Source organism: Bacillus rossius, chromosome 1 (assembly GCF_032445375.1).
Source record: "Bacillus rossius redtenbacheri isolate Brsri chromosome 1, Brsri_v3, whole genome shotgun sequence".
Lineage (NCBI taxonomy): Eukaryota > Metazoa > Arthropoda > Insecta > Phasmatodea > Bacillidae > Bacillus > Bacillus rossius.
In genome coordinates, this window is record NC_086330.1 from 222,781,357 (window position 1) to 223,934,789 (window position 1,153,433).

A 1,153,433-nucleotide genomic window follows, 5' to 3' on the forward strand; every position below is an offset into this window, starting at 1 on the left:
AGGCCGCAGGGCGGTCTAGAGTTCAGTTACCGTCGGGAGCTCGCAGGGGTCGGACGCTCCGCGAACGCAGAGCCATCAACTTTCGTGCTACATCCACATATCAGCAATAGTGTAAGTTTTAAAATCCTTTTACCAGCTCTGCGCCGACCCCACCCAGTCGCACGATATTTCATGCGACTTGTAACTAATTAATTTTATCCCAACAGGGAACTTTGCATTTTCTACGTAATTTCGTGTCCAGAGATTAAGGACAGCGTAATTAAGTTACGCAGTTTCGGCTTCACAGCCACTTAATTGTTATCATCGAAGACTCTTAGCAGCGTGTGTCGAGTTCTTACTCGATAACTTTCGCCTCTTAATTTTCATCGTCTATAAATTTGTAACTTGTAATGTGCAACCCATACAGCACACAATGTTTCAGTAACATGTCTGTGATATTGCAGTAACATTACTATGTTTCGAATAGATTACATTTCATCTGTCATGTTTCTGGAATATTTCATAAACATTTCATTGGACACATAGTACTCATGTCTATAAATGAAGTTTCAGATACATTTCAGCAAGATTCGTTTGGCAATATTACATTGTGGTTGATTCTGAAATGTATCTGAGACATTATATTGAAACTTCCCATCATGCATGTTGGCACTGAAGTTTAGAAATCTTTGTCTTTGTGTATTATTTTTTGTTTTGGCGCAGTATTTTGGTACTTGGATTTTTATATGTGGTGAATAAATTGTAAGTTTGAACATTATTTATTTCATGTTAGTTTACTATTTTTTGTGTTTACTTTCGCACTTAAGCAAGTACCGGTATAGAAACAATCTTTTATGCGTCTTCGAAATGTGTAAAGCTGTAGGTTAAGGAATGTCTTTTTTTGTCTGTATGCTTATTATGCTCAAACATTCCCGTGCCATATTTATATGTGCGCTGTTTTCAGTCTGATTTTTAATTTATGTGATGCATTAACAGGATATTCGCGATTTAATAAAATTGCTAAAGCATCTAACAAGTTTTCTACTTACTGTAGCTATGCCGCTATATGGTCGTTGACTGTAGAACACGAATGCTAATGTATGGGTTAGTCCCTTTAATGTTATCTTTAGTTAAAAATCACAAATATAGGCTTATAGGTTCCTAAATATTTTGGTTTTAATAGCATTTGATTAAACCAATTTATTTTATTCAGTTATCACCTTCGGGCTTTTATAATATACTTAAGTAAATATATTTCATAACCTATAATATGTAGTTCAGGGTAATTTATGTTTATTTACTGTGCACAACACATAAATTAATTATGTTGTGTTTATTTTAATATAAATATTGAAGTGTTTAATTTGAAATAATTTACAATTCTACTGGTTAAGTAATTATTTTTATTATGTTCCGCACTCTGTAGTACTTACATCGTATGTTGTAGGCCTACGTATTACTATTAACGGAAATTTAATTAAGCCTGCTATTATATCTGGCTTGTCATAAATGTAATTTATTGTAAGTGAATGCACTAGGCCTACACATATAATTAGACAGCGGTTTCATTAATTGCCATTTCACTTAACAAAGTTATTTCTGCAATCTGGCCTTCATTTTATTGGTGGGCTGGAATTGCAGCGCAAAATAAATGAAATAAATTTTGTCCTTTAGCGCAGAGAAGGTACAAGTCTTCGAGTTGTGTTGTACTAAGCATAAGCATCATTGGTATTTCTATTTAAATTAGTTTTTCTTATGCTAAATTATGGTAGTAACCAAGTATGTTTGATTTGGAGAGTTTGACAAAACCTAATTCCATCCATTATATGACAATAAAGGAAACACATTTACTTAATGATGATTTATTAGATTACATGTGTATAGTTATGTAGTGGTAGCAATTTAAATAATGAAAATAAACATTAAATGTGCACTACAAAGGATAATATTGAGAATCTGCTCAAAAAATTACTAGAAATTTTAGAGTATTATTGCACAAAAATATGGGCTGAATTGTAATGAGGTAACATCACAGGCACTGTTCACACAGACACTTATTAGGAAATCATTAGGATTTAAATTTAAGTTATCTTTTAAAACTTTGCTTAAAATGTGTTATTATACAATTTCATGGGCCTCTTTGCATTAACCAGACACCATTAAATTGATTATTAGGAATGTAAATAGCATGTTAAGAAATTCCCAGTGAAGAAGTATTCCTGCTTAATAAGTTTGAAAAAAAATGCATAGGTTGCAATACCAATGTGTCCCTTTTGAGATGCTTTCAGTTTTGAAATTTATCATTGACATCAGAAACTTTTTTTTTCTGTTTGCATGGTAATTTAAAAACAAATAATGTAACAACTTAGTGTCTACATGTTTAAAAATCTCACATACATGTCATAATTGACCTGAAACAAGTTAAAAATAATTGTTTTTTCTTCTCTTTTTTTCAGCAAAAATCTCCAAGAACATCTGCATAGAGAGTCAGTTAAAAATTTCATGTATTGTATATATAATATATACATAGTTTTTTTTATTAAAGTCTACTTCTCAGACTACGTTGTTATTTGTTATTGAAAATACCCCTTTTCATCTTTGCCGCTATTGTTAAGTATTCAAATGGAAAGAATCTGGTTTGACCTGGTGTGGCTTTCTGATTATGGTTATACATGGTTCTTAACTTACTTCAGGTGCATTCTTGGCTGGTTTCATAACATAGATCATAGAAGTTACAATCAAAAACCCTATTGTATGTTTGAATAAGTTCTCTATCTCTAATGACTTCATTGTTGATGAGTTAGGCCAAACTTCTATTTTGTACAAAGTATAACTCGCCATGCATATTATTTTAAAATTTTGTACTGCATATTACAAAATTATTTATATTATTTGTTTACAATAAATTTGTGATCTCATTTGAATATAGTTTGTGTGGAAGTACTGTTGTGTTAATATTATTTTGTGTATTTACTTTGAAAATTTGGATTTTAGAGACCCTATATACTATTGCCATATTGTATTTGTTGTTTTATCCTTAGGCTATTTAGTCAATTTGGTAGTATTAAAATACACATATAAAACCTAGCTTAATCCATGAACTTTAGGTAGATTAACATGCTTTCTATAGAAAAAAATTAAGGAAACCAGAATTTTTATGGACTGCCACTATTGTATCTTCAGCAAGTCACTGGCATCTCAATGTTAGGGAAGCTGGATCAATTTGAGCCCTTGTCTGATACAATAAGTCTTTCAATTAGGGAAAGTGACATTGCAATGTTAAAGAGTATTTCTCATTGCACATTTGTTTCATTCCCATTTATATTCCACTACTACACCACCATCTCACTTCATTTAGGCTGGTCAGACAAGTTTTTCGTTTAGTGGGGACAGCCGATTCCAGTCCAGTCTCATTTATGTTGAGCTTGTGTGAAATGGAAAACAATATGTCTATTATAAAGCTATATTATGAATTTGTATTAAGACTGCATTGTTTCATATTTAGACCCTCTGTAAATTAGTATATGTGTGTTTAAGAAGAAAAATACATTAATTATAACATAAAATTGTTACATGTCTTTTGAGGGTTTTCAAGCACACATTTTTTCTTGCAAATAACCAAATCACAAGCACCAGCCATATGTACTATAGCATTAAATAAGGAGAACAGTACATCACAATTCGAGCACAGGTCAAGTCTCATGGCTGTTCATTATGTTAATACCGGTTTCCTGTGCAACATACAACAAGGAATTTTCTATTATAATATGAGTCGTATAGTTCCAAAACCTGCCTTCTCCCCAAAAATCACAAAATGAGTTGGTGGTACTGGCACCTTTTGTTTTTGAATTCGCATCCTTTGATGTTGTCAGATTATACCAAAAAAAATCTATTCCTATTTTAAACACCATAGCAAATCTAAGTTTTTTTTCCAAAAACTGCCTTCTCCTTTCTAAATTAGTTCCAATACATGCCTACTTCAATTTATTCCAAATGCTGCTTTATCCTCATTTTTAGAAGTCTGCCATATCCATTTCTGTTCCAAAACATGCCTATTTAAAGATTATTATTATGAAACTACCAATGGTTCAGAACAATTGTATTTTTAATAATTTTTCTTTTCTAGGCTGTACATTCTGGCTGTATTCGAATTTATCACATTCATTTGTTGCAGAAAAGAAATCATGTGTTCCTGTGCTCCTGAGTTATATCTGAAAGAAGTTTGTGCTGTGATGTAGATTAAATAAAATAGTGTTTTTCTTCATAAATCTCACATAATGGACACACATTCTGAACTAGATGTTTCTGTCATCAAAACTACAGAACGGGGGAGGAAGAGAACAAGAGATCCTGCAAAGTGGATAAAAAACATAAAGAAAGTAGAAAGGTAAGTATTGTCGCCACCAATGGGTGAAATATTATTTGCAAGCTTTTGTTTTGAAAAATCACATTATAAAACATTAATATAAATATAACTATAAAGAATATAAATACTTATTACATTTGCAATTGTACAACTCTAAAAATGTCATTTATTTTCAGATACACGTCCAAGTGTCCACCAAAGCAGCCCGAATGTGGTCACAAATCAAACGCATACAAGTGCTGCACATTGACAAAAAGGGATGTAAATCATTTCAATGCTCTTTTCTACAAGACACCAAATAAACTTGTACAGGATTATATTATTATTAAGTACTGCAGTGCATCCTTGCCGAAAAGAAAAAGGGCAGTAAAAGAAGGAAGTTCACGTAAAGGTATATCAATAACGTATTACGTTAAGAAGGCAACATTGAGACCAGGAGAACCTGGTAAGATTCCTGTCTGCCAAAAGACATTTTTAGGCATTTTAGGAGTTAAAAAGACAAGAGTACAAAACATTTGTAAGAAGCATTTCATGAAATGTGAGGTGTTGAATGAACGCCGAGGTGGGGACACCAGGTCGAAAGCTTATGAACCAAAGCGCAAATCTATTGCACAATTTATTGAGCAATTAAAACCACTTGAATCCCACTACTGCAGAGGTAAAAGCAATAGGCATTATTTACCAAGCGATTTGTCGATCAATAAACTGTGGAGAATGTATAATACCCAGTGCACTGAAGTAAGTTTGAAAGTAACAAAATCTTTTTTCAGGAATTATGTTAATAGAAACTTCAATATAGGTTTTGGCCAGCCGGCCATGGACGTTTGCTCTCAGTGTCTTCAGCTAACAGAGCAAATTAAACGTTGCCACGACAGTGAAAAGAAATCTGAGCTGATAATTAAGAAGCGAGTACATTCAATGCGAGCTAAAGCATTTTTTCAGCTTTTGAAAGATAAAAATGAGGAAACGCTTGTTCTTGCATATGACTGCCAGAAAAATCATGTTTTGCCTAAAGTACCAGACCAGTCAGCGTACTATAGTCGACAAATATTTATATTTAATTTTACTGTTTGCAGAGGATCATCTCGAGACACACTGGATAAAGGGAATGTATTTGTTTATTGTTGGACTGAAAAGGATCATCCTAAAGGTGCGAATGAAATAGCAAGTGCTGTATATCATAATTTATGTTCATATCCTGTGGATCCTTCTGTAAATAAGGTTAGGTTATTTGCAGATGGGTGCGGAGGACAAAACAAGAATGGTATTATCGTCGGAATGCTTTCAAAGTGGCTTCTTTCTAAGGCACCAAAAAATGTGAATACCATTGAACTTATATTTCCCGTGACAGGTCATTCTTTCATGCCTGCAGATCGAGTGTTTGCTCGTATTGAGAAAGTGATTAAACGGAAGGATACGATAATTGAACCATGTGAATACGTGCAGATATTTTCTGACCATGGAACTTTACATTGCCTAGGTTCTGCCGAATGCCCAGTCTATGATTGGAAAACAGCTGTGAGTGACGTCCAACTACCACCTGGGAAATGGCACTTCAAATTCAAACCTAGTAAACGTATTATTCTCAGTAAGTCTAAGAATAGCTCTTTAGTGCTTGTCAGGGGAGAAGAAGCATACAGAAGTGACATTTTATGTGTTAATAGGTCCATTGTTAAGAAACATAATTCAGTACAAGAAATTAGCGCCTCAGTGCTCCCATTCTGCAAAAACAGAATAAAAAAGGAGAAGGTAAAAGATGTTTATAAGTTGCTTGAAAAACATTTTGGAGATTTGTGGCAAAACCTGCCAGTGCTTTCATTTTACAAGAATTTAGATAGTGGTAATAATGAGTTTGAGGATTGTTCATACCAGGAGCACGAGTTTTGTGAAGGTGGCTATGAAGAAAACGATTTGAGAATATAAATATTTTTTAAATATGTATATTCTTTACAATGAAAGTGTAACATTGAAAGTGCTTTTATTTTAAGCTACGTTTGTTTGACAGATTGTAACTGTATTTTATAGTAATATTTATGTATAAGATATTTAATTGCATGTAATTGTAACATCGTCATGTCTATAGAGATACGTATTTCTTGATTACAACTTCAAATTTTGTATTTTCAAAACACCTCAAAACCTAAATCTGAAAATTTAAGTTTTCTTGTTATTTTCAAAAGCTGTCATATCCATGTGTGTTTATTCCAAAAGTTTCCTAACACCACTGTTAATTCCAAAACATGCCTTCTTCAATTTTGATTTCATTATAATGCTCACAATTAACATTTTTTGAACATTTAGCTTTGAAAAAACTGCCCTTTGATTCATTTTATTTTGATATAAACACAAATCTTGCTAAATTTATTGTGTGATCAATATGAATACGTTTTCCTTGATTATTGTAAAAACACCAAAAGTGGAAAAGGCAGGTTTTGGAACTATACGACTCATATGTTAGTGTATTGTATATAGGTATATTAGATTTTTTATTTCTATAACATTTGTTTGAGGTTGAATGCAATTTTTTTTTTGTGTGTATCAAGTATTTTAAGTTAATGTAATACCACATGATTATCTAGACCACTGATACCGTACACAATAACAGTGCCGTGAATTTTGAGAATGTCAACATCTGGAATGCAATAGAAAACCTCACCCAAATTCTCAAGATATTGTTCAAATACAGATAAAGACATCGATGGACAAGTGCTTATTTATGATACTCAAAAACAAACTTGCAGTGGCCATAACACATTGGGTTGTGAAAATTGTATTTTAAAATGCTCAGTAATCATGTCTCCTATGCAAGTGGGGTTTGGTTGTTATGGATTAAGTAAATATTAGCATACTTTCTGTGCTGAGCATAAGGAGATCACATCCAGATAGCTTGGGGAGTCTCAATTTAATTTATTCATTTCAAGATTACATTGTCATTGTATTTAATAATGGAACCTTTGTGCATTAGCTTGTCCCTTTTTCCCCATGTACTGATGTAGATGAATGCCTGCCTGCCACTATATCACATTCAAATTCCCCATTAAAATAAAATGCAATGGACAGGAACCATGGACACCAGTGCTGGGCTTCCTATGACATTCATGTAAGTTTCATTCACTTTGCAAGCATACTGAAGACTTATTTAAATTTTACTTTCATGACCATAATTTGTTTTTAGAATAATAAAATACGTAGTTTGAAAAATTAATGTTAGGCAAGTCTGGTACGCTGACCTGGGAACACATCTGATGTCTAATTAGATTAATTAAATTATTTCTTTAACTTAGTTCATATATATATATAAATACAATTCATGTAAATTAATGAAACCATATTCTCCACCCTACTGAGCTAAATTTATATATATATATATATATATATATATATATATATATATGTATATATATATAAATTTATATATATAAATTTATTTATATATATAAATTTACTGAGCTAAATTTATATATATATATATATATATATATGTATATATATATAAATTTAGCTCAGTAGGGTGGAGAATATGGTTTCATTAATTTACATGAATTGTTGGATTTTGTCGGCAGGCCTTTTTAATCTTACATTAGAAATTATAAGTAGATTTTTAATTGGTTTTTCAGCTATTGTACAAGCCAAATTATTAAGTAATATAATCAATTATCATTACATTAAAAATGACAAAAATTTACATTCTATGCCCTACCAGAGCACATCTTTAAAATAATTTCAAACAAAATAATATTACAATATCTATTTTTTTATATAATCAAAAAATGACACATTACTAAGGACAAGCAAAACTTGACAAAAACAAGAAGATACGAACAAGATCATATCAATCCACCGATTAACACTTTCTAAGGGAGTGGTCAAGGGGCATTATGCAAAAAGTGATCAAGAGGAAGTGTACGAGGGCATGCTGTGATGAATTGGAACACAGTCACTGCACTTCACTGCAACTAGCTGACCAATGCAGCTGTAACATTATGGTATCTGTTAAAGTGCAATACTCTTTTAAATTATAAATATACCCTCAGTCATCCTAATTTCAAGAGGTATTTTAGGTCACATGATACATTTTATACGTATTTCAGAACATTTATGGAAATATTTCGGTTAAATGTTTCAGAAATATTGATGGGACATTAGTGGAAACATTTCAGAAACATTACTATTTGATGTTGCAGGGAGGTTTCATTGAAATATTTCACAGGGCGGACATTTTGACGTTTCTGAAATATATCCGAGATGTTTTAGGTAGGTTGCGAAATGTTTCAAACATGTTACAATGTTTCAAAAGTTATATTTCTGAAACATATCTGTAACATTTTGTGCTGTATGGGAATCTAACCGAGTAATTTCCAATTAGAAAGTGACTGTAACGTGCATGTCTCCAGCTTACCGGGTGTACATCAGTGCTTAATTTCTAAAGTTTTAGGTGTGGGAACTCTAAAGCGGGATGCTCAGACCGGGGGGTCTGGAATACCCCCCAGGAAGGAGGAGGGTCCGGGGGCCCTCCCCCGGGAAAAAGTTTTGAAAATTATAACTGTAAACCCGCGTTTTTAGGCCATCCAGACATAATACTACAATTATTTTTATAAAAAATTCATATTTTAATGGTGATTACTTTTTAAAGTGCTTGATTATGATGTAAGAAAATAAAAACATGAATTTAAATTGAGTTCACCCTTTGCTCCATTAACATCTTGTTGACTACTTTCACTGACCATTTTGTTTGAAGCAATGAAGCTTACCAATATTACTTTTTTAATGAATGGTAAAATAAAAACAAATAAAGCCTTATTTACAATTTTATTGATATACAGTACAGTATTTTGCATATTTTGTTTTTTAAACTTTTAGTTTTAAGTGCGTTCCCTTGCGTTCCGGCACTCTTGGGAGGTAAGGGAACGCCGTTCCCTTGCGTTCCCACTGATATTAACCCCTGGTGTACGTACTTTTCGGGACTTTAATATTTCGCCACAGGTTAGAGTGCAAATAACTTTGGAACATATGTGCCATTCTCCATGTTAACGTAAATGTCTGCATAAGTTGTTGCAGCACAGTAGCTCCGCGACTATCCGCCGCATCTTCCACGTTGACAGTCGGCCACTGTATCAGTCCGTATATACCACTTTGCAACCTATCCTGGTCGCGCGCACCGTTCATGCTTAGAGATATACGTGTCGCCGCGGTCAGACAACAGACGCGGCCAGTACCTGGACCAATAAGTGTATCGGTTCTGAATAAAGTGCAGTGTCGTGTCAATTCGTTTACCAGTTATTTATAAGGCGTCCTGGGTGGCCTGAACAGCCCGGGTAGGTTTCGAACCGCGACACGCTTCTGCCTGCAGCCACGAGGCCGAACCCCCGTTAAAACCCCTGAGATCTTTTCCAACCTTAATAATTTCTTAAAAAACTTAGACAGGCAGCGGGAGTGGCGTCAATATATATAGACACACAAAAAAAAATATTCATATATCCTCACCATAAATAATTATAAAATATAATTTTATTTTACCTTTTCAATTTTCTTCTCTTCTTTTATGAACACTTTCAATGTCATTATAGGTACATTCAGAACTCCCATAAGCTCCTCTACTTGTGAGTGACCTATTCCAATGGCCACAGATTCCCATACTAACGCAGAGTTAATTTCACAATTACGTTTAATTTTTTCATCTGTTGTGACATTTTCTTCAGCGCCACATACTTCACATTAATAAGCCCACATACAGTGAAGCCCTGTACGAATCTCATTTTATATTTTCATTCGACCTGTTGTACATACTGTAAGGTGTTTCGATATGAACTCCACCTGCAGGAGCAAAAATGATGGATTCACAATGGGTCATCCAGGGACAACTTCGCTGAGTGGCAATGGATCTGGATTACATTCAACGGTGACAGGTGGATAATCCAGTTCGTTTGTCTCAAATCCACCCCATTCTCATTCTCAATTGTCATCGTTGTCTTCATCTGCAGTCTGAATAGCATTGGTAGTGGGAGAAACTGGTAAATCCTGGGGATGTGCATCACTGGGGAAAAAAATGAAATAATTTATTTTACGATATTATTACTTTTCACAGACTATACATAAGAGAAAATATATAGGTACCTAACATGTACTGTATAGACCTGGAAGATATACGTAATACATACGATACCGACCAGTTTATTTAAAACCAGACTAACTCATGCCACTTTACTCATGGAACAAAATACGGAAAATACAGGTGTTTGCTGACCTATAGAAAAAAAAAGTATTTATTAATACACAAGGTAAGGTGTCTAATACTATGAAACAGAAGAAATCAGTCACTTATGTGCTTTAACGCTTAAATTTTTGTCACCTACAACGGATAATACTAGGAGAATGAGTAATTTGTATAGTTATTATTGTACTAAATCTAATATAACAACTCCTTTTTCGATGCCATTACTTAATGGGGTTTAGATAAACATTACTTTTTAATTTTTTATTAATACAATAGTCGATTGGAGAGGGACCGCACCACAATGCCGAAATACCAAGATGCCGAAAATTCTCGCTGCACACCGAGAGAAAGGTTTGTTTGCAACAGCAAAATATTTGTTTATATATGAGGAAATACATTTATTTTGTTGATTCAAACAAATATTTTGTTGTTGGAAAGAATTTGTTGATCCACAAAAATGTTTTGGTCAGTGTAACTGTATATTTTTTAGGTGTAATAAATCAATTTTGTTACAGGAAGTAAATATTTGTTTCGCCAATATATTTACGTCGTCCGACCGAAGGCCACCCTAAAGCCCGACCTGCAACTGCCAGTATCCGACCCCGCTATCGGAACGCGCCCCTAGCCATGGCCAACCCGAGTCAGACGAGCGCCGCGGAACTTAGGTAATATCAACGCCCTTAACTTAATCGGAAAGCCAAACCGAGTCATGTACACGGTAAATTCACTACACTTTAATGAATACGCCACTTTAAATGAACAGCACCGTGCAACACAAGTGCGACGTAGGAGTGCCCGGGTCACTCACATGTAGTTTTTTACTAAAACAGCTGTGAGTGCTCCCCTTGCGGCCTTCAGCCTGATTTCAATAGTGTAATATGTGACTTAACTCAAACCGCCCCAAATTAGCATTTATCATTCGCCACTGGAGCAGTCATCAAGCGACGAACAGTCTCCAGTGTGACAAATAATTCAAACTTATTTTATACAAATTTGTTACATGTCATTTCTAAAACATATACATATATTAAGTTAATCATTAAGTTTTTATTGTGTGAATTTAGAGTCACTTGCTTTTTGTTATTAATATAATTTTTTACGAATAACGGAATTTTAGAAACTCTGGCGCGACAGGGAGCTCACCCCTCCCCTCGCGCCAGGGCCAGACGCCAGTAGAGCGCGACTCGCGGACCGGGACGGACGCACGTCACACGGGGAGCCATCATCTCTTTGTCTTCATTGAACTTCCATCTGGTAACTATAGTCAAACCGCGAAACCTTTTTTAACTACTCCCCGTGTGCGCCCGGTCCCTTTCTGGTGTAGGGACTAACCCAGCCGCGTAAACTTAACACGTCCCGCTCAATGCATTACGTGGGTCCGTGCAATATATGGTACGGGCCGACTCCCGCCACAACCGACTTTTAATTAATCGCCGAGTGCACAGGCACTGGCTACATCTAATCGTAGACTTTACTTAATTTAATATCGAGCCGCGTTCCACACAGGTGGGCCCGCGCGTCACAATTCACCTATTACGGGATAAGCCGCCTCTAATCAAACTCTCTCCCTCAACCTCGACTGGCGTGAGGACGTAACTTTAGTAACGGCGCGTCAGAGCGCCCAGTGTTTAATGACAGTGTACTGTAGAGTCAGCTAGCGTAAATATTGAAATTCTTTGATGTAGTTAATAATTTCAGTTTCTCTAGCCTACATCTCTCAGTTTTAAGAATTGTATCTAGAAGTTTGTGTCTGAAAGTCAAATTACAGTGTGTCAAATGTATGTTAAATACTAATCTCGTGACTAGACCTTGTAAATAACGTGTAAACAAATTCAAAATGTAATATTTATATTTGCGTGTAATGTTTATGCAGACGGTGACAATACACTTCGACAGGCTTTAACCACGCTTTATATAAATAAATTTGACTAAAATAATTTATTTTAAAATACAGATGGAATTTGTTATTACTCTCGACTTCAAAGCATCTAACAATTCTTTCATTTGAGTAAGTTACCTTTAAGATAAAATGTTAATTATTTGTATGTTATTTACTCTAACTAGCTTCAGTCCGGCAGAGCGTGGACTACTGGGTACTTAACTTGCAGTACCAGTCAAACAAAATAGCAACATGTTCTTTCAATATCAAGTTCCATCTATACTATCTAATATTATTTAGTTCGGGATCGCGATTCCGGAATTTGAATGGTAAATCTAAAGATGAACAAGTACACGGTTTTTCTGTACAAAGAAGATGTTCTATAATATAAAAGATTCTAGTTCGGTGAAAAATGTTCGTCTTGTTTAAATCGTCATTCGTTAGGGTACTTCTATAATCAGCGAGTCTTCGGGTGATGTGGTAAGGGACCAAACCTTGCTGCAGGATACCCACGAGACGTGTAGGTTCTCGGAGAATCCTTGGTTCGACTCAATCAGTACTGCGAACTCGGTGTTGCTCCTCCGGTCTCTAGCGGGCGGCAGGAATACGCGCCGTCACGACTCCTACCTTCGGGCTGTGGGCTGCAACTGGGCTGGACTGCACGACGGTCATCCTTCCCGGGCTCGAACTGCGACTTTTCATTCTTCGACAGGATTCTTCTTTCTTCAGGATGATCAACGGCATTTATTCTTCATAGTTTCAAAACAAATTAAGTCATTGGACGATCTCTTGAATCTGGATATTCGTCGACTTCTCTTCTTAATAATTATTTAGAATTCTGACGTCTGAATCTTATCTTCGTTGATTAAATTTATTAGTTTCTTCGAAATCTCAGTCAATATTGTCATTAATAAACAGTTTCAATTCTTCTATAAATATTCAATTCTAAATTAATGTCGAAATCGTTGCGTTCTAGATGTTGCCTTCATCAAGTCTCAATTCGTTCTAAAAGAATATTTTCCCCGTCACTAATAAACAATTTTCTTAAGGTTGTTGATAAAACAAAACTAGTAAAATTACTACCCATTACTGCCGTGTTCATCTTTAAATTAATAGTGGTTTCAAAAATACTGCTATACTAGCCTTGACAATAATTTAAAATAAAAATTAACATAGAGTAATGCATAGACAAAACGATAACCAAAGAAATTTACAGTCTGAATCAACCATAGATTACAAATATAAACATACGGAATTAAGTGTGACGTCCCTCGGCTTCTGGTCCCTATTTCCCCGTTTACTAGAAATTCCTGTTATGCCCGTACTGCTCTCGTCAGAGAGGTGTGGGTCCAGGCCGACGTGGCCGGGACCGGGAAATGCGGGACCTGGAGGGATGGTGAGGAGGAATGACAGGTAGATCTAAAGGACCACTCGATGTTAATCGTTCCACGAGCTCTTTTATTGCATCCAGAGAGCTTGCCGCGGCCTGGCGGATCCGTCGCGGGGTGTGTGCCCTTCCCACGAAGATCCGGTCTCCCGAAAACCGTCTCGTACGGCCCACTCATCCCCAAGCGAACTGGCAGTCCTCCCACGTAACAAAGTCCCTGATTACCAACTGCTTTACAAAGGCACGTGACGCGTGCGCGGTTCTTACGTACTGACTCGTAAAGTCGGCGATAGTTCAGCGATGCGTAACTATGCTTACGCATCCTATAATGACCGACTCGTGACGTAACTCGTAACTCGTAACTCAGACACCCAATCGCATGGGCGGCACAACGTAGGCAGCTCGGCTGCTGCGAATGCTCGTACTGTGGCGGTGTCGCCGGACCGTGAGCTCGGTAGACACTTCTCACGATCAGCGCGGAGCGGCGCGCACGTCCGCCGCTGCACGAGTCCTGAGTTCAACTGCCCTTCCCCGCTCGCCCGCGGGCCGTCGCGCGTGGGCCGCGGGGGTGGGGAGGGGGAATCGGCCGGCGTGGGAGAGCGGTACCCCTCGCGACGCGGATGAGCGCCAGGCCGCGCTTATATATAGACACTGCAAGACATTTACGAGAATTACAAGACTAGTTACACACTAATAAATACATTACGGTACATTATTTACACACTTAAAAAGTCACGGTCATTTGGAAAGAATATATACAACACAGAAACATTTACACACTAGCAATGGCTCACTGGCATGCTAGGGCGCACGCGGGTGCGTCCCTTGCCGATGCACAACACTGAGGGTTCACTGGGGGAAAAACAAGGGAGGACGTTGACGAGGCATAACGGCCTGAAGGAGCCGAGGAGACACTTGGGTCGACGTCAAGTGTAATTAAACAAAATAAATATTAAAGGAAATTAAATATTTACTTTCTATAAAGGGTATATATTGCCTTTATAGAATTGCCCCTTTTAGAAATATTCATAACGACATAATGACATTTCTCACAAATTTACTTGCAGTGTCCTTTCACTTTCGTCTATCAAACGTTCGATACTGCCGAAAACTAATCACCAATTAGTTCGTTCATGTACACACACTAAACCATAATCTGACAATAGCAAACGATACACCTATACGTTCATATTTACAACAAAATACAATTATCAACAAATAGTGTATTGTAAACGTCTGTGATGTATTAACATATTTACAGGAATTTACGGTACAACAGGTGTGTAATATTCCCTGAGCTGTGTGATATTGTAGCAACCTATGACTTGATTAGTAACTCTATCCGAGATTTCATAACAATTGTTTCTACTTATTTTCGTGACAATATAAGGTCCTTCGAAAAGTAGAAATAATTTCTTTGTGACAAATCTCTAAAACTGACTAATAGGGTTTGTTCTTTTGAGAACGAGATCTCCACATTTAAAATTCATGTTTCTCGATGTTTTCTGTTGATTCTTACGAATCCTGGTCGGCGATGTTTTGTCTTTAACCATTTCTTCTGTTTCTTTACTTATTACATATACTTCCATCTGCTCTTCGTTGGAAATTTCAGTAGTTGTAGGTTTTTCTATTTCATCCATGGCTGTAACTATCCCTCCGTTGAAATCCAGTATTACCTTATATGCGGTAAGGAAATATACTCCTAAAATAATAGGTTTGGCTAACCCTTTGACAATTAATACGGGTACATGTTTTTTATTTCCCAATCCTTCTATCTCTAATAAGGTCTGTTTGTTTATAATGGGACTAGCCCTAGAAGTTACTCCTAAAATTTTCAAACTGGGTACAGGCATTAGTGGTAATTTGTCACCAGTAGATTCTATCATATCGACGCAATCTTCACTAATACATGATATTTCCGCGCCACTGTCTAATAATATGGGTGTTTTAACTCCATTCACTGAAAGTGTGATTTCCGGAAATAAAGCTGCTTTGCAATGTTCGGTGCTTTCACTTGGTTCGCTAAGTAAAAACTCTCTTTCATTTTCTTTGAATAATATGGCATTAATTTTCTTCGTAGTTATACTCGTAGCATGAATATTAGACGTAGTGTTAGCCTCTTTCATTTCCTCATTATGGAATGACGTACGGAGCCGTTTTTCGTCATTCCTACTTAGTTTCCCACATTACTGACAAAACCTTTTCTTTGATTTGGTAACCATGTTGTCGCTAAAGTTTCGTTATTCTGAGGTGATGAAAACGCCTGCGTTTCTCCTTGTATTACTTCGGTTCCTTCATTTGCTTGTCTCGGCGTCCATTTTGCATTATTACTCTCTTCCCTCGGTGGAATAGAATAATGTGTATTTCCTCCTTGTTTAGTATTATATATTACACTCGCAAACTCATTATCCCTCTGCGATGGTATAAAAGTTCTAGCATCGACTCTATATGAATTAGGTGCTGTTTCCGCAGAACTTATAAATTGGTTATCTGCGTGTTCTGAATGTAATCGTTTGGATTTAAACCAAACTGCCCCTTCCTGACGTGAACTATCTTGTCGTTCCGGTTCTCGACTATCTTGTCTTTTTCCGTTTTGATTTTCGTATCTTCGTCGGTTCCAGTAATTGTTATACCGACGTCGACCCTGATAACTATTATTGTTCCAGTTATCATTAGAGTATTTAACGTGTAACGAATTAACTTGCGGTGGTTTCGGTCCGTGGTTCTGGTCGTCTTTCCTATTTCTCCAATTCTGATATAACGGTGCCGACTGACTTGCGTTCTTACGTTCGCTAAATTCTTTTTGATTGTGAGAACGATCTAATTTTTCCAGTCTATCGTAGGTTAACAGTTGTTCTTTAAAGTCAACTATCCCGTTATACTGACGTCCTGTCAATTGCAACTGATATTTTAACGGTAATTGAGATAATATCATGGCAATGAATTCCTCATCTTCCATATTACAATCTAAATATCTGGTTCGTTCATACATATCACTGATATGGGATTCTAAATTTTGAAATTTCTTGTTTTCGAATTTCTCTGAGTGTAGTTGAATCCTGGGATTACTTTGAATTCTGGTATTCCAAAATTGCTGCAAGAATAAATTCTCGAAATTACTAAAATTGGTGACGGTGTCTCTGAGTAATTCCCACCAAAATACGCAGTGTTTTTTAAACAATGACTACAAATTTAATTTTTTCTCCATCTGAAAGATTAAATACCATACAATATTCTTCAAATTGTTTCAAAAATATTTTCGGATTTTCTGTACTCTTTCCAGTATATGTTGGCACATTATCTAACCATTTTCTGGCAGGGTGGTGTAATGTTAAAATAGGGTCAGTGGTCATTGGTAAAATATTTCTATTGGAGGTGTTTGGTTCAGTGTTAATATCTGTAGAACTAGCAACACTAACGGTTTCCTTGTTGCTAATACGTAGTTCATTAGTGTGTTGTCCCATTTCCTTTTCTACGTCACTTATCCTAAGTTCTACCCTATTTACTTTACCTCCCAGATTCTTTTGTAACTGATCTAGTTACCTTTTGAATTATTACAACTGTATTTTCCTTACATTTATTTTGATGTTCATGTAAAGTATCATTAATGTTAGCTTGTATGCGAGGTATGGCATTTTCTACTGTTTCTAATCGTGTTTCCACTACAGAAAAGTTTTGTTCCATTTGTTGTTGTGTTTGTGTTACTTCTGCTCGAATTTGATCGGTTTATGCTGCAATCTTATTCAAAGCAGTATTTAAAATTTTGGCAATATTATCTAACCTATTACTCTGTTCTTGTTCTTTACGCTTACGTTCCTGTTCTTTACGTTCGCGTTCCTGTTTCTCACGTTCGCGTTCTTGTTTCTCCTTATGCTCGCGTTCCTGTTCCTTACATTCGCGTTCTTGTTCTTTACGTTCGTGTTCTTGTTCTTTACGCTCGCGTTCCTGTTTCTCACGTTCGCGTTCTTGTTCCTCCTTATGCTCGCGTTCCTGTTCCTTACGTTCGCGTTCTTGTTCTTTACGCTCGCGTTCCTGTTTCTCCCTAATTTTCTCTTGCTGCAAGAATTTAAACAATTGCTCTATGGTATTGGTTTGAGATTCTTTTACCTCAGATGCTATTTCTTCCTCCTGTCGCGGCTGATGATCGTTCGATGTGTTCACCTCGTTAGGAATTCCTGAACTAGTGCTCGCTTCCATTTCTTCGGTCACTAATCTCACTTCGTCAGCTACGTCTGAACTAGAACTGCTACCGATATTATCCTTGTTTCCTCTGAGGAAGTACGTTGTCCTATTTTCTTCTGCTGCCATAGTGTTAACTGCAAGTTTACCGTTATTCGAGATTCAACTTTGGGCGCCAAAAACTGTTGATATTTTCTTCTACGTCTTCCTATCTTATAGTCCTTGGTATTTCTTCGTAGGCAATAACCTTTCATATACCAATACTAATTCAAGTCCTACAAATTCTACAGACTTCGTGTTAAAACTCATCTATCTTTTTGTCCTAACCTCTCGAAAGCCCCTCGTTGGTCGTACAAAAACTATAGAGTCAGCTAGCGTAAATATTGAAATTCTTTGATGTAGTTAATAATTTCAGTTTCTCTAGCCTACATCTCTCAGTTTTAAGAATTGTATCTAGAAGTTTGTGTCTGAAAGTCAAATTACAGTGTGTCAAAAGTATGTTAAATACTAATCTCATGACTAGACCTTGTAAATAAGTGCAAACAAATTCAAAATGTAATATTTATATTTGCGTGTAATGTTTATGCAGACGGTGACAATACACTTCGACAGGTACTAATCACGCTTTATATAAATAAATTTAACTAAAATAATTTATTTTAAAATACCGATGGAATTTGTTATTACTCTCGACTTCAAAGCATCTAACAATTCTTTCATTTGAGTAAGTTACATTTAAGATAAAATGTTAATTATTTGTATGTTATTTACTCTAACTAGCTTCAGTCCGGCAGAGCGTGGACTACTGGGTACTTAACTTGCAGTACCAGTCAAACAAAATAGCAACATGTTCTTTCAATATCAAGTTCCATTTATACTATCTAATATTATTTAGTTCGGGATCGCGATTCCGGAATTTGAATGGTAAATCTAAAGATGAACAAGTACACGGTTTTTCTGTACAAAGAAGATGTTCTATAATATAAAAGATTCTAGTTCGGTGAAAAATGTTCGTCTTGTTTAAAGCGTCATTCGTTAGGGTACTTCTATAATCAGCGAGTCTTCGGGTGATGTGGTAAGGGACCAAACCTTGCTGCAGGATACCCACGAGACGTGTAGGTTCTCGGAGAATCCTTGGTTCGACTCAATCAGTACTGCGAACTTGGTGTTGCTCCTCCGGTCTCTAGCGGGCGGCAGGAATACGCGCCGTCACGACTCCTACCTTCGGGCTGTGGGCTGCAACTGGGCTGGACTGCACGACGGTCATCCTTCCCGGGCTCGAACTGCGACTTTTCATTCTTCGACAGGATTCTTCTTTCTTCAGGATGATCAACGGCATTTATTCTTCATAGTTTCAAAACAAATTAAGTCATTGGACGATCTCTTGAATCTGGATATTCGTCGACTTCTCTTCTTAATAATTATTTAGAATTCTGACGTCTGAATCTTATCTTCGTTGATTAAATTTATTAGTTTCTTCGAAATCTCAGTCAATATTGTCATTAATAAACAGTTTCAATTCTTCTATAAATATTCAATTCTAAATTAATGTCGAAATCGTTGCGTTCTAGATGTTGCCTTCATCAAGTTTCAATTCGTTCTAAAAGAATATTTTCCCCGTCACTAATAAACAATTTTCTTAAGGTTGTTGATAAAACAAAACTAGTAAAATTACTACCCATTACTGCAGTGTTCATCTTTAAATTAATAGTGGTTTCAAAAAATACTGCTATACTAGCCTTGACAATAATTTAAAATAAAAATTAACATAGAGTAATACATAGAAAAAACGATAACCAAAGAAATTTACAGTCTGAATCAACCATAGATTACAAATATAAACATACGGAATAAAGTGTAACAAAACAAAATAAATATTAAAGGAAATTAATTATTTACGTTCTATAAAGGGTAAATATTGCCTTTATAGTACTTTATGTAGGGAAATCGTGTGAATGTAATTGCAAGTGTAATTTGCCAACGTAATTAAACGTCCACTCTGCACACTCCGTACGCCATGTGTAAACGACAGTGCAATGCCGTGTACATTATTTCTGAACCTCACCAATCCAGTTAGGGATCAGCGTCCTATGCTGTGTAGGGCCAGTGGTATAGCAGGCATTAAGGACTCCTAACATCATCACCACCACCGCCGTTCCTAATGGGCCACGCAGGGGCTTTCGGACCTCACGACCCACCTCGTGGCTAGCCACCACGTTAGCCTGGCACCCTCCCAGACACGTTTCCCTGCAAGAAAACAGCCTTCCCGCTAGGAACATCGCCGAGTCTAAAACACGGAACCCGAGCGACGGCATTTGGCGCCCGCTTCGTGGGGCGAAAACAGAAAATTCAAGACTTCCTTCAAGTGCGTTACAGAAAACTTTCCCAGAAAACATTTTTTTTTAACCATTAACTGTCCATTTTTTCTTTCCGGCCACAACGCGGACACAGGACAGCCATTTTGCGCAGAAAAGGGGATTAGGGTTAGACAGGCCGGCGCGACGCAGCAAGGAGACAAAGGGGCTACAACAACCCCCCTCCCCCATCGAACATTCCGGCTCAGCTCGTGACGTGGACCAACGACGTCACCACCAGCACCCCTCCTCGCCCCTCCTCTACTTCGCCCGTTTCCGTCCTCCTCTTTGTGCGACTGTCCGGGCGCTCTCGCCCGTCGCTTCACACGCCCATCCGCACTCCCCCTCCTCCTACACGCCTGTTTCCGCCCTCCGCTTTGTGCAGCTGGCCGGGCGCTCTCGGGCATCGCTGCGCGCGCCGATTCGCAGCCTCTCCTGCGCCACGGTCATTATCGACCTCCGCTTTGTGCTGCTGTCCGGGCACCTCTCCAGCCGCCCACCGCTACGCCGCGTGCACAACACATGCGCGCACACTGACCAGCCCGAGTGAACAGTAAACAATAGGCCAGAACAACCGCAAAACCATGCAGGCACCACCGAGATGCGTCGTGTGCGCACACTGCCAACTACCCAAAAATGTCGACCTGCTGACGGGATCACTGTCATGGTACCGAACATGTCAGTGCACAGCCTACCTGAACGAAGTTCCCGATCACACCTGGGTCAGACCATGGGACGAGACACCACCGGGAAAATCTCAGGTACTATTAACATGGCCGTGGGTACCACTCAAAACGGAAACAATGACCAGCGAGACATTGGTAGACATGCTACCAACTATGTGCCAGATGGGTACACACACCCACCCGATCGCTATTTACGCCCGCAAACCATCGTCACTCGCCGTACCACACACCGGCGCGTACAGCTACAGCCCCTGCTACTCAGGGAAGCTGGTGCTACCCGAATTCAGCGGAGTCGGGCACGAGGACCCGAAGGAGTTCTTAACACACTGCGAAGCGAGGCTAGCACGGTCCGGCATACCGGCAGACGAGTGGTCGGGACGCGTCAGCGAGCAGCTGAAGGGGACCACCCGCCAGTGGCGGGGCCTCTGGGGACGGTTCGCAATGCCCTGGGAAGAATTCGCAACGTCACTCAGAAACCAGTTCGACACCGACCAAGCGCTAGTCCAGTGCACCTCCCGATTCTACGGCGAAAACCAACGCGACGGTTAACCTGCCAAACATGTCGTAGCTCAGAAGATCCAGTTGTTCAAGTGAGTAGCACCCACCACCGAACCGATCGACACTCTCACTACAGTGACGGCCCTGATTCGAAACGAACTGCAACCCTTCATGTGGTGTTGCCGACCCGAGTCCATAGAGACCTACGTACAACAGGTCACAGAAACTGAACGTAACCTCCAGGGACTGTGGCGCCGCAATATGCCAAACACGGGGCGCGGGAACACCAGCCTCGCACTAGAGCCAAGGTCGCCTGTCAGTCGTGACTCTTATACAGGCAGGTACCCACCACCCAAGCGGCGCCGCGCCATCGAAGGCGCACCACCGCACCGCGAAGCAGCGACACCGGGATGGTATGACGGGACACCACAGCGAGGTGACCCCCAACTACCACAGAGCCAATTAGGCTGCCCCACCGGCACACGTCATTGGCACAACGACTGCCCCACTCGCCAGCAAACCAACACACCCCCCACCACGACGGGAAACGCAACCCCGGGGGTGTGGCGCTAAACACCATGCCTCCAAACACCACGTCCCAGCCCGCGCAACACGCGGAGGAGACGCCACCCCAGCTGAACCAGCTGACCCGCGCTCGAGACTGACTACTGCGACTCCCGGTGGAGGTCAAAGGACGCCCCGCGGCGGCCCTGTTGGACACAGGCGCCAGTCACATCTTCGTGGCACCCCACCTGGTACCGCCCGGCATGCTGCAGCCACACCAGGCCGAGCTGAGACTAGCAACCAGCACCCAACCAGGAGTGACGGTGGGACAAGCAGAGCTCCAGGCAAGCCTTCGGGACTTCACCACCACAGTGACTGCCCTTGTCGTTGAGAACTTGCACGAGGAGATCGTACTAGGCCAGCCGTGGTTAGCAGAGCAGGCGGCGGTGATAGAAATGAGACCCATGCGAGTCCATATAGGTAACCGCAAACGCCTCACGGTGTACGCTATCGGAGCCACCCCCGAGACATACACGGAGAGCTTAACCTTGGAGCAGTTGCGCCACAATGTCCCTCCCGAGTACCAGGCAACCGTAAACCGCATACTAGCAGAGGCGAGACGTCTTCAGTGTCACCGACCCCCTCAGGCGCACCACTGTCACAGAGCATCATATCCCAACAACACACGACAACCCCATACACGAGTCCCTGAGAGGCTATGGATTCCGTGAACAGCGAGCCATCCGCGAACAGGTGTCAGACATGCTCAAGGACGGGGTGAAAGAGCCTTCAAGCAGCCATTATAATGCATGCGTGGTTCTGGCCCCCAAGAAGGATGGCCCATTGCTTTTTTGCGTCGACTTCCGTCCGTTAAATGCAATCACGATCAGTGCCCCTCCACCTCACATCTGCGTCGAGGCCGCCGTGGCCGGACTCGGTCGAGCGAGGGTCTTCAGCACACTCGAACTGAAGGACTGCTATTGGCAAGTTCCCATACGAGCTGAGGACAGGGAGAAAACCGCAATCACGCTTCCTGATGGATTGAAATTCCAGTTTCGCACCATGCCTTTTGGGTTAAAATGCTCCCCAGCCACATTTCAAGGGATGATGACCCGAGTGTTAGAGGGCTACCTAGATCAATTCGCAATCGCTTACCTGGATGACGTGATAGTATTCTCGAGACATGGGAGGACCATATTAGACACATTGCGCTGGTATTGGAACACCTTGCCACACACCACCTAATGGTCGCGCCCTGAAGTGCCACATTGGGACCCAAGAAGTGGAGTTCCTGGGACACCTCGTGAGCGCGGCAGGAAATTGGCCGCAGCCGAAGCACTTGCGGAAGATCATGGAGGCGGAACCCCCACGAACACGCAAGCAATTGCAACGGTTCATTGGCCTCGTGAACTGGCTTAGGAGGTACATACCCGAATTTTCACAGATAATAGTCCCGCTGACCGATCTACTATCCCCTCAGTCACGGTACCGATGGAGAGAACAGGCGCAACGTGCCTTTGATGGGTTAAAAGCCACCTTCATCCGCTGCCACATACTCATGTGAGTAGACCCCGGGCGCCGCCTCTACCTACAGATGGACACCAGCGCACGTGGCGTGGGCGTGGTACTCTTTCACGTGGGCCAGAATGGCGACAGGGAGGTCGTCGACTACGCTAGCGCGAAGCTCGGGCTGGCCGAACGCCTGTACCATAGTAACGAACAAGAGTGTCTAGCCGTAGTCTGGGCCATGAAGAGGTACCGGCCCCACCTGGAGGGAAAGAGTTTCACGCTGAGGACTGACAATCGATGCCTCACATGGCTACACACCATGCAGGGGAGGAAGGGAAAACTAATACGGTGGGCCCTGTTCCTCCAGTCTTTCGACTTCGACGTCGAACATATCCCTGGCACCGAAAACCAGCTGCCGGACTTACTCTCACGAGAACCTGACGAGCAGGCGGAGTTGACGGACACCGACGACTGGGAGGGCATACTACCACCGGGCACAGCAGACGACGGGACACGACATGACTCGGCGTGTACGCGCAATACGGCAGACGTGGACGGGGACGAGGACCCGCCCAACACAATGGCCGATGTACAGCACCGGGTCAGCCGGGCCCAAGGGATGTCACTAGATGCCGACCCACACCGCCAACAGGCGATCGCCGGGGACGAAGCGTGGCACGTGCAACAGGGGCGTGATTATGACACGAACACTAGAAGTACACGGGGACTGGCGAACCAACCTCCCGCCAGAGGCTCGCGAGGCGACGCTCCGGTTCTTCCATGGCCACGATCTCGCAGGACACCCGGGACCGACCAAACACGACGGGAGATTGACCGACACTACCACTGGCCCCGTATCACACACGACGTACGTGAGTACGTGCGGGAGTTCGAGGTCTGCAAGGCGAGGAAGGCACGACGACGGGACGGCGAAGAGCAACAGCGTCCTCGGGAACCCACAACCGCCTTCCAGACGATAGCCCTGGATGTGATGGGGCCATACCCCCGCTCACCACGCGGAAAACGCTTCCTCCTCGTAGTGACGGACTTATTTACCCAGTGGACAGAAGCGTATCCACGCGGCAACTTGAGAACGCCCACGATCATCGCGATACTAACCCGAGAGTTCCTGTCATGCTGGGGCTACCCCCAATCAGTCCTGACGGACAACGCGAGCCAGTTCCTAGGATGCCACTGGAAAGGTTGGTGCCACGACCAACAGATTCGGCACCATACCACGCCTGCCTACCACCCAAGGGCGAACCCAACAGAACGGCGTAACCAGGAGCTGAAGGCGCAGCTCCGCATCCGAATGAGGGCGGACCACTCACAGTGGGACGCACACGTAGCGGACACACTCTTCTGCGTACGACCACGCCGTAATGCTGCCACCGGACTCACGCCCGCCGAAATGATCCAGGGACACAACCTGCCATTGCCGGGCGAATGGGCCACACATGGTGCCCCACACCCCGACGAAACCACAGAAGGACATGACCAACGACGCATCGCCCTCCACGACGGGGCACTGCAGCGACAGGAAGATTACGCCACCAAAATAACACCAATCACCAACCACCGGCCGTACAAGTCGGCGATCAAGTATTCGCATGAATGCACCTACTCTCAGCCGCACCCCGCAACTATTGTGCGGGGCTAGCCCCACGCTGGAGTGGTCCGTACACCATACGACAGCGACTGGGGAGGACAACATATCTAGTCCGCACCGAAGGATAATGCCTGAAGAAGGTCCTCCGGGACAACATCCGGCTCGCCCCCTTACCGGGGGAACGAGTGGCGGAGGAGGATACCCCCCACCCCCAGTCAACGACGCGGCATGCGGGGAGGACGACCCACCGGAACCAACACCCACACGACAGCCAGAAACACGATGACCCCGCACGCTGGTGTTCACCAACACCTCGTTCACCGGGACAGGAGCCACGCTCCACGAGACACCTGGGTCACACCCCACAGAGACGGACTCCGAAGACGAGGCGAGGTCACGACTTCACCGGCAACGGCGCCTCCCTCGACACCTGGAAACATACGTCCTGGCCACAACACCAGATAGAACCATTGACACACCCAACGACAACGTACCCGATCAGCCAGAGGAAAACATTCCTCCTGGGGGGACACCGAACGACCGGGAAGAAGGACCGCAGGGAGAGCCCCAGGGCCCCCTCATCGAGTAGCCCGCCGAACCAGACACCGAGGAACCCGCGACACCACCAGAGCAACAGGGCGACAACCACTGGATACTTTCCATCACCGTGCTCTCCTACACCCCCGGCGCACCGACGGGAGACAACAACGCCGACACCACCCCCGTGGTGACAGAGCCGGAGGACAAGGCCTGGAAAGCCTCCAATCCAAACCCGCTTGGCATACCGGAATGGGAGAGGATGCCATACCAAGCCATGGCTTGCCCAGCACCGGAGGACATGCGGCCTCAGGCACCCGAGCCCCACAGCGAGCCCCCTCGCTAGGGAGACGAACCCAGCGGCCGACCCCAGAGGACCCGCCGCCCGCCAGGTTACCTAGCTGACTAAGACCAGGGGAAGGCGTCGAGGGACCACGCCACCCGGCCATCACTAGGGTGTTTGACGTGGGACGACCCGGTACCGGAGCGCAGAGCCTACCATCTGCGGCCACCGGGAGCACTACCTGGATGGAGCTGCTGCCGAAGCTATGGGTGCCCCCATGTGGCGGGGTTACTAGCGGCGCAAGGTCAGGCTTCTCAATGGGGGGGCGTTTGAGATTGTCCGACCGAAGGTCACCCTAAAGCCCGCCCTGCAACCACCAGTATCCGACCACGCTAACGGAACGCGCCCTTAGTCATGGCCCACCTGAGTCAGACGAGCGCCGCGGAACTTAGGTATTATCACGCCCTTTACTTAATCGGAAAGACAAATCGAGTCATGTACACGGTAAATTAACTACACTTTAATGAATACGCCACTTTGAATGAACAACACCGTGCAACACAAGTGCGACGTAGGAGTGCCTGGTTCACTCACGTGTAGTTTTTTACTAAAACAGCTGTGAGTGCTCCCCTTGCGGCCTTCAGCCTGATTTCAATAGTGTAATATGTGACTTATCTCAAACCGCCCCAAATTAGCATTTATCATTCGCCACTGGAGCAGTCATCAAGCGACGAACAGTCTCCAGTGTGACTAATAATTCAAACTTATTTTGTACAAATTTGTTACATGTTATTTCTAAAACATATACATATATTAAGTTAATCATTAAGTTTTTATTGTGTGAATTTAGAGCCACTTGCTTTTTGTTATTAATATAATTTTTTACGAATAACAGAACTTAAGAAACTCTGGCGCGACAAGGAGCTCACCCCTCCCCTCGCACCAGGGCCAGACGCCAGTAGAGCGCGACTCGCGGACCGGGACGGACGCACGTCACACGGGGAGCCATCATCTCTTTGTCTTCATTGAACTTCCATCTGGTAACTATAGTCAAACCGCGAAACCTTTTTTAACTACTCCCCGTGTGCGCCCGGTCCCTTTCTGGTGTAGGGACTAACCTAGCCGCGTAAACTTAACACGTCCCGCTCAATGCATTACGTGGGGCCGTGCAATATACGGTACGGGACGATTCCCGCCACAACAGACTTTTAATTAATCGCCGAGTGCACAGGCACTGGCTACATGTAATCGTAGACTTTACTTAATTTAATATCGAGCCGCGGTCCACACAGGTGGGCCCGCGCGTCGCCGTTCACAAATTACGGTATTAGCCGCCTCTAATCAAACTCTATCCCTCAACCTCGACTGGCGTCAGGACACAACTTTAGTAACGGCGCGTCAGAGCGCCCAGTGTTTAATGACAGTGTATTTTTTGTAGGGAAAATGTGTGAATGTAATTGCAAGTGTAATTTGCCAACGTAATTAAACGTCCACTCCGCACACTCCGTGCGCGACGTGTAAACGACAGTGCAATGCCATGTACATTATTTCTGAACCTCACCAATCCAGTTAGGGATCAGCGTCCTATGCTGTGTAGGGCCAGTAGTAGTATATGAATGGGGCTCCGACGGCAGGCTTCAGGCTGTGGAGCCTGTGGAGCCGACCGCCATCTTGGATTGTGATGTCACGGCGGCCATTTTGGATGGCCTTGACCTTGACCTTTGACCTTGACCTTGACCCCGGTGGCCATTTTGGATCCGCCATCTTGGATCCGCCATCTTGGATGACGTCATTTTGTTTTCTCGAACTTTCCAGCATTTTGTTTTCCGCCATATTGGATGATGACGTCACCGTTGCATTTTCCGTTACGTCCGCCATCTTTAACTTTTTTATTTATTATCCAATTTTAATGAAAATTTTTTTAAAATTTATAAAAAAATTAAATTAATAAAATTTTAATATATTTTTCTTAAAAAACCTACTTTTTAGACACGGAGTTCGGAGTCCTCGGTTCGAACCCGACGAGGTCAAAAAAAATTTAAAAATGGCGACATGCTCCTTCCTCAATGGTGGCTGTAGGCAGACTGACTTACCCACACCACTTTTTTTCATAGCACATATATCTTCTTCCCCCCCCCCTCACCCACCCAATTTTTTTAATCGTAAAAAAAACACTCACCAACACTACTGCCGCTGTTCTCCCACCCCTCCCTCCATCTCTCTCCCACCCCTACCCTCCTCCCCTAATTTGTGTAGAGTATAAATACACCTGTTGTCGGACCCGGGAAGCCTTCAGTTACCTGCAGTTCCTCGCGCGCACCAAAGTCTACGGACGTGGTAATGTTTGCTTGTTGTGCGAGCGGAGTAAAGATCTTGTCGGCCATCTTTAGCATACGGTAAAGTGCGCATGCTTGCGGCATTGGATAAGGAGACGGAGTTGCCGTACTTACCTAAAGAGTTTCTCCTGGTCTACGCCCCTCATGAGATAAGATACGTCTACAAGTTCCTGCCGGTGTATCTGCAGCAAGACCCAGACATTCAAGATTGTTCGCCGTGCACCGAGTGCGTCAGAGGAAGCTCCAGCGTCCCCGACACACCGCACATGAAGTCATGGTGCAAGAAGCGGCGAGATGCGTGCAGGCAGCGACAGCAGCAGCAGCCTAGATCCTTAGCGTCGTGCCGCAGACATCATCTAGGTGCCACTCCAGTCTCGTCGTACGTGTAACTGTGAGTAATGACAATATGACACTCTTTCTTGTCAACGTCCAGTGTCTTACGTCCCAAAAGGGACCCGTAGTGAAGCAACTGTCAGTGATGTCTATCATTGGAGGTGAAGAAACCAGGACTTACGAATACATCTTTAAACCTCCTTGCGACTGGTCGGAATTGGACAGATCCTCTCAACGCGAGAACCGTCGACTAACCTATGAAGTGATCGGTCTCTCGTGGAATGACGGTGATGTGGACTATGACCAACTCGTGTCTGTGCTGTCGAACCTCGTCGAGCCGGAAGACGACGTTGTTTACGTTCGTGGTAATGAACAGAAATGTATTGTGAGTGATTTGTGTAGAGGCAAAGTAATTGATCTACGTAAACAAGGCAACTGTCCCGGCTTCAACAAACTGTTAAAGATGTACGGAAACCAAATTGAAAAGTGCGATAAATTTTATAATGGTTTCCACTGTGCACATTGTAATAGCCAGTTACTGAAGCTGTGGCTCTATGAACATCCTTATTACTACAGTGAAGATTAAATATATTTCTGATATTTGAAAAATGTTTCCTATGTAAATGTCTGTTGTGTGTGTGTGTAGAATGTCGAATTTTATTTGTAAATAAAAAATGATTACCATTGTATTTGTTTTATTCTTTTTTTCACCTTTAATATGGATTTTTTGTGAAGTAAAGATTCTTAATTCCAAGTTTCAACAAAAAACTTAAGTATGCAAAAAAAAATAATAATCGTTTTACTCGTTTTGCAGCAATGTATGTTCTCAATCATACATTATAAATTTTTTCTCATCAAGAAAACCAAGGTATTAGTACTATAGAAATAAAACACAAAGTTAAAAAATTTTATAGTTACATATATATTGTCGTTAATATATATACATTTTTTTTTATTAATTCCATGTGTGAGAGTGTAGATTCGCAGATCTTTCTGTCAGCAGGCCACGCTCGTCCCGACGCCTCTCCATCTCACCGGCTCCCTCTCCTCCTCACGTCGAATATCTCTCTCCATCGTAGCAACTGCTCACCTGCTAAATACTTAAATAGAATATTAGTCACTCAAACAAAAAGCTTGCATCGCAGCTGTCTGTGTTCGGAACGGGCTGGAGACCGACACCGATAAACAGTCTAGTCACGCACAAGCCCCTTGCCTCCATATGCAATATACATCACATATGTAGTCAAGTACTTATGAACAACGTCTCTATTTAGCCATGGCCCATTACAACGATGCAAGCCTACCGGAAAGATCTACCATATTGATACAAAGCACGTGCTTAAATTTAACAATGTCACATACAAACGCTGAAATTGCCCAGTCACAACGATGTATCAACGCCGAAATCTTGCATGTCAACGACTGTGGAACCCAGCGGCGTAACAGTCCAGCGTTGACACACAACGCCGAAATCTTGCATGTCATCGACTGAGGAACCCAGCGGCGTAACAGTCCAGCGGTGTCACACAACGCCGAAAACTTGCATGTCATCGACTGAGGAACCCAGCGACGTAACTGTCCATCGTTGTCACCATCGACATGAAACCATCGATTTAAGGAGCCCAACGATGCATAAAATCGCATATAAACACATAAATCGCATCGGTGTAAAAACACACAGCAGTGTAAAAAAATATATGAATTGCACCAAAAACTACGTAGGTGCATAAAACCAAACCAACCAACCACCAACCAACCAACCAAAAAACGTAATATCACAAATAACGAGGATGCATAAAACCACCACGTCCAACCCAACCAACCAACCAAAAAACGTAGCACCACAATCAACGATGATGCAAGACACCGCCACTTCCAACCCATCCAACCAACCAAAAAAGTAGGATCACAAACAACGAGGATGCAAAACACCACCACTTCCATCCCAACCAACCAACCAAGAGAGTGCAGCACCTCAAATTAACGTAGGTGCATAAAACCACCACTTCCATCCCAACCAACCAAACAAAAAACGTAGCACCACAAACATCGATGATGCATAAAACCACCACTTCCATCCCAACCAACCAACCAAAAAACGTAGTACCTATTACAAACAACGATGATGCATAAAACCACCACTTCCATCCCAACCAACCAACCAAAAATGTAGCATCGCAATCAACGATGATGCATAAAACCACCACTTCCAACCCAACCAACCAACCAAAAACGTAGCACCACAAATTAACGTAGGTGCATAAACCGCCACTTCCATCCCAACCAACCAAAAACGTAGCATCGCAAACAACGAGGATGCATAAAACCACCACTTCCAACCCAACCAACCAACCAATAAAATAGCATCACAAACAACGAGGATGCAAAACACCACCACTTCCATCCCAACCAACCAACCAATAAAGTAGCATCACAAACAACGAGGATGAAAAACACCACCACTTCCATCCCAACCAACCAACCAAAAAAGTAGCATCGCAATCAACGATGATGCATAAAACCACCACTTCCAACCCATCCAACCAACCAAAAAAGTAGCATCACAAACAACGAGGATGCAAAACACCGCCACTTCCATCCCAACCAACCAACCAAGAGAGTGCAGCACCTCAAATTAATGTAGGTGCATAAAACCACCACTTCCATCCCAACCAACCAAAAAAGTAGCATCGCAAACAACGAGGATGCATAAAACCACCACTTTCATCCCAACCAACCAACCAAAAAATGTAGTATCACAAACAACGATGATGCATAAAACCACCACTTCCATCCCAACCAACCAACCAAAAAAGTAGCATCGCAATCAACGCTGATGCATAAAACCACCACTTCCAACCCAACCAACCAACCAAAAACGTAGCACCACAAATTAACGTAGGTGCATAAACCGCCACTTCCATCCCAACCAACCAACCAAAAACGTAGCATTGCAAACAACGAGGATGCATAAAACCACCACTTCCAATCCAACCAACCTACCAATAAAGTAGCATCACAAACAACGAGGATGCAAAACACCGCCACTTCTATCCCAACCAACCAACCAAAAAACGTAGCACCTCAAATCAAGGTAGGTGCATAAAACCAAACCAACCAACCACCAACCAACCAACCAAAAAACGTAGCATCACAAACAACGAGGATGCATAAAACCACCACTTCCATCCCAACCAACCAACCAAAAAACGTAGCATCACAAACAACGATGATGCATAAAACCACCACTTCCAACCCAACCAACCAACCAAAAACGTAGCACCACAAATTAACGTAGGTGCAAGACACCGCCACTTCCATCCCAACCAACCATCCAAAAAAGTAGCATCGCAAAAACGAGGATGCAAAACACCACCACTTCCATCCCAACCAACCAACCAAAAAACGTAGCACCTCAAATCAACGTAGGTGCATAAAACCAAACCAACCAACCACCAACCAACCAACCAAAAAACGTAGCATCACAAACAACGAGGATGCATAAAACCACCACTTCCATCCCAACCAACCAACCAAAAAACGTAGCATCACAAACAACGATGATGCATAAAACCACCACTTCCATCCCAACCAACCAACCAAAAAAGTAGCATCGCAATCAACGATGATGCATAAAACCACCACTTCCAACCCAACCAACCAACCAAAAAACGTAGCATCACAAACAACGAGGATGCATAAAACCACCACTTCCATCCCAACCAACCAACCAAAAAACGTAGCATCGCAAACAACGAGGATGCAAGACACCGCCACTTCCAACCCAACCAACCAACCAAAAAACGTAGCATCGCAAACATCGATGATGCATAAAACCACCACTTCCATCCCAACCAACCAACCAAAAAACATAGCATTGCAATCAACGAGGATGCAAAACACCACCACTTCCATCCTAACCAACCAACCAACCAATAAAGTAGCATCGCAAATAACCAACCAAGAATAAACGGTGCACCACAAATCAACGTAGGTGCAGAAAACCAACCACCATCCAACCAAGAAAATTTGGCACCACAAACAACGTAGGTGCATAACCACAACGAAGAAAAGCATTGCACCACAAACAACGATGCAAAGATCAAACAACGATAAATCCGACGTTGCATAATCCACCGACGAAGGCTATGTACACCTAATCAACAGAGACATGGGTGGCTACCTTGTGGCATCACTAGCGCCATACTCGTAGCATATCTGTAGGTATTCCTGACGGACCTTGTCGGCTACTGTATCGGTCCGGGGGTCCTCAAAGTCCACACCATGCTTCACCCCATCAGTGAATCCTACACGAAACGTACGAGCACAGTCACCAGTTTCAACATTTCATGTTATAGGTTCACTTGCTTTTTTTTTTCTTTGTAAAAAAAAATATTGTACTATTTTGCAGACATATTTAGTATGTATAACTATTGAGCTACAATAGCATTATCCATTGTACCCATATGGTAACGTATGTATTCCATCGTCGCATATTATGCGTTTATCGTCGTGCCAACTAAGTGCCAATTTATTCATAGTTTCTGTGTACAATACCATTTTGTGCGACCTTATGGACCGGACTTGCGCACGCTTTGTTGTGTGGTGTTCCAGGACTTCAAGAAAATCTTCAAACGTAATTTTGTTCTTCACCACACATTTCTGAATTCCTTTAGCTCTCTTGGATATATTATCGTTATATTTATATGTATATAATTTTGCTCTGAGGCCGACAAACTCCTCCATCGCCACCCCATTGCACTCATCTTTGAATTTGCCCACCACCTTTTTATTGGTGGGCGAGTAGCAGGGGTGGTCAATGGGATACGCGCTCGTGTCAAACACGCTCATGAGCGCAGAGTCGTCGGCCAGGTCCTGGTAAAAGTCGTGCGTCTTGATTTCATAGATGAAACTGTCCGTGTCCATGTACGCCAGCGTGATGTTGTCCTTATATTTTACCTTCATGATGTCGTAATGGAAATTGTACATGAGCGTTTTGGACAACTCCAGGATGGCTAAACCAGCATATACAGGCCGGTCAAAGAGGATACTCTCATGCTGGAGTTTGATCAGAGCCAAGTTTTCATCGAGAACTGTCCTGTCCTGGAACGCTGGCTTTGCCACTACTTTCTGCAGCCTCTTCTCGCTGCATACGAGTTCCATCCGCTGCCTCTTCCTCTTTTGTTCTAATAGTTTACCAAAACATGCATTGTTTGCCAGCTTAAAAAATTCTTTTTCGAATTCATTGGAAGCATTCTGTCTCATAATCGTATTTTTTATAATGAAGGGCTTCATCCACGCACGCTGCTCAAATTCCAGAACTCGGTGTACTTTTGTGATTCGCAGTCCGTGCTGGAGAGCCTGCTTCAGGTTTCTATAATGCACTATGTAATTACTCTTTTTCTCGAGCGTCGTCATTAATTTAGGCTGACGCGAGCCGGGCGGGCACTTGTTGACGGGCAGGAACGGCAGGTCCTTGTGCTCGTCATGCAGGGCGGATGGGTACTCAACATCCACTTGTAGGATGTACCCCATCCGCCCCTCGTCCGGTATGCTCATGACGTCAATGTCCGTGCCCGCCCACCTGAAGCCGCTGGCGGGAAGAGGCAGGGACATGGCCCATCCATAGAGGTTGTTGGCGTCCAGGTACATGACGTGGGTTGATGACTGGCTGGGATCGTAGGTGCGGGGAAGGCAGACGTTGTTGGCCTTACAGTGGCGCTTGACCACTTGAGCAACCCCGCCCCTGATCCCAGCTTCGACGAACATGTGCATGTCGTAGTCTGTCATCAACTCCAGCTGTACCTTTGTATGCTTTAGCATTGCATCGAACGTGAACCCTGGCGCGCTGACGTAGTGGCTGCAGTCGATGCCGTAGGTCTTGAGGCAGAGCTGTCGAAAGTTTTCGAACACATCCGTCAGCAGCAGCACGTCCGTCTTGAGGTAGACGTCGCTGTATTCGCCCAGGGTCACGCAGCCGAACTCGCTCCACACTGCCTGCGCATGACTGTATTCTGCATCGCTTATATGGCTGTCATTTAATATATTGAAAAACTCCTCTTTCGCAGGCAGTTGTGGCTCATCAAGTTTTTCCCAGCAGGTCACGTAGTTGTAGGGGAACACACCTTTTCTTGTTACAAGATTCAATTCATTTTGGGTGAAGAATTTTGATGTTTCAACGAATTTGTCGGCTGGCAGGTACGACGCGAGGGACGCCAAACTTCGTGCCATGAACCTGAATGTATCGATAAACTGCACTGAAAATTTGTTGCCCAGATTCTTAGAGAATGTAATCATTTTCTCTTGCGTGTGGGGAATAATAAATATTTCCTTGTTGTCGTAGCCCAGTTTCTTGATGATAAACTTTTCGTCGTAGCTGAGGTTGTGGAAGTACACAACAAGCTTCTTGGGCCACCTGCGCAGGAGATTGCAGCTGTTGCAGGCGGCACCAAGGTATTTACCACTAAAATGGTCGTGGTCTCTGACCTTGCGGTTGTCGGATGTGAAGACCTTGTTGCAGTAGCAGCACTGATGGGCTGCGACGAAGCTGACATATTCTTGAGTCGTCAGCGACGTCATTGGCAGGCTTGTCTCGTATATATCTTTCACCTTTTTACCAATGTCAACAATGGTCTCCACGAATTTTGCCTCAGCATCGGGACCCCTGTACAGAATCGGCTCTTGTGGCAGCGAGGTGGTGAGTGTGGCTGGGATTATATCGTTTTCAACTTTCACATATATACAGTAACTGTATGCCTCATGTTTCTGGTAGGCCTGTGTGCTAGATTGCTGGGGGTCCGGCTGGCATGATGAGATGGGCACGAGCATGGCCTCAAAGTCCGCGTAAACGACGATGGGCATCTTTGACATGTGGTGGAAGTTTTTAAATTCTAGGACAGGTGGCTTGCCGTTCTTTTCTGGTTTCGGCATCTCGACACGCACAGCAGCATGGGTGCTGCAGATTTTCTTGTGCGCGTCGAGACACTGCTGTCCTGTCAGTCCTGAATCTCGTGGCAAATCGTGATAGTACGTGAAGCATCTCTTACACAAACGAATTTTTTCTTTGTGGGCGGTGATTTGGGGCCTGACGAGTCTTGAGAAATTTTTTATGTAACAAAAGTGCGAGTTCTTATCTTCGGACGTTAGCAACAGGAGGTCGAAATGGTGTTGCTTTTCCTCCTTCCCCACATGCACTGGCGCGATCTTGTCGTTCTCATCGATGCTGTAGATGTTGACAGAAACATCGAGATTGTTCCTCTCAAACACTTTGATTAAGTGGAGGGGGGTGGGGAACTCAAGCCCTGAAAAATCAAATTTACCTTGCAGGTCGTGATACCTCTTGTCGACTCGGTTGACACGTTCCCCCTCCACGTACCGCGCCAGTATGGCCCACTTGAAACACTCGTTATCTTCCAGGTTCATGGGATTTATACATGCTTCACGGTTCTTGATTGTGGATGGTAGGTCAATGTAGGAGGAGACTCTCAGTGGTACTAACTTGTTGAAATGTAGCTGAATTTTTTTTACTGAAGACAGAGTCCACCCCGAGCCTTTGCTGACATATTCGTCTTCCTCCCTACATATTTTCTCAATGCATTCCGTTACTGCCTCTTCAATGTCGCTCTCTTCATAGATGGGTATATTCCTTGTCTTGAATGCCCTCTTGTCTACGCCTTCATCGAATGGAGCGGGCTTGGCATAATCACATTCAAGCCATACATTGAACTTTACTGGGCCATTTTCACGTACTTCCTGGGTACGTGCAAATATCTTTGGTCGCACCATGGTTGACTGCCACTAACGTTTTCAAATTTCTGCGGAACGCACTCTCCGCCTCAACAAACCCGGAACCGCCTGCCTCCAAGTCTACCTGAGCCTGGTCAGGCGCTTGCGCCTCCAAGTCTACTCGAGCCTGGTCGGGCACACTCGCCACGTATTGCGGGCGAGTGCTGGGGCCGGGCTGTTGCAGGCCAGAGGGGTCGTCCGTGCGCCGTCTCTTAGCGGCCTGAGGAGCCAGGCCCTTGCACGTCTTGATGTGCGTCAATAAATTATCTTTACGTGTGAATTCTCCCTGGCACTTTACACATGTATAGCTCATACGACCAGGATTGAACAGGCACTGGCTCTTTTCGTGGCGTCTGGCATCATGGCTATGTTTGAAATGCTGCCCGCAGTGAATGCACCTCGAGCCTGAGCTTTGCTCGACGGTGCCCCCACAAGTTCGAATGTGGCGGGCCAAACTGTCTTTGCGACTTATTGTCTTGCCGCAAGTATGGCATTGGTTGGTGGTAGTACAGCCGGGATTCGCCTGGCACGCACGCTCATGCCGTCTGGCATTACGAGTATTTGTAAAGAACTTGCCACAGTATGCACACCCATTCCCTGGTGACGGTGCACATACCTGAGATGTTGCAAGCTGGCTGGTCCCCGAGGTCGAGGGCTGGACGGCTCCCGATGTCGAGGGCTGGCCGGCTAACGCGGGAACCCCAGTCAAAGTCCTCTTCATGTTGATGGAGTCTGTAACACCAACGGAAAAATTATAGCAACAAGAACGTCATAATTATCACACACACACATAAATACACATGCATAAATACAACCACACACACAAATACACACACACGCACACACACACACACGCGCGCAAACACACACGCAAACACATGCGCGCACAAAAACACATGCACACAAACAAAATACACTTGCATAAAGGCATTCGCGCGCACAAACTCTAACACACAGACATGTACATGTATACAAGCAAAAGTTGAAATTTAAAAAAAAAATTCAACTCACCAGACGAAAACAGGAACGGCTCTGGGTGCACTGCACGCACGTACAACGAGGAGGGCCGGAACGTCGTGCAGCACACGCTGGTCGCAGGAACCTGTAACACAGAAAAGGAACCGTCTTGCTAAGTATGCACACGTCTTATTTTTTCAAGACAGCACAAAGACACTGATGTACAAATATTTTATGTTTTATGTACTGACCGGAAACGTGGCAGAACCGTACGGAACTCCAGAGGGCAGACAGGCGTTCTCCAAGCGGATCACACTGGGAAGTAGCTCGACGCAAGGAGAAGCACTGAATACCTGCAACACATACATACTATGATAAGTAATTGTAGAAGTAATGAAAATGGACGTGTTATGCGTCTTCGGATAGGTGGCGTGTACTAATTTCTATACTTTTTTTCATTTAGCAGTAAAAAATTATAAGTTACTGTTATTAATATTGGCAAATTTTTGTAAAAAAAAAAAAAAAATCGTAAACTTTAAATGTAACATTACCTTCAATATTATTTTTTTTTTGCCACTGTGAATAATAATATAAACTACTAGTGTAATCATTTAGCACGTCAGGGGATTCAGTCGCGTCATGCGACACGCGTAGGAATTACGTCAGCTGGTGGCCACAGATGCAGCGTAAGGACGCGAGCGCTCCGTGTGCGTGGAGAGTGGTCGTGGGTGGGAGTGTGGGAGGGAGGGAGGGAGGGAGGGAGAGCGCGCGATTCCCCCACCCGCGCAAGCCGCCATTTCATCACGACAACTCAAGCTGCACGGAGCTCCTGCCAGTCCTCTATCTCTCTCGTACGTCATCCATCTTGTTTCAAGCTAAGTCGTACGTGTATGAATAATAACAAACATGTATGCCAGGAAAAAATGTTATTTTAAAATAAAACAAATACCGCAACTAATGACACTAATAATTTCGACACGGAATAAAGTAATTTAGGTTGCTAACACTTTTTCATACAAACACAAACGTGAATCTATCCTAATTTACACGCTTCGGAACTAACGTGACAAGTAGTTTATTTTAATCATACATGGTCGTGAACCTAATTACACGTTACAAATTCAACCGATGTACATGTCATTTCAAAGATGTCAACTGTAAAACTAATAACCCGAATAGATTTCGTACACTGAAACTAATCTCGCTGCAATGATTACATTTACAATCAAATAATATTCTTTTCAGACGTAATTCCAAGATGACTACTACGTTTAATTCTTGTTTGCACATCGAAACTCGTGAGCCGAGAAAGGAACGCGCACGCAAGACATTTTTTTTTTTCTCCCGCGTCCTTGCCCCTCTTCACCCAGCAGCGCGGGAGGTGCGGTGTCATGTACTAGCTGGCTCAGCAGCGGGCTTCACTACAGCTGCTACGAACACTGGGTGAAGGGCACAGCGGGTACACAGGCAAGAGAGACTGGAGAAATTTCAAAGCTTAAAATCTACGGAAAAAATTTCTCAAAGTTGAGAAAATTTACTGAAAAAATTTACAAAGTTGAAAAAATGTACGGAAAAAATTTTCAAAATTGAAAAAATCTGCGGAAAAAATTTCAAAGTTGAAAATTTAGGGCGAAGTTGTACTTACCAAGCTGCTGGAGTTGTAGAAACGGAAGGAGTCGCAACGAAGCTCGAACTGGAACATGCGGTGACGGCGGCAAGACCAAAAGTGAAGCCCCCGACGTCTCACACGGCAATTTATAGGTAAATTCCCCCCCCCCCCTTGGTCAAAGGCACTAGCCAATCAGGTTCCGCGGAAACTGCAGCATGGTCAGCACTATTTTTGAATTATTGGGAGGGATGAGGGAAAAGTGGGAGGAGCGAATGTGGCGGAAATCAGGAGGGGGACGGGAAATGTCGCCTTTTTGGTGGGGGGATACTCACTAGCCAATCAGAATCATTCAGCTCCTGCCAGCTGGAAGAGTCGCCACGTGAATCGTCATGCTCCAGAAGAAATAATTACCAACGTATTGAAAAATGATATATTATGACACTTTATAGATTATGTTATTTTCATCACTTTCGTATTTAAATAATAATTTACTGAAAAATATTAAATACATTTTTTTAAATTCTTCAACACTTTTTATTTTTTTTACAAATTTTACTAACTTGTAGGTATTTTAATGAGACCTTCGTGCTACGTATAGATTTATATGAAAGGACAAAGTAAATAAAAACACGATATTAAAATTATGTACTCTATTTTTTATTTATTTATTTCAAAACATCTAACAAGGCGGAGAGTACAGAACACAGGGCGCTACGAATGGTTTTTACAGAATCAAATTCGTAATAGTCCGTAGCATTATCACTGTAGATCTGCGGCGTAACGAAGTTCAATCCTCGTTTCTTGATGCTGCGGCGCCGTGTCCTAGTCTTGGGTTTGGAAGCCTTGAGTTCAGGTCTGGACAGGTCGCTACGCTTCGAAGCCGCGAGTTTGGACGGGTCGCTGCGTCTCGTAGACATGGGTTTGGACTGTTCACTGCAGTCCAGGGTGCCGGGAACGATACCGCTACAGTCTTCTGGCGTGCAGTCGGATGCGTGTAGAGTCTTGTGGAGAATTTCTTCTGTGCTGCATGGAAGTACGGTTGTCGGTCTGAGGTTAAACACGACGCACGTATCCGGACCGGTACAGTTTATTTGTTGCTGGGATGGTTCGTAACTGCGTGGCGAATGAGACATTAGGAAATGCAATACTCCACCGTAACAGATTTCCGTATAAGTACGTAAATTTTCTTCTTCATCCAGGAAACTATATTCGACACAGTTGTAGTCTGGTTTAACGCTCAGGTACTCGGTTTCCGGCTGGAATGGCCTCATCATCGTGTCCGAACATAAACTGATTGATAGAGCTCGATTTTCGAGCTATTTATAGCAAAAAAATAATAATCAGATGTGCCACTATTTAAAAAAAATCGGGTTTGCCAATATTGAAAATAAAAAAAATTATTCGCACTGATGCGAGTACCATTTCTGCATTAGCTGCGAGTTTGAACAGGCACAGACATGTTCGAACTTGTCGTTTGGATGCTTAGCTTCGTACATTGAACAGAGTTTGCGCAGGGAAGGGCAGCCGTATTCATCCTGCAAATCTAAAATTTCAACTGTTCCGTCGTCACATAGATCTCGTAGCCATTTCTTCTGTTCAGGTCCGGCAACGTATATTATTTCGTTTTGGACTAGTAAATCTTGAAGTGTGTTTTTCACTTGGTGGTATGGGATTTTTCCTTCGTCCCACTCTAGTCCGTGATAATATTTACGTAGCCATTCATTCGAGCGTTTACTTTTTTCGTCTAGTAGTTTCCACGGATACGGGGGTCGGAAGGTGCGGGTTCGAGTCTTGTCTCCGGAGGTGACGGCAATTTCTTTGAGAACAAAGCCATTTTGGCTCTGGAAACCTTGCAGGTTGCAGTACATCTTGTCGCCAACTGATGTTGTAATGATACATGCAGTCGTATTTATATCTTGCTCAATATTTTCACGAGACCTGAAAACGCATCGTAATTAATTACTCTGTCGTGTAGGATCAGACAGAACGCCGTTGCGAGTGGCGGTACGTCATTTTTCGTGGAAATTTCCAATCGACAATCAATCATTGAACTACGAATCGATTCGTCTTGTTTGCTCACATCAAATACGATTAGCGGAGCCAATGTTTTGTAGGTGTCTGGACTCAGAATTGGGTGCGATTCCCGTCCGTGGTACAAAGATTGGAACTGCGTGTACATGTGATATGGCAAGGAAATACCGTCATTTTCGAAATCAATGTTCATGTCTGCGTACGGGTAGCTTTCGCTGTTTAAAAATAATTTTCCATTTTCCATAAAACAGTGGTCAAACACCGACCTGTCGGCTTTCAAGTTCATTTGTCTGTCTGTCTGCAAAGCTAATATTATATGTCTCGGTTTTTCTGTACTGCTCGACGTCTTGACGACCCAGTGATTGCGTCTATTCTGGGCCAGTAAGGGGCACGTTACGAGATTCCAGCTCCTGAAAGCAATTTCGACCGTCTTGTCTTTTTTGACGTAACTTAATAGTCTCAGCCTTTCTTTTGTGCTGACGGTTATGTGCGGAACAAACCACTCGGTGCTCGTGACGGTGACTGTGACCGGCTGGGGGTCGTTTCCGGGTGCTCCCACGACGGCATTCAGGTGCGTTGTCGCTAGAATTAACACGAGTTCTTGGCGGGCTTGAATCAATATTTTCTTGTAATCCTCCGCGAAGCCGAGAAGCATCGAAAGCGGTATGCTAACTTCGAATTTACCAGATTCATAAATGGGAATTTTGAAATCGGGTTCCATTCCAAAACCTGCGATTTTGGTTGCGCTCAGATCGTTCGGTGTTAGAGACAGGTAATTTTTCATCGTGGCAGTAATGCCCAAGTCCCACGATTCGTCGATCGCAATATTATTCAATTCGAAAATAACTCGTTCGAATAAATGCAATATTCCGTTTCGTCCGAAATACGCAGTTGTGGGATGTGTTCCGTCCGCCTTTGTCAGCGTGCCTCTTATTCGAATAAACGATTGGCAGGGTAGAGTATAAACGTCTTGTTTCTGTACCGGGATGCGTATTTCCCTACCGGGCATATACGGCCCTTGGAGGTAGGGTGCGTAGCAGTGGTATTCAAATTTATTTACATCGTCGCTAAACTGAGCTTTTTCTGACACGTTTAAATAATCTTCCATGCTTGTGAACTTTGTAGCCTAAACTGCGGAGATACTTCACGTTAAGAGGTGTTAGCGCAGCGCGGTCTCGCAACAGACTGGTCCTGGGTTCGTGTCGCTTCTTTGATTTATAGGTCTTGAAAATCAGTCCCATCGCTTCAAGTGTAAACGTAGTGTGATTTCTTCGTTTCTAAAATTTACTAGTTTATCGTTTTGATCGACAATGTCCACTACCACTTCGTGTACTGTTTTGGCGAGCACAGGGGCGTAAATGATACTTTGCGGTACTTCGACCAGTTTATATCCAGGCGGGACCGTTGGCGAAAACTCGTGGAGCATGTTGATTAGTCGTCCGTTGAGGTACGTTCCACTTGCCAAATTACAGTTTACACGTATTACATTTGTCGACATGATATTTACAGGTCGCGTGGAGACGTGCAAGGTCTTGGCCGCGTATATTTTCGGTTCGAATCCCAGCATAGAACCTATGGTCCTGGGTTTCGTAAAGTCGACATTTTCACTGCAGTAAAGTTCGCATTGTAGTGTGTTTGGATTATCTCGCAATTCGAAAACTGTGTTTGGAGTCAAAGATTGCTTGATGTAATTCGTAATATCGCTCAACTCGTATGCGCCGGTAGGTATGGAAATTTCCAGAGTTGATGTTCCATCGCTTTTCAAGAAGCACATTTTGCAGTTTTCGTCGTCGATATTCGGTATGGCATTATACGTTTGAAAATCTGCGAGCCCGATGCTCCATTCTCCGTTCAAGTCCAGCGGCGGGTAGAATGTGGCTCGTAGCTGTGAGCTACGGCCTGACAATATCAGTGTTACGGATATGACTGATTTATTTTCGCTACTGTTCATTTATTTTATACTTAGGAATCTCAAGCACAAGTGACCGCAGTTTGTTTGATTAGGCTTCTGTTCCGTTTCGTAATTGTAGAACAATGTAGTGGTACGGCCCAGGTACCGCCTAAGTTCAGGCGGAGGGCGTAAATTACCGAAACTGTCGTAGTAAGTAGCTTTTTTTCCCGTCTTTACATAGGCCACCCAGTGCGTGCCGCGACCTGCCGACGTGTCTAAATTAATTATGGCGCGTTCGTTGGTTTTTGGTTTGCTGGGTAAAGTGTCTCGCATAAACACGCCGCGGAAATTTGGTATTTTCAATTTGCGTGCGTACTTTATTAAATCTACGTTGGTGAGCGGACGTTTCGGCAAAGAACTTAGGATTTTCGTTTCTTTTTCATGCCTCGGCCTGATTTGTGAGGACGTAGGTACAGTCCTGCGCCGTTTTTTTTTTACCGATGGCAATGGCTTCCATGCTTGCATTATGTCTACGTGCTTCCTCCAACTGCTTTCGCTGGTTCTTGGACGTATTCACGGCCCTAGCAATGTTGGAAGCGGCTGCTGCGATCCCGCCTAGTGCGCCTATAGCGGGCACCAGCAGCGGTAAAAATCCGCCCTTTTTCTTATTGGATATTTGTAACTTGCGTTTCTTGGTCTTGCGAGACCTGGTTCGGCGACGAGCACCCATTCCTAATTTGGTCTTTGCCTTCATGATTTTAGATACGCCCCAGGCCGCGATTTTTTCTCCTAGACCCGCGTGCGACGATTTACTAATATCTTCAGCTTCCTGTGCCAATGTCTCGTCGGCCCGGTGCCTGGATTCCAGATCCTTGCTGAGGGAATACGCAATATCGTGCTGCTTGCACTTTTCGTCGAGAGAATTAATGCCCACGTCACCGCGAGCTAACCTTTTCGCTAGTTTAGTGCCGGGGCCGCAAAATCTGTAGCCGGGAATGTGTAGCTCGAATGGTAGATTGTTTATCAGCGAGTTTACGAGTCCTGCACCGATGTGTTTATTGTTCTTACCTCTTCGAGGCATTACATACAACTGACCTACAATCAATAAATACGATTGTTCTTATAGGATGTTCGTCAGTAGCAATGGAGGTAGTCAAGCAAGAAGTGTGTTTGCCCGTGCGCATTACGCAAGACGATGAAACTAGCGGTCGCGAATCGCGACATGGTGTATTATTACCGTCCACCGTACGTTGCATCATAGCAGGACCGTCAAACTGTGGCAAGACGTGCGTTCTACTGAGTTTACTGGAGGAACCAAACGGTCTTCGGTTCGAGAACGTTTACTTGTATTCCAAGTCGTTGCAACAGCCAAAGTACCAGCGCTTGGCCACTGTTCTACGCTCGGTGGATGGTCTGGAGTATTTTCCGTTTAGCGATAATACCAATGTTGTACCTCCAACCGAAGCAAAGCCTAATTCCGTGTTTGTTTTCGACGATGTTGCTTGTGAGAAGCAGGGCATTATACAAGAGTACTTTTCCATGGGTAGGCACGCCAAGGTAGACTGCATATACCTGTGCCAGACGTACAGTAGAATACCCAAACATCTCCTACGAGATAATGCGAATGTTCTAGTTTTGTTTCGCATGGACGAACTTAATTTGCGTCACGCCTACGATGACCACGTAAACACCGACATGACGTTTCAGGAATTCAAAGACATGTGTTCCTTGTGTTGGAATGACGAGCACGGATTCCTAGTTATAGTCAAAGACTGGCCTCTATATAAGGGCAGGTACAGACAAGGTTTCGACCAGTTTATCGTCAAACATGAATCATAGCATTTCGAAATTTGGTCGTAGCAGTCGAGCTCCAAGTACACAGATATGTGCCGTGAACCATGATGCTGAAATACGTAAATACATTTCGCTACTTGGCCAAGAAATAAAACGTGCAAAAGACGAAATAATAGTGTACCTTGTAGCCATCGACCAGCGCGTAGAAGCCTCTGATTCACGAATTCGAGACATGATCGAAGTTTCAAATGCACAAAGGCGTGATGAGCTAAAGTCGCTTCTGTCCAAACTTAATTCGCGCCTGGTGTCTAAAGGTGTTTCGAAATAAACACTATGGATGTTAAAACCGATTTGGTTAAGCATCTGCATGATGTCATCGAAGCCATTCGCGCGGAATACCTGCTTGCCAAGCAGCACAGATTAAGCGACGAGGTTCGAAGAGAGGAAAAATTGAAACCCTTGAGTGCCCGTCTGGATAGTTTCATATCCAGGCGAGGGGTCGACGAAAACGAGAAACCAACTAAAATTGAAATAAAAGAAGAGCCGCAAACTACGTCCACGGGCAAACGAAAGCGGAGTCCACAATTAACAGATACTTCCATCGTTTCTACTAGCGAAGACGACGTTCATTCCGGTCGAATTCTTAGGAAGAAACCTCGAAACAAAAAAAGTTTCGAAGTCGGTCCTCTCGCCAGCGAATACCTAGCCTCATCTGTGCCACGAAACAACGACGCGACGTATGGAGTGCATAAACGAGGTACTAAGTGGGTCCTTGGTTCGAAGGAAGTTCATTTCGTGTCCGACGATAATATTGAATGTGGAAAAGAGGTCATAAAACTTACTCGCGGATTATGTGAACTTTTGTTTCGTAAAAAACCGCGACGGTATTCTGAGATGGATTTGCGAAAATATAGAAGATTGCTAGAAGCTTCCAACGCTGTTTATGCAAAAAATGACCCGAAATCGGGTCGATTCAAAGATTATGAACATGTGAAATATCCTTTGATAGCTAGCCTTTTTTTAGATGTGGAAGGGTCCGGACTTTATAAACTCGACACGAATAACAAAATTGGTTTCCAGTTTTGGGACGACCCTAATGAATTAGTTGCTCGCCTTAGACTGCTCCAGGCATCTCAGAGTGTGGGAAATAACGCACACACCAACGAAATCGTTTCCATTATAGAAGAATTACGGGAAGCTGGATACATACGATGAGTCGATCTGGTATTGCGCGCGAACTACACGCGCCTGCGAGACGTAATTATCCGCGACGAAAAATCAAGATTAAAGGATTGGACAGTAATTGGCAGTCTGATCTGCTCGAAATGTGCGAATATTCACGTGTGAACAAGGGCTACAGGTACGTTCTCATAGTTATAGACACTTATTCAAAGTACCTGTGGGCTAGACCCTTAAAACGGAAAACTGCTGTGGAAGTTTGCTATGGCGGATATTTTGAAACAGAAACGAAGACCTTCGTTACTTCAGACGGACGACGGGAAAGAATTCTTCAATGCATCATTCAAGACATTGATGAAAAAGTTTGACATCAATCACTACTCTACGTTTAGCGGTGTCAAAGCGTCAATGGCGGAACGAGTGATTCGTACGATGAAGAATAAGCTGTATAGGAATTTTACAGCGAACGGGAATTACAAGTGGCTGAATTTACTTCCTAAACTTGTGCGGGAATACAATTCTACAGTGCATTCCACAACGAAATTAAAGCCGAAAGATGTCAAGAATAATCGACTGCTTCGAACTGTGTACTCCAAGACGAATATACTAGATTCTCGAAAGAAAAAAGCGAATATCGGCGACATTGTGCGAATTTCGAAGAATTGCGGAATTTTTCACAGACCTTACAAAGGGAATTGGACTGGTGAACTTTTTCGTGTATGTAGAATAAAAAAATACGTATCCACGTACTTATTTTCTCGAGGATCTGAAGGGTAAACGTATAACAGGGGCGTTTTATGGAGAAGAGATTATGAAAACTAAATTTCCAGATACTTTTCTCGTTGATAAAGTGTTAAAACGTAAGAGAGGTAGGGCCTTGATACGCTGGTTGCATCATGGACCAGAGTTTGACTCGTGGATTGATGAAAAAGATATATTGAAACATTAAAAAAATTTGTTTTGTGTAAATAAAATTTATGTGTAATAGTTTGTTAATATTTTTTGTAACTACAATTTGTGTGTAAATTAAATTTACGTGGAAATGTAATTTGAGTTTTTTTAATGTAAATTGCGAGCATGCTCGGAGCGGTGTCCTCTGCGCGCCGCTCTCTGCCGCGTCCAGCGGAGGAATGAAGGTAGATTTCCCCCTCCATGCGGCCCTGGCGGAGGCGGGGCTTGGCGTCCTGATGTTGCATATTGCTGGCGGCGGATGTGAGCGCTTGCAAATTTTTTTTTCCCCACCTCCCCTGCCACACTCCCTCCTCGTGCTGGTACCTCGTCACGGTCGAGCGATCTCTCGCCGCCTCTGTGCTGGCTTTTTGGAAAATTATTCAGTATCTAATCTGAAAGATTTTTTCATTAAACTTGAAATATATATTTTTTAATATTGAAATATTTTTTTTAGAACATACTTGAAACTTTTTTTTTCGTAATACACCTGAATAATTAAAAAAAAAAAAATGAAATTTGTTTCCAGTCATAATTACTAGTATGGAAAATACTACACATGGTACTCTTTTTTTAATTGTGGGATGGGGAAGATTATTTACTAATAACAACATCCACGTAAATATATATATTTTTTTATTTGTCACAACTCACCGTCCAATACCACGGTCCGTACAGAGGAGAGAGACAGCTTTATGATATATATATATATTTTTTTACATATATAGATCAGGTTAAATTTTTTTTATATACATGACTTTTTTTTATGCGAGTTTTTTTTTTAACATGACATTGATAAGCACACACATCTCTAAGATTATTATTACACAATTGTTAAACACACTAGCTGGTTCTCGCACACTGTTTCTGTACATGCTTTGCCGCGGAAAAGTTGGCTTCAAACAACAGCCGAGTCCTGGCCACGGAACAATAACTGACGCAACAGGAGTGACAAAACTTGAACACTGTAAATATTTCACGCTATACTTGTCGTCACGCAGATCACTGTTCTTCTGTGGACTCTGGTATGGAGCGATGGCTATCCGTACACTTCGACACGGGATGATGATGAGGTAGCAATGACGACGGTGTAGACATTGCAGAACTTGACATTCGGCGTGATGCAATTGACGATAGTGACGTTAATGGTCTCGACGGTGTGGGAGATGACAAAGATGGAGATCCGTCACGAGATGTGTCAGGCTCTCGGGCAGCACCAGCAATGGTTGTGTGGGACAATGACGCCTCACGTGATGGTCCATGGTTCACGAACTGGTGAGAGGCCGCCTCTCCAAACACTTGACGGGCAGACTCTACTGGTGAGTGGTCACGATCGGGGGATCGACCCCATGGCTCGTCTCGCGACCAGCGACGTACCTGTCGTCTGCAGCACTCGATGGTCGACCGTAGTCGGTTCCGGCGGTCCACCTTCAGCAGTAGCAGAGATGATTTAATTTTTTGTACGCTAGTACAGCGCTCTTCTTTCCTCGCATAATGAAATTATTGTTGCGGATATAAAGTTGCAAACAAGTACATCTATCGGGTCCGGGTACAATGTATTTACCTCGGCGTTGATTGCTGCCACGCTATGTCGAACACTGTCCATTTCGAAGCCGTCGTATCCTACCACGATCTCGTTGATTGCATCTTGAGGATTAATTTGTAAAACTGGCGTCTCCCCGAACCGATCCGTGGCTTCCAGGATTTCCGGAGACTTGCACATGATTTTTTTTTTTCGACTCGTAAGGTACAAACTCGTGTCACTCTCCTCCCAGGGTCGGTACTGGTCGGTGAGCTGCGTCAAACTGAAGGGTACCCTGGGCACTGAAGGTGGTATTTATAGTGTTTAAAACATATTGGGGGGGGGGGGGAAGTTACAAATTCAATATGGCTGCGGGGTGGGGATGATTATTACTACTTTTTATGATTTAAAAAAAAAAAATTGGGGTGGGGGGGGAGGGTTTGGATGGAGGGGGGGGGGAAGAATATATATGTGCTATGAAAAAAAAAAAAGTGGTGTGGGTAAGTCAGTCTGCCTACAGCCACCATTGAGGAAGGAGCATGTCGCCATTTTTAAATTTTTTTTTGACCTCGTCGGGTTCGAACCGAGGACTCCGAACTCCGTGTCTAAAAAGTACGTTTTTAAAAAAATATATATTAAAATTTTATTAATTAAATTTTTTTATAAATTTTAAAATTTTTTTCATTAAAATCGGATAATAAATAAAAAAGTTAAAGATGGCGGGCGTAAAGAAAATTGAAACGGTGACGTCATAATTCAAAATGGCGGAAAGTTCGAGAAAACAAAATGACGTCATCCAAGATGGCGGATCCAAGATGGCGGATCCAAAATGGCCACCGGGGTCAAGGTCAAGGTCAAGGTCAAGGCCATCCAAGATGGCCGCCGTGACGTCACAATCCAAGATGGCGGTCGGCTCCACAGGCTCCACAGCCTGAAGCCTGTTTCCGGACATACATTCGTATACTACTGCCAGTGGTACAGCAGGCATTAAGGACCCCTAACATCATCACCACCACCGCCGTTCCTAGTGGGCCATGCAGGGGCTTTCGGACCTCACGACTCATCTCGTGGCTAACCACTGCGTTAGCCTGGCGCCCTCCCGGACAAGTTTCCCCGCAAGAAAACAGCCTTCCTGCTAGGAACACCGCCGAGTCTCGAACACGAGAATCCGAGTGACGGCAATATAAACAAATATTTGTTTGATTCAAACCAACATTTTTCTTCGTGCAGATATGCGGTGACAGATTTACGCACCAAAAATAACTAAAACATATTTTTTCTGCCAAATTCCGAATGTCATAGCACCGAATCCTTGGCTGACCACAACGCCGAATCTTTGATTGTGGTCAATTTAAGGTTCAGCATTGTGGTCCGTAAGCCCACTGGCTATTGATAAATTTAAACAAGAACCATTGATAACTTGTGTAATGGTTTTGTTTCTGCAGTTATTTGTTAAGTTAAACTAACATTGTATCTCTAAAATATTAATTTCAAAACTTTCAATGCCACTTTGACAAACCAAAGTAGATGGTCAAGTCACATGGCGATTAGCAATTTTGCATATCAGCAGAACGAGAGAAACGCTTTTAACAAAACCCCAAAAATAATTGGTTTAAAATTTGTTTGTAGAATAATTACAAAACATAGTTTCGTAAGAAAAAAATACAATGTTCTTCTTTGTAAAATTACAATTTAATATGAAGATAGTTACTAAAAATAGGTTTTATCTATTATATGAGTGTACCCATATTTCAAATTATTTATTGGGAAAAAAAATCAACGAATTGACGGATCAGAACCTAAGAACAATTTGTTAACCAGCAATGCTTCTAACCAAATCGCCCTGTTCAGAATTAATTGTAAAATGTAATCTCTTGCATTTTTCTGTGTATGGATAAAAGGTTAAAGTCGTGTCCGTTTATAAATTATTTGTAACATAGTTATTGTAAATAAGTACCTAATGTCTGGGTTATATTTAGAAATAAAGTAAGCTTTGCAAAATTTAATAGTGTTTTTCTAGTGGGTATAAATACTTCATTACTTTTATTTTAAAGATACATCGTGTAACTTTACAAACTAGCAAATTTACAATGAATAGCTATAAGGTAATGGTTTGTTTACAAAAATTTGTAAAAGTACGAACGAACTCCAAAATTAATTTTTAAAGAATAATTATATTTTGTGATAAAATATAATTTACACAATTGAAAACCTGATTTTTTTTTGTTCATTATTATACATTATACGTGTTAATCTCAGTGGTATGAATAATTTGTAAAAGTGATGTGATTTAATTTTCAATAGTTTACAGGGTCCATATATAAAAAACAAGACGGAATACACTGTGCTGTGTTTCCTCTATCCACTGGCTCTATCAGGCCGCCCGGGTACGTCATCGCGCAGGGCGCTTGGAACAACAAAGGCCTTTGTCATTCCACGCTAATACATCAAGTTCCTTCCCACTTTTTAATTTATTACATAAAAAAATACTGATGACTCTGGCAATGTCTGAAACTGTGTCCAACGGACACTAATCGCTAGGGGCTGGAAAAATTAGCATCTATTTTTTTTTCCAAAATAAGCATCAATTATTTTATAAATTAGCATCTATTTTTGTGAAATTATTGTTTTCAATGCAACTTACTTAAAACTTAATATTAAAATTCTAAATGTTCCTAAACTAAATATTGAACTACATATACGAATAACTCTCGATCTTAGTTTTATACAAAAATGAGCATGCCTGACTACTTCAAAACAAAGTAAAAATAATTTAAATTATTATTTTATTAAAGAAAATGCTAGCCGACATGCTAGCAAACATTTCGGTGTGGGTTTCCTTTGACGCCGACCGCCAATGCTCTTCTATGTCGCATCGACCTCTATGCCTCATCAATGTCTCGCAAAGGCGTGTGCACCGAACGCGCTCGTGTGCGCAGCAAAGTGTAGTTCGTGCGACGAGGCGAACGCCAGGCAACGAGTGCTACGTCGGCGTTAGGATCCGGCTGGGTGTGGCATATCCCTCCGCCGCACTACAACAAATTATTTTATGCATATTTTTTTCACAGGTTTTTATTAAACATTATTTTCATCAATTAATATTTCAGTCCTTTCAAAATCATGTTTCAGTGTGCGCTTTGTCCCGAACCTGGCCGGTTCAGTTTCCCGCGAAATTCACACGTTTCCGCGGGAGGGCTGGCGGGGGAGGGGGGTCGCGCGCGGCGACACCGGCATTGTCCTTCAGGAGCTCCGAGAGGCCGGCAGCCTGTGCGCAACGCGGAACCATCAACCTTTGCTTTCAACGACATGTAGTTTCAATAGTATAAAATCTTCTTAATCTTACACATACAGTTACGCGGTCGGCCTCAATCTACCATGAGGTATTTCACTTAATTAAATCAATGCTCCAAGATGAGTGTTCTACATAATACGTGAGTACTGTGGGGAGTCTACGAGACTTTACGTCGGCGCTTCACGCCCCAACTTAGCTCACCGGCTACTTAGTTTTGGCCCGCACGGGGCAGCCAGAAGGCGACACGTGCCACCGAACATTCTAACGAATCAGTCCCTGGGACACATCTAGGTATCACGTAGAGTCGCCGGAGACACGGGCCTACGTGCCACTAGCCCAGTATAATAAGTGTTATGTAATTGTGAAATGTTTGCTCGTCAAAGTATAATTTGTCATGTTAGAGTTTAGGTATCACCGCTGCACGGTATCGTGCCACCAAATGTACTAACGAATCAGTCCCTGGGACACATCTAGGTATCATGTAGAGTCGCCGGAGACACGGGCCTACGTGCTACTAGCCCAGTATATTAAGTGTTAGGTAATAGTGAAGTGTTTTGTTCGTCAAGATATAATTCGTCATGTTAGAGTGTTTTTTTTTGTAACCGCCGCATCACGTGTACAAGTCCGCCCCTCACGCGCATTAAAATCGTGAGCCGCCACTGAGGAAGTGAGCTGCGCGTGTGACTAGTCGCGTCGGGAAAACCGTTACGGCCAGAACGGGCAGCACTATGTATAGGGCTGTGCCGTAATAAATTCATCAACTATTATCCAGAAACTTTGTGTTCTTCTTCAGGCGTCCCGAGTGGCCATAACAGCTCGGGGGGACCTACTGCGTTAACCCCTACCTCTAGCCACAAGGCCGAACCCTCCCTGAGATCTCGAACCCAAACCAAAATCACGTAAAAATCATAGGAGGTAGCGGGGACGGCATCAACTTCATAGAATACATAATACAGAAATCAGATGGATAGTTGGGTAGGGCTGATATTTTTAAGTTATTTAGAACACATGTCAGGTCACTGAAAGCTTACAAAACAGGGTTGTTTTTTCTAAGTGTGAAAAGATAAGATTTTAAACAGCATTTTTGAAAACTTTCAAAAATATTATATTTTTACCAATAAATTATATTTTTAACCAATTTAGCTGAAAAAATATTTATTTAGAAAATTAGCTAAAATAGCATTTATGTTGTAAATTAGTAACAAAAACTTAATAGCATCTATAGCAAGATGCTAATTTTTCCAACCCCTACAAATCGCTTATTGGTCCACGTGACACTCTGACGTCATGCGTGGTCCGATCACATTGGTCAACTTGAACTTTTTGTCCAAATCTGTGTCCTTTGCACATCCTTTGGTAGCATAGAAGAACAACAAAACACTTTATATATTCGAATTTCCGGTTCCTGTTGGTAAAATGTGCTTTTTTTTTAATTCAATAAATAATATTTAACCCCCAAAACTTTCATGAGTTAGATAAATACATAAAACTTAGCTGCGTACTAATTATCTATGCATGAAAACAATAAACGAAACAAAAACCATTCGAAAAACAATATTTTGGCGCAAATATTAACTGCGCTCTGGTGGCTACTTTAGAAATCAGTAGATTCGGACATCGGACCATGCATCGGACATCGCAATTGTAGACTGGGCAGTATTCCGTGTGAGAATGTGACGTCATTCACATTAGGATAAGGACACGGACCGCCCACAGGTTAGGACTATTTTAGACGGGCCTTTATGAGGAAAAATTAACACTAAGAAACAAGTTTTAGGTCCACCCGAACGCAAGTGCAGCGTATTACCATTGCACCGTAACAGCTTGTTTGGCAACCATAATCAAGTTGGGGAAATGTTAATAGCTTAAAAAAATTAGTCTTCTTGTATTAGGTACTGCAAACAATGGTGCATTGTTGTATTAACACATGGCTTAATTACGATTAAATGATGGACATAATTTTTTTAAATATATTTTTTAATTTTTTAAAATTTACTATGTTTTCAACTGGTCACGCATTTACAGTGAGTAATTACATTTTGTCCTATTTTACATATCCTTGATAATGGATAAATCAGCAACATTATCATATTTCAAATATGTTCTTGTTCGATTGTGAATTAGATTAATGTCTTGTCTAAAACTATTTGAGAGGCCAAGCTTTATTGTGCTTTTTGTGCACTTTTACGAATCAAATGCACTTAAGTTTTTAATCTGGCATTAAAAAAAACAGTGTTGATTATAATCCCGACATTTTGGTAGAGTCTCAGTTCCGTGTAGCAAGACTGTGGTCTGGGACGTGGCAATTTCCCCATATAAATATTGTGTTTCTTATACACTGTGGCAGTACATCGCGAAGACATCTACCGCACTACGCCCACCATGCGGCTATCAGCACCGGCTGTCCCGTCGGTGTTTGTACACCCCTGGACCAGAGGGCAGCGCGCACCTTCCAGGAGTCCCGTTAGCCCGGATGCCAAGGGGATTATCACTCCTCCTCCATGCTGGCTAGCAGGTTGGCGAGGAGGAAAGGAGAGACAGTTCGAGTCTGCCTCTTAGCAAGAGTAGGCTGTTGTGCACTTTAGACACATGTAAATTTCTTAGCGCACTCGACGGTGCAAATAAATAGTGTGCAACAGTAAACCTATTGTTTATTCTAGCATGGCCTACCTGTCCCTCCCGAAAATCAGTAGCCTCTCGGCTACAGTGGTGACCCCGACGTGATTTGCTGAACACAGGCTGCCCAGCTGTAGTGCATATATGGTGTACTGCAGAATGTTGGACAAGATGTGGGGTACCAGATGGGCGGGTAAGACATACATACTTCTGGAGGAGTTCGAGGTAGTGAGATGATTGAGGCAGTGTCCTGACACTACTTATGTCACTTGTAGCCCTTGCAGCCTCACAGGCTGAGGATGAAGAGCTACAAAGGTTTCTACAACTAGATTCTGGCCTGCAGCTGCAGAAGATATGCTTGCCATATTCCCCAACAGAGATCTACTGCGATGTCTCCACACCAATAGCACAACCCTTCATCACAGCCCCATTTCGCCAGGATGCATTCAACTTGGTACACCAGCTGGCTCACCCAGGCATTAATGCATCTGTATGGTTGGTCACCCAAATATTTGTATGGCCCTCTGTCAAATCGGACTGTCGAAGATGGGCCCGTGCCTGTCTACACTGCCAGCGCTCAAAAATTTCTCGCCATGTTTCTTCCCCTGTTGGCTCCTTCATTCCACCATCCTCCCGCTTTGACCATGTCCACATCGACATCGTGGGACCCTTGCCTGACTCACAAGCCTACCGTTATTGTGTGACTATCATAGACCGCTTCACCCACTGGCCAGAGGTAGTTCCAGTGGAGAAAATTGAAGCTAACACCATAGCCTGAGCATTTTATGCCAACTGGGTAGTACGCTTTGGAACTCCCCTACAAATCACTCCCAACCAAGGGCGCCAGTTCGAGTCCTGCCGTTTCAGGGACCTCAGTAACCTGACGGGAATGACTCGCTTTCGGACCACTGCATTTCATTCTGCCTCCAATGGCATGGTGGAGCGAATGCACAGACAGCTCAAGGCCGCCATACGTTGCCATATGACAGAGCACTGGGTGGACATATTACCCACCATACTCTTAGGCATCAGAGCAGCATGGCGCGAGGATCTCTGTGCTTCTGCAGCAGATTTGGTATATGGCCAACCACTACGCCTACCTGGCGAGTTTCTTGTCGCCCATCCTGATGCAGGACAACTGGAGGCCCCGGGTCTTATCCAAGAGCTTCGGCAGCACTTTCGTGAACTCCGACCAGTTGTTGTCACAAGACACAATAAGCCGAGAACATTCGTTTTCAAGGATCTTGTCACATCCTCAGAGGTCTTTGTTCGCCGCGATGGTCCAAAAGGGTGCTTGCAACCTCTGTATGAGGGGCCTTTCCCTGTTTTTAGTCGCTCAGGAAAATCTGCGACTATCCAAATGCATGGTAGGCAGGCTACTGTTTCCATCGATCGCTTCAAACCTGCATACACCATCCATGACATCGTTCCAGAGGACCACGACATACCACGTCCTGCTGCTGGGATGGCCGCTCCAACGAATCATCTGGATGTCAACATCGTTCCTCCCCAAACTGCAAAACATCGATCTGGCCGCCAAGTCCGCTTTCCTAACCGCCTCCAAGGTGGTTTCTCGTAACTTGTGCGCAAGTCACTGGCACGGGGGTACTGTGGCGGTATATCGCGAAGACATCTACCGCGCTACGCCAACCATGCGGCTATCAGCACCAGCTGTCCCGTTGGTGTTTGTACACCCCTGGACCAGAGGGCAGCGCGCACCCTCCAGGAGTCCCGTTAGCCCGGATGCCAAGGGGATTATCACTCCTCCTCCATGCTGGCTAGCAGGCTGTCGAGGAGGAAAGGAGAGACAGTTCGAGTCTGCCTCTTAGCACGAGTAGGCTGTTGTGCACTGTAGACACTTGTAAATTTCTTAGCGCACTCGACGGCGCAAATAAATATTGTGCAACAGTAAACCTATTGTTTATTCTAGCATGGCCTACCTGCCCCCCCCCCCCCCCCCCGAATTATCAGTAGCCTCTCGGCTACATACACGTTTTGCAGAACATACCGTAGGGGGTGAATTTGTATGTGCTAGAAATTTTGTGAAAATTAAATTAAATGAACTTATGACATTTTACAGCATTAGTTTCAAAGGTAGTCACCAGCCAATGGGAGCTGCAACCCGAGACGTATAGAATGTAAATAAATGATATCAATCGTTTATATAAAATTTTGATTGGTAAAAAAACAAATAATGTTTAAAATAATGAATACACACAGTGTGTTATCCAGTAAATCGTATCACTTCATATCATAGATGCATTAAATAAACCACTTACTTTAATTCCTCGCAAACTTGCTGATCGCATCCAGATGCATTCTTGCATTTCTTCAGAACCGGAGTCATTTTCTCGTAGTAATCGTTGTGTAGCTCTGTATTTCTTCATTGCTTTGGAATGTTTAGTCCCCTTACTTTTGAGATTACGTCTGCCGTTTCGTATTTTTTGCGGTGCCATAGCAACAGCAAAAATCACTACTGTATATAAGTTAAATTTGTTTCACTAAGCTAATGCATTCAACATATTAAACCGCAAGCATTAAACAACTGACCACTACTCCTGACAACTCGTTTAAACTGCAGAAGAAGGAAGAAGGACCGCTGGTCTAGAAGCAGGTAGAGAGGATTATCACAGACGGGACAGGTACTTTGCAACGACGGGCCAAGTCCACGTGCTCTTTCCGGGAAGAGGGAATTACGAGCCAGACAGCGCGGCACCACTAGAGTGGCGGGTTGCATTCAATATATTTTGGAATTCCAGGGGATATATTTCTCCCGTAGAGGCTCACAACTTAGATACAGTGAAAGTCACATTTTTTGTTATTTTAGATGAAAGTATATTCAGATATGTATTTCGTAATTGTATTTTTATATATTTTAAACAAATATTTTTGGATCTAGAAAAAATTTAAATTTTCTCACCTTCTGACTCAAGCACACGAATAACTTATTATTTTTTAAAACATTAAAATACAGCACCTAATAGTATGCACAATGAACTCCTAAATTACCAAAAATTAATAAATTACGTTGATCGGCTACTGAAATAATGTCTACAAGAAATATCATATATTGTAACATTGAGTGCCAGCTATGAGAAAACAATAAGTTATAGCGAAAATTTATTTTGCAAAGAATCTTAGTAGTATGTAAATGGGGCTCCCGGGTCAGGCTCCAGGCGCAGGAGCCGGGAGCCGAGCCACATCTCTGATTGTGACGTTACGGCGGTGCAAGCTCACAATGAGAGTAATGGGACACAGCGTAATGGGACAAGTTGTACCGTGACCTTTGACCTTGACCCCGGTGGACATTTTGGATCCACCATCTTCAATCGCCATTTTGGATTACGTCATTTTATTTTCTCGAACATTCCGGCATTGTGTTTTCCGCCATTTTGAATTATGACGTCACCGTTGCAATTATAGTTACGCCCGCCATCTTGAAAATCTTTATTTATTATCCGATTTTAATGAAAAAAATTAAAATTTATGAAAAAATTAAAAAAATAAAATTTTAATAAAAAACAATTTAAAAAAAATACATTTACAGCATGGATCTCGGAGTCCTCAGTTCGAACCCGACGAGTGCAAAAAATAAAAATGGCGAACGATCCTTCCCTCACAGTGGCTGCAGGCAGACTGACCCCCCCCCCCACTTTTTACAATGCTTATATATCATCAGGTAGTATGACATCATGTCCGCCATCTTGAAAATCTGTAATTTTTATGTTAGAAAATCGGTAAAATATTTAAAAATCATTAAAAAATTAATCAATCGAATTAAAAGTAATAATCTTAAAAAACACTGTTGCACTTTTCGTGATGGTCGCCATCTTGAAAATCCGTAATTTTAATGCAAGAGATTCGAGGAAAATTCCAAAATTCATCAAAAAAATGTTCTTATTAGAATACCGATTGATTAGTTCGATTCCTGTCCTTGGTTCTAAACCACTAAGAGCAAAAAACAACAGATCCTTCCACAGAAGCCACCTACAAAATCACAAATAGGGTTTCCCCCCTTTTCTTTCTTGACCCAGCGCTCTTAGCCGTGAGGCCCTACCGCCCTGGGGCCCCCATGGGCATGGATGCGGATACGCCGCATACGCAACCAGGAAGAGCGTTAGAGCTTTTGTCTATGCAAAGAGACTGAGGCTACCCATCTCAGCTTATGCACCACCTCCGGCCTCCTACTCCACTCAGCTGACCAGAAAGTTGGATGCTCCCTTAGCCCTCTGGAGTTGTCATCACTTCTGGCGCCTACCCCAGTCTCCCGCATCACACTGGGACTCCTCAATAACCCAGCGAACCCGCAGTCCGGTGGAGGCCTACCCAAACTCTTCCAGCTGTCCAGGCTGGTAACTGGAGCTGTCCTCGTCGCTCACAACGTCAGTACGTCATAGGGCTAGGGAACCCTAATACCTGCCCCTAAAGCACTCGGGGCACCACTCCCAAGTACGAGTCCTACCCAACAAGAATCCTGGGCCTTTGAGGAAACCTCAGCGGGGCACCATTCAAACATGGTGGATTCTTCCCGTTGTAATACCCCAAGTGTCTTAAAGAATAATTAAGTAATTAGATAAAAAGATTTGGAAACTCTGAATACAAGGGCCCTCTATTAATAGCTATCAAAAGGTAACATCAGAGGCGACACTAGGAGTAAACAAAGAAAATTTAGTGACTCCCTACGAACACTTGGGAGAAAGAGGATCGTTATTATATATTAAATAAATAAAAACAACTGTTACGTCTATAGACTTCCTTATTTTATTAATCATTGTTCTTTCTTTTTTTTATAGGTTTAAATTTTCCTTAGTAACATCTGTTTTTCATTGATAAGTGATATTACTTAAATTCCTCACAATTACACTTATTATATTAAATTCTTTGATTTTATTTACTATCGGGCCGGCCCTGAATGCTTAACAAAAATTACAATATTTAAAAACATGAATGAAATTAACATATTTAACTTTACTGGTTGTACATATAGTCCTTGCAAAACATTATATAAATTTCGTCTCCTCGAACTGCTTTTACTGTCCGCTGTCTTAACTGGGTTACACTATTTTGTTTTGAGTTCGTGAATAGAATAATAGAATTATGCGGGTATCACCCGGGGCTGTAGGTAGACGGTAATCGAGGTGGTAGGTCTAAAGATGGTGGGTTCTGCTCAGGAACCGACTCCTTAGGTCCTGGCAGAGGATTTTGGCTGCCCCAAACTTGGAACCCTGTCTGAAACAGAAGTCCAAATTCCAAAGAATCAGACCTGTTTCCAGACAGTATACTTAAATCGCGCAAAAGGCCAATAGAAGGAAAATAAAGGGGGGATGACGTCAAGACTTACCAAAACAGGGTGTTGGTCCTGGCGCTCAGGAGAGGGCGTCTCGTCTCCGAAAACCCGAACCACGATTCGCGGTAGCCACAAAAGTCATCATGATTAATTTAAAAAAATATAAAAAAAATACTAAGTTTCTCTACTTTCAACTAAACTACTGACTGGTAAATATTAATTTTGGATAGGGACTTCATCCCTCTAGTCTGAGCAGACTACATAATATACGATGCGATGATGTTGATGATTCGCCGAAGATCGCAGTTATTAACGGTACCAGTCAGTCAGGAGGCGCGCACCGAAGTAAGTCCAGAGCGGGATATCACCAGAATATCATAAGCGCGGGGTCTCTAGAGAATGGAAGGGGGGGGGGGGGGGTGGGCTCTGAGCCAAAAATTACCGAGTCCACCCGAAGGTGTCCGGCATAAAAAAAATTAGATCTTACTGGAGTGACTGCGCGACTGAGGCGCTATTCTTTGGTGGCGAGAAGAAGTACTAATAAATCGACTAGTGACCGACGAGAGTGTCAAGCTAGGGGGTAATGGAGTAACCAGTGGTGCCACCTAGCGGCCTGAGACATAAGGGGGAGAGAGGTTGCCGCTACCTCCGCGCGAGCGCTGGTGTCGGCGCTGCCGACGCCCACAAGTGGAGTTAGTGACCACAGCCGTCACTAGATGTCGTTAAAGTCCAGAATCGTAACTGCGGCTGTCAAGCCTGAGATGGCCTTGACTTCGGTTAACGTACCCGTGCGGTCGTCGCTCCTGGCTTCTCTTCTGAGAAGAAAGGGTGGGTGAGCAGGAGGGGGATGGCTTCAAAAAACGCATGGTCTGTGGGACGCAAGGCCCACGGGATCCTCCTGTCGTGTCTTGCTGCTAGTGAACCTTATACCGATTCGTGACAGAGTTAGCAGGGCTCAGCACTGCTTCACAAGCTGCTCTAGGCGAAAGTAGTCACGCGAAGAAATAAAGTTACTGGCCCCGACGTGCCTGGAGGCGGGAGAAATATTAGCCAGAATGCTAGCCTAGCATGAGGCTGGGAAAGAAAATCAGCTCGCCTCTGAGAACAGAGGCTGAGGGCCTGGCCGTAAAGAAAATAAGATGAGAGAAAAAAAAATATTTCCAAAAATATTTAAGATTACAAAATTTAAAATAAAACATGCCTAAATCCCTAATACACGGCACACCGTACTACGACCAACTTTTGGTCTACTCGGCAGACTGTTCGCCGGTAGCATGACCAGACCATTACGCTTCAGAGTGCAGCCACGGGGTGTCCTCCAAAAACCCTCCGACCCGCCGTACCTCGGCCCGACGGGTTTACAGCCGGTTAAGGCCCGGATGCGACTGCACTCGTCGGGCGACGACCGCTGTCAGCCCCAGCTGGAAAATGGCAACTACAGTGCCCGGGCTGAAGGCACCTGGTGGTTGCCTCAGTACCTCCACAGACTACAAGGCTAAAGGGAAACCTCGCCGTGCAGTTTACAGCCCGTTTTTAGGCCCGGTCGCCCGACACCATAACCACCATACCGAGTCCTTCCTTTACCATGGGGCCTAATCCATTCACTATGGGGCCCTTTGGGGACCGATGCACCGAGGCTCGGCTGTCGAACCCCCCGGAAAGGTTTCTATCGCATCTGCTGTTGCCCACAGATTCAGCCCTTTCACCATTTCCGGTCTCATACATGCAATTGAGGATGCAACTGAGGCAGAGTTGGACCCGGCATTGCCCTCTTTAGTTAGAGAGGTGCTATGGCCAGAGGTTGAGGAACCCGTCCCAACATGGCCACCACAATCCTCCCCCAACAGTGGTGCCAACGTGGAGGCAGAGGGTTGCCACTTGATGTGGAGAGGCTATATAATCGCGTCACACACCCTTTCCGCGGACTTGATGGGTCATGTCTCGGATACTAGAACCGGCAACAGTTCAGACACCTCAAAAGAGCAATCACCTTCCTAATCGGTGTGTGGAAACATCAGATCAGGCAGAGGAGACCTCGGGATTACCTGAATCTCCTCACCGACTACAAGGCTAAAGGGGAAACTTCGCCGTGCAGTTTACAGCCCGTTTTTAGGCCCGGTTACCTGACCTGCAGCGCCACTGCCAGATAGGTCAAGTCCACTCCCACCAGAAGCCACCTACAGACTGATCTACCGCCACCAATACCAAGGTATACAGGTATACCGTCAGCTGGTATGACGACATGTCCGCCATCTTGTCTTCATCCGCTGGAGACCACCATCTTGTTTTCGTCTGCTAGAGAGTGCTGATACTATGTTAGTATAATTTTTGGTCACCATACCTTTGTCCTCAACTGTTGGCATTGAACTTTGACCTTTGCCTTGAAAATTGACCTTCTCCTTGAAATTTGACCTTGACCTTGAAATTTGACCTTGACCTTGAAATTTTACCTTGACCTTGAAATTTGACTTTGACCTTAACGACCATCATAGATCCGACATTTTATGTTCAGTACATGCTACCATGAGCTACCGCCTGCTAGTGGTCATTGCCACCATCTTGTTTTCGTCTGCTGGAGGACGTGCATGTGTACTCGTCTTACCATCATGCTAGTTTTATTCTAACCCGCTACAGTGCAGTAATCATTTATTATTACTGAGGTGCCCGCCATCTTGAAATTTGGGCGCCATCTTGAAATCATGTAATTATTTCGCTATAAATGTGGGGAAAATTCCAAAATTTACCGAAAAAATTATTATTAATTTACAAATTGATTAGATCAGTTCCTGTCCTTGGTTCGATTCTTGACCAGTGACAGTTGTAACTAAATATTATATAAATTTTAGATTCTGTTTTCCATCACCTTTCGCGGAGTTTATTAATCATTCACTCTACGAAAAACAACTCAAGTCAATATACCTGACCAACCAATTAAATACAGTACCGATTAGACTAACATGTAAGTCTAATTTTTCGATAATCTGATTAACCTATAAGCCGTTCATGTACAAATCCACACATACAGGCCAATTTACTTCAGTCCATGAGACCGAGTCATTTCATTATCAGACGTATAGGCTAGTCATTTCAGGACCGCATGACCTTCGTCGTTAGCTAATTATATTCAATTAATCCTTCGTGACATTTTTATACATACTAAAGGACCAAGTGACCTTGAAAAATATTTTAGTAACACCAAGAGGTTTTGAACTAGTAAATAGTCAGTCACTGCATATTTCACTACGCGCAATCAACAAAAAAGTAAGCACCATCAACGAAAAGGTAGCTCATTTTGGACGCATCTTCAATAAAAAGGAAGCACATTCTACAAAACGAAAGCTAATTTAACGAAAAGGAGTTACATTGTCACGTACATGCATCTCGGTAGGATGCGATCGTCAATGTTAAGTTAGGTTATAATGTCTCCATCAGTCTATGAATCTATCAGTTTGTAGTTCCATAATTTATTGTCTCCAATATTCATTGGCTCCAATACTCATTGGCTCCATTAGTCATTGGCTCAAATATTCATTGTCTCCAATAGTCATTGGCTCCATCAGTCATTAACTCCAATATTCAAGGACTTCAATAGTCATTGGCTCCATCAGTCATTGTCTCCAACAGTCTTTTGACTCCAAAAGTCATTGGCTCCTACAGTCATTGGCACCTACAGTCATTGGCTCCAACTGCCTTTTGTCTCAACAGCTCCAATGATATTTGGCTAGAATGCTACGAGTCTAAGAGACTATGAGGCCACAAGGCTACGAGTCTAAAAGGGTCTAGCTGGTTACGAGTTATGCATGGCTGCGAGACTGCATGGCTAAAAGAGCCCGTGGCTACGAAACTACATGTCTTTGAAGCTACAAGGATACAAGTCTACTCGGCTCCAAAAGCTCCAACAGCTCCAACACGCAATGTACGCAATGTACGCGCAATACATGCAATTTACGTGCAATAAATGTTATGATCACACAGTACACACAGGAAACGAAATGAAGAAATAGTACACACAGGAAAAAACGGAATGTACACACAGTACACACAGGAAACAGAACGTACACACAGTACACACAGTAAACGGAACGAACACACAGGAAACGGAATGATCACACATACAGTAGCGGAAACACAGGCTTAGTTGGAAATCAGAATACAAGAATTAAAACATACATTTTTTTTTAAATAATTCATTTATTTTTCCATAGTACACACATGACAGTTAAACAAATGATTATTGTATGTAGCCAACTTTCCGCAGTTCTTTAAGTATGGACGATACTTCCTTGATATGCGAGTAGTTTCCTCTACGAACAGATGCCACCAACAGTCTTAGCCGGTCAACCAATATGTTTGGATCGTTCCATGATGTGTAATCAATATCTTCTGCCACCATCAGCCTTGCACGTTTATAATAAATATTATGATCTCTGGTGTCTTCCGTTTTAACACCAACCTCAGGGTAACTTTCATCATCGAGCCAGCGATCATCACAAGCTTGATTAGAATTATTTATTATATTTATAAAACGTCGTTTCCATCGTTTCGGTCTCAGTTCACCATCACAGTCTCCGATCTTGCCTGCTTTAGATGCTTCAGCACAGTCTTCGATCACGTCGCCAGCTTCAGAGTCACTGTAGCAATCACTGTAGAAGACATCGTCTTCACCCAGATTTCCGTAAGAACTCGATATCGTTAATGTCGAAATGTCTTCGTCGTCTTCATGCTTCCTTTTTAGGAGTCCATCATTTTTACAAAGTATGGCGAATCTACTGAATATAGGCTTGAATGTATTCTCACTTTTCACGGTGTTGATACTTCCATTAGTCGGTTAGATTGCACGTTACAAATTACACATTTACAGACGATGAAGGTTAAGAGGCGTAAGTTAACGAGTAAGAACTCGACACACGTTGCTAAGAGTCTTCGACGATAACAATAAATTGGCTTTGAAGCCGAAACTGCTTAACTCAATTACGCTGTCCATAACTCTGGACATGAAATTACGTAATAAATGCAAAACTCCCTGTTGGGATAAAATTAATTAGTTAACGAGTCGCACGAAATATCGTGCGACTGAGTGGGGTCGGCGCAGAGCTGGTAAAAGGATTTTAGAACTTACACTATTGCTGAGACTTGGATGTAGCGCGAAAGTTGATGGCTCTGCGTTCGCGGAGCGTCCGACCCCTGCGAGCTCCCGACGGTAACTGAACTCGAGACTGCCCTGCGGCCGCGCGCCTCGACACGTGCAGCGCGGGAAAACAGCTCCGACCAGTTTTGGACTTAAATGACATATTTCACAATATATGATTATAAAACAATTGGACATAATTTCCCTTGAATTAATTCACTTTTAATTGTTCTTAATATGATTGTTTTTGTTTTAACAGAATAATTACATATTTAATTAGGCGCATTGCCACACCCGGCCGGGCGCTGTCGTCGCTTGGGTGTTCGTCGCGGTGCACTTTTACACACTTGGCGGAGATCATGCTCGGGCGTGTTCGAGGCACTTAAGAGTAAGTGTTGTTGTGACATAACGACCTTTGCGGACCAGAGGGAGCACCGGCGGTGTGCGTCAATGTAAAGTGTGTTAAAAGTTGAATGTTACAAACAGGAATTGCAAAACACAGGCTAAATAACTTGGTGACTCAGAAAAAAGTGTCACTGGCAGACAATGAACATATATAAACTGAAGTTGCCAGAAACGACAGTGGGACGTATTGGAAACAGTAATCTGTTGTCTTCAGGCAAGTACATATAGGGTGTTGGGGCACAAGTGCGTTACGATTACCAATATATAGCTACTTTCAGCTGTGCAGAAATTTCACTAATTATCCAAAACAATCATTAATAAGTTATATTTCTATAGTTTGTTGATATAATGCTCGGTTTGATTTTTTTCCTGGTAATAACAAATGTACACCGTTACTTCATCTGTTGTTCCAACATAAATATAATTGCAATGTTAAAAATACTGTACCTCGAATCAAATATAGAATTTCTATGTCCTAAAGATTACACTTAGAATTATGTGACAACCTCACACCTGCAAAGTTGTGGCTATGTCCTACTTGCAACGTTGTGATGGTTCACTTGCAATGTTGCAGTAGGGACGCATGCAATGTTGCTGCAACGACGCACTTGCAATGTTGCAGCAACATCCTGCTTACAACGTTGCAGCAACATCCTGCTTACAACATTGCAGCAACATCCTGCATACAACATTGCAGCTACATCCTGCTTACAACGTTGCAGCAACATCCTGCATACAACATTGCAGCAACATCCTGCATACAACGTTGCAGCAACATCCTGCTTACAACGTTGTAGCAACATCCTGCTTACAATGTTGCAACAACATCCTGGTTACAACGTTGCAGCAATGTACCTCTTGCAACGTTGCAGAAGTGGGACATTTAAATGTTGTATCAATGTTGCCACAACTTTCTCTCAACGTTACTGCACGTTGCAGCAACGTCGCAACTTTTAATGGCAACATTACGGCAACGTTGTTACAACGTTTCTGTGTTGTATGGGTTAAGAGAGCATAAACCCAGTATCTAGAATCCAGTTCCGTGTTAGTTTTAGCAAATGAGGGGCATCAGGGAACAGGTAAATATTTGTACCTTTATCATTTGGGTGAAGGAAAAATGGCTGGTTGTAAACATAATCACACAAAGAATTCCACAATCCCCTATTGCTGCTGCACATGTCACTAACACATGCTACTACTGTGTATCCAATTTCATAAAGTCTAGAGATAACAGACAACAGAAGGCTCTTTGTAACATTTGAATCAAAATCAACACAAACAGGCTGCTTCCAATTTGAAAAAAGTCGACGTACTTGGATCACTTGCATTTGTTGGTATCGCCCTATAACTTCATACATTTTCTTATCATATTTGTAACATGATTTAATTTTCATCTCATCAAACTGAAGCACAGCCACTTTCTACAGTGTGTTCAACTTGTGTGAGGCACTTTGCATTACACTGAATACAGTTTCCAACAAACCTCGCTCAACAGGGATGGATGATGCCCACCTATGAAGAGTAGCAACAGATGGCAATGGATATCCCAAACGATTTTTCAAATATAAGTAGGCCTTCTTGCTACTATATCTTAATGTCAGTGCAAGCTGAATTGTCTCTGTATCCCAATTAAATGGCCTTTTCCCCAAAAGAAGAGCCTTGCATTGGGATATAGTGAAAATACTGTTCAGTATATCCAATGCTTACTTCTTGACTACTTTATTATTTTTTGAGAATTTCAGACACTTAACCTGCATTTTCAAATTTATAATTTCTTTCCTAGCCTCGTTCAATTTTTTCTGAAGATATGAACTTTTTTTTGCAAAAACTTGGAATTCAGTCTTTTAAAATTTAGTTGTTCATTTTTTTCATAGTTTATGCCACAAATAATTTTTTTTATCAATGTCACCACTACTACCAACAGCACGTATGCCATCACTTGTTGATCTAGATTCACTTTTAAGCAAGCAATGCACAATTTGTTTCCTTTCCCTCTTTTCTGATAAAGAAACACGATTCTGAGCCGCCAAAGCTCTTCTTTCGTCATCATTGGTTTTTGAAAGATTCAATGAAGGAGCTGCATCTTTCTTCAGCACCTGAAAAAATAAATAAGGCTGATAATTTTAAAATTAATTGGTACATTTACTTACATGATGTGATAATTAATCAAATGTGTTCTGTGGTGGCACACTGCTAACAAAATACCTAGAATCTATGAATAAATGTTATTTAAAGAATTTCTCGACCATGTTCATAAACTGTGAATTTCACCCCACGACAAACATCTTTAAAACTGAAGCAATTTTGTTACATTTAAAAAAAAAAAATTAACATGCTTTTTCTTAATGCCTGGCATATTTTCCAAACAGTCACAGTAAATTACAGTTTTAATGGTTCACTGTCTGGTACATTAGAAACACAGTAAAACTGTGAGATCAGCTGGACAGGTTAGGTTAGCCACATTAAATTATTAAATATATGGTGCTATTGTGTGACTGGCTTGTTAAATTGCGTCATTATAATTACTACAAAGCATGTGTGTACAGTTAGTTTGATTAAGTTTATTGTGGTATGGTACATTTAAAATACCTACATAACTAATTTCTAACCAACTAATCAACAAACCATCCGTCCACACTATTCTAAATGTAGTAAACCTAACCTAAGCAGCAACTCTCATTATCCAAAAGTACTTTTAATGTAGCTTACTTAACTGAGCTAAAAACAAATTACACTATTTAAGAGTTTTTTTAATGTAGCTAACATAACCAACCATCCTCACAATTTTACAATATTTCTAATTTAGGTAACCTCACCACTTGTTATAACTGTTAACTACATGAATTGCAATGTCTTTTTTAAGAAAATTATTGCTAAACATGTGTCATGTCCTGCATTTGCCCTCGGCCTCCTCTCTCTGCAACCAACATGGCCGCCTTGTAAAGAAAGCTGTATCCCAACAGGCTTCTCTACACCGGCCGTGGGATATAGGCTATGAGTGGTGCCGCCAACATACCATAGATGGCAGCAAGCATTTTTGGATGTTTATAACAGTGCATATGTATTTTATAATGACTGTATAATATAAAATGTGTGTCAGTGCTATGTATGTAGTAAGTAAATAGTGTCCTGGTGTGCGAATTACTGGGGAGGGCACAGGATGACCTGTGTGGGGAAAATAGGTCACTCATATCAGTGACCAATGTCTGAAGGAGCTGTATTTAAGCTAGGTCGAAATGTGCCTATAAGAAACACCTCGTGCGGGGGCCTGCTGGGCCCCGGCCAATCACAGGCCTAGAAGCTCTCTGATTGGTCGGGGCGCTGGGGGCCTCCAAACAAGACTGTTTTTCCGCCCGATCCCAAGGCAGTCGCACTCCAGCTCCGGGCGTGTTCACACTAGCGGTGGGTTGTTACAGATATTTTCGGTATCTGTTCCTACCTGATACTGATACAGCATTGTACCATGTTACAAGTCTCTGATACTTCTGTATCAGACGGTCCCAGGAGGCAACAAAGCTCCGCGTACGCAGACCGTGCGGCCGGAAGGAGAATCTGATACATTATTTATCACGCCTGGTAATTCTCTACCTCTGATACTCTCATGCCCGCCTGATACAACCAGTATCAATCAGTTCAACATTCACTGCAGTTCGTCCTGGCCGTGTATCACCATGTTGCGGGCTGTCATGCTTTGTAGTTAGTATCTTTATAGTGAAATAAGGAATGGATAAGTGCACGAAAAAGACTTCATTTGTGTGGAATTTTTTCACGGAAAATAATGAGTTTGCTAATTGTAATTTGTGTAAACAAAAACTGAGTTATAAATCATCGACTAATCTGAAGAAACATTTGAAACGTAAACATTGATATAGTATGCTAACTAATGTACCTATCTGTTTTTTTATTTTTTATTTTTGATAAAATCGTGAATTTTTAATGTATAAAAACACTAGTTACTAATTGTTTTCGAAAAAAGAAAGGTCATATGTTGATTACATCTGTTATTAGTGTCAACTGAGAATTTATTTGCATTTTCATAGCTGTTAGGTGCACAAATATAAATATTATATCTTGTATTAATGTACTTTTTAATATTAAAATTTCATTAGTTTTATTATTGAACGAGACGGTGCACGCACTGCGCACTGAGCGTACTTTGAAGTAGGACAATAAACAAAACGACTTGTAACCAGGGCTGCCACTCTGATATTCATGAAAAACCTATAGATAACCTACAAAAAACCCAGACACATGGGTAAAAAACCCAGATGCGTCTAAAATGCTATCGTTGAAAATGTTTGCGTACTAATTCAAAAATATAAACATAACTGGTTTTAATATAAAACAATTAATTACCTTACAAGACTGAAAACGGTTAAATACAACCAATACAAGAAAATTACACTGCAGCAAAATGGCTGTATAAGTAATTCTTGGACCAGCACATATCATAAAAAAACCTACAAATATATACATGACAAAACAAACACCATCACTGCATTCTTTAAACCGGTAATTGGTTTTATAAAACTGCATCATGTACGTTAGTCTTTATTCAGAGTCTGATTCTACAAGATTGGTTTGAAGGTTAATTGTTGCATTGGTTTTGTGTTCTGCAAGCCTCTTTGAAGAATGTGTCTAATTTAATATTCGACTTAGCTTCTTGAAAACTAGTTTTGTGTTTATATGTATTTTTGTGTGTGAAACACACATTTATCAAACAGATATTGCAACAGATACAGTAGCTACTACCTTTATTATTGTTTTAGGTATAAAAATAATTAAAATTATAAAAAACCTAGAATTGTTGGAATTCATTATTTAAAAACCCAGAAACCCAAACACCATTGGAAAAACCCAGATCTGGGTGGAAAAACCCATGAGTGGCAGCCCTGCTTGTAACAATATCGCTTTGCGCCTCTCCTTCAAGGCTTCAACACCTTCCCCTGCGCTTCCTCCCCTACATTCTTTCCCTTCTTTATCCCTTATTCATCGTTCCTGCTCCCTCCCCTTTCACAAGCTCCGCCCAAGTGACCGTCATCTGCTGGAGCTGCTATTCAGTAGATCGATGCAGGAGGGCAAGTTGCCGCAAGAATGGAAGGAGGCGGTGGTGGTACCGATATACAAGAAGGGGGGTAGCAAAGAGGACCCAGCCAGCTATAGACCTGTTAGTATCACGTCGGCGGTGGGCAAGGTGATGGAGAGGTTAGTGCACAGGCATGTGGTAGGGGAGCTGGATGGTAGAAAGTGGATTGACAGGAGACAGCATGGTTTTCGAAGGGGATATTCGTGTGAGACTCAGCTGGCTGGACTGTTGGAGGAGCTGGTGGAGGGGGTAGATAATGGTCTACAGATTGATGCCTGCTTCATCGATTTTGAAAAAGCATTTGATAAAGTTCCTCACGAAAAAATGATGAAAAAAGTGGAGGGAGCTATAAGTGACAGAAGGGTGGTGGGTTGGATTGGTGACTTCATAAGTAACCGGACACAGAGGGTACGTGTGGAGGAGGAGTTATCGGAGGAAGGAAGGGTTACATCAGGGGTGCCGCAGGGCAGTGTGCTTGGCCCACTTCTCTTTACCATAATGATGAACGATATCGGAGAGAAGATACAAGGGCATATTAGGCTTTTTGCAGACGACTGCGTGGTTTACATGGATGCGGAGAGAAATGGGTTACAGGAGGATCTGGAAAGGCTGGAAGAATGGGTGGAAAATAATGGTATGAAAATAAATGTGGGAAAGACGAAAGTGGTCAGGTTTACCAGGAAGAGGAAGATTGTCAGGAGGGAATATCGCTGGAGGGGAGACGTGATAAGTGAGGCCGACAGCTATAAAAATCTAGGGGTGGTGCTGCAGGGTAACCTGGGGTGAGGGGGGCATGTAGACAAGGTAGGACATGCTGGGACGAGTGCTCAGGGGGGGGAAGCAGCAGCATAGGTGACAAGGCCTATAAAACTATGGTCCGCCCCATGCTGGAGTATGCCGCAGCAGTGTGGGACAAATACACGGCAGTTCTTGAGAGGGAGCTGAAGGGGGTGCAGAGGAGAGCAGCTAGATGGGTGAAGGGCAAGTGGAGGAGAACGGACAGCGAAGGGAAGGGGGAGTGCAGTACCACAGAGATGATGATAGGAATGAGATGGGAGAGCTTAAAGGATAGAAGACAGAAGGAGAGATTGGTCAAGATGTACCAGGTGCTGAGTGGAGTGGGAGGATGGGGAGAGCTGGGGGGCAAAGTCAAAATGGGAATGCCTAGAAGTAGAAAGGAAAATACTAGGAAGGTGTTCAAAGAGAGGAGGAGAACAGAAAGGGGAAAAAATGCGATGGTCGTGAGGACAGTAGGGGAATGGAATAGGCTGGAGGAGGAGTGTGTGGCGGCTGGGAGTGTGGACCAGTTCAGAAGGAAAGTGAGGGGGAAGTAGGGAGAATGCTTGCCACCGGGCACTTTGTACCCAATTGCAGCTAAATTAAAATTATCGGGTACTGCGCTCATTGGCCGTGGTGTTGTTCCAGGTGAATTCTGAACTGATACTAAAGTTTCTGATACTTTTCAAGTGTACTCGTTTGCCGTTACTGATACAGGCGCGTATCAGTGACAAAGTATCAGGTTGATACTTTTCGACCCACCTCTAGTTCACACTAGAGGTGGGTTGTTACAGAAATTTTCGGTATCTGTCCCAACCTGATACTGATACAGCATTGTACCATGTTACAAGTCTCTGATACTTCTGTATCAGACGGTCCCAGGAGGCAACAAAGCTCCGCGTACGCAGACCGTGCGACCGGAAGGAGAATCTGATACATTATTTATCACGCCTGGTAATTCTCTACCTCTGATACTCTCATGCCCGCCTGATACAACCAGTATCAATCAGTTCAACATTCACTGCAGTTCGTCCTGGCCGTGTATCACCATGTTGCGGGCTGTCATGCTTTGTAGTTAGTATCTTTATAGTGAAATAAGGAATGGATAAGTGCACGAAAAAGACTTCATTTGTGTGGAATTTTTTCACGGAAAATAATGAGTTTGCTAATTGTAATTTGTGTAAACAAAAACTGAGTTATAAATCATCGACTAATCTGAAGAAACATTTGAAACGTAAACATTGATATAGTATGCTAACTAATGTAACTATCTGTTTTTCTATTTTTTTTTTGATAAAATCGTGAATTTTTAATGTATAAAAACACTAGTTACTAATTGTTTTCGAAAAAAGAAAGTCCATATGTTGATTACATCTGTTATTAGTGTCAACTGAGAATTTATTTGCGTTTTCATAGCTGTTAGGTGCACAAATATAAATATTATATCTTGTATTAATTTACTTTTTAATATTAAAATTTCATTAGTTTTATTATTGAACGAGACGGTGCACGCACTGCGCACTGAGCGTACTTTGAAGTAGGACAATAAACAAAACGACTTGTAACCAGGGCTGCCACTCTGATATTCATGAAAAACCTATAGATAACCTACAAAAAAACCCAGACACATGGGTAAAAAACCCAGATGCGTCTAAAATGCTATCGTTGAAAATGTTTGCGTACTAATTCAAAAATATAAACATAACTGGTTTTAATATAAAACAATTAATTACCTTACAAGACTGAAAATGGTTAAATACAACCAATACAAGAAAATTACACTGCAGCAAAATGGCTGTATAAGTAATTCTTGTACCAGCACATATCATAAAAAAACCTACAAATATATACATGACAAAACAAACACCATCACTGCATTCTTTAAACCGGTAATTGTTTTTATAAAACTGCATCATGTACGTTAGTCTTTATTCAGAGTCTGATTCTACAAGATAGGTTTGAAGGTTAATTGTTGCATTGGTTTTGTGTTCTGCAAGCCTCTTTGAAGAATGTGTCTAATTTAATATTCGACTTAGCTTCTTGAAAACTAGTTTTGTGTTTATATGTATTTTTGTGTGTGAAACACATAGACTTGTTTGCATTTATCAAACAGATATTGCAACAGATACAGTAGCTACTACCTTTATTATTGTTTTAGGTATAAAAATAATTAAAATTATAAAAAACCTAGAATTGTTGGAATTAATTATTTAAAAACCCAGAAACCCAAACACCATTGGAAAAACCCAGATCTGGGTGGAAAAACCCATGAGTGGCAGCCCTGCTTGTAACAATATCGCTTTGCGCCTCTCCTTCAAGGCTTCAACGCCTTCCCCTGCGCTTCCTCCCCTACATTCTTTCCCTTCTTTATCCCTTATTCGTCGTTCCTGCTCCCTCCCCTTTCACAAGCTCCGCCCAAGTGACCGTCATCTGCGATCGGGTACTGCGCTCATTGGCCGTGGTGTTGTTCCAGGTGAATTCTGAACTGATACTAAAGTCTCTGATACTTTTCAAGTGTACTCGTTTGCCGTTCCTGATACAGGCGCGTATCAGTGACAAAGTATCAGGTTGATACTTTTCGACCCACCTCTAGTTCACACCGCGCAGAGCCTACAGTTTAAACTTTAAAGTTTACATGGCCTATACAATTCAAAATGGTCCGAAGCACGCAGGTGTATATACAACCCCCTCGGGTTCACTGCCTGTGTTGTTAGGGCTGACTCCCTATGTCTGAAGGGCGCGATCCGCCTGGTAGGTCTCACCTCCAATGCCGGCCGCGTTTCGGAAAGACATGGGATTTTGAATCATAATAATAAAATACACTTCTAGCTCACCACTTAATAATAGCAAATTAATTTTCTTACATTCTCTGCATTTCTCTCTCCTAGCTAATTCGAAATGGTCCGAAGCATGCAGGTGTAGGTTTTGACCCACGTAGTGGTTCACTGCCTGTGTTGTTAGGGCTGACTCCCTATGCCTGAAGGGCGAGACCCGCCTGGCAGGCTTCACCTCCAGTGCCGGCCGCGTTTCGGAAAGGCATGGGATTTTGAATTAACAAAGCTAGTTCCGTAAATCTATCATCACCTAATTAAATTTCCCTTCCCCGGGGTATGTAACATTTTACAGTCACACCACTACAACACGCGCGACAATCCACACACATGTCGTAGCACCTTGTCAAGGCAGAATCATGCAGGTGAACTGGTAGAGGGAGCTACCCCAGCCCTCGCTGGGGATCCGGGCCGAGAGGCATGCATGCCTGTCAGGGCAGGGCTCTGGGGGCTTGTATAGTAGCTTTAAGTCTAGATTTTAAAAAAACAAATAAAAAAAAATAAAAAAAATAAAATAAATAAATTAAAAAACAAAATACTGGACGAGGGCATCTCTCTGCTCGAACAATAATAGAATAGGACGACCTTTATTTATTAATTTCACTTTCTATTTTTCAGGTTTAGAAGACAACAGCCTGGGGGCTAGCTACAGCAATACTGGTTTAGCCTAACTTTGACCGAACTATATTGGAACGCAATAGTTCGGTCCTTAAGGCAGCCAGGTGTTTACTAATCTATGTAATTTTTTTTTACCGTATCACCAACACGACCACACGATGATATGCCTGTGTGAAGTGACGGCCTGAACTACCTTGTTACATGCAATAATGGGCTAACTACCCTAGCATGTTTCTGTGTTCCCAGGGGTTCGTAGGAGCGGCTTGCACAGCTTTACACTACACGCCACACCCGAATTTAACTAGGTCACTTGAAATTACAGCACACCGACAAGCCTCTATTGCACACCAACACGACACTACATCACGCCAGTTAGCCGATCTAGCTGGTGGGGAGCTTCTCTCCCCCGCCGAATTAGGTACACGTAACTTTTCTAGCATTACACAACATACCAGCGCACACACAGGCCCGTGTGCCAAACTTATCCAACAAGACACGCTCCCCACCCATTGATCCAAGTGATTCTACAAAAGTGTGGGGTGCACCTGATTTACTATGCACTTAGCGAGTTATAGAAACTTCGGTTTCTGGTCTCGCACACACTAACTGCCCCGGATGGCAATATGATGGATCGGCGGCCTAGAAGAAATAAAGCAGATATAGTTGGAAATTGGGTTATTGCTTTCTGCTCACCTCTCTTCCTTTCTCTGGAGTGACCCCTGGGTAGAGGTGGGTTGTTACAGCAATTTTCGGTATCTGTTCCTACCTGATACTGATACAGCATTGTACCATGTTACAAGTTTCTGATACTTCTGTATCAGACGGTCCCAGGAGGCAACAAAGCTCCGCGTACGCAGACCGTGCGACCGGAAGGAGAATCTGATACATTATTTAACACGCCTGGTAATTCTCTACCTCTGATACTCTCATGCCCGCCTGATACAACCAGTATCAATCAGTTCAACATTCACTGCAGTTCGTCCTGGCCGTGTATCACCATGTTGCGGGCTGTCATGCTTTGTAGTTAGTATCTTTATAGTGAAATAAGGAATGGATAAGTGCACGAAAAAGACTTCATTTGTGTGGAATTTTTTCACGGAAAATAATGAGTTTGCTAATTGTAATTTGTGTAAACAAAAACTGAGTTATAAATCATCGACTAATCTGAAGAAACATTTGAAACGTAAACATTGATATAGTATGCTAACTAATGTAACTATCTGTTTTTCTATTTTTTTTTTGATAAAATCGTGAATTTTTAATGTATAAAAACACTAGTTACTAATTGTTTTCGAAAAAAGAAAGGTCATATGTTGATTACATCTGTTATTAGTGTCAACTGAGAATTTATTTGCATTTTCATAGCTGTTAGGTGCACAAATATAAATATTATATCTTGTATTAATGTACTTTTTAATATTAAAATTTCATTAGTTTTATTATTGAACGAGACGGTGCATGCACTGCGCACTGAGCGTACTTTGAAGTAGGACAATAAACAAAACGACTTGTAACCAGGGCTGCCACTCTGATATTCATGAAAAACCTAGATAACCTACAAAAAAACCCAGACACATGGGTAAAAAACCCAGATACGTCTAAAATGCTATCGTTGAAAATGTTTGCGTACTAATTCAAAAATATAAACATAACTGGTTTTAATATAAAACAATTAATTACCTTACAAGACTGAAAATGGTTAAATACAACCAATACAAGAAAATTACACTGCAGCAAAATGGCTGTATAAGTAATTCTTGGACCAGCACATATCATAAAATACCTACAAATATATACATGACAAAACAAACACCATCACTGCATTCTTTAAACCGGTAATTGTTTTTATAAAACTGCATCATGTACGTTAGTCTTTATTCAGAGTCTGATTCTACAAGATTGGTTTGAAGGTTAATTGTTGCATTGGTTTTGTGTTCTGCAAGCCTCTTTGAAGAATGTGTCTAATTTAATATTCGACTTAGCTTCTTGAAAACTAGTTTTGTGTTTATATGTATTTTTGTGTGTGAAACACACATTTATCAAACAGATATTGCAACAGATACAGTAACTACTACCTTTATTATTGTTTTAGGTATAAAAATAATTAAAATTATAAAAAACCTAGAATTGTTGGAATTAATTATTTAAAAACCCAGAAACCCAAACACCATTGGAAAAACCCAGATCTGGGTGGAAAAACCCATGAGTGGCAGCCCTGCTTGTAACAATATCGCTTTGCGCCTCTCCTTCAAGGCTTCAACGCCTTCCCCTGCGCTTCCTCCCCTACATTCTTTCCCTTCTTTATCCCTTATTCGTCGTTCCTGCTCCCTCCCCTTTCACAAGCTCCGCCCAAGTGACCGTCATCTGCGATCGGGTACTGCGCTCATTGGCTGTGGTGTTGTTCCAGGTGAATTCTGAACTGATACTAAAGTCTCTGATACTTTTCAAGTGTACTCGTTTGCCGTTCCTGATACAGGCGCGTATCAGTGACAAAGTATCAGCTTGATACTTTTCGACCCACCTCTACCCCTGGGTGCTCGTTCTAGATCTCCTCCCCTGGAGTGGCCTTCGGGTGCTCGCTCTGGGAGCCCCTCTTCCCCTCCCCTTGGAGCAGCCTTCGGGTGCTCGCTCTAAGGCACCAACTAACATCCCTCCTCTACCCCTGGCCAAGTAAAATGGCAGGTTAGTGCCAATATCTGCGAGTCAAGGAGCAGCTGCCAGCCTACCAGTGGGCCTTCCGCCCCACCTCATGCCACTCCATCACCCGATGCTGCTGCCGGGACATGTCACATGTCCAGAAGTAAGATAAAGTGTTTGATATAAAAGTACCTTTTCTACAGAATTTCATTTCAGCTTTACACACTTTACCAAAAAAGCAACTTCCTGGAATACAAATTTTCAAGGGGAGAAAAAATATCAAATAAGGTATTTTTGGGGTACTAGGTTGACGACAGTCGTCGTGCCCTCCTAGACGTAGAGGCCGTACCTGTCCACCAATGTGGGCCTAAGGGAGGTATTTTCCCCCATAGTGCAACTTAAGTGCAGTGTAGTGTCTGCGATCAGGGACGCACCAGCGTGCGCCCTGGAACGTCCACAAACGACCACGTGTTTTGTTAATAATTTCTACTATCTTATAATTTATTATTATTTCTTGTTATAAATACTCACGGGCATCTACGTTTTGTATAATACTTTGTAATATTTTCATAATTCTTAATAACTTGTGTTAACGTTTTGTATTATAATTTATAATGTTGTCATAACTCTTTAATAATTGGTATTTAAATATTTTTGTATATATTTTAAATTGCAGTGCTTGTTTCATGTAGATCCGCAACCTGACCCGCCGCGAGTCGCGTCTCTCCCACGCCGGCCTATTTCCCCTTCCCCTCCTCCGTGGCCCGCGCGTACCGACGGGCCGACGGGCGGGTGGGCGGGGAGGCAGTGGCTAGCTAGTCTCCGAGCCGAGCAGACGTGCTCTCGCTCTCTCCGCTAGAGGCGCGCCAAGTACGTTGAATTTTCGCAACCAGCACGTTTCGTCACTGGACTGTCTCCGCAGTCATATCCAGTCATGTATAAGTTACTTTGTACTGCTGAACTCTCGCAACCATCAAGTTTCGCCACGGGACTGCCTCCGCAGTCAAATCAAGTTGCGTATAAGTTGCTTTAAGTGTATTTCCGGGAGTCCGGGTCGCGGCGGGGGAGACCGTTCGTCTTGCAATGTGTCGGCCAGGCTGCGACAAGGTTTCGGCAGAATAAACTAGCTCGTGAAAACGGACAGCAACGTCTTCTCCTTTCTACCTTAATCATAACCACTAACCACAACAAGATTCCCTCCCAATCCTACGTTTCCCGGTCCCGGCCACGTTGGCCTGAACTCCACCTTCTCTCCGACTGGAGCTACGCGGGAAAATCAGGGCGAGTTTCAGGACAATTTGCAACAGGGACTTAAGGACCACAGGGCGAGGGACGGCAGTGTGTTTATAATAGTGTCATAGTGAGTAACTTATATATTGAACCTCTGCATTAGTAATTATTGTGCATGTTTTCGTGCATCATTAGTAGAGCCTTTCAGATATTTAAAAAACTATATAGTGCCCTGTTTAAGTTTCATAGAAAAAATGGAACATCTGGTGACCATAAGTTATTACACTCTTGTAACAATTAAAACAACAGGATATCATTAATGAGCGATTAACTATCACAATCACAATGTTTCTCAGACTGGTATTCATAGTCGTGTCTTGAACAATGTCTTAAAACTGTTCATGGTTCTCATGTTGGCGATTTACATCTACTTGTTTCATAGTCCATGAACAAGGCAAGCTTCATGAAGACTGCATGCTCAAGCAAATGTTTGTTTGATGTACTTCCGGCTTGTCGAAGCACATACTTAAGAAAGCCGAACATTCACGTGTTAACACGAACCATGATAACTGGACTTGCTCGTTAAAAATTCTGCTATTTGTCACTCCATGCACTGAAACCCCAGAATCCGAGAATATTTATAGTTGCAAGATTTAGCGAGTATAGTAGCGGGATTTTGTGAGAGTAGTAGCAGGATTTTGTGAGTATAGAGGCAAAGATATTTGTGAGTATATATATCACTACATTCGTGGTGTGTTCGTACATTGAGGTTATGATTTTTTTTTAATGCTCTTAATCACACCTGTACAAAAAGGTGTTTTGTGACCACTAATATGCGTTACTTGAGTTAAATTAAAGCAAGAACTCACTATTCCTTTGTCTTTGCTTTGCAAGTAGAATGTTAAGACATAACATATTATTAGTTCTAACAATGTATGAATATCATATTTTCAAAATAATACAATACAATATATTAAGTTAAACAGTTTGTTAAATTAGCTTTGCTACATTTTTACGGCTATTGTTGCTAATATTACATAAGAAACAGTGTTACCTATTTGACTATATTATTAATGTTTATAACCTAAACTAATCAATCATTTCACTTTATTTAAAAAAAATAACCTAAAAAAACAACAGTTAATTTGGTATTTCCATTTTTCATGTGTAACTAACCTGACCTAGCCTCTGCAGAACAGTTAAGAATGATTAACTACTTGTTGAAAAACAATGTGCCTTTACAAAATGATCCAGAAATATTTCAGGTAGAGAAAAACTGAAAATCTGCTATTTGTATTTTGTAGTGGCTGTGGTCGCGGCTGCCTGCAGCAGTGACCGGAGCCCTCCGGCCTCACAGGTTCCCTGCGGGCGAGCGGTCAGCTGGCAGGACGCCCCCCCCCTTCCCCAGGAGTACCGTTTAGCCGGCATGCCACCCTCGCACTAGGGGGTCTGGCACGCAGCGAGGGACACCCGAGAGGCGAGCCAGTCTGGCTAGGAACCCAGCCACGTGCACACGTTGTTGCTTATAACATTCTGTATGCGTTCTTGCTGCCGCCAATAAAGTACGCCTCCAAGGATACGGTGTTTCTTTTTAACCCGATCATACTCGCCCCGATCACAGCCCGTAGCCATTAGGCTACAGTGGTGACCCGGACATGATCTCCAGTCGGGTTCGGGTCTCGTTACGCGCGGAGGTGCCTGAGAAATGGCGCACACGCGCTACGCGCCCGCGACCGCGATTAGTACGACCGCATAGCTACCACACTGCCTCGCGCGTTCATGCCAACACACGCGGCACGAGACCTCCCACACATGTGTAGCGCGACTTTGAGCGGTTCGGGACCACCGCGGAAACCTAGTACGACCGCGGAGCTACCACACCGCCTCACACATTCGCGTCAACACACGCGGCGCTAGACCACCCACACGTGAGTAGTGCGACTCTGGTGGTTCGGGACTACCGCGGAATCCATGCCAGACCCGGACACAGTACCTCCTACCGCGGTAGTGGATCGGGTGGCGGTTCGCATCCCGCCATTCTGGCCAGTAGACCCCGAGATGTGGTTCGTGCAAGTCAAAAACCAGTTCGCGATTGCAGGAATAACTGCAGACAGTACGAAATTTCATTACATGGCGGGCAACATGGACTGCTGTTACGCTACCGAGGTGTGCGCCATCCTCACTCAACCGTCAGTTACGTTCGAAGTTTGTAAGGCCAGGCTCGCCTCGGCGAACCTGCTGGTCCACCCTATCCCCGATGCCCCCCTGGCTCTCGTCACGGATGCTTCTGACTTTGCAGTAGGAGCGGTACTCCAGCAACAGGTACGCAACCACTGGCAACCATTGGTGTTCCTCTCCACGAAGATGAACCCAGCGCAGCAGAAGTACGGAGCCAACGACAAGGAGCTCCTCGCCATCTACCTAGCTGTCCGGCAATTTCGCCATATGATCGAGGGCAGGGATTTTGACATCCTTACGGACCATAAGCTTCAAGTCCTCGCCTTCGCCCAAAACCTTGACAAGTGCTCTCCATGCCGAGCCATGCACCTCGACTTCATTGGACAATTCACGACAGACATTCGCCATATTCCTGGTTCGGTCAATACCGTGGCAGACTCCTTGTCCCGGGTGGAATCGGTCACAGCTCCAGTCGACTATCATGCTCTGGCGCGGGCTCAAGCAGCAGATGAGGAGTTGCGGCGGTTCCTGCAGCACGACTGCGGCCTACGGCTGACAAATGTCAAGATCCTGGACTCGCCACTGAAAGTCTACTGCGATGTGTTCACACCGACAGCTCCGCCTTTCCTGACCCCACAGCTCCGCCGAGCAGCGTTTGACATGGTGCACCGGCTGGCGCACCCGGGCATCAAAGCCACAGGGAAGTTGGTCTCACAACAGTTCGTCTGGCCGTCCATGCAAGCGGATTGTCGACGGTGCGCCCGATCCAGCATACCGTGCCAGCGGTCGAAGATCGCACGGCACACATCCTCGCCGGTAGGATCTTTCGTACCTCCTTCCTCCAGGTTCGACCATGTCCACCTCGACCTGGTAGGGCCCCTCCCATGTTCCCGAGGCTTCCGCTACTGCCTCACCATGGTTGACCGCTTTTCACGCTGGACAGAGGCCGTACCCGTCGAGAACATCGAGGCAGCTACGGACGCCAGAGCCTTCTACACCACATGGGTTGCACATTTCGGCGCCCCCCTACGGTCCACCACCGATCAAGACCGACAATTCACGTCCTACCTGTTTGCGGCCCTCGCCACCTTGGTGGGCATGACTCACCTCCAGACCACAGCCAACCACCCGGCCTCCAATGGGATGGTGGAGAGGTTGCACCGTTCGCTCAAGGTAGCCATCCGCTGTCACGCTACCGAGCACTGGGTAGATGTCCTACCTACTGTCTTTCTCGGCATTCGAGCTACCTAGCAGTTCGACCTCCATGCCTCCACTGTGGAGTTGGTCTACGGCCAGCCCCTGAGCATACCGAAGAAATTTCTCGGAAAACATCCAGACGACCCTCGGTTCGATGCCCCCCGCCCTGCACTTCCGAGACCTGCGGCCGGTCAGCGGCTCGCGGCATGGTGAGTCAAGGCAGTTTGTCTCCAGGGACCTTCCGACGGCCACTGAGGTCTTCGTCTGCTGCGAGGGGCAAAAGTGGTCCCTACACTCGCCCTACGAGGGCCTTTTCCCCGTACTCGGCAGAACTCCGAAAACTGCAACCCTCCTGATGCATGGCAAGCGCACCACAGTCTCCATTGATCTACTCAAGCCTGCCTACATCTTAGCCGACCAGGAGCCACCAGCCACAGCCACCCCCCCCCTTTCCTGCTGCAGCACCGCGTCCCCGGCAACATCGGGGGCCTACCGCGACTGCCCCCGCACCTCCAGTGACGTGGACCGGGCATCGTGTATGCTTCCCCGACCGCCTTCAGGGCGGTTTTTCGTGATGTTGCACATCACTGGCACGGGGATGCTGTAGCGACCGTGGTCGCGGCTGCCTGCAGCAGTGACCGGAGCCCTCCAGCCTCACGGGTTCCCTGCGGGCGAGCGGACAGCTGGCAGGATGCGCGCCCCCCCACCCCCCCAGGATTACCGTTAGGCCGGCATGCTACCCTCGCCCTGGGGGATCTGGCATGCAGCGAGGGAGACCCGAGAGGCGAGCCAGTCCAGCTCGGAACACAGCCACGTGCACACGTTGTTGCTTGTAGCATTCTGTACGCGTTCTCGCTGCTGCCAATAAAGTACGCCTCCAAGTATACGGGGGTTTCATTTCAACGCGATCCTACTCGCCCCAATAACAGCTCGTAGCCATGAGGCTACAGTATTTGTTTTTAAATAATTGTGCTTCTTTAATAATAAGCATTCAAAATGCTACACATTTTTTTTTAACTATGTTAATTGTTAAATTATAATTCTATTTTGAGAAATTGTAACTAACAAATATTTTACGAAATGAGACAAATAAACAAGCATTGTTTAAGAATGAATAAGTACGTACCCATAATAAACTTAAATCTAAAGTGAAAGAAAACCATGTTGTATTTTTATTTCGGCTAACAGGTGTGCTGGGACGTTTTTATGGTGTTCGTTTATTCATCAGTAGTATATGAGATTCTTTTCTTAATATAATAAAGGTTATTTTTTTCTGGTTCAAGTTAATTATGATCATATAATTGATCCTTATTATTAGTAAAACATGCCACAAAGCCTACCGAGTATGAAATAACTAAACCAATGGACTGAGCTATTATTTAAATATTTCATAGCAATTAAATGAACAAATCAAATGATTAACTCTTTATTTCTTTAAGCTATACTTTTCTTATTCAATAATCTTTACTAAAAATTTTTAACTTGTGTTAGTGATGAGATTTGAACCAACTCAATTTTTCTTTACCTCTGTACCTTACGCAATTTGTTCTAACAATTACACTACAGAGGCTCTAAGAAAATGACTTATGGGAAAATATATTATTAAGATAGCAATGCCATAAATTATTTTATTATTGGAAATAGATTCTGGGCATCACGAATGTAGATTTAATTTTTCTGATGGTGATATGTACATCATCAAACTTCATTAAATGCATCATCAATCACATCCATTGTACTCGTTCTGCAATCAATAAGTAAATAAACAGGTCTGTTTAGCACTTAAAAATGTAACCACCAGTCACAAACAAACACAAAACTCATTTAAAATTCATATCATTTTGCTTCAGCACTTCGTACAGAATTTATTTAAGTTAAAAAATACAAGGTTCACAAGAATAAGCCATTTTCTGCACTGTGATCAGAACAAGCAATTGCTTGAGATATGTCTACAGTGTTATTGGCAAAGGCAGTCTTATTATTTATCCATGTACTTATGCACACAGGCGTAAACATATTTCTATGATGTGAGGGCTGCGCGCACGTTCCCGGTGATTTTAAGATGTTAAGTATGGGCGCCACCACGTGGAAGGGCACGTGGACCCGGCGGAGTCTCTCTCTCAGGGCGTTACGTGGCCCAAGTGGGGACGAGTTACCAGCCCTGTCTACCCTACCTATCCAGACCTGGCCCGCTCTAGGCGTCGGGCACGCCACACTCCTAGGCTAAGTAGGCTCACTCACCACGTGGTTAAATAAAATACTCAATTTATATTCATTCCCAGATTTAATTTCACTAACACGTTTCTCTCCACGTCCGTTACACGTTACACGGTTAAAAAGCCTGAGGCACGAATCGACTTAGGTGAAGGCATGGTCCACACACGTGGCCATGCTACAAAGTATACTTATTACACGATGGATCAAAACTCGACTGAGACAATTAATTAAACAGTCCGCTGACCGAGAGCTGCCCCGAGGATGACGAACGAAAGCGATTTAGAAAGAATTAACGATACAGAAATTACTTGGTCAGTGATGAACAATGGTTGAGGTCCCCGGGGTGCTGGCGCGTCTGCTCTCGGTCAGTGATGAAGATGGACTGGGGTGAGCTCATCGCTCGCAGGTGGCAACATGGCGCCCTTCGCGCCAACACAATTACCGTTACTATATCCTACGATTCCGTGCCCCGGCGAAAGTTAAGCAAATGACAGATCAACATTAAAAAATATATAAAAATTACTGATAGTTTAAAGTTTGTTAATAGTTACTTGATTAATGATAATTTATATAAAACGTTCCTACTCTCGTCCAAGTCCGTGCCTGTTCGGGTCCGCCCGCGCAACGTCTGTGGTTATTTCAAGTAACATATTTAAATTAAGAAAACACAAGTAAATTGCACAGCACTGGGGCAAAGACGAATGAAAACAAACAAAAGGTTTACAAATAATATTAAACGTAGCAATTTAGGGGGTCGCCGCACTGCTTCTAAGAGCCCTCTTGCCGGGCTAGACACACACGCACACACGCACGCACGAGCGGGAGGTTTGAATAGGGATGGTGGTTGGGCGGTGTCGTATCAGGCTCAAAGGGGCCGCAGGCCCGGACGACGTCAGATGATGTTCTCAAGCAATGTCTATGAGACAGGACAATGCCCTCTCATAAATAAAAAATATAATACAATCAAAAGATAGTCTTCATCAAGACCATATTGTTTGTGATCACTTGAGACAATCCCAAGCAATATCACTGAGGATAAGTTAGATTCGAATCTCAGATTCGAATCTGAAAAAATATCGGATCGTCCCATAATTATCTTACACACTGTAAAACCCAGAATTTCCTTCCTGCAACAACAGCCTAAGTCAATTCCATAAATTAATGCGTATAAAGCAGGAAAAATATTATATATGAATGTTCAAGAACTTACGTGTTAGTAAAATCGTTTGAAAGACAGTATTTCAAAACTAAATAAAAATATAAAAGATTATTTAAGATAAATAATTTTCCAAAATGAGATTCGAATTTGAAAACAATCATAACTTTAATATATATAAATTAAACTAAACAATGGTGCAACATTCGGCTTGGTGCAGACGTTTAAGGAGACCCTTGGGTACACCACACAATCTTCAGAAATGGAAAGGGGGGGGGGGGGGGCGGCGATTAGAAACATTTTTTTCCAATGTAGCAGTATTCTGCGTGGTACAAAAGATTAACCATTACGTCAATGTCACACATGTATCATTGAGGGTGACATGAACCAGTTTTTTATAAAAGAAAATATGAACACATATGTATAGTTAAAGGAAGAATATGAAGATTTGATTTTTTTTTAATTTTAATTTCCAACGTAGCAATATTCTGGTTAGTACGAAAGATTAACCATAATGTCCTTAATGTCACACATATGTCATTACCGGGTGACATGGAACCAGATTTTATTAAAAGAAGATTATCTGAACACATATGTATAGTTAAAGGAAGAATATGAAGTTATGATTTTTTTTTTAAATTTTAATTTCCAACGTAGCAATATTCTGCTTAGTACAAAAGATTAACCATAATATCCTTAATGTCATACATATGTCAATACTGGATGACATGACTCCAGATTTTAATAGAAGTCGATTATCTGAACACATGTATAGTTAAAGGAAGAATATGAAATTTGGAATTTTTTTAAAATTTTAATTTCCAACGTAGCAATATTCTGCTTGGTACAAAAATTTAACCATAATGTCCTTAATGTCACACATATGTCAATACCGGGTGACATGACTCCAGATTTTAATAAAAGAAGATTATCTGAAGACATATGTATAGTTAAAGGAAGAATATGAAGTATGGAATTTTTTTTTAAATTTTAATTTCCAATGTATCAATATTTTGCTTGATACAAAAGAATAAACATAATGTGCTTAATGTCACACATATGTCATTACCGGGTAACATGGCACCAGATTTTATTTAAAGATTATCTAAACACATATGCATAATTAAAGGAAAAATATAAAGTTTTGATTTTTTTAAAATTTTAATTTCCAACGTAGCAATATTCTGCTTGGTACAAAAATTTAACCATAATGTCCTTAATGTCACACATATGTCAATACCGGGTGACATGACTCCAGATTTTAATAAAAGAAGATTATCTGAAGACATATGTATAGTTAAAGGAAGAATATGAAGTATGGAATTTTTTTTTAAATTTTAATTTCCAATGTATCAATATTTTGCTTGATACAAAAGAATAAACATAATGTCCTGAATGTCGCACATATGTCATTACCGGGTGACATGACTCCAGATTTTCATAGAAAAAGATTATCTGAACACATATGTATTGTTAAAGGAAGAATATGAATTTTGGAATTTTTTTTTAAATTTTAATTTTCAACGTAGCAATGTTCTGCTTAGTACAAAAGATTAACCATAATATCCTTAATGTCATACATATGTCATTACTGGGTGACATAACTCCAGATTTTAATATAAGTCGATTATCTGAACACATGTATAGTTAAAGGAAGAATATGAATTTTTGATTTTTTTTTAAATTTTAATTTCCAACGTAGCAATATTCTGCTTAGTACAAAAGATTAACCATAATGTCCTTAATGTCACACATATGTCATTACCGGGTGACATGGAACCAGATTTTATTAAAAGAAGATTAACTGAACACATATGTATAGTTAAAGGAGGAATATAAAGATTTGATTTTTTTTTTAAATTTTAATTTCCAACATAGCAATATTCTGCTTAAAACAGAAGATTAACTATAATGTCCTGAATGTCGCACATATGTCATTACTGGGTGACATGACTCCAGATTTTAATAGAAAAAGATTATCTGAACACATATGTATAGTTAAAGGAAGAATATGAAGTTTGGAATTTTTTTTTTAAATTTTAATTTCCAACGTAGCAATATTCTGCTTAGTACAAAAGATAAACCATAATATCCTTAATGTCATACATATGTCATTACTAGGTGACATGACTCCAGATTTTAATAGAAGTCGATTATCTGAACACATGTATAGTTAAAGGAAGAATATTTAATTTGGAATTTTTTTAAAATTTTAATTTCCAACGTAGCAATATTCTGCTTGGTACAAAAATTTAACCATAATGTCCTTAATGTCACACATGTCATTACCGGGTGACATGACTCCAGATTTTAATAAAAGAAGATTATCTGAAGACATATGTATAGTTAAAGGAAGAATATGAAGTTTGGAATTTTTTTTTAAATTTTAATTTCCAACGTATCAATATTTTGCTTGGTACAAAAGAATAAAAATAATGTGCTTAATGTCACACATATGTCATAACCAGGTGACATGGCACCAGATTTTATTAAAAGAAGATTATCTGAACACATATGCATAGTTAAAGGAAAAATAAAAAGTTTTAATTTTTTTTTTAAATTTTAATTTCGAAGGTAGCTATATTCTGCTTGGTACAAACGATTAACTATAATGTCCTGAACGTCGCACATATATCATTACCGGGTGACATGACTCCAGAATTTAATAGAAGAAGATTATCTGAACACATGTGTATAGTTAAAGAAAGAATATGAAGTTTAGAATTTTTTTCTAAATTTTAATTTAAAACAAACCAATATTCTGCTTGGTACAAAATATTAAAAAAAGTCCTTAAGGTCACACATATGTATTTACCGGGTGAAATGGCACCAGATTTCATTAAAATAATATTCTCTGAACACATATGCATAGTTTAAGGAAGAATATAAAGTTATGATTTTTTTTAATTTTAATATCCAACATGGCAATATTCTGATTGGTACAAAAGATTAACCATTATGTCCTTAATGTCACAAATGTGTCATTACCGGGTGACATGACACCAGTATTTAAAAAAAGATTTCTTGAACACATATGTATAGTTAAAGGAAGGTTATGATGATTTTATTTTTTTTTTAAATTTTTAATTCCAACGTAGCAATATTCTGCTTCAAACAAAAGATTAACTATAATGTCCTTAATGTCACACAGATGTCATAACCGGGAGACATGACATCAGATTTTAATAGAAGAATATTATCTGAACACATATGTATAGTTAAACGAAGAATATGAAGTTTAGAATTTTGTTTAATATTTTAATTTCCAACGTAGCAATATTCTGCGTGGTACAAAAGATTAAACATTAAGTATTAATGTCAAACATATGTCATTACCGGGTGACATGATTCTAGAATTTAATAGATGTCGATTATGTCACCTCGTAATGACATAAGTGTGACATTAAGGACTTTATTCTTAATCTTTTGTACCAAACAAAATTATGCTACGTTGGAAATTAAAATTTAAAAAAAAATTCCAAACTTCATATTCTTCCTTTAACTATAGGTACATATGTGTTCAGATAATCTTCTTTTAATAAAATCTGTAGCCATGTCACCCGGTAATGACATGTGTGTGACCTTAAGTTTTTTTTTATATTTTGTACCAAGCAGAAGTTTTCTATGTTCCATTCTAAATTAAAATTTAAAAAAATTCCAAACTTCATATTCTTTCTTTAACTATACATATGTGTTCAGATAATCTTCTTCTATAAAAATCTATAGACATGTCACCCGGTAATGACATATGTGCGACATTCAGGACATTATAGTTAATCTTTTGTACCGTGCAAAATATTGCTACGTTGGAACTTAAAATTTAAAAAAAAAAAGAAAACTTTATATTTTTCCTTTAACTATGCATATGTGTTCAGATAATCTTCTTTTAATAAAATCTGGTGCCATGTCACCCGGTAATGACATATGTTTGACATTAAGCACATTATGTTTATTCTTTTGTACCAAACAAAATATTGATACGTTGGAAATTAAAATTTAAAAAAAATTCCAAACTACATATTCTTCCTTTAACTATGCATATGTGTTCAGATAATCTTCTTTTATTAGAATCTGGAGTCATGTCACCCGGTAATGACATATGTGTGACATTAAGGACATTATTGTTAATCTTATGTAGGTACCAAGCATAACATTGCTAATTTAAAAATAAAATTAAAAAATCAAAACTTCAAAACATTCCTTTAACTATACATGTGTGTTCAAATAATCTTTTATTAAAAACTAGTGTCATGTCTCACCGGTAATGACATATCTGTAACATTAAAGACGTAATGTTCTATCTTTTGTAGCAATCAGAATAATGCTACGTTGGAAATAAAAATTTAAAAAAAAAAACAATACTTACTTCATAACCTTCCTTTAACTATACATATGTGTTCAAATAATCTTTTATTAAAAACTGGTGTCATGTCACCCAGTAATAACACATCTGTGACTTTAAGGAAAATATGGTTAATCTTTTGTACCAAGCAGAATATTGCTACGTTGGAAATTAAAATTAAAAAAAAAAAATAACTTTATATTCTTCCTTTAACTATACATATGTGTTCAAATAATCTTTTATTAAAAACTGGTGTCATGTCACCCGGTAATGACACATGTGTGACTTTAAGGACAATATGGTTAATCTTTTGTACCAATCAGAATATTGCCACGTTGGAAATTAAAATAAAAAAAAAATATAAACATTCCAATGTACCTTTATCTATATATATGAGTTCAAATAATCTTTTATTAAAATTTGGTGTCAGGTCACGCGGTAATGACATAAGTGTGACATTAAGGACTTTATTCTTAATCTTTTGTACCAAGCAGAATATTGCTACGTTGGAATTTAAATTAAAAAAAAAATTAAAACTTCATAATCTTCCTTTATCTATACGTATGTGATCAGATAATCTTCTTTTATTAAAATTTGGAGTTATGTCACCCGGTAATGACATATGTGTGACATTAAGGACATTATGGTTAAATTTTTGTATCAAGCAGAATATTGCTACGATGGAAATAAAAATTAAAAAAAAAAAATCAAAATTTCATAACCTTACTCTAACTATACATATGTGTTCAAATAATCTTTTATTAAAAACTGGTGTCATGTCACCCGGTAATGACACATGTGTGACATTATGGACAATATGGTTAATCTTTTGTACCAAACAGAATATTGCTACGTTGAAAATAAAAATTTAAAAAAAATCATAACTTTTTATTTTTCCTTAAACTATACACATGTGTTCAGATAATCTTCTTTTAATGAATTCTGGTGCCATGTCGCCCGGTAATGACATATTTGTGACATTAATCACATTATGGTTAATCTTTTGTACCAAGCAAAATATTGCTACGTTAAAAATTTAAATTTAAAAAAAAATCAAAACTTCATAATCTACCTTCCTTTAACTATACATATGTGTTCAATAATCTTTTATTAAAAACTGGTGTCATGTCACCCGGTAATGACACATGTGTATCATTAAGGACAATGTGGTTAATCTTTTATACCATGCAGAATATTGCTACGTTGGAAATTAAAATTTAAAAAAAAAAATCAAAATTTCATAACCTTCCTTTAACTATACATATGTGTTCAAATAATCTTCTTTTATTAAAATCTGGAGTCATGTCACCTGGTAATGACATATGTGTGACATTAAGGACACTATGGTTAAATTTTTGTACCAAGCTGAATATTGCTACGTTGGATATTAAAATTAAAAAAAAATTAAAACTTCATATTCTTCCTTTAACTATACATACATGTTCAGATAATCGACTTCTATTAAATTCTGGAATCATGTCACCCGGTAAAGACATATGTTTGACATTAAAGACTTCAAGTTTAATCTTTAGTACCTGTTATATCTTTATTATATGACGTTGTAGTCACTGTTACAAAATACATCAATATGACACCATCTTACATCATGCACTTTCTAACTGTCATGGGTGCCAACTACTACACCCATAACACCTCCCCCTTTTTCATCACCTCAGGTTTCCTTATACATGTTACATGTTACCCTTCATACATTTGTTTCACTTTGACCCTCCTACCACTCCTGGTCACGTAATGGTCTTTGCTTTTGCTGTCTGGCAAGTCCCTACCGTTGTTTCTTCCTGGATCATCACTTGTTACCCTATCACTGTCATTATTAAATCCCTTAAAACCTTCTATGTCTGTATCAGTACTTTATCTTCCACCCTGCACTGTAGGACTTGTTTGACCTCCTTCATCAATTTCTTGGTATGGCACCCAATCTATCTGTCTGTTTCCTCTGAACCGTGAAGGGCGCAAATGACACGTGTTTCTTCGGACCACTCTGCCACTCCTGTCTTTCCTGATGAGGTATGACCGTGGTTCACGGCTTTGTGAGATAACTACAGCTGACTCCCAGACACTGTCATTTTCTATCTTCGTGACTACCCGCTCGCCTTCCTGAAATTTGACGTCTTTCTTCTGAGCTGACCTGTTGTAGTACTGCTTGAACTTAGCCTGCCTGGCTTGCAAAGCTTCATAGATCCCCTCTTGAACAACTGGTTGCAACATGGCTGTGGTTATGGGCATGGTGGTTCTAACACATCTACTGAATAAGATTTGTGCTGGAGATGCCTGCAGCCCAGTGATAGGGGTGTTATTATACTCACGCAGGAGGTCCCAGTACCTTCTGATTTGCTCTTGCATAGGATCTGTTTACTGATTCCCACAGCTTTTTCTGCCATCCCATTGCTTCGATGGTAGTGTGGACTACAAGTAGTTAGTGTGATGCCATATTTTTTGTAATACTGCTGGCACTCATAAGATGTGAAGGGTACATTATCTGAAATGAGGACTCTGGGAAACCCATTAACATTAAAGACATCTTGCATTGCATTTATGGTGCATGCAGAAGATTTTGCAGCCAATGGTCGAATATCAATCCAGTGGGAATAGTAATCAATCAGTATTAGGAAAGCCTTCCCGGCTACTTCAAGGATATCTGTACCGACTTGGAAATATGGCAGTTTAGGAACTTCATGCGGTATAAGAGGTTCCCTGCACTTAGCCCTCCTAAATTTTTCACATGTCCCGCACCTTGACACATGTTCCTCTATATCTTTCGCCATTCGGGGCCAATAGAATAATTGCCGTGCTATAGCCTTAGTTTTCTCAACTGCCGAATGCCCTTCATGCACCAGGTGCAGGACATATTGCCGCAATGTATGGGGTACCACAATTTTGTGTCCAAGGAATATTATTCCATCTTCTATGTGTAGGTTATCTTGAACCTTGTAGTATTCACCATATTTCCCTAGCATCTTACTGGTATGGGGCCAGCCCTCCTGGTGCATTTTGGCCACCTTATAAAGGATGGAATCCTGCTTAGTTTCTCTTTGAAACATCACTTTCCTACTGTCACTCATTGGTAAATGTGCACTCAACGAATGTACCACCTCCAACATTTCAGGATCATGTTCAGTCTCCAGGAGTGGCATTCTCGACATTGTATCAGCCAAGTGCAGATCTTTTCCTGGTATATAGTACACCTTCAGTGAGTACTTAAGGAGTTTGAGCCTGAGGCGCTGTAGTCTAGGGGAACCTATCTTCCCTATGTTTTTGTTCATAACTGCCACCAATGGCTTGTGGTCTGTTTGAACATTTACCGTCCGACCATAAACAAAGTCATGAAACTTCGTTGCTGCAAAGTATATGGCTAGAAGTTCCTTTTCTGATTGAGAGTAGTTCTTTTCACTGTCTGATAGGCTTCTTGAAGCAGTTGTGACAAGCTGAAGGTTACCGGAACTGGATTGTTGCAACAAACAGCACCCTAGCCCATACTGTGATGCATCACACTGTAAGGTGATTTCTTTCTCTGGGTCAAATAATGCAAGGACAGGTGCATCAGCGACTTTCTGTTTCAGCTCATCAAATACTTTCTGATGTAAGGGTAGCCACTGCAAATCGACTCCCCCTTTAAGTAGTTCGTATAGGGGTGCTGTAAGTGTTGCCATTTGCGGTAAGAAACTACGAACGTATTTGAACATCCCCAGTATTTGTTGCAATTCCTTTTTGTTTGAGGGTGTTCTTAAATTAATTAGTGTCCTCGCTCTCTCTGGATCTACTTTCATACCTGCTGCAGAGAAAACATGGCAAATGTACTTAACTTCCATAGCTTTGTACTGAAGTTTATCCACATTAAATTTTATATTTCGAGCCCTAGCCCTTTCCACCACTCGTTGAACAGCTTCATCATGTTCTACCTCGGTGTTCCCCATACAGAGTAGATCATCAAAGTATATTACTGTGTTAGGTATGTCTGCAAAATTACTTTCAACTAGATGTTGAAAAAGTTCTGGTGCACTGGCTATTCCATAAGGTAGTCGCAGATATCGGTAGATCCCAAATGGGCTGGAAAAGCAACATTTCAGTGATGCCTCCTCCCCTAATTCATTTTGATGAAAACCTTCCCGTAGATCAAATACAGAGAAGTATTTTTTCCCTGCCAGCTGCTCACTGATGTCACTGAGTTTGGGAACCATGTGATAATGTCGTTTGATTTGTTTATTTAGGTCCGTTGGATCAAGGCACACTCTAAGCTTACCATTGGGTTTTTCAGTGACAACTAGGTTGCTTACCCATGCCCTGGCATCAACCTCGTCAACCTTTTGAATAACCCCCTTTGTCTCTAGTCTATCAAGTTCAGCTTTGAGTGCCCCTCTCAAGGCCTGAGGTACTCGTCTAGGAGGGCAACATACAGGATCAGCTCCTACTTTAGTAATGATTTTACCTTCTTGAGGAAAGCAACCCAGGCCATGAAACACATCTTCATTTTGTCGCACAAAACTGTCTTTCGCCGTCCTGTTGTCAACAGAGTGCACCCGCTGCACTAAGTTCAGTTGTATGCATCCTGGTAACCCGAGCAATGGCACGACATCCAAGTCCACTACCATAAAGTCTATATAAGCTTCAGCTCTCGTAGCTTGGCAGTTCAAGGTTACTTTACCCACAGGTGTGATAACACCATCCAAAGTCTTTAATTTCACGTTCGTAGGCTCAACCCTAAACTGCTTGTCCACTTTTTTAAAAACCTGAAGTGGAAGTACACTAACCTGTGCGCCGGTGTCTAGCTTCACCATCATTTTTACGCCTTCAATGTTTACTTTTTCTTGCCACTCATTGGGGTAGGAAGCACTACTGCTGTCTCTGTAACTTTTTATGCGACCCCTAATATCAACAGGACATACACTGACACTATCACAATAAAGACTCTCTTGCGAGCTGGACAATTCAACTCGCTCCACAACTTGTACCTTACGAACTCTACATGACCTTACAGAGTGATTCAGGACTCCGCATTTAGCACATTTCTTTCCATATGCTGGGCATGCTTTGGGTCCGTGCACTGACTGGCATCGCCTGCACTGAAATTCTCCCCTTGTTTCCCCATCTTTCACCGGCCTCTGACGCTGTGCACTTGAGCTTTTACTAACCGCACTAATTAAAACAGTGTCAGACTCACTATCACCATTCTTGCTGTGTATTAGATGTGCTTGTTGCTTGCTCTGCTCACACGCTCTGCAATGTGCTGCCGCTTTTTCCAATGTGAGGTTATCAACTCGTAGCAAAGCTTCTTGCACTGCCTTGTCTAGTACACCATGAACTATACGATCCCGCAGCATCTTGTTTTCCGCACTCTCACCGGCGGTATTATTATAATTACAGTTCTTCACGAGATGCCGTAGGGCAGTGAAAAAATGCTCAAAACTTTCCCCTTCTTCTTGGCACCTCTGAGCAAACACATATCGTTCAAAGACCTCATTGATCCTGGGTCGGACGTACCTTTCTATGGCCTGCTTCCACTTAACATAACTTTTCTTATCCTCTTCCACCATGTCAACAGTTGACAAAATGCGAGAGGAATCACTGCCCATGATGTTTCGCAAAAGTGAAATTTTAACCTTGTCTGGGGCATTGTCTTGTCCAGTACTCACAAGGTAGTCTTCAAATTCTGACTCCCAAAACTTCCAGTCCGCGTAAGCATTTTTGCTATGTAAGTCCAAATCAGGTGGCAACTTAACTCCGCCACCCACGGCCATTGTTTACATACGAATATTTTACTTAACACCTACTTTCACTGTGGTTACTGGCCCGGTCTTGTTACTTAATATAATCATTTAAGGTAAACACAAAATCCTGTCGACTGCGCCATGTTATATCTTTATTATATGACGTTGTAGTCACTGTTACAAAATACATCAATATGACACCATCTTACATCATGCACTTTCTAACTGTCATGGGTGCCAACTACTACATCCATAACAGTACCAAGCAGAATATTAATACGTTGGAAATTAAAATTAAAAAAAAAAATCAAATCTTTATATTCCTCGTTTAACTATACATATGTGTTCTGATAATTATCTTTTAATAAAATCTGGTGCCATGTCACCCGGTAATGACATATGTGTGACCTTAAGGACATTACGTTTAATCTTTTGTACCCAACAGAATATTGCTACGTTCTAAATTAAAATTTAAAAAAATCGATTCTTAATATTCTTCCTTTAACTATACATGTGTGTTCAAAAAATCTTTTTTTAATAATATCAGGAGTCATGAAACCCGGTAATGACATGTGTGTTACATTAAGGACATTATGGTTAATCTTTTATACTAAGCAGAATATTGCTACGTTGGAATTTAAATTTAAAAAAAATTAAATCTTCATATTCTTCCTTTAACTATACATACGTGTTCAGATAATCGACATCTATTAAATTCTGGTAACATGTCACCCGGTAAAGACATATGTTTGACATTAAATACTTAATGTTTAATCTTTTGTACCAAGCAGAATATTGCTACGTTGGAAATTAAAATATTAAAAAAAATTCCAAACTTCATATTCTTCCTTTAACTATACATATTTGTTCAGATAATCTTCTATTAAAATCTGATGTCATGTAACGCGGTTATGACATCTGTGTGACATTAAGGACATTATAGTTAATCTTTTGTTTCAAGCAGAATATTGCTACGTTGGAAATTAAAATTTAAAAAAAAAATCTTCATAACCTTCCTTTAACTATACATAGGTATGTGTTCAAATAATATTTTTTTAAAAACTGGTGTCATGTCACCCGGTAATGACACATGTGTGACATTAAGGACAATATGGTTAATCTTTTATACCAATCAGAATATTGCTACGTTGGAAATTAAAATTTAAAAAAAAAAATCATAACTTTTTATTTTTCCTTAAACTATACATATGTGTTCAGATAATCATCTTTTAATGAATTCTGGTGCCATGTCACCCGGTAATGACATATTTGTGACATTAATCACATTATGGTTAATCTTTTGTACCAAGCAAAATATTGCTACGTTAAAAATTTAAATTTATAAAAAAATCAGAACTTCATAATCTACCTTTCTTTAACTATACATATGTGTTCAGATAATCTTCTTTTAATAAAATCTGGTGTCATGTCACCCGGTAATGATATATGTGCGCCATTAAGGACAATATGGTTAAATTTTTGTACCAAGCAGAATATTGCTACGTTGGAAATTAAAATTAAAAATAAATCAAAACTTCATAACCTTCCTTTAACTATACATATGTGTTCAAATAATCTTTTATTAAAAACTGGTGTCATGTCACCCGGTAATGACATATGTGTGCCATTAAGGACAATATAGTTAAATTTTTGTACCAAGCAGAATATTGCTATGTTGGAAATTAAAATTAAAAAAAAAAATAAAAACTTCATAACCTTTTTTAACTATAGGTACATATGTGTTCAAATCTTTTATTAAAAACTGGTGTCATGTCACCCGGTAATGACTCATTTGTGTGACTTTAAGGACATTATGTTTAATATTTTGTACCAAGCAGAATATTGCTACGTTTAAATTAAAATTTAAAAAAATTCTAAACTTCATATTCTTCCTTTAACTATACATATGTGTTCAGATAATCTTCTTCTATTAATATCTGGAGTCATGTCACCCGGTAATGACATATGTGCGACATTAAGAACATTATGGTTAATCTTTTTTACCAAGCAGAATATTGCTAAGTTGGAAATTAAAATTTAAAAAAAAATCAAAACTTCATATTCTTCCTCTATCTATACTTATGTGTTCAGATTTTCTTTTATAAAAAACTGGTTCATGTCACCTGGTAATGATATATGTGTTACATTAAGGACGTAATGGTTAATCTTTTGTACCAAGCAGCATACTGCTACATTGGAAAAAATGTTGCCCCCCCCCCCCCTGCCTCACTAGTTCTGAAGAGTGTGTGGTGTACCCAAGGGTCTCCTTAAACGTCTGCACCAAGCCGAACGTTGCACCATTGTCTAGTTTAATTTATATATATTAAAGTTATGATTGTTTTCAAATTCAAATCTCATTTTGGAAAATTATTTATCTTAAATAAACTTTTATATTTTTATTTTAATTTGAAATACTGTCTTTCAAACGGTTTTACTAACACGTAAGTTCTTGAACATTCATATATAATATTTTTCCTGCTTTATACACATTAATTTATGGAATTGACTTAGACTGTTGTTGCACGAAGGAATTTCAGGGGTTTTTAAGGTGTGTACGATAATTATGGTACGTTCCGATAATTTTTCAGATTCGAATCTGAGATTCGAATCTAACTTATCCTCAGTGCAATACCTATTGCACACATGCATTTAAATAAGAATGCCTATAAGAATTGACGAAGGAATTTGCTCAAGATATAAATGTGAATACCACCCTTAGACCTTAATATTTTACTGGTTACATGGTGGCATGACATTTTTTGTGACAAGGTGGAACTTTGTGGGACAGGTGACACATCGAAAATTTAGGACCGCTCAATATTGGGGTAAGTAAAATCTATGCAAAAACTTTGTGGGTGAATCAAATAGAGAATTACTTTACTTTGCTACAATTTTGCCGACCTCCGTAGCGTAGTCGGATGCACACCGGCTTACGGTGCGAGGGGTCCTGGGTTCGAGTCCCGGGTAAGGCATGGGTGTACCATACATATTCTGATATTTGAAAACTAGTTGAAATTGAGATTCACACTGAAAATAATGACCCTTTGGCTGTTAGCGAAAAGCTGTAGGCCACAATATATATATATATATAAAAAAAAAAAATTGCTACAATTCCTTATTGGGCAAGCTGGCCTTCGGTTTTCTAAAGAAATAATAGAATTATAACCAGAACAAACACATTCATGATCCACCATGCAACTAATTGTGTAGGTATCAGTAATTCTCTTTGATTTATTTTGTACCAAGTTTTTAGTTGAAATCACTTGTCAAATCATTTTAATTTTTTCCCAAACAAGTGTCTGGGTTCGTGTTAATGTGTAGGTGTGACAAATAAACTAACCAATGGAAACATTAACGTTTATTAAATATTTTTATGGTTTTCTTGCGCGTGCCGCTTAAGCATTATTTCATTTCGCTTCCGCCTTAAGCGCTGAAACTTGCCCTCAGTTGTAAACATTGGACTTTTAATTCTTTACCTTCAATTTTCTATGGAGCTTTCCGTTGCAGGCCGGAGAAACAAGGTTATGTTGCGAGTATGTCATTTCGTTCAAATAAATATTGTGGAATGTTACAATATCTGATTTGGGTCAAGTTTTAAGGATCAAAAAAACATTTATGAATTAAGTCTTTCGTGAATTGTGATGAATTAACTTTTATTCAGAAGTTGTTCAAAGCTGGGTTTGTTACGGCACGTAAGAAGTAAGCAACAACTTTGTTTTTTTTCTGTGTTTTTTTAAATTAGCTTTTGTAATGGTATTTTGTATTGTATTGCTTGTACGCTTAAAATTGGTCTTTCGCCCGTTGGCAAGGAGTCCCTCCCTCACCTTATTCTCCCCTTTACTGAAGCATCCTCCTGAAGTCCTTCCCTCCTTTCACAGCTAGTTTCTTCCCCCTAGCTCATTTCACTCTAGCCTTGTCCTCACCAGTGCTTCCGTCTTTACATTTGTTTCCACTTCCTCTGGATCTTCCAATTATGATCCCTACCTCTTAACCCCCTTCTGATCAACTTAACATTTCCCCTGCCCCCTCCCCCTTAATCACTTTAAACAGTTTCACCAGTCTATCTACTTCTACTTACTATCTCCTTTGCAGTGTGGGTAAATATGTAGAGTCGCGGTATATGCGAAAAAAAAATGCTAAAAATCCGAAAATACTTTTATTCTATGCTCTTTCACTTCCTCTTTTCAATAAACCCGGCGGAGATAAGAAATTCCAAATACTTTAGGAGATATCGAACTTTTATTTTCCATCACAATACCGACCATTGTTGCTTGTTTACGTTTATGATTTTTTTATTTTCGCGACGTAGGTAGAACGACTACATCATTTTCTACTAATGGCAAAGGAATTGTACCCGCCTCTAACGTAGGTGAGTTTTTAACGTTTCAAATTTTAATGTTTTATTTGTTGCGCAAGTAATAAGTAAAAAAAAAAAATTACGTGAGTTCCTACCGTTCATCCTTTGTCCCGGTTTGTTAGGTCAGGTCAGCTACATTATAAATACTTTAAAACTAAACAACCATTAAAATTAATTTATATTATTTTTAATGTCTGCTTAGTTTGAAAGTATTAATAATGTAACTGACCTGACCTAATTGACCATTTTAATTAATTAGGCATTCACGAACAGTAAATCAAGATGCACATTAAGTTCTGCGATTCCCGATTACACCCGAACAATTTACCTTCGGCTAACCTCGGGTTTATTTATTAATATTTATATTTCTCTGTTTATTTTAATGTAGCTATACTAACCTAACTAACCATCCATAGTGTTTTAAAGTGTTTTAATGTAGCTAACCTAACATAACTATAATAAAAGTATTTTCAGATTTTAATAGATACTCCTAAACAAGCAACAATGTAGTCGTTCACCTACGTCGCGGAAAAAAAATATCATTCTCGTCTCGTAAACAAGAAACAATGGTGGCCGCCTGAATTCACAGGTATTGTGATAAAAATTTAAAAATTCGATATCTCCTAAAGTATTTGGAATTTCTTATCTCCGCCGATTTTAATGAAAAGAGGAAGTGAAAGAGCATATAATAAAAAGTAATTTCAGATTTTTAGAATTTTTTTTCGCAAATACAGTTACTCTACATGTTCAAAATTAAAAAATTTGATATCTCCTAAAGTATTTGGAATTTCTTATCTCCGCCGGTTGATTTGAAAAGAGGAAGTGAAAGAGCATAGAATAAAAGTATTTGCGGATTTTTAGCATTTTTTTTCCGCATATACCGTTACCCTACATATTTACCGCAGTGTGTGCCACCCTAAGCTCCACCATCACTGATGATCTATGCATCTCCCACTCTCCGTCTTCCCCTCTCTTCCACATATTCATCACCCATCTCACTGCCCTGTGCTGTACACATAATTCTGAAGGAGCGCCACTTTACTCAAAGAAAAAAATTTAAAAATTCCCAAGATGCTTTCTTGAATTCCTTGCATGATTTTGAATCATTTCAGAGGATATTGTAATACATGAAATAGTTTACCATCAATAGGCCTATATTATTTTAATGAGTGGTTAGGTAGTTAGGTAATGCTAAATACTACTACTTTTCTGCTATTTTTATGTAGCCTACATATGTAAACTCTCAATTATCAGTACCTAGATTATCTGTTTTAGGGTATCAGTGCTTAAATTTAGTTTGATTGTTAGTTTGCTGTATTATGAAGCTGTAAAAAAACAGTGTCATTGCTTTGGAGCCACTTCTTCACTTGTCGTTCTTTGTTTGTAGCTACCCTATTACAGTGTCAGAAAGCTATTTGGATCACCCACCCCCCAGCTGTCACATTTGTCATACTTTAAACCAGAGAGGGATGCCAGACTACGGTATCACGTCTCCATTCTCAGTATTGTATGCTTAATGTGGCGCTATGTTACTTTCTGCCCACCCTGTGGCCCGGCAGGCACCCAGCAAGTGACAAGACTGGCTGGCATTTGGCTGAAAGAAGGGACACTGTAAAAATTTAAAAACAAACTAGCCAGAATTTGTGTGCATGGTTTGTGTGATTGTATCTTGAGCTATCTGAGTTAACTTAGCTAGATGAGTTAACTTTCCCTCTTCGGCCATTGTAAATGACAGTGAACTAGCTACATACATAAAGGCAATCGTCACTTGTCTATCACAAAAGTTTTTCATGATGCCAACAATATCATTTTCTCGTGCTATTTATTTCCCTCGCTTGTAAATGCAAGAGTTCTTGGTGATCACTGCAACTACGGCTCCGCAATATACATACATGTTGCTGCATCCATATTTGATTTATGGAAACGTTCCTGTGTTAGGTCTGTGAAAAGCACGCCTCTGAGAAGTGGTATATATTGAACTGAAGTGCTACTTATATATTCCTGCAGCTTGACACAAGTTTCTCTGTGTGTTAGGTTTATGAATGGACAAGGAACTGAGAAGAAAGAACAACTTGCTGCCGATGGGTAGAAAAATTAAATACTGTGAAGAGGGGGAGAAAGGAGTGGGTGACTGCCACCTCTCCAGCAGAAGGAGAAAGACCGCATAACGGCACACTGCTGTTTTGTTTATGTTACAATGACCTGAAATACACTACACAAAGACTTCACTTGTGCTCAGAATTCTATTGAAGACAAATATAAGGTTAGACCCAAATTCGAGTGCGGCCCTGAGTTGGAGATTATGCAGTTGTTTTTACAGGATTTCAACTATCCAGGCATGTTGAGTTCCAATTAACATGAATAATGGAGAGTTTCTCTCTCTCTCTCTCTCTCTCTGTGTATGTGTGTGTGTGGTGTGTATATATGTGTGTGTGTGGTGTGTGTATATGTGTGTGTGGTGTGTGTATGTGTGTGTGTGTGTGTACATATATATGGGTCATTCTTGGAAAAAGGGAGTTTTTGAAGTGCTCAATTATTTTTATTTTATTTTATTTTATCGATTTAAGGTATTGATTATTCTGATACACTTATTAACTTATTCTTAATGTATGCCACTGGTCAACATATTTTTTCCTTTACTTACTTATAGATTTTTTTCAGGTTTTGTAAAATACTGTTAATGGAGAATACAGCTATGTAACGGAGGAGACATTGCGTGCAAGAACAGCATAATATTATGCAGATCAATAGAGATTTTATTATGTAATGTAATTCTTTAAATGCGACATACTGGCGCGAAATTTTTTTCCCGTGCACTGTTACCACTACGTAGTCATCAACTTTTGCTGGTGCACACGGTACGAGGGTCACACTATCTGGTTCAGAGGCTGATGAAGCACTTGAATCAGTGTAGACATCTTGAAAACATAGTTTACCTGGTGTAGAACCTGATATAAATGATGTTAAAGGAAAGTGTAGGAATATTTTTAAATAGTTTGCATAAGTAACTGAGAATTATTGCTACCCTGAGACAGAATATCAAGCTTCATATAAATTAATTTGGTAAAAACTAAAAGTGAGAATACTTGTGATTAAATTAGGCAGTATAGAGTGCAACAATAAAGGATACAAAGCTGAATGGTGCCAAGCCCATATTGAGGACACAAATTTGTTCGTGCACACTGCAGACAACTCAGACGATTCATTTGTAAAGTACAGAATCCATTATTCCATATTACTTCATGGACCTGCATTGTTCCCTTGAAAGCTGGAATACATTTGGGTAAATGTTCATTTTCAATATCCTTAATTTCGTTTTCTCTTACATTTAGGATCTTGATGCCAGAAATATCCTTCTGTAACACTTCATACAATTTCTGAAAATTGGGAATATCTGTACCTGTGGCTACAAGCCTGTCTGCAGTTCTTTTAACACATCCTCCAATGCCATCTGGTGCACCTTCGCCATGGCCAGCTTCAGAAAAATGCCAGTGAATGGCTTCTCTCACATTTAGAGCAGGAGCGAGAAATTTTCCTATTAGCTGGAACATTTTACGGTTTCTTTATTGCGTAGTTGGTCCATCACTGACAAAATGGACCACCTCAGGGTTACAAACCTGTTTTTTGAGTTCATCGATGACAGGGAGCATGTGTGCACATATTGCTGGGGGATCGTGGCGTAAACCTTCCGATAAAGTACAGAAAGATAATGGTTGCACTTTCTGAGTTTCCTTTTGCAAAATACATGCCACAACAGTGTGTAACGAAATTTGAGGTTTTGACCCTCCAAAATGTGCTGCCTGGATTTCACTTGCATATTTGCAATTGAAATTCTCGGAAAAATCTATGTGAATCAAAAGTTCATTAGAGGTAAGATTCTTCTTCAAATGATCTAGTATATGATATTGATGTTTCATGTTGGCTGTCGCTGTGTGCTGCATGAATTTGCATAAAGACTCTTCAAATGCAACAGCCAGATCTCTTTTTTTGCATTCAATATCTTCTTTTACTGTTTTGATGCAAGTTTTCTCCTGTCCTTTCACAGCCTCGCCACCCCCCTGCCCCCGTATTGACCTTCCATGGCGGTGTTATCTATCCCTTAGCTGCTTTGGGATTCCGCTGAGGCCGCCGCGTGGAGTGCCGTTGTAACACACCGCTGTTCTGGATGCTTTGTGCATCAGGTCGGCCCAGGATGACACGACACGTCACGTCACAACCACTCCATTCAGTTCCAACAGGCGGGTTGAGTGAAGTGCGGCGCAGATGTGGAGCGACAGAACCATGCATGAGTGACAGAGTGGTGCGAGTCTGTGTGTGTGGGCAGGTGTGAGATAAGGGGCGTATCACTCTTGAGCCTAGCTCCAATGAGGAGTGTGAACTGTGGAACTGACAGACATTTAGTTTCTTGTGAACTGACATTAAATGTGGTGATTTAATTAGTAATGTAAATATTAATAGCAAATAAAACTATAGAATTAATTGGGCAATCCTTACGAACCCATTGTCCCCTACTCGTAACAATTTACTATCAACTTTTATCTCATTTACATATTTGCAAGAAAGCATTTGCTACAGAATCTTCTGATTTCTTGGCTAAAAAAGAGCCTTATATTTAGATATTCTAAAGTATCTTTGTTTATATAGTCAAATATCAAAGTTAAAATTAATACTGAGGTTTTCATGACGAAGAAAAATGAGATATTTATCAGGTGTCCCACCAAAGATATAAACCATAAAATTTTGTAAAATTTCAAAATTTATAATTTTTGCAAATTCATATAAACTGAAGCCATAATCAACATTCAAACTTTGTGCACATACGGTAAAATATTAAAACTACTGTATTACAAAATAAATTCTGAAATTTAATTTTTTCCTTCTAATAAATAGTGCACTCAGAAATGGGAATTTTGTGTGATCAGGAAACTTAATTTAGGTGGAATTTTGCATGTTAGATGAAATGTTACACTTCCTATTATTAAGTACCTTTATACAGAGAAATCTAAAGAAAACAATTGTTTTTGTTTGAAAATCCCATGTCAAACCATTCTAGAGGTATTGTGTTAAGATACCGTAAATGTATGCAAATTGAGACATTCATTAATATGCCATATAACAAAACTGGCCACCTTGTGAAAATGGTCTACTAAAAAAAAATTTGTCACCAATTTTGAGCTATTTACACATAAATAAAATAACTGTAAATTATAATTTTTTTATGTATAAATGGCCAAGCAACCAGTGCTGGACCACTTGTTAAGGATTGACCCGTGGTGGAAATCATATATTTCTATGAATATTGTAGTGGAAAATAGTTTTGTCTCCGTAGGGATGGGTCGGTACCGGTTCTCGGTTCTCGGTTCCTACGGTTCTCAGCATTTTAACCGGCACCGAGAACCGCAGCTAAAATGTTGGTGCCGGTACCGATACCAACAGTATAGCATTACCCCTTTACGAAAATAGTCCTTCACTACAACTTAACTGCAGCATGAAATGGCTTAACTCACGTCTAATTCACATATAATTTATTTTTTTTGGACTTCTGTGGAATAATATTCATCTCTAAGTATAAAATAAATTACACGTGAAAATATTTAATATTCTGGTCACATCTGTACACAAAGTACATTTTTTTAATCAAAACATAAGGCTGGGTTCACAATTAAAAAAATTAAGCGAGTGCATAGCAAGTCATGCACACGACCTGTGCACACGACCTGTGCGAACTGCGTAATCGGTTCACAATTGAACTCTTACTGTTAATTTCAGTCAAAGAAATTTCGCGAATGATGCGACATCTGTTAGCAGTGTTAGTAAATAAACATATTAACTTTCAAAATAATGATAATACTATTATTATCTTGACATTTTCTTACCACAATATGGTTAATAAATACAAACATATTTCTAGTCCCGCCAAAAAAGCACCCTGCTCTTCTCCCATTGGCTGTTGTGCCATGCGTACGCGACCGAAATAAAATATATTCATTTCACTCCTATGCGCACAACCTCGCTCCCATGCACACGACCAACTTTCTGCTATTGTGAATCGTTAGGTTAGGAAACATGGCGTTCATATCCTATGCACACGACCTACTGTTACTGTTATTTTTTCAATTGTGAACACAGCCTAACAGTTGTAGGTGCCATAGATTTAGTTCATCGATGTGTGCAACTGTATAACGTGCCTCGGCAGAGAAATGAGAACAGAAAGACGCCGTTTTTGTTTCAATGGTTTTAAAATAGGCAGCTAATTGAGTCGTTGACACGTAAGTATGGGTGACTGGTGTATAAAGAACAATTAAAAGTGCAAATTCCATAGTATATTTGTTGAATAAAATTGATGATTGATTTAAATATTTCCATAATAATTTTCGGCATTCTAAAAATTTATGCTTTTTGTGCAGTGCTGTGTAGTGTAAGTTCACTGCATCTGCAGCCATCTAGTGGAATGGCTAGAAACTTTCTCTTTTAGGCACACGGGATTGCTTTGAAAGTGGCACGTCTTTGTTTCTAGTGTTAATAGCATTGGCGAAGATCCCGCGGACACATGATAAAAAATAAAAATGTTTTTTTTATATTTAGCTTAGTGGTGTATGGATGTGTAGATGTATGTTACTGCTGACTAATCAAACAAAATGCTTGTTGACACTTCTTAAGTATAATTATGCTGGCAAAATAGTGCAAATTGTGTAAGAAATGGCATCAGAAGTGTGGTAGTAATTTACTTTTGACTGTGCAAACAAACTGAATTCGATGTAGACAATAAGTTTGATGAACAATTTATTATTTTAATTCTTTGATAGTTCACCATCATTTAATTTATTTCCATTATTGTAATATTGGGTCATTCCAAATCTAATCATCCAGAGGAAACAAAATTTTGCACCCCACCCTCTCCGATTTTTATGAAATTTTTTTTACAGCATCTATGAACAAATATAACAACGTGTGGTTTTTATTTTGGCCAAATTCGCTTTAGTTTTTATTTTATAATTTTTTTAGAAAATGGTGCATTTTAACCAATCTGTTATTTGAGGTGCAAGATGAAAAAGGCACTTTTCAGTAAAAATTTAATTGTGAAGTTATTATTTAATACTAACTAATGAATTTTACAATTCTTACTTGAAATTTCATCAGGGTTCCAAAAATAAGGTTAAAAATAACATTTGACTCATATTAAACCCTGTTTTCACTCTTTAAAGTTGGCGCTCTGTAATTTTTTTCATCGGTACAGCTATTTCCATAAATGTTCATAACTTTTTTCTGTTTGATTCAATGAGGCTGAGAAATGTCTCATTTGAAAGAGGATGAAAAGTACTATAATAATATAAAATAAAATTCATGGGTATTTGATGTTATCATTTGATAAAAAGGGAAAAAATTATTATATTGCTGAAAATATGCAGGTTAGCTCTAAATCATTATCAAATCAATAGTTAGAACGATCATATTAATTTTATTTATTTATTATTACACATAACACATAGTTTGTGTACACTTTAAAATTAGTTAAGGGCCATTCCATACCAAAATGAGCCTAAGTGCAAAAAATTTAAAAAAATTATAAACAATGTTTATTCACGTAATACTGTAGAAAAAAGTCTCGCAGTCCATTGTCCAAAAAATTATTATGATTCATTAATTATTTCTTTTGTTTTCTACAGTTTAACTTTGTCTATCTGTGTGGGGAATCAAGAGTAAAATTGTTCATTAAGTTGGCAATATTGTTTTTAATATTGATAATCAGCTGATGCCTTTGATTTTAGTGCAGTGACCTTGTTGAAAGTTTATACTTTACTGCAGCATTCTCAATAATAGTAAGATAATTAAAATTGCTTCAATATAGCTCAAGTTTATTTTGATATCATCTGTGTAACACCCGTTACCAAAAACATATAAAAGTTTACATAATAACTAAACCATAACACTTATAAAATTAATGTCTAACAAATGTGAGGTTATGTCTCTCAGTAGCATTTTGATTACCAAAGAAAATATTAATATTGAAATTTAAGGAGTAAAAATATGGTAACGGGTGTTACGTAGCATTGGTAACGGGTGTTACAAGCGCTATTAACATGTTGATTTTGTGTACAGAAATTGTTCAGGTACCATATTATTGTACTGGAAAACAAAAACTTAACCAAAAAGAATTTTGTAGATGTGTTATGAAACCAATTCTTGTTTTAAATGGTTAGTTGGAATTTTATCTGCCAAACTGTCCCACAATAACTGCCTCAAACTTTCACAAGCTATTTAAATTATAAATGTAATTATAGTAAAGTAGCTTACCTTGGATTATTTTAAGTAAGTTAATATGTGTAAAAGAAAGTGTAACACTCTCCTGGCTGTGTATGCCAAAGTTGTGTGTTTAAATTAAAACTAGGTAGTAACATGAAACTTCTTTTTCATGTCTTGTCTGTAGTCCTTAATACCTCTTAGTTTATTTTGCTGGGAACACTTTAATATAATATCTACAGTCAAACGACATGTGTGGATGACAGTAAAAGGAGACAGAAGAATTCACATTGAAACTGCTAGAGATTTCATTCCATGATCACGTAAACAGGAAAGTTACTGGAATAGAAAGTTTTTATGTTGACAAGACAGAGGTGTTACAGAATGAAACTGTACTAAATAACTACTGGAAAAGTGTTTTTCCAATTCCACAAATATAAGCAAGTCATCACTTCAGGGTGTACGATTTTAATAACATTCTAGTTGGGAAGACCTCATCATGTTTGATGTCAAAAGTTACGATTAGAGCTGAAATTGATGAATCTGATTTTGAACCATCTGTATCTGTGTTGACAGAGATTGGGTGTCGTCTCCATTACAATGATGTGTACTCAGATTCAGGCAGTGAGGACAATCCTGAAAGTTGCCAGTTTATAGAAACTTTTCCTATTGCTAGCCCAGGAGATATACAGTCTGGTATGTTTTTTCTAATAAATGTTCCAACTTGCGAGGTAACAATAATTCAGAAGGAACTGTTTATAGATATGCTGCAATTTCTCAAGGAAGCGTAGATGATGAAAAGTGTTTGTCAGTGATGTTTTTGAAATCTTGTGGACCAGACAAAACTGTCTTTATTGCTGATGATGGAAACATTACATATGTACATTTCAATCAAGTAATTAGTAAATTACCAAACCCAAACGTACAGCCAAAGGGTATTTTCACAATTCTGTACAAATTTAAAAAAAAAAGTAGATGTGTTTGAAAGAGTTTAGGTAGTCATTTACTTGTAGTAATAAGTCAGTTTATAACTCCGTTTTGCTATAGTGTAATTTTTAATGGAAACTTGAGCATGTCGTCAGTGATATTTCAGAAATCTTGTGAATTAGGCTAATGAAAATTGTCATTAGGAGGATATTATATGTGTTCATTTAATTTAAGTACTTAATTAGTAAATAACCCAACCAACCAAACAGTATACATACACAATGAAACAATGATGTTGAAATTTGGAAATTATTAGATAAGTTATGTTTAAAAAAATGAGTAGATGTATATAAATATATTTATTTTAATCTGTGAGAACTAAAAGTAAATATATATGCTTATTTTGAAATTAAACATATTTTTTAGCAAATAGACAAGTTACACCTTACTTTTATTTCATTATTTTGTCATCTTGGACCTATAAGTTGGACAATATTCATGGGTACTTAGGATGTGTAACACCCATTACTAACCTTGTAACACCCGTTACTTTACTATTTTACTAATGGATTGGTTAATAGTTTGTCTACAAACAACTTCTTGACATCAGTGTGAAGCCTATAAGCTTGGCTTGGATTCATAATTTTTTTCCAATTTTTTTTTAATTTCAGTTCACAGAGTTTTTAGATTAATCACTCTGAACTAAAGTAAGATGTACATTTGCTGTAACACCCGTTACCATTTTTTCCATACTTTATTTTGCATTTGATATGCTAATAAACTGCTTCTACAGCAATACTTATATTCATTTAGCAAAGTGCTATTAACAGGTATGTTAAATGATTTCTTAACATTTTTAGTTTATTTAATATTGACTTTTTTTGTTGTCCGGACGTAACACCCGTTACTATGGAATGCCTGTTAACCTTCTTTTACTTGAGATTTACATTTACAGTAAACTCTCGATTATCCATGTTAATTAGAACCCACCAATGTAAAAACCCTGGATAATCCCTTTCATGCTAAGAGCCCTCGAATTTGGATTGCACTATATATTTGCCTTCAGTAGAATTCTGAGCACAAGAGAAGTCTTTGTATTTTTTTCTCAGCTATTGGAATGTAAACCTTACAGCACTGCCCCCCCTCCCCTGCTCTGCACACATGCATTTCTCCATCTGCTGGAGAGGCCCCCTTCTCCCTCCTTCCTTGTATTTAATTTTTTTTTCCTTGGTGGAAAGTTATTATTTCTTCTCAGTCCCTTGCCAGTTAGTCACATGACCATAGAAAAAAATGTTTGGCTGGAAAGGGTGGGGGGGGTTTCCAGTCAGACAGGGGCAGGCTGAAACAAACCAGGCGGCTGTGAAGCAGCTTTCAGGCCCCCCCACCCCCCTTGTAATCTTGAGGAACTGTACTCAGCTTTTAAAGAAATGTACCCTAATGCCAAAATTGGACTATCAAAGTTTTGTGAACTTAGGCCCAAGTGGTGTGTAACAGTTAATCAAAGAGGAGTTCATTCAGTATGTGTTTGTTACATTCATCAAAATCCTGTACTACTTATAAGTCCAATGAATCTGGATAAAATAAAATTGAAGGAATTAACTAAAATGTTAATGTGTGAAGATGTAAAAAGAGAATGCATGTTAAGAATGTGTGATAAATGTCCTAATTCTGACAAATTGAATGATTTAGTTAAAACAACACTGGACGACTATGATGATAAAGACCAAATAATATTCAAGCAATGGACAAATACTGACCGGAGCCAGCTTCAAACAATGGTCCTACCATTGTCCGAGTACATTACACTTTTAAATGAAAAACTTGAAACCTTGATACCTCATTCTTATATTTCAAAGCAACAATCTGAATACATAAAAAAGAGGAAAGAAAGTGTATCCCAAAACAAAGTGCTTTGCTTTATGGATTTTTCTGAAAAAATATGGATTTATCCTTAAAGATGAGATTCAAAGTTATCATTGGTCCCATGCATCTTGCACACTACATCCAGTAGTAGTTTATTACAGAGACAATGATAGCTCCTCTGTTTCACAGCAATCATTTTTCCTTTTTATCAGATTACATGAAACATGATGTAAACTTTGTTTATGAAGTACAAAGCAAAATTTGCATTTACATGAAAGCAAAACAACCAAAAGTAACAACAGTAGAATACATCACAGATGGCTGTTCTGCACAATACAAAAATTTCAAGAGTTTAGTCAATATTTGTTTTCATGAAGCAGATTTTAGTCTAAAAGCTTCCTGGACTTTTCATGCCACAAGCCATGGAAAATGTGCTTGCGATGGTATAGATGGCTCAGTTAAACTATCTGTTACAAGAGCCAACCTCCAAAGACCATATAAAGACCAAAATGCACACCAGAAGAAATGTTTAAGTTTTGTAGCAAACACTTTTCAAAAATAATATTTCAATTCATTAATATAGATACAGTAGAACCCTGTTATAATGTTCCTGCTTATAATGTTTTCCTGCTTATAATGTCATATTTTTAAAGTCCCAATATTTCCCCCATAAGGACAAAGTATTTATTTCCTGCATATAACGTTCATAAATATTGTAATTTCCTGCTTATAATTTTTTGCTTTCTAACATTCAATAAGTGGGGAAAAAATGTTTTAAAACCAAATTATTCCAACACTTACGATAAAAAGTTTCCTTTATGTATGTTTATGTTTACAATCACTGCCATACAATACATGAAGTTTGTTAAAATAAAATTTTATGCAATATACTGAAGGTACACAATGTTCATAGTTACGTGTCAGTTAGCACCCTTAGGGCCGGTTTTATGACCTCCGGCTAAAGTTCCGGCTAAAATTTAACCTCAGGCTAGCTCTTATTTCGGTTTTATGACTCCCTGTTAACGTCTACCTTCCAGTTAAAGTTCCGGCTAACCTAGCGGGTGGATGAACCGGCCGCTAGCTGCTTAACCGGAGGCTAAGCAACAGAAAATAAAATGGCGATGTATCAGGCGAGGTTAGTTGTTGATAGTGATGATGACTATTTGAGGAATTCTATTCAATGTTTGCAGGATGTGATGGAATAATTTATTACTAAATATAAAATGCTTCGCCGTATTCGTCAAAGTTTTATTAAAAATTATATGACATGCAAGTAAAGTTACGATTTTCTATTTTCGTCGAGTTGTGTATTATTATTTGACTTTAATTGATCACGAAGTACATAAACGTATGCAATGTATATAAACTTAAATGTTCCTGCTTAAGAATATGTGTAAATAAGTGAATTTTAAAATTGCAAAACGAGGGTTATTATTACCTATAAAATGCGTGTTTTCGTGGAAGTTGTATCTGTGAATTTTTATTCGTAATACAGTGGACATATGCCGAGAATGAAATGCACTTCATACGACTTCAGACGTGGTTATAATTCAATGAATACAATTGAATGTGAAAATAAATGTTACCCAATTATCCCTTCCCTATCTTACAAACCTTTACGTACTTATTATCTACCTGGCACGCAAGTGCAAAACGAAAACAGCACTGGAATTATTCTGTTTGCCGTATCCAAGTTTATCCCTTGATCCTATCGGCATGACCCTTTATATGTTGGTCTTGTTTTACATTAGACTTGCTGTTTTAATTTAGAATGTTGAAAAATCCTGTACATATATCAAAATACCTAACATATCACGATACAAACAAAATATGTCAGGTCTTGTAAAAATGTATTTATTTCGTATACATTTTACAATCATAATTATTTCCCCAGTGAATATGTCTAGGATCTCTCGACCTACTAAATTAAAACAGCAATCATCCTATACCACAAACTAATTCCATCAGGATCGGATTAATTTGGATACGTGATACGAAACTATTAGTACAAAAATGAAACCTACACCAGTGAAATGAAAATCGACAAGTATTTTCCTGAAACCGGGTTTATATTATTTGATTATGAAATAAATTTATGAAAGAAATAAGTGTTCTCTAGCAAAAATGTCATCCGTATTTATTTGTTTGTATAGAATTACTTCGTTAGTTTTGGCTTAATATATAACCTAACAAAATCATGAGTTTCAATACAAGAGTAAAGTTGAAAACACACGGTTTTGAATCGTAAATTGTAATTTTATGGTTTAATACAAAGCAGGTTTGACGTCGAAGTAGTTTTAGGTTAATTTAATTATATCTGTTGCAAGATAAAGTTCGCGGCATATTTCTTTACTGCAGCTGTAAACATTACGAATCACAATACAAACAAACAGCTGACTAACATTCTACCAGAAAAAAAACTGTCTTGCAACAAATGTTACCAAATCCCGGTTTATTTCATTACCAACACACCCATTATTACACCACACGCATCGTCAGGTTCCGGTTAGCCAACCGCAGGCTAAGTATGGGTCATAATACACCCCTCGTTCGTTAACCGGAGGCTAGCCTTACCTGGAGGCTAGCTAACCTTAGGATTTAGCCGGAGGTCATAATATCGGCCCTTAGTCAACTCTTCTCTTCCTTGCCATTCCAGTGGGTATTCAGATGCACGTACATAGTCCTACGATATTTAAGTTGCCAACCATTGAGCGAGGGCATAACTAAAAGTGTTTTCTATTGCTTACAAATAATTTTTTTTTTCATTCATATGTAGGAATCCCAAAATTAAACATTTTCAGGTGGCGAAGGAGTAGACGTTCTCACTCTTAATGTTGTCATCATGAATCGTGAGACAATTTTACAAAAAATGTGGCAGTGTATCTTTAAAGACAAACAAAATTTAACCAGGGAACAAGACGAAGTTGAAAAATGGTTGGCTTGTTTCAGAAAATTCATGTATCAAGTATACTATCTTTGGTTTTAACATTAAAGTTGTTTACATAGCTTGGTGAGTCCATTGGTACAAAGCTCGAACATTGTTAAGAGCTAAATTGAGATTTCCTGCTTATAACGTTTTCCTGCTTATAATGTTTTTTTCTTGTGCTCCCTTGAAAAACATTATAACAGGGTTCTACTGTAGTGTAGAAAATGTAGAACCAAAGTTGACTCAGCATTTTAGTGAACATAAAACTGTACCTGGCACAAGATCTTTCCATTTTTTCCAACCACTATCTAATACGTACTGTAATAGCAGAAAAACGGATAAGCAGTGACAAATTTTTTTCATTGAGGTATAGTTTATCATAAAAACTAGAACTTCCAAATTTCCAACCAAATACCTACATAGGCTGTGTGTATGAAGATAAGTGCTTCATTGGACTCATTTTGGAGCTTGATGATGACAATAAAGATGCTTATATCTATTTTATGCACCCTCACTGGCCATCACAGACATTTTTTTTGGCCAGAAAACCGAAATGTTGGAAGAGAGGATAAGTGCTGGGTCCCTTTTACAAACATAATTTGCTCCATAGATGTTCCACAATTAAGTGCTCAAGTTGGACGAATGATGTTCAGTCTTTCTAAAAAAAAAAAGTGTTTAAAAACATTAATGCTGCCTGGCCAAGGAAATATTAAGTTTCATATCAACAAAAATGGTAAGCCAAAAAATTAAATAAATTTATTAATACCTATAATTTTTAACACACTTTAACTACCTACTCAACACTTGAATGTTACCTAAAAATCCTAAGTAGTATCCTTTACAAAATTAAAACTATATGATTAGTTTCATTAGCCTATTAGAGCGTAAACACTATTTGTTATGTGTAATAATAAAATTAATATAATTGTTCCAACCATTGATTTGATAACGATTTACAGCTAATATGCATATTTTCAGCAATATATGTTTTTCCCTTTTTATCGAATGATAACTTCAAATACCCATGAATTTGGTTTTATATTATTATAGTACTTTTCATCCTCTTTCAAATGAGACATTTCTCAGCCTCATTGGATCAGCCAGAAAAAAGTTATGAACATTTACGCAAATCGCTGTACAGATGAAAAAAATTACAGAGCGCCAACTTTAAAGAGTGAAAACAGGGTTTAATATGAGTCAAATGTTATTTTTAACCTGATTTTTGGAACCCTGATGAAATTTCAAGTAAGAATTGTAAAATTCATTAGTTAGTATTAAATAATAACTTCACAATTAGATATTTCCTGAAAAGTGCCTTTTTCATCTTGCACCTCAAACAACAGATTGGTTAAAATGCACCATTTTCTAAAAAAACTTATAAAATAAAAACTATGGTGAATTTGTCCAAAATAAAAAATACGCGTTATATTTGTTCATAGGTGCTGTAAAAAAAATTTCAAGAAAATCTGAGGGGGTGGGGTGTAGACCCCTGGATGATTTGAAATGGATTGACCCTATTTTCTTTTTATTCATATGTTTTAAAGGAGAGTGTATGTAGATTTTTCTTGAGGTAATTGCTAGATTAATATAGTAAATGTAAGTTTTATTAAGTGTTCTCTTTATTATTTAGGATTATTTTTCACTAATACATATAACATTTGTAATAGGTTGGTGTTTTTGTTGAAACTTGAAAACTATACCACACCTTTTAATTTGCTTTGATGGACTCTTTAAAGACTGAAACATTATGCCAATGCATTTCTTTGTGAGCATACAATAAAAACATTGAGGACAGAACAATACAAACAAATTATTATTTTCAGTGTTATAAACATTATATTGTTAAAGATGTAAGTCTGGATAGAGGGATTTTAGTGCTTTTTTTGTAGCCAAAACAATAAATAGTTTATTACTTGAAACACCTCTTAAATAATGTGTGAATAATATTTATTTTATTTTTTTGAAGTCAGAACCGGGGACCGAGAACAGAGGACCGATTTTTAAGAACCGGTACCAAACCGAGAACCGGGAAAAACAGGGAATTGACCCATCACTAGTCTCCAGTAATTAAATAATATATACTTATCGCTGTACTGTTTTACAGAACAACTTGATAAAATATCAATAAGTAAAAAATTCATTCTGGGAACACCTATTTTCAGTAGCCACATCCTTCAACATTCTTGTTTATTCTGATATGAATGAATTTTTTTTCCCCCTACACTGTATGGAGAGTGATAAAATAATTATCTCTGTAGAGCGCTAGTTGATATATTAGTTGCTACACTTGTCGCTAGCATGCTCAGTGACTGACTACACAACATAATTGCTCCCTTGTCAATTTGTACACAAAGTATTTAAACATCATTGTATAAGAAAGAGGTTCGTGTATACTTCTGGGTTTCAAGACTGGGTTTTTTTTGTAACCGTAAGTACTGGATGACAACCAACATCGAGGTGCCACTAATTGAACAACCTGAATTCTAGTTATAATGAATTGTCTTAGAACATTCTCTGGTTCTCCCCAAGAACATGTTTCGCATTCTAAAAACCTGTCCATTGAAGTCAGAAAGTACATAGGAATTTAAGTTAATTAGTATGGATATGAAAATTGATGACCTTAAATCTGGAAATCTTGTTTTAAAACCTTATTGGACTCTAGATCTGAAATATCTGAGGTGAAACAGGAAATCACCCAAATAAACCAGGATCCTTAAACAAAAACAGCATTACAAAATCATTCATTAAAGCTCTCTATATATGATAGAACTAGCTGCAATACCCGGCGTTGCCCGGGCTGAACACAGGGTGAAGGGGACCTTTTTTGAAATCAGATGTATTTAGTAATTGTCTTCTTAATTTGAATGTCAAGTCTGAAAATTAATTTATATCACTTTCAGATCCCGATAGACGTTGTTCTGCCAGTTTATAGTTATTTACCTGGTCTGTATGTAATTTAGACTTTATAAAGCAATATAGAAAAAAGCTGAAAAATAAGAGATTACTAATATTGAAAAGATTCCATTGTCTAGCTAATGCTCTGCCTGCATTGCAATTGTTTTGTAATATGTTTGAAGTAGTTCCACATAATACAAATCATTTATCCATCTCTCTATATATATTTATCTCTATCTACATCTATATACATCTATGTATCTCTCTATCTCTATTTATCTCTTTACATCTACATATATACTTCCCACTATCTCTATATCTTCTATATTTAAGTCTCTATATAGCTCTATACATCTATAGGTCTATCTCTTTATCTAACCCATTTCATTCTCTATACCTTGGTCTATCTCAACTTATCTCACTCTAAATATATATCACTCTATCTCCATCTCTCTTTTATATTAAATAAATTGTGTCATGCGTGTGCACTTATACAACAAAAACAGACAAAGTGCCGCTATATAAAATGAAATAAACACATTTTTGACACGATTCGTGCTCCAACTATTGAAAAATAGTTATACCGTCTCAGTACCTTCATGGGCATGCGCATAACAAATCACCAAAATTTCATCGCAATCGGATGAATGGTATAGGAATTCATACGGCACAAACAAACGAAAATTAAAGACATGACAAACGCATCAAACGATGGTGCGTTTAAAATCAAGGCAACTCTATCTATTGACGAAGTTAAGAACAAAACTGTTATTAGGTAGCGCCTTTATTTTGCTAGCCGCTGCGAGCTCCACTAAGCGGACTAGTCTCACCAAGGAGAAAAATATTAATTTGCCAGACCTTACTGTGTGTGTCAGACATAGAGAAATGACACTCACTCACTATTTGTATGTCTATGACCTATGATTTTTTCTGTTATAAAATGAAATTATCACTTTTTCACTCCCTTAGGGATGGAATTTCATATTAATATGTTTTAATCCAGGTTATAAGCTAGCTGTAGGCCAAATTTCATTCAAATCCATTCAGTAGTTTTTACGTGAAAGAGTAACAAACATCCATCCATCCATACTTACAAACTTTCACGTTTATAATATTAGTAGGATCCTTCATAGCAAAGACTATGTATATTTTCTAATGGCAATATTTTCTTTAAGTTTAAGTACTTTTCTACTCTATGATTTTTATCTTTTGCGTAATTATTTTATATGTTTCAATGTTTTTATGTTTGGGTTTATTTTGGAAAAACAGTTTCAACCACCAAATGATACAGTTTGTACCAAATTTCATTTTTGTTAAATTATATTAATTTAATGCCTGTACGAATTTGTAACATCAATCACGATTGGTTTAGTTTCAATTCAAGGCAGATCAACTTATGTTTTATTTACAACAAAGGCACCATCATCGTAAATAAATGTTCTAATTAGAAAGTTAGTGGAAAACTATTGGAGCTGGTGATCAGAAGTGTTTAAGTAAGACTGTGTTTTTGTGGATTGAACACGGCTTTGAAAATTGTAATACATCAAGATAATTTTTTTAAGAAAATTCTGCTTGTCCAAAAGAATTTTCATTTATTTAAATATATCATCACAATTGAAATAAATGCCAAATGATTGGAAATTCATTCCAAAGTTATATTGCATACTAAGAATATAAGGTAGTATGCAAATTCATTTAAAGAAGACAGACTTTTTGACATGAAAGTAACAACAGAAGCTGGAATAATAATCATAGAATGATCGAGTTCTTAAACAACGCCAAATCAAAGAATATTTATGGCTCCTGGGTATTATTATACCTCGACGAGTATGAAAGAAGTTCCTGGTCTAAGCAGAAAGAAGGACGTTCCTGTTCGAGGCTTCATTGAAGTCCAGCCTGAAGCAAATTCTGAACAAGTCCTGAGATATGTTGCTGTCATCAAGGATTCATCAAATTCAGTCAACATGATTCTTGATTGAGGCCCGTACTGAAATGTGGAAGGAAAGATGACCGAAGGTGCTAAGTTCGGAGTCTTATCCAGACGTGTTGAACTACTAGAACGTCGTCTGTCTCAAAAACTGGGGGTATTATTTCATTCCATGCTTCAAAATAAGGTTTTTTTTTGTTCCTTTGAGTTAAAACTCTTGAGGTATATTTAAGATGAGTGGATCTTTTAACTTTATTTGTATAATTTAGATTAAAGTAATTGAATTTAAATTAATTTCTGTTACAGGTTTGTACTCCTTTGGTAAAATAAAATTCAGGACTTACTATCAATGTAACAATGTTTGATATTTAACGTAAATTATTATGATGTGTCAAAATAGATTGATATATGAAGTTATCTGTTGCTATTTTTATATATCATTGAGATTAAATGTTATTATAACTTGACTTTTAATTTTGTCCAAATAATCAATTTTGGTTATAATATCCAGTGGTTGCAGCAACTGACACTGATAGTAACTAGCTCTGGTCATTATAGTTATATCCCCTAGAATATTATTTATGAAGACTAATAATGTTTGTTTAGTCAATATTAGAATACTTGGAATCTGACTGATTAACTCATGTTTGAATAAATAAATATTGGTTTGTTACTTTGTGAATCACTGCCTGTAACTATCAAATTCATTCAGCTTATATATTTTTTGTAGTATATACTGGAGTATTGCTAGTTATTACACCATACACATAGTACCTATACTGTAAGAGTGTTCAATGATTTTGATAGTTGTATGATGTTCACATGTCACATTACAAATGAAAATATAGTTTAGTCCTTGTGAGTTAACATGTATGTTATTTAAACCTTTTATTTTAAACCGCACCTAACAATTTATTCACTATAGTAACTAAGAGGTATTTAACTTTTTACACTATAGTTTATTCATATTTTTTATACCTATTTGAATTTCAACATGAACAGTATGATAATAGGAATGAAAATCTAAGGAAAAACCACGCGTCAAACTGGCAACCATTAAATGAAGCTCAGGAGGGGGCAGGCTGGCATAAGCATAAACCATCTAATGTGAAACATCTAGGAATCAACTAGTTTATGCACCTATTGCAATAGTTGTAGACCAACTTGTAGAAACGCAGGTTTTTTTACCTTCTCAGACTGTGAACAAGAAACAACACCAGTTTAGTCCTAACGCTGAAACTATACATGTATGGAATCCAAAAACCGAGGATAATTTTGGAATTATGTTAAATCATTGTTAATTGGCGGTAATACATCAGGCAGTACTCCTACGAGTAACAGTAACCTGACAATGCAATGGCCACCACCAAAAATGCTTAACCCTACTCAGTTGCAGCCGTGCACTCGAACCAGACTGACGTGTTCACTTGCCTGTTGTTCCTATGGGTGTGTGTGTTAGTCAATCGCGTGTATTGTGTTCCATCTCGAGTTTAGTGATTAATCATTAATTCATCATTGAGTGATTAACTTGATTTCCTGGGGTTTTCACCCCTTATCAATGAATCCACTTTGATTTATGAACAAGACGTGCATAGAAACATGTTTAGATCTCTTACAAAAAACTGGATTCAAAATCTTATGGAAATCAGGATCTTCCTAAAAGTGATACTTTTATACTTAATCAATATAGACCAAGAGCCAGGGCACTTTTATTTACCCCAGCGAGTGCAAAAGCTTTGCAAGTATTTTCTGTTTCTACATGACACAAGGGTCTCAGAAAAGCAAGTCTTACTAAATTCCAGTAGTGGGGGCCTGCATAATGACGTCATCAACATGGCTGCCGCACTGTTATGTAGTTGCCACACTCAATTACACCTATCTCTTCACTCGTGTATACTATTGTGATGAATGTTTTTTCCAAAATGTTACAAATTTAATGACAAATAACTTTTGTTCTTATACTTTTTATGATAAATGCATTACTTTTTTTAATAATTTCGTTTGAACATGAAAATGAAAATTGGTTTTGTTCAAAGTTTGACCATAAATTACTTAAAAAACTAAAAGGCTTTCGGAAAATTACCCTCGAGAAAAAAAGTTTTGCAATTTAATAAGTTTCAAGAAAATATATAGTTATATAGGGTTCACTTAAAAACTTATGTAATTAGAAGTGATATCTAATTTCATGTACACACCCTGAGAAAAGTATGATTTCAAATTTTATCACACACCATTTAAAGCATTACAAGAAATATATTTCATTCAATGTTTTCTTCACTTTCATTGGAACTGCTTTTGTCACTTTCACTACTATTTTCTTCCCCTTCACATTCACTATTTTCTTCTGTGACTGCTATGTAAAGATTTTCTGGAAATGCTGGACCATTGTTACCAATGTATGCTATATTTTCCATTTGCCAGGTACCAGACATGTTCACTTGGATCAAGCCCATCGTCAGGTTTTGTACAGACTGCTTGTTTCCATATCCACGACACTGCATTGCATCTTTCAATCTTCTGGATCAAAGCAGGTTTAGATGGAGGAAACATTGTTGGGTCAATCCCTTTAAATTTGGAGGATGTCTTAGCCTGTATCTTTGGTGCCGTTTTCTTCATGAATAGACTGTATCTAACGTCAAGTCACCGAGGAGTATTCAGGATGACCATACATAGCACATACAAATTTCTCTAACCCAGTGTAACCAGTTCAACTGTTTACAGTTATATTATTATTATTATTTTGATTATTATTGTAACATTAATTGTATATTTCATAAGCCGATCTTATGTATTTAATTATTTTATTGTAAAGAGGACAACGAAAGTTTAACATATATAACACAGCTAATTGCCAGAGACAACACACCTTTTAACTTCAGGGTCTTCTAAGCATTATTCTTTGGAAACTTTATTCATTTGCCTTAGTTCAGCACTCTTACATGCTAATATCCAAGTTTTATTTCACTATGCAGTAATTTGGTTTGCTGATTTTTCTATAGCTCCTTGGTTGCTAGGGACGGAAAATAAATAGTTAGGAAGAAGAAAGGAGAGACGCCATCGCCATCTTGCAGCGGGAAGACGTTTCTCGGGCTGGGGCGAACCAAAGCCTTGGTTGCCGCCCGAGGAATTGAAGATTTGCATCATCCGCGGTCGTGTGATATACAGAATTCTCCATATTACGATTTGTGAGAATAGTTCTGGACTGAATAAGTCTCAGATAGGGAGTATCGGCGACATCTAGTGCCAACTTCCGCGTCGGTCCCGTTCGTCCCGTAGTGGTTCCGGACGACTGATGTCAGCGCCAGCTACGATCGGCCACGACGTTTGGTGAGACCGATCCAAATTAAAACAGACTTTTAAGGACGAGAGGGAAGTCGATTCTTGAGCCAGGCACCCGGCTACATCAGATCTTCTGTAGTTCGCCAATTACAGCTTCCAGCTTCCAGTGTTCCAGCGTCGCAGCAGACCACCTGGAGGTCCTAAGAAGAGAGCCTCAAGCCTCCGACAACTTATAGCTAGACCCGGCATGGTAGTCGATGTGTTCCTGTGACGTCATTTACATCAACTTACTGACACATAGGTCTGATAAAAATGCTAACATACACTGTAATTTATTTTGGTTGTTCCTCTCGCTGAATTACATGTTAACAGTAACTTCACGTCAATATTTAAGAACCCTTTAAAATCGTATGTTTTCCAGCTATTACTATTTAATTTACAGTAAATGTCAGTTACGTATAAAATAGACCTGGTCATAGGTAATGCAAATTTCCACTAGTCACACAACACTACCAAATTTATTTTTAATAAATACTCTCTTGACAGTAATGCAATGCAGTGACGTGCTAGCTGGATTAGCAGTCTGGGTAATCAATACAGCAGCAGTGTTCCTGAGATCTACTGCGGAGAGAATAGGCGCCAAAACCCCACAAGAACACCAATTAGTTACAGTTGACCACACACAAATATTTAAAACTTAGACCAGATATCAGCTCTTTGGTTAAAGATAGTGAAACACCTAGTAGACTGAAAATGTCTAGGAATTCGTGATACTTCATAACTTTAAAAGGTTTAACTTTCCCCTTTCTTGCAAACGCAGATGTGAAATCAGTTCCTGTAAAAGCGTGGTAGCCAGGCAAAGCCTCTACCATATCATATCCAAGTTCGTTTTTGATGCATGTTACATTTATTATTCTTCTGCTGTTGTTAGAAGACACACCACAATCCAACCAAATCTGAGAATCTAGGAACTGCTGTTGATGATAAATTAACAAAACCAGCACATCAGTGTCGTTTGCTCTCACCAAGATGTTCTTTGCTTGATCTCTAGAATGTGATATAAATTGGATGTGCCACGTAATCCTGGTATCTGCTTCTTGATGATGGCAAGCATAATCGGAAACTTCTGTTGTCTCAATGCTTCCATTCTCATTCATGTATTTGTAGTATAAACACTCTGCTCCTACAACAAAGACTTTGCCTTTTAGAAGTGAAGCATACCTCTGGCTCTTCCACTCCTTGCATAGAAAGTTAATAAGTGAATTTTTGAACTGAGCATTCTGAAGTGCATCATTTACCTTTCTTGGTGTCTTCTGATCTATGCCCATTACTATAATGTCACTAGTTATAGTTGTTCGCGGCTTGTGCTCACAATCCTTTATGCTTGGAGAGTAGGTAGTATGTGTCAAACACCAAGTGGACTTCCTTAGCTTGTGTACTATTCATAAGATACTCCAATAATTTATATGCAAGAGCACCATATGTTTCTGGGAATGTCAATGTGACCAGCACGAACATTGCATCGTAAACAGCTACATCTATGCGATGTTGATCTGCATGTGTATGATGCTCTTTGTCAAAATTCTGGTATTCATCTAGCATGTGCATCAACTTACTTTTGTCCATTTTATTCATTGACCCGCGAATCTGAGCCAGAGACAGTGGCACAGGTGTTAACAGATAAGACAATACTTTTTTTCAAATTACAGTTTTGAATTTCTGCTACATGTAGTACTTTACCAAAAGCATCCAAAGTGCATTTGGCAACCTGCAAATATTTTTCTTCCATTTTAATATTACGAGAGGCGATGGAACTTCCGCAGTTAGGTACCAAAATTCGTGGTATTGGCTTCTCAATATTCTTTGGATCTTCTACGTAGAGTTTTTTAAACTTTTTGGCAGAATCGTGTCCTTTAGAATAAAATGAAAGAAGATTCAGAGCGTCTTTCTCATCTATTTTCTGCCCTGTTGCAATATTCCTGAGTGGTAGTTGCTCATTCAAGTCCTGAAATAGGTTTGAAAAATTATTTAAAGTCGAAATAATTTTTCCAATATCTTTGTTATCTTTTTCAATGCGTCCTAATTGCAAATCGTTTTTAGTATCGGGAAGTTTTGAAAATCCACTGCTTGGAAGCAAGTTGCTAACTATCTCACTTCTCAAGGACCTTGTGATCATCCAACGAGCTCTAGCAGACTCGGAGTTTGCAAAGGCTGTGATACCAGTAAGCTTAGAAGCAGCATCAGCATTGATGGTCTGCTCCAATGCCATGTCAACTGGTACTCTAGAGAATGAGTACCTAACTGGAGCGTTTTATACCTAGACCACCTTGAGAAAGTGCAAACTTGACATCAGGATTTTCGGTTGATAGATTGAGGAGTTTCAGTAAGTATACTGTCATCCATCGAGCATACATAGTTTACCCTCTTTCCTGAGAAAAATGCTGGAATCATTTTCTCTAGAGCATCCATATACATAAAAAATGTCACCGATTCTGTAAGCCCTACTAAAGAACTTGTAGATGTTAATGAGGTCAACGTATTGCTGATAAAACTGTGCTTTTTTTCCATGCTTACCTGACCGTGGTTTTGCTGTGAATTCGCAGAACTCTTTTCAGAATGTTTTTATACTTAAACATTCCATAAACTTTTCTAGAGTATCTTGAGAAAGCTTATCATTCAGTTTTATAACTTGACCTTGAAGTTCTTCTAAATTCGTGCTATTTTGTATTTCTAGAAATTTCAGTAAATTGCATATTTCTAAAGACAGTGAAAGTAACATATGTACTCTTTTACATCTGTTGAAATGCTTACCACCAAGAAATCCTAGTATTGAACAAGATGCAAGAACTTCACTCTCTGAAAGAATGTGCTCGATCCCTAAACCTTCCAGAAAATATCCAAGATGTCCAAAATCAGTGGTATTCAGCCACGAAATCAATCGATACACGTTTACAAACTTCAGTTGCACAATTTTAACTGAAGTGAATAAAAGTGATATATTTCTCTCTGATTCACATTTAGAGTGTATGCCACATGTAAAGAGAAATCACTACTAATCACTGAAGTTTTTAAGTGAACCCTATATAACTATATATTTTCTTGAAACTTATTAAATTATAAAACTTTTTTGCTTGAGGGGAATTTTCCGAAAGCCTTTTATTTTTTAAGTAATTTATGGTCAAACTTTGAACAAAATCAATTTTCATTTTCATGTTCAAACGAAATTATTTAAAAAAGTAATGCATTTATCATAAAAAGTATAAGAACAAAAGTTATTTGTCATTAAATTTGTAACATTTTGGAAAAACATTCATCACAATAGTATACACGAGTGAAGAGATAGGTGTAATTGAGTGTGGCAACTACATAACAGTGCGGCAGCCATTTTGATGACGTCATTATGCAGGCCCCCACCACTGGAATTTAGCAAGACTTGCTTTTCTGAGACCCTTGTGTCATGAAGAAACAGAAAATACTTGCAAAGCTTTTGCACTCTTCGGGTAAATAAATACTGGCCTGGCTCTTGGTCTAATATGGATGATTTAATCAACACTGTTAAGTCTCTGTGTAACAAAGTCAGTGTAATTAAAAAATGATAATGAGGTTTTGAAAATGCTGCTCTTAGACTCGCGATCTGAAACTGCTGAACTTATTACTTTTTTATTTAACCAAGTCCGTTAAGTAAAACGTTAAATGTTCACTCTTATAGTCAAGCTCTTGGCACTTCATCGAGCGACAAGAAGACAAGGTGTTGCAACTCCGAGTGTCTCGGTTAACGGCAGTCTGTCCCATGACCTACTTAAGATACTGTGGGAAAAGCGCACTGTCATGATCAGCGACGTCATGAGTGTCAATAGTTAAGCCAACCTGCTGAGGAAGATGGTTTCACTGTGCATCGTTCACGTAAACGTAAGAATAATGGGTGCTGTGAAATGAAATGGGAACAGGATCGTAAAAAATCTCCCATGCAAGTTGGTATAAGGATCATAGCTTCACTCAAAAAGTCAACAAACCCACTCCCAAGAAAACAAAAAAACAAAAGCACTGTTTGTGACACGCTTCAACCCGTCAGTTCAGGAACAAGAGATTGATGATTAGATCAACACAGAGCTTAATCTCTCCCATGTGAAAGTTGTCAAAATGCAAACAAAGTTTAATGCCTACTCTTCCTTCCACATTTATGTTATTCAAGAGGACTTTAACACAGAATTAATAATAAAGTATTCTGGCCTAGTGGATGCTTAATCAGCTCCTTATACGGAAAATTACATCCTGAACAAATTGTTGGCAATGGAGACTCTAGCTCCAACACTAATGATTCTAAAGAACAATCTTCAAATCTGGTGCCTGAAGAATCACCTTAATGCCCTCAGTCTGGCATGTCATTGGTCAGTGAGAGTGACATACTTTATCAAAATGTGTTAGAATTTAATATTAACAATTATCAGTATCTGATTACACCATAATTTTCTCACCGAGACATGGTTTAATAACTATAGTATTAACTCACACTACTTTAATGACAATTACTCTATTTTTAATTCAGTTAGAGATCCTGTTCTAACTTGAAGGAAAGAGGAGGTGGTGTTTTAATTTGCCATTAATCAACACAAATTCAAAACAGTCTTGCCAACGAATGCTTACGATTTCCCTGGATTTGAGGCTGTCTTGGTTAAAATTAAATTATCTCCAACAGTTTCTCTAATGCTGGGAAAGTATTTACATTCCTCCTAATACATCTGCAACCTATCTTGTCTACTTTGAAAATCTTGAAGTTCAGTTTTTGAACTGTCATGATAATGTATTAATTATTGGTGACTGCAGTGTGCTTGGTGTAGACTGGAAAAATTTAGATACCTCTAATATTATTTATTCAGGCATTCGGCAAAAAGCTTTGATTAACTTCATCTCTGGTTTCGTTTTATCCCAATTTAATGACTCATCTAATCACCTCTTGGATCTTTACTTTTCCAATTTCCAACAATGTACAGTTACTAAAGCAGGACCCATTAGTCAAAGAAGACTTGCCTCATCCTGCTTTAAACATAAACTTTAAATTAGATTTAATATTTAATAAAAAATATTTCATCTGCATTTAGAAAATAGGCAGGAATGGTTTTCTTTAGCTTATATAATGCCATTAAAAAGCATGATTGGTCAGATATTAATAATTTTAGTGATATAATCAGCATGGTGGACTATCTTACTTCAACTATTTGTGACTATTAATTTTAACATACTATTTACTACGAAGAAGACATGCTAACCATATTGATTTTCCAAATTACTTATGACATTGAAATAAAAAAAAAATGAAATTTTTTTTTTATAAATTATACAAACGCAACCGGAACCCATATTATTATTCTATGTTCTCTCATTATCACAAAGAGGCTAAACTTATCTTTGCACACAGTAAAAAAGCTTGGCTTCAAAATGTTAATAACAAAATAAAACATAACTCTAAAATTTTTTGGCAATATGTAAAAACTATGAGAGAAGGTTATCAAAATCAACTTTCCTTAAAGATAAATGATATAGTTACTAATGACCCTCTCATTATAGCTAATAATTTTGCTGAATAATTCTTCAGTATTTATGTATCTCCATCGAATAACCAAATCACTTTAACATATGCCTCAACCAAATACTCTGGAGTATTATATCTTTAAAATCCAATCTATCAACTGGTCTTTATGGTATTCCCAATTTCATTATTAAAGGTTGTTCCCACATTCTTGTTTCTATTCTTACATTTATTTTTAATTACAGTATAAATAGTGGTATCCATTCTTACTGTTGAAAAACATCTGAAGTTATTCAGATAAAAAAGGTAGTATATTCAATGTTAGTAATTATAGGCATATATCTATCATAAAAACACATTTTCTGAAGTGTTTGACAAAATTATTTACAAAGATCTTGAATTTAATGTCAAAATAAACTTTTTAGTAGTCAACATGGCTTTCGAAGTGGCCTAACTACGATTACTAATTTACTGACTTTTCTAAATCATATTTATGCTAAAGTTATTTCATGCGGTCAGATGGATTGTTGTTATTTTGATCTTGCAAAAGCATTTTTTACTGTCAACCACAACTTATTACTTTGTTAACTATCCAACTTTTGGGTTAACTGATAAATATATAATCTGGTTTTATAGTTACTTAAAGGATATAAAGTTTTATGTTTTGATTAACAATTTAAATTAAAATTTATTTATGCTTGCTAAGGTGTTCCTCTAGGTGGAAATCAGTCTCCCTTTATTTGTAATATTTTCATAAATGATATCACTAATAGGCTCAATCATTCTTTAGGGTTATTATTCGCAAATGATCTCAGAATTTCTATATCTATTTCGTCTATCAGTGACCAGTAGCGTAGCCAGGATTTGAGTATGGGGGGGGGGGGGGTTAATAAGCATAGTCCCCCCCTATTAAAGTGGGGGGTCCGGGGGTCCTCCCCGGGAAAAATTTGGATTTTAAGGTGTAAAATAGTGCTATTTGAGCAGTTTTCGGTACTTAACTTTTAAATATTGTAATGGTAAAAATATTATTAATTTTTTTAATAAAAAAATTGTTTGAGTGATGAAGTAAGAAATTTATTAAAGATATTTTAATCAATCCAAGTGCCTTGTCCATGTCCACTCAAAATCATAAATCATGCTTGAAGCTCGACAGTACAAAAAAAAATGAATAAAAATGGTTGGGTTTCAGCAGAACTGGCCTATTCCTGGAAACAATTTGCTTTAGCTTGAAGAATTACCCAGTCACCACATGCTTATAATTACCGCGCTGGTTAAATACAGTAGGTGTAAGATATTTGAAAGCTTGGGACCAGTCACGGCGTCACAACCTTATAGCTTCTGCTCGCGACAGGGGTAGGGGAAGGGAAGGAGAATCGGTAGGGCTCGCTTACTCTTCCCCTCCAGTGCAGTGGCCGGTGATAGCAGTAAGACACCCAGGCTTTTAGCTAACCTGCTTTCAGATAAGAAAAAAAAATGGCGGCTAAGGGGAGCGGGGGTTGGAACCCCTAAACCCCCCCCCCCCCCCCTGGCTACGTCCCTGTCAGTGACTGTCACTTACTGCAGAGAGACATCAATTCAATTGTCAGATGGTGTTATACTAATTTTATTGAACTCAACTACAATAAGACAAGTACCATAACTTACATTAGAAAATACCATCCTATTATTTTCAATTACAAACTGTTTAATCAAGTTATAAAGAAAGCTAATTTCATTAGAGATATTGGAATATTGCTAGACTCTAAATTACTATTTAATTTCAATATTCAATTAATGTTATTGTTGTGAATAGAACTCTTGCACTCATTAAATTTATTATCTTCAATGCTTCTAATTTTGATTCATGTCTCAGTCTATATATACGTAGCATTAATTAGAACTAAACTGAAATATGGATCAATTATGTGGAATACAATTGGCAAAACTGATACTGACAATATCAAAAAAAATTCAAAATAAATAAATAAAGTTTATAAGTCATAATAAAAACTTTAATAACAATCTAGATTTAACGTCTTGACACCCAGTTGTCTGTAAGAGATATTTTAATTCTTTATTTGTAAAGAAATCATATGAAAATAATCTATCCTGTGATTATCTTATTGAAAATAAAGGTATTAAAATACCTTCTTTTTACAGTTGATATCAACCTTTGCTAAGTTTGTTAAATAAATGATATAGTTTATAGGATAGTCAAAAATTTTAATAACTATAAACAGTTTAATTCCTTTAATAAATATAGAATTATCTATTAAGAAAATAATAGATCATATAAATTTTCTATTCTAGTTTTTAAAATGTTATTAACTCGACTATTTGCCTTATTTTGTTTTGTATATTTTGATTTTTTGTTTTTGTTTTAAGGGTCATTCCATGACAAATATACAAATTAAATTTTTTTTTTTGCTGCATGATTTTTTACTCCCCTGAAACTTAGTAGTGTTCACAACTACCTTTCCTAAGAAAAACCCCAAATTTTTACATTTTTATTATTTATACTTTCTGAAATATATATAATTTTCTTTTAAAAGTATGGTGTAAAACCATTATTTTGGGGTATTTTTTGATAGGCCATAACTTTTTTGTGTTAAGAGCTATACACCTCGTACACATATCATCGAAAAGCTCATTGAATGTACATTTTTTGGCTTATTGACATAGGATATTTTTTGCACTCTTCACTACTTTGTAAATTTATGAAACTAACCAAAAAATCTTTGATTTTCAGTAATTTTAAATATTAAAAATTTAATGTAGGACTGTGAGAAACCACTTGAATTTGTTTCCTGTGATTCATCCCTATGGCCACTTTGTGTGCCAGCAAAAACATCATGATACTCTCAGTCCTACACTGTAAAAATAATTCCTGAAAATGGAAAATTTTGGAAAAATGGGTTTTTCAGGAAAAAAAAACCTAATGTGGGACCAAATTAAAAAATCTAAACTAATATAATTTATATAAAGCTCCTGAGATACTATTTTAAGGAAAAAAATAGTTTGTTTTGATACTTTGAGTACCAAAATAGAATATGATGAAATATGAACGACTACTGAAACGTTTATTTTTCAGAACAAATAAGTAGGATGTGAAATTAATAACTCAGTACTTAAAATAAAGGGGAAAATTATTTATACATCCTGGAATGTATTACTTTAAAGTTTGCCTGGCACCTAGAACACTCCAAGCAGTATCTGTCTTTCTGTAGGCTTATCAGTTATGCTTGCCTTGCATTCTGAGGCATGCTTATCTGCTGATGTGCAGCAAGTCTGAGTCACAACATTAGATAGTGAATACCTAGAAGTCTTGCCAGTAGACAGCCTTAGAGTGGAAATAAACATTTTTTTCTCAGTGCTTTCTGTTCAATACAAAATTTTTTTTATTAACGCAGTATATATGACCTGCAAGTTAGACAGTGATATTGATATTTTTTCTCAGAGATGTTTCTATGTTATTAACTGTTATTAATTTATGGAGTGATGTCATGTTAGAAGAATGGAGTGTTCTGTTGGGATATTCGTTAGAGAGGTATGCAGGGTGTCTACTGACCCTGGAAAACCTGGAAAACCTGGAAATATCAGGGAATTTTGTAATCAGGGAAAAATCAGGGAATTTTTTTAAAAATCAGGGAATTTTTTTAAAAATCAGGGAATTTTTGTTTGGTAGGTTGTAGTTGGCAATACGTTTTTTGTTTATTGATCAGCTTGCATTGACGTGGCATCATGTGTATCCCCTCCCATTTTTATTTTTGAATGGCAAATAACGAACAGTTCCCACGTCCATTTTATTTTATTTACCATCGGATTCGGAAGTGCCATCAAATCATGTGATACAAACTGGTTCAAGATGGTCTGTTATCCTGCTGACGTGACGTGCTGCAGCATGTGCTTCCCACGTTCAGATTATACCGACAGGTGCATTTAATTTTAAGTATCTATGGATGCCCTCAACGTAAACTGGACATTTTTGTTAGCGTTGAAAATTCATATCACAGACACTTTTGGTGAAGATTCACCATCGTTGCTATAAATATGTAGCTGTGGGCTTCAATACGGCCCATGGTGCTTTCAAAACTGGAATTTCTGTTACACAATGGGACGTTTTTAGTTTTTTGAGGCACAGTTGCTATTTGTTTAAGCACATATCTGCAAGGAGGGCAGATTACATTAGAATAACTCGATCAGAGCTTTTTCCCAAGAAATTTTGTGCAATCAGATGGAATACTGCAGTTGCTGAGCGTGCCATGAAAACGTTACCCCACCTAAAGAAATTTGTTAGTGAAGTTTCTATTTCATCTCTCTCTTTCAGTGTAGTGAAATGTGCTCTTGAAGATAATCTTCTAAAAGTAAAATTGACATTCTCCCATTTTTTTGCATCAGAGCTGGAATTGTTTCTCACAATGTTCCAAAGTGAAGCACCCATGGCACCTTTTCTCTATGATTCACTGGTTTTATTAGCTTTGGCAGGAAAATTTTGAAACCAGAAGTACTGAAGAGCTTTAGGGAGAAACGCAATGTATCTCGATTGGATGTAGATAACCAGGAAAATCTATTGACTGCTAACAATATCAAGTTGGGTTATGCAGTACGCCATGCCATCAAGAAAGAGAAAGTACCAGAAAAGTCTGTCCTGTTACAGAAAAATGATAGGACTTGTCTAAAGGTTATGGTAAAAAAACTTCAAGACAAAAGTCCCTTGAAGTACAATCTTACCAAGGGAATTTCCTGCTTTTGTCCGTCTGTGGCTTTAAATTCGGGTGTGAGGAAACTGCGTGTGAAGTACAGTTTAGAATGTTGTCTTCATAACAGGTGGCTATCAGGACAAGAAGCTGATAACATTGAGTGATCATATCAGTTGGTATGTTCCTTGCAAGATTCTGCAGCATTGTTCTCGTCTTTTTCTCGAGAAGACGGGCGCCTTGATCACTTGTGGATGCTTATTCTTAAGGCATATACAGTAGCTTCCAAAACAGGCCTTCTAAAGTTTGTGAGGATGGTGTTGGTACTTTCCCATGGAAATGCATCATTGGAAAGAGGATTTTCAGTGAATTCTAATCAGCTGACTGAAAACTTGCAGGAAGAAATACTGATCGCACAAAGACAGATGTACGACTTTGTTCAATGTTCTGGAGGTGTAGATCATGTTGATATCACCAAGTCCATGTTACAGTATGTAAGAAATGCTAGTTGTAGGCATAAGGAAGCCCTGCAAACAAAACAAAAAGAAAAGGAAGCTACAGACAAGAAGAAGGCAGAAAAAAGAAGAGTTGAAGAGGAGATCAAGGCATTGCAGTTGAAGAAGGCTCGAATGTTGGATTTGGCTCGTTCTGAAGTAAGTGCAATAGACGCAAAAGTTGAGTCACTGCGAAATTGATGGGAGCTTCCTTTTACTAATTTTTTTTTGCAAAAGGAAGTGTGTGAAATATTTGTAGCAGCATGTTTTATTTGCCATCAATTGAGTCACTTTGGCCTCGTTTGGAAGAAGGTAATTTTTTTACTAATTTAAGTAAGTTGAAATTCTTTGAAACCCGTCAATGTAATATTATGCAATTTTTTTCAGTTTCTTGGAATGTCGTAATTGTGTTAAAGAAAACCTGGAAAAATTCAGTTTTAGACCTGGAAAACCTGGAAAAATCAGGGAATTTAATTTACTAGATCTGGTAGACACCCTGGGTATGTCATAATCTAGCTTATAGTAGATCATCAGAACTCAAAATATTAAGTGATGTTAGTGATGAGAAAAAAAAACTTCTAGTTTTGAGATCAGGTTGTGAAAACATAAAAAAACATTTGTACGTATAATGAAAAAATATATCTGGACAAATATTTACATATTCATGGAAAACGTTGTTGTTATCCCTACCAAGTTCACAAGAAAACTGTTAAACAATCTCTTTGAGAAATAACCCTCACAACTGCTACAAACTGCACTCAGGTTAGTTTGAATCCTGGTAAAGCTTTGTGCTCCAAGTGCTTACAAAAAGTACAAACTTCTTCACATATTTCAGGTGATGACACTGAACAACCACTTGATTTGTTTGAACCAGAATGTGTTTTGGTAGAGTCAGTTAATACAGCATGTTCAGCACTTGGTGTATCTCCAGTTAAAGTACAGAAACTCTCAACGTATGCTAGACCACCTGTTTTAAAAAAGAAGATGTCTAAGATTGCTGCAGTTGTATCTGATAAGCTACAAAAATCTTTCAATTTAGAAACATTATTACAAGATGAAGAGGACACGAACTGCAATTATTTACAAAATTTAGGTGGTGAATATGAATCTCTTATTGAGGAACTTAGAAAAAAAGTTCAGAACTGCAGAAACTACAAATGAGAAAGTAGGAATTCTCAGCTTATTGCCTTAAAGTTGGAGTATGAAAAAAATTCAGGCTGAATTTAATGCTAATCAAAACTTAGTTCGATTGACCTGTAACCTGAAAAAAGAGGATGGAGTTTTGCCTGATATTTTGAGTAAAAAAGTGGGGGAAAAGTTAGACGAGTTAACCATCGTTAAAGTGCAAACATTTTAAGAAAATGACGAGTATAGTCGTATGATGCCCGAGAAGAAAGATTGTGTATCTGTAAGAAAAGATGGTGTAAAAACTAACATTCAAAAAATACTTGTGCTAAGTAATCTCAAAGAATTGTACTCTGCATTTAAAGATAATAGCCCCAACATTAAAATATGATTCTCTAAATTTGCAGAGTTACGACCAAAATATTGTGTGCTTACAGATTGTGCTGGTACTCATTCTGTGTGTGTATGTAAAATGCACGAAAATATTAAACTTATGCTTGCAGCTATAAAAACTAAACTTGATTACAAAGAACTTCTGAGTCAGATGGTTTTTGATTTGAATAATGAAAAGTGTATTACCTCACAGTGTGAAATGTGTCCTGGTAATGAAAAAGTTAGGGAAGTCTTCATGGAAGATATTGGAGCATTTGAAATATGTGAAGAAGTCAAATATAAACCATGGTTATCAACCGATAGATGTCAACTTCTAGAACTTGTAACTACATCTGAAGAATTTTGTGATAAATTATTGGAAGGTCTTATTGACTTAAAACTACATCATTACATATCAAAACAACAATCTCAGTATCTAAAATCCCTAAAAGAAAAACTTCAAGAAAAGAGTGTATTATCATGTGACTTCTCAGAAAACTTTACATTTGTAATGCAAGACGAGATCCAAAGTTACCATTGGGTTAACTCTCAAGCCACTCTTCACCCTTTTGTCCTGTATTTCAAGTCTGGAGGTAAACTGGAAAGAGAAAGTTATTGTGCAATTAGTGATTCATTAGAACATAGTACTGTTGCCTTTTATTGTTTTCAGAGGATTATCCTGCAGCACATAAAGTCATCACACATTGGCATTGTTAAATCTTTTACTTTTAAGATGGCTCTGCAGCACAATATAAGAATAAGAAAAACTTTATCAATCTTTGTCACCATGAAATAGACTTCAGTTTGAAAGCAGAATGGCATTTCTTTGCTATTTCTCAGAGCAAAGGTCCATGTGATGGAGTTGGGGGTACGGTGAAGCGGTTGGTGACTAAAGCAAGTCTTCAGCGTACACTAACTAATCACATTGCACTCCTATAGAAATGTATAATTTTTGTAAATCACAAATCAAAGGAATCACTTTCTTTTACTGCACTGAAAACAATTTAAAAGAAGCCAACAAATTTCTTCAGCCGTGTTTTGACAATGCTATTAGTTGGACAAACAAGAACCTTGCACAGTTTTGTACCTGTGGATAAATTCAGTCTTAAAGTTCAAAAGACATCCATATCCACCAAATTTAAAATAGTGCTCATCAACAAAGAAATTCCTCACATTGTACCTAAGGTAAATGATTGTTTGTTGTGTTTACAATAACAATTGGTGGCTAGGACTTGTAACAGAAATTGCTGTGTTTAACATGGATCAAGAGCTACAAATACAATTCTTCCACCCTCATGGCCCAGGAACTTCTTACAAACTTTCATCAAGTGACTGACTCTGTGTGGAGGAAGAAGGAGCACATTCTCAGAATACTCTCCCCACTGGAGCTTACAACTGCTACAGGAAGAACACACAGCGCAGAAATGAGTCTCTGCTTATCCAAACTTTTCGCCAAGTCTCCTTAAATATTTTAAAACAGGTATTCAACATTTCATTTAATGTTATTTCTTTTTACTGAGCAATGAACATTTGAACCTTTATTTTAAACAGGTACTCAATTATTAATTTCGCATCCTACTTATTTGTACTGAAAAATAAACATTTCAGTAGTCCATATTTCATAATATTCTAAGCTCTGTAACTTTTTTGGTACTCAAAGTATCAAAACAAACTTTTTTTTCCCCTAAAATATTATCTCAGGAGCTTTATAAATCATATTAGTTTAGATTTTTTAAGTTGGTCCCACACCAGGTTTTTTTGCCCTGAAAATCCCATTTTTCAAAATTTTTGATTTTCAGAAATTATTTATACAGTGTAGGACTGAGAGTATCATGATGTTTTTGCTGGCACACAAAGTGGCCATAGGGATGAATCACAGGAAACAAATTCAAGTGGTTTCTCAAAGTCCTGCATTAAATTTTTAATATTTAAAATTACTGAAAATGAAAGATTTTTGGTTAGTTTTATAAATTTACAAAGTAGTGAAGAGTGCAAAAAATATCCTATGTCAATAAGCCAAAAAAATGTACATTCAATAAGCTTTACAATGATATGTGTACGAGGTGTATAGCTATTAACACAAAAAAGTTATGGCCTATCAAAAAATACCTAAAAATTATGGTTTTACACCATACTTCTAAAAGAAAATTAGCTATATTTCAGAAAGTATTAATAATAAAAATGTAAAAAATTTGGGGTTTTTCTTAGGAAAGGTAGTTGTGAACCTAACTAAGTTTCGGGGGAATAAAAATTCATGCAGCAACACACATTTGTATATGTCTCGTGGAATGACCCTTAAGTAACTTTGTTTGTATGGTTTTTGCTTTGTCTTTGTGTGTTTTGTCATTGTATTGATGTTGTGCCTATCAGTTATGGCTAATCATTTGTGGTTTGTAGGATGGTACAATCAAATAAACAATTAAAGAACCAGGTAAACTAGTCAGGATTGATGACACCAAGCTCCTAACGTCAATCTCTACTGGTATTGAAGAAGCTAATTCATTGCGTAGCATAAATACTGTAAATACCGAAAGTAATATGAATAATCATATCAATACCATTTGTTTGAGGGGAAAAAAATAACATGATTTTTTGATGAATGACATGACATTAACCACACTAAAGAAGCTTTGTGTCTAGAAATAACATTGCTAGTAAACAATGTAAGAATTCCAGTACTAGTAGATAGTGGTGCAGAAATTTCTTGTATTAGTGCAGACTGTGTTGACATAATTGAAAGCACCGGGGTGAAGTTACCTTTATGGCCAGTCCCGAGCTTGAAGATACTAAGAGCCTTCCATAGCTAGCCCTATAATAAATAAGCAGTTGCTAATAGAAGTGGTTTGGGAAACACAAACCATGTTTCTTCTGTATTAGTAGTAGAAGGTCTAGCGAAACCATTAATCTTGGGCACAGATTTTCTTACTACATTCAAGGTCATTTTAGATTTCGGAGGTTGGGTGGTAACTGCTAAAGACTGTCAAGGTTCGTCATTCAGAGCAGAAAATGGTAAGTAACTGATAAATGTGTTTTACTTATTCATAAAGTGATGCTGAATGTCAGCATGATTAACAGTGGTTTAGATGGCTTAATAGTGACAGAGTTGATTAATGGAATGTAGTTAAAGAAATAACCCTGGTTAACACCGAATCGAAGGATTATTTATTTGAAATACTAATAATTTATCGGAAAATATTTCCAGATAAATTGGGTTTAAACACACTATACCAGGTTAAACACTATACCAGGTTAGTATAACAGTACAGAAAGAAGAACCATTCCATAGGAAATCATATCCAATACCGGCCATGTATCTGAAGGAAGCTGAAAATTATTTGCAGCTGATGCTTGCCTGGAAGGTGATAAAAAGGGCACCCAGTCCTTACGCAAATCCATTTCTATGTGTTAGGAAAAAGGATGGAAATGTACATTTGTGCTTAGACGTGCAGAACGTAAATAAAATCACTATAAGTCCATAAGCGATCAATGACATTCTACGGTTGTATTAAAGAGTACAATTCCTTATGACTTTAGATTTGTCATCTGGCTATTTGCAAATTCCTCTAAGAGATAATTCTGGACAACATGTATTTTGTATAACTATATTTTATGTTGTATAAACTCACATTATATCCTAAATACACTTACGGAGTAGGAACGAGAGTGTATACTAAGAAATTTGCCTAGACTTGGGTATAGTACTCAGTTGTCAGCATTTGTTAATAGAGAAAACTTTAAGGATTACTTCAGTTCAGAAATAGGATCTATACCTTAGCAAGATGTTCATTTATTATTGTTTGTATCTATGTAACACATACATTTTTTGCAATACATATCCACAGTGAAGTTATTGAACCATGCTTTTTTTTGGTGATATTTTCATTTAACTATTTTTGGATAGTTGCTGACAGATATTTAAGTAAGATAATTTATTTTTATGTATTTGACAAAATATTTTAAAAATACTGCAATTTTAATCAATAACTCTAATTTACTGATTTGTTTCAAACTTACTTAAGTACACAATATTGGAAGCTAAAAATACATACATTCATTGGTTTTAAGTTTTGAAAAGAGGACATATTATTCTTCATCATGTTAATATTGCTTTAAATTATATATATTTTAGTAAATATGTTTTAAAATAAATTGTATAAATAATGGAATTGTTGGGTTCACTCATGCTTCAAAAGGCTTCAATATTCTTGGAACAAAAATACAAGAAAAGTCAATCTGTCTAGCTGATTACTTGGAAACTCTTTCTGACTCTTTCTGGTAAAACAAAGAACTTTGATCTTTGATAAACCATTTTCATTATGTTTACATAGCGCCATGAACTTTTTGGGATTGTTTTGATATTGTAGTTAATCATTCTAGTCCCATTGTTTTGATTGTTTGATAAGAAATTTGACTTAGACTTTCGGAAATATGAAAATTTATAGTAGTATGTATTTTTGGTTCTTCCGAAAAGTTGATGAAAATTATTATTTTTTATTTTAAAGCTTGAGGTAGATCTTTTGAAAACCAAGAAGAGTAACTAGACACATTTTATTGAAATCAGGGATGAAAGCATGCATGTTATTACAAAAACGAGTACGTATATAATTCATGAAGGAGATAATTGACTCATGAGTTTTGTAAAAAATGAGACGAATCATGATTTCTAATACCATTGTAATTCCATTCTAATACCATTTCTTAGGACTTAAAAACAACAAAATTTATAAATTGAGGTAGACTATTGAAAGTTAACATGATATTTAAGGCAGTATTAATAGTGATGTTTAGAAAACTTTTTGATGCCGTTTTATCCCCATTTATATTTATGCTCTTTTATGCATTCAGAACACACGGCTCTGACAGCTGTTTATAACAGTCTTAACAGTTGTAAACAGTGTCTCACCATGTGTTTGCAGTGATTTTTCATTAATATTATGAGACAAAAAATGCCATAAATTTTTTATTTTAATTATTAAGTTGTCAGTTGGTATTGAACCTGAGCCAGAAAAATGCAAAACTATGTGCTTGGCCACTGCAAAACATCGCTGCCTTTATGTTTGTTGACAAAATATCCTTCAAACTCTACTTTAAATTCTGTTAAAGAGCTTTTTCTCGCTTCCTAAAGCCTACTTGTTCGAGATATTTTAGGGCGTTGAACCTGCTTCTACTCACAATGTTTAAGCCAAATCGATGAGCCCCGACTTGGATCCTTGCCTTAGTAAGATTTAAACTGTTTATTTTCCTGGTATTGCAGCTTGTCATTTTTTTTTTTTGCGTTTAACCGGATTGTTAGGTAGGTATGCATTCGAAAACACTTGACAGTTTTAAGCTGTAACCTTCATTATATCAAGGCGCAAAACAAGAGTGAGACATTCTCTCTCACTGCTTCAATTAAACTGACAAATACGGAAAACAATTTAAGTCACGGGTACAGATTAGGCATTTCCCAAGTCTCAAACGAATGAAAAAATCTGGGAAAAAAATTTCAAAAATTGAGACGGAATTAGGAATGTCATATTGTATACAAAATGTCCTGTAAAACTGTTGTTACGATTATTAAAAAAAAAATAATAATCATTGAGGGAAAAATTACCGGGTTCATAAATGGATTGCCCAATTAAAGATTTTACTTTTCATTTTTATTGATTGCCAATATTTACACCACTAACAAATAATGTTATACAAATGCCTAATAATCAATTACACTTAAAAAAATGTTTATTCCCTAGTCACTCATTTTTGCACGCCACACACCTCGCTGGGCCACACCTTTGGCACAACTCAACTCTCGCCGCAGCACCCCTCATGGACCTCCCCTGCGGGACTCTGTCGCTGCACCCTGCCACTGCCGTCGCACTTCCCTTCGCCGAGGGTCCATTTGACGCTTTGCTCGGAACTTCGCTCGGGACTCTCGCCGCACCCGCGGCACTTTCGCCGAGGAACTCCTCGCCCAGGAACTCCGCCGCACATGCTGCACTATCGCCGAGACACTCCCGCCCCGGAAAAACTCTCTCGCCGAGGAACTCCGCGGCACCGCGGCACTATCGCGCAGAATCTCTCGCCCCGGAACTCCGCCGCACCCACAGCACTTTCACCGCAGGAAAACTCCTCCAGAGGCCGGCGTCCCGGGCTTACATAGGCCCAGACGCCACTTCTAGAAGTGACGAGTGCGGCTGTGGCCAGTCGCGTCATCCCGCGCCGACCCGATTACAGATTTATCGAGAAAGGCAGCGGAAGCTTGTGCGACCGCAGGTGGATTTCCTACAGCTGCCAGGTGTCAGGTTAATGGCACCGAAGCAGAGTGTCGCGTGGTGGCGGAGGGGAGGAGGGAGGGAAAGCGGCGACCCTTGTAATCCACCCGGCGCACATGTCACTTCAGCGGCGGCCATGTGACGTCAGTGGTCGTACGGGGCCGCCAGCCAGCTCCGAACCCGCGCGCGCTGCGATCCTGCTTACATTTCGTAACACTATGTTAATAATGGGCGGAAATACTACTATTGCAGTTAGCTGACCGCCGCGAGCTTCACTAAGCCGACGAGACATGCCAATGCAAGGATATGAAGTTGCCAGACCTATCTATACAACCATGGTCTCAACGACTGACTTTTGTTCCATTTCCTACCCCACGGCAGCTGGTTGGATGCCTGCCAGTGGTGTGTACCACTCTTTCTCGACCTCCTCCTTGACACTTACCAAGCTGACAGCTCTGGCGGTAGGGTTCGGGGTGTGAATTGTGGATGGAATCAGTGACTGATTACAAAGTTATGGGGGCCATCTCGTGTGATCTTGATCCCAATGACCATCTTGGATCTAACATTACAACCACCTTTTTTGATTCGGACAGCAAGTCCGCCATATTGTCTGCTGGAGGTCGCCATCTTGGATGATGTCACAACCACCATCTTGGTTTTTTCTGTTCTGCTGGAGGCCACCATATTGGATACCAACATCTTTGTTTCTACTGTTTGTTCCTAGAGAGTGCCATAATTACTTTGTCTCATGCATGTAAGGTCATTGTTCCATTACTTGCCAGTGGTATTGTGGTCTTCATCAATATTAAATTAAATTTTTTGATAAAATAATACATTGGAACAACGGTGATTCGAACCATGACAGTTTGGACCTTTGTGTTGTAAAACATACACCTTTGATCATATGTCCATCGAGACATTTACTAGACCAAGAATTAAATAATATATATAAAAATAACACATATTTGGACTTGTAATTTATTTAATTTGAAGGAATAATAGCATCACCTGCTAGAGGTTACTATCACCATCTTGTTTTCAGTAATCAATACAAGGAGTGCTAGTGTCATGTAGTACATTTGTTGCCATCATATTGGTTTAATTTTTACCTGCTAGAGTGCAGTATTATTTATCAACTTAACATCGACTATCTTGTCGACCGTCTGGGTGCCATCTTGAAAATCTGTAATTATTTATCTCAAAATTCTAAAATTCATAAAAAAATACTTGTTAAAATAATGATTGACTTGATCGATTACAGTGCCTGGTTCTATCCTTGCGCAATGCAAAAATGATAATTTAATAAAAAATTACCGGTTCAAGGTAAAAACTAAATTATAAATTAATTATATAGTTTCTACCATAACAAAAATGAGCACAACCAATTTAATTAATACTTATATTACTTAAAGAAATACTGTTTATTCATTTCCACATTTCATTTTGTGAAGTTCAATACACTACATAGCTGTAAGGCACGATTTTCAAGTGTGATCAACAAAATACTTAAAGCTCATCTTAAACACACAAATATTGTGCTAATGTTTTGTAACCAAGGCCTCACAAGTCGGGAAAAGTTTTTGATGTAACATTTGTGTGCAGTATTCGCCACAAGCAACAAATCGAAATGGTCTTTTCTCTCTTGTTTAATTATACGAATCGGGCACACCTTATTTTCCTCATTTAGTGCATACTCATTAACTAATACTTCAAGATTGTTTTTCTCAACACTTTTTATCTTACGTTATGGTGGTGGATAGTCGAGACCACTCAAGTCGTAATTATTCTCCAAACCATAATACCTTTTATCAACACAATTTGATGACTTCTCTCGACGAATCTTGCCAAAAGACTCAATTTAAAACGAAACTGATGGTTCAATTATTGACTATTGCTCTTTTGTTGGTGATCGACTCAGACAAAACAATAAATTATGTCTGATAGTATTGAAGCACACTAGTACTTGTTTGTATTTCTGTGTTCATCTTCTGGTGACTACCCAGACTGTTATAATGTGAAAATACCTTATTGCATTTGTAACACTTATATGTCTTCCAAGACAATGTCAGAGGCCTACTGCAGGTTATAAGATGTCTTTGCAAGCTATCTTGATGGCTAAATTATTCATTGCACTTTTCGCACTGAAACAGTGTTCTTTGTTCATTATTTGAACATCTGCTTCTTTAATGTCTGCGAGCACTTTAAGTTGTGGTGAAAGACATACGGTACTACAGTACCTGCTCTGGCACGGCGAACATACCAATGAAATTACATCGTTCATTGATGTCTTCTCTACAGTTGGTGGCACACATGTTTCTTGCAGTGCTGGAACAGCAGGTGCAGCAGTTTTCAACAGGATTTTTGCGGCCAACGAGGTCTCCACTATCGCCATCGCTGCCACCAGGGTCACCAAAGTCGATATACACCTTCCATTGGGATTGCTGCAGCTGTTGGCTCTGCTGTGAATTAGGTCTTCATCGCCGATGATACAACTTCTATCGACGCTGTTGTTGAAGATGGTAAAGATACCATCAGTTCTCAAGAATAGACGATTATGAGACTTGTGAATCAGACTATTCAAATTAGACTACATACTGCATCGCAGTCGAGGTGGACCGATGGTCCTGTCATCTGGAACTCGCTTATATATCGACAGTTGCTAGTACAATACATGAATCAAATGAAAAACTTTTTGTTTAGTTATTTTTTAATAGGCTAAATTGCAGGGGCCCTAAAACTCTAGAAATAAAAAAAAAAACACAAAGTTAAAGTTTCACAAATTTATTTAATAAGTACACAAATACATAATAGATTAAGGCATTAAGCATTTTCGTAGGCAAAGCCTTTAACGCAGCATGGACTTTTTCATCGAGTCCGGTTCCAACTGGTTTGCTGGTCTCTGGCTCAGGAAGACAGGTATCCTACTAGTCATGTCCTTCGGCGGCGACTTCTTTAGTGAGATGTGGACGATGATCTCTGCGGCCATGGCTGCGACACGATTTGACTCTGTGCTTGTTGGAACTGCGACGAGATGCATGTCGTTTGGACGTCTGCGTAGGTGCATCGCATATCGCAACAGGTTGCAATATGTCCAAGTATGGTGTTGCACATGCAGACGAAGAACTACTTCAGTGTTGGCTGGAATGATAATGTGCGGTCTCATGTGATAGATGGCACATATTCCATGTGTGCAGCACTCTAGCAGCTGCTGAGTGTTCATAGAACACAGGAAAGTGCAAAAACCGCCAGTGCTAATCGCCTCCATAGGTTTATGTATATGTGCGCAGATATCCGGCATCCTAGTAGTTGTACTCGACACTGCTGAAGCTAGGACTTGCGCTCTCATACACATTGACAGAATGTAACAAAAACTTCTTGCAGGTTGGACGTCAACTGAAGGCACGAACCATTTCACGCCTTTTTTATATGCAGGCTTTATTCACTGCGAGTGCCATTTCCACATTAGCTGTGAGTTTTTACAGGCACATACTCATTGAAACTTGTGTTGCTGATCGTCATACATTGCACTAAGCTTGCGCAGGAAAGGACAGCCTTAGTCGTTTTGCAAGTCGACAATTTAAGTTGCTCCATTGCAAAACTTACTCAATCATTTCTACTGCTCATGTCCGGCAACGTAAATGATGCCATGTGGTTTATGCAGTAACAAATCATCTAGAGAGTTTTTCACTTGTGGTACAGAATTTTTCCTTCGTCCCACTTTAGTCCATGGTAGTATTTGTATACCCATTCATTTGAGCATTTACTTTTTTCGTCCAGTAGGTTCCAAGGACACAGGCAGGAAGGGGCGGGTTCGAGTCCTGCGTTCGTCCTCGTAGGTGACTGCAATTTCCTTGAGGACGAATGTGTTTTGGCTTTGGGAACCTTGCAGGTTGCAGTACATCTTTACACTAGAAATTCTCGGCCGTAACTAAATTAATCTCGCAAATGCAACAGTATTTATGAGTTAATTTTAACAAGCTTGTCTCAAAAATAGTATGATGAAAGTCAATTTTGAAGTATCAGACAGAAAGCATAAGTGTTTGGTGGAATATTTCCGCTCATCGATATTTTGATTCTACAGTCGATGATGTTTGAATTTATTCGATTGTCCCATTTGGAAACATCAAACGCCATTAACGGAGCCTTGTGCTTGAAACTGTCGGGACTCAGTATCACCACCACTATTAATACATTTTTTCCAATAATTCACTAGGTTTTTTATACCTGACTAGCTGCAGTACCCGGTGTTGCCCGGGCTGAACACAGGGTGAAGGGGACCTTTTTTTCGAAATCAGATGTTGTTAGTAATTGTCTTCTTAATTTGAATGTCAAGTGTGCAAAATAATTTATATCACTTTCATATCCCGACAGACATTCTGCCAGAGTATATTTATTTACCTGTATATATATCTCAAAATTGGTGGCCTGTATGTAATCTAGACTCTATAAAGCACTATAGAAAAAAATTAAAAATAAGAGATTACTAATATTGAAAAGATTCCATTATCTAGCTAATGCTCGGCATGCATTGCAGTGCCTCATTCAGTTTTGTTTTGTAATATGTTTGAAGTAGTTATGTATATTCAAATCATCTATCCGTCTCTCTAAATCTAATATATATATATATATAATGTATATATATATATATGTACTAGCTGCAGTACCCGGCTTTGCCCGGGCTGAACACCGGTTGATATATTGTCCGCGAGTTACAGCAAAATGGATAGCGATATGTCCAGGGTGTTGGACATTAAGAAATGACACATAATTACTGTTTGTGTATTTGTGACCTATGATTTTCTGTTTACCCAGGGCGATCGGTTGAAAGGTTTAGAAGTTGATGCGCTACAGCGCCATCTAGCGGCGATTTACAAAAAAAATGGATAGCATAAAAACCTTCTTCATGATAAAAACACTTCGATGTGCCAACTTTCATGGCGATCGGTCAAACGGTGTAAGAGTTTATCGACGTCATACATACCAAAATCCAATTATATATATTCTTATATTTCGAAATTTTGGGGCTTTCACTTTTGCGAAAAGTGGATGTTCAGGACCTCGAATGGTTTGGAACACTCCATCTCGAAAGAAATGATATTTGAAATTCCTGAAATTTTCGAAATTTTGGGGCTTTGTCCCCAGAGAGGGAGGGGTGATTTTGAAGACCCTGAATGGCTGGGAAACAATAAAAATCGAAAGAATGATATTTGAAATTTTTTAAATTTTGGGGTTTTGACCCCTGAGGGGGGGGGGGGGGGGGTGATGTTGAGGACCCCGAATGGCTCGTAAACACTCCAAATCGAAAAAGAATAGGTTTTTGGAAATTTTGGGAATTTTTTTAATTATTGGATCTTTGACTCCTTGTGGGGGGAGGGTAGTTTGAGGACCCCGAATGGCTTGGAAACACTCCAAATAGTAAAAAAAAAGTATTCTTAAATTTAAGAAATTTTTCGAAATTTTGGGGTTTTGCATTCCCCCAATCCCTTTACCACAAATTTGTTGGAGAACACGTCTTTGGGTAAACGTTCCGCCATCCCCCGGACACTTTAGTTAGTAATGACTTAATTTTAATACAATTTCCTCCAATTATTCGAAATTTTGTGGCTTTCACTTTTTACAAAAGGGAGGGGGGGGGGGGGGGTGAAGGTTCAGGACCTCGAATGGTTCGGAACACTCCATCTCGAAAGAAATGATATTTGAAAATCCTGAAATTTTCGAGATTTTGGGGCTTTGTCCCCAGAGGGGGAGGGGTTATTTTGAGGACCCTGAATGGCAGGGAAACACTAAAAATCGAAAGAGAATGATTTTTTAAATTTTCTAAATTTTGGGGCTTTGACCCCTGAGAAGGGGGGGGGGAGGGTGATGTTAAAGACCCCGAATGGCTCGTAAACACTCCAAACCGAAAGAGAATAGGTTTTCGAAAGTTGGGTAAATTTTTTTATTATTGGGTCTTTGACTCCTTATGGGGGGAGGGTAGTTTGAGGACCCCGAATGGCTCGGAAACACTCCAAATAGTAAAAAAGTATACATAAATTTAAGAAATTTATGAAATTTTTCGTAATTTTGGAGTTTTGCACTCCCCCCCCCCCCTCCCACAAAATTGGGTGCGAAGTCGACTTTGGGTAAAAGTTCCACCATGCCCCGGACACTTTAGTTCGTAATGACTTAATTTTAATACAATTTTCTCCAATTTTTCGAAATTTTGTGGCTTTTACTTTTGAGAAAAGGGAGGGGGGGGGGGGGGTTTCAGGACCTCGAATGTTTCGGAACACTCCATCTCGAAAGAATAGATATTTGAAATTCCTAAAATTATCGAAATTTTGGGGCTTTTTCCCAGAGGGGGGCGGGGGGTTCTAGGACCCAGAATGGCTCGAAAACTCTTAAAATCGAAAGAGAAGATTTTTTAAAAATTTTAAACTTTCGAAATTTTGGGGCTTTAACCACCTGGGGGGGGGGGGGGGGGTGTGATGTTGAGGACCCCGAATGGCTCGGAAACACTCCAAATCGAAAGAGATATAAAGGAAAACTTATAACCTACCTATGAATAATTTTCTAAATAAATTAATAAATAACTCTATGTTTAAGAATTTACGTACATACATAATATTAAACTTCAAACTATACACACCAAAAAAAACTAAGGATGTTTGTGAAACTTTTTTATTTGTCATAATGTTTAAAACATTTGTAGGATTTGTTGATATGTAAAACTGTGGTGGCCATATTCCGCTTATCCAAAGGAGTATAGAAATTAATAGAGATATCACTCCCTGTACACACCACAAATCTTTGAATTAAGTAAAAAAAAAACATAGTCCAAAATGAAACAAAAAGTATAAATAACAACTAATTTGTCAAAAAAAATTATTCAACTGGAATGACAATGTTAACATCCACCTGAAATTTAATAGACGTAGGTAGGTAAGAATATATATATATATATATATATATATATATATATATATATATATATATAAGAAAATAAATGAAATTAAAACATACATAAATAAAATTATCTCACACTCAACCAAACATAATGTTTAATATGAAATAAAGGAAGATGGCAATTACACGTAACTATTCTAATTAATAAAAAAAATTAACCTACCTGAAATAGTAAAATTCAAATTTTTCAACAATATATTACATAATTGATAAATATTTCTGGTCTTCGGTCTCAGTAGCCCTAAGACTCTTGACGCTCAGCAGATTAATTATAAATACTAAACCAAACTCCTTGCAAATAAGTTATAAGTAGGTACTGTAAAAAAAATAATTTAAATTGTAATATACAAAAACGGTATTGAAAATTGAAACAAATATGGCGACACTACAAACTGTCAAGATATTTATTTTTTTCTTACTCTCTACTTAGTTCCTTACAATAGCAAAACGTAACGTAATGGCTTGAAAGCTATTGCTCGGCAGACATAGAGGAATGACACTTAACAGTTTGTATATCTATGACACACGTTACATAAAATTAAGATATATTTTTTTAGCCCGTTTAAAATTTATTTTTTTTAGACAAAAGATAGCCTATGTCCATCCCCAGGATATAATCTATCTCCTTGCCAAATTTCATTACGATCCGTTCAGCCGTTCAGCCGGGAAAAGGTAACAGACAGAGTTACTTTCGCATTTATAATATTAGTAAGGATATATGTCTCTATCTCTATTTATCTCTTTATATTGACATGGTAGGGGGTATTGTAAATGAGACGTGCAGGTTTATTGGGCGCCACCGTGTCAAGGGGCACGGACCCGGCGGAGACTCTCGCCTCAGGGCGTGACGTCGCCCGTGTGAGGGCGTGACTCGACCCTCTTGCTGCAGTTCTCGGCGACACCTGAACCTGGCCCGATCTCAGCGCCGGGCACGCTCTGATGATTAGATGGGTGGGTTCTTAGGGCGTCCCACACGCCAGACGTCGAGGAGGCAAACACGTGATCCGGCACTCAGACAACACGCACGTGGTAGCACTGAGCTGACTGTCACGGGCGCGCGCGCGCAGATTGTCCACACGTTTAGTTACGAATTCAACTCTACAAGGTAACTCATACTCAAATAAACACTCCGCGGTACGTCCGGTTTACGTCGAGTTCAGCTCCCTCTCACCGCGATGACAAAGAAGAACTGTCGGGAAAAACATGGCCGCCGGGTAGCCTCAACAAAAGCCTCTCGCGCCATCTTTTCCAGGTCCGTGGCACTCTATCCCCCCACTACACACGCGGCGGGAGGTTTGAATGCCGTGGCTGGAGGGGAAGGTGGGAGGGTACTGGCGTATCGGGCTCGGAGGCTCGGACGATGTCAATATCTACATATATACCTCCCACTTTCTATCTCTTCTATATATAAATCTCTTTATAGCTCTATACATCTATATATCTCTCTTTATCTAACCCATTTCATTCTCTATACCTCGCTCTATCTCAACTTATCTCTCTGTCTCTCTCTATCTCACTCTCTCTTTATTTAAATAACTCTATCTCCATCTCTCTTTTATATTTAAATAAATTGTGTCATGCGTGAGCACTTATTCAACAAAAACAGACGAAGTGCCGCTATATAATATGGAATGAACACATTTTTTGAAACAATTTGTGCCTAAACTATTGCAAAATAGTTATACTGTCTCAGAAACCTTCACGGGAATGCGCATAGCAACTCACCAAGATTTCATCGCAATCGGATGAACGCATACGGCACAAACAAACGAAAATTAAAGACATGACAAACGCTTCAAACGATAGTGCGTTTAAAATTCAAGGCAAATTTTATCTATTGACGAAGTTCAGAACAAAACTTTTATTAGCGCCTTTATTTTGCTAGCCGCTGCGAGCTCCACTAAGCGGGCTGGTCTCACCAAGGATAAAAATTTGAATTTGCTAGACCTTACTATGTGTATGATCGTGTGGCAGACATAGAGAAATGACACTCACTCACTATTGTATGTCTATGACCTATGATTTTTTTGGTTATAAAATGAAATTATCACTTTTACACTCCCTTAGGACTGGAATTTCATATTAATATGTGGTCTATGTGTTAGTCCAGGTTATGAGCTCGCTGTAGGCCAAATTTCATCCAGATACGTTCAGCCGCTCTGGCGTGATTGAGTAACAAACATTCATCCATCCATACTTACAAACTTTCGCGTTTATAATATTAGTAGGATGCAAAGAAGTCTTTGTCTTGATGTTTGAGCCACTTTCTCACTAATTCCTGGACTTCCTTGTTGCTACTGAACCTTTTTTCTATGTAATGCCTCGTTAAGTGGACCAAACAAATTAAAATCCAAGGGAGCCAAACCTTGACTGAAGGGAGGATGAGGTAGTATCTCCCAACCTATTTTTAAATGGCTTCTAGCGTCAGCTTGGCGGTGTGAGAGCGAGCATTGTCGTGTAGAAATATCATGCTTTTCCTTTGAGATCCGCAGCATTTTTCTTTCATTGCTGGCTTTACTTAATTTGTCAGCATGCCTGAGTAGTGGGCACCGTTTATTGTACACTGATATTGCAAATAATCACAAAGGACCACACCTTGGGCATCCCAAAAGACTGCTAACACGACTATTCCCACTGATGCTTGCATTCTGAATTTATTTCGGACATGTGAGCTGGTGTGCTTCCATTCCATGCTTGGTTTTTTGGACTGATTCAAAATGGTGAAACCAAGTTTAATCACAAGTTAAAATCTTGTCTAGAAAAAGGTCACTCGCCCTCCCTTTCATAGCTTTGTTTCAAATCCATACACACTTTGAGTCTTTTTCCTTGTGTTGTTGCGTTAACTCTTTCGGGACCCACTTTGCACATGTTTTTTTGTATTTGAGCTTGTTACTGATAACATTATTAACTGTGCCAACACTTACTGCAATTGTTTTTGCTTTATTTTCAACTGTAACATGTCAGTCTTTATGAATAATATCGTCAATGCGGGATTCCAACGAAGGAGTTGACACTTCAACTGGCCGGCCAGGATGATGCTCGTCAGTCACCGAGGTTCTGTCGTTTTTGAACTCTCCTACTCACTTATAAAAATTTCTGTAGTTCATAAAACTTTCGCCATCCTATAAAATCATTCGAGAAAAGATTTTAGCCAGTTTTTAACCTCCAGAAAGCAAAAAACGGATCGCTGAATGTTGTTAAACAAATGTGGAAACTTCAAGCGGACACACCATCGTTAAAATACATTATTGAGTTTTTAAACAAAGCAATTGTTATCCATAATATGTTCTCAGCTCATCCAGGTGATGTTAACCTAAAGTCAAAACTCCTACAAACTGTTTAATTAATCCCTTGTACTTGCTTTTGGCCCACATCTTATTGCACCATAGCAGCTGGTTGGATGCCAGCTCGACCTCCACCTTGACACTCCCCATTTTGAGAAACTCCCATATCAATTACTTGTTTTCGACCCACCTCTTTCTGCCTCTTAGCAATTGTTGGATGCCAGCCAGAGATGTACCCCTTTCTTCCTCAACCCCTCCTTGATACTCCCAGTGCTGACAAACTACATCTCAATTACTCTCTTTTGTTCCACCTCTTCGTTACCTATAGTAGCTGGTTCGTAACCAGCCAGTGGTGTGCCCTACTCTGCCTCGGCATTATCCTCGACTCTGCCTATGCTAACAAAGTCCATCTCAACCACTCGCATTTTTTTCACCTCTTCCTGCCCCATAGCAGCTGGTTGGATGCCAGTCAGTTGCATGTCCTCTCTTCCTCAACCTTCTCATCGACAGTCTCCATTTTGACATTTTACGGGTGTCTCCAGGCAATAACAATATTGTGAACATACACCAATTAAATATCTACAAATAAACCATTTTTATATCCAACTAAAATAAAGCTTTATTTTATTCAAATAAGCGCGAACCATTGCCATAAAGCACTACAATGTGTAACATTAAATCTTAACACACAAACGAACAAATTACTGGTTTAACGGACCTGCGAGCACATTAGAAAATGTATGTAGACGATTATTATTCTTATAGTGAAAACCCTTTTAAAGGCTTGACACATCCAAATTAATCGGATGAGCAGTGCAGTGCAACAAAAGGAAATTTGGGCAGAGTTCTTTAGTGTTGTAAAACTTCTGCGCAAACTAATGTACTTTGACCAAATAAGGTCGCTTGACCCAACATGTCAATTACGAGGGAACATCCTTAATAATTTTACCCAGTGCTAAGCAACGACTGCAGACATATGTGCAACAGACCCGTGGCCATGCACAGAAACAAGTTACGAAGGCCAAAAATGACCCATGCCTGTCCCAATTCCTATTTTAACCATGCTTGCATCTAACACGATAAACCCATTACTGAAATCATTGAAGAAAATCTTTATGCCAAAATGAATTTTAACAAGCGAGCCGAAAAGCAAATTTTGACAAGAAAGTTATAACTAAGTTTCGTAACGACTTACATGTTTCCAGCTTGGAGGCATCGCTAATGCCACAAGTTAAGCACACATTGACTACTGCGCAGGCTCAAGGGAAAGCAAAGGAGGAGGAAAGGGGTGGGGATAGTGTCTCACGTGCAGGCTCCATGAGGCAAGGCCCGAAGTTCAAACTTCAGTGGCCGGCGACCCCGACGCCGGCTCAACCTTTAATGCTAAATACAAAATAAAACTAAAACATAATTTTAAAAAATAAAACAAACTCTTGTATAAAACCTTATAAATTAGAGTTTTACCAACTTTAAACTAACAAAATAAATGTTAGCATACTTATAACTAGTACCATGTATTTGTGTGAACTTAAACGCTAGGATTTTTGTTGGGTACCTATAAAAATCCTTTTGAATTTTGAGGCATGCCTAAGTTTAGAAAGACTCCTGTGGGGAAGTAGTGAAAAGTGTTCCTACTTCATGTCAGGGTACATTATTTAAGTAATAGATATGAGCTTGTGTCTCATACTCGACAGAATTCCAGGCTAATCATAATAGTGATGGGATTGGTGAACAGATGGAAAAATATGTTTCTTAGCAGCTATTAACACCACAACCTATTTCTATCATTGTAAGTTCTGCATTTCTGTCAGTTCTGAAAATTAAATATTGATTAGTAAAATAATTAGAGTTTATCCTGGAATAATTAAACCAGATATCATATTAGGTATGGGCAATATTAGCGAAAAATTCAGTATATTTAGTTTTTAGGCCTCTTAACATTTTGATGAATTGTTTCCCACTTTTGTGGACAAGGCATGGATTAAGTCTTGTGTGCTCGTAGTTGTGCTGGGTAGATATGATATCTGAAACAGGTTTGGCAGAATTACGTACAGTTAATGTTTACAGGACCGCAAACAGTTAAACTGTATTAAGCTAGTTGTTTAGGATGCAATTTCCAGTAAACGTGGCCATTAGGCCAAAATACTGAGTTTCTTCTAAGTAAATCTTCTAAAATTGAGATTTGGAAAGAAGCATATGTGTTTTACTAAGTGCAAGTTTAGTCACTTTCACTTAAGAAATATTTAGTTTTTAATGTAATCAGTAATCTCATATTCTGGCATGTCAGGTTCAAAGTATGTTACAAAAGAGCTTTTGTTTTCTTGAATAATTGTTTTACAATGTTTTTGAATGTAGTTGAGTTTCTAATTCCTGCTTTAATTGGTGTTTATTTATTTTCATTCGTAAGTGTGTTAGACTTTTAATTGCTGTTGGATTTAGGTCACGATTGTCTAAGTTTTGTTTATTCAGGTAACTGACGACGTCGCGCAAAAACTGCTAAGTCGTAAGTGGGTCAGCGGGCGAGTCACTTTCACCAGATGTTGCCACACGTTTCCGCGGACAACTGATGCCTTTTCTTGGCACATTTTAAGATCTTGAAGTACCTGAATCTTGTTTGAGTGCATGACTGAATGATTTTTTAGAACTATTATTCTCTTGTAGATCCTGTTATATTTGGGTGATTTCTTGTTTTAGCTCATATATTTCAGGTGCAGAGTCCAATAACAGAGTCTCTAAAACAATATTTTCTGATTTAAGTTCATCCATTTTACATGTGTCCATCTTGAGTTCCTGTGTACTTTCGGACTCCAATGACCAGTTTTTAGGCAACCGGAACATGTTCTTGTGGGTTTCCTAAGCTAGTTCTTGATGATTTCATTCTCAAGTTCGAGGGGCTTACTAAATCCCAGGAATTTGGATTGTTTAATTAGTTACGCATCAATAATGTTTGACGTTCAGTTTTTACAGTTATCAGGAAAGAATTAAAATAAACGTGGTCATGAGATCATAAGAATTGCTAATAGTGGGCGCAGACATGTCCTTCATCCACTAAGTTGCGGCCGCTACCGAATCGCGGCTGCTATCCTACTAATAATATAAACGCGAAAGTTTGTAAGTATGTATGGATGGATGTTTGTTACTCAATCACGCCAGAGCGGCTGAACGGATCTGGATGAAATTTGGCCTACAGCGAGCTCATAACCTGGACTAACACAAAGACCACATATTAATATTAAATTCCATCCCTAAGGGAGTGAAAAAGTGATAATTTCATTTTATAACAGAAAAAATCATAGGTCATAGACAATTCTGTCATTTCTGTATGTCTGACCCACATAGTAAGGTCTGGCAAATTAATATTTTTCTCCTTGGTGAGACTAGTCCGCTTAGTGGAGCTCGCAGCGGCTAGCAAAATAAAGGCGCTACCTAATAACAGTTTTGTTCTTAACTTCGTCAATAGATAGAGTTGCCTTGATTTTAAACGCACCATCGTTTGATGCGTTTGTAATGTCTTTAATTTTCGTTTGTTTGTGCCGTATGAATTCCTATACCATTCATCCGATTGTGATGAAATTTTGGTGATTTGTTATGCGCATGCCCATGAAGGTACTGAGACATAACTATTTTTCAATAGTTGGAGCACGAATCATGTCAAAAAATGTGTTTATTTCATTTTATATAGCGGCACTTTGTCTGTTTTTGTTGTATAAGTGCACACGCATGACACAATTTATTTAAATATTAAAGAGAGATGGAGATAGAGTGATATATATTTAGAGTGAGATAAGTTGAGATAGACCAAGGTATAGAGAATGAAATGGGTTAGATAAAGAGATAGACCTATAGATGTATAGAGCTATATAGACACTTATATATAGAAGATATAGAGATAGTGGGAAGTATATATGTAGATATAAAGAGATAAATAGAGATAGAGAGATACATAGATGTATATAGATGTAGATAGAGATAAATATATATATATATAGATGGATAAATGATTTGTATTATGTGGAACTACTTCAAACATATTACAAAACAAAACTGAATGAGGCATTGCAATGCAGGCCGAGCATTAGCTAGATAATGGAATCTGTTCAATATTAGTAATATCTTATTTTTCAGCTTTTTTCTATATTGCTTTATAAAGTCTAAATTACATACAGACCAGGTAAATAACTATAAACTGGCAGAACAACGTCTGTCGGGATCTGAAAGTGATATGAATTAATTTTCACACTTGACATTCAAATTAAGAAGACAATTACTAACTACACTCTGTGTTCAGCCCGGGCAACGCCGGGTATTGTAGCTAGTTTGTAATAATTTAATGGTCTGGTCACAAAGTATTCACCCATTCATCCACAACTTACTGTCCCCATTGGAGCTCAGTTCAACAGTGGTTCTCACTACTTAATGCTCGCACGCACGCACACGTAGTTGCGTCGGTGATGCGTGGGACACTCGTTCCACAGCACCGCCAGTGAGCTCTACTCGCCTCTTCCGGCAGTGTGCTGAATGATACAGCAGCAAACTCGTCAATGCTGCTCGTCTCTCGTCCCAAGCGGCCACCAGCAAGTGGTAATAGCACTGGTTCCCCAGCGGTGCATTGTAGGAAAGGCCAGAGTCTTTGTCAATGCCTCTCGTCACTTGTCCCAAACAGTCACCAGCAAGTGGTACTAGCACTGGTTTCCACTCGTTCCTCCACCATTACCAGCAAGTTGCATTAGCTTCTGGTTCACTCGATCCCCAACTGTGCGTTGATGGCAGCGTCAGCGAGCTCCTGATCACATGCTTGACTGACGTAGTTATGTACCAGCGTAACGTAATGACAAAGTGATGTAGCCTGTAGTTCGGTGTCTGTGATGTCGGTGGGCCGCGGCCCAGAAGCAGCATGATGTGACTCAATAGTGGTTAAGTGTCAGCACTGTTTGTAGTGGCCCTATTTGTATCTCGACCGCAGACTGTTTTATAGCTGGTGGATTGTAGAAGAAAGTTCTTTAACCTTCTGGGTGGTGGACTGATCCACAGACCCAGAGACAGCCTCGACCACATCATCACACTTAGGTCCACTGACTTCCAGTCAGGTTTCAAACGAAAGTGCAGGGAAAAATGGTAAAGGTTGCACACACCATTACATACTGTTGTGAACATTGCACATTTACTTTCAACTTCTAGCTGGGTTCTTCCCTGCCCTCTTTTTCCTCTTGCACAACTAGCCCTGATTTCTTCCTGGCCCTTTTTTGCCTCTCCTCGGTTCTTTTAAATCTCTTCATGGTTCATCTACATCTCTTCTTGACATGTCTTCATCACTTTTTGGCCAGTCTTTACATCTTCTTGGCCTGTTTTCAACACATTTTGGCCCATCTTCAGCTTTTCTTGGCATTTAATCTCTTCTTGGCTGTTCTTCATTTCTGCTTTGTGCCTCGTTATTTTTTCCTTGGTACCATTTAATTTCTTCTTGGCTCATCATCTCCTAGCTGTTCTTCTCATTTTGGCTTTTCTTCTATTTTTGGCTGTTATTCCCTTCTTTGCTGATCTTCTCATCTTGGCTTATCTTCAAGGCATAATTTTTGAACTTAATGGCAACCAATCCCTGCAGCCCTATGTATGATGTATGGGTTGGTAGCCTTCCCCCCATTGGTGAAGGTTTTAGTTTAATACGAAAGTTACGTGATTTTACAAAAACAATTCTATAAAGTTCCCCCTAGACTGGACCGGACATGGAGTCGAATGGATGTAGGCAGGGTAACAGTTAGTTGTCTCTCTACTGATTGACCATCACTGCGCTATCTCTACATTTCAGTGTTAAATAATAATTGTCAAATTTTAAAGCAATATTTTAACGTAGGTAGTTTATAAGTCGTCATTATTTCGTTTTATGACTAGAAACTATAACATAAAGTATTAAACGATAGTTGTACTATTATAAAATTAATAATATTAAATTTGAGAATGTTGTAGATGCTCTGAAATCTTATCAAATGTTCTAGAAAGTTGTAGAATGTTTGCAAATATATATAAAGGAGATAGAGATATTTTGGATTTAGTATATTTTTGACAATTATTTCAGCTGACCAAAACGTTCATAGTGATGGAAAGTAAAACAAATTTTAATGAACAAATTTTAAAATTAAATAAACGTAAGTAAATTCCTTAACGAAGTTATAGTTTTTTAAATTAAAATTTGAGTATGTAAAATAACAAAATAATTTGTGAACAATAAATTTTCTTGAACATTTTTAAATGTAATAAACATAAGTAAATTCCTTAAGAAATTTAACAGTTTTTAAAATTAAAATTTGACAATGTAAAATAATATTCACTTTCAGAATAATAGAGATGTTCTGAAATTATATTTGCGTATGTAAAATAATATTAAAATTTTTTTCTTGAGCATTGAATAAGATTTCTGTATCAAAAGGATCCAGAAAATTTAGTAAAATGTCGAAACGTAAAAGAGGAGGAAATCTTGCCAGTGATGAATGGAAAAAGAAGAAATGGAAAGAACAACAAAGAAATCGAAAGAACAACAAAGAAATCAAACATGTGGAGCGAGAAGCATGTTTAGCTTTACACATGAGAATTAATACATTTATGGAAAACTTAACAGATGAACAACGGGAAAGAATTATAGTAGGGGAGCCCATGAAGCTAAATGGGTTTTTGCTCAAGCATCGTGGGGACCTCTTGGATTTTGAAGATTAGTTGATAGAAAGAATAAAAGGTTATATGTATAATGTTTTCTCTTTCAGCGGTTGGGGAAGCGTCGACAGGTTTTCAAAAATGTAAAAATAAACCATCACCTAGAAATACTTGAGCGTATCAGAAATTGATGGTTTAGGTGCCCCAACGTTTCTCTGATATCAAAAATATACTAATCTGTCGGCTTGCGTGGTAGGGGTGGCCATCCGAAAGGGTAGAACATAAAAAAAATTATTCGAGCGCGTTAGATATTCAGATGGGATGTTAAGTGAACCCTAAAAATGCTCTCATTCAATGGACTGACGATTCGGAGGTGACGCAAGCTCGTAGCGCCTTATAGAAATACTTGAGGGTGTCAGTTTTTATACAGACGGTTCAGCTTGATGTCCCAGTCGTGCTAGCCTAAAAGCTGACGATTATTTGGAGGGGAATTCTTAATGTGGCGGCTAGAAATGTTTTTTTAATGAATTTTGTTTCTTTCTTTTCAATAAACACGAAATGTGACTAATAAAAGCACGAAAAATAAAAATAAATTATATAATTATAAATATAATTTATTCAGAAAAAAAATATAATTGTTGAAAATATTTTTTTTTCCTCAATCTTCATCGTCATCTGAGGAATTATCGTCGTACTGTAAATCTACTGATTCAATTGGGTCGTCAATATTAACTACGGTTTTCATATTTGTAACAAGAAATCGTTATAACACTTAACAATATTTTATTTATTCCATTAAAAGCATGTTATTAAAGTATTGAAAAGAAATATACCTAAATAAGAAGTATCTCCTTGAATAATTGGTCTTACGACAACATCTTCACATGCTTCTCGTAGGTGATTACCAACGAATCAGGTGTAATAGAGTCAGAGATAAGGAGAAAGTGAGAGTGAAAGAGAAGCGTGGAGTGGGGAATACATGCTTTACCCCAGCTGCACGCACCAAATATTTTAGACAATTCTTTACTTCGGCTTTTGGAAATCGGCAGATTATATTTTTCCCGTTATTTTTGCATTATTTCCTACAAAATAAAAAAAATCAACGATGCTTGAGAATTTCAAGACAACTTTTTTTTTGCAAGTTTGTGACCCTCCCACTTCCTTACGCTATGCTCAAATCGTCAGATTATTATAATTTTCAGCTCCTTAATCTGACGCGCTTGAGTATTTCTGACGATCGATTTTTTATCACTATTCTGATGTGTTTCCCTAGACGCGTGTTCCTATACAAAGGGACACGCTCGAGTACATCCCAAAATCCCCTATTCGGACCCCCTACTAAGTATTAGAGAAGAGGCTCAAGAGAGATACTCAGCAAGCACAGAGAATCTAATAAAGAAGATTACGAAATAAAAAAAAATTATGTTACAATGAGTGAAGTTCGTGAAAGACAACACTCACAAGCGCATGAATAAAACATTAGTGTATGAGAAGTGCGAAGGAGAAAAAGTAAAGATTACACTTTGGCTGGTGAGGCATTTCGTTATGATCATATCAAAGAGTATAAAAAAACATAAAAACGTTGTCATAGACAAACTGTATCAAGTGTTACAGTCTTGCAGTGCCAATAAATTTGGTAAAATATCGCCAGGAATGTGTAGCATGAACGGAAAAATTAGATTAACACCTTTGGAAGGACCTACGCCAGAATTATTTCATTACATGACCGAAGAAACTCCAGAATCAAAACATAAAAAAAAAAAAAAAAAAATGAGAGCTTACAATGCTTGCTTCCAAATGACATGATTCGGTGCTACTTCTATAGTCAGTGAAGAACATCAAATCAATCCCGTGTTTTTGATTAAGGAACACGTGTACCATAAAGTGGGATAATTGTTATCACTGCCTAACAAATCGCATAAATTTTTGCTAGAGTATTTCATTAGCGACGAACACATAAAAGTCGGTCAATGTTGTGCTAATTCCTATAGGTAAATTGTGGTGGAAAATCTGCTGAGAATTTTACACATGTACAATCATTTTGTTAACTTATTCAAAACACCATTGATCGAATGGTGGTAATGAGTACAAAATGGTTATTCGATCTGACAAAAGGTCAGTTGAAGAACACGAGCGTCGATTCAACGCACCTCACGTCAATGAAATTTGCTGTTGTAATTATTGTGGACAGTGAATACACCAGTTGTAATATTACACAGGCCAACGAAAAAAAATTTGTAAAATCTTTTTGTACCAAAATACCTAAATTTCATGTATTTTCGAGTGCTGAAACCATATTTGGTATCTTTTTTTTATCACCAACGGTTCACTCCCAATAATACATCAATAATTATATATTTCATAAAATAGGTAACATTTAAAATGAAAAATTTGTTCCTTTATTAAGTTACAACTACCACTTACAATAATATTAAATAACTGTTTGCGAATATTAGGTACTTTTTTTTTTGTATTTTCTCTTCCTCCTATCGGTAAAATTTCTTGCATAGCTTTTTCTTCGATGTGATGCATTTTGTAGTCTGTGTAGTGACCAACAGTAATCACCCATCATCTTGGTATTCCAGCATTCCGGGTATCGTTACTCCATCTCTTTTGTGTCCAAGGGAAAAAAATGAAGATGATTATGCAAGAAGTGGACTTTAAGGCTCATCAGACAACCAAGAGTTCTGAACTTGTTTATGATATTATCTACAATAAATTTATATTTAGGGGCTTTCATATTACCCAAAAACTTAGTCAAGACTTCTTTAAATTATATCCAAGCCTTATTTTCCTTCGTTGCTTTGAAGTTGGAATTGAACATCAGGCCCAACAAAAATCGCTTCTTTCAGTTTAGCTTCTAATAAGTGAGGAAATTTACTACACAAATATTCGAAACAGTCACCATCTTTAGGCAACGCTTTAACATATTGTTTCATTAAGCCCAGTTTTATGTGGAGTGGTGGCAAAAGAATCTTTTTGGGATCTACTAACGACACAAATATAATATACTTTGTGAGAAACCCATCATTTGTCTTGATTACCGTTTCCTACACCAAAATATGCGAAGTATAATTTTTTTTACAAAGTCTGAAGTTTTTTAATTACAAAGTCACCACATATATAACAAAAAGCATTAGGAGAGTTTTTACAACCACGATTAGCCATATTAAAATGTGTATAAAAAGAACATAGGTTAAGCACTGCAATTATTGTATTAACTAGAAGAAAATGAACTGCTGTGTAGATCAGAACTACCAACCTTATATCATTTGATTTTATTGACACTGAAATATATTGTCAACTTGATATTTCTATGATTACAAATATTTTTATATATATTTTTAAAAATAATTATATTTACTTAAAATTTTAAAAATGTGAGAAAGTGTTTGGTGATACGACTTTTTATTATTATTTTCAGTATCAGCACTCAAAATAAACACAGGAACTAACAAAAATTATTAAAAATGTTTTTTTTTTTCATCGTTGGCCTGTGTTATTCAACGAAGAAAAGGAGGATTACAGCGTATCACAGAAACATATCTTCCTTACGATGCGCTTAAATATCTGTTAATTTTTATACATGAAGACGGATATCATTTTAATTTTAATCAAATAAACCCATATACAGTCGCAGAAACAAAAATATCACTTCAAAACAATTTTATGCTAATTGCATATTGATCAGAGACAATAAGGAATAAAATCATATTACTAACTCCAGTAATTTATTTTAACAGTTTTTAGATTGCATGTATGCAAAAATAGAGGTAGAACGTATGATTTCCATACGACAGAATCAAACAAAATTGCGTACAGAAGAGTACATCGATTTGAGAGACGCAGTAATGAATGACGGTAATGTGGGTAACATTGGAAGACTGGTAATTTTACCATCAACTTGCATAGGAAGTCCAAGGCACATGCTCGAGTACACACAAGATGCTATGACCTATGCAAGAAATTATGGTCACCCTGATTTATTCATCACATTCACTTGCAGTTCGTTAGGGCCGGAGATCATATATAATATGATGTATGATCAATTTTCCATAGACCACCCTGACATAATAGCTCGAGTTTTTCGACAGAAACATATGAAATTCATTAATGTCCTCGAAAAGTAGATATCATATTTTTGGAACCGTAAGATGTGTGGTGTACACAATTAAATGGCAGAAACAGGAATTACCTCATCCACACAATTTAATTTGGTTACATGAAAAATCCATCCAAATCAAATTGATCAAATTATTAAAGCTGAATTTCTGCGTGCAGAAGAGGATCCATAATTAGTAAAAAAAAAACCATGATTCATGGTCCATGTGGAATATTAAATATTAATTCACAATGCATGAATGAAGGCAAGTGTACAAAGAGATATCTAAGATCATATTTAAATGAAATACAAACTGGAGAAGATGGATATCCTATGTACAGAAGGCGATCCCCGGAAAATGGTGGTTTTACTACCAAAATACGAGTGTGAGGTAACCTTATAGGGTTATAGAGTAAATAATCAATGGGTGATGCAAATCAATACACTTCCCTCAAAAATGTTTCAAACACATATAAATGTGTAGTAGGTACTGCAACTCAGTAAAATCAAACATGTCTGCAAATATGTTAACAAATGCAGTGATATGGCTGTGCTCGCAATAACCAGAGAAAATAGAGAAAAACATTTGAAAGATGAAATACTTCAGTATCAAATGGGAAGATATATAAATAGTAATGAAGCCGCTTGACGAATATTCGGTTTCCCAATGCATGATTGAGAACCAGCCGTTGTCCACAGGGGCGGATCTAGAAGCTAGGATTTGGGGGGGGGGGGGGGGGGGGGGGCCTTGATCAGAATTTTGCTTCTCACCCATTCCGAAAATTAAGGGGGGGGGGGGGGTCCGGGGGTCCTCCCCAGGGAAAATTAGGATTCCAAAGTGCAAAATGGTGCTATTTGGGCATTTTTCATGCTCCAATGTAGAATATATCACTGGCAGAAAAAGTAATAATTTTTCTGGGGAAATGGGTATAAAATAATTATGATTAAAATTGTTTTAAAATTTTTTAATTATGCTACCATTATTCTGCTTGTTTCTTAAAGATTTTTCACATCATGACACGGAAAATCAGCGTAACTAAAGATATACTTGATATGCATATATGTCAGTGGCATATACAAACAGGTAAATAATAATAATAAAACATTTTTTTAAAAACATTGTTAGACAGAATTTAGAAAAGTTCACTTGTGTACAATACTTCACATAAAAAAATTATTCATCACAGTACAAAAATTGCAGCCTCCTTGGTTGCAATCGGGCAAACATATCGATTACAGCTGAAACTTCGAGCTTAATGTTATGATTATGAATGTTCATAAGAGCGAGGCCATTCAGTCGGTCTTCGCGCATTGTCGTTCTAAGGTATGACTTAGTAAGTTTCATAGTAGAGAAACTCCTTTCTCCACTGCAAGATGTCACTGGCAAAACACAAAGCAGGTGAAGAAGTTGTTTTATGCTTGGGTAAAATCTTGTAGATGGATCGCAATATGCATCAATAGCACTGAATGCTTGTCCCTTTTTTGCTTTCCAATGCTCACGCCACATAGCCACCTCATTCTTGAGCTTGATTTCACTTGGGTCCTCACAGTATTTTAGAGCAATGCTGATCAATTCGTCTTCCTCAGTTTGTGCTGAAAATTTTGGAACAAGGCTAAACAACTTAAGCAAGTCTGCATGTGTTGGGGAAAATCTTGTTGATAATTCACTAATCAGGTGGTCAAGAAATGGAATGAAGACATTTTTCCTGTAGTATTCTTCTGGGTTAGATTCCTGTATATTGGATCTGTGAACTTGCCTCTTCACAATACGGGGTAATCTCGCTTGAACTTCGTGTTGCGTTGCTACATTACGGTATATAAACTTGCATTTAAGTTTTATGTGTTGTTGTTTTGAAATGCTTACCAGTGTTATTTCGGTCTTATCGCAATTCACCATATATCTGGTCCTCACTCATCCGCCACACATGAAACACCCAGATGCTTCAGTGCTAGATGCACCGATCTTCACACACGTTGTCCGTCTCTCGCCGTCCACTACCGTCCTCAAGCAGTCACCTCACTCTCGTTAATTTAGTGCTCTTGTAGGTCATCCACCCCATGCATACACCTCTCAGATCCGCCCTTGAAAGAACTCGTAGACCTTCAAAGTTTTGCATCATCATAATCCCTGACTTATTACTCAAAGCTCTGAGAACAATGGCGCCCTAGTTATGCCACTTGATGCAGATGGGGCTCTGGAATTGTGCCGAACCCTCGCATGGGGTAGAGAGGTGCCATGCTAATCGGATTACGTGCCAGTAGGAGCCCGTTGGGCGCCACCTACATCGCGCTCTTCCTGCAGCTGACCGGCCAGCCTCGCCGCTGGCCGCGTCGTAACACAATTATCTTTCACGTAATCATATATCCTGACTCTCAAAGAGGAATCATCACCACTCAATGGTAAAATATCTGAATTCATTTTATTTTACAAAAATTATTCACACAAGTTGATTAGTTTGTTGAAAAATTAGGTTCTCTATACTTGGTGAATTCTTGCTTAATAAATTTTTTTTTATCTTTTATTCAAGAAACTACTCAGGTTTGTCAGCTGTAACAGGTGCAAGGCATATACTCTCAGGGTTATTTTTGTACAGTATTTTTATTGATTGTCAGAAGTCAATTTGAAAAAGATAAATAACAGGAATGCAGTGTGCATTGTATAACTGAAGTTCGAAAACTTAAACTAAACTTAAACTTTACTTAAATGTTGTAATGTGCAATGTATTAACAATAAAATTGAAATAAAGATGAAATAAAATCAATGATTGCTACGTTGTGATATGCCATTCACAAACTCTGAAAAGGACTACATAAGTACACTCTTGCAGTATCAAAAATTAGCTTCCAACACGGTGGAGTTTAGTGAGCCTTACCTCACAAGGTGTCCGGGGAGCGTACGCAACCTCTAGCAATGGGGAGTATACGAGAGGGTATCTGGATCGAGTTTGAAAAGTTGTCTTACTAATGAGCATAATCAAATAATAACTTAAACTTGGAAAAAAAAACCACATAATTATCAATTTACTAAAGGGATAAATTCTTCAATAATAAAACCATGACCACTGTCCGCGCCAGGAATGGTGGCACTCGAGCTCCCTAGTCCTCGGGCTAATGGGAGGGCACGACCACCCGCAGCGACGGACGACAGCAGTAACGGCGTGACCGTATATTCTATTACATGAAAACATTTGTCCGCGCCAGGAATGGTGGCACTCGGTCACTTTAGTCCTCGGATCAGAGGGTACGATCATCTGTAGCGAGGACGATAGTAGTAACGGCGTGGTCATATATTCCGTTACATGAATATATTTATAAATGTTTCACAGTAAATGTTGACATACACCTGTACCATGTGACCATAATCATTGACTTTACAAGACAAGGTACTAATTTGTTTCAGTAAAAAAAAAACACATCGAATATTAAACATCAATTAAAATACTAAACATTTATGTCACATCGAAATGTAAATTAAACATTCATAACGTTACTGCATTACTGCGCAGCTGAAATGTCCCTGCAGTCTTTGTATAGCTATGCAATAAAAAGTGTCTTAGGCATTACTGTCTCTTATGCTTCAAATCATATATATATGTATATATGCTGTTAACAATCAAATATCCTAATAACACACATCTTACAACGCATTAACATTTTTTCAATACTATATAAATAATCTTCTTAAAAAACAATGTTATTGTTATCGCAAATATGGTAGTGCAATTAAAAATGTGATAACATGAATGGTAAAATAATAATAATAATATTAATAAGGCTGAAAGTGTAGCATTACAAATGCTATAAATAAACAATACCAACGAATTAAATACGATTCAGAAATGTATGAGTGAAATACCAAGCTATGCTGATAGAGATAATGTTGTTTCAAATGTACAAAATGTGTTGCACATGTCAGGAAACTCACAATGGACTTGCCAAAACACTGTCGTTACTTTCACAGGATGTAGAACAGTAACCTACACTGTTTTCACTACCCTCACCGGTATCACTATCTTCACTTTCGTTCCCAATGGTGATGACAAATTCGTCTTGAATATCGTCCATTAAGTGGTCTTTCTTGCAATAATAATTGTCTTCCGTGTTCTGTACGTGTTGGCAGTAGCCCTCCCAGTCACTGCAGGTAATAGAATTCATAGCTTGTGTAGTTTGAATTTGCAATGATTGGAGAGACAATACACCGGTGGTGTTATTTTCTCTCACTAGACGTTTAAGTTTTGCCCAAGCGAGCTCTATAGCATTCAATTCACACATGTAGGGTGGTAATCTGATAGCTCGATAACCATGAGTTGCTAATAGGTGATCAACTCTAAACCTTTTTGTTTGTGGTCGATGTCTGTCAAGCAGATGTAGTAGCTCTGTTTTACTCATAGTCACATTACATTCGACCCCATTTCTATTAAGCCATCCCACTATTTCTCTTTTAACATCACATTTTGATGGTGGCTTGTCCACTTGTTTGGAGTGGTATGGTGCGTTGTCCATAAATACGATCGATGCAGGTGGTAGATTTGGCAGTACCTTTTCTGAAAGCCATTTTTAGAAATTTACAGAGTTCATTTGTCCGTGGTAATCCCCCACTGTAGCACTAGCTTTGTAAACAACACATGCTCCTGGAAGGAAACCATTTCTCGAACCATTATTCAAAACTATTAGTCTGTGAGCTGCGTTTCCTGTACTCATAACACCGTTTATATCGTCCTTTTTCTGCCAACATTTCTTTAATGTTAAATTTGTGTCAACCCAAGTTTCATCAAGGAAAATTATTTCTTTTCCATCTTTTCTGATTTTCTTCATTTCAGTAAGGTATTTTGACCGCCAACGAACGATATCAGCTCTTTCAAGGAGTACTACACGTTTGTCTTGGGTTTCCTCCACACGAAACCCATTTCCTATGGAAGTCGGCGCAATGACGATTTGCTCTAAATCCAGCCGATCTTTTCTTTAAGAATTGGTAATAGCTTGTTGACTGTTGGCACAACCTTTTTCACAATATAGAATTCGTGAATTGTATCTCGAATAACTCTTCTATCAAAACTGTCAACATCAATTTTTACAGTCTTTCTTGGCCTGCGAAAACATGTTAATTTAAATTAGAATCAACAAGTTAGCTTTAAGGGGGTAGTTTCCTTACTTTCATGAATTTGTTGAGATTTCTCTATTACTATATTTTTATATCCGATATTTTCAAACTAGGTTAAGTATGACATACATCACGTTTTAACAGTAATTTTAAGTACTATTTTGTTAATATTAAAACCATTTTATGAACTGCATGATCCTTATTAGGTATATTCTAATAAGTCAATATTTTCAGTCCCTCAACAAATAATATGGATGACAGGCAACTTATTTCAACTTCAAAAGGTCTGATAGTACTTTACTGTGTCATGATTACCACCAAATTTCAAGATTATGCCATAAATATTAATTACTGATTAATAATTATTAAATTATTAAATCTAGGAAACTACCCCCTTAATAAAACAAACATACTTAAATATAACTGGAAAGTTTTCACGAATCAATTTCAGCACAAACTACAACTCGGACACATACGAACATACACCTTATTTTCCATCGGTTCTTTGTGTTTAATGAACGTATATATTGGGCTTAAGTAGGCGGCTTTTCTATGCCGAAAACCCCCGTTCAAATAGGTGGAGAGGATTTTTGGATTAATTAAAAATATAGTTTATTTATTTTTCACATCTTCACTAAAACAAACGTCATATTTAATATTTAATTATATTTGGTGTTTACGATATAAATATATAGGCACCCTATACAACTATATCACCATTTTTATCCTTGAAATGGTTTTTTTTCCCAGACACACATCCTGGCTACACCATTGTATCCACCCCCCTGGGGGGGGGGGGGGGGGGGGAGCCAAATTCTTTCCGCGCCACTGCAAATTGTCATAGTAAAATATGGAATACAAAAACGCTTTCCCCAAACACCATTATTTATTATAACGATCCCCTACATTACATACCTTTTTTACCAGGAGTTGTTTGAGGTTCGTGTGAACGTTCTTTGTTTTGTTTCCTTATCCTTAGGACAGACCTACGGCTTACGCCAGTGTAGTGTGCTACTCTGTCCGTAGCTTTGTGGACTGGCACTTCTAAACACTTATTTTTCGCTTCGCGGTCACAAAATTCCATAACACGTTTCACTATTTCTCTTTCACCACTATGAATGACTTTTTTAAATCGTACGGGACGTTCTCTAGCATCCATCGTAACCGACTGCCACTGTTCAACTGCTGTGAGGGAACAATGTTTGTAGGTTGCAGGCTACAGACGCAGGTATATGCGGGGAGTCACTTCCCCTCTCTCCAGCATGACCCCTCACCCCCGCGGAGAAAAGTGCCACCTTTCCTGGCGCGGACAGTAGAGGACTGAATTTATTAATTAATTTTGATTTAATACTGAAATGTTTAATACTTAAATGTTTCAGACTAAACAAACAAATTACTTTCCGATCTTAAAAAACAACCATAACATAAATTACAAACAGAATGCCGGAAAACCCACAGTGACAGTATGTTTTCTAAAAAGAAAAATAATTACTAAATTATCAAACTTTTATTATACAATATTGTTACGATTTATGTAATGTGGAGAGAACTGGGTTCGTAAGGCATAGCCCAATTAAGTTTTATTACAGTTTTATTGATTACTAATATTTACATTAAAAATAAATAATTTTACTTAAAAATAATGTTTGATCACAAGTCACTGGCACTTAAAAATGTTTATTCTCAAGTTACTCAATGTCAGTAAAGTTCCGCAGTTTGCACTCCTCACTGGAGCTAGGCTCAACAGTGGTTAGCCCCTTAGCACGCGCCTGTCCACACACAGTCTCGAGCCACTCAGTCGCACTCTCGATCCTGTCGCTCCGCGTCAGCTTCGCCAATGTCGCTCTTCCCTTCGCTCGGAATCCGCTCGGAACTGCCGCGGAGGCCGGCGTCGCGGCTTAAGTAGTCGTGGGTCGTCTTTCCAGAACCGAGAGCGCAGTTGTGACGAGTCGTGTCACCCCGGGCTGACCCGACGCCCGAACAGTCCAGAAAAGCAGCATTAATTCGCAGCGGTGGCCCGCGAATTCCCTGGGCCACTCAGCGATAGATAACGTCGCCGATGCTAAGCGATGTGCGGGAGCAGAGTGAGGAGAAGGTAGCGACGACCCTTGTAATCCGGCCAGGTACGCGTGGCATGCCTTACGTCAGTGGCGGCCACATGATACGCGCAGGGCTGCCAGCCAGCTCCGAACCTGGCGCGTGTCGCGGTCCTGTTTGCATTCGTAACAATATAATATAATTGCTTCAAATAATATTTCCCTTTAGAATTAATGTACTTAAGACAATAGCGGTTCTGCAGTAATCTACCACTAAAATATTTTTAATGTGCAATGTTGTAGCTATTTCTGCAAGTGAAAGTAAATATGTTAATAAAATGTGTTTTTAAATAAAAAAAATTGGGGCATTCTACACTCTTAAAATTTGTAAAACGTATTAACAATTGCTTGGTTATATAATGTATTTTGTGTGAAAGTGTAAAAGATGCCTTGTGAACAGACACATAACTGCTTCAGATCGGTGCGGCATGGCCGTGCCATGGGCGCTCGTGCTGTGCGGGCCGTCTGGCTCCGGCAAGTCCACACTCATCGGCCGCCTCTTCAAAGACTTCCCAGGCATCTTCAGTTTCTCAGTGTCGCACACTACGCGCCAGCCACGACAAGGGGAGCTGCCAGGTCGCCATTACCACTTCAGCAACAAGGAAGTCATGAAGGCGGCCATCGCTGGCGGGGAATTCTTGGAGTGGGCTGAGTTCTCCGGCAACATGTACGGCACCAGGTAGGTACTTGCACCAGTTCACCTATAGTTTCTCTGTCTGTGCGGTAGTCGGGTTCACTGGGTGATTGAGGAGTCCCAGTGTGAGGCGGGAGACCGGGGTAGGCGCCAGAAGTGATGACAACTCCGGAGGGCTAAGGGAGCATCCAACTTTCTGGTAAGCTGAGTGGAGTGGGGGGCCGGAGGTGGTGCATAAACTGAGATGGGTAGCCTCAGTCCCTTTGCATAGCCAAAAGCTCTAACACTCTTCCTGGTTGCGTATGCGGCATATCCGCATCCAAGCCCATGGGGGCCCCAGGGCGGTAGGGCTAACGCTAAGAGCGCTGGGTTAACAAACCAAAAGGAGGGGAAACCCTCTATTCATGTCTGTCTGTCTGTGCGGTAGTATATAATATGGCCCAAATTCTTCAGCATAATATTGGGCATCAGTTTACATTTTGTCTCTCTTTCTACAGTGTAGCATCTGGAGTGGGCTTGGTTTTTCAGCGTTTTATACGACTCTAGGTAAGGTGTTACATCTCTCATAGGTTAATAAATAATTGATAAAGATTAAAGTACAAATTCTTTAATGCGTAGCTGAATACTTCCACCATTTTGTGGCCTGTGCTAGAACTGAGCTAGAGAATTCCTGTTACCAAATCATCACTTACAATATTTATCAGGTGGACTTCAAACAAAAATATATTAATTACTCAGTCAATTACTATGTTATGAGACAGCTGATAAAGTTATCATGCAAGATGAACTTCCTCTTCTTGGTGTTTAGCGAATCCCTCATTTTGCGGTCGTGAAAGAGCATCCCGTACCCCACATAAAAACAGTGACTATACAACACATTGAATAAAAGATTAATTACTAAGTCGATTACAGTGTCTTCTTGACAGCTGAGAGATGCTATCATGGAAGACGAATTTTCTTCTAAATGTCTAGCGAAGCCCTCCTCTTGCAATCGTGAGTGAGCATCCCGCATCCCACGTGAAAGAGCAATTGTCCATGTACAACATATCAAAAAAATTATTACTCAGTCTTATTACAATGCCTTGAAACAGCTGACAAACACTGCCGTGCATGACGAATTTCCTTCTCCATGATGTCTAGCTAAGCCCTCTTTCTCTTGCGATCGTGAGAGCATCCTGTATCCTACATAAGAAATAAATATTTATCTCAACAGAATATGTTATACAATCTGTTGGCAAGAATCGGGATTACTTGCAACAAGTTTTTTGCATGAGATAAATTAATTCTAGCTGCTGAAAGGAGCTATTTTATCAGTTGGAGCCGTGTAGGCTGTAGCCTGTAGTCATGCAGTCTTGTAGTCTAGTAGCCTTGAAATCTTGTATCCTTGTAGCCATTTGGAGCCTTGTAAACTTGTAGCCATGTAGCCACATTGCCTTGTAGTCTCTTAACCAAATGATGTTGGTGCTGTTGGAGGCAAAGGCAGTTAGACACTTAAATATTTGTAGCCTCGTAGCTTTGTGGCTTTGTAACCTCATAGACTTGTAGGTTCGTAGCCAAGTATCCTTGTAGTCTTATAGCAAATGTCTTTGGAGCATTTGGAGCTGTATCCTATCTTATCATGTGACCGATCGTATTCTGTGATCGATCATATCCTATTGACGGGGTCATATCCTATTGACGGGGTCATATCCTTCTGAGTTCAGTCCCCGTGCAAATATATTTCCTTTTCGTTAAATGTATGTACTTCCAAATGTGCTTGTTTTTTTAATGTGCTTCCGTTTGTCGAATGTGCTTGTGTTTTTTTAATGTGCTTCCTTTTGAATGTGCTTTCTTTTCTTGAATGTGTTTCCTTTTTTGACGAACGTGCTTCCAAATTGACGTCCTTTTTTTGTTGATTGTGCATCGTCAAGTCTGTAGTCAGATTATGATTGGTCTCGTGGTTCGGAGACACCTGGTCTATACATTTGACATTTTAGATGGCCTGTTTAAAATGTTCGCCGAGTATCGAAAAATTATATCTCTTGGTTACTTACTCTATATGCCTGACCGCCAAATGGAATTTTCTGACCAATCTACTAGAGCCTGGCCAATCTTTTAGATCTGTGTCCATGTGTCTTGTTATTTTTGTAAAACCTGAGGGCCGTAATAATGTCCTAGTCATTTTGTATATTTGTTTAGTTTGTCTAATTTTAAATCAGTTGTGATCCATTTATTAAAATGAATGTGCTCCTTCAAATTATTTTCTTAACTTTAATTCACCATATTCAGCAAGTAAACATCTAGCATAGCCTGTAATAGAATAGGCCTCCCTATAATATTATGTTGAACTTTGAAGTTCACCAGAGATTGTATTCAGTTACCCTTCAAATTTACTAGCGATAAAAGGTGATATTACCAACATAAAGTTCTATATTTTTACCAAATTTAACTAGGTAATTTAATAACCACAATGCATAAAACAGAAAATACGTTTTAACAATAAAATACTTGTATATAAATATATTAATATTTAACCCTCTTTCTTAGATTTTACATACCTCCCTAATAAGTTTTTTTAGACTATTGGTGCTATTAAATTTGTGTCTGACTTTTATTAAGGGACCACTTTGCCATGATGTCTACAGAATCAACTATGCAACATTTCCTGACTTTTGTATGTTTCAACAGCTTGACTAATTTTTTTGTTAACACCCGAGTACAAATCCAAAACATTCTAATGACAAAGAAAAATTGGGGGGGGGGGGGGGGGGGTGTCTAATACATATTGCGTGTACACAATAAAATATTGTACATAACATAGCAACTAGTTTTATGAGTTGCACGCAATAACAAATATTTAGCATGAAATTTTTAACAGAAATAAATTACAACATCCAATAATAAGTTTTAATAACTTGCCAAGCAATGGTTGAACGAGTGTATAAATGGCTCAACAAAATTTATATGTAATGTTTAGTAATAATTATATAATATCTAAAAATTGTTTTATTCATGAACATAAAAATAATTATTTTACTAAACCGCCAAAAAGTGTTAATTCTAATAGCTCAACCCGAAATTTTTGACTTTGGGATAAATATTTTTAGTTATCCTTATAGAAAATACATAGGTAGTTCAAAAATCATTTAAATTAAAATTATATTTTCAAATTTCTCTGAGAACAAAACAACACAAGTATGGGAGCAAGGTAAGCATATCATCCTTTGTATACTTATGGGAGGGAGAATGAGATAACGAATCGGGTAAGATGACATATCTAGAATTTAACCTTCTAGACAAAATATCGCACACAGTATGAGGTGCAAAAGAGAGCCCTACTATAAACTTTTTGAAATGTGTAATGGCGCGTCCTTGGTTATAACTTGTAGAGCTGTAGAACTAAAAGTTGGTTTTGTGAGTTGCCAATGTAAGATTTCAGCCCAAGAAAATAAGTATTGGAAGTGGCAAGGTTAGTAATTATTACAGCCGTATTTTTTCTTTTGTTTAGAAAACATCTCTGCATGCAATCTGTGTTTACTGAGTTGAAATAGTATTAGATTTTTTTGTACACACAATTATAAATAAACACGGATATGTGGGGAAATAAAAATAATTGATGAAAGGGGCATGATGTCGAAACCTTCTACATAAATATTTAGTTTCCAAATTATTCATTTGTTTCTGATTTATTATGTATATGTGTACACGCCAGGAATATGGTACATGCCCACAAAAGAAAGACATACAGACAAAGCTGGTTGATGGCTAGCATTTAAATTTTATTGTTTCCCAGACATTTCATTGCATAAAACAATGTTTCTTCCGTAGCAGTCACTGTGAATGGGTTCAGAGAAAAAAGGATGAAACATTTCAACGATAAAATCTTTATGCAGATGCATATTTTTAAGCATCAAACACTACAAACCAGTCCAAATCCATGGATTATTTACCAGTGATATCAATCTGCAATAATGTAGGACCACAAGACTCACCAGTGTGGCTACTGAAGGACCACAAGACTCACCAAGAGGTGGCTACAGTAGGATGACAACACTCACCAGTAGTGTTTACTGTAGAACCTCAAGACTCACTAGTGGTAGCTGCTGTTGGACCCTAAGACTCAGCAGTATTGGCTACTGTAGGACCAAGGTTCTCAACATTGTGGTTACTGTAGAACTACAAGACTCATCAGTGGTGACTACTGTAAGACAACTAGACCCACCATTAATGGATACTACAAGACCACAAGACTTGCTAGTGGTAACTTGGTGTAAACTTTTGGACATACGCCATTGCTAAGCACATGTATGTCTGTAGAAGAAAACTACAAAAAACCCAAAAGACAAAAACACAAATTAAGCAAAAAATTGCTGTTGTCAACAGGATATAAACACCACATAATATTCCATAACAGGAATATGGTCAACAAACAAAGAAAAGAAAAAAGAAAAGAAAAAAGGACTAAGATAACGAAAAAACCCCCACAAATTATGACAGCACAAAAATATTGAACCCAAAAAAATTCAGCACAACAGTTGAAACGAGACAAAAACACAATAGTTTTCCTATTGTGTTTGTTTCGTCTTTTCGTTTTGACGTGTTTTTGTCTCGTTTCAACTGTTGTGCTGAATTTGTTTGGGTTCAATATTGTTGTGCTGTCACCATTTGTGGTGTTTCTTTCGTTGTCTTAGTCCACTTTTCATTGTTTTTCCATGTCTGTTGACCATATTCCTGTTATGGAATATTATGTGGTTTTTATATCCTGTTGACAACCGAAATTTTTTGCTTAATTTGTGTTTTTGTGTTTTGGGTTTTTTGTAGTTTTCTTCTACAGACATACATGTGCTTAGCAATGGCGTATGTCCAAAAGCTTAAATCAAGTCATACACTCCCATTGCACAAATCTTTCAAAGATAATATCGCTAGTGGTAGCTAATGTAAGACCACAAGACTAACCAGTGGTGACTACTGTAGGACCAGGGGACTCACCAGAGGTGGCAACAGTAGGATTACAAGACTCACCAGTGGTGACTACTGTAGGATCAGGGAACTTACCAGTTAGCTACTGTTGGTCCACAAGACTCACCAGTATTAGATACTGTAGGACTTCAAGACTCACTAGTTGTGGGTACTTTTGGACCATGAGACTCCCCAGTGGTGTCTACTGTAGGACCTCAAGACTCACCAGTGGTGGCTTCTATAGTAATACAAGACTCACCAGTGGTTACTACTGTAGGACCATGGGACTCACCAGTGATGGCTACTGTAGGACACAAGACTCACCAGTGGTGGTTACTGTAAGACTACAAGACTCACCAGTGGTAGCTACTTTAGGACCTTAAGATTCAGCAGTGGAAACTTCAGTAGGACCTCAAGACTCACCTTTGGGGACATCTATAGGACCGCAAGACTCACCATCGATGTCTACTGTTGGACTACAAGACTCACCAGTGGTGGCTACTGTAGTACCTCAAGACTGACCAGAGTTGTCTAGTGTAGGACCTCAAGAATCACCAGAGGGTACTTGCTACTGTTTATCTTCCAACCAAGCTGCTTCTATTCCATGTCTGTTCTTCCTGTTAGAGATCTTAAAATTAAGTTTAAACGCAGGAAGTTCCCTTCACTGTTGTGATTCTGTTCACCCGTAGATCATGTATTAAATAAAATCAGAGCTGTTTAAGAAGAAACTGCAAGGAAGAAAAACGATCTTCACAAAAAAAAGTCAGCTCCAAGGAACCTATTATCAGCAAAAGCAAAGGAAATAGCCAGATAAATAAATGGCTCAGAGTCCTTTGACGATGAGAGTGTTGACTACATGTAAACAGAAGAGAAGATGGAACTTGTTGAGGAGACTGTATTCTGTGCGGAGTACGGGATGGATGAACTGTGGTATCAATGATCTCTATGTAAAGACTGGGCTGATGCTTATTCCACAGGTTGGGATACAGCAATTGGTAAAATTAGTTCATGGGAATGTGATTTATGTAATTAAATTTTATAAGAGCCTGTACTTTTATTATTTATAATTATTATATAATTATTATTGTTACAAATGAATAGCAGCGTAATAATATTCAAATTTCTAATGTTTTCAATAATAACTCAGTAATATTCAAATTATAATGAAAAAACCAGAAATAATATGTAGCCAATGAAACTATAAGTGTAATAATTTTATTTTCAGTTTTCAAGGCTTAGTTATATTTTTTATGAATACTATAACAGTTTTTTGTAATAATATTTTTTTTCCTTTGAGATGAATATTGTGTTTTCTGCATTAAATTAACATTCGTCATCTTATCTTCACTGGTTCGTCATCTTATCCTCACTGGTTCGTCATCTTATCCACCTATACAGGTAAGATGACTTTACATACATTTAAAAAAAAGGTTTTCTTACTAAAACTCTTAAACTATGCTCTTGGAACCATTAATATTTACAATAAGGATAATTTGACTTATATATGCTATAGAAACATCAAATATTTGCAATTCTCAAAGGCTATAAATCAAGTAAGAACCTTATGTTATTTATCTTATCCTCCCTTTCCCTAATACTGATTCCTAATGGTTTAGGATTGCATCGCTATTCAGATCATATATCCCCACGTAATTTTATCTCTCGCACCTTTATGTAATTAAAAGTGGCTAACGTCGCATCCTGCCAACCCATTCACTACTGTGCCGTCTCGCCGAGAACGAACGTATTTATAACTACAGCCTCGTGTGAACAGGAATGGCAATGACTTATCTCAAACCTTGCATTTATATTGTATTATAATGCATTAACATTATGAACATTTAGTTGAAACAGTGAGGAAAACACACATGAATGGCGGTGCAGGTTGATAATGCTGTGCCGGAAATTTGATATTTCGACACGTTTTTTTTTAAATTTTACTATAATTTTAAATTATTTTTGGAAATTTTATTTTCTCTATAATTTGGTTACTAAAGGGCGATTTACACTTTGTTAGGCTGGTGTACTCCCCTAAGTTAAACTTTGTGCCAGTAGTCTGAAGCACCTTTCCCAGAGACCTATAGGATCTTTTGCAGATCTAGTACTTTGCTGGCAGCCAGTTTGACATTTCCCTCGCTTACAGGCACGTCCCAGGCCTGTAACGTTACTTCACTTCATGACTAAAACTGCATACAGCAGCTCTGGACGAGCTGTTACCATTTCTCAGAGACGAGCTGACCATAGCCTTTACCGTCACGAATACGTATTAGGTTCTCTCCTCGAAAAGCACGTCATGGACGCTCGTTCTCAGCGTCGTTGCACTTTTTGTCCACCCCCCTTCCCTCTCGGTTCTAAGAATTCGCCTAAGACCAATGACCGGTCAGAAACCCCAGCAGACAGCGACCGTCTCCAAGGACGCCTTGCATAAAAAATTTGTGTGCAAAGATGGACCACCCCACGACATCTCGCGGCAGAAACCGTAACTTATTATCTTGGCCGCCAGAGTGTAGCACCTGACTGCCCCTTTAACCCTTGGTTTAAGCAGATGCCTTGTGCGAGTCGATTCTTTTTTTATTTCAGACACCCCTCACCAGGTAGCGCTAATGTCGGCCAGTGCTACCAACTTGGAGACATCAGTCAGAGTTTTTTTTATGACGCCCACTCGGGGAACTTAGGATCCTTTCGGTCCGGACTCCCAGTCCCCCCCCCCTCCACTTTTAATAGAACAGTTACTTTTAATTACGAGACGCGGTTCTTCGAAAGACACTTCGCGTCGCGACTGCAGACGGACCATTTTGCGATTATCGGCGAGTCGACGAGACACTGCAAGACTTCCATCCGGCCGCAACCGACTATGTAGTCGCCTAAATAAGGGATGCTATCCCTATAATCTTTTTCAAGTAGTTTAGTCCGTCTGCGTAGTACAAAGTGTAGTAGTTATTTTTCTTTTAAATTATTTCTTTTGAAATGATGAAAACGACCGCGCCAGCCGCGTATTCGCGGGATCCAGTTCCTAGCGGGCGACGCATCTGTAAATAGAAGCCTACTCCCCTGTCTGATGAGTGACGATCCGCGACTTTCTCCAACCTCCCCTTAACTTTTCCGGGCATTTTCTGCCCCGTATACTGTCTGTGTACAAGTTCTGATCAGTTTTGATTCGGACTGTTCCAAACAGGGTCCGAGAGCCGGACGCCGAATTGGCATTTTCATCTCCCTTCCTCAACAGGACACAAGCGCCCTGGCATCATGTTCCCGCATGATCTCCGGGAAACGAAGCCTCGACCTCCGGTGTTTCTGTATCTTTTGACCCTTTTCTGAACTTTCTTTAAATTACGTCGTCAGATGCAGTTCATTAGATAAACATAATTTCTGGACTTTAAGTATATACGCTGGGATAGTTTAAATATATTTGTATTTTTTTTATTGGTTTATGTATTTTTAGCAAATGAAACTTTTGATAATTTCATGTACGGCCGGCCCATAATTTTTTTTCTTTCACAACTTAATTTTAAAGCCAATTATTATTAACTTTCAACCATTGTGCTGAATTTTTTTTGGGTTCAATATTTTTGTGTCGTCATCATTTGTGGTTTTTTTTTCGTTCTCTTAGTACATTTATCTTTGTTTTTCTTTGTTTGTTGATCATATTCCTGTTACGGAATATTTTGTGGTGTTTATATCCTGTTGACAACAGCAATTTTTTGCTTAATTTGGGTTTTTTGTCTTTCGGGTATTTTTATTTATTTATTTTTTATTTTAGTTTTTAGTTTTCTTCAACAGAAAAAGTTCTTAGCAATGGTGTATGTCCAAAAACTTACATCAAGTCACGATTACTACTGCTGTAAAAACAAAGCTACGAATATCTGCAAGTTCGTGCACAAAATGCAAATTTCTTAGCTTTAGGGAGGCTTAAATTAGCTATCCAAAGCTGAAGCCGTACTTTAGATTATGCAGCTGAATGTCTCGTCCATGAGCCTGGCAATTAGTCCCGATAGGCATAGGAACGGCAGCCCGCGCATCCGATGCGTGCGGGTTATACGTGACAACTCTACACACGTCCGCTGCGTGCCACCGAACACACACACGCCACTTTGCAGCTGTTTTCTTGTGACATCACGTGCGCTCGCAGCTCCTGTGCTTGCCCGCCGAAAACCACAAAGTTTAAGCATTGGCAAGCGTGGCAATTAAACCTTATTTTATCAGATGAAATAAAATTAATTTTCTAAAAGATTCTTAAAATCTAAATAAAATAAAAGCCTTTTATAGCAAAGTTTAAGTTACAAAACTAAAGAAAAAACAATAAGAACTATAAAAATGTCACAAACTGTGTACAAATGTTAACAGGGGGTCTGGTACAACAGAACTTGAATGCGATCATTGAAAAAGCAAGAATGAGATGTTATGGACATGTCAGAGAATGGGAAAAGAGATGCTGCCTAGGAGAATGATGGAGTTGAAGTACACAGGAAGAAGACCCCATGAAAGACCAAGGAGAAGATGAGAAGAGCAGATAGTTAAAGGAGTGCTGTGGAGAGGAGAAGACTGGAATAAAGTGAAGTATGAGGAATGGTGGAGAGACAGAGGAAGATGGAAGTATTTTGCTTTGCTGGTCCAGCCACAGGCTGGGAATGATGATGATGATGACTCTGAAGGCTAGTGAGGATATAAAATCATTGAGCATAAAAACAACCTGAAGGAGTTCGAGCTGCACTTCGGTAGTGGACGGACGTGTCCCAGAGCTACTCTCCAGCGATCCTGCGAGAACTTCAAGTACAGCTGTGGCTAGCACTTCTGAGTGCTACCGAGCGATGTCAGCGAAAGGTTCCTGTGTGCTTCGTGCGCATAGGCAAGTACAGTTACGAAGCAAAGGTAGTGTATTGTGTAGACGACCGACAAGCTTGGCAACACCCGGGTAGCTAGCTCCCCTATAGCCTAGCCTGAACCCGGCTAACTCAGCCCCGGGGGAAGGTCAGTGGGTGTACCTAAGTGATAGGAACATCCTAACAACAATGACGAGCGAAATGGCTGACTGCGATGCCGGGCCGAGCAACGAGCGACAAGATGGCAGGACTGTCGCAACAAACAAGCGTGCTAAGCAACAGCACACTGGCGTGTCCGACGCAGGCAGCGACAACGAGGCGGACCCCGTCCCCCCTCCTTCACATCCGCAAGCGTCCGTGACCAGGAAGCCGCAGGTGAAACCCCTGTTCGTCTTCCTCGACCAGGGTCACCAGTACCCACTGGTGTACATGACACTAAAAGGCACCCTATAAGAGTGGTTCACCTGCAAGAACCACAGCAAGGATGAACTGCTCATTCACACGAGCAGCATCCACGAATACCACCGCGCCACTAAGGCCCTTCAGGCCATCGGCACGCAACACTCGGTCCTGCTCCAGCGAGACTAGATGCTGCAAAAGTTTGTTTTGCGTGATGTGCACCGCCACACGCCACTCGACTTCCTGCAACAGGAATTCGCCGCCGCCGACTTGCCAGTCCAGAACTGCTGGTTCTTTGAGAACCGGCAGAAGCGCGAGAAATGTGACGAGCTTGTCATCGAGATCCCTCAGACCTATGATGTTGGGAAAATTCGCGCCCTAAGAGAGTTCGCCGGTATGGAAATTTGCATCGACGACTACAGACGCCCCAATGGCCCCAGCCAGTGCAGCCGATGCCACCGATTCAATCACGTTGGCAAAGGCTGCAATGCTCACCCTCTCTGCCCGTGGTGTAGCGGCCCTCACAAGGCCACAGAATGCCCAAATGGAGGCAACCCTGCGCACAAAAAATGTGCACATTGCAAGCTGCAGCACTGTGCAAACTACAGGGGCTGCAGCGAGTTCAAGAAGGAGAGTCACAGACACTTCCCCCCCCCCTCCCCCAGGTTCGTAAACAGAGCGAACAGCAGTCCCACCACGACATTCGGGCAAACCAAAGAGTGGCGACATAGCCCCGGTCACAGCAACCAGGCCCTTCAGGCTACTTCGGCCCACCGAAGCAAAACCCCTGGACCACACCACAGCACCCACAGCCCCCCACCATCGGCCAGTACATGTACCAGGAGGGAGGACATAGGTTCGATGCCCTCCGACAACACGAACCCAGCTACAACGAGCTGGAGTATCTGATGATGGCGAACAATCCCTGGGTGCGCAAACCAAGGTGGACACAACCGAAGCAGCCCAAGAAAAACTGGACTGGCCACAATAATGGTAACAGACCACAGCAGGCAAACACAGCTGCACCAGCTGCCCCGACCCCGAACAAACAGGCTCAGGCCCTGCAGCGAGCGGCGCCGGTCGCTACCGTGAACATGGCTGTTGACGCATTCCCGGTGTTGCCAATACCCCCACCCACACGAGCCACCAACACACAGGTGCCACGGCTGGAGGATGTACAATCCATCCTCCTGAGCAACAAGGCCATAAATGCCAACACACAATTGCGTAGTGCCATCGGCCCACTGTGCCAACTGATGGCAATCTGGCTCGATCCTGCGAAATCCATGACCGACAAAATCCGTGCATCCATGGATTGCGTGTGTGCGCTCGCCGACACCATTGATGGTGACGAATAATGCGGACCCGGCACACAACACAAAACTGACCATTAGTTTTAAGTTACATTCCCTCCTATTCTGGAATGCACGCGGCATTAAAATAAATTAACGGAATTCATAAACCACCTGGATAAACATAAAATAAAAATAGCAGCAATAAGCGAAACACACTTAAAACCGACTGATTGGCTAACCATTTTAAATTATGTCATCTACAGGCGCGACCGCGATGCCAGAGGCGGCGGAGTCGCCCTGGCAGTACACAACAGTATCAGGCACTCTGCCTGCCAGCTCCCCGATTTTCAAAATTTAGAAGCAATAGGTATTAATTTGACTATTAACCGCAAACAAATATAACTCATTTCAATGTATGCGATCCCTGATTGGTCCCTTAGCGTGGCAGATCTGGACGCTCTGTATGGGGCGGCCCCGAGCTTCCTTGCTGTTGGCGACATAAATGCTAAACACTTAGAGTGGAACTGCAGGTGCACCACGGCGAATGGCAGACTACTCTACACTCACCAGCTTAATAAAAACTATCACATACATGCTCCCTCAGAGCCAACACATGACTCGGGCAGACTTAATAGCATACCCGATATATTAGATATCGCCCTAAATAAGCGTGTCAACACGGGATTCGAACTCGAGGTTGTACACGACATGTCGTTAGACCATTTCCCTGTCCACTTAATCTTTGATGATGTGACTTTAGATAAAAACCCACCACGCAAAGTTAGGGATTACAAGAACGCAGATAGGCAACGTTTAAAAAAATACTTAATGATAAATCTCCCCGACGCAGCCGAAATTAATATTGAAAATAGTGAAAACCGAGATTCCGAGATAACTGAATTAACTGTAAAAATCCAGGATGGTATCAGCCAGTGCATCCCAGAAAAGGAGGTTAGGTTAGCGTATGACGAACTGCCAGAGTACATCCGCAGCTTGATCGCACAAAAGAATCGACTGCGGCGCGAATACATGCGGCGCCGTACACAACAGACGAAATGCCGAATCAGGGAACTCAAAACAGTCATATCAGACGAAATCTCACTCTGGTGCAGCAGCCAGTGGGAATCAAAAATATCAAAACTCAAGACAAAGAACGGCAGTGATTGGGCTCTGACTAAACGAATTCTAAATAAAACTGATAAAATCCCGCCCCTCCAAACAAACAACGGCGTAGTTTTTCAGCCCCAACACAAGGCACAGGCCTTCGCCGACACACTAGAAACAGCTTCCCAGCCTAATATGCAGCCCTATGACAGACAATTCACCGCACAAATTTACCGAGACCTTCGTGTTAAATTGCGACAGCCCACAGTCTCCGACCCCTTGCGAACACAATCACAGGAAATTAAGCGAGTAATCAGAAAAATGAAGCCGCGCAAAGCCCCCGGAAACAATGGCATGCAAGCTGTTGTTCTTAAACAACTCCCAAATGCAACACTTGAATACTTTGCGGAATGCATAAATGCAATGTTTCGATTAAATATCTTCCCCTCTCAGGGGAAAGAAGCACAAGTTGTAGTCTTCCACAAGCCGGGTAAAGACAAAACACTACCACAAAACTAGAGACCAATCAGCCTATTAAGCACTGCGTCGAAAGTCGAATAATGCATTTTACTAAATCGTCTCAATCGACACATTTGCGATAACAACATACTACCTAACGAACAGTTCGGCTTCCGCAGTACTCACTCAACAGTACACCTATTAGTGTGTCTCAGAGAAGAGATAACAAGCGCATTTAACGAACACGATTACGTAGTCGCAATGTTTATAGACATAGAAAAAGCCTTCGACAGAGTCTTTCATGCAAGGCTGATTTACTAACTCTACCAAACAGGATTTCCAGACTGTTACATCAAGCTAGTCGCGTCCTACCTAGCAGACAGAACATTCAGAGTATTCACAGAAGGAGCTCTATGCAGACAACACGGTGCTGTATAGCAGGTTTCACAACCTCCAGCTAGCCACAGACAGACTACAAGTCGCACTCACCGGCAGCACAGTCAAAAATGGCTTGCTGCTTTACAAAGCTCTTATCCGCCCCATCATAACATATGCAGCCCCTGTCTGGGCAACCGCAGCTCGCACACACTTGCAGAAACTACAGCGAATTCAAAACAAATGTATTCGAATCGCTACAGATGCCCCAGTAGACTGTCCTGTAGAAGCTTTGCATCGTGAAACGGAATCGGAAACTTTGCAATACTTTTACATTCGTACAACACAAACATTCTACGATAAATGCGTAAACAGTTTAAATCCGCATGTTCCTCACTCCGAAATTATGAATGATATTTTTTTCCTAGCCTAAATTATTCTAAGTGTGTAAGGGGAGGGTCCAGGTTAGGGGAGGACCTAAGTGTGTCTCAGGCCGAAGCCTATACACTCTACCATGCGTGTTTTTAACCATGCAGGACAAGGGCACATGCATCAGGTGCTAATTGGGGTTTACTGGCCAACCATGGCAGCGATTGGCACCATGGCTGATGCCCCATTGAAAGTCTAGCTTAAAAGCTAACTAATGTGACCCAGGTAAAACTTGCATAGACACAAGGAAAACCCTGGGCCGGGTCTTGCGGGGATCAAATATCATGCATTAAGGAATCAGGTAACTACTGGACAAGAGGGAAGAGGGTCCAGGTAAGAAGAGTTGGGCGGGTTGAAAAATCAACTATGCAGGGGTTGGGTGCTTGGGCCTTGCGACCCACATTGTTATTGTTGGGCACTCCTGGGTTATTGGTTATTGTTAGCCAGGGGCGAATATACCCCCAGGGGCAGGCGACTTCACTCGTCAGCCCAGCCCAGCTGCCCAGGCAGCCACTGATTCGCCGGCAGCTAGGCCTGCCATGATGGCCAAGAGCACAAGTGCTCTTGGCGGTGGGCAGACGAGCCAGTAAACCGGCTCGAACTGTGGGCGCACGGGGTGCCAGGCAGCCTGGTATTGCGCCATCTTCATCTTCCTTCTTCAAGTCGACAGCAGTGTACCTTTCAAGACAGGGTGGGGGAGGGTCCCAAACCTCGCTGCCCAAAATCCCCGAGACGGTTGAAGGTCGTGCCGCTCGAGACTACTACTGCCCGCATACAGTAGCCTGAGCCGAAGGTCTCTGAAGTCTTCATTCGGAGTTCCGATCCGTTTCAGTTCCGTTGCACGTGCAGCAGTCCACAGCTTCGCAAGTTCCAGCCCGCAGTTCGTCTACACTTCGCATCCAGGGCACATCGAGCTCCCTGTGGTGCCTTCACCGATGGAACTGTTTCCTGCCACGCACCGGGCAGCATCCAGGCTACCTTTCACCCCAATAGCCATAATAACGACTCCACCAGGCCGGCCAGTGGTCCGCGGACTGTTATTGATTATTCACAGTCACTCCAGCGAGATTTCAGCTCTCGGGCTGGGATCCCATATCCGCCACCCGCGGGACGCAATCGGTAGGCAGCCACAAAACCCCCGCGCACTGCCAGCCTTCGGTTACCCAATAGGTCGCAGGGTACTCCCAGCCAACAGCCCGCGAGAGAGATGCGCACGCCTCGAGAGACGACCACCGACCGGAAATTATTATTTTTTGTTTTTTTCTTGACCTAAATTAATACTAAGTGTGTTGGGAAGGGTTCCGGGTTAGGGAGTGAGACTAAATGGGTCTCAGGACGAAGCCTATACGCTCTAATCATGCAGGGTATCAGCCATGCAGGAGGGGTAGTATGCATCGTGTGCTAGGAGGGGGATTGGCCAGCCATGGCAGCAATTGGTGCCATGACTAACTCCGCTCACTAACTATACTAGACTAAATCTAGATAAGTTGAGCCCAGGTAAAACCTGCATAGACACAGGGAAAACCCTAGGCTGTGACATGTGGGATGCAAAAATTCATGCATTAATATCAAGCAGGACCCTTATGGGAAACAGAGGGATGGATCTTGAAGAAGAGTTGGACAGAGTAGAAAAGAGTCTACCATGCAGGGGGGTTGGGGGCTTGGACATTGCTGTCCGCATTGGTTTGGGTGGCACTGGTTGTTTCGGGGGCGACTTTAGACGTTTCCCGTCGGGCTGCCAGCCAGCCCATTTAAATTATGAAGAAAGAATATTATTTAGGTAAATTTTGTAGCCGAAGCTATGCGGATACGCACACCAATGTACTCGGCACAAAGCTGATGGCACCATTGGCTTACCGTGTCGCGTGTCTGTGTCTGTCAGGCCTCGCTGCTGGGTTACAGCTCAGCTAGTATTCTGGGAAGTGGTGGGAGGCCTTAATATTAAAACTTAATAATATGATAAATATTAAATGCTAAATACGAAACATATTTATGACGAGCTGCCAGCAATATAAGTGTATGTATGGAATTTATCTGCCAGTCTGCAACTACGTGGTTGGGATCTGGCCTCGGCCGTCGTGGGCGGATGTGATTGGCCGGCTGCCCGGCCAATCGTGCATCGCTACGGGGGGCGATGCGCGAGGATTGATTTTGGGCATTTTAATTTTTGTGTTTTGTCGGGATCATAATTTCCGAGTGAGGAAACATGCGGATTTAAACTGTTTACGCATTTATCGTAGAATGTTTGTGTTGTACGAATGTAAAAGTCTTGCAAAGTTTCCGACTCGGTTTCACGATGCAAAGCTTCTACAGGACAGTAGCGTGGGTCAACTGTAGCGATTCGAATATACCTGTTCTGAATTCGCTGTAATTTTAGTAGCTGTGTAGGGGCAGCGGTTTCCCAGACAGGGACTGTGTACATAATTATGGGACGAATTAGAGCTTTGTACAGCAGTAGGAAGGTTTTAACCTTGCTGCCACATCGCCTGCTCATTACTGGATATAGTGCACTAATCCTAGCCTGTGCTTGCGCTTGCTTGGTGTCTATGTGGTAGCGCCAGAGTAGTTTTCTATCAATGTGTACACATAGATATTTCACTACATCCTTGTGCGGTATTTGTTCGTCAAACAAATGTATTTACGGCCTGTGTTCTGCAGGCGGGAGATTTTTGCGGGTAAACACAATAGCCTTTGAATTAGTTGTGTTTACTTTGATATGCCAAGTCGTGCACCATCGTTAAAACTCAGTGAGCGTGACTTGCAATCTGTTTGTAGCTAGCTGGACGTTGTGGGACCTGCTACACAGCATAGCAACCCAGCTTTACTAGGCGGTGTGCGGGGCATTGTATGTCACTAACATATTCATTGAAGAGTACAGGGCCTAAGATGCTTCCCTGTGGAACACTTGCTCTTATTTGTTTTAGGTCAGATAGAGCTCTTTCAGTGAATACTCTAAAGGTCCTGTCTGCTAAGTATGACGCGACTAGCTTGATATAGCAGTCTGGGCATCCTTTTTGGTAGAGTTTGTAGATTAGCCCCGCATGAAATACTCTGTCGAAGGCTTTTTCTACATATATAAATCTAGCAACTATTTAGTCTTGTACATTAAATGCGCTTGTTATTTCCTCTGTCAGGCTGTGAATAGCCAATCGCAGGGCTGCATGTTGGGCTGGAATGCTTTTTCCAGTGTGTCGGCGAAAGCTTGTGCCTTGTCACGCGGCTGGAAGACTACTCCATTGTTTGTTTCAAGGGGCGGGATTTTATCCGATTTGTTTCAAATTCGCTTCGTCATTGTCCAGGTGCTTCCATCCCAGGTTTTTGAGTCTTGCGATTTTAGTTTCCCGCTGGCTGCTTCGCCAGAGTGAAATTTCACCGGATATTACTGTTTGTAATTCATTTATTCGGTGTTTCGTCTGCTGTGTGCGACGCCGTGTGTATTCGCGCCGCTGTCGATTTTTTTGTGAAATCAAGCTGCGGATGTATTTTGGCAGCTCGTCGTGTGCTAACCTTACCTCCTTTACTGTGATGCACTGGCTAATACCAACCTGGAATTTCTCTGTTAATTCTAGAATCGCGGAATTTAAGTGATCACCGTTTTCAATATTATTTTCGGCCGCGTCAGGGAGATTTATTAGATAGTTTTTAAAGTGTTGCCAGTCCGCGTTTTTGTAGTCCCTGATTTTTCATGGTGAGTTTGAGTCTGCATTGGCGTCATGGAAGATCAAATGGACTGGGAAATGGTCCGATGACATGTCTTGTACAACCTCGAGCGCAAATCCCGTGTTGACACGTTTGTTCAGGGCGATATATAAAATATCATGCATGTCATTCAGTCTACCAGAGTCATGTGTGGGCTCTGAGGGAGCATGTACATGGTAGTTTCTGTTAAGTAGGTGAGTTTAGAGTAGTCTGCTGTTCGCTGTTGTGCGCCTGCAGTTCTACTCTAAGTGCTTGGCATTTGTGTCACCTACAGCGAGGAAGCTCGGGGCCGCCTCATACAAGGCGTCCAGATCCGCCTCGCCGAGGGATCTACCTGGTGGAGCATACATTAAGATTAGTTTAATCTGTTGTCTATTTATGTTTAAATTCATTCCAATAACCTCAAGATGTTGAAAATCAGGAAGCTGGCAAGCAGAGTGTTATACACTAGTGTGGACAGCAAGGGCTACTCCGCCGCCTCGAGCATCTCGGTCGCGCCTGTAAATGACATAATTCAGTATTGTCAGCCTGTCTGTCGGTGTTAGATGTGTTTCGTTTATCGCAGATATTTTTATTTTATATCTATCCAGATGGTTAATAAGTTCTGGTAATTTATTTTTAATGCCTCGTGCATTCAGAATAGGAGGGAGTGTAACTTATTACTAATGGCCGGGATTGTGTCACAACTCGGGGCCGGATTATTGCTGGCCATGGACGGCTTCAGCAAGCGCACAGACACAGTCCATGGTAGCTCAAAGTTTTTCGCCCATGGATTTGGCTGGATCTAGCGAAATTACCAGTATCTGGCAGAGAGGACTGATGGCACTCAGCAGGTGGGCGTTGCCCCTGATGGCATCATGTGCCTGCAGGGCTGCTTGTATATCCACGAGCGCTGGTGTCTGGGCGCTAGTGGATGGTGTCGGCTGGGCAGTCGGCAGCGCAGGTGCTGCGTCGACTGTCATGGTGGCCTCAGGTGCGGCCTGCGGCTGGGTGGGCGCAGGCGTTTTCTTCGTCGGTGTTGGTGCGGGCTTGGTTGCTTCCAGCTTGTCCTGGGCGGGCTGTTTGGGCCAGTCCTGAGTGGGACATGGGGGTTTTCTTTGGCTGTTCTTGTAGCCTGTGGGGTTCTTCTTGAATCCCCTCTTCCTCTGCCATGGGTTGTTGGCTAGGACTGGGTAGTCCAGCTCGTTGTGGCTGGGCTCCCAGTGCTGCTGCAGGGGCGATAACCGGCTCCCGCTGGCCTGTGCCAGGTACTCGCCGAAGCTCGGTGGTGGAGGGCCCCAGGGGTTGGGTCTTGGGGGGGGGGGGGGGGCGTGGTGTCCCTGTGGTGCTCTCTGTTGGGGCTGGGGCTGCTCTATGGTGCGCCTGTTGTCGCACATGTCACGGCGAGATTGTTTCTCTTGTTTCTTGCACTCTTGGGGGGAAGGTGCCTACGCGTCTCCTTCTTGTATGCTCTGCACCCTTTGTAGTTGGTGCAGTGTGGTTATTCGCAGTGAGCACACTTCTTGTGCTCCTGCTGGCCTCTATCCGGGCAGTCGGTGGCGCTGTGTGGGCCGCTGCACCATCGGCAGAATGCTGCCACGCTGCAGCCCTTGCCAACGTGGTTAAAACGTTGGCATTTGCTGCGCTGTGAGGGGCCTTTCGGTCGTCTGTAGTCGTCTATGCGGATCTGCATTCCTGCAAATTCTCGTAGAGCCTTAACGTGTTCTGTGTCGAACTACTGTGGCACCTCGATGATGAGGGCATCGTACTTTTCTCGCCTATGCCTGTTTTTCAGGAACTAGTGATTTTGGACAGGCAGATTCAGCGCGGTGAACCCCTCTTGGAGAAAGTCAGTTGGTGTATGGCGATGCAAGCCACGCAGCAGGAATTTCTTCGACACTTCATGCTGTTGCAGCAGCACCGAATGTTGCGTCCCAATGGCCTGAAGGGCCTTAGTTGTGCGCTGGTATTTCTGGATACTGGCGGTGTGCACCAGTATCTCGTCCCACCTCTGTTCATGCACGAAAAGTGTTCGGTTAGGGAATTTTTCAAGGCGTGGTACACACGCGGGTATTGATGTCCCTGGTCAAGGAATACAAAGAGTGGCTTGACACGAGGGGCCTTGGGCGTTGCCGCAGGTGGCTGAGGGGGGGGGGGGGGGGCGTGGCCCGCCTGCTCGGCAGAAGTAGAGGCCGCCATCTCGTGGTGCAACCTCTTCGCCTGCTTTGTGGCGACTGTCTGCCAGTCGCCCTCGGTAGTTCCTCCTGAAGGGAGAGTGGGTGGGAGTGGACTTGACCTATCTGGGAGTGGCGTTGCAGGTCAGGTACCCGGGCCTCAAAAAGGGCTGTAAACTGCTCGACAAGGTGCCCCCTTGGCCCAGCAGTCGGTGAGGAGATTCAGGCAACCCCGAGGTCTTCTGTGCCTGCCCTGCGGCTTCCACAAACCGATTAGAAAGGTGATTGCTCTTTTGAGGTGTCGGAACTGTTGCCGGTTCTAGTATCCGAGACATGACCCAACAAGTCCGCGGAAAGGGTGTGTGATTCGATTATATAGCCTCTCCACATCAAGTGGCAACCCTGTGCCTCCATGTTGGCACCACTGTTGGGGGAGGATCGTGGTGACTATGTTGGGAGGGTTCCCCAACCTCTGGTCATAGCACCTCTCTAACTAAAGAGGGCACTGCCAGGTCCAACTCTGCCTCAGTGCATCCTCAATTGCATGTATGAGACCAGAAATGGTGAAAGGGCTGAATCTGTGGGCAACAGCAGATGCGATAGAAACCTTTCCGGGGGGTTCGACTGCCGAACCTCGGTGCATTGACTGCCGAACCTCGGTGCATCGGTCCCCAAAGGGCCCCATAGTGAATGGATCAGGCCCCATGGTAAAGGAAGGACTGGGTATGGTGGTTATGGTGTTGGGTGACCGGGCCTAAAAAAGGGCTGTTAACTGCTCGACAGGGTGCCCCCTTGGCCCAGCAGTCGGTGGAGGTACTGAGGCAACCCCCAGGTCCCTCCTGCCTGGGTACTGTAGTTGCCATTTTCTAGCTGGGGCAGACGGCGGTCGTCGCCGGACGAGTGTAGTCGCATCCGGGCCTTAATCGGCTGTAAACCCGTCGGGCCGAGGTACGGCGGGTCGGAGGGTGCTCCGAGGCGACAAGGACTACCCTGTGGCTGCACTCTGAAGCGTGACGGTCTTTGTCTAGCTACCGGCGAACAGTCTGCCGAGTAGACCAAAAGTTGGTAGTAGTATGGGGAGAATCCACCATTTTTGAATGGTGCCCCGCTGAGGTTTCCTCTAAGTCCCAGGATTCTTGTTGGGTAGGACTCGTACTTGGGAGTGGTGCCCTGAGTGCTTTAGGGGCAGGTATCAGGGTTCCCTAGCCCTTTGACGTGCTGACGTTGTGAGCAACGAGGACAGCTCCGGTTACCAGCCTGGACAGCTGGAAGAGGTTGGGTAGGCCTCCACCGGACGTTCACTGGGTGATTGAGGAGTCCCAGTGTGTGGCAGGAGACTGGGGTAGGCACCAGAAGTGATGACAACTCCAGAGCATCCAACTTTCTGGTGAGCTGAGTGGAGTAGGGGGCTGGAGGTGGTACATAAGCTGGGATGGGTAGCCTCAGCCTCTGTGTATAGCTAAAAGCTCTAACACTCTTCCTGGTTGTGTATGCGGAGTATCCGCATCCATGCCCATTGGGGGCCCCAGGGCGGTAGGGCCTATCGGCTAAGAGCGCTGGGTTAAAAAAGAAAAGGGGGGGGAAACCCCTTGCCCGGCATAATCATGAAGGGAGAGTGCAGTCTCATCCATTTCAATCATTTTCCCTGTTCTCGTCAGTGCCTCACACTCATAAGCACCCACTGACTGTCCCCGGGGCTAAGTTAGTCAGGTTCATTCTAGGCTACAGGGTATCTAACTCCCCGTGTGTCTCAGAGCTCATTGGTCGTCAATAATAATACGGTCATCTGATTACTGTTATTGTTGCTACCGGCCTGCGCACACTGGGTGCACAGGCTACCTTTCAAATATTCCCCTGGGTAGCACTGATAAGTGCTACACACGGCTTAGGCCTGAACCTCTAGGCGAGCAGCACCGGGACAGGTCTGTTCTCCTCCGAAGCGCAGCTGGAACTCCTGCCTGTGACAGCCAAGGCCGGACCCCAACCACGTGGTTGTGGACTGCAGGTAAATTCCACACATACACTTGTATTGCTGACAGTTCATCTTAAATAGATTTAGTATTTACCATATTATTATTAAGTTATAGTATTAACGCCTCCCACCACTTCCCAGTACACTAGCTGAGCTGTAACCCAGCAGCGAGGCCTGGCAGACACAGACACACGACACGGTAAGCCATTGGTGTCATCAGCTTTGTGCCGAGTACATTGGAGTGCGTATCCGCGTAGCTTCGGCTACAAAATTCACCTAAATAATATTCTTTCTTCATAATTTAAGTGGGCTGGCTGGCAGCCCGGCAGGAAACGACTAAAGTCGCCCCCGAAACAACCAGTGCCACCCAAACCAATGCGGACAGCAATGTTCAAGCCCCCAACCCCCCTGCATGGTAGACTCTTTTCTACTCTGTCCAACTCTTCTTCAAGATCCATCCCTCTGTTTCCCATAAGGGTCCTGCTTGATATTAATGCATGAATTTTTGCATCCCACATGTCACAGCCCAGGGTTTTCCCTGTGTCTATGCAGGCTTTACCTGGGCTCAACTTATCTAGATTTAGTCTAGTATAGTTAGTGAGCGGAGTTAGTCATGGCACCAATCGCTGCCATGGCTGGCCAATCCCCCTCCTAGCACACAATGCATGCTACCTCTCCTGCATGGCTAATACCCTGCATGCTTAGAGTGTATGGGCTTCGGCCTGAGTCACACTTAGTCTCCCTCCCTAACCTGGAACCCTCCCCAACACACTTAGTTTTAATTTACGTTAGGAAATAAAAATAAAAAAACCACATGAATTATAAATAGTCTGAATGCAGGCAATCTAATGGAATCTACAATCTCTTACAGGCGAACCACATGACCAAACTTGTGTATTTGACTGAACAGGCTTTGTAAACAAAACATATTTTGTAAACCAAACATGCTAGTTGGTTATTTTCTTTTATGTGACCAAATTTGCTGTGTTTTGGTCGTTTTACTAATTGATATTAATGCATGAAATTTTGCATCCCGCAGGTCAGAGCCCAGAGTTTTCCCTGTGTCTATGCACTCTTTAAATAAATAATGTAGGGTAGACTGGGTACGGTTGAAACAGCGGACAGTTGAAACAAAGCGGATATCTCGACACCGTGCGTGATTTGGTGAGGGGTACAAGGGGAGAACAAAGCGGGCGACAAGTCGAAACACAAATTTTAGTGGTGCGTCGCTCTTTGCGCACTGTGCTTGTGTATAGGTGGCCCCATTGTTTTTTTGACGGTAAAGTATTTTTGTTCATACATTTTTGCAATTATTATGGTTTTATTAAAGTTAGAGTATTTAGAGTTTTGTATCATTTTAATTGAAGTTTGTAGAATATGGATGTATGATTAGTTTTTATTCAAACTTATTATCATTCTTACTGTAAACTGTTTTATACCTAGAAGGTGGTTGGGGACAGTTGAAACAGTTTATTTATTTAGTTTTCTTGTTTCTTAGATGGCAAGGGTACGCCAAAGGAAGACTACGAGAAGACAGGCCGACTTATCAACGTACACACAAGCCTATGAACATGTAAAAGCCGGATCTTCGTTAAGAATAGCGACAGAAAAGAATGGACTAAACCACTGTTCGCTGTTGAGGTATGTACGTAAACGAGATGCGACTGTTGGCGATGAAAATGAAGAAATGGGATATAAGGCTCACAATAGAGTGTTTAACCAGGAACATAAGTTTGAGCTATCTAAATATTCAATTAGATGTGCAGACATATATTTTGGCCTAAATAAAAATGATGTTATGAAATTGGCATACGAACTAACCGTCAAGTACGATTTATCATGACCTCGAACTTGGGATGACAACTAAATGGCTGCGAAGAGTTGTTTTGCATGTTTATGAGAAGAAATTCTGAACTTTCAGAACATGCAGCATAGGCTAGAAGTCTTTCTAGGGAGACTATCTTTAGTAAAAATAACATAGATGCTTTCTACGACAATTTGGCTACTGTCATGAACCGTTATAAATTAGAACCACAAAATATATATATTGCTGATGAGACCAGCATAACTACTGTGCAAAAACCTGACAGAATAATAGCTAGATGTGGCTCTCATCAAGTAGGTTCAGTGACTTCAGCCGAGAGGGTCATAGCCTGTGCGGTCAATGCCATCGGAAACGCTATTCCTCCATTCTTCGTCTTTCCGCGAGTGCGATACCAAGATCACTTTATCAGGGATCGACCAATAGGATCTGCTGAAAGGGAAAATCCTTCTGGCTGGATGCAGGATGAAACATTCATTTCCTGGAACACTTTAAGAAACATACAAATGCTTCTCCTTCACATAAAGTATTTCTTGTGCTTGGTAACCACTTTTCACATATTCACATTAACACACTAGAATTTGCAAGACGAATGGCATTGTGATGCTATCTTTCCCTACCCACTGCTCACATAATCTCCAACTGCTTGATCAATCTGTATTCGGTCCGCTGAAGAAAGCTGTAAATTAGACCTGTGATGGATGGATGTGAAGCCACCCCGGCAAGACAATGTCAAAATATGACAACCCAGGGATTTTAGCTACCGCTATGCCGCTTTCTCTTACACAATCCAACATTCAGGCTGGCTTTTGTACAACGGGAATTGTTTCATTTTATCAGCATTTGTTTACTGAACTCGATTTTGCACCTGCATTTGTGACAAATAGGCCAAATCCTGTAAATACAATCGAGGCAACTGAGGTTCCTATTCAGAATACCAGTACACCTGAGGATAAAATGCCAACACTATCACCTTCTATTTTAACTCTCGAACCACCAGAAGAGTCGGAGGAGCTTTTTGATGCAACTCTTATTTTTGTACAACAATCGACTGTAGATATGCCACAGTGTTCACAAGTCCCAGACAGAGAACAAGAAAACATAATTGCAGATCCAGAAACTTTGATTTCACTACCCGGACATCAAAGTAGTGGTAGTGTTCAGCAAATTTCACCCAAACCCTTTACAAGTTCTCAATCCGTTCCTGTATTGACAATTCAAACGGAAAATATCGCAACTTCGAGTACACCACTTATGTTTTCGCCGGAAGCAGTACGACCACTATCAAAAGCTCCGCCAAGGGAATAAACAAACAGGGGGTGAAAAACCAGTAAATCTACGATATACACAGATACACCTGAAAAAGAAGAGTTAAGAAGAGAACATGAAAACAGATTGAAACGAACCAAAGCTAAGCAAGTTAAGAAAAGATTAGATGGAGGAAAGACTAAAAGAAAAGCTACAAACAGGGAAAAAAAACTAACATGCAACATGAATCACCATCATCAGAAGAAGAGGGGTGCTACTGCCTTGTTTGTATGTCAGCATATTCAGAAAGCAGACAGAGGGGGAAATGGATACAATGCACAAAAAGTAAAATGTGGGTGCATGAAGAGTGCACAGAAGGTAGCCATAGTTATGTTTGCCAAAATTGTGGTTCCGAATGATCTCGTAATTACTTAAGTATTTTTGTTTAAAATATTGATTTTTATAGAAATAACCCTAGGTTTTTATTAATCTATTTTATAGCTGAAGTGCTAAAGTTTTTCTTTAAAAGTTGTTGAATTTTATTCTCTTAAACGAAAAGTATAGAGGTTTTGTTTTGTCATTTGTTTATCTATGCATAAACATGTAGATGTTTATAGAAATAATGTTTTGAAGTTTTACTCAAAGTGTTTTGTTAGCTGGAGTGCTAAAATCTAGTTTATAATTAATGCTGTTGAATTTTGAGAAATGTAGTAGCAACTAGTACACAAACATTACAAAAAAATCGTCACCTACATCTGATTATTATACAGGATGTATCAGAATTCATGTTACATCGCTTGAGGGTAGAAAGCTCTTATTATTTGCAACCATTTTTTCCAATAAACATGTTGCCGGAAACACGTAGTTAAGCCCCTGTAGCCCCAGAAAGAGTCAGCATAGGCAACCCGTTGTAGAATGTTATGTTGTGGATGTGCGGGCGTTCGAGTAGAGAAATAACCTTTTTAATCGTGGCACATATTTTAATTTCACTCTGAAATCAATCACAGCTTCGGCTTTGTTTCACAACATTGAAATTGTTGCATACGTTTTAACAACGTGACAGCCTAAAGCAATGGCTCAAAAACACGCCCACCTTGAGCGACACAGAGGTGGCAACAGCGAATCATGTTTTCACGGATACGCTGGAGCATGTGTGGAGTCGACCTTATGATTTCGAACACTTCAATGATTCGCTGTGTAAGCTCTTCTACCGTTTCTACTGGCGTAGCGTAGATAAGCCCTTTTACGTAACCCCACAGAAAGAAATCTAACGGGGTTAGGTCCGGTGACCTTGGCAGCCATGCGACAGGGCCCGCTCGTCCAATTCATCGGTTTGGAAATGTTTGGTTTAAATACTCTCGCACTTGCAGGGGAAAATGAGGTGGTGCCCCATCATGTTGGTACCACATCACACATCGGACATGCAATGGAACCTCTTCAAGAAGACCTGGTAGTTCGTTCTGAAGGAATTGGAGGTATCCGGCGCCGGTAAATCGTGGTGGAAGAAAAAAAGTCCCGATGATTACGCCGTCAACAATACCGGCCCACACATTAACTGAAAAACGTTCCTGGCGAGCTGTAACACACGTTGCATGCGGATTGACATCATTCCAAACATGACTGTTGTGCGAATTGAGAATAGCGTCTTGAGTGAACTTGGCTTCATCGCTGAATAAAACCGCTAACTCGGGGTTCCTCAATACTCTTCGAATGTACCAACGAGAAAAGGTCCACCGGACCCATGTGTTGCACTTTTTGAAGGTGGTACGGGTACAAGAGTTGCTCATGAAGAACTCGCCAAACAGCCATTTTGTCAGAGTCCATATCGGAACCTTCTGCCCTTGTGCTTGTATCCGGACTCTCCTCAAATCTCTGAAGTACATCTTCAAAACTGGGAGTACGAACGCTGCGTGGAGCACCAGCATTTGGTCTTGTGACGGCACATGTACCAGTATCACGCATTCGCTGAGTAAGTCTTTCAAACATGGTGTGAGCTGGAATCCTACGACCCGGATATCGTTTTTCGTTCAGACGACAGGCGGCTCGTCCATTTTGTCTAGCTTCCCCGTAAACAAGCAGCATGTCCATGTACTCACTAAACGTGTACTCCATTGAGCTCCACTAAAACGTCGCCCTTTTCAGAACCACAGCGAAAGAAATGACACCACGAGTTTGCTTGTATGACAGAACAGTCAACGACAGACCACCAGTGATATCAAAACACACTGCGACACTGCGATGTCACGCTGCGCAGTGCTATGGCACGGCACGAACAGAAGAAAAGAGGTGAGGGCGCCACCAACGGAAGTAAAAAGGGGCGGGGGCCAGCATTCGACATCGTACATTCCTCTCGAGCGCTGCCCGGCGTTGTAAACACGTAATTCATCACAGCATCGTCTGTCTCGCACAAAGCCCAACGGGTTGCCTATGCTGACTTTTTCTGGGGCTACATGGGGCTTAACTACGTGTTTCCGGCAACATGTTTATTGGCAAAAATGGTTGCAAATAATAAGAGCATTCTACCCTCAAGCGTTGTAACATGAATTTTGATACATCCTGTATAATTTAAGTTGTACTTAATATAAACCTTTGAAGGCTGATTAATAATAATGTTGGATTATAAGTATCGTGAAAGACTTGAATATTAATAAAAATATTTGTGATGTTCAACTGTGCCATTAAAAGTCGTGAAATGTTATTAGACAATGAATAAAACATGTTCATTTATTATATTTTGTATTATTTGTATATGTTTCAATTGACCCCAGGAACTGTTTCAACCGACCTTGGCATTGGGACAATTGAAACAAATTACATTTTTTTTTAAATTTTATTTTACACATAAAATACAATACAGTGATATCAAATAACTTTGCCCATTAGAGCAGATATATGGTATTTTATTTAATATATTTTCGCCATCGCTCGCTTAACTAATCCCAATGCAATGGACGATAAATGCTAAAATGTTTCAACCATACCCAGTATACCCTAATGGAGAATATCTTGGGACATCGCCATGGCATATATCCAAGAAATTGTATTTAATAATTTTCAGGAATGTGTACTGGTTCTGTATGATGTAAAAAAATCACCTTTAAAAACCACAGAGAAGAAGCAACCATGATGAACAAAATCTATGTTTGTATACAGGCTGTACCTTAATGTCTGTATATTGTGTGCGTGGTTAGTATTCACAAGTGGACTTGTGATTAAATAGAAGCTATAACTTTTTGTTTTAAAAAGAAAATTAATTTCTTTTTTGTTTTTGTTTTTTAGCTTACAAAGAAATTGTTAAATATCTTATGCGTACACTTTTGATTTGCTTGGGTCCAAACAATCCATTTACTTATTATCTTTTTGTTGGTAGTCCTTTATAACTATCTTTGTTTTTACATAATTGCCAATTTGTAGGTCTAAAATTGGTGAAACTCGCCCAGAGATTGACTGATGACAAAATATAGTAATAGTTCACATCCTTCACTTATCCATGCCTGCTATGAAGAGGGAGACCTTTGGCGATACCAAACGAACTGCATTGCAATGACAGAAGCCTATGGGCTTCTGTAACAGGAACATATCCGGAGAACTTGACTTGACAGAAAGTGGACTGGACTCCAAAATTGGGAGCCGCTACACAAAACCAAGTAGTAGTAATAAAAGCAGAAAACAATATGCATGACCGCAACAAAGATATAACTGAAATTAGGGTGGGGGTTTAGTTTAGGCTGATGTTACCACTTACCACTAGACATGGGATGATGTCCCACAGCTACATTAATGAAGAAATGAAATTTAAAAAAATATTAAAGAAAAGCCAAAAAATAGACTATTATAAGATGAACAGTAAACATTAAGATGGGAAATAAATACCAAAATACTGGGATTACATCATGTTAATATCGACGCGAAAATTCTCTTCTAATTAACATGGAACAGATGGCTAAGCCAAAACAAAATTCACATCTAAACTGCCTTGGAGGGAGCAGGCGATGAGCGCAGTTAAAGTCGTTGGTAGGGTGGAGGGAGTAAAAAAAATGATGGTCGTGGAGACTGAATTTATTTGAAAAAGTTTGCTGAGAGAGATACACACAGTGTGTAAGCATAGAGATGAACTTTTTAGTTAAAAATTGGCCTAGCAGAGGGTGCATTGTTCATGCAGAGAAACGCTCTCCATACCGGGCGTTTCAGAAGGAAAATATGGGCCCAGAAGAGCAGAATGCTGTGCTGGAGAGAACTCTGTTAGAAATATGATGTGAAATGGAAGTGAAACTGCGATAGGTATTTGGTGCCAGACTGTCATATGATAACATGACTTTCACCAGCGAAAGCTGTGGATGGGGCTTGATGCATGAAGATAAGTGAACAGGCCATGCAGGCTAAGGGGTGTATAGCTCCAAGCGGCGCGATAGCGGGGCACAGCCAGGTAAGCATGGAAGCGGGAGCTGAGTGGAGCTGAATAGAGGCTTGTCGGGCTGAGAGGAAACTTAACCTGGAAGAAAAAATAAGTGAAGGCAATTAATTGTTCTATAATATTCTGAAAATGAATAAAAATGTATGTATTAATCATAACAGAAATACATTTGAACAATATACTTACAGGAAAAAAAACACATACCATATAATTAATTAAATCTGCCACACTAAATTCAAAACTTTGGGAATAAAAATTTCATATATGATCCTTTTGTTAATGCAGAGTAATTTCATAATTTTTGAAACAAGATGGCAGGTGACTCACCCAAACCCCTATGTTTCTAGCTATGTGCCAAACTGCCCTCGTTCTAGTCCTCATAAAAATGCCAGTTAAGGAATTATTGGCATGCATGCACTGTATAAAAGACGATCACCCCATATCTGTTTATATATTTCACTGTTTGTATATTGAGTAGTGTGAGGGGGTAATCGTGTTGTTGCAGCAAGAAGGCAGTGGAAGAAGTAATGGCTTCAGGGAAGATATGCGTGTTGGACATAGACACACAAGGCGTGCGCCAGGTGAAGGAGAAAGGCCTTGCAGCCTTGTATGTGTTCGTTAAGCCTCCCTCACTGGCAGAGCTGGAGCGTCGCCTGCGTGACCGCAACACAGAGACAGAGGTCAGCCTGCAGCGCCGCCTCACCATCGCCAATCACGAGATGGAGTATGGTGAGTGTATATTCCTGACATACTGGGTTGTATGGGTGATTCCCTCCCTATTATCAATTATTAGTAAACACCTTGCTGTTGATCATATTGCTGCACCTCTTGCACTGAGACACTTCCTCAAAACTAACTTTTGTCTCGTCTCTCACGCCATCTTACCATTACTTCACACCATCCTGTTGCTTCACCCGTTGCATTGAGCTACTTCCTTATAGCCACCTATTTCTCATCTATCTTGCCACCTCACCATTTCTTCACATCTTATTGCTGCACCTGTTGCACTAAGGCATTTCCTCACAACCACATCTTGTCTGAAGTTGCTTGGCTTCTGGGTTCTAGCCACGTCGAAGGCGAAGATATCACCGATGTTTCGGTTGATATTGCAGTCACCAGCTACAGGGAGCAGTTACCTACGTCTGATCACATCTTATCTCTTGTCTATTTTCTCTCTCTATCCCACCATTGCTGCACAAAAACTTATTGCTTCATCTGTTGCAGTAATGCTTTTCTTCACAACCATCTTTTGTCTCATCTCTCTCGCTACCTCAACATTGCTATACAACATCAAATTGCTGCACCTGTTGCACCGAGGCGCTTCCTCAAAACCACTTGTTATCTCTTCTCTCTTGCCATCTCACCATTGCTATAACACATTTTCCCACGCAAAATTAATATTTGTCTTTCTTTAATGATTATGTAACTGGCAAAACTATTGTATCAGCCTATTTTCAGACAAAGAAGTCTAGCAAATGATACAAAAGAAATATTTTAAATCATATTATAACTTAAATGTTTAGGCCAAAATAAGTAAAAATATCTTCAAAACTCTTTTTCATAGTAAAATAAACAATCCATCAGAAATTTTTTAAAAAAATGTAAATTATGTTTATAAAACATGTTGCAATTGGATTTTATACTTCTCAAAAGAATAAACAACTGTTATTTACAAAATGATAAAAACTGACCAAGTATTACTACTTATATAAAAACATAATAAATCTTTGAATAAATCATTTACATAGCGGGAAGGGCAGTACCCGGGTCGTACCAGTTGAAAAAGGGCGTACTGTACTGGGCATGCTGGCGATGCGAGAGGAGCGCTCGCCTGGGACACATCGCCCTCTGTGACCCGCGCTGTAAGTCCACACCCATTTTAAGAGTCAGTAATACCCCTGGAGAATAAGTTATGCGAGAGGTGATGTAACTTCCATAATAACAGGAAAACGAAGCTACCTGAAATTGTATAATTTTTTGTGTGCGTGCATGCATGCCCAATAAACGCTTCCATTTTGAAATAATATATATATTTATTAAATTGTGCTTTAAAAAAATTAATAAAGTTCTCTTAAATCGACAATTTTGAGTACAATAATTTTGCACTTCTGCAACTGGTAGATAAATTTTGCCAAACAAAGAGCAAAGTCAGTGAATTTTAAATAATCAATTACTTAACGGGAACTCTTAATTTTTTTTTGTTAAGTCGTAATGATGGAAGGAGTAAAGTTCAACACCACCACTAGTGTCATGCTGATGTTCGTGGGCTACTCCCCGTCCGCATTCCTGAGCGTTGGTCAGACAGGGGGGTTGGGGGCGGGGGAAAGAGGAAGAGGGCACAGAGACAGGACAATAATAGCTGTCAGCTTTACAGCGGAGGGAGGCTAGAGGTCTTTCCAGGTAGCAGCTTTGAATATTGAAAGGTAGCAGTAAAGGGCAGAATCATTGGTGTTAGATGTGCCAGTGTCTTGGTACACTTACAAGTTTTCAAGGTGTCGAACTAGCGTAAAGATACTTTCATCATAGTACGCAAAAATACCACTTGTAATAAAAAGCATCACCCCTTTAGTTTCAGATCAGCGTGCTGACCACTTGACTCCATGATGCGAAAGATTTTTAAATTCTAATTACTAGGCGGAGTTATAAAGCAAATTTGGGAAAGAGGTGAATTTGGGGAGATGAGAATTATTAGATCATTAACAAATAATAATTAGCGGAGAAATGTACCACTTTTTATAATACAGTATCTGTACGCTTCATAATAAAAAATAATAAAAAACTAATTCCAATTTCATTTGCAATATTTTCCTCTTAAATGACTATTGGTACTTTTTTTTTACATGACTAAGTATTCTGAATTATTTATAAAATCATGAACAAATAATAATTAGCGGAGAAATGTACCACTTTTTCTAATAATAAAATAATAAAAGATAAAAACTAATTCCAATTTCATTTGCAATATTTTCCTCTTAAATGACTATTAGTACTTCGGTTGGGAGAAGACTGCGCATCACGAGATGGCAGAAGCTGCCAAGCTAGAAATACAAGAAGCCATCAAAAGAGGACATGTTGATGAAAATGGAATTGCACTGTTGACGGTGGTTGTTGACGGTAGTTGGCCCAAACGTTCATATCGCACTAACTACAACTCTCTTTCAGGAATGGTAAGATATATCAAATTACGTCTTTACATTCTCATTTCAGTATTTTAGTCTCGACTTCAGTGTATTTCAGACGCCGCCGCTGATTGGCGTGTTTTCTGGGAGATTTTCGCATACATTTTTCCCCCTTCATTTTGGAGCTGCTTTATTAACACCTCATTTCACCTATATGGGTTTTCAAGCCTTAGATATCAAAACATACCCAAACATCTTCACTCTAGAGTATTATGACAAAACTATGAAGTTCTTATTGAACCTATGTATTAAAGTTATGGTAAAACTATATGTAGTATGGTTGTTGCGGTACCAACTGTAGACATATTTTTCTTCAAAGTTCATTGTTGAAACTTTACATCTAATAAAAACATAATGTAAGTAATTGGATACCGGTGTGAAATGCACACTGAGAGAAAGGTTTCATTAAGCGTACTAAATATGCGTTTGTATATGATGAAACGAATACATACATTGTTGCTCTAATAAAATATTTAATTGAGCACTACAATTACCAAATCAATGCTCAGCACTCATATGCTCTTGCCTCAGACTACATGTTAAAATGTTTATTGTCTCGTATCAATGAAATATAATATGCAAATAATATGTTTTGTTTCGGTATTCTTATGCATTTGATATTTTTTATTTTAAAAATATATTCGTATTAAAGTTTCCGGCAATTCTTTCACATATATCTATAAATATTCACATAAGAGTTATATCATGCGTTTTATGATTTTCTTATGTACTTAACAGTCTACAAGTATACTTATGGTTTCATTTTTGAAGATACTTTGATTACCATTCGAGATAACATTATGTTTCATAAATCCTAATTATTATTAAGTACAGGGCATTCTGCTAAAAATAAACCAAGCTATTTTTCTTCGTTTGATTATTCAGGCAGCGTTCGTGGGTTTTTACATCAAAAAAGTAATACTTATAGGTGTCAAAAATAATTATTGCTCATTCTGTCACTGTGCAGGTGCGCAGTGAAACACCAAAGGAACATACCTGTTTCAAAAACTGGAATTCTGACCAGAGCTCTAGTAGTATGGAGGCAGCAATTATCGCCGAGGGGTTCCTTTCTAGTATGGACATGTACGGATGCATTTATGCTAAAGTAATTGCAGATGGAGACTGTAGTATATACAAGTTGTCACACAAGTTGTGAGCGTCTAGTGAAACAAATGTATGGCTATTCGCCCAATACACCTCCTATACAGCATGGGAAAGTTAACGAAGAACGTGCACTCAGGGAGGTAGAAAATGAAACCGGGCTGAAAATAAGTCAGAGTGGACTTTTTGTACATGCTGATATTCCTTTCCTAGGAGCCACACCCGACGGATTACTGGACAACAGTTCAGGAATAGTAGAAGTGAAGTGTCCGTATGGTATAATGTCTGCGCACCCTACCGATGCCATAATGGCGGGAAAATTTAAAGCTGTGAAATTTTTGGAAGGAAATTACAGTATGAACCAATAACATAACTATTACTATCAAGTTCAAAGACAACTTCAGATCACAAAAAAATATTATTGCATTTTTTCCATTTGGACTCCTCTCGGGTTGCAAACCATTCCCGTAGAACGTGATGACAATTTCTGGGAGAACGAAATGAAAGAAAAACTTTGTACATTTTACATGGAATGCCTTCTCCCCGAGATCGTTAATCCCCGCTTTCCACGCTCAATGCGAATTAGGAATCCCAAGAGTATCGAGGAAGCACAGAGAAATCGTTTGGCCAAAACTGCAAGAAAAAAATAATGAAAATCAAATGTCTTTGTAGAAGCCATGTGATTTTGTTTCATTGTATTTTAAATATGAAATTAGCTTACTTTTATTAAAAATAATAATAAATAAAATGTGCTCATCAAACACTACTGTATTCTGCATATCTTTTTAATGCATTATATGAACAACCACTTGTGTGTATAGCCACACAAACGCATTTCAGTTTTTTTATGTCAGTTATTGTTAATATGCACTAGGAATAAATAATTATTATTCGTAGTTGTAGTATTGTTGCGGTTAACTGATGTAGAATAGCATTTCTTTTCTCATTGTGTGTTATCTACTATATAAAAATAAGTCGGGTTTTCCTTCCTGACGCTATAACTCCAGAACGCACGAACCGATTTCCACGGTTTTGCAGTCGTTGGAAAGGTCTCGGGCTCCGTGAGGTTTATAGCAAAGAAAATTCAGGAAAAATTCAGGACAAACCAACATTTTAAGTAGATGGTGCCGGTGCGTGATACATTGTTTGACAGCTACTCATTGTTCTCTGCTCAGTTAATTTCATGTGACAAACCGGTATTGTGTTCACTGTGAAATTGTGAAAAAAAAAAAAATAAATAAATAAATAAAAGTTATTCGTTTCCTAACATTTCAATTGGAAACCATAAAATCAACTACTCATTGTTCTCTGCTCAGTTAATTTCATGTGACAAACCGGTATTGTGTTTACTGTGAAATTGTGAAAAAAAAAGAAAGAAAAAATAAGTTATTCGTTTCCTAACATTTCAATTGGAAACCATCAAATCAACTACTCATTGTTCTCTGCTCAGTTAATTTCATGTGACAAACCGGTATTGTGTTTACTGTGAAATTGTGAAAAAAAAGTAAAAAAAACATATAACGTATATTGTGCAAATTTTTATTCAATTTCAACAGCAGGCATTTGTCTTTAAGGTCGTAAGTTGAACTGTGTAAATTATGTGGATCGTGCATTTGAGGTTAAATTCACCACTCTGTCCATAGCCCAAAATGCCTAGAGGACGACGTGCCAACATCGGCCGCCGCACAAGACATGCAAGCCAGTAACAAGTGTATTCACAGAACTTAAGCGAAGAAAGACAAAATATAATAAGAGAAAATGCCCGATTGAGACAACGCGTGAGCACACGAAGATCATTGGCATCATACAATCGCTTGGCATTCCAATATGATCCCACTGCAAACTACAGTGATGATGAAAATTTAGATATTGGACCAATGACGACTATATGCCGATATTGCAATGCGTTAAAGTTCAAAAGAGAAACGGCTGGATTGTGCTGCGCAAGTGGAAAAGTCAAACTGGATCCATTACTTACACCACCACAGCCACTGAAACCATTGTTCGATGGAAGTGATCCCGATTCCAGCCATTTTCTTCAACACATCCTTGAATACAATAACTGCTTTCGCATGACTTCCTTTGGAGCTAATATCATTCGAGAAGGCGGCTTCATGCCGACTTGCAAGGTAAAGTATCACTCACACCAACACAATGAATTGCAATACATAACAACTACATATACACCACACACTACACCATCACACAATCAGAAGTTACACCGTATTCTTAAACAAATGATTGTTTGCAATTATAGATACAAGGACAAATATATAATTTGCCAACACCAGATGAACCGCATCAATTTCTGCAAATATATTTCATTTCGTCGATGGTGGATCAGCTGAATGTGCGGTGCAATATACAAGGAACACAACAGTTAAAGAGACGAATTATTGAACAGTTGCAAGCATTTTTTCATGCTAATAATGCTGTGGTTAATATGTTCAAAACAGCATTGGAACGAATGCCATCGGATACGCACAAATTTGTCATAAGAGCGGATTGTACCCCAACAGGTGAACATGTGCGAAGATTCAATGCACCCACCGTTTGTTTGTTTGCGGAATAAATTTAGAAAATCATTGTTTTTCACATGGGCAGTTATACGTTGCGTGTTCACGAGTTGGGAAACCATCCGCTTTGTTTGTGTTAACGTCAGACCAAAAAACAAAAAATGTGGTTTACCAAAGAGCACTTCAATGAAACGGATAATTTGCGGACACGTATAACGCTTCGATTCAGTATTTACTTTGGATTCACTTTCATTTACTTAGAGAAGTTCAACTAAATAACACTTCATTTTTGTAATCGAAATGAATTCATTACTGTTGTGAAATGAAATAAAAATTTTCCTTTTCAAATATAAAACAAAAAAAAAATTTTTCTTCATCGTTTAATCACCAAACGAAATGTTACATAAAACGAAGCCATCTGGTGGCGAAACGGAGTTCGCCGGGTTTGCTAGTATGCTTGTAAAATTGTCATAGTTTAATACTTTTAATTTAAACTTTTGCCAAGTGCTGGAAGCAAAGCGACCAATTTATTTGTCTAATAAGATATTAATTACTAGCTGCAGTACCCGGCGTTGCCCGGGCTGAACACAGGGTGAAGGGGACATTTTTAGAAATCAGATGTAGTTAGTAATTGTCTTCTTAATTTGAATGTCAAGTGTGCAACATAATTTATATCACTTTCAGATCTCGACAGACGTTCAGCCAGTGTATAATTATTTACCTGTATATAATCTGTATGTAATCTAGACTCTATAAAGCACTATAGAAAAAAGCTAAAAAATAAGAGATTACTAATATTGAAAATATTCCATTATCTAGCTAATGCTCGGCATGCATTGCAATGCCTCAATCAGTTTTGTTTCGTAATATGTTTGAAGTAGTTACACATATTCAAATCATCTATCCATCTCTCTAAACATATATTTATCTCTGTCTACATCTTTATATATCTATGTATCTCTCTGTCGCTATGTATCTCTTTATATCTACATATATACATATATACCTCACACTATCTCTATCTCTTATATATATAAATCTCTATATAGCTCTATACATCTATATATCTCTTTAACCCATTTCATTCTCTATAGCTCACTCTATCTCAACTTATCTCTGTATCTCTCTATGTAACTATACACACACACACACACACACACACACACACACACACACACACACACACACACACACACACACACACACACAGAGATATATATATATATATATATATCACTCTATCTCTGTCTATCTTTTATATTTAAATAAATTGTGTCATGCGTGCGCACTTATACAAAAAAAAACAGACGAAGTGTTGTACAGGAATTAGTCTGTATATGAAGTGGTAATTGAAAAATCATAAAAAATTCAAAATATTTTCAAGGAAAAATATACGAAATCGCACACAACCGCTGCGTAGGGAGCCGACCGCGCGAGTGAGCCGCGCCGCGCGGCACTTTATTTTGTGACATTGACTCCCCTCCCGCACCGCACTGACGCTTAGGTCAAATGCTGCTGCCTAGCTATCCGAGCGGGGTGTGGGCGGGGCGCGGGAGCAGAGGCAGGCGGTGGTGGGAACGCGAGCGTCAAGAGAGACACGACGACGGACAGTTGCTAGTTACTGAATTACAAAGAGAGAAAAATTAAAATATGTTGCTTAAATAATGTGGTTAATAAATAACGTGGTAAAAAGTAGCCTATGTTCATCAGGGATAGAAAAATTAAAATACAGTATGTTGCTTAAATAATGTGGTTAATAAATAACGCGGTAAAAATTAACCTGTGTTCATCAGGGATAATGTCGGCTTCTAATGGAAAAAGAATTTTTCAAATTGGTCCAGTAGTTCGGAGCCTATTCAATACAAACAAACAAACAAATCTTTCCTCTTTATAATATTAGTATAGATGTGGTTATGGTACTCAAAATTACCTGTTTTATATAACAGAAAATTTGCTATTTTCGTCTACGAGAACGTTCATTATGCTGAAAACTAACAGTACTCGTATTGGACATATTTTATTTGTGGTTTGTTTGTGACATTGCTTTTTATGACTCCTACATTTATAAGAATTTTTCCCGTTTATTTTGGTTGTGCTATACACATTTCTTACTCCTAGTATCTAACTATTACAAAGGAATTACGAATTTGCCAACTTTACTACAAGATGTGGTTATTCAAACCATGATATGTCTTTGTTTTACTGTGTACAGTTTAAATATTTGATCTATGAATTAACTATATTATGACTTCAAGATTTGTTTACTGTCAAAATAGGGTACCTATGTAATGTTTGGCAGATTTTTTGGTAATTTATATGAAAATGGGTATGCTGATTTGTTTTTTTATTGTTAGGCTAAATTAATTTAAAGTGGTTATTACATTATTTAAAGTACTTTATATCAATACAGAAAATAAAAATTTTGCGAATGTGTTAACATGTTTTTATGTATAGGCTACTTAGATAGCCAATTCCTACCCTCTTTTTTTAATATGGTATTCTTAGTCCGTACTCTTTATCCAAATAATTCTTTATAAAATAATTAATGATACAATTTAATGACGAAGGTGAACGTAAAAAAAGGCAGTCAATGAAGTCAAGTTTATTGGCGTAAAGCTGGAAATAAATAAAATTTAACAAATGTTTTAAAGTTAGCTAATGAGGACTAGAAGTTTTTAGAATTCTCCCAGAGATCCTTTAGGTTAGATAAGGTGCATAAGCTCATGGCATGAACTGGGTTAAAAGCTGGTTTTCAAAATCTCAAAGACCACTAACTATAATAAACCATTGCTACTCTAAAAATCAATATAGTCTTACAATCTATCAAGGTTTCCTTTTGTACACACTGCTTTATTATTGAAAAACACATACCTCAACGACGAAGTTATTCAGACGTTTATTAATAACAACACATACCACACTAAACTCAAAGAACGCTGATTAACATAGCGCCATGTAAGCTACAATGAAAATTAATAAAAATAAAATCAATATCATAAGAAAATAGCATTGCATATAGAAAAAAAATTGTATACATCACTAATTTTTAGAGTCACATATTATGGAATTTTTAAATAAATAAGCATAACATTCCATCATAAAATAAAAAAAGGACTAGCAATTTATGAAAATTTTAAGTTCTGTCAGTTTAGATTTAACGTTTAGCAAATCATAAAATAAGAGCAATTTTTATGAGTAGGCTTTACGTCGTCTCGTTGATGGTGAGGTGATTATAGATGGTTACGCACAACTCTAAACAAGAACAGGGTTTGGAGAAATAATCGGCCACGGCTTGTGCTAAGGAATCAACCCAAAATTTGTCTAGAGTAATTTCTGGAAACCATTGAAAACCTAAAGCAGGATGGCTAGACTGAGAATCGAACCCGAGTCTCCCAAATTGCGAGTCAAATGTGTTACCGTTGCGACATCTCTCTCGGTATATAAATCCCTTCATCAATGTCTCACGCTGTGTCCAGCCCCTGCCCCGAGCTCCCGGCAGGACGACAACTGTCATTCATAATGGCCACTCAAGTTTGTAGGGGCAGACAACCGGTTTGAGGATGGCTGGTCAAGGAAGAAGTGGAGATAAAGAAACAGAAGAAGCAAGTCTGCAAACTAGGTCCCCACCACCCCCTACCTCCCTGTCACATTCCAGTCTTGCCACCCAGCCAGCCATACAGCCACGCTTCGGAGTGTACCTGGGTAGTGTTACTGACCTCGTCGCTCTGACAAGAAAATCCCGCAACTATTTTCATGAGCTAAATTCATTCGCAAAATCCTCCAACTCCTTGGAACGACTGTTATAAAATATCAATATATTAGGTACCTAGTTTTATTCTAGCAGGGTTGCAATATAGTGACAACTGCGTGGAATTAAGAAACACGGAAAATATACAATATTTTCAACAACTGCAAACTTTCTCTTACTGTAAACCTCAATAGCAGTTTTATTCGCCAATAATCTTAATGTAACACAAATCTGTAAATAACAAATGGCTTTTATAGTAACAATATTGTTTTTCACGAAGAACAACCTACAAAAATTATTATTTCGAAAATATAACATAGAAATAATTTCCTAATACTGATTTAAAATCTATATACAAGCAAATTAAAATATTCTTCTTATTTTGCACCATTAGCAAAAAGTAACTACAAGTCAAAAGATAACTCTAAAACTTCAAACAAGGTGTATAAACTCCACTAAGAATTTCATTAGACCTGCTTCCTAAAATGGAATAACCAAGCTAAAATTTCATTACAATTGTTCTTTGTACCAAAACATTTAAAATTGCTATTAATGCGCATTTCTTTTGCGAGCTTGTCATAATACTGAATTCCGCTTGCAAAACGCATTAGCTATAACGAAGTTCTCAAATTGAAATATATTCAAACGTGTCGAATACCAGCGCATGAGCAGTAGTCCCACTCTATCACATTATTACAGAAAATTTCAGCCTATTACGTTACTAGTTTAAATAGTTATTAACGGTAAAGTTCCCATAATTATACATTCCTTGCAAACTACTGCCATGACTGGGCTTGCAATCTATGCCCAACCTGCAGCACTTTAACCCTCTGGTTCTTGAATAAATTTTATTCGAGCCAATATAAAATTGTATATTTTCAACTTACAATTTCTCTTTGGTTGTAACGTATGGCATGCATTAGGAAGCTGATGGAATACACTGGTCCTCAGTCACAAACGTTGCCCGATGTCGCGGTGACGGTTAACCAAATCGCGGGTGAACCACGCCCGTGCGTCGAAGCTTTGATTCACAATGTTCACTGCGATGCCACCACATTCGACTTCGCAGTGCGCACGTCCACGCAACTGGCTCGGCTGACAGTATTACCATACACACCCTGCTTGATGAACCGTTTTTCAGCTTTTAGCTGGGCGTACACTCGTTTTTGCTTAACTTTGTTTGTTTGTGTGTGTGTGTGTGTGTGTGTGTATATATATATATATATATATATATATATATATATATATATATATATATATATATATATATATATATATATATATATATATATATATATATATATATTCGTTTGAGCGAACTGAACGCTGCTTTATTTTTAATATTTTCTGTTATGGGGGTAATTTATTTGTAATTTTTGTCTTTAAGTGAAGGTATGTTTTGTTTAAACTATTTGTATTGTCTTAATTTATTATCACATAATTATGATCTAATTTAAGTGCATCAAGAATCGAAGAAAAGAACTCTAAACAACGTTTATTATTTTAAAGTTTAATTAATTATTATATTTTGGTCAAGGAACTATTCTTTAAATTGCGCATTTGTGACAATGTTTTGTTAACTGTGTAATGCCATCTATGGTGACTTCCTTCTTTTTGACGACCATCATGTGAATAACAGTGTTATTTTTTTCTCTAATTTATCTACCGCATCCATGTGGTAATTTCTAGTTTGGTTAGCCGCCAATTGGGTGAGTTTTCACAGATTTCTCTGGAAATCATGCTGAACATTTATTCTTTAATCTTTCATCTAATTAGTCTTTGAACTGTTTTTATAGCGGCGCACGAGTCATGGATCAGGAGTGATTTTCCTATGCCGGCCATGCTATGAACAGCTTGTAAACCTTTGTTCGGAGTGGAGGATGTTCTTCTCCACCTTTTCTGGGGGCTACGGGATGCACTCACTCATGAGTTCAGAAAAGTGATTCTTCGTTTTTCATACTTCGCATGAAGCATGTTGCTTTCGGCTGAACATGTGGACAACCTACCAAAATTTATTTTATAAAATTTTCATCGTTTGTTTTTATTTTTTTTGCTAACATATACATTTATGAATTAAAGTACCGTTTATTAATTTTAATGTTTTGGGGCCCCACCTTTTAAAATTTAAGGAAACAAATGTAACAAGTAACTCAAGATACTCTATTTAATGTATATGGAGATTTATAAATAATTATGTAATACTGTAATACTCACAAATTTTGTTTTTCATATTAAATATACACGGTGGTCTGAAAATGCTTTAGTTTCTATTTTTCCCATACTTAATTATTACCCCCTAGTTAAACTTAAAATTTATTTTTTTGTTTAATTTTGTGAACTGGTTGTTCAGTCGGCCTACCTTTGTACCTAACTACTTTTCCACCTTAAGAGGCCACTCCAGTGTTTCAGGGGTACTACGCAACCCGCGTTAACCTCATAAGATTCAATGCTATTTTCATTTTGCTTATAACTAATTAACTAATATAGATTTCGAAATGATGCTTGCTTGATATGTAAGACAGCGATGCTCACATCAAAGCCCCTTTATGCAAAAACATGCATAAATTATGGTTCAAAGATAGACAATACACTTATGCATATTAGTAAAGATTAGTATAAAACCATAATTTATGCACGTTTTTGAAGAAAGGGGCTTTGATAAGAGCATCGCTGTCTTACATATCAAGCAAGCATCATTTCGAAATCTATATTAGTTAATTAGTTATAAGCAAAATGAAAATAGCATTGAATCTTATGAGGTTAACGCGGGTTGCGTAGTGCCCCTGAAACACTGGAGTGGCCTCTTAAGAGTCAGTAATACCCCCAGAGAAGAAGTTATGCGAGAGGTGATGTAACTTCCATAATAACAGAAAAACGAAGCTACCTGAAATTGTATAATTTTTGGTGTGTGTGCATGCATGTCCAATAAATGCTTCCAATTTGAAAAAAAAAATATTTTTTTAATTGTGCTTTAAAAAATTAATAAAGTTCCCTTAAATCGACAATTTTGAGTACAACAATTTTGCACTTCTGCAACTGGTAGATAAATTTTGCCAAACAAAGAGCAAAATCAGTGAATTTTAAATAATGAATTACTTAACTGGAACTCTTAATTTTTTTTGTTAAGTCTTAATGATGGAAGGAGTAAAGTACAACACCACCACTAGTGTCATGCTTATGTGCGTGGGCTACTCTCCGTCCGCATTTCTGAGCGCTGGTCAGACAGGATGGTTCGGGGGGTGGGGGGCAGGGGAAAGAGAGGGCACAGAGACAGGACAATAATAGCTGTCAGCTTTGAAGCGGAGGGAGGCTAGAGGTCTTTCCAGGTAGCAGTAAAGGGCGAAATCATTGGTGTTAGATGTGCCAGTGTCTTGGTACACTTACAAGTTTTCAAGGTGTCGAACTAGCTTAAAGATACTTTCATCATGGTACGCAAAAATACCACTTGTAATAAAAAGCATCGCCCCTTTAGTTTAATATCAGCGTGCTGACCACTTGACTCAGTGATGCGAAAGATTTTGTAAATTCTAATTACTAGGCGGAGTTATAAAGCAAATTTGGGAAAGGGGTGAATTTGGGGAGAGGAGATTTAGTAGATCATTAACAAATAATAATTAGCGGAGAAATGTACCACTTTTTATAATACAGTACTTGTACGCTTCATAATAAAAAAAAAAAAATTAATTCCAATTTCATTTGCAATATTTTCCTCTTAAATGACTATTAGTACTTTTTTTTTAGATGACTGTAAGTATTCTGAATTATTTATAAAATCATTAACAAATAATAATTAGCGGAGAAATGTACCACTTTTATACAGTACAATACAGTACCTTTTATACAGTAACTACTTGTACGCTTCATAATAAAAAAAATAAAAACTAATTCCAATTTCATTTGCAATATTTTCCTCTTAAATAACTATTAGTACTTTTTTTTTTTACATGACTGTAAGTATTCTGAATTATTTATAAAATAAAATTGGTGTTGTGAAATTATAATACACAACATTCTAACTTGGATTTGTTTGTCGTGTGATGTTGTCATGGCATACCAGTTTTTCGTCCAAAGTACCAGTTTTTTTTGCGAGGTCTATACCGGGACTTCGGGGTTGCCATCAAACAGTGTAGTGATCGAGAATAAACGCACAGCATGGAAACTTGTGGACAGACGGAGAAGTGGAAAAACACGTTTATACTTGAGGAACGCGCTTTTCTTAGAATTCCTTATCGCCCAGCGGGGTGTCATGTTCTTCAACGAGCCTTGAAAGCGGGGTGGGGGAAGCCAGCCAACTGTCTGTCTCGGAGAGCAGTAAGATTTCCGCTCGGTTTTCTCTGTCAATTCTCCCCAGACTTCTTCGACCGCTCGACCCTCATAGCGCGTAAGAGGATAAATATTACTATTTTCAGTACATTTCAGTTCTAAACCCGTAAGTAACCGTATGCAACCCAGCAGAATCATAATAAATATTAATTTTATGCATACATATGCAAACAAATATATAGAACACTTCACTTATACGATAAACATATTGTTCATTTTACCGCGGTGGGTTGGTGGCGAAACTCTCAGATTTGGTCTCTTCTGCAAGTTACGCAAGATCGAGATTTTAGTTATTTATTATAACATATTCGACTAGTTTGACATGCTTGTACTAAATAAGCTAATCCTTGAGATGACTCAATGAACTCTCGTACACAGCTGACCACTACAATCAGTGAGGTTGGCCAGTAATGCAGTTTTCCTTCCCGTAAAAAAAAAAGCATTGTTATATACTGTACGAAAAAGGGTTTGCGCTTTTACAGGTTTTCTTCCTTTACATATTTTGCCACAGATATATGATTGAACATCTAATTTCGTGACTTTCTGTGGTAAAGTGGTATTTTTTGGTATATGATTAAAATTTATAGTTTTCTGTACGACGATATAAAAATGACCTTTTTATACAATCAATTTATATTTGTAGGTGAATATATGTCCACAAAATATTGCAGCTTATTGCACTAATTATTTTAGTTGTTTGAATGTATTATGCATGTAAGTATGTATAGACGAGGATAGAGCTGAAGCATTTTTTGGTTTGCTTTTAGCCGACCTGCAGCTTGTGGCTTTCGATGACCCCTTCATTTTTATTTATCATGTATGATGTTTGAAATCTATGTCATTAGTTGCTCAATGACCCTGGCATTCGTCAAAAAATTTTCTTTTAAAAATACGTAATTAATATTTACAAAATATGGTCTCGTGTAGTAATTTATTATTGCAACATAAATATTGGCGGTCGCGTCTGACGAAATGGAGAGCGCCTTCATGCTATCCCTACGGGTGACGTCAACCATCAGCGGTAGTTCTCCTTGTAGGTATTTATGTACTGCAGGTCGGACAAGCATGAAATAACATATGCTGTAATTAATAATTAATATTTCTACAATTAAAATTTAACTCTGAAAGGGTTCACAGACCTTTACCACAAACCGCCTTCACTACCCAGTCAGAAGTGTCTGAATGAACATATGTAGGGAGTAGGCTAATCGTCGTAGGTAACAAAATAATATTTCAGAGGTGGCTATATAAAGTGATACGCGAAGAGTACTAGTAATTCCCCCCTTCCCAAACCGTTAAAAAAAAAAAAAAAAAAAAAAAACACAATCGACACGTTACCACATGCAAAACACTGCCTCAGATCTGGACCTGGTTCATGTATGTAGAAAAAAGGCGTGCATAAATTACGACCACTGATGTAATACGCGGAAATCAACCAGAGTCTAAGTGATTAGGAGCGAGGAATACTAGTACAATAAATATAAGTCATGGACGTAGTTTTATAGTAATTTATACTCACGTTTTAGAAATTGTAATTGCTCCATGCCAAATTTACATTTTAAAATGGCATAAAGAACAATTGAGAAACAGTAAAAATCAGTAAGCTTAGTATATAATTAAATGTCTTTGGACAAATGAAAATAAAACAATTAGAGGACAAATTATTTATTAAATAGCAATGTATTAGACAAGTTTTGTAGTAAAATAATTACACATACATAGCAAATTAATGAGAAATATTATAATTTTTCTTAGATATACAAGTATCATTACATTACATTTTCGGCAACTGGTACACATAATTATGCTATGGGCCCTGTAAATTATACCTTTTCACTTTTTAATCAAGAATATATAAGGGCATAAACGTATGAGACCGATTGTTCTGACGTCACGGCGGCCATTTTTAGTGTCAAAATTCCTCAAAAAATACTTAAAATTCCTGTTAAAAAAATTCCTAATTCGAGGGGAAAATTCCCGTTTGAGGAAAAATTTCCCGTTTTAGTCATCAAAAATGTCAAAAATGCTTGTAAATTCCTAAAAGCGGCTTAAATTCCTTAGCGTCAAGTCGTTCTAAACTGCCGAGGTCATGACCTTGACAATTAGGATGACATCACCGCCATTATGAATTATGTCGTAACTGTTGCAATTATCAGTACGCCTACTATTTTGAAAATAAGTAATTTTTATGCTAGAAAATTGGCAAAATCTTTAAAATTTATTAAATAAGTTAATTAACAAAATTTAAATAAAAAATATTTAAACACACCGTTGCACATATCGTTACGGCCACCATCTTAGATTATAGAAATGTTGCATGTTTCGTTATGCCCGCCATATTGGATGTGTATAACGCCATCGTTGCACTTTTATTTACGCCCGCCATCTTGAATTATAGATCTTTGCAATTTTTGTTACGGCCGCCATCTTGAAAAACAGTAATTGTTGTTCAAAATATGCATTAATGTTTTCAAAATTTATAAAAAATAAAAATTTAAATTATATCACTTCGCCATCTTGGATTATGAGATACTACCACCATCTTGAAAATCCGTATTTATTTTCAGATTTTAATAAGAAAAGATTTAAAATTTATAAAAAATTTAATCAAAATGTAATAAAGTATTATTTATAAACGCTCTTACAAAATGAAGCTCGGCGTCCTCGGTTCGAACCCGGTGAGTGCAAAAAAAAGAATGGCGACCGATCCTTCCTCCATGTAAGCCGCCGTCAGAATGACTTCCCACCACTAATGCTAAAGTGTGTGTGTGTGTGTATATATATATACACACACACACACACACACATACTAGCTTAAGTACTCGGCGTTTCCCGGGCTAAACACATCATAATACAAGGAACGTCACTACCGAGTTTCAAATTTATATGACATACACTTTAAAAATTGGAAATTTTGATTTTATAGTCCCATTGATTGCACAATCTCGGTGCATCAAAACTACGCATCAGCAAAACCGGGACACCAATTTTCAGCTTCGCTTTATGTGAAGGCAGGTAACCCCTAGGCAAGACGTAACGGACGAACAAAACGCGTTACAAATTCAAGGAAACGCCATCTATGACGAAGTTTTAAAATAAACTGTTATTAGCACCTTTAGTTCGCTAGCAGCCGTGAGATTCACATGAATGGGTTTAGCCAAGGAGAAGGATAGGACGTATATGACCGTGTGGCGGACATAGAGAAATGACACAAACCCTATGACTTACCTTCTATGATGTGTTATTATAAAACAGAATTTACCCCTTTTAAACTTCCTAAGCGATGCAATTTTGAAATTATATATAGTGCAAGTCCTTGTCAGAATTGTAACGGGAGAGGAAAATTATTGATGGTTCGAAAAATGAAAATTAATTAAAAATAATAAAAATAATTCTAGTAAAAGAAAAAAAAACAAATTAAACACAGAGAGAGGAAAAAAAAAAAACAATAGTTTAGGTTTGCGATTTAAAGTGATAAAAAGTATTTAAATACTAATTGAACTCTTATGAGGGTACTGATCGCTTCGTTGTTAATATCACACGGGTGTTTTTTACTTGTATGGGAAAATTAAGAATGATAAGGCATCTAGTGCGTGGCAACAATGTTAATAGGCAATGGGAAATAAACTTCTAGCGCCTGCGGCATTGTCAACACACACTTTGTACGTGTACTGCATGTAGTATCTCCAACGTATTTGATTCTAAATTGGACTGTTAGTAAGGATCCCTAATGTTATTTATAATATAGCCTATAGCCTTCCTCGATAAATGTACTATCCAACACTGAAAGAATTTTTCAAATCGGACCAGTGGTTCCTGAGATTAGCGCGTTCAAACAAACAAACAAACTCTTCAGCTTTATAATATTAGTGTAATATATATCGCCAGCTAGTATGACGTCACGCCCACCATCTTGGATTACGACATCACAGTTGTCATCTTGTTTACGTTTGCTAGAGTGCGCTAGCGCCATTTAGTTTAATTTTTATACACACGATGATTGCAACAGTTACGAGATAATTCAAAATTGCGGTGATGTCATCCTAATTGTCAAGGTCATGACCTCAACGATTTAGAACGGCCTGACGCTAGGAATTTAAGTCACTTTTGGGAATTTTAAAGCCGTTGACAGTTTTGATAACTAAAACGAGAAATTTTCCCTCAAAACGGGAATTTTTCCCTCGAAATATGATATTTTTTTTGGGAATTTTGACACCAAACATTGCCGCCGAAACGCCAGATCAATAGGTCATTGACCCCATCCTCAATCCAACACGTAAACCCAGGGCTCGGAGCAACCAAACTATAATACTACTACTAACATGTTTAATTATGCCGATCCGAATTCAAGTTATGTAGTTATGAGCTTGCAACCTTGCGTACTTCACTTGCCCTTGACGAATCTGGACAGGTTTAATGTTTGGCCTCTTCACATGGTAATATCTAGCCAAAAAGGATGTTTACATTTTATTTTTGCACACAATTTTTATTGAGAAAATTTTTTTTAGCCGAAAATAGTCATTTAACACTTAATTACTGTCCCGCGAATTTATGGCAATTTAATTTATTATTTTACCTACGTTTTGTAGTTACCAACGGAAGGCTGTGTATGTGCATGTAATTGTTTAAACTTATTTGTAAACGTGTATAAATTAATAAACGTGTATAAATTATTAATTTATAATAAAAATTATTTATGTTCTTAAGAGTTCTTAAATTTTTAAAATCAAATATAACCTAAAATCGTTTTTCAAAATGGTGACGTTTTCAACTGGAAGTACGTGAGAAGTACACAGATTTATTTTTGACTTGCGTACTTGAATATACTTCACTTTCAGTTATGCAGCCCTTGTGATGTCACTTCCAGGGACAAGTACGTATAGTATTATGTACTTCAGGCGAATACGGACACGGCCTTACAAACTTCAATTTATCTATAAGAATTAATTTAAATTTAATAGAGTTTAAAATTGATTTTATGAAACACGAAAGCTATTATAAGTTTAAATCCACTGCGGAAACACTTGCTAAGGCAGTATTTTTTTGTGGTTCTCTGGAAGTTTATTTTTTGGTTGTTTCTGAATCGATAATGAAGTTTTTTTTTCATGTTGTTTTGATATATAAAATGGATACCAAGATAAAAATACATGGAACAGGATGAATCTTAACAATTTAAATAGTTTTCGGTAGTGACTGAGGTGGTTTATTCATTAAAAAACTTAGTGTTCATTTTTTTTGTTTAAGTTGGATTTGTTTATAACTCTAAAAATTAATGCCGCAACTAATAGAGTGACTATAAAAATTGCTGTTCGTATACAATTGTATTGGCATGAATTTGCTAGCCTTTAAATCATTGAAATGAAAGTTATCTTTTTTTTATATAGTTAGGTAGATTTCGGAGAAACACTTCCTATTGTAGCAGTTACACTGTGTGACTTCCGGAAAATTTCTACAAAGTTTTTCGTTACATAGTTTAGTGTCCCCAAAATCATCATCTCAAAACATTATATATGCATATACATAACATACATACATTTTTATGAACACGACAACTACGTAATTTTGCACAAAATATTTCCAAATTAATGAAAAGAAAAAAAATGAGATCTTGGTCGAGTTTGTTAATGGAAAATATCTGACCAATGGGGCAGAAATGCGGAAGGTTTATTTTTTTAAATAGGACAATTGCTATAACCCCCGCATCCGTATGAAGAGTTATTATATATCTCGTTTAATTTATACCAAAAACCTTTTGTAAAAATAACTGCAAGGTTAAATAAAAATGGTTCAGAGGACAAAAAAATTTCTTAACTTCCTTAGCAGGCACGCCATCAAATCAGTTCAAATTGTTTGTAAACTTTAGATATGTTATAAAAAATGTTTATAAAACGATTTTTGATAAGTCTAAACATTGTTGCAGGGAGTTCAAACGATTAGAATTGAAAAACAAACAAAAATTATAACATTCTTACCACATAAAATATAAAATATATTCTTATTTTCTGCAAACTTAATAAATAGTATCTACAACTTTAGTCTGAAATAATACTTTATACAACCAACCAATACTGTAAGGGATTGTAAAAAAAAAACTAGCTAAAGAATAGAAAATTTATTAACTACCATTCACTACCAAATATGATATAATTTATCGAAAATCTTCTAAATAGTATCTAAAACGTTTCTCTGAAACAAACTTTCGTACATTTGAGATTTTTTTATTTTTTTTTTTTTTAAAAAAAGGAATTATGTTGGCGTCATCTGCAAAGCTAATGAGATACACATTTTTACTGATTCTTCCGCAACATTCACGTATTCAATAATAGGATTGGACAAAGCTTTCTTGGGCAACCCCGATATTTGTTGTTTGGATATCAGAATTGACAATGTGGACCTAATCATTCAGGCTGAGCAGAATTGGTACTATATGCTTTATGTCATTAAGATAAACCTGAAATAATTTGTGTGTTTTTTTAACTATTCCCAGTTAAAATAATGTTTTTATTCAACTTTATTTTTTGATAATTCGTGTCAAATCGTGTTATATGCTTTACATAAAATTCCTGTTGATTCATCATCAATTGCCTGTATCGGTATCTTTTATTTAAAAAATCAGCAAAAGCTGTTTCAGTGCTTCTAGCTGTTGTAAATTTGATAGTATTTTGTAATTTTCATACATATAATTTTAACACATTGTTCAAATATTATTGCAAAACAAGACATAACTGCTATCAGACGTTAATTTTATATATTTGATTTATTACCTTACTTATGCAGAGAAATAGTTATTGCAATTTGAATATATTATGGAAAGATTCCAGTAGTAAAATATGAGTTTATTATAGGAAATAAAGAAACGTATATACCATTAGAAAACCAACCAACTATAAAAAAAATAATTATAAAAATTAAAAATACTTTACTACACATAAATCACAAATTACAATAATTACAATAACATTCAAAATATTGCGTGACCTGATACACAGCGGACCATGGGGCGAAAGAGGACGCGTTTTGCTGTAAAAAGTAAAATAAAGAAAATACATTTATGCGGTTTTGAAACCAAATAATTCAAATGTGTAAGCAAACATTGCACGCTTGTAAGCGCACAACTGCTACGTTGGTATGACAGTTTTGCTAGCACTTCTTTCAGATTTACTTAGTTTTAATACGTATAATATATTTAGAGTGTATATTATATAATAGGTCACGTTTGATTCACGCAATATTACTATTGTCATACACACAATAAATCTTGTCTGATAGAGAATAAAATGTTTACAATTAAAGTTCTATAGAGTTTAGTTAAATCATATCTGTGGAATATTAGGATATAGATGTTTCATTGCTCAATATAGTTCGAAGGAAATGGAAGAGTTTTCATCAATTGGCTTTTCTATCTTCAAAACACAACGACTTACTGTCACCGAAACCAGTTTTGAAGTCGAACGTTTAAAATAAATTTTATTCCCTACAGAAATCCTCAGCGATAGTTGGGACATCTAGCGGGCAAACTCTAAACTTATCGTGCCTGACGTCTAGCGGCGTAAAGCTGAACTAACACATCATTCATCCATTTCACGAGCTACACGCGTCCGTTACATGACAAGTTTTAAACTAAAATTATTTAAATTCTGTACGTAATGTTTCAGTTTTGGCCTACAGGAATTGTAAAGGATACTCAATTTGATTTGTATGTAAAATAAAGACCATGTACAGTTCTTATAAATATGAAATACTTCGTTTTAAAAATTTCTTAATTACAATTAAGTAACAAATAATTTTTTGAAAAAAATTTTTCTACCACAATTGCAAAAATCAAAGCTTGCTTTTATAATACTGTAATTTACATTTTTTTTACCGACAGTGCTATTCGTGGGATAAATAATTTCCCTCGTGCCTGCAAAACTATGGATCTTGGCCTTAAAATGAAACTTAAGGAATCAGCATTTATTGTCAGCAATAGCTATATTATCAGTAAACAAAGCATTGAATTAAAAATTATATGGATACCTTTGATTAAAAATGAAAACAATTTACTACAGAAATCAGTTACAAACCAGTCAACCTCACAGTAATTAATCAGCCAGTAATATCACTCCTTTTGTGCGCGACCAATCATGATAGCTCTCGCCTCCCATTGAATGTGCAAGAAGAGGAGCCCAAACACATAAAAACCCATATTTTTCCAGTGTCCAATATCGCCGCATTCTTTACCGAGCACTGGTTGGAGTAGGTAGTCCTATCTCTTAGCCTAGCCTGGTTTCCGATAACGGAAACTCAGGTCAGTGGCCAGTGTTTAAGGTGCTAGGTAGGACAGCTAGCTAGGACGCGGCGCATTCTACGAACAACCACGCTAGTTAGTACAGACGACACGCCTGTTGTGTGCCCTGCTTTTTTCAAGGCGGGGCACTTACTTGCGATGGCGAGCAGCGACGAGGAGATGGAGGTCGGCACTGCGACGAAGCGGCTGCACGAGAGCAGCGACTCAGACATCGAACACTCTGTTCAAATAAAAAAACCGTCAGGGCTCCAGCCCACCACAACTGATGACGACAACAGTGGCTTCACCACTGTTGAGCGTAAACAACGCAGGCGAAACAGCAATGCGTCGCAAGCGGCACCGAAACCGCAACAACCGACACAAATTGATGAGGCTCCGCGCTACAAACGCGTCCCTTTCGTCGTCCGTAACAGTAAGGCAATCGGCAGCTTGGGCCCTGCCTTCGCGCGACTCGGCATCAAAAACCGAATGACGCTGACGAAGCGGCAAGAAGTACGCATCACGTTCGACGGTAAATCGGACCAAGATAAGGCGACCGCGTGGTTTAAGGCCAACGATGTGCCCTACCACACCTTCTCCCAGCCCAGCGAGCGAGGCGCGAAGGTCGTCATTAAAAATCTGAGTAAATTCACGCCGGTAGACGCGATCTCCGAGGAGCTCACCGCGCTCGGATTTAAAGTCAACTTCATTAAACAGCTTAGTCGGCGGCTCACAGACCGCAACTCAGGACATGAGTTTTTCGAGCGAACTCCGTCATTTGTGGTGTGCGTGGCACCTAGCGCGCACGACATTTACGCGGTCAAGCATTTGTACTACACAAGTGGCATAAAGATCGAGCGCTATACGACTCGCGCGGAAGACATCCCGCTTTGTAAGAGGTGTAGTTCCTTTGGACACACCACAGGAAACTGCGCGAAGGTACCGAAATGTATCAGGTGCGCGGGTTTGCATCCCCGCAGCGAATGCCCCGTCCCAGAGGAAGCACCAAAAGTGTGCTCTAACTGTAAGGAGACAGGCCACACCGCGTCCTGGCGACAGTGCCCAGCCTTTTTGAAACTAGTAGAATCTAAGCGACAGGCCGCAGCAGAACAGGCAGCACAGAAAGCTGCGCGCACAGCCTCGCGAGCGCAGCCAGCCGCACCGACGCGGGAAAGTTTCCCCCCTCCCCCCGCCACTTCCAGGGACCACGCACCACGACCAGCTACAGAACAAAGTCCGCGCGGCGCGCCGATTCCGGGAATCGCACGGCCCAGCGTGCAGGCCAGCCAACCGGGCAAAATGAAATCTCAGGCAGTAGCTTCCACATCCTACGTGGCAGCGACGTCAGGCGAAAGCGCACCGCGGCGCTCGGTGGAACAAATTGTGCAGGCTCGCGTCGAGAAGAGCCAGCATAGAACAGAAACCGCTCCAGAAGCACAGGCAACGAACAACATCTCTAGCCTCGCGGAACTCGCAGAGATCCTGCGCATGTGCGATTATTGGAACTTAGCAGTAGCGGCCGGTATTAAAGAGCACAAGTGCACGTGCACACCCAGTTTTCTACAGAACATTTATTTATTTTGTAGAGTTAAAAGTTCCTTTTTATCTACTTTTACCAGTGGCAGCTACCAGAGTAACACTCGTCGCTTTGTTTGCATCTGTCACGGACGTCTGTTTTTATTTTTTCGATTGCGGCGATACGGCAACGCTGTAGTGTTCACAATGGATCTGTGCACGAAACGCGCTGCCTGCATGCCTGCCTCGGTCCTTTTGCGCATGCGCACGAAGGAATTACGTCACCTGCTACGGGACATTTAACACTGGACGAGTGCACGGCTCTGGTGTGCTTGCGATTGGTCATAACTTATGAATCAGCCCGGTAGATGCCAGGATTGTCCACTCCAATACTATCACCCCTAACAAACTTTTCGTTTTCAGTTTTTTACGTCCAGTAGAAACAAATAGTTGCGCGGGTTTAATGCGAGCGTCAATATCTTTAAATAATTAGTGTGACTGTGCGTTTGTAAAATATTTTTCTGTGCCTTACGCAGGACAACATTTTTCAGAGGTACCTATGTTATAAAGTTTCCCTTTGTTGTAAGACTTTAACTGTGAAAATGTGACTGCGTTATTTAGCGCGTATAACAAACATGTACAATTTTTAAAAACCGCCATAATGAATTCCGTACAAACAATTTTAGCGAACAGAAAACTTACTACAAGGAAAAGTTAACAATTAAAAATTTAGAAACACTATTTCAGATGAAAGACTTACTGCTTTAGCAATGTTGTCAATAGAAAAAAGACTAATAAATAGCATGCATGATTTTAATCATAGAGTCATCAACAAGTTTGCTCAGCTGATAACCAGAAGAATGGATTTTTTTTTACAAATAAATAATGGTGCAATACCTTTGTAGCATTAAAGTTTGTAAAATCATATTTTTTAGCTTCACATTGCTTTCAGGCACAACACTTTGATAAGCTTAAGCCCAGCCACAAATTTGAAAAATCAAGAACATCAAACATAATTTATTATTATTTATGTGAGGCTTGATCAGCGATCTACCATTTTGAATTACAATTTAAAATCTCTTAAAAAACAACTAGTCTGCTCAATAAGCTTCATTGTGTTAATTCGGGCTACAATTACAGACATGAGTTTGTGTAATAAACGAAATATATCTTTCACGACTCCAAGATAAGCAGTAACTGCTACGGTGACGCACCAACACAGATAATCTGACACCAAAACAGGCTTCAGGAGCGCAGTAAGGTAGGAGGTCTTTTTTTTTCCTTTATGAGTGCATATGTGTTAGCATGTGTGTGTGAACACCCATAATTTAACATCACTGGCCGCTAATGGAACTTAGTGAATGCACTCGAACCGTTTTACACGCGTATCCGTTCCACCGAGAGCATCAAACAGCGCCAAACCATTCTATTGGAAGCACTCGCGACAGTGCTCCAGTAAATGGCAGTAAATATGGGGAAAACACTACAAATCCTAAACTTTAATGCATGTGGTCTCCGCCTTCGGTCTTACGAGTTGGAACAGTACCTTGTAATATATGGGATTGATGTGGCATTCATTACCGAGACTCACCTATCACCGCATCATCGATTTAATATTTGTGGCTACACTACTTACCGCACTGACCGCGCCACTCGTGGGGGCGGCACAGCCATATTAATTGAACACGGGATTCATCACCATCCAATAGAAATAACTGGCTTAGAGCACCTAGAGGCCACCAGCATTAATATTCGTAATAAAAATGCCCATGTCTGCATGTCGGCAGTTTATAAACCCCCAGATAAGCCACTACTTTCTAGGGATTTAAACAAATTAATTAATCCACAGCAACACTTTTTCATCGCAGGCGATTTAAACAGCAAACACGAAGACTGGGGATGCAAAAATACTAACCCAGCAGGCAGAAAATTATTCGATCACTCGGTAGCAAATAACTACGAAATATTTGCTCCAGGCTCGCCAACTTGCTACCCAACGAATGGAGGCATGCCTGACATACTAGATATAGCTGTTACAAACATACCAGGCGCGCAGGTCACTTCAGAAAAATTAGATGAGCTTGACTCAGATCATTTTCCGGTACTAATTCAATTAACTTTCAATGCTCAATTTTGCGCAGCGATATTCAGCCGAACTTTTGGTATTCCCGACTGCGACAAATTTCGCGAAGACCTGGAATTAAGCTTTTCAGAAACTCCAGAGATAGATACAGCCGATGAGCTCGAAACTCACGTAAAACTTTTCACAGACACAGTTACAGACGTGCGCAAAAAACACACGAAATTCGTGAATAAAAGATAATTTACGAGAATTAATTACCCCGATGTAGACATGCTAATCGTTTTAAAACGTCAGGCGCGCAACACTTATCAACGAACGAGAACACCGCAAGCTAGGACTGAATACAATCGCCTTAAAGCTCAAGTCTCGCGAAAACTTAAAGATTTAAAAATAGAAAAATACGGAAACCTAATAACAGAGTGCGCAACTCAACCTCGAAAAATGTGGCGGCTCACACGCAATTTACGAGGAAAAAATAAATTTATCTCTTCACCAGCCATTGTTACAAATGCGGGCATTAAATATGACGCGATAGATAAAGCAAATGCTATAGCCAACATTTTTGAAAAACAATTTTCACCAAACGAGGACATTAATGAGCCTCAGTTTACTAGGACCACGACAGTAGCTGTTAATAACTATTTACAAATCGTTCCACAATCCGAGTCGGAACTCGTAACACTTAAAGATCTCTTAGAAGCTATTCACTCGCGACCAAAAAATAAAGCAGGCGGGCCTGGCGGAATAAATTTTGACACTTTAAAGAAATTACCTTTTCAGGCTATACATTATTTTCTTAAAATAATAAATGCTTTTTTATTCTTAAATCCTACCCATCGTCATGGAAACTAGCTAAAGTTATAACCATTCCGAAACCGGGAAAAAATTCGTCCCTACCACAAAACAGGCGACCTATTAGCCTTCTAAATAGCATGAGTAAAATTTTCGAAAAAATTTTACTCAAACGACTTCAACACCATTCGGACGAACACGAAGTCATTCCAGATAACCAATTTGGTTTTAGAAGTGGCCACTCTACCTCTCACCCCCTAGTTAAGCTCATTGAAGAGGCCACTGACAGTTTTAATTCACGAGCGAAATTTACTGTCGCAACGATGCTCGATGCGGAAAAAGCCTTCGACAAAGTTTGGATACCTGGCTTAATTCAAAAATTAATTACATTTAACTTTCCGGATACGTATATTCATCTGGTGGCCCACTATTTATGGCGTCGCAAATTTTTTGTGTCAATAGAGGGGGCGATATCATCCACTCGGGAGCTGACAGCAGGTGTGCCGCAGGGGTCCCCACTCTCACCCTTTTTCTATAATGTTTATACAGCCGATATCCCGTGGGAACATGCCCATGTGCAATTATATGCAGACGATACAGCAATAATATATCAATCCCCGAATCTGAAGTTCGCTTTAACCAAAATTCAGAGGCAGCTTACCTCACTCGAACAATGGTACACTCGCTGGCGCATTAAAATAAATGGAGCCAAGTCCACCACTATAATTTTAACTAAAAAATACACCGCCCCCGATCGCGAATTGAAAATTTTTAATCAAGCCATACCATTTGTTAAATCGGCTAGATATTTAGGATTAACTCAAGACACCAGGCACACCTGGAAATTTCACACCACAAAGGTGACACAGGCAGTGGCGTAGCGTGCCATCTCGGCGCCTGGGGCGGGAAACCCATTTTGCCGCCCCCATTCTATAGGTGCTTAGTTAAAATTAAATTTCACATGCAATGAGGTACCTTTTATTGAAGTTAAAATAGGATGAGCGGTTTTACAAGCGGATTCTACGGGCCTTATGAGCAGCGAAGTCAGAAATAACTTTGTCAAAATCAATATTAGCAGCCAATTCTTGTTCAATCGACAATATAGTCAAGTTTGATAGTCTAGCGGAGTTATGTTCTTATATATTTTTAATGCCTTTTTGGTAATTATATTTAATTTTCGGAGCTCCGAAGTATATGATCAAATTATAATTTTTCGGGGGAATTGTTAAAGTATTTTTTTAGTATTATTATATAGCTATTTTTTATAAGTAGTAATAGGGTATGTATTTTATGATGGATGCACCGATTTGTGATGAAACGATTTTATGATATATATATATTGTAACACCCCTCGTGCCTCAAAATAGAATTATTTGGAATTAATTAAAAGAGCCTTGGAAACAAGCTGGAAAAAAAATACGTTAAATGAAATGATTTACCAGAGGCGACACGAGGTGGGAACAAACACAATTTAGGAACTTCCTGTAACAAGCAAAGGGGAAGTTGGGGGATCGTTATAATCAATAAAATAAAAACTACACAATTAACTTGATCTATAGTTGCCCTGTTTTATTTGCCCTGATTCATTATCATGTTTCCATTATTTTAACATACACACAAAAGGGTTTAACAATTTTCAAAGATTAACAAAAGGAAAACGAAAATAGGCCGGCCTATGCTTACTGAGAACAGTTTACATTCGTAGTTTGACATATAAACATTTGCATTATGACTTTCACATCCAAAGGTGGATGGATTCGATTATTACATTGATAATTAGTTCTATTAGTTTTACATTTTCTTGAGAAAAACACTGGTCGCTGGTGAGTTGGTCGTCCGCTTAAGATAGTTCGTAGCTAGGTAAGGGGGAAATGTTGAATTTACATTACCACCCGGGGTCTTCAAACGATCACGGCGGGTGGTAGAAAGTTTCTTCTAATGTTTCTTCCCACGGAACAGGGAAGGGGGGGGGCCACGAGATGAGAGTATCAATCTCTCCCGGTCATCGAACCCTGTCTGCAACAGTCCAAATCAAAACTGATTAGAACTGGTATACAGGCAGTCTATGGGGCAGAAAATGCCCGGAAAAAATTTAAAGGGAAAAAGGAGGGTTCGCGAATCATCACTCACCAAAGCAGGGGAGTTGCCCAGCACGCTGCAGTCGTGGAGTCAGCCAGGCTCGGGAGCTCGCGAATTACGCGGCAGGACGCGGATGAATTCTTCATAATAATAAATTTCAAAGAGAAAAATTTCTAAGGCAAATAACTAAACTATGCAGACAGACTAATCTACTAGAATTAACTTGAGGGATAGCATCCCTTATACAACGCGACTACATAGTCGTTAGCGGTCGGATGAAGTCTCGCCGATTCGCCGATACTCGATGGAGGCCTGTCTGCAGACGCGACGCGAGTTGGTCTGTGTCGCTGGAAGTTGCGTCCCGTAATTAAAAATGCCCACCGGCTCTAACAGGTGGAAGAGGGGGGTGTCTGGGCCGCCGAAAAATACCGAAGTTGCCCGAATGCGGGCGGAAAAAAAACTCTAGCAGGAGTCTTGAAGTTGGCCACACTGGGCAACCGTAGCGATCTCTGTCGGAGGGGGTCTGAGTTGAAAACAATCGACTCGACCACGGTGTCCATATAACACAAGGCAAAGCAGGTGCTGCTCTCTGGCGCCCTAGCGGGCAGGCAAGCGGAGAAGTTCGCGACTTAGTCGCTAGGTAGTGTTTGCTGTCAGTTCTGGCGCCTTCGTTTTTGCGCGGCAGACCTAGAGAACGGTCACCGGTCCCCAGGGGGTTACGACCGGTCATTGGTCTTACTTGGAAATGAGAAGGGGGGGAGGTGGGGGTAAAATGCAACGTTGGTGGGAAACTACGCCCCGTCGTGGCTACAGAGGGGCGAATATAACACTACGACGTGATGAAAAAGGCGGATCTCAGCTCGTCTCTGCGAACTGGTCGCCTGCAAGCTACAGCCTTGCCTATGCAGTTAGAGTCACGAAGGGAAATAATATAACTGGCTTGAGGCGTGACTGAAGGCGGGGGAAATGGTAAGCGGTCTGCCAGTCAGTGATTAGGCCAGCAGAATATCCGATACGCCGATGGGAAAGGGGCTCCAGAGCACTGAGACAAAGTTTAACTCAGAGGAGTACACCGGACTAACAAATTAAAATTACACTATAGTAGAGCAAATAAAATTTCCACACAAAAATTTAAAATCATAATAAAAATTTAAAATATCTCGTGTCGAATTTACTAATTAACGGCACAATATATATATTAAATGTTGTCATATAAATTTTGCGTCTTTTTAACTTGCTGCCTCCTCTCACTGTTCGCAACCTTATTAGTCTTTTTTAAGCCTGCTATTAGTTTGGGTTTTAATATTTTTTTGGGTTTACCTGCGTTCGCGGTACGGGGCAATATATGAGTTTTACTGTGTCCCGGTTTGCGGAAGTTGTTTGGTTTGCCCTGGGTTAAGGTCAAACTTTACAGTACAATGCGTAGTACTAAGTTCAATGAGTGCGAAAGAGAGGCATCGACACGGGCCGACGCGTGAAACAAAAGATTTTGTATGAGTAATTAACATAATAAGGAGTGCCGCTCAACTCGGCTCTCGCGCGCCGGGCGGCGCGGCGTGGTGCGATGTTGCCGTTCGTATGTAAACAAACAAACGTTATAAAGAGCTCTGTCAGTGATTTCGCAGTTTTTTTTTAAATAAATATTAAAAAATAGTTGGTGCGCAAAATTTGATATAAAAATGGAATATTATAGTGTGCCTGACACATGTAATGAATGAATCATAGATCAGATCTCAACCCGCTTCACCGGCGACCCGCCCCCGCGGGCTGCCGCCCGGGGCGGGCCGCCCCCTCCGCCCCACCCACGCTACGCCACTGGACACAGGTTGCGCGAGGCACTTTGCGCAGCCTATACTAGTAGTATAGGAATGTATTTCCGGGGACAGGCTTCAGGCTGTGGAGCGTGGCGCCGAGCCACATCCCTGACGTCACATCAATCTCTGACGTCACGGCGGCCATCTTGGATGGTTGTGACCTTGACCTTTGACCTTGACCTTGACCCCGACGGCCATTTTGGATCCGCCATCTAGGATCCGAAATATTGGATGACGTCATTGTGTTCTCGAAAATTCCGGCGATGTGTTTTCCGCCATATTGGATGATGACGTCACCGTTGCAATTTTCGTTACGGTCGCCATCTTTAACTTTTTTATTTATTATCCGATTTTAATGAATTTTTTTTAAAAAATATAAAAAAATTCAAATAATAAAATTTTAACAAAATAATTATAAAAAACAAACATTTTCGACACGGAGTTCGGAGTCCTCGGTTCGAACCCGACGAGTGCAAAAAAAATAAAAATGGCGACAGGCTCCTTCCTCCGCGGTGGCTGCAAGCAGACTGACTCCCACCACATGTTTCATATCATATATATAATCCGGCAGTATGACGTCATGTATGCCATCTTGAAATTTGGAAGCCATCTTGAAAATCTTTATTTATTATCCGATTTTAATGAAAAAAATTCCAAAATTCATCAAAAAATTAACATATTTGAATTTGTTTGATTATATCGATGTACGTCCTTGGTTCGATTCCCGGCGAGAGTAAACAGTCGATCCTTCCTCCATGAAAGCTACCTAGACTGATCTACCGCCAACAATACCAAGGTATATATCGTCAACTGGTATGACGTCATGTCCGACATCTTGTCTTCATCCGCTGGAGACCACCATCTTGTTTTCGTCTGCTACAGTGTGCCGATACCATGTTAGTATAATTATCTGGACACTATACTTTTGTCCTCAACTGTTGACCTTGAATTTTGACATTGACCTTGAATTTTGACCTTGACCTTGCAATTTGACTTTGTCCTTGTCGACCATCATGGATCCGATATTTTATGTTCAGTACATGCTACCAGGAGCCACCACCTGCCGGAGTACGCCATCCTGTGTGTGTGTACTTGTATTATAGAGTACATTTCCATCTGGATTATTTTATTCTAACCCGCTACAGTGCAGTAATCATTTATTATGGCCGCCATCTTGAAATCATGTAATAATGTAGCTAGAAAATCGGGAAATAATCCAAAATTCAATAAATAAATTTGTAATCCATATAATGATTGATTGGATCGACTAAGGTCCTTGGTTCGATCCCTGGCCGATACAAAACAACTTTAATTAAAAAAAAATACTAAAAAAGTGTTAGGTTTGAGAAAATAAAAACACCACAAGTTCTTTTAAAAAAAATTTATTACATAAATTCAATACACTACTACAAGTACAAAAAAAACACTGACAAATTACCAAAGCCTTTTGGATTCCTCGTTTCAAACAGTCTTCGTATTGTACGGACTAAGCCTTTTACATGACTTTAAATGTCTATCTGATCCGTTCATTACCGCAGCCAGAGACGGACTGAAGTCCATATCACCAGGGTCTCACTTATATAGACTCATCAGTCGGTACAACACATGAGTCAAAACAAGAACCATGTTCATTATACTCACACTTAACTTTCTCGGAGCATTTTTTATAATGAAGATGTAAGCTATCAAGACGTGAAATTTGTTTTTTGCACTTATTGCACTGAAATTGTATTCTTTTAACATTATTAGAACAACTGCTTCTTTCATGTCTGCGAGCATTTGAGGTGATAGTAAATGATGCGTCACAGTATTTGCACTGACGCAATGACACTCTTCATTAGTTGAAGAATCCATTGCTGACGATGAAACTTCGGATGATGGTGTTATCACATCTGTTGAAATCTCCTCCAATGTTGACACCGTCGTTGCCAACGGGATCTGCACCTTCTCCATCGTAGCTGTCGTCAAGGTTCCCGTAGGCGATGGTACAACCTCCGAGTTCGACGTTAAAGACGGTAAAGATGCCATCGAGGTCTCAAGAACAGCTAATTGACACGACTTATGCACCAGAAGAAACAAACTAGGTGATCCTTACACCGCCGACGTCAGTAACAAACTGAGCGTCCTGCTGTCTAGGACTCGCTTATATACATGCACCGTATGGAATAATACGCTAGTCAAATCAAGAACCATTTACAATAATACATGAGTCAAATCTACAAATTAAAAAAGAGGATCATTTGATCGAAAAAAAATTCGATCTCTCCAATATACGCCAGGCTCCAAGAGCTACAATTCACGTCATCAGATCCATCTACATTTTGCTCCTATGCTTCAATTGACCATTAGCTGCAAGTGCTCCAACAGCTCCATCAGCTCCAACACGTAATGTACGCAATGTACGCGCAATACATGCAATTTACACGCAATAAATGTAATGATTACACAGTACACACAGGAAACGGAACGTACACTCACAGTACACACACAGGAAACGGAACGTACACACAGTACACACAGGAAACGGAATGTACACACAGTACACACAGGAAACTAAACGGACACACAGTACACACAGGAAACTAAACGGACACACAGTACACAAAGGAAACGGAACGTACACACAGTACACACAGGAAACTGAATGTACACACAGGAAACTAAACGTACACACAGGAAACTAAACGTACTCACAGTACACACAGGAAACGGAACGTACACACAGTATACACAGGAAACGGAACGTACACACAGTACACACAGGAAACTGAACGTACACACAGTACACACAGAAAACGGAACGTACACACAGTACACACAGGAAACGGAACGTACACACAGTACACACAGGAAACGGAACGTACACACAGTACACACAGGAAACGTAATGATCACACATACAGTAGCGGAAACACACACAGGCTTAGTTGGAAATCAGAATACAAGAAATAAAAACATTAAATATTTACTTTCAATATTTTATTACTTCTCAACATTACACAAATACAAGTAAAAGAAGCCATTATTGTATGTAGCCAGCTTTCCTCAGTTCTTTGAGTATGAAGGATATTTCTTTGATGCACGGATAGTTTCCTGCACAAAGCGAGCCATGTAGAAGTCTTAGCCGGTCAACCAATATGTTTGGATCTTTCCATGATGTGTAATCAATCTCTTCTACCACCATCTTACTTGCTTGTTTATTATAAATACTTTTAATATCACAATCGTCCCAGTGATCATGATAAGCATTATCATATTTATTTATTATAACATGACGTTTCCATCGTTTCGGTCTCAGGACATCGCCACATTCTTCGATCTTGTCAGCTCTAGGTGCTTCATCACAGTCTATGCCTTTGTCAACAGCCTCAGAGTCACTGTAACAATCACTGTAGAAGACATCCTCTTCACCCAGATTACCGTATGAATTCGCTATCGATGATGTCGAAGTGTCTTCATCGTCTTCATGCTTCCTTTTTTTTAGGAGTCCATCATTTTTACAAAGAATGGAGGATCTACTGAATATAGGCTTGAATGTATTCTCACTTTTCACGGTGTTGTTACTGCCATTAGTTTCAGTCTCCCCGAAGCCATTAGCATCCTTCAATTTATGTTCTTCCTCACGATCGGGTGAGCTAATACCATCACGCTCAGGACAAGGAAAATTATTGTCATAATGCAGATCACTCTTCTTTAGTCTAGTGGATCCATCGGTGTCCTCTATGCCGTAAGTAGTCTTGACTTTACATGTTCTACCATGTCTTTTTAAGCTGTCAATTCGTGTTAACAACCTGCTACAACGATTACAGCTTAACATGTTGCGTAGTGGGTTTCTAGCACAATCATTCTTCTCATGACGTCTAGCATTCCTTCTCATGAGAAAATCCTTGCCAAAGTATCTACAGCGGCTTCCTTCCGATTCAGCTATAGATAACAAACCACGATCCATGGTAGCTTCTGTGACTAATGTTAGATACAAACTGTCAGTTTTCTCCAATTGGAACCATTTCTTAAATAGAGTTTTTGAAATATTTCATCAGTGAGAGTTAAGTTATCTAATGCAAAGCAAATTGATGCAAGTAGTTCCGGCTGTCGTCAACAGATGGCGCCACGTGTTGCTTGCAGGTAAATAATATATATTTCATTAATGTGGGATGCGGAACGCTCACTATCGATCGCAAAGGGAGGTTGGCTTCGATAGTATCCAAGGAGAAAAAAGTTCGTCCTTCCTGCTAGTGCTTCTCAGATTTCTCACGGTCCGCCATCTTGGATTACGACGTCACGGCGGCCATCTTGGATGGATGTGACCTTGACCTTTGACTGAAACCGCAGGAATGATCGCAAGCACACGGATTAACCATCAAAATATTGATAAGAATAATCAAGAGCACACGGAGAAAACCATCATAATATTGGCAAGAATAATCAGGAGCACACGGAGAAAACCGCCACAAGTTTTCTTTGATATCATTAAAATACAAAAAAAAATTAATAAAAAATTAAAAATAAAAACGAAAAAAAATTCAAACATTCTGCTAGCTTGTGAACTTCTCATTGTTGAGCAAAGATAGAACTCTATTGACGACAGCCGGAACTACTTGCATCAATTTGCTTTGCATTAGATAACTTAACTCTCACTGATGAAATATTTCAAAAACTCTATTTAAGAAATGGTTCCAATTGGAGAAAACTGACAGTTTGTATCTAACATTAGTCACAGAAGCTACCATGGATCGTGGTTTGTTATCTATAGCTGAATCGGAAGGAAGCCGCTGTAGATACTTTGGCAAGGATTTTCTCATGAGAAGGAATGCTAGACGTCATGAGAAGAATGATTGTGCTAGAAACCCACTACGCAACATGTTAAGCTGTAATCGTTGTAGCAGGTTGTTAACACGAATTGACAGCTTAAAAAGACATGGTAGAACATGTAAAGTCAAGACTACTTACGGCATAGAGGACACCGATGGATCCACTAGACTAAAGAAGAGTGATCTGCATTATGACAATAATTTTCCTTGTCCTGAGCGTGATGGTATTAGCTCACCCGATCGTGAGGAAGAACATAAATTGAAGGATGCTAATGGCTTCGGGAAGACTGAAACTAATGGAAGTATCAACACCGTGAAAAGTGAGAATACATTCAAGCCTATATTCAGTAGATCCTCCATTCTAAGTAAAAATGATGGACTCCTAAAAAGGAAGCATGAAGACGTTGAAGACACTTTGACATCATCGATAGCGAATTCATACGGTAATCTGGGTGAAGAGGATGTCTTCTACAGTGATTGTTACAGTGACTCTGAGGCTGTTGACAAAGGCATAGACTGTGATGAAGCACCTAGAGCTGACAAGATCGAAGAATGTGGCGATGTCCTGAGACCGAAACGATGGAAACGTCATGTTATAATAAATAAATATGATAATGCTTATCATGATCACTGGGACGATTGTGATATTAAAAGTATTTATAATAAACAAGCCAGTAAGATGGTGGTAGAAGAGATTGATTACACATCATGGAAAGATCCAAACATATTGGTTGACCGGCTAAGACTTCTACATGGCTCGCTTTGTGCAGGAAACTATCCGTGCATCAAAGAAATCCTTCATACTCAAAGAACTGAGGAAAGCTAGCTACATACAATAATGGCTTCTTTTACTTGTATTTGTGTAATGTTGAGAAGTAATAAAATATTGAAAGTAAAAATTTAATGTTTTTATTTCTTGTATTCTGATTTCAAACTAAGCCTGTGTGTGTTTCCGCTACTGTATGTGTGATCATTACGTTTCCTGTGTGTACGTTCCGTTTCCTGGGTGTACTGTGTGTACGTTCCGTTTCCTGGGTGTACTGTGTGTACGTTCCGTTTCCTGTGTGTACTGTGTGTACGTTCCGTTTTCTGTGTGTACGTTCCGTTTCCTGTGTGTACTGTGTGTACGTTCCGTTTTCTGTGTGTACTGTGTGTACGTTCAGTTTCCTGTGTGTACTTTGTGTATGTTCCGTTTCCTGTGTGTACTGTGTGTACGTTCCGTTTCCTGTGTGTACTGTGTGTACGTTCCGTTTCCTGTGTGTACTGTGTGTACGTTTAGTTTCCTGTGTGTACGTTTAGTTTCCTGTGTGTACGTTCAGTTTCCTGTGTGTACTGTGTGTACGTTCCGTTTCCTTTGTGTACTGTGTGTCCGTTTAGTTTGTTGTGTGTACTGTGTGTACGTTCCGTTTCCTGTGTGTGTACTGTGTGTGTACGTTCCGTTTCCTGTGTGTACTGTGTAATCATTACATTTATTGCGTGTAAATTGCATGTATTGCGCGTAAATTGCGTACATTACGTGTTGGAGCTGATGGAGCTGTTGGAGCACTTGCAGCTAATGGTCAATTGAAGCATAGGAGCAAAATGTAGATGGATGTGATGACGTGAATTGTAGCTCTTGGAGCCTGGCGTATATTGGAGAGATCGAATTTTTTTTCGATCAAATGATCCTCTTTTTTAATTTGTAGATTTGACTCTAGTATTATTGTAAATGGTTCTTGATTTGACTAGCGTATTATTCCATACGGTGCATGTATATAAGCGAGTCCTAGACAGCAGGACGCTCAGTTTGTTACTGACGTCGGCGGTGTAAGGATCACCTAGTTTGTTTCTTCTGGTGCATAAGTCGTGTCAATTAGCTGTTCTTGAGACCTCGATGGCATCTTTACCGTCTTTAACGTCGAACTCGGAGGTTGTACCATCGCCTACGGGAACCTTGACGACAGCTACGATGGAGAAGGTGCAGATCCCGTTGGCAACGACGGTGTCAACATTGGAGGAGATTTCAACAGATGTGATAACACCATCATCCGAAGTTTCATCGTCAGCAATGGATTCTTCAACTAATGAAGAGTGTACATTGCGTCAGTGCAAATACTGTGACGCATCATTTACTATCACCTCAAATGCTCGCAGACATGAAAGAAGCAGTTGTTCTAATAATGTTAAAAGAATACAATTTCAGTGCAATAAGTGCAAAAAACAAATTTCACGTCTTGATAGCTTACATCTTCATTATAAAAAATGCTCCGAGAAAGTTAAGTGTGAGTATAATGAACATGGTTCTTGTTTTGACTCATGTGTTGTACCGACTGATGAGTCTATATAAGTGAGACCCTGGTGATATGGACTTCAGTCCGTCTCTGGCTGCGGTAATGAACGGATCGGATAGACATTTAAAGTCATGTAAAAGGCTTAGTCCGTACAATACGAAGACTGTTTGAAACGAGGAATCCAAAAGGCTTTGGTAATTTGTCAGTGTTTTTTTTGTACTTGTAGTAGTGTATTGAATTTATGTAATAAATTTTTTTTAAAAGAACTTGTGGTGTTTTTATTTTCTCAAACCTAACACTTTTTTAGTATTTTTTTTAATTAAAGTTGTTTTGTATCGGCCAGGGATCGAACCAAGGACCTTAGTCGATCCAATCAATCATTATATGGATTACAAATTTATTTATTGAATTTTGGTTTTTTTCCCACTTTTCTAGCTACATTATTACATGATTTCAAGATGGCGGCCATAATAAATGATTACTGCACTGTAGCGGGTTGGAATAAAATTATCCAGATGGAAATGTACTCTATAATACAAGTACACACACACAGGATGGCGTACTCCGGCAGGTGGTGGCTCCTGGTAGCATGTACTGAACATAAAATGTCGGATCCATGATGGTCGACAAGGACAAAGTCAAATTTCAAGGACAAAGTCAAATTTCAAGGTCAAGGTCAAATTTCAAGGTCAAGGTCAAATTTCAAGGTCAAGGTAAAATTTCAAGGTCAGGATTAAATTTCAAGGTCAAGGTCAAAATTCAAGGTCAATGTCAAAATTCAAGGTCAACAGTTGAGGACAAAAGTATAGTGTCCAGATAATTATACTAACATGGTTTCGGCACACTGTAGCAGACGAAAACAAGATGGTGGTCTCCAGCGGATGAAGACAAGATGTCGGACATGACGTCATACCAGTTGACGATATATACCTTGGTATTGTTGGCGGTAGATCAGTCTAGGTAGCTTTCATGGAGGAAGGATCGACTGTTTACTCTCGCCGGGAATCGAACCAAGGACGTACATCGATATAATCAAACAAATTCAAATACTTTAATTTTTTGATGAATTTTGGAATTTTTTTCATTAAAATCGGATAATAAATAAAGATTTTCAAGATGGCTTCCAAATTTCAAGATGGCGTACATGACGTCATACTGCCGGATTATATATATGATATGAAACATGTGGTGGGAGTCAGTCTGCTTGCAGCCACCGCGGAGGAAGGAGCCTGTCGCAATTTTTATTTTTTTTGCACTCGTCGGGTTCGAACCGAGGACTCCGAACTCCGTGTCGAAAATGTTTGTTTTTTATAATTGTTTTGTTAAAATTTTATTATTTGAATTTTTTTATAATTTTTAAAAAAAAATTCATTAAAATCGGATAATAAATAAAAAAGTTAAAGATGGCGACCGTAACAAAAATTACAACGGTGACGTCATCATCCAATATGGCGGAAAACACATCGCCGGAATTTTCGAGAACACAATGACGTCATCCAATATGGCGGATCCTAGATGGCGGATCCAAAATGGCCGTCGGGGTCAAGGTCAAAGGTCAAGGTCACAACCATCCAAGATGGCCGCCGTGACGTCAGAGATTGACGTGACGTCAGGGATGTGGCTCGGCGCCACGCTCCACAGCCTGAAGCCTGTCCCCGGAAATACATTCCTATACTACTTATACTCAATGTTTAAGGCTCCCCAATTCTCTAGAAGGAAAAAATTACAACTGTATTTACAAATAGTTCGCCCTCAATAATTATATGCTTGCGAAATCTGGGGCTATGCAGCAAAATTTCATATCGATAAATTCCAGGTAACTCAAAATAAATTTCTTAGAGCCATTGCAGATTGCGGCTGGTACACCAGCACACTAGAAGTACACCAGTTACTCAAAGTAGAGTATGTAGAGGAATATATTAAATGGCAAAACAGGTCTTTTTATGGCCAGCTCCCTGAAAATGCCAATAGTTTTATGAATTCACTTGTGGATTATGACCCATCAACACAGCGACAGTTTAAAAAACCGCGACTTGCCTAAGCCAGGTTTAACTAGACTCCACACATCCCATGTACGCAGGGCAACTCAGCGAAACTAACAGTCGTGTTTTGGCCCAGCGGGACTCTAAATAATTGCGTCAACACTCCTTTTGGCCCAGGCGGGTATCTAAATAATTGCGTCAAAACTCCTATTGGCCCAGCGGGGCTCTAATTATAACTCAGCGACAACTCGAGCACAGGCCCAAATTCCTTATAACTACCAAATCTTTCCTTCCCCCACCTCCTCCACTAGTCCTTGATAGTTGTTTTCCCCAAGTCTCTTTTAAAAATATATCTACAGCCATCATCGCAGTGTTAATTAATAATATGCGTTCTTTCACTCACCGGACTATACCTACACGATGATATGCCTCATTGGTCAGCCGGGTATGTGCGGCCTTGGAGCTATACACTACACTCACACAACGAGATTAATTAGGCCATTTTTGCGCAAACTCCACACGCCTCTAAATACAGACATCAAGACACTTTCTTGCATCAGTTAGCCAACTAACTGAGGGGAAAGGGTGACCTCCCCCCGCCTGACATCTACACTATTAAAAATAGAGCCAAGCAACATGCGACAGCTATTTTACTACTTCCTGGACCGTGAGCCACCTTTAATCTTAAAATCGCACACTTCGCGCCCCGCCGTCGTTTCCAATGATTCGAACAAAGTGACGGGGTCGCAATATTTATATTGGCAACCACATAGCGAGTTATTGGAACGTAAGAGTTCCTGGTATCGCTGTCACACGCTCCCGGCCGAGCATATAGGAAACGGCGAGTGTCCAATATCAGTCTGTTTGTGCCTGAGGACGGGAACATATGTCAGTTTCCGAAACGTCGCGACTGCTGTCATTGGAAACTTCTGTGTTCGTCAGTGCTGTCGTCGTTGTGTTGTCCATAATACTTGTTAATTTTCCTCGCTGTTTCATTTTTTTAGACTAAAACTGATTTAGTCTTGTTTTATGTAGAAATTATTTTTCTGTATTCAAAATTTTATTTTATTTAGTTTCGTAATTCTTTCCATGACAATCAGTGCAAAACTGCAATGGCATATGTCCAAAAGACTTCACTGAATCAAAATTCCCCATTGCATCAAACCTTCAAAGAACAGATCATAAATAATTAATCAATTTGTAAACCTTCGAAGCATTTTTTTTCTCGTGTGTTTATTATATAACATGCACATTACTTTTTGTGTTCCAGCACAAGTTTTGTACTTTAATTTTAATACTTTTAATTTTTTTTATGTAGCGTTTCTAAGCATGTAGCAGCGACTCGTCCCTTAATCTAATTTGACAGCACTGTGAAACTTCATGACTGATTCTAAGTTTTTCACAGTTTAAGCGGAGTTATGAAAATTAAAAGGATCTTGCATTGTTGAACAATGTAGTATATTACAGCCAACGTGTTTTTGACGTGAGCTATTTCCACTAGCCTATCGCATTGTCTGGAACATACTTAACTCGACCACCGGGAGACAAATGTAACATCATCAATGAGCCACTTTTGATACATGGATGGTTTCACCTCTTATTTTCTTCCCACCCTTTTTTAGGCTAACAATTTTGACAGAAGTATCCATCTTTTCAGAGCTACAAGTCGGGAAGAGGAAATTTCACAAGAGATGTACTGCGCGCCTGTAGCCAAAAATGTATTATCAGAAACATTCGTTAATGACAAGTGCGAAATTGAAAGCGCGTGTGCTGCTAATCTGGAAATTCCAGGAGTTCCAGAAAATCTTGACGTTGATGTTTCACAAGATTATTATACTGAGGAATACATTTTCAGTAATACAAAAGATGCTTCACTGACTAGCGCAGAAACTAAAAAAAGAAGACAGTCATGATATTTGTGGACGGAGGATAATAGACGTTAGTTACTTCCTTCAACAGATCGTGGATATAGATGAGCACCCTATTACACCGTGTTCCTTTAAGCACATGCGTCTTTTATCGGAAAGGCGGCGAGGTTTGCAAGCTCTACTTACCTTTAAATGTTCAATGTGCAATATTGTTAAAGTTGTGAAAACAAATGACGACACGAAATTGACAATGGATGTAAATACTTCAGCAGTGGTTGGCACAATTTGCACTGGTGGGGGCCATAATCACCTGGAAGAAATAATATGTTCTGCAATGAACATACCGAGCATGTCATTTAGAACCTATCAAAAGTACCATGACACTATTGCAGATGGTTGGGAAGAGACTGTGCATCACTAGATGGCAGAAGCTGCCAAGCTATAAATACAAGAACCCATCAAAAGTGGACATGTTGATGAAAATGTAATTCCACTGTTGACTGTGGTTGTTGACGGTAGTTGGCCCAAACGTTCATATCGCACTAACTACAACTCTCTTTCAGGAATGGTAAGTTATATCAAATTACATTTTTACATTCTCATTTCAGTATTTTAGTCTCAACTTCAGTGTATTTCAAACGACGCCGCTGATTGGCGTGTTTTCTTGGAGATTTTCGCATACATTTTTCCCCCTTCATTTTGGAGCTGCTTTATTAACACCTCATTTCACCTACATGGGTTTTCAAGACCTTAGATAAACATACCCAAACATCTTTACTCTAGAGTATTATGACAAAACTACGAAGTTCTTATTGAACCCATGTATTAAAGTTATTATAAAGCTATTATGTAGTATGGTTGTTGCGGTACCAACTTTAGACACATTTTCTGCAAAGTTCATTGTTGAAACTATACATCTAATAAAAACATAATGTAAGTAATTGGATACCGGTGTGAAATGCACACTGAGAGAAAGGTTTCATTAAGCGTACTAAATATGTGTTTGTATATGATGAAACGAATACATACATTGTTGCTCTAATAAAATATTTAATTGAGCACTACAATTACCAACTCAATGCTCAGCACTCATATGCTCTTGCTTCAGACTACATATTAAAATGTTTATGGTCTCGTATCAATGAAATATAATATGCAAATAATATGTTTCAGTATCTTATGCATTTGATATTTTTTTTATTTAAAAAAAATATATTCGTATTAAATTTTCCGGCAATTATTTAAGATATATCTATACATATTCACATAAGAGTTATATCATGCGTTATATGATTTTCTTATGTACTTAACAGACTACAATTATACTTATGGTTTCATTTTTGAAGATACTTTGATTACCATTCGAGATGACATTATGTTTCATAAATCCTAATTATTATTATCAAGTACAGGGCATTCTGCTAATAATAAACCTAACTATTTTTCTGCGTTCGGTTTTTCAGGCAGCTATCGTGGGGTTTTACACCAAAAAAGTAATATTTATATGTGTCAAAAATAAATAATGCTCATTCTGTCACCGTGCAGAGGTGCGCAGTGAAACACCAAAGGAACATACCTGTTTCAAAAATTGGAATTCTGACCAGAGTTCTAGTAGCATAGAGGCAGCAATTATCGCCGAGGGGTTCCTTTCCAGTATGGACATGTACGGATGCATATATGCTAAAGTAATTGCAGATGGAGACTGTAGTGTCTACAAGAAGATCTTGGAGAGTAGACCTTAAACCAACTACACCGTATAAAAAAATAGTATGACGCAATCATCTTCTCAGAAATTATTGCAACAAAATTCGCAGCAGCGTTGGAATTACTGGGAAAACTTGTTACCCTCATTCATTACGACAAGTGGAGGAGACAAATGTAGGTCGCATCAGAGGAGCTGTAAAGAAAGCCATACTTTACAGGAAGAATTCGAACTGTCCTAACAATTGCAAAGAAAGGGGATATTTCTGTAATGGAACAGAAAAGTGGAAATATATGCATGATCAAACAGAAGATTTTAAACAGCATTGCCTATACCAACAAATTCAACATTACAATCGACTTCTAAGTCTACACTCTCGTAGTTTGATTGAAAATTTTGACAGCAATCCTGCAGAGCATTTCAACAGTGCCGTAGCAAAGCTACTCGCAGGTATATGCATAAATTTTTTTTGCCGCTGAAGTTACCAAGCAAGATGTTCTGGCGCTGTCGTGTAACACAATGCCGGCCGTATATGGTACAAACTGCATAAGACTATGTACGAAGTCCTGGAAAATATGCAAAACTATCTGAAGAGAGACGCAAGAAAAAAGTTGAAAGGGAGAGGAAAAATCGAAAACGGAAGGCAAAATGTGTGAAATATCTACTAAACAAAACCTCACAGTTTCGTGGCGATTATGGCACAAATGCTGCAAAACCAGACTTGGACGAAAATGTTTTCAAAAATGAATGCCAAACATTCTTGAAAGACCTACGTCTGACACCAAAAGATCGTCATTCTTTGGAAAGGGGGACATTATTACAACAAGGGAGCTCTTTGTGGCTTGAAGAAAGGAGGAAGCGGCTGACCACTTCTAATTTTGGAGTGATATGCAAGAGACGGCCTCACACAAGTTGTGAGCGTATGGCCATTCGCCCAATTCACCTCCTATACAGCATGGTAAGTTTAATTAAGAACGTGCACTCAGGGAGGTAGAAAATGAAACCGGGCTGAAAATAAGTCAGAGTGGACTTTTTGTACATGCTGATATTCCGTTCCTAGGAACCACACACAACGGATTACTGGACAACAGTTCAGGAATAGTAGAAGTGAAGTGTCCGTATGGTATAATGTCTGCGCACCCTACCGATGCCATAATGGCGGGAAAATTTAAAGCTGTGAAATTTTTGGAATGAAATTACATTATGAACCAAAAACAACTATTACTATCAAGTTCAAGGACAACTTCAGATCACAAAAAAAGATTATTGTATTTTTTCCCATTTGGACTCCTCTCGGGCTGCACACCATCGTAGAACGTGATGACAATTTCTGGGAGAACGAAATGAAAGAAAAACTTTGTACATTTTACATGGAATGCCTTCTCTCCGAGATCGTTAATCCCCGCTTTCCACGCCCATTGCCAATTAGGAAACCCAAGAGTATCGAGGAAGCACAGAGAAATCGTTTGGCCAAAACTGTAAGAAAAAAATAATGGAAATCAAATGTATTTTTAGAAGCCACATGATTTTGTTTCATTACATTTAAAATATGAAATTAGCTTACTTTAATTAAAAATAATAATAAAATGTGCTCATCAAACACTACTGTATTCTGCATATCTTTTTAATGCATTATATGAACAACGACTTGTGTGTATAGCCACACAAACGCATTTAAGTTTTTTATGTCAGTTACTGTAAATATGCACCAGGAATGAATCATTATTATTAGTAGTTGTAGTATTATTGCGGTTAACTGATGTAGAATAGCATTTGTTTTCTCATTGTGTGTTATATGCTTGTAAAATTGACATAGCTTAATACTTTTAATTTAAACTTTTGCCAAGTGCTGGAAGCAAAGTGACCAATTTATTTGTCTATTAAGATATTAATTATGTGGTTATGGTACTCATAATTACCTGTTTCATATAACAGAAAATTTGCTATTTTCGTCTACGAGAACGTTCATTATGCTGAAAACTAACAGTACTCGTATTGGACATATTTTATTTGTGTTTTGTTTGTGACATTGCTTTTTAAGACTCCTACATTAATAAGATTTTTTTCCCGTTTATTTTGGTGTCATACACATTTCTTACTCCTAGTATCTAACTATTACAAAGGATTTACGAATTTGCCAACTTTACTACAAGATTTGGTTATTCTAACAATGATATGTCTTTGTTTTACTGTGTACCATTTAAATATTTGATCTATGAATTAACTATATTATGACTTCAAGATTTGTTTACTGTCAAAATAGGGTATGTAATGTTTGGCAAATTTTTTGGGAATTTATATAAAAATGGATAGGTTGACTTGGTTTTTTATTGTTAGGCTAAATTAATTTAAAGCGGTAATTACATTATTTAAAGTACTTTATATCAATGCAGAAAATAAAATTTTTGCGAATGTGTTAACATGTTTTTATGTATAGGCTACTTAGATAGCCAATTCCTACCCCTTTTTTTAAATATGGTTTTCTTAGTCCGTACTCTCTATCCAAATAATCCTTCATAAAATAATTAATGATACAATTAAATGACGAAGGTGAACGTTAAAAAAAGGCCGTCAATGAAGTAAAGTTTACTGGCGTAAAACTGGAAATAAATAAATTTAAAAAAAAATGTGTTCAAGTAAGCTAATGAGGGCTAGAAGTTTTTAGAATTCTCCCAGAGATCCTTTCGATTAGATAAGGTGCATAAGCTCGTCGCGTGAACTGGGTTAAAAATTGTTTTCCAAATTTCAAAGAACACTAACTATAATAAAGCATTGCTACTCTAAAAATCAATATAGTCTTACAATCTATCAAGGTTTTCTTTTGCACACACTGCTTTATTATTGAAAAACACATACCTCAACGACGAAGTTATTCAGACGTTTATTAATAACAACACATACTCAAAGAACGCTGATTTATATATATGTAAGCTACAATGAAAATTATTAAAACAAAATCAATATAATAAGAAAATAGCAATGCTTAGAGCAAAAAAAAAATTGTGTACATCAACAATTTTTAGAGTCGCATATTATAGAATTTTTAAATAAATACGCACAACATTCCATCATTAAATAAAAAAGGACTGGAAATTTATGAAAATTTTAAGTTCTGTCAGTTTAGATTTAACGTTTAGCAAATCGTAAAATAAGAGCAATTTTTATGAGTAGGCTTTACGTCGTCTTGTTGACGGTGAGGTGATTATAGATGGTTCGCACAACTCTAAACAAGAACAGGGTTCGGAGAAATAATCGGCCCCGGCTTGTGCTAAAGAATGATTCCAACATTTGTCTAGAGTAATTTCTGGAAACCATGGAAAACCTAAAGCAGGATGGCTAGACTGAGAATCGAACCCGAGACTCCCTAAATGCGAGTCAAATGTGTTACCGTTGCGACGCACAGTGGGGCCAATCCGAATTCTCTGGCCAAAAGTCTTAAAATTAATTATTTTGTTTCGCGAATCCTGTAGTTATATTTTGAAATATAAGTGTCCAGGGCATAAAGAATTGCACAAATCACTTCGTTATGACGAATAGTTTTTGCACAGTAATTGAGAGAAGACAAAAAATTCAACTTTCAGAAAAAATTTAGGTAATAAAAACGTCGTTTATTGATTGATGCAGTCACTTTTGGTTTAACATTTTAGAGTTCTCATCGATACTAGCTTAATCTACGTTCTTTTCTGATTCTTAGGGTACATATTTCGTATCGGGAAAGCTACAACTACCTTGCAAATTAACGTACTTTAATAAAATAACGGTAAGATTTAAGTAAACCTATCTGTTCTTTGAGCTACAAAATTTCCCCCGATTTCCCCCAACCAGATTTTTGTGTTTTTAGGTACCCTAATATGTGCCCTATATAGCCCTGAAAACGGCATTTGCTCAAACATGCTCGTTTGAAAGATACATAATTTTTAATTTGCCCGTGGAGTATATTCAGCTGCAGAAACTCAACTGGGCTGCGAGCGATGGTGACCGCCACGCGTAGGGTTACCAGACGTCCGGCAAAAGGAGGACATGTCCTCCTTTTTATGTATTTTTTTGCGTCCGGCCGGATTTTCCTTAATGCTCCAAAATGTCCGGCTTTTTTATAAAGTGAGATAATTCCTGCAGTTACACTCTGAGTAAAGCGCGCGGTGCGCACTAATGCGCTGTCCGCAGAGTCACCCTACTAGTAAGTAGTTATATGACAGCTTGACAGGTGCAGAAGCACGTGGTTTTAATATGCTGTATATGAGTAGTTTGTTTGATTCTTTATACTGAAACTGTATTAAATGCCAAAACATTGTAAAATATCGTACTCCATTGTAATTAATTCATGGCTTTTTAAAAAAATATATTGTCCTCCTTTTTAGTGAAATATCCTCCTTTTGCGAGGTGAATGTCCTCCTTTTGTGTTATCAGTGTCTGGTAACCCTAGCCACGCGTGTTTTTGTTGGTTCTCATGTTTTGGCTGGAATGTTTCGGAGGTGGTAAACAAAGATGAATCATCGTTTTTTATATGTTCTTTGTTCACTCTTAGCTGAGTTCTGAAATAAACAAAGCCGACTGTAAACAAACATTGTGAGTGGCTGCAGATCTCCACGCACAGTAGTCGTGCGTAAGAAATAGTCACTTGTTATGTACCGTTTATAAATATTTTTTACCGTGACTATTTGCAAACAATAATTGTTATAAATCATGATAACATATCACCATTAATCTGCAATATATTTAAATGTGTTAAGCATGTATTTTCTTACAATTGTGTTAGCAGACGACATGTGTACACTTGATGCACGATTTACCAAGCACGCCCTGCGCTGCCTGGCGCTAGTTGTATTTCGGATTTTCGCGCGTACGGTTTTGTTTATTTGTCTGGCTGACGCCATACCAGACCGGGTTTTGTAAAGCACAAAACGCGAAAGTCATTGGAAAGTACTAAAGACTACTATTAGGCATAAAGTGCATTGTTTTTTCTTCGCACCTATGTTAAACAAAATACTACGGTGTGTTAATGACGACCCTGACCTTCCTAATTTCAAAAGAGATAGCACCACTGCCAGCCAGTGATTAGGCGAATACTAAATTGCAACTCATAATCAAAGCTTGTCCGCTTCCCATCGGAATGCTGAGCGAGGAAGCTCAAGAGTAGGGTTACCAGACGTCCGGCAAAAGGAGGACATGTCCTCCTTTTTATGTATTTATTGGCCTCCTGCCGGATTTTCCTTAATGCTCCAAAATGTCCGGCTTTTTTATAAAGTGAGATAATTCCTGCAGTTACACTCTGAGTAAAGCGCGCGGTGCGCGCTAATGCGCTGTCCGCAGAGTCACCCCACTAGTAAGTAGTTCTATGACAGCTTGACAGGTAGCAGCACATGCAGAAGCACGTGTTTTTAATATGCTGTATATGCGTAGTTTGTTTGATTCTTTATACTGAAACTGTATTAAATGCCAAAACATTGTAAAATATCGTACTCCATGTTAATTAATTCATGGCTTTAAAAATTATATATATATTGTCCTCCTTTTTAGTGAAATGTCCTCCTTTTGCGAGGTGAATGTCCTCCTTTTTTGTTATCAGTGTCTGGCAACCCTACTCAAGAGGCAATGAACAAAGATTTCCGCCACTAACGAAGACATAGATCTCGGAAAGTTTCACGTATAGCTACAAATGCTGATGTTTTTCATCTAATGCTCGCCTCCTCCGATCCGATTATCTCTGCTATACGGGAAACTCCCAAAAGATTCTCAGGCAGCCTGAGTGGGGATGTTGTTGCCCTCTTAAAACAACCTGTTGATGACAGTAGAAGTGACACCAGTAATCTTGATAGTGAATCTGAGGAAGACTGAGGGTTTTTCTTGCATTGCCATTTTAGCCAAAGACAGCTACAGATCAAAAGAGATTTCATTATCATTCGACTGTTTTACTTGTTAAGTAAATATATTTTTGTTGATTGTTTTCTTTAAAAAATGTGGAAGCATAAATAATTTCTTAGTTAATTTTAGCTACTTGTTAGCTTCGATTTAATTTTTAATTTTTATGGTATTAAAAAAGTTTACAAAATTATTTTTGATGTGCGTGTCAAATACAAACCTAAGGAAACGATTTGCAATCACTGCCTTCAGCCCAATCACATTCGGTTTTTGATCGTCAGTCTTATACTTTTCAATATTTCAAATCAATTTCCAAATGACCACTTCACATTTAAAGGTAAAAACTGCGAGCTTGAAATAAGTTTTATGGTATATGAACTAAGCAGCCTCAAAAACCCCGAGGCTCTACTTTTTACGTGCAAATAATGTTTTGACACTTCCGAAGTTATTCCGAACAAATTGCGGAGAAGTCATCTCGGTTTTGAAAGCAACATTAATAGATTTGCTATCAATTTTGTTGGGAACCCAACCAAATCCCGTTTTCTGCGTCAAACGCTTCTTTTTGGCTGTTTCAAAGTAGTATCGAAGTAACTAGTACGAATTTTATGTAAAAATAAACAAATTGAATTCAGCGACCTCGAAATCATTCAGGGGACAATTTTTTAACGCTACTATCAATGTTGTGGTATTTTCGAAGTAATTTTGATTAAAATTCGAAGTAATGTTATTAAATTTTGACGTAAAATTTAAAGATTTACAATTAGGGACCTCAGAAACCCAGCAAATACACAGTTTTCTGCGTCAAAGGCACATTTTCGCCGTTTTCGAAGTAATTTCGAAGTAAATATTTCGAATTTCGATGTAACAACAATGGATTTGAACTCAGCGATCCCGAAAACCCCCGAGTACGATAATTCGTGCCAACTGTCAAACCTTTTTGACTTTTGGCCAGGGAATTCGGATTTGGCCCTACTGTGTGGCAGTCACCGTCGCTCGCAGCCCAGTTGAGTTTCTGCAGCTGAATATACTCCACGGGCAAATTAAAAATTATGTATCTTTCAAACGAGCAAGTTTGAGCAAATGCCGTTTTCAGGGCTATATAGGGTACATATTAGGGTACCTAAAAACACAAAAATCTGGTTGGGGGAAATCGGGGGAAATTTTGTAGCTCAAAGAACAGTTAGGTTTACTTAAATTTTACCGTTATTTTATTAAAATACGTTAATTTGCAAGGTAGTTGTAGCTTTCCCGATTCGAAATATGTACCCTAAGAATCAGAAAAGAACGTAGATTAAGCTAGTACCGATGAGAACTCTAAAATGTTGAACCAAAAGTGAGTGCATCAATAATAAACAATGTTTTTATTACCTATTTTTTTCTGAAAGTTGAATTTTTTGTCTTCTCTCAATTACTGTGCAAAAACTATTCGTCATAACGAAGTGATTTGTGCAATTCTTGGTGCCCTGGACACTTATATTTCAAAATATAACCACAGGATTCGCGAGAAAAAAAAAAAATAATTTTAAGACTTTTGGCCAGGGAATTCGGATTTGGCCCCACTGTGCGACGTCTCTCTCGGTATATAAATCCCTTCATCAATGTCTCACGCTGTGTCCAGCCCCTGCCCCGAGCTCCCGGCAGGACGACAACTGTCAACCATAATGGCCATCCAAGTTTGAAAGGGCAGACAACCGGTTTGAGGATGGCTGGTGAAGGAAGAAGTGGAGAGAAAGAAACAGAAGTAGTCTGCAAACTAGGTCCCCACCACCCCTTACCACCCTGTCACATTCCAGTCCTGCCACCCAGCCAGCCATACAGCCACGCTTTGGAGTTTACCTGGGTAGTGTTACTGACTCTTAAGGCCAAGATCCATAGTTTTGTAGGCACGAGGGAAATTATTTATCCCATGAATAGCACTGTCGGTAAAAAAAATGTAATTTACAGCATTATAAAATCAAGCTTTGATTTTTGCTATTGTGGTAGAAACAATTTTATCAAAAATTTATTTGTTACTAAATTTTAATTAAGAAATTTTTAAAACTAAGTATTTCATTATTATAAGAACTGTACACGGTCTTTATTTTACATACAAATCAAATTGAGTATCCTTTACAATTCCTGTAAGCCAAAACTGAAACATTACGTACAGAATTTAATAATTTTAGTTTAAAACTTGTTATTTAACGGACGCGTGTAGCTCTTGAAATGGACGAATGATATGTTAGTTCATCATTACGCCGCTAGATGTCAGGCACAATGAGTTTAGAGTTTGCCCGCTAGATGTCTCAAATATCGCAGAGGAGTTGTGGCGGGAATAAAATTTATTTTAAACGTTCGACTTCAAAACTGGTTTCGGTGACAGTAAGTCATTGTGTTTTTGAAGATAGAAAGAAGGCAATTGACGAAAACTCTTCCATTTCCTTCGAACTATATTGAGCAATGGAACATTTATTTCCTAATATTTCACAGATGTGATTTAACGATTCTCTGTAGAACTTTAATTGTAAACATTTTATTATCTATCATGGCAAAATTTATTGTTTTTATAATAATAGTCATATTGCGTGAATCAAACGTGACCTATTACATAATATACATTCAAAATATATTATACATAATAAAACTAGGTATCTTTTCTGAAAGAAGTACTAGCAAAACTGTGTCATACCAACGTAGCAGTTGTGCGCTTACAAGCGTGCAGTGTTTGCTAACACATTTTAATTATTTGGTTTCAAAACCGCATAAATGTCTTCTTTATTTTACTTTTGACAGCAGCACGCGTCCTCTTTCGCCCCATGGTTCGCTCTGTATCAGGTCACGCAATATTTTGAATGTTATTGTAATTTTGGCAATATAAAATTTCTGATTTTTGTGTAGTAAAGTATTTTTTAATTTTAAAATAATTTAATTTTTTTATAGTTGGTTGGTTTTCTAAGGGTATATACCTTCCTTTATTTCCTATAATAAACTCATCTTTTACTACTGGAATCTTTCCATAATATCTTCAAATTGCAATAACTTTTTCTCTGCATAAGAAAGGTAATAAATCAAATATATAAAATTATCGTCTGATAGCAGTTACGTCCAGTTTCGCAATAATATTTGAACAATGTGTTAAAATTATATGTATGAAAATGATAAAATACTATCAAATTTACAACAGCCAGAAGCACGGAAACAGATTTTGCTGATTTTTAAAATAAAAGATACCGATACAAGCAGGGGCGCAACAACAAGGGGGGGGGGCAAGGGTATTTTGCCCCCCCTCTGAAACCTTGAAGTGGGGGCAAACGGGGGCAAAGAAAGTGCTGTGTAATCATTTTTTAGATAATAAAACTGCTTAAATAGCAACATTTTCCACCTTGAAATACAAATTTTCCCGGGGGAGGACCCCCCGCTTCAATAGGGGGATCGATGATTCTTTATATAAAGGTATATTGCCCCACCCCCCTTTGGAAATTTAGTTGTTGCGCCCCTGTATACAAGGCAATTGATGATGAATCAATAGGAATTTTTTGTAAAGCATCTAACACGATTTGACACGATTAATCAAAATATAATGTTGAATAAAAACATTATTTTAACTGGGAATAGTTTAAAAACACAACAATTATTTCAGTTTTATCTTAATGACATGAAGCATATAGTACCCATTCTGCTCAGCCTGTCAATTCTGATATCCAAACAGCAAATATCGGGGTTGCCCAAGGAAGCATTGTCCTGTCCTATTATTGAATAGGGTACGTGAATGTTGCGGAAGAATCAGTAAAAATGTGTATCTCATTAGCTTTGCGGATGACGTCAACATAATTCCTTAAAAAATATATATATTCTCAAATGTACGAAAGTTTGTTTCAGAGAAACGTTTTAGATACTATTTAGATTTTCGATCAATTGTATCATATTTGGTAGTGAATTTAGTAAGGTAGTTAAGAAATGTTCTATTCTTTAGCCACTGTTATTTTTAAAATCCCTTACAGTATTGGTTGCTTGTATAAAGTATTATTTCAGACGAAAGTTGTAGATACTATTTATTAAGTTTGCAGAAAATAAGAATGTATTTTATATTTTATGTGGCAAGAATGTTATAATTTTTGTTTGTATTTCAATTCTAATCGTTTGAACTCCTTGCAACAATGTTTAGACTTATCAAATATCGCTTTATAAAACTTTTTTAGAACACATCTAAATTTTACAGACAATTTGAACTGATTTGATGGCGTGCCTGCTAAGGAAGTTAAGAAATTTTTTTGTCCTCTAAGCCATTTTTATTTAACCTTGCAGTTATTTTGACAAAAGGTTTTTGCTATAAATTTATAGAGATATATAATATCTCTTCATACGGATGCGGGGGTTATAGCAATTGACCTATTTAAAATAAAATAAAACCTTCCCCATTTCTGCCCCATTGGTCAGATATTTGCCATTAACAAACTCGACCAAGATTTCTCTCTCTTTTTTTTTATTAATTTGGAAATGCTTTGTGCAAAATTGCGTAGTTATCGTATTCATAAAAATTTGATTTTATATATATATATATATATATATATATATATATATATATATATATATATATATATATATATATATATAATGTTTTGAGATGATAATTTTGGGGACACTTTTTTATAATCACTCTATTAATTGCGGCATTAATTTTTAGAGTTACAAACAAATTCAAATAAAAAAATGAACAGTAAGTATTTAAATGAATAAACCACCTCAGTCACTACCGAAGAGTAGTTAAGATTCATCCTGTTCCTTGTATTTTTATCTTTGTATCCATTTTATATATCCAAACAACATGAAAAAAACTTCATAATCGATCCAGAAACAACCAAAAAATACACATGCAGAAACCCGCAAAAAAAAATACTGCCTTAGCAAGTGTTTCTGCAGTGGTTTTAAACTTATAATAGCCTTTCGTGTTTCATAAAATCAATTTTAAACTCTATTAAATTAAAATTAATTCTTCTAGATAAATTGAAGATTGTAAGGCCATGTCCGTATTCGCCTGAAGTATATAATACTATATGTACTTGTCCCTGGAAGTTACATCACAAGGGCTGCATAACTGTAAATGAAGTATATTCAAGTACGCAAGTAAACAAATCTGTGTACTTCTCACGTAGGCCTACTTCCAGTTGAAAACACGTCACCATTTTGAAAAACAAATTGTAGGTTATATTTGATTTTAAAAATTTAAGAACTCTTAAAAACATAAACAATTATTATTATAAATTTAATTAAAACATTATTTATACACTCTTACACAGAAGTTTAAACAAATACATGCACATACACAGCCTACCGTTGGTAACTACAAAACGTAGGTAAAATAATAAATTTAATTGCCGTAAATTCGCGGGACAGAAATTAAGTGTTATTAATGACTATTTTTGGCTAAAAATGTTTTTCTCAAAAATTGTGTGCAAAAATTAAATGTAAACATCCCTTTTGGCTAGATAGTACCTACCGTGTGAAGAGGCCAAACATTGAACCTGTCCAGATTCGTGAAGGGCAAGTGAAGTACGTAAGGTTGCAAGCTCATAACTACATACATGAATTCGGATCGGCCTAAATAAACATGTTAGAAGTAGTATTATAGTTTGGTTGCTCCGAGCCCAGGCTTCAGGCTGAGGATTGAGGATGGGGTAAATGACCTATTGTTCGGGCGTTACGGCGGCAATATTTGGTGTCAAAATTCCTAAAAAAAAAATTCATATTTCGAGGAAAAAATTCCCGTTTTGAGAGAAAATTTCTCGTTTTAGTTATCAAAACTGTCAACGGCCTTAAAATTCCATAAAGCGGCTTAAATTCCTTAGCGTCAAGCCGTTCTAAGCCGTCGATGTCATGACCTTGACAATTAGGATGACATCACCGCAATTTTGAATTATCTCGTAACTGTTGCAATTATCGTGTGTACAGAGATGCCAAGTACTACGGATTTTCCGTAGTTTCTACGATTTTCGTTACTTGACTACGGCAATACGGATGGTAGGTTTAAACTACGGATTTAATGCATTTTATGGTTTTTCTGTTTGTTTACATCACGTCGCAGCAATATGCTGTATGTTGTGTTCGTGGTTCCATATATATATGCATGTGTGATGTCACACTTGTGAAACAACATGCCCTAGACTCACGTTTCGTAACATTTTATTTTCAAGTGTCCAGTAATGACTCAATATATCTATGCAGTTTCGTTTTGCTTTGTTATTTTCTGGTGTGTCGGTTATGTGTGTATTGATCCCGTGTGTATACTACACTACATTTGGCGTGTTATTTGCGATATGACAGAAAATGTCGAAACGTAAAAGTTCTATCACTGAAAATATGTGCGAGCCTTCAAGTTCGAAGAAAACTAGCGGGCTACCGAATCAGCAGTATCGGAGATCTTACACGGATTTAAGGCCGTGTTTTGATTGTTTTATGTGTTTAGCAGACATTATTTGTTCAAATACGGTATCAACCCTCCCAAGTCTCCTATTTCAGAAAATGTTTCTTAAAATAATATTGGTATTTCTACCAGGAAAATGGTTTAAATAGCACCATTTTGTACTAACTAAACAAAATGTTCCCGGGGGAGGGCCCCCGAACCCTCCCCCCCCCCTTCTCTCATTATTCAAAATGTTGCTCACTACTGTCAGGCACTCCACAAGGTTGGCATCTCTGTGTGTATAAAAATTAAACTAAATGGCGGTAGCGCACTCTAGCAAACGTAAACAACATGACGACTGTGATGTCATAATCCAAGATGGTGGGCGTGATGTCATACTAGCTGGCGATGTATATATATACATATATACATATATACATACATATACATATATACATACATACATACACACACACCTTAGCATCAGTGGTGAGAAGTCATTCTGACGGCGGCTTACATGGATGAAGGATCGTTCGCCATTTTTTTATTTTTTGCACTCACCGGGTTCGAACTGAGGACTCCGAGCTTCATTTTGTAAGTGCGTTTTTAAATAATACTTTATTAAATTTTGATTAATTTTTTTATAAATTTTAAATCTTTTCTTATTAAAATCTGAAAATAAATACGGATTTTCAAGTTGTTGGTAGTGATCTCATAATCCAAGATGGCTAAGTGATATTATTTAAATTTTTATTTTTTATAAATTTTTAAAAAATTTTGGACAATAATTACGGTTTTTGAAGATGGTGGTCGTAACAAAAATCGCAAAGATCTATAATTCAAGATGGCGGGCGTAACGAAAAGTGCAACGATGGCGTTATACACATCCAATATGGCGGGCATAATGAAACATGCAACATTTCTAGAATCAAATATGGTGGCCGTAACAATATTTGCAACGGTGTGTTTAAATATTTTTTATTTAAATTTTGCTAATTAATTTATTTTATAAATTTTAAAGTTTTTCCCGATTTTCTAGCATACAAATTACGTATTTTCAAAATGGTAGGCGGAGTGATAATGGCAACAGTTACGACATAATTCACAATGGCGGTGATGTCATCCTAATTGTCAAGGTCATGACCTCGGCGGTTTAGAGTGGCTTGACGCTGATGAATTTAAGCCGCTTTTAGGAATTTACAAGCCGTTGACATTTTTGAGGACTAAAACGGGAAATTTTTCCTCAAACGGGAATTTTTACCTCGAATTAGAAATTTTTTTAACAGGAATTTTGAGTCATTTTTGAGGAATTTCGACACTAAAAATGGCCGCCGTGACGTCAGAGCAATCGGTATCATACGTTTATGCTCGTATGTATTCTTGATTAAAAAGTGAGAATGTATAATTTACAGGGCCCATAGCATAATTATGTGTACCAGTTGCCGAAAATGTAATGTAATAATACTTGTATATCTAAGAAAAATTATAATATTTCTCGTTAATTTGCAATGAATGTGTAATTATTTTTCTACAAAATTTGTCTAATACATTGCTATTTAATAAATAATTTGTCCTCCAATTGTTTTATTTTCATTTGTCCAAATACATTTAATTATATTATATACTAAGCTTACTGATTTTTACTGTTTCTCAATTTTTCTTTATTATACAATTTTAAAATGTAAATTTGACATGCAGCAATTACAATTTCTAAAACGTGAATATAAGTTACTGTAAAACTACGTCCATTACTTATATTTATTGTACTAGAATTCCTCGCTCCAGTTCACTTAGACTCTGGTTAATTTTCGTGTATTACATCAGTGGTCGTAATTTATGCACGCCTTTTTCCTAGATCTGAAGCAGTCTTTTGCATGTGTTAATGTGTCGATTGTTTTTTTAGCGGTTTGGGAAGGGGGGAATTACTACTCTTCACGTATCACTTTATCTAGCCACCTCTGAAATATTATTTTGTTACCTATGACGATTAGCCTACTCCCTTCATATGTTCATTCAGACACTTCTGACTGGGTAGCGAAGGCGGTTTGTGGTAAAGCAGTGGCGGATCCAAGGGGGGGCACCAGGGGCAAGTGCCCCCCCCCCCCCCCCCCGAAAAACCAGTTGTCTGCTACATTAATATTGCCGACATAAATTATTGTTTCTGAAACCAATAAAATATTTTAATATAATTAATTAATTTCTTGTAGAATCATAAAATCTGGTGGTTGGATGTTATGTGTAGTGTGAGTAGATTAAATACAAATTTAGTAATAAGAAATTTTTTCTCTGGCTATTCTGAAATCCTAGAGTGCCCCCTCCGAGGTGAACCTCTGGATCCGCCACTGTGGTAAAGGTCTGTGACCCTTTCAGAGTTAAATTTTAATTATAGAAAAATTAATATTAATTACAACATATGTTATTTCATGCCTCTCCGACCTGCAGTGCATAAATACCTACAAGGAGAACTACCAGTGATGGTAAGCTGCAATATTTTGTGGACATATATTCACCTACAAATATAAATTGATTGTATAAAAAGGTCATTTTTATATCGTCGTACAGAAAACTATAAATTTTAATCATATATCAAAAAATACCACTTTACAACAGAAAGTCACGTAATTAGATGTTCAATCATATATCTGTGGCAAAATGTGTAAAGCAAGAAAACCTGTAAAAGCGCAAACCCTTTTTCGTACAGAATATAACAAGACATTTTTTTTACGGGAAGGAAAACTGCATTACTGGCCAATCTCACTGATTGTAGTGGTCAGCTGTGTACGAGAGTTCTTGTGTCATCTCAAGGATTAGCCTATTTAGTATAAGCATGTCAAACTAGTCGAATATGTTATAATAAATAACTGAAAACTTGATCTTGCGTAACTTACAGAAGAGACCAACTCTAACATTTTCGCCACCAACCCACCACGGTAAAATGTATAATATGTTTATCGTATAAATGAAGTGTTCTTTATATTTGTTTGCATATGTATGCAAAAAATTAAGATTTATTATAATTCTGCTGGGTTGCATACGGTTACTTACGGGTTTAGAACTGAAATGTACTGAAAATAGTAATATTTATCCTCTTACGCGCTGAGGGTCGAGCGGTCGAAGAAGTCTGGGGAGAATTGACAGAGAAAACCGAGCGGAAATCTTTCCTCCTACTCCTCCACCACCACCCCCTTCAACACTCCATAGCTCATCCATACAGCTAGTGCTCTCCATCGAGAATTTTGGAACTACGTGTGTTGTGTTCTTTCTTTGCGAGGATCTTAGCCTTAAGGCTCGGTCTCATAGCAGATATACAATGGAAAAAGTGTTCATTTTGCTGCACTCTTAGCACAGATTAGAAACATCTTAAATCATCAAATTAATTATTTACAGAAAGTAGACATTGTTGACATTGGCTGCATAGTAAAAGTAAGCGGCTTAACTGTTTTTAATAAGTTTTAAAAAATATTATATTTGTTCATTTTTTAATTATCAAAAAATGGTTTTATTTTACAATATAGCTATAGGAAATATTACGACGATATTGAATATATATACATTTGTGTACATTCGATAGATAGTTTGCCTATAAACAGTATTTCAAATATTTATATCTAGTTCCGGCGTTTGCCTCAAGAATGCGCGACCCCGAGATTTGTTCCCCCACCACCGGTAATATCCTTCCCCTCCGCGCTCCGGCAGAGCGAGAGCTTGGACTTTCGCAAGGGGGTATTAGGGGGTGGGGTACCACCCACTGTGGCCACAACTTACCTGCGACCCTCTTTTTTTTTTTTTTTTTGTTTCCGACAATACACGAAGATGCACGAAGTGGTCGGTCGGGTGTATCATGTCTTTCCCGCGTTCCAGGTATTTGTTTTATTGTTTTAGCTTCGTCGGCGCGGGAGCGGGCCCTGTTTAGCTCGAGGCGACAAAGCACCACCGAGTTTCATTCTATACAAAGTACCAGTTTGACCCATTATCCTGATCAGGATCTTCAGGATTAGCGATTTTTTTTATACCCGGATACACTGTAGTGTCTTGCACCATGTACTCGTATGAAATAAAGTTTCCAGAGGGAGCTTAATAAATTATCGTTTAAAATTAAAAACCACACATTAATGATAAATTGATCTGAAATGTAAAAATAAATAATAGTTTAAAAACAAAAGAAAACACGCTTTAATAGAAAACCAAACTAAAAAGTAAAAAATAAATATTAGTTTAAAAACTAAAAAAACACGCTTTGATAGAAATCCAAACTAAAAATAAAACAAATATAAAAACACGCTTTAATAGAATCCAAACTAAAAAGTAGAAAATAATTTTCAATAAATTTAAATTAAGAATAGTGTGATAAACAAAAAAAAAAATTATTGTAAAAACTTGAGCTGCTTGATGTCAATTGCTGTAATATTTTATTGACAGATATTGGTAAAAGTAGAGTCATTATGGAAATATCTTAAAAAGCACCCCACGCATTTTTAAAATTAAATAACGTTTTTTGATAGTCACACTATTCATAATTTAAATTTATTAAAAATTATATTATACTCTTTATTTTAGTTTGGTTTTCTATTAAAGCGTGTATTTGTAGTTTTTTGAACTAGGTATTTATTTTTACTTTTTAGTCAGTTTCTCTATCAAAGCATGTTTTTTAATTTCTTAAACTATTATTTATTTTAACAGAAGTACCATAATACAATCTAAGGTAATTACATAAATTAGATAATTTACACTTATCTATGGCGGTATTAGCTACTTAAAAAAATGTATAAAATTACACATACAGAATTTTGCGATTTTACAAATAAATTATAGGCAAATATTTAAAAAAAAATATTTTCACTCGACAATTCGACAAGATATATTATGTTGGTAGACCACACACAAATTACTTGTAAAATTTATTGTAAATAATGTGTATTGTCACCATAAAATTCTTGCCAGCTAGTTTCGAATTTTTTTTTAAAGTATAAAATGTAAGTTTAGGTCTTTTGAATTCAATATTTGAACATTGTCCCTACCTGACTGCTTGTCCCTGAAATTAAATGTACTCGCCGACTGTTATAAACTGTGTTGTGTTAGTATTGACGAAGGGAAACTAGTTGCACTGTGTTTTGCATACTTTGGTAGACACACACAATTTAGAATTTAAGCAATGCTTTACAAAAGTTGTCTATTTGAACAGCCTCTCATAGTCCTTACCACTTTATTTTCCATTGTACACTTGCCTTAGGATATACATATTATTTTACTGAAACTTAGCCGTTTTACGCTTAGGAAAAAAAAAACTATTCCGGTTTCAGTTATGTTAAACTGTCCATAAACTTGTGAATTATATGAAGATTTACAAATTGTACCAGCGTATTGTTAATTTTTTTTTATTTTTAGGTATTTAATAGCAACCATATAAATAAACTGTTTTCTATTGCACTTCACAGTACACATTTATCATTGTCCGTATATGGTGGCCTTTGTTTTTTCCAGAAACATCAATGATGTTGATACGAGTATACACAGAAATGTGCATACTCCTTTAAAGGTAGACGTATTGTTCATATCGGCTTCCTTTTCCAACTGTTAAAAACCTTAGATGATCACATTCCCTTTCATTGTTCATTGAAAAATATGATTCCCATTTCTGAGAAAAGAGAAGGCCTGAATTCGGGAAGAGTACTGAAATGTCAATTGTGCGATTTGAAATCCACCGTTTGGATGAATATAAAACGGAGCTCTACATCCATGTTGGATGTGTAAATAGTGCTTGCCCTGGATTTGTGTTGTCTGATCAAGTGTTGGACGCTTCAAATTCGAATATGGCGCCATTTTGCTGCCATTAGCTCAAGCGATCCTGGTGGCCACCAGGAGAGACTCAGGGGTTCGTCTGGTACCGGCGTCATCGGACGTCCGGCTATCGTTTTTGACTTTCACAACAGTTTCAGTACGAAACATTTGGTCCTCCGGGCCGGATCAATCCGCTAACCGCGATTACTGAACTATCGGGTTCGGTTCTAGTTACGTGGAGAGATTCGGAGTGTTTGTTTGCGTTGTTCGTCTTCTTTGTCCGTCGTTGCGCCGCCATAAAAACATGAACGGGTTATCTTAATGTGCTATTAGCTTCCTGTGGAAAGGAAGATAACAACTGAGTGCGTAAGGGAAGATAAGAACTGAGTGTGCGTAAGGGAAGATAAGAACTGAGTGCGTAAGGGAAGATAAGAGCTGCCTTTATCACACTGACGGTGCAGGTGCTGACGAAGCCCTTTGTGTCGTGCTGCACTATTATTTATTATCATCTTTCCACGGTAACCAGATACTGATAATGACGGGGTCTTCTATAAGATGGTGTGTTTTCTAAGACTGGCGGTGAAATATGACTTTGAATAATTAAGTAGACCGTTGACATAGATTTTGCCAAGTCTTTGTTCGGCATTACTACACATATTGAAACAAAATCGATTCACAGGGCATGGGAAATCGATTATTTAAACATCACTCGGTTCAGAATCGATTTTAGTTGAAAAATCGATTTTATAAACCACTTGGTTCAGAATCGATTTTTAGCTGAAAAAATCAATTACATTTAACTTTTATATTTTGTGCTCCTATTATTGACCGAGTGTACTTCAGTAGAATAAACACAACCATGACTGACAGTGTTTCAGCTCTGGAGCGACGTCTGGAGCGTGCCGAAAACCGTTTACAGCGTGCCGCGGATCTGGCCAAAAGGGTTACTACAGACACTTCCAAGCAGTCATTATTCTTTGCAACCTGTCGGGACTTATCTCGGCTTCGTAATGGGTTTGAAGATGACCATTTGGCTTATGAATTGGCATGCAAGGAGCAAGTTGATTTTGATGACACAAGGCATACAAGTAGGCTAAATCACTTCGACGATCTTTATTATCAAGTTAATGCAATCTGGGACACATTAGTGCAGGATTCTAAGAACCAGAACAAAGAAACACGTAATCAATGTGCAGCTGGGTCGTCACCCCGTCTGCCAGCTATTGATTTACCCCACTTTCAGGGTAATCCAACAGAATGGCTCAGCTTCTCAAATCTGTTTGAGGCTCTGGTTGTAGACAACCGAAGTCTCACCAATGTAGAGAGACCATCTTACCTAAAGTCATGTTTGTCTGGTGACGCGTTGGCAGTAATTCAAGCATTACCCTTGACTGATTCCAACTATAGTATTGCTTGGGAACTACTGTCTAAGAGGTACAGTAACAAGCGCTTGATTGTTTCATTGCACATTGAAGCAATTATGCAAATACCATCTGTGTCATTAGAGGCCCCAGCATCAGTGAATAAGATGATGTCTCTTCTGGCAGAGCACATTGCAGCATTGCGAGTGCTCGATGTCAATGTTGAAAAATGGGACCCGCTGTTGCTGCATATCATTGAAGCTAAGCTGGATAAGGTTTTGCGTAACCAGTGGGAGCTGTTTATTAATGACAAGGGAGCACAGTTACCCAAGCTTACCGAGTTTTTGTTATTTTTAGAGGGTTACCGCCGTGCAGCTGAGTCACAGTTAGTGACGTCTGGGAAAACCTTTAAGAGCAAGTCGTCTAGTTATTCTAAGCCAGCTTCTAGATATGTGCAACATCAGTCATTCGCAGGAAACACTGTCTCCAAGTCAGTGAAGTGTGTCATATGCAGTGGACCTCACGAAATCTACCAGTGCCCCAAGTTCCTTGAGTCATCCCCAAAGGAAAGGTATCAGATGGTGAGGTCAGGAAACCTCTGTTTGAACTGCTTGCGAACCTCTCATCATGCAAGCGCATGCCTTTCGTCTTCTCATTGTCGGTCTTGTGACTCTCGACATCACACACCACTTCATTTTAGTGACATGCGACCACAGTCACCAGACCATGATGGTGTGAATGCGTTGTGTGCTTCATCTCATGGACAATATTTGGCTGCATCCGAACTGCATAATCAAGACAGTCCATCTACGATTTTGCTGTCCACTGCACTCATAGAAATTCCAGTCATTTCTGGCAGGACTCACACAGTTCGAGCACTCTTGGACTCTGCCAGCCAATCCAGCTTCATGACAGAAGGTTGTGTGAAGAGGCTAGGCTTAATACGTCGAAAGGCAGCTCTGCCAGTCTACGGTGTTTCCCAGGTACCAGTGCATGTCGCTAGGGGAGTAATTGACTGTTTAGTGAAACCAGTTGGTCAGGAGGGTCCGCGATTGTCACTCACTGCCTTCATTTTACCTAAGATCACCGGCTCACTGCCTACAACACAACTGAACCCTCATGCATGGGATCATCTTTCCCATTTGCAACTAGCTGACCCTCACTATGCACAGCCTGGGCCTATTGACGTGCTAATTGGGGCAGATCTGTTTCCCTATGTGCTGAGCGGGCGCACACTAAGTCTCAGTACACAGGTCCCTGTAGCGATTGACACTGTCTTTGGATGGGTAGTGATGGGTAGAGTACCCACATCTGCAGTATCGCTCAGTTGTGTATCACTTCATTCTATTACACCAACACTTGATGACACAGTTCGGCAGTTTTGGGAGGTGGAAGAGGTTATTGTACCCCCAAAGCCTTCCTCTGAGGACATTCGATGTGAACAGATCTTTCTCGAGACTTGCAGAAGAGATGAGAATGGTAGATATAGTGTGGCCTTACCTTTCAAGGAGCCTTCACCTCATTTTGAGGAATCACGTGTTCAAGCACTCAAGCGTTTTCACTACCTTGAACGCAAGATGAACAAAAACCCTCATTTTAAGGCATCCTATGTAGAATTTATGTCAGATTACGTCGACCAGGGTCATATGTCAATGGTTCAAGAACCCCAGTTGACTACACCGTAGTTTTATATTCCTCATCACGGAGTTTTGAAACCAGACAGTAGTACAACAAAGTTACGTGTGGTCTTTGATGCATCGGCCAAGGACAGCAAAGGAACTTCTCTGAATGATCAATTACTTACGGGACCCAAACTGCAGAGAGACATAGCTGACGTTCTTCTCTCATTTCGAGATCATGCAGTTGCATTTACTGCTGACATACGACAGATGTACCGTCAGATTCTAGTTCAAGAGGAATTCCGCGACTGTCAACGAATTCTGTGGCGACCGTCTGATGATGATCCAGTTTGTGAGTACAGGCTCAACACTGTGACCTATGGCGTGTCATCTGCACCCTACCTTACTATCCGCACACTCCATCAACTGGCTGCAGATGAGAAAGATAGATTCCCTCGGGCATCATCAGTCCTCCTAAAGGACACGTATGTTGATGATGTTGTAACTGGAGCACCCAATGCATGTGAGGCTATCTCATTGCAAAGAGAGTTAATTGACCTCCTCAAGGCTGGTGGTTTTCAGTTGCGAAAATTTGCCAGTAATGATTTATCTCTGCTCTCTTGGCTTTCCGAAGACTTGGTGCAGGGCAGCAAGGCTCTCCCCTTGGACAACACTTGTGGACTTCCCACCATCAAAATATTGGGTCTGCAGTGGCAATCTGAAGTGGATGCATTCGCTTACAATGTTCAACCTACTTCCTCGACAGCTACGAAGCGGAGCATACTGTCCGACTTGGCGCGAATATTTGACCCTCTAGGTTGGCTGTCACCTGTGGTCCTGCTTGCAAAATGCCTCATTCAGCACTTGTGGATTCGATGCATAGATTGGGATGACCCTCCTCCTGCCGACATCCTTGAAATGTGGCAGCGGTTCCAGCGAGAGCTTCCTATTCTGGCTAGCATCACTATTTCAAGATTTGTCCCAGTGACCCAAAGAGAACTCTTACTAGAGATCCATGGATTCTCTGATAGTTCGGAGCAAGGTTATGCGGCAGTTGTTTATCTCAGAGCCACTTCACCTGATGGCTCAGTATCTGTATACCTTCTGGTTGGAAGGTCAAAGGTAGCCCCAATTAAAAGAGTGTCATTGCCTCGCCTGGAACTCTGTGGTGCTTTGCTGCTTGCTCGCACAATGCATAGAATCTTGCAAAATTATGGACCTCATGTGAACCTAGACCAAATATTTGCCTGGACAGACTCTACAGTTGTCCTCCACTGGATCCGTGGATCACCCCATATATGGAAAACTTTTGTTGCAAATCGTGTCGGCCAAATCCATGACCTTGTCCCAGCAAAGCACTGGAATCATGTGTTGTCAGACAGCAACCCGGCTGATTGTGCCTCTAGGGGCTTGTTTCCAAGTGAGATAGCTGACCACTCGCTGTGGTGGACCGGTCCATCATGGCTGTATAAGCCACCAGAGGAATGGCCACAACTCACCGGCTTGATGGACAGCATGGACGAAACAGTGATGGAACAACGGATCTTTACCTTGCATAGTGTCAACCCTCTGGCAGACACTACGCTGCTGGAAAGGTTCTCATCTTTAAGCAAGGTCAAACGCATTACTGCCTATTGTCTCCGCTTTGTGCAACGTTTGCGCTTCAAGAAACTTCCCCCCCGTAGTCCACCAGATTCTAATGAGCTTAAAGATGCCATGATGGTATGGGTTCGTTTAGCCCAGGCTTCAGCATTCACATCTGATATCAAAGCTCTGCAAGCTAACCAACCATATCGGGGTCCACTCTTCAAGCTGTCTCCCTTCTTGGATCCTGCTGGCATCCTCAGGGTGGGCGGACGTTTGGAACTATCAGACTTGGCTTACAACCAACGGCATCCAATTCTACTGCCCAAACACCACAGATTGACAGACCTTGTAATTGACCACCTTCACATCCATCTGATGCACTGTGGTCCCACCATACTACAGTCTGCTGTGCAACGTGACTTCTGGATTGTAGGTGCTCGGGGCCTCATTCGTCAACGGCTGAAGAAGTGTACTTTATGTTTTCGAGTTCGCCCTATGCCTCGAAACCTACCCATGGGTAATCTTCCAGTCGATCGTGTCACACAGGCCAAGCCATTTCTCAAGACAGGAGTCGACTATGCTGGACCCTTTAAAATCACCATGTCCCGACTGCGTAAGGCCCGGATCCAGGATGCCTACTTGTGCCTGTTTGTATGCTTTGCCACCAAGGCAATCCACTTGGAGCTGGCCTCTGATCTGACGACAGATGCTTTCATAGCTGCCTTTCGCCGTTTCTTGTCTCGTCGGGGGCGATGCTCTGACCTTCACAGCGATTGCGGGACTAACGTTGTCGGTGCCAGTCGCTTGTTGACTGGACTGAGAGCCTTCATGTCAAGCAAGGATACACATGACTCCTTTGTTCAGTCGCTGGTTGAACACCAAGTTACCTGGCATTTCAATCCCCCATCGGCACCACATTTCGGAGGCCTGTGGGAGGCAGGTGTAAAGTCTGTGAAGTCTCTCCTCATAAAGAGTGTAGGTGCTCAGGTACTCACTTATGAGGAATTATACACTCTCATGACACAAGTGGAGGCCATTCTCAACTCACGGCCTCTGTGTGCTCTCTCAAATAATCCAAACGACATGGCTGCTCTGACACCCAGTCATTTTCTAGTCTTGGGGCCTCCTGCACTAGTGCCCGAACCAGATTTGTCCCACCTCAAGCTAAATCGTTTGTCTCGATGGCAACTCATCCAGCAGGCGCATCAGTCATTCTGGAAGCTCTGGCACCAGGATTATCTACAACAGCTGCAGCAACGACCCAAGAGCCTAACTGACCAAGACATCATCAGTGTTGGCACCTTGGTTCTCATAAAAGATCCGAATCTACCACCACTGTCCTGGAAGCTAGGTCGTATTGTGAAGACTTTTCCTGGCTCAGATGGTGTAGTGAGAGTGGCTGAGGTGAAGACCCAACAAGGCACGTTTCTGCGGCCTGTGGTGAAGCTGTGCCCGTTGCCCGCCCAATAAATGTTTAAAATATGCATTTTGGTGGGCGGTATGTTGGATGTGTAAATAGTGCTTGCCCTGGATTTGTGTTGTCTGATCAAGTGTTGGACGCTTCAAATTCGAATATGGCGCCATTTTGCTGCCATTAGCTCAAGCGATCCTGGTGGCCACCGGGAGAGACTCAGTGGTTCGTCTGGTACCGGCGTCATCGGACGTCCGGCTATCGTTTTTGACTTTCACAACAGTTTCAGTACGAAACAATCCATGTATGTAAACACTGTTGCTGTGTCAGCATCAAAGGGTACTGGCGGAGGACAGTCTCAGCTAGAAGAAATGATAACTAAAATGGATATTCCATGAATGTCACCTAACACATTTAAAAAATATCATGACAATATGGAGGAACATTGGGCGAAGGCTGCGCAAGCTGAAATGAAAACAGCTGTGAAGGAAGAAATTGAAGAAGCCAAGGAACGTGGTCACAGAGAACATGATGGCAGTCCATTACTCACAGTTGTAGCTGTTACTGCCGGGGGAAGAGATCTTACAGAAACAACTATAGTTCACTTTCTGGTGTAGTAAGTACCAAATCTGTACGATTTTATTTCTTTATATATATATATATATATATATATATATATATATATATATATATATATATATATATATATATATATATATATATATATATATATATATATATATATATTAGTATCGAATTTGCACTCCCGCTTTACTCCATGAAATGCAGAATATTTTCATGCTACCTTGTTTACAGCATGACATTTTAGCGGATGAGTTTATAATATGGTTCTTTGACATTTTACATGTAATCGGACAACTTTTTTTCATTTGGAGACTAACTTGCGTTGATGTTTACATTCTTTTATTGTAAATTACTGTGTCTTAAAAATAATTATACAGAAAACTGAAAACGTTCCCATACATTTATTCAAGAGGACTGGGGAAAGGGTTTTTTTTGTAGTTTTTTTTTTTTTTAGTGAGACTCAACTTGTATGCGTATGCGCGTATCTCAGGAAGTAAACGGTGCGGGATTATGTTTTTTTTAAATAAAATTTAAACATTTATTATCTATGGATGATCCTTTAGTTTTTATCCTATTTAGTATATGAAAAGAAAACAAAATTGTGAAATTGTCAATAAGCGCATATTTAAATCTTGCCTGCGTAGTTTCCTTTAAGAATTTTAATGGCCGAATTTGACGTGTTATGAAAATTACATGACAACGGTACAGTGTTTTCAAGAAATGCAGTATGTTTATGTGTCGATTTGCTGTTTGGCATTGGTAAAAGTAAACCTGGTACTTACAGATTGTAATGTCTGGAGTAGGAATGCAGCGCAAGGCTAGCCAAACAAGATCTTATAAACACCATAATTACTGAAAATAAGATAAATTTCTATCTTTTTTAATTTTTTATTATTTTTTCCCAATATGTTATTGGAAAACTATTTATACTGATACACTTATCCATAGCGCTAAGATATAAAAACAAACCAGCTATAAAACCAGGTCTATACAAACTAATATCAAAGCAGATGGACACGCAGACGACACCTTTTGACTGGCGCGGTGTGTTACCGATAGTGGCCGTGACAAATCACATGTCTGAAATGCGAGGCTACTGAGCCTAGGCCAGATGGAAGGATTTTCCCTCCAGGTCACCTGTGAGATAACAACTTACAGGTAGGAAGAGGGCGAGGGGTGCAGTCCGTAAATACCGGTTCCATGCGTAGGCGATGGGTGAAGGGTAACCAAGGGGCGAAGGAAAACCTACCTCCCTCGCTGGTCTAGAGAGGGGGTAAGGCATTGTGTTGTGAATTCTGCTCATCTTTTCACCCCTCAACGGCCAGAGTGCCGCAAGGACAATTTCTCATGACTGAGACCGAGCCTTAAGGTAGTACACCAGGGCAACTTTCACTGCAGGCCTTTCTCGGAATGGTTTATCCTAACCAGGCTGGGAAAGGTCGGTAACTAAATTAGCACTGCACTTATGTTGTCTTCTGAAGCTCAGTCAGAATAGTTCATACGACGTTCACGACAACTATAATTCCATTAATGTATTATTAGCACGTGTTAAAATACCTTTACATACTCATTTAAAGACTAAATAAATGTTGAGGCTGTCATTCACATTTATTTATTAAATTTACCTAACTGCTGTTGAGTTTTTAAGATTTACTCTATATGACTTCATAACGAGAAAACTTACTTGAGAAAAGGCTACAATACATAAACATGCTTCAAGGCCATAGAATGTGGCCTTGGCCTAGGCCACAACTCTCCACCACAAAAAAAAATATTATTTTTTTGCAGACTCTAAATAATTCGGTTATCTTAAAGTATTTACAAATGTAGTAAATAGCAAGTCTATTAAAAAAATTTCTAAGCTACAAATAAATTTCTAAAATTGGTAATACATATTGGCTATATATATATAATGGGATGTTGGTATGTATGTATGACGTCGATAAACTCAGACACCGTTTGACCGATCGCCATTAAATTTGGTATACATAAATATTTTAACACGATAAAGATTTTTGCGTTATCCATTTTGTTATAACTCTTCACTAGATGGCGTTGCAGTGCATCTACTTTCAAACCGTTCCACAGATCGCAATGGGTAAACAGAAATTCATAGGTCATAGACACACAAATAGTAATTGCATGTTATTTATCTATGTCCACCACACTGTCATATAATGCCAGGGGTGTAGCCAGGATTTTATTTTGGGGGGGGGGGGGGGGGGTCTGGGGGACCTCCCCCGGAAAAATTTGGATTTTTATGTGCAAAATGGTGCTATTTTAGCAGTTTTCATAATATAACATTGAATATTGTACTGTTGTAAATATTATTTATTTTGAATATTAAAATGACACAAATTAACTTTTCCAAAAGAAATAAAACAAATTCAGAAACATGTCCTCTTCAGGCATCACAAAACATTCCAGTTTCCTTAAGTCTAAAGGATGAGGAACGGGAACAGATGCAGGCTGTTTACTATAATTTAAAAAGTTCACAAATATTACAACACCCTTAGTATAATGAAGGTAACAATAACCCCAGAAAATCTTGCCTTCTTTTGAACACAAAATATGTACTGTATGCACATTTAACCTATAACATTCAACTCCGAGAATATTTGGTTTTCTCAGAAGTCACAAAAATTGCTTTGCCACTCCTCCCTTCCTCCCACTTCTCTATGCCTCCAGACACGTACTTGGCTGAAAAAAATTTTTAATCTTACACTTACATGTATGTAAAAACATTAGCAACATCATTAATAATTGTGTTATGATATAAAGTACATTTGTGATTTGTACAATTTTTGCAATTTAGTAAAAACTTTAGCTGCACTCTAAATTTTGTACATAGATCTGTTTTTTAAGTCACTTCTAATTTTTCAGTAGAATAGTATACAACAATTTTTTCTTGCAAATATGTCCAAAACACTTTCAGGATCAACTTCTGTATCTCGGTGAACTGTAAGCAATGCTAATCCATTCAAGCGGTTTTCTGACATACTGTAAACCGGGGTTACTTGAAACAGTTTTCAACTTTGAAGCTTAATAACTTTGATGCGGTTGAATATTTTTAAACTTTTGTAGTGCCTAAATATGAGTTTAGGTCTAGTTAAAACATTGCACTATGTTGTGATCAAAAATATTTATAAACTTTGTAGGAAAAAATTAAAATATGGGTGTTTCAAGTTACCCCACAGGATGGGGTTACTTGAAACACCTAATACCAGCTCATATTAAACTTGCTCTTTTGCAAGTTAGAATAGTTTGGGGTTACATGAAACAGTAAAGGAAGATTTTTAAAAATATTCAAAACCAAATGGAACAAAAACACTTGTATTTTTACATATTACAAGAAATAAAAATGAAACATTTAACAAATGATGATTAAGAAAAAACTCACACAAGTAATAATTCTTTAACTAAGAGATAACTGTCCAAATATTTACAATTCTAAAGGGAAGCAGTATCGGCCCCTCCTAGTAAAAAGAGGAATTACACAACAAATCACATTACACTTGTTCACAGGAGTCACATCTTCTTGAGTAGGAAATGTATAAATGTTGGCAGCTTTTGTGGATCGCCTCAAAAACTTTGCAATATATTTCTTCCCAGTATCCTCCACAATCTGAGCAACAAATTGCTTTGATGTCTCCTTTTTGGTCCCTTTATCATACTTCAGAGAAACCACAATAAAATCATCTGGTTTTAAACTATGAAGGTTAGAAAAGTTTCCATATTTCTGAGGAGGTTCCTCATCTTTTTCAATTTCAGAACTACATTCAGGTGATCTTACTTCAAAAGAACTGCTCATATCATGGACAGAGTAGTGACCATCATCGTCATCACTGCTGTCCTCTGAAAGTTTGTGTTTCTTTAAATTTCGTTTCATACTTTTGTTGGAACTTTTATTTGCTGTAAGTGATTGGGGATCATCAGCCAAATAATCTTTTTCTTCTTCACTGCAATATTTGGATATTGTCTTCTTATGTACAGTTTCCTTTCTTTTTTTTTGCTGCTGGAATTTTAGAAGGACCAGGCTGTATTAGCTCCGTAAAATCATCCTCACCAACACTTTTTTCTGGCTTTACAGCAAGACGTTTTTTTTTTTTTAGTTTCTTTGAGCTGAATCCCTCGGACTGGCCTGGTTTCGACAGAGAACTTGTCTCTGATTTTCTAAATTCATCAAGAAAAACTCTCAAAGAATCTGACCAATCTGACTTGCGTCTATTTTCATCACTGGCATTCACATTTTGGAACCCAGGCAGTTGCTTCAATACTTTATTTGTATCAAGAGGGCAAAGTCCGGTGGTTGAAAATCCAGCAATTAGATTGTTTTTACAAGCGTCATTCTCTTCCAACTCAGTTAAACACCTTTTCAGTAGCTTCAGTAGCACTGTGTTACGTTTTCCAGTCGTCAAGAATAGTCTTCCATTTCCTCTTTAAGGGCCTGAAAAGAGCTGCATCAAGGGGTTGACACCACTGTGTACTGTTAGGAGGAAGTAATACGAACCGAATGTTTAATTTTTTACACTCTTGAATGACTTTTAGTGAAATGTGGCTCGAAAGATTATCACCAATCAGTACTTTTGAAGAATCAACATCGAACTGTTTAAAGTGAGGTAAAGCTGTGCTGAAGAACCAATCCTCGAAGACAACTGGATTAAACCACCCATTCTTAGATCTATTATAACGTGCTCCTCTGGGGCCACCTTCCGTCCAAGTGTCGTACAAGTGTTCTGCACGATAGCAGATATATGGTGGTAAAATAACTCCAGTGGCTGAGCCGCAAAACATAACAGATGTGCTGGATTTAGAATGATCAATAATCCTATCAGGATGTTTGCAGCCCCTTCTAACAATGACTTTATTCTTATCAGGGTCATCTGTCATGTTTGTCTCGTCGTAGTTCAATATTGCCTGAGGTGCTACTCCATCTAAAGAAGATTTCAGTTCTTCAAAGTATCCCTCAACTTCTTCAACACCAACGCCTGCTCTGGCTCTTTTTATATTTTGACAAAGACGAACAGACAGAATATCTTTGTGTCTGTCAAGAAACTGTTTCACCCAGTCAATTCCAGGCATGTTGGATTTAAATCGTCTTTCAACAACACCCTGTCGGTCTAAAAACCCCTTTACAATCACCCTAACATCATATTGGGTTAATGGGAATCCCCATTCACCAGCTTAAATAAGACCTTCAACAAGGCACTCCTCATCCTCTTCACTTAAGGTTGTCGGTCGTCCAACACTTTTTGAATGCAATCCTCTCATCTTTCTACTTAAAGTTTCAACTGATATGCCATACTTTTTACTGGCATTATTCAGTGACAAAAATCCTTCTCTTACCTCTGTAAGAGCACTCTTTAAAGAATCGTTGGAAAAGTCCTTGTAGTGCCGAGCTCCTGGTGCTCTCTTATAAGTTCTTGGCATAGCAAATCTGGAAGAAAAAAAACAGATCTATTAGGGGCCCGTGTGTCTGAACAGTATTTTACACTGTAAGGAATCCAGTTTTACAATTCGTGACTGTTTCAAGTAACCCCACCTTTGACATTTTGGTAAAAAAATTAAATAAAATAACTAACAGTAATTAAGAGGTAAAGAACAGCCTTGTAATCATGTAAACAACAGGTAGGGTTATGTTAACAAACGAATTGCAGTGATTTATCTTTTTCAGATTGGTCTGTGGAATCAAAGTTTTCAGAACAACATTTTTAGGCTAAAACTAATTTAGGGATTAAAATAATAAACAACTACACTTACCAGTTAGTATTTCATCTTAAATGACTTCAAAGTAATCACTACACTGTTGCTGTTCAAAAACCACTCACAATAACTGAAAACATGGTACAGGTCAGTGGTACCAACATGTTATCCTGAAAAGTCCCAAATCATTTCAAGTTACCCCACCGTTTCAAGTAACCCCGTTTTATGGTACTGTTGCGCAGACATTGTTGTTAAGTAACGAATTACAAGTAATCGGATTACTTGTAATGATTACTTTTCAAGTAATTTATACTTGTAACGAGTTACATTTAAAAAATGTAATTCGTACTTGTAATCGGAATACATATCATTAATTGTAATCGATACATTAAGGTAATCGATACTTTATATTTACTTGCCATTACTTTTATTCTCGGAACGTATAATAAATACAAATAAGAACAAGAACATACATTTTTGTATTACTAAAGTTTATAATTTTACGCTTGTAGTGCTACGATCGTATGCACGGTAAGAAAACTAGATAATGAATTTTATTAATGATATGTATTAACACTGTTTTTTACAACATCATTTACTGACATTAGCTACTGTATTTCCACGATTGTAATTGTATTGTAAGGTCAATACCAAAATTTAAAGAGAGTTACTTTTATTACAGGTAGCTACTTGTATGAAGTCTTTTGATGATATTCAAGCAAGTTTGTCCTCAAATATTATACATTTAATAAAAGATAATAAATTTAATCATTACATGAAATCATTTTTTTAACAAAACATATATATATGTATGTATATTAATGTAACAATGTGTAAAAAAATCGTAAGTCAATTTTAAAATGGTAGCAGATAGTAATTGTAATTGTAATTTTACTGATTCCATCTATGTAAAGTAATTTTTACTTGTAATTAGTTACATTGTTACCACAGTAATTGTAATTGAGCCCAATTACTTTTTTCGAGTACTTTTAACAACACTGTGCGCAGATATGATTTAAGTCTACGGAGTGTAGAAAATAACCTCTCACTTGATGCTATGGACACTGGCAAAGTAGCCGACAATTTTAGCATTTTGTGAGTGAATGGGAAGAAATTACTGTCACACATATTCAGTGATTAAATAAAATCACTCTGCAACTGAACAGTGTTCTTTTCTTGTAGCAACTTTCGTCGCCACATCTGGACTTCACTAACAGCCATCATTTGAGATATGTCTTGAGGATACTGCTCAAGTAGAGTTTGAATGTTGCTTCGAATGTCAATGTCTGAAAGGTGAACACATTTCCTTGGCAGAAGAAATTCTAATGAACACAAAACATTTTTGTGAAGCAAGAACCTTTGATCAATTTGATTAATAAAATAGTCTAGGAAATGTATGTAAATTGACTGCCTGAAATATTCTTCTGCATTGCTTGTAGCATAATTTGAACGCTGAACTTGTTTTCCACATTTCCTCGGTATAATGATTTCAAAATCATTGTCTTGCGCCTGTTTTACTGCAGCGGAAATGTCGCACTTCTTATCTTGTAAAATATTTGACAAATTGACTGTGAAGCCAAATATTTCGCAACATATCTCAAGTGAAATGATAAATTTACTCTGCTGTAAAGCACAATGAAAGTTGAATGCCTTTGTAGAAGTGTCTGCATGACTAATATTTTGAAGCTCTAACAGTGATTCACATATATAATCGTAAAGTTCATGAAACAAAAACAATGACTCTTGGTGCTCAACCCATCGAGTTTCACAAAGTTTCAAAAGTCTTGTTCTCTGCATACTAGGGTCTTTTTGCGGTATAAAATTTCTTAGAACATCTTGTCTTCTGGGCGAACTTCTAAAAAATGAAACTACTTCTTTTACTGTGACCTCGTCTGACGATGGTTAATAAGTATCAGTTAGAATTGCCATTGTTAAGGGAGCCTCCTAATGCTACAAGCATGAGTCAAAGCTAAATTAAGAGAATGGCTTGCACAATGAACATACACAGCTGCTGGGTATGACTGGTGAATAGCTGACTGGCAACCCTGTAATCGTCCACTCATACTTGCTGCGCCATCATATCCTTGGCCACACAAATTATCTAAATTGATACCACTATTTTTCAGAGTTGTAAGTATCGTCGATGAAAGAGCTGACCCACAAAGGTCATATACTGGCACAAATTTCAAAAAGTCTTCTCTAAATTATATAGCCAGAATCTGTATTGTTAACATACCTGACACAAAGCGATAACTGTTCAATTCCCCTTATATCAGCTGTTTCGTCAGCTAAAATACTAAAGCACTCTGAAGCATTAACTATGCTTACTATTTTGTGTGAAATAAGTTCCTCGCAGGCATCAATAATCTGGTTCTGAATATCAAGGCTTATATATGAAGAATTACCTGAACAGGTGTCAATGTGTTTTCTTAGGATTTCATCTCCACTTTCTAAGCGAAATCTCAAAAGGCTGCGAAAATTACCATCATTTTCTGACGATTCAGTCAACAATGGCCCAGAGTCATGATGGCCACGTAATGCAATCTCCTGCCTACCACAAAATATAACTGTTTTAATGATAGGCATAAGTTTTTGTCTTATTTTCCTAAATTATATCATCCCGCTTCCTTTCAAATACAGTAACAAAATTATCTGCAAAAACATGGCATCTCTTGTGGTAAGATGTGGATTCATGCTGTCTAAAGTCACTTTTTGCATTTTTCCAACGAGTAAATACTTGACCTACTAAAGCCCCTACAGGCTGATGTTCTCCTTTACCAAACACACAACAAACACGGCAAAGTGCTCCTTGTAAGTGTTCTGAGTAGGCTAACCAGGTAAACTCACTTAGCCAATGCCTTTGAAATTTTAAATTTCTGTTACCAGCTGGAAATTTATAATTCTCTGGTGGAGTCCATGGCATCTTTACTATGTTGTATTTCAGAGTATCATCAAGTCTTTTGTTATTTACATACAAACCAACATCAAATTGATTATTTAAAACATCGTCACAAGTATCAACGGATATATTACTACTTACGTTGATAAAATCAGGTTCGGTGGTAGGTACTTGTGGCTGGCCTTGTGCTGGTAAATTATGATGTTGTAACTGAGAGTCAAATGATGAAGCAGGCGAAGAGGTGCTTTGAGAATCATCACGATCCACTTGTTGTTCACTTTTAAAATAATCACTGATAGTTTTATTTGTATAATGAGTAGCTTCAAATGCTTGTGAATTTTTTCTTTTTAGATTACTCATTTTTCATCACAAAATAAGATCACAGACACACTAAGCTTTAATAAAATATAAATAAAACGCCAGTGTAACAAAGTACAGTATCATCATCATCAACAACAACAAACAGTGTGGCAAACATCAGTTCGTAAAAATGCCATTGTTAATGCTTAAATACTTTCACGCGGATTTTAATTCCCTACACTGTTCTGTATCGTTTGGCATTGTTTGCCATCTATCGGAGAAAGATGAAACTACTTGAATACTTGTTATGGTTACAATGGCTCAGTAACAATTATGTGTGGCAATTGAACTATTACAATCTTTCTTTTAAGATACAAAAAAATTACAAACTAAACTCAGGTAAAAAAAAAAAAAACCCTTCCACACATTTCGGGGGGGGGGGATGGATCCCTATTATCCCCCCCCCTTCCCTACGCCCCTGTATAGCGCTATCGCCCTGTGTTCAGTCTGGAAAATGCCATGTACTGCAGCTATGAATAACTATTATTCTTTTATTTGTAGGTAAATGATATTTGTATCACACGCAACTAAACCATCTTTGGTCGACTTATCTTTCAATAAACTGACGTCGTCCGGGCCTGCGGCCCCTTTGAGCCCGATATGACACCGCCCAACCACCGTTTCAGTTCAAACCTCCCGCTCGTGCGTGCGTGTGTGCGTGTGTGTCTAGCCCGGCAAGAGGGCGCTTAGCTGCAGTGCGCCGCACCCCTAATTTGCTACGTTTTAATATTATTTGTAAACCCTTTTTGTTTTCATCCATCTTCGCCCCAGTGCTGTGTAGTTTACTTGTGTTTCTTTAATTTAAATAAGTTACCTTAAATAACTATAGACGTTGCCCGGGCGGACCCGAACAGGCACGGACTTGGACGAGGATAGGAATGCTTTTATATGAATTATCATTAAATAAGTAAATAGTAACAAACTTTCCATTGTCAGTAATTTTTATATATTTTTAATGTTTATCTGTAATTTACTCAACTTTCGCCGGGGCACGGAGTCGTAGAATACAGTAACGGTAATTGTGTTGGCGCGAAGGGCGCCATGTTGCCACCTGCGAGCGATGAGCTCAGCCCAGTCGATCTTCATCACTGACCGAGAGCAGACGCGCCAGCACCCCGGGGACTTCAACCTTTGTTCTGCACTGACCAAGTAATCCTGTCTCGTTAAGTATTTCTGAATCTCTTTCGCTCGTCATCCTCGGGGCAGCTCTCGGTCAGCGGACTGTTTAATTAATTAATTGTCTCAGTCGAGTTTCTTTCATCACCGTGTAATAAGTAAACTTTGCAGCATGGCCACGTGTGTGGACCATGCCCTCACCTAAACCGATTCGTGCCTCAGGCTTTTTAACCGTGTAATGTGTAACGTGTAACGGGCGTGTAGAGAGACGTGTTAGTGAAATTAAATCTGGAGAATAAATATAAAGTGAGTACTTATTTAATCACGTGGTGAGTGAGTCTAGGAGTGTGGCGTGCCCGACGCCTAGAGCGGGCCAGGTCTGGGTAGCTAGGATAGAAAGGGCTGGTAACTCGTCCCCACTTGGGCTACGTCACGCCCTGAGTGAGAGACTCCGCCGGGTCCACGTGCCCTTCCACGTGGTGGCGCCCATAGTTAACATCTCGAAATCACCGGCAATGCGCGATCAGCCCGCAAATGGCGCCCAACGTGGGGCGAGTTACATCTTCCGCGAAAACCAGACCTGTACGAGCGTGTGAGATAGGCGGTTGTTACGCGGAGCGCGCGGAACTAAAGTTCGCGCTGGAACTATTGTTCGCGCGGAGCGCATAGCGGGACTCTGGCGCGCCAGCCACGTGATCAGCCAAGCGCACGCTTCCAGGAATCCGCGCACAAACAACGGACTCCGAGCGCAGTAAGTAACACAGTGCTGATGTGTTCGTGAGGACTGTTCGCGTGTAGAGTACCACGTGCGTAGACATGTATCCGTATCCGGACGAGTGTATCGGGTGTTACTTTCCCTGCCCGAGTTGGGACTTGTATGGCAGGACCGCCGCCGGATATGAGTGTGGCTACTGTACGGAGTACCGCATACACGGCGTGACGAAGTGTGGAGCGAGGTCGTGTCCCGGAGGTAGTAGCGAGGGCTACCGCTGCCAGGAATGTGCCGGCCTGTGGCATCGTGGCTGTATCGGCGAGCGTGAATGGACAATACTGCGCAAGTTTTTTACCTTCACGTGCGCACGATGCACTGCCGACCTAGCCACCCAGGCGCAGTACGAGGCAGAGACGCCGAAAAAGACGCCGCTCACGTCGACGCCAACGCCGCTCACGCCGACGACGCCAACCACACCGAAAAAGACGCCGCTCACGCCGACGCCAACCACGCCGAAAAAGACGCCGCTCACTCAGACGCCAACGCCGCTCACGCCGACGACGCCGATCACGCCGACGCCTCTCACGCCGAAGCCAACCACGCCGAAAACGCCGACGCAGCCCGTGCCAAGGACGCCGCCCGTTGCCGGAACGTCACCGCCGCACCAAGCCGACTCCTCACGCACGACGCCGACTCCAGCACCACGAAGGTACGTCCTGACGTCACCCGCACCGCCACGTGTTACGTTACCGACGCCTACCGCTCTGACAAAGACGCCCGTCGTCCTGACGCCCACGCCCGTCGTCCCGACGCCGACGCCCGCCGTCCCGACACCCGCCGTGCCGACGCTCATCGACTTGACGTCTCCCGACACAAGTCCGATCCCGCCGCCGCCTGCCACACTGCGTTTCGTCGACCCGACGCCACTTATCCCGACGCCGACGCTCGCCGTCCCGACGCCGACAATTCCGCTTCCGCCACCTCCTGTCCTGGAGCCGCCAACCTCGGCACCTCTCGTCGACCTGACGTCTCCCGACGCTGGTCCAAACGCATCATCGCCAGCAAGACCTCGTTTCGCCGACCTGACGCCACTCATCCCGACTATGATGACGCTTGACTCGCCGAAGCCAACCGAGCGACGCCCGACAACGACCGTCCCACCGCAGTCTGCCACGCCGTCCAGCACCCGCCTCGTGTCGGAGACACCTCCCGACGCCGGAATGACCTCGCCACCGCACCGAACCGCCGTCCCGACGCCACCAAGGTCATTTCCGGCGAAACCCGCATCGTCTCCGCCACACGACTCGCCACGGACGCCACCAGACTCGACGCCGACGCTTCGTGTCACCCTGTCGCCACCACCTGGCTTCGACGTCATCATGCCGTCGTCACCGCCACCAGAGTGCGCAGTAGCAAACAGGACGCTTTGCGACACGATGTCCAGGGCCCTGACGCCGAGACGCCTGAGCGCCGCCCCGCCGCCTGGGTTCGCTCCTCTGTGCCCGCCCGGATTCGCCCCGCTGTGCCCGCCTGGCTTCGAAGCACAGCCAGTTGATCATGCCCGAGTGAGACAGACGCGCGCGACGCCGACACTGACGCCGCCTCCATGCCCACCTGACGCGACGCCCGGAACGACCGAGACGCCACGACGCCCGATTCCGACGCCGATCGCCGCAGTACCGGAACACCGGTCAAGTGCCCTGCCGCACGAGACGCCACCCAAATGTCGCAAGTTGGCAACATTGGGACGCCGCACCGTGAAGAATCGCCTGAGCTCCCTGCGTCCGCCTGTCGCGATGCAGGTCGACGCCACGACGCCGGGACGCCCGACCGTCCCACCACCGAACGTGACCACCACCCGGACTTCGACACCTGTCACCCGTCTGTCACGACGGGCCGCGAAGCGCCCGCCTGTCGGCGAGGCTGAGCCGGGCCGTGCCGAGCGCCGCCCGCGCTTGCTGCCCGCCTGCCACGAGCCGCCTGACCTTGGCCGCCGCCGCCCCTGCCGGCCGGCGCCCTGGCCACCGCCACGCTATCACACGCAGCAGCCGCCGCAGCCGCAGCTGACGCAGATTTGGGGCTCGGGACAACTGGTGGGTCACCACCCACAAGGTTAGTCAGCCAGCGCCCATTCTGTCCGTGTGTATCGTCCTCCATAGTGTAAATATTGCTCAACTGTCATTTTGTAAACATTGCTCGCCGCCATCATGTAAACATTGCTCGCCCTTCCATCGTGTAAACATTGCTTGTCCGTCCGTCATGTCAACATTGCCACCTGCCCGCACAAACATAAACATCAACATTGCCACGTGGGAGTGCGCGACGTAAACACCACAGGCAACGCCCCCCAACCATCTGTCAAACGGCGCTGTCATATCGGCCTACTTTCGGAGGGGGCAATTGACGTCGTCCGGGCCTGCGGCCCCTTTGAGCCCGATATGACACCGCCCAACCACCGTTTCAGTTCAAACCTCCCGCTCGTGCGTGCGTGTGTGCGTGTGTGTCTAGCCCGGCAAGAGGGCGCTTAGCTGCAGTGCGCCGCACCCCTAATTTGCTACGTTTTAATATTATTTGTAAACCCTTTTTGTTTTCATCCATCTTCGCCCCAGTGCTGTGTAGTTTACTTGTGTTTCTTTAATTTAAATAAGTTACCTTAAATAACTATAGACGTTGCCCGGGCGGACCCGAACAGGCACGGACTTGGACGAGGATAGGAATGCTTTTATATGAATTATCATTAAATAAGTAAATAGTAACAAACTTTCCATTGTCAGTAATTTTTATATATTTTTAATGTTTATCTGTAATTTACTCAACTTTCGCCGGGGCACGGAGTCGTAGAATACAGTAACGGTAATTGTGTTGGCGCGAAGGGCGCCATGTTGCCACCTGCGAGCGATGAGCTCAGCCCAGTCGATCTTCATCACTGACCGAGAGCAGACGCGCCAGCACCCCGGGGACTTCAACCTTTGTTCTGCACTGACCAAGTAATCCTGTCTCGTTAAGTATTTCTGAATCTCTTTCGCTCGTCATCCTCGGGGCAGCTCTCGGTCAGCGGACTGTTTAATTAATTAATTGTCTCAGTCGAGTTTCTTTCATCACCGTGTAATAAGTAAACTTTGCAGCATGGCCACGTGTGTGGACCATGCCCTCACCTAAACCGATTCGTGCCTCAGGCTTTTTAACCGTGTAATGTGTAACGTGTAACGGGCGTGTAGAGAGACGTGTTAGTGAAATTAAATCTGGAGAATAAATATAAAGTGAGTACTTATTTAATCACGTGGTGAGTGAGTCTAGGAGTGTGGCGTGCCCGACGCCTAGAGCGGGCCAGGTCTGGGTAGCTAGGATAGAAAGGGCTGGTAACTCGTCCCCACTTGGGCTACGTCACGCCCTGAGTGAGAGACTCCGCCGGGTCCACGTGCCCTTCCACGTGGTGGCGCCCATAGTTAACATCTCGAAATCACCGGCAATGCGCGATCAGCCCGCAAAACATTAAATATTTTTGCAACTAAACCTATCTTTGGAAGTCGTATATGTCAATTATTTATACAATATCTATTTTGTTATAACCCAAGGAGCACATAGCAACAAATAATAAACACTGATTGTGACTGTGATTAGTAATTGGTGCGTATGTTTGATAATAACAAATAGTGATAGTGATTTTACTAATTGGCAAGCAAGTATAAAATGTAGGGTTTTATGAATAACTATTATTATTTTAAATGTCGGCAAATTACATTTGTATCACTCACAATTAAACTATCTTTGGACATCTTATCTGTCAATAAACATTAAATAATATTAATTATTTGTAAATAAAATAAATATACACAGACAGGACAATGTCTGCCGGGTTCTGCTAGTATTATATTATAAACATAGTTCAATAATCAGTATTAATTTTTAATATACAAATAAAAAATGTATTATGGTATACTACTATTTTTTTTATTTAACACCAGTAACTAGTGTGTTGAAATAATGTAACTATCTTTATCTCTCTCTATAAAAATCAATTGCAGTGCGTTAGTCTTGCTAAAACTAGAAAATGGCTCAACCTATTTGAATTATATTTTTGTTTTGTTTGCCTATTACAGGGATTGTTTGGGGGGGGGGGGGGGGGGAATAGTAAAAACCCAAAGGAACGGCCGAAAAATTGAAAAAATTGAATTTCATTATTTTGTATAGGACTTGCAACTTATAATTACTTTTTAATGTTTCTGTATTTATCCTCTATGCGTTCCTAAACCACTGATCCGATCTCGATGGCATTTTGCGCACTGGACCTTCGAAATACGAGGAAGGACACTGTCTAGGCAAGATTACGATAACACCAAAGCAGAATTTAAGGTGGCGCGCGAGTATTGGATAGTTAGTTACCTGTAAGTATTTTATAGTATTTCCTCTTTGCTATAGTCCGTATAATAATGGTACGAGGGAGGGTTGGACAGAGGAAGATAGAGGGAGTAAGAGAGTGAGAAAGGGGCAGAAGGTGGTAGGGGGGGAGAGGTTAGAGGAAGGGAGGGGATATATAGAGAGAGCGAGTTAGGTATAGAGAGAGCTATACAGATAGAGATATATAGAAGTTACAGAGAGGTATAGAGATAGAGAGGAATAGAGACAGTTATACAGCATGCCGGGTATTAGTTAGTCTCTATATATAAAATTCAATTGCAGTGCGTTAGTCTCATAAAAACTCGAAAATGGCTCGACCGTAAGTATTGGCCGAAACAGTTCGTACAAATGTTTCGCGATTAAATCAACAACAAATGACTCCATGATAGAAGCAGTGAGCAATGGAACTGGTGGAATTTACTTCCTGGATGCTCCCGGAGGGACTGGAAAACTTTCTTAATTTTATTGCTTTTGGTGAGGATTCGATCGCAAAATGAAGTTTCCCTAACATTGGCTTCGTCTGGAATAGCAGCGAATTTGTTAGAAGGTGGACGAACTGCACATTCTGCCCTGAAATTGCCACTGAATATGCAATTTAACTATACACCAGCTTGTAACATTACCAAAAACAGCGCAATGTCGAAGATTCTACAGATATGCACATTGATCGTTTGGCACGAATGCACGATTGCCCACAAGAGGCCACTGTAGGCGCTGGACAGAACGTTGAAAGATCTTCGTGACAATCAAAACATTTTTGGTAGAGCCATGATTCTGTTGTCATGTGATTTTTGTTAGACTCTTCCAGTTATTCCACGAACAACTATAGCTGACGAACTAAACGCGTGCTTAAAATCATCAAATTTGTGGCGGCATGTGAAGACATTCCAATTGACGACTAACATGCGAGTGTTTTTGCAACATGGTCGAAATGCAGATGTGTTTTCAAAGAAATTGTTGGATATTGGTGATGGGAAAATTGTGCATTTGACATATCAACCGGATTCATCACATTGTGCACTGATTTTTGTCAGTTGACCGAATCGAAGGAAGAACATCATGTTTTTCCGAACGTAGCGCAGAACTTGATAAACCATAATTGGCTGAGCGAAAACAAAGATTTCGATGATCTCAATGCGTCCCTTCAAAATTCATTCCGAAACAGTCGTTTTCTTTTAAATCGATTGACACAGTTATCAACCAGTATGAGGTAGTCAATTATCCCACATAACTTTGGAATCACTGGAATTGCCTGAATGACCACCTCACAATTTGGAATTGAAAGTCGGATTCAGTCATCATCATGTTGCGTAACATCAATCAACCTCTTCTATGCAATGGAACGAGACTGGCTGTGAGAAAGTTCATGACCAACGCCGTCGAGGCGACGATTATCAAGGGAAAGTACAAAGGAGAGAATGTTTTGATTCTGCACATCCCGATGATTCCAATGGACTTGCCATTCAATTTTAAACGGCTGCAATTCCCCGTACGTCTGGCCTTCGCTATGACCATCAATAAATCACAAGGCTAGTCCTTGGAAGTTTGCGGAATTAACTTGGAATTTCCTGTTTCGCGCATGGCCAACTGTATGTCACGTGTTCGCGTGTCAGAAAGCCATCATCTTTGTTTATTTATTCGCCGAAAAACAAAACGAAAAATGTAGTTTACCCTAAAGCTTTGCATTGAATGTTAACTGCATTTATTTTTAATGTAAATAAAATACATTAAATTCATTTAAATTACAAACAAGTTTCATTTAACACGATGTGGCAAAATTCTCGATCTCAATGAATTAGAGTTGTAAGGTTGATAAAAACTTATGATTGTTTATGAAGAGAGTATGTATGTGTGTGTATATATATAATGTATATATATATATATATATATATAGAATTCTTCTGTACGTGTGTACATCACTGAACTCCTCCTAAACGGCTGGACTGATTTTGATGAAATTTTTTGTAGGTGTTCGAGTGAGTCTCTGAATGGTTTAGATTCAAAATTTGACCCGGTAGGTGGTGCTGCAATCTAGTTATAGGAATTTTTTGACGATTTTTGTTTTAAATTAAAAACAAATTTTTTTTGCATATCAGAACATATAACCCTAAAATTTCATCCCCCATCACCCCCAATATTTCTTAAAATGAATTAAATCATAAGTGTGTGTAATACAGTAAACTCCCGGTATACCGTGCCCCGATAGATCGCGGAATCGGGTATATCGCGGGTCAAACCATGTCCCCCAATCAGACATGAATAATAATAATAATAACACAGTAGAACCTCGTTAATTCGTGATGGTCGGGACCGAGATAATCACGGATTACCGAATTTCACGGACTAGCGATTAAAAGCCCGGAAGGTCTTGTCAAGCTTCTCGGACACCGGCGTGCAGCTGGGTTAAGGCCAAGGTCATGTGACGTAACATCCACCGAGGCTTACTGCGCCTTGGCAGCAGATGGATAAAAAATAGTAAACTCTCCATTATTCGTGTTAATTGGGACACGCCGATGCCCGGATAATTAAAATCCTGTAAAAAAAAAGTAATAAACCCGGATAATCCGTTCACGGTAAGGGCCGTCTTCGAATTAGTCTCTGCTTAAAAAAATACGGCACTGCCTAGCCATTAGTTCACGGTCATTTACAACAGCCGAAGAGAGAAAGATAAGATCGTGCTGACCTTGCACCCTCCCCCCTCCACCCTCATCACACTTCGTCCAGCCGAATGCCAGCCAGACACGTCACTCGCCAGGCGCCTGCCGTGCGTTGGCGGGTGGAAACAAACAAAGGGAGACGGGAAGCAGAAGTCAGGACATCCCCCTCAAGTTTAAAGAGTGACAAATGTGACAGCTGAAAGGGGGACGACACAAAGGGTCGGTACAAACAGCGTTGCAGAGTTTGGCGGCCCATGCGAAGGCTTGCAGTGTTTTCCGGCCGCCGGCCCGCGTGACGTGAATTTTAAGCGCTGACAATTTTTACTTCTCTTTTTTTTTCTGCACTTTTAAATCGTCCCGGATTATCCGATTCCCGAATTAGCGCGTCACGGATTAACGAGGTTCTACTGTAATAATAATGGAATAAATGGTTGATAGCCGATTAGGATAATTTTGCGTTGTAAATAACAAACTAAGCATCGGGCAGAAAAAAGCCTAGGCGTAGAAAATGTCCGCAGTGAAATTCTAAATAAGATATCTCCGTACATTATTCCTCTATCTTGTAGTGTTTTCAAATTATGGTCCAATCCAGCCCAGTGTTATTTTCTGAAACACTAGTTCTTAACATTTTTTTAACCCACAAATAAAGCATCGGACAGGGGACCCGATAAAGCCCACCGTCCAGCGATATTATCCAGCGTGACTCGGCTGGGGATTGATTTTGGATAGGCTTGGTTGACGGCAAGCGCTGGGAGGGGAGAGGCGAGCCGAGAATATGCGACCAAGACACTCGGGTAGACGGGAGGAGTGCAATATAAGCGCCAGTGTTGAGAGGGGGGAAGTCTGGTGACCTTGAGTAGTTCACTCATTTCCGTCTGCACACTTCTCGTGGTCACGTGTGTTGACAAACGGAGACATATAAATGTTTTGTTACAACTTGAACCTACAGACGTAATATTATTCGTTGTATTATACACGTTCATCTTTTTACTTTGGTATAATGTTTTAACATTAAATAGTAAAGTAAATCAGCTAGCGTATTTTTAATCTTTGCCGAGGAATTCCCAGTGGTCCAATACTCACGTGAACCATACTGTACCACTTTTGCCGTGAGGTAGTAAACAAGCCCCGGAAATGTTTATGTGTAGCGGCCTCCCGACCTTTAACCAGAGGCTGGGGAATATAACACTTGCCGATCCGAGCCACACACACTCAGCAACTCGACACAGCGTTTGATGGAATAAGTAAAGACAACGTTTAACAGACTTTTTAATACGGCGCCACTGATTGCGCTAAAATTATTTTGGCGCAATTTTTGTATCCCACATGTGACCATTTATAATTTACTGTAAGCATGGATAACAAAGTTTAACCACTTTACACGATAGACGATTCTTTATTTTATATTGTACGAATGCTAGAATCGTTTTTCACGTATCTGCTGCATACTTTTTATTTTGTCAATCAAACTCGGTACTTTGCGATTCATATTCGGTTTGAAGTATTACTATGGCCTTTCTATTTAGAAGACTTTGACCACAGAATCGTGTGTAACCGCACACACTGCACTTACTTTGTTACGGACACTCAGACGAAGCAGATACTGTGGCTGACACCAGGAGACTGGCAGCAGCTTGTGTGCCGCACGCCCGCACGTGTGTATGGCGGCGTGTAGCGCGCTCATAGGCCGTGCGACAAACTGTGCGCGGCATGCGGAAAAATAAAAAATAAAAAATTCAACATTTAATTATTATCTTTAAAATTTATTAATTTTTATTTTTTCACCCGCGTTTAGTGAAAACTGCGAATGCAAAGTCCGCACAAAGGCGGGCCGTCTATACTGTGCGTGCTTGCCGACCTATTAGAACACAGGCGGTGTTTTATGCCTTTTGACCTTGGTCACATCGAAACATCGCGGTTATGCAACAACGCGGGTAAAAGTTATGTCCCCCGACAACCGCGTTAAATAGGGAGTGTACTGTATATATATATATACATAATAGGTTGGCCATAGACATACAAAGTTACAGACCTACAAACATTGTCATTTCTCTATGTCCGCCAAGTAATAGTCACGAAGCTATTGTAACGAATAAAATAGAGAGAGTAAGAAAAACTAAAGCTCTTAACCGTTTTTCGTGGCCATGTTTGAGGCATTTGTCATTATTGATTTTGTGATTTATTGTTTACTTTTATCATTAAAATTAATTATCCCAGCACATTAACACTACAGCACTTCTACAGAACTGCAGCACAATATTTCTACAGCAAAATACAAACTGCCCGCATACAAAGCACACTTTTATACACTTACTTATTCACACTTTACGTAGCCATGTTTGGTACAATTGTCATCTCCCATTTTGTAATTTATTTTGCAGTTTACTGATATTATTAAAATGAATTACCACAGCACATTAGCACTATAGCACTACCGCAGAATCGCAGCACATAAATTTACAGCAAAATACAAACTAACCCGCACACTACAGCACACTTTTATACACTAACGTTTTCACACTTAGCAAAATTTCGCACACTTTCGGATTACTTTATACTTTTCAAAAGTTTTAAACTTTAAAATTCTTCTAATTATTGTTACATGTACAGTATCTTTACATATATAATTATTCTGTATGAATAATTGACCGTTAAAACCGTCTGAGAAGTTCCTGAATAATTTACCAATTGAGAATAATTCATAGCTATGTTTGTGTACCATAGGTGGCGCTGATTTCGAATTCTGTGGTATTTGACGTTGTTTTGACTTATCAATTTATGTGCAAATTGAGTGTAATATTCATTGACAAAACATATTTAATTAACGTTTTGAATCATAAATTAAGTGTACTTAAATACATACACTGTGCAAATTTGTAAGGTGCAGTATAGCATTCATATAATTCAAATATAAGTTACTTATTTTAATGTGTTGTGTGATTATAAAAACACAATACCACGTATTCATGCACGAGGAAGAAATATTGGTAAACATACACGGAATTCACAAATAGTCTACACAAGTCTGTTAAATAGAATGGTATAAAATCAATTGACGGACAATGCAAATTTAAGAGACCAGGTTGCAAACACATATGTAATTGAAAGTCAAGAGAAACGCAACGAACGCCTTCGAGCTAATGAATTGAGACACTGACAGGCGTTTCAACGAGCCACCGACGCACACAGAGCAAATGAACGACATCGCCTGCAAGTAAATCGCGCATCGGCACATGCATCACTTCTTCGTCTTGCTTTCGAATATGAGTCGAACATCGACTATTCGTCACATTCACAAACTGATAATGCAATATTAGTAGTATGTAAATGGGGCTACTGTCACTGGGTCCTGGGTCCGGAGCCGTGTGTACACCCGCCATCTTGGAATGTGACGTCACGGCGGTCATCTTGGATGAGTGTGACCTTGACCTTGACAGATGACCTTGACCCCGTAGTCCATATTGGATCCGCCATCTTTAAATCGAGCGCCCCACTCACTCATGATGAAATTTTCGTCACGGCCACCATATCGATTTTTTTTCTGTTCCACTGGAGGCTGCCATCTTGGATACCGTCGACTTTGTTTCTGCTGTTTGTTCCTAGAGAGCGCCAGCGTCGCTCTGTCTCATCACATAAGGTCGATGTTCCATTACCTACCATAGCTATTATGGTCCTTATCGACATATTAAATTTAATTTTTTATGCAAAATACTTTGGAAGCACTGTGATTCGAACCATCGCAGCTCTCTGATCTCTAGGTTGTAAAACATACGCCTTTAACCGCACGACCATCGAGACATTTACCAGACTGAGAATTAAATAAGGTATATATAAAAATAACATGCATATTCGGACTTGTAAATGTTTTTTAATTTTAAGTAATAATAGCACCACCTGTTCGAGACAGAACCACCATCTTGTATTAAGACGTAACTGTTGCAATTATCGTTATGGTCGCCATCTTGAAAATCTGTAATTTCAATGCTAGAAATTCCGAAAAAGTATTTTAAAAATTGCCTAGTTCAAATGTTTAGTTACTTAAACGATTTCAGTTCTCGGTTCGATTTCTGGCGAGAGTAAACCAGTAATTTATTAATATATTTAAAAAAATTCTCAATAAAAAGTAATAATAACATCTTACGCCACACCCGAAATTTTGAATTACGACGTCACCGTTTAAATTTCTTTTACATTCGCCATCTTTAAAATATTTATTCATTATCCGATTTTAATGAAAAAAGGTTCAAAATTCATTTTAAAAAATGACTTATTAATATACTGATTGATTATATTGATTCTTGTCCATGGTTCGATCCCTGGACGATACAAAACAACTTTAATTTAAAAAAAAAAATGACACCAAAGTGATAGGTTTGAGAAAATAAAAACACTGCAAGTTCTTTTAAAAAACAAAAAAAAATTACTACATAAATTCTACACTACTACAAGTACAAAAAATCACACACAGACAAATTACTTAAGTCTTGTGGATTTCTCGATTTCTGCATCTGCCACCCACGAATTAAAGCGAGGTGGAAAGCCCCACCACTTGATGTAGGATCGTTCATTACTTCGTTTTAAACTTCTCCACGAAGTACGTATCGGGATACAACATAGGCTGAATCTCTTCGGCATAGAAGCCGCCACGAATAGGTTTGTGGTCCAAATCCTCGAGGTAGTAGGTCCTAGGCTCTGATTCACGAACATGTGTCCTAGGCTCTGATTCACGAACATGTGTCACACGGAAAAGTTCAGGACTCCAGTTCGCAGTGAAACCTTTCTCGAAGATTCCTTTCTGCTTGGAGGTTTGCAAAATGTCTCCGACGTTAGCTTTAAGCTTTCGTGGATCTTTCTTCTTTGTGTTGGAAAACACTGTTCGAAGTAGGCGATTGTCCTTTACGTCCTTTGGCTTCATTTTCGTGGTAGAATGCACCGAGGAATTATACTCGCTTATTAGTTTCGACAAGATGTCAAGCCACTTCTAATTTCCGTTAGCCGTGAACTGTCGCCACATCTTGGAACGCAAAGTTCTGTTAAACCTTTCGACAACGGAGGCATTACTAAATGTAGAGAAGAGTTTGATGCCATACTTCTTCATCAAAGCCTTGAAGGTTGCATTGTAGCATTCTTTCCTGAGGTCCATTTTCAGGTGCGATGGTACACGACCATCACGCAAAATATTGTCCATGGCTTTGGCTACTTCAGTTGCAGTCTTTGATTTTACAGGTCTAGCCCAAGCGAACTTGCTATAAACATCGATGACTGTCAACATGTACTTGAAACCTTTATTCAATCGGGAATACAGTATCATCTCAACAAGGTCCGCCTGGAATAAATCATCAATTCCGCGAACTATGACTTTGCGACGAAGGTATTTTCGTCCAGCAGGAGCATGAAGTTCGTGAGCGATTCCGGTTCAACTCATTGTATGTAGCCGGCTTCCCTCAGTTCTTCGAGTATGGAGACTATTTCGTTGATGTGCGAATAGTTTCCTACACTAAGCGAAGCATGTAGAATTATAAGCCGATCAACTAATTCATTGGGGTCAAATATCTGACCACTTTCTAGCTTTTTTGAACCTTCAATATGTATTGTTAGTTCACTGAAGAGATTAGCGAAAATGTCGATTTTTTTATCATCATCACTATCTGGATCGTTATCGCGAAAATGTGCATTGGTTAGCTCTAAAAGTTTTTTGTACTCTTGTAGGTCTTTGTGAGAATATCCTTTAGGCTCCCTGCGAAACAGCAATTCGTACAGACCCGGAGTCCCACACGTTTTGAACTCTTCTACGCGCACGGTATTTCCTGGTAGAAAGTCTATTTCTTTAGCACCGAGGAACCACTTATTATGTTTTCTGTACACTCCATAGGTCGTGTCATTATTCCGACTCGTAAACGATATCAGATATAGTCGGACCATTGCATTAACTTGGTGTCCCTTCTTCGGTATTATTTCTTGTGCATGGACTCTATACTCGTTAAGTCCTCTTCTCGATCTGGTTCATACTTTCTTTTTTTTACAAATGACATTTCATCTTCAACTTCTGTCTTCACATTGATGGCTGGTTCTTCCTTGTTTTTAAGTTCGTCGAGGCGACTAGTGATTGGTTTAAATATCTCTTCATTTTCCATCTCATGTGCAAGTCTGGTTCGTCTAGCAAGTAGATATTTTTCACGAACAGACTGTATAGCTCGATGAAGGTCACTGGCCAAGTCCGACATTGTACTGACTAAAAACATATTGCAAGACCTCCTTTTATACTTTTTTATTCGTTCGCAGAAACTTCTTTCTTGTGTTTGGCTAAATCTGAATTTGTTGAAAAGTGAGTTAGTGATGCTTTCAGACTACTTTGAAATGTCCTCAAATCGTCACGTCTTTTTGCATTCGATACTTCGATCATGTCACGAATTCGAGAATCCATGGCTTCCACGTGCTGGTCGATGGCAACGAGATACTCTAGTAATTCGTTTTTCACACTTTCTACTTTTTGAGCCAGTAGCGAAATGTATTTGCGGATAACGTCGTCATGAGACTTGAGAGCAGTACGTAAGTCTCGACTGCTACTGCCGAATTTGGAAATGCTATGACTCATGTTTGACGATAAACTGATCGAAACCTTGTATGTACCTACACTTATATAGAGGCCAGTCTTTGACTATAACTAGGAATCCGTGTTCTTTTTTCCAACACAAGGAGCACATGTCTTTGAATTCCTGGAATGTCATGTCGGTGTTTACGTGATCGTCATAGGCGTGATGTAAATTAAGTTCGTCCATGCGAAACAGCACTATGACATTCGTGTTGTCTCGTAGGAGGTGTTTTGGAATACGACTGTACATCTGACACAGGTAAACACAGTCTACTTTAGCGTTTCTGCCCATGGAAAAGTACTCTTGTATTATGACTTGCTTCTCGCACATTACATCGTCGAACACAAACACAGAATTGGCATTTGTTTCGCTTGGAGGTACCACATCCGCATTATCATTAAATGGAAAATACTCCAGACCATCCACCGATTGTAGAACTGTAGCTAAACGCTGGTACTTTGGCTGTTGCAACAATTTGGAATAGAGGTAAACATTTTCGAACCTAAGACCGTTTTTCTCCTCTAATAAACTCAGTAGAATGCACATTTTACCGCAGTTGGAGGGACCCGCCATTATGCATCTTATTGCAGAAGGCAACTGTAACCCATGTCGTTATTCACGTGCACTAAATACATCGTCTTGCATAATGCACACGGGCAATCACACTTCTTGCTTGACGACTTTCATTGTACTGACGAAATTGTATAAAATAAAACACATGTATACTTTCTGGTCAGTTGTGCCTAATGACTCAAAGAGGTAAGAACAAAAACCACATCGGTGCAGGTCTTGTGAACTCGCTGATAAACAATCTGCCATTCGAGCTACACATTCCCGGCTACAGATTCTGCGGCCCCGGCACGAAACTAGCGAAAAGGTTAGCTCGCGGTGACGTGGGCATTGATTCTCTCGACGAAAAGTGCAAGCAGCACGATATTGCATATTCATTAAGCAAGGATCTGGAATCCAGGCACTGGGCTGACGAGATATTGGCACAGGAAGCCGAAGATATAAGTAAATCGACGAATGCGGGACTAGGAGAGAAAATCGCGGCCTGGGGCGTTTCCAAAATCATGAATGCAAAGACCAAATTATGACTGGGTGCTCGTCGAGCCAGCTCCATCAAGTCAAAGACTAACTCACGCAAGACCAGACGCAAAACTGGTGCAGGCGTGCAAAAAGCCAAGCAAAAATTACAGACTCTCGACAAGAAGATTATAGGAGGATTTCTTCCTTTGCTTTTGCCTGCATTGGGTGCTCTCGGCGGCCTCATCGGTGCAACGAGCGGTATAGTGCGGGCAGTCAAGTCAACACTTCGAAGAATGAGCGCAAGCAGTTAAAACAAGCACAACGACACAATGCCAGCATGGAAGCTATTGCCATGGGTAAAAAAATGGCGCAGGTCTCTTACTTGCAACCTCACAAATGAGGTCGAGGCATGAGAAAGAAATGAATGAAAGAATCCTAAGTTTTTCCCGAAACGTCCGCTCACCAATATAGATTTAATCAAGTATGCACGCAAACTGAAAATACAAAATTTCCGCGGCGTGTTTACACTTTACCCAGCAAGCCAAAGGTAAGTGAGCGCGCCATTATTAATTTAGATACATCGTCGGGTCGTGGTACGCACTGGGTGGCATACATAAAGTTTGGAAAAATGGCCGAGTACTACGATAGTTTTGGAAATTTACGGCCTCCGCCAGAACTTAGGCGGTAGCTGGGCCGGACCACTACATTGTTCTACAATTACGAAACCGAACAGTCACTGAATTAAACAAACTGCGGACACTTGTGTCTTCGCTTTTAACTAAAAAAATTATCAGACAAAAACAATTGCTACTTAAAGGTTGTGCAGTGATGATAATTTAGAAGTCATGTCGATAACACTTACCTTGACAGGTCATGCATCAGAGCTGCGGGTGGTTCATTTCCCGCCTCTGGATTTAGACAGAGAATGGTGTATCGGACTCGTAGATTTTCAAACGTATAATGCCATACCCAGGGGCGTAGGAACCAGGGGGGACAGGGGGGACGTGTCCCCCTGATTTTTTTGGGTGGAGGGGTCTGTCCCCCCCAACTTTCTAGACCGTGATATTTTTATTTTATAATATTATTCTGCCCAACTTTATTTGTAATTTCTTCACTCTCAAATTTTATCTTAAGGTAACAATAATAATTTTAACATCGATGTATCCAATGGTTAGGTACAAAAACTGCTTAAAAAGCGCTATTTTGCACTTTTCAAATCAAAATTTTCCGGTGGAGGACCCCCGGTCCCCCCGTATTAGTAAGAGGGGAATGGGTTTACATGACATCATAATCATTATTTGTTCCCCCCAACTTTATGAACACAGCTACGCCAATGGCCATACCGAATATCGACGAGGAAAATTGCAAGATCTGCTTCCTGAAAAGCGATGGGACCGCTCATGAAATACAGTTACCTGTTGGCTCTTACGAAATTGACGACATTGCAAGTTACATCAGGGATATGTTACCACAGGATGTAGACCTTCAACTGCGTGGAAATCCAAACACTCAAAAAAGCATTCTAACGTGCAGTGAAAATGTTGACTTTACGAAACCAGGGACCATAGGTACAATGCTCGGATTCGAATCAAAGGTGTATGATACAGGAAGAACGTACGAATCTACACGTGCAGTAAACATTTTGCCTGTGATTATCATAAGGATAAACTGTAATTAGGCAAGTGGAACATATCTCAACGGAAGAATAAGCAACATGCTGCACGAGTTTTCGCTGATGGTCCCGCCAGGATATAAATTGGTCGAGGTACCCCAAAGTATCATTTACGTTACAGTCGTCGTGAAGTGCGCACACAAGGTCGTCGTCAGAACCGTTGACCAACGAGGGTGATTAGTGAATTTTCAAGACAAAGAAATTACATTACGTCTGCACTTGAAGCGATGGGCATAAAAATTGTAACACCGAACAGTTATAAAATAAATCGCATTGGCGTGAATAAGAACAGTTCTCTACCTGACATCGGTGCATTAACACCTGACAGCATAAAGTATCTTCTTAGTATTGGACAGGTGCCGAATAAATATGGAAGACGAAATCCTCAATGTTGAAGATCCGGTCATTTTTGATGACAGCATTACGAAAATGGAATTGCACGAGTACCAGCCTTTCTTGCTCAGGCCGTACACACTACCATCAGAAGTACTTTTTGCTGTACAGCACCAAGATATCTGTACTTTACCTTTGCAGTCATTTCTACGTATAAGAGGCATGCTGACAAAAGCGGATGGTACGCATCCGACATCGACTTCAATATCCTGCAATGGTATTCTTCACGTAATCGAGCGAATTACAAATGTACTCAATGGCGTCGAGGTAAATCAGACGAGAGATGTAGGCATAACATCTGCTATGAAAAATTACCTTTCACTCATGCCAAATGAACTGTCTGCTGCAAAGATGGCCGGTTGGGCTCTGGAGTATGAATATAAGCTTCCGATTTATGCCGAAGGAAAGTTCGAAGTTTGTGTTCCTCTGTCCATGCTTCTTGGATTCGCTGAGGACTACAAGCATATAATCATTAATTCAAAACAAGAGCTCGTACTGCTTCTAGCCAACACGCACATTAATGCAATTGTCGCCGCTGCAGAAAACCCTCAAGATGTCTCGCTAACACTACAGTCTATCGAGTGGATGCTGCCCCACATCTAAGTGAGCACCGTTGAACGAGTCAAAATGTTGAAGAACATAGAAAATGGCAAGAGCTTTGATGTGCCAATCCGATCCTGGAGCCTGGAAACTTATCCTGCTTGCCTCATAGTCAGCGTATCAATTGGATAGTAAAGTTCAGCTTCGCTACGGAATAACAATGATGCATCATCGTCGGGCTTCAGACCGGAAGACAACTCAACGCAGGAGTAAGTCGCTCCGTATTCGATAACTGTCAAATACGTATTGTAAAAATATTTTTTAACAGCGAAAGCTATCCGTATGTTGATATGGACATGGACTTAGAAAGTGGAAGATTTCTTCTCGCATATCAAATGTACTCCAAGTTTCAGAGAACTTACTATGGGCGGAGACAGTCACCGATACTGAGTCCCGACAGTTTCAAGAACAAGGCTCCGTTAATGGTGTTTGACGTTTCCAAACAGGATGATCGAGTAAATTCAAACATCATCGACTTTAGGATCGAGATAACGACTAGCGGAAATATTCCACCAAACACCTATGCTTTTTATATGATACTTCACGATCGGCTTGCATCATACAATTGTCGAGACAAACTTGTGAAAATTCTGATATAAATACTGATTCGTTTTCGATAATAATTCAGTTACGACCGAGCATTGCCTACGACAAGATGTACTGCAACCTACAAGGTTTCCAGAGCCAAAATGGATTCGTGCTCAAGGAAATTAGCGTCACCTCTGGAGACAAGACTCGAACTCGCACGTTCCGATCTCCGTATCCTTGGAAATCACTAGACGAAAAAAGCAAATGGTCGAATGAATGGCTATGTAAATATTATCACGGATTAGAGTGGGACGAAGGAAAAATTCCGTACCACCAAGTGAAAAACACTATTGAAGGTTTATTATTTCAAAACGAAATAATTTACGTTGCCGGACCTGAACAGAAGAAATGGCTGAAAAAGTTGTGTGAAGCTCCTGTTGAAATTGTAGACCTACAGACCGACTACGGCTGTCGTTCCCTGCACAAGCTTAGTGCAATATATGACGTGCAGCCACTTGACAAGTTTGAACGAGTATGTGTCGGTACAAACTCGCAGTTAATGCAGAAATGGGAAACGTGGACTATTCTTGATGAACATAGAATTTCAGGGTATATAGAATAAGTTATTAATGTGTATTGACTGACGAATTTTTATACTTTTGTATTTTTGATATAAATATAATTTTAAAAATTAATATTAAAAATGTGTCGTTATTCATACCCTTATAAAGTTCATGTGTTTGCTACTTTAAAGAATTGAGTTGATTATGAATATTATAATATGTATGTGTGTGTGTGTGTGGATGCTTGAAAGTTTCCATTTTATAGTATGTAGATGATGGAAGATGATTGTCGAAGTTTGAAAGAGTATGTATAGTTGAGTGTCGATGACGGAAAATGAGTGTTGAATTGAGTTTCGATGGGAAATGAGTATCGAATTGAGTGTCGATGATTGAATTGAGTGTTGAATTGAGTGTCGATGATTGAATTGAGTGTCTAAAAGAGTGTCGATGATGGAAAATGAGTGTCAATTGAGTGTCTATGATGGAAAATGAGTCGAATTGAGTGTCGATGATGGAAAACAAGTGTCTAAATGAGTGTCGATGATTGAATTGAGTGTCTAAATGAGTGTCGATGATTGAATTGAGTGTCGAAATGAGTGTCGATGATGGAAAATGAGTGTCAATGATGGCAAATGAGTGTAGAATTAACTTGGATCCAGCACTGTGTATGTGTAGCTAGGTTCTTAAGGTTAAATGGATTCCTGGTCCTATATAAATGTAAATTTTGCTAACATGTTCACTGTCAGGTTTATTTAACTAGCCGCCGCTATGCTGTTAAATAAATAATAGGTTGTTATTTGACTTCTTTTAATTTTTGTGTGCTGAGTGTAGCCGAGTAGACTGATGGAAGTAAGTGAGGAGCTTAATGTAGAATGGACTTGGTGACCTACTGTATGTGCATAAATCGAATGCTAGTGGTCTGATAATATTTTGGGTTATTTACGAAGATATTTATCGATGTGTGCTATGACAAGCTTAAAAATGTCTAGTAAACTTATAGAGTAGGTCTCTTGTTTCGGGGACGTTTGTCGTAAGGCTTAACAAGGATCGAATCTGAAGGCTTAGGATTTTGAAGATGCTTGACTGTAGCTATATCAACACTGAAGGTCCCCTGAACTGTATATGAGAGGTACAAAAATAATTGACTTTGGACCTAGCCTGGTATCGGATAAAATATTTTTGTCATGTGTTGTAGACATTGGAGTCAGTTGGAGGTTATGTGTAGCTGTACATAATAAAATTTAAATTTGAGTAGTTTAAATTTTGTTTGGATTCTGAAAGTTTCATTGTTTAGAGACTCTTGATCCTCTAGTAAGTCTAAATGAACAGTGTATGTACAATGTGCGATTAGTTGTTTGAATATGTATTTTAAACTTGTATTTCTTGAAATTCCTAATTTTTTTAAATAATAATAATGGATGATGTATTGACTTGCATATTATACAAGCGGACACTGTTATTTAAGCGAGTCTTGGACAGCAGGTCCCTCAGTCCACCTCTTGTAGTGGTACAGTGCAGATCAGATGGATTGACTTGTCTGCATATAAGTCTGGTATATGAATATTCATGTGTATCCGAACTCAATGGTAGCAACGTCGACATCGGTACAAATCCCAATGGTGGCGGGGTGAACGGCTGCAGAGATCTTGGTGGAGGGTCTCGCGTCTTCACCGGGGTCCCTGACGGCGGAGGCGATGATGACGAAGCAGATCCCGATGACAACGATGAGGGCAGCTCCAGTGATTCCGATGGTAACGAGGCTACCATCTCCAGAGATCCCGATGATGGCTGTATCTACTGTCTCTTCACTCCAAGTGACTTCAATGTGTGCATTATCGACAGCAGAGGAGACTCCGATACCTGCAACTACACCGCATTTGGTAAATAGAATATTTTGCGAGCAATTCCCAGCTTCTGCATCAGTCGTGTATACTTCAGATTCTTTGACATCCAGTACAGATGATCTGTCAATGTCGAATGGGAAATCTCCAGCTCATGCAACATACGTGACTTCGTCGTCTACAACAGCAATGTACATTGAATGTAATATACTTTCCTAGCCGTCGGTGACTCAAGGACTAACGACGAGACATCTGTATACGTACTGTGACAAAAGTTTTAAATACCGTCAACATGCAAGAAGACATGAAAATCATGTCTGTAGAAGAAACGCTAATCGTGTGACATTTCCGTGTGACCCATGTGGTGTACATTGCACAAACAAAAGTAATTTTATTAGGCATTGTAAAAGAAAAGTTCATTTGCAAGATGTACAGCGGGGAAGCGATGGTAACTGTGATGAATATCTGTATCAGTGCCGCTACTGTGGTAAACGATTTGAACGACTACGAAGTACACTCATCCATGAAAAGCATGGCTGCAGAAGAAATCTTGACCGTGTAAAATTTCTGTGTGAAGTGTGGTGTATAGGTTACACGAAAATTTTACTTGAAAAAACATTATAAATTTTGTAAAGGAAGGTTTCTAGCTTCAACATCTCTGGTCCTCTAAGGTGTTACACTCCTGAACTGATGTATCGTGATCTGTATGAATTAGTTGTATTTTGTCACTCTTAAAACGAACTATAATCATTTATTTTAATAAAATTGAATGTCGCGTGGACTGAGAAATGTATACTATATATATATATATATATATATATATATATATATATATATATATATATATATATATATATATATATATATATATATACAGGGCCAGATTTCTTTGTGTATAAATGTACAATTTTCAATAAATTATAGAATTAAAGAATTTTTTATTTATTCTTCTTAACCTAAATCGTAATAACTTAATGTAATAAACTACATGTCTACATGTGACACGTAATTTAGGTCGGATTTGTAATGCGCGTTTTGTCTTGTTTGTGTGTATTTTTTTTACCAATAATGCTGAAGACAGTTTTTTTTCTTTTTGCTAAAATTATTTTTGACTGAGTATGTCATCTGCATTCTTAAGATTTTTTATGGGAGATGTTTTGGTAAAGTGCTGGTATATGTAATACCGTAACATTAGAGCAAATCTGATAGGAACTAGATTTATTATTTCTGAGAAATAATTTATTACTCCCCGAAATAAAACTAACAGACTTGTGGGAAATGTATGGTCTTAAATCGTAACCTGCCATATGTGTACACTACGGTGGTGATATTATAAAATTAAAGAATGTTAATCAATTGACCACACTTCGGAGTAAGCTGGTGCACTGGATAGGCTGTATCAGTAAGATTCTGGATACTTGGTAAGCGGTTCTCGCCTAAGTTACTCACTCCTTCGTTGGTGATTACTAACATGAATTTTTAAAACATGAAAAAAAAAGTGTATACTGGCCGGGGTCTTGATTTAAAATATTTTGCCGCTTATAATTATCAGAGTATCGACTTTCACAGTATGGTATGTAGGGATCGACTCCTCTCGTATATGTGCTACAATTTTTTTTTGTTGGTAGCAAGTTATACATTCGTAAGCTGATTTTCTGCTCTGGTTCAGTGATGCATACTTTGAAGTGGTTCCAGAAAGTACTTTACGTGTGCTGGATTACGATTTCACTGGAGTTTTACGTGAAATGAGTTGGAAGGCTAGCGACGTGATGTATGCATGTCTCGAGCAAACATATGACTGTCGCAGCATTCTGCTAGCTTGCAACTCTTGCGCGAGGGGTCAATGTTCATTTGCGGGTGACGGCAGGCGTGTCTCGATCGTGTAGTCTCTGCCGCAATCCTTGAGAATTTTTTTAAAATTTTCTTTGAGTTTAACTTGCTTGAATTTAGTAGGTACTTTTGACTAGACGCACGTGAATAAGTTAAAATTTGTATGCATTGGAAGATATTTTCTACATGAGGTAAGAAAAATACATAGATGCTACAATGTCTGAGATAGGTATCGAACACATGTTCCTTACCCTATGAGTGACTAGCACTTGTCGTTTGACCTATCTCCTCTAACCCTCGTTTACTTTGTGATATAGATGGGACATGGTTGTTTTCAGAGAGATGATGGTTAAAATGTCTTGGGCACAGAGTCCTTTGTAGAAATTACTACGTGTGGTAATTATTTTAGTCGAAGTGATAATTTAATAAAACACGTAAAATTAACTTGAGGTTTTTTTTTAATGTATCAACAAATCAATGATAGGATGGATTGTATGTATAACTAGTAGTATACCACATCTCTTGAAGAACATTGCATGGTATATAATGAAAAACTCTTGGGCTCAAGAAACTATACTATAGGTGTAAAGGATTAAGCGGTTCCTAAGATTAAATGAAAAGAACATTTTGTTGATATTTTTCTATATACTACGATGATTTAATTTTGTTTGGGATGATGGGTTGAAGGATTAAATAATAAAACTGGACACACAGGCTTTTAAAGAAAATGAGAATGGAGCTAACCATGTCTACAAAACAATAGAGAATATTGTGAAGCTCACAAGATCATAGATTGTGGTAAATCCCTGACAAATGAAATGTGGAAACGATATCATAAAATGAGTGATATTGATGCAGCTCATGATAATATTGATGTCAGCTACGATGATGATGATGATGATGATGATGATGATGACTTTGCATCTGTGATAGTGACACGGATGCGGAGATTTTAAGACTAATAATAACAAATATGTAAAGAATATGGAAGCCGTAGCACGTGTGACGAATTTTGATAGAGAGACAATCCAAATGATTGAAGAATAGGCTAAAACTTCTACTTGTTTCGCAAAATTCTGAAAATTTATACGTCCTCAAAGAAACATGAACTAATAAATGCGGGGTTTATAGAATAAAACCTACTTTTTTGATCTGATGTATATTATTGGGAATAAGTATACAATTTAATATAAGTTTTATTAAATATCTTTCATACATATGTACTTTCAAGCTATTGGCGCCTACAGTGTACATAAAGTATATAAAATATGTACGTACCTGGTTCTTCGTTTACCATGTATATTTTGCATTTTTAAATATGAATTTGGTAAAGAACATAGGCTGAAATGATGTGTGTTATAAACTATAAGTCCTTCTATAACTGATGTGATTTATAATACTGTGAAATTTTGAGGATAGTATGACCAATAGGATGTTAATATGATGATGTGACATTTGCTTGATACTTCGCTTGAATGAAATTTAAATGTTAACTTTGTGATGAAAGCTGCAAGTGCGTGCATTGCGTGTCCATTTAATTTGACGGATTATCTTCCAAATGTGCTGCCTTTTTCGTTGAGTGGACTTCTATTTTTAATGTTTTTTGACTCTAGTATTATAGTAATTGGTTCTTGATTTGACTAGTTTATTATTCCATCCTGTGCATGTATATAAGCAAGTCCTAGACAGCAGGTCGCTGAGTTGTTATTGTCGTGATCGGTTTAAGGATCACCTAGTTTGTTTCTTCTGGTGCATAAGTCGTGTAATTAATTACCTGTTCTTGTGAACTCGATGACATCTTTACCGTCTAAAACGACGAACTTGATGGACGTTGTACCATCGTCTACGGGAACCCTGACGTCAGCGGCGACGATGAAGGAGCAGATCCCGTCGGTAACGACGATGTCAACATTGGAGGAGACTTCAACAGTCGCGGTACCACCAGCAGAAGAGACTTTAATGTCGGTGGTGCTGGCTACACAGGAAAACTCGACGAACTTCGTTTCGCCCTCTATGGAGACTTCAATGGCTGGTGATTCAACAACTAACGAACATCGGTGCTGTTACTGTGACAGGATTTTCACAAACAATAGCAATGCTCGACTACACGAGAAGAGAGAATGTGCCAAGAACCTTTATCGTAAAATGTTTGTTTGTGAGAAATGGCATAAGCAGTTTGCCAGAAAAGATAATATGAAAACGCACCTGAAGATATGTAAAGGTCCTGCTGCGCGGCAGAAAGTAAAGGTTTCTATTCAACAACGTTGCATTGATGTTCAAAAGAGTATGCCTAGAGACGGTGCAACTGCGGCAACGTCAGTATCTGGATCGGGTCTGAAAGGCTCGTCTTCATCAGCAAGGTATCCTTGCAGCTACTGCGATATGTCGTTCTCATTTTCCCATGTAGCACGAAGACATGAGAGGAGTAAATGGAAGAAGAATCCATCTCGCATGAAGTTTCGCTGTGATGAGTGTCATGAATGGTTTACACGTATTGATAGTTTGCGACGACATGAGAAAAAATGCAACGGTAAAGTCCGTGTGTCTACTGAAGAACTACTTGTAGAAATTTCAACTCCTCGCTTTAGATTGGAGACTCGTAAGCGTACAAGCAAGAAAACCGATGTGCAGCAACCGATTGCTATAACGTCTGGACATGAAGATAAACCTAAGAATGTGTTCGGCGCATTACAAGTGAATGATATTGGGTTCTACTTGGCGCAGTCTGAATTTCGTGGAACATTGAAAGATTACTATTATCTAAATACATTAGGTGAGTCAAAAAACATTTGTAATTTTCTTGATGATATCAGAGAGGACATAATCAATCAGCTTACTGTTGACGTAGCAACAAATGATCCATTAAAATATAACTTGTGGTTGGACTGTATATATGGAAAGCTGTATCCTTTCGAAGACGAAGTGAAGAAGTGTGCATTCAAGACATCGGCTGCCATAATTTACAATTCTGACGATGCGAAGCAAACTGTTAAACACGCTGTCGAGTAACTCTGTCAAGAGGAGGAGAACTATGTCAGTAAAGGTTCTGGCTGGACTCTGTCTAGTATATACCAATTGGAGCTAAGAATTAGTCATTTCACACCTATGGAGACCTAAATGTTTATAAGATTACTAACCTTCGCAAGTGATCCTGTAGTAGAATAGGAATTATGTAATTAAATTTATTTTGTGAAAGAACTTGTGTTGTTTTATTTCTCGAACCTGTCACTTATGTTAAATTGTTATATTTTATTTTTTTTCATCATCCAGAATCGTACCAAGGACCTAAGTTGATCTTATTAATAATTTTATTGGTTGCAAATTTATTTAATGAATTTTGAACTTTTTCCCGAGTTATAGCTAAATAATTACGAATTTCCAAAATGGTGGACATGATGGCTTATATGATGATGGTAGTAGAGGATTTTAAGCCTCTTTAAGAATTTTGAACATGATTTTTTGAAATTATGATTCTTTACATAAAATAAAAATATATTGACTCTATCAAGTATCGAACCAAGGACAGTAACTGACTGGATCAATCAGTATATTGATTGTAAATTTATTTAATGAATTTTGGAATATTTCTCGAATTTCTAGCTAAATAATTACATGATTCCAAGATGGCTGTCGTAACGAAACATGCAACATTAATAGGATCCAATATGGCGGTCATAACGTAAAGTGTAACGATGACATCGTACTCAACCAAGATGGCGGGCATAACGAAACATGCAACAATTATATAATCCAAGATGGCGACCATAACGATATGTTCAACAGTGGTTTTAAGTAATATTTTATTTAATTTTCATTATTTAATTAGATTAAATAATTTTTTTAAATTATTTTTTAAATTTTTTCTGTTTTACTAACATAAAAATTACGGATTTTTAAGATGGCGGACATGATGTCATACTAGGTGACGATATATATACTTTGACATAAGTTGTGGGGGTCAGTTTACCAGCAGCCACTGTGAGGAAAGGATCGGTTGTAATTTTTATTTTTTTTTTGCCCTCACCGAGTACGAACCGAGGACTCCGAGCTCCGTGCCGTAAATGTTTGTTTTATTAATTTTTTTATTAAAATTTTATTAATTGAATTTTTTTATAATTTTTAAAATTTTTTTTATTAAATTGGATAATAAATAAAGATTTTCAAGATGGCGGTATAACGATAATTGCAACAGTGATGTCATGATTCAAAATGGCTGCTATGGCATCCTAATTTTCAAGGTCATGACCTCGGTGGCTTAAAGCGGCTAGCTCTAAGGACTCTTAAGCCACTCTTAGGATTTTGAGTTCTTTCTAAGGCAAAAGTATTTTGAGGATTTTCGAAATCCTAATTTTTGAATTGTTGAATTTTTTGAGATTTTTTGTCGTTTTTAAAAAAAAATGGAAATTTTGGTGTTTTTTTGAGGATTTTTGGGTAAATTTTGGAATTTTTTTGCAAATTTTGAAGGTCAAAGGTCGTCACACTCATCCAAGATGGCCGCCGTGACGTCACAATCCAAGATGGCGGTCGGCTCCTCGGCTCTTCACCCTGGAGCCTGGCGGAAGGTTCATCCAATAGTGTTCCATCACCCAAATGTACGTACTGTGAGAAGATCAAAAACTTGAAATTGCGAGATTATGCAATACACAATTGTAGTAATAACTCTGAACGTATTAAATATCAGTGCAACAGGTGTTTAAGCAAGTTTATACACTTTGGAAGATTAAAATGACACTTCAGGAATTGTGATAGTCTGGCTGTACATTCATCAGAATCCAGCTGTATATTTTGTAACAAAACATTAGCAAATATTCAAAGTGCAAAACAGCATGAAATATATCACTGTCTTTTTAATGAAATCGATAATTCGTCTTGGTGTGAAAATTGTGGTGTACCAATATGTCGACCTGATAAACTGAATAGAAATTTACGGTCATGTAAAGGACTTACTTCGTCCATTAAGAAGACTGTTTGAATCGAGAAATCCACAAGACTTTAGTAATTTGTCTGTATTTTTTTTGTACTTGTAGTAGTGTATAATTTATGTAATAAAATTTTTTGTTTTTTAAAAGAACTTGCAGTATTTTTGTAGTAGTGTATAATTTATGTAATAAAATTTTTTGTTTTTTAAAAGAACTTGCGGTGTTTTTATTTTCTCAAACCTGTTACTTTGTTGTCATTTTTTAAATTAAAGTTGTTTTGTATCGCCCAGGGATTGAACCACGGACAAGAATCTATATAATCAATCAGTATATTAATAAGTCGTTTTTTAATGAATTTTGAACTTTTTTCATTAAAATCGGATAATGAATAAAGATTTTAAAGATTCCGGACGTAACGGAAATTAAAACGGTCACGTAATTCAAAATGTCGGGTGTGGTGTAAAATGTTTTTATTACTTTTTATTGAGAATTTTTTTAAATGTTTTAATAAATTACTAGTTTACTCTCGCCGGAAATCGAACGGAGAACCGAAATTGTTTAAGTAACTAAATATTTGAACTAGGAAATTTTTAAAATATTTTTTTTTGGAATTTCTAGCATTGAAATAACAAATTTCCAAGATGGCGACCGTAACGATAATTGCAACAGTTACGTCTTTATACAAGATGGTGGTTCTGTCTCGAACAGGTGGTGCTATTATAACTTAAAATTTAAAAAATTTACAAGTCCGAATATGCATGTTATTTTTATATATATATCTTATTTAATTCTCAGTCTGGTAAATGTCTCGATGGTCGTGCGGTTAAAGGCGTATGTTTTCCAACCTAGAGATCAGAGAGCTGCGATGGTTCGAATCAAAGTGCTTCCAATGTATTTTGCATAAAAAATTAAATTTAATATGTCGATAAGGACCATAATAGTTATGGTAGGTAATGGAACATTGACCTTATGTGATGAGACAGAGCGATTCTGGTGCTCTCTAGGAACAGCAGAAACAAAGTCGACGGTATCCAAGATGGCAGCCTCCAGTGGAACAGAAAAAAAATCTTAATGGTGGCCGTGACGAAAATTTCATCATGAGTGAGTGGGGTGCTCAATTTAAAGATGGCGGATCCAAGATGGCCGCCGGGGTCAAGGTCATTTGTCATTGTCAATATTAAAGGTCAAGGTCACACTCATCCAAGATGGCTGCAGTGACGTCACATTCCAAGATGGCGGGTGTACACACGGCTCTGAACCCAGGACCTAGTGCCAGTAGCCACATTTACATACTACTAATATTGTTATTAATTAATTATTGACTCTTCCCCACCACCTACGAGGTAGAGTCTGGAGGTGCATTTTTTTTTTACGTGGTATCCCCAGTAGGCATAATCCATGGTGATTTTCTAAATCACAACTACTCTGTCCTCGGTCTTTCTGATGGACTAGGCTGCTGCTCAGCATCTGGTTGGCTTTCTATTTTAATGGTTGAGGGAGAACCGGAGAAGGAAGTGGCGTCAATGTCGGCGGTTCATCTTCAAGATCATTTTCTTCAATTAATTTCGAGAGCTCCATTATATTGCTGCAAGTCTCCCCAGAACAATGGAAGCACACTGCAGAGCATTTCAGGCCTGTTTTTCGACATCCACACATTGCTCCACAGTTACCTTTATATCTGCAGAAAATTAATTTTAGAAGCTCCGGGGGTGCTGGAGGTTTAGAGCTCTGCGCTGGCATCAATATTTTTCCACATTTTTTCCAGCCCCAGTCTTTAGGATCGTTATAATTACCAAGCCATGACTGGACCTGATGGTAGACTTGGATGCTGTGAAAGCGAGCTGTATCTTGTGTTGGAGGAAGTGAAGATAAATCAAATGTACTCTTTGTCACTGACTTGGCGAATTGTTTATATCTTAGGCTGTCAAGAGAATTATCATCTTTATTACCACCATATAAAGAGATAAAAGAATGTTCACCTATGACAGTGAGCAAAGCAGGGTCAACCCTCTTGTTTAGGAACAACTTCAACAAAATATAATAATAATAGCAGGCAGATGTTCTTTTATTCCTAAACGGTCACTTGGGTATTTTCTACCTGCGCATTATTCTCGATTATGACACTCTCAATGATTTGAAATTATTTTAAAAATCAACAATTCCAAAGTTTTGTGATGGAGTGTCAAATCAATAATTAATTAATAACAATATTGCATTATCAATAATTAAAAGATTATCATAAAACAAATAACAAGATGATTAAACATTATGGAAAATCATTAATATTTATATTTAAGTATAGTTATGAATATATTCGTTTCGCAGCGCTGTAAAATCTTAAATAATAAATAAATTTAAAAATGTGTATAATAAAAATTGTTTCTTAAAACACCATCTATAAAAGTGGTCTAATATCAATTTTTTTGTAAAATGATTATAAAAAAAGTTATATCGACAAATTTTTTTTTTTAATTTTTATGGATTTTCGCTTATAACTTTTTTATTTATGGTTCTACGACTAAAAGTTACTTGCCAAATTTTTAGATAATTTTATTTGCAACAAAAAAAATTATATAATTTTTTGTGAGCCCTTTAGTTTGGCAGATAAGACGTAAAAACCATTTGAACCTCTTTTTTCCAAGATAGCGGTCGTGGGACAATGGTTGCAACCCCTCAAACTTGGATTTAACTGTACACTAACCCCCCTTCATATCTAAAAAATAAAATTTCGTCCTCTGACAAACGTACGCTAAGCCCAAAAAAATTTAACATTTCAATGGACTATTGGTGCTATGGTCAAAGAATGCCAAAACTGCTATGCATTCAAATACAAAGATAAATCGGCCGGTTTCTGCTGCGTGTCTGGAAAATTTGTTCTGCCACCATTGAATTCGCCGCCAATACCATTGAAAACACTATTGGCTGGAGCCACACCAAATTCAAAATTATTGTTTTTGCATAAAATTGGTAAATTAAATTCTTGCTTCCAAATGACATCATTTGGGGCAGCAAAAAACTTTCAGAATGAGGATGGTCGCAAATTTGAATCAATTATTAAGATTCTGGGTCAAGCGTGTCATCAAATTGGTTCTTTAATCTCAATACCTGATGCCGATCCAAAATTCTTGCAAATAGAATTCATGGGCGATGAGGAGCAACAAATAAACACACGCTCCTAATACAACCACGTCGAGCAGATGGGCGAGCGAGAAATGGTGGCGACATTGGAACCTTTTTTCGAAATCACATCCATTTGGTCCAGTTGTTCAATACCGTTTCAAACAGACTGCAATACATGATCATCATCAAAGCAGACGAAATACCCTCAGGAGAGCACATGGGCTGATACAATGCACCAACCTTTAATGAAGTTGCCGTTGTTATGGTTGGTGATGCATATTGTTATGACTCGCTCTGAGAACTCTGGCAAGCGGCTTCGAGGCTCGCCCTGAGTCAAACACGAGATGTCAGCAATCGAAGGCTGACCGCCGCTGCGAGAGAAAGGGAGACAACACGGAACATCAACACGGACGCGGACAGAAGGATAAAAACGACAGCCGTCGTCGAGAAGAGGCTTCTGGTCACCAGCGACTGGACGGCTGAAGTCGTGACATCGGAACCACGGAGCAACGTGGTTCTCGGCCGCCGCATTCCGTCGTCAAGAACTTGCCGGGAGCGCGACGCAGCACAGCGTGGGTAAGGAACCTGCCGAGGTGTGGTAGCGAGGCTCCCTGATCATTGTCGGAATTAGGTGACAGCTAACACTGTAATACGTGACAGTAAATCAAGTCTCTATATTGAATTGTCTTTCATTCTTAGTCTTGAGCCTCCTATCACCCTGTCTTAGAATAGTCAAGAATTGATATCATCTTATAGTTGAATCATAACAATGGTGGAGGCGCCTTAGTTTCCCACCTCTTACTGCGAGCTACGAGTTTATCACCCCACCACCCACCCTTTTCCATAATATTTTGTTTTACTGGTGTAGCCAGACCATTCACACTTATTAAATAGACAGTGCTTATATAAAAATTGCATGCAAACTAACCTCTTTTAATGCTGCCTTGCTTATACTAACTCTAGTATTAAGAGTGTAATTTGTTAGTAATGTTAATATATGGCGAATGATGAGGGACCACGACCTATTAAAAGTGCAGCTAAACGATTGTTTGAAACACTGTCAGCAAGCCCCAGCTCCAAGACTAGCGCCTCGCAAGTACGGCTGAGTCAGGATACAAACATAAATGCCACACAGGATTTTAACTCGTTAGTCGCACGAGCACAGCAGCTTGTTACCACTAATCCAGAGGTGGTACAACAGTTGGATCACACAGGGAGACGTATTACTCGAGCATTCCTCAGTAAACTTGTTTCACAAGGAGTAGAACCAACACAGAACACTGACATAGAGTATGACGACGTTCTTAACCAGATAGATTCAGGAAAGGCAACTGGGGAAGACAACGGTAGGATCACTGTAGACATAAAGGACACACACATGGAAACACACACATACGATAATAACATGGCACAGCAACCAATTAAAGTTTTCCTAGAGTCTCAAATACCTATAGGTATATTCGAAGGCAAAGCATTCGAAGATATAGAAGAGTTCCTACACAATTACAATACAATTGGAGAAATCAAGAGATGGACAGACCAGGACCGACTACAGCGGTTAGGACTATATCTACGAGGTACAGCCAAGAGGGCATATGAAAACTTACAGACAGCACAGGACTCAACCAGGACGTGGCAACAGACGGTCGAAAGATTAAAAGCCTTATTTACGCTGCCAGATAAAATTAATAGACACAGACAAGAATTGCTCTCTCGAAGACAACAGACAGACGAGAGCAGTCTCTTGCATGTCGAAAATATAGTGTACCTAGCAAAACGCTATAAGGCAGATATGAAGGACGAAGAGATTTTGGACATTTTGTGGAAGTCACTTTTACCATCTGTCGTGGACATGTTGATTTTACAAAACATTCATATGTTAGATGACATGAAATCATGCTTGAGAAAAATAGAAATAGGAAATAGTAGATACAAAGCCAACATTGAAAACACAACACTTAATACAGAATCATTAGAAAAGGAAATAAGTAATTTAAAAGAAGAAATACGTAGTCTCACAACCAACAAAGCTAGCACAAAACACAACATACAGCAACAAGACACCCACGAAAAAACAAGAAAACCACAGTACAGGCCAACGGAAGTAAGATACAGGGACAGGACATTTATAAAAAATAGATCGGGATATAGAAGCAAACCTCGACAGTATGCTCTTAGTAATAGTTGCGCACAGTGTCAGCATGCTCAACACTTTATGCGACAGACACATTACAGGCAGTTGCCGAGCCAAAATAACATCGAGAGTCATAGAAGAGAGCAGCGTGCGAATTATGACAAAGCTGAGAATATATGAAGAACTGAAAAGAGAAATGAAGGTTTGAATGGGAGAACGTTCAATGAACGAAGACAGTACAAAGACAGACAATGGAGGAATAACAATGAAGATGATAGGAGCAAGAGCAGAGAAAGAAACAGGGATAACTGGCAATACAGCAATAAGGGCAGGTCGTATGAGCGACATTCAAAAAACGAATATTGCAGGGAGTGAAAACAGTGATTCCCGCTCTCCCAAAGCAGAAAAAAATAAATGGAAATCAATCAAGAATAAAAAGTAGTTACGCCGAAGTTAGCAAGCGAAATGCTACACCTGATAATAAATGCATTTCGCTGTATAGAAAACAATATAGAGCAATTATTAAAAAGACGCATAAAAGAACAGAATACGAAGAGCCAAGGTGTGAAATAAAAATTTCAAGAACTACAATAGCACAAGAGAAACAACACTGTGAACGTGCAACTAGGAGAAAGTCAAAGGATAAGGAAGGTCAAGCAATTAATGGTCAAGAGCAAACAGGAAATTATAACCGAGACACAGAACAACAAGACGGAATAAATGTAACAGAGAACGTCAGATTTAAGAAAGTCGCACAGGTAAAAGGACCAGACAAATTCCGGGATACATGCGCAATGTGTTTTTACACAGGACATCATTTAGATAAATGCCCATTATTTCCAATCAAGATTTTGAATGGCACACTAATGTGTCAGAAAGGTTCAAGGAATTTCAACGTAAGTTTGGTTTGCAAAAGAAACAACCAGACTTGCCGTGGAGAGAGAACAATACACACAGGAAGTAACGCAGCAGACTTGATGGCGCGGCGACAGCAGGCGCGCGTGCACCGCTACAAATTCAGAGTAAGCAGGGAGGCGACGTAGCTGACAAACAATGTCGTGACGAGAAAGGAAGAGAATCAGCTGACCACGTGCGGGAAAAAAATAACCAGACACGAAGAACGCCCAAGGTCGCTGTCAAGATAGGAGAGGCCACTAGAATTGCATTGATAGACACAGGCAGTACGCGCAGTTGCATTGCGTCTACTATCGTCACGAAGCATCCACTAGAACCATTGAAGGAAAAAATCACACTTGTGGGAGCCACAGAATCACTCCCGACTCCGACACACCAGGTGAAATTAAAATTTAGTATACAAGGATATACTTATACACATATATTCCTGGTAATCGAACATTTAAGTTTAGATATAATACTTGGGTGTGACTTTCTACAAAAGTACAACGTGGTCCCATTTATGAAAGAAGGCATAATTGTCATGGAAACAGCAAAATCCCAGAAAATGATTCAATTAGAAATGATAAATGAAAACTTCCAAATGTATGCAGGTTTGATTCAAGAATTTACTCGTAAAGTAGAAGAAATGCAGGACGAACAAGTGAAGTCACCATATGAAGGAATAAATAAAAAGTTATCTCAGCAGGAACAAGCAAAGTTACGACGACTTATTAAAGAAAACGAAGATCGCTTTGCATTTAAAATACAAGACATAACAGAAACTAAAAATTGTCAAATAAAAGTCGAACTGACAATAGACAAACCGATCCACACAAGACCATACAGAATCGCGCCAAAAGTTAGAGAAGCTTTAATGGCACTGGTGCAGCAAATGGAGGCTGCCGGAATTATCGAGAGGTCGGACAGTGCGTACGCAGCACCATCACTGGTGATACAGAAGAAGAACGGAGGAATACGCTTCTTAACAGACTTTCGTCTCTTAAATAACTACGTCAAGATAATGTCATATCCTTCACCACGAACGGACGATATATTACAGACATTACAGAACTCGCGATACATAAAATTACTGGACCTATTTTCAGGATTTTGCGCTATACCCGTAAGGAAGGAAGACAGACATAAGTTAGCCTTCACTATTGACAAAATAGGATTATACCACTACAATAGAATGCCAATGGGACTTTCAAACTCACCAGGTTATTTTCAAGAGTTTATTGATATTTTATTAGGACCACTGAGGTGGCACTCTGTGATAGCATATGCAGACGACATTTTTGTAATGGAAGACTCATTCGAGGAACATCTACAAAATTTACAGGATGTATTTAACAGGTTATGGCAGTTTCACGTAAAAGTCAACCCTGCAAAGTGCAAATTTGCACAGGATGAAATAAAAATATTGGGACATTGTATAACACCGAATTGAATAAAACCAGATACAGACAAGGTGGAAGCCATAAACCGTATGACAGAACCAAAAAACATTAAGCAGTTACAGTCATTTCTGGGCATGACTTCATACTTAAGGAGATATATCAAAAACTATGCAACAGTGGCAGAACCATTAATAGAGCTTACAAAAAAACAAACGAACCTCCATTGGGGGGTAAAACAGCAAACTGCTTTCCAACAGTTAAAACAGGCAGTCTCGGAAGTACCACTATTGGAAAAAATAGTTGAAAACCGAGAAACAATTTTAGCATGTGACACATCCCAAATGGCAATAAGTGCAACCTTAATGCAAAAGGTGAACGCGGAAACTGTCACATTATAGCAAATGCATCAAGGAAACTGACATCCAATGAAACTCGCTGGTCAACAACAGAACGAGAATTAGGCGCCATAAAATATTTCTGCCATCTGTTTAAGCAATATTTATATGGCAGACGTTTTATTATTGAGACAGACCATGCTATCCTGCGATACGTAAGAAGCATGGCGGAACACAATATGCGAATACAAAAATTTGCCACATTAGTTGCTGAGTTCGACTTCGAAGCAAAAATAGTGAAAGGCGCGAACAATAAAATTCCAGATGCTCTATCAGTTGTGCCGACGACAGATGAGCAATATATAAATAAGCGCGTAGGAAACAAGGAATATATAGTAAGAGCATGTCACGCTCGAGGTAATTCAATTTTTCACTCTCTTGCTGACACAATATTTCCGGAAGAAAATAAGGAAAGTGAGATACAAACAACCATTGCTAAACACATCCACAAAAACTGGAATGATTACAAAACATGTTACGAAAATCTGGGTAGCCCTATATTGAACAAAGAAAAAATTCTACTAATAAACATGACTAAGGACGAGGTATTAAGTGAGCCTATATTACACGCAGCCGTGGAAATTTATCAGATCAATATTAAGATAATTGATATCGAAACAGGTCAAGAGAAAACATTCAAAACTAAAATGCCTACTCAAACAATAGTGCTACTCAAACATAACAAACATAATAAACAAGTATTTGAAACAGTAGTGTTAAACTCCAGGTACGATATATGTATTGAACGAGATGAAGAATTACTATTTTCAGTGAACGACATTGTAAACACATCACCCTTCCAAGGAGAATATAGCGAAGACCCTCATATTTATAAAAAATTAAAAGTAGCCCTTACAGACCCGGAACATGCGGAGGAAATATACATCAAATTAGCTCGACGTTATGGAATGAAAAATAAAGGGGAAATATATTATAAATTAAATACACCGGGAGGAGAAATTCATCTGACACTAGTTCCTAAAAATTTTCAACGGGAAATTATACAAGCCCACCATGATGCACTTTTAGGAGGCAGCCATTTCGGCATATTTAAGACAGTTGCAAAAATACGCCAGGCATATTATTGGGATACAATGAGTAAGGACGTAACAAATTATGTCAAATCATGTGAAATATGTCAAAGAGCTAAACAAGGGCGTGAAAAACCATCGGGTCAATTGCAACCAATTGAACCGCTACCAATATTTAAACAGTGGGCACTGGATGCTAAGGGTCCACTTACTTGTACCAGGAATGGCAACAAATATATTCTTGTTATGACAGAATATGCGTCAAGATTTGTAGTTGCTAAGGCAGTACCAAGAATCGACGCCGAGACCTGTGCAGAATTTATCAAGGACGTTATTCTACGTTTTGGATGTCCAGACAGGCTGCTGACGGACAGAGGAACGTCATTTAATAACGAGTTAGTAACAAAACTTTTACAAAAACTGCAGATCAAGAAGCTCCAGACAACAAGTTTCAATCCCTGTTGTAATGGATTGGTGGAATCTATTAACCGTGTAATTGGAGAACAACTGACAATATGGGCAGCTGAAGCCCCCCCATGGATGGGATAAATATATCTAATACATAATTTTTGACTATAACACGACAGTAAATTCCAGCAGTAAATACACACCCTTTTTCCTTGTACACAGGGTTGAGGCCATGCAACCATCACACGCTGTGCTTGGGAAATTTCCACATCGGCCGGTAGATTGGGAAAAACACTTACGTAGTGACAGAGAGCAGGCAAAAATAAATATCATGCACATTCAAAAAACACAGGAAAACAAGTTTAATAAGAAATTTAAAGTAAATACATACAAGGAAGATGATTCCGTTTCGCTTAGACGTAAAGCTCGGCATAAGTCATTATCATTTAAATATATAGGTCCTTTCCAGGTTGTCAAGGTGTTGGGGCCAGCGACAGTAGTGTTGAGAATGAAGAAAGGTAATAAAATGATCAATGACACGGTGTCAACACGTCATTTAAAGCGAGCATACATAAACCGACAGTTCGTAATGTTATCAGAGTGATAATGCACGGCCTAGTAATAAGAATAACGATAACAATAAGACATTAAGGCAAGAAAAATATATAGGATACTGATATACCATAGTAGAGTATGTATGAACCTAATGGCATGTTTTTTATTACAGGGGGAGGAGCCAATCATGGAGTTCTTTCAGGGAATCTGGCATCTATTAATATTCAGCATGTTTGCAGTCAGTGTCATCAGGAACAATATGCCAAGCTTTCGTACTCATGCGGGTGTGTATTGGCTGGAGAAAAAAGGCGTAATTAAATATGAGGAATCGATACCCTTGCTATATAAAATTCCATTTTCACCATTTAGTGATAGCAAGGTAATAGAGGAATGGGAGAACAAGACTTGTTTCATGACACAAAAACATTTATGTAGCAATGCACAAGTATTAAAAACATTTGCGCAACGACTGGAAAACAGTTTTAAAACTGTTAACCGTTTTGAATTTTTATATCCTACATCAAGAGAGAGACGAGGTATTAAATTCCTAGGGGATATCGGTACATGGTGTTGCAATATACTTACAGAAAAACATTTACATAGTTTACTCATGAACGACAAGGTGCTCAATGACAATTTTAAAAATATATATAGCGACGTGGCCACGACAAACACCAGAATTAACGAGGTTACATCGCAACTTTTACAAATGGCGGAACAAACGAAACACATTGTTCATGATTTATCCGAAACAATTAATAATGTCACGACGACATTAAACAATCATAATGTCGTACTCAATGAAGTGAACATGCTAACAGAAATCGGACAATTATCAATGTCGTATTTCCTGTACTTAGTGCATAATATACTACGGGAACAGGAAATTCATAACATACACTCGCATTGTAAAGCACAGCATCTACCCATATCATTGATCAAGCCGGTCCAACTTAAATCCGATCTAAAAAAATTACATAAGGCATTAAACGACGAGTCAAGACGTACTACATTATTACTCATTGCCAATTACCGACTGTACTATGTCAGATAAACAAATAATAATAAGATTACATGTTCCAGTAATAGATGCAAACACCCAATGGAAACTGTTTGAGTTAATACCGATTCCTTTTTCGTATATGAATGTTTCGTGTTATTTGCATACTAACAAAATGCTAGTAGCATTGGACATCAATACACAAAACTTAAAAATAAACCCTTCTTCATCCGAACACAACCACAACATTTATAAAATTCCCAAGGAAGTGACTACGACACCAATCGCACGATGTATTCAAGCAGGCATTATGCTATCGACCTATTCACAGCTCATGACGGTATGCAAATTCTCCTGTTACGAAAAGACATCAGTGGTAATTACACATATATCCCCACATTTTTATATAATTTCGAACCACGAAAAGGATCTAACTATACAATGCCATAACGCGTCACTTAATAGGGTAATTAAAAAAACAGAAATCGGCAGCACCAAATTGCAACTGCCATGTGGATGTGAAGTCAAAGAATTGAACAATATCGTAATTACACCAACCTATCTTTGTGACATAAATTCGCCCAACCAAACCTTATACCAAACTGTTATTCCCATCCAATGAATAGACGACGCATTATATGCTGTTGACCAACTGACATCCACAGGGATCCACTTTTCAAATATTACACACGTTCTAAACCCGCAATGGCATTTGAAATATCTATGTAATGTGTCAAATCAACACTTACACACATTGACACCTCTACCAACAAATGAGACTTCGCAGGTATTAGCCATTTTTAATACCTCAACATACTCTATTTCAATCACGAGTGTTATAACTTTTCTGGTCTGCAGTAACATTTTTATGTACATAAGGATCATTCAAATATCAGCGATCATAAGGGAATAAATTATACGTTAAGCCCAACTGTAATTACATCTCCGCAATCAATAGACACCCGGAAAAAAGAGAGAAAAAAATATAAGAGTAAGTATAAGGATACAACTAGACGGCCGCAAACCCATTCCAACCTTCTAGGAAACAAGCAGCCAAGGTACAAGTCTATATTGAAAACAAAAAAAAAGCACCCATATAGGTGCAGGTAAAATAGTTAATATCAACCTTATCCTATAAACTTCCCTCGCCATGGTACCAATTTTCACTCCCGGGAGTTCACGTTATGTAGCGCTACAGTGGACAAGAGTTAAGGGTCGACCCGTTTTTGTACAATAAAATAATGGTATAAATCTTGTAGATAAGTGTCCATGTAAATAAGTCACTGAGATATAGGATATAAGGAGTAGTTTAAAAAAATTAATTATGATATTAGTAATAGTTAACACAATAAATTATAACTTATAGCTTATAATATAGGAGGATGGCATATGCTATAGATAGTAAGGAAATGTTATTAATTAGATATAAGATACAGACATATTACATATGTATGTGTATATGAATTAAAGATATATATTGTAAATAAAATTAATTGAAAAGTACTAAATGCTTAACTAATAAAATGCAAGTTGCTAAGAAAAAATGAAGAAGAAAAAAGGACTTTAAATATCACATAATTGAAAGCCTTAATTATGCATGAGTGGGTTATTTTGAAGACTAAATTGATTGTAAACAAATGTAAGGTGATGTATTTATAAAATAAACAAATAAAGATTGAGATACTGGGAAAAAAAATCTAGTTAAATACATATAGTAAGAGTATGTTCATATAAATTGTATTGATATAGTTATAATACAACTAACATGTATCAAGTTGTTAACACATTGCTTATATTAAATTGTGTTGGGTTATGTTATGTCGGTTGTAAAGAATTAATGTAATCACAAATCAGTGTACAAAATAGACAGCTTATAAGAACTATAGAAAGTCTCGCTGTCACACCACGTCAGGAAAGCGAGTCGATCAGCGTAACCGACCGCGAGAGAAGAAAGGACACGCGGCGCTCCGAGCGTGAAGGCACCACCAGGAAGATTGGGTCCGCGGCCGATACATCCAGACACCTACGTTCCTGCTCCAAGATGCAGTTACCAGTGTCCTCTTGAACTAGGCAGAGGACAGCCTCTTAATCCAACCAGGGGGAGAGTGTTATGACTCGCTCTGAGCACTCTGGCAAGCGGCTTCGAGGCTCGCCCTGAGTCAAACACGAGGTGTCAGCAATTTCAACACCGCCAGCGAAACAGCGACGCGGGTCGCCGAAGGCCGACTGCCGCTGCGAGAGAAAAGGGGACAACATGGAACATCAACACGGACGCGGACAGAAGGATAAAAACGACAGCCGTCATCGAGAAGGGGCTTCTTCTGGTCACCGGCGACTGGACGGCTGAAGTCGTGACATCGGAACCACGGAGCGCTGTGGTCCTCGGCCGCCGCATTCCGTCGTCGAGAACATGCCGCAAGCGCGACTCAGCACAGCGTGGGTAAGGAACCTGCCGAGGTGTGGTAGCGAGGCTCCCTGATCATTGTCGGAATTAGGTGACAGCTAACATTGTAATAGTACGTGACAGTAAATGAAGTCTCTATATTGAATTGTCTTTCATTCTTAGTCTTGAGCCTCCTATCACCCTGTCTTAGAATAGTCAAGAATTGAGATAATCTTATAGTTGAGTCATAACAATATGAACATCGAGATATACAGATCCAACGCAGAGAAAAAATAGTGCAGTCAATTCAAGTCATCGTTCTTGCGACGTTTTGGAATATCCATTGATATTTTGGGAAGGAGGATATGGATATAATTTCAACATGAAACATAGACATTCCGCGACATGTATAATCTACACATTATTTAATTTTTTGTACTATTATTTTTGTCTTATTTATATTTTTACTTTGCAGGTGCAGAAACCGACAAGAAAGTAAGTGCTATGAACTTCTACTCATATCGGTTGGTGATTTGTGCCAATGAAGACGACAACATTCTCCGATGATGCCAGCTGTTTCATCAATACATTGTTGATATGTATGCGAACATTCAAGACGCCATGACTTTAGTGCGCGCATGGTGCCGTCCAAATTTGTTCATTACATTTACATACAATCAAAACTGGTATGAAATTAATATTACATTATTGCCAGGTCAAACAGGAATTCTTTGTCATTATATCACTACACATGTCTTCAAACAAAAATTAAAATCGTTGATGAACTTGATTACACATCACTCTGTATTCGGCCAAACACATTGCTGGCTGTATTCTGTTAAATGGTAAAAATGAGGTTTGCCACATGCACATATTTTGATTTATTTGGTCGACAAAGTACGACCAGAAGAAATTGATAAAACTATTTCAGCAGAAATTCCAGATCGGAATATCGATCAAGAGTTGTTTGACATTATTATCGCTAACATGATTCATTGTCCATGCGGTGCTCTAAACATGACAGTGCCATGCATGGACAATGGGAAATTAACGAAACGTTTCCCAAAGAGTGTATAAACGATACTATCACTAATATCGATGGTTATCCATTGTATCGTCGTAGAGACACATATAATGGTGGCCAATTATACCAATTGTGCATATCAAACAGTGGAACGGTTGACATTGACAATCTCTTGGTGGTTCCGTATTCGCCATTGTTGTGCAAAACCTACAAAGCACACATTGAGTTCTGCAGTTCGATGAGTTCCATCAAATACATTTGCAAATACGTTACGTTCCGCGATATGGCTGTATTTGCTGTTCAAAATGTAAATGATAACGACAAAATAGCGTGTTTATTTCACAGAAGAGACTACTCTGCAACGAGCATTTACTGCACCTAAAACCACACTAATTGATTTTTTCGAACTATGCAACCGAACAGGTATTTTCTGAAGATTCGCAAAGACATTAACGTATACTGATGTGCCACAATTTTTCACGTGGAACAAACAGTCAAAAAATTGGGACCCCACGAAAGCGAGGTATTCCAGCCGAAGGATACTGTAGCATATTTATGGAATATACATTAGGCCGATTATACACAGTCCATCCAAAGCAACGCGAATGCTTCTTCTTTCGTTTGTTGTTGGTTAATGTTCCTGCACCGACTTCTCTCCAATACTTGCGAACAGTCAATGTATTTTGCACAACACATACCACGATGCGTGTCGCGAATTGCATTTGCAGGAAGTTGACAACCATTGAGATCTCACACTTGCAGATGCAGTACTGAGTTTCTCTCGTCATCAAATTCGCCAATTATTTGCCATATTGTTGACGCCATGTTTTCCGTCGCAAGCTTCTGTTCTCTGGGACAAAAGGATTCCATGAGCGACAACATTCGGATCGCTGATCAAGATCCTAATATCAATTTTTCTGCGGAAATATATAACAATGTGTTAATAAAGATTGAGGGTATTTGCATCCTCATTTCGAATATGCCACTTATTCATTTCTGTATGCCATCGCCTAACTTCACAGCAACATAAATCATTAACAGCGATGTTCAGCGCGAACAACAGTTCTATGCGGTCTCTTGTACTACTTTTGTTGCAAATAATGAGAAACTGGTGCCTGCTGAACGAAAGAACATATACGATCGAATTAATTGGCCAATTTCAGCATAATAAGGTGGATTCTTTTTTTTTTTGACACACCAGGTGGCACTGGCAAAACATTTTTCATCTCACTGATTTTTACATGCATTCGATCACAAAATCATATTGCTTTGACAATTACTTCATCAGCCATTGCAGCGAATTTTCTTGATTGCCATTGAACATTCACATAAATCCAGATGCAATGTGCAACATAAAGAAGCATTCCGACTTGTCTAAAATTTTGCGAAAATGCGAAATTATTATCTGAGATGAATGACTCACCAGCATTCACTTGAAGCTCTCGATAGAATGATGAAAGATCTCAACCATAATACCAGACTTTTCGGTGGCGCTCTACTCCTGCTGTCCGGTGATTTTAGACAGACTTTGCCGGTCATTCCACGCGCTACATATGCGGACGAAATTAACGCATGTTTGAAACAGTCTTACCTATGGTGAAATGTCAATGCATTACACCTTAATATACATATGCATTTTCAGCTGCAAAACGATCCATTGGCGCTGTCATTCTCCGAACAATTGTTTAACATTGGCAATTGAAAAATTATGGTGCATGGAAATACACAATGCATCAAATTGCCAACAATTTTTGTAACATCGTAGCTACGAAAAATGCTTTGTTTGAAAGCATTTTCCCAGATTTGCGCGCTAATTATGTTAATCATGCATGGCTATGTGAACAAGCTATTTTGGTCGCAAAAAATATCGATGTTGACGCTATTAATTTCATAATACAACAGTCATTGCCTGGCAATGAGATGTCTTTCAAATCGATCGACACTTTTGTCTATTCTGACGATGCAGTCAACTATCCTGTGAATCCTTTAATTCACTGGATTTACCGGGAATGTTATCACATAGCTTGCGATTAAAAATTGGTTCACCGATCATTTTTATTAGGAATTTAAATGCACCTAAGCTATGCAATGGCACGTGATTGGTATTAAAAAAATCATGGGCAATGTTTTTGAAGCTAACATTTTGAACGGCAAGTTTCAAAATGAAGTTGTTCTCATGCCATAAAGCCCAATGATGCCTTCAGACTCGCCCATTCCATTCAAACGCCTGCAATTTCCAATTCGCTTGGCATTCGCAATGACTATTAATATGTCACTTGGCCAATTCTATGTTGCGTATTCTCGCGTTGGCAAACCATCAAGTTTGTTCATTTATACATCTCAGAGATTGACGAAAAACATTGTTCATCAACTCACATTTAGTTATAAACAAAAAAAACTTAATTTCTTTTAGTATTAAGAATCAATATTTATTTCAATACTTTATTTTTTTACATTAATAAAAATATGACTGTCATGGAAATGATTCGAGGTTTTCTTTGTTTGCTATTATTTAATAAAAATGAAAATCGTCCAAATTTGCATTATATGTTATTGGTAAGGCGTCACATTCCTCTGCTACTCGCAGTCCATATTTGGTGTACATATTGTTCAGTGGATCCACATCGTAGAAATAGGTACCACCAATCTCACGAAAAGTACGTTCGGGTAGGACAACGTCTGTCGGGTCCGCTAGTAAACTTATAAACGTATACTACCTAATCTCCTAATAAAATCTCCTAACAATAATTGCGCAATACAATATTAAAACATTATACAACGCTACCACAATCATCCTTCCCTCCTTACCTCCTTACCACAAAATGTAACCACATGCACTCTCTTCGCACAAACCGCGTCAGATTTCTCTTTACACTCCGTACTCGTAACATACACTAGCTCTTTTCGCTATGCGCGCAATCGTTTTCCTCTTTGCCGAAACAAAGGTCCTACTTACAGATTCCTCACTATTCTGCCTCCATCCTTTCCTATCCTCTTTTAACTTTTGACCAACTTCGTCAAATTCACGCTCTCCTGGTAAACATTCCTGCTGAGCACAGCTGACATTAACAACTTCCACAGTCCAGCAATGTAATTCTTCCACCACGGTATGCTTATCACCAGAAGAACAATATTTCATATTCCCTGGTTTGCGGATTCTCTAGAATAGTCCTAATAAAATCACAATTAGTCAAATTAAATTTCAAAATCTTAACTTCTTCCAAAATACTTTGTACAAAATTCGAGGTGTTCTCCCCCTTCTGTTCAAAACGAAAAGTATGCTGTGAACATCTCTTCAACTCGTCTCGCACAAAAAAAATACTCTACAATTGTCTTTAATTCTTGCCAAGTAATATCATGCAAACTCACAACTTAATACTTTCTTCCCAATAATCAGCTGAATCATATCAAAATCTTATTCAAAAAAAGAAAAACTCTTAAGTTTTTCACACCCGTATAAATTCCCATACATAGCCTACATCAGTGGTATACATAACAGGGTTTTCACTAAAATAATGCAAAATTAATTTACCCCTGCAGAGTGTCTCCCAAATATTTCCTTTGGAAATCACTCATTTCAGAACTTTGTTTACATTCCTCGTGTTGTGGCAAATTAATTTTTAGCTACGTGAATAAAAATATTTTTTAATCAATACCATCCTCATGTCGTACTCAAGATTGGCAGCAGTTAAATTCGCTATTAGGTCCTCTTTACTTAACTTATATAACCAACTCACATTTGCGAAATATTTAAATGAATGAAAAAATTTAAAAAACAAATGTAATTCATAATAATCAAGCAGTTATCTCAGCATCTCCTACACATCTCAGTCTCCTAGCAGATTGGCGTAGATTTGTGGCCAAACTTTAAGTTAACACTCTGTTTAACTAGCAGCTGCTTACAACCTGATCTCTCTGTCGATAGTTGTGTCTCGTGTAATTTCCACAACTTTTTTCATGAGCTAACTAAATTCATTCTCAAAAAACCCAAATTCCCTGGAACAATGGTCACAAAATAGTAATATATTAACCAGTATTTATCTAGCAGAGTTACAATTACAGAACGACTGCATGGATTTAGAAGAGAAATGGGGAAAAATACATAGTTATCAATAACTGCAAACTTTTTCTAAATGTAAACCTTAAGCACAGTTATATTCACCAAGAATCTTAATATGGTATAGATCAGTAAATAAAAAATGGCTGTGTTAGTGACTATAAAAATATAATTTTTTTTCTTTCATCGGTGTATATTTAGGAATATATTGGGGTCACTACGCTATATGCAATTCATAATTATTTCTCAAAGGCGTCGTAACGCCCTATTTCCGACGTACAATGTTAGAAAATACTATTTAAAGACTTTCAGAAGATGGATATCTAGCTAATTAAATCGCGGGTGACGCGCATCTTCGCCAACCCGAGCGGGCAACCAAGGAATTGGTAAGCCCCAGTTCGAGCAACGTCTTCCCCCAGCAATATCAAAAGCTTCTTTCATATTTCTTTATTCTAAAAAAATTATGGTGTTGAATTTGGCTGCTCACAGCAACCAAAGAGCTGTAAGGGTTTCCCAGTCATTCCTCAATGGCAAGGTAGTTGAAAAGGTGAAAAAAAAAAGATGAATAAATACCAATGTGTGTGTGTGCTCGCAAAGCAATGGCGAAATGAATAAAACTCTCAGGGGCGTCTCGTCAGGGCAAGCAAGGCAAGCAGTTTCCATACATTGTATTTTTTAAATAAATATTTTATTCAGAATAATATTTTACTTTGGCTCGTGCAGTTAGGTGTATGTATTTTTTACACTATCTTCTTGGGACCCATTGCTGTGCGCTATAAGAAAATAACTCGTTGACACACAAAACATGCTGTTTTAGAAGCGTTGCTAGGTTTAGAAGCGCTGGTAGGACAGCTTTCAGCAGGAAGGCTGCCCCAGTAGTTTTCTTTCGGAAGGGGGGTGGCATGGTACAAAGGTTCGAGGAGCGGATTGGCTGTAAAAATACGTGGTAGAAGCTACGATTTTTTTTCCTAACCTAACTAAAACTAAGTGTATTTTGGAGGGGTCCGGGTTAGGGAGGGACCTAGGTGCGTCTCAGGCCGAAGCCTATACGCCTAGTCATGCTGGGATTAGCCATGCAGGGAGAGGGTCGCATGCATCATGTGCTAGGAGGGGATTGGCCAGCCATGGCAGCGATTGGCGCCATGACTAACTCCCCTCACTCTTAAATCTAGACTATAACTAGAGATAGGTTGGGCCCAGGTAAAACCTGCATAGACACAGGGAAAACCCTGGGCACATGGATGCGGGATGCAAATTGGCATGCATTACGTGTAGGAATTTACAGGAGACAGAGGATGGTCTGGATGAAGTGTTGAACAGAGTAGAAAAGAGTCTACCATGCGGGGGTTGGGCACTTGGACTCGTGGTCCGCTTTGAATTTTATTTGTATCTGGAATATTTGACCAGGGACGCAAGCGCCCCTGGTGCTGAGTGGTTACACTGACCGCTCACTCCGCCGCCAGTCAAAACCTAAAAAAACTAAGAAACTAAGACATAAAAAAAGATAAATGACTTTCAAACTAGGCATTTCGTTACGAAATATGCAAATACCCAACTGAGGGATGGACGTGCAGTGCTTAAGATAAAACTAAAATAATACTATAAATTTTTTTTTTTTAATTTTGTTTCTTTTTTAATTTTTTTATTATTATTTTAGAAATATATATTTTTGACGACTCTTACTTAGTAGCTAGAACTTATTACTAATTTACAAATCTCTAATATCTACTACTATACTACTAGTTAAATATAGAGGAACTGTCGGCGTATAAAGTTACAGGTGAATTAAGTCAAGACCTATTCGCATTTTGGTATTTGTTGCAAGCTTGCAATTCAAAATCCCATGTTTTTCAGAAACACAACCGGCACTGGAGGTGAAGCCTGCCAGGCCGGCCATGCCCATTATACATAGGGAGTCAGCCCTAACACAACAGTCAGTGAACTCCCGGGAGCCAAACCTACACCTGCGTGCTTCGGACCATTTTGAATTAGCAAATTATTTCATTTTAATGGTGTCTATAATATTAAGTTCCAACTCGCGGGAGAATAATTATACTAAAAAAAACTGCGTCGCGTATTGGCCGATCGCTCAGCCAGCCACAGCACACTACGGAGGTCTGTGAGCCAAGATTGAATTTGGCATTTTATATTTTCCTTGCAACTCTGGATCTTGTTCGCCCTGTGATGAAATATATGGGTTTCTGCTTATGGCACATTTATCATAGAATTTTTGCGCAGTTCGGAAATAATAATGTTTTAAAATTTCGAGTTTGAGCTCTCTGTGCATGGCCCTTACGGGGCAATACACAGGCGCATCTGTCGCAATACGAATACTCTTATTCTGAATTCTCTGTAGCTTGATTAAGTGAGATTCCGCTGCTGTTGCCCACACCGGCGCTGTGTACGTGAATATTGGTTTTATTAGCGCGTTATAAATTATCATTCCGTTTTTAACAGAGCTACCTAATCGTCTGCTCATGACGGGGTAGAGGGCCATGAGCCTAGTGAAAGCTGTTTTTCTTTTCGCCTGTATGTGATCGCGCCATAGTAGTTTTCTATTCATGTGCACGCCTAAATATTTAACCACTTTTTTGTGAGGAATTTGCTCATTGAAAAGTGTTAGTCGTGGCATATCTTCGAGTGGCGGGAGATGTTTACGCGTAAAAACTATAGCTTCTGATTTAGTAGGGTTTACCTTAATTCGCCATTTTGTGCACCACTGTTCTATTGAATTTAACGCGGTTTGCAATCTGTCTGCTGCGAGTTCTAGAATGCAAGATCTGCTAAACAATACCGTATCGTCCGCGTATCAGCCAAACTGGACTGATCGGTGTGCGGGCTTAGGCATATCATGGATATAAATATTGAATAAAACCGGCCCCAAATTGCTGCCTTGTAGTACTCCTGCTTTATTTATTTTTAAATCGGACTGTACTCCCTCTGTCGTGACTCTAAACGATCGATTTTCTAAATACGAGGCCAGTAATTTACTATAACAATCGGGGAAGCCAGTTTTATATAATTTATAAATTAAGCCTGCATGAAGTACTCTATCAAAGGCTTTTTATATGTCCAAAAATGCTGCTAGATTATTGCTATTTCTGATTGAACGCAGTTATTATTTGTTCTGTCATACGGACCAGTTGCGTTTTTGATTGCGCGCTGCGAAAACCAAATTGTTCGTCCGGCAGTACGTTATTTTCTTTAATGTGAGCATTTAGTCGCTGCAGAATTATGTATTCGGCTACTTTTGACAATGTACTCAGCAGACTAATGGGCCTATAATTTTGGGGCAGTGTCCTATCTTTTCCGGATTTATGAAAAACTATCACATTCGCTTCTTTCTACTGCGATGGACAATAATGTTGTTTAAGTATTCCATTTATTAATTGAGCTAGGTATTCCAAAATTTCGTCGGGCAGTTTCTTAAGGACTACTGCCTGAATGCCATCGTTTCCCGGTGCCTTACGTGGTTTCATTCGCCTGATAGCCTGTTTAACTTCCTGAGATTGAGTTAAGTAAGGTTTTGAAGTTAAAGGCTGATTAAGTTTAATTGTAAGTTCTCTGTATATTCCGGCATTAAATTGCGGATCACAGGGTTCGATATTAGGTTGAAAGGCTAATTCAAGGGTATTCGCGAAGGCTTGTGCCTTGTCTGTCGGTGTAAAAGTGAACCCAGTGCGAGTTTGTAGCGGAGGTATTTTACCTATCTTATGGAGGAACCGCTTTGTCATACTCCAGGTGCTACCATCTTGCACCTGTAGCTGAGAGACTTTCGTCTCCCATTGGCTGCTCCTCCCTAGAGTTATTTCATCGGAAATTATTTTCTGTAGTTCATTAATTCGCGCTTTAATGTCGCGCTGCCTACGTCGAGTATAATCGCGCCTTAATCTATTTTTTCTGAGAAATTAAATCCCTAATATACACCGGCAGTTCATCTTGCTTATATCTAACCACCTTTTCTAGGATGCACGAGTTAATTGCAGTTTTAATTTTAACTGTAAGTTCAGTGACTGCTGATTCAATGTTATCTTTCGTTTCGAAGTTGGCACCATCGGCTGCAGGCAAATTATCTACTAAATACGTCTGAAAGCCTCTCCAGTCGGCTTTCTTGTAGTCTTTAATTTTTCTCGGAGGACTGATGTCAGTGTCCATGTGATCGAATAGATGTACTGGAAAGTGGTTAGACGACATTTCGTGAAAGACTCTGAGTCATGGGCGTACCCAGAAATTTTTTTCAGGGGGGGGGGGGGGGGTTGGGGTTTCCCATAATTTGTTAAATGAAAACTCACCTGCATATTTGTAGTTCCTGATTATGTAATAGTATTTTATGTGAACTGGTCACAATTATGATTAATAATACAGTCAATTAACTCAAGAACAAAAGGTTTTTTTTTATCGTACGAAAACTGTTTTAGGTATATGAAGAGTTATTTTAAAATTTGGTTTCATTTACAATACACAATTTATGTATGATTTTAGCTTACCACTTTGCCTTGCTCTCAACCCTGATTTCATTTTTTTTTAGCTCTCTTAAATATATAACCAAGAATTACTCTGTTTTCTTCATCTTGTCGGGCATGCTCCTTGCTGATTTGATTAAGTATGGGCTGTTGTTGCCCTTGTGCTACCTTCAGGAAGTTTTCCGCGAATTCACTGAATTTTTTGTGATAAGAAGTGTTTGCATGTTCTGAAAAACACTCCAGTGCATTTTTTCAATTTGTGTACGCTTTTGTCACAAGGGATCTGAGTTGCTGGTGACTTCCTTTCCCTGCTGCTTCTTGGGCGAACAAAACACAATGTCGACAAAGGGCTCCTTGTAAGTGCTGCGTGTATGTCAACCAAGGAAACTTAGAAAACCATGAGATTTGAAAATGCAAATTTCTTTTTGTTTGTACAGGGAAGCAGTAGTCTTTAGGAGGAGTCCATGGACACTTCAAGAGATTTTCTTTCGATAAATCCTCCAAATTGTTTCTTCCGATGAAATGTCCAATGTCCCACTGACTGTTGCATATGTTTAACGTGTTCTGACCCGAATTTGAACCTGAATCAGTAGGGCTTTTGACATTTTCAATTTGCATCTGTGTATTTGATTCTGCAGTTTTTTTTCCCCCACCCTCATCATTTAGTGTTTTGATTTTTTTTTTACAACGAAGGTAGTCAGTGATGACTGTTTTTTACTGGAACGTTTCATTTTCTGTAATAAAAAATATACACCACATATTAAAGAAAAATTTAACCTTTCTTTCAGTGCCTTTTTAGCCTTTTAGTTATGTTTCCTTTCATTTTCTGAGTTTGCATAAATTATTATTGTCTTAAGACATATGTTTATTGCCAACCATTGTGCCACCTCACTCAATTTAGGATATAGAAAATTCTGCATTTCAAATTAAAACTTAAACATTTTAGTAATGATAAATGAAAGAATAGCATCTAACAGATGGACAAAATAGCAAAGGTATACGATACAACTATAACATTAACATGTGAAATTGAATATAATTTTGACACCAAATAAAATGACACCTATGTTTGTAACTTATAAAAAACAAAGAATGAAAAACTAGCTATTTCGTGTATTCTTAAATTTTTAAAATAAAAGCTTTGCATTTTGCAACAGTATACAGTTAAACTTAAATAAATAGTTACACAAACATACCCAAATTTGGCTAGTTTTTTAAAGTAAATTTCTTTATATTGAAATTTTTTAAAGTCTACAAAAAAGACACACATGCATTAACTGATAAGACACAGTCTGAGAAACATGAAATAGCTACACAAAAGTTACATACTTTAAAAATTAAATTTTATATAAGAAGTTTGCAGCACGGCTTCATTATTACAAACTCCAAAGGACCAAAACTAGAACTTTTCTGTGCATTGAAGGTCTTTATAAAAAAAATAAAAATTATAAAATTCCTTAATAAATCCTATTGATTTATTTTCAAAACCACCAAATGGTTTGTTCTTAATAGTGAAGTATTCTTTGTACTGAAGTTTTCTATATTGATGCTTTACTGTATATTGTTCTCTTATATATTGTGTTGGAAAGTTAAATCTCAAAAATCAAACAATCACAACCAAAAAACGCAGCAAAGAGAAATGAAATAGGTACGCAAACCAATCGAATCACATCCAATGCAGTAACGTTCCATCCTAAACATTTTTATAGCAAGTATTAGCTGGCGCCATAAGTGAATACATTTTAATAATAATTGTTTTTGGTTACATACGGTTAAATGCAGAAATAATTTTGAAATAGTTTTGATAATGACCATGTAACCACTAACCAGAAAGTCTACACTCTAAAACATTATTACACAATTAAAATATTTTAAGTATGAACCGACATTGCCCCCAGTTTATGAAGGAAGTATGCAGAAAGACTATTTATTTTTACTAAACACCACAACTGAAAAATTCACAAGTTACTCACAATAATATTAAATATTGTATTAAATGACATGAAAACCTCGTGGGAGTAGACCCTCTTTGGCATCAATTCGTTTACGTTAACACTACACAACACAGAAACAACGCCATCCGCCAACCTGTGTCCAAGCAGTATGCACAAATCTCAATACTTAACGCTACCTACCCAGTGAGGGAGGAACTATAAACTACATATTAGATAAGGAGTCGAGGAATATTGATTCTCTCGACGTGTTCTGTACACATGATGTCTCGATCTATCAAAACTAAAAATAGATGTAGTAAATCATGCATACAACCGATTTTATTTCCATTTTTGTTTGCGACATGCCTGAAAAAAATTAACATATTTCGGGGGGGGGGGGGGGGGAGGTTTCAACCCCTAAACCCCCCCCCCCCCCCCCCCTTGGGTACGCCCATGCTCTTGAGTTCGAATCCCGTTTGAACTCTCTTATTTAATGCAATATCTGAAATATCGGGGTTGTGCCTTAGTACTCCGCTATCGTGCGTGGGCTCTGAGGGAGCATGTACTTGACAATTTTTATTAGACTCGTGTCTTTGCAGCAGTAGGCCATTGGCTGTATTGCTCCGACAGTTCCAGTCTTTATGCTTGGCATTAATATCGCCGACTGCTAGGAATGTGGGAGCTGAGCCATATAAGATGTCCAGCTCGTTTTCAGTTAGTTGCCTGCCCGGTGGTGCATACATCGAAATAAGCACTATTTGTTGTTTATTGACTTTAAAAGTAATTGCAACAGCTTCTAATTTATTAAATTCAGGTAAATGAAATTCACTATTTTGTATACTTCTGTGGATTAGTAGGGCAACCCCTCCACTTCTGGTATCGCGGTCGCGCCTATAAATAGTGTAATTGAAGATAGTTTGACGATCTGTTGGAATTAAGTGTGTTTCGTTTATCGCCGCGATTCTAATATTATGTTGAATTAAATGATCGGTAAATTCGATTATTTTATTTCTAATTCCTCGTGCATTCCAGTAAAGGAGGGTACTTAATCTACTGTCTACGGGGGTAAGATTAATGGCAAAACCTAAATTAAGGATGTGCGGCATTAAAGCTGGCCGCTAATGCTGTCACGAAGCCCATGGTGGCTTTTATTTTGTCTTCTATTGACTTGGACGGATTGCCCCAAATAGCCATTAAAATGCACATTGGTTCCAGGACGTGTGCCAGGTTAGGAAGCTACGAAGGTAACGATTTCTTACCGAACTGAAGCGAACATGGCCGAAGCAGACGGTGGAATTCTTCCGCCGACTGCTTCGGCTATGTCCGCTGCAGTTCGGCACGGCAGGTGGCGAGGTGGCGTTTCAGGAATGATTGACGTGCCAGTTTCTTGGTACACGTACCAGTAACAGAGTTTCTGATCACATATGAAGATAATTTATTTTGTGCTGGTACGAAAAATACCAATATTTAATTTTTACTAGGTATTATAGAAAACATTAACAATAAAGCCAGTTTTAGACTTAAGTTAGTTTCACAGTTAGTTTTAAAAATATGCGTTAACTGTGACAATTTTTGTCATGTGAACCAGTATTTTGACTGAAGTGCCAGTTTTTGTAGGTCAGTACCAGGGTTGTCTAACATCCACAGAATAGGAGAATACAGTGTTACACGAAATCGGTACGTTTGTTTGCGTGCGAGATAACGCTATTACATATAACTCGTACCTATTGATTTTATTAATTTTAGTTTTGGTAATTAGAAACTATTCCATATTCGTTAGCAATGTAGGCTTTACAGTATACGCTGATCACCGAAATAATAAAGATAATTTTGAGACTAAGAACCGAGAAAATAAAATGAATGATGAAACAGAAAAACGTGGATGTAAGTGTGGTGTGTGTGGATTACGAGCGAATAATTTTTCCTGCAGTGCCTACACTTTTCAGGATAGATGTGACATTATTAAAGAAGGTAGGACGACACCAGAAGTTACTATTACGCCAACACGTAAGAAAGGCAGTTTTGTGCGTCATTTCCAAAAAAAAAAAAAAATCTATCAAAAACATTTGTGGTTAGCGGGATGCAACAGCCTAAACAAACTGTTTTGCTGGCGATGTTTGTTGTTTTCAAAAGACGTTAACACATGGACTTCTACTGGGTATTGTGACCTCAACAATATTTGTAATGCTGTTAAAATCACGAACCTTCTGAAGTTCACATAAACTCGTTTTTGTCTCTTAAAGAATTTGGGAAACACAGAGTCGATCTTGGTTTAGATAGAGACAAACAATTAAGCACACAACGACATAACGAACAAGTTAAAAGAAACAGAGAAATTTTTAAGCGTTTAATAGATGTTGTTTGTTTCTTAGGTATGCAGGAATTGCCATTCCGTGGTCATGACGAAACAAAATAATCGGAAAACCGTGGTAATTATGGTGAATTACTTGCTTTAATTGCGACTTATGATCCAGTATTATCGCAGCATCTCGAGACGTCCACAGTATTTTCTGGTATGTCATGCAACATTCAAAACGATGTAATAGAATCCATTCAGAATGTTTTGTTGGCTGAAATTAAAAATGAAATTGAAAAATCTGTTTTTGTGTCAATTTTACTCGACGAGGCATCGGACTGTGCTAAACTTTCTCAGTTGTCCATTGTTTTTAGACTTGTAAGTAGTGATGGAGAGATAAACGAGCGATTTTATGGATGTTAGCTTATTAGGTCAGCGAGAGCCATAGCCGGCCATGCAATTAACGTAGTTGCATTAGCTAACTGTGGGAGAAAACTTGTCTCACTTATGATGGAGCTGCAGTTATGGCAGGAAATTTAAATCCCGTACAGAAACTGGTACGTGACCAATTCCCGAGTGCTTTGTTTGCACATTGCGCAGCACACGTTTTTAACCTTGTCTCAACGCAGTCTGTAAATAACATTAGCAAGTGTAGAGTGTTCTTCAGCACCCTATCTGGACTTTCTGCTTTTTTTTCGCACTATACTAAGCGGGTAGCGTTGCTAGATAAGATAGTTGGGAAACTGCTGCCAGGTGTTGCACCAACAAGATGGAATTATAATGATAGACTTGTTAACACTGCATTTAGTAATCGAGATTCCCTTTTGGAAATGTTTACCACGATAACAGAATATCCACAAGAATGGGCTAGTGACACTATTTCTTCAAAAAAAGGTTTCATCAGTTTTCTAGAAACTTTTGAAAATGTGCTTTTCCTAGTTCTATTTTCTAAGATTTTTGACAGCACTGGACACCTGTATAATATACTGCAGACCAACCAACTCGACATCAGTTTCTGTATTCAGGAAATACAAGAAACGAAAGCATTTCTCTGTCAACTCAGAAATGATATTGAAAGTGTTTTCTGTTACACGCTAAAATTCGGCCTAGAACTAGAAAATAAACGTCGGAAACACAAAGAAGTAGAAGACCCAACGCGAGATTATTCGAGGCTACATGCCGAAATATTAGACAATATTATCACATAAATCGAAACTCGTTTCGAAAACATCAATAAATTAAAATTTTTAGAACTTGTAAATGCTCCAAAAGTCCAGCAGTTTTCACAGAAATTTCCTGATACCCAGTTTAAGTCCCTAATCGAATATTATGGCAGTTATTTTGAACTTGATAAGCTACGGTCTGAACTCAAAGTTGTGTATAGTCGAGATTCTATGAAAACCAAAAGTGTTCAAAATTTTCTAAAATACATTCATGACAATGATTTACAAGATGCTCTTCCACAGTTCCATTAATTGTGTGTGTTGGTGTCAACAATACCGTTTACATCATCATCTGTAGAGCGTTCATTTTCTACATTAAAACGAATAAAAACTTACGAAACACAATGGAGCAAAACAGACTATCTGGTCTCGTACTTTTCTCTATAGAGAACAAAACTTTTGTCAAATATAAAACTGACAGTTGATTTTTATGAATTTGTCACGGCGGGATTTGTGAGAAAAAAGGAGAGAAGAATGAATTTTGTGTACAAAAGTTAGGGTAGCTTTGTTGTTTGTTGTATAAAATATATACAGAAGGCCTATATTAACCTATAAGGCAAGTACCCGCGAAGAGTGTAAACTGCTTTGAGGCGTAGTGATCTAAACAGCTGGGACGTTGCGCATCATAGGTGAGATTGTGAAAATCATTAAAAATGGTAATTATAAATTGTTATTTACTGTTTGTGTAGATACACTTATGCATTTTAAAAAATCTAATGTGTTGTCATAAATATTACTGGAATGCTATAATTAGTTATATTAAAGATTTAATTAGTATTCTAATGTAAATGATATTTTCTGTCAATGAGAATTGTAATGCATGTTATAATTCTCCCGGTATAAAAATAATACAGATATTGACTGGATAAGTCTTCGGGTTTGATAAAGGTATCTTTGTTAAATTCTTCACTCAAACAAATTATACCATAAAAATGTTAATATGTCTACCAGGTGTATATTATATGTTTAGGCACTAAAACCACTTAAATGGCACCAATTTGCCACTATAAATTCATTTTTTCTCGGGAGAGGACCCCCGGACCACCCACTTTATGAATGGGACGGATGTTCCTACGCCAATTGTAGCTTCCCCTTGTGGAAAACTCACCCTTCGCCACTGAAAACCCCAAGAAATAATAATTCAGAAGGACCTGAAACTAAATAGGTATTATAAGAGGTAGTGTTGTGTTTTATGACTGTCAAATGGTTGTCCTCCTAACAAACAAATAATTAAATTAAATATGATTTAATCACAAAATGATTCAAATTGTTTATAACAATAATAAATAAAAAAGATAAGAACTGTAAACAGTCTGAATGCTTACAAAGTTCTTCATGAAAAACGACCACAAAATATTATTAATGAAAAAAAGTATAACAAAGAAATAACTACCCAATACTGATTTAAAATCAATATACATGCAAAATAAAATATTCCTGTTATTTTGTACCATCAGCAAAAATAATGATAGGTCAACAGACAACTGCTTCAGCAAACTGTTAACTTCATTAAATTACCCACAAGGTGCGTAAACTTAACTAATAATTTCATTAGACCTGTTACCTAAACTTGCTTGAGAAATACCCTGAATTAACCATCAGGACTCTCCAAGCTAAAAATTCACAGATTTTGTTTGGTTTACATTTCTTCAGTTAGCTTGTCATATTACTGTATGCTGCTTGCAAAATGTCATAGATATAACCAAGTTCTCCAATTGAAAGTTATTTAAAAGTGTCAAATGCCCACTCTGTCTGATAACCAGATCAATTGGCCGTCTATTACGATACCGATTTCAAATTGCAATTTATGTTAAAGTTCCGATGATACATTCCTTGCAAACCATTGCCATAACTGGGATTGCAATCTATGTCCCACCTGCAGCACTGTAGTCCTTTGATTCCTGGATGAATTTGACTCGAGTCACTATAAAATTGTAGAATTTCAACTTAAAGATTTCTTGTGCTGGAATGGACAACACATACGTTTGGCATGCGTTTCGAAGCTGGTAGAATACACCAAAGGCCATAATCTAACACAGCTAGCCTTCAGTCACAAACGTCACCCAAATTCGCGGCTACCATTAATCAAATTGTGGGAGAACCACACCCTTGCTTCGAAGTCTCGCTCCTCGCATGTTCACTGTGGTGCACACCACATTCTACTTCCTTCGGCAATTCATGCGCAGAGTACACGTCCACGCAACTGGCAATTGTTTTCTCTCTCGGTTGACAGTATTGCCATTTATCAGGCCACACACACACTGCTTGATCAATATTAATTAAACTAGCATTCCACTTAGTTTGTCTTCTGGAACGCACTCAAATATTTCCTACGACGCTCACCACAAGTATAGTTCGAGCAATGTTTCCTCAGCATTCGTTAAAATACCTTTACCTACTCATTCAAAGCCTAAATAAATGTTGAGGCTGTCTTTTACATTCATTAATTAAATTTACGTACCTACTGTTGAGCTGTTAAATATTTACTTTATATAAAATGACCATTCACATACATTCATAACTACAACACTTAAATGAGCTAAATACACGAACATGATTAGGCCACGTCCTTGCAGGACTATAATGGAAGGGTAGAGTTGTGGGAGGGCGGGTAGAAGGGGAAAATTGGGGTTTATAAATGCAGCAGTTGGCTGAAATTTCCAGTTAGTTTTAGTCATTTTGCCACTCCTGTTTATTCGTTAGTTTCCTTGTTTACTACCACTGCTGTGTTTGGTTTGGTTATTGGCAGTGGGGTTCTCCCGGTATGGGAGATGGTAGCATCATTTATGCCTTAGCTTTCTCCCCTTCTGGGCTGCTTTCCCGTGTCTCCTTCGAGGACTCCTGAGATGCGCCACTGCTCTACTGACCGCTGTGGTCTGTGCACTGCCTTGAGGCCCCGCTGAGGAAGCCCTCGCACCAGCCGGCGCGCAGCAGCTACATAAGTCCCAGAGGAATGTGATTTGTTATAATCTTTAAGAACACTTTAAAATCAATCTCGGACACTCTTACTTACAAAAATTATAGTCTAGGACATTAAGCAATTAATTCCTTAAGTGCAATTTAAAATTTAATATTTACTATAACTGGCCAGAATTGATAGTTAATAATTACTAAAATACATTGTATTTTTTATGGTACTAACTTAAACACTTTACCTAAATTAATCTATTAAAAAGTATGAAACCATGCGATACCTGGTTTTTTTATTCAATATTAGTTCATTTCTTCTCCTAGTTTTACGATACACAAGTTGCTGACCTGATTAACAGTTGGTAGCCATTAATTTTACTTTGTTTTATTACTTCCATCTCTGAGGTATTCTACATAATTTAGAGTTTTATTTGTGGATTATAACCAGCATGCATTTCCTGCAATTTTATAAATAAGATATAATTATAAATTTTTTATGTATTGGGACAACAGCCTAGCACACTTCACATGTAGACGTACAATGTTGGTATGGTATGCCAAAACAGGCATCTCAGGTGAAAATGCGCTGTTTAACACAGCCTAGCACACGTGACACGTGGACGTACAATGCTAGCAATGTATGCAATGATGGAAAAGGGGTGTAGGGTTTTAGAGTCGCATCAGGCTTCAGTTCCTCCTGAGGCTGGTGAGCAGGGAGATCTCGCAGGAGACTAGAGAAACCCATCATCTCACAACTAACCCCCACCATGCTCCCCACTTGCAGAATGTCGTGTGTGAGCATGCTAGGTATGAAACTTGAGTCGTTTTGGTGAGAGGACTTTACCTCTAGGGCACTACAAAGTGTGTGTTATGTTGTGAGATGTAAATGTTGAGTTGTTAAACTGGATTATCTGAATCTTGTCTTTATATGCAAAGTTGTGTGCACAGTTTACTTCCTGCCTTGCCACTTGTGAAGGTTTGTATGGCGAAAACTTACGGCCAAACGAAAAAACCTTGTGCAGGTGCAGCTCCAGGTAACTTTGACCTCGTGGTCGTGAATGATGACCTGGAGAGGGCGTACGCTGAGCTGAAGGACTTTGTCGTCCGGGAGATGGAGAAGAGGGGTGCAGGTGAGCAATGAGCATCCTTCACTTATGACAGCTGGTGGTCTTTGTGATTGAGTATAGTTTATCTGCACACAGTAAATTATGTTCGAATGTTGAGTCCATTTATTTCTTCTCCGATTCCAGGTTTTCGTCGATTACAGTTAATTAGTTGGTTAGATAAATTACATAAATTTGGTTACCTGGACAGAATTTATTAAGTTATTTATTACATTTTTGTAATAGCTGTAATCATTTTTTTTTAAATTCCATCCCTCTTCTTCGTAGACTCTTGCTTGAGCCCATTTTAATGTAATAACATGTTACGCATGCAGTTAGCAAATCATTTTGCTGTAAGTTTGACCACTTTTCTAATCTGTGCAAAATTTTGCATCTTGTGATTCTCCATAAAACTTAGATTTTATTGTTGTCACCATAATTCGTCTATGTCATGTATTGTTGTGAAATTCTCTTCTTGTGTTGTCTGCGTGTGTAACACCAAAGGTGTATTTTACCTTGATTATTGCTTTCAACTAACATTCAAATTTTTATTAATACAAATTGTGTGCCGTAAATTATGCATTTTTCTCGGCACCATGATTTTTTTTTGTACTTTATTCAGTACAACAAGACCATAATTAAATTTTGTCTAACTTTGTATCTTAAGAGGCCGTGTCACAAATTTGCGCTCCTATCTATATCAATGTTATTTTAAAAGGCAGTTTTTCTCAAAGTCTATAAGAGGTAGGGGCCAGAAATTTTGCCTACTGAAAGTATACAATACATTTAACATAACCGCTATTTTCAAATTTAGTTATCATATCATATATTATTTCTGTGATGAAAAAAATATAATCAATATTTTGATTTGTCCAGATACAGTGAAATTTTGCTTATATTTATAATTATTTAGCAAAAACTGAAAAGGCCATTGAAATGTATTGTACATTACCTTCCGATCAGTGTCTTCATGATCATGATGGGTTTAAAAACCTGGTTGCAATCAAGTCTTTAACTATTTCATGAAAACATTTATACTTAATAATTTGGAGATAGGCCTTTTCTATCCTAAGCCCCTGAGCTTTTACTATCTGGTCTGGCGACCGACCTGACACTCTTCAACCACCCCAAGGGTCTCCGATTGCACATCCGATAAAAAAAAAAGCTGTTCGTTCATTTGTTTTTGTGTCACAGACTTCACACATTTATGCCAAGGGAATATTCCGCTGATGTGACGCCATACGAATGTATTATTCGCGACCATACAACTTTTTTGTTTGTCATCGGGAAGAAATGTTCATTTTGAATTGAGCATTTTTAAATGTCAGCGTAGAATATGCTTATCTGCCCATTTTGTTTCTTCCCATAATAATGAGTAAAGTTAACATTGTCATAGACATTTTATTATATTTGTTTGCCGTCCAAGTAAAACTGTCACACTATATCGCACGTAAATATATATTTTACTAATTTGTTAGTTGTAATTTTATTTAAGTTACAAATAACAGTATTCAAAAACTATTACTTAATAGTCCAGAAAAGATATTGAGTTATTATTCATTTAATAGGGGTTTAAAATATGGTACTACATACATATTATATATATTATACATATTATATATATTATACATATATTATCTTGTTGTCTTCTTTGTAACTTTACTGGAAGAATGGCATTTGGTATGTATGTTAACTCACAATGAAAATACTTCAGAAGTACTCAACAGTGAACAACCTAGGCCCTATACTAATTTCATTATGTTCATAGAAATATAATTGAAATTACTAATAATGAACTGTATGTGTTTCACGTAGAGATATCGTACGAACTGTATGTGGTACAGACCAACATTTGCTAAGGCTCTGAAAATACTTAATTTCAGTTAATGTGTGGAGAATATTAAAAGTTAGAAATAATGATATATATAAAACAATGCAAAGTTATCAGCATAAAAATAGAAGTTATTTTTACGTAGCGCCTATTGGAATGAATATTTTGTGTTGACTTATGTGGCATGATTAATATTCTCCTATGGTATGTGTGTTTTGTTAAAATCTTATAAAACATAACTTACTGTTGAAGGATTTTCATTTATTTATTTTTTGTTATGATCTTATTTAAACAAGTTTTAATTATATTACACATGTCTATTTTAAAAGCATTTTAATGTATACTTATAGAATTGTAATAGGCTTTATACGGACTCTCAAAATGCATGTGAGTATCTATAATTATCTACATCACCATTATGGCCGTTTCACAAGATCAAATATTTATTGAATTCAATCAGTTGCATTCATTGTACATGATTTTCAATTTGTACATTGAATTCAATACAAATTGAAGATGTTATTCAACTAAGCTTATTAACTTATAAGTATTTTGTTTGTCCAGTACATAAAAGTAAAAGATTCTTTATTATTTAAATAATGAGCATCTATAAGCAATAACGTTTTCTAAATATTTACATAAACATAATGAAATCTAATTTTTCAATACTTTATATCTACGATCACATCAACGGCAGTATTATGTAATCAATGAGGTAGTGAAATATCTTTAAAAGATATTTTCTCCTCTGTAAAGTAAATTTGTGATACAGCCCTCTTAATGTTAGTCTAGTTAGTTATTTCGTCTTCTAATATGCTACAGCAATATATAAAACTAAGTTTTGTTAGTGTTTTAGTCTTTTGTAATGTTAAAGTGTAATGTAATCAATTCATTTTTTTGTAAATTTTTATTCATAAAGATACATATCATAATAAGATAAATATTATATTTGTAAATTTAGATTCTTTGAAACAACATCGATAAGAGGTTCTCCTACCTCTGTTAAACTGTATGATGGTGCATGGTAAAAAATGAGGTAGTCTGACTTAAGTGAGATTGTATTTAGATTGTGTGTAATGCATATGCAATATCTAAGCATAAGAATTTATGTTATTATCCTTTTAAAACGTTACACTATGAATTTCGTATACTTTTTAATGTCAACTAACATTATTTTTCACGGAATATTACATCCAGATAAAGAATAATTACCACATGTTTGAAGATTAATTGTATTCCGATACATTTAAAGTATTAAAATTTTTAGATACGACTCATACTACAGTTGTAAATGTGAGATTTCTTGATTCTGAATCCCTGCATCCGCAATTTCCTAGTGAGCAGCCGGTCAGATTGTCATCCTCTCAGATTGTCGAGGAACCAGATACTTTTTTCGTCGAGTAATCTGGCGGTATAGTAGCTTTATCACGCGCTGCGGTTACAGTTACTTCGGTTGAATAAGCCACTAAATCTCACTGTTAAAAGAGAGAACTTCTAGACCAGAATATTGGAAATAAAAATTTACTGACACGGCCTCTTAAGGGGTATTGATCTCTTAATTAAAAGTGTTCAGATAATGCTTCCCCTTAGTTAAATTGTTCCTTACATTAAAAATACGAGTTCCTGTTATAAAAAATTAATTAAAAAAGTTTTAATGTTTTTTGAAATTTTAAAATTTAAATTTTACACATGTTTTGCAGAATTTTTACAAGAAACTTGTGTTTACTCAAGACTTAAGTATATGGAATTGCAATGTCGTGGAAACTTCTTCAAGTAGTACTTTTAAAATGCAAAATATTGAGTTTTAAAATCTAATACAAAAACATTTTTTTTTAAATTGAGTTTTAAAAACTTATTTTTCAGCACCAAATTAAAATGAGTAATGTAGCAAAATGATAGAAAAAAATTGTGACATAACATTTTAAACATTTAAATGGTATAATGTAGGCAGTGTTGTTAAGTAACGAATTACAAGTAATCGGATTACTTGTAACGATTACTTTTCAAGTAATTTATACTTGTAACGAGTTACATTTAAAAAATGTAATTCGTACTTGTAATCGGAATACATAACTTTAATTGTAATCGATACATTAAGGTAATCGATACTTTATATTTACTTGCCGTTACTTTTATTCTCGGAACGTATAATGAATACAATAATTAAGAACAAGATGAACATACATTTTTGTATTAGTAAAGCTTATAATTTTACGCTTGTAGTGCTACGATCGTATGCACGGTAAGCAAACTAGATAATGAATTTTATTAATGATATGTATTAACACTGTTTTTTACAACATTTACTGAAATTAGCTACTGTATTTCCACGATTGTAATTGTTTTGTAAGATCAATTCCAAAATTTAAAGAGTGTAACTTTTATCACAGGTAGCTAGGTACTTGTATGAAGTCGTTTGATGTTATTCAAGCAAGTTTGTCCTCAAATATTATTCATTTAATTAAAGATAATAAATTTAATCATTACATGAAATATTTTTTTTAACAAAACATATATGTATGTATATTAATGTAACAGTGTGTAAAAAAAATCGTAAGTCAGTTTTAAAATGGTAGCGGAAAGTAATTGTAATAATTGTAATTGTAATTTTACTAATTACATCTATGTAAAGTAATTTTTACTTGTAATTAGTTACATTGTCACCACAGTAATTGTAATTGAGCCCAATTACTTTTTCCGAGTACTTTTAACAACACTGAATGTAGGTTTCCCTAAGTTCACCACCTTAAGAAACTTTTTTATTTAAAATGTTGAAATAATTTATTGTCAAACTATGTAAGTATTTTATTGTAAAGCAAATATATCAAGGCACCATAAAATGGATGTGAAGCCAAAGAATACTGTATGCGCATTTGTATACAAATTTAAAATTGAGTGTCTGCACATGGCAAACTTAGGGTACATATGTACCCTAAGTTCGCCACATGGTAAATCAAATATTAAACATACAAACTGAACAACTAATTCCAGTATGTAAACATTCTTAATGCTGTTACTTAAACATTCCACTATACTTCACATGTGGGAAACGCAAATACTTGTTTCTCATGTTTGGTAAGTCCAACACACTCTTCGTGAACAAACACTTACACAAACTGCACCCCTCATGTCTGTCACTCTATCTTCTTTGCACAAAAAGCAGTACCAGCTTTCTTGATTTGTGATTTCTTAGTTACAGAAAATCTTCGAGGTGAAGTGTACGGTTTTGTTGGATGTTCTTTGGACCCAACAGCTTTGGACTTCTTAGGAGGATTCTTCTGGTTGTGTGCTAATGGTGATGCTGAGAGATGGATATTTTTGGAGCTGCAGGGAATGAATTCATTGTTTGAGTTCACAAACAACGATTTTTTCATTTCTACTGCACAAATGTTAATTGCTGAACGGTTTCTTTCGGCTGGTTGGACATTTATGGTATGTATACTAAGGATTTCTGTGAATAAGACATTCGATTGCTGGTTCCGAGCACCATTGTTTTCATGCGAGATATCACTGTCCCATACACTGCTATTGTCTGTTTCTTCAGAGTCATTGTGTTTTTTTTATCCTCGTGATGGTTCCGTATGGCTTCCTGATGTTGGGATGGCTCAGGAAAAAGAGGCAAGGTTACTATTGGTACTTTGGTGGTTTCACTTGGTGCGAAAGCTTGTTCCGGAATTCTGTTTGGGTTAAATGGAGAAATTCCACAGGCTTCAAATCCAGCTTTTATATTTTTTGGAATTTGTAGACTTCTTCCATCTGGTGAAAACACATAACAAAAGCGTTGCTTGTTGAATACTCGATCCTCATATGTTGTCCAGAAGTTCATAAGTTCCTCATCCCAGCAAGCTTCGAATGGGCTTAAAACTGATTTGTCCATCGGCTGGAGCTCTTGGGTATTATTACTAGGTAAACATAACAGTGAAACACCCACATTGTCAGCTGCCTCGACTATGGAATAATCTAGGTGACATTTGGCTCCATCCATGATTAGAACGCATGGTCCTGCAGACTTGTAATGGCTGAAGTGATGCAGCCACTTCACAATTGTTTTAGATGTCATTAACCCTTTGCTGTCATTTCTACTACACTTCCAGCTGGCAAGTTGTCAACTCACTCTGGCTTCAAATGTTGACCCATGAAGAGGATCATAGGCGGTATAACATTTCCCAGTGCATTGCCAATTAGAACGCATGGTCCTGCAGACTTGTAATGGCTGAAGTGATGCAGCCACTTCACAATTGTTTCAGATGTCATTAACCCTTTGCTGTCATTTCTACTACACTTCCAGCTGGCAAGTTGTCAACTCACTCTGGCTTCAAATGTTGACCCATGAAGAGGATCATAGGCGGTATAACATTTCCCAGTGCATTGCCACATGACAACACAACAGTTATATTTTCACCATGTTTTTTACCACGGAAATGTACTATTCGAGACCTGTCTTGGCAAGCACGGAAGGTGGCAAATTTTCTCTATACCATGTTTAAAAGACTGCTTTACATCGTCAGAATTGTAAATTAGAGTATCCATAGTCTTGAAAGCGCACTTATTCTCTTGGTCCTCGAACGGATACGGTTTACCATACACACAAGTTATATTTTGAAGGTCTGTATGTTGCCACTTCATCAGTAAGCTGATTGATAATGTTCTGCTTGATGTCGTCAAGAAAAGTAATAGCAGTCTTTCAAAATTCTACAAAATGCAGATTTTGCCAAGTAGAACCGATTATCAATCATCTGTAATGCTCCAAGCACAGTTTTGGGTTTAGTTTCATGTTCAGGCATTATCGCAATCGGCTGCTGCCCATCTGCCTGTGTGCGTGTACACATACCATTATCCACCCTAAACCGAGGAATCGAAATGTAGTCACACGGGCTTCAGCTTTACAGTTTTCCACATATTGTTTCAAACTGTCAATACGAATAAACTATACATGACACTAATAACAGCAAAACTTTATACGAGATGCATTCTTCGTACATTTGCTTCTCTCGTGTCTTCGTGGATCATGGGAAAATGCAAACGACATATTGCAGTAGCCACAAGGATGTCTAGTCGATGAAAATTAACCTTTTAGACCCAAACTCGATAGTGATGTTACTGCAGTTGAACCAATTTCCCGTCTACTCTTATGCACATTGATGCATCGTTGTTGCAGCGAAACCCTTACTTTCTGTCTTATAGCACGACCTTTGCATATCTTTAAGTGTGTTTTCATATTATATTTTGTGGAAACTGCTTATGGCATTTATAACAGCCAAACATTTTGCGAGGAGGAATCTTATCTCATTCTCTCTTCTCGTGATGTCGAACGTTACTGTTTTTCGATAAAATCTTGTGATAATAACGACACCGATGCTGGGAAGATGCCGATGCACCTTCGGTGGTCATCATTGATGCTAGTGGTACTGCAGCCATTGAAGTCTCCATCGACGGCGTAAAGTCATTCATTAAGGTTTCCTATGCAGTCAGCACTGCACGAATTAAAGTCTCATCTGTTGATGGAACCACGCCTGTTGAAATCTTCTCTAGTTTTTTTAGTGACGATGATACATATTCCATCAGGATCTGCGACGTCACTGATGAGATCTCCGCTGCCGATAATACACATTTCATCAAAATCTTCGTGGTTGTCGTCGACGATGCCAACGGGATCTGCGTCGCCATCGTCGTAGTAGCCATCAGGGTCCCTGATGTCGATGGTACACAATCCATTGTCTGCATAATTGTCATCGACAATGCCAATGGGAATTGCGTCGTCGCCGTTTCCATCAGGTTCGTCTCTGTCGATGGTACAACTTCCATCGAGTTCGGCATTAATATGTCATCAAGTTCTCAAGAATAGCCAGATACCAGCCTTATGTATCAGACGAATCAAACTAGGTGATCCTTACACCATTGTAGCCAGTAACAAACTGAATGTCCTGTCATCTGGGACTCGCTTATATACCCGCGACCGGTCGAATAATATGCTAGTCAAAACAAAAACCATTTACTATAATACAAGAGTCAAAACAATATTTAAAAAAGGAAGCACACTTAAAAAACAAGGAAGCACATTTAACGAAGAGGATTTACATGTGGACGAACATTCAAATCAGTGAGGATACATTCTCCCCACAGGATACGTTCTCGCCACAGGATACGTTCTCGCCACAGGGATACGTTTTCGCCACAAGGATACGTTCTCGCCACATGGATACATTCTCGCCATAGGGATAAAATCTGGTCGCATGCATACGATCTCTCGCAGGGATACTGCACAGGGATAGGATTTCGTCACAGGAATATGTTCTGGTCAAAGGGATACGATATTATCATTATGATATAATACAGGCTTGACTATGTAGATTTAACGAAAAGGGTGTATATTTTCACAAACATTTAACTCAGTAGGGTGTGATCTCCACTTTACAGTAGGCTTAAATGCCTCCAACTGTCCCTGACTCCAACTGTCTTTGTCTCCAACTGTCTTTAGCTCTAGCTGTTTTAGGCCTAACTGCTCCAGCATCATTTAGCTACATGGCAAGAAATGATACCTGTTTACAAAGCTACAAGTCTACAAGGCTACAAGGCTATTCGACTACGAGGCTACAGGACTATAAGACTACGAAGCTACGACACGAGACTACAAGGCTACAGGAGTACAAGACTATGAGAGTATGAGGCTACATTACTACAAGACTGTGAAGCTACAAGTCCACAATACTACAGGGCTACAGGACTACAGGACTACAAGACTACGAGGTTACTAGACTAAGAGCCAACAGGACTATGATACTATGAGTCTACGAGGCTCCAACTAGCTACGAAACTACAGGGCTACAGGCTTCTTGGCTATGAATCTACATGTCTACGAGGCTTTAAGGCTCTGAAGCTATGAGAGGATTGCAAGACTAGGAGGTTGCGAGACTACAAGACTACGAAGCTACGAGCATACGAGACTACTAGACTATGCGGCAACAGGACTATGCGACTACGAGTCTCCAACTAGCTACAAGACTACTAAACTATGAGGCCACAGAGCTACAAGACTACAAGACCATAAGGCTATTTAAAACTACAGGGCTACATGCTTCTTGGCTATGAAGCTACAAGTCTATGAGACTGCACCACTGCAAGGCTACGAGGCTACATGGCAACAAAGTCTACTTGGGTATGAAGCTACAAATCTACGAGGATACAAGGCTCCAAGGCTATGAGACTACGAGGCTACAGGGCTACAAGACTACGAGAACACGAGACTACGAGGCTACTAGGTTAAAATTCTATTAGACTACATGGCTTTAACTGTCTTTGACTCCATTCTGCTGCGAGAGTTAATTTATCTCATGCAAAATAACTTGTTGCATGTAGTACTGATTCTTGCCAACATATTTAGCCATGTGTGATGTTGAGGTAAATATTATTTATTTTTTATGTGGAATGCAGGATGCTCGCTCACGATCGCAAGAGAAGGAGGGCTTCACTAGACATCAAGGTGATGGAAGTTCGTCTTACATTTCAGTGTTTCTCAGCTCTCTCAAAGCAAGGTAATAATAAACTGAATAATATATATATTTTTGTCTAAATTACGCCTGATAAAAATATGCTTAGTGATGATTTGGTAGCATAGGTTCACTAATCACTAAGTAAACAAAATTCCGAGTAAATTTACTTGTCTCATTACAAAAAAAAATACATGCAGAGATATTTTTCTCAGAAATACCCAGACCAACAAAATATTGACAAAAATATTCATGAACATATGGAGAAAACCAATAAAATATTGACAGAAATATTCAGGATCACATGTAGAATACCAACAGAAGTCTTGCTAAGAAAAAAAATCAGGAGCACTCGGATAAAACTAACAGTACTTTTGAAAATACAGCTCACTTAATGCATTTAAGTACATGCTTGCATTATTGATATAATAATATCAAGTAAAATGACCTGGCCATTGGCGTGCGGCTGCAGTGCTATACTATGGAGATCCGCTGAACTTTTTCGTCATTCTTGCTCTACATTGCTGCAAACGACCGACAGATGTGTTAGAATCGGAAGTTTGCGAAGGCTTAGTAAACCTTAAGCCTGTTGGTTTGACCACAGGAACTAGCCATGTTTTCATCTTTCCAAGCTGTGTTAGCAGCGCTATTATAATACCTCCATCTCTCTGCACGTTTCGGTTTGTAATGTCTCCCGCCTACAGTCCTAGCAGCACACCCTGTGAATCTCCCATCAGCGAGTTTCGTCAGGCGCGTATATCCCTTTTCGAGGCGCTGTAGCACGTTAAGTGGGGCATGTCATTTTGTGCCAGCATTTTCTCCACACCCATATACCCCCATTTTCGCTGAGCTTCTCAGAACCCAGATCCGGCCAATGACCGAATCCCCTCCCCCAACTTTACCCTCTCATGGGGCTACAGTCTTCGACCGCGCTCGCCCCCGAGCGCAGCGCCCACTTGCGCCATCTCTAGGCTTCCAGTGAAACTTAAGTCAAGCCCCATAACTCCCCCTTTTCCTGCCAGGCAGCGCCATCCTCTAGACTCCCATTTTACAGCTGTATGCCATACCGCAGCAATTCTGAGTGCCACCTTACAGCATGGTTGCCAACTATAGGTCGGCACTACTAAGTTTAGTTCGACTTCTGCCACCGAGCGCCACTTGATGTGTGATTCTCCTGTTAACCCCCTCCCCCGTCTTTCTGAACGCCCTTCTGGCGTAGGGGCATAGTACCACAAATCCCCCTTACTTTCTCGGAGCCCTCCTAAAACTTTTCTCCTGGCCTGCCACTTTTACTCTCTGGGGACTATTTTCTATGTAAATGTGTTTCCCCCTTTTTTCTGGCTTATGTATTGCTATTTGTGTACGCACCGCCCTCTTACGCACCCAGCTGGAACGATACATAAGGTCTGTTACTCTTCTCAGCTTTTCGGCATGATTCCAGAGAATCTTCCGGGCCATCTTCATGACTGAATGCTACCACTGCGCTCGTCCGAGTTGCTTTTCGTATCAGTGCTTCGTGACAATTTTGGATACGAGCTGCAGTCGGAAAACTATGGGACAGATCCCCAAAAGTTACCTTTATTGCAACATTTAGTTTTCGTTTACTATTTTATGTTCATTTTCGGTTGTGATCTTCCCATGTGCCATGCTATGTAGCTGATCATGGACTTCCTGGTGTTTCTTCGTCACTTCATAATGTCTTCATCACTCTTTGACAGCCCACATAATTGGTAAGTGGAATGCTTTTTAAACTTCGATATGCCTTTTTTTTTTTTTTTGGATAGTTACAACCTTGAGTCGAATTTCTTTTGGTTAGTGTTGCTAATTATGCTGCATTATTTGTGATGCAGTGGGTTCAAGTTTCACCCAAATTAAACCGTTTCTCCAGCTTCCTGCCTTTTAAGGGCATTACCTTCTCGTTGCATTCTGAGGATGTCTCCTCATAGGCAGCTCCAGGCACAGTGGCATACTGTCGGTGTTCAAGGGAAGCACCTAGTTTCAGTCATATGAATTTATTTTTAATTTTGATGCACCGAAATTCATTTGGACTCAGAAACGATCATAATCCCAGGCATCAGAGTGAGTCTCTTTTCTAGCTAAAAGTATCTTTTTTGAAAAAAACCTCTATCAGTCTCTATTTTTCTGAAATCAGTATACACTGTCTCTTTTTTGTTCTTAAACTGAATGAAAATCCAAGCTTAAACTCCACAAAAAAATATTTGTAATTATTCTAAAATAAATATATTTTTAGTGTTTATTAAATTAATAAATTATCTGACATCTATTTTTTAAATGTGCATGTACATTATTTCTAGTCTTAACCGGCAAATTGGTAGGGGTATATAAAGAAATCTTCTCTTAACATAATTTTTGTCGTTCTTGATGATTGAGGCTTGATTTTTGAAGTATCTTTTATAGAGATTTGATGGTCTACAAAGTCTACTTTTTTTAAGATTTAGTCTACATTTTACCTTTTTTTTAAAGCCAAGGGCTACTCCTATCCCTGTAATCCAAATATTTTTATGTAATCTCAATTTCTTTTTGTAAAAACCTAATGTTCAAAAAAGTTTTTTTCTAACCTAGTTGATAATGTAACTGTTTTCATAATATTTAAAAAAAAGGATAATCTCTACACACCAGTAAAGTATAGAGTGACAAAGTAAACTTAGTTGTTTTCTTTCTTTATATGTAGAACGTGGTCATTACTAAAGCTATGTATCTACTGAATGTTTATAATGTTTAACAAAGTAATTTTTTTTATAATTGTCATGTGTCTCTCAACCTCTGAATGTCAGCATGCATTCCAACACACTATTCATATAAGCTACTAATAACGATAGTTGTGACAAAGTGGTAGCTTCTAGTATGGTTATTTTTGCCATATATATTCGGATAAATAGTTTTGTTTGGTTTTAATCACCATAGCCAGCTTTGTGCTTGTGATTTAATAATCGTTGTACTACTAGTAAGGCCATAACCAATATTTTTCTGTTATTAAAACAGTTCTAAAGTTTTCAGTGCTTTGTTTATTATGGTGTAAGTAACTTAACTTATGTCTTAATAAATTAAATTTTGCTTTAACTTAATTTAGTCGTCGGAAGTTAATTTATTTTTTGGTAAATTGATGATTAGCGCACATATTCCACTTACCAATTAGTACCCATATTCTTTTCGTTTTATGTCGGGTATCACTAAGCACGAGTGGTTTATTATTTTCTCTTTATGTCAGTAAAATTAAAAATTTCAGTTTCTCTTTGTACTATACAGCAAATATCCCGTTTCTTTTTTTTCACGCCTGCCCTTTTTATATACCGAAAAGCAATAGTAAGCATTTGTTCATATTTAACGTAACATCCTTTGTTCCGTGGTCTATAACTTACATTTTCATCTTTTTTATGGCTATCGGTGTTAACTTTAGGAGACGGGAAAAGCTCCAAGCATTCATAGCTAGTTTCTTTTCTTTTTTTTTTAACATTCTTTGTAGGCAAAGCTTAAAGCATATTAATATTTTTTCCCGTGGTCCTTACTTTTCCCTAATACAGGCCTAGTCATTTTGTGTGACTTTGTTCAAGGAGCATGAGCGTCTGATGGTCATTGGTTTATAACCAAGTTGTGTCTGTATGGTCGTTTTGTGTGTTAAGGCTCGGTCTCATAGCAGATATACTATGGGAAAAGTGTTCATTTTGCTGCACTCTTAGCACAGATTAGAAACATCTTAAATCATCAAATTAATTATCTACAGAAAGTAGACATTGTTGACATTGGCTGCATAGTAAAAGTAAGCGGCTTAACTGTTTTTAATAAGTTTAAAAAATATTATATTTGTTCATTTTTTAATTATCAAAAAATGGTTTTATTTTACAATACAGCTATAGGAAATATTACGACGATATTGAATATATTTATATATATATATATACATTTGTGTACATTCGATAGATAGTTTGCCTATAAACAGTATTTCAAATATTTATATCTAGTTCCGGCGTTTGCCTCAAGAATGCGCGACCCCGAGATCTGTTCCCCCACCACCGGTAATATCCTTCCCCTCCGCGCTCCGGCAGAGCGAGAGCTTGGACTTTTGCAAGGGGGTATTAGGGGGTGGGGTTACCACCCGCTGGCCACAACTTACCTGCGACCCTATTTTTTTTAATTTTTTTTTTTTCCTAACCTAACTAAAACTAAGTGTATTTTGGAGGGGTCCGGGTTAGGGAGGGACCTAGGTGCGTCTCAGGCCGAAGCCTATACGCCTAGTCATGCTGGGATTAGCCATGCAGGGAGAGGGTCGCATGCATCATGTGCTAGGAGGGGATTGGCCAGCCATGGCAGCGATTGGCGTCATGACTAACTCCCCTCACTCTTAAATCTAGACTATAACTAGAGATAGGTTGGGCCCAGGTAAAACCTGCATAGACACAGGGAAAACCCTGGGCACATGGATGCGGGATGCAAATTGGCATGCATTACGTGTAGGAATTTACAGGAGACAGAGGATGGTCTGGATGAAGTGTTGGACAGAGTAGAATAGAGTCTATCATGCGGGGGTTGGGCACTTGGACTCTTGGTCCATTTTCCAGTTGTCCAGCACTGGATTTCGTGACCAGGGACGCAAGCGCCCCTGGTGGTGAGTGGTTGCACTGACCACTCACTCCGCCGCCAGTCAGCACCTAAAAAACTAAGAAACTAAAACAGAAAAAAGATAAATGACTTACAAACTAGGCATTTCGTTACGAAATATGCAAACACCCAACTCAGGGATGGACGTGCAGTGCTTAAGATAAAACTAAAATAAGAACTAAAAATATTTTTTTTTATTTATTTATTTTTTTTTTTTTTAGATTTTTATTATTATTTTAGAAATATATATTTTTGATGACTATTACTTAGTATCTAGGACTTATTACTAATTTACAAATCTCTAATATCTACTACTATACTACTAGTTAAATATAGAGGAACTGTCGGTGTATAAAGTTACAGGTGAATTAAGTCAAGACCTATTCGCATTTTGGTATTAGTTGCAAGCTTTCAATTCAAAATCCCATGTCTTTCAGAAACACAACCGGCACTGGAGGTGAAGCCTGTCAGGCGGGCCATGCCCATCGGACATAGGGAGTCAGCCCTAACAGCACAGGCAGTGGAACTCCCGGGAGCCAAACCTACACCTGCGTGCTTCGGACCATTTTGAATTAGCACATTATTCATTTTATTCATTTTAATGTTGTCTATAATTTAAGTTTCAACTCGCGGGAGAATGATTGGTCGATCACTCAGCCAGCAACAGCACACTACGGAGGTCTGTGAGCCAAGATTGAATTTGGCATTTTATATTTTCCATGCAACTCTGGATCTTGTTCGCCCAGTGATGAAATATATGTATGGGTTTCTGCTTATGGCACATTTATCATAGAATTTTTGCGCAGTTCGGAAATAATAATGTTTTAAAAGTTCGAGTTTGAGCTCTCTGTGCATAGCCCTTACGGGGCAATACACTGGCGCATCTGTCGCAATACGAATACTCTTATTCTGAATTCTCTGTAGCTTGATTAAGTGAGATTCCGCTGCTGTTGCCCACACCGGCGCTGCATACGTGATTATTGGTTTTATTAGTGCGTTATAAATTATTATTCCGTTTTTAACAGAGCTACCTAAACGTCTGCTCGTGACGGGGTAGAGGGTCATGAGCCTAGTGAAAGCTGTTTTTCTTTTCGCCTCTATGTGATCGCGCCATAGTAGTTTCCTATCCATGTGTACGCCTAAATATTTAACCACATTTTTGTGAGGAATTTGCTCATTGAAAAGTGTTAGTCGTGGTCTATCTTCAAGTGGCGGGAGATGTTTACGCGTAAAAACTATAGCTTCTGATTTAGTAGGGTTTACCTTAATTCGCCATTTTGTGCACCACTGTTCTATTGAATTTAACGCGGTTTGTAATCTGTCTGCTGCGAGTTCTAGAATACTAGATCTGCTAAACAATACCGTATCGTCCGCGTAGCAGCCAAACTGAACTGATCGGTGTGCGGGCTTAGGCATATCATGGATATAAATATTGAATAAAACCGGCCCCAAAATGCTGCCTTGTGGGACTCCTGCTTTAATTATTTTTAAATCGGACTGTGCTCCTTCTGTCGTGACTCTAAACGATCGATTTTCTAAATACGAGGCCAGTAATTTAATATAACAATCGGGGAAGCCAGTTTTATATAATTAATAAATTAAGCCTTCATGAAGTACTCTATCAAAGGCTTTTTCTATGTCCAAAAACGCTGCGAGATTATAGCTATTCTGATTGAACGCAGTTATTATTTGTTCTGTCATACGGACCAGTTGATGCGTTGTTGAATGCGCGCAGCGAAAACCAAATTGTTCGTCCGGCAGTACGTTATTTTCTTTAATGTGAGCATTTAGTCGCTGTAGAATTATGCATTCAGCTACTTTTGACAATGTACTCAGCAGACTAATGGGCCTATAATTTTGGGGCAGTGTCTTATCTTTTCGGGATTTATGAAAAACTATCACATTCGCTTCTTTCCACTGCGTTGGAAAATCTGCGACCCTCTTTTTTTTTTTGTTTCCGACAATACACGAAGATGCACGAAGTGGTTGGTCGGGTGTATCATGTCTTTCCCGCGTTCCAGGTATTTGTTTTATTGTTTTAGCTTCGTCGGCGCGGGAGCGGGCCCTGTTTAGCTCGAGGCGACAAAGCACCACCGAGTTTTATTCTATACAAAGTACCAGTTTCACCCATTATCCTGATCAGGATCTTCAGGATTAGCGATTTTTTTTATACCCGGATACACTGTAGTGTCTTGCACCATGTACTCGTATGAAATAAAGTTTCCAGAAGGAGCTTAATAAATTATTGTTTAAAATTAAAAACCACACATTAATGATAAATTGATCTAAAATGTAAAAATAAATAATAGTTTAAAAACTAAAAAAAAACACGCCTTAATAGAAAACCAAACTAAAAAGTAAAAAATAAATAATAGTTTAAAAACTAAAAAAACACGCTTTGATAGAAAACCAAACTAAAAATAAAAAAAATAAAAAAACATGCTTTAATAGAAAACCAAACCAAAAAGTAGAAAATAATTTTCAATAAATTTAAATTAAGAATAGTGTGATAAACAAAACAAAATTATTGTAAAAAACGTGAGGTGCTTGATGTCAATTGTTGTAATATTTTATTGACAGATATTGGTAAAAGTAGAGTCATTATGGAAATATCTTAAAAAGCACCCCACACATTTTTTAAATTAAATAACGTTTTTTGATAGTCACACTATTTATAATTTAAATTTATTAAAAATTATGTTATACTATTTATTTTAGTTTGGTTTTCTATTAAAGCATGTATTTGTAGTTTTTTGAACTAGGTATTTATTTTTACTTTTTAGTCTGTTTCTCTATCAAAGCGTGTTTTTTAATTTCTTAAACTATTATTTATTTTAACAGAAGTACCGTAATATAAACTAAGGTAATTACATAAATTAGATAATTTACACTTATCTATGGCGGTATGAGCTACTTAAAAAAATGTATAAAATTACACATACAGAATTTTGTGATTTTACAAATAAATTATAGGCAAATATTTAAAAAAAATATTTTCACTCGACAATTCGACAAGATATATTATGCTGGTAGACCACACACAAATTACTTGTAAAATTTATTGTAAATAATGTGTATTGTCACCATAAAATTCTTGCCAGCTAGTTTGGAATTTTTTTTAAAAGTATAAAACGTAAGTTTAGGTCTTTTGAATTCAATATTTGAAAATTGTCCCTACCTGACTGTATGTCCCTGAAATTAAATGTACTCGCCGACTGTTATAAACTGTGTTGTGTTAGTATTGACGAGGGGAAACTAGTTGCACTGTGTTGTGCATACTTTGGTAGACACTCACAATTTAGAATTTAAGCAATGCCTTACAAAAGTTGTCTATTTGAACAGCCTCTCATAGTCCTTACCACTTTATTTTCCATTGTGCACTTGCCTTAGGATATAAATATTATTTTACTGAAACTTAGCCGTTATACGCATAGGAAAAAAAAACTATTCCGGTTTCAGTTATGTTAAACTGTCCATAAACTTGTGAATTATATGAAGATTTACAAATTGTACCAGCGTATTGTTAATTTTTTTTTATTTTTAGGTATTTAATAGCAACCATATAAATAAACTGTTTTCTATTGCACTTCACAGTACGCATTTATCATTGTCCGTATATGGTGACCTTTGTTTTTTCCAGAAACATCAATGATGTTGATACGAGTACACATAAATGTGCATAATCCTTTAAAGGTAGACGTATTGTTCATATCGGCTTCCTTTTCCAACTGTTAAAAACCTTAGATGATCACATTTCCTTTCATTGTTCATTGAAAAATATGATTCCCATTTCTGAGAAAAGAGAAGGTCTGAATTCGGGAAGAGTACTGAAATGTCAATTGTGCGATTTGAAATCCACCGTTTGGACGAATATAAAACGGAGCTCTACATCCATGTATGTAAACACTGTTGCTGTGTCAGCATCAAAGGGTACTGGCGGAGGACAGTCTCAGCTAGAAGAAATGATAACTAAAATGGATATTCCATGAATGTCACCTAACACATTTAAAAAATATCATGACAATTTGGAGGAACATTGGGCGAAGGCTGCGCAAGCTGAAATGAAAACAGCTGTGAAGGAAGAAATTGAAGAGGCCAAGAAACGTGGTCACATAGAACATGATGGCATTCCATTACTCACAGTTGTAGCTGTTACTGCCGGGGGAAGAGATCTTACAGAAACAACTATAGTTCACTTTCTGGTGTAGTAAGTACCAAATCTGTACGATTTTATTTCTTTATATATATATATATATATATATATATATATATATATATATATATATATATATATATATATATTAGTATCGAATTAGCACTCCCGCTTTACTCCATGAAATGCAGAACATTTTCATGCTACCTTGTTTACAGCATGACATTTAAGCGGATGAGTTTATAATATGGTTCTTTGACATTTTACATGTAATCGGACAACTTTTTTTCATTTGGAGACTAACTTGCGTTGATGTTTACATTCTTTTATTGTAAATTACTGTGTCTTAAAAATAATTATACAGAACACTGAAAACGTTCCCATACATTTATTCAAGAGGACTGGGGAAAGGGTTTTTTTTGTAGTTTTTTTTTTTTTTTTTAGTGAGACTCAACTTGTATGCGTATGCGCGTATCTCAGGAAGTAAACGATGTGGGATTATGTTTTTTTAAAATAAAATTTAAACATTTATTATCTATGGATGATCCTTTAGTTTTTATCCTATTTAGTATATGAAAAGAAAACAAAATTGTGAAATTGTCAAAAAGCGCATATTTAAATCTTGCCTGCGTAGTTTACTTTAAGAATTTTAATGGCCGAATTTGACGTGTTATGAAAATTACATGACAACGGTACAGTGTTTTCAAGAAATGCAGTGTGTTTATGTGTCGATTTGCTGTTTGGCATTGGTAAAAGTAAACCTGGTACTTACAGATTGTAATGTCTGGAGTAGGAATGCAGCGCAAGGCTAGCCAAACAAGATCTTATAAACACCATAATTACTGAAAATAAGATAAATTTCTATCTTTTTTAATTTTTTATTATTTTTTCCCAATATGTTATTGGAAAACTATTTATACTGATACACTTATCCATAGCGCTAAGATATAAAAACAAACCAGCTATAAAACCAGGTCTATACAAACTAATATCAAAACAGATGACACGCAGACGACACCTTTTGACTGGCGCGGTGTGTTACCGATAGTAGCCGTGACAAATCACATGTCTGAAATGCGAGGCTACTGAGCCTAGGCCAGACGGAAGGATTTTCCCTCCAGGTCACCTGTGTGATAACAACTTACAGGTAGGAAGAGGGCGAGGGGTGCAGTCCGTAAATACCGGTTCCATGTGTAGGCGATGGGTGAAGTGTAACCAAGGGGCGAAGGAAAACCTACCTCCCTCGCTGGTCTAGAGAGGGGGTAAGGCATTGTGTTGTGAATTCTGCTCATCTTTTCACCCCTCAACGGCCAGAGTGCCGCAAGGACAATTTCTCATGACTGAGACCGAGCCTTAATGTCTCACCCTTGTTTTCGGGCTTGTGTTACTCTCAGTACCGCCTTCTTTTTCTACGAATGCAATTATCTGCCTGGTCTACCGACTAATTAAACCCCTCTCCAATTCTCCCCTCTCCAATTCTCCCCTCTCCAATTCTCCCCTCTCACACTTGCTGCACACTTAGTTTCAAGCACCAATGATTGTCTCCCCGCCCCCCTTTCTGATCGTGATCGATCTGCTCCAGCTGGCTTTCTTCGCCGCGCGCACCCTTTCAGACGCTACCTCAAGCACATCAACAATGCCCTTACTCCCCTCTTCCCCCCACCCATCGGCAGGCTGCCGCCCGACCTTTAGCGTAAACCCCCCCCCCCCCCCCCCCATTCCACCCTCTAGCACTCCCTTCACCGACCAGGGTGGCAGCAGCTGGCCATTGTCCCTCGTGATCACATCGTCGTAGAGATAAGCCTATCTGTCAACAGCAAGGTTACTTCAAGCATTGAATGTATATAATGTATAGAAGTCGCGAGCCCAGGTTAAATTTTCTGGCCGGTTTCGCAGAAGAACTGTTGTAGTAGGAAGCTGTGTCTCAGCGATCGCTTCAATCGCTGGGTACTAGGTTAACTAGCCAAGTCCCGCCACCACCCTTCACCCTCCCATATACGGGAAGCTGGTATCAACACGGTTTGGCTACCTTGAAGAGAAATATTCTTTACCACTGTCTTTGAGAGCCATGATACTCCGAGAGACAACAGTCACTGGGATCACTGTATGGAGGGATTGTGTACCCTAGTAACTTGAAAATTAGCTTTTAAGAACTTTGTATCAGGCCTACAGTCAGTGTTGAGTTTAAAATATGATTTAATTTAAAAGTTAAATACCTACTTATTTAAAACTTTATTTCGCATTAATAATTTTATAATATCAAACATTCTGAAGGGTAAGAAATGTGCGTACACGGGTTGTCAGAATACGAGGATCAATTTACGAGGCAGAGCAATGTTCCATTTTACAGTTAAAGACAAGTACAGGTAGGTTGTGAACTATAATTTGCCAATTTAGTTTTACATTATTTATCAGTAAGATGCTGTGTAAAAAAAAGTTGACGCGAGTATGCGAGGAAAGTCTTAATTATTTAATATTAATTAATAAAATAATTATTTCCTTTTATATTTAAAATATCCACGTTTTAATTACTTAAAAAACTAATTATATTAGAAACAACCACATATTTTCAATTTCATAATTTTGACTAAAACGGAGTGAACGCTAGTTAATTTTCAATGTAAATTTTAATAAACGCAAAGTTTTAGCCAAGTATTACCCACGTCGTTTGTTTCACATAAAATGTATTTGTTGGCAAGCTTTTCAACAAAAATTTTAAGATAGATTGCAAAATGTGCTTAAGAAATAACTAAACAATTAATTATTTGTGAGTAGATAGACAGCAGCTGCATTTGTATTTTTTTTTGTTTATTACTTTACAATTTTAAGATGTTAGTAGCTTAATGATCGCTGTCAAAAAACATATTATGAAAAATTATGCGTTTATTTACCAAACAGAGAACATACTTTGTAAGTGGATTAGTGTAAGAAAAACATAAGTGCGAACTTTTGTTTTATACAAAAATAAAAATAAAAACGTGGTTAAAATTGGTCCACACAACCACCACAGTACTTGTTTTAAACTAGATAAAACTTTTTTAAATGCATTGAATTCTACCTTTATTACCTAAGTTATGAAAATTTTTTCTTTAAATTCCAAAATATTTTATTATGTATCCAGAAAAAAAAATCAAAATGGAAGACATATTGAGATTCTTAAAAGTAGGTACTCATTTAAACACGAGATGTTATAGACTTCTAACCCAGTCAAAGTATATTATGTACTCAAATTCAATCCGATGTTTACGATTTTGTGTTACAATTGTTCAGTGGTCTGCACGGAATGTCACATCAACAGTCTTGAATAATAGGAAATGATAATGTAATTGACATATTTAGGGCAAATGGATGAATCAGTACCACTTGTCGGCTATATGACTGTGTAGTAAGAATCCACCATTAAGAACAAGGTCAGCGTTCTCCAAGTCCAAATTCTCCCTTCTCACCTCAAACATGTACAGGGCTGCTTTCTTGGATTTGCGTATCCCAGCTTCGTCAAAGAGAGCGAAATGAAATGGAGCCAACTCATACTGCATATGCATGATCAAGTCATCCTATTTTTATTTACTTATCGTTATCCTCTGGAAAACTAACAAATGATAAATGAGCTATTACAATTTAAAGTAATAGTGTAGCTAATATTCGCCAGAGGGAGAGCTTGATCTTTTTGTGACAATGTATGATTAGAATTTTTCTAACATTACTCTGTATTGATTGCTTCCCAATTAATATAGCATTGAAAAAGGTAACTGTGGAATCCCCTACTAGTCCATTTGCTATAGACATGATTTGTTGTGATCCAGGAAATGGTGGGTGATTATTTAGCTAAGCAGAGATCTTATATTAATCTGTGGCATCCCTACTTCTTAGAGATTGTCAGAAATCCAGTGGTTCAAAGATATAAAATTCATACCTAAAAACTCTTTAATGATGAGCAGATGCAGTTGCAGTCATCCCCAAGGTCCACTCGCTCAAGAACATATCAGTGAATCCTCGTCCTCGTGTGAGGCTTCCAACAATTTTCATATTACACATTTAAGTCTGTTCTGTGGTCTGTCTGACCAAACGCTACCAGTTATTTTCTTTGAGAAGTAACCCTGATATGCAAAAATTTTGAATTCTAGGGTCATCATGGACTCTAGCTTAAACGTTGGCTTAAGAGAGGCGAGGCACGGTTCACAAATATATAGGTAAGTTACTATGAGAAAAAGGTTTGAGATAAAATCTAAAAAAAAAATCTCATTTTTAAGTGAGACTATCTCAAACAATATTCGAGTTATGAAAAAAAACAAAAGAAACTTTTTATAGGATTTTTTATACCCTTTAATTTTTTATTAAAACGTTTTCTTTTAGGGTTAGGTAATCATTTACGAGATATTTCTTAAAAAATAAAAGATGTCATTTTTTATAATTCTTTCTAGTTTCTGGTTAGCTCACTTCCTATTCATCAGGACTTTTGATTTTAATTTCCCTGGACACTACTAAATACGTGTAAAGTGTAACAAAAACATCGGATTTAATTCGAGTACGAGCGAAATTTTAGCATATTTTGACTGGGCTATTCCTTCATTAGAACTAATGCTCGTTTGAAAACTTTCAACAAATGTTTGTGACAAATAATCTTACAACAAGTTTAGATAGTAAATATTTTTAAAATTTTCTATAAACTTTTTTTTAAATCTAGCCATGTTAATAAAATATTAATTTATCACTACAGAATAATATTCCCTGCACGTATGCAAACATAAATAATATGCATGTACATGTTTTCTGTTTAGTTATTTCTTTAACCTACAATATTTTTCCCGATAAAAACGAGTTTCTTGTGTTATAACTTACTAAAGTTTTTATGAATTTATGAATATGTTCGTGCACAGATTTACACTGATCAACCATTTAGATAACAGTGGCTGGTATTTTATAATTTCCGTTTGCATACATTTAGCTGATATTAAGTGGATTCTTTGAGGTACTTTAATTAATTTGGTGAATAAAAAATATTTATTTTATATTCAAATAGACCTATTTTTATTAAAATACAATAATTATTACACCATCTGGAATCAAACACAAATGAAATACTGATTTATGTGGCTGTTTTTAAATAATTGTGTAATATTTCAAGGAATTATTTTTTGCTTTCGGTTCTTTAAACAAAATACATTTGTGTTAAAAATATTTGCGCAACTATTTGACGAGCCTAACCTCCCGCCTTGTTAATGCGCTGGCCCTCCACACAGCCACAGAAACAAAATACAAAGAATGAGAGAGAGACAGAATATGCGCGCGACCTTGAGACAAGCTACTATAGCGCTCTAGCGTGGGAGACTGTAATCACGAGTGCCTTCTTTTCAAAAGCAGAGCTGTCTGGCGGAGGAGCTTCCAACTACCTCAGTTTGGATCCAAAAACTGGCAGAATAAATTTATTGTACATGACGCGCAGGATATTGTCGTCGTTGTCGGATTTGTCAGATACCTCTTAAAAAGGTAGAATATACTGCGAAGATAAAGTACAGATATATAGATTCTGTACAGCAATGGTTACGTCGGAAGGAAAATATGGTTATAGTGCAATTCCATTTTCGTAAAGCTGTTTACAAACATGACAGGGTCTTCCACATTGAGGATTTTGTCTTCCATATTTATTCGGCACTTGTACAATCCTGAGAAAAAAAAAACTTTATGCTATCAGGTGTTAATGCACTGAAATCTGGTAGAGAACTGGTCTTTTGTACATCAATGCAATTTCTTTGTAACTGCCCAGTCTCACAAACTTTATGCCCATCGCTTTAACTGCAGGCGTAATGTGATTTCTTCGTTTTGAAAATTCACCAAAAGTCATCGCTAGTCAACGATTCTTACGACGACTTGAATGTAATGATGCTTTGCGGTACTTCAACAAGTTTATTTCCTGGAGAAAACTCGTGTAGGCCATATCATGTTGTTTAGTCTTCCGTTGAGATATGTTCCATTTACCAAATTGCAGTTTATTCGTATGACAGTAGTATGGTTTGGGGGCTACTGGATCAGGATGCAGGATGTGGTGCCGGTGCCGGTGTCCGCCATCTTGGATTCTGACGTCACGGCGGCCATCTTGGATTTTGACGTCACAGCGGCCATCTTGGACGAGCGTAACGTGACAATGTGCGTAACGTGACACTTTTTCGTGCGTGCACCCGGCGTAACAGGACACAGCGTAACGGGACACATCATAACGGGACAAGTATATCACGGCGGCCATCTTGGATCCGCCATTTTGAATGACGTCATTGTGTGTTCTAGAAAATTCCGGTGATGTGTTTTCCGCCATTTTGAATGATGACGTCACCATTGCAATTTTCGTTACGGCCGCCATCTTAAACTTTTTTATTTATTATCCGATTTTAATGAATTTTTTTTTAAATTTAAAAAAAATTTAAATAATATAAATTTAATAAAATATTTATAAAAAATATACATTTACGACACGGAGTTTGGAGTCCTCGGTTCGAACCCGACGAATGCAAAAAAATAAAAATGGTGACCGATCCTTCCCCTGTGGCGGGGTGCTGGCAGACTGACCCCCACCACTTATGTCAATGCACATATACCATCAGGTAGTATGACGTCATGTCCGCCATCTTGAAATTTGGACGCCATCTTGAAAATCCGTAATTTTTATGCTAGAGATGCGGAAAAAAATTTAAAAATCATTAAAAAAATTATTCAACATGATTAAATAATAAAAAAATCCTTAAAACCACCGTTGCACCTTTCGTGACGGCCGCCATCTTGTCTTCGTCCGCTGGAGATCACCATCTTGTTTTCGTCCGCTAGAGTGTGCTGTTACCATGTTAGAATAATTTTCTGTTCACCATACCTTTGTCCTCAACTGTTGACCTTGAACTTTACCTTGACCTTGAAATTTGACCTTGACCTTGAACTTTGACCTTGACCTTGAACATTGACCTTGAACTTTGACCTTGAAATTTGACTTTGACCTTGAAATTTAACCTTGACCTTGAACTTTGACCTTGACCTTGAACTTTGACCTTGACCTTGAAATTTGACCTTGACCTTGAAATTTGACCTTGACCTTGTAATTTGACTTTGACCTTGAAATTTGACTTTGTCCTTGTCGACCATCATGGATCCGAATTTTATGTTCAGTACATGCTACCAGGAGCGACCACCTGCTGGAGTACACCATCTTGTGCGTGTACTTGTATTATAGAGTACATTTCCATCTGGTTAATTTTATTCTAACCCGCTACAGTGCAGTAATCATTTATTACTGTTACACGCGCCATCTTGAAATATGGACGCCATCTTGAATATCCGTAATTTTAATGCTAGAGATTCGGGAAAAAGTTCAAAATTCATTAAATAATTCACTCATTAAAGTAATGATTGATTAGATCGATTCCCGTCCTTGGTTCGACCCCTGACCGATACCAAACAACTTTAATTTTAAAAAATACCACAAAAGCGACAGGTTTGAGAGAATAAAAACACAGCAAGTTCTTTTAAAAAATACTTTTATTACATACATACTACACTACTACAAGTACATAAAAAACACAAAGTACTAAAGTCTTGTGGATTCCTCGATTCAAACAGTCTTCTTATTGTACGGACTAAGCCTTTTACATGACTTTAAATGTCTATCCGATCCGTTCATCACCGCAGCCAGAGACGGACTGAAGGTCATATCACCAGGGTCCCACTTATATATTCTCATTTGCTGGTACAGCACACGAGTCAAAACAATAACCATGTTCATTATACTTCTATGAGCATTTTTTATAATGAAGATGTAAGCTATCAAGACGTGAAATTAGTTTTTTGCACTTATTGCACTGAAATTGTATTCTATTAACATTATTAGAACAACTGCTTCTTTCATGTCTGCGAGCATTTGAGGTTATAGTAAATGATGCGTCACAGTATTTGCACCAACGCAATGTACGCTTTTCATTAGTGGAAGAATCCATTGCTGACGATGAAACTTCGGATGATGGTGGTATCACATCTGTTGAAATCTCCTCCAATGTTGACGTCGTCGTTGCCAACGGGATCTGCACCTTCTCCATCGTAGCTGTCGTCAAGGTCCCCGTAGACGATGGTACAACCTCCGAGTTCGACGTTAAAGACAGTAAAGATGCCATCGAGGTCTCAAGACGGTAAAGATGCCATGAGGTCTCAAGAACAGCTAATTGGCACGACTTATGCACCAGAAGAAACAAACTAGGTGATCCTTACACCGCCGACGTCAGTAACAAATTAGCGTCCTGCTGTCTAGGACTCGCTTATATACATGCACCGTATGGAATAATACGCTATTCAAATCAAGAACCATTTACAATAATACTAGAGTCAAATCTACAAATTAAAATAAGAGGTTCATTTGATTGAAAAAAAAATTTGATCTCTCCAATATACGCCAGGCTCCAAGAGCTACAATTCACGTTATCAGATCCATCTACATTTTGCTCCTATGCTTCAATTGACCATTAGCTGCAAGTGCTTCAACAGCTCCATCAGCTCCAACACGTAATGTACGCAATGTACGCACAATACATGCAATTTACATGCAATAATTGTAATGATCACACAGTACACACAGGAAACGGAACGTACACACAGTACACACAGGAAACGAAACGTACACACAGTACACACAGGAAACGGAACGTACAAACAGTACACACAGGAAACGAAACGTACACACAGTACACACAGGAAACGAAACGTACACACAGTACACACAGGAAACGGAACGTATACACACAGTACACACAGGAAACAGAACGTACACACAGTACACACAGGAAAAGGAACGTACACACAGTACACACAGGAAACGGAACGTACACACAGTACACACACAGGAAACGGAACGTATACACACAGTACACACAGGAAACGGAACGTACACACAGTACACACAGAAAACGGAACGTACACACAGTACACACAGGAAACAGAACGTACACACAGGAAACGAAACGTACACACAGTACACACAGGAAAAGGAACGTACACACAGGACACACAGGAAACGGAACGTACACACAGGAAACGGAACATATACACACAGTACACACAGGAAACGGAACGTACACACAGTACACACAGGAAACAGAACGTACACACAGGAAACGAAACGTACACACAGTACACACAGGAAACGGAATGATCACACATACATTAGCGGAAACACACAGGCTTAGTTGGAAATCAGAATACAAGAAATAAAAAATTAAATTTTTACTTTCAATATTTAATTACTTCTCAACATTACACAAATACAAGTAAAAGAAGCCATTATTGTATGTAGCCAGCTTTCCTCAGTTCTTTGAGTATGAAGGATATTTCTTTGATGCACGAATAGTTTCCTGCACAAAGCGAGCCATGTAGAAGTCTTAGCCGGTCAACCAATATGTTTGGATCTTTCCATGATGTGTAATCAATCTCTTCTACCACCATCTTACTTGCTTGTTTATTATAAATACTGTTAATATCACAATCGCCCCAGTGATCATAATAAGCATTATCAGATTTATTTATTATAACACTACGTTTCCATCGTTTCGGTCTCAGGACATCGCCACATTCTTCGATCTTGTCAGCTCTAGGTGCTTCATCACAGTCTATGCCTTTGTCAACAGCCTCAGAGTCACTGTAACAATCACTGTAGAAGACATCCTCTTCACCCAGGTTACCGTATGAATTCGCTATTGATGATGTCGAAGTGTCTTCATCGTCTTCACGCTTCCTTTTTAGGAGTCCATCATTTTTACAAAGAATGGAGGATCTACTGAATATAGGCTTGAATGTATTCTCACTTTTCACGATGTTGTTACTGCCATTAGTTTCAGTCTCCCCGAAGCCATTAGCATCCTTCAATTTATGTTCTTCCTCACGATCGGGTGAGCTAATACCATCACGCTCAGGACAAGGAGAATTATTGTCGTAATGCAGATCACTCTTCTTTAGTCTAGTGGATCCATCGGTGTCCTCTATGCCGTAAGTAGTCTTGACTTTACATGTTCTACCATGTCTTTTTAAGCTGTCAATTCGTGTTAACAACCTGCTACAACGATTACAGCTTAACATGTTGCGTAGTGGGTTTCTAGCACAATCATTCTTCTCATGACGTCTAGCATTCCTCCTCATGGCAAAATCCTTGCCACAGTATCTACAGCGGCTTCATTCCGATTCAGCTGCAGATAAAAAACCACGATCCATGGTAGCTTCTGTGACTAATGTTAGATACAAACTGTCAGTTTTCTCCAATTGGAACCATTTCTTAAATAGAGTTTTTGAAATATTTCATCAGCGAGAGTTAAGTTATCTAATGCAAAGCAAATTGATGCAAGTAGTTCTGGCTGTCGTCAACAGATGTCGCCACGTGTTGCTTGCAGGTAAATAATATCTATTTCATTAATGTTGGATGCGGAACGCTCACTATCGATCGCAAAGGGAGGTTGGCTTCGATAGTATCCAAGGAGAAAAAAGTTCGTCCTTCCTGCTAGTGCTTCTCAGATTTCTCACGGTCCGCCATCTTGGATTACGACGTCACGGCGGCCATCTTGGATGGGTGTGACCTTGACCTTTGACCGAAACCGCAGGAATGATCGCAAGCACATGGATTAACCATCAAAATATTGATAAGAATAATCAGGAGCACACGGAGAAAACCATCATAATATTGGCAAGAATAATCTGGAGCACACGGAGAAAACCGCCACAAGTTTTATTTGATATCATAAAAATACAAAAAAAAATATTAATAAAAAATTAAAAATAAAAACGAAAAAAAAAAAAATTCAAACATTCTGCTAGCTTGTGAACTTCTCATTGTTGAGCAAAGATAGAGTTCTAGTACAAGCCAGAATGTTTGAATTTTTTTTTTTCGTTTTTATTTTTAATTTTTTATTAATTTTTTTTGTATTTTTATGATATCAAAGAAAACTTGTGGCGGTTTTCTCCGTGTGCTCCAGATTATTCTTGCCAATATTATGATGGTTTTCTCCGTGTGCTCCTGAATATTCTTATCAATATTTTGATGGTTAATCCATGTGCTTGCGATCATTCCTGTGGTTTCGGTCAAAGGTCAAGATCACACCCATCCAAGATGGCCGTCGTGACGTCGTAATCCAAGATGGCGGACCGTGAGAAATCTGAGAAGCACTAGCAGGAAGGACGAACTTTTTTCTCCTTGGATACTATTGAAGCCAACCTCCCTTTGCGATCGATAGTGAGCGTTCCGCATCCAACATTAATGAAATAGATATTATTTACCTGCAAGCAACACGTGGCGACATCTGTTGACGACAGCCAGAACTACTTGCATCAATTTGCTTTGCATTAGATAACTTAACTCTCGCTGATGAAATATTTCAAAAACTCTATTTAAGAAATGGTTCCAATTGGAGAAAACTGACAGTTTGTATCTAACATTAGTCACAGAAGCTACCATGGATCGTGGTTTTTATCTGCAGCTGAATCGGAAGGAAGCCGCTGTAGATACTGTGGCAAGGATTTTGCCATGAGGAGGAATGCTAGACGTCATGAGAAGAATGATTATGCTAGAAACCCACTACGCAACATGTTAAGCTGTAATCGTTGTAGCAGGTTGTTAACACGAATTGACAGCTTAAAAAGACATGGTAGAACATGTAAAGTCAAGACTACTTACGGCATAGAGGACACCGATGGATCCACTAGACTAAAGAAGAGTGATCTGCATTACGACAATAATTTTCCTTGTCCTGAGCGTGATGGTATTAGCTCACCCGATCGTGAGGAAGAACATAAATTGAAGGATGCTAATGGCTTCGGGGAGACTGAAACTAATGGCAGTAACAACACCGTGAAAAGTGAGAATACATTCAAGCCTATATTCAGTAGATCCTCCATTCTTGTAAAAATGATGGACTCCTAAAAGGAAGCGTGAAGACGATGAAGACACTTCGACATCATCGATAGCGAATTCATACGGTAATCTGGGTGAAGAGGATGTCTTCTACAGTGATTGTTACAGTGACTCTGAGGCTGTTGACAAAGGCATAGACTGTGATGAAGCACCTAGAGCTGACAAGATCGAAGAATGTGGCGATGTCCTGAGACCGAAACGATGGAAACGTCGTGTTATAATAAATAAATCTGATAATGCTTATTATGATCACTGGGGCGATTGTGATAATAACAGTATTTATAATAAACAAGCAAGTAAGATGGTGGTAGAAGAGATTGATTACACATCATGGAAAGATCCAAACATATTGGTTGACCGGCTAACACTTCTACATGGCTCGCTTTGTGCAGGAAACTATTCGTGCATCAAAGAAATATCCTTCATACTCAAAGAACTGAGGAAAGCTGGCTACATACAATAATGGCTTCTTTTACTTGTATTTGTGTAATGTTGAGAAGTAATTAAATATTGAAAGTAAAAATTTAATGTTTTTATTTCTTGTATTCTGATTTCCAACTAAGCCTGTGTGTTTCCGCTAATGTATGTGTGATCATTCCGTTTCCTGTGTGTACTGTGTATACAATTCGTTTCCTGTGTGTACGTTCTGTTTCCTGTGTGTACTGTGTGTACGTTCCGTTTCCTGTGTGTACTGTGTGTATATGTTCCGTTTCCTGTGTGTACGTTCCGTTTCCTGTGTGTCCTGTGTGTACGTTCCTTTTCCTGTGTGTACTGTGTGTACGTTTCGTTTCCTGTGTGTACGTTCTGTTTCCTGTGTGTACTGTGTGTACGTTCCGTTTTCTGTGTGTACTGTGTGTACGTTCCGTTTCCTGTGTGTACTGTGTGTATACGTTCCGTTTCCTGTGTGTGTACTGTGTGTACGTTCCGTTTCCTGTGTGTACTGTGTGTACGTTCCTTTTCCTGTGTGTACTGTGTGTACGTTCTGTTTCCTGTGTGTACTGTGTGTATACTTTCCGTTTCCTGTGTGTACTGTGTGTACGTTTCATTTCCTGTGTGTACTGTGTGTACGTTTCGTTTCCTGTGTGTACTGTTTGTACGTTCCGTTTCCTGTGTGTACGTTTCGTTTCCTGTGTGTACTGTGTGTACGTTCCGTTTCCTGTGTGTACTGTGTGATCATTACAATTATTGCATGTAAATTGCATGTATTGTGCGTACATTGCGTACATTACGTGTTGGAGCTGATGGAGCTGTTGAAGCACTTGCAGCTAATGGTCAATTGAAGCATAGGAGCAAAATGTAGATGGATCTGATAACGTGAATTGTAGCTCTTGGAGCCTGGCGTATATTGGAGAGATCGAATTTTTTTTTCGATCAAATGAACCTCTTTTTTTAATTTGTAAATTTGACTCTAGTATTATTGTAAATGGTTCTTGATTTGAATAGCGTATTATTCCATACGGTGCATGTATATAAGCGAGTCCTAGACAGCAGGACGCTAATTTGTTACTGACGTCGGCAGTGTAAGGATCACCTAGTTTGTTTCTTCTGGTGCATAAGTCGTGCCAATTAGCTGTTCTTGAGACCTCATGGCATCTTTACCGTCTTGAGACCTCGATGGCATCTTTACTGTCTTTAACGTCGAACTCGGAGGTTGTACCATCGTCTACGGGGACCTTGACGACAGCTACGATGGAGAAGGTGCAGATCCCGTTGGCAACGACGACGTCAACATTGGAGGAGATTTCAACAGATGTGATACCACCATCATCCGAAGTTTCATCGTCAGCAATGGATTCTTCCACTAATGAAAAGCGTACATTGCGTTGGTGCAAATACTGTGACGCATCATTTACTATAACCTCAAATGCTCGCAGACATGAAAGAAGCAGTTGTTCTAATAATGTTAATAGAATACAATTTCAGTGCAATAAGTGCAAAAAACTAATTTCACGTCTTGATAGCTTACATCTTCATTATAAAAAATGCTCCGAGAAGTATAATGAACATGGTTATTGTTTTGACTCGTGTGCTGTACCAGCAAATGAGAATATATAAGTGGGACCCTGGTGATATGACCTTCAGTCCGTCTCTGGCTGCGGTGATGAACGGATCGGATAGACATTTAAAGTCATGTAAAAGGCTTAGTCCGTACAATAAGAAGACTGTTTGAATCGAGGAATCCACAAGACTTTAGTACTTTGTGTTTTTTATGTACTTGTAGTAGTGTAGTATGTATGTAATAAAAGTATTTTTTAAAAGAACTTGCTGTGTTTTTATTCTCTCAAACCTGTCGCTTTTGTGGTATTTTTTAAAATTAAAGTTGTTTGGTATCGGTCAGGGGTCGAACCAAGGACGGGAATCGATCTAATCAATCATTACTTTAATGAGTGAATTATTTAATGAATTTTGAACTTTTTCCCGAATCTCTTGCATTAAAATTACGGATATTCAAGATGGCATCCAAATTTCAAGATGGCGCGTGTAACAGTAATAAATGATTACTGCACTGTAGCGGGTTAGAATAAAATTAACCAGATGGAAATGTACTCTATAATACGAGTACACGCACAAGATGGTGTACTCCAGCAGGTGGTCGCTCCTGGTAGCATGTACTGAACATAAAATGTCGGATCCATGATGGTCGACAAGGACAAAGTCAAATTTCAATGTCAAAGTCAAATTTTAAGGTCAAGGTCAAATTTCAAGGTCAAGGTCAAATTTCAAGGTCAAGGTCAAATTTCAAGGTCAAGGTCAAATTTCAAGGTCAAGGTCATGGTCAAATTTCAAGGTCAAAGTTCAATGTCAAAGTTCAAGGTCAATGTCAAAGTTCAAGGTCAAATTTCAAGGTCAAGGTCAAATTTCAAGGTCAAGGTAAAGTTCAAGGTCAACAGTTGAGGACAAAGGTATGGTGAACAGAAAATTATTCTAACATGGTAACAGCACACTCTAGCGGACGAAAACAAGATGTTGATCTCCAGCGGACGAAGACAAGATGGCGGCCGTCACGAAAGGTGCAACGGTGGTTTTAAGGATTTTTTTATTATTTAATTATGTTGATTAATTTTTTTAATAATTTTTTAATTTTTTTCCCGCATTTCTAGCATAAAAATTACGGATTTTCAAGATGGTGTCCAAATTTCAAGATGGCGAACATGACGTCATACTACCTGATGGTATATGTGCATTGACATAAGTGGTGTGGGTCAGTCTGCCAGCACCCCGCCACAGGGGAAGGATCGGTCGCCATTTTTATTTTTTTGCATTCGTCGGGTTCGAACCGAGGACTCCAAACTCCGTGTCGTAAATGTATATTTTTTATAAATATTTTATTAAATTTATATTATTTAAATTTTTTTTTAAATTTAAAAAAAATTCATTAAAATCGGATAATAAATAAAAAAGTTAAAGATGGCGGCCGTAACGAAAATTGCAATGGTGACATCATTCAAAATGGCGGAAAACACATCACCGGAATTTTCTAGAACACAATGACGTCATCCAAAATGGCGGATCCAAGATGGCGGATCCAAGATGGCTGCCGTGATATACTTGTCCTGTTACGATGTGTCCCGTTACGCTGTGTCATGTTACGCCGGCTGCACGCACGAAAAAGTGTCACGTTACGCACATTGTCACGTTACGCTCGTCCAAGATGGCCGCTGTGACGTTACAATCCAAGATGGCCGCCGTGACGTCAGAATCCAAGATGGCGGACACCGGCACCGGCACCACATCCTGCATCCTGATCCAGTAGCCCCCAAACCATACTACTTATGACATTCACGCAATATGTTTGTTGCTCGTGTAGGTTCGTACGTGTTTCCTGCATAGTAAATCTTTGGTTCGATTCCGAGCATTGTTTCTATAGTCCCAGGTTTCGTGAAGTAGACATGACTGCATGTTAGAATGCTTGTATGGGTGTTCGGGTTTCCACGCATTTGAAAGTTTACATGCGATGGTAACTTTTCCGTGATGTTATTTGCAATGTCGTTAAAATAAAGAAGTAACAAATTACAGAATAATAAAAAATATGAAAAAAATAAAAATTTAGAAAATATAAAAATATAAACAACTACAAAAAATTCTGGCTTGTGCTAGAACTCTTATCATTGCTGAACAAGGGAGAAATTCACAAGCTGGCAGAAGCAGTTTTTGTTATTTTTTATGTTTTTTTTTTAATTTTTCGTATTTTTTATGATTTCATTATTCATGTGATTCACTCATTTTGATTTAGGAAGCTTGTCTGTTAGTGTTCTCTGTGTGTTCCAGATGATTCATCTCAATATTTTGTTGGTTTCTCCAAGTTCTTCTGGTTATTTATGGCGACGCTTCAGTTGGTTTTCTCTGTGTGCTACTGGTTATTCCTGGCGTGACTTCTGCTAATGTTCTCCGAGAGCTTCTCCTGAACTTGACCTTCAAAATTTGCATAAAATGCCAAAAATTCTTCAAAATCTGTCGAAAATTCGCCATAATTAACAGTTCTTTGGAGATAAAATTCTGGTAAACAATGTAAAAAAATAAAATTGTTCTCTATTTTGAAGAAAATGTTCCCATTTTAAGGGAAAATTTACGGTTTTATTCCACAAAAATTCAACATTTCGGTATTAAAAAACTCAAAAGACTTTTGCCTTATAAAGACCAAAATTCCGCATCTACAAGCCTTCAATAAGCCACTGGCGACCACCTTAGACGACCTTGTACCATAAAATTCTAATTCTTTAATTTTTACAAAAATAAATCCCAAAAATTAAAAAAATAATTTATAAATTGCTACTTCAAATTTTTAGTTTAGTTACTCGGTACTTAATAGATTTCGGTCCTCGGGTCGATTCTCGTGTAATTAATTTATTATATATTAAAAAATTCTTAATACAAATTATCAATAATCAATCAAACTTGTTTACGTCACACATACCATCTTGAATTATGACTAACCGATTCAAATATCGTTACAGCCGCCATATTGAATATTCATATTTTTATGCTAGAAAATCGGGATTTTTTAATTTTATAAATAATTAATTGTTAAAAATTTAAATAAAACATATTCCGGCATCTGGGATTATGACATCATAGCCTCCATATTAAAATACGTCATTATTATCAGAAAAATTCAGAAAAAATTATAAAATTATAACAAATTATTGCAATCCAATATTAATAACATTTTATTTATAAAACACACACAAAATGGATTCTTCAGTTCGAACCTGGCGAGGAAAAAAAACTGCGACAGATCCTTCCTCCACGAAAGCCACCGATAGACTGACAAACCCACCACTAATTTCAAAGTGTGTGTGTGTGTGTATATATATGTGTATATATATATATATATATATATATATATATATATATATATATATATATATATATATTAGATAATGCCCGGCATGCGTTGCAATGCCTCAATCAATTTTTTTTGTAATTTTTTTAACGTATACTAAGCATCTCTCTTTATCTCTCTAATTCTCTATCTCTCTATGTATATCTCTATAACTCTTTCTATCTTTCTATTTATATCTCTATCTCTCTATATATCTTTCTAGCGGACCCGACAGACATTGTCCTGCCCAAATGTACTTTTTGTGAGATATGGATATGGCGGTAAGTATTTCTACGCTGGACATTTTGTATCTTCTCATTATACATACCCCTCCTCTTGGGCACGCCACTGCCGTTACCAAAACCTTTCCCATGGTTACGCAGAAGGCAACAACAATGCAAAAGCCCGTTGCCATGGAGGCTAATTATCAACAATGCTTAGTTTTTTTGCTTTTTAAGCGTGTATTTTTAGTTTTTCTTAACTCAGAATCGAGATAAAATATCCAGTTGTGAATCTAAACCATCCTCAAATCCCCGTGAACTCACACACAAAATTTCATCAAAATCGCATACAGACAGACAGAAAAAGTACTGTTTTATTATAGTAAGATAGATAGATTATTCTTACATGTTCGCATCCATGCAGTATATGAAAAATCAGCATGCATGGCCCCACACCTATAACTATACGTATCTGTTGCCCACGACTTTTTCCGCACGGAATTTTGTATTATCTTGCAGCATTTAGAAATTTAAACATTATAACAAAACAGTTGATACAGTTGTAGTAGTTTTCTTATGTTCACAAATGATAATTTTTCTCAACTCTATTTCAGTCTTTGCAATAAAAATATGTTACTACCTAAATTTTGAGTAAATATGTTTCTACTTTCAAATGTAATGATGGGAAGACACTTCATAAAATGTCTTTGTAAACCACATTTACTGCTTTTTTCCGTTTTGAGCTAGAATGTAAAGATTGTCTGCATTACTGACCCGCGAGCAAGCTACATCCATTTCAGAGAGAGTGAGAGTGAGAGAAAGACACCTATTGAATGTCTATCTAACTTATTTTTTTATGAGAGCATATTTTCATTAAATAAATCATGAAATCATTTAACGATAAAAGCTGTTTATTTGATTAAGCGGACGGGTTCGCTCCAAGGAGAAAATTGACGCGGCGAGACCTCGTGGACATACAGAAATGACACACACTCACTATTTGTGTGGCTATGAAACATGATTTTTTTCTGCAATTTAAATTGTAATATACAAAAAGGGTATTGAAAATTGAAACAAATATGGCGACACTATAAACTGTCAGGATCTTTATTTTTTTCTTACTCTCTACTTAGTTCCTTACAATAGCAAAACTTAATGGCTTCTAATAATGCGTTGCAATTTTTGCTTTTAAAGCATGTTTTTTTAGTTTTTATTAACTCAGAATCGAGATAAAATATCCAATTGTGAATCTAAACCATCCTCACTATTTGTGTGGCTATGAAACATGATTTTTTTTCTGCAATTTAAATTGTAATATACAAAAAGGGTATTGAAAATTGAAACAAATATGGCGACGCTATAAACTGTCAGATCTTTATTTTTTTCTTACTCTACTTAGTTCCTTACAATAGCAAAACTTAATGGCTTCTAATAATGCGTTGCAATTTTTGCTTTTAAAGCGTGTTTTTTTTTAGTTTTTCTTAACTCAGAATCGAGATAAAATATCCAATTGTGAATCTAAACCATCCTCGAATCCCCGTGAACTCACACACAAAATTTCATCAAAATCGGTCCAGCCGTCTAGGAGGAGTTCAGTGACATACACACGCACACAAGAAATATATATATAAAGATATATATATATATATATATAGATGGCTAGTATGAAGTCATGTCCGCCATATTGTTCTCGTCTGCTGGCGGCCGCCATCTTATTTTCGTTTGCTGGAGGCTGCCATCTTCTTTTACCATGCTAGAGAGTGCTACCAACATGTTAGTTTAATTTTCACCTGCTAGAGTGCAGTAATTATAAATTGCCAGAGTGCTCGCCATCTTCTTGGCTGTCTCGTACACCATCTTGGAAAGATGTGTTTATTAAGCTAGAAATTCAGAAAAAGATCCAAAAAAATCCCCAAAAAAAAACACTCATTAATATAATGATTGATTAGATCGGTGCCTCTACTTGGTTCGATACTTGACCGATACCAAAAAAATAAACTTTAGTAAAAAATATAAATTTCAATAAATTTTGTGGAAAGTCCTAAAGGCAGCTTAGGTTCCTAGAAAACCAGCCTCCAGTAGGTCGTTGATGACATATAATGACTGCTATCTTGGAAATTTGAAATTATTAATATAGAAATTCGGGAAAAAATACCACAATTCATCAAAAAATCACTAAAAAATGCACGAATTTATTCTGCCATTATCCTCCTCGGGTCGATCTCTGTTCAATGCAAAAAATACAAATTATAAATTCCATAAAAATGACAGGTTAAAGAAATAAAACATTTTTTTTTTTTTACAAATTTAATTTATTACATAAGTCCTATACTATTACACGAAAACTTGCTTAAGTTAGCAATCTAATAAAAAATTAGTTCTGCATTGGCTTGCAATGACTAATTCTAGGTTTCAAACGGTTTACCGAAGACAGAGACCAGCCAGATCCTTTTCCTACGTGGACTTTTTCTTCCCGACAGAGTTTCTCGATACTGTGTTTAACAGAATGCTTCACATTGTCGGAGTTGTAAATGGGAGTATTCACTGTCTTGAATGCGCACTTCTTCACTTTGTCCATTTTGCAGACTTTTCAAGCCTCTGGCATTTGTGAGGACTAAAACATAAAATTTACCCCCAAACGGGAATTTTTCCATCAAAATAGGGGAAATTTAATTTTGCCGATGTTTTAAAATTTTTTTGGACGAATTAGTTTCTTAAAAACTGAAGTTTTGGCGAATTTAGAGGAATTTTAAGTAATATTTGCAATTTTTGGCAAATTTTTAGGTCATGATCAAAGTCAAGGTCATCCGAGTTAATCGTTTTGATTTCATCCCTACTACTGCCGTCGGACCGGCCAATATATACTACGTAGGTAGTTCTTCGGTGCTAAAGAAATATAATTTTTGCCAGGAAATATAATATGTGTATGAGAATACAAAACACATGGGACTTCAGGTCTGTACGAATTCCGGAATCTTAAGTCTATTATCACGAAGATTGCAAGAGTACACGAAAATTTTAGAACTTAACACATGCCCATTTTAATTATGAGTCAGAAAATGACATATATAAAGACAAAGATCTTGAAAAAATCGACATTCTCGCCAATTTCTTCAGTGAACTAGCAGTACATGGTGAAGGTTAAAAAAAAAAGCTAGAAAGTGGTCAGAACTTTCACTATATGTATTGGGACGACCCAAAAGAATTGGTCAAGTTGAAATTTTACTTGCTTCGCTTAGTGCAGGAAACTATTCGCACATCAACTAAATAGTCTCCATATTTAAAGAACTGAGGGAAGCCGTCTACATACAATGAGTCGAACCGGAATTGCGCTCGAACTTCACGCTCCTGCAAGACCATATTTCCAAATGAATAAATGTTTTAAGTACATGGTCACTGTCATCGATGTGTATTGTGTGCCGCCAATTAGAGTTTTTGGCACCATTCTAAATTTAAATTTTTGATATTTTCTGTCGCCAGTCATTTTATTTGTTTGCTGCGAGTACTTAAACTTGTTCCTCCTCCTGTACACTCCAGTTTAATCTTTGTTAGACCTGTCTCCCCAATCCTTCCCAGTATATTATTTTGCATACCATTTAATGACCCAGCATTGGCGATCGTTTTATCCCCGCCTTGGTGCACGAACGTCACCTGTAATTCGCCTCCGAGCCGTGACAAGAACTGCTTTGTCCTGCAAGCTCTCAGAGCAGGCTGTTTCTAAGACATCAGCACTCCAGGGCATGATCTCGAGTCATTTTCACCTATGTCCAGTCATGCCTCCGGGCTTAGTAGACCCTCGTTCCCACTGTCACCGCAGTTTCCACACCCCACCCCCTCTCCAGCCTTTCCTAGGAATACTGGCCAGAGCACTGACCGCCCACTAACCCCGGCCAGGGTCGGCCTGTCCCAAGGCCACGACTCCAGTCCCAAAAATATACTCCTAATGCACTTTAGTAGAAGTGTTGCGATTTATTTCCCCTGGGTGTTCAAATGCTTGCTAAACACTTGCCCTCTGGCGTCTCCCACAACAACCATTAACCCGTAGTTCCTTCCCAGGCCACCAGAGTGCTGGCCTAGTCTGCTCCATAAGCCCCATGCCTTAACAGTAGCCTCGTGTGAGTCGACCTCTACTTGGTTTATACGCACCTCAGTAGGTCGCGCTGACATAGGCCAGTACTACCAACTTCGAGATATCGAAATCAGTATTTCTCAACAAGCCCCTCGGTTATCTTCGGAACCTTTCGGTCTGGAAGCGGAAGCCTCTCCCCTTTTTTTTGATTAGCTTCGCCTTTTAATTACGAGTCGCTGCCGCCCCAAAATTTACTGCACGCCGCGACTCCGGGCTGACCACTCCGTATCTCTGGCATCAGGATGTTACTCGGATTTTTTTAAAGATGTAATGAGCTACACAAGGGATACAATTCCCACAACTTTAGTGATTAGCTTTAGTAAGTCCGTGTAGGTCTACCTCGTAGGAGTAGTCATTTTGTGTTCATTATAATTAATTTTTTTAAATCATGGAAACGTCCGCGACGGGTTCGCGAGCTCAGCACCCGGGCTGATCCTGGAAGACATCCCCCTGTTTGGTGAGTTTTGACAACCTTTACTCCCCGACCATCATCGTGATTAGAAGGTATTTTCTGCCTATTTTGCCAACTGTCTGTGAACCAGTCCTGAACATATGTGTTTCGGATCTGTTCACAGACAGAGTCAAAGGAACGGACAAGTCTCCAAGAACTGGGTGATTCGTTTGCAGCATATCTTTGGCCAGCCATCGTCAAACTTCCAGTTCTTCAGTTTTTAGATCTTCAGAATAACATTAAGCCACGATGTTGAACTGATATGAACACCATACAATTTTTTTTTTATTCAGGACTTTACTCACTCCTAGGAAGCTTATTATAAAATCAACTTAATCTGTTTATTGTTGTTAATTTATTTAAATTGTGTTAATGATCAATGAAATTGTCTAATAAGTGCCGGCCCATTCTTTTAATAATGTGATTATAAATCTATGTTATATACCTATATGTTTTTGTTAATCAATTTATAAAATATTGTTATGATTTATTAAAAAAAATAATAAATCTTTGCGTGGGAAAACTAATGGGTTCGTAAATGGATAGCCCAATTAAAGATTTTACTACACAGTTTAATTTATCGCCAATATTTACGTCACTAACAAATAATCTTTTAAAAATGCCTAAAAATTAAATACACTTAAAAATTTTGCTTCCCCAGTCACTCGTTTTTACACACCGCACACCTCGCTGGGCCGCACCTCTGGCGCAACTCTCACTGCAGCACTCCTCGTGGGCCTCCGTCTCGGGACTCCGTAGCCACACTCCGCCGCCGCCGTCGCACTAACGCTCAGACTCTCGCCCCGGAACTCCGCCGCACCCGCGACACTAACGCCCGGACTATCGCACCAGAACTGAACTCTCCGCCCTGGAACCTTCGTCCAGGGACTTCGCCGCTCTGCCGCACGCGTGTCACTATCGCCCGGCAGCTCCGCCGCGGGAGAACTCCGACTCCTCACTCACTGACTCCCTCGGAGGCCGGCATCCTGGGCTTATATATCACAGGTGCCACTTCTAGAATTCACGAGCGCGGCTGAGGCCAGTCGCGTCATTCCGTGCCGACCTGATGGCAGAATTCTCTAGAAACACGCGTCGGTGGCTCGCATAACTCCGCAGCTGTTGGTGTCAGGTTAACGTCGCTGAGATAAAGCGTCGCGCGGGGAGTGGAGGGCTGGAGGGAGGCGAAACGGCGACCCTTGTAATCCACCAGGTGCGCGCGGCATGTCTCACGTTGCGGCGGCAGCACGACATCAGTGGCCGTGTGGAGCCGCCAGCCAGCTCTGCATTTGCGTGCCGCGGCCCTGCTTACATTTCGTAACAATATCATCTTACTGTGAAAATAATCAAAAGTAAAATAAAAACAGAGGTACTAATATCTAGACGAAATCATTATTTTGCCTTCTGAAACTAAAAGATCCACTAATCACCCCAGTCATCAAGAGAGAGTAAAGTGTAACAAAGTTATAACATAACTTGGGTCTACTCTGTTATGACTGAGGAGTGTAACAATAGCAAATTCACTTGAGCTAGATCTGTGAAATCGAAGCATGCAATCGACGTAACCAAGGCCATGACAAATATTTAGCACGATGGTCTTGTACCATCACACCTGCAAACGGATCTCGGCAAAGAATTCTACACGGCGACCTTCGTGGCTTCGATAAAGTGGGGCATCAATCACTTCTACATTTAATATTGTCAAAGCGTTTGTTATTGAAAGATTTAACAGAACTTTGCGCACAAATATGTGGCGACAGTTCATGGCTAACAAATGACAAGTGGTTGGATATCTTGCCGAAACTAATAAGCAAATACGATGCCACGATGCATTTTACAACAAACATGAAGCCCAAAGATGTAAAGTACGATCACTTGCTTTGAACAGTGTTTTCCAACACGAGGAAGAAAGATCCACAAAATCCTAGAGCTAACCTCAGTGACATTGTAAAAGCAAAAAGGCATCTTCGAGAAAGGTTTCACTGTGAATTGGAGTCCCGAACATTTCTGTGTGAACCACATTCGCGAATCGGAGCCTTGGACCTACTACCTTGAATATTTGGACCACAAGCCTATTCATGGCAGCTTCTATGCCAAAGAGATTCAGCCTACGGTGTATCCTGATACATACTTGGTGGAGAAGGTTCTCAAATTAAGAAAAGGACAATCCTATGTCAAGTGGTGAGGCTTCGCACCTTGCTTTAATATTGGGTAACAGATGCTGAAATCTAGAAATGCTAGTAATTTTTTTGTCATAGAGTATATATTCCTTTTTTTTTTTTTTGTAATTTGGTTTTATTTCTCTAAACTGTAATGGTTTTTTGGTAATTTTTATTAAATTTACCAAACTATGGTAGTCAACTGATTATAACATTAACAAGTGATATTTTTGATAATTTTTTGGGATTTTTCCCGAATTTATATCTTAAAAATTATTTATTTTCAAGATGGAGGGTTTCCTGTAATAAATAAATGATTACTGTACTTTAGCAGACAAAAATTAAATTAATATGGTGGCAGTGCCCTCTAGCATATGAAACGAAAATGGTTGCCTCCAGCAGATGTAAACAAGATGGTCGCCATGATTTTATACTGGCTGACATAATATATGTCTTGGCATTAGTGTTGGGAGGTCAGTCTGCCGGTGGCTTCTGTGGAGGAAATATCCTTAACCAATTTTAATCGATTGGTCTCGCCATTTTTGGACCTAGTACGATTTTATAAATTTTATTATCAAATTTTAATTAAGTGATTTTTTATTAACATTTAATTTTTTTTTGTTAAAATTGTATAATATTTACATATTTTCAATTTGGCGTACTATTTTGAAAATGGCGGAGGTGTTTTTATATAAATATGTTATTTATAAATTTTTCATTAATTTTTAACTTTTTCTCGAATTTATAGCACAAAAAATATTTATTTTCAAGATGGAGGTCATAACATAAAGTGCAATGCTAGGGACTGGGGCTTTTGATTCCAAGATGATAAAAAGTATTTATTAAAATTGTATTATTTATTTATTTTAATTTTTACTATTAAAATCTGATAAAAAAATTACTGTTAAGGTGGCACCCATAACAAAAATTGCAATGGTGATATCACAAGATGGGTGAGTGTTCTAGAAACCAAGTTGACGGAAAATCAAAATGGCGGATCCTTTATGACCTCTGGGGTCAAGGTCCTTAAAAATAGCTGCCATGACATCAGAGGTCGTGTTGGTTTTTGACCCCACCTCACACCTCTCCCTGAAGAAAAAAAATCATCTTTCAATATATTGATTAGATATTTTACAGATCTCGCTTCGCTCCGAGACATGCAAAAAATTTAATTTTAGGTAAAGAAAAACTAATTTAATTAAAATTACCATAAACGTAACAGATTCAAGAAATAAAACAACTAAAATTACAAATAAAAAATTTATTACATAATTTTTACTTCACTGCAAGTACAAAAAACAAACAAATCATTAGTTTTTCTCTATTTCTGCATTCTTCTTAGAGTGTGAAGCAAGTCCTTTGCATACCTTGACATGTCTTTTCAGTTTATTAGGTAGACTAATTGGTACCTACACCACATTTTTCACACAGAGAAGAATTTTCAATTTCATTAAAATGACAGTGGTATATTTCATAACTTTTGCACTTGGAATATTTGCTAATGCTTTGCTACAGAATATATAGTTATATTCTGATGAATGCGCAATCAGTCCTTTCCAGAACCACATGTGCTTTTTCAAGTTTCCGTAGCATATAGAATGAGTAGGTACAACACCTATTGCACTGATTTTAATGCGTTTAGAGTTATTATTACAATAATTGTGTATTACGTAATCACGGATTTTTAAGTTTTTGATGCTTGAGCCTGCTATATACTACTGCCCCAGTCTTCGATAACTTTCCAGATGATTTGTAATTTTCAAGTGATTACATAATTGGCAGCTGTAAAAACTATGTAAACAAATGCTCGTCAAGTTGTAAAAAAAATTTTACATTACGACTGAAAGAGGTGTGTTTTAAATATTTATAACCTTTATATGATAATTTGTAATGAGCTTTTTTTCTGCAGGTGGACCAAGTGCTTGCAACTAACAAGCATGAAAATCACGACTGCGCTGTAATCTTCTGGGGTGGCGAGCATGAAGTGTCGACCCTATCTCGTCGTGTTACTAAATGTATTTTCCAGTGTGCTTGTAAAGTGAGTTCTGAACTCTCTTTTACATTTCTGTATTAGTTACTTGGATTTTGCAAAGCTGTAAATTTATTTTCAAACTTTTTTAAAAAAAATATTTTGTGTACTTAATTATGGTAATTATATTTTACTAGTGATGTGTCAGTTCTACTTTTTCCTCCAGTTCTCGGTTCTGTTCCGGTTCATAAAAAGCTATTCCCGGTTATTGGTTTGTCAGTTTTAGGTTAACCTCCACACAATTTCAAGTTTTACCAAAGATATAGCATGCCCTCATAAGTGGCGCGTTTGTTTAATTTAATATGATTTATCAGCGCCATACTTTACCATAATCCGATCACACAGAAGTCACCTAGCTACTAGGCAGCACATTTGCTTCACGTGTCACTAGATGCCGGAGCAGCACTGTACCCACATCCTGTGATGCAGCATACTAATATTTTTCACTGTGTCATAATGTAATTAAGTACACCAATCAAAATTTTCTTAGGAAAATGAAAATATTTGTTCACAAGAGATTGAGTAAATTAAAAAAATAATAACAAATATCCATAACTAATAATATATATAATATATAATAATAACTAATAGCTACACACCAAAGCAATTTCAAGTTATGTAAGTATTATAATGGGTAAGGGATGGAACCCTTAAGTTAACAGAGATCTGATAATAGAGTACCATTTTAATACACGATATATGTTGGTTGACGTATAAGTACAGGCCCAGAAATGTCTTGAGTGGCAAGTCTTAAAAGTTTTGGGTGACAAGACACCGAAATCCTTGGGTAAAATTGGAAAGTTTCTTGAATAAAAAATGAATTTCTTTACTTGAAAATACATTAATAACAAACCAAGGGACATGTTAATGTATACAAATATAAAATAATGAATTAAAATTAAAAATATATATATTCCCATGTCTATTCCACTTAGATCAAAGTATTTTCAGAATAGATAATTTTAATACTTATTTAAAAAAAGCAAGTATATGTTTATATCCATGAAATAATCAAAGTGATGAAAAAAAAAACTCGGCCAGTCAGCTTTGGAGGAATGAGAGAAATGGTGTGAAGTGCAGGTCTTATGACCTTGAAGACTTTTCGAGCGAGGATGAGTGGACAGAACAAAACAAGTTTTTGTTTTGAATGCTTATTCAGCACGGGGCCTCCAGATACTTGGTTATCTTTCCTGCTTAAGGCAAGTTCTGTCTTACAGTAGCGGCGGAAGGTCATTTAATCCGCTTTAAAAATGTATTGTTTGTTATTTATCGAACAGGTTTTAATAAAAATAATTGTTTTGTTAAAGTTAAATAAGAACACAGTGAATAAGTGAGGTGTATAATTGTTCAAATGCTAGTCGTCTGAAACCGAGGAAGTAATGATATAATCTCTGCCACCCACTGCATTTCCAGCGCTACGGTAAAAATTTGCCATCATATACCATAATTTTGGGTATAGCATACCATAATTTATAACATTGACTTCCATATAGTGTACCATATGATCTGACAATGTACCATATCTATGATTCAGTGTACCATTGTTATCATGCATTCTAACCTATTTGTATTATGATTAAAGAAAGAAATTAAGTAACTAAAAATCTGTGGACATTCATGAATAGATACAAAAAAACGGAAATAAAACCATTTTCAAAAAAATTAGTGAGTGATTGAAATATTAACGAACCATTCACTTTTCAAATGGGACTTAAAGTGAAGTTAGAAAGATGTGCGCACATGTTGGTCGCCGGCAGTATACCACGGCGTCTACGGGAAAGCTATTGTAATTTCAAGGGGAAATATTAAGTTGTTATGCTTTTCATGGTACCGGTACCGTGGTCATATTTACGGTTCTCGGTGGTGGTTAATTAGATGAGAACCGGCGGAACCGAGAACCGGAACCGACACATGACTCATTTTATCATATTGTAATATTATCAACGGGAATACATAGAGGTTCAAATAAATAAAATGTTCATTGCGAAAATGAATTGGAAGTCAGAACTTAAAGGTGTCTCATATCTTTCAAACTCATACACTCTGAACTCGACTTGGAGTACTCACAACAGCGTAACTCTTGTTTTTTTCTTAATTGGTAGAGCATAAATAGCACGAATATTTAAATGAAAAAGTCAATCAAAAATTAGTATCACTGGATATGTAAGTTTATGTCCTGCCACTTAAAGTTGGAGACTACTAATACTTGGAGCTAAAATTAACTTTAAAAAATAACTTAAGACTAGATGAAAAAAGTTTTTAAATTTAAAATAAAATTAAAACTCCACAACTTAGTCTTAATGATTCTATAATATTACTTACTAGCTGCCCGACCAGGCTTCGCACGGCTATACTGATGGAAAAAAATTAAGCCACATCTCCCATTTACAGTAATGGTAAATAAAAAAAAATTCTGTGAAAATTTATTACAATGCTGTATAATGTACTGGAGAGAAAATGAATAGAACCGATGGTTTCCCGACTCGTGCACGCAACGTACAACTGATGTACCCGTACTTCGCTACGGCAGTCTACAGGCAGATCACTCTTGCGGCGCGCATTATACATGCCCCTCCTTGTGGGTACGCCACTGCCGCGCGATGCCCGTTGCCATGGAGACGCAGAAGGCATGAACAATGCAAAATCCTGTTCTCATGCAGACAAAGTACCCACTGTTGCCTGGTTTTAACCACCCATGGGATCTAATTTTCGGAAAATGTCATCCTGCGTAACATAAGGAACATTACTGTGAAGTTTCAAGTCTGTAAAATATAAATACTTGAAAAAAATGGCAATTTTTGATATTTAAAGTACCCGCAAAATTTCAACGGTGATGAGGACTGCACTAACAATGAAATAGTCGTTGCCATAGAGACGAATGAAGCATCAACAAAGCAACAGCCGTTGCCATGGTGATTTCCTACCAAAAAAAGGAAATTTTGATATATTACGCCCCCGAAACTCCCCTTAGGTTCAGATTTCCGTAGAATCCGTTCTTAGTGAGCGTCTACATCACAAAATGAGTAACTATGCTAAATTTCAAGTCAATCGGGTGTATAGTTTTAGAAATCTCGTGATGAGTGAGTCAGTGAGTGGTATTTCGCTTTTAATATATATAGGTGTGTGTGTGTATATATATACACACACACACACACACACACACACACACAAGTCCTTGTCAGAATTGTAACGGCAGAGGAAAATTATTGATGGTCCGAAAAATGAAAATTAATTAAAAATAATAAAAATCATTCTAGTTAAAGAAAAGAAAAGCAAATTAAACACAGAGAGAGGAAAAAAAAAACAATAGTTTAGGTTTGCGATTTAAAGTGATAAAAAGTATTTAAATACTAATTGAACTCTTATGAGGGTACTGATTGCTTCGTTGTTAATATCACACAGGTGTTTTTTACTTCTATGGGAAAATTAAGAATGATAAGGCATCTAGTGCGTGGCAACAATGTTAATAGGCAATATGAAATAAACTTCTAGCGCCTGCGGCATTGTCAGCACACACTTCGTACGTGTACTGCATGTTGTATCTAACCCCCTCTAACGCATTTGATTCTAAATTGGACTTTTAGTAAGGATCCCTAATGTTACTGATAATATAAAATAGCATATAGCCTTTCTCGATAAATGTACTATCCAACACTGAAAGAATTTTTCAAATCGGACCAGTGGTTCCTGAGATTAGCGCGTTCAAACAAACAAACTAACTCTTCAGCTTTATAATATTTGTATAGATTTTAAAAATAGGGTACCAGTTTTAACGAAACTCGTTGAGCAAACCTATAAAAGTCAAAATTTTACAGTTTTTGACATTACCTAAATCGTAGACTTACTCATTTCATGTTTGTTAACAATCTTAGGAACTTAAACTTTTGTAACATCCCTTGACTCATAGCATGTTTCCCTAAAAATGAAAACATTTGGAAACAGGTAGTTTAAAGCAAATTGTTCTCAGCCGTTGTGTTGTGATGCCTGTCGCCTGTCCGGACACACTGAGCTATGATGCGGCACTCGCGGGCAATGCATCGGCAGACTTGGGGCGTACAGTGCTGCCGCATCCAATGTTAATATCTGTGTTTAAAATTTGAGCTGCTTTAGTGTTGTGTGACAAGTACAGAATTATTAAATGAGGCTAGTAATTCTAAATAATTTATCATTTAGAATAGTTTTGTATCTATCAATAAATAACATCAGCTGCTTTGAATGTAATACTTAATTTATCTTTATGAAATTAATTATTGGGTTGAGTTTGCTCTTGTAAGTGTCTATTTTGGCGGCAGTGCTTCTTGAATGATAATGGCTTTCTTTCCTTTTCTTGGAAATTTACAGGGAAATGGCCTGGCTTGCTGGCTGGCTGGCTGGCTGGCTGGCTTTATCTTGTGAATAATTTTAATGAGAGCAAGTAGAATATAATATTATTTGACACAGTATTTTTTTTCAATTATTTTACAAATACTTCTTTGTAAAATAATGGATGCTAATATGTTTTGTGTGTAGGGGTTTCCTAATAATTGTATTTGACTGCAGTTCATAAATCAAATGTAAACCACTCCCTAAGCTATAATTGGAAATACATTGTGATAGCTGTGTGAGCAAAACAGTCGTGAGACTCTTATCATCCAGATAATTTTATAATTTCAACCAGATATTTAAGGCGTATAATATAGGATGTACATACCCGAATGTTATTTTCTTGCTGTGTTGTACAGTTTAGATAAAATTTTGCAGCACAATTCATATTAGGCATATTTTGTTATAAAAATGAGGTTCCCAGCTCATAGATTTACTGCAAAACAAAGGTAGTTAATAATTTTTAAAAACTGATCTCAAAACAAAATGCATTAGATTAATTAAAACTTGAAAGCCAAATAGTGGACTAATAAATTATATATTTGTTTAAATTGTGTAAATAGCACAATTTTATGGATTTGGTGTGTTAGTTAAATATTCATAACTCAGCCAATTATATATTTTGTAAATAAATCTACAGACCATCATGTCACATTTGGTCAGTTTTTTTCTCTTTGTGTTAAAGGGAATCATTTTTTCAGCACAAAATTATTAATTTTAGTTTGGACCGTTAAGATTAAATTTAAATGCTACATAAATTATTTAAATGTAATAAAATCAATTTAAAACATGGAATCAAGCATCTCATGAATATATGTACCTACTTTTCATGAAACAACACACACCCAGATATATATTAACTGAGAATTAATTTTTTTACCAGAAAAATTGTAAGTAATATGTACTCTCAGGCCTTACAATTTACTTTAAATCTAGAATTTAGGAGCTAGTGGTTTAACAACCTAAATGAGTTTTTTTATTTCCATTTACCACAGTAATCATACAATTATTTTTAATAACATTCTATTATGTTTCAGTTTATCATATTATAAATTTTAATAAACTTCATAAAGTTATAGCGTCTCTTATGTTTCTTACTGTCTTAGACCTAAAAAATGAGTAATAAACAGCATTATAGTATGTACCTAAACCTATTTTGCAATGCAACCCGCCGAAGATTTGATTTTTAACAAAATGATGTTGACTTTTATATATATATATATATATATATATATATATATTATGTTAGAAGGCTGTGCGGAGAGTCACAGTTGGTAAAGCAAGAAGGTCGGGCCACGTGGCAACACATGAAGGGTACGAGCTGGCCCCAAACTGGAAGCGGATGGACCAATAATAATGTGCGCAGACACTTAATCTTGACGCTTTCAGTTATCGTAATGTTTAATGCTAAAGTTTGAACAGCCACAGCAAAAATAATTGATACCAAGATTGTGTCATAAAACAAACATGAGAATCAAATACAAAAAAAAATGATTTACTATGTGAAGCCGGCAGGATACATCGGTCTCAAATAGCGAGAAGTAACATGTAAGTGACATTGACAGGCACTCAGATCAGACTGAATTCATGGCCCCTGAGATTGCATTAGTCCAGCCAAGGGAAGTATCATTAGGAACTCCTAGTGCCTAACAGGAAACTAAGCCTAGCCGGGGGTGTTTAATTGGGAACTCCTAGTGCCTGAAATGACACTAATCCTAGCCGAGAGTGTATCATTAGGAACTCATGGAGCCTATGATGGCCCTAGCCTAACTTCATTGGAGACTCCTAAAGCTCAAGATGGACCCAAGCCTAACCTGAAGTGATTCTCCTGACGCCTTAGATGGCACTAGCATATCCGAGAAGTTTTTCATTATGAACTACGGGTGCCTGAGATGGTACTAGCTTAGCCGAATAGTATTTTATTGTAAATTCCAACTCCTTGCGCTTTATATGGCACTAGCATAACCGAGAAGTGTTTCATTGGGAACACCTGGCGCCTGAAAGTTTTATTGTGTTCGTCTGGGGTCTAAGAGGACACTATCTTAACCGAGTGGTGTTTTAATTACAAGACCTAGTGCAGTAGTTTAAGCAGAGTAGTGTTGTATTTAAAAATCGTGATGCCTGAAATTGCACTAGCATGGCCGAGATTGTTTCATTGGATACTCATTTTGCCAGAGATGACACTCTACAAACCGATGGGTGTTTAATTGAACTCTCCTGGTGCCTAAGATGACACTAGCCTACCCGAGGGGTGTTTTATTGTGTATTCATGATGTTTGAGATGGCACAACATTAGCCAATAGGTGTTTAATTGGGAAAGTTTGGCGCTTCTGATAGCACCAATCTAACCATGGGGTGGTTAATTGCGAATTCCATTGGCTTGTGATGGTACTAGCTTTGCCAAGGGTTGATCATTGGGAACTCCTGTCACCTGAAATAGCACTGAAGGGTGCCGGGTTCTAATCTATAATAGTATTCCTCCAAGCAAACTCAATTTCAGGATTCAAACACTAATTAAAGTAATAAACATGCACAGCAAGAATTTAAAACATTTACTCTATGCTGTAATAGAACGCATGTCGTTATGTTATACTAACAGCATGTGACAATATATCAATGGTTCTCTCAATATCAAGCGAATATTACAAATGAAAAACAAGAACTAAGTAACATCCTTTGTAAATTTACTATATGATTTTTTAATATTCAAAAACAATCTCAAACGATCTCTAATATATTCATTTCAGAGTGTTCAAGGTAAATGCGGATATAAGTATACAAAAAATACATTAAGCTAAAGATTAATTTGCAATTTAATCAATTTTACTAATCAACATTACATAGTTTAAACTACGAACACATAACAGTAACTACATGAAAAAGTAATGCAGTTAAGCCTTAACAAGCTTAAAGCAACCAGACCCTAAATTATAGGTGCCAAGAAAATACATCGTACTAATTGTAGATACAAAATAAAAAGCTTGTAAATATTATCCAAAATGGCACAATAGCAGCATGTGCCCAAATAAATACATAATTCATACTCAGCATGCGAAACAAGAATGTAATAATAGTAAATACACGAACATAAGATTTCAAGGGTAAATTTACAATACAGAGATTCAAACTAGAAAGTAGACAATGTAAGTAAGCCACGCGAGGCCGATCAAGGCTGGTGGTACAGTCAAATGGCAACCCGTAAATCTTCGCAAATAGACTACAGGCAAGAAATTAATTTCCATCACAAAATCTCGTAATGGAGAAATGCCCAAATGCAAGCAAATACAAGAGTAAACAGAAAGAAGAGCGATTGACATGAAACATATGGAGTAAAGGAGGAAGCGCTTCCAGAGGCTTAAATACATAACTCTAGAATGCACAGCGCATGTGCAATAAGCATGGAGAAAGGGAATCGTAGCAAGGGAAGGGAAGGGATGATAATGGTGCCAAAAAGGGGGCGACGGCAGGAGAAGAGGAGGAGCAGGGTTGGCAGCCATGCCACAGCAATTTGAAACGAAGGAGCTTATATCATTACAACTTCACCGGTTTTTAATGGTCTGTGCTCTGGCCCTTAACATGTTCAGTCTGTCACTTCACTCAAAGTCACAAAACATGAAAAACAAACAGTCACAACATCAAACGAAAGTTAGTGAGAATATCTAGCGCTGAGAAAAATTAATTAATTTTTATTGAATTTTTCTGAAATTGACCAATCACATGAACAATACAAAGTTACAATAACCAAACATGAAGAAGTCCAGAAGCCATCGGGTCGACGAAAAGACTACTCCTCGAGAATAGTGTTAATCCTGGGCTCATCGCCACACAATGTCGCAGTCTACCACACAGCGCCCGAAAAATCTACAACCTGCATCTTGCCCGAACAAAGGCGAAGTGCAGGTCGAAGGGACATCGGGGTAGAAGAGGCACACCCTGCTTCACCATACCGAACGACGCACCGCCCGCCCAGCTCGTCTCTGGTCATAGCCCCCCCCCCCCCCCCCAACCCACCATGGCTGTGAGAGACCACGGGGGAGAAACAAACAGTTCCGGAAAGGTGCCGGCCGAAGGCAGAATTTGGCACACGAAGGTAAAAGTGGTGGCAGGTAAGCAGACAGACCAGCCAGACCATTGGGGTAATATCCCCAGGCGGGCCCTTGCCCAGGGAGGTCGGCCGCTGACCTCGTGCAGGGGGCAGAGCAGGAATACTCTGCGGAGCAGTCCAAACATCTGCAGGCCAGCGCAAAAATGGCTGCTCTCGGAGCTGCGTGGGCGTGAACGCGCACACATGCGAACGAAGAGGCAGGCAGACAGGCGAGTTGTAGGGCGGATGGGGCGTAGTGCATAGGGCTGGCGAAGCACTAAGTTTCCAAGCAGACAAGCTGGAGGGTATGTGGGCAGTTGAGCTGACATGTAGACTAGTAGCAGAGCCAACGGGCAGTCAGGCAGGCGAGCAGGCAGAATAGGATGACGACTGTGGAGAACATCTTCTGGATGTGGCATCACCAGAGGGAAGAGCCAGCGAAGACCAGACAAACTGTAGACCAATAAGCAAGGACAGAAACAAAAATAAAAAAATTATATTAACTAAAACTAGTTCACAATTAAGGGTCAAATCGCTTGATCTGGACCACGTGAGTTTTCCTATTCTTGCCATTCACATTTAAGTTTTCTAAGAGACCTATGTTCAAATTTTAAAGGAGCCACAATATGGTGGAACCAATTTTACATTTATTTTACCAACAAATGACACAAAAACATAATTCCTACATAAGACCAGATCATTCACTTTAAAATCATGAGGTGTCCTCTAAGTATTAAACAAATCTATAACAACATCGAGTGCTCTCTTTAAATTTTGTGTGACTTTCATGATTACGTCGTCCTGGGAGTATTCGTCCGTTGTGGATTCCAGAGGCGGCAGTCCCCACCGAATCAAGAGGAGATGAGTAAGTTCATGGCACCGCGGAATTCAAACATACGTTGACGAAATCTAGATTGTCATCCCAAGCTGACTGATTTCTCTATAAAAAGAGGTTAGGATCCATTTGACGACCTTTGTTGACCCTTTCCGATTGATTGCCATGAGCGAAGTGGGCACTACTATAGATCAGATGGATAGCCCACTCAAGGCACATGTCTTTCCCCAAGGTAGACTGGAAGCAATGTGCATTATCACTCACAATCATAGAAGGTGCCCCCAGGATCCTCCAGACTTTCTCACACAAGGCCTTAACTATCTATGATGCTTTCATATTTTTTAAATGTTACAATACCACCAATTTGGTAAAAATGTTAATCACAGTCAGAATTGTTGCCCCTATTGGTACAAGTCAGCGGACCAAAAATGTCCACATGAAGGACATGTTAGGGTGCCATGGGCTGATCAGCATAGTAAAGTCCCACCATAGCACACTGGAAGGGGGGGGGGGGGGGGGTGTTTCGAAATCTGGCAGTACTTGCAAGACTGCACGAAATTACGCACATAATTTTGCACCTCAGGCCAGGCTAAATGAGCACAGATTCGCCGGAGAATTTGATTGATTCCCAAGTGACTACAAATTAAGAAAGTGTGAAAATAGTTCAGAACCAAGGGGCATAAAAGGGCAGGAACAAGGACTTTATGCAAATGCCCCTACTTCCCATGATAATAGATGATCCCATCTTTAACAACATAAAGCAAATCCTTATATTTACACAGAAGGTCGGTCATTCTAGTTGGTAATCAACACAGGTTGAAATACGTCTCGGGGAATATCTAACAAACATTCAAGTTAACTACAGAGTCAACCAGAACTTTACCAGGTTCAAACTCTTCAGAGGAAAACATTCTAGAGAAATTTTCAGCTGTAACATTGACACTGCTTTTCAAGTGGTGTATCTTGAACTTGAAGTGTGATAGTTAATCTCAAAACCAGCATCAAAACTTTTCCAGCTGATGGGGATGATTAAATAACCAGCTAAGCACATGGTTATCAGTGTACAAGTCAAACTTACGGCTATGTAATTATGACTAGAATTCCTCTACACCGAAGAAACAAGCCAAAGCTACCTTTTCGTAAATACCCAGATGCTTTTCGGACTCCAATAATGTCCTATTAGCAAAATAAATAGCCTTAACACTCCATTAACATGTGTCCTAAGACTGTGTCTAAACGTTCGAGGCATCCACTTGAAGGGCAAATCATCAATCAAAGTTGGGTAGAATGAGGATTGAGGAGAAGTGATAAATGTGAGATGTAGACATCGAAGATCTTCTGTTGCTCGTCTCCCAAAGGAACTCCACATCTTTTTTACGAAGCCGATTTAGGGGGCGCAAACAGTTGCATAATCAGGCACGTACCACGGATAGTACCCAGTCATCCCGAGAAACCTCTGAACCCCCTTAAGGTGTTTAGGTCGAGGGAAGATAATGATGAGAGTGATCTTGTCAGTATCCATAATTAGATGGTCTTGAGAAATGCCAAAACCTTGGAACTTCACATGATCCTGTACTAGTTATATTTTACTTGGATCGACAGTTAATTTTGCTGCTCTCAGATACTCGAAAAATTCGTGCACAATGTCTAAATGGTCCTCCTAATTGTCACTATATACGATAATGTCATTGACATAATTGAAAACAAATTTATACATTAAGTCACTAAGCACATGATCCAAAACTTTGCTTAGGGCTTGGCTGCCAAAACTTACTCCCATTGGCATTTGGTTGAATTGGTATTGAATCCAAGGGGTGATAGTCAGGATTTAAAAGACACTGATGAAAGCTTGTGTTTAAATCGATGACAGATAAAAATTTTGCATTGCCCAGATGCTGCAGGGCGCTCTTAGTCATCAGGAGGAGGAACTGGTCCTCGAGAATCCATTCGTTCAAGGGCTGGAAATTATTAAACATTTTTTATTCTCTTAAGTCTTTATTAAGCACCAGGAAAATAGGAGAACAATAATCGGACACCGACAGTGAAATAACTCCCATGCTATAGTGTTGATCCACTTTGGTTTTCATGGATTGTCATTTAGGTGGGGAAACTTTAAGATACTTTGCCCTCACAGGTGAATCATTCTTTAAATAAAACTTATATGGCATCTTGTCGTACTTACCTAAGCGCTTAATTATAACATCCAGAAATGCACACACAAGCTCCGAGATATCTTTACTCCTATCCCACTCAAGGGAATTTTGCTCACAAGATATGACAATGGGAGTAGTTAACTGGTGGATAAGATTTATACTTACTTCCGGAGAAAACCCAAAACTAATTTCGTGCTCGGCAATATCCAAAACGCAATGAGTGCAACCTAGAAAAACAAGGCCTAAAATTAAATCGCTAAATAAGCCCGCAAATTAGTATATTAATGTGCCAGTTCCATGAAAACCTGTGTACTTTGATGTGCAATACAATTTCAGACTGCGAGTGCAAGGTGTTTCTGTTATCTTAGTATATCTTTACATCAGTCCCAGCCCTAAAATTACGAACGAGAGGGGGGTTGTGACGACTTAACCTCTGAAACAAGTTGAAGAGGGTGGCAATATGGCCAAATTTAAAACACCAACATTGCCCAAAATAACATGAACCAACTCCAATTCTGGTAAACTCAGTTCTAAAACATCCAGATAAGAAACTACAGAATTCACAAACCAAAGTAATGGCTCGTTAGGGCCTTGAAAACACTACACAAGGTCTTTTTTTCAGGGTTCTAAAACTAGGGGCAGATATACAATTTGCAAAAATAGTTTTTTAAACTTTATCCAACTAGTGACTTTTACCAACAAAATAAGTTAGAACCTGTAAATAGGCATCGCCACAAAAATTTATCAACGCCTTCAGAAACTTGCCGTTACTGATGAGCCTCAGGCTTGCAATCCAGCCTGCAGCTAATAAGAAATCTGGGACCGACCTAGGGAAAATACCCTCCAGACATGGTAATGAATTTTAAGAGAAAAGGAATTTAGAATTTAAGTGAAAATTGGTAGGACTCACAGAAATGATGATGGTGGGGGGGGGGGGGGGGGGGGCTGCAGTGGCTGGAAGACTTACGACGACTCCCAGGCTTCCGACACCTGGCGGATTAACATCGTCCTCAAGTCTGTCAGTGTCATTGAATTCAATGCAGTTTTCGGTCAAGTACTCCTGGAGATCGGATCTTCTCAATTTATAAATCCATGCGATCGCAGGAGTCCCCAATCTTTATGTCTTTTGTTGTGCTGAAACCGAAAATTGTATCTGTTTTTCTCCTTCACGTACAGTTTTTTTTTAAGACCATGAAACATAATAGCAGGTGTGTAGCATACCTATATGTATATAATATACGTGGAAAGTGTAGTGTTTGTTCTCCCTTGAACATTTGGTAATATGTTAAGCAATAAATACAGTTACATAAAATAATTTAAAATACATTACAAATACAAAATACAATATACTAAAATAAACCATAAGTAATAAATTCTAATATCACTCACCCTCAGTAGGTGTTGTAGGCATGAAGCTCCAAGCACAACCTATACAGACAGGAACTGTTATAAAAAGACACAATCAGCTGACAGTTTTTAGGTTTTTCCATGTTGAACAATAAAAATATAAAATTCCATACACATATCATAGTGGCAGAGTACACAATCATTTCACTACAAACATTTTCTTTTTTCTTATATGATTTCATATTATTTATTTATTTATTTATTCAGTTTTTGATCTGTAGATCCCATATGGAGGTAAGGACTTCGGGATATAGAACAAGTCAAATTATTACAAATATATACATATATACAAACATACTGTACAACCACAAAAACTAAATATTACAGAGTACTTTTACATTTCAAAAGTAAGAAAAAAAACAAACATGGGTACATAAGAAATTGTATAAACTCAAGTCTAAGGCTAAGAGCGAAGAGTTAGTTTACAAAACTCAATATTTTTCTCCTCGTTGTGTGATGGATTTAAATAAGATTTACCAGAGTTTAGTTTTCTTATCTGTTATTAGGTCAAAGAATTCTATCAGAGAGTAGGAAGGATGTTCTAACAGAACTTGTTTGATTGTTCTTTTGAATATAGATAAATCGGTTATATTCGTGACATTTTGTGGCAATAAGTTGTAAATTTTTATGCCTATGTAATTTGTGCCCTTTTCATACTGACTGGTATTATAAACTGTTATCCTCAATTTATTGGAGTTTCCTGTGTTGTATAAATGAATATCTAGATTTTTTGAAAAAAGTGTTTCTCCTTATGTATGAATAAGAGTATTCTTAGTATATACTCGTTTATGACTGTTAAATTTTAAGTTTTCTGAATTTTTGTTTACAGTGAGCTGACATTTTGTAATGTGTCATTATACGAATAGCTCTTTTTTGTAATTTTAGAATTGTTTCAATTCCTACTGAGTTTCCCCAGATTTATATATTATATGTCATTATAGAGTGGAAGTGAGCGTAGTAGACAGTTTTTAATGTTTCAATACTAACTATGTCTGCCAGTCTTCTTAGTGCATAGCAGGATACACTTAGCCTGCTAGCGACAGAGTTAATATGGTCTTTATACTTTAGCTGTTCATCTAAGTTCACACCAAGGAATTTAACATTTGATGTTGTAGTTATGATATTACTGTTAAACTTTAATTCAAACTTTTCTTCTACTGGATTATGTCTGTTCCTAAAATTTATACAATTTGTTTTAGAGGTATTTAGTACAAGTTTATTTGCTTCCAACCAGTAATTTAAATGGCCAAGGATTAAATTTGCTTTAGATATGATGTCTACATTTTTACCTTTCACTAGTATTGATGTGTCATAAGCAAATAGAACTGTGCTGGCTTGTGGGATGTTAAAAGGCAGGTCATTAATATACCCCAAGAACAATAGGGGTCCTAGGTTACAACTAATCACAATGTAGCATCCAACAATAGTCCACTAGCATATTCACATTCCACCTACCTTGATACCTACATTCCAGCTCTTTGATGCCTTGGTAGAACCATTTGCCTTGTTCTTCACTGACATTTCCCAAATTTTCCTGAAAATAGTTCACATGCGAGTGTAATAAGTGAACCTTTAAACTCATCCTGCAACCTTTTTGTTCAAACACATGCAACATGCGTTCCACGATACTTCTGTAGTTTGGATCCTTCATGATACCAAGGAACTTCTCTACAACCTCCTTGAAACAATTCGAGGCTTCCTTCTCCTCATCTATGGTCAGAACAAATTGTGCATCTGCGAAAAGAGCATGAGTACTTGAAACATACACCTGCTTGATTGAGATACTTTACGAATTGTTTAATCAACCCGAGCTTTATGTGTAGAGGAGGTAGCAGGATTTTGTCAGAAGGAAGCAAACTGTCTCTAATTATAACCTTTTCGCCTGGCAACGGAGAATATCTTGATTAGCTGTCTTTTTTTCCAGTGGGAATTTCTGTCACAGCTATCCCATACGCACAAAAAACAAGGAAACTTTGTGTACCCAGATTGTTGACCTAACAGCATGGTGATTACTTTCAAGTCTCCACAGATCATAAGGATATTCTGTCGAGAAGTAATGCGAAATTGTCGTATGTTTCTTTTAAATGTACTGGCACAAGGCATATGTATTGTCATTGTGTAATAAAACGGCCTTCAGACTCCTCTTTGAATAGTCAATGAATAAATGACATTGATTCGAGTCATATTGTACACCAAATTGGCCCATCAGTCCAGGAATGTCTTTACAGTACACAAGATTCTCATCCTGTGCAAAGTAAGGCACAAAAACTGTTTCGCGATGTCGATAACATGAAAAAGATGTGCCTGGTTGTAATAAGTTTTGGTTTTTAAGGAGAGAGCCAAGTAACTGAACAATATATTTCAAAAGTCCAAGATCTCACACTAAGTCGTTCAACTCCTGGTGTGAAAAAAGCTGCAGTTCGTTACCTGAACTGTCTGGTTCTAAATCACTGTTTGATTCATACTTTTCCATGTTGGAAGCTTCCCCCTCTTTTTCCCAATCAAGGCTGTCCAAGTCTTCAGGGGGCTGAGGAACTGGCAATTCCAGACCGTGTGGTAACGAACGACTAGCAGATTCAAGATTAGGGTAGTTAATGAACTTCTGGTTTTTTGGAATTATAACCTTGAAAATCACAGGTACAAAAGAAACAGTCACTCCTAAGGTTTTTTTGCTCCTTCCACATGATTGGGATAGCAAATCTAAACGATTTTGCTTTTCGTTTGTATCAAAGTGCAGCTATGGCATACTTTGTGAGGAGCCTACACTTAATTTGATCACCTATTCTTAACCCGAAATATGCATAATATAACTTATTGACGAAATCGTTTATACTTCAATGGTATTTATTAATTATGTATTCTGGACTGGAAGCACAACAACGATGAGACACCTTTGACAATTACAGTCTGAAACGCACAAACTTATGTAACCACTTGCACCTAACTACCTGTATTCACTTCACTAACACAACTCAACTGGCTGATTGCGAGAACGAGCAGCCACATGGGCTCCAAAGTCCAGATGTAACAAGTTTAAACTGGTTTGACTTCCAACATTGACTAATGAGGACAGACAAGAAGTACATTTGCTGTCTGTACAGGTTGTGCTAGAGCTTCATGCCTGCACCACCCAATGTGGGAGAGTAACGCAATATAGAAAACGTTTACGGAAAAACAAACACTAGGAGTTGCAAGTGTAAAAACTACAAATATATATATATATATATATATATTTTTTTTTTTTTTTTTAATTTTAACTAGCAGCGTTTACGGAGGAACATATACTACTCGTTACAAGTCTACTAAATACACTGTATAATTTTTTATTTAAGTTTATTTAAGTATTGATTTAATTATTCACTTATTTGTAATTAATTAACCAATTAAATTAATTATAATTATAAACAAACACAATCTGTTACAACAGTAATTTATTAATCTATGTATGCATGTGTGTATACTACACACCCGCTGTTATGTTATATGGTTTTGAAAAAAAAAAAACTGTACGTGATGGAGTAAAACGGACTTCATTTTCGGTTTCAGCACACCCAAAAACAAATAGATAATTCACTTTCATAAAATCAAATTAAAAAAATTTTTTTTGTTGACCTGTGATAATCAAAACACACCAGAAACAGGCTATGCGAGCAGAGCTGTGCATAGTTGAAGGATGCCGGGTTCTAATCCTCAATATGATTCCACCAAGCTACCTCCAGTCCAGTGTTCAAGCACTAATTGAAGTAACAAACATGCACAGCAAGACATTAAAACGCTTCCTCTAAGCCAGAGGTGCCCACCCCCCCAAACACTATGACTCACCCCCCCCCCCCCTAACCTAATGATGCGGCCCCCCCCCCCCCCCCCCCCCCGAAATTTTTTGTGCCATTTTCTCAATCATTTACTCAATGATTTTATAATATTATACTTTTATAGTATTATATTTTTTTCACATTTTGCATTAATTAAAACTGATTTTCTAATAATAATTTTGGTCATATCAGGTAATATTTAATATTATAATTTAATCATACATGTGACAATGTTCTTTTCAATCCTTGCTTGTTACCTTAATAGCTTCAAAATGAGATGAAATAGTATCGCAGCATCACTCACAATAGTTCAGCAGTACAATGGAAAATTTTAAAATTTCTGAATTAGACATATATTAAAAACAGTTAAGACTGAGATATATAATATATTTATACATCTTAGCAAAACAAACAAAAGTAATACAGATAACTGCCTGTTTGAAAATCTAGCTCAAATTGAATTTGTGTCTCCTTGCAATAACTTTCACTAGCAAAAAAAAATTGCATGATTAAAAATTAACGCTGATCTATATTCTTGACAAAAGCTTCTTCCTTGAAGATGTAGATCGAGAGAAGTTCTCAACGATTTCATCATTTGAAATGGATGCAAGCACATCTTTTTCCGAACACAGAACCATTATATTTGACAACCATCTGTCACCCATGCACGATCTCAGCCTGTTTTTCACTATACGTAACTTACTCATTCCTCTTTCTGCGGAACAACTTGTCACTGCAAATGAGAGTAAAGTTGCATAAACAACTTTAATAGCTTTAAACACAGAAAAGTTTTTGAGGCATAGATAAGGTTTCAGAAACCCTTGGGTTACCCACAAAACATTTTTCTTTTCATCTCCCTCATCTTCCTTTTCCTCTTCATCACCATCGATTTCTTCTGTATCTACCAGGTTTTCATTAGCCACTTCAGTCTCTTCATCTTCCTTTCTTGATGTTCTTAGGCTTTCTTTTACCACATCGGATAGTGAGATATTTGGATGTGTGGCAAGGTATAGATCTCTGAAGCTGTTCAGTTCTTCAGCCACCGAGTCACAATCGCACTTGTAGAAATCACACAACTCTTTGATGTCTTCAGATTTAACATTATCTTTCTCTGCATTAAGAACTCCTGTGTGAGAAAAGTGGCTCATTGCATAACCATTTTTAAGGAATGATCGGAAAATCTATCCTCGAGCTGACGATGCAGACAATCTAAGAGCTTAAAATACATTTCAATTTTAAGTCTACGATTTATGTCTATTATGGGCTCGTCAACTCCAATCTCGTCCATTTCCCTCTTCCTAAACCTTATTCTTTTAGGTACTGGTACAAGTGGATGAATGTCATGTTTTTTCGCAAAATCTTCCGATTTTTTTAACAATTTAGACCAAACTTTGTCACTTCGGAGGTTCTTGATATTAGTCTTAACACTGTTAATGATTGTTTGAACAGTCCCATAATCTATAACTACACCTTGAAGACTAACTGTCACAGGATTAATTACAGTGAATACAGACTGGGCGACATGAAGAGCAGTGATTACATTAAAAGAGTTTAGCTTGCTCAATAGCCCTTTCGCAAGAGTCACGGTTTCTCTGTCAAATTTTTTGCTGTCCTGTAAATCCTCTAAAGCTGACGTTATCTCCTCGAAGCACAATATTATAACTTTTATTGCTTCGGCTTTGTTTGACCATCTTGTTGTTTGCACCCTCTTCAGTCGCTTCCTCTTGTCGCTCAACTTTGTTCTCAAATCAATTTTCTCAACAAAAACACCATGCCTTTTATGCCCAGAGTTAAACAAGCGATATAATTCTTCCAGCACTGAAAACAATTCTCGAATCTGGGGGCAAAAATCAATTGATTTCTCAAGAACGAGATCGAATCTGTGCGAAGTACACCAAACATAGAAGGCAGTGTCATACTCATTTTGAATTAAAGTTTTAAGTCCTGAGAAATTGCCCCTCATATTGCCAGCACCATCCATACTTTGACCAATCATATTTAAGGGGTTGAGTCCTACTTCCTTCAAAGTGTCTACCAACTTTGACTTCAGATTTGCTCCAGTGACATCAGCAGATGTGAATACCTTTATTAGTCGCTCGCATGGTTTTGCAGATACTCCTGAATTTTCTACATATCTCAGAAGGACCGTAGTTGCTTCTTTCTTAGCGACATCTTGTGTTGAATCCAAAATGACAGAAAACTTGTTACTTACCTTTATACTGTCAACTATCCTTTGGGTTACCATGCCAGTCATAATGGAAATCAAGTCTGATATATTTCTGTAGCTTAGAAAATTGGATCCCGGTTTTTGTTTGTTCATCCTTGCATTTTCAATTTTTTCGAGATACATTCTGGCATCAGGGTTGTGTTTAGCTAGAAGTTTAAACAACTTCGGCAGCTTTCCATCAACTACAGTGTTTTTTTCTGAATTCTAGCATTTCCTCAACCAAGTACCTGCAACAATCAATGATGACGGAGAGAACTTCTCTTTGGTGTTGAATGTTCTCACTTTTTTTTCTCACAAAATGTACTGGTAACATGTTTTCGTGCAATCCATTGGACCCTCGCAATTTGGCATCCTAAGTGGTTTTTAGAAGTTTCGTGAACCTCAATATCTCTTTGTGCATTACCTGTGTGCCATCCTTGATAGCCGTTACCAGATGACCAAGTAGAATGATGGTTGGGTAGTGCAAACAGAAGGCAATGCAAACAATACACATAATCATTCCGTTTACTGTAAACCAACCAATTTCTATATTTTACCGTGCCATCAGGAAGTTTGTACTTCAGCCACTTCATTGAGAATTTTCTGTTGTTGACTGATGGGAAATCGTATTCAGGATCAAACTCATTATTTTCCAATTTCAAGCCAAACTCTATGTCTCTGGCTGTCAGTCTGATTTCACTCAGTCTACAAGGATCACTGTTATTCTCGTCGGAAATCAATTCAGCAGATGCCACTTAAGTATCCGGCATTATTATTTCTGTGGTTAACTCAGGCTGAATGCTAGAGGGCAAGCTGAAAGGTATTTGATCTTGAAATTTCTCACCTGCATTAAATCCATGCCAAGGCCCAGGAACACTTGACCTGTCAGTGATGGATGACATCGACAGAATACCATCAGTCGCAGGAGGATTCTCAGCAGAGTAGGTGTTACCAAAAACGATGGAGGGTGAACCAGAAGTATCAGGATAAGTTGTTTCACTGGCTCTGCAGAATATCTGAATATTCCTCTCCATTTGGTGTAACATCATTCCCAAAAAAAAATATATATATATATACTTTGCAAAATTGGGACTATTTTGAAATGCCTATATTAGTGGCCTAAAAAACATGTAATAAGTGCATAATTAATTTACACACACACACTATAAAATGCCCTGAAGGGGCCCGCCTCGTGGCCCAAAAAAGGTGTTTCTAATATGCGTGTTGTCTTGAAAATACTTATGGCACCCGCCTACCTGGGAGCGCATCCCGAACTTTCACTCGCTATCTAAGCAGCCTTCGCGGGCGACAGCGATTGGTGCTGGAACTAGCCTGCAGCCGCGTTCCCTCGGCGGGAGTGTCATTCTTTTTCCCCCTTCCAAGAATTGTCACAACCGTAATATGGTGTTTCCAAACCTCCAATACTTCTGCTCTTATGGCGAAAAGAAAGATAATTGATACCGCGTGCAATTCTCTCTCTCTCCATCCCTCTCCCCACCCCCCTTTCTTGTTGTTCCGACGCTAAGTCCGTCGCATAGAATGCAGTGACCTAATAATTTTATTTCTACATAGTTTGTAGAAAGGTCCAGCGTATGCCCTTATATTAGTGACACATACATCCCGTGAATAGTTAGTAAGATACAGAAGCCTGAAAAACCCATTTTTGGCCATGTTCAGGGGTAATAAAATATTGTTTTTTATGTACAGTTCATTTTGAAAATATATTTTAGTTCTTGCCTAAAGTATGAGTTCTTTTCATACCGAATCCGATTTCTAAAATTTTCTGTAGTATTCTGTTTAAACGTGTATTTTAAACACTATGTAACACTGTTCACTTGCTAGGTAGGCGAGCGCCTTAAGCAAGGGCAATCATTTTAAATGTGTATTCTTTTCGTAGATAAAGGGCGTGAACACACATTTACATAGTTTCGGTATAAAACGTGTTATAACACGCTGCAGCGCGATTTTCTGGCATGTAGACGGGCCCCGTAATAAGTGTCTGATACCGATATGTACATTTGTATTGCTTATTATATTTTACACTTACCTTTCTCGTTCTGGTTCATAAATAGCAGTAGATGTCGATGTTCCCTCAACATAAGGTTTCCACACAGAATTATCACTGCACTTCACCTCAATTATTTTTTTCCTAATTTCTAAATTGTGCTTAACTTTATAAAAAATGCTTCTTCTTGCAATGGTCTGCCCACTTATCATGTCTAACAGTCCCTTCACACAAAATCTCTAAACATTTATATTTATATTGCGTTTGATTTTTAGGCATGGCTACAATACCAGCATTGTATCACGATTACACTTCAAAAACTTTCGAAGATGATAACAATAAGAATAACGCACAAGCACAACCCGACTTCGCACCGATACATTCAGTAATGGCAGACAATAGCTTCAGTGTGGTCCAGCCAATTCTGGGCGTCGCTGCCAGCTATAACAAGCAAAACAATGAAATGAGAAGGAATGCGTGTAAAGTGATAACACTTTTCCTTTTTCTGTCTATATCTTTTGACTTGTAAAGAAAGTGTGGGGAATAATCGGAAATATGGTCTCAACTATCAGGCGGGCATGGGCTGAACAGAAGTATAGAATTTCCAAGCCTGATAGAATGCATCAGATTCTCCTTTCAGTTGTAGTTTTTTTTTTTTTTTTTTTTTTTTTTTTTTTTTTTTTTTTTTTTTTTTTTAACTTTTGAGTGTGTGTGTTTATTGTTGAAGCGGGGATAGGGACCATCCTGAACCGACAGATGCCAAACTGCTTTTGTTGAGGAAAGTGCGGGGGTACCAGTTTGATTTACAAGATCCCTTTCAATTATCAAAGCACCAGAAACGTATTTTCACATTAGAAGCTATAAGTATGTAAATAATATATATATTTTTTTTCTCGTCTTTTAACCCCCCCCCCCCTCCCCCTGAAATTTTAATGACGCAGTCTGCGTCGTTCCCCCCCCCCCCCTCTTGTGGGCACCCCTGTCTAAGCTGTAATATAGAGCGAGCATGTCGATGAGCTTTACTAACAGCATGTGACAATATACGAAAAAAAAAAAAAAACTCAATATCAAGCGAATGATACAAATGAAAATAAGAACTCGGTAACAACCTGTGTAAATTTATTATATAATTATTTTTATATAGAAAAACAAACTCAGTACTTCTCATACATATATATATATATACACACACACATAGCCTACATAATTATATTCATTTCCGAGCGTTCAGGTAGGTACATGCGTACATAAGTATACAAAAAAGTACGTTAAGCTCAAATATTAAATTACAATTTAATTAATTTTGCCCTAATCACGAACACGTAACAGTAACTACATGAAAACGTAACCCCCAGAGGTGCCAACCTTTCACCAATCTTTCAGTAATATATTTGTAAAACTTCAGTAATTTTCAGTAATTAACAAATTACCTATTACACCATTAACGACAAAATCAATTCAAACGAAATCGTACACAAGAAAACCACACACAAACTTACAGCACTAGAAATATAAACATTCAGCTAAACCAAATAGGCCTACTTAGAAAGTTCAATTTAACTCACCTATTTGAGCAGATGAATGTCATTTTCAACTTAGGCCTAATAGTTTATGTACAATTTCAATTTTCATATATAGTAAGTTTCACATCAGTTTTTAATCAAATGGCGTGCACATGGATGCCCTCTTTTTTCACACACAGGATAAGGCTAAGTATGTCAAATCAATACACTTATAATGTTTCAACAACATGTGTAAAATTATATACAGTTAAAATTTGATGTGCCAAGAATTTCACTCAATTATGGCGACTTTTGCAACATTTTGTTAGTTGCTTTTTTTGCTCGAACAAGCAGTTCTTTGCTGAATTTCTGTTCGTAACATACTTTCCCGCTAACCATCATGTGAACTTTTTGTATGATTAACGACTCTAACAATTTGGAGCCTAATGTTGAACGGAATTCTGTTTTGTTCTTCCTGACTATGCTGAATATTCTTTCACAAAAGGCATTACTGTGAGGAATGCACAAAACTGCTAACATTACTTTTGGGAGAACACTGAACTTAGGCGCACCATCAGCAGTTTTCATATTCATGATTAAATGCCACGAAACATCCATTCTGTCACTATTGAGAATTTCTTGAGGGAGGTTCTCTGCTTGATACCTGGCAAACTCAAGTTCCAAATTGGACGTTTCCTCCTCACTTAACAAGATACTTAATTTCTTACAGAAAAATTCCACAGAGTCATATGTCATGTTATCACGTTGATTAACATCTGCCACTGCTGCATGAATCAAGATTTCACTGTTGAGTGGAAATTTGTCCACAATGTATTTACAGGCTGACTGAAAAGATTTCCTGACACTGTTGTAGAATACAGTAATATTTTCTTCACTTAGTCATACACTACTGTCTTTCATGTAGGACCTAGTTTCGAAGCCAATCACAATACTGTCGTTTTCTTTTTGTGATTTTCTGTTGCAATACTCTATTGCCAAGACACTGTCAGCATTTTTGATGGCTTCAGGCTTAATAAATCTTACATACAGTTCACTTAGCAAAGATAGGAGTTCACCGCGAAGAAAATGAATAAGTGTGTCCTCATTTTGCAGCAAAACATTAACCTTTGTGAACACTGGAACAGTGCTCTGAAGAAAAAGACAGTACAACTTCGTAACTGGTGAAGAAATAGCTTTTTTAATCCTATCGAATCTACTATTGGAGTAAACAGGCTTAATCTTGCTGACTGCAATATTTTTTACTGGTCGGTCATTGGTTGAACCATGTTTCTTGCGTTTACTTGATTTAGCAGACTGACTGCTGAAGGATTTGTGGCTCGCAATTTTATCTTTTGAAATCAGTTTTGTAGGTTCACTCGTCTTAGATTGAGGACACATTCCCAATTTATTAGATGATGTAGACGTAACACTTGCAACAAGCTTACTATAACTCACTGGAGTGGGAGTGGAAACATATTTTGGCGTACAGTTGTTTCCAGCTGAGTCAAAAGAAGAAACTGAAACAGCCGACACCCTAGCTACATTAACATTAGATCTTCCTGCTGGTAGTGTTTTGTCACCAAGGATAAATGTTTGTAATGTAGGCCACTGTTCTAACAACCTGTCAACACAATTTTTCAGTGACAGCCATCTAGTGCTGGTATGTTTCAATATTTTATGGGTTGCTGCATCACAAAGAACTTGACACTATTTCAATTTCTGATGACGCAGAGCACTTTTGTCCAAATAATAATACAGATCTATCAATAAATCTTCAATAGAAACAGGTAACTCTTTAGTTGCTTTCTGTGCAGCTATATGTATTAGGTGACATGCACATCCTTGTACGAAAATATTAGGATTTTCCTTAGTAATAAAGGCAGCAGTTCCTTTATGCAGGCCAGTCACAGTGGAACAATTATCAGTAGCAAAGCAAATGCAGTTGCTCCATAAAAGGCCTTTATTATGCAGCTCTTTATTTAGGAGTTTGAAAATATTTTCCCCAGTATTTGACATAACACAAACTGGAAGAGCCAAAACTTCAGGAACTATTTTCCCTAAATCAGATCTGTAGGCTGTAACAACTATCGGGTACAGAGTTTCCTCACCAGCATGATGACTACCGTCGGTAGCGATACTAAAAGCTGACCTCACCGCATTTCTCACGATTTCCTCTTGGGAAGCTTCTGCAAGTGTCTGGATTACAGCTGTAGTCTTGGTTCGTTTGAAGGAGTATTTTTCAATAATTTTTGAATCGGGACACATTGCCTTTAATAACGGGCCCATGTGGTCTGCTACGGCAAGCAGTATGTTATGTTCCACTAAAAACGTAGCAAAAAGCACTTCCGCATTTGTTTTAGGATCGACGGCATCACTCTTAAAAAAAGAAGTTACAGGCTTGTTCAAAGCTTTCAATTTAGAAAATTCGACATGTTTTTTTTTTTTGCTATTTACGTGACGCCGGTAATCGTACGCTAAAGTTACATTTACACAAATCACAAAATACATGTTGTTCTGATACACTTGAGGCACTTAAAGATGTCCATAACTGCGAATATATTGGACGGTATTTCTGACCAGTTTTTGGTTTCGAATTCATTGTCGAAATTTAGAAGTTAACGCACACATTTTACTTTGACTTCACTCGTGTGGCTTACAAAAACAAACAGAACAACAGCGCTACTGCAGCGGCGCAGCATAGCATTCCGCGGAAGAAGCAACTCGAGATAAAACAAACGAAGCCGGACGCATGCGCCGAGGCTGCTTCAGAGTAATGGCTGTTGTTTTCGCCACACGCCACACTTCGGGTAGATACGTTAAACCTAATGTACATCTTCGGGCAAATGCTCGTTAGCTGACAGCAGTTGCCACTAACGGAATGTTGTTAAATCTATGGAAAGTTGTGACGTCACGCAATTTGAACAATAACAAGCACAGATACGTAAACACGAATGCTAAAAATAAGATTTGTGATTTTGAAAATAACAAATTCCATAGTTTTAAAAAGACCAATCGTAATTCCGTAATAAAGCACTATTATTCGTATAAATTACGGCAAATTCGTAGTACTTGGCACCTCTAGTTAAGTCTTAAGAAAGCTTAAAGCAACCAGACCCGGAACTATAAGGGCCAAGAAAATATGTCGTACAATCTGTAGATACGAAATAACAAGCTTGTAAAAATTATACAAAATGGCACATTAGCAGCATGCGCCCAAATACATAATTCATTCTTCTCAATATATTCAATACACGAACGTAAGATTTCAAGGGCAAATTTACAATACAGAGATTCAAACTAGAAAGTAGACAATGTAAGTAAGCCACGCGAGGCCGATCAAGGCTGGTGAACAGTCAAATGGTAATCTATACACCTTTTCACATAGACTATAGACAAGAAATTAATTTTCTTCACATAATTTCATTACGGAGAAATGCCTAAACGCATGTAAATACAAGATTAAATTGGAACTTGAAATTAGGCCACATGAAATATCACAGACGACAGTGTGATTCGCTGCGACGAGACATGGCCCGAGAGTAAACCACCTCATTTTAAAGTGAAATGCAAAATACAACCATGCACTAAGAGAAGTTAAACCAAACATCAGTTTAAACAGTGGCGACCAAAGAAACAATTTAGAATTATAAGGAATTGTAAACAATTCCCGTTACATTATAAGATGAAGCCACCTTCCATCATTAAATACACTAGTCAAACAACAATTACGTACCATGTCACACCAGACCGTCACGTCACTAGAGTCACTAGTCCGAACAAAGAAAACTAGCTCGCAAATTTACTCAGAAACAGGAGCGATTGGCCTGAAACATATGAAGTGAAGGAGGAATTTTTTCTTAACCTAACTAAAAACTATGTGTGTTTGGGAGGGTTCCGCATTAGGGAGGGAGACTAAGTGCGTCTCAAGCCAAAGCCTATACGCTCTAATAATGCAGGATATTAGCCATGCAAGAGGGGTAGTATGCATCATGTGCTAGGAGGGGGATTGGCCAGCCATGGCAGCGATTGGCGCCATGACTAACTCCCCTCACTGACTATTCTTAAGTAAAACTAGATTATTTGTGCCCAGGTAAAACCTGCATAGACACAGGGAAAAACCTGGGAAGCAAAAATCCATGCATTAATATCAAGCAGGTTGGTTTCAGGAAAAAGAAGGATGGTTCTGGAAGAAAAGTTGGACTAGTAGTAAAGTGTCTACCACGCGGCCGGGGGAGGGGGGAGTTGGGTGCTTGAACATTGTTGTCCGCATTGTTTTGGGTGGCACTGGTTGTTTCGGGGGCGAATTTTTGTCGTTTCGCGCCGGGCTGTCAGCCAGCCCAATTTAAATAGGAAGTATGAAATAAAAAATAGTTAAGTTAATCGACGCCGGATTCAATCCTGCAAATGTGTGTTATGCAGCGTGCGATTCAAAATTTCATGCCTTTCAGAAACACAGCCGGCACTGCAGGTGAAGCCTGCCAGGCGAGCCATGCCCATCAGGCAGAGAACCCTAGGGTGCCGATCATATACCTGCGTGCTTCTCACTATTTTGAATCAGCACTGTGATTTGTTTATCTCGAGAGGTGTTGTTTTTTTTGGAAATTTTCGCAAGTTAATCCAAGTGTGTAAGGGGAGGGTCCAGGTTAGGGCAGGACCTAAGTGTGTCTCAGGCTGAAGCCTATACACTCTACCATGCGGGGTATTAACCATGCAGAACAAGGACGCGTGAATCATGTGCTAATTGCAGTTTATTGGCCAGCCACTGACCGGTCCGTAACGGCGTGGTTGGGGTCCGACCTCGGCTATGCGCAGTGCGACTGGATTGGCCGGCTTCTCGGCCAATCGCGCGTCACTACGGGGGGCGATACGAGAGGATTGATTTTGGGCATTTGTATTATTGTTGCACGTCGGGATCATAATTTTCAAGAGAGGAAACATGTGGGTTAAAACTATTTATGCATTTATCGTAAAATGTTTGTGTAGTTCGGATGTAGAAGTCTTGCAAGGTTTCCGACTCGGTTTCACGATGCAATGCTTCTACAGGGCAGTACACTGGGGCGTGTGTAGCGATTAGAATACACTTGTTCTGAATTCGCTGTAGTTTTAACAGGTGTGTGGGGCCTGCAGTTGCCCAGACAGGGGCTGTGTAAGGTATGATGGGCTGGATGAGAGCTTTTTAGAGCAGCAAACCATTTTTGACAGTGCTGCCGCGTCGCCTACTCATGACTGGGCATAGGGAGCTCATTCTAACCTGAGATGGTGTTCGTTTGGCGTTTATATGGTGGCGCCATAGCAATTTCCTTTCCATATGGACGCCAATGTATTCAACTACGTCTTTGTGGGGAATGTATCCTTCAAACAGACTAATTTGTGGCGTATTGTTGACGGGTGTGAGATGTTTGCGAGTAAACACAATAGCTTCAGACTTAGTTGTGTTTACTTTGATTCGCCAGGTCGTGCACCACTGCTGAAACAGTGAGTGCGACTTGAAGCCTGTTTGTGGCTAGCTGGAGGTTGTGGGACCTGCTATACAGTACTCTGTCGTTTGCATAGCAGCCCAGCTTGACTAGGCGGTGTGCGGGGCGTAGCATGTCGCTGATGTATATATTGAAGAGGACAGGGCCCAGGATGATTCCCTGTGGCATTCCTGCTCTTATTTGTTTTAAGTCAGATAGAGCCCCTTCTGTAAATACTCTAAAGGTTCTGTCTGCTAAGTAGGACGCGACTAGCTTGATGTAGCAGTCTGGGAATCCTGTTTGGTAGAGTTTGTAGATTAGCCCCGTATGAAATACTCTGTCGAAGGCTTTTTCTACGTCTATAAACGTAGCTACTACGTAGTCATATGCGTTAAATGTGCTTGTTATCTCTTCTGTGAGGCGCACTAGTTGGTATACTGTCGAATGAGTACTACGAAAGCCGAACTGTTCATTTGGTAGTATGTTGTTGTAAATGTGTCGATTGAGTCGATGTAGTAAAATACTCTCGGCGACTTTCGACACAGTACTTAATAGCAGTGGCGGCTGGTGCCTTTTGAAAATAGGGGTTCACAGCATTGGGCTCTTTGTATAAAGAATCACCGACCCCCCCCCCCCCCCATCCCTTTTGAAGCGAGGGGTCCGTAGGCCTCCCCCTGGAAAAAATTGTATTTTAAGGTGTAAAATGGTGCTTTTTGGGTATTTTAAATCACATAAATACCAACAATTTTTTCCAAGTTATTGTGGGGCGAAAGTGAAGTTTTTACCTCCAAAATAGCCACCGGATATGTCGCTCACACTGATAATATAGCAAATGTTAAATTATGCAGTGTGAAGTCTTTTTAAAATAAATACAAATGATTACCATAAAATGTAAAGTACACCAAATTCTGAAACAGTTTGCTAGCAAGAGTGTTATTGATGTGACCAGTTTTAAGTAAGGTCTATAATTTTATCCATTGTTTTGTTGGTAATTATATATAAATATATATATTGTATTTACAACAGCATTACATTTACAATATGTAAATACAGCATTGACTTACAAAATTTGAAGTACCGGTAGTTTATACTTTACCTTTGAACTTACTTTCCTTAAGCACTAAACTATAATTACAGTAGTACAATAGTAATATAAATATTATATTCACAAATTTAATTTAATTTTCAATTTTTTCCTTTGACAGAACTTTCTTTGAGCATCACTATATACATCTTAACTTGAAACGAATCTGAACAATTCACTGTAAAATGAGCTGAACAATTCATTTCGCCTAAAAATGAAGTTGAACAATTTACGAACTCTGGTTTTAACAACATAGGAAAACATAATGTGAGGATATTATTTAGAATATTATTGAAATTGAAATACTTAAGTGCAGTTCTTATAAACTAAATCTATGAATCTATCGTTCTATGTTTTTAGAAGAAAATAATTCAATGACCATGTCATTAAAATTTGGTATTTTGTTTATCATGTCTTTTTCTATTGAAAGCATGGCTAACGCACTGAGTCTGTCTTCACACATTGTACTTCTTAACAATGTTTTTATCCTCTTCAGGGTTGAGAAACATCGTTCAGCTTCAGCTGTAGTCATCGGAACAGTTGAAATAATAAGTAACAATTTGTGTGTTTCCGTAAACGTGGTCTGTAAATTGTTTTCAAGGACAAACTGCAGAAGACTAGCTGATCCATCCATATCTCGGAAGTCGTGTCGCTGGTAAATTACTGCTAGCTCAGTTTTAAAACGAGCCTTATCTATGAAAGGATACGTTTTGGTTGTTTGTTCAAGAAGATGAACAGGAAATTGCTTATCATATTCCTGGAAGTTTTCGGAATCAAAAAGGCATACCGCAGAATAATATGTTGTGAAAGAAAACCTCTCCTTTACTTGATTAGTAATCACATCACATACTTCCTTGGCTACAACAGTTCTATTTACATGAACATCTTCCACTTTCCTTTTTTTAGAATGCTGCTCTGGCACCGACATTTCAGTTCGCATTCTCACTTTATCCATATTCTCTCTTTCTTTCTCAAATGAAAGTCGAAAACTGTCTACATGTTTCCTGACTTTATCGGCATCGATACTCCTTTTTTGTAGCTGATTAAACAAAATGTATACGTGCGGCATTATATTGTGAAAAACTGTCAGCCAAAATACAAACACTGGATCATTCAACATGCGCCGAATAGCTCCCGACTGGTTGATTGTTGTTGACTGCTTGCATGACGACTTAATTTCGTTCATGCATTCAATCAGTTGTTTTCTGTACTCGTACACCGTGTTAACAGTACGACTCTTAAAATTTCATCTTGTAGAAGAAGCACGAGGAATTCTCCTGATAACGACGCCATCAAGAACAGCAATTCTCTGTGGTGAGCGGCTAAAGAAGTTAGTTATATCACTCAAATTGGAAAAGAATACACGGACTTGTTGGTTTTGGCTTGTAGATTGTGCCACAATTAAATTCAACTGATGCGCATAACAATGCACGTAATGTGCATATATATCATTTTGTTGAATAATGGCCTGAACACCATTGTGATGCCCACTCATTACACTAGTCCCATCATAACTCTGAGATATCAATTTCTCGAGTTTGTCAACAATACTTTCCAAAACAATGCGAATACATTCTGCGATTGATGCAGCATCATGTCCTGGAGGATTTACAAACTGCCAGAATCATTCTACTGCTTGCCCGTTAGGTAACACAAAGCGAAAAACTATAACCAACCTCTAAAAATTCCAGGATTAGCAGATTCTTGTGTCTCGTCGTGACCTCGCAGCGCGAGTTCAAACGCCCCGCAAAAGTTTATACAATCTATAATTTTAGACAAGACATAACTTAACGATTTTTTGTAACTTGCTCGTTATGTTGTTTAATGTTCAAACGGTAGGCACAATCAAGTTGTTGGCGAATGTCTAATTTCCCCAAAAGATGAAACTCCAGGACGGAATTCAAATGTGTTTCTGCACTCTCATGCTTCTTTATTTTTTGACTTAAGTGACACAAATCTGAGACGCCAAAACTCACCCAACTAGATTCACCACTTCGTTTCGCGAAGAGCAGGCAGGGAAAACAATAGAGCCGGTTGGTTTCTTCGCATCCACAGATCCACGAGTTTTTCCCGTAAATGTCCTGCTTAAATTCTGTCCTGATTTCCCTATTTTTTGACTTAAGTCACTAGCACTATAGTAAATTAGAGAACACCAGTGTTTTTATGTCCGAGACTGTTAACTTACTCAAGGCCATAACTAGTAACTTAACTTAGTAGCTAAAAAAACTTTTTAAAAGTCGCACTAAACGCACTTAAGTAGAACAATAACACGAGACAAACAGCGCCGTCATCATCCTCGAAGAGCGAGCAAAAATGGGAGAAACAGGACAAGAAATGTTGCGCCGCGCACAGGATAGTGTTGCGCACGACTGGACTGTGCTCCTAGGCTGGCTTATGGGGAGCTACCCCCACCACGTCGCTCCGAGCCAAGCGGCGCGCCGTCGCCCGCCTAGCCACCACCGCACATGCGATACCAGCAAACAAAGCAGAGGCAAGCTGCGCTTATTCTATAGCGGTGGTTTTGGAAAATATTGCTAATGGTTATAAGACCAAATGGGTTGCATTTATTTATTATTCGATGTGTATGATATTTAAGTATTACAGTAGGCGCCTATTTAAATGAGGCGAAGGGGTTCACGTGCGAGTGTGCTCTAATGCAATAACCGCCACTGCTTAATAGGCTGATTGGCCTGTAGTTCTGGGGTAATGTTTTAATTTTACCCGGCTTGTGAAATACTATAACTTTAGCTTCCTTCCACTGGGAAGGGAAAATATTTATTCTGACCATCGCATTAATTATGCATTCAGCTAGATATGCTAGGGCCTCGTCCGGGAGTTGAGAACGACAGCCTGTGTGCTGTCATTCCCAGGGGCTTTGCGCAGCTTCATTTTTCTGATAGCTCGCTTGATATCCTGTGCTTCGGTTGGCAAGGGTTTTGAGACTGTGGGCTGTCGCAATTTAACACGAAGTTCGCGGTAAATTTGCACTGTGAATTGCCTGGCACAAGGCTGCATGTTTGGCTGGAAGGCTGTTTCCAAGAAATCGACGAAAGCCTGTGCCTTGTCTCGGGGCTGGAAAGCTACGACATTGTTTGTTTGGAGGGGCGAGATTTTATCCGATTTATTCAAAAGTTGCTTTGTCATTGTCCAGGCCCTACCTGGGTTTTGAGGCTTGCGAATTACGCTTCCCACTAGCTGCTTCGCCAGAATGAAATTTCGTCGGATGACTGTTTTTAGTTCGTTTATTCGGCGTTTCGTATGTTGTGTACGACGCCGCGTGTATTCACGCCGCAGACGATTTTTTTTTTTGGTGAAATATAGCTGCGGATGTACTTTCGCAGTTCGTCATGCGCTAACCTAACCTCCTTTTTTTTGGATGCACTGGCTGATACCATCTTGGATTTATGTGGTAAGTTCTGTTATCGCAGAATCTAGGTTTTCGCTATTATCAATGTTAATTTCGGCCGCGTCAGGAAGATTTACCGTTAAATTGTTTTTAAAACGTTGACAGTCCACGTTCTTGTAATCCATAATTTTACGCGGTGGGTTTGAGTCTAGAGTTGCGTCGTCGAAGATTAAGTGAACAGGGGAATGGTCCGACGACTTGTGTACAACCTCGAGTTCAAATCCTTGGTTGGCACGCTTGTTAAGAGCGACAGATAGACTATCTAGTATATCGGGCAAGTTATTGGGTCTGCCTGAGTCATGTGTAGGCTCGGAGGGAGCATGGACATGATAGTTTTTAATTAGCTGGTGGGTATAGGGTAGCCTACCATTCGCTGTGACGCGCCTACAGTTCCACTCTAAGTGCTTCGCATTTATATCGCCAACAGCGAGGAAGCTCGGGGCCGACCCGTACAGAGCGTCCAGATCCGCCACACTGAGGGACCTACCAGGGACCGGATACATTAATGATAGTTTAATTTGTTGGCGGTTGATATAGTCAAATTAATTCCTATAGCTTCTAAATTTTGAAAATCGGGGAGCTGGCAGGCAGAGTGCTTGATGTTGTTGTGGACTTCCAGGGCGATTCTGCCACCTCTGGCATCACGGTCGCACCTGTAAATGTCATTATTTAGAATGGTTAGTCTATCAGTCAGTACTAAGTGCGTTTCACTTATCGCAGCTATCTTTATTTTATATTTGTCCAGGTGGTTTATGAATTCCGGTAGTTTATTTTTAATACCGCGTGCTATCCAGAGTAAGAGAGTATGTAACTTAAACCTACTAGTCGAGGTTGTGTCACAACTCGGGGCCAAATTAGTAGCCACCATGGATAGTGTCGGCAAGCGCACAGAAACAATCCATGGTAGCAGGGATTTTGTCAGCCATGGTTTTGGCTGGATCAAGCCAAATAACCATAAAATGGCACAGTGGGGCACTCTGCAGTTGGGCATTGGCACTTATGGCCTTATTGCCCTGGAGGATGGATCGAACATCCTCCAGCTGTGGCACTGTGCCGTTGTGCACTTGTTGTGTGGGCATGCGCCCATTATTGCTTATATGTTGTTTAATTAAATGCAAACTGGGAGGCTACTTTTTTTTTATATCTTTTTTTAATAACTCATTGTTTTTAACTTTTGATTATTTGAAGAATAATGAAATAATAATTATTTTAAGTATCAATTTGTAAGAAATAATTGTTTTTGTATAAAAATCTTTTTTTTGTTAAAAGATATTTATGTCTTTGTTAAGATTTGTGGATTTAAAAGAAAAACATATGGACTTTAAAAGACTTTAAACATCATAAATTCCTTTTTCCTTTTGTTTATATTAATATTGTGGTTAAGATTAATTATTGAGTTATTGCACTTAAGTGCAGGAAAGTGTAACTTTTTAAGTTTCTCATCTCTATGTATTGTCATATCTATGGTCATCTTCATATTGGAAAGGAAAAGGTAGCACTTTCCTTTCTGTTTTTGTCAGCCATAATGTAGACATCAAAATTTTTGTGCTCGTCACGTATCTATCGACATCCATGTCGAAAGTTGTGTATTTACTACCGCATTAGGTGAGTTTTACCGCCCTTTTCCCCGGGAATCATTGTTTTATAATTATTTATGGGATAGTTTAATTTTTTTGTTGTTAAAAAACTTGTTTAGCGGTCCGGGAGTTGGCGACCTCTCGCTGCCCCATGCCTGAGGTGTGATCCATAAGCTTCGCCCATAACATCTGGGCACCCCAGGGCTTGTCCCGTGGTTCTACGGCGATGGGAGCCGCCAACAAATATCCCAGGAAAGTTTTCGACGACTAAATCCTAAGCATGCAGCATGGGTAGTTAACCTGTTTCGGCCACGCGTATCTTGCAATTTCATCGACTATTTCATCAAACTACCCCTTTGGCATCGTAATCTACATTTAATTCCTGAGTAATATTTTAATTCTTTCTGTATCTTAAATTTACGTTAATTATTTTGAAAATGTAACTAAGTAATAATCATTTTGAAAAATGTAACTAATTAATCATATTGTGAAGATGTAACTAAGTAAAAAAAATGTTGGGGCCCCGTTTTGTTTTGAATGTACGAATACTCAATTAATACTCTTTATTGTGTTTTAAATAAATATGTTTTGTTATGGCTGACCCGATATCAGTGTGTATTTTATGTTGCAATTACCTAACCTTTTTATTTAATTTCTTATCTATATAAATTCTTAACAGGTTATCAACTTTTGTTCGGTAGTTTTCCCAGTCGGCATATTTTCTCTCTACTCGTTATTTATTCAATACAGCAAAGCAATGCCATTCAACCTAAGATCCCGGAGTCTTCCGTCGTAAATTACCTTGGTGAGGTTTAGCAAACCGAAACGAGTAATTACCGGCACAGCACCTGCGTGTGGTGGCGGGTGTGGGTGGGGCATTTGGCTACACTGGGGCTGCGTCAACAGCCACTGTCTCGGCAGCGACAGGCACCGCTCGCTGCGAGTTCTGCACTGGTTTTTCCTGGGTTGAGGCAGCTGGTACAGCTGGGGTAGGCTGTTTGGGCCTTCCATTGCCATTTTTGTGGCCAGTCCAACTTTTCTTGGGCTGTTTTTGTTGCGTCTGCCTCGGTTTACGCAGCTAGGGATTGTTTGTGAGCACTGGGTAGTCCAGCTCATTGTAGCTGGGCTCGAAGTGCTGCTGCAGGGCCTCGAACCTGTTGCCTCCTGCCTGGACCATGTACTGGCTTAGGGTCGGGGGCGGGGGGTACCATGAGGTAGCCCGAGGGGGTTTCTGTGGCAGGGGCTGTTTTGTAGCGTGCTGATTCGCGCGCATGTCACGGTGAGACTGTTGTTCGCGCGCCTTGCGGACCTGGGGAGGAAGGTGCCTGCGGCTCTCCTTCTTGTAAGCACTTCAGCCCTTGTAGTTGGCGCAGTGATGTTTGTCACAGAGAGCACACTTTCTGTGCTCCTGTTGCCCGGCCAGAGGGCAGTCGGGGACGTGCTGCGGGCCACTGCACCACCTTAAGACTTGGGTGGCCCGGCAGCCCTTGCCAACGTGATTGAATCGCTGGCACTTGCTGCACTGACTAGGGCGAGAGGGGCGACGGTAGTCGTCGACACGGGTGGCCATGCTGGCGAACTCCTTGAGGGAGAGGATGCGCTCAGAGTCGCAGCTCTGAGGCTCCTTTATTACCAGTGCGTCGCCCTTCTCGCGGCGCTGTTGGTTCTCAAGGAACCAACAGTTCTGCACTGGTAGGTTAGCAGCATTGAACTCCTGTTGCAGGAAGTACTGGGGAGTGCGGATGTGTAGGCCATGCAAAACAATTTTCTTGAGCATTACGTCCCGCTTAAGCAGGATGGAATGCTGGGCTCCTATGGCCTCCAGGGGCCTTGATGGCTCAGTGGTATTCCGGGATACTGGCTGTGTGAATCATAAGCTCGTCATGGCAGCGGTTCTGGCAGACAAATTTCTCTGCCAGAGCTGTTTTCAGGGCGTGATAGACCCTCGGGTATTGGTGCCCTGCATCCAGGAACACGAATAGTGGCTTCACTTTGGGAGCCTTGGTCGCCGGCGCTGAAAGAACTTGGGGGGCGGGAGTAGGGGCAGGGCCCTCCTCGTAGCTGCTGTCCGCATTTCGGTCGCTGTGGAAACGCTTTGCCTTTTTTTCGAGACTGTGGTCCAGCCAGGCTGGTCACCACTGCCTGAGGGGCTTTCGTCTTCCTATCGCTCAGTTGCACCCACTGACCCGCTAGTTAGCTAGGCTACAGGGGTTATAACACCCCGGGTGTCGCTGAGTGTGTCAGCCGTCAATACAATACCTTCCCTGTAATAACTGTGACCGCCTGTGCGCACAAGGCACACAGGCCCCTTTCAAGAGTTGTCTGCTGTCGGCTGTGATAGTACTCAGAAGTGCTATCAAAGGCTTAACAAGCCAGACCGCAGGAGTTGCTACGAGACACGTCCTTCCTTCTCCGCGGCGCAGCTGGAACCCCCTTCAGAAGAAGAAGGAAGCACTTCCCGAGGCTTAAATACATAACCCTAGAGTGCGCGGCGCACGCGCAGAGGCCTGGAGAAAGGGGTGAGGATCGAAGCAAGGAAGGGAAAGGGATAATGATGACACCAAAAATGTGGTGAAGGGAAGAGGGTAGTGGGGGCAGGGGTGGCAGCTTGAAATGGAGGTAATATCATTACAGCACTAAACCAAGCTGAGGTGTGTTTCGGCGGGTATTCCTGGCGCCTGAGATTACCGTAGCTTAGCTGAGGGGTGTTTTATTAGGAACATCTGGTGCCTGAGATGGCACCTGTTGATTCTGCTGAGGCTTAGACCCATCACAGAAACTCAAAAACCATTTTTTCTCTGGGACCGGAGAAGATGGACACTGTGGATAACTCAAAATGTTAAATTTGTCTAATCGAAATACTGACAGTAATTTACATTTTAACATCCATATTTCCTTTATCTATAGTCATTTTGTGGCAGCTCTTAACTTTTAATTTTTCCATCTGTTTATTCTTCTTAGATAAATTATTATAAATTCATCCGTATTGACTAGAAATTGTTTGTTATATCGCTTTTAAAAAATATAGTATATCATATAATCATATAATCGCTTTAGTAAGCACAGCAAGATATATTCTGTGCTGGTGACTGTGTTCTTATTAGAAAAAAATCTAAGATTATTTTTCAATAAACAAAACATAACATTTTATATTTTAACACGGATAGGTAGGTACACAATTTTCAAGCTGCAGTAAACCTTTGAATTTCAAAATTACTACAGCAAAACCCCTTATTTGCACTTTTCATGGGGACAAAGTAAAAAAGTGTAAAAAGCGGGAAAGTGTAAATAAAGGGAAAAGTATAAAAAGGAGTACAGTTTACCTTATTTAGAATTTTTTTCCTTTTGTTTAATAGCACATACTACAATGCAGGTACAAACACACTAACAACAAATTTTACTTTAGTATTTCATCCATTATTAATTTACCACATTTGACAAAAATAAAAAAAAGAATGAAAGCCAAAATGTTTTTCTGATTACTTCCTAAAAATAAATTTGAAATTTTCTTCTGCTTGCTTTTTTGGCTGTTCAAGATTATTTGCCTCTCCAAATTATAAATACAGTTGCAACCGGCAGGGTTTATAACAAATACGGGCTACATACACATTGCTCACAGTAAAAATTTTTTTAAGAAAAGGCCGCAAATTGTTGAATATTTACCGTCAATAGCGCGCCAAACGCGGAGAAAGGTCATTGTACTCGGTCAGCTGCTGTAACGACGCGGCGGCGCATGCGCACTCTATGCTCCGCCCAGACTCATGACTCATGACGCCATCAGCCGCCAACCAATAGATGCGAGCTTAGCGGAAAAAAATATAAGCTCCACCTCCCGTGTACCAATTTTATCCAGTTCTAATACCAGTTTATTGGTATACGCACCAGTTTTCTCGCTGCCGTGACATGTTCAAGTTTACGTTTATCATGATGTCTTGATACCAATAATTAATTATTTACGATCCCCAGAAATAAATGGTTAGTTTAAAAAATATGGCGTCAACTGTACAACACTTCCCAAATTATAAAAGACGTATAAAACAGTTACCAAGACACCGCTCATTTTATCTTGTGAAGTTTATGTCTCGTACCAGTATTTCGGCTAAGTTGTGACATAAATACAGTATCAGAACTTACAAGCAGCCATGTTTGTACATTCATGAGTTTACGTTTTTCCCTCGTGCATTTTAGATTGTCTCCTGCTATAATTACTCGTACTTTTACACGCCTAGGCTTAAATTATTACATGTTTAGAAATAAAAGCAACTTTTCATGTTATAAAATATGTATATTTTGCTATTTAAAATGTTCATTGCCTACTAGCTCCACGGTATTTTCTGGTTGTTTATGGTTGTTACGTGACGTAAATAGCGGGATTGATTCGATTTTTGAGACGTAATTCGCGGGAAAGTATTGTATTGGACTATATGGGAACCAAACGGGACCTGAAGAATATAGTGCAAATAACGGGAAAACGTAAATAACGGTAACGTAAATAAGGGGTTTCGCTGTATTTGTTCATGACTGAAAATGTAGTGGTATATTTAACAATGCCGGTTTCAGTTATGAATGAAAGGATGAATGGGCCTAAAGTTTACTAAAGAAATGCCAGTGAGGTGACGAGATGAGAATGGCAGCCCCGAGGGAATGAGCAAGCACACTGAGGAACCCCGCTGGCGCACAGCAAGGTGCACTACGTCTCAGTTGTTGGGAAGTCCGGGTTCTTGCTCCGCTGGGAACTCCACAGTGGTGTATACATGAAAAATACATAAAATCATTCCAAAACATTAAAAATTAATTAAATTGGCATTTGAAGTGAATTTTTTAATGGCTTTTATTACAAATGTCTACAATTTGCAATACTTGCTTACTTTCATTTTGTTAAGCATAAAAGCTGTTAATAAAGCCCTGGGTAGCCGTGCTGCAACGTATAAACTTTAAACATAACTTGCCATCTTCAAAGTTTGATGTCAGTGACAATGTTTTCGTATAACAATTTAAATGTTCTTTCTCCATTGCTTATCAGACTACAGAAAAGTAGTGTACGATAGGATAGTACAAATGATTTAAAGGAAAGTTAATTAATTTTTTTATAGTAGTTATTTGTTTTGCTTGTATTTTTGTTTTGCCCACAATAGCTAAATGCCTAAGGCTAGCATTGCACCAGGCCTCTATATATCCATATGATTGTTAATTGTTAATTGTGTTTTTTTTTTTTTTTTTTTTTTGTGTTTTCAAGTCTCTATTTGTTGTAATTGTTTTTGTGAAAATCTTTGATAGAAATTTGTGTGTTATATGTAATGAGTATAAATATTTTTTATTTAATTTTTGCTCGGTTATTTCTAAGATTTTCCAAGAATACATTTTACTGTATTATGATTTTTAAATTAATTTGAATACTTTGTGTTTATTTTATCAGTGTGCTAAGACATATGTTATATTTCCTTAACTTTTATGTTAATGTGTAACCTAAAAAATGTTAACCCAGCTGTGTGTAAGAAAATAATGTGCATTTAAAGCATTAGTTAGTTTGGTGTGCATTTAAAGCATTAGTTAGTTTGGTGAAGGTGTTTCTTTGAATATGTAATTATGTGGTTATTTTTCTTTTATTCCTTGTATTGGATTGTGTTAAAAAGGAATTTGTTTATATGTATTGGAAATGAAAAAAGTAATATAATTCATTGTATTAAATATGTTTAACATATTTAAGAGTACAGTTTTCCCCTCTGTGACTGAATAGCTTAATAATAATAATAATAATAATAACAATAATAATATTATTATTATTTTCATCAATCTGCTGGTCAGCACCTTAAGAGTCAGTAATACCCCTGGAGAAGAAGTTATGCGAGAGGTGATGTAACTTCCATAATAACAGAAAAACGAAGCTACCTGAAATTGTATAATTTTTTGTGTGTGTGCATGCATGCCCAATAAACGCTTCCATTTTGTAAAATTAAATATATTTTTTAAATTGTGCTTTAAAAAAATTATTAAATTTCCCTTAAATCGACAATTTTGAGTGCAATAATTTTGCACTTCTGCAACTGGTAGATAAATTTTGCCGAACAAAGAGCAAAGTCAGTGAATTTTAAATAATGAATTACTTAACGGGAACTCTTAATTTTTTTTGTTAAGTCTTAATGATGGAAGGAGTAAAGTACAACACCACCACTAGTGTCATGCTTATGTGCGTGGGCTACTCTCCGTCCGCATTCCTGAGCGCTGGTCAGACAGGATGGTTCGGGGGGTGGGGGGCAGGGGAAAGAGGAAGAGGGGACAGAGACAGGACAATAATAGCTGTCAGCTTTGAAGCGGAGGGAGGCTAGAGGTCTTTCCAGGTAGCAGTAAAGGGCGAAATCATTGGTGTTAGATGTGCCAGTGCCTTGGTACACTTACAAGTTTTCAAGGTGTCGAACTAGCGTAAAGATACTTTCATCATAGTACGCAAAAATACCACTTGTAATAAAAAGCATCACCCCTTTAGTTTCAGATCAGCGTGCTGACCACTTGACTCCATGATGCGAAAGATTTTGTAAATTCTAATTACTAGGCGGAGTTATAAAGCAAATTTGGGAAAGGGGTGAATTTGGGGAGAGGAGATTTATTAGATCATTAACAAATAATAATTAGCGGAGAAATGTACCACTTTTTATAATACAGTATCTGTACGCTTCATAATAAAAAATAATAAATAATAAAAAAAAATTCCAATTTCATTTGCAATAATTTCCTCTTAAATGACTATTGGTACTTTTTTTTTTTACATGACTGTAAGTATTCTGAATTATTTATAAAATCATTAACAAATAATAATTACTTGATGTAAGTTTTTGGACATACACCATTGCTAAGAAATTTTCTGTTGAAGAAAAACTAATAAATAAAATAAATAAATAAAAATACCCAAAAAAAGACAAAAAACACACAAAATTAAGCAAACAATTGCTGTTGTCAACACGGATATGAACACCACAAAATATTCCGAAACAAGAATATGGTCAACAAACAAAGAAAAACATAGAAAAATGTACTAAGAGCAGAGCTGCCAACCATTACGGATTTTCCGTAATTATTACGGATTTTAACCCCGAATTACGGAATTACGGAACATCGCTAGTTTATTACGGAAACGAGGCTTTGTGCTGCATGGTAACGGAAAAATTTACGTTTCTGCTGTGCGTGTTTCGTGAACGCTGTTTGAATACTTCGCTTGGTTGCTCAAATAACGGAACTAGTAAGTGTGCGCATGTACGATGTACTGTCGAAATAAGTAAATTAATTCTCGTGTTTTCAAATAATAATGGGATGGTATTACGTCCGTTGTACGATACAACTAGTACATATCCTCGGACTTATCGTTTGAAGGCTACTTACATCACGATAATTTTTGTACGGTACTTTGGCTAACCTGTGTTGTATTAATTTATTTCTTGAAAGCCATTTTTTTCATCATAGTGTTTTTGTCCGGTTTTTGTCGTGTCTACAGACGTGAAAATTTTTTTATTTTTTTCGATAGTGTTGTGTTCTTCAGTGCCGGTTGTAGAAATGAAGCGTGTGACAGAATAATGTGCATCTGTGGGAAAAAACACGCAAGACTTCAGAACTTTCCACTTAAATATTCAAAAGAATGGCCATGATTGTCGTTTTCAAATGTTTGAAACGCCACGGTTTTGTAATGTATGCGCGTGTGACTTTTCGATTGCACATGGTGAAAGGGATGACTGTAGACGGCATATTGAATCAAAGAAACATGCAGAACATTTTAAAGCCGTGACTAGCAATAAATCTATATCTTCGTTTTTTCGCTACATCTGAAGAAACGAAAGTAACGAACGCAGTTACTGTTTACAAGTCCTTGTGTTTGTCTTGTTTGTTTACATGACATTTCTTATCGAACCAGGATAAAAGAAGCAAATAAAAAGACAGTTGTTTTAAAGTTTAACTTTGAATACATTGAATTGAAGATTCAAAATATCCAGTAAAATTATTAATATTTCTTACATATTCAGATGATTGTATTGTTCAAATAGATTTTTTTATGTATTAATTTGCATTGTATTCATATTTTTATTTTTATTTTGCATATTATTGTCGTTGTTTTATCTTGTGAGTGTGTTATAATGCCCCAGGAAAAATTTATCGTGCATTATTTACGCGTACTTTTTTCATATACCTAATTGCCATTACTGATGGGTGTGATTTGAGGTTGGCAGCTCTGTAAGAGAACGAAAAAAAAAACCCACAAATGATGACAATACAAAAAAATTATGAACCCAAAATACTTCAGCACAACAGTTGAAACGAGACAAAAACACGACAAAACGAAAAGACAAACAAATACAATAGTTTTACAATAGTTTTACCAAAACAGAAACAAGCGACAAGTTTCGGGAACTGCTATCTGCTCCCGCTCTCAGGCAGAGACGCACATGGTACGGAAACACAGGTGCGATAACAAATAATAATTAGCGGAGAAATGTACCACTTTTTATAATAATAAAAAATAATAAAAATAACAACTAATTCCAATTTCATTTGCAATATTTTCCACTTAAATGACTATTAGTACTTCGGTTGGGAGAAGACTGCGCATCACGAGATGGCAGAAGCTGCCAAGCTAGAAATACAAGAAGCCATCAAAAGAGGACATGTTGATGAAAATGGAATTCCACTGTTGACGGTGGTTGTTGACGGTAGTTGGCCCAAACGTTCATATCGCACTAACTACAACTCTCTTTCAGGAATGGTAAGATATATCAAATTACGTCTTTACATTCTCATTTCAGTATTTTAGTCTCGACTTCAGTGTATTTCAGACGACGCCGCTGATTGGCGTGTTTTCTGGGAGATTTTCGCATGCATTTCCCCCCCTTCATTTTGGAGCTGCTTTATTAACACCTCATTTCACCTACATGGGTTTTCAAGCCTATCAAAACATACCCAAACATCTTCACGATAGAGTATTATGACAAAACTACGAAGTTCTTATTGAACCTATGTATTAAAGTTATGATAAAACTATATGTAGTATGGTTGTTGCGGTACCAACTGTAGACATATTTTTCTGCAAAGTTCATTGTTGAAACTTTACATCTAATAAAAACACAATGTAAGTAATTGGATACCGGTGTGAAATGCACACTGAGAGAAAGGTTTCATTAAGCGTACTAAATATGCGTTTGTATATGATGAAACGAATACATACATTGTTGCTCTAATAAAATATTTAATTGAGCACTACAATTACCAACTCAATGCTCAGCACTCATATGCTCTTGCCTCAGACTACATGTTAAAATGTTTATTGTCTCGTATCAATGAAATATAATATGCAAATAATATGTTTTGTTTCAGTATTCTTATGCATTTGATATTTTTTATTTTAAAAATATATTCGTATTAAAGTTTCCAGCAATTCTTTCACATATGTCTATAAATATTCACATAAGAGTTATATCATGCGTTTTATGATTTTCTTATGTACTTAACAGTCTACAAGTATACTTATGGTTTCATTTTTGAAGATACTTTGATTACCATTCGAGATAACATTATGTTTCATAAATCCTAATTATTATTAAGTACAGGGCATTCTGCTAAAAATAAACCTAACTATTTTTCTTTGTTTGATTTTTCAGGCAGCTTTCGTGGGTTTTCACATCAAAAAAGTAATACTTATAGGTGTCAAAAATAATTATTGCTCATTCTGTCACCGTGCAGAGGTGCACAGTGAAACACCAAAGGAACATACCTGTTTCAAAAACTGGAATTCTGACCAGAGTTCTAGTAGTATGCAGGCAGCAATTATTGCCGAGGGGTTCCTTTCTAGTATGGACATGTACGGATGCATATATGCTAAAGTAATTGCAGATGGAGACTGTAGTATCTACAAGTTGCTACACAAGTTGTGAGCGTCTAGTGAAACAAATGTATGGCTATTCGCCCAATACACCTCCTATACAGCATGGGAAGGTTAACGAAGAACGTGCACTCAGGGAGGTAGAAAATTGGCTGAAAATAAGTCAGCGTGGACTTTTTGTACATGCTGATATTCCTTTCCTAGGAGCCACACCCGACGCATTACTGGACAACAGTTCAGGAATAGTAGAAGTGAAGTGTCCGTATGGTATAATGTCTGCGCACCCTACCGATGCCATAATGGCGGGAAAATTTAAAGCTGTGAAATTTTTGGAAGAAATATATATATATATAAGATTTTTTCCCGTTTATTTTGGTTGTGCCATACACATTTCTTACTCCTAGTATCTAACTATTACAAAGGATTTACGAATTTTCCAACTTTGCTACAAGATGTGGTTATTCTAACAACGATATGTATTTGTTTTACTGTGTACAGTTTAAATATTTGATCTATGAATTAACTATATTATGACTTCAAGATTTATTTACTGTCAAAATAGGGTACCTATGTAATGTTTGGCAGATTTTTTGAGAATTTATATGGAAATGGATATGCTGACTTGTTTTTTTATTGTTAGGCTAAATTAATTTAAAGTGGTTATTACAATATTTAAAGTACTTTATATCAATACAGAAAATAAAATTTTTGCAAATGTGTTAACATGTTTTTATGTATAGGCTACTTAGATAGCCAATTCCTACCCTCTTTTTTTAATATGGTATTCTTAGTCCGTACTCTTTATCCAAATAATTCTTTATAAAATAATTAATGATACGATTAAATAACGAAGGTGAACGTAAAAAAAGGCAGTCAATGAAGTAAAGTTTATTGGCGTAAAGCTGGAAATAAATAAAATTTAAAAAATGTTTTCAAGTAAGCTAATGAGGGCTAGAAGTTTTTAGAATTCTCCCAGAGATCCTTTCGGTTAGGTAAGGTGCATAAGCTCATGGCGTGAACTGGGTTAAAAGCTAGTTTTCAAAATCTTAAAGAACACTAACTATAATAAAGCATTGCTACTCTAAAAATCAATATAGTCTTACAATCTATCAAGGTTTTCTTTTGCACACACTGCTTTATTATTGAAAAACACATACCTCAACGACGAAGTTATTCAGACGTTTATTAATAGCAACACATACCACACTAAACTCAAAGAACGCTGATTTACATAGCGCCATGTAAGCTACAATGAAAATTATTAAAAATAAAATCAATATCATAATAAAATAGCATTGCTTATAGAAAAAAAATTGAGTACATCACTAATTTTTAGAGTCACATATTATGGAATTTTTAAATAAATAAGCATAACATTCCATCAAAATAAAAAAAATGACTAGCAATTTATGAAAATTTTAAGTTCTGTCAGTTTATATTTAACGTTTAGCAAATCATAAAGTAAGAGCAATTTTTATGAGTAGGCTTTACGTCGTCTCGTTGACGGTGAGGTGATTATAGATGGTTACGCACAACTCTAATCAAGAACAGGGTTTGGAGAAATAATCGGCCACGGCTTGTGCTAAGGAATCAACCCAACATTTGTCTAGAGTAATTTATGGAAACCATGGAAAACCTAAAGCAGGATGGCTAGACTGAGAATCGAACCCGTCTCTCCCTAAATGTGAGTCAAATGTGTTACCATTGCGACATCTCTCTCGGTATATAAATACCTTCATCAATGTCTCACGCTGTGTCCAGCCCCTGCCCCGAGCTCCCAGCAGGACGACAACTGTCATTCATAATGGCCACTCAGTTTGTAGGGGCAGACAACCGGTTTGAGGATGGCTGGTCAAGGAAGAAGTGGAGAGAAAGAAACAGAAGAAGCAAGTCTGCAAACTAGGTCCCCACCACCCCCTACCCCCCTGTCACATTACAGTCCGCCACCCAGCCAGCCATACAGCCACGCTTCGGAGTTTACCTGGGTAGTGTTACTGACTCTTAAGGGTCATTCCATGCCAAAGTGAGCCCGAGTAGCATTTCTGAAAATATAACACAAAATTAAATAATTTATTTGGTGTAACAGAATAAATCCCATATTATTTTTATACTTACATAAATTTTATTTTAATAATTTCATAATTTTAATGTTTATTTTACTTCTGAATTTTTGGTTGTTTATTTTTACAGTCACTTTTTAAACCTAATATGATTATGTTGGCTAGCCTGTACTTTAATAAGCACTGTCTCATGGCAAAAAAAAATTTATTTGGAGGGAAACACCAACAATTTTAGTAAATGTTGTGATAGGTTTGGTTACAAAAAGAGTGTGCAAAATTGTGATATTGAAAAATTTGTGCAACCCTTTTTTTGAGGTCCCATCCGTTACCAAAAAAAGGTAAGTAAATTAGTTTTTTGTTATGTTATGACTGAATTCTAAATAATTGTTTCAATGACCATTAACTGCTTTGTAAACAAAAACCTAACCTCAAAAAAAGTTGGGTTATTATTAAAATCTAATGAATTCTTTCTTTTTTTTTAAGTGTCCCATCTGGTACCTACCATGTAAAACGGAATAAGAAATAAGCTCGAAGGACCAGTAGCATAAATCTGTAGAAAAAACTAAGGCCTACATGTAAAATAAAATATGTTTCAATAATGAACTTAGCAATTTAACAAAGGTGACAATTTGTATTTAACCAACGTTATTGCAATCTTGAGATAAGATTTATTGATTTCAGGAAGCCATAGAAAGGAAAGAGATTCAGAGAATATACAGAGAAACACTGAAGGAAACTCAAGAAGAATGGCAGAACTGTTTAAAGAAAGATGCACAGAGTAAGAAAATAGCACGTGATAAGGAAAAAAAAACTATGTTGGCCCATATTTCAGAAAAATTAAAACTGAAGAGGCTTTCTGAAAAGGAAAGAAAACAGCAGTACAGAGCTAAGAAAAAGAATTAAAAAAGCAGCAACAAGAAAGTGAATCTCGTCCATTTGGATCCTTTGCTTCCCCTCAATCTTTAGGCAAAGCGGTTTCTATAGAGTTAAAAAAGTTTTGCACTAAGCCCAAGTAAGAAAACTGCAGTAATCAAAAAGTTACTGCATGAAGTTCAACCAGGCAACTCTTTATGTGTCAAGGAAAATAAGGGGCCGTGGAATAAATGTCAGATGAAGTTATCAATAAAGTTGAACATTTCTACTGTCGAGATGATATCAGCCGACAAGCACCGGGGAAGAAAGACTATGAAAGTGTCAAGAACAAAATTACAGGAGTTAAGAATAAGATTCAAAAACGCTATATGATGATGACTATAAAAGAAGCTTATTCACTCTTTGGATGTGAAAATCCAGACATTAGAATCAAACTTGTCAAGTTTTATGAACTTTGGCCTCAGTTTGTTTTACCTTCTTCGGAAATGCCACACAATGTGTGTGTAGGTATGTCGTCATCACTCTAATTTTAACTTTATTGTAGAAATGATCGGAAGAGCAGTGTGTGGTTTTCCACAGGGCACCAACAAACTCTTGGAAAAGGTGTGTTGTGATACCACAGCTGAAAAATGCATGACTGGTTTATGCCAAATTTGCAGTCATGAAATCATGTCACTTAATACCTGAAGACTGCGACACTGGTACAGTGCTCACGTGGATTGAATGGCAAGATGTTGAGGGTCGTCCCAAAGTTGTATCAATTGAAGGATCAGTAGAGGATGCAGTGAATGATCTTCAAGCTAAATTGACCTCATTTAAGAATCACTGTTTTGTTAAGAGGGTGCAAGAAAACTATTTTGATCATAAAAAGATTAGTATAGAAGGAGATGAAGTTGTGTTACAAATTGATTTTGCAGAAAACTACTCAGCAATAAGTCAAGATGAAGTTCAGTGCGCACACTGGAATCATGGCTAAGTAACAGTTTTCACATGTATAGCTTGGTAAAAGGGTGTTAACACTTTCATATGCTGTAATAAGTAATGATATTTCAGATAATAAATACAGTGAGTGTGTTTTTTTGAAGAAAATTGTGGAAGATATAAAGATGACCTATGCTGTTAGTGAAATTTCTGGATTTTCTGATGGTTGTGCAGCGCAGAACAAGAATACATCCACACTTATATAATTTGTGCTGTACGGAGAGCGACTATGGAGTCAGTGAGGAATGGAACTTCTTTGCTACCTCCCATGGAAAAGGAGCAGTTGATGGGGTAGGAGGGACTATAAAAAGAATGGTATGGCTCAACGTGAAAAACAGGCAAATGGTTGTGTCTTCTGCGAAAGAGTTTTACGAATGTGCTACTAAAGCATGTAAAGGAATAACATGCATTTTTGTTGAAAGCCAAACCATTGAGCTTTGCAAAGAAATATTGGAGCAAAGATGGAGAAATGTAAAACCAATACCACGTTTACAATCAAAACATTGTTTTCGATACCTGAACAGTAATGAAATTGTTGCAGGCATAACTGTGAAGTCAGAATTGTATGCGTGTGTAGTTTTTGTTGATGAGAGCAGTAGTTCTGATTTGGATCTCAGTATGTTTGATATAAAACTGACATCTTTGCAAAAGTTATGTGATGATGTTTATTCTGACAACTTAAGTGGAAAACTTTACTGTTATAACTAAGAATGAAATAGATAAGGGATTCTGTGTTTTGGTTAAGTTTATTGGCGAAGGTGAAGTGCAGAAAATACACCAGTATGTTGGCATATGTCAAGGACAATTAGAGGGTGACGATGTTAAGATAATGTTCATGAAAGTTCACATGTCTCAAGATGAGCAGTTGTTTCAACTAAATGAAAAAGATGTTTCCTATGTAGATTTTAAGCAAATTTTGGATAGCCTTCCCAAACCACAATTAGTTCAGTTTGGAAGTAAAATTTTATAAATTTCCAGGAATAATTAATGCTGAGTAATTATGTGTTATATTGAAATATATTTGTACATGGTTTACTGAATTGTACATATAAAAACTTGTTAGGCCCCTATTTATACTACTGAAATAAGCAAAATACTATTTTAACTTCAAATATAGGAATCATTCCCAATTTATTAGTTATAATTTATCATAAGCAAAATGTCCCATCCGTTACGTCCCATCCGTTACCAATAATTTGTTTAAAAGTGTTTATAACTTTTATAAATGACTCATTGAAAAGTTAAAAGAATAAATTTGTTTGGGAAGGATCAACAAGAGATCCGTTTATATATTATTTAATGGCAAACCAATTTTCATTTCACAGACATTCACATAAATAACTACATGTCGAAAGTCAGTGTCAAAACAGTGTCCTGTCCGTTACTGACATAAAATAAGTTGTACACCATTTATTTTTAGTTTTTGGAGAAAGGAGAAACATGTTTTCAAGTTGAATATCCATCAGTTTAGAAGTTTTTTTTTTCCTTCAGATTTATTTGACTGAGATTATTAGTTTTCTACCATAAAACTTCTCTGCCAGTTCCATCTGTTACCATGGAATGACTATTAAGTAAAAACAAAATGAAAAACGGAAAAGTTATTGATGTTTCATTGCCTTTACTTCCTACGATAGTACCTTTTGTGAGTATTACATAAATGAGCAATCAATTTTTGATGTGTGACATCTTAGCTTTCGGTATATGGCATTTATTCTCCGTTCACTCTTAGCTAAGTTCTGAAATAAACAAACACCGCCGTATCACTGCGCCACGTCAGCAAGTAATAGGCTGAATTCATCTGGCGCGCCAAGCACTAGTTGCAACACACACACTTCAGTACAGTCGGTGCTAATAAAATAACGGAGACGTAATATAACTGGAAGCACCGTAGCATTTTGTTCAGCGTAGGTGGTTCATTTGCGAAGAAAAAACTATGCACTTTACGCCTAATAACCGTCTTCACAAAATCATCACAAGTTTTTATAACAGGATACTCAATTTTCCTTTTCTTCCCGGAAGATGTTAATGTCCCGGTGTCCTGTAATTCTTTCCTTGCACGAAGCACACTGCTCTTCGAAACACGCCTAAATTCCGCAGTTAAACTCGCGATATCGTTCACACGACAATCCGGATATTTGTCTGAAAATGTTTTAAAAACATTCAACACAATAGTTTTCTGTGCACTTTTCAAAGGCTTTCCCGTTCTGTGTTTTACAAAACTCGGTCCGACGTCAGCCATAACAAACCGTGCGCGCGCGAATCCGAAATGCAACTGTTGCGCCGGGCATCAACTGTACACTGTACAGTACCTTTTGTCTATGCCACCGTACACACGGCGTCTGCTAACATAATTGTAAGTACATACTTGCTGACACATTAAACTGTATAGGAAATTAATGATGAATCGCTATAATGTTATATATCAACAATTGTTATAAAAAATACAGTGTAGAAATACTTACAAATGGTACGTAACCAAGGGACTATTTCTTGCGCACGAATGATGTGCGCCGCGGCCGGCAGCCAATGAAAATGTTTGTTTACAAGAGGCTTTGTTTATTCCAAAACTCAGGTAAGAGTGAATGGAGAATAGTAGGAGTGATTTTGTGAATGGAACGGAAGTCTAGTGAAAGGAAATGCGTAACCACGGTGCTGCGATCTGTAGCGGATGACACAAAATCTTGAAAAAATGACGGACCCGCATGATTCATCTGAATATATTGCTTTCGTGAACATAGGTATTAGAAAATAAAACTCATAAACTTTATTACTTCACATTATAATTTATAGTCATAAAAAGAAATGACACTTAAAAAATACACATTACAATTTTTACTACCCTTAGATCAGCGGTTCCCAATTTTTTTTCAGCCAGGGAACCCAAAAATTGACTTTTCTTTTGGCGGAAACCCAACTCATTCAAAGAAAGTTATTTGGCAATAATTGTGCCTGCTTTATTTGACACTGGTCCTGACTCACGGAACCCCAGGGGTTCTACGTGGTACCTTTTGGGAACTGCTGCCTTAGATAACATCAAAATGTAGAGATAGTGCAACGTTCATCGTACTGAGGAGACACAAGTATATATTCGACTCAATGAAAAATAAAAGAATTTCGGAATGAAATTGTTGCAGTTAAATTTTAAATGTTAAATCAACTCAAAGTTAATGTTTGTTTGTAGGAAATATTTACAGACTGATTTCAATCATTTGGGCAAAAAAATACATATACAAATGTATACTTAGTGTTATAATATGTTTTAAAATGATTCAGGTTTATATTTAATTTAAAATATTACTGCCTTAAACACAAAAATTTGCTTGTTATCAAGGTTAGATGTTGCACATTTCTGGAAATTACTGAATTACTCGCTCAATTTTTTAATTATATAAACCATAGTTCATTCTAACTGATCTGACATTTTTTTTTAATTCTTGGTAAGTTTTTTGCTTTAACCAAATTAGGTGTTAAAAAAAATGAAACTGTTTGTCTGACAAACATATATAAGGCAGGCTACATTTAAGAAGAATTTGTGTAGTTGTAGACAAATTTAGTGTCAAAACTTATTGATAAAATTTTTGAATTATCTGTAAAATGAGCTCACTCTGTTATGTAACCATATGATGACAGCTATAGAGCATCCCACTCTTAGATTGCAGTACACGGCTTATGGCGTGCGCTGTTGCCAAATCTCTAACACATTACGAATTTCAGGAGATGTGTGTCTTTGTAATTCGGATCGAATAAGAAGCATTTTAAGAAATCATATCGTAATTTATAATATTTTATACTATTACACATATAAATTTGTAATAATGCCACTTTTATGTAAATTTTAAATAAAAACTACCTATTGTAGACAAAAATTTCTTATAGTTTTCTTTTATGTTCTAAAAATCCCATATATATCTATATATATATATCAATAAATCAAATTTTCATGGGCCCGATAAATGCCGTATTTTTGGACAAGTCATGTCCAAATGATAAATAAAGTACGGTAATGGAAATTCTCGGTCGAATAAGTTATGGGAAAAATCCGAAAAATTGGGTTGAAATGGGGAAGATCTTTTGAAAAACAGAAAAATCGCAACAACTCCCATAATATGAATAATATCGCATCCGTTTTAACGTATGATAACTCGGAGTACCTAATGCCAAAAAATGTTTTCTAAATAAATTTTTGATACGACCAGCCATAACTGCATGGGTTCGAAAAATATTTTCACCGGACAAAAAAAACGTAACTGCCTTAGTAGACACCTTATCAAATCTTTTAAATTGTTTGTAAATATCATAATTATTTTCCAAAACTTTGTCTAAAACAATGTTTGATAAGATGCTTGGTGTTGAGAAGGATAGAAAAATAATTCAAAATTTTGTACCATGATTGCTATTAAATTCCTTCGTATTTATTTCATACATTTTACATATTATGTTCAAGATTCGATTAAAATATTTTTGTAACAACCATTACTACAAGGGAAAGAAGAAAATATGGGTGTAAGGATATAAAAATCCCTTTTTGTTCTAATGTAAAGAAATATAATCATCAAAATCTTCCTGCGCCTTTAGGCTATGCCGATAAGGAATTTTTTTAACTTTAACTTACAACAAGAATCTGTTCACACACATTTCATTCATAGAAATTTATACGATAAATGTAACGTTAACTTGATTAAGAAATTAATAACATCACATACCTTTTAATCACTATCGCTACCGCTGACCAATGTTGATACCCCTTCCATAAGAGTAGCACAGAGCTGACCAGAAGAATGGTAAGCTTCCTTAATTTCATTGCACACACTCATATTTTTTGAAAAATACTCAAATACATTCAACACAATCTTGCGCTCCCTCCCGCGTAGCCTACCGATATAATTTCTTTTCGGTGTTCTATCTTCCATATTTTATATGTACGTAATAAAAATAAATGTAGAAAATAATATCATGTATGTTAATATATAATTTGTCAAAATTAGAACTGACACGAGTCACTGGACACAACGCGTTGCTTCGTCGCGAGACGCGATACTAACTGGCAGGCTGGTTTTCAGAAATGTGTGTCTAAGGAAATACATGGTTGACTAAGGAAGCCATGTATTTGAAATTGCTTGCAGGACAGAACCCCACTTATCTAAACACACGACCCTGTTTCCTCTTACGACGGCAGCTTGTGAGAGAAACATCTATTGCAGCGCGCTCTTGTACTGATAAGACATATCTTTAACAGCTATTTCCACGGAAACTGTAGAAGCAATTGAGACGGAGCTGCTTTTAAAAACTAATTCAATTCATTGTGAACATTTTTCACGCTTTCGTCCCCCATCTATCTTTAATAGAAAAAAAGTTTTCCGCTGGTCAACTTTTTGATGTGTCAGTTTGTGAGAAAATGCATTTCAATATATTAAAAAAATTATTTAAGTGAAACCTGTACAGTTTTTTCTTAACATTTGTTCTGTGGCGTCCTAAGGCATTAATTTATTATTAAAAAAAAATCTGAATGAAATACACAATTAGGTTTTTTTTTTATGTGAAACATCTCAAAATACTTCAAAACAGTTCGCAGTGAATAATTTATGTTTTTTAATTTTTTCGGACACTTAAAATATTGTTAAGTTTTCAAAATAAGCATTGCCTGGTGCGTATTTCAATGCTATACAATATGAAAAAAAGCTTGGTTCAAAAATTAAAATTTTAGTTTTGTTTGATGTTTGGCAACAACGCACGAAGAAACACGGACAGCGCTAACGGCAATCGGCGTGTGTTAGAGAGAGAGAGAATGTGTCCATTTACTTCCACACTGCAATCTAAGAGTGGGATGCTCTATAGTGCTACGCATACATGCTGTCATGCCTGTACACTTCCTTTGAATACCATTTACATACAAATCATACCAACTCAGTTTAAATACAAAGATAAATAAAATCTTTTAATTACTTTTAGAGTGAATTTTTTTTCCTTGTGATAACAGAGTTTTTTCTTTGTCAAACGAGACTTTATTTTAACAACTTGCTTTCTCATCTTTTAAAACACTGCCCTTTTTATGTTAGTGTTTTTACTTATGCAATTTGCTAAAAATTTGAAAATAAGGTTTTTTATCATCTTTTACCATAGAGCAATTATGGCTGGTTCTGCAGTACACAAGACTGGAACACTATAAAGTTTACCTACTACAGTCTATTCTTTAAATAATTTTACAGAGGAATTTAAGATTTTCTGCTCAATAAAATTGTTAGTAAAAACACATCTTATATTTCTGCACTAAAATTCATATTATGAATACGCATTGCTAAGTGCCCAGATATTCATAATAAGAAATGAAATAAGGGTCTTCAACGACTATTTCTGATGTCCTAACTTATGTCCTCTAAGAGCAATGAATATTCTCATTTATTTCTCTTGACACTTAAATTTATGGTTTTTGTTTACGATAAATTGAAGACAAAAACAAGTAGTTTAAATAATCCTATCATGTTATAGAAAACTAGGAGACAAAAACAATTAAGAACATAATATTTGATTCACTGTTCATTCCACATTTAATACACTTTGAATAGCATACTTGACTTTACAAGAAACGTACAGCAAAAATTACATTACGCAAACCCACTGAAAAACAATGGTGTCATGAAGAGATACCTAATGGATCACACTACAATTAAGTGATTATGTACTTAAGATAATATCAAAGCTTTGTATGGATTCTAACAATGCCACATCATTTAAGATTTTTTTTTATGTTTAGAAGCTTTTATTGTTTTTAAATTTCAGATGTTAAAGTTTGCAGATGTAACATTGAGCTACTATGAGTTTAAATCCATTCACCAGCAGTTTTACTGCCTTACAATAATTTAGCTAAATTTAAAAACCGTTTTCTTGATTGTGACTTGTAATGTACAAATTATTTCTAACACTGCTGATAATAAATATAATAAATGTATCTGCAGTGAAAGTGTTTCACCTGTATTTAAAATTAAAAGTTAATCATCTTTCAAATATGCACATATAATTTTTTAAGGCCTTGTTTATATCACTCTTGGAGATAATGCACATATTGTAATTTAAAATTTAAGACATTAATTTCATGAAACTCATTGAAAATAATTGTTCTCATAAGATTTCATCCAAACCCAAACAATCCATTTCTTACCCAGGATCATTTTGTATTAAAAACTTCTATGGAATAACTAGACTTAAAAGAAGCCAAATTATTTGGTTTTATTCTATTATTTATCGAAAAAGGGTAAAGTGTTTAAATTCTTGAAAAATATTTATAGTTGATTTCATTAATAGCAATGTATATTTCTATAATATTTTGATGCTGTAAGTACATAACGTCAATGTTATTGCTGTTACGTAATTTATGTACAATTTGCATTGTTGCTAACCAATGTTCAGCAAAATTTGTTTTTATTGAGAATTTTATTACAATATGTTAATTAGAAAGGTAAAAACACCAGATTAAAAATGGATTTAAAAAATCCTGTATGAAACTAGTTATGCAAGTTATTGCAGATTTAGTCATTTAGGGCCTTCTAAAATGGTGTTTGGTAATTTAATTTTGACGCAATATAAAAACGTGGGGTATAAAAAAATTTTCTTCATATTAAATTTAATCTAAATAGGTAAGACATGACCAAAGTTTTCAGAGTGACACATACACACACACATACATACACACATACATACACAATATATACGCAGACCATGAAACCATATAGATGATATCATAAGCATATATTCCTAAGAATAATATGCTAAAAACGGATAATTTTTCAAGACGACAGTTTTGAAAGCCATTGCCAATATGCATATGCGAATGCGCGCAGAACACAAAAACATACCAGACAATTCAGAGCAGACGGCTTTATCAACAGACGAATAGTAAATGTCATTTATGATATTTTATCCTTAATGCACATTTAATATGCTTTAATTACATACCAAGTGTCATTAGAAAAAATTATATCCTTCGATAACGAAAATTGTACTAAAGAACCTGACAAACCTTAAAATCACCTTGTTACATATATTTTTTTTGATTCCATATTTTAGTTAATTAGTATTAAAAACTGTCCATTGGAGGCTATTTACCTTTAGGATCAGATCCTTAATGTTTAATGCGGTTCAGTTTTTTTTTTAGTTTCTTCACAATGACAAGTTTATTTTGCCGCTGCGAACTGCTGCGCTATTAGGTCAAAGTACCAGCACACTCTCAGATCACCCCGCTCCATCACTTGATTATAGCCAATGAATGCACAGTGTATGAGAATGGCCGACATTATGTATTTAACCTGCCTTGGTTCAGCTCATCCTAATAATGCAAATAATTTAAATACCTACGTACATGTGTCCTTGAGAGTAATGTTGGGAGGTAGAGATTATAAGTTCACAATGCAATTTATGCTATTTTTGTGTATGTAAATATAAAAAGTAATTAAAGGCCAAATACAATTTTACAATGTAAAATACCAAAAACGAATTTACATAAAAGTTAATAAAATAAACAGTTACAATTAAATAAGTTCGTGGTATCGCCTGCCATGATATGCATGCAGTTGAGGTACTTACAATCTGTAGGTTACGATTACTTCTCAGACACTCACTCTGTAGGCGAGTAACTAATTCTTCCAAAAATTGAACCAGGTGACTAAGAAAAGGGCAGGGTGTTAGGCCCTTATGTTGACAGTGGAACCAACCCAGTGAATGCGCAGCAATTACTAGACAAAGTGGAGAATTGGGCTATTGTGTAGATTTTTCGTCAGGGAACAGAGTACACCATGTGCTGACACTGCTGTCAAGCCAGTCAGCATTCTCTATGATGTATCTACCCAACCATGTGATGAGAGCTAGGAATGTGTACATCATCACTTCGTCTGAAAATATTTGTAAAATACAAGGTACACCTTCACATCGCAGAAAGTGGTACGCTCACAAATATGATGAGTAAAAAGTATTTTCCCCAGCCATTGAATTATTTTTAGTTGAAAAACTATTTGTTTACACACTAAAAAATAACTCTTTGAAATATTTTAAATGGAAAACTTTGTAAAGTGACAGTGAAATACATCAACCTATTCCGAACTGGAAGTAAACTGTTAACACAGCAAAGCATCAGAAGGGATTGTAACCCAATTTCGTTCAAAGTTAAGCAGACACTAGTGTTATCTTTCCTTCTTGCTTCACAGCATCCGGAGGATCTGAAATGTACTGCGTTCCTTTCTACATCTTCGGCCTTCCTCCCACTTCCTTAGTCCTTCCTTGTGATCTCAAGGTTGATTGGATAGAATATGTTACAGATTCAAATAGCCCAACCTGATGAATGTAAAAAAACTAATTAATGTAACAAGTTTTAAATTAACTGCAAAAACACATTGAAGCGTACAATGATGACATCTTCGTCAATGGAAATCCAGCCTGCGATGGAAATATAACTAACGAACAGACATTAGTTATAGTCAAAATTCATGTGCGAGTGCGCAAAGATGTGACGTGGGTGTAGTACACCACCCGATAAAATTAAAAACTTATCAAACGGATCACAGACAATCTCAAACAAATTACTAGTATACTGAAAAATTAAATACGGTACAGAAACAGTAGAGATAGGAGTGTAAAAAACCATAATGCAATAACAATCTTAAAAAATTTGTTTACGTTAAATTACAATTACAATAAATATAATTAAACGTTCAAGTACACACTCAAAATGAGCCAGGAAAATTAATTGCATGATCCAACCATGATTAAATTCAGCAGTTTTAAATACAAGATACTGATATGGCATTTACAATGTGACGTCGACCGGAGCTTCGCCCCATTAACCTGGTTGGACTAAACTCCCTTCCTTGACCTTCACCCATTCCTTCCCGGCATGGAATTACAGAAGTACGTAGTCGTGTGTTTTCAAACAGCGCGCCACGAACTACTGGAAGACGGCGTTTTAAGCTCAGTGCTTCGGTAGAACAACGGCGCCATAGCGGACTGGAACTGAACTAACGTGGATCCTGTTTTTATGTTAGTTTAGTAATAACTGTATGTTCGCATGTAGCTAAGTAACGAGAGGTCATGCATTTTTTTATGTTAGTATTTTAAGAGTGCTTTTCCTTGTTTACCCGCGGCACATAACTAAACTAGTGTCACGGTTCTGTGGTTCGGCGGAAGACACCATGTCGCCGGTAGGAGCGCGCCCTTCCGGCCCAGTCTGCAACTACCAGCGGTCGAGGTAAGACGCATACGCACCCCAGGGACTTCATCCATTAGCATCAAAGAACTGAACTTATATCTGTTAAAGTAATTTGATCTCAATCAATTTTATATTATCCTCGGGGCTCGCCTCGGCCAGCAGACTGTTAAATTCAATATTTGTTAAACCCTTAGTGGGACTTTGCCAGACAGCTAAGCGATATCATCTTGTGCGACCACCGCGTGGTCTGGCTCTCACCTAGCTCACTTTGTGCCATTGATACTGTGAAACATAACATCAAAGTATAATAATAAAACCTTACGAGTTCACATTGTTATTTACTAATCACGTGTCAGCTCTCCTATATATCAGGCATGTGGGTCACCTTTAAGAGCGCATTGGAGTGTGCAACCATCTTTGTCATGTGTAAGCGTGCCCGATGCTGAGAGCGGGCCAGGTCTGTGGGATGATTGGAGGCTAGGAGGGACAGAATCTAGTTCCCCACATGGACGACATCGCGTCCTGAGACAAGTCTCTGCCGGGTCTGTGTGCTCTTATCATATGGTGGCGCCCAAATTGACGACCTTTGACGATTCACAACCTCTGGAACCCCAACAAATGACTAGACATGTTGAAACCAGCGGGGCCCTGGAGTTACTTAATGCATCCTAAACCCTGTTCCTCCAGTTGCCTACAAATGAAATGAAGTGCTTTTAGCAGACCCAGACTTTGTGCCTTATCATGTTGTGTAAATGTATTGAAAAAATCCTCCATAACATGTGGAAGGTCTCTACTAGACAGAACAGGAGTCTGAATGTAAACAACCTTGATTTCAACTCATGCTCATATTTATTTCCACAATAATCTATTCAAGATATGAATAACGTGTGATTATACATTACAGCCATTTTACAAAAAAGCTCTGTGGAAAGCCTGAAACATGAAAATATGTACAAGACTAAAGTATTGATTCTCACAATAAACAGTGACTAACATACCTACAAAAGCTACATTGAAATGCTCTTAATCTAAACTAACAGCCGTATTAAAGTTTACGTCCATGGCCTTTACAAAATATGTCTTACTGACAAAACGATACATTGTGTAGCCTGAAATTACCTTAACTTACAAATCTAACACAGCTATGCCCCAAAGGCATGCAAAATGCAACATAGAAAATATAAATACATTATATATAATTACAAATACAATATGATGCGGATAGTCTCTCTCGTGTAACATGTCGTTCCGGGACTCAACTTAACTTCGCACAACCGCTCTTACAGTTATAATGCAACAATGAGTCGCACCATTCAAACAAAATGAGAATACATACGAGCTGAAGGAGCAACAGCCCGAGAAGCCCACTTGATGATATAGAAGTTATTTAAAAAAATACTCGCCACGTCAAACAAACGAAAAACCAAACTAACCCCATCACTACCAGGAACGAAAGAAATACGCGAGAGCAGTAGTTACCAAACAGAATTTCCAAGAACAGAGGCGAAACCAAATTTAATCAACACGAGTTTAGATTCATGCCCAACTACTTACACTGCATGCCGCCCTCGTGCACTGCCCTCTGGCTTAACTGACCTACTACCCCTAAGACATATTGCCTCTCCGAACTCGCAGTGACGAAGAAAGTTTCCGTAATAGTTATTACAAAAATACAGCACTACGGAACAGTTTTTTTTTTTTTTACAAATAACAGAGAAATTATATAATTTTTATTGGGTTGTTGAAAATTTTATAATAAAAGAGAACTCTAAGGCGTAAAATAGAATGGAAGTAATTATGGGCTTTAACCGATTTGAAGAAGAAATAGAAGCCCTGGCTATTATATGATTTTAGATTTTTCTTCACTCTCGGTTAACACGAAAAAGTCGCATGGGGCTAGGTCTGGTGAATACGGAGGGTGGGGAATGACATACCACCCCTGAGAGGCCATACAACGGATCACTCGTAAGGCCGTGTGTGCGGGGGCGTTGTCGTGATGAAGGAACCAGTCACTTGATCGCCAAAGTTCTGGGCATTTCCTCCACACTTCTCTCGCAAATGTCTTAAAATTTACAAATTTAAGTGCTGGTTAACAGTCTGGCCAGGGGTACCAATTCCCGGTGCACAATTCCACGAACATAAAAAAGGACAGTGATCATCCTCTTAACATTTACCCCCACTTGTCTTGCTTTCTTTGGCCTGGGGGAGTTGGGAGACTTCCACTGGCTTGACACTTGCTTGGTTTCTGGGTCATACCCGTGAAACTACCTCCCATCACCTGTAATAGCTTTAGTCAAAAACTTTGGAACACTTTCAATCTCTTTTTTCAAGACCTGGCTCATTCAATTGAATGTTTTTTTTGATCATTTTTGAGAAGGCAAGGAACAAATTTAGCGGCAACATGTCTTATTTGCAATTCCTCAGTCAAAATCCGCTGGCGCGATCTCAAACTCACTCCTGTCTTTTCTGAAATTTCGTCGATCACGAAACCATGATCCTCGTTGATTTTTGGCTGATTTTTTCAAAGTTTTTATTGTTTCGAGATGTTGAAGGGTGCCCAAAACAAGCATGGTCTTCAACACTCATCTCAACACGTTTAAAGCGCCCAAACCACTCGAAAACTTGTGTGCAGCTCATGGTATCCTCATTGAAAGCCTGTATGGTATTTGGTAAGCTTCCATTGCCGATTTTTCAAGTAGGAAACAAAATTTCAGACACACTGCCATAACGAATTCACAGGCGGAATACGAGAACAGTACGAGAAAAACAACACTATGATCAAACAACCTACAAACTGATAACATCTGGGCAACTGTTTAGTGAAGGTATATTACTAGCCTCATCTAGCGAGAGAACTCTCTAATATATCTACGAATGGCAGCGTGCTCTGAGTCCAGTTTTTTTGGGTTTCCCCTCGTATTCATACATCCCAGTCTTAAAAAATTTCTTGCTGTGTAACAACAGTCCAATATCAAAAGTATTATCAAGTTTTTTAGGCACTATCTTTTTGGTCTAGTGAAATAAGGATTTGCCATCAAAGTTAAGATAATTTTTGACTTAATTGAAAAATAAACCAATAATCAATACAATATATCTAGTAATTCCTAGTAGAGTTGCAACAATAGACCAATTAAATGAATTAACTGTAGTAAACTTTAAACATCTGTTTTTGGAATTTTCCTTGAGATCATTCAGTAAGTTGAGATATTCACATTAAAATTTCTCGAACTTTTGCTATTAGTGCTCAGAATAATTAACTTATATATCGAAGCCACAAGGACCAAAGATAATGTCTCCTATAAATTTTACAATGTTTTGCCACCAATGGTTTATTTTGATTTTTAGCTCTTTTTGATTTCCGCTTTCATTTATTTTCTCATGTTTAGTGAGTTCAAAGTCCACTCGCCCCCATTCTCCTTGAATATGGCTTGGACTCAGGCAGGCAGCTGTTCTGTCATTCTTCACAGTGCTGGCCTCGCAGAGTAGTTGTTTGCTGCCCACTATGTAGCCAGATTTGGGCAGATAAGTCATAAAAAAAAACTTTTGTCGTTTTGAAAGTCTTCACTGTCACTACTAGTGAATGACTTGTGTGCCCACAACCTGCCAAGACCAGTCTTCATTTTAGGGTTCGTACGGTCCAGGAATGTCCTGCAACTTTAACCATGTCCTTAAAAGGCCTTGAAAAGTATTTGAATTTAATCCAGTCCTTGGAAAGTCCTTGAATTTTCGGGTAACATAATATTCCAGCTAGTTTCCTAACATTAAAATCCTAGCTTAGGAATACGAAACCGGATGCTAACCGAGTGAATTTTCGTAAACAAATTTGGATTTGGGAATTTCTCTGTGATCCATTGGTGCCCGACATTATCGTTTATGGATGGTCTAAAAGAATTGATCATGTGTGTGCTTTGCGTAACTGTGTGTTATTGGACATAGCTCAGTACACAGGAGTAAATATGGTAATGCGTGGTAGATGTGGTATAGATTTTTGGAAGATGCAGAATAAATATGGTATAGCGTGGTAAATGTGGTACAAACAAAATAAGATAGATGCAAGATGGTGGTTTTGCTTTGTACTATTAGCTCACGTGCGGGTTACAAGCATCTGTAATCGTATTGCATTGTCTGAGTACTCGTAATGGGAAAAGTGTTATTTCTAGAAATGTTTTAATATCAGTTCCGACTTCATTTTTAGTTTATACTTTCTGCGAGTTGCGAAGTGATTGTTTTTGCCGGCTTTGATAGTTGCATTGTAATTTAATTTTTGCGGCTGTCGCCATTGTGTACACGTTCACATATGCAAAAACTTCGGTATTTATTATGTGATTTTTTATCTCTACGTGTGTAAAAACTACAGTTCTTTCACCCTTTCTATTATTTTTTTCTTTCAGCGTGTTTGATAGTGCTTTTGGTGTGTTAATGTATGCAACTTGAGAGATACTGTTAACATTTATCACAATGCCTGGGAACTGTACTTTTAACGATTTGTGGTGATGGACAGAAACAAAGCCAAATTGTATTGTATGTAGTAGCATTTTCGATATCAGTAACATGGGTGTATCGGCGTTAACAAGTCATATGGGTGGAAAGAAACATGTTGCTCTTGCAAATGAAAAACCAAAACTTGGAATAAAATTATATCTCGGCGGTAAACAACATTCACAAGATGGACTATCTACAAGTTTAACAGTTATGAAACCAGATATCCAGTACATATTCTCAACAAGATAAACAGGTAGGCCTGATTAGTTCTTTCATTACTGGCCCAGACACGTTAAAAGCAGAAATTCTGTGGGCCCTTAAAGTATGCAGTAACCATTTTTCATACAAGTCCTGTGAGGATATTGGGCCCTTGTTCAGACAAATGTTTACTAATAGTGTTCCCAAAGGCTTTTCATTGGGAGAAACAAAGTGTGCCTATATGTGTTGTTTTGGGATAGCACCATATTTTAGGTCCTTGCTCATAGAAAAAATTCGAAAGGAATATTTGTATGTTTTGCTTTTTGAAGAGAGTGTTAACCGAAAACTTCATCAGAAGCAATTGGATTAATTTTACGACATGGTTTGTGATCAACTGAAGAAAGACACAAATAAAGCAGTAATACAAACTAGTAGTTGTGGGTTACACATACTTAATGGTGCATTTAAGTATGAATCAGTTTCATCAACCTGGGATGTGGAGAGAATTTTGTCAAGTTTGTATTATCATTTTAAGGACTCTCCAGCTAGGAGGGAAGATTATGTGAATGTGACCATTAGTAGTCTTTTTCCCTTAAAATGTTGTGCCGTTAGGTGGATAGAAAATTCGATAGTTGCAGCTCGTGCTATTGAAATTTGGCCTCATATGCTCAAGTATGTAAAGTCAGAAACAGACAAGGATGTTCCCAACCCCAAAACCAAATATTTCATGGCCATTAAAGAAGCGGCAGGTGACCCACTCACACCTGTAAAACTGCTAGTATTTCAGTCAATTTCCAAAGAAGTAGAACCATTTTTGATAGCATATCAAACTGATAAGCCAGTTCTGCCATTTTTAGGGAAAGATATGTTGAAATTGCTGCAAAGCCTAATGGAAAGGTTCATCAGAAATGATGTTATAAAGAACAAAAATTCTTGTGGCAAAATTATCAGAGTTGAAGTTACAAAGAAAGAAAACCATTTGCTAGCAACCAAAGTCAATTGAGGATTTGCTGCAGAAAATAAAGTAAAAGATTTGGTTCACAAGAATGTAAGCAAGGATCGTGACATTATACAGTTACGAATGGCATGTTGTGATTTTCTCTTGGAAATTGTGAAAAAGTTGTTGAACAAGTCTCCTTTACAATATTCTGTTGTTAGGAACCTCAGTAGTTTGGACCCTAGAGAAATGAATGACCAGAAAATTTGCACTACCCGGTTTTCATTAGTATTGAAAATTTTGGTGGATGCTGGGTGAGTTGAAGAAACAGACTGCGATGCATTACTTTCATCTTACAATGATTTTATTCTGGAGTTTGGTTCGTCGTCACAGTTTCGAAACATCAAACCTGAAGTTGACCATTTGGATTCATTGTTTTTTGGTAGTGCAAACTCTAGTTCCAACTACGCAGGATTATGGTGTGTGATGAAAATGCTGCTGATTTTGTCACATGGACAAGCCTCTGTTGAGAGAGGTTTCTCAGTTAACAGACAAATTGAAGTAGAAAACATGCATGACCGTATAGTAATTTTGCAGAGAATTATTTGTCAGCATGATACATCTGTTGGTGTATCAAATAAAAACATTACAAACAATCTGATTGCTTCAGCAGCAAGTGCACGCCAAAAATTGCAAAGCATTTTGGAAGAGAAAAGGCACAAATAAGAAACAGAACAGCATAATTTAAAATGAAAAAGTATTACAGATGAAACAAAGTATTGAAGCAGATATATATGAACTCACAAAATCAGCTGATAGGTTCTCTGAACAGGTGGAAGTAACTTGTAGTTTAACCAAGGTGTCAAAGTCCAACAGCCTTCGAAGAACAGCCAAAGACAAATCAGCATCCCTTGCTGAAGTAAATAGACAGTTATGTGAGCAGTTAGACAAATATAAAAATCACTAAGGTATTGTGTGAATGCTAGGTAGGTTTTTAGGTAGGGATTAAATTCAGTGGGAAAACATACTTAACATACTACACATACAAAAGCAGAAATAGAAATGTTGCCAAAACATCCTCAATTGACTTATTCAAGTAAAAACTTGATGTATCAAATGTAATTTATTGTTTATAGTGGTCCTTGAAAAATTAGTGTAGAGTCTTTGAAAGTTAATTGTAAGTTCCTGTAAGAACCCTGTTATTTTCAGCGGCTTCAAAACATGTAAAAATGAGGGTAGTTGAAGTCTGCTTCATCATCAAAAGCTGCTCGGACACCAAAAGGTTGTGAGTCAATCTCCAATCTATTGATTGAATTATAAACCTTGAAAAGCAGAATACTAATACAATCTTAAGGAGTCGTGATAGTAGAATAGATATAAATAATAGATCAAGTTTACGTAGATTTAATAACAACTCAACCCAAATACATAGTTAAATCATATTACAAAACACACTTTACAAATGGCAATGAATACCTTACATTAAATACATTTAAATAAATAATGCTAAAAATATATAAGGAAAAATATACCAACTTAAAATATATTGCGCGTGCGATCATATGCAAAATTAACCAATTATTTATCTTTATACCTGCAACCATAGTAGGCTATTATCTAAAATCGAAAAGAACAGTACCAAGATTTACAAAATGAATCTAAAATTTAGTTTATAACAGCAACGTAAAAGTAAAGCCTATTAAAAACTGATTTTACAAGTGTGTGAGCATAAAGTTATTAATTTAAAGTTCACTCCCTTTTTAAGCTAGTTTTTAAAACGTAATCTCAATTTTTTTTAAAAATTGTTAACCTTTCGCAGACCCATCTCCACAGGGAGTGTGGAGACGTGGCGGACGTCTCTTGGTAGTGTTAATGTTAGTGTTGCCCGGCGCCAGCTCTCTCGATAACAGCAGCCTCCTACATGGACCATCCGACCCATGTAGCTAGCCGACGGACGTCACCCACACCGGAGAACAGTGTAGTGAAGGCTACCTGAGGTAGTCCACATGTTATGGCCCGTGGTCATGCCTTTATGCATGTCTCCAACCACATGTGTACAGTCAAGGCCAGTAAGATGACAGGGAGATGGAGTCGCAAGGACTACTTACAGTTCAGAGGCGCTGCTGCTAGTTCTTTATAGTACAGGGCACTAAAAATTTCCGGTACAAAACACTACACAATACACTGACAAAACGATAGTTTGCATGTCACTTGCTCGCTGCCTGTGACGCAAAGACAGATACAAAAACACTAATGATTAACGAAAAGAACAAACCATGAAACAGAAATAATAATAATATTAATAATAATAATAATAATAATAATAATAAGAGAACAGAGAGATGATTGAGCGTCTCAAGACCGCGTCTCGCCTCGACGGTGGCTTGCACAGGACTCAAGACCCGAACGCCAGGACACCACACCCACACGCACGGAGCGGAAGTGACGTCATGAACAAGGCTGCGGCGTGTTGCGGACAGGGCTGAACATGAGCTTTAATTAAGATGCAAGGAGTTCGACGTCAAACCAAAAATTTGAAGAGTAATTTTAGGTTCAATGGTCTGTCTCGACAAATTTCAATTTTACGCCTCCATACATTTCTGCAAAATACAGCGAAACTGCACTTAAAAGAAATCACAGCCAATGATGATGCCGTGAAATTATATTAACAAACATCTCGAGTTCATAAGAAACAGGGGCGGTGCTACACTTACTTGTAGTTTCATGAAGTCGGGTTCTGAAATTCCTTGTGTGAACGAAATTACTTACACAAAATTATGCCAAAAGAAAAAGGGCATAGGCCCACGTAGATTCTACCGAAGTCTCTCGGTATCCATCAAGCTGCTTAATTCCGACGACGAAATTCACACTGAGCACAGGTGCAAAACACAAGAGTAGAAAAATTGTGAAGCACTTCCCAACGTTCTTAAAAATATTCTCGCGCCCAGCACGTTTAGGTGTAAAGCACACGCACCCTACATCAATCTCTTTAAACCCCACTTACCGACACATTTTTGCGGGCCACGTTAACCGCACAAGTGGCCATGACCTTGCACAACTGAGGCCTCCCAACAAACTGACAGAACGTCATTTCTCGCTTTCTTTCTTTTGCACCTGCACGCTAGTAGCGCACAACACATAAAGTTAAATTAGTTAGTTTTTTTGCTCTGTGCCACCAATTAGTATTTTTGGCACAATTCTAAATTTGTATTTTGAAAAATTCTGTCGCCAATCATTTTTTTTTTTTGCTGTAAGAACTTATACTTTTTCCGCCTTCTGTACACTCCCATTTAATCTTTGTCAGACCTGTCTCCCCAATCGTTCCCAGCATAGATATAATTTTGCCTACCATCTAATGACCCAGCAAGTGCTATTGTCTTATCCCTTATCCCCGTCTTGGCACATGTTCGTTGCCTGTAATTCTCCCTTAAGCCGTGACAAGAACTGCTATGCCCTGCACGCTATCAGAGCAGGCTGTTTCTAAGACCTCGTCTGACGTGAGCACTCCATGGCATGATCTCGAGTCATTTTCACCAATATCCAGTCATGCCTCCGGGCTCAGTAGAGCCTCGTGTCGTGACCACTGTCATCACAGTTTTCACCCCCCTTCTCCAGGCTTTCCTGGGAACGCTGCCCAGAGCACTGACCGACCACTAACCCCGGCCAGGGTCGGCCTTTCTTAAGGTCTCGACACTAGTCTTCGGAATTACCGCCTCTGCCTTCTAGTGGCATAGATGCTAATTATTACCCCTGGGTGTTTGAACGCCCGCTAAATGCCTCCCCCCTGGCATTTCACACAACAAACAGTACCCCGTAGTTCATTTCCAAGCCACTAGAGCGCAGCTCTAGTCCCTTCCATAAGCCCAATGCTTTAGCAGTCGCCTCATGTGAGTCCATCTCTCCTTGTTTTGGACACCCCTCAGTAGGTAGTGCTGAAATCGGCCAGTACCACCAACTTCGAGATATCGAAGTCAGTATTTCTCGATAAGCCCCTCGGAAATCTTCTGCACCTTTCGGTCTGGAAGCCGAAGCCTCCCCCCTTTCTTTTATGATTAAATTTGTCTTTTAATTACGAGTTGCTGCCGCCCCAAACTTACTTCGCGTCGCAACAGCAGACAGACTACACCTTATCGTTGCATTAAGACTTCACTCCGGTCGTTGTTTAAAGATGTAATCAACTAGGCAAGGGATGTGATTCCCACAATTTTAGTAATTAGTCATTCTGCGTACCTTGTAGAAGTAGTCATGTTTCGTTTATAATACTGTATAATATTTTCTATTTTTGCATCATGGAAACGTCCGCAAACAACCGCATGTTAACGAGCTCCATACCCTGGCTGACGCTAGAAGCCATCTCCCTGTATGGTGAGTTTTTTGACAACCTTTATTCCCCGACCATCAAGTTGTTAGTAGGCATTTTCTGCTTATTTTGCTAACTGTCTGTGAACCAGTTCTGAACATGTTTGTTTCGGATCTGTTCACAGACAGGGTCCAAGGGCCGGATGCAAACCTAGGACCACCACCCTCGAGTCCTTCCTCCAGCAATCAGGATGACTAAGGCGCCCTGACAGCTTGTTAGCAGCTCAACTTCGGCCAGCAAATGTTAAACTTCCAGTCCTTCAGCTTTTTTTATGCCTTCTGTATAAACATTAAATCATGACGTTGAAAAGATTATGACACCAGAAATTTTTCTTTCAGGACTTTAATAGGATTGCAACAATTTTAACCTGTGTATTGTTTCTCATTCTATTTTAATTATGCACAATAATTAATGGTAATTTTCTAATTCGGACCAGAACATTCTTTAGATAATGTAATTTTAAATCCATGTTAATATAATGTAATAATTTTAATGTACTTGTCAATCAATTTATCAAGTTTATTATTCTATGTGAAGGTAATCAAAAGTCAAATAAACACAGATGTACTTATATCTAGATGAAATCATTATTTTGCCTTTTGAAACTAAAAGATCCACCAGTTACACAAGTCACCAAGAGAGAGTGAAGTGTGACAAAATGATAGCAGAGCTTAGATTTGCTGTTCACTCTGTTATTACTGATGTGTAACAGCTCACACATGTAAATATAGTAAAGCCCCGATTTAACGAAGTGCTATGGTTACCAAAAATGTTCACTCTAAATCGATGTTTCGTTAAATCCGATTTACCAATTTTTCAATGACCCCCCTCCACCAAATTATTGGAAAACCATGTTTTTTGTGAGTTTCATTGTCTGTGTTGCAAAATAACGCTTTTATTTCAATTAGTTAACTCCCGATTATCCGCGCTAATGGACGGGAATCATACCTCGGATAATCCAAAAATCACGGATAATCCGCTTAACTTATTTAGTTAAGAAAATAAAGTAGATAAAATTTCATATGACCCTGTGCTACCTTCTGCCATCTACTTACATGGTTGTGATACCATATTATCTTGCTTTCATTCGCGGTGCTTATTGTGAATAATTTATAAACCGTAAATTCTTTTTCAAAAACACAATATTTTAAACAAAAAAAAAGGATATTTTAGCCAGCTTACAGTCGTTATTTTAATGAATGGCCGCTGGCACAGAATACAGTTGACGCGCTCTAGCAAATAGAAGATGGTGAGGAATAAAGTGCAGGATATTTGAATAAAAATAGGCCTAAGCACTCACAAGTAAATTGTCTAAAACCAAGAAGAGGAGTTAGCATGCTTCTAACAACGAGGGAGTTAGGAGAGCTGAATACGTGCTGTGGAAGGTTTGTCAGTGCCGCGGGTAGGCCTGCCCAGGCTGTACTGGCTGTGTGCCCGGCCACCGAAGCCTCGCTGCCCGCCACAGATCAGTCTCGACGCGGACGGCACTCTGGTCTCGCTTGCCGTGGCTGGCTCTAGCATACGCTGCAGTTATATGGTTGTTAGTTGATACGCATTACACAGGCTGTTTGCTACGACGTAATGTGAATCAATACTTTTCCTCACTCCTTTCCCTCCTGTAAATACTTAAAGCAGCAAACAAAGATAAAGGAAGTGAGATATGATAAGAGGCAGTGCCGTGCTGTGCTGGAGCGTAGAGAAGGGATGTGATAACAGATGCTGATCCAGCACACACGTGTTCATAGCTGTAGTAGAGTCCTTTCTTTAAAGAGATAACATATACTGAGAATAATAGAGCTGTAGCAAACCGTATGTATTCGGTACTGAATAACGGGTTCGCCATCCAGTACCGAGTAATGAAATGTTACACACGAATGCATTTCGTTACTCACATTTTTGGTATGTTTTACGCATGCGCGCGCTTATTCGATGAATTTAAAAACAAACGTTACAAAGAACTATGTTTGTTTATTAAGTAAAGTATAATTTGGAAATTTGTCGTCCAAGTTTTTTACTGTTTATTAAAGGTATTGTGTGTGTAGACAAACTTTGAGATTGGAACAGAAACAACGTAAGAAAGTACCTATTTTTTACAAATTAGAAATATGTATGTTTTTGTTTTTTATTATTGCGTATTTTCACATTTTTTTTGTTCTTATCTTAAAAGAGATAATATAATAAAGCCGCTCTAGATGAGATTTATTTGTTTCTTGGTTAACAAAAACTGTTAATTATCAAATATTGTTTATTGTTTATATTCTATTTATTATTATTTACACGACGTCATACTGTACGCGTACGCTATACAACTCGATTCATAGCTGTAACATAACATAGCATGTTATGCGGTATCAGAAAAAAACGAGTAACGTAACGATACGATAGTAACGACTAACGAGTACATACTAATTGTTATAGTAACGAATACATACGAGTACACTTGTTTTCGTTACTTTTACACCTCTAGAAAATAATGATAATGGCATATTGGTGTGACGTGGTCACAAGTTGAAAAAACCTGGAGGATGGGAAAGGGAATATTTGGAAACGTGTGATTATTGGCTAGTACTGTTACTATGCAGGCGTGATTGGAAGATAACGTGGTGAGTCAAGCCAGGGATACAGAAGGGTGAGGGGGATGCGGACAAAGAAACCCTTCAATACGTTATGTGTCGCGGACAGTCTATCTATCCAGGCGCGTGCAATGGCACGCACCTACGCAATTCAGTTACAGCGCCTGGAGTTTTTAAGCAACTTGAACATTTCTTTTTTCGTGTTTGGACAGATGATGCAAAAGCAAATGCACATATTAATATATAGTACCTCCATTCTATTACTGACACCACAGAGTGTAGTTTTTAATCAGATTCCATTACAATTTAGTTTCATTTTTTGGAAATCTATATTATTATTTTAATAAATGGGTGTTTTTTGATGGTTCCTGAAAACCTTAACGTTAAATCGCTGTTTTCGTTAAATCCGTGTTCGCAAAATCGGAGTTATACTGTAAATATTTTTAATGTTTATATGCCTTCCATTAGAAAAAGAATACAATTTTACCAAATAATACTTAAATACTGATTTAACCTAAATAATAACCTTTGATCTCACAACTTCTAGTTTATTCGAGCGTCTTTTTTAAATCCATTGCCATGTGCCGTGTATTAGGGATTTAGGCACGTTTTATTTAAAAATTTTGTAGTCTTAAATATTTTTGGAAATATTATTTTTTTTTCTCATCTTATTTTCTTTACGTCCAGGCCCTCAGCCTATGTTCTCAGAGGCGAGCTGATTTTCTTTCCCAGCCTCATGCTAGGCTAGCATTCTGGCTAATATTTCTCCCGCCTCCAGGCACGTCAGAGCCGGTAACGTTATTTCTTCGCGGGTCTTCTTTTGCCTAGAGCAGCTTGTGAAGCAGTGCTGAGCCCTGTTAACTCTGTCACGAATCGGTATAAGGTTCACTAGCAGCAAGACACGACAAGAGGATCCCGTGGGCCTTGCGTCCCACAGACCATGCGTTTTTTGAAGCCATCCCCCTACTGCTCACCCACCACTTTCTTCTCAGAAGTGTGGCTAGGAGCGACGACCGCACGGGGACGTTAACCGGAGTCAAGGCCATCTCAGGCTTGACAGCCGCAGTTACGATTCTGCACCTTAACGACATCTAGTGACGGCTGTGGTCACTAAAGCCACTTGTGGGCGTCGGCAGCGCCGACACCAGCGCTCGCGCGGAGGTAACGACAACCTCTCTCCCCTCCTTATGTCTCAGGCCGCTAGGTGGCACCACTGGTTACTCCATTACCCCCTAGCTTGACACTCTCGTCGGTCACAAGTCAATTTATTAGTACTTCCTCTCGCCACCAAAAGATAGCGCCTCAGTCGCGCAGTCACTCCAGTAAGATCTAAATTTTTTATGCCGGACACCTTCGGGTGGACTCGGTCATTTTCGGCTCAGAGCCTACCCCCCCTCCCATTCTCTAGAGACCCCACGCTTATGATATCCTGGTGATATCCCGCTCTGAACTTACTTCGGTGCGCGCCGCCTGACTGACTGGTACCGTTTGTATCTGCGATCTTCGGCGAATCATCGCATCGTATATTATGTAGTCTGCTCAGACTAGAGGGATGGAGTCCCTATCTAAAATTATTATTAACCAGTCAGTAGTTTAGTTGAAAGTACCTAGAGAAATTTAGTATTTTTTTTTATATTTTTTTTTAAATTAATCATGATGACTTCCGTGGCTACTGCGAATCGTGGTTCGAGTTTTCGGAGACGAGACGCCCTCTCCTGAGCGCCAGGACCAACACCCTGTTTTGGTAAGTCTTGACGTCATCCCCCCCTTTAATTTTCCTTCTATTGGCCTTTTGCGCCATTTAAGCATACTGTCTGGAAACAGGTCTAATTCTTTGGAATTTGGACTTCTGTTTCAGACAGGGTTCCAAGTTTGGGGCAGCCAAAATCCTCTGCCAGAACCTCTGGAGTCAGTTCTTGAGCAGACCCCACCACCTTTAGGCCAACTACCTCGCTCACCGTCTACCTACAGCCCCGGGTGATACCCGCATTATTCTATTATTCTATTCACGAACTCAACAAAAAAAAATAGTGTAACCCAGTTAAGACAGCGGACAGTAAAAGCAAGTCGAGGAGAAGAAATTTATATTATGTTTTGCAAGGACTATATGTACAACCCTTAAAGTTACCAATGTTGATTTCATTAATGTGCTTAAGTATTGTTATTTTTGTTAAACATTCAGGGCCGGCCCGATAGGAGATAAGTTCAAAGAATATAATATAATAATTGTAATTGTGAGGAATTTAAATAAGATCACTTATCAATGAAAAACAGATGTTATTAAGGAAAATTTAATCTATAAAAAAAAGAAAGAACAATGATTAATAAAATAAGGAAGTCTATAGACGTAACAGTTGTTTTTATTTATTTAATATATAATAACGATCCTTTTTCTCCCAAGTGTTCGTAGGGAGTCTCAAAATTTTCTTTGTTTGCTCCTAGTGTCGCCTCTGTTGTTGACTTTTATAGCTATCAATTGAGGGGCCCCAGTATTCAGAGTTTCCAAATCTTTTTATCTAATTACTTAATTATTCCTTAAGACACTAGGGGTATTACAAAATGGTAGCAGAGCGTGGTTACGTCTATAGGCATACCTAAGTTGAAAGGTCATACCTAAAATTAAAATTAAAAAAAAAAATTGAATAAAAAAAAATTTTTTTAATATTTTTTTGTCACTTAGAATCTTATTGTAGTAAGTAATTTGTGAACTGTCCGCTGATACACGTAGTAGCTAAATTGACCCTTGAATTTTAAAATTATCATAAGTTTTGCTGCACTTTGGTCTCTGTGTTTACATTGGAGCGCGCCTGAGAGGCAGCTGGCTGCCCACCCACGCGCGTGGCTTATCAACAGAGACGTGTCCGCTGGACAAGATACTCCCTCCCTCCCCCCCACAACCCTAGTTAAAGGCGCTACGCGCCAAGGTCAGTCCTGCCGGCTGACGTGACTTTCATTGTAGGTACCGTGTTGTGCAAGCTAACCTGACAGCTTGTTACACCCGAGTACACTGTTCATTTCCCGACGCGCGTAGTAGTAATAATAATAATAAATTATGAAGGCACAGCCAACTTCTGAGACGTCGAGCAAAATTTACTATAATGTTACAAACGTGAGCAAGGTTGCGAAACGTGCAGGTGCAGAGCTGGCTGGCGGCCGCCACAACATGAAACGTGCCACGCACACCTAGAAGATTATAAGTATTGTCGCTTCCCCCCCCCCCCCCGCCCACTCCTTCCCCCGCTCCCACGCGGTGCTGATAGCTAAGACACCTGACACCTCACAGCTGCGGAGTTACGCGAGCCGCCGACACGTGTTTCGAGATATTTCTGCTGTCGGGTCGGCGCGGAATGACGCGACTGGCCCCAACCACGCTGGTGAATTCGAGAAGTGGCGCCTGTAATACATAAACCAGGGACGCCGGCCTCCGAGAGCAGTGGAGAGCTGAGTCAGAGTTCAGGCAGGACCTTTCCCGCGGCGGAGTTTCCGGGGCGATAGTGCCGCGGGTGCGGCAGTGTGGCGAAGTCGTTGGATGAAGGTTCCAGGGCAGGAGTTCAGTGGAGTCGGGAGTTTTCCCGTGGCAGATTTTCCGGGCGATAGAGCGGCGAAGTCCCGGGACGAAGAGATCAGTTCCGGGCGATAGTGTCACGGGCGCGGCGGAGTTCTAAGCGAAGATCCGAGTGAGGTGTCGAGTGGGATCTCGGCGAAGGGAAGTGCGACCGCGGTGGCGGAGTGCAGCGACGGAGGTCCACGAGGAGTGCTACGGCAAGAGTTGCGCCAGAGGTGCGGCCCAGCGAGGTGTGCGGTGTGTAAAAAACAAGTGACTGGGGAAGCAACATTTTTTTAAATGCAATTGATTATTTGCTATTTTAGAAGATTAATTGTAAGTGACATAAGTAGAGGCCATCAATAAAACTGTGTAGTGTAATAAAATCTTTAATTGGGCTATCCTTTACGAACCCGGTAAATCGCAACCATAAATATAAAAACTAACTTAAACAAATTAAATAACAAAATAAGTTATAACATAATTAAATAAAGCTAAAGATGTTGAAGTAGAAAAATATACATAAAATAAATAAGAAGGAAAAGGGAGTGGTGACTGTACGTAGCAGTTTCAATTAAGTATGTATTTAGTGTAAAAACAAATTAGGCCTTTTTTGTTCATTACCACTACCTCTTATCCAATAATTGATTCCTTTTACTACCCACAGATATAAAATACTCATAATAAAGTTTCTATAAATTGTATTCCTGTTGTATATTTAACTTAAATACAATTCTTTTAAATTGAAGAAATTATGTTAGCTGGCCAGTCTGTAAAATTATTGAAAAAGATTTGTGCCTTTTAATACCTGTTGAATATTAGTTATTAAAATGCCACCTGAAAAACTTGATAAACAAATTTTATTTCTTAATTATTTTCTTTAGTTTTTTTTTGTCTTTCTTCGCCCATTCTTGAGAATTTTAATTTCCGCATTTCTTCAATGATGTAGCTACAAGCTATCCGACCATAAAGTGGTAAGAGGTATTCATTAGCCTAAATTTACCTCCCTTTGAACTACTGGTCCTCCTTTGTGGTGGTCAGTTCTATTAAAGTTTGTATATTACTAGCTGCATTACCCGGTGTTGCCCGGGCTGAACACAGGGTGATATATTGTCCGCGAGTTAAGTTAAAGAAAAATAGATAGCGCTATATGACAGTGTGGTGGACATAGAGAAATGACACACAATTACCTTTTGTATGTCTATGACCTATGATTTTATGTTTATTTATGGCAATCAGTTTAATTTTTTAGATGTTGATGCGCTGCAGTGCTATACTATGTACTAGGGACGCACCCTCGTGCACCGTAATGCCTCTTATAAGGACCGCTCAAAGACGCATATTTCTTGTATATATTGTAAATATTTCATAAATAATAATTATATGTTCAATAGCGTTTATGTGTAGTTCTGTAGGGGCCGCACCTGGCTCGCAGCGAAAACGCGGTCTCTCCGCGCCGAGTCCCCCCCCCCCCCCCCCCATCCTCCTGCCCCTCGCGCGGCGCAGGGCAAGCGCAAGACGGGAGGGGCGAGTCAGTCACCGCTTGGTTGTCACGCAGTTTGGACCTACGACTCCGCGCTCCGCGAGTTCCGAATTCCGCAGCCACGCACGCATTTATGTGTCCGTCTCGTAGTTTCGTCAATTTCTAGTACTCGTTCATCTTTGTCAATGAAGGAGAGTATCGGAGGAAAAATCATTTCGCGTGTGGCGGGAAGCGTGTGATTCCGTTACTTCGGGACAGGTGCGGTCAGGGCTAAGTCAGACTAGCTGCAAAATAAATCAGTGTGCAATCAATTAGCGGACGTTTCCTAATTTTTGACCAGACATCCAACTCCTCCGGTTTGCCTGAACCCCATTTCCCCAGCTCCCGGTTCCAGCCCGGGTAGGCCTGAACCCCAACGCTCTCACTGGATTAGTCGGGCAATTCATTAATAATCCAACTTACAGACGTAAATCGGGGACCGGGAAGGGGCTAAGGGCCCAACTAGAGTGGCCACTGGACATTACGAACAGGACGCGGGATGCTGGGCACGGCTCAATGCGGCAACAGGGGTTGGTACGCGCCACGGCGGCGCACAAGAAGCAGCTGCGTCTGCGTGTCGTGGGAGCAATGCAGCTGGCCCCCCCGGGACGCCACCACGACAGCAAGAGGCACCATCCAGGTAACGCTGAACATCGTTGGACATGTTAGTCGCATCGAGGCCTGAGTGGTTCCCGACCTGCGAGAGAAGCTGATCCTAGGGGCGCCTTGGCTGTACGAGTTCCGACGCCGCTGTGGAGGCGCGAGCCGGGCGAATGCACTTCGGCACCCGCGGGCGCTGGACGGTGTACGGCATACATCAGAGCCCCCCTATCCCTCCTCAGTCGGTCACCCGCCTGGAGGACCTCCGGCACAACGTCCCAGCGGAACATGTCGACGCCATCAGCCGCGCCCTGGAGTCCCAACCTCAGGTATTTGCGGCGGCAGACCAGTTAATATGCACGACAATGACAGAGCTCAGAATACCAATGGCGCCACACTGGTTCCCGTTCGAGAGGGTGTACGGGTTCGGGCCCCGGGATCGCGAGGCAATCCAGTATCAGGTGGACGAAATGCTGCGCAACGGGTTCGTCGAGCCCAGCACCTCCCCATACAACTCGAGGGTGGTAATGGCTACCAAAAAGGACGGAAGTATACGCTTCTGCAATAACTTCAAGGCCGTCAACCGACTGACGATTCCCGCTCCCCCTCGCAGATCAACATCACTGATGCCTTGGCCGGGCTGGGGGACGCCAAAATATTCTCGACCCTGGACCTGAAATCGGACTACTGGCAGGTGCCAGTATGCTCCGCCGACCGTCCAAAAACGGCATTCACTGCGCCGGACGGACAGCTGTAAGATTCTGCGGCATGCCTTTCGGGCTCACGGACACCCCGGCCACTTTCCAGTCTATGAAGGTGCGCGTCCTAAATGGGTACATCGGCGTATTCGCCAGTGCCTATCTGGATGACGTCATCATCTATTCTGGAACGTGGGAATACCACGCGCACCACCTGGCACTGGTCTTAGAAAGGCTGGCCAGTCACGGACTGACGTGCACCCCGAATAAGTGTCACATCGGGGCTGAGGAGATTGTATTCTTGGGTCACCTGGTGACGGTGGAGGGATGCTGTCCGCGTCCCGACCAGCTGGAACTCATCAAGGGGAAGCAGGCACCAAATACCAGAAAGCAGCTCCAAAAGCTTATGGGACTGCTGAACACGCTGCGGTTTTTCATACCTGACTTCGCGACGATCACAGCCCCGATGACTGACCTGTTGTCGCTGAAGGCAAAGTTCCGGTGGACGCTCGCCGCGGACGAGGCCCTGCGTCAGGTCAAAGACCGTTTCCGGAACTGTCACACGCTGTCGTGACTGACACCCGACCAGCCCATCTTTGTTTAGACGGATGCGAGTCAGGAGGGGATGGGCGCGGTCCTGTACCAGGTGGACAGCGACGGTGTTAGGCGTGTGATTGAGTATGCCAGCGCAAAATTTGGCCCGACTGAGAGGAGGTACCATGTGAACGAGCAGGAGTGCCTTGCGATGGTTTCGGCCCTGCAGCGTTACCGGCACCACCTCGAGGGCCGCTCTTTTACGTTGTAGACCAACAGTCAGTGCCTTCGCTGGTTGGACTCTGCTCAGAGCCGGAAGTCCAAGTTCACTCGCTAGTCCATGCTGATTCAAGGGTTCTCGTTCTCAGTAGAATATGTCCCGGGATGGGAAAATCAGCTGGCCGACGAGCTGTCCCGGAATCTGGATCCTACGAGTGTGTTCCGCGACGACCAGGGCTGGGAGGAGGTGCTTCCCCCGATGCATGAGCCCGTCGTCGAGATCCCGGGGCCGCGGCTGTGCGAGTTGTATGTGCTGCCCGGCTGTCCCTGAACCAGACACACTGCCGGAGACGCTAGCAGATCTGCTTTCGCGGGTGCATGTGGAGCAGCTTCCGGACCCAGACACCCAGTCCCAGCTGACCGAGTGCAGGGAGGATGCACTGGGCCACCGGAATCTTGACGGTGTTCTCCAGACCAGGGGGCCGCACAGGTCGGGCAGGTGGCGGACCCACGTGCCGCCAACGGCCAGGCAATGGGTGCTGGGGTACCTGCACGATCACCCCCTGGCTGGACACCCCGGCGCAGAGCTGACGCTTCGGGAGATCCGGCGGACATTCCACTGGCCAGGTGATGCAGCGGAGGTGCGACATTACGTCAGAGCCTGCCAGCGTTGCCAGGAGCGTAAGTCCTGGAGACCCGACGGCGAGGAGTAACAGGTCCCAGGACGGCCCGGGGATCCCTTCCACACGGCGGCGGTGGACATCATGGGGCTGTACTCTCGCACATCCCGCGGCCTGCGTTTTATTGGGGTGGTTACGGACGTCTTACCCATTGGGCAGAGGCGTTTGCTGTGCCGAATGTGAAGGCTGGCACCATGATTGCCCTGCTTGAGCGCGATTTCTTCCCGCGATACGGGTACCCCAGGGGCCTCTTGACAGACAATGGGGTGCAGTTCACGGGGAGACACTGGCGAATGTAATGTGCATGGTGGGGGTAGAGCATCACACCACGCTCACCTACCACCCTAGCGCGAATCCGACCGAGAGGTGAAACCAGGACATAAAAACTCAGCTTCGCATCCGGTTGGACGAGGACCACACCAAGTGGGACCTGCACCTGCCGACGTTGCTGTACTGCCTGCGCCGCCGGACAAACGTGGTCACGGGCCACTCTCAGCCGAACTGGTACAGGGCCGCAATGTCGCCCTGCCCGGGGAGGCGCAAGCACTCGCCGACACTGACACGACGACCGCTGACAAGCTACGTGACGATGCCCGATGGAGCTGTTCCTGGCGCGACGAACGCCCCAGACGACCCGGCCTCCTGGCCTGCTCGAGCCAGGAGAGTGGATAAACGTTCGTTGCCACCACCTGTCGTCAGGCGACAAGGGTTTTTGTGCCGGCCTGGCCCCCAAGTGGGCGGGCTCGTAGGAGGTGGTCGCCCGTCTGGGAAGTGCAACGTACATCGTCTGTCGCGCTGACGGACGCACGACGAAGGTGCACAGGGACAACCTTCGACTGACGGACTCGACCGACGATGACGTTCTTCAGAGTTCCGTACCCACCGATGATCCTGTGGAGGGGCCTTATCAGGCCGGGCAGGACCAGACACCCAGTGGGGGGGGGGGGGGGCAGATGACCCCGGGGGGGGGGGGGGGACCAGGTGGTGAATGGCCACCACACTCAAGTGACTCAGGGGCGAGCGATGACATCTGACGCGTCTGACGGAGGGAGACCACAGGGTGCGAGCCTGGATGAGCTGGAGCACCTCATGGACGCGATTCTCCCCGACGACGATGACGGACAGCACGAGACATTGAGGATGTGTCTCCCAACAACACTGTCCTCGTGGATCTGGTAGACCTGAGCGACCCGACGGTGACTTTTCCGGACCACGATGTGAGGCGCTGCCAGGGGCCCACATGCCCGTGGGAACGACATGTGGGGGGTGCGCCGGTGACCTGGAACAACGCGACGACCAACAGTGACGGTGAAGCTCCTCAGCGGGGAGAGCGACGTGGACCGGGCGCAGCCCGTGGTCCTGGACATGTCCTCCAAGGGGACGATGACGGTGACGCACGTGGGGGATGGGCCTGAAGTAAGCTGGTCTACACGCCACATGACAGCCCCTCGCTACCTCCAGAATTATGAGTGGGAGGGGCGATAAAAGTACCGCATCCTACTACGGACGGACACGGGTGGACTGCACTGCAGCATCATGCAGCTGCTACCACGGTTCGCCCGGCCTCTGACAGACGACGGGAGTTTGACGGACTGACCCAACGAACGGACTCGACCGCGTCTGCTGGTCTGAGCCGACATCGGTGGGCAGAATGGCCTCGGGAAAAGGGGGGGCATATGACGACAGTCGTCGTGCCCTCCTAGGCTTAGAGGCCGTTTCTGCCCATCGCGGGTACCTGAGGGGGGCACGCCCTTTTTCCCCCCAGTGCAGTGCAGTGCTACGTACTAGGGACGCACCCGCGTGTGCCGTAACGCTTCTTATAAGGACAGCTCAAAGACGGACATTTCCTGTATATATTGTAAATATTTCTTAAATAATAATTATATGTTTCAATAGGGTTTATGTGTAGTTCTGTAGGGGCCGCACCGGGATCGCAGTGAACACGCGGTCTCTCCGCGCCGTTTCCCCCCCCCCCCCCCCCCCCTCCTCAGGCCCCTTGCGCGGCGCAGGGCGCGCGCATCGCGGGAGGGGAGTCAGTCGCCGCTTAGTTCTTGCGCAGTGTGGACCTGCGACTCCGCGCTCCGCGAGTTCCGAATTCCACAGCCACGCACGCGTTTATGTGTCCGTCTCGTAGTTTCATCAATTTCTAGTACTCGTTCATCTTTGTCGACGAACAAGAGTATAGGAGGAAGATTCATTTCGCGGTGCGGCGGGATGCGTGTGATCCCGTTATTTCGGGACAGGTGCGGTCAGGGCTAAGGCGGACTAGCCGCAAAATAAATCAGTGTGCGATCAATTAGCGGACGACATCCAACTCCTCCAGTCTGCCTGAACCCCATTTCCCCAGCTCCCGGTTCCGGCCACGGTAGGCCTGAACCCCAACGCTCTCACTGGATTAGTAGGGCAATTCATTAATAATCCAACTTACAGATGTAAATAGGGGACCGGAATGGAGCTAAGGGCCCTGGGGTCAACAATATATATATATATACACACACACACACACGCGCTCACACATACACACGCGCTCACACATACACACGCGCGCGCGCGCGCACACACACACACACACACACACACACACACACCACACACACCACACACACCACACACACACACACACCAATCATTGCTTGGTTTTGCCACAGTGTGTTCCAGTTAAGTTTAGATTTCTACTTTCTTTCCTACTGGGCTGCCTTTCCGTTTTCGACTCCAATTTCTCCGGTGATTTTTCTGCACCCAGGAGCTTCCAGGCTTCAGTCACTACGGACTTCTCGGTGGGCGCATAGCTAATAAGTCAAAGGAATATGAACCATGGCAACATTTTCTTTACCTGGTAATTACAATGCCAGTATAGCCAAATAATGTGTTTTTTGAGCATTAAAGGTTACTATGGCAGGCTCAGCCAATGGTGTTTTTAATTTTTTTTAATTTAATTTTTTTTTTTTTAACATTTCAGGTTCTCAGGGTAGGCTTAGTGAAACTACTTGTATTTAAAATATCTAAGGTTTCCATGGCAGGCTGGGTCAAATTATGTTATATTTGAACTTTTCATGTTCGCAGGCTAATCAAAATGGCATGTTTTTTGAGTGTTCAGGATCTCAGGCAGGCTCTGACAAAGGCGTGTTTTTTTAATGGTTCGCTGGGCAGGCTAAGCAGAACAGGTTTTTTCTGTGGACTTCAGGTTCTCAAGGTATTATTGGTATATGGGATGATTTTTAGTTTTACCTGGTTCCTAGGGCAAGCTCGGCAGAATAGTGTTTTTTCTTTTCCAGGGGAATTTTAGGTTCCTAGAGCAGGCTCTGCCTAATTGCATGTTTTTGAGCAATTCATGTTCCTACGGTTGTGTTGGCTAAATGACTCCTTTTTAATCGTTTCAGGTTCCTAGGGCAGTATCGGCGAAAGTATGTGATATTTGAGCATTTCAAGTTCCCAGGGCAAAATTTGCTAAATAGCGTGTTTTTGAGGGTGTCAGGTTCCCATGGCCTGCTCAGCCAAAAAGTGTGATTCTTGAGCGTATTATGTTCCCTGGGCACGCTCGGCAAAATGGCTTGTTTTTTAAACTTTACAGGTCATTAGGACAGGCTCAGATTAATAGTGTATTCTTTAATGTTTAATTTTCCCAGGTCAGGCTCAGCGAAATGGCATTTTTTAAATATATTTTTTAGGTTCCAAGGGTAGTCCCAGTTTAGTGTTTTTTTTTTAACATTTCGGGTTCCCATGTTAAGCGACAAACAGTGTTTTTTTACGTTTTATGTTTGCATGTAAGACTTGGGAAAACTAAGTATTTTTGAGCATCTTAGGTTAAAAGTGCAGACTCGCCCAATTCGCATGTTTTTGAGGGTTTCAGGTTTCAAGAGTGAGCTCCGCCATATGGCATTTTTTTGGTATCAGGTTCCTAGAGCAGGCTCGGCCAAATGGTGTTTTTTTAGGTTTTAGGTTTCCAGGGCAGGCATGGAAAATGGCTTGTTTTTTAAATGTTTGTGGTTCCCATTGCAAGCTCTTCTAAATTAGTGTGTTTTTGAAATGTTTCAAGTTTCCTGGGCAGGCTAAATGGTGCATTTTTTAGTATTTCTTTCCCTAGAAACAGCTTAAAGAAATGACATGTTTGATAAACTTTTCAGGTTCCCAGGGAAGGATAGGCAAAATTATGTGATATTGGAGCGTTTCATGTTACCATGGCAGCGTAGGCAAAATTGCATGATTTTTGATGTCAAAGTTATTGGTAAAGGTAAAGGTACATTAATCATGGTCAAATCTCAAGGTCAATGTAGAAGATGGCTACCATAACGAAATATTGTGGTGATCCCACAGTTCAAAATGACAGGATATAAAATTGCTGAAAGTACTAGAATTAGAAATAATGGCTATAACTTTAAAATTCAAAATGGCATAATGTTTTATAAATAAAAATGGTGAAATGTTCTAGAAATGATAATGACGGATATAAAATCACCATCGTGGTCAAGTGGTCAAGGTCATAGGTCAAGGTCAAGCTCATTCAATATGGCTGCAGCATGGTCAAGGTCATAGGTCAAGGTCAAGCTCGTTCAATATGGCTGCAGCGATGTCATGGTGGTCGACACCACCAACACCACACCCAGAACCCAGCGCTCGGAGGAACATTTATATACTACTTCTATCGAGTAGTAATATCACAATTGGCATTTCACCCATGGCCTATGAATAAACTGCTTAAGGATAGTGTTTGGCAAGATCTGCAGCTCATAAGAGCTTGTGGCAACTGTTTACGGACTGTTGGTAAACTGTAGAAGACTATACGGGTTCATTTGCTAATATATGTTCATAAAAATTGCTTTTTAGTTTTATGAATTAGCATAATTCCGAAGAGTTAGTGCATTCACACTCTTCTTAAACATACATGAACAGATCCCATCTAAATAAACATGGTTGTGTTTTCAGAGGGGACCATTTGTTTTAGTCCGAGCACGGCACGACGCTAGCTGAGCAGCACGGAGGAGCGGCCGTAGCGCGAGAAGCACTGCTCCACGGCGGCGAAGGTGGTCATCAGGCGGCGGTCGAGGGCTCGCAGGTGGGCGGCGGCCAGCACAGGAGATATGTGGCTGTGTTCCAGCAGCGCTCCCAGGGTCGAGCCAAGCACTCCGCCCGAGAACTGGCGCAGCCGCTGCCACGTTGACTTCCGCAGTCTGCACAAACAACCCTGCCACTCAACACTCTCTACACAAATAGTATATTCTATGTTCATACTTTGTGCAGTACCAAATTGTTATCCATACAAAAATATTCATATATACAAGCCTGTAAACATTTTACACTTTAAAAGATTATGTTATACCTAGTTTACTTAAAATATTAAATGTTGCTTCATTAATAGTTAATTTAAAATGAAATAAATATAATCTTAGCAAGAAAGTAAAATATTTTGTGATGGTTTCATTTCCTATGAGATGATTTTCTCCAGTCCATCAAATATGCTACAGTCTCTGGTCTATATTAATAAAACAGGAGTAAATGTTTGTGAGTCGCTTAAAGTATAAGCAACTGTTCGTAAGCAAATGGTTGAAATTATTTAGATTTGAGTTTCTTATTTATTAATTTAAATAATTTTTACAAATCCTAGTATGTACTTAAGTTATTATTAAGTATGTGTATATTCCTTTTTAATTCATATGTTGTATATTAATATACAAATAATTAAATTGTAAATGCAATAATTCTACGCAAAGTTGAAAATATTTGAGTTTACAAAAGTTACATAACTCCAATTAGAAAACTAAAAACCGTTTAAAATTTACAGATTATAAATACTAAATTTAATAAAAGTGTTCTTGTATCAAATGTTTCAGCAGTAAAATTGAATTGACTGATAAATTTTTTAAATAATTGCAGAATTTAAAGTGTTATTTTGAATTAAATTTTTTTTTTAGTTTAGTACACAATTTTGATAATTAATGAGTTTTGTAATTTTAATTAGAATTTACATTAAAACTATGTGATTTTATTTATTTTTTTAGGTACTACCTTCCCTATTTTTGATTCATATAATTTCGTTTTCTTTCCTTAAGGACTCTGATGTATAAGAAAAGGCTTCTGCAAAGCAGTTTAGGGCTAAAAAAAATTAGCAAATTAAATTATGTAGAGATATAAGTCCTTGGTAATATTTATTCCTCAAAGTACGAATGATGAATTACTATCATAGCAGAAATGCTTTTAAATTTCTTTTTTGTTTTCAATGTGAGTGATTAATATAGTTATAAATATTATATAATTACTATTTAGTATAATAATAGCTAATAGTTATTTAGTATATAAATAGTAATTTAAATATTTAGTAGGCCTGCTCGCAAACATGCTCCTCTTATGTGCTGACATTTATCATCTATACATATACTTTGGAAGTGTGTCTGACCTGACAAAAATGAATAAGTCATAAAAGTATTTAAAGACTCAAGAGGGGGAGCTCAGTTTATGTAAATTAAATTAAGTTATTAGCCACATCCTATCCCTTTTACAAACCAAGGTCTTGAGGTTCGGAAATGTCTGGGGTATAAGTCTGACAATTGTTCACGACCTGGTCTCGTGGTCCTCAGACGCTTGGCCTTATACATTTAATGAACTGGTTGGAAAGTATTTCATGCATTGAAGAAAAAAAAGACATCCATGTTAGGCAGCGTGACAATGTATATATTTCGTTGGACAGGTATCTTGTCTAGTGTTGTTTTTCGCAGAGTGAATGATTAATAAACTCCACGGGAATCAAAATTTAATAATTTATTTTAAGCTTTAGTTATCCTTATCACCGGCTTAGAATCAAACCAAAGATGGAAATCGATATTGCCAAACATTATTTTAATAAGTGATTTTTGATGATGAATTTTGGAATTTTTCCAGATTTTGAAGCTAAATAAATACGAATTTCCAAGATGATGGCTATATCGGCTTACTGTAGGCTGGTTTATGAGGAAATTAAGCTTATTTTAGGAATTTCCCCCAAATTTTCTTAAATAAAAGTTTTTTTACCTCAAATTAAATTTGTTTGCAGTGATCAAGTATTGAACTAAGGACAGGAATCGATCGACTCAATCAGTATATTAATCACAGATTATAAAAATTAATTTTGGAATTTTACCTGAATTTATAGCTAAATAATTACGAATTTCTGAGATGGTAGCTAAATTTATCCTGATGGCGAGTGGTACAGTAATAAAAATTATTCTTGCACTCTAGCGGATAAAAATTAAACTAATATGGCGGTAATGCACTCTAGCAGACGATGTGTGTACTAAGTGGCACTAGGGCTCCTAGTAACAAGTGTTGAAAACAAGATGGGGACAGCACTCAGACGCCATGTGTACTATGACATTAACGCTACTGGTAGCGAGTAGTGAAAACAAGATGGCGGTTGTCTTTAACAGGCAATGCTATTATTCCTTAAAAAAAATTCCAAATATTTGTGTTATTTTTTATATACCTTATTAAAATCTCTGTTTGGTAAATAACTCGGTGGCTGTGAAGTCAAAGGTGTATGTTTTACAACCTAGAGGTCAGAGCTGTATTATGTCGAATCACAGCGCTTCCAATGCAATTTGCATAACAAATTATATTTAATATGTCGATAAGGACCATAACAGCATTGGTAGGTAATGGAATATATACTTTATGTGATGAGACAGAGCGATGGTGACACTCTCTAGGACCAAACAGCTGAAACAAATATATCGGTATCCAAGATGGTGGCCTCCAGCAGAACAGATAAAAAAAATCATGATGGCAGACGTGGCATCATCCGAAATGGCGGACATGATATCAAAATATCGAAAAACATGGCTGTGAAATCAGATCTAAGATGGCAGCCATGTTAATAGAATTCAATATGTAGACCATAATGGAATTAGCAACATTATATAATCAAAGATGGCGGCCATAACGAAAAGTGCAACGATGTCATACACATTTAATATGGTGTGCATAATGAAAAGTGCAGCATTAGTGAGCGGGGCACTCTATTTAAAGATGGTGGACCCAAGTTGGTGGCCGGGGACAATGGTCAAGGTGAAAGGTCATCCAATATGGCCGCCGTGACATCACAATTCACTATGGCGGACATCAGCTTCTGCTCCTCAAGCCGAAGCCAGGGTTCGGAGCCCAAATTATATACTACATTCACGACATCTTTTAATATTATGCGTAGTTGTTAGTACCAAATAAATTGTATTTTGGAAGTAACAAAATCTAATACTTAAGAAAACAATTGGCAATCAAATATTTTTTTTTTTTTCATAATGTAACTAAGACTGTGTTGACAATGTGGGTAAATATTTTTGTACTTTAGATACACTTAGCAGCTGGCACTGTAATAAAATTCTGAATTACATACGAGAAATATGGTTTCTTAATGTATTTTTCTAAACAAATGGCTGGATGATTCCTTAAAATCTGGTGTTGCTGATTTTGTCCCCAATTTTTATTAGTAATTAACTGTGCTTATTTACAAAAATACTGGTACATGCTACTCATAAATCTACTACCCTTGTGCACAGGTGTGAAATGTCCATACAAAAAACTTTGTCATCTACTTAAATTCAAGGAAACCAATCATTAAGGCAGTTGAATGAAGTATTTGTAAACAAGTACCTACTTCCCGCATTTGAAACAAATTACTAAAATACTTGTAGTGTTTGCTAACAAGCACACAGTTGTGGAGCTGTACTATATGTTAAAAAGCATTCGTGTTGATGGAGTATAAAAACAGAACATGGTATTTACTCACATGCAACATTGGTACAATGGTGCCAATATATCCACATGATCCAGGTGTGGGTTGCCAAAACTTGAAACAACAACACAAAGAATGGTTAGTTTCTGTAGCAAAAATCTATTCTACACACCAATCAGACATTAAGCAAAAAGACACAATACTGAAAATGCATGGATTATATTTACAGCAAAATCCCTATTTTAGTAATCCAAATTAAACACTTTTAAAATTGAATCATATTAATCCGAAGGAAAAAAATTACAAATATTATCAGTAACTGAAAACTAAAACAAAATATATATATATATATATATATATATATATATATATATATATATATATATATATATATTTGTAGAAAATCTAGAAACCACAAACTAAATATAGTAGAATTACGAAGAAAAAAAAAGTGTATGTACTTATGTATGGATGTTAGAAGTGATACTACATTTTTATATAATACAATAAACTATTTTGAAATTAAAAGTTATAAAAATCATCTAAATTTTGTTAGAAAACTTTTGCAACAGAAAAAAATATTCTACAGCACAATTAACAACAGTCGCCCAGTAGGTGGTCAGAAACATCCAGGCAGTAGCCAAGAGGTATTTTTTGAAGATACTCGGCGAACATATTTAACAGTTCATGTACAACGTTAGGTGAATAGGCCAAGCATTGCCGAACCAAAAGGCGCTATTCAACAATATGCTGCCAACATTTTAAACAGGTCATGTTCAATGTAAGGCGTATAGACAAGTTGTCTCCGAACCACGAGGAAAATCATGTCCTGAGTACACACTTGTCGATGCACATTCGTCAAAAAGGATGAACATTAAAAAAAGAAAGCACTAATGGGAGCACAATCAGAAGAACAATCAAAGAAAATGAAGCACAATTGGAAGCACAATAAACGAAAAGGAAGCACAATCAGAAGCACATTCAAGAATAGGAAGCACATTTGGAAGCACAATCAAAGAAAAGGAAGCATATTCATAAGAACAATCAAAAACGGAAGCACAATCAATAAAACAAAACACAATCTACGAAAAGGAAGCACAGTAAATCCATTTTATGTTTACTAATAATTTTTTCAAGAGGATTTTCCTTTCTTGTTTTGTTTTAAATAAAAACTTTTAAGGAATAATTATACGTACTTATAAATTACATATTTAACAAAGTATAAAGACCTCATGCTAGTTTTTTTTCCCTTTCTCATGCAAGGAGTGGTTCAGGGTTAGCAAACGTGTTTCTTATCATTCTTATATAATCTTAAGGTCCAATACAACTAGTTTCTATTTCTAAGTGTGTTCCTGTGTCTGTGTTTAAGTTAAATGTAAGTATATGACTTATTTTTAGGTTCCAGTTTTTTTATTGACAGTACCGCATGTCACTAAATTTTGTATTTTTTGGGCCGTACTGAAGTTAGTACCTTTCTTTGTACATCATGATAACCCCAGATAATTACTTAGCGACGAAATGGCCTACGAACTCAAATTTCTAGGTCTACCTCGTGCACGTGAAGCTTACTCACTCTGAAAATTACTTACGTTAGCCTGTAAAGATTGAATCCGGCATCTCACCTTAACCTGAAATTGGATGTGCTGGAAGAATTTACTATTTGCGGTAGGAAATTTCAATGCGATAAGTGTCATGTTTATTATCTTTAAAAGATTTGTGCAATGGGAGTGCATGACTTGATGTAAGCTTTTGGACATATGCCATTGCTAAGCACATGTATGTCTGTAGAAGAAAACTACAAAAAACCAAAAGACAAAAAACACAAATTAAGCAAAAATTGCTGTTGTCAACAGGATATATACACCACATAATATTCCATAACAGGAATATGGTCAACAAACAAAGAAAAACAAAGAAAAATGGCTTAGCAATGGCGTATGTCCAAAAGCTTAAATCAAGTCAAGTGTCATGTTTGTTTAACGCGCATTGACTGTTTGAGACGACATGCGAAAAACTGTATAGCTGAAGTCCGTTTGTCTACTGTAGAAGAGAAACTTCAACTCCTCGGTTTAGGTTAGTCAGGGGTGCCCACAAGGGGGGTTAACGACGCAGACTGCGTCATTAAAATTTCAGGGGGGGGGGGGGGGTGGTGGTTAAAAAAAGAGAAAAATGTATATATTATTTACATAATTATAGCTTCTAATGTGAAAATACGTTTCTGGTGTTTTGATAATTGAAAAGAATCTTGTAAATCAAATTGGCAACCCCGCACTTTCCTCAACAAAAGCAGTTTGGCATCTGTCGGTTCAGGATGGAAATATTACCTGATATGACCAAAATTATTATTAGAAAATCCGTTTTAATTAATACAAAATGTGATAAAATATAATACTAAAAAAGTATAATATTATAAAATAATTGAGTAAATCATTGAGAAAATGGCATTAAAAATTTCAGGGGGGGGGGGGGGGGCATCATTAGGTTACGGGGGGGGGGGGGGGGGGATGGGCACCTCTGGATTAGTGACTCCTATGCGTACACGCACAAAAAAAAAGTTCAGCAACCGACTGCAATGACGGCTGGACATGATTATAAATCTAAGACTGCGTTCGGTGTATTACAGGTAAATGATAATGGATTCCACTTGGCAAAATCTTAATTTCATGGAATGTTGAAAGATTACTATTATTTACATACATTTAGTGATTTAAAATACTATTATACTTTTGTGATATCAAGCAGAATAAAATCAATAGCTTACTGATGAAGTAGCAACTCATGGCTTTTTAAAATATAATTTGTTGCAGGACTGTCTTTATCGCAAACCATATCCTTTTGAGGAAAAAGTGAAGAACTGCGTATTCAAAGACAGTGAATACTCCCATTTACAATTTCGATGATGGGAAGCAATCTGTTAAAACACAGTATCGAGAAACTCTGTCGGGAAAAAAGACTATGTAGGGAAAAGATCTGACTGATCTCTTGTCTTCAGTAAACTGTTTTGAGCTGAGAATTAGTTAGTTTAAGCCAATTCAGAACTAAATGTTTATTAAATTGCTAACTTTAGCAAGTGTTCCTGTAGTAGTTTATGATTCATGTAATAATTTTTTATTTGTAATTTTGTTGAGGTGTTTTATTTCTTGAACCTGTCACTTTTATGGTAAATTTAAGTAATATTTAATTAAATTACAGTTTTTTTTTTTCATTGTCCAAGGATTTAACTAAGGACAGGAATCAATCGAATCAATCAGTAAACTAATGAGTGAATTGTTTGATTGTTTTTGGAATTTGTTCTGACTTTCTAGCTTAATAATTATGGATTAACAATATGGCATCCAAGATTGTCGACAATATGGCAAATGCCACAATGGTATGGTGTATGGCATTTCTAACTGAGAAAAATTAAACTTATATGGTGGAAGCACACTCAAGCAGATGATATGTGTACTACAAGACATTAGAACTCCTAGTATCGAGTATTGAAAACAAGATGGTGACAATGCCCTCAAGCAGACGAGGTGACACTAGCGCTCCTAGTAGCAATTACTGAAAATAAAGATGGTGGCTGCCAGCAGATGGAAACAAGATGGCAGCAGTGATGTCACAATCTAAGATGGAGGCCGACAATCCCTTTCCTCACTCCGACTCTTGGGTTCGGACCTACATTTATATACTACTGTCATGTAACGCAAGGCAATTGTCCGACTTATTGTTGATACCTCATTATGCATTCTAGGTCCTTACAATGTGTTCATAAGACCAAGCATTTTTGAAACATGATGCCTTCAAAGTCGATACTAAAATGCTTCATGCACAAGTACACACTTATGACAAGCATAAAGAACTAGTTTCCAGACCACCAGGCATACTGAAGTGTTTAAAGATTACTAAAATGACTATTATGAAACTACAGGCAAATGTCTTGAGAGTTATAGAGACAACACAATAGTCAATAATATGATTATTCACCAATCATGTAGTGATCATACTCAATATACTTTACACTTACTTTAGAACCAGAGTCTCTGAATCATAGAACCTTCAGTGCATTGTTACATAATAATAACCATAGAACCATACTCGGTGTGGATTACACATACGATACCATAGGGTCATACATGGTATGCTTCAACTTTAAATATCAAACAGTCTTCGAACCTTGTAACAATTAGCAACAATACTTGTATTCTTTACATGTCTACAGTAAGATCAATTACAAATGTACTGGATGAGCTTATATAGGTCTGTTACGAATCATATTCATCCATAATCTCTCCGAGCTTAATAGCTTACAGTTGGATTTTTGACATGAGAACATCTAATAAATCGATGAACGCCGGCTGCACGCATGAAAAAGTGTCCCGTAACACACATTGTCCCACTACAATGTGTCCCGTTACGCTCATTGAACGCTTGCGGCGCATCTCTCTTTCACTCGATTGGAACAACCATCGATTTGACTTTTCAATCATGTTTTCATCGTAAGATTATTATTATTATTATGTAATTTAACTATCGTCCACCGATTTTCAGCACAATCGGTACGGATATTTAAAAGCAATGTTGAATTTTCAAATATGTTTTTGTACGAATAATGGTGTTTTACAGTTACACATAATAATTCAAATTACACCCGGGATCTTTTGCACAATGTTTTAAAAAATATTGTAACACATTATAAATAAGTTTGGTGTATTTGGGATGCGTATTTGTTATAAGATCGTATTATAAAAACGAAATAATATTATTCCCCTACAGTGCTACCCTCTATGGTGACGGACGCGAACAGAACGAATCACGCAATCTATCCACTTCCGCGGCAACCAGGCACTCCTTAATACATATTTTCCTTTGTTTATCGCGAGGGGCGTTATTATTAATGAATTATAAATAAAATTTCATGCCCGGGGCCACAATTGCATATCATTTTGAGCACTGGAAGACATAAAAACGTAACATATTCAAGACAAATTTTAATCTGTGGTCATCATTGCTTATTACAACAACAATTTCGGCAATAAAGGTTAATTATTCTCACATTTTAAAAATTTGATTACTAGTATAATTTCAAGTATTTATTCTTTTATTACTAAAAAAAGTAGCATCTGTCGGCGAGTGCAGTAATAATAGGTTATGTTAAAACTGACTAAAAAATTATGGTGATTCATATAATTGATGACAGATATTTGATTACAGTTTATTTATATGAAAACTTGTTCATAATTATATTTAAACTTTATAGCTAAATTCTAGTTTTTACAATTAATTACAAGTCATCTACACGTGAACTGTTTCGTCGACTGTTTATAAAGTGAAGTGAAAAGTTAATGTCATTTTCATTGCTTATTACAGCAACAATTACTGCAATAAAGGTTAATTATTCATGCATTTTAAAATATGATTACTAGTACAATTTCAAGTATTTATTCTTTTATTATTAAAATAAAAATGATTCAATTTTATTCATAAAAGTATGCAATCATTTCATCAATGTTTTGTTATGACGTTGTCACGTTAAACTATCGTCCGTAAACCGACTTTACAGACAACCAATTTTTTATTCAGTATTATGTTGTCACTAATAAACTGTTTTGTTATGTCTTCAAAGCTATTAGCATGATTTATGACTTAACTTAGAACCTCTGCGACAGACTTGCAAAAAATTAAGTTAATCGAATACTAGCCAAGCATATACGAACGAATCCTTCTGTTACTAAATATACTATATATGATTAACATGTTCTATGGGACTATTTTCAAGACTATGTCAAGTATCTCCGAACCAAGGAAACTTTTACACCAGCTGCATAATTTGGCTAAACATTTAGCCACATATGCTAAATATGGCTCAATTGGCTACATATGGCTGCAACTGACATCAATCGGGTGTTTTCAACTAGTTTCAACTGGCTGGCTAAATACAGCTCCAACTGGCTACCTCAAACTGGCTACATATGGCTCAAACTGACAAAAATTGACTGAATATAAATTATTGCAACTGGTGGCTTCAACTAGATACTGCCTTTAATAGGCTACACATGGATTTGTTGAAATTAACAATGGTTTTAACCCTGTGCTCCTAGTTAGTTTTGAACCAAGCAGTGGAGATTTCTTCTTTTTAAATAATGTAGGTAATAATAAAATAACTATGTATAATACATAATACGTCAGTATAAATGAAATAAAGGGTTTAAATATGGGTCATTCCATGTCAGTTCATCCAGGGCATGTAACCCATGTTTTTTGATTTTAATAAAAATTGGTTCAATTGTTAGGTGACAAAAGGCCACTTAAAAACCAAAATTTTAGATTTTTATCTCAAATACTTCCTGAGAAATCGAAGGTTCCTTTGTGACCATTTTTGGCCTAAAACAGGTTGTAATGACAGCATAAATTGGTCAGTATCTGTGTTTCCTTGCTTTGTATTTCACTGTAATACCAATATTTCAGAATAAGAACACTTTTGCTTATGTAAAATTCTCTAGAGAATTCAAATTTTGCCACCAAATTGCCATATCTAGAATGGTTTGTAAGTTATAACAAAATTATTAACATGACTGATGTTTCATGTATCATCTGCATCCTTTATTACAAAAAAAAACTGTATCTCAAAAGGCAGACCTCACAAAAAAATGAGCTTGGTACTATGTAAAAGAGGAGAAAAATTTTCTATAAGATACATTAAAAAATTAGTGGCTTTCTGCTGGAGTGTTGAAAAACAAAATGAAAATGACTTGGTGATGTAAATGGGGCCCCTAACAAAAGGCAGCCAGAAGATGGAAGCAAAGAGGATCGAATATAAGGGTTGTGTATGTCCCATATTTTCCGCATATTACACAAGGATTTTGTGCGAATTTCAAAGCCTCTAATTACCTTCCCTGTGTTATCTCCATGTGTTATCTGCAGAGCCATGTCATGTGACGGTACATATGTCATTTCTGCATGGAGTCTGCCTGCTAGCTATAAGAGAGGGGTTCTTTGATACTTGCTCTGTTCCCCTTGGCATTGGTTTTTTTTTTTCTGCTTCCTCAGAGGCAGTTGAGAGATAGGCCTAATATCTGGGCTGTCACAGCAAATGCAGTATAGTGGCCCATGAACAGAGGGGTAGAGGGGAGGAAAGCAATAAAGATAACCGGGGTCAGAGATAAGGCGTGTGTCTGCCACCATGCAGACTACACTGTGTAGGCCAGTCTTACTGCGCTGCCTGTGTATAATGTTAGTGGATAGTCTTAGTTCTTATAAGTTGGATGAGAACTACATGGCTACCAGTACTACTAAACTAGAATTCTGTTCTGTTGGGAATGATAGCATGAAGAATGCCATAAAGAGTGTTATATTAAAACAAAGGGAATCAAAAGATTGGAATCACTTTCCAAATATATTCAAACTCTTCTTGTACTGAGAACAGGTATTTCTAAACATAATCTTCACACCATATGTTTTCATCACAAATTGTTTTATATTAAGAAGTATGAAATGTTTCAGACATCATGTTGTGATCCTATGAAAGTGCATAGTGTTCCAGTTAAGCGTTCTTTGCACACAATCTCTTTATAGTGCTACAGAAAAGCAGCAGACAAGGGACTTAATTTAATTCCTGGTAAAAAATTATGCTCCTCATGTAGGAATAGGTTGTATAATATTCAAGAAGTAGGTGCACAGGTATCTTTAGAATCATCTGAAAGTGACGTTGCAGAGGGTTTAGAGATTCAAGCATCAAAAGAAGAAACCCGTAGCTTACTTGACAAAAGTTTGGAATATTTGCAACAGTCACCAATAAAACTACATGCTGTACCACAACATGCAAAAGAAAAATATGGGAAACATAAAGTACAAGAGGTATCATCAGCTGTAGCAGACAAAATATCTAAAGTATTAGATGTACAGCTTCCAGCCACATCAATTAGTGAAAGTACAGAATTACAGAGGCATGAAGTGGAACAAAAGGCTGCCGATTTGGACCGTTTGGTATCTTTAACAAAGAAAAAGCTGCCCACAATGAATAGACAAAGAAAATTACAAATTCTTACCCTTATCCCTCAATCATGGTCCAGACAGAAGGCAGCACAAGAATTTGGTGTTTCTGAGTACATGGTAAGACAAGCAAGACAACTTACACTGGAAAAAGGAATCTGCGCATTAGTTCATCCCACAGGTGGGAAGAAGTTACCTGAAGAAACTTTGCAGGTCATTCAAGATTTCTATCAAGATGATGAGTTTTCCAGGGAAATGCCAGGAATGAAAGATAAAGTTAGTATATCCAAAAATGTTTACAAACAGAAAAGACTTTTGCTATGCAACTTGCATGAGCTGTATTGTTCTTTTAAGGCAAAATATCCATCTCTCAAGGTAGGGTTTTCAAAGTTTTGTACTTTGCATCCTAAATGGTGCATTTTAGCTGGAAGTTCTGGAACCCATTCCATCTGTGTGTGCACTATACACCAAAACGTTGAATTACTTCTTCACTGTCTTGGTGTAGGTGAAAAGTATAGTTCACTTATTTTGTATCTTGTATGTGACATTTTAAATCCTGCCTGTATGCTAAGACAATGTGAGCAATGTCCTTCTCCAGATACTCTAAAGCAGCATCTATATCATACTTTAGACTGTGAGCCAGATGATGTGATTGAATAACAACAGTGGGTCAGTACAGACCGAACACAATTACAAACCCTTACCTCAAGTGTAGAAGACTTTATGGAAATTTTAGTACAAAAAATGGAACTCCTCATACCCCATTACTATACCACAAAGAAACAATCGGACTACCTCAAGCAGCTGAAAGAGAAAATAAGTGAAAGAGAAGTTATAGCTTTATTAGATTTCAGTGAAAATATTTCCTTCGTTATCCAAAATGAAGCACAAGGAAACCATTGGACCAATAGTCAAAGTACAGTTCATCCAGTAGTCATGTACTACAAAAATTTAGACAATGCTAATTTGAAAACAAGCAGTCATTGTTTTTTGTTAAATGATTTGGATCATGATGTTTCCATGGTGTATAAAACACAGTCAGAAATACAGTAGAATCTCGCTGGAACGACCCCTCACGGTTCTCGAAAAAACGGTCGTACTTACGGAATTTGGGCAATTTTTGGCCAATTCCCCCCCCCCCCCCACCCCCTCAACAGTCCAACCACCCCGGCCGTTTCACGGAAAGAACCGTCCTTTATTTGGGCAGCTTTAAAATAACATCGTGCTAACGTTATGTAACGTGGGTAGTTTATTTTTTATCCATTTATTGCCCCCCCCCCCTTTTCCCACTCTTTCGGCGTCACCATTCGTCCCGCCGCGCCGGATGCCTGCCAGACACGTCTCTCGGCGCCAGGCGAGCTAACGGGCGGCGGACATAATAACCAACCGATGTGAGAAGGGAAGCGGACGTCAGAGTATTTTCCCTGGGTTTTAAAAGTGTGACAGCTGAGGTTGTTATAAATAAGGGTCGGGCCAAAAAGCTATTTTACATGGTACGTAACTGGGTGGTTTGAAATATAGAGCGGCCGAAACACAAAAATGGGCCGAAGCGTATCCACCAGCGAACAAGATCACACTAACAAGCCAAGAAAAACGTGACGCGCAGCGCCGTACATAGTGTGTAGCGCACTTGTTTTTCATCCGATTTTACTCATTTTTTTTCCTGAATTTTTTCACGGTTCCTCGAAAACTGGTCGTTCTTACGGAATGGTTGTTCCAGAGGGGGGTCGTTCGGGAGGGATTCTACTGTAGTCACATATGTTAAAAGACACCTGCCTCATGTAAAACACATACATTATTTCAGTGATGGTTGCGCTGCTCTGTACAAGAACTGCAAGAATATCTTCAATTTGTGCCACCACACACAAGATTTTCAGCTCACAGCTTCTTGGTCATTCTTTGCCACAAGCCATGGCAAATCATCTTGCGATGGAATTGGGAGAACTGTTAAGTTACTGACATCAAAAGCTAGTCTTCAACGACCATTCCAAGACCAAATTACATCAGTGTCTGAGATGTTTACCTACTGCAATGAAAACGTAACAGGTATTATCTTTCATTACATTGACAAGAATGATGTGGATGACGTTCGTTCAACTCTACAACAACGGTATACTATGGCAAAGACAATCCCAGGCACAAGAGGGTTTCACAATGCTTCACCAATATCCCAGTATGAAATAGGAATGAAGAAAACAAGTCAGGATAATGCATATTCCTTAGTTTTTAATTTCGATACAGCAGCTAGCAAAGACCCTGGTGGTACGATATCAAAACTGTATACTGGTTGCTATGTGTCTTGTGTGTATGACAAAAAATGGTTCGTTGGTGTAGTAAACAACATTGATAGGTCAGAAGAAGATGCTCAAGTAACCTTCATGCACCCTGCCGGTCCAAGTGCTTCCTTTTACTGGCCGTCACCTCGAGACGATGTGTGCTGGGTTCCTTTTGCACACATACTCAGCATCTTGCAGACACCATCAACAAGCAGCTCTGGCAGAACTTACAGTTTTTTGAAAGAAGACTTGTGCAAGTGTGATATAGAATGGTAGCTTTATCAGAAAAGCAATACAGTTTCTAATTGCAAAAATTGGAGGATTGTGTCTGTAGATTCTAATTCATTGGCAATAGATTTGTGTAAGTAGGGAATTTTTTATGTGTACATATAGCATTAGTAAGTGATTATCGAGTACATTACATGTTGCCAGCAGAAAGCCACTATTTTTTTTAAATGTAACTTATAGGAAATTTCCTTCTCTTTCACATAGTACCAAGCTCATTTTTTTGTGAGGTCTGCCTTTTGAGATACAGTCTATTTTGTAATAAAGGATGCAGATAATATATGAAACATCAGTCATGTTAATAATTCTGTTATAACTTACAAACCATTCTAGATATAGCAATTTGGTGGCAAAATTTGAATTCTCTAGAGAATTTTACGTAAGGAAAATTGTTCTTGTTCTGAAATATTGGTATTACAGTGAAATACAAAGCAAGGAAACACAGATACTGACCAATTTATGCTGTTATTACAGCCTGTTTTAGGCCAAAAATGGTCACAAGGGAACCTTTGATTTCTCAGGAAGTATCTGAGATAAAAATATGAAATTTTGGTTTATAAGTGGCCTTATGTCACCAAACAAATGAACCAATTTTTATCAACATTAAAAAACAATGGCTAGATTTTCAATTTTTGTTGGATGAACTGACAAGGAATCAATCTACTACTGGTAAATTCAGCTTAAAGTTATCTATATCTATATTTAGATTTTTTCTTCATTTAACTTAAGATATATTGAGAGTTTCATTTGGTTTGTAAATCCCAGTTACCAATTCAGCATTATAACTTTAATCAAGTGGCCCGCAGAGAAAATAAAAAAAAAATTGTCTGGTCATTATTCTGTCTTAGAATAGCTAAGAAATACAATCATACAATTTCCCTTCTCCTTGAGGCCTAGCGAAGCGATTCCTCTTGCGACCAAAATACAACTTCTGGTAACACAAATTAAATATAGACTTTTCACACAGCACAAAATTTATGCAAATTTGTGAAGTGTATTATTGTATATACATAACTATATTAGGTTTTATATCTAAAGCATTGAGGACATAGCTGCTTACCCGAGGCTATTTGTAGTGGGGGCCACCACGTGAGTGGGCACGTGGACTCGGTTGAGACTCCCGGTCAGGGTGTTTGTGGCCTGTGTGAGACGAGATAGTGGTATACAAAAGGAGCTGCGGGCACAGGGTCCAGGGTCCGGTGACTGGTGCCGAACCACCATCTTGGATTGTGACATCACGACGGCCATTTTTGACTCAAAAATTCCTCAAACTTCCTGAAAAATGACTCAAAATGACTCAAAAAGTCTCGTTTAGAGGAAACATTACTCATTTTCTTCTACAAAAATTCAAAAATTAGGATTTCGAAAAACCTCAAAATACTTTTGCCTTAGAAAAAACACAAAATCCTGAAAGCGGCTTAAAAGTCCTAAGAGCTAGCCGCTCTAAGCCACTGACAATATATAGGACTATGACGTCACTGTTGCAATTTCTGTTACGGCCGCCATCTTGAAAATCCATAATTTTAATGCTAGAAAATCGGGAAAATTTTTAAAAACCATTAAAAAAAATTAATCAATCAAATTGAATAATAAAAATTTAATAAAATATTACTTAAAAACCACTGTTGCACTTATCGTTGCGGTCGCCATCTTGGATTATATAAATGTTGCATGTTTCGTTACAGCCGTCATCTTGGTTGAGTACGATGTCATTGTTACACTTTACGTTACGACCACCATATTGGATCCTTTTAATGTTGCATTTATCATTACGGTCGCCATCTTGAAAATAGGTAATTTTTAAGCTATAAATTCCAAAAAAAATCCAAAAAAATATTTTAAAAATTGCCCACTTCAAATGTTCAGTTATTTAAACGATTTCGGTCCTCAGTTCATTTCCGGCGAGAGTAAACCAGTAATTTATTAATATATTTAAAAAATTAAAAAAAATTAATAAAAATGTTTTGACACGACACACAACATTCTGAATTATGTCACCACTTGTATCAATTATCGTTGCGGACGCCATCTTGAAAATATTTATTACCTGATTTTAATGAAAAAAATTCCAAAATTCACCGAAAAAATAACTCATTAATTTACATATTGAATCGATGGATTCCTGTCATCAGTTAGCTTCTTGATCAGTGACTAAGTGTAACTAAATATTAAATAAGTTTTATATTTTGGTTTCCATTACCTTTCTTGGAGTTTATCAATCATTCACTGTACGAAAACCATCTAAAGACAATATACGACAATGTTCCACGAATTAAATACGTTGCCATTAAGCCTAACATAAGTCTAGTTTTTGATACTCGGAATAACCTCTAAACCGTTCATGTACAAAGCCATTCCTACATATAGACCGATCATCTTCTGACCGCGAGGCCGGCTCATAAACATTTTCAGACGTATAGACCAGTTATTTCCGAACCTCATCACCTTCTTCATTATCAGCTAATTATATTCAATTAAACCAACGTATCATGTTTTTACGCTTACAAGAGGACCAAGAATTCCATCAAAAAGGCAACACATTTTGGAAGCACCATTAACAAAAAGGTAGGACATTTTGGAAGCACCATCATCAAAAAGGCAGCACATATCGGAATCATAATCAAAAAGGCAGAACATTTTGGAAGCACCATCAACAAAAAGGCAGAACATTTTGGAAGCACCATCAACAAAAAGGCAGAACATTTTGGAAGCACCATCAACAAAGAGGCAGCACATGTGGAAGCACAATTAAAAATGCAGCACATTTGAAAGCGCAATCATCAACAAAAAGAAAGCACATTTTGGACGCACCGTCAAACATAAGGAAGCACATTCTACTAAACGAAAACTCATTTAACGAAAAGGAGGTACATTCTCACATACATTCAACACGGTATGATGTGATCGTCAATGTTAAGTTAGGATATAATGTCTCCATCAGTCTATGAATCCATCAGTCATTGACTCCAACAGCTCCAACTGCTCCAAATGCTCAAAAGCTCCATTAGCTAAAAATGCTACAACAGCTCCAAATGCTCCAACAGCTCCAAATGCTCCAACAGCTCCAAATGCTCCAACAGCTCCAACAGATCCAAATGCTCCAAAAGCTTCAATGCTCCAACAGCTCCAACAGCTCCAAATGCTCCAACAGCTCCAAATGCTCCAAAAGCTTCAATGCTCCAACAGCTCCAAATGCTCCAAAAGCTTCAATGCTCCAACAGCTCCAAATGCACCAAATGCTCCAAACCGCCAAATGCTCTAAAGCTCCAAATGCTCCAACAGCTCCAATTGCTCCAAAAGCTTCAATGCTCCAACAGCTCCAAATGCTCCAAATACTCCAACAGCTCCAAATTCTCCAAATGCTCCAAAGATTCATAGCTCCACCAGCTCCAAATTTTTCCAAAGCTCCAACAGCTCCAAATCCACCAATAACTCCAAATGCACCAATAGCTCGAAAAGTTCCAATTTCTCCAAAACTCCAACAGCTCCAAATGCTGCAAATGTTCCAAAGCTCCAACAGCTCCAAATGATCCAAAGCTCCATTAGCTACAAATGCTCCAACTGTCTACGGCTTCATCAATCAATGATGTCAAAAGTATTTGACTCCAAATAGTCTTAGGCCTTGCGCTATTTGACTACAAGACCAAGAGGCTATGAAGCTACGATACTACAGAAATGCATGTATACATGAGTACTTGACTACGAAGCTTCACGTCTACAAGGCTCCAATTGTCGCATCTGTCTTCCGATGGAATTTTCTCTTTTGCTCCAACTACTCAAACAGCATTATGATATAAGTTTACAAGGCTACTTGGTTACGTAGCTACAAGTCTACGAGTCTCCAAGACATCATGACTACGTGACTATGAACCATGTGGTTACGAGACTATACAATTGCGAGTCTACATGGTTACGAGACTATGCGATTGCGAGTCTACATGGTTACGTGATCATGAGGCTACAAGACTACGAAGCTTCCAGAACACAAGGTTACGTGATTACGAAGCTATAGGACTACAAAGCTTCCAGAACACAAGGTTATGTGATTTCAATGCTACTTGGTTACATAGCTACAAGTCTATGAGGCTCCAAGGCATCATGACTACAAAGCTTCCAGAACACAAGGTTACAAGACTGCGAGGCTACAGGACTTCGAAGCTTCCAGGATGTGAGGCTATGTGGCTACGAGACTACATGGTTCTAACTGACTAAAATAGCACCATTCAGGGGTGAGAGTTAATTTATCTCATACAAAATAACCTGTTTAAAGTAGTGTCGATTATTGTCAACAGATGACACCACATGTTGCTTATAGGTAAATATTATTTAGCTATTTTATGTGGGATGCGGGCTGCTGACTAAAGAACGCTTTTGAAAAAAAACGCTGTTGACGTCAACGGCTTAGAGCGGCTAGTTCTTAGGACTTTTAAGCCACTTTTAGGAATTTGTGTTCTTTCTAAGGCAAAAGTACTTTGAAGTTTTTCGAAATCCTAATTATCAAATTTTTGTGGAAGAAAACGAGAAATTTTTCCATAAAACGGGAATTTTTGAGTCATTTTGAGTCATTTTTGAGGAATTTTGAGGAATTTTTGAGTCAAAAATGGCCGCCGTGACGTCACAATCCAAGATGGGGGTTCAGCACCAGTCACCGGACCCTGTTCCCGGAGCCCCCTTTACATACTACTCGAGATATTAGTCCTCTAATTAATTGAGCTAGTTAGCTCACTAAAGAACGCTTTTGAAAAAAAACGCTGTTGACGTCAACGGCTTAGAGCGGCTAGTTCTTAGGACTTTTAAGCCACTTTTAGGAATTTGTGTTCTTTCTAAGGCAAAAGTACTTTAAGGTTTTTCGAAATCCTAATTATCAAATTTTTGTGGAAGAAAACGAGAAATTTTTCCATAAAACGGGAATTTTTGAGTCATTTTGAGTCATTTTTGAGGAATTTTGAGGAATTTTGAGGAATTTTTGAGTCAAAAATGGCCGCCGTGACGTCACAATCCAAGATGGGGGTTCAGCACCAGTCACCGGACCCTGTTCCCGGAGCCCCCTTTACATACTACTCGAGATATTAGTCCTTTAATTAATTGAGCTAGTTAATTAATATCTGGCCTGCTCTAGGCAACAGGCAGGCCACACCCCTAAATATACACGGATACCACAGGGTTGGCGACATTAGACCACACGTCTCTGATGACTCCGCACACATCTGGTCACGGCCAATGATGAGGAGGAACTGGGGCGAGCAGCGCTTTGCGCGCGGGCAGCAGACAGCTTCCCGCCGGAACAAAACCGTTATTCTTATTCTATGATCACGCGCCAAGGGTTAGTTTTAAGGAAGAGACAAAACACTCTTTTAATTTATATGTTCCCTCATCCAGGCTCAGAACCTTAAACATCCGCTACTTTATATATTAATACTTAAATAATAATTGTTATTTTTTTCTGGGTGACGTCGCGCTGCCGCTAAGAACACTCATGCGGCAGTCCGTGGCGCGCAATTTGAACACACGCACGTTTACATACGTCGGCGGTACAAATGCCGGAAAGGAGGGGAACTGGACAGTGGAGTCGGACCAGGCTTACGAGGCGAAGCGTCGGCTGACATCAGCACTGTGTCATGCTATGATGTGAAATCTGCTAGTGAATGGTATAACATTGTTCAAAATTAATATTAACACCACTGATGGATTATTTAAATTCATACATGTTTAATACTATGGGTTTAATAGAAACACATTGGTATCCACCTGTCATGACTCACAGAAGCTATTTTGTATTCTGGATTGATGCCTGCAGCGGTATCGAAAGGGCACTGGTATTGTTATTACAGCAAATATTTTGCTTGCAAAAAAATGCTAAGCATTATTATAAGAGCTAGTGTATACTATGGCCTAAACAAAAAAATTTGCTAAAAGATATATCCTTTGTTATGACCTTAGATGAACCCCCCTCTATTTTTGCCTGAATGTGTCTTTTACTGTGCCTAGCTCTTGTCTTACCGTGCCGTTCAGGAAGCCTGTGGAGTAGGTAACCCGAAATGCAGCTGATAAAAAATGTCCCTCCGAATAAAAAGCTCCAGTGTCAACACCGGCTGTGACATCAGCGGAAGGCGACCAGTGTAGCGAGGCTGTAGAATATTTTGATAGCACTTTCTATGCTGCCATAATGGCCATCAAGACGAGTATATAAACCCCCTGTTTAGGCTGCTGGAATGGTCGCCCACCAAAGAAGAACGTCGTTACGTCCGCCTCACCGCACGTCGTTATGCTGCTCGATCGCCATTGGAACACCCAGTATTGGTATGATGCCGAGTATCTACGTTAAGAATGGTGATAGAATTATTTTTAGTGTGATGCAGCTGATAAAAAAATATAGAGGTGCATCACTACATCAAGTATTGGAGAAATGGTTACGTCCAAGTGCGACTTAGCCATTCTGTCACCGCAGAGTATACGACATGACTTAACGCATATGGTTGGATGTCAGGGAATTCAGGGCATAACTGACGTTTCGTAGCGGCTGATGTCGTTTGAGCTTGTCGTTGGCAATAGTTGGTGGCGGTGTCTCTAGACACAATTTAAGTAAGTACTATATCCCGGAGTGGCTTATGCAGAGTTACATAAGTTATGTAAGTGCAATTATGCTTACGCATTGTGAAAATGACTATGCTGATTAAGACTTAACACATCAGGGCGTTTATGAAAATAACAGCCTTTTGTGATTTGAAAGTTTACACAAATTGTGTTTACGTTTGGCTATGTCGGTATGCGAAGCAGCTGTCTGATGAGAACGAATGAATGCCAGTGGCAACTCCCTGGTACGCTGTAGCTTATTAAAGGTACACACACAGTAAAGTTTGCGGCAGAAGAAGCGAGTTGAAGTGATTGTCCTTGTGTATCCGTCTGTGTAGAGACTGGTTGTTGCGGAGAAGTGTTTGCAGAATTAACTGGGATATGTGAAGCAGGAGGTTAAAGACTGAGACGTCTGAAAACTGCCGTGGACCCGCTGGAGGGAGCTTCACTTGTGAGTGGAGCTGGACAATGAGTACACCACTGCCCAATTACTATGGTTACTGAAATGAAAGAAGGCAAGTTACGGCGAGTTTTAAGGCAACTATATAACCTAGTGGTGTTAACACGGATAATGTAACATCCAATCTGGTACTATGACTTGCTACTGAGCCGATTAAATACATTTTGAGTAATCCAAAATGTTAACATACAGTGCTATTCCTCAAGTGTCTCTCAAGAGACTGTTATTCCCATAGTGTTCTCTTAAGTACATCATTAAATAGTTCATGAAAAGCCCAGGAAGCTGCTCGGGCAAGAAAGGGGAGTAAAAGTAAATCCGAGGCAAACCCGAGGGTGAATATTAAACAAATTTAATTACTCTCAAAAAGAAAAATAAAGAGGATCGAGTGGTGATTCAGTTTCGTATTTTGCATTCTTTTCTTTTGATAGTGGTTTAGTACATGTCATTTCTCTTGTTTAACAGTGTTAAGTTACATAAGATCGCAGAAAAACTTTATGTTTAATAGTATTGGAGAAAATAACTGATTAAATAATAAAATGGACCTCATTAGTTTGAAAAATTACATAATTGCACAGAGCAAAGTTAATGGGGCCACAGCCCACAAAACTATCAATTACATATAGATAATTAATTGAACTTGAAATACAAATTTAACATTTTTCTTTGACAAAACTAAATCCATACTAATATTATAAAGCTGAAGAGTTTGTTTGTTTGTTTGTTTGTTTGTTTGTTTGTTTGTTTGTTTGTTTGTTTGTTTGAACGCGCTAATCTCAGGAACCACTGGTCCGATTTCAAAAATTCTTTCAGTGTTCGATAGTACATTTATCGAGGAAGGCTATAGGCTATATTATATTATCAATAGCATTAGGGATCCTTACTAAAAGTCCAATTTAGAATCAAATATGTTGGAGGGGGTAAGATACAACATACAGTACACGTACGAAGTGTGTGTTGACAATGCCGCAGGCGCTAGAAGTTTATTTCCTATTGCCTATTAACATTGTTGCCACGCACTAGATGCCTTATCATTCTTAATTTTCCAATACAAGCAAAAAACACCCGTATGATATTAACAACGAAGCAATCAGTACCCTCATAAGAGTTCAATTAGTACAGTAAACTCTCGATTATCCGGGCCTGGATTATCCGGTTTTCGGGTTATCCGTGCTTGATTTTTTTATGAAGTTGTAAAAAAAATTACGGGGTGTAGCTACGCCGTGACTGTGCTGCACTTTTTTTTTTTTTTTTTTTTACTGCTAACCCTTCAGACCCTCGTTCCCCCGCCACCTTCACCCGTCACACTTTAAACACTGCTGCTTCCGGCTCAACTCCCCCCCCCCTCCCCCCTCCCTTTTCATTTTCTTTTCAAGCGTTATTTTCAAAGCGCCCCGCCACGCTAAAAAAAAAAAAAGATCCCTCTACCTCTTTTACCTTCCCACACTCCTGACGGCTGGAAGAGGCATTTTTCACGCAGTTATTTACATCAGTTCTCCCAGGCACATTTGTTTTTGTAATCATGTCTGGTAAAAGGAAACGTAAAGTGCTGACAATAGCAGGGAAGTTAGAAGTTGTGGACAGGTTAAGAAAAGGAGAAACTGCCGCGAAATTAGCACAGGAATATGAAATTGTAATCCAAACCGTGCGAGACATTAATAAAAGTGAAGAAAAACTTTTGCAGTTTGCTAGTAGATCAGACAGTGTGGCAGGGCCTTCTAAACGTAAAAGCATGAAAACATCTACCCACGCACACGCACGCAACGAGGTCTCACACACGCACAAAAGGAACAGGGCTCTTGTACACACGTACACAAGGAATTTCCCCTCTACCGGCCGAAGCAGCCAGTAACACAATGGGAGGGGGAGGGCTTCTTGAAAACGCCGAGCGAGAGAGAGAGAGACAGAGAGAGAAAGGGAGCATGTTGTTCGCCACCAGACACGCCTTCCTCTCCCAAAAACCCCCACCCAACAACAGCCATCATTCTTTCTAGACAGCTAGGTGCGAGTCATGGTCCACAGCCCCGGCGCCAGCATAGCCACGGCCCTCTCTCACTTTGCAGCCTTTATTTACTGCATGAACCTTTTTCCCCTTCCAACTAACGGTATTTTTCCTTGTTTGAAGATGCCATTTAAATCACTCTTTCTTACGAAATAGCCAACAAGGAAGCACTCGTAATAACCAGATTAGTTTAGGATTACTATTTACGTCGTTAAACTGAGGGTGCATTTCAAAACTCTCGTAACTTCGAAGGTCTCGTAGTATCCCATACTCGTAGTTATGACTGTAAAGTGCATCCTAATTTTAATAGGCGGAATTAACAAGAAACAATTTCTTGCCGCGCGAGGTAGAAAAATAAAATGCAATAGCTGGAAGGGGGGAAAAAAGGTGTATAATATTGTGCTGTGGTTCAGACACTTATTTTGTAGTGACCCCGGATAATAGGTCTTTAAAAGGGTGGAGGGAGATGCTGAGTTGGGACTGCCACCGCTCTCCCTCCCGTAGCAATAAAGGGGACAGGAGAAGGTTGGCGGCAACACAGTGCCAGTATTGTTTACGGTCCAATAAGCTGGGACACGGTATACAAAGCCTTTGCTTGTACTCATAGAATTCTACTGGAGACACTCTTTTGCCAGTAAATACACCATTTTTAAGTGGTGAAACGGATTATCCGGTTTTTTTTATGGGCATTCAATTATCCGGGCATCGGAAGGTCCCAATTAACACGGATAATCGAGAGTTTACTGTATTTAAATACTTTATATCACTTTAAATCGCAAACCTAAACTCTTGTTTTTTTCCCTCTCTATGTGTTTAATTTGTTTTTTTTACTTTTACTAGAATTAATTTTATTATTTTAAATTAATTTTCATTTTTCGGACCATCAATAATTTTCCTCTCCCGTTACAATTCTTAAGGGCGCCACACACGATCAGTCCAAACTGACAGTTTAGACTTTACAGTCTGAACTGAACAGCCAGAACTGCCGTGTGTGTGCAAGGACGTTGGACTGAACAGTTTGAACTGATGGACTGACGGACTGATAACTTTCCATCAAATCGGACTGTGGGCTCGATAGCCCACAGTCAGAACTGCCGTGTGGGGGTATAGACATTCCGTCAGTCCAAACTGTCAGTCCAAGCAATCAGTCAATTTAATCAACAGCTGAACTTCGTAGCAGACGTCTTTGTTTATATAATCTTTGTTTGCTTTAGTTCTAGGTATGTGTTTATTGTGAAATAAATTTATTCCTCTGAAATGGCTTCCTGGTCGAAAGATTTTCTTGCTAATTTTATAGAGTTTTGGCATGAACATAAATGTTTGTGGAACATCAAAAGTAAAGATTACCACAACAACATTAAAAATAATACCTAACCACAAGACTGAACGTGTGTGGGGAAAGCTTCAGTTCAGTCCAAACTGTCAGTTCGGACTGTTCAGTCCGAACTGAGCGCATGGACTGATCGTGTGTGCAGAGAGCCTCATTTCATTCCAAACTGTAAGTTCCGACTGAACAGTCCGAACTGATGGTTTGGACTGACGTGTGTGGGGGCCTTTACAAGGACTTGTGTGTGTGTGTGTGTGTGTGTGTATATATTTATATATAAAAGCGAAATACCACTCACAGACTCACTCATCACGAGATCTCTAAAACTATACACCCGATTGACTTGAAATTTAGCATAGTTACCCATTTTGTGATGTAGATGCTCACTAAGAACGGATTCTGTGGAAATCCGATCCCAAGGGGAGTTTCGGGGGCGTAATATATCAAAATTTCCAGTTTTTGATAGGAAATCACCATGGAAAAGGCTGTTGCTTTGTTGATGCTTCATTCGTCTCTATGGCAACGACTATTTCATTGTTAGTGCAGTCCTCATCACCGTTGAAATTTTGCAGGTAATTTAAATATCAAAAATTGCCCTTTTTTTCAAGTATTTATATTTTACAGACTTGAAACTTCACAGTAATGTTCCTTATGTTACGCAGGATGACATTTTCCGAAAATTAGATCCCATGGGTGGTTAAAACCAGGCAACAGTGGGTACTTTGTCTGCATGAGAACAGGATTTTGCATTGTTCATGCCTTCTGCATCTCCATGGCAACGGGCATCGCGCGGCAGTGGCGTACCCACAAGGAGGGGCATGTATAAAGAGCGGCGCAAGAGTGATCTGCCTGTAGACTGCCGTAGCGAAGTACGGGTACATCAGTTGTACGTTGCGTCCACGAGTCGGGAAACTATCGGTGCTATTCATTTTCTCTCCAGTACATTATACAGCATTGTAATAAATTTTCACTGAATTTTTTTATTTACTATTACTGTAAATGGGAGATGTGGCTTAATTTTTTTCCATTAGTATAGCAGTGCGAAGCCGGGTCGGGCAGCTAGTCATTTCATAATCAAGCTTTCACAAAAAATAATTTTTACTTAAAAGGTTCATGGTTAAAATACTGCCTTAAAGACCAACCAGTGTGGGACTATGTATATTTTAGGTAATAACTTCCTATTTAACCTTATCATATAATGGTGACTGTTCACTGGCGGTGACTAGAAGCGAGGAGAAGAGGTGGCGGCTCAAATGTTAGCTGGCTGGAGAGACGCATGGAATTCAAATCAATTAAAGAAAGAGGATGTAAATTACTGGCTGAATTTAGTGATGGACTAGAGAGCTGAAGGAATACCCGAACTCTTGAACAATCTCTTGGACCCCTGAACCAAATGAAAAGGAAAGGTCAAGAAAAGAAATAAAGGGGACAAGAAACAGGGGTCGTAAAATCAGGGTAAAAAATTAAGTAAAACGTCCAACTATAAACGAAAGAGGTAGAATTTCCCACTTACCATTCTAGGGGTAGAATGATGAAAATCACTCCCTCTGGAAATGCACTGACGCTCGCGGGAGCCACGCACGAGTCATACTAAATAACTACCTAGTAAAAAAATAACACGATAATCAACCAAGAAATAAATACGATAGGGATCACTCACGGACTCCATTGGATCACTTCCCTTACGCGAGTCGGCCAGTAGCTGCGACACTAATTCGCGAAAGGGTTTGCGGGTGGGAAGCACCGGAAGGAACCCACCAAAGTGACGGCAGAAGGACCAATCAATTGTCCCTTGGGCTGCATGTAGTTAAAACTACCGCTAGGAGCCCGTAGGCCTAGGAAGTGGGGGAACTAGCCTCTGATTGGCTGGAGGTTGCGGTCGAGAGATAGCTACGACGACCAAAAAAAACTTAATGGGCATCGCTGCTTCGGATTTGCGCACTAGCAGTCAGCCTGGTCGGGCGTGCTCTCTCTTCACTAGTACCAAGATGCTGAACCCGCGCCGAAGGAAGAGGGGAAACCACCGCGGCCACAAGCACCTCGAGCAGGGCGACTCATGTCTAGAGGCAGACTTTGGAGCTGATTTATCGCCAAACCACATGCGATGCAGCTCGCCTGTCGACATCCTTGTGAAGAGATACGAGGGCGACATGCCAGAGTACTTTGGTTCGCGGGTATTCTGCATCGGGCTCTCGTGGGACGGCATCCTGGAGCCGAAACAACGACAGCTGATCGACGAGTACCTCGATCACCCAGAAGAAGAATACGAGCACGAAGTTGTGCTAGTACCTATACCCACTTCCCCAGGCTTCACCGAAGCACTGATCTACGTAAGAGTCTGGTTACTTGAAGAAGCTCTACGATGTGGATGACTCCAGGTACCGCATGGATGGAATCCTCGCGGCTTTCCGCATTCCGGCGGACCCAGAAGACGAGTATATCCACTGGGAAATGTACAGCAGTGTGGTGGCTTCCGGCTGAAGTGCAACCACAGCACTGCCCAGTCGACTCTCTCCAGCGAGACTACACAGACCAGCCAGTTAACTCCAGAGCTGCAGGACTGCAGCACGCAGAAGGACCAACCAGCGAGGCTCCGACACACCTCGTGTCAGACGCCCGCCTCAGCCAAGTGGAAACACTCTGGCACCCAAAGGGCCGTTTTCACGGCAGTGAAAAGCACCAGCACTGATGTCACAGCGCCACCAAAACAACAACAGCTGCAGACGCCCAGAGACCGTGCAGTGACGCAGGCCGCCCCAGCCAAGAAGAGGGAGGCGGCCACAGCTGCGTGGGAACCACGACTTCAGCCTGCTGAAGATCGACGCCAGCAGCCTCCGCAACTGAAGAGAGTACCCTGGCACTTTGTCGTCCTCCGGGGCGGCGGAGGGGCCGGGGTGCCGACTGAAGAAGTGGAGTCTGCACTGCGCGAGGCCGGCCACAAGCCGACCAAGTGCTGGCGCATCCGCAGCCAGGCAACAGGGCGCCCTACCAGCCTCCACCGAGTGGCTTTTGCTACACCTGAAGAAGCCACTCGACTCCTGGAGGCCGGACTCGTCAACCAGGACGCCCACCTCGCAGCTGAACCAACCCACACCAGACCGCAGCTCCCCAGGGCCTGGGGCCGCACCGAGTTGCAGTCTTTACCGTGCGGCGCAGTGCTGCAGTTGGCAAAATGCTAACTGCAGTTCTGAGCCGCCCCAGGTACACAGAGAGCCAACCGTGGGCAGAGGGGACTCGTCCCCTCCGCCAGCCTAGCCCTTTCTCCCGTTATTGGGAAGGGGTCAGCAGCCCACGGTCTTAGGAACCTCGCCAAACAGACAACGCACTTAGCTTAACATAGTAAATTAGTCCAGCCTTTGCCCACACGCACAAATAAATCTTCACGTTTAAATAACAAATAATAATAATTAAGACAACCTGAGCAGCTAAGGCCATCTGCTCAGCTTAACTTAATATTCACCCCCCCTTCTTTTTCCCCTTTAAATCTAAACTTAAAGGGAGGGCTGAACAATACCAGTGTTATCACTCACTCTGAGCACTCTGGCAAGCGGCTTCGAGGCTCGCCCTGAGTCAAACACGAGGTGTCAGCAATTTCAACACCGCCAGCGAAACAGCGACGCGAGTCGCCGAAGGCCGACTGCCGCTGCGAGATAAAAAGGGGACAATACGGAACATCAACACGGACGCGGACAAGAGGATAAAAACGACAGCCACCATCGAGAAGGGGCTTCTTCTGGTCACCGGCGACTGGACGGCTGAAGTCGCGACATCGGAACCACGGAGCGCCGTGGTCCTCGGCCGCCGCAGTCCGTCGTCAAGAACCTGCCGCGAGCGCGACCCAGCACAGCGTGGGTAAGGAACCTGCCGAGGTGTGGTAGCGAGGCTCCTTTATCATTGTCGGAATTAGGTGACAGCTAACACTGTAATAGTACGGGTCAGTAAATCAAGTCTCTATATTGAATTGTCTTTCATTCTTAGTCTTGAGCCCTATCACCCTGTCTTGGAATAGTCAAGAGTTGAGATCATCTTAAAGTTGAATCATAACACCACGAGTTTAAAGTAAAGTCAACACACAAAATAAAATTTAAATATTCCAGGCCAAATTGCATTCACCACAGCTTCACAGCATATTTTAGAGATCAATATCAGAAAAAGCCAAAACAAAACTTTTATAGGTGAAAACAGGAGGTTATGGGTTGCAGGACGTGACCTGGTACTCATAAGGGGCCTCGGGGTTCTATGCCAAGTCGCGGCATTTGGGCCCCTAGGCCCACACTGGCGATGATGAAAGCCCTGTTAGCCGGACGAGTGTGTGCCTGGGATTGCTTCATTAAGCAATTATTCTGAACCTTATTCTGAGCATCGCTGCTTCGAAAGCAACGTGCTCTGTCGGGACACAGGCAAAACAGGCTTGGGGCTAGTTCTCAAAAGTCCCGAAAGAGGGGAGCATAGTTGACTCCTGTAAGCCTGGCACTTATGGATCCAACTGCTCTCTGCCGGGTTAAAAGGGAGAGAGAGAGGTGTGGCGGCAGTTGCTACAGATCGCTACTCGCCGAACTAAAGTATAGTAGTTGGCATCTTCATCACAAGATGGCAAAGGCAGACCTTTCGCCGACCAGTGAGATGTCCTTGATTTCGGCCAGTCAGGAGCCGAGGTTAAGGCCTGGTCAGTGCTCTCGGTGAAGTTCATGGAAAGGCAGGAGGAGTGGGAAGGGGGATCTGCTGTCCTGATGGGAAGTGAACTTGACCGGAGCCCAGGTCGTGACTAGCAGGTTGGAAACCCTAAACAGGACCGTGACAAGAGTTGCTCACCTCAGGCCAGCTCTCAGAATGGAGTTGCCCTGGGAGTAAGCTGAGGGAGGCCCTAGGGAGCACGAAGTTAGACAAAGTTACAAGTGGTCATGTCCCGAGATGGGAAGAGAATGAGTCTAGCTGCTTGTGCCATGAATGATTTGCAAACTCTCAATATTGGTGCTGGGAACCTCTCAAGGAACCCGGTGAAAAAGTAATAAATGGGAGAGAAAAATAAGATAACTCAGTTTACATGAAGCTATAAATTTTCTGTCAAAATTATAATGCAAAATTAAATTTTAGGTCAAAAATAAATTGGTGCCGATAATCCCAAAAGACTTTGTAGTATTTGTATTGGTTTCTGTTCTTTGGTAATCATGTTAATGTTTCTATATATTTATTGTATGCCAAAGAAACAATTAATTGTAAATATAATATTTTTAGCTTGCAAGTTTTCATATAAATATTCTTGGTAATAAATTCACAATGCATGTTTTTCAATATACATGTCGCTTATTGGTAAAGTTTGTATATATTGTGTGCATTAGACTTGCAAAATTAAAAATTTTACATGTTGCAGTAATCACCATCACCATCGAAGTTTTATGAAGCAAGAGACTGCTAGAATGACCTATGTTTGTTATCTGCATATTGTTGCTGATGATATTATTGAATAAATATGTGTCTTTGGTTCTATGCACCTGATTTTTGCTTTCGTGTTTCCACCTAATTCACCCAAGTTGTCGGGACAGACAATACTTTAGTAAACACTACAAGACTTGTTCCAAAAGGTGACTTATAATAATAAACAGAAGTTGAATGAAAGTTGAATATTAAATTAATGTTGTGAAGCAAAACATGTTGGCAAGCAAAACATCACCAGAATTGCAAAAAAAATATGTGACTACAAAAACGACAACATACAATGAGCCATAGCAGAACACTGCATTGAAACCAGCAAAAGCATTGCCTTTAAACAGTTTAACATCATATCTAACATCACCCAATATAAGAATAGAAACATTTAAAAATCCATTTAAATATTAAAACACCCAAAAAAATATAAATAGGAATGATTCGATGCAAAAATGAGCAGAATTTCAGAAACTCTCTTCAGAAATCTTGAAAACCATGCTCTTAGGTCAAGACAGATAGTATATGACTGGTCATATAGTCAAGCCAACCAGAAATAAGAGACCACTGATTGGCCAGTAACTACAACCAAATTATAGAAGCCCATCTCCGACTGGCGAAGCCACCCAGTCATCCACAAGGTAAGACATATCTGATTGGTCCACAGCTGCAGCCAATAGAAAACACTCGCCTCTCAGGCAGAAGTATTTAAAGTCAAGACAACTGCCAATACTCTTAGATGGAGACTGTTACCCTGATAATGGTGAATGCAATGCTGTGCCGGAAATTAGGCATTTTGTCACCTTTTTTTAATTTTTCTATAATTTAAAATTTTTTTGGGAAATCTTATTTTTTTATTTATCTGGTTGTTAAGGGGGTGATTTACTTTTTGCTAGGCCGGTGTACGCCACGTATTTAAACTTTGTGCCAGTGGACCAAAGCCCCTTTCTCAGGGGGCCAATCTGATATTTTGCTGTCTAATGAGGACGTGGGCAGCCCGGTTGAAATTTCTCTCGCCTGCAGTCACGTCCCGAGTTTGTAATATTATTTCTCTGCATGACCAAAATTGCATAAAGCAGCTTGTGGGCTGCAAGCTGCTACTTATTACAGGCCTGCTGAGAATAGCGAGTCTTGTCACGAAGCAGTGGACCCCCGTTCCCACCTGAGTGGCGTTTTCTGCCCACCCTCCCCTCTCTCTTCCCCCCACCCTAGTTCTGAGAAATCAAGCCAGGAGCAGTGACCTGAGGGGAACTTAGCCAAGACGATGGCCTAATTCAAGGACTTTCTCCCTGGTCTTACAGAGACGTCCACGACATCTAGCGGCAGAAAAAGTAACCGCGGGCCTGGTCGCCAGCGTGCAGAGCTCACCCTCGTGACACCTGGTGGCAAGTCAGCTCACCGCCTCAGTTAGTTCCCCTTTACGCCGCTAGAGAGCAGCGCCGCGGCGCCCTTAGGCCCTATGCTTCCTTCTCGCGGCCTGTAGAAGTCGATTCTTTGTAGCTTCCTGTTACCACCGGTGGAGAGCGCGCATGTCGTGTTGTTGTCACGCCCGCCTCGGACTCCTTCGGAAATTTTCAGCTTAGCACCGAACCTTCCCCCTCCTTCTCCTTAGGGCTTTAGCGCCCGTTTTAATTAGAAGCCTTGTCCGCCATCGCAGGGACTCAGTACTCTGACCTCGGCTACTGACAACGTCTTCTCGGCGTCTTCTGCGATAAGAGGCTTTTCGCGGGAACGGCGATTTTCAGTTGCATAAAAGATGTAGTCAGTTGCTTAAGGGATGTGATCCCATTTGTACAGTAGCCAGGCAGATGTAGTTTTTAGAAAAAGTCATGTGTAGTTAAATTCTTTATTTTTTTAATTCTTTAAAATTTGGTTTCCTTCGCGCATCCGCGAATTCTCGGTGCACGTCATCCTGATGTCGGTACGAGACCCTTCGTGAGTCCCGAAATCTACACCCTGTTTGGTGAGTAATCTGGCCTTTTTTTTCTTCCCCAAATTCCCGTTGGTTGGCCTTTCGTGCCAACTGTGTATGACTGTCTGGAAGCAGGTCTAATTCGTTTTGAATTTGACTTGTGTTTCAGACAGGGTCCGAGTTTCTTGGGAGAGAAATTGCTCCCCGCATGATCTTCGGGACCTTCAGCTGATTTCCCCCTTTAGAAGAGTTTTCCTCTCGGTCCGACGTCATCCTGGGAAGACCCGGGTGATATGAGCTATATATATATATATATATATATATATTCCGCTTGCATAGAAGGAACAAAATTCATTAAAAGATACCAGCGAGCAGTGCTTTAAGAACGTAATCCTCAAGAACGTGTAAAATCAAGGAAACTAATATATAGGTAATCGTTGGGAGAATCGAATTTTGGTGCTATACTTGAAATTTTTGGTTAATGTAATCATTTGTTTGTTAAGGTGTAATAGGTATTGTTTTAAATAATGTAGGGGCGCCCCCTTAACTTTGTTAATTACTAAGATCTTGATTATCATGTCGAAATAATGCTAAAACCAAACCTCTTACTAATAAACCAGGAAAACCTATAGACCAAATTATTTATATAGTGTATTTATTTATCATATACCTTCCTCTACATAACGATCCACGAACTCCCAAGTTACTAGTGTGCAGGGAGTGTAAATTTTGTCTTGTTCACCACCTCGTGTCCCCTCTGGTAATTAACTTTAATTTTCTTAATATTTTGCCCAGCAGTTTCCAAGGTGTTTTTAATTAATTAAAAATAATATAGTTTTTGGGCACGAGGGGCGTTACAATGCCAACCGAAACATTTGAGAAATCTCCACTTTAGATGTGGCTAAAACCCACAATCCAAGAAACCTTAAGGTAAATCGACTACTTCATAACATTAAAACTATAATTATTTGAGTGTTAAATTGTTTTCTTTTAGCAACATATTACCTCCCACATTTTATGCAATATGCCAGAAACAATTATTAAATGATAAAATAGATGACTACTTTATTATGTTTAATGTTTACCTCAAACAGCAGTGTTAAGAAAATCTACTTGTATGGTAAATAGTATAGATGTCTGTAAATTACACATTGAAAGTAACACCAGGTTGTTTTTTTAACCCAAACAATATCATTCCGACATCCAATATATGTATTCCAATTCAACATTCACAAATAAAAAATATATATATATATTTATATTTCTAATATGAAAATTGTTTGTCTTATTTAATTTGTGAACTTTGCAGTAAGAACATACCTTTTGCCATTGTCCAGAAGCAGCACAGCAGAGTGAGACCAGTTGTCAAACACCTCATAGTGGTGGCGGTCCCCATTGTCGATAAGGAAGTCGAATAGCGCAGTATCCACCAAATCCAACAAACGAGGGCTTAAGTCAGGGCGATACAGCTTCGAAGCCTTCACCTTGTCGCAATACTGCTCATCCAACTCCCACCTGCAAAATTAGGCTCCTTCTTTCAACACATCAAAAAGTCTAAGGTCTGACAAAACCCAATACACCTATTCTTCACTTAGCACGTCTTCAAATTACGCGGATTCATTTAGCGCAATGTGAATTTTACTGCCCCAGTCTTGAATAGCACGTCTGTAAATTTCAGTTAGCACGACATTAGGGCAGGCAAGAAAAAAATTGAGCACAACGCCACGAAGTTTGTTTCAACTTCTGTAAACAATAGATGTGCCATGGGATTCAGTTAGCCAAACAAGGAGGGAAGAGAATCGCGTGCAGGTCTGTCTACACGATCGGCTGTTATACAAACATCAGCTATGGCAAGTTAAATTGTGGCTATGGAGTCCGCGCGTATGCCGCCAAGCCGTACCATTGTCCCCTGGCCACAAACCAGGCCATGAACTCAGTCTAGCCAGTGGCAGGGAATTCACTCAAACAAAAGCAACGTCTGCCCATTCAGCTGCCGGTAACTGTACGTGCTTGATCACTCATAATGCATCGTGTTCAAGTATTTGAACAAAACTATAAGTATTACGGCGCGCTGATTGTCATGAAGGCCATGCTAAGTTGGTCGCACTTTAGTTTTAAGCAAGTAAATTGTGCGCATAATCGTACGAAATAAGAACGCTTACCAAAAGTTTATATGTCTGATGCTGTTGGGAATATATTTGACATTAGATACCGGAAAAGAAATGAACAGATGATACACGTGGAAAAGGTTGCTAAATGAATGTTGCAATGAAAAAAAATAATCATTGGCCTGACAGGATTGGTGTGAACCAGGTGGTGATAAACGGATAAGCACTTTAATTTCTGAAAAATTAAAATGTAATTATCTGGACAGGAATATCTGTTTCACTGTCAGTAAAGGATGGTTTGGAAAGGTATGCAACGTGAGTTGAAGATCACGCCCGGGCGGGCAAGTCAGTCAGTCAGCCGACTGACGATAAAGTACATAACCACATGTTTCCCGTTACATGGTGTCGTATCTGTCACAAAGTGCGATGGAAGACAACTAAAGATAAATGGTGTGACATATTTATAATTGAGTGTTATTTACGTAAAGTATATTTTCCTACACAATTTTGGAACACATTAAATAAATTAGCCTCGCTATTTATGGAAACTAATGCTTCAGAATACGCGATTTAGAATAACACAAGAATTTTTAGGAACGAATTTAGTCGTGCTAATTGAGGGATATGTATATAGATTTAAGGTATTCCCCTTGTCAAAATACTGCACATCCATTACCCCCTGCAACACCAGGAACGTCCCCTTCAACACAACATACCCTATTTCCAGCAGTCTAGGGTCCAAGTATAAGGAAAACAGATACAACAGCTTGTCAAATAATGCTGTCCATCTCCCACCTACATCATGAAGCACCTCTTCTTCAACACAATATCCATTACATCTAGCAGTAGAGAGTTTAAATGAGAAAAATAATTCATGGACTTTACCATGTCGCAAAACTGCTTGTACATTTCCCACCTGCAAGACGTAGCACCTCTACTCAAACACAACATAAACTACGTTTAGAAGTCGAAAGCCCGAGTAAGTACAATAGAAATTCAAGCCCTTCACCTTGTCGCCATTATACTCGTCCATCTCCCATCTGCAACATCAGGCACCTCTCTTCAAAATTACATCATCTGCATACAGCAGTAATACTGCTCATCCATATCCAACCAGTAACAACAGGCACCTATCTATCACAAAACATACACTATGATCCAAGTGGATACAATCCAGATTCAAGGCCTTCACCTTTTTGCAATACTACTTGTAACACCAGACTCCTCATTTCAAATACAATATATTTATTATACACTCAGCATTGAGTGAAAAAGTAAGGCCAATACAGATTCAAGGCCAAAAACATGTCATAATAATGTTGGTCCATTTCCCACATGTAACACTAGATATCTCTCCCAAAACACAACACACATCAATTCCAGCAGTCTATGGTCCTAATGAAGACAATATAGATTCAAGCATTCGTCTTGATGCAGTACTGCTCTTTAATATCCCAGCTGTAACATGAGGCACCTCTCCTTCAACACAAAATCCACTATAAATACAAAAGTCTAGGACCCAAGAGAGAAAAATTCAGAAGCAAGACTTACACCTATTGCAAAACACTTTTTTCAGTGACCAAATGTAACACCAGACACCTCTCCTTCCACACAGCATCCATTATGTCCAACAGTCGAGAGAGCCCTAGTGAGATGAAGACAATATATATTCAAAGCATTCACTTTGTTGCATTTCTGATCATTCATTTCCCACCCACATCTCGAGGCACCTCTCCTTAAACACAACATCAGCCTACGTCCAGCAGTTGAGAGACCAAGTCAAGACATTGAAGATTTAAAGTCTTCACGTCGCAATACTGTTCTTTCATCTTCCACATATAACATGAGCCATCTTTTCTTCAGCTTAACATACACTATGTCCAGAATTTAAGAGGCTAAGTAAGGATAATACAGGTACATGGTCTTTACCATGTTGTAATACTGCTTTTCCATCTCCTACCTGCAACACCAGATTCCTTTCCTTCCACACCACAGCATCTACTGTCAAACAGTCAAGATCCAGAGCTTGGGCAATGCACATTCAATGCCTTCACGTCAGTGGCTGATTTACAAATTTTCAAGTTATAGGCTGTAAAGTTTTTGCCGCCCTTGCCTCTATAATTTTCATGTCCTAGATTATTTTTACAATCCACCAATGTCGTTGAAATTGCACGTAAAATAATTTTTGGGTATATTTTTGAGATAATCAAAGCTAAATCATGTACGATTAATAAGGCGGAGTAATACATGCTACTTACACAATAATGTAGATTTGGTAAACATGAATAAATAATCTTTATTGCGCTTACAAACAGTTAAAAATAATCAAATCAGTCAAGTTATAAAAGTTCGTTACAATACCTTTTTGCACGATTTTTTGTTGGCAAAATCATCAATGATATCGTCGTAAATAATCTTGTTTATTATATACAAACCATCCAGTTCGCAGACTCCAACCAGTTGTAGGACTGGCATGTATGGGTTGATAGTGGGAAGAGAGAAAAACATTTTCTATAATTTCGCTCTTTTCACTCGTTCAAAGTGTGGACAGAGGGCGCAGAGGCCGATTACTGGTTGGGGGGCGGCGAACTAGCTGTTTTACTCTAGAATATGGAAGTTTGCTACACGGATTCACGGAAAGTACAATGACAAGGGAGAGGGGAAAGTCATCGGCGAAATTTGTTGTAGACTTCTTTCTGTAAAACATCAGAAAACAGAAAACCGTCATGCAGAAATCTTTTTGATTTCTATGAGGCAGCAAAAAAAAAAATAAAAAATCGGTCCCCAAATATGCTGCCCCAAAAATCTGCCGCCCTAGGTTCAAGCCTACTTAGCCTGCTGGTAAATCCGCCACTACTTCACATTGTCTCAATACTGCTCTTCCATCATCCAGCTATAAAACGAGGCACCTATTCTTCAACAAAACATCCACAACATTCAGTACCTAGTTAAAGGCCCAGGTGAGACCATTACAGAAGCAAGGCATTCATCTTATTGCTAGAGTCCCGATTATATAGTGAATTTCGATAAAACGAAATAACATCGAATAACACATTAACGTGCGACAAAACACACAAAAACACGTCAACACACGACGAAACACGAAAATAGGCAACATTCAGTAGCTATTATTATTTATTTAACATAAACTTCTGGTTTCCGTAACATCATTATGGCTGGAATTAACTCTGCATGTTTTGAATTCCATTCTAGACCACTAGAAAATGAAGTACAGGTTATATGTATAATGTCCGTGCTTTGTTTTGATTCTTCACTTCATAGAGTCCATATATACATACAATTCAAAGACGTGAAACCTAGATTAGGCGGAAAAAATCTCAGAGCATGTTCCAATAAGGATGGTATACTAGTACTTTGCAACACTGAAACAGTACTCTAGCTATAGAGCTTTCACACATTTTGTAAACATGTTAATCTATGAAAAGAAAAAAAAAGTTATGTTATTTTAAATATAACGAAGGCAGTTTCTTGAAATAACTAAAGATTTCAGGGTATGTGCGATGCCGAAGTCGAAAGTATCACCTAGTGACAGAGCAGTAGAATTTAAAAGTGACTGGTTTTATTTTGTGTGACGGTAATTTAATGTGTAGGTACTGTAACAGTAGACTAGAACATGAGCGCAGTGATACTCTTGTAAAACACGTGGCAAGCGAGAAACACAAGAAAGCAAAAGTGAGTCTGAATTCTAGTTCGAAACGACAAATATCAATAGCAGAATCAGTGGAGATTGGGAAGAAATTTAAGAATGAAAAAGAAGAGTTTGTAGCGAAAACTACATATGCATTTCTTTTAGCAAACATCCCAGTTGAGAAGCTGGACCATCCCAAACTTGGTGAATGGTTTGGTGAATATGTCAAAAGTGGTGGTGACTTACCTACAGCCGACTGGCTGTGCAGAAAGTATATACCCACAATTGAGAACAATAACGTCAAGATATTAAGGCAGCAATCACCAACAAACCAGTTGCAGTTTTAAGTGACGAAACTACTGACAGGGGTGGTCGCTGTGTTTTCAACTTTGTCTTCAAAACACTAGAACTATCCACAACACAGGCTGTTTTCCTTGCTGCATCTGTTGTATTAGACTGTGCTGATTCCTCTTCATGTGCTCGTGCTATTGTTGACACACTTCATATGTATGAAGTGGATTACACTCTTGTATCAGCATTTGTAACTGACTCTGTCAGGTACATGACCAAATGTGCCAAGACTCTTGAAGGATTGTTTGGAGACAATTTCAAACATGCGCAGTGCTGGGCTCACAAGATTCATTTGGTAGGCGTTATGTGGCAAACACATCTTGAAGAGCTCAACACGACTGTAGTAATGGTGAAAAATGCTTTCTTAAATACCAGAAAGCAAAAGCATCAATATCTAGAATTTCTCAAAACAAAATACCCTGCTGATCCTACAAAACAAAAGTTGTTTCCACAACTTGTTGTAACCAGGTGGAATAAATGGTTTGAAGCAGCTGTGTACTATTTGAAGGCACATTTCAAAGACATTGTCGAATTCTTTGAAAAGTTCAGTGAGCACAACAGTGGAATAAAATTTCTAAATAAAATGTCTGTAGAAGATTTAGCTATCCTTCAAGTTCAGGCAATGTTTGTGGCAGACAGCTGTGCACATCTGACTGAACTGATTGTCTACCTTGAAGGCTCATCCTACCCTACAGCTCATATGCTAGCTTCCAAAATTAAGAACCTTCAAAATAAGTTTGATCTCCTGAGCAAGGGTATTTTCTCATCTTCTTTAAATGAAAGGATAAGTCATTTATCCACTGTTGGGCAAGAAAAGGTGACACTGCATCTAAAGCTGACACCCCAGAAATGTGAAAACAAACTGTCTTAACTTGTTCTAAATGACCCCTCAAGGAAAACATTTGAAGCAATTGGTGGACTCTTCAATCCACGAAACGTAAGCAGGATGAATATACACACTTCAGACTTTAGTCAGCACATCCAAGACTTGCCTAAGATGTCTCAACTTCCCACTGATGTGTTTATGGAAGGGTATCAAGTGTTCAAGAAAATAATTGAAGAGGAGCTTTCAAACCCAGAAAACATATACGTGTTGATATTACCAAAATTTTGTGTGCCTTGAAAGGTGACTATAGTGACTTTTCCCATGCAGGACTGAAGGCAATCTGGTTCCCTACATCTAATGTTGATTGCGAACGTTCATTTTCAAAGTATTCATTAGTTGTTAGTGATCGTAGGCAGCATCTTAAACCAGAAAATGCTGAAAGTCTGACAATGCTTACATTTCAGTAAATGTAAATGGATAGTGATAAGCACAGAAAAAATACATCTTTTTGAGTTGCTGTTTTTGTATTGAGTATTGTTGCATATTGCTGTTTCTTGTAAGATATAAAATGCTGGTTTTATATAGTTTTGTTAATAAATGATGGTTTTTAACTTTTACTAAAAATAAAACTGATAACACTGAAATCTCATATTTTTAAAAAGAAATAGATAAAAAAATAACACCATAAAATCGGGACTCTACTTATTGCATTACTGTGTTACAGGTGGTTTTCACCGATGTAACATCTCTTTACTAAAAACATTTTTTTTTCTTTCCTGTTTGTGATTAACCCCTAATTTTACACTCCCCGCAATAGTCTCAGAGAGCCATGTCAACTCATCTGTAGGTTAGAATACCTGGTGAGGCCTGTACATTGTAGGCTTAGAACAGTCTCGTTAATTTGACCACCACATTATTGATGTACACTTCTCACGATCAGAGTTAAGAACTTTATCGGCCATGAAGGCTGTTGCACCTGATGCGTATATAAACCCCGTTTGGAAGTGGAAAGAGGAAAAGCAGCTCAACAACCAACGAGAGAGTTACCCACATTGCTGCCGCATGTCATTGCTTCCATCCCTGCGAATCTCTGCCCGTCAGTAGTTAAGCCCAATGGACTTTGTTTTCAGATGGGTGAGTCCTGCAGTTCACAAGAGGTTTGGGTTGGACATCACAATAGGTAATCTAGAGTGAGCGAGTAGCTACTTTCAAGGTGAGGAAGAAGTTTTTTTTTTAACTTGGAGAACAAGTATTTCTGCTAAAGAGGCGAGTTGACGGTAAGGGTGAGGCAAGCGGCAAAATTACACTAATCATCAATTGTTTTGACATACTCGCTGGACAAGTTCAGGTGCAAGGAGCAATAAACACACAATACTTATCTAAACACTACCGCAGACAACTTGAATGACTGTTTGTTGGAAGCTTAGGTCTCTACCAAACTTTGAGGAGTGAGTTAGAGTGCACCCTATCCTGAATTTTGTGTCAGTAGCACTTGTTAAAGTATGAAAGAGCGAATACGGAGTTGCAGAAACTATGCTTTCGCAAGAATCATGTACGAGTTTATTTCAGCTTTGAATGACACTGACATCTGGATGGCGCTCATACAAGTTCGACGACACTTGTGCCAGAAGCAAGTGAAGTCAGAACAAGTTGTAGAATCAAGGAACTCATGGACACTCGAATAAAGGACTCATTACAACCATTAAGGGCCAAGTAGTTTCTTCGTCAGATACCGCATGGTCCGCATTGGCTAACTTGCAGATCACCGGTAAAGATAATAACAAATAAATTTTTAATTTAAAGCACTTGGTTGGCATATTTAAGTATTGTTTTTAGTGTCTAATATTTTGTATTGTAATGTTAATTAAAGAATATACTTGCACATTGCCTTTTATTGTGGCTACTCTAACAATAATAGTATAAATGTTTTTAGAAATTTAATATTTTTGCACACTTAGATTCAAGCTCCTAATTTAATTTAATGTCTCTTGGGTTATAAATATGGAATTAGGATGGAGTGCTGTAATTTAGAGAATACTGGTTTTCACAAGGCTAAATTGTTGAATTTCATTGCAATGCCAATGTGCAGCCTTGTAATTTTTTTTTTTTTAATAAAGGCAGTACAATTTTTTCTTAATGCCTATCAATTGTTAAGTTTGTCGATATGTTTTCCTTAATTTCTCTTTTAATGTATATCTACAGCTGAAGCAAACACTACCACTTGATGTCAGCTAATAAATTATTAATTGTGAATGAGTTGTAAACCATCTTAATCTTGTAATGTTTGTTAATAAATGTCTGGCACTAATCGCCCAAACACAACGCACCCCTAAAAAGGTGAAACAATTGCTTTTTCATTTCCAACCTGTAACACTAACCAACTCTTCTTCCACATAGCATTAAATATATTAAGCAGTCGTGGGTCCGAGTATGAACATAACACTTTAAACGTCTTCCGTTTGTCGTGATATTGCATGACCATCTCCCACCTGTAACACCAAGCACCTCACATTTAAACAGAATATTCTACATATATGTATAGCAGGCGAGAGAAAAAATTAAGAAAATATTAACTTCAAGGCTTTCACCTTGTCGCATTATTGCTTGTCTCTATGTCTCTTCTTCAAAACAACATAACCTATGTCTAGCAGTCTGGGGTCCGAGAAGACCCAACACATCACCTTATCGCAATACTGCTCTTCCATGTCCCAACTGTAACACAAGGCACATTACTGTCCTTCAACACAATATCCATTATATGTCCAATAGTATATGACCAGAGCGAGAAAAATACAGAAGTAAGACATTCACCTTGTTGCAATACTGTTTTACATCTACCAATTTTTAAATCAAGCACATCTTCTTTCACAGAAAATACATTTTTTCCAGCAATCGTGAGTACGATGGAAGACAATAAAAATTAACAGCCTTCAATTTGCAGCAATACTGCTCGTACATCTGCCACTGTAAATACCAGGGATTTCCCATTCAACACATTATACAATACACCCTCAAGGCAACGTTATGCATGGAGACAGCAGCAAAACCTCCACTTTGTTGCAGAACTGATTGTATTTCCTGCCTGAAACTTCAAGCACATCCTCTTTCACACAGTAAACACCATATCTAACAGTCGAGGATCTGCATGAGGGCAATACAGAAGGTCTTCAAGTTGTGACAATTCTGCATATCCAATTCCCACCTGAAAAAACAGGCACCTTTCCTTTCACATATCACATAATATGTCTAGCAGTCTAAATGCATTTAAACCTCAGCTCTGCTACCATCTGTTACTGCACCATCTCTTCGATTAATTCTAGCATTAAGTCTTGCATCAAATCTTGAATTAAATGCTGAACCAAATCTTTCATGAAATCTTGGACCCCACTAGAACCAAAAAAGGGATCCAGTGGTCAATAATAGAAAATTAATTGAGAAGTTAGGACAAAAGGTTAAATGGGTAGGCAACTATAGCCAAAAAGACATTGAATTTTCCACTTACCAGTCTCGGGGTGTAATGAAGAGGATCATTCCCTCGGAAGAGGCTGCACGAATACTCAAGGTAGCCCGGCGCGAGACATGGTACGAAATTAGCTACTACTCTGAACCAATGTCATCTAGCCGAATAGAAAAAAAAAATAAATAAAAAGTTAGGGAACACTCCCGAACTTTATAGATCACATCCCTTAATTTAATCACAACGAGATAGTTTATTACTTAAGTCGCGGGCGATGAGCTCCAGGGAGATGCGACTGCAGTGATGACAGGAGGACGAATCTCCCGATCTATAGGGCTGAATGTAGATAAAAGTTGGGCCAGAGGCCCGGAGGCTTAGGAAGGGGGGGAACTGGCCTCTGATTGACTGGACATAGTGCACGGAGGGCTCACTCTGCCTACCAAAAGAAAAAATAATGAAGGTTAATCGCGCTCTGAAAACATTGCGCTCTGTCAAGAACAGGCACAACTGACTCAGTGTTAGTACGCAGGAGACTCTCGACTAGCGTAAGCCTGGTCCTCAAGGGACCAAACTGGTGCGCGCTCTGTCAGGCTAAAAATGAACTAGGGAGAGGGGAGGTGACGGCCGCTAGAGTTTTTCACCACGAGATGGCAGAAGCAGTCCTTTCGCCGACGAGTGAGGTGTCATCGAGGAGGCGAGGTTAATGGCCCAGGTCTTTGCTCTTGGCGGTGTTCCTGGAAAATATGGAGGGAGGGATGCTAGCTCGTGAGAAATCTCTTATGCTGGGCGCCAATACGTGCCCGACGTCATTGGAACATTAGAATGGAGCATGACTGGAGCTGCCAACCTAAGCTGAGCTCTAGGAAGGGGGCTGTCCTGGGACGATGCTGAAAAAAGCAGTCCCTGTCATGAAGTCAGACAGTAACTAGTCACGTTTGTGACCCAAGGCGGGGAGAAAAATGATGGCTGAAACTAGCTTGGCGAAATTACATCAGGGTATAGAATGAGGCATTGGGAAAGAGTCGCGGGACTCCAGTAGGAAAGATTTGATCAGGATGCACAATGGTCTAACTAAGTTTATGTTAGAGGATGTGGTGAAAAATAATTTTGTGCCAAATGTTTCAAATTTACGGCACAGTATGGCATTGCAAAGTTCACACAATATCATGATTGTCGAGAGTTTGATCTCTATACCAACAATCAAGCCCTTAGTATGTTATTCCATCTCCCACACCAGCTGGGTAAATTAGCTCTAAAGGTGTTGCAGTATCTGCACTTCTGCTTCAAAACGTATCATCTAAATAGTTCTGAGAATGTAGTGGCTAATGTCCTTTCTCGGATATTCTCTCATGATGAATTTAAGTCACCCATACCCTGCCTAATCCACTGACAGATAGTTCTGCAGTTTACATACTGTTCCCTTAATCCTATTTCAATATTAGGGTATGCCATTCGGAGGATTTGCTATGCAAAAGAATTAAAAGGTATTTGCCAGTATTTTTATTTAAAAGGTATTTGCCTTCTCTGGCCGGCCGTGCTCATAAGACTGCCATTCCAGCAGTATTATGCCCAATGGTGTTGAAATATTTTCATGCTTCACTCCTCTGGGGACACTTAGATATTGAGAAAACCTATCGTAGAATTGCTGTGCATCTGGCCTGGTAAGATTTGTGTAGGGATATCTGCGACTTTGTTCACATTTGCCACGACAGGTTTCTAAGCACCCCACAAAACCAAATTGAGATTGTACAATGCCGATCTGTCAGTAGTACTGTGGCATGTATTACACATAGACATATTTGGTCAGTTCTAACAATCTCATAAATGTAATAATTGTTTGCTGATTGTTCTAGAAGTTTTTTTGAAAAATGTGTAATTCTTCTGCTATTGAAAAACATGAAAGCTATCTAGAAGTCAAGTCCCTTAAAGATAATGTCTGGAAATTTTCTGGAGCCCTGGCTACATTGGTTTACAACAATGCCAGTTATTTGCAGTCTTCTACTTACAAAGACATGTTTCGAATAGGCTTCTAAGTCCATTTTTAGTAGTCCTTATTACCCGCAAGGGAACCAATCGGAATGGGTTACTAAAATATTAAAGGGTGACCTTACCTCTTTTTATTGCAACGACAAGACTTTCTGGGATTTGGATTTAGATTTCATTAATATTGGTTTAAACTCTGCTATGCATTCTGCTTCTGCTGCAATTTTTTACTGCTGTCCTTGGCAGATAAGATTTACATAAATCCCTTCAGGAGCCTTTTTGTATTGTTGGATTCCTGAGTCGGAACACCCCTTTACTGGAAAATGTCAGCACAAGGGGTGTTTACCAGAAATCACATATTTCGCACCTCAAGCAATAAATATCATGCGGTGGTGGGGGTGGGGGGGGGGGGGGTTTGAGCTGCTGTATCCCCTTTTTTATTCAGCCTTCTTTCCCACATTCTGGTTCCTTCCATAAAAGACAGCACCCTCAAGTATTGAAGATATTTGCGTTCTTGAACGGCCGGTCCAGTCTGCGACTTCGTGAGACGTTGTTCAGCTGATGCTGACTCACGTCCAAACTACCTTCGCGAGGTCAAAAGATGTCTCGAGAGTAGTGCTGAGCCGATACAGATTCTGAGCCTTTTCCGATACTACCGATACTAACTTACTGATACTACCGATTCCATTACCGATACTGCCTAAATGTTATTACTAGTGTGTTGGATGAAGCCAACATATTTTACTTTAGAAATATAATGCAATAACAGAATAACACAAATCAATGACCATAACTTTAAATATAACTTATAAAAATATTGGTTGTCTGTAAAGTCAGTTTACGGACGATAGTTTAACGTGACAACGTCATAACAAAACATTGATGAAATGATTGCATACTTTTATGAATAAAATTGAATCATTTTTATTGAATTATCACTATTTTGTATGGATACAAAGGAGTGAAATGAAACCTACAATTTAATTGATAAATTTACTTTTATTTGCACTCATTAATTCAAATATGTTTATTACTTTAACGAACAGATTATTTTTAACTATAACTTTTATACATGTTTGCTATTTAACTTCTTCCAATCTGTGTTATTCTGTTAAGGATAGGACGATGATAGTAAAAGTAGGAAACGAATGGGAGTGTTTCAAGTTTAATGTGCCTCGAAAAAGTCAAATCGATGGTTGTTCCAATCGAGTGGAAGCGAGATAGATGCGGCGCAAGCGTACAATGAGCGTAACAGGACATTGAGCGTAACGGGACGAGTCATCCTTTTTCGTGCGTGCAGCCGGCATTCATCGATTTATTAGACGTTGTCACGTCAAAATGTTTAATAAATGCAGATTACTTACTACAACACAGAGGTAAAAACAGAACCTAGCCGCCACATTGGCTACACTACGAATGCTTGTACCTTGCTACAGCTATGGCAACGGTGGAAATGCCGTTGCATCTGGCAACGCTGTGATGACTTGCTCTTCCTTGGCCCTCAATTGTTGTGGACGACATCTTGATACAGCACATACTTGTTCCGTGAAGTACACATCATCGCTTCCGAACAGCTTGTTTTTATTGTGATAACGGCACAGAAGAATCAGTTTCAAATTTGCTACTATCATTTTTAAAAGTGTATGCTATATATACACTGCAAGAAGTTACGTTACGGTTTCTAATGAAAATGAAGTTAGCTATACAGACGTGTTGCATCGCTGCAGGCCTATTAAACAAAAGGCTGTTACTATATTTACGTAATTTTTCAACGTCGTTGCTTAAACACGGGCCTATGTTTGGAAAGTCACTGCAACGAAAGCAAAGCTTAATTTGCATCACTTTTCGAACGCCTCGAGTTGAAATTTTACAATACCCGGCATAACCCGAGTGAGTTCATAAACTACTTGTGCGTTTTTATACTTTATCATTTAGATTTTTTAACGCATAAACATACATTGTAGACTGTAACCATATTTTTTCTTTCTGTTTAGCGAAAATTTTGTAGAAATGGATAAATAAACTCGGTTGGGATCATGTAATAAAAAACAATGTTTATAAGTATTAAAACATACATATTTATCAGTTTTAATATCAGCATTTTTTATTTGAATCGTGCACGACTCCGATATTGATTATATCGGCCGGTTTCGATAATGGGAACCGGGTTCGGCTCAGTACTACTCAAGAATCTGCTAACCCTGAGGTTTCCCTCTGGAGGAAGATCTCAGTCAACTTTTCGGGTCCATGACACGGCTGCTGCTATCTCCAGGACTGGACCTGCACCGTGAGCTGTCCTCCAATGCAATGACTGCATTGAATAAGTCTTCCTGTCCATCTGTGCCCCGCTGTGGGGGTGCTCGATCTGCATCTCGGGTTCCTGAGCCTTCCATGGCATGGTTGTGGTGGTACCTCTTGTCGAGGTCTGCTCTGATTGCCTGGTCATCCTGACTGCCCTGCTGATTGCTGTCCGAAAAACATCTTTGATCATATCTAGCGACCATGGAAATACTTTTGGCTACCACTCTGTCTGGTGACTCCTACTGTGCTACTGCCCACTGAGCTGTTTCGTCGCGCCAGATGCCGTGTCCCAGGCAGGGTGCGTGACTCCTCCACCTTGCGCCCTTGATGTACCCGTAACTGCTGGATGGGCTAACTCTACTGTTGATGGTGTTGAGTGAGTAATCGCACCCCAGGAGCTCTTCGCATCTACACGAGACTTCGAGTGGAGGTCTTTTGAATGCTAAACGACCCTTGTCTGGACTTCTCACTTTTAGTGAACCCTGGCTCGTAAGAAGCTGAGATATTCATCGTTTCTTTGATTAATATTTTGTATGTTGAACCCTTAAGTTTAATCACTATTCCTGTTCAGCACCAAATATCCTGTTCATTAATCCTCTATGTATTTTTTTTTTGCATTTGAAAATGTTCTTTGTGAACGACTCTCTGAAGTCTTCGCCTTCCTGCTTGGAAGATTCGATTTTGGGTGCTCGCCCAACTCCCCAACTCTCCTTTACCACCCCTCTACTCATTATCCTCTGCCCCAATGACACTTTTGTTTTGTGTGCTGGTTGCTTCCCCTCATGCTTGGCACATGCGCACTCGCGCCTCTGTTATGTATAAGTTTGGGTGTTCTCTGAGCCTTGCTCTCAGTCGTCGTCTGTCTCTGTAATCATGTGGTTCTACTAGTGTGAGGTTTTAGACCTGTGTTTGATGACCTCCGGCGATGGGAACGTCAGACTTTACATAGCTTGTACGAATGTAATTACCGTACATTGTTTGCATGCCAGGTGATAGGTGGCTGCACATCTTTAAAGTAACTTCAAACTTTAGTATTTTTCCCTTCTCCTTATTTTATGAATTTATTGATCACCACTGTAAAAATTTAAATGATATTAATCTGCATGTGTGAAGTTGCACAGTGATGCATTGTTTAAATTCTGAAGTTGATGAACATTGTGTGAGGCCATACCAAGTATGGGCGTGTCCTGGGCGTCTGCAAATGTCATAAGCAGCTCTGCAACTTCAATCACTAATATTTCAGGCATTCTGGTTTTGTTTAAAATGTAAGTTTTTGTGGTTTATACAGGTTTTATGTGCATTGTAAGGGTCTCGGCTGTGCCCATTTGACATGTATTTTGATTATGTAATTGAGTAACATATTACCACTATTGTGTTTGAAATTTTTTTTTCTGCCTTTTGCCTAATACATCTATATGTATACTAGCATATAATTAAATGTATAATGTATATACAAACAACGTATTAATATTCAAATGCAACATAAAGTAAGCTGGATTTGCAAGATATACATTGTTTTTCTCTGTGTGCTCCTGATTATTTCTGGCAATATTTTTAATTTTCCTCAGCATGCTTCTGATTATTCCAGGAAAGACTTCTATTGGTTTCTCTCATGTGCTTCTGGTTATTCCTGAGAAAACAATCACTACATGCAATTTTTTCATATGAGACCTACAACTGTATTCGGAGTATCATTTAATTGGTGAATTCATGTTACTAAATTAAACCTAATAACATTTCAATAAAATGTAATTCAAACAAAGATTCATTACTCAGTCGATTACTATGCATTAAAACAACTGAGAAACACTTACATGCAAAGCGATTTCCCTTCCACTTGTGGCCTAGAAAACCCTCCTCTTGCGACCGTGAGAGAGCAACCTGAATCCCACATAAAACAGAGAATGCTTCTACAACACAACGAATTATGAATGTTTGATACTTGTATTATTATAAAAAGTACATTGTGCTAGGTGGATTCAGATATTAAGCATGAACATTATCAGCATCATCACATGTTAGTTAAATGCAAAACATTTTGAACATAAATGTTTAAAAATTGAGAGAGTAATAATGCCATTCCAGCCACTGAAACCAGTTTGAACTTAATACAACTGAAACAGTTGTAGCCAGAGGCTTCCTTATCTTACCGTATCCAACGACCAGATGCGATAGTAACCTATCTTTGATACCAACTGTATTCTATTGTATTATACAGATGTAATTTTATCCCATTCAGTTGAATGTTCGTACACATGTATGTCCTTTTCATTCAATGCACATTAAATGTCTGTAGTTGGGACTGGATATCAAATGGATCCAACATTATTTGTCTTGTAGTATGCATAAACTACCTATTATTCAGGGATTCTTGGTTCTGCAGTAAGCGTAAAACAAGTTAAGTTGACATTTTTTACAATTTTTTCTAAATGGTTGTTGTAGCATTGTAGAAAAGTAACCTTTTAGCCTTGTAGCATGTAGCCTGGTAGCATCGTAGCCTTTATCCATGCAGTCTTGTAGCCCTGAAGTTTTGTAGCTTCATAGCATTGTAGTCTTGTAGCCTTGTAAATCTCTTAGCCATTTAGCCTTTAAGATATGTAGCCTCGTAGCCATTTGACTTTTTAAGTCTTGTAGTCTTGTAGTCTTGCAGTCTTATAGCCTCGTTGCCATCTAGCCTCATAGCCTCGTAATTTCATAGCCCTGAACTCTACAGCCTTGTGGTGTTGTAGCTTTATAGACTCATTATGTAACCTTGTGGCATCATAGCCTCGTAGCCATGTATCCTTATAGCCTTGTAGCCTTGTAGCTGTGTAGTCACGTAGCTATGTAGCCTTTGTAGCCATATACTTTAAGCCTTATAGCCAAGGAATGTGCCGCCAACTAGTATTTTTGGCACAATTTTAAATTTGAATTTTTTTTTAAAATATAAATAATGTCACTCTTTGCTGCAAGAACTTAAACTTTTTCCTCCTCCTGTACACTCCCATTCAACCTTTGTCAGACCTGTCTCCCTAAGTTTTCCCAGCCCTAGATCCAATTTTTGCCGAGTCTTTGCCAGTCAATCTGGGTATCCTTTTATTACCACCTTGGCACACGAATGTCATCTGTAATTCACCTCCGATCCGTGACAAGAACTGCTAGGTCCTGCAAGCTCTCAGGGTAGGCCAGTTACAAGAGCTCCCCTGACGCGAGCAATTTTCACCAACGTTTATCACGCCTCCGGGTTCAGTAGAGCCTCTTTCCCACTGGCATCGCAGTTTTAACCCCTCCCCCCTCTCCAAGTTTTCCAGGGAACACCAGCCCAGAGCAATGACCGGACACTAACCCCAGCCAGGGTTGGCCTCTCCCCAAGGCCACGACACTAGTCCCAAAAGTACATGCTTATGCCACCTGGAGGTAGTTTTTCGAATCACTTCCTCTGGGAGTTTGAACGCCCGCAGAACGCCTGCCCTCTGGCGTCTCCCGCAGTAACCAGTATCCCGTAGTTCCTTCCCAGGCCACCAGAGCGCTCGCCTAGTCTGCTCCATAAGCCACATGCTGATAGCGGTCGCCTCGTACGAATCGTCCTCTACTTGGTTAAGCCACGCCTCAGTAGGTCGTGCTGACATCGGGCAGAACCACCCACTTCGAGATATCGAAGTCTGCTTTTCTTGGCAAGCACCTCTGTAATCTTTGGAACCTTTCGGTCTGAAAGCAAAAACCTCCCCCCTTTCTTATGAGTCTCTGCCGCCCCAAACTTACTGCGCGCCGCGATTCTGGACTGGCTACTTCGCATCTACGTCATCAGAATGCCTCTCCGTAATTCTTTTAAGATGTAATTAACTAGACAAGGGATGATTCCCACAACGGTAGTGTTTAGGCATTAGTCAGTCCGTATAGATCTAGCTCGTAGAAGTAGTGATGTATTAATCATAAATAATTAATTTTTTCAAAATCATGAATTGTCCGTGGCGGGTCCGTGTGCTCAACGCCCGGGCAGATCCTGGAAGACATCACACTGTTTGGTGAGTTTCTACTACCATTACTCCCCGACCATCATCGTGACTGGAAGGCATTTTCTGCCTATTTCACCAAATGTCTGTAAATCAGTCCTGAACATTATGTGTTTCGGATCTGTTCACAGGGTACAAGTACCAGACAGGGACCAAGTATCAGACAGTTTACAAGTACCGGACACATTCCAAGGACCAGATCAGTCTCCACGGGCCGGATGACTAAGGCTATCTGACGTCCCGTCAGCTGTTCCACTTCGTCCAGCAACCTTCAAACTGCCAGCCCTTCAGTTTTAAAAATACCTTTTCAGACTAGCATTCAACCACGGCGTTGCTCAGATCAGACAGCCAGAAGTTTCCTACGACTCCTTAACATGTTTATTGTTACGAACTTTATATATGTTAAAGATATATATAATTGTCTAATAAGGGCTGGCCCATTCTTTTAACAATGTGATTATAAATCCATGTTATATATACAGTAAAACACCGTTTTAACGAACTTCATTAGAGCGAACAATTCATTACTACGAACTATGCCTTTGGTCCCGTCAGACGTCCATATAACATAACGTAAAAATTTTCACTAGTACGAATTTTCTCGTTCAAATTTTTTAAATATTCTATAAATATTCATTTGAACGAACACTTTTCTGCCCGGCACGGTAAACGACAAACGGATAAAATCGTCGCCATTCACCCACAAACTGCCATCTTATTTATTTTGATACGCGCCATAGATGACTGCAATGGACTAGTGTTGAAATTAATGCACAAAACTAGTGTAGCGACTAAAGCGCTGCATTGTGGTGTTCGCTGACATTACTCTTTGTTCTATGCTCGCACGACGTGTTTAACCGATGCGAAGTGCTACATCATAAAGTATTGCTACACACACATCTCTGGTCGTTTTCTTGTTTATTGTTTGAGAAACGTGCGGTAGCCCACAATTCACATAGTTTCGGTTCCCTAGCACGTTCGTGCAACTTCGGATTTCTCTCAAAAATTGAAATTATAAAAATCGAAGGGTTGTGTTAGGTTAGTCACAACATGCTTGATCTTCTGATTTAGGGCCGGTCTTACCATCCTCTGGGCAAACTTCCAGGTAGCTACCCTGCGGATAAGCTACCCGGACCCTTTACCCGATGGTCCTGTCTTACCATCCCATTTACACCTCCGTGTAGCTAACTGTAACTTGCCCTGTGGATAGCGAGGATGTGTGTTAGGTTGGTATATTTTTGACAGAGATATTGAAGAAACGATGATTGTGATTGGCCCTCAGATTTTTATTTTATCTTGCTAAACATTAGAGTACCGAAGGCTTAGTGTATTTACATTGTGATGAAAATTCGCCCGGTAATTTGGGAATATAAATAAACACTTGTCAATGAGAAGAGGTTATGGTAGTTTTAATTAGAATTTCCTTTCTCTTTAAAACAATTCTTGTCAAATAAGGCTACAGCTGTAATTCACACTGTGACCATAGTTTCTGTTTACCAAGTGCAACACAGGGGGGCAGCAAAACGTGCAAAAAACTAAAGCTCATGTAAACGCAAAGATATGCCCTATTATAGTGATGAAACATGATTTTTAAAAATTACCCACCTGGGGACTTAAGTCTTACATGTGTGCAATCAATAGCACCAATTACTTTTGGAAACTGGGCTATTTCGTAGAAATTTGTCTGAGCATTTCTTATTTCTTGCTCAGTCGATGGCATCCTAATATATGCAGGTCTCAATGAAGCAATTCCAAATGTCACTTGTTTAATTATTCTAGAAGCTGTTGCTTTACTGACACCTACAAATCTCCAACACTGGATAGCATTGTTCCCAGGGCATAAAACCGCAGTGTCAGCAACAGTTTGTTCAGTGGCGAGACTGCATGATTTCTGGGGGAAAAGCAACAAGATGACAAACTGTTGTTTACATGTAGGTTAGGACCCTGGGGTAGGAATACAAAAAGGCACTTTGAGAATTCAGAACAGCCAAAATAAAGCACATTCTGAATGTAATTTACAAAATAAAAGCAGGAATATTTTATTGAAGCGATGTTGACAATGTAAACATTATGCACATGTTATGGTCCGATATAACCTATAAACCTATCAGTTTCATTCAATTTTACAGAAGATATAGCATAAGCATACATTTGTAATGTAAAAACAAATGCATTTTTTTTGGTAAAAGCAATCGCCTGTCTGTTCGCGATCTAATCAGTGGTTCAAGCTCTTCCAGGTGCAGAACTGTATCTTTACTTAGCCTGAATCTCGCTGAAAACTCTTTATTGTTCCATTGGTTCAAATGGTCTGGTCTTTCTCTAAAAATACGTAGACCTCTTGCTAAAGCATTGATTACTTCAATGATCTCTTCATCGTCGTCATCGTCTCCAAAAATCTCACCAACATTATTGACGACATCGACGAACCCTGCTTCGGCCAATTAGATAAACGAGGAAAGAAAATTACAGTACATGCACCACGTTTTGGCAAATAAACACAATTCAACACATTGCAATAAACGTGCCACGATGTGGCGCACTGATTATATAGTTATCTGCCGGGTAGCGATTTACCCAGAGCTTCAACCTACCGGTAAAATCGACAATTATTTATCTTCCGGGTAAGCCTACTCATAGGTGGTAAGACACATTTTGTCATTTACCAAGGAGATAAATTTTACCCGGACCTTGCCAAGGGATGGTAAGACCGGCCCTGTGTGGCTGAAGTGGCGTTAATACCAAAACGCAAAACTTCGGAAATCTTCGCAAATTCTTGCAGGGAACCGAAACTACGTGAGTTGTAGGCTTCCCAGAAACGTGGCTATACTACATGTATAACTTATTTTTATATGTGTAGGGTGCATTTGTTTTTATAGTTTAAAAAACCGTACTACTGAACATGTCTTCTAGGAAACGACTTGAAATGTTAAAAGCAGTAGATAAAGAAAATAAAAAGACTGATGTGGCTAAAAAGTTAGGTATCTCCAAATCAACATTATCCACAATTCTCACCCAGCGATCCAGTTTGGAAGACAATAAAATGTAAAAAAAAAATTCCTAACTTTTAAATTTTATATTTTTAATTTATTACAGCATTTTTGCAAACAGCTTGTCTTGATTCCAAAGGTAGGCTTACTGCTTTGGCAAACAACTTACCTACGTATTTCTGTATTGTACATATACATACTAGTATGTATGTATGTATGTAGTACCATCAAGCGGGGTGACTATGGTCACTTTTAATGGTTTTTTCATACCAGATTTGTTATATTTAGTTATATATTTCATTAAAAATTTGTACAACACAGTACTTGATTCTGGCTTTCAAAATACTATTAGCATGAATTTTTTTGAGCCTATATATTTAAGTAAAAAAATAATACATTGTGACCATAGTCACCTCACCGATTGGGGTCACTATGGTCACAACACAAAACCAATGCAAAACATTCTGAAAATGGTGAATTTTTAAAGGGGTGAACATGGTCACACAAAATAATGAATACATAGCAATACACAAGAATGAAATATATAAATTAGTCCTAAATAGGGCATCATATCTATGGTACCCATAGTTATGTAACATGCAGTTCCATAGTTGTTCATTTTGCCAACCAATTTGTAAATTCTACAACAACGTCACTAAAAAAACACAAGTTCGGTTGAACAGTTTAACCAACATTAAAGCTATCAAACGTTAAATGAAACATTAACCTGCCTCTTCTCTCTTCAACTGATGCAGGAAGAACTCTGATTGCCTGTGCTTTGTCAATGACAGAAACATCTGGCTTGTCTGACCAAATAAAGAAACCCCCTCGAGATTTTTTAAGAAAAGTCCTAAGTGTAGATTCTGTTACTAATGTCTGCCATATTTTCAAAATAGTTGTTAACATCTTCAGGATTTCACTGAGAACGTTTGGGGTTGATGTTTGAGACAATGCGGGAACATATTTTTCACTGTTGCGTTTTATGAACGACCGAGCCCACTCTACTCCTGGGGTACACCCATCAGAAAACCTTGTGATTGTTTTACCCTGCCTTTTTAAGTTTGATCGCACGAGTAAACGTAACTCAAATGAGGTTATTGGGAAGCCCCATTCAGCAAGCTGGGTGGTGTAAGAACACAACAAAGATTCTTCAGCTTCCGTTAATATTGTCTGTCCACATGGTCTCTTCATGTCCATGTTCTTGCATCTTTTCCTCAACGCTTCCCTTTTTACTTTGTATCTTTCGGCAGCTGTCATGCTCATTCCCTTTCTAACAGCAGTAATTGCTGAATCCATTTGTTCTGGGCTGTAATCCATGTAGGATCGTGACCCAGGGGATCGTTGATAGGTTCTCACCATGAAGATCACCTGCAGGTAAATATAAAAAGAACACAGTGATAAGTATCTGTATTCTTGTTTTTATACATTTAAGGCCTAATTGCTAGTTAATTCTGAATAGGTTACCTATCGTAGACATTAATATTTTAAAAAATATGCATGTTTCATAGGTTATAATGAAAATTAACAAATGACCATAGTAACCCCAAATTATTTATGTATTTACACTATTTATTAGAATTATTAATGGCAAATAGCAATTTTAAAATAAATGCTTACATGTTTACTTAACTAAAATCCTGAAATCTTGGTGCAGGTTACACGAGTACTTTTTTTGCTATACCACATGACACTGATCAGCTGTGTTAAACAGTTTAGCCAACATTTATTTTGGGGTAAATTTGCCGGTACAAAAAATTTGACAAAAAAATACATATATTGGCGAAGTTTAAGTTAACATTCTCCTGTCATATTTCAATATGTTCATATATTCTGTAAAAAATATAGTTATTGTTAGTAGTGTAATTTTTTATAGGATAGGAGCAATCTTAAAATATATCTTTGCTTTGACCATAGTCACCCCCGTTACCGTAGTCACCTTGCTTGACGGTATGTATCTTGATCCCAAAGTATAGCTGTTAAAGTAATTGATGCTTGTACCACTCATATTGGTATTAGATTTTCTACTTTGTTTTTTAACAAGATCGAGTTATGTTCAAAACCCCAAAACAGGCAATCATTGTGATTTCGGTATAAAGAACTTCATTATAACAAACTGCCATAATTTTGGTCCCTTCGTGTTCTTTATAATGAAGCTCTACTGTATATATATATATTTTTTTTTTTGTTAATCAATTATATAATATATCCAATGTGAAAATAACCAGAAGTAAAATAAAAACAGAGGAACTAATATCTAGATAAAATCATTATTTTGCCTTCTGAAACCAAAAGATCCACTGGTTGCCCCCCAGTCATCAGGAGAGCGAATTGTAACAAAGTTAAAACATAACTTGGGTATACTCTATTATTACTGAGGGGTATAACAAGTCATATAGCCTTGAAACCTCTTAGCCATGCAATCTTGTAGTCTCTTAGCCCTGTAGTCTTGTAGCCTCTTAACCTAGTAGATTGCAGCCTTGTAGTCTTGTAACAATGTGGCCTCGCAGCCTTGTAACCTTCTAGAACTGTAGACTTGTAGTCTCGTAACAATGAATTCTTGTAGCCTAGTAGCCATGTAGCCTTCTATCCTCATAGCCATGTAGAATTACAGCCCCATAACCAGGTAGCCCTGTAGCTTCCTAAACTTGTAACCTTGTAGCCTTGTAGTTGTGTAGCTTATAAACTTGTAGCCTCATAACCAGATGAAGCCAAAATGTGGTTGTGGCCAAAACATGTTGTAAACAAATGTCGTAATCAGACGTAAACTTTTACTGTTGTAGACAAATGAGGTTGTAGCCAAATTCCGTTGTAGCCAATTGCCATTGTAGCAATTGTAACGAAATGTCGTACTTTATGTTATCAAATACTATTGTAGCCAAATCAGTTGTAGCTAAATGCTCTTGTAGCCAAATACGTGTGTAGTTAAATGGCATAGACAAATGCCATAGCAACAAAATGACATTCTAGGAAATTGATGGTGTAGCCAAATGCCAAAATAGCCAGATGTAGATAAATCCAGTTAGAGCCTAATTCAGTTGGTGCAATTAGAGCAGTTGGAGCTAATAAAATTGGCATAATGTGCATTTAGAGCAACTGGAGCTGTTGGAGCGAAATTCAGTTTTAGCCATGCGCAGTTGGATCAATTGGAGCCAAATGCAAATAAAGCAGTTGTAGCCACATGCTTCCATATCCTACCATATATTGATGATCATATCCTATCGAGTAAAATTTCATGCAGATGTATGTCCTTTTCGTTATATGTGAATAATCATGCCTGTATATTTAATGGATCAAAATCTCTTGATCTTGTAGGATGCTTAAAGCATTTTTCAATTAATGTTTCTATATTAAGCATAACATGCTTAGTTATTTGACATATTTTCTTGTAAGAGATTATATCCTTTCAATACGTCTGACAGTTCTGAGAATCTTGTCTTGTATGCTTGAAATATGTTATATTCGTTTGAAATATATAACAGGCATTGTTAAAGGTCTCACGGTTTGAAAACAATTGGTCTATACGCCCGGCATTGGACATGCATGACCTGTGTTTAAGATATAAAAAGTATTGACGAAGAAAGTCTCGTGGTTCGAAAACTCTTGACTTGATGTAAGCTTTTGGACATACGCCATTGCCAAGCACTTTTTCTGTAGAAGAAAACTAAAAAATACCCAAAAGAAAAAAAAACACAAATTAAGCAAAAAATTGCTGTTTTTTGCAATTTTTTGCAAAAGCTTACATCAAGTCATGCACTCCCATTGCACAAATCTTTCAAAGATAATATTGAAAACTCTTGTCTTGTCTACTTGTCATTGGTCATGGCTTGTTTTAAAGGTTATCCAAAAATCAGAAAAGGTCTCTCAGATACACTTGATCTATATACCTGACATTGGACATGACCTGTTTTTAAGATATAAAAAGTATCGACGAAGGTCTCGTGGTTCGGAGACTCTTGTCTTGTCGCTTGTCATTAATCATGACTTGTTTAAAATATATAACAGGTATTGCCCAAGATGACCCCATGTTTCGGATACATTTGGTCTGTACGCTTGACACTGGGCATGACCTGGCCTCAAGGTTAGGAGACACTTGTTCTGTATGCTTGTCATTGGATTTTACTTTGTACATATAACATAGTAAATACCTACTGAAAAAAAGAACTCGTGGTTTGGTGACACTTAGCCTATATGCATGATGTTGGCACTCTAGTATTAAAAAAGTGCACCGAATGTGGCCTCCATTGTAGGCATAGTGATATTGAGTTAACATATTTATTCAGATGGACAGGGAATCTTCTTTGCAGTGAAGATGATTAATTGAATAAATATGTTGGAGCATAAATTACATTTTTGCATCAACCAAGTATAATCAAAGTACATATTAGAATTGATCAAATTAATCATTATTTTAATAAAGAATTTTTTTAATGATTTTTAGTTTTTTCCGAGATTCTAGATTAATAACTATGAATTTACAAGAGGGTGGTCTATATATCATCGTTGGCTTACAGGTAGCGGGTAGTTGAGGAATTCAAGCCTCTTTTACAATTTTGCCATGTTTTATTAAATACAAGTTTTTATCTATAATAAACATTTTTGTGTTCAGCAAGAATTGAACTATGGACAGGAATTGACCGAGTCAATCAGTATATTAATTGCTAATTTTTTTAATGATTTTTGAAATGTGTTTCGAATTTCTAGCTTAATTACAGATTTTCAATATAGCGATCAATATGGCTGACAATCTGGTAAAAAATACTACTGCATTCTACCAGCTAAAAATTAAATTAATATGGCAATATAGCTCTCTAGCAACCGACGTTTGCACTACGTGATGCCAGTGCTCCTAATAGTAAGTACTAAAAACAAGATGACGGCAGTGTCCTATAGCAAAAGATGTGTATACTACATGAAATTAGCACTACAAGTACCAAGTATTGATAAAAGATGGCGGCAAAGCCCTTCCGCAGGTGATGCTATTATTCCTTAAAATTAAAAAAACTAATATAAAAGTTACTTTTTCTGTATCTTATTCAATTCTCAGTCTGGTAAATGTCTCGATGGTCGTGTGGTCAAAGGTAAATGTTTTCTAACCCAGGTGGCTAAGCTGTCATGGTTCAAACCACCTCGCTTTCAGTGCTTTCTGTAAAAAAAATTTATTTAATATGTTGATAAGGATTATAACAATATTGGTAGGTAATGGAACATTGATCTTATGTGCATCAAAGAGAGCTATGCTGGTAAACTCTAGGAACAACCAGCAGAAACAAAGATGGTGGTATCCAAAATGGCGACCTCCAGCAGAACATAAAAAACAAGTACGCAGCAGTGATGCAACCTGCAGTAAACGGAAACATGATTAGGATGTGATGTCAGAATCAAAAACAATGGATGTGATGGAATCCAAGCTGGCAGATGTGACATAAAAATCTAAACTGGTGGAAGGTTTTTCCATTATAAAAAGTGCAATGATCAAGATAGCGACTCTGATGTAATAATTCAAAATGTCGGACAATGTCCAAAGTTCTAGGTCAAATGTCAAGGTCAAATATGTTCAAGGTCAACGGTCTGAGTCCAATTAAAATGGCATTGTCAAGCTCAAAGGTCCTTTAATATGGCCGCCGTGAGGTCAGATGGCGGCAGATACCACCGACATCCTTGAACCTGTAGCAGGGTGCCCATTTATATACTACTCAAAACTAGTCAGTATCACCACTTAGGACTTACAACAGAGAGTGTAAAAGGTAGTAGGTGTGCTAAATGAGGTACCTGGTGGCCAAAGGTGAGCACTTTCTCCAGCCCTATCAGAAGCTCCACAGTTTAATTAGGCAACCGGGTGCCATTAACATGATGATCACTTCATCCAGCATATACTAGTGAGCATCACCACTGAGGACTAAAATCAGAAGGTGTTATGTTATGGTACAAGTTTTGCTAAATAGGTACCTGATGGCCACATGTTGAGCACTTCCTACAGTATTTACCTGTAAATACATTATCACTTAGATATAAAGGCAGATTGTGAAAATATTATTTTCACGTACTAGCTACATCATGGGTATCCACGTAATGAGGATATCCTCCAGCATTAAATTGTGCGCATAATATCACTCCAGGTTACAGGTAGAGCACAAAATGTTACAATAGTAGGCATGCTTTAAAGAGATACAGTAGAATACCGGTACAACGTACCTCATTATAACGTATATTTCAATTTAACGTATTTTTTTTAAGTCCCCGCCAAAAATCGTATCTTCACCATGCAAAACTGTTTCAGTTTAAAGTATCATATTTTCACTATAACGTATAAATTCTACTAGTAGCGTGGCATTACTACACCAAAATTTACTTAAACTGGTAAATAAATTTCCAGCTAAATGATTAATGTTGTAGAACAAACATTAACAAATACCACCGCGACGTATTTTCTAACCTCTAAACCCTCAAAACAAAGTTAACAAACAGTTGCGCGCACTACCATAGATTAAACCATACGTAGTATGCGACGTGAGCAACACAACACCATTCGATACATCGAAACACGGAAGTTTGAGAGAAGTATTAATTATTTAGACAAAAGTGTTACGCTACGCTAATATACTGTTTGACGTCTGTGCCGGGATTGTTTATTGTTATTGTTGAGTTTATTTTCAGGTTACGTTATTTAGACACTGCATTGTATTTGTGCTACAAAATGAGTGACTCTGGAGATAAAAAGAAACGAAAGCAATAAACGCTTAAGGAAAAAGTGGAAATATTAAGGGAACTAGACAAGGGGAAAAAGCAAGTCGCAGTTGCGAAGACATATGGCATTGCGGCGACGACTGTTAGTACTATTGTAAAAGACCGGGCAAATATTGAAAAGATGTATGAAGAATCTTTGTTTGGTTGTGACCGCAAAAGGCTTCGTTCCGGCGATCATCAAGGTTTGGAAGATTCCTTGAACAAATGGTTGAGGGAAGTACGATCAAATAATGTTCCTGTAACTGGCCCAATGTTGCAAGCTAAAGCAAAACAGTTTGCATTGCTTATGGAGATTCAAGACTTCCAAGCCAGTTCGGGGTGGTTGCACCGGTTCCGGGAACGACGTGGTATATCATGGAAGGTTGTTTGTGGGGAGGACAAAGATGCAGACTCAGAGGCAGCAAACCAGTGGAAGGAAGTAAAGTCGGAGAGTATTTTTAAATCATACTCAGTAGACAATATTTTCAATGCTGATGAAACTGCATTTTTTACAAGCTTTTGCCGAACAGGACAATGGCATATAGGGGTGAAAAATGCACTGGAGGGAAAAAAGCAAATGAAAGGTTGTCTGTGTTGTTTTTTTGCAACGCCACAGGAACAAAAAAATTGAGGCCATTAATCATTGGTAAACACAAGTCTCCCAGGTGTTTCAAGGGAGTTTCTTGGCTTCCTGCTGATTATGCAAGCAACACCCGTGTATGGATGACAAGAGAACTGTTCTCAAACTGGCTCATGAAAACCGATAAGGACATGAAGAAAGAGGGAAGAAAAATTATTTTGTTGGTAGACAACTGCGCAGCACACACTGTTGATCTTCGACTGTAAAAAATCAAACTGATGTTTCTGCCACCTAACTGCACATCTCAGTTACAGCCCCTTGGCCAAGGCATTATTCAGAATGCTAAAGTGCATTTTCGAAAACATCTTGTTGAGAGGTTGCTCATCAACATTAGGTTGAAAGTGCCCACCAACATCAATGTTCTTCAGGCAATTCAGATAATTACTGGTGGATGGTGGAATGTTCAGCCAGAAACTATTGCCAACTGCTGGAGAAAGTCTGGCATTGTTAACTGTAACACTGACGAGCTCACTGCAACTTCATCAGACCAGGATGCAAGCCATACTGCAGCACAAACATGCGAAAGCAATGACATTGACCCTGAAGTATGGCAAGAAGTGTCAACCTCCATGCAGTGTGATGCTGTTTAATTCACAGACTATGTGTCTGTGGATAATGAAACAGAAACAACACCAGTGTTGACTGACAGTGACATCGTTAGTGAAGTCATTCAATCACAGTCATCAAAAGTCGAATCAGATGATGATTCTGACACTGAGGAGCCGCCTGTGACAGCTACAGAAGCTATTCAGAGCTTAGAGAAACTGAACAAATTTATCTCTAAACACGAAAAGATTCCAGAAGGGATCAGGAAATCTTTCTATGAGATAGAACATTTTGTTCAACAGAGCATCATTCAAGCTCAAAAACAAACTGAAATAACAGATTTTTTTTTAAAAATAACTAAACTTAAGTTATACATACACACCAATGTTTAACTGAAGTCAGATGTTGGCCAAAAAATAATGTATCTTATAATGTCGCTATTTTTTTAATATTTTTTTTTTCTCTTTGTAAAGATGATATGTATGTATGTTTCAGTACTAAGTACTTTCAGTACTAAGTACAAAAACGTGAGGTCCCTGTAAGTACTTAGTACTGAGATTCTACTGTACCTGGCAGCCACGCCGGCCTTGTAGGTGCGCTGCCAAGGGCTCCGCAGTTTTTTGAGTTTTCCAGGTGACAGCCACATGATGAGTGCTCCCTCCAGCACATCCTTTTGAGCACAAACTGGATCCTGGGGGCTGCAGTAGTAGCACACCCCGTAGAAGCATGTGTTGTTGCCTACGAACACACAAGTTGCAGTAAAGAAGATTGCATGCCTTGCATAAACTACAACATATGGCAAACTATTTTATCGAAATGGAAATTTTCTGATTCTTTACAACTTTGTTTTTCAGTAATTCCATTAAACATTTTTTTTAAATATAAACTTAATTGGATTGGTTTCCAAATCAAATTAACTAAATGGTTAGTTAAAGACTATATTCATATAAATTGAGTAAAACCACCATGCAGGTATGCCATCCTAAACCATTATTTATAAAGTCGGGGCAAAATGTTATTTTCTATTCAGGGAAAGAAACAATTATCTAATATAATTCAATGATAGTAGTTAAATGGTTCATGATCGAATAAGTAATCGGTAGATAAATAGGTGAATATAAGAAAACATGTAAATTACACCAGGAATTTTAATATGATAAAACTAGTAAATTTAAAACTGTATCTGGTTACATTGCAACGGGCTGCATGGGCGCCCGTGCACACGGCCTTCCCTCCCTCTCACTCCCTCCATCCGCATTTGCCCCAAACCCCTTCCCTCCCCTCGCTTTCCCCTCTTGTCGTTTCTTCGGTGGTAGCTGACAACACTAGCGCCATCTGAGCTTAGTTTATTTAAGGCCTTGCGCCCCCTGACTCTTCCTGTTTCGACGCTGGGACACCGACCGATCTACACGCACCTTAAGGTACGGTTGACTTCAAATTGAGTGATTGCGGAAGGGACGCGGTGGCCGCTCCCGGAATGTAACGTAAATGTTATAATTCTCCTTTCTTGTTGTTTCGAAATTATTGTTTTGGCCGCCACCTTGTAAATTCCAATTAGTATTTTCTGTGGCCTTTCCTCCCGTTGTCAACCGTGCCTCGCAAGATGTTTTCGTCATTTTTCTTTGTTCATTTGGTGGTGTATCCCAGCGTTGGCAGCCAAGGTGATCAGGTTTAATTTGTTTGTGTATTTACGTTCCCTGTTCGTCATAAGTATTTAAAGGGCAAAGTTAAATTTTATATATGATATACTGCATGTAAACCTTTTTTTTTCTGATTTCATGTTGACATCGCGTCGTGTAATAAGGGTCTTCTGCCCCGTGTGTCTAATGGGACCGTGTATAAATCATGTATCAATAATTAATGTGTTATAAAATGAACATGTGTAATTATCTTCTGCAATTGTTGATCGCCTTGAATTTACTATTTGAATAAATTGTTTTCATAACAGTCGTTCGGGAAACGTCTCGTTTGATGGTAATTTCACTGTTGATTATTTGTTTGTTGTTAGTGCAAGGCAATCAGTTTACCACTCTGAGAAAACCCCTCCCAGAAGGGGCCTAAAGTGTTATAGAAATTATTCACTACCACGCGGGTGCAACATATGATATGTAGAAAATATAATAAAACTTTCAAAATGATAATATTATGTGTGTGTTTCTAGTATCAAAACAAAACAGTTAAAATAAAAAATTTTGGCAAAATATTACAGGAATATGCCATAGAACATTTATCTGTCAAAGAAAACCAATATTAACAAATAAAATATGCAAATACAAACAAAAAATAATGTTTGCAAGCTCTGTGTTCAGTCAAGTTTTCTGCCTGCTGCATTTTAAACCACTAATAATTAGCTCTCACTCTGTTTTCCCAACTACAGAAATCAAATTGTTTGTGTTTATGAGCATTGCTACACAACAAAAGTGTGTTTTGTGGCATACCATGTGTTTTTTCAATGATAGACTTCTGGCACCATGGCCATGAACGAGAACATTCTGTATGTCTTATTTTATTCTTTTTGTGTGTGGGTATGACTTTTCACTGACTAGGTATGTGCTATTTCAAGGCGAGAATTGCATGCCGAAATTGGCATTACCTTGTTCGATAATACAAGGTGGGATTGAGAAATATACCCACAAGAAGTCTACATGCAAGCAAAGACTCCAGCCATAGCTGCATGGCTGGCAAGTTAGACACAATCACAAACAGAAGAGAATGGTTTGTTGACCAGCCTGTGAACATTCAAAATGCAATTCGGCATGTAACATCTTAATAATCCAAAAAACTACGATATCCACTTCATTATGCAACTTTTGGTTAAACGACACTTTACATAGCGAGATGGTTCTTTCATGGAATATATTTGCAAGATTAATATGTTTAGTGTAACATTGGAGTGTTACGAAGTACAAGTATACACTTGATGCAGTTGTGCACAAAGAAGTATGAACACTGTGAAACTTAGGTTCATAGATTCTCTTAACATTATAAATTCATCACTGGAAAAACTTGCTGACAATCTAACCCTGTCACAAATAAACCCCACATGTTTTCAGTTTCCAGATGATGCAAGGTTTGCACTAACACACAGAAACATGGTACTTATGACTTTATAGAGACCATGGTGTGCCACCAATTAGTACTTTTGGCATAATTCTAAATTTAATTTTTGAAAAATTCTGTTGCCAGTCAATTTATTTTCTTGCTGCAAGAACTTAAACTTTTTCCGCCTTCTGTACACTCCCGTTTAATCTTTGTCAGACCTGTCTCCCCAATCTTTCCCAGCTCTAGATCTGATTTTGCGGAGTCTTTAGCGAATCAGTCGTGTAACATTTTATTCCCGCCTTGGCGCACGAACGTCGCCTGTAATTCGCCTCCGAGCCGTGACAAGAAGTGCTATGTCCTGCAAGCTATCATGGCAGGCTGTTTCCTAGACCTCGCCTGACGTGAGCACTCCATGGCATGATCTCGAGTCATTTTCACCAACGTCCAGTCACACATCCGGGCTCAGTAGAGACTCGTTCCCACTATCATCGCAGTTCCACCCCCTTCCCTTCTCCAAGTTTTCCTGGGAACACTGCGCAGAGCACTAACCAGCCACTAACCTCGGCCAGGATCGGCCTGTCCCAAGGCCACGAATCCAGTCTCAGAAAGTACTGCTTATGCACTCTAGCGGCAGTGTGGCGAATGATTTACCCTGGGTGTTTGAATGCCCACTAAACGCCTGCCCCCTGGAATCTCCCGCAGCAAACAGTACACCGTGGTTCCTTCCAATTTTGTGTAATACAGTCTTAGCTAGAGATTTTTAAAATAATTAATTTTGTATATTTTAAAAGCAAAATCATTATAATGGATATATGCTTCACACCTGATTTTGACGATGTTGTGTGTGTGTGTGTGTGTGAGAGAGAGAGAGAGAGAGAGAGAGAGAGAGAGAGAAAGAGAGAGAGAGAGAGAGAGAGAGAAAATTGCAACCACATATGTAAGTCTGCAGAATACAGCACATAATTAAAACAGCTTAAGATAGTATAAAGTCATTTGTACAGAAACAATAAAAATTAAAAATTAGCAAATACAAACAAAAAAATTTAAAAAAAAAAATTTGCATACTTCAGGCTTAAGTCTTGACCAGAATAGCCTAGGTAAAAAATATGCACTACTGAAGACAGGAAAACGAACCTTCGCCATCTATCCTTTCTTAATACCACAGCAGGCTACCATTATCTCATTCTCTGGGTGTCTCGTCCCTCTCCTGACATTTGTCTTACAAACGCAGCAGAGAAATGTGACCACAGCTATGTCCCCGACTGCCCAATCCATGCAAAATGGGAAGGAGGCTCAGAGTGCTTGGAGCTAAATCTTAAATGTTGAGCTCGAGTGGTGATAAAAGCGGCAGCGAGGCAGACCCCTTCAGTGGAATGAATGAGATTGAATATTGTGGAGGCATGAACACTGGTGGCTTATACCTTCCTAATATATAGTTTCAAAAAGGTTTCGCTTGCTACAAGCATCAAATCATCAACAGGTAAAACTAACAGTAGACTGTAAAGGGCAGTACCACAACCCAGCACCATGCTCATGTGAAAGGAATGAGTGTGTGTAATGTGCATAAATGGCCACCAGTAGATTATAACTTGTTGGAAGAATTTGTCAATCATGTTGTCGCTTGCCACAAACATGAACTTACGTCGATGGTTAATAGGTCCGACTGTGATAGGTTAACACCACAGCCCCAGTGCCAAACTTAAAAGAAAAAAAAGAGAATATTGCGGAAACATGGCCACTAGTAGCTTATACCCTCCTAGTAAACTTTGAAGTAGGTTGTCGATCACCATACGCAAAAGTTAAAATCGTAGGTTGAACTAAAGGCGAAAAATGAAAGAACAGCACCACAGGCCCAGCACCAGGCTAAAAAGGAAAGAACGAATATTGAGTAGGCATAGCCAACAGTAGCTTATATCTGTTCTGGTAGAACGTGTCGCTCTGGTTGTAGCTAACCACAGACATCAGCTCACACCACAAGTTAAAATTGTGGCCGACCTTGAAAAGAAAGAGACACAGGCCCAGATCCAGGCTCAATTGGGAGAAATTACAGTGAGTATTGCAGAGGCATGGCCACCGGTAGCATATACCTTCCTGGTAGAAAGTGTCGAGCAGGGTGTCATTCGCAACAACCATATGCTCATGAAGGTTGAGCTTGCAGCCGAACATGAGAGGGAAACACCAAAGCCACAGACCCAGGCTCAAGCGAAAGGAATAAGAGAAAGATTATAACGGAGGCATGGCCACTGGTAGCTTATACCTTCCTGATAGAAAGTGTCGAGCAAGTTGTCGCTCGCTACAGGAATCAGCTCACGCCGTAGGTTGAGTTTTCGGCCAACCGTGAGAGGACAGCGCCGCAGCCCCAGCGCCAGGCTCAAGTGGAAGGCTGCCACCTCCGCATTGTGGCGGTCTTTGCCTGCGTACACCGGTCCCTGTATGATCGCCTCTCGGGAGTACCTACCACACACACCGCACACTGCATCATTCATAAATGTATTGGAGGTAAGCTCTTACTATACATACATAGACACTATCACCTGAATTTGGAAACTCGGTTTCCAAAAAAGTCATGAAAACTAAGGACTTTTTTCTTATACTTGAAACACTACATTTAAATGTCACTGATTAATTATTTCAAGCTTTCAATATAGGTGTAATTATAATTCATTTTATATATTCATGTTTGTATTGTGATGTGATGATTTAGTGGTCACAGAGTTTTATCAATAACAAATACATATTCTGACATAAAGTGGACTATACGTACAACTAAATGTGTAATTCTAATGTTTATAGGTCAATCATATCTTAAATATTGAATAGACATGGATACAATTTTAAACAAAGGTAACCCTGTACATTATTAACTCTCACTCTACAAATAGTTACGAATTTCTTCTCTTGAGAGTATAAAATTGGGGTAAATGGGGTTTTAAATTAAAAAAATATATATACATATAGAAGGTAAGACATTTGGCAGAAATTTCAAACATAAACACACTTATGTCCTTACTCAATGTCTGTCACGCAAAAGACATGAAGCTTAGGAGTTACGCTTTTTGTAGAGACCCCCATGGATGTAATTATGAAACTTAAAAACAAAATAACTTAGCAGAAAATTTTATTTTGTTTAAGTTGGTAATCAGATTTGTGGATATTAAAAAATTTTTTTTTGATGTGTGAACATCTTAGTTCTCGGTATATGGCATTTAGTAGTATTTTTGTAAAAATGGAATGGAAGACAGTTAACAGAAATGTGTAAACAAGAGTAGCGGACCTACATGTAGCAACATAAACATGTATATAGTAACTCTTATAAATATTAGGGGTCATACCAAACATATTTATGTGCAAATGTAACTTTATGATAGTTGAACTACCAAGGAGTAGATTAGGTACATAAAATGTAATTTCACTTTTCAAAATATGTCAAAAACTGTCATCACAATTCTTATTATAATAAATATTCCCCTTAATTTTCCAATAGGCTTAGTAGCACATCCGTAGAGTGCGCTCTTGTTCACGACAAGGGATGTGGTTTCAATCTCTTACCTGGAAAAGCTTTTTTTTTTTTTTTTTTACTTTTTCAATACACTTATAATATAATAATATTATATTATAATAACATTGAATTAGCTCAATGGGGTTAAGTCTGTTTGTAGAAGTATGTACAGGCTGATTTCAGTCGTTTAAACAAAAACAAATATACATATACTTAGTGTGTTATAATATGAGTTTTGAACTCTTTCCAGTTAATATTTTAGTAATACCATACAAATATAACTTCTAACTTGTGCGGAAATTTTATAGTATAAACTGTTTACTGAATTTTAACAAGATGGACAGTAATTTAATAAAATTCCTTGTTGAAAATCAAGTCCAAAGCCATTGTTTAAGATATTTTTATGTCCTTTTCGCTTTCATCGGAACTGTTTCTAATAGTATAAAATTTCCGGTTGTTTCGTGCTACTATCTGTGTATGATGGTGGCAAGCAAAGTTTAGATTCAATGGGCATAGAAAGTATGTGAGTGATTCGCATCCAGAAATTTTGTTTCTTGAAAAGTGAATTTTTTATCAGTCTATTTCACCCTTCTGGGCTCCGGACCCGGAAATGTGTGGTACATGCAGGTGGAAAAACAGTTTGTCCTAGCAGGCGTCACATTCGACGAAAATTTCAACTACATGGACAAATATGGCCGACTCAAAAGAGAACTTATAAAGAGATTAGGTGCTTCACAGGAACAGAAGGCGAAACAATTGCTGGAACACGAGGAGGTCGGTGACCGAAGGCCTTCACAGATTTTACGGCACCTCCGCAGTTTGACAGGACAGTCATTCCAGATGACCTACTCAGGTTATTGTGGCTGGGTCGCTTACCATTACCAAGGCAAGCAATTCCTGCGACACAGACTAATACTTCGTTGGACTCATCAGCCGAGCTTGCAGATGCCATTGCGGATACAAATCCGAGATCACAGATGGCAGAAGCAGCCTCTTTAGAAACCATGTTCAAGAAGATGTTGATTCTCATGACAGTCAAAATAGGAGAGATGGCCACAACACTACGACAGGAGATCGCAGCTGTAGCATCCCCTACTTGTCTTGGCCAGCACAAAAGTCACAGCGATCGCTCTCCATCTACATCTTGCCAGCAACGCTCCTGCGGCAGGAGTTTGCAGGGGATCTGCTGGTACCACCGTTGCTTTGGTGATGGGGCACGAAAGTGTGTTCAGCCCTGTGAATACAGCTCGGGAAACATGCGGGGACTCGCTGATGGTGGCCAGCGACTCCCCCCAACTTCAGCCAGCCGCCTCTTAATCTGGGACAATGGCACAAAGGTACAGTTTTTGGTTGACATGGGTGCTGAAATTTGTGTGTTACCTTGCGCCAGACTACCTAGAAGGTGACCCAAGTCCAATTATGTCTTGTTTGCAACCAATGGCTCAAGTATTTCAATTTATCGCTTCTTTACCCTAACTTTAAACTTTGGACTCAGGTATGATTTTGTCTGGCATTTTGTCCAAGTTCGACTGCGCCCGTAGCAATAATGTCAGATGCTTTAGATTTTGTATTGGGACCAGACCACCAACAGCTTGTCCAAAGATCCTGGCAGCCATTAGCATTCTTCTCCAAGAAATTAAACCCTGCTGAGCAGAAATATGGTACCTATGATCGGGAGCTACTAGCCATTTATTTAGGGCTCCATAAATTTCGCCATATGGTCGAAGGCAGAAATTTCTCTCTTTTTACCGACCACAAGTTCCTTGTTTATGCCTTCAACCAAAACCCCGACAAGTGACACAACTCGGAGATCCCGACACCTTGACTTTATTAGCCAGTTCACCACAGATATTCAGTATATCACAGGGTCTGATAATATAGTTGTGGATGCCCTTTCCAGAGTGGATGCTGTCTCTACAACCCTCGATTACCAAGCCCTTGTGGCCTCACAGGCTGAGGATGAAGAACTACAAAGTTTTCTACAACTAGATTCTGACCTGTAGCTGCAGAAGATATGCTTGCCAGATTCTCCAACAGATATCTACTGCGATGTCTCCACACCAACAGCACAACCCTTCGTCACAGCCCCATTTTGCCAGGATGCATTCAACTTGATACACCAGCTGGCTCACCCAGGCATCAACACGCATCTGTATGGTTGGTCACCCAAAGATTTGTATGGCCCTCTGTCAAATCAGTCTGTCGAAGATGGGCTCGTGCCTGTCTACGCTGCCAGCACTCCAAAATGTTTCACCATGTTTATTCTCCTATTGGTTCCTTCATCCCACCATCCTCCCGCTTTGACCATGTCCACATCGACATTGTGGGACCTTTGCCTATCTCACAAGGTTACCATTATGAGACCATCATTGACCGCATCACTCGATGGCCAGAGGTAGTTCCGGTAGAGAACATTGAGGCTAACACCATACCTCAAGGATTTTATGCCAACTGGATTGTACACTTTAGAACTTCACTACAAATCACTACCGACCAAGGCACCAGTTCGAGTCCTCTCTTTTCAGGGACCTCATTAACCTGACGAGAATGACTCGCTTTCATACCACTGCCTTTCATCCTACCCCAAAGGCATGATGTAGCTAATTCACAGACAGTTCAAGGCCACCATATGTTGCCATATGACAGAGCAGTGGATGGATGTCTTACCCACCATACTCTTAGGCATCAGAGAAGCATGGCTTGAGGATCGCCATGCTTCTGCAGCAGATTTGGTATATGACCAACCACTACCCCTACCTGGCAAGTTTCATGTCACCCATCCTGATGCAGGACAATTCCAGAACCCAGGCCTCATCTAAGAGCTTCGGCAGCACTTCCGTGAACTCCGACCAGTTGGTGGCACAAGACATAAGCCGAGAAAATTCGTTTTCAAGGATATTGCCACATCCACCGAGGTATTTGTAAACCACGATGGCCCAAAAGGATGCTTGCAACCTCCTTAAGAAGGGCCTTTTCCTGTTGTTAGTTGCGCAGGAAAAACTTCAACTCTCCAAATGCATGATAGGCAAGCTACTGTTTCCTTAGATAGCCTAAAAACCTGTGTACACCATCCGAGACATCCTTCCAGAGAACCACGACCGGCCACATCCTGCTGCTGGGATGGCTGCTCCCACGAATCATCTGGATGTCGACATCGTGCCGCCCCAATTTACACCACATCGATCTGGCTGCTGAATTCGTTTCCCTAACCGCCTCCAAGGTAGTTTCTCATAACTTGTACACAAGTCAGAGGCAGGGGTTACTGTGGCGGTACATTGCCAACACATCTGTCACAGTACACCCACCACGCTGCTATCAGCAGGAGCTGTCGGTTGGTGTGTGTGTACACCCCTGGGGCTAGAACGCAGCACACCCATCAGGAGTCCTCTTAGCCCGGATGCCAAGGGGATTATCACCCCTCCTCCTGCGGGTTGCCAGGCCTGCGAGGAAAAAAGAAGACCAGCCATTGTCTGCCTTTTATGATAAGGTCAGGTTGCTCACTGTAGAGAAATGTAACTTTATTAGAACACCCGATGGGGCAAATAAATAGTGTGCAACAGTAGACTTGTTGTTTAATTTAGCATGGCCTACCTGCCCATCCAGAATAATCAGTAGTTTCATGGTTATGATGATATTATTGATTGTTAACTTTATGAAACTTTATGCTATTAAAATCGATTTTGCTACATTTTATTTGGTTACTGGAACACTCCCTTAAACTGTGTATAGTTTTTTTTGCACATGTGTTTTGCTGAAAGATCCTTGCTAGGAAATAGGTGTAGATTTTTTGAGTATTGAAGATTTTAATTTTATAAACTCTTACACTGCTCCTAACAGGGGTGAAAACTGCGGGTACTAACACCTGAGCTGTGGAACAGTACTTAAAATTGGCCACCAATACCTGGACAGTATCATGCTGGTCCCTTTACAACATCACATTGTTGTGAAACTTAGCCCCTTCCTAACAGTCCACCCTTGTTGTCCATTGCTTCACTTACCGTTGTGCCTTTGTTCGCACTTACCCCTCTTCCTGTTGCTGAGACGTTAGACATCTAGATCTTCAAAGTATGTGGCAAAGCTAGACTATGCTCTTATTGACCCATAAATATGATTTCCAGGGTAATTTTAGCAGTGAACAACTTTTACTAACTGTTGATTTTGTAACTTGTACACATGATATGACAGTGCCGCGTTTTTGAACTCAACAAGAAGCGACATTTTGTGCCAAAACAATAGCACTGATATTTTATTATTTATTTACAAACAGTATTTGTTTATGTTTATGAACTATTTTGCTTGATATGCTAGAATTTATGCTGAAATTAAAAAAACAGACACTCTAAAATCATCACACTAAATGAAGTCGAGTGGATGTTGACCCAAAAAATATATGAACTTTTTTATGTGTCAATTGCTACACATACTATCTTGTTCACTTGTGTAACTTAAATGTCCCTTTAAAATGACTTTGGGAGACTTAGTTTCAAAGGAAAAATAATAACTCAAGTGATTTCGTCTAAATATAAGTGCATCTATGAGGGGTGTCCAAAACAAGAAAAGATTGACTCCCACGAGGCAACTTCGGAAGCATCGGGGCTTATGGAGGGGTCTAGTGCAGCGCTCTGGTGGCTTGGAAATGAATTACGGGGACTGCTTGTTGCATGAGGCACCAGGGGGCAGGCGTTTAGCAGGCGTTCAAACACCCAGGGGAAATAACTCGCAATTCCGCCACGAGAGGGCAGAGGCGGTACATTCACAGACTAGTGTTGAGACCTTGAGACAGGCCGGGGTTGGTGGCCGGTCAGTGAACAGGGCATGGTTTCCTGGAAAGGCAGTAGAAAGGGGTGTTAGAAAATGTGCTAGGGTAGTGGGAAACTCTCTCAGCAGAGTCCGGAGATGTGACGAGGGCTTGAGCAAAACGACTCGTGATCGTGTCTGAAATCGCTCGCGTAAGGCTGGCTCTCAGAACTGAGCTGCACTAATAACTTGCAGGACATAGCAGTTCTTGTCACGGCTCGGAGGAGAATTACAGGCGACGGCCGTGTGTAAAAGCGAGATAAAAAGAAACACAGTCTGACTTACACTGGCACGGCAAAAATTAGATCTGGTGCTGGGAACAGAATTGGGGAAACTAGTCTGACAAAGATTAAATGGGCATGTACAGGAGGCGGAAAAAGTTTAAGTTTTAGCAACAAAAATTACAGGCAAAATAATTGTTCAAAATTTAAACTTAGAATTAAGCAAAAAAATGCTAATTGGTGGCACACTTTGCATTATAAACATTAATTGCAGCAGTAATTATAGTTTTAAATATAGTAAATTTGATAATTTTATGTTTTGTATTAGTATTATGTGTGAATTTGTGATTCTTGTGATTGGAACTGTGGTGCTAAAGCAAATGGACAAATCAGAAAGCATATATTTGAACCGAATGTTTGTGTACCAATTTATATGTATAAACCTTCTTCTTGAATCAATGACTGAAATAGCATAATGTGCAGGAAAAGAACTGTAGATAATCGTAGAGTATTAGGTAGCAGAGATAGCAACCATCATTCTTTTGATGCTCAGAGTGTGCTACAAATGTGTAAGCTAGCGAGGTAAAAAGGGCAGTAATAGAAAGTATTGTACATAGGCGTAATTTATAAATACGTGTACACTGTAAGTCCCTTATTTTGCCTTTTGCCATTTACCTCCATTATTAGTAGTGGTTACAAGACGCCATGCCTATCATTCAAAAACTGTGTAACAGTGATGTTATAACTAAAGTTTAAAAGAAAAATTAATTCTTCTTTAGTTGAAACTACATAAAATTTAAAATGTGATAGTAATATTTTAATTCACACACTGACTTAAAGCTAAGATTGTCATTTGTATTCACAGTGGACTTGACTGAACGTTTGTGTAGATAACTTAGTGATTTTTATCTAATACAGTTTATTGTTATTGCAAATTATTCAATGTTAATTTCTTAATTGAGTTAGCCATTTTTATAAATAAAACTATTAACTATTGAATGTATATGATGTGTGTCGATTTTATAGCACAAATTGTACTGTCATAAGTCTATTTTATTTTCTGTCAGAGATTGGTTACACTACATTTTCTTGTTTGTATTGATGCATATTCTTCTCATCACAACACTACTGTAAGGAACAGTTATAATTCAACTCAAGGTGAGATCTTGAGTAAATTTAATATTATTATCAACACACATAACTTGTATAAAAAAAAATATCAGTAGTATAGTTTATTTTCTGGGACATGGAGTCGAAGTGTAGTGGCAGCGGTGTCTGCTGCCTTAGAATCGACATTTCTGAAGATGTCACGGCGGCCATTTTTGTTGTCAAATTGCCTCTAAACTCCTAAAAAAATCGACTCAAAATTAATAAAAACATTTCCTTATTTCAAGAGAAAAATTCCAGTATAAGGGAACATTTCTCGTTTTAATAGTCAAAAATCAAAATTTCAAAATTCGGATTGCTTCAAAATACTTTTTCTTTAAAAAAATTGAAAATCCTCATAGTGACTTTAATTCCTCATAAGCAAGCCACCCTAAGTCACTGAGGCCATGACCTTGACCGTAAAATTGTAATTATGTAATTTGTTTACCAAAAAATTCAGGAAAAATTTCCAAAAATATAAAAAAATTGTTTACTTCATATGTTTAGTTACTCCATCCACCCCGATCCTTGATTCAATTCCCGGCGAGAGTAAACATGTAATTTATTAATAAAAATATTTCAAAAATTCTTAATTACAATTTAAATAAATGTAAATAAAAATCTTGACAAAGTCAAATGTGCCATCTTGGATTCTAGAACTTCCGCGATTTTGAATTGTGACATCTCGTCTGCCATCTTGAAAATCCGTAATTTTCATTCAAAAACTGGGAAAAATTTTAAAATTCATAAAAAAATTTAATTAAAAAACACACATAATGGAGTTCGGAATCATTAGTTCAAACCCGGCGAAGTCATTCAATTAAAACATTGTGATGAATCCTTCCTCCAAAGAAGCCACCTGAAGACTGACCTCCCATTACAAATGACAAATAATATAGTGTTAGACAGTATGTCACGTCCGCCATTTTGTTTTCTTCTGCTGGAGGACATCATTTCGGATCTGCCATCTTGTTTTTTCCTCTACTAGAATATGCTACTAACATATTAGTTTAAATTTAACCCGATAGAGTGCAGTAATTAATTAACCAGAGTGCCCGCTATCTTGATGTCCATCTTGGATTCTGCCATCTTGAAATCGAGCAATCCATTCACTAACATTTCACTTTGCATTTGCACACCATCTTGGATGTGTATGGCATCATCGTTGCACTTTTCGTTACTGTTGCCATATTGGATTCTGGAACATTGCAATTTTCTTTATGGCCGCCACCTTGAATCCTAATGTCATGTCAACCATCTTGGATCTGACATTACAACAACTTTTTAGATTCTGACTTCAAGTTCGCCATCTTGTCATCGTCTGCTGGAGATTATGAAAACATAGCCACCATCTTGTTTTCGTCTACTGGAGGCAGCCATCTTTTTTTAGTAATTACTACAAGGATGGGTGTGTTATAGCAGGCATATTCTTTGATGTAGTGATCTCAATTTTGCAATCAATTACATTTGAAGTGACGTTGACCGGGGCTATACCCACCCCCTAAGCCCGATGTGCCCCACGCCGTCGCCACTCCCCTCTCCACCCATCACCACCCTCTGTTTCAAACCTCCCGCCGCCAAGTGCATGCTTGTGTGCGTGTGAGCCTTGGCCCTGCAAGAGGCAGTAGCTTCAGTGCCACATTCCCGTAAAAACTTAATTAAAATAATAAGTAATTGTAATGTAAACCTTTTATTTACATTTTTTTTAAATGCCTAAGTGTTTATGTTTTAAGTTTTTAGTTAGTAAGAATGGCGCAGCGCCCCAGGCGGACAAAACCCGGAACTACCCGCAAATACTTTTTTGAACTTTAACAAATTAATTAAAAATAAGTTAAGTTTGGGAATGATAAATCATTGTGGTCAGCTTTTTCTTAGTGTTTAAGAGGGTTTGTCAAGTTAATATGTTACCAGGTGGATACCTGGTAACATAACGGGAACTTAATGCTTCCTGGCGGCCATGATGCAATGGCCTCGTCAGTCAGCTTCCGTTCGCCGCCTGGGGTAGAAGGCCTGCGTGCACCTCGTCGACTTTAATTTTAGTTTCACTGATCTGGTAACATCCGTCGCTCCGTAATTATTTTTTAAACCTTTTTCTTTTCCTCGGGGTCTACCCCGGGAGGTTGGCTCTTTAACATTATTATTTAAATCCAGTTGAATATTTTATTTTGTCTTAATACGTAACGAACTTTCGAGGCCAGGCCACGAGGTGACCTGTTCGGCCTTTAAGCCGGTGTAATATTCCTGTTGCCATGTTATTTCAGTGTATTAGTTAATAACTCTCTTTTCACGTAATTACTTATGCAACATTTTATTTCCTTGTGCCGCTCGACATCAATAAAGAGCTTTCCCTAGACTTCTGTGAGTTTCACTGAGCGGCCGCGTGCGGAATCTTCTGAGTCCCGAGGCGTGTGGGACGCCTTAAGAGCCCGCTAGTGCTACTGCGCAAAGGGGGAGTCGAGCCTAGTCCCCACACGGGTCACGTCACGGCCCGAGCCAGGAGTCTACGGCCGGGTCCACGTGCCCCTACACGTGGTGGCGCCCAAGTTACGCAGTTTCAGTCTATCCGGAAACCGCCCCCCCCCCCCCCCCCCCCTAACGACAGAAGTTAGATTGTAACTTTTCCTGGATGCATACAGTTGCTTTATATTAACATCTTTCGGGGGTAACAATGGTGGTGACGTGATTAGATAATATGATTCTTGGAAATATGCATACATAAAAGCTAGTAAATCAAATCCATTAAAAAACTATTTTTACTAACAACATATTGCACTGATGCATTTAAACCATTTCGGAATAAGTTGCTTTTGAAAATTATAAGTATAAACAAAACTCAAAAGAATCCACCAAAAACATAAAGATGCTATTTCAGTTGAGATACCCTTAAAAAAATCATGTTTGTAGATGAAAATTATGATGTGAACATTAGTTTACAAAGGCAAATATATTTGAAAAAAAAAACATATAAAAACCATATATTTTTTCAGGTAGAGTTTAAACCTATTTAAAGAGGTTCACATACTGTAATACAGATAAAACTGCAGCACAAAAAATTAACAAAAAACACCCTTTCTATGAGATGGTGAAACTTTGCCTTGCCGGCAACTTTGAAGTAAGAAAAAATTTGGGCAAAAAATGACTGCAAATTAAACAAAAGAAACGAGCCTCACCCACCACTGAGGCTTGAAGATGGCCCTCTGTCCGCCGGCAAGCGTTAGTATCAGCTTGAGCTGAGTCCCTTGCAGAGCATTGTCTGCATGCAATATCCTGGAAGAGCAGAGTGTGTGCAGCATGCTGCCCAGCTGTGGTGCCCAGGCCGGCATAACCTCCCTCGCGTTCACCCACTGCACACAGCGACAAGCATGCATGTTGTGTGTACACACACCCTGGCACTAGCACTGTACACTAGATTGTTTCAGTGTGCAATATTCTGGAGGAGCAGAAAGTGTGCATAATGCTGCCCATCAGATGTGCCTAGGCCAGCACAATCTCCGTGTTCGTCCACTGCACACATAAACAAGAATTAATGCTGTGTATACACACAATCTGGCACTGACACTGGCACTGTTCTGGAAAACAGAATGTGTAGAACGCATTTGTACCCCGGACAACTCAAATTTTCATTGTGCTCACCCAACGCACACAGCAACTACTACGCAAGACACCAATCTGAAGTGCCAAAATCAAAAAAAATCTGCTTCATGCTATGCCAGTTATCAGTAACCTTTCGGGCCCGATTTTATTTTATTGTAATATTATTTAAGATTTTCACTTGGTGTTTATAACATCATATTTCAACTTGTTTTGTTTAATTTGTGCTGGGGCATTTATGGTTTTGTTTTCATGCATGTCACTTGGCTCGGTTATGTCCTCTCCCTTCACAGGCTACTAGCTTGCCTGTTTACGATCCCCCATCCTCGTAAGCTGCCATGTATGATAAACTACACATGTTATATTGGCTGCAAACACCCCCTAATTTAGTTGCACAGCGCTCGGAGTATGCCCCAGTGCCTGGTGCACGGTGCCTTTCGAAACACCCCATTGAAAACATCAAGATGATGTTGCTTCATTCTCAAGGTGTTAGCATTTCACATTCTATCCCCCCCCCCCCCCCCTTATTTTCCCATCCCACTCCAAAAGAGTTCCCTGAGCATGGCCAGCTAAGTCCCACGTATCCCATCACCCAGACATGTAAGATATTTCCTCCTTCCTTCCCCGAAACAACCTGGCATAGATAGAGATTTTTGTACAAACACCCAACAAAATTTGTTGGGCAAATTTTGAAATAGTCAGAAGACACCCTTATACCTACTTTTGTGCTGTTTCTGCTATCTGTCGGACATCTTAATTACTGCTCCGACCACGTATGACTATGTTTCTCTTCTTTGCACATATTTCTGCCTAACTACAGGCTCCACTTCTTTCTCGGCTCTAGCGGCGAATTAACCATGCTACTTGCCAGCACTCTCTCGGCAGTCTCTCTGAAATCTCATGATAATTTTGACCAACTGCTCTTGCTTTCGTCTTGTTTCTGGATGGTGTCACTGAGAAGTTAAAGGGATGTACTGCGAAAGATAGGGAGTTAGCTCCATCCCTGATGATTTTTTGGTCATATAATGAGTTAGGTTATTATTTTTGTATTTTTTTTGTCTTTTCTTTGGATCATCTATGTCTTCTCCAGTCTCCAATGGGGTGATTGCAAGATATTCCCAACAGCAATATGTGAACCCTATCGTCCAGAACTAATCCAATAATGAATTATTTAGGGTTTTTCACCAGCATTAGTTTACAAAATTTTCTCGCTTCAACCACTGCTACTTTTTGGTTTGTGGGGTTCCAATATTGCAGCTTTCATCTCCATGTTGGTTCCCTTAAATTCTTCCATGCTGCTTCATTCATGCTTCTCTGTGGCTTCTGGAGACGCGCAATTTAGAAAGAATGCTCACAGATTCTACTGCTCTTTTTTTGATGTGTCCCTGAAAGAATTATTTCAATAACTAGAGCACACAAGCAGCTAAGTCTTGAAATAATGTAAACCATACCAGAAAAACCTAAAACTGGGCAGAGTTGATAGTTCTAAAGTTCTATATAATTTAACTAACGTTAGTAAAAATTAAATATTTTATAATCATTTTTGTAAACACTTAATCAATGCAAAAAAAATCAGACATTACTGTTATTCGTTGAATGATTAAATTATTTTCATATTATTTAACAATCCACAAGATGTACCAAAAAACTGAATACCTAAAATTGTGCTCCTTCCACCTCTGTGGACTACAATTAACTTAAATGGTTTTATAACCAGCATTAAATGTATCATTATTCCCATTAATTATAATTAATGCAATAACAAGTGGTAGTCTTAGCATTCTTATTGCCAACAGTATTTTAATAATACAATGATTTCGTAGTTCCAAAAGTTGTAAGCAAAGGTTTTGACACTTATTAATAATTTTTTAAAAGCATATTTATAAGCATTTATGTATATGTAGGGCCCCCTGAAAGTGGTAAATAAAATTTTCAGATTTCGTCATTAAAAATTACCAAAAGCGGTGTTAAAATTCACTTTAAAACACAAAAGCGGTGCTAAAATTAAAATTTTACTTGAACCTACTCATTACTGAATACCCTAAACAAATAGGTTACATATATTTATATGACAATACTTTTGATATAGACACTGATTATTAGTTTGTTCTCATAAACTAATCTGGAAAACTATTAATCCCTTTAACAAAATCGAAGACGCACCACAACGCCGAAATGCCAAATTAATCACGACGACAGCTAGAAAACTGCTGTGTACCACAACGCCGAAAAATGTCATTACAGGGCTGCCACAAAGGTTAGGTTAGACTAGGTTAGATTAGGTTAGGCTAGACTAGGCTAGGCTAGGCTAGGCTAGGCTAGGTTAGGTTAGGTTAGGTAAGTAAGGTAAGGTAAGGTAAGGTAAGGTTAGGTTTGGTTTGATTGTGGTATTTCGGCATTAAGGTACATTTAAGAAACACACACAAATTCATTCAGTTGTTATTTCGGCGTTGTGGTCAATTTTGACATTCGGCGTTATGGTATTTCCGCGTTGTGGTAACGACTCAACAAAATCTATAAAAACTGTTGGCCAACTAATCATCATCGTCACACCATTCGAAAATTAATGTTTGTTTAAATTTTTCCGCTTTTTAACGCAATTTAAAATGCTTCTACCTGGTTCGCCCGATAATCTTCTTGATACTACGACGCTGTTCCAACTATATGCCAGCGCCCCCCCCTGACGTGATATGGCCACTCACGTAAGGCTGTTCCAAACACCGTTCGCCCAATCATCTGCTTGCTTTTGTATTTATTCGGTGTCGCTGTTCCAAGCTGACGTCAGTGCCCCGAGCGGTGTGCGTACGCTTTAAAACTTCGCCTGTTTGTCTTATCTATCCAAACATTATGCCGGAAAGGAAAATAAATGCCGTAGTTTTGCGTATTTTTACAGTATATTTTTGGGTTTAACATTATAACGTAAGCGTGTGTAAGCTTTTGTTTGCTTTAGTGCATTTATGATTAATGTTCAGTGGTGGCAATGTTGCGGTGTTTGTTTACCATTGACAAGTCTTTTACCCAGTATTTAAATTTCGCGTAAAAACACTGCTATTTCGCGTTTTAATACAAAATTTCGTGTAAAAACGCTGTGTTATGGCGATTTCGCGTAAAAACTGTATTTAACAGTGATTTCGCGTTTATCGTCGTTTAATCGCGATCGCGAAAAGAACAGGCCCCTATGTATATGGATTACTGAGCTCTACAGTATGGATATGGAACCGTGAAGCTGGCCACCATATTGGATATGTGATGTTATGGTTACCATCTTCGGTGCCCTTTGACCTTACCCTAGAAATTATCGTAGATGACTTTGACCTTTATCCCAGCTGCAATCAAGGATGACCTTGATCCTAGCCACCTTTAAAATTTTAGGAAGGTCCAATATCTAGAGTCTATAACAATCAGCCATCTTGTTTTCGTTTGTTGGATGCAGAGATCTTGTTTATAATGTTTGTTCCTAGATTGCACCACTGTCACTGTTGGAGGTCACTATCTTTTAATATAAATGCCTGCTACTAGGAGTGCTAGAGTCATGAATTACATGTTGTCTGCTAGAGCACGCTACCAATATCTTTGTTTACAATGCTTGCTACTAGGAGCACTAGGATCGCAAATTGCATACATCTGCCAGAGTATGTTACCGCCATATTTACAAGCTTGAGTGCAGTAGTGTTAATCACCAGAGCGACAGCTATCGTAGCCCCTCCCTCACGTGTTGACGATTTTAAACACCATCTTGAAAACTTAATACTTGTTAGCCAAAATCTGGAGGGGGGGGGGGATATTATTTTTAAATTAGGTACCAAATAATATATTGACTTATTCAGTACAATCCAGTTCTTGGTTCGAATCTTTGGTCAGTGAAAAAAAAATGCAATGCAGACTAAAAACTTGATGATTTATTTAATTAAATGTAATGAAATATCCCTGACACTATTTAAAAGTCCCTACCAGCCACTAGTAAGCAGCCGATGTCACTTTAGCCGCCAAATTAAAAATCCAAATAATCAACCAAGAATTAAAAAAAAATCCAAAAAGCTACAAAATACTATTATAAAAATACCTATACAAACTTCAAAATAACAAGTAATCTGTTAGTAAGAAGCGGAACTACTTAAAACATATTTCTTTTATCAAATAGTTAGTCTCACGGATGAAATATAATACATGTAAGGGCCATAATATTGAAAACAATTTTTCACTAGTGAGTGTGTCCGACTTTGGATTGATAATTTTCTATTTGAAAAAATGAAGAAGCATACGATGATTTATCACGAATAGTCAGCGTTATTAAAAAGTACCAGTAGTGCCATCTTCACCACATACATATAAGTACTTCCACATTGTGTTCACTAATTCAAAAATGCTCAATGTCATGAGAAAGGCATTTGTGCAAAGAGTGCTTGCAGAAAATGCTAGGGTGTGAAAAGGGATGTTTTTAGTTTTGGCAAAAATATAATTTAAAAAAAAAGATGAACACCTTACACTTTTTTGTCTGATGAAAAAAAGTCAGTGTTTGGGTTGAAGGTTGAATCTATGTGTAATAGGCAAAAATCATCATACTTGGATTATACTGTCTACATAGAAAAATAATGATATTCCTGCATCAAAGAAATGGAAGCAAGTTGTCACACTACAGAAAGAAAATGTCGGTAATTTTCCTAAGATAAGTTGAAAAATTAAAGGTTTATATTTCTTAAGAATTAATTTTTTGTTAAATGGGTTAAAAGATTAAATAATAATGCTGGAAATTAAAATAACAGATATACATCAAATTAGAACACTATAGAAGAGCGTGAATCTGACAAGACAGAAAGAAGGCTGTGAAGAAGCTCTGAGACCAAAAAAAAAAAAGGGAATCTTTTAGCAATAAAAAAAATTGAAATGAATGCTAGTGATAATGGTTATGATGGCAACGATGATCACGTGGATAATAAAGATAATTATGACTATGAGGCTGGGGATAATCATGAAGATACAGAAACATGCATTTATTTTAAAAGTATTAAAAATAAACATGTAAGGAAGATGACAGCAGCAGAAGAGATTCATTACACACCGTGGAAAGATCCAAATAATTTTGCTTAGCTTCTACTGACTTTAAAAAATGTCAAAAATTTATAAATCACTAAAGAAACATGGAGATAGATTTAAAGAAGAAAAATTACACAATAATTTGAAATGATGTATATGATAGCAAAAAATTAAGATTAATAAATTATGACTAATTTTAATAGCAATCTTACATGCCTACAATAAAGTATTTTTTTGCTTAAAGAAAACACTAGAATACTTAGATCTTCGAGTGAAAGTATGTATATTTTTCAGTTTATACCTGTACAGAGTTAATGTTTGAAAAAAGAAGAGCTTTTCGTGTTATCAAATTAAGCCCTGCTTGTAATTGTGATTTAATTATCGTATGATTTTTGCATACTTTAATATACAGGATGTATCAAAATTCATGTTACAATGCTTGAGGGTAGAAAGCTCTTATTATTTGCAACTATTTTTGCCAATAAACATGTTGCCGGAAACACATAGTTAAGCCCCTGTAGCCCCAGAAAGAGTCAGCGTAGGCAACCCATTCTACAGTGTTATGTTGTGGATGTGCGTGCGTTCGAGTAGAGAAATAACCTTTTTAATCGTGGCACAGATTTTAATTTCACTCTGAAATCAATCACAGCTTCGGCTTTGTTTCACAACATTGAAATTGTTGCATACGTTTTAACAACGTGACAGCCTAAAGCAACGGCTCAAATACACGCCCACCTTGAGCGACAAAAAGGTGGCAACGGCGAATCATGTTTTCACGTATACGCTGGAGCATGTGTGGAGTCGAACTTATGATTTCGAACGCTTCAATGATTCGCTGTGTAAGCTCTTCTACCGTTTCTACTGGCGTAGCATAGATAAGCCCTTTTACATAACCCCACAGAAAGAAATCTAACGGGGTTAGGTCCGGTGACCTTGGCAGCCATGCGACAGGGCCCGCTCGTCCAATCCATCGGTTTGGAAATGTTTGGTTTAAATACTCTCGCACTTGCAGGGAAAAATGAGGTGGTGTCTCGTCATGTTGGTACCACATCACACATTGGACATGCAATGGAACCTCTTCAAGAAGACCTGGTAGTTCTTTCTGAAGGAAGTGGAGATATCCGGCGCCGGTAAATCGTGGCGGAAGAAAAAAAGGCTCGATGAGTACGCCGTCAACAATACCAGCCCACACATTAACTGAAAAAGGTCCCTGGCGAGCTGTAACACACATTGCATGCGGATTGACATAGTTCCAAACATGACTGTTGTGCGAATTGAGATTAGCGTCTTGAGTGAACTTGGCTTCATCGCTGAATAAAACCGCTAACTCAGGGTTCCTCAATTCTGTTCGAATGTATCAACGAGAAAAGGTCATGCGGAGAGGATAGTCCGCCGGACCCATGTGTAGCACTTTTTGAAGGTGGTACGAGTACAAGAGTTGCTCATGAAGAACTCGCCAAACAGCAATTTTGTCAGCGTCCATATCAGAACCTTCTGCCCTTGTGCTTGTATCCGGACTCTCCTCAAATCTCTGAAGTACATCTGCAAAACTGGGAGTACGAACCCTGCATGGAGCACCAGCATTTGATATTGTGACGGCACATGTACCAGTACCATGCATTCGCTGAGTAAGTCTTGCAAACATGGTGTGAGCTGGAATCCTACGACCCGGATATTGTTCTTCGTACATACGACGGGCGGCTCGTCAATTTTGTCCAGCATCCCCGTAAACAAGCAGCATGTCCGTGTACTCACTAAACGTGTACTCCATTGAGCTCCACTAAAATGTCGCCCTTTTCAGAACCAGAGCGAAAGAAATGACACCACGAGTTTCCTTGTACGACATAACAGTCAACGACAGACCACCAGTGATTTCAAAACACACTGCGACATCACGCTGCGCAGTGCTATGGCACGGCACGAACGGAAGAAAAGAGGTGAGGGCGCTACCAACGGAAGTAAAAAGGAGCGGGGGTCAGCATTCGACATTGTACAGTCATCTCGAGCGCTGCCCAGCATCGTAAACACGTAATTCACCACAGCATCTTCTGTCTCGCACAAAGTTCAACGGGTTGCCTACGCTGACTCATTCTGGAGTTACAGGGGCTTAACTACGCATTTCCGGCAACATGTTTACTGGCAAAAATGGTTGCAAATAATAAGAGCTTTCTACCCTCAAGCGTTGCAACATGAATTTTGATACACCCTGTATAGGATATGATTACAGAAGGATTGTTTGGATACTTTGCTTGAATGAATTGGGATACAACAATAGAAGGATTGCCGGGATAAACTGGCTGGTTGGGCTCAGCAGGATTGTAACGCCTCTCGTGCCTCAAAATTAAATTATTTTAAATTAATTAAAAAGAGCCTTGGAAACTTGCTGGGTAAGAATAATAAGAAAAATAAGTTTATTGACCAGAGGTGGCACGAGGTGGAGAACAAGACAATTTGGAACTCCCTGACACAAGTAACTGGGGAGCTGGTGGATCGTTTAAGGGAAGAAGGTATAGCATAAATAAATTAACACTACACAAGTAGCTTGGTCTATAGGTTCCCTGTTTTATTTAAAAATGTAAATAATGAATTCTGTTTTCATTTTATTTGGCATTTATAAGTTTCCCAATTAATATATTAATTATATACTTAAGTTTTTCGAGAACGGGCCGGCCCTATATTAGTATAACAACACATACTCATCTTTAACAACAAACAATTACATAAACAAAAATTTATAAGTATCACACCAAAATTTGATTTGTCCAATTATTACATCGATGATTAGTTTTATTGATTCTACATATTCTTGAGGAAAGCACTGTTCGCTGGTAGGCTATTCATTCGATTAATGTAGTTAGTAGCTAGAAAGTGGGGGAAGGGGGGGGTATGTTGATTTTACATTACCACCCGGGTCTTCAAAAGATAACGTCGGGTCGCGGAAACATCTCTTCTAACGTGACCCGCAGTGGAGGTGCAGGACCACGAGCTGGGAGCAATTTGTCTCTCCAGCACTTCGACCCTGTCTGAAAACCAAATCAAATTCAAAACAAATTAGACTTGCTTCCAGACAGTCCTACACCATCGGCGCAAAAGGCCAACAAACGGGAATGTGGGGGAAAAGGCCGGATTACTCACCAAACAGGGTGTAGAGTTCGGAGCTCACTAGGTGTCTCGCGCCGACATCAGGATGCCGTGGACCGAGAAGACGCGGATGCGCGAACGAAGCCGAAAATTTAGGAAAAAAAAATAAAAAAACACTCAAACTTAAAAATTAGAGACATGACTTGAACTAATTACTACTACTGACCGACTACTGAACAAATGGGATCACATCCCTTAGAGCAACTGACTACATCTCTTCTGCACCCGAATTCGCAATTCCCGCGAAAAACCTCCTAGCGCAGAGGACGTCGAGAAGACGTGGTCAGTAGCCGCGATCAGAGGACTGAGTCCACGAGGGCAGACAAAGCTCCTAATTAAATCGGGCGGTGAGGCCCCGGTTCAAAGGAGTGGGGAGGTTCGATTCTAGGCCGAAAATTTCCGAAGGAGTCCGAGGCGGGCGTGACAAGAACACGACATGCGCGCTCTCTACCGGACCGAAACGAAGGCAACGAACAATTGACTTCTACAGGTCGGGAGGAAGAAGCATAGGGCCATAAGGCGTAGCGGCGCTGCGCTCTGGCGGTGTAAAGGGGAACTAACGGAGGCGGTGAACTGACTCGCCGCCAGGTGTCATGAGCGTACTCTCAGCTTGCTGGCCACCATGGGTGAAGTTGCTTTTTTCTGCCGCTAGGTTTCGCGGAGGTCTCTTTAGGTCTCTTGGCTAATTTCATGTCAGGTCACTGCTCCTGGCTTTCTCAGAACAACGGGGGAAGGATGGGGGAAACAAAAGGCGCAACGAAGCTGGGAACAACCGTCCATGGGATACGTGTCTGTGACAAGACTTACTACTCTCAGCAGCTCTCTGAGAAGTAGCCGCTCGCAGCCCAGAAGCTGCTCTATGCAGTTTTGGTCATGCAGGGAATTAAAATTACAAACTCGGGACATGACTGCAGGCGAGAGAAATCTCAACCGGGCTGACCATGTCCACATTAGACAGCAAAATATCAGATTGGGCCCCTGGGAAGGGGCTTCGGTCCACTGGCACAAAGTTTAAATCCGTGGCGTACACCGGCCTAACAAAAGTAAATCACCCCCATTAACAACCAGATAATTAAAAAAATAAGAAAACCCAAAAAAATTTAAAATTATAGAAAAAATTAAAAAAGGTGACGAAATGCCTAATTTCCGGCACAGGATACATTGAGAAAATGAACAGAGGAGTAGTTTAGATCAGTACAAAACGATGGAACACAATCGGTGGGATATGATAGATACAATTGTAAAAAATACGATGAGATACGATCGGAGGGATACGATGGGATACGATCCGAAGGATATCATGTGATTCGATCAGAGGAAAACGTTGGGGTACGATCAGTACTGTGCAATTGAATGGATACGATTGGACGAACATGTTTGGACGTTGGGATAAGATCAGAGGGATACAATGGAACATGTTATAAGGGATACGAATAAAAGGATACGATTGGAGGGATACGAAAATAGAACCAATAGTATGGGGAATTATGGTTAGTGGTGTACCTGTATTTAGTGGTTTAAGGGTTTTTTATTATGTTTTTAGTAAGTGTTACAGTAAGCATAAAGCATGTTGAGTATGGTCACTACAGGAGTCTTTGTTCGAATATGATTGGTGAAGAAACATATTTTTTTCTGTATATTGGTATTGTATTTTAAAACTTGCTTGTAATACATCTTACAGTAATCGTAAATCATGTTAGGTAATGCATGTACTGTAATGCCTGGCAGATTAGAAACTCTCGTCCTATGTGCTCGACATTGGTCATGTCTTTTTTGAAAGGTATGCCAAGTATTGAAAAAGAAGGTCCCATGTGCTATATACTTGCAGTTGGTATTGTAGTAGTCATAATATGCACAGAATACCATCTCCATTATAGGTGTAATGGCAATAACATATTGTTTCAGTTGAACAATTGTATTGAGGGCGTACGGTGTTATGGAGAAATTATCGGAGCAAATGAGTGGGCGCCACCACGTGAGTGGGCACGTGGACCCGGCGAGAGACTCTAACCCAGGGCGTTACGTGGCCCGTGTGCGGCGAGATACTTGGCCCTCTGGATATTGAACGCGCCGCTCTCGACCCTACCTAAGCCCGCTCTCAGCGTCGGGCACGCTTCTAACACGCAGTGGGTTCTCAGGGCGTCCCACACGCCGCCGACCAGGTTGGGGTCCCACGTGGTCCCCCGAACACAAAGACACGTAACACAGTTAATTAGTTTATTGTACTCACGATTTATTTCCGTACACGTTCCTTCACTGGTACAACTGATAAAAATGCCCAGGGCACGAATCGGCTTTTAAGTGAGAAGGCGAGCCATGCACGTGGTCGCCTCAAGGCAGCGACACGACCGCCCTCGGCTGGCGGGTGAGATAGACTGGGCTGAGATCATGGTTTGCAGGTGGCAACATGGCGCCCTTCGCGCCGAACACAATGACCGTTACACACACTGCGATTCCGTGCCCCGGCGAAAGTTAAGTAAATAGTAGATTACATTAATAATTATATAGAAATTACTGGCACTTTAAAATACATTAGTGTTTACGTAGTTATTAAGAATTATTCTAAAACATTTCTACCCTCGTCCAAGTCCGTGCCTATTCGGGTCCGCCCGGGCAACGTCTATAGTTTTATATTTAATTGTAATATTTAAATTGGAGAAACACATGATTCAACTGCAACAAGACACTGGGGCAAAAGAATAAAAGAAAAAGGGTTACAATAATAATTAGCATACTTAGGGGTGTGGCGCACTGCAGCTAGGCGCCCTCTTGCTGGGCTGGAAACACACGCACACACGCACGCACGAGCGGGAGGTTTGAAATGAGACGGTGGTTGGGCGGTGTCATATCGGGCTCAAAGGGGCCGCAGGCCCGGACGACGTCAGTATAATTGTTTGATGAGGATGATCAGTATGCTCTTCAAAAGGTAATGGGTAAAAATCAATTTTAACAATGATTTTTAGGCTTTCATTTTTCCTAGCAGGGATAAAAGTCGATTAAATTAATTAATATATTATACGGTAATATGTTAAAAATAATTTTTGGAATATTTTACGATTTGTTTCGGTTGAAAACATTAATTTTCAAGATTGTGCCAATATGACATTGGTGACTTACTGGAGAATGTATGGGGGATTTTTAAGCAGCTTTGGAGATATTTCAACATATTTAAATAAACGAAATGTTTTTAGCATTTTATTGAGTCTACATTATATTTTTTCACTTACCAAGGATCAAACCAAAAATCACTATATTAATTAGAGGTGGACGGGAATAGAAATTTTACTTTGGGATGGGATTCGGTCGGGAAATACGTTAGATTTTCGGGATTGGGATTGGGATCGGGAGCAAGAGCAGTAAATTGTCTCTTAGCTTGATGCACAGAAAATTATATTTACTTTTAAAATGTGTGTATTTTTAAGTATTTTTTTTTAATAAACCATCCACATTTATAGTCCAAATCAGTGGAAATGGCACTGCCTATTTTAGCATTCAAACTGTTGACAGTTTCTTAGTACAACTCTGGAATTATTTTCTTGCTGAATGTTTTGCTCGATGGCAGACTGTACAGAGGCTTAGCCAGTTTTAAAACATTTTTTAGGCCTCTTTTGTCAACAATGCTGTATGGATGGCAACCATTTGCTAACCATTTACCTACTTCTTTTGTCAAAGCCTTTTGCTTGGGGTGGTCAATACCCCAGGTGACAAAATTAGCTAGCTTGGACTGATTTGTTGGTAAATCTGATTTAACTGACTTTTTCTCACTTATGCTTGATAATTTGAAAGATGTGTATTTTTCCTGAAGAATGGCCAACTAATTTTTTTCCTTCGGATGTTGTGTTAAGTGTCTGTGCATACCTGTTGTGGAACCATATTCCGTTTTCAGGACAGAAGGGCAAAAAGTACATTGCAACTTGTTATTTGATAATTTCTTAAAAAAACTTCCAAACAGGCGCAGAAGACACACCTGGTTCACATTTGCTACTGCCTGGAATGCCAGGCTCCATCATTCACACAAGTGTATAATCTACCCTTTTTTTATTAAATGAAATTTACCGGAAATAATTATCTCGCGTACTTTAAAAATACCACTTGTTTTTAATTGTTCACTTTCATTCTTACATAATGACCAACTACTAAAACGTAAAACCCTCTGATGTTTATGAAAGACGTTTATAATGGCATAAACATGTGAAACCAAGATGGCGTCTTTCAGTTTATTAGCGTTTCAAATATTATGCGTTTGGCAAAACTGCTTATTGTTGCTCTTGTTAATTTTCAAGACAAATTATAACCTAAAAATACGGCAAAGACGTTAACATTCGCCAAACTTAAAAATAATATTCAACATTGAGTTATTTATTTAGTCAGAGATTTATTTTAAAATATGTTAATGAACGAGTGTTGAATTTACGTTAATGTTTATAATATGTAATTTTTTTTTGTGATGTCTTTGTACTTTGTTCGTTTAATACGTATACGAAGTTGTTACGGAACGTATGTATATAAAACACATTTTTATAATATAAAAATTAGTACGGCGAAGGTTTTTACGATTTAAAAAAATTTGTTTTCCCCGAGGTATTATCCCGAAGAGAAAAATTATTTTCCCGAAGTTCGGGAATGGTTTTTTCCCCGACATTTATACCGAATTTCGGGATCACGTCCACCACTAATATTAATAGGTCATTTTTAAATTATAACTATAATAATATTTTTTTTAAATTTAGTTTAATATTTATGAATTTTAAAGATGTTGGGCAAGATGGCCGACAAGACGATGAATGCTATGATAGCAAACGATCTGGTGATTGACACTACTGCACTCTACCTGGTAAAAATAAACCAATATAGCAGTAAAACACTCGAGAAAAAAACATTATGTGCAATATGTTAAATAAGTTCTCCCAGTACGAAGCACTGAAAACAACGATGATGGTAACACACTCTAGCAGATTATATTATTAATACATGAAACTGGAGCTTCCAGTGGCAGGGATTTAACCCTAACACCAGAGGTGACAATTTTAGTGCAAAGTCCCTGAGGTAAGGTCTAACACCGCTAATGTATTTTGGCTCAATAAAGCATACACAGGCATTTTTAACTGCCTGAATGTGAAAACTTAATATTTTGCTATATTATTTTTTCATATTTGCTACAATTATAATATTATGTTGAAATTGTATCAAAAAATATTAAATAACAAATGTTACTATTTTACACAGATCAAATAAAATATTTTAATACTGTAGAAATGGACGCATTATTTTCAATCTAACAAACTCTATATAACATACCCTACTTTAAAATAAAAACAATAAAAAATTACATTTTTAAAAATCCAATCACAAATAATAACGACAACCATAGTGTCAAAAAATTTTTTTAAAAAGTTTAAACATCTACAAAGTGTATCATTTATATATTAAAACATTTAATTTATTTACAAAATATATATGTAGTATAGCAATAGAGATCCGAGTAAAGAAGCAAGGACAAGAAGCCAGTCCGCCATATTGGATTGTAACATCACGGCGGCCAACTTGGATGACCTTGAATGTGACTATGAACTTGACCTTGACCCCAAAGCCATTTTGGATTCCACCATCTTGGATTACGCCATTTGGGATAATGAAGTCACGTACGCCAACTTGAATTTTGATGCCAGGTTCGCCATAATGGATTGTGATGTCACGAAACCATCTTGGTTGATACTGACTTTAAAATTTACTTCTGAACTTGACTTTTGGCATTGACCTTTGACTTGAACATTTGACCTTGACCATTGACAGCATCGACTAGCATTATAAATACAGATATTCAATAATATGGCGGCCGTAGCGAAAAGCGCAACGATAACATCATACACATCCAAGATAGCGACCACAACGAAAAGTGCAATGTTCTAGAATTCATGCTGGTGGGTGTGATGTAAGCATGGTTTATTCTAATTCTAATTAAATTAAAATAAAGATTTTTAAAATTTTTATTAATAATTTAAAACTTTAAACTCGCTGGAAATCGAACCAAGGGCCGAAATCAATTAAGTAACTAAAAATTTGAAGTAAACCGATTTTTTCAGAATTTTAGGTCAGTAATTAGAGTTTTTTTGGCGGTCGTAACGAAAATTGCAACGATGATGGCCGAGATGAAGGTCCTGATCTCAGTGCATTAGTGCGGCTCGCTTTTAGGAGTCTTACACTGCTTTTAGGAAGTTTCAAGCTGTTGATATTTTTAAGTATTAAAACTGGAAAGTTTCCCTAATAATTAAGAATTTTCCCCTCAGAATAGGCTTGTTTTGTTTTTGAGTAATTTTGAGACATTTTTGATGAATTTTCAGGAATTTATTGTTTAAGATGGCCGCCGTGGCATCAGAGGTCGGTCGGTTATTGATACCATTCACATCCACGCACCTGCACCAGGCACGGGACATACAGAACATACTACTTATGACCAACCATTACTGCAAGGTATGGAAAATAACTGAGGTATGAATAAAATGCATAACTGTCTTAAAGTTCACACTATTAAATCTGTTCTAAATGTTTGTAAACCGTATAAACATCATCTAAAACTTCCTTCTAAAATAATTTTTGATATAACCAACCATAAGTGCAAAGGGTGAAAAAGTGTTGGTAGTAAAAATAAAATTCATAACTCCCTTAGTAAGGACACAATCGAATTTGTTCCAATTGTTTGTAAATATTATAATTGTTATCTAAAACTTTTGTCTGAAACAGTTTTTGGTAAGATGAACCATTGCTGCAAGGGGTTGAAAAAAACATGAATTAAAGAATTTATCATTTCCGTACCATGTACACTATCGAATTCATTCTAATTTATTATAAAACCATTAATTATCATCTGCAACTTTTGTCTGAAATAACTGTTTATACGACCTACCATTACTGCAAGGGGTGGAATAAACATGGGTTGAATACCAAAAACTTCCTAACTCCCTTAGTAGGTACACTATCAACTGCATTCAAATTGTTTGTAAAATTTATAATTTTTATCTATATCGTTTGTCTGAAACAATTCTTGATAGTAAAAACCATTATTCCAAGGGCTTGAAAAAACATGTGATTGTAATGAGAAAATTAATAAAACTTCCCTATCGAATTCATTCTTATTTTTGATTAACTGTCTAAATATTGACTAAAACAACTGTTACAATTAATTTTTGTCTATCCAAAAGTAATGCACAAATGAGGCTCCGAGGAAATGCTTCCGCAGGTGGAGCCAGTGAAGCAGGTCAATGACCGATTGCTCTGACGTCACGGTGGCTGTCTTGGACTCAAAATGACTCAAAAATCCTTAAAAATGGCTCAAAATTACTAAATATTCCAAAAAAAATTCTCTACTTCGAGGGCAAAATCCCCGTTTTGAGGGGAAATTTCATGTTTTTGTCCTCAAAAATGCCAAAGGCTTGAAAGGTCCATAATGAATGAGACTCAAGAATCCATATCAACAGCCTCCCTAAGCCTCCGAGGTCATGATTTTGAAAATTAGGATGACATGGCAGTCATTTTGAATTATGACGTCAATGTTGCAATTATCGTTACGACCTCCATATTGAAAACTCGTAATTTTTTATGCTAGAATTTCAGGAAAACTTTTTTAATATTTAAAAAAATTTAAGTAATCAATTTTTTTAAAATTTTATTTAAAAGCACAGTTGCAATTTTCGTTACGGTGGCATCTTGAAAATCTGTATTTTTTATGCTATAAATTCAGAAAAAATTAAAATTTATAAAAAATTAATAAAAATGTGAATAAAAACACTTCTCCATCTTGGATTATGTCACGGTCACCATCTTGAGAATCCGTAATTATTATCAGATTTTAATGGTAAATAAATTAAAATTTTTAAAAAATGCAATTAATCTAAATTGACTTATAGTAATGTAAAACTTTCTAAAACTTTCACCTGGATGTGTATCATGGGCCAAGTCTCACCGTAATGGCTAAGTCGTCAGACGTTTTGCAGTTTAGCCTACACACAGAAGACCCGTAAGGCAATACATGCACCACATGAGTATTCCATTTAAAATGGTCTGAGAACTTTTGCGGCACTAGTATTTAGACTAACATGGTCATGTTTTAATTTACTGTATGTGTGGCTTGTAGTACCTTGTGTTTGTGTGAGGCATACCAAAAAACAGGTGCTTAAGTATAATTTATAGTCATGTGGTGCCATGTGCAGGAAGTATCCTCTGTGATCTAGTGTTAATGTAGGTTGTGTGGTCATGTTAAGGAACCCGTATGTTCAGTGCATTGAATTCGACTGCACATCAGTAGTAGTCCTTCGACCCTACGGCAGACTTTAACCTCATTATGTGTCAACCAATGTAAAATTGGTGATGCAACCATTTTGAATATGTCCCGAGATAAGCTATAGCTTTGCGTTGGGACATGCCAGGCCATTGTCCACACATGTCTGAGGGACGTGACATTAATAAAACGGGATCTTATCATAATACTTTATGTAAATAATTTGTATTATAGCATATTATAGCATCCCGGGGGCTAGAACGCCCTGGGGTACCCCTTCCAGGTCACAACCCTGCTCCTGCCCAGCCAAGTGGCTATGACACAACACTGAGAAGATACTTGTGTGAACCAGCGCGCACACACACACTTCGATAGTTGACATCCTGGCATAGCATCTACACAAGAGGTTGAACACCAGATCAGGCAATAGGACATCAATACTTTGTTTGTTCTTTGCTTATACAGAATTTTAGTGTTCTTACTGATAGCATAGTATTCTCCTGAGAAGTAATATACTACAGATTGGTATCGACTTTTGCAGATGTTTCTAAGGTATCTTACTAGCTAATATATAAAATAATAATTTGAAATACTCACAGAGCGTGGGAGTGACTTAAATGGCATATACGCAGTTATAGTCAAATTCTGTGAATATGTTAAATGCTCTAACATGCTAATGTGTACAGTACCATGTGTTCACTGATCACACTTTGTGGGAGAATCTCAACTAATAACATTGTATGCTTTAAACGACAATATCTGCACGCTGTTGTCAACCCCCTTGGATATTCAAAAGGTTCCTTAACTGCTGTTGAACACAGTACAACTGTGTTTTAACCAAACAGTAATAGATTGTCTTAATTGATGGCATGGTGAGCATAAAAGCAGCGATGGTCTATAGGCTAGTGTCAACTACTGTGGATATGCTAAAAAGATCTAACAAGCAGTTGTATACAGAACTTCTGTGTTACTACTAACAAATGTGGTCTCTACTGATGACATAGCATTACCTTAAATTACATTACCTGACAGGCTGATGTCGATTCTTGTTGATGGCCACAAAAGCTCTTATCACCTGGTGTAATAAGTGCTCATGAGTACTCTAATCAAACAGAATAAGAGTGCCTGTACTAATGGCATGGTATTCATTTGAGTGACCAATGCTAATAAATATAACTTGTGGGTGTTACTAGGGATTCTTACTACCGGTTTTATACAGTATTTATGGGTTCTTAGTTATTAGTTCAGGCATTTTAGCAAAAAATACGCAGGGATAAAAAAGAAATTACGAAAAAGCTTATTTTTGGTAGAGAAGTTTGCAGTGGTATTCTAAAGGAAATATCAAAAGTCCCCATAGATCCGAGTTCAGCTAACGCCGCCATTTTGAAAAAATGGCGCACAAAACGGGTTTTTAGTAAATAACTCGTTTACTATTGTTTATAGAGAATAAAAAGTTTGACCAAACATAATAAACACAAAAATATCCACATAATTGTTCCCTTGACTTTTTTTGATTAAACGCATACTTTAGGCGCTACAATGGAAAACATTGTTTACATAAAATTTCCACTTCTTCGTGGCACAGTATATACGTCTTCTTCGCGTGACTTATTAAACAAATGTTTCTTTTCCTGATGTTGCATACAAAATAAGAACGCTTTTTAATGTCATAGTGACATATTTTTAACTTTTCGCTTTTTATGCCTTTTTTGCAATTTCTTCCACCTCCTTCTTCTGTACACTGGCTTCTGTAACATGAGATCCATTCAGTCGTGTTGCAATTTTCGCCACCAGGATCATCGATGTACTGAATTGAAACAGGAAAAAAAATAATTTTTTTTTTCAATTCTTTGGTAGTGTTCTGGCAAGGTTCGGGCGTGTAGCCCATGTTACACGAAGGTAAATATTAGGGCATGTTGAAAAGGACATGTGAATCGTAGGCTACCTTTGTTATGTCTCGGTCAGAGGGTGATGACTCAGTTCAGTGGTGTCTCGCCTCACATTCGTAAGTGCCTGAAATATTACGCGCTGCTTATCCGGTTGCTTGCTCGGCTTTTGAAGTGAGGATAGTTTTTTCAGCACTACATTATGCACTTTATCTTCAGTTTTCGTTTACGTTTTCGAGTGCGGTAAAATATTATGCACTTATTGAAAACAACATGCATGACGATAGGATATGCATAATATGTGGTAAGAACTTATCGGTTGGTGAAATAGTGCGCGTTGAAAGAGGACTGTCAAAACTACTGGAATGCAGTATAAGAAGAGAAGATGAAATATGGAAACAGCTGGACCAAATTCCGTATATAGACGTACACAAGTATTGTCGGAAGGAGTATACCAGGGAAAGCAGCATTGTTGCGGCAATGAAGCCAACAGAGGTAAGCTCACAACAGTTATTAAATACTAGTTATTCACCTGTTAAGAAGAAATTGCGAAGTGCCGAACAAACAGAATTTGATTTTAAAAGTCACTGTTTGTTTTGTACCGAAATTTGCTGTGAAAAAGAAGAAAGGAAGAAACCACAAGACAGATGTAAGAAAATAGTTTCTGTGCAGAATCTCCATTTTCGAGGCAGTGTACTGGAAGTATGTAATAAAATAAAAGATCATTGGGCGAGAAGAGTCGAGATTCGTGTAAACAGCGTACTTTGCCTGCTTGCAGCTGAAGCAAATACCACCAAGCATATTACAGAGATTTTCTGCACTGTAGTCCAGGATCAAGTGGGCAAGGTAGGCCTCAAAAACCGGAACAAATCAAGGCATTTCTAAAGATGTGTGAAATAATTGAAGCTAATGAGGAATGTCAGTATAGTTTAAATGAGTTGCAGGGTATGATGGTGGATGAAAATGCTTATTCGGAAATATGGTTGAAAAGTAAGTTACAAGAAAAATATGGAGACGGAATAGTTATTTCTTGCCAGAAAAACATCGGAACATGTGTTTCTTTCCGTAATTTAGGAAATAAAGTTTTAACACAAAATTGGTACAATGAAAGGGAAAGCTATGAGAAAAATGAAAGATTACTAATTGTTACAGCTGCAGCTGAAATAGTAAGGAAAGACATAAGAAGTAATGTTTACAATGTAGATAATTATCCATCTGTAAGTGATATCTGAAATTCTGCTAGCGATGTCATACCTGAAACATTACACATATTTCTAGAAGAGGTAATAATGAATGGTAAAAAGAGTACAACCTTAGAGAAAATTAGAAGAAAATGTACTACGATAGCACATGCTATCGTTTCTGCAACACGACCACACTCTTTTCTGTTGCAGATACAGCTTGGTATATCTATATACCTACACAGGAAATTTGCAACTAAAACACAATTCAAATGTTATCGAATTTGGGCATTTGAGCATCATATAATGAAACTGTAAATTACGAAGCAGCTGCTGTGGCTGCTGAACCTCAAACAGTTTCTGAAAACTCATTTTCACAATTTGTGTTTGACAATGCAGATTTCAACAGAAATACATTAGAGGGGCTAAACACATTTCACAGACTGGGAGGAATAAAGTGCATCACTCCTGCGATTGCTGTATCAGTATGTCCAAAATTCCCAAGAGAGCATAAACACAATGCATCATCATCATTGATTAAGCACAGAGAAAAACAAGTACCACTGAAAAGATTTGAACATATGGGTCATCCTGGACTGCAATCTGTTGTCATATGTGATGTAGATGAATTGAAACCAGAAAACAGATGTGATGGCAAACCCTTGCCATCATCTTTAGACATTCTTTGGATGCTAGGCAAAATGTACAATGTACAAGAACTTCCACTTTGGAATGGTTTCATGCATGAAATTACGAAAGACAACTGTTTCGAAGTTTCCATCGGTTTGTGTCTACCCTTTGTGAATCTTCCTCCATCTAGTCACGACGCTGTGTTTACAGTATTAAAGTTTGCAGCTAATCAATTGGAAAAATCACAACAAAGAATATGTTTTGTTACTTTTGATCAGCCACTATATTCTAAAGCTAGAACAATTACAGCTAGCCACATGTACAATAATGATTTATCAAATGTCGTAGTTAGACTTGGAGGTTTCCATTTACTTATGTCCTTTATGGGATCAATTGGAAACATAATGATGGGCAGTGGCCTGAAAGAAGTTTGGAGTGTAATTTACACCCCCAATGTTGCAGAGAAAATGATGAGTGGACACAACTATTCGAGAGCTATCCGGGGACACCTCACTGTACACCTTGCTACTGCTCTGATCATGTTACGTGAATGTGATATTTCCGAAGACGAGAAAGAACATGTAAATGAGCTTCTGCAAAACTTTAGTGAAGAATCACATCTACCTGAGAAACTAAAAAACTTAAATTTATCAGGCGTACAAAGTCGACTTGAGCACCATCTGTTAACAATCAGAAGCAAAGGGCCTACATCTTCACTATGGATACAGTACTTTCACTTAGTGAACTTAGTAAAGCAGTTCATCAAAGCTGAACGTTCAGGTGACTGGGAACTGCACCTTAAAACAGTTCATTCAATGATCCCTTTTTTCCATGCAGCCGGACATACCAAATGTGCAAAAAGCTGTCATTTGTACCTTCAAGACATGTACGGACTTGTGCACAAGTTGCCCACAAAAGAGTACGAAGATTTTACGCGAAGAGGATTTTTCACTGTCAGAAGATCTGACAAATATTGGTCTGGTTTGTGGACAGATTTAACAATAGAACAAACACTTATGAGGATGATGAAAAGCAGAGGTGGCCTTACTCGAGGTCGTAGTATGAAAGAAAGTGTACTAGATAAGTGGATACTAGGAATGCCAGCAATTTTTGACATGTGCTCAGCCATGGAGGATTATGCTTCTGTGTATGCATCAACAGGTGAACAACATGTACAACTTAGAAGTTCGCGCATTTCAAGAGATGATACAGACATTGGCAAAGTTCTGCGCTGGTTTTAGTTTCATCCACCATTTCTAAAAACAGATAAAATCATGTCCATTGCAACAGGACTGGTAGGTGATGGTTCTGTGAACTGTTATGATGCTGTTACGGTGGGCACAAATGCTAAAAAAGGAATTATTGGTAGCAATTTTGCTGAAGCAAAACTCAAGAGAATAAAGAGAGTCCGCTCTTTAGCATGTACTAACAGTTCTGTAAAAATTAGAGATGATACTGTACCAGTAAACACAACCCTTCTTTTCCAGCGTTGTTTGTACATAGTAAATGAAGAATACGAACTTGAAGAATACTTCAAATATGAACTGTCTCCACGACCCTTATCTTTGTTCGATGGGGAAGGAATGCGTAAAACTAATAAATCTGCTCTTTATAAATTGATGAAACCCAAGAGCATGACAATTCCATTGGATGATCAAAATATATGGTATGTCGTAGATGGAGGTTTCCTTCTTCATCGTGTTTTCTGGCCTCCACAAAGTAAGTACAATGAAATTTTTGGAGCTTATTTAACTTACGTGAAGAAACATTATGGACTTCAAGTCGTGATTGTATTTGATGGCAAAAGGAAATTGTGGTTTTGATTTAAATTACTTTATTTAGAACAACTGGACTATAAGACTATAAGGGATGACAGAAGTGACAAAGTTACATTTAAATATGATATATTTTCAATGATGTAGTTATTTTCTATAAGACATATTTTTTTTACTAATGTTAACTATGTTACTGTACTAAAAATTTTCATAAAGTGACATCATTAATGTTTCCTTAAAACATTATGCAATGTAAAATGTGGTTATTTCAAAGAAAGAAAATTAGGCTAGTTGTCTTTACAAAATGAATTAATCTGTTATTAATTGTACTGTAGAGCAAAGTCAAGTCATGAAAACAGTCATGAAAATGTACTGTATATTACACAGATTACAATTTTTTAAATTTTAATCAAAAAAATCTGATTTTAATAAAAAAAAACCCGATTTTAATAAAAAAAAATCAGGATTTTTTCATACCCTGGTAAAAACAAACAGCGCCTTATAGTCATGCTGTCCAAAGCATTCCAGAAGACTGAGATTACTGTTAAACAGGCTCTTGACGATGCTGATTTAATGATCGTTAAAACAGCAGTGGATCTTTTGTGAAGAAAAGGAAGTTCAAGTTTTCATTGTGGGAGAACATATAGATCTTTTAGTCTTAATGTTACATTATTCAGTACCAGGTGAACGTCTTACATTTGTAAAGCCTAGCAAAGGAAAGGATGAATCTGTCTTATATACACCTGAATCTTTGCAAACATGTCCTACTATTTCAAGAGAAACTATTCTACTGCTACATGCATTTTCTGGTTGTGATACAACATCTGCATTTTTTCGCAAAGGCAAGATAACTGCATTCAAATTACTAATGAAGCATGCAAAAATTAAGGAGTTTGTATCAACATTCATAGATGAAAATGCGACGAAAGAATCAATTGGCCAAGTAGGGTCAAATTTGACACTTGCTCTGTATAAAGCGCCTAAGTCTGAAACATCATTAGATAGTTACAGATATAAATGCTTCAAGAATGCTGTTGCTCATAGCAATAAAGAGGTAATGCTTTCGAATATTCCCCCTACCACTGCTGCTTATCTTCAGCATTCTCTTAGAGTATACCATCAAGTGCAAATTTGGCTTGGCCACAAACTTCCTCCTACCTCATGGGGTTGGCACTACGGAAAACAGAGAGAACTTGAGCCGACAACCACATTAGAACCTCCTGCTCCTGATAAACTGCTAAACTTAATTTCTTGCAGCTGTAGCAAAGGTTGCGAACGGTGGTGTGGATGCAGAAAAGCAGGAATGAAATGTTCACATATTTGCAGTTTGTGCCATGGAATGTAATGTACAAACACACCATTAATAAAAGTTGACAATGAATTTGATGACATGGACATCACAAATGACACAAGCTCTGATGAAGATGGTAGCTAAGATATCATACCAACTCAAAAGGAAATAAGGAGAGTGAGGTATGCTCCTACAGTGTGAAAAAGTGGAATAGGCCTACTGGGGGCACCATTAAAAAAAAGTGCGCCAAATTCTCTACCTCAAGGGTGGTGAGGAAATGAGAAATAAAGAGCAAACATAAATTTCTGGAAGGTACGCACTGAGCAATGAATTAAAGAGCAAGATTTGGTGACAGAATTTGCTACATTGAAGTCTTGAAATTGAAGAGAGATAGGAAGCAATAGAACTCAATTATCTAGGTACAGTGTAAACCAAAACATGGTCTCAAACATCAAGCAGCATTTCAAACTTCGGCATAATCAACTTGTTTAGCCCCAATATGAAGCATCGAGGAAGGGTCGGTTCATTGTGAAAAGTATTTTCTATTGTAGCTTCAAAACTATGGGTTAAACGAGGAAGGTTCTAGGGAACGTTTTAGTAAATTTTTGTTTGTAGATTCTTTTTTGTAAAGCTTATTTTTCTATAAAATTCACAGTTAATAAGTAATTAACAAAAAATGTGTTTTAGTGGCAATTTTTCAAGATGGCGGCGTTAGCTCAACTCGGATCGCTGGGGACTTATAGGATTCTCTTCATAACTAAATTGCAGACATCTCCACCAAAAATCAGCTTTTTTGTAATTTCTTTTTTTAAAAAACCTAAAATGCCTGGACTATATATAGAGTAGAGTATTTCTATTTATGCATAGTACACAACTTATCAGAAATTGCCCATTGACTAGAGTGTTTCTACTGATAGCATGGTATGCATAAAAGCAGCGATTGCCCATAGGTTGGAGCTTTTGGATGTTCCAAGGGGTGCTAAATTTCCTGAATATAGAACATGTATACCTATGTTTATACAGAGTAAGAGTAATGTCCATAGAACAGTACTGACTCTTGTTGATGTTTCAAGGGGTTCCAAAATTCTGTTGTATACAGTACTTGTGTGTTATCAGCTCACATGGGGTGAGAGTGTTTCTACTAACAGCATGGTTTGCACCTGTCAGAGGACTAGCAATAGGCTGTTGTCAATGCCTGTAGTTAAGTCAAAAGGCACTTACCGGTTTTTGTATACGTTACTAGTGTGCTTAATACTCACAATGTGTGGGATTGACTCTACGCATAGCATTGTATTTACCTAAGTGATGATAGCAAATAGGATTGTGTCGACCCCTGTTGCTATACAAAAATGGTTCTTACCATTGTACATATGTATACATTACTAGTTCGTTCATGACAAAAATTAAACGTTTGTTTATGTCGTAAAGTGGATTGACTATTGATAGCATTTATTCACCTGAGTGATGATGGCCCCAAAGGCTTGTATCAAACATCAGAGACTATGCCAAAGGATCTTTACTAAATGTTGAATACTGAACTTACATGTGCATTGCTCCCAGTGTGAAAGTGTCTATACTGATTAAAGAGCATGCAACTGACTTGGGTCAGCCCATAGAATGAAATAGACTATTCTGAATGTCTTTATGTGTTCTTATAATGTTGTATACAGTAATTTTGTGCTCTTTGCTCTACAGAGTGAGAGTGTTTCTACTGATATCATGGTACGTACCTGATAAACAAATGCCCTTAGGCTGGCGTTGTCTCTTGTATGTGTACCCTGGGCTTCTTACCAGCTGTTATTACAGTATTTTTATGCCATTTTCTCAACAGGGTTGGAGTGCTTCTACTGATAGCGTGGTATGAAAATGAACAAAGAAACCCCAAATAATTTGTGTTGTCTCTCTTTGATGTTTCCAAGTTTCTTTTTTACCAGCTGTTTTATACAGTACTTATGTGTTCACTGCTCCCACAGTGTGAGAGTGTAGATTCAGATAGCATAGCATGTACCTGAACAGGGATGGTCTGCAGACTGTTATTTTTTTTTTGTGGATTTTCCTAGATGCTCCTATCATCTGATGTATATAGGGTGTAAATGTGTTCACTGCTCACACAGTGCAGGAATGTGTTTACTGAGAGCATGGTACTCACCTTAGCGGCGATGGCCCACTGGCTTGTGTCGACTGTTGTGGATTTGTTCATGGGCTCTAGCAGCTGCTGCAGTAGGCGGCCGTGTCGTGGAGATATAGTGCGGTATTTCAGGGGGAGCGAGGCCAGCTTTGCCTCAATGTGATATGCCGCAGTCATGGTAGTATTGCGGTAAAAGCCTGGTGCCACCTGCTCGCCTCTGCTTAGTAATGTATATGGCCTGCTCCTCTCACTCTTGCCACCCTAGACAACCACGCACAAACACTGTAGCCACTGCGAAATGTCTTACATTTGAATGAACATAATAACCTTAAAATCATGTGTTCTATTTGTTAACATGAATTGTAACTGAGTTTGCAATTGGTCTACATTTTCTGCCTTCTGAAGAAAGCACATATTTGGCTTGTTGGGCAGCAGTCATCATCACTGCAATCCTAGGGTTTTACACTGGTTACAAATACGATCGCTACCACATAAATTCACCAAAATGGTGAGTGTGCTTGCTGTATGTCGTGAGAGTAGAATGTACAATTTATCTCCTAGCTCGATGTCAGAAGCTCATCTGCAGCTTCCTGTTGAACGAAACGCTAGATGTCTGCACATGATTGGGGCAAATTATCGTGTCGGTGGTTTAAATGCTGGGATTGGTGTCCGATTTCGGTTTTTAAAACTCTCAGAAGGTACAACACAAGACATGCTGTTAAGGACAATAGACAATCCAATTTCAAAGTACAGTTATTTAAGATTAGTGTAATTCTAATTAAAGAAAATAATTTTATTACATTTCGCGATGTTGAAATAAAAGTGTAGAATAGGGTAAGCTGGCACAATATTATTCTTAAAGGGCTACGATTTTGTGTGGATTCTTGTGGTGGCTTGCCAGTCATGAGGAATCGGCTATGTTTGGGCGTGTCCGCCGCTTATGGTTTATGATCAGGACCTCAAACAACACATCCGCCATCTTGAAATCCACAATTTTTGAAGAAATTAAAAAAAATTACAAAAATCTAAAAAAATTAGCTTTTTGAAATAATTATTGATTCTATTGATTTCCGTCCTTGATTCAATCCTTGCTCGATGCAAAAATTGTAATTGTAGGTAAAAAATAAAATATGGTGAAAAATCCCTAAAACCGGTATAAATTTCTCATCTAACAACCTCTAATTGATTCGATCAATTCTTGTCCTTGGTTCGATCCTTGCATGATTCAAAAAAGGTAGTTTAATGTAAAAACACTTATTTAAAAAAATATTATGAAAAAATATAAAAGTGGCTAAAATTCCTCATCCAAAAGCAGCCAGTAAGCTACCAATGTAAAATGTACAGATGAGCAACATCAATAAAAGTATTGAATCAACATCACTGTGTCTTTTGTGCGGGTGACCACGTGTAGAGAGAACATACAGACTGAGGCGTGTGGGCCGCCTTCGAGAGCCTAACTTATTTTGTTGTCTCCACATATAGCGTGACCCCCGCTGAGAAGGAACGTAATTCCATGCATTTAATTTATACCGGGGGAAACGGGCCTTGCCGCACACGGGCTACGTCACAGCCCTGAGGAGAGAGTAGCCGGGTCCACATGCCCGTAATACATGTGGTGGCACCCTAGGCATAACACTAAGTCTCTACGAACCTATAATCAACCCCCAGTGTGACAGCATTATTAATATAATTTTTAGGTATGCAGCCATGATATTCGATAGATTATAAAACATTATTGTTTAATAAATAAATAATGTAAATGGGAAAAAGTATTTGCTATTTTATATGAATTCTCTCTCTCATATATTTAATTTTTGTTGGCAATTTTGTTTTTAAATATACAGTTAACTTCAATGTTACAATATCAGTTGATAAAGAAGATATTAGGACAGAATTATGGAAGGATATTGGATTTTAATCCTTTTATTTGGATGCATGTTATTGCATTTGAAAAGGAATATACACGTAAAGTAGACTCCCGATTATCCGGGTGCAGATTATCCTGTTTGCGGATTAACCGTGCCATATTTCACTTCCATAAACCATAAAAACCAAAATAAATTTTTGACTTTTTTTATATTTGTAATCTATTGATGTGACTGAGCATTTTATGCTGTGATTCTCAACGAATAATGCTGCCAAACACGGTAAATGCATAGTTGGGAAGTATTAATATGCGTCATGAACTTCAAAACAGCACGAGCAATCATAAACGCACCCCTGTTAACCGTGCGCGCTTGTGTTCCACGCGACCTTGTGAACCGGGCTCAGGTTAGCGCCGACACGGTGTCGCTGCTGCGTGACTCACGCGACTGATACTGGCTCGTGTAGTTTTAAGTCAGCATTTGCTTTGTGTGGTACTGTTTTCTGTAGTAATATTTTGACAGTAATGTCTAATAAACTCAAAGGGAGCGTTCAAGTATTACGTAATGCAATTTTTTGATATTTTTGACCCCCCCTCCCCCCCATGTAACGCGCCGTAACGTTTTTCTGTACCCCCCCTCCCCCCTAGTAAAAGTTACGTAACCCCAAGTGACCATTTTTACCTAAAAGTCACAATTATGTGGCGTAACGTACCGGAATAAGTCACTAAAATACCTTTGTTATTGTTTTAATCGCGTTAATGTTATTTATTAACATTTGAAATGTCTTGTTTTTAAAAGCAAGAGCTTTCTAATGTTTTTTTTGTCCTAATAAATGTTTACTACTCAATCATACATTTAGCAATCATACATTTAATTACGTCGTTTTCCTGACTTGGCTCTGTCCTTACTCACTTTTTGCTTTATCCGCCATTGTTCTTCTCATGCATTCTCCTATTTTAGCGTTTTACTAATAAAGCTATTAAAATCAAATAACAAATTTTATTTCTAATAATTATTTTTACCTTTGGCAATGCAATTACAAACATAAAACTAACTGAAATAAAATATATTTGTCAAAATATAATACTATTTAAGAATACGATCGAACGAAAACGAAACACATTTAAAATAAAATTAGCCATAATTAAAATAAGTAGATTGTAAAAAAAAAAAACAATTAAATTGGAGTTTTACTGCTCCTCTGTCCATGGGTTTGCCAGGCACTCAGATTATTTCATTACTGGCATCCGGAGAGCAGACGAAGAGGGTTCCGGAATTGTTAACCCGCTTGCATCAACTTCGTCTTCGTCGAGCCAATCGGTATCCTCAGACGATGTTTCACAGCGACGCACAATGCAGAGAAGCTCATTTGCCCTTCTTGCAGCAAGTCACTGTGGTCGTACTCGACTTTCACGAAGGTATTGGGCAGTCTTGCCATGCATGTAACGATTGTGCATTTTCACACTCTTGTGGGATGTAAAATAAATCCCACAGGTTGAACATACTCGGTTCTTTAGGTCGGATTGTACTGATGGGCAAAATAAATCGTAAGGCATTTGCTTAAACCCTTCTAGAGGAGGCGACAGATCAACAGACAACCTCACAAGAAGTGGCGAAAACTTGCATGATCCTTTGTCTATCTGACTAAGTACCACGTGCTTGTTTGCAGTTTGAAGGATTGGGTAGGGTGGTGGCAGGAAAGTTTCTGGAAAGACAGATTTTAATGCACTCCTCAAGCGGGAACAGCAGGATTCATCCGCGCATTTAATAACTTGCAAGAAATATTGCGATTCACGGACGTGAGCGCTATACCACGCCATATTAGGTTCTGCTGGATCCTGCAAGCTATCTTCAGGGTTTCTATATTCCGCCGAAACATCGTAGTTGTCAATTTTCATACAGTCGGTCGAGTGTTTGGAGCACATAAACTAAAAGGGTTGCCATCTTGGGAGAACAAAATACGAACAATTCAATCGGGAATCCCCCGTAAAAAATAAACGAAAAGGGTTGCCAATTTGGGAAATTTTAATTCACTAGTTTTTTTATTAACCTTTCAGACTAATCGTCTTTCGTACCACAACATTACTGTTGTGATGAGAGAAAATGTCACACATAGAAAACAGTGTAATTTAAATATCAATACCTATATAATTTCTAATATGGCGATTGGAGTCTACGTTGACAACCGAAGTATAACGAAGCCACCCGAATAGCGGTATTTTTTGTTTTAACTACTTTACTGGAGTGACGAGAAAAACTATCACAGCTGTTGATATATATATATATAGGCTTTACGTTTGGAGTTAAAAAAACATTATTCACTAATCCTGTAAAGCAAGCAGAAGCAATTTTGTGAAGGTAAAAAAAATTTAAGTTATCATTACATTTGAAATTTTGAGAAAAAAAAGTTTTAAAAAATGCGTGAAAGAATCTGTCTCTACGCGACCGTTCTGAAAGGTTAAAAAAAAAAAAAAAAAAAAAAAAAAAACAATGTGACGTAACGCGTAGGTCAAACCCCCCTCCCTCCCCTGTAACGCATCGTAACGATTTACAAGGCCCCCCCTCCCCCCCAAATTCGTTACGTAATACTTGAACGCTCCCAAACGAGTGGTACTCGACATTAAAGACATTAAATCAGGCTGCGCTAGTGGCTTATCAAGGCAGTAACGCACTTTGTAAACAGAGCCGGGAATTACGTTAACAGGTTAAATAATTTTGTGTTATAATACAACACACTCAAGTTTTTTTGTTATGTTATTTTGAAATCCTATTAGAAAACAAATATATCTTGTATATTAAAAGCATTATTATTTTGTAACTGAAATGTTTTTAGCGCCTACTTAGGAATGCCTAGCTATATTAAGTAAACAATGCGTTTTGTGATTTTTTTTAATTTTAAATTTAGACTGTTCAATATTTTTTTGTAATTTAAATATACGTTGTTTAATCACTGTTTTATTATTAGTGCAATGTTTTCCTGAAACGAATTTGGACATTGCTATGAGGCGTAGGTGTTATAGTGTTTGTATCGACAGTCGGGATAAAAAAATATTTAATTAAATCATTTTTTCCCCCGTCATTGCTTTAACCGTGTTTTTCGATTATCCGTGGGCCCCTTGCCAGTCATTACCCCGGATAATCGGGAGTCTAATGTATATAAAATCAAAATTTACTACCTAAATAGTCACTGGACTTTTTATGTTTATTGAAAAGGAGTTTTAATCAAGTTTATTAAAATTTTATAATTTATTTTTGATTGTTGTAATGGATTTCAGATTTTTCTAATTTTTATATTTCAAAAGTTTTTATATGTGTATTATGTTTGTTGAGAAAGCTAAAGCAGTTTAAAGATGGTAAATCTATACATGAAAAATTAATTATATTTTTTTTATTATTCATTGCTATTTTTATTTGTTTAAATAAAATTTACAGCTATTTCAAGAAATTTTTTTTTGTGTTTACTTATTTTGTTTATGAAATTTGATGTATGGATTTGAATTATAGTATAAAATGTTAAAAATTTTATTAATAATTCTTGAAATTTGGATCTAACAATTGTAAGTAATGTAAAAATAATTTAATAATAAAATTTATTGTAAAGTATTTGAAATTTCCAGTAATTTAACAAATGAACTAAGGTATATGTGTACTACTATCTTATGCATTATTTTAAGCCAGTGATATTTGGTATTAAATATAAAATTTTCCAGCAGTTTTAGTAAGTATTTAGGTATGATTCTCCTGTGACAACTATACTGCCATATGTAAACAATATTTTTTACCATTTGTACCCATGTTTTATGTTACTGTTATTTTATTCAATATTGAATTCACCTTAACAATCGGAACTTTCAACACTTGCCATTACTAAGTACCGTGTTGGCAAAATAAAGTGAAATACTTTTATAATGGTGCAAAGCATGGAAGTTTTCTCCCTACTTCTTCTCGAACCACCATGGAGTTGGACCTTCATTACCCTCATGCACATAACCTTCACAACAGGTGGTGACAACATTAGGTAATGCAGAATGAAGTGGAACTCAGCGGCTCACCGAGACATGGCTTGTGGCAGACCCATACGGGGCAGTGTCATCAACGATGATGTACACGAAGTACACATTGGCAGATAGCACCAGGACCAGCAACGCCCCCAACGACACTACTGCGCACTGGCGTTTCACGATCTGGAAAATAACACTGAGTGCAGAACCTCATATGAAAACAACATTCATGAGTGCTTCAAAACAAAATAAATAATTGTGCCTCTTTAACAAATCTTGCAACCTGCAGGAACTATGAAGTACCATGCTCCTACCGACAAAATAATTATTTACAAATTTACTCTACGTTCACATATGTATATTATTATTCCTGAAATTATATATATATATAATAAGTACATCAAAACAGCTGCATATATATATATATATATATATATATATGCAGCTTTTTTGATGTACTTATTATTACCTATATCATAAGTATGCATCAATTTAATAAAATTTTATTGAATTTGAATTTAAATATATTTTTTACAGAATAAAGCACTTCCCAGCTTTGAAGACTCTTCCTGATTGCCAACCTGTCGCTTGCCTACTTCCAGCAGTAACTATCTATACTAATAATAAAACTGTTCAAGGCAAAAAAAAGTCTGTACATTGGTTCAAATGATGTAAAAACTAGACTCAAACATATCGTTTTTTAAAAATGTTGTCCGTTTGCCTCTTTGTTGGAGCATCAATCGAAAACTGATGAATTTTTTTTATCAAAATGTACTTTAGCTAACTTAAAAACTAAGCTATATAAAATTACAGAAATCCACCCCTAAGGGTAGTGAAAAATAGGTAAATAAATTAAAATAATTAATTATATCTCTAAAGCAAATAAGCATAACCAAAGGTTAACATAGGAAAACTACTAACCACAATTTTTATATTTTGTGAAAATCTACCCATAAGGATGTTAAAAATATTTTAAAAATTAATAATTATAAATCTGAATTTAATTAAGCACAATAAATGATTTATGGTGCCAATAACAAAACATAAAAACTACCAACCACAATTTTTATATTTAGCAAAATTCAACCACTAACAGGGTTAAGTAAGTTTCAAAAACTAATAATTAGAAATCAGAATTTAATTAAGTGTAATAAATGATTTTGGGAACCAATAATAAACATACAAAAACTACCAACCAAAATTTTTATATTCCGTGAAATTCAACACCTAAGGGATGTACAAGATGTAAGCATGTTTTTTAGATTAATAATTATACGTATATCCAAATTTAATTAAATGTAAAATAAAATGATTTTTAGGTACAAATAATAAATAAACTATTTGAAAATTACCAACCAGAAGTTTTATAATTTCCAAAATTTTACCCTCAAGGGTTTAAAAAGGGGTAGGTATGTTTTTAAGATTAATGATTACATCTCACAATTTTGTGCCGGAAATTAGGTTTTTCTGCACTTTTTTTTTATCTTTTATTATAGTTTTTAATTTATTTTTGTAAATTTTGTTTTTCAAATTGATTGGTTACATAAAGGTGTAGTTTTTTTTAAGTCGACTGTACCGCGACTAGTGATGGGACATGGAAATTTTCCCACCAGGTGGGAAAATATTTTTTGGGAAAATATAGGGAATTTGCCCAAATTATATTTTCCCACCCAAAAACTGGGTACCTATTTATTTGTCTTTTGTTTTAATATATAATTTATTATTATATGTTATATTATATATTTATTATTTACCATTTGGTTGCAGTAATTATTACTTAAGAACAATAGTTTCAGTTGGCAGTTTTGAACTAATTACTTCAAACATTTTCAATGTGACTGTTGGTTAGCATGCTAGAAATGTAAATAAACCATAACCTCAAAACTGTGTGCTATTGTGATGACTTTTGTTACTTTGTGGTGATAGTGTTTATGAAAGCCAGTTGAAATAAAAGTGTTAAAAATGGGAAGAAATAAATGTAGTGTTTGGAAAGTGTACAACGAAAGAGGTGATAAAACTGTAGACTGCAAGTAAGTATTGTGGAAAACATAAATTTGCAAATGTCACAAAAATGTCTGAGCATATTGTCAAATGCTATAAATGCCCAGTGGACTTAAAAAACAGTATTTTAAGAGTTGGGAAGATAACATCTCCAGTCATAAATGTCACAAACAATTTAGAGACTGCTTCTGTGCCTTCATCCATGCAATCAAACTCAGATGTAGGCCTAATTACTGCATCATTGCCAGCAACATCACATCTACACCTACCTGCCATCAGTAGTAATAGTACAATACCTGTTTGGAATGCTAAAGCTAAACAAAAACAACAGGCAATGGGAATGTTTTTGGACCGCATGACTAATGAAGAGAATGTACACTTGAATACGATGCTTGCAAAAGCTATATATGTTAGTGGGGTAGCCCTTTCATTAGTTGAACATCCCTTGTGGATAGATTTTTCAAAGCAGTGAAACCAGCTTATAAACTTCCCACACGAAAGTATCTGGCTACAACACATTTAGATGAACAGTATGTTGAAATGCAGACACTACTATCTGCAGAATTACAAAATGTGAAAAATCTAAATCTGCAATATGATGGGTGGAGCAACATTCCTAATGAAGGCATCATAAATTTTGTTTTGACTAAACCAGAACCAGTATTTGTTTATTTTATCTGCACAAAAGAAAACACACACACAAGTGAATAACTTGAAAAAGAAATTTCTTCTGTTATCGAAAAGTATGGGCCCGAAAAATTCCTTGTTGTAATAGGAGACAATGCAGCAAATATGCAAAAAGCTTTCACATTAGTGCAACAAAAGTTTGATCACATAATTCCTTTAGGATGTTTGGCCCATACCCTGCATTTGTTATGTAATAATATTCTGAAATGTAAGTCTGCCGGAACATTTATGGCAACTGTTGTTGACATAGTCAAAACAATAAAAAATACACAGGTTTTAAATGCTTTATTGGAACAAATTAAATCAGAAAGGAATTGTAATGTAAGTTTGAAGTTGCTGTGTAAAACTCGCTGGGAGAGTTACCTTCAGTGCCTTGAAAGTCTTCTCGACTGTAAAGTTAGTCTTCTGATCTTATCAGTTCACGGAGAAGCAACAGCAACTCTTACAAAGGAAATGAAAACACGACTTCTTGATGAAGCTGTATTTTGGGTCAGGGTCGAAAAAATTAGAAATATTTTAAAACCAATAGTTTCATGGATTACTATACTAGAATCCAATGACTGTAACATTCACAAGGTTTACAAAGCATTCAGTGAAATTGAAAACAAGCTAGTTGACTTACTTCCACAATCCCCTTTATCAGCTTCAGAAGAGTCAAGTATTTTAGTGAAGTTAAAATCGAGGAAGGCTAACAGTATACGAACCATACATTATGCTGCTACCCTTTTGGATCCATCAACTCAAGGTCACTTTCTGACAAAAGAAAAGCAGGTAGATGGCATGGATTTCATCCACTCTCTTTGCATTAACATGAAAGCTGACGTGGTGAATGTTATGAAAGACTTAGCTAATTATCTGTCCAAGGAGGACTTATGGGGTAATAAATTCATATGGATAAGTGTGGAAACAATGAATCCAGTAACATGGTAGCGGGGATTATGTGGAACCACAGCGTTATCAGAAGTGGTTGTTCGAATTTGAACAGCTCCAGTAACATCTGCAGCCACCGAGAGATCCTTCAGTACATTCTCATGGATTCATAGCAAGAAAAGGAATCGCCTCACAACTTCTAGGGCAGGTAAAATTACCTACTTGTCCCACAACTGGAAGCTAATGCAAAAGCAGAACTCATCCCAGGGACAGCAAGATAACCAGAGGAAATATTCCAAAGATGTAAGTTTATCTTAAGTCCCAGCATGCTCTTCCTCTATGCAAGTAGTACATGAAGAGAATCGAAGGTACTGTCAGTTTTATTTATTTTATTTATTTATTTATTTTGTGACATGCCCATTAGACAGATTTTTTATTTTTTTTATTTTATTAGCTTCAAGCGAAAGTTAAGCAGTAGCAGTTCAAATGATGCAGACGAAACTGACTCCGAAGCATGTGAAGAAGTTACCTACGTTGAGTCAGATAACGAAACTTCTGAAGATGAATAAATTGCTACGAACTATTATACAGGGTGTCTACCCGATCTAGTAAATGAAATTCCCTGATTTTTCCAGGTTTTCCAGGTCTAAAACTGAATTTTTCCAGGTTTTCTTTAACACAATTACGACAACTGCATAACAATACATTGATGGGTTTCAAAGTATTTCAACTTACTTAAATTAGTAAAAATATTACCTTCTTCTAGACGTGGCCAAAGTGACTCAATTGATGGCAAATAAAACATGCTGCTACAAATATTTCACACACTTACTTTTGCAAAAATCATTAGTAAAAGGAAGCTCCCGTCAATTTCGCAGTGACTCAACTTTTGCGTCTATAGCACTTGCTTCATAACAAGCCAAATCCAACACTCGAGCCTTCTTAAACAGCAATGCCTTGATCTCCTCGTCAACTCTTCTTTTTTCTGCCTTCTTCTTGTCTGTAGCTTCCTTTTCTTTTTGTTTTGTTTGCAGGGCTTCCTTACGCCTACAACTAGCATTTCTTACATACTGTAACATGGACTTGATGATATCAACATGCTCTACACCTCCAGAACGTTGAACAAAGTCATACACTTGTATTTGTGCAATCAGTGTTTCTTCCTGAAAGTTTTCAGTCAGCAGATTAGAATTCACTGAAAATCCTCTTTCCAATGATGCATTTCCATCATCATCCTCACAAACTTTAGAAGGCCTGTTTTGGCAATTACTGTATGTGCCTTAAGAATGAGCATCCACAAGTGATCAAGGCGCCCATCTTCTTGAGAAAAAGACGAGAACAGTGCTTCAGAATCTTGCGAGGAACATACCAACTGATATGATCACTCAATGTTATCAGCTTCTTGTCCTGATAGCCACCTGTTTAGAAGACAACATTATAAACTGTACTTCACACGCTGTTTCCTCACACCTGAATTTAAAGCCATAGACGGACATAAGCTGGAAATTCCTTTGGTAAGTTTGTACTTTAAGGGACTTTTGTCTTGAAGTTTTTTTACCATAACCTTTGGACAAGTCCTAACATCATTTTTCAGTAACAGGACAGACTTTTCTGGTACTTTCTCTTTCTTGATGGCATGGCGTACTGCATAACCCAAATTGATATTGTTAGCAGTCAATAGATTTACCTGGTTATCAACATCCAATCGAGATACATTGCGTTTTTCCCTAAAGCTCTTCAGTACCTCTGGTTTCAAAAACTTTCCTGCCAAAGCTAATAAAATGTCTACCAGTGAATCATACAGAAAAGGTGCCATGGGTGCTTCACTTTGGAATATTGTAAGAAACAATTCCAGCTCTGATGCCAAAGAGTGGAAGAATGTAAATTTTACTTCTAGAAGATTATCTTTATGAGCACTTTTCAGTACATTGAAAGACAGATGAAATAGAAACTTCACTAACAAATTTCTTTGGAACATTGTAAGAAACAATTCCAGCTCTGATGCCAAAGAGTGGAAAAATGTAAATTTTACTTCTAGAAGATTATCTTCAAGAGCACTTTCCACTACCTACATTGAAAGACAGATGGAATAGAAACTTCACTAACAAATTTCTTTAGGTGGGGTAACGTTTTCATGGCACGCTCAGCAACTGCAGTATTTTCTAACCATCTGATTGCAAAAAATTTCTTGGGAAAAAGCTCTGCTCTAGTTATTCTAATGTAATCTGCCCTCCTTGCAGGTACATGCTTAAACAAAAAGTAACTGTGCCTCAAAAAACTAACAACGTCCCATTGTGTAGCAGAAATTCCAGTTTTGAAAGCACCATGGACTGTATGAAGCCCACAGCTACCAATTTCTAGCAACGATGGCGAATCTTCACCAAAAGTGTCTGTGATATGTATTTTCAAAGCTAACAAAAATGCCCAGTTTACGTTGGGGGCATCCATATTTACTTAAAATTAAATGCACCTGTCGTAATCCGAGCGCGGGAACCACATGCCGCAGCACATACGTCATCAGGATAACAGACCAGCTTGAACCAGTTTGTATCACGTGATTTAACGCAACTTCCGAATCAGATGGTAAATAAAAGAAAATGGACGTGGGAACTGTTCGTTATTTGCCATTTAAAAATAAAAATGGGAGGGGATACACTTGATGCTACGTCAATGCAAGCTGATCAATAAACAAAAAGGTATTGCCAACTACAACCTACCAAACAAAAATTCCCTGATTTTTCCAGGTTTTCCAGGGTCAGTATACACCCTGATTATAGTGCACCATAATTTGACATTTCTGCAAGTTGCAAAGAAATTACTACCTATATTATAATTGTTCATCTCTGTAGTAGCTTTGAATATATATACTGTATAGAAGTCGCCAGCCCAGGTTAAAATTTCTAATACGGTTTTGAGGTAGTTGGTTAATTCACCGCCGCAATCGCCACCATCTCTGGGGCATCGACTTGTGGTGGTCCCTAGCGGACAAGTGTCGAACTCTTCAAAAACACCCCTTCCCCCTCCTGTTGAACGACCTTGAGCTGCAGTGAATGATGGATGGGGGGTGCGGGGAATGACAGCGGGCGACAGTACTGCGCTCTAACGTGTAAATAACAACTAAGACGATACAGGGCGTTACGGCAGCGCACTGCAGCGGTGAAGTTCCCAAGCTGCTCATCATAAGCTTCTGAAAAACGTAGAGTAAATCCTATCCACTCGCGACTTCTATACAGTATATATATTCAAAGGTAGTAGGTAGTTTTAGTAATTAGATATAGATATTGGTCGAGATCGTAAATTCCAGAGTATTCCTTGTCTTTAATCATTTAATACTGTATTAAGGCCTATCAAGTGAAAATTAATTAAATATGCATAGTATTATGTGAAACACTTGAAGGGCAACGGGAAAGAAAGATCAACGTCCATTTTTTTGGCAAAATTAGTTACCAGTGGAAACCGGTAGCTTAGAAGTGACAGAAAACATCTGTGAAATCATCCGGGCCAGAAAGATCATAGTCCCTTAGTTATAGCAATAATAAGATAGGGGCTAACGGGCAAGAATGATCACAGTCCTTGCGCCGACGGGCAAGGAGGATCAAGGTCCATTCTGCCTCCCCACTCCAGTCCAGTCCACTTCACTCCAGCACCATTCCTGCAGCTGTGTTTTGTTTACTGTTTTGTCAATGCTTTAATAACAACATTCGCATACATAACCTCATTTTTTCAACCTAACCTTTTGATATTGCGTATGGTGTTAATGTAGGCCCACTACAGTTAATTATGTCGAGTGATTTTAGTGGCACAGACAGTGAAGAAGGGACTTGTGTCCGTAGTGATGTGAAGAAAAGGAAGAGCACTGGTAGAATGAAGGACGTGATGAAGAAACTGCGAGCTTCAACTAATGAAATAGGAGAAGATTGCAAGTGCTTTCGCCACAAATTTTTTGAGGTTATTTCGCCTGAGGAACGGCACCAAATTATATCTAACTTTAATGCACTGGGTGATTACAATAAGCAGAATCAGTATTTGAGTGGATAGATCAGTGTTATTCCTGCTCAGCGGCGTCGCAATAGAAAGAATAATGCAGAGGCAAGTAATCATGTTTCTTCTTATTGTTATCGTGTACGTGCTCGGATCAATGGTAATGATACATTGCAAGACATTACTGTTTGTCACAAAGCCAAATTGGTAATTCTAAGACAGATGATCAAGGTAAACACCAAAACAGACCAAATCAATTATGTGAGGAAACTAGATCTAAAGTGTTAAATTTCATTAAATCTCTGAAAGGAAGAAAATCTCACTATTCATTAAAAGACACTTCAAAGGTTTATTTACCTGCAGAGCTAAATAGGTAAAGCCAAACTACACAGAATGTTCAATGAGTTTAATAAAGAGCACACTATTGGTTTAACAACTTTCTGTGAAATTTTTTATTCCAATTTCAATATCAGTTTCGGATACCCAAGAAAAGATACGTGCAGCACCTGTGACTTATTAAAATCATAAATATCCGTACTAGAAGGAAAAATGCTTAATCCTACTGACAAAACTAGAGCATCTTTAGAAAAGGAGTTGCTGATTAAAGAAAAGGAGAAGAAAGTACACTTGACAAGAAGTGAAAAGTTTTATTCAATAAAGAAAAAGATTCGTAAAGAATCCAGAAAAAGTGAAGAACTTGAGGCATTTACTGTTGATTTCCAAAAAAATCTGCCAACCCCCAATATAACAACATCTGATGTGTACTACCGTCGGCAACTGAATTTTATTTCTTTCAATATTCATGTTCTGTCAGGCTCAACCTCATTATTTTACACATATAATGAAAGTGTCGCTCGAAAAGGAGCGGATGACGTATGCTCAATGCTAAAACACTTCTTTGAAAACATTTTGAGTTCAAAAGTAAAACACATCGTTATGTTCTGTGATTCATGTGCGGGGCAGAACAAAAACTTCACAGTTATACGTTTTCTGCACTACACAATTCATACACTTAAACGATTTGAAACCGTGAAAGTGATTTTCCCTATAAGAGGCCACTCTTATATGGAGGGGGCCAAGGACATGAGCCTAATAAATCCCAAATTGTACACTGAAACACCGGATGACTGGAGGGACGTCATCAGAAATAGTAGAATCAAACCATCGCCTTTCACTGTAGTAAATTGTTCTATAGAAGTAAAGTTTGAAACTTGGACGGACTTTTTATCTGGGCTTTATGTTAAAAAATGCCCTATGCCTACAAGACCAATACGAATTTTGAAAATTGAACAATGTCAGACAAGATTTGTACTTCACAAGGAAAACTACTCAGGAAGCTATCTAAAGGCGGCTTTTGTTAAGAATCAAGGCACAGAAAACAAAAAATCAAGAAATTCTGCGAGGCAAAATGAGACAAAGGTACTGGGGAACCTTTACAATGGAAAACTACCAATCAAACCAGCAAAATTGAAAGATCTTCTTCATTTAAAACAGTTCTTGACAAATGCTGCATCACAAGCTTTCTACAAGTCACTGGTTCCTGACCCTGAATTGGATCAAGATGATGAGAATGACATCGAGTACGTTGATGACCCCCATTGATGCAGAATAACAGGCAAAAACGATCAAGGTCCTCGTATGTTTTTGTATTGAATTTTTTTTTTACGAAGTTCTTATAACTTTTAACAATTTTTTGTAATTGAGTATGAAATAAATTACATATTATAGACTACAATGCTCAAAAATTGTTTTTTTTTTTATCAATTCTATATGGTGTTTATTCAACTTGAAACTTAAAAATTTGAATACTGAAAATTTTGTTTGATTGAACTATGATCACTTTTCCCCGTGGCCCTTCACTTTTTTTTTTCAAAATGGGAATTTTCCCAATATTTAGTTTCCCGGTAACAATCCCATCACTAACCGCGACTCGCCCCTTGTCGGCCTTAGTGCGTGCAAACTCCGACAGAAGGAAGTATTTTACGATAGTTTACTTCGGGCTGGACGACGAGATATGCCGAAGGTTTCCGACGCCCCTCCACCCTCTAGGACCAAGTCCTTGTTTGAATAAACGACGCGGCGCCAATTTGAGTGGACTCTGACTCTGCACTCTGGAACGACCGCGTCGGTAGTCCGTTGATCGCGTTTCGGGCTCCGTTCAGTTAAATCAAAGCTGACGCCGAGCAGCAGTACTAAGATGTAGTCTGATCAGAAAAGGGATGTTTCCCTATTTACCTTTTGGTTTTTTATTTTAGTCATCTCAGCATAGCCTCTACATAGTAATCCAAGTTTCTCCGCGAACCAAATTTCTTGTTTGGTGCCGCATATTTTTTTTTCTTTTAACCGCGACGTCGGCGGCGCATCGCCCTCCATCTTCCGACCAGGCAACATGGCTGTGCTTAACAACTACTACCCTGTTTTGGTAAGTTCTCTCTTCGGTCCTTTGAACTTTGTCTCTCTTTCGGTCGTTTTCCGACCCGACCATGTTCTGTCTGTGGTGCAGATCTAATTTTTTTGGTTTGGTCTGTCCACAGACAGGGTCCTAGTCCCCCCCCCCCCCCCCCCAAAAAGAGAAAGAAACCATCATGGGGAACAAAGCAAGCCCGACGACCTCCAATTTTGAATTGGTGGTTTCGGCAGTGGAAGCCCTCACTCCCGGCCTTTTCGCCATCAGCTACGAAACACCAGAAAATCTTCAGTTTGTGAGAGCGAGTGCCAGTGAAAGTTTCTTTTGTTAATTTCCAAATGTAATTTCAGATATCAGATTCGAACCAGTTTAACAGTTTTGGTCTCTTCAGCCATCTCGAAATTGTATATGTGAAATGGTTATAATTAACCAATGATAAGCTAATATGGTAATTACAGATTATTGTAAAATGTTAAAACTTTACGGTTTCTTTAAGAATGATGTGTTGGAAAAATAATTTTCTATTCACGGCCTGGGTCGGCAAATGATTAGGTAAACTGAGCTCTCTTTAAATGTGACGTTAGCTTCGCTCGTCACATATTTGTTTTCTTTGTGACCGCGCTGGTTATGTGAATGCTTACGCATTCTGGTGAGGTGGTTTTGAACTAGCCTTGCCTCGTAGTTCTCTGATTTGTTGTAGGAGGTCTCTGTATGCGGCGCGCTGATAGCGCCACGATGGAGAAATTTTTGTTTGCCGTAGCCAGCTGTTGGTAGGGCTAGGGAAGTAATTTTTTGTGAGGTTTGTGTCGGTATGGCGAGTTGTAATTGAAAATGTTGCGGTTTTTGGGGCGGTCTGTCGAGGATGTAACTTCAACGAGTGGAGTTGAGCCACTGTATACTATGGCAGTATTAAGCAATACGATTTACGAGTGGTGTTTGCGACGAGTGCATGCTAATAGCTATTGCTGAGAATACTATGGCAATATTAAGCATTACAGTTTACGAATAGTGTTTGCGATGAGTTCGTGCTGCTAGCTATTGCAGTGAAATGGGTTGGTGCCTGGTTGTACTTCATTTACGATTACAGCAAACGTGACGAGTTTAATGTAATTCATCGTGGTGGACGGTTACCGCATTTAACCAGGAAGTTCCACTTGGTCTGGCACTGCTGCGTTTTCGGCCAGGTTGCCCTTTTTGAAGCATGTTTTGGAGACCTGCCTTATGTAAGCGTTTACGTTTACTGTCGACGAGGATTTGAGCTGTTTTCCTTTGCTCATGATGAGCGATGTTGGGCAGCAAAGTAAGTTTTTGGCACTTAGTTTTAGCACCTCCCCGAATTTGGAGTACAATATGTGAGTGAACTTACTAAGACTACCCACAAGTTAAATGAAAAGTGTCACAGTCAGCCATTTATATTTTCAGTAATTTATTATCATTTACAAGTTTGGCTGTTAGTGAGCTTTGACTATATGGTGTAAGATACAGATATATATTTTAATTTGAGAGCGCTACTAGAGAGAAAGTTAATTTTTTTTTATTGAGGAAAAGTAAATAATCAGAGTGACATATTGTTGATGGGTTTTTCGATGGTGCATATGGTAGGCATTTAGATGTGTTCCTACTTTTTTTTTTTGTAGTGAAAAATAAGTTATATCATGAGGCAGGTATGCGTGTATTTTAAAGTGCCTTACCTGCTATTATTAACAGTTAACCGTTCGTTATAACATGTACCTGAAGCAATTTTTTTTAAAGTTAATTAATATTCTATTATGTATACACGCTAAAGATTTGCTTATCTGAAGGAAGTATTGTTAAAATTAGTTCTGTTAAGATACATGCTGGTACATGATCTTATTTGTGGTAATAGTGATTTTTATTTGATGTTTTACTAATATTGTGAAGTATTTATTATTGCAAGTATTTTACACAGCCTGTACTGTTTATGTATGCACCTTATTATATTTGTATTCTTGGGGGGAGTACAAAGTTATGCTGGCATAACCTGTACTTTATTTGGAGTATGGTTATTAATAACTGTGAGTTGGCATTGACTCAGTCTGAGGCATGTGGTGTGGCCTGCGACTACCATCTCCAACCCCTCCATACTTTCATTTAATATTTCTGTGCGTTATTATTTTTGGTAAAAGTAGTGGATTTATTAAAGTTAATAATTGATTACTATTATAAATGTTCCAACTAATATTTAGTGATCAGTGTAAATTTGCTGTGGAAGCGGTCAATGTAATTGTTGATGAGTACAGTATTAATTTTGTGGACCAGTACAGGTAATAAATTCACTTTACTTCGACCTAGGATTCTTTCTTTCCATCAGACTGCCCTACTACCTCCCTTTCCGCTTAACGCTGTGGTTAGTGGAGATAACGGTGGTCTCATAATAATGGTTAAATGATAGAAGTGTTTTCTCTTTATAGCTGTTTGAAAATAACTTTGATTTTAAATAAAAAGATGCCTATAAACGAAACTGTTTGTTTTTATTACTTAAGGCAATAACGATCCACACTATGCTCCCAGATCTTGATAGGGAGTTTACAAATTTTCGTTGGACCCACCCCATGTCCGCCTCTGATGTTTAAATTTTGTTCTTAATTATTCTTTTCTGGACGCCACTTCCAAGGCCTGTTTTGTCGACATCTTGTCGATATTAAAAACAAGGACACGAGGGACATTTAAATTGGATCGAAACCACGCTCTGCTACCAATCTGTGTCCCTTGTGTAGATAAAGAAACTTTATCTATGGTTATGAAAATACTGGAAGCTGCATCAAGTGGGCGAAACAGTACCTACTGTATACTCAGAGGACACAAGGGAGCAACCAAAAATATTAGTTAGTTCTCACAAAGGGAACTAGGAAGGAGGATCGTATTTGAAGTGAAAAACAAATATGTTTGCTTAAAGTTTACCCTTTTTATTGTTAGTTAAAATCTGCATTATATTATTTTGATGTTCTTTGAAATTACAAAATTACAATTATTGGAATTAATAATTAATTATTTTAAAGGGGGCCTGGACCATTTGAAGTCATTAGTTACAATTTTATGATACATTTCATAAATGAGACTATGAAAATAACCATAATAGTTTTAACATTAATAAATTTAATAGTTATAAAAAAACATTAATTGCTCTGATTTGTGCTGGAGTACATATTCAAAATGTTGCATAGCGGACTGTTCACTGGCGGAGCATAATTAGGAGGTTTTGGGCTTCAATCTCCGAAGGATCAGCGTAAATTTGGTAGGTAGTCTAAGTCTGGAAAGGAAACTTCACTCGAGTCTTGAAACATTTCTTGAACCAAGTCTTGAACCCCACTGGAACCAAAAGGGAATCCAGTGGTCAAGAATAGTAAACTAATTATGTTAGGGCAAAAGGATAACGGGGAGGCAACAATTGTTAAACAGGACGATGACTTTTCCACTTACCGATCTGGGGTTGGAGTGAAGTGAAGTGAAGTGAAGTGAAGTGAAGTGAAGTGAAGTGAAGTCAATCCCCGAGGGGAGGCGGCGCGGGTAGTCGCGGTGAACCGTCGTGAAACATTATGCGAAATTACTACTTGGCTAAACTAATGGCAAATAGCCAATCAGAAGAACAAAAAAAAATAAACGTTAGGGAACACTCCCAAACTTGAGAGATCACATCTCTTAACTAGGTTGCGGCGGCTGAATATGTTAAAGGCGCGGCCGATGAAGCTCTGGCGCGAAAAGCTATCGTGGTGACAGCCGAAGGAAGAATCTTCCTCTCTTCCAGGTGACATGAAGTTAAGTTCGAGCGAGAGGTCTGGAGTCTTAGGGAGTGGGAGAAGTGGCCTCTGATTGGCTAGAATAAGCCCGGCAGAGTACTCGCTCCGCCCTCCAAAAAAAGATATGAAGAGGGCTCATTGCCTAACTTAAAGGGGCTTCAGAGGTGCAAAGCAGAGCGCTCTGTTGGGGACAACAGGAACTGACTCTGTGTTGGTACGCGTCCCGCAAAGAAGGGGGGGGGGGAGACCTAGCGAAATCTTGTACCTTATGGAGCCCTCTTGGTGCGAGCTCTGTCGGGGAGGAAAGGAACTTAGATTAAGTTGGGTCGCGGCCGCCAGAGCGCTCGCTCCGACGCCTATGAGAAGGTAATTTAGTTCGCCATGCCACTCGGAGATGGCGCAAGCTGTCCGTTCGCCGGCCTGGGGTCTGTTATAGAGACCGGGAGGGAGTTTATCCAGATGGAAGGATCTGGAATGGATAGAGAGGAAAAGAGAAGGGAGGGGGGGGGGGGTAGTGCTGCGTAATGGGAAAGGCCGCCTACATGACTCACGAGGCGTGTCGGAACCGACCGTAACCTGTGCCGGCGAACCTGACCAAAGTTGCTTCGGTCAACTGTAGCTGGAGCTACGGGTGTGCCTAGGAGGGCTGACGGAAGCTAAGGTAGCAGGTGGCAAGACGTGCGCGGGGCACTGAAGGGGTGCGAAATTTCACTTGCGTACGTGCAGAGGAGCAGGGAGACATGAGACGATGCTTAATCAGGACTCTAGTGGTGTGGGAGCCCGTGGATGAAACGGTCGGAGACAAAATTAAGTAGGAGAGTACAATACTGGGATAAAATTTTGATAGGCTGTAACAGGCTACAGAAAAAAATACTTAAAATATTTACTTAAATTATGCTAAGCCTAAAGATGAGCCTGGAGAATATGACAACTTATGGCTCAATTTAACCAAGCATAGTAATTGATTTTGAGTACCAACAATAAACACACGAAAACTACCAACCACAATTTTCCCATTTTGAGAAATTCCAGTCATAAGGAGTGAAAATGAGGTGAATATTGTTAAAAAAAAAATTTATTCAAACTTGAAATTAAATCAAGCATAATAAAAAAATTGGGTACCAATAATAAACATGCGAAAACTACCAAACACCATTTTACCATTTTGCAAAATTCAAACCCTAATTTTAAAAACAAAAATACCAACACTTCCAAATTAATCAGAACTAGAAGTAATAAAAAAAAAACTTATATCTAGTTGGCATTGCTTTTTTTTTTGGCATTTATTAAAATTCATCTATGAATGGGAGTGAAAACAGCATAACAGTAAAAAATTGTATCTCAGCAACTAATTAAAAAGACGTACATTAAATTGTAAAATTTATAAACTAAAAATTATTATTTTACTAATTTTCAATTTTCTACACCTAAGAGGTACTTAATGGGTTTAAGTTTGTTCAAAGAAAAAAAAACCTAGTTCTAAATCTACTAAAGCATAACAAGCATATAGAGTTACAAAATGTATTTTTAATTTTTTCAGACTTCATTTTTTAAGGGTGTAAAAAAAAGGTTAAGTTTTGTTTTAACATTAAAAAAATTCACAACTCCATAGAAAATAGAGCTACCATTTTTTTTTTATATTCAACCCCAAAGGAAATGAAATGGGGTCATTAAGATAAGAAACTGAACAAGAATAATATACAAAATTATGATTTAATATAATGTGTTAACCTTCATCATTTTTCTATATTCGACTGCAAAAGTGGCGAAAAGGCGGTCTTTGTTTATTATAAAAGTCGTATCTCTGAAACTAATCAAGCAGGATGAAAGTTATGTGGAATTATTTATAAACATACAAAATCTACTAACTCTTTTTTATAACTTGGATAAGTTCCACTGTTTAAAAGGTGAAATATTGTAAATATGGTTTTAACATTCAAAAATAATATCTTTGATCAAATCAAACTTAACAAACATACCATAAGCTACTTTCTCTTATTCAACGTTCTATGAAATATCAGCTCTTAAGTTATAACAGGGGTTAATATTATTTTAAAAATAAAAAGAGTTATGAAATCCATTAAACCAGTACTGGCAAGATAAATTTAAACTCAATATAAATTTGTTTATTATAATTAATATGGAGTTCATATCTGCAATTAACATGAAAAAAGGCTAAGTTTGATTTTTGTTTAGTTAAAGGTATTGCCATTTTTACTTAATTCTAAATTTTTACATTGGCATCTGTGTGGGAAAAGAGAAGAGGAGTAAAAAATATGAATATTTTGTTTAAGTAATACTCAGCAAACAACTTAGAATCAACTCATTCAATGGATAAGAAATTTGATATCTGTACTATACATCTGCATAAATAAAAATTAAATGCAGTTCTTTGGTAAGCACATGACCTGAGAATAGCTTGACCAATTCTTTTTTATTTATTTTTTATTTTTTAATTGTCCGAATAAGGTTTTTCTTTTTACGAAGAAAAAATTGAAAAATTCCCCGGAAAATTTGCAAATTAATAGAAAACTGAAATTAATTTTTCTAAGGGATTTTTGTATGAACTTAAGACTACAGCTCACGTTTCAAACTATGGATATAAGTACCTAATTCTATTTTTGTTTTGTTCTTATAAAGGTTTTCAGGAAAAAAGGAAAGTCAGAAGATTCGGACAAACGGCAAATTCATAATTTTTGTATGCACTCTTGATCATAACTAACGTTAATAATTACATATTTGGTTGATTCTTTTTTTTTTTTTTTTTTGGTTTGTTAGCTTCCGAGATTGAAAATAAATAAATGGAATGTTTTCAATTGGAAAAAAAATCTGAAAGATATTAATAAAAATAAGAATAAAAGCATTCTAGCCTAAATTTAAATAACAAATAAATTTGTTTTTACTTCCGTTTTTTTTCATGATCTTCAGTTGTTAAATTTAAGTTGAATTGTGATTCTGTTGTTAGTTCATCGCAATCATTTCTTGAAATGAATCAAGTTTCATTATTTTATTTCACACAAATTTACAGATTTACTTACGAAATAGGGTGAGTTTTAAGGTGACAAACGGTTGTATAGTATCACTAAAGTGTCTCAATTGAGGCGTTGACAATGAAAATAAGGTAAATGTCACTAATGTTTCTTTTTTCCGGAAAAGAAAAACCAATTCAGGAGTAAAAATACACAACCACTGACTTAATTTGTTGTATTATGATAAAATTTATGGTACTTTTGGTTCATGTTCACTTTCGCATCTTCAGTAATCCTTTTTTTTCCTGTGGAAATAGCAATGTGGTGAAATATGGCACTTACCTCCTTTCTACAATATTAGTATCTCATATTGTCCATTTTTAGTTGAACTGTAATTCTTCGCAACACTTATAGTGTCGTAATTGAAACAATCAAATTGAATGAACACATTTTAATTTAATTGCAATGACGCCAATAAGACGGAACAATTTATGTCGCAGAACTCGCAATTCTACAAACCAAACAATTAATTCAATTATAATTCTTTGCAATGCTCATTGTGTCACAACTGAAACAATTACATTTAATGGACACATTTAATTGCATTGCAATGCAGCCAATAAGACTGAGTAAAATTTAGGTTGCAGAACTTGCAATGCTACAAATACAACAAATTTTTTATCTAATCAAACTGCAGAACAGCATAAAGAATGAAATGAAAAATAAACTGTATCCATTGCTGTTGGAGCGATGAGTGCTGTGTGCTCCGATTGTAAGGCATTGAAATACAGAAATGAAACTCCTGGATTATGTTGGGCAAGTGGCAAAGTCTAATTGGCACCATTGGTCTTGCTACCAGAGCCATTGCACTCATTGGTTTCTGGAACAGGAAAGGATTCCACACTTTTTCTGACACAAATACACAAATACAACTGTTGTTTTCTTCAAATGACTTCATTTAGCACAACAAATGTGGTTTGTGACAATTTCATGCCCACTTTCAAGGTAATTATAAAACTATTATTATAATGGTTATTATCATTATTATTACTAATTCAATATTAACCTTTACAAAGTCAAGGTCAAATTTATCATTGAGTAGGTTCGCTATTGCCACTGCAGGATGTAAAACAATAAATTTTTACAGATTTATTTTAGGGGCAATTCACCACAAGAAGTAGATCAGCGTTGTGCTCACAACAGCTCAGTGAAAAGACCAATTGTGGGAAAACTACAAAAAAAATTTCATGAACACAATGAATTGATTGCATTGTTAAAAACTACACTGGATTGCATGCCATTTGAAATTCACAAAATTGTTATCAGAGCTGAATAAGACACCTGCGGGAGAACACGCAAGACGTTTCAATGCAACAACCATAACTGATGATGTCACTATTGTAATTGTTGGTGAAAATATGGAATTCACTGATATCGTTTTACATCGACAGAACGCTGTGCTGCACTGTGTGTGTACGATACACACAGATTATATGATGCATAGCAATATCCCATATTATTTTGGCAAGGTGAAGATGGTTATTATTTCTCGATCCAGATGATAAATCAGCTTACAGGTGGGTAGGAAATATATTTTTTTTTCTAATACGATAAATACAATATTATTACTTAATTTAAAAAAACAAAAAAAAATTATTTACAGGTGCTGAAACGAACAAAAAAGTCAGTTCAATAAACTATTATTCAAATCGACTGATGGTGCGTGAAAATGAGGACAATCACATCTTGAAATGTCGGCGTATATTCTACCAATAAGCTGTTGATATGTACGTCAAAGTTAAAACTGAGCTATTGACAATCAGATTATATAAGACGAAACTCCGTTTCCAAGAGTATATACACCTTCAATGCTGACGGAAACACACAGGATGTTGGCTGAATGACGATTCTCCCAGCACAGTACGTCAGAAGTCCGCAACATATGCATGAATACGTTCAAGATGCCATGTCGTATGTTCACCATTACAGAACACCAGATTTGTTTATCAATTTCACGTGCAATCCGCAGTGGATAGAAATTTTAGAAGAGTTATTCCCTAGCCAATCACCCATCAATCGCCATGAAATCACTGCGAGAGTCTTCAAAAAGAAATTGAAATCACTGATGGATTTAATTGTGAAGCATCACGTGTTTGGAGATGTGCTGCTGGATGTATTCAGTGGAGTGGCAGAAATGTGGATTGCCACAAGAACATCTTCTCATTTGGTTGATTGAGAAGATAGGAAAATGAAATTGATAATGTGATATAAGTGGAAATTCCAGATGAAGAAGAGCAAGGCTTGCATGAGGTTGTTACTAAGAACATGATTCATGGCACCTGTGGAACATTAATTATGTAATAATTTTCAGTGTGTGGTCGACGGAAAATGGCATTAATAGCAAAAAAATATGGGAAATTACGGTCATTCACTCTATCGTGGTCGATTGACTGTGGACAATGGAAGATCAATAAATTGTCAAAGTGAATCAAAAGGACATTGAAACTGCAAGTATGTGGCCAAAGAAAGTGATATGGTTGTGATTGGAGTTAGTGCGAAGAATTACAACAATTAAGTCACTCAATATAAAATTGGCTAATATCACAGTAACAAAGCAATTTGGTATATTTTTTTCATTTCCCATTCATGAAAGACATCCTACTGTTGTACTCCAAAATGTCAAGGTATTATATTTGGAATCAATCATCAAAGAAATTTAAACGAAAGGAACAAGGAAATCAAGTTCCAGGTTACCCACATGTATTTTCCACATGTCGCATTTACACAGTCCATCCAAGTAACAAATGTTTCTAATTGTGTTTGCTATCAGTCAATGTTCGTATCCCAACATCATTCCAACATCTACACATATAGAAAAGTCTGTCGAAGTTTGTGATTGCTAGAGAATGACCCTCATTGGAATTACTCCCTCAGAGATACTGTGATTTCGTCAAATGCTCATCAAATAAAAACATTGCTTTCGATAATTATTTTAACATGTTTCCCATCGAAACCGATTGATTTGTGGATTAAATACAAAGATGACATGTCTGGTGATATTTTGCATATGATGAGTACTAGAACATCAAATACAGACTTGCAACTGAGCGAGGAAATTCACAATGAGGCATTGATATTAATTGAGGACATGAGCGTGATGATATCAAACAAGGTATTACCTCAATTAGGCATGGCATCACCCAATCATCCGAATCACGACACATTTAGCTAAGAGTTGAAACGCGAAAAACAATATGATTGCGATGTATTGAAAGAATCAGTTTGAACAAATGTTTTGCTGTTGAATTGGCAACAAAAATATGCAGATGACAATCTCATGAAATTTGTCAATAATGAAACTGGAGGGATTTTCCTCTAGGATGCCCCCGGTGGAACTAGAAAAACATTTTTGATCTCATTGATTTTGGAAATGATTCACTCCCAGAATGAAATTGCAGTTGGACTTACTTGATCAGAAATCACAGCTATGTTATTGAAAGGTGGTCGAACAGCTAATTCAGCACTCAATTAGCTGCTGAATAATCAAATCAATGAAACTCCAATGTGCAACCTTTTAAGGAACTTTGCGATGGCAAAAGTTCTGCAGCAATGCAAACTGATCGTTTGAGATGAATGTACGACACATAAAAAATCTTTGACAGCATTAGACTGAACGATGCAAGATCTACAAAACAAAACCGGTTTGGTGGTGCGATGATTCTTTTGGCAGGTGATTTTCGCCAAACATTGCCAGTGATTCCATGATCAATGCCAGCCGATGATCTTAATGCATTTCCGTTTTGTGGAAACATATCATAACACTCAAAGTAAGTATGAACATGCGTGTCGAGTTGCATAACGACCAATCTGGAGAAGTATTTTCAAAACAATTGTTGGACATTGACAATGGTGAAACCCCCAGACATTTTGAATGGCTGAATTTCATTCCCCGCCAATTTTTTCCAATACACAGAATCAAAAATCGAACCCATCCGAAAGGTATTCCCAAACATTGCTCAAAATTACAAAAATCATGATTGGTTGAGCGAACGTGCTATAATGCAAGAATAATTTACACCTGTGGTTTGGTCTGCACTTTTATGAACTTTATTTCTGACAGTTATCCTAGATCAACCACAGGTGGCAGCGTAGGCCCATTTAGAGCCGTTTTTGGTAAATCTGTGGCAATGCCAAGCAGACAATGTCGGTCGGTCTTTGGTACCATGTATAGCAAGCGATCACTGAATTTTTGTTAATGAACTATAAGTAAATATTGTGCTAAAGTGATGAACCAATTTGCTTCAGAAATTTTTTTACGGAGAGTTTTATTTGTTTTCAGAGTAAAAGTTACTGTCTCATAAAATGGTGGCTATGTCCAGTGTTTGATAAAGAAAGAAATCTACAAACTCTACTCATAATTTTTTTTATTTATGCAAGGCAATCTTCAAGGCAAACAGACCTAATCTCAAAGGGTAAACTTTGATGGAACTGAAATGGTCCTTGGCACCCAGCAAAATTCTTCAAGTGTTTATATATGTGCAATATAAAACAATTGTGAGCTAGCCAGAGGTCTAAATTTTCACAACTTAACCTAAAAAAAAACATTTACACTACCTACTATTAAGTATTTTTGATATAGCTAACCCAATCAACCACTATCATTTTATACCATTTTAGGCAAATTTCTAGAATTGCTGCTTTCCTAGAATAAAACAATAAAATTCCATAAGTGGTGTTTTCAAACACTATACCTTACTCTATTTACTTGTGTCAAATATGTAATAATACGGAAAAAATCCATATGTAATCTAACATGTGTTTTCTTGACTGCAAACTAATTAAGGTGGACATGGACTGCACTGATGAGGCCACTGTCCCTACTTGCTATAGTAACATAAATTTATGATAAGAATAAACAGAGCAGCCGAGAGTTTTTTCCAAAAGAAATATCCCTGATTATTGTTGCTGCCTAACTGTTTCCTTGATACTAGCTGCAACCTGATCCTGTGGTTGTATAGAAACCCTTAGGAATATATTCTATTTCGGAATACCTCCTTAAAGGATCCTTGAAAAAAGTAGCTTAAAGGATGTAAGACATTTCTGTTGTCCTTCCAAAAGGTTTAAGTTTCCTTACAGAATCACAGATGCAGCATCTCGTGACTGGACAAGTCACTCGGGTCCACAAACGTATCCTTTTGGCAAGATGTTTGTTGTGCTGTCCTCTGAGCGATAGGAACAGACAGTTGCCATTTAACTTGTTTGTATACCTAATTTAATATTCAAATTTGGCCACTGTTAAAGCATAGATTACAAATTAAGAAGTTAAAAAAACATAACATGGTGTCTATGAAAATTATAACTACAGTTATAGTCATACCCAATTATAGGAATATTGTAATTGTACTGTTAGTGTGTAAAAATTAATAATTGGTTGCAAATGGTGTGAAAAATCTTCAAAGCAAAAAAGTTTAAGTGTCAAAAGAATTCAGATATCCGTTCACTACTAGTTTTTTACTGAATAATGCAGCCTTTATATTAAAAATTACTTTCGTAAAGGCCACATTAGTAAAGGACACATCCTAACTATTCTAAAACAGCAATTGCATAGTCGAGGTTATTTTTAAAAAGACAGGAATGTTCAATGTCAATATGTTACAGCCTGAGCCAAAACTGTTTACTACCCAAAAGCTGAAGTAACAATGCCACAACGAACGAACATAACACGACAAACCTTACATACCATTGTACACCGTTCCAGCAAAATATATTTAATAGCTTAGAGTCACAATACCATGACAACATTAACCTGACGATTTCAGATTTTGCTGTCAGCAATGTTTTCCAAGCTAAATACTTCCATAAAATACTGTATAGAATATGTAATTCACAGTGTAGATGAGAAAAAGAAAATGCTATTTCATTTTTTTGGCAGATTTCTGCAGTCCTTCAATCCAATGTCATACTGAATACCATCAACTTAAACTTTATTAATTAAAAGATCTTCACTGAACTTTTCCATTTTAAAATTAAATCTTTACCAATCTACGATAACGACATTGACCATAAACACGATCATGTCCGTTTATATAAACAGATGAAGGCTAGCTACAAATATTAAAGTGAGGGTACACACACATAAAACAAAATTTCATTTTTCAGCATAAAGATTTACCAAGTACCTGAATATTTATGAAGTATAGTACTGTAAGATTATATTTCCATTTTGCTTACTGTCTGGCAGCACAAAACAACTAAATAAGAAGTAGAATCTATTTCTTTCGGGCCATTGGGTTGCGAAATTTGTCGAAGTGACATCACAGCGACCTTGTATTTCACTGGCTACTGAGCATGTCAAGTCTGTCGTGTAGTACCTGTCGTGGCATTGTGACACCAGCTTAATTGGTTTTCCAGTTCAAGTGAATACAGAACAATATTCACTTCAAATGGAAAACCAATAATGTTATTAACAGTCTTGGTCCTGGGACATGGCTTTTTTCCTTATTAATACAAATTTTAAACACGTAGTTTAACATGGCTGTAATTTTATGGCGACTTCAACACACCATTTCACCAATAACTTGCGGTTCTCAAGTTTCTAGAGTCACAATGCTATGATGGGCACGATGCGGCATGCCCGACACACTAACCAGCCAATGAATGACAAGGTCTCAGTGACGTCACTCTGACAGAATAAGAACCCTGACGGCCCGAAGGAATAGATTCTATTTCTAATTTTGCCATGACGTGCTGCCCGACAGAAAGCAAAACGGAAACGGAAACATTACAGAACCTTCAAAAATATTTACGTTCTTGGTAAGTCTTTATGCTGAAAATTAAATTTCATTTTAAGTGTGCTTACACTTAAATATTTGTAGATTGCCTTCATCTGTTTATAAAATCGGACATGATTGTGTTTATGGTCAATGTTGTTGTTATAGATTGGTGAAGATTTAATTTAAGAATGAACGAGTTCAGCAAAGAACTTTTAATTAATAAAGTTTAAGTTCATGATATTCAATATGACAAATGTTTAAGGTCTACAGAAATCTGCCAATAAAAGGAAAAAGCATGAGCTGAGATACATTTTCTTTTTCGCGTATACACTGTTTTTAGTGCATTCCATACTACATTTAATGGAAGTATTTGGCTTGTAACGATTTACTAACAGCCGAATTAGAAATCGTTGGATTTATGTTATGGTATTGTGAACCTACGCTATTAATCTGTCGTGATGGAACGGTGTACGACGGTTGTCAGGTTTGTCGTGTCGTGCTCGTCGTGACAGTGACTCCAGCTTTAGGAATTTCCAAACGCTGTTTTAGGTTAAATAAAGGAAGGTTTGTAGTGTTGACAGTCACTTTCAGAATTTTACAATCTAATTTACGAAAAACTTGAGACTCTAGAAATTTATCAACATATTAAATAATTACTACATTCTGCAATATACATACCATTCCAACTACATTATACTACAATAACCTCAGTACCATATTATTCCTATCCCTAACGTAAAGTAAACAAACAAGCCTCTTAAATCCATAGATACGAAGTATGTAGTTATAGACACTTCTTAACTCCATGGTTATAGAGCTATTCTTACATTTATCATTAAAACTATCGGCGCGATATTACTATGGGACAAACCTTCAACTAGATAACCAAATAAAAGTATTAGCAAGACATATTATTAATATATTTATAAAATGTTTAAAACCGATATGGCCACTAGTATGTTTCGCTGTGTATAAATTATGTAATCTAGGTTGAGATATTAACGCAAAGGTTTTTCTTATCCCGGTATCAGAATCTAAACTTGAATATGTAAAATAATCAATCTGCTGAAATTGCACACCTGTAATACACTTAATAATCTTTCATGAAAATATACCTGAATACATAATTTAAATAATCATTAACATAAAAGATTATTAGTTTTACCAATCTTCAATTAAAATAAGTAATTTAATTTATATCTGGTTAATTATAACAGTTAATTGTGTATTGCCATTACTAAAAAAGTATGGTTATTCAATAGAATTCATACTTAATGTAAGATTCAAATAAAATGATATAATGTAAAGTTTAACTATATAATCTTTACCCAAAACTTCAACACAGTATAGCTAGAGCTGGAAAACTAGATGGAAAAACTCAGTTTAATAAACACACTCTCGTAGGCTGGTCGACTAGTCCCTGAAAATGCTGCTATCCTGCCAGCTACTCAGGGTTCGGTAGAGGGGGGTCCGGGCCGCGTGGCCGAGGGACTTAGTCTCCAGAAATGAAATGAGGACAACTCGAATAAAGTTTGCTGGTCCTTTATACTCAAGACGATGAACACTTTACATGTGGCTGCCGCGTTTCCGCCTGTGACTATTTCTATATGGGACGAAGCCCGGTTCCGCGTACTAATATGGTAATGAAAATACAGGACGTCCCACCCGTGACGAGTATTCCCCACACTGTAAGGAATAGAATTCTCTATGACTCGCGCGCAATAGGATGTCTGTCTGACTGTACACCGCAATGACCGGGGAGAAATATAAAAAGCACAGAACATACGACTGCGAATGTCCAGTTTGCAAAATAAACCGTGTCTCGCAAAAACTAGAAGAAGAACACATGTAAGACAAAAATTACAACATGAGAGCACGCGACTGATTGACAAAATAACAACTCGACTGCAAAGCTGAAATCGCTTCCGCACGGCAAAGTCTAGAGCTACTGCAAATACCGCGCCCGCTCAATCTTACCGTCCCGGAGCGACGTGACGAAAACATCCGTCGCCTCTTGTGCCGGGTCCACGACTGCCCCTCACTCCCCTGGCGCGCCCGAAGGCCCGCGTCTCCCCCCCTCTCCTCGAGCCCGCGTAACACGCTGATTGGTCACAGGCGGAAGCCACGGCCCTGGCGTGGGGTGAACAATTAAAACTTACAAAAATGCATAACCCTTCAATACAAATTTAATTATAATAAAATATTAACAAAATATATACAAAAATGTAAAACAAAAATATATTTACAATAAAATAATATGTCAAATCCTTGACGCCGTCCCCGCTACCTCTGACTATTTAGACGTGTTTTTTGTTCGGGTTCATGATCTCAGGGAAGGTTCGGCCTTGTGGCTAGAGGTACGGTTAATGCAGTAGGGCCCCCCCGAGCTATTATGGCCACTCGGGATGCCTGAAGAATAACACAAAGTTTAGTTGGTGAATTTAATACAGCACAGCCCAATACATGGTGCTGCCCGTTCTGGCCGTAACGGTTTGCCCGACGCGACTAGTGGCGGCTCACGATTTTAATGCGGGTGAGGGGCGGACTTGTACACGTGATGCGATAGTTACAAAAATACACTCTGACATGGCGCACGATATCTTGACGAACAATACACTTCACTATTACCTAGCTCTTAACAAACTGGGCTAGCAGCACGTAGGCCCGTGTCTCCGGCGACTCTACGTGATGTCTAGATGTGTCCCAAGGACTGAATCGTTATTATGTTTGGCGGCTCAATGCCGTACGACGATGATACATAAACCCTGACGTGACAGATAACACTTGGACGAACAACTATTTCACTAATACATTACACTTAATAAACTGGGCTAGCGACACGTAGGTCCGTGTCTCCGGCGACTCTACGTGATGTCTAGATGTGTCCCAGGTACTGAATCGTTATTATGTACGATGGCACGCGTCGCCTGCTGGCTGCCCCGTGCGGGCCAAAACTATGTAGCCGGTAGGCTAGGTTGGGGCGTGAAGCGCCGACGTAAATTCACATAAACTCCCCACAGTACTTACGTATGACGTAGAATACTCATCTTGGAGCACTGATTTAATTAAGTTAAGTACCTCATGGTAAATTTAGGCCGACCGCGGAACTGTACGTAAAGGTTGAAAAGAAATTACACTATTGAAAACTACATGTCAGTGAAAGCAAAGGTTGAAGGTTCCGCGTTGCGCGCAGGCTGCCGGCCTGGTGGAGCTCTCGAAGGACACTGCCGGTGTCGCCGCGCGCGACCCCCCTCCCCCGCCAGCCCTCCCGCGGAAACGTGTGAATTTCGCGGGAAACTGAACCGGCCAGGTTCGGGACAAATCGCACAGTGAAACATGATTTTCCAAGGACTGAATTATTAATTAATGAAAAATAATGTTTAATAAAAACCTGTGGAAAACATAATTATAATAATTTGTTGTAGTGCAGCGGAAGGATATGCCACACCCGGCCGGATCCTTCCGCCGGCGCAGCACTCGTTGCATTACGTTTGTCTCGTCGCACGCACTACCCTTTGCTGCGCACATGGGCGCGTTCGGTGCACACGCTTTTGCGAGACGCGAATGAGGCATAGCGGTCTATGCGACAGAGGAGCATTGGTGGTCGGCGTCACCTATATAGAAACAAAGCGTCGCATGTCAACTTCACTTGCGTCGCACTACACATGCAAGAGATGGCGCTGGCGAGGCATAACGGCCTGAAGGAGCCGGGGAGACACTTGGGTCGAAGTCAAAACAAATCTTAAAATGTATGTATCCAAATAACTGATGCCAACCGCCGGTGCTCCCTCTGGTTCGCACAGGCCGTTATGTCTCAAAAACACTTACTCTTAAGTGCATCGAACACGCCCGAGCGTGATGTCCGCCGAGTGAGTGAAAGTGCACCGCGACGAACACCAAGTCGATTACAGCGCCCGGCCGGGTGTGTCAATGCGCTAAATTAAATCAGTAATTATTCATTTGAAACAAAAACAACCAAATAAATAACAATTAAAAGATAATTAATTCAAGGGAAATTATGTCCAATTGTACAATAATCATGTATTGTCAAATATGTCATTTAATTCCAAAACTGGTCGGAGCTGTTTTCTCGTGCTTCACGTGTCTTGGCGCAAGGTCGTGCGGCGCCCTCGCGCCAATTGCCGTCGGGAGCTCACAGGGTTGGTCGCTCCGCGAACGCAGAGCCTTCAGATTTCGCGCCACATCCAAGTCTCAGCAATAGTGTAAGTTCATCAAATCCTTTTTCCAGCTCTGCGCCCGACCCCACTCAGTCGTACGTCATTTCGTGTGACTTATTACTTAATCATTTAATCCCAACAGGGAATTTTCTACTTATTACGTAATTTTCATGTCCTGATTATAGGGACAGCGTAAATGAGTCTTACGCAGTTTTCAGGCTTCGAAGCCAAGTAATCATTATTGTCATAGGCTCCTAGCCAGCCTCGTGTGTCGAGTTCTAACTCTTTAATCTACGTATTTAATTTTTATCTTATTTAAATGTGTAACATCTAACGTGCAATCTAACCATGTAATAACTGTTTCAAGCTATAATAAGTGACTGTGACTTTTATGTTCTCTTCTAGCTGGTACTACGTACATTTCGGGACATTAAAGTTTGTAACAGGTTAGATTGCAAATAACTTTAGAACAATTAATTGTGTGTGCCATTTCACATGTTAACGTCATTGATTGCATAAGCCGTTGCAGCATAGTAGCTCCGCGACTATTTGCCGCATCCTTCACGTTGGTAACGGCCACAGTAGAAGACAGCACATACCATTTTGCCATCTATCCTGGTCGCGCACATCGTCTACGTATAGGGACTCTCGTGCAGCGACGGTCAGACCACAGACGCGGCCAGTCCTTGGACAAACGTGTGTAACGTTTTTAATAAAGTGCAGTGTCATGTCAATCAGTTTATCATTTATTTCTAAGGCGTCCTGGGTGGCATGAACAGCCCTGATAATTTCCAACTGCGACGCACTCCTGCCTGCAGCAACATGGTCGAATCAAGGTTTGGCCCTGAGATCATTTCCAACATAATAATTACACAAAACCTTAAACAGGCAACGGGAGTGGCATCAAATGGTGCGCAACAAGTGTGGCTTTTAAAAACGAACTTTCGAGCGTCTTTCATATTTCAAAGTGCATCAAAATTAATCAAACACGAGTAAGCTCTAAGGCCGACAAGTGGCATTCAGCTTATGTGACTTTTGTAAAAATTCGGGACTATTCACTAAAGAACATTTGTATTTCACAAAATTCTAATTTATTTTCATAACTTCAACACGACAGTATCACGCTAAGGTGGCAGTGGAAGCCAGCGCGCCAGGAGGTCACGGGATACGGCGCCGCGAGATAGGGACGGCAGAAAACACCGTGAGATAGCGACGGGAGACACGATGATCGGTTTTCCCGCGATGTGATAATGTCGGCACCGCGAGATACGGATGGGATTGGTTACACTGCGTCTCACCGTGATCAGTTACGACTCGGCACCGCGGGAACGGCATGCCGCAACCGCGTGACAGCTGCTCGGCGCAGAGTGACATCACAGAGACACAGACAGACAGTCGCGCACGGCCGCGCACGTATCACCGGGCTTCCGCGGGACAGGAGGCGTGCGAGCACGGGACAATGACTCAGCGGTGAGGGAAGGCGGTCCTTCCTACCTGCTCGCACCCTGCCATCGACGCATACTGCGGAAACCGACGCCGCAGGGCATTCCGGGGACAATAGTGACCAGACAGCGAAATCGGAGCAGCAGAAACCAGATGTTCGAGTAGGCGAGTGCGGGGCCGCGCAGTGCCGTGGACATCTGACGAGTTAGCCACTTGCTACCAGTGTGGCATGCTACGCCACCGAACCTTGTACTGTTTCACGGGAATTCCTGGTTTTTCGGGACAAACTCTTTATGTGCCAGGCATGTGAAAGTTAGGCGACCGCGCCGACACAAGTAGCGGTCATGGCCAGCCCAGCCCACGCAGGCGCCGGAATTAGGCTCCCGGAGTTTGCCAGACAGGACCACGAAGACCCACGAACATTCGGCCGTACCTGCCTGGACCGTTTGGCCCGTTACAGCGTTCCACTCGACGAGTGGACGGAGCAAGTGAGTGACCAGCTCAGAGGAGCCATCCGTGACTGGTGGGCCATGGTCGGGGAAGGTGAGATGGCATGGGACGACTTTATCTCACGGCTGGAGAGCCGGTTCAATGACACGCGGGCACAGGCACAGTTCCAGCGCTCTCTTTTCTGTACCCCACAAGGGGACGACGAGGACATCGAGTCGTATATACGAGCCAAAGTGCGACTCCATCGCCGTCTAGCCATTGGGGGCTACCTAAGTGAAGCCCTTGGACTGGTGGTCGAGCTGATGAGGCGGGAGTTGCGCCCGCGCCTGAGGGGAGCCACCGGACGTAACCTATAGGACTTTGTGAAAATAGCCAGGGAAATCGAACGAGACATACAGCCGCTACCACAGCTGCTCGCCACAAGGACTAGTCAACAGGGGACGGCGTGGCCACAGCCCGTAGCACCAGAGGATAGGCTGGGGGTGGTACCCAACAGAGCCCCTGCATCTTCCAACACTATGTCAGTGGGCGAGAGGCGGGGCCGCGCTCCTCCGATGGCAAAAGGAAAACCTGCCTTAACAGGGGATGTCACAAACCGGTAAGCAGAGGAGCAACGGAACGACCACCCAGGGGAAGATACTGCCAAAGGGTGGTATACCATTGGCACGGTGTCTGCCCAACCCATGCGGCGCTAGAGCAAGCCCAGCGTTCAGTAACTTCCCCGGCGGGAAACGCCAACTAGGGAGCAGCGTACCCACGAGCTACTGCTACTGGTTCATGGCCTCGTCACCAACAACAAGGCCCGCCTGCACAGACTTGTCAACTGTCCCGTCAGGCGGTGGTGCCATACACCACGTGTCGATGCTCCGCTCAGGGTCGTCGACGCACCACGCCGAGGCATCGGCGCACACGGCGACCCCGGCACCACCTGCGGGGCACGACCATGCACCGCCACCTGTCATGTCAGGCGGTGGTGCCATGCACCACGTGTCGACGCCCCCCTTCGGGTCGTCGATGCTCCACGCCGAGATGGCGTTGCACGCAGCTACTCCGGCAGTACGGACGACAGCACCAAACCTGCTGGGACGAGCGGGTGACAATGCAGGGAGCCTGACCCGTGTGCCAGTCCTGGTCAGGGGGCAGCCCGTCCACGCCCTAGTGGACACTGCGGCGAGCCACTCCTACATCACCGCACACCCGGTACCTGTGACGGAGCTGGAGCCAGGGAAGAAGGACGTCCTTTTGTCCACTCATGGAACCAGCGCGCTTACGTCTGGGTGCGCCCAGGTAACAATCACCATTAGAGACATGATTAGTCAGACCACTGCCCTGGTGCTGCAGGAGTTGAGGGACGATCTCATCCTGTGGCTCCCGTGGCTCATCCAGGAGGACGCGTCCATTGACGTCAAAGACGGTAAGGTGCATGTAGGACGTGCGAGTCACAGGACGCTGTACAGCATCGGCGGGGACAGGCCACTTGTGACCCCACCAGCCATCACTGTAGGTGAATTACGCAATGAGGTCCCTGCAGAACGCGTGGACAGGTTTAATGAGGTTCTGGCACAACACCTACAGGTGTTCTGGCTGCGGACATGTTACATCGCACAACGGTGACACAACACGCGATTCCTACTCGCCTTCATGAACCTTAATTTGTAAAACTCTTTGGGTTCGGACCCCAAGAACGTGAGGCCATCCAGATCCAAATATCAGAAATTTTGCGTGACGGGGTGATTGAGCCGAGCGAGTCACCCTACAACTGCCTAGTGGTAATGGCGAAAAAGAAGGATGGCTCGCTCAGGTTTTGTGTCAACTTCAAACCCATCAACCGCGTCACCATTCCAGCACCACCACCTATCATTAATATTACGGATGCTCTGGCAGGACTAGGGGACGCCCGCATCTTCCCATCCCTAGATCTTAAATCGGGGTGTTGGCAGGTTCCAGTATGCCCTGAGGACAGACATAAGACCACATTCACAGCACCCGATGGCTGCAGGTTTCAGTTCTGTGCCATGCCGTTCGGGCTGATGGATACCCCCGCAACCTTCCAGACCATGATGGTCCGCGTCCTGGATGGGTTTTTTGGGCAAGTTTGCCGCGGCCTACCTGGACAACGTGATCGTCTGGTCGCAGACTTGGGAGGAACATGCGCAGCACCTTGCCATGGTACTCGAGCGGCTGGCTAGACACGGGCTGACCTGCGCCCCCCTCAAATACCACGTCGGGGAGACAGAGCTGGAATACCTGGGCCACATTGTGAGCGCGGACGGATGTCGACCCCTGCCAGCGCAACTTGATCTGATCGAATCTAAAACCGTACCGCGCACCCTCAAACAGTTACAACAGCTGATAGGCCTACTCAATTGGCTGAGGGGCTACATTCCACACTTTGCCACAGTCACGGCGCCGATGACAGCCCTCCTCTCTCCTAAACTAGGTTCAAGTGGACAGATGAGGCGGACCGCGCGCTGGCCGACGTGAAGTGCTTGTTCCGGGAGTGCCACACGCTCGCCCGCCTCCGCCCCGAGGAGCACGTGTTTTTGCAGACTGTCGCCAGCCAGGAGGGGATGGGGGCGGTGTTGTAGCAAGTAGGTCCAGAGGGGGAACAGCGCATAGTGAAATACACATGCGCCAAGTTCAGCCCGGCAGCGCACCGTTATCATGTCAATGAACAAGAGTGCCTCGCGGTCGTGTGGGCGGTACGGCGCTACAGACACCACCTGGAGGGCAGGCTATTTACCCTCCGTACCGATAGTCAGTGTCTCAAGTGGCTTGACTCGGTACAGGGCCGCAAGTCGAAGTTCACGCGGTGGGCTCTGACACTCTAAAGCTTCGACTTCCACATCGAGCACGTACCAGGGCGCGAAAACCAGCTGGCGGACGAACTGTCACGACACCCCGACCCTAACACCGAGTACTACGACGAGGGCAGCTGGGAGTGACTGCCGCCTCCAGTAGGACACACTGCGGACACTCCAGGGACAGGCAGACCCATGGTTCTATACGCCTCTCTTCCCAACGCGAGTCCAGACATGTCTCTCCCCGACACACTCGTGGACCTACATCGTGTTGTTCTGGGGGTACAACGAAACGACGAGTTGGTGGGGGAGTGGGTGACCAGATGCGGGGAGCAGGTGCAGCCGCACCACATATGTGTTGATGGGGAGCTGCAGACACGGGTGCCAGGGTACATGGGAACCTGGAGGATGTTTGTACCAGCAAATGCCTGTTCAGCTGTCCTGAGCTTTTACCACGGCCACGACCTGGCGAAACAGACTCAAGGGGCGCTGTGTCTGAAGTTTCATTGGCCCGGCGTTGCCACGGACGTCCGCGACTATGTGCGGAGATGCCAGCTGTGTCAGCAGTGCTGCTTTTGGGGGATTTCCCATCACACCACACCCACATACCATCCCCGGGCGAATCCCATGGAATGGAGGAATCAGGAGATAAAGGTTCAGCTCCGCCTCCATCACGGGGAGGACCATTCAAAGTGGGACATACACCTGGCCAAACTATTGTACTGTCTGCGCCGACGCACCAATGTAGTCACGGGCCACTCTCCGGCCGAACTGCTCCTGGGACAGAACCTGACCCTTCCTGGGGAATGTCGGGTAGCCGCAGTGACTACCGAGAACCTATGGGGGGGGGGGGAGGAAATCGCAGCTATGAGGGAGCAGGCACACGTTCAACAAGAACAATTCCTGGCACAAAAAACACCACAGTCTACCCACCTTCCTGCACAGCTTGAACCAAGCCAGTGGGTGTATGAGCGGCAGTACCACCTGTCTTCTGGGAAACATTATTTTTGCACAGGGCTTGCCCCAAGTGATCTTTACCACGCCAAATTCTATGGCGGACCGGTCCATCCATGTTCACCGTTCGCACTCCCAGCGGACGGCCAGCTAAGGTACACCGAACGACTTGCGCCTCGTAGTCAACGACCTGACCCCAGCAGGGGTGAGACCCCCGGGTGGTAGGCCGCCGGGCACGTCTCCGAGCCCGACTCCGGGCTCGCCCGAACCGGACACGGCTGACCTGCACGAACACCACAACGGCCACGCAACTGCCCCATCATCTACCCAGATTTCAGATACTGTTCTTTCCGTACCAGGGGCTCCACCCGAGTTCACAAACATCATGGAATCTCCAGTTCCTGCCTGCCCCTCACCCAGCATCCTTCCTCTCGCAGGGGACACTAGCTTGCCAATTACCAACCTAGCACCGATATCCCCGGTCGAGGAGGAGGCATCTCACCTTGTCTGGCAACCGGACGACGGTGACTCGAACAGTGTAGCGGACGACGTCGATGAGCCCTGGTGACCGCTGGACGTTAGCTTAAGCGAGTCCACTTTCACAATGTCCGTTGAGGAGCCTATTTCAGAGGGGGAGGAGGAAGTAGCGCAGAAGCGGTATCCACAGAGGAGGTGGTGGCTGATCACCCGCACATGCTGCTCGCAGCAACAGCCGCAAGCTAGCAGCTCGACAGGCCCTGGGGAAGGGCGCACGGCTGATAAAGCCAGGATCAGTAGTGAGAGGGAGAACTAAGCCATTCTAGGTAATATACTAGTGTCACCACAGTTAGTGCTAATACCATCCCTCCCAGGCGGGTACGGCACCCTCCGATCCATCTGCAGGATTACGTCACAGAAATCTCACAGAATCAAGTGAATGCGAGCGTCCAGGGTCTGGTTCACACATGCCGTTATGTCACAACAATACTTACTCTTAAGTGCATCCAACACGCCCGAGCATGATGTCCGCCGAGTTAGTGAAAGGGCACCGCGACGAACACCAAGTCGATTACAGCGCCCGGCCGGGTGTGCCAATGCGCTAAATTAAATCAGTAATTATTCTTTTAAAACAAAAACAACTAAATTAATAACAATTAAAAGATAATTATTTCAAGGGATATTATGTCCAATTGTTCAATAATCATCTATTGTCAAATATGTCATTTAAGTCCAAAACTGGTCGGAGCTGTTTTCCCGTGCTTCACGTGTCTTGACGCGAGGTCGCGCGGCGCCCTCGCGCCAATTGCCGTCGGGAGCTCACAGGGGTGGTAGCTCTGCGAAATCAGAGCCTTCAGATTTCGCGCCACATCAAAGTCTCATAAATAGTGTAAGTTCATCAAATCCTTTTTCCAGCTCTGTGCCCGACCCCACTCAGTCGTACGTCATTTCGTGCGATTTGTTACTTAATCATCTAATCCCAACAGGGAGATTTTCTACTTATTACGTAATTTTCATGTCCTGAGTATAGGGAAAGTGTATATGAGTCTTACGCAGTTTTCAGGCTTCGAAGCCAAGAAATCATTATCATCATAGGCTCCTAGCCAGCCTCGTGTGTCGAGTTCTAACTCTTTAATCTACGTATTTAATTTTCATCTTATTTAAATGTGTAACATCTAACGTGCAATCTAACCATGTAATAACTGTTTCAAGCTATAATAAGTGACTGTGACTTATATGTTCTCATCTAGCCGGGCCTACGTACATTTCGGGATATTAACGTTTGTAACAGGTTAGATTGCTTATAACTTTAGAACAATTAATTGTGTGTGCCATTTTACATGTTAACGTCATTGATTGCATAAGCCGTTGCAGCATAGTAGCTCCGCGACTATTTGCCGCATCCTTCACGTCGGTAACGGCCACAGTAGAAGACCGCACTTACCATTTTGCCACCTATCCTTGTCGGGCACATCGTCTACGTATAGGGACTCCCGTGCAGCGACGATCAAACAACAGACGCGGTCTGTCCTTGGACAAACGTGTGTAACGTTTTTAATAAAGTGCAGTGTCGTGTCAATCAGTTTATTATTTATTTCTAAGGTGTCCTGTGTGGCCTGAACAGCCCGGATAGTTTCCAACTCCGACGCACTCCTGCCTGCAGCCACGAGGTCGAATCCCCGTTTTGCCCCTGAGATCATTTCCAACTTAATAATTACACAAAAACTTAAACAGGCAGCGGGAGTGGCGTCATAACTATGAGCATTTTCATTATCAAATTAAACGGTATTCCGAAACAAAAATAATTAATTAGAGTTGATATTTAAAGACAAAAAAAAGGATAAGGTTTTGAATATGCTAAACCTGTACCTTAACAATATTCTTGTGCACTATAGGACACAGCCAGTTCCTTAATTTTTGGCAACGGAGTGCCAAAAATATGTACCGACACTCGAATACACTTTCACTGCACTAGTATGTTGTAACATACTCAGGGTTCGGTAGAGAGAGAAATCTTTTTCTGCAGAACCAACAGTTGGACGACATAGTCTCCAGGAAACATCTATTATTCTTATTCTCGAATAACAAAGCATTGCACATCATCGGCGACAGGGCCGAAACTTTCAAGCTAGAATCTAGAAATCACAAGATGCAAAAATTCACTATGTCTTTGAAGTTACACCCGAGGTGTGACTTTATAAATGGAAGACATCCTGGAATTTAAATTGCAGAGAAGATAAATAACTAATCCGCGGTCGTCGCAAGGACTTGTTTATTCCTGGTGGAGTCCTGGGGGGATCGGGACCGACCTACATACATGATATGTCTTGCCCAATGTACTTCTAGGAAGCGACTCCTTTTCTACTTGCTTATACTGAATTTACACTGAGTAAGGCACCATAGAGAAAAGTTTATGAGAAATTTAGGATAAAAAAGGTTTCTACTTGGTAAACTGTATTCAGGTGTAAATTCACAAAGAATGTGTGACTAGTGCAGACACAGTACAAAAAGGAATGATACAATTGTAAAAATATAAGTATATATAACAATGTAAAAGAAAACAAAAAGAAAAAGAATCTTAAACAATGCTCCTATTAAAGGACAGCACATTAAAATACTCGGATAAATTTAATATGAAACATTATAACAATTAAAATTAATATTTAGAAAAATATATCTGCAAATTAACCATAACAAACAAGTAAACATTCTGAATGGTATCAGAGCTGCTTAAAGGTTATTTATAGATTAATTATAACATAATTATTGTAATAACCTTCACAAAAATTGTTTATAGATTCACTTAAAATAATACATAAAGAGCACATTAAAATTTACATACATATCTCTGGCATAAAGTTGCAAAGGGGGACGCGGATTTGTGTCGAAAAGAATAGTGACTATTCCGCCTAAGCAATGGCAAAAAACGGATTTGTGTCGAATCGGAATAGTCACTATTCCATACAAGATTTAAATCTCACAAGTTGGCACGGACTTGTGCCGACCCGGAATAGTCACTATTCCGGTTCGACACATTTCCGTGTAGTGAAGATTCCGGGTATGGTGGAAGTCGGGTTAGTTGTATGCGGAAAAGTTTCGAATTTTTTTCGATGGAATTCATGTAGTTTGGTCAAACATGGTCCAAACCGGATTTTATTCGAATATGAATTTTTCAAGTAGTACCTACATAACGACGTTAGAGTGCAGTGTTCGCGTGGCTTAGCAACGCTATCTGTCAAGTTACTCATAACTAATTGTTGAAGGTCATTGCGAATTATCACTGAGCAGGGTGCGCCAGTATACCCTTTTCCATTTATAATTTTATAATTTATTGTGTATCTCGGTTTCTATTTGCACATATGATTTATTTTATGCCTGTACTTTTTAAGTGCATAAGTTGTCAATTCATACACTGACTATGTTTCTTTATTTTCTGTGCAATACAGAATAAATTTTTACTTTTAAATATAAAAAATAAATGTCTCTAAAACATCAAAACTGCCAATCTCCTGTTCCACAATACCAGACCAAAAACTTGAATTATAATCGGTTGACACAGCTCGACAGAAGTCAGTGGCGAGGCGTGCGGTTTACATGAGGGGAAGCAACAACTCCGTTCATATCAAAACATGATGGGGGGGGGGGTCTGGGGGCCCTCCCCCGGGAAAATATGGATTTGAAGGTACAAAATGGTGCTATTTAAGTAGTTTTCTTAACTGAACATTGACTATTCCGCAGGTAGAAAAATTGACTTTTTTTTAAATAATTATTTTTAAAAAATAATGTTTGACTACATTATTCTGATAGTAAAATACCTACTCTACATTACTTATATACTAAGTGGGAGTGTAGTATCATCGATATCTGGTACAAAATATATAAACAGACAACACATGACAAAGTAAGTACTTAAAATAAAGAGAAGAACCTCATAAAAATGTACTAGAATAGTAAAAATTAAATCTTGGTATTTTTCGTACCAACATAAAAGAAATTATCTTCATACGTGATCAGAAACTCTGTTAACTGGTACGTGTACCAAGAAACTGGCACGTCAATCATTCCTGAAACGCCACGATTTTTTTCCTAGCCTAAATTTTTCTAAGTGTGTAAGTGGAGGGTCCAGGTTAGGGGAGGACCTAAGTGTGTCTCAGGCCGAAGCCTATACACTCTACCATGCGGGTTTTTAACCATGCGGGAGAAGGGCGCGTGCATCGTGTGCTAATTGGGGTTTACTGGCCAGCCATGGCTGCGATTGGCGCCATGACTGACGCCCCATTGGTCGCCTAGCTTAAAAGCTAGCTAATGTGACCCAGGTAAAACCTGCATAGACACAGGGAAAACCCTGGTCCGGGTCATGCGGGGATCAATTAACATGCATTAAGCAAGCAGGTAACTACTGGACAAGAGGGAAGAAGGGTCCAGGTAAGAAGAGTTGGAGGGGCTGAAAAATCAACCATGCTGGAGTTGGGTGCTTGGGCCTTGCGGCCCGCATTTAAATGTTGGGTACTCCTGGGTTATTATTAACCAGGGGCGCATGCGCCCCCAGGGGCGGGCGACTTCACTCGTCAGCCCAGCCCAGCTGCCCAAGCAGCCACAGTTAAACCAGATGTGGGCAGACGAGCCAGTAAACCGGCTCGAACTGCGGGCGTACGGGACGAAAGGCAGCCTGACATTGCGCCATCTTCATCTTTCTTCTTCCAGTCAACAGCCAACAACCTTTCAAGCCAGGGTGGGGGTAAGTCGTTCAGGCGAATTAAGTATCTTGCGAGTCGGACCCTCTTGTCCTCCAAAATCCCGGGACGGTTGAAGGTCGCGCCGCCCAGGCTACTACTGGCTCCAACAGGGCCCCAACTTAAAGGCGCCGCCATCTCTTCCTTCAGAGTTACGATGCTGTTCAGTTCCGTTGCGCGCGCGGCAGTCCACAGCTCCGCAAGTTCCAGCCCGCAGTTCGTCTACACTTCGCATCCAGGGCACATCGAGCTCCCCTGTGGTGCCTCGCCGACGAAGCTGCTTCCTGCCACGCGCCGAGCTACATTCAGGCTACCTTTCACCCCGATAGCCGTAATAACGACTCCACAGGCCGGCCATTGGTCCGCGGACTGCTATTGGTTATTCACAGTCAGCCCAGCGAGATTGCAACTCTCGAGCTGGGATCCCGTATCCGCCACCCGCGGGACGCGTACGCCCACAAATCCCCCACGCACTGCCAGCCAACAGCCCGCGGGAGAGATGCGCGCGCCCCGAGAGACGACCGCCGACTGAAACGCGACCTTGCCACCTGCCCTGCCGAACTGTGGCGGACATAGCCGAAGCAGTCTGCTTCGGCCATGTTCGCTTCAATTCGGCAAGAAAGCGCTACCTTTGTAGCTTCTAGGGAGTTCGCTTCGAGCCTTGGCCGAGGACGGACGCGTCAAGCGGAGCTGCGAGATTCCAGGAACAGCCTGTTTGCTCGCACACAGGCCAGGTGGTACTCCCAGGTTTTTTCTAAGAAGTGTAAGCGTGCAAAACAACCCGGGTTGTAGCTAACCCTACAGCCTAGCCACAACCCGGCTTAATACCGGGTGCGTGGTCAGTGGGTGTTAGTGCGTTGTAGGGTGTAACTAGCGACATGACTGACCAGTTAAGTGACGAGCAGGTGATGCAGGAGTGCATCGATGTGCCCCTGCCGAGCGACGACGAACAAGAAATGTCTAGCGACGACGGCTTTACAACAGTCGTCTCAAAAAAACAAAAAACGGGAGGAAAGGACGAAAGACTGCGCCCCCCACTGACGAACCCCGCGATCGCAAGGCAGCAGGCCGAGCGACTTCGCAAGCAGCCCGTCAGAAGGGCAAACAACTCGGCCAATCAAACGGCCGCCAACACGCCCGCAGGTTCGAGCCCTGCCCCGCCAAACCCTGCCCCTCAGGCAAAGAAAATGCAGGTGAAACCCCTGTATGTATTTGTTGATTCTGGCCACAGCTACCCGGCCATTAAAACAGTGCTGGATGCAGCACTGCAGGAGCGCTGGTCGTGCGTCAGTCGCGGCCATGACCAGCTCATGATTCACACTGCCACTGTGGAGGAGTACCACAGGGCAGTGCGTGCACTGGAGCAGGCCGGAGTGCAACACTCTGTGCTGCTGCAACGGGACGAGATCCCGAACAAGTTTGTGTTTTGTCGAGTGCATAGCAGCACCGACAAACAATTCATTCAGGCCGAGTTCGCCGCAATGGGTCTTCCAGTGCAGAACTTCTGGTTTCTGTACAACAGGCAGACAAGGCAGCCTATAAATAAGTTAGTCGTAGAGCTCCCGAAGGCCGTAAATCCAGAAAGGATTTACGACCTGAAGTCATTCGGAGGCCTCAGCATTCGTGTTGAGGACTATCGACACCCCAAAGGCCCCCTCCAATGTGGCAACTGTCAGAGGTTTGGCCACCCCGCAAAAGGCTGCAGAGCCTCCCCTGTGTGCCGATGGTGCAGCCAAGGGCACAAAACCGAGGTTTGCCCCCAGGGAGGTGACAGAAGAAGGCAAAGTGCGCGCGATGTGAAGGCCCGCATTGCGCCAATTACAGAGGCTGCATGGCCTACAAGAGGGAGAACTGGCGTCACCTCCCGCAACAGGAGCGGAAAGACAGAGAGCTGCAGTCCAAACGCGCATTGCGCGAAAACAAGCGAGCAACAGCCGCGGCTCAAGTCCGCCCGCCCCCACAACAAGCCGGCCCCTCAGGCTACTGCCCCCAGCCCCCAAGGCAGCCGTGGCGAGCCCCGAGCTACCCCACCCCCCTGCAATGGCAGAGCCCTAATCAATATTCAGTGTTGAGCGATAGGCATGAACTGGAGTACCCTGTCTTGGCAAACCCACCCAGACCTAGAGGCCAGCCCCTGCCCCAGAGGCCCCCGAAGAAACACCATTCGGGGCACAAAAACGGTAAAGGCCGGGCGCAAGGTCAAGTGATGGATCAGCCAGGTACTAAGGCGCCACCCAACTCCACCACTCCCCCCAGTGATTCCAAGAAAGTCGCGCCTGGGCAACAACAAGCCAGCCCGTTGCAGACTGACTCACCAACAGTAATGCCAACTGCTTCACCGCAGCTAAATCCCGCGGAGAAGCCAGCGATGGACGCGAGCGACTTTCTAAAGCTCGTAGGCCAATCGGATGCCATTACACAGGACCCTAACCTGGCACACGTCCTGGAACCAATGTGCATTTTAATGGCTATTTGGTGTAATCCGTCCAAGTCAATAGAGGACAAAATAAAAGCCACCACGGGCTTCGTGACAGCATTAGCGGCCAGCTTTAATGCTGCACACCCTTAATTTAGGTTCTGCCATTAATACTACCCCCGTAGACAGTAGATTAAGGGCAAGCTTCAAGGTCGCGGTTGTGAATCACGGTCACCAGATAGCTCTGGGGTGGAGCTGAGAGCGAGAGATCGCAGACAGAGATAAGACCGTGGCAGCGAGTGAGCAGAAGGGTGGAAGGGGGGCGCCGGCGGGATCAGGTGTTCATCCGGTGTTGCCAGCTCTGTGTCCAACTGAGGAGAACAGCCGCGTGCCTAGCTAGGGGCGGACGGTTAGGCGAGGCACACCCACTCAGCAGAGCTTCAGCACTAGAAGCCCGGTGCCCGGGACAGCCGGAATCTTCATTAGGCATCATATAGAGCAGGATTTTTTTGGAGATGAATTCTGATAATACGACATTGATAACGTTTTTTTTAAATTATAATCCTACAACCAATGGTCAGTTAAACTGAAATCTATTGCATGTCACGTTCAAGGATGACATGCACTTACACGTCCCATAACATAAGCCCCGTCACTCTGGCGGGTTTTCCTACACACACATTTCATTTTATGAACAAACCTATTTTTTTTAATTAAAAATATTTTAACTTATCCACATAATGTATGCGAATATTACACTTGTGACCAAAGGTTTGAATTATGTTTATATATAAACATGATTATATATATATATATATATATATACACAAACACACACATATATATATATATATACGAGTTATAGGGCAGGACTATTTTCATAACATTAAACAATTTGTCATTTATTAAAAAATTAAACAGTAGTCGAGATGCGTTTCTTGAAATATATTTATTTATTTCAAGACACAAATATTTCGTAAGAAATAAAATACGATGTACATACATACATATACTTGCTACACATTGGCAATGTAACGAAATGTAAAAAATGAGGACCTAATACAAGTATGTATTAAAACTTAGAGTTTATAAAAGAATTGCCAAGTGCAAGTACAATAGGTAAATCAAGTACTCCGTATCGTTCATGGATATGTGTTCTTAGCTTGCAAACTTGTAAACTGAAGTAATCTGTTAATTAGTAGTATAAAAATAATTTATTATAATTAAATATAGTATTCCTTACACAGAAAAAAAATGTTTTTGGACATTTTCACAAAATTCCTTTAGAAATCGGTTGCCAAGAAATATTTCGTAATATTACTAGAGAAAATATAGTAAATTTCTACAAAACATTGTTATGGTTATTTTTGAATTTATGATTTGCGTTTTTCTAAACAAAGCTGGATATTTACTGTCGCGCTTACGAATATTGCAATATAATATTATATTACGACTTTTTTGTACAAGGGTACATTTTTAACCCTTGGAAAATGTAATAATATTTAGAAATTGGACTTCATAATTGTTTATTGTGCTTTTGTGCGTGCGCATTTAGTCGTGGAAAGTTATACAGGGAAATGTTTATAAATAACTGTAACTAATTCAGGTACTGGGACAACCCAAAGAATAAATGCCCGGGCAATAATACAATCCCACATTTGCAGCGATTTGCTTTCGTGCAAATGTACATATTTACAAATATCTGTAATTTTGTGTGCATGAATATTTCAGTTTGATTGAAAAAAAATTACAGAGTACTGTCTAAGCTTTCCAGTATAAGAATCAACAGTGTTTCAGTCATATATTGGCTGTAACGACGGTAAAGTTATGCTTGACGAGCTGTCAACAACTTTGCAGATGCAGCGTTCCTAACGAACTATATAATATGTGAACATGGAAATTTTTATAGTTGGTCTTTTATGATCTACAGGCCAGTGCGGACAAGACCTACAATAAATGCAGACTAACAAATACCAGATTAGACAAAACAAGGTTGGTTACCAAATCTGTTAAACCTCTTACCTGAAACAGGGACGGAAAAGTAAAAAGAGGCGAAAGAAGTATAGGAATGTATGTCCGGGCACAGACGCCGGCGCTGGTGACGGTGCCAGATCAATGACAGACCGACCTCTGACGTCACGGCGGCCATCTTGGACTCAAAAGTTCCTCAAAATGACTAAACATTCCTCAAAAATGACTCAAAATTTGTAAAATTTTCCCGTTTTTCAGGGAAAAAAATTCCCGTCTTGAGGGAAAATTTACCGTTTTTAGAACTTAAAAATACCAGCGGCTAGAAATATCCATATTGAGGCTTAAGCATCCATGTCTACAGCTTCCGATAAGCCTCTGACGTCATCATTGAATATGTCATCATGTAATAAGACGTCACCGTTGCAATTTCCGTTACGGCAGCCATCTTAAAAATCATTATTTATTATCCGATTTTAATGAAAAAAATTAAATTTTTTCATAAATAGCTTTTTTATTAATTTTTTAATTTTTTCATTAAAATAGGATAATAAATAATGATTTTCAAGATGGCTGCCGTAACGGAAATTGCAACTGTAACGTCATATTACATGATGACATATTAAATTATGACGTCAGAGGCTTATCGGAAGCTGTAGACATGGATGCTTAAGCCTCAATATGGATATTTCTACCCGCTGGTATTTTTAAGATCTAAAAACGGTAAATTTTCCCTCGAGACGGGAATTTTTCCCTGGAAAATGGGACATTTTGAGTCATTTTGAGTCATTTCTGAGAAATTTTAAGGAATTTTTTAGTCCAAGATGGCCGCCGTGACTTCAGAGGTCGGTCGGTCACTGACCCGGCACCGACACCAGCGCCTGGCGCCTGTGCCCGGACATACATTCCTATACTACTGGCGAATCGAATCACAGCCAGTATTATCAGTCTGTATAGGCCTATAAATAGAGATAGGTAAATTTCGCGCATTCATTTTGTCGCAAGCTAGTATGAAAACATTTATACTGTTCCACTGAGTTCATTTTTGGGCGATAGTTATTAGCTACCCCTCTGCGATGCCCAACTAGGAGAAGAAAAAAAAGTAAATCAGGTAGTGCTGATCAACTAGGATAAGAAATCAGCCAAAGGAAAAGCAAACATGGGTTGAGCACATTTAAAACATTTAATTCTATCCTGATTCCAGATTAATTCACGAAATTTCCGAGTCCCTACATAGAAGTAACGTGAAATCAGTACGTGTGTACGAAGGTTCGTATTTACTTTGTCATTTTCTCAATTTTCTAGAAGTGGCCATCCAAACCTCATTAAAAATATATATATTTCCTTCTAGTTTCCCATTACCAAGCAAATAATGATAAATCAGCATTTATTAATACACACAGAGATTTTCAGTAGAGTAAAATTGTGCTTAATGCATGAAAAATAATTATATATATACATATATATACATATGTATATATATACATATATATATGTATGTGTGTGTTTGTATGTATCATTGAAATATAACTATACTTTGAAAACGAAGTTTTTTGCGAAACTGAGATCTCTCCAAGATAAAGAAGTTTGTTATAAGTTAGTAAGAACTACACATTAACGTATTTATATGTTTTTATCATTAATTTCAGTTAAGTGTAGGGCATTTTTAGCTGAAACCGATTTACGTTTTTAATATTCAATTGCTGCAAGAAAAAAAACCTCATAATAATAAAACATTAATGAAACCTGCCAGAATTTGTATAATTTTCATCCACATATAACTTCACAGCTAAAGTATTACATAATAATGAAAGTTGTTTGCGTTGATTTTTAAAAATTATTTTCAGGCAATTAATATCAGCTGAGAATGTGTCAAAATAATTACAAGAAATGTTTTATGTATTTTTGAAACATAAATACGGTTCCATACGTTTCAAAGCTGTAAATTTTACAAATATTTTTCTTTATTGATCAGTAAATTCAGCGATATGAGTTAATCTTTATGAAGGATCTTATCAGAGGATGTGGCTATGACAATGCTCAAAAGATTGGTATTGTGAAAAATGTGTCTAAATCAGGATTAACACAATATTAGATTAACTTTTCTTTAAAAAATGTATGTTCCCTCTGCCATAATGTTTAATGCTAATGATTGTACCTACAACTAATGGTAACCGTGTATTAATTATTACATTTACCGGTACTACAAATAGTTATTACGTAGAATGACCACTTCTTAAGTTGTTGCGAAATGTGAACCACAGTTAAATAAAATACATTAGGTTTGAAAATCATGTTTTATATTTCATATTTTACAAAGAATTCAAAATAATAGTGACATTTACTCATTCAGTATAATATATCATACAAAATAGAAAAATGAGAAGAAAAACCATAGGCTATAACTGATAGTAGAAACACAGTTTATATCAGCATAGAGACCAAAAGACACGTATATTACTACTACATACAAAACAAATAAATAACTATAATCAAAATAAACAACTATAATCAGTTCTTCGGAATTCATTGTAAACAATATTTTAAAAGGTATGTCTCCACAGAATTAAAATATAAACTTCAGATAAAATTATAACCTTATAAAAACTCATGTACAGTTACTTCCAAAAAAAATTGTTTTCTTTCGTTTAACTTAATGTTTTCGATGTTAGAACAAATTTGAACACAACAGAACATTTTATGGCAATCGTCTAGAGTTTCAAAGAACAAAAATATCTTACTTCAATTATATTTACATTCATTTATCCCTTGCTTTTTCCGGGTCAGTTTTTGACGTCTTGATTGCTGTTTCTCTGCCAAGCTTCTTTCAGCTTCCAAAATGTAGCCTGGTTCTCTAATGGCTCTGTCTATGCTTTGATTTGGCACCACTATCTCAGGCAGAAAACACCTACGATAAAATCTAGTCAGTTTCGGCAACATTTCTGTTTCCCGCATGAGCTCATCTCTTTCTACTCTTTCTACTTGTAAATTCTGACGAACAACAGACATTACCATGAAGTAACAGTATTCGCGCTATGTATGTTTAAAGTCCCTTGCAGCTCATAAAAATAAAGGTGTGAACGTTTAATAATTAAACTTCCGTTTCATTGACACGTGGAAAAAACTTTCTTTTTCTTATTGCAGTTTCTTGGAGCCCTTGGTCAAGTCCGTCAGGGCTAGCACTGAAATATCCGTATTAGAGATCCAAAAATAAACCACACTTCTGTACAACTAATCCGGTTTGTGCTTGAAACCTCTGAATGGCAATATGCTCATTGCGACCACCGTACTCCATTGCCAGTGTCGAAAACGGGGGCATGTAAAGTAGGTAACTGTTTAACATGATTTGAACAGGACATAGATTCTTTCCGGCGACAAACAACGCCGAAATTACTGACTTTTAACCGCACACGTCTCATTTGGTGCCATAGCTCACAATCAGCTAGCATTTTTGTTCGTTTCACGATATTAGTTCTTTCTCCAAAAGTGACTTGCAGTGATTCGATGTAATCAACATTAATTACATAAGTTGTTTTGTCACAGAAATAATACTCCTAAATATACTAACTTGTGCACCTGTTAGATGTCAGACATGCAATTATAACATGACAATAATATACATTTTTAATACTATTCATTACTATTAAATAAAAATAAACGTTAATTATATAACGTTTTTCAGTCACATTATAGTAAATATAAGACGTGTGTATAATCACAATGGCAATCCATCGGTGAGTGGGCAAAGGCGTCACCGAAACTCAGAAATTCTAAATTATTACTACTTTTAACGTAAATTGATTTTTACATTAAATTAAAATTTTTAATAAAATGTTTGTTTTACATAGACGTATAAAATAATTTATTCATGGTAAAATTTAAAAAATGAATAACATAAAGCATATTTTACAGAAATATTTCGGGATTGTTTTCTCAGTTTCTGTTTTATAATCTATTGTCACTGAAAATAAGTGCCAGCTCGTAAAATTGACAGTAAAGATTACAAAAAAATTATAGACAAAATTGCATCCTAATAAAAATGGTATTTATAGCTAGTAGTATATAATAGGGGCGCCGAGCGCACGGGTTCTGGGTGTGGATTGTGATTGTCTGTCCGCCATATTGGATTGTGACGTCACGGCGGCCATCTTGGATGAGTGTAACGGGACATAGCGTAACGGGACAAGTTTGACCTTGACCCCGGCGGCCATTTTGGATCCGCCATCTTGGATCCGCCATTTTGGATGACGTCATTGTGTTCTCGAAAATTCCGGCATTGTGTTTTCCGCCATATTGGATGATGACGTCACCGTTGCATTTTCCGTTACGGCCGCCATCTTTAACTTTTTATTTATTATCCGATTTTAATGAAATTTTTTTTAAAATTTATAAAAAAAATTCAATTAATAAAAAATATTTAAAAATCATACATTAACGACACGGAGCTCGGAGTCCTCAGTTCGAACCCGACGAACGCAAAAAAAAATAAAAATGGCGACCGATCCTTCCTCCGTGGTGACTTTTGGCAGACTAACTCCCACCACTTTTCTTAAAGCATATATATCGTCACCTAGTATGACGTCATGTCCGCCATCTTGTCTTCGTTGCTGGAGACCACCATCTTGTTTTCGTCGGCGAGAGTGCGCTGACGCCATGTTAGTTTAGTTCTTATCCGCTAGAGTGCAGTAATCATTTATTATTACTGAGGTTCCCGCCATCTTGAAATTTGGCCGCCATCTTGGAAATCCGTAATTATTTAGCTAGGAATTCGGGAAAAGTTCCAAAATTCATTAAATAAATCACTCATTAACTGACATATTGATTCGACGGATTCCCGTCTTTGGTTCGATACCCGATCGATGCAATAATGTTTAATTTTATGTAAAAAAAATAATTGCCATAAACCATGTTCAAAATTCATTAAATAAATTGACAATAAATATACTGATTGAATAGATCGAATAAGGTCCTTGGTTCGATCCCTGACCGATACCAAAAAACAACTTTAATTTTAAAAAAGTATCACTAAAGTGTAAGGTTTGAGAAAATAAAAACTCCACAAGTTCTTTTAAAAAAACTTTTATTACATACATACTACACTACTACAAGTACAAAAAAAATACACAGACAAATTACTAAAGCCTTGGTTAAGATTTATTTCCGCATTTAATCTTGTGCTGTTCAAGACACTGTATAGCTGTGAGTCCTGATTTTCGAGGTCGATTAGCAAAATACTTAAAGCACATCTTACACATATAAATCTTATGTTGATGTTTTGTAACCTGGGGTCTCACAAGTCGGGAGAAGTTTTTGATGTAGCAGTAATATATGCAGGCTCCTACTAACATTGTGTGTGCCATTTCTGCATTAGCTGCGAGTTTGTACAGGCAGAGACACGTTCAAACTTGTCACATGGCTGCATGTCGTATATTGCACTAAGCTTGCGCAGGGAAGGACAGCCGTAGTCGGTCTGTATATCTACGATTTCAGCTGCTCCGTCGTCACACAACTTGCTCAGCCATTTCTTCTGTTCGGGTCCGGCTACGTAGATTATTTCGTTTTGAACTAGTAAATCTCCAATAGTGTTTTTCACTTGGTGGTACGGAATTTTTCCTTCGTCCCACTCTAGTCCGTGATAATATTTACATAGCCATTCGTTCGACCGTTTGCTTTTTTCGTCTAGTAGTTTCCAAGGATACGGAGGTCGGAAGCTGCGGGTTCGAGTCTTGTCTCCAGAGGTGACGCTAATTTCCTTGAGCACGAATCCATTTTGACTCTGGAAACCTTGCAGGTTGCAGTACATCTTGTCGCTAGCAATGCTCGGTCGTAACTAAATTATTATCGAAAACGAAACAGTATTTATGTCAGGATTTTCACAAGTTTGTCTCGACAATTGTACGATGCAAGCCGATCGTGAAGTATCAGACAAAAAGCATAGGTGTTTGGTGGAATATTTCCGCTAGTCGTTATCTCAATCCTACAGTCGATGATGTTTGAATTTATTCGATCATCCTGTTTGGAAACGTCAAACACCATTAACGGTGCCTTGTTCTTGAAACTGTCGGGACTCAGTATCGGTGACTGTCTCCGTCCATAGTAAGCTTGCTGAAACTTGGCATACATTTGATATGCTAGAAGGAATCTTCCACTTTCAAAGTCCATGTTCATGTCAACGTACGGATAACTTTCGCTGTTTAAAAATATTTTTACATTACGTATTTGACAGTTATCGAATACGGAGCGACTTACTCCTGCATTGAGCTGTCTTCCGGTCTGAAGCCCGACGATGATGTATCTTGGTTTTTCCGTAGCGAAGCTGGACTTTACTATCCAATTGATACGCTGACTATGAGGCAAGCCAGGATAAGTTTCCAGGCTCCAGGATCGGAATGGCACATCGAAATTCTTGCCATTTTCTATGTTCTTCAACATCTTGACTCGTTCAACGGTGCTCACTTGGATGTGGGGCAGCATCCACTCGATAGACTGTAGTGTTAGCGAGACATCTTGAGGGTTTTCTGCAGCGGCGACAATTGCATTAATGTGCGTGTTGGCTAGAAGCAGTACGAGCTCTTGTTTCGAATTAATGATTATATGCTTGTAGTCCTCAGCGAATCCAAGAAGCATGGACAGAGGAACACAAACTTCGAACTTCCCTTCGGCATAAACCGGAAGCTTATATTCATCCTCGAGAGCCCAACCGGCCATCTTTGCAGCAGACAGTTCATTTGGCGTGAGCGAAAGGTAATTTTTCATAGCAGATGTTATGCCTACATCTCTCGTCTGGTCTACCTCGACGCCATTGAGTACATAAGTAATGCGCTCGATTAGGTGTAGAATACCATTGCAGGATATTGACGTCGTTGTCGGATGCGTACCATCCGCTTTTGTAAGCGTGCCTCTTATACGTAGAAATGACTGCGAAGGTAAAGTACAAATATCTTGGTGCTGTACTGCAATGCGTACTTCCGATGGTAGTGCGTACGGTCCGAGCAGGAAAGGCTGGTACTCGTGCAATTCCATTTTCGTAATGCTGTCATCAAAAATGACCGGATCTTCCACGTTGAGGATTTCGTCTTCCATATTTATTCGGCACTTGTCCAATACTGAGAAGATACTTTATGTTGTCAGGTGTTAATGCACCGATGTCTGGTAGAGAACTGTTCTTGTTCACGGCAATACGATTTCTTTTATAATTGTTCGGTGTTACGAACTTTATGCCCATCGCTTCAAGTGCAGACGTAATGTAATTTCTTCGTCTTGAAAATTCACCAATCGTCCTCGCTGGTCAACGATTCGGACGACGACTTCGTGTGCGCACTTCACGACGACTGGAACGTAAATGATACTTTGCGGTACTTCGACCAGTTTATATCCTGGCGGGACCATCGGCGAAAACTCGTGCAGCATGTTGCTTAGTCTTCCGTTGAGATACGTTCCACTTGCCAAATTACAGTTTATTCTTATGACATTCACAGGCAAAATGTTTACTGCGCGCGTAGATTCGTACGTTCTTCCCGTATCATAAACCTTTGATTCGAATCCGAGCATGGTACCTATGGTGCCAGGTTTCGTAAAGTCGACATTTTCACTGCATGTTAGAATGCTTTTTTGAGTGTTTGGATTTCCACGCAGTTGAAAGTCTACATCCTGTGGTAACATATCCCTGATGTAATTTGCAATGTCGTCAATTTCGTAAGAGCCAACAGGTAACCGTATTTCATGAGCGGTCCCATCACTTTTCAGGAAGCAAATCTTGCAATTTTCTTCGTCAATGTTCGGTATGGCATTATACGTTTGAAAATCTACGAGTCCGATACACCATTCTCCGTCTAAATCCAGAGGCGGGAAATGAACCGCCCGCAGCTCAGATGCGTGACCTGTCAGGGTAAGTGTTATCGACATGACTAATAAATTAACATCACTGTACAACCTTTAAGTAGCAATTTTTATTTGTCAGCTAATTTTTGTTTGTTAAAAAGCGAAGACACAAGTGTCCGCAGTTTGTTTGATTAGGCTTCTGTTCCGTTTCGTAATTGTAAAACAACGTAGTGGACCGGCCCAGGTACCGCCTAAGTTCGGGCGGAGGGCGTAAATTTCCAAAACTGTCGTAGTAAGTAGCTTTTTTTCCAGACTTTATGTACGCCACCCAGTGCGTGCCGCGACCCGCCGACGTGTCTAAATTAATTATGGCGCACTCACGTGTCTTTGGCTTGCTGGGCAAAGTGTCTCGCATAAACACGCCGCGGAAATTTGGTATTTTCAGTTTGCGTGCGTACTTTATTAAATCTACGTTGGTGAGCGGTCGTTTCGGTAGGGAACTTAGGATTTTCTCTTTACACGTTTCTTTCTCATGCCTCGTCCTGTCTTGTGAGGATGCAAGTACAGTCCTGCGCCGTTTTTTTTACCGATGGCAATGGCTTCCATGCTGGCATTGTGTCGCTGTGCTTCTTTTAACTTCTTGCGCTCATTCTTCGAAGTGTTGACTGCCCGCACTATACCGCTCGTTGCACCGATAAGGCCTCCGAGAGCACCCAATGCAGGCAAAAGCAAAGGAAGAAATCCTCCTATAATCTTCTTGTCGAGAGTCTGTAGTTTTTGCTTGGCTTTTTGCACGCCTGCACCGATCTTGCGCTTCTTGGTCTTGCGTGAGTTAGTCTTTGACTTGATGTAGCTGGTTCGACGAGCACCCAGTCCTAATTTCGTCTTTGCCTTCATGATCTTAGATACGCCCCACGCTGCGATTTTCTCTCCTAGTCCCGCGTTCGACGATTTACTTATATCTTCGGCTTCCTGTGCCAATATCTCGTCGGCCCGGTGCCTGGATTCCAGATCCTTGCTTAATGAATATGCGATATCGTGCTGCTTGCACTTTTCGTCGAGAGAATTAATGCCCACGTCACCACGAGCTAACCTTTTCGCTAGTTTCGTGCCGGGGCCGCAAAATCTGTAGCCGGGAATGTGTAGCTCGAATGGTAGATTGTTTATCAGAGAGTTCACGAGTCCTGCGCCGATGTGTTTTTTGTTCTTACCTCTTCGAGTCATTACGCACAACTGACCAGAAAGTATAAATACGCTTCTTTTATACATTTACCTTAGTACAATACAGGTCGTCAAGCAAGACGTGTGTTTGCCCGTGCGCATTACGCAAGACGATGTATTTAGTGCGCGTGAATCACGACATGGCTTACTGTTGCCTTCTGCCGTACGTTGCATAATGGCGGGTCCGTCCAACTGCGGTAAAACGTGTGTTTTACTGAGTTTACTGGAGGAGCCAAACGGTCTTCGGTTCGAGAACGTTTACTTGTATTCCAAGTCGTTGCAACAGCCAAAGTACCAGCGCCTAGCAACTGTTCTACGATCTGTGGATGGTCTGGAGTATTTTCCGTTTAGCGATAATACCGATGTTGTACCTCCAAGCGAAGCAAAAGCCAATTCCGTGTTTGTTTTCGACGATGTGATGTGCGAGAAACAAGGCATAATACAAGAGTACTTTTCCATGGGCAGACACGCCAAGGTAGACTGCGTTTACCTGTGTCAGACGTACAGTCGTATTCCAAAACATCTCCTACGAGACAACGCAAATGTCATAGTTTTGTTTCGCATGGACGAACTTAATTTACGCCACGCTTATGATGATCACGTAAACACCGACATGACATTCCAGGAATTCAAAGACATGTGCTCCTTGTGTTGGAAAGAAGAACACGGATTCCTAGTTATAGTCAAAGACTGGCCTCTATATAAGGGCAGGTACAGACGAGGTTTCGATCAGTTTATCACCAAACATGAGTCATAGCATTTCGAAATTCGGTCGTAGCAGTCGAGACTTACGTACTGCTCTCAAGTCTCATGACGACGTTATCCGCAAATACATTTCGCTACTGGCTCAAAAAATAGACGGGGTGAAAAAGGAATTACTTGAGTACCTCGTAGCCATAGACCAGCGCGTGGAAGCTTCGGATTCTCGCATTCGCGACATGATCGAAGTTTCGAATGCACAAAGACGGGACGATCTGAGGACTTTTCAAAGTAGTCTGAAAGCATCACTATCTCAATCGACAACAAATTCAGATTTGGCCAAACACAAGAAAGAAGTTTCTGCGAACGAATAGAAAAGTATAAAAGGAGGTCTTGCAATAAGTTTTCAGCCAGTACAATGTCGGACCTGGCCAGTGACCTTCATCGAGCTATACAGTCTGTTCGCGAAAAATATTTACTTGCTAGACGAACCAGACTTGCACGTGAGATGGAAAATGAGGAGATATTTAAACCAATCACTAGTCGCCTCGACGAACTTAAAAACAAGGAAGAACCAGCCTTCATTGTGAAGACAGAAGTTGAAGATGAAATGTCGACTGTAAAGAAGAGAAAGTATGAACCAGATCGAGAAGAAGAGGACTTAACAAGTACAGAGTCCATGCACAAGAAAAAAATACCGAAAAAGGGACATCAAGTTAATGCAATGGTCCGACCATACCTGATATCGTTTACGAGCCGGAATAATGACACGACCTACGGAGTGTACAGAAAACATAATAAATGGTTCCTCGGTGCTAAAGAAATAGACTTTCTACCAGGAAATATCGTGCGCGTAGCAGAGTTCAAAACGCGCGGAACTCCGGGTCTGTACGAATTGCTGTTTCGCAGGGAGCCTAAAGGATATTCTCACAACGACTTACAAGAGTACAAAAAACTGCTAGAGCTAACCAATGCACATTTTCGCGATAACGATCCAGATAGTGGTGTATATAAAGACGTAGATCATGAAAAAATCGACATTCTCGCTAATCTCTTCAGTGAACTAACAATACATGGCCAAGGTTTAAAAAAGCTAGAAAGTGGTCAGACATTAGACTATGTATATTGGGACGACCCTAATGAATTAGTTGATCGCCTTAGAATTCTACATGCATCGCTTAGTGTAGGAAACTATTCGCACATCAACGAAATAGTCTCCATACTTGAAGAACTGAAGGAAGCCGGCTACATACAATGAGTCGAACCGGAATCGCTCGCGAACTTCATGCTCCTGCTAGACGGAAATACCTTCGTCGCAAAGTCATAGTTCGTGGAATTGATGATTTATTCCAGGCGGACCTTGTTGAGATGATACCATATTCCCGATTGAATAAAGGTTTCAAGTACATGTTGACAGTCATCGATGTTTATAGCAAGTTCGCTTGGGCTAGACCTGTCAAATCAAAGACTGCAACTGACGTAGCCAAGGCCATTAACATTATTTTGCATGATGGACGTGTACCGTCGCACCTGCAAACGGACCTCGGGAAAGAATTCTACAATGCGACCTTCAAGGCTTTGATGAAGAAGTATGGCATCAAACACTACTCTACATTTAGTAACGTCAAAGCCTCCGTTGTCGAAAGGTTTAACAGAACTTTGCATTCCAAGATGTGGCGGCAGTTCACGGCTAACGGAAATTACAAGTGGCTTGACATCTTGCCGAAACTAATAAGCGAGTATAATTCCACTGTGCATTCTACCACGAAAATGAAGCCAAAGGACGTAAAGGATAATCGCCTGCTTCAAACAGTTTTTCCCAACACGAAGAAGAAAGATCCACGAAAGCGTAAAGCTAACGTCGGTGACATTGTGCGAATCTCCAAGCAGAAAGGTATCTTCGAGAAAGGTTTCACTGCAAACTGGAGTCCCGAACTTTTCCGTGTGACACATGTTCGTGAATCAGAGCCTAGGACCTACTACCTCGAAGATTTGGACCACAAACCTATCCATGGCGGCTTCTATGCCGAAGAGATTCAGCCTACGTTGTATCCCGATACGTACTTGGTGGAGAAGATTATAAAACGAAGAAATGGACTGTCCTACGTCAAGTGGTGGGGCTTTCCACCTCGCTTCAATTCGTGGGTGGCAGATGCAGACGTCGAGAAATCCGCAAGGCTTTAGTAATTTGTCTGTGTATTTTTTTTGTACTTGTAGTAGTGTAGTATGTATGTAATAAAAGTTTTTTTAAAAGAACTTGTGGAGTTTTTATTTTCTCAAACCTTACACTTTAGTGATACTTTTTTAAAATTAAAGTTGTTTTTTGGTATCGGTCAGGGATCGAACCAAGGACCTTATTCGATCTATTCAATCAGTATATTTATTGTCAATTTATTTAATGAATTTTGAACATGGTTTATGGCAATTATTTTTTTTACATAAAATTAAACATTATTGCATCGATCGGGTATCGAACCAAAGACGGGAATCCGTCGAATCAATATGTCAGTTAATGAGTGATTTATTTAATGAATTTTGGAACTTTTCCCGAATTCCTAGCTAAATAATTACGGATTTCCAAGATGGCGGCCAAATTTCAAGATGGCGGGAACCTCAGTAATAATAAATGATTACTGCACTCTAGCGGATAAGAACTAAACTAACATGGCGTCAGCGCACTCTCGCCGACGAAAACAAGATGGTGGTCTCCAGCAACGAAGACAAGATGGCGGACATGACGTCATACTAGGTGACGATATATATGCTTTAAGAAAAGTGGTGGGAGTTAGTCTGCCAAAAGTCACCACGGAGGAAGGATCGGTCGCCATTTTTATTTTTTTTTTGCGTTCGTCGGGTTCGAACTGAGGACTCCGAGCTCCGTGTCGTTAATGTATGATTTTTAAATATTTTTTATTAATTGAATTTTTTTTAAAAATTTTAAAAAAAATTTCATTAAAATCGGATAATAAATAAAAAAGTTAAAGATGGCGGCCGTAACGGAAAATGCAACGGTGACGTCATCATCCAATATGGCGGAAAACACAATGCCGGAATTTTCGAGAACACAATGACGTCATCCAAAATGGCGGATCCAAGATGGCGGATCCAAAATGGCCGCCGGGGTCAAGGTCAAACTTGTCCCGTTACGCTATGTCCCGTTACACTCATCCAAGATGGCCGCCGTGACGTCACAATCCAATATGGCGGACAGACAATCACAATCCACACCCAGAACCCGTGCGCTCGGCGCCCCTATTATATACTACTATAGCTGCATATAAAAATCAAAATTGCCCCGCATGCATCCGCAATTTTACGGCTAACATTGTCACTAGAACAAATGTGTAATGTATCATTAATACATTTTCAAACTATAGGCTTATTTTTACGCATAAAATGAAACGTTAAATTCGTTTGAAATGGTTTTAGAGCAAATATATTTAACAACTCTTACAAATGTTAAAAATTAATTTCCAGTATTCTGTTTTCAATAATATTTTAAAAGTTTTACAGTATGTCAAATATAAATGTCTCATATCCGTGTATATATAATATATATATAACACATGTACATACTTTTTATTTTTAGCAGTAGGCCTACGTGCCAGAATCATTTTCTTTTTTTGCGGATTTCTTTCGCTTTGATAATTGTGGCCGTTTCTTGAGACATTTTGTGCTGCCGATAATCGCACACTGCGTACCAAGACTTGATAAATTTCATTGAATAAGTCATACGTAGTCGAGCGTCACACTAATACTAAAAAAGAGAGAATGAGTGACCTCGGTGAGACGCTGGCGCCAAACACCTTTCCCCATCCCTTCCCCTCATGCAAGGTAGCCGAGGGCGCAACTAACCACGGGCCTCAACGCCATAAAAAAAATTTATTACAAAAAGTTCTAATTGACAGAATGTGAGTGTCGCTATATTTTTTTATCTACTCAGGTCTACCAATAATATCAAAGTTTGAAGCAAACCTTCATAATGTAATAGTTTGTGCGTCTTCAGAAACATTTGCATTTTCAGGAGAAGCCTAAACCTAAAGATAGCAAAAGCTATTCTATGTTATTTTTTAAACTCGTTATTAAAATAAAAATTGATCAAGTATGTGTAGATATTCAGATAGGAATTTGAGATCTGTGTCACAATAAATGTGAAGTTAAAAATTTTAATAAACATTTGGTTTAGACAGGATTGTTTCGATGAAGCGCCGGTGTGCATAACAGTGTGACATAAAATCCTCCTAAATTATATACGAAAAAACGACCACAGAAAAAGCTATTTAAAATAATGAACAAATTTAATTTGTGAAGACGAACTGCGCGAGAACAATTTATACTGTTTTTAATACATGACCATCATGCTATCAGTTTTTGTTTTTATTTTCTGTCCTGTAAAGAGTTAAACACTAACCAGTGAAGTTGTAAATGCAGAACTGTCAGAAATGTCAGTACCTCGCGCGCAAGGCGTGACAGATGACTAGCCCGTGTTCGTCTCCCTGGCTCACAGTCGCGAGGGGTGGGTGACCTTCCAGGAAGGAGCTGGCAACACGGCAGCCTGTCTCCGCCACCTAGCGCGTCATCCTCTTCCCCCCTGGCACCCCTCGCCCACAACCACGTGCTGGGCCTCGCGGCCTCAATGTTTCCATTACAAATAATCATCCTGTGACTATGTTTTTAAAGATAGAGTATCAGTCCCGCTGACTTTTTTAAAGAATTCAACTCAGTCAAGGTTCCAGTACAGCCGTTTAAGCGATTAAATGAATAGCCTGAAAAATATGATACTTTGAATATTATATCACATAATATCACCATCTTGAAATAAAAAATTAAAACTTTTAAAGATATAGCGCTGTTAAGGTCTTCAAAATCTACAACATAGCTTTTGTTTGACGCCGTTTTCACAAAAATTGTAGAAATCGCGCGGGAATTTGTTTTGCATGTAAATGCCTATACCGCGGCCGGAGTGAATTTGGTTGAAGCCCGGCCTTAAGTACCATCCTTTACTGGAATGCGCGAGGAATTAGAAATAAAATAATCGAATTCACCGATCATTTAATTAAACATAATATTAGAATCGCGGCGATAAACGAAACACACTTACTTCCAACAGATCGTCTAACTATCTTAAATTACACTATTTATAGGCGCGACCGCGATACCAGAAGTGGAGGGGTTGCCCTACTAATCCACAGAAGTATACAACATAGTGAATTTCATTTACCTGAATTTAATAAATTAGAAGCTGTGGCAATTACTTTTAAAGTCAATAAACAACAAATTGTGCTTATTTCGATGTATGCACCACCGGGCAGGTCACTAACTGAAAACGAGCTGGACATCTTATATGGCTCAGCTCCCACATTCCTAGCAGTCGGCGATATTAATGCCAAACATAAAGACTGGAACTGTCGGAGCAATACAGCCAATGGCCTACTGCTGCAAAGACACGAGTCTAACAAAAATTATCAAGTACATGCTCCCTCAGAGCCCACTCACGATAGCGGAGTACTAAGGCACAACCCCGATATTTTAGATATTGCATTAAATAAGAGAGTTCAAACGGGATTCGAACTCAGAGTCTTTCACGAAATGTCGTCTGACCACTTTCCAGTACATCTACTATTCGATGACGTGGACACTGACATCAGTCCTCCGAGAAAAATTAAAGACTACAAGAAAGCTGACTGGAGAGGCTTTCAGACGTATTTAGTCGATAATTTGCCTGCAGCCGATGCTGCCAACTTCAAAACAAAAGATAACATCGAATCAGCAGTCACTGAACTTACAGTTAAAATTCAAACTGCAATTAACTCGTGCATCCCAGAAAAGGTGGTTAGATTTAAGCAAGATGAACTGCCGGTGTATATTAGGGATTTAATTTCTCAGAAAAATAGATTAAGGCGCGAATATACTCGACGTAGGCAGCGCGACATTAAAGCGAGAATTAATGAATTACAGAAAATAATTACCGATGAAATAACTCTATGGAGGAGCAGCCAATGGGAGACGAAAGTCTCTCAGCTACAGGTGCAAGATGGTAGCACCTGGAGTATGACAAAGCGATTCCTTCATAAGATAGATAAAATACCTCCGCTACAAACACGCACTGGGTTCGCTTTTACACCGACAGACAAAGCACAAGCCTTCGCGAATACACTTGAATTAGCCTTTCAACCTAATATCGAACCCTGTGACCCGCAATTTAATGCCAGAATATACAGAGACCTTACAATTAAACTTAATCAGCCTTTAACCTCAAAACCTTACTTAACTCAATCTCAGGAAGTTAAACAGGCTATCAGGCGTATGAAACCACGTAAGGCACCGGGAAACGATGGCATTCAGGCAGTAGTCCTTAAGAAACTGCCCGATGAAATTTTGGAATACCTAGCTCAATTAATAAATGGAATACTTAAACTACAGTATTTTCCATCGCAGTGGAAAGAAGCGAATGTGATAGTTTTTCATAAATCCGGAAAAGATAACACACTGCCCCAAAATTATAGGCCCATTAGTCTGCTGAGTACATTGTCAAAAGTAGCTGAATGCATAATTCTACAGCGACTAAATACTCACATTAAAGAAAATGACGTACTGCCGGACGAACAATTTGGTTTTCGCAGCGCGCATTCAACAACGCATCAACTGGTCCGTATGACAGAACAAATAATAACTGCGTTCAATCAGAATAGCTATAATCTCGCAGCGTTTTTGGACATAGAAAAAGCCTTTGATAGAGTACTTCATGAAGGCTTAATTTATAAATTATATAAAACTGGCTTCCCCGATTGTTATATTAAATTACTGGCCTCGTATTTAGAAAATAGATCGTTTAGAGTCACGACAGAAGGAGCACAGTCCGATTTAAAAATAATTAAAGCAGGAGTCCCACAAGGCAGCATCTTGGGGCCGGTTTTATTCAATATTTATATCCACGATATGCCTAAGCCCGCACACCGATCAGTTCAGTTTGGCTGCTACGCGGACGATACGGTATTGTTTAGCAGATCTAGTATTCTAGAACTCGCAGCAGACAGATTACAAACCGCGTTAAATTCAATAGAACAGTGGTGCACAAAATGGCGAATTAAGGTAAACCCTACTAAATCAGAAGCTATAGTTTTTACGCGAAAACATCTCCCGCCACTTGAAGATAGACCACGACTAACACTTTTCAATGAGCAAATTCCTCACAAAAATGTGGTTAAATATTTAGGCGTACACATGGATAGGAAACTACTATGGCGCGATCACATAGAGGCGAAAAGAAAAACAGCTTTCACTAGGCTCATGACCCTCTACCCCGTCATGAGCAGACGTTTAGGTAGCTCTGTTAAAAACGGAATAATAATTTATAACGCACTAATAAAACCAATAATCACGTATGCAGCGCCGGTGTGGGCAACAGCAGCGGAATCTCACTTAATCAAGCTACAGAGAATTCAGAATAAGAGTATTCGTATTGCGACAGATGCGCCTGTGTATTGCCCCGTAAGGGCTATGCACAGAGAGCTCAAACTCGAACTTTTAAAACATTATTATTTCCGAACTGCGCAAAAATTCTATGATAAATGTGCCATAAGCAGAAACCCATATATTTCATCACTGGGCGAACAAGATCCAGAGTTGCATGGAAAATATAAAATGCCAAATTCAATCTTGGCTCACAGACCTCCGTAGTGTGCTGTGGCTGGCTGAGTGATCGGCCAATCAGTCTCCCGCGAGTTGAAACTTAAATTATAGACATTAACGAATAATTTGCTTATTCAAAATGGTCCGAAGCACGCAGGTGTAGGTTTGACTCCCGGGAGTTCACTGCCTGTTGTGTTAGGGCTGACTCCCTGTCCGATGGGCATGGCCCGCCTGGCAGGCTTCACCTCCAGTGCCGGTTGTGTTTCTGAAAGACATGGGATTTTGAATTACAAGCTTGCAACAATGCCAGAATGCGAATAGGTCTTGACTTAATTCACCTGTAACTTTATACACCGACAGTTCCTCTATATTTAACTAGTAGTATAGTAGTAGATATTAGAGATTTGTAAATTAGTAATAAGTCCTAGATACTAAGTAATAGTCATCAAAAATATATATTTCTAAAATAATAATAAAAAATCTAAAAAAAAAAAAATAAAAAAAAAATATATATATTTTTAGTTCTTATTTTAGTTTTATCTTAAGCACTGCACGTCCATCCCTGAGTTGGGTGTTTGCATATTTCGTAACGAAATGCCTAGTTTGTAAGTCATTTATCTTTTTTCTGTTTTAGTTTCTTAGTTGTTTTAGGTGCTGACTGGCGGCGGAGTGAGTGGTCAGTGCAACCACTCACCACCAGGGGCGCTTGCGTCCCTGGTCACTAAATCCAGTCCTGGATAAAAAGCAAAGCGGACTACGAGTCCAAGTTCCCAACCCCCGCATGGTAGACTCTTTTCTACTCTGTCCAACACTTCATCCAGACCATCCTCTGTCTCCTGTAAACTCCTACACGTAATGCATGCCAATTTGCATCCCGCATGAATGTGCCCAGGGTTTTCCCTGTGTCTATGCAGGTTTTACCTGGGCCCAACCTATCTCTAGTTATAGTCTAGATTTAAGAGTGAGGGGAGTTAGTCATGGCGCCAATCGCTGCCATGGCTGGCCAATCCCCTCCTAGCACATGATGCATGCGACCCTCTCCTTGCATGGCTAATCCCAGCATGACTAGGCGTATAGGCTTCGGCCTGAGACGCACCTAGGTCCCTCCCTAACCCGGACCCCTCCAAAATACACTTAGTTTTAGTTAGGTTAGGAAAAGAAAAAAAAAAAAAAAAATCGTAGCTTCTACCACGTGTTTTTACAGCCAATCCCCTCCCTGAACCTTTGTACCATGCCACCCCCCCCTCCCGAAAGGAAACTACTGCGGCAGCCTTCCTGCTGAAAGCGGTCCTCCCCAGCGCTTCTAAACCTAGCAACGCTTCTAAAACAGCATGTTTTGTGTGTCAACGAGTTCTTTTCTTATAGCGCACAGCGCACAGTACTGGGTCCCAAGAAGATAGTGTAAAAAATACATACACCTAACGGCACGAGCCAAAGTAAAATACTATTCTGAATAAAATATTTATTTAAAAAATACAATGCGTGGAAACTTCATGGGCAAGCACTGCTTGCCTTGCTTGCCCTGACGAGACGCCACTGACAGAAGTTCTAGATCACGTACGGCATTTATTATGTTGTATAATAATATGTTGTACATATTTGTAGTGTCCCGCACATGGTGATGTGATAATTACATATAAAACTGACTTAGTGGTAGACGCGTGAGCCCTGTTTCATTAAATATATTGTATTATATTTACTAACAAGTTGAGTAGAATTCATACAGTAATGCTATTATTGTAACATTAAGCCTATTGCAGGTTCAGCTTTTTTGAATTCTGCAAAAAAAATTATAAAACGTGTTACCACATCATTACTGAAATTTTAACGAATTCAAAAGTTAGCTAACTTATGTGAAATTTATGTTGATAGATTTATATTTAAAATTTAAATTAATTTGCCGATTCTCTTGCATCTTATATAGCATAAATATTTTATAATTCAACTTCTTTTTAAACAATTTTAAGAAAGATATTTAAATGTATGCAATTTTGATGTTACCACACATTTATTTAATTAATTTTTTAAGTACGATTTTAAAATAATTGTGTAATTTTGAAGTTGCCATTATACACTTTTTGGTTGAAAAACGCAGATTTTAAAACTAATTTGCAAGAGTAGGCAGCAAGATTTGTTAATCTTTTTCGTTCGTTTCTTGATGTTTTAATGAGTTGAAAAAGAGGCGGAAAGTCGGTTTTTAGGAGAAATTTTTATTGTTATTTGTTTGATGCTCACTTAATTACTATCAATTCAAAACATTATTTTTGCAACACGATACAATTATAGTTAGGTATATGTGTGTTTATAGTTATTTATTTTCTGTCTAATATATAAAGCGAGTTTTTTTTTTTTTTTTTTTTTTTTTTTTTACAAAGACCATCGTTGGAAGAGAAGATTTTCTCAATTTTGGGGGACTCGAAAATAGTACAAACAAATAGCCTACTATGTTAACATGATGAAAACATTTGTTTCAGTTGCAGTGTCTAACATTCAGGTTTCTCCTGATGTATAGGCTTATTTGATGGTTTTGTGTGGGGTAGGCTCAATGTGTGTTAACTGCTTTTATCTAAAGTTATTTGAAAAAAAATTTCTTAAAAAACTCTAATAATTTCGTAAATTCTTAAGCTACAACAAATACAAATACACCATCTCAGAAAAAAAATTGGTTGTCTGTAAGGTCGGTTTATGGACGATAGTTTAACGTGGCAACATCATAACAAAACATTGATGAAATGATTGCATACTTTTATAAATAAAATTGAATCATTTTTATTGAATTATCACTATTTTGTATGGATACAAAGAAGGAGTGAAATGAAATCTACAATTTAATTGATAAATTTACTTTTATTTGCACTCGTTAATTCAAATATGTTTATTACTTTAGCGAAGAGATTATTTTAACTATAACTTTTATACATGTTTGCTATTTAACTTCTTCCAAACTGTGTTATTCTGTTAAGGATACGACGGTGATAGGAAAAGTAGGAAACGAATGGGTGTGTTTCAAGTTTAATGTGCCTCGAAAAAGTCAAATCGATGGTTGTTCCAATCGAGTGGAAGCGTACAATGAGCGTAACGGGACACAGTGTAACGGGACAACGTGCGTTACGGGACACTTTTGACGTGACAACATCTAATAAATCGATGAACGCCGGCTGCACGGACAGATTGGAAGAAGTTAAATAGCAAACATGTATAAAAGTTATAGTTAAAATAATCTCTTCGCTAAAGTAATAAACATATTTGAATTAATGAGTGCAAATAAAAGTAAATTTATCAATTAAATTATAGATTTCATTTCACTCCTTCTTTGTATCCATACAAAATAGCGATAATTCAATAAAAATGATTCAATTTTATTCATAAAAGTATGCAATCATTTCATCAATGTTTTGTTATGACGTTGGATCGTCCGTAAACCGACTTTACAGACAACCAATTTTTTGGAAAAATATTTTGTTTTAAATTTTGGATATTGATTATTCTTATGTGTTTCTGATTAAGTTCGCTTGCCTTTCATGCTTTCATAAATATAATTATATATAATTTTAACTGTAAAGCCATTTTATGATGGCCTGGATTAGATGATATTATTTCAAAACTAGTTTATCTTCAGTGTTGTTATGTAACGAATTACAAGTAATCGGATTACTTGTAACGATTACTTTTCAAGTAATTTATACTTGTAACGAATTACATTTAAAAAATGTAATTCGTACTTGTAATCGGAATACATAACATTAATTGTAATCGATACATTAAGGTAATCGATACTTTATATTTACTTGCCGTTACTTTTATTCTCGGAACGTATAATGAATACAATTAAGAAGAAGTAAAGTTTATAATTTTACGTTTGTAGTGCTACGATCGTATGCAGAACATCTATGATCAAAAATGAAGAGCCATAGTGATTTGCAGTGTCTCCAACATTACCCTATCCTAAAATCTGCATTTTTAAAATTTAACACATCACTGCCGTCAAGTGCTCCCGTTGAGCGTCTTTTTAGTGTTGGTAAAGATGTTTTTGCCATCAAGAGAGGGAATCTAACTGATGAGATATTTAAAATGCAATTGTTTTGTAAGGTCAATTCCAAAATTTAAAGAGTGTTAATTTTATTACATGTAGCTACTTGTATGTAGTCTTTTGATGTTATTCTAGCAAGTTTGTCCTGAAATATTATTCATATAATTAAAGATAATAGACTTCATCATTACATGAAATCATTTTTTTTAACAAAACATATATGTATGTATGTTTATTAATTGAATCGTAGATCAGTTTTAAAATGGTAGCGGATAGTAATTGTAATTGTAATTGTAATTTTACTGATTACTTCTGTGTAAAGTAATTTTTACTTGTAATTAGTTACATTATCACCACAGTAATTGTAATTGAGCCCAATTACTTTTTTCGAGTACTTTTAACAACACTGTTTATCTTTTATATTTAAGTTAAATATCTTCGTTTCTGATTTGAGTACGAATTATAGGTTACGAGATGCAATGTTGCACATTTAAGGTTCAATTGTAACTTATCCCAAACGTCTGGTATCTCAAATAGGTGCATATATATATATTTTACCAAGAATAAAAATTTTTATTTAAAATTATCTGTCTACAGAGATTCCAAACCGAAATGCACTTCAAACTGCAGACGATGCCTACGAATTCAAAATTTCACCTTAAACCTCTGCTACAGCCAGGCTATTGCTTCCGGGACGAAGCGCAACACCTTTGAATATATATACTGTATAGAAGTCGCGAGTGGATAGGATTTACTCTATGTTTTAAAAAACCGTATGATGAGCAGCTTGGGAACTTCACCGCTGCAGTGCGCTGCCGTAACGTCCTGTATCGTCTTAGTTGTTATTTACACGTTAGAGCGCAGCTCTGTCGCCCGCTGTCATTCCCGGGACCCCCCCCCCCCCCCCCCATTTATCATTCACTGTAGCTCAAGTTCTTTCAGCGGGAGGGGGAAGGGGTGTTTGATGAGTTCGACACTTGTCCGCCAGGGACCACCACGAGTCGATTCCATAGAGATGGTGGCGATTGAAGCGGTGAATTAACCAACTACCTCAAAACCGTATTAGAAATTTTAACCTGGGCTGGCGACTTCTATACAGTATATATATTCAAAGGCCACACCCCGTGGCCCTTCCATAAATAAAAATAAATCAGTTCACATTCGTAAAAAAAAACCTACTTAAGAGTTTATTTCTGAATATTATATTGTTCTTGTAAATATTGATTGGGTGGGGTCACACTTCCAGCGTGCTGCCTTTGTTAATGTGGCAGAGTTCTAGCCGAATTTTTCTTGTGAAGCAGTGCGCAATAACGTGGTTTGAAAACAGCGATGGCCGTGGTCTGCCAAAGGTTATTTCATGTAAGCAATAAGAAAATGGTTGTAGTACTTAATTAAATTATAATTATGGCTCCACATGCGAACGTAAGTAAATTTTGGGCAAATGTCTCAGAAAAATAAGATGACAATAACTTGTTAATTTAATAAATGAGTTTTCTGTGAGACATTTTATTGCACTACATTTAAAATATAACTTTTAAGATCGATTGAAAGCTGTTTGAAAATTCTGGTCTTTAGTTACATTTAGTTATTTTGATTTTTAATAACTATAAAATATTTTATTGCCCTTGAGGCTGATATGAGTAAGCATATTCAGACAGCAGAATTTTTTAAATAACATAATTTTACTCGTTATGATTTTGAATATAAATATATAGGTAACTTAGCTGACATGCTGTATATTTTTATTGATATATCTTTATACATAAAAATCCCGTGTCACGATGTTCGTCCACGCTAATCTCCGAAACTACTTAACCGATTTTAATGAAATTTTGCACATATACGTAACTTAGTCCAACTTGAGGGGTAGGATAGTTTTTATCTTAATTAATGACCTAAATATTTGTTTTTTTCGAATGAAAAGTTTTTTTATAGGACAAAGGCTCATAGACATACAAACAGCAATTGTGTGTTGTTTCTCTATGACCACCACACTCTCATATAGTGCTATACATTTTGTTTTAAGGGCAAGCTTCAAGGTCGCGGTTGTGAATCATGGTCACCAGGTAGTGCTGGGGTGGAGATGAGAGCGAGAGATCGCAGACAGAGATATGACCGTAGCAGCGAGTAGGCTGAAGGGTGGAAGGGGTGCGCTGGCGGGATCACGTGTTCATCCGGTGTTGCCAGTTCTGTGTCCCACTGAGGAGAACAGCCGCGTGCCTAGCTAGGGGCGGACTTTCGGCGAGGCACACTCACTCAGCAGTGTTTCAGCAATAGAAGCCCGGGACAGCAGGAATCTTCATTGGGCATCGTATAGAGCAGGGTTTTTTGGAGATGAATTCAGATACTAAATTGATAACGTATTTTTAATATATTTTTTTAGTTATAATTCTACAACCAATGGTCAGTTAAACTGAACTCTATCACATGTCATGTTCAAGGATTACGTGCACTTACACGTCCCGTAACACCGTAACATAAGCCCCGACACTCTGGTGGGTTTTCCTAGAAACACACATTTAATTTTATGAGCACACCTATTTTTTTTATTTAGAATATTTTAACTTCTCCACATAATGTATGCGAATATTACGCTTGTGACCAAATGTTTGAATTATGTTATATATATATATACCTATATATATATACCTATATATACCTATATATATATACCTATATATATATACATATATATAGATTCGAGTTATAGGGCAGGACTATTTTTGAAATATTAAACAATTTGTAAAATACTGAATAATTTAACAGTAGTCGAGATGAGTCAAGACACAAATATTTCGTAAGAAATAAAACACCATGTACATACATATACTTGCTACACATTGACAATTTAACGAAATGTAAAAAATGAGGACCTAATACATTGACGTATTAAAACTTAAGTTTATAAAACAATTGCCAAGTGCAAGTACAATAGGCAAACCAAGAGCCCCGTATCGTTCATGGATATTTGTTCTTAACTTGCAAACTTATAAACTGAAGTAATATATATGTATATATATAGCCTATATATATTTCCTTTTAGTTTCCTATTAACAAGGAAATAATGATATATCAGCATTTATTTATACATACAGAGATTTTAAATCGAGTAAAAATTGTGCTTAATGCATGAAAAATAATTTTGTATGTATATATATATATATATATATATATATATATATATATATATATATATAGACAAGCTGCAGTACCCGGCGTTGCCCGGGCTGAACACAGGGTGAATGGGACCTTTTTCGAAATAAGATGTAGATAGTAATTGTCTTCTTAATTTGAATGTCAAGTGTGCAAAATAATTTATATCACTTTCAGATCCCAACAGACGTTTTGCCAGTGCATAGTTATTTACCTGTATATATCTCAGAATTGGTAGTCTGTATGTAATCTAGACTCTATAAAGCACTATAGATAAAAAGCTGAAAAATAAGAAACATACTAATATTGAAAAGAAAAACCATATCACTGATAGTAGAAACGCAGTTTACATCAACATAGAGACCAAAAGACATGTATATTACTAGAACATCCATTTCAATAAATAAATCAATTTTCGTTTTTTTTACATCATAGTATACACAAAATAAACAACTACATATAACAGTACGAGATGCAACAGAAGTTTTCCAGTGTACACACTCGTATTGAAGGTGTAGAAATATTCAGTAAACGCACTGACGATAAAGTAGTACACTTAAGCGAGCGTCTAACAGGAAGGTTAGATATGGTAGAGGAGAAAATAGGGGAAATAGAAAGAGAATCCAGACACATCGCAACATTCTCGCCCCAATTAACGACTCACCACACGAGCGAATGTAATACCGACAGGGAAGACACGCCAGTAAACAAATCGATAACGATAGAAGCCGAGCGAAATCCCGCGAATATTAGTACTGCAATTGTCAGCAGATCCGGTACTTACACTACACCACCCTTCTAGGAAATGGTTGGATGACGTTCCAACATATTCAGGGAAAAGTAATGAAAACCCTCGAAGATTCTTAAATCAGTTTGAAGAATATTGCCACACATTTAAGTTAACAGACGCAGAAAAATTGAAATGCGTTAGCCACTGCTTGAAAAACACGGCATATTATTGGTGGGAGTTGGCGAAAGATTCTGTACACGCATACGAATCGTTTCAGAAAGCTTTCATATCCCAATTTTGGAATACTCGTATCCAAAGCAATTTGCGAATACAGTTGCATTCTGAAACATTCGAAAATCGTAAATTTCAAAATTTAGAGGCGCATATCAGCGATATGTACGAGAGAACTCGTTATCTTGATTGCCGTATGGAAGACGAAAAGTTTATTGCCATGATAATTTCGCAATTACCACTCAATTATCAATTACAACTTAGTGGACGGCAATACAGTATATTGTAGATTTCAAGGAACAACTGTTAACGTATGACCGACTCGTTAAGCTCGATAAAACGGTAACGCACAAAGAAACTAACGAGCGCAAGAACACGAACCAACAGACACCGTTATACAATAACTGGCGTAACCGAAATTAAGGGCAGAACAGCGGACACAAACAACCTCAAATTCACACACTGAACGTTGAAAACTGCGGAAGTAATTGGTATCACAATGGATATCGAGGTCAGCGATATGGTAACGGATTTTATAAACCACAGTACTATCGTCGTAGAAACGAGAAGTGACAAGACCGACGCGAAAATAAATCACAGTGGGAGAATAAACGTCAGGAGGGGACAGTTAATTTCAGAGAGAATTCAGGCGAAAATCGAACAATGAAAGAACGATCGGCAGATTACAATAATCATTCCGGAGGTCAGTACAGCATAAATGCACAAACGTTTGTACCGTCTGCAAAAGGGAACAGCTTTAGCACCACCATTCACGACGCGCGACAAGGAGAAAGAAATTCATATTCTATAGCGACAAGTCACGAGCAAAGCAACACGGAATGGCCATAGAGGTATAATAGGTAGAGGGAGCGTTCGCTATACCATGACATGTATAACTGTGTGGTCAACACCTATCACGTGACTTAAGGATAATTTGAGCGGGAATTCAAAATTTGTTTCAGATTCGTAATTACAAAAGCATGAACGTAACTATTCTGTAGGCGTTCGCTGATCATCAAATGAGAGTATTTATACCTTTGGGAGTAAAGATGTGCTATTCAGAGGAAATATTTTACCAACCATGGCTTTCATCTAAATAAGGCTGGAAAAAAAATTTTGAGAGAAAAATTCAGCAAAGTAGTTAAACAGTTACTTAAGAAGGAAGATGATGTGTCTCTTTATTTAAAAATTTAATTATTGTTCCAAAAAAACGTATTAACATACATGTTATTTGTTCTTAAATTGTAACCATAGTATACAAAAAATACTATAACTTTTAAATAGGTTAGTCAGTAACTGGGTTGATTCTACAAAAAATGCAAATAGAAACCACTTCTGATAATAATTTTTAAATTATGATTAAAATAAATAGTTTCTAAAATAAGTTAAATAATATTACTCTTAATTTACTAATTAATCAAAATGTTAGAGGTGCTGTCACCCACCTCTCTGTGAGGGATAGCAGGGAGCACCTAGCAGGGTTACTAACAAATAGATGTAATATTATTTTTATTTTCAGTTAACTTTGATTTTATTTTGAGAGGTGATTTTAATGTGAATTATATGGTGGGAAGTATTCACAAAAATATAGTATGATCAATGTGGTAGAGTTTCCAAATAGAATAACATTCTCGACAGCAACAGCTATTGGTAATATATTTAAGAATAACTAAAAATTATCTTTCATTTAGTATAGGAGCTATTTTAAATGGTCAGTCTGACCATGATGCACAGGTTTTGAGCATAAATTATAATTTAAATAATGTAAATAACAAAAGTTATATATAAACAAATATATTACAGCTCTCTTTAACTACTATAATTTTCTTTGGTCAGAATCTTGGGAGCCTTTAATGTTTAAATCTGATTCTAACACACGTTATAACAATTTTCAAAAGATTGTATTATTTCATTTCAATGCTTGTTGCCCCATACAATACTGTGGTACTCCCAAAAAATCTATAAATCAAAATGCATGGCAGAGCCGTAGCCAGGATTTTGTGAATAGTCCAGTTTTTCATGAAATGGTTGGGGGGGGGGGGGGGGGGGGAAATTAAGTTTTGTTTACATATTTTTCATTGAGTTAAATAAAACTCTGTCACACTAACATCTAAGGAAACACTTCACCTTTATAAGTCCATTACTTACACACATAAATTAAAGTAGTGATTTTGCTAGAGAAAAGAGAGCTTAACATTTTATATTTTGGATTTGTGAGGGAAGAGGGGGGAGGGATGCATTGTTGTAGGCCACTATGAGGATTACAATAATACTTTCAAATTAATCCCAGTGTAACCTTATGTATTGCATATAATTGTCATATTCTGATTTGACTGGTTCTTTCTGTTTTAAAACCTTAAGGACAAGGGGGGGGGGGGGGTGTTTCCGTACACCCCCCTGCCCGGCTACATCCCCGTGCATGGTTAACAAAGGGTATAGCTAAATCTTGTCAAGTTAAAAGAGACATATCTAAAATCTGGAAATACGGGTCTTCTTGAAGATAAAATTTATTATAAAAAATATAGTAAAAATTTAAAAAAATGTAAAAACGTTATTAACAACTCTTCAAATAAAATCAAGACTGTGTGGAATATAGTAAGATCTTAAACATTTACTTTTTCATATACAAATGAACCTCTGTCGTACCTAATTTGTGTGTGTGTATTTATATTATTTATTTATTTATTTTCGTCCATCTGAACATACAGACATTTGCACAAATGGTATAGGACACGTCAAGAAATATAATTTAACATACAAACAGTAAAAGTTAAATATACCAAAAATCAAGACATGGGAAAAAAAAATAAAACTGGTATTACAGGTACATATACAGCCTCTAAAGATGAAATTTAAATTTTGACTGTTGATACAAGTTTAACACAAAATGGTTGCAGAAACATTAGTACAAGTATAGGCTTTATACAATAATACAATTGTATACAGTTACAATTATATATATTACAATACAATTAAAACATATCTTAACTTAACTACATGCATAAAGTTAAAGTAGTAATACAGTAAAGATAAATATTGTACAAGATATTTTAATTACTAGTTTATCTCGTAAACATTGAAATTATATTTATAAATAATCAAAAATAAAAGTAGGTATAAAGTGGAAGTTAAGATTGTTCTATTTAGATAGTCTGCTGTGGAGTAGTAGCATTCTTGAAGTAGCAAGTTAAAAACACTTTTTTTAAATTGTTGAAAAATTTTTATTTCCTTAATATTCTGCGGTAGATTATTGAATAATTTTGCTCCTTTAAAATGCACTGTAATAAATACAAGGGTGCCCATACCCATGGTCAGGGGAGGGCCATGCCCCCCTCACCCTAGCTTTCAGAAAGAAAAAATTTAGGTGTTTTTGAGGATTTTCGGCAAATGTTTAGTAATGTTTGGCACTTTTTGAAGGTCTGCCCCCCCCCCCCCCACTCTATCCTATGGGCGACCTTGAATAGATGTGATGACGCAGTTCACCATTTCCACGTGCACGTTTTGTTTATGCCTTGTATTGTGCGAGTGAATCTGTGAATTAGTTTTGTATGAATTGTGCATATTTTTATAATTGACTTATTCTACATCCAATGAGACTTGTACTGCAAATATATTTATGGAAAGTAATAAAAATAAATAAAATAATATTGCTTTGTGTAACTGTTGCATAGTTGCATTACTGTGATGCAAAAGTTATATTATGACTTTAGACCGAACTTATTGATTAATGTAAAGGCTAGTGCTCAATGCATTGCAATTTCGTAGTGGTTTTGTACTAACTTACTATTGCTCTTATTGCATTATAAGTCTAATACTTACCACAGGCTATTTTAATGCTGATTGCAATATATTACTGTACTCTTTGGTGGCTTAACGTATTGAACCATTGTAATGATGGTATTGTAGGCTCAAAGCCGATTGTGAAGTATTATTGTAGTGCTTAATGTGTTATAGTTTTTAATATTGTATTGCATACACTCAGTTAATTAGTGCTAGTTAATATGTGCTACTGTAGGCCTAGAACTTACTAAAATAGAATAGCTAGGTTACAACATTGTGTTGTACTATTATATCAATGTATAACAATGTATAGCAATGCTGCATTCAATTAATTATGTCAGTACTGTAAGTCAGGATACTGATACACTAAAATGCTCCACAAAACATTAGTTTACATTTCGACCAAAAAAATTGTGAAAACAGACAAAAATTTGCATAATATAGTTGAAACCAATATCTTAATATAAAATTCACAACATGTTTACAAGCTGGGTATGAAACTTATTAATAAAATTGTGACTCTATATAAAAAAAAAACAATTACACTAAATACAATGCTTATCCAAGAACAAGGTATGTTCCAGTAAATACAGTACCTGCAGCCAGCCTTTTAACCAACCTGCAAAAACGTTAATGTCCCAAGAATAATGTAAGTTTTGTGTTAATACTCCTGCTTTTATATTTTTGTACTTCTTCAGTTATGGTTTTTCCGTGATGAAACAAACGAATCCTGAAATACTCTACTAATACACTCTTCAACAACAAAATTCTATGATTTTTTAGTGGTACTTGTTCTGTGATGTGATCCTGCAACATACTGAAAATGTCTGCTGACACTTCTCCCACAGCACGAGTAACGAGGATGTTCATTACCTGTTTGTGATTAAGTTTCCCCATAGCTTGGACAATTCTGAATGTTTGTTCTGCAATTTTACAAAGTTTAACAATATTGGATGAAGGTGAAGTTAAACCTCCCATATTCTTTGTCTTGATAAACTTGTTATCATCAACAACAGTGTTATTAATTGCTGCCAAACAACTTTCACATTTAATAACATTTACCAGTTTCCTTTGTACAAATCCAGAAATGTACTCAACAATGCTTGAAATATAAGGGTTAAGTGCATTAACCGGAACCAAAGAACTATATGAATGATCACTACTGACATTAATGAAATCATTAACAGAGCCAATAACACTGTCTCCTGCAGTTCTAGCCACCTCATGATTAATGTCAGCTATGAAGTTGTAGTTCCTGCTGCTAGAAACAGTAAGCACAGATGTTTCGTCTTGTGGAAAACAGTTGGATGAATTTGGTGCAGTGACTTGATGATGTATTAACAAATCTTTGTATGCTGACTCAAACTGTTGTGCTGTAGGGTTGTTGTTGAAACCACCCTTACTCCTAATACTACTGAAAAATGTTTCAAGGTGGTCTTGACTTAGTTTGTAGGTTAGAAGGAATTTCATTCCTGTATCTCTCAACTCGGTGAGTTCAGTGTACAATCGACAAACACTCTCTATGCAAACCAAAAAACCTAAAAACCCAGTCCTCCTGTTAGTACTTAAAACTGATTGACCGTCAACAGTTTTGAGCTGCAAAATGTAATTTTTTGCCTCAGCAAGTCGAGAAAAAATGATGTCTTTATTTTGAGGTTTAATAGGAGCTTTGTAACCTTTACTCAACAAATTTCTACTGTTTAGCACATCGAAAAGATTGTTAATTATTCTAATGAATTCAACGGTTGCTCTGCTCCCTTTAAATTCAGGAATTTTCAAACCCTCATCAAGGTGAAAAAGTGCATCAGCAACACTCTTGCTTAGTGTTTGCGCTGCCACCTTTACTTTCATTTTTTCTCTTTGCCACTCTATGTGCCTTTTTCTCAGCTTCGTTGCTGCATGTAAGCCTTGATTTTTCTGAAACTCTTCAAGTTTGACAATGTATTCCCACTTTATAAAATCCCCATTTCCATCACATAAAACATTTTTGGAAGCGAGGCTGTTTCGCACAAGTTTTAACATGTGACAGGCATCGAGGAAAATGAACACATCAGAGTTTGTCACCGGATGTTTGAAGCAAGTTTCAAGATTTACATGATTTAAATTTGCACCCAAAATGTTTCCTGATGAAATGTTTGTTGCTGTGCCATCAAAAGTTAATGATACAACTTCCACACCTGTGTCATGAACATGTTCTAGGGATGTTTTAATTAAATTTGCACGTTGTCCTGCTTCAAGACCATTGGTCAAAAAGTAGCCAATTGGAAGCTTCCAACTTCCATTAATTGCAACAAGCATGAAAGTAAGAGCATCTTTGGCTACAGGCAATTCATCATTATCGAGACCAGTTCCAAAATCAACATATCCCCTAAACTTACTTCCATCCCACTCGACATGCTTGCGTATACTCATTTCATCCACTAACAGAGCACAAACCACTTTCTTTCCCTGCTTTTGACTTTCTTCAACTTTAGTTTTCAACACGGACAATGAATGAGATGTGAACCCAGGTGATCCATCAACAATGCGACACCATTTTTTCAAGGTCTTTGGATGTGGTAGTGTGGTGTTGAATGTTTTCCGAACATACATGTAGGCTTTTGGTGAGTAGAAGTGCAGTGTGAGTGCAAATGTCCTCAACTCAGGGGGGTACTTCACTGTTGTTCCATCCAACTGCCGTTTCAGAAACTCACTGCTGTCTCCAGGAAGTGATATCTGTTAAAAAAAACAGACACATTCACATGAATTTTCGAAATTAATTCAGCTTTGCATAAAGATTAAATTTACTAAAACATAGATCAGCAGGACACCAAGAGATGTCCTTGGGGAGGGCAGAACTGGAGCTTTTGTACCAACATATTGAAACAAAATTAGGTACAATTTACAATGCTAAAATTAATGTGTAGTTCTACTTGTACATGCCCTTTGATACTCTTCTCGTCTAAACAGAAGACTTGGCCTCTTTGGATTATTTTATCACGCATAAGAAACATACAAAATCCACATAGTACTTACAGATACCATACACAAAAACTGTAACCTAAAATTATGTTTAGATCTAATATATTACTAGGGCTACAAATATGCCATGCTTACTTCAAGTTTTACAATCAATTTCAATAATTTTAAAAGTAAGTATGTATGCTAATCATGTACGTATGTGAGCAAATAATAATACGAAGTCTACATGAAATAACTGCCGCAAAGGTGTACAAGTAGAAAGTAACCAGGAATAAGTATATTTATTATTTAATTCACTTTTTACTATGCAATGAACAGTTCTTACAACAAATCAAAATTAAAGAGTTTTCTTTCTCTAGAAAGTAATACCATAGTGAGGACTGAGAGAGAATGGAACATTCTGCAGAAGTTGGTGAATGTGAGGGGGACATGGAGAATTGGTACTGTTAGGATAGAGAAGAGACCACTCGCCACTAGGTGGTAACCCAATTGTGAGTGTAACTTATTATTGATTGCTAACTTCAGTTTTCTTGGCAAGTGTGATACATAAAATAGGCCCTAATTGTAATGTAGTGGAGGTATTGTTTAGTATGTATGAAGTACACCTACCTGCAAAATATTGGCGGCTGACTCACTGACTAAGGCCTTCTTCCTCAATTCACCAAGAATACTATTCAATGTTGTAACCTTCTTCACAAGTCGTTTTTTGCTCATCCTCAGTGCATTACACTTATTTCTGTGCTTCTTTCGTCCATTTTTAACAATAGCAAGAAACTTCTTGGCCTTCCTCGGAGACTGAATATCCTGTTCATTAAAGTCACCAATGTAATGGTATCTTGGAGAAACAGAACTGGTGCCACCTGTTGAGAGCACAACAACTAATGAAAAAATATTCAACACACAATTTGAACACAAAACTCACGTCTCTATCAAATAACACAAAACAAACACTACACAGAAGTGACATAAACAAAATATATTATTTATATGATAGTTGACACTATCTGGTAAAACATTACAGGGGTTAAATGGACTAATTTTCATTCATTGTAGCAAGGACAGTGAGAAAAAGGAATTTATTATATAATGATAATCATGAATTCAGCACACAAGTTTAGAATGCCATTTGTGGACATAATAAAGGATAATGTACTGTGAAGGAGGATAGAGTGGAAGAAGAGGGGATGGCAACCAGGCAGTCCACAACCCAATTGCGTGCCACAGATACCTAGATAGTTTTTTATGCATAATTCTATAAAGCATATCAAGTCACACTCTATGAAATTAGTATAGGCTAACATGTGTAGCATTAAAACACTACTATCATAAGCCTACTCCTAAAGAAAGTCATCAATAAAATATCAATAGTGCACCATTTTGTTAAACAATTTCACTGTATAAATTGTGGTTGTAATACTAAATGATAAGCATAGTACATATATAGTATTTACTTTAGGAGTAAAGTTGTAATGAAAGTTAAAATGCACTCAGAAATTTACAACTGTAACTTCCAAGACTCACTCAACAAACTAAGGTAGTAGTAGTGAGTATCCTACATCAGCACAAACTGACATTTGAGTCACATGTCAATAAGGAAGTAAAAAAAAAGTAGGTAAAATTAATTTGTGGTAGTTATAGTAATGTTAGTTTGGTGGATGTATTGGAATTTGAGAGAAAATACTTTGCCAAACATGGCTTTCATCTAAATAAGGCTGGAAAAAACTTCTTAATTCGAAAATATCAGCAAAGTAGTTAAACAGTTACTTAAGAAGAAAAATGCTCTTTATTTTAAAGATAATTTAATTAATGTTCCAAAAAACTTGTATATGTATGTTATTTGTTTTTAAATTGTAACACATTTGTTCCTTGAGTCCACCAGACTTTTGAAACATATAGCCTAATGCATTATAATACTTTAACTGTCTTAATTAAGCTTTCAAAAGAATAAATATACTGATAATGCAATATTTAAACTAACCATGGAAATCTTAGCTCTAAATATTCGTTAACATCTTATTAGCATTTTTATGACCTACCTAAAGCTTTTGACTGTGTAAATCATGAAATCCTTACTGAAAAACTGGAATACAATGGAATAAGAAATAATTTCAAAAATTTACTTAAATCTTACCTTAATTCTAGAATACAAAGTGTAATTACAAAAGATAACATGACAGGAACAAATTCAACTTCTAATACTCTTACTGGGATCATTTACCATGGAGTTTTCAAAGGATCTGTTCATGTCTGTTTATTTATATAATTATTACTCTTATGTGTACATAATGTAAACAAATTTTGTACTAATTTATACTATATATCTTTAGGTATATTCTTATTTTGTTTTGTATTTTGTATCTTTTACTTATCTGTCTTACCGATTTGATGTTTTATATATATATAATTTTATTATTATAATTGACTTATTTTACACCCAATGAGACTTGTACTCCCAATTTATTTTGGAATTTAATAAAAAAAATAAAAAAAAATATTGCTTTGTGCAGGCCTAGAACTTACTAAAATAGAATAGCTAGGTTACAACATTGTGTTGCACTATTATATCAATGTATAACAATGCTGCATTCAATTAACTATCCGGAGATCACTAGCCTAAAGTGGATGCAATACTTTGTTGCACATTTTGGTGAAATATGATTATAACTTTGTTAAGTGATGTATTTCTTTACCTTCTGCCTCTGTTGACACATACGTTTCGGACGAGCATGTCGCCTTTGTCGTATCTCGGATATCACCTTCTTTACTTCTCTTTCCATTAGTGTCGTGACATTCCTCTACACACAACCGTTTGACTGGTTTCCTCGGGTTTGGAGTGGTAAGCAAATGCGGAGGGAATTCGAAAATTGTGGGAACTGCAGTGTTCTTTAGCCATGTACCACCAAACTTCTCTCTATCAAAGCACTCCTCTTCGAAATGTTTGGAACATATTTTTGTTGCCGAAGTTGCTTTGAAATCTTGCCGTCTTACTTTAGTTTCCCACAACCTTCTACGGCTTTCGTCCTTCGGAAAACTGAAAACGATTAAAATTGAGAGATAAAACGTCAATTATAGCTCTCAAGTACCAAACACCAGCGTACTTTTAATGCTAATATTCACGTAAATAAGCATATTTACCTGTGAAAACTTAGCGGGCTTCCTTTATGATGTTTTGACTTGCATCCAAACGCACAGCAATACAGAACCATTTTCAAAAATTAGCACATAACACATATTTTCGCCCCGATGCAATATGTCAACAACAGCAATCGTCCTTAAGTCACGTGTTTTCCGAGCCAACCATGTTGAACACGCATTTGTGACGTCACGCTCTCTCTACCCATATTACCTCTATGGGAATGGCCGCGCTTGCAATCTAGCGGAAACCCAGACACAAACCAAGGAGGTAGTAACACATTTTTGATTTCACCGAATGCAAATAATGGATTTGCTAATTTGTCACAAGAGCAAATTAGAGGATTTAAGGACAGTGCGGTAAACTAATAAGGGATGGCGAAAACCAGCTCCGCACGTCAGTCCCTAATTGTAAGTTAGACGGGGCTAGTATAAAATTGGATACCGACGCAAATGACAAGACTAATTGTCGAAGCATACACACCATTATGTTCAAAGAAAACGAGCGTGAATTTTTACTCGGCGAGCCCACAGAAACCGAAGTTCAAGCGAAACAAGCGCTATGCCCGGATATATCGTTAACTTTAAATGGAGTTAAAGTGCCTGTACTATTAGACAGCGGCGCAGAGATATCCTGCATCAGCGAAGACTGCGTAGCCATGATAGAGAGCACCGGAATATCATTACCGAGAATGCCAGTACCGAGTTTAAAGATTCTAGGAGTTACATCAAGGGCTAGTCCCACCATTAATAGTCGAGATACAGAAGGAAACTCAAGAGGTGGTCGCAGCCAAGTTGACATCCACGGCGGATCTTCGGAGAAGATACCAGAAAGATTCCAGCAAGATGAGTTTTAACTGTGGAGATTTAGTACTCAAGAGGATGAATCCAGTAAGCCAATTTTGGAAGTACGTCACTAAGAAGCTATTTCTACTCTTCGATGGACCATATATGATCACGAAGATTATTAGAAGTAACTGTTACGAACTGTCTGACATTAACACGAAACAAGTAATAGGACACTATAATATAACGCAGTTGAGGAAATATTACACTCCTGTAGAATAGTATACACTGTTACACATATGTCCGTTTGAAGACATATATCGGTGACAATACTCTATGCTTGCAAGTAAGTATGTAAATAAGGTCAATAATATGAAATGTAAATTTTCTGCCAATAATTAGAATATAGATGAGATGTTTGTATGATGAGAAATGATCCTAAGACCTATATCAGAGTATAGCTCGTTAGTCACATTTCTGAAGGGGACTGTTCTATAGAGGTATTTGAGAAGCCCTCAATAGAAAGGAATTTTATGTTTATTATTTTTACTTCTTACCTCTATGACTTTGTCTTAGCCCTGTTATGAATTATATTTACAAGTATTGTTTCTCTATGGTCAGGTCAATTTTGTTTTACTCTTTAATTTTTTTTATGTTTTATCTAAGTACTAATTGTATGAAATGTCTTTGCAAACATTTGTTAAACGGCGACGAATAGGAAATGAGCTTGCACATTTTAATATTGTTTTTGGGTCATGACTGAGTAAAGAGGATATGTGATTGGACGCTTGACTGCGCATGTATTTTATTTAAACAATTTAGTATTTGCCAGTGAGATTTCGGAGTGTGTTCAATACAGTAAACTTTAACTGTTTTAAAAAAAATTGGAACTTTAGTTTCTATTCTACTATCATGGGAGAATGATTAGAGAGAGAGAGCTCCGTGATTTAGTCATAAATGAATATAAGAATATCACGTAAAACATTGGAACGACGACTGAATAGCTAGAATATACGTGAAAATGATGATTTTGTAAGAAATGCCCGGAACTACACAATGAAGAAGAGGTAGTTACCGATGTTCGGAGCTCTACTAAAGAATCGACGACGACGATAGGTTTTTGACTAATAGCCTAAATAGAACTAGATCAACGACTAATTAAGAAGAAAAAGGAAACGACTATCAATCTTCGAGATGGAAAGAGTTCAACGGCTGTAGACGGCATCGTAGACGGTGTAACGGAGGGCATCAGCCTTCTAGACGACTCCAGGTGACCGACGCCAGTCCTGCGGGAGTACCAGCAGCACGAGAGGAGGTGCATCGAGACGGAGACCCAACCAGCGACATCGGAGGAGAGACTGAGATCTAACCAGCAACATCGGAGTAGAGACAGAGGTTCGGAGAGGTTTTCCACAGCCTCTTGGTCTTGTAACGACGCGACGAGGTTTGTCTGCCCCATCCCTGAATTAACAAGAACAGCGAGAAGGTACCTGTCCTATTCTAATGGCAAGATATCTTAAACCATGATGTTTACGATCAAGACCTAATTTGAAACTCGCAAAACCAACTTAATACGACTTAACTACTTAAAGACTTGTAGCTTGTACATACTGGACCTGGTTAACTTACATTGATCAGTAATATGTACGAGATCGAAGTTAAAGTCTGTTAAAGTCATTAATTGTCTTGAATGTTTAAAGAATAGCCCCAGGTCCAGAAGTCTTGAGATATATTCATCTACCGAGAGAAACTGAGCTAGTAGCAACAAAAAAGACTAATTTGCCAGGTAAAATGTGTTCAATAAGATTTAAAATATTGACTGATAACCAAACCACTATTCAGTGATTCAATTACGTAAAACGTAATTAATTCTGAAAGACATTTAAGTATAACTGATATTGAAATTTTGATTAGTGAAAAACCTATTTAAATATGAATAATTGTCCCAAAGGTGTTTGGATGTTGCTTGCTAATCATTGACTCTGTCATTTTTCATGTTACATTATGACCCTAGTAAACAGTTAAATTTTCATTATATCTTTTATTTTTCCGATTGATAACCATACTTGCATAACATGTGTATGTTAAACCAGAGAGAAAGAATTATTTAGCTTTGGCTGTCTTGAAAAGAATAATTAATTTTTATTACACTGAGATCAGCAGTCATAGAGAAGTTAATGCTTTTAAACACACTACCAGTTAAGGAATATTGTTTTAGTCATTATATTTGTTGATTTTAAGGACAGAATACTTACATCAAAGAGAAGGAGACATACTGCTAAGAAAATATACGACATTTTATTTTCTAATATTCACACAGAGTCAAACTACACCAGTACATACAACCTGAGAATAATTTATTTTTATTACCAACGTAACAAGACATATTTGATTTAATATTCTGTAGAGGTTAGTAGTTGTGCTACATACACAATCACAACACTAGTACTTTATAGAGTTTTATAGGCGCCCAACTATAACACATTTTACATAAGAGATTTTGGCATTTTAGGAAATATACTCCATAGAGTAATTCTGGTCACCCAACGGTGGCGCACCCTTTTAGAAATTTTGGTCACTCATCCTTGGTGCTGTCTGAAAAAGAAAAACAAAAAAGGGGAAATTCTGAAAACACTTCAGTTTGTTTACTTTACTTTTAGAAGTGATTCCATATTATTGGTAATTTGGTTTGCTTTTTAATTGAATATTTATATCTATATGCTTCTGGATAACCTAAGTCATTGTTAAGTGCATATTTTTTTGTAATATTTCTGTTTGTAACCACTAGATGTTTTATTATTACTTCATTATGTGTACAGGCAACTAGTGGTGACAGTATGGTTTTAGATATACGACATACCCGAGGATTTTTTTTTAATATGTTTCGTATTTAAATTGTTATAATTGTATGGTTGGTATCTAAATATACATAATTCCGTATTTATCGTTTCTTGTCACTACATAGCACTTGAGCAAACATCAAATTTCTTACACTAATCCATTTTTCCTCGACTTGTGTGCGAACATACATAATTAAAATGATTTGTGCGAAGACCATGGGTCTCTAGAGTTCGCAATTCCTTTCAATATACTTAATTATAATGCGGAATTTCTCTTCCATATGGGTTTTTTAACTTAGATTTCGTTTAGGTGAACACAAACCTTTTTCTTTTAGATGATGAATTTAATTTATTTGGGATGTGACATTTAGTACAGGAAACTTGTTTTGTCGCAAACGTATATGTGGCTTCATTATATTCATTTAGCTTAGTCCTTTAACTTTTACGCGTCTTTAACGAGTGGTTGTCTCTTTAAAGTCGGTGTCTAACTCTTTCTATTTCACATGTATGTTATTAGGGATTGTGACTATTTCCATTGAACATTTTTGCGAGGGGGAAGCGATGTCTGGTCTTTCTGAATGCGTTTTTTCTTACGCTAGGTAATGTAATTTTTTATATATATATATTTCTACTTAATTGTACTCTCATGTGTAAACATCAATATTTACCTAATTTTCTGTTTAGCTTAGGCTTTTGAAATTGCTCTTTTAGTTTATTCTCCTTTTTTGTGTTTTTTTTGAGGCTGTGGTATTAATGTATTGTTTATTTTATATAATACTTTCAGTTATGGCGGTTACACCTGTTTTCATTGGTATATTCGTGTCTTTTTAGTACAGCATCTGTAGTATGTGGAATGTAATTTCTCCTAGCCATCTCTGTGGGTTTATGAAGTGTCTGGGTTTGCGTCTTGTGCTCGTTTCGATGTAGGTTGCAATATGCCTGTAGGCATTGTTTGGTTTTTTCGAGTTGTCTTGTTATTTATTACGGTAATAATAACGAATTATATATGTGGGGGTACAAATTCAAGGGACGTTTATGATGAGAAATATACAGTTTTGTTTGTGTACACGCTTCAGTTACTTCAATACTTATTTATTTTAATGTAAATATATTTTCTATAGAAAAAAATTGGTTATTTTATGTCTGGCAATAAATGGATTCGCACTAGTAGGTAGTACATAGTTGGTGGGCAATGAGTATTCGTACACCACATGTTTACTTTCATGTATTTATTATTTCCTTCTTTACTCCTTGTCACTTGAAAGTTGTTGTCGGGCTTCGTCGTTCACGATATATGATTTAAAGGCATGGGTGGCGTAATTAATAGTTTTCAAGGCATCCTTGTGTTTTTACATATTTTAATATGTTATTTTATCCTGCTGGAGGCTTGTGTTTGGAGGGCGCTGCGTGTTTGTGTTATTTACGTCTGCCCTCCAGGCAAGTGAAAGTTACTAGTGGTCCGCCGAGGCGTCTGTCGTGTCCTGGGCCATCGTCGAAGCAGTGTTTGCTATGTCTGTAAACGATTTTGGCTAAGTGGTTATTAATATGAATATCATCGTGTGTTCTTTCACAAACATTACTGGAGTGTTCTATTCAGGTTTCGTCGGAATGGGATTATAGTGCTTCCTATGCTTAATGGAATGCATAGTAGTAGAATATAGATTCTTAACTGAACCAGTAAACTTTTATTTTACGTTTTTTTATTAATGCTAGAGCTTCCTATGCTTATTGGGATGTAGTTATATAGGTTTTTTATTTACCCCGATATATCCTTAATTATTATTATATACTAGTATGAAGTCTATAGTTGGTCTCTGATTATTCATCTACCACTATATAGAGATTGTGTTTTATCTAGCATTGATGGAAAGTTCACAATAATCTTATAAGCAATATTACTGTACAACATGACTCATATAATATTCAGGGTGTCAACACTCCTTATTTAGAACACCACACACTATGTCATGAGCGAAAGGGAGGGATGGATAGCTGTTAATGTTTGTTTGTATGATTATTTAGTAACGATGGTATAACTATTTTATAATGATACATAGTTTATTAGAATAACATGCTATGTTTACTTATATGAAGGACAAATTACTCAGAGCTGATGATAAGCATTTGTATTACACAGACCGTTTATATTCCTACAAAGTATGACCATAAGAGTTTACACATTAACATATTTAGTTTAGGGTATAACATGTTTTACTTACATATATTATTATTTAATAGCTATACATACACTTTATTACTATATTTAATTTCGTCTTGTGGTTATATCGCTTTGTACTTCCTATTTATTGCCTACACAAATACTATAACCGATTTTATTTATTAATGAATGTATACTAGCTGGGCTAGCACTAAAGACTCGTATGTGCGTCTTTTTAATAAATGGGAATAGCATGTTTTTTCTCTGGTGTTGTGTCGTTCGTTCGCGAGGTCTTATGTGGGCTGTGGTGTATGTTTCGGTTGCTTAATAACATATTTTGATTATGTAGGTATTTATGGTTATTGATATTTATTTGTGTTGTCATTTATCGGGCCATGTCATTTGGTGTGTTGAGAGTGTGGTATTTTTATGATATTGTTCTCGTAGATAGATTTTTTAAAGACTGGGTTTGGTTTATTATGATTAAATTATGGGTTGTGTTTAGCCTAGTGGTATTTGGGGGGTCCGTCCTTATTTATTTCCTTAATGTGTAACTGAATTAGTATTTTTATAACCTTTCTTGCTGTCGATGGTTTATTTTATTACGTCATATCAATGTTTTCTCGCGGTTCCGCGTTTGTTTTATTTTACGTATAGGGATGTCTTTTTACTCTTTGCATCATGGTGTCTCATTAAGCGAGTATTATTTCATGAGTGTTTTCGCTGCTGAGGTTTTATCTGCATTGCGCAGTATTGCGTTTCTGAGTGTCTGCTATATCATTTTGGTTGTTATTTACACTTGATTTAAGGTTTTTGTCACATGCATTCGGCGGTTTCATGTATTACTGGGCTGTACGTTTTTTATTGTGTTCCACGCTTAGGCTCTCCTGTAAGCTACTATAGCGCGCGGGCCAGGGTCGAAAAACAGCTTTCACCTTCTCGGTGGCTTTCGTCGCACGAGAAATTTTGTCAACAGTTTTCAGAGTGCGTGTACGGAGTACAGACGTGTGCTCCCGATTTGTAATATACCTATTTTATAAATTTACTTATCGTTAAACGCTGTCGGTTGTGCGGGTTGCTCTCCACACGGCGTACATAGGTGTTACTATTTTTTTTAATATATCTTTTCGTCTGCGTTTTTTTATTTTTAATTACACATCGCCGGGGTGTGCGGGGTGCGTTCCGGTGAGTTTTTATTTTATGTATGCTTATTTGCTTCGTGTCGCAGCTGAGCGGGTCGGTGTTCTTGTTTTTTTTGGGTCTTCGCCCACTCCGTGCGGTTTTTATTTTATTTTAAATATGTTTATTACTTAACGCTAAGGCGCACGAGCGATCGTTCAACACTCTTTCCTACACGGGCGTTTGTACAACATTTATTTAAATTTATTTGTTACAAGTCGCCTGGGTGGGCAGGTTGCGTTCTGGTGAGTTTTTTATGTATGCTTATTTGCTATTTTTTTTTACCTCGGTAACATACGTAATTTGTTTCTGGCGTTCATGCGGCATCTAAATTTTATTTTTAATTACTTAACGTTACGTGTTGACTGTAGGGTTTAATTTTTGCTTTTAGCGCTTCGCACAACTGCTGCACCGTAGGGTCCTAACTAAGCTTATTCATGCTATCGCTATGGTATATGTTATCTGGTCCAGTACTATTAAATGGTGATCTACGTTTTTAAACTATGCTTATTTTTATGTCTTTTCAATATTATAATTTTAACTATGCTTATTACTTCAAGCATATTTTAAGTTACGTTTCTCGCTCTCCTCTGTGACATTAAAGATGGCAGTGTGTGTATGTGGCACTCCATTTAGTCTTAGCTAGTATGGTGGGGGTTTTTAAGCTTTAAGCATGGCTGCAAATGATTTTGGCATAGCTAGTATGGTGGGGTTTCTTTTAGGCATACTTGGGGGTGGGTGTTTTAAGCATACTAGGAGTGGGGGTGGCGCCTATAGTTTATTTTTTTATTACCTCGGTAACATACGTAATTTGTTTCTGTCGATCGTGCGGCATCTACAGTTTATTTTTATTTTGTTTATTACTTAATGCTACGGCGCACGATCGTTCGTTCAACACTCTTTCCTACACGGATGTTTGTACAACATTTATTTAAATTTATTTGTTACATATCGCCGGGGTTGGCGGGATGCGTTCCGGTGAGTTTTTATTTCATGTATGCTTATTGGTACATGTTTCAGAGCGCTATTTGGAGGGATAGAACTGTGTTTTATTTTAACTTTGCGTACTTTTTTTAACTATGCCTATATAGTTTATTTCTAGCATTCGTGCCGCAGCTAATTACTTAACGCTTCGTGTTACCTGTAGGGGTTCCTTAATACATTCCTGGTCGCACGAGCGAGGTTTCCAGCATGGCGTTTGTAACTCGACGTAAGGTAATACTTAACACATTGGCCGAGAGCCATTTACTACACAGTGTTTGTATAATATTTATTTTTTACTTGACGTAAAATAATAGTAACTATGCTTAATACTGAACTTGCTTTACATTATTTTAAGTTTTAACCATGCTTATAACACTAAAACATATTCGTGAGCGGGCCGCTCCCGCTTTGTAATATACCTATTTTATAAGTTTACTTATCGTTAAACGCTGTCGGTTGTGCGGATTGCACTCTACACAGCGTACGTAGGTGTTACTATTTTTTTAATATATCTTTTCGTCTGCATTTTTATTTGTTACACGTCGCCGGGGTGGGTGGGGTGCGTTCCGGTGAGTTTTTTTCTTTTATGTATGCTTATTTGCTATTTTTTTTATTACCTCGGTAACTTATGTCGATCGTGCCGCATCTACATTTTATTTTTAATTACTTAACGCTACGTGTTAACTGTAGGGGTCCTAACTATGCTTATTTTCTGTTTTCCTAATATTATAAAATTTAACTATGCCTATTACTTAAAGCATTTTTTTAAAGACATTATTATGCTTCTAATATGATGTGTGGGGTTATAATTGCGCAGTTTATGAGTGACGCTCCAGCGGACAACATCTCGCTCTCTCTGCGCGGGATGTTTGAGGTTATGTTTCTTTAGTCGTAGCTGGTATGGCGGGGCTTTTACGCATACTGGTGGTGGGGTAGACATAGCTAGTATGGTGCCTTTTTTGAGGTTATGTTGCTCCGGGTATTTAGTCATAGCTAGTATGGTGGTGTTTGTTTTAAGCATACTGGTGGTGGGGGTGGGGTTGACTTTCACAGAGCAGACTCTATTTGGCAGTATTTACCTGACTGCAAGTAGCTTACTGTTTCAGTTGCCTGCGGACCTTCAAGCAGGATAGGTGAGTGATGGAGCTCCGCATAACACATGTTAACATTTTATATCTGTGGTGTCGCTTGACATTTTTAGGTTATGTTCAGTAACAGTTGTATCACTGAAAAAAAAATTTGTAGGGAGTGTGGCTGGCAAACAAAACAAACAAAACAAAGATTCTACTATAATTAATTTTTTAAAAAAACCACTATAAAAATTATTTGTTAGTACTATAGCAGCATAACGAAACAGTATTCTTTCACTATAGCAAAAATAACATAACACTATAAAAACCACTAGTACTATAGCAAAAACATATGCTAACACTATAACAAAATAATCTCTGGTGTTTGAATTCGTCGCTAGTACTATAAAACCAATATGGCGGCCAGTACTATACAAAAAGGGCTTTACTATAAGACTTAAAGTTTTTTTTTCTTTTAAATCAATGTATGTCTATAAAAAAGATGGCGGACCCTAGCAGTCGACAAGATATTTTTTAATTTACCGCCTACCACTATAAAATAAATAAACATGGCTGCGCCCTCTACCAACTATTTTTTTTTTAAATATCAAATGTGGCGCTAGTGTGAATATATGTTCCTTATTTAGTGCTTATATTATCAACTGTCGTCGTGGTGTTGTGGTTAGCGTGACGGACTAACGATCCAGAAACGAAGGTTCGAATCCAACCATCGCCCGCACTCACATTTTTATGCTTGTAAAAATAATTCCGGCGCGCGACACTAGCGCTACCTGCCTCCCTCATTTAGAAACATACACACACACACACCCTCACCATCCACCTCCCCCTCCGCAACGAACACGCCCGAAGTTACCCGACGAGATATATCGATTCTCCCGAAGTTGGCTCACAATCGATTAGTCAATCCCAATCTTGCGCCGGGAGCCGGTGGCGCCATACATACTATTTTACCCTACTATAGGCATATATAAATTATTTTTAAGCATAAAAGAAAACCATAAATCCGTTTGAAATGTGTTTAGAGCAAATATTTTTTTTTTAACTGTTAATAATGTTAAAAATGAATTTCCAAGACAGTCTGTTTTCATCCTTATTTTAAAAGTTTTACAGTAGGTCACACATAAATGTATCATATCCGTGTATGCATAATAATAAATATAACACTCAATGTACATAGGTACCTTTTTTATTTTTAGCATACGTGCCAGAAGCATTTTCTTTGTTGCGGATTTCTTTCGCTTTGACAATTTATTGTGGCCGTTTCTTGAGGAATTTTGTGCTGCCCATAATCGCACACTGCGTACCAAGACTTGATAAAACTTCGTTGAATAAGTCATACGTAGTCGATCGTTCCGAACACTAATACTACACAAGAGAGAATGAGTGACCTCGGTGAGACGCTGGCGTCACTCACCTTTCCCCATCCCTTCCCATCATGCTCGGTAGCCGAGGGCGCAGCTAGCCACGGACCTCGACGACATCAAATTTTTTTCTTAAAATAATGTCTAATTGACAGAATGTGAGTGTCGCTAGATTTTTTTATCTACACGGCTCTACCAAAAATATCAAAGTTTGAAACAAATGTAATCGTTTGTGCGTCTTCAGAAACATTTGAATTTTCAGGAGCTGCCTAAATCTAAAGATAGCAAAAACTATTCTGTGTTATTTTTAAAACTCGCTATAAAAATAAAATTTTTATCAATTGTGTGTAGATATTCAGATAGGAATTTGAGATCTCTTGTCATAATAAATGTGAAGTTAAAAAAATTAATAAGCACTTGGTTTAGACAGGATTGTTTCGAAGAAGCCTCGGTGTGCATAACAGTGTGACATAAAATCCTCCTAAATTATATATGAAAAAACGACCACAGAAAAAACTATTTAAAGTAATGTACAAATTTAATTTGTGAAGACGAACTGCGTAAGCACAATTTTTATTATTTTTAATGCATGACCATCATGCTATCAGTTTTTGTTTTTATTTGCTGTCCTGTAAAGAGTAAAGGCTAGCCTACAAATGATTTAGCACAGAAAATAGCACACGCACTCGCACAGGGCACACGCACAGCACAGAACTTCAACCTACAATTAAATAACACACGCACAGAGAAATCGGAAGTTTATACAAAATATTTACGAAAATTAAAGGAAGTGCAGCGAAGGAAAAATTGGTAGCCTTGTCAGAGGAAAACAGCTGATATATGTGTTTATTTGTGTTGCGCGCGCTATGTGAGATGAATGGAAATGAAAAGAATTTGGTTTAAGGTAGAAAAAATCAAAATTTCCCTCCAGGTCTCTGAACAATCGTACACTTCTAACCTTAAACAGAGTATCCTTCGAAAGCGACCTTTACATTGTAGCCTATGGCATGTTTACGTATTTAACACTTTTTTCTGCACAGGAACTTTCTATCTGTAGTTCTAAAATGCTATAAAAATCGTAACTATATAACTAAAAAATGGAAACAACACTAAATGAAAATATGTCGTTTTGTCGCCATTAAGGTAAACTGGCATAAAAATAATGTGAAACACTGAATTAAAATATATGACGCCTTGCAAGGTAATTCTATTCATTTACAGAATAAGTACTTACAGTTGATATGAACTCCTTGTTTGCACAAGGCATCAACGATCGCCTGCCACGCATTTTTCTTGGCTTCTTCATTTTTGAACCCTGCCAGGGTTTTATCAAATAAAATTGGGGTAAATATGTAGAGTAGCTGTATTTGGGGGAAAAAATGTTAAAAATCAGAAAATACTTTTATTACCTATATGCTCTTTCACTTCCTCTTTTCATTAAACCCAGCGGATATAAGAAATTCCAAATACTTTAGGAGATATCGAATTTTTTAATTTTCATAGTTGGACGATATTTGTTAAAGAAAATTTAAAAATTCCGAAAATACTTTTATTCTATGCTCTTTAACTTCCTCTTTTCATTAAACCCGGCGGAGATAAGAAATTCCAAATACTTTAGGAGATATTGAACTTTTTAATTTGCATCACAATACCTCTGTATTCATGCGGCGTTTAAAAATTGTTTCTTGTTTAAGAGTATGAAAAAATTTTTTTTCTTGCGGCGTTCACCAATGTTTACCTGCCTCTAACTTAGGTGAGTTTTTTAACGTTTCAAATTTTAATGCTTTATTTGTTATTTGGATATTGTTACGCAAGTAATAAATTTAAAAAAAAATACGTGAGTTCCTACTGTTCATCCTTTGTACCGGTTTGTTTTGATTTGATTTGATTTTTTATTTCATTCAATAGACCATACAATGGTATAGAATATGCAAAAAAAAAAATACAAACACACAAACAGGTACAAGAACAGTATTAAAAGCATTAAAAAATTAAAATAATATAATATAACAGCTGATCTTCCATGAATAAGCACATATTATATATTATATATAAAAGAAATTATATATAAAAGAAAAGTCATACATAAAAAAAATTACGAAGCTACCTCCTGTTCATAATCGTCTATCTTATAAAAAGCCTTATGTGCTAAATAAAGAAATAATTCCTTTTTAAATAAATTATATTGGTCCATATTTTTTAGAACTGATGGTAATTTATTGAATAATCTAATACCAAGGTCAGGTAAGTTACATTATAAATACTTTAAAACTAAACAATCATTAAAATTAATTCATATTATTTTTAATGTCCGTTTAGTTTGAAAGTATTTATAATGTAACTGACGTGACCTAATCAACCATTTTAATTAATTAGGCATTCACGAACACACGGCGAAATAAAAAAAAATGTGACGTTCGAATGATAGTACAGGTCTTGTATTGCAAAATAAAAACGGCGATATCTCCTAAAGTATTTGGAATTTCTTATCTCCGCCGGGTTTAATGAAAAGAGGAAGTAAAAGAGCATATAATAAAAGTATTTTCGGATTTTTAACATTTTTTTTTCTTGCAAATTCCGCTACACTACCTACATATTTACCAAAATTGGTTTGCTTTCAACCAGGCAAACTAAACTTATGTCGAAATTAGTCTCTTCATTCATGTTGAAATTGAAGGAGACTATTTAACTTCCCGCGCCTAATATCAAAACAATAATGTACAAGTCTAGTCAAATTACGTACGCATTTAACATTTACAATTGCGCATGACCTCGGTGGCAACCGAGTTTTCATTGGTCAGCGAGCAGCGCACAGCGCACACGCACAGAGAATATTAAAAGTTGGTCAACTTTCTGTGCGTCGATCCTGTGCTATTTTCCCGTGCGTATGCTGTGCTCGAGTGTAGGTGGCGCAATTCAAAAACTTCGTTTCTATTTTCTGTGCGTGTGCTATTTTCTGTGCTAAATCATTTGTAGGCTAGCCTTTAAACACTAACCACTGAAGTTGTAAATGCAGAACTGTCACTACCCCGCGCGCAAGGCGTGTCCGTCTCCCTGGCTCACAGTCGCGAGGGGTGGGTGACCTTCCAGGAAGGAGCTGGCAACAGGGCAGCCTGTCTCCGCCACCTCGCGCGTCAACCTCTCCCCCCTGCCACCCCTCGAAAAAACCATGTGCTGGGCCAACACCCTCTGGATACAAGCAGTGAGGCCAACTTGGGGGTTTCCCCCCCAAATTTAGGGGGAAACAAGATGTCCAGGTTTTTTTTTAGGGGGTACATTTATTTAGGGGGATTTTTTTAGGGGGTACTTTATTCAAGAATTTTTTTTCTCTACAAACACACTTTTTGCTCAATTATCATCGGTTGCCTTGAAAATATGTTTAAACTAATGCCGTACTTCGTGTCTTGTACTCATTGGTGTTCATAAAGTTGGAGGGGACAAATACCTAATGATTTTGATGTCATGTAAACCCATTCCCTTCTTACTAAGACGGGGGGTCCGGGGGTCCTCCAAAGGAAAATTTTGATTTCAAAAGTGCAAAATAGCGCGCTTTAAGCAGTTTTTGTATCTAACCATTGGATACATCTATGTTAAAATTATTATTGTTTTCTTAAGATAAATTTTGAGAGTGAAGAAATTACAAATAAAGTTGGGCAGAATAATATTATAAAATAAAAATATCACGGTCTAGAAAGTTGGGGGGGGGGGGGGGACAGTCCCCTCCACCCAAAAAGTTCAGGGGGACACGTCCCCCCTGTCCACCCGGTTCCTACGCCCCTGCTTGTACTAAGCAAGACGCAGGTGGCGCTGGTGGCTGAAATTACCAATAACAACTTACTGCTCAAGTCAAGAGAACGCAGCGTGATATCCAGGCCGATGCCTTCGACGAAATATTAGAAGCTTATACCAATGACATTTAATAATATTGTGTTTAGAAGGAAAAAAAGGAGACATTGAAGCAATTCGTTTTTTTATTTTAATTCTGTCTCGTTTAATTTGATTGACATATATCAATCATTGATTAACATATATAAATATGTAAAATGTACTCACATAAATACAAAAGCTATTTTTTACTACTTCAACGTATTTTTAATTCATATTTGAAATTACCTCTCAAACCAAGTGTACAACAAAAACTTTAGGGGTTTTTGATCGACATTTAGGGGTATTTGAAGTTGGTCCTAGGGGGAACATTTTGTAGGAGTTGGCATCACTGGATAAAAGGCCTGCTTTCGAAACGGAGGGAGGCGTGTGACGTCAGCAGGAGTGGTCCTATCCTGCCCCGTCCGGCAAGGGTCGAGCCTAGCGCGCGCACGTGTTCCTTCCCTTCTGTAGCTTGCCAGAGGTCAGTTTTTGTACAGATTTCGTGCTGAGCGGTCAGTTCACATGCTGGTTCACTGCTTTGTTACTCGATGTCGGATTTTGCTGCAATTCGAACCGAGCTATCACTTAACATTCCGTATAGTCGTTGTGTCGGGATGTGGGTTTCTTATGTGATTTGGAACTGAGAGATCAGTTAACATGCCGTATCACTGTTGTGTTACCGAATGTAACGAACTATAAAACAAAAGCATTTATAACCAAAATAAAAAATAAATATAATACAGTAAAGCAAAGGCCTATTAGAATTATATTTGAAATTTCCTGCAAGACGCATTAAATTTACAAGTCACTAATACTCACGCTATATATAAACATGTATACTTACATGCATACATATACATCCACTTTCAAATTTATAATGCTATTGATATTTAAACTACCATATATATTGGAGAAGGTAATATTTAAATGTGTTATGCATGAATGTTAAATTATGAATTCTTTAAAAATACTTGAAAACATTTCAAGGAGCAATTTTCTCTTAAAAAATAAAAATGCCTGATTTTAAAAATCATCATTTAAGGAATTTAGAGGAAAAAAAAATTTTTAATTCGATTACATCTTTGTTTTATGTATAGAATGTTAGATGGTCATATCTTCTGTATGGGCCTTTTTGTAGATAAACATGAGAATTCTGATGCATAGTGTAAGAGAAAACGATTTTTTATTTGTTTGTTAACTTTACAAATTAATACAGGTTAACATAAATTGCATTTAAATTTACATTTTTTTCGGTAACTCTGATAACTAAAGCTCATTTTGGTTCAAAATTAATATGTCTATTTATTCGTGAGACCATGATCTAATTACGTTGGTACATAATTTTTAGTTATAGCTTTATAAACATTACTAAAAGTTTCGTAGTATTATTTTTTCGTATTATTTTGAAACAATATTAACGAATATTAATTCCCATTACTAAAATTATATGCCCAGAAATTGTTTTGATTTCTTAATAACATTGGATTTAAGTGGTTTCAAATGCATAAAACTATCGCTAAGAATGTCAAATTTAACTTGCTCTTTCCCCACAATGCCAGTAAAATAAACGAACATGCTTAGTCAATGATACCACTGCTTGGTATCAAATAAAAATTTATAGTATTTTATACTTACTGATTAATAGGTTTCTCGGATGTATATTTTAATTGCGTGGTTTAATACTGAATAATATTATAAAACACTATTCAAACGTCAGAAAATTACTTACACTTCCTCTTTATATAGGCAGAAAAATGTTTACTGTTAAACTTCATAATAAACGTAGGATAAGAAAGATTGCTAAATAACTATATTTTCTATGTAAACGCAATTAACTGACCCTGAAATCTTAATAAAGGTCAAACCTACACCAATAAATGAAAAATATTATACACTATAAACCAAATTTGTATTTGCTCAACTGGTCTTGTTAAAATGAATGCATTGTTTCAAATAATTATTTTCTTTATTTTAAGGTGTGTGAGTTGCATTTCTAGTCAGACTACATACTGAAGGAAACAAGCTGTTATGATTCTAGAACTGGCAAACATCTGACTGCTCCACTGGCACACCCAAGATTATGTGATGATGCCGTTCCAGAAATATTTCCCAACTGCCCTTCTTATTTGTCAGCACCTATTCATAGTCGAGAAAGCCCTGAAATAAAAATAATTTTTTGCAACAGGAGTTAGCACATGTTCAATTAAACTCAAATTTTTGGTATTTCATGTTTTGAACAGTCTGTCCACCTGGAATTTGAAAACATACATTTTAATTATTTCCCTGTAACTTGAAATTCTCAATTTGTGTATTCCATTATACCTCATGCCCATAAGATTATTTTAGGAACCCAGGAAGAAATAATTTTGCCTCATTTTTACACAAAAAAAAATTGCCCGTTCAACAATAATAACAAATAAAATTTTAATTTCTTGAAACACTACAAAGTAAGTATAAGTTACATACGAGAGAAGAGTACTTTTTCTCTGGTTGACTAAATTCACTTGAAACCGTATTATGACTACAAAGTGCACTTGTTTTTATGGTCATTATAGCCTTTTATCGTCGGATGAAGATGATGTTTACATTTAACCATTAAAACCAATTACTGCTAAAATATACTAATCACTATATACTCTGCTGGTATTGTAACAATATACTGTGAATGATGTTCAAAGTTTGTTCTGTAACAGCAAAACTGTCTTCAGCAATTATGAAATGTAATAAAGTTACGTCTTGTTATAATATCGTTTATTATGTGTAGGTATGTTTTTATGTTATGTAGCTATATTCAGTCATAAACTGAAAGTCCATTTGGATCTTTTTTTCGTAACCTATCTAAAACTAAGCGTATTTGTTTGGGAGGCGTCTGGGTTAGGTAAGACTATAAGTGCGTTCTAAAATAATTCCAGTGGTAATTATTTTGCTTTATAAACATATTGTCAACATAAGTTTAAAAACAGCCAAAACAGTTTATGGATAATAAATGGAATGACAGAATTTTTTTTTTAAATTACTTCAGCAGAGTTCGTTTGTTTCGATGAGCTTAGTCAAACTGAACTAGCTTCTTGATAAGCAACCTAAAATTCATTAAAATAAAGAAAATATAGTTTGCTTCGGTGGCCTGCTGTCGTCATAAAACAGTCTATAACTGTGTTTATTAACGAAACTAGCACTGCTGTGAGTAGAAACGTTTTTACAAAACATCCAAAGCATATTTTAAAAGCGCATGTTAGAAAATGTAATAAATAAAAAAATGACTATGTCTATAAACTTTAAGTCAATTTCTTAAAACCGTATTATAACACTCTGATACGTTTTTGTAATGGTTATCTTAGCCACGCATTTTCATTCTTAAAAATATCAGTTTTAATAACATTATACGATTAAAATTTAAATGATTGACGAATACGCTTTAATGAAATGTGTCTAATACTATATTAGACAAGCTAACATTATGTGTGTCGAAGATTTCCTCTTCGAGAAATTACTGATTTTGTACTCCGGATTTAAATCGCATGACTTAACTAGTTAAATTTTAATCCACAATTACTTTTAATTAATGTTATATGTGATGTCCATACAGTGAGACAGAATTATAAGAATATAAAATTAATAAAATAACAGCGAAAAGCAGCTGAAACGCTGTGAAACAGGAGCGCCGTAGAGCGGAGTGAGGGACCACTCTTGATGACGTCACACGCTTGAAAGCAGTCCTTGTGTCCAGAGGGTGTTGGCTGGGCCTTACGGCCTCAATGTTTCCATTACAAATAACCATGCTGTCAGGGGCGCAACAACAGGGGGGGGGGAAGGGTATTTTGCCCCCCCCCCCCTCTTCTGAAATCTTGAAGTGGGGGCAAATGGGAGCAAAGAAAGTGCTGTGTAATCAATTTTTAGATAATAAAACTGCTTAAATAGCACCATTTTCCACCTTCAAATAAAAATTTTCCCGGGGGAGGACCCCCGGACCACCACCCCTGCTTCAATAGGGGGGATAGATGATTCTTTATATAAAGGTATATTGCCCACCCTTTGGAAATTTAGTTGTTGCGCCCCTGCATGCTGTGTCTTTGTTTTTAGAGATAGAGTATCAGTCCCGCTGACTTTTTTTTAAAGAATTCAACTCAGTCAAGGGTGCAGTACAGCTGTTTAAGCTATTTAATTAATAGCCTGAAAACTATGATACTTTGAATATTATATCACATGATGTCACCATCTTGAAATAAAAAATTAAAACTTTTGAAGCCATAGCACTGTTAAAGGTCTTCAAAATCTACAACAATGTTTTTGTTTGACGCTATTATCACAAAAATTGTGGAAATCGCGCAATAATTTGTTTTGCATGTAAATGCCTATCCCGCGGCCGGAGTGAATTTGGTTGAAGCCCGGCCTTACTCGCGGACTATATATCACCCTGGGTTCAGCCTGGAAAACGTTGGGTACTGCAGCTAGTATTATATATAAACCATATGGACATTAATTATATTATATTTAAACTCCATTTAAAAATAGTTACAGGTAAAGGTGTATGTGACTGCGTACAGTGAAGTTTGCGTAAGAATTGGTGTGTAGATAGTTTTTAAAAGTTGTAATATGTTCACATTTCCCGTAATAGACGCTTGGGCACGAGTTTTAGGCCCTTGACAACGTTAATTTGACCGCTGGGCGGAAGGATACCAAACAAGATAAATAATATGATAGCACAGTGGTAGAGTCGACTATGCTTAATAACATACCGAAAGTTTGCCGCTGTAGACCTTGTGCGTATCACCGAAAATTTGCAGTTAAGCCCTAGATGACAGCGACTGACAGCAGTTCATTAAAATGATTTCCATTTACGCACTCTTTACCGTAGACTCTCGATAGCTTTATGAAAATAATCTTAAAACACTACTACACACATTTATAATGAATAAAGTTCTAGTGTTAATATAAAAGGTAAGAAAAAAATTGTTTCATTAATGAAATAAGTTTTTTTACATCAGTCAAGGAAATAAAAATATTATTCACTTAAAAATAAAGGGTTTTACGAAAATATTTCTTGAACAAAAGTTGTTGTATAATTCTTAAGCTTAACAGCGACATATCTCTTAAAGGTCTAGCTTAATTTATTGGATCACTAGAGCCTTCCGAGCGTATCAATGTCGTCTACGCACTGCGACAGAGCCACATCCGCAAGCGCTGGGGCCACTTCCACTCCGACGAAATAGAAGAGTTTTAATCTTTGTAAAATTTGCTCCAAACTGAAATTTGAAACAGTAGTAACATACACGTTTTCTAGCAACATGTGAAATGTTGACTTCCGCAAACCTTGCGCGTAACACCGAAAACATGTAATTAAGTACTAAATAATACTTTATTGGCAATTTAACAATATAGCACTCCTTAAACGTAATTACTATAGTAGACCTTCATAATAGCAAACCAAAACTAACTCAAAACATTAATCTCTATGATTAAATTTAAAAACCTTTCACTACGTTTGACTAAATATGCTATGAATTCAATAATATTAGGAGAGAGGTGTTATGCAAAAAAATGGCACAAATGGAAATACGCATGAAAAGCCCGATGTGAAAACATTAAATAAAAGTAGTTGCAAAGTTATTAAGCTTTACATTAGTTTATTTGTTGAGAGTCTGGTACAATTTGTCTGACCGCCGAAGCGATCCGAGCCGCGTAGTGTGTACTACTGCGAGGTTGCCGAAGTTGGCTCGGGTCGGGACGAATTTCGCTGTTAAGAAACAAAGGTTTTTAATACATGGAAAATTATCCCAAAGAAGAAACTTTGTACAGTTGTAGAATGACCGTTTCTTAGTAACATGTAAAAAGTTTACCGATGTAACCCCTGTGATCACACCAATAACGAGCATTTAAGTCCTAAATGATAATTTCCCAAACGATCCAGAAAATTGTGTTTCGTAAATAATTTAATAACTCCATAAATACTTTTTTTAAGTAAGCTCTCAGTATACAGCAAACTTGGTTTTTCTTCAAACGCCATACTGCTACGGTAATAGATGAAATCACTACAGACAAGATTTTGTTCCGTTTACTGTGGTGAAACCAGAGCTAACCAAGAAATGACCGAGCGTCCCGGAAAGTTGTGATATTTGACGATATTTGACTATATTGCGCGAGTAGCACACCCGTACGTGACAGATAATGACTAGTTTCCTTAACCGTTAGGATTTCTGGGACGAACACCCTCTCACAGCTAGGGTCATAAAATAAGGTCAAACTCTTGCAAAAACATCCACCACCGCTCTTTGCCACTAGCAATCCAACGACGTCAGCTAGGCGCAGCACTCAAATACATTAACTTATAAAAAAAAAAACTAAATATGTAATGCTACCTATACATTTTACAACACAACTCGTGTTTTATTTATTTTCTGAAAAAAAAGTAATACCTATTATTATAGGAATTATGTTATAAAAATGAAAAAAAATACTCAGAGTACATTTACGATGTATCGTTTTATTAAATTTTTATGTAGCAAACTGATTTTAAAGAAGTAAATATATAATTTTTAATATTGACGAATACAGACTACATTAAAATATTGCATTGTTCTGATCGAAAATAAAACGATATATCAGAAATAAAAAAATAAAAAAATAGTTGCTACAAAAATAATTTTTAATAATAAAATTGTTGTAACAGAATAAATCCATGCATATATAAAACCAGAGGTCCTCTAGAGTTTTTCATTTACAAGTTCCAAGCAGAAATCGTTTATTGTTAATTTTATTGTATCAAAAAAATTCATATAAGAAAAAAAATGCATAATCTCAATACATGCAGGGGCGGATCCAGAGGGGGGGTCACAGGGGTCATGACCCCCCCCAGGCAGTGAACTGAAAATTGAATTAAATGCTTAAGACCAAAAACTATCGCCGATTCAATGATCACTGATTATCAAGATGAATGAAGGCTACTTTCTGTTTGATACATGCTGGCGACTAGCGTTGCAATTCTCTTGCTTATTTTCTCGTTATTTTCAGAAAGTCATTTCAATTTATATTATTCTTACAATTATTTAATACAAAACACATTCAAACAAGTTCAAAATTGCTTTTCGCTAGTTTTTTTCCTTGTTGTTCACGTATTTTAAAAAATTCTTTCACTCTACTTTGCAAGAAATGAGAAATGTTTCACTCCCATGCCGCTAGATAGTGCGCACATCTCGATAGCAAGGAAAAATCAAGAAGCATTGTGCAGGCTCACACATGAAACATTATGATATCTTCTTTGTTTTGTGTACGTCAATCCAGTCAATATTACAACATTCAACATTGCAGTGTGACGTGTGATGTGTTTTACAAGTAAACAAGTGCAAAACATAAATGGTAAGTTAGTTAGACTTTAATTGTGTAGCTAGCTTAATTAGTACCAATTATAGAAATAGAATACTAACTGCTCAAAAATGTTTTGGTATGACAATCAACATTTTTTTTAGTACTTAATTTATTCCTTAAGCAAGCAAGAGAAAGGCGGATTCACAACCACATTTAACGAACGTATGAACACACGCACGTATGTTAAGTTTTTGAGATTGGATTCGCAACCTTTTGCCTTTACAAGATGTCGGCAATACATAATTTTACATTACTCTTTTTAGTAGAAGTGATAAAAAAAGATTACAACATAGAGAAAAATTATTTCGCAACAATAATTAATATTATCTTAAGTGTTAAATCTTACGTTTGTAGTACTTGCTGGATTCACAACCACCACTTAGCGCACGTATGTACGAAGTAGAAAAGTTGAGTTTATCAACTCTGTTATGTACGTACGCATGCTACGCGACATTGTGAATGCTTGCATGCATTTTAAAATAAGTACTAAATTTTAGCAAACAAATAAATAAGTTAATGATTTATTGCTATTATTATTCTTATATATTATTATTGCCAACCATACAAGATACAACTATTGTTTTAAAAAAAATCCATACAGACATAACAACTTCAATTAATACTTTATCTCTCCTTGGTTTATTTTAGGGTGATTCCTTGAAGAATGTGACTGGAGCAAAACGTCGTGCATCTGTTAGAACTATTGACAAGTTTTTCAGTAAGAAGTCAAAATCTGAGCCTGAGACAAGAGGTGAATCGTCGTCATTACTAACATCTACATCTGTGGATCAAATTTGCCATTTTGTTCCAGCTCCTAAACCTGTGGCCTTAGTTGTTAATGAGCACATATTGCCAGATAGAAACAAGCCACGGGCACAACCTCAGTTTTCGTCTGATATTGGATATTACACAGGCCAGACCAATTTAAATGATTTCACCAAGGCTATGTTATTAGAGCAACACTGGACACCACCATCAGATTATGTTTTCCCTCACTGTATTGTTACCAAGAAGGGGAAAGAGACAAAGAAGTATGCCCAGAGATCGCATTTGGAAAAATTTCACTGGCTCGTGCTTTCGCACAAAGATCAGGGACTTTATTGCAAGTACTGTGTCCTTTTTGCTGCAGGCTCAGGGGGTGGCCTTCAAACCAACACCCCTCTTAGAAGGATGGTCAAGGAACCTCTGAAGTCCTTCGATGATCTGCTTGGAGGAAAAGGATCTCTTATGACGCACCAGTGGAACCAGTATCACCAGTGGGCTGTTGAAGCTGGAAAAAACTTTATTTTAACATATCACCAACCATCACTCGAAGTTGCAAATCAGGTTTGCTCACAAAGAGAAGCACAAGTTAAAGAAAATCGAGAACGTTTACGACCAATTGTCAGCACCATCATCTTTTGTGGTCGTCAAAATATTTCTTTGCGTGGCCACAGGGATGATGGAGTCTTACATGAATATGGTGATGGTCCCAGTACTAATGTAAAGCTAAATGCGAATAATGAAGAGGCCAGTTCTGTGGTGAAAGATTATGGGAACTTTAGAGCTCTCTTGCGCTTCAGAGTTGACTCTGGTGACTCAAACCTACGCCACCACCTGGAAACTACTTCAGCTAATGCCACATACATAAGCAAAACGACACAGAATCAACTGATTGATATATGCAAAGAAGAAATACAGGAGTCGATTTTGGCCAGAGTGAATGAAGCAAAATTATTTTCTGTTTTATTTGACGAAACAACTGATGAGTCACACATTGAACAGCTAAGTATCTCCTTTCGTTACCTTCACAATGGATCGGTTAGAGAGGACTTCATCACATTCTGTAATGCATATGATATGCTTCGCTCCGAAGATGTTGATGGGGAGACTCGTCTAACTGGCATCGCCCTAGCACACATAGTTCTTGATCTCTGCAAAAAGTTTAATGTAGATATGACAAACTGTGTTGAAATAGGCACCGATAGTTGCTCAGTTATGGTTTCTGGAATGAAGGGTGCAGTTCATGAACTTGCCAAAACAGCCATTCATGCCAAACATTGTCCTTGTAATAACCATTTGTTGAACAATTCACTTGCACGATCGTCTAATGTCGTACATTGCCGCAACACATCAGCGACAATGAAGAAAATTGTGTTATTTGCTAATGCCTCGGCAAAGAGACATGAACTCTTTAAGAAAGTTATAGGTGGGACCTCACTGCAGGGTATTTGCGAGACACGTTGGGTGGAGAGGCACGATGGCCACTTGCAGTTCCAGGGTGACACACTGGTAAAAATTTGTGATGCTCTATACGAGATTTCACAGTGGAAGGACAGCAAAACTGCATCTGATGCCCAGTGCCTTCGACATGCTCTAATCAGTCAAGAGTTCATTGTTTCTTCCATATGCCTGAGTGATGTATTAGGTAAGTTTAGAAACACTTCATTCCCCTCTTTCTGGTGCCATATTTTATTCGGTTGTGATTTCAATTTTGCAAGTTTTTTTCTTTGTCTTTGTACAGGAACAACTGTGTCACTAAGCCGTTTACTTCAAACACACTCCTTGGATTTGAAGAGGGCTATGGATGCTGTAACAGACACCATTAGTGTCCTGGAGAAGAAGAGACAGGAAGCCGATTTAGTTTTTCAGCAACTATTTGCTGAAGCAGCAGATCTTGCACGAGAGTTGGATGTGGAACTGAAAACACCACGTATTGTTTCACGGCAGATATATCGTGAGAATTATTTTTCTCAACCAAATGTAGCTCAATCCCCTGAGGAATACTATCGAAGAGTAGTTTATATTCCCTTGTTGGACAACATCATAAGTGATTTGAAGAAGAGGCTCAGTCCTGATGTAATGGATATCTTCAGTCTGGGAATACTCTTGCCTCGCACAACCTACACTGAGGAAGATCTGGAAGTTGTGCGAAAAGTAGCAGAGATGTATAAGCAGCTCCTAAATGTGCCCGTCTCCACAGTCTTGGAGGAGTTCAAACTTTGGGTCGCCAAATGGAAGCGCGAATCTGGGGGTGTTATTGAAATTCCAAGTGCTCTGCCTCATATCATTGATTTGTGCGACACAGTAATGTACCCTTCTATCAACAAACTTCTTAAAATCCTAGCTACGCTACCTGTTTCTGTAGCAACAGCAGAGCGTTCATTCTCAACCCTTCGTCGCCTCAAAACATGGCTCAGATCAACAATGGGGGAAGAAAGACTTACTGGTCTCGCATTGCTGCACATCCACAAAGACATTCAGCTAGACATTGAAGCAATAATTACAAAATTGGCAAAGAACAGCAAAAGGCGTCTTGAGTTTATCCTGTAAATATATACATATCAAACCAACATGGCAATCATGGCATAATTATTTATTTACAACCAAGTGTTCCAAACTAATTCAGATTGACATCACAACACAACTGTAGTGCAGTGTGCTGTGTCCTGTGTAGTTCGTTGCATTATGCATGCTGGACAATTCGTTCTTTGGACATAAGAAACCTTGATAGATATCATTGGTAGTGAATATCAACTTAAAGAATGTTAATATTTCTACCAGCAGTTTATTCAATGTTAAGATACGAAAGCTTCTTAAATTGCACCATTTTGCTCCTTCAAATCCACATTTTTCCGGGGAAAGACCCCCGAACGAGCGCTTCAGTTTTGGGGTTTGGTGATAAATTAGACGGTGGTGACCCCCCCCAAAACAAAAGTCTAGATCCGCCCCTGAATACATGTAACATAAATACACCCTATCATATAAATTAGCTATGTTTAAAGTAATCCCTAAGTAAAACCAAGTTGAATGAGTGTCGCAGTACGCAGTGTGTCGCAATGCCGCGCCGGCGCGGCGGTGGCCGTGAGAGATCAGTACTGCCGCAGTACACTGCAACGCTCGGGCCGCTTTAATAAGCTAACTAATTACGTTAGACTCTTTATAAATATACTGTCTTAAAGCTAAAGGTATAACCATAAACACTTATTTGGACATTTTTCGCATTGGGCTCTTCAAATTGGTGTATATCGTATTTTTATCTGGGTGGCAAAGATAAAAAAAAGTCATGAATTAATCGCTTAATATCATATCTTTAATATTAATAATTTATGATTTTTACAACATTAATTGCTGCATTAGAGTCTCAAATTTATTTTGGTAATTTTATGGACAGTCTAAATTAAAAACTGTACAAATGGGTAGCATTTTAATGGACTGATGTAAGTCGCTGTCATCAAGGACTTAAATGCAAATTTTCGGTGATACGCACAAGGTATACAGCGGTAAACTTTCGGTATGTTATTTTATTAAGCATAGTCAACTCTACCTACTTGTAGCTGGCGTTTTGTAGAATGATGTACAATAATGAATATTGACAGAACAATATAAGCATTACGTGTTCTTCCGCCTGTATCAGCAGCAGTGTTGCACTGATTGTACAAAATTTATTTTACTCTTCAGACAACTAATGGCAGTCTTGAAATTTTCTGCAAATTTGCAGCACAACCAATTTGATAGTATAATAATTTCAATCAGACTTACTACAAGCATATGAAAGCACACTTGTTATAAGCTTGTTGCAAGCACTTCTCTACTATCTTGCTGCATAGCAAGCATCTAATGACATCTAGTGGCAAGCCACTGACAGCTTGGCATGGTAAGTTTGCTGCAAGCTGGTCATGGCAAACCAGCTGCGAGCTTGTCAAGGCAATAAGCCTGCGGCAAGCTTGTCATGGCAAACCAGCTGCAAGCTTGTCAAGGCAAGCCTGCTGCAAGCTTGTCACGGCAAACCAGCTGCAAGCTTGTCACGGCAAACCAGCTGTAAGCTTTTCATGGCAAACCAGCAGCAAACATGTCATAGCAAACCAGCTGCAAGCTTGTCATGGCAAACCTAATGCAAGCTTGTCACGGCAAACCAGCTGCAAGCTTGTCATGGCAAACCTAATGCAAGCTTGTCACGGCAAACCAGCTGCAAAGCTTGTCATGGCAAACCAGCACCAAAAATGTAATGGCAAACCAGCTACAAGCTTGTCGCGGCAAGCTTGCTGCAAGCTTGTCACTATAAGCCAGCTGCAATTTTGTCAAGGCAAGCCTGCTGCTAGCTTGTCATGGCAACCAGCTGCAAGCTTGTCGCGGCAAGCCTGCTGCAAGCTTGATTCAATCACATTATGGCAAGCTTGTTGCAAGCTTATCATGGCAGGCTTTCTGCTGCAAGCTTGTCAAATGTAAACTAGTTAGCTTGAATGAAGCTTGATTCAAGCTAACACACTTGCCATGGCAAGCTTGATTCAAGCTTGTAGGCTTGTCATGACTCATGGCAAGCTTGATTCAAGCTCGATTCAAGTCTATTTTACTATCTGGGTAGTTAGTGGCTTGACCTAATCATCACCTCTAATTCTAACAAAGTTGTGTGCCATGGGTATCTCCCTGCACCGGGTCTTTCACCCCACAATTTATTTACTATGCTTTTCCATTCGCGCACCTAAGTTTCTAGCTACAGAAATATCAAAAATTTTTCAAACTGATTTGCTTAACAAAGTGGTCTAGTTATTCTTATAAACCCGGCGTGTGGTGCGTCCTCCGTCTGCACAGATGACACCGGCATCTTGTTATTGATGGCTCGAGGGGATACTTGCTTTCAGAAAATATAAGGGAGCTATTAAACGCGACGATGAAGTGTCAAATACAGTTTTTGAATCCTAGCATGTTCTAAGAAACAGTTGTATCCAAGATGTACGCAAGGCTAAATTGCTTACACCAGCCGGCTCACAGCTCAAATAAGGCGTGATTTAAGAAATAATGTTAATGCAAACAAAGCTCCAACTGCGAAAAATGTATTAACTCTAACGATTGCAATTCTCATTTCCTAATAAATTTCATTCCTGTGGCACCTGACATCCAAAATAAGGCAACAAAAGTCATGATCATAATTCAGAAAGTCAGTTGTAAAAAACATAATGATACGGTTCTTTTTAAGGCCCGTTCTACAATGGAACGTAAACGGAGATGGATCACGTAAACGGAGACGGATCTCACAGAACAGAGTTTCCACAATGGCACGCAGATGGAGACGGACCCGCACGGATTAGCTCGGCAATACTGAGCTCTTCCGTTTACGTTGCTCCGTGCGACCAATAGACGCCGAGTCTTTGGATTTGGTGGTAGTCATGTTTGTTTATGTTCTAAATACGTTAACATTTGTTTGAAAAACTAACATTTTTAGTGTTCTTTATTAATTTGTCGTTAATTTTTTATATTTGCAAATTCTGCCCGTAATAAGATTTTAAAAAATAATAATTTTTTTATTATTATTTATTAATCTTGAAATGCACTCTCAGGCCCGTTCTACAGTGGCACGGAAACGGAGATATCGAAAACGTAAAGGAGAAGGATCTCCCTGACATTTCATTGTCGCATCTGCTGCTTCCACAATGCACGGAAACGTTACAAATGGCAACCAATGAAAGTGCATTTCAAAATTAAAAAAATATGAATTTAACTAAAAAATATATATGTTTTAAAATATAAGTACGGGTACAGGGACTATTTTAGATTTTTGTATACAACATGTACAGAACCATGATTTAAATAAAGTACAGTTAATATTTAAGCCCAATTTCTTTGCTGTAAGCGTACTTTTTGGATTTAATAATAGTTCAAATTTATGTCCAGATTTGCTGATGTATAATTATATTTTAATATTATCATGTATAGCAGGTTTTTTTTAACATTAACTGCCAATTTATTATTTATGAACCAATTATTATTTCATCTATAGGTATGTGACTTTTTTTGTATTTAAATTACGTGGAAATAAACCTGATACTAAGATTCTGTTAATGGCATTTATAATCCTATTATGAAAACGTTGATTTAGATGATCTCTGCGACCCTTGCGAAACTCCGTGGATAGAATTTCAACTTCAAGTCAAACTCATAGCTTTTAGCTTCACTGCCAGGTGGCAGGATTGCTCAAAAAGGATAAGCCTGCAATCTACCGTCATTTTATATGAACTAGTTTTAAAATATCTGATTCGACAGAATTCGGGATCGGTATGGTTCTGGCGTACAGGTTAGTCACTGGAATTTCACCTAAAATATTTCGACACTTTTCCGTGTGCTATTTGTAGATGCTAATAACAAACAGAATAGTCACTACGCAGTTTCGACACAATTCCGTCATTCCTACGATTGTGCGGAATATATACTATTCCGTGTCGGTACAAATCCGGGCCACCTTTCAGAATTTATTTCGTAGATGGAATAGTCACTATTCCGTTCGATGAAAATCCGTTCTTCTACTTAGGGAATCCAGAATAGTCACTACGCCGGGTCGAAACAATTCAGTCGCCCCATTGCAAAGTAGTTCTAAAGTCTCTCTACATTATCTATGTATGTTTACCATTCACATTCAAAACAAAAGTGGTAACCTCTTTGCAGGCCCTGCTGTTGCTCGTTTGCTAAAAAGGGCGCAATGTTGCACATGGGCGGAGTGGGTTGGGGAAAATTCAGCTTGGCTGTTTGCAGGTGGTGCCTGTTGTGATGCCTGCTGTGTCTAAGCTAGCGGTTGTTGGCTTCACCTGTGTGGCACAATTTTTTTTGAAACACTGGGAATTGCTTTAATGCTGCGTGCAAGTGCGAGCGCTCTTGAAACTCGAAAAAATACAAGACGATTCTGAGCGAACGTCTATATCCATTAACAATTAGTAAAAGTCTTTTTGATATTTGATCCTTTGAGATATTTTATCCATAATACATGTAATGCCGTCGTCCGGGTTCTCGTGTTCGAGAGCCGGCTTAGTTCCTAGCAAGAAGGCTGGTCTTTTTTTTTTACTGAAAAATGTGTCCTATGGGCGCGAGGCTAGCTCTATGGCTAACCACGAAGTGGGTCGTTGGGTGCGAATGCCCCTTTGTGGCCTGCTATAAACGGCGGCGGTGATCGTGGTGTGAGGGATCCCTGGTTATTGATACACTCCTGGCCCTACACAGCATAGCCAGCTGATCTCTAACTGGATTGGGGAAGTTCACAAAATAACAAACACGAGTCTGGTTTGCACTGTTGTATACACGTCGCGCACGGAGTGTGCGGAGTGGGCGTTTAATTGAAATCGGCAGTTACACTTGCAGTTACAGTTATATTATGCACACTAATCTTCCCTACATAAATTAAACTATGTCGACACTGGGTGCTCTGACGCGCCGTCACTAATATTAAGTGCTCACGCCAGACGAGGTTGTAGGGGGGAGTTCGATTGGAGTCGGCCAACCCCGTAAATTGCGAACGGCGACGTCCGGGCCCACCTGTGTGGACCACGTATCACTATGAAATTCGTTAAAAGTCTTTAAGTCGCTGTGGCCGGTGCCTGTGTACTTAGGCCATTAACCAAACGTATGTGATTGCGGGAGTCGGCCCGCTCCGTATGCTCTACTGCCCCTCGTAATGCCTTGTGCAGGAAGTTTATGTTTACGCGGATGGGATAGGCCCTACACCGTAAAAGGTCCAGGCGCTTACGGGGAGTTAATTACGAAAAGGTTTTGGAGAGTGACTATAATTACCAGGAATGAAATCAGTAAAGACAATGATTGAAGGCTCCCCGTGGGATGCACGTCTGTCCCAGTCCTAGAGTCGCTCGGTACTGGCGTCTGGCCCTGTCGCGAGGGGAGGGCTCAGCATCCTCTCGCACCAAATTTTTTAAGTTACGTTATTCGGAAATTATTAAATTAATAAGAGATTAAAAGTGGCTCTAAATTCACACATTAAATAATACAAATTAATCTAATACACACATACGTTTTAAAAATTGGATTCAACAAGTTTACATTAATTACGTTAAAATAATGTGAGTCACACTGGAGACTGATCATTACTTGTTGACTGCTCCAGTGCCAAATGATACAAACAAATTGGGGCGGTTATAATTAAGTCACACACTACTTTATTTAATTTAGGCTAAAGGTTACAAGAGGAGCACTCACAAATGTATTAATAATAATCCACATGTGAGTGAAACGGGCACTTCTACATCGCACTTCCTTTGCACTGGGTTTATAATTAAAAGTGATGTTAGCATTAAATTACATTGAATTTATAATGTACTGGAATCGTGGTGTCTGGTTGATTAGGGCATGGTTTTTAATTCTACCTTTTGTTTCGGTGCTCGCCTGACGGGTGGGCCATGGCTAGGGGTGCATTCCATTAGCGGGGTCGGATACTGGAAGCTGCAGGTCGGGCTTTAGGGTGGCCTTCGGTCGGACGACGTCAAACGCCCCACCCCCCTTTGAGAAGCCCGACCTTACGCCGCTAGTCGCCCCGCCACGTGGGTGCACCCCTGGCTTCGGCAGCAGCTCCATCCAGGTGGTGCTCGCAGTGGCCACAGCTGGTAGGCTCTGCGCTCCGATCTTAGGTCGTCCCATGTCGAACACCCGGGTGCTGGCCTGTTGGCGTGGTCCCTCGGCGCCTTCCCCTGGTTGTAGTCGGCCAAGAATCCTGGCGGGCGGAGGGTCCTCTGGGGTCGGCAGCTGGGTTTGTCTCCCGGGCTGGGGGGCCCGCTGGGAGACTCGGGTACTATAGGCCGCATGTCCTCTGGTGCTGGGCACGGCGTGGCTTGGTATGGCCTCCTCTCCTGTGTCGGTTTGCCGGGCAGGTTTGGATTGGAGGCTTTACCAACCTCGTCGTCCGGCTCTGTCACCACTGGGGTGGTGTCGGCGCCGTCGTCCTCTGTAGATGTGTCGGGGGTGTGAGAGAGTTCGGTGATGGAGAAAACCCAGAGTTTGTCTCCCTGTTGCTCTGGTGGCATCGTGGGTTCCTTGGTGTCCTGGTCGGAGGGAGACTCGGTGAGGGGGCCATGGGACTCTCCCTGCGGTCCCTTTTCCAGGTCACCCGGTGTCCCCTAGGGAGGGGCATCTTCCTCTGGTTCATCTAGTACTTTGTCGGTGGGGGTGTCGACGGTATCCTCCTGGGTTTTGGTCAGGGCGTACATTTCCAGGTGTCGAGGGAGGCGCCGTTGCAGGTGTGGTCGTGGCCTCGCCTCGTAATCGGTGTTAGCCTCCGTGGGGTTGCACACGAGTGGCTCGTGGTTTGCGGCTCTGTTCCGGTGAACGTGGTGTTGGTGAACACCAGGGTGCAGGGTCGTCGTGTTTCAGGCTGTCGTCGTGTTGGTGTCGGCTCCGGTGGGTCATCCTCCCCTTGTGCCGCATCGTCGTCTGGGGGGAGGGGGGTGTCTTCCTCCGCCATTCGCTCCCCAGGTAAGGTGGCGAGCCGGATGTCGTCCTGGTGGACCTTTTTCAGGCGCCGTCCTTCGGTGCGGACTAGGTAGGTGGTTCTCCCCAGTCGCTGTCGTACCGTGTATGGGCCACTCCAGCATGGGGCTAGCTCCACGCAATAGTTGCAGGGTGTGGCTGAGAGTGGGTGCATTCGTGCGTATAATTTATCGCCGACTTGCATGGTGGGTGGTAGGTAGTTGGTAAGTGGCGTGATTTTGGTGGCATAACCTTCTTGTCGGCGACGTGCCTCGTCGTGGAGGGCGATATGTTGTTGGTCATGTCCTTCTGTGGTTTCATCGGGGTGTGGGGCGCCATGTGTGGCCCATTCGCATGGCAATGGCAGGTTGTGTCCCTTTATCATCTCGGCGGGTGTGAGTCCTGTGGCAGCATTATGGCGTCGTCGGACACAGCATAAAGTACGTCTGGTACGTGCATGTCCTACTGTGAGTGGTCCACCCCCAAGCGAATGCGGAGCTGCGCCTTCAGCTCCTGGTTACGCCATTCTGTTGGGTTCGCCCTTGGATGGTAGGCAGGCGTTATATGGTGCCTAATCTGTTGGTCGCTGCACCAACCTTTACAGTGGCATCCCAGGAACTGGCTCACGTTGTCCGTCAGGACTGATTGGGGGTAGCCACAGCGTAACAGGAACTCTCTGGTCAGGATACCAATGATCGTGGGCATCCTCACATTGCCTCATATTGCCTCTGTCCACCGGGTGAAGAGGTCTGTCAGCACGAGGAGGAAGCGTTTTCCACGTGGTGTGCAGTGGTATGGGCCCATCACGTCCAGGGCTATTGTCTGGAAGGTGGTGGGGGGCTCCCTGGATCGCTGCTGTTCCTCTCCGTCCCGTCGCCGCGCCTTCCTCGCTTCGCAGACCTCGCACTCCCGGACGTATTCCAGTACATCATGCGTGATGCCGGGCCAGTGAGAGTGTCGGCCGATTTCTCGTCGTGTTTGGTCGGTCCCCGGGTGTACGGCGAGGTAGTGGTTATGGAAGAACCTGAGTGTCGCCTCGCGAGCCTCCGGTGGGACGTATTTCTGCCAGTCACCATAGTCTCCTGGTGTCTGCGCCATAATCACCCCCTGTTGCACGCACCATGTTTAATTCCAGGCGATTGCCTGCTGGTGGCGTCTGTCGGCGTCCAGTGACGTCCATTGGGCTCGGCTCACCTGGTGTTGTACGTCGGCTATGGTGTTGGGCGGGTCCTTGTCCCGTCCACGTCGGCCATTATGCATGTGCACGCCGAGTCGTGTTGCACCCCTCTGTCTGGCGTGCCCTTTGGTAGTAATCCCTCCCAGTTGTCTGTGTCCGTAAGCTCCGCCTGTCGGTCAGGTTCCCGCGACAACAAGTCGGGAAGCTGGTTTTCGGTACCAGGAATATGCTCTACATCAAAATCGAAAGACTGGAGGAACAGGGCCCACCATATTAGTTTACCCTTTCTCCCCTGCATCGTGTGCAGCCACGCGAGGCATCGATTGTCGGTTCTCAAAGTGAAGCTCCTCCCCTCCAGATGGGGCCCGTACTTCTTCATGGCCCAGACTACGGCTAGACACTCCTGCTCATCGGCCGGCCCGAGCTTCGCGCTAGCGTAGTCGACGACCTCCCTGTCGCCATTCCGGCCCATGTGAAAAAACACCGCGCCCACGGTTCGTGTGCTGGCGTCTGTCTGCAGGTAGAGGTGGCGCATGGGGTCTACTCGTGTGAGGGTGTGGCAGTGGGTGAAGGCGGCTTTTATCCCGTCAAAGGCACGTTGAGCGTGTTCGCTCCATCGGTACTGCGACTGAGGGGATAGCAAGTCGGTCAGCAAGACTATTATCTGTGAAAATTTGGGTATGTAGCTTCTAAGCCAGTTCACGATTCCAATGAAGCTCTGTAATTGTTTGTGTGTCCGTGGGTGTTCTGCCTCCGCGATCTTCTGCAAGTGGCAGTGCTGGGGGCGATTTCTTGCTGCGCTTACAAGGTGTCCCAGAAATTCCACCTCTTGGGTCTCGATGTGGCACTTTTGGGGCGCGGCCATTAGGTGGTGTGTGGCCAGGCGTTCTAATACTAGCGCGAGGTCTCTGACATAATCTTCCCACTTTTTGGAGAAGACTATCACATCATCAAGGTAAGAGATTGCGAATTGACCTAGGTAACCTTCTAACACCCGGGTCATCATCACTTTAAAACGTGGCTGGGGCACATTTTAATCCAAAGGGCATGGCACGAAACTGGAACTTCCGTCCGGTGGGAATCGTAAATGCTGTCTTCTTCCTGTCCTCAGCTCGTATGGGTACTTGCCAGTAGCTGGCCTTCAGGTCGAGCGTGCTGAAGAACCTAGCTCGACCGAATCTGGCCACTGCAGCCTCGACGCGGATTTTAGGCGGAGGGGCACTGATTGTGATTGCATTTAACGGACCAAAGTCGACGCAAAAACACAATGAGCCGTTTTTCTTGGGGGCTAACACCACGCATGCGTTATAATGGCTGCTTGAAGGCTCAATCACCCAGTCCTTGAGCATGTCTGACACATGTCGCGAATGGATCGCTGCTCGCGGAACCTGTATCCTCTCAGGGACTCGTGCACGGGGTTGTTGTGTGTTGTCGGGATATGATGTTCTGTGACAGTGGTGCGTCTGAGGTGGTCGGTAACACTGAAGACGTCTCGCCTCTCTGCTAATACGTGGTTGACAGTTGTCTGGTATTCGAGAGGGACATTGTGGCATAACTGCTCCAAGGTTAAGCTCTCTGCGTGTGCTTCAGGGGTGGCCCCGATAGCGTACACCGTGAGGCGCTCTTGGTTACCAATGTGGACTCGCGTGGGTCTCATTTCTATCACTGCCGCCTGTTCTGCTAACCACAGCTGGCCTAGTATGATCTCCTTGTGCAGGTTCTTAACGACAAGGGCAGTCACTGTGGTGGTGAAGTACCGAAGTATTACCTTGAGCTCTGCTTGTCCCACTGTCACTCCTGGTTGAGTGCTGGTTACTAGTCTCAGTTCGGCCTGGCGTGGCTGCAGCATGCTGGGCGGCACCAGGTGAAGGGCCATGAGATGTGACTCTCGCCTGTGTCCACCAGGGCCACCGCGGGGCATCTGTGACCTCCAATGGGAGGCGAAGTAGGCCGTCTCGAGTGCAGGTCAGCTGGTTCAACTGGGGCGGCATCTCCTCCGGGTCTTGCGCGGGCTATGTCGTGGTGTTCGGAGGCATTGTGATTAGCACCACGGCCCTGGGGTCGCATTTCCCATCATGGTGGTGGGTGGGTGGGTGTGTTTGCTGGGAAGAGGGGCAGTCGTTATGCCAATGACGTGTGCCAGTGGGGCAGTCCAGTCGGCACTGTGGTAGTTGAGGGTCACCTCCCTGTGATGTCCCGTCGTACCGACCTGGCGTCGCTGCTTCGCCGTGCAGTGGTGCTCCCTCGATGGCGCGGCGCTGCGTGGGTGGCGGGTTTCTGCCTGTATTGGGGTTATGCCTGACGGGCGATCTTGGCTCTAGTGCGAGGCTGGTGTTCCCGCATTTCGTGTTTGGTGTATAGCTGCGCCACAGTCCTTGGAGGTTACGCTCAGTTTCCGTGGCCTGTTGTATGTAGGCCTCTATGGACTCGGGTCGAACACACAGCATGAATGGTTGCAGTTCATTTCGCATCAGGGCCGTCACTGTGGTGAGGGCAGCGATTGGTTCAGCGGTGGGTGCCCCTCGCTTGAACAACTATATCTACTAAGCTACGAAATGTTCGGTGGGTTCGCCGTCGCATTGATGTCGCCTTAAAATTAGGAGGTGCAATAGACTAGCGCCTGGTCAGTGTCGAACCGGTTGCTGAGTGACATCGCGAATTCTTCCCAGGGCATGCCGAACCATCCCCAGAGGCTCCACCACTGGCAGATGGTCCCCTTCAGCTGCTCACTGACGCGTCCCGACCACTCGTCTGCCGGTATCCCGGACCTCGCCAGTCTCGCTTCACAGTGTGCTAGGAACTCCTTCGGGTCCTCGTGCCCGACTCCGCTGAATTATAGTAGCACTAGTTTCCCTGAGTAACAGGGGATGTGGCTGTACACGCCTTTGTTTGGCACGGCGAGTGATGTTGGTTTTCGGGTGTAAATAGCAGTCCGGTGGGTGCGTGTACCCGTCTGGTACGTAGTTGGTAGCTCGTCTATTAATGTATCGCTGGTTGTTGTTTCCATTTTGAGTGGTAACCAGTGCCAAGGTAATGGTACCTGAAATTTTTCCGGTGTCGTTTCATCCCATGGTCTGACCAAGGTGTGATCGGGAGCCTCGCTCAGGTGGGCTGTGCACTGACACGTCCGGTACCATTGCAGTGATTCTGTCAGCAAGTCTACATTTTTGGGCAGTAGGCAGTGTGCGCACATGATGCCCCTAGGTGGTGCCTGCATGTTGTTGAGGTTGTTCTGGTTTAGCGTTTACTGTTTACTAGGGCTGGCTAGTAAACGCGCGAGAGTTGTCCGCGCTGCATTGCGGTCGGCGGCTGGACAGGTGCCCGGACAGCCGCACTAAACGGAGGCCGAGAATGGTCGCGATGCAGGCGGGGTTGCGGATCGTCGCGCGCAGCGGCGGCCGAGAGAGCCCGGACTGCCGCACAAAGCGGAGGTCGAAAATTTCTGCGGCGCAGGCTGGGATGCGGATGGGCATGTGAAGCGGCGGGCGAGAGTGCCCGGACGGTCGCACAAAGCGGTGGTCGAGGATGGCCGCCGTGGAGGAGGAAGGTGGAGGGGTGCATTTTGGTGACGTTGGTGGTGCATTGCGTGCTGTGCCAGAATGTTCGATGGGAGGGGAGTTTCGGAGCCCCTTTCTTTCCTTGCATGTGGCGCCGTTCTATTTGACTCTAATCCCCTTTTCCTGTGCAAGATGGCCGTCCTGTATCCGCGTTGTGGCCGGAGATAAAAAGGACATATAGATGGCTAAAAAAGTTTTTCATGAGAGTATTTGTCAAATGAACGTGAAGGAAATCTTAAGTTTTCTGTCTTCACGCCACGCAGCAGGCGCCAAATGCCATCGTCCGGGTTCTACCGTTCGTGGTCCGGTGTGGTTCCTAGCGAGAAGGCATTTTTTTTAATGAAAACGTGTTTGGCAGGGTGCCAGGCTAACTCTGTGGCTAACCACAAGGTGGGTCGTTGGGTGCGAATGCCCCTGCGTGGCCCGCTAGGAACGGCAGCAGTGATCGTGGTGTGAGGGATCCCTGGTTATTGATACACTACTGGCCCTACACAACATAGCAAGCTGATCTCTAACTGGATTGGGGAAGTTCACAAAATAACAAACACGAGTCTGGTTTGCACTGTTGTATACACGTCGCGCACGGAGTGTGCGGAGTGGGCGTTTAATTGAAATCGGCAGTTACACTTGCAGTTACAGTTACATTATGCACACTAATCTTCCCTACACAAATTAAACTATGTTGACACTGGGTGCTCTGATGCGCCGTCACTAATATTAAGTCCTCACGCCAGACGAGGTTGTAGGGGGGAGTTCGATTGGAGTCGGCCAACCCCGTAAATTGCGAACGGCGACGTCCGGGCCCACCTGTGTGGACCGCGTATCGCTATGAAATTCGTTAAAAGTCTTTAAGTTGCTGTGGCCGATGACTGTGTACTTAGGCGATTAACCAAATTCTGTGATTGCGGGAGTCGGCCCGCTCCGTATGCTGTACTGCCCCTCGTAATACCTTGTGCAGGGAGTTTACGTTTACGCGGATGGGATAGGCCCTACACCGTAAAAGGACCGGGTGCACACAGGGAGTTAATTACGAAAAGGTTTTGGAGAGTGACTATAATTACCAGGAATGAATGCGGTGAAGACTAAGGTTGAAGACTCCCTGTGGGACGCACGTCTGTCCCGGTCCGCGAGTCGCTCGGTACTGGCGTCTGGCCCTAGCACAAGAGGAGGGCTCAGCGTCCTCTCGCACCAAATTTTTTAAGTTACGTTATTCGGAATTTATTAAAATAATAAGAGATTAAAAGTGGCTCAAAATTCACACATTAAATAATAAGAATTAATCTAATACACAGATATGTTTTAGGAATTGGATTCAACAAGTTTACATTAATTACGTTTAAATAATGTGAGTCACACTGGAGCAGTTCGTCACTTGTTGACTGCTCCAGTGATGACTATACACAAAAATTGGGGCGGTTATAATTAAGTTTCACAATACTTTATTTAATTTAGGCTGTAGGCCGCAAGGGGAGTTCTCACAAATGTATTAATAATAATCCACACGTGAGTGACCCGGGCACACCTACGTCGCACTTCCTTTTCACTGGGTTTTTAATTAAAAGTGATGTAAGCATTAAATTACATTGAATTTATAATGTACAGGAATCGTGGTGTCTGGTTGATTAGGGCATGGTGTTTAATTCTACCTTTTGTTCCGGTTCCCTGACTCGGGTGGGCCATGGCTAGGGGTGTGTTCCGTTAGCGGGGTCGGATACTGTTAGTTGCAGGTCGGGCTTTAGGGTGGCCTTTGGTCGGACAACTTAAAAATTATTTTAAATTTCCTTCGTCACTAAATTAGACCAGGTTCTCAGTCACGGAACCACCTGGCGGTGGCAGGTACTTAACACATATCCAGAAAAATTCTATCGTAGCTGAGAAAAGTGAACAAATCATTTAGTTTTTAATGAATTTTAGTTATCTCTAAATATAGTTATTATCTACCTATCCACAATATAATCATGGATTGCAGTATTTTTTCATATTATTTTTGGGTGTATGGTTATCATATTGCTGTTGGTTTTTAATTAGTTCAACTTTAATTACATTTTAATTTTGTTTTTTGAAAATCCTCTATTTTTTAAATTAGTGTAATATAATTTTTAAGTTGAAATGTTTCCAGTCTTAAGCAGTTATCAAATAATAGTGAATATTGTGTGAGGTTGTGATTTTTTCGTGTAAATCTGTTTTTTTCTTTAACTGGAATTTATTTTACTTTTGTAATTAATTTTTAAGAATTCTTTTCTGGAAATTTCTGTTTTCGGTAAATGTTTTCGTTTAGAGATATTTTGAGAATCCATCATGGATGCCGACTATTGCTCTATCTCAATTACAAATAGTTATTGACTGAGGTTTGCATTTATTGTGTTGGGTTGTTAATAAATGAAATGAAATATGTTTGTTTCAAACAGATACTCTAATCGAATTGCGAAATTCATAGATGTTGTTTGTTACATTTTGATGCGGCCATGTCTTATAGCTTTCAATAATTTTTTTGCATCTTATATTTCAACAATACATGAAAAATTCGGGAAACAGAAGATTAAGGACTGCCTGGTTTTTGGGCCACTCTTTGCAGTGATTTTCATTTTAACTTTGCCCGTTGCTTTTATTGGTGCTATCTTGTGGATTATTTTATGCGAGATTCGTGCTTGGAAACAAGACCGATTTACATTCGTTTGTTTGGAAAACAATTCACATGAATACTTACGTAAAAAATACACAGTAGTTGAATGTTCACAACATAATATTTATTCGGTTTGCACGGCCAATGTTCTCCTTGCATCAGAATTTCTTGGGAAGTTGAATAATATAAACGATAGCACTCGTCGAAGTGTTCAAATTGCCAAGAAGATTTTGGATCATTCTGGTAAGCCAGTATTGAATACTATTGCCTATGAGCACGCCAAGGACACCACGTGGACTATAGAAAGCAAATTGGCTAGTGTGATATCACAGTTTCCGTACATTGATTTTTTGTGTTTACAAGAAGTTTGGGAAAGATGTCACGCGATGACTCTTATTAAGTATCTTCAAGCAGATTTCAAATACTTTATCTATGACGTTGGTGAATATTCATGGGAAACCAATTTTTGTATGTATGGTAAGTTTTACAGTAATCTCGTATGTACCTAGTCTTAATTGGTAATTTAAAACCTAGGAAAGCTAAAGAAGTTATGTGCATATCTATTTAGAGATGACAAGTGAGAAAAATAATTTTGTGAGTAATTTTATAGTTTATCAGCTTTTTTGTATGTTTTCCCCCCAAAATATTGTATTCTTATACATTTTAGACATACCTACCTCATTTTACCCTAAAACAGGATCTGAAATTCCTCCTGTGTTCCGAAAAACTTGCTAGTGGGCAGTGCCATGAAGTTAAGGGAAATTGTGAGGTTAAAGTCTTTAAAAATTATAAAAATATTGAGTGGAAAATTACAGGTAAACTACAGCAAATGTAACAAGAGTTTGGTACTGTATCAGTGATAGGATAAAAAGGTCAAACAAAAAAATTCATTAATTTTTCCATTGGCTGATACAAGTGAATCATTGCGTACCGTCAACTGTGGTGACTTTGATTAGGAAAATAATTTTTTATGCTCAAAAATTGTTATTAATAATTTTTTTTGTTAGAGCTGTTTTATTTTGTAGTGAAATAATTCTTAATAATAAAAATGTATAATAGTTTACAAAAATGTTCCATTTATAGTTTAACTGGAAAAAAAATAACTGCCTATCAAAGTCACACCCTTTGATACCCTTTAGGAAAAAGCTTTCAAGTGACTGTTACTTGCTCACATTATCAATGTCACCCAATGAGAAAATTCTGTCAACATGTTTTGTTGGAAAACATTTTTTTTTTCTTGTATAAGGGGTGACATTGATACCTAACTTTATGATGGAGTTTTATGATGGTAGAAATCTATGCATTTTGGAAAAACTTTACATTTTAAATGCACAAAATAAATTACCGGTATTCAAATATTACTGATAGACAGTGAATAACCTTGCCTCTCACAACACCAAAATCTTGGTCCTTACCCTAAGTTTTTATAGAATATTAATTAAAAATAAACTGAAATCAAGGCTGTAACTTAACAATAGAATTTAGCTCAAGCTGAATCACACTTTTTAAAAGTTAGCAGTTGGTTCCATATAACACTATAAAATGGAAGTCTTAGTATAGCATATCACCTGCAGTAGCTATAGGTGTGTCTCTGGAAGCACTGCAGTAATATCACTCATGTCATAATTCTGAAAACTGTACGATGCACCCGGAACATACTCGTCCAATACCTACATTAAAACATTGGTCCTTATATTCTGATGTTATGATATTAATTACAATTAAACTGAAAACATTCTCGTATAGTGAGTGGTAATTTTAAACTATGAAGCACACATTTTACAAACATGTCACAAAGCAACACACGCACATAGACACAGCCCCCATTCACTACGACGGCCAATAACCAACTGAAGTCTAAAGCCCCACTGTAGCAAGAACCTTTGAAAGTCCCCACCTAAATTTCTTTAACATCCAGTGTAAAATTGAAGTGATATCTTAGTCTATCACTTCACGAAATGAGTAGTGGCTCTGGAAGCACTGCAATGATGTCACTCATGTTACTACTGGCACATCATTATTTCGAGGACTGAAAACGAATTGATTAGTATCCATTGACTTTAATGCCAGAACTTCATATTCTTTACTGTTACCGGTACCAGTATGCAGCACTGACTGACTATGCATACATATTTGAAGTGAACCGTTTTCCTTTTTCCAGACAGGAACTTGACGAGAACATATGCTCCTGGTTGCATATTATCTTCACAAGGTTCTGCATATTCAGGCAGGATATCTTCTACTGCATGTATCTCAATGTCATGATGTTCGTCATCAGAATCATCATAAAAATTTACTTCCTCTTCATTCATAGAAGAATCTATATCATTGACAGGTGCAGAAACTCTATTTCCTGGCTCTACAACAAGTTTCCTCTTTTTAGTACGTGTGTTCATAATTTAGTTCGCGCCCGGAAAACGTTTCTTTTCCAAAAATTCTACAAGAGAGTCATTAATTGCACCTTCGTCAACTATACTCTTGTGATGAATTATAGACAGTACTCTATTGATTTAGCGGGACAATACCAATAGCTTCAAATCCGCTTGCAATATTTCAAGCCACAGTGCCAATTTTACGTTCTGCATTTCCCTTGGACTTTGTCTTGTCCATTTTCCTCAATGCTTCAGCCAACAAAGAGGGAAATACTTTTTTTTACATAGAGTGAATTCACGTGGATGCTGCATTTTCCATTCTGTAAGATCTGCTCTCCAAGCTATTTTCATAGGCCTTAAAGGAAAGCACACATCAAGTGGCTGGCAGATATGCGTAGAATTCGGCGGCAAGCACGTGAATGTAATGTTAACATCACAGAGGCGTAACACCACCTCAGTGAAATGGGATGCCAAATTATCGCCGATAAGCACTTTTCGGCCCTCAAGACGTTTCACATGTGGAATGAAAATGGATTCAAACCAGTTAGTGAAACATTTTGCTTCCATCCAGCCATGACTAGTCCTGTTGAACTGGGCTTAAAATGTTTTAATTTCGCCTGGAAAACTTATAACAGCAAGATAATTTTTTTCTGATGTTCTGTTTTTTTTTTTTTGGCATACTAATATTAAATATCACTGTCACCCCAAGAGTCATTCCGTGTGAAATCATTGAATTTTAAAATTAATAGTTGCTCAAACATTTTAAAAATATTTAAAATTTTTACCCAAGAAAGTATTATCAGTAAATAGCTCAAAACTATTTTTATTTAATTTTTATCTGCCACCATTTTGAATAATATGAAAACACGAACAACTGTTGAAATATGTGTACTTACGTGTATAGCAATTTAACACATGTTTCAAATAACTCTAACTTTTAAACCAGTTTGAACCACAAAATGAAACTTGCTTATTTTGATAATCAATAATAGATGTATTTTTTTTGGCATGAACAGAAAAAATTTATCCGGTCCTCCTTTTAAGATATTTGACCTTGAAATTAGCAAAATTTGAACATTTTGAAATTTTGATGCTAAAAAAAAAGCAGGAAGGGCTTAAAACCATTACTTTAACTCAACACAGCTGGAAAGTACTCTAGCCGTAGTCATTACACAGAAAATGTGGTCTTTTGGTTCCAACCCCAAGTCACCTTAATAAAAGGTAATGAAAATTGCTGAAAATGTTCAATATTTTGGCATATTTCAAGGTCATTTTTCTTATGTTTTCCAAATGTATTTAATATATTTTTATATATTTTATGTAAGCCTATAATGGTCTCTTTTTATCAGTAAAGACAAGGAACTTCTATCTTTTAGTCAAGCCCAACAATAAACTTTCAACTAAACCTCTACGAGGCCTTATTTTTGCACGCAGTAGCGAAGATAATTGAGCCCTGATTCAAAATGGTGGCAGATAAAAATTAAATAAAAATAGTTTTGAGCTATTTACTGATAAGACTTTATTGGGTAAAAATATTAAAATTTTCTAAAATGGTCAAGCAACCACGCCTTGGTGATTTCACACGGAATGACTCCCAACAAAACTATCAAAGATACCCCCAACACAAAATAGGATCTACAAAAGTTTTAAACATTTTGAGGTTATGTTTTGTTTACTGGTTTTGTTCAAAATGCAGTGAAGCAGTTGTAGCTGAAAAAAATGTATACATTTATATAATACATACCTTACAATTTATTTACATATAAAAAAAAGCAAATGATTAGTTACTATAAAAACTAATGCTGACAAGATTAACAAAGATTCCAACAACCATGCGGTTAGACAATACAGCAGCTTTAAAACTCACTTTTGCCAACCGTATATTCCAAATTTGTTTACAATTTCATGGTTTTGAAGGAAAACCAGACAACAAAATATTTCCTCATTATAAATGTTGCCCAAAATGACGGTAGTTTCATTTTTTTTGTTTATCTTTTGGTCTTTGGCTTTGTCTGAAGTCTTTGAGTGAATTAGTGTGCAACAAAATGGCTGTGTTGTTTGGATGAAAATTTTTAAGTGATTCAATGTTTTATTTAGCTTGCATAAAACTTTATGCTTAGTTAGTGCTATGCAAATAATTATTTATTGATGTGTGCATCATTACGATTATATTAAAGTTTATTTAATACAAGCAGTACTTACTTCCAGGCATTCAGAGCCGTGTATGTGGAAGACTTTCCATAAGTTATCAAGTCTGATAAAGATAATTCTTATGCTTTCTGGACAGTTTGATATGTGGTATAACCATTGCACATTGGGGAAAAAAGACACTAAGAATCATGGCGAAATCTCAAAACAACAGAACATGAAAAGTGGTGAGAAAAAAAAGAAAACGTAGAATTATTTTGTGAAAACTGAAAATTTGAATAGTGTCGTCATTAGAGCGTTTTTTCACACATTTCATAGTCACACCTGCCATAAAAAAACTGCAGAATCACTTAAGCACTTCCCGTAAGAAACAATAGCTGGTAAAGAAGGGTTGTAAATAATTTAATGTATTTTAGTATACACCTAGATATGACCAGATGAATTGAGTGCAGCTGATGGGTGAAATATTGTGTAAAGTACTATTATTAAAAGAAGTGTTTGAACTATGAAATTTACAAAGTAGATTTTTCAGGTAATTTAAAGCTATAATTTTTTCTCTGAAAATATTTTGACTGGCCGATAGTATAAAATGTACAAAATTTAATTATTTGTCAGGTTTAATTTTAGAGTAACCAAATTTTCAGGTTTTATTTATGCTAAAATTAACAATTAAAATTTTTCTAATGGATTGGGAATTTCAAAAGTTGGCAAGTATGGGAATTGTTGCATTCCGTGAACGAATGTCCATCCCAACCTATTAGCGAGAGAACATTGCGACGGGAACTGCTTGCAATTAACATTGGGAGTTGGCCATCATGCAAGAGGCCATTGCTCACACAGGCACATAAAAGCTACACATCTGCAATGGTCTAGAAATCATTGAATGGGGACAGTAGCTGACTGGTGGAACTTAATGTGATCTGATGAATCATGTTTTTTCCTGTATTCCAATGACGCATGTAATCGAGTGCACCGAAGGCCAAATGAAGCATTTCTTCCTGGATGTGTGCAGGGTCACGTTCAAGCCGGAGGTGGGTCTGTTATGTTTTGGAGGTGTTTCTTGTATCGTGGATTGGGTACGTTCACTGCAGTGACCACTAACATGAACCAGCATGTTTATTTAAACATTCTGGATGATCAGGTGTTTAGTCAACAGGGTCATTCCATGTCAAATCAACACACCCATTTCACCTCACCATCTCAGGTTTTGATGAAATTTTGCACATATGTTACCTCCATACAGACTAACAAAAATATAAAATTTTAGAATGATATATCCATCCGTTTTGAAAATATTGCTTTGTAAATTTTCGAAAAAACACTCAAAATCGCATGACATGCATATTTTAAAATTACCATAACTCTTCTCCAAATTAAGTTAGAAAGGTGAGACAGATGTCATTTTGCAGGATTTGGTATGACCTTTCATGTGATATGTAACACAATAATGTCTAGAACAAAAATAATTTTTAAAATTTAAATTTTGGAAAAAGTGCATTTTTAATTATTTTCAAAAAAATTCTATAAAATTTTTTGTACAAATATTAAATTGTCTACAAAGTTTCAATGTGGAGAGTTAATGGGTTCATAGTAAAATTAATTGAAAACAAAGGCCCTTTTTGTCAAACCTCAGGTTAAATGTTGGCAGCAAAGAAAAGCATAACAGAATACAGTAAAATCTTGTTATAAAATACACCAAAAAAAAATCAGATAATTATATTCTGTACACTGAAGGTATCTTAAACTGAACAATTTTTTAATTAAATTTTAAGGGAATTTAATTTAAAATGAGAAATACTTTATGCTGAAGTACAATATATGCAAGATTCCTCTGCACAATAATTTAAAATGAGAAATAAATTGAAGAAAGGAAATTAGCACTCACATGTTTGATTGCAATTTTCAATTACAGTACTTGAAAAATTCCTCATTGGTTTTTAAAGTGTCATTTTCAGATAGCACATAAATTCTTCCAGTTGGTGTCACAGGATTTACTGTACATAACACATCTGTGAGAGGAATCCATAATACATCTGGTTTCCCTGGATAAGAAAAGGATGGTGATGGTCCAGCAGGGTGGAGAAATGTTACGTTCACTTCATCAATTGCTTCGTTTTTCTACATAACATAAGCTAGCCACCAGTTCTTGTCATATACAACTGCAGTATAGCCCTTTACATCTCCTATTTGCGGTTTGTCTAGTGATCTTGTAACAGTTACTTGTGATGAATGTGTAGCTCCAGAAAATATTTTCACAGTAATTTTTGATGTTCTTGAGTCAACAGGTATAAATGCATGATATTGCTGAGTTCCTTGGATGGTAATTGCCTGATTGAAACGATCTTTTAAAAATATTTCTGACTATGTAATCCTCTTGTGTAGTGAAAGTGAAATTAATACCAGAAATATTTTCTACTGCCCATTCATAAAGCTGGAAAGGGGTCAAGATCTGGTTTTGGTAGGGCCGTTGCAAGCTAGCTTTAGCTGCTAATCTCTTAACCATACCTCCAACTCCATCGCAAGGCCCTTTACCGTGAGATGTGGCTGAAAAATGCCATTCAGCTGATATGTTGAAGTCTTGCTTGTGAAAACACATTGATGAAATTTTTCTTATTTTTATATTGGGCAGCAGACCCATCTGAAAAGTAAAAGAACTTATGAGGAACGTTTTTTATTTTGTAATCAATAAAGCAACCAAATTTCTTTTAAATGTGTAAACAGCAACTGTATTGTGCCCTAGGCAGTCAGAAATTACAACGTAGTTCAAATGTTCAATTATTTTTTCTCCTTTATAATATATCACAAACGGGTGAACTGAGGCATGTCCCTTAGTCCAGTGGTAAGTCTGGGCTTCATCTTGTACAACCATACTGTAGTTTTCTGAAAAGTCGAGTGTGATGGCAAATTCAGATTCTTTTAAATTTTCCTTTAAGTGATTCATGAAAGAGGTCTGTTGTTTTGCAATAAAGTCGTGGCGGATTAAGAGTGACAGCTTGTCACAGAGTAAATCTATGAACTCTGCTGATGATTTCTGCAGTGTCTCTAAATTGCAACGGTCAACTGAAATCCACTGCCGAAATGTGATCTTTCGTATCAGGTGCTCTTCAAATGACTTCTCAAGGATGGTCCGTATTGCTGCAGTACCAGGACAATATGTACAATGTCCAATATTGCAATCTATTGTTGGTGGATTGCATACCATTTTTGGTAGGCAATGTTTGTAAGTTTTGAATTCTCCATTTGTTAAATCACATAATCTTGCATTTTCAATCATCAATTTGACATTTTGATGGATTGTACATACACACACTGCATGTGTCCTACTAGAACCCGCTAAAATACAATGCTTTGGATGAAGCTCCGCAAATTTTGAAAAACCTATTTTAATATTTGGAAATTTCTCCTTGAATAAAGTGTATCCCTCTTTCAGATTGCACAAAATAAGTCTTTTTGATATTTTTTATTTATTTTTATTAGGTTCACTGACTGTTATGCAGTCTTTAACACCAGGCATCGCTCTACTGACTTCATCATTTTCATAAAATAAATGGACAGCTTCAACTACATCTTCTGAGAGGTGTTTGCCTGGTTTGGTGTTAGGACTTTCTACCATGTAGTTTGGCGCATCAAACTCTCGCATTATTTTTCTTACTACCCAATTTGGTGGTAAACAGGTTAATATCATTAACTTCTTGCTCCTACTAGTAGAACTCAAGAAATTGGCTTTGAGGTTTTGCAAAACTGATTCCTTTAAATCTTCACCATCATCCTCAGAGAAATTATCTGGCAACTCAAAAAGTTTCCTTTTGATTGTGGAGTCAATTGTTTTAATTTTTCTGGTTGAATAACGTTTTGATTTGAATTTTTTTCTATTAATAGGAGATTCTCCTAGCCCTTGTAGTGAAATATTTAATGAACCAATCACCTCTGAGGGTGCAGAAAAACTGGGATCTTTATCAGAATCTGAACTTGATTCGTTATCCTGGTGAGTAGAAGAAGAAGAAGCAGCAGCAGTTTGTAATGTTGTAATTTATATTCTACAGCTATCACAAATTTTTGCTCCCTTTGGCAATCGAGAAAACAAACTGCACATCCAACTAGTAACATTCCTTAATTTTCTTTGTTCCTAATGTTGATAATGGATTAAAACACTGTAACTTCAAAAATGATTCACTGAGAGCCATTACCGTAAACTGCCCACCTTTTCATAGGGTTTCAGTCACTATCATGATGAACACATTACCTTTTTAAAAATAAATATCAACATTCTCAATTCAGAATGCATTAAACTCCACCAATAATATAAATCAAATGGTCACTTTTCATATAGGCTTAGCACTGATACTTGTAGTAACAACTTTGATACTACATCAGAACAATACAGACTCCTAGCATAAGCTAGCTGAAACCACTACTGTACAGTACTCTGAAAGAGCTAGGGGGGAATCCCAGGGCAAAGCAAGGGTATCACAGAGCTAAGGGAATCCCAAGGCAATGTAAGGAGAATCCCAAAGTAAGGGGAATCCCAAAGCTAGGGAAATCCCAAAGCAAATTAAGGGGAATCCCCAGTAGCTGGTTGCTTGTCTGAACTAATCTTTGAAATCCTGTATCAGAGACAAGCAAAGTGTAGCACTAGAATTAATTACAATTGTGTTATTAGTGATTTTTAAACAATTTTATGTGTTTATACTTTCAACATAACTTATTATAATTATAAAAATGGTTAAATATCATAATTGGGTAAAGTATAAATATGGTTACGATGACCAATTAAGTTTACTATGAACCCATTAACTCTCCAATTTGAAATTTTGTAGACAATTTAATATTTGTACAAAAAATTTTATAGAATTTTTTGAAAAAATTAAAAATGCTCTTTTTCCAAAATTTAAATTTTAAAAATTATTTTGAAAATTTTTTTTGTTCTAGACATTATTGTGTTACATATCACATGAAAGCCCATACCAAATGCTGAAAAATAACACCTGTCTCACCTTTATAACTTAATTTGGAGAAGAGTTATAGTAATTTTAAAATATGCCTGACGTGCGTTTTTGAGTGTTTTTTCGAAAATTTACAAAACAATATTTTCAAAATAGATAGATATATTATTCTAAAATTTTATATTTTTGTTAGTCTGTATGGAGGTAACATCTGCAAAATTTCATTAAAATCTAAAATGGTGAGGTAAAAATTTTATTAAAAGTGTGTTTTTTTGACATGGAATGACTGCATGATGAGTATGCTATTGATACCCTGATTGTTCAAGATGACAACAGCAAAGTTCATCGGGCTGGATGCATTTGTGACTGGTTTTATGAACATCCCCCCCCCCCCCCCCTGCTCTAATACATCTCGATCAGCCTGTAAAATCACCTGACTTGAACACCATTTAAAATTTGTGAGCAAGTTGGAACAGAGGGTAAAACGCAGACATCAGAATCCCTGCAATTTGGTGTAATTGCACGATCAAATCCTCAGCGAGTGGCTTAAAATGGATGCTGCGTACCTGCACATCCTATCTGAATCCAGATGGTTATCAAGTACAGAGGCTGAGTTACATGGTATTAAATTACGCTTGTAATGATTTCTCTAGGTGTAACTAATTTTTTGTCTGGTGAGCTTATTTATTTAGTTATGTCACCAACATGGTGGCACTCATATCATCACCACTCCTACATTCTTACGGCCAAAGCATAGTAATATGGGTTTTTTGAGTAGGACGAATTCATACATTTTGCACAAAATTTGTGTTATTTTATGAAACTGTCTTTCTGGTATCTTGTGTACTACAGCCTTACTTATTCAAGTATAGAACTCAATATCATAGGCTAAATATTTTACCTACCATATTGTATTCAATACTTTAAGTGCGTTATTTTACTTCTCTGGATATTGTAAAGTATTCTTCAGCCCTACCTATTCTTGTTCAGAACCTGATACTGAAGATATACAGGCTGTATCAAAATTCATGTTACAACGCTTGAGGGTAGAAAGCTCTTATTATTTGCAACCATTTTGGCCAATAAACATGTTGCCGGAAACGCGTAGTTAAGCCCCTGTAGCCCCAGAATGAGTCAGCGTAGGCAACCCGTTGGGCTTTGTGTGAGACAGACGATGCTGTGATGAATTACGTGTTTACGACGCCGGGCAGCGCTCGAGAGGACTGTACGATGTCGAATGCTGACCCCCGCCCCTTTTTACTTCTGTTGGTGGCCCCCTCACCTCTTTTCTTCCGTTCGTGCCGTGCCATAGCACTGCGCAGCGTGACATCGCAGTGTTGTAGTGTGTTTTGATATCACTGGTGGTCTGTCGTTGACTGTTCTGTCGTACAAGCAAACCCGTGGTGTAATTTCTTTCGCTCTGGTTCTGAAAAGGGCGACGTTTTAGTGGAGCTCAATGGAGTACACGTTTAGTGAGTACACGGACATGCTGCTTGTTTATGAAGAAGCTAGACAAAATGGACGAGCCGCCCGTCGTCTGAACGAAGAACGATATCCGGGTCGTAGGATTCCAGCTCACACCATGTTTGCAAGACTTACTCAGCGAATGCGTGGTACTGGTACATGTGCCGTCATAAGACCAAATGCTGGTGCTCCACGCAGGGTTCGTACTCCCAGTTTTGCAGATGTACTTCAGAGATTTTAGGAGAGTCCGGATACAAGCACAAGGGAAGAAGGTTCCGATATGGACGCTGACAAAATGGCTGTTTGGCAAGTTCTTCATGAGCAACTCTTTTACCCATACCACCTTCAAAAAGTGTGCAACACATGAGTCCGGCGGACTATCCTCTTCGCATGACCTTTTCTCGTTGGTACATTCGAAGAGTATTGAGGAACTCCGAGTTAGCGGTTTTATTCAGCGATGAAGCCAAGTTCACTCAAGATGCTATTCTCAATTCGCACAACAGTCATGTTTGGAATGATGTCAATCCGCATGCAATGTGTGTTACTGCTCACCAGGAACGTTTTTCAGTTAATGTGTGGGCCGGTATTGTTAACGGCGTACTCATCGGGCCTTTTTTTCTTCTGCCACGACTTACCGGCGCCGGATACCTCCACTTCCTTCAGAACGAACTACCAGGTCTTCTTGAAGAGGTTCCATTGCATGTCCGACGTGTGATGTGGTACCAACATGACGGGGCACCACCCCATTTTTCCCTGCAAGTGCGAGAGTATTTAAACCAAACATTTCCAAACCGATGGATTGGACGAGCGGGCCCTGTCACATGGCCGCCAAGGTCACCGGACCTAACCCCGTTAGATTTCTTTCTGTGGGGTTACGTAAAAGGGCTTATCTACGCTATCCAGTAGAAACGGTAGAAGAGCTTACTCAGCGAATCATTGAAGCGTTCAAAATCATAAGGTCGACTCCACACATGCTCCAGCGTATCCGTGAAAACATGATTCGCCGTTGCCACCTCTGTGTTGCTTAATGTGGGCGTGTTTTTGAGCCGTTGTTTTAGGCTGTCACGTTGTTAAAACGTATGCAACAGTTTCAATGTTGTAAAACAAAGCCGAAGCTGTGATTGATTTCAGAGTGAATTTAAAATCTGTGCCACGATTAAAAAGGAAATTTCTCTACTCGAACGCCCGCACATCCACAACATAACACTCTACAACGGGTTGCCTACGCTGACTCTTTCTGGGGCTACAGGGGCTTAACTACGCGTTTCCGGCAACATGTTTATTGGCAAAAATGTTTGCAAATAATAAGAGCTTTATACCCTCAAGCGCTGTAACATGAATTTTGATACACCCTGTATTACTGTTACGAACATACTGGGGGCGCGGCCAGGAGGCGGGCCAGAGGCCTGTTGGCCTTTGGGCCCTCCGGGGTGGGGTGCGGTCCATTGATCTGGTACATACCTTGTCAGATTAGCGAGGTCCTCACTATCCCCTCCCCTCATTTCCCCCTTCCTTGTGGCGCATTGTCATTGAACCATCTGACCTTGAGGCTTTCTAATCAGATGATATACTGCATTAGTGAAAAAATATATCTCAAAATACTCTGCAAATTTGAGGATTGCAGGGGTCTTTGAATGCTACATCCTTTTCGAATCTGCTTTCCCACCCATAACATATCCAAATCCATACCATTATGTATTTTCCTTCAGAAAATTTTTGACCTAAACAAGCATTTGAATATTTCCCATTCAAAAAGCCCTTAGCCTGCTCTTGTACCATAAGAACATACAGACGTAACTACTTCAGCACCACCTTGTTAATGACTTAATTTTCCGTACTAAATCGTGTTGTAAACTTCTAAATTATTATTTTTTTGTTTACCTACCCTCATCTAACATTTTGCAATGTTGTCATTACTTTATAGTAAAAGTCTAACCTACCATGAAAATTGGGACTTTTTACATTACCCATACCTGCCAACCTTTCCGATTTTTCCGGAAGTCTTCCGAATTATAATTGCTCTTTACGATTATCCGAAATTGTCTGAATTCTTCCTATTTTTGTAATTAAAATAGCTTCGCGGTAAAAAAAGTCGGTGTCTTCCAAATCGATTCAACATTCATGTCAATCAATGTATCGCGTGTTGTGCTCATGACTATCAATTGTTTTTTTTTTCTCGTTTACACAGTTCCACAGAGAGTACGTCGTCGCTTGTTCGTTCAATGGTTAGTTAAGACAGGTGATTTTGATTTATAATTTACGAGCTGCTATTACGTATTAAAATTTGAATTTCAAATACATTTAAACTGGCAAAATACGCTGTGGTCATCGAGTGCAACGTGAAACAACTGTTTACGAATTTGTTTACTTTGTTACAGTATATTGCCGTTGCCTCGTTTAGACGTTTGTGACAGGTTATGAAGCACAAACCGTCTGCATTATGTTTTCAAACATGAGTAAGAAAAAACAATATTATTACTAGACATTCCGTGATACGTATAGTGCAGAGTTTCCATGCATTTTAAATTCTGACAAAGGGGAAAGGTTTGGCTTTTGTAAGATATGCAGATGCGACATCAACATATCCCATGGCGGTAAAAGTGACATCAGCGTGCACATCAAAAGTGCGAAGCATTTATCCGACGTGAAATGCCAAGAAGATAATCACAAACTTTCAAGTTTCTTTGTTAAATCTGGGGGTGCAGATCTAGACATTACGCGAGCTGAGTGTTTATTTACTTCGTTTTTGATAGAGCATAACATTCCTCTAGCGGCCGCAGATCATGCAGGTGCGCTTGTCAAAAAAATGTTTCCAGACTCGGAAATTGCCAAGAAATATGGATGTGGGCGTACCAAAACTTCTGCTATTATGAAAGAGATGGCTTCGGATGCAAAATCCGGAGTAGTGCAGTACTTAAAAAGTGGGCCGTTTTCAGTCGCAGCTGATGGTAGCAACGATACTAGTTTTAAGTTGTATCCCATTGTAGTTACGTTTTATGATGAAGCACAGTATAAAATTGTAAATGTTGTTCTTTCCATTCCTGTTCTGGAAGGTGACTGCACCGGACGGAATATTGGTAATTTAGTGCTTTCCCAATTTGAATGTAATGGTATTCCCATTGAACACTGCATTGCATTTTGCTCAGACAATGCAGCTGTTATGATAGGGCATAAAAATGGTGTTGCAGCAGTGTTGAAGGAAAAACACCCTGGGCTTATTGAGATTGGCTGTGTTTGTCATCTAATAAACTTAGCTGCAGAAAAAGCTGCATCTTCTCTGCCAGTAAAAGTTGATGACATTCTTGTAGACATTTTTTATTATTTGGAGAAGAGTTCCAAGAGAAAAGAAAGGTTACACAAGTTTCAAGATCTGCACGATACAGAAGCCAAGAAAATTCTTAAACATGTGTGTTCAAGATGGCTTTGTCTTAGAAGAAGTTTGTTGAGGGTTTTTGAGCAATGGCAACCATTACTTAGCTTTTTTAAGGCAGAGGTATTAAATCAGAAACAATCTGTGTGTCTAACCTCTTACAAAATTCCTAAGCTTCAACAGTCATCCTGTGCAAGCTCAAGTGGAGCCCATCAAGGCCTAGATAAAGAGACAGAGAAGAAAAGGAAACCAAGTTCTGTTTCCTTTACCAGCCACAAAAAAGTTGCTTCACCTTTTGCAAAAAATGATGTTCCTATTCTGAAGAATGAAAGTCCTTTTATGAATCGAGAAGAAAAACTATTTATGTTTCTTTCTTCTGATCTCAATAAAGCACTGTGTGCATTTCTCCTAAGTGTTGTTCCATCATTTGAAAAACTGAATGTCATTCTTCAATCATCACCACCTCATATTCACATTTTAAGAGAACTGTTGTTTGAATTTTTAAGAGAATTGATTTCAAACTTTGTAAAACCAAGAACTGTAAATAGTTGCTCATTACTTGAACTTGACTACCATAGTGTCCAGAATCAAAAAGATGACGTGGATTTAGTTATTGGATGTCAAGCATCTAGAATTGCACAAACACTTGATGAAAAGGAAAAACAGCTTTTCTTTGCAGCTGTTAGGAACTACTTTGTTACAGCTTGTGACTACATTGTTAATAAATTCCCCATCAGAAATGTAGTGTTGAAGAATGCAGAAGTGGCAAGAATGAAAAATATTCAGGATTACAGCTTTTCATCCGTTGACTATTTTGTGGATTTGTTTCCTATTATTCTTCCTGTTCAAGAAGGCGAATCAAGAGATGCAGCTATGGATAAAGTGACAAAACAATTCTCAGCTCTTCAGATTGATGATATTTCGGGCATTGTTGACATGGAAGAGAGTGAAGATTGGAAGTGGGCTAAGTTAGCCAAAATTCGTGGAGTTGATGGTATTTTGAAATATGATAAAATTTGTAGAATAATGCTGTCAATACTTTCCATTCCACACAGCAATGCGGAATGTGAAAGGATTTTCAGTTTGGTGAAAAAGAACCGAACACAGTGCAGATCCTCCATGTCCATTGACACTTTAGAATCCCTTTCAATATTGAAGACAAGAAAATCAAATTTGTGTTATGAACAAAATTTTAGTTCTGAGTTCTTAAAGAGAGCAAAGAAGGCAACAGTTGCTTCTTTAAAGCCACAGTGCTCCAGTGCTCCAAATTAGCTAAGCATTTATTTATTATTTTTCTTCTTCTTATAATCCATATTGTTTGACTGTGTTGTATTAATTTTCTGGCAAAATTCTTATCGGAAGCCAAGATAGATTCTGTGAGTTGTATTCTTGTGTGAAATATTGTGCTGATCTTCAAGTATCACAGTGAACAGGTAACAACACACAAATATTTTTTTAATGTATCTATAGCTTATTTGATAGTGGGTGATTTGTGTAATTTAGTTGTATTTTAGCAGTACAAGTCTGCATTGTAGCCATATAGGTAATTTTTTTGTCGAAATCGGTAATTTTATTTGTGTTAATAATCTTCCTAATTCAGATTTTCATAGGTTGGCAGGTATGCATTACCTGTACAGTTTAATGATTCACCTAATGAAATATAACAACCGTTTCACCTGTCACAAATGAAACACCTCGTACCTTTCCTTGCTTTGTAGCAACAATAATTTACAATCACTAACATTCTTGTACATGTTAAATCAACACCTTAAACATTTGTCATTCAATCATTAATTTCATTCAATATTGTTTGTGAACACAAACCATCACTTTCCATCACTACTATAATCACAACCAAACTACGCTCATTGCTTTGGTGTAAAAACGAGACACTTATTACTCACCTTATATTAAATTGTGTTTGTTATTTTCCTCTTCACATGATTTCCTATCACATATTAATTAATTTTTTATACATGGTTGGACTCTTTCTATTTTTAAATTTTCATACAATTGTAATGGTGTGCGTGGCTGTTACTGTTTTCCCTGGCACCTTTAATTTAAAAACCTTGCTGGGGCTCAATGGACGCTTATGTGATGATGCGGTTGAGCCTGAGTTGGGGCCTGTGAATGTGTCCACAGGCTAGTAAAGAACATTCTGCTACACTCGACCAGGAATGGAACATCCGCGCCAGGGGTATATATAGGGCTCGGTGCACGACTGGCTTTACTTTACCACCATCGACAAGTCAACGAGGGACACCAGGAGAGCTAAGTCGCGGAGGCTGCTGCATGCGTACGCACTACATTACGTCAGTTAGCTGTCATGCTGGTCCGTTTCCACGTATTACGTCAGCACTGTAACTCCAAGGGAGTTGCTGGTTTGAGTCCCATAGGCTGGGGCTGCCGAGCGAGTCAGCGAGTTGCAGAGGGGTACATGCACCAGAGGAAGGGTTCGGGTGAAGGTGTAATCAAGGAGTGAGCCAAGACCAATGGGCGAGCTGTGACGTACGCCAGGAGAGGAGCTGCGCGTGAGGCCTGCCATATGAGTCGCAGACGCCTGTCACACCTCGAGTCGCAGACCAAGTAGGCATCTGCATGAGTACTACTTGCTGCATCCACTACCCAGCGAGTGGCGAGCGGGTTTGGAGCTGGAAGAAGATGCACTCATTTGCATCACCACAACTCACAGAATGAGTTGACGACCAGTGAGTAGTGCTCGCTGAGTGGACCTAGTGCTGAGCGGGTTCCAGCCGCAACGAGTCGCTCCTGCGGCCACATCGTGAACAAGGATACCAGGAGGACTGGTCATGGGCATCACCATGGACAGCACGGATGAGCCACAGCCTGTGGAGCACATTGTTTGATTAAGAGTGACCGTCATAATAATGCACCGATAGTTCCTGTGGCAATATGCACTGCTAGGAGATTGATTAATGATTGCCAAGTTATTTCCTAAGATAAATAACAGTGTGTCATAATGCTATTTTCAAGAGTGACCATAATAACAGACCCAGAGTGATTTATCTTTGAGTAGCCACAACTCGCCAGTCATAAATAATCAGATACCTACTCTGTATTGCAGGTGAGCAAGTGGTCACATCATTGTTCCTTTATTCTCAATAAGTATAGGGTTGTTTTGTGTATGGTTCCTTATGTATACAGGGTCAGGTGGGGTAATTTTAAATGAAATTTATACTTTATATCTGTTTCATTACTAATTTTTTAAAAATTGTTTAAAAACACAGTGTATAAGGAATTATGTGTCATGTGTTTTCTGTTATGTTAATTCTAAATAAACATTATTTTTGGTGAAGAGCCTACAAAACTGTATTTATAATTACCCCAGCAATTTAAAATTACCCAACAGCATTTGGAACAAATTTAAATAAAGAATTTTATGGTCATTTAACAATATGGTGTTAGAGTGGGGGCATTTAGGAAAAAAACTAGTTTTAGTAACACTGTGTCTGACTACTTCGTAGCACATCATTTACAACTGCCCCATTTTGAGTATAATCCTGGGGTAAATGTAAATACAGTCTATAATATACTATTTTAGGTAGACCTAGCTGTTCTGTAAAAAAATTACTGAACATAAAACAAATGTAGCAGATAAAAGAGTGTCTTCAATTATAAAACAGTTAAATAATTGACAGAAAATAGTCATTTTTCATACACATCAATAGAGCCAGAAAAGATATACACAAGTTTAAGTTCATTTTTTTTTTTGTATAAGTGGAGTAGATAGAATAGCTTTGAACGGCTTAAAGTTAAAAGTGCATTTATCAGTTTCTTTTGGGACGAATTCAGTGGACAGTCTTTTACGATGATGATACCCCAGACCACAAACTTCACCTCTTCATCAATACTCAGAACAGAACTCACATGCTGTTATTAGTGACAAGTCATGGACCACCAACAAAACCTACCAATAAGAATGTTCCTGGAATAATTTTCTTCCATTCAGGTTGTGTATAAGAAACTAAGGGACAGAATCTTGAAGGAGAGTAAGCAGAGAGTCTTAATTTTCTTCCTCTGATTCGGCTTTGAGCTTCAGAACTATCATCTGAAGCTGATCTGTGGTGTCCTGCTGCCTCTATGACCAATTCCTTGCAGCTGGACAGGTGGGTATTTGAGTGCCGAGCAGTGCACTATCTCGTAGCCGAATTTAAGGGATATGTACCCCAGGAAAGAACTTTATGCTATTAATTACATCTGCACTTGTACTTCCAAGTTCAAATAGTACAGAACATATTCATGAAGCCACCGGCCAGCAGCAGGCCAAACATCTACAGAGTTTGCAAGCATGACCAAAAGTGTGCCTCCGGCCCCGTGTCACGGCAAGTCCCAAGCCCGGCACGCTCCGAGTCCTCGATCACAGGGCACGGGGCTCTCCCAAAACTTCCCTATGTCGCAGTTCCACACACACAGACTCACGCATAGTTTGTACAGTACACTGAGTAATGTCCACAGGTCTATGTACTTGGCCGCTGATGCATTTTGACGTCAGCACTACCGTCCACAGCGTACAAATCCTTTCTATGCATCAGCGGGTCAACTGCTTGTGTGCCATCTCAAACAAATCACAATGCATTATATCTTATAACTAATCCAATAATTATTTGCTATTTAAAATAAAGTTTAAATAAAATAGTTACAAACAATTTCAATAAAAAACCATTATCTAATGTGTCCCTTCCAGAATTACCGGACACCACAGATCTATGCTTTTAGGTAGACAGATGTTTTTTTGACAGGGCAGTCATTTTTACCTAACTCTAAATGTTTACTCAGCATTTTTTGTGCATGTTATTTTGTATCCACCTTTTTTACCTTCCCTGCTCCATTTCCTTCTTATTTGGCTTCTCATATTCCGCAGTTTTGAATCTTTGCAAACCTCATCTGTTGTAAGTAATTATTCATAAAACCTTACTTTAACTCATGGAACATTTTTTCTTTCTTCTGGACAAATAGGGGAAGAAATAATGTTCAATTTGTCTGTAAAAATACCAATTATATGATCGACTTGTAGACACACTTCCAGACGTTGAAGCAGTTTTAATTGGAGTCACGGGACCTGAAAGTTCATCTACAGTAAGAGGTGCTTCCTCTGCAATGGAGGTCGATAGATGCATATGTGAAAGCACTAGTGACTCTTCTTTGGTTGTTGAAACACTGCTGGTCAAGTTATGAGCCTCAAAAAATGATTGTGCTGGCATTAGAGCTGCTGTCTTCTTTCCTTATACCTCTTTAAAGATATTGGGTTTAAATTTGTTACTGAGTATTTTTATGAATCAACAGGGTAAATTCCTGTTGAGAATCTTTTTAGGTAGATTTTGAAGAAATACTACCTATTGTAGCCATTATCATGGTGTGACTTCCAGGAAAATTTTATATAGATTTTTTTCCATGGAGTCCATAGACCCTAAAACCATTGTCTACTTAAAAGTTTTATATATTGTTACGATTATTAAAACAATACTTGTTGTGGGAAAACTACTGGGTTTGTAAATGGATAGCCCAATTAAAGTTTTTACTACACAGTTTTATTAATTACCAATACATCGCTAACAATAATCAATTACACTTAAAAATGTTGCTTCCCCAGTCACTCGGTTTTTACACACCGCACACCTCGCTGGGCCGCACCTCTGGCGTAACTCTTGCCGCAGCACTCCTCGTGGATCTCCGTCGCGGGACTCCGATGCCGCCGTCGCATTTCCCTTCGCCAAGGATCCACTCGACGCTTCGCGCGGAACTTCACAGGACTGTCACCGCACCCGTGGCACTCTCGCCACTCAACTATCGCCAAGAAACTCGCTCGCAGAGGGACTCCTCGGCCAGGAACTCTGCCGCACCCGTGGCACTATCGCCCTGGAAAACTGTCGGGGAGGCCAGCGTCCCGGTCTTATGTAGGGCCTTGCGCCTGGGGCCAGTCGTGTCATTCCACGCTGATCCGACGCCTGAAAATGTCGAGAAAGATTGACGTGACAGGCCTGTTCATCACAGGCCGACCCGACACCCGAAACGTCGAGAAATGCATTGGCCGTTCATGCGATGGCCCATGGGATTCCTAATTGGTGCCAGGTAACGGTGCTGAGGCAGGGCGCCGCGTGGGGAGCGGAGAGGAGGGGGGAAGCGACGACCCTTGTAATCCGCCAGACGCGCGTGGCATGTCTCACGCGGCGGCCACGTGACGTCAGTGGCCTTGTGGGGCCGCCAGCCAGCCCCGAACCTGCGTGCACCGCGGCCCTGCTCATGTTCCTAACACTATATATATTTTATATATCACATTTTTAGGAACATAATAACTGCCTTAATTTTTCACAAATCACATCCAAACTGATTCATAAAATATAATCATGGAAAGTCTTGGTCGTGTTCGTTATTGGGCAATATCAGAACGAAGGGGTATAAATGGGGAAGGTATTTTGTATAACTATAACTCCCATAATATGATTAATATCACATCTGTTTGAACACATTATAACTCATGAGGGTAATAACAAAAAACTTTTGTCTAAATACATTTTTGATACAACCGACCATTAATGCAAGGGCTGGAAAAAACAAGGGTTGGCGGACAAAAAAATTCATAACTCCCTTAGTAAGCTTACTATTAAATCAGTTAAAGTTATTTGTAAATTGTATTTTTTTATCTAAAACAATTAATAATAAAACGAACCATTGCCGAAATTGGATTAAAAAACAGAGGTAGAATTTAAAAAAAAAATCATATATTCTGTACCATGTACACAAATCCATTCTGACTTATTGTAAAACCATAAATTATTATGTACAATTTTCGTCTGAATTAATTGTTATATGACCAACTATTCGTGCAAGGGGTGGAAAATAACAGCGGTTGAAGGACAAAAATAATAACTCCCTTAGTAACTACAGTATTAAATCCATTCAAATTGTTTGTAAACCTTATAAATATGATCTAAAACTTTTGCCTGAAACAATTTTTTAATACAACTAACCACTGCTAGATAAATAATTAAATTTTATGTATGTACATATCCTGTTTTATTGCTCAATGGACATTTTTTTTGCTAAAATTTTGTTATAAAAGTAGGGCATTTAAGTAATCAAGCTTTTATTATTAGACTATCAATTCATAGTAAAATTCTGATTATAATGCAAACCAGCTTGTGACTTGCCAGTTGGCATGGCAGGATGAAAAATTGCAGCTTAGCCAAAAAATTGAAACCTCGTCATCCTGGATAAAGCAAGCTTGAAGGTTGTAAACAAATTATTTTTTTGACTTTGTCAAATAAGGGTGAGAAAAAGAAAAATACGAAGGGAGAGAGCTCATGTGATATTGATTGTTCAGACAGTGGAGGCGGAAAATTCACAGCAAACCTTTCTTCTTTCCAAAGCTGGAGGTGGATTTATTATGTTCTTTTTTCATTTATATGGTGAGTATATACTACGTACAGTAGTACATGAATGACACCACACACTATGAAGGAATCAAGCTTAAACAATTGTGCTCTTTTGTTAAGAGTTCTACATGTCCCAAAAATTGATGGCATGAGTTTAATCTTAAAAAAATCATGTTTGCAAAATTCAAAACACTTACCACTTGCAGTTTGTGTTTAGTGCTATTTTTTTCCCTTGCAGTAATTTTCTTGGTAGGCTGCGAGTGTCTGTGACACCCCTGCGCACTTTGGAGCTACTAACAGTTATCAGCACACTCACAATGTCTGAACCCCTTTGGAGCAACTCTTATCCCTGTACCACATCTAATTGCATAGTAATTGTGACAGAACGCCTGCTTTTCTTGGCAGCAGAGTCGGTCTGTTGCTTAGCTATTATTGCACAACATTTAATTTTAATCGCAATCTGAAAAACAATAAGCTACATAGAATAATATGCATACATATTAAGATTACACTAAATGCAACTAACAATAAGAACTTAATCTCTATTTATTTTGGGTAAAAACACTGCGAATGCACAGTGCGCTTGTAACTAAAGAACTAAAGGCTAGCTGCAAAACTGTTTGAAATATTTTGGCTTGTGTACGTCACCGCCCGGTAAGTCGGTGAATGACCACAGATTCCGTGGTCGTAACGTGACGCACGGCCAGTGTAAGGTGAGTTGGCTGTCGTTGGCTTTGCCATGCGCATCGTAAATATTAGCACCACAATTACCCTCCTTTTTTATAGGTGCTGGAGAATATGTATGCAGATACGCTTTTAAAAATGTATGCCTTCCTTCGATAATCATCATGCAAGCATATGAGAATTATTTACGTGTGTACACAGTGCAGTGCTAGGATACGAGTGTATATACATGCTGTTCAAGTAGTAGCAACCCCCACCTGTTTGTAAGTTGCGATGCGGAAATATCCGCAGTTATGAGTTTGGCAGTCGTTAACCAAATTAAAGGCAACAAAATATATTGTTTTCTATAGCAAGTGTCTGGTAAACGAGTGTCCATTATTTAAGGACTTAGTGTATACAGTGATAAATGTGTTTTGACATGCAAAATTATATCATACACGGTTGTATTATGATGAAAAGATTATTTTTCTAATTTCTTTGTTTATTACATAAATGTGTGCCGTAGCCAGTCGAGCCTAGTGAGATGAATACAGTCTCAGATTATCCTGCTACCATTGTTTTATGTACATACTGCCAGTTAATGACTTAATATGCAAGTACTTTAAACATCAATATACATGTCAGAGTATGTAAAAAATGAAATAATTTAACAAAAATAGTGGTGCAACTAAATTTCTTGCTGTCACCTCATGTCATATTTTATGCCTCATATCTCATAGACCCATAATGATCGTACAATGATAGTTAATTAATGAAATGAGATTGTTGTAACCAATCAATGTTTGTGAAATATCTTATACATATTTTTAGAATTGTCACTTATCGAGAAAATTAAATTTGAAATTTTCCATCAAATTTTTTGGTATTTTTTAATAAAGCAACCCTTATCAAGTTCAATGTAATTTGAAAGCCTATTAAAAAATCTTACAAGTAGGACCAATTTCAGCATTCTACCACAAATTGTTACCAAAAAATAAGTATTTTTGTAAATTGGTAACCTTTTGTATCAACCCAGACCTCTACGATACAACTTATTCATATTTTATGCCTCATATCTCATAGACCCATAATGATCGTACAATGATAGTTAATTAATGAAATGAGAATGTTGTAACCAATCAATGTTTGTGAAATATCTTATACATATTTTTAGAATTGTCACTTATCGAGAAAATTAAATTTGAAATTTTCCATCACATTTTTTGGTATTTTTTAATAAAGCAACCCTTATCAAGTTCAATGTAATTTGAAAGCCTATTAAAAAATCTTACAAGTAGGACCAATTTCAGCATTCACCACAAATTGTTACCAAAAAATAAGTATTTTTGTAAATCGGTAACCTTTTGTATCAACCCAGACCTCTACGATACAACTTATTCAGACATTTATATAAAGATTTATTATGTTTCCTTATATTCAGAACTTGTTAAGATTTGGTGGTTCAAGGTAAATAACAGCTGTTAACCTTATAAGGGAATCCCTTATATTATAAGATAAATGTGCTCATTAATTTATTTTTTGTCTTGGCATTTCTGGTCATATGATACTTGTAATAACTATTTAGTTTATGGATTTATATTTTCAAGTCAAACTTTGTAATACAAACAGCTTTGGAAATTTTTTTTTCTTGAAATTATTACTTTCTAGTGGTGAAACTAGTGTAGGGAGTTTGCAAAATAAAGTTTTTTGGTTTTAGAATTTTAGATTAGAATGTTTCAAGTTATTGGAGTTTGTCGTCATACTGAAGAAAATAAACCTAATTGTATCAGACTCGGAATATATGGATTCTCGAATAATTTTTAAGGTAGTGACCTGAGAAGTCCATGACTTTATTTTAAGTTAATAAAGTAGTTTGAGTGTTGTAGAACTATAGCGAAAGTATTATAATCATGCTATCACTGAGTTATTCGTGAGTGAAGAAGCATGATTTGTTACCTGAAGAATCACAGACTACGATTGGAGTGCAAGGACTATACTGGTACATTTTTTTGTCACATTTATTAATGAAGAGACTGTGTCGCAGACGTGTGAGAACTGAGCTTTGACAGGCGTTAAGTCACATCAAGAGGCGCCAAAGTGTTAAACGAAGAGTCGACGTTATAGGTCCTGTGTCTCATTGCAAGCACAGGACTGCAGACCCATGGAGAACTAGGGCAACGGCAGCTTCCGGAAGTAGAATCTTCTGTTGCAGTGGATTGTTGAACCCTGTTATGCCACGAGGTTATTGATGCTAGTTAACGGTATAGAAAGGATTTATTCATATCCAGAGAATACTTTCAAAGGTATTGTAGTTTTGTAAATGAGGTATGTAAATATGTTCATTTGTTATTAAGAGAATTATGTCTCTTCATTCCTAGCATTCAGAATAGGTACATGTACATGTGGACTTACATACATACAAACTTAGATCTTGGTAATTTTGCTTGCTTTATTGAAATATTAATGTAACTTCATTTAGTTTTGTTTTTGTTATGTGCTGATTCCATTCCCCTTCGCCAAGGATCCGCTCGACTCCTCGCTCGCAACTTCGCTCGGAACTCCGCCGCGCCCGCAACGCTATCGCCCGGAACTGAACTCTTCGCCCTGGAACCTTCGTCCAAGGACTTCGCCACTGTATCGCCCGGAAACTCCGCCGCGGGAAAACTCCCGACTTCACTCTGAACTCCACTGACTCTCTGCCCTGGAAACTTCGTCCAAGGACTTCACCACTCTGCCGCACCCGCGGCACTATCGCCCTGGAAGCTCCGCTGCAGGAAGGCTCCCACCTGAACTCTCTGAACTCCACTGACCCCCCTGGCTGGCGTCCTCGGGCATATATATAGGCCCCGGCGCAATTCCAGAACTCACGACAGCAGCCGGGGCCAGTCGCGTCATTCTGCACTCTCACGACGGTAGAAATCTCTTGAAACAACTGTCGGCGGCTCGCGTAACTCCCAGCTGTGCGGTGTCAGTTACGTGTCAAAGGCAGGGCACCATGCGGGGAGTGTTGGGAAGGAGGGGGGAAAGCGACAATCCTTGTTATCTTCCAGGCGCGCGCGGCACATATCATATTGCAGCAGTCGCCAGCCAGCTCTGCACCTGCACGTGTCCCGGCCAATGTCACGTTTGTAACAATATGGTGTTTGATTTCCCATCTGCTGTTGGTTTCACAGCAAAATCAAGCCTCAATTTTTCCATGTTTCGTGAAATATTTACAGACAATGTTGTTTTATAATAATATTTCACTCTTGGTTTATTGATAAAATGAAACAAAGACGTAATTGTTTTTCTCTATTTAACGAAAAAAAAACAACATTTAAAGCCCTTATTTCAGGTGTTTTTTTTTTCTTCATATTTTTACAAATATAGATAATATTCTCTTCAAGAAAGTATATTGTTCACAATAATCATAAACCACTCTCACTTTTCAATTAATTAAATGTCACAATATTTAGTAGGCTTTTTTTATATCGCGCCAAAGACAAACTAAAAGAAAAAAAAGTTCGCACATGAGCGTAATGGTTTTCTTTACAATGTGCGAACTCTTTTTTTTTCAGTTTGTCTTTGGCGCGATATAAACAAAGTTAACTAAATATTGTGAAATTATATAAATTGACAAAAATCTTATTATGCAAATTGAATAATGGAATAATCTTATCAAATTGGTGTATTGTTATCGGTCCCTCGATAAATCTACAAAGTTTGAATTAAATCTGGCCCTTTAAAGTGGGTCAAAATCGCACCCAAAGGAGTCGGTTACAAACATACAAACAAACAAACAAACAAACATACAGGTGAAGCTAATATAAAGCGTGTAAAAAGAACTATAGCAGGAAGCTACTGTCTACAGTGATACAAGAAATCGATGAAGGGTGAGACATGGTTTACAAATGGAAATGTGTTAATGTGAAGGATGTTTCTTATTGGGTTGCAGGAGCCTGGGTTCATGTAAAGGCTCAAACAATTCCCAAATAATGGAAAAAACTGTTCCATAATGATGAAAGTATGGACACAGAAAGCACAGATTAAGCCGAAGAAACCATTCTACCTTAGTGCATTGTATTCCTAGATGTGAGGATGCATCTTGCAAGAAATCGAAAGTTGGATGGATGGAGGCTGATGATCAGTTGTCAACTGTGATAACGAAATTGGAAATGATCTAACACAGACTGTTGAGTCTCACAGAATTTCACATAAAGACGGAGTTAGTGCTCTAGAGATTGCAGTTCAATACATTAAGCAACAAGAAAAAGCTGCAGGAAGTGACGTAATAATGCTGCAAAGGTGGCGAGATTTAGCAGCGAATAAACGGCACTCATCAGAAAAACAGACTACAATAAAAAGTTCCTTTTAAATCTTCACAGGACTGAACTTTAAGTGTAACATATGCACTTGTAACTTTAGACAATAATTCTGTAAGTGTAATTGTATTTTTTCAATATTTTTTTTATGGTTTTGTTGTACTCATAGGACATGATTACCATGTAAGATAGTAATGACGTCCCTCGGCTTCAGGTCCCCGTTTTCCCGTTGAAATAAATGTCCTGTTATGCCCGTACTGCCCTCGTCGGAGAGGTGTGGGTCCAGGCCAACGTGGCCGGGACCGGGAAAGGCGGGACCTGGAGGGAGAGTGAAGTGATTGCGAGGAATGTTGGTAGGTTGTCGCAAGCAGAACACGGCATTAACGAATTTCACGAGCCGTCTTTTATTAACGCTTATAAAGTCCTGCCGCAGCCTGGCGGAACCGTCGCGGAACAAGTGCCCTACCACGGCGACACGGACTCCCTGATGACGGGGCGGTTCTCAAATACGTTTCGGCGCGAATCGTAAAGTTTATTAATGCTAGGCTGACCCAGTGAGAAAGGGCCCGAAGACGGAACGCTGTACATACGCGGCCCGTTACGTAATGTTCCGTGGACGGCGAAAAGTTCAGAGACTCGTAGCACCACGTTCGCGTTGTAGAAACTGCCCGCTAGACACGTCTCCCGATGACTCGTAAGTTAACAATGCTAAGCTGATTCGCGGTGGCAGCTCAGCTGCCGTGACCGACTGCGGACTGAGCGAACGTTCAATCCCGAGCGCAACGTGCGCGGCTCGCGGAGCAACGAACACGTCTGTCTCCGCTCGAGACCAGGACGCGACTGCCTCTCCCCGCTCGCCCGCGGGCCGGCGCCCGCGGGTGGCGGGGAGGGAGGGGAAAATCGGCCGGCGTGGGAGAGAGCTCCGTCCCGCGGCGCGCCAGGCTGCGATTACATACTACGGCGAAACCCTTCAGAAAGTTATTGAATTATTTACAAAGACATACACGAGACATTAATGAATAAATAAGTTATTTACATTTAAGACCCTTGATCGTTTGCAAATATATATACACAGACATAACCCTCACTGGCATGCTAGGGCGCACGCGGGTGCGTCCCTGGCCGTCGCACTCCACTGGGGACACACAGGGAGGACGTTGACGAGGCATAACGGCCTGAGGGAGCCGAGGAGACACTTGGGTCGACGTCAAATGCCCCCCCTCCGACGAGGCCGTTATGTCCGTCAACGCCTCTCATTTATTAAATGGACATGAAGCACCAGGCCGTGGCACTGGAGAACTGACCTGCTGAGTCCGGGACCCTCGTGACAGATGGAAGGGGCGTGGCACCTTTCGCGTCGCGCGCGGCAGTGGGCGGCGGCGTCGCGTCAAAGGTGCCCACGTGATGGTCCGAAGGGGCGTGGCACCTTTTGCGTCGCGCGCGGCAGCAAGCGGCGGCGTCGCGTCAAAGGCGGCCCGCATGACAGTCCGAAGGGGCGTGGCACCTTCCGCGTCGCACGCGGCAGCTGGCGGCGGCGTCGCGTCAACGGTAGCCCCCGTGACAGTCCGAGGGGGTGTGGCACCTTTCGCGTCGCCCGCAGCAGCTGGCGGCGGCGTCGCGTCAAAGGCGGCCCACGTGACAGGTTGAAGGGGCGTGGCACCTTTCGCGTCGCCCGCAGCAACAGGCGGCGGCGTCGCGTCAAAGGTGGCCCACTTGACAGTCCGGGGGGGCGTGGCACCTTTCGCGTCGCACGCGGCAGCAGTCGGCGGCGTCGCGTCAACGGTGGCCCACGTGACAGTCCGAAGGGGCGTGGCACCTTTCGCGTCGCGCGCGGCAGTGGGCGGCGGCGTCACGTCAAAGGTGGCACACTTGACACTTCGAGGGGGCGTGGCACCTTTCGCGTCGCCCGCAGCATCAGGCGGCGGCGTCGCGTCAAAGGTGGCACACTTGACAGTCCGAGGGGGCGTGGCACCTTTCGCGTCGCCCGCAGCAGCTGGAGGCGGCGTCGCGTCAAAGGTGGCCCACGTGACAGTCCGAGGGGGCGTGGCACCTTTCGCGTCGCCCGCAGCAACAGGCGGCGGCGTCGCGTCAAAGGTGGCACACTTGACACTCCGAGGGGGCGTGGCACCTTTCGCGTCGCCCGCAGCATCAGGCGGCGGCGTCGCGTCAAAGGTGGCACACTTGTAACTTCGAGGGGGCGTGGCACCTTTCGCGTCGCCCGCAGCATCAGGCGGCGGCGTCGCGTCAAAGGTGGCACACTTGTAACTTCGAGGGGGCGTGGCACCTTTCGCGTCGCCCGCAGCATCAGGCGGCGGCGTCGCGTCAAAGGTGGCACACTTGACAGTCCGAAGGGGCGTGGCACCTTTCGCGTCGCCCGCAGCAACAGGCGGCGGCGTCGCGTCAAAGGTGGCCCACTTGATAGTCCGAAGGGGCGTGGCACCTTTCGCGTCGCGCGCGGCAGCAGGCGGCGGCGTCGCGTCAAAGGCGGCCCACGTGATAGTCCGAAGGGGCGTGGCACCTTCCGCGTCGCACGCGGCAGATGGCGGCGGCGTCGCGTCAAAGGTGGCCCACATGACGGTCCGAAGGGGCTTGGCACCTTTCGCGTCGCGCGCGGCAGATGGCGGCGGCGTCGCGTCAAAGGTGGCCCACGTGACAGTGGTCGCGGCACGCCCTTGTGTGTGCAGAGCGGTTGTGTCAGCACAGCCGGTTCGCACCGCGTAGGCTCCTCGTGAGCCCCTACGGCAGTTGGGGGCGGCGGCGTCGGTTGCAGTGGCGTTGGGAGTATCGCCGACTCCTGCAGCGTGATGGCGCCCGCCCAGTGTGACCACTCGACCTTCGCGGTCGAGACACTTGCGGCACCACCCACGCCCAGTTTCGCTCGGCACTGGTCACACGTAAAGCAGGACGTCCATTCCTCTTCTCGCGCGACCAGTTGTGAACACTCCCTGTGCCACAGATTCCCGCACGTCCCGCAGATCCGCCCATCCGATGTCCCGCCGGGGCACGAGTCCGCACCGCACATTGTCCTACCATACGCCCGGTACTCAAAGCAGAAACCGCACTCGTAATCTGCGAAGTGCTCGCAGCACTCGCCGGGCTCCGGAAAGTCTGCTTCCGCCCATGTCTCGTACGCTTCCTGGAAGTCGTCCATGTTTATCGGGAGTGTCTCTGTTCGGTAATTCAGTCCGTGTCTTCCTCTCGCGGCGTTATCTTGAACCGAAGATCCCTGCTGCGTCGCGATCTCAGGTTCGTGGCGCTCCCACGACACGTTATCTGTCGCGCCACCGATCCCTGTCGCGTCGCCCGCCGTCTCCGGTTCACACCGCTCCCACGTCGCGTTATCTTACGCCGAACGTCTCGAGTTCGCGTCGCTCTCACGCCACGGTATCTCTCGCCGAAACGTCTCGTGTTCGCGCCGTTCCCGCGCTGCGTTATCTCCCGCCGGCGCGCCGGCGCGCCGTCTCGAGTTCGCGCCGCTCCCACGCCGCGCGGTCGCACCTGCTTCCGTCCTGTCCTGCATCTGCGCGCTTGCGTGCGCTTGCGTGCGCTTGCGTATGCTTACGGCCACACTAGTTGGGCGCCAAATGACGTCCCTCGGCTTCAGGTCCCCGTTTTCCCGTTGAAATAAATGTCCTGTTATGCCCGTACTGCCCTCGTCGGAGAGGTGTGGGTCCAGGCCAACGTGGCCGGGACCGGGAAAGGCGGGACCTGGAGGGAGAGTGAAGTGATTGCGAGGAATGTTGGTAGGTTGTCGCAAGCAGAACACGGCATTAACGAATTTCACGAGCCGTCTTTTATTAACGCTTATAAAGTCCTGCCGCAGCCTGGCGGAACCGTCGCGGAACAAGTGCCCTACCACGGCGACACGGACTCCCTGATGACGGGGCGGTTCTCAAATACGTTTCGGCGCGAATCGTAAAGTTTATTAATGCTAGGCTGACCCAGTGAGAAAGGGCCCGAAGACGGAACGCTGTACATACGCGGCCCGTTACGTAATGTTCCGTGGACGGCGAAAAGTTCAGAGACTCGTAGCACCACGTTCGCGTTGTAGAAACTGCCCGCTAGACACGTCTCCCGATGACTCGTAAGTTAACAATGCTAAGCTGATTCGCGGTGGCAGCTCAGCTGCCGTGACCGACTGCGGACTGAGCGAACGTTCAATCCCGAGCGCAACGTGCGCGGCTCGCGGAGCAACGAACACGTCTGTCTCCGCTCGAGACCAGGACGCGACTGCCTCTCCCCGCTCGCCCGCGGGCCGGCGCCCGCGGGTGGCGGGGAGGGAGGGGAAAATCGGCCGGCGTGGGAGAGAGCTCCGTCCCGCGGCGCGCCAGGCTGCGATTACATACTACGGCGAAACCCTTCAGAAAGTTATTGAATTATTTACAAAGACATACACGAGACATTAATGAATAAATAAGTTATTTACATTTAAGACCCTTGATCGTTTGCAAATATATATACACAGACATAACCCTCACTGGCATGCTAGGGCGCACGCGGGTGCGTCCCTGGCCGTCGCACTCCACTGGGGACACACAGGGAGGACGTTGACGAGGCATAACGGCCTGAGGGAGCCGAGGAGACACTTGGGTCGACGTCAGTAATGTGTATTGTTATGCACGTACAATGTTCCAAGATACAATGTAGCCTAACGTTTAAGAAGTTTCTTCTTGACGCCTCCCTATTATCTGACATTTTCGCGTATCCAATGTTGTACTGGCCCCTCTATGTCGGATAAGCGAGACACTACTGTAAGACAAAAAAATTCCCAGCAAGAAACTGTAAACGTTCTCGGATGACATGGTTTTCCTCCACTTAGCACAGATAATTCCATAATGGTATAAGGGTTGGTGATTGTAGTCCAGAAAGTTTATTTAAAAAAAATTGTTTACTAATGGAGTAATTAACGAAAATCTTAATTTTGTTAAGTTGTCAAACCATAATCAGAGGTATATTCACCCATAAGTACCCACCCCAACACCCCATTAAATCATTACATTTCAGCATCTCCTATCTTCAGCTGTATATACATAACTAATTGTTCTGTGCAGATAAACATTTATCTGTTTTGTTCATTAGTACAAAATCTGAAAAAGAGTATCTAACTATATACAATTTTAAGAAATCAGTATAAATGATTGGTTATTCTTGTGCATTGTTAATAGTTTTCTGTATGTAGTTTTAGTGTATATCATAATTCAGGAATAAATTTTACATGAAAGTTGTAGTTACTTTTAAAAATGTAAATAAAAGTCATTTTATTATCATTGCAATACGAATCATTTTGTTTCTACCTCCATGTATAAACAAATATTATATTCTCCTACAATGGTTAGGCTTGGAATTGCTAGTAGGCCAAGAAACATTTGTAGGGTAGCAGAAGTGTGTGTTTTTCCATGCTGCCATCATTATATTACTAGTGGCAATCTGTTGGGCCAGAAACTATCCTTGAGTAATTTTAAATATATTATAAGTGTTGTAGTGTAGTCATGAAGTTGGTGCCACTGTAAGACAGTTGTGATGATGGTGTCATGGAGCTAGGATAAACACGGAGTGGTAACAGATAATAAATAGAATAGAAGCAGTGTATGTGATATTATTATATGTCTGCCCTTACCCTGAATGGGCACTAAAACATGGCGCAGTCGGTAGGATCAATAGTAAAAGACCATTGTATCAAGAAGAATAAATAACACAGTGCCGAATAAATGGAAAGTGCGGGAGGAAACAAAATAAATGAACTCGTGAACCTAAAGTAACAGCATGGATTAATATGTCGATAAGACAAGAACAAGAAAAAAACAATCCATAAAAAGTGAACACCAGGCTACTGCAAACGTCACATAACCTCAACATGGCGGGAACTGTTAATTTGCCAGCTGCATTGATACTTTCAGGAAACGTGGCAGCACACTGGAAAACCTTCAAACAAAACTTTGAGATTTATATTATTGCCAGTGGAAACGATAACAAACCTGATAGTATCAAAATAGCTCTGTTGCTAAACATTATAGGTCAAGAAGGTGTTGATCTGTACAACACATTCAATCTTAACAATGAAGAGAAAACAAAGTATGATAAGGTGATACAAGCATTTGAACAACACACAACACCCAAAAAAAATGAAGCATTTGAACGATACATTTTTAATCAGCGGTGCCAAGCTGAAGGTGAAACAATTGACCATTTTGTCACTGATCTGAAAAGACTGGCTAAATCATGTTCATTTGGGGACCTCGAAGAATCCCTGATTCGTGACAGAATCATTGTGGGAATAAGTAGTTCCACGCTGAGGGAGAGTCTCCTGAGAATAGAAGATTCAACACTTCAGCAAGTAGTCAACCATTGTCAGGCATCAGAGAGAAGTCGGGAACAAGCAACACAGATGCAACAGGGCCAAGGTAGGACCAAACAAACTGGTGGAGAAGAAACAACCTCAATTCCAGTTGATGCCGTTGCTCGAGGAAAATATAACCCTAAAAGAACAATTAGGACAACTATGCAACAAGACAGTCAAAAACAACACGTACATGAACGTGCGAGATACTATGAACAACCAAAACATCTTCAAAGCATTTCAAATTGCTCATATTGTGGCAGAAAACATCCTCCAAGACAATGTCCAGCTTATGGCAAAAAATGCTCTGCATGCCAGAAATATAATCATTTTGCGGCTATGTGCCGAACAGAACAACAAATCCACGAAATTAGTACAAATGAACATTATAGTGAGAAAAATAATGATAGTGAAGAAGACATTGCATTTATGTATGGAATTGTGGCTAAACAAGAAAAAGAAATTGACTCATTGAGGGCGAAACCAACAAAAGAATGGAGACAGGATGTATGGGTAGAAAACAAAAAAATCAATTTTAAACTGGACACAGGAGCAGCTGTTAACACTATACCAAGCGAGATATTAGATCAAATAAGACCAGAAGTGAAAATTAAGCAGACAAACATAACACTGGAAGCATTTGGTGGATCTACAATTAAACCAGAAGGAACTGTCACACTCAAATGTGAAGTGAAGGGAAGAAAGGTAGATTTGAAATTTGTTGTGGTAAATTTACAGACAACACCACTACTAGGTTTAGAAGGATGTGAACAGCTTGAACTAGTGAAGAAGGTACAGTCAATTGTGGCAGAGCCTACAGACAGCATTACGAGAGAGTTTGTGAAAAACAATTCTAAAATATTTCAAGGCTTAGGTAAGTTTCCTGGCACATACACAATTAAGATAAGAAAAGAGGCTAAACTAATTAATGAGCCCCCGCACAGGATTCCCAGTTCAATGAAGCCAACTTTCAAAAGAACTCTTGAAACAATGGAAAAGAGAAAAGTGATTGAAAGAGTAGAAAATCCAACACTGGAACATTGCATTAATCAGTTAGTAACTGTAGAGAAACCAAATGGGGAACTAAGGTTCTGCCTAGATCCACAAGAGCTAAACAAAATCATTGTCACAGAACATCATCTAATTCCAACCATGTCAGAAGTTGCTGAAACATTGGCTTTTAATGAGTATTTTACGGTGTTGGACTTAAAAGATGGGTATCATCAAATTGAGCTGGATGAAAAATCAAGTAATTTGTGTAGCTTCTCAACTCCGTATGGAGTATACAAGTTCATAAGACTTCCTTTCGGCCTTATCTGTGCTAGCGAAACTTTTCAAAAACAAATGGAAGGCAACTTCAATGATATTCCCAATGTGATGGCATATCAGGATGATCTCATTGTGTATGCAAAATCAGCAGAAGAGCATGATAAAGCCTTGCAACAAGTACTTCTTAGGGCTGAAGAGAGAAATATCAAGTTTAACGCAAGGAAAGTGCAGTATAGAAAAAATGAAGTTACATATATAGGCTTCAAATTTAGCAAGCAAGGAATGAGTATGGACCAAGATCGAGTAAGAGCATTAGTCGACCTCAAAGCTCCAGCTTCGAAAAAAGAGCTCCAACGATGTATGGGAATGTTTAACTATGTTCGACAATTCATTCCGCATATGTCTACCATAACAGCACCCTTGCGGCAACTTTTATCAGACAATGTATGCTATCAGTGGCTACCTACACATGAAAATGCTTTTAATGAAATTAAAACTTTGATATCCAATGCACCAGTATTGGCAAACTTTACACCATGCAAAAAAATAGTGATTCAATGTGATGCCAGCAAGGATGGATTAGGGTGTGTGTTACTGCAGGACCAACAGCCTGTAGCCTTTGCATCGTCAAGCATGACACAAGCCGAACAAAACTATTCACAGTCTGAGAAAGAGATGAGGGCCATTGAGTTTAGCCTGAAAAAATTTCACAATTATGTGTATGGGTATAAAGTCACAATCATGACGGACCACAAACCACTTGTTGCCACAATGAACAAGCCTGTACACAAAATAGGTTCATCAGTTCTACGCAGACTGAGGCTAAAAATACTAAAATACAACATAGAGGTAAAATACTTACCTGGACCTCAAATGTACATTGCAGATCTACTGTCCCGGTCATATCTCTTAGGTCCTACTGAAGAGGACCCAGAAATGAAAGAACTAGTTCATGAACTAGTTAGGCACTTACCCATGTCTGAGTCAAAGAAAGAACTCTTTATCAAGACCACAGAAACAGATAATGAACTTTCAGCTCTCAAGGACATGTATGGCAAGGGTTGGCCTGAACATAAAAAACAAGTGCCAGAGTGCATTAGGTGGGCATGGCCTATGAGAAATGACATTTATGTGGACAATCAGTTGCTCTTTTACAATGACAAACTCATTGTACCTCAAGCACTGAAGAATCTTATTTTGAACCTGTTGCATGAAGGTCACAATGGAAGGGACAAGACTATAGCCAAAGCCAAAACTGTGTACTACTGGAAAAACATGTATTCAGACATTACAAGATGGGTGAGTGGATGCCATATATGTGAGAAATATCAATCAATGAAGAAGAAATCACCAATGATTGCACAAGAGATTCCACAACTCCCTTTTGAGAAGATTTCAGTGGACATTCTGGATAATGCAGGCAAGAACTACTTGATTGTTGTTGACATATTCTCAAAGTGGCTGGAAATAATACCAATAAATCATAAGACAGCAGAAAATGTTTGTGATAAACTGAGGGATGTGTTCTGCACGCATGGTATTCCAAGAGTAATTAGAGCAGACAATATGCCCTTTCTATCGCAAACGTTTGCGAGGTTTGCACGGACCTATGACATTGAATTGAGAACATGTAGTCCGCACTATCACAGAAGTAATAGCCTGGCAGAAAAGGGATGTCACACAGCAAGGAAAATACTAAAGAAAAGTATGGAGCAGCAAAAAGATTTTAGAGATCTGCTAAGAGAGTACAGAAACACGCCACTGTCAAGCTTAAACATTTCACCGTGTCAACTACTAATGAGCCGCCAGATAAGAACATTACTACCAGTGACAAGTCAAATGCTTCAACCCAAAGTTGAAAAAGACGCACATAAAAAAATGATATTAAATCAAGAACGGTGCAAACAACAGTATGATAAGACAGCCTTGAAACAGGCTAGCGAGTTTAGAGAAGGAGACAAGGTGGTGATAAAAACAAATAAGAATGCACAATGGGAACCTGCTACAGTTGTAAGGATACACGACGCTCCACGATCCTACGTTGTAAGGAACCAGAATGGAAGAGAAGTGAGAAGAAATGAAACACACATAAAAGCGTCTTCAAAAACAGAAGAAAGTGAAAGACATCAAGAAGTCATATTGCCAATAAACAGCGAAGAAAAGGAAGGAAGAAGTAAAGAACATCACAGGAGAGCTCAGGAAACATCAGACGGTGTAACAAATGGTTTTGCAGGCTTCGAAGTGAATACTTATAAAGACCATGTAGTGAATGATGAAAATGGTAGTGCAAATAGACAATCATATAAATTTAGTTTAATGGAAGCTGACAGGAGTGTAGGGTGCACTAGAATGCAAGATACTTCTATCAAACCAGCTGGTGTTAACAGAACAACAGTAACAAGATCAGGGAGAGTTATAAATCCTCCCAAGAGGTTGAACATGTAATGTATGTACAGTGTATTTGACAAACAACTTTGAAAGGGGAGATGTTGTAGTGTAGTCATGAAGTTGGTGCCACTGTAAGACAGTTGTGATGATGGTGTCATGGAGCTAGGATGAACACGGAGTGGTAACAGATAATAAATAGAATAGAAGCAGTGTATGTGATATTATTATATGTCTGCCCTTACCCTGAATGGGCACTAAAACAATAAGTAAATATTTTTTTTCATAGCTTTATAATTTAAAAACAAAACAAAAATTCCAACTAACATTTTATTTTAAAAACTTATAACATTATTTTATTGCTTGCATTACTAGCTAAATGCATGGACCTAGTAGTACTAAAATTCTAGCATGAAAAACATTTATGGCTTACCTGAGAGATGTATCATGATAAAGAATGGTTTATTTGTATTGAAATGAATATCATAGTAAGTAATGTCGAGCTAAGTCACACATAAAATATAAGTTCCTGTATCCTCAATTAATAGACATCCCAGATGCCTGAATAGTAACCACGGTTTGCTTAGGCACCATGTACTACTACACTCTAAGTAACTGATTTATCTATAATTTATCTTCTTTTTTTTATGTGCCTGTATAAAATGGGTTAAAAAATACTACGTTTTATAAAACCTTTGAGAAGTTGGCACAGATTCTTGATATACAAATGTTTGGCAATGCACTTCAAAATATTATCTACTAAAACTGGTATCTAAACACTTAAAACAAGCATGGTTTTTTGCCATTTACAAAAACAATCAGAAAAAATACTTAAATGTAGATATAGTTAGTACAAATTATAGTGAGACATCTAAAGTAATCAATAATTAATTCATTAACCACAGCTTAAGTCATTGAAAATAGAGCAACAAAAAAAATGAGACTAAAGCACTCAGTTACCTCTGAGAGAAACAAAATAGAAAGCAAGAAATGAAAATGTTGAATTAACTAAATGAGGTGAAATCATGTAACAAAATGAATAAAACTAAAACAATTAAGAAGTGAAATTAAACTGACTCTAAAATGAATGCTATCCACAAGCCAAAATAAAACTTAACACAAAAGATTACTTTAGAAGTTTACACAATTAACGCTTTTAGCATACATATTACACTATAACATACAGAAACACACCAAATCATCTTGGAAAATAATAAGTTGTTACTCTCAGTAGATTGCATGGCATGCCTGGGACCTTGCTGCTCAGCCACAGTTACGACGCTTACTGAGACACTGGTTCGAAAATATCTTGTACTATTCATTCCTTGAAGACATGTACACTGCACTGAAGTCGTCCACGAAATACCGTCTGGAGTAGTCCTGACGAATACTGTTGAGGTTTATCATTTGGTTCATAGGTGCAGTCTGTTGCATGACACAATTTATTTACCAGAAAATATACAAATTTTCCTAATTTCTTACCTGGACTTTGCTTCCACGCTTCACACACAAGTCTGTAGACTCATTGAATGGTTTAATCAAATAAAGTAGAGTCTAAAAAGTCTCTTCCTACTCCAAAGTCAAGACACAGTCAAATCTAGGATGATCATTTCTTCAAAATTATACGCTCCACAATGTAGTCTGGAAACAACCAATGATTCAATGGGAAAATTCATACGTCTCGACAAACATGATATCCTTTACATAATTCTCAACCATATTTCACAAATATAATATTTTCTTGACAATAAACTCTAAAGTCTCCTAATTCTCACAATAACCTTGTAACAGTCTAATGGTTATAGATGTAATTGAGCTTTAAAATACATATTCTTTACTACACTGCTCACCAATTAGTCTTTTTGGATTGAACTAAGACTTCCAACTAAGCATTTCAAACTAAGAATGATTTTTTCAGTTCACAGTCTTTTTTTTTTTTTTGTGTTTAATTTTTAAACATATTAATTTTGTGATATTGCAATTGCTCATAGAGAAATTGACTTTACAAACATATGTAAAATATAATTTAACCAAATGAAAGATGAATATATATATATATATATATATATCTATATATATATATATCTATATATCTATATATATATATATATATATATATATATATATATATATATATATATATATATATATATATATATATATATATTAGAGTAATGTTTGAAATTAATTAAACTAAAAAATATTTAATTCCTGTAAAGTTTCTCTGTTCAATATAAATATTGAAAGTATACAAACACCCACTGCATAATGTAACTTAATTAAAATGCATTAAATATTCCTTAAATTCACTTTAATTTCTTCCGGTACATAATGCAATTTCACCAAGTACGTACCATCAAATTAACAGTTTTATTAAAAATATTGCCTATTTCAAAACATTCTTGTGTTCACATCCTGTCTCACTGAAATTAAAAATATTGGTAACCAATGTAATTGCATGGCTCTTACTGTTAATTTTTGCATTTTGATGTTAAATCTAGGAAATCATTGTGCATAGGAAAAAAAGATCAAATGCAGAATGGAATTTTGAACTGTTATTCACAAGTACTTACATCTGGTCTACAAAACCTTTTAAGAAAAGTAAGATCCCAAAGATGCAGCCTACAAATATTGCATGAAAATAACATAAATAAGTAAAGGGCAGGATTGCAAGACATCACCTCTACAACTTAGAATTAAACAACTATTTATGGAAATAAAGTATTTACTTGGAGTATATTGTAATAGTTCATGTACTTTAACAATTACATAAAATTACAAAAATTTGTTTTAAATTTTTTTTTCTATTTCAGCATGTAAAAATGTCATAAGAAACGCTAAAGAGAAAAAAAGTAAACCTGTAACACATACTTGAATCACATTTTCTGAATGCATCACTTCAAATAAAGGTTTAAATTCAACAAAAAAGAAACAATTTGACAGATCCATACATTAGTCCAGGACAAATTTGAGAACTTGCAGATGAATTCAACGTTCATAATTGGGCTGCTAAGGGCTAGTAGTTGCCGAGGGCTAGTGGTTCTGGGGGCTTGCGGTTGCTGGGGCCTATGGGTTGCTGAGGTCTCACAGTTAGGGAAAGGTTAAGGGGGGGATTGGTTGCTGGGAATACCCATTTAGTTTAAGCACTGGAGTGTGTACACACAGCCGTGTTCAAAGGAGTTCAAACATGACTTTTGTTCAGTTTTTTGGGAGGTATAAAGACGATGCCAGTGACAGCGTAGTGTCGTGTGTTGCAGGGAGCGGACTGATGTTTGCCAGCAAGAAGCCAGTCCTGAATGCTGAGTTCAAGCCCTTTACCATGCGCAGAAAGCATGCCAGATTCTCATCACAAGGAGCTCTCTGTGTCAAGGTTTGGCTTCTTCTCCTTTTTATTGTTTTAGCCTTTACAAAAATATTTCTAGAAATCATAGAGGCTCTTCTGCTTATCTACTTTCACTGTTCCAGGGGGTAAAAGAAATATCAGTGTTTGCAGTTCGCATCATAGGATCAATGCAATGCTGTGCTCTCTAGTTGCATTAATGTTAAGCCATTTCCTGTTATAGTATTTTATAATAACTGCTTCATTATGATTGTAAGATTCCTTTATTCTCTCTTTCTCACCATTCTCTGCCATACCGCATTACAACAACAACAACCACTTCCCCACTTCCGGTCCTTGCCAACCTCTGCACATTGCAGTTCCCACTTGCTCCCATGACATCTCCTTTTTTCATTAACAATAAAATACACTGCATCACTTGTTGACAATGTCCAAACAATATCACTTAATTAAAATACAAGTTACAATTTCTGTCATTTTGCATAGTCAAGTATTTATACAACAGTAACTGTTTCATTATCAAAACAAAACAGAATTACCAATTAACATTGCACAAAATCAGCACTGCTATACCACTTGGATGGTCTAATGGATCTGCCATATCTTGTTTTTAGTATGGGTTCATTCTCACTGGTAAGCATGTTGCTCCCTAAGCTGTCTCCCTTTTCTATTGTAGCCGCATTGTCAACCCTCACATTCCCCTGACACTCCTGTTTGGTAAAACCTCGAAAACCATCTGTGAACAAATTCTCAGTCACGCTAGAGTCATTGTTATCATGGCTAGTGGGGTTAGTAACCTGTGACTTTTTTTCCTCAAGATATCCTATATCTGAATCGTCATTTAACACACCTTGCTGACCATTGGACCTATCGGGGCGCAGCACATTTGCTGACCGCTCCACAATTTTACCAGTGGGCATTTTGACCACGTATGATCTTGGACGATCAGCTGGTCTGATAATTGTGGCACCCTGTACCCACCCTTTGGATGTTTGTACTCTAACAGCACCTGACATTGGTTTGTCTTCTTGGCTACTTGCCTGTCTATCATAGTAATGTTTCTGTTGTGTCTGATTATCAATTAAAGCCTTACGAACAGCAGTGTGATCAGGTAGCAAGGGGTTCAAGAGAGCTGGTACAACCGGAATGATTGACCTAAGCCGCCTCCCCATCAGCAACTGAGCTGGAGAAAACCCACTTGCAGTTGGAGTGTTACGAATCTCTAGAAGAACCAACTCGAAATCCTTCTTAACCTCTGTGGCCTTCTTAAGGGTTTTTTTCATAGTTTGGATGTAGCGCTCTGACATGCCATTAGATTGTGGGTAATGGGGACTAGAAGTGACATGTTGGAAGTTCCAGTCCCTAGCAAACGTTTGAAATTCTCCAGAGGTGAAATTACTGCCACCATCGGACATGACCACTGCTGGAATACCAAATCTCGCAAACAGGGTTTTCAAATATTTGATAATACAGCTACTGGTTTGTCTCCGAAGTTTTTTCAGCTCGACCCATTTGGAATAGTAATCCACTACCAGCAAATATGGCTTATCATGTAAAAAAAAGACATCAATTCCTACTTTTTGCCATGGATGATCAGGCACTGGGTGAGGAAGAAGTGGCTGCTTCCGCTTAGATTTTTGGTATTTATTGCACACATCACAATTGGTCACGAAATGGACAATCTCGGATGTCATACCCGGCCAGAAAACAGTACCCCGTGCCCGCTGTATGCATTTCTCTGTACCTTGATGAGCTGCATGAATACAATGAAGGAGCTCTTGTCTCATACACTTTGGAATAACGATAGCATTGCCTTTTAAAACAAGACCATAAGCACAGCTGAGATCTTCTTTGTACGTCCAGAACTTTTTCAGGTCTGGGGGCACCTGATGATACCTACTAGGCCAGCCCTCAGATATGATGCGAGACAAAGTCTGAAGTTCAGCGTCTTTACCAGTATGCTCCTGTATTTCTAACAACTTGGCATCTGTTATCTTGGTAGACACAACCACAGAGCAAACTTGTAACTCTACATCTTGCTCAAAGTCTGTGCGTACTGTCGAGCTTGGACAAGTTTGACATGCACGAGATAAGGTATCTGGTATGAACATCTGTAAACCTGGTTTGTACTCAACATTTAAGGTATACCGTTGCAATCGAAGTCGCATTCTTTGTAACCTAGCAGGACAGTCTACCAAATGTTTCTTAAAAATGGTTACCAGTGGCTTATGATCTGTTTCAACAGTGACCTGCCTGTTATAAATATAGTGATGGAAATGCTCTGCTCCGAAAACTATTGCAAGCATTTCTTTTTCTATTTGAGCATATCGTCTTTCAGTGACAGTAAGAGACTTAGATGCATATGCAATAGGATGACCATCCTGAAGTAAAACTGCACCCAACCCTCTTTGAGATGCATCAACTGACAATATAACTGGCTTACTAACATCATAATATGCTAAAACAGGACTGTTGCACAACAGCTCTTTGAGTTTTTCAAAAGCGACAACCTGTTCCTGTTCCCAATGCCACTGCACGTCCTTTTTTAACAGAACCCTGAGAGGAGCTGTGACTTCGGAAAGATTGGGAACAAATTTTGTAAGGTAGGTTACCATTCCTAGAAATCGTTCCACATCTTTACTGCAGGATGGGATATCAATGTTTTTAACAGCTGATATTTTGTTATGATCAGGAGCAATACTTTTCTCTGTAAGCACATGTCCCATGTAATGAACCTGTTTTACCCCTATTTTACATTTATTGCTGTTGAACTTTACCCCACATTTGGCTGCTCTTTCCATCAGTGCAGTAAGTCTCTGATGGTGCTCCTGTTCCGTACTGCCCCAACATATAATATCGTCAACATATGTGAGTACCCCAGGCAGCCCTTCAAAGACTTCCCCAAACCTGCGATGAAAGACCTCTGGAGCAGAACATATACCATAAGGCATGCGCAAAAATTTGTACCTGCCCCATGGTGTATTAAAAGTGCAGTAGTCTGTGCTGTCCTGACTCAGCTGCACTTGCCAAAATCCCTGTGAGGCATCCAGAACACTAAAAAACCTTGCGCCTGCCATCTGGGATGTAACCTGCTCCAGCGTCGGTAAAGGGAAATGTTCCCTCATCAAAACCTTATTCAAATCCTGTGGGTCCAAACAAATTCGAATACTATTGTCACGTTTGTGCACAATAACAAGAGAATTGACCCATTCTGTGGGCCCATCGACTTTAGAAACAATATTTTCCTTGACTAATCTATCCAATTCTTTCTTTAGGGGTTCTCTCAGTGCTACTGGAACTTTACGAGGTGCATGGATGACAGGTGTTGCATCACTTTTTAGCACCATCTTGTAAGCTCCAGGTAGTACTCCTATGCCTCGAAAACACTGAGGATAGTTAGCAACTAGGTCTGTGAGCCCTGCATCCTTAGCTTTTGCTTCAACAGAATCAACTTTCCGTACCAAGTCTAACATAACACATGCTGATAATCCTAGAATGGGAGATGTATGTTTTCTTTCAACCACATAAAATTCCAACACCCTAACCCTACCATTATAGGTACACTTCAGATAACACCTGCCATGAAAAGGTATCTTATCTCCTAGATAGTTAACCAATCTCACATTTGAGGAAAGCAAATGTTTATGACTAATTCTCAACCGTTCGAACATGTCCTGCGGAATTAAATTGGTCTGGGCACCAGTGTCCAACTTGAAGTTAATGAAATGGTTATTCGTTACCTCCACCTTTGCTGTCCATTCCGATTCAGATCTGGCATGGGATACAGACTCAACACACAAATCCACTGACTTACGTGTTGAAGATGTAGAGGATACCGGTTTTGTACACTTAACCTCAGCAACAATCATATCGTCTTCCGATGATGATGATGATGATGATGATGATGCAGAACTTACACGAAGCACTTCCCTCACCTTTTTCTTCGAGCGGCACATCCTAGCAAAGTGATTATTGCCGCCGCATGAATCACACTTTACACCATAAGCTGGACATGCCCGACGCTCATGTTTTTTACCACACCGGTCGCACTGAAATCGCCACTGATCGTTGTTAGCATTTTGACGTGCTGAATCATCCTTCTTACCACGCTGGAGTGTATATGACGTTTTCCGATGAAGCGTGACTTCTTGTACTGCTGCTGGCTCATCTTGAAACTTCGCAAGGCGCTTCGTTGTCACTTCTGTAGTTCTGCCCGCATCAATTGCTTGAACCAGTGTGAGGTTGTGTTCTTTCAGTAGACGCTGACGCAAATTGTTATCCCGAATGCCGCACACAATACGGTCCTTTATGAGATCATCTTGCATTGGGCCAAACTCACAAGTTGCAGATTTCTTCCGCAACTCCGCAACATAACCATCAAATGACTGGCCTTCTTGTTGCGAGCACGTAAAGAAAACATGACGCTCAAACGTGAGGTTACGTCTAGGTAGAAAATAAGTATCGAACTTAGTTAGCACTGTAGGTAAATCACGTACTTCACCGTCGACAAATTGAAAACTTTCATTAATATCGTCAGCATCATAGCCCATGGAATTGATCAAAAGAGCTATTTGTCTGTTTGCCGAAAGATTCTCCCCGCCGATTGCCTCGTGGTAGTATTTGAATTTCTTCTTCCATTGTAGCCAGTTGCTGGCAACATCCCCGTCACGTCGAAGCTTCTTGATAGGCTTCACCAACGTGTCCATGATGATGTTAATTTACCGACTGCGCCATGTTATAGTATTTTATAATAACAGCTTCATTATGATTGTAAGATTCCTTTATTCTCTCTTTCTCACCATTCTCTGCCATACCGCATTACAACAACAACAACCACTTCCCCACTTCCGGTCCTTGCCAACCTCTGCACATTGCAGTTCCCACTTGCTCCCATGACATTTCCTTTATATTTTTATCATGTCAATGTATTTGTGTGCATGCATGCTTGTTCATGTATCATATTCTTGTATTCTGGGAAGTGTGAATGCTGTACATTTACAAATATATGTAAAGCTTTTGACACATGTTGTACATGTAAGTTTTCAGCCCACCCCCTTTTTTTCCCAGCAAGGCTGTCAAGTGCAAGTTCCATGATGACAGGATAATACGTACGTCTGTCTGGGAATCTGATACGTCTCCCCATCTCTCAGTGTAGTCTTCTTTTCTCCAAGTTCTATGGTGTGTGTCTGTGTCTGTATGTGGGTGTGGGTGTATGTAAGTGTGTGTGTGTATGTGTGAAAGTGTGAATGTGTGTATGAATGTGTATGAGTGTGTATGAGTGCATGCACGTACACACAAATGAAACCAAGGAAATATCATTCAATGAAAGGATTTCATATCAAATTTGTTGTAGGTATCGGCAAGTCTGTAAATAAGATCATTGTTATTTAAGCCCTGTACAGAGGGTAGATTTCAGACAGTTATTGAATTGAGGGATTCTCGATCCCGTATTTTCGATCATGTACTGACATTTTATTTTTGAACAGTAGCAATTATTTACAAATAAGGCATCTAGATGATTTCTTTGATCAAAGAGGGAAATCAAGGGAGTTAAAGTAAAAATTTTTAAGTTGATTGGATCAATAATTTTATTTTGAATTGATTCAAGTTTATTGCTATCAGTCAATGAAATATTTTTCCAGACAATGGAGCCATGATCTAATTTTGATCTAATCAGAGCAAAAAAACAGATAGATTGGAATCAGAATTATTTGCAAAAAAAGTAATATATTTAATTAAGAGAATAATTTTATGGGAACCTGGTCAGCATGTTTGTGATAAAATAATTTAGAATCTAAGTAAATACCCAGATTTTGATTAAATATGTTTTAGGAATTAATTATTTTCTAAAGTGTAATAAAATTTAATAGGTATATATTTCCTGGATAAGGTTATTATCTTGGTTTTTTTTATTATTAAGTTTAACCATATATTCTTTAAACCATTGTTTAATGGAATTAATTTCATTTTGTATTAAAAAACAGTCATTTATATTAATAATTTCCCTATAAATGTTTAGATCATCTGCAAATAGTGAGCCTGTTGAGTGATTAAGGACCATTATTATATCGTTGATGAAAATATTAAAAAGCAGGGGTGACAGTGTACCTCCCTGGGGAACACCAGAACTGGCATTAAATAACAAAAAATTATATTATTAATTGAGACAAAAAATTTATATTTTTGAGATAGCTGGAAAACCAATTAATATAATTATCACATAGACCAATGCTTGATAATTTAATAAGTAGTAAAGAATGGGTTACAGTATCGAAAGCTTTTGCTAGGTTGAAATAGCAAGCATCTGCCTGTCCCCTATTTGTTACTATATTGTAGATAGGATTGAGAAAAGTAATTAAAGTAGTAGAGGTAGACATACCAAATCTGAAACCGTGCTGATTATTAGTTAGTTTATTACTAATTTGAAAATTAAGAATTTTAAATGTAATTTTTTCAAAAACCTTAGAAAAACCATTAAGTAAGGATATTGGTGCATAGTTAGCAATATCAAGTTTGCTTCCAGATTTATAAATTAGAATAATCTGTGAAGTTTTCCAGTTGCTGGGATACATTTCCGATTTCATTCAAATTACTGAGCAACACATTTAATTGGAATAGTTATGAACGGAGATATATCTTTTGGTTATAAAGAGCACAATTTAGGTAATGTTTGAAAATATGATCAGGCCAGCCCCATGTTCCCTGAAGCACAGAAAAATAACTGTGGGTGCAGGGGTGTTGGGTGATCTGGCGCTGACTGACACGCTACGCCGGGCGTGCTCTGGTGCCCCGGAATGGGAGCCGTGCGTCTGAAAAAACTCACCGCGCCGCACATCGGCGGCACTGACAGATGTGGGTCGCTCGAATGCAGGAGCGTGCTGCCGGCGCTCTGGACGGGTGAAAGTACACGCCGGAACATGCAGGAGGGCGAGTGAACACTGAGGCGCGTCCAGCCACTGCTGTCATACTGACTGACTGACTATAGTTTAAATGGTATGGGCCCCTTGAGATACAGAAATTTTTAAAAAAAATTAGATATGAAGCCCATCACCTTGGTCAATAAATAACAAAAAAAAACAACTTAAAAGTGCCAAGGGAAATGTCTAATGTGCAGCACAAAAGCTATCTGGAATTATTTGTCCAGCAAGATGAAAGAAGATTATTTGTTAAACTGCTCCCTGCTCTTAATGTTTATGAACTTATGTCATTTATGTGTGCTGTCAACAGCTTAGTTGAGAAACGCTTCTTTGCTTATAACATTTTTGATGGTTATTTACTGGTCTGCAGCAGATGTGAGGAATGCGAAACTGCGGGTTGCTGGGGATTAGCCAGAGGGAGAGGAAGTCAAGGAAGTTACTGCTCAATTTCTTTTCTGTCTTCTCTTATGTTTTCTATTCTTTTTTTTTACTCCATCATTGATATAAACAGAAGCTACGGTTAAAGCAATTAACTTTATTTGTCACGTGAATGACTGGTGGCTATATTTCAGGATAAAACCAAAATATAATGTCTAACATGGAATAAACTAGACTAATGTATGGTGCAAAATGTTTTTTTCTTATGCATTAATAATTAAGTTTTTTAAGGTATACCTTAAGAAAAAAATTTTTATTACAAATTTACTATTTCATTTAGTTTTGTTATCTATTCATCCTACAGCCAGTATAAAAATGATATTTAGTGAATATTAAAAAAAATAATAAAAAAATAAGCTGGACAAGTAGGGACTAATTTACAACTCAAAATTTATAATGTGCATATTACTGTAACTGTAAGGTTGTCTATGAATAATTTAAAGAAATGACCATGTTTTATAGTGCTTGACTAACAAAGAAAGTGCTGAGAATTTTAATTGTTTGTGTTTATAGGTTGAGAGAGAGAGAGAGAGAGAGAGAGAGAGAGAGAGAGAGCAAATGTGCGCGTGCGTGCGAGTGCGCGCGAGTGTGTGGGAGTGTGTGTGTGTGTGTGTGTGCACGCATGTGTGTGCGTGTGTGTGTGTGCGAGTGTGTGTGTGCGTGTGTGTTTGCGAGTGCGCGTGCGCGAGTGTGTGTGTGAGCATGTGAGTGTGTGTGTGAGCGTGTGTGTGTGTGTGTGTGTGAGTGTGAGAGAGAGTGGTTCGCCACCAGACACCCCTTCTTCCCCCCACACCCCCATTCAACAATAGCCTTCATCCTTTCTCGAGAGCTAGCTGCGAGTCATGGTCCACAGCCCCGCCTAGCCACGGCCAAAGACTATATAATGGAAAGACTGGTAAGTCAATGCTGTCTCTATGTTCCACGATTGACAGCGCGACTACGCTCCCATCTGGCGGATTTCAAATTAAGTTCTCGCAACTAGCGCATCCTAGTGACGACTCTTGGAACTACATACTAGGACGACGGCGTAGCGGGCTTTTCAAAATTGAGCGGAAAATTTTAATTTATGCTACAGTAAAACTACAATTGTAAAACAAGTGTATCAATGTTCCAACACAAAGTACTGACCATTGAGAAAAAAAAAGTGTTGTGGTAGCATGTGTGTATATACACAAACATACATACATATATATATATTATATGTGTGTGTGTGTGTTTGTGTATATATGTATATATACACACACACACACACAATTATCCCACCACAAGAACATTGTTTTCTCTACGGTATATGTTATGCTGCAACATGTGTACACTTGGTTTACAATTTTGTTCGTAAATTTATATTTACTGTGATTTATTGGTTTTTATTATATAAAACAGTTTAATTGCTTACCCCTATTGTAAACCATTATAGAAACATTTTTCTTAATATTTTTACTTTCTTCAGTCTTCTGCACCACACAATCACCATATAAATATTTTTTTATCTCTGTTGTAAATAACCTACAGCAGACAAGTTTTGTGTGTGTCTGTGTGTGTGTGGGGGGGGGGGGGGATTTGAGGCCATAACTTAAATTCCCCAGCTTCTGTAGGAACAAAAAAAAACAAACTAAAATTACAACCACATTTTAAAATAAAACTGAATAATAAATACTATTTTCTCTCCATAGCTTCCAGTGACCCATTTTTAAAGTATATCCACTCTGGTGTGGAAAATATGCAATTAATACTCACACAAACATTTAATTTGTGCAATGAATTTTCCAGGAATGCACTTTTAATAATAGAATTGCCTAGGAGACTACATTGGGGAGAACTAAAATGGAGTTCACCTGAGTAAACACTTGGGGCCTGTTTATGAATTGGTAATACACCTGAAAACATTTACACAAAATTGGGTATAAAAAAAGCCAAATACTAATACCGTACACATCAAATTTACAATTACCAAACTTTATTTTTCTTAGAGCAAGAGAGACAATACAAAATCAAATTTTATTTTCTATCTGCAGTAAGGACATCAAGGGCAACAAAGGTAGTTATGACTTAAGAATGTATAAGGATGTTAAAAATTGACTCATTTTTTGTTCCTTACAATTTTCTAAATTTTGATAATGGATTGCATCTGTGCAGCAATCCACTTGAAGCTAACCCATAAAATTTTTGCAAATACTTAAAAACTAACAGCTCATCAATAAATTTCACCTAGTAAATTAAAAAGAAAACAGAAACTGAAAACTTTAACAAATCCAAACACATAACCATTTATCCTGTATACTCGTGTGAGCAAAACACTTGTTAAAAGCAGTTTTTTAAAGATGCAAAACAGTTAGTGACCAATTTAAATTACAAATGACAAACACATTAATGTAAGTAAAAATTGGAAATGTTAGTCAAAATTTTTTTTAAAGATTTTTAAAAATAGTGAAGCCAGTAAGGAAAAAGGCAAGAGCGGGTATACACTTTGTAACTGTGAAAATAAGTTTCTATGTGCAAAATGTAATTTTTATTTTGTTAAAAATATTCAATGACATAATGTTTTGTACATTACATACATATTGAAGACCTATTTATATTCAGTAGCTATATGTCTCACTGACAATGTTCACTGTTGCATTTGTGATCAATATCTGTAATGGAACTTAAAAACAAAACATTATGATCACACTAATAATAAATTCAACATTTTCACCATTACACAACATTATCAGTTCTTGTAAATACACAGAATCTTAAATACAGATCAACATTGGCATAAAATAGTATAAAAGTATAAATAAGTCACAAGTGCATTTCATTTTATTTTCAGTAAATATAGGCATAGGTCTACATCCAGCAAAATAGCATATAACCCTTTTCACAACTGTTATCGACATGATGTATGTAAATCAACCTGAAACACAAAATTTTCGCAAATTAAAACAAACACAATCACATTCAAATTTTTTTTACTTCCTTAAACTTCTTGTTTCTTATTTTAATATGTACTCGCCACAAAAACCAATAGTAAATGTTAGCTTTTAAAAAAAAAAGAAAAACCTATATATAAATCTTCATAGCCATAGAGTGTCACCAAATTTCACTGTAAAGCATATTTGCCAATATGTCAACATAAATTAACTACAACACCTTTCATTATAAAAATTGTATTTTAAAATAAATTTGCTTGAAACACAACAGTTTCTTTTGCTGACTTTACAGATGAAATTTATAAATACATAACATAAATTATCAGACCAACACACAATTTCTGAAAACACTTTGTTCGATTACCATCAAAGTCACATAAGCAATCATAAACATGTACATATATATTATCTACTTGCAGTAATTACACAATATAAGATGATATACAGATAGAGCGCATATATTAATTTGAAGAGACAAAAAAAATTACCGAAATATAGTAAAACTAAATCACAATCAAGCGTAACAATAATCGTTAACACACCACCGCCGTATTTACCAACACAAAGCATGTGCAGGCTTCCCACATACCAGATCGTCATTTCTTGTACAAAAGCACATTGTACGCATCAAAGACCAAAACATCCCAAATACAAGTACAATTACAAGACTTCATACATCTGGCAATGCTGAAATCCTGTGCTACAACAATAAATAAACAAAAATGGTGCAATGTTGCACTGGAATTTACATTACAACATTCAATTCAATAGCGAAGGACCTATATACATATAGTAATACAACTTTTCAAAATTTTTTCTATATATCGCTGGCCAAAAGGCATGGAAAAAATGCTGGGCTGTGCCAGTTACACAATCACATATTACTCATTAAAATAAAACACTATAAAACTTTTTCGTGACCTGGTCCTACATTCTGTTACTTTTTAGGGACTTAGTGACAGCACATCACAATTTGTCAATAACCTGCAGCAATGAACCAAAAAGTATTACATATGAAAACAAGAAGCAAAACAGTACAAATTAAAAGCAACAACAGAAAATGTCCCATGGAAAGAACAGCAAACCACTAGCACAAAACGTTTATGTGTGGGTAAGAATACACATTTTCTTAGCTTGTTGTTTTATGCTTTTGGATGTTACCAAATTCCGGTTCACTCTCTTGCACCACCATCGAACTGAAATCTCAGCAGCTGCTTTAACAATGCCATTTTGAAGATAATCATAATGATCACAGTTTGAATTTTCTAGCCATGACAACGGAAGTATATTTTTAGCATGTTGACACATAAATTCCACAACTTTATCAATGTGGCTGTTAGAAACCATGAAGTCATCAAATACCACAGCAAACTTAGCAACATACGCTACCAGGTCTTGTATAGGGTATGTTAGACTGTCCGATAAATGTGAATATTCCTTGAGAGCAATAGCAGTGTTGCAAAAATCTAAGCTGCTGCCAGTTAAAAGTCTCTTACAACAGTCACAATTTAATGTCCTTAGAAGTTTACGAGCTATGAAACCAGCTACATATGCTGCTGACAGAACTGACTGATCACCAGATTCCACAGCAGATTCAATTTCTGCAAGCACATCCTGACACGTTTCTTTACCTTCAACTTCATCAGTTGATACGCTGTCTGTGTTTTCTGTTTCTTTTAGTTCACTAACGAGGAAGTCTCTAATGTCACTTAAGATAGCAGCATCATCTGCCTGACAGTTTCCAGTTAATCCTTTCAATGCCAAACCATTCACAACAGCAGTTTTGAAAGCTCCAGCAAACTGAGCAATTGTTGGATTGTGGTTTGCACCACAGTACGATCGAATTAATCCAAATAGATTCTCAAGTGGGTCCTGGTTCAGAGCACCTGGCTGCAAGTACGTGAATCCTGCCTCAGAGAGTACATTCCATACATGTAAAATTCCATTTATGTAAGTGATCCAACCCCACTGGGATGGAGGATGAGTTACAGTAGAATGCCTCTTACCTGGTTTCAATGGTGGTGATTTTCTTTTCCGTTCACGCTTCAAACGCTTATCAGCAGCAGGATCCTCACAAAACCGCCAATTGTGAACCATGCTTTTTGCTTTTCCTTGCCAATATTCTACATGTGGGCTTGAAGCAGACACTTGACATCTTAGTAGTTTTCCACCTTGAGGAAATCTGTCGGCTCCATTAACACTGTCAAACAGCTCATCAACATCAGCTATAAATGATGCAGTTACAATTGCATCTTGGGGAAGAGTACCTGAAATGCAATAATGGAATACAAAATTATTTACTAACATCCCTAGTGATTGCAGATGTATATGTTGTTTAGTAACATAATAAAGAATAGAGTGATATATTTCTGTTTTTAAAAAATATCTATCATGCGATGAACAAAGTAAACATATGGACAATTAGTAACAGAAACATAATAACTCCAGGTCAATTTACGTGATAATGTCATTTACACAGTACATTTAGCACTTTTGAAATCAATGTTTCAAATAAATTACTGTGATGCTCATGAACTGCAAATAGCACAACAGATTTTTTCTTTCCAATTCCAAGCAAGTTGATATTTATTATATAAAAGTAACCTTTCTTTTAAGTTAACCTTTATTACAATGTAAAGTTATAATCACATAGGCCTAGTCTTCAAGTTAACTTTATTTTCACATTCTGCCAATCAAACTGAAACTCTCAAAAAATATTCACATAAAACTAATATGGTTTCATTACTTCCTACAACCACTGACTGACAACCCTGTAAGTGAAACCTACATACCGGAACTGCAATGTTTAACTTCGCAATTGGGCCTTCGCCCGGTGGCGAGCGGGCTCCTCCCCGTCCCTAAAACGCTAATCCACCAATTGCGAGGTTAAACTTTATTATTATTATTTATTATATGTTATGAGAATAAGTTGTACTGATCTGAAATAACAGACATGCATGCATTAAATTATGTTCCTTAGGCAGAGGTGCCCACCCCCCCCCCAACACTATGACTCACCCCCCCTCCCCCCCCTAACCGAAATTTTTTGTGCCATTTTCTGAATGATTTTATAATATTATACTTTTTTAGTATTATATTTTTTCACATTTTGCATTAATTAAAACTAATTTTCTAATAATAATTTTGGTCATATGCGTGTGTGCGCTTATTGTCGAAGCGGGGATAGGGACCATCCTGAACCGACAGATGCCAAACTGCTTTTGTTGAGGAAAGTGCGGGGTTGCCAATTTGATATACAAAATCCCTTTCAATTATCAAAGCACCAGAAACGTATTTTCACATTAGAAGCTATAAGTATGTAAATGATATATATTTTTTCTCGTCTTTTGACAAACCCCCCCCCCCCCTGAAATTTTAATGACGCAGTCTGCGTCGTTACCCCCCTCTTGTGGGCACCCCTGCCTTAGGCCTATATATTATCTAAATAAATAACTGCAGACACAACATGCTTAAACAAATGTTAAATTTTGTAATGTCTGCAACTACTAAAGCAATTATACTGCATTACAAGTTTGGGAATTAGTTGGCAGTTGTAAACAATACAGAATATGCTACAGTGTCTCACATAATCCAGCTGTTTTAACAGCTATGTTGGCAGATTTATATAGCAATTGTACAGGTATAAAGGGTGTTTTCCTCTGCTGTACATGATTTCTGCACAAACACTATGGTAACTAGGTTAAGTGTCAAAACCATACATTATAACATTGAAATTATTTTCCTGTAAAAATGCACATACATGATAGCCTTTAGATTTGCCAAAAAAAGTTAACTGTTAGGCCTACACAAGTAATAAAATAGTGTTGCATGACTACTCTACACGTCGTCAAAAATTATGAGTACCACTACAACAAAACTTTGCAAAAATATTTTAAATTTTTTAAGTTGAAGGAATAAAGATGCTGGGCACTTTCAACAGACACAGCACTTAATTTTGGCCTATCAGAAGTTGCACTGAATAAAGCACTGCAGCCAACACTGTGCCTAAAGGAAATCAAAAATTTTAAACCCTAATAAAGTCTTAATGACCTACATCCCATGTTAAAAAAGCTGTAAACCATGAATTAGGCTAAAAAAAAACTCAAAATAAAAATAACTGTAACTTTACCTCTGCCAATATAGCTATGTATAGCTGCTGCTACTGAGTGGCTCATGGTCTGTGCTGCAGTAGAAACCCTCATGCGTTCACTTGGAGTAGGAGCCACGTGGGCATCTGTCACTTTAAAAGTAATTCTGAAGACAGTTTTCTTTTCTTCTATACATCTGCTCTATTTGCTCCCACTTTACTGCTCCGTTTATAGGAATATCACCTCTTACCTTTATCCCTCTAACACAATGAGATAAAAACATGTTTCTTATACACTTTAAAAGATGAGGCGGATCAAAAATAACCGCAATCTCATATGCTTGGAACCGAAACAAAGGATCAGGAAATTTGGCTCCAAGTCCCTTCAGTGCTGAAACATTGTTTGTACCCATGTCACAAATTGTAGCCACTACTTTTAAACCTATATCAAAACAGGAAGCTAGCACTTCTTCAATGACACCCTTAAGCTGTTCCCCCTTCATTCCACCATGCGTGAAATAACATGCCACTGGCTGCTTCCATTTTGTTCTCAAATCCCAGACCATGAACACCATTGCATAATTTGCCAAATCACCGCTTCTTGAAGAACCATTGTCAACAAGTCCAATTATTTTATCTTCTTTTGGACAGTACTGTACATGTTCCTTCAAAGATATTTCGTCAAACATCAAAACACAATGATGATCAACATCTGGCATATTGGAAACACTATTCTTCACGAAGTTGAAAACTCTGTTATTCACACCACACTTGAATGGAACTTTGTTCAGAACCGTCAGCAATGTTTTTTTTGATGGGAGAACAAGCATGTGCCTCAGCAGTGAGTAACAAGAAGGACTTCGTTTGTATATGGTCAGGGACATGATTTTCTCATCTAGCGTCCACCTCCTTCCTTTAGGTTTCCTCTTTTTGCAACGTAATTGAGACATAAGTAGGTGGTGTTCTGTAGGTGACAAGTTTTTCAGTTTATTTAACTGCACATCCTGTGCTGCTTCGATGGTGTTACAGAATGTCAGATTCTGTTTGCGAAGACTTTCACATGTTCGTTTTATTGCTTTCACTTTGAGTTGAACTTTTCTAAACAACTTCTGTTTTCTTGGGGTGAGGTCCTTTACTCTTGATGCACCGAAGCATTTAACAAGAGTGCAAGTCTTCCCAACTTTAAAAGCTGCTGATTTTTGAGCATGTCTAACAGTGGTGTCACTCAAACTCTCTGCCAATATTTCTGATGAATCATTTTCAACACAAGAAGATGTACCAAGAACATTCATGTCCAGTCGACAACGAGCTTTTGGTAAACCATTAGGAGTGGATGACAAAGCAGGTACGAATTTGCTGTTGTCCAAAAGTGAATCTGACACACAATTTTGTACTCCCACATCCTCCATACGTTGGGACCTTGAATACACACGTTTAACAGGCATTACATGTGGGGAGGCTGGAGACAATGTAGTTACAAAACGGGTCGCTGATGGCTGCACCACACTCTCTGCTGTCATCATAATATGAGAGGAAGCTGTCTCTTCAGCAAACACAGATGGCACTGAATAACGATTCAGATTTTTTCTCTTCTCATTTGTAAAATCAGAAGCAAGAAAATGATTGGCACATACAAACTTTGTATAATATTTCTGTGCCTCTTCAGCATTGTCGACAGGTGGAAGCCCAGAAGAAAATTCCGAAATAGCAGAAATCCATTTCAAAATTCTGGAAAAAACCCCAAAAAAAACTGGTTTAGAAATTGTTCAATTAAGTACAAGATGATTAAACAGTCTAACAACAATTTCCCTCTAAAATACAGTCGGAACATAACACGGCTATTAAAAAATAAAATTACAATGAAGGGACTGTTGCTGTTGTAGCAACAGTACAACCTCCAATTGTAAGTTAGGTACATTACATTTTGTTACCACGCTAATGTGCAATTTATAGTAGGCTCCAACACCTAATTGACACTGCTTGACCTATTAATAAGAACTATTACACTTTCAGTTGTACGGCTGCCTTAACAAAATGTTGCTGTATACTAACAGTTGGCAAAAGACCCTGTACACTTAGCGCAGACAAGCTAAATATACAATAGGAGCCTAGGGCCTACATGTCCTTCTAGGACAGATTATTTGAGGTTAAACTTCAATGCATGATAATTTAGTTAGTAACACCATTGTAAGGAAATATTATAATGTCATAATTTTTGGAACTTTAATATAATGCCTTTAAAGGTGAAATCTTTAATGAAATAACTTCCAGTTGTGCTGTTGCACAGCACCAAGTGCACCTACTCACAAACTCATTCTACCTAGCAAGAAATGGCTTGCAATCAACTTCCTATGCTTTACTGTATTAGCTTATGTGAAGTAATTCAGAGAATTTTGTAATGCTTTTAATACTGTTCTTGTACCTGTTGATGTGTTTGTATTTATGTTTATTTGTAATTTTTTTGACATATTCTATACCATTGTATTGTGCCGTGTATTAGGGATTTAGGCACGTTTTATTTAAAATTTTGTAATCTTAAATATTTTTGGAAATATTTTTTTTTCTCTCATCTTATTTTCTTTACGGCCAGGCCCTCAGCCTCTGTTCTCAGAGGCGAGCTGATTTTCTTTCCCAGCCTCATGCTAGGCTAGCATTCTGGCTAATATTTCTCCCGCCTCGAGGCACGTCGAGGGCCGGTAACTTTATTTCTTCGCGTGACCACTTTTGCCTAGAGCAGCTTGTGAAGCAGTGCTGAGTCCTGCTAACTCTGTCACGAATCGGTATAAGGTTCACTAACGGTATTTTTCCTTGTTTGAAGATGCCATTTAAATCACTCTTTCTTACGAAAGAGCCAACAAGGAAGCACTCGTAATAACCAGATTAGTTTAGGATTACTATTTACGTAGTCAAACTGACGGTGCATTTCAAAACTCTCGTAACTTCGAAGGTCTCGTATTATCCCATACTCGTAGTTATGACTGTAAAGTGCATCCTAATTTTAATAGGCGGAATTAACAAGAAACAATATCTTGCCGCGCGAGGTAGAAAAATAAAATGCAATAGCTGGAAGGGGGGGAAAAAGGTGTATAATATTGTGCTGTGGTTCAGACACTTATTTTGTAGTGACCCCGGCTAATAGGTCGTTAAAAGGGTGGAGGGAGATGCTGAGTTGAGACTGCCACCGCTCTCCCTCCCGTAGCAATAAAAGGGACGGGAGAAGGATGGCGGCAACACAGTGCCAGTATTGTTTACGATCCAATAAGCTGGGACACGGTATACAAAGCCTTTGCTTGTACTCATAGAATTCTACACCATTTTTAAGTGGTGAAACGGATCATCTGGAGGAAGGTCCCAATTAACACGGATAATCAAGAGTTTACTGTATAACTGAAACATGGTTTGCCAAAAACAGTACTAACTCTCATTATTTCAGTGACAACTACCTTGTCTTTAGAACTGATAGAGATCCGTGTAAACTTTGATGGAAATCGGTGGTGGGGTTTTGATTACTTTAAAAAAATTAAATTCAAAAACCTTATACCTATGCATGAATTTGACCTAATCGGAATTGAAGTGGTCTGGATAAAATTAAAAACTCACCAAGGAAAATTCTAATCATTAGGAGTACATATTTATATTCCCCCTCAAACAACACCCTAACTTACACAGCTTACTTCAAAGATCTGGAAGATAAATTTGTGAATTCACAAGATAATATTTTAATCACCGGAGTTTTCAATGTACCAGGTGTTAACTGGACTCAAATGCATACATAAAACATAATTCAGCCAAGTATAAAATCGAAAGCCTGAGCTTAAATAAACTTTACATCAGCAAGGGGTTAAACCCAGCCTTCTGCCCAACTTTTCGACCTATGCATTACTATTATTGATCTCTGTTCAGTTACTAAAGCACTTGATCCCTTAGTTAGAGACGATACATTTCATCCTACTTTGTAAATAAACATTCAATTTGGTGTAGTGTTAAATAACGTAAATGCTTTGCCCTCATTTAAAAACTACAAGCTTGGTGACTATCTCTGACTTGGCAATGTTTTAGGTGAACATGACTTGTAGGTCATCCACCAGTGACGTTAGTATCATGGTTTATAATTTAACTTTAACAATGAATAATATCATTAAATTGTATATACCAAATACTTTGAAGGAAATTCCTGAATATCCATATTGGTATTCAAAACAAGTAATTAAGTATTTAAAGCTGAAAAGGCATCATAAATTATACATACGCAATATGAATCCACACTATTATTCATTATTTTCTCAATGCCTTAAAGAAACTAAGTCACTTCTATTTAGAGATTAAAAAAACTGGCTTTGTAATATTAATAAAAAAAACCAAAGACAATCCAAAAATTTTTGAATTACGTAATTAAAGTCAATGACTCGGTTACAAACAACAATCTACTAATAGCTAATAGCTAATAGCTTTTCTGAATATTTCTGTAGCATCTCTGTTATTCCAAATAATAACATTAACCAACTTATTTCTAACTATACTAGCTGTGGTTAATATATCAGTGAGTCTAATTCTGTAGAGTATTAAAACACTACAATGCACATTGTCTACAGGTCCTGATTTCCTGCACCTTACTCCTTGCCCCTCATCAGCAACATATATTTAATATCAGTACTGAAAGTGGCATGACCCTTGCAAATGGAAGATTGCTAAGTTCATTCCCATCCATAAATAGGTGATAACATTTAGGCTGGTAGCAGTTTAGTGAAAGTAATAATAACATGATTCCTTTATCTGAATACTTTATTACCGCACACTTACATTCACACTACCCTTTCTCTATCTTGTTCATTAAAAAACAAGAAAAAACAAAACACACATATCAAAAAGCATGTGACAAAAACCAAACATAACAGAACCAAATTATATATACCAACTACAAAACAAAATAGTAGATCAATTGTCATTTCAACACCCCTCCTCAATTTATCATAAACAGTACATAGTTTTTTTTTTTTTCAGTTTACTACACTCATTCCCAAGTTCTTCCAATGCCTTGCAAATGGATTGTTTGCCAATCCTTTGGCCAAATTACCGGTTTTTTGATCCTCTGATGGTACATACCTTACAGAAATTACATTGTTGTGACACAGGTCCTTCACAAAGTTGTATTTAACATCAATATGTTTCAAACGCTTCTGTTCCCAATTTCCCACAGCACATATGCAGGATTGGTTGTCCTCAAACATGGTAACTGGCCCCCTACACTCAACACCTAGCTCCTTCAACAATTGCATCAGCCAGAGAAGCTCTGAGGTAGCTGAAGCGAGAGCAACAAACTCGGATTCAGTTGTAGACAAAGCAACTGTTTTCTGTTTTCTAGTTGCCCAACAAATAACATCACCATACATTTCGAACAGAAAACCTGTTACAGACTTTCTGTCAGATCGATTGGCAAAGTCAGCATCAACAAACCCTACCAGTGGTACATGATTGTTCCCTCTGTACCGCAGTCCCCAATCCAAAGTCCCTTTCAGGTACCTCAGCACTCTCTTTAGGCCTACCCATTGCACCTCAGTAGCATTTGACTGAAACTGGCTGAAAAAATTTACAGCAACACTAATATCAGGTCGGGTGGTGAGAGATGCATACATGAGACTACCTATCAACTCCATGTAGGGTTTCACATGAATGATAGACTCTTTACTAACATCCTATATAGGTTGTAATTCTAAAGGTGTTTGCATGGGCTTACAATGTTCCATTTGAAATTTACTTAACAACTTTGCAAGGTAACTAGTTTGGCTCAAAAACATTTTCTGATCTACACGCTCTACTTTAATGCCCAGAAAGTATTTAACTTCTTTCAAATCTCTCATCTTAAATTCTGACATGAATTTCCTTTTCAGTACTTCAATTTTATCAAGTGAACTACTAGCAATTAAAAAATCATCAACATAGAGTAGCAAGTACACAACACAACTATCATTATACGTATAAACACATTTGTCTGCTTGACTCTGTATAAAACCAAGAGACTTCACATACAGATCACATCTTGAGTTCCATTCCTTTGGTGCTTGTTTTAAGCCATACAAAGTTTTCTTTAACCTCAAAACCATACCATCCTTGACTTGTACCCCATCTGGCGGATACGTGTAAATTTCTTCTTTCAATACTCCATGAAGGAAGGCATTCTTAACATCCAGTTGATGGGCATGTAAATCATGATGGTTTGCCAAGCAGAACAGGGCTCTCACTGTAGTGAGCCTCGCAACAGGAGCATTAGTGTCACTATAGTCAAAACCCTTCAACTGCGCATATCCCTTAACTACTAACCTAGCTTTGTACCGTTCCAAGTTCCCATACAGGTCATGTTTCACCGTAAATACCCATAGACTATTAATTGCTTTCTTTCCCTCTGGTAGTCTTACCTCCTCCCATGTCTCACTTTCAACTATGGATTTCACTTCCTCATTAACTGCATTCAACCAGCAATTTCTGTCACTTCGGTCTTTCAGCTCTTCCGTACTCTGTGGAAGTCCCTCACAAAAAGCAATAGCACTCAGTGCCATGTTTACATTATCTACAGTGGATGCTGTAACTAAAACTTCTGGTTTCTCTAACCCCTCCTGAACTTTCCTTCCTTTAGACCTGATTCCTTTCTTTAATCCACTTACAATATAATCCTTTAAGTACCCCGGAGCATTCCTCACACGTACCTCAATTTCCTCATCACTTGATTCTCTAAATCCCTGAAAACTTTCCTGTTCTCCCTCTGACTACATCATTACCACTTCCCACTACTCCTTGTGAATCTACGAGTTTTTCATTCTCATGTGAGGTTTTCTCAGTTCCCACATCTTCCCATTCATGATCCCAATACCCTTTCTCAAATTGATTTTTAGTTTCATTAAATTTGACACTACTTGCAACAATTATCTTATTCAGTTCCGGACACCATAACCTGTACCCGTTATCACAATACCCCAACATAATACATTTACGACTATGTGAGTCAAACTTTCCGTTTCTCTCACTCTTTACTTTGTAAGCAAATGCTATGCAGCCAAACACTCACAATTTATTGAGATCAGGCTTTCTCCCATACCATAATTCAGCCGGTAGTTCTCCATCTGACAAGGCTGTGGTAGGACTCCTATTAATCAAATACACAGCAGTTAAAACTGCTTCTAACCAAAATCTTTTATTTAGTTTAGAACCAAGCATCATGCACCGCGCCTTGTCCAGGATAGTACGATTCATGCGTTCGGCTACCCCATTTTGTTCTGGAACCCTAGGAATAGTCAACTCGTACTTTATACCCTTTTCTTCAAAGAAGGCATTTACCTCATGATTAACGTATTCCCTTCCATTATCACACCTGAAGCAGCAGATTTTTTGCGAGAATCTAGATGAAGCCATAGCCTTGTATAATTTAATATAATGTAATATTTCATCTTTGGACCTCAACCAGAATGCAACAGTGAAATGAGTATAGTCATCAATAAAGGTTAAAATGTATTTCTTCCCATCATGGGAGCTAGGTGATATTGGACCACATAAGTCACTGTGAATTCTCTCCAAAGGCCTCTTTGCTCTTTCCCTAGTCTGATTATGGGACCCTGCAGTCTGTTTCCCTTCAATACAGATTGAACACATGTCAGTTTCCTCCTCAATCTTATCAATATCATTAACCATCTTTGAAAGCTTATGCAAATTTTGATTACCAATATGACCAAGCCTTGCATGCCACAATTTACCAGTACCCTTTACTGAACACGTGTTAACTTGATTTTCATACTTCTGTACATTTACATACATTTTATACAAATTTCCTTCTCAGTTTCCAACCATAATAACTCTCTTGCCAGCAACAATAGTACATTTAACTTTGTCAAATACCACTCTAAACCCTTTGCTTTCTAACCTAGAAACAGACAACAGATTATAATTTAGATTTTCTACTAACAAAGCATCTTTAATTTAAACTTCCTAGTTTATCCACTTACTTGTGTTTCAGCCAATACATCACCATCTCTTTTGCAACTAAGAAAACTTTTGTTTTGGCCACACCTATTAAAACTGGTGAAATTAGTTTTCTTCGGTTTGCTACAGGAGTTTTTGTCATTACAATATGATCTGTTGCTCCTGAATCAAGCACCAAAACCTCTTCTCCATCCTGGCCATCTTGTGATGCACAACACCCATTTGTCGACACTACAAAACTATACACTGGTTCTTCACGCATATCTTCTTTCTTTACAAGGTGTGCATTCCTTTGTGAAGTTCCATTTCCTCTTGATCCTCTTCCAGATGACGCACCTCTTCTGTGCATTCCTCCTCCCGGTTTATTACATTCATATCTCTTATGCCCTGTAATCCCACTGTTATGACACTTATAAGGAAATTTGGCTTTCAAATTAGTATTCCCAAAAGATCCACTGCTTCCTGGTCTAGGACCAGTTCCAGGAACATACCTTGTTCCTGAGAATGCCACGGGTTGAAAATCATGTCGAGTTTTATTTTCTTTCCTCTCCTTACGAGCAGTTTCATCTTCTTTTAATCTTTGTTTAACAAACTCAAGAGATAAATTACCAGAACCAAGTGTTTGTAGACCTGACACAACTCCTTCCAACTCTTCAGGCATTGTTAATAAAAATTTTATAACAATTCCCTCTTCATCCAACTTTTCACCTGTAGTCTTCAACTCTAGAATCTATTTATCAAATTTCAAGCAGTATTCACTGAATGTTACAACAGATGTTCTGTACTTGAGTGTATGTAGTTTTTTGTTTAGAATCATCCTGCTGGTTACCTGTTTCTTTTCAAAACGTTTCAGTAGACTGGTCCACACATCATATATAGTAGGCTTGCTTTTCACGTGTTCCAATTGGCTGTCGTGTATCCTTTGAATAATAAAGTTTTTACACTTCTTATCTTTACGTATTACAGTAAACTCTTGATTATCCGTGTTAATTGGGACCTTCCGATGCCCGGATAATTGAATGCCCATAATAAAACCCGGATAATCCGTTTCGCCACTTAAAAATGGTGTATTTACTGGCAAAAGAGTGTCTCTTCAGTAGAATTCTGAGTATAAGCATAGGCTTTGTATACCGTGTCCCAGCTTATTGGACCGTAAACAATACTGGCACTGTGTTGCCGCCATCCTTCTCCTGTCCCCTTTATTGCTACCGGAGGGAGAGCGACGGCAGTCCCAACTCTAGGCTTCTGCGAGCAGAAGATTTTCACTTCGAGTCGAGCTCGAGCGAGTTTGCTAAAATACTCGCGAGTATCGAGTCGAGTTCGAGTTTTTTTTTAAAGTTTATTGCACATAAATTTACTGTGATGGAGTAATAAAATGTGAGAACTTTTGAGAAAAATATGGAAATAAAAAAAGAAACCATTATCATTGTTAGCCTACTAAATAGATAGACCTACATTAGAGGTCTGCAAGCCTAAGAATTTTACTTTGAGCCAAGCTCGAGCGAGCTTACTTGAAAGTTCTCGAAGCTTGAGTTTTTGTGATACAGTTACACTTTTGGGAAATTATTTTTACCTTAAACTTAGTAGGTATAATGTTTGAATAAAGTATTAAAATGAAGTGGGCTTATTAATTTTGGGTAACTATTTACAGAGTGCTTTTATAATTTGCACTGCTAGGAAAAAAAACATGTTTTCCATTGAATCTAACCTGTTTCCATTGGTTCATTAGCAACTGATATCATCCAACTAACATAACCACAGTTTACAAGTACGTATATGTTTGTGTAAATGTAACATATCTTTGGAATAATTTCATCCTTGTCAATTTTTCTGGAGTCCTTACTGAGCTTCAACTAACTGAGCACCAAAAATCATGTTGTTTGAAAAGTACATTCACATTGTTTCAACATTTCCACTTTTCAGCACAAAAATTCTGAGAGAGATTGTCATAGAGTATTAAATTCTGTTCTTCAATCTATCATGCAGAAAAATAATTTGTTCTGCACGTTCAGGAGTTAAATTAGCTCTACGATTGGAGATGGTGTTTACAGCAGATGAGAAGCATTTCTCGCTGGCAACCTGTGTGGCTGGAATGCTTTAGTAAAATTGTTGGTAAATATGTAGAGTCGCGGTATATGTGGAAAAAAAATGCTAAAATTCCGAAAATACTTTTATTCTATGCTCTTTCACTTCCTCTTTTCAAATCAACCGGCGGAGATAAGAAATTCCAAATACTTTAGGAATATCGAATTTTTTAATTTTCATCACAATACCTGGGTATTCATGCGGCGATCACCATTGTTTCTGGTTTACGAGTATCTATTATGTTTCTTATTGGACAATTTTGTCACGTGACAGTTCCGTGATTGGCCAGTATTCAAATGAACCAATACGTGATTATTTATTTATTTATTAATGTTCCGTCGGAGGTATCGCGACGTAGGTGAACGACTACATCATTTCCTTCTAATGGCAAAGGAAATGTACCCGCCTCCAACTTAGGTGGGTTTTTAACGTTTCTAATTTTAAAGTCTTATTTTTTATTTGGATATTGTTGCGCAAGTAATAAGTAACAAAAATATTTTACGTGAGTTGTTAATGTTCATCATTTGTCCGGGTTTGTTAGGTCAGGTCAGTTACATTATAAATACTTTAAAACTAAAGAACCATTGAAATTAATTCACATTATTTTTTATGTCCGCTTAGTTTGAAAGTATTAATAATGTAACTGACCTGACCTAATCGACCATTTTATTTATTAAGCATTCACGAACATACGGCAAAATAACAAAAATGGCGTCGGTCTAATGGTTGTACAGGTGTTGTATTGCAAAATTAAAAAATTCTATATCTCCTAAAGTATTTGGAATTTCTTATCTCCGCCGGTTGATTTGAAAAGAGGAAGTGAAAGAGCATAGATTTTTAGCATTTTTTTTCGCATATACCGTTACTCTACATATTTACCAAATTGTTTAACCTCAAAATTAGTGTCAAATATCTGTAACTTGTCATTAAGTTTAATCAATTTAAAGTAATAAAAATAGAAGCATTTTACTTAATTCAATTTACACTTGCAAAAAAAACTTACGCACAATAAACCTACATGGAAATTAAAGTCTTTTTCAATGTCCTGTAGTCTGAAATATGTTTACTCATGTCATCAAATGTAGAGCTGTACTGAAGAAGCCGATTTTGCCAATATTTAGTTGAATCGGCATTTCTGCCAACTTCCAATACTCTTGTTAATTTTCGGCCGATATTACTGAAAAACGAAAGAGAGACTGCCATAACCTAAAAATCCACGAGTACCCTTTTCACTTTTCGTAGTAGTACTGCATTCTTTCAGATCACATTATTTCTTAGCAACATGTGCCAACCGTACATATCAAGATTTAACATCCTTTTTTTTTCAATAATGTTCTTTAATTTTAATATGTCCTAAATAAATACATTACCATCACGGTAAATACACTTCTCGGTTATTACGGCAACTATAGTGCAAATGTGGTAACTATCATGCTTCTGCAGTAGTTATGGTATCTACAAAGAATCTGTAGTTCTTTTTATGGTAATTATCTTAAGATAACTATTGGAATTGTACTGCAGTTATGGTACATCATCCATATTTCTTCGTAAGTTGTTGTTCATTTGTCTTTTCTTCATATTTATATTTACGTGCGCCATTACTGGCAGGAACTTTCATAAAATTTTTAAACGGGACTTTATATCACACATTTAATGGCGTAAATGATGAGACCCCGGACAATTTAAACGCTTTTTACAGTAAAATGCGGGAAATGTTTCTGCATAAAGCGGGAAATACTTCCGCATAAAGCAGGAAAGTGATACATTAATGCTATGCGGAAAATTATAGAAGTAAAAAAAATTAATCACGGAAATTCGTAAATCCCGGGTACGTAAAAATGATGTGTTCATGTATACGGTCGATCATGTTACATTATAAAGTAAAGGATAATAGTGTTGTAAGACTTTTATTCCGATATAATGAGAGTTTTTTTTTCTATAGGTAGAGTGCAAGAAAAGCTCGCTCGAATTTCGAGTTGTTGAAAACCACGAGCTCGAGTTCGAGTATTACTAAAAAACTCGACTCGAAACTCGAATTTCGAGTACTCGCAGGTGTCTACCCAACTCAGCATCTCCCTCCACCCTTTTAACAACCTAAACCAAACATACAAAGCATTGTCAACATCTGCAGGGTAGATGTTTTCATGCTTTTACGTTTAGAAGGCCCTGCCACACTGTCTGATCTACTAGCAAACTGCAAAAGTTTTTCTTCACTTTTACTAATGTCTCGCACGGTTTGGATTCCAATTTCATATTCCTGTGCTAATTTCGCGGCAGTTTCTCATTTTTTTAACCTGTCCACAACGTCTAACTTCTCTGCTATTGTCAGCACTTTACGTTTCCTTTTACCAGACATGATTACAAAAACAAATGTGCCTGGGAGAACTGATTTAAATAACTGCGTGAAAAATGCCTCTTCCAGTCGTCAGGAGTGTGAGAAGATAAAAGAGGTAGAGGGACTTTTTTTTAGCGTGGCGGGGCGCTGTGAAAAGAACGCTTGAAAAGAAAACGAAAAGGGGGGGGGGGGGGGGAGTTGAGCCGGAAGCAGCAGTCAAGGCATTCCTTTTAGGTTTAAAGTGTGACAAATTGATGGGTGAAGGGGCGGGGGAACGAGGGTCTGAAGGGTCAGGTAAATAGCTTTCTGACACAGCAGTAAAAAAAAAAAAAAGCGCAGCGCAGTCGTGGCGTAGCTACACCCCGTCATTTTTTTTTACAACTTCATAAAAAAATCAAGCACGGATAACCCGAAAACCGGATAATCCAGGCCCGGATAATCTAGAGTTTACTGTACTTCCACTGTTCTACCTTAGAACTTTTAACATCTTGATCATCTCCATCTACCACAGTACATGGACCCTTCCATTCGTCCAAAGGCTTCCCTAAATGATTGAGCACTTCCTTTTCATCCAGGAACACATCCATTCTAAACTTCCACTCGTCAAAGTTGTTCCCATCAAACAATGGTATTCTAAATTTCTCTTCTTCAATTCTGCCGACTGTGTTAACCTCAGTTACACGTGCTGGGATAACCTCTCTTCAGTATTCACTATTCCAACTGTCCTTTCCACTGCCTACTACCACCTGGGCCCATAACCTGATAACATTTAGGCTTGTAGCAGTTTAGTGAAAGTAATAATTACATGATTCCTGTATCTGAATACTTTATTACCGCACACTTACATTCACACTAAGTACCCTTTCTCTATCTTGTTCGTTAAAAAACAAAAAGAAAAAACAAAACACACATATCAAAAAGCATGTGATAAAAATCAAACATAACAGAACCAAATTATATATACCAACTACAAAACAAAATAGTAGATAAATTGTCATTTCAACAAAAGGTAATAAATTAGATATTAACAAACTATAGGCCTATTTCTCTACTAAATGGTTTCGCTAAAGTTTTTGACAAAATTATATTTAAACATCTTGATTTTAATTTAAAAACTAGATTAACTGACTCTCAACATAGCTTTAGAACTGGTAAAACAACCTCATAAAACATAGTTTCTTTTCTCAACCCTATTTATTCTAAACTAATTACACGGAGTCAAGTTGATACTCATTATTTTGATTTAGCTTAAGCTTTCAACATGGTCAATCATCAAATTCTTGTTACTAAATGTTCTAATTTGGGCCTAAGTGATAAATACATAACCTGGTTAATAACTTAACGAGTTATTTTAAAAACAGAAAATTTTATGTATATATGCGGAAAACAATTTTGGTTCTTCATTTTACTACTTTTGGATTTCCTCAAAGTGGTAACTTACCTAATCTTTTTTACTCTTCAACATTTACATGAATGATATAGTATCTGAGTTAAAGAACTCAACTGGCACTCTCTTCGCAGATGACCTAAAAATTTACAGGAAAATTTTATCTTATCATGAAGTTATCTACTTCAATGTGATATTATGGGGATAGTTGATATGTGTAACTCTAATTTAGTTCATCTCAATACTGAAAAAATCTCCATCATTACCTCCATCAAAAAAATTCATTCTATTGAGTATGTATACAAATTAGAAAATTAAACTATTTTAAAATTGTAAAATGTCAAAGTTCTAGGTATTTTACTTGACAAAAAGCTATTTTTTCATCTTCATATAGAATTCCTTAACTCTTATTCCAACAAAATATTTGGTCTCATCAAATTTATTACCTATGTACCTGAAATCTTGATTCGATCTTCTGCCTTTACACAGCTTTAGTAAGATCTAAATTTGAATATGGTTCGATTATTTGGAACAGCCTCAACAACACTGATAGTGAAAAACTCAACAGAGTCCAATTTAAAAAATGTATTTACATTGACCAAAAAACAAAACAATGGCAAAACCGTTGATATAATTCTCATTTAGGTTTTCTTTCAACTAGAAAAAAGTTTTAAATGATATTTTTGTTAATAATTGCTATAATTCCAACTTAAATTGTACTTATATTTTTTTAAGGTTCTGATATTAAAATTCCTTCATTTAATAGTCATAATCCACCATTCTTATGCACCCTAAATAAAACTAATGACATTACATATGGACTCATCACACATTTCAATAATTATGTGAAACTTTTGCATCAAACTAGTGATAAGAAACTTCTTAAAAAAGTTCTATCTTCTGGCCTATCATAAAGTTAATTATACTTTTGTTTTCATCCTTTTGTCTCATCTATTTATCATATACTGTATGTGATATGCTTGATCATAATTTTTTATTCTCCTCAATTGTTGTATTTAAGTCGGTATACACTTATTTTTATCATGCAGTTGTGTATTAATTCCTTGCACACCGCGTTGATGCCAGTTGTATGTATGGCCATAACACCCCTCCCCACTAGAATGTAACTTAACTTCCGCTGATCACTGGTACCGGAGGGGACGTCGAGATATAGACCCACAACTGGTAACTGTAGCTCTTGTAGATTGCATGGGCTGTGGTTGGTGGGGAACCTGGTCAGGTGAACCGCCTCTCCGGAGAGGTAAAGCTGCTGGGCACGACGCTTCCGGAAAGTCCAGAAATGGAGAGTCTGGTGCTGAGCAGGCCGTACGGGTAGCAGCATCATGAAGGGAGGTGAAGCTGCTGGTGATGAGCTAGCCACTCTTGCAGATGTAGCACAGTCATTTTCTTGGTTGGATGGTACAGGTGACAGTGTTGACGTTGTAGCACCAGTTTCTTCCTGTGTATCAGGTGAATGTGTCTGATGCCTGTTTTGATGTATGTTACCCAAGGGATAAGCCGGATAAGCCACCCCCAACGTTGATGTAGCATAACTATGTCCTGACATGTGAGCACTACATCCGTCAGAACTTCTCTGGAATAATGGTAATACAGATGGAGGTGCACCTGTATCGACCATCCTTGTGGGAAGGTCATCAACGTCATCTCCAGGTTCTTCAGCAAATCGTCGACGTACATAGTCAGCAGAAACGTTCATGGCCAGCAACCCAGAGTCTAGTCGAATGTCATAGGCTCAAGCTCCAGAATGACCATGTACTATACCTGGTACCCAACTAGATTTGCTTGGACTATGCTTCATCCTCCATACCAGTTCCCCGACTTGGAGTGAGGGCAATGTCACTGGTGTTGGTGCGTCAAACTCGGATGCAGGGTGTAGTTGAGTAAGATGCGTACGAAATGCTCTACCCATGGCTTCCGCAGGGGTTCTACCCGTGGACGATGTGGGGCGTGTTCGCATAGCCCATACAGCGCGAGCCACTCGTGCATGGATATCTACATCCTCGAACTTCAGCAGTAACTTCTTGTCTGTTTGTACTGTGCGTTCCGCTAGCCCATTTGAAGAAGGGTGCCACGGCGGGGTACACAGGTGGCGTATGCCATTTCTGCGAAGGAAGTCATTGAAGGCATCGGATGTTAACTGCCGTCCATTATCCGTTACGATGACCACTGGTTTGCCAAAATCAGCCAGAATGTAGCGTGTGTGTGTAATAAGAACCGAAGCAGTCAAACTTGACACCACTTTGACTATTGGCCATTTCGAAAATGCATCAATTGCAATGAGCAGGTAATGTCCCAGGAATGGTCCTGCATAGTCAAAATGCACTCGTTCCCAAGCGAATGTTGCACCGGGCCATGGAGATACAACTGATCTTGGAGGTGCATTAGCTACTGATTGACAGGCTTGGCAAAGTTTCACCTTGTTCTGAATGTCCGTGTCGATATTGTGCCACCAGACAATACTTCAGGCAATGGCCTTGCTGCAGTTTGCGCCCGGGTGTGTGGAATGAATCAATTTCAATACTGTCTCTTGCAGTGACGATGGAATCACGACCCTGTCATGCCATAAGATGCAATTAGATTGTAGTGATAGCGCTGACCTTTTGACGAAATATGGGCGCAAGCTGTCTTGTACCTTGTCCGGCCAACCTTGATGCATGTAGCGTTTGACTTGCCGTAGCAGATCATCATTCTCTGTAGCTTTTGCGATATCTCGTGGAGATAAGAGATGTAGGTCCCTAGCCTCCAGGAGGTGCACGCCAACTGGTTCAGGGCACAAATCATCTGCAGATGTAGGCTGAGGCAACCTACTCAAGCAGTCAGCATGACCAACAGATTTTCCAGGTTGGTGGCGTAGCTGATAATCAAATGAACTTAAGATCAGAGTCCACCGTAACATTCTCGGCGACAAATGCAAGGGGGTTGGTTTGTTGGGAGTAAATATGCCAAGCAGAGGCTTGTGATCAGTTACGATCGTAAACGGTTGAAAGGCCAAATAAGGAGTAAATTTCTTAACAGCAAAAATAATGGCAAGACCCTCGCGATCAAGTTGTGAATAAGCTCGCTCTGTGACTGATAGGGTTCGCGATGCGTAAGCAGTAGGTACTTCTGTAACTTTTCCTAGCAGATCATCGCTTCGTGATGTGTGCAAGAACCGCACCAACCCCTACAGGTGAAGCATCAGCTGTAACGACCAAAGGTAAATTAGGATTGTAATGGCACAATACCTCAGGACTGATTAACATGTCTTTCACAGTTTGAAGTGCAGTTTGGTGCTTTGCAGTCCATACCCATGTAGCCTTTGAATCGAGCAAGCGGTGTAATGGTTCCAAAATTGTGGCCTTGTCTCTGAAGAATCTGCCGTAGAATGAAATCAGTCCCAGTAGGTATTGAAGTTCTTGTTTTGTGCGTGGTACAGGGGCATTTGTAATAGCATCCGTCTTTTCAGCCATAGGATAAATTCCCTCTGCATTAACCCTGAACCCAAGGACTTCAATCGATGAAGCTTGCCATACACATTTCTCAGCATTGACTTTTAACCCAGCGTCATCCAGAATTTGCAGAACGTGGATGAGCCGGAGGCGGTATTCCGCTAGTGTCGCTCCTTTCACATATATGTTATCCTGGTATGCAATAACTCCTTTGACAGGTCCCAGTAAGCCGTCAACAACTCTTTGGAACGCGGCTGAAGCCACCTTGATACCAAAAGTTAAGCTTGTCACCCTGTGCAGGCCCCGAACCGTATTGACGGTCAATGCGTGTGATGTCTCTTCAGTCACTGGAATCTGGGTGTAAGCTTCTTCTAAATCAATAGTGCCATAGAGTACACCACCTGACAACTCCGACAACACTTGATCCACCATGGGGGAGCGATAGGTATCAGCAGACAGAGCACGATTAACAGTGCCTTTGTAATCCGCGTATAGTCGTAGCGAACCATTGTGCTTTAAGACTGGCACAACAATAGCAGTTGCCCAGGATCCAGCGTGTCTTATGGGAATCCATATCCCCCTCCTGACGTTCGCCTCAATGCTGCCTTCCATCCTAGTTGAGAGTGAGAAGACGACGGAACGAGCGCGCTGATAAACAGGAGGAACAGTAGGGTCTAAATCTAGATGCAGTGGTGGCCCTTTATAGCAACCTGTCCCAATACCTGAAACAGCAGGAAGCTTCATGACTGTTTGCAAAAACATCTCATCTGACATAGTGGAATAGGGTGTATCTGGAGACAGAAAATGTACACCCTGAATGGAAATACCTAGGGCATCAAACTAGTTACGACCCAGAAGATTCGGTCCAACACCATCAACAACCAGCACAGGCAGCATTACTGTAATATCCTTGTGCCGAACTTGTGCTTGGAACACACCAACCAGAGTCAGGGACTGAGATGCCCATGTGTGCAACTCAATTGGTGCCTGATGCAAAACAGGTTGGTCGACCTGATTGGCACAGTATGTATTGAAGGTGGACACATTCATGAGTGTTCGTGAACACCCTGAATCAACCTCAAAGTGCACCATAAAGTTATCAATCAGTATCTGCATGACATAAGGTCACTTTTTTAGAGCTGGGGATGAATCAGCCAACAAAAACAAGCCCTCAGATTGCGGCAATGACCCGCCTGCAGTAAAATGGCGTGGTAAACCCGCCTGTGGTAGGGCGTCTGCTGCAGTGTGACTGCGGGGAGTGTGGCTACCAACTGTCATAAAATTTGTGTGGTCTTCCTCCACCAAATGTGACACAGCTTTCTCCTTTTGCTTGCAAGCTTTTGCAACATGTTCAACCTTATTACATTTCTGACATTTCTATTTGCCTCTGGGAAGCGGGCAAGTTCTAGCAGTATGTCCCTTTTCTGCGCATCGGAAACAAGTTACATTCTTGCTAGGCGTAAAACTAACAGAAGGGGAACCAAATTTGAAATGATTGGTTCCAGCGGTATTAAGTTTGTGAACCTCGTCCATGCCGGAGTTCCTAACCTCTAAAACATTGGCTTCGGAACCATTTGCACTATTTCTAAAGCCTTTATGCTAGTTAGCTCTGTCTCGGAGAACAACTTTGCCTGTACGTCGGCATTGCGCAGGCCACAAACAAATTGGTACAACACCATGGTCGTAGCATTGCCGGAGAAATTACAGGGCGAGGCTAGACGCTTTAATTCGGACATGTACACGATGGCTGTCTCACCTGGCATCTGACGTCTGTTGACAAATTTGTTGTAACACACCATCTGGTTTACCTTAGGCGCAATGTTACAGCTCAAAATCTCGATGAGCTCGACAAATGTACAGCCACGCAGAGTTTTCGGCGCCGCCCAGTCCTTTAAGTCGCGAATGGTGTGATCGTCCAGCATCTCAATTAGCAATCCTCGTTTTTGGTCATCAGTCACCTGCCCTTTGGAATCCAGCCAAAACTGAAAATGCTCTAGATGCTCAGCCCAGGCTTCTGGGCAAGCATGGTTGTACTTGATAAATGATGACGCCATGTTGAACGCGATAGCACTTTCACTGAATGTAAATTAAGCACTTGTAGAAAAACAACGTTTCCAGCACACGAATCGTTACTTCACGCATCCTTGTCGCCATTGATAAGTTCTCTTGCAATATGTTTTAACTCGCGGGTCCGACATCACACCATGTTGTTACTGGCCAGGCCGCTGCTGTGTTGCCAGATGTACGTCTGCCTTGCACACCGCGTTGATGCCAGTTGTATGTATGGCCATAACAATGTTTGTATCTGTTTTTGTTGTTAATGAAATGATATATTTATTATTGTTATAATTGTATTTGTTTTTGTTATTGTTATAATTGTATTTGTCTTTGTTTTTGTATATATGTCTTTGTATATATCTTTATATATATATATATATATATATATATATATCTTTGTATTGTCTTGTGGCCACTGCATGTATATGTACTGACTGATGGATTGTAACTGCTTGCGGGTATGCCTATCTTCATGGTTTGTTTCATGTGGTGGTGACCACCTTTGCATAGTGCAAACCTGCTTGCAGTGCCTGGCCGCATGCAGTGGCCATATCTCTTATGTACTTGTCCAGTTTTAGCATTAACTTTTATTTTCTACTTTCTGTATTTTGTATTGTAATTTTTTTTGCCCACCATTAAATGTCACAGCTGTTGGTGGGCATGTACCAATCCAAAATAAATAAAAAAATACATATTTTTATTAGCATAGTAACATTTAGTTAAGTTTCTTAGAAAACACATTAAAAACCTGGAAAAGAAACTGGAATTTGGTTTTGCCAATAGCGTGACCACCCTGATTCCATATTGTCCCGTCATGTGACTCGTGTTTAAAATTTAATTATTTACTTTATTTTTGCATTTTGTTTAAAGAAAAAATATTATCTTTTTTGAAAACATTTATTTAAATTTAGTTGTTATTTTGACTTAATAAACGACGGAGGTTGGCCTTGGCCGAGGTTGACTCACCCGGCGGCGGCTACAGCACTCGGTCTGCCAGCCTAGTGCAAGTCTCACCCTACGATGTAGCATTTGCTTCTTACATCTTACCACTGCTGGACTAAACACCACAATTTGGATACTCGGCGAAGAGCAGCTTTGAATATTTGCAAAATATTACAACTGTGTTTCAGCAACTTTCCAAAAATACCTTTATTCATACTGAAGCTGAAAATACTGAGCCCTGTCCCCAAAACCAAATAAAATTTAAATAGCAGCTGAAATGATGATTGTGATGATGTTTGTTGCCATAGGTGCCAACTAGCATTTGGCTGTGTGCTAGTGCACAGAATGTTCGAGACTACTTTTTCAGGGCGTGATGTTGCCATGTGCCAGGGATGCTATGCTAAATGGTGGTCTAGTCCATTACTAAATCAGTTGTTCAGCATACTGATAAGATTGTCTTTATTGAACAGAGCATTCTTACATGCGCTGCTCAGTGCATGGCCTGGTCACTACGAGAGCCAGAGCTCGTTGCATCAGGCTTGTTTCGGTCATGTAAATGTGACTACATGGACATTCATGTTTATCGATGAATATTTATTTACAAGTTCTCTAGCCTTCATCTACAAATTGATAAGACAGCCACGCTCGATGTCCTGCATTAACTTGAAACGTAAATGTCCATGCACGAGGTGCGTCTCTGGAACACTATACATAATGAGAAAATTGCAAAATACACTATAAGTTACACGTAGCTGCCACCCCCAAAAATTCACACTATAACAAATACAAAAACCCAGAACACTGATGACATACGAAATGACCACTCGACACATGGGCTATTAGTATTACTTATTAATCAGAAAGATTGCATAACACTGTAAGCTAAGAACTACACCATGTGGACGGAACTTAATGTGAGCCCTGAAAGTCCTTGGGCCGTAATAATTGAAAAGAGTCGATGCTGCTTTACACGTAACCAACGGCCCTGCCTGGACGAAACTGAGAACATCTAGATGACTGAGTCCTAATCGTTGCAGTCTGGGTCGCAATGCACGCCCAGACAAAATGAAAAAAATTACGTAAAATATAAAATGTCCCACACGAGAGCACACACATATTTAAGTTACGAGGCCGGTCAGTTCCGGTCGGCCGTGCAGACTGCCCATGGGGCCAGATGCAGAAGGATTCAAAACCTATGCTATTGCAGTGGTGAGTTTAGAGAACAAAGCTTGATGGACCCCGCGGGGCTATATGCGCCTGGTCGGCTTCAAGGGTGATGGTTAACTCCCGAAGCTGTGGATTCCGCGCGGCTCCCCAGCTCCGTTCCTGCGAAAACATGCCGTGTGCAAGAGAGTAATGCAGGCCGTGCTCTTAGCCTTATCATGCTGACAGATAGTGGTCATTATTTTTACTTAATAATTATTGCAATGGTAATATTGTCTAATAATTGCCTTGTTTAATTTTAAACAGTATAATGAGAAACAAAGATGAAAATCAATATGCCGGTGGCAGGTGGTGCTTGTAGCATTACACTCACTTGCCCTGCACTGCGCTGGGGCATGTTCGGATCGCACACGCTCTGACGAGGTGGCAATGTGCCATAACGGCCTGTGCGGACTAGAGAAGCAACGACTGTTGGCATCTGTAGTATATAATAAAGACATAATGTGTAGGAGGTAATGATTAACTTTTGTTGGGCTGTACTGTGCTGGTTGGATTTGCAAGTGCTACTGCACTACAAAACTGGCTTGCTACAAGTACATTGGCTATTTGAACAACCTGCACACATAGTTATACCAGGGCGTTGGGCTATACTCTACTGTTGTGTGTTAGACATGCTACTGCACTGTGACGTAGTGGTTTCCAGGAACTTGGGCTACCTGTGCCACCTGCACACAAGTGTACTAGTGCGAGGGGGCTATCATCAGCAGGTACAGTAGTGGTGTGTGTTGCAGGTGCTACTGCACTATGACTTGGCTGGGCGCAGGTACGTGGGCTATCTGTGCAATCTGCACACACAGGCGTACCAGGGTGAGGAGGCTGTTATAGACAAACAGCTTTCAGAGGTTTCCGCATTCATCTCGGAGTTCAGGTTTGCCACCACAAGGGAATGTGAGCAAGTATGCTTCGACATCGTCTGCGGGGACTTCAATGCTGACAACATGTCACCAGGTATTTTGTGCTTTGTACTTCTTGCATCTTGTTAGTTGCAAACTTAGATTAACGTATGTAGGCTTAGTCACTATTTTAGTGGCCTGTGATTTTTTTTTTTTAATTTCTCGTGAATTTTGGTTTGAGAATAGTATAATATAGTTTCCAGTTCTTTTTTTTATATTAGTAACACATGAGGTAGATCATTTTGCTCTTGTAATGTTTTGCCATTTTATTTTATGTATTTGTATTTTGTATAAGTACTGAGTTTTAATCCATTTAGAATGGATAAATAATTTATTGTATTTTAATAATACATTTTTTATTTTGTTAGTAGTTCTTTCATATTTTTGTATTTATGCGTGCAGCATGTCATTAAAAGTTCAGTGGGTTTTAAAAGATTGAATTTTATGTTATGTTTAAAATTATTAAAAATTTTATTTCTTTTGGAGAGGTTTGGCCAAGTAATTAAAAATATATCAAAGCTGTCATCTAACAGACATATCATAATATTTGTCGGTTAAACAATATACAACAAGAGTAGTCTAATAAAACACTTTAAAAACTACTTAAAAAATTGTTCATACCATAGTTATTAAAATTGAAATTTAGCTGAAAATTTGGAATTTTTATGTGAATAAATAATATTTAAAAAATATATTTATTTAATAAAGTAGAAGCTTTGGTTGTTTCTTGACTGCAGTTATGGATTATGATTACTTTTTTAATGGTTTTATTTTCAAAAAAACCTTTTAGAAGTTGTATGAAGACGACAACGTATTATGTAGGATTATTTCCGAATTCTCTCGTAATATTTTGAAATATTATTTAAATAGAGGGATAGTTATTTATATCAAGCACTTACATTTTAAGTCTGTTCATAAAGGTATTGACTGCACTTGGAAATCAGTTTTAGGAAATTTTTTATTAAAGTATTGCAAAAATTTTAAGCAACCTATCTACAATTCCATTAGATATAGATTTTTCTTTGTTCTGGGAATGGTGATTTTTTCACATGTGTCACTGTTTGTGTATAAATTGATTGCAAATGTTTTAGTAGCAATTATACACTGCCTCAGTTCTCTATCCATGCATATGTACTCCATGTTAAGTTACAAATACTCGACTGACAATTACATCTAAAATAAGCCATAGCATTTGGTGTTTGCAGACCTGATGTTTGCGTTATGTAGTGGTGGATGGCTGCCATATTAATATCCTCTGGTAGACATTGCTAGTGTTGATTGCCGGCATTGGTCATGATGGATGACATTACTGATGATGCCAGGTTATACTTAAAGATTTATAAAATCCAGAGGGTGGAGGTGGTATTTTACGAAGTATGATTGCATTCGCCCATCTCGAGGTTCAAAAGCAAGGATGCGAGCCATAGGACAAAAAACACTAAAAGCAGGCACACGTACAAATTAAATAAGTAATATACTGAATACCGATGGCAATTTTTTAAAAGAATGTTAGGCCACTAAAAGGCCATATTAAATAGGTGTATGTCAGCAATTATAGGGGTACTAATTGTGGTATGACAAACTACCAAATTATGGTACACTATAGGAAATACAATGTTAAAACTTATGAAAGGCCTAGGGGATATTATGCTATAAGAATGATACAATTCATGGTATTCCAGTCGTGTTCATACCCCTGCCAACCCACTCCCTGAGTTGGCACTAAAAAGCCATACAGCAACTCAATCCCAGGGAAAGCTGCCAGAGCACGACACAATCTCAGTATACTTTAAAAAAACAGCCATAAAGGGACATTAGTAATATGTTTAAATAGTACCAGCCATTGCAATTGGAGGACAATAATGTATGCCAGTAAAAGCTGTAGGAGTGCCACACAGTCAAGATTTGCACCCAGGGCACCCAACAGGGGCACTAGTGATATGATTTAAATTCCCCAGAGTGTGCCATCAGCAAGAACACTACCATATTGTATTAAGGACAAGGCGGTTTTTTATATATCCACAATGTAGGGCAGAGAACGCATAGTGCAGGTAAAAAGGTGTTCATAGATACTGCTGCGAATACACACATATTGTGCATCATTAACTGTAGGTCAGTGAAAGCTGCCAGAACAGGAAGGATTTGAGATTTATTACTAAAGCACCTGCAAGGGTAAAAAACTGTTAAATGTGTTTCGAAGAGAGTGCATCGCTGGTAGGGGGTGGTAGGAAGGGCTGATAAAGGGAATTGGTAAGCAGGGAAAAAATTACAGGAGGTACGTCGTGTCGCTTCCAAGGCACAAAAGGGGCGGGGGGAGAAGAAAAAAGGGGAGATAGACAGGTAAATGAGAAATACTACCTTAAAGGTGAAGAAGTATATGCAAACATCCATTAGGAAAGGATAAAATGTCAATGTAAAAAAAAAACTTACCTTGAGAAATACTTACCAGTGCCTTATTACTATCATAAAGGCATTGAGGAATAAATAATCATAATTATGAAGTTAAAAAAAAATATTACACAACTGCAACACCCGTGCCTTATAATTTGACCCTTAAGAGTGAGCGACTGGTCGGAGGCGGAAGAAGGAAATGACAAAATCGTGGAGGAGCCACGGAGGCCACGAAATAGACTTGCAAACAGTTCCAGAATCTTTTCATAGAGGGCACTGTCGTAGCTGGGTAGCTGCTGTCAATCAAGCAGGATTAGCTGCCGTCACTGTGTCTAGCTGGAGCGGTTGGGGCAGGGTTGGGCCGTTATGAAGAGCAAAACAGGAAAGGTTGGGGAGGGGGGAGCGAACTCGTCCTGCGACGTAGCTGGGCTGTGTAAGGCGCAAGGAGTGTGTTTGCGCGTCCGCTATTTCTGATCTGTCAAACTCAACTCGCCATAAATCAAAAACCATTTAGTCAAACGACGTCCAAATTTGTCAGTATAATTGTGAACTGTTTTGCCAACAATAATATCCGTTAATCTTCTTAATGTAAATAATTTCATTTAAATATATATAATAAACCTACGAGGCCTTAAAAAAGCTAACCGTGAATTGATGTATCTGATTTTTCATTGCGAAGTATTTTAAATAAAGAAAAGAGAATTTTTTCTGCGTGCATAATATTGCTAAATTTATAGAAATAAAAATTTTATAAGTTTCAACATCTGTTTTAAAATGCTGTAATTTAAAACAAAAATATTGTTGAACACATTTTATAGTTAGGTCTTTTGTTGCAGCCGATTTGGATAGAATTTCAAAGAAAATATACATGTTATAAGGCACGTCATCTGCAAAACGAAGAAGCAAATTTTGTTATTTGGTTTCAATTTGTAAAATATTAATATATGTCTTCCAGGTAATGTAAAACACCTAACAACATTTGAATAGTTAAGTGCAGAATGTAAGTTAGCCACTTTATGCATTAACTTTTTCAAAGTGAATTTACTAATTTTCCAATTAAATTTGTTTTTATTGTGTTTATCATTATGCATTAGGAAACATCTATTTAAAAAAAAAGTCAAAAGATATATTTCGAAGATAATATATTAAAAGTTTGTATTGATATTAGATACCTTTTGAAACATATTAATTTGGAATTGGTAACTTGTTGCCACTGGATGATTCATTTGTGTTACTATCTTGTGTGCATCTGTAAATAGATATAAACAATCTATTTCAAAAAAGCCTACAGGCGTACGTAGATTTCAAAGTGAAAGTGATTTGAAGATTTTTACAAACTCCTGGAACATTTTAAATGTACATAACATCCTATTATAGATATTTTACCCAATATTAAAAAATGTCCGACTAAACATTTTCTTGCATTCCAGACAGTGAAACTATTTTTAATGTTTTTTCACAACTCAATACATTCAGCATTTAATGTCTAAACGAATTTAATATTGTACCTACTAAGTAGTTATGTAATTGTTTTCAACCTTCAAACACTACTTTTCATCCTTGCCACTAATACGTGGTCGTACACAAATATCCTTTGGACAAAGGTTTAAGGTAATATTAAAAAAAGGTAATAAAAATAAAATTCGATTAAATTGATACTTATTAAGGTTAGGTATTGTTTTTTTTATAATCCAAACTTCGGTTTTTATTGTTCTTTTTATCAACAATTATTTCAGCTTAACGTTTTAGGAAAAGTTTCTAAAGTTTTATAAAAATATTTGTTAAAAAAGTAATAACATTTTTATATTTCTATCGTTTTTATTCCCACCCCACGCAGTAATGGTTTGTAACATAAAATTTACTTAGAAAAATATTTGCAACACTAAAAATGTAAACAAAAACAAAAATTAATTCCATAGAGTACATGATAAAGATCTTTTAATTATTCTCATATTCCATACCAAAGTTTTCAAAACCCCTTGCAGCAATGGTTTGTATTATCAAGAATGTTCTTAGACAAAATGTTTTGGATGAATATTATAAGATTTAAGCACAGTTTGAACGGATTTTATGGTATGCCTAAGAAGGGAACTGTAATTTTTTTTAATATGCCTCTCTTTTTTCAGTCCCTTGCAGCAATTTTTGTGTAATCAAAATTTTTTCTACACATAAGTTTAAGATTAGAATTATTAAATTAATACAAAAATCGTACGGATCCAAAGTTGTGCCCTTGCTATGATTTTTTTTCCTTCTCCAACTCTTGTTTTTTTAACCCCTTGCAATATTGGCTCGTCTCGTAAAAAATAATTTTAGAACAAAATTTTAAGTTTTACAAAAAATTTGAACTGATTTGATAGTGTTTCTTCTAAGGGAGTAATGGTTTTTTATAACTAACCCATATTTATATAACCCCTTTAAAACAGTTCGTCTAATCAAAAAATGTTTTAGACTAAATTTTTAGATCAAAATTAAAAGATTAACAAAGATTTGAACGGATTTGGTAGTGTTTCTACTAAGGGCGCTTTATGAATTATTTTTAATAATTCGCCCTTATTTTTTAACCCCTTTCAGAAAACGTTTCTCTAATCAAAAAATGTTTTAGACAAACGTTTGAGATAAAAATCATAACAATAATACAAAAATTCATAGATCCGAAGTTGTGCCTACATTGGGAGCTATGATTTTTTTATTGTCCTCAAACCCTTGTTTTATCAACCCCCTGCAGTTATGGTTGGTCGTATAAAAAAAATAGCTAAGACCAAAATTCAAATTTTAATACGTTCAAACGAATATGATATTTCTCATATTATGGGAGTTATAGCGATTTTTCGGGTTTTAGGAAAACCTTCCCCAATTCTACCACTTTGGTCAGATATTGTCTATAAACGAACTTGATCGAAAATTTTCACTGTCAGAACTTATTTCAGTTTAGAAGTGATTGGTAAAAAATTGCGGCAGTTATCGTGTCCACAAATTGTATTTGAGGTCTATGGACCATGAAACGATAAACTATATAAAAATTTCCCATAATTCACACCGTGGGTTCGGCTACAAAAGGTAGCATTTACTTGAAATTTACCTAATAACAATCAGTGTAAATCGTGTCAGTAGTAATAAATATGCTGTGAATAAAAATTTCGTGAAAAGTTGCGTATAGAATTAGGATTAAAAGTAATGCGTACTACATAAAATATAAAAATTCATTCTAAAGGTAAAATTGTTTATTCGTCTAGCTCTGCAAATTATGTGTTTATACAGTTTTGGGGGAGCATTGTTTAAATCCTATTTTAAATAATAATATTACTCTAAATATATTATTAAAATTTTACATTTGTTTAGTTTTCCATGAAATCTTAAAACATCGACAAATGTGCATTTGAAAAAAGAAGGGGAGGAAAGTATTTTCAGTACATAGTTGTAAGTTTGTATTGTAACAGTAAATACGCAAGAAAGACATTTTAACTGAATCTGTTTGTAAACACCAAACTGAATTTTCCTTATGTGTGGTTGGCCTGAAATTGGCGAAGAAACATGTTAAACAAAGATGTAACTCGTTGGATCACATATTGTAGAACCAAATGTATTGTTATCATTAGTTTTGCATGGATTTATTACAAAATTACATAAATTAAATATGATATATTTGTTAAGTAACATAACAAGTATGCTGACAATATTTAAATGTTCTCGTCGTATTGTTTTAAATGGAAAATTACCATGTTAGGTTTAGCCATTGTTTTCATTTAAAATCGTAATTTTTCAGAGTACACCATCGTGCCAGTTATCAATTGTAATATATTGACATAGTTTTACATAGTTTGTAGTCTTGTTGTAAACGAAATACGTTAAACAAATTTTCTGGGCATAAAATTTCATAAACTGAATTCAATTTCTGTGTTATAATAAGCACATGATAAAGAAAGATAAAAAAAACGCAAAGGTCTCGTTGCGACCTCAGCTTATCATCCTTAATTAAAGTAGTAAAGTAACATACCAAAATTCTGTGTGTAAATAAATGCATTTTTGTTGTCAGTTCCATTTGATTTTTTCTAGTGTTTTAGTTGCAGAGCAAATCGAAAACAAAACATCATTATTTCATTAGTCAGTCTGCTAGCAAAAACCTCCCAATTGTAAATATATGTGGTAAAATTATGATATTGTATTAACACAAATAATACAAATAATTTGTAACAAAACGTAGAATTAATGATGTGGTAGTTAAATTGCGTGAATAAGCCTATGGTGAACCTAGCATCCAACCAAATAGTGGTCAGTACACACTTAGAACTTTCTTGTACGAAAATGTGTACCCTTAAATATTTCGAATGCATATTTGGAAGTTGTGTTTGAACCAGTTGGAGTTTATTCGCTCAATATTAATTGTTTAGGTATAAGGGAAAATAATGAAGGCAAAAATGGAAATATAGTTGTTAAGAGGACTACGTCATTATTTTAGCGACATGATGCAAAACAGGCAATATTTCTTCGAAAGGCGAACCGAAATTTTTTGCATTTGGACGTTGCCGGGGATCTCCCGTTTCCCCCGCCCTTCTCATTCCGTCGCTTCTGCATCCTTCAGGGCATGCAGATGACAACAGGCGCCCAGTTACAAGTCTGCCTTCAGGGTATGAGACTCGAGTACCCTACTCATAAAATTTTTATTTATTCATCCACTTAGATATAATTATTTTCAAATTACTTTGTTACTTTTGCTGTTTACATCGTTTCACCTTTAATCGTCCCTGTGGCAAGTTATATCATATATTTGCGAATATAAAATAGGTACTACGTTTAGTTTTTAAAATTACTTTTACGAGATGTAAAGAAGTAGGCCTACACTCGTTCATGGGATAGACTATATACCATTTGAAGCCAAAAGCTTGTAACGGCATGAGTTTAGGTGTGTGTGTGTGTGTATGTATATATATATATAATTACGAACATTCCCTTGATATTGTAATGCAAAGGTGTAGAACTAACATAAATAAACCAAAGAAATACTACCACTTACGCAAGTTATTAAACAATGAATTCAACTCTAATTTTTATGAGTGCTGTTGATAACGTTCCAATGATCACAATATGTGATAACCTGTGATCACGTTAACAGTGTCTCTTCTCTTACACACATTTATATATTGTCTTCGCAAACCCAACGTCTTTCAGAAATGATAAAAACTTTACGTCCATTATAGAACACACAGTGCGGCATATTAACGAGGAGTGATAACGGACAAAATCTAATCTGCCATGTTCCTGGCAGCGTAGTGGCTCTAGATTGTTACTTATTCAACTATATGCCCTCACCACTGACCTACACGGTATACCTTCCCACTCTTTGTACCATGGCTGTTACCCTGATGATGGAGATTACAATTTATGGCGAAAGAGTAGCAAGATTAACAACATTAACACTGCTTTAATCTTTAAGTTGAGTCACTTCAATACATTACGTAAACAGCATTGTAATAATATAACTTTATCATGTCACAAAAATTAAAAAATATAAGAACTAGTGGAACACTAGCTTTTTTGAACTGAAATAAAATTGGTAAATAAGCATTTTAAGAACTTTTGTCTTTAACTTCCGTTACGTAATTCTCCATGATGCTTTCAAATGCTTGTTTCAGAAAAGTTTTAATTTACAATACAGTACTGTGCAGATTTAAATTCAGTCAGACATCTCGGTCTGTTTTAATTTGCACACTACCGTTATCATATTAATGAACGGCCAGACAGAACTATGAAAGCATCCGTTGCAGTCAGTGCTGCAAGTGATTGTCCAGTAGACTGTGAGTTCTGCATATGTATTTAAATCTAATTTTGTCAACTTATTGAAGGGAGGTGAATTATTTTATTGTGACAGTGAATAAGTGCAATGTTGCAAGTATAAGTTCAAGGCAAGGAAATGGTAAATACTGCATCAAAACACAATCACAATAACACGAAATGGTTAATCGGGACACGACTAAGCTCCGAGGCGGGGCTAATAGTACAATATAAACCAACTTAGCAGCTTGGTACGCTGTTGATAATATGTAACATTGATAATATTTACTCAGTCACTGAACTGTTTATTAGTGCTACATTCGTTTAGTCACAAACTATTTATTGGTTGCCGCAAAAAAAAAAATCTGTTCCCACGAAATGTATTTTCCTCAATATAATAACTGTAATGCAAAGGGGCTGATTTATAATTATGCTGCTTTTCAAAAATGTTCTGTGGTTATATCATTTCTTGATAACTCATGCCAGTTTTGCGCATCTGGCGAGACAGCTACTGGAATACGGAATTGTATGATCGATGCTATAGGACTTATTATAACAAAGCGTGGGCGAACCGAGCAGTCAGACTAATACTGTGGACAACACGACGACGACAGCACTAACAAACACACAAGTTTTTCAATGACAGTAGTTGCGACGTTTCGGGAACTGACATCTGTTCCCGCCATCAGGCACAAACAAACTGTTTGTGCCTAATGTCATTGAAAAACTTCTGTGTTCGTTAGTGCTGTCGTCGTTGTGTTGTTCACAGAATTTTTTATTTTCATCGTTGTGTTTATGTGTTTGCTGCGTTGTCCAGCTTTTCTGCCTGCTTGCATCCAATCTGTCTCACTGTATGTCCACTGTGTTCGTCTGTGTTTAATACATTTTTTTTAATAAATTCCTTTCACGGAATTCTTGTGCTCTCTAGTTTTTTTGAGGTTAAATATTTGGTCTGTGATGTTTTCGTTGTATTGTCCATATTTATTTTTATTTTCCTTGCTGGTTCAGACTGTGTTCGAATACATCTGACTCGGTCTTGTTTTTCTTTTAAATTATTTTTTCTCTGTTGTTAATATTTTATTTATTTATTTGGTTTTCGGAGGTTTTTAGATGACTAACAGTTCAAAACATAAATGGCGCTGTCCAAAATAATTAACTAAATCGTGGTTGTTATAGTATAGTATTACAACCAGGCACTATAAGACACTCACATCCGCGCTTATTGTATATTGTAATTTTTATGCTATTGTAAAACAAACTTTTTTGTTTTGTACATTTTATGCTAATTCTGTTAAATATTTTCGTTTTGGTGCTTACTGTTCATTTGTTCTGGGGTATGTTTAGTTAGCAGTGTATAGATTAATATAGAGAAAAATGTTTTGTGGTTCGAATCTTAATGGAGACGCGGTTTCTTTAAAGTTAACTAGGGTCTATTTTCTTTAAAATTCCATTAACGTTTTTTTAGTAAATAACCAGATATATAAAAAAAGTTTTAATTGTAATTTTTGTAATTTAAATTGTTGTAGTGTTATTTGAAAGCAGTGTACTTCGCCATTGTTCAGGCCATATGCACTTATTTCAGATGAAAACCAAGATAAAATTTTTTTTCCAAATAAATGACAAACTGTCGTTGAAATTAATAGTGTAGTTAGGATGATTATATAAAACAATAGAGACTTCAGTAACACGTGCATTACAACTATGCCATAATAACAACTTCCGTGACATCACGTGTGTGATATTAATTTTACGAAAATACAGCAGTACGCATTCAGAAATGTTAATAAATTTAACTAAAATACAAGTTGTATACTAAAATAGTTGCAGCAAAGTCTTAGCATCGTTAACGAAGTGCCTATTTAGTTACGAGCAGTTTTCTGGGCAAGGGAGTTTAAGTATATATCCACTTATTTATGAAACAGCTATGCAAGTAATGATTAGGCCCGTTTGATCGTGACACGCAAACGTATACGTATCACGAAAAGGGAAACGTAAGACCCTTTAAGTTCGTTCTACATTCACACGTAAGTGTACACATATTCGCATCCGCAAGCGTAAGAGAGATGGAGAAATGGGCAATGCCGAACTGTTGTGCATGCGTTCTTCCATGCAGCTAATAGCAATGCACTATTTTATCACTACGTATACAATGTACATGTCCATTTTATTCTTGTTTTTGAATATTAGGGTCCGCGGTGGTCGATGGGTCAGACCCCTCGCCTCCCACCAAAGCGATCTGGGTTCGATCCCAGCGGGGCAGAAGCCCGGAATTTCGCACGTAGGAATCGTTCCGATTTCGTGGTTGGCGGGGTTTCTCGGGGATCTCCCGTTTCCACCGCCCCACTCATTCAAGCGCTTCGCCATTGCAGGGCTTCATTGCTTTCATCCCTTAGGGCACGCAGATGTCTACAGGCGCCCAATAACAAGTCTGCACTCGGAGTACGATACCATACCCTTAGGTACCTTCCCCATACGATATTTATGTATTTGCTAGTTATTTCCGCTTTATTATTTAAGACGTAATTTTTTCTGTCTGGAATATCAAACAGTCTAGTTTGGTGTACACCTCTCTTTCGGGAATACCAGTTATGAACGGCGAAAAAAGGCTGGGTAATGATAATGGCTCAAGTGAAAAAAAAAAAAAAATGTCAATAAACAAACAGAAGCATATTTGCGGCACACTTTAAAGAATGGAAATATTTAGTTTTAGAGCTCGATTAAGCGCGAAATTCCAACAAGTAATGCCTTCGGCATGTCGGTTAGTCTACATACATCGTGACTTTAAAACCGGTGGATGTAGAAATGATTTTATGAAATCTAGGTTGTTTACCTTGTTTGTTATGTGCTAATTCACACAATTTTATGTTTTTATACAGTATGATATATAAAACTTATTTATTTAAAACCAAAAGTGACATTTCAGTACATTGATAAATTTACCGTGAAATACAGACAAACTAATTGTTTAAGTTTTATCAAAACGAAGCCGAATGTGTTATGTATAAATGCATTCCGAGATGTAAAAATTACAGTAAGTGATTAATAGAGACCTGCAAAATTCGCGGTTTCGATGGCCTTCAGGATAGACTGCACATACCCCTGTACACTCGGGCAAATAACTCAAGTTTATTGGCTGCCGACTTGTAGGTCGTCTCAGCTGGTTTGTCTGTGATTCGATCCTTCTTTGGTTGAGGGTTTATAACTGGTTGAGATTCGTCCAGATGAACAGTAAGCCAATAGCAAAATTATCTAAGAGGTATATGTGTTTGAATTCTAGCCTATCACCGAATGAATCCGCGAATTTTGCAGGTCTCTAGTGATTAATCATACATTACCGTACGTGTGGTACGATATTTGACATATATATATTTAAGTGCCCAGACGCGCGAGAGTAACAAGCACCTAATCAGTTACGTGAATATGAGATGCAGTGATATGCAATACAACCAGTCACGAAATCTATTCGCGAAATTCAGACGTCTCTAATTATAAGCCGTTTGACTAGTTAAATGCATCAAACAGAAGTCATCATGCACAATTCAACGTAAACTAAACATAAAAACCAATGCATGTTTAAAATTTCACGTTTGATCTTGTTTACAATGATGTTGCTGACGTCAGTATTTTTTACGCTTATTGGCGCAAGTTTTGTTATGTTTCTGTGAAATCCGTACTCTGTAGAACGAGCTGACGGAGTACCGTAAATGGTCGTCTTGCGTTTACGAGATGCGTTTCGGTTTGATTACGTTTCCGTGTCATTACATAACGGGCTTTAATGATAACAAGGTTTACTGTCACTGGCCATGAAGGCGTACTGAGAGTAGGGAGGCAGACGTGTGAGATAAACAAAATTGTAAGTGAACAGGGAAAAATAAGGTAACGTTAATAAAAATTAATTATAAATAATTCAATATGATTACTAATTATTAATTGAACATAGGAGCTGTGGATGCAAGTTTCTTTCAGCTGGCACAAGGAACTTGAACGACAGCACTGATACACTCTGCACTTCCATGGTTCAGTGGTCAGAAAGAGGCAGGTAACAAGGCACTGCCCCCTTTCCTGATCTTGAAGAGAGATAAGCGGCTTAGCGCGGTCTCGCCAGTCGCCACCACGAGCCAGGTAGTAACTGGTTCAGGGAAGTTCCCGCTGCTCAATCCTTAGCAGCACTGTTCAGGGCTCTTCAGCGCGTATTATTTTTAAACGGCTGCGTGTAAAATTCGAAAAACAACGCGAAATTGGACTTTTAACTAACCTTCGATTAGAGTTTCCAGGCAGTGCACAGACATATGTTAGGTATCAAACGATGCAGTATTCTTTCTACTGTATAATAGTTTAACTTACATTTTGATTCGTCGAATACGAACTTATGTGGAAATAGTTTCACAGACGTCTGCACTCGCTACGTGTGAAAAATTGGTAATATTAACTGATCTTCGTTTGGCTTTCCCAGATATAGCTCTGACATATTTTAGCCTTAACAAATATCCATGGTGCTTTGTCTCTATAAGGGCTTCATCCCATCTCTCTACAATATGTTAGTAACGTGTAAGAGGCGATTTCATAAAAGACTGCACTTCTGCATTATGCAGATATTTATAATTTAATTATTTTATGATAGAATTTATGCACCTATTAACACGAAATTTTATTTTAGTAAACAAGAAGGTTACATGCCTATATAGTCAACGCGTCAGACACGAGACTTTTTAAAATTCTGTATAAAACTGCTTTAAATTATTAAAACTTAATGTTTAATATCTCAATTAAAATTATATGAAAAATTTCGAAACTACGTACAGACAACAACAGTAGCTAAATAAAACTTTTGACAAAATTTCATTCCAATCTGCAGAAAAAAATTTTACTATCGCTCACTCTTAAATGACATTAGAAGCAAATAAATTCTAATGTTTGTGGTATCTTTATCGGTCTTAGTAAAGCTAATATTATATATTTGTCCTCGACTGAAATGACCGGAGGCAACCTAAATTTTACCTCATATCAAAATATAAATTTCAAAACAGTATTCAAAGATCTCTAGCAACATTTAATTTAATACCAGACTAAATCCATATAAAGACTGGCAAATGTCTCAATATTTAACTCAGTTTAACTTTAATTTTTTTTATTATAAATACATCCACACACACAGCATTAATTATAGTTTCAATTGAGTTACTGACCAATTTAAATTTATGATGTTATTGATAAAATCTTCAATATCAGTACAATCTCATTGACTCAAAACAAAACTTATATTATCATTAAACTAAGTAGCTCAGGAAAACACAAAAGAGAATCTTTTATAGTACCGTAGAACCATCTTGACCCGGGCAGCATGCAGGCTATTTTTATAATCTTAACCACAAACTCACCTAATGCAATATAGCAATGATAATTGCATTGGAAGATATTTCAAAACACAAGCTAAACAGTTGTATGAGTATTAGAGTCTTTGATGCATTTTTTCCTCCGTCACTTGCAGGAATAAAAATTGCTCACTTTTTGGGGGGGAAAAACATCTTTGTCTAACTAAGGTTTATAAGAATTGATATTTATCGACAAATATGTTTTATTATTTGAAATAATTCTGTTCAATATTTTCTCGCGAACAAGATATTGATAGTTTAAAGCGTATTTTGTTAATCAGGAAAAAAATATTTGAGGGTTAATCCAGTTTTGACCCTGACACTTTGGCTGAGTGAGATTCGGCGCTGTGAACTCTAGGCCTACTCACATATGCTACCGCACTTCCTATCAAATACCACAACTTTGATATTTAGAGGTTAGTGAAGAGAGTGTTTGTTACCTATGTTTACCTGAGTTGTTTTTAAGTTTTATTTAATAAACTTATTACTGTTAGTGATGTTAGTGAGAGCTCAATGAGTGAAAATGTGTGATTGATATGTACTTTGCAAAAAGCCATTCAAGAAATCAAAGACAAAAATATATCATTTAGAGCTGCTGCAAAGAAATATTCTTTACCAAAGTCCACTTTAAGTGATCACATTTCTGGAAAATTGAAAGGTCTTCGCGGCAAACAGCCAATATTTTCAGAAGCTGAAGAACAGGTTGTTGCTGCTTACGCAGCTAAGGTAGCAGAATGGGGGTTACCTTTCACTTCACTTGACATATGCAGGGTGGCCACTCAACCGGGAAATCGGGAAATCCGTGAAATAACCGTGAAGTTTCGTGAGCACCGGGAATACCTTGAAAAAGCCAGGAATTTTCGTAGAGAGTCGGGAACGTGTATGTGCGGGATTTTTCATCATGAAATGTATACGCATCAGCAGTAAATAACCTTAGCTTTCCAATACATTTGTTGTATAAACTCTTTAAATAATAATTATCTTATTAAATGTAAGTTAAAATAACGCATTATGATGGCGAGTAACCACAGTTTTCGATGTCTATTAAAAAAAAATGTGACGAGTCTGCTTGCGCAGGTACGCACGCGCACAGCGATCGATCGATATTTCTCCCAGCATGCATTCTAGCAGTCAAGTCACATGACTTGTTTGCTTCCTCGTTCGTACACGGCCACGCGCGCTTCGCCATCTTGTACAGTTTTAGTGCTCGGACAAGGTTATACGATTTTCTACGCAAGTGAAGTGTGTTAGATGTTGGAATATTACGTTTAGAAGTCCATACGCGCAGCATTTGAGGATTTATGAATTGAAGTATTTTTGTGCGTGGCTCAAGTCCGTCTTATGTTTACAGTAATTGTTTAATATAAATCGCCGCATTTGAGTTTGATTTTGCATATATTTGTTTTATGATGAATATATCCTATTTACGTGAACAACAGAAAGAGTTTGATGTAACAACTATTTGTTTTATGATGTAAATATAACTATTTTCTGTACAGTAAGGTTATGTGATCTGCAACAGTGTGTAATTAATATGCCGAAGTGTTCCGTTACCACGTACAGTGATAAGTACAAAGATGAATTTGAGTGGGTGGAAAGGGACCCCAAGTGTAGTACAAATGCATTGTGCAAATTGTGTAATGGAAAAATCAATATTAGTAGTATGGGTAGAACCGCCCTTGTTAGTCATGCTAAAGGTGCAAAGCACACATTTGCGGCAGCAAATAAGGCAAGATCTTTACCTATGGATGTGTTTGTTAAGAAAAAACAAGATTTAAAGCCTACATCTTCGGTTGTAACACTTACACCATCTTTAGATTTGCCTTGCTCAAGCAGTGTAGTTCCGGCATTAAAAACTTTTCTTGTTAACGAAGAAACGTCCAAGGCAGAGATTTTATGGTGTTTAGCAAGTGTTATGTTTCATTTGTCATTTAGGAGTGCTGCTGGTTTGGCATCTTTGCTACCCATCATGTTTGCTGACAGTACCATAGCTAGTAAATTGCAGATACAGAGAACAAAGTTAGCTTACACAGTAGTACATGGAATAGCTCCTTATTTCACTGAAAAACTAAAAAATAAGTTAAATAGTTGTCCTCATGTTGTTTTGGCATTTGATGAAAGCTTGAATAAAATCTCCCAACATCAGCAAATGGACATTCATGTCAAATTTTGGGACAATGATAACAATGAGGTAACTAGTAGATACTTCACTTCTGCTTTCCTTAATAAGACCTGTGCCAGTGACCTTCTGGGAGCTATTCAAGAATTAGTCCCTCCTCAGCTTCTTGAGAAAACCATTCAAATTTCTATGGATGGGCCAAATGTAAATCTTAAAGTAGTTAAAGACCTTGAATATGTTTTACATGAAGGGAATGTTGATGCTCCTTACTTTCTTCAATTAGGAACATGTGGTCTGCACACTGTGCATAATGCTTTTAAGACAGGTGTTACATCTACAGGCTGGAAGTTGGTTCAGTTTTTAAGGGCATTGTACAATTTGTTCAAAAATTCACCTTCTAGGAGAGGAGATTTTATAAGTTACACAAACTCATCCAGATTCCCCCACAAGTTCTGTTCAGTTAGATGGGTGGAAAATGCTAAAGTGGCATCCAGGGCTCAGGCTATGCTACCTGACTTACTTTTGTACACTAGCAATGTTACCAAACAAAAGAAAGTTCCAGATTGTGAAAGCTACAGAATTGTTTCTGAATTTTTAAATGACAAACTTCTTGGGCCTAAATTAGCTTTTTTTAGTGCCATGGCAGCAGAAGTGGAGCCTTTCCTTAAGGAATTTCAGAATGAAGCTCCAATGGCTCCTTTTCTGTATAGTGCTCTTCATTTGATGGTCAAATCTGTAATGGAAAGGTTTGTGAAAGGAGATATAATTGAGAACAAAGATATCACGAAGATAGATCTAACACTCAGTGACAATCTTATATTTGCAAAGAATGTTGACTTGGGATTTTCCACAAAAGATGCATTAAAGAACTCTAAATTACATGTGAAAGAAGTAGATATTCTTCATTTCAAACATGATTGTGTCAAATTCTACAAATCATTTGTACAAAAGATTCTTTCTAAGTCGCCTCTCTCATTTAGGTTATCAAAGAATGTATCCTGCTTGGATCCAGCAGTAATTTGTGCTAGTCCCACATTAGCTCAACACAGGATGCAAAAACTTTTAGATGCACTTGTTGAGAAGAGGTGGATGGCTGGTTTGTTAGCAGACAAAATAAAAAGTGAATTTAGGGAGCTATGCAAGTTACCATATCTGCTGGAAACTGTAAAATCGTACAGAAGAAATGAAGTAAGGTTGGATAAATTTTGGATGCAAGTGGTTGATGTTGATAAGCTTTCACCAAACCTTACATTGTTGGTTAAAATGATGCTGATTATGTCCCATGGAAATGCATCGGTGGAAAGGGGCTTTTCAGTAAATGCAGAATGCCTTGTTGAAAATCAACATGAAGAGAGCCTGATAGCATTAAGACAGGTGTATGATTCTGTATCAATTTTAGGGGGCATAGGAAAAGTTCTAATTGATAAAAGTCTTATCCATTCGTGCCGGAATGCTCATGCGAAATATGTGGAAATATCAGAAATCAAGCGAAAACAAAAGCATGAAGAGTCAGTTGCTATCCAAGAAAAGAAAAGGAAAGCCTTAGAAATTAAGGAATTGGAAGCCAAGAAGGCTAAACTGCTAGCAGATGCAGCAAAAGCAGCTGCATTAATTGAAGATGAGATTTCAATGAAAAGAAAGTAACAAGTAAGTTGTCCATTTCCTGTTATCTTCTAAGTGTATATACCTAATTGTAATAATTCCTATGTAGTTCAATAATTTTACGGCGTTAAAAATATTTTACAGCCATTATTTGTTGTGATTTATAATTTTCAAGTTTGTTGCCATGCAATTTCAGTGAGTTGAGAAAACCTGGAAAAAACCAGGAATTTCAAAATGTCAAATGGGTGGCCACCCTGCATATGCCTTGTCGTGAAAATGTATTAGGAGAAGAAGGCCATCAGGTGTCTGATGAAGAATGGTTTAGCGGATTTTTGTCCAGATATCCCGATCTCAGACTACGCATGAGTAGAATTATCACCCATAGGCAAGCAATGATCAGCCTTGATGAGGTTTCAAAATACTTTGAAAACTTTAAACTGACTTTTGGCAACACACCCCCTGCCAACATACTGAACTACAATGAAACCAACCTGAGTAATAACTCTGACTCATCAAAAGAATTTTTTAAACAGGGTAAAAAATACCCAGAACAGATTTTGAACAGCTCAAAAAGCTGTATTTCCCTCATGTTTGCAGGAATGGCAAATGAGGAGTTATTGCAACCTTACATCTGTTATAAGGCAGAACAAATATATGACACTTGGTTGTCAGGAGGCCCACCCAGGGCTCGTTACTACCTGTCAGAATCCAAATGGATTGACGAGGATATGTTCATGGACTGGTTTAAAACCATTGTTTGGCCTTGGGCAAAGTCTTGTGAAGGTAACAAAGTTGTTATTGGTGACAGCCTTTTAACGCACTTCTCTGAAGACATATTGAAACTTTGTGAGTCAAACAAAATCACATTTGTTTATCTTCCCACAAATGCAGAACGCTATATCCTGATCTGAACCACTTCTGTAATAGTCTTTATGTAAAGGAAAAATCTTTAGCTATTATATTTAAGCCAATCATTGCCACTGATCCCACAGTGTCTGGAAATAGATTTATGTTTCTTAAAGCTTATATCAGTGCAAACATGGTAAGAAAAAAACACATGTTTATAACTTAGTTTGTCAATTTGAAACAAAATTATGAAATTACAGCTATCCGGCATCTGGATGTATTTTTGCTCTAGGTAGTAACAGTCGACTTTGCAGTGGAAGCGTGGATGGAATTGATTAATTCTTATTTTCAAGAAATTAAAATTTTTTATTTCCTCTGTTTTCCAATACGAGAGTTAACACTTTAAAGCCCAAGCCCGAGTATGTATCGGGCTTAGGTTAAGTAATGAACGGCCCAAGCCCGAGGCACGCTCGGGCTTACACATTTAAATGAACTGATTTGAACTGCCGAATGATTATCGAGCAAAAGCTTTTCGTACTTTTTCTTGGGTCTCTACTGTATATTTTCTTCATATAAGTGCTGCTATCTGTTGGATTTTTAGGAACTTATTGGCCGTAACATATTCCATTTCTTCGTAACTCGTTTTTCTTTCTCTACTAACGTGTTTTGTTCGCTACTGCTATCTGGTATTCCTTTTTGTAACTAAATAGCGGGTGTTTTTTTACTTGCGCTGTAAAATTATTTCCCCGCGAATTTTAGTTGTATTGGCAAGTGGCGGAATATTTCTGTGATGAAAAATGGATGAATATAATAGTGGAGATAAGACAGTTGAATTTATTTACGATTCTGCTTCGGATGGCGAAGTGGAAAAGGACGATTCAGATGCAGACCCAGATTTTCATCCTAGCAGCACTGATGAAGGTAAGATAAATTATTTATTTCATTTCTGCTCTGTAAAGAGAGTAAGCATTTGTACAAAATGTTATTTGTTTAGGAATTGTACGAAATGAGTTCTCAAAAGTTAGTAAGTAAATAATTTGCATCATATAAAATAAATGTAATGTAATAAAATAATTCCAGCAACATAGCTGAACTCTCAATTTTTTTCTCTGATGCAGTGTCATAGCGTTTGAGCCTATGCCAATATACGCTATGTAATTGGTATTTTGGAAGAAACAATTATTTCACATTATTATAATTACTACAATTTTGTTTCAAGCCTTGATTGAATTAGTGTTAGGAATAATTATTATTTTCCAAAAGTATAGGCCTATTTCAGTAGCAATATTTCTTTATTCATATCTTTACTTTAGGCTACATTTATAAAATAAATAACTCCTGCCGATAATTTCTGTTGTAGAAAATGAAAACGACACCATTGTTCACCCGGATATTCCAGGCACATCTGGCACAAACCGGAGTAAAAGAAAACGCAGTAAAGAACCAGGAATGGTCACTGATGCTGAGTTGGGGTGGTCACCTATTGATACTCCCCCACCACTGCCATCATTTCAGGAACACAGTGGTGTCTCAGCACCCCTTGACGAAACATCCACACCTCTTGACTGCTTTTTGATTTTCTTTCCAGCACCCGTAGTAAAACTAATCAAACACGAGACAAACAAGTATGCAGCTTCAATTGTTGAAAGACAAAGACGTGCAAATAAATTGAAGAAAAATAGCATGTGAAGTTCTTGGGTACCAGCGAAACTGTAAGAAATATATTTATTTTTTGCCATCGTAATTCATATGTGTCTCGTCTAAAAGCCAAGACTACGAGACTACTGGTCAAAATCTGCATTCATATCCACACAGTTTGCACCATCCATCATGAGCCGCAACCGTTTTAGTTCTATTTTGGCAAATCTTCACATAAATGACAATATAACTTGTGTACCCCGGAACGAAATTGGCCATGATCCCTTACACAAAATTCGGCCTTATTTTGATCACCTTTGTACAGCCTTCTCATCCAGTTTCATTCCGTATGCCAACCTTACAGTGGATGAAGGCATGTGTGGATTTAGAGGACGCATCATATTCCGCGTGTACATGAAAAAACAAACCCGAAAAATATGGTATCAAATTATTTGTGGTATGTGATTCATCAACAGGCTATATGCTAAAAATGGAAGTCTACACTGGGAAAGGTGCTGCAGATAATAGCATTCTTTAACTTTTGAAAAGAATATTAGCTGATTATTTTGACAAGGGATACACTGTCTATATGGATAGATTTTACAGTTCGCCTGTTGTTTTTGACTATCTCTGGCAACGTAAAACTAAAGCTGTAGGCACATGCATGCCAAATCGCAAAGAACTGCCAAAAGATGCTATTGTAAGGAAAAAAATAAAGAAACAAGAAATGGTTTATATGAGAAGAAATCATCTCCTTTGTATAAAATGGAAAGACACGAGAGATGTTTTAGTTTTGTCAACAGCTCATCAAGCAACATGCACTGAGAAAGTTGTTCAAACAAAGGAAGGCCAACAGACTAAATCAAAGCCCGATGCCATACTGGACTACAATCTTCACAAAACTGGAGTAGACAGAAATGATCAGCTAATAGCATATTACCCATTCAAGCGAAAACAGCTAAAGTGGTGGAAAAAATTGTTCTTCCACCTCTTTGTAATGTCTATTGTGAATGCTTTCATTTTGTTCAAGGAGACACGAAGAGCAGACGACAAAAAGCGCTGCCATCTTGCAACATTCATGCAAGAGTTGGGAGAAGAATTGGTCAAAAAAGGTGGAGCGGAAAATGAAAATGAAGATGTGGGCAGTGCTTCGAACGCAAACAGGCTTACAGGAAGGCACTTCCCTGACAAAATTCCTCCTACAGAAAAAAAATCTCAGCCGACACGGATTTGTAAAGTCTGTTCAGAAAAAGGAAAAGCAGAAACAGGAAAAGCAACACGAAGAGAAACATGCTGGTGGTGCTCTCAGTGTCAGGTGGCATTGTGTATCCCAGGTTGCTTTAGGCTATACCACACTAAGGGAAATTATGTGAAATAAAAAAAAAAATGTCTTTTTGGACACGTGAAATTCAGAAGGCATGCAAACAGATGTTGGATCATTGTATGTGTTTTATTATCATCATTCTCGAAGTGTGTTTTGCTGTAAACAGTATTTATAACCCTCCAAGCAGTAATTGATTTTTTTATTGATAGTATCAGTGTTTGAGAGTTTTATTCCACTATATAAATAGGTGTTTTTTACAGTTTAGAAAATTACATGTAAAATAATTGTATTTGGTGTGAGTTTGATACACTCAAATAGTATTCATTACCCTACAAGTAGTAACTGATAAGGTTTTATATCGAGAACAAAATGTTTCTAGATTATAATATAGTTATGTAAATACATTTTTACAGTGTACAAATTTATGATACATGTAAAATTATTTTTTTTTTTGAAATTATTATACTTGATCTAAACAGTGTTTGCAATTCGCTAGGCAATTATTTATTTTTATTTTAGAAAGTATCAATTCTAAAGCATTTGATATCTGATAATATTTTTTTCTTACAGTGTAAAAAAATGGCCAATGTAAAATATTTATGTAAGATTTAATTTTTTACAATGTAATAACTGTCTAATTCATATTTATAAGAAAAAGATGTAAATACATTGATATAAATAATTTATTTTAATCTTATATAATAATGTCTGAGTTTTCTATAAATACATAAAAAAGCACTTTTTCAAAATAAAATAAAAATATTTTACTATCAAAATACGAGATAAATTCCTTTTTTCATGAAGTATATACTCTCAAAGATTTGATAGCTGTAAAGATATTTCAATTCTTTCTCAAAATAAAATTTTAAAATTTTAATGAAAATAACAAAAAATGGCTGGGATGTCAGGCCAAAACAATAACATGATAGCTGGGCTTGAAAGTGTTAAACTTTGATATTTCGGCTGTTCTAGAGATGTGCTCTATAAATACACTTTTTCAAAACGAATGCCACAGGTATGTTCCAGAAGTGAAAGAATCAAGCAAGTCTTTCCATAATTTGAAGGAGCAGCCACTATACATCTAATCGTAGGAGGCAATAGAGAACCATAACATTTTTCATTTTTACTAATCACATAGTCATAAATGAGAGAAATTGGTAAAAAGCGCTGTTTTGAATAGGTTTCATTTTAATACTAAACCTGAACACTATAAAACAAGCATCCTTGTACTATAAGCACTCAATGTGCTGTTAGTTATGCCTTGTATGAGAAGGAGGATTAAAAAAAGTGCATGTGTAGTTAATTCTGTTTTTTAATAAGTTGCTGTTTGAAGCACATCTTCCATGATATAATTTCTGGGATCCAGGAAAAAAATTATTGAGGGGTGGCATGGGGGTGAATTCGCTTGACGAGTCATGTCTTCTCCACAATCTAGCATATTCCAAGAGTACTAACTTTAAGGAAAGACACCAAGATAGCAAAGTATTAGCAGAAACAGCCAATAAAATTAGAAAATCTCCAGAAATGAAATTTGGGCAGAAAGTAGCTGTATGGACGGCCAATAAAATCATAAGAGATAATCTTAGGCTCGGTGCGGGTTTCAGATTGAAATCAACCAAAAAAATAAGTAAATCAGACATGAAAATCCATGTGAAGAAGGGATGTGTATTGCCCTTTATATCCCTCGCTCTGGCGGCCCCAGAATTTTAATATGCGGAGTGACGAGTGTTACCAAGACTCGTATTGATTCATGCAACAACGCCAAACTCTTACATCAAAATCAGAAGCACAATGCATGTACGCAAGTGCTCGCACATGCGACAAAAAATGGCTCCAGGTTGTATCTACACCCCTATCCTGCATCAGGTGGTGGGGGCCACAAAGAAGAAGAGGAAAGGAAAATCATGGCACCAGGAACATATGGGCGTAGTTTGAAGGAGATAAATACCACTCCTGTAATGTACACTGGTATCGTGTCAGTGAGTTAAATCAGTAATTGTGAGAGCCCTGCACTGTTTTTTTACTACTGCAGGAATCAGAAGACCACATGATCACAAGAACATTTCAAAGGTCTTTTGAGTGGATATATTTACCTAGAAAACATAAAAAATACTAATGCATGGCTCAAACTATTTTCACAGCTTGAAAAAGCAAGAGGGCCTGTTTCTGTACGAGAGCATGTCCACAATCATGGTCACACACCTGAACAATCCAGTAATTATCTCTGAATCCGAACAGAAGCATTAGCTGTTCAAGTATTGCAGAAAGTACATCAAAATAGTGCATTCACAGGAAGAATATGGCTGCCCTTCATTTAAAAGTTATATTTAATTTACACTCGTCACAATCGCCGTGCATGTCTAGTTTCCTCTAGAAAAAATGCATCCCTATTGCGTGCATGGATGGTTGAACCTATGAAGGAAGCCATCTTGATCCTACTGGCAGCCATCTCAAACTTTTCTTTGGTGTAACTTTTGGTTTGTCTCACTCTTTGCTATGTTTCTACTTCGCCATAATTAGTTGTGCCTAGAGAGGCACATAATGTTTTTTAATAGGGTTCACTTCCCTTCTATGATCCAAATCATTGATATGGTATTTTGACTGTTACTTGCCTCATGTTACTGTTTGCAGGAGCTTTTATACATTTGCGCCTTGTTGCATTAGAGAGTTATGCTATCTGAAATTGTCATTTTTTCCTTGGGCAACTGAGACTGTCGTATAATATTTCTTGCTCTATTTGTAGCTGTAATCATTACCATATTCCCTGTATTTATTTGTATTCGCTTTCTCCTGTATTTTGTGTTAAGGCCCTTAACTTGATGTCAACTTTTTTTCAGGGCATATTTTAGCATTAAATATTTAACGTTAAAATGGAATGCCTTGTAGTAATTGTTATCATGTTATCTTGTTATCTGTGTTTGTAATAGTTAAGTAATATTTAATTTTTTCTGATGCTAGATTGGCATTAGCCCTAAATATATTGTACTTGATAATTTCTTGCTGTGTGCATTCTAATGTTTGCTGGCTTTGCTTTCTTATAGATGCTTTTCAATGTGTGCATGAATTTTTCAGTATTAATTGGTGATCCCAGCTCTGTCTTTCTTAAATGTACACCAGTAACCCCTCTCTGCCCCTAATTCCAGCAAAGAGTACATTTGGCTCCTGTTGTGTTTTTCACAGGACTTGCAATGTATTGGGATCCGAGTTTGATCCCAGTACAGGAACAAGGATAGCATTAATTTGCAGCCCATTTAAGTAAGTGAAGTGCATGTATTATGCCTCAGCTGATGGATATGCATGCTGACTTGTTTTAGGGTGGAAGTATGGCATAACATTGCAATCGAGTAGAGCCAATGTAGTGCATGGCTGATGCCTCAGCTGGTTGGTATTATGTCTGATGTGTTTAAGGGAACAAAGATGTTACTACCTTACAGTCAAGTAGAGTCAATGAATTGCATGGTTCATTACTCAGAAGGTCTGTGTGCGTGCTTTCTTGTTCCATGAAACAAGGATGGCTCTGCTTTTTAGTTGAGTATAGCCAGTCAAGTTACTTGGCAAAAGCCTCGAAAGGTGAGGGTGCTTGTTCCATTCCAGGGGACAAATATGGCACTGCTTTGCAGCTTAGTCGAGGAAGTGAAGTTTGTGGCTGATGGCTTAGGAAACTACCTTGCATTCGAGTAGAGCTAGTGAATTGTGTGCATCATGCCTGAACAGGTGGGGTTGCCTGCTCAGTTGTTTCAGGGAACGATAATTGCCTTGCAACCAAATAGTGCCTGTAAAGTGCTTGACTTGTGCCTCAGAAAAGGGGGAATGCGGTCTGACATCTTCCAGGGCCTTACAGTCGAATAGAGTCAATGAGGTGCAGGCATGTGGACGTGCATGCTGACCTTTTCCGGAAGACGAGGGTGGAACAGACCTGCAGCCGAGTTGAGGTTGTGAAGTGCATGCCTGGTGCCTCAGCATGTGGAGCTAGCTGTATGCTTACCTGTTTCAGAGAATGAGGTTGCACTGCCCTGCAGCAGTTTAGGACCAGAGATTTGTGTTCTCATGCCTTAGCAAGTGGGTGCGCTTGGTGACTTGTTCCAGGAGATGAAGACGTGCGCGAGAGCATCCTGTTTGCGGAGTACCAGGATTTCTGTTCGCAGAAGCCAGGTTCAGATTATAAGTGGACTATAGGCACAGAGCTGCGGCACGTGGCCATGGGCGATGAGTGTGTGCGTGACCCTGAATCGTTCAGGCGTGTCCTCGTGGACGATGTAGTCCGGCGCTGGTACGTCATCGATGCCGATATCCTGGTGAGTTTCATCTGCAAGAATGGGATAATAGTGGTGTGAATGCTGGGAAATGTATGATCATTCTAACCTTGGGTGCCTCTGATGGACAGGAATTGAGCATATGGCACCATTTGACCAAACATTTGGTTTGATGCCCTTTTTCATGAATTTGTGAGTTTAGGCAATGGTACGAAACTAGAATTTACTTCTCTCCATCATTATCAGAGATATGTGTTTATAAATAGCCTGCAGAGAGCTGAGGCTACACAAGAGTTTGCAGAATAGCTGTAATAAGGAATGTCTGATATCTTTTGACATGTATTAAAAGTTTTTATTTTAAATATGCATTTTAAATTGTCAGTTTGAATTTGAACTATATTTTTTATTGTTGCTTGTTTTGTTATTAATTACCAGTAGTGGTTTGCCAAAGTTTTACAACATATGTTGCTGGAGAAGCACCTAAATGCAATTTAGGCTATGGCTTCACCCCTCCCCTCCCCTCTTCATTCCTAACCCTCCTTACTGTCCACTCCCCCTCCTTTTACCTTCATATGGTGACTCAGATTGCATTTGTAATATTTCTCATTGCTTCCTTGACCTAATCTTAAGCATGTTAACTCCCCCACTGTACTTTCCCCACACCCTTCCAAGGTTCCCTGCCTTTTGTACGGGGGTGCAATAGATCTCTGGAGCAGCTTTCCAGGATCCTTGTCCAATGAGGCAACTTCCCCTCTAGGATGAGTGTGGAGCAGTATTGTGATTGGCTGGAGGGTTAGGAATATGGAAGTTATGGTTGCAGAATCTCCCTAGTTCCAGGAAGGGAAAAAAATAAAGGTAGGAGGGTGAAAATTTTGTGGTTTCATGTGAAATACCTCAGCTAGGATATTCAGAGTACTTGCGAAGAACGGGAATTGTTGTAATTGGCTGGAGAGAAAGGATCACATTGTTGTAGAAACACTTATGTACCATGGTAAGTGAAAATATTTTGTTTGGTGCAAAATCTATCATTAAGTGTTTCTAAGGATGAGTAGTGTAAAATAATATGGCAATAATTTGGCAAGAAAATATTACATTGTACATGAAGAGTAGTTCCTTCCAATTATTCACTCTATATACTTGGAGCCAGCAAAGCATATTTAATTACTAGCAGTAGGTTAATCATTACACATGACAGTTTTTGATCAAAGTGTAGATAGACAAGTACACACAGTTTATTATTTGCAGCACATGAAGCTGACTTGGAAAAAGTTGGTAGTATCACCATCTATGTAGATTCTAGACAAAAAGGGGGGGAGGGGTATTACTGAGTTTTGGATTTTTCCTAAACTCCTTCGGAGACAATTATCATTAAGGCTGTAGTGAACTTCAACCCGTCGAGCTTGGGGAGCATTGGGGAGCACCCCATCACTGGTCTTCACAGGGAAGACTGTAACATAAAAAAAAATTCTTTCAGCGCAGCCTACCGGCATAGGTAGATTTCGATGTACCTATTTCTTCTGAAAACATTTTAAAAACTTAATGAATATCACATTGTTTATGTTCTCCAATATCCAATACTATTCCAAAATGATACGTAAAATATTTTCTAATATTCCACACAGCAAAAATGTTTTGAATGTTTATTACTCAATGCATCCAGCATTGAATAGCTTAGAATGATTTTTAATAGTATATTTACTAAGGTAGCAGTAAATTTTATACCTTCAGACATTATTTTATCCCATGCACTTACATGCTAGCTGCTCCTTGGATGTCAAAGCACGGAGATGCGTGCTGTAGGACTGCTTGAGATAATACTGTGTGGATTGTGTTGGATCACCCCATGCAACTATTTTAAGTTACTTGGACTTATGTGTGGTTAGATTACACACATTTTCATGTGATGTATGTATATACAATAGATATTTATTCAGTGCTTAATTCACATTTAGAATTTTGCATTATACTATTATGTTATTTGAATTATTAATTTTTATAAATTATATTTTTAAGTATTTTATTAAAAATTATAGGATTAAATTTCAGTTACACTGTTTAAATGGTTTTTATTATATATTTACTAACCGAGACGAACATGTTTGATATTGGAAAAATAATTATAACATGTTGTAAACTATGAATTAAAATCTCTTTGCAGATTTTATTTATACTATTGTCATTTCCTCATGAATTAGAGAAAAAAATATTTATTGTATTTTATATCAATATAAATATCTGATGGTGCATTATTAGTAACAGTTGAATTTCTTAAATAGTACACGAAATGTTGAGATATGTTTTCTAACCATCATTCACATGTCAGATTGGATATGGTACTTGACGGTGGTGGATTTAGTGCTTAAGGTTTTCTCGAATTTCTGGCGAAGGACTCTGCAAAGCCTGTTGCCTCACCAGAAAGATGATCCAGGTTAGAGTCTTAGTGGGGTCAAACTGGAGTTTTTGCAAATGGGAATAATGGTGAACATTGCATTGAGCTGATAGGTTTTATCATGATCCTGCTGTTTCCCCTGTTTGTTTAATCCGTCAAAGCTCCATTCTCGTCTCAACACTCCGATAGTCTTTAATAACAGTGCCGTATGATGTTAAGCCCTAATTCAACATCACATACACAATCATATCTGAATCTTTATGTACAAAGTGTTTAGCAGTCCTGCTAGTTTGAAATTATGATCCAGCATAGTATCGTAAAATGTTAAACCTAATTTAATGTAATAGCCATGCTGATATACGTCGAGCTTGTTGGAAGTCGGTGAGAGTTGAGGGGTGTGTGTACAGGTGCACCGTGCAGACCAGGTGATACACACGCCTGCCCTCGGTGTGAACGGCCAGCCGGAAGTGTGTCCTCATGGGGGCAAGCGCCGTGTCGACAGAATCCTCAGTCGCAAGTTCTACGCGGTGGAGGTGCTGGGGTATGCCTTCGTGTCAGCGCTGGGAGGCCTTACAGACCACCTGCCCGTGTGTCTCACGTTCCGGCCTTGGCCTGGACGACCATCTTGAAGCATGGGGCGTGCGCCATGTCGAAGAATCCTCAGTCGCACGTTCTATGCTGTGGAGATGCTGGGGTACACCTTCAAGTCAGCACTTTGACTTTACTAACATATGTAATATAAACAATATAAATTTATCTCCTTGAACTAATCGATGGTTAAGCACTTCTGAAGGTATTTTTGGTTTTGTAAATAAACCTGTTTTTATTTTTATTTATTAAATTGTGGGTTGTTAGTTTTTGTATTGTTTTTATTGGTACTTAAAATCATTTACTAACCTTAATTATATTCGGAGATACAATTATTATTCTTTAAAACATACTTACCCCTTTTTCACCCCTTGAGAGTTGAATTTTACAAAATTAAAAAAATTGTGGTTGGTAGTTTTTGTATGTTTATTATTGGTACCCAATATCTATACTAATATTATAAAGCTGAAGAGTTTGTTTGTTTGTTTGAACGCGCTAATCTCAGGAACCACTGGTCCGATTTGAAAAATTCTTTCAGTGTTGGATAGTACATTTATCGAGGAAGGCTATAGGCTATATTATATTATCAATAACATTAGGGATCCTTACTAAAAGTCCAATTTAGAATCAAATGCGTTGGAGGGGTTAGATACAACATGCAGTACACGTACAAAGTGTGTGTTGACAATGCCGCAGGCACTAGAAGTTTATTTCCTATTGCCTATTAACATTGTTGCCACGCACTAGATGCCTTATCATTCTTAATTTTCTCATACAAGTAAAAAACACCCGTGTGATATTAACAACGAAGCAATCAGTACCCTCATAAAAGTTCAATTAGTATTTAAATACTTTTTATCACTTTAAATCGCAAACCTAAACTATTGTTTTTTTTCGTCTCTCTGTGTTTAATTTGTTTTTTTATTGCCCTTTTTTTTCAAGTTTATATATTTTTCAGACTTGAAACTTCACAGTAATGTTTCTTATGTTACGCAGGATGACATTTTCCGAAAATTAGATCCCATGGGTGGTTAAAACCAGGCAACAGTGGGTACTTTGTCTGCATGAGAACAGGATTTTGCATTGTTCATGCCTTCTGCGTCTCCATGGCAACGGGCATCGCGCGGCAGTGGCGTACTCACAAGGAGGGGCATGTATAATGAGCGGCGCAAGAGTGATCTGCCTGTAGACTGCCGTAGCGAAGTACGGGTACATCAGTTGTACGTTGCGTGCACGAGTCGGGAAACCATCGGTGCTATTAATTTTCTCTCCGGTACATTATACAGCATTGTAATAAATTTTCACTGAATTTTTTTTTATTTACCATTACTGTAAATGGGAGATGTGGCTTAATTTTTTTCCATTATTATAGCCGTGCGAAGCCGGGTTGGGCAGCTAGTCATTTATAAAATAAATTTGGAGATATAATTATTAATCTTAAAAAGATACCTACTCCTTTTTCACCCCTTAGGGGTGGTTTTTCACAAAATTTAAATTTTTTGGTAGAATGGTTTTTATGGTAATTATTGGTACTGAAGATATTTTCTTTAGCTTGATTATTTTTCAGAGAGATAATGAATTATCTTAAAACCTTATTTACCCCTTTTGCACCCCCTTAGGTGTTGATTTATGTAACTATACGTACAAGTAATTTTCAAGTTAGCCAAAGCTCTGTTGAATAAAAATATTTTTTTATAAAATCCACCTAGTAATTTTTGATTGATGCCTGAACAAACTAACAAACAATAATTTAAAAAAAAAAGTATATTTTTGAGTTCTAAATAATGTAAAGAGCCTTTGCCAATAGTTTTTTTCCTTAAGTTAATCCAATGTACAGACTTTTTGCCTCAGACAGTTTTATTATTAATGTAGCCTAATAATCTTTAATTGGATCAATAATGTTTGTTTGAAGGAAGTATTTACAGACTGATAGGGTTGTGCGATTCCATGATTTTCAGTTCGATTCGATTCCGATTCGATTCTCACCACAAGAGTTAAAATTTGATTCCGATTTCAATTCTTTGGGCAACTTTATCTACATAGTTATTAGTCTGGTAGGAATAACTAAAAAAAAATTGCATTTATTTTGAACCATATGTATTTAACTTAAATGAATAAGAAAGACAATTCTGAAATAGTACCTATGTAACTTATAAGTTCGTTTTTACACTGTTGGGGACCTGAGACCTGCCTTATGTTATACCAGGTACATAACTGAAGGATGATAATATTTACACTGTACAGCACAATGCAGCTTTAAGTAATTGCTAACGAATAAAAACTTTTCAGGTGATAACTTGTTCCTGATTAGAAATGCTTTGAACACTACATTATTTCACTATTAGGCCTACAGGTTCTGATGTAAGAAGGTTAACTGTTCTACACTTTCAGGAGACAGATTCTCTCTCCGTGCTGTTACGATATTTCCTGCCGAGGAAAACAGGCGTTCACTTGGAACAAATGTTGCAGGAATGCACAATAGTGTTCTCGCAGCATCAGGAACATATCTGTGGCGAACTCGGTTTTCTTGCCACCACTGATATGGATTAGTAGTACGTTTCTGAATGGGTTCATTTAAGTACAAAAGGATGTTTTTTTCCACCATATCTTTCCAAGTATTTGAACATGATGCATCCAACTTTGCAGACTGTTCTTCAAAGCAACTCCAAACACTTAAATTAGACCCTGAGATTTCAGCTTGGCTTTCAACTCTTTGTGCTTTAGAATGGCTGCTATCAGCACAGTCTTTGGAAATTCATGTTTTTAAAATACTTACACCTTTCTTTTTCTCATGGTCCTTCAAAAGTACTGATTTAAATCTAGGATCAACAAGCATTGCAGCAACATATTCATCTTTTGATTTGTAATCAAGAAATCTTAAGAATACAGCCTTCAACAAATTTCGTCCGAAAATTATGCCTTCGCCTGGTTCTGCTTTGCACACAAATGTATCTAACAAGTTTTTTATCCCATCAATAACTGTTATAACTAGAGAAATTGTGGGGTAGTCTTGTCTACTAAATTCTTTAGTTGCTTCATTTATTGGCTCTAAAATTCTGACTGCCCCTTCTGCGAGTTTCCATTCATTGGCAGTTAAATTGCGAACACAATCAGAAGAAGCTAATTCTGCAGCAGTAGGCTCTTTTTGTTCAACAAGTCGTTTCAACATAGCAAACTCACTGTTCCATTGGGTGTCTACATCCTGGATCAATTCATGTTCTGGTTTTCCCATCTGCTTTTGTAATTCATGAAGATGCTGACGAGCTTGGGAGCTACGTTTGTAGTGCCCCACTATAGCACGACTTTTTTTGCACAGCGCCTCAATCCCAGGAGTTTCCTTTTTGGCATCATTTATGGCTAGCTGCAAAGTGTGCCCTAAACAGCTAAATGAATGCCAACTGGTTTTAGCAGCTGCAGATTTCGTGTTTCTAGCAGAATCTGAAACTATGTAAATAGGTATAGTGTTTTGAATTTCCCACTTTGCATTTAGTCTAAGCAGAGTATTGGCAATTGCTTTCCCACTATGTTCTCCGGTGAAAAGAACATTCCCCAGCATGTGATGAACAGGAACGAAATCTGTGTCCACATAATGACATGTTAATGATAAATAGCTGTCATTACTGCGTGACGTCCACATATCTGTTGTAAATGCCACCGAATTGACGCCTTCTTTGAAGTCATTATTGATTTTCGTGTGCATTTTTTCCACCAGACCATTGTACAGCTCTGGCACTACACGCCTAGAGAATGTTGTTCGGTCTGGTAGGGAGTACTTGGGTTCAACTAGCGCCATCAAGTCTTTGAAGCCTTTATCTTGAACTATACTGTATGGCTGTAGATCCACAGCAATCATTTTGCCAATGGCATTGGTTATGGGTGTTATGGCAATAGCTTTGGGATGGTCTTTACCATACTTTTCTTGGCTACTAAACGAAGCTGACAGAGTGAGTTGTACTTTGTTACTTGATGTGAAAGGTGCACGAGTTAATTCTTTCTGTAGTTGTTAGTACTCTGCATATACACTCTTGTGTAATGTTAAGTGCTTCGCCATGCTAGAAGTGCTACAATGCACCTGTTTGAGTTTACTTCCACAAGTTTTACATTTGGAATGGCTTTCTGATATTTTGTCATAAAATTTCCAAATATGACTGTGGCCCTTAAACTTGCCACAATTTTCATCCATTACTTATTTAATCACTTCACCACTGTTTAAAGATGTCAAATGTTACCAACGGTAAAGTCAACTGCCTCACTGGAGTCACTGAGATAGTGCGATGCGTGCTGCGCACAGAAGTATAATTTATTAATTAACCTACATTTGCACATATGACGTAAGCAGCATGGCCTAGTCAGTATGTTTATTTAAATTAAAACCAATAACCGCAATAAGTAACATATATTTCTTCGTTTTTTTCAACAAGATCTGTTCCCCTAAAAATGGAAAAAATACGTAAATATGATTAATTTATTAACTTCACGAAGTCAAACCACACAACGATGATCAGCTTTAATTAAGTTTTGTAAATGGCAAAAGCATAAACAGTAAACAGTACTTCGATACTGATAGAATGTTATGATTCAGTGATTCGATTCCTTTGTGTCGGCACACGCGATCTATGATAAATGGTGGCATGTCAACTGGTCTACACGTCCGGCACCGCTAAAATATTTTCATGTCGTGAATGTTTTAATGTTGGTTATTCTGTTAACAGAAGACGTGTCACAGAATGGCGATCTTTGTAAATGTATGGTTGAACAAGGAAATATTTTAACTGTTAACAGAAAATTGTGCGTTGATGGTTGTAAAATTTATTTTTAATACGTGTTATTTATTTTTCAAAACAAATAAACCAACAATATTTTTTTCCAGTGCAACGTGAGAAATGGTCATGAGTAATATGCCGTAAGTAGGCAGAAATAAAAATGTTTGAGCAGATTGTTAAACTATTTCATAAACAAGCAGTTATCGTAAGATTTATCTTTGCAAGCCTAAACAGTTAGTGGTTCTGAACGTGTAAATTATATCATACACGATCTTTGAAAAAAATTTAATGTTCGGCCTAACCTATATTTCATAACGTTATGAAATTGTCTTGAGTGAAAGTGCGCTGCAATTTTACGAGTTACATTAATGATAATTGACGAATAAATTTATGTCTAGCAATCAGTTAAACGGTAACCGTCAATACATTTCTTAGATTTTTTTACTTTTGAAAAATTTGCCCGAATTTTTTGATTCCAAATTTTAGTTTCGGTTCCGGGTTCAAATAGTTGAGGAATCGAATCGAAGTTGAAATTATCGGGTACCCGCACATTCCTACAAACTGATTTCAGTCGTTACCAAAAACAAATACACAAACATGTACTTAGTGTTGTGTGTATTAAAATGTTTCAGGTTATTATTGTAGTGAGGATAATTTATAATACTAACTGTTTAGTAAATTTTAATATAATTATCTAATGGACTGCAACTTTAGTTTGAAAAGTACTTCAAAGATAGCACCAATTTGTAATACTTTGGAGAACCAACTAAATTTTAAATATCTTTGATGCCATGTCATTTCAACACAATGTACCTGGCTAATAAATTATAGGTATTTTTTAAAGTTGCTTTTATATTTGGTTATGACTACTCAAGTTTACAACATTTATTCCAGGATAGTTTTATTAGCATAAAGTTTACTTTGGAACACCAATACCTTTAGTACATTTTCCGTGGGGCCGCCATCTTGACAACTTCTGCTCTTTGCTGTAGCAATTTCTGCATGCACATGTTTATTTGCAACATGATAACACATGAATTTGCTCGTTATCAAGGTTATATGTTTACACATCACTGGCGAGTACTGTAAGACACGCTCACAATTTGGAACCCGTGATGACGACAGCAACTACAGACCATATTGAGGCAAATATGGTCATTGGTGATCCTAATGTAATTAACGATGCCACCTAGGAAGCATTTTTATTTGTGAAAGTTCAACCAGCCGGCAAAGATGAACTGTAGTTCAATTTTTTTACAATTGTATATTGTTCGAGCAAGACACTACATATGGATCCCAAGAACATAGGTTTGTGTATCGATGAGGAGGCATATTAAGATTGTGCCCAGATTATTTGATTTGGATTATAAATTCATTCTCCACCACATCTGTAATTTTACGTCTGCAAATTTTACGTAAATTTAAAACATCACCATGGGGCTTAAGCAAAGAAAGGTGTGCCATCTAACCATACACGAACAGACCTGAGGCAGAATATAGTTTAAGACTATTACAAGTGAGTGACCATTTTAGTTATGTTGTTAAAATTTTTATGTAAAAAATCTGTAACTGTGATAGGAGAATCTGCGCCCTTGAACCTGGAGCGAAAGGAAAGACAGTTAACATTTTGTTTTAGCTTGATAATTTTTTTTGTTATAATAATTATTATATTGTGTATTTTAAAAAATTTGTTAGTAAGCTTTGTGGGTATGTACCCAGTAATTTATTTTTAGTCATGGAGCTGTTGTATTTTTTTATTGCAATACATAACATTTTTATATTGAATTTTATATGCCTTATTTTAACCTTAGTGCTATAGCCCGTAGGCCAGCCTGTCTTAATGTCATTAAATGGTATTTAAAATATTACTATTATAATTTTGTGTAACAGACATTTTGAAAATGTTTTACAAACCTTTGTGCTTTCTGTCTTTGCATTTGCTGTTAATAAACATGCTTGTGGCGATAATAGTAAAATTGCTTGGAGTTTTCTTTGATAAGTTTACACATCATTTCTTATCCTGCATCCATGCAATTTCTTTTTTTGCATAATTTGTTCTCTGCATTTTATGGTTTGAGATGATATTTTGTTTGATACCGTCGCTTAGTTGGAGTTGTGTTATTTAGAGTGTTTATTTTTAACATCATATTAATATTTGAATTTTAGATGCGACTCCAATCAGAGAGCAAAGAAGTTGTGTGTCCCTGTTGGGTGAATAATGTTTGAGCAACAGGGTAAGCCACAGTTATAAATCACTCATAATTAAAATTTAATTATTAATTTTTCTCTGAGTTAAATAAATACAAGAAAACAGATATGTTCCAACATTTAAGAAAGCCATTTCCATTACCACAATCATACAAAATGTTTAAGTAATAAAAATGCATTTAAAAGGCCATGTGCATAATAGATATGCTAAAGACAAGAAATGTGCAATGTTTCCTAAGTTACATTTAAAGTTTGGTTCAGCAGGGTGTTGTTTTTTACATCTTTCAAGCAACACGAGAAGCCTTGGAGTTATGCTATTGTTGCTGCAAAGGCTAGGTCATGTGGTCATAAGATCAACATATTGTGATTTCCATTTGATTACTTACTAAAATAGCATGACTTTCTCTGGCTTGTAATAGAACTCTATCTTGGCTCAACAATGAGAAGTTCACAAGCTATAGAGCATCCCACTCTTAGATTGCAGTGTGGAAGCAAATGGGCGCATTCCCTCTCTCTCTAACACACGCCGATTGCCGTTAGCGCTGTCCTTGTTTCTTCGTGCGTTGTTGCCAAATATCAAACGAAATTAAAATTTTAATTTTTGGACCAAGCTTTTTTTCATATTGTATAGCATCGAAATACGCATCAGTCAATGCTTATTTTGAATACTTAAATATATTTCAAGTGTCCGAAAAAATTAATAAAACATAACTTATTCACTGCGAACTGTTTTTAAGTATTCCGAGATGTTTCACATCAAAAAAAAAAAAACCTACATGTGTATTTCATTAAGATTTTTTTATTAATAAAATAATGCCTTAGGACGCCACCGAACAAATGTTAAGACAAAAACTTTACAGGTTTCACTTAAATAATTTTTTTAATATATTGAAATGCATTTTCTCACAAACTGACACATCAATAAGTTGACCAGCGGAAAACTTTTTTTCTATTAAAGATAGATGGGGGACGAAAACGTGAAAAATGTTCACAATGAATTGAATTAGTTTTTAAAAGCAGCTCCATCTCAATTGCTTCTACAGTTTCCGTGGAAATAGCTGTTAAAGATTTGTCTTATCAGTACAAGAGCGCGCTGCAATAGAGGTTTCTCTCACAAGCTGCCGTCGTAAGAGGAAACAGGGTCGTGTGTTTAGATAAGTGGGGTTCTGTCTTGCAAGAAATTTCAAATACATGGCTTCCTTAGTCAACCATGTATTTCCTTGAACACGCATTTCTGAAAACCAGCCTGCCAGTTAGTATTGCGTCTCGCGACGAAGCAACGCGTTGTGTCCGGTGACTCGTTACAGTTATAATTTTGACAAACAAATTATATATTAACATACGTGATTTTATTTTCTACATTTATTTTTATTACGTACATATAAAATATGGAAGTTAGAACACCGAAAATAAATTATATCGGTAGGCTACGCGAGAGGGAGCGCAAGATTGTGTTGAATGTATTTGAGTATTTTTCAAAAAATAAGAGTGTGTGCAATGCAATTAAGGAAGCTTACCATTCTTCTGGTCAGCTCTATGCTACTCTTATGGAAGGGGTATCATCATTGGTCAGCGGTAGCGATAGTGATTAAAAGGTATGTGATGTTATTAATTTCTTAATCAAGTTAACGTTACATTTATCGTATAAATTCCAATGAATTAAATGTGTGTGAACAGATTCTTGTTGTAAGTTAAAGTTAAAAAAAAAATTCCTTATCGGCACAGCCTATAGGCGCAGGAAGATTTTGATGATTATATTTCTTTACATTAGAACAAAAAGGGATTTTTATATCCTTAAGCTTAAACCCATATTTTTTTCTTCCCCTTGCAGTAATGGTTGTTACAAAATATATTTTAATCGAATCTTGAACATAATATGTAAAATGTATCAAATAAATACGAAGGAATTTAATAGCGATGAAGGTACAAAATTTTGAACAATTTTTCTATCCTTCTCAACACCAAGCATCTTATCAAACATTGTTTTTGACAAAGTTTTCGAAAATAATTATGATATTTACAAACAATTCAAACAGATTTGATAAGGTGTCTACTAAGGCAGTTACGTTTTTTTTGTCCGGTGAAAATATTTTTCAAACCCATTAAGTTATGGCTGGTCGTATCAAAAATTTATTTAGAAAACATTTTTTGGCATTAGGTACTCCGAGTTATTACACATTAAAACGGATGCGATATTATTCATATTATGGGAGTTGTTGCGATTTTTCTGTTTTTCAAAAAATCTTCCTCATCGCATTTCAACCCAAATGTTCGGATTTTTCCCATAACTACTCGACTGAGAATTTCCATTACCGTATTTTATTTATCATTTTGGACATGACTTGTCCAAAAATACGGCATTTATCGGGCCCATGAAAATGTGATTATATATATATATTTATTAATATATATATATGTGTGTGTGTGTGTGTGTGTGTGTGTGTGTGTGTGTGTGTGTGTGGGTGGGTGGGTGGGTGGGTGTGTGTGTGTGTGTGTGTGTGTGTGTGTGTGTGTGTGTGTGTGTGTGTGTGTGTGATTTTTAGAACATAAAAGAAAACTATAAGAAATTTTCGTCTACAATAGATAGTTTTTATTTGAAATTTACATAAAAGTGGCATTATTACTAATTTATATGTGTAATAGTATAAATATTATAAATTTCGATATGATTTCTTAAAATGCTTCTTGTTCGATCCGAATTTCAAAGACACACACACATCTCCTGAAATTCGTAATGTGTAGAGATTTGGCAACAGCGCGCGCCATAAGCCATGTACTGCAATCTAAGAGTGGGATGGGCTATAGCAGAATGTGTTTATGTATTTTTTGTATTATTTTTTTTCAATTTAAAGTTTATTAATTTATTTTTATATTATTTATTAATTTATTTTTGTAATTTTTATGTTATCAAAGAAAATATGTGGCGGTTTTCTCCGTGTGCTCCCGATTATCCATGTCAATATTATGATGGTTTTCTCCGTGTGCTCCTGATTATTCCTGTGGTTTCTTCAAGTGCTTCTGTGTATTCTGGGTAACCGCTCTCTGCATAAAGGATTTTTTTTTACCTAATGAGTCATGACATTTTATTTGGACTTACATTTAATTCGAGAATTTCTGCTACCTAATCAGCACTTGCAAAATTTTTTTACCAGGTGGAATTAAAAAAGAAAAACAACCATTACTCAGTCAAATACTATATCATGAGGCATCTGTGAAGCACTAACATGAAAGAACAAAATTCCTTCTCCTTGGAGTCTAGCGAAGCCATCCTTTTATTGCGATCATTAGTAAGCATCCTATACCGCATAAAAGAAATAAATAATATTTACCTGCAAGCAGCATGTGGTGTCATCTGTTGTTGAAAAGCGACACTACTTTAAACAGGTTATTTTGCATGGGATGAATAAACTCTTACCACTGAATGGTGCTATTGAAGTCAGATAGAAACAAGTAGTCTCGTAGCCACGTAGTCTAGTGTCCTGGAAGCTTTGTAGTCCTGTAGCCTCACAGTCTCATAACCATGCGTTCTGGAAGCTACGTAGTCCTATAGCCTCGCGATCACGTAACCTTGAAGACTCGCAATTGCATAGTCTCGTAACTTCATGGCTCGTAGTCACGTAGTCATGATGCATTGGAGCCTCGTAGACTTGAGCTGCGTAAGCAAGTAGCCTTGTAATCTTATAACATAATGCAGTTGGAGCATTTGGAGCAAAAGAGAAAATTCCGTCTAAGACAGATGCAGCAATTGGAGCCTTGTAGACGTGTAGCTTCGTAGTCAAGTACACATGAAGACTTGTAGTCCTGTATCCTCGAAGTCACGTAATCTTGTGTTCTAGAAGCTTCGTAGCTCTGTAGCCTTGCAGTCTCGTAAACTTGAAGATTTGTAGTCATGTCTCGTAACCTCATGGCTCGTAGTCACGTAGTCATGATGTCTTGGGACTTCGTAGAATTGTAGCTACGTAGCCAAGTAGCCTCGTAGACTTGTAGCTACGTAAACAAGTAGTCATGTAATCTAATAACATAATTCTGGAGTAGTTGGAGCCGAGTAGACTTGTATTCTTGTAGCTTCAAAGACATGTAGTTTCGTAGCCACGCGGTCTTTTAGCCATGCTGTCTCGTAGGCATGAATAACTCGTAACCAGCTAGATTCTTTTAGACTCGTAGCCTTGTGGCCTCATAGTCTCTTAGACTCGTAGAATTCTAGCCAAATATATTTGGAGCTGATGAGACAAAAGACAGTTGGAGCCAATGACTGTAGGAGCCAAAAGGTTGATGGAGTCACTAGACTGATGGAAACAATAGACTGTTGGAGCCTTGGAGCCAATGAATATTGGAGCCAATGAATATTGGAGCCAATGAATATTGGAGCCCATGAATATTGGAGCCCATGAATATTGGAGCCAATGAATATTGGAGCCAATGAATATTGGAGCCAATGACAAATGTGCTGCCTTTTCGTTGATGGTGCTGCCTTTTTGTTGTTGGTGCTTCCAAATGTGCTGCCTTTTCGTTGGCGGTGCTTCCAAATGTGCTGCCTTTTCGTTGACGGTGCTTCCAAAATGTGCTTCCTTTTTGTTGACGGTGCTTCCAAATGTGCTGCCTTTTCGTTGACGGTGCTTCCTTTTTGTTGATTGCGCGTAGTACAAATTGTAGTGACTGAATATTTACAAGTTCAAAACCTCTTGGTGTTACTAAAATATTTTTTAAGGTCACTTGGTCCTTTAGTATGTATAAAAAATGTCACTATGGACTAATTGAATATAATTAGCTAACGACGAAGGTCATGCGGTCCTGAAATGACTTGCCTATACGTCTGATATTGACATGACTAGGTCTCATGGTCTGAAGACAATTGGTCTGTATGTGTGGCTTTGTACATGAACAGCTTATAGGTTATTCAGATTATTGAAAAATTAGACTTTCATGTTAGGCTAATCGGCACTGTATTTAATTCGTTGGTCAGGTATATTGTCTTGAGTTGTTTTTCGTAGAGTGAATGATTAATAAACTCCGCGAAAGGTAATGGAAAACAATCTAAAATTTATTTAATAATTAGTTACAACTGTCACTGGTCAAGAATCGAACTGTGGACAGGAATCCATCAATTCAATTTGTAAATTAATTATTGATTTTTTCAGAGACTTTTGGAATTTTTCCCGCATTTATAGCTAAATAATTACTTTATTTCAAGATGGCGGGCACCTCAGTAATAATAAATGATTACTGCACTGTAGCAGGTTAGAATAAAACTAGCATGATGGTAAGACGATTACACACAAGATGGTGACCTCCAGCAGACGAAAACATGATGGTGGCAATGACCACTAGCAGGTGGTAGCTCCTGGTAGCATGTACTGAACATAAAATGACGGATCCATGATGGACGTCAAGGTCAAAGATCAAGGTCAAAGATCAAGGTTAAAGTTCAAGGTCAAAGATTAAGATCAATGACAAAGTTCAATGCCAACAGACGAGGTTAATGGTATGGTGAACAGATAATTATACTAACATGTCACCAGCACACTCTGGCAGACGAAAACAAGATGACGGTCTCCAGTGGACGAAGACAAGATGGCGGACATGATGTCATACCAGCTGACAATATATACCTTGGTATTGGTGGTAGGTCAGTCAGTAGGTGGCTTCTGTGGTGGAAGGATCTGATGGGTTTTTTTTTGCTCTTAGCGGTTTCGAACCAAGGACGTAAATCAATCTAATCAATCAGTATTCTAATAAGTAAATTTTTTGAAGAATTTTAATTTTTTTTCATTAAAATCGGATAATAAATATAAAAGTTAAAGATGGCGGGCGTAACGGAAATTGCAACCTTTATAGGATCCAATATGGCGGTCGTAACGTAAAGTGTAAGGATGGCATCGTACTCAACCAAGATGGCGGGACGTATCGAAACATTCAACATTTATATAATCCAATATGGCGACCGTAAAGATAAGTACAACATTGGTTTTTAAGTTATATTTTATTAAATTTTTATTAATCAATTCGATTAAATAATTTTTTAATGATTTTTAAAATTTTTCCCCTATTTTCTAACATAAAAATTGCGGATTTTAGAGATGGCGGGCGTAACAGAAATTGCAACGGTGACGTCATAATCCAAGATGGCGGTCATGTAATCCTTATTCCTAGAAATGGCTTATCGGAGGCTGTAGACATGGATTCCTAAGCCAGTTTTAGGAATTTTCGTGGTTTCTAAGGCAAAACGACTTTTGTGGTTTTTTGAAATCCTAATTTTCGAATTTTTGTGGAAGAAAACGAGAAATTTTTCCTCAAAACAGGAATTTTTGAGTCATTTTGAGTCATTTTTGAGGAATTTTGAGGAAGTTTTGAGTCCAAAATGGCCACCGTGATGTCACAAATCCAAGATGGCGGCTTGGCACCAGGCACCACAGCCTGAAGCCTGGCGCAGGACATACTATTAACACACTACTTTTGTACATATAATTGGATTCACTTACAACATACAAAAGTGTGTGCATTTTATTAGATTTAAAGGTGTAAAATGCACACGCCGTCCATTTCACACTTGTTTTATTCGTCATGACGGGTGAGTGCCACTTAATGTTTACAAGTACAATAGGCTTAGTTATTCTTTTATTGTATTGAATTAAACCTTACATATTTAAGAAATTAATTCCTCTTTTGCTAGACGTGATTTGAACTTTCTCGTTCGAAGCCTCCGATTGGATTTACTTCGCGGGCAATTTACTTTAAATGTTGTGAGTCACTCTGTGCTTAGTTTTCGTTTGGTGAAAACAAGACTTTCAAAATAACGGTTTGCGGTAATGTTTTGTTCAGAAAACATTATTATGAATAAATTTTGTTTTTGTTTTAATATTGTAGTAAGAAGCCACATCGACTTTTCTTTTATCAAATATCCGTTTTACTTTTCTTTTTGAGTATTTCTTTTTCAATATCTTCATTTATTAACGTGGTTGCTTTGGTATCTGTATTTATAAATGGACATAACTGACCTATTTCTAAGCATCGCTTTGTTTTTAAGTGGGTTCTTAAGCCAGTGATATAATGTTGACTGATTTTCAAAAATTAAGAACACATTAGGCCTTCAGACGTATTTAATCAATGCCATTAACCTTTAACATTACTGTCACCAAAATTCTTCTGATATGGTTTTGAAAGAGCCATACTTTAATAGTACCCTCAATTAAAAATAATAGATTAGGTTTTGTACATGAATTAATGTAATACACCTTACGTGAATAGCTTATAAAATTGCTCTAAAAAGTTACCACAATTCAATGGGACTATCTTGAATCAAGGTAAAGGTAGAAATTATTTAAATGAACGTAAAGAAAAATATACTTTACGAACACGACAACGGATTGTTCGCGAAACCAGCCATGTTTTTTGTGCGAGTCAAATGCCCACTGGCGAGTGAGACGGCGGCGCGGCGGCGCGGCTATGTCCGAGTGCATGCGAGATGCAGAGTGGCGGAGCGGCAATGTCGCGCTAAGCAATTCAAAGAGCGGCAAATTTTACTGAATTTTGCGCGATTTGTCTACAAATTCACGATGTGGATCCACAAGCCAGTGCAGGATCCCCCAGGCCTTCAGATGATGCTGGATCCCGCGGGATTGCGGGATTCCACTTAGCTGTATTGCAATCCCTAGTCTCAGTGCTTTGCTCCTATCAAGCTTATACGCCTAAAGCGTTACTGTCTTTCATTTACATGTACCTTATTAAGTAATGCTATTGTAGTCTCGCCTTTATTTGCTGTCAGCCACGCACACGGAGCTCAGAAGGGAGACACTATCCATCAGTGTGTACCTAACTACGTTTTGCTAACTAATCAAACCATCTTTCTTTACAATAAATATATTTTAAAGTTTCTCTACTTTTAAGAGCAATGCATATATTTTAAACCCTGTTTTGCTATGCATTTTTTATCAATTCTGTCTATTACAATAATAAATTAGTGTTTTTCTATCTGTCTTTCGCATTGCTCAGAGACGTTAATTCGTTACACAGATTCTTCTGGAAGAGAGGTAAGAGAAGGGGGTCAATTTTCCCTTCAAATAAATATTATCAGAATTTAATAAAGTTTCCTTTATTTCATGTTAAATGATCTTTACGCCATTATATACACCTCGACAACGTGACAAATCCCGTGTTTCATAAATTATAAAACTATTAAACATTCTCCCCTCACATGCCTCTTCTGCATATATTAAGTTTACTTTATATTATATTAGAATTTTTTTTCTTCATATGAACTATTTTTCTATTCGGAAATTTCGGCTGGTACTCATCGCACATGCCTGGGTTCAGCATGCTGGGCTTCAATCCCAGGACTGACCCCTCTACCCTGGCCCTGCACTGCATAGTCTTCTTGTGGGGCACTTTGGGTGATATTTTGGATTGGAGTCCTCGGAAAGAACTGTTTTCTGGTGGATGGCGAAGTGTTTTCCAGGAGGTCCCTATTTCTGGGCGCTGGTGAGGCTCTTGATTCCAGTTGAACAATGGATGGAGAGATTTTATACTCTGTAGTTGTATCCAGGGTGGCATAGATGACATCACTTTCGGGGTTTCTCTTTCCTTGCACCACTGAAAACCACTGCCTGAGTTAATTTGTTTCAGTGGAGTTGTGTCAGCATCTGGTAGGGAAGTTTCTTGGAGGTTCTGGTTTCCAGAGTACAGCACAAATGTAGACTGGCCTATGGAAGACCCCACATAGGTTTCTGTTTGGGGTGGCCCATGTTGCCTTCATTCGAAGGGTTTGGGCTACCGAAGTGGTTCACGAAACCGGGACAAAGCCATCTTACTTTCGGTACTTCTGGGTATTACTTGTCTGTTCCTGCATATCTCTCACTTGAAGAAAAGTTCTGCAAGGTTCAGTGGGCTGTCTTCGCAGCCAAGACAGGACTGATGATAATTCCGATGGCAGTTCTGGCAGGTGGTGAGGATTATGGCAGTCTGTGGGCAGTCCAAGGCGAAGCATCGGTTTCTGATCCAGCAGTTGCTTTCCACAATGGTAACTTATGTGGATGAAGTCCATTGGGTGTCCATGTCATTATCATCCCGACCCAAACACTGCACGTGGAATAGGATCCTCTGCACCATGCACAGGTGACGTTCGGTCCTTCTTGGGTATTGCACCCGGGTGCGTCACATGGTGAGGAAGCCATTAAGCTTATGGGTGTTTGGGTGGGTGTCACCAGGTTTTTGCTGCACTCCTGGAAGTGGACGAAGCTCCGCAATGGTGTTGTTGAGTCCGCATGTCTTCCTAAGCTAAATCCACTCCACATTGAGCACCAAATTTTTGTGTCCCGTCAGTGGGCAGAGACTGGGAGGTGCTGGATATAGGGGTGTAATCCTCCAGAGTGTGATGTCCTCGGGCATCACTGCCGAACAACTTCTGCGGCCAGGCAGTAAATGGTGCAGAGAGGGGCTGCAGCCTCGGGTCTCGGGGCATGTCACTCACCCACAAACTGGGGTGCCGGCGGCTAACAGTCGGGAGCAGGTGAGATCTCATATGGCTAAGGGGATTTGTGGTGGGTTTCATGATAAAGATGAGTGTGGCTGGATGTGGGAAGAGGGCTGTGCCACTGGTAAATGCGCCAGTGAATGGGGGACAGGGGGGAAGTTGTAGGCATGGATGGGACTGTATACCAGGCTTGATTCTATCCCGTTGGCCGAGTCGGTAAAGTTACCTCTGCTGGTATGCCGGCAGTTGCTTCTCATTGGCACATCGGTGTTGGCATTGCATGTTGTGGCTGAATCCCACCCTCTTGCTAGGCATGGGAAGGAAAGTCGGTCTGAGTCAGGCCCAGGGCGAATCCCCAGAAGGCTGCTCCAGTAAAGGAGTGGAGAGTAAATTATAGAAATGTCGCTCTAGAGTGGGAGTCAAGAGCAAATATTTGAAAGGCTGTTCTAGGGGAGGGGTCCAGGGTAAATCGTCGAAAGGCCACTCCATTGGGGAATGGGAGAGTGAGAGGAAGAAAGGAACAAGACTAATTGATAAATAAATATACATCCTGACATGTTTTCCAATATATCACTAATAAGTTAGATAACACCCGTCTATGCTCCTATTGCTCACACATACTGTTGTGCCATCTTGCTGCCTCACAGACATATGTAACCAGAATGTACCCCAATGCAGTGTTGGGCGAGTGAGTGCAGTGTGCCGATCACCAGCCGCCTGACATTGATTGCCACTCAAGCAGCAATTGACCATTGTTATTGCATATATAACATAACTTATTAATTACCCTGGAATGAAATGGAGTTGGAGTTACCAAAAATGTTGGACTGTTATCGACACGACGACCCTGTTGCTTCAGAGCTACAAATTGGTCACCATCCTTCCGCACATATATATCTCTGGTTCTCTCAAACAGACAGTTTTGATCTGCACAGCTACACTGCTGCTTCAGGACACTTCCAAAGTTGACATCCTTCTTTATGGGCAATCTCTGATTCTCTTGTGTAGACATTATCGTTACCATGGGGGTGGGACACTTCATAGGGCATGGCAATCACATGTTTCTAGTTGCTATACAGTTTTATCCAACATCTGAGCACGAAAATTATAATCAAAATATCACGTTGATTAAATAATTATTACGTTTGTTTTAACATTTTATAAAATTTATGGCATATATTGGTATTCTTCAAATGAAAATTATATATTTACTTAAAAGAAAATAAACAAGTTTTCGTTGGCATGTTGAACCACTTGTTATCCAAAAACACCAGGGGCGCAACCACAAGGGGGGGGGGGGGCAAGGGTATTTTGCCCCCCATCTGAAACCTTGAAGTGGGGGCAAACGGGGGCAAAGAAAGTGCTGTGTAATCGATTTTTCGATAATAAAGCTGCTTAAATAGCTCCATTTTCCACCTTGAAATACAAATTTTCCCGGGGGAGGACCCCCGGACCCCCCACTGCAATAGGGGGATCGATGATTCTTTATAAAAAGGTATATTGCCCCCCCCTTTGGAAATTTAGTTGTTGCGCCCCTGAACAACACCATAATTAATGGCGTCTGCATTGAATTAAGCAATATTATGTTTAATAAAATATTTCTAAGGAAATTTTGTTTCAATATTGTTGAAATAGTAATCTCGTTAAATATTATCAATGGTTTTATGAACTTCTTATAAATCTCTGTTATGAAACATGCTTGATTCGGCTACGTGTTGTGTTAACTACTGCTACAACAAGATAAGAGATAATAATTTACTTTACCTACTTTAAGTTTCTGCTTGACGAAACTAGGTATGTGTAAACTATTAAAACGAAACAAAATAAAAGTTTTGTATGATTAAAATAGTGATGAGCATTTTTTTTCATGCCCTACAGAATTTTTTCTTTTTAGGTAGTGTGTAGTCGTACATTGAGGACAAGCACTCAAAACATTAATACTTAGGTACTGTTCTAAATGTCAATGAGTCTCAAATTCTGCTCAAACTTGCTGCTTATGTACTTTATTTTGTCTAAATGTTTTGTATGTATTTTATTTTTAGGTTGAGCTGGAGGTGTGGGTAAATTTTTTGTATTGTGTATCCAAGTCTATCCCTTGATACTAATGGCATGATCCTAACTACATTGATCCTGTGGTAATGATGCTTGATGTATAATTTAGTATATCGAAAAATCCTGAATATTGTTGAAGTTTGATATGACTTGTGTGGTTGTGTTGTTTATGACAGTCTTGATGTAAGTTTTTGGACATACGCCATTGCTAAGAACTTTTTCTGTTGAAGAAAAACTAATAAATAAAATAAATAAATAAAAATAAAAATAAAAATACTCAAAAAAAGATACAAAAAACACACAAAATTAAGCAAACAATTGCTGTTGTCAACAAGGATATGAACACCACAAAATATTCCGAAACAGGAATATGGTCAGCAAACAAAGAAAAAACAAAGAAAAATGTACTAAGAGAACGAAAAAATCCCCACAAATGATGACAACACAAAAATATTGAAACCCAAAATAATTCAGCACAACAGTTGAAGCGAGACAAAAAACATGACAAAACGAAAAAACAAACAAATACAATAGTTTTACCTAAACAGAAACAAGCGACGTTTCGGGAACTGCTATCTGCTCCCGTCCTCAGGCAGAGACGCACATGGTACGGAAACACAGGTGTGACTGAGAAGGGGCTGGAAAATGAGGGTATTTATCAGAGAAAGGGCTACATCTTGCTCAGCCAATGACAGACGAGCTGTCTCCCCATTGGCTGTGCACCATGTAGTTAAAGCGGATTGGTTATGGTGGGTTGAGTATTGGCTATTGTTTTGTGCTGCAGGGATGTTTCTCTCTTTATCAAAGGGATCCACATATTTTTTAATTCAATGCTCTGCTGGCTGAAAATATTTTTATTGCTAATAATGAAGGCTGATTCTTTGATTTTCCTTTTTATTTTATCGGATTCCTGTATGAGTGGTGTGGAGTCTTCCCAGAGAATTTTGTGGCTATTTTCCCATGTATGTTCAGCAAGTCTGGATTTTAGGGTTTCACCCTTCTTGCAGTTGTTTTTGTGTTCTTTGATTCGGGTGGATAGAGCTCTGCCAGTTTCACCTATGTACATGTGGCCACATTCACAGGGGATTTGATACACACAGTTGTGAGTTTGTAATTTTTCTGTGGCTGGTTTCACCTTGGTAACAATACTTTTAATAGTAGATTTAGAACGGAATGCTGTTTGAAGTCCATATTTATTTCCTAGGCGTCTTATTTTTTCTGAAAGCCCTTGAACATATGGAATAACTAGGGTTCCTGCAGGTTTCTCAGTTTCTGTGGATTTGAGTGTTTTGTTGGATTTCAAATGCTGTTTGATGGTGTTGACAGGGTAACCATTGGCTATGAGTTCTTTTTTTATATGATTGTGTTCAACCGCAATAGATTTCTCATCAGAACAAATAATCTCAGCTCGGTTGGTTAGTGTGTGAATTATGCCAGTTTTTGTTGTTTTGGGATGGTTGGATGCAAAATTAAGGTATTGGCCTGTGTGCGTAGGTTTCCTGTATACTTTTGTTTCCAGGCTGTTGTTTTTTCTGCTGACTAGTACATCCAGGAAAGGAATGCTACCTTTGGTTTCTTTTTCATATGTGAATTTTATTGATGGCCTCAGAGAGTTGAGGTGGTTCACAAATTCCTCCAAAGTTTCAGGTCCATGTTGCCAGACAGTGAAGGTATCATCCACATAACGGAGCCAGATTTTTGGAGGGCTATTACTTTTGCTAAGTGCTTCTTGCTCAAAGTTTTCCATAAATATATTGGCCATAAATGGTGAAAGAGAAGAGCCCATTGCCATGCCATCGGTCTGTTTGTAGAAAATATCCTTGAACTGGAAATATGTTGTGGTGACACAGAGGGTAATCATTTCCATGATGGATGGGATTGGTATTATAGTTCTGTCCTTTAGGGTTGGATCAGCTTCCAATTTCGCCTTGACAATGCTGAGTGTTTCGGCTACTGGCACATTAGTGAAGAGGCTTTGGACATCAAAACTCACCAGGGTATCATTGTTTTCTATTTTCAGTGTTTTGACTATAGAAATAAAATGATTAGAATCTTTGACAAATGTATCTGTCTGTCCTGCTAGTGGCTCAACAATTTTCAGGAGATATTTTGATAGTTTCTGGCATGGGGAATTACAACAACTGATGATCGGGCGCAGAGGCATGTCGGGTTTATGAATCTTTGGAAGACCGTAAATGTGGGGTGCTTTACTGCTGTGTGGTGTCAGTTCTGATCTAGTTTTTTCTGGGATGTGATTCTGATGTTTTTTTAGAGTTTGGTACACTTTTCTTTCAATGCTGGCTGTGGGGTCTTTTACCAGTTTTGTATATTGATCTGTGGTGATCAAATCAGTAATTTTTTGCTCATAGTCTGGTTTGTCAAGTATGACTGTAGCACGACCCTTATCGGCTGGGAGGATTACAATGGTATGGTCGGATTTCAGAGTTTTGATGGCCTTTAGTTCATCAGGCGGCAGATTCGGTTTAGGTGGACCAGCTGAAGTGATTGCTGTACCCACATTCCAACGAAATTCATCTTGTTTGGCGGCAGGAAGTTTGTATATTGCACTCTCAACAGATGAAACTATGTCAAGTGCAGGAATGTGTCGTGGAGCAATGCTGAAATTGAGGCCTTTTTGTAAAACATTTTCCTCGCTATTGGACAGCTTTCTTGAAGATGAATTAACGACAGTGTTGATGCTCTGTGTTGTGGGATGTGTTTTTGTATTCATCTTACTCGTCAGTTTGGCTAATTTATCTTTTTGCTTCTACAGTGCAAAGAGAAGCAAAAAGATAAATTAGCCAAACTGACGAGTAAGATGAATACAAAAACACATCCCACAACACAGAGCATCAACACTGTCGTTAATTCATCTTCAAGAAAGCTGTCCAATAGCGAGGAAAATGTTTTACAAAAAGGCCTCAATTTCAGCATTGCTCCACGACACATTCCTGCACTTGACATAGTTTCATCTGTTGAGAGTGCAATATACAAACTTCCTGCCGCCAAACAAGATGAATTTCGTTGGAATGTGCGTACAGCAATCACTTCAGCTGGTCCACCTAAACCGAATCTGCCGCCTGATGAACTAAAGGCCATCAAAACTCTGAAATCCGACCATACCATTGTAATCCTCCCAGCCGATAAGGGTCGTGCTACAGTCATACTTGACAAACCAGACTATGAGCAAAAAATTACTGATTTGATCACCACAGATCAATATACAAAACTGGTAAAAGACCCCACAGCCAGCATTGAAAGAAAAGTGTACCAAACTCTAAAAAAACATCAGAATCACATCCCAGAAAAAACTAGATCAGAACTGACACCACACAGCAGTAAAGCACCCCACATTTACGGTCTTCCAAAGATTCATAAACCCGACATGCCTCTGCGCCCGATCATCAGTTGTTGTAATTCCCCATGCCAGAAACTATCAAAATATCTCCTGAAAATTGTTGAGCCACTAGCAGGACAGACAGATACATTTGTCAAAGATTCTAATCATTTTATTTCTATAGTCAAAACACTGAAAATAGAAAACAATGATACCCTGGTGAGTTTTGATGTCCAAAGCCTCTTCACTAATGTGCCAGTAGCCGAAACACTCAGCATTGTCAAGGCGAAATTGGAAGCTGATCCAACCCTAAAGGACAGAACTATAATACCAATCCCATCCATCATGGAAATGATTACCCTCTGTGTCACCACAACATATTTCCAGTTCAAGGATATTTTCTACAAACAGACCGATGGCATGGCAATGGGCTCTTCTCTTTCACCATTTATGGCCAATATATTTATGGAAAACTTTGAGCAAGAAGCACTTAGCAAAAGTAATAGCCCTCCAAAAATCTGGCTCCGTTATGTGGATGATACCTTCACTGTCTGGCAACATGGACCTGAAACTTTGGAGGAATTTGTGAACCACCTCAACTCTCTGAGGCCATCAATAAAATTCACATATGAAAAAGAAACCAAAGGTAGCATTCCTTTCCTGGATGTACTAGTCAGCAGAAAAAACAACAGCCTGGAAACAAAAGTATACAGGAAACCTACGCACACAGGCCAATACCTTAATTTTGCATCCAACCATCCCAAAACAACAAAAACTGGCATAATTCACACACTAACCAACCGAGCTGAGATTATTTGTTCTGATGAGAAATCTATTGCGGTTGAACACAATCATATAAAAAAAGAACTCATAGCCAATGGTTACCCTGTCAACACCATCAAACAGCATTTGAAATCCAACAAAACACTCAAATCCACAGAAACTGAGAAACCTGCAGGAACCCTAGTTATTCCATATGTTCAAGGGCTTTCAGAAAAAATAAGACGCCTAGGAAATAAATATGGACTTCAAACAGCATTCCGTTCTAAATCTACTATTAAAAGTATTGTTACCAAGGTGAAACCAGCCACAGAAAAATTACAAACTCACAACTGTGTGTATCAAATCCCCTGTGAATGTGGCCACATGTACATAGGTGAAACTGGCAGAGCTCTATCCACCCGAATCAAAGAACACAAAAACAACTGCAAGAAGGGTGAAACCCTAAAATCCAGACTTGCTGAACATACATGGGAAAATAGCCACAAAATTCTCTGGGAAGACTCCACACCACTCATACAGGAATCCGATAAAATAAAAAGGAAAATCAAAGAATCAGCCTTCATTATTAGCAATAAAAATATTTTCAGCCAGCAGAGCATTGAATTAAAAAATATGTGGATCCCTTTGATAAAGAGAGAAACATCCCTGCAGCACAAAACAATAGCCAATACTCAACCCACCATAACCAATCCGCTTTAACTACATGGTGCACAGCCAATGGGGAGACAGCTCGTCTGTCATTGGCTGAGCAAGATGTAGCCCTTTCTCTGATAAATACCCTCATTTTCCAGCCCCTTCTCAGTCACACCTGTGTTTCCGTACCATGTGCGTTTCTGCCTGAGGACGGGAGCAGATAGCAGTTCCCGAAACGTCGCTTGTTTCTGTTTAGGTAAAACTATTGTATTTGTTTGTTTTTTCGTTTTGTCATGTTTTTTGTCTCGCTTCAACTGTTGTGCTGAATTATTTTGGGTTTCAATATTTTTGTGTTGTCATCATTTGTGGGGATTTTTTCGTTCTCTTAGTACATTTTTCTTTGTTTTTTCTTTGTTTGCTGACCATATTCCTGTTTCGGAATATTTTGTGGTGTTCATATCCTTGTTGACAACAGCAATTGTTTGCTTAATTTTGTGTGTTTTTTGTATCTTTTTTTGAGTATTTTTATTTTTATTTTTATTTATTTATTTTATTTATTAGTTTTTCTTCAACAGAAAAAGTTCTTAGCAATGGCGTATGTCCAAAAACTTACATCAAGTCATGCACTCCCATTGCACAAATCTTTTAAAGATAACGTTTATGACAGTATTGACTTCATTATTCTTTAATTGAAGTAAAGTTACTACAATGGTGGTTGACTAAAATATGTGTGTAATGAAATTTAATGTATTCGTAAATTTGAATAAAAATATTTAACTCTGTACCTCATTCTATTTAATATAACGAAAATTCGGATGTAACAATGAGTTATTATCATATTATTAGATAAAAAAATCCTGAAAAAACTTTTTTTACTCTGTAAATGGTTTGTATTGTAATATCATTGTTATGTCCAGATCTTTCGAAGTACTGAATTAAAACAGCAAGCATCATGTGCAACCGGGTAAATCATAGATGATCATGCCAACAGGATCAAGGGATAAACTTGGATACGTGTTACGGAACAATTACCGAGGTGAGGGTTGCGATAAAATGAAGTGTCTTTTAAATTTTGATGTTGAAATTAAGGTTTTTTTCCCCTTAACAATTGCTACACACCTGTCTTCAAGAAGTGAAGATAGGAGCATACCTGCCAACCCTCCCGCTTTAGGCGGGAGTCTCCCGCTTTTGTGTGTAGCCTCCCGCCCTCCCGCTTTGCCTTTGAATCTCCCGCTTTTGCTTCCTTTCGCTTAGCGGCACTAGAAATGGCCGGTATCAGGTTTCAAGGTTATGTTTCTCCATGTGCTCGGTGCTGCGCTGTGGCGCTCGCACAGCTGTCTCACAGCTCGGCGATCGGTAACGTTCGTCTCACTTCGGCTAGAACACGAAGGGCGTAGCCAACCCGTAATCAGCGCTTAAAATAATTTGCCAATAGAAATCTTGCATTCTTCACCTTCTTACATGCTTTGTGCAGCTTGGGGTTTTTTTTTTTAGTTGGTCATCTATGGTAGTTCGTGTCGTGATAAATATCAATATGTTTACAAAATTAATTGCATGGCGAATGTGTTTATGAAATGAATTATGCGGTTAAAGCAGCAAGTAAGGTTCCATACCTCAAGTAACATGGCGGAAAAGAAAGTGACTAAATACTTGACTGTATACAAGAAAGCTTACAGTGACGAGTTTCCTTGTATTTTAACTTCCAGAAAAGGTGATCATTTTGCTTTTTGTTCGCTGTGTCGTTGTGACTTTGCTGTATCGCATGGGGGAAGGTGGGACGTCGTGAAACACATCCAAACCAAGAAACATCAAGATAATGTACGCTGTGTTGATGGAAACAAGAAGTTAATTTTTTGTGGCAGTGCAAGCCGGCAAGAAGAAAGTGTTACGAATGCCGAGTGCTTGTTTACGTGTTTTGTTTTAGAACACAATCTCCCTGTTAGTTGTTCAGATCATGCTGGGTTGATGTTTCGCAAAATGTTTCCTGATAGCGCTATAGCTCAACAATTTGGCTGTGCACGTACAAAAACGTCAGCAATTATATCTGAAATGGCAAAAACGGAAGAAGAAAAACTTGTGCAGACGTTAAAAAACGGTGCATTCTCTGTGGCGACAGATGGGAGTAACGATAGCGATTCAAAATTATACCCCGTTGTTATAAGTTATTACAGCAGTGAAGTAGGTAAGGTGGAAAGTTCAGTGCTTTGTGTACCTGTACTGTCTGGAGATACTACTGGAGTTAATATTGCAGCATTGGTCATACAGTCTTTGAGGTCACGGAATATTAAACTTCAAAATTGCATATCATTCAGCACTGATAATGCTCCTGTAATGATAGGCTTGAAAAACGGGGCGGCAGCACACTTAAAAAAAGAAATGCCCAATTTGTTTGTTGTGGGTTGTGCTTGTCATTTAATCAATTTGGCTGCAGAAAAGGCAGCAGCAACTCTTCCTTGCAAAGTTGATGAGATATTAGTAGATATTAATTTTTATCTTGAAAAAAGTGCGAAAAGGAAAGATAAGTTAAAAGAATTTCAAGTATTGCCAGACACAGATGTAAAAAAAATGTTAAAACATGTTTGCACTCGCTGGCTCTCGTTAGGGAAATGTTTGTCAAGAATGCTGCAACAGTGGGACCCCGTAGCTAGTTATTTCAATTTTGAGGTTAAGTCTTCACGTCCACATGAGAAGTCGGGACAATTAGATTCGTACAGGATACCAAAAATGTCCAAAGCTGCCTCTTCTGATAGACGAACTTCAGTTAAATGTTCTAGCTTGAAACGAAGTTCTGAATCACCAGTTCCAGAGTCAAAATTAACAAAATTCCACCCTGCACAAAAAAGTGGAAATAGTTCATGTAATCTTTCAAGAGAAGAGAGATTATTGATGTTCCATACATGGCAACTAAATAAATCGTTTTGTCTGTTCCTTCAGAATACATTGCCAGTATTTGAAAAACCAAATGTGGTTTTGCAATCGCAGAAACCACAAATTCACTTGTTACGCTGTATTCTAATAGAATTGTTCAAAGATGTCATTACAAGATTTGTGAAACCTACTGTTGTTAAAAACTCTTCATCATTGTTGGAGGTTGACTATCACAAGAGAATAAACCAAAAAGAAGATAATGACATTACAATTGGAAATTCTACTTCTAGGGCAGTGTGTGACCTTAAACCTGAAGAAAAGTCAATTTTTTACTCGTCTATTAGGGCGTATTTTGTACGTGCATGTGATTACATGCTTCACAAATTTCCTTTCAATGATAAAGTTTTAATCAATGCTGAGGTAGCCCAGATTAATAATGTTTGTAATGCTTCATTCTCCAGTTAGACATTTTTTGTAAATAAATTTCCATTCATGTTTGACGTCGTCCGACCGAAGGCCACCCTAAAGCCCGACCTACAACCGCCCGTTAACGGAACGCGCCCCTAGCCATGGCCCACCCGAGTCAGGCGAACCACCAGCAACCAAGGTAGAACCCGGCCCCATAATAAACAGACCGACATTACAGCCGACCACATTGCAAAAACACACACAGAATATTAAACAATATTATGTATAAATTAAAAGTTGATTAACGAAAGTGCTACGTAGGAGTGCCCGGGCACTCACGTGTATAAATACGTCGATACGTGTGTGAGTGTCCCCCTGGCGGCCTTCTGCCTAGATTAGTTAATTAACCCATGTGACATAATTATTAAACCCTTGTGTTCGTTATTACCCCCCACCAGAGCAGTCCGGCAAGAGACGAACAGTCGCTGGTGTGACGTATAATTTAAAGGACATAATTCGTAAACATACTAACTCCAATTTGTAGAAGGGACGAGTGATGATAATTTAGCCTTAATAATTAATGTAGGAATTTAGCGCCCTTAAAATCTCTTATTAACGTGTCACATTAGAAACAAACGTAATGAGGTCAACCCTGGCGCGAGGGTCACAGAGCCTCGGCCGGGCGCCATGACATCACGCCAGTACAGCACGACTCGTGGACCGGGGCGGACGCACGTCCCACGGAGAGACAGCATCCATTGTCTGCATTGAACTCACTTCTGGTAATTATAGTCACTTCCTCGAAACCTGTTTTTACTAATCTCTCCGTGCGTACCCGGTCCAATTTTCGGTCCAGGACTTAATCCGGCAGCATAACTTTTAAAACCCCCTGCACCACACTTGGTCTGCGGGGTAGTTTCAGCATACGGCACGGGCCGCCTCCCAAAGAACAGAACTTTAACTAAAACCAGTCGCTCCGGCGCTGATACCACCTCGTAAGGGAACTTGGACGAATTTAGCTGCGGTCCGCGCTCCACTACAGTGGACGCGAACACCGCCTCGAGACATTGATATACGGGATTGGCCGCCTCCAATCGCCCTCACCCCTCTTTTGAGTAACCAGGCTCAGAACCGCCTAGTGCCACGCTATACGTAATATTAGTAACTTTGAGCGACACCTTGAATCTGGAACGTTTTCTGTTTGTAAACTTGTGCGACGCACCACCACGTAACATTCAATAAACTTGTGCAACGCACCTTCGCGTAACATTTTTTGTAAACTTGTGCCATGTCTTATTAAGTAACTTTCAGTCTAACTTTGTGTAATTGTGTAACTTCTGTATTGTGTGACGTCACCCTCTGTACGACGTGGTGTTTAATCAACGGTATTACACCAAACCCACAGTCGCATGAATAAACGACGCACGTCATTTGTTGCATTACTTCAGCACCTAATTAATTAACCATACGACTCCCAACCACCACCAAGAAGGGAATTCCTCATAACCCACGCAACACCGCCGACGGTCCTAGTGGGCCACGCAGGGCAACCGACCCCACGACCCACCTATCGACTAGAAACAGAGCTAGTCTGGCGCCCACCCGGAAACACTACATCGACAACCGCCATTCCCGCTAGGAGCTGCACCGGGACTCGAGCCCGAGACCCCGGACGACGGCATTTGGCGCCCGCTGCGTGGGGCGAAGATAGGAAAAATCAAGATTTTCTCCACACAAAATTTCAAGAACTCTCACTAAAACACGGAAAATTTGAGCCATTATCAAGTCAGATTTTTTTTTTCCAGCCACACCAAGCCACAGCACGGACACGGGACGGACATTTTACACAGGCAAAAGTAATTACGGCCAGACAGGCCGGCACGACGAAGCAAGCGGACAAAGAGGCTTCAACACCCCCCACCCCGCTCAGCACTCCAGTGCCACACGCGACGCAGAATACTACGTCACAGCCCAACCCCCCCTCCACAGTGGCCATCCTCGGCCTCCGCTTTGTGCGAGTGTCCGGGAACCCTCGCCCGTTGCCTCGTACGCCCATCCGCACCCCCTCCTCCGCCGCGGACAGTTTCGACCTCCGCTTTGTGCGGCTGTCCGAGCGCTCTCGGCCGTCGCTGCGCGCGACTATCCGCACTCCCCCCACCTCCAGTTCACCCGTTTCCGCCCTCCGCTTTGTGCGGCCGTCCGGGCGCTCTTTGCCATCGCCTCGCACGTCCATCCGCAACCCAGCCCGCGACGCGATCATTCTCGGCCTCCGTTTTTTGTGGCTGTCCGGGCACCTGCCCAGCCGGCGAGCGCGACCCCGCAGGCAGACTTGCGCCGTGCGCACAGAGCCACGAGTGAAAAACACGAATCGACACAGCTGAACACGCACGATAACAAGAGATGTATGCGGACGAATGCATCGGGTGTTACCATCCCTGCCAGAGTTGGAACCTATATGGCAGGTCTGCCGCGGGGTACGAGTGTGGCTATTGTCAAGAGTACCGCCTATATGGGGTGACGATGTGTGGAAACCGGTCGTGTCCCGGAGGAAGTAGCATGGCCTACCACTGCGACGAGTGTGCTGGCCTATGGCATCGTGACTGTACCAAAAGCATGAAGGGATTTTGCGGCGCGAGTCCTTCACCTTCACGTGCGCGCGATGTACCGCAGAACGAGCCACCCAGGTGCAGCATTCGGCAGCGACGCTAACGATTCCTCCCCTACGATACGCCGCGACGATTCACGACATCGAGACACCACTCACGCCGACGCATGACATATCACGAACGCACGTCCCGACGACATCCGCACCGTCACGTACAATGTTCCAACCACCTACCATCCCGACGCCGACGCGCGGCTTCCGGACGCCAGCAATCCCGCTCCCACCACCTCCTGTCACGGAGCCACCAACCTCGGCATCCCTCGTAGACCTGACGCCTCCCGAACCAAGTCCGGAAACACCGTCACCAGCGAGACCACGCTTCATCAACCTGACGCCACTCACGCCGACGCACTACGCCTCACCAAGGACGCCTTCTGTCCCGACGCCGACGCTCGTCACCCTTTCGCCACCAATCCTGCTCCCTCCACCTCCCAAAGCCACCAGCCTCAACAACACTCGCAGACCAGACGCCACTCAACACGACTGTGACGACGCTTGACCCGCTGAAGACGACCAAACGACGCACGACGCCGGGATGGCCTCGCCACCGCACCTGACCACTGTCACAGTGCCGCAAAGGACCATTCTGACGCAACCCGCGTCGTCTCCGACACACACCTCTTCCGGGACGCCACCAGACTCGACACCGACACGTCGCGCCACACCATCGCCACCGCCTGGCTTCAACGTCATGCAGCCCTTGTCACTGCCACACGAGTACATGGTCTCAAAAGGGACGCTGGACAACGAAACGCCCAGGGCCACGACGCCGAGACGCCTGTGCGAGGCCCCGCCACCGGGATTTGCCCCGTGGTGGCCGCCTGGCTTCGAGGCACAGTGGATTGAGCCCGCAAAAACGAGACAGACGCGCACGATGCCGACGCCGTCTTCGTCACCGCCTGAAGCCAAATCAAAAACACTAGAGGCACCACGACGCCGCCCCTCGGACAGCCTGCCACAGCAGCTACCGAAGCGATGCACACTCGGTGCTCCAGAGGCGCCACGACGCCGCCCCTCGGACAGCCTGCCACAGCAGCTGCAGAAGCGACGCGCACTCTGTGCTCCAGAGGCGCCACGACGCCGCCCCTCGGACAGCCTGCCACAGCAGCTGCCGAAGCAACGCGCACTCTGTGCTCCAGAGGCACCACAAGGCCGCCCCTCGGACAGCCTCCCACAGCAGCTGCCGAAGCGACGCGCACTCTGTGCTCCAGAGGCGCCACGACACCGCCCCTCGGACAGCCTGCCACAGCAGCTGCCGAAGCGACGCGCACTCTGTGCTCCAGAGGCGCCACGACGCCACCCCTCGGACAGCCTGCCACAGCAGCTGCCGAAGTGACGCCCACTCTGTGCTCCAGAGGTGCCACGACGCCGCCCCTCGGACAGCCTGCCACAGCAGCTGCCAAAGCAACGCGCACTCTGTGCTCCAGAGGCACTACAAGGCCGCCCCTCGGACAGCCTGCCACAGCAGCTGCCGAAGCGATGCACACTCTGTGCTCCAGAGGTGCCACGACGCCGCCCCTCGGACAGCCTGCCACAGCAGCTGCCGAAGCAACGCGCACTCTGTGCTCCAGAGGCACCACTAGGCCGCCCCTCGGACAGCCTGCCACAGCAGCTGCCGAAGCGACGCGCACTCTGTGCTCCAGAGGCGCCACGACACCGCCCCTCGGACAGCCTGCCACAGCAGCTGCCGAAGCGATGCGCACTCTGTGCTCCAGAGGCGCCATGACGCCGCCCCTCGGACAGCCTGCCACAGCAGCTGCCGAGGCGACGCGCACTCCAGCCTCCACAGGCACCACGATGCTGCCCCTCGGCCAGCCTGCCACAGCAGCTTACGAGGCGACGCGCACTCTGGCCCTCAAAGCCACCACGCCACCACACCGTGACATCACCGCGGCTACCGGGTCGCCTGAGCTCCCTGCATCCGCCTGACGCAATGCAGGTCGAAGCCACGGCACCTGGACACCCGACCGCCCCACCACCGCACGTGGCCGTCACTCAGACGATGACACCTGTCATCCGTCTGGACGACAGGCCGCGAAAAGCCCGCATGTCGGTGAGGCTGAGCCGGGCCGTGCCGAGCGCCGCCCGCGCTAGCTGCCCGCCTGCCGAAAGCCACCTGACCGTGGTCGCCGCCGCCCCTGCCGGCCGGCACCCTGGCCACCACCGCACTGCCGCACGCTGCGAGACACCGCAGCCACACTCGGAACAACTGTCACCCCCCGAGAACGAGTCTGGGGAGGTGCTAAGGGCACAACCGAACAACGACCACGCCGACACCACCCCCATGGTGACGGAACTGGACGACGGGGACGAGGAGGCCTCTACTCCAAATCCGCCCGGCATACCGGAACGGGAGAGGAGGCTGTACCCATCCGCGCCGTACCAGGCGCCGAGGGACGACACCAACAGGCCAGCACCCGGGTGATCGACGTGGGACGACCTGGATCCAGAGCACAGGCCCTACCAGCTGCCGGACCACCCCGGACATTCGACGCGGGATGATCCAGGCACAGTGCGCAGGTCCTACCAGCTGCGGCCACCGCGAGCTCCACCTGGCTGGAGCTGCTGCCGAAGCTAGGGGCGCCCCCACGTGGCGGGGTCACTAGCGGCGCAAGGTCGGGCTTCTCGAAGGGGGGGCGTTTGACGTCGTCCGACCGAAGGCCACCCTAAAGCCCGACCTGCAACCGCCCGTTAACGGAACGCGCCCCTAGCCATGGCCCACCCGAGTCAGGCGAGCCACCAGCAACCAAGGTAGAACCCGGCCCCCTAATAAACAGACCGACATTACAGCCGACCACGTTGCAAAAACACACACAGAATATTAAACAATATTACGTATAAATTAAAAGTTGATTAACGAAAGTGCGACGTAGGAGTGCCCGGGCACTCACGTGTGTAAATACGTCGATACGTGTGTGAGTGTCCCCCTGGCGGCCTTCTGCCTAGATTAGTTAATTAACCCATGTGACATAATTATTAAACCCTTGTGTTCGTTATTACCCCCCACCAGAGCAGTCCGGCAAGAGACGAACAGTCGCTGGTGTGATGTATAATTTAAAGGACATAATTCGTAAACATACTAACTCCAATTTGTAGAAGGTACGAGTGATGTTAATTTAGCCTTAATAATTAATGTAGGAATTTAGCGCCCTTAAAATCTCTTATTAACGTGTCACATTAGAAACAAACGTAATGAGGTCAACCCTGGCACGAGGGTCACCGAGCCTCGGCCGGGCGCCATGACATCACGCCAGTACAGCGCGACTCGTGGACCGGGGCGGACGCACGTCCCACGGAGAGACAGCATCCATTGTCTGCATTGAACTCACTTTTGGTAATTATAGTCACTTCCTCGAAACCTCTTTTTGTTAATCTCTCCGTGCGTACCCGGTCCAATTTTCGGTCCAGGACTTAATCCGGCCGCATAACTTTTAAAAACCCTTGCACCACACTTGGTCTGCGGGGTAGTTTCAGCATACGGCACGGGCCGCCTTCCGAAGAACAGAACTTTAACTAAAACCAGTCGCTCCGGCGCTGACACCACCTCGTAAGGAAACTTGGACGAATTTAGTTGCGGTCCGCGCTCCACTACAGTGGACGCGAACACCGCCTCGAGACATTGATATACAGGATTGGCCGCCTCCAATCGCCCTCACCCCTCTTTTGAGTAACCAGGCTCAGAACCGCCTAGTGCCACGCTATACGTAATATTAGTAACTTTGTGCGACGCCTTGAATCTGGAACGTTTTCTGTTTGTAAACTTGTGCGACGCACCACCACGTAACTTTCAATAAACTTGTGCAACGCACCTTCGCGTAACATTTTTTGTAAACTTGTGCCATGTCTTATTAAGTAACTTTCAGTCTAACTTTGTGTAATTGTGTAACTTCTGTATTGTGTGACGTCACCCTCTGTACGACGTGGTGTTTAATCAACGGTATTACACCAAACCCACAGTCGCATGAATAAACGACGCACGTCATTTGTTGCATTACTTCAGCGCCTAATTAATTAACCATACGACTCCCAACCACCACCAAGAAGGGAATTCCTCATAACCCACGCAACACCGCCGACGGTCCTAGTGGGCCACGCAGGGCAACCGACCCCACGACCCACCTATCGACTAGAAACAGAGCTAGTCTGGCGCCCACCCGGAAACACTACATCGACAACCGCCATTCCCGCTAGGAGCCGCACCGGGACTCGAGCCCGAGACCCCGGACTACGGCATGTTAAGTTATGAAGACCAGGTTTTAGATTCTGCCATTGATGATTTGCAGTCGGAGTTTTCTCAGTTTCAACTTGAAGATCTTGATGAAGCCATCAAGAAAGAAGAAAGGATTGATATACAGTGGAGTTTGGTGGGAAAAATTAAAAGTGCATCTGGAAGTTTGAAGTATGAAAAACTGTCTAAGGTTATTCTGGCAATTTTGACAATTCCCCACAGCAATGCTGAATCTGAGAGAATATTCAGCCAGGTACGAAAGTCAAGGACACAGTTTAGGTCATCCATGTCTAATGAGACATTAGACAGATTTATGTTGGTAAAATCAAGGCAACAGGGATGCTGCTATGAACAACAATTTGACTCTGTTTTCCTGAAGAAAGCTAAATCTGCAACCAGAGAAAGCTTGAAGAAGTAATTTATCAGCCAAGTTAAAACTACCTGTAAGTAACTAAGAGTTATATTATCTAAATTAATTTTTGCCATTGATTGTTATTTGGTATCCTGTGTGTTTTTATATGAGTTTGGTGTTGAAACAAACTTGCCTCCAGAAATGTCAAACTGTATTCTGTGGTGGTTACTTGCGACAATAATGAGATACAAAATATTGAGAGTTCTGTTTTGTGAATTTCTATATTGAATAGTGATTTCATTGCTTTAAATATTGCCAAACTTGTATTGGATTAATTTAGATCACGGAGCATTGCTTTCCACAATGCTCCAGTGAGTGTAAAGAGTGGGTGTAAAAAATGGTGCAGAAAATAGTTCTTAAAAATAGCAACTAGCCCCATAAAAATATAAAAATTTCCACCATCTAATTTTCAATTTTTACTTCGAAAAATGATTAAATAGCATTATTTTGCACCTTCAAATCAAAATTTTCCCGGGGGCTTTATTTGGGAAACCAAGTATTTACTCCACTAAAAACCTCCCACTTTTTGACCAGCCAAGGTTGGCAGGTATGTAGGAGAAAGATTTGTACTTTCACCTAATCCATAAAGAATTTGTTGCCATTGGTAACAGCTTCATTTCAGTTTTTGTGGAAAAATTGTACATCTTAGGCTTTTAAATTTGCCAGAAATACACATTGCCTGTGTTAATGATTAAATACTTCAGCACATTTTCTTTATACATTAGTTTTGTTTGCGATTTGTAATGCAATTCGGTAGGTAGGTACCTACCTACGAAAATCCTAACCTTAAACATCAATCAACATGATTCTACTAGAACAGAAATTATTTCTTGGACATAAAAAATGGCAGTAATTTATTATAATCCGAAAATATGTTACATGTTATGCATTATAACAAATGTTATGCTACGTAAACAAAAACATTTTTAACCGAAATGAGGTTAAGGCAAACACTGTCCCGAAGGTAAGAAATTACTTTTTGTTTCAAAAATATTGCTGTCCTAAAACATTATATGTTACACTTACCGATATTTAGTTAAATGATTTGCCTTTTTTTATAAGCAAAAAAAAGTCAATATTTATATATATTAATGCATGCACGAAACAAGTCACAAGCTCGCCAACATTCATTTGAAGCTGCAAATTTCCCTACTATTCAAATTAATGTTTTAAGCATATTAACTGCAAATTGTACTTTCTAGGATCAATGTTGTGTTTAAATTAAAATTTACTTATAATTTGAAACGCAAGTCTTACTCTAGGGGGCTGTTGCACAATGAAACTAATAATACTAGCGAAAATTTACAAGTTACAAATTATTAGTACTTGTAATTTATGTTGTACAATGATGGTAATGTTACTAACAAAATTCTACAAGTTACAAGTTAAGCCCGTATTCCACGATGGAAGGTTCCGTACATGCTCCTCTAAAAGCTTCCAACGAAACTGCTAGCCAAGCCTCCAGGGCAGCAGGTATGGATGTTTCCGTGGAAGAAACTATTACACGTAGAATCAAGGACGACTGTGCCTGGTGTAGGCCTAGCTTTACAAAGAACGATGTTTGTTTATTAATAAAAGTATAATTTGGAAATTCGTCGTCCAAGTTTTTTACTGTTTATTTAAGGTATTGTGTGTGTAGACAAAGTTTTAGATTCGAACAGAAACAACGTAAGAAAGTATTTTTTACAAATTATAAATATGTATGTTTTTGTTTTTTATAATCGCGTATTTTCACGTTTTATGTTCTTATCTTAAAATATATATTATAATAAAGCCGCTCTAATGAGAGTTAATTGTTTCTTGGTTAACAAAAGCTGTAAATTATCAAATATTTTTAATTGTTTATATTCGATTTATTTTTATTTACGCGACGTTATACTGTACGCGTACGAAATACGACTCGATTCGATGCTGTTACATAACATAGCATGTGCCATGTCATGCGGTATCAGAAGTAACGAGTAAAGATACGAAAGTAACGAGTACTAATTGTTATAGTAACGAATACATACGGGTACACATTTTTTCGTTACTTTTACACCTCTACTAGGGGCACACTACTTCATTCTGATTGGCTAAAATTTTCACATTTTATGAAACCTTCCATGGAAATTCAAACGCGACCGATTACAAAAACTTCCATGGAAACGGCCAGCGCTCCGATATTTCTTCCACAGAACCTTCCATGCCAGCTGCCATGGAAGACCTTCTAAGGAAACTTCCATCGTGGAATACAGGCTTAATAACTAGTACTAATATTTTATGTTGCACAACAAAAATCATACACTAATAAAAATAGTTGTTTTCTACAAGTAAATATTACAAAACCACTAGTCAGCTGATTTAGAAAATGTATTCCTCATTGTATATTTTGTCGATAACTGTAGTTTAATTAGGCCTTGTGGACTAACAATTGGCAAAAAATGCATCAAAGACCGTGTTTTGTTTGTCTATGACTGTTGTGTTGTTGTTTTGAACAACTGGCATATAACGTTGAGGTTAGTTGGAGATTGAAGCGAGAAGGCTGATTTGTTACGGAAAACGTGTCCGGGAGGGCGCCATGCTAACTCTGTGGCTAACCACGAGGTGGGTCTGTGGGTGCGAATGCCCCTGCGTGGCCCACTAAGTACGGCGGCGGTGGTCGTGGTGTTAGGGATCCCTGGTTACTGATACACTACTGGCCCTAGGGGCGACTGAATTGTTTCGACCCGGCGAAGTGACTATTCCGGAATTACTACGGATTTCCATCGAACGTAATAGTGACTATTCCGTCTACGAAATAAATTCTGAAAGGTGGCCCGGATTTGTACCGACACGGAATAGTGTATATTCCGCACAATCGTAGGAATGACGGAATTGTGTAGAAACGGCGTAGTGACTATTCTGTTTGTTGTTAGCATCTACAAATAGCACACGGAAAAGTGTCCAAATATTTTAGGTGAAATTCCAGTGACTAACCTGTAAGCCAGAACCATACCGATCCGGAATTCTGTCGAATCTGATATTTTAAAACTAGTTCATATAAAATGACGGTAGATTGCAGGCTTATCCATTTTGAGCAATGCTGCCACCTGGCAGTGAAGCTAAAAGCTGAGTTTGACTTGAAGTTGAATTACTATACATCAGCAAATCTGGATATAAATTTGAACTATTATTAAATCCAAAAAGTAAACATACAGAAACGAAATTGGGCTTAAATATTGACTGTAGTTTATTTAAATTATTGTTCTGTACATGTTGTATACAAAAATCTAAAATACCTAGATTTTAAAACATATAGGCTTATTTTTAGTTAAATTATATTTTATTTTTAGTTATATTTTTAGTTAAATTTAGTGTTTTAGTTAAATTTAGTTAAATTTAGTTAAATTATAGTTAAAATAATTATATTTTTAGTTAAATTCATATTTTTTAATTTTGAAATGCACTCTCATTGGTTGCCATTTGTAACGTTTCCGTGCATTGTGTAAGCAGCAGATGCGACAGTGAAATGTAAGGGAGATCCTTCTCCGTTTACGTTTTCGGTGTCTCCGTTTCCGTGCCATTGTAGAACGGGCCTGAGAGTGCATTTCAAGATTGAAAAATATTTATTTAACTAAAAATAATAATTATTAATTTTTTAAAATCCAAGTACGGGCAGAATTTCCAAATATATATAAAATTAACGACAAATTAATAAAGAACACTAAAAATTTTAGTTTTTCAAACAAATGTTAATGTATTTATAGAGCATCTCACTCTTAGATTGCAGTGTGGAAGTAAATGGGCGCATTTTCTCTCTCTCTCTTTAACACACGCCGATTGCCGTTAGCGATGTCCTTGTTTTTTCGTGCGTTGTTGCCAAATATCAAACGAAATTAAAATTTTAATTTTTGGACCAAGCTTTTTTTCATATTGTATAGCATCGAAATACGCATCAGTCAATGCTTATTTTGAATACTTAGCAATATTTTAAGTGTCCGAAAAAATTAAAAAAACATAACTTATTCACTGCGAACTGTTTTGAAGTATTGCGAGATGTTTCACATAAAAAAAAAAAAAATGTGTATTTCATTCAGATTTTTTTTATTAATAAAATAATGCCTTAGGAAACCACCGAGCAAATGTTAAGACAAAAAAACTATACAGGTTTCACTTAAATAATTTTTTTAATATATTGAAATGTTTTTCTCACAAACTGACACATCAAAAAGTTGACCAGCGGAAAACTTTTTTTCTATTAAAGATAGATGGGGGACGAAAGCGTGAAAAATGTTGACAATGAATTGAATTAGTTTTTAAAAGCAGCTCCATCTCAATTGCTTCTACAGTTTCCATGGAAATAGCTGTTAAAGATTTGTCTTATCAGTACAAGTGCGCGCTGCAATAGAGGTTTCTTTCACAAGCTGCCGTCGTAAGAGGAAACAGGGTCGTGTGTTTAGATAAGTGGGGTTCTGTCTTGCAAGAAATTTCAAATACATGGCTTCCTTAGTCAACCATGTATTTCCTTAGACACGCATTTCTGAAAACCAGCCTGCCAGTTAGTACCGTGTCTCGCGACGAAGCAACGCGTTGTGTCCGGTGACTCGTTACAGTTATAATTTTGACAAACAAATTATATATTAACATACGTGATTTTATTTTCTACATTTATTTTTATTACGTACATATAAAATATGGAAGTTAGAACACCGAAAAGAAATTATATCGGTAGGCTACGCGGGAGGGAGCGCAAGATTGTGTTGAATGTATTAGAGTATTTTTCTAAAAATATGAGTGTGTGCAATGCAATTAAGGAAACTTACCATTCTTCTGGTCAGCTCTGTGCTACTCTTATGGAAGGGGTATCAACATTGGTCAGCGGTAGCGATAGTGATTAAAAGGTATGTGATGTTATTAATTTCTTAATCATGTTAACGTTACATTTATCGTATAAATTTCTATGAATGAAATGTGTGTGAACAGATTCTTGTTGTAAGTTAAAGTTAAAAAAATTCCTTATCGGCACAGCCTAAAGGTGCAGGAAGATTTTGATGATTATATTTCTTTAAATTAGAACAAAAAGGGATTTTTATATCCTTAAACCCATATTTATTTCTTCCCTTTGCAGTAATTGTTGTTACAAAATATATTTTAATCGAATCTTGAACATAACGTGTAAAATGTATCAAATAAATACGAAGGAATTTAATAGCGATGAAGGTACAAAATTTTGAATTATTTATCTATCCTTCTCAACACAAAGCATATTATCAAACATTGTTTTTGACAAAGTTTTGGAAAATAATTATGATATTTACAAACAATTTAAACAGATTTGATAAGGTGTCTACTAAGGCAGTTACGTTTTATTGTCCGGTGAAAATATTTTTCGAACCCATGCAGTTATGGCTGGTCGTATCAAAAATTTATTTAGAAATTTTTTGGCATTAGGTACTCCGAGTTATCATACGTTAAAACGGATGCGACATTATTCATATTATGGGAGTTGTTGCAATTTTTCTTGTTTTTCAAAAAAGCTTCCCCATTTCGACCCAATTGTTCGGATTTTTCCTATAACTACTCGACCGAGAATTTCCATTACCGTATTTTATTTATCATTTTGGACATGATTTGTCCAAAAATATGGCATTTATCGGGCCCATTAAAATGTGATTATATAGAGGCAAAGGTGGATATTTGGGCTAGGGGTTGTTATTTGGGCCCCCACTGTATCTAGACATACAGGCCACGAATTCTAGCGGTGAACGCTGGAACTACTAAAGCATGAAGCCAAACAGCACTGGCGAACGCGCCAGTGTAGTACCTGCCATGGTTAGTGTTGCGTGAGACTGTGAAATTTTTGTTCCTGAGCAAAACTTTGAAAGGTAAGTGTTGACATCATTGCTATCGTAGCTTCTTTGTTGTATTCGGTAAATACATGGTAAGGTGTGTGTTTAGTATGTTCTAAGGATTCCGTATCACATCAGGTATTGTCATAACATTGGTAAATAAACTCGTAGCAAAATTTTATTTTCCAAGATAGCTATGGTGGATATATGGGCCCCTTGCAGTGCTGGTTATATGGGCCCCATAATCTTAGGGGCCCATATTACAACCACTACAACGTTATGTTACGTTTCATGTTGCAGATGCCCCGAAAACTCCTGGTACCCCCTAAAAAGGGTAAAAGACAGGCGTGGAATAAAGAAGACATGTCGAAAGCCATATCAGCAGTTAAAGAAAAGAAAATGGGTTTTAAAAAAGCCACAAAAACTTTTTCCGTGCCACAATCTACTTTACAAAGACTATGTCGTGTTGAGAAACCTATTCAATAAGTAGTGAACATGAAAATAGGACGGCCTACAAGAATCCCACCAGCCCTTGAAAAGGAGCTAGTAACATATATTTTGATAATGGAGGCGAAATTTCACGGCCTTACAAGAAACGATGTGCGCCGGATGGCATATAAGCTGTGCGTCAGAAATAACATAGCACACCCATTTACGAATGGCGAAACTGCAGGACGTGCCTGGTTTTACCATTTCATGTCGCGCCACAAAGAGTCAATATCTATTTTGAAACCTTCAGCGACTTCATCCGCTAGGGCCAATGGCTTCAACAGGGAAGCTGTAAACGCATTTTACGATCTCTTGGAAGCTGAATTCCAGATAAACAATTACAGTGCCGACAGAGTGTTCAACGTAGATGAGTCCGGCATTAGTGTTGTACAAAGTAAGGTATCAGAAGTTGTAGGTCTCCGAGGCAAAAGGCAGATAGGAGCCCTAACAGCTGCAGAACGAGGGTCACTAGTAACTTGCATTTTTAGCATGAATGCTTCTGGGCTTCATATCTTACCTATGCTAATTTTTCCAAGGAAAAATATGACAGAAACACTAATGAAAGGTGCTCCGCCAGGCTCCATTGGAAGGTGTCATCCTTCAGGTTGGATTCAAACCAACCTATTCACTGATTGGTTTAACCACTTTTTATCAAAAGCAAAACCAACGGCAGATGAACCAATTTTGCTAATTCTAGATGGTCATCACACTCATACAAAGAACATTGATGTCATTGAACTAGCTCGTGCAAACCACGTAACGATCGTTAGCCTGCCTCCTCACACTACACACAAGTTACAGCCTCTCGACAGAAGCTTTATGGGTCCTTTGAAGTAGGTACTACTACAGTGAAAATATTAGGCAGTGGCAGTTACACAACAACAGACCTCTAGGACCATATGACATTGCTGAGCTATTGGGGAACGCTTTTCTCAAGTGTCAAACAGGTGAAATAGCTGCTAGTGCGTTTTCTGTAACCGGAATTTTCCCTTTCAATCGCCACTTGTTCAGTGATGTTGACTTCGCTCCTTCTTCAGAAGAAGCTAATGTAGAGGACATCAGTCTTGAAGTTCTAAAAGCGTGTAAAGGGCGAACAACCCACAAAAAACACAACATTCTACTTCTAGATATTATACGGCTGCCATTGCTACATCCACTTCCAGGTCTGCTGCATCCACTTCCGGGCCTGTTGCTAAGAACCTAACTCCATCTGCGAAAGACTTGGTAGAAGCTGGCCCTTCCGGGTGTTCTTCTTCGATGCGTTCTGACCATGTATCACCTCAAGATATCCTGCCTATTCCATGGACCAAAAAAGAGAATGACAAACAAAGGCCCGAAACCTATGAAATGTGCAGTAATTACATTATCACCTTATAAACTTGCATTAGAAGGAGCAGAGCAAAAAAGGAATGAGAAATTAACAACAGCTAATGAAGCCACGTCAAAGAAGAAAAACACAGGAAAAGAAACTGTCAATACAAAACCAAAGGCAAAAAAATGGTTAAAAAGGAGGTTGTGTTTTGTAGAATCATCAGATGAAAACCAAGAAGTTGACTTCGACTCAGGAGAATCCGTCATGGAAGCTGAAGTAGGAAATTTTGCCCCCGACGATGAAGATGCAGTCTGTCTTTTCTGTGAACAGGTATTTTCTAAAGACTGTAGCGGTGAACTGTGGGTACAGTGTATGATTTGCGAAATGTGGGCTCATAACCTTTGTGCTGGGGCTGACAGAGATGTGTATATATGTGACTTCTGTAAATAGTTTTTTTTTTAAATGGTTCAGTCAAGATATCTTAATTTTTATGTTCAAATTACATTTTTTAACAGATTTTTCTGATCAGACGATCATGAATTAGGTTTATTTTGGTATTAACAATTTATAAAACAAAGTAGTTTTTATAAATTTATGTTTTAACTAGTTCATAGATTAGTTGATATGTTTGCATCCTAATCCAATAGTTTTTATGTTTGAAAAGCAAAATATCTTTCAATATACAACTTTTTCCAAGCAGCTACTATAACACTTTGTGTTTTTATACTATTTCAAAAATTAATACAATACATAACAACTGTAATAAATGATTTTTTTGGTGATATTTTAATGATTTTTTATTGAGAAAACCCAGGGGCCCATGTTACCAGCACAAAATTTTTTTTTGAAAAAATGCAGACTTTTGGTAAAAAATTGTTAGTTGTTTATGGGTGTGTAAAAACAAGTCCTAACACTTTAAAATCAATAGTAAACAAAGCAAGGAAGGTTTTTTTTATTAATTTCAGGTAAAAATATTAAAAAATAAAAAAATTATATTCAAAAAACAAAGTGGGGGCCCAAATATCCACCTTTGCCTCTATATATATGGGATTTTTAGAACATAAAAGAAAACTATAAGAAATTTTCGTCTACAATAGATAGTTTTTATTTGAAATTTACATAAAAGTGGCATTATTACAAATTTATATGTGTAATAGTATAAAATATTATAAATTACGATATGATTTCTTAAAATGCTTCTTGTTCGATCCGAATTACAAAGACACATATCTCCTGAAATTTGTAATGTGTTAGAGATTTGGCAACAGTGCGCGCCATAAGCCGTGTACTGCAATCTAAGAGTGGGACGGGCTATAGAACATAAACAAACATGGCTACCACCATATCGAAATACTCGGCGTCTATTGGTCGCACGGAGCAACGTAAACGGAAGAGCTTAGCATTGCCGAGCTACTCATACAGACGCAAACGAAACTAGTACGATGTCAGGCCTTGGGGAACTCGCAGAAATTCTTCACTTATGCGATTATTGGAACCTTCTTCAGGCCCTTGAGCCATTTTACGTCCGCATCCGCGCCGCGCCGACTAAAAAAAATAGCGCCAGACCATTTTGCTGGAAGCCCTTGCGAAAGTGCTCCAATAAATGGCTGTAGACTTGGGGAAAACACTGCAAATTCTAAATTTTAATGCAAATGGCGTTCGTTCAAAATCCTACGAGTTAGAACAATGTTTATTCGTGTACGGGATAGATGTGGCATTAATTTCGGAAACAAAATTAAGGCCTCACCATCGTTTTAATATAAGTGGTTATACAACCTATAGAACCGACCGCGACACTATAGGGGGCGGATGAGGCACAGCCATCCTCATTAAGCACGGAATAAATCATCATCCTATAGAAATAACTGGCTTAGAGCATATTGAGTCCACCAGCATAAATATTCGTAACAAAAATGCGCACGTCTGTATGTCGGCAGTCTATAAACCACCGAACAAGCCTCTATTGTTTAGGGATTTAAATTAATTAATTAATCCAATGCAACATTTTTTCATAGCAAGTGATCTAAATAGTAAAAACGAAGACTGGGGTTGCAGGAATACCAACCCAGCAGGGAGAATATTAACTGAACATGCGGCTAGAAATTACTACGAAATTTTTGCTCCAAATTCACCGACTATCTATCCAACTAATGGGGGCATGCCGGAAATTTTAGATATAGCTATTACCAACATCCCGGGAGCACAGGTTACTTCAGAAAAATTAGATGAGTTGGACTCCGATCTTTTCCTGTGTTAATACAATTAACTTTTGATGCCCAGTTAGGCGCGGCAATTTTTAGCCGAACTTTCGGAGTTACTGACTGGGACAAATTTCGCGACGATTTAGAAACAATTTTTATCGAACCACCACCGATAAATACTCCAGAAGAGCTAGACACACGGGTTAAGCTGTTTACTGACACGGTTACAGATGTGCGCAAAAAACACACGAAATTAGTAAACAAAAGAGAATTTACAAGAATTAATTATCCAGATGTTGATATTTTAATCATTTTAAAACGTCAGGTGCGAAATTACTATCAGCGAACACGAACACCGCAGGCTAGGACGGAATACAATCGCCTTAAAGCCCAAGTTACTCTGAAAATTAAACAATTAAAAATAGATAAATTCGGGAATATAGTCACAGAAGTCGCAACACAACCTCGACAAATGTGGCGCCTTACGCGCACACTAAGAGGCAATAATAAATTTATTTCTATTCCCGCAATAATTACAGACACGGGCATAAAATATGACGCAGCTGACAAAGCAAATGCGATAGCAGATATTTTTCAGAAACAATTTTCACCAAATGAGGATGTAAATGACCCTCAGTTTACTAGAACCACTACAGTAGCAGTAAATAATTATTTACAAATAGCCACACAAATAGAGCCGGAACTTATAACAATTCATGAGCTACTAAGAGTAATTCAATCGCGACCTCAAAACAAAGCAGGCGGACCTGATGGAATAAATTTCGAATCACTTAAAAAATTACCTCTTCCAGCAATCGAATATCTATTAAAAAAATTTGAATGCTATATTTATTTTAAAAACCTATCCTTCCGAGTGGAAACTCGCGAAAGTAATAACGATTCCGAAGCCAGGGGAAAATGCGGCTTTACCGCAAAATAGTACTAGAAAAATTTTCGAAAAAATACTATTAAAACGACTTAAAGAGCACTCCGACCAACACAACATTATCCCAGATAACCAATTCGGTTTTTGGAGTGGCCACTCAACATCTCATCCATTAATCAAGCTTATTGAGGATGCCACTGATGGATTTAATTCACGAGCGAAGTTTACAGTAGCAACCATGTTAGATGCGGAAAAAGCTTTCGACAAAGTCTGGATTCCTGGCCTAATTCATAAATTGGTTACTTTTGATTTTCCAGACACATATATTCATCTGGTGGCCCATTATTTATGGCGCAGAAACTTTTTTGTCGCGATAGATGGGGCGAAGTCTTCTACTCGGGAACTCACAGCTGGGGTGCCGCAGGGCTCACCCCTCTCTCCCTTCTTTAATAATGTGTATACAGCCGATATACCACGTGAACATGCCCATGTACAGCTCTATACGGATGACACTGCGGTAGTTTATCAATCCTCCAATTTAAATTTTGCCCTAACTATTGTCCAAATACAGCTCAAGTAGTATAGGAATGTATTTCCGGGCACAGGCTTCAGGCTGTGGTGCCTGTGGTGCCGACCGCCATATTGGATTATGACGTCACGGCGGCCATCTTGGATGTTTGTGACCTTGACCTTGACCCCGACGGCCATTTTGGATCCGCCATTTTGGATGACGTCATTGTGTTCTCGAAAATTCCGGCGATGTGTTGTCCGCCATATTGAATGATGACGTCATCGTTGCACTTTTCGTTACGGCCGCCATCTTTAACTTTTTTATTTATTATCCGATTTTAATGAATTTTTTTTAAAAATTATAAAAAAAATTAAATAATAAAATTTTAATTAAATACTTATAAAAATATACTTTTACGACACGGAGTTCGGAGTCTTCGGTTCGAACCCGACGAGTGCAAAAAAAATTAAAAATGGTGACCGATCCTTCCCTCACAGTGGACGCAGGCAGACTGACCCCCACCACTTTTACCAACGCACATATATCGTCACCTTGTATGACGTCATGTCCGCCATCTTGTCTTCGTTGCTGGAGACCACCATCTTGTTTTCGGCTGCTAAAGTGCGCTGACACCATGTTAGTTGAATTCTTATCCGCTAGAGTGCAGTAATCATTTATTATTACTAAGGTGCCCGCCATCTTGAAATTCGGACGCCATCTTGAAAATCCGTAATTATTTAGTTAGAAATTCGGGAAAAATTCCAAAATTAATTAAATAATTCACTCATTAAAGTAATGATTGAATAGATCGACTAAGGTCCTTGGTTCGATCCCTGACCGATACCAAACAACAACTTTAATTTTAAAAAATACCACTAAAGTGTAAGGTTTGAGTAAATAAAAACACCACAAGTTCTATTAAAAAAAATTTTATTACATAAATTCTACACAACTACAAGTACAAAAAAATACACAGGCAAATTACTAAAGTTTTGGTTAAGATTTAATTCCGCATTTAATCTTGTGCTGTTCAAGACGCAAATTACTAAAGTTTTGGTTAAGATTTAATTCCGCATTTAATCTTGTGCTGTTCAAGACGCAAATTACTAAAGTTTTGGTTAAGATTTATTTCCGCATTTAATCTTGTGCTGTTCAAGACACTGTATAGCTGTGAGTCCTGATTTTCGAGGTTTATTAGCGAAATACTTAAAGCACACCTTACACACATAAATCTTCTGTTGATGTTTTGTAACCTGGGGTCTCACAAGTCGGGAGAAGTTTTTGATGTAGCAGTAGTGTGCAGCACCGCTTTCATTTGTCACAAGCAACAAATCGAAATGATTTTTTCTTTCTTGTTTGGTTACACGAATCGGACACACTTTATTATCGTCATTTAGCGCATACACATTAACTGAGACTTCAGGGTTATTTTTCTCAAAAACTTTTATCTGATTTAATGGTGGCGGATAGCATAGTCCATCGAAGTTGTACTTATTCTCCAAAGCATAATACCTCTTATCAACACGGTTTTGATGACTTCCCTCGACAAATCTTGCCAAAATACTCCATTTAAAACAAAACTAATCCTTCAAGTTTTGGCAATAGACCACTGCTCTTTTGTTGACTATTGCCTCAGGTAAGGCAATAAATGATGATGTCTGATGGTATGGAAGCATACTATCACTTGATTCGGTTCCTATACACATAATCTTGTGACTGTCCAGACTGTTACAATGCGAAAAAACCTTATCGCATTTGTCGCACTTATATGTCTCTCGAGAGATTGTCAGAGACCTACTGCAGGTTATTGATGCACCACAATATTTGCATTGACGCGATGTACGCTCTTCATTAATTGATGTCTGGAATGCAGATGATGAAACGTCAGCTGTTGGTGGAACAGCACGTATCGTTATCTTCTCTGCAGCAGGTATCGGGATCTCCACAGCTGTCGACACCGCAGCCATTGAGCTCTCTGCTGCAGTGGTCGCCTCTGCAAATGGTATCGGGATCTCCGTCTCCATCATCGTTGCTGACATCGAGGTCCCCGCTGCTGTCGGTAAACATTCTATTCCGGTCGACATAACGAAATCTCACGAAACTTAATGGAGAGAGCAAGTCCGTACTGCACCGCGGCCAGAGGTGAACTGCGGGTCCAGTCGTCTGAACCTCACTTATATACCCGCGGTCTACTGGTATACTACATGAGTCAAAATATTGTCTGTATTTAAATTTTTTTATTAGGTACCTAAAAAGTGTAGAAATAAAAAACACACGAGTTCAAGTTTTACACATTTATTTATAAAATTTACACAAATACATATTAGGTTAAGGAATCAAGCATTTTCACAAGCAAAGTCTTTAATGCCGCACGCACTGTATCATCGACTCCGGCTCCAACTGGTTCGCAGGCCACGGGATCAGGAACACAGGTTTCCAGCTGGTCATCTTCTGCAACGTCGACAACTCCGACAAGACATGGTCGGTGACGTCTGTGACCACGTCTACGCCTGGGCTTTGGCTCAGTGCTAGTTGGGACAGATTCACTGCCGGAACTGCGACGACGAGACAAACACCGTTTGGACGTCTGCGTAGAAGCATCACAGGTCGCAACAGGTTGCAACACGACCATGTTTGGTGTTACACGTGAAGACGAGGCGACTACCTCAGCGATGCTAGCAGGAAGGATTGTGTGTGGTCTCATGTGATAGACGGCACAGTTTGCAGGTTCGCAACAATCTACCAGCTGCTGGGTCAGTTCGTAGGACACAGGAAAGTGTGCAAACCGCCAATGCTGAGCGCCTCCATCACAGGTTTCTGTATATGTATGTAGATACCCGGAATACCAGTAGCTGTACTCGACACTGCTGAAGCTAGGTCTTGCGCTCACGTACACGTTAGCAGGATGAAACGTAAACATCTTCTTGCGGGTAGAACGTCGACTGAAGGTGCGTACGTATGTACGTCATTTATATATATGCAGGCTCCTACTAACATTGAGTGTGCCATTTCTGCATTAACTGCGAGTTTGTACAGGCACAGACACGTTCAAACTTGTCACGTGGCTGCACATCGTATATTGCACTAAGCTTGCGCAGGGAAGGACAGCCGTAGTCGGTCTGTAGGTCTACAATTACAGCTGCTCCGTCGTCACACAACTTGCTCAGCCATTTTTTCTGTTCAGGTCCGGCAACGTAGATTATTTCGTTTTGAACTAGTAAATCTTCAATAGTGTTTTTCACTTGGTGGTACGGAATCTTTCCTTCGTCCCACTCCAGGCCATGGTAGTATTTACATAGCCATTCATTCGACCGTTTACTTTTTTCGTCTAGTAGTTTCCAAGGATACGGAGGTCGGAAAGTGCGTGTTCGAGTCTTGTCTCCGGAGGTGATGCTAATTTCCTTGAGCACGAACCCATTTTGGCTCTGGAAACCTTGCAGGTTGCAGTACATCTTGTCGCTAGAAATGCTCGGTCGTAACTAAATTATCATAGAAAACGAAACCGTATTTATGTCAGAATTTTTACAAGTTTGTCTCTACAATTGTACGAAGCAAGCCGATCGTGAAGTATCAGACAAAAAGCATAGGTGTTTGGCGGAATATTTCCGCTAGTCGTTATCTCGATCCTACAGTCGATGATGTTTGAATTTATACGATCATCCTGTTTGGAAACGTCAAACACCATTAACGGAGCCTTGTTCTTGAAACTGTCGGGACTCAGTATCGGTGACTGTCTCCGCCCATAGTAAGCTTGCTGAAACTTGGCATACATTTGATATGCGAGAAGAAATCTTCCAATTTCAAAGTCCATGTTCATGTCAACGTACGGATAACTTTCGCTGTTTAAAAATATTTTTACATTACGTATTTGACAGTTTTAGAATACGGAGCGACTTACTCCTGCATTGAGCTGTCTTCCGGTCTGAAGCCCGACGATGATGTATCTTGGTTTTTCCGTAGCGAAGCTGGACTTTACTATCCAATTGATACGCTGACTATGAGGCAAGCCAGGATAAGTTTCCAGGCTCCAGGATCGGAATGGCACATCGAAGTTCTTGCCATTTTCTATGTTCTTCAACATCGTGACTCGTTCAACGGTGTTCACTTGGATGTGGGGAAGCATCCACTCGATAGACTGTAGTGTTAGCGAGACATCTTGAGGGTTTTCTGCAGCGGCGACAATTGCATTAATGTGCGTGTTGGCTAGAAGCAGTACGAGCTCTTGTTTCGAATTAATGATTATATGCTTGTAGTCCTCAGCGAATCCAAGAAGCATGGACAGAGGAACACAAACTTCGAACTTCCCTTCGGCATAAACCGGAAGCTTATATTCATCCTCGAGAGCCCAACCGGCCATCTTTGCAGCAGACAGTTCATTTGGCGTGAGCGAAAGGTAATTTTTCATAGCAGATGTTATGCCTACATCTCTCGTCTGGTCTACCTCGACGCCATTGAGTACATAAGTAATGCGCTCAATTAGGTGAAGAATACCATTGCAGGATATTGACGTCGTTGTCGGGTGCGTACCATCCGCTTTTGTCAGCGTGCCTCTTATACGTAGAAATGACTGCGAAGGTAAAGTACAAATATCTTGGTGCTGTACAGCAATGCGTACTTCCGATGGTAGTGCGTACGGTACGAGCAGGAAAGGCTGGTACTCTTGCAATTCCATTTTCGTAATGCTGTCATCAAAAATGACCGGATCTTCCACGTTGAGGATTTCGTCTTCCATATTTACTCGGCACTTGTCCAATACTGAGAAGATACTTTATGCTGTCAGGTGTTAATGCACCGATGTCTGGTAGAGAACTGTTCTTATTCACGACAATACGATTTCTTTTATAACTGTTCGGTGTTACGAACTTTATGCCCATCGCTTCAAGTGCAGACGTAATGTAATTTCTTCGTCTTGAAAATTCACCAATCGTCCTCGCTGGTCAACGATTCTGACGACGACTTCGTGTGCGCACTTTACGACGACTGGAACGTAAATGATACTTTGCGGTACTTCTACCAGTTTATATCCTGGCGGGACCATCGGTGAAAACTCGTGCAGCATGTTGCTTAGTCTTCCGTTGAGATACGTTCCACTTGCCAAATTACAGTTTATTCTTATGACATTCACAGGCAAAATGTTTACTGCGCGCGTAGATTCGTACGTTCTTCCTGTATCATACACCTTTGATTCGAATCCGAGCATCGTACCAATGGTGCCAGGTTTCGTAAAGTCGACATTTTCACTGCATGTTAGAATACTTTTTTGAGTGTTTGGATTTCCATGCAGTTGAAAGTCTACATCCTGTGGTAACATATCCCTGATGTACTTTGCAATGTCATCAATTTCGTAAGAGCCAACAGGTAACTGTATTTCATGAGCGGTCCCATCGCTTTTCAGGAAGCAGATCTTGCAATTTTCTTCGTCAATGTTCGGTATGGCATTATACGTTTGAAAATCTACGAGTCCGATACACCATTCTCCGTCTAAATCCAGAGGCGGGAAATGAACCGCCCGCAGCTCAGATGCGTGACCTGTCAATGTAAGTGTTATCGACATGACTAATAAATTATCGTCACTGCACAACCTTTAAGTAGCAATTTTTATTTGTCAGCTATTTTTGTTTTGTTAAAAAGCGAAGACACAAGTGTCCGCAGTTTGTTTGATTAGGCCTCTGTTCCGTTTCATAATTGTAAAACAACGTAGCGGACCGGCCCAGGTACTGTCGCAGTTCTGGTGGAGGCCGTAAATTTCCAAAACTATCGTAGTACTCGGCAATTTTTCCAGACTTTATGTACGCCACCCAGTGCGTGCCGCGACCCGCCGACATGTCTAAATTAATTATGGCACACTCACGTGTGTTTGGCTTGCTGGGCAAAGTGTCTCGCATAAACACGCCACGGAAGTTTGGTATTTTAAGTTTGCGTGCGTACTTTATTAAATCTACATTGGTGAGCGGACGTTTCGGCAATGAACTTAGGATTTTCTCTTTACTCGTTTCTTTTTCATGCCTCGGCCTGTCTTGTGAGGTCGTAAGTAGAGTCCTGCGCCGTTTTTTTTACCGATGGCAATGACTTCCATGTTGGCATTGTGTCGCTGTGCTTCTTTTAACTGCTTGCGCTCATTCTTCGAAGTGTTGACTGCCCGCACTATACCGCTCGTTGCACCGATGAGGCCGCCGAGAGCACCCAATGCAGGCAAAAGCAAAGGAAGAAATCCTCCTATAATCTTCTTGTCGAGAGTCTGTAATTTTTGCTTGGCTTTTCGCACGCCTGCACCAGTCTTGCGCTTCTTGGTCTTGCGTGAGTTAGTCTTTGACTTGATGGAGCTGGTTCGACGAGCACCCAGTCCTAATTTCGTCTTTGCCTTCATGATATTAGATACGCCCCACGCTGCGATTTTCTCTCCTAGTCCCGCGTTCGACGATTTACTTATATCTTCGGCTTCCTGTGCCAATATCTGATCTGCTCTGTGCCTAGATTCCAGATCCTTGCTTAATGAATATGCGATATCGTGCTGCTTGCACTTTTCGTCCAGAGGATTAATGCCCACGTCATCTCGAGCTAACCTTTTCGCTAGTTTAGTCCCGGGGACCGCAAAATCTGTAGCCGGGAATGTGTAGCTCGAATGGTAGGTTGTTTATCAGCGAGTTCACGAGTCCCGCGCCGACGTATTTTTTGTTCTTACCTCTTCCAGTCATTACGCACAACTGACCGGAAAGTATAAATGTGTTTGATTTTATACAATATTACTTTAGTACAATGCAGGTCGTCAAGCAAGACGTGTGTTTGCCCGTACGCATTACGCAAGACGATGTATTTAGTGCGCGTGAATCACATGGCTTACTGTTGCCTTCTGCCGTACGTTGCATAATGGCGGGTCCGTCAAACTGCGGCAAGACTTGTGTTTTACTGAGTTTACTGGAGGAACCAAACCGTCTTCGGTTCGAGAACGTTTACTTGTATTCCAAGTCGTTGCAACAGCCAAAGTACCAGCGCCTAGCAACTGTTCTACGCTCGGTGGATGGTCTGGAGTATTTTCCGTTTAGCGATAATACCGATGTTGTACCTCCAAGCGAAGCAAAAGCCAATTCCGTGTTTGTTTTCGACGATGTAATGTGCGAGAAACAAGGCATAATACAAGAGTACTTTTCCATGGGCAGACACGCCAAGGTAGACTGCGTTTACCTGTGTCAGACGTACAGTAGAATACCAAAACATCTCCTACGAGACAACGCGAATGTCATAATTCTTTTTCGCATGGACGAACTTAATTTACGCCACGCTTATGACGATCAGGTAAACACCGACATGACGTTCCAGGAATTCAAAGACATGTGCTCCTTGTGTTGGAAACACGAGCACGGATTTCTAGTCATTGTAAAGGACTGGCCGCTATATAAGGGCAGGTACAGACGAGGTTTCGATCAGTTTATCGCCAAACATGAGTCATAGCATTTCTAAATTTTGACGCAGCAGTCGAGACTTACGTACTGCTCTCAAGTCTCATGACGGCGATATCCGCAAATACATTTCGCTACTGGCTCAAAAGTAGACAGTGTGAAAAAGGAATTACTAGAGTATCTCGTTGCCATCGACCAGCGTGTGGAAGCCTCGGATTCTCGCATTCGCGACATGATCGAAGTATCGAATGCACAAAGACGGGACGATCTGAGGACTTTTCAAAGTAGTCTGAAAGCATCACTATCTCACTTGTCGACCAATTCAGATTCAGCCAAACACAAGAAAGAAGTTTCTGCGAACGAATAAAAAAGTATAAAAGGAGGTCTTGCAATAAGTTTTCAGCCAGTACAATGTCGGACCTGGCCAGTGACCTTCATCGAGCTATACAGTCTGTTCGTGAAAAATATCTACTTGCTAGACGAACCAGACTTGCACGTGAGATGGCAAATGAGGAGATATTTAAACCAATCACTAGTCGTCTCGACGAACTTAAAAACAAGGAAGAACCGGCCATCATTGTGAAGACAGAAGTTGAAGATGAAATGCCAACTGTAAAGAAGAGAAAGTATGAACCAGATCGAGAAGAAGAGGACTTAACAAGTACAGAGTCCATGCACAAGAAAAAAATACCGAAAAAGGGACATCAAGTTAATGCAATGGTCCGACCATACCTGATATCGTTTACGAGCCGGAATAATGACACGACCTACGGAGTGTACAGAAAACATAATAAATGGTTCCTCGGTGCTAAAGAAATAGACTTTCTACCAGGAAATATCGTGCGCGTAGCAGAGTTAAAAACGCGTGGGACTCCGGGTCTGTACGAATTGCTGTTTCGCAGGGAACCTAAAGGATATTCTCACAACGACTTACAAGAGTACAAAAAACTGCTAGAGCTAACCAATGCACATTTTCGCGATAACGATCCAGATAGTGGTGTATATAAAGACGTAGATCATGAAAAAATCGACATTCTCGCTAATCTCTTCAGTGAACTAACAATACTTGGAGGTTTAAAAAAGCTAGAAAGTGGTCAGATATTTGACTATGTATATTGGGACGACCCCAATGAATTAGTTGATCGCCTTAGAATTCTACATGCTTCGCTTAGTGTAGGAAACTATTCACACATCAACGAAATAGTCTCCATACTTGAAGAACTGAGGGAAGCCGGCTACATACAATGAGTCGAACCGGAATCGTTCGCGAACTTCATGCTCCTGCTAGACGAAAATACCTTCGTCGCAAAGTCATAGTTCGTGGAATCGATGATTTATTCCAGGCGGACCTTGTTGAGATGATACCATATTCCCGATTGAATAAAGGTTTCAAGTACATGTTGACAGTCATCGATGTTTATAGCAAGTTCGCTTGGGCTAGACCTGTAAAATCAAAGACTGCAACTGACGTAGCCAAGGCCATGAACAATATTTTGTGTGATGGACGTGTACCATCGCACCTGCAAACGGACCTCGGGAAAGAATTCTACAATGCAACCTTCAAGGCTTTGATGAAGAAGTATGCCATCAAACACTACTCTACATTTATTTACGTCAAGGCCTCTGTTGTCGAAAGGTTTAACAGAACTTTGCGTTCCAAGATGTGGCGACAGTTCACAGCTAACGGAAATTACAAGTGGCTTGACATCTTGCCGAAACTAATAAGCGAGTATAATTCCACGGTGCATTCTACCACGAAAATGAAGCCAAAGGACGTAAAGGACAATCGCCTGCTTCAAACAGTGTTTTCCATCACGAAGAAGAAAGATCCACGAAAGCGTAAAGCTAACGTCGGTGACATTGTGCGAATCTCCAAGCAGAAAGGTATCTTCGAGAAAGGTTTCACTGCGAACTGGAGTCCCGAACTTTTCCGTGTGACACGTTCGTGAATCAGAGCCTAGGACCTACTACCTCGAATATTTGGACCACAAACCTATCCATGGCGGCTTCTATGCCGAAGAGATTCAGCCTACGTTGTATCCCGATACGTACTTGGTGGAGAAGATTATAAAACGAAGAAATGGACTGTCCTACGTCAAGTGGTGGGGCTTTCCACCTCGCTTTAATTCGTGGGTGGCTGATGCGGAAATCGAGAAATCCACAAGACTTTAGTAATTTGCCTGTTTATTTTTTTGTACTTGTAGTTGTGTAGAATTTATGTAATAAAATTTTTTTTAATAGAACTTGTGGTGTTTTTATTTACTCAAACCTTACACTTTAGTGGTATTTTTTAAAATTAAAGTTGTTGTTTGGTATCGGTCAGGGATCGAACCAAGGACCTTAGTCGATCTATTCAATCATTACTTTAATGAGTGAATTATTTAATTAATTTTGGAATTTTTCCCGAATTTATAGCTAAATAATTACGGATTTTCAAGATGGCGTCCGAATTTCAAGATGGCGGGCACCTTAGTAATAATAAATGATTACTGCACTCTAGCGGATAAGAATTCAACTAACATGGTGTCAGCGCACTCTAGCAGCCGAAAACAAGATGGTGGTCTCCAGCAACGAAGACAAGATGGCGGACATGACGATATACTGGGTGACGATATATGTGCGTTGGTAAAAGTGGTGGGGGTCAGTCTGCCTGCGTCCACTGTGAGGGAAGGATCGGTCGCCATTTTTATTTTTTTTTGCACTCGTCGGGTTCGAACCGAGGACTCCGAACTCCGTGTCGTAAAAGTATATTTTTATAAGTATTTAATTAAAATTTTATTATTTAATTTTTTTTTATAATTTAAAAAAAAATTTCATTAAAATCGGATAATAAATAAATAAGTTAAAGATGGCGGCCGTAAAGAAAATTGCAACGATGACATCATCATTCAATATGGCGGACAACACATCGCCGGAATTTTCGAGAACACAATGACGTCATCCAAAATGGCGGATCCAAGATGGCGGATCCAAAATGGCCGTCGGGGTCAAGGTCAAGGTCAAAGGTCAAGGTCACAAACATCCAAGATGGCCGCCGTGACGTCACAATCCAATATGGCGGTCGGCACCACAGGCACCACAGCCTGAAGCCTGTGCCCGGAAATACATTCCTATACTACTAGCTCACATCACTAGAACAGTGGTACACTCGCTGGCACATTAAAATTAATGGAGCCAAGTCAACCACTATAATTTTAACTAAAAAACGTACAGCTCCTGATCGCGAACTTAAAATATTTAATCAAGAAATTCCATACGAAAAATCTGTAAGATATTTAGGCCTAACTCTCGACTCAAGTCTCCCCTGGAAACATCAGGTTAATACAGTTTCAAGGATTGCCCTAGGCACTTTAAGAACCCTATACCCAATGTTTAAGGCCCCTCAATTCCCTAGAAGGAAAAAAACTTCAACTATATCTACAAATAGTTCGCCCTCAACTTATCTATGCTTGCGAGATATATGGCTATGCAGCCAAGTCGCACATAAAGAAACTTCAAATAACCCAAAATAGATTCCTGCTGGTAATATCCGATTGCGACTGGTATACTAGCAATTTAGAAGTACACCAGCTCCTTGAAGTAGAATATGTCTCGGAATTTATAAAACGCCTTAATAGGTCTTTTTATGGCCAACTCCCGGAATATCCTAATGTTTTTATAAATACTATCTCCGACTACGATCCAGCTGTCCAGCGACAATTTAAAAAACCGCGACTTGCCTAAGCCAAGGCCACATACATCCCGGTGCACACAGCACCGAAACGAATATACGCAGCCGTAATTTGGCCCAGCGGGGGTCTGACTTGTTTTGATATAGTTAGCGGTGTTGCCTGGCCAAGTACTGTCCATGCCCATGGTGAAAGTATACACCGTTGAAGCTGGACTTGCCAACGAGTGGCATGCCTGGGCTGGCGGTGCCGAGTGCTGGGCACACGATTGCGATTACTTCTGGCCCATTCGGGGCTCTATATTAGCATGTAAAATCATTATTAGTGTTGCCTGGCCAAGTACTGTCCATGCCAATGGGGAAAGTTAATAGCCGTACACCACCGTTAGAATTTAAGCGTAGGAGTTGTGGCCAGGGACTCGCGATGAAGGATTGGGCAATTTCTCTAACTGCCGACTGCCTTTTGCTGGCGACAGGCGACATGAAGCTATGTCCTCTCCTGAGTGCGTCCCAAAGTAGCAACTCACGGGAAATTAAATTACATTTAATATTTCACGATTTAAATTTTAAATTTAAATGAATAACTCATTTCTCTATAGCACCGATGCTGCGGCAAAAGTTTTTCAGATGACAGAATAGGATTTTGGCTGGCGGTGCTGAGTGCTGGGTACACACTCGCGGCTCCTTTTGGCCCACGCGGGGCGCTAAATTTTATTTTTAGGCCTTTATTAGCCCAGGCGGGGCTATAGTTCATGCTAGTTGTTTTCCCCAGATACTTTTTAATAAAATTACAGGTATCATCGCAGTGTTTATTAATACTATGCGCTCTTTCCCTCATCGGACTAACTGTACACGATTATATGCCTCCTTGGTCAGCCGGGTATGTGCGGCCTTGGAGCTTTACACTATACTCAAACAACGAGATTAATTAGGCCATTTTTGCGCAAACTCCACACGCCTCTAAATACAGACATCACGACACCTTCATGCATCAGTTACCCAACTAACTGAGGGGAAAGGGTGACCTCCCCCCGCCTGACATCTACACTATTAAAAATAGAGCCAAGCAACATGCGACAGCTATTTTACAACTTGCAGGACCGTGAGCCACCATTAATCTTAAAATCGCACACTTCGCGCCCCGCCGTCGTTTCCAATGATTCGAACAAAGTGACGGGGTCGCAATATTTATATTGGCAACCACATAGCGAGTTATGGGAACATAATAGTTCCTGGTATCGCTGTCACACGCTCTCGGCCGAGCATATGAGGAAACGGCGGCGTGCCGAGCTAATCCGTACGGGTCCGTCTACGTCTGCGTGCTACTATAGAAGTTCTGTTCCGTGAGATCCGTCTCTGATAACGTGATCCATCTCCATTTCCGTGAGTGCCATTGTAGAACGGGCCTTAAAAAGAACCGTATCATTATGTTTTTTACAACTGACTTTCTGAATTATGAACATGACTTTTGTTGCCTTATTTTGGATATCAGGAGCCACAGGAATGAAATTTATTAGGAAATCAGAATTGAAATCGTTAGAGTTAATACATTTTTCGCAGTTGGAGCTTTGTTTGCAATAACATTATTTCTTAAATCACGCCTTATTTGAGCCGTGAGCCGGCTCGTGTAAGCAATTTAGCCTTGCGTACATCTTGGATACAACTGTTTCTTAGAACATGCTAGGATTCAAAAACTGTATTTGACACTTCATCGTCGCGTTTAATAGCTCCCTTATATTTTCTGAAAGCAGTTTCCCCTCAAGCCATCAATAACAAGATGCCGGTGTCATCTGTGCAGACGGAGGACGCGCCACACGCCGGGTTTATAAGAATAACTAGACCACTTTGTTAAGCAAATCAGTTTTATCAAACATTTTGATATTTCTGTAGCTAGAAACTTAGGTGCGCCAATGGAAAAGCATGGTAAATAAGATTGTGGTGCGATAGACCCGGTGCAGGGAGATGCCCATGGCACACAACTTTGTTAGAATTAGAGGTGATGATTAGGTCAAGTCACTAACCACCTAGATAGTAAAATAGACTTGAATCGAGCTTGAATCAAGCATGCCATGACAAGCCTACAAGTTTGAATCAAGCTTGTCATGGCAAGTGTGTTAGCTTGAATCAAGCTTGATTCAAGCTAACTAGTTTACACTTGACAAGCTTGCAGCAGCAAGCCTGCCATGACAAGATTGCAGTAAGCTTGCCATAATGTGATTGAATCAAGCTTGCAGCAGGCTTGCCGCGACAAGCTTGCAGCTGGTTGCCATGACAAGCTTGCAGCAGGCTTGCCTTGACAAAATTGCAGCTTGCTTATCGTGACAAACTTGCAGTAAGCTTGCCGCTACAAGCTTGCAGCTGGTTTGCCATGACATGTTTGCTGCTGGTTTGCCATGGCAAGCTTGCAGCAGGCTTGCCGCGACAAGCTTGCAGCTAGTTAGCCATGGCATGTTTGCTGCTGGTTTGCCATGACAAGCTTGCAGTTGGTTTGCCGTGACAAGCTTGCAGTTGGTTTGCCGTGACAAGTTTGCAGCTGGTTTGCAGTGACAAGCTTGCAGCAGGCTTGCCTTGACAAGCTTGCAGCAGGCTTGCCTTGACAAGCTTGCAGCAGGCTTGCCTTGACAAGCTTGCAGCAGGCTTGCCATGACAAGCTTGCAGCAGGCTTGCCATGACAAGCTTGCAGCAGGCTTGCCATGACAAGCTGTAAATGGCTTGACAATAGATGTCATGAGATGCTTGCTATGCAGCAAGCTAGTAGTGATGTGCTTGAAACAAGCTTATAACAAGTGTGCTTTCATATGCTTGTAGTAAGTCTGACTCAAATTATTATACTATCAAATTGGTTTTGCTGCAAATTTGCAGAAAATTTAAAGACTGCTATTAGTTGTCTGAAGAGTAAAATAAATTTTGTACAATCAGTGCAACACTGCTGCTGATACAGGCGTAAGAACACATAATGCTTATATTGTTCTGTCAATAATCATTATTGTACATAATTCTACAAAAAGCCAGCTGCAAGTAAAACAATTACAAATTGTCGATGTAGGACGACAAGCTGCATTAACTCTCTTTCTACTTTCAAGAAAAAAAGAACAACTATCGAATTAATCTATTTGCAGATTAATGCACCGATTAAAGCAAAAAAGACCTGGAAAAATAGTAAACCCGGTTTTGGACCTGTTTTTGACCAGGAATTAAATAAAATACTGCCCATCTTGTTATAATACACTAAAAAGTTAGTACCTATTCTTATCAAAATCCGTATACCAAGAGCTAAGATGTTATACATCAAAAGGTAATCAAGAATAAAATTATATTTTTAAAAACTAAAAACACACGCTTTAATTGTATGAACTAAAAAGGAAAAAAATATTTAATTATATTTCTTTGTTCAACAGCGACATAATTAATTACAGCAGCTCTGTACAACGTCGGCGCTACAGGTCGTCAACCTGTGTGCGTAGTTAGCCCCCCAAGAATGAAAATGACATACTTTATAAATATAATTGTTTTATCATCATTTGATCACATACAATTATCATTTGATCAAATTAATTTAAACAGATCCAGCCCGTCAAAAAAAGTGCGTAGTTAGCCCCCCCCCCCCCCCCCCCCCGGCCCAAATTTCAAAATCACAACTTTTATTATTGAATCTGAAAGAGGATCATTTGATCAATTTTGATCAACCAAAATTACCATTTGATCAATCATAGTTTCATAAATATATCGAATTTAAAAAAACAGAAAACGCGAAGTCCTCCCCCCCCCCCCCCCGCACACACATTTCAAGATCGCAACTTTTATTACTGAATCTGAAAGAAGATCATGTGATCAATTTTGATCAACCAAAAGTACCATTTTATCAGTCATAGCTTGAAAAATATATCGAAAAATAAAACTCGAAGTAACGCCATCCTCACATTTCAAAATCGCAACTTATATTAATGAATCTGAAAGAGGTTCATTTGTAAAGTTTGTTTAACCATAATTACCATTTGATCAATCATTTTTTAATATCTATCTAATTAAAAAAGAAAACGCGAAGGTGACAACCTCTCCCCCCCCCCCCCCCCAACATTTAAAAATCGCAACTTTTATTATTGAATCTGAAAGAGGATAATTTGTTCAAGTTTGATCAACGAAAATTACCATTTGATCAATCATAGATTATTAAAAATATCAAATTAAAAAAAAAAAATCAAAACAGGATGTTAGCCCCATCCGCCCCCCGCCCCACACATTTCAAAATCACAACTTTTTTAATATTTAATTTGAAATAGTATAATTTGTTTAAGTTTGATCAACCAAAAGTACCATTTAATCAATAATGGTTTCACAAATACATAGTTTTGAAAAATTCAAATGATAGTACAGCCCTCCACATTTTTAGAAATTTTACTTTTGTTGATATTGGGGAAGTCCGTGTAATTTGGACCACTTAACTTCATTTGCCAATAAAATCATGTAGAAAACCATTGGGCGTTCAACGATACTGGGAAATTGAAAGACTGATTGGAATGACACCTATTGAAAACCAGAATGTTTTTAACGACAGTAGTTTCTTAGAAAAAAATTGTAATATCAAATTTTCAGTGGCGTGTATTTTGGACCGATGGCGTGTAATTTGGCCCAGCATGGTGTGTAATTTGGACTGCACCATAGATTTTACAAACTTTTACACTAAATTTCAGATTTATTTCTTTAATATGAAAACAACACCTTTGACTGTAATGATAAATATGATTTCAAATGATAAATAATAAAAATACATTTTAAAATCCAAATTAACGTAAAAAGTATGATTCAATTGTAGGATATTAATGTTTGCTAATTTTTGCATGAAGATTTAGATTTTCCCTTCTTTGTAGCACACATCACAAAAGTAATAAAGCTAGTCACTTATGTCCGCACAGTCTTCATGAGCCCATCCTTTGCATTCGTGACATTGGATCCAGTCTTCATCATTTGAATCCTCACAAACGATACACGATACAGTATGTGTTGATTGGTGAGACACAGTTTCTTCTTTTTGAAACACTTTTCGTTTCTTCGGTTTGGTTATGGTGGGGGGTTGTTGCAACAGGGTGTTCTTGTGGGGTGTACCTGTCAGAATCACACCGGAAGCAGAACGTCGCTTTGTTGTTCTCCTTTTCGAGAATTCTCCAGATGTCGATGGAATAGAACTTATCTGTTGAATTTGGCGAAAGAACATTGTCCACATTAGCAGTAGGTCTAACAGATTCACCTGAGCAATGGGCCCAACTTGGTGATCAATGACTGACATTTTTTCTTATGGAATCATTAATGGTGGCTGATCTGTGACTTCGGATGGAGCAAAGTCAGCATCTGAGAAGAAATGTCGATCAACTGGCCATATTCCTGTGGTCCTGAATGCATTTACTGCAGTTGACATTGTTGCAGCCCTTGGAAATGCCACTCCAACCAGTGATGCGATGTGTTCTGTTGTCAAAGTTTTCCCTGGCTTCTCTCTCAGTTTTGTAGAAATTGCACTACTCACTACGGTATTAAGTGGTTTGAAAAAGCCCACATCTAATGGTTGCATGCGATGCGTGCAATGGGATGGCAGTGATAACATTATGACACCATGTTTCCGTGCTATTTCAATCGCAATTAAGCTTTGGGTGTAACTGATGTGGCATCTAGAATCAGTAACACCTTTTCTTCGAATGATGGTTTCACAAAGGAAATAAAATGTCTCATCCATTCACAAAATAAATCAGTATTCATCCAGCCCTTCTCTTGACAACAGAAAATTGTACCATTCGGTGCTCCAATTGTAAGACTTTCCTTCATACGTTTCCTGCCATAGATAAGCATAGGTGGAAGATAAACCCCTGTTGCACTGAATGCATAAACACCAGTCACGTTCTGTCCACGATCACAGCTTATGACTGCCTCAAATTTTTGTTTGCCCCTCATTGCAACAATTTTGTTTGGACGCTGTACGACAGTGTGCGATGTTTCATCCACATTGAACACTTTGAATGCTGTGATGTTGTGTTCATCAACCAGATTTTCCAAAGTATCAAAAAACTTTTGAACAACAACTTTGTTAAATCCAGAAGCTCTTGCAAGAAAGGTCGCTTCAGGGCTTCTCAGACTGATTTCAGGGTGACGTTTCATGAAACCAGAGAACCATTCCTTTCCAGCTGTCTCTGTCGCATCGCAAAAGCGAGTTGTGATTCCATTTTTGCCTTCGCTATTTCAAATGTCAGTTTCATTACTGAATTCCGGGTTAAACTGAAACAAATAAAACATGTTTTATAGCATAATAGAACTAAGTACATTAGAGTTTACAATTAGCCCTATTGTGAATAACATTAAAAATTTCATAGCCTATCCTAGGCTAATTTACTCACCCATAGAACAATCTCCCCAAGTGCAAAATATGCTGCACTAGATCTTCCTTTAATTCAGGAGGTAAATCTGTTTGTCGTCCAATGGGTACAATATACTTTTTTGATCGGCCGCATACCTCTTAAGTGTATTTGGAGGTAAATTAAATCTCTGAGCTGCCTCATTCAACCCGACACCATTCTTTACAGCATTTAAGCTTCACTCATGTTTTCTAATGTCCATTTACAGTAAATTCCCTTCGACTTTCGGTCTTCTCTCGTTGTCATCTTAAAATTAAAATAGACATAATTAATACACTCTAGGTGTAGACTAACTGTAGTTCGTGAACTGCAAATATTTTATTTGACTTTAAGAACTGTATAAAATTATATATAAATATGAATTTTCCGAATTTTTGTGTTGTCATTTCTACTGTCCGTGTAATTTGGACTGGTCCAAATTACACGGATTTCGTTGGTCCAAATTACACACCAGGTAACAGGCACCGAAAACATTGCACAATTTGTAACAAACATTTTACAGACATTTGATGCATTAGGGTTACTTACCCCAGAGGATTGAATATTTTTCAGGTTTATTGACGTTTCCAAATAGGCAACATGAATACAAACGAACACAATTTCCAAATCGGCACGAAATAAGATCAAAATCACCGTTCGCAAACAAAGCAGCGTCACATGTGTGTCGTTAGCGCTCGACAACTGAAAGTTCCTAGGTACGCCGCTTCTGAGCGGCACTGGTTGTGAGGCGCTGCATTGTTCTGCTATCTGCAAACAAGCTCTTGAACTAGAGCCGGGCCAAATTACACGCCGGTCCAAATTACACGGACTTCCCCTTGTATATGAAAGAGTATCAATTGGTAAAGTTTTACAAAAGAATTTTTTTTTTTTTTAGATTTTTTTTTTAAATTTAAATGCCTAGTTATCTCCCTTACTTACACTGTAGAAGCTAACTAGTGTACCCAATAAACATTATTAATTTGAGTTTAATAACTTTCTACACACTAGTTTTAATCTCACAGTGTTTGTGAATGAATAGTGTTGACAGATTTAGTCTTAAGTTAAACTAGTATGTTCATGCTTTATAGTGATAATTATACCCTGAAATGACTTAAATTTCCATGTAATAGTTCGTGTATTTTCAGGTTTAGTTTTGTGTGTACGTTGATCAAGTACAATTGAACAATATATTCTGTTAAACAAATAATGTTAACTTGCTTTAACTTGTTTAAATCATTACTTAATAACTAAACCAGATGGAATTCGTTTAGTTTTCTGTCACTTAACCATTCAATATTTTTTACGTTTAGTTTGATCTTTAAGATTGATATCATTTTTCTCAATATTCTATTTAATAAGAAATATTATGTATCAATTAATGACAAATAAGTTACAATATTTATGGGTTCAAGAAAATACTTAATTGCCAGCTAAGCTCATGGTCGGAAAGTTTGGACCTCTGAGTTTGTGAAACAAGAAATACACAGATAAAATACTAATGAAGGTTATTAAATAATTATCTGATTTTAATATTGTGTTACTAAAACAATTCCACCTGTAGTAACTACTAAATTTTACAGGGATTAATATTCCAATAACGTAATTTAACAGTTAGAGTTAACTGTTGAAAACAAGATAAGAATTTACAGTCCTTATACAAACATTTAAAGTGTGTGATGATTTAAGAAAATTCACTTTTTATAATTAAGTTCCAAATGTTGGTTGTTGTTTAAAACAGGGTTAAAATCATTGAAACAGGGATGACGTTAACCAACCTCGGCAGCTGTATACGAACGTTCATGAAGGTCTAGAATGATGTCTTGGATTAATCCCTGGAAACTGATGTAAGTTCTTCAAACTCTTATAGCCTGCTGGACTACAACTGAAACACTACTCGTATAATTTTAATTGTGTAATGAGTTTTATATGAGTTTAGCCAGTATTTTTTTTCAACCACAGATATCTGCTTAAAATTACTTCGTTAATTAAAAAAAAAAAAAACAATTTAGTTACGTACCTTCAAAATTCAAAACGTTTAAAAATCGAATGCTATTTAATCAGATTTAATACAATTTAAAGTTTCATTCTATCAGCAACATAAATAGTAATAGTTCTATCAGAACCTAATATATTTTGTAAAAATCTATTTAAACGCATTTGTGACGTATTGAAAAATTGAAAAGCAAGTATCAGTTTTATGATGTTATCTGATTTCTTAGTGTAGGTACTACACACAGTACAGATAAATAAAATAAAAATGCTTTCAAAGGAAAATACTTCAACATGATAGTCCAGGAAACCAAGACTTAAAAAGGCACAAACCTGTAAAAATGAATTATTGCACAGTGGTAGAGTTGACTATGCTTAATAACATACCGAAAGTTTACCGCTGTAGACCGTGTGCGTATCACCGAAAAATTACATTTAAGTCCTAGATGACAGCGACTTACATCAGTCCATTAAAATGCTACCCATTTGTACAGTTTTTAATTTAGACTGTCCATAAAATTACCAAAATAATCTTGAGACTCTAATACAGCCATTAATGTTGTAAAAAGCATAAATGGTTAATATTAAAGATATGATATTAAGCGATTAATTCATGACATTTCTTTTATCTTTGCCACCCAGATAAAAATACGATTTACACCAATTTGAAGAGCCCAATGCGAAAAATGTCCAAGTAAATGTTTTTGGTTATACCTTTAGCTTTAAGACAGTATATTTATAAAGCGTCTAACGTAATTAGTTGGCTCATTAAAGCGGCCCGAGCGTTGCAGTGTACTGCGGCCGTACTGATCTCACGGCCACCGCCGCGCCGGCGCGGCATTGCGACTCACTGCGTACTGCGACACTCATTCAACTTGGTCTTACTTAGGGATTACTTTAAACATAGCTAATTCATATGATAGGGTGTATTTATGTTACATGTATTGAGATTATGCATTTTTTTCTTATATGAATGTTTTTTGATACAATAAAATTAACAATAAACGATTTCTGCTTGGAACTTGTAAATGAAAAACTCTAGAGGACCTCTGGTTTTATATATGCATGGATTTATTCTGTTACAACAATTTTATTATTAAAAATTATTTTTGTAGCAACTAAATTTTTTTTTATTTCTGATACGTCGTTTTATTTTCGATCAGAACAATGCAAAATTTTAATGTAGCCTGTATTCGAAAATATTAAAAATTATATATTTACTTCTTTAAAATCAGTTTACTACATAAAAATTGAATAAAACGATACATCGTAAATGTACTCTGAGTGTTTTTTCACTTTTATAACATAATTCCTATAGTAAAAGGTATTATTTTTTTTACAGAAAATAAATAAAACACGAGTTGTGTCGTGAAATGTATAGGTAGCATTACATATTTTTTTTATAAGTTAATGTATTTGAGTGCTGCGCCTAGCTGACGTCGTTGGATTGCTAGTGGCAAAGAGCGGTGGTGGATGTTTTTGCAAGAGTTTGACCTTATTTTATGACCCTAGCTGTGAGAGGGTGTTCGTCCCAGAAATCCTAACGGTTAAGGAAACTAATCATTATCTGTCACGTACGGGTGTGCTACTCGCGCAATATAGTCAAATATCGTCAAATATCACAACTTTCCGGGACGCTCGGTCATTTCTCGGTTAGCTCTGGTTTCACCACAGTAAACGGAACAAAATCTTGTCTGTAGTGATTTCATATTCCTATTACCGTAGCAGTATGGCGTTTGAAGAAAAACCAAGTTTGCTGTATACTGAGAGCCTACTTAAAAAAAGTATTTATGGAGTTATTAAATTATTTACGAAACACAATTTTCTGGATCGTTTGGGAAATTATCATTTAGGACTTAAATGCTCGTTATTGGTGTGATCACAAGGGTTACATCGGTAAACTTTTGACATGTTACTAAGAAACGTTCATTCTACAACTGTACAAAGTTTCTTCTTTGGGATAATTTTCCATGTATTAAAAACCTTTGTTTCTTAACAGCGAAATTCGTCCCGACCCGAGCCAACTTCGGCAACCTCGTAGTAGTGCACACTACGCGGCTCGGATCGCTTCGGCGGTCAGACAAATTGTACCAGACTCTCAACAAATAAACTAATGTAAAGTTTAAGATCTTTGCAACTACTTTTATTTAATGTTTTCACATCGGGCTTTTCATGCGTATTTCCATTTGTGCCATTGTTGTTTTCATAACACCTCTCTCCTAATATTGAATACATATCATATTTAGTCAAACGTAGTGAAAGGTTTTTAAATTTAATAATAGAGATTAATGTTTTGAGTTAGTTTTGGTTTGCTATTATGAAGGTCTACTATAGTAATTACGTTTAAGGAGTGCCATATTGTTAAATTGCTAATAAAGTATTATTTAATACAATTTTTCGGTGTTACGCGCAAGGTTTGCGGAGGTAAACATTTCACATGTTGCTAGAAAACGTGTATGTTACTACTGTTTCAAATTTAAGTTTGGAGCAAATTTTACAAAGATTAAAACTTTTCGATTTCGTGGGTGTGGAAGTGGCCCCAGCGTTTGCGGCTGTGGCTCTGTCGCAGTGCGTAGACGACATTGATGCGCTCGGAAGGCTCTAGTGATCCAATAAATTAAGCTAGACCTTTAAGAGATATGTCGCTGTAAAGCTTAAGAATTATACAATAACTTTTTTTAAGAAATATTTTCGTAAAACCCTTTATTTTTAAGTGAATAATATTTTTATTTCCTTGACTGAAGTAAAAAAACTTATTTCATTAATGAAACAATTTTTTTCTTACCTTTCATATTAACACTTAGAACTTTATTCATTATAAATGTGTGAAGTAGTGCTTTAAGATTATTTTCATAAAGCTATCGAGAGTCTACGGTAAAGAGTGCGTAAATGGAAAGCATTTTAATGAACTGCTGTCAGTCGCGGTCATCTAGGGCTTACTGCAAATTTTCGGTGATACGCACAAGGTCTACAGCGGCAAAATTTCGGTATGTTATTAAGCATAGTCGACTCTACCACTGTGCTATCATATTATTTATCTTGTTTGGTATCCTTCCGCCCAGCGGTTAAATTAACGTTGTCAAGGACCTAAAACTTGTGCCCAAGAGTCTATTACGGGAAATGTGAACATATTACAACTTTTAAAAATTAACTACACACAAATTCTTACGCAAACTTCACTGTACGCAGTCACATACACCTTTACCTGTAACTATTTTTAAATGTAGTTTAAATAGAATATAATTAATGTCCATATGGTTTATATATAATACTAGCTGCAGTACCCAACGTTTGCCAGGCTGAACCCAGGGTGATATATTGTCCGCGAGTAAGGCCGGGCTTCAACAAAATTCACTCCGGCCGCGGGATAGGCATTTACATGCAAAACAAATTATGGCGCGATTTCCACAATTTTTGTGATAACAGTGTCAAACAAAAACCATGTTGTAGATTTTGAAGACCTTTAACAGTGCTATGGCTTCAAAAGTTTTAATTTTTTTTATTTCAAGATGGTGATATCATGTGATATAATATTCAAAGTATCATAGTTTTCAGGCTATTAATTTAATCCCTTAAACAGCTGTACTGCACCCTTGACTGAGTTGAATTCTTTAAAAAAGTCAGCGGGGCTGATACTATACTCTATCTCTAAAAACAAAGACACAGCATCAGCATGGTTATTTGTAATGGAAACATTGAGGCCGCGAGGCTCCAGCACATGGTTGATGATGGTCATGTATTAAAAATAATAAAAATTGTGCTTGCGCAGTTCGTCTTCACAAATTAAATTTGTACATTACTTTAAATAGTTTTTTCTGTGGTCGTTTTTTCATAGGAGGATTTTATGTCACACTGTTATGCACACCGAGGCTTCTTCGAAACAATCCTGTCCAAACCAAATGCTTATTAATTTTTTTAACTTCACATTTATTGTGACAAGAGATCTCAAATTCCTATCTGAATATCTACACACACTTGATAAAATTTTATTTTAATAGCGAGTTTTCAAAATAACACAGAATAGTTTTTGCTATCTTTAGATTTAGGCTGCTCCTGAAAATTCAAACACATCACATTTGTTTCAAACTTTGATATTTTTGGTAGAGCCGTGTAGATAAAAAAATCAAACGACACTCACATTCTGTCAATTAGACATTTTTTAAAGAAAAAAATTTGATGTCGTCGAGGTCTGTGGCTAGCTGCGCCCTCGGCTACCGAGCATGATGGGAAGGGATGGGGAAAGGTGTGTAACGCCAGCGTCTCACCGAGGTCACTCATTCTCTCTTGTGTAGTATTAGTGTTCGGAACGCTCGACTACGTGTGACTTATTCAACGAAGTTTTATCAAGTCTTGGTACGCAGGGTGCGATTATGGGCAGCACATAATTCCTCAAGAAACGGCCACAATAAATTGTCAAAGCGAAAGAAATCCGCAAAAAAGAAAATGCTTCTGGCACGTATGCTAAAAATAAAAAAAAGGTACCTATGTACATTGAGTGTTATAATTATTATTATGCATACACGGATATGAGACATTTATATGTGACCTACTGTAAAACTTTTAAAATAAGGTTGAAAACTGACTGTCCTGGAAATTCATTTCTAACATTATTAACAGTTGAAAAAAAATATATTTGCTCTAAACACATTTCAAACGGATTTAAGGTTTCCATTTACGCTTAAAAATAATTTCTATATGCCTATAGATTGAAAATTTATTAATGATATATTACACTTGTGTGCTAGTGACAATGTTAACCGTAAAAGTGCGGATGCATACGGGACAATTTTGATTTTTATATGCAGCTATAAATACCATTTTTATTAGGATGCAATTTTATGTCTATAAAATTTTTTGTAATCTTTACTGTCAATTTCACGTGCTGGCACTTATTGCCAGCGACAATAGATTATAAAACAGAAACTGAGAAAACAATCCAGAAATATTTCTGTAAACTATTCTTTATGTTATTCCATTTTAAAATTTTACCATGTGTATATTTTTTTAGACGTATACGTAAAACAAACTTTTTATTAAAATTTCACGTAATGTAAGAATCTATTTACGTTAAAAGTAGTACTAAATTAGATTTTCTGAGTTTTGGTGACGCCTTTGCCCACTCACCGATGGACTGCCATTGTGATTATACACACGTCTTATATTTGCTACAATGTGACTGAAAAACGTTATATAATTAACGTCTATATAGTTTTATTTAACAGTAATGAATAGTATCAAAATGTATATTATTAATGTCATGTTATAATTGCATGTCTAACATCTAACAGGTGCACAATGTTAGTATATTTAGGAGTATCATTTCTGTGACAGAACAACTTATGTAATTAATGTTGATTGCATCCCATCACTGCAAGTCACTTTGGAAGAAAGAAATAATATCGTAGAACGAACAAAAATGCAAGCTGATTGTGAGCTATGGCACAAAATGAGACGTGTGCGGTTAGAAGCCAGTCATTTCGGCGTTGTTTGTCGCCGGAAAGAATCTACGTCATGTTCAAATCTTGTTAAACAGTTACTCTACAAGCCCCCGTTTTCGACACTGTCAATGTAATACGGTCGTCACAATGAACATATTGCCATTCAGAGGTTTCAAGCACAAACCGGATTAGTTGTACAGAAATGTGATTTATTTTTTGATCTATAATAAGGATATTTGAGTGCTAGCCCCGACGGACTTGTGTTCGAAGAAAATGCGATTGTTGAAATCAAGTGTGTGCCTTCTGTAGTTGACCAAGGGCTCCAAGAATCTGCAATAAGAAAAAGAAAGTTTTTTCTACGTGTGAATGACGATGGAAGTTTAATTCTTAAACGTTCACACCTTTATTTTTATCAGCTGCAAAGGACATTAACAAAGCGCGAATATTGTTACTTCATAGTAATGTCTGGCATTCGTCAGAATTTACACGTAGAAAGAGCAGAAAGAGATAAGCTCATGTGGAAAACAGAAATGTTGCCGAAACTGACTAGATTTTATCGTAGGTGTTTACTGCCAAATCAAAGCATAGGCAGAGCCATTAGAGAACCAGACTACATTTTGGAAGCTGAAAGAAGCTTGGTAGAGAAACAGCAATCAAGACGTTAAAAACTGAGCTGGAAACAGCAATGGATAAATGAATGTAAATATAATTTAAGTAAGATATTTTTGTTCTTTGAAACTCTGGACGATTAGCCATAAAATGTTCTGTTGTGTTCAAATTTGTTCTAACATCGAAAACATTAAGTTAAACGAGAGAAAATTTTTTTTTTGGAAGTAACTGTTCATGAGTTTTATATAAGGTTCTAATTTTATCTGAAGTTTATATTTTATGTTCTGTGGAGACATACCTTTTAAAATATTGTTTACAATGAATTTCGAAGAACTGTTACATGTAGTTGTTTATTTTGTGTATACTATGATGTAAAAAAACGAAAATTGATTTATTTATTGAAATGGATGTTCTAGTAATAAAGGTACAAGTCTTTTGGTCTCTATGTTGCTGTAAACTGCGTTTCTACTATCAGTGATATGGTTTTTCTTTTCAATATTAGTAATTTCTTATTTTTCAGCTTTTTTTCTATAGTGCTTTATAGAGTCTAGATTACATACAGACCACCAATTTTGAGATGTATACAGGTAAACAACTATGCACTGGCAAAACGTCTGTCGGGATCTGAAAGTGATATAAATTATTTTGCACACTTGACATTCAAATCAAGAAGACAATTACTATCTACATCTGATTTCGAAAAAGGTCCCATTCACCCTGTGTTCAGCCCGGGCAATGCCGGGTACTGCAGCTTGTCTACTATTTTTGAAATAAATAAATAAATAAATATATATATATATATATATAACATAATTCAAACATTTGGTCACAAGCGTAATATTCGCAAGTAGATGTATTTGGTTCATCCTGGCACAGGGGCTGGGGGCTGGGGAGCCACGGCGGCCATCTTGGATTACGTAACTTCCGGCGGCCATCTTGAATTACGTCATTTCCGGCGGCCATCTTGGATTACGTCATTTCCTGCGACCATCTTGTATTACGTCACTTCTGGTGGCCATCTTGGATTACGTCACTTCCAGTGGCCATCTTGGATTACATCAAGTCCGGCGGCCATTTTGTTTTCAAGAACATTCCACCATTTTGAGTTTCGTACGCCATCTTGAAAATCTTTATTTATTATCCAATTTTAATGAAAAAAATTTTAAAATTTATAAAAAATTAAATAATAAAATTTTTAAAATAAAATTAAAAAATATTATTTACTAAAATTTTAATTAAAAACCTACTCATCGAACACTCCACTCCTCTAAATTACAAATACATAATCTAGCACCCCCACCCCTCTGTTACAATGACATCGTCATCGAACACCCCACTCATTCCTGTTACAATTTTTCGTTACATCCACCATCTTGGAAAATCATAATTATTAACTTAGAAAATCAGGAAAAAATATATATACCATCGTTGTCTGCTGGAGGCAGCCATATTATTTAGTGGAGACTGCCATCTTGATTTCATATGATGGCTGTCGTCATCGGTCGTAGGTTTATAAAGTATGTTAGTGTATGTAAGGTCGAGTTACAATTCTCTACCAACATTGTTATGAACCTTATAGACCAAAATCCACAGAATCCACAAAATTCACAAAATCCAGTCATTTTGTTGTTGTAACCGGCATTTTTTCTTAAAGTCTTATCACTTATAGGTTTTGACTAAAATATATGTTATCAATACTATCGTTGTGGATGCGTTAGTTAAAGTAATGATAATTTAAAAAAAACATTTATTACTCCATCTTAGCTGACCAAAAATTTTTCAGAGTCCTAACTCACAAGTAATAATCTCTTCTCATGTTTGCGTACACGTGTTTTAAAGCTGCATGGAAGCAGATATTTTATTGTTTGCATATAATATCATTTCACTTTTCTGATACCTATTTTAAAAAAAAATTATAGGGGAATACTTGTTTTATATTAAAATAATAAACAATATATGAGTAAAATTGTATTTATCAAAAATAAAATCTCATGAAGAGAAACACATGCAAGAAAAACTGAACTATACAGCAAAAACTATACAACAAATTGAAAACTATACAACAAATGGAAACTATACAACAAAATAGATATAACAGCAAAAACAGAAAACTGTACTGCAAAACTGTAACTATACACCAAAATGGAAATATATATACAAAAAAAAATAAAATGACAAAACAGAAAATAGCTACAGCAGAAAAACTAAACAACAGATTATTTACAGGCATTGTTAACATACCCGTGAGGGACCGTACATATGCCGTCATTACATATTAGACGCTTATCATCCTCCCATGTGATGGCCAGTTTGATACTGAACTCGGTATAGAGCACATGCTGCCGGGAGCGAATGGCTCTTACACCCGCCCTCCTTGTGTGGTGGTCCTGCAGGGCATCCAGGTAGTCGCTGAATGTGATGCGGTTTTTGACCACGCACCGCTGGATACCCTTAGCCTTTTTTTCAACCCTGCCACCGCACCTGTAAGCGTAGAGTTTGGCTCGTAAGCTTACAAACTCCTCCATCACTTCCCCCCCACATTCATCTTTGAATTTACCAACAACTTTCTTGTTGGTGGGGGAGAAGCAAGGATGGTTGGAAGGGTAGCAGCTGGTGTCGAACTTCTCCATCAGTATAGGGTCGGCTTTGAGGTCATGGTAGAAATCATGCGTGTGAATCTCATATACGAAACTATCGGTTTCCATGTATGCCAGATGAATGTTTTCCGAGTATTTAGGCTTCATGGTATTATAATGAAAGTCGTACATGAGTGTTTTTGAGAGGTCGAGAACGGCTAGTCCGGCATGGATCGGCTTATCAAAAATTATTGTTTCATGGTTCAGGTGTACAAGACTCAAGTTTGGATCATACATTGTGCGATCCTTGAAGGACGGGCGGCACACCAGTTTTTTGAACCTCTTCTCGGAACACACAAACTCCATTTTGAGCCTACGTCTCTTGTTTTCCATCAATTTTCCGAAGGTGGAGTTCACAGCCAACTTGAAGAACTCCTTCTCGAACTCGTTGGCTGCGGCTTTATGCTTGTTGGTGTTGAGCTTAATGTATGGTTCCAACCACGCCGACTGCTCAAACTGGAGGACTCGGTGTATCTTCGTCACTCTCAGCCCATGTGATACAGCTTGTTGGAGGTTTTTGTAGTGAACAATGTAGTGCTCTTTATTTTCCAGCGTTGTCATGAGCTTTGATTGTTTGGAGCCGGGCGGACATTGATTGATGGGGAGAAACGGAAGGTCTTTGTGACTTTCGTGGAGTTCATTAGGGTACTCCACGTCACATTCGATAATGTACCCGATAGGAGATTTTTCTGGAATATTCATGACATCAACGGATGTATCCGACCATTTTAAATGTCGAATTGGAAGCGGCAGAGACATCGCCCACCCGTAAAAATTATTTGCATCAATATACTCTAGGAATATGGATGTCTTGGAAGCATCATATGTCTCAGGCACATAGGAATTATTCGCAACACAATGACGTTTGATGCTTTGTGCTACACCTCCACGAATACCGGCCTCCACAAACATGTACATGTCGTAATCGGTAAGAAGCTCTAGCTGTACACCTTTGGTTCGAAGCATCGCATCGAAAGCGAACCCAGGACAGGAAATGTAGTGAGACGGATCTAAACTATATGTCTCCAAACATATGGAACGAAAATTCTCGAATACATCTGCTAGGATCAGGACATCCGTCTTCAGGTACAAGTCAGCGTACTCCCCCAAAGTAGCACACCGAAACTTGTCCCAGACTCTCATTGCGTGAGCGTAATCCGTCTCTGAAATCATGGAATCAGTCAGACTGTTGTAGAACTCATCGATAGGTGGAAGACTAGTATCATCTAGTCGAGCAAAAGAATCCACAAAATCATATGGGAAGACGCCCTTGCGGGTAACCAACTCTAGCTCATCAGGAGCGAAAAACTCAGCAGTACTGACAAACTTTTCTGCAGGCAAGAACTCAGCGAGCGAAGCAAGACCCCGACTCATAAAGTGGAACGTATCTACAAACTGAATGCTGAACTTATCACACAACATTTTGGAAAAAGTTATCAGCTTCTCTTCCGAATTAGGAATTATGAAGATGTCTTTAGTGTCGTACCCCAACTTCCTGATAATGAAGTTCTGATCGTACGCCAGGTTGTGGAAGAACACAATCAACTTTTTTGGTCTGCGCCTGAGAAGGTTGCAGTCATTACATGCAGGTCCAATAAATTCACCGGTGAAGTGATTATGATCACGGACTTTCTTTGCGACCCCTCCAAACTTTCCTCCACAGTAGCAACACACACTTTCTTGCAGAAAAGCAGTGTTTTGTGCATGTGTGAGCGGAGTCATAGGAGCAGACGTAGAAAATATTTTCTGTACGTCATGGCCAATCTCCACAATGAGAGAAATGAACTTATCTTCTGCGTCACAACCGCGATACACTTCAGGCTGTGAAGGAAGTGAAGAAGTGAGGTGTGCTGGAATGACGGAGTTATCTGCTTTCACATAAATGCAGTAGCTGTACGCTTTATGCTTTTGGTACTGCAGCGTGTATGACTCATCAGGATTCGGGTGACACGTATGGATTTTCTCCAGAATAGCTTCAAAGTCGCAATATACCACGATCGGCATCTTATCAGCATGATGGTAGTTTTTGAACTTCAGAACAGGTGGCTGGCCGTTTTCATCGGTTGATGGCATCTCCATCCTAACAGCAGCATGTTGTTTGCATAGCTCACTGTGTTTTGCCAAACACTGAAGACCAGTGAGCCCACTAACCCTATCCCGATCATCATAATGCTTGAAGCATCTTTTGCAAACATGAATAGCATCATGATGTGTAGTGATTTGGGACCGAACCAGGGCAGAACATTTTTTAATGAATGTGAAATGGGACGAATTGTCATTGACCAAGAGCAGCAGATTGAAATTATGTTCTTTCTCTTCAGGAGCGACTCGTGCAGGAACAACATTCAGGTTCTCGTCGATACTGTAAATGTTGATGGAGACTCCGGGGTTCTGTTTTTCAAACAGAGGTATTTGCTTGATTGGAGTAGGGAAGTCAATGTTTTTGAAGTTGAACTTCCCCTCCAAGTCATGGTAGCGCTGGTTGACACGATCAGGATTCCGTCCTTCCACGTACTTCACAAGAATCGACCACTTGAAGCACATGTGATCAACCAGGTTTTGCGGATTGATCACTGCATGTTTTGTTTCGATGTAAGTAGGTAATTCGATGTAGGAGCTGGCACGGAGTGGATCAAGCTTGTTGATTCGTAGTTGAAGTCGCTTAACAGCCGACAAAGTCCATCCGGACCCCTTACCCATGTAATCTTCCTCCTCCTTGCAGATCTTAGAGATGGACTCGGCCACTGCTTCCTCCACCTCGTAAACTGCGTAGATGGGGACATTCATGGTTTTGAATGCTCTCTTGTCTTCGCTGGCATCCACAGGCTTCTCATAGTTGCACTCTAGCATTATGTTAAACTTCAGCGGTCCGTTCTCTTCAATCTCCTCCATGAGCTGGCTTATTATTTTGTTCTTGATGGAGTTGAGGTACGTACAGATATCCTTGGCAGTACTTGTTGTGTTTTCTGCCACGTATGTCTTCAAGTTTCCCTTGAAACCTACTTCGGCGGTGATGAAGCCGTGGGTATTGGCCAAACCCATGCCGGTCACCACCTTTGTACGACTTGGCTTGGACGTAACTGCAGGCTTAACTGCTGCCATCCTCTGCTTTTTGGTCGGAGGTGGAGCAGGCCCCTTGCATACCTTAATGTGGGCTTTCAATTTGTCAGCCCTGGTGAACTCCTTAGCGCAGTTCTCGCAGGAATGTACTATGCGGTTAGGGTTGAGGCCACAAGCCGACTTCTCATGTCGTCTGGCATCATTAGCACGGGCGAAGGCCTTGTAGCAGAAACTGCACCGCATGCCTGATGTCGTGGCGACAGCTCCAGTGCATGATACAAGGTGTTGCTGCATCTTGTCGCTGCGTGCGAACATCTTCTCACACAGGTGGCACTGCTGGTAGTCACGATGCTGGTTGTCAGCACACTGTCGCTCGTGCCGGTAGCAATTCTTAGATGCTGTGAAGGAGGCAGAGCAGAAACGGCATTTCTGAACGGTAGATGTCATCTCGACAATCGGTAGTCCGGTCTCAATGTATGGAACACGCGAAGGAAGCTCAACGTACGGAGAACTGTAACAAAAGAATTAAGAATACAATGTAGCTAGATGTTAACACGAAAACAAACATAACCTCAAAACTCTAGCCCTCAAGCTTTCTAACCTAAACTGCTAGCAATGTTACTAAATAAAGAAAGTTGCAAACATAACCTCAAAACTCTAGCCCTCAAGCTTACTAACCTCAACTGATAGCAATGTAACTAAATAAAAAAAGTTGCAAACATACCCTCAAAACTCTAGTCCTCAAGCTTACTAACCTAAACTGTTAGCAATGTTACTAAATAAAAAAAGTTACAAACATAACCTTAAAGCTACTCCTTCATGTACAAACCCAAAAATGGTAGAATATTTAAAGTACTGTTAAAAGTTTAAGCTTAACAATTCCTGGTTACCCACACATACGTTTAAGTCCAAGTCCTGCTGAGATACACTAAAGTTCAAGTACAGAGAAGTAGTTAGCTGATAGCTAATACAGCTAATAGCTGATAACGTACACAAAAGTTTAAGTACAGAGAAACAGCTAGTAGATAACCTACGAAAAAGCCGAGAAACATTCAATGTTAACAAAACATGTAGCATACCTCAGAAAACGATGAAGTGGAGCTGCAGAAGATGATGTAGCGTTGGCGGTAGGAATCGTGGTAGCAGCGAAACTCACACACGAACTAACTCACTCAAACTCTAAAAACACACTGAAGCTCCGACAGCTAATCCCGGCCTTTTATAGCCTCAGACCTGCCTGTTCTTGGAAAAATCATTGGGAACAGAGTATCTTTACTGAACCTACCAATTGGAATGTAGTATGTGGAGGGGAAGTACCATTGTCTCATGTGCATGTCGTAGCAGGTCTGTGAGGGAGTAGAAATGTAGGTAATAACTTAACATGAGAAACCACTCTCGGACCCTAATGACCTAGGTGATTAGGGATTAGGTCGCGAGGCACTGCCTGCATCGTGACTCATCACTCAGGAATGTCTAATGCCATTCGCAAGCGGCAACTAGGTCGTTAAAGTGTCATCACGAAGCACTTGGGCTGCAGTCATGACGCGCTTGTTACAACAGGTCTGTTAGTCACCCGACTTTGTGGCACCAGCTGACACTAGGGTAGACAGGTAGCTAAATGATAATGCTAGTAATGCAAGGAAATAAAATTAATCGGGTAAGTTTAATACATTTATTAAAAGTAAGAACATATTACAAAACTATAACATTAAAAAATTTATTCTACATTTATTATCTCCGACATACTTTATAAAATCTTTTGCATTTCATTGCGTACAATCAGGTGAACATCTACAGTATGCATGGTCGTTGGTTCGAAGAAAGTACTTGTAGTTTTCAAATTGTTTTTAGCAGGCTCGCGAGGTTTTTTTCTTTCTGGTACACTTTTCGCACGTTGGAAATTTGTTCTTTCATGGTTTGAATACCCACTTCACTCGTAGTAATACAGTTTGTTGCAAGATTGTAGAATTGTATAGTAGCACATTCAGGCGAATGAAGAGGTAGTCTTTCTTGATTTTTAGCGAACTCAATTACTTGATCGATAGAACTCGGTAGTACAGTTTTTTCCCTCATGTAATAAACAGGACACTGTCCGTAAATTTGACAGCTAACAATATTTTGACAATGTTCGTATGAAGTCAAGTCATCGGAAACTATAGTATGAAATAGTCCGTCACATGTTTCCGTATAGATTTTTTAATCACCGCCATTCCAGTAAGAGTAGCTTACCTGGGATAAAGCTTGTTTCACACTGACGTACGGATTAGCAGGATGAAACGTCTGCATGCTGAGGCTTCCAAACTCGTACTGATCAGTTTTTTTACATATACTACTGATCAGTTTTAACATATAACCTGTTAAAACCTGTCTGTATGACTCATCGTTTAAAAATATATGCAAACAGTCGGCGAATGCATTCACAGAAACCATGGTAGTGGTGATGACAGTTGCAATCACAATTAATTTCTGTAGAACTTGTTTCTGTATTAGGTACATTATCTAAAGTATTAATATTAAAAACAGGACATTTTGAAGAATCACACGTTTTAGTTTCAAATATTTGTATTACTGATTTATCTCCATATAAATAACCAACATGGCAGCCATCTTTACACTGTTCGGAGAACACAACATATCCATCCGAACAATAAGTAACAGTTTTATATCCCTTTAATAAAGTAACATAGTTTGCATCCTCACTGTAGCGTAACATTTTACAGACTGAGACATTATTCGTTAACACACATTATTTAATCATGTCCGTGAAGTTTCTTGCACCAGCCACGACTGCGTGGTGTTGAAGGCATGTCTTCATTTTGTCTGACATTGGTGAAACACTCGGTGCACGGCAGACAATCCACTATGTCCGGATCATTTTTCAAGTTGGCAGGTAAGTATTCGAATACCCACTTTATTTGATTGGCTGCATACACCAGCAAAAATTATTTAGGTAAGTAGGGCAGTTCTTCTGTCTTATCAAGATCAGTAAGTGTGCCACACCTTCCAAATGCTAAAATGGCACACATTGTTTTTTCATGACTCATTTTTTGCATCAGATTAGTCCGACACATCCATGGAACTGCAGGAACTGGTGTCGCCATCCTCATCACTGGTAACAGCCCAGCTCGGCTTATCGGCCAACCATTCGTCCAAAGCTTTCGAGTTACACTCTGCACACTGCAACCTCCTTTTACGTCGCTGGCATTCATGTAATTTATCCGCATACTTCACAACAAGGTATGCAAGCGGCGGGCAGCAAAACTCGCTTTGTAGGTCGATAATATTAACACTATTTACAGTACCTCTGCAAATTTTCTGCAACCACAACTTCTGCTGATAGTCGGCGACGTAGATTGTTCCAGCTAGTAGCTCTTTAATGGTACTTCCGATCAGTGGTGTAGCGTGGGTGGGGCGGAGGGGGCGGCCCGCCCCGGGCGGCAGCCCGCGGGGGCGGGTCGCCGGTGAAGCTGGTTGAGATCTGATCTATGATTCATTCATTACATGTGTCAGACACACTATAATGTTCCATTTTTATCTAAAATTTTGCGCACCAACTATTTTTTAATATTTATTTAAAAGAAAAACTGCGAAATCACTGACAGAGCTCTTTATAACGTTTGTTTGTTTACATACGAACGGCAACATCGCATCGCGCCGCCCGGCGCGCGCGAGCCGAGTTGAGCGGCACTCCTTATTATGTTAATTACTCATACAAAATCTTTTGTTTAACGCGTCGGCCTGTGTCGATGCCTTTCTTTCGCACTCATTGAATTTAGTACTACGCATTGTACTGTAAAGTTTGACCTTAACCCAGGGCAAACCAAACAACTTCCGCAAACCGGGACACAGTAAAACTCCTATATTGCCCCGTACCGCGAGCGCAGGTAAACCCAAAAAAATATTAAAACCCAAACTAATAGCAGGCTTAAAAAATACTAATAAGGTTGCGAACAGTGAGAGGAGGCAGCAAGTTAAAAAGACGCAAAATTTATATGACAACATTTAATAAATATATATATATCATAAAATCGTTTCATCACAAATAGGCGCATCCATCATAAAATACATGCCCTATTACTACTTATAAAAAATAGCTATATAATAATACTAAAAAAATACTTTAACAATTCCCCCAAAAAATTATAATTTGATCATATACTTCGGAGCTCCAAAAATTAAATATAATTACCAAAAAGGCATTTAAAATATATAAGAACATATTAATACAAATACAAATACAAATATAGATACGCACCGGGCGTATCACCGCTGTAAATACCAATTAACATAGGCGAAATCTAGCAAAAAATTGACACACCTTAACATGCAAATAAATATACCAAAAAATTAGTTAATTACAAATTATGGGTTTACAAGCCCTTCTCAGTTAAGTCATTTTCTAACGGTCGACGCCTTTTTTCTTCTAGGTCTGGCAGGGATTGGGTGAAACACGCTGAACGTAAAATCCCAGTTTCAGTTTTATTAGTCCGTTAATTTAAATCCCAAAAATCCACAAATTATAGTTTCGCACCAGGGGTCAAAGGGGCAATCCTTGTATTGTTTTTCTTGCAAGCTGTTTGGCAATTCCGGCTCTAACTTCGCATCTGATGAATGATTCAACAAATGGTGGAAGCTAAATACAAGAATAGGTGACCATGAAAATAGCCTGGGCCATGAACAGAGCTTCTTGAAATGGAAGGAGTTGGAAGTTCGCCTGAACTGTAAAGCAACCATCGATCAGAAACAACAAGAAGTTTTCGAAAGTGAGGAGAAGAAGTGGAGGGATGTACTGTACAGGTTGCTGAATATTATCCAGTTCTTAGCCAAACAGAATCTGGCCTTCAGAGGACATCGAGAAGACATCATTGACTTCTTCGAACCAAAAGGAAAAAATGCAGATCTCAGCAACGATATAATCGCGAAGATAACATCAGACGGACTGGACATACAGAATCTGAGAGGACAGGCTTATGACAATGCTGCCACAATGTCAGGGATCCACAATGGAGTTCAAGCCCGGATTAAAGCACTGAATCCGAAAGCTATATTCGTTGCATGCACAAACCACTCACTAAACTTGGCTGGGGTACACGCTGCTTCTGAATCAGTGGATTCCGTGACATTTTTTGGAACTCTGGAGAAGCTGTTTGCCTTCTTTTCCGCATCAACTGTTCGATGGAACGCTTTGGTTGCCGTCACAGGTCAAGCAGTAAAACGAGTCACTGAAACGCGCTGGAGCGCTAGACATGTAGCTGTCAAGATGCTTAAAAATAAGTTTGAGGTAGTTCTTGAGGTACTAGAACAATTAACAGATTCATCTCAAACTTCCGAAACAAGATCGGGAGCCAGTCTTCTCCTGACAGCCATGCAGTCATTTAACTTCCTAACTTTTCTTGGCTTTTGGGCTGCAGTGCTACCTGAAGTAAATGACGCACAGATTTACCTGCAGCAACGAGGACTAAGTGTGGATAAGTGTGCTCAGAAACTCTGCGCTTTGAAAACCCTCTTAGTGGAAAGTAGAGACAGTTTCGTGCAAGAAGCAATTGACTTTGCTAAGACTCTCTGCGAAAAACTCGGAATCGAACTCAAAACGAGAAGAATTCGCAGGAAAAAACGCATGCATGGCGATGAATCTTCTGAAGATGCAGCTTTGTCTCACGAACAGGAAATCCGTCGAGAGATTATCGCATCATTCGACAAGATCATTCAAGAAATAACGACTCTATTCCAGCAAATTCAAGAAATATCGGACAAGTTCGGATTTTTGATGCCAGCGAAACTTTTGGACAGCAAGTTCGGGGATCTTTCCCATGTATTAGAAGACATCGACAAGGACGAGTTTCAGATGGAGCGGAAGCGTCTTCAGCAGTTTGTTGTTGTTGCCTGTTCTGAATCAGAGGAAGATATAAGTGGTAAAGGACCACTGGAGCTCCTCCAGTTCATTCAAAAACTGAATCTCGGAATTTCGGTTCCAAATATAGTCATCTTGATTCGTATATATTTGACTTTGGCAATTAGTGTTGCAAGTTGTGAAAGAAGTTTTTCGAAGTTGAAACTAATAAAAAATTACCTCAGATCTACTATGAGCTCCGCTAGACTATCAAACTTGGCTATATTGTCAATTGAACAAGAATTGGCTGTTAATATTGATTTTGACAAAGTTATTTCTGACTTCGCTGCTCATAAGGCCCGTAGAATCCGCTTGTAAAACCGCTCATCCTATTTTAACTTCAATATAAGGTACCTCATTGCATGTGAAATTTAATTTTAATTAAGCACCTATAGAATGGGGGCGGCAAAATAGGTCTCCCGCCCCAGGCGCCGAGATGGCTCGCTACGCCACTGCTTCCGATCTTGTGGAATGGAAGTTTACCTTGATGCCATCGAAGCCCATGTTGAGTGCAGGCTAGTCGAATGTTGGTTTTCTTGCATCGCTGATGTAGGTAATTCCAGTCGTATGGTGGCTTGAATGTTTTAACTATTGTTATTCCGTCTTTACCAGTAAATGCAAGTTCTTTAACAACGAACCCTTTTTGCGAGTTTAATCCTTGCACGTTACACGTAATTCTGATACTGACTCATCTGCGCTGAATTCGCTCCTTATATAGCTTCGGGGACCTTTTTTTTTTGCTCCCATTTCCACATAAGCCATGTATTCATCCGCGAGCTTGTTTCAACTGGACCATAGTATTCTTTTCGAAGTTGCGCAAACGAAGGACAGTCATACTCATCATGAATATCTATTACATTAATTTCCGGTAGACAATACTTTTTTAACAGACGTTTTTGTTCGATTCCCGCTACGTACACATCGCCAAATAATATCTCATTAACAAACTTTTCAATTTCTTTATGTGAAATATTACCATCACCCCACCTGAGACCATGTAAATTTTTCGTTAACCATTTGTTTGTAGACTTTGATTTTTTGTCCAAGTCATTCCATGCAAATGGAGGTTTGAATACATAAGTAATTTATTTTCCGTCGCTGTAAGTTACACTAAGTTCTTTCACTACAGTACCAAATTGGGACCGGAAGGCTTGAATGTTACAGTACATGTTAGCTCGAGGGCTAAGACACGACTGACATGATTACATTAATATATTAACCATTTTGTCCCTAGAATTGTAAGTTGCTAAGCGGTCATGGATTATGAGAGCGTACGCTTTTGTGTCTTTTGGTATATTTTCAGAGGCTGTAATTTCAATCCTACAGTCAATTATATTTGAGTTAATGCGATCGTCTTGTGCCGAAACATCAAACACGAGAAGAGGCGCCATGGACTTATAATTTTCCGGGTCGAGTGTAGCAGATGCTTGCCGGCCAAAATAAGCTTGTTGGAATCTCGAATACATTTGATAGGCCATTAGGAACAAACCACTATTAAAATTAGCATTTAAATCCAAGTATGGGTATGCGTAACTATTGAGAAATACCTTAACCTTTTTTATATTAACGTGGTTGAAAATAGACTTGTCGGCTGTTATCGTGTTTTGTCTTTCTTTCTGAAAACCTAATATAATAAATCGAGGCCTCTCCGATCCGAATGTAGATTTCACGTTCCAATTTATGCTATGTGACTGAGGTAAACTAGGATAGCTTTCCAGTGACCATGATCTAAAAGCAATTTCGATATCTTTTCCTTTTTCTATAAACTTAAGCAGTCTTGTGTTTTAACCTCAATGTGCGGTACCATCCACTCGATTGTTAATAAAGATAAAATCATATTTTCAGGATTTTATTCAGATGCTAGGACGCCATTATTCCATGTGTTTGCAAGAGAAAATACTATTTCTTGTTTCGAGTTGATTATTATATATTTGTAGTCGTCTGCGAATCCTAGAATCGTAGCTAGCGGTATGCAAATTTCAAATTTCCCACTTTCATATACAAACACTTTAAAATTTTCTTCAATACCCCAACCAGCCATCTTTGCTACAGGTAATTCGTTTCTCTTAATATTTAAATAATTTTTTATTGTACATGTAATTCCTGGATCTCTAACAGAGTCCAATTCGAATCCATTTAAGTTATAAGATATTCTAGAAAATAAGTGCAGAACACCATTTCGAATAATCCGCGTAGTTGTTGGGTGTTGGCCATTATTCTTTAAAAGCACGCCTCTTATTCGTATGAAAGACTGGCTCGGAAGAGTATACACGTCTTCGTTCTGAATAGTTATAATAACTTCGGAAGATTGTAAGTACGGCCCTGAAATATAGGGAGAGTAGCTATGTACTTCCGACTTTGTGATTGAATCATCAAAGCTAACTCCCTCGTTAAGATTGAGGATTTCCGACTCCATACTTTCTTACTTTATATCCTAGACTGCGTAGAAAAGCTTGATTAGTAGTTGTTAACCCTCTGACCTTCTATCGCAAACTAAAATTTTTTTTAGTTATGTGCCTGCTTTTATACGTTATGTTAAAATTAATCCCCATCTTTCTTCAAGTGCAGTCTCAAAGTAATTTCTTCTTCTCTAAAATTAACTAGCTTCCCGTTTTGATCTACAAGTTGAACTGTTATTTCACTGACTGATTTTACTATTACGGGAATGTAGATTACGGTTTTTGGTATTTCAATCAAACGATAGCCTGGAAGAACATTTATTCCAAACATGTATTGTTGTAGACGGTTTACCATTTAAAAATGAAGATCCTACCAAATTACAATTTACACGAACTACATTTATCGGTAAAATATTTATCGACTTAACAGATTCATGAACTTTTCCCGACTCATATACTCTAGGCTCGAAACCGAATAGTGATCCTATGCTACTGTTACCTTTAAAATCTATATCACAACTGCTAACTAAAATACTTTTCATGGTATTTATATTCCCTGTAAGAATTATTGTTTCATCCGGTTGTAAAATATTCTTTAAGTAATCTTCAATATCACCAATTTCGTAACATCCAATCGGTATTTTTACCTCTTTGAAGTAATCTTCGCTAAACTGTTTGTATCTGAAAACATTATTCGATTCGTCAACATTAGCTATAGAATTAAAAGTTTGTAAATCCGTAAGCGCAACTGACCAATTTCCTCTTAACTGTATTGGAGGAAAATATATAGAAGTTAATTCGCTGCTAGTACCTGACAATATTGCTGTAATACTCATGTTTACAACTGACTGCTAAAATTTGTATGTTGCAGTTTATATACTTTTTTACGTGAAGTTTTGTCGAGAATATATACTCTTGTTTCCGAAATCATACAGCCCCGCCAGGAAAATAAAGTGTTATCTTCTTGCATGTGTTACTGGTGTGGAATGTGCGTGCAAACTGTGACGACAGATTGTCGTTAAACACATCGTTAGTGTTTCATGTTAACCAAAGTGCCATGTCTCGTTTGGAAATAAAGTCCGTGCGTAGACACTGAGGAATGCGCACCCTAGTTTGCGGGAGCGCGTCATTAGTCGAATTGCTCCCTGAAATGTTATGACGTCGGTACTAAGGAATGTGTGTTCGAACAGACGTCATTACTCGCGCAGACGCTTCACGACAGGTTTGGCGACTGCATACCGATGTCTGTCTGTGACTGCTATCAGAAATATTTCACGAATATTTCAACAGAAATACTGAACACAGTTTTCCACAGTTTTCAGAGTTAAAATTTTGTTCCCTATTGTAATTGTATGAATTGCTAACACCTTTCAAATAAATTACGAGTTCTCTTGGAGGCTTTAAATCCCCGAAACTATCAAAGTAAATGGCTGTTTTACCGCGTTTCACTTATGCTGTCCAGTGAGTACCACTGTTACTTTTACTATCTAAGTTAACAATTGAAGATTCGTTAACATTAGGTTTTTCGGGCATACCATCTCTCATAAACACTCCTCTAAAGTACTTAATTTTTAGTTTATGAGCATATTTTATTAATTCTGTGTTTGATAATGCTCGAGTCGGTATTGAGTTTATAACTTCTTGTTTTTCCGATGTTTTTTCTTTATTTTTCCACCTCCTTTTGAATATGGACGTAGAAACATCCCCTTTCCGTTTTTTGAACTTATAGCTAGTGCCTCCATCTTCTCGTTGTGACGTCTGGCTTCTTCCAATTTTTTTAAATTGGTCTTTGCCGAATTAATTGCCCTAACTACACCGCTTCCTGCACCGACCAATCCTGCTAGTGCGGCAATAGCAGGTAGAAGTGGAAGGAATCCGCCCTTCTTGACTCGTTTCTTAATAGTTTTCTTGACCTTGCGTTTTTTCTTAAGCCCCATACCTAATTTCACTTTTGAATTCATGATTTTTGAAATGGTAAATGAAGCTAGCTTTTCACCTAGTTTAGTATCCCCCGCCTTGTACAAATTCTCTGCTGCCTGCAATAGGATTTTGTCGGCCTCGTGTCGGTCTTTCAGATCTACGATTTTACTATAAGCAACGTCGTGGTTTTTACAAAAATTATCAAGTTTGTTTATACCTTTATCTCCTCGCTTAAGTCTCTTAGCTAATTTTGTGCCCGGACCACAGTAGTTATAACCAGGAATGTGTAATTCGAATGGTAATTTGTTTATCAAACTATTTACTAATTCGTAACCGAATTTGGACTTACTCTCACAAGTCATTGAAGCTTACTAAGGGAGACATATAAATACAGCTCCTTATATAGCTAAGTACCTCAGTTGCAAACTGAACGTTGAAGTAGTAGCGTCGACTGTGTCAGAATGTTTTACTTGTGTAAATACTGTGATAAAGGTTTCAGTTTAAAACATAATGCTTCACGTCATGAAGAAAACGAGTGTTTAAAGACTTATTCCAACCGCTTGTTTCGCTGTCTTAAATGTCCTCGAGAATTCAAGAGAGTAGGTAGCTTGCAAAGGCACATCATTACTTGTAAGGCTAGTACGGATAGGGGAAATATTTCAAACGATAGTACACATATTTTAAACAAAAATCTACATATTTCAAACAAAACTCAGCCTATTTCAAACATAAATCCATATATTTCAAACATAAATGAACATATTTCAAACATAAATTAACATATTTCAAACACCGATCACGTAATAACTATTAGTTTAGGTTGTGGTATGAAAATTATAAAACCTGATTTAACTTTACCTGTGAAAATATCAGAAGTTGACAAAAAATATAGTTCTCTAGAATGTAGACACGAGAGCTTACTACCGAATACTGTAAGATGTATAATTGCAGGACCATCTGGGTGTGGGAAAACGTGCGTGCTCATGAGCTTGCTCGAGCATCCGAATGGTTTGCGTTTTGAAAACATATACATTTATTCGAAATCATTACAACAGCCTAAATATGTGCGACTTGAATACATACTAAAATGTATTGATGGTATAGGATACTATCCTTTCAGCGATAACGATGCAGTCATACCTCCAGAAGAAGCTAAACATAATTATACAATTATTTTCGATGACGTCGCTAACGAAAAACAGGGTAATATTCAAATATATTTTTCGATGGGTCGACACTCATACGTGGATTGCATATACTTACTATGTCAAACATACTCGAGAATACCGAAACATCTTGTACGTGATAATGCAAATGTCATTATTCTATTCAAAATGAATAACCTAAATCTTAAACATGCGTACGAAGACCATATTTCGAGCGATATGACATTTAACGAGTTCGGTGTGTTGGAACGATAGGTTCGGTTTCATCTCGATTTTTAAAGATTTTCCGCTATATAATGGCCGTTTCAGAAGGCAGTTGGATCAGTATATCGTTAGAGATGACTGACTCCATAAGTAAGTTCGGGCATAGTGTCTTGAAACGTACGCGTGAAAAAAGTAATATTACAGAAATTCGTGTTGGGAACCTGTCAGCGAATGGTAAAATTTTACGTAATTTAGGACAGCCTGCACTTTCTACCGATGCTAGCACAAAGCAGTATGTGCAGGAAATAAACTCACAAACATTACAAAGTATGAAACTAGTTGTGGACTCTGCAAATGAAAAACAAAATGAAAATTTTGAGCGTTTATTTACTAACATAAGAAATGTGTTTGATGAAATTCTAAATAAAAAACTTGCAATTGTAATGGATGATATGAATGAGAAAATATTGGCTCTGTGTTTTGATGATGAGTTATTTAGACATTGTGAACACATACGTGAATCATTACTAAAACATAATGATGAAATTAAGCTAGTAGTTGAAAAAAGTTTTACTAATTTACATAAACAGTTCCTGACCGAAACGAATGCTCGCATGGATAGATTAGAAGAACATATAGTTATTAAACCTTTACAATATCCTAAAACTTTAACGCAAAAGGGGGAAATTAGGTCTCATAAAGGTATATAAATACATGATGATGGAGCTAGCCATCATTTTATTAACATGTCTGAATCAGCGAAAGAGCTGCATAACATAATCAAAAGTATTCGTGATAAATACTTACTCGCGAAGAAGGAAAAGTTAGGGTGTGATATTGTTAATGAAAGAATATTCGAACCGATTACTTCACGTCTAGATAATTTAAAACATGAAAATGTTTCTCCTACACTTGTTAAAACTGAAAATGTTTCTTCTGAAGCGAAAGAAAAGAATCCTGCTAAATCTTACCGTAGAAAGTGACGTATCATACATGTAAACGAAGAAGATGTACCGATTTCATATTTACTACAGCATAAAAAATTACGTTCCTCAGAAGTTGAGCCAGAAACTCTTGTTTCTACTTACTTGTCTTCATACTCGTCACGCAAAGGAGATCCTATTTATGGTGTTTTTAAACGTAGCAAAAAGTGGTAGATGGGTAAATTGGAAGTACATTTTTTACCTGGTGATGTCATACAAGTAGGTGGATTTACCACGACTGGGACACCTGGTCTTTATGATTTGTTGTTTCTTAGAGATATTCAGCGATATACAAATACAGATTTAGAACAATATAAGCTAATGTTAAAAACTACAAGTGCTCATTACAAAAACAACTGTTCGAAAACTATCTCGTTTAAAGACGATAATCATATAAAGTATGAAATTATATCTAAACTGTTCCCTGAAGTAGGTGCTGTGACAGGATCTGGTTTAGTTAGTAAATTATTTTATAATAAAAGACTGTCATACATATTTTGGAACAATCCTAATGAACTTGAAGCTCGGCTTCGCTTGCTGCTTGCTTCTAAAGAAGCAGGGAATACTTCGCATCAAAACGAAATAATATCCATACTTGAAGAATTACAGGAAGACGGATACATCTCGAAATGAGTCGACGAGCTATCGCAAAAGAATTACATAATTCGGCGAGACATAATTTTCCTAGACGAAGTGTTCTGACATTAGGGCTTTTAGACTTATTTCAGGCGGATTTGGTTGAAATGATTCCTTATTCTAAAGTGAATGGCGGGTACAAGTATCTGCTTACTGTTATAGACGTCTATTCAAAACGAGCGTGGGCAGAGCCTGTTAAGAGTAAAAACTCGGAATGATGTAGCTGTAGCCATGGAACATGTTTTTAAATTAAGTTCAACACCTAAGAACTTACAGACTGATAACGGAAAAGAATTCTATAATAGTAAATTCCAGGCTCTTATGAAAAAACATGCAATAAACCATTATTCCACATTCACCGAGATAAAAGCAGGGGTTGTAGAACGTTTTAATCGTACTTTAAAGGAAGCCATGTGGAGGGAGTTCACAGCAAAAGGAAGTTATCAGTGCATTGATATGTTACCGACATTATTGCATGACAATAACAACAGAAAACATCGAACAATCGGTATGACACCGGCTGATGTAAAATATGACTCACTCCTTAAAACTGTTTATTCCAATATGAATAAACTAGAGGTAAAAAAACCTAAAGCACGAGTCGGAGAAATTGTACGCATTTCAAAATATAAACATACTTTTGAAAAAGGGTATACACCTAACTGGTCAACAGAAATATTCCGTGTTGTTAAAATACGTAATTACCGTCCGAGATGTTACTACTTGGAAGATTTACGAGGTTCAGCGATACGCGGTGGATTCTATGCGGAAGAAATTCAACCAACCAAGTACCCGAATGATTATTTGGTAGAGAAAAAGTTGAGACGAAAAGATGATAGGCTGTTTGTAAAGTGGTTAGAATTTGATAAAACTGAAAACAGCTGGATAAAAAATACTGATGTTTTAATGTAATGTGATGTAAATAATTTATGTTTAATAAATACATGTTGTAAATAAATAACTTTGTTTTATTTATTTCCGTACTGCTTAAACCTTTTTCTCTAGTGTCGGAGCATTTGTGGGTGGTACTTAAAATGACATTTGGAGGCTAGAGCGAGTGGTGACAGGCTCGGGCTATTAGGGTCGGGGTGGGTAGGGGTGTAGGGGGTAGGTACGTCAGAGGTTGTACGTCACGGGGAAGCGCGCGCTTGAGCAGGGCTGTCAAGGAGGGTGGGGAAGGGATAGCATAAATACCGTAGACGGCTGGAAGCGCGCTTCAGTTTGTTGCTAGATGACAATACCTTGAAGACATGTCTTTTGACAGAAGCGATTTCGAGCATAGCTGGGGGAGTGTGGAGGAGGGTGAAATAATCACCAGTTATAGTGACGGGGAGGAGGACTACGGCACCATAAGCGAGGAGACCTATCTCCACAATTGGGCTGCCATCGAGCAGTGCCGACGTCAAGGTCGCCGCTGGACGCGGGAGGATCCGTGGGGATGGACTCCTGAGCGGGACCCAGTAGCGGCCGGTATTAAAGAGCACATGTGCACGTGCACACCCAGTTTTCTTCAGAACATTCATTTATTTATTTTGTAGAGTTAAAAGTTCCTTTTTATCTACTTTTACCAGTGGCAGCTACCAGAGTTACACTCGTCGCTTTGTTTGCATCTGTCACGGACGTCTGTTTTTATTTTTTTCGATTGCGGCGATACGGCAATGCTGTAGTGTTCACAATGGATCTGTGCACGAAACGCGCTGCCTGCATGCCTGCCTCGGTCCTTATGCGCATGCACACGAAGGAATTACGTCACCTCCTAGGGGACATTTAACACTGGACGAGTGCACGACTGTGGTGTGCTCGTGATTGTCCTGGCGTTTCATTGATGTAGTTCCAAATTTCAGCACGCACAGCAGCACTGATCAGAGAAGTAAGTCATAACTTATGAATCAGCCCGGTAGATGCCAGTATTGTCCACTCCAATACTATCACCCCTAACCAAACAAACTTTTCGTTTTCAGTTTTTTTACGTCCAGTGGAAACAAGAAGTTGCGTGTGATTCAATGCTAGCGTAAATATCTTTAAATAATTAGTGTGCGTGTGCGTTTGTAAAATATTTTTCTATAGGACTACCTTACGCAGGACAACATTTTTCTGAGGTATGTTATAAAGTTTCCCTTTGTTGTAAGACTTTAACTGTGAAAATGTGACTGCATTATTTGGCGCGTACAGCAAACATGTACGATTTTTAAAAATCACCATAATGAATTCCGTACAAACAATTTTAGCGAACAGAAAACTTTCGTAGGTACGAGGAAAAGTTAACAATTAAAAATTTAGGTTCTGATCAGCCTCATTTAGAAATTACTACGGAAACAAAGTCACAAAAACGTATTTTCAGATGTAAATTTAACAAAAACATTTACACAAAACACAAGTGGCTATGCGGCTGTGTAAAAACAAATGCTCTGTTTTTTTTTTCCGTGCCTGATTTTTAGTGCAGAAGTTAGCGCGTGGACAAAGTCAGGTTATAAGGACCTCGTACATTTGGGCGAGAAAATTAATAAACATGAAAATTCTCTTGCTCACAAAAATGCCAATATTGAACTTACATTGTTAGGTAGAATAAACATCAGTACACAGCTAGACAGTACTTACAGAGAGTCTGTTAAAAAACATAATGAACAAGTGGACAGGAACAGATATATTGTCGGTAGACTGATAGATTGTGTAAAATTTTGTGGAGCGTTTGAACTGGCGTTACGAGGGCATGATGAAAGTGAAACTTCTGAAAATCCTGGTGTCTTCAGGGGCCTCGTTAATTTTGTAAGCTCGATCGACATTGCAATGAAAGAACACTTAGAAAATGCCACTGTGTTTAAAGGTACTTCAAAGACGATCCAGAATAAATCGTTAGAATGCATGTTGTGCGTTTGCAGGGAAAGAATTTCAGAGGAAATAAAACAAGCAAGTTATTTAGCTGTAATGGTAGATGAAACCAATGTTGTGTCCACTTCACAAAAAATGGTATTAGTATTTCGATACGAGAGAAATGGCATCATTTTGGAGAGATTTTTTTTTTTTTTTTTTTTTTTTTTTAAATCCAGAAGGTTTAGATGCTGAATCTATATACAAAGCTGTTTATTCAGAAGTAGACTCGCAACTGGGAGATAACAAGACAAAATTAATTGCGCAGTGCTATGATGGTGCTGCTGTCATGAGTGGCCATGTTAATGGAGTGCAAACAAAAACGAGAGAACAGTATCCTTTTGTGTATTACATTCACTGCTATGCTCATCAGTTTAATTTAGTTTTGCAGAAATCTGCAGCCATAAACAGTTCTGTGAAAATATTTTTCTCCAATTTGTCAGGTTTCCCAGCATTCTTTACTCGGTCTTCGCAGAGGACAAAACTACTTGACAGTGTTGTGAAAAAGAGATTTCCAAGATTGGCAGCCACAAGATGGGTTTTCAACATTCAGGCAGTTAACACTGTATTTGAGCTAAAGAACGAGCTGATTGAGTGCTTAGAAGATATCTGTAATTCAGAGCGAGTAAAAGACAAAACACGACGAGAAAGCAGTGGACTTGTTTCTAATTTACACAACCCAGTATTTTTATTTTGGCTCGAGTTTTTTTATCGTATCATGCCGCACGCTGACATTTTGTTCAAACAACTGCAAACCACTGACATTGACTCTGGAAAAATCAAAACATGTAGTGAGCAGTTTGCAAGTTATGTACAGGTTGCTAGAGATAAAGTGGAGGACATGTGTAGGCCTACTTCAGTGGAGCAAACTGATCAAAACAAAAGGAGAAAATTATCATTTACATCCATAACTGCAAATGCTAAAGAAGTCTGCGATGCAATTATTGTTGGCATTAAAGATAGATTTTCGTTTAATGGTCATGTTATGGTTTCTAAACTTCTTCACGTCAATAGTTTTCCAGTGTTTTCAAATGCATTTCCAGAAGAAGAATTTATAGTAGCTCTTGAAACATACTCGTTTCTATCAAAGGAGCAACTGCGAACAGAGCTGCAAGTTTTGTATAGTAGGAATGACTTTCATCAAGCTTTGGTTATACTGCAGTTTCTTTTGAGCAATAATCTGGACCAGCACACATTTCCTCAACTTAGTAGTCTTCTGAGGATTATTGTAACAACTCCCATGACAACAAGTGAAGCTGAACGGTGCTTATCTACTCTCAAGAGGGTTAAAACTTTTCTTCGGAACACTATGTCAGAAGAAAGACTTACTGATTTAGCATTGTTGTCAATAGAAAAGTCTCTAATAAATAGCATGCATGATTTTAATCATAAAGTCATCAACAATTTTGCTCAGCTGAAAACCAGAAGAATGGACTTTTTTTTTTACAAATAAATAATGGTGCAATACCTTTGTAGCATTAAAGTTTGTAAAATCATATTTTTTAGCTTCACATTTCTTTCAGGTGCAACACTTTGATAAGCTTAAGCCCAGCTACAGATTTGAAAAATCAAGAACATCAAACATAATTTTTTATTATTTATGTGAGGCTTGATCAGCGATCTACCATTTTGAATTACAATTTAGAATCTCTTAAAAAACAACTAGTCTGCTCAATAAGCTTCGTTGTGTTAATTCAGGCTACAAATACAGACATGAGTTTATGTAATAAACGAAATATATCTTTCACGACTCCAAGATAAGCAGTAACTGCTACGGTGCCGCACCAACACAGATAATCTGACACTAAAGCAGGCTTCAAGAACGCAGTAAGGTAGGAGGTATTCTTTTTTTTTTCTTTATGAGTGCATATGTGTTCGCATGTGTGTATGTATGAGTGTGTGAACACCCATAATTTAACATTACCGGCCGCTACTGGCGGGACCGCTCACCGCTGGACCTCTCGTCGACGTGGACGTCGCAGCAGGTTTTTGGACCACCACCGCCACTCATCCCCGTTGCTACTGTCCGACAGCAGTCCGCTACCGACCGGATCGGGCCGCCGCCACCGCTCATCCCCATTGCTGCTGTCCGACAGCAGCATGCTACCATTCGGACTGGGGTGTGCGGATCACCACCACCACTCATCCTCATTGCTGCGGCCCGGCAGCAGCAAGCTACTGACTGTGCTGGGGTGTGTGGACCACCGTCACCACCTCTCATCACGGATGGAGAGCTGACTCCGCTGATGGGGATTACCAGCCATCGTCCACCGCCGACTTCGATGGAGCCAACCCCGACATCATCATCGCTACCACCATCAACCTTGGGCTGGCTGCGCTCACCTGACGCACTATCACAGTGTGTGTGGAGCACTTCATCACCTTCGGAGAGTGACCGCAGGCAAGTGAGTGTGTGCGGATGTGTCGGGTTGGAAGAGCTGTTCAATACAAGATTAAACAGCATGGAGTTTATACTCAGCAACCTGAGTGTGGAGGTACGACTCCTCAATATGTACATGCATGAGCGATTTGGAGGAAAATAAGTGTTTTTTTTTATATAAATATGTTGAGGGTTATGTTGTAAATAGGGTTTAGAGCTAATAAATTATATTTTTTAAATTTATTTATTTGATATTATGTTTCAAGGTGATGAATGCAACTTTTTAAATACGTGTACGCTAACACGAACTTGTTTATAAAAGTGAAATTGAATGCAGACATTAAAAATATCTGCTTCCATGCAGCTTTAAAACACGAGTATGCAAACATGAACTGGTTTATAAAAGTGAAATTGAACGCAGACATTAAAAATATCTGCTTCCATGCAGCTTTTAAACACGTGTACGCAAACATGAGAAGAGATTATTACTTGTGAGTTAGGACTCTGAAAAATTTCTGGTCAGCTAAGATGGAGTAATAAATGTTTTTTAAATATTCGTTACTTTAACTAACGCATCCACAACGATAGTATTGATAACATATATTTTAGTTAAAACCTAAAAGTAATAAGACTTTAAGAAAAAAATGTCGGTTACAACAACAAAATGACTGTGGATTTTGTGGATTTTGTGGATTTTTGTCTATAAGTTTCATAACAATGTTGGTAGAGAATTGTAACTCGACCTTACATACACTAAGATACTTTATAAACCTACAACCGATGACGACAGCCATCAGATGAAATCAAGATGGCAGTCTCTACTAAATAAGATGGCTGCCTCCAGCAGACAACGATGGTATATATATTTTTTCCTGATTTTCTAAGTTAATAATTATGATTTTCCAAGATGGTGGATGTAACGAAAAATTGTAACAGGAATGAGTGAGGTGTTCGATGACGATGTCATTGTAACAGAGGGGATGTGGGTGCTAGATGATGTATTTGTAATTTAGAGGAGTGGGGTTGTCGATGAGTAGGTTTTTAATTAAAATTTTATTAAATAATATTTTTTAATTTTATTTTAAAATTTTAATTATTTAATTTTTTATAAATGTTAAAAAAAATTTTCATTAAAATCGGATAATAAATAAAGATTTTCAAGATGGCGGACGGAACTCAAAATGGTGGAATGTTCTAGAAAACAAAATGGCCGCCGGACTTGATGTAATCCAAGATGGCCGCTGGAAGTGACGTAATCCAGGATGTCCGCCGGAAGTGACGTAATACAAGATGGTCGCAGGAAATGACGTAATCCAAGATGGCCGCCGGAAATGACGTAATCCAAGATGGCCGCCGGAAGTGACGTAATCCAAGATGGCCGCCGGTAGTGACGTAATCCAAGATGGCCGCCGTGGCTCCCCGGCTCCCCAGCCCCCAGCCCCTGTGCCAGGATGAACCAAATACATCTACTTTCGCATACATTATGTGGAGAAGTTAAAATATTCTAAATTAAAAAAAATATAGGTTTGCTCATAAAATTAAATGTGTGTTTGTAGGAAAACCCACCAGAGTGTCGGGTGTTACGGGACGTGTAAGTGCACCTAATCCTTGAACTTGACATGCGATAGAGTCCAGTTTAACTGACCATTGGTTGTAGAATTATAACTAAAAAAATATATTAAAAAATACGTGATCAATTTAGTATCTGAATTCATCTCCAAAAAACCCTGCTCTATACGATGCCCAATGAAGATTCCTGCTGTCCCGGGCTTCTAGTGCTGAAACACTGCTGAGTGGGTGTGCCTCGCCTAACGGTCCGCCCCTAGCTAGACACGCGGCTGTTCTCCTCAGTGGGACACAGAACTGGCAACATCATGATTCACAACCGCGACCTTGAAGCTTGCCCTTAAAACGAAATGTATAGCACTATATGAGAGAGTGGTGGACATAGAGAAATAACACACAATTGCTGTTTGTATGTCTATGAGCCTTTGTCCTATAAAAAAACTTTTCATTTGAAAAAAACAAATATTTAGGTCATTAATTGAGATAAAAACTATCCTACCCCTCAAGTTGGACTAAGTTACGTATATGTGCAAAATTTCATTAAAATCGGTTAAGTAGTTTCGGAGATTAGCGTGGACGAACATCGTGACACGGGATTTTTATGTATAAAGATATATCAGTAAAAATATAAAGCATTTCAGCTACCTATATATTTATATTCAAAATCACAACGACTAAAATTTTGTTATTTAAAAAATTCTTCTGTCTGAATATGCTTACTCATATCAGCCTCAAGGGCAATATAATATTTTATAGTTATTAAAAATCAAAATAACTATATAATTATGTAACTAAAGACCAGAATTTTCAAACAGCTTTCAATCTATCTTAAAAGTTCTATTTTAAATATAGTGCAATAAAATGTCTCACAGAAAACTCATTTATTAAATTAACAAGTTATTGTCATCTTATTTTTCTGAGACATTTGCCCAAAATGGCAGACCACGGCCATCGCTGTTTTCAAACCACGTTATTGCGCACTGCTTCACAAGAAAAAGTCAGCTAGAACTCTGCCACATTAACAGAGGCAGCGCACTGGAAGTGTGTTCCCACCCAATCAATATTTACAAGAACAATATAATATTAAGAAATAAACTCTTAAGTAGGTTTTTTTTTTTTACGAATTTGAACTGATTTATTTTTATTTATGGAAGGGCCACGGGGTGTTGCACTTCGTCCCGAAAGCCATAGCCTGGCTTTGGCTTGTGCGTGCAGCCGGCGTTCATCGATTTATTAGACGTCACGTCAAAATTGTCCCGTAACGCGCGTTGTCCCGTTTCGCTCATTGTACGCTTCCACTCGACTGGAACAACCATCGATTTTACTTTTTCGAGGCACATTAAACTTGAAACACTCCCATTCGTTTCCTACTTTTCCTATCACCGTCCTATCCTTAACAGAATAACACAGATTGGAAGAAGTTAAATAAGAAACATGTATAAAAGTTATATTTAAAATAATCTCTTCGCTAAAGTAATAAACATATTTGAATTAATGAGTGCAAATAAAAGTAAATTTATCAATTAAATTGTAGATTTCATTTCACTCCTTCTTTTTATCCATACAAAATAGTGATAATTCAATAAAAATGATTGAATTTTATTAATAAAAGTATGCAATCATTTCATCAATGTTTTGTTATGACGTTTTGACGTTAAACTATCGTCCGTAAACCGACTTTACAGACAACCAATTTTTTTTTCTGAGATGGTGTATTTGTATTTTTTGTAGCTTAAGAATTTACAAAATTATTAAAGTTTTAAAAATTTTTTTTTGCAAATAACTGTAGATAAAGGCAGTTAACACACATTGAGCCTACCCCACACAAAACCATCAAATAGGCCTATACATCAGGAGAAACCTGAATGTTAGACACTGCAACTGAAACAAATGTTTTCATCATATTAACATAGTAGGCTATTTGTTTGTACTATTTTCGAGTTCCCCAAAATTGAGAAAATCTTCTCTTCCAACGATGGTCTTTGAAAAAAAACTCGCTTTATATATTACACAGAAAATAAATAAATATAAACACACATATACCTAACTATAATTTTATCGTATTGCAAAAATAATGTTTTCAATTAATAGTAATTAAGTAAGCATCAAACAAATAAAATAAAAATTTCTCCTAAAAAACCGACTTGCCGCCTTATTTTCAACTCATTAAAACACCAAGAAACGAACGAAAAAGATTAACAAAACTTGCTGCCTACTCTTGCAAATTAGTTTTAAAATCTGCGTTTTTCAACCAAAAAGTATATATTGGCAACTTAAAAATTCCACAATTATTTTAAAATCATACTTAAAAAATTAATAAAATAAATGTGTGGCATCATCAAAATTGCATGCATTTAAATATCTTTCTTAAAATTGTCTAAAAAGAAGTTGAATTATAAAATATTGATGCTATATAAGTTGCAAGAGAATCGGCAAATTAATTTAAATTTTAAATATAAATCTATCAACATAAATTTCACATAAGTTAGCTAACTTTTTAATTCATTAAAATTTCAATAATGATGTAGTAACACGTTTTATATTTTTTTTTGCAGAATTCAAAAAAGGTGAACCTGCAATCGGCTTAATGTTACAATAATAGCATTACCGTATGAATTCTACTCATCTTGCTAGTAAATATAATACAATATATTTAATGAAACAGGGCTCGCGCGTCTACCACTAAGTCAGTTTTATAATTATCACATCACCATGTGCGGAAAACTACAAATATATGCAACATATTATTATACAACATAATACATGCCGTACGTGATCTAGAACTCCTGTCGAGCTGTGTCAACCGATTATAATTCAAGTTTTTGGTCTAGTATTGTGGAACAGGAGATTGGCAGTTTTGATGTTTCAGAGACATTTATTTTTTTATATTTAAAAGTAAAAATTTATTCTGTATTGCACAGAAAATAAAGAAACATAGTCAGTGTATGAATTGACAACTTATGCACTTAAAAAGTACAGGCATAAAATAAATCATGTGTGCAAATAGAAACCGAGATACACAATAAATTATAAAATTATAAATGGAAAAGGGTATACTGGCGCACCCTGCTCAGTGATAATTCGCAATGAGCTTCAACAATTAGTTATGAGTAACATGACAGATGGCGTTGCTAAACCACGCGAACACTGCACTCTAACGTCGTTATGTAGGTACTACTTTAAAAATTCATATTCGAATAAAATCTGGATCGGACCATGTTTGACCAAACTACATGAATTCCATCGAAAAAAATTCGACACTTTTCCGTATACAACTAACCCGACTTCTCCCATACCCGGAATTTTCACTACACGGAAATGTGTCGAACCGGAATAGTGACTATTCCGGGTCGGCACAAGTCCGTGCCAACTTGTGAGATTTAAATCTTGTATGGAATAGTGACTATTCCGCCTAAACAATGGAAAAAAACGGATTTCTGTCGAATCGGAATAGTCACTATTCCATACAAGATTTAAATCTCACAAGTTGGCACGGACTTGTGCCGACCCGGAATAGTCACTATTCCGGTTCGACACAAATCCGCGTCCCCCTGGCCCTACACAGCATAGCACGCTGATCTCTAACTGGATTGGCGACGTTCACAAAATAACATACACGAGTCTGGTTTGCACTGTGGTGTACATTCCGCGCACTGAGTGTGAGCAGCAAGTTTGAGTAGAATTTGAGACTCATAGACATTTAGAACAGTAGGTACCTAAGTATTAATGTTTTGTGTGCTTGTCCTCAATGTGCGACTACACACTACCTACCTAAAAAGAAAAAATTCTGTAGGGGATGAAAAAAAATGCTCTTCACTATTTTAATCATACAAAACTTTTATTTTGTTTCATTTTAATAGTTTACACATACCTAGTTTCGTCAAGCAGAAACTTAAAGTAGGTAAAGTAAATAATTATCTCTTATCTTGTTGTACAATTAGTTAAAACAACACGTAGCCGAATCAGGCATGTTTCATAACAGTGATTTATAAAGAAGTTCATGAAATCATTGATAATATTTAACGACATTACTATTTCAACAATATTGAAACAAAATTTCCTTAGAAATGTTTTAATAAACCTAATATTGCTTTATTCAATGCCAACTCCATTAATTATGGCGTTGTTGGATAACAAGTGGTTCAACATGCCAACGAAAACTTGTGTATTTTCTTTTAAGTAAATATATAATTTTCATTTCAACAATACCAATATATGGCATAACTTTGATAAAATGTTAAAACTAATGTAATAATTATTTAATCAACGTGGTATTTTGATTATAATTTTCGTGCTCAGATGTTTGATAAAACTGTATAGCAACTAGAAAAATGTGATTGCCATGCCCTATGAAGTGTCCCTCCCCCATGGTAACGATAATGTCTACACAAGAGAATCAGAGATTGCCCATAAAGAAGGATGTCAACTTTGGAAGTGTCCTGAAGCAGCAGTGTAGCTGTGCAGATCAAAACTGTCTGTTTGAGAGAACCAGAGATATATATCCCACATAACACACTTGGTTGCAGAAACGTTGATCCAACGTTGAATTGTTGAAGTTGGCAACATAAGAATCGACAACGTTGTTGCAACGTTTCCACGCGTAACGAATTTACATACACAAATTTATAACGTCACAGTGTTGATAGTGGTCATCTTTGCGTATCTCCTAAAAGGTCATAACATTGTTTGTCTTTCAAAGTTTGAAATAAATATATTATTTCTTTAAAGAGTATTTTTCAATCATTTAAATTACTTTTAATATTTAATTTAAGTTTTATGTTAGTTTGATACTATTAAACTATACACTAAAATGTAATTTTAGTTGCAAACTGACTTCAAAATTCCGTGTTTGATTGTTTATTTCTTTTGTCGTCGTTTTATGCATGGAGGTAAGAAGTTAGGGAGTAGGTGTGTGTAATCTCTGCTGTGTTAACAGTTCAAGTCAAAACAAAAAACGACCACGCCCCCTTATGCTAGCAAAACATCACTGGTTGCTATGCATTTAAATGCAGAATACGTTATTTTGTTAATCCGATATTAGCTACCAACGATGTATATGTGCAAGTTTATCTTGTTAAGTGTATGAAATGAAATATAATGTTGTCTTACAAGACTGTAACATGTGATTTTTTTTAGTAGAAATAAGGCAATAAATCCCGATATATGTAATGAATAAATTGGTTATAAAATTAATTTATTGCTTACTTAACAGCATTCAGGTAGGGTGCATTGGTCGCCGTTATATTAACATGTAAATTCTACAACTTTTGCATTTTATATAATATATTTTTATTGCAATGGCCTGGCAATAGTAAACAAACCAGTAGTTTCATCAGAGCTTAATTAATCCTTTGCATGAATATTTCACTTTAGGAGCCAGTACTGTAAAGTAACAGTGATAACAGAGGGCACACCTGCCTACCTGCAGCAATGTTGCCTGATTACTACATTGGCAACTTTTTTTTTTTACCATAGCGATTCCAAGTATTATATATTTGTACTGTCTACGTTTTAATTATTTTTCATCCCACAATTTTAGCCTTGAATGTGTGCCTTAAGCTTGTTTGAGATCAGTGAGGATTAGAAAATGCTAGGTACCTACCATACAGGATAGTGAAGATATATTCTAACTCGAAAATTATATTTTTGTATTTTTTGTTCTCATAGGGGCCAATATTTACCCACAATTTCCCTAATATTCATATCCATTCAACTATAGATTTGCGAAAAAAAATTCTAGGAAACCTAATTATTTTTGTCAATATTTTTTCTTGGTTTCCCTTACTTGATGACACAGATAAATACTATGTGGCAGTAGCGGATCCAGAGGGGGGGACTAAGGGGCTCAAACCCCCTCCAAAAGCATCTGGGTCCACTATTGTTTTAGTGTTTGCCATGATAAAGCCTAGCCTCAGCTGTGTCAAGCCCCTCCCAAACCAAAATCCAGGATCCACCACTGCTATGTAGCAATAACCAATCAATACTTACTAAGACTGCATATAAATACAAAAAATACTTATGTTTCTGATTTGTAATATGTAAAACAGTTATTCTTGAATGGAATAACAATATCACTTGAAGCTCAAAAGGAAGAATACATTCATAGCTACTAGAAGTTTGACTGCAAAAATTCTCATTGACCCTTAAACAAAATTGTCTTCGTAAACATGTTTCGAACAGAATCACTAGTCAATTATATTCTTAGCAAAATAATTGAACCTTATACTAACATACTTATCAGAAACTGCTTTTGTCAAACAAACAATATGATTATTCAATGGGGACATGTAATGCATATGCTGATTCAAAGAGGAAAAAATGTATTTTCCAACAAAATACTTTAAAACACTCTTGCGGATACTTGATGTGTGAAAACCAATCAAGGTTTTATTTGAACCAGAATTATCTGCAGCCCTGCAAAATTGTTCACTTCTCTTACAAATACTTTGCACGTCCTTAGACGGGTATGTTAGTCCACCTCTATCTTTCTGTGCAATTAATGAATTTTAAGCATTTCCCTCTGGCAAGCATATGAGAGCTTCAACACAATGTTCACTAACCAACTGTTTGCTGAGAACTCGAACTACATAGCCAGCAATGTACTCAATAATTCTTTCAGAACATTCACTCAAGTGACAAGGCTGAGGTAGATATGTATGATCTACGTGATTGCTTGCGCCGTTCTCATACTCTGTATCATTCAACAGCCAGAATTTCTCTGAAGATGCATTTAGTAACGTGATCGCACTCGCAGAAGATGAAACGCCAAGTATGGAGAGATCTTCCAAAGGCAAACAATTGCCATTTGTAGCACCACGTATCTCAGATCGAATCTGTGCATTGATGCAGCCACTTCCAGTGTCCATGTGGACAAGCCTAACATTCACAACAGACCATTTTAAGACCGAGTTAATGCATGTTCAGTTTAAGTTTTACAAATTTGTGATATTGTGATAATGGTCGTTTAGGTTAGGTTAGCTACATTAAAATTATTTTAAAATATTGCATATGATTGATTACATTAGTATAGCAACATAAATTGTATATTTTGTTTTTTGTGAAACTTTATATGTATATATATTGTTTTTTTCTATATGTACTTGACATGTATCATACCTCAAAAATGGGGTCAAAGGATATGAAAATAAATAAAAAATACTGTTAAGTGTTTTTAACATTTGCTTAGGAATTAACCATGTAGCATGGCAACCAGTTCACACCAGTCCTTTCCGTGGCCCAGATAGTTTCGAAGTTCACAGAAGTTCACCATTCACATTAGCAACTTCAATTGAACATACTGTAGGATAAAAATGTGCACGAAATATATTCTTTCATATAATTGACTAAGAAATTAGAGAATTTTTGAGCTACATTCAAAATACTTGAAATAGTGTGAATGGTTAAATAGGTTAATGTTAGCAACATTAAAAATACTGTGAAATAATTGAACGGTTGGTTAGGTCATGATAGCTACATCTTAAATTGGTAATTCCTGAAAAACAATAAAAATATTTTACAGCATTTTTAATGTAGCTATACTAACCTAACCAACAATCCAGTGTTTTAAAGTACTTTTAATGTAACTAACCTAGCCTAATCAAACACTATCAATATTAAACTATACTTTGAAAGAAAAATTTTCGAAATTGATTTTTATTACTTTAATTACGGAACAGTTACACAGAGGGAACTTTAGAACAAAATGATACTGCATAAAACTAAAAATGAAATGTTTTACAGATTAAATCACTTCTCCTCGTCCATTTCCTCACCATATTTTTTAAGTCAAGTCTTATAATCGTTGACGATAAAATTGGTACATTATTGGGCTTTGGTACAAGCAAGCTGCTAACACATGTATTAAGAAATGTGTTGCAAATTTAAAATCGGGTGAAATTATGCAAAATAAACTACAAAACAAGACGTACTTAAGTAAAAACTATAATTTATTAACAAATAACAAGACATTACGTAAATTTATATAATTTGGACAACAAAAATCAATGGAAAATATTTATTTTATTTGCACCCAATAGATTCAATTTTTGAACATTATGTTCACAGAATATAGGGCTTGTCAGTTTTATATACATTACAATAAGTAAATAACACTTAAAACATATACAATATCATACTTATACATGGGTAGATTTACATATATATTGATATAAAAAAATGTAGATAAAACTAACACAATTCAGTATATGTACATGTTAAAAATTGATAAGTTAATCTTCTAAATTTGCTAATTTAGTTCTGTCCCCTTTATTATAAATTGTTATAACCTTGGCTTTCTTTAGAGTGTCAGGAAAAATTCCTTCTTTAAATGCTTGATTAATAATTAATTTTAATGGTTTATGTATATGTTTGTAACACCACAACAAAAACATTTGTAAAGTTTAACTTAGACAACGTGTTCTTTAATTCATTAATCACATGGGAACTCTCGTTGCATGTAGCATCATTGCTTCCCCTTACTATAATTGAGGCGCTGGGTGCAATAACAGCTTAAACCAACTTAAGTCGTTTTTCCGGCCAATGCATGTTTGCAATCCTAGATATGTCCTCTATGTGGCACATAAATATTAGTTCACTCCAGAATATACAGATGGCAGGAGAATGAAGAATGTAGCGCTGCGCGCTAAGTCGTTCTTCCGGCGAACGGCTAACACACCCGAGAAAACAACATGTGTCTCGACCCATTTTGTCGAACGCAGGCTCGTTATTGGTATAGGCCTAATACCTTTATTGTAATACTGCTACGTATGTGTTAAGGGTATATTTGTTTTGAAAATTGGACGTTATTAACATGGAGACAAGTGAGAGTGAGAGTGAAAATATGGAAGTAAGTGTAAAAATAAGAAACAAAGGAAAGAAGAGATTGCTTCAAAGAGACTCTTGGGGACGTGTGGAAAATAAAGTCAAACGAAACAGTGGGGATAGCTACAAGGGTTGTTCTGGTAAGACAGTTCCTAAAAAATTTTTCAAATTTATCAATGAATGCTGTAGGAAAAAGTGTTTTTCGTTATTCCCAGATGAACAGCAAGAATGGTTGTTTAGTTCGTTTTGGAAACTAGGAGACAAAATAGTTCAAGATACTTATCTTTATGGTTGCATTGAGAAAAAAGAAATAATGTTAAAGAAGAGTAATCCCATTGGAAAGAACAGAGGGTATTCATGGCGGTATCACCTACAAAATGGCATTGATAGGAAAGATGTCTGCAAAGCTTTTGTTCTTAAAGTGCTACAGGTGTCCGAATCACGAATGAAAACTGTTCTACGTGCTTGTTCTTCAGGTAGGTGGTTGTGTTTTTAATCCTTGTGCATTTTAAATTATTTTTTATATGTTTAGTTATTGTGCGATATGGAAGATTGCCGCAAAGAGTAAATAATTTGCTTAGTGACATAGCTAATATTGTTATTTTTTTGGAAATATTATTCAAAAATTATTAGTATTGTAGGTGAGTGTTTACATCATTTCACATTAAAAATTTTGGACAGTATTGTTCTAGTTTCTTAAAATATAATTAAAACAAAATATTTATATAGCAGTTTCCTTTTGAATGAAGTGTGCATTGGCTGATGTGCAATGTCAACAAAATCTGTGCTTTATTTTCAACAGGGAATCCGGTATTTAAGGAAAATAGAGGAAAGCATACTGAACGTCCAAACAAATTATCTCGTGATGTGTGGACTAAAGTAGAAGAACATTGGGCCAAATTTCCAAGCAAGCAATCACATTATAGCAGGGGCCACACAGAACACAAGTATTTTGAGAATCCTGATTTAAATGTGAAGAAAATGTTCATTGCCTTCCAGCAATACTATTTTGATAGTACAGGTAAGACACTTACTATGAAATACTCCACATATCACAGATACTTCAGAGAAAATAGTCCATATTGTTTTAGACAGCCAAGGACCGACGTGTGTGACTTTTGTACTGAATCTAAAACTCTGTTGGATATTAATCCGAATGATCCGCGTAAAACCACATATAGGTTACATTTAGCCAAGGTTGAAAAATACAAAACCTTAAAACAAGAGTACTTAGCAAAAGTAAAAGGCAATACAATGCAAGATGACACATTAGTAATAGAGTTTGACTATGGACAAAATCTACCAATCCCTAAACTTAATGTTACATCCCAATTCTACAAAAGGTTATTGTGGTTGAATGTGTTCAACGTTCACTGCCATAATGATTCAGCCAGTACCTTTTATTGTTTTCCAGAGTGTGACGCAAAGAAAAATGCCAACTCAGTTTGTAGCTTTGTCTACCACTTCACCTGTGAAAAAATGAAATCTTACAAAAATATTAAGAATATAATATTTTTATCGGATGCTGCAGGAGGCCAGAATAAAAATATTACTGTTTTGAGATTTTGTTCTTGGTTGTCCCAAATAACCAAAGTGAAAGTAACTCACATGTTTCCTGTACGCGGACACTCGTATTGCCAGTGCGATCGGAATTTTGGACTTTATGGCACACTTTTAAAGAGACTGGAAAGTATTGAAACAGTAGAGGATTATCTAACGATCATAAAGTCTGCTCGAAATAGCCCGTCACCTTTTCAGGTTCTCATGGCTGCTCATCTTGTTGAAGACTGGTCGACAGCGTTAGAGCCTTTGTTTCACAAAGTTCCGAAATCAAAACGTAGCAAATTTTCAATACAGAAGTATGTGATCCTTACCTTTCCTACTACAGGGGCACTGGCAGTATCGGCTTCCTACAATGCTATTTTTGAGCCGTTCATTTTCTCAGTCGGTTTTGGTATGAAGTCAAAAGAAGAGCTTTACCTCAAAAAACCGGCACGCCCTGGTTTGAAGGAGTCCAAGAAAAATGATGTTCTTTCTCTCTTGAAATTCTTGAAACCAGAAAATGCTGAAAGCCTCAAAGGTCTACTAGAGTACACGACTGTGCCGGAAGAAGACATAGGAAGTGAAAGTGAAAAAAGTGGTGAAAGTGAGAATGATGTTTGACATTCATCACTAATATATAAGAACAGCTAGTTTATATGTTATTTAGCTACGATATATTTAATCAGTGCAAAAACCCAATCTCAAACATTTTTTTTTTGTTTTTCATTCTAAAACCCATATATTATATCATTTGTATGTTATGGATTTATTACATAAAATATTTATGTAGATGTTACAACTATGTTTATGACCATTTAAATATTAAATGTTCTTATTTTAATTAATTATTAGCAAAATGACACACACATAATGCAAGTATTTAGTGTTATATGCAATAAAGACTTAACTTACCTGTCTTTTATTTAATTATATTAAATTATTACTTAAATTAAAAACTGCAATTATGCTGGAGGGAGATAAGATATAATACCTGGAATGCCCACAAGAATTTGGATGGTTGTAATGTTTGTTTGTTTCATTCTACAATGTTTCAAATCTTTGAGCCTATTTTACTCAAAACTATTATTTCTGACTTAAGCTGTTACTGCACCCAGCGCCTCAATTACAGTTATCTGAAAGATTGAAATTTCCACACTTATTCTCAGTCCTTTATTACTGTAGCACACTTCGACCCCGGCTTCACAAACCCTATAACTTAATGTTTTGGAAGAAGGTTAGTTACTAATTTCCCCTGCTAAACCACGGCCATGGCTATCGGAAAACAAAGTGACTTTACCTGCATTCTTTTTGGTATTGATTTTTCCCAATTTTTTCCAACTAGGAAAACCATCAAGACTATCGTTGTAAACATCATTTTCCAAAATACTGAACCTATTTTCCACGGGTATCGTACCGTAGTTGTTCCTCCTTGATTTCTTGAGAACTTTGTACATTTATTGTGTACCACTTCTGCCCACGTAGATTTGCTGGTAGAACTAATGATGTTATGATTAGACTGTATCTCTTCTTGCAAAATTTTAATCACTTCTTGAAGGGATGCAATTTCTTGTAAAATATGCTTTACATCGTTTGCACTTACTGATGTTTCTTTTAAAAGTTCAGCTGCACTGTTTTTAGCACGAAATACTTCTGTTTCTTCTTGAAGAACTTTTATACTTTTATGGTTTTATGCAGGTAACACGATCTAATTATAAACTTACTTGTTAAATGTAATTCCAGTCTGCTTTTTCGCTAGCCTATTTGTACAACCATAAGCACAACACGACATTGTTTTATTTCATTAAAAACACCATTTAAAACTTGTATTCGCCGCTTGTTTTGGTCGCATGAGTGGGCGTGTCCCAAAAAGCAAAATGACTTCAGCATCCACGCCACGGTCTAAGAAGGGGAGGTCTGGACACTCGCCAGATAAAAGTGACCACTTACTGTCTCCATAGTTCGTTCGACGTCCGGTATTCAACTCTAGCGCTAGGTGTCTTGCGGTGGAAATATATCATTAGGCGTTATGATGATTTTGTCAATTCTCGTGAAAATCAAACAAGAGGTAAATAATATACGATACAACGATAGTTTAAAATCATCGCCGGAGGACGCACAGTAACGTGATAATCGGGCATAGGGCCACATTTCCGCAACCTAATTTGTTAATGTCTATAAAACTTTAAAAAATACACTCGTTTAAAAAGGTAGTTTTTATGCAAATTACTGGAAATACCGCAATGCCGTTTTGCAGAATGATCAGGAATCATGTAAGGAAGTAAAATAAGTTTTGTTTTTACTTTTTTTATTTCCATGGTGGCCCTATACTCCATAATTACAAACGTAGAGAGTTACGACAGTATTTGATGCACTGCAATGAATTTTAATATAATTACACTATATTTTAACATTTAAAATTAAAGGCTGAATCAAATTACATAACTTGGCTGATTTACGTATTTGAATAACAATACCAAACCTGCATTTACAATACATTATTTGCTACACAAATAAGTGCCATCGTCAATGTTTCGTGTCTCATGTCAAGTGTTGACGCTTCAGCTTGGGTGCATAGTAGGGACGTATTTTTTTATTTTTTTTATTTACATTGCCTTACAATATCCAAATAAAAAATATATACGTTTTTATAAGTTGTCGAAAACAAACAAGACGCACATACACAGCAAGCAAAAATAATTTTGATAGCCGCATGAATGCACAGGTATTGTAATGTAAATTACAATTTGCTATTACTCCTAAACGAGTTTGAATTCCGTATCTGCGCCTTTTAAGATAACAAAGGAAAGTTTAAAGCACTGAATAAAAGTATTTTGGGATTTTTATAATTTTTTTAAGGAAGAGATCGCACTCGTTTTGCAAATTTTGTATTTTAATAAAAATTGGTGTATTGTCAAACTACTTACAAACAGGTATTATCAGGGTTGTGCTGGTCATTAATAAAATTCGACATCATACATTCCATTTTTAAAAAAGTTGGGCCTATACAAAAATAAGTAATCTTTAGACTACATTCATACAAATAATAAAAATAACTTACTATTCCAATGACGTTTCCGAACTGATCTTTGTGTTCCTTTTTTTGTGAGAATGTCGTCTTCCACAAAATGTTTTTCGCATACATAATGGGATCTTTTAAGTACAAACTTGTCTCATGGAATTGCTTTCTGCCACAATTGCCTAACATTGTCATCATTGGGAACTCGGAATATTTCAACTTTCTCGTCCGACTTTGCCTGATAATTTGTTTTGCACCCAGGTGCAACACAAAGGTTAGGCATTTTCACAATTAAAATAATATACGCTTATTCTCTTTACTAACAATCAATGGTCCTTGCTCACAATGAAGTTCCCGCCAATGCCAATGTGGAAACTATACTTCGTAATCTAATTGACCTAATTTATGAAATAATTCCCAAACTTATAAAAAATAAACACATCCAATTTAATACTGTATCGATATCTGGAGATTAATGCATTTTAAACATTTAAATGAAAATTTAAATGATTATTATGTTGAGTTGTTCATAACAACAAAGCTTAAAATACCACCGCAGAACAACCAGCGCTACACGTCAGATGGTGGAGCGGAGCGGAACTACGGAGACATTAGGTGTGCCCATGGGGAGGAAACTGGAATAGGAAATCGTTGCACAGGCTTTTTTTTTTATGATGGACCCTTTTTTTTGTTAGTTCGTCATTCGCCATGATACAGGTGACCGCGCTAAATGCAATATCACACAATCACACTAAAGACTTCAACAAGTATAGAATAGCTACTTATACTTGTAACGAAGTTTCTACATCAATTTTTAAAATTATTCAGTATTATAATAAAAATAATTTGCTTTGAAAATACTCCGCTAAAATAAGTAGGATATTTATTTGACTCGCAAGGGTTGACTTGCTGGCGCCATGTTGTGTTTAGTGGTAAACAACAACTTGCATCTGGTAAATTAGAAATCATTTTAAAATATTTGGTTAGCAAGAAAACGTGAAAAGATAAAAATGTCTGGACGATATGCCTATGAGCGAAAATGTGCAGTAAGATGCTGTCGTTCAAAACCAGAAGAGCAAAGATTTGTTTCTAATGAGTTTAGTGAATATTTTTATAAAATAGTGCATAACCAACTCCGTGTTCATCAGATTATTAATAATAATGTGTACAATACAGCCTCCATTTCTGGCACAACCTATACATCGTCTTCTATTTTCATATTTCCTGTAACTAAACTAAAATTGAGTTATTGTCAGTAGTTCATAAATCAAAAGGTAAACGTTCATCAGGTTTAGATGCTGTACCAGATTTTATTATTAAAGACTGGTATTGATTATATAGTTGACCCATTGTTATATCTTTATAATGAATCTTTTATGCAAGGTTATTTTCCTACCTTATGGAAGTGTTCAAAAGTTATTCCCTTGCATAAAAAAGGTCTTTGTGACGCCTGTCAGAATTACAGTCCAATATCTCTTCTGTCTTCATTCTCATAAATATTAGAATTATTAATGTTTAATAGATTAATGTCATTTTTTGAGAAAAATAACATTTTAGTGGGCAGTCAACATGGATTCAGGCGTTGTAAATCGACGATAACTGCACTTTATGAATTTATCGGCATTATAACTATGGACCTACACAGAAGGAATCATCCTGTTGGGCTATTTTGTGACCTAAGTAAGGCTTGTGATAGTGTTAACCATAAAATATTAATTAAAAAGTTAAGCACATGGTGTAAGAGATACAGTGCTTAATTGGTTAACATCTCACTTGACTCAGCATTTACAAGTAGTCGTAGTACAACATATAGATCCCTTAACCAACATAAAATATAATGTTCATTCAGATAGGCAAAACATATCTGTTGGTGTTCCTCAGGGTTCTGTACTAGGACCTTTGCTTTTTCTTATATACGTTAACGATTTGCCTAAAAATGTTGTATTATATGCTGACGACACTAATATATCTATACATGGAGATAACCCTGTAAGTTTAATTGCAAATATAAATATTTTAACTAGGGACATCATAGATTGGTTTAAGGCTAATGAATTAATTCTTAATAACACAAAAACAACGTGGCTGCATTTTAAACTTATTAACTTATACAATTTGCAAGACCCAACTGTATCGATTAATGGTTATAATATATCTCAATCAAATTCAACCAAAATACTAGGTAAATATATTGAGAAGAACCCTAATTGGAAATCTCATATTGCTCATTTAACTAAAAAAATGAGCTCAATATTATTTGCTATGAGAACATTTTCAAAATGGACTAATCTAAATGCTTTAAAAATTATTTACTTTGGTTATGTTGAACCTCACGATATGGAATAATATTTTTGGGTAATTCCACGGACTCATCTAAAATTGTTCAAATACAGACAATATTTGTACGTATAATAATGCATGTAAATAATCGTACCTTATGCAGACAACTTTTCAAAAGCTTAGGTGTCTTAACATTACCATCGTTATACATTTATGAATTACATATATTTGCTCATTCACAATTGAATGAACTGCAGAATTTCAATTTACATAATTATTCGACTAGATCAAAAAATAATTTTCATATATTACAACATCGTACAAAATGTTTTGCAAATAGTCCGAGATACTCTGCTATATGTTTTTATAATAAACTTCCACCACATTTTTAATCAGAAAACCAACTTTGTGTATTAAAAAAAAAAAATACTGAAAGATTTGCTGTTGGAATTCAGATTTTATTCTATTAATTATATTATGGAAGCAAAACTATGCTAAAAATGTATTATTATTATTATTATATAATGTACATTATTTGTTTTTTACTATTTAATTATTTACGTTTATGTGTATATGATTGTACTTAAATGTGTATTCATAATGTTTAATATTCTTGACGAGTCCTATACTACATGTACAATATAATTGTATATTTTTGTAGTCGACTTGGACATTTTAAAAAATAAATAAATAAAATAATAACTTTTCTTCTTCTCGCCGCTGAATAGTGTAAACATTTCTTCATATATTGGTTGATTTTTTGCTCATCATGATATTTAATGTATAAAATTCACTTGTCCAATATATTTGTAGAAAATTGTACTCTGAAATGATCTGGCGAATGTAATAAACTAATTAGTAGAGTAAATTATGTTGTTTGACTCAGGTAAACTAGTAATACATATAAATAGCCTATTCAGGTTACCTTTGCATGAAATATATTCTGCATTTGAAAATAATCTGGCCCAAGTAGGTCATACCCTGACTTTGGAGCTTTCAGTATACCCTGTGACAGTTATGGCACTACAGCACCACAAAAGTGAGTGGGTGAAACCCTAACAACTGGAAAAATTACCTTGGTACATATTTACACTATTATACAGCATTAATTTGTTGTAACAGTGTTGTTTTTGATTGTTGAAATATAATTTTAACATTAATTTTGTAAATATAGGAAAACAAGACAACTATATTTACAAATTGTATTGGCACCAGTAAACATGGGTTTAGGTTTTGTGTCTTGAGAACAGTGAACCTTTTAATTTGTTATCTTGAATGAAATTTAAATATATTGGTATAACATGTCTGAAGGTACATTTTTTTATTTACAGCAAATTCATATTCCTCTTTCCTTTTTTCAGAAAGTATGGCACATAAATAAGACATTCATTAATTCATTCATTGAAATAGGTTTCATATCAAACATCAGAGTGATCATGGTTAACTGTTTTTGCCAACTTTTGGACAGTTGTTTTGACAGCTTGATCTACTAGGGCTCCCAGAAGCCAGATTTTTGCAAAACAGAGTACACAGCATTATTGATCCGTCTGGATAAATGTATGCTCATAACTTAGGCAAAAACTGCTATATTTAATTATTCTGCTTTAGTTTTATATATTCTGATTAAAAACCTGAATAGTTCAACAAATATTAACAGTGTTGATTATGGGTCAATGTTAGCCTACATTATATCCCAACCTTCAAGATGCTTCTTATTCTGCAAAAAAATATTCTGAGAAGTGGCGACTGGCAATGCAGTGCAACAGCACAATTTCACTGAGTAGTTAGTAAAGTATAAACATGTTCTCGCTTCTCAATATGTTAATGTATAGTCTGTATGGCTATACTGCTGCTCTGCCTGAAAGATAGTTTACCTACCTAGCTACTGCTGCCTTGTGAGGACCTGCCAAGCAGGGGTTTGGTCGGGCTTGCAGTGTGCAGAAAGATGTCATGGTCTGTAGGAATGCCACATAGTTTGTGGTGAAACTCTCCCTCCCACCTCCTTGCGAAGCCAGCTGTATGCGCTGGCCAACATTTAAGGCCCATTCTATAAGTGAGAATCTATTACAAAATGCAATTTTGGCCTATTTGTGTACCATGTAATTCAGCATTTTGAGGTAATATGTTATTAATGTTTAACTGTATAAAACCACTGAAGGGGAGGGGGGGGTGGGGTTGAAACTGTAAAACCAGTTGTGGTAAAATTGGTTTTAATGGTAACAAAGTAGGATTTAGTCAGGCCTACAGGAGAAAAAAAACTTTAGTAACGAACATGATAACTAGATTCATTTCATAACAGAACATTCCTGACCTATGTGTTAAAAAGTGTAATTAAATGTATTCACACCTGGGTTAGAGGCCTGTATGTTTTTAAAATATAGGTACGTTTTATACATGCGCATGGTAACTTAAACCAAACAAAATGCTCACGAAAGTGATTCCATTCTGGCAATATATTTATTATGGTTAACATGACAATGTCGGGGTTTCATATGGTACAAACCAGATAATATCAGGCACCTTAACAAGAATATTAGCCTTTCTTTGCAATTTAAAGCTTAAAGAAGGTTAAGTATTTAACGGGTGTAACTTTTAGAAATAAACATGCAGAGATGCAATAGGTCCGAGTTACGCCTGTTTCGATTTAGTACATAATGATTTGCCGAGAAAATTCATTACAAGTGTTTTATAAGGCAATATAAAAGTAATTGACCAATTTAGTTTAGAAAATAATATAAAGTAACATCCTTTGTGAAGAATGTATTGCTTCTCTGCATCTTTGTTTACAAACAAATCGTTAATTTTCTGTATGGCGGGAAAAGCAAGCACGTGGCAGCTAAAAAAAAAGGGCTCCTAATGAGCATGCGCCGCACGCTCGTTAGTTCAGCTTTTGCCACGACACACATGGTATCGCTGCGGTCGCTCCATAGCAGTCTGCTTATTGTGACACGCATTTAACATGGAAGTTACCACTCTTTCCGTAGGAGTAATGCTCGTTGGGTGTGCCACTTTTGCATGCTGGTCAGGTTGGGGAGTGTCCAGACCTCCCCTTCTTTGACCGTGATCCACGCCAAACAACCACTCTCTAACTTCTTACCTCCATGGTTTTATGCTCGTTCAACATTTTGGAATTTCACTTGGTTTTATCGTCGGATTCGGGGGGTGACAGTAGATAGGACAAACTGAATCCTTAAAAATTGGATCATACCATGTTTCACCAACATCGAAAAAAAAAAAATTACAAGTTTTGATCTCTCTAGTTGATTACATATACAGTTGTTATAATTACATATTGTATTGTATTGTCTCGTGGTAATAATGGGATTTGAAAGTAAAAGTATATATATTTAAAATGTCACTGAAAACTAGATGCTGCGTGGCATATTGCCGAAAACGAAAATTAGAGCACGTTGCCCTATCGTTCTCCATATTACCTGCTACTGTTTTTGAAGTTGAAAATTAAAAATAAATAATGGAATGGAAAATAAATATAATAAACAGAAATAAAATTAATTACTTAACGATCATCACTTTTAATCTGGCTGTATAATTTGAACTTTACTAGTGCAGAAAAAATATTACATTAAGTATGTACAATTGTAGACCTATTTTCAAAATGAAATGGTGGTCGTGAGGGTAAAGGCATGGTGCTTCAGATCTAACGGTCGCGGGTTCGAATCCACCTTGAACCAAATATTTTCTATTGCAAAATTTTTTTTTCTATTGTGGAAATATTTTAAAGTCCTATAATAAGGACTAACATAAAGCAATTTTACAATATCAGTAGCCTTTATCGAAAAAATATAAAATATGGCAACTACAAAGGTGCCAACTATCGCGCGCTAAACCTTTTTCAGGTTGTATCTGGCTGTAATTTTTTCGTTGTCAAGTTGCAAAGAAATGGTATGATCGCAAAGGTTTTGTTTACAAATTTAAGCGAACGATCATTACTATGGGAGTGGCGCCTTTCCCTTTACTTACTCTATGGTCGGATTTTCTTGAAAATATGGAGGTAAGAATATTTTGAGGATATTATCTCGTAATGTGAATGTTTATGCTTTCGTTCTCTCCGCCCGCCGATTCTCCCGCATGTAATATAAAATTAAAGCTTGGCTTACTGTTAAACTAATTAATGAATTACGGTAGTCGGGACGAGCATTTTTGAGCTAACCTAAGCTAACCCAATCTAGGAACCAAACCCTATTTAACCTAACGTAAACTAAAACCCGGTGCACACGGAACAATATTTTGTACATGTTTGTGTACTTTAGGTACCTATATCGGCTCGTAACCTAACCAAACCAATTAAAATCTAATAAACAATCTATAGGTTTATTAGTTTGACGCCAACCGCCGGTGCTCCCTCTGGTCCGCAAAGGTCGTTATGCCACAGCAACACTTGCTCCTAAGTGCGCCGAACACGCCCGAGCGTGATGTCCGCCGAGTGTGTGAAAGTGCGCCGCGACGAACACCAAAGCGACGTCAGCGCCCGGCCGGGTGTGGCAATGCGCCTAATTAATTATACAAGTATTTTGTCAAATTAAAACAACTAAATTAATAACAATTTAAAAGAGGATTCATGTAAGGGAAATTATGTCTAATTGTTTTATAAGCATATATTTTGTAACTTGTCTTTAAGTCCAAAACTGGCCGGGTCGGTTTTCCCGCGTTTCACGTGGTTAGGCGCGAGGCCCTTATTGTTCTATGGTTACCGTCTGGAGCTCGAAGGGGTCGGGCGCTCCGCGATCGTCGGGTCATCAACTTTAGCATCTCTTCAACATTTCAGCAATAGTGTAAGTTTTGTAAATCTTTTAATCAGCTAGGCGCCGACCCCAACCCAGTCGCACGATATTTCGTGCGACTCTTAATTTATTAAATTCTTCCCATCGGGGAACTTTATTTTCATACGTAATTCCATGTCCAGTTTAAGGACCGCGTAGTAGTGGTACGCAATTTTCGGCTGATTAGCCAATTAATCGTTATCGTCGTAGATCCTCCGTAATAAGTGTTGAGAATAACACTGACTAACTTTCGTCTCTTAACTTTCTCCATTTTTATAGTGCAAATTGTAACGTGTATTTTAAGTGACTAACTTTCATTTGCAAGGGACTTTTACGTGTACGTCTCCAGCTGGCATGCCCACGTAATTTCAGAGACGTTAATATTTCGTAGCAGGCTAGACTGCAAACTATCCTGAACATAGGATCTTTTCTACGTATTTACATGCCAGTCTAAGTTGTGGCAACACCAGTTTCGTGTTTATCTACCAAACCTTTCATAGGGACGAGAAGCCACTGTTTCAGTTTGTCGATATAACTTTGCAATCTATCTTGGTCGCACGAACCGTCACGTATAGAGATACGCGTGTCATAGCGGTCCGACAACGGACGCGGCCAGTATCGGGACGAATGAGTGTATCGATACTGAATAAAGTGCAGTGTCCTGTAACTCGTTTACCATTCATTTACAAGGCGTCCTGGGTGGCCTGAACAGCCCAGGTAATTTCCGAACCGAGACGCGCTCCTGCCTGCAGCCACGAGGCCGAACCCCCGTTAAAACCCCTGAGATATTTTACAACGTTAATATTTAATTAAAAAGCTAAAACAGGCAGCGGGAGTGGCGTCAAGATTTTAATTGGTTTGGTTAGGTTACTAGCTGATATAGGTACCTACTGGCTACTGGGAATGTTACAAGATTTTGCGGCACATGATACTGGCTGCTTTGCTAGTTCTGTACAGAGTAATTCCACCAAATATAATTGACATAATAAACCTTATCTTCAGAAACTAAGGCTTTATTAAGCACAAAACATGACTTAGATTGTTACATGAATTAATACATAGATTTGAATAAGAGGTAATATTGAAGGTTAAACAATGTTCATGCAAAGAGGTTGCTAAGAGGTTGCTAAGAGGTTAAAACCAATATCACCACATTCGCCCCCTCTTCATTTAAGGACATAGTCCTTGAGATATTCAGAAGGTCTAGTGGTGCGGGAAGATCTCCGGAGTGGAGGTTGAGGTCTGGGAGGAGATCTGGGTGGAGTCCGAATTGGGTTCACTTGAGGTAGGTCTTGATCATTCATGTTCTTCGCAGGTGAATCTTCTGGAGTGAGGTTCAGCTGGGTGTCTTCAGATGCTTCAGTGTGTTGATTAGGATCATCAGCGAGGTTTGGAAAATTCACGTCTTCTAAGTTAGATTCATTGTTGACAATATCCCCTGCAGGAGCGAGATGCCTGAGGTTGACTGTTGTCTCCTTACCATCTGGAAGTTGAACCAGAGCATAGTCAGGGTTCGCCTCAAGCAGAGTTACTTCTTGCACCAGGGGGTCATATTTACTCTGACGGACGTGATTCTTCATTAGAATTTTCCCTGGTGTAGTAAGCCACGAAGGAAGAGTAACTCCAGAACTGGCCCTTCTCTTATGGTAGAACATACGTTCGTGGGGTGTAGCGTTAGTAGCAGTACAGAGCAGTGTGCGGATGGAGTGCAACGCTTCAGGTAACACCTTCTCCCACTGCGTTATCACGAGTCCCTTCGTTTTCAGCGCTAGCGATACAGTTCTCCATATTATCCCATTGTAACGTTCTACTTGGCCATTTCCACACGGATTGTATGGTGTAGTACGACTAGTAGCAACTCCATTGGAATGTAGGAATGATTGAAGTTCTCTGGATATAAAGGATGTGCCTCTGTCTGTGTGAATGTATGAAGGATATCCGAAGAGTGTAAAGATCTGATTTAGTGCTTGAATGACGGTTGTGGAGGATAGGTCGTTGCAAGGGATGGCAAAAGGGAACCTGGAGTACTCGTCGACTACCGTTAACAGATATTTCCGAGGAGTGTTGGATGGTAATGGTCCCTTAAAATCAACGCTGAGCCGTTCGAAGGGTGCGGTGGCCTTGATGAGGGTGCTCCGCTTGTTGTGAAAGCGAGGTTTGATTTCGGAGCATGTTCTGCAGGAAGACGTGACTCGGCGTATCTCGTCGATGGAGTAGGGAAGGTTATGATTCTTCACCCAGTGAGCCATCCTGGTGATCCCTGGGTGACACAAAGCCTTGTGGTAGTGGACAAGTCTGTCGAAGGTATGGAGCGAGCCGCAAGTCCTAGAGAGAGCGTCAGCCGCCACGTTCTCCTTCCCCGGTCTGTAGATGATGTCATAGTTGTAAGGAGCAAGTTCTAACCGCCATCTTGTAAATTTTTCGTTCTTGATTTTACCAGGATGCCGAATGTTAAACATGTAAGAAATAGACTTCTGGTCGGTTATAAGTTGAAACTTTCTTCCTATCAAGTAATGCCTCCACTTCCGAAGGGCTTCAATGATCGCATAAGCTTCCTTCTCGACAGCTGAATGGTGTTGTTCGCTCTTAGTGAGGGTTCTCGAGAAGAAGGCTACTGGTCTCTTGTTTTGAGTCAGAGTGGCGGCGATGGCGACGTCAGAGGCATCTGTTTCGACGCAGAATGGGATGTCTTCCTCTACGTTAACGACGAAGGATTTAACTATGCAGTTCCGTAAATTGTTGACGTCTTGGATTAGTTCAGGGGCCATAGGAAATACTTTACAGTTCACTAATCTACGTATTTTATCTGAAAATTTTGGAATCCATTTAGAATAATAAGCGAACATCCCTAGTGCTCGTTGCAAGAATGCTTTGTTTCTAGGGATAGGGAAATCAATCAGTGGCTTAAGTCTGTCGGGATCTGGTTTGAGTATATTGTTTTCGATGAGATAACCGAGGAGCTTAAGAGACTTCAAATTGAAATGGGATTTTTCTTGATTAATGGTTAAATTATATTTCTTGCAGACGTCTAAAAATTTTCGTAGATTGGAGTCGTGTTCAGATTGGTCTTTTCCGCTCACCGTCACATCGTCCAAGTAGATGTCAACTCCTTGTAGTCTTTCTTTGGTCTTGATCTCGTCCATCTTCCTCTGGAACGCAGACACTCCATTGGTGACGCCCATTGGTATACGTTTGAATTGCCAGAGTTTTCCTGCTGCCTCGAAGGCGGTGTACGGCCTGTCTTCAACCCTTATTGGTATTTGATAATATGCGCTCTTGAGATCTATTGTGTTGTGGATATTATATTTAGCTACATCGGAAACTATTTTCTCTATGGAAGGGATTGGGTAAGCGTCTAACATCGTGTATCGGTTTATAGTCTGAGAATAGTCGACGACCATACGTTTTCGATGTGTTCCACTCACGACTAGTACCTGCGCCCTCCAGGGTGAGTTGCTTTCTTCAATGACACCGTCAGAGAGAAGTTTTTCTATGTGGGATTGAATGTATTTTTCGTCTTCGTTTGAGTGTCGTCTGGACTTGATCGCGATAGGTCTACAATTTGGTGTTAAGTGTTCGAAGAGGGTGGCCGGGCCGACTTTGGCACATGCTAAGCTACTGATTTGCAGTTCAGGTTTATTACCACCAAAAACTATCGACAGAGTGGAATGCTGCTTAAAGATATCGTGCCCTAATATAACATCTGCGCAACAGTTGTTTAGAACGTTAAGCTTTGTTTTTCTGTATATATTGTCCGAGATTTGTAAATCTACGGAACAATAAGCTTTTATAGGCATGGCCAAAGAGGACGATGCCATAGCTACTTCAGATGACGTAGGATATTGTTTTAATTTATGTTTGGAGACAAAACCATCATTTATGTAACTCTCCGAACTCCCCGTGTCTATTAGCCCTTCAGCTGGAAAACCATTTACTTTCAGTTTGACAATGGTTTTGGAAAGGCTAGTTGGAGAAGCAGCTGATGTTTTGGAAGATGTTGGTTTGGTCTTACGATTACGATTAGTTTGGTTAGTAAGGAAAACCAGAGACTTAGCAGGAAGGCAAGCAACAGTTGAGAAGTCATCTGTGTCTTGAGGAGAGTCAGGTAAGGCGGCAGTACGATCTTTGGGCTTAATTGACCTACAGACTTTTGCATAATGGCCTTTCTTACCACAGAGTTTGCATGTAGCTTCTCGCGCTGGACAGGAAGAACGAGGATGACGAGGGAACCCACAGAAGAAACATTTCTGACTACTGCTGGCTGCGGTTACAGGAGAATTTGGTTGCTGAACCGGCTCAGTTGAGGCTAAAGGTGTCTGGCTAGGAATTTAGGATTCAGAAATTATATGAGCTGATTCTAATGATCGTGCTTTTGCAAATGCTTCATCCAGGCTAAGAGTTGCGTTTTCTAACAAACGTTGTCGGATACTGTTCGATGAGAGACCTTTTATAAATGCATCTCTAATGTATTCATCCCTATAAGCTGCTGCTTTAACATCTTTGAACTCGCAGTCAGAGCTAAGGAGACGCAAAGATTGTAAGAATATATTTACACTTTCATCAGGTTGCTGGTGTCGGCTCATTAGTTTATGCCTTGAAAATATTTCATTCTTAGGTTTAATAAAGAGTGAATCTAGCTTTTCGATTGCAGACGCATAAGAAGTACATTCGCTAATAAGTTCGTATATACTGTGACTCACGTGATTGTAGAGTAGTAACAGCTTATCAGCTTCAGAAGCCTTGATTGAAGCTGTGAAGACTTCGAATGTTTTCTTCCAGTGATTCCATTGTGAGGAGCTTTTCCCAGTTGTGTGATCTGCTTCAAATCTCTCGGGCTTGAAATACTTGTCCATTGTTTGTATTAAATGTTTCTTGATAGAATGTGCTTAATAAATTGACATAATAAACCTTATCTTCAGAAACTAAGGCTTTATTAAGCACAAAACATGACTTAGATTGTTACATGAATTAATACATAGATTTGAATAAGAGGTAATATTGAAGGTTAAACAATGTTCATGCAAAGAGGTTGCTAAGAGGTTGCTAAGAGGTTAAAACCAATATCACCACAATAATTTTAACCATATAAATATACTTTAATATAATAAAAACTTTTTTTTTTAAATTTTCTTACTTTCTCAAAATTGGACATTAGGCCTATTCTTTTCATCCACATTTTTGAAAACATTTGATTTGAGTTACTGTAGTGTGTCTATATAGATAGTCTGTACAAATGACAGTAAATATGCATGAAATCGGCTCCAGCTTCAAAAGGCTTAAAATATATATTGAGGAAATAGATTCGCATCAGATTAGTAAGCTGTAAAATTTCAAGTTCCGAACTCACCTGGAAGTATTTTTAAAGAAAGGTTGAAACTTTCAAGGAATAAGCAGTAAAACTTGTGTTTCCAAATGTAAACAATTAACGTATGAAATTTGTACGATGGATGGAGCTGTAGAAACATGCGTGCTCATGGGTGTGACGTGTGACATTCAATATCTGAAAAATTTTTACCTGTATTATCAACACCTCCCTAGGTTGTTTTAATACATATCTTGGCTACTGGTTTGGTTAGGTTAGGTATCTACAACTTTTTTAAATGCAGTCATACTTAACCAAACAATACTAGCAGGTATGATGTATATATTAAACTAACCTAAGGTGGGTGGTTTGTAATAGTGGTGAAATATAAGTAATTTCTAATTTTGTAATTTCCCGTTTAGGGTTAGAGTATTATTCCAATTGTTCGGTCATAAGTTTCCACCCTGCAATTTTTTACTTATAATTAATAGTGCTACTTAACGATTTAACACCTTTATCTATGTCGGAACTTACAATTACTGCGTGTAGGCTAATAACTTATGTGTGGAAATGTAAATACGTACTGCTTATTTTTAGTGATTTTCAAACTTAAAAAAATATACTGCCAGTGAGTTTGCAACTTGAAATTTTTACAGCTTTCTATCTCCTGAATATATTTTTAAGCCGTTTTTGAAGCTGGGGCAGATTTCATGCATATTTATGCAAATGGCCATGTCCATGTACCTGCTGCAAATGGTTTTTTTGTTATGCTTCAAAAAATATTTCTTAGGAAAATCTTATTCAGGATGTTCAGGAACACATATTTAGGCAATCAAACCAACCCACATGCAAATTAACATGATATTGCATTGCACAGATAGTAATTACTGATAATATGTGCTTAACTGTATTTCATTAACATATGGCGATTTTCACTGGATATGTGTGTGAATGTAAAGTTGAACATTTGGTAAAAAGGGCAGTATTCAAAATTTGCATACTCTCCCGTAGGATTTAAGAATAGATTTTCCTAAGAATACAATACTTGTTTTTTCACAAAACATTAATAACTTGTATTCAATTCCATTCTGTTATTCAATTTCATTCTGTTGCTTGTATTTATTTACTTTTTTTATCTCTAGAATGGATGAGAATCCCAGGAAAAGGTGCAAAGCTATTTCACCCATATCTAAGAGACATTTGTGAAGAATAGTAAATCACACAACAAACAATTAAAGTTTGTATTCAGAATTTCATGATCTGAGTAATACAAGTACTGCATTAGACTCAGAAAATAATGTACCATGTTTGAGAACAGCACCTGAAATTCAAGTTCATAATAAAGTGGAAGTCAGAGGAAATAATAAAATTTGCAGTTCATTGAAGAATGTGAGGTTGCCTATTCCATCTGGAGTAAGTGGAAATGTCAGTAGTGATGTGCAGTCAAACTTTGATTCAGATTCTGACATAGAAAGTATCTGTGAAAGTATTGCTGAAAACAGTTCAAAGGAACAGTCTTCTGGTTCAGATTTAAGGAAGGATTTACCTTTTTGGGCTGTTGATCACAACATACTACACAAAGCATTGTCTTCTTTATTAAAAATAATTAACAAACACACATAAGGTTGTGAAATTCCTAAAGATGCTCGTACACTGTTGCTTACTCCTAGAACTATATCATTATCAGAAATCAAATGCTTCCAGGTGAATATCTTCATTTTGGCTTAGAAAAAGCTTGCAAAAGAATTCTACAAGAACATGATGTGCGGCTAGATGTTTTAAAGGACAGTTTAGAGTTATTGGTAAATACTGATGGATTGCCATTAGCAAAATCTTCTACCAGTTGCTTATGGCCTATTCTGTGTTCATTGTCTGCAATCAGCTATGTATTTATTGTCGGTGTATACATGGGTATGAAAAACCATCATCTACTGTTTTTCTGCAGCAGTTTGTCAATGAAGCTATTTCTGTATTCAAGAATGGTATTGATTTTAATAAGCATGTTAGTGTTACTTTGCATGCACTTATATGTGATGCACCTGCGAAAGCTTTGTTGTGCATAAAATGTTCAAATTAAATAGCACAAATGTGTATTAAAAATATATAGCCTATATATATATTTTTTAAATATGCCATGCAGATAGCTCGAGATTGAGATGTCTCATCTGAAAATTTTTGGGTCAGACATTGGTATCTGTCGATTCAAACCTTCTGCAAATGTGGGTAATCTCACCAATATGATTATGAAAAACACTTTACATAAAACATATAATATTGTACTACCATAATTTTTTATTTATTTATTTTTTCAATTTCCGACTCATTATAAACAGATACTGCGCTACACAGATACTATGTACTGAACTTAGGTACTTGTGTGTAGTAATCCATCAATGATAGTGACGATTTTGCGAAAATGATGTTGCGGAATTTCAGTTGAATATCCAAATCCTTGGGTACGTCCGGATCCTGGGTGGTTTCCATGATATGTTTTTTTTTTCTAGGACAACAACGTCTCTTGTTTGGGTTCTGTGTGCTTGGGTTTGCGTGTAAATTAATTTTATGTCAGTCATGATTTATTGTAACTTTCTAAATAATTTTTTTTTGCAGAATGATGTGTGTTTTCTTTTGTTTTTCTGTGGAAGACATTTTGTTGCAATGGCATGTATCCACAATAACTAGCATTCTTGGAGTTAAATGCCTTTGTCAACTTTTTCAGGTACAGTTTCTTGGTGTTATTGGTGGACAGGGCATTTTTTCATGTGTCAACGCAGTGCTCAGGAGATTGATGACAAATTCTGCCGCATCCCAATACAGCTGGAGTGGGTTCAAAGGAAATAAAACATTTATAAATTTAAGGCTGTCGCAAGTTGTGCTACGTAAGTGTTTTGTTAAAGATAAGACTATTTAATGTTTTTTGAAAAAGTATTGCACCATCTTTGTGTGCAACAATTCAATAGTAAATTTTACAAGGTATTCTTAAAAATATTGTACTTAAACTAAATTATTAATTTTTGAAAGTTATCAGTAACTTAACAGCTTCTTATAAAATTGTTATAAAATAATTTTTTCCATGTTTTGTATGTTTTACAATATTGTTGACTGTGAGCCAAGGCCTTATGTTGGAGTAAATACAGTATTTAAACATTTCTGCAGTATAGTGGGTAGATGGCAACAAGAAGTTGATACGCATAAAAACGTTTGCCAACATGAAAAAGAAAATTACAGCACTATAATTTAAAAATGGTATAATAATAATAATAATTTTATTTATTGCAACACTGCAATTCAAAATATTTTCCTTTTTTTTTTTTTTTGTGGAGGTGGTGGCATCGTATGTATCTGTGTCTGTTCCAATGACATTTGATGGTACCACTTCTTTTGCTATGCAAAATTTACTGAATGCAACAATAATTGTGGTTTTATTATTTTTTTCCAGATGTTGTACGGTTACGAGTACCAGGGGCTACTGAAACTGAAGTGTCAGAGCAGATACAAGCTTGGTTGAAGCATGCCAAAACAAGACTTGTCAGAACATCACAGTAATATTATATTTATATCCCATATATTATCATCATCATCAGCACCACCTGAAAATGGTAAAACTAATGTGGGTGTGAAAATAAGCAAAAACATTGCAAAAAATCGGTGTAAAAGCTGAATAAGCTATCGCTATAGCGAAGATGAGCCCACGGTGCATTCATTATTTACGAACTTTTTCCTACACAATCTATGGGAAAATGGTGGTGCCGATGATAATTATCGTTATAGCGGATTTCATGTTATAGACCGTACTCGCTACGACAGACTTTTACTGTATGTGTTTCCAAGTTCTATTATTTACTTACCACGACAATAAATTGACATTTTATGATTATAGTGCTTCTGCTTGGATAGTATAACATTGGTTCGACGTTAAAGCAGTGCACTGGGATTACGCAGGGAATGTGGGAAATGTACAGGAAATTAAAAGGACACCTTTGCTGGACACCTTGAATGTAGCTTACAAAGCATATGGAATGAATAACTTACTTTTCAGCTGCACTTGTACTATAAATGGCCATTTTACTCTGCAACAGCACAAGCTATCACAAAATATTCTTGTCACAGTAGGGAGTTCCAGGGCCACCAAGTGCTCCACGATGAATTCCGTAGATAATTAAAACTTTACAGTTAGTTATTTTGGGGGCCATTTTAAAATACAAAATAATTGCAATCCAGGGGACAATCAGAATCCCTTGCATAGTGTACAAAATAAAGCTTTTGTGAAACGTTTCTGTCCGTCTGTAAGATCTAGTGAATGACTGAAAGGAAGTATCTAGATTAGAGTTATACTCAAAATAGGACTGGCGTTGTTACTGTAGGAAGCATGGAACTGTTTTATACTGAGGAGAAATAATATTGACATAGATGACCGAAAAAATAATTTAAAGTAGGCATCTGCGAGAACTCAAATTTTTGAGCAGAGTCACGCTTGAATTAAAAACTGCAGCTTGAAATATCCAAGGCTAAAAAAAAAACTGAACTTATGAGTTTTTATTTGTACCATAATAAGCACAACTGTTTAGTAATGCTGCATTTTATTTATTGTAATTTTGTATAAAAATAAGCTCCATTCAAAACTCGTGAGCTTTCTGGAAAACTTGCTCGAACTCAGCTTCAGTTCAAAAACCTGTACTTGCAGATCCATAATTTAAAGTAAAATATTATCTTGTGTCTAATCCTTCATGGTATCGGCACATAGTATCGCCAGAATTGGACCATAAGAATCTGTAGTAATGGAACTGATAAAAAGTTGTATCAGTCCAGCCCTACTGTTTTGTTACAGTAGAACCTCGTTTTTACTTATTTCAAGGGACCAAGAAAAAAATAAGTAAAAATCGGTAGAAATGTAAAAGGAGGGAAGTGTTTGAAATTTTTTTTATTCTTACTATGGTGGAAACAAGCAAATACACACAACACCAAATAAAAAAGAGAAGATTACGTTTTTACTATAACAATTATCTCACATGGTGAAAACAATAAATCCACCCAAACTTGCAGTAATTCACAATTAATGTTTATTTAAAGTTGAAGATTAAAATTTTGGTTATTGAAGAAAGGATGTGAATGTTGAGCATTTTAAAACGTCCACTATTAATGGTGAGATTTTATCACACAATTCTTATTTCTGACTTTGTGTATAATCGCTTGTTAATATTGCTTTAATTTCAGAAATTTTACAGTAAACATTTGTTCTAAAATAACACGGCTACAGAACATAAAAGGTTAAAAAAAACTTTTCAGATGTGATGTTTGGAAATTCAGTGCTGCCAATCGTCTTTCTGCAATATTTCTTATGTGGTAAACCGAAAATTGCCGAACATGCATAAAGTCGCCATATTTACAAGAATTTTATATGTTGCTTTTAAAGTTATGTTAGTGGTACCACCGTAGTACAATATTTATTTAATTAAAAACTCCACTATACGACTTAATTTTTAAGCATTATTCATTAAAGTTCAAAAGGGAGAGATAAAATATCAACTTAATTTTCACGTTCACGTCACCAAAGATTTGTTTACAATGGGTAAAGAACCTGCCATGACCTCAAAACATGCAATCACGTATAATAAGTAAAGTTTACTCTATTCGCTTTCAACTTTTATTGTTCCATCACAACTTTTCTAACGATTTTCTATTAAATACAGCACTGTTACAACGTAAATTGACGGAAACACTTTCGTTTAACACGGGAAAATAATGCATTAATACTGTAGGGAAAATGACGGTGCAAGAGAAAAAATACGTTAATCACGGGAATTCGTTGATCCCGGGTTCGTACAAATGAGGTTCTATTGTACTTTATCAATTTTTCTGGCTAGCCACAGGGATAGGTACATCCAGCATATCAAATAAGAGAGCATATTTTTTGAAAAGTTTTTGGAACTGTTTCACTTTGTGTATTGAAGGAAATGTGATGGGCCGCTCTGTCTCTAGTAATGATCATAACAATGCAAGCTGCTAACAGCTAGGGTTTTCTTTTCAAAAGTTGGATTTCAAAAAGTCTTTCCAGTGGTGAACGGACTATACTTTTAATAAAGCAAAAAATCCACTGTAAGCACGTACATATTATGTTTAACACTGCAGTGTTTTGCAACAATAAGGAATAAATAACTTTTTAACTGTGAATAAGTGTGTATCATTTGCTCACTACAAAAGAGTGGTTGGCTTTTCCTACCACTATCTTATTTATTTTAAATGTCATAAAATAATTATTTAAAATGTTTGGTAATTAACAGATGGAATTATGGTAATTCAGAGACTAAACATGTTTTTATTTCCAATCTTCCAGCATTTCATATACGCATTTTGATGTTATGAAATGCACTCATTCAGGTTTTGAAATGTTCACTACAAATGTTGACCCAACACAAACCGTGATGGATTTCCCTTTAATTTGTTTATTTATGTAGGCATAACATGGGTGTTGTCTAAACACTACATTTTTTATATATATATAGCCTTTGCATTACTAAGAATGGTATTTTCTTTTTCAGGAAGTTGCCAGTTTCTGACCAGTGTTGAAAAAAGAAGCATAAGAACTTAAGTGAACTACTTTGTAATGAATTTTACCAGGACATAAATTATTGTGCCAAATGAAAATAAAAAATAAAAATACCTTGCATATAATATTTTGATACTCTACTTTGAAAACTATAAAATATTTTGTAGAAATATTGCAGAATTAAACTTTTACTTACACTTATTAAAAGGTTTTGTTTTTTAACTGCCTTCATGCAACACTAATGTCTTGATTCAAAGCTACTAAGCCTAACCAAAATACTTACCAGACCAGTCTCCAGCTGTGAACGAGTCTCCTCAAAACTCGGTCCAATCTTCAGCGTGACCGACTCTGGCTTTTGTGATCTCGACTTGAAGGTCCTCCGGAGTCAACACAGACACATTGTTAACTTCAAGGATAATTTTGTGAACATGGTGCAAACCTTGTCTGTCGATTATGCCTCAATATATCGAGGGTCAAACGTTGACCTCTTACTACAAATAAAAAAAAACTTAATTTTGTGGAAGTAAAAAAAAGTTTGTTTATTTTAATGTTTTCTGTGTGACTCATGTAAAATATTTTTACTGTAATAATAGTGAGGCTATTAAAAGATAATTCTGTCATGTACTAATATTTAATTTTTCAGTATATATTTTATTTCTACCAACAGAGTTTATTTTTTAATAACTTGTGTGTATTATCTACATTATCTATTACTTAATTAGATAAAGAGAATTAATTCATCGTACAGTAGCATCCCGATTTGATGAGATGCCATGGTTTTCTAAAATCTTTCCGCTAAATCAGTGTTTCATTAAATCCAACTTCACCATTGACCTCCAAATGTCCTTTGGTACGACATGATTCATGTTTTTCTATACCAAGTTTTTAAATTGCGAATGTAAAACTTATATCACCCTACTTTCAGATGTCAGAAAAGTGAAGTTACTGTATTTAATTGCATAATGTCCACACATTTATTTTTAAATACTTGAAATGGATTTTTTTTTTGAATTTACATAAAGTCCACACCAGATTAAAGTAACAAGATATTAGTTCCGGGCTGAGAACGTCACCATCCTAGTTGTATTGTTTATTGATCACTGTTGCCAAATCTATGGCGAGTTATCGTACAACGCAATAGTATTAAGCGAGATTCACGCATTTGTTAATTACGGTAAGAAGACACAAGATTTTTGTTGCTTGTACCAGAGTTCTTGCTACTTTGTACAAGAAATATATCTGTAAGGTATAGCAATGCTTGTATTCCGCCATCTTTGCCATCATCTTATTTACCGCTGGCTCTACCAAACATTGTGTCGCCGTAAACATAGGGAGGGAGGCTCGCCAGCGCCGGCTAATGCAGACATTAGACATCTGCCGCGTGTCGTCAGTGGCCGCCTTGGCCGTCACAATCATTGCACCAATTACACTTCTTTCTGTCCTGACAGTAAAGTGTGTGATATCTGACGGACGAGACAGTCTTGGTGTCAACGACTGCAGTGTAAGCATGGTCCAACTCCGGTTGGTTACCAGTGTGGGTGATCAAAAATAATATTGTAACGTTTTTACGCAATGTTTTCTCATCACAGCAAGGTAAATCCAAATAAACTAATTATGATAAAAGAAAATTTTTTATTCTACATAAAAACATGATGTAAAATTTTGAGAAAAAATAATTTTCGGACTTCACCTCATAATGTCCGCACCCCATTTTCTTCATAAAAAATGTTGCCAAATTACTGCAGACATTATGCGAGTAAATACAGTATTAATGTGATATGGGCAACAACCACGGTTTTAAATTCCAAACATAAAACATGTTTGACACTGTTTTCAGAGCTGTCAGAAAAGTGAACTTATTATGTGATAGACTACCTAACTTGGCAATACTGCTGATTAGTTGGCAGAGAAACGTTGCTTCAAAGTTGTCTGGGACAATTTTGCTGCAAAGTTGTCAGAGTAGCACTGCTGCAAAGTTGTCTGTGGCAACGTTGCTGCAAAGTTGTCTGTGGCAATGTTGCTGCAAAGTTGTCTGTGGCAACATTGCTGCAAAGTTGTCTGTGGCAACGTTGCTGCAAAGTTGTCTGTGGCAACGTTGCTGCAAAGTTGTCTGTGGCAATGTTGCTGCAAAGTTGTCGGGGCAACGTTGCTGCAAAGTTATCTGGGGCAACGTTGCAGCAAAGTTGGCTGCACAACGTTGCTGCAACACTTTTCTTGGGTTGCTAAGCAATGTTGACGTTGTTTGGTGGTTTACAATTCAACGTTGTTACAACGTTGCATGAACAACGTTTCACAGGGCGGACATCTGGCCGTTGCATCAACATTGATGCAACGTTGCATAAACATTATTTCAACAATGTAGCAACGTTGACAAATTTTAAGGCAACATTGTGGAAACGTTTCTGCAATGTTGATGTGTTATGTGGGATGTGCGGATGGATGGTGACGAATTTGTAGCTCTGAAGCAACAGGGTCGTCGTGTCGATAACAGTCCAACATTTTTGGTAACTCCAACTCCATTTCATTCCAGGGTAATGAATAAGTTATGTTATATATGCAATAACAATGGTCAATTGCTGCTTGAGTGGCAATCAATGTCAGGTGGCTGGTGATCGGCACACTGCACTCACTCGCCCAACACTGCATTGGGGTACATTCTGGTTACATATGTCTGTGAGGCAGCAAGATGGCATAACAGTATGTGTAAGCAATAGGAGCATAGATGGGTGTCATCAAACTTATTAGTGATATATTGTAAAACATGTCAGGATGTATATTTATTTATAAATTAGTCTTGTTCCTTTCTTCCTCTCACTCTCCCATTCCCCAATGGAGTGGCCTTTCGACGATTTACCCTGGACCCCTCCCCTAGAACAGCCTTTCAAATATTTGCTCTTGACTCCCACTCTAGAGCGACATTTATATAATTTACTCTCCACTCCTTTACTGGAGCAGCCTTCTGGGGATTCGCCCTGGGCCTGACTCAGACCGACTTTCTTTCCCATGCCTAGCAAGAGGGCGGGATTCAGCCACAACATTCAATGCCAACACCGATGAGCCAATGAGGAGCAACTGCCGGCATACCAGCAGAGGTAACTTTACCGACTCGGCCAACGGGATAGAATCAAGCCTGGTATACAGTCCCATCCATGCCTACAACTTCCCCCCTGTCCCCCATTCACTGGCGCATTTACCAGTGGCACAGCCCTCTTCCCACATCCAGCCACACTCATCTTTATCATGAAACCCACCACAAATCCCCTTAGCCATATGAGATCTCACCTGCTCCCGACTGTTAGCCGCCGGCACCCCAGTTTGTGGGTGACATGCCCCGAGACCCGAGGCTGCAGCCCCTCTCTGCACCGTTTACTGCCTGGCTGCAGGAGTTGTTTGGCAGTGATGCCCGAGGACATCACACTCTGGAGGATTACACCCCTATATCCAGCACCTCCCAGTCTCTGCCCACTGACGGGACACACAAATTTGGTGCTCAATGTGGAGTGGAATTAGCTTAGGAAGACATGCGGACTCAACAACACCATTGCGGAGCTTCGTCCACTTCCAGGAGGGCAGCAAAAACCTGGTGACACCCACCCAAACACCCATAAGCTTAATGGCTTCCTCACCATGTGACGCACCCGGGTGCAATACCCAAGAAGGACCGAACATCACCTGTGCATGGTGCAGAGGATCCTATTCCACGTGCAGTGTTTGGGTCGGGATGATAACGACATGGACACCCAATGGACTTCATCCACATAAGTTACCATTGCGGAAAGCAACTGCTGGATCAGAAACCGATTCTTCGCCTTGGACTGCCCACAGACTGCCATAATCCTCACCACCTGCCAGAACTGCCATCGTAATTATCATCAGTCCTGTCTTGGCTGCGCAGACAGCCCACTGAACCTTGCAGAACTTTTCTTTAAGTGAGAGATATGCAGGAACAGACAAGTAATACCCAGAAGTACCGAAAGTAAGATGGCTTTGTCCCGGTTTTGTGAACCACTTCGGTAGCCCACCACGGATAAGAGAGATTACCGCACAGTTGTTCGGCCATAAGCAGAAGGAAGGTGGAGAAATAGAAAGCTTCCTCGTCCGCAAGAAAAAAAAAACATTTTGAGCACCTTTACTCCGACCAGAATGTCAAGGAGTTCCACTCTACAGTACTGGAACTAGTGAGGCCTAACCTATAGCCATTCCTTAGACACCCACCTCCACAAGACTCGTAAAAGCTATGCCTTCAAGCTACAGCAGTAAAATCTGACTGTCAAGAGACCCTAGACATCCCCACTTACATAGCGAGTGCCACTCCATTCCTGTTGAAAGAGCAAACTGCCAACTGCCAGGAGGTTCAGAAATGCTGGTAATGCCTCGAGAGGCATTTTAATGCAGACTGCTCATTGTTCCACTGTAAACCAACTGAAAGAAGAAGCCTTAACCAGGGAGACTTCTGGAAAGGGGAAATGATGATCGAGTCCCGGATAAATGACTCCAAAATCCAAGCTCCCTCTAAATGAAACCCTACTCTAGTTATTATGTGCATACAACACAATTAACACCAAGAACTGTCACAAGTCGAGGTGTATTTTAACCCGCATTCCATTAATGGCATTATCGACTTAGCAGTTACCATCAGTTATGTGCACAATAGTATTATTCTTGTGAAGGGGACCATTATAAAGTCCCAGCCCCAAACAGCACAACTAGCATCACAGGGGACCTCCCTCACCCTACAATGTCAAGCCATAGTACAATGCTACTTAGTAGATGCAAAGATGAAGATTCCCTGCTTAGTAGCAGAGGACCTCCAGGAAGATCTCATACTGGGCCAAGATTGGCCCACACAGCTACAGGTGTTTCTAGACTTCGAATTGAAGACAGCTCGCCGAGCTCTTAACTGTGCTACCAAAGAAATTTGTGGCCCAAACCCTTCGAATGAAGGCAACATGGTCCACCCCAAACAGAAACATATGTGGGGTCTTCCATAGGCCAGTCTACATTTGTGCTGTACTCTGGAAACCAGAACCCCCAAGAAACTTCCCTACCAGATGCTGACACAATTCCTCTGCAACAAATTAACTCAGGCAGTGGTTTTCAGTGGTGCAAGGAAGGAGAAACCCCGAAAGTGATGTCATCTATGCCACCCTGGATACAACTACAGAGTATAAAATCTCTCCATCCATTGTCAACTGGAACCAAGAGCCTCACCAGCGCCCAGAAATATGGACCTCCTGGAAAACACTTCGCCTTCCACCAGAAAACAGTTCTTTCCGAGGACTCCAATCAAAAATATCACCCAAAGTGTCCCACAAGAATACTATGCAGTGCAGGGCCAGGGTAGAGGGGTCAGTCCTGGGATTGAAGTCCAGCATGCTGAACCCAGGCATGTGCGATGAGTACCAGCCGAGGCCACAGAGGGATGGGGAGATATGTTTTGTCCACCATTTTGGCCTCGGCCAATACACCAGAATCTTAGGAAACGACCCTCATCCAAGGTTGACGTCGACCCAAGTATCGACCCAGCTCTCACAGCCTGTTATGCCACGCCAACGCCTTCTCCTGCCCTGTGTCGTGGGTGCGCCAAATAGTGCAGTGCGGCTAGGGCAGGGGGGTGCAAGAGAGATTCGCGTACACCTGGGGAATCAATGGTAAGATACGTAAAGACTGGATGCTGTGTTACAGCAAAATAAATCCTTGTAAATATTTATTAACATTATTTTTATTGTAAATATTTTATTCTATCATTTGAAGTGGTTATGTTTTGTTCTTATCATGTTCACTGGGCGACTACGTCACATTCGTCTGCGACACGTCAGGGGCGGCGCGGTTGCGCGGGAGGGAAAGGGATGAGCCGTCGCGCGCCGCGCCGCAATACGGAGGGGAAGTCAGTTTAGACCAGGCCGGCACGAGGAGCGGTCGCATCGTTGAGGAGGTCGTGCCTAGAGACAGTCAGTGAGGAGTCGTGCCTCGAGACGGTGAGTGAGGAGTCGTGCCTCGAGACGGTCGCTGGGCATCAGGAGTCGTTGCCAGGCAGGCGCGAAGTGCGTTCACGTCACGAGAGGAGTTGTGCCTCGAGACATTCGCTGTGATGTAAGCCAACCAGGAGTAACTGCATCGCGACGCAGGCAAAGGGACAGCTAGGCGTCAGCTTCCTAATTATAGCTTGTTCTTTTATGTGGCGAGGAGTAGTGACCTCTACAGAGCATATATTTTCTGGTGGGTTATTTAGGTCTACAGACAGTAGCCCGTGGCATAGTTTGTTAGTGTCGCGCCACATTTCCAGGTGCCTCTGAACTACCGGACTTAGTACGGTGCAGGTTAGCTGGAGCATAACGTGGAGTATCCAGTCAGGGGATAAACCCTCGTGTCGCTGCGCACCAAACAGACTGTCGCAGGCGAGGTTGGGACAGCCTCATGTACAGGGCCTTGTATCAATAAATCGGGTGTTCGTCGCAGACTGGTGGATATTAATTCTACGTCTTAGCTTGTTCCTCCCTGGCCACACTGGCCGAACCCCACTCTACCTAGTACAACTGAGCAACCGGGCGTCGAGCGACGAGGGAGGGCGAGCGGAGCGACGACAAGGTGCATTTCAGACCATCTTCAACACTTCGCATCTATGGAAAGTTAGTTCCACAAGAGCTCATAGATTGCAGTTAAGGTTATTCTCCAACCACACTGTAGTTTCACAAGAGTGTAAGAAGGATAATATGGATCAAACTCAATCTGTATATTGATGCTTTGTGTATTCATATAAAAAAAGGTATAGTCCCCAATTATTGTACTCCGATATGTATTGTGCATGTATTATCAGTACTGTATGTATCTCATATATATGTTCATATAGACTTTACTAAGCAACCTAATCAGAAATTCTGACTACAAAGAAATTTGTGGAATAAAAACCTAACCAATTGAATCATGCTGTTGTTGACTACAAATTTCTTCTCTTCCCCACCCCCTGGGGGTAGATATTCGAGGACTCAATTGATACCCTCTCCCTGGAGTGGCCTCCCAAGAACCTTACCCAGGCCCACCTTGACATGCCCCTCCCTACTGTGACCATCATGAAGGTGGGATTTAGGCACAACAGGCAAAGTTAACTCCGACAAGCCAAGCATACCAGCAGGCCACTTCCCAGACTCGGCCAACAGGGTGGAATTAAGTTGGCTCTACAACCCCCTACATGTCAGCGAGTTCGCACCACCCCTCATTTACCGGCGCATCCAATGGTGTCCGCAGCCCTCTTCCCACATCCAACCACACCCATTTCTCCCATTAAACCTGCCACCAGTTTCTCTAGCTCTCTTAAAAGGTGCTGTCCCTGTGCATATCCCAATCAGAATAGAAGCTGGTAGCTCATCCATGTGACTAGGTTAGCCTTATAAGGTCTGGCCATTACACTCCAGTAAGGCAAGATGTGAGTAATGATGGTGGTATCATTAAGCGCTGTTCATTATGGTGTCGTCCTGGAAATCACTGAAAGTGTGATGCACAGCCTTGCCCGGCACTGTGTGCCAACTGTGTGAGACCTCAAATTGCGCTGGCCACTAGGGGTTGCTTTCGTGTGCTTAAGTTCACCAGGAACAGAAGTAGGTCTAGGCTATGTTTTGGAAATGTAGGCATGCTATGAAAAAATTTTAATTATATAATAAGTAAAAAGGTATACTACAGAGTTTATAGTGGGTCCATTATTTTAATAAAACAACTGACACAAAACGATAGTCACACAGGTGGCTATCGAGTTGCTGGTGGCAGTGTGCGTTTACAGTATTGCACTTCTACACATCTCAACACTCTTTCAGGTTGATCACTGCCAGACTCGCCCCGCCAAAGCATTGGCATATTCCCACAAAATTGTGCCACTGTGGCATAACGGCCTGTGTGAACCAAGGGAACACTATCAGGTGTAGTTTATAATTATATTTGTTTGGGAACGGAGAGGTATATTTAAGAACCTAGGGCCCATTTTCGGATGATTAAATTCAGAGATGTGACTTATTTTAGTTACAAGTTTTTGAATTACAGATACAAGACACATATTTTCATCTTATATCTGAAATACTATTATTAATTATAATTTTTTTCTTGTATTTAGATACATTTTTTAATATCTAATATTTTGTAAATACTATATTTGCTTATATACTTTTATTAATTACCTAACTATGATTTTTTACATTATGGCATCCCATAAAACCGACAAATATGAAAACACCCTTAAAATTTTAATTTGAAATCTATCAAAAGACTGTATGGACTACCCCAGTGGCGTCAGTTTGCAGACAATGTATTTTTTAAATAAATATTTTATTCAGAATAGTATTTTACTTTGGCTCGTGCAGTTAGGTGTATGTATTTTTTACATTATCTTCTTGGGACCCAATACTGTGCGCTGTGCGCTATAAGAAAAGAACTCGTCGACACACAAAACATGCTGTTTTAGAAGCGTTGCTAGGTTTAGAAGCGCTGGTAGGACCGCTTTCAGCAGGAAGGCTGCCGCAGTAGTTTCCTTTCGGAAGGGGGGTGGCATGGTACAAAGGTTCGAGGAGGGGATTGGCTGTAAAAACACGTTGTAGAAGCTACGAAGATAGCGCTTTCTTGCCGAACTCAAGCGAACATGGCCGAAGCAGACGGTGGAATTCTTCCGCCGACTGCTTCGGCTGTGTCCGCTACAGTTCGGCAGGGCAGGTGGCGAGGTCGCGTTTCAGTCGGCGGTCGTCTCTCGGGGCACGCGCATCTCTCTCGCGGGCTGTTGGCTGGGAGTTCCCTGCGCCCTATTGGGTAACCAAAGGCTGGCAGTGCGTGGGGGATTTGTGGGCGTACAGGAGGCGGCCTAGCAGTGCCAACTGCTACCGACCGCGTCCCGCGGGTGACGGATACGGGATCCCAGCTCGAGAGTTGCAATCTCGCTGGAGTGACTGTGAATAACCACGTACCAGTTAACAGAGTTTCTGATCACGTATGAAGATAGTTTCTTTTGTGTTGGTACAAAAAATACCAACATTTAATTTTTACTATTCTAGTACATTTTTATGAGCTTCTTCTCTTTATTTTAAGTAGGTACTTACTTTGCCATGTGTTGTCTGTTTATATATTTTGTACCAGATATCGATGATACTACACTCCCACTTAGTATATAAATAATGTATAGTAGGTATTTTATTATCAGAATAATGTATGCCAAACATTATTATTTTTCAAAAATAGTTTATAATTTAAAAAAAAATATCAATTTTTCTACCTGTGGAATAGTCAATGTTCAGTTAAGAAAACTACTTAAATAGCGCCCTTTTGTACCTTGAAATCCATATTTTCCCGGGGGAGGGCCCCCGGACCCCCCCCCCCCCCCCAACGTGTTTTGGGGTGAATGGAGTTGTTGCTTTCCCTCATGTAAACCTCACGCCTCGCCACTGGACTATGGTCTAGTTACTTTGTCTCTCTCGCTTTCGCTGCATGCACCATATTTTATTGTGTTCTATTGGTCTTGTCATGTGTGTCAATTTGTTCTAGTTGAATTATTGCTTACAATATTATTTAAAGGAACATAATAATTGAAGACAACTTGGAAATGTAATTTTTGATTATCTCGCTCGACATGAATGTGTATGTATATGTAATGTAGTAAGATAAAGAATAGAGGTTTGATGTGTTTGGTAGGTAACAAACAAAACAGAACAGTAGTGGTACATATTGGTTTGTGTTGTACTGTAACATTTAATGTTTTCGCCAGATTAAGTTATTATCTATGTTTATTTAATTTGTACTCTATGTCAGATATTTAATTTATTTAAAAATGGTAATTATTTTAAATGCATATCTATGAGAATGTGTTATTATGGACTGAATAGACGTTTGAAATTGAACTATTTCCGAGACCCCTCTAAGGAGTTAATGACTTTGAAACGGTAAACGGTAAAATTGACGCCGTTATTATCTAATGTAAATTTTTATTTCAATATTTGTCTATTTAAAATTTATGAGAAATTTTGTGTTCCGTGCTATTGTTGCACGCGGATTTCAGAAGTTTAATAGTAATTAATGTAACAATTTTTGGTTATCGGCCAATCACGGCCCACCATTTGAAAATAAGTCAAGCATTGTTAACTGAGTTATTTTGAGAAGGTTGGGAAAAGAATCTAATGGCCGGCTTAAGCTAGAACTGCTTCGTGACGTCTACGAATATAAATCTTACAAAATAGCTAGAAAGCTGTAGGCATCCTGGACTAAGAATGGTAATTATGTATCGTTAGGGTGTAGACGTGTATAAGTAGGCTTTATCTAAAAAGATAAAGACATTAGGAGTGTTAAATACGTGAGTAAAAGAACTGTAAGAGTCTGTCACTCCAATTCAATGCTAATCATCAGATCATCACGTACCTCCCATACAATCGTCACATCGCGGCCTAAATGAACTATATAAATTGAGAATTGAATTTAAATAATATTGTCTACGAGAAACTGACTTCTTTTGATATAATTTATTTTATTTTTACACACATCTAACAGGGGTGCCCACAAGGGGGGGTAACGACGCAGACTGCGTCATTAAAATTTCAGGGGGGGGGGGGGTGTTGTGGTTAAAACACGAGAAAAATGTATATCTTATTTACATAATTATAGCTTCTTTTGTGAAAATACGTTTCTGGTGCTTTGATAATTGAAAGGTATCTTGTAAATCAAATTGGCAAACCCGCACTTTTCTCAACAAAAGCAGTTTGGCATCTGTCGGTTCAGGATGGAAATATTACCTGATATGACCAAAATCATTATTAGAAAATCCGTTTTAATTAATGCAAAATGTGATAAAATATAATACTAAAAAAGTATAATATTATGAAATAATTGAGTAAATCATTGAGAAAATGGCATAAAAAATTTCGGGGGAGGGGGGGGGCGCATCATTAGGTTAGGGGGGGGGGGGGGGGTGTGTCATAGTGTTTGGGGGGGTGGGCACCTCTGCATTTAACTTAACTCAGAGGTCTGATGAGCGAGAGACTGAGCTCTACCGACTAATTTAACCTATCTAGCCGAGGTAATAATAATTAAGAACCCAAATTCAATGAACTGAAACTGTGTAAATATCGTCGAACCCGAACCAAAGACTTTTGCTTGTTAATGAAATGTGCGCATCGTCACTCCTGTCAGTTGGTAATTTGATGTGAAATGCGATGCCAATATACAGTTAGGACATTTGAGACGAATAACTAAGTATTAATAGTAAGAGTAAATTTGTAACATTTTTGTTTAAATAAATAAGTAAAATTTTCAATTGTGTGCTGCTTTTATGTTATTTATTATTTTCATCTATCCAAGTGTATAAATATATGTCTATGTTTCAAGCCAATCCCTAACTGTGGCCTAATATTTCTAACACATGCCAACTGAATGTTACCTAAGCAGTATTGTTTTACACAGAGAAAGTAAGCCCAACATAATAAACTGTCTCCAACGACGTGTATATATATATATATATATATATATATATATATATATATATCATAGACCCAGCATGCCTTCTGAAAGCTGAGGCCAACATGTCCTCCCGCCGCGAACAGCTGATTGTGGGCCGTTTTCTGTTGTTTTGCTATTAGGATACATTGAAGCTATGTGCAGCTGCCTGTGAAAATGGTTCATAAATGTTTTGCCTACGGTTGTAATGAAAAATCTGTCAAAGGAACATCGGTGTCGTTTCACAGGTAAGTGTATTTATCAAATTTATGGTGTATTTTGGGATTTTATGTCAAAATTGTTCTGAAATAATTATACTACTTTTACGATTTGGTTGCATGATAATTTGACTAAAAAATTAATTTATATTTATGTTAAATGTGGGGTATATGTATGGTATAACTATTGGTTGGATGTTTTTATCGGTTAGTTTTCCTGGAGATGAATTGAGGAAGAAGTGGACTCTATCTCTGAGGCGGGAAAGTTTTGTGCCATCCAAGCATTCCAGAATTTGTCCTAAACACTTCTCCCAAGATTGTTTTGACAAGGAAGCTTTTGGTAACGGAAGAAAGCTGAAACCAAATGTTGTTCCAACTGTTTTTGACTTTCCGGCACATTTATAGCCTAAAAATGTCAAGAGGAAAGCACCTACCGAGAGAAGCCAAATATGTCTCAGCTGCATAAAAACGCCACCACCTCGCAGCAATCCACTACCAAGTATGTGATTCAGAAATATTCTTTAAATTTTATATTTATTTAAATTTAGTTAAATTTTAAGGTTTAAGACTATGTTTAAAGACAGTTAACTATTAGCCGGAAACTTAAATATACAATCATTACAGCTTTTGACCAAAAAGTAGGGGTTGGGTTAGGTTAGGTTGCTCCTGAACTAGGTACTTTGTATTTTAACTGGGAATGAATTTTCAAAGTTATTCAGGAAAATATCAAGATCTGTGTTACATTTAATATTTACATCCTCACCTTCAAACACGTTCCCCCAGTTATTGCATGACAATGAAGGTATTGTTTTGAAATTCAGTAAATTTTCTAGTTATATATTTTCATGTTTCTTGTTTTGAGTCTATACTTTTCACTGGCAAGTCAATTATTTGAGCCAAGTGATCTGAGCATCCTAATACAACATTTTCTACTTTAAGGAAAAATATGTTTGTAATGATGAAATCCAAGGGTGTCGCCAGGGGTGTAGGGGTAGGGGGGGCAGTTGACCCCCCCCCCCCTAGAGCCCTAGAGCCCTAGACATTCAACAAAGTGTAGCAAAATGCAAAAAAATACATACTTTTCCCACAACTTGCCCCCCCCCCCCCCCAGGTCATCGGCCGGCCATCGGCTGGCGACGCCCTTGATGAAATCTATTGTATGTTTTGATTGTGCTGTTTAGCACGTATAGCCAAACACTCATTTTCAAATTGCATGTGCACATAATCTCTACAAGCCTGGTACTTACATAATATGTTCATAGGTTAGCAAAATAATAATTACAACCATAATTTTTTTTACAGGGATATTCATACAGTTGGAAAAAAGTTAAGATTGGCATATGTAGGTTACTTCAATGAGAAGAACCTGACTTCCCAGCAGAAGTAAGAAGTGCATTGGTGCTGCAAAGGAAATAAGATTAAAATACCGTAAGAAACTGAAACTTCTTCGTCAGCGGTGTAAACGAGCCACTGCAAAAATAGTGAGCCTTCAGGCAGTTATATCGCATCTGCAGGACAAGAAACTGATGGGTGATGTTGCTGCAGATACACTACAGGTAATGCCACTTCAAATGGCTCAGCTCATTAACACATTCATTGTTTGTAACACCTATTAGCATTGGACCACATGCAGGCACCATCACCTGGACACCTGAATACATTGTCACTAACTATTAGAATAATTCCCTCAGCTTTCCTTTTGTCTAAAATATATCATAATTCAATTTTAAGTAATTATAAAACAATAAGTTCTCTCTGAAACTTGGTTAATGTAAGGGTTTGAATGACCAGGATCTAAACTATACTTATGGTCAGAACTGTATATGATTATTCACACGTTTATAAATTTAGTGGTCTAAGTTATTGAGAAAATTATCAAGTACATTATGCAAAATTTCAAACAATACATTTTTGTTAGGAGAAGTGACAATTTGTAATGCATCTGCTAGTTGCGTCCTTTATTGAAAGACCAGCTTTGACAGAAAATTCCTAGTATACATTTAAGCTGTTATACATTATGCAAGTTAGTATATTATTTGCAGATGCTGAAACAGCAATAACTTAAACCAGTTGTAACAACCCAGATTACAGCATTCCTCATGCAATCCTGTACATAATTATCTTTTGTTATAATTTTTTTTTGTCAAATTTCAGGTTAGGTTTTCAAATGATGTAAAGTTTTTCCTTTTAAAAATTTTTGTAAATGTAATTCTCTGGGTTTATTGTTTTTATTTTTTATAATTCATAAGTTTATTTTTGAAGTAATTTTTTTGCTGGCTTCGTTGTGTGGGAAGGCGTGCTGACGTGATTTTCCTTAGTTATTTCCACGACCGAGGCTTTGTTTCACACGCTAGGCGTGTGTGTCACGGTCACGGGAGTGCGAGAAATACAAAATCGCTGCGTCGTGGGAACAGAAGTAAGCATTTCGTGGGAGCTTCTGTTGCTATGCGCAGTGATTGGCTGAAAATTACGTCAGCGAGCCCATGACACTGCCCGCACGAAGGAAAGGAAAACTGTAAAATCAGTCATTGTCTGAGCACCATGCCGAGAGGTCGTGGTTGGGCGATGGCTCGTATCATTTAACAATGTAATATTGAACTACAACTTAGCGGCTACGGTGCGAGCGACGCCTAACAACCTTCTTTTTTCTTTTCTTTGGACATTTAAATAAATTAGAAATTTTTGACCGTAGTCGTAGGCAAAGCTCACAGCGAGGCGACAAAGTGTATTGTCCAGCCGTCGCTGCCCGGAACTGATCTGGGCAATATAATGTAGTCGTAGTAAGAATCTACGTGTTTTTTCTCCTTTCTGGAGGTACAGTTTAAATTTTTTTTGTGTGCTCTGTTATACGGAATATGGCGTGATTTTATCATGAATAAAAGAAACAGGTAATCCATCGAAAATTGAGCAGTAATTTCTTCGTGACCTACTTCTAACCTGTATGTTCCACTCATCACCAAATTTGAGCTAGCCGGAGGTGGTGGGTGGTGACACAGTTTCTTTTTACTAAATTTTAAAGGTAAAATCTGTTGCACTATAACACAATTAAGATCATTGATTTCAGAAATCTTTGCCACCTGCTGTTGCGGATCGTATCCAGCGATGGAAGAAGGGGCCAACCAGAGAAGCCTATCCTCCAGAGCTGAAGACGTTTGCTCTGACACTGAATTTCTACTCGGTAAATATGTAGTTGAACGGTATTTGCGAAAAAAAATGTTAAAAAACTGAAAATACTTTTATTGTATGCTCTTCAACTTCCTCTTTTCATTAAAAGTGGTGGAGATAAGAAATTCCAAATACTTTAGGAGATATCGCCGTTCTTATTTTGCTATACAAGACCTGTGTAATCATTCGACCGATGCAATTTTTTATTGCCTTGTGTTTGTGAATGCCTAATTAATGAAAATGGTCGATTAGGTCAGGTCAGTTACTTTATAAATACTTTGAAACTAAGCGTACATAAAAAATAATATGAATTAATTTCAATGGTTCTTTAGTTTTAAAGTATTTATAATGTAACTGACCTGACCTAACAAACCGGGACAAAGGATGAACAGTAACAACTCACGTAAAATTTTTTTGTTACTTATTACTTGCGCAACAATATCCAAATAACAAATAAGACTTTACAATTAGAAACGTTAAAAACTCACCTAAGTTGGAGGCGGTAATTAAACACTGTTTTAAACAATAAATGAACTAAATAATCACGTATTGGTTCATTTGAATTCTGGCCTATAACGAACAATCACGTGACATCATTATCCAATAAAAAAATAGATACTCGTAAACAAGAAACAATGTTCAACGCCACATGAATGCACTGGTATTGTGATGAAATTTAAAAATTCGATATCTCCTAAAGTATTTGGAATTTCTTATCTCCGCCGCTTTTAATGAAAAGAGGAAGTTGAAGAGCATATAATAAAGGTGTTTTCGATTTTTAACATTTTTTTTTTTCGCAAATACCGCTGAACTACATCATGATGAAATTTAAAAATTCGATATCTCCTAAAGTATTTGGAATTTCTTATCTCCGCCGCTTTTAATGAAAAGAGGAAGTTGAAGAGCATATAATAAAGGTGTTTTCGATTTTTAACATTTTTTTTTTCGCAAATACAGCTCAACTACATATTTACCTTCTACTCTCCTAAGGCGTACAATTATGTTAGGAAAATGTTCATGAAGTGTTTGCCACATCCTGTTACACTGCAGAAGTGGTATTCAACTGTCGATGGAAAGCCAGGCTTCAGTACTGAGGCATGTACAGCATTGAAATTGAAGACAGCAGAAAATGTTACTTGTGGTAAACCTACATTATGTTCTTTGATGTTAGATGAAATGGCCATACGTAAACATATAGAATTTGATGGTCAGAGTTTCATTGGATATACTGACTTCGGTACAGGGTTGGATGATGATTCCCTACCTGAAGCAAGGGAAGCATTGGTGTTCATGGCTGTTGCTCTAAATGGTAGATGGAAGATCCCAGTAGGGTATTTCTTGATTGCTGGTCTGCTTGTATAATAGTCTACCTCAGCATGTTAAAAATATCAATAATAAAAAATAATTTGCAATAGAGTTAAAAAAAATAGCAGAAGAACTGTTTTTCTATTCCTTCAAAGATGTTGAAGACTTTATAAAAAAAAATAATAGTAAATATTTTATAGGGTAATTTCAAACCCAATTGTAATTTATGCTATTACTATCTTTATTGCATACTAATAATGTGTTTTATGTTCTGTTTCACTTTTAATTATACTTTCAGTAGTTTCATATGCTGTAATTAATAACTTATAAGTAAAATGTAATTATATATATATATATTACCTATGTTTTGTTTTGTGAAATTGTATATTATGTGTTTTTGTTTTTTGTGAAATTGTATATTTTGTGTTTTGTCTTTGTGAAACTTTATATATATTTTTCCTATATGTACTTGACATTTATCATACCCCAGAAATGGGGTCAAAGGATATGAAAAAAATAAATAAAAATATAAAATAAAATGGTATGGCAATGGCAAGACAATGCTTGAAGATTCTTTTTGATTGTGGCATAGTTGTAGCATCAATGACATTTGATGATGCTGCATCAAATTTATCTATGGCTGAACATTTTGGAGCCAAGTTTTCAGTACCTGATATGAAAACTTGGATCACAGATTCTCATACAGGTAAGCCTATAGTTATACCTGTTTCTTGACCCATGTCACATGTTGAAACTTGTCAGGAACTGTTTGGCCAGCAAGGGTAGTTTAGTGGATGAGAATGGAATTATTCTGTGGAGGTTTATTGAGGAATTAGAAAAACCTTCAAAGGTCTCAAGGTTTACATGCGGCAACAAAATTGGGAAAACGCCACATAAATAAAATTGGTCTAGCGAAAAGATGAAAGTGAAGTTAGCTGCACAAACATTCAGCCAGTGTTGCTGATGCTTTAAAATTTTGTAGCCAAGATTTACAGTTGGTTGAATTTGAAGGATCTGAGTCTACCTTCAGATTTATAGAAGTTTTCAATAATTTATTAGATATTTTGAACAGTCGAAACTTGCTAGCAAAGTGTTACAAAGCACCTCTATCTTAACAAAACATTGACAAAGTGAAGGAATTCTTGGTTGTCGCAAAGAATTATATATTGACATTATGTGAATCATCAGGTGGGAAACCAATGCATTTGAGCAACAGAAAGACAGGTTTCATTGGATTCCTTGTATGTATTGAAAGTTTATTAGGTTTTTATGATTATGTGGTAAAAAAAAACTTGATGAAATTTCTGTTGACATACAAAGTAAGCCATGACCATCTGGAGTTATTTTTCAGTGCAGTAAGGGGTCATGGGGGCCATAACAACAATCCAACTGCGAAACAGTTTCAAGCAGCTTTCAAGCACCTGCTAGTGCACATACAAATAGGTACCACCACATCTTCCAACTGCCAAGCTATTGATTCTACCACTATTTTGAATGCAAGCAGTGGGAAAAGGAATATTTGTGATCCCTTCCTCAACATACACTGTAGTGTTCCTGTTGCTGTGGAAAGTGTTCAACATGACCACAGCTACAATACACCAGCGAGTTCTACCAGACTGAGTGAATATGTAAATGATGTAGTGGGGTACATTGCTGGCTTTGTTGTCAGGAAGTTGAGATTAATTTTGACAATTCGCGGGTGCGCGGGAATAAGGGGATAAGTCAAATATTGGCAAAAATGGGTTTTTTATGGCATGAAATAAAGAAGAAAAAGCTCTACAAAATGGTCCAAATGGGTTCAGTCTAGCACCCTTGTGTACTATTTTATGGCACTGAACTTTTGGAGTTACATCACAAACTGACAGTTTTCGTGCGTGAAAAAGGGGATAAGTCATTCACAATGACTTAACCCCTTTTAAACACCAGATCTTCGGTGATATGTAAAGTGTGTGAAAAAGGGGATATGTCATTTACCATAATAAGTCCTTATTTAATCGCAAAATATTTTTGGTGAATAAAATGATATATCACAAAAATCTGATACAGCACATGACCACTATTAGGTGCTTATTATTCTGACTGTTTCATGCTTCCTTTTTTTCAGGTAGTTTTCACCAATAAAATTTTTCTCACTTTGCTCTGTTTTTATTGTTGGAAATTCTGGGAATTTAACAAGAATAATATTAATGGGATTTTCAGTTCTAGACAGGGAAATCTTATAGTTCGGTGACATGTTGGCACACCTTAAACAGGCTGCTATTGTTGTTAGGTTATTTAGATTCAACACCACGATATTGCGACAGTGAAACATGTAATAAAATGAGAGTAAAGTATTAATATTCTTGAAGGCGTGGCAAAATGAACTCCAGAGGGAAGAAGCTCGTGTCGTTAGTATTAGAAAGTGTAAATAAAGGTAAGAATCATGCGTAATATCAGCCCTTAATTTTAATCTGTAGTCTTGTGCATGTTGTATTTGATTTAAACCTGACACAAATGTCACAGAAGTACATTTATGAATAAAGTGATCAATGGATACCTATCAATGCAATAATTTTGCTGTTTTAATGATAATATGTGCTGTATAGTTTATTATCTACAGACACAAACACGTTTTTAGGTTATGTATAAATATATATACAAACAATCGGTATTGTATAGTTCGTTCTGCTGGAGATACAATAATGTTTGTACATCAAAGCTAAAATTTTAACCTTACTTTTAAAATTAAAATGCAGAGAATAATGTTAAAAAATAAAGAATTTGATAATGGTACTAACAAAGTCGTTCTATATAGCACATGCCATTCTATATAAATATAAGTTGATGGAGCATTTGAACATATCTAATTTGTACTTATTTTTCAATAATAATGTATGTGATTCTTATAATGTAAACATGTGTATTGCCTATGCAAATACAGAATGTAATGAGTGTATTACATTCATATTTACAGGACCCTGCAAAGATGATGCTCTGTCTTCTAAGCCAAATGAATCTACTGTCCCTCCAGCATGTCGTGAACTTATTGAAGCATATGTTAATGATTCTGATGACAGTGATCACGACCCAGATTTTCAGCCTGGGTCATCTTCAGATTCCTCAATCGAGTGTTCATCTAAGGTTTATACTCTACGTTCAAAGCATAAAGATCAATATAAAAAGAGATGTAACAGTGAGCATAGGACTAACAGCAGTGAAAAAACAAAACCAAACTCTATAAAGCCAACGGGATGTACAAAAGTGTATCAGCATATGAGTGAACTGCCACAAGAGAAAGGAAACCTAACCTTAATTTCTGAACAATGGGAAGACTGTGCTGACACATTAGACAGTACAACAGAAGAATCGCCAAGTTGTTCAAATAAACGTTTACGCCAACATAGAGGGAAAAAACGTAAATTTAAATCTACTAGACAAGAAAAGGAAGAACGGAAAACAAAAAGAAATAAGGGAGAAGAATATGTAACCGCTAAAGGAAAAATAATACATCCAAGAAGAATGATGCCACTAAACCAGTGCAGAATGAAATGCAATGAACATATGATGGAAGATCAGCGAAAGTCAATTTTTGGATGTTACTGGGGCTTAGGTAATTATGAAAAAAGAGTTACCTATGTTGCAAGTTTACTACAAATATGTCCAAAGAAGACATCAAGACCAAGATCTAAAGATGCAGACAAATCTCATTATCGACAAATTACAATTCAGTACCATTTAATAGTGGATGGCACTAATGTTACAGTGTGCAAAGGATGTTTCCTTAAAACATTGGGAGAAAGAAACAAGTTTATGGAAATTGTGGTAAATAAGAAAGGTGCGGACCAACCCGGATTACCTGCAGAGGATTATCGTGGAAAGCAAAGTCCCAAAAATAAAATAACTGAAGAAGTGAAACAAGTGGTTACCAATCTTCTGCTATCCATACCAAGTTATGAGAGCCATTACACACGACGGGATTCTAGGAAAAAATATCTGCCGCAACACTGGACCTTGGCTGCACTTTATGAAGACTACAAGAAAAAAAATCCAGACAAACAAGTCAACAGAAAGTACTACGAATCACAGTTTCACAATTTAAATCTGTCGATAAAGAGGCCAAATAAAGATACTTGTCAGAAGTGTGATTGACTGAACACATTAATACAATGTTCAGAAGACAAACTATCCTCAAGCAAGAACTTGAAGAACATCACATTGACGCTGATGCAGCTTACAATGCCAAAGACAGAGATAAGCAAACATCAAAAGGTAATCCTACACTGAAAACAATAACGTTTGATATGCAGCAATGTCTTCCGACACCCTTAGTGAGCACTTCCATTGCATTCTATAAGCATCAGTTGTGGACCTTTAATTTCACTGTCCATGATTGCGATGAACACCAAGCTCACTGTTTTGTATGGGATGAATCGATTGCGGGAAGAGGTGCCAATGAAGTAAGTTCTTGTCTCTACAAATATCTTCTCAGTTTGGATCCATGCATCACTCACATAACCATGTACTCTGATACATGTGGGGGTCAGAACAAGAACAGTCATATGTCTGCAATGTGTTTGGTGGCCTTGCAGAACTCCACAACATTAAAGACCATTGACCACAAATTTCTCACTCCAGGACATACCCACATGGAAAGTGACACTGACCACAGTATCATCGAGAAAAAAAGGGCCAAATTTGCCATTCCCATTCAGCATCCACATGATTGGGCTCAACTCATTCGTCAGTGTGGAAATAAAAAGCCAATGATTGTTTCAGAGCTCACTTCGGAAGAGTTTCTCGACTATGCTGGACTGTTGAAAACTACACTCCAGCTGCGAAAAGAAGATACCGAAGGAAATAAAATGAATTGGCGTCAAGTTAAGTGGCTTCATTATGAGAAGAACATAACAAGACTTTTTTCAAGACTACTTTGGATGAGGATGCCACATTTCGAGAAGTTTCTTTAGTACAAAGAGGAAAAGCAAGACCTAACCTGACACCACACAAGCGATATGATGGGCCACAGAGTATTTCAGCTGCAAAGAAGAAAGACCTTCTTGACCTGTTGCCCTTTATCAATCCAGCTTTTCATCATTTCTATCAATCGTTAAAAACGAACAACAACCCCGATATCTTTCCGGATTCAATTGAGGAGGATCATGATGTGTGAGATTGTGCAAATATGAAGGAGAGAATTACCTCACTGACACTTGTATTAACATTTTCATTCATTATCAATTTTTGTTGTGTGCTTTTTTTATACAACAGGTAGATGTGGAAACTGTCATGCGATGATAGAATATTGTACGTGGTATTCTAAATAATGATTATATGGTTAAATTTCTTAGATAAATAATTATTATTATACAGTGAATACTCAATGTACTTTAACTCAAAAAGAGGTAAGTCAAATTATCAACTGCCCCAAAAGGGATATGTCGAGTGTGTTCACACATTAGCTACATTAATGATGCATTAGAAATGTTAGAATTAATATTGTACAGTTCATGTATGTTGTACGTTTCCTTACAATTCTAATCAAATAGTAAATTCAATCAAAAACCCCAAATGATTAGTTAATGATCTTGCATACTTGGAAGAACTTTAAATGTTTAATATCTTAATTTAAGTAATTTTGACTTATCCCCTTTTTCCCGCGCACCCGCGAATTGTTGTAGTGCACTAGTTGCAGAGGAAATGAGTTTAAAGCTCTTGAACAGGAAGCATATTGGTGGATTGGTGAGACCTGCTGAAGATGTAAAGTTACGTCGTTTGGCTGAAAAGTATTGTAGGATTGAGCTCTCAAATTTCGCTTTGCATAAAGTTTGTTTGAACACTGTTTGGTGTAAAATAATGAGAGGCCTCGATCTATCTCTGTTCCCTGTGCTAGGTGAACATATACTGTATCAGCAACCCTTACATAACCATAATAAGATACAACTTTTAAAGTCCATACTTACCAGATACATAAAAATTAGATTGTATCACACAGGAAAACAGGGGCGTAGGAACCGAGGGAGACAGGGGGAACATGTCCCCCTGAACTTTTTGGGTGGAGGGGAATGTTCCCCCCAACTTTCTAGACTGTGATATTTTTACTTTATATTATTATTCTGCCCAACTTTATTTGTAATTTCTTCACTCTCAAATTTTATCTTAAGGAAACAATAATAATTTTAACATCGATGTATCCAATGGTTAGATACAAAAACTGCTTAAAAAGTGCTATTTTGCACTTTTAAAATCAAAATTTTCCGGTGGAGGACCCCCAGACCACCCACCTTAGTAGGAAGGGAATGGGTTTACATGACATCAAAATCATTATTTGTCCCCCCCAACTTTATGAACACAGCTACGCCAATGCGAGGAAAACTACATTCAGATCACTTGCACCAGGAGAGAGTTAGGAGTGTGTGCACCAAGTTAGTGCTGTTTAAAAATCAGTAAACCTGTGTACGTAAGTATTTATTTGGTGCATATTCAGAAACATTTTTTAATGAAGGTAATGCATCAAGGGATGCAGTGGTAATTTTAATTATGTGAAACCATGAAGTCATGCATTTCGTAACACTAACACTAAATAGTTAATGCTACTGAGAAATGCTTTGAACATTCACAAAAAATTTTCAGTGCAATATATGGTTTTAGATTGAGTATCTATACAGCCCAGATCTGTGTCATACTATAACCTAACGAAATATTTTTTTTTTACATTTGGTAAAAGTACAATTAGTTAATTAATATTCTTTAATTTTTGCAACTTTTTTGTATATTTCATCCCAGCTCAACATGCCGAACGAGACGCTATCATAAAATTATTGTAAATTTAAAACTTCATTATGCCAACACTGAGTTAACATTTTAGGTTTTCAAGTTTCTAATTATTCTATAATTGAACAAAACACGCAATATAATAGTGTTTAAGTAATTCTAAAAAAACACATTCGAAAAAAAAATTATGCTGTGAGAAGGACGAACACTAACACTTCGCATTATGCTCCAAAATACGCCGTACATCAGTAAAATGATTTAAATAAACCACAGGAATATTTAAAGCACCTTTATTGACGTGTAAATCATTTAATTATCACCATATCTTACAGCAAATACACGCATATGAACTCTAATTAATTCAGAACCATGTTTCGTATCACGAATTGCCATTACGTTGCAAACAATAACAAACCCGAGTGGCCTACAATCAGCTGTTTAATGTTGACCTCAAGGCGGTTGTGTGGAGCGCATAGACGAAGCAGGATCTATGATATATATATGTCGTTGACTGTCTCCATCAAAGTACTAAAAGGGTCTGCACAAAGTTAATTGTCAGCCCAACGGTGGAGCCCGAATAGAGGTTAGGAATTGACACCTCAATAGTTTTGTGTGTAAAATTTGTGCAACACCAGTATTGTATGCAAGGGCACTATTTGTGTATTAACTAATTTGTGTCATTTATACTTAAATTACACCAACATGTCACACGAACAGAATGTGTATTTCCTCAGGAACAGATCACTTAGTGTAGGTGAGGAATATGTCACTGCACAAGGCTCAGGTAGTGAGTCACAGACTACATCATCCACAGGAAATTCACTGGTAGGTACATGTGTGGAGAGGAACATTGAGGGAGCAGTCTCTAACATTGAGGGGTTAGGGCGGCCCATGTCTCCTATGGCCATAGAGCAGGCAGAAATGAACAACATGGTCATTCACACAGCATCACATCTGGACAGCACTCCTACACCACCAGTGAGACTGGAAACCCTGGTGCAGATCTCACTGCAAACAAACACGAAAATGGACCAAACCAGTGCGAAAATGTACCAAACCAGCATCCACCTCGCATCCAACATGGCCGAGTTGAAGGCTGAGTTGGAGCAGACCAATACTGCCATGGAACAGAACAACACAAATCTTAATGCCGAATTGGACCAAACCAGCTCCAGCACTAAGAATCTCGAGCACAGCATCGAGGTTAGCCTAAACCAGCAGCACGAGGAGATACAGCAGATTGCTGAGCAAGTCTCCCAGTACAACAGCCGAGTAGATGGGTTGGAATCCCACATAACTTCACTAAGGAACATGATGGCTAATGAACACAGGGGACAGGCCAACGCCAGGGAGGAGGTGCGAGAACACATCCAGCACCTGAAGAACAGGCTAGGCGATATATAAGTGGCCACAGCAACTTTGAGGGACAGATTGGAAAACCTAACTGTTAACCCAAGCCCTACAACTGAGTCAGCTGACTACCAAGGTCAGGCTCAAGCAAGTGTGAGCCACGAACCTACTGTTTCAAGTGTTCCCACCAAAAGTAAACAACAGGGCGGGACTGAAATTTTCACTGAACACCAGCTCCGGGAACATACTCATGTTACTCCTATCACAAACAGGCCAGTGGCACAGACGTTTGTCAACACGTCCAGTCTTGACCCTGCAACTTTGATGCACCATCCGGCCAAGCATTGGGCAAAGGCCATGCCCACCTTTTCAGAATGGGTAACGGAGAACCCCATAAGATTTTTGAAAAGGTTTGAGGAGTATGTGGCCACGTTCAACCTCAGCGAGACTGAAGTGCTGAAGTGCCTCAACAGCGCACTAAAAGGGCAAGAATTTTACTGGTGGGAAATTCTGAGCGCAACCACACAGAGCTAAGCCTACTTTCAGGCCATGTTCCGCCAACAGTATTGGAGTCTGTGCATCCAAAGCAACTTACGTGCAAAGCTCCATACCGAAAGGTATGACCCGAGGAAGGGAACCACATTGGAGGCTCACTTGTCAACCATGTTTGACAAAACAAGGTACCTCGACCTGCCCATGACGGACGAGGAGTTTGTAGCGGCCATCCTCACACAGTTGCCGCTCAAGTACCAAAAGCAGCTGTCCGGTCTGCCCTACAGGGACATACCAGAGTTTAGGGAAAATCTCCTGAACTACGATAAGCTGGAAAAATTGGACAGGGCACCAGCTAACAAGGACAGCGAGAAAGCGCCTCATCACAACCGCCACCCACCCATGAACAACTACTGACAGAACCGGGATAATAAGCCCAGGGACAACCGACAAGCGGCTGTCAACACAATGAGTTGGTAACAGAGGGGCGGCGAACCAGCGAAAGGGTCCTTATAAAAAGAAAAAGACCTGGTGGTCAAACTCACGCAACTACCACAGTGTCGAGGAAGTCTACTATCGTAAGAAGCAGGATGACCGCAAGGACAACCGCCGCCGTTCCTACTCACCCGAAGAACGGCCTCCCAGGGAGTCACGTGATCGACGCCCAAGATCATCATCCGATGATGAATGAGAGTATGCGAGGAAGCACCGCAAGATTGAGGAGCCTCGATACCATGGCCGACACGACGACAACCGAATGCTACACCATTATGCCCCCCAGACATCAGAGAACCATGGCGGCAATGCCTACAGTAGCCAATTCTCTAGCAACCGAAGATACCAGAACACAACGTTTCCGCCACCATTCACGGCGCCATCAACAGGACATCAGGCTGCGTACTACCAGAGAGGTGAAGCGAATCCAGTAGCAGCTGAATTCAAGGCTGCAGTGTCCAGCGTAGCAGGACCAAGACAATGGAACCACCATGAAGGACCTCAACATGTTCAAGGTGGACGTGCCAGTCAGGGCACGTTAAACTAGAATGGGTTTCCGTGCGATCGACCCGAACAGAAACCCACTATTCAGGCTCAGGGGTACTAAACAATACAACTCCAGTATACAGTTGCATCAGTTATGACAAGTTTATATGCACTGTAATGTTAAGGGAAAGCGAGAGAGACTTTTTGTGTAATGAGAATAATGAAAACTCAGTTCATCAAATATGTACAGTTTGTCCACATGTGAAATTAAAAATTGGTGAATGCAATGTAGATGCATTGATAGACAGTGGCGCTGAAGTCACATGTATCTGCGAGGAGTTGGTAAACTACCTCGAACAGCAAGGCATAAGATTACCTAAGATTCCAGTGCCAGCACTCAAGATTATAGGAGTGACGTCAAGGGCCAACCATGTAGTCAATAGACAGGTGCTGATCACAGTACACGGCCTAGGCAAACCTAAGGACATGACTGCACTAGTAGTTAAAGGCCAAGCAAAACCACATATGAGTAGGCCAGTTGCAAAGTAAGCCTTGTCCAGCATAAATCATTTTGCGTAATGCAGGAAAAACTGCTGCCGCCATTTACCAAGCGTTAACAGTGATTTAAAAAATACTACCAAACTGCTAGTGAGTCTTCTTTCCACGGCACAAAGTATCATACAAATTGCACAATTGGGGTGTCTTAAATTAAATAAAATTGTTTGGACATAGCCTATTTTGCAACAGTCAGCTGGACATGGCTTATTTTGAAACTGCTGGGTTTGGACAAGATGCACTTTGCTAAAGGAATGTACATTATAACTAATTAAATTTATATTGTGTATTTTAGCTACAGATGCAGACTTTGGAACAGACAGGTCATTTAAATTGTAAGTTAAGAACACTAAACAAACCGACTTGCTTACCATTGTTTTCAACACAATTTTAACATACATATGCAAATAAAAAAAAATTAAAGGTTTGCAATGAGCAAATAGTGAGTTTCTTAGTTTGTCCTAAATATTATATACTAAGTTCATCTTCTGTCATGATAATGTTATCTTCAGCATCTTCTGCCTCACCTACTGTTGTGTCTTCAAGGATAGAACTGTACCAGCCAAGAAGGGGATTGTCTTTCCATTCACTTCCATAATGCTTACACAAAAGGCTTTCCACATCTTTTAGTTTCTCAGGTTTTATTGGTACTCCCAATTTCAATTCTTTTGGTGTTATGTTTGAAATGGTTTTGCCACGCCTGCATATTGATTTAGCAGCTCCAGCATCTACCTTGTAGTTAGGCTCTCCTCTTACGAGAACACTTCCATTTTCTGAACGATGTATTACGAACCGCTTGAACGGAGAAAATTGAAAATGCCGGTTACCAGGTTTCTTTAATATTACTTCAGCTGCACTCTTCCAATCATAAACCTTATAATCTTCTACTGGTCTAAATAGCTGGTCATGCTCCCTGGACAGTTTATAGTATTCTTCAGGAGCAACTATGGTTTCCCTCTTCTTTATCACTTGTTCAATGAGGCCAAATACTCTATCGGGAGGGATGTATGAATGTCCTGGGATCGGAAACGTCAGTATAATTCTGTTTACATTTTGTGGAGCATATGATTGTAACCATTTGCATAGCATACCGATCATTGAGCTATTTTTGTTCTGGCTACCACAGCCATCACAGTACAGACTTATGGTATGTACACCAGCAAGGCTTGTGTTCCTTAGTCGATGGTAGACTGCAGATGCAATAGCATTAGACCCTTTATACCATTCTGGCTCAGTCCACGTGTAAAAATAAGTACTATGGTGACCTTGTTTGGAGGATGACGTGCCCTGGCATATCGTAAAGTTGTAGCAATAGAGTTGTTGGCTGCATTAAGCAGACTGATCAGGTAGTTTAGGTAGCACTTGATTTTTTTGGCAATCAAAGCTAAAACTAACTACACCATCTTCTTCTTTCTTAAGCAGTTCATAAAACACTTTTGCTTTGAGCTTATGCACTCTGTATTGACTAATTAGATCTTGTTTGCTGCCCTGATCATGGGTGTAACTAATCTCCTCTTTCAACCGAATACAGAATAAAAATGCATCTGTTTATGGGCAACCAAAACTAATATTGAAGTCCTCAACAAAGATCTTTCTAAAGTATTCATATTTAACTCTTAGGCTGATGTCTGAAGCTTGGTTAAAAGAACACCAAAGCTTCTTTATTGTAAGAGAACTCTGCAAATATTGCTGTTTTGATTTGCCACGACAGTAGTGCGATTCTAGTAGTTGTAGTGATTGAATGTATGTTTTGACAGCTTGTTTTTTTAAGGCAAATTGTTTTGATCTAACATCACCACTGCGATTTTCTTTTGGTGCACCTTCAACAAAACGAAACCAAAATTAAGTAACAATATTAATGCTATGGCTGAAGTGATAATAAATTAATATAGTATACAACTCCTGTAAGCAATTAATGTTTGAAGTTGATGTTAGATTTATCACTTTGGTATATTTTAAAAACTCGTTTTATTTTATGCCTACCCAGTACAAAACTACACGAGTGAAATAGTTTTACGACAATATTCATCAATATTGGCCTTTTTATTTTACACAACATTTGTAGATTTATAAAACCTCTCACAGCACGTACTAATGTTTAAATAATGTTAAATGGACAAGACCCGTTTTGACACCACGCATTTGAAAACACTAGATTTTTAAAGGACAAGACCTATTTTGCTACAGTATTCGGGATGGACATAACCTGTTTTGTAACAGTAGCAAATTTGGACAAGGCATGTTTTGAAACTGTACTGGTATTTTGTGCTGCTTTTAAACAGGGAAAAGAATTATTTTGTTCCAGTTTCTTAACTGTCACTGATACCTACCACAAAGGTGCACCCAAAACCACCATAAACTCGTTTTTAAATTTTTGTGGACAAGGCTTACTTTGCAACTGGCCTACTCATATAATAGGTACTGATATTCTATCACAGTTTGGTGTAGTGATAGACTTCCAATTGTGTGCTATTCTCTCGAGTGACTGTGAAACTCCAGTATCACTCACTGGCAAGTGGCATGTAAGGGACAATTTTGTAGGAATCTTGTATAATGAACCTATGCACAGGCACGTATACAATGTCCAAACAAGTGAGCAACTCCAGGCATCACTTGAAGATATTCGGCAGTCTCTACAAGAGGTGAAAAATGTGTCACCCAACCAGCTGCAACAACTGTTCAGTGTACTGGTAAAATTCCAGTCAGTATTTTCTGACAAGCCAGGCAGAAACAAATTCTACCAGGCCAGAATCAAAATTAATTAAGAAGCACCGTACCACCGTAAATGCTATCCCATTCCGGTGAAGTACGTACAAGAAGCCACAGCCTACCTACAACTCATGATAGATTGGCGAGTAATCAGGAGAGAAGCAATCCCATATGCTAACCCCATAGTGTGTGTAAGCAAACGAGACGGAACAGTGAGACTGTGTCTTGATGCTAGGGAGCTGAACATAATTACAGTAAAGGACAGGGAAAGTCCTGTACAAACGGCAGAGATTTTGAGGTTATATCAAGGTGTGAAATACGTCACTATCATGGACCTGTCGTCAGGCTATTGGCAGATACCATTAGAGCCTAGCTCCTGCCAATATACCTCATTTCTGTTTCGCAACCAACAGTATGTGTTTACAGTCATGCCATTTGGGCTGTGTAACACAGTGGCTAACTTCACAAGATGTTTAGATGCAACCTTAGGACCCGAGTGTCAGGGATTTGCAAGGTCATACGTCGACGACATATTGATAACATAATCAAGTTGAAGAACACATGCAGCATGTTGTGACGTTAGCTTCGCTCGTCACATACTTGTTTTCTTTGTGACCGCGCTGGTTATGTGAATGCTTACGCATTCTGGTGAGGTGGTTTTGAACTAGCCTTGCCTCGTAGTTCTCTGATTTGTCGTAGGAGGTCTCTGTATGCGGCGCGCTGATAGCGCCACGATGGAGAAATTTTTGTTTGCCGTAGCCAGCTGTTGGTAGGGCTAGGGAAGTAATTTTTTGTGAGGTTTGTGTCGGTATGGCGAGTTGTAATTGAAAATGTTGCGGTTTTTGGGGGGGTCTGTCGAGGATATAACTTCAACGAGTGGAGTTGAGCCACTGTATACTATGGCAGTATTAAGCAATACGATTTACGAGTTGTGTTTGCGACGAGTGCATGCTAATAGCTATTGCTGAGAATACTATGGCAATATTAAGCATTACAGTTTACGAATAGTGTTTGCGACGAGTTCGTGCTGCTAGCTATTGCAGTGAAACGGGTTGGTGCCTGGTTGTACTTCATTTACGATTACAGCAAACGTGACGAGTTTAATGTAATTCATCGTGGTGGACGGTTACCGCATTTAACCAGGAAGTTCCACTTGGTCTGGTACTGCTGCGTTTTCGGCCAGGTTGCCCTTTTTTAAGCATGTTTTGGAGACCTGCCTTATGTAAGCGTTTTCGTTTACTGTCGACGAGGATTTGAGCTGTTTTCCTTTGCTCATGATGAGCGATGTTGGGCAGCAAAGTAAGTTTTTGGCACTTAGTTTTAGCACCTCCCCGAATTTGGAGTACAATATGTGAGTGAACTTACTAAGACTACCCACAAGTTAAATGAAAAGTGTCACAGTCAGCCATTTATATTTACAGTAATTTATTTTCATTTTCAAGTTTGACTGTTAGTGAGCTTTGACTATATGGTGTAAGATACAGATATATATATTTTAATTTGAGAGCGCTACTAGAGAGAAAGTTAATTTTTTTTTATTGAGGAAAAGTAAATAATCACAGTGACATTGTTGATGGGTTTTTCGATGGTGCATATGGTAGGCATTTAGATGTGTTCCTACTTTTTTTTTGTAGTGAAAAAGAAGTTATATCATGAGGCAGGTATGCGTGTATTTTAAAGTGCCTTACCTTGTATTATTAACAGTTAACCGTTCGTTATAACATGTACCTGAAGCATATTTTTTTTAAGTTAATTAATATTCTATTATGTATACACGCTAAAGATTTGCTTATCTGAAGGAAGTAATGTTAAAATTAGTTCTGTTAAGATACATGCTGGTACATGATCTTATTTGTGGTAATAGTGATTTTTATTTGATGTTTTACTAATATTGTGAAGTATTTATTATTGCAAGTATTTTACACAGCCTGTACTGTTTATGTATGCACCTTATTATATTTGTATTCTTGGGGGGAGTACAAAGTTATGCTGGAATAACCTGTACTTTATTTGGAGTCTGGTTATTAATAACTGTGAGTTGGCATTGACTCAGTCTGAGGCATGTGGTGTGGCCTGCGACTACCATCTCCCACCCCTCCATACTTTCATTTAATATTTGTGCGTTATTATTTTTGGTAAAAGTAATGGATTTATTAAAGTTAATAATTGATTACTATTATGAATGTTCCTACTAATATTTAGTGATCAGTGTGAATTTGCTGTGGAAGCGGTGAATGTAATTGTTGATGAGTGCAGTATTAATTTTGTGGACAAGTACAGGTAATAAATTCACTTTACTTCGACCTAGGATTCTTTTTTTCCATCAGACTGCCCTACTACCTCCCTTTCCGCTTAACTCTGTGGTTAGTGGAGATAACGGTGGTCTCAATGTTGCCACAGTACTGCACAGACTGCAAGAGGCAGGTATAACAGTCAAAAGTAGAAAATCTGTTTTCTGCAGGGAGGAATTACCCTTTCTAGGACACATGTTCACACCTGAAGGCATCAAGACAGCCCCAGACAAATTGCAGCACATTCAGGAATTTCCTACACCTAGGAATGTGAAACAGCTAAGAGCTTTTCTAGGCATAATTGGTTTTTACAGGATATATACTTCAATAAAGTAGCACAGTGTGCAGTTACTCTGTTCACCATACTGAAGTAAGGTCAAGCATGGATGTGGAGTGAAGAGAATGAGCAAGCCTTCATCGGTCTGAAGAACTTGTTCCTGACTGAACATGTTATCTACCATCCAACCCAAGGAAAGGAATTTTTGCTATACATAGATACCTCAGACACAGCCCTAGGATGCAAGTTAGCACAGGAAGAAGATGGGATTGAGAAGACTGTTGCTATGGCTAGTCGCACCCTCAGCCAGGCAGAAAGGAATTATACAGGTACAGAGCGAGAGGCTCTTGCCATAATTTGGGCACTCCAGAAGTACAGAGATCTGTTACTTGGAGAAATGGTGAAACTGTTAACTGACCACCAAGCATTAACATGCCTTAAGGCAGGCAAGCTATTTGGGAGCTGCCTTACCAGATGGTTTCTCCTATTGCAGGAATATGATATACAGATACAACATATCAAAGGATCTGCCAACACCACTGCAGATTACCCAAGTCGCCTGCATGAACTGCAAGAGAGTTCACCATCAACGTCCAACCATCAGAAGGAATTTCTAGTAGCACCAGTATCAACAGAAGTATTTAAAACAAATTCTAAGCTCCGAGATATCCTGAAGGATTTACATAATAAACAACAAGCAGATGAGTACTGCAGGAGTACCATCAACCAGCTGCAGAAACAGTCAGCTGATAATAAATTCACCAGCACTTTTGCCTATCAGAAGACAACGTGTTATTTGCCCAAGAAAATAGGAGAGACATATTTGAAGACCACTGGAAACCAGTGATCCCAGCTGACCTGAGAGAGCCAGTCACCTGGGAACTACATGTAGCATTAGGACATGTAGGAAGTAAGAAGCTCATTGAGGCTTTGAAAAGGCAAGTGTATTGGCCTGATATGTCTCGTTATGTAAGCAAGGTCACAAGTGCCTGTGACCTACGCCAGAAGGTGAAGCCACCTGGACAACACCTGCATGCAGTATTACAGCCCATCATTCCAACAGCACCATTGGAATTGTTATCAGTAGATTTATTTGGCCCCTTACCACAGTCGAAGGGAGGAGTGAAGTATGTATTCGTAATGCAAGATGTATTCACAAAATTTACTAAGTTGTATGCAATTGTGAACCCTACTGCAAAAGCAGTAATGAAGAAATTGAAATTGTTCACTGAAGAGATTGGTATGCCTAAAGTGGTACTATCCGACAGAGGTACCCAGTTTACCAGTGACTTATGGCAGAAAGGAGTTTGAAGACGAGGTGCAATACCTACTACTATAAGTGTGCGACACCCACAAAGTAATCCTGTGGAGAGACTCATGAGGTCAATAGGGAGTCTACTACGCACACTATGCCACAACTCGCAGCAATCATGGCGAGATAAGTTGTCATATGTTGAATGTGTTATCAACCATACTGTACATGGTTCAATTGGAGTTACCCCTGGAGAAGCTACGAGCCTGAATATATCGGTGGCGATCAACCCTAAATATTTACCCCGATGTGAACAAGTCCCTAATGAAGAAGGAAGCCTACCTATAGGAGAAGAGGTAGAAGAATTAGTGAAGAGGAAGCTTACAACAGAAGCTGACATTCGACACAGGAGGAAACCAGCATCGAAATTTTCGAAATTTAAAGTTGGAGACCAGGTACTGAAGAAGACTACTCCAGTAAGCAAGGCCTGGGAAAACGTAACAAAAAAGTTATTTTTGCTATTTGAAGGACCTTATGTAATCACAGGCATAGTGCAAGAGAATTGCTACACTATAGCAGAGCCAGCAACAGGCCGACCAGTAGGCCATTATAATATAACGCAGCTAAGGGCATACAAGAGTCCTACTACTATGTAAGCAGTACCGACCTAAGCTAAGAATGCCTCGTGATGGTACAAGCAATAGTACCATGGACAGCTGATCGCAGTCTAAGTGTGATGTTCAGACCAAGGATCTAACTGTACTGAAGAGTAAGTGTATGACACTGTGATTATGTGATTTAATATGCCATGAGAGGCGTAGTGCAGCCACTGTTAATTAAAATCTTGTCAAGCAGAAGTGTGATTCCTGCTTGTTTCTGCATTAGAGGTGAAGTGATATGCCACCTATGCAGAATTTACCCTGTGGTTATGCGGAAGTGTAATTCCCGCGCTATTCCTGTATTTTAGGTGAAGTGAAATGCCACCCATACAGATGTTATTGTAGCCTGTGAAGCTACTAGTGTATAATGTGTTCTGTATTTATGTATCAGTTGGCTTGCATAATTCTTCGTATGAGTAGGAACTCAATATCACTAATACCTGTACATGAAACTACACTTGCCTATTTATGTGAAGCTGTGTATACTTAGTACTGAAAAACGAGAAGAAAAGTTAAGCTTATTTAGTGTCGATGAACCTATGTGGTATGATAGCCCATCCTGCTGTGTAAACATGTGTAAGCACTGGCATGCAAATCATCTCTAAAAGCACATAGCACTTTGCAACTACAAGCAAGAATTATAAAGGTTACCTTGATTCATTGATGTTGCTGGTTATTCCAATTGCGAAGCACTTCACTGTATTATGAAGAAATTGCTAAGATTTTATGTTATTTGAAAAAAATATTTAATGCGTTGAAATAATACTTGAAGAAAATTACTTTAGTTTTTGAAATATTAAATGTACAATCAAATTGAGCTAAATGAATGATTTATTTTGTTCTGACATTCAATGTAAATACAATGATATGTTATGAAATGAAAACACGAGATTTGAAGACGACGATTTTGAAGATTTATTAAGAGAAGCCCCAATACAAGAAGATTACGTGATGTCACGACACTGATCACTCGTGGAATGTTATAGTTGTTTGTATAGTACTCGTCGAAAGATGTGATGAATAGCGAAGACTGTGGACCTTAAAAACACAGGATTTAAGCACTTTGTCGCGAGAAGTGAAGATACTCCGGCAATCAAGTGTCCACAAGCAATCTCGCCAAACAAAAATTATAAGAAAGCTTTGAAATCAAGAAAATGTTACTTGAAAAATAAATGAGAAAAAAATATGGAACATATGATACAATGTGTTCCAAGCTATCCTGATCCAGCATGTTTTGTAAACAGCTGATTGTAAAGAAACTTTATTCACGCGGAAGCCAGGAGCCTCCGGCATTTACAAGACTCAAGTTACTGATAAGAGTAACCAAGATGAAATGTAATATGAACTTTATTCAACCCAGCGAGACCGCTGCGGGTTGAACACACAAGAATGGAAGATGAGAAGAGGAAGATTAGCCTTTCACTGCTGTTCAGTTAATCGCAGCACAAATGAAATAAAAAAAGGAGTTTATAATTATGTAAACAAACTACTCCTCTTGTATATAGTCTTGTCTCTTGTCTAATACTATTAAGTTAGGTTATTGAATTCTTACATGCTGTTTTGCTATATTTGTGTTGCACACATTTCAATACATCTCACAAGGTCCAGAACTTTATGTAACTTAGAAGGTAGAGAGTTAATGAATGATGTGGTTTCTACATTCACATGTCTGTAATTAAATTATTAGTAGTAAAGATCATAACAATGAAGCAAGTGTATGTCTAGCATACACTACTTTTAACAATGTGTATTCGGAACCAGCAACTGAGTGGTCATCTTTCTTTTGAAGTATTATACCAATGACAGCAATTTTATAGTGTTATGCAAGAAAACTTTGTAACTAGTGTGGGGAAACTCTTGTGTATAGGCCTTCAAATAGATCTGTGCAGAAATTCTTCCTACTTGTGTTTTGAAGGAAATGGCACCACTTGGGTAGCCAATTAGTTATGTGTGGCTGCTTCTCACACACACACCCTATATACACTTGTGTGAATGGCCCCACCTCTATGGAGATAAACATACATAACATGTTGGGCTGTGTTAGACTGTGTAGAAAAAAATCGATATTATTTATGTGGCTCTCCAATGGTATGTGATGATGTTCTGTAGGCCACAGTTAGGTATTAATTGAATAGGGGTACAAATATACATGGACATACACTAGGGCAAATGAAATTATAAATGACATAACACAACACTCATAAATAAAATATATAATTATTTATTGCAAATGAAAAATGGATTCAATTCAATACCTAACTGGTACTTGGTATCATAGATCACACATGAATTCCAATCATCAGGATTTATGGTGCGCACATTTAAATCTTAACAAAAGTCTTTATTTGGGTTCGTCGAAATTACACAGTTTTACTATATGTTTTTAGGGATCTTAATTAAATTTTCCTCGGCTAGTAAGGTTCGAAATATCGTCGGTAGAGCCAGACCCGTATCAAGCCTCTGCGAGGCCCCTGGCACTATCCCGAAAAGAGGCCCCTTTCGCAGGAGTGAATATACCTCAAGCAAAAAACAAGGGGTTCGGGGTCCTTCCCGGAAAAATTTGTATTTCAAGGTGCAAATTGGCGCTATTATAGGTGTTTTTTAAAACCAAAATATTGAATATACAGTTGGAAGAATTGCAATATTTTCTGGTGTTGTTAATTTTTACACGAATAAATATTAATTTGTATTACATTAACTTAAGTTCAGTTCCTGTGATAGAAAAAAACAATACAATTCCAAAGGTTTTTTCAATAAAATATATGTTTTACATTGAAAAAAAATACACTGTAGATCTTTCACTATATATTTATTTATTTATTTTATTTATACTTATACTTAACAGAACTAAGTATTATTAATGTTTACCTATATCAGATGACATCAAAACATGCAGTAATAATTAACCTATAATTTTTTTTTTAATTGTTCAAGCTGCGACTGATTAATTTCTGAGGTTATATTGAAATCAATTAATGGTATTTAATACTGCAAGCTGTAACAATACCAATTTTTATTTCAATAATGCAAAAAAGTGTTAATGAAAGATTGAACTTCAAAATCAAGTATAACTTCCCCTTTAAGCACTAGCACCAAAGTCTACTTCAAAGTTTTCAACCTCTTGCACATAATGTCTATGCCTATCAATAATTTAAATAGGCTTCTTTCTACATTTTTTTAAGGCAAAGTCTTTGATGACATCACTAAAGTCTAGCGTTCTAAGTATGTCACATTCGATACTGAGGATGATCAAACTGTTTAATCTTTCTTGTTGCTTAGCACTTCTTTTTATATTTTTAATAATCTTCAGTTTTGAAAAAGATCGTTCACCCGAAGCATTTGACACCATCGTTGATAAGAACATTCTCAGAGAAATTTCCACATTGGGAAATGCTGGCAACAATCCATTTTCATACAGATGATGATAAATGGCTTGTAAATTCAACTTCTTTGTAGGAGTAGATCGACACCCAACATCATCACCTCCTTCCAAATTTTCTTCGTACATTACAATATTTCTTTCCCCTTCTGCTTCACCAGAGTTTGCACAATCGGAACCATTATAAAGGTGTACAAGCTGAAAAATGTCTTTATTTTCTGTAAGATAACTTTTTAAATGTAGGCATTCTTCAAGAAGCTCCGACTTGTTTACATCTTGTTTGTATACAGAAGCAAAATAGTCGCAACACATTTTCAGTTTGTCTTCTTGAATATCAATTAAATCCTCCAGAAATCCGAATATCTTCATAACTATTCTGTATGCTTCTGTGCGTATATTTAAATTCAATACCAATGAATCTATGGTTGGAAGGTAGGTCTCAACTCTAAGCTTATCTCTTCCTTTGAGAATAGTATCTGGGTTGCTGCTGTTGTCGAAAGACGTAAGTCGAGTGCTGCGTCTATTTGTTCTGTCCTCAGAATTCTCACTTTTAGTGTTTTCAGTTGATGCCAAAGCGTAACTTTCGTAGCTGTCAAAACTGCCTCTTTTCTGTTCAACATATGATTTTAGAGACTCGAGAACTTTAACAGTTACTGACAGAGTAAGAGTAGGTTTTTGCAGGACTGTGTTGACCTTGTTGATTCTTCCCAAGATATCATTCTAAAAGTAAGTGAGAAACACTGTCTCAAATCTTTCCATGCATTTCTTCAAACCCGCAGCTTTTAATTTCGTGTCAGCATACTGCTCGGTGTCATTTCTAATCGCATCCAGTACTGACTCAATCACTTCATATCCTTCGCTCAATGCTAAAACAGCATCAGCCCTAGCTGACCATCTAGTGTTGGAGAATGGTTTTAGCTTTTTACTTGAATCAGTCATAGCAGATAGCAAAATGTTCCATCTGCTAGTTGATGATGAAAAAAAGTTGTACAGTGATTGAATGAAGTCAAAATATTTTGTCGCATTTTGGTTGCTTTCTGCTGCTACTACACCAACAAGATTCAAAGAGTGGGAAGAACATGGTATAAATTATGCTAGTGGGTTTTCTTGTCTGATTCTTGCTTGCAAACTAGTGTATTTGCCACTCATGTTTGATGCATTGTCGTGTAATTGTCCCCGACAATTTTCAAGAAGAATACCACAGTTTCTCAGCAAACCAGTTACTTCTTTGAAGAGTGTTTCGGCTGAATGCCCTTTAATGGCAGTGAATTTCAAGAACCTTTCAGTTGTTTCACTATTTATTACATATCTAATAATAAACGTAAATTGATCAGTATGTGCTACATCAGGTGTGGAGTCTACACACATCGAGTAATACTTGGCCTCCTTAACCTCTATAACAATCTGATCAAACACTTTTCTCCCCATCACTTCTATGAATTCATCACATACAAAAGACGACAGGTAAGAAACATTTTCTCGGCCTGTATTTCCATATTTCTTTATATGTTCTTTTAAAAATGGATCATATTCACTTATCAACTCGAGTGACCCTAAATAGTTCCCGTTATGTGGATTACCAAATTTCTCTTGATCTCCTCTGAATGGTAGACCTCTTTCAGCTAAAAACCTTATGACAGAGACAACTCTAACCAAAACATTCTGCCAATATTCACATTCCTTATTAATTTCGATCTGGAGTGCTGTATCAATTCTTCCTACTTCTTTGCAGCATCTCAAGTACACTAACATATTATTTCTATTCTCCTTCCCATTTTCGTGGCCAGTTAGAGACTGAATTGCATGTTTCCAATCGTTGAAGCCTTCTGAACAGAAGGGACTGGAAGAATTAGAACCAAAGCAATATACTCGACCAGATGATGGTGAATACAGTAACCATTCACGCCTGATTTTCTCCCTAGTCTGAAGCTCCCGGAAAAAAACATGGATGGACGCAATGTTCGTGACTCAATTACTTTTTTGCTATCTTGTGAACACTCATATTTACGAACAGAATCAATAAAATTGTGGTTGAAATTTTGACAGCATGAAGGGCCTTTCCTTATCCAATATTCTTGAAGTTCATTTTTAGAACCTCGAAATAACTTCCATTGTTCTACATCTTTACCTGGTTACATTTCATCACAACTGCGTATTTCATCTTTTTCATGTGAAACTGAATTCTGAAGGTCAGAAATAGTTGCAGGAGAGCTGTCGGGATAAGCTTCTTGAACATTTACGAGTGGGGAGGATGACGGTGACGGACCAGGAGATGAAACATTGTGATCAACTGGAACTTAATTCTGAAGGTTATAAATAATTTAAGGAGAGCTGTCGGGATAAGCTTCTTTAACATTTACGAGTGGAGAGGATGACGGACCACAAGATGTAGCATTGCGATCAACTGGAAGACGATCTGAATAACTAGAAGCGAGATCACTAATTAAGCCTAAATTTATTTCAGCACCAGAAACAGTTTAAAAAAAATGAAGTCACTTTTGGTAAAGATTCTGTAAATCGTTCACTTCTTTTAGCCTTCTGTCTTTTATGGGCACCACTTTCATAGATACGTTTCATGATTGCGATTAAGGAGCACTTTCAATCTTCTAATAAATTCCCACAGTTACATGGTAGACTGTTCACCTCAAAATAAATTACTTGATTTAATCATACAATCCAAATAAGAAAATTGCAATACATATATATAGACACACACACTATTTGGATCGGAAAACTACATAGGACATTTGCCTATCTGTGCAGATAAATGTATTGTATAAACCAATGAATTTTGGAAATAAACACCTGTCAAATAGCTACATGAAACAATAACACAAGAAAAAAATTTAAAAACTTCGAACAGGAAAACTTAAAACCCAAAACCTTAGATATTCTTGCTGTGAACCTTCACCCTAGCCAACTGTTTTTTATGTTAGACTCCTTCGCGAGGTCGAGACAACACCAACGAGTCTATCATTCCCCCCTTTACAACTATTATGTCAAGCCCTGAAACTATGTGACAGCGACAATACAGACTTGTGTCAAGTGGTGACTCTAACGGACGAACACAAATACCCATGCCTTACCCAGGACTCGAACCCAGAACCGCAACCGCCCGCACCACAATCAGGCGCGCTACGGAGACCGGCAACTCGGTCACTATGCCACTACTGAAGGATGTGCAAAACTTTAGAAAAATAAGGAAAATACAAATTTCTTAGAATCGCGTTTTTAGAAGTTAAGTTTTTATATACTGTTAAGTAATTATATGACTTTGTCTTTTAATTACTAAGTAATTATATGACTTTGTCTTATAATTATTTATATACCCCAATCCAAACAGAAAATTAGAACATGTTCTATTATGGTTTCTGTTATATTTTCGGGTAAAGAAACTGTAAAACCCAGAAGCCTGTTATACAATGGCTCGGAAGCGAATTCGTACCATAAAAACACATGTAAAAATGTGTTCTAATCCTGTAAATAATATTTTAATCGTAATCACTAAAAATACCACATATTGTCACACACTGCACATTTCTCCTCTCTTTTTTCTGCTTCTCTTTTCAGTTTTTTTTTTCTATTATATTTCCAAACACTAATGGAGGTGATGTGCTGATGTACATAAGAAGTTGACGTAGATTCAACATGAATTTATAAACTATATACGACAGAAATGTTTGTTAAATGCTTAAACATGTGTAATATTGTAAAAGCATAACCTTTTTAATTTATTTTGTAATCCTTATGACTTGTCCATTATCTTTGTACAATTGGGTATGAAAAATATCCTAAGGATGCAATAAAACAAACAAACTATGTTTTCAGGTCCGCATCCGAGTTATTTCGCTTTCTGCGTCATTGTAGAACGATCTTGAAAACTACTACGGAAGGGCCTCATATGAATAAACAGTAGTCTAAATTTCTCATGCTATTGCTAAGCTCAGTGATACAAATCACTTACCGTTACTGTACACACATTTTACAAAACGGCAATTTATTTGTAGTAACAACACAGAAAACAAACTTTCGCTTACTCTCATAGCCCAGCGCAGAACTGTTTCTTTACGCAGTAGATCGATTCCTCGATAGGTAAAACGCGCATTGTTTAAATGTACTGCCAACAGAATGCGCGCAGTGCAGCTGCACGCTGACCACAATTCGACAGCTAGCTGCTTGATACGGTTCCTTGCTAGTGTGTAATGTATAAATTATTAAAAACGAATAATATATATGTAAGAAATTATGTATCATCGAATATTTTTTATTCCTCAAGCCGGAACAAGAAATATTTTTCTTGCAATAGTGTATTGTCACACACTTGTCACAGACAGAACAATTGTAGTGTGTGTTTTCTTTGGCGATGGTGATTTATTTGAGCAGACTGAGGCCCCCTGGGGGGCGAGGCCCCCGGCGGCCGCCGGGTGCGCTTATACGTTAATACGGCACTGGGTAGAGCTCAGAGTCTCTCAATCTGTAGGACCTCTGAGTTGATGTAATAGTGTGTAAAACAGTTAAATTCGTATCAAAATATCGTTTATATCGTAGATAATGTCAAATTACTGCAAAATATCAATTTTTACATTTGTTTTTGGCAGCGATGTGACGGAAAACGGGAGTTACGTGACGATGTGCATAAGTGGAGGAAACAAATTATTGGCATTTTTAATTACTCACGTTTTACACTCCTAGGTCATTTATCTTTTTAGATAAATTCTAAATTATGTTCTAGACTCCCTAGATTACATAATTAATCATCCTCGTTCCGGGATGACTACCGCTCATTAGCTAAATTGTAGGATTTATTACCGTCGACGTCACAAGCTACAGCTTCCTTAGCTGGTCATTATAGAACTCCCTTTCTTACTAGCTTCTTAAATTAAGCCAATTAACTTAACTTTCAAATGGCGGGCCGTGATTGGCCGAAAACCAAAATCAGTTACATTAAATACTTAATAAAACGTGAAATCCGCACGCAACAATAGCGCAGATTACAAAATTTCACGTAAAATTTAAATCAAAAAAATATTAAAATAATAATTTACATTACAAAATAACGGCGTTAACTTTACCGTTTACCGTCTTAAAGTTCAATCCTAGTCCCTAGAGGGGTCTCAACAATACATATTTCAAATAGTCCAGAAAAGTCCATAGTCACTTTCTCATAGATACACATAAAATAAAATTACCGTTTCTGAAAATAAATAACATACTAGACATAGAGCAAACAATAAATAAATAAATAATAATTAATCTGTCAAAACAAATAACATGTTACAGTACACTAGGAAATATGGAGTATGTTTTAAAATGATAAAATGGCACTGAATCTGAATTGTTTGCATTATTGATATGCTACATTAAAACTTAATTATTATTTTTTTTATTAAATTTTCTTCAAAATCTTAATATGTGCAATTATCTGGTATCCATATATAGTTTACTTTGGTTTTAATAAAAAAAAATTTACAGTGTGTGTTGTTTTCTGAAACACCAAAATACAACAGAAAGTTTTGTAAATTATTATCTTTTGCATACACCTTTTGGGTCTCAAACCTAAATCTTTTTTATTTCATCAACGTACCTAGCAATTGTTTAAGCTAGTATTACCACACAAATTGTAGTTGAATTCATTGCAGCTGACTCTGGGTAATATTCTTTTGGATATTGTTGACTGAACAATATATAAGCGAGATTTTAGGTTGTATTCTTTTACCCTTGCATACCCTTGTCTTAAGAATATCATGGCAAGACTGGCACAAGTTTGTCGCGACAAGCCTGGCGCAGGCTTGACGCTGCACGCCTGGCACAAGCTTGTCGCAGCAAGCATTATTCAAGCTTGTCGTGGCAAGCCTGCCACAAGCTTGTCGCAGCAAGCATTATGCAAGCTTGTCGCGGCAAGCCTGCCGCAAGCTTGTCGCGGCAGGCCTGCCGCAAGCTTGTCGCGGCAGGCCTGCCGCAAGCTTGTCGCGGCAGGCCTGCCGCAAGCTTGTCACAGCAAGCCTGCCTCAAGCTTGTCGCGCAAGCCTGCCTCAAGCTTGTCGCGCAAGCCTGCCTCAAGCTTGTCGCGGCAAGCCTGCTGCAAGCTTGTCGCGGCAAGCATTATGCAAGCTTAATGCAGCTAGCTTGCTGCAAGCTTGAATCAAGCTTGTCATGTGTAAACTACCTTAGCTTGAATCAAGCTTGATTCAAGCTAAACTAGTTTACACATGACAAGCTTGATTCATTTTGCAGGCTTGACATGGCAAGCTTGATTCAAGCTTGAATTAAGCTTATTTTGCTATCTGGGACGTTATATATTTATTATGCCTATTAATTTGCATGGAATTTCAAGGGACCGGCGGCTTTATACATTATACTGGATTGTACGTTAACAAGAGGGACGCACAAGAGAGAATTTGCTGTATTCATAAACAGGAAATTACCCGCCGCAGATATATTTTGGCAGTATATATATATCTATTGATCTAAATAGTGGGCCAAACGTTTCTGGCAAAAATCTTCAACTTTTCCACTCGAAGTTTACTTTTGTCGAAGCCAAAGTCGAGGGAAAGAAATATCTTCGATTTGACTTCGAATACTCGAAGCTTCGCACACCCCTAGTATTAATAATGATGTGTTATGTGAAATGCAAATATTCTATAATGAAATGTATCGTGAAATGTATGAGATGTTCATTGAAATGAGAACATGAACAATTAAATTTACTGTGATGCATCATGACTATAAATATAAACTAACAATGTGATATGTTAGTAGCAAAGTAATAATATTTATATTTGTTGGTATTAATAACCATGTATTGTTATGCAAGCTAAATAGATAGCAGTAATGAATCATAATTTAAACAATGTTAATTAATTATGTTTTAATGTGTTTATGTTTAGTAAGTTAAGAATTTGATTAGTATTTCTAATATTGGCACCGCATTACATTACAGCAAGAACACAAGTTTTAATTGCCTGCAGACGCTTGTATTTGCAAGAGTACAAGTACGCACATAGTGAGTAAGTTAGTGATTAAAACCCGGACACCTATATTTAAGCCAGGTGCGAAGGTTACACCAAAACGAGCTAGACATAGTGCAGTTCACAACGATTGTGTACCTAACAGTGACGGGAATAGACGAGTGCTTCCTTGAGGGAAGTGGTGACCTCGCCGACACAATCAGCACCGCAGACGCCACGATGCCGCCTCGCAAGTAGTCGTGAGGTAGGGCGGCTGGATGCCGGCGCAGTAGCAGCTGCAGACATCAGATGCATTGCCAGGTGCCGTGCTGTCTGGTACTGAATCATCGCCACACGCCAGACCCCGCCGACGCGTGGTGAACCAGGCCAGGTTTGTTGGCCGTTTTGAGGACAGGCGCCGTCTCGACGCCGTCGTCCGCTGCAGGAAGGAGGAGCCGCAGCCAAGGATGCCGTCATCACCGCAGGTGGACGCTGATCCACTGCCGTGATGTGACCTGTAGAACGTCCTATTGTTGGTTCACATGTACAGTGCACCCTTTGCATCCTTTTGTGAATCATACTTACCGTAAGTAAGTCCTCCCACGCCCCTCTCAACAGGAGCGGCTCAAGGTGGAAGATGCAGTCGGAGAGTTGCAGTAGTTCCCGCCTTCGAAGATTTTTCGCGGTAAAATCCATTAATTTCATCGTGCAGATCTGTTAGCAGCGAGGACTCGATGCAAAGTGATTAAAAGTGCGCGAATTTCAGTTGAACAACGGAAAAAGACGATAAAAGAAGGAGAGGTAGTCGCGCCAGAGTTTTTTTTTGTCGTTTTGTGCGCGCGTTGCTAGGCAACGAGAAGTTTTATTGTGTATTGTACGACGAAGAAAGGAAAGTGACAATCACAATGCACTGTTTTGAACGAGTCAACGAATATTTTTCAATATGATTGCCAAGGGCGGCAATAATCTGTACTGTAACTTTTAATATTTTCGCCAGATTAAGTTATTATTTATGTTTATTTAATTTGTACTCTATGTCAGATATATAATTTATTTAAAAACTGTAATTATTTTTAATGCATATCTATGAGAATGTTGTTCTATGGACTGAATAGACGTTTGAAATTGAACAATTACCGAGACCCCTCTAAGGAGTTAATGACTTTGAAATGGTAAACGGTAAAATTGACGCCGTTATTATTTAATGTAAATTTTTATTTCAATATTGTCTATTTAAAGTTTATGAGAAATTTTGTGTTCCGCGCTATTGTTGCACGCGGATTTCAGAAGTTTAATAGTAATTAATGTAACAATTTTTGGTTATCGGCCAATCACGGCCCACCATTTGAAAATAAGTCAAGCATTGTTAACTGAGTTATTTTGAGAAGGTTGGGAAAAGAATCTAATGGCCGGCTTAAGCTAGAACTGCTTCGTGACGTCGACGAATATAAATCCTACAAAATAGCTAGAAAGCTGTAGGCATCCTGGACTAAGAATGGTAATTATGTATCGTTAGGGTGTAGACGTGTATAAGTAGGCTTTATCTAAAAAGATAAAGACATTAGGAGTGTTAAATACGCGAGTAAAAGAACTGTAAGAGTCTGTCACTCCAATTCAATGCTAATCATCACGTACCTCCCATACAATCGTCACATCGCGGCCTAAATGAACTATATAAATTGAGAATTTAATTTAAATAATATTGTCTACGAGAAACTGACTTCTTTTGATATAATTTATTTTATTTTTACACACATTTAACTTAACTCAGAGGTCTGATGAGCGAGAGACTGAGCTCTACCGACTAATTTAACCTATCTAGCCGAGGTAATAATAATTATGAACCCAAATTCAATGAACTGAAACTGTGTAAATATCGTCGAACCCGAACCAAAGACTTTTGCTTGTTAATGAAATGTGCGCATCGTCACTCCTGTCAGTTGGTAATTTGATGTGAAATGCGATGCCAATATACAGTTAGGACATTTGAGACGAATAACTGTATTAATAGTAAGAGTAAATTTGTAACATTTTTGTTTAAATAAATAAGTAAAATTTTCAATTGTGTGTTGCTTTTATGTTACCTATTTATTATTTTCATCTATCCAAGTGTATAAATATATGTCTATGTTTCAAGCCAATCCCTAACTGTGGCCTAATATTTCTATCACATGCCAACTGAATGTTACCTAAGCAGTATTGTTTTACACAGAGAAAGTAAGCCCAACATAATAAATTGTCTCCATCAAAGTGGGGCCATTCGTACAAAGTACTTAAAGGGTCCGCACATAGTAATATCTAGTATGATTATTAAATTTGGTAAAACATAAAATCGTAAAAGTGCTAGTAGGTACCTACAATGTTTTCTTTTATTGCATTTCATTGTTGAGTATGTAGGTATATGTGATATGAATAAGTGTACATATTTTAGTCAGATAGGAGTGCTCTGGTACATATTATTCTATCTGCTACTGTAAAAACATAACTTAAATTGATTGAATATTTCTGTTAAATACATGTAGGCCTACTGATTTTTTTAAATACTAACATTTATGTTTTCTTACTCTCGTCACTTACATTATACAATTTCATAGATTTTTTTATTCCCAGCGAAGTTAACAGGGATAAAAAGAATAAGAAGAATTTTAGTATGTCTCATTTTAAGGCATTTTGTTTTAAAGATATCAGACAAGAAGATGGAAGTAATGTGAATGTGTATGTGTATGCAATATATGTTCGAAAGGAATAAATTTTATTGTTACTTCTACTTCAAATTTCCTGATGCATTTAAAGGTATAATCATTAAATAATTTCTATAAAATTATAGTTTACTTAGATAATTGTTTAATATTTATTTTAGTAGGTTTTTTCATTGTGTATGAGTATTAAATTTTATTTTATTTTCTAAATATTTCTGTATTTTAAAATCATAATAATGTATTTTTATTATTGCACAGTAAATGTCACGCAGACCTGTTGGAAGATGATGAAAAACTTAAAAATTCAAAACTTAAAAAAAGAAAACATACTGAGATAGGTAGTGTTCAGAATCAGCAGTAATATGTAATAAATTAAAGCACTCTACTCTTAAAATTATAAATGGTTCAAGATCTGTTAACTTGGTCAATTGCTACCAAAAACAATAGTGGAGTACAATTCATTTAAAGCTTTGATTGAAGGTGCACAGCAACTAACAGTCTCCAAACATTTTATGGCATCGTTCACCAAAAATAAAATTAGTGATGAATACAATGAATTAAAAATAATAAAGATGTCTTTGAAGACTGCTGAATTTGTGTGCAGCACAGCTGATGTTTGGTCTTCCTGTAAAAAAAGTTATTTTGCGGTTACAGTCCATTGGATTGAAAGTGAGACTCTTGAGAGGAAAAGTGCTGTCATTGCGTGCAGAAGATTTAATGGGGCTCACATATATGATACTGTTACCGAAATGAAAACTGATATACATTCAGAGAATAACTTATAGGTATCCGAAATCGTAAAAACCGTAGCAGATAATGGGTCAAATATGGCGAAGGCCTTCCACGTATTTGGGAAATCTGATTCTAATTCTGAGGCACTTGTAAACCCTCAATATATTCTACATGAAGAAGAATTTGAAAGAACACCACTAGATGAAGATAATGAAGACAATAATCATTTTATACCAGAACCTTTTCCAGATGCTTCATTAGAATTAGAAAGTGATTGTCTACTACCTGGACATGAAAAATGTGTTATGCACAGTTTTCATTTGATTGGCAGTACAATTTTAAACAAGCAAGATTAAAAAAAAAAAAAACATTTTTATAAGAAACTGCATGATGCCGCCCCAAGCACTTTAAAATTTATGTTCTAGATCACCAAAAGCATGTGAAACATATTTGGAATTGACAGGAAAGTCATCAACTTTGTCATGCGCAATCCTATGGAACTCCTATTATAATTCTATAAATATACCTTTTAGCAGTACACGAACATTTCAATTAAACCATGAAAATATTGAAATTATCTCCATTTAAGGAACATGAAATACATTTTTTGAGTGAATATGTGAAATATTCAAAGCTAATAGCAGAAGCTATTCAAAGTCTGCTAGAAGATAAAGGCATCTACTATGGCTGTATTTTACCAGAACTAATAAGAATCCAATATATCATTAAACATATTAAAATGGGAAACCTAAAATATTGCCGCTCTTTGCTAGATTTCGTTGAAAAAAACCTAAATAGACATTAAATAATTTTTTGCAGTTAGAGCCTGCAGAAAACGATGCAAAATTAACATCAGTGTCACATCCATTCTTTAAAATGAAATGAGTACCAAAAGCACTGACAATGTAAAAGAACGTACAATTTCTGAAAGACATAAAATTTGTCTCTCTGAAAAACAAAAATCGGAGGCTTTAAACAGAAGAGGAGAAGAAGACATAAAAGCAAAATACGAATCTTGTTACATGTTTTTACAGGAATATAATTTCTCTGTTGCAAGTAGCGACAACTCAGTGTCTACTGGGAGCAGCTCTGACTTAGGAACATTTCAATACTTAAATAATAAAACACCCACCTGATGCGTTTAAATGTTTATACTACAATTATATATGTATATGTATATATATATATATATATATATATATATATAAACTCTTGCTGCTTGCTGAGTTCCGCCCCTCTGGAGCGACTCTTCTCTTTTGGGGAGATGATAATGAGACCTCGTAGAAGAAAAATTAATTATAAATTGTTTGAAGAATTGGTTTAACTATAGTCTCCTTTAAAAACTTACAACTATAACAATTTCTTACATTTATGCGATCACTGTTCATACATAATACGTAATTAATGTCATATTATAAATAAAGCTTAAATTAATTAAAATGGTTTCTTAAAAAAAATTTATTTTAAACATGTATTTAGAAAATAAATATTTTATTTTTGGTATTTTAAATACAATTTTCAACAGTATTCTGTAACTGATATCTGATTGCTTTACTCAAAGGTATCTTGTAACTTGTATTCCATATGCTATTTATGAGATTTCTTGTACAACTCTGCTTAAATTAAGCTCTACTTAAGATCACTAGGAGTTACTTAACCATTGGTAAAATGATTCAGTGTGCTGAGCATTATTAGCTTAGTTTAAACATACAATATGTGTCATCTATTGAGCCTGTTATATGACTTCCATTAAATCTGTAGGATAACCAACCAAAAGTGTTAAGCTAACATTTGGTTGAAAAATAAATGGTGGTTTAGGAGCTGTATTTAGCTGGTGTTTGCCTGATCGGTACCTAAAAAAGAATGCGGTGCAATTTTGTGATGTGTTGGTTATAAAATAAACCATAAATTGTTTCAATTGTTTTAGAAGTTTTACAAGACATCTCTCTTCTGTAGTTTAACAGTCAGTTGTTTGACTTTTTTGTGTTATATATTGTGAATTCTGAATCATAATTATGATGGATGCAACAAAAAAATATGTCGCAATCTTTATCTGGTAACTGAATTACATAAAATGAAACAAAATAAATACTTTGATATCCTTCTTCCCATTTTGCATAAATGTGACCATTTTTATGTTTTCAACAATAATCCTGTATTTCAAAGCATGATCTCTGTTAGGTTATGATATGTTAATTTATGACAAATTTGGAAATGAAACTCAACCCAGAAAAATTACAGAGATAGAGAAAATAGGTTTCCATTATATAATTTTTATTACAGTTACCTATATTTTTTATTTAAGAATCCATTTATGAAGACACTTCTCGGAAATATCATTGCTATTTTCATTTCACTGGTGTGAGTTTTATTGATGTTTTTATTTTAATTTTAATATCCATGCATGTTACTTGCCTGGCAGGAAGGTAGTGCCGTCGTCTGGGTTCTCGTGTTCGAGACCGGGCATGGTTCCTAGCGGGAAACTGGTTTTTAATGAAAGCAGTAGCACAACAACAGGAAGGGTATTTTGCCCCCCCCCCCCCCCCCTCTGAAACCTTGAAGTGGGGGCAAACGGGGGCAAAGAAAGTGCTGTGTAATCAATTTTTAGATAATAAAACTGCTTAAATAGCACCATTTTCCACCTTGAAAAACAAACTTTCCTGGGGGAGGACCCCTGGACCACCTGCTTCAATTAGGGGGATCGATGATTCTTTATAAAAAGGTATATTGCCCCCCTTATAGAAATTTAGTTGTTGAACCCCTGAATGAAAGTGTATCCGGAAGGGCGCCAGGCTATCTCTGTGTCTAACCAAAAGTTGGGTCGTTGGGTGCGAATGCCCCTGCGTGCCCACTAGGACCGTCGGCGGTGGTTGCGGTTGGAGGGATCCCTGGCTATTAACATGTTACAGGCCCTGTGCAGCATAACATGCTGATTCCTGGCTGGGTAAGGGAGACTCACACAATAACACACACCGGTTCGTTTTGTACTGTCGGTAACACGTCGCGCATGGAATGTGCGGAGTAGAAGTTTAATTGGTTCGAACAGTCACACTTGCAGTTTACATTTACACGATGCACATTGAATTACCCTACGAAATTACACTAAATTAACAATGGGCGCTCTGACGCGCCATCACTAATCTTAAACCCTCACGCCAGTCGAGGTTAAGGGGGAGGTCGATTGGATGCGGCCAATCCCGAAAATTGCAAAAATGGCGGTACCCGGTTCCACCTGTGTTGACCGCGGCTCGCAATTAAATTAGTTACAAGTCCTATGCGTCATGGTTGCCGGTGCCTGTGCACTCAACGATTATCAAAAAGTCATTGGTGGCGGGAGTCGGCCCGTGCCGTATGCTGAAATGTCCCGCGTAATGTTTCGTGCGGGGAGATTATACTTAAGCCGCTGGGTTAGGCCCTACACCGTTAAAAGGACCGGGTACACACGGGGAGTTTAAGCAACGAAAAAGGATTTGAATTAATGACTATAGTTACCAGTAGTGAATTTCAGTAGAGACAAAGGAAGAAGACTCCCCGTGGGACGCACGTCCTCCCCGGTCCGCGAGTCACTCGGTACTGGTGTTTGCCCTTGGCGCGAGGGGAGGCCTCAGCGTTCTCTCGCGCCAAAGTTTCTAAAGTTCTGTTATTCGTAAATTATTTCAATAACAAGAGAACGAATGTGGCTCTAATTTCGTACTATAAATAATAAGGATTAACCTAATTTGCAGATACTCTCTAAGAATTATTTTTAACATGTTTACATAAATTAAGTTTAAATAATAAGAGTCACACCAAAAACTGTTTGTCACTTGTTGACTGCTCTGGCGGCGATTTATACACAAAAACGGGGAGGTCATAATTACGTTGATGTCCCTCGACCTATGGTCCCTAATTTCCTGTCTGCGAAATGTCCTGATTTGCCCATGTAGCGCTCGTTGGTGAGAAAGTGAGTTCAGGCCAACGTGGCCGGGACCGGAAAAATACGGGACCTGGAGGGAATGTTACGTAGATAGGAGGAACGGTAGTTGGTAACAAGGATAACACGATGGTGTACGTTTTCACGAGCCCCTTTTATTCTGTAAAGAATCCTGCCGCAGCCTGGCCGGCACATCGCGGAACGAGCGTCTTCCCTGCCGCTACCCAGACTCCCGGAAATAAGTCTTGGCCACAAGATGCGACCCGAAATGCCAGAGAAGGTAACTCCGTAGCGAATCGTACCGGTTACGAAAGTTCAGCAGTGCCACACAGCACATACGCGACCCGTCATGTAAGCGGCAAAGGTCCAGTAAATACACGTGATGACCAAGAGAGTTCGACGGTTCGAAGAGGCACATACACGGCCTATGACGTATGTAATCAAAGTCCCGAAATGATACGTAAAGACTGAGAAAAGTCCAGCGGTACAACGAATACTGATATAGAGCAGCTCGGCTGCAGAAGCAGTCCCGTGACGTTATCACTGACTGCGAACTCAGAGCTAAGAAACGCATCTCCTGAGCGGAGCAGAGCGGATCGCACGTCTGCTCGCTCTCGTGTCTGGTTCGCCACTGCCCTCCTCCGCCCGCTAGCGAGCCGAGGCCCGCGGGCCGCGGAGGAGGGGAGGGGAAATCGGCCGGCGTGGGAGAGGCCCGCCTCGCGGTGCGCCAGGCTGCGAATACATGGCTGACATAACACTCGAATGAATTAAAGAATTATTACACGATATAAAAAGTAATTAGTTAATAAAATGCAAACACAAATGAACCAATTAATAATTTAGTTACAATTAAAGACAAACGAAGTATTTACACAACATTTACAAACACTATTCCAGATGTGAGAGTTATATATAATCGTGGAGGCTCGTGGTTATTTAAATGTATTTACAAAACATAACTATATACAACATCCTGACGTCCGCTGACGTACCAGGGTGCACGCGGGTGCGTCCCTGCTCGTAGCACTTCACAGTCGGTGCACAAGGGGAAACATACCTTCCTTAGGCCCACGTCAGCGGACAGGTACGGCCTTTGTATCTAGGAGGGCACGACGACTGTTGTCAACGTTACACAACAGTCTAATTAATTTAGGCTGAAGGCCGCAAGAAGAACACTCACAAATGTATTAATGTAAATTCACACATGGGGACCTGGGCACTCATACGTCGCACTTTCTTGGACGGGGTTTTTAATAAAAAGTGGTTTTACTATTTAATTGTGTCTGATTCTAAAGAACAGGGGTCGAGGTGGCTGATTAATTAAGATATGGCACTTGGTTCTACCTGGTCCTCAGGGGCTCGCCTGAATCGGGTGGGCCATTGCTAGGGATGTGTTCCGTTAGTGGGGTCGGATACTGGCAGTTGAAGGTCGGGCTTTGGGGTGGCCTTTGGCCGGACGACATCAAATGTCCCACCCTCGAGAAGCCCGACCTTGTGCCTCTAGTGGCCCCGCCAAGTGGGGTCACCCCTAGCTTCAGCAGCAGCTCCATCCATGTGTGGCTCAAGGTTGCCGCAGATGGTAGGCTCTGTGCTCTGGTCCCAGGTCGTCCCACATCGTACACCCAGGTGATGGTACGTTGGTGTAGTCCCTCGGCGCTTGGTATGGTGTGGATGGGTACAGTCTCTTCTCCTGTTCTGGTACGAGGGTTTTTTTTTTCAACCTCCGATCGGCTGTAATAAAAAAACGGGAATGAATTGGAAAATTATTTTAATGTCAAAAAAAGAAACGTACATCTTTACTCTATTTTTCCATATAATCACCATGCAGATTGCGGCATTTGTCGTACCGATGCACCAGCTTTCCAATACCCTATGCATAAAATGATGCCTCCTGCCTATTCAGCCACGTTTTAACAGTGCTCTGCAGTTCATCATTGGTGTTGAAGCGTCGTCCTCCAAGCCACTTTCTAAACATGGGGAAAAGGTGATAGTCACTTGGTGCCAAATCCGGACTGTATGGAGGGTGATCAAACACTTCCCACAGAAATCTTGCAAGGAATTGTTGTGTTACGGTGGCACTATGTGGTCGGGCGTTGTCATGAAGCAAGACAACACCAGATGTCAGCATTACTCTCCGCGTGTTGCGTATCGACTGTCTTAGCCGTCGTAGTGTCGCGCAGTATGCAGCAGCATTTATTGTTGTCCCTTGCTCCATGAAATCAACCAGTAGCACACCTTGGTGATCCCAGAACACTGTAGCCATCTGTTTCTTGGTGCTGAATGTCCGTTTGAACTTTTTCGGCTTGTTTGGAGAATAGGTGTGTATCCACTGTTGTGATTGAAGTTTTGTTTCTTCATTATCGAAATGAATCCATGTTTCATCACCTGTTACAATTTGAGTCAAAAAGTGTTCACCATCGTCTGCGTAACGCAGCAAAAACGACAAGGCTGATGCCATTCGCCGCTCCTTGTTGATGTCAGTCAACATCTTGGGTACCCATCGGGCACAGATTTTCCTGTATCCGAGATTGTCTGTAACAATGGCGTATAGGGCTGACCTTGAAATGAGCGGAAATTGTTCAGACAGTTCTGAAATCGTGAATCGACGTCTCTTACAAACAACTGCATCAACTCTCTGAACTGTTTCATCTGTTGCTACTGACTTCCTTCCTTGGCCACCTTCATCATGAACATCAATACGGCCTTCGCGGAATTTCCGACACCACTCTCGCACAACGCCATCGCTCATAAAGTTTTCACCGTACACAACACTCATTCGGCGATAGATTTCTGCTGCAGTGTGCCCTTCTGCCTGAAAGAAACAGATGACTCCAAGCAGCTCGCATTTCGCAGTACAGTTTATCGTTGCAGCCATGTTGACATTCCCATAACCAAGCTTCAACTGAGGTGTGAGTTGGCCGATCCACATGGTTGGTGGAAGGGTGTAAACACTAAGAGATGTGTCGATTCGTGTACGAGTGATTAGGGTATCGATTAATGGGCATGCCATGGAGAAATGAAACTGTAATCACACTGCAGGGCACTGTTAAAACGTAGCTGAATATGCAGGAGGCATCATTTTATGCAGAGGGTATTGGAAAGCTGGTGCATCGGTACGACAAATGCCTCAATCTGCACGGTGATTATGTGGAAAAATAGAGTAAAGATGTACGTTTCTTTTGACATTAAAATAATTTCCCAATTCATTCCCGTTTTTTTATTACAGCTGATCGGAGGTTGAAAAAAAAAAACCTCGTATGTCGGGCGGGTTTGGATTAGAGGCCTCCTCGCCCTCGTCGTCGAGTTCCGTCACAATGGGGGTTGCGTCGGCATTGTCGTTCTGCGGTTGTGCCCTAAGGACCTCCCCAGACACGTTCTCGGGGGGTGCCAGTTGCTCCGAGTGCGGCTGCGGTGTCTTGCAGCGTGCGGCGGCACGGTGGTGGCCAGGGTGCCGGCCAGCAGTGGCGGCAGCGACTAAGGTCAGGCGGCTCGCATCAGGCAGTAAGCGCGGGCGGCGCTTGGTACAGCCCGGCTCAGACTCGCCGGAATGCGGGCGCTTCACAGCCCGTCGTGACAGACTGGTGAAAGGTGTCAAAGTCCGGGTGATGGTTACGTTCAGTGGTGGGGCGGTCGGGCGTCCTGGTGCCATGGCGTCAACCTGCATTGCACCAGGCGGATGCAGGGAGCTCAGGGGACCCAGTAGCCATGGTGACGTCACAGTGCGGTGTCCCAATGCTGCCAACATGCGGCATTCACGTAGCGTCTCGGGCGTTCTTGCTGTTGCATCAGGTGGGCACAGAGATGGCATCGGTGTCACGCGCATCTCCTCGTTCAGGCGGTTTCAACTGAATGTGCTTTGAAGCCAGGCGGGCACCGCAGAGCAAATCCAGGTGGCAGGGCCTCGCTCAGGCATCTCGGTGTCAGGGGCCTGGACGTTGCAGCGTACAACGTCCCGTATGTTACTGCGCACTCAGGTGGCAGTGACGAAGGCAGCATTACGTCGAAGCCAGGTGGTGGCAACAATGTGAAGCGACGTGTCGGCGCCAAGTCTGGTGGCATTCATGATGAGTCGTGTGATGGAGACGAAGCGGGTTGCATTGGAATGGACCTTCGCGGCATCGGGACGGCGGTCATGTGCGGTGGCGAGGTCATTCCGGCATCGGGAGGTGTCTCCGACATGAGGCGGGTTCGGGACGGCGTGGCAGACTGAAGCGGGACGGTCGGCGTCGTGCGTCGCTCAGTTGGCTTCGGCGGGTCAAGTGTCATCACCGTCGGGATGAGTGGCATCAGGTCGACGAAACGTAGTTTTACCGGTGACAGTGTGTTCGGACTTGATCAGGAGACGTCAGGTCAACAAAAAGTGCCGAGGCTGGCGGCTCCGGGACAGGAGGCGGCTAGAGCGGGATTGCCGGTGTCAGGATGACGAGCGTTGGGGTCGGGAGGGTAGGCATCGGAAACATTACTTGTGATGGTGCGGATGTCTTCGGGATGTGTCTTTGTGATACTGGGGCATGTGGTGTACGTGAGGAGTCATTTAGATGCTGTGCGAATGTCGATCCGGCAACAAACGGTGTCCTTGGTACGTGATGTGTTGGCGAGTCGATCCGGGTTGTTTTTGGCTGTGACGGCGTCGGCGTGAATGGCGTCTGGATGTTGGGAAGCGTCGTAGCATATAGTGGGGGAGGAATTTTCAGCGTCACTGTCTGATCCGCACCTGGGTGACTCGGTGGGTGGTACATTGCGCACACATGAAGGTGAAAGACTCGCGCAGCAAAGTCCCTTCACGCTGTGCCGATAATTAGTAATTTCGACACGATATATTTTAAATTTTTATTATGATTTTAAATTTTTTTTGTGTGGAAATTTTATTTGCTCTACTATAGTGTGATTTTACTTTGTTAGTCTTGTGTACTCCTCTGAGTTAAACTTTGTCTCAGTGCTCTGAAGCCCCTTTCCCATCGGCGTATCGGATATTTTGCTGGCCTAATCCCTGACTGGCAGACAGCTTACCATTTCCCCCGCCTTCAGTCACGCCTCAAGCCTGTAATATCATTTCTCTTCGAGACCCAAACTGCATAGACAAGCCTGTAGCTTGCAGGCGACCAGTTATCAGAGACGAGCTGAGATTGGCCTTTTTCATCACGTATTAGTGTTAAGTTCGCTCCTCTGCAGGCACGACGGGACGTAGATTCCCAGCAGCGTTGCATTTTACCCTCACCCCCCCCCCCTTCTCAGTACCAAGTAAGACCAATGACCGGTCGTAACCCCCTGGGCAACCGTGACCGTCCTCAAGGTCTCCTCGCAAAAAAAACGAGTGCGCCAAAACTAATCGCAAGCGCTACCTAGCGACCAAGTCGCGAACTTCTCCGCTAGCCTACCCTCTAGGGCGCCAGAGAGCAGCACCTGCTTTCCCTTGAGTTATATGGACGCCGTGGGCGAGTCGATTGTTTTCAACTCAGACCCCTGCGACAGAGTTCTCTACTGTCGCCTAGTGATGCCAACTTCAAAACTCCTGCCAGAGTTTTTTTTCGCCCGCATTCGGGCAAGTTCGGAATCTTTCGGCGGCCCAGACCCCCTCCACCTGTAAGAGCCGGCGCCCCTTTTTAATTATGAGACGCGGTTTGCCGCGACACAGATCAGCGCGCGTCACGTTTGCAGACAGATCTCCGGCGAGCTCAGAAGACTCTGGAAGACTTCATCCGACCGCTAGCGACTATGTAATCGTCCTAAATAAGGGATGCTATCCCTCAACTAAATTCAAGTAGATTAGCCTGTCTGCATAGTGTTAGCAATTTTTTTGTTTTAAAATTTTCCCTTTTAATTTTTTTAACTATGAAGAAATCATCCGCGCCCAGCCGCGCAAATCGCGAGCTACGGACCATGGCTGACTCCGCGATGGCAGCTTGAAGGCAACTCCCCTGTTTTGGTGAGTGATAATTCGCGACCTCCCCTACCTCCCCTTAGATTTTTCCGGGCATTTCTTGCCCCATGTACTGTCTGTATTCAAGTCCTAATAAGTCTTGATTTGGCTTGTTACAGTCAGGGGTTCGACCTCCCAGCGATGCACATATTCAGCTAGATTCGAGATCCAGTAACTACTGGTGGACGAATTGTCCACCAGTATGTTTTTCGGCAGTCCGAGATCCATCCATTAGAAGAAGCAGCTTTCTTCCATTCTACAGTTCGGCATTTTTAACTCCACACCTGGAAGACTCGGGTGATATGGTTTCTATTTCTATTCCCCCCCCCCCCCTTTTTTAAAGACAAACCAGCGATAAGTGACTATCCACTTAATCCACTGATATGGTAAACTAATCAGCGACAAATTTAATGTAGTAGAACATTGCAAGTTGTAATAATGTATCAATACAATGTACTTTGTTTTAAATAATCGCGGGCCGGCCCCTTTTCGTTTTTCTTTTTTTTTTTTTTTAAATCTTTGAAACTTGTTAAAACCTTTTGTATGTAAAGTAATGGAAACAAAATAATTCATCAGGGCAAATAAAACAGGGAAACTATAGATCAAGTTAATCGTGTAGTTTTTATTTATTGATTTTAACGATCCACCAACTTCCTCCTTGCTTGTTACAGGAAGTTCCTAAATTTTGTTTGTTCCCCACCTCGTGCCGCCTCTGGTAAATAAATTTATTTAACTTATTTTTTTCATCCCGCAAGTTTCCAAGGCTCTTTTTAATTAATTCAAAATAATTCAATTTTGAGGCACGAGGGGTGTAACAACGCTCGCTGGTACAGCCACGATGGCACAGGCAGGCACATTTCTCACAGCGGTAGCCCTCGCTAATTCCACCGGGACACGACTCGGGTCCACACATCGTCACCCCGTATATGCGGTACTCTTCACAATAGCTGCACTCGTACCCAGCGGCGGTCCTGCCATGTAATACCAACTCGGGTAGAGGTAGTAAAACCCGATGCAATCGTGCGCATACATATTTACGTACGTGCTACTCTTCTCACGAAATACCTACGAATACCTCCGTCCACATCAGCACTGCGTTAAACTTACTGCACTCAGAATGTGTTGTTTTTCGCTAGTGGCGCTGAACGTGCGAGGTAGTTCTGCGTGCGGAGTCGCGTTCGTTGGCTGGGCAGGTGCTCGGACAGCTGCACAAAGTAGAAAACGGAGAATGGTCGCTACGAGAGTGGGGGTGTGGATGGGCATGCATAGCGACGGCCGAGAGCGCCCGGACAGTCTAACAAAGCAGAGGACGAGAGCAGTCGCTGTGAAGAGAGGTAGTGCGGATAGCCGTGCGCAGCGGCGGCCGAGAGCGCCCGAACAGCCGCACAAAACGTAGGTCGATAATGGCAGCTGCGAAGGAGGGGTGTGGGTGGTGACGTCGATGGTCTGCGTCGCGCGCTGGGCTGGAATGTTCGGTGGGAGGGGGGTTATAGGGGCCATTCTGTTTCCTTGCTTCATCGCGTCGGACTGTCTGACCGTAATCCCTTTTTCCTGCGCAAGATAGCCGTCCCTTTACCGTGCTGTGACTTGGTGTGGCCAAACAAAAAAATGAACAGATAGATGGCTAAATAAAATGTTTCTTTTTCGTGAGAGTTTTTGTAAAATGAACGTGAATAAAATTTTGATTTTTACCTTCTTCGCCCCATGCAGCGGGCGCCAAATGCCATCGTCCGGGTTCTCGTGTTCGAGACCGGGTGTGGTTCCTAGCGGGAAGGCTGGTTTTTAATGAAAGTGTATCCGGGAGGGCGCCAGGCTAGCTCTGTGTCTAACCAAAAGTTGGGTCGTTGGGTGCGAATGCCCCTGCGTGGCCCGCTAGGACCGTCGGCGGTGGTTGCGGTTGGAAGGATCCCTGGCTATTAACATGTTACAGGCCCTGTGCAGCATAACACGCTGATTCCTGGCTGTGTTAGGGAGACTCACACAATAACACCCACCGGTTCGTTTTGTACTGTCGGTAACACATCGCGAACGGAGTGTGCGGAGTAGACGTTTAATTTATTAGAACAGTTACACTTGCAGTTTACATTTACACGATGCACATTGAATCTCCCTACGAAATTACACTAAATTAACAATGGGCGCTCTGACGCGCCGTCACTAATCTTAAACCCTCACGCCAGTCGAGGTGAATGGGAAGGTCGATTGGAGGCGACCAATCCTGAAAATTACAAAAGCGGCTGTACCCGGTTCCACCTGTGTGGACCGCGGCTCGCAATTAAATTAGTTACAAGTCCTATGCGTCATGGTTGCCGGTACCTGTGCACTCGACGATTATCAAAAAGTCATTGGTGGCGGGAGTCGGCCCGTGCCGTATGCTGAACTGCCCCGCGTAATGTTTCGAGCGAGGAGTTTATACTTAAGCGCTGGGTTAGGCTCTACACTGTAAAAAGGACCGGGTACGCATTGGGAGTTTAAGCAACGAAAAAGGATTTAAATTAATGACTATAGTTACCAGTAGTGAATTTCAGTAGAGACAAAGGATGATGATTCCCCGTGGGATGCACGTCCGCCCAGGTCTGCGAGTCACTCGGTACTGGTGTTTGCCCTTGGCGCGATGGGAGGCCTCAGCGTTCTCTCGCGCCAAAGTTTCTAAAGTTCTGTTATTCGTAAATTATTTCAATAACAAGAGAACGAATGTGGCTCTAATTTCGTACTATAAATAATAAGGATTAACCTAATTTGCAGATACTCTCTAAGAATTATATTTAACATGTTTACATAAATTAAGTTTAAATAATAAGAGTCACACCAGAGTCTGTTCGTCACTTTTTGAATGCTCTGGTGGTGAATTATACAGAAAAAACGTGGAGGTCATAATTATGTTACACAATACTCTAATTAATTTATGTTGAAGGCCGCAAGAGGAACACTCACATATGTATTAACGTAAATTCACACGCGAGTGACCCGGGCACTCCTACGTCGCACTTTCCTTGGACGGGGTTTTTTAATATAAATTGTCTCTGATTCTAATGAACAGGGGTCGATGTGGCTGATTAACTAAGCCATAGCTCTTGGTTCTATATGGTCGTCAGGGGCTCGCCTGGGCAGGTGGGCCATTGCTAGGGGCGTGTGCTGTTAGCGGGGTCGGATACTGGCATTTGAAGGTCGGGCTTTGGGGTGGCCTTCGGCCAGACGACGTCAGTAGTTTGGGGTAGTTTTCAAAAAACGTCTGTGCAAAATTCACCCCTGTATTTAAAAAAACATTTGAATTACATTTAAATCTTGGAAAAGGATTATTTTATTTCTAATATATATACCAATTTATTATAATAACATGTTATGTTAGTTCATTATTAAGCTATTTCTTATATACACATGAACAATATTAAAATGACACTCAATTTGCAATTTTTTTTGGATTAAATTAAATTAACACATTTTTTTAAGCAGTCACATGTAATCACACACCCACACACACAGAAAAACAGACACACAAACACATATTTAATCTATTTCCTTAGCGATTGTTTAAAGAAAAATATTTTTTACGACTTTTCGATGTCGACCCAAGTGTCGACCCAGCTCTCACAGCCCGTTATGCCACGCCAACTACTTCTCCTGCCCTGTGTTGCGTGTGCGACGATTGTGCTGTGCGTCTAGGGCAGGGAAGGGAATAGAGATTCGCGCGCCAGGGGAAATTTAACGTAAATACATAAGGACCGTTCGTGACTAATTATTGTAAATATTCTTTAACGTTCCTTATTGTAAATAGTTTATTTTATTATTTGAAGTGTAATGTATAATAAGTTTTTACTTGTTCACCGGGCGCCAAGGCCGTGGCTTCCGCCTGTGACCAATGAGCGTGTTCCGCGGGCTCGCGGAGAGGGGTGGGACGCGGGCGCTCGGGCGCACCAGGCGGGGAAGGAGGCAGTCGGCAGCTGGGCGCTGGAGACAGCGGACGTGTCTGCGAGATCGCTCCAAGATGGTGAGAGTGGAACGGGCGCGGAGTCTTGCTGTAGTTCAGGCCTTGCGGAGGAGAAGGAACTTCACTTCTTCCAGTCGTATTGTCATTTAGGCGAGTGTGTCACTTCGTCATTCAGTCGCGGTTTGCATTTTGTCATTATTCTCACGGGCGCGTTTCTCTGGAGGCTTGCGAGTCGCGGAGTAATTTTGTGGACTGGATATTCGCCATTACGTGTACAGTGATTTACGGGTCCTCCCGGAAACTATGTTGTCCGGTCAGACAGTCAGCTTATGCGCGAGTCATAGCGAGTTCAAATCTAAGCGGCGCGGGTAATGCTCGTCACGAGCGGGACGTCCCATATTTTCCCAGTACAGTATAAGTGCGCGCAACCGGGCTTCGCCCTACAGAAACAGTCACAGGCAGAAACGTGGCAGCCCCCTTTAAAGGGTTCAATTTACCGTGTATAAAGAATCTGGAAACTGTCTTCGAGTGTATTAATTCGCGGGTGCGCGGGAAAAAGGGGATAAGTCAAAATTACTTAAATTAAGATATTAAACATTTAAAGTTCTTCCAAGTATGCAAGATCATTAACTAATCATTTGGGGTTTTTGATTGAATTTACTATTTGATTAGAATTGTAAGGAAACGTACAACATACATGAACTGTACAATATTAATTCTAACATTTCTAATGCATCATTAATGTAGCTAATGTGTGAACACACTCGACATATCCCTTTTGGGGCAGTTGATAATTTGACTTACCTCTTTTTGAGTTAAAGTACATTGAGTATTCACTGTATAATAATAATTATTTATCTAAGAAATTTAACCATATAATCATTATTTAGAATACCACGTACAATATTCTATCATCGCATGACAGTTTCCACATCTACCTGTTGTATAAAAAAAGCACACAACAAAAATTGATAATGAATGAAAATGTTAATACAAGTGTCAGTGAGGTAATTCTCTCCTTCATATTTGCACAATCTCACACATCATGATCCTCCTCAATTGAATCCGGAAAGATATCGGGGTTGTTGTTCGTTTTTAACGATTGATAGAAATGATGAAAAGCTGGATTGATAAAGGGCAACAGGTCAAGAAGGTCTTTCTTCTTTGCAGCTGAAATACTCTGTGGCCCATCATATCGCTTGTGTGGTGTCAGGTTAGGTCTTGCTTTTCCTCTTTGTACTAAAGAAACTTCTCGAAATGTGGCATCCTCATCCAAAGTAGTCTTGAAAAAAGTCTTGTTATGTTCTTCTCATAATGAAGCCACTTAACTTGACGCCAATTCATTTTATTTCCTTCGGTATCTTCTTTTCGCAGCTGGAGTGTAGTTTTCAACAGTCCAGCATAGTCGAGAAACTCTTCCGAAGTGAGCTCTGAAACAATCATTGGCTTTTTATTTCCACACTGACGAATGAGTTGAGCCCAATCATGTGGATGCTGAATGGGAATGGCAAATTTGGCCCTTTTTTTCTCGATGATACTGTGGTCAGTGTCACTTTCCATGTGGGTATGTCCTGGAGTGAGAAATTTGTGGTCAATGGTCTTTAATGTTGTGGAGTTCTGCAAGGCCACCAAACACATTGCAGACATATGACTGTTCTTGTTCTGACCCCCACATGTATCAGAGTACATGGTTATGTGAGTGATGCATGGATCCAAACTGAGAAGATATTTGTAGAGACAAGAACTTACTTCATTGGCACCTCTTCCCGCAATCGATTCATCCCATACAAAACAGTGAGCTTGGTGTTCATCGCAATCATGGACAGTGAAATTAAAGGTCCACAACTGATGCTTATAGAATGCAATGGAAGTGCTCACTAAGGGTGTCGGAAGACATTGCTGCATATCAAACGTTATTGTTTTCAGTGTAGGATTACCTTTTGATGTTTGCTTATCTCTGTCTTTGGCATTGTAAGCTGCATCAGCGTCAATGTGATGTTCTTCAAGTTCTTGCTTGAGGATAGTTTGTCTTCTGAACATTGTATTAATGTGTTCAGTCAATCACACTTCTGACAAGTATCTTTATTTGGCCTCTTTATCGACAGATTTAAATTGTGAAACTGTGATTCGTAGTACTTTCTGTTGACTTGTTTGTCTGGATTTTTTTTCTTGTAGTCTTCATAAAGTGCAGCCAAGGTCCAGTGTTGCGGCAGATATTTTTTCCTAGAATCCCGTCGTGTGTAATGGCTCTCATAACTTGGTATGGATAGCAGAAGATTGGTAACCACTTGTTTCACTTCTTCAGTTATTTTATTTTTGGGACTTTGCTTTCCACGATAATCCTCTGCAGGTAATCCGGGTTGGTCCGCACCTTTCTTATTTACCACAATTTCCATAAACTTGTTTCTTTCTCCCAATGTTTTAAGGAAACATCCTTTGCACACTGTAACATTAGTGCCATCCACTATTAAATGGTACTGAATTGTAATTTGTCGATAATGAGATTTGTCTGCATCTTTAGATCTTGGTCTTGATGTCTTCTTTGGACATATTTGTAGTAAACTTGCAACATAGGTAACTCTTTTTTCATAATTACCTAAGCCCCAGTAACATCCAAAAATTGACTTTCGCTGATCTTCCATCATATGTTCATTGCATTTCATTCTGCACTGGTTTAGTGGCATCATTCTTCTTGGATGTATTATTTTTCCTTTAGCGGTTACATATTCTTCTCCCTTATTTCTTTTTGTTTTCCGTTCTTCCTTTTCTTGTCTAGTAGATTTAAATTTACGTTTTTTCCCTCTATGTTGGCGTAAACGTTTATTTGAACAACTTGGCGATTCTTCTGTTGTACTGTCTAATGTGTCAGCACAGTCTTCCCATTGTTCAGAAATTAAGGTTAGGTTTCCTTTCTCTTGTGGCAGTTCACTCATATGCTGATACACTTTTGTACATCCCGTTGGCTTTATAGAGTTTGGTTTTGTTTTTTCACTGCTGTTAGTCCTATGCTCACTGTTACATCTCTTTTTATATTGATCTTTATGCTTTGAACGTAGAGTATAAACCTTAGATGAACACTCGATTGAGGAATCTGAAGATGACCCAGGCTGAAAATCTGGGTCGTGATCACTGTCATCAGAATCATTAACATATGCTTCAATAAGTTCACGACATGCTGGAGGGACAGTAGATTCATTTGGCTTAGAAGACAGAGCATCATCTTTGCAGGGTCCTGTAAATATGAATGTAATACACTCATTACATTCTGTATTTGCATAGGCAATACACATGTTTACATTATAAGAATCACATACATTATTATTGAAAAATAAGTACAAATTAGATATGTTCAAATGCTCCATCAACTTATATTTATATAGAATGGCATGTGCTATATAGAACGACTTTGTTAGTACCATTATCAAATTCTTTATTTTTTAACATTATTCTCTGCATTTTAATTTTAAAAGTAAGGTTAAAATTTTAGCTTTGATGTACAAACATTATTGTATCTCCAGCAGAACGAACTATACAATACCGATTGTTTGTATATATATTTATACATAACCTAAAAACGTGTTTGTGTCTGTAGATAATAAACTATACAGCACATATTATCATTAAAACAGCAAAATTATTGCATTGATAGGTATCCATTGATCACTTTATTCATAAATGTACTTCTGTGACATTTGTGTCAGGTTTAAATCAAATACAACATGCACAAGACTACAGATTAAAATTAAGGGCTGATATTACGCATGATTCTTACCTTTATTTACACTTTCTAATACTAACGACACGAGCTTCTTCCCTCTGGAGTTCATTTTGCCACGCCTTCAAGAATATTAATACTTTACTCTCATTTTATTACATGTTTCACTGTCGCAATATCGTGGTGTTGAATCTAAATAACCTAACAACAATAGCAGCCTGTTTAAGGTGTGCCAACATGTCACCGAACTATAAGATTTCCCTGTCTAGAACTGAAAATCCCATTAATATTATTCTTGTTAAATTCCCAGAATTTCCAACAATAAAAACAGAGCAAAGTGAGAAAAATTTTATTGGTGAAAACTACCCGAAAAAAAGGAAGCATGAAACAGTCAGAATAATAAGCACCTAATAGTGGTCATGTGCTGTATCAGATTTTTGTGATATATCATTTTATTCACCAAAAATATTTTGCGATTAAATAAGGACTTATTATGGTAAATGACATATCCCCTTTTTCACACACTTTACATATCACCGAAGATCTGGTGTTTAAAAGGGGTTAAGTCATTGTGAATGTCTTATCCCCTTTTTCACGCACGAAAACTGTCAGTTTGTGATGTAACTCCAAAAGTTCAGTGCCATAAAATAGTACACAAGGGTGCTAGACTGAACCCATTTGGACCATTTTGTAGAGCTTTTTCTTCTTTATTTCATGCCATAAAAAACCCATTTTTGCCAATATTTGACTTATCCCCTTATTCCCGCGCACCCGCGAATTGTTATTCTGGTGACTAAGTCCCTTGGCCACGCGGCCCGAACCCCCCTCTACCGAACCTGGAGTAGCCGGAAAAATAATATCATTTCAGAGGCTAGTCGACCAGGCGACGACAATATCACATAATTTTTAACCCAATGAAGCATTTTGTGTGCAGAAATAAAAAGTTCGTCGAATCCTGAATTAAATTTTATTGAAAATTCCCAAATAGTCATCTTCACTATCACTGGCAACAACCAATTTTACCTGAAACCTCGCCATTCTTTTTCTGATGCTCTTTAGCCTCAGTTCAAACAGTTAGCCACCAGTTCATACACTGTAAACTTTAATTGGAAGCCTATCTCAGTGTCAGGTGCTAAACGAAACCAAAAAAAGAGCTATTTGGAAATTAAAATGTCACTAAAGGTTAAACCCGGAGCCCTATTCTTGACACTGTCGGAATAACTCCACTAGCGAAATGATCCGGTAGTTTTATTCCAATAGACAGCTAAATGTCTATTCTTGAAACTGCTATAGCAGCAATTGACATCAACATCGTCGGGTTGACTAATTGCCTTTTTGGAAGTGTGGCATCGTTGCTTTTAGTATTGAAGTCACTGGTAGAAGGCCAATCATGACAAGTAAAGCTGCATTTATCATAACATAGTGTTATATTTTCCTTTCTATTTATAGCCTACCTGTAATTAATTTTACTGTTTATAATACAATTAACAAACATCTCGATTATTAAACTCTGTCTCATTGTTGGTGTACTTAGAAGAAATCTGTATTAATGCATAAGTAATAATTAGAAATGAGTTACACACGAGACATGGAAAATTACTTTAACATTTTTTATTTTATCATAAGGTAAATGTATTTCATTTACAAGCATTTCTCATTAACATATGGATTTTTAGTTTGGAATGACACTCCTGTTTCAATTTTTAACTGCAGTAAATTTTAATGTATTCTTATAGCCATTACACGTGTATTTTTTAAAAATACTTTTTGATCTTTAGGAATTATTTAAATTTCAATAAAAAATCATCTTCACCTCAGCGATAGGTCTGCCTACAGTATCACTTCGCGTATTTTTATCTGAATATACACATCATAATATAACAATGTGAATAAGTTAAGGCTGGTTTAAAATGTAGCTAACATAGGGTGGTATTCATATTATGTCTTTAGCAATTCCTTCGTCAAGAAATTCTTATATGCATTCTTATTTAAATACTTTGGTGCCATAGACGTTTCTTGAGATTGTCTCAAGAGATCGCAAATAAGACAGTCTTGATGAAGACCATCTTATGATAGTCCCATATTTCTTATTTCCGAGAGGGCATTCTCTTGTATCATAGACGTGGCTTGAGAACACCATCGCATAAGCATGTTTCATAGTCGCTGAGACCTTGCTTAATAACACGAATAAGACAGTCTTTGCCAAGACCACAGCAGACACATCTCAAGTAATTGTTTGTTCAGATCGCAGTGTATAAACATTCTCGTGAACCTAGTATTTTTAAACTTATAAAAATCCTATATGAAGTGCTGAAGCAATTTGATATGTATTTTTAATAATATAGTGTTTGTTTGTGACTGGTGGTTACATTTTCAAGTGCTGAACAGACCCATTTATTTACATATCGATTACATAACGAGTACAATGGATGTGGAAAACGATGAGTTGATGAAGTTCATATCACCATCAGAAAAACTAAATCTACATTCTTGACACCCAGAATCCATTAAAAAATAATAAAAAAAACTGTGGTATTCACAATAATAATACATGATCTCACTCTTCAGAATGTTAGAGTGTTGGTAGCGTAATGGTTAGAGCAATAGAATAGATACAAACTTAATGACAATGAAATGGTGTCTGTGATTCAAATCTTGTCATATACCAAACTTTTTTTTTAGTTACAGGTGATTGAATACAAATATAAATTTAAGAAAAAAAATTTAATAATTTGTTTTGTTTATGTAATTGTTATAATATATTTAAATATTTAGCTAAGTCCATTGGTTTGTTTATTTCATACTCGCTAGGCTTCGTGACACATGTTTTACTTCTAATAAGATTTAATTACAGGATTACAAGTAACTTGAACAAGAAAAATTAACCTATTATATTAGGAAATTATGTATAATTTTATTTATTAATAAACGAACACTTTACAGAAAATTATCTACGTGCCTGTTAGCCTTACATTTAAGCAAAACCCAATTCACTCGTATTATTTTAATGTTATGTAATTGGAGTTTCAAATTCAATCTGATTAAGCTTAAATCTACTATTTTTTAATACTAATACAACTTAGTTATTTGTTTGCAACTGACACGCAGAAAGTAAAATATAAAAAAATTAATTATAGGTTACATACTTTTAGAATAAATGTTTGAAATTTTATAACATTACACATTTGATTCAATGGACAGTAACATGTTTACAAACTTCCTTAAAAAAACCAATATATCATCTGTATGAAGTTCTTACATCTCGTTTGAACAATACCAAATAATTTTCGAAATAAAGGCGAAATAATTTCATAATTTCCTTCACTATTAAATCTGTTACAATTTATTGTAAATCTTCAAATACTAATTAAAAATTTCTTCTGAAACAATTTTTGATAAAACTAACCATTACTGCAACGAACCGAAGAAAAAAAATTTTGGAATTAAAAAAAATGTAACCTCTGTACACTGTATACTAGGTATCTAGTTAATTCTTATTTATTTTTAACCTTTTTAATATTATGTTGAACTTATGTTGATGATAAATTTTGATACAAACAATTATTACCGCAAGGGTTGCGAAAGTAAGTCCTGAAACACTATTGAAAAATTTTGTCTGAACAATTTTTGATGAGACGAAATATTACTGTAGGAGGTTGAAATAACAAAAGGGATATAAAAAATTAAAAAATTACTTCCTACTTAGCCTACACTATTAGATTCGTTCAAACTTATTGTTAAATTTATAAACATAAATTTTTCTTATTTAATGTTAAAATTTATTTTGCTGTGTAGTTAAATATTATATTTTTACTAAACTTATATTTACGGTTCCTTACCCTGAAGCTGAAGCAGAGTGACATTTTCACAAATATACAAAGAGCAGTTTTTCAGTTTTTCATCATCTGAAATGTTTTTTGAATCATTTTGTAAAGGCTCGTTGCATTTTAAAAAGTAGTTATTCAGTAATAACATTATGAAGACGCTAGTTTGACGTCGACCCAAGTGTCGACCCAGCTCTCATAGCCCGTTATGCCACGCCAATGCCTTCTCCTGCCCTGTGTTACGTGTGCGCCGATTGTGCTGTGCGGCTAGGGCAGTGGGGGAAGAAAGATTCGCGCGCCAGGGAAAATCAACTGTAAAATACATAAGGACCGGACGTGACTAATTATTGTAAATATTCATTAACATTCTTTTATTGTAAATAGTTAATTTTATTATTTGAAGTTTCATGTATTATAAGTTTTTATTTGTTCACCGGGCGCCAAGGCCGTGGCTTCCGCCTGTGACCAATGAGCGTGTTCCGCGGGCTCGCGGAGAGGGGTGAGACGCGGATGCTCGGGCACGCCAGGCGGGGGAGGAGAGCAGTCGTCAGTCAGACGCGAGACGCAGCGGTCACGGAAGCGAGCCGCTCCGTGCTAGTGGGAAGTCAGTCGGCAGCTGGACGCGAGAGACAGCGGACGTGTCTGCGACGTCGATCCGGGACGGTGAGATTGGAATGGGCGCGGTGTCTTGCTGTAGTTCCAGACTTTGCCGAGCAGAAGGGATTTCAGTTTTCGCTGTCGCCTTGTCATTCAGTCGAGTTTGTCACCTCGTCATTCAGTCGCGTTTTTCATCTTGTCATTTTTCTCATGTGTGTGCTTCTCTGAAGTTCTGCGAGTCGCAGAGTATTTTTGTTAACTGGATATTCGCCATCGCGTGCACTGTTGTCGTGTCCTGTATTTGGCCTCGGCCTCCTCCCTCTGAAACCAACATGGCCGCCTCTCAGAGAAAAGCCATATCCCACAGGCTTCTCTACACCAGCCTTGGGAAATAAGCGACGAGTGGTGCCACGACCAAACATAGATGGCATCAAGCATTATTGACATATATAACAGTGCATATTATTGGGGAGAAAAAATGACGACCTGTGTGTAAAATATGTATCGCTTGTGTCAGTGACCAGTGTATGGAGGAGTTCTATTTAAGCTAGGTAAAAATTTTCTAGACAGGGCTCCTCACAAAGTAATTGGCTATTAAACTTGGTTCAATGTGAATTACATAGGAAAAGTTATTAATCTCACTCCCTTCTCTCCCTCCCCCTGACTCTGGAGCAGTCTTCGGGAGCTTGCTCTAGTACCTGCTTTCTCTGGAGTGGCCCTCGGGAGCTCGCTCTAGGAGCCCCACTTCCCCCCTGGGAGCGGCCTTCGGGTGCTTGCTCTAGGGCTCCAACAAACTGCCTTTTCTCGACCCTTTTCTGGACCCCTCCCCTACGCCTCTCCATGCCCCAGGACCTGTGGCCCCAGCCCCTCTCAGCCAGACCCGCTGCCCGACTACAGGAGCCATTCGGCAGCAGCGACTGAGGACATCCAGTCCCAGGGGGTTTGCACCCCACCTCCAGCCTCCCGAGCACCAGTCACGGTACCGGGACACATCACTGTGCTTTTACATTTCCTCCCGGACATTGTGTTGTCCAGTCAGACAGTCATCTTATTTCACGAGTCATAGCGAATTCAGGTCTTTGCTGTGTGGGTAATACTCGTCACGGGGGACGTCCCGTATTTTGCAGTACAATATAATTGCGCGGAACCAGGCTTCGCCCTATAGAAATAGTCACAGGCGGAAACGCGGCAGCCCCATTTAAAGGGTTCATCTTACCGTGCATAAAGAACCAGGAGACTTTATTCGAGTTGTGTTAATTTTAATTCTGGAGACTAAGTCCCTTGGCCACGCGGCCCGAAACCACCTCTACCGAACCCTGAGTAACCGGCAAAATAGTATCATTTCAAGGACTAGTCGACCAGCCGACGACAAGTTCAGGGTAGTTATACTTGAAAAACAGTAATACCAAGTTAATGGTCAATTAAGTTATGATAACTACATTAAAACTATAGTAAAAAGGATTAAATAGTTTAGGTTAGCAACATCAATGATATGATAAAACGTGTTAAATTGCTTATTATGTCGTATTAGCAATAATAACTGTAGAAATGTAGCAGAGCTATTTTAAAAAGTTTAACCTTTTTTCGTATTATTTTGAAAATAGTATATCATTATATCATTAAATACATTATGTCTTAACGTTCAACTTGCACAGGAAAGACAAAAGTATAGCAAATTCTTAATAGAAGGTGTACATCTTTCCAGTGGCGTAGCCAGGATTTGTGTATGGGGGGTGTTAAGAAGCATGCCCCCCCCCCCCCCCCCCGTATTAAAGCATGGTGTCCGGGGGTCCACCCCCGGGAAAATTTGGATTTTAAGGTGTAAAATAGTGCTATTTTAGCAGTTTTCGGTACTTAAATTTAAATATTGTAATGGTAAACAATTTTTATTAATTTTAATATGAAATTTGTTTGAGTGATGAAAAAGAAATTAATTAAAAATTTGTTGCTAAGGGGGGGGGGGGGTTTTGAACCCCTAAAACCCCCCTGGCTACGCCACTGCATGTTTGTGGTTGCAAAACACCTGTTTTTCCAGGTATAATCCAATAGTATTGAAACAATTAAAAATCTTCCTCTCCTCAACGTACAAACACACCTCAAATTCTGGGGTTTTAGTGCTCTGTGTGAAAAGTAGCAGAATATTTAACGAACGAGTCAAGTCGGCAAGGTTCGTATATGCTCTTGTTTTTCGGCTGTCTTAAGCGATCGCTTCGTCAAGCTGGGAGTACGTCAAACAAGTTGTTGCTTGAGCACAGAGTCTTCATGAACCTTATCTTGTTCACAGACTATGAAACATGGATATTGAAATCGCTGCCTTGAGAAACAAGACTGTCTTCGCCAAGATTGACTCAAGAGATTGCTCAAGACACGACTATTAATACCACCCGTAATACAACTTAGTCAGGCGGACACTTTACATTTTGTGATCACTGTTCATACATAATACGTAATTAATGTCATGATATAAATAAACCTTAGATCAATTAAAATGGTTTCTTAAAAAAACAAACTTAATCCCATACAAACGATTTTGAAGTATTTCAGAACCAAATGGAGCTTACATTTTAAACAAATTTAAGTTCTTTTCAATTAAAAACTCTCAAATTGGTATTGGAATTGCGATTCAGTCAGCAGAGGAGTTGACGGAATAATTCCGTCAGTTTGTGACTTCAACGCGCAACAATTACGATAGCGAATGTTTAAGAATGTTTAAGAAATTTAGTTTAGCAAAATTCTGTTCTATTTTAGTCCTTCCGGTATGCTTCATAATCCCGGGTTTTAAAATGAGCTCATTGAGTTATGGCTGTTTTTGTTAGGCTGTTGGCCATTAAAAATTAATTTAAACGTAAATAATGTGTATTCAGCGGTCTGTGGGCGTGATGTTAAATAAAGTGTTGTACTATGTACTGGAATTGAATTTCGCGAAGCCCGATTCGTAACTTGCTTACTAGACCTGTAAGTCAGTAATATGTGCCTCGTAATGAAAATAACTTTTTCACAAGTTTCTATGTCTTGGGACAGAATGTTTTTTGTATTCATCTAGAATAGAAATGTTTCTGCATTTTTATAATCGTTTATAATATGACAGAGTGGGCAGATAGTAAACCGACGAGAGCGGTAATAAATAGTAGAATGGCAACCACATTTTTGAGACCAGTTAAGACAGACCAACAAATATATGAAAACTCTATGCTGGAAGATGATCCTAACGCAAATTCAGCTGTCACGCACGAAGAGAGAATTAAACCAAGGTGGGGACCTCACCACAAGGGTGCCCAAGAACTTGCAAACTTGTACAGTCAAGGTGAGATCATTTTCGTTATGGATTTTATATTCTGTATTTTTGACAACAGTGGGTTCTCAGTGAAAAAATAATGACAAAAGTCCTGTATCACATAATCCAAGTTAGGTATTTGCGAAAAAAATGTGAATATCGCTTAACTATGAAAATTAAAAAAATTCGATAACTCCTAAAGTATTTGGAATTTCTTATCTCCGCCAGGTTTAATGAAAAGAGGAAGTGAAAGAGCATATAATAAAAGTATTTTCGGATTTCAAACATTTTTTTCGCAAATACCGCTAAACTACATATTTACAAAAATACTTATATAAAAAAGTAACTGCAGTAGTACCTTGATTAACCATGCTAATGAGGGAAGGTCAGCACGGATAAGCGAAAATCACTGATAATTAAATTAAAATGTATTTGGGTAATACAATACAACAAAATCTCGTAAATTATTTGTAAAAAGCAAATTTACAAGTATTACTGACACTAATAAAAATTTTTTAAAAATATGAATGAATGAAATTATTTTTATGAACTAAAATACAGTGTTACGATTTACCGCGGGTTCGTAAAGGATAGCCCAATTAATAGATTTTTTATCACACACATAGCTTTATTTATTGTCACTACTTATGTCACTTACAAATAATCTAAAATGGCAAATAATCAATAGCACTTAAAAATGTTGCTTCCCCAGTCACTCATTTTCACACACCGCACACCTCACTGGGCCGCACTTCCGGCGCAACTCTCGCCGCAGCACCTCTCGTGGATCTCCGTCGCCGCACTCCGCCGCCGCCGTCACACTTCCCCTTCGCCGAGATCCCACTCGATGCCTCGCTGGGAACTTCGCTCGGAACTCTGCTGCGCCCGCGACACTATCGCCCGGAACTGAACTGTTCGCCCTGGAACCTTCGTCCAGGGACTTCGCCTCTCTTATCGCCCGGAAACTCCGCCGCGGGAAAGCTCCCGACTTCACTCTGAACTCCACTGACTCCCTGCCCTGACGTATTAGGCATATATATAGGCCCTGGCGCAATTCCAGAACTCACGAGAGCGGCCGGGGCCAGTCGCGTCATTCCGAGACGTCCCAACGGCAGAAATATCTCGAAAACACGTGTCGGCGGCTCGCGTAACTCCGCAGCTGGCAGGTTTCGGATGTCAAACTATCAGTGGCGCGCGGGGGGAGCGGAGGGCTGGAGGGAGATAAAGCGGCGACCCAGGTGCGCACGGCACATCTCATATTACGGCATGCACCTGCGCATGACGCGGCCTTGCTAATGTTCGTAACAATATGAATTAATGAAATCATTTTTATGAACTAAAAGACACAGTTTAAATGAAAAATATGAATTATATTCACAGTTTGATATGCATAGGTATGTGCAATTTAATGAATAACTTGCCTTGAATCAACAAACAATTCTGGAAATATGTACCTACATACGTAGGATATGTGCTAGTTATGTTTTAGTAAAGTAGTCCGTTACAAATTTTTGCGTTTTACGTTGATGTCGACCGGGGCTACGCCCTCCCTAAGCCCGATGTGCCTCACGCCGTCGACACCCCTCTCCTCCCACCACCATCCTCTATTTCAAACCTCCCACCCCGTGTACAGGTGTGTGTGTGTGCGTGTGAGGCTGCCAACAAGAGGCGAGATTAGAGTCTGTGCCACGACCCCTTTTATTTTGTCATTCAATTTTAATGTTTACGTAATTGTTACTTGTCTTATCTTTAATTAATTTTCCCTAAGGATTATGTTTGCAGTGCTAGTTGATAAGGAAGGCGCAGCGCCCCACGCGGCAGGCAATGGAACTACCCGCAACCAGTTTGAACCATAATATTAATTAAAATAATTAATACTCAACATAAATAATTAAGGAAACTTTGTTATAATTTTATTATAGAATTTTAGCGTATTTGTATTAGTTAATTAAGTGGTAATAAATAACAGGAGAGGCTAACGGTAAATCCAGCGCTTTCCGGCCGCCATGCTGCCCTGGTCTCTTCAATCGCTTCCGTTCGTCACCCGGGGTAGGATGCTTGGTGAGCACCGCGCAACTTCATATTTTTCTTAATCAACTGATTTTTAACATCCGCCGGACTTTTTATAATTCTTAAAACCTTTTTGTATCTGCGAGGCCTACTCCGGGTGGCCGACTCGTTTTAGTAAATATTTAAGTTCAATTCGAACATTTAATCACGAACCACTTCCTAAACTCACGAGGCCAGGCCACGAGGTGACCTGGTCAGCCTGTAAACTGATTCTCTCCTGCCATTGGCGTTATTAACAGTTTCATAGTGTATGTAGGTGTAGCGCAATTGGAGACGTGTTGTAACATTGCTGAAATAAAAGGAGTACGTTGAACTTGTGATTTTTAGTCGAGTGACCACGTATCCCTGCTCCTGAACCTCGAGGCGTGTGGGACGCCTTAAGAGCCCACTGGAGCGATATCGCGTGCTAAGGGAACCGGGCCTAGCCCTACACGGGTCACGTCACGCCCTGAAGAGAGTCTCCGCCGGGTCCACGTGCCCACATCACGTGGTGGCGCCCACTCTGACAATTAATTTGTTCTTTCCCTTACATCCCTAGTACGACAATGTTTGGAAACATCTTTTCTTATTTCTGTTTTCATATTCTTTGATTCTTCGTCCAATTATTTCTACTTTTAATACGTACTTTTTAGTTCTACTCCTTTCTTGTTCCTTCCCTAGTTAATTACCCATCGTGGGCTTGGTTCCCACCCCCAAATAAAATATGTTTTTAATTTTTAACTGAGAACCTGTTCCCAGTTAATCATTTCATGCATAATTAATGTTTTACCTATTGTAGTTAAATATATTTGTGATACAAAACTGTACCATAACCAAAATATATTTGATTTTTAAAATATGAATTATAAAACTGTGAGTTGTCTAGATCCCGATAACATAACAATATCGATGACGTTACCAACATGGTGGCACTGATATCATTACCACCCATACATTCTTATGGGACAAGTATAGGAATATGGTGGTGTTGGGTGTTTTTTTTTTAAAAAAATTGTTTGAGGGTCTACTGTGCATCCAAACCTAAGCGTCAACCTGTGACAGGGATTTTTTTTAGTAGGTAGTGCAAAGGCGCGAAGTGCCGACTTGTTACGTGAGAAGAATTGTGTGTATCAACAGTAATAATTCCTTTTATATTGCTATCACACGTAACTAGTTCGCATTTCGCGCTTCTATGTGGCAAAAAAAAAATCCCTGTCAAGGATTGACACTTGGGTTTAGGTGCACTGTAGGGACTCGTGTAAATTTTTAAAGTTATTATTTACGTTACATTGCCTTACAAAATCCAAATCAAAAATATACACGTTCTTATGTATGGTAAACTAAGGATTGGCAACACAAAGCACAACATGGCGGCGGCCGCTTCACTGCATAGGCTATAAAATATGAACTATATAAACTGTGATTTCTCAGAAACCAGTAGAAATTAAGAAAAACTGTTTGCAGTGTAAATAGATGACCGTCTTTAGTATTTGAAAAAAATTTCCTAATTTTATTATTTTATTTTTGGAAAAGCAGCGACGTGAGAAAATTACTGCATAACATACATTTCCATATCAAACTAACTTTCAGGTATTATATTCTATACTACAGCCCTATCAATTCTAGTTTTGAACATGATACCAAATTTATATTCTGTACTCTAATTTAATTTTCTCAATAATAATATCCTGTGCAAAACACACATGTAAATCTTCCCCTTCTGAAATGCCCATTCCCGCACTCTTATCCTAAGAGCATACAGGTCATAATTACTTTGATCAGCCTTGTTGACAACTTCATCAATAACCCTACCATATCGCGATGTAAATGTATACATATTTTATAAGCTTTGTTATTCCATGAAAAATCACCCAAGGGTGGTTACTGACTCATTTTGAAAAAAAAATTGAAATTTTGTCACACAAAAAGTACTTACCGTACATGTTCCAAAAGTGCAAACCTGAAGGTATTGATTTTTAGCTGCCACCATTTTGATTTTACAGACTAAAATGGCAGCTGCAGTGTATCAAAATTTACATTTTCAAGACTTTGTTTTGTTTAATATCTTAATATCTATAAAAGATGCAAAGTCATGTGCAATGTCATTGCAAAGAGGAGACTTAGGGCTATTAATAATTATTTATTTATTTATTATTTAATATTTGTTGCATGCCTACCTACAGCTTATGGCCTTGGGTGGTAGGCACGATACAAACAACACAGATACATACAGACAGAACAAAACAATACAAAATACAAGACAACAAAACAAAACGATACACACAACATGCAACATTTAACAATTAGTAAATAATTTATTTGTAAATTTTATAATGTAGAAAATAAGAATAACACAAAAAAAAAACTAACTTGAAACAATATGATTATTAACGACAAGAAAGAAAAAAATTAAGTTATGAATAGTTGTTTTTTTTTAAATTTTATTTTGCTATCTAATTCAGGAAATAACCTTGCATATTTATTGTAATTTTTAGTTATTCTGTTTAATAGATCATTTGTTTTACTTAACGTACAAATTAAAGATTGATTACGACTATTGAAAGTAGGTATTCTAATTCCAGTGTTGTGAAGAAAATAGTTACAATTAATTGTATTTTTGTAACAATTGTGTACAAATAATGCATCTAATATTTCTCTTCTTAATGGTAAGGAACCAAGAAGGGAGTGTAAATCTACATTTAGATTAATGTTACTTTTTAGGTTTATAATTTTGATCAGTTTGAATTGTATTTTATCCAATTTGTCACTATCTGATTTATTAGTGTTATTCCAAATCAAAGAACCATATTCAAATTTAGATCTCACCAAGGATATATAAAGACTAAGTGTTGAATCTAAGTTAGATGCATTAAATGTGATATATTTAATCAACACTTACATTTTATTAGCATTTGATCTAAGTGTTTCAATATGATTGTGAAAGAATAATTTTGAATCTAGCAAAATACCTTAAGTCTCTGACACAGTTTGATTTTGCAATATTACGATTGTCTCGTTTATATTCAAATACAATAGGATGATATTTTCTTGAGAAGGTTATTGTGGTGGTTTTACTGTAGTTAAGTTTAACAAGATTAGTCTTACACCATGCAACAACAGAAGAAATGTCATGTTGAAGTAAGTGACAGTCATTTAATGAAGTAATTTTTCTATATATTTTTAGGTCATCTGCAAATAACAGACCAACAGAATAATTTAGTGCTTTGGTTATATCATCAATAAAAATCTTGAAAAGAAGGGGAGAAAGGGTACCACCTTGAGGTACTCCAGAGTTTGCCATATGTAAATCAGATTTAGTTTTATTAATAGAAACAAAGTATTTCCTATCTTTCAAATAGCTGCCAAACCATTTGATATATTTGTCGCTCAATCCTATAATGGATAATTTGCTGAGTAATATCTGATGGTTTACTGTATCAAAAGCCTTTGCTAAATCAAAATAGCAAGCATCCACTTGGCCTCGGGTTATCACTTCAGAATAAATTTTATTTATGAAAGTTATCAGATTGGTAGTAGTAGATTTGCCAATTCTGAAACCATGCTGACAATCAGATAGTTTATTTTTGAGATTGAAATCAAGGTCCTTAAATATTATTTTATCATAAACTTTAGCAAATCCATTTAAAGAGAAATAGGCCTATAATTTGTGACATTAAATTTACTACCTTTTTTATGTATAGGAATGACCTTGGCAGTTTTCCATATACAGTAAACTCCCGGTATATCGCGCCTCGATTGATCGCGGAATCGGGTATATCGCGGGTCAAACCATGTCCCCCAGTCAGAAATGAATAATAATAATGGAATAAATGGTTGACAGCCGATTAGGATAATTTTTCGTTGTAACTAACAAACTAAGCATCGGGCAGAAAAAAGCCTAGGCGTAGAAAATGTCCGCAGTAAAATTCTAAACAAGATATCTCCGTACATTATTTCTCTATCTTGTAGGGTTTTCAAATTATGATCCAATCCAGCCCAGTGATATTTTCTGAAACACTAGTTCTTAACGTCGCTTTATCTCACAAATGAAGCATTGGACAGGGGACCTGATAAAGCCCACCGTCCAGCGACATCCAGCGTGACTCGGCTGGGGATTGATGTTGGATAGGCTTGGTTGTCGGCAAGCGCGGGGTAGGGAGAGGTGAGCCGAGAATATGGAGAGAGGTAGAGATTAGAGCGGGCAGAAACACGAGGGGGAGTGGGGGAGGGAATGTGTTCATGCAGCACACAGGCAGAGCATGAGTCACTTGACTGAGCAGCGTCGCTGCGTACAAGGCAAAATCAGGTAGTCCGGTGTTTAAAATTACACTCCAGAATCTTAATTGGTACTTTACTGGACATCTGTATATAAATGTTTTGTTACAACTTAAACCTACAGACGTAATATTATTGGGTAATTCATTGTATTATACAAGTTCATCTTTTTACTTTGGTATAATGTTTTAACATTAAATAGTAAAGTAAATCGGCTAGCGTATTTTTAATCTTTGCCCAGGAATTCACAGTGGTCCAATATTTACGTGAACCATACTGTACCACTTTTGCCGTGAGGTAGTAAACAAGTCCCGGAAATGTTTATGTGTAGCGGTCTCCCGACCTTTAAACAGAGGCTGGGAAATATAACACTTGCCGATCCGAGCCACACACACTCAGCAACTCGACACAGCGTTTGGTGAAATAAGTAAAGACAAAGTTTAACACGGTTTTTAATACGGCGTCACTGATTGCGCTAAAATTAAATTGGCACAATTTTTGTTTCCCACATGTGACCATTTCACTTAGACAATACTTTATTTACTGTTCTTGAATTATTAGTATAAGAGATTTATCTTTTCGGACAGAATTTGTGAAGCTGTAGTCATCTCCTGTTGAGGTACACTGTAAGTTCTACCTGTGGCTGTTATTGGATTAATTTTACAAAGAATATAGTTTTTTGGTACCGTCAAAATGTCTGCTCTCCTTGGGTACATAAATGAAAATGAAGGACCACTTGGATGAAGAAAAGAAACAATAACTTCTTCTTCAACTACATTTTTTGAAAGAACACACGCCATCCATCATTGTTTATCATAGGTGCATGCAACAAAACCTACTATCTATTCAAATGGAACATCTTCAACAACAGGACTAATTTGAATTGTGTGCACTTCAGATTTGTCAGAATATGAATAGATTTTTGCCTTAAGTGTATCTGTTGAAAGAGGAATATATGCATGGAATTTTTGAGTTCCTACTACTGCTGTTGATTCTTCAAATCTAATTTTCAGCAATTTTTCTTCTTCAACATACTCTTCACTTGTCACATAGAAAAAAGTCACTGAGGGTATGTTTCTTATTCCCCACTGAAAAAGTTGAAATGGTTTCAATATGTGGTTGTCTGTTGGATTTTGAAGACTGGCCTGGCTGCAAGTCTCTTAACTGTACCCGCTACTCCATCACACACTCCTTTGCCATGAGAGGTTGCGTAATAATGCCATTCAGTCTTGAGTCCATCAAAATCTTCACCATGGTGACACAGATTTGAAAAGTTCTTTCTGTTGTTATATTGTGCAGCTGAGCCATCAGAGAAATAGTACAACTTTGTTAAATTGGGCAGAAAACTTTTCAAGAAGCCAATAAGTTTTTTATGAAAGACATGAACAAGGACTGTGTTATGGGCTAAACAATCTGAAATAAATACAAAACTTTTATGAAGAACAACTTGTTTTTCTGTTTCAATGTCTGTATTCTTGTAGTACACCACAAATGTATGGACAGTAGCCATGAAGTTGTTCCAATGGAACCCTTGAGCTTCATCTTGCAGAACAAACAAATAGTTTTCTGTAAAGTCGCATGTTATCACAGCTTCATTTTCTCTCAATGAAGATTTCTTCTCAGCAAAAAATTGTGATTGCTGTTTTGCATGTTTCTTCAGGTGTACTAACTGGATACAAATTCATCGGTTGGTTTACATAATGTTTCAAAAGAACAACAATCAACTGTTACCCATTTTTTATAACTAATGTTCTCAATCATATCTTCCTCGAGACAACCTATTAATGCTTCTTTAAAATCATTAATTGTTGGACAGTAATCACATTCGTCAAGGAAGCACAGTTGACTTGGTGGGTTGCACATTATTTGTGACAGACATTCTTGATATGTCTTCAGTGAATTTTCCAACCCAGGTAGTGTAATTTTATGCAAGTTTCCACCCACAATCATTAATTTTACGTTTTGGTGCGCAGTGCAAACACATACACTATGTGTGCCACTGGCACCAGCTATTACACAGTTCTTGGGTCTCAGTTCTGCAAATTTGGAGAAACCAATTTTTAACTCTGAGTGTTTGGACTTAAATAGGCAATGCTTTTCTCTCAAGTTTGATAATATTAACCTTTTTTGAACGTGAATAGGTTTTCCATTAGCATCTTTTCCCATTGAGACATAATCTTTCAAATGAGGCATTTGCCTACTAACATCATCACTGCATTAGAATTCCTTTACTAGTGTTGCTGTTTCTTGTGACAAGACTTTCCCAGGTTTTGGATCTGGTGTAGACAAAACCCCTTTCACTTCTAATAGTTGTTTTGCTTTTCGCGCAGTGTAATTGCTTACACCAAACTCGCTTTCAATTTTGGCACAAGACCAACTTTTTGGGTAAAATTGTTAAAATTTGTAATCTTTCACTTTTACTTGCAGTTGTAAATTTTTCTTTCAGCTGATCTATAATTTCTGTTTGAGACCCTTCGCAATTACATTCCTTCACTTTTCCCACATTTTTAAAAAAAGTTTCATCAATCTTGTATTTAATTTTTTCACTCTTTTCTTTGTATTATCTTTTGTGACTTTTACATTTACTTTTTAAAACAGGTGACTCTCCAATAGAGGTTAAAGATGCATTTAAATAATGCAGACCTGTTTCAACGTCCATGTATGATTCAGTTTCACCTTGGGGAGCATTCAAGTATTACATAACACATTTTTTTGATATTTTTGATCCCCCCTCCCCCCCTTGTAACGCGCCGTAACGTTTTTCTGTACCCCCCTCCCCCCTAGTAAAACGTTACGTAACCCCAAGTGACCATTTTTACCTAAAAGTCACAATTATGTGGCGTAACGTACCGGAATAAGTCACTAAAATACCTTTGTTATTGTTTTAATCGCGTTAATGTTACTTATTAACATTTGAAATGTCTAGTTTTTAAAAGCAATAGCTTTCTAATGTTTTTTTTGTCCTAATAAATTTTTACTACTCAATCATACATTTAGCAATCATACATTTAATTACGTCGTTTTCCTGACTTGGCCCTGTCCTTACACACTTTTTGCTTTATCCGCCATTGTTCTTCTCATGCATTCTCCTATTTTAGCGTTTTACTAATAAAGCTATTAAAATCAAATAACAAATTTTATTTCTAATAATTATTTTTACCTTTGGCAATGCAATTACAAACATAAAACTAACTGAAATAAAATATATTTGTCAAAATATAATCGTATTTAAGAATACAATCGAACGAAAACGAAAAACATTTAAAATAAAATTAGCCATAATTAAAATAAGTAGATTGTAAAAAAAACAAAAAATAATTCAATTGGAGCTTTACTGATCCTCTGTCCATGGGTTTGCCAGCCACTCAGATTCTTTCATTACTGGAATCCGGAGAGCAGACGAAGAGGGTTCCAGAATTGTTACCCCGCTTGCATCAACTTCGTCTTCGTCAAGCCAATCGGCATCCTCAGACGATGTTTCACAGCGACGCACAATGCAGAGAAGCTCATTTGCCCTTCTTGCAGCAAGTCGCTGTGGCCGTACTCGACTTTCACGAAGGTCTTGGGCAGTCTTGCCATGCATGTAACGATTGTGCATTTGCACACTCTTGTGGGATGTAAAATAAATCCCACAGGTAGAACATGCTCGGTTCTTTAGGTCGGATTGTACTGATGGGCAAAAGAAATTGTAAGGCATCTGCTTAAACCATTCTAGAGGAGGCGACAGATCAACAGACAACCTCACAAGAAGTGGCAAAAACTTGCATGATCCTTTGTCTATCTGACTGGGTACCACGAGCTTGTTTGCGGTTTGAAGGATTGGGCAGGGTGGCGGCAGGAAAGTTTCTGGAAAGACAGATTTTAATGCACTCCTCAAGCGGGAACAGAAGGATTCATCCGTACATTTAATAACTTGCAAGAAATATTGCGATTCACGGACGTGAGCGCTATACCACGCCATATTAGGTTCTGCTGGATCCTGCACGCTATCTTCAGGGTTTCTATATTCCGCCGAAACATAGTAGTTGTCAATTTTCATAGTCGGTCGAGTGCTTGGAGCACATAAACGAAAAGGGTTGCCATCTTGGGAGAACAAAATACGAACAATTCAATCGGGAATTCCCGTAAAAAATAAACAAAAAGGGTTGCCAACTTGGGAGATTTTAATTCACTAGTTTTTTTATTAACCCTTCAGACCAATCGTCTTTCGTACCACAACATTACTGTTGTGATGAGAGAAAATCTCACACATAGAAAACAGTGTATTTTGAATATCAATACCTATATAATTTCTAATATGGCGATTGGAGTCTACGTTGACAACCAAAGTATAACGAAGCCATCCGAATAGCGGTATTTTTTGTTTTAACTACTTTACTGGAGTGACGAGAAAAACTATCACAGCTGTTGATAAATATATATATATTTTTTTTGCTATACATTTGGAGTTAAGAAAAAACATTATTCACTAATCCTATAAAGCAAGCAGAAGCAATTTAGTGAAGGTAAAAAAAAATTGTTATCATGCCATTTGAAATTTTGAGAAAAAAAGTTACAAAAAATGCGTGAATGAATCTGTCTCTACGCGACCGTTCTGAAGGGGTTATAAAAAAAAAGTGACGTAACATGTAGGTCAAACCCTCCCCTGTAACGCATCGTAATGTTTTACAAGACCCCTCCCTCCCCCCATATTCGTTACGTAATACTTGAACGCTCCCTTGACTACAACTTTATTTTTCAGTGTCATCTTCAACAATGCCTAATTCATTGTTTTCAGTTTCATTAGAGACACTATGTTTTTCCTTACCTAACTGTAAGCGGCAGGAAGTACAAATTTTCATACCATCTTCAATACCATAACCTAAGGAAGTCATCCATAAAGTAACATTTCTCAAGTCTTTGGAAATCCAATGTCCATTCTTTTTTAAAGGATTACAACAGTATTTGGACCACTTTTTATCCATATTATACTCCAGTGATCATTCCTTACTATGATGAATGAGCACAATTAACTACACTCAAGTATTAAATAAACATAACCTCTCAATATTGTTCACTCAACAAAAAATCTCAATATTGTTCACCCAAAAAACAATCACAATTAAAAAAATCACTACAACAAATCTTAGTCTAAAGCTACAAAGCTTCATAACAGATGAGTTAATGTAAGCACTTGATAAACCTCCATAAACACTTTTGTCTCTCCTAAAACACAATATGGCAGAACAGGCAGTGATGCCAGGCTTCAAGGAAGTATTTCCTTGAGACTATCAAAAAATCCCTCACAGCATGAAAAAAATTCCCACTTCAAGTTTAAGTTGGATAGAACAATTATTAAAAGTGACCATTTAATACAAAACAAATTGTAAAAAGTTCACGTAAAGTATTTATCATCCTAACCGTCATTCAATTTTTTCTTCAGTAATTGATGTGCACCCTGACATAAACAAAAAAATAATTTTCGTAATATACCATTGGAATACCATATTGAAATTTGGTATATAGGTAGTCAATAAAAGTATGGAAAAAAAAATATTAAAAAAAAATTGAAAATTCCATTTTTGAGTTTTATAAAAAATGTTTTTTGAAATTTTTGAGAAAATAATGGTTTCATGTAACCATGTTGTGTTATATATTTTATGAAATACCATACAAATCTAAACAAAATGCCACAAATGTCAGTATTCTAAGTTTAACGGTTCTTTAACTATAACAGTTTAAAGATTTCCTAGTGCTGCATAATTTACAATTCTTTTGGCATTTCAAAAATTCATGACTTGAAAACCAACATTCCAAAAAAATCAAAATTTTACCATCATACTTGTGATAGTACAACATGCGTAAAAAATTATTAAAATCTGAAACCTTGACATTAATTTTTATTTATTTATTGGTTGATTTGATATGGATTGTCCCTAACAGTTAATTTAACTTGAATACAATACCATTTTTTTTTTGCATTTTTAGTTTGCTACAGAGAATAAACCAATTAAAAAAATACAAAGATATTTTAGTAGCGTGTTAAGGGTTATCCTGGCAATGTTTTGCGAAATTTTCAGAATTTTTGTTCTTCCCCCTTTTTTTTACAGCTCCTCAAAAAATGGATTTTTTTCCCCAAAAACACAAACTTTAGGAATTTTTTCCATCAAGACGGGATTGAGTATATTCTTTTGACAATATATCATTGCCAAGTACTCCATTTAGACTTACTTGCCTCAGGTTTCATTGTGTTTTTTGAATTTTGAAAGAAAGTAGGAGCAGTTAAAAATTAAAAAAAGTCTGTTTCAAGGTCAACTTTCATGTCTATAAATGAAGACAAGTAAACAACATTCTGTTTGTTTTAGTGGCATTAATAATAACCCTAAGTTTCCTCTTTGCAATGACATTGCACATGACTTCGTATCTTTTATAGATATTAAGATTCACTACATGAACCTTTTAAGGAAAATTAGCATAATCAATGGCAATTTAAAATACCATTAAAATATACACTGTATAAAAAATAACTCACCTTTTACAGAGTCGCTATCTGTGCTTATTGCTTTTACAGACATTAAAATTTGTTGAGAAAGAAGTATCACTGAAATATTGAATAGGATATGCAGTATCACACACATTCACTATAACTGCTCTGTAAAATCATAACTTCAAATCTTCTCTCACAAGCATTAAGTAAAAATGAAAAGATTGTTGAATTTGATGATCAAAGATATAGGCCTAATGTTTCTGGTTCACATCCATTATTTTCATTAAAATATCAACAAACAAACCAATAAATTATACGTGAATAAATAATATAGTATGGAAGTATTTAAAATGTCTAAAATATTGTGCATTAAAAATAAAATTATAATGATTAATGAGATTTATTTTATGTATTCAAATTATTATTTCATACAAAACGGGTAGAATTGGCCATAATTTTTGATTCCCACAACACAAATGTCCAGAATAGTAACATATCTGATCTGGCTAGCAACGATCTAACAATCACAGTACAGAGAAGGTTAGTTAACTTACAGGTTAAGCTGCCAACTGTATAAAGGAGTTCACCTAATTTTTTATATTTATTCTTCATTACCTATAAATGGTCACCAAATTACATATCAACACAGTTCCAGACATGTTTTCAAAATGGTAACATTAACTTCATCACTTGTAACTGTAATTTCACAGTTCATTAACACAAAAAAATAGAAGCTGAATTTTTTAAAGAGGGAATTATTTTATGAGAAAACCCCAATGTTACTTGTTTCCTGTGGTATGCCTGTGGGAAACCATGTTCCGGGTGACTGCTGAAGATGGTACGTGGTCGCTGAGCAGAACAATGTGGGCAAGGACAATTTCAGTTAACAGATATAGAGAAGAATTTGAAAAATGATGATGATTGGCTGATCAGGCTGGAAGCTAATGTGTACCAAGCAACCTCTTCCTTTTAGTTGTCTCCTCAGGTCCCTTGCAACTCTCACCCCCATCATTCCTTCCTCCATTATATTCCAATCCCTCTCTGTACTCACAAGGTAAGTGTGCCTTCCCCCTTTCTTTCTGTTTGCCCCCATTCCCTCTGGAGCTTCCACCCGTGATCTGTCCGCCCTCTATACTCACCTTTGTGCACCGTAGTTCCCAGCTGCCCCAACCCTCTCTTCCTTTATCACGTTATATAGTCTGACTAACCTTTCTACACTTCTTCCCTGTAATGCCTCCCACCCGAGTCTACCTGGAGCTGCTTAGAGGACGAGAGAGGACGTTCCGTATTAGGTGCTGAAGCGTTCCAGAAGCTAGTGACAGTACTTTTCAGTGCTTCACAGCTGCTCAGGTGGTGTGAATTCCTTTGTACCCTGTGTACACATGTAAGGTACAGTAACCAACCAATAAAGAGCAGCGAGAAAAGCCTAGCTTACAGCCAGCCATGTGCCCCCTGGCCTTGTCTCTGGTAGAGGGGAAAAGTTAGTGTGGGATTTGGGCATACACAGGCTGTGACGACCCCTTCAGAAGTGGGTACGTATGAAAGCGTCTGTGCTCCACTGCCTAGTGACGACGTGGAACTGATCGATCTGCAGTAGCAGTTAGAAAAAACACAAAATGGCTGAAGAACGCGAACAGGCCACCACATCTGGGGGGGGGGGGGGGCGGCTTCCCACTTTTCCCAACAGCCACAACAGACTGCAAAGAAATTCCAATTAAACCTCTCTTTGTATTTTGTGATCAGAGGCATAACTACCCAATGGTTTAAACTGCGCTTAAAGCAGCCCGTCTCGAGAAGTGGCACGGCATAAACAGAGGCCTTGACCAACTGCAGGTCCAAACCGCCGGCATAGTCGACTCCCACCGTGCAATCAAGGCAATGCAGCAAATCTGCGCGCAGCACTCAATCCTCCTTCAGAGGGACAAAGTGCCGAAAAAGTTCAAATTACAAGGCGTGCACCGCCACATGTTCGTGGACTTCATCCAGCAAGAGTTTGCAATCATGCACCTACCTGTCCAGAACTTTTGGTATCTGGACAACTGCCTGACTCGGGATATGGTTATTTAGTTATTGAGTTACCCTAGGCGATCAATTCAGAAAGACTTCTGAGAGACTTTCGCAGGGATGCAAATGAAGGTCGAAGACAATCGATTCCCGAAAGGCCCCACCCAATGCAGTCATTGCCAATGTTTGGCCATGTAGGCAAGGGCTGCAGCTAGTTTTGCCAACTGTCCCTATTTAATTGGGATGTCCTGATTTTTGGCCTCTGTATTTGGGATCCCGACCACAGTACTGGCAGGACGCTACAATTTTTTTATTTTATTAATTTCGTCAGTTTCCAAATTACCGTGCTCGAGTGTCGTGTCATCGCCCGGCCAAGAGAGTAAGGTAAGTACCTACTGACAAAATGTACTCTATGCCTGGCATGGCGTGGTGGGGGATACGCGAGAAACAATTAAATCAAAGCTCATTTTTGTTTTGTGTAGTTATTCTTTTTTAAATACCTATCAGAGTTGTCTGTCGTTACATCGTCAGTGTTATTCGTTTCTTACATATTTCTGCCTCGTAATATTTATCTAAATATCTGGTGTTAGTGGTAGTGCTAGTGATAATGACAGTGAAGAAGAAAAATGAAAGAATAAAAAAGCAAAGCGTATGAGATTACAAAATGGAGTGGGAACAACAAACCACTGGTTACAAAAGTATAATAATGTTCATAAATCACACTGTATTTTGTGCAAGAAATTTTTTTGATTGCTCATGGCGGACTGAATGATGTTAAAATAACACAGAAAGAACATCAGAAAAATGAGTAGACCAATAAGTAAATTCAAACCCTTGATAAGTTTTTTAAAGGTGATTTTGTAAATCTGATAAAGAAAAGAAGATAGCTGCTGGAAGTCAAAGTTTTATCTCGCCGTAAAACATGGTGTTTCATTTCTTTGTACAGAATATGATGTAAAGTTATGCGTCAAAGTTTTTCATTACAAAAAAATTGCCACCAACATAAGTTTGGGGTGTACAAAAGCAAGTTCTATTGCCTATGTTTTGGGTTCCCCTTCTGTCGAAGGCCTTCTGATAGAACTAAGAAATGGTATATATTTAAGTGTTTCTTCAGATGCTACAAACCATGGAAATATCAAAGTATTCTCAATACTAGTCAGGTTCTACACTATCAACTGTGTAATCAAGATGATGATGAAAGCATGTTAGCAATTTTTACAAATATCAAAGATCGCCTTGGAAACTTGGTATTAGATTATAAAAAAATATTTCAGCCTATGCATCAGATAAGGCAAATGTAAATTATGGCAAGAATCACGCAGTTATCTAATTATTTTTGAAAGAAAACAACAAAGTGTTGCCAGCCCGCTGTCCCGTTCATTGTGAGTGTGATGTATAACACTTAGTTTTAAAGGATACTATCATGCAAAATTGGTGCAGTAACTGAAAAATCTATTTTTAGAAGCTGACTTAACCCATTTATTAACATATTGGGAGATATTAAGACATTTCACTACTCGACGGCTGTCATTACTACCTGCTGCTGAGAAAATTCTGTGAGGGTTCCCAGTCTAAAAAAAAGTTCTGAGATGACTGAAGATTGTCTATTTGCTTTAAAGAAATATTTTTTCAGGAGTAGATGGTAGTTTGTAAACAGAATGTTTTCTGTCTTTTTAAAATAATGTATTAAAAATCATTCATGACATATTATTAATATTAGAAAGATATTTTGGTTAATGTTATAATTAATATTATAATGTTATAATTAATGTTATAAATTGCGAAACAAACTGAATCAAAGAATAACTGACAAGCTTTTTGTTTTGGCCACTAATAACATTAAAAAAAAAGAAAGTATTGAAGAGCATCAATCCATCAAAATTTCTTTTACCATGTGGTATCGCATTGCATTAAAATATATTGAGGATCACTTTGATTTTACAGAAAATAAACTGGCTGCACAAAGGTTATTTAATTTGGAACAAGCGTTTTGGTTTTGATGACTTCAGTACATGTTTGGAAAAATGTCAAATGTCCACAGCAGAAAGTGGCTTTAATATGGATGAGTTATAGGAGTCTTGTGAAGTAAAAGAAGAACTGAGTATTTTAATTAAAGCAATTATGAGCAATGGCATAAACATTTTACTGAAAATAAAAGCTTAGTGTTTTTAACTTAAAGTATTTCATTAAATTGTGTTGATTCCATTATCAAATGCCCATGCAGAGAGAATTTTCTTCTTATGTGATAAAAATTTGGACTAATAAAAGGAACAGTTTGACGCCAGAACATCCTATATCCAAATTGCAAATAAGGGTTAATTATAGTGCAACATGATCTGAATTTTACAATTACGTAATTAAAAATAAAAATCTTTTGAAATGTGTCAAATCCTAAAATAAATATTCTTTTAAGAACAAAAACTAAACGTATTGTATGTTCCTAGTAAGTGGTTAATTGATTGTCACATTCTGAGTCTAGGTAAAGATTAAATTTCCAGTGTAAATTTTTACCTTTTGTTTATTACTATAATTAATAATGCTTTTTTGAGACATCTCAATTTTATTTTGCCCATCTTGATTTTTTCCCCATTAAATCCCAAAATATTCATTGGGAGAGTTGGCAACCCTAGCTGCAGCGCTAAAGCATTGTGTCATTGGTGCTCCGGCACGCACAGTACTTCATCTTGTCTCCACGGCAGAAACTGGGAGTTCGTGAAATGTTTTCTTTGTAAGGGACCACACTGCATCAACTACAAGGGCTGCCTCAAGCACAAAAAAGTGTCCTGTAGGTTCCTGCTGCCTCATGTACGCAGAGAGCGCGAAAAGCAATCCTGCCGTGCGTTCAGAGACAATAAATGGGCCACCAACCCTGCTGGCCCTCAGGAATTCCGGCCACTGCCATGGTTGCCCCCCTCTCCACCTCGGGTGTTCAGATATCCACCGCCACCGCCAGTAAATAACAACTACTACCTGGGAACAGGACAACGAACTGGACTTCTCCATACTGGCAAATATGGCCTGACCCCACGGACAGCCGCGACCCCAGCCAGAGAGGTAGTTAAAAAAATTCCCACATGTAATAAGAACAGCAAATGCCAACAATCAAAACCACCTGCATAGGACAAACTGTTAGCGATGAACTTTGCCCTTGCCACTACAGCTCAGGATAAGTCAAACATCACCGCACCACAGAAAGCGCCTGAACCCATGGAAAACATGGCGGTAGACTCAGCCTTTGTGCTGCCAACTGCCCCGCTGGTGCCCCCACATCTTGCACAGGATCAACCGCAATTGAACATTGAAGACCTCTGGCAAGTCTTGGGGAAATCTGAGGCTTTTAAGTCAAACGAAAAGCCCATGAATGCAATCGTAACAATGTATCATCTCGTTTTGTGTGACAGTACAGGCTCAACCATGGAAAAATTCGAGCCACTATGAGTTTTCTCTGAAAACTTGCCGCCAGCCTTAATGGCAATTAATAATTTGGGTCCATGTTGTGCAACAACCCCGATAAATAATCATAAGTTACATTCATTCCTTTTCTCGAATACATGTGGTAGGTATTAAACATAATTTTTCTGAATTTATAAATCATTTGGACAAATATAAAATTAAAATTGCGACAATCAATGAAACACATTTGCAACCATCTGACCGTCTTACAATTTAAAATTATGTTATTCATAGAAGCAATAGAAATAACAGAGATGGTAGAGTAGTTCTGGGTGTTCATAATGTATCAAACACTTGGTATGCCAGCTCCATGATTTTAACAGTATAGAAGCATTTGAATAAATTTGTCAATAAACCAACAGCAAATGAAATCAATATCACTTAGATGCTCTGTATGGGACAGCTATTAGCTTCCTGGCAGTAGGTGATATTATTGCAAAACATTTAGTATGGAACTGTAGGTATGTGACAGCTAATGGTTCACTACTGTACAACCATCAATTAAATAAAAATTATAATCATTTTTCTTCCGAGCTGATGTACGATTTGAATTGGAGGTAATACATGATATGTCGTCGGACCACTTTCCAGTTAATCTCATTTTTGATGATGCAAACACAGAATCAAACCCGCCATGTAAAATTAAAGACTATAAAAATGCTAACTAGCAAGGATTTCAAAACATATTTTCCAGATTTGACTGAAATTAACCCTGAAAATAATTACTGCTTAGAGACAGTGGTCACCGAGCTCACAACAAAAATCCTGGAAGGCATGAACCAGAGCATACCGGAAAAGGAGATTAGGCTAGTGCATGACGAACTGCAAGCATATATCCACAAACTAATGACTCAGAAAAATCATTTGCATTTAGAATACTCTCGGCTATATCAACACTATAAAACAGCAAATAAATGAACTTCAGTCAGTCATCTCAGATGAAATTACGTTGTGGCGAAGCAGCCAATGGGAGGCAAAAATATCTAGGCTCAAAATCCAGGACAACAGTGCTTGGACAATGGCAACTACTAAATAAATTGGATAAAATTCCACAGCTACAAACTGATAAGGACATTGCTTTTTAGTCCTATGATAAGGCACAAGCATTTGCCGACTCTTTAGAAACTACATTCCAACCTAATAATAAGCCCTGTGATAGGCAATTTATTATACAAATTTACCACGAATTGTGTTTTAAATCTAATCAGCGAATCAAATCACAGCCCCACCTAACTCAGGCGCAAGAAATCAAAAGATTTATTAAGCGAATGAAGCCACAAAAAGCTCCAGGAAATGAGGCTTTTTTTCTCAAGCAATTGTCCGATGAAGCTCTTGAATACTTACGGGAATGTATTAATACAATGTTCAAACTACAGTGCTTCCTTCTCAAATGAAAAGAAGCCAACAAAGTAGTGTTTCATAAATCGGGAAAAGACAAAACACTAACACTACTATGAATTACAGTCTTATTAGCATACTCAGTACAGTATCAAAGTCCCTGAATGCATAATTCTACCCAACTTAATTACCATTTGCGCGAGAACAGTATTTTACCAGACGAATAGTTTGGATTTCATAGCTCTCACTTGACCACCCATCAATTAGTGCTCCTCACAGTGGTTATAATGAACACCTTTAACCATCAAGAGTACTTTCCTAGATGGTGAAAAAGTCTTTGATGGAATATTTAATGCTGGCCTAATATATAAATTTTATCAAACATGCTTTCCAGACTGTGACATAAAACTATTAATTTCATATTTAGATAAACTAATTTTCCGAGTCTCCACAGAATGTGCTAAATCTGACATTAAGCCAATTAAAGCAGGGGCACCTCAGGGAAGCATTCTCGGCTCAGTACTGTTCAATATCTACGTTAGCGATATACCGAAGCCCACAAACCATTTAGTAAAATTAGGCTGCTATGCAGATGATGATGTTGTACAGCATGTCTGATAACCTTCAGTTAGTCACTGACAGACTCCAAATAAATAGAGCAGTGGTGCACTAAATGGGGAATTTAAGTTACACAACTATGTCCAAAGTGACTGTTTAAAAGCAAAAATATTCCGCCAGCTGATCACAGGTCGCAAATGAACTAATTTATGGAACAAATTCCCCACAAAGACTAAAATATATAGGTGTTTTAATGGATCGTAAACTATTGTGGCGGAATCATACAGACTCAAAACGAGAACTAGCGCATGGTAGAACGAATTTATTATATCCAGTAATCAGCAGATGCGTATGTAGCACTGTAAAAAACAGTTTACTGTTTTAAAACCCTCCTATGACCATTGCATTAGAATAACTACAGACGCTCCAGTATACTGCCCTGTAGATGCACTACATTGCGAGACGAACTCCAAAACTTTAAATGACTATTATTGCAATGTGCAATTGGTCACAATTGACATATTTTCGCTCTTGGAAATTATGAGCTCGATGAAACTCTAAAATATAAATGGCCCAAATCGATCCACGTACACCGACCGCCGTAGCGAAACATGATTGGTTGAGACATCCAGCCTTGCCAACCACAGCTGAGCACTATATATGTATAGATATTTATGCTGGCAGTTCTTAACAATTAGTAAAATGTTTAATTAGCTAGCTCTTTACTCAAACTCAATAGGTCAGTGCTGTTTAGGTACTGGGGCTATGGCTTATTGATGGCAGATTTGATAATTTCATTAAATGCCAACTACCTTTTGCTGGTGACAGATGACTTGCTGCTCTGATCCTTTCTGGAGTGTGGCCCAATGCACCAGTTCACGATTTAATTAATTATTTATGCATGTAACAATCTTAGGAAATCTAAATTAAGTTAATTAAATGTAAGTACACAGTAATTCTCTTCCCTATTTTTAATTTTGAGGAGCTGACTGTCAGCTCAGTCGCCTGCCAACAGGGGCACATGCACCAAATCCAGATGCGAATACAAACCTAATGTGGACCTCTTGTCCACGCACCCAAACAATGCATGGTGGAAACTTTTCTGCCCAGCCCAACTCTTCTGGACCATCCTCTTTTGACCCGTACTTTACCTGCACTCTTAATGCATGCTTTGTTGCACCCTGTGTGACTGAGCCCAGGGTTTTGCCCTGTGTCTGTGCAGGTTTTACCTGGGCCCATCTTAACTATTTATTATATTTAAAATAGGGGAGTTAGTCATGCCATTAATTGCTGCCATTGCTGGCCAATCCCCAGTTAAAGCACACAATGCATGCTACCCTACCTGCATGGTTGAAACCCCGCATGATAAGGCATAGAGGCTTTGACCTGAGATGCACTTAGAGTCTTCCCTATCCTGAACCCCTCTTGACCCAGTACACTTAAGGCTGTATGACCCAAAAAATTTTATTCCTGATTTTAGTGTTTAAATAATGTTTACATATAACAAATTTCCATAAGTGAAGAATTGTCTCTAAAACTGATAGTTTGTGAGCTACATGAGCTCAAAGTTAAGTTTTGTAGCATTTCTTGCAGGATGGATCTCAAAAAATACTTGATGAAATATGCTAATTTTTGGTATAGTGCAAGTCATATAAGTAAACTATTGAATGACATAATTTAAAATTTTAAAAAATTGACTAGTAGTATTTGTGCACGGTCATAAAATCAGGTAATTTCACTTCAATATAAAAATTACAAAAAATTACTTAAAGTAAAAATCAATATAATCATGAAATACACACAAACATATACTTTTATAAAAAACAATAAAAAAGTTTGATATTCTTAATTAATAGTACTACAGATCCAACCTACAAGGTGAATGCATGTTTTCTTGGCGCCTGGAATTCCAAAATATATGAGATGCACTTGGGGCCGTGAAGTCTGGCTGAGCATTAGCTTTCCAACCCCACCACCCTACCCAGCCCACCGAGCGAGCAGGTAAACAGCCTGGCTGCCAGCCGCAGGGTTGCCGGACCTCAGCTGCCCTCCGCCCTGGGCTGGCTTCACCTACCTGACAGTCGTCTCGCGTGGTCTCCAAATGCCAATACGTGGGTCGCTAGTTTAATACAAAAAAGTGCTGGTTTTAGATGCAGACTTTGTCAGTCTTGTGAAATAAATTGTACCATTCACTGATTTTTCTTGCAACAATGGCTCCCCAGTTATTAAGGAATGACAAATGATATTTAAAAAATAAAAGCAAACATGTCATAAGCAATAAAACAATATCAAGCTGCTCAGCGATTGTTACGTGAAAATGCAGGTGGTTTGGAAGAAATCCAGCCAGATTCATCAATTAGTTCGTCAGAATATGGCCATCAAGTTCGGGAAGAATTTCAAAAAGTGTATTTTATTTACAGTATGAGTGAAATTAATTTTTGCTTGCATTTTAGTCCAATTTTACAACAGCTTAAAGAAAAAATGCAGATATACATGTAGATATATTTTAATGTGTATATTTGTTTAAAAATATGTTCTCATGCATATATTGTGTATGTAATGTAGACGTGAGTACGTATGTGTATGTTTGTTTGTCCAGTCGTTTGGTCTGTGGTTAGAACATCCCAGCTTGCTTACTGCCTGAGTTAAAAATGTTTTCGATTGAGATTTGGTGTTACATCCTTTCATTCACGTGTCACCTAAGACAATCGCAGGATCACCTTATCAAAAAAACCTTAGGTGTTTTTGCAATTTCCAACCACGCCCTTAACTGATGTTACTAAGCTCACAATTCAGCTAAGGATATCATCATCATCATCATCATCATCATCATCATCATCATCATCATCATCTTCATCTTCATCTTCATCTTCATCTTCATTAATTTAATAGTCATCAAATGAACGATAACATTTCGGTGGTTACACGGAAACACTTATTGGTGTTGTTTCCTCGGCATATAGCGTAATATACCTGTCCGGTACAAATACCGAAGACAAAGTTTAAGTAACGTTAACATATATACATCAAACAAATACAAACCTTATAAAAATTTTAAAGAATTAAGTCATACTTCTATAACAAAGAACACCTAACTTAAAATTATATAAATTTACAAGTGGTACTTGGTTCTTCCCACCTTATTTAAAGACAGTGAGTGTTCTATTATACAACCAATCAAAAATTCTTTTTTTTAATAGATGCAAAAATTTTAATTAAAATATTCGGAAAAAATATTTTTGTTATGAGAACATGAAAGTTTGTATGTGATGATAACAGATTGGTTTACATAAATGTTTTTAAAATCGTTAGGAGCAATAATGATGATGAAGTTTTAAATATTCACATGAAAACATGTAGACTTTTATTAGTAATAATTAGTAGTGGCACAATGAGAAAGACAAGAAACTAACCACGCATCTTTCGCTGTGACGCACAGTGAATTATAGGGTTTCAGCAAACAAACGTCAACATTTTTGTTTACTATGTAAGCTACTGTAAGTGACATTGTTATTGTAAAAGCATGCATAGATTTTACCTGAGTATTGAAAATTTTTCTAAGGGGCCAGTGTATGTATTAATTTTCAAACAATTCCATTCAAAATAAACCAACCACCACATGCTCAACCAGCATTCACCACAAAAAGGGAATGCAGTAGTTTTGTAGATGATTTCGTAAGAAAACATTGAAAATCTTAGCTAAACAATTTATCTAGTACATGCTTTTAACTCTGTTGTCACAATTACCACATGCAAGAACCTCGACCAGTATTTTAAGAATTCGCTACTCATATGATGTTGATTAATATGTGTAAGTAAGGGATCGTCCATTAATCACATGAGGCTTGAAAGGGGGGAGAGGGGGTCGGAAAAAATCACGAAATATCACAAGGGGGGAGGGGGGTGTAGAGAGATATCACGTGTATTTATTTCTTCGCGCGATTTCTACTAAACCGAAAAGCGACGCGTGACCTTGACTCGCCGTAGCCAGGCAACAATATCCCCGCCCGCCGCAACATGAACCACCCGGCTCGGCTTGCCAGTCACCAGTAAGACTGTGATTTTGGCGCCGAATACATGCGTAAATCACATATAAGCCTTTCCTTTATTATTTTTATGCCAGTAAGAATAAACCTGCAACCTTAATGTGTGTCTGGACATTTTTATTACTGTGCTTAATTTTCCAGAATTAAATTAGATTATACCTATATTTAAAGATAATATTCTGAAATTTTTAAAAATATTTTGTACCAAAAAAATACACGTGATTTATTGGGGGGAGTGGGGGGGTGTAGTCTAAAACCTCACCACAAATCACTAAGGGGGAGGGGGGGTTAAAAATTTGCTAAAAAAACATCACGTGATTAATAGACGACCCCTAACCTATAAGTATTTTAAAATGTAGCATTCGATACTTGGGGTAGAAATAATGTGTCTAGAAACAATAATAAAAACATTATGGAAGCTGATAATTTGGGTTACGCCATATAGATTCACCCTTGCTGGATTTGATTATGAGTATCAGAAAACATGATAATGTGTTACACTTAAGGAAGAAAGAAAAAAAAATATGGGCATAGCTTAAGCTTTACTTCTTTGAGACACTTAACACAATAAAGTAATGTAACTGAAATTTTTGATTTTCAGATTCGCTGAATTTGAATTTAATCAAAGTTAGTTTATTGGTTTATTTAAATTTATATTTTACTCTCCGCGGATGTATAGATATAGTCGTAAACAACAAATATTTACAATTATAAAAATTATTCTAAAATATTCACAAAATGCTTATATTCTGAGATTTATAAAATACTAAATAATTTAAATAGTTGATACAGTAGAAATATTACATAACAGGTGGACACGTAACTGTAAATGTTAAAAATATTTTTGCCATATTTATTAATATCATATGGAAAAGATATGAGGTTTTTTAAATTAATATATAGTTTTATCTGTTAATAAATCTTTCATAAAACATAAATAGAGCAAAAACCTAATTATGTTGTAATAGTAGTTTGATGTGATGTATAACAAAATAAAGATATAATGTTATCTAGGTCTTAAGTTAAATTATAGTTTGCCAACCTGTATTTACCAAATATTATCTTTTTCATAAAAGGCTTGAGTAAAAGATTTCCTTGAATTAGTTTAAGTGGAAACAATTAAAATAAATATTTTACCAAAATATGTTTCAAAACATTAGTAGAGTAATTTTATAAAATTAAATTCTGCTCATAGACTTATACTTGCATGGACAAGCTGAAAGGAATGTTCTCGTTTCCTTTATTTATCTTGGGAGTAAGCTGAAAAGAGCAAGGTTTATTCTTCACGGCTTATGGGCTGGATATTATGTATATTGATTGCTCACGAACATTTCAGAAAAAAAAAGTTTGTTCATAGCATATTAATTTGTGTTGTGCTGTTCTTGTGGTTAACCGACAATTTTCACTGTGTTCTTTTCTAACCAGTATTAATATTTTGAATGCAATTTATTTATCATTAAATAGAATTAAGCAGTACCGATTACATTTTACTAATTACCGGATAGGTTTGGGGTGTTGTACTTGATGATCTTTCTGCTTTATCCTGTCGTGGACAAAAGGAGGACCTAAGATATAAGCTAAATACATGCTTTCTTCCACAAAATAATTTGTCTGATTACTTCTGAAACTCCTACAAAATAAATTTACTCAAACTGTGACTCTGACAATCTGAAAGGGTGTGTTTTATGTGTCTTAGAATTATTGTTGGCACGACTTTATTTTCACTTTATAAACACTTTAGTTATGTTAAAATCTTTTTGTTGGGGCAATATATTTCTATGTCCATTGTGCACCTTAGGTTGCGGAATGTTGCCAAATGGAATCTCGTACAAAATAACCTCTTTCTTGATATAATTAAGACCAGCTGACCTGTGTTTTTTAGTTAATTGTTAAAAACTAGTAGGGGCATGCATATGGTACATGTGGTACATATGGTACATGTCTGTTGCTATACCAATCACAGTAATCCAGTGCGAAAGCAAACTTGTCCTCAGTGGCTCTGTCTTCTCGCGCAGACGGCCGCCAATCACGAGGAAGAAACCGCTGGAGCGGGTATATCCTGTAGCTGTCTGATCGGTGTTCAAAATTTTTCGCGTAAAATGCTTAACCCTAATAATGAGTTTAAAAGCTGGTTTTATGCCCTGAGTAAGTAATATTTCAAAATTTGAATTTGAAATTCGTGTGGTTTTAATACCGGCCAGACGTGACCACTGCAATTGTCCAATAGAGATTTTAAAAATGTGTGTGTACGAGACCCCTTGCATTTCTGGTTTTGTTTTGGGGTCCTGTGAAATGAATTTTCATATTCATAATGATTTATTTCAAAACCTGTAAACTCAATGCTGAATACTTACTAAATAAATAATTCATGTGCAAGCAGTGTTTGATAGGAAATTTCTTTTAGATACAATGATACGAGAAAATTTCTTAAGGTAAATGTTATTCCAAAACTTATTTCCTGAAACGATTTAAACCTTGCATAGAAACAAATTGGAAAAAACAATTAACGCCATTTTAATCTACAAGTCAATGATGAAAACCTTACATTTTTCATTTCTGGAATTTAGTGTATTCTTTACGAAACTGGCGATTCTTCACATAACTATAACATAACAATACATAGTACAAATAATTTTTGGTGGGACTTTATTTACACGCTGAACAATTACATTTCATTTTTGGTCACCCAACAAAGCTTAGAGGTTTTAATGACACACAACATGCAATTGATGGTGAACCATATTAAAACAATATATGTTTGGGATATCACACATAATTTTGTTAGAGATTACTTCTAACGATAGTGAAAGTGCATTCTATCCTGTATGTTTTTGATAAAATTACGAGGTATTCAAATAAGTCTCCGAGGCTATTCTTTGCCTCAGTATTTCACCACAAAAATTATTTTATGAAATTAAAATACAGTTTGCATCAAATGCAAGATGATGTCTTTTTCAGCATGTTATTTTTCCATGTTTGCACTTATAGTGACTTATACGCCATACCTTCTAACATTGGTAGTCAAATATGAAAATAAACGTACTTTTTTAGTTACCTCAAAGAATAAGCATCACTTGTTCTTACTGCAACTACGCATTAGAAGCTACGAGTGTAGTGAGTCATCATAATTTTTGATTTTGCTATTGGTTTTGGCTATAGATTATGGCCCTCAGAATTGGTAACATAAATTTATAAACTGGGAAAGAATTAAGAACTAAAAATGTTTGTAACAAGTTTCTTTCCTACAAATATGTACAAATGTACATAGAATATCCATAACTTATTTGGGTTAAAAAACACAATGCAGCAAGAGGTATTTTGTGACCTAAAATATTTCCTTAGTGTGTCATTCTGTGATTTTGTGGTGGCTACTTAGTAATAAGTTTAAAATTGTGTGTTATGGCTTAGCTAAACACTTTTTAAAAACCTTGCTTATGTACTATCTTCTTTATCTTGTTTTTATCATTCTGCTAAACGGCGAAATGTACGTTGCACTTGACATAGTGACTTATGTTCATACATCACGGAGAAATGTGAAAATATTACAACCTTCAAAATGCTGCCAACATACTAATTACTACCAATTATAGAAGCCGGCAACTAAAACATTACAACTTTTACCAGACGTTAATGCACTGAACTATACTTCTGTGCTTTCATTGCCAACTTAATCGGATGTTTACTAGACAATATTACATTATACACAGTTTTGGGCAGAGATTCAGAGTGAAGGGTTAATGTTATAAAGTGTTCAGTTAAGCGTAAATGGACGGTATGTCATCACAAAAAAAAAACATTACTCACTGTATCTATTTTTCTTAAAATTTATTTTAAACTAATATTTTTGCATGTAGATATGATTTATCGATATATATTAATAAAAACATATAACAATTTTCAGCTGTACAATTATGTACAGAAACATAATTTCTGAAATAAATATTTTTTGGAAATTCCTGCTTACTATAGTTCTTTCCAAGAACTATGTTATCTTAATAAAACATTTGAAAATTTTGTTTAATCGAAATACAGACTAATTGCTTGTATAAAGTATTCTGTTAGGTAAAATCAAATCATTATTTTTAAAAATCTCACCGAAAGTCATAGTAAATTAATGCATCTTTGCTACTATCTTTGATTTCTGGCAGATTTGTCCCTAATTTCCATTCTTTGAAATGTTATGCCTTTCAGAAAAAAAAATTATATTAGGGAGTAAAACCATTTCCTTATTTACGTTTTTAACACTCTTCAACAAGTGTTCCGGTTCACACTGAAAGCCAGAGTCTGGCAGGTCTAGCAGCGAAGAGAAAGTTAGGTAGCTGATGTCCTCGAACAACAGAAAAGGCAGGAATGAATAACTTCACTTCCAAGAATGTCTCTACCTGCTAGCATTTTAGTTTGGCAACATGGCATCCTGCCCCCTTTCTGTCACGGGACTTGGGAGATTATCTTACCCGGGAATGCCCAAACCGAATAGAGAGGTCCCAAGCGCAAGAGAGACGGAGATTCGAGTGACCCTTACTACCTGAACAGTACCACTAGTGCAGATATGCGGAATTCTCCAACAGTACAGCGAACCCCGTGCCGTTAACAAAGTTGTTAGGAAAAAAACATTGCCTCCCACCTTAACTCCTTTATCATCTCAGTGGGACTATGCATTTCCCCCTCTTGCCCTTCCCTTATCCACCACATACCCATCATCCACCTTGCTGCTCTACGCTGCACCTTCTCCAGCTCCCTTACCTCAGTCCCAGACCACAGCTGCATACTCCATCACTGTCTTGACCAATGTGGAAGATGCCTCTCCCTTACCCTTCTCTCTGCTCCTTGTAGGGTCCTGTCTAGCAGCCCCAGTGCCCTCCTCTCCTTACCACCCACCGAACCTGTTTTGCCCATCCCAGGTTATTGTGCAGGGTCACCCCTAGGTACTTACAATTGTCTGCCTCCTTTATCGCCTGCTCCTCCCAGCTATACACTTACCTCGGTACCTTCCTCTTCCTTGTGAATCTAACCATCTTCGACTTTTCAACATTCAGCGACATCCCGTTTTCCTTTGTCCATCACTCCAGTCTGCTCATGTCATCTTGCAGATGTACCCCTTCCCCTATCATCTTATACACTACGCAATCATCCGCAAAACTCTCGTCCTTGCCTCTATCTCTCTCTAATATCATTGATCATTATTGTGAACAACAGGGGCCACAACAATACTCCTGAAGTCATTTCCCCCCCTCTTCAAACCTTTCCCCTCCCACCCTCTTCTACTGTTACCTATCCCTTAGAAAGTCGCCTACCCAACTTACGACCTGTCATCCTGTACCTTTTCCATTTGCCTCTTGTTCGGTATTATTATTATTATTATTATTATTATTATTATTATTATTATTATTATTATTAAATTCTGTCGTTAAAAAAATAATTATTATCCCTCGCATGCCCTTTTTTGACCTTGAAAATTTTAACTGTGCAGAAAATTTGTGATTAATTGGGGAGAGAGGGGGGGGGGGGGTTATATTTTGTGTAGGGCACCCAGTATACACTTAATGTGTTATTACCCTAAAAGTACTCATGTGTGGCTATTGTGCATAAAAAAATTGATTTGTTTTTAGCACCATTAAGTAATTTTTAGCTAATCAAATGTTGCAGAAACATTGTTGATATAGGTCATATTCAACCCTAAAAAAGGGTTAGATTTGATTTTAGGTAATATTTTTTCAGAACATTAAAATTTTTTTATTTTAAGCTTGCCAATCATTGGAGTTTTGTAGAAGCAATTGGTAAACAGACCCTCAAGTGTCTAGTTTTGCGTTTCAACACTGACTTATATTGCTTATATCTCAAATACTAATACATCAGTGCAGAAAACTGTCAACAGTGTTTATTATATTTATTTACATTTGCCTAGCTATCTGCCATTAAACTATGTCATTTGTTTACATGTGTTGTAAACATTCATTTCGAATCAGACCCTCCAATGAAGTGTTTGGCAGAGGGTGGGAGGAGAACAGTTTGCCCTTCAGCTAATCCCAAAAAAAAAATTACCAGATATGGAAGTCAGACTTATTTCCTAAAATATGGAACAAGATTGACAATGGAAACCCGGGCATAGAATATCCGATATAGAATAGACATATTGATAATACTACCAACCTCATAAACAAAATTCAAAATTATTGACTTAAAAAAATATATATAATTTTAATATCATTATTTGTAAAACAATAGAGATCAAGTATAATGCAATACTTTGGACATTTAAAGGTCTTGGGCAAATAAACAGAGTAATTTTAACTTACTCACCAAAAAATAAATTCACCTGGATTGCTTTGAAACCGGATAATTAAACAAAATCTAGTTAACCCAGAAATACTGCAACATTGAAACAATGTTTTAAATGTTTGGAGACCTCCCTCCTTGCCAATAAAATTTAATTAAAAATATAAACCATGATATGTGGTTGTAAAACATTTTTCATGATTCCTGTAATGGAATAATGGAATAGTAAAATAATTAAGCCAATGGACTGAGTTATGTATTTAATAATATTATGACAATTAGATAGGTCCATGAAAATGCATTAATACATATTTGCTTCAAGCCAAATTTATATAATCCAGTAATCTGTTATTTAAAAAAAAAATATATATATATATATGTGGAAATTTTCCAGTGACAAGGTTTGAACTATGTGAAAAATTACCCCCTTAAATTTCATAACCGCACACTCTTGCCACAGCGCTACCAAGAATATTGCAACTGAGGAAGGAGACTATGTATTATCAATAGTGTAATGTTAGGTTTCTTTCATATTTAAAACCATGCTGCAGTAATCCTTGCATCAAATAGCCACAGAAAACATGGTTTGCTGAAACAACACTCACTACCACGGTCCTGCTGCTTGTTTACTTTTACAGCGCGCGAAACTATCTTGGACGCTACAGTTAGCAAACAGTGTTGCCAACTTCATATTGAGAAAATCCTCGAAAAATAGCATAAATTTCCCATTAAAGATATACTCCACCACATACAGTAAAGTTAGCATGCAGTGTTGCCAACTTCCTGATGATAAATTCCTTAAAAAAGGCACAGAAAATTTCTAATTAATGGTATGAAACATTTTTCCAATATATCTTTTGATAAATGTATTAGTATTAGTATCAATAAACAGCATTCCATTTTTTTGCATGGCTCGGCACTAAGGGGGGGGGGGGGTGTTTCCCCCTTTTCCTCTCCCTTACATCTGTCTCTTATTTAGAATTTTCTTTTGTTATGGACCTTATTTTTATTTGTATTTAATGCCAGAGGTCAAATTATTACATAAATGGGGTTTATGTAATTATAAAAAATTTTGTATGTCTGGTGGTGATTCTGAATGGCAACATGTGATTGGTCACTGCTTCGGCGGCACGGCATTCAAAGATTAAAAAAAATTGCATTTTTTGAAATTTTGGAAATGTCTGGGTCGTTGCATGCTGGGATTTGGAACACCACCAGAGAGTTGTGTGCCGAATCAGTGCTACTTTAGGCACAATCTTTTTATTTTCTTAGTTTTACAAAATTTTAAATTTTTTTATAACTTCAATTTTCCTCCTTCGCCCGCTGCTTTCGCCCCCATCCAAACTTGTTAGGTCGAGTGTACCGGCAGGTTAGCTTGTTGAGCAGTATAGTGCTCTCACCGCCGTTTCCCACCAAATTTGCTGGGTCTAGCCGACTACAGGGCTATCATCAGCAACGGTATCCACTGGCCGTCACGTCTTGTCACGAGTTTAGCGCTACGCGTGACGAAAGTAGCCGCCCTAAGCTTCCCATGGTCACCTCCACCCCTTCTCGGAGGTGTGCTGAAGTTTGCGGTCTCTAACACGTTTTGGTGTCCTTTTTTCAAGCTCCGCCGCACGTCCCGACGCCTGGCCGGCGAAGTCTCCCAGGGCAGGTCATTCACCGGACGTACCCCCCACCCCGTCCTGGTCCACAGCGGTCATCGGCCAGCCGCGGCAATGACCAACCTCAAGGCCAAAATCCCCCCCACTTGCAAAATGGCGGCCACCAAGTGCCGCGATGGTCTCTGCGAGACTCCGATCTGCATGCCCACGCCATCTAGCGGCGAAAGGACGAACTAGCTGAGAGCGAGAGCGCACTACTGACCACCCTATCCCCACCAGGAGAAACAGTCGACCTCACACTCAGTCGATAGGTCGCCGGAGCCCTTTTTTTTCTTTCGGAACCATTCGGGTTCCCTTCGGGTTTTCCGAAGCCCCTCCCCTGGACAGGCGACCAAAGACAGCTTTAATTAGGCAAGCCGGCGCCATTTTTGACGATTCGGCAGGCAGCACGCGGTAAGGGCGGATCTCTCTTCGCAGCCCGAGACAACGCGCTTCTGAAAAGTCGTGAACGGCTTTCTCTAAAGCATGTAGTTGGTTATCGACAAGGCCATGTGCCTTAGCACTCAATTTATAATTTTTTTTTGCTGCCCGAAATAGTTTATTTTTTGAAATAGTTTTTTTGTCTTTACTTATTATTCTTCATGGCGACAGCAATCTTCCGCGTCGCGCATCACCTGGCCATCTCCAGGGACCGACCTGATCTACTCCACCCCGCAGCTTAGGTAAGTTATTTCGTCGCCCCACACACACCTTTTCTTTTCCGGTTCTCGTGGGCTTAACTTCGCCCAACATCAGCCGCCTGTTAACCAACCTAATTTGATGGGAATACTGGTTGCAGACGGGGATCAAGAACTAGGATGAGAGATTCCGCTCCAAATTCAACTCCCATGCAGTTCATGAGTTAGTTCACCGAAATTCATCGCCTCCTGCAATCGGAGAATTTCTCAAGAGTTCCAGCTTTCAACATATTTTTCCCTGAGTGGAAAAAACCCTAAAATAATTTATAATTCTGAACAACCAGTTTCAGGACACTTATATTCATTTAACGAGTAAATGTAATTTTTTTTATAATTTGTCTTATGAAGAGCCTGCGCGCTCAATATTCAATGGCCTGTAAAGTTAAGAAACCAAATGACCTTAAATTCAGTCAAATATAACCATGGTTACTTATTATAATATCTCGCCCCGGGGCCTCCCATTTGGTTTATTGTTTAACAATATTTAATGTATTAAGTATAGCAAATAAGGTCAACAATTTTCTTGGTATTTTGTTTCGGCTGTAATGCCATGGGTTATCTTCAGTGGAATAAGGTTTGTAAAGTAGAAATAACAGCAACAAAATCATTAAGTAAATGCCAATGTAAACCAAACCAGATCTTATTATTTTCTTATCCTTGATCACGATCCACATAACCTTACCAAGTTTTAAGGAGGTTAATCATAAATTTTGTTGTGCGTGCGCTGTGCCCCTATGGGTTATGTGTTTAGTACTGTTTCTGCCTGGCGCTTCCACGGCCAATCTATATTTGTTCTTTAGACGAAATTTCATATTGAGCGCAGCGGCACGTTACAGTTGTTTGGTTCGGCCTCGTGAGAAATACTCCCTCACACAACAGTACGGCTTATACATAACGTTTGTTGAAAGTGCGTCCTGATCCAGCGGCTGCTAAGATAGGCCATATTGATTTGTCAATTAACATACAATTTAGTGACACAAAAAATTATAAAACAATAATTGTTACGTTCCGAGACGTATGTTTTTGTCAAGTGCTAAACACCCCAGCAAACATTGTTATATTCAGTTTGATTAAATACATTAAGTCTGTTAGTATTTAAATACACACTAACTATTACAGCACAGAACTTCTCAAGACCATAGGTATGGGAATCAGCCTCTCGTGCAAAACCAAATTTGAGTTAGACTAGTACTAACATTATAAATAAATTATAAAACAAACTTTATTTTGAAATAAATTTAAAGATTTACCTGGCGACTACTTAGGGCAGACTAAAAGCTAAAATAGTAAATCGACACTTGAGGCCTTAACTGTAGTAGACTACATTCCAAATGATTGATCGGCGGTCTTCTAATTCTTGCGTAAGTCAGGAGAGTCGCTGACCGGAGACGTTCGCGGTTGGCTACCCTAAGAAAAGTGACTTCAGGGTGCAGTAGGGGCGCTAAATTAAAAGGCCAAGTCTCCCTTGAAAGAGGTGTGGGGGGGGGGGGGGAGCCTTCGGTATTCATCGGCGCTCGTCGCCATAGACATTCGAAGTTGGCATCCTTGGCCAGCACGCTCTGGATGGAGAAGTGGGGAACTCAACTCGCCCGGCGAGCGGTCAGGTCGAGGGTCGATTCAGCTTGAACATACTTCTTATGGCGGCGATAGTGCTGCCCTCAGGTGGACAGCTAGGATGGTAGGGAGGGGTTAGTGTCTCTCGCTTCCACTAGATGGATCGCGGATACGTCTTTTAGCAGTCCGGCGCATCTTAATTCCTCTCGTCGCCGGCAGGGTGTGTGGTTGAGAGTGTGAGAGCGGCTGTGGGTTATGACCTCCATGGACCAGTGAGGAGGGGGGGAGGTTAGGTTATGACCGGTGACTGACCCGGTCTGGGTTCTGGACGAGGGGACTGGTGAGTGCGGGGGAAATTCTGCAAGGTTCGTGAGAACCGAGGCGACGAAACACCGCGACGTGTCTGCCGCACCGAGAATTCGACCAGGCTGGTTGTCCAAGCTTGCTGATTGCGAGACTTCGGGGAAGTCTGCTTGCCCCCGCAAGTCTGGTCACGAAATGGCTTCGTGTAACGAGACTTAGTACATGACAGCAAGCGGGGGTTATGGGACCGGGGCGCTTCAAGCAGCACTCCAAGTCACAACGTAGCATTGGCGAAGCTGTGAACCGGATGGTGTGTGGGGGAGTGGGGGGGGGGGGGGAACACGCTGAAAAAGAATTGGCCTGGCCCTTACACTCGGCTGAATAAAATGGTAGGGAGCAAAGAATTTAAGTAACAAAAGTTAAAAAAAAAGTCAATTATTTTAAAATTAAAAAAATGGTGCCTATAATGCACATGATTGGCACAACTGGAATGTAATTTAAACCACCTTTGTCAGTGTCTATTTAATGTTGTGTATTAAAAAGTGTTTTCTATCACATACAATACAGGTGGTTGTTATTTGTAAAGTTAAAACTCTATGAACCCATCCACAATAATAAAGTATGTTACTTTTGGATAATTTTTTCGTAAAATATCAGGCACCCTAAACTAAACACTCAGCGTACATTTATCACATTATATGTTTTTAATATTGCCTATGCTGTTTTATCTAAAGCCAAAGTAAAAGGATTTTACTAAGTTATAAAGGTAGTAGAAGTATACTTAGGCAAAAAAATACCCTTAAATATGGAAAAAAAATTGTGTTCTAAACCTTATATTTGTCATAAAAATATAATACTGAAAAAAGATACAAAATATTAAAATTTTGTGTTCCAAAATGACGAAACCTACAAAAGTTGGTCTGAACTTAGACTGCCTGGAGGGAATAACGTAGTTAAAGTTGGCAAGAGTCGAGAAGTAAGAGATGCTTGGATATTGTATGTGTCCGTATTGAAGAAGACAGAAGCATAGAATGCATCAAAATGAATTACCAAAGGAGCGGAGATATGAAACTAAGAGCGCGAAAGTAAGCATGGGATAGGTAAAAGTATTTCCTACTTTGATGATAGAGAGCGCAGAGGAAAAGCATGTCTTAAAAAGTGATGAAGCAATGGGAGCAGAGCGGTGATGAGTTGCACGGAGTCTCACCGTATTGATAATTGACAAGCAGAACATGAGCAAAACTATGCAGTGAATGCGGGCCATAGCGTTTATGAGATGCTAGGCAGAATATGAGCATATGTGCTGGAAGGTGACTCTATGCTTACACCTGGAGGCAGTGAGATAGCTAAATATGGGACTAGCAGAATCTGGTAGGGCAGTCTGACCTTAAGAGGCCACTCCAGTGTTTCAGGGGCATTACGCAACCCGCGTTAACCTCATAAGATTCAATGCTATTTTCATTTTGCTTATAACTTATTTACTAATATAGATTTCGAAATGATGCTTGCTTGATATGTAAGACAATGATGCTCTTATCAAAGCCCCTTTCTTCAAAAATGTGCATAAATTATGGTTCAAACCTAGACAATACACTTATGCATATTAGTAAAGATTAGAATAAAACCATAATTTATGCACGTTTTTGAAGAAAGGGGCTTTGATAAGAGAATCGTTGTCTTACATATCAAGCAAGCATCATTTCAAAATCTATATTAGTTAATTAGTTATAAGCAAAATGAAAATAGCATTGAATCTTATTAGGTTAACGCGGGTTGTGTAATGCCCCTGAAACACTGGAGTGGCCTCTTAAGTGTACATCTGGAGGCAGTGTGATAGCTAAATATGGGAGTAGGAGCTTTCTGGGACTAGCAGAGTCTGGTAGGGCAGACTGACTTTAAGTGTACACCTGGAGGCAGTGTGTTAGCTAAGCATGGGAGTGGGAGCTCGCTGGGACTAGCAGAGTCTGACTAGGCAGGATGACTTTAAGTGTACACCTGGATGACTTGATGTAAGCTTTTGGACATACGCCATTGCTGAGCACATGTATGTTTGTAGAAGAAAACTACAAAAAACCCAAAAGACAAAAAAACACAAATTAAGCAAAAAATTGGTGTTGTCAACAGGATATAGACACCACATAAAATTCCATAACAGGAATATGGTCAACAAAGAAAGAAAAATGGACTAACAGAACGAAAAAACCCCCACAAATGATGACAGCACATAAATATTGAACCCAAAAAAATTCAGCACTACAGTTGAAACGAGACAAAAACATGACAAAACGAAAAGATGAAACAAACACAATAGTTTTCCAAAACTGTTTCCTGTTATGGAATTTTATGTGGTGTCTATATCCTGTTGACAACAGCAATTTTTTTGCTTAATTTGTGTTTTTTGTCTTTTGGGTTTTTTGTAGTTTTCTTCTTCAGAAATACCTGTGCTTAGCAATGGCGTATGTCCAAAAGCTACATCAAGTCATGCACTACCATTGCACAAATCTTTCAAAGATAGTACACCTGGATGCAGTGTGATAGCTAAATATGAGAGTGGGAGCTCTCTGGGACTAGCAGAGTCTGGCTAGGCAGGCTGACTTTAAGTGTACACCTGGAGGCAGTGCGATAGCTAAGTTGGGGAATGGGAGCTTTTGTTCAACATCCATTCTGTGCAAACATAACTTTTGTGCTAGCTATGCAAGTAGTCATGACTGGTTCTTAGTAAATTAAACCTGTATGTACTTATAAATAGCAGCCTCCTATATAGTCATAGTAAATGTTGTGTTTATTCACTACGTTTACAATTCCAACATCTTCAGTTCTACACTCAACTCTCTACCATGCTTCCAAACACATCCTCCACACTACTTCCTCTCTCACTCACTTGTTCTCAGGATTGCCAACTTTCACACCCTCTCCCAATCCTGCACATCTACGACACCTAGCTCTTTTCTGAATTTCACAAACTTCTGTTTCGTTAGACTTTTTGTCAACACATCTGCCACCTGTTCATCTGATTTTACATACATTAACTTCACGTTACCATTCTGAACTTCCTCACGAATAAAATGGTACCTGATGTCTATGTGCCTACTTCTTCTGGTCTCACATGTACTTGCCATCTTTATGGCAGATTGACTGTCATCAAATAGGAAAACAGGGGTACACCTTTCAGTCACTATTTCCTGGAGTAACTGAAAAATGTACTTGCACTCCTTAATACACTCAGACATTGCTACATACTCAGCCTCACTACTGCTTGTACTTACAATACCTTGCTTCTTTGACCTCCACACTATGCACTTGTTGTGGAAGAAAACGGTATACCCAGTAACACTTTTACGATCAGAGATGTCATTACCATAATCTGAATCAACATATGCACTGATCTGACCATTAACCTCATCTGACTTCAAGAATACCAGCCCAAAATGTCGTGTACCAGACAAGTATCTCAGTATGTTTTTCAAGTGCTTCCAAATAGTATAATCAAATGTGTTTTGAAACCTTGAAAAGTACACAACAGCAAAGCTAATATATGGTCTAGTGCCCAACATAATATACATCAAGCAACCTAACAGTTCTTTATATGGGGCCTCACACACCTGACTTACACTTGATGGACTAAGATTCAACTTAGGCTCCATGGGCACTGAACATGGCTTACAATCGTTCATATTAAACTTGTCAAGCACTTTCTCAATCAGACTGCCCTGGCTTAAGACAAAACCCCCTTTAATCCTGTCAATCTGGATACCCAAGAAAACAATGTGATTATTATCATGAAATTCCTTCAACTTAAACCTACTCTTCAATTTTGAGACAATGTTAAACACAACCTCTTCATCCTTATACACAATCAATATATCATCAACATAGATCAGTAAGTATGCACTCTCACTCAAATAGAGACATGAGTCAACACTTGAACGTTTGAACCCAAGAGATGAGAGTGCATCATTTTAATGTTGCATTCCAGCATTTGGGTGCTTTCCTCAAACCATACAAAGCCTTAGATAATTTACATACAACTGCATGCTCTTCCTTTGACTCTAATACACCTGAAACACTGAAACTACTAACACCTTTGGGAACATGCATATACACTGGTTCTTTCAATGTCCCATTGAGGAATGCTGATTTCACATCCAATTGTTTAATAATCAGGTCCTTTTCCACAGCAACTGCCAATATAACTCGTATGGTGGACATTCGAGCAACAGGAGCATAAAGATCTTCAGTAGCCTCTTGAAAACATCCTCTGGCAACTAATCACGCTTTCTTCTCCACTTTTCCATCTACAGTCTTCTCAGTGAAGACCCACTTGCTGTCTATAATATTCATCCCCTCTGGCACAGGAACAAGTTCCCAAGTTTTATTTTCATTTAGAGCTTCAATTTCTTCCTTTATTGCCTTCTCCCACCCATTTTACATCGCTTCTTCAAAAGTCTTGGGGTTTGAAGATGAGGGGTATTGCCCAACAGTTAGTGCTTCTATCTGATGGAGTTCATAGTCCATAAGTTTCTTAGGTACTTGAGTTTGTCGTTAAGATCTTATGTCCGTCACCAGTTTACTATCTATTGTCTCTTGTTCATTCCCATCCTTGTTTCCCTCAGGTATTTCAAAGCCAATAAATGGATCCTCATCTTCAGATCGTAGTTCATCAATTTCTGGAGACATCTCTTGGTAAGCGGCCATGTCCTCACTCTGGACTGTAATCTTACCAGCACTACTTCTAGTATCTGTAGGTTGAGTAAATTTTTCTTCACATATGACATTTCTTGGCACTGTTATCTTTCTTGTCACAGAATCATATAGTCTGTAATTGGTTGATTCTCCATCATATCCAACAAAGATCATTTTCTTGCTTTTTGCTGCCAATTTATCCCTACATTGTGATGGTACCAATACGTATGCCTCACTTCCAAAAATTCGAGCATGTTTTAGTGAGGGCCTTTTCCCTGTCCATTTCTCATATGGTGTTTCAGAGGAGCCCGAGGTTGGTGTTCGATTCAGGAGATAAACAGCTGTGTTTACTGCCTCTGCCCATAGGTACAGAGCCACATTCCTGGAGTGCATCATAGATCTTGCACTTTCCATTACAGTTCTGTTCTCTCTTTCGATCCTGCCATTTTGTTCAGGAGTATACGGGGCAGTTCTTTCAAGCACATTTCCCTTTTCTGAGAGATACTCTTGAAACTCAGTGTTGATGAACTCTGTACCGTTATCCACTCTCAATCGCTGCACACGATGTCCAAACTTGGTGTCACATATTCTAATCACTTGCTTTAATTGGAATAGCACATCATTTTTATGCCTTAAGAATCTTACAAACTCAAAGCCTGAATGGTTATCCTTAAATATTGCAAAGTACTTGAAACCACGAACTGAGGGTACAGGCATTGGTCCACATTAATCATAGTGAATCACTTCTCCTGGCTGTGAGGACCTAACCATGTTTCGAGAGAAGGGCAGTTTGTGCTGCTTGGCATATATACATCCTTCACAAACAAAATCTTGCTTGCCCTTAAAACTCACATCATCAACAACCTTAGGAACTTCACTCAAGTACTTAACATTAATGTGTCCAAGCCGTTCATGCCAAAGTTGAAACTCATTTTGAGTGACATTAATTTCCCTGTTAACTGGCTTCAAGGTCTTAAATTTCATGTTATAGAGGTTATTCTCTCCTCTTACACCAACACCTACAAGTTCACTATGATTATAAACTTGAACATGCATGCCTGATTTTTCTATTCTCATACCTTTACTTGTGATGACCCCTTCTGACAGTAGGTTTCTTCGTAATTCTGGAACATACAGTACATTGGTAATAGTACCATTGATTCAAGCATTGTTCACCCATTTTTCAATCCTGACATCTCCCATCCCTTTCACTTCGAGCGTTGCACTGTTTCCCTGGCTTACAGTATCATTTACAGCTACAAAATTTTCCAAAATGTCTCTAATAAATGTCATGTGACACGAAGCCCCACTGTCCATGGTCCAGTAAATTTTCTCATCCACTATGCAGGCCTCTTCTTCATTCACCACTGTAAAGAAGGCACTCTTGTCATTGTATCTATTGGCATTATGAAACTTGTTCTTGTATTGAGAAGGTTCTCTACAGCTGCGGGCTATATGCACCTCCTTTCCGCAGTTATAACAGGTAATGCTTCTCCTATTCTTGAATCTTGCCACTGCTAGAGCCGATTCCGAACTCCTCTTGTCTGATACCGTCAGGCTAGCTTCTTCATCAAGAAGCCTGGTGGTAAGGTTATGTATGTTTTGTTTGCTTTCATCTGTAGACAGCCAGGCTTGACGAAAATTTCTATATTTTTTCGGAAGTGTACTTAATATTTTCGTCACAATGGCAGTCTCTGACATACTCTCACCAGCCTCTCTGATTTGCTTCGCTAATGTTTCTACCTTAGAAATATAAGTAATTATGGAATCATCTGGCTCCAACCTAAGACGGTGAAATTTCTCCAGTAATGCCATTTTACTAAACTCGGACTATTGTTGGTAAACAGAGTTAAGTTTTTCCATAATTTCAAATGATGTAGAGCAATTTTCAATGATAGCTATTTGCTTGAACTCCATTGCAGAAGTCAATACAAACATAGCATTTGCGTCTCTTCTTAACCAAGTTTCCTGCTTTTCTTCATCTACCGGCCTTTTAGACGTCCCATTCACAACGTCAAACAATCTTTTTGCCTTAAGAGCACACACAATTTGGAATTTCCACTGTGAAAAATTATTCCCGTCAAACTTCTGAATGTTGCTCATCTCGACCTTATCTGCCATTTTGATAAATTTGAGCGCGCGCTAGGTTCCTCAACACAACAGTATTCACCTAATACATTTACATATCTGGGCCCATAACCTGTTAATATTATAAATAATGATATCCCACTTAGCACCAAACTCTTTATTCACTATGTTTACAATTCCAACATCTTCAGTTCTACACTTAACTCTTTACCATGCTTCCAAACACATCCTCCACACTACTTCCTCTCTCACTCACTTGTTCTCAGGATTGCCAACTCTCACAATAATAGAGTAGTTAAAATATTAGAAATTAATCAATGACTTCTACATAAAATTATGAATTTTTTTATATTTCTTATTTTGTTTATGGCAGTTATATGTGTTTATTGCAAGTAATGTGAATAACTGTGCAATTTACATTAATTTTCTCACTCATTAATTAGTAAGATCAGATTCCACTAGCATTTATTCTATGCTGATTGTAAAAATAAACTTACATAAAAATAATTGGCTGTTAGTATTTACAAATACATCACAACGTATTTTTAAAACATTATTATAGACCTATGCCATCATTGCTGGTGTTCACTGTGTGTCATAGAGAAACCACAAGAATGGACAAGAAAGATAAATACACAAACAAATAAACAAGTCAAAATCAGGCAATGCCAAATCTACAAATTGCATAAATAGTACAGAGAATTCCGTGGAAGGAAGTAGTCAGAAAAAATATCATGCCACAGACAATGATGTGTTTTTTTTTGTATCATTGGGTCCATCTGTTTTGTCGCTATGTTTCATTCTTGTTACAACTGTATCGTTGTCAGCACACTCTGTTCGTCTGTGCCATGATATTATTTCTGACTAATTCCTTCCATGCTCTGTGTGGTTTGTGTAATACATAGAGTAAAATATCACTGATTTTGGCTTGTTTTTCTGAGTGTCATCTTTCTTGTCCAATATTGTGGTTTCTCTATTATGTTTAGTGAAAAGCACCAATTCTATCATATTCAAATCAAGTTACAATAAAAAAATTTCAAGCAAAGTTTATAAAACACACTTTCCTAATATCTACACTTCAATGTGTCTTAAAAATCAATATCCTGATGGGTATATTGTGCCAAATCTCTATTCAAAATTGAGTATTTGATATAAACTTTAATTTATATCAAGCATCGCCATGTTTATTTGCAGTGCATTTTGTTAGTCATGGCTTTACCCTTTGGTAAAGTAGATGACACATTAACTATTTACACAAGATAAAATACCAAACATCTATACATGCTTTGCCTGGATGTGACAAGATTGGGCCTTAGTCAACCCACCATACCAATGTTGGCACTACTGTAAGGTAATTAGCATAACTTACTGGGAGAGACAGTTGAAAGGTCCAAATGTGATTTCTTTAGCCCATCAACCAAACTAATCCTTGTGTATATGCCTTCCATACAGTCTACTGCAGCTTGTTTAAAGGAAGTAATGATTATTCCAATTGTGATGTGTTACTAAAAAGTAAGAATATGTTGTCCTGTAGCACTAAATAATAAGTTCATAATATCTTAAGGAATAAAAAATAAAATGTTTAAAGAATAGTAATGTTGTCATTTAGACATATAAAAAGTACAAAGTTAATGCTTGATTGTATCATTGTAGGTAAACGCATACAAGAGTGTATCTGCGTTGGTATATGCATAACACTGATGCTGGTAAACTTCATCTTTATCTTGTACCACCTGCGCCTAGAGAACATGAGCACCATTGTGATAGCAGCGTTGTGTGGCATAGTGACAGCGGACTTGGGTTCTGGCATCGTCCACTGGGGTGCAGACACCTGGGGCTCTGTCGAGCTGCCAGTCATTGGCAAGGTAAGTTACCTCGAGTGCTGTAGGCTTAATGACGGTCACTGATGATTTGCCAGGAAACACTGTGTGGCATAGTGACAGCGGACATGGGTTCTGGCATCGTCCACTGGGGTGCAGACACCTGGGACTCTGTCAAGCTGCCAGTCATCGGCAAGGTAAGTTACCTCGAGTGCTGTAGGCTTATTGATGATCATTGTTCTGACATCGTCCACTGGGGACTGATTGTTGGATCTATTTATCATCTTCATTTCCAGACTCCAATAGTTTAAGCAAAGGTAAAGTATAACTAATGAGTTGTATGGTATTAAATTTAAAAACTTTTTTTATACAAAAAATTTAAATATTTGACAGTTGCATGAGAAAAATTACATTATTTATAAGTATTAAATAAATAAAATTAACTCTTAACCTCATTCAGGTGCAGTACTTTTGAAGGGGTTATAACGTCAATGTTTACTGTTGGATGCTTGTGTTGCATATGTTTTCTCAGATTTGAAGTGGTTGTTTAAATGACAAAATGCGTTTGCATATACACCTATCCCTCACTTAGCACGACTAATTCATTCCTAAAAATGCTCGTGTTATTCAAAACCGCGTATTCTGAAGCATTAGTTTCCATGAATAGCAAGGCTAATCTATTTAATGTGTTCCAAAATTGTAGAGGAAAATATACTTTACGTAATATAAATGAGTTTAATAACACTTAACTATAAATATGTCGCACCATTTATCTTTATATGCCACCCATCGCACTTTGTGTGACAAATACGACACTGCGTAATGGGAGATACGTGGTTATGTACTTTATCGTCTGTCTGCTAGCTGACTTGCCCGCCCGGGCGTGACCTTAAACTCACGTCACGTACCTTTCCAAACCATTCTTTACCAACAGTGAAACTGATATTACTGTCCGGATAATTATATTTTAATTTTTCAAAAATTAAAGTGCTTATTCACGCATCACCACCTGGTTTACACCAATCCTATCAGGCCAATGATTATTTTTTTTATTGCAACATCCACTTAACAACCTCTTCCACGTGTTTCATCTGTTAATTTCTGTTCCGGTATCTAATGTCAAATATATTCCTACTAGTACAACCAACAGCATCAGACTTATATAAATTTTTGGTAAGAGTCCTTATTTTGTACGATTGTGCGCACAGTTGACTTGCTTGAAACTAAAGTGCGACCAACATAAGCGTGGCCTTCATGACAATCTGCGTGCCGTAATACTTCTAGTTTTGTCTCAAATACTTGAACACGATGCATTATGAGTGATCAAGCATGTACAGTTACCGGCAGCTGAAAGGGCAGATGTTGCTTTTGTCTGAGTGAATTCCCTGCCACTGGCTAGTCTGAGTTCACGACCCGGTTTGTGGCCAGGTGACAACAGTAGGGCATGGCGGCATACGCGCGGACGTAAAGACATTTGGTCCTTTACACTTCATAGCCACAATTTAACGTGCCATAGTTGATTTTTGTACAACAGCAGTTAGCGTAGACAGACCTGCGCATGCTTGTTTGGCTAAGTGTATCCCACGGCACATCTGTTGCTTACAGAAGTTGAAACAGGCTTCGTGGTGTTGTGCTGGACTTTTTTTTTGCCTGCCGAGATTTCGTGCTAATTGAAATTGACAGATGTTCTATTCAAGACTGGGGCAGTAAAATTCACATCGCGCTAAATGAATCCGCGCTGTCTGAAGACGTGCTAAATGAGGAATAGGTGTACTGTAAACCGCAACATTTTTTTGGTTAGTATCTTGGGTTAAAAAACTCCCGAAAAAGGCTTCTAGTTATAACACTTTCTTCCATACATTTGTACTCTACTGTCCTCCAAATTTAAACATATCAATTTTAAAATACTACAGAATTACAGTATTCACCGAATACTAATTAGTTATAACGCAGTAATGTTGCCATGCTTCCCATGCTTCAGAGCTCAAAATTTGAGTGGTATAGGGCCTACAAAAGTCAAAGTAATCTCACGATGTAATCAAACATTGCTTTTGGTAAGCAGCAATGGTACCTGGTGGCTATATAAGAAACTACATGAACGAGCTTTAGCTTTTGGTCGCTAGATCACAGTGAATTCATCTAATTTATTAATATTTTGCTAGGATTTAATTTGGTGAACAGTGTTTTTTTTCACTATATGTTGTTATCACTGTAGGTAGCTGATTTCACCAAATTTCACTTGTACCTGTAAGAACTGATCCCAGGTATATCTATGAAATTATGGTATAGGTGACAGGTATGGATTTCACTGCCCACCACTAGTGGTACTGAGTACGACTACATCGAGCTTGAGTGACCAGTTGCATGATCTATTTTAAATATATGGTATGATAATTTGACATTATATCTACAGAAAACTACACTGTATGATGAAATAAGATTAGTAAAGTGTGGGTGGAGGCCTGAGGTAAAAAATTAAGTTGTAAAAAGTATTAATAAATGGTGACATTGTAATGCATGTGTTTCTCAAGTGTTTGTTTCTACTTGACTGCATGCATGTGTCCGATTGTTTGATAGCCTACTGTATGTGTGAACTCTTTGTAGGTCTTATAATGTAAGAGCAGATAGTTCTTTTTTATTTAAAATTCTCTGTTTCATCAAAACACTATGTGCGTTTTCATTATGAATTAAAAACTGTACATTACTATTTAAGAAAAATATTTTTTTTTTTATTATTGAATCAGATGTTAGTTGCTTGCTGATAAATCAACAACTACTTTACTTCTGTAAGGTACTTTAGTGGAAAATATGAGGAATCTTTGAGGAATATGGGAATCTGTGGGAAAATGTAAATACAAGTGAGGGAAATTATTCTGTCCTTTATAATTCTTCAGCACAAGCTCCTGCGACAGTTCACAGCTATTGCAATAAACATCATGAGAAGAACAGCTGTCTTTAAGAGTCCATTCCACCAACAGCTATTTTGTTATGAGTGTGATAAATCTTTTACTAAAATCAATAATTTGAAATTACATTTGAAGACCTTTGATTGTGATTTTTATTCTAATGCAAAGGAACAACAACCTAATTCACCTCAAATACAAAAACCCTATAAAATACAAAACATTATCAAAATGTACATAAATCAAAGTAAAAAAAAATATTTCTGAAAAACATTATAAAATGGCAAATTTAAAACAAATTTAAAAAACATTGAACATAACAAAACTATATTTGACTCCACCCCTCCATCTAGGCAGTGGGCCAAACAAATCTACATACACTGTTTCCAGAGGTTGCATCACCCCTTTACATTTCCCATGCCTTTCTTCTGTCTGTGCACATGACAAAAAACTGTTTACAATCTTGGCGACAGTTTGGTATACATTTTTTAACACACAAAACCCCTGAATATGTTCAACAGTTTTTCTCACTCCATGGTGTCCAGATTCCACATGGATCAGTGTGAAAATTTTAGTTTGTAAACTATTCAGTACACACAAACCACATTTTGGCAAATCACTGTTTATGTTTTGAAAAATATGTCCTTTTATCACAAAATGTCCTTTTATTACTTCACTGCAATCTGCATTAAATTCCTTGATTACATCCTCAGCAACCTCATCCTTAAGTTTGTCTGAGAATGCTTTCATCTCAGTCTCTACCTCTGTCATCTGTTTACACAAACTTCTGATCCCATGTCCATGTCCATTATTATTTTACTAAATTTTGTCTCCACATTGTCCAACCATTCCCTGTTTAATTCGTCTCGGAACTTTTCACATTTATTCCCAATGTTTACGTGTTCATGTACATCATGCCCGACAAATTCAATATTTTCTTTTAACACTATTACTTCCTTTTCACAAGTTTCTACATTAGCTTATTCCCTTTCCACTTGTGATTCACAGATCTCAACCTTTGATGCACATGCGGAAATTTGATTGTTTACATTTGCATGCATATTTTTAATTTGAGTTCTTACATTTACAAATTCCTGTCGGACTTCCTGTGACATGCACTCCATTTTGTGTTGCCCCTGTGCAATTTGTTGTTGTATTGCAATTAACATTTGTATCATCTGTTTGGACCCCCCCATAACTTCACTTTAATATGCCCTGCAGGATGTTCCATGTTACCATATATTTCTTGGGGACCTGAAAAATCCTGTGGTTTTCCACTTCACTGTAACCAAATAAAATGAAATCTATCTAACCGTGTTACAAAAAAAAGTTTCAAAATTACAACCTTAGTTGATTTGCTTTTTTTTGCCCTGTCCCATGTAGTCCCGCGATGCGATCTCGAAGTTCTGTGTGTGAAGATCGCGAAGTTCTGCATGTGAAAACGATGTGATGATCTCGAAGTCCCGTGATGCGACGATCTCGAAGTTCTGCGTACTGGACACCGCTGTATCTCGCCGCTTCGGTCTCCCATGGTTTTTACGACGCGTGGACAAAGCACTAGTTGAAACAGTCAGGCGGTAAACAGCACAGCCGATGATTAATGGATTTTTAAATACCTAGCTTGAAGTTCTTGACATATATTTTTTTTAAAGACAAAAAAAATTTTCTTTGAAAATTTTACTAATTCAGGGCGTGTAGAAGTCCGTGCCAGCCACACGTTGGGCCGCCAAATGTCACCACTCACCACCTCCGGCTAGCTCAAAATTAGGTGATGGGTGGAACATACAGGTTGCAGGTCACGAACAAAGAAGAAATTTATACACAATGTTCGATGGATTACCGGTTTTTATATTCATTCATGTGAAAATCACACTATATTTCGTACAACAGAGTACGAAAAAAAAACTAACTGTACATAAAAAAAATAATACACGGAGCCATCGCCCGACCACGGTCTGCTTGACCCGGCGCTCGGACAGTGACTGAACTACAGCCTTCATTTCCTTCGTGCGGGCAGTGTCCTGGGCTCGCTGACGTAATTTTCAGCCAATCACTGCGCATAGCAACAGAAGCGTCCACGAAATGCTTACTTATGTTCCCACGACGCAGCGATTTTGTCTCTTTCTCACACTCCCGTGACCGTGACTCACACACCTAGCGTGTGAAACAAAGCCTCGGTCGTGGAAAAACGAAGGAGAATCATGTCAGCATGCCTTCCCACACAAAGAAGCCAGCAAAAAATTACGAGAAAAATAAACTTAAGAATTTTAAAAATAAAAACAATAAACCCGGAGAATTATGTTTACAATAACTTCGAAAAAGAAACAGCTTTAGATCATTTGAAAACCTAACCAGAAGTTTGACAAAAAAATTATAACAAATTGTTATTACTGGATTGCATGAGGAAGGCTGTAATCTGGGTTGATACAAACAGGAATCCACAACTTACTAACAAGAAATGAGGTGGCGGTGCATTAAAAGATATTAACAAAAATAAATTCATATCAACTAAACCTATTCATATATTCGACTCCTCTGAAGTTGAAGCCATGTGGATAAATATTAAAACCTCATCTTCCCAATTTTAAATTCTTGGAAATATTTACTGCAAATGCCTACTGTGAATACTTTGAGGACTTATAAGATAAACTTATAACCTGTTCAGATGACTTATTGATACTTGGAGACTTCAACGTTCCCGGTGTTAACTCGACGAACAACTCGGCTGATAATATCACATTAAAATTATAACGGTTCGTTATATACAAAAAATAAACAGATGTTGAACGCCGATTGTAATTTTGTTGTTTTTATTTTTTTCATAATAGAATGCACCAACGATTCCAAACACTTCCAATGGTTCATTCACTCGTTCCACATGTATATCTGACTGTCGAAAATTGCTCGTATTTCGCATGATGAGAATTAACGATAAAAATAGCGTCCTTCAGTAATGTTTTTACTAGTACACGAAATTAGTGCGGCCTTAAACATGGCCGCACCCAGCGAAAACGAATTTTGCTACAAGCCGAATGCCGACGAAGGTGGCCGCAATTTCTAATTTAGTACTGTTCGAAAGAAAATAAAACAAATTAGGTTGACTTAATACTCGGCCTGGCTCTGACCACCAACGTAAAATTATCCATTAGCAAATTACATCATAATTTGGCGAGAAGCCACCGAACGCGACCTACTGGGGCAGCGATCGACAGACGACTGGTGAAGTCCTGCCACACTCTCCTCCACGCAGGGGGTAGACGTCACATGACCTCACCGACCAATCACACGCACGCTTCATTCACACTTACAGATACCAGCCAATCACAGAACAAGTTACAATACATGAAAAAACCTTGTACATACAGAACTCTGGGCTTCCCCTGATCTATCTCTTTTCAATTTCACATCGAAATCGGGGACTCCCATTCTCGTTCTCCCTCCCACACCGTGAGAGAGCAGTTATCACTCAGTTCCCACGCAGGGTGGAAATTACCGTCTTTATCTCGGTTGGCGGGGAAGCACTGTTTCTTTCTCACTTACACTTACAGGTCTCTTATGCCTCTCTCTTTCTACACATCACCCCAGACACCATCCCTTGTTCTATAATCATGTTGCAACACGTTAATTAAAATTAAGAACAATAATCATAAAACAAATTACTTTACCTGAATAAGTAGGCCTAAACAGATAAAATTCTAGTACAGCGACTTCTTTGTGAATAATTACATAAAAAATAGTAATGATTAAAAATGTCCAATAAAATAATAAATACCTTCTTAAAAACATAGCAAGTGAAAATAACATATATTAGTATCCATAACTTCTGATTATACTGTTTCATAACTTATACATCACTCAAAAAACATTGACTTATTACTGCTTACATATACAAAAAAGAAGTTTAAAAGAAAATTATTTATCTTGGAGGGCAGGGTTCTGCAACACTACATAATCAAGGCTCAGCATTTACTTAATTTTACAACTAGCCTAAGGCTAATATAGTACAATAATAACCAACCATCCAAGAATCTTCTAGATCTCTGCTTCTTTAATATTTTTCCATTTTCTGTAAGTTTTATGATCAATGTATTGATTAAAGAAGACCTGTACCATCCTGCTTTAAACATTATTATTTCGATTAACAGTTTCTCACACTAGATTAAATCATATACTGAGTTTTGTAATTACAAAAAAAAAATATAATTATATCAATCTCTACAATTAAATTAAAAATTATGTTTGGACTGACTTTTATAACTCTTCTGACGTAAATTATGATGCTGAGCAACTCATAATTATATAATTGAAAAAAATGAACATCTCTATACCAACTGTTGACAAATGTTGGAACCATTCTCCAAATGAGTACAAAGTACAAAATTCACAAATTAGATGGCAGCACATACGGTTTGCTTTCCCAACGTTGAAGTCTAAGAATGCAACTGGATTGTATTTTTTAAATAATTTTTTAACAGAGAGGTTGATGATGTAATATTTTCCTGAGGTGGGGGGGGGGGGGGGGTTAACTAGCGAACGAATTATCTTAATTTAATATTGCTGCTATATATAAAAACAAGCGTTAACAAAAGGAACTTACAAAATTTTATTATCCTTGCCTGCTGGAATTTTCACTTTAAGTCGTCCTAAAAACGATGACCCTAAAATAATTTAAGACAGAGGATTATACATATGCATTTATAAAAACATTTTCAGTGTTTAAAAGTTACTGTTAAAATAGCCTCCGAGATCTTCATGCCTATTTTCAATTTTTATATAATATGTGCCCAACTGAATCTGTCGTTTTATTAACATGTTTGTAGAATGCAGTGAAAATACTTCCATCGAGAGTGTGCATATTTTGCTAATTCGCCCAGACCATCTATAGCTTAACCCCTAATAAGTTAAATGGGAACAAGTGAAGTATAATAAAAGATTGATTTAATGTGTAACAGCCAATGAAATGTACAACTTTTCAAAATGCATTTAATCATATCATCCATATTGCCACAATATTTGAATGAATGTCATAGGTATGAGTGTAAACTAGGAACGATTTTTATATGTCGTGGAATGTACAATAATGAATTACGTAAAAGTATAATACACAAAGAAAGATCTTTAAATATAACTCTGTTTCAGATGCTAATGAATCAGCATATTCACAAAAAAAGTGCAAATTTAGTTAATATATTTTCAAAACAATTAAACAAACAGAATTTACTGGAAAATATGTTATTCATAACTTGCATAGTAGGAGCAAGTGACGTCTATTCACCATCACCTATGTTTAGTAAAAAAATACGTTATTTGTTATTTTTGTTTTGTCTCATTGCTATGTACATGCTGTGCTGGAAAGACTATTACTTCTAGATTGCAATGACAGTTTTTTTTTGAGCGCACGTTGTATGCCATGTTGTCTACGTGTCGTCTTTGAAATCGTACAAATGACTTGTAGTTTTTATTAGTTTAGTTTCATATTTTGACATGGTTTATGAATCAAAACAAAACATCAATTTGTATACAACCTTAGTACACATAACATGGTAATTGTATGGTTTCTCAGCCGTATTTATAGTGATATGCGATTACGTAATGGAAAAGGTGTTTTCGTGTATGCTGCTGAAAGAATTCACTCCTTAAAATTTTATTTATGTGCTGTGTGATGAATGCCCTATTGCGATACTTATGTAGGCCCTACCTGGCAGCCTAGTATCGAGAGGAGCTAGGGTGGTTTAGCATTGAGCTTGAAGCCATTGTCATCAAATCCCACTCGCAGAAAGGAGTGCTTCACTTGTTTTTATTTCGTTCTTATTCATGGACACTATTACTAAAATTATTTATTACCGCAATTTGTAAAATAGTTTTATAAGTATATATAAAGTTACACAAATGATTGAAATTAATAGTTTTTAGGGTATTCCTTAGTAGGCATACTAGGCAGAGATTTGCTTAATTAAGTGTGGTAGGGACGACATTTGGAAATTTCTGTGATTGTTTGGAAAATGTCTTATATATAACATAATATTATTTGTATATATTTATATATGCAAGTGATTGATTACTATCATTTGTTCAATATTTTTATTACTAATCGCATGGGCTAGTTTCAAAATTTCCCGATATTTTATAAAATTTATTTTGATTTGTAACTTATGTTTTAATATTTGTTATTAAATATGAATATATTTTGTCGCATATAGGCAGGTTTGTTACTAACAAACTCAACATTTTCGGTTAATTGGAAGACAGCACCCTTCCCCCTCCTTTTACCCATGTATGTGAAGTATAATTACTACAGTTCATACTAGGTAACTTATTATCCATCTCAAGTTTCTTTTGACACATAAATAGCGTGACTTAGATAAATCAAAATTAATTAACCTCACAGAAGCTTTGAAGTTAAAGGCTGTTCTTGTTTTGTCCTTTAACATTTTGTTTCCATGTCATACTCATTTGAATCGTAAACAATATGGCACATTCATACGAAAGCAGTTAACATTTTTTCAATGTTGCAACGAAAGTATTTGTATAAGGAATTCAAATAAGTGCTCTTTTTTTCTTTTTTATGTGCCTGCTTTTCTTCCCCCCTCCCCTTCTCCCTCTAAGGACATAATATAACGCATTAAATAACAATACAACGGAGTTGAGAATTGTCTTTCTTGGAACATAACCGTCAAATATTGAGTAAAAAATATATTTAATAATATATAAAGTATTAATATTGTATGAACAAATATATAATTTAACGCTCTGAGTTTATTATTCGCACATTAACCATCATGACTGCTAATGCATTTGGACAATTCAGATAGGCGCTATATGCGTAAGTAATTACTTATTATGTTTTTATTATTTTTATTATTAATTACGTATGCTTCACAATTAATACTTAACTAAGTAATTTTGTTTAATTTTTCTTTTCAAGTATCAATATTATTTATTTATTTTAGTTTTGTGTCTGTCAGGTTACACAGCTTGTTTACCTCTTGTAACATGGGAAATTACCTCGGCTACCAAATCTATGGATTATCTATTTTCGAGATGAAAAGTCTATACAAAGGTACTGACGAAACAACTATTAAACGCCTATTTACATTATTTTGAACTGGAAAATATAGTTTTTAAAATTTTTTTCTGTTTGTCTATTTGTCTGTATTTCTGTTCCGGCATCAATTGAAAACTACTGGTGGGATTTTGATAATTTTTTTTAAACAAAGGTCTTTGGATATCGTATATACTATGCTATATGAAATTGCGGAATTCCACCCCTAAAGGGGCGAAAAAAGCGTAAATATGGTTTTAAGATTAACAATTAAATCTCCAAATTTAATGTAACAAAATGAGAGATATTTGGTACCAATAATAAACGTAACTTACTTGAACTAATAACCACAATTTTTAATTACTAAATTCAACCCCTAAGCGATTAAAAAGGAGTGAAAATTGTGTTCATGATTATAATCATATCTTTGAATTTAATTAAGTTTTACAAAAGATAATGGGAACCAATAATAAACACACAAAAACTATAAACAACAAAATCATCATTTTTCGAAATTCAACCCCAATGGGTGAAAAAGGGATAGATATGGTTTGAAAATTGAAAAATTATATCTCCGAATCTAATACCGCGCAGTAAAATACCATGTGTACTAATAATAAACATTCAAAAACTACCAACGAAAATTTTATTATTTTGCAAATTTCAACCCCTAAAGAGTATCTATATATGGTTTTAAAATAAAAGTTTTATCTCTGAAAATAATCTTTTATAAGAAAAGATATTGACTACCAATAATAAACATACATATTAATTCTACCAACCAAATTTTTCCATTTAGTGGAATTCAAGCCATAAGCTGTGAAAAAGGGTTATATATTTTTTAAGATAATTAAGCATAAAGAAAAGAAATGTTAGTAATAATAAAGACTTAAACACTACTAATCAAAATATAATCATTTAGCATGCTAAGTTTGTACGTGACTATAATTTTTTTTCTCCTGAAATTGTTTTTAGGTACCTAGATTTCGCAGAGCGACTTACAGAAAATTTCACTGTATTTTCTCCGATCTAGGTCCTATGAAATTCAGCATTTCTAATATTGAGGTAAATATGAATGTCTAATGTATTGTTGGATTGGATTTATATCCCATACATATATTATTGTTGAGCCAACAATTAATTTGCAATATATTGTTAGATTGGATATTCTAGAAATATTGTCACGTCACACTTTCGTGGGGGGGGGGGGGGGGGAGGGGGGAGTTTCTCGTCTTAAAAAATGTAGCTCAGATATATTATAAACTCAATACATTAACTAGCCATAGAGCGTTTCACTGACGATTGATCTTATTAGGTGTATTCTTATACAAGAATAGAAAATAAGGATACTGAGAAAAGTAAGATAAACCTAAAAACAATATAACACATAAAATGTATTGGTAACCATTAAATAATTAGCATTGACAAATGATGTGGCACCTTCCACAACCTCTACAATCCTTAAAGGCCCATAAAGAAATAACTTACTAACTAACATTCAGATTATGATTCCATTATTAGAACTAACACATTAACATTATTTATTCTTGTCATTTCTCCCAGGCCACCTAGTGATGCTAAACGTCATTACTTAATTCCGCAACTTCATTATAAAAATTATCAAGAAGATTCACTACCTCGAAAAGTACTTTAGAAATTATTTAGTTTAAGTCTATAACGTCATCATAAACATGAAAATACAAGGATCGCGATACCAACAAATTACTGAGTTTATACTTATATTATAATAAAAAGGAAACTTTAGTTCTCAACTCCTTACACATTAATAACACAAAGTTTTTAAAACAAATTATTTAAGAGAGCAACTACTACATCAAAAGAGAATTTTAAATTTAACTACGAAAAAACATGAAGTTGCTGAAGGCTAAGACTCAGGCATCACGCAGACGCTATTTTGATTGCACTCACCTAACCATTACCACGTCGTCGCACTGCCGGGCAGCATAACAGCCTTCCACAGGATTACAGCCCCTCGAAAACATTTTACATCTCTTTTAAACCATTTGCTTGGCCGTAAAACCCCTACGGGGAAAACATCCTGACGGGAAGTTTTCCTGTGTTTTCCAAACACGTAAAGTTATTACAACAAGCCGGCCGCGTGCTGCCTACGCCGGGATGTCCACGTAGTCAGAAAACCGGCCACCAGATTGTGACACTGCCTGCGCACTGCAAGTGCACACAACCTCGTTCCCAGCTGGCCTCAAAAGAAACAGTAAACAAGTCTGCGCCGCGTTTCTCTAGAACTGCAGCAAACAACGTGTCTGCTGGCCTGGCTGAAACACGGTCATGCCTGCGTTCCCAGACAAATACATGCAAGACTCGCGCTCTTTCAGCCCCGCGGAGACCCAAATTTCAACAAAGGTGTTACACCATCTGAGCATGAGGGAAACCAAGACCTGAACTAGAGAAAAGAATTTAAAATTGTATTTCCAACAAATAAAATAATTAAATAAATTAATGATAATTTTGAGCCACGTGACATCACCCCGGGCGGCAGGAGATTGTGCCCCACAAGCTTACAACAATGCTTGGGGAATACTTAAGTTTACTTTTAAAAAAAATTGTTTCTATCATTTCTATGTGATCCATTTACAGTTATAAATTAAAAATAGTGATTACACTGTTTGATGCTTCTGTATAAATACCAACTCTAAATTCTACTAGCACTTATTGACAATTTCCTCTCGGAGGACAAGTGTGTTATACAAAATTTCACATGTTAGCACTGCTTGGGACAGCAAGCAGCCAGAAGGGATACGGCGAAGAGATGAACCAACTCAGGGCAGAGACAGGAACAGCCAGCGGAACTGTGAGCTGCAGAATCACACCCCACTCCAACTTCTGCCTCTCCCAGCTGGTCCATCCCGATGTCGTTCGTCCCAAGGAGCATGTAAGAAGATCTGGAGTGGACATGTGTAGGGCGAGAGCGAAGCCAGCCGGTTGCGAAGAAGGGTTGAAAAGAAAGAGGAAGAGAGCGTATTTCTACTGCAAACGCAGCCCCAGCCCACTTGTCCTTGAGGTTTGAGTGGCGCTGGTGTGCGGCTACAATGGTGATTTCCTGTAGCGCATATGGCTGTACAAATTGATGGAATTCCAAGCCGGATGGCGTTGCTTTTCACATGTATTAAAGATTTTTTTTTTCATTTGTTAACTAAATTAATTCCCAAAACTTTTGAAGCATCAGAAAAAAGTGGCAAATTTTTTAAACGGAAGTAACTAATCTTCGAACTTTAAGAAAAACCTAAGAAAACTATTTAACAAAGAGAAGTTGTTTCAGTTGTAAGTATAATTCTTTACTTTTTTCATAGATTTCCAAAACGTGACGATCAACGACAGATCTGGGAAAAAGCGACAAAGCGGAAAAATTGGACTGCGTCTCCGAACCATGCATTGTGTACAGTGCATTTTGAAGACAAATGGGTCTTAAGAAGCGAAAATCTAACTCGATTAAAGGATGATATGGTGTTCGGTATATTAAGGTTTCCCTCAAAGGAACGGTTTCACAATGCTTTTAAGATATTAGATAAATCCCAACATAAGTTTAAAACATTTCTCTTAAAAGTGTGCTTCGTAGCATTAAAAGACGTGCCTTAATTATTTTGCAAATTTATCATTGTTATGGTGACGATGTCAGGGGTTTTCATATTTTTTTAAGAAATATAGTACAGTATGTATTAGCAACTACGTTAAGAACTGTTATTTTATTCACACAGAGAAAAGAAATACAAAATGATAAAATTTGGCGTCTGTCTTTTTATATCCTATATAGGCTTGTTATTATATGTGTGTTGTAACATGTATAAAAATGTTAAATATATTCAACAATATTTGGTAATTATATATATTTAAAAACTTTTATGTACGCTACTTGAAACTACGTGAAACGTTTTCAGTCTATAAAGGCCTATTCTATGATTTTTTAAAATTATTAATTCTTATGCAAACAATTAATAAAATTGAAAGTTTCTTACATTGTCAGTATATGCATAGCATTACAGTTATTACAATCAATTCTCTACCAGTGTTTAGCTAAGGTTTGCATGTTACGTTGGTTGAGTAAGTAGACTGGAACATGAACATGATATTGAAAAGACTTCTAACGTCTACTAATACACGTATATTACAAGAGATTTGTAATAGATTAAATGAAGTAAGTAAGAATTAGTTTTTTATAAACGTTGTGTATGAAATTATAAAATTTGAGAAGTATAATAACAAAAAGAAGTGCGTTACGAAGATATATGTCGGTAGTGTTACCCACTGAAACATTATTCCCACTTCAACTCTCTGTAAAAATAAAAGTATGGGGTTGAATGCGTCAAGAGTGGTATATAAATAAAATTTGAAGCTTCTTCCTAATTTCATACGCAGGTGTCCCCCACCTATAGTTGCAAACAAAAATTTTTCCTCGATGTTGAAATTTACTCTGCGTATTCACAAAAAAATTTGGCAGTAAATAGGTATTTAATTTTTAAAAATGAAAGTATTCATGTTTCGAAAAAAAGATTAAAGCGATGTGGGGAAGAATGTTTACAGATAATCCAGTAAAATTTTCAGTTTGATTGTTTTGATAGTTTCGGAGCTGTTGCGAGTTTAGTTTGGAGGATTTTACGGCCGCGCGAGACAAGTTTGGCTCGTTTTCGTTTTCTTCCAGCGTAGGAAGCAGGGAATAAACGCCGATACCCGGCTTCACCTCGCATCCTTTGCTGGCCTTCCCTTGTCCTCTCCAGATGTATTACTGTATATTAGCTCCATGGTTCGTCCCAACTGCCCGTCATCCACGGTACACAACACCATTCCTACACAAAATACATGAGCAGCATCAGGAGTCATACAATTACAAACAACTCATAAAAAAACTCTCAAATATCAAAGTAATAGTGAACAAATCAAACAATTAAATTATCTTCTTTAAATTAATGACGTATTTTCATGTGTTTATCTAGAATTAGTCATGAGATCAACACAACTAACCAAGGAGGGTCATACCAGGTATCAACAAAAAAAAACTGTTAAAGATTCTTAAAACAAGTAACTATTCATAAAACAAACTCGTAACTCATCTGCAATATTTAAACTCTTGAAAAGCCTACCCCACTTTTCGTAGACGAAGGATAAGGTAAGGTACCTAATAGGAAAATTAACAACAAAAACTTGAATGTGTCCACAGGTAGGTTGAAAGTTTATAACTACACTGGCATTGTCTTGCTGTACATTTTGTTTTGAAAGTCAGGTCAGTAGTTCCAAACTACGGATAATTCTAGTCTTCCAGATAAAGTCGTTGTTAGGGGGGCCACACCCTACCGCGATGAGTAATCACTGTCCTTGGACATGGCCACTCCCAAACCGCTGATACTCCTGGTAATCGTGCTTCACCACACAATTCGACGATATGGGCGCCAGCCAGCAGCAATGGGTAGATGAAGGTCCTCTTCTCCCAACTGGCCCACGTAGTATTTGGCTGACCCTTAACGACGCGCCTTCTCCAAACTCGAGAAGGGACAAGTATTCTGGATTGAGCTGCACCACCGCACTCCCTTCGAAATTGCACTCAACAAGTCCTCCTCAAAAGTCATTTTCTTCTATTGACGATAACTACCAATTTCACTTCTTGAATAATAAAAAAACAAGGCGGGGGTTATGGTGGAAATGGGAATAAGGAAAGGATCTCACCCACATTCTCAATGATTAGTCCTGACGTCATAATTACCCTTATTGAACCTGGTATTCTTCCTCCATCGTTATTTGGTTCTATAAAAATTATTTATGGGCGCATGCCCCTTCACATCAACATTAGTCAAATTCTAATTCTCTAATCATAGATAAAGCTTTACATGGAACAAAATTCATTTACTACTAATCATCACAAACAGAAATGGTTACTTTCAATTCCTCACCAGTTTCACTGGATAACTTAGCTACACAACCATTATCTCTGGCTAGTGTGTCTTTTTTTTAATTCTAACTTTCCACTGGTAGAAGGAACATAATTTTCTACTGGAGCCGACATTTCTACAGGTATACTGAGGGGTTTCAGATTCCTCAGATATTTGAGTTACAGAAATAACAACATTCCACATATCAAAAACACAGTAATCAAAGTTACACTTATTTCTAGGCCAAGGGCAGTAACATTGTCCAAGGCGGATACTCATGGTAGCGTTCCATTACCTACTAGATATGGATTTTTAACAATAATCAATAATAAGACACTACTTACAATGGAAAGCGCAATACTCTGCAAGTTTTTTGTAACAAATCTAGGTATGTTTTCTGGTTCTCTTAAATGGATCGGGTCTAAAGGGGTTTCAAATTTTGACAAAGAAAAATTTAAATGTGGTATTAAAGTTGGCCAATTGTCATCTAAACAATCCATTAAAGATGGAAAAACTGTATGTGTTGACATAGGATGAGGGAAAATTTTCAATTTGCGTAACTTCGTCCAAGCAGCTGGTATTACATGTACTAATTGAGATTTAGATTTCGTTAAAGAATCACATGGATACAACTCGTTAATTTTAAGTTATTGGTTTAAATACAAACGACAATCACAAGGTACTTCTATATCCAAAGCTCCGAGGATGTCTCCACTTCCTAAAAATAAAGATTCATTGTTATGTTTCATGCATTGCAATTCTAATTTTCCTGAAGGGTTTGTTAGAAAGAACCGCTCTGGTCCCGCCTGGTATTCAATAATTCATGGAAGCTGAAATAAAAACTGTATTAAACATCCTAGCCCAAAATTCAACAAACATAACCAACATAAAACAAATATCTAAAAATAATTTCACCTTAACAACATGCAAGGCTGTATGCAACAACCATCTGATTGGGCTCGTCTGGTGGGAACTGCAACTCGACACAGCAGCAACTGGTGGTGCCCTCAGGTCCTCCCTGGAGTGCCACCAGCATCATCATCCACAGTCCCTGAAACACTACTTTACAAAACTAATTAGTACTAGGCACAAACAAAATAACTCATTAGTTAAAACAAAATGTTTCCTCTGCATCAAAAAACTAATTTATTTGTTGTTTATTTCTTTTAAAAAAAATATTCATTTACCATAAAATGCTCTTTCTTTTTTTTTGCTTCTACTTATTTTCCTTCTCAATCACATTCTGCTTCAAATGTTAATCTTAACTTAAGACCTATCCTCTATTTATTATTCATTACATTATTTATGTTACCCTGAAATTCCCATAAGTTTCTACTTTTTCCTATCAAAGACATTCTCTCTCAAAAAAAAAATTACTTATGACTCATAACTTAACAAAAGAAACAAGCTTTTACACTAGACTTAACTCATTATATATTCATTCTTAGTTACTTAATTTCCATATGTAAACTTTAGTGCTTTCTAAAAATTATTACCTTTTTCTCTCTACCTCTTAATCTCTTTCAATTATTTTTACAATAATAATGTTACTTTGCATCTTTAAACTTTCTTTTTTTTTTCTTAAATTAAATTAGACATCTCATAACAATACAAATTCTGCCTAGATACTCTTCTTATGGGTGTCCAACCCAACAACAAAATTTCAAATTTCTCAAGTTTCCTTCTATTTAATTATGCAATGCAATTCCCCTTTGTGGTGCCTGTACCCTTTAGGCCTACCACCTTCTTACATCATGACAACTCTTATTCTTCGGGGTCTGTCTTCACTGTTCCAAATCAATTTCTTAAAAAAATATATTTATTATTTTAAGAAAACAAAAATTAACATTGAATTTACTATGGAGCCTGGAAATTCATATGTGCCACAGCAGCTAACATGACTAAATCCCATGGAACCCCAGGTTTACATAACCTGTTCCCAAAAATTTAAGCATACCAGGCTTTTCCCGCACTGGTTTTACAGCATCACACACTATTTAGGGCCCCTGATCTGCCATCAGTCCCAAGGAGTTTTCCCACAACCCCTCTCTACTCAAGCGCCTACCGTATACCTCTCAAATGGCTATCGGTTTTACGGCATTCTTTTGGGATCCGACCATCAAGTTAGGGCTAACAGAACATTAAACCTCCATAATTCCAAACTAATGTAAATCAATTAAATTTTCTCTCTATTTTCTTAAAATCTGAAAAAAAATTCATAATCTTATCTTCAAACAATTAAAATAAAAATGGATAACTTATTCTGTTTTCTCCTTAACTGTAAACTGTCAACAAATATCATGTCATAAATTTAACTATGCTTACTGACTCTTAATCCAAAAATCTCATTCTTCCTAATTAATAGACAGTGGCGAGGCGTGAGGTTTACATGAGGGGAAGCAATAACTCCGTTCACACCAAAACATGATGAGGTTGGGGGGGGGGGGTCTGGGGGCCCTCCACCGGGAAAATATGGATTTCAAGGTACAAAATGGTGCTACTTAAGTAGTTTTCTTAACTGAACATTGACTATTCCACAGGTAGAAAAATTGACATTTTATTTAAATACATTATTTTTGAAAAATAATGATTGACTTACATTATTCTGATAGTAAAATACCTACTCTACATTACTTATATACTAAGTGGGAGTGTAGTATCATCGTACGCCCACAAATCCCCCACGCACTGCCAGCCAACAGCCCGCGGGAGAGATGCGCGCGCCCCGAGAGACGACCGCCGACTGAAACGCGACATCGCCACCTGCCGTGCCGAACTGTACCGGACATAGCCGAAGCAGTCGGCGGAAAAATTCTACCGTCTGCTTCGGCCATGTTCGCTCCAGTTCGGCAAGAAAGCGTTACCTTCGTAGCTTCTACCGCGTATTTTTCCAGCCAATCCCCTCTCTGAACCTTTGTACCATGCCACCCCCCTTCCGAAAGGAAACTACTGCGGCAGCCTTCCTGCTGAAAGCGATCCTACCAGCGCTTCTAAACCTAGCAACGCTTCTAAAACAGCATGTTTTTGTGTCAACGAGTTCTTTTTTTATAGCGCACAGCGCACAGTATTGGGTCCCAAGAAGGTAGTGTAAAAAATACATACACCTAACTGCACGAGCCAAAGTAAAATACTATTCTGAATAAAATATTTATTTAAAAAATACAATGTCTGGAAACTGCCTGGGCAAGCACTGCTTGCCTTGCTTGCCCTGACGAGACGCCACTGTTAATAGACAACCAATTTCCTTAAAATCTCACTATCTCTCACACAGTTAAACTTCACTGGCTGAATATCTCAATAAAATATGAAAACAATTATCTAAATTCTTAAAGAAACTCCTCCCCAATTATTCAACTTACTTCACATTATTTTATTTCATTACTTAAAACACCTTACTCAAAACAAATTCATTTAGCTCCCTTCCATTATCATTTACTAACAGAAAAAAAAACTTTCTCATAAATTAATTTAGTAACATTCAATTTGACACTTAGGCAGGTACACTAGCTCACTACAGCAATGTTTCTCATTTCCCTTCTTCCTAACTGAATCAAATTTCTTACTTAACCCAGGAAATTTACCTCCAGAACAACCAAAAATTTCGCTGTAGTGCCTATCTGCTATAGGCCCACTACACAGGGGACTCTATCCCCACCAACAAAAATTCATTGAAATGGTACCTTATCCCATACAGGATAAACACTTTGTGACTACCATGGGGATATCCTGCCCCATGCTACTAACAACTCAGGGTTCTCCTGACCCTTAATTCCGTAGCCAGCCCATCTCCTATGGGTCTGCGCTACAGTCCCTACTCTCCCAGGGACACAACACCTCAACTTGTCCCAGCTCAGCTCCACTGACTGGACAATAACTGAAACCCTCTCATTAGGGTCCCTCCCTGGAGTTAATTCCCTCTACACACATATAAATCATCCTCACCATTTTTTTTTCAGGGCTTATCCATTTTATAGTGTACCTCCTAGTGATCCAAAAATTAAAAAATTAATTTTCGCCCAAAATAAAATTAATTATGACGAAAAAAAATTAATTAAATCTGTTAAAATTATTGTTCTTAACATTACTAATTTTTCTTATAACAAAACAATAGATGGTGTGGTCAATCATGCACATAACCCAAAACATTAAAAAAGAAATAACTATAAAACTCTTATCTGTGTGTGCCATTGCTGTCCCCTTGACGTCAGCCCGTCGGAAACTGCCGGACCGAGCCGAGTCGTGACGAGCCAGGCCGTCCGCTGCTCAAGGTCAGCGCCCAGCTGATCGCCCACCACACCATGTCTGCCTGACTGCGTATCGCGCCCGTCGCACGTAGCAAGCCAGCTCCATGACACACGACTTTACTCCCACGCAACAAGCATTGTCTAAAACATTTCTTAACCTCATTCACGAAACAATAGCCCACACAAACTCTTCATTTCATAACAAAATTTATTTAAATGATAAAGTAGCCCGGAATTTGAATTTACTTAATTAAAACTTAGTAAAACTTATAAGTGACCTGACCATAGCTCATGACTGACTAAAAATTATATTTTTTTTTCTTCTTAAAATGTAAACAAAAATACAGTAACATTAATAGCAAAAATACGTGACTAACAACGCAACACATCCGCCGCGTGCTCCCACTGGTTTCCTGAAATAACCTAAAATAAATCATTATTATCATCAAACAATTAATTCCATCTACACATATATCTTAATACACCTGCTTCACTGCATGCTCTTCTTCGTCACTAAAATAAATCAAAATGTTAGACCACACATAACACTCTTATCTTATTTTATTTTTCAGTATCCCAACATTCTTTATACCTACTAACCGGCGATCTCCACCATTTCTGTCACGTATCACTTTCGTGGGGGGGTTCTTCTAAAAAAATGTAGCTCAGATAAATTATAAACTCAATACATTAACTAGCCATAGAGCGTTTCACTGACGATTGATCTTAGTAGGTGTATTCTTATACAATAATAGAAAATAAGGATACTGAGAAAAATAAGATAAACCTAAAAACAATAGAACACATAAAATTTATTGGTACCCATTAAATAATTAGCATTGACAAATGATGTGGCACCTTCCACAACCTCTACAATCCTTAAAGGCCCATAAAGAAATAACTTACTAACTAACATTCAGATTATGATTCCATTATTAGAACTAACACATTAACATTATTTATTCTTGTCATTTCTCCCAGGCCACCTAGTGATGCTAAACGTCATTACTTAATTCCGCAACTTCATTATAAAAATTATCAAGAAGATTCACTACCTCGAAAAGTACTTTAGAAATTATTTAGTTTAAGTCTATAACGTCATCATAAACATGAAAATACAAGGATCGCGATACCAACAAATTACTGAGTTTATACTTATATTATAATAAAAAGGAAACTTTAGTTCTCAACTCCTTACACGTTAATAACACAAAGTTTTTAAAACAAATTATTTAAGAGAGCAACTACTACATCAAAAGAGAATTTTAAATTTAACTACGAAAAAACATGAAGTTGCTGAAGGCTAAGACTCAGGCATCACGCAGACGCTATTTTGATTGCACTCACCTAACCATTACCACGTCGTCGCACTGCCGGGCAGCATAACAGCCTTCCACAGGATTACAGCCCCTCGAAAACATTTTACATCTCTTTTAAACCATTTGCTTGGCCGTAAAACCCCTACGGGGAAAACATCCTGACGGGAAGTTTTCCTGTGTTTTCCAAACACGTAAAGTTATTACAACAAGCCGGCCGCGTGCTGCCTACGCCGGGATGTCCACGTAGTCAGAAAACCGGCCACCAGATTGTGACACTGCCTGCGCACTGCAAGTGCACACAACCTCGTTCCCAGCTGGCCTCAAAAGAAACAGTAAACAAGTCTGCGCCGCGTTTCTCTAGAACTGCAGCAAACAACGTGTCTGCTGGCCTGGCTGAAACACGGTCATGCCTGCGTTCCCAGACAAATACATGCAAGACTCGCACTCTTTCAGCCCCGCGGAGACCCAAATTTCAACAAAGGTGTTACACCATCTGAGCGTGAGGGAAACCAAGACCTGAACTAGAGAAAAGAATTTAAAATTGTATTTCCAACAAATAAAATAATTAAATAAATTAATGATAATTTTGAGCCACTTGACAATATTCATAAGATTTTACATAGTTATTGAAACTTCTCAAATTTTTCAGAAAGTTTTTTTTTATATTGGTAGGCTGTACGGCAAAATCTACCTTTCCGACTGGCTGCCATCGGGGATTTTTCATTTATAATTATGGGAGACATGATTTCACACTATTATGCACACAGATGCTTCATATTTAAAACAATCTTGTTCAAATGAAAGGTTTGTAAATTTTTAATAAGACTTTTTTTTTGTGACAGGTATCTCAAAGAAAACAAAACCAGTAATTCGGCAGAATTCTATACGAGCCTCGTTGCCAAATTTAATGGATGCAAAATAATAAATTACCTACACACAGACACAGCAAGGCTCTTTTCAGCGTAAATTTTACATGGCAGGACAAGATTCAAGAAAGGTTTAGCTTGGGAGAAGAGTCCTTTCAAAAAAATGTCAGGTAGGAGCCCTGGTTCAATGCACAAGAAAGTCATTCGTAAAAAGATTGGACACGTCACAACTCGGCGTAAACTGGCTTACCAAGAAGATAGTCGGTTGAACATAAAACGGCGTGAATTCCAATCGACTAAACCAAATGTTGACTATGGATCCTCATCAGGGCAAGCTACTGATGTACAAGGGTGTGATCTTCCTGAAAATGAACTATTAAGTAAGTGTGAACATTACATCGCCTCACTGCAAGTCACTTTGGAAGAAGGAAGGAATATTGTGTAACAAACAAATATGCATACAATCCCACAAGGAAAGTCGTTCTGTGTGTGGTGGGCTAAAGTCACATTATTATTGAGAAATACCATTACGTATCTTCATTATTTTATTTTGATAATATAAGTGAAATCCACTATGGAAATATGGGAAATATTATGGATATATTTTAATATATATTATATTACGGATATAGCCTATTTAAAGAATCATGCCAACCGTTGACTATTATCGGCCAACTCTTATAATTGAACGTCAAAGTGATCCAACACAAACATTACAAACTAAATGCAAATTATGGAAAACCCAGAACAAAACGAACTGGAATACTTCTTCATTGTGTACTTCATCTGTATGTTGTGTATACATTCCAGAAGAAAAAAGTTGAACAATATGTAGGAGTTTAACCGCATTAGTACAGTACCGGTCAAAAGTTTAAGACCACTGTGTAAAATAATAAAATAGCATATAGAACCTAAAGTTTTGCCAAGAAATATATTAATTTTTTTTGAAATATTCTTATACATATAAGTAAAGAATACCTACAGCTGAGATGATAGGCTGTGTTTAGTTTAGGTGTTATTAATTTTTAAAGATTTTCTTGTAACTACAAAATTACCACATTTTGCGACATACAAAATTTTTTGTGTCCTATACTGTTAAAGTTACATCTACGTGGAATTTTTTGTTTTCATAGAAAAGTGTAGTTGTCAGTTTGGTTAAATAAAGAAAATCCGAAAAAATATCCAAAGAAAAGCCGGGCTCATTTATTGAGAAAAAAAAAATATTAAAAAAAGAGCACTCTTTAACATGATTTTTAAAAATTCATAACTTGACTATCGAGTAGGCTACAGAAGCCTGCTTTCTTCCTACGCGTAGTTTATCTTGAGCAGAAGATGATACAAACTGGTTCAAGCTGGTCTGTTATCCTGCTGACAAGACGTGCTGCGGCATGTGCTTCCCGCGCTCGGATTATACCGACAGGTGCATTTAATTTTAAGCATTGGCATCGTAAACGTCAATGAAAACTCATCTGCAAGTTTCCTCAAACAGTTACAGATACATGAAGTAAACAAAGCGGAAATTTATGTATTATTTAAACGATTAAAAAGAGTTCATAAGGCTTTTTTTTCATTAGGTTGGCTATTGTTTCCACGCGCATTTAGTAACGGAAAACCTCGCGAATTAATATTGTGTTACATCCTACATCACATGTCCAAAAAATGCCTCCAAATAAACCGACATCCAGTTAAGTAAAATTTCAAATATCTTGGCTAGACCATAATTTAAATCCACGTTTCGCCCAATGTTTAGCACGAGACAAAGACGAACATCGTGTGTTGTGCAAGATGTGCAATTCAACATTTTCATTGAGCAACATGGGAGTAACTGCTCTTGAAAGCCACATGAGTGGCAAAAAACACCAGCAAAATTTGAAGAACAATTTGTGTACGCCAAATATTGTTTCATTTTTAAGCAGAAACAAAGGAAATTCAAATGGTGTCATATTTGTTTTATTTACTGGAATGTTGAAATGAAGTGTGCGCATGTGTATAATTTGAAGGTTAATGGAAGAGAGAGATTATTTAATAATAAATAGTTAAATTAGTTAGGCCTAAAATCAGTGCAGATATTGTGATGAATTAATTTTGGTTCCACTTGATGTTTTTAAAAGGGTGGGCAAAGCATCCAAAAATATTTAAGTTAGATTAGGTTAAGTTAGTTTGGGTAAGGTTAGATGAGGTTAGGTTAATATGCATAACGTAAATTTTGAACCCCAAATTAAAAAATAAACCCTAAATTTTCTAACTTTTTCCAGTTTTTTTTTTTCATTCCCCACCTCAGAGCATCAAGAGGAATTTTTATTCAAACTATGCTTCTAAAATGAACATTTTAGGCTGTACAGGATATTTACCAATTTACTATTTGGATCAAGCATGTTAAGTTATAATTGATTTGGACACCACACTTCTATTTCTAATTTATTATTATTTTCCTTTTTTTAAGTTTCACTTGAGGAGGCAAAAAACCCTGATACTAACAGTGACCAGCCAACAGTCCAGCCAGGCCCATCTCAGATAAGTTTCATCAGTCGACCAAATGAGCTTCATAAATCTGCAGAGAAAAATTTTGAGTGTGTTCAAAGGAGTTCCATTTCAACTTTTTTGGAAACTGATTCTGTGACAATTGCAGAAGTTCTTCTAATACTCAACGCTGTAGTGTCGTCACAATCAGCAAGATCTGTCAGAAGACTTGTTAGTCTTGCTTCAAGAATTTTCCCTGACAGTAAGGCAGTAAAGAAACTTACTCTTAAAAAAGATAAGGTGGGCTATGTGATAAGTCATGGTTTGGGTTCTTATGTAGAGGATCAGTTACTGAAGTCTATACAAGCATAAAGTTTTTTTGTAATTGGTTTTGACGAGTCATTCAACAAAGTCTCTCAAAAAGAACAAATGGACCTCAGTGTTAGGTTTTGGGCTGAAGACCAAGTTGTTTCAGCTTACTTAACATCAGTGTTCTTGGGGCATACCATATCTCAGTGTTTACTGCAAGCATTTTTGGGAGCTCTCTCTGTTGACATTTGAAATATTCTGTAGGTATCTATGGATGTCCCCAACATATACTGGGCATTTTTGTTAGCTTTGAAAATACATATCACAGACACTTTTGGTGAAGATTCGCCATCATTGCTAGAAATTGGTAGCTGTGGGCTTCTATGGTCAATGGTGCTTTCAAAACTGGAATTTCTGCTACACAATATGACGTTGTTAGTTTTTTGAGGCACAGTTACTATTTGTTTAATCATGTACCTGCAAGGAAGGCAGATTACATTAGAATAACTGGATCAGAGCTTTTTCCCAAGAAATTTTGTGCAATCAGATGGTTACTAAATACTGCAGTTGCTGAGCGTGCCATTAAAACGTTACCCCACCTAAAGAAATTTGTTAGTGAAGTTTCTATTTCATCTGTGTCTTTCAGTGTAGTGAAAAGTGCTCTTGAAGATAATCTTCTAGAAGTAAAATTTACATTCTTCCACTCTTTGGCATAAGAGCTGGAATTGTTTCTTACAATGTTCCAAAGTGAAACACCCATGGCACCTTTTCTCTATGATATACTGGTAGACATTTTATTAGCTTTGGCAGGAAAGTTTGTGAAACCAGAGGTACTGAAGAGCTTAAGGAGAAATGCAATGTATCTCGATTGGATGTAGATAACCAGGAAAATCTATTGACTGCTAACAATATCAAGTTGGGTTATGCAGTACGCAATGCCACCAAGAAAGAGAAAGTACCAGAAAAGTCTTACCTGTTACTGAAAAATGATGTTAGGATTTGTGTAAAGGTCATGGTAAAAAAAAACTTCAAGGCAAAAGTCCCCTGAAGTACAAACTTACCAAGGGAATTTCCTGCTTATGTCCGGCTGTGGCTTTAAATTCGGGTGTGAGGAAACAGCGATTGAATTACAGTTTAGAATGTTGTCTTCAAAACAGGTTGCTATCAGGACAAGAAGCTGATAACAGTGAGCGATCATATGAGTTGGTATGTTCCTCGCAAGATTCTGAAGCACTGTTCTCATCTTTTTCTCGAGAAGATGGGTGCCTTGATCACTTGTGGATGCTCATTCTTGAGGCACATACAGTAGCTGCCAAAACAGGCCTTCTAAAATTTGTGAGGATGATGTTGTTACTTTTCCATGGAAATGCATCATTGGAAAGAGGGTTTTCAGTGAATTATAATCTGCTGACTGAAAACTTGCAGGAAGAAGCACTGATTGCACAAAGACAAGTATACGACTTTGTTCAACATTCTGGAGGTGTAGAGCATGTTGATATCACCAAGTCCATGTTACAGTATGTAAGAAATGCTAGTTCTAGGTGTAAGAAAGCCCTGCAAACAAAACAAAAAGAAAAGGAAGCTACAGACAAGAAGGCAGAAAAAAGAAGAGTTGGAGAGGAGATCAAGGCAGTGAAGAAGGCTCGAGTGTTGGATTTGGCTTGTTCTGAAGCAAGTGCAATAGATGCAAAAGTTGAGTCACTGCGAAATTGATGGGAGCTTTCTTTTACTAATGTTTTTGCAAAAGTAAGTGTGTGAAATATTTGTAGCAGCATGTTTGATTTGCCATCAATTGAGTCACTTTGACCATGTCTGGAAGAAGGTAATTTTTTTACTAATTTAAGTGAGTTGAAATACTTTGAAACCTGTCAATGAACGGTTATGCAGTTTTTTCAGTTTCGTGGAATGTCGTAATTGTGTTAAATAAAACCTGAAAAAATTCAGTTTTAGACCTGGTAAACCTGAAAAAATCAGGGAACTTCATTTACTAGATCTGGTAGACACCCTGCAATGACTTCAGGCACCCGGTGTAGCTTCTGCTACAAGACCTTTAATTGTGGTGATGTCGCCAGACTACAAGAGAAGATGGTTTGTGGTCTCGATCCTAACCACAAAGTGCATTCTGGCAAAAACTGCACTAAAGAATTTTCCAGAGCAGATAATTTGAAAGCACATATCAAAGTGTGCAAGGGACCTGCTCTGCCTCCGATCAAAAAGCAGAGGATGGCAGCATTTAAGCCAGCAGTTATACCTAAACCATGCACCAGCCGAACAAAGGGGGTGACTCTGGCTGGTTTGGCCAACACCCATTTATTCATTATTACCGAAGTGGGGTTTCGTGGCAACTTGAAAACATATTTGGCAGAAAACAATACCAGTTCTGCCAAGGACATATGCACGTACTTGGACTCCATAGAGGCTAAAATAATAAGCCAACTTGTAGAGGAAATAGAGGAGAATTGCCCGCTCAAGTTCAATATTGTGCTTGAGTGTAATTATGAAAAGCCAGTGGATATCAGTGAAGATAATAGGGCCATTAAAACCGTGAATATTTTCAATGCAGTTCATGAGGTGAAAGACACAGTTACTGAATTCATCTATAAGATCTGTAAAGTGGAGGACTATATGGGGAAGGGCTCCAAATGGATTTTGTCCATTGGCAAGCAGCTGCAACTTAGAATAAACAAGCTTAATCCACTTCGTGCCAACTCCTACATCAAACTACCTACCTGCATCAAAGAAAAACATGCTGTCATTAATCTGCAAAAAACTTGAAGGCTACATGTTGACGTCGTCCAGGGCTACGCCCATCTGAGCCCGATGTGCCACCACCTCCCTCCCCTCCTGTTAATCCTCCCGGCTGACGTGTTTCAAATAGCGCGCCGCCGCAAGAGGGCGCTGTAGAATCAGTGCTTCGCTCCCCAAGATATAATAATACTGTACAATCTTTTGTTTTGTTTTGTTTTGTTTTTATATTAAAATTTATTGTAATTTTTATGCATTTCAATCACTAACCACGTCCGCGGCACGACGGGAGACAGGGTAACTGTTCAGGGCGCTTGGCACCAAACACCCCCCCCCCCCCCCCCCCCTCTTCTCCCCGCTACCTCTGCGGCCATTGCTCGCGCAGTCGCTTCCCGTCGCCAGCTGAAGAGAGACGCTCCGTTCCGGCTCTCCGAGGAAGGCGTTTTCATAGAGCCATTGTGTTTGCGTGCTTCGAGTGTTGTTTGTCGGCGTGTGGGGCGCCCTGAGATCCCACTGCGTGGTTAAGGTAATTGCGAAAGGGGGAAACGAGTCACGCCGCCACACGGGCTACGTCACGCCTGAGACAGAGTCTTCTCGCCGGGTCCGTGCCCCCTAGACATGGTGGCGCCCACTAAAAGTACGTTATAAATACTACTGAATCCTCCGACCTTGTCAATTGGCTCCCAAGAGCGTGGGGCGTGACAAAAAGCTGCCTTAACCACCAAGACCGGATGCGCGGGAGTTGTGCAATTGTTAACCGGAGTGCACGGTGCCGAGCAGCCATTGTCCGTGCAGCGCGCCTAACGGTACTCCGTTGCGACCGATCCAGTGACCACTAGCGCGCTTCCAGGAATCCAGGCGCAGCAGAGGCATTCCGCATCCCGGGAGCGGTAATTTTGTTGCAGTGCTTATGTGAGTTGAACTAATGCGAGCATGGCAGATGATAGACGACCGGCAGCTGGAGTGGGCTTAATTAAACCAGAGCTCGTGTTTAATATAAACAGTATGTATTGCGTCACCTGCGCACGTCCGAGGCACGTGGGGGGCGTCACGGGGGCCTCGTGGATGGACACGTGCGTGTGTCTGGAACGCTGCGAACCACGCCTGGACGGTTTTGCGGGGCGAATGAATTCAGTCGGGATAGAACGTTTGAAGTGTACTGTGGCAACCTGTACTGGAGAGGCGGGCAAGGACGCTTGGTGCCGAAACTGCCGGGCCTTCAAACACGTGCGGTGTATGGACCAGACCGAGCAGGCTTCTTCACGCGACAGTTGGTACGACTGCACCGAATGTCGGGAGGTGAAGTTCGCAACACGCGGGGCGGCGTTCGCCACGGGGACGCGAGTCTATGTCGAGCCAACAAATGCGTGCGCGCGACCTATGCCTGTGGGTCACATCGAGCTGCCCGAATTTTCTGGACGGACGTGTGACGACCCGGGGAAGTTCGTGCGAGTGTGTCATGAGAGACTGAATCGGTACGGCGTGCCGGACGTGGAGTGGGCAGAGCGCGTGGGAGGCGCGCTAAGAGGGGAGGCGAAGACGTGGTGGAGCATCGTCAGTGAATTCGACATGCCCTGGTCGGAGTTCACACGGCGATTCGAGGCGCGGTTCGCGGACGTGAAAGCGGAGATGAAGGTCAGGACGGAGTTGTACTGTCTGGAACAGAGTCTGAATGAATCGGCGGAGGCGTTCATTGTCAAGAAGCTCCGGCTACATAGACGGCTGTTCCCGGCGAGCGGCCCGGAGGGATTGTTGGAGCTCATCGTCGAGCTGATGCGTCCGGAGCTACGCCCGCATCTACGACATGCAACCCGCCAGACGGCCGAGGAGTTCACGCAACACGCGTGCGCCGTTGAGTATGACCTGAAGTCGGTACGGTCATCCAAATCGACAGTACGAGCAGAGACCGTGACAGCCGCTGACGCAACGGCTGTGGTGCCGTACTTCCCATTCGCCAACAACAGTCGGCAGGAACGCCCGGCACCGGCGTGGCGTAGACGCGAGATTGGCGTGGGGCCGCCACCGCAATGCCACTCGTGCCCGAGTGGCACCTTCCACTGGCATGAGGACTGCCCAGTGCGCAACCGATATTGACCAGCAGCCCAACGGAACGATCCGTCGGGAAACGGGCAGCCGGGGGCGACGCGCTAACACGGCCCGCCACCCCCGCGCAACCGGCTATCACAACAACAACTGCTGGACCAAGCCTGGGGCACGTGAGCGTGGAGGAGTGCGTGCTACTTCGCATCCCGGTCGTGGTCAACGGGCGGGCAGTCAGTGCCCTCATTGACACCGCCGCCAGCCACAACTGTGTGTCATCGCAGTTCGCCGAAGGGACGCCCTTCGAGGCCTGGCCGGGCCAACTCCAGCTGGTGACCACTGGGAACGCCTGCCACACCAGGGGCGTCGTAACGCTGCACGTGGACGTGCGCGACTAACGTTCGAGCACCACGGCGTTGGTGGTCGACGACCTCCGAGACGACGTTATCCTGGGACATCCGTGGCTGTACGACCAAGGTGCCATGATCGAGGTACGCGATGGGTGCGTACATGTCGGCAACCAGGGCCGCCGTACAGTGTATGGCCTCGGATGCTCACCGCCACCAACCAAACACCAGGTCAGTCTCCCTACTTTCAAGCATGGGGTGCCCCGTGAGCACCAGGCAGCTATCCAGAGTGTAATTGTACCCCGCAGTGACGTGTTCGCGACTGCCGATCCGCTGAGACGTACGACGGTCGCAGAGCACTCTATTCCTACTCACCCCCACACCCCTATGTTCATCCCTCCTGGCAGCTACGGGCACACGGGGAAACAGACCATCCTGAATCAAGTGAGGGAAATGTTGCGAGATGGCATTATCGAGCCCAGCGAGAGCCCATACAACTTCCAGGTCGTGCTAGCGGAAAAAAAAGATGGCACTTTACGTTTCTGCGTTAATTTTAAACCAATTAACAAGGTAACAGTAAACGCACCACCTCCACTGTTGAACATCGCAGATACAATCGCGGGGTTCGGTAATGCAAAGATTTTTTCCTCGTTAGATCTAAAAGCGGGTTACTGGCAAGTACCCATACGCCCAGAGGACCACCCTAAAACCGCTTTTACGACTCCGGACGGCAGACGGTTTCAGTTTTGCGCCATGCCCTTTGGATTGCAGTATGCACCCGCCATGTTCCAGAACATGATGACGCGTGTATTAGGGGACTACGCGGGCAAGTTCGCGGCCGCATATCTTGATGACATTATCATTTGGTCACAGACATGGAACGAACACGCGCACCACCTCACGTTGATCCTAGAGCGACTAGCCGCCCACGGGCTTACATGTAACCCCGAGAAATGTCACGTAGGTACAACGGAACTAGATTTTTTGGGCCTGGTCGTGAATGCGGAGGGGAATCGGCCAACGTCACAACAACTGTCTGTCATTGTAAACAAGCCTATCCCAAACACTCGTAAGCAGCTGCAACGGTTCATCGGACTGGCCAATTGGCTACGTGTGTTCATAACAGAGTTCTCTGTCATCGCCGCACCACTAACGGAACAGCTGTCACCAAAAAAGTCCTACCGGTGGACCACGGAAATGCAAGCAGCTTTCGAGGAATTGAAACAGCGTTTCCGGCAATGTCACTTGCTGGCTTGACTAGATCCAGGGAAGCAGATAATTGTACAAACGGACGCAAGCCATCAGGGAATAGGAGCCATATTGTTACAGCTTGGAGATGCTGGCGAGCCTCGCATAATTGAGTACGCGAGCGCCAAGTTCGGGGCAGTAGAGCAACGCTACAGTGTGAATGAGAGGGAGTGTTTGGGCGTGGTGTGGGCCCTGAGGAGGTACAGGCCACACCTAGAGGGCCAGCATTTCATACTGCGGACAGACAGCCAGTGCCTGAAATGGCTTGCCACTATGCAGGGCAGGCGGTCAAAATTGACGCGGTGGGCTATGGTCCTGCAAGCACTCGACTTTACTGTGGAACACGTCACTGGCAAACAGAACGAGCTGGCCGACGAGCTGTCGCGTAACCCAGACGACACGGTAGAGGCGCGGGACGACGCGGACTGGGACGAGCTCCTCCCACCCACGAGCGGCACACCGACACCTAGGCCACACACACTTAGTCAGGCGGCGGCGCTGTGTGCGATCACAGATGTAAACAATACCCCCACCCTACCGCCAGGGGCGGAACTAGACGATCTAGACGCATTCGTGCGCGCGGCACAACGCAGAGACGAACACACGCAAGGGCTAATACGTCAGTGCGGTGAGGCGGCGTGCGAGGGGTATCGTGTGCTCGAGGGATTGTTACAGGCACGCACCGCAGGCACTCAACAACCATGGCGGACATTTGCACCCGCAGTGACGCGACGCGAAATATTTACAATGTTACATGTGAACAGACTAGCCGGACACCCGGGTACGGATCAGACTGTACGTGCAGTACGAGACCTCTTCTTTTGGCCCGGGGTTAACAAGTATGTGAGGGACGGCGTGCGAGGATGCCGACACTGCCAACGGCGAAAGGCGCGGCGAGCCGATGGGCGAGAACAACAAAGACCCCGGCGACCATCCGAGCCATTTCACACGGTCGCTCTGGATTTGATGGGGCCGTACCCAAGGTCAGCACGCGGGAAGAGATTCCTGTTGGTTGTGACGGATTGCTTCACTCGCTGGGTCGAGGCCTTTCCGCTGTCAAACTGCCGCGCTGGCACCATTGCACGCACCATGGACACAGAATTTTTCCCGCGCTGGGGCTACCCACGCGTTGTGTTGACGGATAACGCGTCACAGTTCTCAGGACGGAAGTGGAGGGAGCTATGCGAGGCGTGGCGAGTCATGACGCATACCACGCCATTGTACCACCCCCGCGCTAACCCCACCGAGAGGCGCAACCAGGAGATAAAGGCGCAGCTGAGACTCCGGCTGGCTGAAGACCACACCCTGTGGGACACGCATATCCCGGAAATCACTTATTGCCTGCGGCACCGTGTGAACACAGTTACCGGCGAATCTCCAGCCACACTCGTGCAAGGACGTAACCTACCCCTGCCCGGCCAGTACCGGGTGCAAGAGAGATGCGCGGAGGACAGGGAAGAATCCCCAGAGGAGCGCGGGCGGAACATCGCTATGACGCATGAAGAGGCTCGTCGCAGGCAGGCGGCCTACCAGACGCAACACACACCCGTCACCACACGACCACTGCCGCCACTGACACCTGGGCAGATGGTGTACGCGCGTCTACATCCACTCTCAGCTGGAAACAAAAACTTCTGTGCGGGGCTTGCACCCAAGTGGATCGGCCCCATAGCAGTGTTGCGCATACCAGGTCCCACCGCGGTCGTAGTCACACTTCCGAGTGGTCGTGCCGCGAAGTACCATCGGGATGATGTACGAATCGCGCACGGAGGCGGGGAAGGAGGCCCTGAGGGAGAGGGAAGCGAACCCGTGACCCCCACAGTTACCGAGGACCAACATCACGCCAATGCTGCGACATCAACCCCTATGGAGAACGAGGGCGCAGGATTCCAGGGGTTTCCAGGAGTGGAAGTGGAGTCGCCAGTTCCAGCCCCACGCAGAACGGGCCTGACAAGACAGCTGTTCACAGAGACAGACGGAGAGGACTCTCCCTTCCACGGGTTCGCGGAAACAGTTTACTGTCGACGAGAGGAGACGGTATGCCCTTGCCTCTGATATGGACGCCAGACGAAGCGGACGAACGACCAGAGTCGCCAGACAGCCATGAGATGATGTGGCCATTCCACTATTCCATAGAGGACTCAGACTTTCGGGTCTTCGTGGAAGAACCCGCAGAATCCGAGGCAGGTGAAGGAGAGAGAGAAGCACCCGAGCCCGCTCCAAGGTACAACCTACGACCCAGGAGACATCCAAGGGCACCGAGCTGCTGCTCAGCTGGCAAAATGTAAACATTGCCACAGGGAGCGCGAGGTAAACAATGCCACACCCACTAAAGGTCGGGAGATGTCATCACATCGGCCTACTTTAGGAGGGGGCAATTGACGTCGTCCAGGGCTACGCCCATCTGAGCCCGATGTGCCACCACCTCCCTCCCCTCCTGTTAATCCTCCCGGCTGACGTGTTTTAAATAGCGCGCCGCCGCAAGAGGGCGCTGTAGAATCAGTGCTTCGCTCCCCAAGATATAATAATACTGTACAATCTTTTGTTTTGTTCCCCAAGTGCCATATGTTTTTATATTAAAATTTATTGTAATTTTTATGCATTTCAATCACTAACCACGTCCGCGGCACGACGGGAGACAGGGTAACTGTTCAGGGCGCTTGGCGCCAAACCCCCCCCCCCCCCCCCCCTCCTCTTCTCCTCGCTACCTCTGCGGCCATTGCTCGCGCAGTCGCTTCCCGTCGCCAGCTGAAGAGAGACGCTCCGTTCCGGCTCTCCGAGGAAGGCGTTTTCATAGAGCCATTGTGTTTGCGTGCTTCGAGTGTTGTTTGTCGGCGTGTGGGGCGCCCTGAGATCCCACTGCGTGGTTAAGGTAATTGCGAAAGGGGGAAACGAGTCACGCCGCCACACGGGCTACGTCACGCCTGAGACAGAGTCTTCTCGCCGGGTCCGTGCCCCCTAGACACGGTGGCGCCCACTAAAAGTACGTTATAAATACTACTGAATCCCCCGACCTTGTCAATGTGTTTTAAGTGGGCGATCCTGGTCAAGTACATGGAGGGCGAGCATCCTGTGCATGTCAACCAGTGCTAAAGACTTGGAGGGTAAGTTAAACTTTGAAAACATCTAGTTTCATACTCCGATACAGCAAATACCTCTGTTCGAAAAACAAATCCTGTTGTCTCCATAATCATACAGTATAAATGAGAACAAGAACATTGTACTTTAGAAACTGACACTCGATGATGACATTCTTCAAATGAAATCAAGATGGCTGCCTCCAGCAGACTATTGGTATAATTCTTTCTCGGTTTTTTCGATAATAAATATATTTTTAAGATTGTGGAGTAACGAAGATTGCAACACACAGGAGTGGGTTTTTCTATGATGTCATGGCAACGAAAACTGCAATGCACAGGAGTGGGGTACTCGATGATGTCATCGTGGTTTTTTCTAAGAAATATTTAATAATTTTTTTAAAAATAAATTATATTTTTTTTCCAATTTTGTAAGTTAATAATTGAGGTTTTTCAAGATGGCAGACATATTGTCATTGAAAATTCTGGAATGTTATAGAAAACAAAATGGCAGAATCCAAGATGGCTGCCAGAAGTAATGTAATACAAAGTGGCCGCCAGGGTCAAGGTCACCCAAGATGGCCACCAGAAATGACGTAATCCAAAATGGCTGCCGCAAATTCCTGAATCCCCACCTACCACCAGTGTCCCAGAATGAACAAAATACACTTATGTATTTTTGTAAGAGTGTAGCCGCACCTACTGGGATACAACTGAAAATCAACATAAACAAGGGGTCGTTGCAGTACAACCTACGACAGTGGTGCGCTCGTGCTGCAAGAAAAGAAGTCAAAAAATGTGAAATAAAAAGCAAGCCAATTTATTAGTAACAATGCATACAATGCATATAATATGCATATAATAATTCGATTCCCGCGGGAATACACAGATACAAGTTAAAACAATGGTGCGATAAATGGGGCAAGCTGACGACCCGTTTAATGTAGCACAATCATATGGGCCGCTAGGCAACAACAAGAAAGAAAGAAAGAAAGAAAGAAAGAGATTACACTTACAATTACATACAATTACTAGAGACATGCAAAATTTACGGATTCATTTGGCGATAGGCTAGCATCAAAACAACTATACCTTCGTACCGCTTCTGCGATTGGCCCACATTTTACCCGGGGAACTGTGAGCCAATGGAAAACACTAAACCAAGAAAGTGCCGAATTACGGACAGTCTAGTTGAGACATCTCATGCGTCAGTAGCCAATGAACAAGTGTCATTTCCGCGAGTATATTTAGGACTGTGGTGACTATCCTAGAGGTCAATGAATCCGCGAATTTTGCAGGTCTCTAACAATTACTATTACCGTTACGATGCGGCTTGACAAGAAGTGTCCAAAGCCATCATGGCATGCCCATATAGAACCGCAGAAAAACACTGTTATATAAGCTACCGGTAGTACTCGGCGTGAGCAAAAGAAACTAAGGCAAATAATCCAATTAAATACTGACCTGAAGGGTACAAGAGAGATTACGAACATTACTAAACATGGCAAAAATCCAAAAGTGAAAGCGCGGCCACAACGCGCAAGCAAGAATAAGAAAACATACTAATTACAGAACATTACAGAAGTTAAGTTTCACAGCCGAGTACATACCAACACAACGCCAGCCCCAAGTGACAGCCTTCGTGTCAAACGACCGGAAGACTGCGGCAAATAGCCCGGGTGCCGAGGTTATATAGGCCGGGAACAATACACCGCAGAGTGTGCTGGTGGCGTGGCGGGGAAGGGAGGAAGAGGGGGGGTAGAAAGGGGAAGTTTAGGGAAGGAGGAGAGGGGAGGTTAAAGGAGGGGAAGGAACGCTAAGCAGTGCCCGCACTGCTTCAAGAGTGTGGCCTAGATGATTAACGCCTTGACTTGAAACTGTCCTTGGTAACTTCGCCGTTGCCCCATTTCTGTGTGGGCCACTAGTTTTTTTTATGAAGGCTAGTTAATGCGAAGTTTTTTTTTTTTTCCTGAGTCATTTAAATGACTGTATAACCTATGTTTGAGATATTTATATTTTGGTCAGTGTACAATGTCTTTAAAACTCTGTATACTCCTTTAGTGTGTTATATGATTTTGTTCCTTAAGAAGACTTTTTGCATGAGATTTATTGATAACTTAACTGTAACGGATAGGGGTTGCAAGAAATTTTACATGTCTGGTTTTGCCATAATACCACAGAAATAGTAGTGTATCTTCAATCTCAAACTATTCTACATACTAGGTGGGTAATTTTCAAAATAAGTATCATTTGTCGTTCCTGATGTATAAAACGGTTTCTGTTTGATAGGTGACAAAAACAAGAGCAATGTCTAGAATGAGACCAGGAATTTTTTAAATCAAAATTACATTATGTGCCTCTATAGCATTGCATGGAGGATAGTCGTGGCAAACACAAATGTGATAAGCAACAATCTGAAAAAAAAAAAAAAAATTACTAAGCTTAGGCAAATTTGTAGAGTGGCTGACCGAAACACATAATTTTCAAGAAAAGCAATTATTTTAAGGTTAAACTTACATGACTGCATACTGCCTTAAACCATAAACTTTAGACAAGACTTGGTCATGACCCATCTCAACTCACACACACCGCTGCACTGAAATATGTTAACACTATTGCAAGAAACATGATAATGAGGCCAGTGATCCAACCTTATTTAAGCTCTTAAAGCATACCAAGCATGCAGGTGCAACCTACTTGAATAAAAGAAGGGTGTTGTAAAGGCATAGAAGCAGGAGGTGACAGGCTGGATTAAGGAGGGAGAGGGGAATACACAGAGGACACCAATACGTTGAAGAAAGGTCTACCAAATTTACATTTTTCAATGTCTACTTGGTACGAAGTGGGTCACACTTTCGGTCAGGCTTTTAAGTTTCTTTAATTCACAGAAAGCAATCTTTCATAGCCTCTGTTTCCAACAGCTTCATGCCACATATAGCAGTGAGTGGTGCCTCCATTTGCAGTGCAATCCTGGATTTTCAGGTTATCTCGTAAGTCGAAAGGGGGCCTTTATAGGTATAAACAGCTGTCAGTGAAGGAGTGTCCAATTCGGCTGTAAGTCAAAGGCTAAGGGCCGAATTCAGAGAGCTCTTTCGACGGTCATCCACACACCGAAAGGCTTTTCCATTGAAGCTGCTCAGCAGAGACGTTTTTCAGTGGTTGGTTGACTGTTAGATAAGGAGAGCTAACCACTTGAAAGTGAATGTGGTCTGAAGCTCATTCGAATGCCTGTTCAGTTGAAAATCGGCAGAGCAGTTGATGGTTTTAATATATAATTCCCACATTAAAACATGTTCATGTATGTTTGTAATTGTTTAAAACATTTTTGTCATATGGCAGATATGTAAAATATGGTTTGGAATTAAATATGCGTTTTTAAAGAAATCGTTTCGCCCGCAAAGTGTGCATCAGACACGTGTTTTGTAGCGATGGCAGAAGATTTGGATGAATTTCCAAATCACATTGACGAGGTTTTTGAATTTTTTGATGATCTTAAAAATTAAAATCCAGTTCCGCGAAGGTATTTAAGAAATTTAGCAGGCCCGTTTTATTTTTGTCGGGATCAAGAGTTCGAAACACAATTTTTTTCTCTGTAAGAAACTGCATCTGTTTTTTTTTTGTTTTGTTTTCGATTACGGTTTTGTGCTTTCTCACGAGATCAAAAATAATCGTTTTTTCATCTGGAGAAAACACTATAATTTTAGACAATGTATCCATCTTAAGAACATTTCTCAACCTCGTGTAGGGTTACCAGACGTCCGGCAAAAGGAGGACATGTCCTCCTTTTTATGTATTTTTTTGCGTCCGGCCGGATTTTCCTTAATGCTCCAAAATGTCCGGCTTTTTTATAAAGTGAGATAATTCCTGCAGTTACACTATGGGCAAAGCGCGCGATGTCCGCAGAGTCATCCCACTAGAAGTAGTACTATGACAGCTTGACAGGTAGCAGCACATGCAGAAGTACGTGTTTTTAATATGCTGTATATGCGTAGTTTGTTTGATTATTTATACTGAAACTGTATTAAATGCAAAAACATTGTAAAATATCGTACTCCATTGTAATTAATTCATGGCTTTTTTAAAAAATATATATATTGTCCTCCTTTTTAGTGAAATGTCCTCCTTTTGCGAGATGAATGTCGTCCTTTTTTATTATCAGTGTCTGGTAACCCTAACCTCGTGTCCAATCCAAACAAAATATTATTTTCAGTGGGAGAGCAAACAAAAGACAATCGAAATTAAATAGGGCGCTTTTCCACACACACTCCAAGTACTTGATCTAAGAAAATTTTTGTGCCATGTTGCCAGATCTTCACTGAAAGTGGATGGGAACAAGCTTTCAGCTGGCAGTCATTCGAAAGGCGTTTTTGAAGTATGAGAGGTGGAGAGTCTGCCAGATGAATGAGAGTTGGATGCGCTTTCGAAGGTCAACTCTGAATTCGGGCCGGAGACTCCTCTTGGTTGGGTCTTCGTTCATCTTGATTTTGTCTATATCTTCTATTTTGTGACCTAAATCAGCCATTTTTTTGTGTTCTTTATGCTCCAGGGCCAGTTTGTTCCTTTCATTTTGATCATTGGTTTACTTGATTTTTCATAATATATTTGTGTCGCATGTCTTGCATCTGTAACCTGTTGATTTAAACTTTTATAAAAAAAATCGTACTATCCAGAATTTTGATGTTCTGTTTTATATTCTCTACAGAACATTCTTGTTTTTAAATTGCTCTTTAGGTATATCTGTGAGAGTCTTCTTGAGTAATGATTTTCATACTGTTACAAGGCGGCTCGAGGCTGTAGGCATGTTGCAAGCTCCCCAACTTATGCGGATTCCCAGAAACCATGACCCTTTCCCCTACTCTTTTAGTGAGAGAGGTGCATGTTGTCTGGCCATTAGCAACCTTCCCACCACAGTCTTCCCCCCTCCTTTCCCGCACCCCTCTCCCTGATCATGGCCAAACTCAGTCGTCTCTGGAAGGTTCAAGATGGCTTAGTATTCCTCCTCCCCCTCCCCTGTCATGGTTCGGGAATGTCTGAGACCCTTGAAGAGCTGCCAACCATTACGGATTTTCCATAATTATTACGGATTTTAACCCCGAATTACGAAATAACGGAACATCGCTGGTTTATTACGGAAACGAGGCTTTGTGTTGCATGGTAACGGAGAAAATTCCGTTTCTGCTGTGCGTGTTTCGTGAACGCAGTTTGAATACATCGCTTGGTTGCTCAAATAATGGAACTAGTAAGTGTGCGCATGTACGATGTACTGTCGAAATAAGTAAATTAATTCTCGTGTTTTTAAATAATAATGGGATGGTATTACGTCCGTTGTACGATACAGCTAGTACATATTCTCGGACTTATCGTTTGAAGGCTACTTACATCACGATAATTTTTGTACGGTACTTTGGCTAACCTGTGTTGTGTTATTTTATTTCTTGAAAGCCATTTTTTTCATCATAGTGTTTTTCTCCGGTTTTTGTCGTGTCTACAGACGTGGAATTTTTTTTATGTTTTTCGATAGTGTTGTGTTCTTCAGTGCCGGTTGTAGAAATGAAGCGTGTGATAGAATAATGTGTATCTGGGAAGAAAAAAAAACACGCAAGTCTTCAGAACTTTCGACTTATATATTCAAAAGAATGGCCATGCTTGTCGTTTTCAAATGTTTGGAACGCCACGGTTTTGTAATGTATGCGCGTGTGACTTTTCGATTGCACATGGTGGAAGGGATGACTGTAAACGGCATATTGAATCAAAGAAACATGTAGAACATTTTAAAGCCGTGACGAGCAATAAATCTATATCTTCGTTTTTTCTGTACATCTGAAGAAACGAAAGTAACGAACGCAGTTATTGTTTACAAGTCCTTGTGTTTGTCTTGTTGTTTGTTTACATGACATTTCTTATCCAACCAGGATAAAAGAAGCAAATAAAAATACAGTTGTTTTAAAGTTTAACTTTGAATACTTTGAATTGAATATTCAAAATAGCCAGTAAAATTGTTAATATTTCTTACATATTCAGATGATTGTATTGTTCAAATTCATTAATTTGCATTGTATTCATATTTTTCTTTTTCTTTTGCATATTATTGTCCTTGTTTTATCTTGTGGGTGTGTTATGTTATAATGCCAAAGGAAAAATTTATCGTGCATGATTTACGCGTACTTTTTTCATATACCTAATTGCCATTACTGATGGGTGTGATTTGAGGTTGGCAGCTCTGCCCTTGCGATGTAACATGCGGCTTCTTAGTGCTTCCATGCCTGACCTCCGCAGGGTATAAAATGCACCAGCCGACGAGTGGCGAGAGAGAGAGTCTCTATCTAAACAGAACCTGGGAGTTCCTTGTGCGAGCGACTGTTCGGTGACCGAGGAGTAGAAGGTCCGGGATGGTGTTGAGGCATGCTGTGGGTGATTGGTGCAGTGGTGCAAGGTAGCTCTTCGATAACTGTGTGTGCGGTCAGAGACTGGCAGAAAAGAGAGCCACTGTGGAACCAAGCTCCAGTGAGCAGTGTTAATGTTTGATTTATCGGTGTAAGATTTATTGTAGACAGTGATTGGATCCGTGTTCTATTGTTTATTAAATTAAAGGTGTAAATAATAGTTAATAAATAAACATTATAATTAATTAATTGGTTTATCTTTCACGAAACTTTCATCTCATATTTTGTAACAATACTTTGGATACCTCTCTATGTGCTTCAACATAGCCTTTCAGTCTTCGATCTTTTTGGTTATGGGCTAATGCGGACCTATTTTATCCTTAATACAGACAGCTGGAACATAAAAGTGTTTAAGTTATTCCACCAACTAGTAAACTGTGAACTTTGTTAGTCCATAGACAAATTGGAACTTTTTTTGCAAACCATTTTTCTTCCATATGATTATTGAGGAATTTGTCAGTGATCTGTCGGTTGTGCTTGATATCACCTTTCCTTTTACCACTTTTTTTTTTAGATTTATTTACCTTCGACTAAAATCTAATTCTATTCTACTTTTCAGCACTTACAAAGTTATTCGTCCAAAGTTATTTGCTTTACTTCATTTTTTCATAGCATATTTTATGGCATTAGTTACCATCTGACTGGAATACTTTGCCTTCTCTCGTCTTTGTTTATTTCCCATGGTCGCGCATATCCTTCTGTTTTTCTTATGTATTCGTTCTTCGTTTCTCCCATGCATCATTTTTTTCAATTATTTTTTCTGTACCTTCTTCATTCACTGCTCTATTTTTTTTTTTGCTAGGATATCTCCTACCTTCGCATCTTAAACTTCTGGAACATTGCCTTCATGCATCCAAAGAGAAAGAGGTAGTATTGTTACAATTTAATGTGGGGGAAACAGGGTATGTAAGGGTTAGCCCAATTAAGTTTTATTACAGTTTTATTAATTACTAAAATTTACATTAACAATAAATAACTGTACTTAAGTGTTTGATCATAAATCCATGGCACTTAAAAAGGTTTATTCTCAAGTCACTCCTTGTCTGACAAGTTCCACAGTTCGCACTCCTTACTGGAGCTAGGCTCAACAGTGGTTCGCTCCTTACCTCGCGCCTGTCTACACACAGTCTCGCGTCACTCAGTCGCCGCACTCTCACGATCCAGTCAAACTCCGCGTTGCGCCTCTCGGGTGGTGGGGGGTGGTGGGTGGTGGGGGGGGGGGGGGGGGTTGGTCTTTCACCCTCTTCGCCAATATCGCACTTCCCTTTGCTCGGAATCCACTAGGAACTCTCGCAGAGGCCGGCGTCGCTACTTCAGTACTGGTTGGTCATCTTTCCTGGTTGGTCATCTTTCCAGAACCGACGAGAGCGGCTGTGATGATTCGTGTCATCCTGGGCCGACCCGACGCCCGAAACATTTATAATAGCGTCATTAGTATATGGGGGAAAGGCACAAGGCATGTGGTGGTGGTGGGATCAATGACCAACCCACCTCTGACGTCACTCCGGTCATCTTGGACTCAAAAATTACTTAAAATTACTCAAAAATGATTCAAAATGACTCAAAAATTTCCATTTTGAGGAAATATTTTTCGTTTTCTTCCTCAAAAATTCAAAAATTAGGATTTCGAAAAACCTCAAAAGTCATTTTGCCTTAGAAAGAACACATTGTCCATATAGAGGCTTGAATACAGCCTACGATAAGCCTCTAACGTCACCATGGATTATGTCATCATGGCATATGACATCACCTTAGCAATTTCCATTATGACCGTCATCTTGAAAATCTTTATTTATTTTCTGATTTTAATGAAAAAAATTTTAAATTTATAAAAAATCAATTAATACAATTTTAATAAAAATATTTAAAACACATACATTTATGACATAGAGCTCGGAGTCCTCGGTTCAAACCCAGTGAGGGCATAAAAAAAATAAAAATGGTGACCGAACCTTCCTCCAAGGAAGCCGCTGGCAGACTGACTCCCCCACTTATTTCAAAGTATATATTTTGTCACCTGGTATGATATCATGTCCGCCATCTTGGAAAACCGTATTTTTTATGTTAGAAAATCGAAAAAATTTAAAAATCATTAAAGAAACTAATTAATCGAATTGAATTGAATAATAAAAATTTAATAAAATATTACTTTAAACCACGGTTGCACTTATCATTATGGTCGACATCTTGGATTATATAAATGTTGCATGTTTCGTTATGCCCGCCATCTTGGGTGAGTACGATGTCATTGTTACACTTTACGTTATGACCATCATATTGGACCCTATTAATGTTGCATGTTTTGTTACGCCCGCCATCTTGAAAATTTGTAATTTCAATGCTAGAAATTCCGAAAAAATTCCAAAAAATATTTTCAAAATTGCCTACTTCAAATGTATAGTTATTTAAACGATTTCGGTCCTCGGTTCGATTTCAAGCGAGCGTAAACCAGTATTTATTGATGTATTTAAAAAAATTTGAAATAAAAAGTAATAAAATCATCTGACACCACACCCAACATTTTGAATTATGCCACCACTGTATCAATTATCGTTACATACACCATTTTGAAAAAACTTTATTTATTATCCGATTTTAATGAAAAAAAGTTCAAAATTAATCAAAAAATTAATTTATTAGAATACTGATTGACTTTATCGATTCCCGTCCTTGGTTTGAAACCGGTAAGAGCAAATAATAATAAAATAACAGAGCCTTCCTCCATGGATGCTACCTAGACTGACCTCACACCACCAATACCAAAGTATATATATCGTCAACGGGTATGACGTCATGTCCGCCACCTTGTCTTCGTCCGCTGGAGGCCGCCATCTTGTTTTTGTCTGCTAGAATGTGCTAGCACCATGTAAGTATAATTTTATATTCACCATACCTTTGTCCTTAACTGTTGGCATTGAACTTTGACTATGACCTTGACTTGAAATTTGACCTTGACATTGAACTTCGACCATGAACTTTGTCCTCGACCATTGGAATTTCAACTTGAACTTTGTCCTCGACCATTGGAATTTCAACTTGAACTTTGTCATTGACCCTGAAATTTAACCATGACCTTGACATCCATCTTAGATATCTCATTTTGTGTTCAGTACTCGCTACCAGGAGCTACCACCTGCTAGAGGACATTGCCACCATCATGTTTTCATCTGCAGGACACCATCTTGTGTGTGTACTCGTCTTATAGAGTACATTACTGTCATGCTAGTTTTATTCTAACCCGCTAGAGTGCAGTAATCATTTATTATTACTGAGGTACCCGCCACCTTGAAATTTGGGCGCCATCTTGGAATCGTGTAATTATTTATCTAGAAATGCGGGAAAAAATTCAAAATTCACCAAAAAAAATTACAATCAATTTGAAAATTGATTCGATCAGTTCCTGTCCTTGGTTCGATACTTGAACAATGTTAAGTGTAACTAAATATTAAATAAATTTTAGATTCTTTTTTCCATTACCTTTTGCGGAGTTTATTAATCATTCTCTCTTCAAAAATATAACTCAAAACCATATACGACAATGCTCGACGAATTAAATACGTTGCTGATAACCCAACATGAAAGTCTAGTTTTTCGATAATCTGAATAACCTATAAAACGATCATGTACAAAGCCATACATACAAGCTAAGTGTCTCTGGACCACGAGACTGAGTCATAAACATTATCAGACGTATGGGCTAGTCAGTTCCGGACCTCATGACCTTCGTCGACAGCTAATTATATTCAGTTAAATCAACGTAACATGTTTTTACGCTTACAAGAGGACCAATAATCCCATCAAAAAGGCAGCACATTTTGGAAGCACTATCAACAAAAAAGGAAGCACCATCAACCAAAAGGAAGCACATTTTGGAACCTCAATCAAAAAGGCAGCACATTTTGGAACCACAATCAAAAATGCAGCACATTTTGGAAGCACAATCAAAAAAGCAGCACATTTCATAAGCATAATCAACAAAAAGGAAGCACATTTTGGACGCTTTGTCAATCGAAAGGAAGCACATTCTACAAAACGAAAGCTCATTTAACAAAAAGGAGGTACATTCTCACGTACATTCAACTTGTTAGGATGCGATCGTCAATGTTAAATTAGGATATAATGTCTCCATCAGTCTATGAATCCATCAGTTTTTAGTTCCATAAGTCATTGGCTCCAATAGTCATTTGCTCCATCAGTTATTGCCTCCAACTGACTTTTTCTTAAACAGCTCCAATGATATTTGGCTAGAATGCTACGAGTCCAAGAGACTATGAGACTACAAGGCTACGAGTCTACAAGGACCTAGCTGGTTTCGAGTTATACATGGCTGCGAGACTGCATGGCTAAAAGGCTGTGTGGCTACGAAACTACATGTCTATGAAGCTACGAGGATACAAGTCTACTCGGCTCCAAATGACTGCAAGGCTATGGCTACAAGACCACTTGTCTACAAAGCTTCAATTCTACGAGTCTACAAGACTCCTCCAACTGCCTACAGAGCTCCAACTACTCCAGCAGCATTATGTTATAAGATTACAAGACTACTTGTTTAGGTAGCTACAAATCTACGAGGCTACTTGGCTACCTAGCTACAAGTCTATGAGGCTCCAAGTCATCATAACTACGCGACTACGAGCCATGAGGTTACGAGACTACGTCACTACGAGTCTTCAAGTTTACGAGACTGCGAGGCTACAGGACTACAAGTCTACACGAGTACTTGACTACGAAGCTACAAGTCTACAAGGCTCCAATTGCTGCATATGTCTTCGGCTGAATTTTCTCTTTGGCTCCAACTGCTCCAGCAGCATTATGTTATAACATTACAAGGCTTTTTGGTTTCGTAGCTACAAGTCTACAAGGCTCCAACTGCCGCATCTGTCTTCGACGGAATTTTCTCTTTTGCTCCAACTGCTCCAACAGCATTATGTTATAAGATTACAAGGCTACTTGGTTATGTAGCTACAAATCTACGAGGCTCCAAGGCATCATGATTATGTGACTACGAGTCATGTGGTTATGAGACTATGCGATTGAAAGTCTACATGGTTACGTGATCGCGAGGCTACAGGACTACGAAGCTTCCATAACACAAGGTTACATAATTACGAGGCTACAGGACTACATAGCTTCCCGAACACAAGGTTATGTTATTTCAAGGCTACTTGGTTACGTAGAAAAGAATCTAAAATTTATTTCATATTTAGTTACACTTGTCACTGTTCAAGTATCAAACCAAGGACAGGAACTGATTGAATCAATTTGCAAATTGATTGTAAATTTTTTTGGTGAATTTTGTAAATTTTCCCGCATGTCTAGATAAATAATTACACAATTCCAAGATGGCACCTAAATTTCAAGGTGGTGGGTACCTCAGTAATAATAAATGATTACTGCACTCTAGTGGCTTAGAATAAAAATAGCATGATGGTAATGTACTCTATAAGATGAGTACACACACAAGATGGTGTCCTCCAGCAGATGAAAACAAGATGGTGGGAATGTCCTCTATCAGGTGGTAGCTCCTGGTAGCAAGTACTGGACACAAAATGAGGTATCTAAGATGGATGTCAAGGTCATATTAAATTTCAGGGTCAATGACAAAGTTAAAGTTGAAATTCCAAAACTCGAGGTCAAAGTTCATGGTCGAAGTTCAAGGTAAAGGTCAAATTTCAAGGTCAAGGTCAAAGTTCAATGCCAACAGTTGAGGACAAAGGTATGGTGAATATAAAATTATACTTACATGGTGCTAGCACACACTAGCAGACGAAAACAAGATGGCGGCCTCCAGCGGAAGAAGACAAGGTGGCGGACATGACGTCATACCCGTTGACATATATATACTTTGGTATTGGTGGTGTGAGGTCAGTCTAGGTAGCTTCCATGGAGGAAGGATCTGTTTTTTTTTTTATTTTTTGCTCTTACCGGTTTCAAACCAAGGACGTGAATTGATATAGTCAATCGGTATTCTAATAAATTAATTTTTTGATGAATTTTGAACTTTTTTTCATTAAAATCAGATAATAAATAAAGATTTTCAAGATGGCGTCCATAACGATAATTGATACATTGGTGACATAATTCAAAATGTTAGGTGTGGTGTCAGATGATTTTATTACTTTTTATTTCAAATTTTTTTAAATACATCAATAAATTACTTTTTACGCTCGCTTGAAATCGAATCGAGGACCAAAATCGTTTAAATAACTAAACATTTGAAGTAGGCAATTTTTTAAAATATTTTTTGGAATTTTTTCAGAATATCTAGCATTGAAATTACGAATTTTCAATATGGCAGGCGTAACAAAACATGCAACATTAATAGGATCCAATATGATGGTCATAACGTAAAGTGTAACGATGACATCGTACTCAACCAAGATGGGGGGCGTAATGAAACATGCAACATTTATATAATCCAAGATGTCGACCATAATGATAAGTGCAACCGTGGTTTTTAAGTAATATTTTAAAAATTTTTCCCGATTTTCTAACATTAAAATTACGGATTTTCAAGATGGCGGACATGATATCATACTAGGTGACCTAATATATACTTTGAAAAAAGTGGGGGCGGAGTCAGTCTGCCAGCGGCTTCCTCGGAGGAAGGTTTGTTCGCCATTTTTTTTTTTATGCCTTCACCGGGTTCGAACCGAGGAATCCGAGCTCCATGTCATAAAAGTATGTTTTTTAAATATTTTTATTAAAATTTTATTAATTGATTTTTTTATAAATTTTAAAATTTTCTTCATTAAAATTGGATAATAAATAGATTTTCAAGATGGCGGTCGTAACGGAAATTGCAACGGTGATGTCATATGCCATGATGACATAATCCATGATGATGTTAGAGGCTTATCATAGGCTGTAGACAAGCCTCTATATGGACAATGTGTTCTTTCTATGGCAAAATGACTTTTGAGGTTTTTCGAAATCCTAATTTTTGAATATTTGAGGAAGAAAACGAAAAATATTTCCTCAAAATGGAAATTTTTGTGTCATTTTGAGTCATTTTTGAGTAATTTTAAGCAATTTTTGAATCCAAGATGATCGCTGTGACGTCAGAGGTCGGTCGGTTATTGACCCCACCACCACAACACGCCATGGCGCTTGTCCCCGGATGCCCTATTATATACTACTAGCGTCGCTTGTTCACATCACTATAGTCGCCGCACGGTAAGTTCATACTTTTAGGAAGCCCTGCTTCAAGCTGGGATCTATTTTCAAGGTGACTATGTATCCTTCGGCCAAATATCAACAATAACATTGCCATGTGGAAAACCATGTGACTACCACATGGCAATGTTTTGGTTGGGTAACTGTCAAATAGGGATGTAATTAATGGATAGTAAAATTACACTGCAATTTTTATAATTGGTTAAATGTCAGTAGAAAATGTCATAACACCATGTTTAATAATTCAAATATTAAATATAAAAAAATCTAAGCAAATTTTTATAGTTTAGAGTTTAAACCCAGCGTGGTGCTGTGTCTTCACATAATATCTATAAAAATTGATGTTAAGTTTTACTAAAGAAATTTTGCTGCTTGGAGATTACTATATCACAAAGTGCTATGGTTGAAAGCATGAAAATTATGTCAGTATCATTTATGAAGAATTTAACTTTAAGAAATTATTCAGTATGAGGTAGCTATGTAAACTGTTAGTTTCCTAAAGCCGTGAGTGCCAGGCACATTACTGCCATTACATCGAGAGGTCATTTGTGAATAGAAAATAACAAGTTAGTAACTCTTTTCTGGCACTACGAACCGAGTCAAGTATCGGTTAAAGGTTATGGCTAACCAACATGTTTTTTGTAATTAGAGGCATTATTTTCTATCAAGCAGAATAAATTTTAAATTCAAATTCTAAGTTATACATTAAACATTTCTGTAAGTGTGTATTTTTATGTGTCTATGTGGTTTGTCTCATATAAAAACTATATCACTTAAGTATGTACAATGCAGAAAAGAAATTGTTGCCATAAAAAACTTAACTTAAGAATCTGTAATAAAATAAATATATTAAATAAATCGAAACTCAGCAATAAATTATCACTACCATCAATATTATGTTATATCCTGTAATGAAACTAATGTTTAAGAATCACATATAAACACAGCAGAGAAATTACATATCACTAAACACGTTATCCAGAACACCTGTAATTAAAAAGCATACATTAGCACATTTACCCTGAGCATATGTAATAGTATTTGTTGACAAGAGCAAAACACTTATGAATATGCTATCATGACAGAACAACAGTTACTATCAAAACTGTTTACACTGCAAGGGTTACTATTGTGAGGATTATTTTCTTAATGTATTATATTCATTATGCAATGATCTATAGGCCTAATGTATGTATATCTAATTCAAAACATTTTATTACTCAGGTTCATGAAATATATGTGCAATTGGCTTATAATATAAATGTATGTGTATATTTATCCTCAAACTTATGCTTTATTTTGTTCATTGTACTGACAACTACTTTTAAGTGAGCCTACGTGCTGAAAAAATGAAGGTTTAATAATAACAAACAAACAATAAAAAACATTCCATATAGAAGTTACACTGGTGACTTACATGTATGCAAAGTAACTGTGACAAAGTATGTATTAACCCATGAAAAAAATAAATTCCAAGGACATTATAAAAAAATTAATCTTAGATTTTAAAATAATGCAAAAAAGCCTACATATTATATCGTCCACTAGAATTGATACTGTAATAAAACTCATGAAGCTATCAGTATTTGTTATCAAAAATCTACTAATAGTGTGTGTACTAGCCAAAAAGAATTAGCTACCAACTACATTGTAAAAATTCCTACCTACGCAAACTCAAATGGATCATTAAATGCAGCTTAGAAGCAATAATTTAAAAAAAAATTATCATACCGATTTTATAATCTCTAATGTTTACCAAACATACGGGTATTTTTCGCAAAACAAAAGATTATAATAATTTTCAGAAAGACTGCACTAAAATGTAAACACAATTATACATTTTTTACTTGAATTAAATTAATAATATACATTAATTGCTATTTTTTTGTCTGTGAACCTACTCCTCCTTGATGTTGTGGGTTGAAAATGCTTACAAATGAAAGAAAATGCTACGCATTGTTTACACAATTATGTTTACAGTATTTAATTGTAGGCCTATACTGACCTCTAGGGACCTATGTATTATTTAATGTGCTGTCTTGAACAGCCCTGCAACCTTTTCCACGGGTGCACAGCAGATAAATCCATTACCTAATATATAACCGAAAATATAAGAACGTGTCTGTTTGTAATTTGCCCGACATTCAAAACAAGAAAGCTGCGAGGAAGGTACTTTTACACTATTTTACAAACACGCCCCAACCTAACGGAACGTTTCCACGCACATATTTTCATAACGTGTTAATTAGTCACTCACTTTTTCACGGTCGTGACGCCCAGATCTAGAAGAAATGCTGTCATTTCTGCGACATCACCCTGTTCCAGTTGACCGGTATTCATTAAAATTTTTGTCTACTTAGGCAATATGGTATATATAGAACGATACTTACCCCTACAAGAATTGGCAATACAATTAATACATGTATCGATAATATTCTTACTAATATTAGATGTAGCCCTAGTACTTTGTTTGCAGAAACTATTGATACTGCTATTTCTGATCATTTGGCTCAACATATAATATTAAAATTAAGTGACACTGAACTTAGATCTAATGATAATTCCACTACTCATTTACTGAAAAGATTGTTTAAACTTGATACAATAGATATTTTTTGTAATGAGATTGCACTTGTATTGTGGGAAGAAATCTATAACACTTGCAATCCCAATAAGGCATATAACTTGTTTATAAATACATTTTTACTTTATTTTAATCAATACTTTCCCTATTTATGGATAAGCATTAACAATAAGTCCTCTCCTTGGATTAATAGTGATCTTGCCTCTGTATTTGAAATTTTAAATCATTATAAGGAGAAGCTTCTCCGCAACAAAAATTCATACATTCGAGATGATTATAAAAAATTTAAAAAACAATTTAATAAATCTGTTATAGATGCTTAAAAATTTTATATTGAATGTAAACTGTTATCTTCCACCAATAAAAGTAAAACAATGTGGCAAATAATTAATAATGATATGAAATGTTTCAATAATAAACATAACATTTCTTTAATTGATGATGATAATAATACAATCACTGACAGTTTCCAAATTGCTAATAAGTTTAATGCATATTTTATGGAAATTGCATCCTCTTTAATAAAAAACAATTCAACCATTATAAATACAGGAATATCACCTAGAATACTTGATATTCATTTGCATTTGCATTCAATGTACCTAACACCAGTAGATGAAAATGAAATTACTCAAATAATAAGAGGTATGAAAAATAAAAATTCTGTTGGTCTTGATGATGTTCCTATTTCTGTAATAAAATCATGTGCAGAACACATTAAAAAGCCCCTTGTCTATATATTTAATAAATGTTTAGAAAATGGCATATTTCCTGATAGGCTCAAAATAGCGAAAATTATTCCACTACATAAAAAGGGTGATACTACCTGCATTAATAATTATAGACCAATTGCTTTATTACCAAATTTTTCAAAAATTCTTGAAAAGATTATATTAAAACGGTTGCTTTCATTCTTAAATTGTTATAATATAATTACCAGTAATCAGTATGGTTTTGTTAAAGGCAAGTCAACGGAACAAGCATTGTTCACTCTACTCAATAGTATTTATTCTCATTTAGATAATAAAGTCTTGACAGCTTGCATACTTGTAGATTTAACCAAAGCATTTGATTGTGTAAGCCATGATATTTTATTAGAAAAATTAAGTAAATATGGTATAAGAGGTGTTGCAAACAATATTATAAAATCTTACTTATCAAATCGTTCACAAATTACTAGTATTAATGTGACTTATAATAATATTACCACTACTTCTAGGTCAAAAATTTTGAAAATTGGTATTGGTGTTCCCCAAGGTTCAATTCTCGGTCCACTTTTGTTTTTGCTTTTTATTAATGATTTACCTTTGTTTCTAGATTATGGCCAGACTATCATGTTTGCAGATGATACCTCCATTATAGTAACAGGCCAGACTTTACAGGAACTACAAAAAAGAATTTCCATAACCCTCAACCAAATGCAAACTTGGTTTACTGATAATAGACTGATTCTAAATATTCAAAAATCTTCTATTATATATTTTAACTCTCAAATAAATAGATTAAATAATATTGAAGTGACTATTGGCAATAATATTCTTAATACTGTAAAAACAGCAAAATTACTGGGACTGAATCTTGATGAGAATCTAAATTGGACTAATCATATATCTTTTCTGTGTCGTAGACTTAGTTCTCTTTGTTTTGCCATAAAAACTATTAATACTGTAACTTCACATAAAGCAGTAATGGCTATGTATTATGCAAACATATATTCAATAATGATATATGGTGTTATTTTTTGGGGAAATTCCTTAAATTGGCTAAAGATATTTAAGCTTCAAAAACGGGTTATTAGAATTATTTATAATCTTAGTAAGACAGATTCTTGTAGGCCTATTTTCCTGAATAACAAACTCTTAACATTTCCAGCCATTTATATATATTCGGTTGTCATTTATGTAATTCAAAATATTAAGTATGTAAAGAATAATGAAATACATAATCACTTTACCAGATCCATTTATAAGAATCATATTCCTTTTCATTCAACAAAAAAATACGAATTGAACCCTTTTTACATGGGCCTTAAACTAATAAATGTTCTACCGATATCCCTGTTAAATACAGCATCCCAATCACATACCATATTTAAACGACATCTCAAAGATTACCTACTACGAATAGCTCCATACTCTGTTAATGAATTCCTCAGTTCATCTACATAAATTGCTGCATTGTTTTTTTATTATCATTTTTTATTGTAACATATATTATTGTGTTATAATGTATTTTTTTTTTATATTGTTTTGTTAGTGTATTATGATGTTGTATTTTATTTATAATGTTACTGACAAAACCTGGACATATGTACTGTCAAATATAGGACGCTAATAAATGAAATGAAATGAAATGAAATGAAATTAACATCGTAACTCTTCGTGCCACGTTGATATCTTGCTGTATCTGATGACCGGTTGTCTCCTTCTTCTTTACATTCATTTTAATAACCTAACAAACCGTAATAACTAACACAAAGTTACACTGTAAAAGCAATAGTTCACTACAAGTTACAATTAAGACAGAGGTGCCCACCCCCCCTAAACACTATGACTCACCCCCCCCCCCCCCCCAAAATTTTTTATGCCATTTTCTCAATGATTTTATAATGTTATACTTTTTTAGTATTATATTTTATCACATTTTGCATTAATTAAAACTGATTTTCTAATAATAATAATTTTGGTCATATCAGGTAATATTTCAATCCTGAACCGACAGATGCCAAACATTCCTTTTGTTGAGGAAAGTGCGGGGTTGCCAATTTGATTTACAAGATCCCTTTCAATTATCAAAGCACCAGAAACGTATTTTCATATTAGAAGCTATAATTATGTAAATCATATATACATTTTTCTCGTCTTTTAACCACCCCCCCCCCCCTGAACTTTTAATGACGCAGTCTGCGTCGTTACCCCCCCCTTGTGGGCACCACTGATTAAGACAACCCTTTAAAATTAGAAAATTAATTAGTACACAAATACAATGGATGTTTTCGGAAAATCAGAAGTCGTTTTGAGCAAACAAGCGTTCAACATGGCTCGGGCCGACACACAGTTACGTAGGTGATTCATCCGCAACAGCTTGCAACGTCATCTGTAAAAAAAATTACTTAACTTTCGTATATATTAAACAATATTACTCCAGGATCTGGAAGTAAACATATGTGAAACATTTTAAGCAATATTTATCGTTACTTCAGCTGTTCAAAATTACATACTAAGGAACTATTTCTTCAAGTGTGTAGCCAACATACCGATAAATATCGTTGCCACGCGTGTTTAAAAACTTACATATAAAATTAACAAATACAAATTATTTCAGTATTCATGCACACGTACGGAAACGTAATAGCTTGATAAATTATGTTGTCCTATTTTGTTTATTTATTTGTCAAACAAATTGCTTAATAGTAAACCAAATATTCTTAGTTCCATTTTTCAACAGTTCTTCCCAAAAGTACGAACTTACCGTGCGGCGACTATATGCATGGTGGCCTCTGTGAGATTCCCAAGGCCGGTCAGCGATAGATAACAGCGGCGATGCGAGGGCTTGCGGAGGGGGGAGAGGTGGTAGCGACGACCCTTGTAATCAGGCCAGGGACACGTGGCATGCCTTTTGTCAATGGACGGCGCGTGACGTCAGTGGCCTGGCAGGGCCGCCAGCCAGCTCTGAACCTGGCGTGTGTCGTGGTCCTGTTTGCGTTCGTAACAGTATGACCATTACTTACACTGTCGTTGCCCACGATTCAGTGCCGATGGCTGTCATGTTCTCTGTAAGCAAAACAGTGTTAAAATATAGTAAGTGCTTGCAATGATAATATTATTAAAGCATTGTGGAGACAAACCTGTCTTGTGTCTGCGGTATTATTTTGAGCAGTAATGTAAGTAGTTTTACCTGCTATGTGGCCTCTCTAAAAATAGGGATAAAGCCCTCAAAAAAGTCACCAGTCTACGTTACAGTAACATTTCTGCCATCCTCCTCATACTGGGATTCTCTTGTGCAAACATTATACACCAATCTCTCACTTAGCACGACTAATGCGTTCCTAAAAATGTTAGTCTTATTCTAAGTTGCGTATCCTGAATGAAGCATTAGTCTCCATAAATATCAAGGCAAATTTACAAAATGTGTTCCAAAATGTGTAGGGAAATATTCTTTATGTAATATAAATGTGTAAAATAACTCTCAACGGTAAATATGTCACACCATTTATCTTTATAAGTCTACCATAGAATACTGTGTATGACAAAAACGACACTTCTTAACGGGAGATAGTTATCAATTGGCTGGTTAACTTGCATGCCCGGGCGTGACCATCAACTCACGTCGCGTACCTTTGCACAAACTTTCCAAACCATCCTTTACTGGCAGTGAAACCGATATTACTGTCCGGATATTTTCATTTTCATTTTTAAAAAATTAAAGTGCTTATTCACGCATCACCGCTTGGTTCACACCAATGTCAGACCCGTGATTTCTTTTTTATTGCACCATTCATTTAACCACCTTTTCCAAGTGAGTCATCTGTTCATTTGTGCTCCAGTATCTAATGTCATATTCCCGTCCCACTCTTAAATTGCAGTACACGGCTTATGGCACGCGCTGTTGCAAAATCTTTAACTAATTACGAATTTCAGGAGATGTGTGTCTTTGTAATTCGGATCGAACAAGAAGCATTTTAAGAAATCATATCGTAATTTATAATAATTTATACTATTACACATATAATTTGTAATAATGCCACTTTTATGTAAATTTAATATAAAAACTACCTATTGTAGACGAAAATTTCTTATAGTTTTCTTTTATGTTCTAAAAATCCCCTTTAGGTATATCACATTTTCATGGGCCCGAAAATGCCGTATTTTTGGACAAGTCATGTCCAAAATGATGAATAAAATACGGTAATGGAAATTCTCGGTTGAGTAAGTTATGGGAAAAATCCGAACAATTGGGTCGAAATGGGGAAGATTTTTTGAAAAACAGAAAAATCGCAACAACTCCCATAATATGAATAATATCGCATCCGTTTTAACGTATGATAACTCAAAGTACCTAATGCCAAAAAATTTTTCTAAATAAATTTTTGATACGACCAGCCATAACTGCATGGGTTCGAAAAATATTTTCACCGGACAAAAAGAACGTAACTGCCTTAGTAGAAACCTTATCAAATCTGTTTAAATTGTTTGTAAATATAATTATTTTCCAAAACTTTGTCAAAAACAATGTTTGATAAGATGCTCGGTGTTGAGAAGGATAAAAAAATAATTCAAAATTTTGTACCATCATCGCTATTAAATTCCTTCGTATTTGATACATTTTACATATTATGTTCAAGATTCAATTAAAATATATTTTGTAACAACCATTACTGCAAGGGGAAGAAAAAAATATGAGTTTAAGGATATAAAAATCCCGTTTTGTTCTAATGTAAAGAAATATAATCATCAAAATCTTCCTGCGCCTTTATGCTGTGCCGATAAGGAATTTTTTTTAACTTTTACTTACAACAAGAATCTGTACACACACATTTCATTCATAGGAATATATACGATAAATGTAACGCTAACTTGATTAAGAAATTAATAACAAGACATACCTTTTAATCACAATCGCTACCGCTGACCAATGTTGATACCCCTTCCATAAGAGTAGCACAGAACTGACCAGAAGAATGGTCAGCTTCCTTAATTGCATTGCACACACTCATATTTTTTGAAAAATACTCAAATACATTCAACACAATCTTGCGCTCCCTCCCGCGTAGCCTACCGATATAATTTCTTTTCGGTGTTCTAACTTCCATATTTTATATGTACGTAATAAAAATAAATGTAGAAAATAAAATCACGTATGTTAATATATAATTTGTCAAAATTATAACTGTAACGAGTCACCGGACACAACGCGTTGCTTCGTCGCGAGACGCGATACTAACTGGCAGGCTGGTTTTCAGAAATGTGTGTCTAAGGAAATAGGTACATGGTTGACTAAGGAAGTCATGTATTTGAAATTGCTTGCAGGACAGAACCCCACTTATCTAAACACACGAACCTGTTTCCTCTTACGACGGCAGCTCGTGAGAGAAACCTCAATTGAAGCGCGCTCTTGTACTGGTAAGACACATCTTTAACAGCTATTTCCACCGAAACTTTAGAAGCAATTGAGATGGAGCTGCTTTTAAAAACTAATTCAATTCATTGTCAACATTTTTCATGCTTTCGTCCCCCATCTATCTTTAATAGAAAAAAAGGTTTTCCGCTGGTCAACTTTTTGATGTGTCAGTTTGTGAGAAAATGCATTTCAATATATTAAAAAAATTATTTAAGTGAAACCTGTATAGTTTTTGTCTTAACATTTGTTCGGTGGCGTCCTAAGGCATTAATTTATTAATAAAAAAAATCTGAATGAAATACACATGTAGGTTATTTTTTTTTGATGTGAAACATCTCGGAATACTTCCAAATAGTTCGCAGTGAATAAGTTATGTTTTTTAATTTTTTTGGACACTTAAAATATTGTTAAGTATTCAAAATAAGCATTGCCTGATGCGTATTTCAATGCTATATAATATGAAAAAAAGCTTGGTCCAAAAATTAAAATTTTAATTTCGTTTGCTATTTGGCAACAACGCACGAAGAAACAAGGTCAGCGCTAACGGCAATCGGCGTGTGTTAGAGAGAGAGAGAGAATGCGCCCATTTACTTCCACACTGCAATCTAAGAGTGGGATGCTCTATAGTACAACCGACAGCATCTGACTTATTTAAATGTTTTATAGAGTCCTTATTTCGTATGATTGTGCGCACAGTTGACTTGCTTAAAACTAAAGTGCGATCAACATAAGTATGGCCTTCGTAACATTCTGCATGCTGTAATAATTATAGTCTTATCTCAGATACTTGAACACGATGCACTCATTACGCTCTCACTTGGATACCATGATTCCAATATTATTCCACCTGCAGGTGCTTTCGCATGCATAGGCATGCGCAGGACTTCAGTAGTGGTGGTGCCAGATTACACAACAGCCCTATCATTCACGGACCCGAGCCTAAAGCGGGGGGTCCGGGGGTTTTCCCCCGGAAAAATTTGGATTTGAAAGCGCAAAATGGTGCTATTTAAGGTGTTTCCGAACAAAAACATTAAATTCACAGATGTAAAAATTTTAAAATTTTAATGACAAATTATGGCTTTGAACGTTTTAATCGCCAGGAAAGCTACTAAACTATTTACAGTTTTAAGCTTTGTTGAGTTATAAAGTAAATTACACAAATTTTTTGCACGGAATTCATGCTGGTGGCTTTGAAAAACCGCACTTACATGTTTTCTGAAGACGCCAAATAAATGCTAGAAAAGCCATTTTCAAATGTTAAATTTTAAAATCAACTAATCAAGGTAGTTTTTGTAACATACCTCAAATATGTAAAATATTAAAACAATAAAAATAAATTAATAAAAGTGGGAAAAAGTTTTAACTTTTGGAATACAACAAAAATGTTTTGTCGGCGACTGCATATAAGTCATCGAGTAATCCTTTTCGGGATCCGGCCGTTTAATTTTAATCATCCATTTATACATCAAACAGACAGATATATACAGCAATTAACGAACCATAACAACTGTCAACTAGTGAAAATAAAATAATTAATTAATGAGTGATCCACTTAACAAACACAGGCTGTACTCGTGTACTCATTAGAACAGTAAACTGATGAGTAAACAGTAAGAGTAGACACTATACAGTAGTGCTACCTAGCGGACGGCGGCTATTATTCCGTACGCCTGCCGAGTGGAGTGAACAGTGGACATCGAGCGCGCATTCTATGTAATTTGAGGAGAACTAGAAGTATTTACATTTCAGAAGTTTCGTAGCCGCGGCCCGCGTGTACAACACAAGTAATTGCACCTGGCTTGTTTTCGTGTGTATAGTTGGTTCGATTGATAATTGATATAATGATAGTGTTATGAGCACATATCTGTAACTCGACACGATTGGAAAACATATTTTTTTTGGAAATAATACGGTTTTTGTAAGTATGTATTATTTGTGCTTGTAAAAAATAAAATAACGTTAACCCTAATGGTGGTGCCAAGGCACCTGTGGCACCTACCGTGCGCACGCCTATGTTCGCATGTACAGTTACCAGTAAACGTATGGGCAGACATTTTGTTGTGTTTGTGCAAGTTCCCTGTCACTGGCTAGACTGAAGTTATTCACAGCCCGTTCTGTGGCCGGGCGAAAACGGCACACGCACGGACGTAAAAACTTTAGGTCCTTTACACTCTATAGCCACAACTTAACTTGCCATAGCTGATGTTCGTACAACAGCCGATAGCGTAGTCAGATCTGTGTGCGAATATCTTCCCCCCTCGAATAGCTATCTGAATGCCAAGGCACATCTGTTGTTTACCGAGTTTAAGTAAACTAGTGGGATTTTTTTTGCCTGGAACGATTTATGCTAATTGAAATTTACAGACATACTATTCAAGATTGGGGAAGTAAAATTATCATCGTGCTAAATGAATTTGTGCAATTTGAAGATGTGCTAAGTGAGGGATTGGTGTACAGATATTGTTCTATAATGTGGTTAACAACATCTGTACCACTCGTATTGCTAGAAAGAAACAAATAGGTGTTGTTATTGGAAATTATGCCATAGAAGTAATGTTTAAAAATAACCTTGTATATAATCAGAAGTAGCCAATTCATTCTGTGTTTCAGGTACTGCCTTTTGTTATTCACAAAATCGGTTGGCTTCAGCATTGGCAGTGAAAATGACGACGTGGTTGTCAATTCGTAAAGATAGTGAATATCCTTTTAAATATAAAGAAATGAATGCAACAATATAGTTATGCCTGTTTTAAAAACATTTTCACCCAAACTTATTTTGAGGAGTCTGATGCTCCTACTATTTTCATTCATTTTGCAAAGATGTAAAAGCACGCTACAGCACAAAAGTATTTGTAAAACAGTGTTGATAAAAAATATGCAGCTGTGCATGCGCATTTAACTATTGTGGGTCCAAGTATTGACACAGTATGTCTGGGTTTGATCGGTTGAGAAAGAGCCATAACAAGATAAGTCAAACATATTGGATTTTACAATAACTTGCTTGTATGTACATAATGGCACTGAAAAATAATATTTTTTTTACATGTCTGGTTTTGCCATAGTACCACAAAAATAGTAGTCTTCTTTTCTTGGAAAAATATTGTTTAAATTGAGCCCTTTCATTTTAACATGGTTATAACTGGTCTTGTACTAGATGATGTACCTGTTTTTCGCTCCGGCAGTCAAATGGAAGAACACTCTGGCACTGCTCATAATACATACCCCTCCTTGTGGGTACACCAGTGTTGTGCCTTGAACGAAAAAAAATCATTGAAAATCAATTTATAAATAAAAAGATCTTTAGAAGTAAGATAACCACATTAAGTGGAAATTAAAGACACCATTTTAGAAAGTTACAAATGATTGTACTCCATTACCGATGAGTTGTGCTGGTCTCAAACCAGTTACTGTTTTATCCCTGTGGCAACTACAATAAACATATTTTTTACTCTTATTGCGTTACGAGTCTTGCTGATGTTTGTTGTGTGTTCAACAGAATTTTCTACGGCCATTTCGTGAACATCACATTGATCCGACCTCCATCACACGCCATGACTTCATAGAGACAAACGGTGATAACTTCATGGTCACCATTCCATTCCTGGGCTGGATGGCATGGAAGTTTCTGGCCTGCTCAGAAGAAGAGGTCCAGACAAGTTTCTCTTGGATATGTTATCTCTTCTTACTTGCGCTCTTTGTGGCAATGACAAATCAGGTAAACATCATTTTGTCCCTTTTATGTTAGATGAGTGGTACATTATGGTTAAACAAGTATGCACAGACATACACAGTTAAGTAGATGTCACTAGTGTATTGACAACTGGCCTCTCTCACTTTCTTCACTCATACTCAGCCATATTGTGTGTGATATAATTGTACAATTTGTAAAAATGTGTTTTAGCGTTGAATAAGATGACTGTGAACTGACTTGATCCATCCAATTTACACATTTGCACAGGTTATATTGTGATGATTCAGTGCAAGCAGAATGTAAATTTATAATACGAAAGTTTAAAAGGTAATTTAAAAAAAAATTAAACTTAATCACATATATTATTTTATGTTAGTGTACTAGAACATAAGTAAATATATGTAGTTTAGGGCATAAGAGTACTCCCGGGTCTTGATCGTTCATGTGTCATGCTCATGGACAGTCTAATAATGTATTATTCATTTAGAAAATTTAAATGCAATTATGTTTTGTTTGGATTTTTCAAGGTTAAATTCTACTTCTAAGTAAGGTAAATATAGTATGTTCTGGGACAAAGGCTGATAGCCGGGAGCCACGGTGTCCATCTTGGATTATGTCACGTCCAGAAGCCATATTGGATGGCGTCACATCCGGCGGTCATCTTGGCTGACTTAGACCTTGACCTTTTACCCGGCAGCCATATTGGATTCCGCCAATTTGTTTTCTAGATCATTCCGCCATTTTTCTAGAACAATGCGCCTTTTTTAATTATGATGTCACATCCACCATCTTGAAAATCCTGAAATATTAATTTAGAAAATTAGAAATATTTTTGAAAATTTATAAAAAAATTATCAAATATTCCTTAATAAAAATCGCGATGACACCATCATCGAGGATCCACTCCTGTGTGTTGCAATTTTCGTTACCACAATATCATAGAACGACCCACTCCTGTGTGTTGCATTTTTTGTTACATCCAACAACTTGAAAATATATTTCCTAGGGAAAAAATAGTGAAAAATTAAAAAAAATCATACCAGTAACATCTGTTGGAGGCAGCCATCTTGTTTAGTGGAGACTGCCATCTTGATTTCATCTGATGGATATCGTAATTGAGTGTCGGGTCCTAAAGTATGCCAATGTATGTAAGTTTGAGTTTCTATTTCCTGCCAGTGTTGTTATGAACCTTATAGACAAAAAAATCTACAAAATCCCCACTCAGTCCATAAAAAATTCCAAAAATGCATTCATTTTGTTTATGACCACCATTTTCTCTTAAAGACAATTTATGAAGTTTATGTGCATAGTCTGATGTACCGGTATGTGTTATCATATATAAAATTAGTCTTCTCATCATTGCAGACGCGATGACCAGTTTTCTTTTTAAGTAATGATAATTTAAAAACAATTAATTAATCAATTTAATTTATTTACTCTATCTTACACCATTCAGGACCAGAAATTTTTCAGTCTCCTCACTCACAAGTAATAATCTCTTTTTAGCTTGATAATATTTCCGTGTTTGTATTTTAACTCTACATGGAAGCAGATATTTTAATGTTTACGTAAAGGCTAATTACATTTCACTATTCTAAACAAGCGAATAGTTGTGTGGACAGAGTATTTGATGGCTAGTATGAAAAGTACTGTTTAGTGGGGCTATTGTGACGGGGATGTAACGTCCTCGTGAAAGGCATTGTGTTAGCGAAGGGAGAAGATGGTGTTAAGGTGTGTGTTTTTTATTAAAAAGTTGAACAAAATTTTTAGTTTATTTACTTCAAATTTCTGTCACGACTATTAAAAATATATTATTTTAATGTGATGTGAAGTGCATCTCGCAGAGGCAGTAATGACTAAGGTGAATGTTGTAACTGCATCGTATACACTACAGCAATCAGACATCAGGTTGAAACATATAATGTTATGTGTTGGATATGGCTCTCTCGTGGAAAGGGAACACATCTAATACCCTACAAGACCATTAAATCTATTTTCTGTAAAAAGTTTCCTTTTTTTTTAAATATAGTTTCCATTTTTTGTTGTATAGTTTCCATTTTATATAGTTTCCATTTTTGTATATAGTTTCAACTTTTTATATTTAGTTTTCTCGTTTTGAAATATTTTGTTAGCTTGGATTCCACAAAGTCCGGCTTTATTTCAATAAATTTGATTTTACCTACATATTGTTTATTATTTTATCAGAGCACCTGCATTCCTCAAACTAATTGTAATTAAATTGCTCTCTGAGAAATGAGAATATACACACAAACATTAAAATATCTGCTTCCATGCAGCTTTTTAATACGAATAAGCAAACACGGATTTGGAGAAGAATAAAAAGTAAAAATATACACAAACATTTAAAATATCTGCTTCCATGCATCTTTTAAACATGTTTAGGGGAGACTGGGTACGGTTGTGCCAATTTTCATTTGATTGCCCATAATTTTGTAAGTATTCCAGTTAGCTGGAATTAAGGTGTGTTTGATAGTGCAATGGACATTTGCCTACATATAATTACTACAATTTTTTCTATAAGTGCATAGGTTAACTTATAGGAGCCATTTGAAAAAAAAAATAAAATGTCACAATTGTCCCCACCCCAAGGGCGGTTGTGACAGTGCCTGGGGTCGAAAGTGACAGGTTAAAAAATACACATAAATGGTCTTTAATCAGCTTTATTGCACGTAATAAATGTCATATAATAATTTTGTGATGAAATGCGTAGGTAAAAACATTTGCATCAATTTTGTACCATCTTTAATTATTAACAGTCTTCACATTAATCAGCCAATAGTTTACTAAACTTAATGTCATATTAAGATTAAAATACACGTAAATGGTCTAAAACCACCTATAAGGCACGTAATAAATATCATACAATCATTTTGTGGTAAAATACAGGAAACAAAGTAACATTTGTATTACTTATAACTAATAAGGCTCTATAGCATCTTTAATTATTAACTGTTTTCATATTAATCAGATAATAGTTAACTAAAATTCTAATCAGCTGTATAACAGCTTAAATAAACAATTGTGTAAGTGAACATGCAACAACAAAAACAAAATCAATAAAATCTAAGGAATTTCTTACTTCTAAAAAAGTAACCTACTGAGATCTAGTCAGACTCTTCACAGTTATGACAAATGTAATGGCGACTACCATCTGTGCACTCAAAGTGGGACCAGAGCTTACATTTTCCTTGGCATGTGATCCATCTAAAAGAAGAAAAAAAAAGTTTTTTTATGTCACAACTGTACCCAGAAAATTTGGCACAACCGTACCCATTGCATTCATTCGCAAAAAAAACAATTGCCATGACTATACCGAATAACCTACGTTCAAAGTAATCACTGCTATTTAACCACTAATTACTAAAAAAACACTTATCACTCTATCTGTACTATTAATAAAACAACAATCACACAAAGAAATCAAACAAAAAAACTTACTTTTCATTGTAAAATAGTATTGTGGTATCCTGCAAGCCGCTACGTCGCGCGCCGGCTGACACAACACTGTGGCACACGTGCGGACAGGCACGCCGCCCCTCTCTTCCCTTGCACCCGCCCCGGTATTCCTTATAGTATCGCCAATACGACGACTGTCACGACCGCACCCTGGCACAATCGTACCCAGTCTACCCTAAGCAAACAAAGGCTTGTTTAGAATAGTGAAATGTAGTTATACGTAAATACTGAAATATCAGCTTCCATGCAGAGTTAAAATACAAATACGGAAACATTATCATGATAAACAGAGATTATTACTTGTGAGTGAGGAGACTGAAAAATTTTTGGTCCTGAATGGTGTAAGATAGAGTAAATAAATTAAATTGATTAATTAATGGTTTTTAAATTATCATTACTTAAAAAGAAACTGGTCATCGCGTCTGCAATGATGAGAAGATTAATTTGATCATATATGATAACCTATATATCAGACTATGCACATAAACATCATAAATGATTATGTCTTTAAGATAAAATGGTGGTCATAAACAAAATGACTGCATTTTGTGGACTGAGTGTGGGTTTTGTGGATTTTTTGTGGATTGTGTGTGGATTGAGTGTAGATTTTGTGGATTTTTTGGTCAATAAGGTTCATAACAACACTGGCAGGAAATAGAAACTCGAACTTACATAGATTGGGATACTTTAGGACCCGACACTCAATGACGATATCCATCAGATGAAATCAGGATGGCAGTCTCCACTAAACAAGATGGCTGCCTCCAACAGACTTTGCTGGTACAATTTTTTTAATTTTTCTCAATTTTTTCGATAGTAAATTTATTTTCAAGTTGTTGGATGTAACGAAAATTGCAACGCACATATGTGGGGTGTTTAATGATGGGGTCATCGTGGTTTTTATTTTAAAAAATTAATAATTTTTTATATATATTTAAAACAATTTCCAATTTTCTATTTTAAAAATTGTCTTATAAAAACTACATTTTTAAGCAAAACAATTATGGTATCGCAGTTGGGCACAGTGGGATTATATACACAGAAGTTAGTGATAATGAAGTTACACACAGCATACCTATTTCTTGTACCCATAATATTAGAAAACGGTAAATAGAAGTTGATTCTTGCAATGATGGGCTCGAAATTTAAAGTCCTTACAGTACAAGGTTTTCTTCTATAATAATTGTCATTTTAACCACCCAAAATCAATTTTATAGCTAATTATTTTTTACAAAATTAGCATATTCTTTGTAAATTAAAGTGTATATGATACAATTGTGACGATCTTGTCGGTAACACATACCTTCTACTAATCTTGTAAAACACCAACCTTTTAGTTTATTTTTCTGTTTTAAATGACATAAGCAATAAATTCAAATGTTGAACGTTTCAATGATTATTCTGAACAGTGGCGAAGGGTGAATTTCAAATTGGGGGAACCAAGTATGTTCACTGTCACCCCCTATTAAGGTGGGGGGGTCAGAAAAATTGGATTTTAATGTGCAAATTGGTGATATTTAAGCGGTTTAACGTATCTCTTTTGTAGGAAATTTTATGCTCTTTAATTTTGTATCAAAATGGTTTTTATTTTGCTAAAACCCATAGTTTGGAAAATACTTAAGCAAAAGCTATGAATTGTACCTTTAAACAGCCCTCCCACCTCCTGTTCACCACCGACCAATGGGTCTATTAGTATGTTTTTTATCTATTTTTCTTTTGTTGCCTCGACTAATAAGGCGGCTTCCGCAGCAAAACAATTTTAAGTGTCGATGAAAGCTAGGCCTAAGAGTTTCTCTTCAAAATGTAAGTCAACATTTCCTAGATTATAATAAAATTAAAAAGATGGTATGACTAAAACATGAGAAATCGTCGTTACACGAAGCAAGATATTTTAATCAGTGAAACAGTGAAAGATACGCTCGGAAACACATCACCAGCATACCTAGGTATATCAAAATTCACGAAATTATGATTTTGGTAGTCAATGCAATACATGTTAAAGTCACACAGAATTTAATAATCTTAACTCTCACTTTCAAGCATGAGCATGTATGGTCATTTTGTTAGGCTATTTCGCTTATTAGATTTGAAGTGTCTTTTGCACTGCACACCGCTTGATTTAGCTTTTGTTACCATACACGATATGTCTGGCGTGGGTCTACCTTGCAAAATTAAAACTCGTTTTTGTTCGAAACTTTTAGCACCAAAAGATGAAACAAGTAAATTTTCTAGAGCTGTAGCAAACCGTATGTACTCGGTACTGAGTAACGGGTGCGCCATCTATAACGAGAAACGAAACGTTACACACGGCTGCATCTCGTTACTCGCAGTTTTCGTATGTTTTACGCATGCGCGCGCATATTCGATGAATTTACGTTACAAAGAACAATGTTTGTTTATTAAGTAAAGTATAATTTGGAAATTCGTCGTTCAAGTTTTTTTACTGTTTATTAAAGGTATTGTGTGTGTAGACAAAGTTTGAGATTGGAACAAAAACAACGTAAGAAAGTATTTTTTACAAATGAGAAATATGTATGTTTTTGTTTTTTAGTATCACGTATTTTCACGTTTTTTTGTTCTTATCTTAAAAGAGATAATATAATAAAGCCGCTCTAATGAGATTTAATTGTTTCTTGGCTAACAAAAACTGTTAATTATCAAATATTGTTAGTTGTATATATTCTATTTATTATTATTTACGCGACGTCATACAGTACGCGTACGCAATACGACTAGATTCGTTGCTGCAACATAACATAGCATGTTATGCGGTATCAGAAGTAACGAGTAACGTAACGATACGATAGTAACGAGTACTAATTGCTATAGTAACGAATACATAGGGATACGCTTTTTTCGTTACTTTTACACCTCTAAAATTTTATACCACGCAGTCACAAGCGCGTCTGTTTCCTGCCACTCCCTCCCCTACTGCGACAGCTTCGTCCCTCCGCACTACTCCCCTTAAAATCCCCTCCATGGCCAGGGCCCGCAGAATAGACTGTTGGTTCCCTTGGCCAAGCCTACCGCAATGAGCGAGTTCAACAATGCTGTAGCTATGTGGACACTTTTCAATTTGACGAAACTCTTCACCAAAAACTTGGGACGTAATTAAGTATTATAAAGTACGTATTCTTAATGTAGTAAATCTGCTTTCAGGCTGTCAGGCGAGTTATTTTACGCAACGCGAAGCACACAATTTCTCTAGAAAATACGCCACGCGGCACGCGATGGAACCAGCCCTCTGGCTTGGTTCCCCAGGTCGGAAGCCGAAGCCGAGTGCTCACGGAAACACCCGAAGGCGAAGGCAGAGAGGAGTCGGCCACCAATGAAGCCGCAGAAAGCTAGGGTAGCACGAGGGGGGGGGGATGTGGGAGTGGGGAAGGCAGAGAGAGAAAGAGAGGCGTGAGAGAGATAGAGCGATAGCTGAAGAGATTCAACGTGCGAACGCGCCTACACAACGTATTAGGGCGAGCTGTTCAAAAAATACGAGTTGAATTATTTACGACAGTAGACAAGTAGTAATATATTTATTTGTCAGCAGTAGGGAACCAATGGTTCCCTTGGTTCCATGGAATATTCGCCCCTGATTCTGAAGCGATCTGGTTAGATCTCAACGAAATAATCGAGTCTGTGTATTCACTGTGTGTACATTAATGGGTGCATGTTTTTTCATGTTTTTCATGAGCACAGATGTGCCACACATAGCAATGTTTTATTTTTTGGCAATGATTACTGAGGAGCCACGTATTTATCAAGGGTCCTAGTAGGTTATAATCACACAAGTGTCATGCTCGCAGCAAGGGTACTTGTTTCACCAAGATAAACAGGCTACCCAACTTGTTGTAAGAGATCTTGTTTGACAAAATAGACAGTTTGCTAGAACCCATTAATATGGGATTTTGGGCCTGGGGGGGGGGGGGGAGGTGGGGTGGTTTAAACATTTCCATTCTATAACAAAAACAATTTTAGTTTTTGTACACAAAAATACCATAATTTATATAATATTTATTATTTCATTTTATGGAGCGTACTTTAGGAGTACAAAAATTAATAATTACCACTTACTATGCATGATTAAAAATGTTGCAGTCTGTTTTTGAAATTGAGGTAAACAATTACTTAACCGAATAATACTAGCAGTATCACGTATGAAATGGAACAAAAAATAGGCGTTCAGTAGACTTAATTGCTCTAGTTTAATACGACTCTCATAATGAGCTTGTACATTTTTAGTGTCGTGTGCAAAGTCATGCTGGCAACAGTATTGTGTAAATGACTGAACCTCATGTTTCTGAATTTTTTATTTGTAGGAAAAAATTCCAATACATAAAACAGATCTTTGGGATATGTACATGTAGAAACAAATACACGAATAATTTTACTAAATGCATACCCATGTATAACACTGTAACAAATTTAACAGTATACAGTTTTGTACGGCTCCGAATGGAAATGATTTCGGCATGATGCACACAAATAAATTGTTTAATTAAAAACCATACATGAAAGTCTTCTTTATTTCTCACGAAACTGAACACTAAACGACTATTCACTTAGTGAACTCACAAACATGTTTCCGTCTCTTTGTGTCACATACTCACATGCACAGAGCTCTGTTGTTCAGCAAGGGATCTAGGAAACTCTCAGACTAATTTTCAAGTCGTCATATTATACTGTTCCAATGACCTAGTAGTATAAGGTTCCGCACCAATAAAAGTCTCGACTAACAACTTGACGCCATCCGTACTGTACCGGTACCCTAGAAGTACAAAGTTCTTGCACCAATAACAATGCAGGTTTAGTATCTTAAAAACATATTTCTTTATTAGTCACTAAAATGTACTTAAAACAAATACTTGTGATTAATACACCACAACAAATTCTAATTTATGGTTTTTCACACAGAGGCTGCCTAAAAACTCATTATCATATCTGAAAAATCTTCAACTTACCAATTCACATTCCAAGAGCTTCTCATTTTCTCAAGTCTTATAATATTCTATCATCCGTCAATCACGCAGCAATCCTAAGCACGGTGACGGTCCTTCATTTTGCTACTTGCAGGAAACACGAGCTATATAAAATCAGAGAAGAGATGTTAATAAGCCTTGAATCATGTGCTTTTATTAGCATTTTGATGACTTCAAGGGCTTGGCGTCAATTTCATTTCAACAAATTTATTATGTGTAAATTGTATTGAAAATAATTAGATTGCATGTTTTAATATGTATGCTAGTGATATTGTTTCATTGAACAATACCGTGTTACTTTTCATATTGTTGCGAACGCGAAAAACCAGAACGTAATGCCAGGTTCGGAACTGGCTGGCAGCCCTGCACGGCCACTGACGTCACGCGCCGGGTCACAGCCCTCCACTGATGTAAGGCATGCCACACGTGCCTGGCCAGATTACCACCTCCCCCTGCACTCCCCGCACATTGTCCTTCCTCGGCGCTGTTATCTAATGCTGAGCGACCTTGGGAATACCGCGGGCCGCCGCGCGGAGTGGCGTAAATGTGCGACGTCTTTCTTGATGTTTCGGGCGTCGGGTCGGCTCAGAATGACGCGACTCGTCACGACTGCTCTCGTCGGTTCGAGCAGGGCGCCTCAAGTACTTAAGCAGGGACACCGGCCTCCGTGGCAGTTCCGCGACGAGTTCCGCGAGAGTCCCACGACGAGTTCCGCAGAGTTCCAGGCGAGTTTCGAGAGTTCAAAGAGTTCCGCGAGTGAATGGAAGTGCGACATCGGCGAAGAGGGTGAGATACTTCCTCGAGAGTGGCGTGACGCGGAGTGACGGGATTAAGAGAGTGCGACCGAGTGGCGCGAAACTGTGTGTGTGGACAGGTTAGAGGTGAGGAGCGAACCACTGTTGAGCCTAGCTCCAGTGAGGAGTGCGAACTGTGGAACTTGACAGAAATTGCATCACACAAATAAATTTTTTTAAGTGCCAGTGACTTGTAAAGGGACATTTTTTTAAAGTACGATTATTTATTAGTGGCGTAAATATTAGTAATTAATAAAACTTTAATAAGAAATAATTGGGTTATCCCTTACGAACCCAGTTCCCCTACAATAAATTACAATATTTTTAAGTGACATAATATTTTGTTGATATACTATATTAACTAGTAATCGGCCTAATATCACTATCGATACTAGCACACTCATTTAGGTTATTTCCTAAATAAAAATTTTAATACCTTCATTTGTTAAATAACATTTATGATTTACTAGCTAGATTTACTACGTAGGGTTACAAACTGAATGGTAGGCATGGTTATTTCATTCTTATAAGATAACAGTTCATTGCGATTTTTGTTCACTTATGAAAAATCATTTATACTGTGCTGTGCTTTTCCCTACTCAGCTACTTTCTAATATTATTATGCTAGATAGGTTTGACTGTTGGTTACTATTACTTTCTGCCGATATTGATATCTATATATATATATATAATTTGTAATAGTGTATAAGGGTAGGTCAAACAACACAGATATTATTCAGGTTCTGGTAATTATGTGTAATATTTAATTACATGTGTGGCAATTTATTACATCGGCGCCTATTGCTGCACAAGGGCCTAACCCACTTAACACAAATGAGTATTAGACACAACACAAAACATAGGTTAATATGACAGGTTCATTCATATCTCGGTAAATTGGTAAGGAAAATTAACATACGTTGAAACTTTATTAATTGCCAAAATTTTAAATAAAATATTTAAATAAAATTTATTATCAATAAATTACTGAACTGGGTTGTGGAATGACTATCATGTTCGTTAATCATCTGGATATTTACGTCGCACACATGATTACGATACAACAGTTCATTTAGGTCCATTCAAAAATACGTAATATTATGTTGCACTTTTGCGTGATCAACGAGTTAGCAATCCACAAAATCAAGTATTTAAATAACAATTTCAGTTCGTTGTAGAGTTCGTGTACCTAGGCTTTAGCTCAGTTTTACGATCGGTAGAACACAAAACTATCTCTCTCGTTTCACCTCTGGGTTAAAATTGATAAATTAGATAGTTTACAATTACAATAATCTTTACTGTTTTTGGTTATTTAAAGTCTTTTAAAATGTTGATAATATAATTTAAACTCAATGTTCTTTCAATTAGTACATCGCTATAACAATTTTAGTATGGCGCTGTTTCACATGGTATGGAGGGTTTTTACTTACATAAACTAATCACTCCTGGGTACATATTCGTAAGAATATGCCCTAACAAACTAGTAAACATTTAACAACACGACGAAAAAAACTCATCCTTTGTTGCGGATGGTCTGAAATAGCTAATATCTTTTTTTCTTTTTAATTTTTGACAGGCTCCGCGCCCTTGCATCTCACTGGGACGCCATCTCTTACATAACTCTTTCTCAAATAGAAACGTTCCAGACGCTTTCTACTTGAAACATGGCCTCTGATTGGCCGGGGCGGAATGCTGTTAACGAAATTTACAAAATCACATCTTGTAAACAAAAGGTATTAACAAAGTTGCAAACACAAAACTGAATTAAATTTAAAAACAGAATTTCCAACAATGCCACATCCTTCGTATATGACACGTATAATAACACAGTTTATACGTTTTGTTCAATTGGTCCTTAGAGGGGTATATCTAATTGCCGGTCCATATATGTCTTCCCCACTACATAGAGCATATCTCTCATAGATATACCTAATTAATAGGAATATATATTTAATAACTTTTGCGGGCGAACAATATACAAATTAAATGATAAAATTTCATAATAATAATAATAGTCAATATAATAAGTTTTTATAAATAATAGTATCATTAAAATAAGTCATAACTTTCTGTGCATTCTGAAAATAGTAACAGCACAGAATTGCCGCCCTTGTCAATCATATTGAACTGCAATCGTTGACCTGTTCAAAACAGGACAATGTGATTGGCAGTTTACCGTCTCTCTCGCACTATGTACAACGAATAGCCTTGTCGCCTAGTGGCGCGCGCACCACACATAAAAAAAAAACTTGGAGCGACCGAGTTTCTTCTTCTCCTCCTTTTTTTATTTATTTATTTTTCTATCGTCCTTTCGACCGTTACACCAGACAATTCGCGCAATTTTAATCACTTTGCATCGGGTCGTCGCCGCTAGCAGACCTGCGCTGGAATGGTCCACGGGTTTTCCCGCGCAAAATCTTCTCTGCTGGACCTGCTACAGCTCTCCGACGGCGTCTACTCCCTTGAGCCGCTCCTGTTGAGAGGGACGTGGGAGGACATACTTACTGTAAGTAGCAGTCTCATATGGCTGTAGCGGGTGTATGTACATGTGAGTCAACAATGTGACGTTCTCCAGGACACGTCACGGCAGTGGATCAACGTCCACCCGCGGTGCAAACGTAATCCACGGTGGTGGCTGAGGAGGCATCGGGACAGCGCCCGACCTCAAAGCGGCCAACACCAACACCTGCTCCACACCTCACGTCGGCGGGATTGGCGTGTGGCGGCTCGCAGTACCGAACACCACGGCTCCTGGCTCCGCGGCGAACATCTGTAGCGGCGGACTGCGGCTGCAGCTGCCGCCCTAACTCACGAACACGTGAGAGGCGGCGTCGGGACGTCTGCGGTGCTGCTCGTGTCGGCGGAACCGCCACTTCTCACAAGGAAGCACTCGTCGGGTCCCATCACTGATAGGTACACAGCCGTTGCGAACCGTATTGTGTACATTTTAACTTACAAGTGTCCCGGTCATTAAACAGTCTTAAAACTCTTCACTCATGTGTGAATCGTGCACTTGTAACGTACGAATGTCGGCAGGCTAAGACATCTTCTGTGCTTAACGTAGCCTATCCACAAGCCAGTTCAGTATAAACTAACTCTATTAAAACAAATAGTAACTAAGGGGATCAAATAACATCAGATATTAAATAATAAGTATAGTAACTTAGGCTAACCATTCAATAACTTTCAAAGTGAAATTGTTACATCTTAACAATAGGTATTATTAGCTAGATAACATTCAAGCATAACTTTAACTAAACTGATTTTGGTGTTAATGAAAGGGTTTGTTTACATCATTGTTAGGCATCCTTATGCCTTCAGGTTGTACCTGTTTTATTCTATGTACAATTTCATTATGCATCTGGTGCATTTCCATAAGAATCATTTCACGATCTTTCATAACTTCATAATATCAACAATTGATAAAATTAATAATTCTCACTAACATCTCATATCATATACATTACATCATATTTACAATATCACTTCAAGGAACATTTCATATATTACATCATTAAAAGCATTTGTTTATGTAAGCAAACAAATCAACAATAGTTTTGATTTCGTTTAAGTACACGCATCATGTGTAACTTGTGCTTGGAAAGGGAACGCACAGTGTTTCCTTCTTTTTTATCTCTCTTTTATCGCAGCTTATCGCTCTGCGAAGGTGGCCTTTCTTTTTCTTTCTTTTATTTTACTCGAGTGTCTGGTGAACTTTTCTTTCTACCATTTCTCGCAAGGTAGTATTTTTTTTTTCTGTAATCAGCTGGGTTCTCATATAACGCAAACAGCTGTTTGGAAAGTGTATAGCAGTCTCCCTCTCATCTCAACCATTAGTTTCGTTTTCAGGCATCCGATGCGGGCTTCGCAGGATCCTGACTGTGTATTCATATCATTCAGAAATTTCTCTGATAGGAATTGTTTCTTGTTAAAATCACTTGAGATTCATGATCTCGATGCAAAGGATAATTCTATCCTGACAAAGCTAAGTGAAACAAAAAAAAATGCTTTCATGATAGCTTGCAAAAAAAAAAAAATTTTTTTTTTCTTTTCAGGCTGGCTCAATTTTGCAGTAACTTAGTACTTGTTTATAATACAGCCTGCTGACATTTACTGCAACAGTGTACTAAGTCCGCGACATAGTTGTTAGACATTGAGTTTTTCAGGTCTTCGTTTGACATCATATTCGCCTACTCTACGATTACAAACATAAACAAACAAAATCTCAAGTGCCACGTTGAATGAAATTAAAGTCTTTTGTATAGTTTTTTTTTTCTCACAATAAATAACACAAAGTCGTTCGTATATATCTTGTTATCATTTCATAAATATCATTATTTAAAATAACCAAATCAAGTTAATTTAAAGAAATAGCTTTCTAATACTGAGTGGATTTGTATGCGAAAGGAATGCATACTTTTCTACTCTGCATTCAGGGCAGAATGCAACCCTATGAGATCGTTTGCAAAGCCCTACTTCAATCATAGAATTCGTGTAAAACAAAAGTATTAAATTTGCAAAAAAAAAAAAAAAAAAAATTTCTCTTCTCCTCCAGCAGTGTTTAATAACAGAAAAAGATAAATCTCAGCGATTCTTAATAAATTCAGTGGTGTGTTGTGCTTCGGAAAGATTGGAGTAACCACATCAGTAATTCAAGGTAACCTTATTATTATTATGCTAGTAGTTGCAAAGTGTTCATGTGCTTCTTAGATGCTTTGTAGAACAGTGCTCACCCATGTTTACACAGTTAGGCCATACTTCTCTCACACAAGTTAGTCGACAACACACAAGCTTGACATTTCTTTTTGCTAGTTAGTATGATAGTACTTACAGATAGGCGCATCTCATTACATGGATTCAGGCATTACTGTTAGTGAACTTATACTCACACGAAGAATAACGCAGACCAACTGACAAACAATATTATACACATAATACACTATTAAATTCGAAGATTCATTACATCTGTGTGGGTGGCATTTCACTTCACCTCACTACAGGCAATAATAAGCGGGAATTGCACTTCCGCATCGACGCGACGATAATGTACCAAGCGGGTATCACACTTCCGCTACACATTAGGTACCTGTCAGTGGTTGCAATACGCCTCACATGGCGTATCAAATTACACAGTAACCATTTAATACCTTTCACATTTATACTGGTCAGGTCCTGGCTCTGAGCTAGACATTCCGATTGCGCTCAGCTGTTATAGTACCTATACTCGTACTATATAGGTGTTTCACTAGCTTGTGTCGAACTTGTTCACTGGGACACAGGTTTCTTGTAGGCTCTCAACTGCGAAATATTATACCGGCCTACTGGTCGGCCTGTAGATGGGTCTTCCAGAGCATAACAATTCTCTTGAACTATGTCAGTTATGACATATGGTCCGTCGAAAAGCAGAAATAATTTCCTGGTGACATTCTCCCATGCCTTGCTGACAGGAGATGTCTTCTTGAGCACAAGGTCGCCGATATTAAATTTAGACAATTTGGATGCTGGTTTCCTTCTTCTTCGTACATCAGCTTCTGCTGTGAGCTTCATTCTTACGAATGCTTCCACTTCTTCTCCTGTGGGTAGTCTTGTCCTTTCGGGCTCCTTGTCACAGTGGGGTATAAATTCAGGGTTGATCATACAGAGATCCTTAATAGTTTAACGTGCCAGTGTTGGCACGTCCACCTGGAGCTGGTGATCTGGCTCCTTCTTGATGATTCCACTGTCGGTTCCCTGCTGCTTCAGACACGGCAGCTTTGAATTCTGCTGCCACCTGATTTGCTGGTCCCTGGTTGTAGTACGTCGTCTGCTGAGATGTAGACGGTGCAGCAAATGGTGGTGGGAATGTTGTCATCTGTGTGTTCTGGTTGTACGAGAGGTGGCTGTTCTGGGCATGGCCGCCACTCGTCTCGTGAGTCCTGGGGGCATAGTGGTATGGCGGGCGGTAGTCCTCAGGTTTGCCGTTGTAGCGGGGCTCGTCGGTACGGCGGTACTTCTTGCAGTACTCCAGCTCGTCTTCTGACGATGCTCTCCGGCGGCGGTCTGCTGACTCCCTGGGTGGCCGTGACTCTGGCGAGAATGATCTTAGCTTGTTGTCTCGGTAGTCCCCCTGCCTCCGGCGGTGGTTTGCTTCGTCATCGCTGTGGTAATTCCCGGAGTTGGACCACCACGTCTTCCTCTTTCTGTAGCCTGTCTTGTATTGATTGTTCCGGCTAGGTCCTCCTCCTCTCGGCTGCCAGTTCATCGTGTTCACCGCTGCCTGTCTGAGCTCCTTGGGTTTTCCCTCGCGATTCTGCCAGTAGTTGTGGACGGGCTGTTGTCGGTGGGGCTGTGGTACCCTCTCACTCTCCTCCTTGGTATTGGGTGCTCTGTCCATCTTCTCCAGTTTATCATAATTGAGAAGGCGCTCGCGGAACTCTGTCACATCACGGTACGGCAGGCCTGATAACTGCTTCTGATACTTGAGTGGGAGCTGCGTGAGGATGGCCGCGATGAATTCATCATCCGTCATGGGCTGATCCAAGTAGCGTGTCTTCTCAAACATTGCTGATAGATGCGCTTCCAAGGATGCACACTTCCTTGGGTCATACTTCTCCGTGTGAAGCTGTGCACGGAGGTGACTCTGTATTCGGATGTTCCAATACTGGTTGTGGAACAGGGACTGGAACTGGGCGTAACTATGCGTTGATGCACTCAGCATCTCCCACCAGTAAAATGCCGGTCCTTTCAGGGCGCTGTTGAGACACTTCAGTATCTCTGTATCTCTCAAATGAAAGGTTGAAGTGTACTCCTCAAATCGTTTCAGAAAACGGATGGGGTTCTCTGTAGCTCTGCCAGCAAACGTGGGCATAGCTTCTGCCCAATGCTTAGCTGGATGGTGCATGAGCGTGGCCGCATCAATGTTGGATGGGCTCAATACAGGGGTTTCTCTGGGCAGATCCATTTGAACGGTAGGATGATTGTGGATGGGTAGCAGTGGAATTTTGTACATCTCACTGGGGTACGGTTGCCTGTCTACTGGGGCAGTCGGTACAGTTGACACAGGGGCTGTGTGTGACGGTACATGAGCTTGGCGGTCAGCTGACTCACTCCTGGGAATGGGGTGTACACTAAGGTGCTCGATTTTATCTCGTAGTGTGGCAGTAGCTACCTCCATGTCCTCCAGTCTATGTTCGAGATGCTGGAGTTGTCCTCGCACCTCCTCCCTAGCGCTAGCTTGTCCCTGGTGTTCATTTGAGATCATGTTTCATATGGATGTTACATGAGTCTCCAGACTGTCCACACGACTACTGTTCTGTGATACCTGCTCAGATATCTGCTGGACCTGTTCCTGTTGCTGGGCCAGCCTAACCTCAATGCTGTGTTCCAGGCTCTTTAATCCTGAGTTGGTCTGATCCCTCAGCGCTCCCAACTCATTCGTAAGCCGCCCCATTTGAGTATTGTTCTGTTCAAGTTTCGCATTTAGTTGAGTATTATTCTGTTCTAATTTCGCATTTAGGGATGCATTATGATGCTCCATTTGAGTATTATTCTGCCGTAATAACTGCATGAGTGCTTCCAGTGTCACAGGTGATGTAGCAGTATTATCTGGCAATGGTGTGATGTTAGGGACAGTGGCCTCCCTTTCCTCCTGCTCCCCGGTTGCTGGTGACATGGGCCGCCCTAACCTCTCTGTCATGGTGGTAGAGTGATCACTAGGCCCCTCCACACAAGTGTTCCCTGGTGAACCCCCTGCTGATGATGTAGTCGCCGTGTCATTTCCTGAATTCCCTGTGTTATCGCAGCTTTCACACATACTGTCACGCCTACTCCTGAGCGAGTATGTGGGGTGGTTGTGTGCCATGTGATTATAATGGATTAGATACACTATGCAGGATCAAATAACAACTTGAAATAAGGTGTGACAACTCAGTGTCAACACACTCGGGCCCCACGTTTATGTGCGCCACTTTCTCTGTGCTGTGCTTTTCCCCACTCAGCTACTTTCTAATATTATTATGCTAGATAGGTTTGACTGTTGGTTACTATTACTTTCTGCCGATATTGATATCTATATATATATATAATTTGTAATAGTGTATAAGGGTAGGTCAAACAACACAGATATTATTCAGGTTCTGGTAATTATGTGTAATATTTAATTACATGTGTGGCAATTTATTACATCGGCGCCTATTGCTGCACAAGGGCCTAACCCACTTAACACAAATGAGTATTAGACACAACACAAAACATAGGTTAATATGACAGGTTCATTCATATCTCGGTAAATTGGTAAGGAAAATTAACATACGTTGAAACTTTATTAATTGCCAAAATTTTAAATAAAATATTTAAATAAAATTTATTATCAATAAATTACTGAACTGGGTTGTGGAATGACTATCATGTTCGTTAATCATCTGGATATTTACGTCGCACACATGATTACGATACAACAGTTCATTTAGGTCCATTCAAAAATACGTAATATTATGTTGCACTTTTGCGTGATCAACGAGTTAGCAATCCACAAAATCAAGTATTTAAATAACAATTTCAGTTCGTTGTAGAGTTCGTGTACCTAGGCTTTAGCTCAGTTTTACGATCGGTAGAACACAAAACTATCTCTCTCGTTTCACCTCTGGGTTAAAATTGATAAATTAGATAGTTTACAATTACAATAATCTTTACTGTTTTTGGTTATTTAAAGTCTTTTAAAATGTTGATAATATAATTTAAACTCAATGTTCTTTCAATTAGTACGTCGCTATAACAATTTTAGTATGGCGCTGTTTCACATGGTATGGAGGGTTTTTACTTACATAAACTAATCACTCCTGGGTACATATTCGTCAGAATATGCCCTAACAAACTAGTAAACATTTAACAACACGACGAAAAAAACTCATCCTTTGTTGCGGATGGTCTGAAATAGCTAATATCTTTTTTTCTTTTTAATTTTTGACAGGCTCCGCGCCCTTGCATCTCACTGGGACGCCATCTCTTACATAACTCTTTCTCAAATAGAAACGTTCCAGACGCCTTCTACTTGAAACATGGCCTCTGATTGGCCGGGGCGGAATGCTGTTAACGAAATTTACAAAATCACATCTTGTAAACAAAAGGTATTAACAAAGTTGCAAACACAAAACTGAATTAAATTTAAAAACAGAATTTCCAACAATGCCACATCCTTCGTATATGACACGTATAATAACACAGTTTATACGTTTTGTTCAATTGGTCCTTAGAGGGGTATATCTAATTGCCGGTCCATATATGTCTTCCCCACTACATAGAGCATATCTCTCATAGATATACCTAATTAATAGGAATATATATTTAATAACTTTTGCAGGTGAACAATATACAAATTAAATGATAAAATTTCATAATAATAATAATAGTCAATATAATAAGTTTTTATAAATAATAGTATCATTAAAATAAGTCATAACTTTCTGTGCATTCTGAAAATAGTAACAGCACAATACTGTTATGTTTCAAATGAAAATTCACATTTCTTTTCAAATAATGTTAACCATGTTCTCAAATTGGCTTTTCATTTGTTGCAAACAGCGAAAATAAATCAAAATTATGAGGTAACATACTACATCATCAATTTGTTTCTTACCGATTTATTTTTAAAGAATTCCTCTCAGACTTATTAAAAGAAAAAAATTACACTATATACTACAATAAAATTATAATTATTAAAAATATTTATAATTTGTTAGCCCAAAAATTTTATCAATAGTTTTATTAAGAAAAATGGGAATTTATAACGAAAAAAGAGAAAATATATAATTAGGTAGATACCTAAAGTGTGGCATAAATAATATTTGAATGTCCAACAAATTAAACTTCTATTACTAAAATAGTTATTTACAACCCAAAAGGTTATAACAGTTATCACCTGGAGAGACAATCCTCGGGATGGAGGGTGAAACAACCTAAAGAGCGAAGAGGGTCCAAGAAGTCATAAAAGTAACTATTTAAGAGGTCATTCTCGGAGTTGCGGGTGAAGCCACCTAGAGGGCGAAGAGTGTACAAGAGGTCATAGCCTTTACCACCTGGAGAGGCCTTGCTCGGGGTGGAGGGTGAAGCCACTTAGAGGGCGAAGTTGGTCCAAAGAAATATCAAAAGCGTTTTCACCAATTGGGATGCGTTTCCCAATTGTCAATAATATTCTTTATTCTAAATTAAGTGCCAAGTTTTCAAAATATTTTTTTACAAAGATTTTGACATTTACAACCGAATGCCATTGAAGAATTTCCAAAACTTACTTTTTTTTGTATGACAAAATGGAAAAATCAAAAAATATTTTTCATATTTTGTGTATAAAATTTAGCTGTATTTGGCGAATTGTTAATTGAAACACCAGTTAAAAAGTGGCACTTTATTTGCAGTGAATTTTATTTTTCAGTACGTAGTATAGCTGCTTTCATTGCTTAGGCCCATAATTTGTGGTTTTTGTTTTTATAATTGGGCTTTTTTCATTTACAGTTGAAGACAGTAAGCCCTCGTAGTATTCTTTACATATAATTGATAAAACTTCATCACTGAATAAAAATATGTTACTGTTACAGCTGACTTGTTTCCGACTAATATTATGGTGTGCTTTGTAATATTTTATAAATATTTTTTTTTTTAAATGGGAGGGGTTCATCCCTTCTCCTTCGGCATGGCCATGTAATCACTGAGATATTTTCGAAACTCATCTATGTGATGTTCCACAGATATGTTTATGACCCTATTTTTTATAGTTTGCTTTAATGTCGTACTTTTGACGTTGTTACGATCGAGAACATGACATAGAAACACAAATTTTTTGTGGCGAACCGTCATTTATTTTATAAAGATGACAACTTTATGATTTTTTTACTTAAATTTAACTATGTATTTTCTTGAAAAAATTTTTATGGCCTTACAATTATTTGAACTTTTCTTCACAATGCAAAGCAAATTTTAATATCATATTTTTGAGTACAGTGAAAACTAATTATAACATTAAGAGCCTATAGACTAAATGACAGTTCACATACATACATACATCGATAAAATAAAACAAACCAAAAGGTTAACTTTATTATACCAAAAATTTAATTTCTATAATTAAAGTACATATCAGGAGTCATTCAGCGGACACTTCCTGCATTACAGTTGTGGAGTCAGCTAGTGTAAATATTGAAATTATTTAATGTATTTAATAATTTCGGTTTCTCTACCCTACCTCTCTCAGTTTTAAGAATTGTGTCAAGAAGCTTGTGTCTGAAAATCAAGTTAAAAGTGTGTCAAAAGTATGTTAAATACTAATATCATGACTAGACCTTGTAATAACGTGTGAACAAATTCAAATGAAGGTTTATATTTGTGTGTAAGGCTTGTGACGATGGTGACAATACACTTTGACATGCACAAAATCACACTTAATAAAAAAACTTAACTTAAACTAATTTATTTTAAACTACAGATGGAATTTGTTATTACTCTCAACTTCAAAGCATCTAACAATTCTTTCACTTGAGTGAATTATCTTTACTATCAAATGTTAATTACTTGGATGTAATTTATTTTAACTAACTTCAGTCCGGTAGAGCTTGGACTACTGGGTACGAAACTTGCAGTACCAGTCAACCAAAATAGCAATAGGTTATTCCAATATCAAATTCCATCTATACTACCTAATACTATCTAGCTCGGGATCGTGATTCCGGAATTTGATTTGTAAATCTTAAGTTGAACAAGTTAATCGGTTTCCTTTACAAAGAATATTCAATATAATATAACAGATTCTAGTTCTGGGAAAAATGTTCGTCTTTCTTAAATTGTAATTTGCTCGGGTACTTCTATATTCAGCGAGTCTTCGGTTGATGGGGTAAGGGACCAAACCTTGCTGCAGGATACCCACGAGACGTGTAGGTTCTCGGAGACTCCTTGGTTTGACTCATCCAGGACTGCGATATTGGTGTTGCTCCTCCGTCCTCTAGCGTGCGGCAGGAATACGCGATGTCACGACTCCATCCTTCAGATTATGAGCAGCGACTGGGCTGGACTGCGCGACGTTCATTCTTCCCGGGCTCGAACTGCGACTTTTCAATCTTCAACAGGATTCTTCTTTATTCGGAATTATAAACGGCATTTTATCTTCGTAGTTTTCAAGGCAAATTAGTCATTTGGCGATCTCTTGAACACGGATTTTTGTCGACTTCTCTTCTTAAGTAATTATTTAAAATCTTCATGTCTGAGTATTATCTTCGTTGATTTAATTTATTATTTTCTTCAAAACTCAGTTAATATTGCCATTAATAACCATTTCCAATCTTCTATATAATATTCAGTTATAAATCAATGTCAAAATCGTTGCGTTCTAGCTGTTGTCTTAATCAAGTCTCAATTCGTTCTAAAAGAATTATTTCCCCGTCACTAGTAAACGATTTTCTTTAGTTTGTTGTTAAAACAAAAACTAGTAAAATTACTAACCATTACTGACGTGTTCATTTTTAAATTAATAGTTGTTTCAAAAAATACTGCTATGCTAGTCTTGACAATATTTAAAAATTAAAGATAACATAGAGTAATACATAGACAAAATGATAACCACAGAAATTTACAGTCTAAATTAATCATAGATTACAAATGTAAACATACTGAATAAAATGTAATTAAACAAAATAAATATTAAAGGAAATTAAATTTTTACTTTCTATAAAGTGTAAATATTGCCTTTATACAGTAATGCTAAATTTGTGGATCTATAACTTTGTCCGGCTAACATTTTACATTTAATATTCTGTGAAGTAATTAGCAGAGCGCTGGCCATTTTCATGAAATTTTTTGCAATTGGCTGTGTTCGAATTTCTGTGGAAGGTTTTGTACAAGGTGGAAATTTCATCCAATTAGAATGACGTGGAAATGTGCCCTTAGTATTAAAAATGGTAATTTATTTTTGAGGGAGGAATTGAGATTTTAGGTAGATTACAAAGATTATAGCCAATACCAAGATGCGATTATCGGAGTTTTTTTATAAAGTTTTTAATTTCATGGTCTACAGACTCCAAAACCATCGTCAACCTAAAAGTTTATTTATATACATATACATCACAATTTTGTGGGTACGATAACTGTCACAATTTTTCACAGATCACTTCCAAACTGTTTCATTAAATCTAGTAGTGGAAAATCTTGCAAGAGTTCGTTAATGGGCAAAATTCGACCAAAGGGGTAGAAATGGGGACAATTTTTTTATAAACAGTAAAATCACTGCAACTCCAATAATATTGAAAATATCACATCCGTTTGAACTAATTATAATTTGTAGGAGTAATACCCAAATCATTTTCTGAATAAGTTTTTGATACGCTCAACCATAACTGCAAGGGGTTGAAAAACCAAAGGTTGGAGGACAAAATCATAACTCCCTTTGTAGGCACATCAAATTCATACTAATTGTGTATTATATTAATCTTATAATTTGTATCTAAAACTTTCATCTGAAACAATTTTTGATCAGATGAACTATTGTTGCAAGTGATTGAAAAGTAAGTGGTAGAAAGTGAAAACAATCATAAGTATGCATACAATCAAATATGTTCAAATTGTTTGTAAATCTTATAAATTTTATCTAAAACTTTTGTTTGAAACAATTTTTGATAAGAGGAACCATTGTTGCAGGGTGTTGGAAAAATAAAGGGGTAGAATTTTAAAAAAATCATAATTTACATACCTTGTACACTGTTAAATCCGTTCTTTTTTATTGCAAAACACTAAACTATAATTTATAAATATTGTCTGAAATAATTTTTATACAACCAATCATTACTGCTAGGGGTAGAATAAACAAGAGTTGGAGGACAAAAAATAATCATACCTTCTTTTGTAGGCTTAACACCGAATTTGTATTAATTATGTATTAATATTATAATTTTTATCTAAAACTTTTGTTTGAAATAATTTTTGATTAGAAGAACCATTGATGCATGGGGTTGAAAAAATAAGGGGTAAATTAAAAAAAAAAAATCTTAACTCGCTTAGTAGTTAAACTATCAAATGAGTTCAAATTGTTTGTAAATCTGATAATTTTTACCTAAAATTTTGTATGACACAATTTTTGATTATACAAACCATTACTGCAAGGGGTAGAAAAAACAACGATAGAAAGACACAATATCATTATATATATATATATATATATACACACACACACACACACATGCAAATACACACACACACACACACTATCAAATCAATTATAATTTATTGTAAAATGTCTAAACTTTATCTGAAACCTTTGGCAGAATCAATTTTTTATGAAATTAACTATTACCATAAAAACAGAAGTCAAAATTAAAAAAATAGAACTTTCTTAGTATCAAATTCGTCGAAATTTATAAATAACCATCTTAATGTTACCTTAAACCTTTGTCAAAAAAATTATACGACCACGTAGGGATGAAAAATAGAGTGTGAAGATCAAAAATAATTGTATAACTACCTTAGTAGGCATAATATTAAATTTTAGACAGTCTATGCTGGATGCATTAGTTAAAAAAATATTCAAAATATTTCGCACCATTGAACAGGAGAATATGTTTATTGAATCTTTTTTGAATATTGGCGAACATTTATGATGTTACATTGGCTACATTAAGTTCTTAAAATATTTCAGAAGTTTATAGAAGTTTTCAAAATATTTCCAGAAGAAATAGGTACTCTGTAATCTATCTAAGCCTGTAGGCTGTGCCGAAAGGAATTTTATTATTATTTTTGTTGAAATGACAATTTATCTACTATTTTGTTTTTGTAGTTGGTATATATAATTTGGTTCTGTTATGTTTGGTTTTTGTCACATGCTTTTTGATATGTGTGTTTTGTTTTTTTCTTTTTGGTTTTAACGAACAAGTAGGAGAATGAGTAGTGTGAATGTAAGTGTGCAGTAATAAAGTATTCAGATAAAGGAACCATGTTATTATTACTTTCACTAAACTGCTACCAGCCTAAATGTTATCAGGTTATGGGCCCAGGTGGTAGTAGGCAGTGGAAAGGACAGTTGGAATAGTGAATACTGAAGAGAGGTGATCTTAGCACGTGTAACTGAGGTTAACACAGTCAGCAGAATGGAAGAAGAGAAATTTAGAATACCATTGTTTGATGGGAACAACTTTGACGACTGGAAGTTTAGAATGGAGGTGTTCCTGGATGAAAAGAAAGTGCTCAATCATTTAGGGAAGCCTTTGGACGAATGGAAGGGTCCATGTACTGTGGTAGATGGAGATGATCAAGATGTTAAAAGTTCTAAGGAAAAAGGATTTTTGGAAGTTATACGTAAAGATAAGAAGTGTAAAAACTTGATTATTCACAGGATACACGACAGCCAATTGGAACACGTGAAAATAAAGCCTACTGCATATGATGTGTGGACCAGTCTACTGAAACGTTTTGAGAAGAAAGGGGTAACCAGCAGGATGATTCTAAACAAAAAACTACATACACTCAAGGACAGACCATCTGTTGAAACATTCAGTGAATACTGCTTGAAATTTGATAAATTGGTTCGAGAGTTGAAGACTACAGGTGAAAAGTTGGATGAAGAGGGAATTGTTATAAAAATTTTATTAACAATGCCTGAAGAGTTGGAAGGAGTTGTGTCATGTCTACAAACACTTGGTGCTGGTAATTTATCTCTTGAGTTTGTTAAACAGAGATTAGAAGAAGATGAAACTGCTCGTAAGGAGAGGAAAGGAATTAAAACTAGACATGATTTTCAACCCAAGCCATTCTCAGGAACAAGGTATGTTCCTGGAACTGGTCCTAGACCAGGAAGCAATGGGTCTTTTGGGAATACTAATTTGAAAGCCAAATTTCCTTATAAGTGTCATAACTGTGGGATTACAGGGCATAAGAGATATGAATGTAATAAACCGGGAGGAGGATTGCACAGAAGAGGTGCGTCATCTGGAAGAGGATCAAGAGGAAATGGAACTCCACAAAGGAATGCACACCTTGTAAAGAAAGAAGATAAGCTTGAAGAACCAGTGTATAGTTTTGTAGTGTCGACAAATGGGTGTTGTGCATCACAAGATGGCCAGAGTGGAGAAGAGGTTTGGGTGCTTGATTCAGGAGCAACAGATCATCTTGTAATGGCAAAAACTCCTGTAGCAAACCAAAGAAAAATAAGTTCACCAGTTTCAATAGGTGTGGCCAAATCAAAAGTTTTCTTAATTGCAAAAGAGAAGGGTGATGTATTGGTTGAAACACAAGTAAGTGGAGAACTCAGGAAGTTTATAATTAAAGATGCTTTGTTAGTAGAAAATCTAAACTATAATCTGTTGTCTGTTTCTAGGTTAGAAAGCAAAGGGTTTAGAGTGGTATTTGACAAAGGTAAATGTTCTATTGTTGCTGGCAAGAGAGTTGTTATGGTTGGAAACTGAGAAGGAAATTTGTATATAATGTGTGTAAATGTACAGAAGTATGAAAATCAAGTTAACACGTGTTCAGTAAAGGGTACTGGTAAATTTTGGCATGCAAGGCTCGGTAATATTGGTAATCAAAATTTGCATAAGCTTTCAAAGATGGTTAATGATATTGATAGATTGAGGAGGAAACTGACATGTGTTCAATCTGTATTGAAGGGAAACAGACTGCAGGGTCCCATTATCAGACTAGGGAAAGAGCAAAGAGGCCTTTGGAGAGAATTCACAGTGACTTATGTGGTCCAATATCACCTAGCTCCCATGATGGGAAGAAATACATTTTAACCTTTATTGATGACTATACTCATTTCACTGTTGCATTCGGGTTGAGGTCCAAAGATGAAATATTACATTATATTAAATTATACGAGGCTATGGCTTCATCTAGATTCTCGCAAAAAATCTGCTGCTTCAGGTGTGATAATGGAAGGGAATACGTTAATCATGAGGTAAATGCCTTCTTTGAAGAAAAGGGTATAAAGTACGAGTTGACTATTCCTAGGGTTCCAGAACAAAATGGGGTAGCCGAACGCATGAATCGTACTATCCTGGACAAGGCGCGGTGCATGATGCTTGGTTCTCAACTAAATAAAAGTTTTTGGTTAGAAGCAGTTTTAACCGCTGTGTATTTGATTAATAGGAGTCCTACCACAGCCTTGTCAGATGGAGAACTACCTGCTGAATTATGGTTTGGGTGAAAGCCTGATCTCAATAAATTGTGAGTGTTTGCCTGCATAGCATTTGCTTACAAAGTAAAGAGTGAGAGAAACGGAAAGTTTGACTCACATAGTCGTAAATGTATTATGTTGGGATATTGTGATAACGGGTACAGGTTATGGTGTCCGGAACTGAATAAGATAATTGTTGCAAGTAGTGTCAAATTTAATGAAACTAAAAATCAATTTGAGAAAGGGTATTGGGATCATGAATGGGAAGATGTGGGAACTGAGAAAACCTCACAAGAGAATGAAAAACTAGTAGATTCACAAGGAGTAGTGGGAAGTGGTAATGATGTAGAGTCAGAGGGAGAACAGGAAAGTTGTCAGGGATTTAGAGAATCAAGTGATGAGAAAATTGAGGTACGTGTGAGGAATGCTCCGGGGTACTTAAAGGATTATATTGTAAGTGGATTAAAGAAAGGAACCAGGTCTAAAGGAAGGAAAGTTCAGGAGGGGTTAGAGAAACCAGAAGTTTTGGTTACAGCATCCACTGTAGATAATGTAAACATGGCACTGAGTGCTATGGCTTTTTGTGAGGGACTTCCACAGAGTATAGAAGAACTGAAAGACCGAAGTGACAGAAATTGCTGGATGAATGCCGTTAATGAGGAAGTGAAATCCTTAGTAGAAAGTGAGACATGGGAGGAGGTAAGACTACCTGAGGGAAAGAAAGCAATTAATAGTCGATGGGTGTTTACGGTGAAACATGACCAGAATGGGAACTTGGAACGGTACAAAGCTAGGTTAGTAGTTAAGGGATGTGCGCAGTTGAAGGGTTTTGACTATAGTGACACTTATGCTCCTGTTGCGAGGCTCACTACAGTGAGAGCCCTGTTCTGCTTGGCAAACCATCATGATTTACATGTCCATCAACTGGATGTTAAGAATGCCTTCCTTCATGGAGTATTGAAAGAAGAAATTTACATGTATCCACCAGATGGGGTACAAGTCAAGGATGGCATGGTTTTGAGGTTAAAGAAAACTTTGTATGGTTTAAAACAAGCACCAAAGGAATGGAACTCAAGGTTTGATCTGTATGTGAAGTCTCTTGGTTTTATACAGAGTCAAGCAGACAAATGTGTTTATACGTATAATGATAGTTGTGTTGTGTACTTGCTACTCTATGTTGATGATTTTTTAATTGCTAGTAGTTCACTTGATAAAATTGAAATACTAAAAGGAAATTCGTGTCAGAATTTAAGATGAGAGATTTGAAAGAAGTTAAATACTTTCTAGGCATTAAAGTAGAGCGTGTAGATCAGACAATGTTTTTGAGCCAAACTAGTTACCTTGCAAAGTTGTTAAGTAAATTTCAAATGGAACATTGTAAGCCTGTGCAAACACCTTTAGAATTACAACCTATACAGGATGTTACTAAAGAGTCTATCATTCATGTGAAACCCTACAGGGAGTTGATAGGTAGCCTCATGTATGCATCTCTCACCACCCGACCTGATATTAGTGTTGCTGTAAATTTTTTCAGCCAGTTTCAGTCAAATACTACTGAGGTGCAATGGGTAGGCCTAAAGAGAGTGCTGAGGTACCTGAAAGGGACTTTGGATTGGGGACTGCGGTACAGAGGGAACAATCATGTACCACTGGTAGGGTTTGTTGATGCTGACTTTGCCAATCGATCTGACAGAAAGTCTGTAACAGGTTTTCTGTTCGAAATGTATGGTGATGTTATTTGTTGGGCAACTAGGAAACAGAAAACAGTTGCTTTGTCTACAACTGAATCCGAGTTTGTTGCTCTCGCTTCAGCTACCTCAGAGCTTCTCTGGCTGATGCAATTGTTGAAGGAGCTAGGTGTTGAGTGTAGGGGGTCAGTTTCCATGTTTGAGGACAACCAATCCTGCATATGTGCTGTGGGAAATTGGGAACAGAAGCGTTTGAAACATATTGATGTTAAATACAACTTTGTGAAGGACCTGTGTCACAACAATGTAATTTCTGTAAGGTATGTACCATCAGAGGATCTGAAAGCAGATATTTTGACCAAAGGATTGGCAAACAATCCATTTGCAAGGCATTGGAAGAACTTGGGAATGAGTGTAGTAAACTGAAAAAAAAAAAAACTGTGTACTGTTTATGATAAATTGAGGAGGGGTGTTGAAATGACAATTTATCTACTATTTTGTTTTTGTAGTTGGTACGTATATATAATTTGGTTCTGTTATGTTTGGTTTTTGTCACATGCTTTTTGATATGTGTGTTTTGTTTTTTTCTTTTTGGTTTTAACGAACAAGTTGGAGAATGAGTAGCGTGAATGTAAGTGTGCAGTAATAAAGTATTCAGATAAAGGAACCATGTTATTATTACTTTCACTAAACTGCTACCAGCCTAAATGTTATAAATTTTTTTGAAAAGTGGTGAACATGTGTCTATTAATATTGAAGCAGTTGTACCCAGCATTATGCGAAAATGTTTACCAATAAGAAGCAATCAGATATGGGTCTCGTCAAGTTGTTTAAATTTGTAATGTAAATGTTTGCCCAATTTCGACCAATTATTAGATGTAAATAAGGTATTTGAAGTGAATTTTAAGTATTCAACTGACTGTACCATTTTTATGTCCATTTATAAAATTAATGTGACGTAGGTCTGTATTTAGATTAAAATTACGCGATGTGTTGTAGGTAGACATAGTCCACAGAAGATAAAACTTAGTATATATAGTTTTATATGTGATGGCTTATGATTATGTAGTTTATTACATTGTAATTGAATTGTTCTACGAGTGTCATTCCAACCTAAAAAAAATTTTGGTCTCGTGAAAATTGATAATTTTTCCTTTGTCTCGTAACTTTACATTTTACATGAAAAGTGTCATATTTTTTTTTATTTTTATAATTTTGACACACATTTGTAAATAGTGTTTTGTGATTTTACAAGTACTAGGCTTTATGTTATTTCTGCATAATCAAAATTGTTTTATAAAAATTATTGCAAACATGTTGTAGGGTTTTCATCGCATCAGAACTAGTGGTATATACATATTTACAATTATAAAACGGAAAATCAAGCTTAAATATTTTTTCTTCTAAGTTCGTTCCTGTGTTCCTGTCATGGAAGTAGACTGTCTTTATCCTAAAAAATAACATACACCAATTAAAAACCCACACCAATATTAATATTTAAGCAATAAAAAAGAAACTAAAGTTGCTGATACAACGTTTATTGTAGATATTTAGATTATTTACCAGAAGCTGCTAATCTACTAATTTATTGGTTTATTTTCTTCACTAATATTGGCCCGCACATGGAGTTAAATTAAGGAATGTGTTTTTGTAATCTTCGCCATGTTAACAAAATAAGTCAAAATAATAACTACGACGTGCCCCCTGGAGTTAAAGGAAGAGTTTATTTGTCCTGTAATTGCTAGAAATGATGCCTATATGCAAGTTTATTAAGCTAATTGTATGAAATGAGAAATAAATGTCCTACAATATAGTAAAATATGTATTGGTAATAATAGTAAGGCAATAAATCCCAAAATATGTTTAGATAAGGTGGGTTACTCTTAAAAGTGTACAAGCAGGCTGTATCTGTGTTATTTAGCCAATTTATTTATTGTTTTAATAAGCTCATCAGAAAAAAATAGTTACACCTGGAGAAAACATTACAAGCATCATTTCATACCCTGTAACTCCGCCTCTGGACTTGATAACCGGCTGGATTCGGTTAGGAAGCGAGTCCACAAGGTTTTGCAGGTACATCGCATCCAGGTTACGCCACTCTCTTAAGTTTTGATCATGCAATTCCACCAAATTACAGGCATTCTAATGTCGATGTTTTACCCGCTGTTCCAACATGTCTCACAGATTTTCAATGAGGTTCAATTCAGGGTAGGGGAGTGTTCATAAAACCAGTCACATGTGTTCAGCCCGATGAACTTTGCTGTTGTCATCTTCATAGAGTACTCAAGCTGATATAGACTGAAAGGCCACACATGATCATTCAGAATGTTTAAATTAACATGCTGGTTCATTTTAGTGGTCACCACAGTGAGCGGACCCAATCCACGATACAAGAAACACCTCCAAAACATCACAGACCCACCTCTGGCTTGAACCTTTGCACACATCCAGAATGAAATGCTTCATTTGGCCTTCGGTGCACTCAATTACATGCGTCATTGGAATACAGGAAAAAACATGATTCGTCAGACATAATTCCACCAGTCAGCTACGGTCCACATTCAATGATTTCTAGCCCATTGAAGACATGCAGCTTTATGTGCCCGGGTGAGCAATGGCCTTTTGCAAGATGACCGTCTCCAAATGTTCATTACATGCAGTTCCTATCGCAATATTCTCTCTCTAACAGGTTGGAATGGACCTTCATTTACTGACTGCAGCAATTTTTGTCGTGATGGAAACGATTGATTCACACGTCGTGAATCGCGTCTACTGTCCCTCTCAGTCAGGGTCTTTTTCCAACCACAATTATGACGTAGTGTTTCGTGGCCATGTGTAGTACACCACTGCGTATAGACACATTGAACAGTCTGCTGCAAAACACCAACAAATCCAGTAACTTCATGCACCATATGGCCGGGGCCAAACACAATTGCCCGTTTTTGCCACTCTGTCACATCCTGACATCTACCCATGTGTACATACACTGTCCGCTTGAAACATCAGCCTCTCACTGATCGCTACTGCCCTATGCTTATGTAGAGGCAGAGCGGGTGCGGTTGAGCACGGGACTCGTTTTCTGCGCCACCTGTACAGGCTTAACAATCCATCTGTGCGAGCGCCTTAGAGTGACTAATTTTTTGTCTGGTGAGCTTATTATGCTCTTCGTATTCACATGTATGGTTTAAGAATGTAATTTTTGTCAATTTATCAAAATTGATGTTTTAATGTGTCGGACAATTTAATGAGTTTATTCAAAAAATATTTGTGACTACAGATATGTCAACTTATGTTTATGTGTAAGGCGAGATAAGTGATAAAATTAAATTGTCAAGAATTCACTTGCCTACATAACATTAAGATCTGCCTTCTACTACCTTTATCTGTAGCAACAGGATTTTTTTATTTATTTGTATATATTATCTCTGTATACATATCAGTAGTTTTAGTAATTATTTTATGTTTGATTTGATTATTATTCATTGTATTTCTTATGAGCCACTATTTTCAACATGTACCAAGTAGGTACCTGCAGAAATTTTAGCACTGTAATTAGAATTATTTCCATATTCTTTCCCAATCTTTAATTATTTAATTGTAAAAAAATAATGATAATGTAAGTACTTATCCATTAATCTATTAATATTTTCTTTATGATAACTTTTATCCAGCAATTCTTCCACCGCATTGATTTACTTAGACTGCAGTGGTATTTGTGAAACGCCCCTTTACGTACCTGTCAAGAAGAAAAACATCAGCAAAACTCATAAATAATGTATTTTTAATTTTTTTTTTTGAAAAGCCAATAAACTCTTCTTTGTTACCCTTGATTCTCCTAATGTTTATAGCTATCCAACTTGTAACTTTCTGATAACTGAGTATCAATTATCCTCGTCTGTTTTATATAAAAAATAATTCTGAATTATTTCCAGGGACCTACTAAAACGAAAAACTTCTTAATTTTAAGTTAAGCCTTACAATTATTGATGGATATATAATTTGTATATATTGTGGCAAGCAAGTTATTAACACAAGCATTAATAAATATGTTGAGGAATAGTTAACTCGGGTTAAATTATGCGAAGTAAACAGGAAATCAGAAAGTAATAAAGAACAACTATTGTTATTTGACAAAACCACACTTATGTGAATTTTCGTGATATGTAGCTATAAAAAACAATGTAGCATACTATTGTATCGCACATACTATAGGTATCTTACAAAACACACAATATAATTATGAAGTTGTGTTAAATTTAATTCTTGTCTGCTTTTTAAAGTTATATTTTTGTAGGTGCATTAAGGGTGAAATTTTAGTATGCAAAAGAAATTCAATAAAATACACATTCATTACACGATGGAAATTTAACAAGATATAAGTGAAATGTGCATGCGCATTGCTGCTATAGCCTTGAGCCAAAGTCAAGTTGGTGGACCCGCTTGTGGCAGCATGCACCCTATATATTCATTTTCGTGAACATCGGGGGGTGTATTTAACATATTGGTGTGATAAATAAAACTTTCTGATAGTGAAAAAATCCTGGAATACATTTTGTTAACTTGAAATGTCATTAAAATACATAATCACAACTTAAAAATTGTTTATAAATTAATAGCCAAGAAAATAGTGTTGGAACAAACATGGATTCAACGATATTTAAGTTTTGTTGGTTCTCTATAGAATTACGAATGCTGCACTATCTGTAAGGGATTTTTTTTATTAAAGGTTGCCATCCAAAATATACATAAAAAAATTGGTTGTTTGTAAAGTCAGTTTACGGACGATAGTTTAACGTGACGTCATAACAAAACATTGATGAAATGATTGCATACTTTTATGAATAAAATTGAATCATTTTTATTGAATTATCACTATTTTGTATGGATACAAAGAAGGAGTGAAATGAAATCTACAATTTAATTGATAAATTTACTTTTATTTGCACTCATTAATTCAAATATGTTTATTACTTTATCAAACAGATTATTTTAACTATAACTTTTATACATGTTTGCTATTTAACTTCAAGATTGTCGAGAATGTTTTACGCTTTTTCGCAATTACACATTTAACGACGAAGTTTGTTCGTCGTGAAATTAAACGTAGAATTTAATAAAAATGCCCTTGCAGTTAATAAAATAAGTATTAGTAAGTTTAAGAAAGAATTTCTGCTTTAATCTCCAACCCAGACGCTCTTGGTGCGCTGGGGCCGAGATTAAAATTCGTCGAGAATATTGTACGTTTTTATGTCTTCCAGTGCTCAAAATGATATCCAATTGTAGCCCCGGGCACAAAATTTTATTTATAATTCATTAATAATAACACCCTTCGCGATAAACAAAGGAAAATATGTATTAGCAAGTACCTTGTTGCCGCGGAAGGGCATAGATAGCGCGATTCGTTCGGTTCGCGTCCGTCACCGTAGATGTTAGCACCGTAGGAGAATAATATTATTTCGTTTTTATAATATGATTTTATAACAAATACACATCCCAAATACACCAAACTTATTTATAATGTGTTACAATATTTTTTTTAAAACATTGTGCAAAAGATCCCGGGTGTAATTTGAATTATTATGTGTAACTGTAAAACACCATTGTTCGTACAAAAACTTATTTGAAATTTAAACATTACTTTTAAATAATCGTACCGATTGTGCTGAAAATCGGTGCACAATCGTTAAATTACATAATATTAATAATTCAAATGATAAAAACCTGATTGAAAAGTCTAATCGATTGTTGTTCCAATCGAGTGGAAGAGAGATGCGGCGCAAGCGTATAATGAGCATAACGGGACACATCGGAGCTATTGTAGGACCTCTCCTGAGGCAGTCTGCCAAGTGGCATCATCCGAAAATGACTAGCATGGTTTCTCTGGCAGTATGCGAATTTAGCACACTCATGACATGAAAAAAGCTGAATCTCACAAACAATATGCATCTATAATTTTTCATATATCATATGCGTTCTTTTTAAGTAAAAAACTAAACTTCACTACAAGTACACGATGCACAACATTATGATTCTGGTTATTTTTGGGTGCTCTCTTGTATTCCTTTCGAGTGATTAACGAAGATTGTAACCATCTTTGTTTAGGTCTTCTGAGTGGGAGTGTCCCAGAATGCAAAATGACCTCCGAATCTACACCACACAACCACTCCCTGACTTTTTAACTTCATGACTCCGCATACCCTTTTCTGTCTTTTGCTGAGGGAACCTCACATGGATCCACACTCTGAACCAAAATTCAAGTGCCGTGGACTCCTCAAAGAAATTTTAACATTCGGTAAACTGCGTAACTTTTTCCATCTGTATTTGTAATCCAAAAATATATAAATAGACCAAAAGTAATTTTCGGTTGAGGGAACGTTCCACAATATGTAAATAATGTATTTCAATTAAAATATATTGCTATTCTTACAGAAGCTTGCCATCATCTATAGTCTCGGTTGGAAGTCCGGGGCGGGCCTAGTGGAGAGGTGATGTGGTTTCTAGCTGTTGAATTTATGGAAGGGTGCCAGGTTAGTTCTGAGAGCTAACCAATGTGTTTAGTGGGTCGTCTGCCCGAGTGTGCTCCACTAGGCTTGAGGGCTAAGGATCTGGCAAAAGCATGGTTGGGTAAATAGGGAATTAAACAGTGTTTTAGGTGACGTATTTGAATGTTCGTTTGCACTTTCTCTTTATGTGATTACAATTGTGGTACATTATGAGGTTTCTGCCAAATGGTTGACACTGGACAAAACACTAGTTGTGATTGATGTAACTGGTACTCTACTTTACACGCGGTACTGACAGTTATACATTGATGCATACGAAAAGGAAGTCATAGGTGTTTTACGTCCTTGATAGTTCAATAACATGTGTCCCTTATGTAGCACTAAAATTGGACCTGAGGCAGTCTTGCACGCATGTGTTTGTAATGATGATCAGTGTCAGTAAGGCCGTAACTCGTATTCTACGGGGCTCTGTTAGCCGTACCTCTACATCGGTTGGTGCTAAAGTTCAAGCGTGGTTGCAGGTGTGTGCATGGCGGAAAAAGTTGAAGCACTTCCCTCTGGAGTCAGCCAAGTCCATAAGCTTAGGCCCCGCCTCTTCGTTACATGGAGAGGTTACTGAAAACAGCCAGGTTCCGCACAAATGGTCCAGGGGAGAATGGGGGGATGTTAAGCAAATGGTCTAGGTTTATATGACTATAATTACCCGTATGGACCTTCGGTGAAGCATGGTTGATGTTCCCTGAGGGACGAACGAGTCCGCACTGGATCGCGGTCTGCGAGAGTTTTACGGAAGATGGCGGCGGCGCGAGGGAGGTGGCAGAGTCGCCTCGTGCTAAACTGCTGGAGAAAAGAGTTAACTAAATTATACGTAACTTATACCCTAGTCAATGACAATATTCTTACTTAAAATATTGGCATTGAATAAATTGGCAGAGGCTATATCAAATGTCGCTTCCACAATTACGTTAACACTAACTTCAAAAACATGGTTCAAGTGGGAGATTGTTTGTCTCTTTTATAACTACTTCGTTGTAAAAACTTGGTGGCGTGATTAAACATTGCCATTAATTATGTCCCCCAAGGCCAGAAAAGGAGTTAGTAGCGTTCACAATGCAGGATGCCCTTGCCTCGGTTGCGGACTTATTCGCGCGGACTGGGATGCGTTCTGCCAGCGGGGACTATAGCCCGTCCCACTCTTAGATTGCAGTACACAGCTTATGGCGCGTGCTGTTGCCAAATCTCTAACGCATTACGAATTTCAGGAGATGTGTGTCTTTGTAATTCGGATCAAACAAAAAGCATTTTAAGAAATCATATCGTAATTTATAATATTTTATACTATTACACATATAAATTTGTAATAATTAAAATAAAAACTACCTATTGTAGACAAAAATTCTTATAGTTTTCTTTTATGTTCTAAAAATTGCATATACTTATATATCACATTTTCATGGGCCCGATAAATGCCGTATTTGTTGACAAGTCATGTCCAAAATGATAAATAAAATACGGTAATGGAAATTCTCGGTCGAGTAAGTTATGGGAAAAATCCAAACAATTGGGTCGAAATGGGGAAGATTTTTTGAAAAACAGAAAAATCGCAGCAACTCCCATCATATGAATAATATCGCATCCGTTTTAACGAATGATAACTTGGAGTACCTAATTCCAAAAAAAATTTTCTAAATAAATTTTTGATACGACCAGCCATAACTGCATGGGTTCGAAAAATATTTTCACCGGACAAAAAAAAACGTAACTGCCTTAGTAGACACCTTATCAAATCTGTTTAAATTGTTTGTAAATATCATAATTATTTTCCAAAACTTTGTCTAAAACAATGTTTGATAAGATGCTTGGTGTTGAGAAGGATAGAAAAATAATTCAAAATTTTGTACCGTGATCGCTTTTAAATTCCTTCGTATTTATTTCATACATTTTACATATTATGTTCAAGATTCAATTAAAATATTTTTGTAACAACCATTACTGCAAGGGGAAGAAGAAAATATGGGTTTAAGGATATAAAAATCCCTTTTTGTTCTAATGTAAAGAAATATAATCATCAAAATTTTCCTGCGCCTTTAGGCTGTGCCGATAAGGATTTATTTTAACTTTAACTTACAACAAGAATCTGTTCACACACATTTCATTCATAGGAATATATACGATAAATGTAACGCTAACTTGATTAAGAAATTAATAACATCACATACCTTTTAATCACTATCGCTACCGCTGACCAATGATGTGATACCCTTCCATAAGAGTAGCACAGAGCTGACCAGAAAAATGGTAAGCTTCCTTAATTGCATTGCACACACTCATATTTTTTGAAAAATACTCAAATACATTCAACACAATCTTGCGCTTCCTCCCGCGTAGCCTACCGATATAATTTCTTTTCGGTGTTCTATCTTCCATATTTTATATGTACGTAATAAAAATAAATTTAGAAAATAATATCACGTATGTTAATAAATAATTTGTCAAAATTATAACTGTAACGAGTCACCCGACACAACGCGTTGCTTCGTCGCGAGACGCGATACTAACTGGCAGGCTGGTTTTCAGAAATGTGTGTCTAAGGAAATAGGTACATGGTTGACTAAGGAAGCTATGTATTTGAAATTGCTTGCAGGACAGAACCCCACTTATCTAAACACACGACCCTGTTTCCTCTTACGACGGCAGCTCGTGAGAGAAACCTCTATTGCAGCGCGCTCTTGTACTGATAAGACACATCATTAACAGCTATTTCCACGGAAACTGTAGAAGCAATTGAGATGGAGCTGCTTTTAAAAACTAATTCAATTTATTGTGAACATTTTTCACGCTTTCGTCCCCCATCTATCTTTAATAGAAAAAAAGTTTTCCGCTGGTCAACTTTTTGATGTGTCAGTTTGTGAGAAAATGCATTTCAATATATTAAAAAAAATTATTTAAGTGAAACCTGTATAGTTTTTTTGTCTTAACATTTGTTCGGTGGCGTCCTAAGGTATTAATTTATTAATAAAAAAATCTGAATGAAATACACATGTAGGTTTTTTTTTTTGATGTGAAACATCTCGGAATACTTTAAAACAGTTCGCAGTGAATAAGTTATGTTTTTTAATTTTTTCGGACACTTGAAATATTTTTAAGTATTCAAAATAAGCATTGCCTGATGCGTATTTCTATGGTATACAATATGAAAAAAAGCTTGGTCCAAAAATTAAAATTTTAATTTCGTTTGATATTTGGCAACAACGCTCAAAGAAACAAGGACAGCGCTAACGGCAATCGGCGTGTGTTAGAGAGAGATAGAATGCGCCCATTTACTTCCACACTGCAATCTAAGAGTGGGATGCTCTTTAGTACTGGGCGGGGTGAGGACTGGGCTTTATTGTCATTGGAGGTATGACATCAAGCTATTGTCATAATAAAATAATATTAATTCTAATTTTAAGACACTTGTTACAAATAGTTTTCATTGAAAATTCAAAACTTCTAATTATATTTAATAATCAAATTATGCCTATACAAAATAAATATTGATAATTGTTTTGTAGTCATCAGATTTCATCATTATTGAGGATGAAGACGTTAAATTAAAAATGTTAGACTTAATAATGTAAAGCATTGTACATAAGGACTTTTGCTGGGTTGCAATAAAGCATAGTTAAAATGAAATTGTGATTACACTGAAGGTTTTTAACTCAGGAGATTGCTGAGGATAGATCAGAGGAGATGCAGCAGTTTGTAGTCGGTAGTGATGATAATGGTGGTGTGTGGTGTCACAGATACACAAGTGGTCCCACACGTACTTCGGCCTGCCGGGCTGGGTGGTAGCACTGCAGAACTACCATGTAATCCTGCCTCGCCGCCACCACCGCATACACCATGTGGCGCCTCATGAAACGTACTTCTGCATCACAACGGGCTGGCTCAACTGGCCACTGGAGAAGGCGCGCTTCTGGCAGGGCCTGGAGTGTGTCATCCAGCGAGCGACTGGCTGTCGACCGCGCGCCGACGACTTCAGGTGGGCGCAAAAGCGCTCGTGAAACTGGCTCCCCCTTCCCTCCCTTATCCATGCTGCGACCCACCGACTCACGCCTGTATTTTTACAAAAGTCTTTACAAATAATATGTGAATAATCTGTCATGCCGATGGGTGTTCGGTGAAAGTGGTATGGTCTTTTCCTCTCTCAGGGACCAAAGGGTGTACGTTGGAGCATGTTCCCCTGATAATCGCTTTGTTATGTGCAGTAGAATCTTGGTTGTACCACATGGCTTGAGAAATTTTTTTACATAATTTGATTCAAATGCAGGGCTTATTTCTTTGTATTTTGTGATTAATTTTAATTTTCATCGGTCAACCGCTCTTTCCTGACGTCTTTCCTCCATCACCATTTCACCTTCATATACATCTCTCAACCATCACCATCTGTCATCCATCATCATCTCACCTCTATCACCACTCCATCACAATCTCTCTCCATCACTATTTCTCCTCCAGTACTATTTTTCCTCCAACACCAGCTATTGTCCATCACTATCACCTTCAACACCAGCTCTCCATCACCGTCACCTCCATTACCAGCTCTCTGTCACCATCTCCTCTTCAATTACCATTTCTCCTCCATCACTGTCTCCTTCATCATGTCTCTCCTCTGTCACCATCTCTCGTCTATCACCATCTCTCCTCCAACACTGTCTCTTCTCCATTACCATCTCTCCTCTAACACAATCTTTTCCCAACACAATCTCTTCCCATCACCATTTCTCCTCCATCATCTATACTCTTACACCATCGGTTTTATAACACCACCTTTTATTTATCACTATCTTTTCTTCATCATCATCTCTTATCCTTCTCCATTTCTCATCCATAACCATTTCTCCTCCATTATAGTCTTTCCTCCATTACTTCCTCTCATTCATTACCATCTCTCCTCCACCATTCCTGTACTACCTCTCCATCATGCTCTTCTCCATCATCATTTCTCCTCCATTACCATATTTTATCCATCTCTATCTCTCCTCCCTTCACCATCTCTTCCATCACCATCTCTGATCTGTGCTGCATCCTTGCATTAGACATATATATATATATATATATATATATATATATATATATATATATATATATATATATATAAACTGTTTCTGGCGTATAAGATAACATGGAAAATGATACAAGGTCTGTGTTCCAAAAATAAAATAGACAAAAAAAATGTTGCACACTCATATAGATATCAGCCTTTTGTTCTTGGAAATGTGACGTAATAAATATTTGTTTGGCATTTTATGTTAAAAATAAACGTGAGTGTAATGTAGAGATGGTCACTGTGTATGTATCAGTCCATTGTGTGCTATATTTGCAGTAGAGTTTCTACTAAACTAATTCTAAATGTGCCGAACATTGGAGCGAAACAAGCTGATAAGCTACAAAAAAAGGGGGTTGTCTGTAAAGTCGGTTTACGGATGATAATTTTACGTGATAACGTCATAAGAAAACATTGATGAAAAATAGCATACTTTTATGAATTGAATTGAATTATTATCACTGAGTTATCATTATTTTGTATAATACAAAGAAGGATTTAATTGAAAAGTAAATTTTTTTTCATTGAATACTAAATAAAAGCATTATTTGACTTTTTATATGATCGTTTATATGAGATAATAATTTTTTAGTCAAAATTGTAACATAACCTGTTATTACTGCACTCGCTGACCAATGCTACTTTTTTTTAATAATCAAAGAACAAATATATGAGATTATATCGCTAATCAAATTCTTAAAATGCAAGAATTAATTACCTTTTTTGCCGCAATTGTTGTTGTAATAAACAATGGAAACCACATTAACTTTTCACTTCACTTTATAAACAGTTGACAAAACAGTTCATGTGTAGGTTGTGTGCTGCCGCTGTCTCTCTTCTACTCGGACGCATCTGCCGATGAAGTGGAAGAGAGAGAGATGCATCACAAGCTGATTGTGCCTCTCTATCGCTTGTTTTGCGCTCTCGCTTGCATGCTCGGCTCAGGCAGAACGTGACAATGAGTCATGTTTTTTCGTGCATGCAGCCAGCGTTCATCGATTTATAAGACGTTATCATGTCAAAAACTACTTTGTTGCCCTTTTGTGCATGTTTTCCCTGTGCAGGTTAACTTAAGTGGGAGAGGGAGGCTAAACGGCTAGCAGACCAGGTGAATGTTCGTGCTTACATGGTATCTGAAACAACTGGGAAATTACTCGACTTCACCTATGTGCAACAGTTAGACTCTGTGAGATGGATGGAAAATGTAGGCAGACCAAGAGTGAGGGTACTGAAGTGTTAGCCAGCCCTCGTCTACAATCGGTATGACAACCAAACATCACAACTGTCAAACCTGCCCACCAATACATTCATAAACACAAACTGGATAGATTCTGTTACAACCACCTATTTTTTTCTGTTCTCCTGGATAGAAGTAGTGTTGCAAAGTAAAGATATAGCTCAAAATATCACTGGTATAGGTTGTACTTCCCTAGCTGTTTCCTTTCCACAACATATCTACCGCCAAGTCAGAGTACAGATCACGAATATTGTGAAAGGCTCAAAAATGTGACGAACATAAGACTGGTCACAAAAGTCATGAAAAGTGCCTAAATAAACAGTGATGTTGCAGTAACTTTCAGCAGACATTTTGCTAACTTGCACTTTGATACCTTGCTTCATTTTATAGTCGCACATTAAATATAAGTAATTGGAAACTGTAGCAAGTACCTGCAAATATTATATCTATTTCATAGTATGTTTAATTTTGCTTGCATATAAAAAATGTAAGAATATTTTTACTAAATGTGATGGAAAAGTCCTGAAATTGGTTTACTAGTTATTTGTATGTACCCTGTCCATACAATCTAACTACCATTATATATTGATTACACATTTAGAACGATGGCAACTCTGAACTTACCCATAAACTATAGTAATACTGAGTGTAAAAATTTATTTAAAATTGATTTTATGTTCAAATTAATTACAACATAATTTAGTATTGCTTACTTTTTATGATTTGATTCCCTCATAAGCTTAGATCACATTACAGATATTATTTAGATCACGAAAGTCATGAAATAGTTATGAAACCAAAAGAATGCTCACAAAAGTCGATAAAGAGTCCCAAAATAATAGTTTTTAATGCTGGAAGTTACATAAATTTAATTTTTAGCAGCCTTTTGATAATTTGCGTTTTGTTTTTTGATACCTTGCTTCAGTTTATAGTCCGTAATTGAGTATACATAAATAGTCAAAGACTGTTCACATAAATCATGTTGAAATTATCTCTGATTAGGTTTTAGCTTCCTAACAGTGATATCTAGGTAGCTGCACGCTGTTGTAAAGTCCCATGTTTGTTGTGACAGAGTATTGCACCTAGATGTATTGCATGGGCTCCACCATATGTTACTGGGCACACGAACCATGCGGTGCGAGACACTCTCTCTAGGCGTGACTAATTTCTCCCTTAAAGCTACCTCACTCCTGACCAGGTCCGTACTGCTGAAAGAACCTACCCAGTGGATGTCGAGGCCCTGTTACCATTACTCATCGACACGTGGTAAAGCACTTAAAACAACTCACAATTAACAAAATTTATTCATCACAAGAAACATGCCATTTTTACATTTTGTTAATTAACTGTTGAAATGTTTTGCAGCACGAGCTGGCATATGTTATGGTTGGTCATCCTCGTGGCTGGCAGATTTTTCATGTTTATGACAAAATCCTTTAAAAGGTTTTAAAGAATATTTCTTTAAGCAGTCTGCCTCCTGAGGCAGGCCTCAAGGATATAAAGAAAATGATTGATGTAGATTAAATGTTTAAAACAGGATTACTGGTCAGTGATGGCAAGCGATGAAGTCTAGGGTTGCAGGCGTGTGCTGTCTTGGTCAGTGATGGCTTCAGACTGGGCAGATATAAGGTACCTTCCCACCTCGCTGATGACCATTATGTTATGCTCGATTCGTGCTGTATATGTTAAGGATATATTACATAAAACACGTCACATGATTAAAACATTTCATGTTTACAAACCCTTTTTAATAAAAATTTAAACTTATATACAGTAAAACTCTTTTAAGACTTTCCCGTGATCACTTCCATTTATCCCTATGTTAATTTTTTCCATTCATAACGTTTGCTTTAATAGACGCTTCCCGCATATAAGGTTCAGCGTTTGTGGAAAAAAAATAATATAATGTTTAATCTTTAAACTTTTAAACTCTATTTTTAATTTTTATAAATTAACTTATTTCCGAACGATAATGAAACAATTTGAACTTGCACAAGACCGTCGAAACCTTTGCCAGGTGACGCACGCTGTTACAAGTGTATTTTTCGACCAATCATCTGTTTGCATTGAGACGCTGTTCCATCTGCACCCCTTTTCCTCTATTCAAGGCAGAACATCTGACGAATGAGAAACGCGCACGACCATCGAAACCTGTACCACACACCACACGCCGCACGCTGTTGCAAGTTTTATTTTCAACCAGTCATCTGCTTGCATTTGAATAGACTGTGAGGCTATTTCCATCTGCTCACCTTTTTTCCTATTCATAACACGTGATAAATACATAGCAAACCATATTTACCACCAGCCATTACTCTTTTTTAGTTTGGCGATCTTTTTAGGTGTGATTTTAAGGTTATCAAGCATAATAAATATTTAGTGTTGTGGCAAACAGTGCATAATGGCATCTACAAGTAGTGGAGAACCCATTAAACACAAGGCGTTATCGTTTGAAGATAAACTGAAAATAATTTCAGAAGTTGATGCGAATCATTTGATACCAAGAGTGAGTATGGCAAAAAAACTCAGGATGCCACCGTCTACTTTGAATGGAATCATGATGAAGAGAGACCAATTTTTGGCTACTAATGTTTCATCAAAGTGCAAAAAAAATGAAGATTGGTAAATATGAAGAAGTTGAAATTTACTCTTGGCGTGGTTTAAAGATCAGAGGGTACTTGGAATTCCGACAAACGGCCCAATTTTAAGAGAGAAAGCTGTACAAATAGCACATAACCTAGTTGTTGAATTTCATGCTTCGAATGGCTTGCTCAACAGATTTATGAACAGAGTAGGAATTGTCTTTAGAACTGTAAGTGGGGAATCTAAGAGTGTGTGTGATGATTCTGTCCAGAGTTGGATAAACACAAAGGTGCCTGCAATTATAAAGGACTTTGAACCAAAAAATGTATTTAATGTCGATAAATGTGGTCTGTTTTTCAACTTGCTTCTGGACAAAGCCTTTGTTTTAAAACGTGAAACATGCCATGGAGACAAACAAAATAAGGAATGAGTGACAGTGTTATTGGGTGCCAACATGGATGGCACCGAAAAGTTACCATTGCTGGTAATTGGGAAACAAAAAAAAAACACAGTGTTTTAACATAAAGACATTACTGTACAAGTATGCAAACAACAAGCCTGCGTGGGTGACAGGCAGCATTTTTGAAGACTATGTGAGAGCATTGGATGCAAAGATGGGGTGCAAAAATCAGAAGATTTTGCTTTTCTTGGATCACTGCCCTGCTCATCCCAAGAAAATATCCAACCTTAGAAATATCGAGATTGAATTTTTCCCACTAAATTCAACATCCAGGCTACAACCCATGGACCAGGGAATTATAAAAATTCTGAAACAGCATTTTTGTAAGCGCCTTGTGCTACGACTTATAACAAGAATGAAAAGTACCAAAATGAGTGGTTATAAAATCAACATCCTGGACACGATGAATTTTTTTTTGCTGCATCATGGGAAATGCTTGACTCAACCGTCATGAGCAATTGCTTCAGAAAAGCAGGCTTTGGTGCTCAACAAGTTAACGATATTTTCCCTAAAGAAGTATGTGAGGATAGTGAACCAATTGCATGTGCTTCTACATGCAGCGCAAATAGGAAAACTCTTCAAGAGCACTTAAATTTTTCATGCACTTTTGAAGATTATGTCTCATTTGATAATGTGGTTCTACCATGTGAGCCACAATCAATCAAAGATTTATGTGTACAACTCAAGGATTTAGCTGAGGATGAGACTGGCGATGGTGACAGCGATGAAGGTGATTCCACTTCCATGCCAACTTACTTCCAAGCACTTGACCACCTGGACATGCTAAGGTTATTTGTTCATTGAACATCAAATGTTCCAGATAGTGTGAGGAAGAGTTTATGGGAACTGGACAACTTTGTGATGCATGAGAATGAAAATGTGTTGAAACAAACAACTCTGATGCAGTATTTTTTCTAAACAGTGAATGTTAGTTTTTTTTTTGTTTTGATAATTATTTTTTTATTGTGCTTTTAAAAAAATTTTTTTTAATAATTCAATTTACTTATATAACTGTATAGTTTTTCCAGCCTGCTGATGATAATTGGTAAGTGTAATTTTGAGCTAAGCAGTATGTAATTTTTTAATAAAATAGGTTTTTGTGAAGCAAATGTATTTCTCTTTTAAGAAGATTTTAGCATCCAGTCCCTTGATAAAGTCTTAACAGGGTTTTAATGTATTTAAGAACTGTATTGCAGCTCATGGGTGCGTTCAGGAATGTTTATGCCCGCCTGGAGACAATGGAATTATTAAAAAGTTAGTTATTTAGTGGTCAATAAATGAACAATGAGAATAAAATAAAGTAAATTACAATATTATATTTTACTGTTTAAGGGAACGTTGCACTGAAGTTTAAAGCTTCTCTCCCTCTTCCGGGCTGGTGGGTGTGGTAAACGTCATGCTGCACACACAAATAGAGCAAGCTGTAGTTGTGGTAAGATGGCCATGGACCATTGAAAACCGGGAAAAGTCGGGGATTTTTTTTATGCGTCAAGGAAATGATCAGCTTGTTTCTGCATTGTGATGAATTCTGCAATGGCCATTTACTATAAAAATTTGAATAAGCTTTATAATTTTAAAATTTTGTCTGCATATTACCATATTTACCCAATAATCCACGCACAAGTTTGCTTAAAATGTGTGCTTATAAAGCAGGGTGCGCAGCTTATTCAAGACTTGACAATGCTGCAAGGCAAAACTCCATAGCTCAAGCTCCTTCAAGCTCCAGATGGTTAACCTGCTGTTGCCCAATGGACAACAGACATATTGCATGTAGTTTGAAAGTCCATATTTTTGTGAAAACGACATTGCAATGATTACCGAAGGTTCACGGTTGCTATTATCAACGGCTGATACAAAAACCCTAAAATGATTCAAATTGATGAGGAAATGGGAACTCATGGTATAGGAAGAAATTCGTATACATGACTGGAAGGAATAAATAAGATTGTGGCCAAAATTTTAATGGCGCTTTACTGCGGTAAACAAAACAGGGTTAAATTCATTTTACAATACCAGATTCCTATTGATTGAAAATCAAGTAGGGGAAATGTATTGCATAGTGGAAGTTACTATGCCAGTGATAACAAATTGAATTGTAGAACGAAAACAAAAATATAGTATGTAATATTGGCAACAGTTTAAGCCAAAATAGCGCCGTGAAGAAAAAGATTGAATAATAGTGTGATAATTGGAGCATTCATGGTACGAGGAGTAGTGAATTAATGAGGATATAAATATTTTTATAAAGTAAATAAATATGTACACATTAAGTATGAAGTAGATATTTAGAAATTTATTTGGATATCTGTGGAAATAAGTGTAGTAGTCACAAGAAGGGCAAGGTCGTGTTTATTCACATTGAATTAATATATTACTATTATGTAGGGAAAGAATGTGTGGTTGTGATTGTAGAAGTCAACAGGAAAACTGCAACATGTGTTTCGCGAAATAGAATAAATTTAATAAAAAAATGGCAATATTTTTTGACTAAAATTTAATATTCACAAGAGAAGTATTGACAGTAAAAAATTATTGACATAAAGCCAAGAAAGTTGTGTTTTTATGGCTTTAAAATGTTTGTGATTTGTCTATGTGTTAGATTAGTTTTGTAACTGTTAAAGTGAAAAAACAGAGCGAAGGTTTGGTGAGGGTAGGTCAGCTAATAAAAAAAAATTATATATGTTTAGAGCGCAATATGGTAGGGATATTGATAAAGTCATGAACAAGGCTGTGCTGAAGCAATTATACATGTACGTTCTTATGGTATAAACAGGAAAAATTATGGGTGTTGGAGTTTCATTTAGGTAAATTATAAGTTTAGGTTATCATAAAGTAGACTTTAAGTGTACGAGGTCTAGTTTGTTAAGGGATACCGCTATTTTATTTGGTGAAAAAGACATTTTGCCATATTATTTTTGCAATATCGTGAAGTAGACTACTATCCCACATGGTATATAGTCTCATTTACGATACCAGTTTTAATTTTTTGAAAGAGATATTTTCTATTTCATTTGTATCATGAAGTATAATACAATCCCACCCACTGTAGTCTTTTGCGATACTTGTATTTAATTTTTTGAAAGTGAGACTTTTTGAGGTAAAAATTTATTGTTATCATGAAGTAAATTACAATCCCACCTAGTCTAGTCTATTTCTGATACTACCAATTTATTCCTTGTAATTCACCACTTTTCATACAACATTTATTTCCAGTATAATGAAGTTTCCTAATAAATAGGCCACACACTTATATTTCACAATACTGCCATGTTTTGTAACATCTGCAGACATCATTTCTTTGATAATTAAATATTGGTATCGCAAAAAAAGGCTAGAGCCATGGGGAATATAGTCTTAGTCTAAGATACCAAAAAAAGTATAATATTCAAAAAATTGAAATACATGAAGAATAGCGTGTGTATAGTTCCCTGCCCAAAACCCCCATATTCCCGAGCTCACCTCTTAAGAATGTATGGGTGTTATGGTCTAAAAATCAAGGGTGTGAGGTTTATTCGATAGTGCAGCTTAGGTAATTTCAAAGGAGAGTGTTTTTTGTAAAAAAATTAACTAAAAACTTTAAATAGATTTTTTTTACTTCCTAACATGTTTTACAATCATTCTCTAAGAGGGTGTTGTGATGCAATAATTGGTGAGGTTAGGTTGCATATTAAAAATACTGTGATATTGTGAAGATGGTCAGTTAAGTTAGTTTTGATACTTAATTTAATAATCCTGAAATATTGGTTGAACAATTGGTTAGGAATTACCAATATAATGTAACTAACTTAAACTAACCAAATAGCCATACTATTTTATAGTGTTTTTAATGAAGCTAACCAACATATAACACAATTTAAATTACACAAATCTAATATAGGTAACCTAACCTAAAAACAATCCACACTTTTAAGTATTTTTAAACTAACCTAATCAACTATTCTCAAAATTTTAATCTTTTTTAATGTACCTAACTTAAGCACTCATTAAATTTGTCAATTACTGGTAAAATACTTATAGTATCACAATGCCCTCTTACATCATAATTGGCAAATGTGTCAAGAAGTAAAAAAAAAAAATGCATTTGGGGATTTTTATTGTAATTTTTGCAGAAGAGTGGCTCTCCTTTATAATTTGTGTGTCTTATTTTGGTTACTTAATTATCAACTACAATTCATTTGGTTTATGTACGTACATACTCTCATAATGTTTTTACTCTCAGTGAGTTTTGTTCATTGATAATTAACAACTTGAGATAGTAAATATTATCACATTTATATTGTGCTACCTTGTATAAAATTAAGTTCAATCTTTATTTACTCATTTGTCTGTTGAATACTTGCAGTTTAAAAAAATGATTAATTTTTAAAATTGAAGTAGCATAACAGTGCAAAATATGTGTCAGTGAAAATTTTTATCAGGTCATGGAAACTCTGGAAAGGTTCAGGAATTTTTTTGAGATTTTTTGTGGCCACCCATTGTGGACAAAAAGGGAGGTGGTGGTATATCAGACTCAAGTAGGCGTAGACGTGGATGATATCAACATAAAAGTTACTTTTCTGCATAGTCTTCAGGCGGAGGGAGATTTCCAATTACTTTCTTAACATACTGGAAACTTTTGAAACGTTCATAAAACGTAAAGGTTCAAAACATTTTATATTTACTCAATTTTCCAAAAGCTCTGATTAATCATTTTTGCAAATGCCATGCGACCAAAGTGTATTGAATGTTTTCTATTCAATGCATCCAGTATTTTTGTAACATTTCTTAAATATTCCTGATAAAAATGACTTGGCCAAACACTTGAAATTGACCTGGCGCAGTTCGGTAGGTAGGATCTGTACCGTATTTCAAGTGAAAAATTTTGTCCCATAAACGAAGAATTAAACAAGTACAGGATGTCCCAAAAGTAGTTTACCCATTTAAAATACAGATACTATAGTTAATAATGCAGTTACAACGGAAATGTTTATATCACTTTGCAGCTTATAGTCCGGGTGTATTCATGAAAAACAACATTGGGCAGTGACGAATCCTTAGCACTACAGGTTGCATGACCTTCGCCAAGATTTCTTGGGAAATGTCGAGGATTGCCATGCGAATGTTGTCTTTGAGGGTAGCAAGTGTCCGTGGTTTATTTCTGTAGACACTGTCCTTGAGAAAACCCCACAGAAAGAAATGGGGGCGGTGAGATCCGGTGACCTCGGCGGCCAGTTAATGTCTCCATTACGGGACATGACCCGACCTGGAAACATCTCCTGAAGATGTGTCATGGTCAGCTGAGCGGTATGGCAGGTTGCACCGTCTTGCTGAAACCAGACCTCGTCATTTTCCATAGCCAATAATGGTCTGAGAAATGTGCTCAACATGTCACGGTAGCGTTCACCATTCACAGTGACGGCCACCCCATCAACGTTTTCTAATAAGAAAGGGCCGAAAACACGATGTGCCATTATCCCGCACCACACTGTAACACGTTGCTCATGGAGAGGTCTTTCATGAATCATTTCTGGGTGTTCAGTTGCCCAAATGCGGCAGTTCTGTTTATTGACAAAGCTACTCAGGTGAAAATGGGCTTCGTCACTCATGAGAAGTTTCGTGTGGAAATTGGGTTTTTCTGCCAGTTGAAATCATTCGCAAACTGCAGTCTTCTGGTCAGGTCGGTAGGCAATAATCGTTGGACAATTTGAATTTTGTATGGATATGTGTGTAAGTCAGCAGTTAAGATTCTGTGTAACGAAGATTTTGATATGCCAAGTTCTTGAGAACAACGACGAAGCAATTTCTTGGGACTGTTTGTCACTGATGTGCGGGCATTGTCAATATTGGCTGCGTTTCGCGCCGATCTTGGACGTCCACTTCTGGGTCTATCAGCACCATTTCCATTATCTCGGAAATGTTGCATGCATGCTCTTATGGCGTGTTTTGATGGTGCGGCGCAAACATTACATTTTTATCTGTACGCCCGCTGGGCTTGCACAACACTATGCCCATGCGTGAAGTAAAGTTCAACTATGGACGCACGTTCTTTCGGGCTCCACCTATTCATTATAAATCTCCAATATCACAGCAACAATCTGCAACAAACAAAACAATTATAACTACTATGGTTCCCGGTTTATTTGAGTTTAAAATGGGTACACTACTTTTGGGACATCATGTATATATTTGCATGTTTTGCTAAGCGTCTAAATTATCAAAAAATATTTCAGACAAAATGTTTTGATAATAATTTCTAATTTACAAAAATTTTGACCATATTTGGTATTGTGCCTACTAACTGACCTATTTTGTCTTTCAATCCTAATTTTTTAGACCCCTTAAATTTATGATTTGTCGTATAAAAGATTGCTTTAAACAAATATTTTTAATAATAAGAAAGTTTACTGTAATTTAACACAGATTTCATTGTATGCCTACTAAGGAGTTTCTTTCCCTTTAACTATTACATTTTAATCCTTGCAATAATGAATGCTTGTACAAAATTTGTTTTGGGCAATAATTAAAAATAATACTTAAAAGGCTGCAATAAATTTGAACACCTCTGTTTTTTTAAACCTTTGTAGTTTGATTGGTCTTATAAAAAATAGTTTTAGACAAAAGTTTTAGATGATGTATAGAAGGTTTACAAAAAAGTTTAACAGATTTGATAAGTTTTCCTACTAAGGGAATTACTAATTTTTTCCCTTTAATTAATTTCTTAAAATGTTATGGTTTTACTCTTAAGAGGTATAAAAATTAAAATCAAGGGAGTTGTAATAATTTTTCTGTTTCTCAAAAATCTTTCGTATTTTTACCTCTTTGATACATTTTCTTTATTATTATTTTATTGTTGATACATTTTCTTTATTATTATTTTATTGTTTCACTAAATTTTGAATCATGTGAACCTGTCACTAAGTTGTCTTTAACTTTTTGGGGATTATGGATGTCTATTTGTTTTCATTAAATGATTATTTTTCTGTCAGGTTGGCAGCCCTTCAGGATCTAATGGTAGTGTTAAAAGACTGGACCAGTTCTGTTGAACAAGACAACCATGTCTTGACTACAAGTTATACGTTAAATGTACAGTGAATATGACACTATTTTTTAGGGTTCTGATATAAAATTATGATTAATCTAAACACAAACATCCCTAGTCCCCACAAAGTTAAATACAAACCAGTCACATCAGCACATCTTTATTAACTACGAAACCACGAGCTCTGAACTCAGATGTTAAGGTGCAGTGTCTTTAGCAAGGAATATATTTTGAGGACTGTTAAAATAACAAAATAACAAATGTCACTTTCACTGTTAGGAAATCTGTGTATGTGTATGTATGCGTATGTGTGTACATCACTTGGTGTGCAAAATGTAGCTATAATTTTCAACCGCAGCTATTTAAGTACATAATTGCTTTTCCTACAGTAAAAACATAAATCTTGTTATAAATACGTTTTCCTGCTAGGAAAATAAATAGCTAGTCTTAAGAGTACCAACAAAGCACAAGTCCTCTATTATAAAATGAGAGATCATTGCCAAGGTGGTTTGAGTCTTATTCCCAACGGGAAACTGCCTGATGTCACACCAGGTGGGGTTGTCTCAGAGCGCTCCTGATCCACTTTGTCAGCCATCTTGAACCGAGGTTCGACAAACACTAATTAATTCATTCAGTAAATATAATTCCTCTACATAGACAAAAACTCTGTAAACAATTTTTAGCGCTCACACTGTTATTACTTTGCTGTCTTTCTTTCATTGCTGTATGATTGAGGTTCGTTCCCAGAACGGTCCATTGTGTACAATGGTGAAACCTGGTCCCTCTTCACTAACCTTTCATAAATATGTAAACATGTGTGGTTAGTTATCTTGTTGTTGACGTCAAGCCCCTGCGATGTGTGGTCTGATCATGAAGGAAGTTTCTGCTTTCTTGTACTTGGATACTTCACACTTATGCGTAAGAAAGATGTTCACTCAGTTCTTTTGTGCTCTTGTGTAAGATAATGCAATTATTGGCAATATATAAGAACAGCAGTTGATTGGGACCGTGTTGGCTGTGTGATATTGCATTACTCACTAACTAAATATTTGATAACCCAGATTCTACTGTGCTGTGTCATGATGTTTCATTGAAAGTATTAGCACGTGCCCCAATTGTTCCTTTATTATGAACATACAAAGTATATTGCTACATGACTAAGCTTTTTATAACACTTTTCTAACTATTGTGAAACTCACATGAGTATACGTTGTTGCAAAGTGAATTGTGTATGTGTGTATATATATATTCATATACATATATATATTCATATATATATGAATATATATACATATATATATTCATATATATATTCATATATATGTGCAAACCTGTGCGCACACACAAATAAACATATATGTATAGCCAGTATTTGTACTGCTGGTGGAGTATTCCCCTGTGTTAGCTTTGTTCCACTCTCGAGCACCGAACACTGCAGGGAATCGGAAGGTGTTAATGTTAATGCAAACTATCAACATGTGTTGTCCTTAAAAAAGTGTTTTATACAAGCAAACTAATTTTTATAAAATGCTTAGGTATAAATTTGTATGAAATAACTGCTAGAAGCTTTATCCAAAGATAAGCATTGATATGCAGTATTATTATGTATTATTAATTGTATTACATATTTGTTTTTGTAGAGAAATAGTGTGTGTAATTAATTATTTTAATTTCACTTGCTGAAGTAATTTTAACATTTTAGCAACTCTACAATGACTCAGATGCCTTTTTTGTAGATGGCTACACCACTTTGTCCCATGGACAGTTAGTCAAGTTTCTATTTGAATATTTATTTTAGAGAATTTTTTTGTTGTCATGTATGCAGTTATGTGTAATATAATAATGCTACTAAATCTATCCACCTATTACTTTAAGAAGTGTCATATTTTGTTTTTTCTTTTCATAAATTGTATATGTAAAAAAAACTTGTTGATGCTGATTTAACTTTTTATATGTCATGCAAACTCTTGTGCTTTCTACACATGTGATTCACTTGTTACTGACAGTGCTGTTTGTTAGTGCATTAATTTTTTTTTTTAAACTATGCTAGGTTTAATTTTTGCTAAGTCTCATGCTGTTACAACAAAGAACTTAAGTGGTTTGAGGACTATCTGCAGTATTTGAAAAGCCCTGTCATATTTTTCCTCAAAATATTAAAAATATCTAAATTTAATGGTCTAGGTTCGGCCAGATGATTTTAAGTTTCAAGATGAGAAATATATATTTATTTTAT

General features: G+C 38.6%; 4 protein-coding genes and 1 long non-coding RNA gene across 23 annotated transcripts; 4 read left to right on the forward strand and 1 right to left on the reverse strand.

Annotated features, from left to right (window-relative positions):
• The first annotated feature begins 98,559 nt into the window (after positions 1-98,559).
• LOC134527320 (guanylate kinase) lies at positions 98,560-494,255 on the forward strand. 16 transcript variants are annotated; one of them, XM_063359887.1, is made up of 6 exons: positions 98,579-98,791; positions 101,484-101,712; positions 168,543-168,804; positions 198,392-198,615; positions 336,580-336,687; positions 464,121-464,578. In XM_063359887.1, exons 3-6 carry the CDS (start codon positions 168,554-168,556, stop codon positions 464,144-464,146), a joined length of 609 nt encoding a protein of 202 aa, XP_063215957.1. In that variant the 5' UTR covers positions 98,579-98,791; positions 101,484-101,712; positions 168,543-168,553; the 3' UTR covers positions 464,147-464,578. The 16 variants fall into 16 exon arrangements, 10 of the variants coding, with proteins under 10 accessions (XP_063215958.1, XP_063215951.1, XP_063215956.1 ...); XM_063359890.1 differs by lacking the exon at positions 464,121-464,578 and adding an exon at positions 380,858-381,124 and having other exon boundaries at positions 98,581-98,791; XR_010074161.1 differs by lacking the exons at positions 101,484-101,712; positions 464,121-464,578 and adding exons at positions 345,923-346,023; positions 494,142-494,255 and having other exon boundaries at positions 98,591-98,791.
• On the forward strand, positions 402,791-420,554 carry LOC134527321 (uncharacterized). The gene is made up of 2 exons (XR_010074162.1): positions 402,791-414,894; positions 414,986-420,554. It is a non-coding gene; the product is annotated as an uncharacterized LOC134527321 (long non-coding RNA).
• On the reverse strand, positions 461,855-597,400 carry LOC134527318 (glycosaminoglycan xylosylkinase). Of its 4 annotated transcripts, none has more exons than XM_063359878.1 (9): positions 597,297-597,400; positions 573,224-573,355; positions 567,328-567,567; positions 541,549-541,718; positions 530,969-531,165; positions 526,239-526,407; positions 497,427-497,621; positions 467,931-467,990; positions 461,855-464,346 (listed from the first exon to the last, which is right to left on the reverse strand). In XM_063359878.1, the coding sequence occupies exons 1-9, from the start codon at positions 597,297-597,299 to the stop codon at positions 464,139-464,141; spliced, it is 1,374 nt and encodes a 457-aa protein (XP_063215948.1). In that variant the 5' UTR covers positions 597,300-597,400; the 3' UTR covers positions 461,855-464,138. The 4 variants fall into 4 exon arrangements, 3 of the variants coding, with proteins under 3 accessions (XP_063215948.1, XP_063215950.1, XP_063215949.1); XR_010074155.1 differs by lacking the exon at positions 461,855-464,346 and adding an exon at positions 479,472-479,551 and having other exon boundaries at positions 597,297-597,385; XM_063359880.1 differs by lacking the exon at positions 567,328-567,567.
• A 92,824-nt stretch (positions 597,401-690,224) lies between these two features.
• LOC134527322 (sphingomyelin phosphodiesterase 5-like) lies at positions 690,225-802,342 on the forward strand. The gene is made up of 5 exons (XM_063359891.1): positions 690,225-691,108; positions 730,535-730,647; positions 767,151-767,367; positions 792,460-792,668; positions 795,423-802,342. Exons 1-5 carry the CDS (start codon positions 690,400-690,402, stop codon positions 795,642-795,644), a joined length of 1,470 nt encoding a protein of 489 aa, XP_063215961.1. The 5' UTR covers positions 690,225-690,399; the 3' UTR covers positions 795,645-802,342.
• Positions 802,343-996,059: 193,717 nt separating this feature from the next.
• Positions 996,060-1,139,509, forward strand: LOC134527323 (plasmanylethanolamine desaturase 1). The gene is made up of 4 exons (XM_063359892.1): positions 996,060-996,524; positions 1,039,582-1,039,793; positions 1,100,065-1,100,283; positions 1,138,599-1,139,509. The coding sequence occupies exons 1-4, from the start codon at positions 996,302-996,304 to the stop codon at positions 1,138,857-1,138,859; spliced, it is 915 nt and encodes a 304-aa protein (XP_063215962.1). The 5' UTR covers positions 996,060-996,301; the 3' UTR covers positions 1,138,860-1,139,509.
• Positions 1,139,510-1,153,433: the final 13,924 nt, after the last annotated feature.

Excerpts from the sequence above, each read along its gene's own strand:
- LOC134527320 (XM_063359881.1), top strand. The coding sequence starts at position 168,554 with ATGGCCGTGCCATGGGCGCTCGTGCTGTGCGGGCCGTCTGGCTCCGGC. Across the intron at positions 198,616-336,579 it reads CAATCACGAGATGGAGTATG|GTGCAGCTCCAGGTAACTTT; the intron begins GTGAGTGTATAT and ends AACCTTGTGCAG. Across the intron at positions 336,688-351,032 it reads GATGGAGAAGAGGGGTGCAG|AAACACAACCGGCACTGGAG; the intron begins GTGAGCAATGAG and ends CATGTCTTTCAG.
- LOC134527318 (XM_063359878.1), bottom strand. Across the intron at positions 526,408-530,968 it reads CGACACTTTCTATCAGGAAG|GCAACAACACATGCTTCTAC; the intron begins GTATAAGCTACC and ends GTGTGTTCGTAG. Across the intron at positions 497,622-526,238 it reads AAGGCCGGCGTGGCTGCCAG|GTGGGAGTTGGATGAGCAGT; the intron begins GTACAGTAGAAT and ends CTAATTTTGCAG.
- LOC134527322 (XM_063359891.1), top strand. The coding sequence starts at position 690,400 with ATGTTTGTTTCAAACAGATACTCTAATCGAATTGCGAAATTCATAGAT. Across the intron at positions 730,648-767,150 it reads AAGGAGCTCTCTGTGTCAAG|GTGCTACTGCACTATGACTT; the intron begins GTTTGGCTTCTT and ends TGTGTGTTGCAG. Across the intron at positions 792,669-795,422 it reads TCATCGATGCCGATATCCTG|GTGCACCGTGCAGACCAGGT; the intron begins GTGAGTTTCATC and ends GTGTGTGTACAG.
- LOC134527323 (XM_063359892.1), top strand. The coding sequence starts at position 996,302 with ATGACAGAGTGGGCAGATAGTAAACCGACGAGAGCGGTAATAAATAGT. Across the intron at positions 996,525-1,039,581 it reads TGCAAACTTGTACAGTCAAG|GTAAACGCATACAAGAGTGT; the intron begins GTGAGATCATTT and ends GTATCATTGTAG. Across the intron at positions 1,100,284-1,138,598 it reads TTGTGGCAATGACAAATCAG|ATACACAAGTGGTCCCACAC; the intron begins GTAAACATCATT and ends GTGGTGTCACAG.